This window comes from Rhinatrema bivittatum, chromosome 1 (genome assembly GCF_901001135.1).
Source record: "Rhinatrema bivittatum chromosome 1, aRhiBiv1.1, whole genome shotgun sequence".
Lineage (NCBI taxonomy): Eukaryota > Metazoa > Chordata > Amphibia > Gymnophiona > Rhinatrematidae > Rhinatrema > Rhinatrema bivittatum.
This window is the reverse complement of record NC_042615.1, coordinates 147,144,340-148,158,870: the sequence shown is the minus strand read 5'-3', so window position 1 is coordinate 148,158,870 and position 1,014,531 is coordinate 147,144,340. Positions and strand designations below refer to the sequence as shown.

General features: G+C 43.1%; 1 protein-coding gene and 1 long non-coding RNA gene across 2 annotated transcripts; one reads left to right on the top strand and one right to left on the bottom strand.

The window, feature by feature from the left end:
• The first annotated feature begins 60,069 nt into the window (after positions 1 to 60,069).
• On the top strand, positions 60,070 to 939,731 carry GABRB1 (gamma-aminobutyric acid type A receptor beta1 subunit). The gene is made up of 10 exons (XM_029588350.1): positions 60,070 to 60,229; positions 82,131 to 82,730; positions 82,899 to 82,990; positions 83,231 to 83,298; positions 448,348 to 448,568; positions 723,963 to 724,045; positions 898,109 to 898,246; positions 898,337 to 898,489; positions 899,941 to 900,191; positions 939,266 to 939,731. The coding sequence occupies exons 2-10, from the start codon at positions 82,651 to 82,653 to the stop codon at positions 939,611 to 939,613; spliced, it is 1,434 nt and encodes a 477-aa protein (XP_029444210.1). The 5' UTR covers positions 60,070 to 60,229; positions 82,131 to 82,650; the 3' UTR covers positions 939,614 to 939,731.
• On the bottom strand, positions 249,678 to 249,953 carry LOC115084057. Its single transcript, XR_003854464.1, has 2 exons — positions 249,916 to 249,953; positions 249,678 to 249,794 (listed from the first exon to the last, which is right to left on the bottom strand). It is a non-coding gene; the product is annotated as an uncharacterized LOC115084057 (long non-coding RNA).
• Positions 939,732 to 1,014,531: the final 74,800 nt, after the last annotated feature.

The window sequence follows — 1,014,531 nt, the reverse complement described above, 5'->3', positions numbered from 1 at the left end:
TATCAGAAGCAGGGAAAGTATTCAGAGGTGTTGCTGATGTATCAGCGGCCATTTCAACTGGGCTAGATAGCCTCACTGTTCCCAGTGCTAAACTGGTATAGAGGGAGGATTCTGGCTTTCTGCAAGGGCTGAATGAGATAGTTGATCATTCTAATTTGGTTAATCAAGATTTGCCAGGAAACTTCAAGATGGTCAAAACAGCAGAGTTTACACTCAAATCTATCTGGGAAGCCATAGAAGGTCTGGGTACAGCTAAGTCTTATCAGTTTTTGCTTTCAATTACTAATAATAAGGGTTTTGATAATCATTTAACTATACTTCAAAATTCTAAAGTTGAAATCGCTCAACAAATTTCTGAAGTTCAATATGGCATGTGACAGATTTAATCTCGGATTGTGAATAGAGATTTGCTTCTTCAATATAAACAGAAACCATTTTGCCAGAATTTGACATGTGTAATGAAGTATTCTGTGTACACTAATGAAGTTGTCAAGGTTATTAAACCCCATTGGCAAGTACTGGCATTACATAAGGTGTTTCAGTTTGTACCGATTTGCATTTTCGCGAGCACAGAACATCAGAGATCTTGTTGTTAGATCTGCATTTGATTCAACACCATCAAGACCAAAAAATGGGGGACATTATAGCTGTGGGAAGTGTGACACGTGTGCCCAAACTATGACCGGACATCAGTGGAAGTCTTCTAATGTGGATATTACAGTGGATTTGGTAGCATCCACTACATGTGATTCTGACTGCGTTATATATGTGATACAATGCCCCTGTGATCTTGGGCTTAAGTTCTGGTTAAATATTTGGATTGTATATATTCTAAACACTTTCAGTGGGAAGATTTAAGAATTAAATTGTAGGGGGCAGGGGTGAAGGAGAATTGAACTAATTTCAATCTACATAATCTGAGGAATTTGATTAAGTAGGCGAAGAAGAAATTCATTGTAAGTAAGGAGAGCTTCCAAAGTGAGTAAGAGACTTTGCTATCTGCTGTTCTATTATTTATTGCTATTAATCAGTTGAAACCCAGGCTCGGTGCAAGGGTATTAGGTGCCTTAGGCAAACCTTCATTCTTGCACACTCCCCCTTCCACATGTGCTTATTGGCTACAATTCTGGCCCAGTATTCCCCTCTCTTGCCCCACTCAGCATTCATCTTTCACTCTTTTCTTACCTTCTGCCAAGTCCTGCTTCCTTATCCATTTGTCTGCTGTCCACACTGCCCATAATCCCTTCTCCCTATCCCCCATCCAGCAATTTTCCTCTCTTCTTCTTGACCCTAGCATCCTCTCTCTTTCTCTCTGCCCCTTACCTGCTCAGAATCGTCTCTTTCATTCTCTCCGCTCACCCAGCACCCTAAAGCTATCAGTAGTCAAAGAAGAAGTATATAGAGACTGTGGAGGTGTTTAAGCAGAAAGGGTCTGTTACGCCTGTTGGTCGCAGACGGCTGCGACCACTCATGCTCACCTCTTTTTTCCCTGCTCCATCAAGTGTGGGAAGAATGGCGGTCTCTGCTAAACCCCACTGACCTCTCCGGCATTCCCAGGACAGCGTGGGTGTTACCAACTGCCATCTTGGATCCGGAATTACTTAGGCAGGCGCGCAAGGGCCTTTTTTGAATACGTCATGGCAGGAACCTCGGGGGCGTCCCCTCCCGATGATGTCAACCCACTAGTGTATTTAATCTGACCGGCCCTTGCCTTCTTCGAGTTAGCAAGGAGTTCCATCTTGCTGAATCCACCTCATTCAAGGACTTCCTGTTCCTGACTTTGGTCTTGGCATCTAACGCTCTGAGTACCCACTCCTCGGGGGCTCCCCTGCATTCCCAGATATCCCCTCCTCAGAGGGCCTACCTGCCTGACTGCTACTAGACCTGCTTCTCAGGTGTCTTTCTCTCTCCAGGAACCATCTATTGTGAGTACCTATACTGACTTCTACTATACGAACTGTATTGAGGATTTCACACGCTGTACCCCAAGCCTCGGGCCATTACCGCCTTTCTTCAGTAGAAGTTATTCAGCTTTCCTGCACTGCAGAGTATCGACACATCAACTACGGGAGCCACTTCTGGGTTCCGGCATCTCTACCAGTTCTTCAACATCTACTGTACAGACATCCTCGGCACACCACACTTTGCGGGCCACTAAGGAATCTGTATTCCTGAGGTGCCTGCAATTGTCAGAGGGGATCCTTGGCGTACCACGCGCTATGGGTCACTACTGGATCTTCTCATCTGTGGCCTCACTCTGGGTGTTCTCCATTGCTCAGGACTGTACTACTACATCTCCAACTCTGTGGACATTACTTTTCCCTTACTTCATAATAAAGTCTCTACTTCTAGCTGTGTCCCATGCCACTGAGACTACGCCTGCTGACGGTGAGGCTCACAGGGCTCCTCCCTGTGGGCAGAGACACCTCTCATCTCAGCCCAGGGTTCACATTCTTACAAAAACATAATAGGGTCCATCTTTCATTCTTTCTGTGTGCCTCTGGATGCCACGTAAAGGATCTGCCCCACCCAGAGATTATATAAAGTGGTGCTTTTTGCAAGTTTATGAGTCCTGAATTAGAAAAACTGTGTTTTTTGACATTTGTGACAGTTTTTGCTGCTTGTGAGAGTGAAACCACTGTGTTTTTGTGAACTGCAACATTCCTTAAAGATGGCCAATGTTCCTGCCATTGGCACATCCTGCAGAATTAAGTGCGTGAAATCTGCACAAGGAGAGTTGCATTGTGCATGAGGGAAGTTGCCTTTGGTGCCAATGATCACGAGTCAATTGAGAGCAGCTACTAAGAAGAGCCACATCATTGTGTTATTCACAGTGGTGATGCAGTGCCTTGAACGCCTGAAAAGCACGAGGAGCCGGTCGCAATGTAGACGCAGAAGGGGAGATAGTCTTGAATTCTTGCCATGCTGGGTACTTATTGCTTCTACAAAGATTGTTCATTACCACAATTATTTGGACTTTGCCTTCACTGACTTAAAAAGATCCTTCTACTGAACACAGGATCGCTAGAGATTCCTAAACAGCGATTTTGCAATTCCTGCATCAGGACCATAACTTCAACTGAGACTGACCGAGACCACTGGAAAGACCATATTTCCCTATACGAGACTGCAAAGTCAGTGAATGCAGCCTAAAAGCCGTCCAGAGTGCCGTTGCCAGTGGGTGCCATCCTTGAGTGACTTCATCGTCATCCTTGTCACTGCCGTTATTTATCCTTCCACAGTGGTCCATGAGTACCTATCAGAGCAATGCATCAAACACCCCGCCACTTATCGAGTTGCTGGAGAGTATGGCTGGGATTGCAGTGAGCAATTCTGCACATATTCTTGGAATACACATGTTGTCATATGCAGCAGCACTGGAAGCCAATTACACTTGCATGTTTATTGCTGAAACTGACCCACACCTACCTGCGGTATCCCTATTCCCTGGGATAGAAGGGGAGTTACAACTCGATGGGAGAATAAGACATCATACAGCTACGACAGAAATTGCAGTTATCAACTACTTCATCCAGCAGTGATAGCAGGCCAATTCTGAGCCCACATCACTGGGTCTGGATATACAGTGCCATCCAGATGCTGCATCTATTTTCTTTGCCTCTCTAGGAGAGATGATACAACCACCCCTTCCCTCATTGGGATCCTTGGCATCATATGAGTCAGGGGAGTTTTCTTTGGGAGCCGGTATTTCTGAATCTGTGTCCATGAGGAATCCACTTCAACAGGAGCCATTTTCTCATACTCTGATTTTCCATGGTTATCCAGGAGACATCAGGTGCTTGGGGTGTCCAAAATTCTCCTACACCTAAGGCCAGACCCCAAACCACTGGGAATGACTGCAGTGTATGAATGTGAAGTATCTAAGCCACTCTATACTTTTACTTTAAGTGAGGCTAATGCCATAGAAAACTGGGCGGAAGCCCTGGAAACGTTGAGTCAATTGGATATTCTGTGAATGAAGATCTTGAAGATGATGGGTATATGAGGAAAGATCCACTGTTACTACCCCCAAAACCAGATAACTTTTAAGAGTATTTGGATTTAGTCAAATAAATGGGGCACAGTTTCTCTTCTTCGGGTTTCAGCGAAGGAAGTGGTAGCAGCAATTTCTGAGGTTTTTTCCTCCACTCGGGCAGGCTGGGGAAAGCTGGTTGTAGCCACTCCTAGCCCCAAGGTATTAAGTGAATTATCTTCTTTATCTGAGGTGCCTATATCCAAACTCTGGAGTGACGAATATTAGGTTAGCTCAGGAAATCAATTCAGTGATGAATCCTTGACTCAACCCTCGCAGGCTGAACGGGTAGTCCAGAAAAGAGTGCAGTGTGTTTTTGGGGCCCATTTTCCCTCTGAACATCATGGACTATGTGGAGAGGTGGAGGGATAAGTTGCTGTGAGAGCACATTGAAATTAAGATTCTTAAAGATAATCTGGTTAAATATATCTGGCTAACTTTAAGGTAGCCAGGAATATTCAGCAGTGCACGCATACTGCTGAACATCCCTCTAAACTTAGTTGGATATATTTTTCCTGCTAACGTTGCTAGCCAGCCATCTGCTGAATATGGACCTGGGAGGGGGTGGGGGAGATAGCAGGGTTCTACTTCAATATCTGCTGTTGTCTTTTTCTATGTTTCTGTTTTTGGTGATTGCTCCTGTTGTATTATGTGAAAAACTTAATAAACCCATTTGGAAAAGAAAAATGAGGAAACTGTACAGAGGTCAAGGGCAAATAAATGACAGAGGAAAGCAGTGTCTCCTGCAAAGAAAAAGCATAGTTTGTATAGGCCTAGGGAAAAATCAGGACATGAAAGATATAATTCCTTATAATCTCTTTGTTTGTGTACTTTAGAAGGGCCAGGACCTGTTGATCTCCAAAGCAAAGTACTTGTAGGTACTTCACCTTGTATACCTCTGGTTTATGCTTTTTCATTGGTAGCTGAAGGTGAGTAGCTGAAGGCAAATAACTCCATCATCTACTTCTATCACCTCACCTTCATTTCCATATTTCCTCTCAGCTAGCCCTCCCTCCTGTCCCCCCAACCAGCAAGGTTTTGTTGTGGACCAGTGATTTGGGTGATTGAGGATATTTTCTACTTCCCTAGTCTTTTGCTTATTCTTGACTTTTCTTTTTTCACCCTTTGTGGTCTGGATTCCCTTGTGTTTTCCTATTCCCCTCTATTTCCTTTATTCATATTCCATTGCTTCCCTTTTGTTCAATATCAGTGGAGGTCTAGTTCTGAAGTGCTGTCATTATTAGTCACTTCTTTTTGCTTAGTTATACTGATGCTGTGTCTATGGGAACTCTCCACAGCTTGGCTACCAAGAAAACAATCCAAGGGAACTTCAATTCTATTATTCCCCTTATATGCTGTATTTTCTTGCACTCACTGCCCAATGACCAATATTACCATAATAGGGATAATGAGGAAAAACATCATCTCCCATTACTTTACTACTCCAGTCATTAGGACATACTACTGGTTCATGGCCCCTCTTATCACAAATAAAGCAATAGGGAAGCACCCTTAGAATTGAGATTGTCAACAGTAGTGGGAAAGATAGGCACCCTCCTGAGGTTCCAGCCTAGGGGTAGCCAGAGTGCCAAGTTTCCACAGTCAATGGAACAGCAAGAATAAGCTTTCATACCTTGGGTCTGACCCAGTATGGAAATCTTATTTTCTTATATAGGGATTGATTGCAAGGATGCTTACTTTAATCACTGCAGTGACATTGGCCGCATCATGAAATGGGAGCCAGCTTGCTGCAGTCATCATCAGAGGGCCTGGACTCACCCCCCATCCACCACCTAGACCTCCCAGGGCGCCGTATAGCTCAGCAATGGTCCCACCTTAGAGCTCCATCCTGCTTTTTATAACCATTCTCATCTCTCTCTCAAAGGATTCCCTCTACCTTCCTCATTATAAGGGCAAAGTCCATTCATAAGTCCATTCATGACTAGCCTTTTAGAACCCCTTATGTCTTTCCTCTTCACATGGGCACACTTCTACATCATGGCCACTGACCACAAATACAGCCTGCCACATAATAAATTCCAAATTGCCAAATTCAAGCCTTATCCCTTGCAAAAGTGTAGGCCTCTCTACTATTTTCTGTTTGATAACACCTTATACACTTGTGACCATTTCTTCAGCTTTTTGGTTTGCCATGTCTTCCTTTGCCAATATACCATTAACTCCTTCCTCATAGCATTAGGATCTAAGATTCCTGGCCTTCTCCAGTGCCTGACCTAGCCTAATCCCTTTGCCTTATTTTCCTTGAGGCTTTTTCCCTTAATCCTATTATATGCCCTTCATTAACTTCTTCTGTACCAGGCACCACCTCTACAGTGAATGTCCCTTCAGACACTGCCCTTGTGGTGAGCAAGCTTCCATGTGCTACAGCCAGAAACTCTGGAAACAGGAGAGGAACAAAGATGCTGATCTATCATGGCTGCATCTGCACAAAAACAATCTGCAATAAATTCATGTGCTTTGGCCCATTTTCTGCTGGACTCTCCACCTCCAGAATTGCTGTGAACAGGAGAAGAGAAATGCTGCGGATCTGTTGTGGTTGATATTGGCTACAAATGGCTGAGAATGAAGCTAAAGCCATATGGATTTTAATTTTACCCTGTTACCATATTCTCTGTGCAGGAGAAAAAGAGTCTAATTTTTGAGGGTTTCTCTTCCCCACTTTTGCTCACCTGAACTCTACACATCTTAATTTATCAGAATTCTATTATTCTATCAAGTGAGGTTTCAATGAGCACTCTTCAGACTGATGGTTCAGGATAGTGAAGGTCCTGTCTCTCCCTCCCTTTTCAGGTTCCAATTCTTTCATAGTTCCAAATACAGTACCTCTTAAATTCTGCTCATATTTTAGACATTACAATCGGTTCCCTAAAACTCTACTAATTTTCATATTTGTAACTTTACATTTTCATTGACAAAGATTTCTAGTCAAGGAAATGCCATGCTGATAGTGTTTGAATGAATATAAACCATTTAATCTATCCAAATTAGGATAACCATACAGTCTCACTGACACACAAATATTCACTACTGTCAACATATTTTATTAGTACAAATCTGGACAAACTCAATCCAGAAATGACAATATCCATTAGTTCCTTAACTGCTTAAAAGTACTTTCATAAATAAGGCCAATATTTTGCATAAATAGCTCTTTTCATGATCATCTGTCCAAAGTTAATTTCAATTTCCTTTCATTTTATGTTTCTTTGGGGTTTGTTTGTTGTTTTTTTTTTGTATATGCAACCCTACCCTAGTGTGCATGGGTGGTGCCATAAAAGATTGTGTTTATCTTTAGGGCTGGAACCACTCACAGACTAGCTCTTACTCCCAGGGCCAGAACCTTTGTAGGGGAGGGGATGGAAATATACATCCAGGGCCCAATGTAACAGGTTGACCTTTTTAAACATTCCTGTCTCCTTGATGTTCTCTTGGAGAGAATACTGGTCCTTAAGGTGGGGGCAGTCTGTGTGAAGAAAATACTCTGGAGTCACTGATGTCCAAACTTAAAAGGCTTTAATGTTTAACCAATGGTGATGAATGGCATGATAACTCAAACTGTAGCACCACAACATTTTCTTGTTTTCTTTTCTTACAGACTTTCCCCTCTATCTGTGCAGGACTCACATTTCAGTCCAGGGAAACATCCACTCTCTTGATTTAGGAAAAGTGGAGCTCCCAGTTGCAAAAATACCTTCCAGTCTGATAAAAGTATTAAATAGTCTATTGCACAAAGAATAAATCTTCTCTCTCTCTCTCCCCAGGGTGGTAAAACACCAGATGGGTGCCCACAGTGATGTTTGACTTCCCTTTCTCATGGTTAGCAGATCTTCAGGATCTCTTTAGTTCTTACTCAGTCTCTTTCTTTCTACTTTCTGGATCCCTGATGGGAAGGTTCCCCTTGAAACAAGCTGCTCGCTTGCTTCAGACAGGAAGGAAGGGCAGCCAAACATTCTCCTGGATCTTGGAATCAAAGTCTGTTTTCCCCAACAGAATTTAATACCAGAGGTCCTCCTCACAATGGGTTACCACTACTCCAGGGGCAGGTTTCCTTATCCCTGGTCGTCCCAGACATAGGGTTCCCCAAACCCTGAGTCCAAGAAAGGCCCAGGTGTCCAGTGAGGTTCCTATCACTTAAAATCCTAAAACCCAAAAAATAGACCCAGAGGGAAAATCCTAACCAGTCAATGAGTGGACAGGAAAAGGAAGCCCCTCCTGACCCTGGTCAGGGCCACTCAGCAGAGTTTGCCTGGCTCCTCTGACTGGGCCTGAAAAAACAACTTAAGCAAAAGCTCCTCTTTACCTCTGAACTCTTTGCAAACGTAAAAAGTCTGCCTCCTGAGCTTTCTGTAGAGAGCTGCTATATAGATTCTCAGGGGGATGACGATTCCAGACCCCTCAAAGGAAGGAGCTGAATTTGAATGGTACCTCCCCCTCACACCAACCTATCTAAGGGCTCACCCAAGTCTTAATGGTGACTGACCATAGGGTCTGTCACAGATATAAAACTAATGCTGAGTAAAAAAAAATACTTATCTGACAGGCCTTGGGTTTTAAACTTGTCTGATCGAAAATATTGAATTTCATTTAACATTTACTAGGATTGACAGTCCACTGCCATTCTCAGTCTGCAAACAGAAAGCAGACACTGAAAGATTTTTATTTGCATACATAGAATAGAGTTTCCTTCAATTATATTCCATGATCAAAACTATCCCATTATAGGGACTCTAGAGGGCCCACTGCAAGATGGTAGTGTGAAGGTTTTCCTCCTGCCCCCACCCCCATCTCCCTTGGTTAAATGTCTAAAAGGCAGAATATGGATTAAATAACTAAATAAATTCTCAGTTTTTCTATATTTTTTCTTATCTTTTGGCTATGTGATTGTGCCTGATACCTATCTCTCTCCTACTCACTGATAATGTGATTATCTCCAGTAAATTTGTCAGTATCAGTGCCCAGTTGCCTGAAGGCCTGGTCTGCAAATAGAAAGCCTGGTCAAGACTGAGGTGTAATGCTGTGCAGTGGTGGTGCCCTATTTTGAGGTTGGCGCAGAGATTACCTGACAGAGAGGATACATTGCTGCTGTCATGACCCCTCCAGTTGCAGTAGCCTAGTCTAGGTCTCCTTGTTTCCCAGAGCTGAGATGTTATCATTCCGATATAGGAGAAATAGATGTGGGCCAATACGAGTAGGCCATTTAGGCCACAAGGCTGAAGTCAGCACTCATCTGGGAATTTAGTTAGCATGTGCAATAATAAAAGATACCTGGTCCTTTATCATTGCTAACCCAGTGCATGTAGGATATGGTTGTTTGTTTTTTTCTATGATTTATGTGCTTGCTGCCTAATTTTGGAAGATACTGGTGTTCTTTTTGCCCCTGTGCTACGTTCCCACTGAGTTCTTTAGGGTTTTTTTCTTTGCTGAGAGCTTCCAGATTTCTTTTCATTAAAGGTGGAAGACAAATCCACATGTGCAGCCACTCTGGCTAAATATACCAGATCTATGAAATATTCCTATGATAAGGCTGGATTCCAAACAAAGAGTCCAGGCAAGGGTCAAGGCAGGCAGTGTTCAGGCATATCAAGAGTCTGGGCAAGGGTCAAAACCAGGTACATCATCCAAGGGAAAGGAAGAGGGATGGATAGGGCAGAGGCAGGCTGGGCAGGCAAGGCAGGAACAGGCTGGTCAGATGAAGGCAGGAACAGGCTGGTCAGATGAAGGCTTCAATAAGCAACACACACTACTGGACATAGCTGCACCTGTTGCTGAGGCAAAGTGCATCAGGAAAGCTGGCCTTAAATAGGGCGATGCTGTGACATCATCAGCCGTGGCCTCTATAAGAAGTCCAACATTGGGTGAGCGCCTAATGGGGGCTGAGAGGAGAATTAGCTAGCAGCGTCCTGCTGCAAGATGGTTGGCAGCCTGTTGCCACAAGAAGAGTCAGCGGCATCCTGATTCTCCGAAATCAGCAGCTGGTCCAGGTGTGCTGGCCATAAAAGTAAGGATCATGGCTTGCAGGGGCAGCCCGTGAGCTATCAAATGTGTCACTATCTCCTCCTCCTACTGAAACTCCAGGACAGCAGTGATATGGGTCAGGCTGTCTGTCCTTCCTGCATGTTCTGGACAGGAGAACTGCCCCTTACCTCTTCTACATGTTGCGCCCGTCGGTCGTAGACGGCTGCGACCTCTGCTGCTCACCTCTCTTTTTCCTGCACCAGTGATTCTCAGAGCCATGGCAGCCTCAGCCTGCAAACACCACCTTCCCCGGTGTCCCTGGATGGCGTGGGTGATTCTGTCCACCATCTTGAATCGGGGATTACCTAGGGCATGTGCGCTCGCCAAGCCCTCGCTTATTCACGTCATGGCGGGAACCTCGGGGGCATCCCCTCTGCATGACATCACTCGCCAGTTTATTTAATCCATCCAGCCTATGCTTCCTACGAGTTAGCAAGGACTTCCTTCCTGCTTATTCCACTCCTCTTGGAGATACTTTGCTACTCTGAACTTGTTCCTGGACTTAGAACGCCTTAGGTACCCGCTCCTCAGGGGCCTTGTCACGTTCTGGCTATCCGCTCCTCGGAGGGCCTTCCTGCCTGGAGAATCCATATTGCTGATGGAACCGCTGGTGTACCCCGTGCCTTGGGCCACTACAGTGCTCATCTCAGCTACCTTCATCTACACTTCGGAGACAGTACCGTCATCTACCTTGCTCTGCTGACCTCCTGCACCTCTCTGAACTACAACTTGCTGATTCTCAGCATACCCCGCACTGCAGGCCACTATCAGATCTACCCTGAGAGGTGTGTCATCAGGAGAGGAGTTCCTGGCATACCCCGCTCTGCGGGCCACTACCAGGGATAACATCATTGAGCAACCTTACTACTCTGGACTGTGTCTTTATTCCACTCGGTGGGTATTTCCCACATTCCAGTCTAATAAAGTCTCTTACTTCTGTGTTCATCTCAGCTGAGGCCACGCCTATCGTAGTGTGTCCCTACAGGGCTCCTCCCTGTAGGTGGAGTCAGCTCTCACTACGATCCAGGGTCCACAACCATACCATGTTATAACACCTCATGGGGCTAAGATAGGGTACGCTGGCACCTACTCTTCCTCCTCTAATGTGGATCCAATCTGGGTCAGCCTCCTCCCATGCATAACTTCCATCTGTCTCACCCACTTTCAAACCTCTATCTCCTCCTTACCCTTCATCCATTTCTCTAATTCTCTTCACTGTTTACATATCCCATCCATCTCTCTTAACATCTACCCAGCCCTCCATCTCTCCCTAAGCCCACCCTTCTACTTTCTTACTCCTGCATACATTGGTCTTTCCATTCATACTGCACCTATTTTCTCTCCACCTTAATCCTGTGCTCACTTTCTTCTATCTGCTGACTATGTTCCTCTACCCATGCCTGTGGTCTGTTCTCTTTCCCCTTCTTATAATGTCTTTAATCTCTTCACTTCCTGTTTCTTCACACCTCTCTCCTCATCTCTCCTGCTATAACCTTCAGTTGGAATTTTCTACTAAAACAAATGGTACAAGGTTGAGGCCAGTGGTCACCATTATCTTCCACTCCAGCTACAATGGGGAAAAGGAAGCAAGCTCAAAAAGGTTCCAAGTTGGCAACAAAAGGTTCTAGGACAGCACCCTAGCATGACCTTGACAGAAAATTAACACTGTTCACGCTCCCTTCTGGTGCTATCACTATTCTTCCCTGGAGCATCCAATTTGGTGTGGGTGGAGTGCTGGGCAAGGAGGGTCCCCTTCATTTCTGGTCTCATGAGCTGATGCTCTTTCTCCTCCCCCTCCTTCTGGAATATCATGAGATCATTTACTTTTGGGGGGGGAGGGAGTACATGAACACAGTTTTATTTCCTTTTAAGCACTTCTAGCATTTTATGCATATGTATCTATGTTATTTATCAATTAAAAAGATTTCTATTCCACCAAAAAAAGAAATTCTTTTCTTGGTGGATTACAGCATATCATTGTTGTCCTGTAATATACAGTAGCATTTTGGAGATTATTTTCAAAAACATTACCTATTCATTTGAAGTTCCAATATAAACTGAGGCATTAAAAATGCTAGTTTGTGATGCTTTAATGTTAATCAGTGAAAGATTATATATATGAGAAAAGGGACGATGGTTCTGCATAATGAAATGAAACTGATAATGTATTATGCTAGCAAGAATAGGGGTAGGCCTGAAATTATATTAAAAAGAGTTTGTGTACTCTTCTTCCTGATCAGAGTTTTCAAAATTCTTAGAGATACGGAAAACATAGGATAGGGACCCAGACCAACACTGGCATTATAACCTTCCCCTCCATCCTCTTTAATGCAATGCGAAAAGTACAGTTCAACTTTGGCATTCATTGGCATCAGATAGTCCTGCCATACTTCTAGAATGAGCTCATATTTAGAAGATGATAAACACAAGCTTATGCAGTTTTAATTTCCAATGAGTGAAAGTTGGCTTTTCCGCAGTAATCCAATGATCCAAGATCGATTTCTTAGCCAGCAGAAATGCCTTTTGCAGAAATAATCTATGGAATTTTGTGGAGATAGCTGTAATCTCTTCCATAGCATCAAATAAACACAGATGGGAAGAAACTGGGTCAGGAAGAAGAGTCTCAGCATTATCTGTCTCTAGGAGGGTGGGGGAGTGGGAGGGAGGAATCAAGGAGCATTTTTTTTTTAAATTTTTATTTATGCATTTTCCAGTGTTACAAGAAACAAAAATAGAATACAGATATAATGTAAACTTTCCAATGAATAATTTATAGTTTATAGTTTATAGTTTATTGTTTTTTATATACCGTCACATTAGCCGTAGCCTTCACAACGGTTTACAGTATAAATACGATAAAAGAAATACAATAAAACATTCAATAGTGATAACAGCTAAAATTTTAAAAGAATATTAATAAAAGAATTTAGCTGTTATGAGAAGATAAAAACATTCACTCTTAAAATAATATTAAAAATTTCATAATACATAATACATAATTAATGTAATTTAACTTGTTATCTGTTACATCAGGAAATAAGGGGAGTTAAGACAAAAATAAGCGGAAAAGAAAAGGAATAAAGGAACACTAGGATCCAATTATATCATTAAATTATGAGGCTGCAACTGATTATATTCTAATTCTCCTAACCCGAAGCTGTGGTCACTGGGAGGTGAGAATCCAGAAATGCCCACAGTTGGGACACTTCAGAAAAGACATATTTTTGATTAGAATACATAATTTCACATTTACAAGGATATCTGAGTAAATATCTAGCCCCTATAGCTTCCACTTCTGTTCTCAAAGCAAGAAAGTTCTTTCTCCTCTCTTGTGTTGTTCTGGCCAAATCTGGATAAATCCAGATTTTCTCTCCATGGAAAACTTCCAGATGGTTTTGAAGGAATAAACGCAAAACTGCATCCCGGTCTGAAGGAAATACAAATGTCACGTATAAAGAAGCCCTTTGTGGTATCGTAGTTTCCAATATTGTCTCCAAAGTTTCAGTCAAATTTAAGGAATCCACCACTGGTTTGTTTTCAATGGGAGTAAACGAAGAGGGACGTGAAGCAAGATAATAAGCTTTAGAAAGCACCAGTAAAGCTTGCTGTGGCATTTTAAGAATTTGAATCAAGTACTCCTTAAACATTTCTTTTGGTAGTATCCTTTTCAACTGAGGAAAATGTATAACTCAGTGGTTTAAATTCTTTAAGGAGTTCTCAATAAATTCCAATTTCTTCTCATTCATTGTCTCAAATCTTACTAATTTCTGTTGCAATTCTTCTATCTTTACAGTCCGAACTTCCAAATTTTCCAAGTTGTTCTAATTTGTGGAATTTAAACTTTCAAATGTTGTCAATCGCTGTTGTGACTCCAATGTAATTTGGGTCAGGTTCACAATCGCTTTTTCTAGCGATTTAATAGCTATCCAAAGAGAGCTTAAAGTTATCTCGGATGTATTTGCAGGTAGAATTAGCCTCTCCAGTGTTCTGGGTTCTCCCACTGCCCCCACAGCCGGAATTACACCTCCCATTTTGTCCTGATTCTCGGCAACTATTCCACCAGAGTCCCCTGATGGCCGAAGAGTCAGAGGCCCCGTATGAACACAGTCACTATTTCTATCTGATATTCCTTCAGTAATGATTAAAGACGTACCTTTGATTCTTGTTTCCACAGGGATCACATGCTGCGGTGGGGAGTGTTAGGAGTGCCAGGGCTCAACGATATCACCTGGGCCAGCAGTGCCGATTCCCACTCTGAATCAGCATCTGCAGCGGCCCGTTCCTCCGGTGTCATCTCAGCTGCTGACGGAAAGAAGGAGGAAATCCGTAGCTGTGATGTTGATGGTAAGGGAGATGATGTTGATATCTCCCTTACCTTAGCTTTCCGTTTTGTGTGAGGCATAGTTCTTCAAAAAGAATATAGGCAAAATATTTGCAATTTGGTACGGAGAGCTCCTTCTGAACATCTGCCTCAGTCGGCGGCATCAGGGAGCATTTTAAGTTGTATCTTTGGTGTGGAATTGTTCTTGTTGGATTGTATGTGAAAACCTTTAAATAAAGGATTATTAAAAAAAAAAAAAAAAGAATGTGTGTAAGTTTCTCAGAATGGGCACCCCTTTTGTTTTGGGTTTTCTATTTATTTGTCCATGAATATCTTTCTAGTGGACATATTTCAGTCCTGAATTTTCTTGAATGAATCCTATGCTGTTATAGCAATAACCCAGCCAAGGTAGAGGTTGCAAAATGTGTATTGTATGATAAATAAAACTCCACAAAATTTTTATGACCTATATTTTAATTAAAATCTTCCTTTTTGACCCAAGCTTTGTGTAACCAAAGCCTTGATCTGTTTTAGCACCTTTTGGACAGCTGGTTTTCTGGCCTTGATTGCTGTATCACAATGGCTAAGTGGTCTGTTTATTAGTGTTCTCATATTCCCAACCCAATACATTCTGAAAGATGACACACACCAGATTGCTCTGTGGCGGAGGTTAGAAAAACAAAATTAGACTGATATGACAAAATGACATGGGGGCTGATTCAACCCCTCCCTCTCTTCCTTCTGTTCTGAGCCTGCCCTGAGCAAATAGTTTCAGTATTCAGGTTTTCATGAACAACAATTGCTATGAAAGGGTCTATTTTGGAAATATTTGGGGGCTGATAAATATATATTCAGAATAAATTTAAACAAAATTTTAGGGTGTGCAGAAGGCTCCAAGAGAGAATTCACCCATATATTTCTGCAATTTTTATTAGCATCTTGGAAGTCTCCACTCTAAATATATTTACTCTTACCTAGGGTGGGGGTGATTCTGGGCTACCTATCTTTTTTCTGTGCAGTGTGTCATATTGATTTTTATTTCCTCCCACAGAAAATGAAGAAGCCCCATTTCATCTTGTAATTGTCTGGAATATGAAAAGTTTCAGGACAAACATTCTAACAGATACCATTTAGGTGACTTTTTCTGCATCTTTAAAAGTGAGAATACCTTCGATGACAGAGATACCGGTACTTCTCTCATTTAAAGCATTTTATTAAAAAAAAAAAATCTACTGAGCACAATGGTACATAATTATTTCTGCTACACACCACCTTACAGGATGTCATAACAAATTATTATTAAAAAAATATGCTAAGCCCCACTAATTTTTTAAAATTCAGGAAGTCTCAAACCATCCACTGCAAAATCCCAAGACTGAATTACTTTCCAATAATTTATAATTTTTATAAAATTAAGTGGGCCCATCAAGGGTTAAGACCCAGGATATAGTCCCCAGAGACTTAAATGCTCTTTCATAGCGCCCTTATTTACTTTGTGTAAATATTTTTATATTGTGCATGTGAACTCTTTTAAGTTCCCTATTGCTATAGTGTAAAATTTCAGTGTGAAAATATCACTAATAATCAAAGCACTCTTCAATCATGCTGAAACCCTGACATGGGGCAGAGTTGCTTCTCAGTTTCAATTTTAATCCTCAGATTCTCAATGATAAATTGCCATCCCCACCTCCCTCTCAGTCTTTATCCATCCCAATAGCCTGCCGTCTTCCATCCAGCATTGATTAATAATCTGATGGCAAGCTTTAAACCTCCAAGTTGACTGCCACACTACACAACCAGCCTAATACTTGTAGTAAACACACATGCTCCTTCCTATCAATCTTACTTCAAGCTGGCAATGTCTCAAATATATACGCTCTCTGTCCCCACACTGTACACATGCATACATATCACACCATAAGTCATGCTCATACATCATTAAAGCTATCAAAAATATTCAAGAGGAAGGTAAACAAAATGGGGTAGATTTTCAAACCGCGCGATTTGGCGTACTTTTGCTGGCGCATCAGGCGCAAGCAAAAGTACGCGGGATTTTAGTAGATACGCGCGTAGCCACGCGTATCCGCTAAAATCCTGGATCGGCGCGCGCAAGGCTATCAATTCCGTATAGCCGGCGCGCGCCGAGCCGCACAGCCTACCCCCGTTCCCTCCGAGGCCGCTCCGAAATCGGAGCGGCCTCGGAGGGAACTTTCTTTTGCCCTCCCCTCACCTTCCCCTACCTAACCCACCCGCCCGGCCGTCTAAACCCCCCCCTTACCTTTGTCGGGGGATTTACGCCTCCCGGAGGGAGACGTAAATCCCCACGCGCCAGCGGGCCGCTAGTGCGCTGGGACGCGACCTGGGGGCGGGTCCGGAGGGCGCGGCCACGCCCCCGGACCGCCCTGGGCCGTAGCCACGCCCCCGGGCCCACCCCCGGAACGCTCCCGACACGCCCCGAAAACGCCACGCGGTTCGGGCCCGCCCCCCCGACACGCCCCCAACACGCCCCCCTCAGAAAACCCCGGGACTTACGCGAGTCCCGGGGCTCTGCGCGCGCCGGTAGGCCTATGTAAAATAGGCTCACCGGCGCGCAGGGCTCTTAAAATCCACCCCAATATTTACTGAAAAATATTTTCAAAAATACAAAAGTATCGTTACTTTTCCTGTTCTTTCTGGCATGGCTGCTCTCTGAAGTTGAAATGCCATGTATCTGCTTTCATTTCTATGAGAGGCTGGAGTCCATTCGCTCCTCTGGAGCATCCTCTTACTCCTTTAATTGGCCCTAAAAGCAGAAGAGAATATCCTGGTGAGCCTGAAAGAGGAGAAAGGCAATTCATTGCTGGCAAGTTTACAAGAAGTTACACGTTGTAAATGCAACATACTATCATAGCAAATGTAAAGGGTATGTACTCCTGAATAGCCTGTGGGCAATTCAATGGCATATATTATAGCAATTTTCAAACGTCCACTTACATGGGTCACGTGCATTTACACATGCAAAACCCAATTTTAAGCATGTAAATGCTTTTTAAAATCAGGCACAAAGGGTTTAATACAGACAACACAAAACCCAGCAAATTCAAAGCAAGAAAAAAAAGCAGAATATATAGCTCATGTTACATTTGCCGCTTGCGGGACAGCCACCAGCAGGATGCCACCAGGATTGCAGCCGCCAAGACTGCCACTTCCGGACCTCCTCCTTGAAGGGTCTGTGGCAGGAAAAGCACATTTGGATAAAGTCACTTTTCGCCTTATAAAAGGACTTTCCTGACGTTCCTTCTCTGCCACAGCAAACAAGTCACCTTGTCTTGTTTTCAGTTTTAGCCTTGTCTTGTCTTCAGCCTCAGCCCTACCTCGTCTTCAGCCTCAGCCTTGACTCGACTTCAGCCCCAGCCTTGATTTCAGCCTCAGCTGGGTCTTCAGTTGTCTGGTCTTCAGCCTTAGCCTACTCTTCAGATCTAACCTTAGTTATAAATTCCAGGACTTTACCTTAACCTGGCCCATACAAAGATTAATTTGCCCGCTGTCAGCACAGACCTTGGGATTCCACCCACGAGGTTGGGCCAACTGTGCCACGGTAAGAGGGGCTCACACTTACGTCGTTCACAACAACTCCACCTCCAAAAGGATCAGCTTTTCCACTCCAAGGTAAACCTCAGGGCATGTATGCAGCCAGTGGTGACAAACCTAGACTGGAGAGGTCATGTCATTTTATGAGGCTTCTGTGTGTTTTTTGTGTTCTGTGGGGAAGTGGGGGACATAAGAAGAGGATAGAAATGAAAATACAAGATCAAAACAGTAACATATTAGACAAGAAAAGTTGAAGCCTTTGTTATTTCTGCAAGCTTTTGTTTAACTTTATTGTTTTGAATAAAGTTGGTCTATTATATTTGTTTGAAAGTGTTTTAATTACGGTATTGTCCATATTATAATGTTTATGTACTAATTTTCCCCACATGGAATAGCTATTGGTCTAGATGGGTGGACTACAAGAATTTTTAAATAAATACATAAATAATAAAGGGAAGGCTACAATACATTACAATATAATACAATAATATAAAAAGAGACATTATGCAAACAAGGTCGTAGCCACATTAGACTTGTCACGTACTTTATACACCAGCAGCTAATGGCTTTCTTTGCATGCAAAATGGAACTTAACCAAAGCATAGATACTAGAACACAATACACATACACACAAGAATGAAAGGTAAAGGCCAAGACATTATGCAAACCTGTACCAAATAAAACACCTGAACACAGCCTCTGCATACCAAGCACAGCCACACACACACACACTATATGAAATTAACACAAAACAAAGGCAAGGTAAAAACAGAACAGCTTCTGTGAATCCAAGCTATCAAAATGAATTAACTAAAGGGTTTCAAGAACTAAAAGCTCTGTTCCCTACCTTTCAGAGAAAGGAAGTCCTTCCCCCTTAACCATTATTTTAGAGCCACATATGCCGCGTCCTGAAAAGTTGAACAATTTAAGGAAGGAATTTTGTGATTTCTTTTTTGGTGTCTGTGGTACTATTCAAGAACAGTATTTCTGTGGTATGCAGCTACTTCTAAGTCATGATCATCCCATATGGAGGAATGAGAAACACATAGCCCTTGTCTTGCACAATTTCGAGGTTGCCGTCAGTTTTAGGACAGGGCTGTTGCCCACAGCAGCTATTTTCTGTTACCGAGCTCCAGGCTGCTCAACAAATGTTATGACTCTATTCCTCACTGCAGCAACTCCTCTGGTGAGTGGTGACTGCATTCCAGGCTACAGTAGCTCTTCCAGTGACTCCATTCCAGGCTGAGCCAGCCCTTACAATAACTCTGCTCCAGGAGAAGCCAACTCCTCCAGTGATTCCCTGCCAGGCTGTTTTAGCAATTTCAGTGACTGTGTTTCCTGGCTGAGCCGGCTACTCCTGTGACTCCATGTCTGGCTGCAGTATCTCCTCCAGTAACTCCATTCAAGGCTGAGCCAGTTTCTCTGGTGAGTCTGCTCCAGGCTGCACCACCAAATCCAAAGACTCTATTCCAACTTATTTAGGGCTCCAAAACTGGAGTTTCCTAATGAATTGTAATGCAACCTTTTGCTAGAAATCATCAAAGGGGAAACAGCATTCCAAAACAATAAGATTGTGTCAAAATTGCACCAAAAGTGGCATGAATAGCCTAACACATCATGATAGGGCATAGGAGTCCAAAAAGAGACAGCGGCACCTCAAGGCACTGTAAATTGAGCAAAGCAGCAGCAAAAGTGGCAAAAATATGGGTAAAGGGCACCAAGAACAAATGAAGACCCAAATGAACAAAAAGACATGAAGTGCAGCATCGAGAGTGGCATGAACCACGAGACCCAAGGGATATGAATATTTTTGGACCAGGGGGCATGGGGTCTGAGGTGAGTTGTTGCTGGGCGGGGGGACTTTGAAAGGGGGCTTTTGCCTTGGGCAGTTGGTAGTGTTGCATACATAGGAGAGGGGTATGAGAAGGGGGCAGGGCACTGTCATGTGCTTCAAACATTTTTGTTTTTACTTCTGGCAAGTTGTTGCTGCCTCTACAGGAGGTGGGAGGGTGATGGGCAGGGGTCGTGAAAGACCGCCAGGGCTTTTGTTTGCTTTTGGAGGGTGTAGATTTGGGTTATTTGGCCCTTTAACTAACAGTGTGGGGGCATCAGGAGGCATGTTAGTGTCCAAATGTCCCCTCAATGGTTTATTTACACCTCCCTGAAAAGCAATAAACTAACAGGGCTGACTTTTTCTGTCAGTGATATTATTTTATTTACATTGAATTGCCTATGCATAAGCTGCTTTGCATGCACTGGGCCATTTTTATGCATACAAAGCAGCTTATTTCCATAGGGGGAGGAATACATTGAAAATATTGCGAGATAATTTTGCGATAAAATGCTATCATGTAATTAACTACTATAAATCAAAAACCCAAAAATGTATAACATGAAATTAAATACAGATTATATATGACATGTTATATGAGGAATGTCAATATAAGACCATGTGTACCTTCATACGATGCTAGAAAAATACTTTAGCTATCGTGTCTGTGAGCCATTAATTTGGACTTCAAAAATCATTAGGTACCAGGTCTCTTATGACTCTGTGTTACTTAATGTCCACTTCCACATTGAAAGAATATTGCTTCAGAACTGGCCAAAGAATAAAGCCTTTGATATCACTTATCTTGCATAGTTCTGTGGTCGATCTTGTCAGCCGACACCTAGATGTTTCGGAGCGAAGCTCCGTCTTCAAGGGCTGTTTGTTATCAAGAGGGACTCGTGGAACACTGTATATCTCTACAGAGAACATAGTGAAGACATCCTTTAGTTATTGAAATACATTTTCACTTAACAGGTCACTTAACAGTAGGATATGATACATACGTATAGCGGCGGCAAAGTTCCATGCAGAATTCATTTCTTTATCGGATGTGCACTGTTGTTCTGTCTCTGCGGTCTGAGAGGCTCCGCTGTAAACGATGAAAGATCCCCTAGTGATTAGGGATACACTTGCTCAAAATCGCTAGTAGTATGAAACAGGACAGCTAGCCTCTGAATAAATTGTTGCAATGCGATAAAAATACTCACTGTACTGATGACGACTGCTCTCGACGGCAGTCTTAACACACTGGAACCCTTTGGACTCAACGATAAAATCAAATGGCTATCACTCATTTGAATATTGCTCTTTCATCGCGCCAAGTGACGTCAGTAGCACCGCCCATACGTCATCCACCGCTTTTGAAGGGATTCCCTTTAAATATGGCGCTTCAGTCGGCGTTCTCGCGCCAGTAAAAGGAGCAGCCATCCTGCCGTCGAGAGCAGCCGTCATCAGTACAGTGAGTATTTTTATCGCATTGCAACAATTTATTCAGAGCCTAGCTGTCCTGTTTCACACTAGCGATTTTGATCAAGTGTATCCCTAATCACTCGGGGATCTTTCATTGTTTACAGCGGAGCCTCTTAGACCGCAGTGACAGCACAACAGTCCACATCCGATAAATAAATTAATTCTGCATGGAACTTTGCCGCCGCTATACGTATGTATCAAATCCTACTGTTAAGTGACCTGTTAAGTGAAAATGTATTTCAATAACTAAAGGATGTCTTCACTATGTTCTCTGTAGAGATATACAGTGTTCCACGAGTCCCTCTTGATAACAAACAGCCCTTGAAGAAGGAGCTTCGCTCCGAAACATCTAGGTGTCAGCTGCACAAGATCGACCACAGAACTATGCAAGATAAGTGATATCAAAGGCTTTATTCTTTGGCCAGTTCTGAAGCAATATTCTTTCAATGTGGAAGTGGACATTAAGTAACACAGAGTCATAAGAGACCTGGTACCTAATGATTTTTGAAGTCTAAATTAATGGCTCACAGACACGATAGCTAAAGTATTTTTCTAGCATCGTATGAGGTTACACACGGTCTTATATTGACATTCCTCATATAACATGTCATATATAATCATGTAATTAACAGCAGTTAACGTACATTACACACGGTTTAACACACAACATTGCCTTTTTGTGTCTTAGTAAATCTAGCTCTATGAGAAATAATTCTCCTGCCTGTTACTTTCTGATGACTCTAGTATATCAAACCCCATTCCATCATCCTCACCTCTACCTTTCCAGTTCCTCTTCACACTATGATTAGAGTGTGTTTTGTGATTAACTTGTATTTCTGGTAATGCAATCTTTTGTTCTGACATGCTTATTTTGTTTTCACTGGACAAAGAGTGTATAAGCTCCCAAAAACTACTCAAGCAACATATTAAATCAATTCAATAAAAAGGTATCAACTTAAAACTAAGTAATATTGGAGAAGGAAAGTTTTGTCTTTCTGTAGATGATGCTAAGATGTGCAGCAGATTGGTAAGCAGTCAACATAAGGAAAGAACTAAAAAAGCTTGATGAGTGGTCTAGTGATTGATAGCTAAGATTTGTGCAAGCAAAATTAGAATGGTGCATTCCATGTAGTATGCAAAATTTCCAGAGATATTCTTTCCATTGTTCGCTTGTCTGGATTTGGATTTTTATGAAGCAAGTTTCATATTTACTTGCACAGCTGCAAAGTCTGCAGGTGTTTTTCACCTGTAGTTTTTATACCAGTTTTCAGTGAAAGTACACACATACTTTCACTTTTAAAAATTGCCTAAGGTAAAAGTGCCTACATGGACTTATAACTTACCTTCTCTGTGGGTACATTTCACGACTCAAACAATATTTGTAGTTCTGAAAATCCAAATCTACATGTTGTTGTTTTCTTCCTTGGCCTAATCCTGCTCCAAGAAATCCTCCACTACCATGCAGATAAGAATATGTATTTTTACCTGTATACAGGGTGGGCAGGGTAAAATACTGTTTTACCTGGAAATGGGTTTGAAAAGTGCCCCTCCCATTATTTACCTTCCTAAAGCAAAGCTCAGGTGAATTTCAGTTCAGATTAAATAAGCAGGTTATGATCCCAGATAGGGCTTATAACCTAACAGCAGCAGGAAGGAAGCAACATATACACCAGTCATGCAAATACCCCCCAAAAGTAACACCCTCATTGCCTTCTCCAGCAACCCACTGTGTGTGTGTACATAAGCTAGATGGAAAATAATCATATTCTAAAATCATAAACTTGTGAACAACTAGGCTCAAAATTCCCAATCAATTAATCAAAGAAAGGGATTTCAAAATACCTTCAACTATTGTCTCCTCTCTAATTCCAGGTTAATTTTGCCTTCCTAGATATAACTCAAGCCTTTTGTATTCATTCCAATCAAGTAGGTGGAATGGACCATTTCCATTATCGAGCAATCATACATCTTAATGCCAGTAATAAACACTGGGTAAAAATTCATTTCTTTTTGTTGTGGAGGTGGACCCTTGGCTCGAGGTGGTGTTGGCGCTACCAGTGGGGGAAGTCCCCGCAGGTCCCCTCTGTCGGGAGGCGAGGCCAAACAGGAAGCAGAGCCCAGCTGGAGCTTCGCCAATGCCAGCCCTCATTCCCGCAGGTTAAGCCCTTGGGTACTGGGGCTGGCTGGACTTAGGTGGGCCTCTGCGTGGTTGATCCCGGAGCGGGTGCCCAAGGTGGGGTGCCAGGAAGCAGCGGAGAGGCAGGAGGAAGGTCATAAGAACATAAGAAACATAAGAAAATGCCATACTGGGTCAGACCAAGGGTCCATCAAGCCCAGCATCCTGTTTCCAACAGTGGCCAATCCAGGCCATAAGAACCTGGCAAGTACCCAAAAACTAAGTCTATTCCATGTTACCATTCCTAATGGCAGTGGCTATTCTCTAAGTGAACTTAATAGCAAGTAATGGACTTCTCCTCCAAGAACTTATCCAATCCTTTTTTAAACACAGCTATACTAACTGCACCAACCACATCCTCTGGCAACAAATTCTGGAGTTTAATTGTGCGTTGAGTAAAAAAGAACTTTCTCCGATTAGTTTTAAATGTGCCCCATGCTAACTTCATGGAGTGCCCCCTAGTCTTTCTACTATCCGAAAGAGTAAATAACCGATTCACATCTACCCGTTCTAGACCTCTCATGATTTTAAACACCTCTATCATATCCCCCCTCAGTCGTCTCTTCTCCAAGCTGAAAAGTCCTAATTTCTTTAGTCTTTCCTCATAGGGGAGTTGTTCCATTCCCCTTATCATTTTGGTAGCCCTTCTCTGTACCTTCTCCATCGCAATTATATCTTTTTTGAGATGCGGCGACCAGAATTGTACACAGTATTCAAGGTGCGGTCTCACCATGGAGCAATACAGAGGCATTATGACATTTTCCGTTTTATTCACCATTCCCTTTCTAATAATTCCCAACATTCTTTGCTTTTTTGACTGCCGCAGTTCACTGAACCGACAATTTCAATGTGTTATCCATGTGTCAGGATAAACTGCTGTGTTTCCTTGCCACCCAGCTAAGGAAGGACAGCAGTGACATGATAGAGAACAAGATAAAAGTATTTTTTGTGAGATTTTTTTCCTCTTGTTTTGGGAGAAATTTTTGACTGTGAGAAGAAAGACATTTGTATTTTGCTGTACCCTCTACCTCAGAGATCCTCAGTAACATCAAAGAAAGTGATAAGGAGATCACAGCCCATACTGGGAACCCACTTTTCATCATTTGGAGGGCTCTGTTGTTTTCCTAGTATGTGCCACTAAAAAGGACACTGGCTCAGAAATGTAGTTCTGACGACATCAGAACTTTTTGAATTTTTTTGTGAATATTGATTGAAGATTACTTGGTAGCCAAGTGGTCTTGAAGCTCTTTTTGGTTAAAGTAAATTTATTTGGAATACTCTACACCAGTGCCTTGCAGGGATGGACATTCATTGGCAATGAAATAGGAAATACTGACAATATTTCCTATTTTATTGCATTTCTGGAATTTAAAAAAAAATAAGAAAAAAAACTAAATTTTGTGTACTGATTTTCCTTCTTTTTTTTTTTTTTCTGGGGAGACAAAACAAAAACCCCAGAAACTTCCCCAACCCTTCTCATTAATTAAAATGTGGTGATGCCCCCCCCCCCCCCACACACACACACACAGACACAGACACACAGACACCCCTGCCCACCACCCTCCCAACTCCCCCAGGACTCACCAAAAATCCTTGGTGCTCTAGCAGGGGGCAAGGCAGCAACCTCCTGCCCCCAGGCCGGCGGCTGCCATTAGTCAACAAATCTGGCTAAAAGGGAAAAAAAGATCCCTGGGTGGACCTGAAATGGCCCACCCCCGGACCAATAACGAAACCCCAACGACAATTTTTAAAGCTTCCACCACTAATGTCTTGTGAGTCCTCTGGTGCCGGGTACAAAGATTGTGTCTGTAAAGAATTCAACAAACAGTGAGTGCACCTGTGAGAGAGAAAGAGAGAACAGAAAGACTTGTTTTCTGACTCTGCACGCCTGGGGCCCAGGAGGTTACACCACCCCCCCCCTCCCCCCATTGAGGGAATCCATTCTCCGGGGTTGCCCGTGGACTGAATGTGTCCCCTGCCCCAGTTTGGCTCTAACATCAAAGTAGAGGGCTACGCATACCTCTTACATGTGAAACTTTCAATTTTACATGCATAAACATTTTGAAAATGTACCCTAACCGTTTTTTTAGACTCTTTAAAAGAGCTATGTAGAAAGCAGTTATACTTGTTTCGATTTTCCATTTGAGTTTTGTTGACATTACTATTTTTTTTTTTGGGGGGGGGGGGCATCTTTTTATTTGGTGATTTGTAGCATCATTTTCATTTTTAGAACATTTATGTGTTTCAGGATCTTTATTATCCACATTTCTACTGGTTATATCTCTGAATCTTAGAAACAGTGGAAAGTAGGGGAGGAAAACGTGTATTATACATCATGCCATCCAGTTGCTGATAAGAACACAGCACATGTTTAAAAATCACTGATAACTTTGTTCATTTATGAATAAGAAATTGTGAACAATTATAAATCAACACTTCCTTCTCTGCAAATATTAATTATCAAATAGGAAACTATCTTTATATATATTTTGTATAACATTTTCTTTCAGTAATGGTTGATGAGATTTCTATATCACAAAATTGTTCTCATGGTCAATTAATTGCTACCAGATGTTCAGGAAGAAGTCCAAACACTGACAATTGAAGTAGATACTTATTTCTAAATTACTAGGTTTGTTCTTCATTCTGCTGTTTTAAGATCAACATCTGAGGTCCAAAGCTTGGTAAAAATAAGGATTGCTGTGCTAAACAAAGTGTAAAGCCACTGCTTCCAGAATGTCATTTTATAAAGCTGAGAAGGAATGAATTAAAAACAAACCGGTCTCAATTCAGCTATCTTCATGTTGGTTTTTGCAGTTCAAACAGCAAAAAAATATCTATGTCATGGGTAATGGTTGGCTTCCTGCTGCTCAGCCAACTGCATTTTGCACATTCATAACAAGTACCAGGCCAGCCTTCAGTAACATTTGGTAGGATTTTATTAGCTGGATATCTAGTCAGAAGTAAGAAGGAACTTAATCAATGCCATCAGCTTTTACAGGAAAACAGAATACACAGTGTATTTTTTTAAAACATGTAAAATTTCATAACACCCAAAAGGGAAACAAACTGCAATACATTTGTACTGCATCAGTCTACATAAATGCAGCCACACAGCTTGATAAAGAATACTGTATCCTGAGCTGCCTGAGTGATTTCCCATCCAGACAGAACTAAATGTAAGCCAGACATAGGTGAAAAGCTAGGAGACTGATATTCAAAGGTTTTACAGATGAATGCTGAATTTTGGATATCAGTGCCACTTATCTGGTTAAATTTTATCTGGTTAAGTCACAATGCGGGCAGTGGAAAGGCTACGTGTATAACCTCCTCCTTCCAGGAATTTGATCTCCAAAGACTCACGCAGCTGAATATTCGATAACAAGAGTTTTATTATATTGGACAAATTAATGGCCGCAGCCCATATGCATTACATTAACAAGTAATAAATAATAATAAATAAATACAACAAGCAACATTAGCAATAATAAACAATCCTGAAACTTTGTTAACTTAACTAAAGATTAACTCTTAGTGACCAGCGCTCCCCCACTAACAAGTGCTAATCACATAATTCGTTGAGGCGCATTCACACCCCCCGACCGTAGAAGCAAGGCAGCTGCCACTGACCCCCTGGCCTTGGAAGCCACGGTGTCATTACCGGTGATCTGACCATAGAAGTCAGGGTCGTTTGGTCCAAGCGCCTCAGTACTCATCTTGTCCCTCATCCCTCTTGGCCCTTGAAGCGTCGAGGGTCTGTGTTGGGCTGCTGGCCCAGTCGGAGCCGTCTGCTCCAGTGGTCTGAGGGCCGCCGGTCCCCGGGCCGTGACCTACGTAACCTAAAGGCAGGGATGTCACTTTGCTAGTCACCACGCCAAGGTTTCCTGGTAGCGAATCCGCTAACCGGGAAACCCCCCCAACCTCTCAATGGGCTGCGGCCATTAGAGGCAAGATAGCCTCAAAACCATCTTGGAGATCACTGTTAAAGATATCCCAGCCTATATCAGAGAGATGTACACCATCTCAAAACATATCTTTTTCAACTTGCATTCAACACGTCTTCTAATTAAACTTAATCATCAATACCGAAATTACCCTCTTAAACATAGTTACACCCATTACAATCCCATTTATACTACACATAACTACAACATACCTGCTCATTCACACGTTTCCAACTATCATACCCTTCTCCCTTCTTCCCTTTATCTCATATAATTTTTACGCTCTATTTCTCCCACTTCCCCTTCCTCCTCCCGTTCCCCTTCCCCCCCTTTTTCCCCTTTTCCCCCAAAACAATAAGCCCATGGTTCCAAACTTTTTATATTTTAATAACCTTATATACTAGCATTCTGTCTAGTTATTACCAATTTTTATGTAAAGTTTAAAAATTCCATTTTATTTTTGGTTTTAAATCTGTGAACCGTTTTTGATAAAATTTCTTTTTTTAAAAAACGGTATATAAATACTTTTTAAATAAATAAATAAAATAAATCTGGCCTGAATAAACCTGAGACTCCCCCTTTTGGGGAAGGGGGAGTCTCTTCCAAAGGGATGGGTTCCACCTTAACCAGGGTGGAACCAGACTGCTGGCGCTAACCTTTAAAAAGGAGATAGAGCAGCTTTTAAACTAGAACAAAGGGGAAAGCCGACAGTCGCTCAGCAGCGCATGGTTCAGAGAGAGGTATCTTTAAAGGATACTAATGATGCATTAGAATTAGGGCATCCCGACAGTGAGGTTCCAATAATTAGAAAAGTAGTCCAAGTGCCTGTAACTAAAAACTCACCTGAGCTAAAAAATTCTAATTTATCCCTATCAATTAAAAAACAGAATGAAAATACAAAAAAATCCCACTTTGAAATGTTTGTATGCTAATGCCAGAAGTCTAAGCAGTAAGATGGGAGAATTAGAATGTATAGCAGTGAATAATGACATAGACTTAATTGGCATCTCAGAGACATGGTGGAAGGAGGACAACCAATGGGAAAGTGCTATACCCATAAAGATTCAATTTTGTATTTAGTCTCATGCAGGATTTTTATCCTGTTGGACTCTATGCCATCCCGAACATAAAGTGCCACACCTCCTCCCGAGTGCTCCTCTCTGTCATTGCGATATAATTTGTACCCCGGTATAGCACTGTCCCATTGGTTATCCTATTTCCACCATGTCTGCTTTTTAATTGATAGGGATAAGTTAGAATTTTTTAGCTCAGGTGAGTTTTTAGTTACAGGCACTTGGACTACTTTTCTAATTATTGGAACCTCACTGTCGGGATGCCCTAATTCTAATGCATCATTAGTATCCTTTAAAGATACCTCTCTCCGAACCATGCGCTGCTGAGCGACTGTCGGCTTTCCCCTTTGTTCTAGTTTAAAAGCTGCTCTATCTCCTTTTTAAAGGTTAGCGCCAGCAGTCTGGTTCCACCCTGGTTAAGGTGGAGCCCATCCCTTCGGAAGAGACTCCCCCTTCCCGAAAAGGTTCCCCAGTTCCTAACAAAACTGAATCCCTCTTCCTTGCACCATCGTCTCATCCACGCATTGAGTCTCCAGAGCTCTGCCTGTCTCTGCTGACCTGCGCGTGGAACAGGGAGCATTTCAGAGAATGCTACCCTGGAGATTCTGGATTTAAGCTTTCTACCTAAGAGTCTAAATTTGGCTTCCAGAACCTCCCTCCCACATTTTCCTATGTCGTTGGTGCCTCAGCTCCTCAGGCTGACTAACTGTCTGCCTCAGTCACTCAGGCTGACTAACTGAAGTTAGACTGTTTGTCTGCCACTCTAGCCTCCAGAGATCGGACTCGTTCTCTGAGAGCCAGGAGCTCTTTGCATCACATGCACATGTACAACTTCTCACCGGTGGGTAAAAAATCATACATGTGACACTCGATGCAAAAGACTGGGAAGCCCCCCTCTTGCTGCTGGACTGCTGCCTTCATCTCAATTTTGATCAGTTCCTAGATAAGTTTTAGGTTGCTATGGGAGTAGGAATGTGTCTAACGTCCTTTAAATGTATTAGTGAATTCACTATGTGTCTGGTAGTGGCCTACCGGGGTCTGATCGAATTCTCAATAAAGTTTTTGTTGATTTTTTTTTTTTTGTGAAAGTGGCACCTGCCTATAAATTAAGGGATGAGCTAGGGGTAGGTGGGCAAGGGGTGGGAGGGTTGGGAAATACAAACAGTCTAACTTCAGTTAGTCAGCCTGAGTGACTCACTGCTCTCTTGATTAACAAATGTTGGTCCCTATTCAAACCCAATCACACTACCTCAACACCTTTCCAAGGTGAGTAACTGAGCTGAACTATTCAACTTTTTTACTTAGGTATACACTGCTCCTAGCTTATTTCTAGCTTCTGGCTACTTTTTGGGTTGTTTGTTTTTTTTTTGTGGTTTTTTTTTTTTTTCAATACAAGCACTGGGGCGGATTTTCAGAGCCCTGCTCGCGTAAATCCGCCCAAAACCGGGCGGATTTACGCGAGCAGGGCCCTGCGCGCCGGGAAGCCTATTTTACATAGGCCTCCCGGCGCGCGCAGAGCCCCGGGACTCGCGTAAGTCCCAGGGTTCTCGGAGGGGGGCGTGTCGGGGGCGTGTCGGGGGCGGGCCCGGTCGTCGCGGCGTTTCGGGGGCGTGTTGGCAGCGTTTTGGGGGCGGGTATGGGGGCGTGGCTACGGCCCGGGGCGTGGCCGCGCCCTCCGTAACCGCCCCCAGGTCGCGGCCCGGCGCGCAGGAGTCCCGCTCGCGCGCGGGGATTTACGCCTCCCTCCGGGAGGCGTAAATCCCCCGACAAAGGTAGGATGGGGGTTTAGACAGGGCCGGGCGGGTGGGTTAGGTAGGGGAAGGGAGGGGAAGGTGAGGGGAGGGCAAAGGAAAGTTCCCTTCTAGGCCGCTCCGATTTCGGAGCGGCCTAGGAGGGAACGGGGGTAGGCTGCGCGGCAGGCTATACGAAATCGATAGCCTTGCGCGCGCCGATCCAGGATTTTAGCCGATACACGCGACTACGCGCGTATCTACTAAAATCCAGCGTACTTTTGTTTGCGCCTGGAGCGCAAACAAAAGTAGGCTATTCGCGCTCATCTGAAAATCTACCCCACTCAGTATTAAATACAAACACTCAGTTCTTTAAAAGTTTGGAAACACTCAGTTCTGCAGACTTTTAAAAATAAACACACTACCTACTGCTACCTTATTGACTGACTAAAAATACAAACAGTCTAACTTGTTTATTCACTGCCTACCTACTTTTACCTTATTGACTGACTATTTAAAAATACAAACAGTCTAACTTCCACACACACAATTTTAGATCAGTGCACACATGTGTACGCAAATGCTGAATCACAGGGAGGGGGGAATTTCACAACTTGCAGGCGGTAAAACAATAGGCCCTGTTCCCCATTCCCTCCCAGTCTGCTCTAGTAAAGGAGTAGAGTGGGAGGGAACTCCCTAAACCATTTATCTAACTTGCCTCCTTTTTCCCCTACTAACCCCAACCCCTAAAACCCTGTTAACTAACCTTTTTTTTCGTTTGTTTTATAACTTTCCAGCTCTCTGGAACAATAGCAGGTTGCACGGGCCAGTTGGCAGCGAGCGCGTGCTTCAGTGGGACAGTGTCTAATGACGCTATCCCGGCCTGCCAACATCCCACTCATACCCAACCTCGGCCTGTCCCTTTTTCCCAAACTGGTTCTGCACATTCCAGGAAATATGCACTTGGCCAGGGGAATTGGAAAATCCCCGCGGCATGCATACGGCTCAGCCATGCACATGGCACCCGGTTTTCATGTGCACTTGGTTTTTGAAATCTGGCCTTAAGGCTTTATGGATGAAATTTCAAAAGATTTTCATACATAAATTTGCAGATACGTATGTAAGTAGCTTGTAGGGATATGCATTTGTTTAAAATGAAAGTTCAAAATGCGACGAATAACGCTAATTCTTTTCATTCAGAGGGCCCCAAACCAAATTGGTGCTTCCTGAAAGAAAAAAAACCTTATTTGTTTGTTTAGTTTTAAACAAATGCATCAGGCCTAGATCTAGTCCTGAAGCTGGGACCTCATGTAGTACATCGACCAAGACCCAAAGCAGGCACCGCAGCCTTTGCTGTAGGTGAGGCACCAGCTTCAAGCTAAAGCTCTGGCATCGCATTTGGGCCTAGGAGAGGCCCAAAGCAGGGACCGCAGCCTAGGCCCATGCGCGATGCCAGGGTCTCAGCGCAGGCACAGGCTGATGATAATGCATCAGCTGAGACCCCCAAAAATTAAACAAAAAAAAAAGTATCTGATCTTCAGGTATCCTGACACTAGGACAGATACATGCTTGATACTGCAACCTGACCCAGAAGCCGGGTTCCAAACGTTGGGGGCCTCGGACTAGGCTGGGTCCCAAACCCAGGCCTGACACCAGCACCCAATCCGGAGGCTGGGACCTGATTTTTTACCCGGATGTCGGGTCCATGTGCCAGGACATTGGCCCTGACCCAGGCCCAATGCTGCAACCCGATCCGGAGGCCGGGTCCTGAAACCGGGCCCGGACCCAGGCCTGATGGTGGGATCTCGGCCTGGAGGCTAGATTCAGATGCCTGGGCCTTGGCACTGGGTCAGTCCCTTGCCTAGGAGTTCCTCTTTTATCCTCCTCGGCTCTTAAATGCCAAATGACACCATCCACTGGAGTCGCGCCAGAGGATAGCAGCGTTTTGATGAATGTCAATGTGTACAGCATTGCCAATCATCAAAAAGGCTCCATTCACTGGTGGATATTCACCAGAGTTAATTAACTCTGTTGCAGTGCCAGTGGGTCTGGGCTAAAGCCCTGGTGCTGGGACATGGCTTTTGTGTTGGGTTGCAGCATCGGGCCTGGACTGGGGTTCCAGCCTACAACAAGGCCCAGGCATCGGGACACAGTCTCCCAGTCGGGTCATGTTATCGGGCCTGGGTCCTGGCCAAAGCCCAGCACTGGGACTCGGCATCCAGGTCAGGTTGTGCCATCAGGCCTGTGCTTGGGCTCTGACATAGGCCAAAGCATCAGCCTTTAGTAAGTCAAAGCCGCAGCAACCTACTGCAAGTCTGAGGTTTCAGCCTAGGCCTTGCCAGCGGATTCCCACCAGATCCCCACCAGACCGGGTAAGTGCAGTTAGTGTAGCTGAGTTCAGAAAAGGTTTGGATAAGTTCTTGGAGGAGAAGTCCAATAACTGCTATTAATAAAGTTTACTTAGGGAATAGCCACTGCTATTAATTGCATCAGTAGCATGGGATCTTCTTAGTGTTTGGGTAATTGCCAGGTTCTTGTGTCCTGGTTTGGCCTCTGTTGGAAACAGGATGCTGGGCTTGATGGACTCTTGGTCTGACCCAGCAATGCAATTTCTTATGTTCTTATGTTCTTAAGTGGGGACTGGGGGGATCTTGGCCCCAGTATTTTTCCAGGAGAGAGGGAGGCTAAGTTTTTATTTTGGGCCTTTTTGGGGTTATATTTTTTTTTTATTGTTTGATTCATTTATTTCACATTAATCCACAAACTGAAATTTGTGGGAAAAAACCTCCAGAAAATGAGGCGAAAAATGAAAATGAATTTTTCTCCTCTGCACATCCCTAGTAGCTTGTATACACGCACATGCTATTTTATAAGCATCCACAGCACATGTGTATTTTCAGACTTGTGCACAGATTTATGAGTATAAAAAGGGGCAGGATAGGGGCTTTCCAGACTTTCTGGGGCAGGGCCAAGAGGTACACACTCAAATTGCTGTTTTACAATAGACTTAAGTGCGTACATTTGGAAACTTATTCATTTAAATTTTATTCCTGCTAATTATCTTGCAAAATTGATATCAGACTCGTCTTTTGTCTACTATTAGTTGGGTGGGAGGTCTGAGTTTACTGGGGAAGGTCAGAGTGAAGAAATAGGAGAGTCTTGATGAACTGGAGAAGGACTGGTTGAAATGATGGAGGTTTTGGTGATTTCAATAATGCATGCATTTTTTAAGATATACCGATTTTTGTGAATAAAACGGCACTTTTTTTTTGCTCATAAAATATACGTGTATATATTTTTTAAATAGATAGGAAACGTTTGCACTTTCAGGGGCAGATTTTAAAAGCCCTGCACTCATAAATCCGGCTGGATTTACGCGCGCAGAGCATTACGTGTGCCGAGCCTATTTTGCATAGGCCCGGTGATGCGCGCAAGCCCCAGGATGTGTGTATGCCCCGGGGCTTTGAAAAAGGGGTGGGAAGGGGCAGAGGCATGGGCGAGGTTCCGGTCCGGGGGCGGTCCGGAACCGGGACCGAGGCCTCTAGCACAGCGGCCACAGGCAGGCATAAATAGCAAAATAAAGGTAGGGGGGATTTAGGTAGGACTGGGGGGCAGGTTAGATAGGGGAAGGGAGGGGAAGGTGGGGGGAGCGGCCTCGGAAGGAATGGGGAAAGCCATCGGGGCTCCCTAAGGGCTCGGCGCACGCAAGGTGCACATGTGTGCATACCCTGGCTGCGCGCACATGTTATAAAACCAGACGTAGATTTGTGCGCGCCAGGTTGCACGCACAAATCTATGCCCGCGTGCAGCTATTAAAATCCAGCCCTCAATGAATTGCAGATATTCGCATGTAAGGAGATATATATGTAATTTATAAGCTGTGCATTCCTGATGTGCAGGTTACAGAATACTGTAGTAGATCTCTGTGGAGCTCAATACACTTGTATATAATGTTTGAAAGGCACCCTCCCTATGTGCATATTAAAGTGTTCTGTAAATATGTTAGCAAAAGCATACTAAAATGAGAGTGCCCACACGTATAACTGAAGGAACATCATGTAAGTAAACAATGAAGGATAGGTATTACCTTCTCTCACATAAAAATAGAAACATAGAAACATAGAAACATAGAAATGACGGCAGAAGGAGACCAAATGGCCCATCTAGTCTGCCCCGCAAATTTTCTCTCTCATACTTATCTGTTTCTCTTAGCTCTTGGTTCTATTTCCCTTCCACCCCCACCTTTAATGTAGAGAGCAGTGATGGAGCTGCATCCAAGTGAAATATCTAGCTTGATTAGTTAGGGGTAGAAGCCGCCGCAATAAGCAATCTGCACCCATGTTTATTTGTTTTACCCAGACTGTTATACAGCCCTTATTGGTTGATTTTCTTCTCCCATGCCGTTGAAGCAGAGAGCTATGCTGGATATGCATCGAAAGTGAATAGTAAGTGGCAATAGAGAGAATATTTGATGTTCCTCTTCAGGTAGGAAGGGGCAGCAGAAATCTTCTTCCTGGCTCTGTAACCGAAAACCTTATCCACCAAACTTAATCCAAAAAATGCCAGAAGATCCTTGAATCAGGTCACCACCATTCCTCTGGTCCCCTAAACTGGTTACAAAGGGGTAATTTTGTGTGTGCAAGGGTAGGTCTTCCTTAACCTGAGCCTCCAAAGACAGGGTTCCCCGTGCCCTATACCCAAGGGACACCAAGGGTTATCTGCTCAACCCGATTTAACAGACACCGGAAGGAAGATCTGTGTGGCTAACCGAGCCTCGGAGACCGGAGACTTTAAGAAAGTTTTCTACCTTACCTTGTCTCGGTGCTTCCCAGTCTCATGCTGAGCGGTCTCCGGCTGCGAGGGGAGAGAGAAAATACCATCACTGCCGTGCTCGTTATTGCACCCGCAGCCTCTCAGCCACTCTGAGGGCTACGTCCACGCTGGGAACCGGCTACCGGACCGAGGCTTACCTCTGAGGGATCTCGGAAATCACCTCAGGAATTCTTGACTGGGGGAGGGACCCTTAGGTATCACCACAGGAGAGCGGGGCTTGTCTTGTAGTATGATTTCTTTCTTCTTTGGTTTGGATTTTCTAACACTGTGTAAGTGTGTGTAGTGTCCCTTCTGCTTAGGACACGGAGAAATACTGAAGAGCTAAGCTTCCTGCACGGGTATATGTAGGCTGACATCAGCTTGAAATCTGACTCCGTCTCCCATCTGCTATCAGGAGTACACTATACCCATCAGTCCTGAGTCCATCTGCTACACATTAGGAAATGCATTATGTAAGGGTAACAGCTGGGAAAGTGAGTATCTCTTCATCACATGCTTACTGCCAGAGGCCACTGTAATCAATGTATTCCTGAGTCCGGAACCCCTGCTGAATGACCTCCTGCAGTGGATCTCCTGCCGGCGCCATTTTCCGTATGGAAAACGATTCGCGGCAGGAGATCGTTTTCCGGACCCCCGCTGGACCCCCAGGGACTTTTGGCCAGCTTGGGGGGGCCTCCTGACCCCCACAAGACTTGCCAAAAGTCCAGCGGGGGTCCGGAACGACCACCTGCAGTCGAATCGTGTTGGTCTATGGCTGCCGCCATTTTGCGCCGCCAATTTGAAAAATGGCGCCGGCTGAAGACAACACAATTCAATTGCAGGAGGCCGTTCCGGACCGCTGCCATTCCGGACTGCCGCTGGACCCCCAGGTAATTTAAGGCATTTGGGGGGGGGGGTTCGGGAGGGTGGGGGATTTAATTTAAAGGGTCAGGGGTGGGTTTTAGGGGGTTTTAGTGTGCCGGTTTTCCTGCCCTCCCCCTTCCCCCGATTTACGATTTTTTGACGATAAATCGGGGGAATTGGTATTGTATCGTGGCCCTAAAGATTTTTGACGATTTAAAATATATCGGACGATATTTTAAATCGTCAAAAAACGATTCACATCCCTATAAATAATAGGGATGTGCAGAGCAAAAGTTTAAGTTCATATGTCCATATGTCCAAAGGGGGTCCCATTTGCAGTCAATATGGACATAAACAGAATTCAATGAGTTGAGTATATGTCCATATGTGCAAATAAAAATTTAAACCCCTCACCCTCCTTAATCCCCCCCCCCAAGACTTACCACAACTCCCTGGTGGTCCAGCGGGGTCAGGACGCCATTTCTGACCAACTTTGCAAGGAGCACGTGACGTCGGTGTCACGTCGGAGTGACGCGGCGTCACGTGATTCCCCGCGGGTTCGCGCCGGAACGCTCGTTCGGCCCAAAAGGAACTTTTGGCCAGCTTGGGGTGGCCTCCTGACACCCCCAAGCTGGCCAAAAGTTCCTTTTGGGCCGAACGAGGGTGCCGGAGGGAACTCGCGGGGAATCACGTGACGCCGCGTCACTGCGACGTGGTGCCGACGTCACGTGATTCCCTGCGGGGTCGCTTCCGGGATCCTCGTTCGGCCCAAAGGAACTTTTGGCCAGCTTGGGGGGGCCTCCTGACACCCCCAAGCTGGCCAAAAGTTCCTTTTGGGCCGAACGAGGATCCCGGAAGCGACCCCGCGGGGAATCACGTGACGTCGGCGTGACGCGGCGTCACGTGATTCCCCGCGAGTTCCCTCCGGCACCCTCGTTCGGCCCAAAAGGAACTTTTGGCCAGCTTGGGGGGGCCTCCTGACCCCCCCCAAGCTGGCCAAAAGTTCCTTTTGGGCCGAACGAGCGTTCCGGCGTGAACCCGCGGGGAATCACGTGACACCGCGTCACTCCGACGTGGCGCCGACTTCACGTGCTCCTCAGAAAGGCTTTCAGAAATGGCGTCCTCACTCCTCGCTGGATCACCAGGGAGTTGTGGTAAGTCTTTGGGTGGGAATTAAGGAAGGTGAGGGGTTTAAATTTTTATTTTGGATCAACAATCGCGATTTCCAACTTATTCAACATAGCTATGTTGAATAAGTTGGAAATTCGATCGTTTATGTCTTATCACTTTAAAAAAAAAAAAAAAAAAGTAGCGTTTTACATTTATGTTCAATACGAATGCACACCCCTAATAAATAGGAACAAATACCATCAGTAGTAGTGCAAATGGACTATAATCCATCGCCTCTCGCCACGCAATGGGCCCCAGGCGAATTCAGCATTTCTTCAAGCACTTAGTGTACAATCATTTGGTATTGTTCCTTTATTTATTCCACAACATTTAATATCTATCTACTAAAAATTTTTTTTATTTTTTAGTATTCAAATTTTAATTTTATCCCAAAAACCCAAAAAAGCTTATTTGTTTGTGTGTTTCTAAAATCTAGAATAATTATTTTCCTAGCACAAATTAGATGTCCACCGTTATTCAATTTGTTCAATCATTGACATCCTGGAAAAAAATCCTAGGATCGAGTATACTTAGCCCCACTGTAGATGTATTATTTCTCAAGTTGTCCCAACATGGGCCATGTTTCGACTGTCTCCAGTCTTCCTCAGGGGATACTTAGCATGTTGTAATCACGATTCCAAAAACCAGTTTTTTATATAATTTTGCCTTACCAGCGCTAGTCAGTTAATTTGACCTAGGACATACAAAAAATGTTGTTAAAAAGTGCTACAAAAACCTCATCACAGATACAAGTTTGTCTAACCTTCCCGAAACATTTTTACCAACTCCCTTAAAACAAATTCTTGTAACAAATTTCTTTCCAACTCAACAAAAAACTTTACTCAAGTGTTGCTAATGCCCATTCCTTTTTCATGCATTAATGGCGCCTCAGCGTTCTTAGATTCCTCCACTTCCTGTCCACTTTTTTTATACCTGTCATACCCGGAACTTGATGCTGTCAATCATATTCAAACATCGCTTTACTCAATACGAAATTCCTTCTTAGCCTGTGTCACCTCCACTTCCTGCCCACTTCTTTTTACCAATCCTCCCCGGAACTGGATGATGTCAATCATCTTCAAAAAGTCACTGCTTCCGAAGGCATCCTTCTAAAAAACCGACCAGTCAATTTCTTTATTCAACCCACTAGGGGTCACTGTTTTAAAATAATGAATCCATTTCTGCTCTTTTTGTAGAAGGATTAGATCAAAATTGCCACCTCTCTGGGGATATATCAGCCGTTCTATAACTGCAAATTTGAAATCCGAGAAATCATGTCCCTCGGATATACAATGCTGTACCAGCGGTGCTTCAGCCTTTTGTCTTACAATTGAACTTCTGTGTTCCACCATTCTTGTTCTCAAGCACCTCTTGGTCTTGCCGATATAAAGCAAAGGGCAAGGGCACCATATACCATAAATTACCCCCACCGTAGAACAATCAGTGCGTGCCTTGAATCTAAAAGATCCCTCCTTAAAAAAGGGTAGAAATTGGCCACTGTGAGATTGCTGACATACCGAGCATTTGTTGCATGGATAATGTCCAAATTCTCCTGAACTATCAGTATTTTTAGGATAATCCACATCATCCTTATAATTGGAATGTACAATAGTATCTCTGATGTTTTTGCCCCTTTTAAGTGCAAAGCGAGGGCCATTTGTAAATATAGGATGTAAATTCAAGACATGCCAATGGCGCTTTATACTATGTTGTATACGATATATTTGAGGGGAATATGGTAAAACACAAATCATCCGGTCCATATTTTCTTGTCTTCGTGATGGTTGTAAAAGTAAATCACGATTTGCCCACCGTGCTCTTTTATAGGCTTTTTTTACCACATACGGGGGATATCCCCTTGAACAAAAACTTTGTGTCATTTCCTTTGCACGTATCTTATATTCTTCTACAGTAGAGCAGACTCTTCTTAGTCTAAGAAATTGTCCCATCGGTAAATTTGATCGCAGATGCTGGGGATGACAACTCTCATATCTAAGCAAGGTGTTTCGATCCTTTGATTTCCGGTATAATGTATATTCAAAGCCATATTGTTGTATGGTAATGAAAATGTCCAAATAAGCCAATCCAATTCGACTAAATACTGTAGTGAATTTTAAATTCACATCCCTAGTGTTTAACCATTGTGTAAATTCCACAAAAGTTTGCTCTTCTCCTTGCCAAACAATTAGAATATCGTCTATGAAGCGCTTCCATGTTTTTACATGGGCTTTAAATGGATTCTGTTCCAACCACATAGATTCAAAGTTTCCCATGTACAAATTTGCTACATCGGGGGCCATTGTGGCCCCCATTGCTATCCCTTTGGTTTGTAAGTAATAATCATCTTCAAAAAGGAAGTAATTATTGTATAGAACAAATTCAATCAAAGTTTTAATAAAATCAACTGGAACTCTGTTATCCAATGACTTCATTCTTAAGATGTTTATTATGATATCACTCGCATCCCTCTGGGGTATATTTGTATAAAGTGCTACAACATCTATTGTTGCTAATGCCAAATTGTCACCCGGGAAAATGTCCTTTGATACATTATCCAACTGCGCTATCATATCAGAAGAATCCCTCACAAAAGAAGGTAATTCTTTAACCAAAGGAGCCAGGAATTTATCTATAAACACCGACAGAGGCTCCAACAAGGAGCCCCTTGACGAAACTATGGGTCGTCCCGGTGGTTTATGTAAAGCCTTGTGTATTTTAGGCAATACATATAATACCGGAGTTTTCGGATAATCTACCCTTAAAATCTTCTCTCTTTTGATGTAATCCAAGATTTTAAGAGGGCTTCTTCCAAAGCATCATCAATCAAAGCTTTCAAGCCCACTGTGAGTAAAGCTTTCAAGCCCACTGTGAGTAAAGCGATGTTTGAATATGATTGACAGCATCAAGTTCCGGGTATGACAGGTATAAAAAAGTGGACAGGAAGTGGAGGAATCTAAGAACGCCGAGGCGCCATTAATGCATGAAAAAGGAATGGGCATTAGCAACACTGTGAGTAAAGTTTTTTGTTGAGTTGGAAAGAAATTTGTTACAAGAATTTGTTTTAAGGGAGTTGGTAAAAATGTTTCGGGAAGGTTAGACAAACTTGTATCTGTGATGAGGTTTTTGTAGCACTTTTTAACAACATTTTTTGTATGTCCTAGGTCAAATTAACTGACTAGCGCTGGTAAGGCAAAATTATATAAAAAACTGGTTTTTGGAATCATGATTACAACATGCTAAGTATCCCCTGAGGAAGACTGGAGACAGTCGAAACATGGCCCATGTCGGGACAACTTGAGAAATAATACATCTACAGTGGGGCTAAGTATACTCGATCCTAGGATTTTTTTCCAGGATGTCAATGATTGAACAAATTGAATGACGGTGGACATCTAATTTGTGCTAGGAAAATAATTATTCTAGATTTTAGAAACACACAAACAAATAAGCTTTTTTGGGTTTTTGGGATAAAATTAAAATTTGAATACTAAAAAATAAAAAATATTTTTAGTAGATAGATATTAAATGTTGTGGAATAAATAAAGGAACAATACCAAATGATTGTACACTAAGTGCTTGAAGAAATGCTGAATTCGCCTGGGGCCCATTGCGTGGCGAGAGGCGATGGATTATAGTCCATTTGCACTATTACTGATGGTATTTGTTCCTATATAAATAGTTGATAAGGCTTTTGAATTTGTTATCTTAATAATTATAGAAGAGAACATTATATATCCTCCTTTTTTTGTATTGAGTAAATTCGTGAGTGAGGATCTTTAGCTTCTGTGGATTGATTGATTATCACCCCTAATAAATAACATCTCAGCATTCTCCCCTACCATTCCAACTTGCACTGCTCTAGTTAAAAGGGGTTTTCTCAGGGCTTTAATGGGAATGAGCCTGGAGAGGCCATGTGTATAAAGAAGTGGTATTTACTACTACTGTTACCACTATTTATCATTTCTAAAGCACTATTAGACATAAGAACATAAGATTTCCCATATTGGGTCAGACAAAAGGTCCATCAAGTCTAGTATCCTGTTTCCAACAGTGGCCAATTCAGTTCAAATGTACCTGGCAGGATCCCAAAATGTAAATAGATTCCATGCTGGTTATCCTAGGGTTAAGTGGATTTTACCAAGTGCACTTTATTACATATATGCATAATATATAGCCCCATGAAATGAAAGGAATATAAGGATTATTTTATCCACAAAGGCTAAGTTCTGTATGAATTAATCATCATAAAAGCATCACATGGGCCACCTGAATTATCCAGCCTTCCCTCGTACCCATCTTTTTTTTTTTTACAAAGGTTATTACCAAGTTTCCATTAAGGATGTGCATTCATTTGGAACAAATGCATTTTCATAACAAAAAGCTCAATTTTTAGTTTGTTCTGAATGTAACAAACCAAATCAACAGTGCCTCAGAAAAGAATTCAAATTTTCATTTGCATTCATTTTTGTATGTTTGTAGGCACAGTGTTGCGGTGACCGGCCACAGGTTCCGTGGCCGGCTCCCCTCACATTTCCCGCTGAGGCCCTGTCGGCTCTCCTCGGCTGCACGGCACTGTGGGGACGCCGTCGCCATCCACCTCCAGGCCCTATCTTGTGGCCCATTCAACGTCGTCAATTCCTTTCCTTGTAGGGGACTTCCCTAGCGTGCGCACGCCTCTCCCTGAGATTTAAAGGGGCCATGGCATGCTAGGGATGATGGGCTTCCCCAAATAATGTCCTCTCAGCCCTATTTAAGGCAAGATGACAGTCTTGCCTTAAATAGTAGCAGCATGCGGTCTGCTTAAGGCACGAAAGACAAGGGTTCTATACTATTTAATGTTTATTTAGAACATAGTTGACGTTTTATAAGAAAATTTTCTTTGTGTCCTTTGTTTCTCAGGGTTAGATTTAAGGAGCATGATATACTCCACCTTTTTTATGGAATGGTATTTAGTTTCTATTTTTAGTGACTACATATTAATCTTTAGTGACTACCCTTCTTACAGAGCTTTTATATATTCAAGGTAGAGTGTTTGAAATAACTGCCATACAATCCTACATTTATTTAGTTTTAAAGTTGTAAGGAATCATACATGATCCTAGTGAAAAAACCTTGGATTGTTTTAACGTTTATTTATTTATTTATTTTTTTCTTTTGAAAGAATTTACAATATCACTGCCTGCATAGTGATCTATGGTTGAAAGTATCTGTTCTTAGAACAGGTTGATATTCAGCTTGCTTACTCATGTCTCTTCAACTACGACACATATGATACCTGCACTGATCTGAGCCAATTCAAGTGGTTCAAAAAGGTACCTTTGCTATATAATTGTTATCACCTTCATTATATACAGTTCATCATATGGAGCTCAAATAGTGACCTACAAGTAAAACCATCCATTCTAATTCATTGATTCTTTTTCACTTTTTTTCATTGTTTTTGTTTTTTTTCCATCTTTTCATTTTTTTCAGTGTTTTCATTTTTTTTCTAGATCTTGGTTATTATTTTGTGTTTTTGATTTCTTGTTTTTTCATCTTTTTCTAATTCCATTCATTCACATATCTTAATTTACTTTACTTTGTTACACATATAATATTTCTCCATTTTTTAACAAGGCTGTTTGGTTGCGCTCATTTTTTAGACTCTGAAATTTTTACACCCATACATGTACTCCTTTATATGTACTTCAGATATTTGTAATTGTTTGTATTCAATATTTTTTTACATATATTTCATACATTTTACAGTTAGTTCTGTTTGTCATTTTTTCATTTTGTTACATTAGCATCTGTACATTCAATACACACTTGTCTTATTGGATTTTTATATATGTATTTTCTACACACAAACCTGCTATCAATTTAAAGTGCAATATGTTTATTATTGTTACATTTTATTTTGTATCATTTTATATGATTTATACAAGTTTTTATTGCATTTTACTTGTTATTACAATATTTATGTTTGTGTGTCTTTTTAATTGTTTTTATTTGTTTGCAATAGCCCCTGAGGCAGCTCGTAGAGCGAAACTCGGCCAGAGTCGGGCAAGTTTCAATAAAGTCCATGTTTTACCGATTCCACCTCGTTGTTCTTTGCTGCTAGCTATATTGGATCGGTTACCGGTTTGCTTTATTTACATTCTACAGATATAACAATAACTGAGCCAAATCCAGTTCTTTTAACCAATTCAATCTGATAGCAGGCCCCAAAGGCCACCCTGCCTGTAGAGATATGTAAGCAAAAAAGAGCACATGCCAAGTGAGACTGAATCCAGTCAGAGAACAGTTTTGAGACTCATCAAGTATTGATCTCTCTGCTTCAATGCCAGTCATTCAAAACGTCCCTCTACAAATATGGCTTGAATATTTCACCATAAACACTGGATAATCACTGCCTTATCGATGTCCTCCCAGTAAACTGTGATCTATTATCAAGAAACCAATAAACATTCCAGGATTTCCCAGAGGGATATTGAACTGATCCAGTCCAGTGTCATCATAATGTATCCCTTAAGTCCGATAACATCTGTCACAGGGGCCGATGCAGTAAAGCGAGCTCAGGCCTAGTGCACTGTTAGCCCCCATTTGTACGCACATTTTCAATGCACTGTTTTTACCCCTTATACAATAAGGGGTAATAGCACGTGGAAAACCTGTGTCGAACCCTCCCCCGTAACTAATATAACTTGTTGTAATGTAATATAATGTAATGTAATATAATATAATAATGTAATATAACTTGTTGTTATATAATATAATATAATATATTAATATATTATATTATATTATATTATATTATATTATAATATATTAATATATTAATATATAATGTAATATAATAATGTAATATAACTTGTTGTAATGTAACTTTTGATCTCTTTGCACTTGTTTAAGTTCGGTTTTGTTCTCATCCCTTATTGTATGTAAACCGGCATGATGTGGTTTTTAATCACGAATGCCGGTATAGAAAAACTCTAAATAAATAAATAAATAAATAAATAAATAAATAAATAAATAAATAAATAATAATGCCCACAACATGTAAATGCATGTTGATGGGCCTATTAGTTATTCCCACGCGATTCAGAAAGTAAAATGTGCAGCCAAGCTGCACATTTTACTTTCAGAAATTAACGCCTGCCCAAAGGCAGGAGTTAATTTCGGTCGGCATACCTGGGCTTCCTGAATCTCGTACCCAGGAGAGTGGCCTGGGTGCGCGTCGGGAGAGCTGGCACTTGCCGGTTTTCTGTATCGGCCCAACAATTATCTAAAGCTCAGATATGACAGATATGCTCACCTTCATGAAAGCATAGTCATGATTCAATTTGGCAATTAACTTTTTTGAGACTGGGTTTCCAATTAGCATACACCCTCCATTTGAGATAAGGGATGTATAAGATCAACAAATTGTGGTATTTGGTAACAAAAATATCAATCAAGATAGGTCCTTCCTTCCTGTCTGAATTAATTACTTGATTTTATTTATTTAATTTATTTTATCATTTCTAACCCACCTATTATTCAATCCTAGGCAAGGAACAAAGTAAACATGCATAATTTAAAAAAGACTATATTAAGCAATTTACATATTTCAGAAATATTGCTGCTAAGTCTCTACTCAATTGGAGATGTATCTTGAAAGGTCACAACTTAACCTCCAATGGCCTCTTTGGCTAGATAGCCCTTAACCTTTTTCCTGAATGCTTTTATGCATACTTCAGATCATAGTTCCTCAGGTGAGGAAGTCCACATTATTGGACCTGCCGCCGCAAACATTCATTCTCTTGTTTCACATAAACACAAGTATCTAAATTATGGAACTTCTAGGAGATTTTTTTCTTGTGGTCTTTGTGAACGTAGGCATATAAATCTTTATGGCAGCACTGATGCAAATGGAAACTCACTGTGAAATACCTTAAAGATTAACAATAAGATCTTGAACTTAATGTGTCAAGCAATTGGGGGCCAGTAGAGAAACTACAAGATTGGAGTCACTTGCTGATAGTGTGGAACTCCAGCTGCAATCCATGCTGCTGAATTTTAGGAAATCTGCAATACACACACACAGCATAGTAGTTGAAAGAACTAAGCACACTGAATTGCAGTAATCCAAAATGCTAACCACAAGGATCTGAATTACCATATAAAAATCATTCTGTATCAGAAATCACTAAAATGTGCATATTACATGTAGTTTATGAAAAATTGCTCTGGGCAACTTTACTAACATGGGAACCTAGCAAAAGGGTGGTATCAAAAACACTCCTAAGTTTCTTATTTGAGTAGCAGTTGGAAAGAGCCGACCTTCTAACGTGATAAATGCAGACAAAACATCATATGGGAACCTTTCCACCTTGTTGATATTTAATGCTAATTTGTTTGCTTGTGGCTCTGTCCTAATCTGCTTGATTACATACATAAGAGCAGCATCCATCATTGATGATATAGGTAAAGTAAACTGAATGTCAAGGTGCAGATCAGCCAAAAGTCTGCAGATTATTCTTACATGTATATGTTAAAAAGTGTGACCAGAAAAAGCAAGCCCTTAGGCACTCTTGTTGTCAAGGGGAGCCAAGAGAATGATCTATCTTTCAAAGTCATCTGCTGAGAATATCCCTTTACATATGATTTAAATCACCTGAAAGCAATATTTTGAATCCCCAGTAAATATAAAATGGTCAAAAGGATTACTTGATTTAAAGTGTCACAAACCATTGAGATATCTAAAAAAGCCAAAAAAGTGTCTGACTAACATCATCAAATACTCTGTGGAATTTGAGATTGGACAATAGCAAAGTCTCTGCATTTTGTCTGGAGTGGAAGTCAAATTGAAATGGATCTAAATACTTGTGATCAATCAAGTAATCACTTAACTGCTTTAACACCTCTCCTTCACTAATCTTGGTTAGAATTGGCCCCAGAAAGCCCATGTAGAAAGAGTGCACTCAAAGGCAGACACAGTCTTAGAGACATAAGAACATGCCATAGTGGGTCAGAACAAGAGTCCATCAAGCCCAGTATCCTGTTTCCAACAGGGGCCAATCCAGATCACAATTAACTGGCAAGATCCCAGACAGTAAATAGATCCCATGCTGCTATCACGCAGTGATACATGGTGGCTTTTTCTTAGGTCTACTTGGTTAATAACAGTTTATTGACTTCTCCTCTATGTGCTGCAATGAAGAGCATGCTAGGACTGGTCTGGGTCAAGGTGAGAGTATTTCCTGCAAGCAATAAAATCTGCATGGATGACCAGCATATATCGCTACACCTCTTCTTCACTTCCAATCTGAATGTCATGTATAGGATAATAATATGAGAAAGTTGTAGAAATGACACAAGAGACTTTCAAATCTATATATTTAAGGCTAATCCTTTTCTAAGTCAAAGTATATCTAATACTTTCAAAAAGGTGTAAGCCAGTTCATATTTATCAAGGTATTATTTACTAGGGATGTGCAGACCAAAAGTTTATGTTCATAAGTCCATAAGTCGAAAGGGGGGGGTCATTTGCGGTCAATATGGACATATGGAGAATTCCATAAGTTGAGTCTATATCCATATGTGCAAATAAAAATTTAAACCCCTCACCCTCCTTAATACCCCCCCCCCCCCCCAAGACTTACCAAAACTCCCTGGTGGTCCAGCGGGGTCAGGACGCCATTTCTGAACTCCTTTGCAAGGAGCACGTGACGTCGGCGTCACATCGGAGTGACGCGGCGTCACGTGATTCCCCGCGCGTTCACTCCGGGACCCTCGTTCGACCCAAAAGGAACTTTTGGCCAGCTTGGGGGTGTCAGGAGGCAACTGGACTCATATAGACACAAAGCAGGCATAGAGGTTTCTTAATTAAAAAAAAAAAAAAGCAAACTGTGGCATCAACACATCCAGAAAATGAGAGAGGGGTAAGGTAGGAAGCACAGTGGTCAAACCCCCAAGGTAAAGAATATGGATTAAGGTAAGAAGCCTAATAGCATAAAAACTCCCCAAGAAATAGAATGAAGGATATGCAAACAGTACTGTGACATGAAAACCCCCAAGAGATAGAATGAGAAGAATGGCAGTAAGGATAGTGACATGACAACCCCAACAGACCAGTGTGAGAAGAATGGTAAAGAGTACAGTGGCATGGCCTCAGGTACAAACGTAGGACCTGATTTACCAAGGCTTTTCTCCCATTCTATTTCTATGGGGAGAAATGCTTACTAAATGAGACCCTTAGCTTTTAAGTCATAAGAACATAAGAAATTGCCATGCTGGGTCAGACCAAGGGTCCATCAAGCCCAGCATCCTGTTTCCAACAGAGGCCAAACCAGGACACAAGAACCTGGCAATTACCCAAACACTAAGAAGATCCCATGCTACTGATGCAACCAATAGCAGTGGCTATTCTCTAAGTAAACTTAATTAATAGCCGTTAATGGACTTCTCCTCCAAGAACTTCTCCAAACCTTTTTTGAACCCAGTTAATTTCGGCCGGCACCGAGAAAGTGTACAGAAAAGCAGAAAAAACTGCTTTTCTGTACACCCTCCGACTTAATATCATAGTGATATTAAGTCGGAGGCCCCAAAGATAAAAAAAATAAAAAATCTTTAAAAAAAAAAATTCTGCCCGCGGCCCACGGGTTGGAAAACGGATGCTCAATTTTGCCGGCATCCATTTTCCGAACCCATAGCTGTCAGCGGGTTTGACAACCGACACCGGTAAAATTAAGCATCAGCTGTCAAATCCGCTGACAGCCGCCGTTTTGTCAATAAGGAGGCGCTAGGGGCGCACTAGTGTCCCTAGTGCCTCCCTTTTACCGCGGGACCTAATTTGCATACATTGGCTTTTCTGAATTGCGCGCCCAGGAGAGTGGCCTGGGCGCACATCGGGAGAGGGGCGCTCACCGGCCCTCCTGCGAGGTTTACTGTATTGGCCCGATTGTGAGGGCCACAAGTGAGAGCTCTCCCCCCCTGCAGAGATTAAGAGTTAAGCATAGGATGGAATTTGCTAGCCGGAGCAGCCCCTGAAGAGAAACAAATTAGTTTGTGTGCCCTTGGAGTTAAAACCTCGCAAAGAGTTAAATATACATTCAGAGCAATGTAACAGGTAGAGTGTCATTAACACTTTACTGAATCAAAAGAGGGGCAAAATGGTACAAATGGTGACATGAATAAAGGAATACCACCCCAACAGAACATGAGAGGTGCAACATGTGAATAAAGCTTTGGATTGACAGGATAAGATCAATAATCAGTAAATACCATAAGGGAATTTAAAAGAACCTTGGAGCCAAGGCAGAACCATCCAAAGGCACTAAGACAGACTCTCAAGAGCAGGAGCACTGACATTGAAAACCACAAACCATAAGTGCAGAGCGATGCAGCAAGAAGACTGATGTCCATACCCAAGGCTCTGTGTGGGGTGCAATGTAGCCCAAAGAGAGGAATGAGCACCCCAAAGTATCTAAAGAGGAGAAAATGACACCACCAGTAGTGGCATGTGCAATCACAAGGCACCTAGAGAGCAACAAAGGGCACCAACAATAGTGACATATGCACCACAAGGCACCTAAAAAGCAACAAAGCAGCAGCAGAAGTGGTATAAACACCACAGCACATTGAGAGGGGAGAAGCAGAGACAGCAGTAGAATGAACACTCCAAGGCCCAGTGAGAGGGGTGAAACAGCAGTAGCAGAAGTGGCAGGGCAAAGGTAGCGCCGGCGCCATTTTGGTTCCTGTCCCCCGACGTCACGAGCGCAGGAGATCACTCCGGACCCCTGCTGGACCCCCAGGGAATTTTGGCCAGCTTGGGGGGGCCTCCTGACCCCAACAAGACTTGCCAAAAGTCCAGCGGGAGTCCGGGAGCGACCTCATGCACTAGGGCCGTATTGCAAAATGGCGCCGGCCGTATGGCCGTATTGCCGTATTGCAAAATGGTGCCGCCGTATACGGCAATACGGCCATACGGCCGGCGTTTCTAACTGCTTTTATTTCTATTTTTAGGCAATCTAATGATCTAGTATAAATATGTACACAATTGGATTAGCCTTATCATTACCATAGTATTCAAGTCTGGGCTTAGTGAGGAAACACATCATTTTTGTTTTATTTTTTTATTTTTGATAGGTTATAAAAAATCTGTTTTATAAATCTTTTTGGTTAATTTAACAATACTTTTATATTGACCATAATGATATTGGTTTGTAATTTTTATTTATTGATCATGTTTAGTGAAATTATGGTGTTCTTGCAATAACAAAACATCATTAGCATAAATCTCATTAGCATATATATTATGGGCACTTTTTGATTTAGTGATTAAATCAAAGATTTTGGATAGAGGTTTTTTACTGTCTCTATAGCGTCCACATTTAAACTTTATCTAAATAGTTTAATTTGTATTTGTACAAATATTTATCTTAATATGGATTAATATAAGATAGGCTTATTAATAATTATCTTCTGCCCATACTTAGATTCACTTCGGTAATTTCACACAAGCATAATATAATTCCTAATTGCTGGTCTTTTTTCAAATGTTTTTATTTTATATAATTTTTGATTTGGATGATTTTTCCCCGCTTTTTTCACAATCAAATAGGCTGTTGATTACATTTAAATGTTAATAACAAACTGTCACTAAAAATTATTTTACATACATATGATGATATATAAATTAATCAAATAGTGTAAACATATTCATTTTTATTATAATTCATAAAAAAATATTTTTGTGGTATTAGTTACTACATTGTTGTCCTTTGAACAATTAATTTTTTATGAGTTACACTTTGTTTATTAATTTATTATTTTTTCTTAATTATATTATTTCATATTTATTCCAGTTAGAGAACACAAACAATTATATGTATCACTTTTGGGTTTTATTGTTCATTGATTTTAAGTATGAATTTCTATTGGGGTATTAATAATAGGTGGTTTCCACTTAATTTGATCGCTTGTTACGTTTTTTGGTCATACACGCAAAAAAAATGTACACAATTTTTAATTTTAATAAATTAACAATACTTTATTTAAATAATCACACAAAATATAGTTGCACAAACAATGGATGACACATCATTTTTTTATTGATTCAATTAATATTTATTAAAATAAAAAGTTTTTTTGAAGGAAGATAGCTCAGATATATCAAGAAGTACAGTTCATTTAATTAATCAATTTGGTTGTCTATCGATTTGTTTTGGATTATTCTTTATGTAATATGGCCATCATCTTTTCGCATTATTACAGATTCAATACTGTTGTGGATCATATATTCAATTATATGATCATCTTACACATTTTTTGTGTGAATAAAAAACTGGGAACTCAAGACGATATATGTAAGGTAATATTGCTCTTTACACCAATATTGTTTTTTAGAATTTCGTTAACCGTGAGGTTCTTATAAGCATTTTTAAATGAATATGTCCTCTATATGTCACCATTACTTTTATTTGTTTATAAATAGATGTTGAGTTTTATTATTTATTCATTTATTTATTAACACATGATGTAAATTTTAATATTTTTTATACTGTTTTTGTATTACTCTTAAATTATTTATTTATGTTTTAGCCCCTGAGGCAGCCGTTTTGAAACGGTGAAACTCGGCCAGAGTCGGGCTACCTTGTGTCTCCACTTCAGTAAAGGATTTGTATAAGACTACAGGCATCTATCTCTTTTTGTTCATCCTGATGGCTTTTATAGATCGCCTTCCTTTCTGCTTTTTGTGTCCATCCCTTATGTCACTACAAGGGCCTGACCCCAAACACTGTGCCTGTCTGTCCAGCCCTTACGTCACTACAAGGGCCTGACCACAACATACCTGCACAATGGAAAGGGAACTCTCCCCAGGTGTAGCCTATCTCTTAGTACCCGCTGACACATGTTGAACTGCTGTTCACATGGAAACCTTCCCCACTTCGCCACACTTTGAAGGCTAGGGCCCCACTCTGGGGCGAACCCATTCCAGGGAGCTCTTTCCTGCGCAAAGGAAAGGTAACTCTCCCAGGTGTAGCCTATATCTTAGTACCCGCTGACACATGTTGAACCGCTGTTCATATGGAAACCTCCTCCGCCTCAGCCTTCAAAATTCTCGTTTGTATATCTGCTATGTCCACCAGATTTTAAAAGACCAGCGAGAACTCACTAGACACCAACGGAACCACCATACTCTAGGGGCAAACCCATTCTAGGGAGCCCCGTCCTGCACAAAGGAAAGGGAACTCTCCCCGGGGCTCTTGTTTGAATATTTGCTACTACCACCAAGATCTGCACCCACAGAGGCTCCACCCCATCCAGGCATAGTTCATCATGTTTCAGGTCCTAGCACGCATGTTAGACTCTTTGGTCCGTGTTTCAAGATGGGTCGGGGGGACAGTACGCCCCGGTTGACAGTCATGCCACATGCAGGGGGCCCCGTCCCCCTTCACCCCACTCCCCTCTTCTTTGGTTCTATCAGGGAAGCTTGTTTGCTGTTTGAACTCTCTCAGAGTATCTCAAATCTTTATTCAATTGCTATTGCTAGTTTGCTACAATTAATTTTCTATTGCTGAAAAAGATATTTATTCTTTTTTGCTGCTGTGCCTGCCAGGCAGCCAGGCTTTTTTTTACTGCACTTTTTTTTATTGAACTACTTGTCGGTCTTGTGCCGGTATTTAGCCTTGTGGTGTTCTTGCCAGTATTATGGTTCCTCAGTGTGTTGATGCTAGTCTTTCTGCTGCTTTTTCCCTTTATCAGCATCTTGTGTTTTTTTCTGACACTCTTTTTGCTTGCTATGTTCCACTTTCATTGTGCTGTAGGATATTGATGCCACTTGTCTTGCCACTTTGCCTGTCATGCTGCCTTCGAGGGTTCATGCAACTGTTATTGGTGCTCTCTTTTAAAGCTGTGGTGTGTTTTTGACATTCTTGCTGCTGCTTTGCACCTCTGTTAAAGCACTCTTGCCACAACTGGTATCCCTTTGCCCCTTTACAGTGCCTTAGGCTATTCATGCCACTTTGGTGCCACTTTGCAACAGTCTAAGTACCTTGGAGCTCTTTTCTTATTCTGATGATTGCTCCCCAGAAGTTTCATCAGAATTGATAAGAAAACCCAATTCTGCAGCCAAAAATAGGCTGCAAATACTTCCCCCATTGACTTTAATGCAAACGAAAAACGAATGAAACTAATAAACGAATTGTTTCCCCCCACCCGCCTATGAAACAAATGAAATGAATTGTGGTCCCACAAAACAAAAATACAAAACAAAACAACATTTTTCTTTCTGCACATCCCTTTAAAGGAAATGAGTAGAGTGTTTGTTGAGCAATTTTTCCTGAATCCAAATTGGTTAGGGTATAGTATATTATTGTCTTCTAGGTGATTCTCTAATTGTGTTAACACTGCTTTTTCAAGGACTTTAGTGATGAAAGGCAGGTTGGATATCGGTCAGTAATTGTCCCAATCATCTAATCTGCCAGTTTTATTTTTTAGTATTGTTTTAATTACATCTTATTTTCCCTTATTGAGAACCAATCCTTCTGCTAGTGATTGGTTTATTATGGTTATGAATATCAGAGTTATTACACTGCTTACTATTTTCAGGGTACTTGCAGGGATATGGTCCAATGGGAGGGTGGCAGGCTTCATTTTAGTAATGATTTGGTTTATTTCAAATTTCAATACTGGGTGAAATGAGTGCCATTTCACTTGACCAATTTTTTTCTTCAAACTGTACTGTTGATGAGCTGGTGGAGAATTGTGTTTTTACATCGTTAATTTTGTTTAGCAGAGATTTGGCATATTCATTGCATGAGTTCTTTGAAAATTCATAGTTATTAGAGACGGAGGAGGATGGATCCTTGATTAGGTTTTTAACTGTTTTGAAGAGTAATTTGGAATTAAATATTATCCCATGAATTTGTTTTGAGTCATATTCTTTTTTTGTTTTATTGATTTTTTCACTGTGGGGTAGATTTTATAATTTTGCGCGAGCGTGTACTTTTGTTCGCTCACCAGGCGCGAACAAAAGTACGCTGGATTTTATAAGATACGCGCGTATGGAACTCCTCTTGTAAAGCAGTGCAATGTTTCAGCACTGCTGCTGGTCTGGTGCCTTGATTTTAATCAGTGCAATGGACACCAGAGACCAATACCAGACCACTATGTGTCTCCTCCCCCCACCTCAGTATCTAGCAGATTGGGTGACTTTTCTCCAGCATGAGAAGAGGAGTTGGGGGACTCGCTGTTACACAGGAGCAACATTCATCACATGCTTGTCTATCTCTTTTCTGCAGACTAGAAAGCATCTAATCCATATTTTCCTCTGGATAATAACAGGACTTTTCTCAGGAAAACTTTCAAAATTCAACTTATACATGGTCCAAACTTAAATCCAGACTGTATAAAGTGCTTTAAATATTCCTTTTTTTTTCTATGACCATGAAAGCATCAGGGAGAGAAGCCAGATTGGCTTCATACATTTGCATGTACTGCCTGGTGGTAATGAGTAATAATAATATTTGTTTATTTAATATACCATTTTGGACAGTTTTTCTTGCTAGACAAAACATGCAGAAAAAATCTAATTAGACCAAAATGTCAGCAGCGTACTGTTTACAGTTAAGGAAGAAGCACTACATTGTTTTTTCTTATGGTGATAAAGGAAGAGAGGGGCTCTGTTCCCCAGGGACAAAACTACAAACCCCATGTTGTATTATTTCAGCATGGACAGCTTTATATTTCTTAGGGATGTGCAGACCAAAAGTTTATGTTCATAAGTCCATAAGTCGAAAGGGGGGGTCAATTTCGGTCAATATGGACATATGGAGAATTCCATAAGTTGAGTCTATGTCCATACGTGCACCGATTCCCTAAATAAAATTTAAACCCCTCACCCTCCTTAATCCCCCCCCCCCCCCCAAGACTTACCAAAACTCCTGGGGAGTCAGGACGCCATTTCTGTACTCCTTTGCGAGGAGCACGTGACGTCGGCATCACGTCGGAGTGACGCGGACGTCACGTGATTCCCCGCGCGTTCGCTCCGGGACCCTCGTTGGACTCAAAAGGAACTTTCGGCCAGCTTGTTGAATAAGTTGGAAATCCGATCGTTTTCGCCTCATCACTTTTTTAAGTTAAAAAAAAAAAAAGTTGCGTTTTACCTATAAGTTCAAAACGAATGCACACCCCTAATATTTCTAGTCTGTGAGAGCAGATCTCCACTCAAAAGACTGGCTGGACACAGACTTTAGTTCAAATCATAGCAAACGTTTTGCTACAACTAAAGAAAATGTTATGTTTGCAAAATGCACACAAAGTAGTATTAGGAACACTTTTTTTCTTTTCTGTATGCATCTGTAACTCTTAATGGGGTGTTTAGTTCCAAGGGCACACAAACTAATGTATTTCTTTTCAGGGGCTGCTCCAGCTAGCACTCCTCCCATACTCAACTCTCTTTTTCCTAAGGATGGATTCTTTTTGTGGGGAGGAGCTTTCACTCATGGCCCAGACAGTATTGTGTGTATGTCTCTCTTTCTGTATGTTGTTAGCTACTGCACCACAGGGTATGAGATGCTGAGACAAACCAGGTAGGACAAGGAACTGGGTGTTAAATTATATGTTTACTGATTCTGTAATAATTAAATCAAAGTCCATTCAATAAAGATGAAATTACAGCTGACTGATGTACAAAAGTAGTTTTTCTCTTCTGGGTAGGTGTCTTTTATCTCAGGTATCTGGGCAAAGCTTCCCATGGTGATCTTAAAGTGCTCAAAGGTTTTCCCAGAGGGCCAACCAGGTTCCTACTGAGGGTTCTCCTCAACAGGGAAAAATCCTACCTGAGACTATTTGATGCGTGATTACCCAGCTTGTCCTGGTCCCATGGAGTTGAGATCTGCATGGGAACTCCCAGAATTTTGCTCCTTCTTCTTGATGTTAATACTGGTGACTTCTCAGGCAGGAAAAGTCGTTAGAATGTGGGAATCAGGCTTTCCCAGCCCTGGAACCCTGTGGAGAGGTGAGTCAAAAACCTCCCAACATCAAAATCCAAATATTTGCTGATGGAAAACCTCTTGGTGGCTGCTGCTTTACTATCATTGGTGCTTTCCCCATCTAGGGTGTAGATTAAGACTCTTTGGTCTTTAGCCCTTGTCCTATGCGTCCAGATGGAGTTTTCTCCAAAGGATGCAAGGTTAAGCAGGTGTCTCTTCTGAAAAAGTGTGGATACATTTTGACCATAAAAAATCTCACTCAGAAGATCTGTCACTGGTGCTTGCCCATCTAGGGTGTAGAGCTGCTCACAGGTCTTCAGGTCTCTGGGATGAGAACCCTTTTGCCCCAAAGGGAATCAGTCAAAAATATATTTCACTGCAACCAAATGCATGATAACCCTCTAGCAGGATGTGCATAGAGAGAAACCTCTTAAAAATATATAGTTCCTGGTCAGGCTGAGAGGCCTCACCAGGGAGTGGAGAAAGCTAAATCTTCATTGTTCTGCATATAAATCAAACTGACTCCAAGGAACACTAAAATGAGTAGACTAAATAGGAGCAGGCAACCAATCCACAGTTCTCCAGTTGGGAGGGGCTGAGAGGGATGGAAGGCTTATAGAAGGTGGGTTCTATGGAAGGATTTAGTGACATCTAGTGGCCAACACATAGGGGTGCCATACATCTTTAATATATCTTTTAAGAAAAAACCCATAGGGAGGAAGAGGAATAGGGCACAGTCTGAAATCTTTCTGCTCAGAGTATGGAAATAAAGCAAAAACTAATTTATGGTTTCTGATAAAGACTGGTTGTGTACTTCTAAAAATAATACAATCCAGCATCGGTTTTATGTTTTTACTAAATGTTTTTGTTTGTAAGAAACAGCCTGCTTTCAATACACGTTTCTAATATCAGCACTCAATTACAAATTTTTGTTATACAACAAAACTGAAGTATGAAAGGCACAGAGAGACAAATTAAAATTTGTTTATATACAATCCTAGAACTAAATTGTCATATTTATTGCTTATCAGATAAGCGACACATACTTTATAAAGAAATCCACAGAGAACAGGGAAGGGGCAAGCTGCACTAGCAACAGAAATGCTTAAGAAAAGAAGGAATTTTTTGCAGTCTAAGAATAGCTGTTTTACAAAATCTTCTGTTTTTTTATTTTTTTAATATAGCTCTGGGTATAAGCAAAACCACAGTGATTACTGAGCATGCTCAGGAGTGATGTCAATCCTTAAAACATGGCTGCCTTCCATTTTCCATTTCTGTAAACAAACATAGAAGACATGGACTGAGCATGCTTGAAGTAATGTCATGGCCTGTGATGACATTCAAGATGGCCACCTCCACATGGTTCAGTAGCATCTCAGATAAAAGGCATTTTGTTTTGGTTTTACTTTGCTTGCACGGCCATGATGTCACTTCCTTGCCACAATACAACAGCCGCCATCTTTTATGCATGTCATTTTTTGTTCTCAGGCAGCTGCCACCATCTTGAAAAATGTATTTCAGGTTCTAGTCTATGCCATCAACAAAGGACAGAAAGGAGATGTGTCCCTGTGATATGATCAAAAAGAAACAAAAGTGGCATGTTTTGGGCAGAGCTATGATTGATGTAAACAAAGGGGCAGAGCTAAGATGGGGCAAGGAATTGTGCTTTCACTGGCTAAGGGGTAAGTATCTGTGGCTTAATCCTGAAATAAATGCTGATTGGCTGATCTGCTTGTCAATCACCTGTAAAACCAAGTTTGACAAGAGCTGTGTATCTAAATTACTGGCATCCTTTCAAGCAGTACTTTGTGACACCTCCTTTGGCAGAAGAAGGTGTTACAAATGTTTCTTGTAGTCAACTAAGAGTCTTTACATTCTTGCTTTTGGTATTTTTCCCACTCTTTCTTGAAGAACTCTTCTTGTTCAGACATATTGTTAGCTCTCCTTGCATGCACTTCCCACAGATATTCAATAATTTCCCCACAGATGTATAATAATATTCAAGTCTGGGAACTGTGAAGGCCTTTCGAAAACATTCATTTTCTTTCCTTTAAGTACTTCATGGTTGATTTTTGGGAATGTTTCGGATCACTGCCTTGCTGAAATATCCAACCTCTTTTCAGTTTCAATTCCTTCACTAACTTCTAGGATAAGTTCCAAAAATTTTCAGGCTTATCAAGGTTTTGTTTTGCATCTTTAGACAATGATGTTTGATATGAGGTCATAGAAAAGGTCCCCTTCTGACACCTCTCCAAAGCAAAACACAGTTGTGACAACTACTTCGGTGTCTGCTAAACTTTTCATCAGGTCATTTGGCACTATCTAATAGATCTTGACAGTGTTTGGAAAGTTATATCAGATATTGTTCTTGGTCCTCCATATCTTGCCAGGACTTCAACAGTTCCAAGTAACTTCCCTTTCTTAACAATGTTTCTGACAGTTGAAAATACTAGCTGGAAACATTTAGAGATTTTTTTTTATAGACTTCCACTGCATTGTAAGAGTGAATTATCTTCATTTTAAAATGCTCAGACATATGCTTTTAGGAGCCCATGCTGAGCCACCTGAGAGGTTAGAGAGGTTAGGATATTTGTTCCACCAGGGAATTGCCTTCACCTGACCAATAAAAGTTCTACTGAGTCAACCAAATTTTTGATCCTTATTAACAACTTAAAAAGAAAGGAGTAGAGAATCAACTGGAAGGATGTCCAAAGTTTTGTAGAAACTATATTCCCTTTTTAAATGTTTTCAATCTAATAAATCAGCGGATAAATCATAATTTTGCTTAAAACATTGCAGAAAGTTGTCATGTTTAATTTTGTATCATCTTTGTTCACTTAGAGAATCATTGAAACATACAACTTGATCAGGAATGCCTACATTTCTATATGATAATAGTCCCAGCATGGGAAACCTGATAGTGAAATGCTAGTGAAAGGCTATATAGAGTTTATGATACGACCAGAAGTATGATACTATTACAAATGTACACACTCCCGACTGTGAAATATACAGGTGCAAGTTCATTTACCTCCCTTGAAGTGCAGTTAATGAAAAGATGCTAACGAACACAAAGTGTACTAAAGCAATTTATGACAGATTCTGTCTGATGGATAGATGAAGTTAAGAAGTATAATGCTGAGCACATCAGTTATAAATGATACTGTGAGAGAGGAAGGCAAGAGGAGAAAGGCCAAAAATCACACCATTTCTGCATGCAATTTAATTCCAAAATGTGTGCTCCTAGTATGACTATATTATTTTAAAGTGCAATGTTGCTTGAAATTTTATAGAAAAATATCTTTATTTTTAGGACCCTGTAATTCCACATCCTAAAGAACTATCCTTATGTTTGTTTTGTCAAAACAGTGAATCCTGTCACAAACAAGCGGGTGTCTGAGAACACAATCTGATAAGTATAATTAACTATCACACATTATCTACGCTTTATGTGTGAAAACTGTGTGTAAAAGCAATGTTTTTTTTTTCTTTATGCGTTTTAACAAAAAAATCACAAGACAAATTCTTGTAGTAAAATACAGAGAATACTTCTGATACAAAAAAAAGAAAGAAGACATTATTCCTATATAATAAGTATACATATTCTCTTAGTTTAAGTCCTCAGAAACATGGAGGGTGAATTACACAACCTAAAATATACATTTTTACTTATTAAGGAAATCATACACAGTTTTCAGAGAACCAATTATTTCTATGAGGGACTTAACACAGTACTGTTCCCTACGGGCATCGGCAGGGATTTCCTATAAGGAATTGTGTCAACTGTGGGGGTTCAAAAAACATATGTTATTTGCATATTTTATAACACAGTTACACGGGTATTTGAGGAAAAAAGACCCCCCTATTGACAACACTTGTGGTTTCAAGAGAAGGAATGCCTTCCTTCTCTTTTGAGTATTTTTCAATACGTCTGGGAATACTCTTATTCTGCAACCCAGAAAGCCTAATCTTAACAACCAGTTCTTATCTGGCTCTAAAGCCAGAGTGATGATTAAAGTTGCAGGCGTAGCTTGTTCTGTATCTGAAGCTTCTAGTATTGCTGAGATATCTATTGGCACATCACCTCTCTGTTTTTCTGAGATCACTATGGGCCTCATTTTCTAAAGTATCGCAGGCCTGCAATACTTTAGAAGATGAGGGGAGGGGGGGGGCCGAAACAGGGAGAGGGCCTGCGCTAGCCGGCAGCAATCGCACCGTCGCGGTGCGATCGCTGCCGGTTTCGCACCCAATAGCGCCACCATACGAGGTGTAGCTATTGGGAGCGAAAGCTGCCGCGAAAAGGCACTTACCATTTCGCTGTCCATGGCGTCGGCGCAGAGTCGGCCCCGGTGACGCCCCGACTCCTCCTCTTCCGGGGCCGACTCCACCCCGACTCCACCCCCATCCTGGTATCGCATGCGAGCAGCGTGGAAAATGAGGCCCTATATCTTGTTGATCAGTCTGACTTTTAGCTTTTGGTAAATAGAATATTCTCGAGAGGGGTGGAATAGCTGACTCCTCCACTTGAAGCACTTCCCGAAGATATTTCTTAATTGTTTCTCTGGGAGATACCATAGGTACTTGCGGGAAATTAATAAACCTTAAATTCCTGCTTTTTAATTGGTTTTCAATATTTTCCATCTTTGCTGCCATATTCTTCTTTTCTTTTATCATCACAGTCTGTACTTGTTGGAGTTCTTTAATCTGCTCACTATTTATTTTAACTCGCTGTTCCAGATTTATATTAGCTTGAGTCAGTATTTCTACTTTCTGTTCCACAAACTTTAAACTAGCATTTATCGATTGTAGCAGTCGCAAAATAGAAGTTCTCATTTCTGTTATAGATTCCCAGATCATCTCCAAGGAAAAAACAGTAGGTCTTACCCCACTCGCAAGAAAAGAGACCGAGAAAACATCTTTGCTTCTTCCCGTTTCTCTCAGTGCTGGTCTTTCCTCCTCGTCGAGTTGCCCCGGAAGAACTGGGCTCACTGCTGCTGTCGCACCTCCTCCTGTCCCTGCCATGAACAGATCCTCAACTCGTTGGTCCTGTGCTGTTCTTGCCGCTCCGGTGGTGCCTCTCTCGGCTGCAGGATTTCTCGGCGGTATTCCCTCAGCGGGGCTTAAAGGAGATAGTGAGTCTGGGAGAGAGGGGAGCTCATCTTCCCCTTCCCCACTCTCCAGCGGCTGTGCTCCCGCTCGTTGATGTTCTCCATGGACAATATGGGCATCTATGGGTCCGGTAAGGAATGGCATCTTGGGGGCCTCAGGGTAGGGTTCCCCCCTCGGCTTCCGCTTTCTTCCCATCGAAAAGGAAAGATTCTAGCAGGAAAAAGCTATTCACCCACGGAGCAACACGGTGGCCGATATCACTGTGCAGCTATCTTGGATCTGCCCTTGGCTTTCCCAATCTCAAAAGCAATGGCTTTCATACCAATCCTCAAGGCACACCCAATCAATTTACTTTCCAGAATATCCACAAAGAATGTGTATAAGATTGGTTTACATACAGTGAAGGTAGTGCATGCAGATCTATTTTATGCATATTCCTTGTAGATAATCTGAGAACCTGCCTGGCTGAATGAATTGAGAACCACTGTGTTAAGGCTCCTCTCTATAAAGTTTCTCCGTTCTGCACTGATGTGGACTATACAGCGCTACCTCGCCTTTGTCACTACCGCCATTATCATCTGCTAAGTGTATTATACTTCAGACTTCACTAGTTGGGCCATAATTACCATTATATAGAAAACTGTTTTTACATGCAAAAAAATTACAACAAAAATATATATACAAAGGATTTTTACTAAATATTGGGAAGACAATTGACGATGCTTTTGAAGTCACGCACGCTTCTGTGGGACAGTGGCAAATAGCGGTGTCCCAGCCCACCTCCCTCCTCACCCAGACCACGCCCTCCGGTCCGCCATTTTGGAGAGGCCTGTTACTTCTGCATGTACCAAGGTTTATGCGCATGACTGGGCTCATTGTAAAATGTGTGCAGCGCTCGCAAGGTACAGCCACGTGTTTAAACCCTGAAATTTCCACGCATAGCCCTTTTAAAATCCAGGCTTAAGGGATTGATTTTAAGACCTGCACAAGTGCGTCAATGTGCACGTGGTCCCCGGCACGCATACATGGATGTGCCGATTTTATAGCATGAGCATGTTGGTGCACGCATGTTTTAAAATACGAGTCCTGTATGCACATGCGTGCCGGGTTATCATGTCTGTGCACACATGTGCGGGCGGTTGGCCAGCTCCGCATGCAGGGGAGGGGGAAATTTTATAAAAATATGCATGGCAACGCAATCGGGCCTCCCCCCAGTTCCCTCCTATCCTGCTCCAGTTAAGGAGCAGACTGGGAGGGATCTTTCCTACCCCTAACTCTATCCTTCCTCTCTCTTCCCCTCTCCTCCCTGCCCCTAAACCTACCCTAACTATCCCCCAAATTTTTTATTTTGGAACTTACTGTTCTAGAGGAGCAGAAGTAATCTCCGTGCACCGGCCGGTTGCCAGCGTACGATTCCCAGGACAGCGACTAATGGCACTGTCCCAGCCCGCCCTCTCGCCCTGCTCCTAGCCACCCAGACCACACACCCTGTCCTGCCCCTTTTGCAGGACCTGGCACTTCTGCATGTAATATGGGTAACGCCTGTGGCTGGGCCTGTTGTAAAATGCACGCGACACGTGCGAGGCCCAGCCATGTGCGTAACCTCCGAAATTTATGCTCGTGGCCCTTTTAAAATCGGGCCATAAGTAGAGAAGCTATGGAAGGTCCACACCCCAACTCAAATACCATTAAAACAGACACAAATATATGGAGCTGGAATTTGAGTGGAAATAAATAGGCCACAGCTTTATTACATAATATAAACCCTGAAAATAGGTCTACGCTATGCACCCAAACCTTGTGTAACAGATGGTACTGGCCTATGGAGGAGAAAAGAGAACTGTCCTACCCCTCTTTAACAGCCCCAGCCCTCCCCAGTCAAGCAAAGATGGGTGGCAGTAATAGGTATGTAGGTTCGGGCCATCCAGGCAACCTGCCCTGGGCTAGCAGAGCTGTTACCCCTCCGGATCTGCAAATGATTGAAACAGGAATCAATTGACTGCTGCTGAACCATCTTCTGTTCTCCGGGCAGCAGTTGACTCCAGCCCATTTCTTGAGCCTACAGTAGATAGCACCCCAAATGTAAATATCCCCCCAACCCCCACTTTAGGCTCAGGTATCTCATTACAGGACCTAAGCTTCCTTTCTGTTACTGTTCTGGGCCCCACATCACAAGCTGTGTCCTGACTATTCATTTGGGCACACATCACTAAGGGTGAGTCATCCATCAGACACTGTAATGGTGAAAGTCCACTTTCAGGAGTATAAGTCCTCGGCATAATCAGCCATCTCTGCAGCCTGCTGCTGTGTCTCTTGCTGATGACTTCATTTTAGTTGGTAATATATCTGGCACAGCAGTGGCCTCCACACCCCATCAGCAGGTTGTAGAGACTACAGATATGGAGAACCCCGTGAAGCTAACTCCTCCAAGTTCGGAGGCTCCAAATATTAGTTTTCTAGGAGTGCCTCTCCCTTCGATAATTCCCCCTATGAGTAGGACAATTGAAGGGATTGAGGAACCTGTTAATAATATCACTCTATGGGATGTACGGAGACTGGCTGCTAAGTCTGAAAAAAATGATCTCAATCTCTATCCCAGAAACATGTCTTTTCAATTGAAGTAAGATCTAAGATGGAAGAGCAATATTGCAGAGTTACTGGAGTAGAACGTTCTGTGATGGAGATTAATTTGCAGCTATCTGTGGTTCAAGCTTCATGTACATCCTTTATTTAGGATAATTTTATTGTTCATAACAACCTTGAAAGGTTAGAAAATGATTTAAGATCTTGTAATCTGTGATTTTTAAATTTTCCTATCTCTAGGTTGTTATCACTGGGAGAATTATTTAGGAAATATATGTGTGAGGTACTATCCTTTGATGAGGATAAGGTCCCTGTTACATCCAAGCTATATTATCTTCCTAAGAAGAAAATGGTTATTGCTAGGGAAGGGGAGTTAGATGTTTGGGGAAGCCCAGACATCTTTTTAGAGAATTGTACTGATAATATCCCAACTGGAGCTACCATGTTAGTTTCTTTTTCCTTATTGCAAGATAAGGATCTGTTTTTTTTACAAATATTTCCAATGTAAAGATTTTTTTCTTTTGTGGTAAAAAAAAAATTAGGACCTTTTCAGACATCTCATGGGGTACTTAAGCCCGTAGAAAACATTTGCTCCTCTTTAAGCAAAGGGTTCTAGGTATTGGAGCTAGTTTTTTCCTTAAATTCCCATATTTTTATTTATTTTATTTAAACTTTTTTTATACCGACCTTCATGAAAAATATCATATCAAATCGGTTTACAATGAACAGTGTGATAAGAAACTTTAACCTTAACATAAATAAGCATAAACAAGTTGTAGGAAAGTTACAATAAAATAGGGGTAATGGGTAGAGGAGAAGAATGCGCTAGAGGCGGAAAATATAACTCCATAACAATAGCTGTACAGTAACAGTGACTTTGCTAAGGATTGTCTAGTTACATGACCACCTTCAGCTCCAGGGATGTACAATCTTAGCATGCACTGGTTCCTATAAATTACCTGATGGGTGTGGAGGAGGTTTCTTGTTTTTTCATCCAATTCTTCAAGGTATTTATGAGGCCAGTCTCCTGTTCCAAAACTGTATGATAATGCAGGGATTGCAGGCTGGTTAATAGATTGTATCTTATTCCGTGCTGTTAAAGCACTCTACGGTATCAGAGTCACTCTTCTATAGTACTCTTTACTGATCTTCTCTCACAATGCTTTATGGATTTTCATAGGTCCTGTGAGATCGTGCTTCTAACTGAAGCTTTTATTACTTTCACCACATGAGAACGGTTTCTCATCAGCGAGTATATTCTGGTGTTTTCTTCTATCAGAAGGTTTTACCACATACGAATGGTCGCTCTGCTGTGTGGATCTTCTGGTGTGAGATTAGTGTACACTTATCAATGAAGCTTTTTCCTTAGCCAGTTCATATAAATGATTTGTAACCTAGGTGGATTTTCTGCTGACATGAGAGTCATTTTCCCCTAATTAAACATTTTCCACATTTGGTACATGAGAAGGGTCTCTCACCAGTGTGTATATTTTGGTGTTTTGTGAGATTTTGCAACCAAAAGAAGTGTATTTAAATGCCTATGTGGATTCTATTTAATTATTTATTTATTAGAATGTCTTAATTATTGCCTATAAGGGCAACCATGCTGCGTAGTTTACAATAATGCATACATAATTAAAACAAAAGACATTAATATTTACATAGCATCATACTACTGACCATAGCGAACAAATACAACATAATAAAAAGCAATACAAATACAATATAAAATAAGAGAAAAACAGACAAGCACATTAGATCATGAGAAAGCCATTTTGAAATATTAATTTTTCAATTTTTTATTAAAAAGATTATAATCTGTGATCTCCAGGATTTTCTGGTACTGTGAGAGGTATACTTCTGCAGTGAAGATTTTCTTATGTTCAAAACATGGAAATGGTCTTGCGACAGGATATATTGTTTCATGTCTAGTAAGGTCGCTCTTCATAAGGAAGCTTTTATTACAATCCCATCATGAAAATTGTTTCTCCCCTGTGTGACTTCTCTGGTGAGATATTAATCTATCTTTCACAATAAAACTTTTTTCACATTCAGAACATGAGAATGGTCTCTCACCAGTGTGTATATTTTGATGTCTTCTGAGGGATGCCTTCTGAAGGAAGCTTTTCCCACACTCACTACATGTAAATGATTTGTTACCTGTATGGATTTTCTCATGTTGTGAGAGGTGTGTCTTCCTAAGGAAACATTTTCCACATTTAGTACATGAGAATGGTTTCTCCCCTGTATGGATTTTCTGGTGTTCTGAGAGGTGTGTCTTCCTAAGGAAACATTTTCCACATTTAGTACATGAGAATGGTCTCTCTCCTGTGTGGATTTTTTGGTGAGATATTAGCATATATTTATTAATGAAGCTTTTCTCACATTCAGAACATGAAAATGGTCTCTCTCCTCTGTGGATTTTCTGGTGAGATATTAACAAATACTTGCTAACGAAGCATTTGCCACATTCAGAGCATGAGAAAGGTCTCTCACTAGTGTGTATCGTTTGATGTCTTTGAAGGGTTGCCTTCTGAGGGAAGCTTTTCCCACACTAAGTGCATGTAAACAGTTTGTCACCTGTGTGAATTTTCTCATGAAGTGAGAGGTATGTCTTCCTAATGAAACGTTTGCCACATTTAGAACACGAGAATGGTTTCTCTCCAGTGTGGATTTTCAGGTGCGAAATTAGCGTGTACTTACTAATGAAGGTTTTCTCACACTCAGTACATGAAAAAGGTTTGTTGCCTGTATGGATTTTCTGGTGTTGGGAGAGTTCTGCCTTCCTCGTAAAACAGTTTCCACATTTAGTACATGAGAATGGTTTCTCCCCTGTATGGATTTTCTGGTGTTCTGAGAGGTGTGTCTTCCTAAGGAAACATTTTCCACTAATGAAGTGTTTGGTAACCTAACAAAATAATACATTTATTTTTCTTGATCCATTACATCTAGACCACTTCTTAAGTGATAAGACACTGGCAATTTCTACAGTTCTTAGCTATGATAAGCAGGAGGATTAAATGTAATGGCTGAAAAACGTTTTGAGCTGACTTTCTCATGGTTCTATGATTTTTGTAAAGATACTATTATCTTTTGATATTTCCTTAATGCTCCTCTCCCTTACTTATTAATGTGGGCTGGTATAAATTAAAATTTTATGGGGGGTTTTGGATATATTTCCATAATACCTAATTATTTATTCAATTATTTATTATTCCTGTTATTTCATTTTATTTAATGTAAATGATATAATCAACAAAGATATAAATTAATAAAAAAACCAGAAATACATTATGACCCAGTTTGGATAGATGCATACTTGCTGTCTGTCTGGGACAGACAGCACACTTAACAGATGCCTATTCATGTCTAATGTGACAACCCCATGATGGATTATGAATTTGCATACTTGCTGATTGATCTTTAGTATACTTTTTTTTTTATTTTAAAAATATACTCTAACTTCAGGGGGCGCTGGTAAGCACTAAGGAAGACGACTGCTTAATCTTTTAGCTCCTCAGAAATCCCTGCTACTTTTCAATTATCTATTGTCCCTTTCTTCCAATATTGTTTCTTAGATATGCCATGTACTCCCATATGATATCTGCCACTAAATCTGGGAAGATAGAAGCAGCATTTGCTGCTGATTCGGTGATTAAGAGAAAAGCATGATCCACCCTCCCAGAGAAGATGCCGGCAGGGTAGGCCTCATCGCCTCAAGATTCTATACTATGTGAGTTGCAGGAGCTTAAGGACATGCTGTGCCACAATTCCAAAACTACTTGTGCTATTAAGCTGGAACTCTCAGATCTTACTGCTAATGTGGCCACCCTAGCACCACGTTTGGATATGGTGGAATGCAGACTTGACTCCTGAGAGGTGGCCGTTGCTGACCTTCAGCTTATTTTGCAGAAATTTACATCTCTGCAATGGAATTTTGAAGATCTCTCTAATTGTAACCGGCACAATAATCTTCACGTTCTAGGTGTGCCTGAAAGACGTGAAGGCTCTGTCATGCTACCCTTTCTTCACGCTAATCTGGATCTTCACTTTGAGCTCCCACTGGAAATCGAACTGGCCAATCAGATCCCTTCACAATGGATGCTTCCCATCTGTGGCCCATCATTTTGAAGCTCCTGCAGTATCAACAAGTCTTGATGATCTTGGTAGCTGCCAAGACTAAATTGCCTATTACCTTTGATACCATGTGCCTTCTCTATGTTCCTGATGTGGATAAGACCTCCGCTGCCCACAGGAAGGCCTTTTTGGGTTTGCAACCAAGACTTCAGGAGGTTGGGGTGAACTATGGCCTGCTATACTGAGCCAGAATGTGAGTCACTCATAATAACTCTACCCGATCGTGTGATGACCTGGCAGTGCTGATCACTTAGCTTGATGGACTGGGGCTGACTTCTCCCATGGTCGCTTGAATGTTACTTGGAGTCACCATTTTTCTCTTCTTCTTCCCATTCAGCAACCTCTGTGTCTCTGCCGCCATTTTAGGAGTATGAAGCGGTGGCATTGGCATTGATAAATCAGGTTTTTTTGTTTTTCCTGATCTGCCTTCCTCTTTTTTTGCAGTTTTTGTTTTTTTCTTGATGGAATTTGCATTCTCCTCTGGCTACGTGCTGCTGAATGGACTACATTCTAGCCACCTGACTGCTTTATTTGCCTTCTGTTGCCTTTATCATTTACTGTTCAGCATGTGACGCTTTCATCGCTCTACTTGGCTAGCTTGGTTCGTCTCATAACATTTTTGTATCTTTTTTTTTTTACCTAGTCATGTCTTTTGCACATTTGTGCCATATTTTTCTTTTGTTTACCATGCCTTAATGGACTACTAGTACCACATTTTGTCCTTGTTGTCTTGGGGCTGGGACACAATGGTGTTTTTATTTTCACAGTATTCCCTTCCAATCTTCATTTGTATGTCTTTTTTGCATTCAGTTCATTTTTCTTTTTGTGAAGATTGGAGTGGCCTATTTCCTTGTCTTACCACCTCCTTTTCTCATTATTCCCCTTCACTGGGGAGCATTATAGTGCTCTTTTTCTTGTGTACTAGGGATGTGCAGACCAAAAGTTTAAGTTCATAAGTCCATAAATCGAAAGGGGGTCCCATTTGCGGTCAATATGGACATATGGAGAATTCCATAAGTTGAGTCTATGTCCATATGTGCAAATAAAAATTTAAACCCCTCACCCGCCTTAATCCCCCACCCCCCGACTTACCAAAACTCCCTGGTGGTCCAGCGGGGTCAGGACGCCATTCCTGAACTTTGCAAGGAGCACGTGACGTCGGCGTCACGTCGGAGTGACGCGGCGTCACGTGATTCCCCTCGGGTTCGCTCCCGGACCCCTCGTTGGGCTCAAAAGGAACTTTTGGCCAGCTTGGGGGGCCTCCTGACCCCCCCCAAGCTGGCTAAAAGTGCCTTTTGGGCCCAACGAGGGTTCCGGGAGCGAACCCGAGGGGAATCACGTGACGTCGGTGCCACGTCAGAGTGACGCGGCGTCACGTGATTCCCCTCGGGTTCGCTCCCGGACCCCTCGTTGGGCTCAAAAGGAACTTTTGGCCAGCTTGGGGGGCCTCCTGACCCCCCCCCAAGCTGGCCAAAAGTGCCTTTTGGGCCCAACGAGGGTTCCGGGAGCGAACCCGAGGGGAATCACGTGACGTCGGCGCCACGTCAGAGTGACGCGGCGTCACGTGATTCCCCTCGGGTTCGCTCCCGGACCCCTCGTTGGGCTCAAAAGGAACTTTTGGCCAGCTTGGGGGGGCCTCCTGACCCCCCCCCAAGCTGGCCAAAAGTGCCTTTTGGGCCCAACGAGGGGTCCGGGAGCGAACCCGAGGGGAATCACGTGACGCCGCGTCACTCCGACGTGACGCGGACGTCACGTGATTCCCCACACGTCCGCTCCCGGACCCTCACGGAACTTTTGGCCAGCTCTGGTAAGTCTTGGGGGGGGGGGGATTAAGGAGGGTGAGGGGTTTAAATTTTTATTTAGATCTACAATCGCGATTTCCAACGTATTCAACATAGCTATGTTGAATAAGTTGGAAATCCGATCGTTTAAGCCTCATCTTTTTTTTAAGTTAAAAAAAAAAAAAAAGTTGTGTTTTCCATTTAAGTTCAAAACAAATGCACACCCCTATTGTGTACTTTTTCATTTCCTTAACTGTTTTGCTTGTTTTCTCCCTTTCACCCCACTGGAGTTTCAGTTTTTTGTACAATGGATTTTCTGATTGTAGCATCTTTCTGCATTCCCACTCTTGTTGTTGACTGATTTGCAGTATTGTTCTTGCTTGTCACAATTATTATGGCAACTAATTTAAAACTTTTTACTCTGAATAGTTGTTGAATCTAGATTTTGTGGACCCATGAGCCGGCTCGGACAGGTGATGACACACTATGTGAGGACCCACAGAGGAGGTCGAAGCCGGGAGGTGGTTCGGGGCAGGAGACCGGTTGAATCTTCACCACTGGAAGCTGAGGTCCCCCCGGGAGGAGCCCTTGAGGACCCAGGCCGCTTGGACTTATGTGCGGTCTCCTGTGGGTGAGTCTTGAAGAGGAATCCCGGAATCCTGAGAAGTACCGAAGCTGAAGCCAGGAGACTAACTGGAACTTCACCACTGGAAGCCCGTGGTCCCCCCAGGAGGAGCCCGTGAGGACCCAAGCCACTTGGACTTAGGCAGGGCCTCCTGGACGTCATGGAATGGGACACTGAGGGCAAGATGAAGTCAGGAACCAGGAGCTGAAGCTGAAGATGAAAGCCAAGGACAAGCTGAAGTCAGAAGCCAGGGACGAGCCGAATGAAGCCAGGGATGAAGAACAGCAACTAGCAACCTCTGGGAGCAGAGAGAACCTCATTGCAAGGCGAGGAATAGGACTGGCTGCAGGGCTTAAATCCCTGTCAGCGTCTGACGTCCTTCGGGGGTGGAGCAGCAGGTTCCCACGCTGGTCCCTTTAAAACCTGTTCCCCAGCGTGTGTGCGCGCCTAGAGGGGCAGATCCAGCAGAGGACGTCGGCGGTGTCTTCCTCGCGGAGGGAACGCCGCGTAGAGAAGCCAGCCAGGCCCGAGCAGGCCTCACAGATGCCACTGCTGCTATGATCAACCCGTGGTAAGTGGGGGCCGGCCCGCCGGGGTCTGTGGGTCGGAGGCGCAACAGTACACCCCCTTCTACACCCCCTTCCTGGGGGTTTCGGCTTAGAAGGGTGGCGTAGATGAAACTGATGGAGAAGAGACTTATCCAAAATATTGGAGTCAGGCTCCCAAGTATTCTCTTCAGGGCCATAGCCCTCCCAGGAAAGAAGGTATTCCCAACGTCTATGATGAAATCACACATCCAACACCTCTTTCACTTGATAGATGGTGTCTTCCTGAGCCACAGGGCTGGCGGGTTCGAGGAACTTGTTGAGGAAGACTGACAAGACCAAAGGCTTGAGCAGGGATACGTGGAAGATGTTATGAATCCTTAGTGTGGATGGAAGACAGAGGCCGTAGGAGACGGCGCCCACCCGTTCCGATACTGCAAACGGACCAATGTACCTTGGAGCTAGGCACATAGAAGGAACCCACAGGCGAAGGTGTCTGGTACTTAGCCATACCCTGTCCCCTGGGAGAAATGCAGGAGCTGGGAGTCGTAGACGATCGGTGTATCTCTTCGCAGTGGCTGCCGTGCGTTGTAGTTTCTCTTGAGTGGAAGCCCAAAGATTCCGTAACTGTTGGGCAGTGAGTTGTACGGCTGGCGATGGCACCGCCAAAGGCAGGGGCAAAGGAGGTCTGAGTCATCTCTCATAGACTATCTGGAAGGGAGACATGTTGGTGGCAGAATGCCTATAATGATTGTAGGAGAATTCTGCCCACGGCAATAAGGCTACCCAGTCATCTTGCAGGTCTCCCACAAAGGCTCGGAGGAAAGCTTTCCAGGTCCGGTTCATGCGCTCCGCTTGGCCATTGCCTTGAGGGTGAAAAGCTGTTGTTAAGTCTAACTGGACCCCAAATTTCTTGCAGAGTGCTCTCCAGTATTTAGCCATGAATTGCGAGCCCCGGTCAGAGGCAATATGGAGAGGAAGTCCGTGCAGGTGAAAGATGTGCTGGGTGAAGAGACTTGCGAGCTCGGGCACCGTTGGTAATTTAGTGAGGGGCATGAAATGGGCCATCTTCGAAAATCTATCAACCGTGACCTATATCACAATCTTCTATTTTGAAGTCGGTAAATCCACTATAAAGTCGGTAGACAAATGGGTCCAGGGCTCGGTGGGAATGGGTAATGGTTGGAGAAGCCCCCCGGGATAGTCAGGCAGAGGCTTCTGTCGGGCACGTGTCGGACAGGATCCAACGTAAAGGTGAACATCTTTCTTGACCTGAGGCCACCTGTAGCAATCGGACAACAGGTCCTGTTAACTGGGGTAAATCTGAGTTGATAACCCTTAATGGTCATGCCATTGGGTTAGCTTCTCAACTTTCAAAGTTTCATTGGATCTCGGATGGTTTGAAATACCTTGGTATTTATGTCTATTCCTCCCTCCCTGTCACTTTATCCAAAGCTGGTGATCACATACTCTCGCTTATAATGGACAGTGTGCATCGATGGTCACCCCTTTTCCTTTCTTGGTGGGCCACTTTGACACGATTAAGATGGTGCTTGCCCCCCAGATTAATTTCCTACTTAGTATGTGGCTAATGTTTCCCCCTCCCTTTTATCATAAACTGGATAGCTTACAGTCTCGTTTTTTTAGGCCGGCAAACCCTCCCCTATCTCGCTTCGTATACTTAAATTGCCTCGGCAGTTGGGTGGGGTTAACTTTCTGGATTTATATGCTATCATTTATCCTTCATATTACAGCAGGGTCTTGCGTGGGTTTCCGATTATGTTCCTTCCCTCTCCTTCCCTATGAGGCTTTCCTTGGAACAAGATATAGTACACCCACTTACCCTCTCCATACCCGGATTGGCCAAAATGATTCCCTTTCACTCCCATAAGAAAATAAGAAATTGCCATGCTGGGTCAGACCAAGGGTCCATCAAGACCAGCATCCTGTTTCCAACAGAAGCCAAGCAGGCAAGTTAAATGTAAGATATTGATAAGACAGGCTAAGAGAGAATTTGAAAAGAAGTTGGCTGTAGAGGCAAAAACTCACAGTAAAAACATTTTTAAATATATCCGAAGCAGAAAGCCTGTGAGGGAGTCAGCTGGACCGTTAGATGATCGAGGGGTTAAAGGGGCACTTAGAGAAGATAAGGCCATCGCGGAAAGATTAAATGATTTCTTTGCTTCGGTGTTTACTGAAGAGGATGTTGGGGAGGTACCCGTAATGGAGAAGGTTTTCATGGGTAATGATTCAGATGGACTGAATCAAATCACGGTGAACTTAGAAGATGTGGTAGGCCTGATTGACAAACTGAAGAGTAGTAAATCACCTGGACCGGATGGTATACACCCCAGAGTTCTGAAGGAACTAAAAAATGAAATTTCAGACCTATTAGTAAAAATTTGTAACTTATCATTAAAATCATCCATTGTACCTGAAGACTGGAGGATAGCAAATGTAACCCCAATATTTAAAAAGGGCTCCAGGGGCGATCCGGGAAACTACAGACCGGTTAGCCTGACTTCAGTGCCAGGAAAAATAGTGGAAAGTGTTCTAAACATCAAAATCACAGAACATATAGAAAGACATGGTTTAATGGAACAAAGTCAGCATGGCTTTACCCAGGGCAAGTCTTGCCTCACAAATCTGCTTCACTTTTTTGAAGGAGTTAATAAACATGTGGATAAAGGTGAACCGGTAGATATAGTATACTTGGATTTTCAGAAGGCGTTTGACAAAGTTCCTCATGAGAGGCTTCTAGGAAAAGTAAAAAGTCATGGTGGCGATGTCCTTTCGTGGATTGCAAACTGGCTAAAAGAAGGAAACAGAGAGTAGGATTAAATGGGCAATTTTCTCAGTGGAAGGGAGTGGACAGTGGAGTGCCTCAGGGATCTGTATTGGGACCCTTACTTTTCAATATATTTATAAATGATCTGGAAAGAAATACGATGAGTGAGATAATCAAATTTGCAGATGACACAAAATTGTGCAGAGTAGTTAAATCACAAGCAGATTGTGATAAATTGCAGGAAGACCTTGTGAGACTGGAAAATTGGGCATCCAAATGGCAGATGAAATTTAATGTGGATAAGTGCAAGGAGATGCATATAGGGAAAAATAACCCATGCTATAATTACACGATGTTGGGTTCCATATTAGGTGCTACAACCCAAGAAAGAGATCTAGGTGTCATAGTGGATAACACATTGAAATCGTCGGTTCAGTGTGCTGCGGCAGTCAAAAAAGCAAACAGAATGTTGGGAATTATTAGAAAAGGAATGATGAATAAAACGGAAAATGTCATAATGCCTCTGTATCGCTCCATGGTGAGACCGCACCTTGAATACTGTGTACAATTCTGGTCGCCGCATCTCAAAAAAGATATAATTGCGATGGAGAAGGTACAGAGAAGGGCTACCAAAATGATAAGGGGAATGGAACAACTCCCCTATGAGGAAAGACTAAAGAGGTTAGGACTTTTCAGCTTGGAGAAGAGACGACTGAGGGGGGATATGATAGAGGTGTTTAAAATCATGAGAGGTCTAGAACGGGTAGATGTGAATCGGTTATTTACTCTTTCGGATAGTAGAAGGACTAGGGGACACTCCATGAAGTTAGCATGGGGCACATTTAAAACTAATCGGAGAAAGTTCTTTTTTACTCAACGCACAATTAAACTCTGGAATTTGTTGCCAGAGAATGTGGTTCGTGCAGTTAGTATAGCTGTGTTTAAAAAAGGATTGGATAAGTTCTTGGAGGAGAAGTCCATTACCTGCTATTAAGTTCACTTAGAGAATAGCCACTGCCATTAGCAATGGTTACATGGAATAGACTTAGTTTTTGGGTACTTGCCAGGTTCTTATGGCCTGGATTGGCCACTGTTGGAAACAGGATGCTGGGCTTGATGGACCCTTGGTCTGACCCAGTATGGCATTTTCTTATGTTCTTATGTTCTTACAAGAACCTGGCAAGTATACAAACACCAAGAAGATCCCATGCTACTGATGCAATTAATAGCAGTGGCTATTAGCTAATTAAACTTGATTTATAGCAGTTAATGGGCCTCTCCTACAATAACTTATCCAAACCTTTTTTGAACCCAGCTACACTAACTGCACTAACCACGTCCTCTGGCAACAAATTCCAGAGCTTAATTGTGCATTGAGTGAAAAAGAATTTTCTCTGATTAGTCTTAAATGTGCTACTTGCTAATTTCATGGAATGCCCCCTGGTCCTTCTATTATCTGAAAGTGTAAATAACTGATTCACATCTACTTGTTCAAGATCTCTCATGATCTTAAAGACCTCTATCATATCCCCCCTCAGTTGTTTCTTCTCCAAGCTGAACAGCCCAACTTCTTCAGCCTTTCCTCATAGGGGAGCTGTTCCATTCCCTTTATCGTTTTGGTTGCCCTTCTCTGTACTTTCTCCATCGCAACTATATATTTTTTGAGACGCGCGACCAGAATTGTACACAATATTCAAGATAAGGTCTCACCTTGGAGCGGTACAGAGACATTATGACATTTTCTGTTTTCTTAACCATTCCCTTCCTAATAATTCCTAACATTCTGTTTGCTTTTTTGACTGCTGCAGCACACTGAGCCAACGATTTCAAAGATTTATCCACTACGATGCCTAGATCTTTTTCCTGAGTGCTAGCTCCTAATATGTAACTACAGCAAAGTTTATTTTTCCCTATATGCAACATCTTGCACTTGTCCACATTAAATTTCATCTGCCATTTGGAGGCCCAATCTTCCAGTTTTGCAAGGTCCTCCTGTAATGTATCACAATCCTCTTGTGATTTAACTACTCTGAATAATTTTGTATCATCCACAAATTTGATAACCTCAGTCGTCGTATTCCTTTCCAGATCATTTATAAATATATTGAAAAGCATCGGTCCAAGAACAGAACCCTGAGGCACTCCACTGTTTACCCTTTTCCACTGAGAAAATTGACCATTTAATCCTACTCTCTGTTTCCTGTCTTTTAACCAGTTTGTTATCCACAAAAGGACATCGCCTCATATCCCATGACTTTTTAGTTATCTTAGAAGCCTCTCATGAGGGACTGTGAAATGCCTTCTGAAAATCCAAGTACATTACATATACTGGTTTACCTTTATCCACATGTTTATTAACCCCATCAAAAAAATGAAGCAGATTTGTTAGGCAAGACTTCCCATGAGTAAATCCATGTTGACTTTGTTCCATTAAACCATATCTTTCTATATACTTTACAATTTTGATCTTTAGAATAGTTTCCACTATTTTTCCTGGCACTGAAGTCAGGCTCACTGGTCTATAGTTTCCCGGATCATCCCTGGAGTCTTTTTTAAATATTGGGGATACATTGGCAACTCTCCAGTCTTCAGGTACAATAGATGATTTTAATGATAGGTTACAAATTTTAACTAATAAATCAGAAATTTCATTTTTTAGTTCCTTCAGTACCCTAGGATGCATACCATCCAGTCCAGGTGATCTGCTACTCATTAGTTTGTCAATCTGGCCTACTATATCTTCCAGGTTCACAGTGATTTGGTTCAGTTCCTCTGACTCATCACCCTTGAAAACCATCTCCGGAACTGGTATCTCCCCAACATCCTCATTAGTAAACACAGAAGCAAAGAATTAATTTAGTCTTTCTGCAATGGCCTTATCTTCCCTAAGAGCCCCTTTAACCCCTCCAACATCTAACGGTCCAACCTACTTCCTCACAGGTTTCTTGCTTCGGATATATTTTAAAAAGTTTTTATTATGAGTTTTTGCCTCTATGGCCAACTTCAGTTCAAATTCTCTCTTCGAATGTCTTATAAATGTTTTACACTTAACTTGACAATGCTTATGCTTTATCCTATTTTCTTCAGATGGATCCTTTTTCCAATTTTTGAAGGATTTTTTTTGGCTAAAATAGCCTCTTTCACCTCACCTTTTAACCATGCTGGTAATCATTTTGCCTTCCTTCCACCTTTCTTAATGCGTGGAATACACCTGGAATGTGCTTCTAGGATTATATTTTTAAACAATGTCCATGCCTGTTCAACACTTTTAACCTTTGCAGTTGCACCTTTCATTTTTTTCTAACTATTTTCCTCATTTTATCAAAGTTTCCCTTTTGAAAATTTGGTGTTAGAGCTGTAGATTTACTTATTGTCCCCCTTCCAGTTATTAGTTTAAATTTGATCATGTTATGTTCACTATTGCCAAGTGAACTATTGCCACCACCATTACCTCTCTCACCAAATCCTGCATTCCACTAAGAATTAAATCTAAAATAGCTCCCTCTCTTGTTGGTTCCTGAACCAATTGATCCATGAAGCAGTCATTTATTACATCCAGGAACTTTATGTCTCTAGCAAGTCCTGATGTTACATTTACCCAGTCAATATTGGGGTAATTAAAATCTCACACCAAAAGATAACAGTTAATCTTAATATACAACGAGCTACAATATCTCACTCTAAGATGTTATGAAATCTCAATTTTTTCTTCAATGTGCAAAATTCAATATATAGCATTTCATGTGTATTTATTTATATGAAGGACCATCATAACACCCGTAGGCATACAAGCAATTTTCGCTTTATGTATTGCTCCACTGGGTCACATTTAATCATAGGTCCAAGTCCTTTATTACTAAATGTCTTATTTTCCTTTTATAGTTTTTTTCTTTAAATCTTTTTCTTTTAAAAAATATATATGTGGAATGATACCTTCCTTGTACGTTGCTCAAGGGGTTGCTTCTTCCAAGGGCGCTATCACGCTCCACGGAGCTGTTTCACTCAGAAGACCATTAATCCTGCAGTCCAGTCCGACGTACGTTTCGCTTTTGCTGCTTCAGGGACTGTAACAAACATGAGTTTTTCCGTACAATTCACCGAAAGGTTCTGCTTATCATGTCCACTCACTTGACTGTAAATTAATTTTCTACAAAGGACAAATATCAGCGTAACTTAACTTTTTCATGGCACATAGATTTAAATTCAGATAGGCACGTATATACTTTTCCTAACTGGGCAAACAAAGAACCAACACGGACTCACCCGACCTTGCCGCTTTTCCTTCTTGTCGGCGTCTAAGCAAGGTTATCGCGAGAGTCCTGCTGACTATATGTCAGCTATCATGCTTCAGCTGTGTGTGTGATTTGACTGGATTTTTGTACTAAGAGGTAGATTTTAAAAGTGTTGCTTGCACAAAAATGGCCACATACATGCATATGTGGACCACGAGTGAGCAATGCGAATTTTAAGAAGCCGGGAAGGATGCATATCCAGAATAAAGAGGCGGAAAGGGGACGTTCACAAGACTGATACGCGTAACCACAAATCTTGCAAAAGCAATGAAGGCTGCCCAGTTCTGAAAGAATGGGTGCTATCCCTCCTGGTCTGTATTCCAGCTGCTTGAAGGGCCTGTTTAAGAATGACAGTGAACTGAAATCTTCTCAGGGTGAACCATCCTAGTGCACTAAGAGATAACCCTTGCCTTGCGGAAACAATAGGAAATAATTCTTCACATTGGATACTAGGCAGGTAAGAAGGCCTGGTACTTCAGACAAAGTGATGAGCTGTCCTCTGCTCAGTTGACCTGCTTTTGAACTTTGTATGTGCAATGTTAGCTTATCATTGATTAGTGATACATTTTCTGCTAGCAAATCACATTTGTCATCCCTGCTGCACAATACCTCTACTAGTTCCTCAGTTTTCATGGCAACAAAAGAGGCTAATGAAAAGGCCATGCTGAATAACGCCATTTCAAATTTAGAAGAGGCTATGGCTGGCAAAGAATGCCAAAGGGCCAACAAGCATTCATGAGTGACAGGACTATGAGTATCCAAATTTAGGCCTGTCTTCCTCACCCACCTTTCAATAGCAAAGCCCCGGGCAAAGAAGGCTAACTAGCCAAGTGTGAATGGACCATTCCCCTGGAGACCTAGCATGCTTAGCTAAAATAATGTACTCCACCACAAGGTATTTGAGGATTGGACCAAGAGTTATATTCCTGCTCATATAGAAGTGCATCAATTAATCATAGCCCCTGCTGTAAGCCTTTCAGATGGCAGAGGCCATGGATGTGTGCAGCAGCTCCCATGCCTCCAGGCTCCACATTCCAATAAAGTCCCAGGAGAAGGGTTCCATTTTTCTTTGCTCCTAGTGCTAGCTTTCTGAAAAATGAACTATTGACATTGAGGAAAAGAGTCAGCAATTAGATTTTTTGAACCTGGTATATGACTTGCTTGCACAGCGATGTTAGGCTATAAGCACATCAAAACAAATACCCTTAACAGCTCTGATACCAGCAGGAATTTTGCGGACTGGTGGTTAATAACTTTTACAACCATCATGTTGTCACAGTGAAATATCACATTTCTATTGCTCAAATGGTCGCCCCAGATATGTAAGGCCACCACAATTGGGAAGATCTCCAGAAATGCGATACTGCGTACAACTCTGAATGTCCCCTATTCTGACTTCCATTTAGCAGCACACCAAGACCCTTGGAAGAAAAGACCAAACCCCAGAGGCATCAGAATATAATTCTAAATAATTACTGCTGACTGAAGGGAGTAGCCACATAGATACGACATTAAACTCAGCCAGGAAGGCCTCACATATGGCAAGGTCATCCCGCATCTGCATGGACACTCTTACCCAACTTGTGGAGTCAAGCTGAAAGCCAAGAAGGTAAGGTACCTGTTCAGGCCTTCAATCTTGTCTGAAGCCAAAAGAACACGAAATCCAGAAACCAGATCCAGGAATTAGAATAACAGGTCATGACAAGATGGAGAAGCTTCAGGTCCAACAATCATCCAAGTAATGGTCAATATTTGGCATTCCGGCACAAAGAACAGTCTTCCAATACAGAAATGTGCTAAACAATTTGAGATAGGCACAAGATATGGAGCAGACTATAGGCATGCACCGGTCAAAATAATATGCACCCTCAAATTGAAAGCCAAGCAAGGGAAAGATATCTGGGTGAATAGGAAGAAGCTGGAATGCAGTCTCTATATATGTCTTGGCCATCCATGTACCAGCTCTGCTCTGCCTGAGCACGTCCACAGCACTGTCAAATGAGGTGTATAAACAGTATACTGTTCTTGTGGGAGGAAATTAACAAACAAACATTTTGGGAATGAGAAGTTGTGGATCAGCCACTACTTGCCTGACTCCTTTTGGGGCACAAATGCCAAGAGTGATAATATTATACAGCAGAAGGGCCTTGTGAGGAAAGGTCTAGCAATATGTACCAAGGCCAGCTCAGATGGCAATTTATCTCTAATCACACTAGCAAAGCAGTAAGTGGAGTAAGCATTGGGCACTGATGCATGGCTGGCAGACCCAGGTATGGTATTCTGAAATTGTCGTTGAAACAAGTTAGTAAGAGAGCCACTGACTCCTTGTTAGTCTACGCAGCCAAGCTGTCTGCCATCCGTTCCCAGCAAACTGACATGGGGGCCCTTAAGAATGCTGTTCTGCTACATGGTGCCACTGGAAAGGAAAGGAGATGTGCCTCTTTTGGGACACTTATTGGTGGGCTGGCAGGCTGGGCAAGTTGTGCATATGTGCTTGTACTTGCATTCTGAAACTGTGCAGCTGCTCCAATTGAAGTACTAGCAGGCATCAGAAATGACAGCGTTTGTCTTTTGCCTGTGCACTGCTGCTGGTGGAACAGTTCTCACGCAACCCAGATGAGGGCCCAGACATCATGTCAGTAAGCAACAGATCCACACTGTGTGACCCTCATGACATTTTGAGGGGGGTATCTGCCATTCTTTCCTTAAAGGCCTCATCATAATTTAACCAGATGAAGAATATACCTGAGTGGGGTCTGCCCCTTTTTATTACAGATGGGAGGGTCATGCTGCTTGCCCTCCTCCTTACTCCTGACCTTGCTCCTACATCCTTCCAGCAAAGTGAAGATATCCAGGTACTGCCTGCTCTTAATGCAGTGGCATAGAAAGCATGGAATACCCTTCCACAGCTGTTTTGTCCTGGGCTGGGCTTGTAGGTCAGTTGCTGCCACCAGATGCCCTGATGCTGCCCAAGCTGTGGAAGACTCTGAAATGGTAGATGAACTAATGCAGCTAGAGAAAGAGTCCCAATTATTTCAGCTCCTCCCATACTTGCACTTGTTCTTCTTTTGTTAACTTCCCCCACCCTTTTCTGCCACCCCTGCTGACTCACCTTCTGCAGAGTCTGCTGAAAGCACAGCTGTCTGCTGCTGCAGCTGTGCTGCATATGTGACCAGCCTGCTTGAGGCTTGCTTGATGTGCCGCTGTTCCTCCATTCACAGATAAAGGTGTGGCATTACCCAGGGAGCTGTTGGATCCTAACCCCAGAAGCTCTGCCCAAAACATTCCTGGGAGGGAGAAAGGTCCAATCGCTCTAGAGGCAGCGCCTGAGAAGGGTCCCACCCCTGCCCCAGTCAAGAAAGTGGCAGTGCTGTGCCCATGAAATCTCCCACTGCCACTGCCTCTAGCTGGGGCCGGCACCTGGTGCCCCAATCCATTCTCCCCTAGGAGAGCTGCAGTGTCTGAGTTGCTCTGCTCTCCAGAACCAGTCCTGCCTCTTTCAGAGTCCTGCCCACAATGTTGTCTAGCCCCAGAGCTCTGTGGCCATGCCCTATCTCCTTCCCGAGGGTCTCTCACCCCACCCAGAATGCCTGCTGTGCCAGCCTCCATGCATGCTGTGAAGGAGCGCTCCCACTCCATTGCCAGAGCCTCTGCTTGGTTTGTAGCCTGCTGGGCCATGGCATTTTCTGCATGACATGTGGAGGGTCTGTGCTGCCAAGTAGGACGAACAGGGCATTCTGGTGACCCTGTTCAGGGGACCCTGGGCAACCAACAGTCAGCAAGATTGACCTACCCAAATGAAGGCCAAGACCACAGGAAGAACGAGAGAGGAAGACTGCCAGGCAACCAAAGCTGCTGGTGCAAAATCAATTTAAAACATTAACTTTGATATTGCAAGATGATTGAACTGAATCTGCCCTTTTTTGCTTGCTTTATTTTTAAGCCCTGTGGCAGGACGATGCCTGCAATGACCGCAGACCAGTTCAAACCCCAAGAAGGAAGGAGAAAAAGGCCAAGTTAGCCACTACCCGTATCTTTTATCTTCCCTCCTGAACCCTTCCTCCCAGATGAGCTGTCACCAATGGGCAGTGATGCTCCCCACCCCCCACCCCACAAAGAAAAGAATAAGGAGGGTGTCCCTCCCATCCCACGGGGCACCAAGGGCACATTGGCTATTGGACCTGACAGCCTGGAGAGCATCCAGCCCCTCCCTTTGCTACTCTGGTCAGTGCAGATTGATGACATCACCCGCAATGACCAGGAAGTCAGGCCACATATCGAAAAGGAGCAAGCGCTTCCCCCCCCCCCCCCCCCCCCCATCCATGGCAGGAAAGTTAGGAGCGAGGTAGGGGAAGAAGAGGTACCACCAGAGCACGGGCATGATGTGTGTGGAGTCAATGCTGCGCACTGGCCAATAATCTATGTCTGATCAGGGGATAGCTATTGACTAGAGCAATGGTCCCCAAACCTGTCCTGGAGGGCCACCAGCCAGTCAGGTTTTTGGGATATCCACAATGAATATTCATGAGAGAAAATTTTCTCTCATGAATATTCATTGTGGATATCCCAAAAACCCGACTGGCTGGTGGCCCTCCAGGACAGGTTTGGGGACCACTGGACTAGAGCGTGTGACTGCATCCCTGATGATTAGGCCCCACCTTCTTCTTAGTTCAAATAGTATATTACTTCCTGAAGGAAAGAAAAGCACACATTAGGCTCATTAACATTAGGAGACGAGAGTGAATAACAGAAATGGCAACAATTTGTTCAGTTCCCCAATACTCAGTGAACCTGATGACTGTTTGTGTTTTTTCCCCCCCCTTTCATGCTGTGGTAAAAATATAGTCCCCCTTAAGGCTCCTCTTCTTGCTAGTAATTATTTGTTTGGGTAAAAGTAAAGGAAATGACCTTGCTGCATCCTTTTCTGTGCATGTGTAGGAGCTATTGAGATGCACCTTTCGCATGTGCTACAGTAACTAACTGTGTTGCCCCCGCAGCTATAATTATAATCCTATGGGTCGGGTACCCAGCCTTGCTGTTTCCAGCAGAGTAACTGGGAACTTGCTACACAGTACTCCCAGATGTGCTCTGGATGCAGTAAATGAAATGATTCTGATTTTTTCTGAAAAGAGTGTCCTAGACCAAACTGTTTGCCTTTAGGCAAGTTTCTGAAAAGAAAAAAAAAATAGTAATAAAACCCACAAGAAAATTAAGCATGATGAATTTTTTTTTTGCCTCCCCCCCACCTCCACCCCCACCCCCAACCTTCCTATAATCTAGGAAACCATCGCGATCGGCTACTTCCCAGACGAGCTTTCGGAGGAATGGCTGCGAGCTGCTAAGCACCGTCCTAAAACAGGGGATGCTGTAATGTGGATAAGAGTCTGTAGCAGAGATTTTCTCAGCTCCTGATCATCAGGCTCCAGAATTACTGCACGGAACGGGACCATCTCCTGTTAGGAGACCCTAATCAGAATCATGCCGTTTTGTCTCAGCCAGCGCAGCAGATCAGGTTGAAAGCAAAAGAAAGAAAGACAGAAAGAAAAGGAAGCAATCTGTGTCTTTCAAACAGCAGTGCATCCTAATCAGTTCGATGATCTGAGGGGGAAATAAAGCAAGAAGTACTTTTAAGGCTTTTTATCTGTTGACTGTTTTGCAAGGGAAATTGTTTCCAAGGCAAACGGGAACCATCGCGCATGCGTGGCTCTATTCAGATTTATTACTCTGCCTAGAACTAAGTTGCATCTCTTGAATCTTGGCTCATAAGACAATTTAAAAAAAAAAAAATTCAAAGTTAAAAATGTGGGCAGTGCAAGACCGAGGGTATTTTGGTATTCTGTCGTTCCCCACGATGGTAGCAATGGTCTGCTGGGCACAAAGGTGAGCTTGCTGTAACTGTTTTGTATTTTGTGTCATGATTGTGAGTGTTATTCTTAGAACTGGGTAGTGAATGGGGGAGGGGAGGGGAGGGGGGTATGTGGCTCTGTAATTCTGTAGGCTTCTAGTTCAGTGCTAATTCTGAATCCAGTCCGTAATTCTTACCTTCAGTGTTAATGAGCCCAGCAACATGTCCTACGTGAAAGAGACAGTGGATAGATTGCTTAAAGGGTATGACATTCGCTTGAGGCCAGATTTTGGAGGTATGCATTTTAATATATTTTCATTCATCTGCCATTAAATTGTGCTTGTTGTGACTGCTCTATCAGATTCAGAATAATTGTACGTGGGAATGGAAATCAATCCGAGAATGTGATGGTGGTGGTGGTGGTGGTGATGGGATGTCTGTATTTGCATGTGGGCTTGGGGACAGAAGATTATGCACGATTTAACATTTTAAAACAGTCTTATGGCCAAATCAACAAACATGTTTCCATTTCAAGGGCCACCTGTGGATGTGGGGATGAGGATAGATGTTGCCAGCATAGATATGGTCTCAGAAGTCAACATGGTGAGTACATTATTTCAATTAAAGAAGAAGAAAGGTGCGCAACTCGGAAAGATGCAGGCTTGTAGTTGGCCAGACTTAACTTTGTTGTAACTTAATATCCTATGAGCTTCCGGGTATCCTTCACCCTTCTCCTTTCTCCTCCAGACACGAATCCATTTGGGTGTAACTGTTTTCCTCTGTTTACCAATTTCTGCTTACTGTTTGCTTTGCACTGATTACAGTTTTAATAGTTAATGCTGTTTAGGAAGAGTTTGAACATGATAGTGTCAACTACCTTTTCCATTCGTTTAAATGTGGAATGCTGCCATCTGCTGATCGCTGAATGTTTTTTCTACTTTCATTCAGTTCCCTGGATAGCTCTGAGGTTTGTCTCTTTGAACTCGAATCCGCTCTCTTTACTTATCTGGAAGGATCAGGTCGGGCAAGCAAGCCAGATACAATATATTGTTTAAAGACCATAGCTGTACAGTACTATTGTTTTGGCTATTGGAATGTGCATTTCTCGGTGCAATGAAATAAGAAAAATTCTAATTAAATGATTACACTTTTATGGATACAAGAAAGGGGCTAATTTTCTGTTTGCTGGTGCTTATAAAGTTGTTAGCTGTGCACAGGAAAGGGCTGAGGTTCATGTTTGTCTGTTTGGAAGACTGGGACCCTGCGAGTGGCCAGACGGTACTGAGTCTCTAATATTTTAATGATGGAGATCTCCCTTATGTTACATTTCTCTGTATTTTGCTGAGAGCAAATAATGCTGCAGAAAAAAAAAATCAGAGCTTAGAACTGTTGAGTAAAACATACATGCCGGCTATTCATATGCTCAGTGCATTTTGGTCAACATACTCGGCCTTCTCTGCTTTATTTTGTACAAATCTTCTTTGGGTGTAAACCATCTTCCTGTCTTTTGTTCAGTATAACAGCAGCTTTTTGTATGTATGATAATTTGCCTGCAATGAATCAGTCCTAGATGTCCAAGTCTTTTACACTCAAGAAGCCTGTTGATATTTTTCTGAGTTTCTCTGTTTCAGCGATTGGTTTGAGACATTTTAGGATTGAAGAAAATTCTATTCTGGTATGTTCTGTATAGATTGAAAATATACAGAGAATATAATTTGAAGGGGGAACATGAACATAAATAACTTCTGCATAAATGTTATATTAAATATGTTTTCAATCCAGAATAAAATATTTCCAAGGAGTTTTAGTCACTTATCTGTTATTTCTGAATAGAAAAGTCAACATTTTATTGGTAGAATAAAAAACAAATTCATATGTAGAAGCCTAAATATATATATTCTAAGATATACATTATAGGGATGTGCTTTTGTTGTAATATCTGAAATACATTTCATTAGATCTACATTCACCTCAGGAATGTATGCTCTTAAGATCTGTGTGTGCATGAAAGGTTACTGCTGGCATAACAACTAAGTAACCCTTTAGGTTTTAATCATATATTTTGGCCAATATTCCATTAAGTGTAAGGCTGGGGAACCAAAGTCTTGTCCAGCCATTTTAACATGGTTCGATGGCACCTCTCCCCTGCTCCCCCTGCTTGCGTGGATGCTCTAACCATCTGTCCTCATGGGAATATTTTTGAAGAGGGCCCCGAGTTCAACCTGATTGGCCTGCATCTATGGGGAAAGAGGAGAGGCACCGTGGGATTTAAATTGTGCGACTGACCCTCCCTGGCAGCTTTTTGCCACGTTTCCCTCCCTCCCCTTTTAGTTCTGGATGCTTATCCCTTTACTTTAATGTGCCGCAGTTGTGGGCAACCTGAGACCTGGTTATAGGGGCGTTTGAATTGCTATGTCATGCTTTCTGGTTATAGAAGTGCATGCCCTGGTACAAAGGGGCCGGAAGGCCGGTACACCCGCAGCCTAGTGACAGTGTGGACACTGAGCAGGTGGTGGGAATCTTGCTGTTGGGATGAGACAGAGAGGCCCCAGCAGGTGGCTGAGTTGGCCCGATGGGTGTCAGACGCCCTCGTGGGCACAAGGCCAGTACCACTGGGCTGTGGCAGATTCAGTTTTGATGCCGGTGGAATGGGAAGCAGGTTGTTGAAGGTTTGTGTGTAGGAGCTTGGGTTTGGTTTAAACATTGTTTTAATAAACTGTTAACTCCATCTCTCATGTCTGTGAGGTTGGTTGGGGTATGGGAGGGTCACCCCTTTGTCCCAACTGCCCATATTGTTTATTTTTAATTACTAATTTCTTCATTTGTAATTTGACCTATAGTCAATGAGAGGAAAAGAGCGCCATCTCAGACACCAGTTCAAGCAACTAAACAGAAAGCAAAAATATGCACAGCTGTCAACAGGCATTTTTAATGATTCCAATGGAAAGAATGATGCAAGCTGAACATTTAAATAGATGTCTTTCCTTACAGAAATGTTCAAAAGGAATATAGATTTAGGACCAGAAAAGTATATATAAAAATATATTGTGTTATACCTATAGAAACAGTGCTTTTGCTGTTGAAATCAAGCTGTTTGTTCCCCCTCTGCATGCTTCCTTTACAGTTGGTTTACAGATCTTTACTCTGTAAGGATGTAGAGTAGGCTTTCATGGGAGGAAAAAAGTAAAAAAAATTAATAATCTCAAAGCTGTAACCAGGTGTAAAGAATCATGACAAGAATCACTGCTAGGAAATATTAAAAACAACTACATAATCACATTCACTTAAGTTGGAAGGCAAATATTAATTACTTTTCCTTACAGTTTACTTTCCCAGTCGTGGCATATTTTGAGCTCCTAAAGAAAGATAAACAAAGCACTGTTTTTCAGTTCTCTTTAAAAGAAATGCAACAACCACAACAAAAAAAAAGATGTCCTTGAAGCTGAACTATTACAGATATCTCTTCAGGCAGATTGCAGGGTTAGTTGCAGGGGCTCAGTTTCTTTCTATGTAATCCCAGGGCTGAGAAATTCTGCTAAAGCATGCATACATTTTCAGCTTTTGGTTTTCTCAGCAGACTATCATGAACAGGGTCAGAGTGAAACAGGCATCATTAGCATTACAGATAATGATGGCTAGCAAGCTTCGTTTTCTTCATTATTATTATAATTTGTATTAGTATGTTTGTGCTTTTTTTTTTTTCCATTTTAAATATATGTAAGAAATGGTCTAGAATACTATAATTAAATTATTATCAAACATCTCTTTTGTTGCAGAGCGCTGAGACCATAAATCCAGTAAAAGCTGAGGGCTTCTGCTTTCAGTGATGGAGTAGTAGTGATATCACTTGCTTTGAAATTAATTAGTTCTGCAGTAAAACTCTGAGAAATGATTAGCTTCTCCTGCTTGCCAGAAATTCATTCCTTGACTATGCTCTGCATTGTGATAAATGAAGAACACCAAAGCTGCAGGTTAAAGGGCTTAAATCTCAATGACTTATGTCAAATACAAATTAAGCCGGCCTTGATGTCATAATTTAATGGTGTCAGAAGAATTTAATATGTTGTACCTTGATATTATTACAATTATAGATTTAAAGAAAATTAAAGTGTATATCCCTTTATTAATTCAAGAATAATGTATTAAGTATGTAAAGTTCCATACTTAAATAATTCAACAATGTATTGCGGACGCTAAAATGAATGGCAAAATGTGTGTAATATGAAATGTTTAGATATTGTATTTATTATTTCTATTTCTTGATTGCACTTCCAAACTAGGTTTCTCAGAATGATATACAGCATAACATCAAATAACAAATTATAAACAGTATCAATAAAAGTAATATATATACATTTCATCAATACATACAACAAGCAGACCAGACATAAAGCATCTTAAAAAATTACTAGGAACAAATCCACAATAAATATGTCACATCATATGGCTTCATGAAACTAAGGCTGTGCAATGTTTGTTTTTCATGTCATTTTTGTTTCATGATGTTTTTTGCTGGATTTTATTTCTAAAATGGTTCATTGGGTTGATTTTCACTAATTTTGTGGTTTGTGTGCACTTTCAGGCCTGGATTTGTCAATAGGCACACTAAGGGCCTTATTTTCCAAGGCTATCGCAGGCTTGCGCTGTTAGCGCAAGCCTGCGATAGCTTGCGAAGGTAGCTCACCCCCGTGCTACCTAAATCGGGGCGGAGTCGGCCCCGGAAGAGGAGGAGTTGGGGCGTCACCGGGGCTGACTCCGCGAAGACGCTGCGGACGGCGAAATGGTGAGGACCTTTTCGCATCCTACTTCGCGCCCAATAGCTACACCTTCTATGGTGGCGCTATTGGGTGTAGGCCTGCAATACTTTAGAAAATGAGGCCCTAAGCCTTTGCCTAGGACAGCAGAAATCTGAGGGGGGGGGGGGAGGGGTAGCAGACTAGTGGAAGATTTGCCGTCTTCTATAAAATAATAGAACTTATATTAATAAATATAGTATAAAACGAAATTTGTTTCATAATGTAATATACAAGATTGAAATGTTTGCCAATTTGTTTTAGAATTTTTAAATTTTTGCCACAGGATCTACCCCTGAACTGCCACAGGAAACTAGGTAGGACTGTGCCTTAGACCTTCTTTCGCCTATTTTCCAACCTTGGGGGGGGGGGGGGGGGGGGGAGGGAAAAGTGGGATAACAGGAAGTGACAGCACCAACAGTGCCTAGGAGCACCAAAATCCTAAATCCATCACTGTGCACTTTGGGCCTGATTTTCAAAAGCATTCAATCACTTAACAATGGGTTATCCCTGTGTAAATGCACTTTTCTCAAGTGGGCATTTGAAAAATTCTACAATTTATGCCATATATTGTTCATAGTATTTACCCACATATGACACATAGTGGGGCAGATATTCAAAGCCTACGCACATAAATCCAGGTGGATTTATGCGCATGGGGGGGTTACGAGTGCCGAGCCTATTTTGCATAGCCCGGCGATGCACACAAGCACCGGGACGTGCATATGTCCCGGGGCTTGAAAAAAGGGGCATGGGCGGTCTGGGTGGGGTGGGGGCGGTCCGGGGTGGGGTGTGGCCAGAGGCCTCCATAAGGCCTCTAGCCGGGGATCATGCGCCGGCACTTGGCCGGCACGTGCAAACTACACCTGTCCAAAGGCAGGCATAACTTGAAAAATAAAGGTGAAGGGGGATTTTAGGTAGGGCTGGGAGGTGGGTTAGATAGGGGAAGGGAGGGGAAGGTGGGGGGGGGCAGAAGGAAAGTTCTCTCTGAGGCCGCTTCAATTTCAGAGCGGCCTCGGAGGGAACAGGGAAAGCCATTGGGGCTCTCCTAGGGCTCAGCATGCGCAAGGTGCACAAGTATGCACCCCCTTGCGTGCGCCGACCCTGGGTTTTATAACATGCGTGCAGCTGCATGTGCATGTAATCAAATCTACGCCCGCGCGTACCTCTTAAAATCCGGCCCTATGTAGATAAATGGCTTTTGAAAATTGCTACAATAGTAGTTTCATTTACACTTATAAATCCTTTTAAAAATTACCTCCTAATAGGTGAGAATTTTTAAAACCATCTCTTTATTATTTTTCAAATAAACATCAAGAACACGATACAAGAGAAAAATAAATTATATCTATTATAGTTTTGAATAAAAGAAATATAACAGAAATGTGTCCTCAACTGAGGGAGAAAGCTTTGAGGTTACACAAATTTTTTTATAGAAATGCCATTTCTACACTTAAACAAGCTCATTAAGTTTCCCTAGAAACATGAACATGAGCTGAAGAGAAAACTCTAGAATGAAATAATTCAAGCTGTTTAGGACCATAGAACAAAACCTGTCATTCCGATTTTTAAGAAAGCACAAGGAAATCTCAATAAAAATATAAATCCTAAAGCCTTAGCTCTTTCTCTAAAAAGCCTTTCTTTTTTGTTGAGTAACTCTTGAAACATTTGGGAATATGCCTTCTCTGTGACTCAAGAAAATCTTATTCTGCAATGGAAAAAATTGTTTCAAAGTCCATTCTCTGTCTGATTCTAAAATGTAAACAACCAACAAAGTAGCACAAGAATCAATTTTTGAATCCTGCAGAAAAATTGACAAATCTAAATTATCTACCTAGTCTACCTTTCTAGCCAAATTTTCCCCTTGAGATGCAGATATAGGGCCTTATTTTCCAATATCGCATTGGTAACGCATTAGGGGGCGTTACCAATACAAATGAGGCTTCTTTCGTGCAGTGGGGAAACATCGTGTGCGGCGATGTTTTCGCGAAAACATTAGCGCCGCACACGATGTTTTCCCACTGCACGATGATTCTTCAGGGAGGGAGGGGAGAGAGAGAGAGAGAGAGAGAGAGAGAGAGAGAGAGAGAGAGAGAGAGAGAGAGAGAGAGAGAGAGAGAGAGAGAGAGAGACTTACTATAGTGCCTATGCCCTACATAGGTATTTTAACCCCTATAGGAGGGCCACCTACTAACTCGGGGTGGGGATTAGGTATGAGCGTCGGGGGTTGGGGGCCACTTTCTCATTCCACATGAGACCTACGGACAGAACAGTGGTCTCTAGTGCAGATTTGCTGGCTGTTGGAGTGAGGACGCTCACTCCAAGAAGTGGTTTGGGCAACGTTCTCTCTACCTAGCTTGATGGACACTCTACCTGGGCAACAACATGCTAGGTGGAGAGAATGTTGGCCAAATCTCCGCTTGGAGTGAGCATCCTCACTCCGACGGGCAGCAAATCTGCACTAGAGACCACTGTTCAGTCCGTAGGTCTCATGTGGAATGCGAAAGTGGCCCCCAACCCCCGACGCTCATACCTAATCCCCACCCCAAGTTAGTAGGTGGCCCTCCTATAGGGGTTAAAATACCTATGTAGGGCATAGGCACTATAGTAAGTCTCTCTCTCTCTCTCTCTCTCTCTCTCTCTCTCTCTCTCTCTCTCTCTCTCTCTCTCTCTCTCTCTCTCTCTCTCTCTCTCTCTCTCTCTCTCTCTCTCATATATATATGGTGGTAATCCTTTTCAGGCCTGTAACGCAGTCCATAACGCGAGGTTGGAGTTGTAGTTATTAGCCGCGCTAACACTGCGGCTGTTTCGCCGCACACGATACACAGGTTCCCGCTTTACATATGCTCTGCCCCCTGAATACCTAATTCGCAAATCGCGTTAACGTGCTTGGAAAATGAGGCATAGTTGGGAAATAACACAATTAGGTTAAGAGAGGAAAGGGCTCAGGAGGATTTAGCAATACCCAGAATAATATTTTCTAAGCAATTCCAATGGGTAAATCAGAGAAGATCTAGGAAAATATATCTCAAATTAAGAGGGTTATTTTCTAAACATTTATTGCGTGCGTTAGGGCCATATCGCACGCAAAAAGGGCCTTTTTGCATGTGATAGGATACAAATAAGCTGGAGGGGAGGAATCAGGGCGGGGAGAGGAGGAGTCGAGACGGGGAGGGGAAGAATCGGCCGTACGAAAGGCTGCAGCTGGCCGCATTGCAGCCGGCGAAAATGCACCGCCATGGTACGAATGGCTGCAGCCTTTCACAGGCCTGCCCCGCCCCCTTTTTCGCTGGATTCATCATTCTGCAAAGAATGATGAATCTATCCCTAAGTTTTCTAAGATAATTCTCATAATTTTCCAATCTACAATGGAATACTCCTTATCCTTAATTAAAGACAGATTAGTCTTCTGAAGTTCCTTGATATTCCTGACAATTATTGAATCTTATTTTCACATTGAATATGTCTGTGCAAATGGGAACATACAGTTACAGAAAGAGCATTAACTGAGGACATAATATCATTAATACTAGATGTAAGAGAGTTTTGCAATCCAACTATAGCTGTCCATACATTTTCAAGGGTGATTGGAGATGGTATCACAGGAAAGGAGAAGCAGAAATCTTCTAGGAATTTTGGGGGGAGAGGAAAAACCCTTTTGCAATGTAATCTGCATTATGTGTTCAGTTGAATTATGCTCAAGCATATTGACATATTTGTGCTTTATACTCTTTGTTTGTATGCCAGAAAAAGTTAAAATAAAGTGTTAAAAAAAAAGATTAAAAATCATTCCCTATTAAAAGCCTTCTAAAACAGCCATGCCTTAACTAAAAGTCATATAATCCCCACAGAAGCAGGTTTCCCATGGTAGTGACTTCCATAAAAGGAGTGCTACTATCTCTTTTTAATCAGTTTTAGAAGTCCTAATGGCCAGATCTGCCTGCCAGGTTGTAATAATATACCCAGCTGCTAGTTAGCTCTATCTGTCAGGCTGCAGTTACAGAAATGACTAGAAGTCCTTGCAGAAATACAGGTCTGTCTGGCAGCATGTGCAGGAGCTCTGGGGGGAGAGGGGCAGATGTTTGGGTCACTCACACACTAGTAATGGTAGCTTTTTTCATTTAGGCTGCAATGATAGAATTAACTAGCAGCTGTGACATTTATTGGCAAGAGAGGACAGCACCAATCTATCTTTTCATTGATGTCTTTTCTATTTTTCCAAATCATCAGAAGAACAAAACAACACTATGTAAAATCTGTAAGTTACTATCAGGCCGATTCAGTAAAGTCCGCGGGAAAGCGGGCGAACGCCCGCTCTCCCGGCGCGCGCACAGGCCACTCGCTTGTGCGCGCGATGCAGTATTTAAATTAGGTCCGGCAGTAGAAACGGGCAAAAGGAGGCGCTAGGGACACTAGCGCCTCCTTTTGGCCCGGAGCGGTGGCTGTCAGCGGGTTTGACAGCCAATGCTCAATTTTGCCGGCGTCGGTTCTCAAGCCCGCTGACAGCTACGGGCTCGGAAACTGGACGCCGGCAAAATTGAGCGTCCGGTTTTCGATCCGACAGCCGCCGGCCGACTTCAATTTTTTTTTTCTTTTTACTTTTTTTTTACCCTTCGGGACCTCCGACTTAATATCGCCATGATATTAAGTCGGAGGGTTGACAGAGAAGCAGTTTTTACTGCTTTTCTGTGCACTTTCCCGGTGCCCGAAGAAATTAGCGCCTACCTTTGGGTAGGCGCTAATTTCTGAAAGTAAAATGTGCGGCTTGGCTGCACATTTTACTTACTGAATCGCGCGGGCATACCTAATAGGGCCATCAACATGCATTTGCATGTTGAGGGCGCTATTAGGTTCGGCGGGTTGGATGCGCGTTTTCCGCCCCTTACTGAATAAGGGGTAAGGGAAAACACACGTCGGAGTGCACTGTACTGTATCGGCTTGTATGTAAGATCTGAAGTCAGTGTACAATGGGTGGCACAGTATCAGTAAAATGTTAGTCCTCTGTATTCTTGAAAAACTGAAGGTATTGGCTCAAATCATGCTAGGGATTTTGAAAATCAACAAGCAGCCTCTTCAGAATTCTACTTATTATGATATTTTGTCCTTAAGAGTGTATTCAAATAATATTGTACTTCAGAGAGGGGTCTGTTTACTGAGGTGGGGAAATGTCAGAACTGTGCATGCTTGTGAAAAGTCAGTGGGTATTTTTATCCATAGATTTCGCACCGGTTCTCTGTGGGAATCTTGGTACATTCTTTCCTATTGAGAATTGCTAAAGAAAAAAGTATCCACAGTGATCTACCCCTGCTTTTTTCCTGCAGATACTTTTTCCAACCAAAACAATGAACATAGATCTGAAAATGCAATGCTATGCATGTCATCGCCTCCCTTGACCTAAGTCCACCCGGAAAATGCTTCCATGAAAACACTGGTAAAAGTATGCACATCGTGGAACAATGCCACGTACCTTTCCCAGTCCCCCTTACATGAGAGGCAATTACCCAGGTAAGCAGCCATTTACCAGGGTTATGCAAGGCAAAAATTGTTCTTTCTTTTTTTCTGTTTTTGTTTCATTCGTTCAACTTTGTTTCATTTTAGCTCATGCTGTTTCAAAATAGCAATAAATCAAAATAAAAAAAGCATGCTCTAAAATCAAATACTGTGCCCATAGGGCCTGATTTTCAAAAGCATTTACATGCATAAATTGGGGTTTTACACATGTAAATGCACTTTACCCAGCTTTGGAAAATTGCTACGATAGTATGCTACATTTATGTGCGTAATTCCTTTGCAAATTCATCTATTCACTTTTAGAAGTCCATAATCCATGGGGTTTGTCCGGCTAAGTTCAGACTTAGCCGGACAAACCCTGAGTTTTGAAATTCATTACTCAGTTAAAACATAACTGGAATTTTTAAAAGGCAGTGCAGTAGGATGGCCAACTGGCTCCAGACTTTCAGGGCAGGTTGATCCAGTCCTGGTTTACATGCTGGGACTTATTCTGATTTGCCTATTGCATTCCCTAACAAAAGCAAGACTGTAAGTACCAGGGGAGTAAAATCAGGACTGAATCACCCTATCCTGAAAATCTGGAGCCAATTGGCAACCCTACAGTGCAGGGGCATTCTGGAGGAGGAGGGGGATGCCGCAATTCAGTGCTACCCAGCTAAGTATAGCCGGACAAGTCTGATCAGAGAGGAGAGCAGGCCAAAGATTATCCAGGTAATCTTACCTAGATAATCTGAAACTTTTCTGGCTATATTCATCAGGAAATGCATCCACTGAATATGTCATCTTAAGGTATCCAGGCAAGCTGCTGTTAACTCCACCAATATTGACCTCCTTTCAGTGTGTGCTATTTCAAAAGAAAGTGTACAGTATTCATTTTTTAGTGTGTGTGACCGTGACATAACATGTCTACATATGGAGCATTGTATGGGGGACCTTTGATTCAGGGTGAGATTTCGGGAGGTGAATTGGGGTTGGGGAAATGTAATTACAGACACATTCAGAGGTATTCATTGTAAAACTGACATCATTATAGAATTTTAGACCTTGTAAGTGATGAAAAAAAGTTGATTTATACAATGCAGCTAGCAGAGACTGCAATGTACAAATCAACTCCTCTTGTTAAAATTTTCATTGCTTATAAGGTTTAAAGTTCTTTAATGATGTCAGTTTTACAATGAATTCCTCTGAATGTGTCTGTAACAACACTCCCCCAACCCCAACCCACCTCCTGAAAACCCACCCTGCATCAAAGTGCTCCCTTACAGTGGTCCATATATTGAGTATCAGACTGAGCCTTATAAAGAGTCTGTCTCCCCCCCCCCCCCCCCACAAGCGAAGGTTATTTTATAACCATGTAAATTTGCACGCGGTGAGATATAGGCGCATATGCGGCCCTTTTAAAGTCTACCCAAATGTGTTCAAACCCAACCCCCTATCAATAAACGATCGTTTATGGCCCAAAATAATCCAGCCCTCCCCGCCCAGGCATAAACACAGGTCCCCTGGCAAGACCTTGCTCCCCCAGAGGTGTTAAAGGGTTTCTAACCCCTGATGTACTCCCATTCCTTCTCCCCCCACCCCAAGAATCACAGTGGAGCCTCTGAGCCCCTAGAACTGCAGTTCTCCTTGAATTTCCAACCCATCCAATCCGAAGTAGCGAAAGTGGCAGGTCAGGGAAAAAGCAATCCCCACTTGCTCCTGCTCTGCTCGTTACAAGGAGTCAAATGATGCTGGCTGACCTGGCACTCTCAAACGTGAGACAGGAGAAAGTCAGATCATCCAGTGTTATTTGACACCCTGGAGAGAATACAGCAGAAGCAAGAGGTGATCCCTCCTGCCCAGATGCGGTGCGTGGTTGGAACATGGGCACTGTGAGCCATAATGTGACCTCATCTCATCCTCTTGCTTGAGGATTTGGGTCCAGGTTGTTGCAGAGATTCTCTGAATATGCTGCTACTGCCTACAGTTGATCCATGCCTGATCAGCATGCAGTGAGGAAAAGATGACCGTGGGAGGGAGGAGCTAGCAAATTGCTGCAGCAAAGTGCCAAGAGTGAGGAGCTGGTGGAGCTAGTGGGGGTGGAAGCAGCAGAGGGCAATTTTGACATCTCTTGAAACTTAACAGTTGGGTCATGCCAGTCCTAAAAAGAAACTCTATAATGCACATTTAGATTGCTAGAATAAAAAAAAAAATACATATAGAATATCCTTGGTGTCCGTAAAGTGCTGCCTCTCTGTCTGGATCAGTGGTGTGCGCATGCATGAAACTGCTGAGGTACACACCTGCAAGACTCCGTAGGAATTCGGATTGGGCAGAGACATCACATGTGGAAATTCAATGAGCTCCATCAGCTTGGAGAATGTGGCCATGTGGACTGATGCAAGATCCAGCCTGGCCAGCAGTCAATAGGCTGCACGGGTTGGAGGGAGACCCAGCGCAGTCAGGATGCCAGTGATAGTGTTACTGGGTGACAGTTAGTACATATTGTGATTGGGGAACACCCCCACCCCAGGCTACTAGCCCCAAATGAAGGGTAAAGCATGGAACTAAGCTCATGAAGAGATAGCACAGAGCAGGCATACAGCCCATGAGGACTACAAGCTCCAGGAATCCCACAGAGGGTGGAAGCTTTGGTGTCTCATGTGATCCAGCTGATGCAAGAAACATGAGTCTGGAAACAGACCAATCACAAGCAGGGCCACATCCCAGGGCTGAGACTTATAAACTCATGCAAATGACAGAGGACATGTTAGTATCAAAGTGTCGAGGACATGGAAGTGGATGTGGCTACATCTCCAGGCTACCCAGAGACAGGCTTTGCGATAGACATTGATTAAGGTCAGGCCATGTGGAATTATCGAAGTCAAGTTACTGAGAATATTCTGTGTATTTGTTTTTGCCTGAGAGCAAAGATTTTTTTTTTTTAATTAAGGTCATGGAAAAGGCTACTGCCTAGTGCACAGCCAAAGGTACAACCTGTAGGGGTGCAAGGGAAGAGATTTGAACCCAAGGCCTCTTTACCAAGTGTTCAGTAGGAGAGTGCAGAGAGTGCTCTTTCTTGCAAGTTATTTTTTCCCCCTTTTTTTCTTTGTGTGTTTCATACATAGTTTGTGTGGACTAGATGTGCGACAAACAGTGGTTTGAAGCAGTTGGGTTTTTTTCCAAGACTTGAAATAACTGACTATTAAAATGGCCCATCACAAACTTACACAGATTAAAAAGGGGAGAAAAAAAGTAAAGACAGCATGTGGGTGTCTTTTTTTTTTTTACAATTAGCTAGTGAACCTATACGCTTAGGAAGCTGAACTAATTCCCAAAAACCTAGACTGTATTTTTAGGCTCTGGAAACAGTTAGCAGAGTCTGAATAGTGACATGCTTCTGCAGGATGGAATTAAGGAAATTGGATGAAACCATGCAGCCTGAAAGTATTTCGCCCTGAAGCAGCCCAGTGAAATGTAGTCTGTGTCGGCATAGTTCTTTAAGATAAGTACAACATATTGTTCTGTTTGTTCAACTAAAAATTTAAATGTAGAATGTTTGATTATTTTTTAATGTATATTTTTTGAGCCAATGAACCATATTAAATTTAATGAAGGGATTTCCCCCCCTGTGATGGCAACTGCAGCTGTTGTATGGGTGGATAAAAGTAGTTAGTATTTTGGCAAAGATTTTTGTTTTTTGCACACTGGGAAATTTTGACCTTTGGTCATGTTAAGTAAACCCAGAAAACCAATCATAAGTCGTATGCCAGCATGACTGTTAGAATCCCCTCTATTGCCTGCAGGTCTCCATTCTATCAAATGATCTCTCTGAAGCAGCCACTGGAAAAATCAATAGCAAACATACCAATCTACCTGAGTCCCACCACCTCACTGAAATTCCCTGACCCATGAAAGAGTAAAAAAAAAAAAAAAGCCTTTTGGCTGGTAACAATTGGACATCTTTATTAAGGGCAGTCATATTCCACACAGGGTAGATAAAAACAGCTCACAAGTCCCATTACATAGGTAAAGAAATCCATTACAAGTAGTAGCAGCAGCATGAAATTCTATCAAATATTCACTCAAAAGTCATAAATTGTCCAAAACAGTTGCATAGGTCATCATGGAGATAATGTCTGCACTTACTAAGCCAGCATTATGAAGAGAATAAGAGATGTTCTACATGCAGGATTGTCTTTGCTGATCTATATTCCTTCTAGAGGCCCAAATCAACATTGAAAACTATAGGTCCAGAAGTAATAGATGGTCTTCACTCCCAACATAAAAACCAAACTACAGGGGCCTGAAGGGCTCCAAGGGTGATTTATGAATCTATAGACCAGTGATCCTGAGGCTGGAGTCAGGCAGTTAGAATCTATTCATAAAAACAAAATAACTGGCATATAGATAGACATGGCTAAATTAGGAAGAGCCAATATTGCTTTAGCAAAGGGGAATCTTGCCTTACAAATCTGTTATAATTTTTTGAATGTATAAATCTACATATAGGTAAAGAAGTTCCAGTTGCTTTAATGTATTTAAATTTTCAGATGACTTTTGACAATGTCCTCAATCAGCGACTCCTCATGAAATTACACAGGACAAGAGGTAGTGTCCTGTTGTGAACTGGTAATTAATTAAAAGATCAGAAACACAGAAATAGAGATCTCATACTTTAATAGAAAACATACTGATTATATGGACTCAAAACATTGATAAATGAATCTACTAATCCCTAGTTTCCTCAGTTGCTGTAGAATGATTGGTTGTATCGTATACTGCTGTAATATCCAAAAAGCAACAATGGATTTCCCAGAATCAAGTTCTTGAAGAAGGTAATCCCATGCTAACAGTAAAAGAGTTTCCTTACTGTGGTTCACCCAGAACCCACATTGATACGAATGTATACGTTATTAGAGGCAATAAATTCTTCCAACCGAGAAACAATTTCCCCATCATGGCACATTTCAAAATAGGCCTAAAACTCAAGGAGCATTCAGTGGACAAGTTGCCTTTTTTTAAAACTGTATTATCATTAGGGATGTGCAGCAGGGATGGATATATTCAATTCGGTATTCGTATTCATCAGGACCCAAATCCGTTACATCCATTTTCGGGGGACCCTGATTCGTCCATTAGTTACGTATGGTATTCGTTTCCCATTAAAGTTAAAAAAAAAAACCCATCCCAACCCTTTAAATTTAATTAACTACAGCCCCCCCACCCTCCTGACCCCCTCCAAGACTTGCCAAAAGTCTCTGGTGGTCCAGCAGGGGTCCTGGAGCATTCTCCTACACTCGGGCCGTCGGCTGCCGGTATTCAAAATGGCACCGATAGTCTTTGCCCTTACTATGTCACAGGGGCTACTGGTGCCATTGGTTGGCCCCTATCACATGGCAGGAGCAATGGTTTGCTCAAGGGCCCCTGTCACATGGTAGGAGCAATGGTGTGCTCCTACCATGTGACAGGGGCCGACCAATGGCACCGGTAGCCCCTGTGACATAGTAAGGGTGAAGGCTATCGACACCATTTTGAATGCCATTTTGAATGCCAGCAGCCGACGGCCCGAGTGCAGGAGATCGCTCAAGGACCCCCGCTGGATCACCAGGGACTTGGCAAATCTTGGGGGGGGGGGGTCAGGAGGGTGGGGGTTTTATTCATTAGTGATACGTTGCATTCATGGGGGTTCACCATACGTTTCAGAACCCCACGAATGCAACAAATAGGGACCTATATGTTGCGGATTGCGCATTCGTTCAAAACAAATGCACATCCCTAATTATCATCAACTGTTGGCAGTTGATGATAATACAGGATGGGGAATCAAGGTTTGGTTGGTTGTAGTTTTCTTTAAAACTGGCCAAATTAAAACTTGCTGAAATTTGTCAGGTACATTTCCTTCCAAGTAGGACAAATTAGCCAGTTTTGTCAATACATCCTCAAATTCATCTCTAAGGGAGAATATAATAGAGAATGGGCAGGGGTCTACAGAGCAAAAGGAATTCTTAAACTTACACATCACTGCCTCTATATTACCCTTCCCTACTATCCAAAATCATTCCACTTATTTCAGGTAAATGAACTTCTATCTTTTCTTCCATATAGCCATTGTTAGTAAATAAATCCATATTCATAGATATTGTATCCATTACCTTATCTTTTTTACTACTAAACTGCAAATTCCTGGCGGCTAAATTCTAATACATCATTTGTGCCTTCTATTAATTTATGAATGGCAAAAAAATGTTCATGAGAGCAATTAAGGGAACTTTGTAGGTGACTAGAGAAATACAGTTTCAGAAAGAGCTCTATATTCCGAACTTACTTCATCATATTGGAGCCAAGTCACATCAGATGGTATCTTCCACCACTTTCTTTCAAAATGGCAGTTTGTTTCTTAAGCTTAAGCTTATAATTGAACCAGGTACTCTAGCCTGGGTCCCCTTACATACCTTCCGTGAAGAGGGTGCAATCTTTTGAACAAAAGCAGAGAACTTCTATGTTAGCGAATCAGACAGAGCATCAACTAAATCATAAATCAAATTATCTTTACTCTGGAGCCATTCTGCTTGCAAAGCTAAAGGATCAATTGTACCCCAAATAGTTTTCAATAAAAACAAATTTTCTTGCTGGAACAACTTAGACAGAGGAGAAAACACAAATGAAATAAAACAATGGTCTGACCAAGGCTCATCTTTTACTGAAAGCCTATCAATAACATTAACCTTAAAAAAAGACTCAGGGATAGTGAGCTGGTGCAAGACGTGAGCAGACGTGGTAATCAATTGAATTAGAGAGAGACCTGCTAAAGCATCTTGATAATCTTGAAAAACATTAGAAGTCTTCCAATCTCTGTGTATATTCAGGTCCACAATAACCATTACTTTATCATATTGAGTCAGGAAGGAGGTAAAAAAGTCCATGATAAGGACCCAGGTCCTTACAAATCACATTAAGAGGGCAATACAGCAGGACTAATGACCAACCATTCACTCTGCCAACCACATTTTCACAATTATTACCTAAATAAATAGGAATATGTCTCACAGAGATATTAGATTTTTTTTTTAAGTGGAACTCCACCTACTTTCTTTCCCTTCTGAGTATATTGGAAAAAAGAAAAATCAATAGGACACATCAAATTAAGTAGTGAAATAGCAGAAGATAACCAGGTCTCACTAATACATAATATATCCAAAGAGCCATCAGTTAATAATGAAAACACCACATCAATCTTTTTCTTGAGAGAAGCAATATTAATATAATCTATTCATACACTAGGATTTGCTGGCTCTTGTTTAGCAATGAAAACCAGGGGGAATAAACAAGTAACCTTGATCTAAAAATTAACATTTTTTTCCAGTAACAGATACGTTCCCCAACGGAGGATCACATCTACCTTTCCCAAAAACGGTAGTAATAAAATCTCCCCATCAACAAAAATCCAAGCAAAGGTCCACGCAAAAGGTCATGGCCCTTTACCATGACCCTTCGCCAGCAGCCCACCACCCGCGGGCCTGTGTTTACAGTGAAGTGGGTGGGACTGCCCACCGTTGTCAGAAGGTGCCCAGAGCAGGCTCAAACTAGCAGCAGAGGATCCGTAGTAAAGTGCACCACTCAACACTGCATGACTCCTAATTGTACCTCTTCTCCCCAGAATGAAGACTCTGGACAGGGGTCACTAGATGTAACAAAAAGATCTTACAGCTCTCTTTTTCCAGATGACACGTGGGATCTTTTCAATGAAAGATCCAGGCAGCAGGGTACAGTGGGCTCTTCCGATTTCCCCCTTTTTAGGGCAGGAAGGAAAGCAGCAAAACTTCTACCAAAATACCAGGCAAATCTTCACAAAAAGGCAAAACTGTAACTCTCCTGCAGCAAGTCACCTCAATCCAACCACAGTTACATGATGGAGAACAAAATCTCCTCTACTCCCAGCCTTCCCAAGTCTCCTAAAAGTCTTCTAACCCAGGCCAAGTATCAGGGATCTCACAGAAAAACTCTCAAAAGAAAATCCAAAAATCTCTTACACAGCATTGGAACACCCTGACTGGATAGGTTGTGTACCAGCAGGGCAATTACCCCTTCCTATTCAGTGCAGTATCCAAGCAGTGGGGCCTAGCACACCAAGAATAGGAAAAAAAAAAATCAACTCTGGAAAAACGGTGCCTTCTCCTCTGGTTGCTAATTCAAAAAGCCACACCTCTCTGTGATGTAACCTGCTTTTATCCCAGCAGGGACTATCCATTCCAGCAACCTCTGTGGAGATGCTGTTCTAAAAATGGTTCACCCCCCTCCCTCTACTGTCTAACGCCTACTCCTAGCTCGAAAGGTTTAGTAACTAGTGCCAGTGAGTGGGGATCCCACATGGTTGCCACACTGATTAACCATAAAGGCATGAGCAAAATCTAAAAAAAAAAAAATGTTAAGGTATACCAGTGCTATACATTATTTTTACTAGTTTGCTATGATTTGTTCTATTAAATGCCTTGATCTAGTCAATGAAGCAAAGGTTTAAAACCTTTCCTCCATTTTGAAATGTATGGGCATTTTTAAAGGGTGAATTTGCCCTGGAACAATTGTATAGGTTTATTATCATTTTAGAAATTATGGGGAAAGAACTGGTATTCTACTGAACTCCAACCTGCATGGCAACCTGCAGGACAATCTAACTGTAATGAACAGGAAAGTTGCCCTGCACCTATGTGGCCAAACAAGCGCTTCTGCTCTCCACCCACCGGAAAAGTTTCCCATCCCTGTGTCGCCATAATTGGCGAATGAGTTCCTTTGCTCTCCGCTCCCTGAAATGTACCTCACCCATTCAAATCATGATTGGCATGATTGATAGCGGAAGGAAGGAGAGCAATCCCAGGAAATGTAATCGAGGAGAGGCCACAGTGCTGGCAGACCTCCATCTTCTGCCAGTGAAGACAGAGACTCGCAGTGGAACTGGAGAGAGTGAAGTGCTAGCAGGGACCCACCTCCCACTGGCAGAGTTCAGGCAGTCACCAGTGGTGGCCCTGGAGAGGCTGGAGCACTGGTGCGGATCCTGACGGCAAAGAACACACAGACACCCGTGGTAATGCTGGAGAGTCCAAAAAATCTGGCGGAGACCGCACTTCACTGGAGGACCCACCTCATCACAGAGACCCGTGGCAGCAATGGAGAGGCTGGGATGCTGGCAGAGAGAGAAACCCGCAGCAGTATTGCAGAGGTCAGAGTGATGGCAGGGCCCCCACCCCCTCCAGTGGAGAATAGAAAGACAATTACGGTGGTGTTGCAGAGGTCAGCATGATGGAGGGACTCCCCGTCCTCCCCCACAAGGAAAGGACAGACAGTCACCCATGGTGGTGCAGGAAAGGCTGGAGTGACAGCAGGGCCCCCATCTCCCCACTGGTGAAAGGGACAGGTCTCCATGGCTGCTGAAGAGAGAACCACCAGGTATGGAGAGGAAGAGGAGGGAAAGGTAGGGAGAAAAGAAAAAGGGAGGGTGAGATAGCCCAGACTGCCCTGTCCTTGGACAGATTATAATACCAGTTGACCTATAAACAGCACCTGCACTATTCTCTGCTCTGAGGAATAAGTGCTCAAATTAAATGCATATTAATTTGTATCTGGCTTTTGCAAATTTTAGCATAGTGGCACAGTGGAATGCCAATTATGCTGAAACTAACCTTAATTTTGTCAATAATACTCTTTCAGCAGTTTTTATTTTTGGAAAACACACTGTTCAATTGTACCTCACCATGATGGTAATCCTAATGACGAGTCATCAAATCTAGTTAAATAAGGCCAAGATTAAAAAAAACTGATCTCCTAAATTTAGGTTCTTAAGTTAGGTGTCTATTTTCAGCTGAACTTAGATGTCTAAGTTTTAAACTAAATATTCACCTAAATGTAGGAGCTTAATACTTAGGGACCAAAAGTTAGGCCTGTTGTTAATTTGCCTAGATTTAGGACTCTAACTGGGTGATTCATCAAGCACATTAGGGCTCTAACGTGCATTATATTGCATATATCACACAATATTCACCATATATTGCATCAACCCACCCAGATACCCTTCTCTATTACAATGACTTTCTTTGCATGTGATTGGCATGCATTAATAATGCAAATACATGCAAAGAAGGTCATTACTAGTCAATGTTATGTAAATATGTTATTGCTGTGGACCGAGAAGGTGGTCAGCTGTGATAAAACATCTACACCTATTTGAAATGCATTAGATGTGCGGTGGGAGGCCCGGTCCCTTAACATGGGTCCCAAGGCTCCTGCCACACATTTAAAGTGGAAGATAAAAAAAAACAGAAATAATCGTAAATGGGGAGGTTGAGTAGGGGTTAGTTCTGACCCCTGTCTCAACCCAGGGCCACCAGCTGAGGCAGCCCCAAAACTCCCAAAATGTGAAAAAGTTTAAAGAAGAATCATGAGATGCAGTGGCACCCCCCTGAATATATAATTTTAAAATTTCCTAAACATTAATAAAATATTTCAAAACAGCAGACACATCAAATAACACCCAATAATTAAAACTAATACGGATTTTAAAAATCTCCCACTCTCCAAATCTGTCATCCTAAGATTGTTGTAGACTGGGGGCACACATGCCCCCCCCACACAAACACACATGCACAATATTCTCCCTCTTTCTCATATACCCACATACATGCTTGGTGAGAGATAGAGCATGTGTGTGTGTGTGTTTGTGTGTGTGTGTGTGTGTGTGTGTGTGTGAAACACACACACACACACACTTTCTCTGTACCTCTCTCACATAATAACATAAGATTATGCCATACTAGGTCAGACCCCCTTCTCCCTTCCCCAAAGCAAACAATAAAATATGGCCCAGGCCCTCAATACCAAAACAACCCTCTCCCCAAGTCACAGCCTCAATCATTAATTCCCCTACCCCCGTGGCCCCCGAGGTCATTCCATCAAACCTCCACCCCTGAGCCTCATGCCTGGGTCTGATCCCTGGTCCTTACCCCAGGCACATGGCTGGGTCAGGGTCAGGTCAGTGAATTTTGGAAAATGGCACTGACTGGACTGGGTGCGAGGGTGCACCTGGCCATAATGCGGGATTCAATTTAAGGTACAGGAAGGTTCTGTAGGGGGGTCATGTTAGGGGGGATGGAAGAGGGGTCCTGCACTTTTTTTTTTTTGGGGGGGGGGGTGAGGGGATTTATGTTGGGACCAGGGTATGCCGGGGGTGAGAGGATTGATGGAGTGACTTTGGGGAGGGGGAGATTGATGGAGTGACTTTGCAGGGGCAGGGGGTTTGATGGATTAACTTTGTGGAGGGCCAGGATGGTGGGTGATTGAGGTTGTGACTTGGGGGATATCCACTAAACCTCCCTGTTTGCAGTGATTTTATTTTTCAGGGGGCCAATGGCCCTTGAGGGCGATGGAGTCGCTTGAGGTTGGGGCTGCCATTGCATTAAATGTCTGCTCGATGTGTTCTTTTCTGCTATAGTGTTTGTTGTGAGACAAAAGAACATGCCATACAGCTGTGATGCTTTTTTGGGTGAGGGACCCCACTATCGTGGTGATACCCCTCGTGATAATGGGACCCCTCCTGCAAGAAAACATCATGGCTTAGTGCAACTAGGAATAAGTTAGGTCCTAGTGCTGAAAATCAGAGCTAAACACCTAACTTTTCCCCCAGCCTATATCCTTCCCATTTAGCCACCAACTTTTAGGACCCTACATTTAGGAACCTACTGAAACTAAAAGCTTAATTTTAGGAATTCAGCCCTAGTTATTTCTAGGGATTTGCATTTGTTTCAAATAAATTTTTTAAAAACGTGATGAATAAGGGCAAGTTGTTTTATTCAGGGGCCCTGAAACAAATTGGAGACTCCCCAAATGAAACAAACTTTATTCATTGAATTCATTTGAAAACAATGCATTGGGCCTTAGCCTAGGCTGAGGCACAAAGCAGGGGCCACGGCCTATGCCCTAGCAAGACACCAGTGCTTTGGCCTATGCATAGGGCCTCGCATAGGGTATAGGCTGAGACCCAAAGTAGGGGCTGCCATCTAGGCCCAAGCATGAGACCAGGGTCACAGCCTAGGTCCAGTCTGAAGCCGGGGCCTCAGCTAAGACCTGAAAAAGGTCTTAGCTGATCTGTCGGGTATCCAATGGCAAGGTCAGGACTCGGCCTGGACCCAGGCCTGACACTGTGACCCAACCTTGAGTCCAGGTCCTGATGCCTGGGCCTTGGCCAAGGCTGGAGCCCAGACCCGGGTCCTCTGCCATGACCCATCCGTGAGGTTGGTTTATAATGCGGTGGCCTCACCCTGGATGCAGGTGCAACATGCAACCCAGCCCAGAGGCCGGTTCCCAAATCCGGGGCCTTGGCCTAGGCCCAGACCCATATCCCAGGCCTTGCAGCTGCTCTCTCATCATCCTCTTCTTGTCTTATTACTCCATCCGCTGGGATTGCACCAAAGTTAAATTTGGATCATTCACCCCAATGGACGGTGCCATTTTGATGTACGGGTCACAGTATTGGGCCTGGTTGGGCTCTGGCCTAGGAAGAGGCCCAAGCATCAGGACCCAGGCATCCAGGCCAGGCCATGGCATTCGGCCTGGGTCTGGGCTCTGGCCTTAGGCTGATGCCCAGGCATTGGGAGCCAGCTTCTGGGTTGGGTTGTGGTATTGGGCTTGTGTCCTGGGCTGAAGCCCCATGTTGGGTCCCGGCCTCCAGATCAGGTCGTGGCATTGGGCCTGGTCCCAAGGCTGAGGCTGCGGTGTTGGGCTTTGGCCTCCGGGCTGGGCTTCAGCATCAGGTCTGGGTCCAGATCCCAACCTAGTCCAAGGCCCAGGCATCAGGACCCAGCCTGCTGGTCAGGTTGCTGCGTCGAGCCTGGGTCTGGGTGCAGGCCAAGGGCCCGGTGTTGGGATCCGGTCTCCGGGTCAGGTCACTTTGTCAGGCCTGGGTCCAGGTCCAGGCCCAGGACCCGGCATTAGGACCATTTCTCCGGGCTGGATAGCATCGTCAGGCCTGGGTCCGGGCCAGGCCCTGGGGTTTTGTTATTTGGCCTTTTTTTTTTTTTTTAATTGATTCATTTTTTCTTACGAATGAACTGAATCAAACAATCCATGAACTAAAATTCATGGGAATAAAAACTCCCAAAAATGAACCGAAAACAACATTTTTCCCCTTTATATCCCTAGCTATTTCTTAAAATTTCCAATTTAGGAGCCTAACTCTGGAAGTTAGGCACCTAAACTCTTTGAAAATTGACCTATAAGACTTTTTTCTCATTCTGACTATCGGAAAACAAGCTTAGTAAATTCAGTTCTTGTGAGGTCATTTACTATGCCATGATATTTTAACGCGAGATGGCCAAAAAATCTTGTTTATGTATGTGTGTGTGAGGGGGGGGGGGGGGGGTGTTGTGTTCCTGTGATATTTGGCCTCTCCCTAGGAAATATCATGGCAGTTTCCCCACAATATTTGTTCTGTCAGAAAAAATCCAGAAGAAAATATATCTCGGGGAAACTGGGAAAAATTCACAATGGCAGTTCCTTTTGCCTAGGGCTTCTATTGTTTTAAAGAGCCATGTAGGCTAAAAATATCTCCCCTAAAGTACCAAAATGCCCCCTGAGGATCTGGGCTGACCCCCGGCTACCCTGTCACTATCTGTGAGGAGGTTTATAGCATAAATAATTTTTTTAATTGCTCTGTGTCACTAGGTGATGCGTCCTCCTTCCCAAACATTTCCCTTTTAAAAAAATCAGCCTCCACCTAACCCCAAATGAAATACCCACTTCCCCAATGTAAACACCCTCAGACCTCCCTCTTACATAGAATAGACTCTTTGTCTATTTAGTGGCCTCCCAACTTAAAGAGATTCTCTGGAGCCTAATGGCCTGGCTCATAGACTTCCCCTTACCTTGAAAAAGGCCCTACCTTGTATTGTAGATAGGTGGGTGATACATATTTTTATACATAAATAATTTCATTAGGGAGTGAATTTTTGATCAGAATAGCACACAATATCACCGCAATATACAACTATTGCATGATAAACATGATAAACAGCAATTTACATGTGATAAACCTGTAAATTATGTGTGCATGTTAATCGCTTATCATGTCTTAATAAATCTAGCCCTAAGAGAGAAACCCGTGACTCCGTCATCAGAAATGCAGTATACTGAAAGGCTATTCTCACTGTATGATATAGTTGTATTTGAAAAGCACACATGCTCTGAATCATTTACTAGTGAATACTTAGAATTAAGCTCATTGGAGTGCAAAGGTATGGACTCTTGGTGCCCTTTGAATTGATTTCTATCAAGGTTTTCATCAAATTCAGACCTGCTGCTGACCTGCATTAACATGTTTCTTATTGTATATTTTTCTGAACAGAATTCTATTCATCACCTTTAAAAAAGCTACTCATCAAAGAGCTTAAAGATATTAAGAAGGCTTGGGAGCATTGTGCTCATGCCACCATACATACAGCAACAGCAAGCACCATTCATGATGCTAGTTATCAAAATACCAACATTTTAAATTATTCTAATGTATAAAGAACATTCCCTCAGCCATTTCTATTATGGTATGTCATACTCTGGCACAGCATGGAAGAATGCTGATCAAATATTCAATTCTATGTCCATCATAACATATTGACGCAGCTCTGTCTAGATCCATAAACCAATTTCCAGAGAAAACACATCTGTTACTTTAGACATTTTGAAAAGGGAAAGATCAGAAAAGTTACATAAAAGTAAATAAGTTATGATGCATTTTTTGCAATAGATAATAGATATTAATGGCAGGATAGATAATGTTACTAGGGACTGATTCACTAAAGGTCATTAAAAGTTATCATGCATGCTAAACTAGTTTGGCATGCATGATATAATAGAATGCCATTCACTAAGGAGGTAATTTTCAAAGGAGTTACGCATGTAAATGTAATATATTTCATAGCAATTTCCAAAAGCCATTTATGCTTGTAAAGTGCACTTATGAGTGTAAAATCTATTGATATTTCAATGGCATATTTTGTAGTAATTTTGAAAAACCCACTTTCATGCATAAAGTGCATTTACACGAGTAAATCCCAGTTTTAAGCATCTAAATCGTTCTGAAAATTACCCCATAGCCTTACAGAGTAATTTTCAAAGGAATTATAAGGGAAATTTTAAAAGCCCGGTATGCACCAAAATTGAGAGATATGTGCTCATGTACGACAGGCATGCCAATGCTGAATTTTAAAAGCCACCTACATATGTGCGTATCTCCTGATGTGCAAATATCTCTTTCTGGTTCAAAAAGAGGTGTGGTTAGTGTAGGGTGTGGGCATTCTTGGGCGGGACTAAGAGATATGTGTGCAAATAATTACACATCTAAGCACATGCACAGATACAGTGCCTCATAGGGATGTGAATCGTTTTTCAACGATTAAAATTATCGTCCGATAATGTTTATATCGTCTTAAATCGTTATAGAACACGATACAATAGAAATTCTAACGATTTATCGTTAAAAATCGTTAAATCGTGTTAGTGCGCACTAACTCGAGTTAGTGCGCACTAACTCCCCGTTAGTGCGCACTAACTCGATTTAGTGCGCACTAACTGAAAATGATACAAATAAACACTTTCCAGGTCACTGAAGGTCAGTTAGGAATGAATATGTGTTCCTATTGGCTGGCTGCCCTCTTATCTATTGATGTTACCAAGGTTACCACTGAGGTGATGGTTGGGGGGATGGGAAATGGAACTGGAAACTAACGAACACCAACAGAAAATGAAACAAAGTGTTCACACTTCCCAGGTCAGTAAAGGTCACTTAGGAATGAATATGTATGTATGTATTCCTATTGGCTGGCTGTGCTCTTATCTATTGATGTTACCAAGGCTAATACTGAGGTAATGGTTGGGGGGATGTGAAATGGAAACAGTTGGAAGCTTGACAAAAAAAGTAATGTAATGATCAGCACTCACGTGACTAGAACTTGTTTGTTTATTATTTTTGTTAGCAGGCACCTGAAATGCTAGTGCATGTTGAATTTGCCAATCACTGTGCATTTTAGAAAGGTGGTCCTGGCTGGAACTGTACACAGTTCAAATATATGTAATTGATTGTTGGTAAGTGTATTTTTTAAGTAGCCACACTGGCACAAGTATGTTTACTTTTCCTCCTACTTAACTCACTAGCTCAGCTTTGTAAGAAGGGCTTCTCTGCTTGTGTGTTGTTTTTGTTTGGTGTGAGGAGAGCAGAAACATCAGATCTTTATTCAATCTACTACAGTCATCTCTTACAGTGCCCTATCCCTATTAATACCAGGAGTGTTGTGATCTTCCTGCACACAGTGCCCTAACCCTGATACCAGTCTGAGACAGCTCCCTCCCTGCATTACTAGTGAGAGGCTGGCTTCACAGACAGGGGGGAGCTGCCTGACCCTCACTCCTGACTTCCCCCATGTCCCAGCTAGTGAATGGTGTGTGGGTGAGGGGGGTGGAGGATGGTGAAGTCTGAGACAGCTCCCTCCCTGCATTACTAGTGAGAGGCTGGCTTCACAGACAGGGGGGAGCTGCCTGACCCTCACTCCTGACTTCCCCCATGTCCCAGCTAGTGAATGGTGTGTGGGTGAGGGGGGGGGGAGGATGGTGAAGTCTGAGACAGCTCCCTCCCTGCATTACTAGTGAGAGGCTGGCTTCACAGACAGGGGGGAGCTGCCTGACCCTCACTCCTCCGGGGTATTGTGATCTTCCTGCACACAGTGCCCTATCCCTGATACCAGGGGTGTTGTGATCTTCCTGCATGCAGTGCCCTATCCCTATTAATACCAGGAGTGGTGTGATCTTCCTGCATGCAGTGCCCTATCCCTATTAATACCAGGAGTGTTGTGATCTTCCTGCACGCAGTGCCCTATCCCTGATACCGGGATGTGTGCAAGAAGATCACAACACCCCCGGTATCAGGAATAGGGCACTGTGTGCAGGAAGATCACAACACCCCCAGTATCAGGAATAGGGCACTGTGTGCAGGAAGATCACAACACCCCTGGTATTAGGGATAGGGCACTGTGTGCAGGAAGATCACAACACTCCTGGTATTAATAGGGATAGGGCACTGTGTGCAGGAAGATCACAATACCCCTGGTATCAGGGTTAGGGCACAAGTTCTAGTCACATTGACTGATCACATTACTTGTTTTGTCAAGCTACCAACTGTTTCCATTTCCCATCCCCCATATACTGTCAGTAGGAAACTTGGTAACATGAATAAATAAGAGGGCAGCCAATAGGAATACATATTCATTCCTAAACTGACCTTAACTGACCTGAAAAGTGTCAAATTGTATCATTTTCAGTTAGTGCGCACTAACTCCCGTTAGTGCGCACTAATCGGAAAAAACGATTTTTAACGATTTTTTAACTAAAAAATCGTACCTAAGACGATTTTCTTGCCCTGCCACACGATTTCTATCGTTAAGACGATATGGAAAACGATTCACATCCCTAGTGCCTCATAACTTTATTTCTGGTATGGAGGAGGTGTAACATAAAAAGAAATAAAAAAAAACAGTCTTCTCTGAGGAAATTAAACCAGTGGGATTTGTAGGACCTAGATCTGCACTGGGCTAACTGTTGGACATACTGGGGAAACTGATCATGGCATGGATGGACACCGGTTATAAAATTCGCCCACTTACACAGCTCATACCCAGATATGTGTGACTGTGCGTGCCCAATTGCAAAATAGGGTGCACACATATGTGTGCATGTGTGTATATATTATAAAATATCCACATCCCTGGGCGCACACCAATGTGCACGCGTCAATGTGCACCCATACGTCACTTTAAAATTTATCATCCTTGTGTGTAAATGTAACAGACTACCACTTTTCAAAAGCTCACTTACCCACGTTAAGTGCACGTGACACTGTTAAACTGAATGGACAGCTCAATAGCATATATTGTAGCAAATTGCAAAAGCCCACTTAATGGGTAAAGTGCATTTTTACATGTAAAACCCAATTTTAAATATGTAACTCCTTTAGAAAATTATCTTCATGATATAAAATCATGTGCCACAAATGCCATGATATTGCCTCCTGCGATAAAATATCATGACTTGATAAACCTCTCTAGGAGATTGTGAGCCCTCTAGGACAGGGAAATAACCTGAATGTAATCTGTGGTCCAGAGAAGGGCGACCAAAATGGTGGGTGGTCTCCATCGAATGACTTACGAGGAGAGCTTGAAAGACTTAAATATGTATACCCTGGAGGAGAGAAGGTGCATGGGAGATATAATACAAACCTTCCAATACCCGAAAGGTCTTAATGATGCACAGTCAACAGACCTTTTCCGTTCGAAAGAAATCAGTAAAATTAGGGTCACAAATTGAAACCCCATAAAGGACGACCCAGAACCAACGTCAGTAAATATTTCTTCACGGAAAGGGTGGTGGATGCCTGGAATTACCTTCCAGAGGAGGTGGTGAAGACAAAAATGATGAAAGATTTAAAAGGGGCATGGGATAAACACTGTGGATCCCTAAAGACTAAAGGATGGAATTGTAGAAAAAGTGCATGAGGGTAACTTGCTGGTGTGACGGTTACAACCCTTAACTAATAAGCCGTCATACTGTTGATGCACCTCCAATTTTGCTGTCTGCTCCAATATTGCTCTCTGCTTTAACTGTAGGGGGAAAAAAAAGGGGGGGGGGGGGGAATCAGATTCAAACAGCATCCAACAAGGGCACTAAATTTTAAGGTCTGGGAAAACAAATAAGATTGGGGTAACTTGCTGATGCGGCTGTTACTACCTAATAAGCCTGATACCTTTGATGCTACCATAAGCTTGCTGGATGGTCCTTTTCTGCTGTCATTTCTATGTTTCTATGTTTAAGTAGCTGAAAGTTGGCATGTAAAGTAAAATAAACAAATAAATAAAGAGAAAAGAAATACAGCATCAAAAGCAGCAGTTAAAAATTAAATTGAACTAACATCCCTGGCTTTCCATGCTCTACTTCACAACAAAAGACTATCTAAGAAAGCAATAATATTTCCATTCCATGATACTTATGGAAATCATATTATTGGTCAACTAATACCACATGATCATTTAAGAAGGAGTTAATAAACATGTAGATAAAGGTGAACCGGTAGATGTAGTTTATTTGGATTTTCAGAAGGCGTTTGACAAATTTCCTCATGAGAGGCTTCTAGGAAAAGTAAAAAGTCATGGGATAGGTGGCGATGTCCTTTCGTGGATTACAAACTGGCTAAAAGACAGGAAACAGAGAGTAGGATTAAATGGACAATTTTCTCAGTGGAAGGGAGTGGGCATTGGAGTGCCTCAGGGATCTGTATTGGGACTCGTACTTTACAATATATTTGTAAATGATCTGGAAAGAAATACGACGAGTGAGGTAATCAAATTTGCAGATGATTTATTTATTTTTCTAGATCGACATTCATTGGGAACATCACATCAGTTTACATAAAACATTACTACAGCGTAAAGGCTTTACAATGAACAGCACTGAAAGAAAATAAACAACAAAATTGTTCTAAGTAGTTAAATCACAAGCAGATTGTGATAAATTGCAGGAAGACCTTGTGAGACTGGAAAATTGGGCATCGAAATGGCAGATTAAATTTTATGTGGATAAGTGCAAGGTGATGCATATAGGGAAAAATAACCCATGCTATAGTTACACAATGTTAGGTTCCATATTAGAAGCTACCACCCAAGAAAGAGATCTAGGCGTCATAGTGGATAGCACATTGAAATCATCAGTGTTGGGTTTGTGTCATATTGTGGACTCTTGGTCGAAGTGGAGATGACTCCTCCCACTGGGAGGGGTCCCATGGGGAACCACAACGATTGGCTAGACTCTTAGTAAGCAGACACTGAGGAAAGAGAGCTTTATTATACTGCTGTTGATGAGTAGAATCTTGCCCAAGGAATGGACAGTGCTGAAGTCCAACGATATCACAGTAGCTCAGACAGACTCTATAGCTGAAGGTCTCACCCAGATGTAGCAAAGGTCTGGTAGTGTTCCGCAGTGTGGAATAAGCCATGAACCTGAAGAGTGGAATGAGGAGAGCTGGAGCATAGTGATACAGTGCTGATAACTTCTTTCGGTAGTTGAATGGAGAGAGGGACCCAAGGTCCGAGGTGCAGGATAACCTGAGCAGAATAGGCCCTTGAGGAGCGAGTACCTAGGAGCGCCAAAGGTTCCTGAAAGAAAGAAGACAGGACCCCCGAGGAGCGGGTGTCCTTAATGTTAGGCAGAATAACCCCGGAGGGCTAGTGGAAGTGAGAGGGCCCCTGAGGAGCAGGTACCCAGAACTTCCGTAGGAGCAAGATACTCTGGAGGGTAGTGAGGAATCCAAGCGAGCAGCTTAGAAGCAGTCAGAGTAGCAATCCGAAGTCCTTGCTAACTCATTCAATAGGAGCGGAGCGGAGGTTTAAATACCCAGAGGTATTGATGTCATGCGGTGGGGCCGCTCCCGATGTTCCCGCCATGATGTATTCATAAACATAGGCAGCGTGTGCGCGCGTGCCCTAGGAGGCCTCAGGAAGAAGCATGGCGGACGGGGACACCCATGCTGGCTCGGAGATGCTGAGGGTTTCTGCAGAGAGCAGCGGAGGCAGCCATTCTTCCAAGGGAGGAAGAGAAAGGTAAAAGAGAGGTGAGGCAGAGCAGTCGCAGTCATCTGCGACAGATGGATGCAACAATTGGTTCAGTATGCTGCGGCAGTCAAAAAAGCAAACAGAATGTTGGGAATTATTAGAAAGGGAATGGTAAATAAAACGGAAAATGTCATAATGCCTCTCTAGCGCTCCATGGTGAGACCACACCTTGAATACTGTGTACAATTCTGGTCACTGCATCTCAAAACATATATAGTTTTGATGGAGAATGTACAGAGAAGGGCAACCAAAATGATAAAGGGAATGGAACAGCTCACCTATGAGGAAAGACTAAAGAGGTTAGGACTTTTCAGCTTGGAGAAGAGACGGCTGAGGGGGGATATGATAGAGGTGTTTAAAATCATGAGAGGTCTAGAATGGGTAAATGTGAATCGGTTATTTACTCTTTCAGATAATAGAAAGACTAGGGGGCACTCCATGGAGTTAGGGGCTCCCCTAGGGCTCAGCGCGCGCAAGGTGCACAAGTGTGCATCCCCTTGCATGCCGAGCCCAGATTTTATAAAATGCACGTGGTAGCACGCGCATGTTATAAAATCTGCAGTACATTTGTGCGCGCCTGGTAGTGTGCACAAATGTACCCCGCACGCATAAAATTAAAATCGGCCCCTATGCTTGTATTTTATTTATTTTCTCGTGAAAAAATCAGCTAAGACATTACAACTCAGTAAAGACTATATATTAACTTGATTTTTAGTAGTCAACTGCTTCATTATAGCACAAAGCTCCATTGGACGAATCAGTGGGTTTTCAGTCTTATTAAAGTCTGAGAGGCCCACTTGGCAGTTTTTGTTTATTTTTATTTATTTATTTATTTGTTTTATAACTAGTGTTACTTAACCAGCTATATTCTTTGAATATAACTAGTTAGACTGGGAACACATTCCTGAATAACTTTGAAGCCTAACCGGTGAAATTCAAAGACAGTAGGTTAGGTTTCAATTTTATCCATGTATGCATATCCGGAGAACTTTTTTCTTCAAAATTCAGAGGGATGTTTATCCTGCTGAATTCCCAAATAACTTATCTGGCTAAATTTAGCTGAATATGTTTTCTTTTCTAGTGGGTTTTTTTTCTTTTTTTTTTTTTTTGAATACTGGTGCTTTTGTGACGAAGAAGGCAGGATGTTGAAGTGGGCTATTTGACACAATATCCCTGCTCCCATCCAAAATGTACTATTATGACTTACTGCAGGCCCTCTTTTTCATCTCATACAGAAACTAGAAAGGTTTGTGCTCTGGGGGGTAGATTTTTAAAGCTGCGCGAGCATGTCCATTTGTGCGTGCTTCCCGGCGTGCACACATGGAAGTGCCAACTTTTTAACATGCCCGTGCCGGTGCGCGCATGTTATAAAATCCCAAGGCTGCATGCAGATGCACACCGGAATTTATATTCCACGCGCGTGCGTATGCGGGCAAGGGGAGGGGCTTATGCAATTTCCATGTGCCGATGCATCCCCTCCTTCCCCAGTTCCCTACCCCCTACCGAACCTCCCTTCCCCTTCCCCTCACCTCCCCACCCCCTAAAGCCTTCCGCCTCCCTTTTCTTTTTTTAATTGTATTGCTTACTGCTCCGTTGGAGCTGAAGCAACTTGCGTGCACCGGCCAACTGCTGGCGAGCGCTTCCCTGCCGCCTCCATCTACTCCCCCGGAGCGCCCCTTTCTCTGGCAGTTCTGCGCGTAATGGGGATTATGCGTGTGGCTGGCCCCCTTTGAAAATGCGCACGGCGCACAAAAGGCCCAGCCACTCGCGTAACCCTCGTTTTTTACACATGTGGCCAATTTTAAATTCGGCTGAAAGTGTAACAAAGGTAAATAAACTGAATTTCCTTGAGACCTGAAATTGTTTAATTTCCAAGTGAATACTGGTTCATTGACTATTCACTACCATTCTGTCACACATAATTAAATGGGTGCGAGAAGCCTACTTATTCTTTGTGTGCATTGCCAGCTTTGTACATATCTCTCAAATCAACAGAACAGTCATAAAAAAGCTTGTTATCCTTTGGTGTGCTTTACTGCATGTCATTTTATCAAACTTATCACTTCACCCTTCACATGTTATTATGCTCCCTGCCAATAACTCCTCTAGAAAGGATATTCTAGCAGTTTTACTTCTTAATCCTGACAATGATGCACCTCCAGTATTTTTCAGTGTTAAATGGCATAGCTAGCTATACATATTATACCAAACAATTTTAAAAGGGCATTAACTTGTTATAAAATTCCCTCACTTGCACGTCCCAAAGCTGACTTAAGCTGCTGTGCACGCACAAGCTTAAAATTAGGAGCAACACATACACGCCCCAGAGCTATTTTTTAACATGCATGGATATGGGCCCACAGGATATAAAATTGCCACATATCTCACCGTGTACCCATATAGACATGTATATGTGCACCCACACCCGTTTTAAAGTTACTGTTTCTAAGTAAATAAGAACATGTAGATGTGAGCCTGATGTTTGAATGCACTGTGGCAATCTTAACATTTTTAGCCAAAAGTCTCACTGTTCATTTATTATTAGTATTATTATTATTATTTTATTTATGTACCTTTACCATAATTCATAAAGAAAAAAGGAATTCCAGGTTTACATGTCAATTGCAACATTTGTTATTCTTCCCTTTTTTTTTTTATACAGAATAATATAAAATATAATCCTGTCTATCCCTAATTCTCCTAATAAATTTAAATAGGCAGGTATAGAAGTCTCCACATTTATTAGAACATAATAACTAAATGAAATGAAAAAGAAATAGGAAGGTAACCCTATTTTGAATTATCCTGAACTGGCTAAGTTATAGTGCTCCCAGTTCCCTGATTATCCAAAAAAAATCTTAATTGTGATGGTTCAAAAAAAAGGTATCTTGTATTATTCAGGTATACCAAACACTTACATGGGTATCTAACAGACATTTTAGCCCCCAGTTTCCTAACCTCTTGAATCATATCTAGAAATTTTCTCCTACGGATTTGGGTAACCTGTGTTAAATCCGAGAATACCCAAATCTTTTGCCACAGATACAATTTATTCCTATTTTGAAAAAACAAATTTAATACTGAGTCTCTATCTGTTGATGATACAAAAGTCACCAAAAGTGTTCCTCGGTATTCTATTTGTTCCTCTTCTGTAGTTTCCAAAAATTCAGTCAAATTAGCTTCTGCTCCCAGTGCAGGCTCAGTCGTTATCCCCTGTTCTTTCAATGTTGAAGATACAAAATATATAATAGATATTACTGGAATAATTTCCTTTGAAAGTTGTAAAACTTCAATCAGGTATTTCTTGAACTGCTCCCGAGGAGAAATCAACTTTACTTTAGGAAAATTTAATACTCGTAAATTATGATATCTGGCAAGATTTTCTAGATTTTCAATCTTCTTCATAACAACATTATCATCTTGAATTAGCTTTATTTGGGTTTCCTGAATAAAAGAAGTTTTTTCTTCTCATCCTTTTATTTTTAACTCATGGGCAACTAACTTTGGCTCAATTACGTGAATTTTGATCTGTGAATTATTGACAGCCTCAGTTAAGGAGGCTTTCATATTCTGAATTGTTCATAAGGCCTCCCAAAGCATTCCCAGAGTAATTTCAGGAGGCTTAACCAGTTTTTACTGGGAGAATCCCTCACTCCACCTTCCCAACAAATTACAATAATCCTGCTGGATTCATTTGCAGGTACCTCTCTTCCCTCTAAGTGGGTAGTGGAGGCACACATCCCTCCTATGGTGCCTCTATCAATAAAATCTTCTGATGGTAACTCAGCTCCAGCTTCTGCAACCAGTGTAGTATACAAATTTCTTTGGTGTGCTGACCAGCCCTGTATCTGGGTATGGATGTTTATTGGAGGAGAGGGAGTCACAGGAGCCCCAGGGCTTAAGGATGTTTGAATGTCTAAGAAAGCATGGGTGTGTTCCTAACCCATCTTCACAACAGACGCTCCTGGGGTAGATACATGGGTTGGAGAGAAAAACCCTTCAATAGTTGATTGAGAGGGCATGGGCATGGTAGTTGCAGAAGAAGCTAATCACACCCTACCCTTCGCTTTGTGTGAGGCATGTAGTTTAAGGAATTAATTATATAATGAAAGGTTTAACCAACTCAACTTCCTTTATTTCTGTTGGAAACTTATATACGACGGAGGCGGCAGGAGGAGAGCAAGGACCAAAATACTTGTAATTTACTTACTTTTCAATGGGGGAGATCTTAGGATTTAAATATGTTTAAACGACAATTTAAAAAAAGCCGCGCACCCCTTAGGCACACACAGCTTTTGAGGTGCGCCGGCAGCAGCTGCGCACCACAAAAGCTCCAGTTTTTATGAGGGGCCCTTCCTTGGACCCTCCTTGATGACGTCAGTCCTGGAAGTCAATTGAAGCGGTGCCGTCAGGGCAAATTAGAATCCTTTACTCCCGGATTTTGCTATAGGTAGGCAATTAGGAAAATAGTTTCAGGAAAAAGCAATACTCCCTTCTCCTCCACCTCCCCCACTGTTCATTTTTGAAGATGTTTTTGCTTCTGCACTTTTTTCCCAGTAGATTTTTCAAGTTTTTGAAGTTGTAGGAAATGAAGTCCTTCAGCAAAAGATGCTTTCTTTCAAAACTGACTTATATTCTTTTCATATGTTTTTTTTGTCCTACTTTTACTTAAAATTTTAGTTTGGCCTTAGACTATTTAACCATTCATCCTCTGGTAGTGGCAAGTACTGGCCGCAGAGGAAAAGGTTTTAAGATATATTATATGTGTACAGTTGTCTATTCACAATCATACCCTTACAGTTTCTAACAGATATGATTTAGGGACATACTGAAAAAGAGATGACATCATAGATTGTTTTGTTAAATAGTCTGTAGTGCTGTTCTAGTAGACTTATTGGTCCTGGAGAAAACTGGAGTCTTAGGAGGTTGTAATACCCCTTAAAGAATTGGCAATACATAAGAACATAAGAACATAAGAAATTGCCATGCTGGGTCAGACAAAGGATCCTTCAAGCCCAGCATCCTGTTTCCAACAGAGGCCAAAACCAGGCCACAAAAACCTGGCAATTACCCAAACACTAAGAAGATATCATGCTACTGATGCAATTAATAGCAGTGGCTATTCCCTAAGTAATCTTGATTAATAGCCGTTAAGGGACTTCTTCCCTAAGAACTTATCCAAACCTTTTTTGAACCCAGCTACACTAACTGCACTAACAACATCCTCTGGCAACAAATTCCAGAGCTTTATTATGTGTTGAGTGAAAAAGAATTTTCTCTGATTAGTCTTAATTGTGCTACTTGCTAACTTCATGGAATGCCCCCTAGTCCTTCTATTATTCAAAAGTGTAAATAACCGAGTCACATCTACTCATTCAAGACCTCTCATGATCTTAAAGACCTTTATCATATCCCCTCTCAGCCATCTCTTTTCCAAGCTGAACAGCTCTAACTTCTTCAGCCTTTCCTCATAGGGGAGCTGTTCCATCCCCTTTATCATTTTGATTGCCCTTCTCCATCGCAACAATATCTTTTTTGAGATGCGTCAACCAGAATTGTACACAGTATTCAAGGTGCGGTCTCACCATGGAGCGATATAGAGGCATTATGACAATTTCCATTTTATTAACCATTCCCTTCCTAATAATTCCTAACATTCTGTTTGCTTTTTTGACTGCTGCAGCACACTGAGCCGACGATTTTAAAGTATTATCCACTATGATGCCTAGAACCTTTTCCTGGGTGGTTGCTCCTAATATAGAACCTAACATCGTGTAACTACAGCAAGGGTTATTTTTCCCTATTTGCAACACCTTGCACTTGTCCACATTAAATTTCATCTGCCATTTGGATGCCCAATCTTCCAGTCTTGCAAGGTCCTCCTGCAATGTATCACAGTCTGCTAGTGATTTAACTACTCTGAATAATTTTGTATCATCCGCAAATTTGACAACCTCACTCATCATATTCCTTTCCAGATCATTTATATATATATATTGAAAAGCACCGGTCCAAGTACAGATCCCTGAGGCACTCCACTGTTTACCCTTTTCCACTGAGAAAATTGACCATTTAATCCTACTCTCTGTTTCCTGTCTTTTAGGGCCTCATTTTCTAAAGTATTGCAGGCCTGCGATACTTTAGAAAACAGCGCTAATGGGGGGAGGGGTCAAAGCGGGGGGGGGGGGGGCGGTCCTGCGCTAGCCGGCAGCGATCGCACCGCCGCTGTTGTGAGTTTTTCATCAGACAGCTTAACACCAGGAAAAAAGGTGTAGTTATTTCTGGTGGTAAAAGCATGTGTTACCATATCTCACGGTGCGATAATGCCCCTCATTTTCATTGATCCCACCAACACTCCTCTCCAATCCCACCCCTTTGAATAAATTAAAAAAATTTGCATTTGTGTTGCAATAAATATCGCATCATTATCACGGCCTTAGGGCCGTAATGCCTGTGGTAACACCATAACACATTTTGATAAATGACCCTGTAAGTTAGCCATAAAAGCCTCCCCAATTCACCCACTTCCCGCCCACAACTTATCTAGCTAGTGACTTATCCAACTAAGTGGAGGCCGCTGAATGTAGCTAGATATTCAGAAACTGCTACTTAGCCTGATAAGTCACTGCTTATCCGGATAAGTAGCTTTGAATATCAGGCACTAGGTCTTGAGCCCTAGAAACAGTTGTCCTACCAAAGGTGACATGTTGTTATTGATCTGCTCTCCTCCACCTGAAGTCTTTAGGCCAATGGTATCAAATTAAGCCCCAATGTCAAGAGCTATCAAGCCATTTAGAATTGGTTATAGGGGAATGATGTGACCCCTGAAAGCTGATGAGGCATCAAACTCTAGTGATGAAGCACCACCAAGACTTGCAAAAATTCTTCCCCTCTTGGCAGCATAGCAGCAGAAACCTGGGGATGCCTGCATCCATACTGCAGAAAGGAAGATGTCAATTAGGCCCTATGTATCCACTGACATGGGTCCAGGTAGGCAAATCCCTGCCTTCACATTCCTTTTACGCTCCATAGCAAGTCTAAATAGCCAAAGGGAAAAAGAAATAAAGGTAATTAATGGGAGTATCAACATTGACATGCTAGCATGCAGCTACCTTGGATTCCCCTCTTTTCATGATTAATTATCGGTATATCTTTATCATCTCTTTTCTTAATCATCCTTTTTCCATGCTGAAGAATCCCAGTATTTTGAATCTCTTCTTGTATGGAAGTTATTCTGTTGCTGTTGTGAGGTTTTTTTTTGCCTTCGTTTTAACTTTTCTACATGTACTATGTTCAGTGGTAATTTTCTTTAAAAAATGTACGATGTGGGGCCAGTAGCAGCCTGCACCTTCCACTCCAGCTGTAGTGGGAAAAAGGAAGCAAGACAAAAAGGTTCCAGTTCAGCAATGTGGCATGATCTGGCAGAAAATCACCAGTGACTGTGTTCTTTTTGAGTTGAAGGGACCAGAACTACACAGTATACACTGTTTAAAAAATATTACTTTATTTGAAAAACACTAGGCTAGAGTGCATGGTAGCCATACTTAATATGATGCCATGCTCTCAGCTGTACCCTCCACCCCTTTTTTCCTCCTCTCCTAAGGTCTTTCTCTGCCTCTGATGAGGATTCCTGCTGAACGCTGGGGATGCTAGAAGGGGAGCTTGATAATAGGGGTAGTTTTTTGGAGGTGGAATCTGAAGAAGGTCACCTCCTATGGCATTACTGGTGAGATTCTCTCTCTCTCTCTCCTCAATGATGGTGGAACAGGTTGTTGCTCCTTTCAGCTTACAATGGTTTGCTAGTCATCCTGATCATTTCCTTGGTGAGTGCATAATGGCCTCTTTTTAAAGTACTGACATTAGGACTTACAATAGGACATGAGCATTGAGACTCACCAGATGTCAAATGCCCAAAGAGAGGCTGGGAATCCACAATCCACAGCAGACTGCCAAGTTGGGAGGGTTGGAGGGGTAGCACAAAGTGTTATTCCAGTACAATCTGCATCCATGGCTTCTGCAATGCTGGGAAAAGCTGAGCATGATAAAAGAAAAGGTCAGAGAAAAGGACATGTGGCTCACATGCAGTAGCTGATACTCGATCATCATGGAGGATTAAGATTGCAGATGGATCTGGTCTAGAATGGGGAAAGTGAGTGCAGGAAATGATGATTGCATATGTTATTGTAATAATTAAGAGAAGCAGGACCTTGCTGAAGGACTGCTTCACTTAATTAGCTGTTACAACAGATTGCTTGAAATAGAACCATATTTTCTAATTAGCTTATAAGTGAAAATAATGACTATATATCTTATATTAATGAAGATAGGAAAGATATTCTCCCAACTCCACCCTACCACGCACATATCTCCCACTGTCTGTGTCCATAGATAGACCCCTTATTAGAACAGTGTGTTCCTGCTTTGCTGAACAGGCGATTTAATATTATTGATAGGGAACTGACCCCCAAAGATATGATAAACCTTACAGTACTCCCTTCCTAATCTCTGAAATTCAAGCTTATCCTTGGAAAATGGTTACAGATTCACCAGGGAGCCAGACAAAATGTATTCCATTTGCTAACTCATTTATGAGATGCACATTATCAGAAAATAATAATAGCTAAAAAAAGATAGATTGCATCTAAAAAAATTGTGAAATGAAGAATGGCCAGAATTTGCATCAACTGCTTTCTATTTTTTCCAGTAAATATTATTTTCCTGGAAAATAAATCAAGCAATAATATATAAAGGTCATATCATTTTATCAATGTCCACTCAGGATTGGGGAATACTATTAAATGTAAACCACAACAGGAATCCTTAAGTATGCATCTGATGGCTGTTAGTATGCAGTATGTTCCAGTTCTTGATTACTGGCTAGTTCTTCAGGTTTCTTTAGTATGAATAATAGATGAAGAGATGTAAAAAGTACAAGCCTACTCTGCAGGATATTCAGTTGTCATTTTTTAAGAAGTAAAGTGTAATAAGCATCAAAGCATAACTAGATCTTTAGTGCAATAAAGAACATCAGTACTTACAACTGAATAAAAATGTATTTATAATATAGAAAAATGCATCCACTAGAGTATCCAATACTAAACATATTTTTTTCCAAAAAGCAGCCTTATTATTGTCGATCTTGTGTTTTATTCTAAAGAAAATATTTTAAAAAATTAAATATGTAATTTGTTTATAACTTGCATAACCGGAAAAGTCTTTATTTGAGCGTCGCAAATCATTAAAAGGAAAATCTACTATTATATGCCTTTGGATAGTATGTAAAAAAGATCCTCTAATTTAACTTGTGATGTTATCTAAAACGATTACATGTGATATTGTGTCAGAATTTAACCCCTAAATTCTGTTTGCTGCTGTGAATAATTTGGTTCCCAGTATGCATGGAATCACAAAGCACAATTATTTGATGCTGATTCAATCAGGCTGCCTGAGACAAAAAGCAGAAATATACTTCTACTATAACAACTATTACTACAGATTCTTATCAGTTCTGTAGCGTGCTAACATCAAGGTAGATGGTAAAGTAATGTTTTATAACTTCTAGGGCCTGTATTTGCTGGAAAAGAACATTTTACAATAAACACAGATTTAAATTTCAAAGCTTGTCAATATGATTGTATTAGCATACTCTGATTGAAATATTTCATGATGTTTTGTGATTTTAGCTGTAGCTACTGATTTGGTGTGGCTTGCTTGGGCGAACATTCTGCCTTGCACCCGCCGCGACCCCAGCCTCATTCGCTGAGATGCCGCTCAGTGTGTGCTTTTTTCACAGCCAGCCGATTCTGTGATTCACTGGGCTGAGAGAAGGATAGCCTCCACTCGCGGCCCCATTTGGCTACTCTTCGGAGCCCCCTAATGATTGGTGCCCTAGGCGACTACCTAGTTTGCCTAATGGGATGCACCGGCCCTGCTTGCCTACAGGAATTTGAGCCTAATTTTAGTTTAGTGTGTGCAGTCCCGGTCACAAACATAGGCCTAATATTACATTACATTAAGCATACTTCATAAAACAAAAAGTTGCATTCCATTTTTTGCTGGCCTTATTAAAGTAATATATTTGGAAGTATTCTTTTTAATTATACACTATTTAAATAATCATATTTTCAATGCTGCAGCAAAAATAAAACATTCTTGTCCTAATATTAGAAAACTTATTTGTCTCTTCTTGGTTTCATGGAACACAGTCAACATGTATTTACCCAAAGGAAGTCTTGCCTAACAAACCTGCTTCATTTTTTTGAAGGGGTTAATAAACATGTGGATAAAGGTGAACCGGTAGATGTAGTGTATTTGGATTTTCAGAAGGCGTTTGACAAAGTCCCTCATGAGAGGCTTCTAAGAAAACTAAAAAGCCATGGGATAGGAGGCGATGTCCTTTCATGGATTACAAACTGGTTAAAAGACAGGAAACAGAGAGTAGGATTAAATGGTCAATTTTTTCAGTGGAAAAGGGTAAAAAGTGGAGTGCCTCAGGGATCTGTACTTGGACCGGTGCTTTTCAATATATTTATAAATGATCTGGAAAGGAATATGACGAGTGAGGTTATCAAATTTGCAGATGATACAAAATAATTCAGAATAGTTAAATCACAAGCGGATTGGGATACATTACAGGAGCACCTTGCAAGACTGGAAGATTGGGCATCCAAGTGGCAGATGAAATTTAAAGTGGACAAGTGCAAGGTGTTACATATAGGGAAAAATAACCCTTGCTGTAGTTACACGATGTTAGGTTCCATATTAGGAGCTACCACCCAGGAAAAAGATCTAGGCAATATAGTGGATAATACATTGAAATCATCAGCCCAGTGTGCTGCAGCAGTCCAAAAAGCAAACAGAATGTTAGGAATTATTAGGAAGGGAATGGTTAATATAATGGAAGATGTCATAATGCCTCTGTATCACTCCATGGTGAAACCGCACCTTGAATACTATGTACAATTCTGGTTGCTGCATCTCAAAAAAGATATAGTTGCGATGGAGAAGGTTCAGAGAAGGGCGACCAAAATGATAAAATGGATGGAACAGCTCCCCTATGAGGAAAGGCAGAAGAGGTTAGGGCTGTTCAGCTTGGAGAAGAGACAGCTGAGGGGCGATATGATAGAGGTCTTTAAAATCATGATAGGTCTTGAATGAGAGGATATGAATCGGTTATTTACACTTTCAGATAATAGAAGGAATGGGGGGCACTCCATGAAGTTAGCAAGTAGCACATTTAAGACTAATCAGAGAATATTATTTTTCAACGCACATTTAAGTTCTGGAATTTGTTGCCAGAGGATGTGGTTAGTGCAGTTAGTGTAGCTGGGTTCAAAAAAGGTTTGGATATGTTCTTGGAGGAGAAGTCCATTAATTGCTATTAATCAAGTTGACTTAGGGAATGGCCTCTGATATTACTGGCATCAGTGGCATGGGATCTTCTTAGTGTTTGGGTAATTGCCAGGATCTTATGGCCTGGTTTGGCCTCTGTTGGAAACAGGATGCTGGGCTTGATGGACCCTTGGTCTGACCCAGCATGGCAATTTCTTATGTTCTTATGATTCTTTTTAGCTGATCGGTGTGTAATTATTATCCTTAATTAATATCTGAAGAAAAGGTGGCGGCGCGGCCTCCGGGGCCTGTCTGGGGGTGGGGCCAAGTGCCCCCGCACAGCGGCCTATGCCGGGGCATGGAGCCTGGTGATGCACGCAGGTTACGTCTGCCAGAGGCCAACTGCACGCACAGGGGCCGCTTTCGCCCGTGCGATGTGTCCATCTTTGCGGGCAGCTGGAGGCAGGGGAGCCGCGGTCCCTCGTTGCCGATGTCCGTCTCCGGAGGGGGGCTGCAAAAAAAGTAAGTCGCTTTGTTGCTTTTCACTGCCAGTCCTCTCTCCCCTCCTCCCGAAAAGCAAGGCTGTGGGAGCCTGGGTGTATGAATGATTGTATGAGGGAGAGCATGTGACAGTGACAGCCTGTGCTTGAGCAAGACAGCATGTGGGAGTGAGAGAGAGCCTGGGTGTGTGAGAGTCAGACAGCATGTGCAAGAGAGAGACTGTGTGTATGAATGATTGTATGAGAGAGAGCATGTGACAGTGAGAGCCTCTGTGTGTGTGAGAGAGAGAAATGCATGTGAGAATGAGAACCTGACTGTGTGTTTGAGGGAAGAAGATGGAGAGAAAAGAAATAGAAAAAAAGATAATATAAAAGGAATTGGAAAAAAAATAAGAAAGGGAAGGTGGGAAAAAAAAAGCCTGTGACCAACCGATTAGAAAACTAAGATCAGCCAGCAAAAGTAAAAAAAAAATAATTACTTTTTACTGATTGGCACATGTAATCTTTGGGAATGTGCAAGAATAGCACTTTCTCTATGTGGATCTCACAATGTACGAGATCAGCATGGAGAAAGTGGAAGCTCACGGGGCCTGCACAGAGGAGGCAGCAGGATGGGCTTCAGTGTCAGTAGCAGCAATCGGCGCCTCCCCAACAGCAGTGACAGTGGCAGCAGAGGAATGAGAGAGGTTCCGACATCTCCTGAAAATAAGGCCTAGTGCATCTTTGGTAGCAAAAATTAATATAAGACACTGTCTTATTTTCGGGGAAACAGGGTATGTGTATGCGTTATATTATTTCTGTCTTTGATGCATTCTTTGAGAAAGGTGAGTTATTCCATTGCAGAAATGAAATAAATTCCTGAAGCCATGCTTTCTCTATTTTTCAGCCTCATCATGTAGGATTCTGTATAAATGCTAGACGAAAGGCTAGTAGAGCTATTAGTCTTCTAATAAAATTTAACAGCATATTCTCACAGATGATATAACCCTGTAACAGGGTTCTTTATCTGCAATATTCAAGGGCCACAAAGGACCTGCTTTTCTTGGTAAGCAAAGTTTGCAAATCAATGTAATCCTAGACTAAAATGATTCTCATGATTATTTATTGTGGATATTCTGAAAACCAAACCTATTTCAGATCCTCAAGAACTGGATCTAAAGAGCTCTGAGCCTCAATACTGATGATTTTAAAAATTTGAAGTAATATTTCATCATCACAATTAAACTGTAATCTGCAGAATGTGCTAGCCTTTTCATAAATATTGATCAGGTGCCAGATATTTTTGTTATTGTTCTGTTCAGCAGAGTTATCTCAATTTTTTCATTAGCTAGAGAGGAAAATTTAGCATCTACTGGTTTATAAGATAATCACTAAAAAAAGAAAAATCATGACTAAAGCTTTTAGAAACCCATAGTCTCATTTGACTGATACAAATAGATAATGGAGTTCAACTGAAGACAGGGACCACTTTATCAAATTGGATAAAATTGCAAGAAGTTGACACTGTGTCTCCCATAATCAATCTATCACGGTCATTTATCAAAATGCGTTATGGCATTATCACCCTAATGCCTGCGAAATTTATCGCAATGCGAATGCAAATTTTTGGAATTTATTCAAAGGGAAGGGATTTGGGCAGGATCTATGAAAATGAGGGGCATTTTCATAGTGTGCAATAGCATAACACAAGTTTTTAATGCCGGAAATAACTACACCTTTTTTACTGGTGTTAAGCTGTACGATATGGAGAGAAAGAGCGGGAGAGAGAGGGAGTGAGAGAGAGAGGATCTCTTGGGTGGCACGCATAATTGTCATGTATATATACCACTATAGGAGGGCAAGCTAGTAACTTGAGGTGAGGTTTTGGTTGTGTTCTTGGGTTTTAGGACAGTTTTAAATGCACAGAGAGGCATACGAACAGCATAGTACACATCAGTTAAGATTTGATGTGATTTTGAATGTGGAACGTCACACAAATGAGATTTCTACAATGTTCTCTCAGCCTAGCTTTATGGACTCTTTATTAGGTACTATTAAGCTAGGGCTAGAGAACATTGTAGAAATCTCAGGTGCAATAAATTTAACAAACATTGCATACCTATGTGAAGTGCTAAAACAGCACACATGGGCAGATTTTCAAAGGGTTACACGTGTAACTTACGCGTGTAACCCCGAAAACCTGTTCCTGCGCGCGCCGAGGATATTTTGCATAGGCTCGGCGACGAGCGCAAGCCCCGGGACACGCGTATGTCCCGGGGCTTTGAAAAAGGGGCGGGAGCAGGGCACCAGCAGGGCACGCGCATGTTATAAAATTGGGCATACATTTGTGCACGCCGGGTAGATAGGCCACACGTGCAGGTTATAAAATCTGCCCCACAGTGCGGTAACTCTATTATCATAGCCACACCCCTTTTCCTTATCGTGGGTTTTATTCATGTGAACTTTATCGCATTTTGATGAATCTAGCTATTTATAAGAAAAACAGGAAATGAGGTGAGTTGGTGAAGGGTAGGATGGGAGGGCAACACTAGAAACTTATTCCCAGCCCTTCACTTTTAACAAGAAGGCCCCCAAGATGAAGTTCCAGAATAGTGAGCATTCTGATGAAGTTATTACCCCCAAATTTTCTTTTTAAACTTGTACTCTACTCCCATGCATAAACTAAGAGACACAGCAGGCAATTAGCATTAGTTTGCATTATTGGCATATTTTATCATTCAGATGACTTTTGTGTCATTTATTTATTTATTTATTTATTTCATTTATTTCCATGTTTTATAAGGGTTAAAGTTAGCATGACAATGAAGGTATTAATGTTAAAAAAAAACAGCTTAACTTCCTGAAAGTATAGTTAGACTGTTTACATTAATGGGTCTGTGTTAGCTTTAGCAAGTTTTACCATGTATTATTTTTCAAGGTGCTAATAGGTAATGAATGATATTGCATAGTTTTGCATTCCAACACCTCATTACCATAAGGTCTCATGTTAAAACTGTTAGTAGCTAATTTGAATTTGTTAAAATCACCATTAACTCATGTAAATTACCTGCTAATAGCACTTTTAATGACTGTTAAATTTGCAAAAGTGTTACTATACTTTAGTACATTTGCCCCACTATCTGACCCACTTTATCATTCCCCCAATTCATAAAAGCTGTTATCTCATCCTAATCTCTTTAGTTCTAATCTGTATTTTCCTCACTTGAGCCAACCGAACTCTTGGTCCCCTGTCCACATCCCCCATACAGAGATGGATTTTACTCCAGAAAAAGCAAAATTAATCAGTTTGAATTGGGACTATGGAAGCTAATATTCAAAATGTCACTTAGGGCTAGATAAGTACTACTTAGCTAGATAAGACAGTGGTGGTGAATGGGAGTAATAGGGTGGAGTTGAGTTATTCAGTTGAGTTGAGTTATTCAGTTAGCTGTTTAATTTATCCAGATAATTTATCCAGATAACTCTGGTCAGAACACAGTCTGTCCTAAAGATAGCTTTATGTTACGCGCCCCGCCTGCAGCCGTCCCACGCACGGGACCGCTCACCTGCATAGTTCCTCAACGGGTCCCGGGACGACCTCCCTCGTGGTGGTTGCTAGTCCAGCTAGGCCCCGGCGGTCCACAGCGGCGGTCGCTGGGCCTTCCATTGTACGCTAGGCCTCATTATTTTTTAATTATTTTTTACTTTTGGGACCTCCAACTTAATATCGCCATGATATTAAGTCGGAGGGTGTACAGAAAAGCAGTTTTTACTGCTTTTCTGTACACTTTCCCGGTGCCGAGAGAAATTAACACCTACCTTTGGGTAGGCACTAATTTCTGAAAGTAAAATGTGCGGCTTGGCTGCACATTTTGCTTACTGAATCGCGCGGGAATAACTAATAGGGCCATCAACATGCATTTGCATGTTGCGGGCGCTATTAGTTTCCGGGGGGGGGGGGGGGTTGGATGCACATTTTTGATCCCTTACTGAGCGCACTGTACTGTATCAGCCTGAAGGTGATTTGATTGTAGTAAAGGAAATTGAAAGAGTGAGAGAAAAAAAACATCAGCGCATGAATGAGTTTACTAAGTCTACAATAGAAAGATCAGCTTGACCTCTTTGTTTTTAAACAGCAGTGAGTTAAAAAAGAAAAAGGAAAGATCACTTATAGCAAAACTATACATTTTACTTATGTATTTCCTGGGCTTTAGAATGACCACTGATCATGAAAGTAGAAGAAAATAGTAAGTCATGGTGAAAATGATAAATCCTCTCATCATATTATATTGCATTCATGTTCCTAGATTTATGTCTGAAATTACCAGTCTCAATCGTTTGGTTCATCTCTATTTTTAGACATTGCTTGTTCCCAGCACAAAATGGTATTGTAGATTATTAATTAGTTTAGCACTCCAAATAAATATTCTCTTACCATCTGCTATTATTTTATTCACTTTTAAAGATGTAGTGAAACGCCTTTTTTGGAGGCTTTTTTGGAAAAGAAAATGAGCTTAATACTTTAACAACTTTAACATGATGCACAATATTTATTCACAATGTCTATTTCAGTTAGGTCAACTGTGATGCCACTTGAGTGCCTTCTGCACAAACACAGGTAATTAAAATAACACTGCTGAGATCCTTCATTCTTCATTCTTGGGATAGCTGCATTTTAATGGAGAACATTTATCTCGTGCTGTAATTACATTTGGTACTTTCAAAATGAATAATTTTTACTTTGAAGCTATACTGCTTGGTATCCAGAATACTTTAAAGTCATTTCACTAGTACTGGAATACTTTAAGGAAATGGAGATTAAACTTTGGATATAAATAAAGAGTAAAACAGTTCTAGAAACATCTTTTCTTCTTTATCATCCTTTCTAAGTGGAAGAAATCCGCAGGCAAATGACATTGTTTACAGAAAAAAGACAAGGAAAAAAATCCATCAGTAATATACCTGCTACAGAGTCATTTATTAAACGTATTGACACTGTCAGCTTTGGGAATGTCACCTGTGATAACAGAGGGTCCCGAGCTTACTTAGAGTACATGCTAATTAGCAGGGCTTGACATCAATAAGGGCCTTGGGTGGTTAACATGGGGGATAGAGGGATAAATTGGAAAGAGAGAAAGTAGGAAATGTGGAAGGAAAACTGGAAGCTATGGGGCAAGGAAAAATTAGGAGGGAAAAGAAGAAGTAGTTTTTAGTCAGATCAGGAAAGGGGTAAGAAGGAGGGTCAAGGCTTTAAGAAAATAAATAGGGCAGGGGAGCAGCCAGTTGCAACAGAAACAGACAGAAAAAGCACACCAAACAAATGATGAAACTAATGAATGAACCCAAATTGTTTTGTGCCAAAATAAACGAACAAAATAAAACAAAAATGGTTTATGTGCACATCCCTATTTCCTCAGATATTCTGTCCTTGCTTCCCGTAAAACAAAGTTGTAAGCTCAGTGATTTCAAAATTTCATCTGAAAAGTTCAAATTTGGTTCTGTAAAAAAACCCAAAACACAACACATATTTGGCACAGTTTATTCTGATCTCATCATGCTCCAGTGTCCCATATTATTAAGTCAATTGTTCTGTCTTTTCTGAGTGCACAAGCCAAACAGCCATTAGGAGAGCAGAAGCATGAAATCAGTGTAGAAGATAATGACGTAGGAATCTATTAACTGAGGCATTCTGTACCTTCTGCTTGCAGCCATACTCTTGGAGGCATAATACACACTACTAAAACCAGCCTACGTAGCAATAAATAATAACAAATAATAATAATGACCACTAAAACTAGTTAGACTGCTGCCCCTTAATATTCCGCTCTGTGAATGTTCCTAGCACAGGTATGCAGCAATGGCTGCCCCATTTCACTTTCCCTTGGCCATTCTTGTAGCCTTTTTCAGACCACCCCTTCCATGGTCTGAGTAATCAAATCTATCCGGGTCATTCATCAAAATGTGTTATGGTGTTAATGCATGCAATAACGCCTGTGATTAATTAACGCTAGCACAAATGCAAATTTTTGGAAGGTGTGGGATCAAGGAGGGCTTAGGTAAATGAAGGGCAATTTCATACAGTTTCAACTACACCTTTGTTCCTGGCATTAGGCTGGGAGGAGGGAGAGAGAGAGAGAGACACTATCTACAAGCCTTCATATTAGTCAAGTATTCATATCTCAATACGATGGCCATCTAATAGACTGAGGTGAGGTGTTGGTGGTGGTTTAGGGTTTAGGGGCCAGTTTCTCATGTAGAGTGAGACGTATGAACAGCACAGTACACCTTGGTGAAGATTTGACACCATTTGCAGTGAGGAAAGTCTCACAAAGATGCCATTTCTACTATGTTCTCTCACCCTAGCTTGATGGACTCTGTTGTTATCAGTGCATTACTAATGCATTCTGATGAATCTAGAGGTAAGTTAACAATCTGGTTCCTTATCTTAGCCTTCCCCAGACCATCCCTCCAATAGTCTGAGTGAATTTATTTTATATTTTGTAGCCCCTTTTTGTAGCCTTTTCCAGACCAGTCTTACCATGATCTCAGTATACATATTCATCCTTTCTAAACATGCCTGGGCAGAAATGGCCCAGGCATCACCTTGTCCAATGGCATCCGAGCAGCCCTGATTGGGTTTGCCACTCCTTTTGTGCTGGTGAGGTCCTGGTATAGGAGGGACTAGTAATTCCCTACTTGGTCCCAGCTCCCCATTTGCAAGGGCAAGATAAAAATATCCATGCCCACATTTGATAAGTGAAGAGAAGATAACAAAGGAATTTATTTCCCCAAGGAAAATAATGCATGCTCATGGAATTGTATGTTTCTTACTTGGTCTTATATGTGCAAGAGTTTCCATTTTCAATTAAGATTTTAAAAAATGTAAATTGATAGTCAAAAGCTTACTCCGGACAACTTATCAAATTACTTGAGTTTTGAATATATCTCCCTGCTGTCCAGCTAAATTTTCTCTGAGTAACACATTACGTGCACAAAATTAAGCCAGACAAAAAGATGTGATGGAGGCATTCAGCATCTCTTCTTTATTTCAATGATTTTTGGATAGTTCTACAAGCAATTATTCTATCAAAAATCGACTATTACAATTCGCTTCTTCTTGGCCTTCCTACTTCATCAATCAAACCCCTCCAAATGGTACAAAATTCTGCAGCCAGAATCCTTACCAATACGAATAAAAAAGATCACATCACCCCCATTCTCAAACTCCTCCACTGGCTGCCAATAAAGCAAAGGATCCTATATAAAGTATACACTGTAATTCATAAATCCATTCACAATATCTCCCCTCTTCAACTAAGTACCCAACTACGTCTTTTCTTCTAGACCCATCAGAGGAGCATATAAAGGCACACTCGATGTACCCTCAACAAAATCTTCACAATATAAACGTGCCATATCTACAGCAGGCCCCATTCAATGGAATGCCCTCCCACCAGATATTCGGCTAGAACTTTGCCACTCTTCATTCAAAAAAAAACTTAAAACATGGCTTTTTAGCCAAGCTTTTTCTGAACCATGAACATTTTTTCCCTCCAGCTAGCAAGAGCGTCTCTTCATCACAAACTCCATGCTCTTTACTACTACCTGACTCGTTATCTAATTGCAGGACATATGAGATTCTCTCAATTATACTTTTATGATTTTTATTTTTATGTTTAATAAGACCTATAAGTTTTTGTTTTGTTTTGTTTTTTTAGGTTTCTCTTCTCTTTTCTTTTAGTCATTAATGTTACAACATTATTGTTAAGTTTTGAACTAATGTACCCTATTCTAAGTTTCATAACCTTGTTCTATGTAATGCCTTTATTGGTGATTTTCATGTTCTGTTTCTATGTAAACCGATGTGATCTGTATTTCATACAGGAACACCGGTATATAAAAACCAAAAAATAAATAAATAAATAAATCTGTGGATACATTTTAGAGAATGATTTAGCCAGATAACTCGCTGGTGGACAAACAGGTGGAAAATTAAAAATCCCAGAATTTGTCTGACTGACAGGGTCATTTTTTATTGGGCGATGTGCCACATCGCAGCTGTATTATTAAAATTAGGGGAAGAGGCGGAGTGTGGGCGGGGTTTGGGTGGAGTTATCTCCCAGCAGCGCTGCGGGCAATAAGTTAGCACTTACCCCTTGATTCATCATTCTGCTATATTTATAGTGTCACAAAAAAAAAAAAAAAGGGGTGGAGGGGACGAAAGTATGCAGCTGGCCACATCACGGCAGTGTACTTTTGCCTGATGCGGTTGCGGCCAGGCCACACACATAGCGCCACGGGAAAAGGTGATGTTATTTCCTGCGGTACTGCCGGCGATAATGTGGAAAACATTATTGCCCACAGCGCCACTTGACCATTACCCCACCCAAACCCCACCCACACCTCCCCTTCCCCTGATTTAAATTGCATTTCCGTGATAATGGCCCATCGCGTTTTGAAAAATGACCCCCTAAGTTTGGTCAGAAAAATACCTGTTCTAAAGTTATCTGGATAACTTTATCTGGGTAACTTTAACCTGGTTTAATCAAAGGAACACTTTTCTGGGTATGTTCCACTGAATATCTGGGAAAAATTATTTGGATAACTTTCCCAATCATTGGTCTGCTGAATATCAACCTCTTTGTGTATTTCCTGCATAAACCTAAAAAAGAAAATGGAGGGTAAGGTGCAGAGACAGATTTGGACTTTTGCTGCCCCTTGGCCTTGTTGCCGCCCTTCTCCTCTCCCCTGTGGACCTCTGATTTCTTTCAGTACCCCAGACCTGAACCCTTCAAACCTCCCCTAAGGGACCTCCAATTTCCCACTCTCACGGATCTCTGACTCGCCTGCCTCTCTTGGAACTCCAATTTCTCATCTTCCACCCACTCTTTCACAGGGATTTTGGCTCCAAATTTAACTGTGCTGTCATCAGAAGCTTACTGAATGTAGCGACTAATCAGCCCTCAGCCCCACATTCACACTCACTCACAGATGTCCCTACTCAGTCTAGACTTCCATGCAGAAAGCTAGGCTTGATCATGGGGGCACTCAATCCCTATGCTCACCTCCTCTCATGACAGCAGAATCAGAGCTGGGGCCCTGAGGTCAGAGGCCTTTGAGGGTAGGAGAGAATAGGTGGCAGATCTAGGTCGGTGAGGAAGTTTGGAATCAAATTTGTTTGGAGGTCTGGGAGTGAGTGGGGATGGGATTTGAAGTCTAGGAGCAAGGATAGCTGTGGGATTGGAGATCTCGGGCAAGACCGGAAATTAGTGGCATGGCAGGGGGCAGGGACTTCCTAACATTCTGGTAAGAAAAAATGTTGCCACCCTAGGACAGACCTAGTAGTAGATTTGTACAAAAATTCCAAGTCTGAAATAATACTCTTCAATGGACTTCCTATATTTAAAATCTTGGCCTGGCATAGACTTTTAAATGTCTGGGGATAGGGAAATACCTACAGTACCTGAATGTAATGCACTTTGAAATGCTGAAAAGTGAAATATAAATAAAATAAATAAATAAAAATAAATAAAGTGTTCTGAATGCTTTAAAAATCACCACGCCCCCAAGCAAAGCCTCGGGACTTACGCGTGTCCTGGGGCTTTGCGCGTGCCAGCGGCCTATTCAAAATAGGCATGCCGGCACGTAATTGCCCTGCGTGCGTAAATCCGGCAGGATTTACGCGCGCAGGGCTTTTAAAATCTACCCCAATATAGATATATTCATAATATGAATTAATATACAATACAACAACATAGCCTTGTTGAAGAGATGGTAGGGTTCACACATTACACAGTGACTAAATGCTGTGCTTCTGTATGGCTTTTCCACTTGTTGTAACATATTCAAATATTTGTGCCATGACTAAAAAGAAAAACAAAATCTGCTACATAAGAGGAGATACAATTGTCTTAGAACAAAACATATTATTTAAAACTGCAGGCAGAAAATGTATACATTTTCTGATTTATACGCTGCCTTTTGTGAATGGACGTAGGGATGTGAATCGTTTTTTGACGATTTAAAAAAATCGTCAGATATTTTTTAAATCGTCAAAAATCATTAAGAGTCGCGATACAATAGAAATTCCCCCGATTTATCATGAAAAATCGTAAATCGGGGAAGGGGGGAGGGCGGGAAAACCGGCACAGCAAAACAACCCCTAAACCCACCCCGACCCTATAAAACTAATCCCTTACCTTCCCCCACCCTCCCGAAACCCCCCCAAACGTTTTACGAGTACCTGGTGGTCCAGTGGGGGCGCGGGGACTGATCTCCCACTCTTGGGCCATCGCGCCATTTTGGCTGCCACTCAAAAATGGCGCCGATGGCCCGATAAAAAAAAAAACACCCGATCCTTTAAAAATGACCCCTTAGCTTCCCCCACCCTCCCGAGCCCCCCAAAACATTTTAAAATTACCTGGTGGTCTAGTGGTGGTCCCGGGAGCGATCTCCCATTCTCGGGCCGTCGGCTGCCACTCATAAAGATGGCGCCGATGGCCCTTTGCCCTTACCATGTGACAGGGTATCTGTGCCATTGGCCATTCCCTGTCACATGGTAGGAGCACTGGCTGGCTGGCGCCATCTTTAAAGATGGCCGCCGCCATCTCCCGTTCTCGGGCCGTCGGCAGCCACTCATAAAGATGGCGCCGATGGCCCTTTGCCCTTACCATGTGACAGGGTATCCGTGCCATTGGCCATCCCCTGTCACATGGTAGGAGCACTGGCTGGCTGGCGCCATCTTTAAAGATGGCCGCCGCCATTGTAAAGATGGCGCCAGCCATCCAGTGCTCCTACCATGTGACAGGGGCCGGCCAATGGCATGGATACCCTGTCATATGGTAAGGGCAAAGGGCCATCGGCGCCATCTTTATGAGTGGCAGCCGACGGCCTGAGAATGGGAGATCGCTCCCGGGACCACTACTAGACCACCAGGTAATTTTAAAATGTTTTGAGGGGCTCGGGAGGGTGGGGGAAGCTAAGGGGTCATTTTTAAAGGGTCGGGTGGGTTTTTTTTTATCGGGATGTACGAACAGAACAATGGTCTCTTGTGAAGATTTGAGGGCCCTTGGAGTGAGGAAACTCACCCAAAGATGAGATTTGTGCAATGTTCTCTCAACCTAGCTTGATGGACTCTCTACCTGGATAACATGTTCTGGTTTTCTAGATGACCCATGAGTTGATTATTAACTGTTTTTTCGAGGATCTTCTGCTAAGAATGGGTGGTTGGAGACTGGTCTGTAGTTCGCTGGGTCAGATTTGTCGAGTTACAGTTTTTTGAGGATGGGTTTGACTACTGCATTTTTTAGCTTGTCGGGGAAGATGCCTTGTTCGAGGTATAGGTTGATTATATTGGCTATTGGTCTGAAGATGAGCTGGGTGACGAGTTTTAAGGTTTTGATGGGGATGGGGTCCAGTGGGTGTGTAGCGGGTTTAGTCTTTTGAATGAGGGATTCAATTTCAGTGGATGCGACGGGTTCAAAGCATGGCCTCGTGGTGCTGTGGGAGGGTGGTTCTGGTAGGTCATTGTTGACTGGGGGAATCTTGTCAATGATGTTGGAGACTTTGTCTTTGAAGAAGCACGCTAGGTTTTTGCTGGAGATGATGGGGATGTCTTGGGTTGCAGTATTCTGGATCGGGTTGGTTACGTCTGCAACATAGGAGAAGAATGTCATATGGTTGAATTGAAATTTGTGGATTTTTTTTTGCATAGAAATTCCATTTTGCTGTGTTGAGGTCCGTTGTGTATGTGTGAAGAATTGTTTTGTACTTGTCTTTTAGTTTGGGCGTTGGGGTTCTTCTCCATTGTTTTTCTGTTTGTCTCAGGGTTCGTTTAGTGTTTTTGAGTTTGGGGGTGTACCAAGGGGTGTTGCGCTTGCCTGATGTCTTGATTACTTTTTTTAGAGTGGGGCATTTTGAATTGGCTATATCTGAATTGATGGATATCCATGAGTTGGTGGCAGAGTTAGCATCATTCTTGTCAATGGTCTTTAAGGCTTTGGGTAGTAGTTTGGCTAGATCGTCACTGGAGTAGGGTTTTGTGAATTCGATGACCTTGGGATGACAGGCTGGCTTTGTGAGGGGAAGTTGAAGATGGAACTTGGTTTGAATGAGTTTATGGTTGGACCAAGGTGTTGCAGTGATTGTGGGTGGGTGTATATTAGATACTTTGTTATTGGTGAAGATTAGGTCCAGGGTGTGACTGGATTTTTGGGTGGGGGAGTTGATGATTTGGTTGAATCCAATAGCGGACATGGTGGAGAGAAGGAGTTTGCAGGTTGGAGAGAGGGGGGTTGTGTCGATGTGTAGATTGAAGTCCCCTAATATGATGGCAGGGTCCTGCATATTGATGTTGGTGGTTATGGTTTCTATCAGGGGGGATAGGTTGTGTTGGAGTGTTCCAGGGGGTGCATAAAGAAGGAGGATTTGGAGGTTCTTGGATTTGAACAGGTTGGATTTGAACAGGTTATGTACCTGATTGATGGCAAAAAGCTTTAAATCATCCACCATATGCTGGGCATTTGTCCAGTGTTCTACCAACGGAGCTCACTCCTTTTCAATGCAAATGCAACTTAAATGTTTCCTAATATCCACATCAACAGAGGCAGATCACCGCATATATAACCTGTGTTGTTTTGCATGTAAAATATCCTAGCAGTCTAAAATCTCATAAGATTGAAGGATGGCTAACCACTGATTCCTTTAGAACATAAGAGATAAAGAGCATGCCAAACATTTTTATAGATGTAAGACAGCTGAGAAAGTTGCCACTAACTGGGGGCTTTAAATTTTGAAGCTTAATGGATATGCACATGCACAGTATTATAGGGTGTAGATCTGAAGTGGACACCAGTGTATCATGATGGTTAGTATTTTGTTGATATATATTCAGTTGCTGAGGGATGTAATTTTATTTTAAAATGTGTTTTCACTTTTTATTGTACGCATTTGATAAAATTAGCTGGGATGATGTGATATGGAGATGTAGAACAGTGGTTAACTACGAGACTGTGTAGAGCAGATGTGTGTACAGAGTTGTCCAGTAAGTTTGCATAATATAAGTATGGATGGTAGAAGCTTGGAGTATATAATTGAAATATTAATTTTTTGATATATACATTTTTTAGGAGACAACGGTGGAATGTATTATGGTTTAACTCAGAGAAAAAGCGAAGTGCAATAGTCTTTCCAGAAAAGTGAGAAATCTTTGAGCCACCTTTGAATCAACTTTTAGGAAAAACAGGTGGCAGCACGGAGTTAGAGTAAATGATGTGATTTCTCTCTGAAAAAGCCTCAATTGGCCAAACAAATTGGGTCCTGATGTTTGTTGGGGCATTAAGGTATTGTATGCCATTAATTGTAAGAAAAAATGAGAATGTGAGAGAGTGGATATTGTATACGTGTACATTTATAAATACACGTGGGAGAGTTCACTAGGGAACACAATTTTCGTTGAGTTAGATCTGACACTTGTTTTTGACTAACTTTTGATATCTGAATCCAAAAATGGCCCCAGTTTTTCTCTATCACATCACTTTTTAAGGTATAGGATACCCTCCCTTTGTCCCAAAAATCACACAAAATGTACATACAAAAGAAATAAAAAAAAACATTACCTGAATATTAGAGATGTGAATCGTGTCCTTGATCGTCTTAACGATCGATTTCGGCTGGGAGGGGGAGGGAATCGTATTGTTGCCGTTTGGGGGGGTAAAATATCGTGAAAAATCGTAAAATCGTGAGCCGGCACATTAAAACCCCCTAAAAACCACCCCCGACCCTTTAAATTAAATCTCCCACCCTCCCGAACCCCCCCCCCCAAATGACTTAAATAACCTGGGTGTCCAGCGGCGGTCCGGAACGGCAGCGGTCCGGAACGGGCTCCTGCTATTGAATCTTGTTGTCTTCAGCCGGCGCCATTTTCCAAAATGGCGCCGAAAAATGGCGGCGGCCATAGACCAACACGATTCCACGGCAGGAGGTCCTTCCGGACCCCCGCTGGACTTTTGGCAAGTCTTGTGGGGGTCAGGAGGCCCCCCCCCCAAGCTGGCCAAAAGTTCCTGGAGGTCCAGCGGGGGTCAGGGAGCGATTTCCCGCCGCGAATCGTTTTCCGTACGGAAAATGGCGCCGGCAGGAGATCGACTGCAGGAGGTCGTTCAGCGAGGCGCCGGAACCCTCGCTGAACGACCTCCTGCAGTCGATCTCCTGCCGGCGCCATTTTCCGTACGGAAAACGATTCGCGGTGGGAAATCGCTCCCTGACCCCCGCTGGACCTCCAGGAACTTTTGGCCAGCTTGGGGGGGGGCCTCCTGACCCCCACAAGACTTGCCAAAAGTCCAGCGGGGGTCCGGAAGGACCTCCTGCCGTGGAATCGTGTTGGTCTATGGCCGCCGCCATTTTTCGGCGCCATTTTGGAAAATGGCGCCGGCTGAAGACAACAAGATTCAATAGCAGGAGCCCGTTCCGGACCGCTGCCGTTCCGGACCGCCGCTGGACACCCAGGTTATTTAAGTCATTTGGGGGGGTTTGGGAGGGTGGGGGATTTAATTTAAAGGGTCGGGGGTGGGTTTTAGGGGGTTTTAGTGTGCCGGCTCACGATTCTAACGATTTATAACGATAAATCGTTAGAATCTCTATTGTATTGTGTTCCATAACGGTTTAAGACGATATTAAAATTATCGGACGATAATTTTAATCGTTGAAAAACGATTCACATCCCTACTGAATATACTGTTTATTTAGAGTTAGTTTATTCATACAAAGGTTATATATTGTTACTGTAAGTCAAATTGTGTACAAGTAGTAAAGTTCTGCTACCTCTAACTGCAAAACTCTTCTCTCCTCCCTCAACCACATGGGCTTCAGACAAATAGTGAAAGAACCCACCCACAAAGCTGGTCACACTTTAGACCTTATCTTTATAAATGAAGGTCTTTCATCCCACACCACCCCGACCTGCCTTGCGGTACCTTGGACTGACCACCGAATCATCTCATCAATGTTAGAGATCTTTGAGCCTCCTCCCCAAACAACTCAAACAATCACCATATCGACCAGAAAACATTGCTCAGGAGATCACCTCAGCAAACACCTGTCCAAGGAACTAATGAATCTGGACCTTACAGACGCCAACTCAGCAACATCATCATGGATCAACATCAATAACAAGGTTGCGGATCAAGTGTGTCCCATGACAACAAAATCTATCAATCCGGACAAAGACAACAGGAAACCTTGGTTCACCACAGAGCTGAAGTCACGCAAACAAGAGCTTAGATGCAAGGAAAACCAATGGCGAAAAAGCCCATCTACAACAACCCTCCTCACCTACAAATCATGCCTTAACACATACAGAAACGAAATCAACAAAACCAAGAAAGAATTCTTCTCCAAAAAGATACACCACTTCTCATTTGATTCAAGAGCACTCTTCTCTTATGTTTCAGCCCTCACTAAACCTCCCGGACCGAGCATCCCAGATGACCAAGCTCTTAAAAAAGCCAATGAACTAGCCGACTTCTTTGACAACAAAATCACCACACTCGTAGCCCCTCTCAAAGGGCCATCTCCGCACACCAGCCTCACAAGCAACCACAGCCCACAATCATCTATAGCACCCGTTCTTCAACCCAACACATACACAGCAGCACTCGAAATTCTGGAACCCACGTCCACCTTAGAAATAGCGAACATCCTTAACAAGATAAAGCCATCCTCTCACCCTCTAGACCATATCCCACCAAACCTCCTGAGTTCAATCCCTGACATCATTGCCAAGCCAGTTGCAGACATCATTAATCGCTCCCTCGCCCAAGGCCAAGTTCCCAACCAACTCAAGTTGGCAATGCTCAAACCTCTCCTCAAAAAAACCCAACCTTCCCACTACAGATCCTGCCAACTACAGACCTATAGCAAACCTTCCTATGTTAGCAAAAATCATGGAGAAAGTTGTTAACAGACAACTTTCTGAATTCCTTGACGACAACAATATCCTCACCACTAACCAATTTGGATTCCGGAAGAAAAAGAACACCGAATCGCTATTAGCCACACTTTCGGACACCATTATCTTCAATCTTGAAAAAGGCCAACCTTGCCTCCTCGCACTTCTGGATTTATCCTCAGCGTTCGACACTGTGAACCACTCTAGCCTACTACAACGACTATCAGACATCGGCATCTCAGGAGCAGCTTTCAACTGGTTTAAATCCTTCCTAGAGAATAGAACCTATAAAGTCAAGATAAACAATAAAGAGTCTCACCCCATTCATGCCAAAATGGGGGTACCACAAGGATCCTCACTCTCCCCCACCCTCTTCAACATCTATCTTCTCCCACTCTGTCATCTACTTACTAACCTCAAGCTCACCCATTTCCTATACGCGGATGACATACAAATTATCATCCCCATAACGGATACCATACATAAAACCATGGCTTTCTGGAATAAATGCCTCTCAACCATCAACGATCTATTAGCAAGCCTCAACCTGGTTCTAAACACCAACAAAACAGAAATCCTTATAATAGCACTGGAACAAGCTGCCCCGCTCACCTCCAGCAATCCTCCAGACACCTCAGGATACACCACCTCACCTCAAGTCAGAGATCTGGGTGTACTACTAGACAACAGACTCAGCCTCAATAAATTCGTAAATAACACTACAAAAGAATGCTTCTTTAAATTACAAGTTTTAAAGAAACTAAAGCCACTTCTACTCTACAGGGATTTCTGCACAGTACTCCAAGCCATCATTCTCCCGAAATTAGACTACTGCAATTCACTTCTGCTGGGCCTTCCCGCCTGCACCACCAAACCCCTCCAAATGGTACTGAACGCCACTGCAAGAATTCTCACCAACGCCAAAAAAAAGGACCATATCACCCCGATCCTCCAGCATCTCCACTGGCTCCCCATTAAATACAGGATACAGTTCAAAACCAGCATGATGATTCATAAAGCCCTACATAGCATCTCTCCACTCAACTTAACTTTCCAGCTTCAACTACACACTTCCAAAAAGCCAACTAGAAGGGCATACCAGAACAGACTGGTCACCCAACCAGCAAAATCCTCCCTGAGGAAACGTGCACTATCCACTGCAGGCCCGTCTCTCTGGAACTCTCTACCACCAGACCTCCGCCTTGAGCCGTGCCATACGACTTTCAAAGTGAAACTCAAAACTTGGCTCTTCCTTCAAGCTTTCCCTGAGTGCTAAAAGCAAGAAGAGCAACAACTACCTTCCTGTTATTACAACAATAATGTAAAGCTCATTGAGTTATTTATGTGTTCTAAGTTGATATTGTTTGTAGTTTGTAGTTTTTACTCTATAATAGATTAATCGTTTGATATTTTCCTTGATATGTTCCTTGTAAATCGCCATCCTGGCGATAGTTATCTCTGTTACCTGTGAACCGGAGTGATATGTATTGTATACAGGAACTTCCGGTATATAAAAACTAAAAATAAATAAATAAATATTAAGGTAAAAATTTACGCTTATAGCTTTTCTGGCAGTGTTCAATCTGTGGAAAATCTCGCCTGATGCTCCAACAATAGTCAGCCATCATATGTACATCTCATCTAACCTGATACCGTGTCTCCATGACCTTCAAATCTTGGTGGAATCATTCACCTTGCTCATCACTGACTGCACCAAGGATTTTCGGGAAGTCAGCAAGAAGGCTATGCAGAAAATGCACCTTGATGCTCATGTAGCAATGAAGCATTTTGAAGCTCTCCAAGAGTTTCTGGACAATTGCAGTGTAATTCTGTGCTCATGTATTTCCAAGAAAGTCCTTCACAAGGTTTTTGAATGACAACCAAGCATTCTTTTGGAGTTCTGACATTGTCCCGATGAAATGTTCATCTTTAATGAGCTGCCGAATCTGTGGATCGTCAAACCACTAGCCTTTATCTTTTCAAACAACAGGCTAGGAAATGCCAAAATGAGATACTTGAACAGTCTCCTTCAGTTGGCAAAGCTTTAACAAATTGCTTCATGAGACCCAGTTTTATGTGCAGAGGTGGGAATATAATGTTCTTTCTGTCAACAAGTGGCTCATGTAGAATGTTTGAATCATGAGGTTTGAGGTCAGATTTTGGAGGCCAATTTGACTGCACCCAATGCTTCTCACAAGCTCTGCTGACCCACATACACAGAAAACAGGGATACTTGGTGTATCCACATTGCTGACCACTCAAAAATGGCACCGATGGCATAGGTATTATCGCAGTTTGCGGTAATACCTATGCGAAGCACTAAGATAGCACATTTTGTAATAAACAGCCTATTACCATAAAACACGCCCCTTTTCCTATCGCATGCCATATTTAGGGCATTTTGATAAATCCAGGCCTAAGATAGGCTTTAGAGAAAAAACTTGACGTGATAGAAGAAAAGTAACTGCAGTTTTGAAATCAGCATGCCTATTTAAGTCTAAAATAGCTGAAAAATCGAACTCATCAGGAATTATGTTAAAAATTGTTCCCCAGTGTTGTTATTAATGTCATTGTATTTATTAATGATTATAAGCTAATAGAACATGTTTGAACAGTTTTATGACATATGATAAATGTATGTTAATGTGTATCAGTGCTGCATATTTTGAATATTCGATAATAAATTTATATTAAATTGTGATTTCTTGCTTACAATAGGCCTAATACCATATGAGTTCCAAATGTCTTTTGTGACTGTTAGCAGGATTTTCTTGTTGGCATATATAATATATACAGTATATTATAAGTAATATTTTTACCTCAAAAACTGTACTTTGAATATCCTTTTCATCTAAAATCTGGTTTTATAAATGCATAATATTTACTTGTTTGTGGGTTGAGCTGGGGAAGGGGATGGAGGGGGTGCAAGAATGAAGGTTCACCTAGAGCACCTAATATCTTTACACCTGCCCTGGCTGCAATTGTTTTTTTAAGTTTATTTATCATGACCATTTTTATTATGATAAAGGCAAACCAAAGGATCATGGATATGGAGATATAGGTAGATAAGTCTTCACATACAGCTTGCATTTGTCAGCGACTGCTTATGTGATAATCTCAGCTCTGTGAATACATTAGAAGTATTTTCTAAAATCTGTATTTATCTGTCTACAATGGAAAAACTGAATAAAATGCAGCCGATCAATAGTATACTAGAACATCATCTGAAGTAAAGAGATTGCAGGTTGCTGCAGCTCAGCTCATTATGTGCGCCACAGAATCTTAGAACAATGAAAACTCCTACATGAAGCTGCAAAAGAAAAAATGAAAAGGAGATAAGATACAGAATATGTAGTGTCAGCTCTAACCCATGGCAGATATACTGTATATGTTACAGTATGTGTAAAGTGAGGATTCTGGATAATAGGAACATTAATAAACAGATAAAATAAACATTATCAGCAACCGAATATCTATCAACAAATGTGCAATGTTCTCTCAAGCTAGCTTGATGTTACCCAGGTAGAGAGTCCATCAAACTAGGTTGAGAGAACATTGCACAAATATCATCTTTGGGTGAGTTTCCTCACTCCGAGGGTCATCAAATCTTCACAAGAGAGCATTGTTCTGTTTGTACGTCTCCCTTTGAATGTCAAAGTAGCCCCTAACCTCCTGCACTAATACCTAAACCTCACCTCGAGTTACTAGGGGGGCCTCCCATAGAGTTATAAATATCTATCTATGGTGAGGCCATTTCAGCTAGGTGTTCTCTCTCTTTCCCTCTCTCTCTCTCTAGTGGTTGCATGTAGGAAATACTACATTCTAGCACTTACCTCAAAGTACAAAAAAGTTTTCACAATTTGCAGTAACTTAGCTCTTCACATACACATTAGCACAAATTGCAATAAGCTGCCTACTACCATAAAACACACCCCTTTTTCTATCATAGGCAATATTTAGTGCATTTTGATAAATCCAGGCCTTAGTCATTTATAAGATTATCCTATAACTAAACTCAGAGGCTTGTGAGGTTTAAAGAGTGAGATAAATTCTATTATGCATAGAAGCTGCATTAATTCCTGAAGAATTCCAGAGTGAAAATGAGTGTCCATGCCATACACTGACACATTCATTGTATACATACTTATTCCATCTTAGTCCCTCTGCATCATTTTAAGAGTAGGTAATATTGTGGAGGAGGAATGCTTGACGTAAGAAAATTCTCTTGGTAAACCAGTGTTTTATGGAAATAGGGTAGGCAGTTTTCAAAGATCCCATGTGCATGTAGTGTCAGTACACGAGTACTTTTACATGTAGAGAGTGTTGGCATTCCTGATGATGGAGACTGGGAGGATTTAGGACTTATACAGAAATTGGAACACTTACATGTGTATGCACATAATTTTGCTGGAACAAATACCCACACAAATAGCAGGTTCAAGTCAGACTCAATTTTCAATCAAAACGTTTCCCCTTTAAAATCAGAGGTTACACTTCTGCACACAGTTTGAAAATTGCCCTCTTAATATTTCTACTGTTCTTCACTTAACATTCTTTGGCCCTGCCAACCCCACTTCATTTCCTCAATGGATGTCTATCTCTTTTTTTTAAATTTAAAAGATTGTCTCTTCTTTAAATTTCACCGTGAATGCAGTGCATGCCAAAAGTCTATCAGAAAGACTTTAACATGATAATAGATATACATTTACTGAAGTTGGCATGCAGGCTGAGAAACATTTTTGGATAACATTATGTGTAATTCTTTTCTTGCCCTAGGGAGATAATGTTGACATTTCAAAATGGTAATAGATGTAGGGAAGACACTTATATAAGCTTGAATGAAGACTGCAAGATATAGCCAAGGACAGTACCAGACTAATAACAAGAGCTTTGGCTCATACATATTTCTGGTGAGCTAATTTTTTTCCATGAAAATCAAATGTCTTTTACAAAGAGGCATTTATTTTTCTTTCTAGCAGGTGGGAATATACAGCTTTTTTGCGGAAATTAGACAACCCCTCATTTAATACTAATCTTTAGATAGCAGTGACTTGCATCTTCAAAATATATTAGACAGTGACTAACTTTATATTTTATATAAATAACTCACTTATTTAGAAATAATGATTTGACCACTGCATCAGAATTAATTAGGGGTGGGTATTAACTGCAAATGATCTGGCATCCTCATTTATTTATATGTTTCTTCGTTATATCTGTTCGATGTAAAACGCCTTCCCAGGCGCCAATTTCAGTTACACTGTAAACCGATGTGATATCCCTGATGAACGTCGGTATATAAAAATTTTAAATAAATAAATAAATAAATAAATAAATAAATAACGTAGAATGAAAGACATCCTGAGCATGACAAAAAAATCCATCCAGAACTAAAGGAGTTAATTTAAGGAATACATATGTGCACATGCATGTAGTCGATGGATATACATGGATTTGAAAAATACACCCCTGTCAAAATCCACATATTTCTCCTGACATTTCTAGAAAGCAAGCAAACAAGATATTTGTAACAAGACACCCACTCACAAACACTTAGAAAATTAAAGGAATGCATGTTGTGTTGGGTTCTATTTGTAGATTGGCTTCCATGGACAACAGTCCAACCCAAAGCACCTACCTCTCTCCAAAAACAGTCAGAGAGAAATCTGAAACTGAACATTTTAAAATCTCATTCCTGACATTTTTTCATAGTCCATTGCAATGTAATACAGAAGAGCAAAAGGAAACAAGGTACCATGGCCCAACTTTCATGACTTTTCTGAGGATAAAAAGAAAATAAAGTTCACATTTTCCCTCTCATGAAGGACCCACAATCCCCTGTTTTTAAATTGAACTGATTCTTTTCCAGTGTTTGGGTTCAAGCAAGGTGACAGACGGAAAAAGATCAGTATTTTCCAGGAAGCTGGTTGTAGCAGAATATCTTCCTAGACAAAGAGGGAAACATTCTTCCTGTTCAGTGGAAATTCAGCTGGGGCTCAGTCCACTATTACAACTGTTCAATCACTCTGTTTAGAAACTCTTAACCAGGGAGGTCTTGTAACCCACCCACTAAGCAGTGGCTACACATAAATTAAAGTTCTCTTCTATTGAATGATGAAATTATGTTGTCTTGCTTCAGTAGAAATGTCTATGAAAAAAATTCCTTGTTACTAAACTGAATATTTCCTTGAGAAAAAAATGTGGACATTCCAATTGAAATGCAATTTATTCCTTTGTTATTAAGGGTTTGTTGATTTTAAGTGAATGAGCTGAAACCAAAGTCATTTTCAGACCACAATCACAGTAGCATTAAAGTCTCTTTTGGTCACCATTTCCAATTGATTTTTTGCTGCATGCCTTCAAGTGAAAGAACTTCAGTGTAATGAATACAAACAGCATGGTGCTGATAAATAATGTGACTTGAATTCAAAACATCATAATTTCTGCAGGCTGTAGATGCTCTGAAGTTGACCTATTGTTCTTGGCGAGTCACTTCCTATAAGGAAAGGCCATTATATTCATACCCAGAAGAGAACAAAATGTAGACTGCCTATACAAGAGAATGTTTTTAATTATCCTGTTGAAATAATTGCATACAAAATTTATTTACTAACACATGTATTTTCCATCAATGTTTTAAAATTGCAGTGTGATATGGCAAAGAGAGAATAAATGGAATTAAAAATTGCAGTTCTTATAAATGTGTACATGTATGTCAGGGTATTCACTTAATTTCAATAAAGCATTAAAGATCCTTTGAGCACTGCATGAAAACTACCAGTAGAATCTCAAAATAGATAGTTTCTGTTCAGAGCTGGTTTAATTGTCTTGTTTGGACAATGATTATTATAACATCTTGCTCTCAGTGTGTTAACCTCCCGTATAGTATAAGTCCCATAAGGCCAATAAAGGTCTATCCTCAGCTCAGAGCCCAGATCTTGCACTTGGATCTTAGTGATATTCTATGAGGAGAAATATTCCAGCTCTGCAGGTGGGTGAATTTTCCTTGTAAAATAGAGGGCTGATGGGGACCACAGGAACTATTGTACCCAGGCATTTTGTACCTGGTTTATAACAGGAGCCAAACATGCAGTAAAGTACTCATGGGGATTTTAAATTGAAATCCCTTTGTGTCTTTTCTAGTTTCAGTTCTACTCTTGTCCTCAGATCTGCCCCTTCCAGTTGAACATAAAATTATTAGCTCAGTTTCATAATTTGAAGGGGCCATTTTGAAATAAGAACATAAGAAATTGCCATACTGGGTCAGACCAAGGGTTCATCAAGCCCAGCATCCTGTTTCCAACAGAGGTCAAACCAGGCCACAAGAACCTGGCAATTATCCAAACACTAAGAAGATCCCATGCTACTGATGCAATTAATAGCAGTGGCTATTCCCTAAGTAAACTTGATTAATAGCCATTAATGGACTTCTCCTCCAAGAACTTATCCAAACCTTTTTTGAACCCAGCTACACTAACTGCACTAACCACATCATCTGGCAACAAATTCCAGAGCTTTATTGTGCGTTGAGTGAAAAAGAATTTTCTCCGATTATTCTTAAATGTGCTACTTGCTAACTTCATGGAATGGCCCATAGTCCTTCTATTATTCAAAAGTGTAAATAACCGAGTCACATCTACTCGTTCAAGACCTCTCATGATCTTAAAGACCTCTATCATATCCCCCCTCAGCCGTCTCTTCTCCAAGCTGAACAGCCCTAACCTCTTCAGCCTTTCCTCATAGGGGAGCTGTTCCATCCCCTTTATTATTTTGGTTGCCCTTCTAGGTACCTTCTCCATCGCAACTATATCTTTTTTGAGATGTGGCAACCAGAATTGTACACAGTATTCAAAGTGCGGTCTCACCATGGAGCAATATAGAGGCATTATGACATTTTCCGTTTTATTAACCATTCCCTTCCTAATAATTCCTATCATTCTGTTTGCCATTTTGACTGCTGCAGCACACTGACCCGACAATTTTAAAGTATTATCCACTATTATGCCTAGATCTTTTTCCTGGGTGGTAGCTCCTAATATAGAACCTAACATCTTGTAACTACAGCAAGGGTTATTTTTCCCTATATGCAACATCTTGCACTTGTCCACATTAAATTTCATCTGCCATTTGAATGCCCAATCTTCCAGTCTTGCAAGGTCCTCCTGTAATGTATCACAGTCTGCTAGTGATTTAACTACTCTGAATAATTTTGTATCATCCGCAAATTTGATAACCTCACTTGTCGTATTCCTTTCCAGATCATTTATATATATATTGAAAAGCACCGGTCCAAGTACAGATCCTTGAGGCACTCCACTATTTACCCTTTTCCACTGAGAAATTGACCAATTAATTCTACTCTCTGTTTTCTGTCTTTTAACCAGTTTGTAATCCACAAAAGGACATCGCCTCCTATCCCATGACTTTTTAGTTTTCATAGAAGCCTCTCATGAGGAACTTTGTCAAACGCCTTCTGAAAATCCAAATACACTATGGGGCAGATTTTAAAAAGTTGCGCGAGCGCGTACTTTTGTTCGCGCAGCAGGCACGAACAAAAGTACGCCTGATTTTATAAGATACGCGTGTAGCTGCGCGTATCTTATAAAATCTGGGGTCGGCGCACGCAAGGCTGCGCAAAATCGGCAGCCTGCGCGCGCCGATTCCGCGCAGGCTGCCGGATTTACGTGCGTGGGCTGCCGGATTTATGCGCGCGGGCCTTTGAAAATCTGCCCCTATATCTATTAGTTCACCTTTATCCACATGTTTATTAACCCCTTCAAAAAAATGAAGCAGATTTGTTAGGCAAGACTTCCCTTGGGTAAATCCATGTTGACTCTGTTCCATTAAACCATGTCTTTCTATATGCTCTACGGTTTTGATCTTGAGAATAGTTTCCACTATTTTTCCTGGCACTGAAGTTAGGCTCACTGGTCTATAGTTACCCGGATCGCCCCTGGAGCCTTTTTTAAATATTGGGGTTACATTGGCCACCCTCCAGTCTTCAGGTGCAATGGATGATTTTAATGATAGGTCTGCTGTGTTTCAGAATTATTGGTTTGAAGTTAGTTTAATCCTCCTCCAATCCTCAAATGAATCATTAGCTCTTTCCACTTAAGGAAGTTAGAATACAGTCTCAATGGAGGTGGAGGTGAGAGGAAGCACTGCTGGGGGAACTTATTAGGGATGTGAATCGGGCTTCGGACGATTGAAAATATCAGATGATATTTTCAAAATCGTCAGAAATCGGGAGCTCCCCCAAAACAATAGGACCGTCTACTGCTTCTGCAGAGGAAAGTGGACCAAGACATGACACTTACAGCCCATTCTTTGAGCTTCAGGAGGAAGTAGAAAAAGAAGAAAACCCACATTAATTAATAAAATAATCTCCCCAAAAGCATTGTCCTGTTCTTGAAAATCCTTGGTGTGCATATCATGGGATCTCTTTCTGTGTCAAATCTTCTTCTTCTGTGTACCACAAACAGGAGAAAGACTTCTGTCCCGGTGCCTCTCCCTGTTGGTCTCCATTTTTCTCTTTCTGTCTTTCTTTCTCTCTCTCTCCCAACTGCTTGCTGTGTCAAGAGCTACTGAGTGTTTATTTTATGGCCTTTTAAACCTGCTAGATTTCTGGAAATAATGCCACTCATTAGATATCAAGCCAAAATCAATGATAACATGAAAGCAATATATATATATATTTGCAACTTTGTAAATATTAAGGATTTGGTTAAACAACTCATTATTCCCCATTAGTATGTGTTATCATATTTGTATAAATCATGGGTTTATTTTACTCATAACAACTTATTTGATGTGATCGTACCTAGGACCATTCATTTTCAAGCGATAAATGTTTTACATGCAAAAAAAAAAAAGCACATTAGTTCTTTTTCATGCATCTATCCCTATAAGACTCTATAACAACATGTTTATTTATTTATGATAACATTTAGATTGCCTTTTTTTTTTTTTACAACCACAGAGAAATTATTTAAACTGCTGCAAAACTGTATATTTTTTTATAATGGTGTTTTGTACCACTAATACAAATGAATCTTCCAATTGGTGTACATTTATAAACCTTCCTAAAAGGATAACCTTTACATAACATACAGCAAAGATATCCTGCATTTGTCTGTAGCACAAAAAAGGATCCTAAATGAGAAACTCAGAACATTTGTCATCTGGCATTTAAACTAAAGGATGAGGGTGGCAGAAGTAGATCAATGAAATTAAAATGTCTTTCCCAATGCATAGAAATACAGGAAGTGGATGGAGAAAAGAACAAAATGAGTCCACTTTTAGAGAAAAGTGCAGAAAAGGTGTCTAGGAAGAGCAGTAAGTTAAGGGGAAAAAGCTGGAAACTATGGGGCAGATTTTAAAAGCCCTACGCGCATAAATCCAGCTGGATTTACACGTGCAGGGGGGTTACGCGTGCAGAGCCTATTTTGCATAGGCCCGGCAACACGCACAAGCCCCAGGATGCGCGTATGTCCCGGGACTTGAAAAAAGGGTGGAACGTGGGTGGTCTGGGGCGGGGCGTGGCCAGAGGCAGGCGCAACTTGAAAAATAAAGGTCAGGGGGGTTTTAGGTAGGGCTGGGGGGCAAGTTAGGTAAGGGAAGGGAGGGGAAGGTGGGGGTGCGAAAGGAAAGTTCCCTCCGAGGCCGCTCTGATTTCAGGAAAGCAATCGGGGCTCCCCTAGGGCTCGGCGCACGCAAGGTGCACAAGTGTGCACCCCCTTGCGTGCGCCGACCCCGAATTTTATAACATGCGTGCAGCTGCGCGCGCATGTTATAAAATCAGGCATAGATTTGTGGGCGCACGTAGGTAGGTATTAAAATCCGGCCCTATGTGCCCAAATGCTAAAAATCCAAGCAGCAAAGTTCCAGATTTACAGGCCCTGTTGGTGGAGGAGGAATTGGATATTGTTGTTATTATAGAGGCATGATTTAGTGAGTCTCATTAATGGGATATGGCCATCTTGGGCTATAACCTGGTCAGGAAAGATAGAGAGAACAAAAAATGAGAAGGAGTAGCTCTTTATGTCAAAACAATATCTTAGTAACTGAAATACAGGGGAAAAGAAGAACCACTGCAGGCTGTCTTAAAAAAAAGAGGGGATGTGATAGAGTTCTAGAAAATGAAGATAGATAAATGTGAAACAGTTATTTACTTTTTCAGATGATACAAGGACGGGGGCATTCCATGAAGTTAGCAAGTAACAAATTTAAAACAAATTGGAGAAAATTCTTTTTCACTCAACGCACAATTAAGCTCTGGAATTGGTTGCCAGAGGATGTGGTTAAGGCAGATAGTGTAGCTGGGTTTAAAAAAGGTTTGGATATGTTCCTGGAGGAGAAGTCCATAAACTGCTATTAATCAATAAGGAATAGCCACTTTTTCTTGCATAGAATCTGTTAATGTTTGGGTACTTGCCTGGTACTTGTGATTTGGATTGGCCACTGTTGGAAACAAAATACTGGGCTTGATAGACCCTTGATCTGACCCATATGTTCTTATGTTCTAAAGATGATGGTACTTCCATTTACACAGGTGTAACCTACCGGCCTCTGAATCAGACAGAAGACCTGGACAGAGATGAAGATATTCAAAAGGTGGAAAAGAAGGGAGAAATATTGCTTGGTGTTGATCTTCTGGATGTGGCTTGGTGTATCCCTGCAGCAGAATCTGAAAGGAGTAGGGAGATTGTGGATGTCTTTCAAGGGGCTCTGCTTAGATAAATGGTGATAGAACCCATTAGGGGAGGAGTGCTACTAGACTTGGTGCTCACAAATGGAGATTGTATCTCTAATATCCCTGGACAGGTCGGAACTCTTAGGATCCAGGGGCACATAGAAAGATAATAGGATTCTCTGCAACAAGTTCTCCATGGATAGCTTTTCACTCTGAGTTCCAGGGCTCTGTATGGAGGGAAGCATAGCATTGCGGCCCTTTTTGTATTAATCCAAATACAGGCCCTTTTCAGTCTATGTAAACAACACTGATAATCTCCACAGCTTTTTTTACAGCAAAAATCACATTGAAGAAGCAATGTGGTTTCCAACTTCTTTATTGATAGTTGATTAATTGACTGAAGATCATTTGCAGCACTCAGATATTAAATAAAATTGATGAACAATAGTAAAGAAGAAAGATTAATAAATTTGTGACCTCAATCTTCTAGCAAATTCTCTGAATTTCTTTAAGAAGCCAATTCCTTAACACTTGATCTCCTTATCCTTTCAGTTACTCAAATTTGAAGAAAGTGCAACCCTTCTTTCAACTCCCAAATTTATCACAGTCCTCTCCCACTGTAGAATTGTTAAAATTGTTTTGAGTCCAAAAACATGAACGGAATACAGCAATTCTCAGTTCTTATACCTTTCCTAGAGTCTTTCTAAATGTCTTAGATCTCCCTCTGAAAGCACCAAGTGGGTACTCTCCTCTCAAGTATAATATACTTGAATCAGTAGAAAAAAACAGTTTTTAAACAACACTTTCAACTCTTTATCTCTGGGAATAGACAGGGATTTTATTTATTTATTTATTTATTTATTTATTTGGAGATTTTTATATACCGCGGTACGTATATGTCTACATCACCTCGGTTTACAGTAAACAATAATTTAGCCAAAGGCTTTACAAATAACCGGTTATACAGTAAGTAAACAATAAATAGCAACAGGCTTTACATATAACAGTTAAAAGTAAGTCAACAGTTAAAAGTAAGTCAACAATCTAAATCAACAGTTTTTACTGGGATCCATTCTTCTCTGATGAAACCTCCACTCTTCAGGTAGTTCCCAGATGAAAGACGCCTCTCTTCCCTGTAGATTGGATACTGATTCCCTGTAACCTAGGATTCTCAGTTCCAAGAGGAACAAAAATAGACTTTGACTCAAAAGAGAGAAAAACAAAATAGAGACAGGAAGGGTGGAAAACCCTTCCTTGCCTCTAAACTGAGGAGATAGTCACTGAAGACAGTTAGCTCAAAGTTGAAACTCCTCTGCATTGGGTGACTGACTGATCTTTCTGCTGGAGACAAGATAGAGAGCAGCAATATCTTCCCTACCCCCTTATCTAACCTTGCCCAAGGTTTCCCAAATTCTCTGTGAAGGGGATCTCACAGGGAAAGCCTCCAAAAAACAATCAGAAGTAAGTCAGACTGACAGGGAGACTCACAAAGGGCAATAAGTTAGCTAAAATAAACAACAGGAGACAGAGAGTTCCTGTCCTCTTGAAAAGTAAACTAAAATCCCACACCTTAAGATGGTGTCTGGGGGACTGATAAGCTGCTACAGCACACCATCTGCATTTCCCACATGAGGGAGCAAAATCCAAACTTCTTTTCACTAAGGGCCGGATTTTCAAAGGGTTACGTGCGTAAATCGTCAACTGCGCGCCGGGCCTATTTTCAAAAGGCCCGGCGATGTACATAAAGCCCCGGGACACATGTAAGACCCGGGGTTTGCAAAAAGGGGTGGTCTGGGGGCGTGGCATGGGCATGGCCAGCGTGTGTGGCCGGCACGCACAACTTTCTTCAGCCCCAAGGCTGAAGTAAGTTTTAAAACATGAAAAAGAAAACGAAAAAGGTAGGGGGGAAGGGCGGGTGAAAGAAGGGAAGGTGGGGTGGGGGGGTAGGGAAGTTCCCTCCGAGGCTGCTTTTGATTTTGGAGCAGCCTGGGAGGGAACGGGGGAAGGCGTTTGGCTCGGCGCGTGCAAGGTGCACAATTGTGCACCCCCTTGCACGAGCCGGCCCCTGATTTTTTAACATGCACGGACCTGCTTGTGCATGTTATAAAATCGGGCGTACATGTGCACGCGCCGGGTACTGAGCACACATGTGTGCCCATACACAGGTTTGAAAATCTACCCCTAAATCCTTCCGAACCTCCCCAGATAATTAGTACAATGTTTCTGGTAAGGAAACCAGAGGTTCCTTATAGTGGATGTCTTTCAAAGGGCTTTACTTAGAAAAATGGTGAGGGGAAGAATGCTACTGGACATGGTGATCACAAATGGAGATAGTATCTCTAATATCCATTGGGTAGGTGCCTATCTAAGCGCCAGTAATCATCAGACGGTATAATTTGATTTAGCAGCTAAGATGGAGAGAAGTCACATGAAGATCAAAATCATGGACTTCAAAAATATAAACTTTGAAAAAATGAAGTACCTTGAGGAGGACCTAGAAGTCTGGGAGGAGATGAGAGAAATGGACCAACAGTAGGCTAAATTAAAGAGCTATAACAGAGACAACAAAATTTTATGTAAGAAAAGTGAATGAGTACGAGGAATAGGAAACCAATATGGTTCTCTAAAGAGGTGACGATAAAACAAAGGCAAAAAGATCAACATTCAAAAAGTACAAAGGAACACAAAAAGAGCCATACACAGAAGAATAGCTGTTAAAACAGAAAGAGATGAGAAATGAAATCAGGATGGCAAAAGCTCAAGTGGAAGAAAGGCTTTCCAAAGAGATAAAGCAAAATGACAAAACATTTTTCAGATATATTAGAGAGAGGGGGAAGGCCAGAGGTGGTATTGTAAGCTAGAAAGGAGACAAGATCATTGTGTGAAGAAGAATGAGGAAAAAGCAAAAACATTAAGCAAACACTTCATTTCAGTGTTCATTAAAGAAGACTTCAAAGAAGGACCATTGCTGATTGGTAAAAGTACAGATATGAATGGGATAGAAATCACTCATTTTATGGAAGAGAGTGTTTTGGTGGTTCATTTTGTCATGTGATCATTGTCGCAAACTTTGAAGATTGTCTTTAATGCCACAGTTCTACCAATCACTATCTTAACCCATTATGTCCCAGTGTCCTGTTTAGAGGACAACTTCTTAAACAATTTGGGTCATAATTGTTATGCAGCGCGCCTTTCAGGCCCTGTTAGGAGCGTGGAGGTGCAGTCCTATATCAAGGGAGGATGTGAGCCCTTGGATCGCGGCATGGCTCAGGAGGAGCCCCAAGACACACCGTGAGAGGTGAGCAGGTACAAGCATGGGTGAAGCAGGAACAAGGCTGGACTGAAGACAAGGCGAGAAATATCCAGAACAGGAACAAGGCAGGCACAGCCTTCTACTGGACCTACATACACCAATGAGACCCAGTAATGCAATGCTGGTCATGAGAGTAGCCCTTCGGCCACTCAATAGCCCTTCTGGACCCACCGCTTGGGAATGACGAGTGTGTGAGGCCAGACGGAGGCTGAGGGCAGGAACACAAAGACTCAGACAAAGACTGAGGATACTCAGGTGACTCAGATGAAGACTTGGATACTCAGAAGACACAGACAAGGGTTCATGTTACTCAAAAGACTTGGACAAGGATACAGGTTGCTCAGAAGTTTCAGGCAAGAATTCAGGAGACAGGTGAAAGTACTGGGTGAGAACTGCATCACAGGGAGCCATACACAGCCACCCATGGCTGGTCCTGGACCACGCTGAACGCGAAGCAGACCCCAGGCGAAGAAGTGGAACTTGAGACTGGAACTTGATGAAGATTCAGTAGAGGCATGCACCAGGGTGTGCCCTACACAGCCGCTTGTGGCTGGTCGCAGACCACGCTGAAGCAGAGCAGGTTCTTGCAGAGTCTTAGGCATGGATGGATGCAGGCACAAGGGACTCTGAAGACCTGGACAGGATTCAAGACTCAAGGTTCAAGATTCCGGATTCTCAGAAGCAAGGCATTAAAAACAAAAGTGTTCTGGAGGCTTGTGCTGCAGACGAGAAGAAGGCCTTGTACCATGAGGCGCCGTACACAGCCCCCCATGGGCTGGTCACGGACCACGACAGTGGCACGCCAGGAGAGGTGGACCGACAAGGGACCTGGGAACTGGACAAAGAGCTGAAGATGAGATGGACGAAGTCAAGACAGGAACATCGGTCATCAGGAACATGGAACATGGCACCTTAGGACACAGGTCATCAGGACATCTGGACACAGAACATCTGGACAGCAGGACATCAGGAGAACTGGACATCTGGAACATCAGGAACAGGATACAGGCGATGAGGAAGCTCCAACGAGGGACGAGACCAGGAACATCAAGGAGACAAAGTTCAGGAACATGAACAAGAAACGAAGATCCATCAAGGCACAGGAAGACCACAGGGGACCTTGATCCACAGAAGACCACAGACGCTGTGAAGACTGGATCTGAAGGCACTGAGGGAAAGACTCATGGCCCTTTTATAGGGCTGAAGCAGGAACAGGTTGATGACATCACTTCAAAGGGCCTCGGGGCTTTTCCCATCGCTGGCCCTTTAAAAGTTGAGGAGAGGCGTGCGCCCACGCCTAAGAAGAATCAGGAAGGAGCAGACAGACGAGAGGCCACGCTGGTGGCGTTCCTGCCACATGGAAGACCAGGAGGACAGCAGTGTCGGTGAAGCAGGCAGCAGCAGCGGCTCCATGCCACGAAGAAGAGACTCCCGGTGGCGGCACTAGGACTGCAGGGGAGCCGACAATGCAACAGCCTCCGGGCCATGCTTGGGAATGGCATCGTCGGCCTGGTTGGCCGCGGAAGTTAGGGGACTGCCCACGGCTATCATGGGCAGAATCCTAACAATAATGGGTTAAGAGCAGCAGAAGGGGACCCAAATCAGCATGATAGATATGTACATTTTAATGGCCTTTAAGGGGTTAATAACAACTACAGAAGTTTCTCTTTCACTTACTTTCCTGCATGATATAACATGGTCTATTGCTTTTGATGTTTGCACATCACATTTACTGAAGATTTCTGGATGAACTCATATTGAAAGAGAGAATTTCCATGAATTGCCAGTGACTATTTGAAAATGAGTCTCTTTTGCTGTCTAGTTTCAAATAAAAAAAATATATATATATATTAAATCTTCTAGAGAGGTTATCGTATGGCAACATTGCTTCCAGAAGATATTTTAGTAGTCAAGATAGTTTGCATCTTAATCAAAACAGCATTTCTTCTTTCTTTGTTGGTTTTCTTTTTAAAATAATTACATCTAGAAGTCTGCATTGATAACTTACAGAGGGACTATTTATAAAATGCAGGAACACATTGTGAAAGGAAGAATTATGTATTTTATTATATTTGCTGTATTAATAATAAATGATTCTTAGGGGCTGAACAGGGTCACCTCTGAATCATTAATGAGGTACATACAGTATATACATATATATACTGTATATATATATTTCATTTTCATTTTGTGATAATTTACATATTAGGTAGTGAAACAAAATTGTATTTATGCATGCATGTGCATATAAAATATATACTTTCAAATTATAAGACAAAATAAAAAATGGAATTGGCAATATATTATATTATAAGTGCAGAGTTTCCATTGAAATGTAGCAGGTCCTGCAGAATAGGGACCATAATGCAGACTGTTAAAATACTGTGGGGTTACATAAGAACATAAGAAATTGCCGAGCTGGGTCAGACCAAGGGTCCATCAAGTCCAGCATCCTATCTCCAACAGAGGCCAAACCAGGCCACAAGAACCTGGCAAGTACCCAAACACCAAGAAGATCCCATGCTACTGATGCAATTAATAGCAGAGGCCATTCCCTAAGTAAACTTGATTAATAGCAGGGAATGCACTTCTCCTCCAAGAACTTATCCAAATCTTTTTTGAACCCAGTATACTAATTGCATTAACCACATCCTCTGGCAACAAATTCCAGAGCTTTATTGTGTGTTGAGAGAAAAAGAATTTTCTCTAATTAGCCTTAAATATGCTACTTGCTACTTCATGGAATGCCCCCTAGTCCTTCTATTATCCGAAAGTGTAAATAACCGATTCACATCTACTCGTTCAAGACGTCTCATGATCTTAAAGACCTCTATCATATTCCCACTCAGCCATCTCTTCTCCAAGCTGAACAGCCCCTAACCTCTTCAGCCTTTCTTCATAGGTGAAGGTTCATTTATCCACACCTTGAAGAGAATCAAACCTCTCCTTCATAACTCCGACTTCCGCACAGTTCTGCAAGCTATGATCCTGTCCAAACTTGATTATTGCAATGCTATCCTCCTAGGCTTACCAAAAAGTACTCTACAACCCCTACAGTTATTACAGAATGCTGCGGCATGTATCCTTACCAACACTCACCGTCATGACCACATCACTCCCGTCCTTCAATCATTACATTGGCTCCCCGTAACCTCCAGGATAATATATAAAGTACTCACGCTCATACACAAAACCATTCATAACCACGACATGCAATGGTTCCCAGAACAGCTCCGGCTTCACACTCCGACAAGACCCACAAGAACACATCACCTGGCCAAACTCCAATTACCCTCTCCTAAGCTCATGAAGCATACCACCTTTAGAGAGCGATCTTTCATCACTGCAGGAACTGCCCACTGGAACAAAATGCCTTCCCAACTACGCCAGGAACCCTGCCACAAAAAATTCAAGCACAATCTTAAAACATGGCTGTTCAAACTAGCGTACCCTGACTGACGAACTGACTCTCCCCAAAGATGCGACATAACTGCCCTACTGACACTCACCCTCTCTATTCTCCCTCCCTACCTCCCACCCACTGTGGGTATACTCCCCACTTCCTTCCCCCCCGTCCCCTTCCCTTCATTACTTCACCCTCCTAATTATCCTGACTGCTTTGTTTAACTATCTTGTTAAATCTAACTTGTACATATGTATATAATTTTCGTTTTATCATCTCCTGCCCTTGTTAACCCTCTCCCTGTTAATGTTTTTATTGTAAAGCTAGTTGCTAAGTTATGTTACATTGTGAACCGAGGTGATGTTTTGCAAACGTGCCTCGGTATATAAAAAACCCTTAAATAAATAAATAAATAAAATAAATAAACTCACCCACAATAACAGCCAAGTGCAGCATTGTTTAGTACCGGAGTGTATATAGGGGTGGAAAACCTCCAGTCCTCAAGGAATACACACTAGACAGATTTGCATGATATCCCTAATGAATATGCATTAGAAATGTGATTTGGCCGAACCTTTTGATTCGGCTTTCATTATCAGCCCATGGTAGGAGCACAAGATGGCGCTGGCCGTCCATTGCTCCTACTAAGTGACATGGGCCGACCAATGGCATCGGTAGCCCCTGTGACATAGTAAGGGCAAAGGCTATTGGTGCCATTTTGAATACTGGCAGCCGACAGCCCAAGTGCAGGAGATCGCTCCAGGACCCCCGTTGGACCACCAGGGACTTTTGGCAAGTCTTGGGGGGGGGGGTGTCAGGAGGGTGGGGGGTTGTAGTAAATTAAATTTAAAGGGTTGGGATGGGTTATTTTTGGGAATCAAATACATATGTAACTAATGAACGGATCGGGGTCGCCCAAGAACGGATGCAACGGATTTGCATCCTGACGGATATGAATACCGAATGGGATGAATCTGTCCTTGCTCCACATCCCTAATATGCATGCCTTAGATCTATATATACACAGCCTCATATGTACACAAAGCTATCTCAAATGTGTTTAAGGATATCCTGAAAACGTGACTAGTGTGCGGTCTTCAAAGCCTGGAGATTCCCCTACCCTTGACCCAGTCAATAAATGTAGAATCAGACCAAATTACTGCAGATAGTGATAAATAATATGTATTGCTATTGATGTAATGGTTAACTCTAAGAGTTCTAGAGGGGAGGAGTAGCCTAGTGGTTAGAGCAGTGAGCTACAAACCAGGAGACCAAGGTTTAAGTCCCACTGTCGCTCCTTGTGACCATGGGCAAGTCACTTTACCCTACATTGCCTCAGGTACAAACATAAGGGGTCATTTTCAAAGGCTTATCGCGTGCGATAAGCCTCTATCGCATACATAAAGGCCCTTTTTGCATGCGATAGCATGCTGGGGGCAGTGAAGGCTTCCGGCTTTCTCAGGCCTGCCCCACCCCCAGGCCTTAGATTGTAAGCCCTCTGGGGATAGGGAAATACCTACAGTATCTGAATGTAATCCACTTTGAAGTGCTGAAAAAAAAAGTGTGAAAAGCAGAACATAAATAAATAGATAGCTCACAGCTGTGTGCTTTCCTGCAGTTGCCATCATGTCAGGTTGAAAATGGGAGCTCTTGGGGAGATGCTTTAATAGCTAGCAGACTTCCATTGGTATGTGGAGCTTCCTGTGATCCCATGGTAGAAAGCTGGCTTCTACCAGGGTGATGAGCCAGTGTATGCAGAGGGATGGTGAGGATTGGGCCTCTATTAATTAGAATTTTTTGTTTAACTACAGATTTGCTTCTGTCATAGTCACCATGATGTTTGGCCAGATTAAGAACCAATTGATTTTCTTTACATTATCAGTATTTGCAAGGTAGAGGTGATTGATTAGCACTTGACTCAGAAAGTGTTTGTTGGAAAGAGTACGTGCACATTTATATCATGCCTCTTCTCTGCTGGAACATTTTCTGTTGGTGAAAAGGCCAGTTTTTAAAGAACCTTGTCTCCCCATTGTGTGATGGTAATTGTGTTGTTGCTGCTGTCAAGATGTTACCCTCTAAAGGCTAGTCCAGTGTTCGTGGCTTAGCTTCACACACAGCTCTGGTACTTAGAGGAGACCTAAATGATGACATATAGCTCTGTAGAGTTATGGTCATTCCAGCACCACACTCAGGGAAGCTTTGCCTTGACTTGACATCCTTATATTCAGCACTTGAACTGAGACTGCTGACAACGTGAAAGAGAGAAGGACACAGATTATTTAAATAAGCAGGATGTGGTCCTACATGTAGGGCAGTGGGTTGTATGAGTGAGTGCAATAGGCTGACCTGAAAGGGGCTTGACTCTGGGGAGACATGGCACCTAGAATGCAAAAGTATAAGCCACACGCAAAAGCTAACAAATATAAAATGTTTATTAAAAATATCAAAATATAAATTATTTTAAAACTTTAACAAAAGAAAGGGTGGGAAAGAATGTCTAGAGACATAAATATTTACAAAACAGAAAAGACTGCAGGCTCCATGCACATCAGAAAGGCTGATGTGCATGGAGCAGGAGAGAGACCTTGGGCTGATAGTGTCTAATGATCTGAAGTCGGCGAAACAATGTGACAAGGCGATAGCTAAAGCCAGAAGAATGCTGGGCTGCATAGAGAGAGGAATATCGAGTAAGAAAAGGGAAGTGATTATTCCCTTGTACAGGTCCTTGGTGAGGCCTCATCTGGAGTACTGTGTTCAGTTCTGGAGACCGTATCTCCAAAGAGACAGAGACAAGATGGAGGTGGTCCAGAGAAGGGTGACCAAAAAGGTAGATGGTCTTCATCAAATGACTTATGAGGAGAGATTGAAGAATCTAAATATGTACACCCTGGAGGAAAGGAGGAGCAGAGGTGATATGATACAGACTTTCAGATACTTGAAAGGTTTTAATGATCCAAAGACAATGACAAACCTTTTCCTTCGGAAAAAAATCAGCAGAACCAGGGGTCACGATTTGAAGCTCCAGGGAGGAAGACTCAGAACCAATGTCAGGAAGTATTCCAGGCCCTTCCTCCAGAAGGGCCTGGAATGCCCTTCTGGAGGAAGTGGTGAAGACCAGAACTGTGAAGGACTTTAAAGGGGTGTGGGATAAACACTGTGGATCCATAAAGTCTAGAGGACGTGAATGAAGAGTGGGTGGCTCGCGGGAATGATGGCTACTACCTGGAGATAATACCCTTATTCAATAAGGCCTTAAGACAAGGCAAGGGAGAAGGCCCATAGGCCACAAGGCAAAACAGAACAAGGGTCAGGTCATTAAGCCAAAAGTGACACCATGAGAAGACAAGGCTACTAAGACGGGTTTACATAGGGCTGGGACTTGGGAGGGCAAGAGCAGTGATGAGGAACTTGGCAAGACTAGTGATGAGGCTTACTGAGGGCCTCTACTGGGTGGGGAGGCATCATGAAGGTAGGATAAGGCTGCGAGCAGGTGAATCCTAACAGGTGACAGCCGGCCACTCACTGCCAGCACCATGGATGCATCGACAGGAGGGACTTGGTCAGTCTCCTTCTCCTCATCATCAGAGTAGGAGCTGTCTATATAAAGAGAATAATGTGTGTGGAAAACCATCAACTTGTTTGAATTGGGGTGGGATATTAGTGTGAGTTTTTTTGCATGGGCCCAAAGTGTCCAATTTCCTGATACTATGTTAATTAGGAGAAAAGCCTGACCAAATATTACTCATGCATAGATTTGGGTGAGCTGTAATTGGGTAGAGTATTTGAACTAATTAGAATTAATAAAAAAAATTAAGAGTTGTGCAATATTCAATATCATTTATAGTTTCTGAAAAAGGATTGCAGCTACTGTTTGGATTCACTGAATACATTTAGAATGGAAATCTCTGCTGAAATTAATTTTTACGGAGATAAAGTTTTTAAACTATAAAATAGATTTTCATTAAAAATATGAATTTTCTGTAGGTTAAATATATATTACTGAAATATTGGAATTTTAAAAAATAAACATAGATTGACTTATTTCTCCTAGTGTTCCTCTGTTATCCTTTTTGCTGCAAATATATACTTGGGTAAATTGAATCATATTCTTTTTATCATTTCTTCTGGAAAGCATTTCTGTGATTGTTTAGCCTGCTTTAATTATTTTATAATTAATTATGTCAGAGGAGTCAAGATACATGAATTATCAAATGCATCCTTGGTTGTCAATCCCTTGTAAATGTAGTTCTTGCAATCTTTCTGCCTTGGCCAAAGGTCTTTTTTTTTTTTTTCATATTTTAACACACATTTTCTATGCATGGGGACCTAATTTAAGTTATTCAGAATCAGTAATGCCCCACTGCACAAACACTTGTTGGTAATGCTTCATCGGCTGAAATACGTGACATGGTTTGCCGAAGGTCTGTTGTCTAGTGTGCTGTTCCATAGTCTTTGCTAGAAATGGTGACCAATAAACTCATCTGAAAACAATCATCACTACCATTGTCTTGTTGATACCAAGAAATACGCTGTAGGATATCACAAGGTATACAAATTAGCCTTTAGAAAGGAGAAGACACAGAAGAAGAGTAACTAGAAGATGTATCGTGAATTTATTATTTAAACATGTTCTTATAACATGCCCCAATTGTTATGATCCCCCCCTGTTACTGCGCTACAGGAGGTATCTCACCTTTCCACTGGAGGCCGCTTCGAAGCCAGGGCCTCGCCTGTGTGCCATCCAGGATTTGCTCCAGGGCCTATGAGGCCTAGCTGTTCCTGAGGCCTGCCTGTGGCTTGCTTGGCTGTTTGGACTTCCTGGTTAGGCCACGCCCTTCTCCCTAGGGGCCAGCCCACAGCTCTCCATCTCAGTTATAGGGCCCGCAAGGGGCGGTCCAGGTGAACTCCTCCCAGGGAGTTGCCCACATCAGCTGTATAAAAGGACTTTCTCGTCAGTTCCTGCTTGCCTTCGGATTGGGTTCCACAGTTGCCTGTGACCTCTCCCGATCCAGGTCCTCTGTGGTCGTCTTTGCTTCGATCGCTCCCTGTCCTGTCTATGAAGTTGCCTTGATGTCTGTTCCTGATGTTGCCTTGATGTTCGTTCCTGCTCCAGTTCCTGATCCAGTTCCCGATGTTCCTACCTGCTTTAGGCTGCCAGGAGTGCAGCAAACCTGCTTTAGGCTGCCAGGAGTGCAGCAACCTTCCTTGACTGCCAGGAGTGCAGTATCCCACTGCTTCCTCTTCCCTGCACTTGTCCGCTCCCGCGTTTGTAGGACAGGGTGGTCCGTGACCAGTCCAGCCGTGCTGGCTGTGTAGGGCGCCCTGAGATACAGTGACCGTGTCTTGCTTCAGCCCTTGCCTTTGATGTCTTGCTTCAGCCCTGTCTTGGATGTCTTGCTTCAGCCCCCGTCGGATGTCTTCAGTGTTCTAAGGACTCTGTCTGCCCTCGTCCTCTGTCCGGCCTGCCGCCCTATGCCGTTACCCAGCGGCAGGTCTGAAAGGGCTTGGAACAGTCGGAGGACCGTTCATCAATCAACATAGCGTTGTTGGTTGCCATGGGCGTGCAGGTCCGGCTGAGGGTCAGACTCCGTTCCTTACTCCTGCTTCCGTACCTGCCCGGCTCACCATGCCTGCATTGGCTCACCTCCCATGGTGTGGCTTGGGGCTCCTCCCTAAGTCTTGCCGTGGCCCAAGGGCTCACCACCTGCTTTAGAGGCGACCGCGCTCCTCGCGCTCGTAACAACACCAATCATATCATAAAATTAGTCAAAATAGATTAGGGTGAAAAAGATAGAAAGAAAGACAAAATTCAGCAGACAGAGCGTGGTTAATCCATTTTCTCTGTCTAAAAGGCATAATGAGAATCTTGCCAAAGCAATGCTTTCAAAATGTACCTGTCTGTTAAGTGTAGTGGACTAATATTATTAACCTTAGTGTGCTATAATTGAATTTTGTTCTTAAATATCAATATTACTCCTCTCCGACTGCAGCCAGCTACAAATGTTATGGGGTACTTTTCAATGCCATTTACACATATAAAGGTGAATTTTAAAAGCCTAGTATTTACATTAGTTAGGGGATGTGCGAAGACGTTAGGCTCGTGCGCGCGTAGCAGATTTTAAAAGCCACCGAGATGCACGTGCATCTCCCACACAGTGCACATCTTGGAAGTTTTCAAAGGGGGGGCAGAGATTGGGCGTGGTCAAGGTGGGGCATGGGCATTTTGGAGCATGAACCAGGGATGTGCGCCAAAATACTTACTTGACCCAGCGCACACTGAGGCCCCCTGCCACGTAACTTTACTTTTGCTATGGACGATGTGTAAGTTCAAAAAATAAGGAAAACTAGGCAGATCTGCGGGATTTTAAGGGTGGGGGCTAACTGGGGGGAAGTGAAAGCTATTAAACTAGGTGGGTTTGGAGGACCCCTCTCGGAACTGGGCAAACTGGGGATGAACTGGTAAAACTGTCAATGGCATCAGCGCGTGCCCCTTTTAAAATCCCCCTGTTTATGTGAAAGAAGTGGGATTTGTATGCAGAGGCGTGCGTGCACTTAAAATTTGGTGCACATGTGCGTGCGGCCAGACTATTTTAGAACATGTGTGTGTATGCACGTGTATCTTATAAAATAGCCACGACCCTGAGTGTGGGCCAATGCACTCACGCACATATGTGCCTGCACGCCAGTTTGAAAGTTACCATCAAAGAATATGAGTTCATGCAAGTAAATGGCTTGTTATCCAATAAAATTGCCTGGGGTTTGTTACATAAAAGCATGTATGTAACCAGATTACATGCATACTTTTATGTGCACAAAAGATAGGCATTCCAAGGGGGAGAACTGGGATTTACACACATCCTTTGGATTTTAAACATGCATGTAAATTAACATGCACAAGTTCTGCCCTGTAAAGAGAAAGGATAGCTTTGTGTGGGTTAGTGTGTGCAATATATTATTCTCTTCTAAAAAAAACCCCAAAAAACCAACCATGAGTTAAGACCAAAAACCAATCCAGATCCTGGTTACTCAGCAAAAGCACACCACAAATTAGAAGCCGCAAAACCCAAATCAAATATCTCAGGTTTGGCTCATCTTTAATACAATGGTGAATAAGTCTTAACTTTGATTTACAGTAAGATAAATACATGGATTCAGTGGTTCGTTTTGAACAATATGTTTTGAATAATTCTTATATTGCGCCATCAAAAGGTACTTCAACCTACAGAGAAGCCAAGAAAGGGGAAAAAAAAAAGGAGAGAGAAAAGCTAAATTATACAAAGGCAAAGATATTGTCAGGAATCCTATCACTAGGTAGACAAAGAGATAAACAGGTAGCATCAATCATTAGATCTATATATCTTAAAACATTAATCTATTATTATACATGATTTCTCCTGCTTTAGTTCATGCCATAGTTATGAATCAAATAATTGTCCCAATATATTTACCTAGGGCAAACAAATAATTAAGAATGATTAAGAATATGCATTCATTTTGTTCAGATTTGTAATATTACATACACATTTTTAATGTGTATAAAATCATACTTGTGCTCATAAAAATTATTTTATGCATGTACACTTATATGTGATACAGTAAAGACAATGAGAATCGGACGATCAGAAGAAGCCCTTTATTTCAATGCCCGACTCTGGCCGAGTTTCGCTCATAGAGCTGCCTCAGGGGCAATTCAATTAGCAGGACTTAAAATATGCCTGCAGGGCTGCTGTCACACTGTCACAATGTCACAATATCATTAGTGTCTGCAGAGCACTCTGACATTCCTTCTGCTAGTGTCACTGAGGCAGCTCTATGAGCGAAACTCGGCCAGAGTCGGGCATTGAAATAAAGGGCTTCTTCTGATCGTCCGATTCTCATTGTCTTTACTGTATCACAGCCAACTGGATCGGCTTCCGATTTGCTTTTTGTGTACACTTATATGTACAGGAACAAAACATAATTTACATTCATAATCAATGAAACTAAACATTATTTCAAAAACAAGATGAAATGAAACAAAATGCACTAAAATAAATAAATATTTTCCGCATGCACACTCCTAAAAATAATGCTTTATGATGAAAGGATTCTCATAGCAGAAAAAAAAGACAACCTGACATAGAAAAGAGTTACTCCCATTTTGTGTGTACAGGGGGACAAATACAAATCAGGCCCACAGATGTTTGCTATTATTTAATCAGTCTATCCGTCTAGAACAGTGTTTCTCAACCTTTTTCCTGTCGTGACACACCTGATGACCATGCTCATGTGTGTGACACACTGCTCATTGCAATCCAAATATACAAAAATAATCAGTAAGAAAAAGAAAGGTAAACTCATTCTGTCTACCACAATATTAATATCTTTGTCTCTTTTTTGAAATACTTTTAAAAAAATGACTGTATTCAAGCTAGAAATACATTTAAAAAAAAAACCCTTTGCAGTTTCTTCTTTCAGTTTTCCTGAACCATTTTCCTAATATTTTCATAATCTCCCTTTTGAAAGTTAAATGCTATGACAGTAGATTTCCTTAGTGTCCTCCTTCTAGTTTTCAAGTCAAATGTGATCATGTTATATATGATCACTAATGCCAGTGGCACCATTACCTCTCACACCAAATAACGTTTTCCACTAAGGATTAGGTTGAAAATAGCTCCCCCTCTTGTTAGTTCTTGTGCCAGCTGCTCCATGAAGCAGTCATTTATTTTACCTAAAAACTTTACCTTCTTAACTTGTCCTGATGTGACTTTACCCAGCCAGTACTAGGGCAATTGAAATCACCCATTATTGCCGTGTTGCTAATTTTGTAAGCTTCCCTAATTTATGACGGCATTTCTTTTTTTTTTATAAACATATTTATTCCATAACAGCACATTCATCGTTTATCTGTTCAATCCAGCCAGCTGGACAGTACGACACCCCAAGAGCTCTTCTATTCCTTTTCTCACATGAAATTTCTATCCATAATGATTCTACAGTGCATTTTGCTCCCTTCAGAACTTTTATCATATTGGACTCTATCCCTCTTTAGCAATAGCGCCACTCCTTCACCAGTTTGATCCATCCTATCATTGGAGTATAATTGTACCCTGATATGACAGTGTCCCATTGGTTATCCTCCTTCCACCAGGTCTCTGAGATGCCATTCACATCTACCTCTTCATACAGTGCTATACACGGGGTAATTTGGAATCTTTCTGCTCTGTCTGCTCTTTACTTAAGACCACCTGGGCTACTTTAGCATTTATTGCATCCTCTCTATTGGGATGCCCTAAATTCTCTGTTTTGTTAGTATCCTTCAAAGATGCATCATTCTGACCCATGCACTTCTGAACGACTGTCTCCTTTCCCCATCAGTAAATCAGTAAACACCAATCCGAAAGGGGAATTGTCATTTTCCACTGGGCTCCAGCAGGGATGGAGCATAAGAGCTCTGTTCTGCCAGGCCCAATGGGGGAAGAAAGGCAGTCTGTCACATTGGGCCAAAGCAAGTTAATAGGTGCCCTAGGCTAACCTTTCAGCCTTGTGCTTCCCCCACCCTCCACCCCTGGTCACGCACTCCCTAGTGGTCCAGCGCCGGTGGCGCTTTGCCCTTACCATGTGACAGGGGCTACCGGTGCCATTAGTTGGCCCCTGTCACATGGAAGGAGCAATGGATGGCCCTTTTTCCACCACTAGGGCTGTACTCTGAATGTACTTTATATATAAAATCAATTATTATAAATGCATAATTTTTAATTGTGTCTGTATCTGTGTTTGGGGAGTGTGTGACCAATTTGGCAAAAAATGAATGCAGTTCTCTACTAGAGATGTGAATTGTGTCCTCGATCGTCTTAATGATCGATTTCGGCTGGGAGGGGGAGGAAATCGTATCGTCGCCGTTTGGGTGTTTAGAGTATCGTGAAAATCGTTAAAATCGTGAACCGGCACACTAAAACCCCCTAAAACCCACCCCCGACCCTTTAAATTAAATCCCCCACCCTCCCGAACCCCCCCCCCCAAATGCCTTAAATTACCTGGGGGTCCAGCGGCGGTCCATAGCTAAATCGGGGGAAGGGGGAGGGCAGGAAAACCGGCACACTAAAACACCCTAAAACCCACCCCCGACCCTTTAAATTAAATCCCCCACCCTCCCGAACCCCCCCCCCCAAATGCCTTAAATTACCTGGGGGTCCAGCGGCAGTCTGTAGCTAAATCGGGGGAAGGGGGAGGGCAGGAAAACCGGCACACTAAAACACCCTAAAACCCACCCCCGACCCTTTAAATTAAATCTCCCACCCTCCCGAACCCCCCCCCCCAAATGCCTTAAATTACCTGGGGGTCCAGCGGCGGTCCGGAACGGTCTCCTGCAATTGAATCGTGTTGTCTTCAGCCGGCGCCATTCTGCGCCGCCATTTTGCAAAATGGCGGCGCAAAATGGCGGCGGCCATAGACCAACACGATTTGACTGCAGGAGGTCATTCCGGACCCCCGCTGGACTTTTGGCAAGTCTTGTGGGGGTCAGGAGGCCCCCCCAAGCTGGCCAAAAGTCCCTGGGGGTCCAGAGGGGGTCCGGGAGCGATTTCCTGCCGCGAATCGTTTTCCGTACGGAAAATGGCGCCGGCAGGAGATTGACTGCAGGAGGTCGTTCAGCGGGGCTTCCGGACCCCGCTGAACGACCTCCTGCAGTCGATCTCCGTACGGAAAACGATTCGAGGCAGGAAATCGCTCCCGGACCCCCGCTGGACCTCCAGGGACTTTTGGCCAGCTTGGGGGGGCCTCCTGACCCCCACAAGACTTGCCAAAAGTCCAGCGGGGGTCCGGAATGACCTCCTGCAGTCGAATCGTGTTGGTCTATGGCTGCCGCCATTTTGCGCCGCCATTTTGCAAAATGGCAGCGCAGAATGGCGCCGGCTGAAGACAACACGATTCAATTGCAGGAGACCGTTCCGGGCCGCCGCTGGACCCCCAGGTAATTTAAGGCATTTGGGGGGGGGGGGGGGGAGGGAGGGTGAGGGATTTAATTTAAAGGGTCGGGGGTGGGTTTTAGGGTGTTTTAGTGTGCCGGTTTTCCTGCCCTCCCCCTTCCCCCGATTTACGATTTTTTGACGATAAATTGGGGGAATTGGTATTGTATCGTGGCCCTAACGATTTTTGACGATTTAAAATATATTGGACGATATTTTAAATCGTCAAAAAACGATTCACATCCCTATTCTCTACTAACCAGTACCAACCCTTTCTAAGTCTGTAGGATAAACTGCTTTATTCCCTTAACATAAGGCAGCAGTAAAAATAACTAATTTTTGTCTGGTATCTTATAATGCACAGAAACTCATTCACAAGAGGTTTCCTTCCAGTTTGACATATAAACAGAGAATATGAAAGCAGTTAAGGACTGTAAGATCCATATCATCTGCCCAATTTCCAAATGTTTGCATATACTATAGACTCAAGTTGATCTCTGGCTTTCTCTTAACTTATTTCCATTTCAAGCTACTCTGTGCTTATCCCCTGCTTTCCTGAAATCTGTCGCAGTTTTTGTCTCCCCCACTTCCCCTGGGAAACCTTTCCACACTCTTTCTGTGAAGAAATATTTTGCAATTTTACTCATGAGTCAACCCCCTTTGAGCTGGTGCAAAAAAAAAAAAAGCATTTACAAAGCATCACCAACGCTGTTATCATATTTATTTGCAAAAGATTACAAATTACAACCTAATAAGGATGCCGATATACTAAACAGCAGAAAATCACACTAAGGCTGCTCTGCATACCAAAAGAGCTAATAATGCATGTTATTTATAATAGTGAGCACTAAATAACCTTTTAGAGTGTGAAATCTAGCTATGTTTTGATTTACAAATAGCTATATTACAAAAAAATAGCTATATTATAGCTTCACAACTAGCTACAGTATATTTTGTGCTTAGTTTAATGCATGCAAAATGTTATGTAAATTCATAGCTAATGAGCCACTGGTATGCAGAGCAGCTCATTAATTATGAGGCATAGTAAAACAATGTGCAAAAATATCTTTTCAAATGCAATTTTGCATGAACTTTAACAACACTTGTATAAGGTGTAGTTAGTTTTTATGAAAAAAATGTGTAACAAAACTATCCCTTGGATGCACTAAGCCGCAATGTTTTATCACAAGAGGGGGTCCCACTATCGCAGGGGGTGTTGCTGTGATAGTGGGGTTACTCCCCTGAAAAAGCATCGTGGCTGCATGGTGGGTTCTTTTGTCTTGCGACCAAACAGTGCGGCACAAAAGAACACGGAGAGCAGCCCTTTAACGTGATGGCTGCTCCAACCTAACAGGATTGCCATCGTCTTAAAGGGCCACTAAGCCCAAAACCTAATAATGGCAAAACGGAGAGGTTGAACAAAGGTCAGTGCTGGCCCCTGTCTTAACCCGGGCCACCAATTGAGGTGGTACCAACCACCCCCAAAAAGCAAAAAAATAGATAAAAAAAAGCCCACGCAGTGATGACCCCCGGTCCCCCCATCCATTCCAAAAAAATCTTCTTTGGGTCCCAGACATCCCACCCCAAGAGTACCCTGGCCCCCCCCCCCCCTTCCACCCTCCCAAGTAAAATATTGTGTCCTGGCCCCACTTACCCTTTCCCACCCCTTTCCCCCTCCAGAAGTCAGAAAATACAAAACTTATGGTGCAGGCCCCCACCCTTCACTCTCCACCTCACTCCCCAACCCGCCTCCCACACCCGCTGAACCTTCAAATGGATCCTGTTTCAGGGATGGGTGCACCCTCGCACCCGGCCCAGTAGGCACCATTTTCCAAAATGGCGCTAACCTGACCCTGCACTACCTGTGTAACTGGGGTAAGGTCCAGGGATCACACCCTGACAAAAAATGCCCGTAAAATTGAACATCCATTTTCCTAACCCGTGCACTGCCACTTCTCCTGGGCACCCCATGCCAAGGAGGCACTAGGGATCCACAATTTCCCCTAGCTTCTCCTTTTTAACGCAGTAGCTCATTAGCATACTGCATTGCGTGCCTGAGAGAGGTGGATGGGCATGCATTAGGACAGCAGGCGCTCAATCATGAGAGTCCATTTTTCACGTGCCCATATTGCATCAGCCTGTCACTCTTTCTGTTTCGTCTGTCTTTTCCCTATCATCTACAACAGGGGTAGGCCACTCTGATCCTCTGGTGCCACTAATTGGTCTGCTTTTCAGAATATTTACAATGAATATTCATGACATATATTTGCATACAATGGTGGCAGTGCATGCAAATCTATCTCATGCATATTCATTGTGTATATCCTGTAAACCAGACCAGTTTGTGGCACTCAAAGAGTTGCCTTCTCCATCCTACAATATCTCCTGTTCTAACAGTCCCATTTCATCCATCTAAAACCCCAAAACATTATGTTAGATGACATATTAAAATAGCATCATGCTAAATGTTAATACTTGATTCAAGGACATTGTTACATTTTAGGTCTTAGAAGACATGTGCTAAATCGCACATAGAGGAGAACATTCTATTCTATTTAGCTTAGATCCTCATTTGCATCTGATATTCCTTAATTGATATACATTAATGCACTAATTTTTTTTTTTATTTTAAATTCTTTATTTATTACTTTTTCAAAATGTTTACAATAAACAAAACATTTAAGAAATCTCATAATGACTGAGTCCTTAATAAGAAACAGGAAAAATATTGTTTTCAACCTAACATTTAGCATACAATTCAGTCATTATTATACTTAAGGAAATTCAAGTGAGTCTCAAGATATTTGAACGGATATAGAAAAAACATTAGTCAAGGAAAAATGCATTGTCAATACTCTACTAATCATATAAGCCGATCATTAATAAAAACGGATTCTCAAATTAAAAAACCAGTAAATATAACGTTAGAAAGTTTGTGGAACTATTTAGTGAAATTAGATGACTCAATTAATAAATTAACTGGTGCAGTTTTGAAAACAACTAATTCGGCAGTACAAAATACCCTCGAACTGGAGAAACAAAATAAAGAAATTAGCACACTGACTACACGTGTTTCTCAGATTGAAAAAGTTCAGAGCTATCAGGTTACAGCAGAAGGAAATATAAATAAGAGATTAGAAATTCTTGAAAACTCTATAAGATCCCTAAATTTAAGGGTAAATAACTTTCCAATTTTAAATAAAATAGACTCGGTGGAATTATTTAGGGAATATATGTTGCAGATATTAAAAATACCAGAGAAATGTTTACCAGTTATAGTGAAAGCTTTTTATTTGGGGATCATGAAGAAAGTGTTAAGAGAAGAACAACTTGTAGAGAGCACTAAAGAAAAGGAAAAATTAGAATTAGAGGTAGTTCAAAATAGTTCTATAAACTTATCTGATTTACTGCAAAAGTCTCAACAAGACTTGGTTGTTAAAGAACGAGGAACATTATTAATCCAGTTTGCTTTTGCAACTGATAAGGAAAACGTTTTGAAATCCTTTTTTCGAAATCGATCAAGTACTTTCTATGGGGAAAGAGTATGGATCTTTCCAGATCTAGTTAAGACGACTCAATTACGCAGAAAGAAATTTCTATCTTATAGGAAAGAAGTAATAGATAAAGGTGGATATTTTAATTTAAAATATCCATGCAAGTGTACTGTTAAGTTCACAGAGCCAGTAGGTCTTAGGGATCTCCAATGCACTAATTTTAATATGTACACATTAGAAGATAGATTTTAAAATAAACACGTGGGCGTCCAGGTGCACGCGGTTCCCGGCACGCGGACATGAATGTACCGATTTTATAACATGTGCGCACCGCCGCGGGCATGTTATAAAATCCGATGCCCACATCCACATGCATGCATGATTTTAATATCAGTGCGCGCATATGCGGGCGGGTGTCATCTAATGCGCGCAAGGGAGATTTTAAAAACGTGTGGCGACGCGAATAGGCTTATCCCAGTTCCCTTCCAGTCCGATCCAATTAAGGAGCAGACAAGGATGGAACTTCCCTATCACCCTAACTACCCTTCCTACCTTTTCCCGGGACAGCATCAAATGGCGCTGTCCTGGCTGGTCCCCGCCTAACCCCTGCCCCGCCCCTTTTTGATCTGCCGGCAATTCTCCACGTACTGGCAGATAGGTGTGTGGCTGGGCCATTTTTAAAATGCGCTCAGTGCGTACTTGGCTTGGCCACACGAATATCTCCTGGATTTTATTCGCACCGGGCTTCGAAAATTTGGGTGTATGTCTTTTCAGACCTGTTTAGTGGGCATACTAGGCCTTTCGTGCACAGCATGATATTCTGGGTGCACAATAAACGGCCTTAGCAAGTATGTTAAGGTTTAGTGCAGGGGTAAGCCAGTTAAGTTTTCAGGATATCCACACCAAATATGCATGAGATGTATTTGCATGCAGTGAAGGCAGGGCATGCAAATACATCTCATGCATATTCAGTGTGGATATCTTAAAAACCTGACTGGCTTGCAGCACTTGAGGACCAGAGTTGCCTACCTCTGGTTTAGTGCTTAGTCCCCTTGAGGTTCATAATCCAAAGACATGTAGATGGATAACTCAAAAGCTATCCATCAAAATAGCAAATGTGGCACATTCATCCACTTATCAGTCTAAATTATAGCCAGAAAGGTTGTTATCCAGCTATAATTTGGAAGGATAAAAAAGCAACGTTTTGGGGGCGTTCCAGGGAAGGGCAGAGATTACTGGCTAACCTAGGCAAATATCGGGGACATATGACTATGTTAGATGGATATGCTTCTAAGCAGGTCTAAAGTTAACCGCCCTTGTGTGGCAGGATAATATGCTACTTAATCGGATATCTTTAAAAAAAATATCCAGCTAAGTAACGCTGTCATTTCTCTATAAAACAAAGGTTAGGACTAAAGGCCAATCCTCCCCCTTCCAAAAGCTGCTGCTAAAGACTTGCCAGGCCATAGTATCCTACCCCACCCCCCTCCCCAAACCTTTTTAAATCTTGAGAAAGTGCTTGCTTGGCATTGTATGTCGGGCCCTAGTCCCCAGTCCTGATCATTAAATACACATTCAGTTGTCTCCCCACCTCCCCCCCTCCCCCACCCACAGTGAACATTCATGGTGCCTGCCCCCTCCCCATCCCATCCAATACCATATTTATCTGTGCTGGGAGCGAGGGGACCCTCTGCCCTGCTCCAGCCACTTCCAGCCCTGCTCTGACAGTGGCAGTGCTGGAAGCTTAAGCTTACGTTGAAATTTATGTTTCCAGCGCTGCCACTGTCAAAGCAGCTTCTAGAAGCACCAGGAACGGAGCAGAGGGTCCCTTCGCTCCCGGCACAGATAAATAAGCGTACATCTCACTTTGAATGTCCAAGTGGCCCCTAACCCCTACACTAATACCTAAACCTCACCTCGAGTTACTAGGTGGGCCTCCCATAGAGATATAAATACCTATCTGGGGTGAGGGCATTATAGCTAGGTTTGCTCTCTTTCTTTCTCTCTCTCCCCCCTCAAAGCTGTTCAATAAGACTTCACAAAATGGTAAACCCTCAACTCCTCTCCTTTTTCAGATTTGCATCACACCATATGTTATGGTGCTATTGCATGCATTAAAGGCGTTATCGCATGCAAAAATGCCTTATAGCATTTTGATAAATGACCCTATTTGTACATTAACTTGATGTATGCCATATTTTTACAAAGTCAATTTCAGTACTTCTATGTACAACTTAATATGAAATTGTCTTTGCGTCCCTATGCACAGGTGCCACAATGGCTATTTTTGCAAAGTGAACATATATGGGAATATTTAATTACTGTATCACAGCAGGAAAGAAATTGAGAGCAATAGGGAGTTGAATAGAAGGAATTCTATCCTATTAACTAGACATGTTAAAGGAAAAGTAATAACAATCTGATTAGATGTACAATATGAAAACTGAGTATTTTTTATGATTGCATAGAGCTTGCACTGTGTGTTAATCATACAGGTTACTATCTAGACAAGATACCATGGATAATATCATTAGTATCCCAATTAATAACAAAAGAATTTGAAGGCAATAATCATTGTGTAGTTACTATGATACTAAATCTCATTTGGTATTAGAAAATGTCCTATTTTATTATTAGGAAATTATGTTACAGAAAAAATAGATGGATGTCCATTCTAGATGGAACTTTAATTATAGTAAGGGTGTCCAGTCACATTACTAGCAGTGCAAAGCTGTGAACATGCAAATCTAGCCACCTATTACCATCCATGTAGATATAAAGAGGATCTTCTCCATTGGATCAGGACTTGAACACTGGTTTATAGGTAACTTACTTTGTTTTAATTAGCAAAAGGCAGAGTGATAACAACAGTAAAGACAAAGTAATAACAAAGTAAAGGCAAGGTAAGTGACAGCTAAAGAAATGTGGACATGTGCATACAAAGAACAAGCTGAGATTCGTCTATAGGCCTGATGCACTAAGCTTTTTTTTTTTCTATAGAAAGGGAAAAAAAATGACCTAGTAAATCTGGCCCTATGTCTGGGCTGAAATGTCTTAGACTTATATAACAAAACAGCTACAAGCATTCTCTGTGTTCTGCTCTAATTTCCCCTTATCTGGCACTATGTCTGAACTTTGGACAGCAATTGCTTTCTAATGGTGTCTGCATTGTTCCCTAATGCTTAGCTGGCAGTTAGCAAGACACTGGCTATACTGCTTAAAGTTCCCCGAGTATCATCTCGTTGCCTTGACTCCACATTCCCCCTCCCCTGCATCCCTTTTCTAGTGATATTTTCACTGAAGGGTGCCTGCCTGACATGCTAAATGTACAGCAGCTGTCCTACTTCTGCAAGTGGCAGCTTTCATGGACACCAAGGGGAGAATTTTTAAACAGTTGCATGTGTAAACATTAGCATATAGTTAGCATATAAATTAGCTCATAGGTAGCTTGTTATGGTGTATTTGCTATTTTAAAAACCTCAAAAAATGCATGTCTGATTTGCGTTTTGTGTGCACAAATAAATAAGTGTTATGGGAATGGGCGAATAGTTATGTGCAAGAATTACTATTTTGTAAGAAACTTACACATGTACATTTGGCAAACTTACTCGCATCTGCTAATTATCTTGTGTAATTGATATAAGACTTGTTAATTTTGTACTATTGGCTGGGTGGGAAGTCTGGGTGAACTGGGGGGGGGGGAATTCAGGCTGAAGAACCAGTAGGGTCTTGATGACCTGGAGAAGGACTGGGTGAACGGGTGGAGGAAATGGAAAACTGGTAATTTCAAATGCATGTGCATGTTTTATAATCTACTGACTTCCATGCGTTTATGTGAGCAAGTCCTCCCCTTTTATTTGCATGTAAAATATATGTGTGTGTATTTTTTTAAATGGTAGGAAATGTATGTGCGTTCAATACATTGAAATACTTGCTTTCAATGCATTGCATGTGTTCACGTGTAAACATACCTACGCACCTATTTTTTTTTTTTTGGGGGGGGGGTAGATATATGCATATTTTATTAAAAAGCACATATCTGATTCACATGGGTTATAAAATACGATCGTAGATCTCCACACGGCAATATTGTTGTTCTCTATGAATGTTATTTACATTATTGGCTCAAGTTTAGATTTTAAATGTTTGCTGCATGGGAATGATAAACAAATAAAATGTCTTATACTATGTTCTATTTATGAACACTTAGCTTTTTGAAAATATGAAAAATAAATGCTGCCATTATGAACATTGAAGTACAAATTATAATAAAAATCTTTGTGTGATTATAAAGATGTATTATACAAGCTACAGTACTACATGTTTACTGGAGCACATTGTCCATATTATTGAGAAAACTCATCTGCATCTACTTCTTGTAAAGAATTTTTTAACTTGTGAAAAAGCATTACTATGTATAAATTGCTGAGGTCATTCCTGCATAAAACCTAGGAAAATTAATGACAAAAGGCTATTTACTGTTTTGGCCAAATATATTTATTTCTATGCTGTGTTTTAGAACAGAAGCATCAAACATCTCATAAACCTCAAATATGTCTCTTTATTTAGGGCTGTTAGTGAGCCCCTACACTCCATCATTTATTATCAGGTTCCTTACAATAGCTATCAGCTTCATTATCCCCTTTCAAACATCCAAAGTCACTTTGCTAATATTATCACTATCTGGAGAACAGCTATAGCAAGCCTATGGGCAATATAGCCACAGCAATAAGCGCCACTGCTCAAGGGCATCACCAGCCCACTGAATGAATAATATATCCACCATGGGGGCCAGCAGTGGGAGAGGAACATGCACTTCCCCTTTCCTACCCCATCCTTGGTCACTAGCCAGAACCTCTGACTGAATTCAGTGGAGCCCCTTCCAGCTCCATGGTTGGAACCTCAGTCCCCACCTTGAACTGCAGGGCTTTGACTATATGGATCCCCACAAGGTTCAAAATTCAATAGTTTGATTGTGCAGATCAAACAGCTGCTGTTTGAACCGCATGGGACCCCGTAGAGCAGAGCCCCATGGTTCAAGTAGCAGGGCTGAAGTTTCAACCATAAGCCAGAATTGGAAAGAGGTGTTGTGCCTGCAGTAGAAGGAGCCCGCAAGATAGTAAGGACGAGGATATTTGAGGAAGGGGGAGATGTGAAAAAAAGTGAATGGGGACTAGGGGGAGAACAGGGGAAGAATGGAGTTAGGGGAAAACCAGTGGAAAAAAGGGGACTGAGGATAGGAGAGCAGGGGAAGGGCTGGGGATGGAAGAATAGGTGACTAGGGGGTGTGAAAGCAAGGGAAGAAGGAATGGGGGTAGGAGAGCAGGGGAATAACGGGAACTCAATCACGGGGTGGGAGAGCAGGGATTCAGCCACAGGGGGTGAGAGAGCAAGAGAAGAGCAGGGATTCAAGCAGTAAGTGATGGGAGAGCAGGGGAAGAGCAGGATTCAGGCACTGGGGTGGGGTGGAAAATCCAGAGGAAGAACAAGGATTTAGGTTTCCTCTATTGCCTTTCTCTGGCCTCTTTGCAGTACCACTCACTGGCTCCTCTGCAATGCCTCTCATGTGCCACTCTGCAGCACCTCTAAGTGGCTCTTCTGGCCCCCTCTTCGGGTTCTTTGCAGCACCTCTGTCTAGACTATCAGCAGGTCCCTCCATACTGCTTCCTTCAGTTGATTCTTCAAAGCTCCACCATGAGCTTTCTTACATAGCAGTCACGATCACTACAGATTCAATTGCCTGATTCTCATTCTCTTTTATGGCACGCAGCTGCATTTGTTTTTTTAATTCCGACTTTCCTTCTGACCCTTGTTCCAGTAGTATGTCCACTGCTTCCCTGCCATGTTCCTCTGTAACACTGTCTACAATTTCCCTTCTAGTGCATTGCCACAACTCACTCAGCACTAGGTCCATCTCTGCCATAATCGCATCTATATCAGCCATCGTTTGTAACCATTCACGTCTCTGTACAGACTGGACGTCTGGGAGTGGATTTGTTGGATCCACAAGTTTGGATTGCTTTTCTGGCTACCCTACCTCTCCCTTTAATTGAGCAGCCTCTTTTGAAAACTCAGTCTTAGTTTCCTCACTCTCCTTTATTTCTAGCTTCAGTGTCTCCACCTGCTGATTCAGGGTTTTCCCCGACTTCTCAGCTCTGTTGCGGTAACCCTTCTCTACTTCCAAATTTTCTTGTAGTTCTGCCATCTGGACTTGCACCGTTCTTCTATAGAGTTTCTTCATCTCTCCTAGCCTTCATCACTTTGAGCTCTTCAGTAAGTTGACTGACACTTTCCGTCAACTCTGAGCTTTTTCACTCTCCTGAAATTTAGCTTGAAATTCCTGCATCTTTCCTTCCCTACTTTCAGTGGTACATTTAAACCTACTTTTGCTTTCAGACCCCCAGGTTACTCTTCTATGCCTTAAAACATAACTTTTCAGCATTTAAATTCTGTGCTCCCCTGAGCCTCAATCATTTAAAAACTGTTCAGTGCTCTACATGTGGCTAATAGCACTGCTTCTGTCCCAAACAGTTTCTTCAGGCATGAAACATTCTGTTCTTCAACATTTGGCTTCTTTACGCCCTTGAGCCACAGGCTTTCAAAGTCCTAAGTTTTCTGTGCACTCCTATGTTCTGCACCCTGTTTAGATCTGCAAGTCCACTTGCTCAATTCTCTATGTTCCAACAGAAAGATTTGCCACCGATTTACTTCTTTGTGTTCTCCTTGAGCCACACTCTTAAAACTCTTCACATTGCTCTGAAAACAAGCTTAGCAGCACTGCTGGTCCTCCAAAAATTGATTCTTTGGCAGACCACACACACACAACAAACACTCTATCTGTTCCGCCCCTGGAGACTTGAGTTTCTCTCTGTGCTCAGCATAGAGAGAAATTCCTGAACTGACAACTTTCTTAGGCTGGAGGCAGGAACCACGCTGACTCTAGCCTTTCTTCTTAAGAAATATACTGTATTTACTCTTATCAGCATACAACAGAAAGACTATTCACGTCCAGCAGTATTACTCACAGCTTCCATTAGAACAGCAATGTTTTCAGGAGTTGCCTCCTCCTATAACTACACTCAGCTTTAATTAGGACAGGGATGTATTCAGGATCTTCCTTCTCCTGGAGACATGGGCTGAGCATCCTAATACCAACTGGGCTCTTGCTCTTTAGCTGCCCAGCTGGGTCCTTCTCCCAAAGCTCTTCCTGCCAAGCAGGATTCCACCCACAGAGCTCTCTCTCTCCCTCTATAGGATTTAAGGTAGACCTGGCATCTAGCCTGGTCCTGCACAGGTTAAAGAGGGGTAGTAAGTTCATTCCTTCACATATCCATTCTCTTATCACTTTATCAAGGAAATACAAAAAGAGGTTTGCAATCTCTCACACACTTTCTTATATGGGGCACACATTCATCTCTCATAGGCCAAAATGGTTAGGAAGTCACATTGCACATCAGTTTTCATAATTAAAAAAAAAAAAAAGACATTCCATTATGTGTTTTGGTTATATTCAAATGATTACAGATTCTTTAAACATATTTTTCATTACCCTTTCTGTAATGGTTGTGGCTTTCATGCCATGTATCTTACGCAATTTCACTCATTGCCTGACTGAAATGAAAAATGGCAGCTGAAAGATTAGCCTGGTTTATCGTCTGCAGGTCAGATCTTCCCCCTTTCTTCAGCAGGTGCTAGATGACCAGTACTAGAACACACCAGATATACCTGCTGCCTACCCCTATAAGTACACTCTTCTCTGTTTGAAGAACTGAGTTCAGACAGATTAGCTTAATGGTTGAGTGCATGTCTTTAGTTGATGTGTCCTATCTGTTCACAGGAATGGTCATGACCTATCATTATTTATTTTATTTTTATTTATTTATTTATTTAGGTTTTTTATATACCGGCATTCATGATAAGATCACATCATGCCGGTTTACATTTGAACAAGGAGTGCAGGATAACATAAAACTGAAAACTCGTGCATAGGATATGAAGTTACAATGAACAAGGGTAATGGAACTAGGAGAAGAGAGAGAAAGGCATGAATAGGTTAACATCATAGTTAATTATTTACAGAGCCGGAGTGGAAAACAGCACTGTAAGTGACCCTAAAAAATAGCTTGAAAATAGGAATAACCACGAGTAAATCAATTCAGCTATATATGAGAACTCTTCCTAAAAGAATATCTAGCAACCGTCACAAACTGCCTCAAAATGCTTCCTGGCCCATGTGGTGAAGCCCGTGTAGCACCGGGCCCATCCAATCATAGGTTGCGTAGATGTTGAGATATTCTCTCTCCGAAGCTATATCACAAGAGCAGGCATTGTATGTAAGGATGAAACTAATGCGTGCACTTATCTCAGTCCACATATAGATTTAGTGGCATGTGCAGTCCTGAAGGTCTTCCTCTGTCTGAAGATCTTCCTCTGTCTGAAGAAGGAGTGCAATACTCCTTCTTCAGGGAGCTCCAGGAAATGACATATAGTCGATGCACATTAAAATAGTTGTAATGTGATCAGTCCATAAACGGATGACAGCGTATACTTGAGCGGTGCGCTACCAGAGTGCAGCCTACCAGCAACCTGCTCCAAGACTGACCTCTATGCAACCTATGATTAGATAGGTTATTGGTTCAAACATAATAAGATGACATGTGTTTAGAATAGTTTTTTTTATTTTATATTTATTTATATTTTTTTCGGACTTTTCCATGTGTGGAGGGCACCTTACTTCAGGGATAGTGGGCCAGATGGCTGGGCATCCTGTTTATATCTCTCACTAGAGGTCAGCAATGGAGATCCTTCTAAAGCCACTTTGTGAGTATAGGCAGTTCTGTTGCACTAAGCGATTGCATGCTGTGTGAAATCCTTTGCTGTCTGTATGGAAGGATTAGCACTGTGGCAGTGCGACTGTTGGGAACAGTCAGTTATTGAGGGTCAGAGTAACCGTTTTCTCATTTTTACTAGTAATTGTCCATCATAATGTCATGTGTCTTCCCACATTTGGTGGTTGTTTGAGGAACATCCATAAAATACTTTCCTTCTGCATCTGTTGTGAGTAGTAGAAATTTGTTGTGATGGTCATGTGTTTTTGCAGGTGATTGCCACTTTGTTGCATTATTTGAATTACTTGTCACAGAACTAGACTTTTGGAGTTAGATTGTTTATAACGTGACTGCAGTTATACATTATAGCTTTTCCCTTCCCTGGCAATAGTTTCCTCCTTCAGCATGAGCTGAAGGAGGAATAGAGGATCCCCTTTCCTCAAGCCCCAACCCCCACCCACCACCCACCAAAATAATTGAGTAAGATATTGGAGAAAGGATCAAACCACAGTCCTCTACATAACCTATTGATAGCAATCTTACTATGCTGAGCTTTTTAAAAATGTTGTTTTTGCAACTTTCCATCTTGACATAGGAAATCAGTGAAGCATATCAAAATAGCATAAGTCATTTAATATGATCCATGGTTCAGCGATGCGTGAGCATATCTCCCCTGCTCTGGCCACCTTGCACTGCCTACCAATATCATGGCGGATCAAATTCGAAGCTCTCACTTTAGTCTTTAAAGTTCAACATAATTTGGTTCCACTGTGTATCACACTAGCTGTTCATTCTTATCTGCCTAGTCAGTTACTCCGCTCATCATCCCAATGCCTCCTAAAAATTCCTTCACTAAAGGAGATGCAGTTATTAGAATCAAGAAATCGTATGTTCAGGGTTGCTAGTCTGTCTCTGTGGAATAACTAGCTGGAAGAAATCAGGGTTGAGAAGGACTTTAATGTTTTTGAAGGATCCTTAAAGTTCATTTCTTTTCCTTGGCCTTCTCTTCCTGAATCTTATTCGGTGATCTGCAGGGTTAGACTTGGTTTCATGCGACAATCATCAGGTACTGTCTATCCGTACAACTTTTAGGCCTAGATTTTCTAACACCGCAGAACTGTATGAATTTGGCGGTAACGGGGGGGCGAAGCGGGGGGAAGGGGCCAATAGCACCACCGTGAAAGGTGGTGCTATTGGGCGCATTACTGGCAGTGATAAGGTGCCTGCCTTTTCGCCGTCAGCGAAGTCATTGCGGAGTCTGCCCCAACGCCGCCCCAACTCCTCCCCTTCTGGTGTGGACTCCGCCCCAATTTAGCTATCGCACACGAAAAATCCCTTTTCGCGTGCAATCCCTTTAGAAAATGACCCCCTTAGGCCTGGATTCTCTAAGGTCTGCGACCTTAGAGAATCTGGCGGTAACGGGGGGCGGGGGCGAAGTGGGGGGAGCAGGCCTGCGAAAGCCGGCCACGATCGCACCTCCACAGTGCGATCGCAGCCGGCTTTCGCACCCAATAGCGCCATTGTAAAAGGTGGTGCTATTGGGTGCGCTACTGGCAGTGAAAAGGGTTCTTACCTTTTCGCAGCCAGCGATCTTTCCGCCGCGTCCTCCCCGACGACGCCTCCTCTTCCGGGGCCGACTCCGTCCCGACTAGCCCCAAGCTAGCTATCACACATGAAAAGTCCATTTTCGTGTACAATACGCTACGAAAATGACCCCCTCAGATTGTTAAGTTATGTATATACTATAAGGTAACCCACAAATGCAAATAACTGTATCAATGTATAGAAGATCCACAACACTTAACAATAGAATCTCAATCCCCGTTGATACATTTTATACTGCTTTAAATGACCACTCATAATAGGCACTACCTGCCAAATATAGCCTTCTTATTAATCAAGGTAAGGCAGTGCATTTCTTTGTGCTCATTTTTAATAATGTTTTAAGAAATAAAAAATCCACTTAGCTTGGCTCATGGCACTTGAATCTTTCACCCTTCACCAACAAACCCCTGACATGATGTGTGTTTTGCCTGTGACTGCATCAGGGGAATAATATAGGGTACGTAATGACCATGACACTCTCTTCCCCTTGCTATCCACAGCATCACCAACCTGGGGAGCAGATACAAGCGGCGGACATGACCAGTAGATTTTTGCAGAGAGGCTATCCAGTAGCAACAGTAAAAAAGGCGTACAAACGAGCAAGATGGGCCAATAGAGAACTGCTCCTTCAACCCAAAACCAGCACTGATAGTGAGAAATTAATTTGCGTGTTACCACACACACCACAAACGTTCATGTTAAAAAAAAGTATACTAAAATACTGGTCTCTTTTGCAAGTCCACCCGAATCTGAAAGAAAAACCCACATTCGCTCTTACTAAAGCACAAAATCTGAAGGATTTGATAGTACATTCCAATCTACTACCTGAACAAACTCAAAGTCAAGATACACAAAGAGGTCAAAAAATATGCGGGAAATGCAGTGCATGCCAGTTTATGCATGAGGGCACAGAGTTAACCATCCCGGGACGGAGGAAATATACCTATAGAGGTTTCTATACCTGCGACTCAACAAGAGTGATCTACGCACTCTGGTGCACCTGCCACAAGGTATACATTGGCAAGACAATGCGCAAGGTTAAGAACAGGCTTCAAGAACATGCCAGTCGACTGAGACACAAAATTGAAGGGGCTCCTTTAACAGATCACTGGCAACAAATGGGTCATCCACCGGAAGAGTTCAAAGCGGCAGTCCTCTTTCAATTACAGGAACACCCGAGGGGAGGCGACCTGAACACAAAGCTAATACAGATGGAACAGAAGTACATATACACCTGGGGCACAGTGGCTCCGAAGGGGCTCAATCGAGAAATCGACTGGACAGTATTTTGGTGAAATCATTCGGATTTCATGATCAATGAATAGGGACGCTAAAGATTCAACCACAAGGATCACAATTCAGAAAAGGACAGCAGCTGTGGATTTTCCACATTGAACTTATGCATTAAATCATGTAGGATCAGTAGTTCCCTAACAGTTTAGCTAAAACACAAACAAATGGAGTAGTAGCCACACAGATATTACAGTAGCCACCCAGGCACCATGGCAGTTGATCTTAGGTTGATAAATCATCATAAGTCATACAGACAGTATGATAGATAGCCTTTTGCAAAATAGCATTACAAACATCAAAGTCACTTGACAAGCATGTAAAAATTGAAGATCATACACTAGGAAAGCAGTTAGTTTATAGAACGGCGCCTCCCAGTCCGATTGAAGTAGCCCCCTGTAAATAAAAGATAAAAAGCCTCAGCAGTTCCAGCAGACGTGGCAAGAACTAGTTTACAATCAGGTCTGCCTCCCACAAAGGAACACATGATGCACTATAAGCAGTCAAATGGGCGGGACTGCTGGCGCCGGTAAGTGAGACATCGAAAAAATTGAGTAGTACCTTCATGACTTGCATAGCGGGCCGTCAGAAGTGTTAAAATAGCTTCACGAGTTGAATAACTCGTAAGACTAATCTTTCAAAAGAGGCAGATCATTAAGAGATATGGGAAAGTTATTTTTCAGACAGGCGCGGCTGTCAGCCCCGCCCGAGAAACGCCCTTCACCAAATTAGCAACTATCACAAATAGTTAGCCCCGCCCGGAAAACGCCCTCAGTCTAATTTATGCCGCCCTTCAAAAGAAAAAAAGAAAAAACCGAACATAGCATTAGCGGACGTGGTGAGCACCAGTTCCCCACCAAGTCCGCCTCATGAAGCAGAAGCTCATCCCTCAGCAGATATAGTTCCCTGTCAGGTCCGCTACAACATAATTAGCAGAATTGCACACGTCCAAGATAGCCTCGGTCTGAAAAAGAGTAGGAGGTAGGTCTCCCAGGCAGGTATATATAAAGAGTCAGAACAGTTCCGACGCCCAGACAAGCACAATAGGCGTCGCCCGTGAGACAGAAAGAAGCTACACACAAGTAAGTTTTCAATGGCAAGGTGGGTCTTAATTCAAGCATTATTAATGAATAAGAGATAAAGCATGCAGAAGGCTTAGCTGTTTAAAATTAACCTTTTTATATATTAAAGATAGGGCAGATAATATCACTGTACTTAACCAAATTTCCAAGATGAATGGCGATCACATCCGCAAATGAACAGGTTTAAACAATATACCAAATAGCGCTTCAGTCTCTTTCTCAACAGAGTGAAAGCTCTGGTTAAGCACAGTGATATTATCTGCCCTATCACACTTTGTGGGGTAGTCTGTATTTATTCTCATATTTTAATTCACAGTCTTAATACTTTTGAAGGCAATCCAATGTTATAATTCATATTTCAAAGACTATTTTCTACAGCCCCTGAGGCAGCCCCAATGAGTGGGGCGAAACTCGGCCCGAGTCGGGCATATTGCACTTTGGATTTGTAAGTCTCCTGAATAAAGCTTTTCAACGGACATTTTTAGACATCTATTGTGTGTGTTTCCCTCACGGCTTTCTTAGATCGCCTACCTCATTGTTTTATCAACCCCTTGCCATCTTCTGGCCATCACACTATGGGCATCCTGGGGGTTGCTGAGCCTGCATCTCAGGAAGGGGTAGTTTTGAGCTGAGGGGAAGGAGGAGATCGGGCACCATGGAGCATGCCTTGTATTTAAAAACAGAAGTCCAGCAGTTGGAGGGATTGCACTATCAGAGGCATGCCAATTTTAAAATCAGAGCTGAGAGGGAGGGCAAAGGGCCACCACTGCCCTGTGGCGGGCACTTTTATTTTAAAATTGGAGCTGGGATGGGTGGGGGGGGGGGGTCTGTGAATTTTTATTTTTGGTTTTGTTTTTTTGTTTTTAAGATCACAGGGACATTTGGCTGGACTGATTTAGGCCTGTTATTGCAGTTCCTCAATTTGTCCAGCCATAATTAGCTGGTTGGTAATACTGAATATTATGTTAATCAGCTAAATAGGTCAGTTGGCCCTGCCAAAACTCGACTGTCCTTTTTTTGTCCAATTAATTTTGTGAAGACAAACAGTTATTTCATATAAATTTGAGAAAATGTTTATTGTACATAAACAGTCTGTATGTACATTCTGACCTCCTTAGATTGTATGGAATATAATGCAGATGGCATGGTATGTATAGGTAAAGAAATTCACAAGTAAATTTTCAAAAGCCCTTGTGCACAAATACCAGAGTTTATGTGTGTGGCCGGGCCCTGAGCACACTGCGCACATTTTCTAAAGGGCCCAGTCATGCGCGTAACTACCGGTATGCACACAAGTGCCGGGCTGGTGGTGGGGTCTAGGCGGGAAGGGGCAGGGCAGGGGACAGGCTAGGACAGCGCCATTCGACACTGTCCCAGGGAACTTGCGCCGGCCAGAATCTACTGCTGCTCCAGAGGAGCATGATAAAAAATAAAAACAAATTTAAGAGTTCGGTAGGTGATAGGAGTCCGGGTGGAGTGGGGAAGAGGTAGGAAGGGTAGGGTTAGGCATAGGAAAAGCCCGATTGCGTCGCTGTGCGTGGCCTTTTATAATTTCCTCCCCTGCATGCGGAGGAGGTCACCCGCCCACACATGCGCACGCGGATGTTAAAGTCCTCCACGTATGTGCCCACGGATGTTAAAATCCGCCACACATGTGCGCACGGATATCGTATTTTATAACATGTACTGATGGGCGTGTGCTCCTTTGAAAATCGACCCCTTAATGAATGGTGATCATCTTTTACCCAATCCCCTTTTTCCAAAAAGTCTATACCCATAGAAAAGTGGGAGAATTAACAGAAACTTGGAATTTGCAGTCAGTGACACCTACATTAGGGCTTTAACTCTTGTTTAACAAGTTCAAATATTTATGATGTTACTGTTCACAGGTTGCAAACATTTGCTAAATCAACCTTCCATCTATGAACTTCTCTTTAAAAAAACATAATATTTCATAGAAAAGTTAAAAGAATACATTAACTTTGTATATATGAGATCTGGTTTATGTGCAAAAACTAAACTTTTTTTTTTTTTTTTGCAAAAAGCAAATAAAATTCCATGCATTCCACTAATGTTCTCTACTATTTATAGGTTTAAAAGCTATCATCAGGATGTTCTACCACTTCCATAAGCGTCTCTCCTGCTGTGTTAAATAGATACCACCAGAAGTGGTACCTTCTGTCATTTGAAGAATTTGGATGCACTGAATCATCAGAGTGCAAAATATCATGACACCCTTCCTCAGCAGCAGATGCAGAACAAGGCAATAGCCAGTTTGTGAAAACTGAAAAACTATTCCTGAAAAGCAGCTTCCATTTACAGTAATAAAATCAGTATTACTAATTAAAAATCTGCCAGATGGCAATGAGTCAAAAAAGAAAGGAAGCAGCTGACGTGATCAAGGAGAACTCAGTCATGAAAATCTAAAAGCGAGTCAAGCTAAAAAGATCTTTCAGTTGTGTTCAGATTTCAAGAACACTGGTTTCCACTACGTATGTGTGAAACGGGGTTTATGCCCACACTTTTACATGCTGAGCCCTGGCCTATTTTATAGCATGTTTTATGTGCATAAATGACTTTGAAAATCAGACCCTTTGTATCAGACTTCATGAAACAGCTTTAAATTGAAATCTCCTCAGGGACAAACCTAGGATGTAGATCAAGGTGAGTCATTTCACTCCTAAACTAAACATACAACTCATGCACTTCGAGAACAGTAAGTAATATTAAGAAGTGTTTAGCCTGTGGGTTTCTGATGTCCCAAGTGGTGACATTGTTCACTGAAATATTATCAGCATTAATTAAAACTGCAAAATGAGTTGTGCAGCAAAAGAGACTTGGAAGGAAACCAATGAACCTGACCAGTAGAGAAGGAAATGAGCAAGATTTAATTGAACTGACTCTCTCATCCTTAGTCTACTGTATTTCTATTTGTACCACAGCAGGGAGAATTTCAGAACACAATTCCTTGTCCTGCATAGTTTATGCATTCTAATTATTTAATTGTCCAATGACAAGGCATAATACCATTTCTCTCATTATGGCAAAACTCAACTTAGATATTGAAGCAGATATCAATGCAAAAGCTATTATAAAGATTCCCAATCACATTAACTTTTGCTGATGCAGTGTAGCAGCGTGGTCATATAATGAACTGATTAATCCTACTCTAAAATATGTTAGGTATTGGATAGGTTCAAAATTGTCATCTTTATATTAAAAACACTTAGGAGGACATGATGTTTGCCTGTAGCAGAGGACTGGAAGGCTTATCTGCATACTTCAGCTAGCAGCCCTAGCAGAGGACTCTAGAGGACATTATGAGCTATCTAGATTTCATCTTTCAAAGCCCCAGGAGCAAATAACTAGAAGGCACATTTGCACACTTTTCCTAGCATCCCCAGCAGAGTACACTGTTACCATCTAGGTTTCAGATTTCACAGCCCATGCACTCTGACAACAGAGGACCTTTAGGCTCATTTGTAAATTTTTCCCAGTAGCCCCAGCAAAGGATACTATGGACTACCTAGACTTCAGCTTCCATACTGTTTCAAGCAGCAGATAAGTGGAAGACTTGTTTGCATACTTTTCCCAGTAGACCCAGTAAAGGAACTGCAAGACATCTAGGTTTCAGTTTTCACAGCCCCTGCACTCTTTCTAGAGCAAAGGAACAGAAGATTCATCTGTACACTTTTCCCAGCAGCTCCAGCAGAGGATTGTAGACTTCAACTCCCACAGCCCACCTTCCTCCTATAAATTTTCAACAGATGTAATTTATTTGATAGAATAACAGGAAATTAGTTCAAAACAAAGGTCAATAAGGTGTGTAACTGGATAGTTATAAGTAGATTATTTGTAGTCTCTGGAGGATCACTGACAAATATAAAATGGATTTAAAGTACTTTAGTTTGAACATCCCTACTCCCTTAGAAATGTTAAATTGCAAACAGCTAAACAAAATTAAGGAGCAGACAGTAGTCCATTAGTGAGAGGGGGCTATCCAGTCTTTTGTACTGAGTGCTACATGTATGATTATCTACCAGTCAGTGAGCACAGAAGTTGTATTTGTGCAAGAACCTTCTAGCCCTCAGAGAATAAGTCTGATATCTGGAGGCTAGAGTGTCTGGAGCTTGGGCTGGTGAGGGAGGGGCAGGCTGTGCTGTGGATGGGAGAGGGACTTGAACTGGGGGGGGGGGGTGGTTGTACTGGGGTTGAGGTAATGCAGGCTGTGCTGGGGAAATTCTGTACTGGGGCTGCAGGCTCATGGCAAGCTATGCTGGGGCTGGAGGGGAAAAGGCAGGCTTCTGGGGCTGGAAAGGGGAATGCAAGAAATAGAAACCTCTAAGGAATTTCCATGGATGGCTGTGCTGCAGAGACCCCTACCCATTCCCCCTTCCCCTTGGTTCAAATCTGAGAAGAAGAAATAGAAACCTCTAAGGAATTTCCATGGATGGCTGTGCTGCAGAGACCCCTACCCATTCCCCCTTCCCCTTGGTTCAAATCTGAGAAAATCCTTGGGGTCTAGTGGACCTCCCAGCCTCTTCCTCCATCCCCAATCAGAAGAAAAGAACCCTGGTGGTCTAGGTTAAAGACCCGTACTGAACCCCCCACACCCTACCTGTAAGTAGTATCTTTTATGTATAGTGGGGGCCCAGAGCACCCCATAACCCCAGTCCCAGTTGACACCATTTTCCAAAATGGCATCAATCTGAATTGGGGGGCCAGTAGGCCCCAGGGTTTTTCTCGGATTTTTAACATGGAGGGAATGGGGGAGGGGTTGGCGGCGGCTGCTGCTGGTAGGGAGGATTTTAGAACGGAGTGAGGTTTTCCTTGTGTTGGAGCAATGTTTATCAAAAAGGGGCAGGAAGGGATGGGCTGTTGCTTCATGGTTTGAAAGCTCATGGTATTTTGGGGGGGTCGGTATCACCTCAGAAGGCAGTGGGGAGGCAGGCATGTGTCTCAAAAGACCCCCAAGGCCTTTTTCTCAGGCTTGGTGGGTGGTTTTCTGACTGCTTAGCCCTTTAAATTTTCCCATGGGACCATCAGGGGCCCATGCTGGTGTCCCGATGCTCCCACAGGAAAATAGCTACACATCCCTCAAATGTGATAAAATAACAGGGCCGATATTTTTCTAAGTCAGACACAATATTAAATTAGTTTAGTATAAATGTAGGAAGGAAAAGAGGGGGGAAAGGGGCTAAGGGTGACCTGAGATGTTCTTTTTGAGGCATCAATTGTTATAACTCTCACTTTGCATTATGATAGTTATGCTTATAATTGGAGAGTTGTATTTGTAAGTCCTGGTTAATTTTTGTAAAATCTTCTGCTCAATAAACAGATTTTTCCTAATTAGCATAGGATTTGAGTATGCATGATCTGCAAAATTCATACATGCAGATGCCATGCAAAGCAGCTCATTGTATTATGGGTGTGTTTCAGACCCAAATATCACATATCGCCATGATACAGCGTTTATTGCATGTTAAATGCTGGTTAATGTGTCTTGTAACCATATTGAGGCATGGTAAAGCTAGGTCTTAGATAATATATGTCGAGTTTAGCGGGATCCATACTGAAGCCACGATTGGATACAATGAATCCCAAGAAAGGCAATGAAATTTTTTCAAAGAGGCATTTCTCAAGTTTAGCATATAAATTATTGTCTCACAGACGTTGTAGTACCCTGCAGACATCCTGACGATGGGTTTGCAGGATCTTGGAGTAAATCAGGATGTTGTCTAGATACACGACCACACAGGCATACAGAAGGTCCCGTAAAATCTCATTTATAATATTTTGAAAGATGGCGGGAGCATTACAGAGGCCAAACAGCATGATAGGTATTCATAATGGCCGTCTCTGGTGTTGAAAGCCGTCTTCCACTCATTACCTTCTTTAATCCAAACAAGGTTGTATGCCCCAAGGAGATCTAATTTTGTAAAGACACGGGCTCCATGTAGACAGTCGAATAACTCGGTTATCAGAGGCAGACGATACTGATCTTTCACCGTGATGGCATTGAGGCCCCGGTAGCTTATATAAGGTGAAGAGAGCTATCCATCTTTCCCATGTCCTTCTTTCCCATGAAGAAAAATCTGGCTCCAGCCGGAGAGTTGAAGCAGTAGATGAAGCCCTTCTGCAGGTTTTCTTTGATGTAGTCTGACATTGCCTGCATTTCAGGTGCAGATAAGGGGTACACCCTCCCACGTGGAGGGGTAGTACCTGGAGTCAAATTAATCACGCAGTCAAACTCCCAGTGAGGCGGCAAGTTGTTGGCTGCTTTTTTGGAAAACACATACTGCGTGTACTGTGGAGGAAGTTCTGCAGGTAGGTCAGGGCTCTGATCACTGGAGATTTTTGTGGGTGCTAGGATGAAAGTCTACTGACAGGAGGGTCCCCATTGGTCGAGTTGCAGGGAGACCCAATCAAAATGTGGGTTGTGTAGCTGGAGCCACGGGATACCCAGGACCACTGGATGAATGGCCTTCCGTATGACATAAAAGGAGATTTGTTCCCAGTGGCCTGATTCGATATGACACTCCAGGGGAATGGTCATGTGTGTGATCTTCCCAGGAAGAGGGTCTCCGTGGATCGAGGCGATTGTAAGTGGTGCAGGGCAAGGCCGAGTGGGAATCAAAAGCTGGTCCACGATTTCTTGCATAAGGAAGTTTCCTCTGGACCCGGAGTCAACTAGTGCCAGAGTTGATAAGTCACATCCTTGTAAAGCGGGAATCACAGACAAGTTCAGTGGGGGAACCAGAGAAGTTAGGCCTAGGGACACACCCCCAGTGAACACTAGGCCATGGAGTTTGATGGCTGCACAGGACATTGGAGCAGAAAGTGCCCGGAGGCTCCACAGTAAAGGCAAAGTCCGGCCCGCCGACATTGTTGACGTTCCTCCAAGGATAATGGCCCCAGCCCAGCTGCATAAGTTCCTCTACGGATGTTTCCAATGAGGCTGGGGAACGAGAACCAAGCAAAGCTGGGCATGGACAAGTGGGCCCACTGGAGCGTCGCTTGGCTCCAACGATTTCAAGGGATCTCTCCTGGAGTCGGTGGTCGATTCTGCCTGCTAAGTCAATCAGTGCATCCAGGGAAACGGAGAGATCCCATGCCGCTAATTCATACTTAATTTTGGATGAGATACCATCTAGGAAGATGACGCAGAGACAAGGCTCCTTCCAATGGAGCTCGGTGAACAACATACAAAATTACAAAGTGTAATCCAACAGGGGGCGTCCGTCCTGCCGGATGTGCAATAGATTTGTACTGGCTTGGGGCTGCTGACCAGTGGTCTCAAACACAGCCCAGAAACGTTCCAGAAACCCCGCGAGGTTCAGCAGAAGGGAGTCTGAGCACTCCCATAAGGAAAAAGCCCAGGCCAGGGCTTTCCCTTCAAGCAGTGACAGAATATATGTTGTCTTAGTCAAGTCATCTGGAAAGAGGGTGGATTGTAAACAGAAATGCATATTACACTGGTTGAGGAACCCACAGCACTGCTGAGGGTCACCCGCATAGCAAGGAGGAGCTGGTAATGGAATCACTGGGCGAGGTGCCAGGGCAGCTGCTGCAGGACCAGGTGCAGAAGATCTCTGCACAGAAGTGGAGACCACTGAGTCCAAACAGGTGTTGAGACGCTCCATAGATGCTGCCAAGGATTCCAGGACTTTCTGCTGCTCCAGAATTTTCTGTGCAAGTCCCAGAATCACCTGTAAAGCTGAAGCCTCTGCCGGATCCATGACCTTGGCTATCTGTTAGCAGTGTGGATCCTTGGACCGACGGGGAGATGATTCTACCCATGGGGGAAGCCCCATGGGTGTCCAACGTCAGCAGGCGAGGCCAGTGATGCCTGAGACCCCGCAGGGGCTTCACCAATACCAGCCCTTGTTCCCCTCAGGTTGAGCCCTCGGGTACCGGGGCTGGCTGGACTTATGTGGGATCTCAGGGAACTGGTCGAGGTCAGGCAGGCAGGAGCCTTGGTGGACAGAGTAATTCGAGTGAACAGGCAAGAGTCCAGGAAGGCAACAAAACTCGTGGTCTGGCAGGCTAGGTTCTGCTAGGTTCTTGGTAGGTGGTGTATCTTGTAGTCAGGCAGGCAAGGGTCTTGGCAGGCGGCGTCAGGTAGAACAGGAACTCAGGAACAAGAGACAAAGCTTCCAGTAACAAACAGGAGCCAGAAGTAGCCATGGCAAGGCCTGAGGAGCAGGCCTTGTCTTAAATAGCCTGAGACCTAGGAGAAGGGGTCCGGGCCCCTCCCACGGGTGACGCTGAAAAGGGGTCACGTGGCATGCACGCCTGGGAGCCCGGGGGTTAGCTGAGAGGCCAGCGCGGGGCCTGACTGCAGCCTGGTCGGCGCGCAGCGCCCTGGCAGCAGCCAGGGCGCTGCCAGGTTGTGACGGCAGCGTGGGAGAGCCGGAGAGGAGAGCATGTGGCAGCGTGCGCCGGCGGCAGTTCCCAGCCTCCGCGAGGCATCTGGGTCCGGTCAGCTGAGGTTTGCGCTGGTGAATGAAGGGAGCCAGCCGCAGGTCTCTGCAGCCAATTCTCATAACATTGAGAATCTGGAGTATCATACACAGCTTTAAACCTACATTTTTTGAACTTCCCCAAGGTAGTGGGCAAAAATCCCTACCAGACCTTGCAGAAATATTTCCTAGAGAATCTTCAGTTTGACTCTAAAAAGGTTCCTCCTATAAACAAGATGCATTTTATTCTGCCATCCAGGAAAAGGAACCCTCAGCAATTTCAGAGTAAATGTTTACCTAATGTTCTTGAAAGTTTGACTGCTTTCCTGGAAGATTCTTGTGCTGAAATTACTGAGTGTTCCACGTTACTTGTTTAATTCACTTCTGAACAGAATATGAGCGATGTGATGAAAAGATATTTTAGGAATATTGTTTCCTTATTTAATAGACATACAATTTGTATTTTTCCTGATTTTGCTTGCTCTACACAAGAGAAAAGAAGAGAACTTCTTGTTCTTAGGTCTCAGGTTTCTTCTTTGGGGTTTTCTTTTGTTCTCAGATATCCCTGTAAATATGTTATAAGATATCTTAATGATTGTTTTGTGTTCTTTCTGTCTGAACAACTTAAATCTTTTATCAATTCCCCTCTTTTGGGAATAATTAGGTCTAGATGGAGATCCATTTGAATGTATCTCTGCCTGAGTCATGTTAAGTCAGTTTCCTCATTATTTTTCCTTTGTTTCTCCTATATTATCTCTCCCCCTTCTAATATTACTTCAGATGATGAATGGTTTATAATATGTTTTTCATATATATTTGTGTTTCCTTATATTTATTTCTTTTATGGATTGATTAACCACTTACCTTTTACTATAAATAAGGTGTATTTCTTCTTATAAATTTGAAATCAATAAATACAAAGTTAAAAAAATAATCTATCTCTAGAACTACAAACCAACCATTGGATAATGTCCAAATAAAGTAAATATAAGCAGTAGGGATGTGCATTCGTTTTCAACGAATGTGCAATCCGCAATGCATAAGTCCCTATTCGTTGTATTCCTGGGTTCGTGAAATGATTGGCAATCCCCCATGAATAAAACATATCATAATAGATTCATTCTTTTGGTTCGCAGTGATTTCTTAGTGGCCATTTGAAATAGGGGAAGGCTGTGTGGGAGTATCTATAGCAAAAACCAGCCCTTTCCTGTGAGTCATAAGTGACCTCACAGCCCTGTCATAGAGTGGGTCAGACAGGTTGGCAAGAAGACGAAAATGCAACCTATCAGAGCTAAGCATTTTTCTAATGCAGCCAATCTCCGCTCTCACTCAGTGCTCTGTGATGCTGTTCCTGATGACACTATACTATTTATACCTTAAGCATGCGGCATGCCATGCTCTTTCTTTGTGGGGGTGGTCCAGGGAGGTGGCTTTACTCAGAGCTAGTCTGTCTTAAATCTGTATTCAGTTCTTAGCTACTTTGATAGAATTTTCCATTGAAAAAGATATTTCTTCGTTTGTGCTGCTGTGTCAGCCAGGCTTTTTTTTAACTGCACTTTTTTTTTTATTGAACTCAGACTGTCTCTCCCACTGAGACAACCTGCTAGCAGTGGCATTTTGCTGCTTATTTAACCTGCCTGGGGTAGGTTGCAAGCAATATTTGGGTGTTGTGGGTGTGAGATATATTCAATTTCTAGCTAGTTTGATAGAATTTTCCATTGAAAAATATATTTCTTCGTTTTTGCTGCTATGCAAGACAGGCTTTTTTTTAACTGCAGTTTTTTTAATTGAACTCAGACTGTCTCTTTGTGCTCTTTTAAGCCAACAAGGCAGTGCACTGGGCATCAGTGGGCAGTTTTGCAGACTCACATATATTAGAACAGCGGTGCTCTTTGAAGCCAAATCCCCAGTAGGCCTCTTCTGTAGTTACAAGTTTGGTGTATGCACATACAGCGGTCTCAGTTGTAGTGTACATCTAGGCACTGCATTGTGGGCCTGTGGGCAGTTTTGCAGACTGATATATATTGGGACAGCGGTGCTCTTTGAAGCCAAATCCCAGTAGGCCTCTCTTGGAAATAATTCTTTCAATTGAAATCCCTAGTAGGCAGTGACATTAAATCCATGATGTCAGGGAAAGCTAGACATGGTAAAGTGATTGGGACTGGCAGAGGAGGCACTGGTAGAGGAGGCACTTCAAAAGGCAGTGCCAGTCCCCCATTAAAGTTAAAAAGGGACCTGTTACAATCTAAAATCTCTGGAGGAGCAGGCAGTGCCTTCTGGAAAAAACTGAAATTTAAAGATGATGCATCGCCACCACCTGTTTCTGACCCTGTAGTTTTGGAGGTGAGGGAAGGGGAGGCTGAGTCATGCAAGACAAAAGAATGAGACCCAAAAGCAGCAGTGCGACAGCAGACTCTAGTTAGTGCTGAAAATGTAGTGCAGGCAATGTTTGCTTCTGATTCGATGAAAAACCATCTTGTGTGAGATTCTCGTCATCAGAAAAGGAAGAAGTAATAGCTGAAGAAGGTTTAGGAGGATTAGTTAGTTCTGTCTTAGCCTCCACTTCAGTGCTGCAGGGGAGAGATGAAACTGATGAGGAGGAGGAGGAAGAGCAGTCAGCGCAGACCCAGAGAGTGACTGACGTCCCTGGCATTGCTTCTCAGGGTGCACCCACTACTTCAGCTCCAATGCCAGCATCCACCCCGAAGGCTATAGAGAAGGAATCATGAAAGAAATCTGTGATCTGGAGCCACTTTAAAGTGAGGGAGGACCCGCGCTTTGCTCAGTGTAATTACTGTGCCAGGGCTATTAGCAGAGGCAAGCAAATGGGACATCTAACTAATTTTGGCATGATACATCATATGCAGAAGCAACACCCAACAGTACTGCCATCTGGGGATGGTGGCAGTACCAGTCAGGGAATCCCTTTTTCCAGGCAGTGTAAAGTGGTTGAAAAGGAGCAGAGTTACCCCACGCCCTCAGCCCATTCTAGCAGTCAGGTGGCAGGCCAGCAGCCCCCTGCCATGTGTCAGAAGCGACAACCCACCATGGAGGAAATGGGGTGGTGTTCGGTAATGCTATCCCGGGGAAGGAGGCAGGCAGCCTCAAAAATTGTAACCAGGAGCATTGGGGGAAATGATTTCCCTTGATAACCAGCCCTTGCAGATAGTGAAGAATGTGAGTTTCAAGCATTTGCTGAAGGTCTTAGTTCCAAATTACAAAGTCCCCTCCAGAAACACATTTAGCAGAAAGGTCATCCCCAACCTGTACAACCAGTATCATAGTTGCATCCAAGCGCTGGTATCTAACAGGCCAATACAGTAAAGCGCGGCCACGGTTACCCTGTTTCTAACCCGCTTTGGATGCACAATTTGGATGCATAAGGCAAACCCGCGATTCAGCATCCGGTTTTATGCGTCCTTACCGCTTGCCGAAATGGACTCATATCCGTCTCCGCCCACCGCATGTATATGATATGTTAATGATCGATTTAGCTATTCCCTCCAATACAGTAACGTGCGCCCAGATTATCGCCTTTTTAACCAGCTTATTTGCCGTGTCTTTAACCTGCATATTTACCGCCTGGCGTTAGTATGGTAATTACTGTTTATGTTCCCCATTCAGCAGCAGAGGCCGCCGGGCCATGCTCCTCTTTTGTTGTTATTTAGGGCTTCAGATCCTGGATTTCTCAGCGGGGAGGGGTAACAGGCAAGGAGCAATGGACGGATCGTGTTCCCTCCCCCAATCGGAACCGGACTTCGGGACACCAACCTCGAACTGCCAGTGTGCCGCCTGCAACAGCTGCTTGGCTTCATCCGCCGCACACCCTGTTGCCAGCACGAACTGGTTGATCATGACTTGGTGCTGCAGCTCCTCCATATTCACCGACATGGTGAAGGAAAAGCGGAGGAGGGGGAAGAACCGAGTAGGAAGGCAGGAAGGCAGCAAACAATAAATGAGCAGAAGCGAACGGCGGCTGTCAGCACCGGAAACAAAGTGGGAGAAGGGGAGAGGGGGTGCGGGGGGTAGGGGTTGAGTGCCCGGCTGGGCATCCGTTCATGGACCTTCCCGCTGCTTTGAGTGCCCGGCTGGACGTCCAAGCTAGATGTCCGAGGTCACAGCTTGGACGTCCAGCCGGGTGCTCAAGGCAGCGGGAAGGTCCATGAACGGACGCCGTGACCTGAGCACCCAGCTGGACGTCCGAGGTCGCTGGTGGATCTGAGTTGGTGGCAGGAGGGGGAGGCCCGGGACCTGGACTGTAAAAAAGAAATACAATCTCAGGCTTTTTTTTTTTGGAGGTGCGATGTGCATTCTGAGGGGCCGGGGAGCAGGCTGGCCCGCCGGCCCCTCGGCCTGACCATGCTGCTGTGCTGTGCCAGCCCAGCGGGAGAAGAGCCCCTGGCGGGAGAGAGAGAGCCGCAGTGCAATCGCTTCTGGCAGGGGGAGGGAAGGGGGCCACGGCGGGCGGAGGATCGCGGCTCTGAACTAACTTTGCTTGAGAATGGAGCCCCTCTGCTGTGCTTCCTGCTGGCGCCTGGATTAAGGACCCCCTCCCCCAGCCTGTCCATGGGGATTTTCTGGAATGGGCTCCTCCGGCAACCCGGAGCCCGTCCCACCCGACTTTGGGGACGCATGCTGGCACAAGTCGCCACCCCGGCCGGTGCAGCCGCAACCGCCCCCCATCCTGACCGAGGATCAGCCACGCTGCACAAGTTCCAGCTCCCCTACCAGGTGACTCCATGCAGGGAAAGCGGACCCAGCCAGGGGAGAGGAGGTTGGAAGCCTTGACCCTGGAACTGGAGAAGGAGCTGGAGCTGCACATGAAGAAAGAGAATTTTGGTGAGTAACTAGTGTTGGGGTACTTGCTTCACTGCGGACAAGCGTTCATAGACCTTCCCGCTGCCTTGAGCGCCCAGCTGAACGCTCAAGACCTCAGATGTCCGGCTTGGACGTCCAGCCGTGCGCTCAAGGCAGCGGGGTCTGTAGGAAAGAACCAATCACTTACCTGGTGGAATGACATTTCAAATGACATTTCAAATGGGATTTGAAATGACAGGTACCAGCGCACACTGGATACTGTATAGGTGCTGTATCCCGCTGTATACAGTAAGATGGATTGCGCATGCTTACCGCTTCATTGACGCGCTTTGGACGCCACTTGGATTTGTGTCTAATTTGAATACTGAATTGAGTGGTATGTGAACCAAAATATGCGCGCGACAAATGAGGGTGCGCCCGGCACTGCAGCACTCTTTCTTACGCGTCCTTACTGTATCGGCCCGTAAGGCAGAAGGGAGTGTGTATTTCACCTGCAATATCTGGACCACACTGAATGCTGCACACTCTTACCTCTCTCTGACAGCACACTAGTGGGACCTGGCTAAGGCAGGGGCAGGCAGCATCTCTATTAGTGTACAAGTGTCAGGGTGGAGGTGGGCTTTACTGCACACCCACCTGACGGACAACGCCCATACCTCAGCCAATATTCTAGCATGCATCAGACAGATGCTGACAGGCTGGCAGCTACTCCAGTGAGACAGGAATCTTCAGGCAGGGTTCTTTGTCACAGACAATGGTGCAAACATGGTAAAGGCAATATGCGACAGGGGCTTTCAGAACATCCGAAGTTTTGCACACACTCTGCACCTGGTAGTGAAGTCAGCTCTGGGGTTGGAGTCCACGCACCAAGAGAATAAATACCTGCAGGACTTAATACACAAGTGCAGGAACATAGCAGCATACTTCCACAGAAGTGTGAAGGCGGGGCAGGTTCTCGACAAAAGCAGACTGATTTGGAGATGCCTCACAAGTATCTCATTCAAGACATTGCCACCCGGTGGAATTCCACCTATATGATGCTGCAGAGGTTAGTGGAGCAGCAGACACTCCTTTGTGACCTTTCTCTGGAAATGGAGATAGGTGTGCATAGTCCCCTAGGGCAGTGGTTCTCAACCTTTTTTTGGCCGGGACACACATGACAGATGGTTCTCACATGTGTGACACACTGAACATGTGACCATCACAGGGCTAAATGTAAACATGCACTCTGCATCCACAGGAATCCCCTCAGTCCCCAGCAATGAGTGCAGAGCAGATCTAGGGCATTACCCTGTACAACTCACCATACAAAAAAGATATTCTGGTTCTGATGACATCCCAGTAAAAGCAAAACAAATTCCTTTTATTACCAGGCAACATAGTCTTCCTTATGAAAAGACAGTAATTTACCACTAATGCATATCCTATTGAGAAAACACAACAAATAAGATTGATACAAATGCCTACATGCTAGTAAATTACCTCACCTCGGTCACACACCCAGAACTGACCTTCACCAAGTACAGAAAAACCACAAATTATAAATATGGAGACAGAAACTGGAATGGAAAACCAAAAAAAGCCACTCTGCATGCAGTGCGAGCCTGGAGAAATGGAAAGAGAAATATAGCTCCTAACAGACTCTCAAGATTTGCAATAATGCACACAAACTAACCCGCACAAAGTTACACCTGTATTATGGAACACACTCATACAGTAACAACCCTATCTAAGAAATACAACTATTAAATCAGGTCCTAAACACTTAATACATTTCCTATTGGGAAAACAGAATAAGCCAAGCTGCTATAGAGACCCACACAGAAATAATTGTAAAGCTATACTAAAAATGTTACAAAACAACTGCTGAACAGAATGATATCCAACAATTAAAAACTCATAAGAAATTATTAAAACATGTCCAAATATCAATAAATATTTCAAAACAGCAGACATCACATAATACCCAATAATTAAAATGGCAGTCAATCAAGAAAAATAAATTTAAAAAGCCACCTTTACTTATCCTCTCCAGCAACTCTCCTACTCCTTTCCCTTCCAGGCCAATAGCACTCACCAGAAGCAGCAAGGGCTGCTGAAGCTCTGTCCTCACATTCCTCTTCCTTAGCACCCAGAACCAGTCACTCACACACACACCTCCAATTAGACCCCACGACCAGTCTCGGTCTCTCTCACACCAGTCATCTTCCTGACCAGTCTCTCTCTCACATATGCACACTAGTCATCTTCCTAACCAGTCTCTCTCTCAATCACACTCATGGTCTCTTATATACAAGCTCTCGATGACACACAAATGCTCTCACACCCATTCACACCAGATCTCACCCAGGTATTCATTCACACAGACAGACACAAGCTCTCACCCAGGCATTCATTCACACGCACAGACACAAGCTCTCACCCAGGAATTCATTCACACTCACAGACACAAGCTCTCACCCAGGCATCCATTCATATCCACACACAAGCTCTCACCCAAGCACCCATTCATACCCACACACACACACACACACACAAGCTCTCACCTAGGCATCCACACACACAGCTCTCACCCAGGTTTCCATTCACACCCACACACACCAGCTCTCACCCAGGCACTCATTCACACACAGACACACCAGCTCTCACCCAGGCACTCATGCACACCCACAGATACACCAGCTCTCACCCAGGTACTCATGCACACCCACAGACACACCAGCTCTCACCCAGGCACTCATGCACACACACAGACACACCAGCTCTCCCCAGGCACTCATGCACACTCACAGACACACCAGCTCTCACCCAGGCACTCATGCACAGACACACCAGCTCTCACCAGGCACTCATGCACATACAAAGACACACCAGCTCTCACCCAGGCACTCATGCACACACAGACACACCCGCTCTCACCAAAAAATGTATTCTTTCTTCACTGCAGGGATGGGCTCCAGTTCCGCTGCGGCTTTACTCTGGCGGACCTTCTTTTTGTGCCATCACGGGGATGGGCTCCCATGGTAGCCTCGGTCGAAGTTGGGTTTCCTATTCGCCGCCACAGGCTGTGGCGGACATGCTTCATCGGCGTCCAAAACGGCTATTTCTTCCATCCCACCCCTGGGCTAGGTGATGCCTGCCTCACCAGCTAATCAAAGGCTTCCTCCCTTCTTCCTACTCCCACGGGTAGGTAGAAGGGAGGAGGTTTCCGATTGGCCTGCGCAGGGGCAGGCAGAATGAAGGAGGCTTCCCATTGGGCAATGGGGGGAGGAAGAAAGGAGGCTTCCAATTGGCCCGTGGGGGCTGGAAAAAAGGGAGAAGGGAAGTGCAACGGGCAGTGGGACACCAGGAGATGTGTCACCAAACACCTGCCGGTGTTTGGTGACACACTAGTGTGTCGCGACACACCGGTTGAGAAGCGCTGCCCTAGGGCAACATGATTGGTTAGTCATGAGTCAGCTAGTAAAAATCCTGCAGTCCTTCAAGGATGCCATGGAGGAGCTGAGTTCCAGAATGCCACCTTGGCTGACATCATCCCTATAGTTAATTTTCTGGAGGAAAATTTGGAGGGCTTTAAACAGGAAGAGGGAATGACAGCAGAGGTGCTGCATTGTCTGAACTTTTTTCAGAAGCAGGTGCAAGAGAGATTAAGGCCTTTAACAGAAGACTACACATACATGCTCGCCACAGTCTGTGATCCCCATGTGAAAGGGAAACTCACCCTACAGTACAATTGTCTCCTATTGGTGAAGGACCTGCTGTTAGTTAGAGATGTGCTTCGTTTTTTCCTGCCGGGTCGTTTTTTGACTCGGATACTTCGTGGTAAATTTCGGGTTTCCTCGTCTCGTTTTTCGAAAAAACGAAATGAGGAAACCCGAAACCGGGCCAAAAAACGAAACGGCAAAGGAATCTTTAAAAAAATCCACCCCAAGCATTTAAAATTCTTTTTTTACATATCTATCACTACCACCCCCCCCCCCCCCAATCCCGATCCCTCCCCAAGACTTACAAAGTAGATCCCTGGTGGTCCAGCGGGGTCCCGGGATCCATTTGCCCTCCTCCGTGCCCATGTTTCTGCAGCCGTGCTCTTTAAAATGGTGACGCGCAGCCTCTGAACACCATGTCACAGGGGCTACCGGCGCCATTGGTCAGCCCCTGTCACATGGCCATCGGCGCCATCTTGTGCTCCTGTTCATGTGACTGGAGCTGACCAATGGCCCGCCAAAAGCCTCTGTGACATAATATGGGCAAAGGCTATCGGCGCCATTTTGATTACTGGCAGCCGACAACGAAATGGCTCCCGGACCCCCGCTGGACCCCCAGAGATTATTGGCAAGCCTTGGGGGGGTCATAAGGGGGCTCCTGACCCCCCCAAGGCTTGCCAATAATCTCTGGGGTCCAGCGGGGGGTCCAGGAGCCATTTCGTGTCGGCTGCCAGTAATCAAAATGGCGCTGATAGCCCTTGCCCATATTATGTCACAGAGGTTTTTCGGCGCCATTGGTCAGCTCAAGTCACATGACAGGAGCACAAGATGGGCGCCGATGGCCATGTGACAGGGGCTGACCAATGGCGCCGGTAGCCCCTGTGACATGGTGTTCAGAGGCTGCGCGTCACCATTTTAAAGAGCACGGCTGCAGAAACATGGGCACGGAGGAGGACAAATGGATCCCGGGACCCCGCTGGACCACCAGGGATCTACTTTGTAAGTCTTGGGGAGGGATCGGGATGGGGGGGGGTGGTGAACTATAGTTAAGGTAAATGTTTGGGGTGGGTTTTAATTAAAAAAAAAAAATGTGTGCCCCTCCCCCAGGCAACCCGAAAACCGAAATTTCCCCGAAAGTCGGGGAAAATTCTTTTCGGGTTTCGGGCCTCCGAAAAAAACCCGAAGTAGGAAATTTCGGGCAATTTCCTACTTCGGGCGAACAACGAAGCACATCTCTACTGTTAGTAAAAGTCCGTGAACAGGAGCGCCATAGGCAGAGACAGATTAGGCATGAAGCAGAGGAGGAAATAGGGGGCACTTCAGAGAGTAGTGCTAGCCCAAGCATGAGCAGCACTCTGTCAGCGACAGCTAGTACTTCCTCCTCCACTTCAGTATGCCAAAGCCATGTTGCCCATAAAAAATCATCTGTTCTGGAACAGGCTAGAGAGGAAAGCAGCTGGCACAGAGTGACTCAGCCCACCTAAGCAAAGGAGACACCAGCACAAATGTCAGTGACATGGTATCTCTCAGAGCCCACAGAGGACATGCAGACAGATCCGCTGGCATATTGGGCACACAAGTCCACTGTCTGGCCATACCTAGTGGCTCAGCAATATCTGTGATGTCCACCAACCAGTGTGCCCAGTGAACGTGTATTTTCAATGACATTTTCATGAGCCCTCACCGCTCAAGGCTTGCACCAGAGTTGTTGGAAATGCTAGTGTTTTTGAAAATAAACATACCTTTGCTTGGGTTTCCAAATTTTCCCTGTGAATGGCAAGATAATTAAAAGTAATTGAAAGCCTTGCAGCATCTCCAACTGCCTCCTTTGCTCCAGATAATATCAGCATATGTACCTGACCTAAAACGCTGTGCCAGTCTGTCCACTGTCCAGGCCGTACATCCCTACAAGGGCCTGACCTCAAACGCTGTGCCTGTCTGTCCACTGTCCAGCATTTACGTCACTACAAGGGCCTGACCTCAAATGCTGTGCCTGTCTGAGTTTAGTTCTAATATTTCTAATTTCAGTTTCATGTATTTGTGCATCACTTCTTTCCAGAAAATTCTTTTCCTGTTTTGCAACATTTGGAATGTAAGAACATAAAAAGCTGACTTAAAATGTTTGGAGCTTGCATATTTCATATGCTCAATAGTTTTCATGACCTTCATAATATGGGCCATTTTCCCTAAATCTTTCTTAGGTGCCAACATTAATGTTTCTAGTACTATAGAAAACTGGTGGTATTTGCACTCTAGTTCATTCTCTGTGTTCCCAAAATTTACAGAGGCACCTTGTAAACTACATGAGTCAACATAAGTTGATATTGTAGATTTGGACTTGAGTAGCGTTTTTCTTATTTCTGAGAGCTCAAGTTCCTTTTTCATGAGCTGAAGTGCATAAGTACAGTTAATAGCGTCTGGGTATTTACAAGGGCTTGAGCTCAAATGCTGTGCCTGTCCATCCAGGCCTTACGTCCCTACAAGGGCTTGACCTCTAACACTGTGCCTGTCCATCCACTGCCCAGGCCTTATGTCCCTACAAAGGCTTGACCTCAAATGCTGTGCCTGTCCGTCTACTGTCCAGGCCGTATGTCCCTACAAGGGCTTGACCTCAAACACTGTGCCTGTCTATCCACTGTCCAGGACTTATGTCCCTACAAAGGCCTGACCTCTAATGCTGTGCCTGTCCACTATCCAGGCCTTATGTCCCTTCAAGGGACTGACCTCTAATGCTGTGGCCTATCTGTCCACTGTCCAGGCCTTATGTCCCTACAAGGCTTGACCTCTAATGCTGTGCCTGTCCATCCACTGTCTAGGCCTTATGTCCCTAAAAGAGCTTGACCTCTAAAGCTGTGCCTGTCCATCCATTGTCTCGACCTACTTCCCTACAAAGGCCTGACCTCTAACGCTGTGCCTGTCTGTCCAGCTTGGAGCTTGAATATTTCATATGCTCAATAGTTTTCATGACCTTCATAATACGGGCCATTTTCCCTAAATCTTTCTTAGGTGCCAACATTAATGTTTCTAGTACTATAGAAAACTGGTGGTAGTTGCACTCTAGTTCATCCTCTGTGTTCCCATAGTTCAAAAAGGCACTGTAGGGTACAAAGTCAACATAGGTTAATATTGTAGATTTGGACTTGAGTAGCAGTTTTCTTATTTCTCAGAGCTCTTCAAGTTCCTTTGTCATCAGCTGAAGTGCATAAGTACAGTTAATAGCTTCTGGGTATTCACTAGATGCCAACGGAACCACCACACTCTAGGGGCCAACCCATTCTAGGTAGCCCTTTACTGCGCAAAGGAAAGGGAACTCTCCCCGCGTGTAGCCACCCATTTCTCTTAGCATCCGTTGACCCATGTTGAACCGCTGTTCACATGGAAACCTCCTCCACGTTGACTTGCCTTGCTTGAAGGCTTGTGCTCCTCTCTAGGGGCCAACCCATTCTAGGGAGCCTTTTCCTGCGCAAAGGAAAGGAAACCCTCCCCGGGTGTAGCCAGCCTATCTCTTAACACCCATTGACCCATGTTGAACCGCTGTTTACATGGAAACCTCCTCCACATTGACTTGCCACGCTTGAAGGCTCGTGCTCCACTCTTGGGGCCAACAAACCATTCTAATGAGCCCTTTCCTGCGCAAAGAAAAGGGAACTCTCCCCGGGGCCAGCCTGTATTTCCCCTATCAAAACAACAGGGACCTGACTACCTCTGTTCTGCCAGCCTGAATTGCCCCTATCAACTTTCTGCCACTCTGCCTTACTGCCATACACCAGACGACTCACTCTACTCCTTGTGGTGTTCTTGCCACTATCATAGTTCCTCAGTGTGTTGGTGCTAGTCTTTCTGCTGCTTTGTCCCTTTATCGGCACCTTGTGGTTTTTTTCTGACCCTCTTTCTGCTTGCTATGTTCCCCCTTCATTGTGCTGTAGGATGTTGATGCCACTTGTCTTGCCACTTTACCTGTCATGCTGCCTTCGAGGGTTCATGCAACTGTTATTGGTGCTCTCTTTTGAAGCTGTGCTGTATTTTTGACACTCACGCTGCTGCTTTGCACCTCTGTTAAAGCACTCTTGCCACACCTAGTACCCCTTTGCCCCTTTACAGTGCCTTAGGCTATTCATGCCACTTTGGTGCCAGTTTGCCACAGTCTAAGTATGTTGGAGCTCTTTTTTCGTTCTGATGATTGCTCCCCAGATGTTTCATCAGAATTGATAAGAAAACCCCAATTCTGCAGCCAAATATAGGCTGCAAATTCTTCCCCCATTGACTTTAATGGGAAAACAGAAAACAAATAAAACTAATCAACGAATTGGTTTTTCCCCTATGAAACTAATGCAACAAATTTGTGTCCCTATGAAATGAAAAACGAATCAAAACTAATTTTTTCCTTCTGCACGTCCCTAATAAGCAGATTGTTGTACGCATTATCCAAAAAATTGCTGTTGAAATTTTATAAATGGACTTAAGCACATAATTCTGCTTTAAAACTCCTGGCAAAACTATGCCCACACAATTATACTTGCTATTTGGTGCATGTAGTTTAGCCAACTTAATTTACATACTTGCTTTTTAAAATCAAATACACATGTAAGTCTCAACTCCATCCAGACTCCATGCCGTGTAATGCCTCTTTCCCTTATGCACATAGTTTTACTTGATCATCAGTCACACAGTTGCTTGCCTAAAGAGCAATTTTGGTAGGCAAAAACCACTTTACCCAACTCTGAAAATTACCCTCCCTATGGGGATGATGCAATATAGTGCGCTCAACCTAGCACACAGCTTGAAACATGGTTTACACACGTTTTGTACACACTAGAATAACTCCCGATGAAGTAATGGGATTAGCATATCCAAAACATGAGTCCAAACCTGCATGTAGCTTATAGTGCTCATCACATGTACATGCCATGTTGATGAGGCTATTAGCTAGTACCCCCAATGTAAAAAATCACCGAGCGCTCAACATGCACTTTTTAACCCTCAAAGATTAACTCCAGCCCTGGAGCAAGCGTTAAGTCTTGAGGTGCCCCAAGCCATCAACAGAAAAGCAGAAAATATGGTTTTTCTGTGGTTCTTCCGACCTAATATCATCCCCATACTAAGTAGGAGGAGCCCCAGAAAGCAGCAACATGCAAACAGAAAGAAAGAGCATGATAGTGGTCAGGTTAGGAAAATTTACCAGCGTCTATTTTCCTAACCCATGTCTGTGTGCAGGTTCAGAAAACGGAAACTTGTTAATTGAGCATTTATTTTCCTACCCTGTGGATGTGCACACAGCCACGTCTCCCAGACATCCACTGCCAAGGACATTCAAGGGATGCACAATTTTCCCCCAGCACGGCCTTTTTAACGTGGCTGTTCATTTGCTTATCGCATTGTGTACCCAACAGAGGTGGATGAGTGCACGTTAGGGACACAGGCATCCAGTTTGGATGCCCGTTTTTAGCGCATCCATATTGCATCGCCTGTGTGTATTTTAATAAATAGACCCCTATATGTGGATGGCCCAATAGGCATTCCAGGGGTAGGGATAGGATTTAGCTAACTGGCACTGATTTTCTGTTCACTGAAATAAAAAGCCCTAAATCTCAGTTTTCCAATTCTTACATTTAGCAAAAAATTGTCAGATAATTTTAGGCAGCTGAATTTTCTTCTTTTTATATACATAAAATCACCAGTTTACTTTTAGCCAGTGAGCTTGGGCACTCTAAGGTATCTAAAAATATACCCCTAAGAAGAGATGTGCACAGGAAAAATTATATTTGTTTTGTTTATTTCAGATTTTTTGTTGCATTTTCTAAATTTGTTTCATTATTTATGCGAGTAAATGTGGTTTTATGCATGTAAATATGATTTTACACAAATAAAATATTTATACACATAAAGTATTGAAATAAAACTATTCAAAAACACACCGGACACACTGTTTTCTTAGTGTGCATACAACACCTCTCCTGGGCGCTTGATGCAATAGGCAAATGAGCCACAGTATTTAAAAGGATGCACTACGGATAAATTGTGCATCCCTAGTGTGTCCATGGCATTGGGCACCCAGGAGAAGTGGCTGTGCATGGGTTAGGAAAACGAATGCTCAATTTTACTAGCATCCGTTTTTCTACCCTGTGTATAGCCACGGGTTAGGAAAACAGATGCTCTTAAATTGAGCGTCCGTTTTCCTAACCTAACTGCTGGCAAGACTTTTTTTTTTTTCACGTTGCTGCTTTCTGTGGTTCTTCCAACTTAATATCGCCCCTTTTGGGGTTCCTCAAGACAACACCAGCTCCAGGGCTGGCATTAATTTTTGAGGGTAAAAATGTGCGCGTTGGGCCCCATTTATTTTGTATATAAGGGGGTACGAGCTAATAGCCTCATCAACATGGCATTTACATATGATGAGAGCTATTAGTTATGTGCTGGTTTGGACGCACATTTGGACGTGCTAATCCCCTTATTGCATAAGCGGTTATGGATGTGCATCCAAAATGCATGTCCAACCACAGGTTAACCTGTGTGCTAGCCTGAGCGCACGGTATTGCATCGGCCTGAATGTTTGCGTATTTGCCAGGTACTTGTAACCTGGGTTGGCCACTGATGGAAACAGGATGCTGGGCTTGATTGACCCTCTGTCTGACCCAATAAAGCAACTTCTTATTTTATTATAAGAAGACTATTGGATAAGCCTAGATATACCCTACTAATGACAAATGTATCTTGGTTAACAATACTTTCATTAAACAGTAATGGCATATTATCCAATAAGTATATGCATGTGTTTGAAACAACATTGTCTACATCATTTCAGTTTATTTTCAAAATAAAATGATAGAACCAGCCCCCTCAAATTTTGTGTTTTGTTTTCTATCATTTGTAGTGCACACTTTTCAGAAATAGTGTGCCAGTTTCCCTAAAAAAAAATGTTTCAAGTTATGAGGGGTACAGATCCTGCTGCCTACCTCCAACCCCTCCCCTTTGTTGATAATCTAGCCCTCCACCACTACCTACCAACCTCTATCCTAGCCCACCTTCCTGATCCACCTTAGACTTATCAAATCCGTCCTGGTGGTCTAGTAAGGGCACAGAATGACCCCTATGCATCAGAGCCAATGGCTGCCATTTTCCAAAATGGTGCCAGCAGCCCCTGTTGTGTGATAGGAGCAAAGGCCCGGAAAGCGCCATTTTGGAAAATAGCAGCTGCTGGGAACAGAACACAGGGTTCACTCAAGGCCCTCCTTAGACCACCAGAGATGATTTGCTAATTCTAGGGAAGTCAGAAGGATGGGCTGACTCCCGGAAAGCTATTTTTCAATAAAGGAGAGGAGTTGGGGTGTTGGGGGTGGGATCTGTCCCTGTCATAGCTGTAACCTTTATTTGGGGGAACTTCAGCTGCCTGCAGGAGCAACGGAGTGGGTGGGACAGAGGGTCTCCAGACACTCCCAGCATCCTTGAAATAGTGGTGAGTGGTGGTGTTAGAACCTGATTGGATTTTTTTCCATTCTATTTGGAACATTGTGTGCATTTTTTCTGAATAGTGCACACTATGTTCTGAAACCTACAAATAAATAAATAAAAATGTCACAAAACAATATGACATGAAATATTTTGGTCTGCTCACCCCTATTAACCAAATCATCTGTGTCATGCTAATATACCCAGCTATTATTCAGTTTATCCATCCACTAATTGTGAAGGGAAGAATGCTTAGACTTGAAAGTTGCCTACATGCATACTGTACCTGCCTTCATCTATTTACCCCATATAAAGCTCTGCAAACTATGTTCTATGTTATCCAAACATATGTATTTTATTTTGATGCCATTTAGACACTATCCAAGGACTTGTAGTGGTTCTACACATACACAGTTTATTGGGCAAATTATTCTATTTGTCAGCATTCCCAATAGAGTCAACACAGCAATAATTAGGTTGCATGGTTTTTATGCCAACTATAATCGCTAATATACCCACTAGACTAACAAACTTGTACTCAGAATCTTCAAGTGAGAAAATTCATGACAAATGTTGGCCTATTAAATTGTATGCTTTATGTTATTTAGTATCTTCAGATTGAAGAAACAGAGTAGCTATGGTATTATTTCTCAGAACATTTCCTTCCAAATCCTTTCCAGATGGAAGTAAATGCTGCAACAGCTGTTTTCAGAGAAAATGAGGAAATAGCTGTGGAACTGGTGGCTCAACAGCTGAGGCTCACTTCAGGATGATGATGGTAGCATGGGACCTGATCAATCTGTGAAGAATAAAAAATCTGTCATTGCCAAAGTAAACACTTCCAGCTATAGAACACATTCTTAACAGGCATCAGTAAGCAATAACAAACACAAAAAAAAGAGCAGGATCTGGGGATGATCATATCTGAGGATCTTAAGGTGGCCAAACAGGTGGGTACGGCGATCACAAAAACAGAAGGATGCTTGGGTGCATAAAGAGAGGAATGCTCAACAGGGAAAAAGCCGGTCTCTTCTAATCGTCTTTAAACTCAGATTAAACATGCTGGCTAGGTGTGTGACCAAAATGCCTTGATAACATGCATCCTATTTTGAGTACAAAAATTACCATGGTTTGTTATGGTTCATTTGCACATCAAAATCACAACTTCTGTTTTGGTACTTGAATTTAAAAAAAACAATGTAAGACAACTTTCAATGTGTTTCATTTAAAAATGTAGCTAAGTAGAAGATACCTCTTCTGTCAGAGAATAAAGTGAAAAGATATGCAGTAGGACTTTTGTGCAGCCTCCCATTTTAAAGGGAAATTTGAACACATACTTATTCACTTTCAAGTTTGCTGATGGCCCTCTTCCCATCCCTAGACTTCTTAGGAAAATAAGTAAATGAGGAAGTAGAGGATCAGCTTCCTGAAGAATGTAATAGGTGTGCTACTGTGACCACTAGGGATGTGAATCGTGTCCTCGATCGTCTTAACGATCGATTTCGGCTGGGAGGGGGAGGGAATCGTATTGTTGCCGTTTGGGGGGGTAAAATATCGTGAAAAATCGTGAAAAATCGTTAAAAAATCGAAAAATCGAAAAAACCGGCACATTAAAACCCCCTAAAACCCACCCCCGACCCTTTAAATTAAATCCCCCACCCCCAAATAACTTAAATAACCTGCGGGTCCAGCGGCTGTCCGGAACGGCAGCGGTCCGGAACGGGCTCCTGCTCCTGCATCTTGTCGTCTTCGGCCGGCGCCATTTTCCAAAATGGCGCCGAAAAATGGCGGCGGCCATAGACGAAAAAGATTGGATGGCAGGAGGTCCTTCCGGACCCCCGCTGGACTTTTGGCAAGTCTCGTGGGGGTCAGGAGGCCCCCCACAAGCTGGCCAAAAGTTCCTGGAGGTCCAGCGGGGGTCAGGGAGCGATTTCCCGCCGCGAATCGTTTTCGTACGGAAAATGGCGCCAGCCATACGCGTATGGCCGGCGCCATTTTCCGTATGGAAAATGGCGCCGGCAGGAGATCGACTGCAGGAGGTCGTTCAGCGAGGCGCCGGAACCCTCGCTGAACGACCTCCTTCAGTCGATCTCCTGCCGGCGCCATTTTCCGTACGAAAACGATTCGCGGCGGGAAATCGCTCCCTGACCCCCGCTGGACCTCCAGGAACTTTTGGCCAGCTTGTGGGGGGCCTCCTGACCCCCACGAGACTTGCCAAAAGTCCAGCGGGGGTCCGGAAGGACCTCCTGCCGTCCAATCTTTTTCGTCTATGGCCGCCGCCATTTTTCGGCGCCATTTTGGAAAATGGCGCCGGCCGAAGACGACAAGATGCAGGAGCAGGAGCCCGTTCCGGACTGCTGCCGTTCCGGACCGCCGCTGGACCCGCAGGTTATTTAAGTTATTTGGGGGGGGTTCGGGAGGGTGGGGGATTTAATTTAAAGGGTCGGGGGTGGGTTTTAGGGGGTTTTAGTGTGCCGGCTCACGATTCTAACGATTTATAACGATAAATCGTTAGAATCTGTATTGTATTGTGTTCCATAACGGTTTAAGACGATATTAAAATTATCGGACGATAATTTTAATCGTCCTAAAACGATTCACATCCCTAGTGACCACAGTGGCCTGGGGTCACAGTAGGGAGGGGGTGAGAGTTCCCCACTGATGATATAGTTGTTGGGGGTCCCCTTCGGGCTTCTTAGAATTTGCCACACAGGTGCCGAGTTCTGCAACAGCAGGAATGAAAGTAGCAATGGCAATGGTGCCAGTAGCATGGCAGCCCCTGGCCTGGTACCCTGGGAAATCGCCTATTTTGCCCGTCTCTTTCAATGGTTCTGATTGGGAACTCTCTTTCCCATTGTGGAGCTGAACAGGAATAAAAAAAAACACCTTGACACTGTTTTCTTCTAATTATTGCATCCAGAGCTAGAAGCACTGCTTTTTTGTTTATACCAAAACATAGATTTTTGTTTGCATTATTGTAAAAATGTTATTAATATTCTTGGGAACAGGGTGGTTTCTATGGAAATGTTACCACTGTTGTGACGAAATGTGCCTTCCTTTGTGCTTGAGGACACTTTCTGTTCCTCACCTACAATAAAACCAGAGAGAAAATAATAATTGTTGTGTGCTTAGGTTCATTGTCCTTGTTAGCACATTGCAGGGGCATCATTGCCTAATAGTACTCTCTGCACTAATTTCTGTGGCGGTCTTCTTGTCTTGACACTACACATCAGCACCTTTCCACTGAAATATAAATTGAAAAAATATATATTATTCACTCTGAGACTAGGACACTGTCTCATTATGGTCATGCAAGCCCTGCCACATACATCAGTATACCATGCCATACATCTGTTTTTCATATATACAGATGATAGTACAATGCTTCTTTGACTGCTGAAATTATGACCCTAACAGCAATGGTATGACTCCAGTGGGCTTCCAACAAAGCATTAAGATAACCTGCCCAGAGAAGCAGTTATGATCCTAACATTGCTGTAAAGCTGCATCAGGAGAAAGCATTGGGATAACTTGCTTGGAATGACCATGGTTAAAAATCAAACTTTAAGAGGATGGTAAGGTTGTATGATTTGGACAGTGGCCCTGCTAGTTTTGGTGGCTTGCATGGATTATTGGGAAGCTTGGTAGTAAGACAAGGAAGGGAACCTGGGTGATGGATTTCATGTTTGTCATGTAATAATATTAGTGAAAAATGACAAGGCCTTAAAGTGCCCTTCCAATAGAGGTAGTGGAGGCAATCACTTTAAGAATTTCTGAGCATGCTTAGGACAGATATGGAGGGTATTGGGGGTGGGGAAATGATGTTGAGTAAGGGAATTTATGTGCCCATCCACCCGAAGTGAAAGAATCAGAATTGGGCAGACTAGGTGGGCCAATTTAGCCCTAGATTCATCAAAATGCTATAAATATAAAGTACATAGCACCCACAATAAAAAAAGGGGGTGTGGTTACGCTAATTTTCCTGCTACCTCATCTCATATGTAATTTCCGCAACACATAATACACTTATCACACCCTGTGCTATTTTTCACATCGTACACAGAGTAATCTACTGCAGGTTGTTCCCTATAGAGGTTCTCCTCTCTCTCCCTTTCCTGACATTTGTGATAAAAATCTTTTGATTTTTTACTATGGTCATTCCAAGCAAGTTATCCCAGTGCTTTCTCCTGATGCATCTTTACAACATTGTTAAGATCATAATTGCTACTCTGGGCAAGTTATCTTAATGCTTTCTTTAAGCACGTTGCAGTCATACTACTGCTGTTAGGGTCATAATTTCAGTAGTCAGAGAAGCATTGCACTATCATCTGCCTCAAGGATTTGTACTTGGACCGGTGCTTTTCAATATATTTATAAATGATCTGGAAAGGAATACGACAAGTGAGGAAATCAAATTTGCAGATGATACAAAATTATTTAGAGTAGTTAAATCACAAGTGGATTATGATAAATTGCAGGAGGACCTTGCGAGACTGGAAGATTGGGCAACCAAATGACAGATGAAATTTAATGTGGCCAAGTTCAAGGTGATGCCTATAGGGAAAAATAACCCTTGCTGTAGTTACATGGTTAGGTTCCATATTAGGAGCTACCACCCAGGAAAAAGATCTAGGCATCATAGTGGATAATACTTTAAAATCATCAGCTCAGTGTGCTACAGTAGTCAAAAAAGCAAACAGAAAGTTAGAAATTATTAGGAAGGGAATGGTTAATAAAACGGAAAATGTCATAATGCCTCTGCATCGCTCCATGGTGAGACCGTACCTGGAATAATGTGTACAATTCTGGTCGCCGCAACTCAAAAAAGATATAGTTGCAATGGAGAAGGTACAGAAAAGGGCAACCAAAATGATAAAGGGGATGGAACAGCTCCCCTATGAGGAAAGGCTGAAGAGGTTAGGGCTGTTCAGCTTGGAGAAGAGACAGCTGAGGGGGGATATGATAGAGATCTTTAAGATCATGAGAGGTCTTGAACGAGTAGATGTGAATCAGTTATTTACACTTTCAAATAATAGAAGGACTAGGGGGCATTTTATGAAGTTAGCAAGTAGCACATTTACGACTAATCGGAGAAAATTCTTTTTCACTCAATGCACAATAAACCTCTGGAATTTGTTGCCAGAGGATGTGCTTAGTGCAGTTAGTGTAGCTGGGTTCAAAAAAGGTTTGGATAAGTTCTTGGAGGGGAAGTCCATTAACAGCTATTAATCAAATTTACTTAGGGAATAGCCACTGCTATTAATTGCATCAGTGGCATGGGAACTTCTTAGTGTTTGGGTAATTGCCAGGTTCTTGTGGCCTGGTTTGGCCTCTGTTGGAAACAGGATGCTGGGCTTGATGGACCCTTGGTCTGATCCAGCATGGCAATTTCTTATGTTCTTATGTTCTTATGACTGTACCTTGAGTACTGTGTACAGTTCTGATTGCCGCCTCTTACAAAATGTATAGTTGTGATGGAGAATGTATAGAGAAGGGTGACCAAAATGATAAATGGAATGGAGTAGCTCCTCTATAAGGAAAGGCTAAAGAAGTTAGGCCTGTTCAGCTTGGAGAAGATATAGCTGAGGGGGGTTATGATAGAGGTCTTTAAAATCATAAGAGGTCTAGAACGGGTAGATGTGAATCAGTTATTTACTCTTTCGGATAAAGGATTAGGGGGCACTCTATGATGTTAGGAAGCAGTACTTTTAAAATGAATTGGAGAAAATTCTTTTTCACTCAGTGCACAGTTAAGCTCTGGAATTTGTTGCCAGAGGATGTGGTTAGTGCATTTAGTGTAGCAGGGTTTAAACAAGGTTTGGATAAGTTCTTGGAGGAGAAGTCCATTAACTGCTAATAATCTGTTACGATTCTGGCCTGGCTAGCACCATGGGCAGCTTTTCACCATCTTTTCTCAGCTGCTTCCATGGTCTGGAGACCACCGACGTCCCTAATGCATGGCTGGAGCTGCCCTGGTGCAGCATTTGCGGCCCAGAGTCCGCCGACGACCTTTCCATGTGGCTGATGCTGCCCGGGTGCTGCTCTTGTGGTCAGGAGGCCACCGATGATGTTCCCACGAGGCCTGGAGGCCGCCGACATCTTCTCCCCTCTGGGGGGGGCCTCCACCGGCAGCTTCTTTCCTGTGGCAGGGATCCACTCTCAGCCCCTTCTTGCAACCTGGGCGCCGCTGCTCCAGCATCAGAGCCTGCTCTGAAGCCCAGTCTTGTTCCTGATCCGTGTTGCAGCAGGGACGCCACTCTCCAGGGTCCTGCCTTAGGCGCGAGGCCATGTCTCGCTTCGCTTCTTAAAGGGCCAGCATGGGAGTGGTCCTCCTGATGATGTCATCGTGGGAGTTTCTTCTCAGCCCTATATAAAGGGCCTGTCTTCATTGCTTCATTGCCTTCGCAAGGAGCCAGTCCTCCTTAGGACTTCTCTGCATTCAGCTTCTCCTAGGCACTCTGTTCCATGTTGGAATTCCATGTCGTCATCTTCATCTTCATCAAGGTCTTGTCGGATCCTGTGTCTTCGTCCGTCCAGTTCCTGATATTCCGGCGTCCTTCTCTTCAGATCTCCTGATGTTCTTGATGTTTCGTCCTTCAGATCTCCTGAAGTCCTGATGTCCTATTCTCCTGATGTCTTCACGTTCAGATGACCTTTTATCCAGATATCCTTCTCCTCAGCAGTGCAGCCCTCCAGAAGATCCCAGCTTTTAATCTCCTAATCTCAGGTTCCATACTCAGAGTCCCTTGCACCGAGTCCCGCCTCCGTGCTCCTTGCTCCAAGTCCCATCTCGGAGTTCTGCTCCTGCTCTCGCACCGAGTCCCTTGCTCTGAGTCATTGGATTCCGTGTCCTTCTCCTTATCCTGAATTCTGTCCGGGTCTTCGAAGCTCCTTGCACCTGTCTCTAGGGGTGTGCATTTGTTTGCAATGTATTGGCAATCCGCAACGTACAGGGCCATATTCGTTGTATTTGTTGCATCGCAAAACGTATCCTGATTCCCACGAATACAACGAATCTTCACCAAATTATTCGACCATCTAAAGGAGCGAATTTAAACAAAACCCCCCACTCTCCTGACCCCCCCTACTTGCCAAAACTCCCTGGTGGTCCAGCGAGGATCCGGGAGCGCTCCTGCACTCATGCAGTCAGCTGCCGGTAATCAAAATGGTGCCGATAGCCTTTGCTCTTACTATGTCACAGGGGCTACCGTGCCATTGGTCGGCCCCTGTCACAAGGTAGGAGCACAAGATGGCTCCTACTGTGTATTGCCACCCCAAAAATACGCACATATGTTTAGGTATGCACATATATTTCCAATAAATGCAAATACATACCTTCTACCCATTTTATAAAATTATCTACATATATTGTATGTTCATTATAATTATAAAATGTGCTTAATAACCCTGAGTTATATGTGGAGGCATCCATTTTACACTTTACACGTTATTAAAATTTATGAATTGCCAGATACGAGAGACTCTGGGCAATTTACAATAAGAACATACATAATCATTTAGATATACTACAATTCAAAAAATAATAAAAACATATTCACATAATAACTGTTCTTCATACTGGCTCAGGTATTAGCAACCAGATCACAATGGTCATGCGAAAGCCAAGTTGAACCAGTAGGTCTTCAGTTCATGTTTGAATTTTTTAGTGTTTGTCTCTTGCCACAGCTAAATGGGTAGTGAATTCCAGAACTGTGGCATTTCAAAAGAGAATGTTCTCCCTCTTGTCTCGTGAAGCCAAGCCATTTTATGTGAGAGTACCTTCAACAATCCTCTATTCTGTGAACGCAGAATATGAGGAGTATAAATCCTAAGAAGAGTGTTTGCCCAAGGAAAAGAGTTAATCTGAAGCAGGTGGTGAACCATAACAGAAATTGTATACTTTATACGCCACTGAATCGGAAGCCAGTGCAATTTATAAAGTACAGGCAAAATATGCTCCCGAATGTATGTGCCCGAAATAAGCCTTGCAGTTGCATTTTGTAACAATTGAAGTGCTTTTAAGGCCACAGCCAGGAGACCCAGTATACTACATTGCAGTAGTATAGAGATGGTAAAATTAGCTTGAATGACTGAACAGAAATCATAGCATTAAGCAAGGGTTTAGGCCATGAAACAGATGAAATGTAAAGAAGCCAGATCTAATTGTCACCTTAATTTGTTGTTGGAAAGAAAGTCTAGTATCTAACCAGACACCAAGGCTTTTAACATGATGTGAAACAGTCAAGGGCACTTTATTGCATAACAGTGTAGCAGGAATGTCAGAGCCAGAAGTATGTTGTAAGTAATACCAAGATGTCTGTTTTCATTAAATTTATGTTGAAATCTGTTTATTAAGAATACTTGACAGAAACAATAGAGACTCAAAGCACATGGTACATATTTTGTTCTGAGACATACCACAAATTCATAACAAAATGACAACACTTGAAATTAGCAAAACTTATCCTACCCTTCCCCAAAGTCTTCCTCTACCCACTACCTTCCCTTCTGCTAAGAAGACAAATAGCAATACCCATCCAAATTTTAATAATCAAGATCATTCAAAATGTGACTCTGTGCTCTGTGTGGTAAGGTCATTATGAAGGGCATCCAGGCATCTAGGGTTCACTTTTTTAATCCAAAAGCAGGGAGAAAGCTTGCACGTGAGCAGTTCCATGGTCATCAAAGTGTGAATATTGGTATGCCACTGGACTGTAGAAGGCACACCTGGTTATCTCCAAACATGAAGAATAGCTGTTGCTGCTAGAATAAAGACTTTATTTATCCACAACTTATGCTTCACATTTCCTAGGAATGATGCAGGAAATATTCCAAATAAAGCCATCTGAGGGGAATGGAGGATGTGGAGATCAAGTATGGAGCCAACACAGTGAAAGACCTTCTTCCAGAAGATCCGAATATGACCAGAGTCTATAAAGAGTGTCCCAAATGAGCTATACCCTGGTTGCATTTTAAACATTCAGTGCAGTCAGTAAATTTAGCTAGACAGGCCTGGTGTTGTGAGATATACAATCTAGAGATGTGAATCGTGTCCTCGATCGTCTTAACGATCGATTTCGGCTGGGAGGGGGAGGGAATCGTATTGTTGCCGTTTGGGTGTGTAAACTATCGTGAAAATCGTTAAAATCGTGAGCCGGCACACTAAAACCCCCTAAAACCCACCCCGACCCTTTAAATTAAATCCCCCACCCTCCCGAACCCCCCCCCAAATGCTTTAAATTACCTGGGGATCCAGCGGTGGTCCAGAACGGCGGCGGTCCGGAACGGCCCCCTCAATTGAATCCTGTTGTCTTCAGCCGGCGCCATTTTGCAAAATGGCCGCCGCAAAATGGCGGCGGCCATAGACCAAAACGATTCGACGCAGGAGGTCGTTCCGGACCCCCGCTGGACTTTTGGCAAGTCTTGTGGGGGTCAGGAGGCCCCCCCACGCTGGCCAAAAGTTCCTGGGAGTCCAGCGGGGTTCCGGGAGCGATTTCTTGCCGCGAATCGTTTTCCGTACGGAAAATGGCACCGGCAGGAGATCGACTGAAGGAGGTCGTTGAGCAGCGGTCCGGAACCCCCGCTGAACGACCTCCTGCAGTCGATCTCCTGCCGGCGCCATTTTCCGTACGGAAAACGATTCACGGCAAGAAATCGCTCCCGGAACCCCGCTGGACTCCCAGGAACTTTTGGCCAGCTTGGGGGGGCTTCCTGACCCCCACAAGACTTGCCAAAAGTCCAGCGGGGGTCCGGAACGACCTCCTGCATCGAATCGTTTTGGTCTATGGCCGCCGCCATTTTGCGGCGGCCATTTTGCAAAATGGCGCCAGCTGAAGACAACAGGATTCAATTGAGGGGGCCGTTCCGGACCGCTGCCGTTCTGGACCACCGCTGGATCCCCAGGTAATTTAAAGCATTTGGGGGGGGGTTCGGGAGGGTGGGGGATTTAATTTAAAGGGTCGGGGGTGGGTTTTAGGGGGTTTTAGTGTGCCGGTTTTCCTGCCCTCCCCCTTCCCCTGATTTATGATTTTTTAATGATAAATCGGGGGAATTGGTATTGTATCGTGGCCCTAACGATTTTTGACGATTTAAAATATATCGGACGATATTTTAAATCGTCAAAAAACGATTCACATCCCTAATACAATCTGTACAAACTTTTATACTGAGTTTCTCTCATTTGAACATTCATGCAATAGTTCGGACAGCAGAGAAAATAGCAATGAAAGCTGATAGTAGAAATTGAATCTGCAATTCCCGGTGCCATTTAACCCATAGGACATCTAAAGACCATGTGTTGAACATAATGACCAAAGCTTTATAAAAACAAAAAATGATATTGAGTGTCTACTAGGCTCTTCCACTTTGAGCAGGTCTAATAAGAATTGCCAAATCGGATTGTGCAGACTCACCACATCAAGGGTACATGCACAGTGATGAGCTTGATAATAGGAAAAAAGATCCTTCGGTGTCAGATGAAACCTAGTACATAGATCTGAAAAAGATAGCAACATCCTATCTGCTTGAAATAATTGAAAAAATATTAGCCCCTGCAAGGCCCAAGTTTGGAAATATGAGGGGGCCCATACCTGGAGAAAAATCCACGATGCCCCGAATTAGAAAAAAAGGAAATGAGCAAGAGCACAAAGATGAGCAAAATAGAAGTCATCTCTACATCTTATGGAGGGGAAATACAAAAATTGCAGACTGTACAGAATTAGATACAAGTGAGAATTTGGCCTGGATTATGTATCGCAGAAAGATAGGGGCAATTAAACCCTCCTCCAAGGTGATATCGGAATAATAATTTGTGTTCTATAACCAATCCCCTATGTGTTGGAGGTTGATGGCGTAATTGTACATTTGCAAGTCAGGTAGCCCAAAGCCCCCTTTCTGTAAAGGTTTTCATTAAGAATTTCAAGGCCCTTAAAAAATGACTAAAGGACCTGTGCAGCCTCCTAGTAGTGGATCCAGAAAGGGAAATAGGCAAAACCTCTAAAACATATAACCAGCGTGGAAGAAATCTCATTTTGAGTAAGTGGATGCAACCCATCAGGGACAAAGGCAGATGACGCCAAGCCAACAAGGAGTTCTCAGTTCTCGCATGCATTTTAGAGATATTGATAGAATAAAGAGTAGAGAGATCCCTAGGAAGCCAAATACCCAAGTATTTTATTTATTTTATTTTATTTTATTAATAGTCTCCCTTCCCCCTGTTAGCCCTGATCTTTAAAACCCCACTGATCTGCCTATGCTTTTTTGTTTTACTATTTACATGTCATTTATAGCAGAAGAAAAGTTGTGCAGCAGGGGACTCCAGTGCACGTGAGTGCATGTAAGTCTTTATGCTCTAATTTCAAGTTTAAATCCAGGAACACCAATGCTCTGCTCAGACCACGCCCATACCCGCCCTTTTGAACTTTTCATTTGTGTGCGCAGCAGCAAGTATGCATATAATCCATGTGGCTTTTAAAATCTGCTCGGCATGTGCCAACCCAACATATTCGTGCATCCCCTCATTTCGGCGAGTGTCGGGGTTTTAAAATTCAACTTTTGTTGTTCCAATTTCCAGATCATTTATAAATGTATTAAAAAGCAGTCGTCCCAAAACAGATCCCTGAAGCACTCCACTAGTCAACTTTCTCCATTGGGAAAATTTACCTTTTAGCCCTACTCTCTGGTTTCTATCTTTTAAACAGATGGCAATCCACAGTAGGACACTGCTCCCATCCCATGACATTTTAATTTCCTAAAACGTCTCTCATAAGGGACTTTATCAAATTATTTCTGGAAATCCAGATACACTATTTCAATTGGCTCACCTTCATCCACATATTTCTTTACGCCCTCAAAAAATTGTAGCAAATTGGTGAAGCAAGTCTTCCATTGGCTAAATCCATGTTAGCTTTGCACTATTAAAATAAACTATGCCTATCTATATCTTCAGCAATTTTGCTCTTTATGATAGTTTCTACAATTTTGACTGGCACAGACATCAGACTCACTGGTCTGTAGTTTCCTAGATCACCCCTTGATCCCTTTTTAAAAATTGGCATTAAATATATTGGCAACCCTCCAGTCTTCAAGTATCATAGACAATATTAATGATAGTTTACCAATTTGTAATAGCAGGTCCACAATTTCATTTCTCAGTTATTTCAGCACTCTGGGGTATATACCATGTGCTCCAGGTGATTTGCTACTCTGTAGTTTGTCAATTTGCCCTAATACATGTTCGAGGTTCACTGAAATTTATATTATTTCCTCTTAATCATCACCTTTGATTATAATTTCTGGCATGGGTATCTCTCTTACATCTTCCTCAGTCAATACTGAAGCAAAGAATTAATTTAGTCTCTCTGCTATGGCTTTGTCATCCCTGAGTGCCCCTTTTACCTCTTGATCATCGAATGGTCCAGCTGACTCGCTCACAAGCTTTTTACCTCAAATGTAGCTGAAAAACGTTTTTATTATGAGTTTTTGCTTCCATGGCAAGCTGCTTTTCAAATTCTGTCTTTGCCTTCCTTATCAATGCTTTGCATCTAACTTGCCAGTCCTTATGCTGTTTCCTGTTTTCTTCATTGAGATCCTTTTACCATTTCTTGAAACAGTTGGTTTTTTTTTTTAGCTATTATAGCCTCTCTCACCTCACCTTTTAACCATGCTGGTAGTCATTTAGACTTCCTTCTACCTTTTCTAATGCATGGGAATACATCTGGCCTGGGCTTCCAAGATGGTATTTTTAAACAATGTCTATACCTGATCTATACTCTTATGGGTAGATTTTAAAAGGGTCACATGTGCACCCATTATCTCACTGCACACAAAGATTCGGGCGGATTTTAAAAGCCTTGCGCACGTAAATCCGCCTGTGTTTCGGGGGCGGGGCGTTGCGTTTCGGGGGCGGGGCGTTGCGTTTCGGGGGTGGGACCGGGGGCATGGCGCCGGCCCGGGGGCATGGTCCAGGCCTCCAGACCAGCCCCTGGGTCGGAGGATGGCGCGCCAGCAGTCTGCTGGCGCGCATAGATTTACGTCTGCTTCTCGCAGGCTTAAATCTACGGACAAAGGTAAGGGGGGGGTTTAGATAGGGCCGGGGGGGTGGGTTAGGTAGAGGAAGGAAGGGAACGGAGGCAGGCTGTGCGGCTCGGCGCGCGCCTGCTGCTCAAAATCGGCAGCCTTGCGCGCACCGATCCAGGATTTTAGAGGATACGCGCGGCTATTCGCGTATCTTATAAAATCCAGCGTACTTTTGTTTGCGCCTGCTGCGCAAACAAAAGTACGCGATCGCGCTGTTTTTAAAAATCTACCCCATTATGTGCTATTTTATAAAGTATATGCATATGTCTGCATGAGAGAGAGAGCGAGAGAGAGAGAGAGCCTCTTTATGAGGTCCAGCTTGACACTCAATATATGGACCATTGTAGGGGCACTTTGAATCGGGGTGAGTTTTCGGGAGTTGGGTTGGGTTAGAAGGGGTGGTATTACAGACACATTCATTTTAAAATTGACATCATTAAATAATTTTAGACCTTATAAGCTTTGAAAATTCTAACGAGGAATTGATTTGTATACTGCAGTATGTGCTAGCTGCATACTACAAATCAATTCCTTGTCATCGCTTATAAGGTCTAAAATTCTTTAATGATGTCAATTTTACAATGAATACCTCTGAATGTGTCTGTAACCCCCCCCCCCCCCCCTTCACATATAGTGCCACCCCTCTATCAATTTGATCCATCCTAGCATTTCAGTATAATTGGTACTTTGGTATCACAGTGTCCCATTGGTTATTCTCCTTCCCACAGGTCTCTGAGATGCCAATTATATCTGCCTCTTCATCCAGTGCTATACACTCTAACTCTCCATCTTATTTTTTAGAATTCTAGCATTTGAATATAGATATTTCAAAGTATGTTTTTTTGTTTGTATTAACAACTGCTCATCAGTTGACAAAGGTAATTCAGAATCTTTCTGCTCTATGCATCTGGTCCCCTTTGGCATTTGTTGCAACCTCTCTATTGGGATGCCCTAATTTCCCTGTTGTCTTAGTATCCTTCAAAGATACATCATTCCAAACCATGTGCTTCTGAGTGAGTGTCAGCTTTCCCCCATCATCTAGTTTAATAACTGCAGTATCTCCTTTTTAAAGGTTAGTGCAAACAGCCTGGGTTCTACTCTGGTTAAGATGGAGTCCATCCTTTCAGAAAAGCCCCACCTTCCCAAAAATAATGCCCAGTTCCTAACAACCCTTAAAACCTTCTTCCTTGTATCATCCTCAAATCCATGCATTGAGCCTCTTGAGGTCTGCTTGCCTGCCTCTGTGGTCCTGAACATGGAACAGGGAACACTTCTGAGAATGCTAACCTTGGAGGTTCTAGATTTCAACTTTGTACCTAAAATCCTAAATTTGGCTTCCAGAACCTCTATTCTATACTTTCCTGTGTCATTTGTACCCAAGACAGCTGGCTCCTCCCCAGCACTATCTAAATTTCTATCTATGTGATGTGTGAGATCCACCACTTTTGCATCAGGCAGGCAAGTTACCAAGCAATCCTCATGTCTACCAACCACCCAGCTATCAACCATCCTAATAACTGAATCACCAACTACAATGGCCATCCTAACTCTTCCATTCTGGGCCCATGCCCCTGGAGATCTATCCTTGGTGTGAGAGGATACTACATCACTTTGAGGGCAGGTCCTAGCTACAGGATTGCTTCCTGCTCTTTTTCCTCCATGGCAGTATAGAAGCTGCCAGATTGGAGGTGGTACTTCTCTACTATATCCCTGAAGGTCTCCTCTGTATACCTCTCTGTCTTCCTTAGTTCCTCCATGTCTACCATTCTAGCCTCCAAAGATTGGACTCATTTTCTAAGGGCTAGGAGCTATTTGCATCTATTGCACACATACAATCTCTCGCCAGCTGGTAGATAATCATACATGTGGCACTCAGTGCAAAAGACTGGAAAGCCTCCCTTTTACTGCTAGACTACTTTCTGCATTTAAATTTAGTTGATTTGTTATCGAGTTAAAATTTCTAAGGGAGTAGGGATATAAAGCTAATCAAAAGCACTTTCAGTCTATTAATTTATTTCATATTTATCTAACAATGACCCTCAAAATACTAGGGTTAATCAAGATATTAATTACCCACTTTAATTTGAATTAAATTCCTTCTATATAAGATCAGTAGCAAATTTATAGTAAGGAATCTTCTAGTCCTTTTCTGCTGCAAGGGATGTGGGACCTCTGGAAGCTGGGGCTGCGAATCCTTAAGCCTGGATTCGCGTGCAGTCACCTCCTGAGGGCTGCTGAGTAGGATATACATATGAGTCTTCCAGTTCTCTTCTGCTGCAAGGGCATCACCAAAAATTTCTGCTTTGTCATGAGCAGTTGTAGTACCAGTGTTGTCACATAAACATTTTTATTTTTGTCCATATGTTTTTTAAGGCCATCAGCCTTGATTTACTTTTGTTTGCCTGTTAAAGGAAGAAAAGTGGGGCTGTAATCATTTTATATGGCCAAAATGTCTATTTCTTCCATATGAAATGCTTTATTAACCTTAGTTTAATTTATGATTACAGGGTTAGAATGAGAAAAGAATAGTAATAAATTCCAAATCCCTTGTCTCCTGAATCACAGATTTCAGACTGCAAATCCCAAAAGTCTGAACAGCACAAGTCTAATCTTTTAGTCTTCTCTTAAGAGAAATTGAAACCTCAGATTTCAATCACTTAGTATCTTGAATATGTAAAAATCTTTCATCCAAGAGGTGCCAAATAATTCTGCTGTCCACTGTTCTCTCCAAGTTAGACTAGCTGGTTTCCAAAACTCAGCTTTATACCCCAACTAAATCATTTGACTCTCTACTCTTAGATCCATTGGGCCGGATTTTTAAAACCCTACGTGTGCCAGGCCTATTTTAAAAAGGCCCGGTGACACGCGTAAAGCCCCAGGACGCGTGTAAGGCTTTACTAAAGGGGTGGGGTGGGGCATTGCTGGAGGCCTCCGACACAGCAGCCATTGGCGATGTGTTGAAGGATCGCGTGCCGGCACGCTGCCAGCTCCTGCAACTTGCACCTGCCCGGAGGCAGGCGCAAAAGGTAAGATAACAATTTGGGGGGTGGGGGTTAGAATAGTGCTGGGGGGGGAAGGTTAGGGGAAGGAGTGGAAAGGTTAGGTTAGGGGGAAGGGAAGTCCCCTTCCAGGTCGCTCCGATTTCGGGAGGGAACGGGGGAAGGCAGCGCGGCTCGGTGTGTACAAGGTGCACAATTGTGCACCCACTTGTGCGCGCCGATCTCTGCACACGCAAGTTATAAAGTCGAGCATACATGTGCGTGATCCTTTTAAAATCTACCCCGTTATTTGTCTACCATAGAATCACCACTACACTCTTCATCTCTGTAAACAGGAAAATATCAACCTAACAACTTTTTAAAAAGCAGCTCATGTGCTTTGTGTGCAGCATGTGCTTCAAACAGCTCCCCAAACCATGCCAAGCTGAACCTTGACATCATGTGACCTGTAGCCTGGCAGAATTGAGCCAAAAAATCTTGATCATAGTGTTCATGTTTTTTCCCTAAATAATTTAGTAGAGAACAAACTAGTCCAGATGTGCGCAAACTGAGCTGTAGTCTCCCTTTTATCCATGCACTTGGTTAGGCCCTCATAATTTTGGTTACATCTCTCATATATATATATATCCTGGATTCCTCCTCAATTCCTCCTCAATCTTGAACTAGTTGCCAAGTAACGAGACAACCACACTGCCCAGTCAGTGACTCAGGCACTCATGCTGACTCTCAGACAAAGATAAATCATGCACAAGCATGCTCCCACTTACACGGGGCCTCTGCTCAATCCTCAGCCTGTGGCAGCCTGGGTTCCTGGCATCCCTCAGCCTCTGCTTTCCTGTAGCCACTGCTGGGATAGGCTCTGCCAGCAGCTCATCTGAACCCCAGCAAACAACACAGCAAGCGACATATGCAGGGTAAATGCTGCTGCTGCCTTCCATCACATGACCGACCTGATCAGCCCACCACCAGGCAGGGATGGATTGGCCTATGCTGGCTCCCAGTTAAGTCTCAAATCCTTTTTGAACTTCTATGGCTCATGTTCAGATATTTTCATAGTTTTCCTCTTGCATGTCTCCAATTTGTCAAATTGCTCTAAAAATTGTCTTTTTCATCTGAAACCTGCACATCCCTCACAATCAGGCCCCCTCTCCTGCTTCTTGCTGCCGTGTCTATGCAGCAGCCCTGAGCTGCAGCATATTCTTCCTCTTGAAATTCAAGAAAACCCATTTCTCAAGAGGAATAGGAAAAAACATTTAAGAGCTTCCCACCAACACAACCACATTGAAACAGGGCATTGCTTAGTTTTAACATGATGGTATTTAGGGCGACTGCTATTTAGCAAAAACACTGCTCATCTGAAAAAAAAATCCAAGTCAAATGATCACTTTAAGTACTCTAGGGAGTACTTGGGAGATGGATTGAAAATCTACAGAACGCCTCCTTAATTTCTAAAAATTTCAAAATTTGTAGGAATGCCATTCCTTTGAATTTCCCCAAGGACACACACACACACAAAAAAGAGTGAATAGCTTTCTAGGACTTGAAATTGTTTCAGATCTAATTTATACATGTTCAGGTTCTCATTGCAGTAAAAATCTAAGCTTATTTTAACATTCCATGGTTTGATTTTTTTTAGTAACCAGGATCATTGTTTCATTGCCATTTCTGTTCCTATGTGCATTGGGAGTCCAAATATTGAATTCCTTGAAATGAAATGATGTTAAGTTTGTTCACACGAAGTGTAATTTTTTTATTGGAGCTTCTTTGTCTTAGGGGTGGATTTTAAAAGGGTTACGAATGTCTATTATGCACGTAACTGCGAAAACCCGCTCCTGTGTGCGCTGAGCCTATTTTGCATAGGCCCGGCGACGGGCGCAAGCCCCGGGATGCACGTATGTCCTGGGGCTTAAAAAAGGGGCGGGGCAGGGGCAGTCCGGGGCGTGGCGTGGCCAGAGCCTCCAGGCGCAGCGGCCATTTGCCGCTGTGCCCGAGATAGCAGGCTGGCCATCGGCCGGCGCGCGCAACCTACGCCTGCCTGGAGGCAGGCACAACTTAAAAAAATCAAGGTAGGGGGAGGATTTAGGTAGGGCTCGGGGGCAGGTTAGATAGGAGAAGGGAGGGAAAGGTGGGGGGGGGGGGGGCCGAAGGAAAGTTCCCTCCAAGGCCACTCAGATTTCAGAGCGACCTCGGAGGGAACAGGGAAAGCCATCGGGGCTCCCCTAGGGCTCGGCGCGCGCGCAAGGTGCACAAGTCTGCACCCCCTTGCGTGTGCCGACCCCGAATTTTATAACATGCGTGCAGCTGCGTGCGCATGTTATAAAATCAGGCGTAGATTTGTGCGCGCCGGGTTGCTTGCACAAATCTACACCCGCGCGTAGCTACTAAAATCTGGCCCTTAGTGTAGTATACTGTACCATTTAAATGCTTCAATAAGAAAGTAAACAAGCAAAATGTACCAGCTGCGTGGGGTTTTTTTTTTTCTAGGTTTTCACACTTCCTACAATTAAATGTATTTCTACAGAAATTCCACTTATTGTACATTTTAGATTAAGCATTAATTACCGAGACCTTAATGTTTAGTCATTAAAACATTGTTTACAAGTTCAAACAAAACAGAATTGATGGTTAAAGTAACTGTAAAACTAATTAGCTTAGTTATAGGTTGTAATACTAATGGTTTTATTTGTCATTTGAAATATAAACATAAAGGAAGAAGACTTTATGGCTTGCAAATGTTTAGGTTTCTCCAAATGTACATTATTCTGTTGTTCCAGATTTTCTAGCAGATCCACCACTGAGTGCCTGTAATGGTCAAGGGACAGATTTACAGTAAATTTAAGTGGCTAACTTTGGGAATTAGCTGGTAAAACTTTTCAGATTTAAAATTGTCCCCTTCTTGCCAGATATTTTAACCAGCTAAATATGCAAGGTGTATAAAATTTTACTAGTTAAAAAAATGTGTTACCACAGAGATGGGTTTAGGTCAGGGAAGGTAACTAAGCATGTAGCACTGACTTTCAGTGCTATCTACCTAACTTGGCTGGGCAAATCTAGGTACTGCAAGAGTAGCCCCCCCCCCCCCCCCACCCCACCACCACTAACACCAGTCTCTATACTTTTAAAAAAATGATACTCCAAGCCCCCTATTCTTTCTCCCACCACTCAATATTAAAAAATGATCCTCAAGCCCTTCCCCAGAACCCCACATAAAATAAAACGATCCCCTCCCTACCAATACTCAACATCAGAAAATAAGATCTCCAAGCTACCCCTCCTACAGTCAGAGGTACAAACAGCAAAGTTGACATCACTGAAGATTTTATGTCATTTGGAGTGATGAAAGGTAACAGAGGAGTTGATGATTTGTACAATGTACTCTCTACCTAGCTTGATGCACTCTCTACCTAGCTTCAGTCGCTAGCTTGTGGAAATTACCTATGCAATGTGGGAACAGGGAAATTAGCCTAACCATGTCCCCCCCTTTTTTTTTATCTCGGGTGCTATTTTCGCTATATTTATAGCATTTTGATAAATCTAGGCATAAATTAGCAAAATAAGTCTCAAAAAGTGTTACTTATCTGGTTAAGTAGCGCTTTTTGAGACTTATCCAGCTAACTTACTTACATGAATAAGAACTGCGTTTATTTGACTAAGTGGTGCTGAAACGCTGAATGTATATATGATGCAAAATCTCACATATTGTTCCAATATATTTTAAAATTATACAATTGGATTATTTACATACAAAAATGAAGATTTACCCATACAAGCCCCTATTTATGCATGTAAGTGGGCAAAGTTTCTAGCACATGCATGTAAAGGAAATTAACCAATTTTCCGATTCCTCCACCAGTTCACCCAGTCCATCTCCAAGTCATTGAGACCTTCTTGGTTCTTCAGTCTGAACTGCCCCCCAGTTCACCCAATAATACAGTATAGACATGTTTGATATCACTTACATAAGATAATTAGCAGGTGCAAAATTATGCAAGTAAGTTCCTAAATATACACACGTCTCTTTCAAAATACACGTATATGTTGGCCCAACCCCAGAATGCACCTACACCTTCCCTTTTTTTATACGTGTATTTATGCGCATGAACCCTTATTTATGCATGTATGTTTGATGTTTATAAAGCAACATGTGTGCACATATATACTATTTATGCATGTATATTATTGAGCTGTGTTGGAAGGGAGTGCTAGGGGGCGCTCCCCAGCACGGGACGGAGACTGTGTGCCCTGCGGTGAGACGAACCTTGACTGGGAAAGGAGCTCTGAAGAGAAGGCTTGGCACTTGGAACTGAAGACGAAGACTTGGACGCTGAAGAGACGAAGGCACTTGGAACTGAAGATGAGGACTTGGACACTGAAGAAATGAAGGCAAGAGCAAGGAGCTCCAAGGACCTGGGCACAGTTCAGGGAAGAGCTCAGAGACAGGACTCGGAGCCAGGTACCCAGAGATGGAACACTGAGGCAGGACTCAGTGAAGGAAGGTTAAAAGCCAGGAACCTCAGGAGATTTGCACAGCCAGGGAGACATCAGGAGACGAAGGACATGAAGACAAGGCAGATGGAAGACATCACAGGAACTTGGAACTGATGACGGAAGTCCAATGGAGCAGAACACGAAGTCCAAGGGAGAGGACTGCTACAAGGAGGCTAGCTCCTTGCCAAGGGAAGTTGAATGAGCTCCTGAGCCCTTAAGTAGGACTAGACCAGGAATGCCCAGGGAGGAGCTTACTGATGGGGCCCGGGGTGGACCCGGCCATGGGCCCTTTAAAGGAGCAAGAGAGGCGCACGCCGGCGCCTAGGAAGCAGGAAGAGGAAGAGAAAGACCCTGGACAGCAGCCATGCTGCCACTGAGATGCAGGAGCAGGGCCGACATGGGAGGTAGTGCAAGGCAGCGTCCCTGCCGCTGCAGAGCAGGGCCTCCAGGCCTGTCGGGATAGCATGGCACGGCTCCGAGCCGCGAGAGGAGCAACTAAGTCCGCAGCTCCCTGCCATGGTGAAGAGATGGTGAGTGCGGCCTCCTGCCGCAAGGGAAGTCCGGGAGTGGCACCACCGCAAAGAGGGCCCTGGCAATGGCTCCTGCTGTGCTGGCCATGACGGCGGCCGCCAGACCTCAGGAGGTAAGAGGCGCTCGAGGCTCCAGTCATGGGCCTCATCGCAACATATATGCTAAATTTTCTGTACACAACCTTTTGAGATTTCACCCCAAAGTGTATATTTTAAAAATGGAAAGCAAGTACAAATGAGGAAAATGGAGGGGGTCAAGGTAATAAATATTTTTTGATGAATTTACAAAGAGATACATGTGTAAAAAGTGCATATATGCACAATTAAAAGCATCCATGCAGAATCTGTATTTTGTAAGCATGCAACATTTGCCTCTATCTGTGCTGTGCTTGTGCAAATATTTGTATGTTAGGAGCATGTTGAGGTTTGGTTTACATGTACATGCATAATGAGCTATTTTAAAGGTGACTTACACATGAATGTCATCAAAAGATCATGAGTACATTTACTAATGCTCCATAACTCACATAAGTGCGATCTTTCTTGCTTTTCGATGAACTGTTGTTTGGCGGGCTGGTTTCTCTTGGTTAGTAGACATAGCATCTGGCTATGGTTTAGGAGGGAGTGTCCCTGGGACAGACTGGGCCATAATGCAGTATGACTGGGACTGGGTTTATACTGGGCTAGTGAGAGTAGTGAAAGTAGCTGGGGACATACAGGACCCTGCTGGAGGTGTAATGGGCCTGGCTATACTGGGAGTTGACTGGGACAGACCTGGGGGATGACTGGGACATACAGGTTATAATGGAGGGTGGCAGTGAGTGTATCTGGGGCACACAAATCCATACAAGAGGATAACAGGCTTATATGGGGGGGGGGGGGGGAGTAGTCAGTGGTGAACAATTATGTTTCAGTATGACTCTAATGGGCTTATGTGTACTCATGTTACAACAGCTGAGGAAGGAAAGTGGAACAGAGGAGGAGGAGTAAGAGGGAGGAGTTACCCCTTACAGAAAGCATACAGGACTAGGGCACAGTTTATGGATCTCTCAGAGGAGCAAATCCTGTGCAGATTCAGTTTCCATAAGGAAACCATACTGTACATATACCAGCGGTTAGAGCAGGACCTGCTACCTTCCACATGCAGTGGTCATGTAATGCCAGTACACCCTTGCATATTTGGCTAGTGGCACCTTCAAGACACCTCTAGGGGTCACAACTAAAATAAGCCAGTCTGCCACCTTCATATGTATTGAACAGTTCCTGGCGGCCTTGCTCAGGAAAACTCATCAATATATATATTTTTCTAGGAGCAGGTAGCAACAAATAATGACTGAGTTCTAAAAAAACTGCTTGCGTCCCCTCTGTCTCAGGGGCTATCAGTTGCATTTACATTCCTATAAGGGTACCAGGAGGAGACAAAGTCTCCTACCACAAAGACAAGGGCTACCTCTCTCTCAATATGCAGGTGGCCTGTGATGCCAAGGGCATCATCTTGGACATCGTGTCCAGGTTTCCGGGATCCAGTCATGTTGCCTACATCCTCTCACAATCAGGAATTCATGACTGCTTCCAGGAAGGGCACATCACCAAGGAATTGGCTTTTGGGTAAGAATGCACTTACCACTACAATACACTGCAAATAGACTCTTCTTTTGGTCTCCTCCTATCTAGGAGGACTTACCCACATTGGAGCAGGAGGAACACTCCCACCTCAAACCGGTCAATTTTCTCAGTGGAAAGGGGTAAACAGTGGGAGTGCCTCAGGGATCTGTACTTGGACCGGTGCTTTTTCAATATATATATAAATGATCTGGAAAGGAATACGACAAGTGAGGTTATCAAATTTGCGGATGATACAAATATTCAGAGTAGTTAAATCACAAGCAGACTGTGATACATTTACAGGAGGACCTTGCAAGACTGGAGATTGGGCATCCAATGGCAGATGAAATTTAATGTGGACAAGTGCAAGATGTTGCATATAGGGAAAAATAACCCTTGCTGTAGTTTACACGATGTTAGGTTCCATATTAGGAGCTACCACCCAGGAAAAAGATCTAGGCATCAGAGTGGATAATACTTTAAACCGTCGGCTCAGGTGTGCTGCAGCAGTCAAAAAAGCAAATAGAATGTTAGGAATTATTAGGAAGGGAATGGTTAATAGAACGGAACATGTCATAATGCCTCTGTATCGCTCCATGGTGAGACCGCACCTTGAATACTGTGTGCAATTCTGGTCGCCGACATCTCAAAAAAGATATAGTTGTGATGGAGAAGGTACAGAGAAGGGCAACCAAAATGATAAAGGGGATGGAACAGCTCCCCTATGAGGAAAGGCTGAAGAGGTTAGGGCTGTTCAGCTTGGAGAAGAGACGGCTGAGTCGGGATATGATAGAGGTCTTTAAGATCATGAGAGGTCTTGAACGAGTAGATGTGACTCGGTTATTTACACTTTCGAATAATAGAAGGACTAGGGGGCACTCCATGAAGTTAGCAAGTAACACATTTAAGACTAATCAGAGAAAATTCTTTTTCACTCAACGTACAATAAAGCTCTGGAATTTGTTGCCAGAGGAGGTGGTTAGTGCAGTTAGTGTAGCTGGGTTCAAAAAAGGTTTGGATAAGTTCTTGGAGGAGAAGTCCATTAATGGCTATTAATCAATTATACTTAGGGAATGGCCACTGCTATTAATTGCATCAGTAGCATGGGTTCTTCTTAGTGTTTGGGTACTTGCCAGGTTCTTGTGGCCTGGTTTTGGCCTCTGTTGGAAACAGGATGCTGGGCTTGATGGACCCTTGGTCTGACCCAGCATGGCAATTTCTTATGTTCTTATGTTTTGAAATAAAAAAGTGTGGTTAACTCCTTGAAGAGACTGTCACATGGGATCAGGGAGCCTTCTGGAAAGAAATTGGGCACTACCTGCAAGTAAAAAGAAAAGTAGACTTGGTCCTGTACATATATTAGATCCTCATTGAGCTTATGAGTGACTTAGTAAACCTTGCAGGAGCAGCCAGTTACTGATGACTCCAGTTCCTACTGGATTATCTATATGACACATATTCTTTTTAGTTAAATGTGCTGAATCGAAAAGGGTCACTTCATGCTCCTTGTCTCCCTATGCAGTGCTTTTATTAAAAATGGACACAAAAGATGTTTCCATGTATAAACTAAATCCTTGCTTGTGGCTTGGCTGCACTCACATCTATAGCCCTTAGGGGAAGGCAGTGGTAAATGTAGACTTATACTTTTTATTAGTGGTCACCCTTACTAGTTGGTCTTTCAGAGGTGTATGGTATAGTCTGCAGAACCAAAGAAAAAAAAGCATATTTTAAATGGTAGAATACAGGAGGTTAGTGGACTAACTTGAATGTTAAGCAACATGCAGGCCTATGTGTGGGACAGAGAGTTATAGCTATAGTATGTCCTTAAAGAGACTTTATTGTTTTAGCAATTAAATCCTAGCATGCAGCAAAGAACCCAGACAGACACCCAAATTAATTTATACAATAGTTACATTTATGAAAAATGTATAAATAGTTAAAAAACTATATACATTAAAAAAATGGTGCTGGGACCTAGGGAAGCCAAGTCCAGAAAGGTTAGGAGGCTGGTGGTAGCAGTGGCAGTGCCCATCAGTTGAAAAGTAACTGTACAGCTCTCTTGAACCTCAGTTAGTGACTCCACAACTGTGACCAGCCTCTTGAGGTCAGCTCGGACCCCTCGCACCTTCTGCACCACCATCAGCTGTATCCCCTGACCAAAAGCCTCCTGTGAGACTGGCTCCTGGTCTGGAGTGCGTGCTTTGGCCACTGAGGCAGGCTCTGCATTCTTGACAGCTCAGCAGAGATGGATTTTTGCCTCACTCACAGGTCGATACAGTAACGTGCGGTTAAAGATTCCCCGTCTGTAACGTGCTGGGTGCGCACAATACAGACGAGTAAGGCCATCCAGCGATACAGTCTCCAGTTTCACGCGTCCTTAGCGCTTTGTAAAATAGACACATAACCCTTTCCGCACCCAGCATGTAAATGAACGAAAAAGCTGTATAATGAAGGAATTAGCTATTCCCCTCCAATACTGTAACGGGCGCTGATATTATCTCCTTAGGAACCCGCTGTTTTGCTGCGGCCTTAACGTGCTAGTTTACCGCCTCCCCCTAGTAGGAGTTAGGACTGTGAGTCTAGTAACAAATCCATCGACACCGCTTAAGATACTCAAAAACAATAAAACAATAAGCCTGGCACCCTCCTTGATGTAGTACGTCCCGGATGCCTCCCCCCCTCCCCAGCGCGCCCGCCACTACCCCTTTCGTCAGCTGCATCCACCCATTATGCCCCTCACGGGCATGTCCCGCTTCACAGAGCGCTCCCACTCAAATCCGTTCATGGGTATATACCCTTTCGCCCCCCTCACAGCGCCATGCTACCACTGCGACCCGGCAGTCCCGTGAGGCCTACAAAAAAAAAAAAATCCCCGGCTCCCGCGCCCCCACACTGGCCCGCCGACTCTACCCCCCTCCTCCCGATTGGGCGGGTAGGCGGCGGCGAAAAGCAAAAAAAAACAAAATCAATTGTTTTTTTTTTTTCAAAAAGCGACATCACATAATGCATAAAATAATTTCTCCAGCCTTAAAGCGACAATTTTGGTTTTTTCCAAAAGCGACTTACTTTTGGGATCTGTCAAGATCCCAAAAGTAAGTCGCAAAAGTAACTTACTTTTCTGAAGCCATCAGGAACACGATCTTAGCTCCTCCGGACGAAGACGAAGATGGCCGCCTGCACGGGGAAAGCGTGCAATTGGCAGCTGAAGACGTGACGTCACGATGTTTGGCGTCACGAGATGTGACGTCACGTCTTCAGCGGCCAATTGCACGCTTTCCCCCGTGCAGGCGGCCATCTTCTTCTTGAGCTACGATCGTGATGGCTTCAGAAAAGTAAGTTACTTTTGCGACTTACTTGACAGATCCCAAAAGTAAGTCGCTTTAAGGCTGGAGAAATTATTTTATGCATTGTGTGATGTCGCTTTTTGAAAAAAAAAAAATTTGCTTTGGTTTTCGCCGCCGCCTACCCGCCCGATCAGGAGGAGGGGGGTAGAGTCGGCGGGCCAGTGCGGGGGCGCGGGAGCTGGGGATTTTTTTTTTTTTTGTAGGCCTCACGGGACTGCCGGGTCGCAGTGAATGCAGCTGATGAAAGGGGTAGTGGCGGGCGCGCTAGGGAGGGGGGGGCATCCGGGACGTACTACATCAAGGAGGGTGCCAGGCTTACCGAACCGCTGCTATTGCCTCTGCTCGCAGGTCTATTTCGCCGGCTTGCTGCACGCTTTCGCTTTGCTCGGCTCTGCTCGGCTCTGCCTTTTCTCCTCTCCCGTCTGTCTTCGCCGCTGTGCCTCACCTCCTCCCGGAGCAAGGCTGCTTTCGCGCCCTGCTCCAGGAGGAGGAGAGACACAGTGACGAAGCAACAAAGACTTTTCGTGTTTTTTACACTTCCTGGTGCCTGTCATTCCAAATGCCATTTGAAATGCCATTTGAAATGACAGGTACCAGCGCACCCAGGTTACTGTATAGGCGCTGTATTAAGCGCCTATACAGTAAAATGGGTTGCGCGGGCATAACCCTTCCCTAACGCTTTAAAGCGTTGCATGCAATTAGAAGAGAGTATCGGGGACTTAGTGAAGAGAACTGTGCGTGCGGGGAGGAAGGGTGCGCCTGACACTGCCGCACTGTTTCTACCGCGGCCTTACTGTATCGACCCGTCAGCTAGCAATGGCTGACCAGTCTGAGGATCTGTGTCCCTAGATCCTGGGCCAAAATGGGTAGAAGGCCCTAAAAGGAAGGTGAGAAGGATGACTCTGGTGTAGGCCCAGGGCCTCCCGTGTGTGTGTGGAGGGGGGTGAAGAGTGGTTGCATTGCCTCTGCTGGGTCCCCTGCTAGTAGTGGTGGAGTGGATTCCATGGATGCATGTTCTACTTGTGCTTCTCCCTAGTAGTGGGCTCCACTGTTGGAGCATCAGGAGGTGCCAGACCCTTATTATCTTCTGCCTCTTCCTCCTTTTCGATGACGAGGTGGTGTCATCTGTGAAAAGAAAAATATTATATCATTTCATGTTCTCACGTGCTCCAAGGTATGATGTGCATGATTGTCCAAGTGGTTAGAGGGTATTCCTTTTCTGGGAGAAGTGTAGGCAAAGGGAAGTGCTTCTAGCAGTGGGACACCCATATCTATAAGTGGTGGCAAGGCCATATATTTGTTCCTTGAATTATGGAAGCTTCAGTTCAGCAGTAATATACTACATGGTGCCTAGCTAGTAATATGGACTTGGAAGTAGAGTGCAGGAGATCGCTCCCGGACCCCCGCTGGACCACCAGGGGCTTTTGGCAAGTCTTGGGGGATCCTCCTGACCCTCACAAGACTTGCCAAAAGTCCAGCGGGGGTCCGGGAGCGACCTCCTGCACTCAGGCCATCGGCTGCCAGTAATCAAAATGGCACCAATAGCCTTTGCCCTTACTATGTCACAGGGGCTACCGGTGCCATTGGTCAGCCCCTGTCACATGGTAGGAGCAGAAGATGGCGCCGGCCATCCAGTGCTCCTACCATGGGACAGGGTCCGGCCAATGGCACGGATATCCTGTCACATGGTAAGGGCAAAGGGCCATTGGCGCCATTTTGATTAGTGGCAGCCGATGGCCCGGGAGCGGGAGGACGGCCCAGAGTGGGAGATCGCTCCCTGGACCCCCACTGGACCACCAGATAACTGTAAAAAGTTTTTGGGGGCGTCGGGAGGGTGGGGGAAGCTAAGGGGTTAGTTTTAAAGGGTTGGGGTGGGTTTTTTGTTTATCGGCTCGAGCACAGCCGATAAACAAAACCGCAATCGGGCCCAATGCAAAAAAACCCACATGTGAATCGGAACCAGAATCCGAACCGATTCCGGTTCCGATTCACATCTCTACTCTATAATGCTTTTGTGTATTCATGCAACAGAAAGGTACATTGCAACCAGAAATATTTCCAAAAGATAATCATTTATTTAGCAAGTTATTTATGATGTTTCATCACCCATATTACAATTACATTTATCAACAATACAACAAAGGAAGGTTTCTACAAACTGCAAATTCTAAAAAAGCTTAAACCCCTCCTGCACACCCATGACTTCCGCTCGGTTCTTCAAGCCATCATATTCTCTAAAATTGATTACTGCAACTCTCTCCTACTCGGCCTTCTGGCTTCCACCACAAAACCCTTACAGATGCTACAGAACTCTACCGCAAGGATTCTGACGAATACCAAAAGAGGTGAACATATTTCACCCGTTCTAAAAAATGTACACTGACTCCCCGTCAAATTCAGAATCATTCACAAAGCTCTAATGCTGATCCACAAGTCTATCCACATGCAAAACCCACTTGATTTAAGCTTCCCTCTTCGACTTCACATGTCCGCCAAACCTATAAGATCAGCATACAAAGGCTCACTCTATGCACCCCCCGCCAAGACCTCACTTAGAAAACGCACCCTCTCCACAGCAGGGCCCACACAATGGATGCTCTACCACCTGACCTGCGCCAAGAAACTTGCCAAAAGACGTTCAAGAAAACGCTTGGCTATTCAGCCAAGCGTTTCCCTGAAGAACTGAAGCACGCCATCAGACTCTTTACACCTCACAACCTTATTTAACACAGTTATCGTTTTTGCTGTTACCTTAATTTGTTACTACTCATTCTCTACCTCTGCCCTTGTTTTTGACTCACCCTAGAGTTGTCTTTCCTGGTTAAAGTCTCCCTGTTTATTATACTTCCAACTGTAGTTATATGTAAACCGACGCGATATGATTTTTCATGAGCATCGGTATATAAAAGCTTATAAATAAATAAATAAAAATACAATAGTACCTTATAAAAGAAAATATGAATAGGAAATAATTTTATAGAGCCATTAATAAACAGCCATCAATGCCTTCATATAGAGGTCCAAAAATTCTGCTGTGCCAGTCTTTGAGGGAGCCTAGGAACTGACAAAGACAGAGATGAGGACAGGGCAAGCAAGACATTGTCTCTTTGAATAACAAAACTCAGATTGGGTATACTCAGTCAGGCTCCCAGGCATAAACAGGATATGTTCTGGCTTTCTAGCTAAAGATGCCTTACCCTGTAGTAGCGCGACTCGCAAATAGTTATATTAGCACTCAGGGTTTCCAATACCAAGCAAATAGTTGCCTTAGTAGAAATAAAGCTGCTGGCCCAAACATTAGGCAAGCACTTAAGCTTACACAAAGTAGACAGACCTTGGCTTTAACCAGAAAAGGGGGGGGGGGGGGGGTGGAAGCCCTTGATTTTTAAGAACAGGAAATCCCTTAGCTTTAAACAAAATGAATAGCATTTATCTGTTAAACAAATTGATGTGGCTCTTTATTCAAGTATTAAAAAAAACACTTCTTATGTCCAGTGTAAGAGTTCCACAGAATCACCTCCTACCCGAAAAGAGAGTCCAGCTATGGTTTCTTCAAGGTACTTCTTCAAGAAAGGTTAACTAAACCCTGTAATGGGGAAGGGATCCCTCTTTTCCTTGAGAGCAAACATTTCCCTTACCTTGCTCTTTAGGAAGTAAAACCCTGAAAGACTTTCACTCCCTCCATTCTTTCAGCCAGGGAGAGCTTTTTGAGCAAGCGGTGTGCGGCTGCGCAACTCGGCACCACTTCCCTGCTCGCTCCCTCCCCGCCTGCTTATTTTCTCTAGCAGAGGCTTGATTTTGTGGTTCATAGGCACCACTTCCCTGGGAGCGCTTACACTTTCACACAGTCTTAACTGCATTTAAATTAGTTTTACAGTAGTTTTCAATTCAGTGACATAATTATTCAATGTAATATTTCTGGCAAACACCACTAAAGTCTATGCTCTAAGGGGCCTCTACTAAGCTGCATTAAATTTCTATGGCAACACAAGTTACCTTCCAGTTTTAACACCAGCATTATGTTGGCCGTTAACACCTAGTTCACCAGTTAAATAAGAGGCAGAACATGAAAAAGTAACCATGGCTGTATTGAAGACAGCAAGGCCATGGCAATGTGTGCAGTATTCTGCAAGCTGTCCTACACTAGCTAGTCCAAACTGGAAGAGCCAGTGAACATGGAGAGCCCCTCTCCTTCCCCCCTCCCACACACACACTTCCCCCCAAAATCAATACAGAAGCACCACCAACTCAAAATAGCACAAACATTCTGAACCCCCCCACCCCTGGAACCACTACAAGCCTCTGGGCACTGCTGTGAACCTCTCTCCATCCTTTTTTTCAACAGATTTAGCCTCCTGGCCCTTATCTGAATCATGCCCCCAACCCAGATCTCCACAGGCTAAAACAGTTTCTGAATCTTCCTCAGCTGGAAGGAGCTGGTTTACCTCCGGCTGGCAACTGTGCTAAAAGCAAAACGTTAAGTTCTTTGCCATTTGATTCCAAGTGTCAGTGGTGCACTTTTATTTTGGCACCAAGGCCGGTTGGAGGGAAATCTACTGCCTTCTTCCTGCAAAGACTTAGTGATCTGTGTCTGGGGAGTGGGGCTACTTTGGGGTGCAGACTCTCAGAGATGTGAAGCATTTTGTGGCCGGGAAGAAGACTTGGAGGCCTTGCATTCTGTTTCTCAAGTGAAGAGGTTTTGGCCCTGGTGCCTCAAGTAATATGATCTATAAAGAATGCTAAAGTTAACTATACCTTCTGAGGTGTAGTTCATTTTTCAGCATTAGATGGCCCATGTTAAACCTCAATGGTATTAATGCCGGGTGATACATTTAAGTGTTAGTATCTAATGAAGTCATTTGCATATTTTTATTGTTTGTAAGTTATTTGTATGTATGTTTGCATTATCATTGGGGAATGCTAATGCTCAAATGAGCACTTGGTTGTACATGGGTGTTAGCTTATAACAGCGTTAATATGAATTTAACATAATGCCTTTTGATACTTAGTCCTCTATATGAAAGCAAATTATAATAATAAAAAATAAAAAGTTCTACTGTTGCCACTTGTTCCCAGTTGCTAATTAAACACATAAATTGAAGTGAAATATAATTAAAGTTGTGTTTAAAATTATAAGCTGTAAGTTTGCTTTCTGCTTTATTTGTTAACTTTTTTTTATAAGCTACCTTCCTATAAAATTCTCGAAGCCGAGAGGACTTTTTGGCCCACCCAAAAGCTGTTTTAGGTGCCCGGACAAATCAGTGAAATGTCTCTTATACAGGTCCACAAAGGTTTGTGACATTTTCTTAGTCCTCTGCGTGCTCTATAATCTTGCCAAAACCTGCAGTGTTACCTCATGAGGGTGAGAACCCACAGCCCACTGACACTGAAGAAACGAAGGAGGAAGCAGCAGAAAAAGAAGAGGAACTGAAACAGCGTCATGCTCATGACCAGATTGTCTGTCTAAAGCAACGGTTCTCAAACCTGTCCCAGAGAGCCCCCAGCCAGTCAAGTTTCCAGGATATCCACAATGTTATATGTGTGAGATAAATTTGCATGCAATGGAGGCAGTGCATTCAGATTTATCTCATACATATTCACTGTTTATATCATGAAAACCTACCTGGCTAGAGGTCCCACAGGACGGGTTTGGGAACACTGATCTAAGGAGTACTTTGATAGAGAAATGTATACAGTGAATAATTATTTATTTAAAATGAATGTAATAAGTGCTCACTAAATTGATGGATATATATTTAGATAGATATACACACATAAACATCTTTTCATACATATGCTTACATATAAAGTCTGCCAGTGCTTTTCCCGGTTGCCTCTGGCTTTCTTAGGTCAGCACATAACAACCACACTGTAGGAGGGTGCTGTTTGAGCTGACTTTGCCTTTTGAGAGAGCTACCAGCTCAAGCATTGGTAAGGAGGAGGGCTTGAAGAAGGAACCATGATAGACAAGGCTACCTGCAAGCCAGTAGCACAGGGAAGGGAGAGGGAGGATGAAGGGAATGAGTCATAAGCAAGCCTAGCAGGGGGAGGTGGAAGAGAGCCAAGAGTAGGCCCAGAATCTATGCTCTACAGTATGCAGTCCAGCATATTCCCCAGTACTGTGGAGTTTTCTCTGTATAACCTTGAATAGGTTGGTAATCCTTTCATTTTGTGCCACCATCCTCTCCTCATGGGCATTTAAAGGCATTAGTAGTATAATGGGTACACGATCAATCAAACTGATTGACAGGTGAGATAAGGATGACAGCAGCCAATCAGCGTCCACTTCCGGTCTAAGCCCCGCCCACGCCACGCCCACTCCCCATAGAAGTGAATGGGGGCGTAGCAACGCCCCCTCCCGCCTCATCCCGCCCTCGACCACGCCCCCAGTCAAACCCCTTCCGCCACAGGCCCCACCCCTTCCGCAGCCAATCAGAGTCCACTTCCGGTCTAAGCCCCGCCCACTCCCCATAGAAGTGAATGGGGGTGTAGCCACGCCACTCCCGCCTCATCCCGCCCTCGACCACACCCCCAGGCCCCACCCCTTCCGCCACAGGCCCCACCCCTTCCGCCCCTGGCCCCCGCCCCTGGCCCCGCCCAGACCCCATCGATGCTCCTCCCCTCCCAATAGAAGTGAATGGGGAGCCCCTCCCACACCCCACCCCCAAACCGCCCCCCCATGATGTCACGGATGACCCCGCCCACACCCCCAACCCCAAGCCACACCCCCCTGTGACGTAGCGGGTATGACATCACCGGAAGTCCACCCCACACCGCCCCCCAAAAACACACCCCCTAAAACGTCATCAGAAAGGGTCCTGTCGCTTTTTTAATGATGTCAGTATTAATGGACTCTGGCTGTTTTTGATGATTTCACCGGAAGTACAATACAAAAGTCCCGAAATATGCGCTCCTAGAACCTCCTGATGCCTTTTTAATGATGTCGGAGCCGGTAGTATGCTTTTAGGAGGCAGGAAAACTGCAGGAAATATGCTTTTTTTCTAGCCACTCTGTTTTTAAAAAAACAAACATAATACAAGCTGTTAGGAGGCAGAAAAACTGTGGCTCGTTCTGTTGACAAGGATTTGGTTTTTTTAAAACAAGTGATTGAAGCTACCGGTGGTGAATTGCATGAACTGCAGGATTAAACTTTGCAAAAGACAGGTTTGTTTTTTTTTCCAAAAGACTAGGGACCGGGTAGTATAAAGGGTACGCTGTCACTGAAACCCCCAAGCCAAACCCCCCAGTGATGTCACCAGAAGCCCAAGCCCACCCCTCCAAGCCCTTGCTGTAGATAGGCATGCCCCAATAAAAAAATTTACCAGAGAGCAGGCAGGAAACTGTGACTCATTCTATACACAGAGACAGGGAGAATCCAACAACACCCCTTCCCTCCGCCCCTCTCTGCCTCAATCCGCCCTTCCCCCAGACCTAAATCTGAGCAGAGGATAATTGAAAGCAGTGGGGGGTGTAGGTTTGCAATGGTGAAACACAAGGCTTTAGTTTTGTTTTAAAAAAAACAGACTTCTGTATTCTCCCCCACAACCCTTCCCTCCTCCCCTCTCTGTTAGACACGCCCAAACTTGCAAGACCGGATATAGAAGTAAGCATGTGATAGTGATCACGTGAGAACAATCTTCAAGCAGAGTTGTTGTAATTGTTCCTGAAAATGGCCGTATATGAAACACCTAAGCGTCTTGAAATGAAAATCGTTCAACAGCCAAAACTAAAGAGGAGCCATAAACGAAAGCGGAGGGCAGAAGAAGAAGGAGGAAGCACTGACCCAGATTTTGATGAACTTCCGTTGGGACAAAAGCTTTTTGATTCACAGGATCCAAACTTGATCAATGAAAATGACTCTGAAGATTTAGAGCTGCACAAAGCTGCTCTGGATGCCGAAGCAGATTATTTGTTGGAAAAGCTTGAGTGTAAGGTAAGAAAAAATCTCTTTCCTTCTAATGATGCATTTTAGGGGTGGCGTGTTTGGGAGCTATCTATAATAGAGAGTTTGTTTAGAAGAGGTTTTAATTTAATGTTTACATTATGTTTTATAGGAAAATGAAGGATCTTTACAAACAGAAGAATATGGAGACACACCAGGTATCAAAATGAACTGTATTTGCTGCTTCTGTCCAAATATCAAAGAACCAAATACATGTGATAAAAAAAAAAACAACAACAATCCTGAAGATGTGCACGATTTCAGCTGGTGGAGCTATATAGGATTCCCAAAACCACCGCCGGTGCATGGAGTTTTTCGAAAAACAACATTTAGATCAATCGTAAGGGTGGCTGTCTATAGTATTCTTAAAAAATGTCTGTCTGGCATACGGTATGAAAATTGCGAAGGCTGTGTTCTCGACGATCCGAGTCAGGATGATCATAGTTGCGTTTATTGGACTGCCTCTGACACACAGGAACAATTAAGGACCGCTTGTAACAGGTTGTGCCTAGAACGTGTTTTGAATCTTGTGGTATTAGCTGCATATAAACGAGGTGTATTAAGCCTAAACAATGACGATATGAATCTGATCATATATCTTATACACAGCGTGAAAACTGCTGAAAATCCTGTTTAAAAACTAAACAGTTTGCTTAAACCTACAGATGAGATTTTAATGATAAAATATATAAATGCCATCATCTATGGGAGAAAACACCAGTCCTTTTTTAAAAATGTATAATAAAGCAGTCTTTGTTTTTTCTTGACTGTATTTCAGAAGTATGTATTGACAATGAAATACTTTGTAATATTTTAACAAATTTTGCCATGTGTATAAATTAGTTAATAAAAACAACTAATAAATATATCAGAATTAACAAAATGTGTCAATTGTGCTTTAAGGTGATATGGAAGTTTTTAGGGGGGGATATCTTATGGTTTTATTAAGTCTCTTTGATATCAATGCACAGGCTGTAAAATGTTTGATACAGCATCTATTTCATTAACTAAGGAATGTATACTGCTATGAGCTATGTGTGGGGGAGGGGGGGGGGGAAGTTGTCTTGATCCAAGATCTGTAAACGGTTAATCTAATCAGAATGAGACAATGTTTGGAAGGGGAAAAAAAAGACCAGAATGACAAGACATTCAAGAGAGGCCAATTTTTTTTTTTTGTAAAGTGTCCCAAGACCTAAGAGGGCGCTGGTAACACACTACCTTTCATGAACAAAAGGGGGGATGTATATTGTAATGAGGTAGGTGCGGATAGCTGTCTGGGACACATAATCTAATTAGGGAGAAACAATGATCAGCAAACATTAAATCACAAAAAAAAAAAAAAAAAAGGTTCAACATACTATAGTTTTGTGAATGGGCTTCAGATCTAAAGAGATATTGATAATACATACAAAAAGCCCTGTAAATGATAACCCAAGCAAGAGAACAATCTTATTCTATAAGATGTCCATCACATGACAGAGAGGCCAGGTAGCTTTTTTTTTTTTTTTGTTTCAATACACAGGTTTTGAGGTTTGTTGGTGGTTACGCCCCACCTAATGCTGGTGATAAAAGGGTATAGCCGGTGACCAGAAAAGATTCAGCAGTCTGGAGTTTGAAACAGAAATGGATTCTTCAAACAAAGAAAGGCAGAAGCCTGTGTTTATTAATAAAATGTCACTTACTAAATGAAGAAAACAAAGAAAATTAAAAGGTGAGTTAATAGTTTTAATGTATATTTTTAGATATGATTTTTAAAAAACAGTAGTAAAAACAGTGTTTGTCTGTTTTATCATTAGAACAGGAAAATATTGCAAAATCAGACACACATTTGAACATAGAAGAAGAACAGCCTGGATGCAGTAATGCCTTAGAGAAAAAAGACCAACAAGGCATTTCTGACAGCAATACAAATAATGGTGAGAAATAGGTTTTCCTTAATGTCTATGACCCCCCCAAATGTCTCTCTTTTTTTCCTTCATAACAGTCAACGAAGCAGAGATCTATTTACAAAGACATCAAAAGTGTGTGTGACCCTGTGTTTTTTTTTTTTTTTTTTGCAATATTTTAAGAAGAATTTTTCTTAAACTATAACCGTATAGATTCTTACTTTTTTGTTTATCTCTCGGTTTTTTGTATGGTCTTTTGTCAGATTTCTTTGGCATATGCTGCTCATGGTCTGATATGTAAAAAAAACCAAAAAATGGTAATACCTTTTCTTTTACACAGCTGTGAACTAATTGTTGTTTTACCCGTACAGATATAAAAAAATACTTCTTACCTTCAACTGCATCTTCAGACTCTTTTCTCTTTCTTTTGGAAATAGTTTTGTTTGCACCATTTTCACATTCTAAAAATTACAAAATAAAATAAAAAACACAGGGTCACACACACTTTTGATGTCTTTGTAAATAGATCTCTGCTTCGTTGACTGTTATGAAGGAAAAAAAGAGAGACATTTGGGGGGGTCATAGACATTAAGGAAAACCTATTTCTCACCATTATTTGTATTGCTGTCAGAAATGCCTTGTTGGTCTTTTTTCTCTAAGGCATTACTGCATCCAGGCTGTTCTTCTTCTATGTTCAAATGTGTGTCTGATTTTGCAATATTTTCCTGTTCTAATGATAAAACAGACAAACACTGTTTTTACTACTGTTTTTTAAAAATCATATCTAAAAATATACATTAAAACTATTAACTCACCTTTTAATTTTCTTTGTTTTCTTCATTTAGTAAGTGACATTTTATTAATAAACACAGGCTTCTGCCTTTCTTTGTTTGAAGAATCCATTTCTGTTTCAAACTCCAGACTGCTGAATCTTTTCTGGTCACCGGCTATACCCTTTTATCACCAGCATTAGGTGGGGCGTAACCACCAACAAACCTCAAAACCTGTGTATTGAAACAAAAAAAAAAAAAAAGCTACCTGGCCTCTCTGTCATGTGATGGACATCTTATAGAATAAGATTGTTCTCTTGCTTGGGTTATCATTTACAGGGCTTTTTGTATGTATTATCAATATCTCTTTAGATCTGAAGCCCATTCACAAAACTATAGTATGTTGAACCTTTTTTTTTTTTTTTTTTTTTGTGATTTAATGTTTGCTGATCATTGTTTCTCCCTAATTAGATTATGTGTCCCAGACAGCTATCCGCACCTACCTCATTACAATATACATCCCCCCTTTTGTTCATGAAAGGTAGTGTGTTACCAGCGCCCTCTTAGGTCTTGGGACACTTTACAAAAAAAAAAAAATTGGCCTCTCTTGAATGTCTTGTCATTCTGGTCTTTTTTTTTCCCTTCCAAACATTGTCTCATTCTGATTAGATTAACCGTTTACAGATCTTGGATCCAGACAACTTCCCCCCCCCCCCTCCCCCACACATAGCTCATAGCAGTATACATTCCTTAGTTAATGAAATAGATGCTGTATCAAACATTTTACAGCCTGTGCATTGATATCAAAGAGACTTAATAAAACCATAAGATATCCCCCCCTAAAAACTTCCATATCACCTTAAAGCACAATTGACACATTTTGTTAATTCTGATATATTTATTAGTTGTTTTTATTAACTAATTTATACACATGGCAAAATTTGTTAAAATATTACAAAGTATTTCATTGTCAATACATACTTCTGAAATACAGACAAGAAAAAACAAAGACTGCTTTATTATACATTTTTAAAAAAGGACTGGTGTTTTCTCCCATAGATGATGGCATTTATATATTTTATCATTAAAATCTCATCTGTAGGTTTAAGCAAACTGTTTAGTTTTTGAACAGGATTTTCAGCAGTTTTCACGCTGTGTATAAGATATATGATCAGATTCATATCGTCATTGTTTAGGCTTAATACACCTCGTTTATATGCAGCTAATACCACAAGATTCAAAACACGTTCTAGGCACAACCTGTTACAAGCGGTCCTTAATTGTTCCTGTATGTCAGAGGCAGTCCAATAAACACAACTATGATCATCCTGACTCGGATCGTCGAGAACACAGCCTTCGCAATTTTCATACCGTATGCCAGACAGACATTTTTTAAGAATACTATAGACAGCCACCCTTACGATTGATCTAAATGTTGTTTTTCGAAAAACTCCATGCACCGGCGGTGGTTTTGGGAATCCTATATAGCTCCACCAGCTGAAATCGTGCACATCTTCAGGATTGTTGTTGGGTTTTTTTTGATCACATGTATCTGGTTCTTTGATACTTGGACAGAAGCAGCAAATACAGTTCATTTTGATACCTGGTGTGTCTCCATATTCTTCTGTTTGTAAAGATCCTTCATTTTCCTATAAAACATAATGTAAACATTAAATTAAAACCTCTTCTAAACAAACTCTCTATTATAGATAGCTCCCAAACACGCCACCCCTAAAATGCATCATTAGAAGGAAAGAGATTTTTTCTTACCTTACACTCAAGCTTTTCCAACAAATAATCTGCTTCGGCATCCAGAGCAGCTTTGTGCAGCTCTAAATCTTCAGAGTCATTTTCATTGATCAAGTTTGGATCCTGTGAATCAAAAAGCTTTTGTCCCAACGGAAGTTCATCAAAATCTGGGTCAGTGCTTCCTCCTTCTTCTTCTGCCCTCCGCTTTCGTTTATGGCTCCTCTTTAGTTTTGGCTGTTGAACGATTTTCATTTCAAGACGCTTAGGTGTTTCATATACGGCCATTTTCAGGAACAATTACAACAACTCTGCTTGAAGATTGTTCTCACGTGATCACTATCACATGCTTACTTCTATATCCGGTCTTGCAAGTTTGGGCGTGTCTAACAGAGAGGGGAGGAGGGAAGGGTTGTGGGGGAGAATACAGAAGTCTGTTTTTTTTAAAACAAAACTAAAGCCTTGTGTTTCACCATTGCAAACCTACACCCCCCACTGCTTTCAATTATCCTCTGCTCAGATTTAGGTCTGGGGGAAGGGCGGATTGAGGCAGAGAGGGGCGGAGGGAAGGGGTGTTGTTGGATTCTCCCTGTCTCTGTGTATAGAATGAGTCACAGTTTCCTGCCTGCTCTCTGGTAACTTTTTTTATTGGGGCATGCCTATCTACAGCAAGGGCTTGGAGGGGTGGGCTTGGGCTTCTGGTGACATCACTGGGGGGTTTAGCTTGGGGGTTTCAGTGACAGCGTACCCTTTATACTACCCGGTCCCTAGTCTTTTGGAAAAAAAAAAAACCTGTCTTTTGCAAAGTTTGATCCTGCAGTTCATGCAATTCACCACCGGTAGCTTCAATCACTTGTTTTAAAAAACCAAATCCTTGTCAACAGAACGAGCCACAGTTTTTCTGCCTCCTAACAGCTTGTATTATGTTTGTTTTTTTAAAAAGAGAGTGGCTAGAAAAAAAGCATATTTCCTGCAGTTTTCCTGCCTCCTAAAAGCATACTACCGGCTCTGACATCATTAAAAAGGCATCAGGAGGTTCTAGGAGCGCATATTTCGGGACTTTTGTATTGTACTTCCGGTGAAATCATCAAAAACAGCCAGAGTCCATTAATACTGACATCATTAAAAAAGCGACAGGACCCTTTCTGATGACGTTTTAGGGGGTGTGTTTTTGGGGGGCGGTGTGGGGTGGACTTCCGGTGATGTCATACCCGCTACGTCACAGGGGGGTGTGGCTTGGGGTTGGGGGTGTGGGCGGGGTCATCCGTGACATCATGGGGGGGCGGTTTGGGGGTGGGGTGTGGGAGGGGCTCCCCATTCACTTCTATTGGGAGGGGAGGAGCATCGATGGGGTCTGGGCGGGGCCAGGGGCGGGGGCCAGGGGCGGAAGGGGTGGGGCCGGGGCAGAAGGGGTGGGGCCTGCGGCGGAAGGGGTGGGGCCTGGGGGTGTGGTCGAGGGTGGGATGAGGTGGGAGGGGCGTGGCTACACCCCCATTCACTTCTATGGGGAGTGGGCGGGGCTTAGACCGGAAGTGGACGCTGATTGGCTGCGGAAGGGGTGGGGCCTGTGGCGGAAGGGGTTTGACTGGGGGCGTGGTCGAGGGTGGGAGGGGGCGGGAGGGGGCGTGGCTACACCCCCATTCACTTCTATGGGGAGTGGGCGGGGCGTGGGCGGGGCTTAGACCGGAAGTGAACACTGATTGGCTGCTGTCATCCTTATCTCACCTGTCAATCAGTTTGATTGATCGTGTACCCATTATACTACTGGCATTTCTGGCCCCATTACAGGAGGCAGTAATGGCTGTTCAGCACTCTATGGGTTGTTGGCATCTAGCTCCTGTTCTGTGAAAAGATGTGAGTCTTCAAAGGACATCTGTGAGTTATCCTCATGTTGCAGCTCTTCCTCCTGCTTCTCACAGCATCTCCAGCAGGAAGACAACTAATAATTGGTAGAGCAACTTCAAGTTTTAGGCAGCTGCTAACTATGGGGCCAATGAAAAAAAGGTGCTGAAAGCGGGCACTGAGTGTTCAGCGCCCACTTTCCTAATGTGCCCCCAGGACGTCTACTGGGGGCACCATGCAATATTTAAATTAGGGGTTGCATAGACAAGGAGGTGCTAGGGTTTATGGCGTGCCCCTAGCACCTCCTTGACAGTGGGAGCCCAAGAGCGATTGGCTGTCCGCCAGTTTAGAAAATGGACGTTGAAATTATTGGCGTCCATTTTCCTAATAGGCGCACAGCCACAGGTTCGGGAAATGGACACTTGTTAACTGAGCATCCGTTTCCCGAACTTGACCACCGGCACTTTTTTAAAACCTTTTTTTTAAACTTTTTTAAAGTTTTACATTTTTTTAAACTTTAAAGTTTGCGATATTAAGTAGGAAGATGTACAGAAAAGCAGTATTTTCTGCTTTTCTGTACAACTTTTGGAAGTGCTCAGAAATTAACGCAAAACTGTGCGTTTTTAGACGCACATTTTTTTTTTTTTTGTATTTCAGGTAATTAACTAATAGCCTCATCAACATGCATTTGCATGTGATGAACGCTATTAGTTTCAATGTGCATTGGACGTGTGTTGTGGAGGCACTGATCCCCTTTTTGAGCGCACTGTATTGCATCAGCTCTTTGGGGGTGATTTACTCTGCTGTTTTAGGGCTTTTCTGCAGTCCAATTAGCCTAACTCAGAGATAACTTGCAGTATTTGAAATACTGTACATTATCTGCCCCCTCTTAAAAATCCTGGCACAATGCAGGTATTTAAATGAGCTGGTTTATATGCAAATGCAAGCAAAGAAACCCATTATTTATTTGTTTACAAACATTCCAAATTAAAATGTGTTGCCAAAATGGTGAGGCATACACAAACCACTCTTCAAAATCAACTACGTATAATCCTGCAAATGAAGGGGCCATTGCAGATCCCATAGCTACTCCCTTTACTAATTGTACGTGAGTTCTCCTCATATTGCTTTGAGATAAGGGAGATTCAACTATTTTCAGTGCTGCTGCTTGCAGGATATTAGTATATAATGAACTTATATCAGCAGTAACCATAAGGACAGAGCTCGGAATGGAGGGCAGTCTATCCAATAAATTGATGAAATGCATTGAATACTTAATGTATGAAGAAGCCCTGACAACAGCGTGTTGAAGAAAAGAATCTACATATTTCGCTACTGGTTCAAAAACAGATCCTATACTGGACACTATAGTATGCCCAGGGGGCGCTTTAAGGAATTTATGAATTTTAACTATCAAATATAAAGCTGGTATAGTGGGTTATGGCTTACACAGAAAATTAAAGAATTTTGCATTGATGACTTTGATATGCATACCTGCTTGACAGATGTTATATATCTGCTTCTACACATCCTGTGTCAGATATTCCTGTAATAGTGAATAAAAGATGTCATTGAGCTGACGATGAGCTTCTTCTATATATTGTTGTCTAAGACAACCACTCCACCTCTTATGTCAGCTGGTTTTATTACAATAGATTGATCATTGCACAATGAAGCAATAGCCTGATGCTCAACCTTTGTTTGGTTGCATTTCTACAATGTTTTAGCGTTCTCCAACTTTGGCCTGGATTTATCAAAATGCGATAAGTATCGCATGTGATAGCAAAAGAGGTGTGTTTTATGCTAATAGACAGTTTATTGCAATTTGTGATAATGTTTCCACATTTTGCAATAAGTGCCAGACCTTGTTGTATTTCCTACATACAACCCCTGGGGGGGTAGAGAGTCCATTAAGCTAGGTTGAGAAAACATGTATTTATTTATTTATTTATTTATTTATTGATTTATTTATTGAAGGCTTTTATATACCGACTTTCTTGATACAAATCAAATCAACTTGGTTTACATCGAAATAAGCAATAACTATACATAACTATACATAACCAATCAACAAGAGACAATTTAGAGAGCATAAAGTTACATTATAACAAGGAAGCCTTAACTGGGAGTAGGAAATAAAGAGGGTGAATGAAGAAGAATAAGTACTATATACAAGGGAGGGAGGCAAGAGGCCGACCTGCACAAATCTCATTTGAGTGAATTTCCTCACTCCGAAGGTCATCAAATCTTCACAAGAGACCACTGTTGTGTTCGTACATCTCACTTTGAATGGCAAAGTGGCCCCTAACCCCTTACATTAATACCTAAACCTCACCTTGAGTTTCCATGTGGGCCTTCCATAGGAATATAAATACCTATCTAGGGAGCGGACATTATCACTAGTTTCTCTCTCTCTCTCTCTCTCTCCCCCTCTCCCCTGCTCCAGGAGTTTCAAACTTTACTGAAAGTGTTCCTCCTCTTTTTCAGATTTGCATCGCACCATACGATATGGTGCTATTGCATGCATTAAAGGCGTTTTCGCATGCGATAAGCCGTTAACGCATGCGAAAACGCCTTAGCGCATTTTGATAAACGAGGGGGTTAGCTAGGTCACATAAAACAAGTTTTCAAAAACCTTTACATGAAGATCAATAGGACCTGGTGGCATCCATTTGGACCTATGAATTAAAGAAGAACAGTCTTTAAATGTTGAAGAATGATAAAAAAAAAAAAAAAAAAGCTATTTTTAACCACCTGAAAAAAACAAAACAATTCCATTCGTGTAGAAAAAGAATCATAATTGGATATTGGAATACAGGTCAAACATTTATTTAATACAGTGATTTCAGATGATATTCCACATCTTTCATTCTTAGTTCAAAGCAAATTATAGTTAACATCCATAATAAATACATATACAATCAACTATTACACAAGAAAGTAAATACAACAATACTTAAAACAATCCTTTTCAAAGCTCCATCGCATTGCCCAAATAAAATGACATCCCAATTTGGGAGTCAAACACCCTCCCCCATACTCCTTCCCAATCCCAGAAACTTACCATAGTGAAAGGGTGGTCTTCTGGGGACAGGAGGGATGCCCACTCACTCATGCCCCATTCCGACCCACTTCCAAAATGGCATTTCTGACTTCAGGAGCATCTTCAACATTTATTTATATTTGGCTCATATCTTTTCATTGCTAGCTGAAGGTGAGTTACACCAGGTACAGAATATATTTTCCCTGCACCCAGAGGGTTTACAATCTAAGGCCTAGAATTACTAAGCTGCAATAAGACTATAATGTGCTTTAAACAGCATTCATTGTATGATACAGCCATACTGTGTCGATATTGCATGATACAGCCATTTTGTGGCGATATTGTGATATTCATGCTATATTGTGTGTTTTTTAAACAAATATTCACCTCATTATAATTAACTACTTTGCATGCATTTGCATGCAGAAAATTGCATAATGCATGCAAATCATCTAATATATAGGCGGCAAATTAATGCAAATAAAATAACTTGGTTGATCTAGAAAAAATCAGCCATGTTATTTTATCACATTTCAAGGAAGTGTAGTTATTGTTTCGAGGGGGCATCAGGATTCTAATGTGCATCCCGATGTCTCCAGGAGGCCTCTGAAAGGGCCCTGTGGCCCCAAAATAACTACACTTCCCCAAAAGGCCAATTCCCCCCCCCCCTCCTGAGTCTGTGCAGACCCCTGCCCACCCCCACATCCAGGAAGCTGTGCCATGTCAAAAAGTTAAAAAAAAAAGATTTTGAATTGCATGATGATGCTCCACCCTTCACTAACCCCTCCCATTTGTTGAAAAAATCCCCCACCCTAACCATAGAACCCCAGGTAGTAGGTTGACTCAGTGCCCTAGCCCCCCCCCCCTCCTCCCCTCCCGATCTTTCTTACAAAAAAATTAGGCCTTGGTAGCTTAAGGTGTTCCCCTCTCTCTTCCCCTCCCCTTCAAACAAATCCAGGTGGTCTAGGATGGCCCCTGATTCCTGAACCCCAGCCTCCCCTGTCTAAAAAAAGACTTGATGGTATAGGGCTGGCCCAAGTGCCCGCTAGCTCCAGGCTGGTTGACACCATATTCCAAAATGGCACCAACTGACCTTTGCCCCTTTCACATGATAAAGACAAAGGCCAGTTGGCACCATTTTGGAATATGGCATTGACCAGCCTGGAGCTAAGTGGTGCTCTGGGCTGCTTCCATACCATTCTAGCTGGATAACTTTATTCATATTCTGTTTTTTTAAATATTGGCCTCATAATGTTTATGACAATGGAATGCAATATGCCTAGAAATAAAGTGGAAAAGAGAGAGGTAAACGCTTTTCTTACATGGAAAGGGAGTAGTCCATCATACTATAGATTATAAAACCTAACTTCATGTGATAAATAATTTTACCATCTTTTGATCTGCAAACAATTTGTAAATTGTTAACCTCCATTAGAAAATTCTACTACATCTTCCTACCAATAACTCAAAGTAAATAAACTTAAATGCAATGCACCTCTCATAAAAATCCTCCCTAACTCAATATAATTCCTCTTCTTCCCATTGTCAGGTTTTTAAGGGCAGACCATAAGTAGACCTCTTTCTCACCTTCCCTCACACTCCCCAGAATCTCTTCACTTCTCCGCATGTCTCCATTCAGAGGAGAAGGTAAGAAAAATGCAGAGGAGAAGGTTTAAATACAATTGAACAGTATGCATGCAGTGTATATATATATACAGTGTATAGCAGTCTGAAATATTGTTCAAACTTAAACTTATAAAAAAGGAACAATTTGATTGCACCTTTCCAATGTATTACTGGACCTAAAGAGCAGCAAACAAAACAAGAAGTCATATTCCAAGGTTAAGGAGATATTTTCCAGAGGTGATGAAATTAAATAACTTCTAAAGTAAAAAGGACTAGGGATGTGAATAGTTTTTTGACGATTTAAAAAAATCGTCAGATATTTTTTAAATCGTCAAAAATCGTTAGAGTCGCGATACAATAAAAATTCCCCCGATTTATCGTCAAAAATCGTTAAATCGGGCACGGGAATTATTTGGGGGGAGGGTGGGAAAACCGGCACACCAAAACAACCCCTAAACCCACCCCGACCCTTTAAAACCAATCCTTTACCCTCCCCCACCGTCCCGAACCCCCCAAAATATTAAAATACCTGGTGGTCCAGTGGGGGGGGGGGGGGGGGGGTCCCGGCACAATCTCCCGCTCTCGGGCCATCGGTGCCATTTTGGCTGCCACTAATATAAATGGCGCCGATGGCCCAATAAAAAAAAAACCCACCCAACCCTTTAAACCGACCCCCTTAGCCTCTCCCACCCTCCCGACCCCCCCCCCCAAAACCTTTTAAAATCACCTGGTGGTCCGGGGGGGGGGTGCGGGGAGCGATCTCCCGCTCTCGGGCCATCGGCTGCCACTCATAAAGATGGCGCCGATGGCCCTTTGCCCTTACCATGTGACAGGGTATCCGTGCCATTGGCCAGCCCCTGTCACATGGTAGGAGCACTGGATGGCCGTATTGCCAATAGTCAAAATGGCGCCGGGGCCGACGGTCGGTCCCTGTGACATAGTGAGGGCAAAGGTAGCGCCGGCGCCATTTTGACTACTGGCAATACAGCCCGAGTGCAGGAGGTCGCTCCCGGACCCCCGCTGGACTTTTGGCAAGTCTTGTGGGGGTCAGGAGGCCCCCCCAAGCTGGCCAAAAGTCCCTGGGGGTCCAGCGGGGGTCCGGGAGCGACCTCCTGCACTCGGGCCATATTGCCAGTAGTCAAAATGGCGCCGGCGCTACCTTTGCCCTCACTATGTCATTTTGGCCGACGGTCGGCCGACGACCTCGATGACCGCACGCCTGGGGGATTCGGAAAGTGACAGGAAAGTGACAGGATTTATACATATATATAAACAACTTACGCTGCAATGTTAATATGGAGGTCGTCCATGGTTTTTTACACTTTACTCCCTTTGGTTTTACTCCCATTTTTTACACTTTATTCCCGTTTTAATTTTCGAACACCACACTAACACCAAGTAGAGGGTAGGCGGTAAACTAACAGGTTAAGGACGCGGCAAAATAGCGGGTTACAAAGGAGATAATCTGAGCGCGCGTCATAGTATCGGAGGGGAATAGCTAATTCCTTCATTAAACAGCTAATTCATTCATTTACATATCATATACATGCTGGGTGCGGAAAGGGTTATGGGTCTGTTTTAAGAAGCGCTAAGGACACGTGAAACTGGAGACTGTATCGCAGGATCGCCTTACGCGTCCGAATTGTGCGCTCACAGCGGGTTACAGACGGGAAATCTTCAACCGCACGTTACAGTATCGATCTGTGAGTTTCTTAAGACTCTATAGCAAGTGTGACGAACTCTGATCCTCGAGAGCCACAAACAGGCCTGGTTTTCAGAATATCCACAATCAATATGGATGAGATAGATTTGCATGTGCTACCTCCACTATATGCAAATCTCTCTCATGCATATTTATGGTGGATATCTTGAAAACCTGCCCTGTTTGTGGCTCTCGAGGACTGGAGTTGTCCATCCCTGCTCTATAGGGTTTCAGTTACATGTATGTTAGCATTTTTCTAAGGATTCTGCTTCCATTTGTTCAATGCCCATACAGAGCTATGGCCTCAGGACCTAAACACAATTCTTGAGATGGGCTCTCAAATACTGTGTTCAGGACTCGCAATATTTCCATTTTCCTGCTACTTTATTACCCTAACTCAATGGTCCCCAACCTTGTCCTGGGGGCCCACCAGCCGGTCGGGTTTTCAGGATATCCACAATGAATATGCATGAGAGAAAATGTGCATGTTATGGATGCAGTGTATGCAAATTTTCTCTCATGCATATTCATTGTGGATATCCTGAAAACCCAACTGGCTATGAGGTCCCCAGGACAGGGTTGGGGACCACTGCCCTAACTGGTGGTAACCTTCAGCTAATCTGAGATCATCATTCCTAGGTCTCTTTCCTGTTTAGCAGTTGCCATTACCTTTTCCACCTAATTGATAAAGGGCTTTTGCACCCCCAGATGCATGAATTAACACTTTTTTTTCCACTGAAGCACAGATCACAGACCCTAGACCCAGTTTTTTTTTTCATTCCCCTAGTTGTGCCCACTCTGATACAAATGTTTGCATCATCTGCAAGCGTGCAGCTTTTTCCTTCAAGTCCTTCTGGAATGCTGTAAATAAAGATATTAAAAAGAACTAAACCTAACACTGAGCCCTGAGTTTCTGAAGTATTGTTCAGTACACAAGTATGCTTATCAAGAATTGCACTTCTGTTAGAGTAAGCAAAGTGCTTTGCTTTCAATTGTCCCTGCTCTTTTGAATTTTCATTCAAAATAATATAGGTTTTTAAGTATTTAGGGCTGTTGGATTTTTCACTGTTTTCTACTAGTTTTTTTCAAGTAAGTGAAACCCTTCACTTTGAGCCTTCAACCCACCCTGACCCAATAAAATGTACTTTCCCCAATGTTACTTTCACTAGCGAGAAATAAACCAAGTCCAGAATTGCAGTCATCAAATTTCTATTAATGGTTTATTTATAGTGCTTCATGTTACAAAAGAAACTCTGAATTATTACTGTTGTACTTAGCAAAATGTAGAAAAGTCACAGCATAATGGAATACAACATTAGCAAAGAAGGATCAATGCCACTGTCTGGGATCTTTCTTTTCCTGTGCGGCGTGAATAGTCTATAATAGGATCAGAGGCCCTGTGACATGCAAACAACTTAAACAGTTTAAAAAAGATGCCCAGCAGGAACAAGAAAATATACAAAATGACATTAAATAAAGGTTTTCAACAAAGCAGTTATGACTATTATTTTTAAAATCACTTTACAGTCATTCATGGGGTGAAAACGTAGTTGACATAAAATAAACCATCGTGGTGTGTGTGAAGTTGCTATTTCCAGGGCCAATGTAATATTCATCCAGGATCTAACATGTGAGCTACACAGGCAAGGCATATTCTTGAAAGAGTGTTACGCTGGTTTTCAGAATTAATACAGCTGAACAAAAAGCTGCCGTTACAATTCAGATAATTTAATAGAAAGATATCTGGTTTTTTTTTCATGTATTTCAAATTGAAAAGTTGTGGCCACGTAGATTAATTTAGGTTCCATGGGCATTTTTAAAATTTACACTTTAGTCATGAAGTTTGCTTTATTACTCCTAAAGGTACAGTGTGTGCACACTTGTGAGTATCTGAAAACTTAGAATGTATATTTCCCTTAATGAAAAAATACATTGAGTCACTCTCTAATAACGCATTGATACATTGTAAAATTCAGTATTTTTCCTTTACAAAATGTTCTTGAGTATGTGGCATTGTAAATAAAAGAAATGACTAAGTACCCAATCAAAAAGGCTATGAATAACTCACTTTCACAGGAAATATGCCCAATGAAGGGAGCCATGAACAGTTTATGATACACAGGATATGAAAGAGACAGGATTAAAAGGAAAAACGTAGAAGTTAGCATGATTCTTTGCTTCTGAAAATAAGCTGAATGTGTTTTCTTCAGATCTTTGTTAATATACTTCCTTTTAAAAAACGAAAAGGTGAATTTTAAAACATGCATGCGGGCATCCATGTGCATGCGGTCCCTGGGCACATGGATGCGATTTTATATCGGCACGCCCATCTGCACACGAGTGCCGACTCGCGCTCGTGAGGGGGGTACATTTTATAAGAAGCGTGCGGCAGTGCGATCGGGCCTTCCCCCAGTTCCCACCCGGTCCTCTCCAATAAAGGAGCGGACCGGCAGGGAACTTCCCAAACCCCCTAGCTAACCTGCCTCCCTTTTCCGCTATCCACCCCGACCCCTACAACTGCTCTGGCTATCTTTCATTTGTTGTTTTAATACTTGCCCGCTCTGCCGTGCAGCAGCAGCAGGTTGCACGTGCCGGTCTGATCCCGGCGTGTGCTTTAGCGGGACAGTGCTTAATGGTCCTGTCCCGGCCCACCCAGACCCTGCCCCCGGCCCACCCTTTTTCGCTCAAGCTGGTCTTCAGCGCGTACCAGGAGATACGCGCATGGCCATGGGACTTTGAAAAAGCCTGCGGCGCGCACAGTCCGGTCATGCGCGAATCTCCCGGTATTTACGCATGCTTGTCTTTTAAAATCAGGCCGTAAGGGGGTAATTTGAAATTTGAAAGAGCAATGTGTGCTTAAAATTAGGATGCACTGCGGGAGTATAACTTTCAAATAACTGCGTTCGGCCGCATATACGTGCATATATGGCGGCACATAGTTTTACGATTTTATAACACACACATAGCATATATGCACGTTTTATAAAACGCGCATATATCTACCTCAGAAGATGTACACATTGAAACCATGAATATCAGTGCATTGAACACTTGTACCTTTCCTATTTTAAAAATATACATGCGTATATTTTATGTGCAAAAGTAAAGTTGGACTTACATAAATCAGCCAATTTTAAAATATGCATGTGATATTAAATATACCAGTTTGCCAATTAGTCCACCAGTTCACCCAGTCCTTCTCCAGGTCATCAAGACCTTCCTGGTTCTTTAGCCTGAACTCCTCCAGCACAGAGATATATTACAGTATTTTATAACCTGCAATATCAAGTATGCTCAGATCCAGTCATTGAAACCCCCTTAGCTCTTTCCTCTGAATTCCCCCCAGTTCACCCAGAGCTCCCACCCGACCAACAGAAAACAATAGACAAGTCTGATATCAATTGCAAAAGATAATTAGCAGGTGTAAAATTATGCAAATAAGTTGATATATATATATATATATATATATATATATATATATTATATGCATATGCCTCATATAAAATAGCATTCCTTTCGCCCTTCCCCGGAGAGCCCCAGATCCCCTTTTTTCAAGCATAAATGTGTGAATGAGACAAAAAATACACATGTACTTTTGATGTTTATAAAACAGCATGTACATGAGTACAAATTATATACTCACATATATCAAATTAGCACATATATGCTAATTTTGCATGCATAAATGTTTTGAAAATTCAACCCACACTGTTTAAATGCAAACTCCTCAAAACAATAGCTTGCTCTATCCTGTCCACATTTACTCGGTGTTAAACGTTAAGTGTTGTTGGGTTTTTTTCTGAATACTCATATCATATTAGATGTATAAAAAGGGCCTATTTTTGATATCCTGTTATATGTACCTATCATGTACTGTTCAGCGACTATCTGTGTATGTTCTGACTCCGACTTATAAATGAAGAGTTAAAAAAAAACAGTCACTTACAAACTGGGCAGTCAAGGGGCAGAGGGGAGGCAGCACATCCCAGTCACAGGAAATAAAGCACATAATAAACCACACCCAACCGAGAGAGCAATGGTAATTAATGGCAACAATTTTAATAACAGTAAATAGCTATATAATAAGAACCTATGTACCCAAGCCACAACAAAGATAATATCTGAACAGAAGGTATGCAAATGGTACGCGGCATATTGCCTCTTCACCATGGGCTCGCTGCTTGCAAGCAAGCTCTGTCCTTCCAAGAGACACTCACTTGGGCATTACTGGTCAGCTTGCCACACACAAGCAAGGCAACTGCCATAAGAGACAGGGACATCCAGTCTGATGTCATACCAGGGCCACCCGACCCAGATGGCAGACATTCCCAACAGAATCAATGAAATCATAGCTTGGTCATTCAATGAATTGCCCATGAGGAAAAAAAGCTCTATCGACTCGGGTACTCCCTCCATAGGGGGTACCTAAGTACTCAGGAACCTCCATATCCACAGCTGCTTCTGCTTTGTGAGGCGATTATCACATTCTGAATGGCCCATCTCAGGACATTCAGAAATAGATTCTGACTCATATCTGATAGATGTACACTGTCCTTACAGAAAAGCACAGCACATTTGATGCATAGCCAATCATTCCTAATATGGTAACCCTCATGTTGCACGGTGAAATTGGCCACTTGTTTGCTCAGCTTTGAGACCTAGTGGCCCCACAGATGTGAGCATAAGAACTGGCGACTAGGGATGACCTCAGACCATAAGATCCTTGTGCAGGGCATCAGGGAGATAATGAGAACAATGTCATTCCTGATATCTATTAGAAGCCATCTGGGAATGTCCCCAGATGGTCACCTCCCAGATAAATGACCAGAACCTCTGGGAAAATGGATCTGACTAGCAGTTGTCACAAAAGGGGAAGAGGTAATCCCAACACATTCCTCTTTTCCAAACCTTCATATCATTACATGATACGGCATGAAGCACACCCTTTCTTGACTGGTACACAGCCCAAAAACACAAATGAGTGTCCCATGATCCATGCCATCTGCCAGCACTAGCAGAGCCCAGAATTGTTAGCAGCCACTTGCTTGGGAGAAAAGCTCACCTACCTAACATAAGATAAATAGGCTCAGGAACACTATCTGCCAATGCACTGTATTGTGGTGCCAGGTAAACCTGATGCAGCTGAACTTGAGGGGGCAAAGAAGGAGCACTGGATGGCTGGCGCCATCGTAAAGATGGCCGCCGCCATCTTTAAAGATGGCACCGGCCATCCAGTGCTCCTACCATGTGACAGGGACTGGCCAATGGCACGGATACCCTGTCACATGGTAAGGGCAAAGGGCCATCAGCGCCATTTTATTTTAGCGCAGCTGATGGCCTGGGAATGGGAGATCGCTCCCCGCGGTCCCCCTGGACCACCAGGTATGTGTAAAAAGTTTTGGGGGGGGGGGGTTGGGAGAGTGGGGGAGGCTAAGGGGGTAATTTTAAAGGGTCGGGGTGGGGTTTTTTTTATCGGTGCGGGCCTCACTAAAAAAAATTATTGATGTGAATTGGAATCGGAACCAATCCCAATTCACATCTCTAACGATCAGATTCCCCCCCCCCCCCCCCCCAGCCGAACCCGATCGTTAAAACGATCGGGCACACGATTCACATCCCTACTGGGCACATTAGTAGCCCCAGGACTTTCACCAAGGTAAATGTTGTACCCTTTCCTTGTTGGTCCATTTTGGACCTCCTAATTGTTAGCAGCAGCTTGCCATCACTGAACAACACATCGGAGGCAAGAAAGGCAAATCTGTCATCCCTGCTGCTTGCCACCAACACCAACTTGTTCACTCAGAGGGCAACAAAGAAGGCAAGAGTAAAGGACATGTGAAACAGAATCAGCTCAGATGGATCTGAGACTATTGTTGGTAGAACATTGCACAGCTTGAGCAATTGTTCGTGAAGGATTGGTTTGCTGCTCTCAGGGACAGGGAACTTGGACTTGTCCACCTGGCCATTACACACTTAACAGCAAAATTCCTAATTGGGTTGGACCGCCAGCACATATCAGTACCAATGGGGTTGAAAAACAAAGTCATAAGAACATAAGATCATGCCATATTGGGTCAGACCAAGGGTCCATCAGGCCCAGTATCCTGTTTCCAACAGTGGCCAATCCAAGTCACAAGTACCTGGCAAGTCATTCAAATAATGGATCAGAGTCTGCAAACCTGTGCAGCATATGAGCTCCCAATGCAAGTGCTGAAGGCCTCAAAATAGAGCAAAAAATGGAGCTACACATTGACATGCATTTATTGAAGTAATGCACACCATAAAAATAAAAATCTAACAGTGGGAAACTGGGTGCACAGGAGGAGCCGAAAGGCAACCTCAATATCAGCCAACACCATGAGCACACTGTCACCACACTCTGAGTAGGCTGAGTTCACTGTCAAAAGAAGCGTACTGGACAGAATAAATCTCCTATGGGATGAAATCATTGAGTGAATTACTGGCCAAGTAAGAAAGGTTGTATATCAACCTAAACTTCGTCCTCCTTCTTTGGAACTACAGCTAGTGGCAACAAAATCATCTTGGAAAAGGGGGATTCTGAGAACGGACCAGCTACCAATCCCAGCCTGAATTCTATGACCAATTTTTCCATGACAATACTGGAAAAGCAACCAGCAGAAAGAGCGTTCCTGCAGCAAGCTAAACTTATTGAACCACCATAAGGGATTTTAAAGCCATTCCTGAAGCCTTCTAACAATGTAGAGGCAGCTTCTTGAGTGGGATAATGCTTGTGACTGCTCTCCATCTATGCCCATAGGACTGGAGTTGGTGTTTTGTGAAGGTAGCCTTATTTTCTTTTCTGCTCAAGCCCTTCCTGGGGCATCTCTCGGCCAGGTGGTTGTCAGGTCAGGTCATACAAATATATTTACATTTGCAGTCCTGTGCAGAGCATCCCCCTTTGTTAAATTGCCAACAAGCTTTGAGTGAGGAATGTCCCAAGCGTTCCTGGTTCTGAGAGTTTCCTGAACCCCAAAAGGAATGGCTACTCGCAGGAGCATCAGTGGTCCTGGATTTCATGTGAGTAAGCCATAATTCTATATCATGAGAGCCCCAAGACAAGCTCGGCATATCTGCCATCCTCTCTCTAAACCTCTCCTTGTCCCGCGCTGGAGAGCTCCCATTAGCACAACGTCCCATCACAGCGCAACACTAATTCCCTGACTTGCAGGTAATAATTTGCAAATCTTCCCTGTAAGCTAACCTTCCCCAACCACAAAAATCTCTGTGAAAGGAGTTAATTGTTAGTGCTTCGGGACTCGGGTCTGGCTTCCCACTTTCCCTGCCCACTTCCTGGTTCTGCATATTTCCCAGAATCACTCTTCCTCAACAAAATTAAGATGCAGACCTCAGTCTCCAGCTGTCCTGGGCCATGTGCACAGTTGTATCCATGAATATGCACACAGTTTTTGTAGGCAGACTTTACTCTTAATGCAGCAAGGAGTTTTGCATGCAGAAAATATGGTATAACCAGAATAAAACTGTGCAACAAATTAGTGCTTCTGCATTCAAATACCATGTTAATGAAAGTATTAGCTATTACCTCTCAATTCCGAGAAGCACGTAGGCTTAACTCATAAGGCCCAGTATTCAGCCACAGAGTGGCTAGTTAAGTTAGCCAGGTACACCTATCAAGCAACTTAACCAGGACATTCCATGTTGCTGAATATACCCTGCTATGTTAAAGTTAGTCAGATATGGATATCCGGCTAACTTTAGACTAGCCCTATAACATGTCCAGAGTTAGCTGGACAAGTTAATCGGCTAACTCCGAATATCAGAGTTAACCAGTTAACCTATCTGGCTAACTCTGCTCCTCCCCAGAATGCCTGCATCCCTCCTTAGGAACAGCCCTGATTTATCCAACTAAATTCTAGACAGTTAACTCATTATATGGCTAGAATTTGGCTGGATAAGCCATTTAATATCTCGGCTAAGCCATTTAGATGGATATCTTTTCAGTTATCCTTCTAAATGGTTTTGATTATTGACCTCATAGTTTCTTAACACTGAAAATGTAATTCCTATTTAGAGCTGGAGTAAAGTTATACAGGTTAATGTTAGTCTATAACAAGGGTGGGAACATTTTTTTTAATTGGGCCATATTTACTGGCTCCCATTTGTTATATGGGCTGGGAGGGGGGGGGCCTTTGAAAATCCTCAAGTGGGAATGGTCCCCTTGCAAGTCTTTTGAGCCCCCTTAAAGCTTTCTCCCTCTCAGACTTCCCTTTTTCTCACTTACACATGCTCTATCCCTTAGTTACAAAACTCTCTCCCTCTCTTTCTCCCTCATATCTCAATCTCCACACTAACATAAGAACATAAGAAGTTAATTGCCATTCTGGGTAAGACTTGGGGTCCATCAAGCCCAGCATCCTGTTTCCAACATTGAACAATCCAGGATAAAAGTACCTGGCAAGTACCCAAACATTAAATAGATCCCATGCTATTAAAGCCAGTAATAAGCAGACACCGTTCCCTAAGTCAACTTGATTAATAGCAATGTATGGATTTCTCCTCCAGGAACTTATCCAAACCTTTTTTAAATCCAGCAACACTAACTACCTTAACCATACCCTCTGGGAATGAATTCCAAAGCTTAATTGTGAATTGAGTGAAAAAGAATGTTCTACAATTTGTTTTAAAGGTGCTACTTGCCAATTCATGGAGTGCCCCCTAGTCCTTGTATTATCTGAAAGAGTAAATAACTGTTTAAGTCCTTTTATGATTTCAAAGACCTCTATCATATCCCCCCTCAGCTGTCTCTTCTCTAAGATGAAGAGCCCTAACCTTTTTAGCCTTTTCTCATAGGAGGAGTCACTTCATCCCCTTTATTATTTTGGTTGTCCTTCTTTGTAGCTTCTCCAGTGCCACTTTTTATTTTGATATGCGATGAACAGAATTGCACACAGTAGTCAAGAAGATACAGTCTCACCATGGAGCAATATGAAGGCATGACATTCTCTGTTTTATTTGTCATTCCCATCCTAAAAATTCTTAATATTCTGTTTGCTTTTATGACCATTGTGGCACACTGAGCTTATGATTTTAATGTATTATCCTATCTACTATGACGCCTAGATCTTTTTCCTGGTTGGTAGCTCCTAATATGGAACCTAACATTGTGTAACTCTACAGCTTGGGTTATTTTTCCCTAAATGCATCACCTTGCACTTGTTCACATTTAATTTCATTTGCCATTGGACGCCCAATCTTCCAGTCTCTTAAGGTTCCCCTCAAATTTATCACAATCTGCTTGTGATTTAATAACTCTGAATAATTTTGTGTCATCTGCAAATTTGATCACCTCACCTACTGTACCCCTTTCCAGTCATTTAGAAATGTATTAAAGCACTGGTCCAAGTACAGATCCCTAAGGCATTCCACTGTCTACCTTTTTCTACTGAGAAAACTGACCATTTAATCCTACTCTCTGTTTCCTGTCACAAAAGGACATTGCATCCTATCCCATGAATTTTTAGTTTTCTTAAAAACCTCTCATGAGGAACTTTGTCAAACGCCTTCTGAAAATACAAATACACTACATCTACCAGTTCACCTTTATCCACGTGTAACACCTCCCCCCAAACCCCTCCACCTTCCAAACCAAAAGATAAATGTAGCGCTAAATCGTGCGTTGCCCTAACACAGTGTGTCGGGAAATTAGTGTGTCGCAAGGTCATGGAAGGTGTGTCGCAGAGCCAGCAGAAGGCTGGATAGGAGTTGGCTGATTTCTCCTTTATTGGGTATGAGAGGAAGCTGCTATTGCTTCCTTCTCCTCTTCCTGACCCGGTGAGAGGTTATTCTCTTCTCTTTCACCCAGATCAGAGCGAGATATAACCAACTCCTGTTGATATGCGCCTGCCAGGACTCCAGCTTTATCTTCCTCTACCTGGCCTGGCAGTGAGGCTGCTGATGCTCTCTTTACCCCATGGGGCCTGGATGTGAAAGCAGGAGCATAAGAGAGAAAGGTGCGTGCACTGTACTTCCACTGCTGCTGCCTCATCTTCTTCCTCTCCTCAATGCTTCTTGCTCTCATCTACTGCTGGTAAAGTGGGAGGGATTGGACTGAAGGCTTGTGCTGGCTGGGAAGCAGGAGGAAAGGGGAAATGTGCTGGGCAGGAAGGCCTTTGGAAATAGGGAGTCACGAGTCTGCTGGGTAGGAAAGGGTGGGGGAAAGGAGATTGAAGCTTCTGGGTAGGGAGAGGTGGAGGAAGAAGGGGCTGGGGGCTGCTGGCAGGGAGGAGAAATGGGAGGGAGAGATGGAGGTATGGGGCCAGATGGGTTGGGGAGAAGGGAGGTCAGGGGATGCTGAGGTGGTCAGTAGAGATGTGAATCATGTGATCGATCGTCTTAACGATCGATTTCGGCTGGGGGGGGAGGGAATCGGATCGTCGCGGTTTTGTTTTTGTAAATATCGTGTAAATCGTAAATCGGGGGAGGGCGGGAAAACCGGCACAGTAAAACATCCCTAAAACCCACCCCGACCCTTTAAAATAAATCCCCCACCCTCCCGAACCCCCCCAATATGCCTTAAATTACCTGGGGTCCAGAGCGGGGGTCCCGGTGTGATCTTTTACTCTCGAGCCTGCGGTGCGTTGTAGAAATGGCGCCGGTGCTACCTTTGCCCTGTCATATGACAGGGCAAAGGTAGCGCCGGCGCCATTTTGTTTTTTGTCCCCCGACGTCAGGAGCGTAGGAGATCGCTCCCGGACCCCCGCTGGACCCCCAGGGACTTTTGGCCAGCTTGGGGGGGGCCTCCTGACCCCCACAAGACTTGCCAAAAGTCCAGTGGGGGTCCGGGAGCGACCTCCTGCACTCGAATCGTGTTGCCGTATTGCAAAATGTATTTGCCAAAATGTATTTGCCAAAATGTATTTGCCAAAAGTCCAGCGGGTGTCCGGAACGACCTCCTGCAGTCGAATCGTGTTGCCGTACGGCCGGCGCCATTTTGCACGGCAAAACGATTCGAGTGCAGGAGGTCGCTCCTGGACCCCCGCTGGACTTTTGGCAAGTCTTGTGGGGGTCAGGAGGCCCCCCCAAGCTGGCCAAAAGTCCCTGGGGGTCCAGCGGGGGTCCGGGAGCGATCTCCTACGCTCCTGACGTCGGGGGACAAAAAACAAAATGGCGCCGGCGCTACCTTTGCCCTGTCATATGACAGGGCAAAGGTAGCGCCAGCGCCATTTCTACAACGCACCGCAGGCCCGAGAGTAAAAGATCACACCGGGACCCCCGATCTGGACCCCAGGTAATTTAAGGCATTTTGGGGGGGTTCAGGAGGGTGGGGGATTTATTTTAAAGGGTCGGGGTGGGTTTTAGGGTTGTTTTAGTGTGCCGGTTTTTCCGCCCTCCCCCTTCTCCTCCCCCTTCCCCCGATTTACGATTTTTGACGATAAATCGGGGGAATTCCTATTGTATCGCGCTTCTAATGATTTTTGACGATTTAAAATATATCGGACGATATTTTAAATCGTCAAAAAACGATTCACATCCCTAGTGGTCAGAGGTATGCTGGGTAGGGAGGGGGAGAGGGAAGGGCAGACAGAGTTGAGCAGGGGAGAGAGGAGGCACAGGGAAGAGGATGCAGAGGTGGGGGATATCAGAAATATTGGACAGGGTTTTGAGCATGTGAAGGGACGATTTAGTAGCTGGTAGAAGTGAGGGGTAATGGGGGGCATGGAGGGGAGTGACGGGGTACAAGAACCGTAATACGTCCATTTTGAGAATAGGCATTTCTTCTATCTTTGAACTTTGCTTAGTGCAGGAAGAAATATATTATGTTTCTAGTTCTCCAGACGTCATGCAAAAGGTCTTCTTGGGGTTTCCATTCCAGCTTTTCTTTCTGCATTTGTAATTTGTGGTCTTTTATTCTATATTAGTGAAGGCAGGTCTGCCTGTATTCTGTATGTATGTGACTGACATGAGGTACTTTACTAGCAAGTAAGGATTTGTATCAGGTTTATTTGTTGTATTTTCTCAATATGATATTGCACTGGTGGTGAACTACTGCCTTTTTATTTCTTGGAGTTAGTGCTGCTTCAGTATGGCAGGTTTGATAAACATCTACAGAGTGGGGTTTGTTTGTTTTTCCAGGTTTTGTATTATTTTACAATGCACCTGGTGGTAGAGGGAGTTTGTAATGTTGTTATTAAGATGTATGGTGAATTGTACAGGGAAATGTCTTAATTCTGCTCTGCACCCATTCGGACCGATACAGTACAGTGCGCTCCAGGAGCGCACTGTTAGCCCACGTTTGGACGCGCGTAAGGGGAAATAGTGCATCAAAAACGCACATCCAACCACCCCCCCCCCCCAAAACTAATAGCGCCCGCAACATGCAAAAGCATGTTGATGGCCCTATTAGTTTTTCCAGCGTGATCCAGAAAGCAAAATGTGCAGCCAAGCTGCACATTTTACTTTCAGAAATTAACGCCTGCCAAAGGCTGGTGTTAATTTCTGCCGGTGCCAGGGAAGTGTACAGAAAAGCAGAAAAGCTGCTTTTCTGTATACCCTCGACTTAATATCATAGCGATTTTAAGTCAGAGGCCCCAAAAATAAATAAATTAATTAATGTTAAATCGGCCCGCAGCCCGCGGGCCAGAAGTCGGATGCTCAATTATGCCGGCATCCATTTTCAGAACCCGTGGCTATCAGAAGGTTTGAGAACCGACGCCGGCAAAATTGAGCGTCGGTTGTCAAACTTGCTGACAGCCGCCGCTCCTGTCAAAAAGGAGGCGCTAGGGATGCACTAGTGTCCCTAGTGCCTCTTTTTACTGTGGGCCCCAATTTGCATAGGCCACCCTCCTGAATCGCGCGCCCAGGAGAGTGGCCTGTGTGCGCGCCGGGAGAACAGGCGCTCGCCGGCTCTCCCGCGCGTTTTTCTGTATCGGCCTGATTGTTAGGAAGTGGGAGATTCCTGTGGATGCAGAGTATAGGTTTATATTTAGTCCTATGATAGTCATGTGTTCAATGTGTCACACAGGTGTATCCTGATGGAAAAAAAGATTGAGAACCAACTGCCCTAACGCAAATTCATTAGTGACCAAGAAAGTGCTGATCAGTCAGAACATTTTTCGAGCAACAATTAAATAATTTTTATGCAAGTAAATCCATGTTCATTTGGGCAAAAATTCAGTCTAATGATTGCCCTCCGCCCTTATTCTGGTAAGTATGCATACATTCACAGAATACATCCTTTTACCCTGGCAAATATAGGAGCAGGGCAGGGGACAGAAAGTACATGCACTAGTGGGACTTTCAAAAGGGAAACTCTGCAAGCCAAGAACACTCATTATTTCTCTTTTAGAATGGAGGTCACGCATCAAAGTTAGATGTTAGAATTATAGCATTCTAGCCAAGTCTTCACAGTTTTCTTTCTTATTATGCTACCTTTTATTTGAATTCAAAATTTAATATTATTATTTCTTGCAGTTTGCATAGCATAGAGCTTGGTGTGAGCTGCACTGTTTCAGTGTTTTATTGCAGATTTTAAACTATTTGGCATCAACAAATTAGAGAGGAAACTCCAAGATGAGGTGTTGCTCAGCTATATTTTTGCTTATTTCGTATGACCTGGAAACCAAAATGTTGATATGATATAACAAAAAATTTCTGTTCTTTTCCATGTAAATGACTCCTTTCTAAAATGTCTACTACCTAATTTTATATTCAGCACATATCAATTTTTTATGCCTTTGCACTCCTGCCACAGCATATCAGGCTCCATCTAGATGAAATTTTACTTGGAAACTAATTCTATAAAGGTTGAAGGCTCATCCAGGTTTTTAGCAGATAACATATTTAGCTTTCACGTCAATACTTACCTGCACTAATGCTTCTAGCCATATTTTTCAGCATTTTTCATTTCCTCATAATAACTAAGTTCAGGCAAGGAATAGGAATGAACTGGTAGCAAGAATACATTAAACAGTTTTCTGAGATATAAAACTAATGGTTTGTGCTAAAGTACCTATGGATATAAGGTTTGATTCACCCACCAGAATTTTGACTTATGAAGGGCAAATATCTCAAGATACTCATCTTTTCCCAAATAGCAGCTATGATAAAAGAGGATACAGAGGAGATATTCATGACAGTCAAAGAAATATTCTTCAAAATAGGGAAAACGATATTCAGAGCGTGCAGAAAGAACAACCACTATAGATATTCCTTCAGCCCACCCACAGTCCTTACTACAACAGTTAGTCACCCACAGTCAAATGCAACATTTATTTTCTCCCTAGAGATCTCAGACCCAAATATTCCTACATCTACTCCAGGCTAGAAAAAGTCCAGAATCTCTCTGCCTCTAACTGTTCAACTCTCATTACAATAAATGAGAGCTATTTTGACAAACATACAACTTCCTTTCCATGTTGTATTTGTAATGGAGTTATGCAGGGGTTGCATATATAAAATTAGCATATATGGAGTAAAAATAGCATATACACATGTAAGTAGCATGTACAAGCATATATGCTATTTTATAAATGTTGAGAGTATATGCATATTTTTTTATTTCACATATACATTTTACTGTGGGGAAAAATGGGGCAATCTAGGGGAGGTATGCACCTGAGGGAGTGTGCATGGTAGTTGCTATTTTGAAAGTAATATATGCGTGTACATTACCAAACTTATCCATACCATTTTCACCTGCTAATTGACTCCTAGAAGTGAAATTGGCAAACTGTTGGAGGTTCAGATTGAAGTGCTAGTCTAGGTCAACTGGAGAAGAACTGAATGAACTGGGGTAGTTATCAGCAAATTGGTGATTTCAAGTACACACACAAGTATTTTCACAATGATATATTTACATACTTTATAAAATACCTGCCTCCACATTTAATTATAAGTGTTTATTGCCACAATTACTTCATGTGTAAAATATACATGAACATATTTATAAAATGTGTAGAAGAAGTATGCATTTTCTTGTATTGGAAATATTCGTGCATATTCACTCATATGTGTGTACTTTCAGAGCAGAAGTACTTAATACTTTATTACTGTGAAGCTCCCACTAGCTTTCATCTCCGTTTGTCTACTTATGTGCACAAATGTTGTACTGCACATAAGTTTGAAAGTTAGGTTCAGCTTGATATATGCATGCATACGGGTCTGCAGAGATTCGATCAAATATTTTGGAATCTGCATGGAGCCATCTGTGCAGATTTTAAAATATGTGTATATCTGACCTCAAAAAACTCATGGACTTTTCAGTATGCACAATATTTTGCACATACTTGGGATCGTAGTATGTGCATACTTTTGCTTGTGCACATTTCTGGTAATGCTGGGGTGGGGTCATTCCAAAATGACCCCCTGGCACAAAAGCCAAATTTCTTGGCTAGGGATGTGGCCAGGATGGCCTCCTTCCTCCTGTTCCCCATCAGAAGGGTCCAGCACAGCACGCAAACCATAAGCCAGGCCTGGCAGGCCCTGTCCCATGAATTTAATCGTGGAACCTCCTACCCCCAGGAGGTAAGTGTCTTGAGGAAACTAGGTCAAAATAAAATAAAATAAAATAAAGTGAGGGCAACTAGGGTGCATTTGCAAAGTGACATAAATTAGGTAAAGGCTCTAGCACTCTGCAATACAATTTTGCACAGAAACCTAGGAAAATCTTAAGGTGCTTTTTCATACATGTGCACACTGAGGCATTATGCAGCCCCAGAGCCACAGCTGTAAGAGCAGCACAGTCCTGCAAGGAGCTTCAGAGGATAGCACCAATTCCCAAATGGCACTAGGGAAACTCCAGGGGTGGTAACACTGAGCAAAGGGCAGTCAAAGTTGTAACTCTTAGTATGAAGGTGTCATTTGCTGTGACAAGCTATGGGAGGAGGGGGCAGAAGCCAAACTGCATATATCAATGTCAGAAGGGACTCTGAGGAGACAGTTTTATAGGTATAGGGGTCAAGGGTTAGCTGGCAATAATGAAAACATGGTATTGAAGATGTCACAGAACCTGAATCATTCATTTAAGAGCCTTTTATGCTAACTTGTCATCTGTACAGACTGAAGACCTCAAGCAGAAGGCCTGGGAGCTGCACCACCCGGAGGACAAATGGTTGAAACAGCTGCATATGAAGCAAGAGGGGACTGGAGGTAAGTTCCTATAACATCCATCAGCGATATGTCAACATAGTATTTGTATTTGCTGCTTCCATCACATACCCTGCTATTGTCCAGCAAGCCATCAGAACCTTGTCACAGCCAACAGCTTAATGTATCCCTCCATGACATAAGGCATCATCCTTCTACAAGCCATAGGCATCTATCCAGTGGAATGTTGGGCAATGCACAACCCTGGGTTATGGCCTGCCATGCCATGATACACTAATTTTATAGCACTCACTCAGGGCCAACCTCAGAGCTGTTATCATAAGTAGGCACCATGCTGCAAAGGATAACCTCTGGTTCTGTTAGAACAAATATATATATATATGGGCTAACAAACTCCTATGGCAGATGGGTGTCCCATAGCTAAGATCCATCCTATTGACTCCACCTCTTCCATAAATGGAAAGCACTCTTACAGTTTGTATGATGCTACACATCATGCTCCTGTACATACCAGCTAAGAACATAAGACGTGTCATGATGGATCAGATCAAGGGCCATCAAGCCCAGCTTCCAGTCTCCAATAGTGGCCTGTCCAGGTCACAAGTACTCGGCATACCACCAATCTATTTTTTGTATCTTACTCCGCTGGTTTTCCCAAGTTCACCTGGATAATAATCTTTTATGGATTTTTCCTGCAGGACTTGTCCAATCCTCTATTGAACCCCATTATGTTAATTGCCTTGACCAAAAGCTCTCAGAACAGATTCCAAAGCTTTCTTGTGTGCTTAGTGAAAATATACTCCCTCAATTTGTTTTAAATCTGCCAGTTGCTAGTTTCATGGAGTGCCACCTAGTCCTATTTGAAAGGGTAAATAACAATTCCCATTTTACCTGTTCCAGCACACTCATGAATTTGTGAATCTCAATCATATCCCTTCTCAATTGTCTCTTTTCCAAGCTAAAGAGCCCTAATCTGTTTAGCCTTCCTCCACAATGGAGCTTTTCCATTCCCTTTATCATTTTTGTCACTGTTTTCTGTATGTATTTTTGTGTTCGCTATGTCTTTTTTGAGATGGGGTAACCAGAGCTGCACAATGATGCCCAAGGTTCAGTTGCACTATGGAACTATACAAAGACATTATGATATACTCAGTTTTCTTCCTATTCCTTTCCAAACAATTCCTAATATTCTATATTTGTTCGCCACCACCTACTGAGCTAAATATTTCAAGGTATTTTCCACAAGGACTCCAGGATTCTTTTCCTGCATGGTGACTCCTAACATGGGAGCTATCATTGTGCACCTGTACTTGGGATTATTTTTCACTACGTGCCTTACTTTGGCACTTATCCACATTAATTTGCATCTGCCATTTGGATGCCCAATCTTCTAGTCTCACAAGGCCATTCTGTAGATCCTCCAATCCACTGCTGTTTTAATGACTCAAAATAATTTTTGTTATCTAGATATTGATCACCTCACTAGTTCCTTTCTCCAGATCATTTATGAATATGCTAAATAGCACAGATCCCAGTAAAGACTCCTGGGGCACTCTTTTAAAAACCTTTCTCTATTTGGAAAAATTACCATTTAGTCCTACCCTCTGTTTCTTGTGCCTTATCCACTTAACAATCCACAACAGGACACTGCATCTGATCCTATGACATCCCAGATTCATGAGGAGTCTTTCATAAGGAACTTTGTCAAATGTTGTCTGAAAATCCAAATACACTATGGGCCGGATTTTCAAAAGCTTACGCGTGCCGAGTCTGTTTTCAAAAGGCCCGGCGTTGCGCGTAAAGCCCCAGGACACGTGGCAGTCGGCCGGCTCGCGTAAATCCAGGCGGATTTACGCGAGCAGGGCTCTTAAAATCCGCCTCATAGCGCACACATATGGACACGCTCGCACAAGTTTAAAAATCTATCCCTATATCAACTGGCTCATCTTTACCTGTATGTTTATTTATAATCTCAAAAAACAACTGCAAATTAGTAAGGCAAGATTTCCCAGTTTCTTGTGGCTATGGATGCTACTGCCCAGAAGATGAGAGAAGGTGTCGGTGAGATGCAGCCAGTGGTGGAACATCTAGAACAGACTCATATGGCTTCATGAATGCTCTTGAACTGTTGTGCATGCAGCGATTACCAATGCCCCCAGCCTCCAGAGCCTATCTTCCAAAGGTACCTGAGGCCTTTGATGTTACATAAATAGTTACACTCCTAGTTTTTAATATCCCTATGCCTATTTTTTTGTTAAACTATTTCTATATTTGAAAAATATATATTTTTTATAAAAGGATGCTATTTGTTACATTTTGAGGCAGATTTTCAAAGGGTTACGTGTGTAAGATACGTGCATAACCCCCGAAAAGCTGCCCCATCCACCCCCTGCACACGCCGAGCCTATCTTGCATAGGCTCAGTGGCGCACGCAAGCCCCGGGATGCGCATAAGTCCCGGGGCTTTCCTGGGGGGGGGAGGGGGGCGTGTTGCGGCCGGTGCATCATCGGGGGCATTCCGGGGGGCGGGGCCGCGGCCGTGGTTCCGGCCCAGGAGCGTTCCGGGGGCGTGGACGCGGCCTACGGACCAGCCCCTGGACCGGAACACGGCGCGCCGGCAGCTGGCCCGGCGCGGGCAAGTTACGCCTGCCTTGGGTAGGTGTAACGTTTGAAATAAAGGTAGGGGGGAATTAGTTAGGGCCGGGGGGCGAGTTAGTTAGGGGAAGGAAAGGGAAGGTGGGGGGCGCCGGAAAGAAAGTTCCCTCCGAGGCCGCTCCGATTTCAGAGCGGCCTCAGAGGGAAGGGAAGCAGGCTGCGCAACTCGGAGCGCGCAGGCTGCCGATTTTGCACAGCCTTGCGCGCGCCGACCCTGGATATTAAAAGATACGCGCGGCTACACGCGTAACTTTTAAAATCTGGCGTACTTTTGTTTGCGCCGGTTGCGCGAACAAAAGTAAGCGCGCACGTACTTTTTAAAAATCTGCCCCTTTGTGTGTAGCTTCTTTTTTTGCATGCTATATACTATGCTATGCCAGAATCCAGCCCCTTTAGAAGAACCTACTGCATTCACTCATACCCACTCATTGGCCTGCATGCAGTTTTGCATCCAGTTCTTTCCAATAGCTTTTATTTTCCACTCACCTTCCCTTACAACAGCCTCAATTCAGCTAGAGTTTATTAGGATCAAACCTCTAGACCAAGGTCCCCTGAATGTCCTTGCTGTGACAGACATAAGATTACAGAGCTAGAACTTAAACTTAAACCATATAAAGTTGAGATTAACCTTCCCTACGAGGTAGCAATACTAAAATCACCACACTGTTCAACATTTAAATGCTGCCTTTATGTACAGTACTAGTGGAACTAGGAATCAACTTCTTCTTATACTCAGATGATATACAGTTCTACATCCCATTCAACAAATCATTTGAAAAACCTGCAGCGACTCTGTCTACATACATGAAAGCAATACACAAGAACTATTCCAGCTGAAACTAACACTAAACACAAAAAAAACTGAAATCATATGGTTAAGGAGAAACTCCTCTATAGTCAAACCGTCACCCTAGACTGGGTAATTTTAACATTACACCTTCAGATCAAGTACTGGACTTGGGAATACAGACTGATGAAAAATTTACAATGAAAAACACATAAACAAACTGGTTAAAACAGGATACTCCAAGCTGAGAATATTACATCGGTTGAAACCATTACTAACTTTACAGGACTTCCGCACAGTTTTACAAACACAAATATTTTCAAACATAGATTACTGCAACTCCCTATTAATAGGTCTACCTTCAGGACTATTAAGACCACAACAGTTATTACAAAGTGCCTCAGCAAAACTTTTATTAGAGACAAGGAAATTTGACCATATAACCCCCTCACTGATAGCACTGCACTGGCTACCATTACAATCCAGAATTCATTATAAAGTATTAACACTAATTTTCAGTATTATCAACGAGATAAACCCCGGCTTATTAGGAGTGACACTTCAACCATACACAGCACAGCGAACACTAAGATCGCAAAACAAAGGACTATTAACTGTACCGACAACATGGAGTACACATCTAACACAAATAAGTGTTCTCCATAGCGAGCCCAAAGTTGTGGAATTCTCTATCAGAGACATTATGTATGATAACAGAAAGAAAGAGTTTCAAATGTGGCTCTTCAGAAATGCATATGATTTAACTTGAAATATCAATATGCCGATAACTTCACGTTCAAAAATCATAGATTATGTTAATAGAATGCGTAATAAACAATGAGCAATGTAAAGTACATTATAACAACATGAATGAAATTAAAATGGAACTTATAGATTATAAAATACTATCCTAGCCCCCTAGTTAACATGTATTTGATGTTGTATTGACCTAGAATATATATTAGTGGTTGTGTTGTCCTAGAATATGATTGTTGAACTAGAATATGAATGTTGCTTTTATAAACCATGGTGATCTTCTTTTGGAATGACAGTACCATATTTAAAATGCTTAAATAAATAAACTAAAGTGATTTCTTAGGTCTTACCTCCTCAATGTGTCAATGGTGTGTGTGCAGCATAGCCACAAACACAGTCATTAACTCTATGGGGATACTTCTTGTTTGCATCACCACAACTACCATCAAACAATGGGGAGAAAAGCTGCTAAAATTGAGTGACCCTTTCACCAACAGAAAACCTTCTAGCAGAGAAAAGGTGTCATATGGATGTGTAGAAAGGGGCTCTTTTCAACAGAAGTTGTTTGCATCAGGTTCCAGTCATTGACCTCTATCTCCCAAAAGCTGGAAGTTTAACAGGTAGCTGCTGTAACTAGATGCCCACCCTCATCTTCTACCTGCATACACTGGCTCTCCTTCCAGGTCGGGGCCAGCTATCCCTCCACCACAAGGGTCTCAACTCCAAGCTAAATATCCCTTTATCTCCATACTGATACTAATGTCTCTGGAAGCTCCACATTTATTTATTATTTATTAAAACATATTTATAATTCACACTATTAAAACATTCTAGGTGGTTTACAGAAATAAAACATACATATTAAAATCAAACTACACATGCTGAATGAGGTATATCTCTCTGTATAGCAGTTCCCCAATTTCTTCTGTCTTCTACCAAGCCTATAGGCAAAAGGAATATTTGAAGGCTTTCTCTTAAAAGTACCCAGCTGTGATCTATTAGGGACTTCTATATGTTACCATTATCTTGTCACCTCACCCATCTGCACTTCTTATAATGGAGAAGGACCCACACAAGGCAACCCTTCAGAATATGAGACAAATCACCGGAAGCAAGTTCAGAATGATCAGTAACCTCAGCTGCTTCCCATCCAGACATAAACAAATCAAAAAAGAGTGTGTAGGTAACATAGAGCAAAGGTGACCTACTAAAAACAAACACCCTGAAGTCATCTAATACATAGGGGCCATAAAATAACATAGATGAGCGAATAGTGAATGAAGGGTCTCACTATTTCTGAAAAATTACCATCGACAGAGGTGAAGATCTAGGGCAAATATAATATAGAAAAAAGCTACAAATAATAAGCTCATCATCCAAACATGCTTTGAATGCCTAACACAAAATGTTTAGCATAAAGGCCAACTCTGCATACACATATAGGAAATATAATATGTGCATACAAGGATAAAAAGGGACACTATACTCACACACAGCATATAAAAATGTATGTGTATACAGGTTCTATGCTAAATAAAAGTGTATGCATTAATTTATAAATGTATACGCGTTAATTTTCTGTGCATAAAACCTGTCCCTGTAAATGAAAAATTATGTCACATTACATATGTATGAGGTTATTTAAGTGCAAGTTCCATTTCCTATCTTCCTAAAAGCACCATGCCTGGAGGCAAAGGACCCTGCTTAGGGAGAATAATGTCCAATTACAGGAGATAGATCTTCATGTCAGAGAAGGTTCAGAACATCCTATATGGAAAAGAGTTCAGGAAAATGGGCTCTTATAGTCTTAAAAAACTTCTCTTACACGAAAGCAAGAACAATCTTTGTAAGAATGAGATTAAGGTACTTGTATATATGTTCTATTATTAAAAATCTACTAAATATGTATATACATATTTACAAGTAGTCTATGGTCCAAAAGGTTGATAGTGCCTGAAGTCATGGATTGCACCATGCTACAAACCCTCTTTCTGTTCATACTTGATTGCATTTACATAAAACAGCATGATTGTAGCATAGAGACCCTAGGGTGTAGTAGATTAGAAGGTTGTTCAGTAGCAGGAGACCATTGAGTGGAGCCCATTTGTCTATTCTCCATGCTTGTAATGGAGGACCAGTGTGTGATAGGAGATAAGGACTGATAGAAAGAGTAAGTTGTGATAGTTTGTGTACTTTACCTTCTTCCAGGTGATGAGAGACACCATGACTCAGATAGACCAGGCCCCGATGGTCTGGAGAAGGCCTAGGCAGCATTCACAAGTGCTGTCAAAAAGCCTGAAGGTACAGAACAAGCCTGAAGAGGAGGAGTATCCGGAGTCTGTAGCAGCCAGAGCATGAAAGGGAAGTTACAAGAGATAAAGAACACACTTAAGCATTATTGGAGAATGAGCCCTTCCTCGCCTATAGTGAACCACATTTACCAGATGTCTTTGGACAAGAGGGCAATAACGAAGAAGGCACAGGAAGGAAAGATCAAAGCTTTTTTTCCAAGATCATTTGAGCATATGACTGACTCCAGCTGACAGCTGCATGTTAATCCAAAATGATAGACTGGCAGACCTCCTCATAGACCTATATCGACAAAAAGCACCGAAAGGATGTGCTGCTAAATGAGTGCAGGGTGTTAAACAGGTGCTCTGGGCAGAATTGCATTGCATTAGTTCTGTTTGGAGGGAGATACTTCAGTGCATGCCTTCAAGTTAGCTGCAGCCAGCATGGAATCCTCCCCGGTAGCCACAGAGCCCTTGGATACTGCCTCTCCCTGCATTTCCACCACCCTCACCATGGTTTCATCCTCCACCAGCTGTAGTTCCACCAGTCCAGGTGGAGGCTACTCCTGCATGTCCAACACCAATTATGATGCCTCCTCCTGCTATGGCTCCATCACCTCCAAGGATGTCTCCTCAACCAACACCTCCAGCATCACAGAGGATGCATCCTCCCCATCTAATGACATAGGAGTCTCCACCTATTTTGCTGACAAGGAGATGAACTTATCTTCCATAACCTCTGAAGAGGTGCAGCACATCAAAGTTGTCAAGCCTTCATCCTCTCACATCCCAAATATCAGTTCTCAGGAGCCTTTCTTGCCTCTGGTGCCCTCATGCAGCTATCACCCTTAGATACTGCCTTCTCTGTATTGCCTCTGAAGGCACTCTAAGAACAGACCAAACACCCCTATGTAGAAGCATCAACTAGGGCAGTCCAAACACCAAAAAAGAGGATGTCCCAGCAAAAAATGTTTATTCTATACAGAAATATCACCTTTCATTTGTAAATAAATGCACCTTCACCTCTGAAAATTTCTGTGTATCAGAGTGTTCCTTTCATCTACAGCCTGCAGGTGAGTCTAGCACTATATCTCCTGCAATTCTTCCTCCAAGTCAAATTGCCTCTTCCTCCTCTTCATCATTTGTCCCTATAAGATGAGCATCCTAGTCCTAAAAAGAAGGCAGGCCTCACATTTTGGCCAAGTTATGAAGCATGCAGCAGACTAAAAAGATCACAATCCTTTCTTTGGTGGTAGAGAAGACAGCCCCCTGATCCGTCTAGGCAGTGGAAATGTGTTTTCAGTAGGCCAAAGGTTCTCTTGATGACTGCCCTGGTCTTCCTGTGGGCCCTGTTGTAGCAGCCATTTGATGCAATCTGTAGATGTGCCGGGGGATTGATGAGCTATGTTTCGAGCGGATATCCTCTATCACATGTTAAGGGGAAGGTAAAAAGGAACATGAGATATTCCAAGCTGACTGGCAATGAGCCTGTCTCGTGATAGAGGCTGCAGCAGGCCTCCTGGGTCAAAACAGTAAGACCACCTAGAGACAGAGGGAGAGAAAAGGGTAGAGGTTAGTAGCTGTGTCACTGCAGTGAGAGCAGCATACATACCTAGAAGCCAACATCCAGTGATGGGATCATCCTGGAAGCGGTCATGAATTCCTGACTGTGAGAGGATGTAGGCATTGTGACAGGACCCCAGAAACCTCAGTACTGTCTATGATGATCCCCTTGACAATGCATGCCATCTGCATATTGAGGGAGTTGAAGCCCTTGCGGAATATAGCTTCGTTGCCTGCAGGTGGCCTTATAGGCATGTGAGTGAAATTGATAGCCCAAAACAACAGAAGAAAAATGCACAGTTTGGTAGAAATCAGTCATAATTTGCTATTGTTGCTGTCTGCTTTGAGTGGACAACATATATTGATGTGTTTTCCTGAGAAATGCAGCCAGAAACTGATCTATACATATGGAAGTGGCTGACTTATTCCCCTAGAGGTGTTTGGAAGGTGCTGGTGGCAAAAGAAAAAAAAGGGCCAGGACCATAGTGACTTTAAGCTGTACTAGCAAGGTGTGGCCTCTCTGAGTGGAATAGCACAGGTTCTGATCTAACTTCTAGCAGATGTTTCTTTGTTAAACCTGAATCTGCAAAAGACTTGCTCCTCAGACAGATACAAAAACTGTGACCTGGTACTTTATGCTCTCTCTAAGGCAGTGCTTTTCAATCAGTGTGCCAGGGTACAGTAGTGTGCCCTGGGAGAGTCCTTCCTCTGCCACACTGCTGGCAACCCCAGGATGAACCTCCCCCCGGCCCCATGGCAGCCAAACAGCACTGAGAAAAACAGGAGAGGGGGGGCAGGGGTAAGGAACCCACCCAGTAGCAGTGAATGGCAGGGAAAAATCTCTGCTTCCTGCCCCAGCCACTCCCCCACCTGCTGCCTGGAGTACTGAGCTCGTTGTCTGATGTGCTAATTTTGCTTGGAGACTCATTACTTAAGGCTTTAGATGTCTGTGTTGCAGGGATTTGCAACAGTTGAAAGCAGTCAGGAGGAGGGAATCACCCAGAGCTCCAGTAAGGCAAAAAAGATTTGTGGGGAGGGGAGGGGGCATAAACGCTGACAGGGGGCAATGAAAAAGGATGTGAATGCTTGGGGGGCAGTTCAAAAGGTGGTGAATGTTGGGGGAAAGTGAGGAGGGCTGTGATTGCTTGGCGAGGGAACCAAAAGTATTAGCACTATGGGGAGCAAGTGCCCAGACTCATCTTCCCATTCTCATTCCCACTAACAGGAAAAGAACAATGTGTCTTACCTGTGTTTGCACTTCCTCTTCTGGCCTCTTCTGGCCTCACGGGGCACGAGACCTGCCTGTTTGGATGTCAGACTGAAGCTGACAGGAAAGACGTGCTGCTCTCCTCCTGCCAGTGAGAGGGAGAGGGAGTGAGAATCCTGCAAAAATGTGGTTTGGTGTGCCGTGGGGATTGAGCGGACTTGAAAGCATGCCACAAACTGAAAAAGTCTGAGAAGCATTGCTCTCCATGGTACCTCGTCCTTTTTTCTCTCTCCTTCCTCAAACATTGTTCCTGGGGTATCCGTAAGTTAAGAATACTCATTTTGTCAGTCAATTCACCACTCTCCTCTACGTCCTCAGCCCCAGTGACAGCCACACCCAATTAGCCCTGGTCAGCCCCAATTCATCCACACATACTCACCCCCTTAGTTTCAGTAACATCCCTCCCCCCAAATAGCCCCAACGACACACTCATACAATCTCAGAAATACAGTGCCAACCACTGAAAGATTCCCCCAGAGAATGGAAGAAAATCTTGGATCAGAGAGAAGAGCAGACCCACAAAAATCTGAAAAACGACACATCACACAATCTTAGGAATAAGAATGACAAGGTCCCATTTCTCCAAGCAAGCTGTGCTTTCCACTCACCATGAGAAGCCAACTAGCTAAACAGCAGAAGAATAAGACAATGAAAGTTTGAATCTGGCATGTTAAATATCAGGAGGAAAAGCATTCACACATCCAAACCACATGCCAAATATGCCCACTTTGTATGCATTTACTTTCCAGTGTTAACACCCAAGGTTGCACGCACCACTCATTTCTAAATTTGCATATGCATATACACATCAAACATCCACAAGTACAATGTTTTTTTCCCCACATAAAAGCTCTTTGAAAATGTACTCATATATGCATAACTATTTTAAAAACCATAAGAGTGTGGGTTTTAGGGATGTGCATTCGTATTGACCGCATATGTAAAACGCTACTCATATTTTTTTTAACTTAAAAAAAGGATTCGACATATACGATCGGATTTCCCACATATCCAACATAGCTATGTTGGATATGTTGGAAATCGCGATTGTTGAGCCAAAATAAAAATTTAAACCCCCTCACCCTCCTTAATCCCCCCCCCCCCAGACTTACCACAACTCCCTGGTGATCGAGCGAGGAGTGAGGACGCCATTTCTGCAATCCTTGGCGAGAAGCATGTGACGTCGCGCCACGTCGAGTGACGCAGCGCCACGTGATTCCCGGCGAGTTCGCGCCGGAAGGCTCGTTCGGCCCAAAAAGAACTTTTGGCCAGCTTGGGGGGACCTCCTGACCCCCCCAAGCTGGCCAAAAGTTCCTTTTGGGCCGAACGAGCCTTCCGGCGCGAACTCGCCGGGAATCACGTGACGTCGGCGCCACGTGATTCCCGGCGAGTTCGCGCCGGAAGGCTCGTTCGGCCCAAAAAGAACTTTTGGCCAGCTTGGGGGGACCTCCTGACCCCCCCAAGCTGGCCAAAAGTTCTTTTTGGGCCGAACGAGCCTTCCGGCACGAACTTGCCGGGAATCACGTGACGCCGGCGTCACTCGACGTGCCGCCGACGTCACATGCTTCTCGCCAAGGATTGCAGAAATGACGTCCTCACTCCTCGCTCGATCACCAGGGAGTTGTGGTAAGTCTGGGGGGGGGGGGATTAAGGAGGGTGAGGGGGTTTAAATTATTTTTTTTTGCACATATGGACATATACCCAACTCTTTTAATTTTTTTTATGTCCATATTGACCGCAAATGGGACCCCCTTTGGACATATGGACATATGGACATAAACTTTTGCTCTGCACATCCCTAGTGGGTTTACTTGCACATAAATGTTAGGTGAAAGAAAAGGGGCCCCTAGGCCTGGGTCCAGAAGGTTGCACACGAGTTGGTATTTTGTAAGACGTATATGTACATATTTTACTGAACCTATCTGTACCCATGCAAACCTTCTAATTGACTCACACAATTGTCTGTAGTTTTTGAATGGGAGTGTTGGGTGGAAGAGATTCAGGGTGAACTGCTGGAGGTGAACTGGTAGAGGTACCAGCGAACTAGTGATTCCAAGTATCCATGTAAATACACATTAAGCATATGCACAGAAAATAGTTTCAGGGTTGTTTTTTTTTCATTTTCATGTTCCCAGAAATCTATTTTGTTCAGTTCAAATGAAAAAAATGTCTCATTTGTTTTAGTCAATTGTTCATTCTTTTTCCCATTTAAGTCAAAATGGGAAGCAATGCATCACATTTTGGGCTCCAAAATTGAGATTTTCTAATCAGTTGTAATGAACTGTCTTTGGTGAACCATGTGCATGTAAATAGACTCACTGAGACTTATTGCTAGTATTCTATAAACTGTGTGGTTCTCAGAGAAGACAAGGCCATAGCAGAAAAACTAAGGCCTGGATTTTCCATTCTCACAGAGAATGGTAAATCCAGTGGTAACTGGGGGCGGGCCTGCGAAAGCCAGCAGCAATCGCACCACCGCGGTGTGATCGCTGCTGGCTTTCACACCCAATAGCGCCACCGTGAAAGGTGGTGCTATTTGGCGCGCTACTGGCGACGATAATGGTCCTTACCTTATCGCCGCCAGCGAAGATAACGCCGCATCCGCCTCCTCACCGCCCTGACTTCTCCCCTCGCCACCCTGACTCCACCCCTGGCAAGCTATCGCACGCGATAGGCTTAGAAAATGACCCCCTAAGATGGTACGCATATATGTATGTGCGTTGATGCAAGCCTAGAGATGTGGAAATTTTATAACATATGCACATATACACACATATGTGCCTGGGTGCGTCCAGTTTTGCAAGTGGGCGAGCACAGCTGCGGAAAGTTGGGTATAAGCCGCACAGGTGGAGGAATTTTATTACAGGTGCGCATCCACACCATGACCAGTTTCACCAGTTTCACCAGTTCATCCACCAGTTCACCCAGTCTAGAATTAGGTCCTCCAAACGCCCCTGGTTCTTTAGCCTGCATTTCCCCCAATTACTTCAGATCCCTCAAAACCCTCAAGGACGTCTGGTTTTGTTTTTTTGATAACTTACACCTCCTCCCTAGCAAAAGTAAAGTTATGCAGCACTGAGCCTGGGCACATAGGTACTTGTGCGCACATCTCTTGGCCATGCCCTGCCCACACCCCACCTATACTATGACTCTTTTTTCTCTGATGTGATATGTGCCTGCATCGGCACCTGCACCTGTATTGCCTCCACTTTATAAAATCGGGTGGACACGCGCATGTCCTATATGCGCTCATAGCTCCCGATTTTGGCGCACACCTGGCTTTTAAAATTCACCTCTAAATGCATTCTTTGCTTTAGACTTTACTGAGGAGGATGTTGTAAAGATGCCTAAACTGTAAAAAGTCTTTGAGGGTGATGATTCAGAAGAACTGAATCAAATCATGGTGATCCAGGAAGACATAATAGAGGAAATCAACAAACCAAACAGTAACAAATCACCCAGGTTTCTGAAAAAACCCCTCAAATAAATTAAGTTGAAGACTAATAATCTCTAACTTCTGAGTTTACTTTGCTGTATATGATGTTAGGAAATATCTGAGTTTTGTTTAGTATTTTATTTTATGTTTGTATTGTTTTGTCTGATTTTATTTTATGCATGTTCTCCTGTATATCGCTTAGTGGTATGGCTTTAAGCAATCCATAAGTCAAAGATAAAGATAAATCAGATACAGTATCTGAGGCCTGGAGAGTGGCCAATGTAATGCTTTTTTTAAAAGAGCTTCAAGAGTGAAAAGAGAAACTGCAGAATGGTGGGCCTAACATCAGTGCTGTGCAAAATTGTAGAAGCTATTCTGAAAAACAAAATTACAGGTCATGTGAGTAGATGCAGACTAATGGGGCATAAACCAATATGGATTTAGCAAAGGGAAATCTTACTTTACAAATCTGTTAGATTTTTTTTGAATGGATTAACCTGCATGTTGACAAGGGTACGTTGGTTAATATTGTGTATCTGGATTTTCAGGACAGGAAGTCAATGCAATTTAAAAAGAATAGACCTAAGATGATCATGGGCATGAGCCTACAAAATCACTCAGGCAGCAGCATTTTACATGAATTGAAGTGCTCTGAGCATTGATTGAGGTACAATAGTATAGCAAGATTTGTCTCTTAACAGAATGAGGTTGGATCGCTGCTTGCAGCCTCTGAACAGTATCCTGAGCAGTGGTGCATTCAGCAATCATGTTTTCCAGGAGTGCTTTTTATGTCATCCTAGAGAGGTTTCCTTCAGCTTCTCCCTCCCTCAGTCATTAGTCTTGAGATTACCAGAGATACCTCATTTAGCTACCAAGCTCCTTTCCCGAAGAATGCTCTTCTCCTGAGGTCCGGGTTGAAGTAAACTATCAAACATTTAGGACAGCAGTAAAATCCTGGCTTTTTAGTTAGGCTTTCAATTATTGAAGAGTTAATCAGTTGTGTATAGTTCATATCATCATTGCCTGGTCAATTGTTTGTGTTATATGTTGTTTTAATTGTATTATATATTTTATTTTTAGATTTTTTTTTTATTTTGATATGATGAATGTTTTATCTTTGACAACAGCTTGGTTAATTTACTTTATAGACAGTATATTCAATTTAATAAAATGAAATGAAAATTCTTCCAGGAGGGGTAACCCTTTTACAATGCCTTTGGCATGAAACTTAATCCTGGTAAATGTATGAACTATGATCTCACAGCTCCTATGATTAAATTATTTTGCTTGCCCAGGTGCTATTCTAATGATATTAAAAGTAAAGAAATGTATGTCTATGAGACAAGAAGTGATAGAGGGGCTAAATTTCTTTTAAGATTCCCCTGTCGTTGCCTGACTATACATCAGGAATCCAAATACTTGTTTAATTTACTGGAACAACTTAGATCCTATTGGGACTCCCATTCCTAGAAACTCCATTGTTACTGGTAGAATGATGATGTTACAGTGCATTATAAAATTTAATAGATGGTAATTTCTTTTTTTGAACTGCTTCATTTGAATGTTGTTACCCTATTTTTGGACTCCTTTCTTTTCCTATGATATACATTGGTTAATAGAAATGCAGAACAATAGTTTGTACTTTAAAAATTACTGTCTATTGATGATGATTTTCTTTATTGATTCTGTAAGATTTGACCTTGCTAAGTAGTTAAAAGAACTAAAAATAAAATTAAAAAAAAAGTAAAGGAGTGCAGAGTTTTATTTCATTTCTCTTTCGTTTTATTAGGGGGAGAGTTGTTTCATTTTGTGTCCATATTGTTTTTTCATTTCATTACATTTTATTTTTTTTTACTGCATGCTTTAATTTGCACATTCTCCAGTTTGTAACAAGATAAAATTCATATGCAGGTCTGAAGGGCTCGAGTAACTATTTTTTATGAAGTTGCTCTCTGTATCTGCAATATTTGTTGTTAACATTCAATTGGCATTCAGTATCCATATCACTAATATAAAAATTGTTTACTGGTCAGTTTAGCAGCAAAGGTTTTGTTAAAAAGTAAAATTGTAGAATGCTTTCAGAAATGGCAATTTCTAGGTAACAATTTAAAAATAGTAATAATGTATTTGGGATTTCATGGTCCTCCAGTCAGCTATGGAGAGCTTTTTCAGATACAGTTCCTCTGGGCTTATGTCTGCATCTGGGTGATGGGTCTCTGTGAGATACCTTTCTTGCTGGACTTGATTCCCAAACTTTAATCTGTCAGCTGCCAGCTGCTACACTTGATCCTTTGCCTGGTCTTGCATAGTTGTGTCTCTCTAGGGGACTTCCTCCAGTCTGTCTAAAGGCAAGAGAAACCTCATTGTTCCTATATTCCTAAATTGCTCTGGTAGAGACCTTGCAACTCTCTCAATCAGCATTTCATTTTGCCCCACCAAAATAGCTTTTCTAGGCCTGGGAGTGGCTGCTGGGGCATGGCTGCTCCTCTCCTGGACTTCCTCCAGGGACTTCCTTCGGTACTGCTGGTTCTTTTTTGACAAGCTTACTTCTTTTTCCAGGGGCTATTGCAGTTCTATCTAGATTGCCTATGTCCCCTAACTCATGTCTGCCTATGCTGCAGACACAGTTCTAATATAATGCTTTTATAAAAATTGCTTTACTTGTATTATATACAATTATTATTGCTCAGTTACATTGCTGTTTGCACTCATTTACCTCAGGAAGATGAAAGGCTGAGCTTGTTATAGAGAATTGAACCTGTGGAGCTTGAGTTTACAAAAATGTTATCGGCAGATGCTTAGAACAGTCTCCAGCACCAACACCAGACATCTGCCACATGTTCCCATCACTTACAGTTTAATAGATAATTACTAAATTGTTTCTCAACCTCTGAGCCCCCGAGTACTTGGGGAAGTTTCCACTGGAAAAGAAAAGAATGGAATGAGTGTGCTTTGTGACATAATCTCAGATGGTTCTGTGCATGCAATCATTAACCGGAAAAGTAATTGGTCTCAGCAAATTGCTAGAACCAAATTAAAAGCCTGTATGAGGCCCTATGATGTTTGCAAAAATATAGTCCTCTAAGATCCCAACTGTAAAAACTGTTTTGGGTACACCATTTGTATGTGTAAATGGGCCCATGGCGCCAGACAATGTATAACAGCAAAATATTTATAGGTCCATTCTTAAAAGGTTCAAAACTCAACAGCAATCACTTATTCAAAAAGTCCTTTAATGAAAGTGTGAAAAGAAGTCACAAATGCTAATAATAGTAAGTCCTCTGACACAGTCTGTGTTTCACATGAGGCTGCATTGGGAGGGACAACACAACCAACAAAGGACCTTTTATGTAATCTACAAAGAAGGGTCAACAAATGTATTCAAAGGACAGCACAGGTTAAGTACAAGGCGATCAACAGAGAAAAGTAGTTGGACTACATGTCAAAAGATTCAAAAGGACATATCGTAAATGATTCAAAATCTTCAAATATAATGGAGTGACTTCATGAAAACGCACTCCTGAGTATAGTAGCTCTTATAGCTAAAGGTTGGAAAAGTGCTCCAAAGCAGAACACCAATTAGCAGTCTTATCTCTACTTAATCAAACTAAGGAGTTTATTTACTAATGGCTTTCTCCCATTCTGTGTCTTGGAAAAATGTTTAGTAAATATGCTTTAAGATAGCCAATCAAAGAGTGACACCAGAGGGAACGAGTAAAGAGGATCTTCATGAATGAAAGTAGATTGGGAGATGTAATTGTGTGAATAAAATCACATGGCTACAACAACCAATCAAGAGATAGCAGGAGATTTAAACAAAGGCACTATTGATGGACAAGGATCAATGTAGTACAGCAAAAAACAAAGAATAGTTAAAAAAAAAAATGTGGGCTATTCAATCTCCTGATTTAGATCCCCCCGCCCTGGCGGAGATAGTAACCCAAATCAAAAATCTAGCATTTTTTCACGTTGTACTAAAAATTCAGAAAAATTACTTCTTTTCTATGACGATCGACTATTTCATGGCAAAAATTTTTATATCTAAGATATATTTTATAGAATAAATAAAGAAACCTTTCTTGGTCATTCTGTTCCTCCTGATGCAGCCCCTGGCGAAACACAGACTATATCGGGGGACTTATTGTTAACAGCATTTGTTACTTCTTTTAAGACTTTTATTAACAGATTTTTTTGAATAAATGGTCAATGTGGAGTTTTGAATCTTTTAAGGACAAACCTATAAATACTATGCTGTCATAAACTATCAATTCTCTGCTGATAATTTGAGTGTATTGCTGCTTCTCTGTATTCCTTCACTGGCATATTGCCATATAGCTTATAAATCATGTATTTCTGTGCTGAAAGTACATGCATATATTTGCAATGAAGGAGCACACATACTTTCTCTACCCATTTTATAAAAATGCACATGTATATTTTTCACGCTTAATAATTGTAACAATTTGTGCGTAATAACCCAGAATTAAACATGGAACAAGATATTTTATCAATACTCCACCTCTGAAAACAAGTATTTGCCTGTGCTCTTGGAATCACCAGGTCACCAATACCTCCTTCACTCATTCCCCCAGGCCTTCAGCACTTCTCTATGAACCCCTACCAGCTCACCCAGCTCCCAACCCAAACACTACAGACATTTTTTGTGGCCAGTCCATGATATGGAAATGTCTTCCCAATCAGCTGCGTACATTGTTATGTACCAAATCATTTTTAAAAATATTAAAGACTTTCCTATCCCATTTGGCTTTTGACAATGAGGGTTGGATTTTAAGAGGTACGCGTGGGCATACATTTGTGGGTGCAACCCAGCGCCATGCGCATGTTATAAAATCCAGGGTCGGCGTGCGCAAGAGGGTGCACAATTGTGCAACTTGCGCATGCCAAACCGCGCAGCCTTCCTCCGTTCCCTCCAAGGCTGCTCCAAAATCAGAGTGGCCTCGGAGGGAACTTTCCTTCCGCCCCCCCACACCTTCCCCTCCCTTCCCCTACCTAACCCGCCCCCCAGCCCTACCAAACCCCCCCTTACCTTTATCTTATGTTGCGCCTGCTTCTGGGCAGGTGTAGGTTGCGCGCGCTGGCCGATGGCCGGCCGCGATCCTGGGCACAGCAGCAAATGGCTGCTGTGCCTGGAGGCTCTGGCCCCGCCCCCAAACTGCCCCACCCCCGCTCTGCCCTTTTTATAAAGCCCCGGGACATATGCGCGTCCTAGGGCTTGCATGAGTCGCCGGGCCTATGCAAAATAGGCTTGGCATGCGCAGGAGCAGGTTTTTGCGGTTATGCGCATAATATACGCGCATAACCCTTTTAAAATCCGCCCCTGAATGTTTAACTCATTCCATTTTATGTGTGAACTGCCTGTTATGTTAATTTATTTATTATGTATCTTATGATTCTATTATGCATGTTTTTAATGTAAACCGCTTTGAACATTGTCTATAGTGGTACATAAATTATTTAAATAATTTTATATTCTGCTTTTTCAGACACTTCAAAGCTGATTACTTTCAGGTACTGTAGTTATTTCCCTATCACCAGAGGGTTTACAATCTAAAGGGCTGATTTACTAAACCTTTTTCCCATAGACACAAAAAGCCTTAGAGGTAGATTTTAAAATGTTGCTCGTGCTGAAATGACCACATGCGCATGTATGTGGGCGGTGCACGAGCAACGCAAATTTTAAGAAGCCGGGCAGCATGTGCACCCAGAATAAGCAGGCCGATCATGGGCATTCCAGGGGCGGGGCCAAAACTGACGAGTGTAACCACAAATTCTAGGTTGCCTACATAACTTTACTACTGCTTCTCATGAGGCGCAGGGGAGAGAGACAGAAGGAGAGAGATAGAGTCCCTATAGAGTTATATAGAGGTACCATTCTAGAGGGGCACCTTGTATCGGGGTGGGTTTTCTGGAGGTGGGTTGGGGTTCGGGGGAGGGGGGTGTTACAGACACATTCAGAGGTGCAGTGCTGGCTGCATTCTACAAATCTACTGCTTTTCATCACTTTTAAAGGCTATAATTCTTTACTGATGTCAATTTTACTCTGAATACCTCTGCATGTGTCTGAAAACAACAATCCCCTAACCCCAACCACCTCCAAACCTTATCACCCGCAGCGGTACCGGCATCAAAATTTTATTAAATTTGTAAAAACCTCACCCTAACCCCTCCTCTTTCCCTCATTTATATGTTAAAATCACGATGCAGTCGTTATTACGTGCGTTTTAATGAATGGCCCTGTTAGTTTGTATCCTAAGCCATGGAGGGGGAAGTAAATCACCCAAAGTCATGAGGAGTGGTAGTGGGATTTGAATGCTAACTTTCCCGGTTTACAGCCCACTGCTATAACCACTAGGCTACTCCTCCTAGAACAAATTAGCAGGTAAAAGAATGTGTGCTCAAGTTCGCTAACATATGCCGAACCGCATACAAAATAGCAAACTGCATGCATACTTGTGAACCACGTACCAACCAGGCCCTGAACTACCCTTTATTTCCTTGTAACATATAGTAACATAGTAATGACGGCAGAAAAAGACCAAAATGATCCATCCAGTCTGCCCAGCAAGTTTCCCAAGGTAGTAACTGCCACTCCGTGCAGGTGACCCCCAAGCTTTTTTATTCATTCCCATCCTGATACTGCAAGTATGCACATATGCGCAAGGTTTATAAAATTAGATGTACGTTCTACATATGTGCATATGTGCTTGTTTTACGCACATAGGGCCGGATTTTAAAAGGATTTACGCGCATAACTGACCTTATGCTTGCTGTCCGCTTGCGGTCTGGCTTCCGACAGAACGGCCATTGCCGCTGTGTCAGAGGATCACGTGCCGGCAGCTTTCCGGCGCATGCAACTTGCACCTTCCCAGAGGCAGGCGTAAAAGGTAAGACAAACGACAGGGAGGGTGTAGAGTAGGCCTAGGGGAGGAAAGGTTAGGGGAAGGGATGGGAAGGTCAGGTTAGGAGAAAGGGAACAGGGGAAAGCAGCGCGGCTCGGCACACGCAAGGTGCATAATTGTGCACCCCCCTTGCACGCGACGACCCCTGATTTTATAACATGCACGTGCCTGAGCGCGCATGTTATACAATCGGGCGTACATGTGCACACACTGGGAGGCACGCGCACATGTAGGCCATGCGTGCTTCTTTTAAAATCTACCACATAGGGCCAGATTTTTAAAAGTTTATGTGCGTAACCGGCCCTATATGCGCCGGGCCTATTTTCAAAAGGCCCGGCGACGCGCATAAATCCCTGGGACGCTTGTAAGTCCCGGGGCTTTACTAAAGGGGCGGGGCATGGGCGGGACGTTGGCAGGGCGGGGCAGTCCAGGGCAGGGGCGGGGTCAGGCTCCCAGGACAGCAGTCATATTTGCCACTGTGCCAGGGATCGCACGCCGGCAGTTGGCCGGCACGTGCAACTTGCGCCTGCCCGCAACCTTTTAAAATCTACCCCATAACCCTTATCTAACTCTTTGAAAATTGCTTCTTAAATGTTTAAATATTGCCAAAACAAAAATCTTTTGTTGTGACCATATACATGTGTTACATTTTGGTAACTTTAGTTTGTTTGTGGGTTTGTTTGTTTGTTTTTTTTTTATAAACTGAACTCCATCCCTCTCTTCCCTTCTTTATAAATATTGCCTAAGAGGGAAAATTATAAAATTATGTCTTGTTTGGGTGACAACATCAATTTCCCTTCATATATCTAGTAGACCTACTTCTATTAAACAGTTGCATCAATGTTTATCATAACGTATGCATTTGACAAGTCCTGTTTTTAAATTGCAGAACAACAGTCTGTTCTTGATTATCCTGTTCCATCTGTGCCTTGTTCAAAACAACGGAAAAGAGAGAAATACTTAAGAAATATATGAAGGACGGCCTTGGAATAGTGGAAGATTCCCTTCCCTCTATAACTAAACTTTTCTATCCTCCCTTTAAGAAAGGGAGTATTAGGAATCTGGTAGAATAGAACCTTCTTCTAATATAAATTTGACTGATTTCTTGGAAAAGCCCACTGATGTGATTGAAGACTCTGCTACTTTATTGGTTGTCTGTTCATCTGAAGCAGGGAAATACTTGAGCCTGCATTTGTGTTTTGCTAATAGGCAGTTCCTATTTATGGGCAATAAGGTTTGGGTTTTTCCTGATGCATGTAAATCGAATTGGGAGTGGAGGAAGGCTTTTCTCCAGGTTCAAGATGCTGTGACTGAGTTAGGGGATTACTTTTTCCTTAAGATATCTGCTTGAAGGTTAATTTTAAAAGATGCGCTGATTTTATAACATGCGGCAATGCGATAGGGTTCAGTTGCCTTCCCAGTCTGCTCCAATAAAGGAGCGGACTAGGAGGGAACTGCCTTAACTCCCTACCTACTCTGCCTCCCTTTTCCCCTCTCCGCCCCAACCTCTAAAACCCCTGTACAAAACTTCCAAGCAGTAGTAAGTTGTGCGGGCTGGCATACCCTCAGCCCGCCCATGCCCCACCCAGACCCCCATCCCTGGCCCTCCTCCGGCCCGCCCCTTTTGGCTTCTCCGGTTCTTCTGCTCATACCTACACAAGGCCCAGACTTGGAAGCCTGGACCTGATGCCTGGGCCACAGCATAGATCCAGGCCCAATGCTGGGGCCCAGTATGAAGGCTTGGTCCTAATGCTTGGGTCTCGGCCATGGCCCAGTCCCAGGCCTGATGCTGGGATCTGGGCCTAAGCCAGGGCCCTGAGCCAGGCCTGATGACATGGCCTGACCTGGAGGCTGGGTCCCAATTTTGAGGCCTTCGCATGGTTCCAGGTCCAACACCTGGGCCTCAGCCTAGGCTAACTCCAGCACAACAGCCCCAATGTAATGTGTAAGTCAGCAAAGATGAGCCAAAGAAAGAAAACACCAAAAAGGAGCTCTGAGGCTTGGGCCTGGGCTCTGACTTTCGCCTAGGCCCATTCATTGGAAACCAGCCTCCTGGCCAGACCCTCTGCTTTGGGTCTGTGTCCGGGACAAGGCCCAAGCATCAGGACCCAGCATCCCGGGTGGGTCACAACATCGGTCTGGGTCCAGGCCCTGATCTAGGCTAAGGCTCAGGTGTCAGGACCTGGCCTCTGGGCCAGGACCCAGCATTGGGCCTGGGCCCGGTCCAAAGCCCTAACATTGGGAACGGACCAGAATGTGGCATCAGATTTGGTACGTATGGGGTGGGGGTGTTTATGTTGCGTCCATCAGTCTTTGATGGCTTCACCCCACCTACCTCTCTCTACTTGAGGCTCCTCCCCCTCACCTTTTACTGGTGGCCACCATGGCATCTGCTTGCCGACCTCTCCGGTGTCCCCGGACTGGCTATGGTGCTGCCTCCTGCCATTCTCCTTCAAGGTACCTCTAGGGCACATGCGCGCACGCTGCCCTCATCTTTATTTCCACGTTGGTGCGAACCTCAGGGGCGTCCCCCTGTTCTGACGACACGACTCCAGGGTATATCTGCCTACTACATTTGCTAGCTCGTTGAGTTAGCAACAGAATTTGTATGGATGGGATTCGCTCTCCGTTCCTAAGCTACTCAGCCACTCCAGCTCTACTGGAACTCTTACTACCCTTCGGGGTCACTAATGGAGTACCCGCTCCTCGGGGGCCTCTCTGCTTCTTTCAGGTGCTATCAGGAAACCTGTACTCGCTCCTCGAGGGCCCATGTTCCCTTTGTCGCTGCCTGCAACCTCTGCCTTCTACTTGGAAGAACTAACTACAGTCACCATCTGTGAATACAGTACTGCTTCGCCGGAATCAGATGCTCCTCGAGGGCCTGCCCTCTGCTCCGGTGCCAGACCTCTCATCAAGTGGAATCTCTCCTACTGCAAGTGAGTACAATGCTACTGAGTCTCTCTGCTCTAAGGGATCTGGTACTCGCTCCTCGAGGGCCTGCTCTCCAGGACTCGGAGCTCTCCTATTCTGCTTGGGACTCTGAATGCTAATTCTATTGTGTGCTCATAACTCTCAGTCTCTTTTCCACTACAGCACTGCCTACAGAGGATCCGCTGTTCCAGTGTCCTGTGAGAGACGCGCCCAGCTGGGCTCTACAACCATTACTCACTACTGCCACCTCTGGTGGTTCCATATACTGTTTAATAAAAGATTCAATCTGTGTTTGTGTGTCCGGAGTTTAGCCTGACATTTTGGTCCCTCAAGGGACTGCCCGCCCCCACCCCGTGGGCGTGGTCAGCTGCCACAGTGTCCAAGGATCCACCCAAACACCAATAACCATAACAGTTTAGGGTCTCGGCTTACTTCCTATATGAGGCCCTGACTTTGGGCCTAAGCTTAGGCCCACCCAGTGATTTTTGTTTTATTAGGTTTTCAAAACGAAAAGAAATTTTGGTGAAATGCCTTCAGAATTTAACTTGTTCCATTTTGAAAAAGATCTAAAATTAAATAGGAAATTTTGTCTCATTTCCTATTTCTTTTCTTCCAAATGCACATCTCTACTTACCAATACAAAGTATTCCTGCTAGGATAAGTTACAATTTATAGGAACGCTCAAGCCGGGGAACACTCTAGTTGCTTGAAGGACCAGTTTACAATGTATGACAAAAATAAACTTTGATTTTACTGGCAAAATTAGCAAATGTCCACGAATTGCCACAGATATTCAGGGTGTGACTTTAGGTTGCTGGTAATATTTAAAGATCAGCATTGCAGCACATACAATAAAAACTTTACAGAGGAAAGCTGAGTGAGCCATTGACAACTTTTTTTATTCCTACATCAAATGATACCCCATATAGTGAGATTCTGTTTCAGCCTTGGATTTCTTTTCTAAGGGGATTTTATCTGTGCAAGAAAACATAAATGCTGTTCGGAAGGCATGCAGTCACAGTATCTGTACAGCTTGCCATGGCTTAGAACAGCAGGAGCTCTTTTTGATATCTCGACTATCTCCTGAGATGTTGCTCTGTGGTACATTTCTTTCATTTGTACTCATTCTTCACATATCAGAATTCTTTCTTTACTTAAGATTTCTTGCCATTTGGTTGCTATTTCTTGCCTGTACCTCTGGGTGTGCAGTTTGCTCTTTTCTCTTGCTTTTTTTTTTTACTTTTTATTTAACATTTTACTACATAACATAAGCACATAACTGCTTAACAGAAAAAATAAGAGCTACTGACATAAAATATATAAGCTGAAATTGAGAACCAGAGAACAAAACAAAACAACCAGTAGCCCTAAACTTATAGTCCTCAAAAATAAGAGGGGGGGTGGAGAACAGATAAAAAATAAGAATAAAGTACAAGTTAATAAACAGTTTGTAAGCAAATAAGAACATGCCATACTGGGTCAGACCAAGGGTCCATCAAGCCCAGCATCCTGTTTCCAACAGTGGCCAATCCAGGCCATAAGAACCTGGCAAGTACCCAAAAACTAAGTCTATTCCATGTTACCGTTGCTAGTAATAGCGGTGGTTATTTTCTAAGTCAACTTAATTAATAGCAGGTAATGGACTTCTCCTCCAAGAACTTATCCAGTCCTTTTTTAAACACAGCTATACTAACTACACTAACAGTTTAGGTATTAATGTAAGGTTAGGGGCCACTTTGACATGCAGAGTGTGACGTATGAACAGAACAGTGCACTCTTGTGAGGAAACTCACCCAAAAATGAGATTTGTGCAGTTTTCTCTCAACCTAGCTTGATGATATCCAGGTAGAGAGTCCATATGCAGATATTGTAAAGGAACAGGTGGAGGAGGTAAAATTGTTGTTTCTGGTAGGCTAGGCACATTTTATAACATTTAGGTGCGTACACTAGGAAATTATTGGTGTTTCTGATAATTACAGACATTATACAACCATTTTTTATTATAGAAATGGTTAGGTAAGGGGTGCTTTTGGGAGGTTTGGAACGCATTATGGGTAAAAATAGTCTTGGCTACTAAGTTCTTCGATGAGTAAAAGATGCTATACAAATGCATAACTGTTGTTAATAATTAGAGTTCAACTTTTTGGCCTTGCTTGACATTTGGAATGTGCATTTATTTTAAATGAATGGGCATTCCAAAACAAATGAGACCCCATTTGTTTCTTTTGTGGGCCTCTGAAATTAATGGATGGGGACCCATGAATTAAATGAATCCTCTTTGTCCCATTTGTTTTGTTTCCCATTCATTTCTATGGGCCATTGATGTCTATGGCCAAAGACATTAATGGGTATCATGTATCAGTTTGCAATTGTAAATATATAACAAGTTAGCAGCCATCCCTTCCCAATGAGTCATGTGTAAGGTTTTGAGCTTTTGTTAAGGAGACCATGGCATAGAGACAACATATCACAGTGATGCAGCCTATCACTGCTGTCTGAATCCTGTGACACTGATCTTGAAGACTGAACATGAGATGTACTGTGTATTTTCTCTATAAACATTGTCACGGGAAGATGTTGTTACTTACCATATCCCGAAAACCATAATAGGGGACTTGCTGCCACATGTCTACCTGCCATACTCTAATATTTTTTTATTTATTTATTTAACATTTTTATATACCGACCTTCATGAAAGAAAATTCATATCAGATCGGTTTACAGATAACATGAGGGGAATAACAAAGTCAACCATATAACAAGAAATGAAAGTTACATATAACAAGGGGTATTAACCTGGAGGGCTAGGATAGCCGGAGCGATAGAAGGCATAACTGAACAAATTAGATAATACAATAATATGATGAGAAGAGGCATAAGTGTATAGGCTACACTTGTCAGAGAGTTTAGGTAGGAGTCAGTGTCTGAATTAGAGAGGAATTGCTGGAACTGTAGGTTAAGTGAAGGCCTGGATGAAGAGCCATGTCTTAAGTTTTTTGCGGAAGGTAAACGGGCATGGTTCTAATCTGAGTTCTGTGGGCATCTTGTTCCAGATGGTTGGGCCAGCTGTAGAGAAGGTTCGTTCTTTGGTAGATGATAGGTGAGTAGATTTCATTGTAGGGGGTTGCAGGGTGCCTTTATATGCTTCTCGAATCGGTCTGTCTGATGAGTATAATTTAAGGGGAATCTGGAGGTCTAGTTGTTGTTGGTTGTGAATGACTTTGTGGATTATAGTGAGAGCCTTGTGTAATATTCTATATTTGATTGGCAGCCAGTGCAGGTTCTGTAGTATGGGAGTGATGTGTGTTCCTCTGTTGGTATTAGTCAGGATTCTTGCCGCAGCATTTTGGAGCATCTGTAATGGTTTGATAGATGAAGTAGGGAGCCCGAGGAGAAGAGAGTTACAGTAATCTGTTTTGGAAAAGAGTGTGACTTGGAGCACTGTCCTGAAATCTTGGAAGTGGAGGAGGGGTTTGAGCCTTTTCATGACTTGTAATTTATAAAAGCAGTCCTTGGTAGTGTTATTGATGGCTTTCTTAAGATTCAGACGGTTATCAATGATTACTCCAAGGTCCCTTACTTGCGTGATCTGGGTGTTGCCTGCTGGTGGATTGATTAAGGCCGAGTGGTCCGAGGAGATGATTAGGAGTTCAGTCTTATTTGCATTCAGAACTAGATTCAAGTTGGTGAGCAGACTGTTTATAGATTTGAGGCAGATTTCCCAAAAGGCGAGAGATTTAGGGAGAGATTCTGTAATGGGAATCAGAATCTGTACGTCATCTGCATAGAGATAGAATTTTAATTTTAGGTCCGTAAGCAGTTGACAGAGGGGCAGGAGGTATATATTGAATAGTGTGGGTGACAAGGAAGAGCCTTGTGGTACTCCTAATGTTGATTTGACATCTGGGGATTCGTTGTTATTGATTTTTACTTTGAAGCTTCTGTTACTTAGAAAGGAGTTAAACCAGCTGTGGGCAGATCCTGTTAATCCGATTTCTGCTAGGCGATTTAGTAGGATGGCGTGGTTCACTGTGTCAAATGCGGATGAAATGTCCAGAAGGACTAGGATAAAAGATTGACCTTTGTCTAGGCCCATGAGGATGTGATCGGCTAGGGAGATAAGTAGGGTTTCTGTACTAGCTGCTTTACGAAAGCCATATTGGGATGGGTGAAAGATATTGTGCTCTTCCAGGTATACCTGAAAAATGAACCACTTGAATGAGAAACTATATATAACTAGAAAAGAAGCTCACCTATAATGGCATAATGTTTCTACATAAATTAATCAACAAAAGAATGTTTTGAAATTGCTTGACCAAAATATCTTGGTACTTGGACTGCATGGACTGATCCAATGACTTATGCCTGATAATGTGCTTTCAGAGATTATAATCATCAATCATTTTCAGTGTGAAGCTGTGTTGATAATGTCCAATGTTTAAAGATATTTTTATAGGCAAATAAAACTTCATTCAAAAATCCAATCCAAGAACATGGTACATAAATTTAAAAACCAATCCTCTGAAAATATATACTTTGGGATCATTATTTCAAACCGATTACTTATCTCAATGTTGGAATGTCCACTATCAAGGTTAATTTTATGAGAGAGTCCAGGATATGGGCAATCAGAACACATACCCGACAATGCAGATTTTTGAGAAGTATTTCTTCAATCAGGGGTATCTCAGTGTTGAATGGCTGCTTACAAGATCATCCTGATGAAAAACTTCCATTTAAACCTGGTTTTGAGAGACTTCATCAATAGAATATAAATGTTGCCATCTTATACTGGAATGGAAACAGTATGTGATATATCCTTGAAACTTCATATTACATATACTGGAAACTTGGCAAACACACTGAGATATAAATGTACATACCATGACATAGAGAGCTCAGGTGATATGTACTACTTGATTACAGGAGGACTAGTAAGCACGGATACCAACGGCAGCCATTTTAAATGGTAAAGCATGGGAATTCAGCTGTTAAAAAAGCTGTATATGAAATGAAATTGTTGGAACAAAATTGGACATGGTAATAATTACAATTATAAAGTATACCAGTTGATTTTAGCAACGGACTGCAAATTAAAAATCCAAAAATGTTCGCACTTATTAAAGAGTAATTTAATACTGCCTCTCCATGGAGATAATGTTACTTGCTTCAATATTGACCATCGTCAGTCAGTAAATCGATGATATAGGTCCAAACAATGATGATCAAAAGGAGCATGAATTATGCAGGTGTTGAATCAGCTGCAATGCTCTCTCAGCTATGTTCTTATTGGGCGAGCAGTACAACGGATGTATCATTTGGAATAGGGACAAATCAGAGTGTATATCACATTTGAGATATTGCAGTTAGTCCAGTGGTGCCATTCTATCATGTGTCCTGTATTTGGATGTTGCCAAGATGAACCTGAGATGGTTGATGCACACATATCACACTGATTGCAAGGGTGGTGGCCTGTAGGAAGTGACATAGGCTGAGGGAGGGCTTCTCTCACTATAAGTTCTCAGATATTTGAACCATAGGTGTAAGACTTGATGGGCATTGGGCGATTCCTGGAATTCTTGATGAAATCTCAGTATATTCCAAAGTTTTCTGATTGACCGTGCAATCTTGTGGGCCATATTGGTATACTGCATAACAGAAACAAGATGGTCCATGTTAGAATTTGATTTATATTGTAATAATTGGTCAGGATTCAGGAACCATGGACTCAGCTTTGCTTGTTTGAGGGATTTTTTAGGTTATCCTCTAACCATGAATCAATAGGTAAGATCTTCAGGTAGATGATGAAAATGTGTGGTATCTGAATAGATCCAGCAAAGCTGGAGGAACTGGCTGACTGGGAGGCTGCATTTGAATGGTCTGGAATGGTAACTCTAAAAGTGAAGGAGGATATTATGTCAACATCTTCCTATATAATATGCTGATCAGTTGAGGGTCTCAATATCGGATTGATATGTCCAAAAAAGCTAATCTGTTCATGATTGTAAGACAAAGTGAACCTTAAATTGATATCCCCATGGTTTAACCATAAGTGGAATGTCAATAGATGAGCTTCTGTGATGGCCATATGAAAAATATGTCATCTATATAATGACTCCAATGTAAAACATGCTGACAGAAAGGAGCTGTATATACATATTGCTGTTCAGACTAAGAAATGTAAAGATTAGCCATGTCCAGTATGACATGTAAGCTCATGGCAATGCCATGTATTTGCTGATAATTATCAGACAAGAGAATGAAGTAATTGACACACAGAATGAGTTCTGCCAACAATAGCAATTCAAGACAACGTTTCACCACCTGCAATGCTGACTGTAGCAAGATGTTGGTATAGAGAGATTCTACATCAAGATTTACCAGAAATCTATTAGAGGGAAAAATACCAGGGACAGATAGCTTCTGCAACATGTGTGCTGAATCATATATATAAGATCTTGATTCACGGACAAGAGGCTGTAAAAATAAATCCAAGAAAATGGCTAGAGATTCCAGAACCGAATGGTTTGCCAATACTATTGGCCAACTGGAAGGATTCTCTAAAGATTTGTGCACTTTGGAAACCTCATAGATGACAGGCATGCCAGGGACTTCCACTGTAAGAAAAGACAATTCCTTTGCGATAAGAAAACCCTGAGTTTTTGCTTCCTTGAGGATAACAGTAATCTTAGGTTGAAGATCAGGTATAGAGTTTATTGCAAAATTGATATAGTATTTAGTATCTTGCAATTGTCTATGGATTTCTCTTATATAGTCTTGACTGTTCAGGATAACAATACCCCCACCTTAATCTGTGGGCTTAACTACGATGTTTTGATTCTGTGACAATGCAGTAAGTACCTATTGCTCATGTGAGGTCAGATTAAAGAATATCTTAGTCTTGTATTGTTCCATGATCTCCAAATCTTGAAGGACCATAATCTGACATGATTTGTATGTGTGCATTCATTGGACCTGGTGGGAACCAGTAGGACATGGGTTTTTCCAGTGACATATCTCTGTGCACCCAGGTTTCGAGAAAAAAAAACTTTATTTGTAAATTATGAAGGACTCTATACAAGTATATCTCACTTTCAAAAGGATCATGAATCATTAACGGCACAAATGAGAGACTGTATGTAATTAAAGACCCTCTCTTATATTGGTGGTAAGGTTTGCATAGATAAATTTATCACTGCTGATTCAATGCAGTCTGTGTACGGATGAGAGATTTGTTCCACTTTGCTCTCTGAGGTTCATTGATATATGGATGTGAGTAAAAATGGCCTGCTCTGCGAGGCTGAACCCCTCTGCCTAAAAAAATCAATAAGGGTTGGCAGTGTTCTTGACAGGTGTCCGTGGCATCATCTGAACCACTAGATCAGGGGTCAGGAACCTTTTTGGCTGAGAGAGCCATAAACGCCACATATTTTAAAATGTAATTCCATGAGAGCCATACAATATGTTTAAAACTAAATACAAGTAAATGTGTGCATTTTATGTAAGATCACACTTTTAAAGTACAATAAGTCTCTGAAAATATTACACCAGGCCTTAAGACACCAATACATCTCCTATTAGGAAAACGGACCAAGTCAGGCTGCTATAGAGTCCTACACAGAAACTACACGCCAGCAGAAAACCTCACCTGAATCACGTGCTGTCCCTCACCTAACATAGAATAAAGAGACCAAAACGCATAACAAGAAGCATGCAGACAAAAACTGAATTGGAAACTGCAACAAGCCAGAGTCTCTGTATGCAGTGTAACAAAGGAAAAAAGAAACATCACACATCCTTATAAAACAAATCAAGAAATATAAAATCATCAGCAGTAAAACTGTACTAACAAAAAGAACATATTTCGAAACAGCTGATGAGTGGAATATCCAATAATTAAAAACTCATATAAAACATTTCCAGATACCAACAAAATATTTCAAAATAGCAGACACAAAGATCCAGTAATGAAAAATAATAAGGATACAAAAATTTTTTTCTCTGCATACCTGGGAACGTTTGATATCCAGGTGTCCTGAGATTGTTCTGAATTAGCAGGAGGTGGGGTGGTTTGCTTGGAACTTTCTCCTCTCTCAGTCACATACCAGCGCTCTCTCTCACACTGGCTCTCAATGACACACCTATACACACATGCTCTCAGTCACTCACATATACAAATGTTTTTTCTCTCACTTATATAGGCTCTTAATTACACATTTACACACATGCTGTCTATCTTTTCACGCTTACACACACACAGGCTTTCAATCACATAAATACATGCTGTCTTTTTCTCTCACACACAGACTCTCATTCACATGCTTACAAACATGTCCTCTCTTTCTCTCATTTACACACAGGCTCTCAATCACATACTCACATGCTCCCTCACCTAAATCAGCTCTCAATCACACACATACACACATGGTCTCTCTCTCTCATTTAAACACAGGCTCTCAATCACATACTCACATGCTCCCTCACCTAAATCAGCTCTCAATCACACAGACACACATGGTCTCTCTCTCTCATTTAAACACAGGCTCTCAATCACATACTCACATGCTCCATCACCTAAACCAGCTGTCAATCAGACACAGACACACATGATCTCTCTCTTACTTGTACACACAGGCTCTTAATCATACATACACATGATCTCTCTCACACACAAAGGATCTCAATCATACACACATACTCTTTCAAACAAACAGGTTTTCAATTACAAACTTACACATACAGGTTCCCAATGGTAAACTTACATTCATGCTCTCTCTCTCACAGGCAGGATCTCAATCACAGACATACTCTCTTCACATATACAGGCTCTCAATCATTCACATACATGCAATCTCTCACTCACACACACAGGATCTCAAACACACATGCTTGCTCGCTCATTCATTCACTCTCTCTCTCCCCCTTCCCCCCCCCCGGGAACTCGCAGCAGCAGCAGCCACCTCCCAACGCTAACCTCCTTCATTTTCAGCCCTCGCGGAGGCGAAGGCGGAGTCCCATCGGCCGCGGTTGAAGATTTTCATTTTCCTCCGAGCCGCGCTGCAGTCTTCTTCCCGTCGGACACTAGCGTGCCTGCGCGGGGCACCCGATGCTCTCCACTTCCTCTTCCGGGCCGCAGGAAGAAGAGAGCACCGGCGTGCTCTCTTCTTCCCGCGGCCCAGAAGAGGAAGTGGAGAGCATCGGGTGCCTGCGCGGGAAGACCCGCGCAGGCACCCGATGACTCCAGCGCTGGCACCCGGCTGACACCCGATGACTCCCGCGCAGGCACCCGGATGACTCCAGTCGGCGTGCTCTCTTCTCCTCCCCCCCGCGGCCCGGAAGAGGAAGTGGTGAGCATCGGGTGCCTGCGCGGAAGAAGAGACCACGCTAGTGTGGTCTCTTCTTCCCGCGCAGGCACCCGATGCTCTCCACTTCCTCTTCCGGGCCGCGGGGGGGGGGAGAAGAGAGCAGGCCGGTGCCGCTGACTCCAGCTGTCCTGCCGCGTTCCGCCCGGGCTGCCAGCATTTTAAGCCCGGGCGGCGGAGGACCGGGGAGCAGCTGGGTCAGCGGGGAACCGCGAAGTATGGCGACACTTGTCTGCGAGCCAGATGCAGCCCTCAAAAGAGCCATGTCTGGCTCGCGAGCCATGGGTTCCCGACCCCTGCACTAGATGACTCATCAGAAGAGGCAAAAGTCACTTTCTTAGGATAACATGATTTGTCTGTGCATGTTTTAAGACCTTTTAAATCTCTATATTTATTGGATTTGTGATTTAAAAAAATATATATACCTTATTTATATATTATTTTCTGGTTATCTTATCTTTTTTTTTTTTTTTAATCTTTATTTATCATTTTTCTTATAATCTTTACAGGAAAAAATAACAATATTTTAACGTAATAAAGTAAAAATAATATGTCATGAATATGGAAAAAAAAGGAAACAATCAGATATTCAGTATATAATACTTTCAATATCATACATACACAGTCAAACATTTAGGTAACCTACATCTTATTTCCACTTTATGAATTCAGAATAACTTTTAAGATTGTCAAGAAATTGCTTATATATGTAATAAGCCTAAAGGTGAATAGGAAAGGCTGAATTTAAGGAACTTAGAAATCTAGGAGATTCAAGAAATAAGAGGTTCAATAGTTTCAAAACCAACTATCTATCTATTACTTTATGCCCATCTAGCTGCGCACATATCTATGTAACACTTGTAGGCGAAGATTCTGCTATAGGTGATTCTATTACAGTTATATTGGTTCGTTGTGAATCAATAAACTGTTGTAAATGATTAATTTGGTGAAATACATACACTTGGTCTCCTTTCTTTAGCTCACATCTACATGGGAAACGTAATAGAAATGCAAATCCCAATGTGACAATTTGTTGACGCAAGGCTAAAAATTCCTTGCGTCTACTTCTAGTAATTGGTGCCAAATCAGGGTATAATTTTACCACCTGGCCATGGAAGCTTGTTGGAAATTTTTTAAAGTATTGTTTCATGACATTACTTACATCTTGTACACTAATGAAGGATACTATTAATGTGCTTCTGTGTATGACATCTAGCGTAGAATCCTCCAAAAAGTTGGTCAGATTAGCTGGGACCTGAGTCCTTTGGGTAATAAAATAACAAGTATTTATTTGAGGAATTTCTTCCTCACTATAGGATAATTTTTCCTTGAAAAATCTTTTCAAGGATATATAGGGTAATTCTCCCACTACTTGTGGAAAATTGGTTATTCTTACGTTAAGATGTCGCATTCTATTCTCTAATATTTCCAACCTTCTGGCAGTGGCCATCTGGTCTTTAATAAGACAAACATTCACCTGTTGCAATGATTTCACATCTTTCTCATTTTCAGTTAATCTACGTATTGTCTCATTGGTCTGAGTCTGCACAGTCAATAATTTCCCCTGAAATTCTGTTGTTACATTATCCATTTTCTTTTCCATTCGAGACATAGCACTGCTTAACCCATTTACAGCTTCTAATATCCTTCCAAGGGTTACCTGTCCAGTCTCAGCTGTTGCCTGCAGCAGATTTTCACCATTCTGGGACAACGGTACCCCCTGTTCTAAGTCCCTTTCCGCCGGGGTTTGTAGAACATTACTGTTGTCCTCGCTGCGTTGGGCTGGAGGTGGGCGGCTGTCTGGGCTGAGGGAGGCTTCTTCCTAGAGGGTACCCAAATCTCCGTTTCCTGTACCCCCAACGGAGTCCTCAGCTCCTCGCTCTTCAAGTTGGATCAGAAACTTGTTAATTTCCAGCTGGGTCAAGGCAGAGGATGGGGGTGTCGAGGGAAACACCCGAATCTTACTTTCCGTTTCGCTGGCATAACTGATCTTATTTACTTAAAGTCCTTAAAAACGGTGATTCAACTTTGAAAAATTCAAACTTCCAGGAACAAGCACCATAAAGTCTGACTGCTCATTTAAATACTCGAACTGCTCGAACTAAGCGAACTAAGTCGAACAAAGTCGCGCGTGCCCCTTGGGCGCGCGCGGCTTGGCGACGCGCCGGCGGCGGCGACGCGCCGCAGGAGTGGGCCTTTTGAGTTGTTACTTGGCGCCTCCCTCTGACGTCAGGCTCGGCGTTCGGGGCTGGTGTCGGAGCAGGAAAAAAAACGCCGAAGGCGAAGTTAAGCAGTCAGTCAATCAGGTAATATCACCGGCAGCCTTCACCCCTTCGTCGCAGGAGTGGGCCTTTTGAGTTGTTACTTGGCACCTCCCTCTGACGTCAGGCTTGGCGTTCGGGGCTGGTGCCGGAGCAGGAAAAAAAACGCCGAAGGCGAAGTTAAGCAGTCAGTCAATCAGGTAATATCACCGGCAGCCTTCACCCCTTCGTCGCAGGAGTGGGCCTTTTGAGTTGTTACTTGGCGCCTCCCTCTGACGTCAGGCTCGGCGTTCGGGGCTGGTGCCGGAGCAGGAAAAAAAATGCCGAAGGCGAAGTTAAGCAGTCAGTCAATCAGGTAATATCACCGGCAGCCTTCACCCCTTCGTCGCAGGAGTGGGCCTTTTGAGTTGTTACTTGGCGCCTCCCTCTGACGTCAGGCTCAGCGTTCGGGGCTGGTGCCGGAGCAGGAAAAAAAACGCCGAAGGCGAAGTTAAGCAGTCAGTCAATCAGGTAATATCACCAGCAGCCTTCACCCCTTCATCGCAGGAGTAGGCCTTTTGAGTTGTTACTTGGCGCTTCCCTCTGACGTCAGGCTCGGCGTTCGGGGCTGGTGCCGGAGCAGGAAAAAAAACGCCGAAGGCGAAGTTAAGCAGTCAGTCAATCAGGTAATATCACCGGCAGCCTTCGTGGTTATCTTATCTTTAACAGAATAGAAAAAAAATCAATTGCTATAGGACAAAAAGAGGTAATGTTTCTTTAAGCAAAATAAGAACATAACATAAGAAAATGCCATACTGGGTCAGACCAAGGGTCCATCAAGCCCAGCATCCTGTTTCCAACAGTGGCCAATCCAGGCCATAAGAACCTGGCAATGTGAACAAACCTATTTAAGAAAATAATTCCTCACTGTAATAAGAAAAATGTGTGTGTATACATTGGACACAGACAAAAAAAGGGTTTGAATTATCACAAGTTTGAAACTTGTGAGCAGTAGCACCAATCATCAACATATTTATTTACCTCATACTTGGATCTATAATGGTCTGAACAGTATTTGGACTGTAACTCTTAAGGAGTTCCTTTGGGAAAATTAAATATCAGTAAGTGGGCAGTTTATCAGTGGCTGTGATTATCCAGGAAACGGGGAGAGATGTGGGCTGGGAGAGAAGAACATTAAAAAAAAACAGTAGTTGAGATGCAATCTTGGGAAATGGAGCTAAAATCACAAAAATACAGTATATAGCAAGAATCGTATATTGCCAGATATCTTATCACAATCCTCATTCTCTTACTATATAAATTTCAAAAACTTGTAAAATTCTTTTTAGGCTTTTAGACTGTCCAGTCTATTTAAAAATATTTCTGGTAAACTTACAGTGAAGTGACAAGAGGCACCATTTTCTTGGGGCTTTACATATGCCAATTCTTTCTAATTATGCAGAAAAATGCATGCACATTTAGAGGAGAATTTTAAAAGCCTGGTGCTCATGAAAATTAGGGGATGCGTGCACCTTGAAAGAATAGAAAAGAAACATCTGCATGAGACATTTAATTATACCTGCGAGGAGACAGAGGCTGTGAATGGGATGCAAAAGTGTGATTCAGATTCCTGTATGCCAAAACCTGCCGATAAACTGGGTGCTACTGTTATTACGTCACCGATTTCATGTGTGGCAGATGAAGAATGTCAGATCTTGAATCTTTCATATTACAACTAGTTCAAGTCAGATCCCACTGATGATTTACAATACAAACTTGATTTTTTTTTTTATTACAGCCAGGGTAAGAAAAGGGATATCTTACCAGTAAGGAGATTTTCTTCTTATTTGTTTTTCACCCTAGGACTTCAGTTTCATATATTCTCCCCAAGATTCATAAATCTGCTCCACCTGGTTGCTCTATTGTATCTGCAAATGGTTCAGGTTTGGAGCCCATTTCTCTCTATATTGACAGATTGTTAAAATCATTCATTCCTCAGATGCGATCTTTTGCATGAGTCTGCTAAAATGAATTTAGCACTAGAGGAATTTTCTACACCTTCCAAGATCACTTTTTTTTAACCACCATGGACACAATGATGGATTTAAGTTTTTACAACATTCAGGGTGGGGTACAAAATGCATTTACACGATTTATATTCTGCCAATCCACAAATCTCAGGGGATTACAAATAACATACACAAAAATATCATTCCAGGCCTTGGAGGGAAGGAACAGCTCAGGATTCAGAACTGACAGTCATAGACAGAGCAACAGTGTGAGAATAATTTTTGGACATGGATATAACCAGAATCAAGTGCATCTGCTGCCAGTTTACCAGCTTAAAGATCTTCAGTGAAGCCAAATTGACCAGCCTTTTATTTTGGGTAGCTACACCTAACCAATTCACACTGATTCAGCATCCACAGAAAAAGTTACCCCCTCAAATAGCAAAGATAGAAGCTCTGGGCCCAGGGTGTGATTCAGTGTACTGCAATTTGGTCTGAAGATTTAGATTTGCAAAGTACAGGGAAGGTGGGATGGTTAGATTTCAGGCGATGGGGGACAGAGAAGGAAAGCAATGGAGGGCCAGTTTTGACTACATTTTTATTCACCAAGGAGTGGGTAAGGGAGGGGGAGGCTGATCCCAGATACACAAGAATATAAGAAGTTGTCATGCTGGGTCAGACCAAGGGTCCACCAAGCCCAGCATCCTGTTTCCAAAAGTAGTCAATCCAGAATACAATTACCTGGCAGGTACCCAAACATTAAATAGATCCTATGCTACTAATGCTGCTAATAAGCAGTGAATATTCCCTAAGTCAACTTGACTAATAACAGTTTATGGACTTCCACTCCAAGAACTTGTCCGAACCTTTTTTAAACCTAGCTAAGCTGTCTTAACCAAATCCTCTGGCAATGAATTCCAGAGCTTGATTGTGTACTGATGGGTAGATTTAAAAAAAATTTGAGGGCCTCCATGTGTGCGCGCATGTTATAAAATCCTGGCCGGCGTGTACGGGAAGGGGGGATTTTCCCAGTTTACGTGCAGTGACAAGATTGGGCCTCCCCCAGTTCCCTCCCAGTTCGCTCCAATTAAGGAGCAGACAGGGAGTGAACTTTCCTACCCCCCTACCTACCCTACCTACCTACCCTCCCTCCCTCTTCCCCTCTCTTCCCCGATCCCTTTGAAGGCCATCCTTTTTTTGTTTTCTATATTTCCGAACTTACGCCAGCTCCTGAGCTGCCGGCGCGTGATCCCCGGCACAGCGGCAAATGGCCATTGTAATGGCTGCCTCTAGCTCCTCCCCTCCCCCCAGACCGCCCTTCCTGGCCCCTCCGGTCCGCCCCTTTTCTTGTTTCCAGCACTTCTGCGTGTAATGGGAGTTCCTTTTGAAGATGCATGCAAGGCCTGGCCGCCCACATAACCCCCATTTTCCCCACGCGCAGGAGATTTTAGATTTAGCTGTGAGTGAAAAATAATTTTCTACAGATTGTTTTAAATGTGCTACTTACTAACTTCTTGGAGTGTTCCCTAGTCCAATTCACATTTACCTTTCTTGTTCTCTCATGATTTTGTAGACCTCTATCATATACCCCCTCAGTCTTCTCTTCTCCAAGCTAAAGAGCCCTAATCTGTTTATCCTTTCCTCATAGGGCAGACATTCCATCTCCTTTATCATTTTGATAGCCCTTCTTTATACCTTCTCCAGTGCATCTATATCTTTTTTGAGATGCGGCAACCAGAATGCAACACAGCACTCAACGTGTGGTCTCACTATAGAGCATTAGAGATGCATTATAGCTTTCTCCATTTTATTTACCACTCCATTCCTAATAATTCCTAACATTCTGTTTGCTTTTTTGACCACCTCAGCACACTGAGCCTACAATTTCAATGTATTGACTACTATGACACCTAGATCTTTTTCCTGGGTGGTAGGTCTGTGTTTTGGTGTGTAATGGAGATAAGATATTCTGCTATTGTGTAATTTCTGTGTAGGTATCTACGGTATATCAGCCTATCTTGTTGTTTTCTTAAGAGGGGGTAAATTGATGATTTAGGGCCTGGTGTAATATTTGTGTAATCCTTGAAGTTCAAATTTCTTTATGACTCCTTGTGTCTGAAACCTGCACTTTGATTCCCAACCCAGTATCAGAAATGAATCCACACGCTCTTTAGTGAGTAACAGTTTTATCTTTACTGGAATGAATGACTGAAATAAATCTGTTCACTTCCTAGCATCTGCATTTGTCATATAAATACATGTATATAGTACAAGAGAAAACTCAACTTTGTCATAAACTCATGTTAAGTATTTCAACCAGAATCAGCATGTGATATATCACCCGACCTTAAGCAGTCTCTGAACAAGCAAAGTCCCAGATTGTATCCTACTGTGTGTCCATTTGAATTTAGAGCTGAAGAGGGCGTCAGTACTGCTCTTTGCTTCAACTGCCAAATCCACAATACAGCAGCCTCTATCCGAAAGAAGAGCTTCAAATCCTGACAGGGCATAGTTCAACTACTCCCAAGTCGTCCACAGCAGGGTTCCAGAAAAGAGAACCTTAATCAGCACAGATAATATTTATTAGTTCAGAGCAGGGCAGGAACTCTGTTCAGGCTGAGCAGTGATCTGTTCGCACATGCTCAATACAATCTTAACTAACATAAATACATTACACATGAATACAATTATAGAGGGCTGCTCACCTTAATCAGCACAGATAATATTTATTAGTTCAGAGCAGGGCAGGAACTCTGTTCAGGCTGAGCAGTGATCTGTTCGCACATGCTCAATACAATCCAATTTTGAATCTCCTTTCCCCCCCTCAGCTCTTAAAGAGACAGCACTCTATTGTCAGTCTTTTCATGTCACAATGATGATTCAACATTTCTCTGCCCTAGTTCTTAGAGGTATGTTACATTTGCATTGTGGCATTTTCATGGGTAGGGCTCTTACTGTTTGAGTGCTGCAGTTAGTGTAGATTTGGTATATTGTAATTGTAGTTCAGTTTATTCACGGCTTTCTGAGGATCAAGACCAAACACATCACACTTTATTTATCAACTTACTTATTTATTCATGCTTATATTCTGCTCTTTCATTATTTCATTCAGTGTGGATAACAGAATTACCATAGGCTTAATACCATACGGGCTCCAACTGTCTTTTTTTGCTGGGTTTCCTCATTGGCATCACAGCATTGCATATAAATATAATATCCATGTTTCATAAGTGATATTTTACATCAGAAGACTGTACTTTGAATGCCCTTATTTATTTAAAATCTATTGTTATTAATATAAAAAGTTTATTAATTGTATGTGGTAAGAGCTTGGGAAGGGGGCACAAGGCTATAAGTTTTGCTGAGCACCTCAACCCTTGCACTTACTGGTCCTGAGAGAGTGCATCATGCTCCGATCATTCATCCATCTCCCACTTCCCCAGGGTGTGTGTGCTGGAGAAGGGTGGAAAGCAGATTGTAGGCTTCCAAGGAGTATGGCAGGATTGCCAACTTCCTAAAAATATCACTGGGAACTCTGACCCCTGCCTGCCCACTTCCCCAGCATTTCAAATCATCGAAAGGGCCAGACTACAAAAGGGACACCACTTCATTGCCATCTCGGTGATATGACCTGCACCACACTTCGGGGAGAGGGGGTGTCATCTCATCCCTTGCCATCCCTGAATATAATATCTGTAAAGCAGGAGTAATGTGGAGTTCCTGTCAGCAACCTCAAAGCAGTGTTTTGATCTGTCTGCAGACATTTTAACACATATGCTGATTCACCTACAAACAATGCATTGGAGTAGTCTATTTTTGAAATTACTAGCAATTGTATTATCATGTGAAAATAATTCAGAGCCAAAAATGGCTTTAGACCACACAATGGGGCGGATTTTAAGAGCCCTGCTCACCTAAATCCGCCCAAATCCGGGCGGATTTAGGCGACAAGGGCCCTGCACGCCGGTGAGCCTATTTTACATAGGCCTACCGGCGTGCGCAGAGCCCCGGGACTCGCGTAAGTCCCGGGGTTTTCGGAGGGGGCGTGTCGGGGGTGGGGCCGAGCGCCGCACCGTTTTCGGGGCATGTCGGGAGCGTTCCGGGGGCGGTCCGGGGGCGTGGCCGCGCCCTCCGTACCCGCCCCCAGGTCACGTCCCGGCGCTAGCGGCCCGCTGGCGCGCGAGGATTTACGCCTCCCAGAGGGAGGCGTAAATCCCCCAACAAAGGTAAGGATGGGGTTTAGACAGGGCCGGGCGGGTGGGTTAGGTAGGGGAAGGGAGGGGAAGGTGAGGGGAGGGCAAAAGAAAGTTCCCTCCGAGGCCGCTCCGATTTCGGAGCGGCCTCGGAGGGAATGGAGGTAGGCTGCGCGGCTCGGCGCGCGCCGGCTATACAGAATCCATAGTCTTGCGCGCGCCGATCCCGGATTTTAGCGGATACGCGCGGCTCCGCGCGTATCCGCTAAAATCCAGCGTACTTTTGCTTGCGCCTGATGCGCCAGCAAAAGTACACGAACGCGCCGTGTTTGAAAACCTACCCCAATGTTCATAGTGAAAAGCTGCTACTTACTTGGATAAATATTACTATTTAAGATTTATCTGGCTATCTGATTTAGCCGGATAAGTAGCGCTTTTCAGACTTATCTGGCTAAGTAGCACTTTTGCTGCTATTTAGCCAGATAAATCAGAATTTATCTGGATAAGTGGTGCACAACTGCCATACTCACATATTTTTATGTCTAACTTTAAAAATATATGGGGTACATTTTCAAAAACAGTGCGCGCGCATACCTTTGTTCGCGCACCACGCGTGAACAAAAGTACGCTGGATTATATAAGCTACGCGCATAGCCGCGCGTAGCTTATAAAGTCCGGGGTCGGCGCGCAAGGGGGTGCAGATTTGTGCAACCTGCGTGCGCCGAGCCCGGCGCGCGCTGCCTGTTCCCTCCACCTCCCCTCACCTTCCCCTCCCTTCCCCTACCTAACCCACCCCCCTGGCCCTATCTAACCCCACCCCCACCATTGTTGGCAGATTTACGCCTGCCAGAGGCAGGCTTAAATCTGCGCGTGCCAGCAGGCTGCTGGTGTGCCATCACCCGACCCGGGGGCTGGTCCGGAGGCCTCGACCACGTCCCCGGGCCGGTGTCACACCCCCCGACATGCCTCCCGCCCCGCCCCGAAATTTGTGCCGCCCACCCGACATGCCCCCGACACGCCCCCTTTGCAAAGCCCCGGGACTTACGCGCGACCCGGGGCTTGCGTGCGCCGCCGAGCCTATGCAAAATAAGCTCGGCGCGCGCAGGGGTTTTTTTAAGGGTTACGTGCTTAACTTAAGCGTGTAACCCTTTTAAAATCCGGCCCTATGTGTAGAAATTTTACCAGCATAATTTTGTACACAGTTATCCCTAGAAATCGGGTTTTATGTCTGTCAAGCAGGAGATTTTCTAACATGAGCACAGCAATGAAATTACCAGTTTTACCAAATAGCCTACCAGTTTGCCCATTCCATCTGCAGGTCATTATTTCACTTTTAAGACATTTCCTGTCACTATCTCCAGATATAGAGCAAGTATAAATATATGTGAGCAAATTGCCAAATCTACTTGCGGAAATTGATTATAAAATAGCAGCTTACACGCATAAATGTTGGCCCTGTCCCAGAACTTCCCTGGCCCACCCCTTTTTTACACACTCATATTTACTTGTGGACCCTTTTGAGGTTTATAAAATAGCATATATGCAAGTATATGCTATTTACACGCATATATGTTGATTTTTATATGCACAACTTTTGAAAATTCACCTGCTGATCAATTGCTAATTATTAAACCCTGAACATCAGTCTTAAATGGTGCCAAAAGCCTGCAAAAAATGTATGATTTGATTTAGCTATAGGGTGACAAATAAGTCACTTTCAGACAAAACTATTTCAGGGCAGTTAGCCAGCAGCTGCAAAAACTCTGGCACGGGTCTCCGGTCCTTGTGTTTCCTGTTATCCCCTTGTGGTTCTGCTGATGCCTCCTTTTCTATGTGTTTTCTTTTTCATTCTAGTGTGCAGATTCATCGATCAGATTGGCCAGCAGATTCCCCTCGCCTACTGCCCCTTCTTGCACCTGCTCCACCTGTCCGCCCCCCCCCCCCTTCTCCAATGCCCATCAGCACCAACAACATAAAGTCACCAAGGAATGGCAAGGAAGAGCAGGAGAGGTGCTGGGTAGGCAGGTACTTGTCCATTGTTAAACTGTCAATCCTTTTTATTGAATGAAAGTTGTCAAGGACCCAGGATTTATTCAGTTGGAAGACTCTACAACTCACTATTGTAGCTGACTGCTTTGGAAAGGTGGATAGCCCACTAACAGGCTGGTATCCTAAGGCATAAGAAAATATTATGGCCCCCATATGGTTCAAGGCCCCTGTTCCACACATACGGAAGACAAAAATCCCTTAAACATAAACTTTAATAAAAAAAAACAAAAAAAAAAGTGGTGGAGGGTTAATGATACCTTTGCTTTCATAACATATGTTTTTAAAATGTAATTTTCAGGAATATTAAAGTGCCTTACTCAAATATTGTCCCTTTTTCACCGCAGCATTTTATTATAATATGAATGAATATTGAATATGAGGGGGTGGTAGACCAGCATCTGTTTCATTATGTATGCATTCAATAATGTCTAGGGATCTCATCATGAGTGACAAAGGGCAGATTGGCACTCATTAAATAAACATGGATTTCTCTCACTTTGTCTCTCTCTCTCACACACATACACATAACGCACATAGAGCTCTTCTTGAAAAAAAACCTAAAACCTTTTCTCCATTTTTAGGGGTCTGAAAATGCAGGGCAAAAATAAATAATTTTATAAGGTAAAAACACTCCATTCCGCACCTATTTTGCTTGTCAAACATTGATGTTTACACATCTCTGCTTACTCCTGTGGAGCTTAAAATGAAATCACTGTAACAGCATACATCTCCCTTTCGCTTATCGAATGGCAATGCGGATAAACAAGAAATCTTGATTTATTTTCTTCTTTTGTGCTTATATATAAAACTGTATTGTTTTTTTAGGGCTATGCAGCTGCCCACAGCACTTCAACCTTTCCAGCTTTTGAGTCAGCCAGGCTTAAATTCCTCTTTAAAGAAATCTTATGAAGAAGAAGAATATGCGCACTTTTTCATTGTTCAACTACTTTTTGTCGAATGAAAGTTGTCAGGGACCCAGCATATATTCAATTGTAGTTGACTGATATTGAAAACATGGGAGGCTCACTGTCTGACTGGTATCCTAAGGCATACGAACCTAAGGCATTTCATCGTAACATGGGCACTAGGGATGTGAATCGTTCTTTGACGATTTAAAATATCGTCCGATATATTTTAAAACGTCAAAAATCATTAGAGGCGATATATAATAGGAATTCCCCCTGATTTATCGTCAAAAATGGTAAATCGGGGGAAGGGGGAGGGCGGGAAAACCGGCACACTAAAACAACCCTAAAACCCACCCCGACCCTTTAAAATAAATCCCCCACCCTCCCGAACCCCCCCAAAATGTCTTAAATTACCTGGGGTCCAGTGGGGGGGGGTCCCGGTGTGATCTTCCACTCTCGGGCCACGGGTGCATTGCTAGAAATGGCGCCGGCGCTACCTTTGCCCTGTCATATGACAGGGCAAAGGTAGGCAATATGGCCATACGGCCGGCGCCATTTTGCAATACGGCAACACGATTCGAGTGCAGGAGGTCATTCCCGGACCCCCGCTGGACTGTTGGCAAGTCTTGTGGGGGTCAGGAGGCCCTCCCAAGCTGGCCAAAAGTCCCTGGGGGTCCAGCGGGGGTCCGGGAGCGATCTCCTGCACTCGTGACGTCGGGTGACAGTAAGCAAAATGGCGCCGGCGCTACCTTTGCCCTGTCATATGACAGGGCAAAGGTAGCGCCGGCACCATTTTGGGTGACAGGTGACAGGAAGCAAAATGGCGCCGGCGCTACCTTTGCCCTGTCATATGACAGGGCAAAGGTAGCGCCGGCACCATTTCTATCAACGCACCCGTGGCCCGAGAGTAGAAGATCACAATGGGACCCCCCCACTGGACCCCAGGTAATTTAAGACATTTTGGGGGGGTTCGGGAGGGTAGGGGATTTATTTTAAAGGGTCGGGGTAGGTTTTAGGGTTGTTTTAGTGTGCCGGTTTAGTGTGCGCCCTCCCCCAATTTACGATTTACACGATATTTAAAAAAACAAAACCGTGACGATCCGATTCCCTCCCCCCCCAGCCAAAATCGATCGTTAAGACGATCGATCACATGATTCATATCTCTAATGGGCACACCATACCTTGTGTCTCCTTCAGGCCTTAACCTTCCCTTCCCCCTTCCTCCATCCACTACTATTACAAATAAGATTTTTTTCCTTTAATTTATTTTTTCTATACACTCTTTACAGTGCTACCTCTAGGAAAATATAATTGAAATAAAATAGAAACTTCTCTCTGAGATATAGGTTTTATCAATAAGGAACCTGAGGTCTGCCACCTCTTGTGAATGCTTCTAAAAGATGCAGGCATCCTGACAGACCATGAACTAAAAGGTGAATTTTAAAACCCGAACTGCGGGTGCACGTATGCACACATTCGTCATCCTGCACCCAGGGACGCGGTCATTTTATAACATATGCGCACATATGCACACATGTCATAAAAATTGCCTGACCACATGCACATGTGTGCGCAGTTTTAAAGGGTAGATAGATTTTAAATAGGCTGCACATGTAAAATCCGGCCTTTACATGCGTGGCCGGGCCTTGTGCAAGCCAAACCTAGTTTCAAAAAGACCTGGCAAGCCGCATAAAGGCTGGTATGCACATAAGCGGCAGCCTTCCCGCAAGGGAGCAGGCGGCATGTTCTGGGCGGAGAGAGGCGGGGCGGGGGCGGGCTGGGACAGCGCCTTTGATCACTGTCCTGGAGACACACGCGCCGGCCAGCTGCCGGCACGTGCAACTTACTTCAGGGCGGGCCCTGAAGCAAGTTGGGGGGAAAAAAGAAAAGGAAAAGGTAGGAAGTAGGGGTTTGGGGATGAGAGGGGAAGGGGAAGGGGAAGGGGAAGGGAGGTTAGGGTAGGAGGTAGGGAAGTTCCCTCCCAATATGCTCCTTAATTGGAGCAGACTGAGAGGGAAATGGGGAAGGCCGGGATGCGTCGCCGCGCGAAATTTACAGAAGTGTACCCCCCTTGTGCGCGCCATGCACGCATGCGTGCACGGATTACACAATCCAGCACACGTGAGCATGGCCCAATGATTTTATAACATGCGTGCGCCAGTGTGCGCATGTTATAAAATCGGCGCATCCATGTGTGTGCACCAGGAAGCACGCACACATGGATGTGCGCACACACCTTTGAAAATCTACCCTTAAGTGTATGCACGCTTGTGCACACAAATCCTGCTTCTACAGCGTAAGGGGAGGGGGGAATTTTAAAAGCCATGTGCACTGACGTCATTGCTCGTTTTCCCAGTTCATCCACTTAAGGAATAGGACTTCCAAACTGCCCTAATTTAATAGCTCTCCGTCGCCCCTGTTAACGCTGACCTTTAAAACCCCGCTAATCTGTTTCTTTTTGTCTGTTTGTTTTATGACTTACACGCCATCCATAGTAGAAGTAAAGTTACATGGCAGGGGTCCCCAGAGACGCCTGTGCATGTAATTATTTACCTACACATTTCAATGTGAAATCCAAAAACTCCCATACCCTCCCCCACCCCTTTTTTGGAACTTTTCATTTGTGCATCCACGGGGAGATAGCGCACGTACTCGAGTGGAATTTAAAATCCGCGCGGCATGCGCCGGTCCAATATATTTGCATAGTTCCCAGTTTTGGCATGCATCAGGGTTTTAAAATTCATCTTTAAGTATGAAAGGAAACAGATAGCATATCTGAGTCAATGCTTCACTTCACAAAAGGGAAGGAGAATATGTGGAGTGACCTGGAAAAGTTGAATTTAGAGCAGGGGTCGGGAACCTTTTTGGCTGAGAGAGCCATGAACGCCACATATTTTAAAATGTAATTCTGTGAGAGCCATACTAACTACAACCCCCCACCCTCCTGACCTCCCCAAGACCTACCAAATTAATTTACTACAACCCAGGGCCGGTGCAAGGGGATTTGGCGCCCTAGGCGAGCCTTCTCCCTTGCGCCCCCCCCCCCCCCCCCGGTCTCGGCCCCGACCCTTACCTCATTCTCGATCACGCCCGCTGACTGGGGTTTTCTGGGTCGCAAGCAGGTTGGGCACTGCTTGCGGCCTGCCAAACTCCACTCCTCTTTGCCACCACTTGCGGCTCCATATGGCTCGCACCCAGTGGCGTACCAAGGGTCTCCGGTGCCCGGGGGCCAATGCATTTGTGTGCCTCTCCAGCATCCCCCCTTAATCCTTCTTGTACTAATGCTTAAGGTCACAGAAAATCAGTGGTGTCTCCAGACAGAAGAATGGGGGGGGGGGCGCCCAAAATGACATTTCTTCATCTCACCCACCTCTATAGCATGGATCCTGCTTTAAAATTGGTTATTAAAAAAAGTGTTAATAAAAAAGTCCAAAGGGTCCTCTGCGTTATTTTAAAAAGCTGGCCAGTTTCACACTATAAAATTATGTTGATAGCCTCAGTCAACTGATTCTATGTGGCTATGAGAGTGAAGTCAGGAATATATAGGAAGGAACAGAAGGTCAATATAAATCCTGTACCTCCAGTTCTGTAACTCTGTGCATCCACTGAAATTCCCCCAAACAATGGAGCTTGGATGTTTCCCTTACAGCTCATCATACTGAAAGATATTTTCAAATTCTGGTGTCACTTCACAGTAACAGCAGCACAAACAGCTTCCACTGCCAGGCACATTGTGAACTAACACAAAACACCACAAAAAAGACACTCAAAATCTATACTGCAATCCCATCATAACATAACAGTAATAACACCAAGGACTCAAACAACAATAACCCTACCTGTGAATAAGCAAGGGTAAATATTACACTGGGTCCTAGAATACCAATACTCCACCTACTGAGGAAACAAAACAAACCCGATTGCTATAGATCCCTATGCTAGCAGAATCTCTCATCATGGTCACACACACAGAGCAGAGACAGACCCTCACCAAATACAGAATACAAAATAAAGGAGCACAAATTAGACAAAAACTGAAATGGAAACCCCAAGAAGCCAGACTCTGTGTATTAACAATGGAAAAACAGAACCACCATTCTTCATAAAACAAATAAAATCAAGAAACATAAAGCATCAGTTATAATAGTAAAACCATACTAATAAAATAATATTTTAAAACTACTGATAAATAGAATTTCTATTAATTAAAATCATATACATTTTTTACAATTTCCTAAAACCAATAAAATATTTCAAAACAGCACATATATCAAATAACACATAATAATTAAAACTAATAAGGATTTTAAAAAGCCCCTGCTGTCCATACATGGGAGCTCTTGATTGAGGTTATCCTCTCTCTCTCACACATACTCACATGTCCATTCTCTCTCACACATACACTGTCACATACATACACATTCATGCTCTTATACCCAACCATAACCTCTCGCTCTCACAGACACTGACACACTCAGGCTCTAAGGCACTCTCTCCCCCTCCACACCCCCCCTCCCCACAAACTCTTACTCCCCTGGATTTTCTCATACACACTCATGCTCTCACTGGCTCCCTCACATACACACAAACACACACTCCCAGGCAAGCTTCCAATCGTTCTCACACAAACACACACACACACACACAGGCAAGCTCCCAGTCATTCTCACACTGACCCCCAGGCGGGCTCCCATTCATTTTCACACCACTCCCTCCCCATCCCCCAGGCATGCACACATTCATTCTCACACCCAGACCCCCAGGCAGGCACCAATTTATTCTCACACACACACACACATACAGCACAAACAGGCAGGCATCTATTCTCACACATACAAACCCCAGGAAGACACCCATTCATTCTCATACACAGACACACCCTCAGGCAGGCACCCATGCATTCACACACATACACCGCCAGGCAAACTCCCATTCATACACATGCACACACTAAAGGCAGAGACCCCCCTCTCTTTCTTTTGCCAGCAACCTCAGAGCCTCTCTCATTCCTCTGCTGCCACTGTCACTGTTGCTGTATGGCTATTGCGGAGGTGCTGATTGCTACTATTGGCACTGAAGCCCATTCTGCTGCCTCCTCTGTGCAGGCCTCATGGTACATTGTGAGATCCGCTTAGAGAAAGTGCTACTCTTGCACATTCCCAAAGATTACATGTTCCAATCAGTAAAAAATAATTTATTTTTTTTTACATTTGCTGTCTGATCTTAGTTTTCTAATCAGTTGGTCACAGGCTTTTTTTTTTTTCCACCTTCCCTTTCTTATTTTTTTGCCAATTCCTTTTATAACATATTTCTTTTCTCTCCATCTGTCTTCTTCCCTCAAACACACAGTCAGGTTCTCATTCTCACATGCTTTCTCTCTCTCTCACACACACACATACACAGGCACTCACTCTCACATGCTCTCTCTCATACAATCATGTATACACCGTCTCTCTCTTGCACATGCTGTCTGACTCTGGCACACAGGCTCTCTCTCACTCCCACATGCTGTCTTGCTCAAGCACAGGCTCTCATTGTCACATGCTCTCTCTCATACAATCATTCATACACACAGTCTCTCACTGGCACATGCTGTCTGACTCTGGCACACAGGCTCTCTCTCACTCCCACATGCTGTCTTGCTCAAGCACAGGCTCTCACTGTCACATGCTGTCTCTCTCACACACACACAGAGGCTCTCACATGCTGTCTCTGCAAACATTCAGGTCCTCACTCCCACACACAGTCTCTCAACTCATCTCATACACGCACACATACACACTGTACAAACCCTCAGTCTCTCTCTCACCTCTGGGCCTCCTCTTCACGGCCGCTGCAGGATGGGCTCTGCAGCGGCCCCGGACTTCTCGAGCCGCGCTGCTCCTCTTCTGTACGCGGCTGATGCTCCTCCTCTTTCCTGCCCGCGCGGCTCCGGCAACATTTTTCTTCCGGGGCCGCGCGGGCAGGAAGGAGGAGAAGCTCCTGCATTGGCTGATGATCCTCCTCCTTCCTGCCCGCGCGGCTCCGGCAACATTTTTCTTCCGGGGCCGCGCGGGCAGGAAGGAGGAGAAGCTCCTGCATTGGCTGATGCACCTCCTCCTTCCTGCCCGCGCGGCTCCGGCAACATTTTTCTTCCGGGGCCGCGCGGGCAGGAAGGAGCTGGAGCACCAGCATGTTTAGACGCGATTGTTTTCTTCCGGCCGTGGTGACTTGAGCTCCACCACGGCCCCGCCGATCTTCTTGCTGTGTGTATTCGGCACACAGCATAGCAGTAGTTCACCGCTCAGCCGCTATTGGGATGACGTCCACCGGCGGCCATTGGCCATCAGCGGCTCGGCGCCCCCTAATGCTCAGCGCCCTAGGCGATCGCCTAGTTCACCTAGTGCTTCCGCCGGCCCTGCTACAACCCCTATTCTCCTGACGCCCCCCAAGACCTGCCAAAAGTCCCTGGTGGTCCAGCGGGGGTCCAGGGCTCGCAGACAAATCTTTAATAAAAAATTAAAAATCTAACAAAACCCCCCACCCTCCTGATGCCCCCCAAGACCTCCAAAATTAATTTACTACAACCCCCCACCCTCCTGACACCCCCAAGACTGCCAAAAGACACTGGTGGTCCAGCGTGGGTCCAGTGCTCGCAGACAAATCTTTAATAAAAAAGTAAAAATCTAACAAAACCCCCCACCCTCCTGACGCCCCCAAGACCTCCAAAATTAATTTACTACAACCCCCCACCCTCCTGACCCCCCAAGACCTGCCAAAAGTCCCTGGTGTTCCAGGAGCGGTCCAGGAGCGATCTCCTGGACTTGGGCTGTCGGCTGCCAGTAGTCAAAATGGCGCCGACGGCCCTTTGCCCTCACTATGTCACTGGGGTCGACCAATGGTGGCGGTAACCCCTGTGACATAGTAAGGGCAAAGGGCCGTCGACGCCATTTTGATTACTGGCAGCCAACGGCCCTTTGCCCTTACTATATCACAGGGGCTACCGCCGCCATTGGTCGACCCTGTGAGGGCAAAGGGCCGTCGGCGCCATTTTGACTACTGGCAGCCGACAGCCCAAGTCCAGGAGATCGCTCCCGGACCGCTCCTGGAACACCAGGGACTTTTGGCAGGTCTTGGGGGGTCAGGAGAGTGGGGGGTTGTAGTAAATTAATTTTGGAGGTCTTGGGGGGGCATCAGGAGGGTGGGGGTTGTAGTAAATTAATTTTGGAGGTCTTGGGGGGCATCAGGAGGGTGGGGGTTTTGTTAGATTTTTACTTTTTTATTAAAGATTTGTCTGCGAGCCAGATGCAGCCATCAAAAGAGCCACAGGTTCCCGACCCCTGATTTAGAGCATTGTTATTATCAATGAAAATGTACTTACCTTCAGGTTCTTTAAGTCAGTATTTTCCCAACCAGTGTGCCTTCAGACCTGATCAGGTGTGCCATGGAAAAATCTCCACTGCCTGATGTTCAGAACCAAGCCATCACTTGGGCTCTGCTATCTGCAACTCGCAGCAACAAGAGACACCAGTAGTGGCTCTTAAACTTATAGGAGCTCCTTTCTGAGAACACATGTAATCATGCAAGCTTTCTCTTACTAGCAACAGCATCAGCCTTGGGGTGTAATTGATGGGCAGCATGCAAGACTCAGAGAGCTGGGAACCAATTTGTAAAGCACACATATTACACAAAGCACCTCCTCATTTTCCTTGTTATTGATCCCTTTCCAGTGTTTGTCTTATCCTCAGACGGAGTGACACAAGAAAAGTATGCAATGAGCACTGGATTTGACTCACTTTGAATGTTGGGAGTCTCAGCAGGAGTGAAGAAGCTCTGACAACCACTTGCAGCACCTAAAGTCACTAACTGAGAGGCCAATGCAAAAAGTCACGCTCAGCATCCCACACAGTTTAACCCTCAGTTGTATGCACATTTTTATGCGCAAACTTTACTGCTAATGCAGCAAGGAGTTTTGTACACAAAAAATGTGGGTACAGCATTATGCATTTAAATTTGTGCCCTCAAATGGAAATTCCATGCTAATGATGGCATTTCTCCACAATGCGGAGAGGTTATGCTGGATTAACTCCCATTTTCTTAGCGCTGGAAACTTAACTCCTAGTCCAAGGTGGACTAAAGTTTCCAGCACTAGTATCAGTCTATGTGAGCAAGCTGGAATTTTGGTCCAGGGAACTGTAGTTGAGATTTTATGCATAGAAAACATGCTTTATGTGCACCAAGAACATTTTTTGTGTGCATAAATCATATTTAATGCACAGAAAACATGGTTTATCTGCACAAATCATTTTTCACATATAAATATAATTTATTTGCATGTAGATCTTATTTTATGCATGGAAAACATGATTTGTGCAGATAAACCATGATTTACGCTCATAAACTTGTTTTTCTGTGCACTGAGCCTTTTCTGTGTGCACATTTTTTGGTTTATATTCCTTTATAAAACTCCGGATGCATCAGTATTCCATTAGTTTTAAAAGTGAATTTTAAAAGTCCAACATGCGCATTAACTGGAGATGCGCGAATATGTCGGACTTGCATGCCAAGCAGATTTTAAAAGCTGCCCAGATATGCACATATCTCCTGCAATGCGCACATTTTGGAACTTCTCAAAAAGAGGTGGAGCATGGGCATGGCCTAGCAAGGCATGGGCAGTATACGGGCTTTTGGAAACTTTAACTAGAAATGTAAGCTTAAATACTTACATGATCAACTCGCGCTGAGGTCCCATGCCACATAACTTTACTTCTGCTATGGATGGCATGTAAGTAAAAAAAAAAAAAAAAACAAGTAATTTCTGAGGGGTGTAAACCAGGGGGGCTTGGAGGACCTAGCTGGTAACTAGGTGAACTGGGGAGGAACTGGTAAAAACAGGCAATGGAGTCAGCACTCATCCCTTTTAAAATTTTGCCACTCATGCACTAGGAGCAGCTTTTGCGTGCATAGTCGCGCATCCACTTAAAATTGGGCGCACTTGTGCGTGTGGCCAGGCTATTTTACAACATGCATGCTTATATGCATGTATGTTATAAAATAACTGCGTCCCTGGGTGCAGGCCGACAAACGCATGCACATGTGCACCCGCGCGCCAAAGTTACCCGAATACTGCATAGGGATTAAAAAAAAAAAACAACTTAGCATGTGCATTAGGAAACCGTATGCTGAATTTCAGCGCACAGCTTTAACACTCAGTTTTTTGCTTCACCCCATGAGCTGGTTGTCCACCCTACAAAGACTTCTTTCTTCTCATGCGTGTCTGTGCCTCCTCTCTCCATTTGTTTTAAAATTAGCAAGAGAGACTTTGTGAGTTTTCAGAGCTTTTCTAGCTTTTCTCTTGGCTAAGTGAGTCCTCTGAATGTCTGCACTGCTTGTTCCATGAAGGCTGGTGAGGCATACAACATTTTTATTAAAGTAAGTGTGCCTTGGGCAAGAAAAGGCTTGGAAACACTGCTTGAAGAGACTAATTCAACTTGACAGAGCTAGAAGGAGGGGATACTTTTAGACTAATTATCATTATTATAATGTTTATATTTTATACTTTGTATTAGTTTTGTCGACACTATTTTATTTTATTACCTGGCTGCTTTGCAGCTCCAGCAATAGAGTGGAACATCAAGTTTGAATAATTAAATAGTGAATTATTTCAGCTTACAAACACCAAATTTGAAGTATAATGTAATAGGAATTCTCAGAGTCTGAACATCATTCTATAGCAGAGATTTCATCACGCCAGCATGAATTAATAAACTCATTTATAAACTGATTTTTAACTCTAGGTGCCTTACAAAAATATATTACCGGTGCAATAAATAAAACTTGAATATTATAGTGGTTCTAAACTACTGCGTCACCAAAACTTTGACATAATAACAAGTCTATGCTTTCAATAACAGATACATGTGCCTGCTGGCTGTGGAGAGCACAGAGTAGGGATGTGAATCGTTTTTTGACGATTTAAAAAAATCGTCCGATATTTTTTAAATCGTCAAAAATCGGTACAGTGCGCGATACAATAGAAATTTTCACGATTTATCGTGAAAAATCCTTACTCCCGTTAGTGGATGTTATTTGGGTGGAGGGCGGGAAAGCCGGCACACCAAAACAACCCCTAAACCCACCCCCGACCCTATAAAACTAATCCCTTCCCCCACCCCCCCGAACCCCCCCAAAACTTTTTACGAGTACCTGGTGGTCCAGTGGGAGCGCGTGGACCGATCTCCCGCTCTCGGGTCATCGGCGCCATTTTGGCTGCCACTCAAAAATGGCGCCGATGGCCCGATTAAAAAAAAACTCACCTGACCCTTTAAAGATGACCCCTTAGCTTCTCCCACCCTCCCGATCCCCCCAAAACATTTTTAAATTACCTGGTGGTCTAGTTGTGATCCCGGGAGCGATCTCCCGTTCTCGGGCCATCGGCTGCCACTCATAAAGATGGCGCCGATGGCCCTTTGCCCTTACCATGTGACAGGGTATCCGTGCCATTGGCCGGCCCCTGTTACATGGTAGGAGCACTGGATGGCCGGCGCCATCTTTAAAGATGACGCCGGCCATCCAGTTTTACTATAGGGCTAATGAGTAAAGATGGCCGGCGCCATCTTTAAAGATGGCGCCGGCCATCCAGTGCTCCTACCATGTGACAGGGGCCGGCCAATGGCACGGATACCCAGTCACATGGTAAGGTCAAGGTAAGGTCACATGGTAAGGGGCATCGGCCCTATGTTTTTTTTAGAACAGGTGATGCCTGGGAACGGGAAATCTGTCCCCGAGGCCCCCCTGGATCTCTCCTCTCCCCGAGGCCCCCCTGGATCTCTCCCCGAGGCCCCCCTGGACCACCAGGTAAATTTTAAAAGATTTTGGGGGGGGTCGGGAGGGTGGGGTCGATTTAAAGGGTCGGGTGGGTTGGTTTTTTTTTAGCAGCGCAGGCCTCCCTAATAAAAAGGGTCGGGAGGGTGGGGGAGGCTAAGGGGGGGTCGATTTAAAGGGTTAGGTGGGTTTTTTATTTTATCGGGCCATCGGCGCCATTTTAATTAGTGGCAGGCAAAATGGCGCCGATGGCCCGAGAGCGGGAGATCGCACCGGTCACACCCCCCCCCCCCCCACACTGGACCACCAGGTAATTTAACATTTTGGGGGGGGGGGTTCGGGAGGGTGGGGGAGGGTAAGGAATTGGTTTTAAAGGGTTGGGGTGGGTGTAGGGGTTGTTTTGGTGTGTCGGTTTTCCCAGCCTCCCCCAAATAATTTCTGTGCCCTATTTAACGATACAATACAAATGCCCCTGACGATAAATCGGTGGCATTTGTATTGTATCGTGCACTCTAACGATTTAGGACGATTTTAATCGTTCAAAAATGATTCACATCCCTAATTACTATTATGCTACAAAAATATAGAGGAAACCTAAATGACACTGATCTTTAGGCATAAATACTGTACTGCAAAATTTGCTACTGTCTAATTATTTACTATGCACTGCAGAAAGCCATTTAAAAGAAGTGCCATTCATAAAATATGGTAATGTCTGAAAAATGTCATTAAGGGGCGGATTTTCAAAAGGTTATGCATGTATATTTCGCACGTAACCCCAAAAACCCACTCCTGCTCATGCAAGCCCCGGGACGCACGTATGTCCTGGGGCTTGAAAAAGGGGGTGGAGCCGGAGCCTCCAGGCACAGCGGCCATTTGCCGCTGTGCCCGGGATCACGGACCGGCCATCACCGGTGCACGTAACCTATGCCTGCCCAGAGGCAGGCACAACTTAAAAGTTAAAGGTAAGGGGGTGTTTTAAGTAGGGCTGGGGGGGCGGGTTAGGTAGGGGAAGGGAGCGGAAGGTGGGGGGGGTAGAAGGAAAGTTCCCTCCGAGGCCGCTCCGATTTCGGAGCAGCCTCAGAGGGAACGGAGGAAGGCTGCCCGGCTCGGCGCACGCAAGTTGCACAATTGTGCACCCCCTTGCGGGCACCAACCCTGGATTTTATAACATATGCATATGCGTGCACATGTTATAAAATTGGGCGTAGTTTTTAAAATCTGCCTTAAGTGTGACGTGGCTTTAAAAAAAGAACCTGCAAAAAGTAAGTACTCATGGATTTTTGAACCGGATTTGTCACCATTTTGTAATGTGAATGAAAAGAAAGCATTGTCCAACATTGCTTTAAAAACACAAAAATACACATGAAACTAAAGATTATGGGGGTCATTTTCTAACGGGATCACATGTGAAAAGGGAATTTTCGCGTGTGATAGCTAAATTGGGGCTGAGTCGGGGCGGCGTCAGCACTGGAAGGGGAGGAGTCGGGGTGGCACCGGACAGACGCGGCACAGACATCGCTGGTGGTGAAAAGGTAAGGACCCTTATCGCCACCAGTAATGCTCCCAATAGCACCACCATAAAAAAATTCAAAGGAAACAATTAAAAGAAAAATTTAAATATAAAAGAAATTGAAAAGAAATAAAAATAAAAATATAATATTAATATATGAATAACTTTAAATGTATTTAAAGAAACACAATATAAAAATTAAATTAAATGAAAGAGAATATAAAAAATATATATAATATATAATACAAAACATATAAAATATGCTCTGCAACTAAAAAAATAATAATAATTAATAGAACTAATAAAAAATATGTATAAAAATATAAAATTACTATTATCAATAAAATTGAAAAATAAATAAAAAGACAATGATTAATAAATAAACTAGAATAATAAAATAAAATAAAAAACTAATAGTAAAATGCATAAAACAAGAAGAGATGAAACGAATGCAAACATATATTATAAAAACTGTCTAAGAAACCAAAAATAAATGTAGGGGCAGATTTTCAAAGGGTTATGCACGTAACATACATGCGTAACCCCCCAAAAGCTGCCCCTTCTTGCCCCTGCGCGTGCCAAGCCTATCTTGCATAGGCTTGGCGGCGCGCGCAAGCCCCAGGATGAGCGTATATCCTGGGGCTTTCAAAAATGGGCGTTCCAGGGGCGGGGGCATGGTGGCGGTTCGGGGGCGGGGCCAGGGCATGGCGGCAGTCCAGGGCGGGGCCGAATCCTCCGGCACAGTGGCCTGTATCAGGGGATGGCGAGCCGGCACGCGCACGTTATGCCTCCCTCGGGCAGGCATAACTTTTTCAACAAAGGTAGGGGGGGTTTAGTTAGGGATGAGGGGTTGGTTAGATAGGGGAAGGGAGGGGAATGTGGGGGGGGCCAGAGAAAAAGTTCTCTCTAAGGCCGCTCTAATTTCGGAGCGGCCTTGGAGGGAACGGGAAAGCCATCCGGGCTCCCCTTGGGCTCAGCGCGTGCAAGGTGCACATGTGTGTACCCCCTTGCGTGCACCAACCCTGGATTTTATAACATGCGTGCAGCAGCGTGCGCATGTTATAAAATCGGGCGTAGATTTGTTCGCGCCGGGTTGAGCAAGCAAATCTACGCCCGCGCATAAGTTTAAAAATCTGGCCCATAACGTTAAAAAAAAAAAGGACGAGGAAAGAAAGAATGAAGAAGGGAGGTTGCTATACAATTTACAAATAACTTATAGGAAAACTGAGAAGTCTATTTCTTGATTGAGACGAAATGCAGATTATGCATATGTCCAGGCCTTGTGCGTGCCACGCACATTTTAGAAGGGGCCCGGCCACATACCTAATCCCCGTTACGTGCACAAGAGCCTTGCCTTACAAAAGGGGCGATCTAGGGGGCGGAGAGGGGCGGTCCAGGGGGCGGGGAGGAGCGGAGCTGGAGGCAGCCGGTACAGCGGCCATTTGTCCCTGTGCCGGGGGATCATGCGCCAGCAGTCTGCAGTCACGTACAACTTACGCCAGCTTATAAAATTGCACGTCCATGTGCGCGCAAAATGCTCCTCAATAGGGGTGTGCAGAAAAGAAATTTTCAGTTCGGTTTGGAATTGCATTTCCATTTCTCATTTTGTTCAATTTGTTTGGTTTAGAAAAGATTCTAATTCATTTCATTCAGGTTAGTTGTTTCATTTGTTTCCATTACAGTCAATAGGGGATGGAATGCATGCTATTTATGATTCTAACTTGGCAGTTTTCTATACAAGTTTTATGAAATTTGCTTGCAGGTATAAGCAGCCAGAGGCAAAAGTACTTAGGGATATATGGACAAAATAGTTTTGTTTTTTATTTCGCTTCATTTTTATAATTTTTTTTCTGTTTCTTTTTTTCGTTTTGTTTCTATTTAGTGAGCACTACATGTTTTTAGTGCGCACTAATTTCCAGTTATTGCACAGTATTGATTTAATGCACACTATTTCAATTTAGTGCACATTAATTTTTCTAGCGCACACTGAAAAAATTAATGCGCGTTAATCTAAATTAAATTTAAAAAAAACATATTTACATCCCTAACAACATCCAAAGACACCAATTCCCTGCAGCACCAAAGAAGAGCAAAGGGCACAAAAAGTGGAATGAACAACTCAAACTAGCATGAGAAGAGCAAGCCAGCACAAATAGTTACATGAACACCCTAAAGCTCCAAAAAAGGGGCAAACTGGCACATATAGTGAAAAGAAAATACCAAGGCATCAACAGTGGTATGAAGAGCCAAACAGGCCTGGATTTAGGCATAGGCAAGTGTCTAGGGTGCCAAATTTTGAAGAAATCAATTACCTAGGCTAAAAAGAAGTGCAATTGTGCCAAGGAGGAGCCTGTTCCAGCAGTCCACTTCAAATGGGAATTCCTACAGCACTCTGGAAATTTAGGGGATAGTGGAGGGAAAGGGTCATCCCCCACATTCCAGTCTCCAGGAGCTCCCAGCCCTCGGTCTCCAAGCCTGCCTATGGATGCCAAACTCTTAAATCAGGCTCTGAAGCCAATGGCATAGAGTGATGGGGTACAGCAACAAGCATAGTGGCATCAACACCCCAAGGCATGCTTGATGATTATGTACATACGAAGGGGTTGATTTTAAGACCCGCACACGCATCCATGTGCTCATATGCATGCGCCGATTTTATAACATGCGTATATCGCCACTAGAGATGTGAATCGTGTGATCGATCATCTTAACGATCAATTTTGGCTGGGGGGGGAGGGAATCGGATCGTCGCGGTTTTGTTTTGTTTTTAAATCGTGTAAATCGTAAATCGGGGGAGGGTGGGAAAACCGGCACAGTAAAACAACCCTAAAACCCACCCCGACCCTTTAAAATAAATCCCCCACGCTCCCGAACCCCCCCCCCCCCAAATGTCTTAAATTACCTGGGGTCCAGTAGGGGGGTCCCGGTGTGATCTTCCACTCTCGGGCCACGGGTGCGTTAATAGAAATGGCCATTTTGGTTCCTGTCCCCCGATGTCACGAACGCAGGAGATTGCTCCCGGACCCCCGCTGGACCCCCAGGGACTTTTGGCCAGCTTGGGGGGGCCTCCTGACCCCCACAAGACTTGCCAAAAGTCCAGCGGGGGTCCAGGAGCGACCTCCTGCACTCAAATCGTATTGCCGTATTGCAAAATGGCGCCGGACATACGGCCATACAGCCGGCACCATTTTGCAATATGGCAATATGACAATACGGCCGGCGCCATTTTGCAATACGGCAGTACGCAGTATGACAGGGCAAAGGTAGCGCCGGCGCCATTTCTATTAACGCACCCGTGGCCCGAGAGTGGAAGATCACACCGGGACCCCCCCACTGGACCCCAGGTAATTTAAGACATTTTGGGGGGGTTTGGGAGGGTGGGGGATTTATTTTAAAGGGTCGGGGTGGGTTTTAGGGTTGTTTTAGTGTGCCGGTTTTCCCGCCCTCCTCCTTCCCCCGATTTAAGATTTTTGACGATAAATCGGGGGAATTCCTATTGCATCGCGCCTCTAACGATTTTTGACGATTTAAAATATATCGGACGATATTTTAAATCGTCAAAAAACGATTCTCATCCCTAATCGCCACGTGCATGTTATAAAATACTATATCTGCACTCATATGCGCGCCAGATTTTAATATCCATGTGCGCATGTGTGGGTGGTCCATGACTTGCATTCGCAGGAGGAGGATTTTAAAAAGCAACACACAGCAATGCAAGTAGGGCTTCCCCAGCTCCCTCCCAGTTCGCTCAAATTAAGGAACAGACTGCATGGGAACTTTCCTATACCCCTACCTAACCTTCCTACCTTTCCCCCTCTCATTCCTGACCCCTACCTCCTACCTATTAGAATTTATTTAATTTTGTACCTTACTGCTCCTTTGGGGCATCTGATGACTCCATGTGCTGGCCAACTGCCGGTGCACTTTCAGCCGGACAGTGGCTAATGGCGCTGTCCTGGCCCATCCCCAAGCCCAGACCATGCCACCCGGCCCGGCACTTTGGTGCATAACAGGGGTGATGTGCATGGCAGGGCCCTTTGTAAAATGTGCACGGTGTGCATAGGGCCCGGCCTCACACTTAACTCCCATTTTTTACACGCGCTGACCTTTGAAAATTGGACCGTAAGAACTTAGTGCAAGAACCACACACAGAAGAATTAGTATAGTGTCATTGACTCTTTTATTCTATATAAAAAAAAGCAAGCTACCCCCCGTCACTCTTAGTCAGTTACTACTCTGCAGATTAGGCAAGAGAAAATCAGTCTCTCTCTTTCTGTATGTTTTTTCAGATACTGATACACATTGCTTGCCTGCTATAAAAGAGAAGTACGGTCTTACCCCGCTGATATACAGTTACATTGTAAACCTCTAATAAACAGATTATAGTTTATCCTGCTGCTAAGACACAGTGACAGTGACTGTAAAAGCACACTTTGCTTTCTCCTTTAAATCTAAAGCTTTTTTTCTCATCTTTTCTTTAACTCAGGAAAATTGAAGCAAGGAGCTTCAAAATATTTGCTTTCTATCTGAGATCAACAGAGGAATGAATGAGAACAGAATGGTAACTGGCACTTCAAGTGTTCTTATTTTCACTTCACCTTACAAATAGTGACATCAATCAGTGCAACTGCCAGCTGACATATACTGGTTGAAAAAAATGCTGAAACATAGTTGGCCCTGCTCTATCCTTGTGTGAGGGTGACCAAATGAATCACCTTGGCTCGAGCAGGATCCACACTGATTCTAGCCTTTTCAAATGCACTTTCAAGTTAACAACACTTAAACAATAAGAATGACTTCCTACCTTTTCAGTACACTTCCCACTTCCTGGGGTTTGGGTAAGCATAGATTTACAGGAACTGCCTCTCCTGGAGACACGGGGGCCTCAGCTGGGCTCACATTCTTATTCCTGCCCGGTTGATCCCACTCTCAGGACTCTCCCTGCCCCACAGGATCCCACCCACAGAGCTCTCTCACTCTGCGAGAATTAAGGTAGACCAGGCCTCTAGCCTGGTCCTGTACATGTAAAAACGGGGTCACTCTTACACCTTGTTCATTCCGCAACTGGCTCCATTCTGTCTGACTTTGCTTCCCCCACGGACTTTAATGGGGCCAAACTGAATGAACTGAAAAGGATTGGGATCTGTTGGAGAACTGCACTCATTTAATTCAGATGACCCAAAGCAAACAAAAAATCTATTCAATCAAATCAGATTTCATATTCAGATCATCCAAGTGCCCATTCCTACTCCTGCATAGGATAGTTCCCTCTTCTCTTCCTCTATTTGAAGTATCATGTTGGTACAGACTCCTTTGTTCCCTGATGTGAAGCATCATTTGGGACCAGGTTACAATGACTGGAAAAAGTATAAAACTCATCCTCGCTTTTAGAATCACAGCTGAAAGCTGTGAGTCCCATATCACCTCTGTACAACTCACGACTGGAATTCTACTGATCCCAGAAACAGGACTTTCCTGAGAACTTCTAGAGTTTTCTTCCATGTCTTGGGAAACTCTCTTTCTTCCTAGTCCTCAGCCCTGTGCTATTAAGAAGCACTGTGGGAATGGAAAGCATCTCCTTTGCTTTCGCATCCCTTACTGCTTGGTAAAAAGAAGCACCCCTGCCCTTGGGTCTTCAGCAGCTCTCTGCACACAACAGCTCTTGTGCTGCCTGCGTGGCTCCCACAACTACTCTTCCACCTCTTGAATCCTAAAGTTCTCCATATTTCCTCACAGGCACAATATATAAATCGGCCTCGGGGGAAAAAAAAAGTGTTCTTACAAAATAGACCATACCATATCCTTGCTATCAAAAGTGTGCCCTTTGTAAAGAGGACACATTTATATAGCGGGAGATCTAAAAGGGGGCTCTGCATTTGGTTATTGGTAAGAGATTAATAGAAATAGACTGAATAATTAATTATAGGAACTCCTACTTGAACACTGGGTGTTTGGTCTTAAAGATACATTGTTAAATCACTAAAAAGAATGGTCTCTGGAGGCAGGGGGCTGTTAAGAATGTTTGCATTGTACCTGGCTTACTTTCTGGAAAATGTTGCTTGTGACAAGGCTGAAATTGTCCCATTAGGCATTGCTATTATTAGATTGTACTGGGTCCTCGTGTTTACTAGTCTGGCTGTGCTGATTTATCCACTGTGATTTTCCCATGGGGCTTTCTAGAATCTGTGAACTCGTCCCTCTCAGAAAGCATATTTGTTTTCTGTCTGAAACCCAGTTTGCACACTCTTCTACTCTGTTTCTGAAGTTGCTGTCAGGCTTTGCTATATGCTGTTTCTTTCTCACCATTCTGCTACTTCCACATGTAGAATCAATAGCAGCAGTGTAGTATTACACAGAGTTGCACAGTCTAGAGGTTAATTGAGGAGAGGAGACGAGAGAATTCTTGTGAATCGTACACTTGCCAAATTAACCTGCTCTGTGTCTTTCACGGCAGATCGGTGACTTGTATGGTATCATGTATCATGCTTTCGGCTTGGCTCTTTGCCTGATCATCCTAGTAAAATCTGCTTGAGTGAACTGAGCGTTAACGATTTAACATCCAATCACAAAATTAAATTCTATGTTTTTAAATAGAAAATGTACTTTTCTTACTTGCACATTGGCAAAATCATCAGTTAATGATTTGAAGTATAAATGCCTATTTATTTCATACTCAGTAAAATTGCAGCAAGACACATCAATCGAATGCAAATAGGGTTTCTTATCCACACTGATGCAGAGTCCATGGAGACTTAATACCCATGGACCTTGCACCATTTTTCAAATAGAAAATATATGTGTACTTTCATTTTAAAAATCTCAAGAAAGCTTCCAGCACACATTTATACTGGCAAGTTCTGCCTTTGAAACAAACACAAAATGACTTAAGGACACTATGGAGTAGATATTGAGAAGCCAGTGTTATCCGGCTAAGTTACAAGGATATTCAGTAGCATAGCTATGACGCTGAATACCCACGTACAAGCAGGACTTAACCAGATAAGTGTCATTTGGCTAAGTTAGACATGCTCAATGGTAGGTCTAGACTTAATGAATAACTTATGCAGCTAAGTTATCCAGCTACGTAGCACTATGCCAATCCTCCCACTGCCCACATACCTTTTATCCGACTAACAAGATAGCTAGATAAGTGATTAATCCTGCTATCTAGTTAGCCGCTGAGCTTGAACAGATATTCAGTGCTGCTAGATAACCAGATAAGTCCTACTTATCCGGCTATCTGCCAGTTGAATATCAACTGTAATCTTTCTCACCCATTATCGGATATAGGCCCTTTCAACTGCAAAGGTTTACTGTCTCATCACCTCTGACATTCTGCCCCCACCCCACCCTCACTCCTTTCCCTTTATTGAACAGTTATGACATATTTAGACAGACAAGGAAGTAGATGACTCTCTACTGTATCGTCACTGACCTCATGAAGAGCGGTTACTGTCAAAAGCTCATCAATGAAGTATTCTTAGTCCAATAAAATGTATCACCTACAACTTGTCAGCCGACCTTCAATTCCATGTATCCATGTGAACTAGCACAGCCACCACAATTCTGTGCATACTATTGAAAATTCAAATATATGAGTGTAAGTGCAAGTCCCTCCCCATCCCCAATGCTGGGAATGCCTCTGCTTACAGCAGGTAAAGTTATGCATGGTACTATGTGCTTAGGTTTATCTACACACCAGGAGGACAACTTTCAAAAATCCCATTTCCACAGGCATAGTATAATTTTATTTTACCTGCAGAAATGGCTTTCAAAATTACTCTCTCTGCTGTATGCCATTTCTGTCAAAATGATTCCATTTTTCATCCATGAGAAGCAACCAAAGATACATTCAATGTTTTATTGGCTTCTTTTCACATAATTCTTTGTTTTTCTTTATTTTATTTTATTTTAATTTTTAATTTATCAATTTTTCACATTACATAATCAAGAACCTCTTGATATATTTACATCATATGGTTAAAAACTAAGACCAATTTTAATTACATATAATTTTTTTTTTAAAAAAAGTGTTGTTCAAACCATAATTTCCAAAGTCCTCAAATAGAAGGGGTTTACCTTTAATCACTTGAAGGTTTCTAATACCAAAACAATATATACGAAGAAATAAAATACAATCCTAACTGAGGAGTTACTTTATTATTTAGAGAACCATCCGTAACTCTCTAAGGGGTTGTTATAACCAATCCTTCATCCTTGGTTCTATCTGTGATGAATTTTGTCAGTTGTGAAGGTTGATAGAAGCAATACTTGACATTTTTATAAGATATACAACATCTGCACGGGAACCTTAATTTAAACAAGGCTCCCATCTGTAACAGTTTAGGTCTCATTAAGAGGAATTGTCTTCTTCTCAATTGTGTTTCTTTTGTTACATCTGGAAAAATCCTTCCATTTAATTGATAGAATTTCTCTTTAATATTTCCAAAATATAACCTTAAGACCCAATCTCTATCTGTATTTAACAAGAAAGAGATAACCATAGTGGCCGGTTGTGCCTCCCCTAGGTTGGATGATTCTAGCAATTCTGATACATTCAAGGGGTAAATCTCTTGAAAAACCTGATCCTTTATCTCTTTCTTCCAAGAAGGGAGATATTAGATTTGATTCAATGGGGGCAAAGCTTGCTGCGGAATTATTATTTTTTTTTATTTTCTCTTTATTAACATTTAATCAAGATTACAAAGGTTAATCACATTGCACAGAAACCAAGAAATAAACAGCATTTTTCCACAATTTACACAGTTATGCTTCATAAAAGAAAATCAATATCATTTAACTTGACCCCAAATACTTTCAAGAAGGGGGGCTTACTACCAGATATATGAGGAGATAATCACATCAAGAAATTAGACAAAAGAAGAATAAGCTTTGAATTTGATAACTATTCTCTTTCTAATGACTCAACAGTAGTACCCTTCTTGGATTAGGGAAAAGGGGAGTAATCGTTTTCTATTTTCAAGCAAAGCATTCAATTGTTCAGGTACGAAGAAAACATAAGTGATATTATTTAACTTTAATATGCAACGACAAGGGTACCTGAGGTTAAGTCACCCCAATAGAGTGGGCCTCCTGTCTCATTGACAGGAACCCTCTCCTCCTTTCCTGAGTCGCCTTGGCCAAATCTGAGAAGACCTGCACGTTTTTACCCATAAATTCTTCTCTCGTATTTGAAAATAATTCCTCATTACAAGGCTAAGATCTTGTGAATAAATGAAGGAAACTAAGAGAGTAGACCTCTCTATTATTTCAGTAGTGGAAATCTCTAGAAAAGTTGTTAAATTTGCCAGATCAATCACTGGGGCAGCTTCTGCTTCTCTAGGCCTTGCATGTGGCATGAAATACACTTTGTTCAAAGTAGGAATATTTTCTGGAGCTATCTTTAAAATGTCCATCATGTATTTCCTTAACATTGTTCTAGGTTGTTCACCCATAACCTTCGGGAATTTATAAACTACAGGTTTAAGTTCCTTGCCTTATTTTCTAACTGTTCCAGTTTTCTATTTAGGGCAATACGATCCTTCACCAAAGCTGTTTGAACATCTTGAGTCTTCCTTTCCTGTTCTTCTAGTCTCTGGATCTTTTGCTGATGTTCTAGGTATTTTACATTGAATTTCTGGGTAGAAGTTTCAACTTATAAGGAAACCTTTGCTTGCCGTTGAGAATACTTATATAATGCCATCCCCAGTATGTCATCAGCTCCCAGAGAGCATCCATGGTCACTACTTCAGGTTTGGGGAATAAGGCATTTCCTGCTTCTGGCTCAAAGTAAAAAATATCTTCACCATTTAAGGTGTTCAAAGTGGAAACAAAGTCCTGATTTAAGTTTGCCGTCAGCAGCCCTGCCATCCCTTCCCCTGCCCCATCCAGGCTTTGAATCTCACTCCCACTTCCCACGGTGGCTCCTGCAACTGCACTCCGAGGCCCTATCTGGACCGGTACAGCACTCACCAGGCTCGAGAAGCTTTGGGGAATCGGCGTTGGAGGTGTCCGCTAGTCTGGAGGACTCAAGCTGGTCTCTCCAGGGTCGACCACGGCTCCTCCCATAGTCACCTCCACGGAGCACGGCTCCTCCAGTTTAGAATAGTTTGCTGCCAGCTCTGTTATAGTTCACTGTCCTGGAGGGAGGGATGGCGCTGCAGCTTAAAGGCGAATCCGTCCTTTCCTTTTCGGGGGCATGGTTAGCAAGAAACAAACGCTGTTCCAGTAAGCAAACAGACAGCGATGGAGCTGTGCTGCAACACCGTTGCCATCTTGGGTCCACCTCCCCCTGTGTTATGATCCCAGCCATGGAGCTATTCCCCGTGAGCAGGCCTCTCACCTCCCGTGCTGCTTGTTTCTTGCTACAGCTGGACGCTGCCGACGCCGGGCTTTCATCGCAGCAGGAGCTGCGCACCCAACTTGATCCGTACGGCCTGTAGGCCGCTGTTACCGCCGCCCCTGCGGCCCGGAGAATGCCGCTGGAGTCGCGGAGAGAGCGGTGAGTCAGCTGTTTCTTCAGCGGCATGGAGCCACCACCGCCAGGGTTAGTCCCGCAGCCTGGGGCCGCCTCTGAACTCCTCTTTGCAGCACAGATGCCACCAGCTGTTTCTTCCTGCATTCCTGCATCTTCAGCGGCAGCATGGCCACTCTCCAAGTCCTGCCCCCTTCCTAAGGGGCAGGCCCGCATCTTCTTCCCCTTCTTAAAAGGGCAGTGTAGGTGGGGTCCACCTGGCCCTATGGGAAGTCAGCTCTTCTGGTTTCCTGTGCCAGCCTTAATTAAGGGCTGCTTCTTCATTTCAGCTTTGCCTTGCATTGGAGTCACTTTCTCCTGGAAGTCTCGTCTTCCAGTGCTCTGTCAGGTCTTTGCTCTTCGTTGGAGCTCCATGTCTCGTCTTGCTTCCTGAGTCTTCGTTGCTTCATGTGGCTTCCTGATGTTCCATGTCTTCATGTTCTGAGGTCCCTAGTCCAGGCTTCCTGATGTTCCACTTCCTGATGTTCTGAGGGTTCGCTCCTCCTTTGCCTGTTTCGAGTCCTCCGAATCTTCCAGCTCCTGTTGTTCTCCAGATGACACCTTGCCTCGTCATTGAAGTCTTGTCCCAGCTGGAATCCCTTCTTGTGCTTCCAAGTCCTCTTGACCCTCCAGTTCCTGTGGTTCTCCAGATGACACCTTGCTTCGTCATTGGAGTCTCGTCTCAGCTGGATTCCCTTCCTGCGCTTGTCCTGCTCTCTGTGTGATCCGTAACCAGCTTCTTCAGGTTGTGTAGGGCATGAAGTGGGACAGGGTGGTCTGCAACCAGACCATTGGGTCTGCCCGTGTCGGTGGGCTGTGTAGGGCGCCCTGAGAGACAGTGCCAATGTCCGAACCTTCCAAGCTTCTCATCTCGCCCAAGTTCCTTGTCTTGTCTAGAGTCTTCCAAGTTCCTGGTGCACATCCAGAGTCTTTTCGTCTCGTCTCACGTCTTCTGTGTCACAAGACCTCTGACTGCCCTCATCCTCAGTCCGGCCTTCTGCTTCTTGCCAATACATAGCGGCAGGTCCAAAAGGGCCGGGAATGGTCGGAGGATTGTTCAATAACCAACATAATATTGTTGGCTTCCAGAAGCATGCAGGTCCAGTAGAGGGTTAGAGTTTGTCTTCGCCAATGCGGGGACATGCCTCGCCAATCCTCGGTGCTGTCTTGGATTTGTCTGGGATCATGCCAAGGCCCAAGCGTACACGAAATCCCCTCAAGTTGGGATCGCTCTCCCAGCATTCCCATAACATAACAGAAGGCAAGACTTCCTAAGGCCCCCCTTCTGTAACACTGTGTCAGCTGTTTTTTTCTCCTTGCTGCGGAATTTTTAAAAACTCCAAAGCAAATTTGTTCCACATTTTCTTCACAGAGCTTCAGGAATCCTAGGGAAATTTACCAACCTTAAGTTTTTATTACGGATACAGTTTTCCAGATTTTCCATTTTCCTTGTAACATATTGATTCTCTTTTATTAGCATTGCATTCTGTTCAACAAATTTTTGTAAATCTACCTTAGTTGACTCTATAACCTGGTCTCTTTTAATATTATCAGCTATTACATTATTGACTTTAACATCAACATTTTCTATTCTTTTTACCAATGGTCTTAATGATAATGTAAAATTCTTATTTATCACAACTAGGGTTTCCCATATTGTTTCTAAAGAGAAAACAGGTAGTCTAACTATAGATTCTATATCTATTCCACTAAATAAGCCAGAAATATTGTTGGATTCTGGTTGGTATAGCATCTGCCCCTCCGCTACATTCCCATCTGAGACTCCTACATGTGTGGGCCCATCCACGGCAGATATTATCGATGTTCCTGGGTTTTCCTCTGTTTCCCTCGATAGAGAAAAGGTATCCACATTAGATATCATTCTTATATCTAATGTGGATAAGGGGAATGAAACAGCTCGCCTATGAGGAAAGACTAAAGAGGTTAGGACTTTTCAGCTTGGAGAAGAGGTGACTGAGGGGGGATATGATAGAGGTGTTTAAAATCATGAGAGGTCTAGAACGGGTAGATGTGAATCGGTTATTTACTCTTTCAGATAGTAGAAAGACTAGGGGGCACTCCATGAAGTTAGCATGGGGCACATTTAAAACTAATCGGAGAAAGTTTTTTTTTACTCAATGCAAATTAAACTCTGGAATTTGTTGCCAGAGGATGTGGTTAGTGCAGTTAGTATAGCTGTGTTTAAAAAAGAATTGGATAAGTTCTTGGAGGAGAAGTCCATTACCTGCTATTAAGTTCACTTAGAGAATAGCCACTGCCATTAGCAATGGTAACATGGAGTAGACTTAGTTTTTGGGTACTTGCCAGGTTCTTATGGCCTGGATTGGCCACTGTTGGAAACAGGTTGCTGGGCTTGATGGACCCTTGGTCTGACCCAGTATGGCATTTTCTTATGTTCTTATGTTCTAGTCACAGGAGTCTCAGGTGGTGTTCTCAAAACCGGGGAGAGAGAGATGATCGAGTCACGAAGGGAATCCATACCTTCCTGGTTCCCTTCTAGCGACGGCTCACCCGGAATTATGACTCCCCACCTGATATGGGCATCCATTGGACCCAATGCAAGTCCATTGGACCCAATGCAAGTCCTGCTGTTGTTCCCTCCATTTCTTGCCTCTCTCAAGCGCCTCCGGGAAGAGTGAGGCATAATTAATGTAAAGTTAACAAAAATAAGAAAAACAAATAAAATGGTGGGTACTAGCTGGATTGGATTGCATTAATCCAGGATATCCCCTTCTGGAGGTGGAGTGTTGAAAAGTCCCACAGAATGTTAAAGGATATATAATCTCAAGGCTTAATTAATCAGACAAACGTTGTCCTACCTGAGGCTGGAGGAGAACTTCAAACTCAATCCAATTAAGGAAGAGAAGATAGAACTGAAATCAAAGTGGCAAAAAGTCAAACAAACCGCGCGCTCCTTTGGCGCACCGCACGCATGCCGATTTTATGGGCCTCCTACCAGTCACGCCAATGACATCACAGGGAATCAAAACAGGAAACAACATCAGGGCCGGGTAAGAACCTTCACCCTCGGTCTGGCTGCTGCAAGTAAATTCAGTCCTTCTCTCTCCTCCACTTCTGACTGTTTCCACGCACAGGCCGATTTTATGGGCCTCCTACCGGTCGCACCCATGATGTCACAGGGAATCAAAGCAGGAAACCCCGTTGGGGCCGGGTACGAACCTTCACCCCCGGTCTGTCCGCTGCAAGTAAATTCAGTCCTTCTCTCTCCTCCACCTCTGACTGTTTCCACATGCAGGTCGATTTTATGGGCCTCCTACCAGTCGCACCGATGATGTCTCAGGGAATCAAAGCAGGAAACACCGTCAGGGCTGGGTACAAATCTTCACCCGTGGTCTGCCCGCTGCAAGTAAATTCAGTCCTTCTCTCTCCTCCACCTCTGTTTTTCTTTATTTGATAAAAATTAACAATTCTACTTTTAATTTTTTGTTTTTCATGCATGATGGGCTCCTCTAGCCTTTCATAAGTGAACATTCTTTCCCTTTCACTCAATGGGATGCTGAAGCATGTGGGCATGCTGGCTCTTTTTCCATTTCATTTGTTAGCTTACTGGCATCTTGTGATTGAGTTCTCATATTCAGCATCTGAATGACAGTTTTCTACATAGTGTTATTCTGTCATCTAATATCTGAATGACTGACTCTGTCGTGCCTTGGTTGAAATATTTATTCTGTTAAAAAAAATGTTGTACTGAAATAATTATGGCACACATACATTTAGTACTCTTCAGTTGTCTCACTAGAACTTTGGCTTCATATCTTGCCACTAAGTCATACTGTATGTCTTCAGAGATCTGTAACAATGCCTCCTGTAACTAAACTTCTTGGTATCTGAAAGAACAAACTGCAGCTGTAATGCTTACCCATGTTGTTTTACACAATGGTTTCACAGTTCAATTTCTTGCATATTTGGTTAAAATAGCCCAGCTATTTCTAGTCTCATCTATTTCTTACCCACTGTGCTAAATAAGTGTTGTCCTTTTGACACCATTGCAGGGTTGATACTCACTAGATTCAAAGAATGAATAGCATAGGGAACATAAAATGATCAGGATTCATGTCCAGAATTCTCCTCTAGATTCCATTCATGTTTGGCCCTATTGTGTATCCAGAGCTTAATTTGTAAACAAAAAAGTAAAACTGTGGAGCAGGGGAGAGAGGGAGGGAGATGGAGTAGGCCCAGGTCTGACCTGTGCAAAGGAGTGAGATCAGAGTAAGGTACAGATTCTCTCTTTCCCAAACACTATCTCTTGCTCGCGCGCGCACACACACACACACACACATACATGAATACATTCTTCACACTGTTCCTCCTCTTTCTCTCCAGGATTTTCCAGTTCCTGCCCCCACCAGTGCTCAAGCCTCAGCTGTTCTTTGCTCATAGATTCTTGGTTGGTGGATGAAGGACACCTGGGAGTTAAGCACTGGCAGTAGCTGGGAATGTAAAATCCTTGGGATAAAGGGGAGAGTAGAGAGAATAAGGTCCCTTTCTCTCTCCTTTCCTCCTCCAACTCTCTGCCCTAGTGATCCTGGTCCTCCATTCCCAGCCTTCTCCCACGAATCTTACAGTGGCCCTTCCTTCCCCTAGTGGTCCTAGAGCCCCCAAGTCTTACCTGTAATCCCTGATGCTCCTCAAGCAGACCCTATGCCCCCTGCCTCATATACTGTAATTACTTTCTCCAGCAACTCTCCTCACCCATCTTGGCCAGAAAGGAACAGGCCAAGCCTAAATCAGCTGGCTCTTCTGTACCTTGGGGGATGAGGGCAGACTGGCCTGCACCACACACATTCCTCAATCTTCTCAGATGGATGTGTATCTGGTCCCCGGATGGGTAGTTAATCTCAATCAATGGAACTATGTGTCCAGGTCCAATGTCTAGATGGGGAGAAAGAATTATCTTCTGGGGCCTCTGGTGCAATCCATCACAATTCCTGTAACAAATTCACACATCAGTTCAAAATTATCTAGAAGGTTCCAAATGATAAAGAATAAGAACAGGGAAGCCAAAATCAATACCCCAAGCAGAAACCAGGAATCAAACAAGGATCCATCCATCCCTTTCACATCCAGGAAAAGGGTAGAGAGTTAAAAGTAAAACAGTAGGAATCAAAAATTGGTGTTCAAATAAAAGATAGTTTTTATTGAAGAAGATCCATGCAAGATCACAAAAATCAGAATTGGCATATAGCAAATAATCAAAACAGAACATGACTTTTTTGTCCATTTTTTATTTCCTTGTTTCCTTTCCTGCTCTTCCTTCATCCATTGAAAAGATATCCTCTTCAGTGAGGGTAGCATAGCTAGAGTATAACTCCAACATCAACTGAAAACAAGTGGAAAAATATCCCCAAGTCCCCAATGGTCGCCGCATCTCAAAAAAGATATAGTTGCGATGGAGAAGGTACAGAGAAGGGCAACCAAAATGATAAAGGGGATGGAACAGCTCCCCTATGAGGAAAGGCTGAAGAGGTTAGGACTGTTCAGCTTGGAGAAGAGACGGCTGAGGGGGGATATGATAGAGGTCTTTAAGATCATGAGAGGTCTTGAACGAGTAGATGTGTCTCGGTTATTTACACTTTCGAATAATAGAAGGACTAGGGGGCATTCCATGAAGTTAGCAAGTAACCCATTTAAGACTAATTGGAGAAAATTCTTTTTCACTCAACGCACAATAAAGCTCTGGAATTTGTTGCCAGAGAAGGTAGTTAGTGCAGTTAGTGTAGCTGGGTTCAAAAAAGGTTTGGATAAGTTCTTGGAGGAGAAGTCCATTAATGGCTATTAATCAATTATACTTAGGGAATAGCCACTGCTATTAATTGCATCAGTAGCATGGGTTCTTCTTAGTGTTTGGGTAATTGCCAGGTTCTTGTGGCCTGGTTTTTGGCCTCTGTTGGAAACAGGATGCTGGGCTTGATGGACCTTTGGTCTGTCCCAGCATGGCAATTTCTTATGTTCTTATGTTCTTAATTAATATCAAAATGGGTTCCAAATTCTGAAAAATTCAAATTGTAATTAATTTATACAAAGACTGAGTCCCTTGATTCCTTCTCTCAAAAGTTTCTGAATTTCTCACCATTGCTTTTCCTGGTTGGTTGGGTAAATAGATCTCTTGTCCCAATCTCTTGGGATATTGAGGGTACGCCCTTCTCTTAAGACTGGTCAGATGCAAAAAAATCCCAAAACTCAGTCTAGCACTGGAATCAAAAGTAAATCTGACGAGCAGAAGCCCAGCAAAATATCTTTCTCTTCTGTTGAGATCCTGGATGAAAACCCAAACTCTCCTCTCTTCTCTCATTCCTTACTCCAAGTCACCCACTAAAGCACTGAACATGTTCCAAGGGACTTTATAATCCACTTAAGCCTTACCCCCCAAAAGGTGGGGTTATAGCAAGGGGAAGATTCCCAACTACCAAAAGCCTGCTCTCCCGATGCGCGCCCAGTAGAGTGTAAATATAAATGAGGGCCCGCGGTAAAAGGAAGCGGCGGCTGTCAGTGGGTTTGACAGCTGACGCTCAATTTTTCCAGCATTGGTTCTCGAGCCTGCTGACAGCCACGGGTTCGGAAAATGGACGCCAGCAAAATTGAGCCTCCATCTTCCAACCTGCGGGCCGTGGGCAGATTTTAAATTTTTTTTTTTTTACTTTTGGGGCCTCCGACTTCATATCGCTATGATATTAAGTTGGACGGTGTACAGAAAAGCAGTTTTTTTCTGCTTTTCTGTACACTTCCAATAGCGCGTTGAAAACACGCAGCCAAACGTGGGGTAACAGTGCACTCCGCTGGAGCGCACTTTACTGTATCGGCCCGTAAGTGAAGTATGGTATATGAATTAGTGAGCATTAATTTCTTCCTAAAGAAACAGGAGCTCTAGAATTCAGGGAAAAAAGATCTCTAGATTTAATCTAACATGTGTAGCAAAGCAGTCCAGAGCTTGTCCAAGCAGTGACAGATGTCTATTTGTCATGGTAGTTAACAACATTGATATAATGAGCTTTTTTTTATTAGAAACAGATTTTTGGTTTCATAAGGTTTGATTTTATTTGTGTTTTTATACTAGCTAAATGTGAGGGAGTGTACCGACAACTCCCTCATTCTATCTAAAATCTAGCCGGATAATTTACTGTCTGGCTAAAATTTAGCTGGCTAATGTAGGAGCATTCTGGAGTCATTCTGGGGAGGATTTAAGTTAGTTAGATAACTCTGGTCATGCTATATACAGTAATCATAGATTTAGCCAGTTAAATTTATCTGTATAACTTTAGGATAAGGTGGATATGTTCAATGGCGCCACCAAATTTCCCAACAAAACCAGATTACTTTATCCAGCTAACTTTGCAAGCTGGCCAATGACTGAATATTTTCCCCTTGTGACTGCCTACCGATTGTGACAATATTGCTTTTCATTATCCTAAATTGTATTGTTGGGCCACTAGGTATGGTTGAGGCTGATAGCCCTACTTCATGGAAATCCCAGAGATAGTTTCAATTGAGTCTATAGATCTTGGGCTGTTGTTCAGTCCACCCTCAACCTCCAATCTGCACAGATCTGTAGGATTAGTTATACAATTGCACGTATTATTAATATCTAGATACGCTTTAAAATATTTACTTAAAGCAATTATCCTCCATTTAACCAGTCATGAACAATCCTAGGGGCCGATGCAATACAGTGAGCTCAGCCGAGTGCACTGTTTAACCCACAGTTGGACGCGGGTTGTGTAGGCGCAACCAAAACCCCTTATGCAATAAGGGGATAAGCGCCTCCACAACGTGCGTCCAGCACAGCAAGAACTTAATGGCACTCATCACATGCAAATGCGTGTGAATGAGGCCATTAGTTATTCACTTCCAAAGCGAAAAAAAATATGCGTCCAATGCGCACATTTTTGCACTCAGAAATTTTACGCCTGCTCAGAGCAGGCGTTAATTTCTGAGCGCCCCAAAAAATTGCCTCTCTGTACTTCCTCCAACTTAATATTATGGTGATATATTAAGTCAGAAGAACAAAAGAGAGTTAAGGAAAATAAAATCTCCCTCCTTGACAGTGAGCTGTGTCTGACCTGCCCTAAGCTCCCTCCCTCTGAGGGAGCTTAGGGCAGGTCAGAAGGAGTGAATAAATCAATATTAAAGTGTTGGGCCCTTAATATTAATTTATTCACTGCTTCACTTATTGCTCGTTGGTCCTTTTCACTGTCAGTGAGAGGACCAGTCCCCTTTCAGGACAATCTTCTGAAAAGTGATTGGTCTTTTTACTGACATGTGACAGTCAGGCTCGGAAAAAGGATGCTGAATTTATCGGCATCCGTTTTCCTAACCCATGGATGTGATCTGTTTAGGAAAATGGACACTGATAAATTCAACTTCAATTTTCTTAACCAGAGGACAGCTGCCGACAGCAGACCTCTTTCGGGCGCATGCTGTCAAGGAGGCACTAGGGGCACACACTCGCCCCTAGCACCTCCTTGACAGCGTGAGCCCTAATTTAAATATTGCATCATGCCCCCAGCAAAGGTGCAAATATTGTATAGGCCCCCTAGTCTTTCTTTTTCAGGTTTCCTACTTTAATCTTCTATGAGGTTAAATGTATATGTGTGTGTTATATTTGCTATATCATCAACATCAATTCCTTGTACATAAGAACATAAGAACATAAGAAATTGCCATGCTGGGTCAGACCAAGGATCCATCAAGCCCAGCATCCTGTTTCCAACAGAGGCCAATCCAGGCCACAAGAACCTGGCAATTACCCAGTCTATTGCTGAAATACAAAATTCCCATAATCACATTTACAGTTTAGATGCCCTTATCAACATTTGATTGATTCAGGCTGTATCCTGAGAAAACCAAAAAGAGTGTAATAGTACTATCTCACTCACTGTTTATTATGAAAAGGTTTCCTTTTTGTGTGATGGTTTAATTAGCAATGCAATTCAGTACTGATTCCCCACAGTCACATCATTGCCTTAACACAGGACAATTACCTTAAGATATGGCCTTATGCCCATAACAATTATATTTACAGCACAAAGAAAAAGCTAATAAAATTTTTACAGCTCTGTGTTTATCACTATCTAGTGTTATTTTGTATGTTCTGTACTTTAGATAGTCCCTAGCTTTCGAAGATAGATAAGCAGCTAGAATCATGCTTACATATGTGATGGTTAGTTATGGTATCAGGATGTAATGACTGTGAGCCTGTGGGAAACCGAGTGGTGTTTCCCTGGCTAGAGGCACAAAACTACATTGACTCCAGCCTTTTTCAAATGAACTTTCATTTTATTCAAAGTAACAGCACTTCAACACAAAATTGACTGCCTACCTTTGCAATATATTTCCCACTCCTTAGGCTTTGGGTCAGCATAGATTTACAGGAGCTTCCTCTCCTGGAGATGTACAGACTTACACTATTATGCTCCCCATATGGTCTTGCCTTCATGCCTCTCTTCTGCCCCGCAGGGTCCCACCCACAGAACTCTCTCCCACTATGGGATTTAAGGTGGACCAGGCCTCTAGCCTGGTCCTGCACATACAACAAGGGGGAAAATGGAGTCACTCCATTACAGAGCCCTTGTGCTGTGGCAAGGTTGATGCAGCCTAGTAGGCATACCTTCTAGGCTCCTGCTGACAGCTGGCAGCTGTCCCAGATATGGGACAAGCTGGAGTTTCGACTAAACTAGCCCCCGCAGGTTGAGCCATTGGGTTCCATGGAGCTGATAGGACATGGGTAGGTCCTAAGGGCAAACCAAGAGAGAGTCCAGAGAAGGGCCGAGAGTCAGGACAGGCAGCAGGCAGGGCATAATCAGGATATGAGTCAAGGTCAAGTCCAGGAGGCAAACAAGGGAGTGGTCAAAGTCCTAAGCAGAAGTCAGAATCAGAGAATCGGGCCAAGAAAGACAAGACACAGAGGGACAAGACAGGACAAGAAGGACAAGGCAAAACAAAACAAAACAAGACTCTGAGGGCAAGGACAAGGCAGGCAGACAGGGAGAAGCAACAGAGACAGAGCAAGGACAGAAATAGGGCAATGCTGGATGGAGCAAGGCTGGATGAGATGAGGTTTAATTAAGTGAGGCTGGATGAGTCAAGTCTGAAAGAAGCAAGGCTGGAAGACTGGATGAGGCAAGGCTTGTATGAAGCAAGGCTGGACAGACTGGACGAGGCAGGGCTTGGATGAACTAAGGCTGGAAGACTGGATGAGACTAGGCTTGGACAAGGCAAGGCTTACATGCGAGAAGGCTGGATGAGGCAAGACTTGGAAGAAGCAGGACTAGACAGGCAATGAGGAAATGCTGGACGAGGTAGAAGTAGACAGGCAAGGTGGAACAGGTTGGACAAGGCATGGCATACTGAAGGCAATACTGAAGTGAAGAAGGGAAGTCGCAGCTGGGTTTACATATCCAGCTGCACAACATCATCAGGAGGTGCCCGCCGAGTGGATTCCCGCCGTAGGGCTTTTAAGAGGCACCACACGTATCAGGAGGCTGCAGGATCAGCAGCCTGGGAGCAGCGGCAGAGTTGGGGTAAGTGTGGCCGCTGTGGGAATGCTACAGCCTATCAAACATAACATTGGATGACAGTGAAATTACAATTATAGTTGGGGGTCTCATTACCCTTATCCCTCATCCTTAGGCTGCATGACGACTGAGAAGATTCAAAAATATGTTATCACTCCAAGAAGCTGATGTCTCAGTTATTTCAGACCACTAGGCACACCATCACATTTTTTGAGGGTCTCACAAATAGAGTACCGAAGGAATCAAGTTAAAGTAACTGCAACTATTGACCTCATTGAAAGGCAGTCTGGATAGATACTGTTCTTATTTGGATGAATAAGACAATTTAAACAGGACTTTTCTGTCTCAGAAATAGTGAATTCTTGATGATTTAAAGTAACAAGACAAGCAATGGCAATATCTGCATTGAATTCATCTGCTTGCTTATATGTATGGCACTTACAATGGTATGCAGATAAGACTTGTGTTTTAATGCTATGTGTCTCTGACTTGTATATCTTATTTATATTTTATGTTTAAAGTTGTAACCTGCCAAGAACTATTTATCCAAGATAAAGCAAAATATCAAAATAAATAAATAAATTAATTAATTTGTTAGTTAGTTGGTTTATTAATTAATTATCTAATAGGTAAAAAAAAAAAAAAAGATTTATGCCTTACTTTCCAAAATATAGTGTGATAGAGCCTCTTGGGATTAGCCAACATTTCCTGTATACAAGAGATATGTAAGCCAATCGAGTCAAATGCCCTATGCTTTTTGACATTTTCTGGCATATAACTCCCTTCTGTTTGAGATTAATGGTGGTCCAAAAGATTTGAAGTGTGCCAGTAAGAAAGAAGGGGGAAATATTCAGCTGTGAGGTCATGCTGTTGAATATACCCAGCTATCTTAAAGTTAGACGGATATGTTTATCTGGCTAACTTTAGAACAGGTCAACGGCACCTCCCCGAAATGCCTCCCAACCATCCTAGAATGCCCCTGATTTATGTGGCTGAACTCTAGCTGGATAACTAGCTACCTGGCTAGCTGGATAAGTCTCTCAATTTGCTGGTTTTGCCATTTAGATTGATGTTTTCATTTAGATGGATAACTTTTCAGTTTTCCATCTAAATGGCTTTTGAATATTGACCTTGAAATGTATTTGGTGAGAAATTTTTTCATCAGGTAGTACCTCAGAGGAAAATAAATGAGCTATCTTTGTTAAAATATTTTTTGGAATTCTGAGGGGTAACAATTGAGGGGTAAATTTTCAAAGCTTTACACATTAAAAAATTAGCATATACACTCATATGTAGTCTTTACACCCATATTCTGTATTTTACAAGTAAAAAATAAGCATGTATTTTCATTTTCACGTGCACATGTTTGTGCGGAGAAAAGAGGTGATCTGGGGTGTTCTTGAGTGGGGCCAACACTTATGTGTGTCAGTTGCTGTTTTTAAGACTCTTATACACATACATTTGCCAGCTTACTCGTGTATTTTTACATTTGCTAATTATCTGGTGTAAGTGTTTATTCTGTAGTATTGATTGGATGGGAGGCCTGGTTCAAGTGGGGGGAATTCAGGCTGAAAAACAGTAATCCCTCAATGACCAGGAAAAAGAGTAGGCAAACTAGTGAACTAATTGGTATACTTGTTAATTTAATTTACATGTGTATATTTTAAAATTGGCTGACTTATGCACATAAATGGGGACTTACGTGACTAAGTCCTACTTTACTTTCGCATATATGCGCGTATATTTTTAAAATAAATAGGAAAATTACATGCATTCAATGCATTGATATACATGGTTTTAATGCATTGCATGTAAGCCTACATACACGCATATTTACACGTGGGTTATAAAATTTACACGTGGGTTATAAAATGCATGCGTATATTTTGCCACGCACATTTGTTTGAAAGTTATCCTCCATGTTATCAGGTTTTAGGCCTTGTACTGTTCATTATGCACTTTATTTATTTCTAAACATTTTATATTCTACTTTTTTCCAAGAATGGTTTCAAAGCTGATTTTAATCAGCTTAAATTACACTCACAGTTGCATTAATAGTAGCATATGTTATAATATTATATGCAGTGGTAGATACAGTTAAAATTCAGAAGAAAATTTTGATTACTGGAAATAATGATTCCAAAACTACTTCTCTCATGATACAATCAATGCAGTGTTACTTCCTTCTAGAACTGACCCTTCAACAATGGGTGGAGTGCCAGTACAAGCCAGAGTAAGTGCTGCATCTGTGGTATAATCTTTCAGCAGGCCTACCACTACCATTGCACTGCTGGAACTGCTCTTTGCCTAGTGTTGGAGTTGCAAGGTAGAGTTTATGAAAGATGCTAGTCAGTCTTTCAGAGAAAGTAAGGTACTTGGAGCTATAAGGGATAAAGGGTAATAGCAGTCAGGAAAGGACAAGGTAGAGATGTGTTGGTAAGAGTAGGGGAGGGACAGGGCCAGTGGAAGCACTAGGTGAATTAGGCCCGGACCTAAGGTGCCAACCATTAGGGGGCGTGAGCCATGTGGGGCCACGAATGGTGGTGCCGCCGCTCACGGCCCCTAATGGGGGTGGCGGCACGACCGGGGGGAAGATGGCGTGACCGGGTAGGGGGCATAACCGGGGGGGGGGGGGGCTCAAGGTAGAAGATGCCTAGAGCACCTAATCCCCTTGCAATGGCTCTGGGGAGGGGATAGGGACAGATATGATAGTAGCAGCCAGGGAGTTAGGAGGGAGGGTTTGGGTTATAGTGTTAAAATGAATAGGTAAGCATTAAGAAGGGAAGGAAATGGAACCTGAAAGGAGAAGCTGTATAGAAGCTAGGGAGGGGATAGTAGAGATCAAGAAGGGAGGGAAGATGGTATGCTAGTCAAGGACATAGACCAAATGGAGGGACAAATAGAAGTCAGGGAGAAGGTGCTCACAGGAGATAAGGTGCTCACAGGAGACTAGGAACAAAACAAGAACACTATAATATAGATGCATTGTCAGCATTGTTTTTATAGCACAATGTGATATTCTTTACAACAATAGCTAAATATTCTTTCAGTATTCAGAGAACTGATAAAGGTACAGCAGATAGTACTAAACTGCAGTCTTAGCCCTTAAGAAAACACAATATGAAACATTCTAATCCCATTTTAAAATATAACAAAAGAACTGTATTGTTAGTCCTGAAGGTCAATAATTACTGTAATGGAAGTATGTGTGTAATAATACTGACCTGCAGTGAGACAGAACATCCTCCACTAGATAATATTCAACTACCGGAAAGCACTTTATCAACACAGAACTCCAAACACTTTTTATTATAATAATTTCTCATTCCATTTACAGTCTAGCTGAATAACATGATCCACTGAGATTTTAGCCTGCCTAGGCTTTGGAGTTTCAAGCAGAGCTTTTTTTTTCATGTGCTATTGTTCTGACTATTTCAAAACACTATTAATGATTTTTAAGTATAAAGAAACTCACTTATGTCCCTGATCTTCAAAAAGATTATGAGTGTATTTACAGCTGAAACGATATGATTTAAGGAGTATTTATGCAACATGATGACTGGCTCAGTGGTTGCAAGCATATTTCTCATTGGAGATCACATCTGCTATCTGAAACAGTTTCATCAGAATTCAAGATGGCATGGGATAAGCACAGAGGATTATTAAATAATAAGACCTGAAGAGAAAGCCAGAGATCAGCAATGGCCTATGGCACTACAAAAAAAAAAAATGAAATTTGGTAGATTGGGTGGGCCTTTCAATTCTTATCTGCTATCATATTCTATGGATAGCTGCAAGGCCAACTTTAAGTACTGTATTTCTCCAGTTAGGACAAAGAGACCAATGTGCTAAGATTCACTGAAATTCTCAAAGTCTGCTTCTTTCATAAAAAATGTCAACTTGCACACCTAATTTAGGTTTAGGCACACAGGTCCATTTTTATGCAAGGAGTAGACGCATATTTTTTTGGCTTCAAATGTAGTAAACTTACACACATCAGTTTGCTCTTGCAACATTTAATACAAATTCTAAGTTCATGAGCTGCTGTGCTGCAAAGGATAAGCTGTGTTTGTAGAGCTAAAATACATGCCACAAGGCCTTCACAATGAGCTGTAGTTATCTTCTTTGCAAAGTTAGTTGCTCCGTTGCTCGTTGAAAATTTCTACACATAGGTTTTCTACTAGGCTCATTTACGTGTGAATCCCGTTAGGAAGATTACACACAAAAAATCACAACTTCTGTATGATTTTTAGCACACTTTAGTACATCGGTTTCATAGTGAGAACAAATTATATTCTAGAATCTATGCATCACATAATATCAGCATGTTATTTCAAATATGAATTCACTTAAATTAGTATAGCTGGAAAGTGGAAAATGTATATTGCATCTGCCATCATTTGCTAGATAGTGTGTTGGGTAGAATAAAACTTAGACTGTTATCAAATTATGGTGATCATTTGAATGCCATGATCATCTCTGCCACTTCTTGCCCAGTCTCCCCCTCTGGCCTAAACGACCTCCAGCAAGCATTCTTTATCTTTTGTGTCAAAACTCTCGGATGGATATAAGAAGAAATTTTATGTCTCTAAACCTCCTGCTATAGTATACTGCCGACAAATCTAATTGGTTCAAAATGGCTGCTTTCACTGCCCTGTAATCCTGAGCCTAGTCATTTGGCAATCCCTTACAGGCAACTTGGGATTCATCAGTCAAATGAGGAGCTAGCCTTAAAGCCCATTGCAACCCCAGCCAAGCATTCAACTCTGCCACTCTTTTGAAAGTCACTAAATAAGCTTCAGGATCATCACTTGGCCCCATCTTCATCGGTTTTGCCTCTGAGGGTGGCTGACCCACCATCTTTGCTTTCCCTTTCACCACATCTGTTCCTTTCATCTAGACAGATGCCAAAGGTTTCTACTGAACCAGCTGTTTAGTCAATTGTATCTGAGCTTCTACTTGCTATTGAAGCTTAGGGATGTGAATCGTTTTTTGACGATTTAAAATATCGTCCGATATATTTTAAATCATCAAAAACCATTAGGGCCACGATACAATACCAATTCCCCCGATTTATCGTCAAAAAATCGTAAATCGGGGGAAGGGGGAGGGCAGGAAAACCGGCACATTAAAACCCCCTAAAACCCACCCCCGACCCTTTAAATTAAATCCCCCACCCTCCCGAACCCCCCCCCCCAAATGCCTTAAATTACCCTGGGGTCCAGCGGCGGTCCGTAGCTAAATCGGGGGAAGGGGGAGGGCAGGAAAACCGGCACACTAAAACCCCCTAAAACCCACCCCGACCCTTTAAATTAAATCCCCCACCCTCCCGAACCCCCCCAAATGCCTTAAATTACCCTGGGGTAGAGTGGCAGTCCGAAACGGCCTCCTGCTATTGAATCGCGTCGTCTTCAGCCGCCGCCATTTTGCAAAATGGCCACCGCAAAATGGCGGCGGCCATAGACCAACATGATTCGACTGCTGGAGGTCGTTCCGGACCCCCGCTGGACTTTTGGCAAGTCTTGTGGGGGTCAGGAGGCCCCCCCAAGCTGGCCAAAAGTTCCTGGGGGTCCAGCGGGGGTCCGTGAGCGATTTCCTGCCGCGAATCGTTTTCCATACGGATAATGGCGCCGGCAGGAGATCGACTGCAGGAGGTCGTTCAGCGAGGGTTCCTGACCCCCGCTGAACGACCTCCTGCAGTCGATCTCCTGCCGGCGCCATACGCGTATGGCCGACGCCATTATCCGTACGGAAAACGATTCGTGGCAGGAAATCGCTCACGGACCCCCGCTGGACCCCCAGGAACTTTTGGCCAGCTTGGGGGGGCCTCCTGACCCCCACAAGACTTGCCAAAAGTCCAGCGGGGGTCCGGAACGACCTCCAGCAGTCGAATCGTGTTGGTCTATGGCCGCCGCCATTTTGCGGCGGCCATTTTGCAAAATGGCGGCGGCTGAAGACGACGCGATTCAATAGCAGGAGGCCGTTTCGGACTGCCGCTCTACCCCAGGGTAATTTAAGGCATTTGGGGGGGGTTCGGGAGGGTGGGGGATTTAATTTAAAGGATCGGGGTGGGTTTTAGGGGGTTTTAGTGTGCCGGTTTTCCTGCCCTCCCCCTTCCCCCGATTTAGCTACGGACCGCCGCTGGACCCCAGGGTAATTTAAAGCATTTGGGGGGGGTTCGGGAGGGTGGGGGATTTAATTTAAAGGGTCGGGGGTGGGTTTTAGGGGGTTTTAGTGTGCCGGCTCACGATTTTAACGATTTTCACGATACTTTCCACACCCAAACGGCAACAATACGATTCCCTCCCCCTCCCAGCCGAAATCGATCGTTAAGACGATCGAGGACACGATTCACATCTCTATTGAAGCTGCTGTTGCTGCTGCTGCTCTGACACCCTTTGTCTCAATATTTGCTGGTTCAGCTGGTGTTCAGAGTCCCTAACCCAGGAGCTTCTCAGAATCCATCTTCCTCTTGCACTCCTAAGACAAAAACAAAAGAAAATACCCAAGTATGCTCTTTTTTAACTACCAGCTCTAACATTATACTCCAGCTGCCAGTGCCAACCAACTTCCCCAGGTATATTTAAGGAAGAAGGTTTGGGTACCCTTACCTCCTGTCCTCTTGGATAATGATTTTTTGTGTCTCTTGCTAGGGGGTCAGCATCTTCACTGTCAGGTTTCCCTCTTCCTTCCAAGGTTGGCTCCTTTCTGTGCTCTTCACTTCAGAACAGTATCTCTAATCCTCTGCTACCATCATATGTAGAAAGATTTGCTGTAATTCTAAAGAAACTGAGCATAGTTTTAACTTGTGTAGAAAGCCCACTGTAAGCACTGGTGAAATTGAAACATGGTCTTGGCTTCTCATTCAATGGTATCCTACTCTTGCCATAAAGCCAGAGTTTGTGGCTTTCAAATCCTGCTGACAATACACTGTCAATAGCCAACATTAGTGCTTCGCATAGGTATTAGCACAGAGTGCAATAACTTTTTTGCAGTAAGTGCCACAATTCCTACTTACAACCATGGGGGGGGGGAGAGAGAGAACATTATACAACATTATACAAATCTCATCTTTGTGTGAGTTTCCTCACATAATCCATAAAAGGTTATTAGCTCCATATATGAAACACCTGAACATTCTTCAAAACAAATGACTGCTTCCTGCATGCAAATCCTCAAAGTCAGCCAACTTCCAACTTTTTCTGTGTCTCCAGTCTGTGGCCTCTCTTATTTCAGACAGAAAGGCCCGCACCTGCAGTACTGACTCAAATCATGCTATTTTCCCCCAGTGAATCAATCAGTTTAGCAGATACAATAGCTTAAATCTTTTCTTCAATTTATGCAGTTTGGAGCAAAATGGAATGAATTCCCACCATTTAGCTAACAATTTGCCCAAATAATCTTGAAAAATTAAAATGTTTCTATTCGCATTGCAATTGCTTAACCTTCCTAATCATTAGGAGGTTAATAGACTGAAAATATAAAACTTATCCTGCTAACTTACATGGTAAACTCAGCAGCACATCTATGCTGCTGAATATCCTTGCATTTGGTGCTACTTAACCGCCCCTATCCACTCATTCTCTGCCCTGAGTTATCTAGCTTAGTGTTGGAGAAGTGGACCCCTAGTGCCAAGGGGTGGTTGACACTGCCTAGTGAACAAGCCCTCTAGGCCCATCTCCATCGACTGGTGGAGAAACCCTGTGATGGGACTAACTGGAGATTTGCTTATACCAGCCCTGTTCCCCGCAGATTAAGCCCTTGGAGCGGCCTCGGAGGGAACGGAGACAGGCTGCGCGGCTCGGCGCGCGCCAGCTGCCCAAAATTGGCAGCCTTGCGCGCGCCGATCCAGGATTTTAGAAGATACGCGCGGCTACGCGCGTATCTTATAAAATCCAGCGTACTTTTGTTTGCGTCTGGTGCGCGAATAAAAGTACGCGAACGCACTTTTTTAAAAAAATCTACCCCAGAGAGAATAGCCACTGCCATTAGCAATGGTAACATGGAATAGACTTAGTTTTTGGGTACTTGCCAGGTTCTTATGGCCTGGATTGGCCACTGTTGGAAACAGGATGCTGGGCTTGATGGACCCTTGGTCTGACCCAGTATGGCATTTTCTTATGTTCTTATGTTCTTATGTCCCAGTCTACGTGCCCATTCCACAAGAAGATTACCAAAATGCACTTCTAGATGAAGTTCCTCTGATAGCCACTGCTCCAAGATTCCTTGTATTTCAAACTCAGTTACACTCTTCAGCAGACCTACCAGTCTCAAGTTGTTTCACCCAGACCTATTTTCAAGGTTTTCAGTCTTTTCCTCATACTTCTGCAATGTTCCTGGAGATGATCTGTTTTCATCATGCAAATCAGAGACTCTTTGTTCCACCTCTGAAATAATTTTCCAAAGGATGTAACCTCATCAAAATTATCATATAGCTTATCAAATTTAGATTCCAGTGCTGGGACCACTGCTGGTGTGAGATCCAAGACAGCTGTCGCTCCCACAGGCCCAGCTCCTACCAGCATACTACTTTCCTGCATCTTGTCCCCCATGAGTCTTTCTCACTCCTTATCTTTCTTACGTACTCTGGATCTCATATCCTTGGCCAAAATTAGCCCTTTTCAATCCAGATAAAAGACCAAGACTTACACCTGCAAGATTCCATTCAGTTACTGCCTGCAGGTTAAACTAATATAGATTTTGCAGTGTAGGCCCCAGAGCTAACAGGATTCACATCCTGCCTCACTCAGTGTGTCTCAAAACAGAATCTTTTTTTATTTATCTACTATAACATCTTGTACAAGTTTTTCTTGATCTTCATTTGTAACCTTCTCTTCCCAGGTCATCCTCAAAATTGATTCTGTAGCTTGTCCTAGTTTGAATACTTAAGAAAGCAATTTTCAAACTGTGTGGGCAGGTGAAAAATCCACAGGTACTGTTACCCATGGCTTTGACACCAGTTTTCAGAAAGAAAGTACACACATAGATAACTTTCAAAGAAATCTGTGCAGCCCCATATATGCTCATGTATGGACATATGAAGATCTATTATGGTATTTTATAACCTGTGTGAATCTGATCTGTGCAGATTGTAAAATACTCATATGTCCATTGCCCAACAAATGTGCATATGTTTCAGTATGTGTAAATTTCAGCAAAGCATTGAAAGTACATACTTTTTCTACCTATTTTATAAACATACGCATGCATATATTACACATGAAAAAATAACTCTTTTGTGCAAAGCACTGATTTATAAATGGAAGTACGTATATTTTAAATATGCATGTGTACTTGAAATTACTAGTTTGCTAATACATCTACCAGTTCTCCCAGTCTGTCTCCAGGTCATTGAAGTGATCCTAGTATTTCAATCTGAACTCCCTCCAGTTCATCCAGACCTCCCACTAAAATAATAGCAGACCATAGACGAGTCTGCTATCAATTCTGCTAGAATTAGCAAGTGTAAAATTGAGAGAATAAATTGCCTAATAGTATTCCCATACATTTCTTATGAAATAGCAATTTATGCATCTACCTCTTGGCTCTGCCCCTTTTTTGCAAGGGAACATCTTTATATGAAACCAAAAAGTTGTATGTACTTTTGGGGGCTGATATTCAGCTGCTAAGTGGCTAGTTAAGTTATCTGGGATACACTTATCTGAGAAAGAGGCTTACCTGGACCCAGAGGCAGAAATCCTTCGCAAAAGGCAGTGTTGGGAAATGAATGCTGGAGGATCCTAAGAAACTTTGGCTGGAATAAAACTGACTTGCAACGTACCATTTTGGGGTGATCCTGCTATCTTAAGAGAGGAACTAGAAAGCTGGCATGCTGAAACGTGAAATAAAGCTGTTTTAGTGCAAGTGCCTGTCTCTGATCAGTGTGTGCCAGAGCACTGTCAGTAGACTGTGCAAAACCAAGGGGACTACCTGTGCAGTGCATAATGAAATACCAGTTTGTCGATACCTACACCAGTTCATCGCGACCCTCCTAGTACTTTGCCCTTAACTCCCCCCCCCCCCCCCCAGTTCACCCAGATCTCGCACCTAACAATTGCAGACAACAGCTTGGTCTGATATCATTTGTGGTAGATAATTAGCAGGTGTAAAATTGCATGGATAAGTTGCCTAATGTATTTGTGTAAATTTCTTATAAAACAGCAATTGACACATGTTCCTCTTAGCGCCACCTAGAATACCCCTAGAACAGCCCCTTTTTTGCACAGGTAAATGTGCACACAAAACCAAAAATACTGTACATGCATATTTTTTATGTTTATACAATAGCATGTACATGAGTACAAGCTACTTACATGCGTATTTCCTAATTTTAAGCATCAAACTCCTTTGAAAATTCACCCCATAGTTTTGAAAATTCAAAACAATGGGGTGAATTTTTGCAACACTTGCAGTTTTGAAAATACAAAATTATGCAAGCTATTTTCTTCCCCAATCTAACCCCACCCCAGGAATATTTCCACAAGAATTTGAGTAGAAATATGTACACAGTGGCACAACATGCATAATTTTGCCTGTATGGAGGGTGGGCAATTTTCAAAAAGTTATTTTATCTGAGTAAATAGCCATTTACCTGGGAATCTATCTTTTGACATGCCATCCCTATATATCTTATAGGGGGTGCTAGAGAGCTTGCTGCAAGGTAGACGTGATTTCCACTCGCTAAGGAACAAGCCAAAAATCAGTAACCCTGAAAGTAAAATTGCTGTCTCCTCTATATTCATATGCTAAAAGAACTGTCAAGGCCAGTGATAAACTGGGCAAATAAAAGTGATATTTGCATCATCACAGGGAATTAAAAAATCCAACCAGGACCCTCTGTCACCACAGAGAATGGCTGCTGGCAGAACTAAAAAGGGACTAGAAGATTCAAACAATAGAAGTCGTAGAGACAATTTGAGATATTTGGGTATTCTGGAGGGAATAGAATTGTTCGGTAACATTTATGGAAATATTTCTGCTAAAGCTACTGAAAATTCAGATCTTGAAGGACCTTGAAACTGAAAAACTACATGGAATACCTTCCATTAATACCAGCAACAAAAATATTTGAGGCCAGTGATGATTCATATCTTGAGATACCCTCAGTCATTGGAAATCCTGAAAAAGGCAAAGCACAGGCACTTCTATTGTGGGAAGAATTTAAAATGTTAATTCTTATTAGGGATGTGCAGACAAAAAGTTTTCGTTGATAAGTTGAAGTGGAGGGTCGATTTCGTTCAATATGGACATATGGAGAATTCCATAAGTTGAGGGTCTGTCCATACGTTCACTGGTTCCCTAAATAAAAATTTAAACCCCTCACCCTCCTTAATCCCCCCCCCCCAAGACTTACCAAAACTCCCTGGTAGTCCAGCGGGGAGTTAGGAAGCCATCCCTGCACTCGTCTGCGATTTCCTCATGGCGCCGATAGCCTGTGTCACAGGGGCTGCCGTGCCATTGGTCAGCCCCTGTCACATGGTCACCGGCGCCATCTTGTACTCCTACCACGTAACAGGTAGGTCATGTGGCAGGAGGTCGCTCCGGGACCCCCGTTGGACCCAACCGGAACTTTTGGCCAGCTTGGGGGGCCTCCTGACCCCCCCAAGCTGGCCAAAAGTTCCGGTTGGGTCCAACGGGGGTCCCGGAGCGGAGGCGCGGAGGAGCACGTGACGTCCGCATCACTCGACGTGACGCCGACGTCACGTGCTCCTCGCAAAGGAATACAGGGATGGCTTCCTGACTCCCCGCTGGACCACCAGGGAGTTTTGGTAAGTCTTGGGGGGGTCAGGAGGGTGGGGGGTTTAAGTGTTTATTTAGGTTCAACGTATTCAACATAGCTATGTTGAATACGTTGGAACTCGCGATGCGTTTCTCCTCAAACCTTTTTTTTCTCTTTTAAAAATATAAGTTGCGTTTTACATATGTGTTCAAAACGAATGCACACCCCTAATTCTTATGGATATAAATGAAGTCATAGCACAGAAAAAGAAAATGTGTCTGGCAGTGAGGGAGCACATAAGAAATATAAACTCTAGGTTTTGATATATTCAGCCTGAATGAAAGTCACTGTTAAAAATAAGAGCAAAACATTTGGCAATCCTTAAGCACTACAAGAGTGTATTTCTTTTCTTTCAGAAAACAAAGGGATGGAATTTAAAAGGGTTACTCGCGTAAATCCTCCTGCGCGCGCCAACCCTATTTTGCATAGGCCCAGTGACGCACACAAAGCCCCGGGACGCGCGTACATCCTGGGGCTTTGTGAAAGGGGTGGGGCGGTGTGGGGGCAGGGCGGGACTGAAGCCTTCTGCACAGCGGCCGTGCTGGGGGATCGCACCCCGGCAGCCGCCGGCACGCGCAAGTTACGCCTGCCAGAGGCAGAACCACCGTCTTCCAGCAGCAGCTCAGACATAGATTCTGTTGCAAGTGTTAGAAATTCTGTTGCAAAGTTTCTGAAATTTGGTGACAATTAAGCAGCATATTTTCCTAAATTTGAACGATTTTACATTTTAAATAATTTGAATTCATTGGGGTACATTTTAAAACAAAGCGCGTGCGCGTACTTTTGTTCGCACACCAGGCGCGAACAAAAGTACGCCGGATTTTATAAAATACGCGTGTAGCCGCACGTATCTTATAAAATCCGGGGTCGGCGCGTGCAAGAGGGTGCACATTTGTGCAACTTGCGCGCACCGAGCCCTGTGCGCGCTGCCTGTTCCCTCCGCCTTCCCCTACTTTCCCCTACCTAACCCCCCCCCCCCCCCCCCCCGGCCCTATCAAAACCCCCTCTACCTTTGTCACACAAGTTACGCCTGCTTAAAACAGGCGAAACTTTGCGCGTGCCGGGCCGGCTGCCGTGCGCCATGTTCAGGTCCAGGGGCTGGTCCGGATGCCATGGCCATGCCCCCATGACGCGCCGACCACGTCACGCCCCCAAACACGCCCCGGATGACGCGCCGATCGCGTCATGCCCCCCCCCCCCCCGACATGCCCACCCCAAGAAAGCCCTGGGACTTATGTGCGTCCCGGGGCTTTGCGCGAGCCGGAAGCCTATGCAATATAGGCGTACCTTATGGGATAGATTTTCAAAGGGGTACGCGTGTAAGATACGCTCCGGGGTACGCGTGTAAGATACGGCCTCGGAGGGGAACGGAGGTAGGCTGCGCGGCTCGGCGCACCCCGGCTATACGGAATCGGTAGCCTTGCGCGCGCCGATCCCGCGTACTATTGTTTGCGCCTGATGCGCCAACTAAAGTACGCCAAATCGCGCTGTTTGAAAATCTACCCGATTATGAATAGTGAAAATAAAGCTGTTTTCCAATCTTGCTTTATATATGAATAATTTAATTTATTCTTTTGGGAGTTTTATTGTGGGGAATTTGGGGTATTGATATGGGGATCTCAGGAATGGGAAGAGATTTGGGAAGGAGGATTACAGAAGTCTGCAATATGAAATTGATAGATAATTTACTATTCTTGGCCTTAAAACTAATTCATAAGAACTGGAATAATTGTTCCTTTTGAGAGATATATAATTGGAGGGCTATAGTATGTTGTTAAACAAACACAACTTATTAAGCCAAAATAAATATAATAGTATTAGAAAACTTGAGGAAATCTGGAACCCTATAGCAGCCATTGAGAAGAGTCTCTCCTTAACTCCTCCAGCCCCTTCCTTTCTCTGCTCTTGCCTGCATTGTACTTTCATTGTCCGTCTTTGGATCCATCCCTGGCATATCTGTGCTGTATGACCCTTTTTTTTTTCACTTCACTTTCTTCAGATGCTGGAATTCCCTCAGTGGGCCATTCCACTACTGATAGCCTATGTTCCGTGTCATGCATTGCTTTGTTCTTCACGCCCTGCACTGAGCACACTGGGATAATCTTACCAAGCTGGCAAGCTCTAGCTTATGCCCTTTCCCCTTGGCCACAAAAGAGGAACCTCTTCTGGCACTCTGGGCAAGCTAGCTCATCATCGACTGAAGAAACAGCAGGTGCAACATTCTTACCCAAACCCCTGTCCAGTTTTGGCCTCCAGCCAGCAAGGACAAAGCTGAGGTTGTAATCATTTTGTTGCATCATTGCACGAACTGCTTTTCAGTTTTGTAGTAGTATCCTTCCACATATGTTAATACTGTATTATATTCACTGAGTAGAAATTGTAAATTCAAATTCTTGTGAATTAAATACAAATATATAAATACATGTTTTACATAAAAGTCAAACATCATGAAATGGAAGACACCCACTGGAAAATTATCACTGACTGACAAAAAACTTGTTTCATTTATGTGAGCGGTGGGCTATTTCATTTTTATACAGAATCCCTCTGCCAAACAGCTGTTAATTATACACCATCTGGAACATACATGAGCATTTGAGTTTGTGCCTTAAAAAGCCAAGCATACATGAGAGGCTAAAGCACTGCATCCAGACATTCAAGTTCTGGTATTCCTGGGCTATGCATCATTAGACTCTCTGAAATCAACAGTGGCACTTATGGACCTTGGAAACTGAAATGTAACAAGTGCAGATGGAAATAGGCACTGCTTGGCACAGAAGTATGTGGCAATTAATGCTGATTTATGATGGCCATGTGTTCCCTTCTAGCAACCAAGTCTTACCTGGATTACCATCATGTCTTCCATGATATCCATTGCCAAGGTTGCATATTGGGGAAAGTGCTTCAATTCAACAATGAAAGAGTTAAGGATGATTTATTCTGCACACACTACTTATGGAAGAAATAGGCAGAAAATCAGATTCAACCATAATACTGACTATAATCCACATTCTCTTTTCATTGTAAATATAATTTCTAAACTAACTTATCTTTTTACAACTATTTTTGGAAACTATACAAAATATGAATTTGAATAACATGTGAAACATCTTTCCCTGCCAAAGTTTTCTTTCCAACAATCCCTTTTGAAATGGAGCAAATCTCAAGAATGTCATGACTTTTCATTATTCATGCTAATAATGCTCCTAATCAAAGGAGATTATGGGTAGGCAAAGTACTGCAAAGAAAAGAATTGCTATCCAACCCCTAATTCTCTTATTTTATTTAAAATCAGGAAATAGAACTTATAGAATGATATCTTATTATACAGATGCTATTTTAAGAGGCTTAATAAGTAGGCTACAAATGCCTATGTCAATGCAATGTATGCATGATAAAAATAAACCCTAGCTCAAGTAATATTTTATTATTTTTTCTGAAACTAATTCAGAGATGGGTATCATTACATGACTTTTGAAGGATTTCTTACCCACAAACCTTCTTAAAAGAGATAATGATTAGGCAATGCTGAAGTGGAAGAGAGTAATATGTTAAAAAATATATATATATATATATACACATACATACATACATATATGTTTGGCTGTTATTCAAAATTGCAATTTTCATATTTTAAAGAAAATATAACTCATTCTGTCAGCACTCTGCAGGAAAAAAATTGTGTGCCCACAGCTGTACCCTGGCTATCTGAGAACCACAGCCTTTTTCTGCTATGAGCACAGTGACTGAATGCTGGAGGATCCTGCTGCAAATTATGTATTTAAAAAATAGACAGAAATGTGAATCACAACTTCTCACATTTTTTCATTGCTCTTTTTGAGTGAGGGTATTGTCATATATTTAACCAAATAAGTGCTCTGTAATCCAGATAAAAGTATGAGATATACCATTGAAAGTCGCTCAATAAAGAAAAACCTATAAAAGGTGAAAAAAAAGCAAGGGTAAAATGTTTAGCATCTACTGTAAGTCACCAAAGCTAGTAAAGAAGATTGATGATGAGTCAACTTATTTTCAGCTACATCCAAGTTGCATGACCCAGTTACCAGCTCCCTCACAGCAAGGATAATTGTAGTTAATCTATGAACTCTCATGTATATATAATTGGGAATCACACACATAGTTCTACAATCATTTACAATGTTCTATAATTAAAGGTCTAAAATCCTCAATATCATTTAGTTTGTCTAAAAGTAAAGTGTTACAACTTCTTAAAATACAAAAACTTTAGTGCAATATAATTTTTTTTCCAAAAGAATCCAATTAACAACAATTGAGAAGCAGATCAAAAGAAAGAAAAATTTAAAGTCTGACACTGTCTACACGATAGCATAAAGTGCATGCACTAGGTTATTTTTTCAAATTTATTGTAAGTTAAACAATAAAAACTGCCTCAATCAAACACTGGACAAATTCATATTAGCGAGGTGAGGGAGATGGGCAAACTGGGATGGGGTGAGACTAGGGGGATTGCCAACCACATTAATTTCTCCAGGGAGATGTAATTAGTTTTTTGCATTACTGATGGGTTAATGCGATATACATTAACTTCATTTTTATATTAATGAGCTACTTTGCCTGCATTTGCATATGACACTGCTCATGAATGTTAGCGTTCATTCTGCATTAATATTAATAGGCATAACGCATAATTGTGTTAAAGATAATACTGAATTAATATTTGTTAAGCATGCGCTAATGTGTGTTTAATGTGCATTAATTCTGCATTAATCTTAAAATATTTTAGTACATTGGCCCTGAAATAATTTATTTTAAAGTAAGTAAAGGTAGAGAGGTCAACATTCAAAGCTGGTCATTTAAGTATTTAGCCAGAAATAACTTATCTGACTAAGTTATGATATCTATTCATTGGCAAGGCGAAGCTGCTGAATATGTGTATATGTGCACACTTCGCCAGATAAGTCTACCCAGCTAAGCTTAGACCTGCTCTATTAGGGGTCTAAATTTAGACGTACACTTATATGCCTATCTCTGAATATCGGTAGTTAGGGGTATAAGTTATGGGGCAGATTTTCCAAGGGTTACACGTGTAATATACGCGTAATATACGGGTAATATACGCGCATAACCCCCGAAAAGTTGCCCCAAGCTGCCTCTGCGTGCGCCAAGCCTATCTTGCATAGGCTCAGCGGCGCGCCCAAGCCCCAGGACGCACGTAGGTCCCAGGGCTTCGAAAAAAGGGCATTCCAGGGGCGGGGCCGTGGGTGGGATTGAGGCCTCCAGAACAGCTGCTGTACTGGGGGATGGTGCGCCAGCAGCCGGGTGGCGCGTGAAATTTATGCCTGCCTGGAGGCAAGCGTAACTTTCTCGATAAAGGTCAGGAGGGGGTTTTAGATAGGGATGGGGGGCGGAAGGAAAGTTCCCTCCGAGGCCGCTCCGATTTTGGAGCGGCCTCGGAGGGAATGGAGGAAGGCTGCATGGTTTGGCACGCGCAAATTGCACAATTGTGTACCCCCTTGCACATGCCGACCCTGGATTTTATAACATGCGCATGACAGTGCACCCATGGTTGGTGACAGAACACCAGTGGTTGGTGTTCCACTTTCACAGAGCGGAAGGATGGAGGGCTGCCATCTCCAAAAAAAAAAAAAAAACAGGGGTGGGTAAGAGTGTGAGGCAGGGCTGTGGCATTCTTGTTGCAGTGGTTGCTACCCCTAATTGAGCTGGATGTTCACTTGGATGCAGATCCGGCGCTGCTCTCTACATTGGTGGTGGGGTGGAGGGGAATTAGGGCTGGAGGGTACTGGAAGCCAATAGTAACAGGTGGGTGATAGAAAAAGATTTAAAAAAAAAAAGGATAAAGTGCGTAGCTTGCTGGGCAGACTGGATGGGCCATTCGATCTTCTTCTGCCATCATTCCTATGTTTCTATGTTCTATGTTATAAAATCGGGCATAGATTTGTTCGCGCCGGGTTGAGCGAACAAATCTATGCCCACGCGCAGGTTTAAAGATCTGCCCCTATATGTCTAACTCGCTCCACCCCCAATATGTGCAATGCATGCCCTTGTATTTTTGTGTGTACATATTAGGCACATAAGGGACTTGTATGGCTAAGCGGCAGCAGCTGAATATATATGCTTACCGTGGTCACTACTTAGCCACATGTCCCGTTTATCTGACTAAATAGTGGTGAACACGCTTTGAATATTGACCTCGCTATTGGGCCGATACAGTAAAATGTGCAGGAGAGCCGGCGCTCCAAGGCGAGTGCCCTCTCTCCCAATACACACCCAGGCCACTCTCCTGGGCGTACGATTTTGTATTCAATCCTAGCGCCTCCTTATTGGCAGAAGCAGCGGCTGTCAGTGGGTTTGACAGCCGACGCTTAATATTACAGCCACGGGTTCGGAAAACGGATGCTGGCAAAATTGAGCGTCTGTCTTCCAACCCGCGAGCTGCGGGCTGATTTTTTTTTTTTTTAATTTTTGGGGCCTCCGACTTAATATTGCTATGATATTAAGTCGGAGGGTGTACAGAAAATCATTTTTTTCTGCTTTTCTGTACCCTTTCCCGGTGCCAGCCGAAATTAACCCCTGCTTTTGGGCAGGGGTTAATTTCTGAGAGTAAAATGTGCAGCTTGGCTACACATTTTACTTTCTGTATGGCACAAGAATAACTAATAGGCTCATCAACATGCATTTGCATGTTGCGGGCACTATTAGTTTTTGGGGGGTTGGACATGTGTTTTCCTCGCGCTATTACTACCCCTTACTGTATAAGGGGTAATAATAGCGCGTCAAAAACGCGCATTCAGACAGGGGCTAACGGTGCACTCGGCTGAGCGCATCGTTCTGTATTGGCCTGTATGTAATGCTCTTTCAAGGTGCAAATGCATCATGAGGTATAGTACAGAATGATATGAATATAAAGTGTATGAGGGTTGGAAGTGTGAAGGTTGAAGTCTGGATACAGCAATTAATATGTGTTTAAGGGATGTATTAAAAAATCTTATTCTTAAATTAAGGACAAATGAATGTATACCTCTAACAGAGGGGCGTGAGCCTTAATAAAATAAAGCTACATTGTCAAATGTGAATAATGAGATGCTTAACTCCCTCATGCAGGGGATCTTGTAACAGGGCTGGCTAAGCCATTATTATTTCTTAACTAGTTTTCTCAGTTTACTGCTCTGTTTGAGAGCTTGTTTGCTTAGCAAGTAGCACTGTGTACTGTTTTGTTATTAAATATGGAATGCAAAAAAGAACTAGGTTTTAAGTTTTGAAAGTTATATAAAGAAGAGGAAAGTGATAGTAAGCTGTTGTAGTGCTTGAGCAAGATACCTGGCTCAAAATGAAAAGGGAGATCCATAAATGTTAATGGTTTGAATAATTCAATTTAAAAAATAAAATGTTGAATTATGTAAGTCACTGATGCCAACACTAACTGCTGCAGAGACATAGGGGTAGATTTTCAGACGAGCGCGAACAGCCTACTTTTGTTTGCGCTCCAGGCGCAAACAAAAGTACGCTGGATTTTAGTAGATACGCGCGGAGCCGCGCGTATCCACTAAAATCCTGGATCGGCGCGCGCAAGGCTATCGATTTTGTATAGCCTGCGCGCGCCGAGCCGCGCTGCCTCCCCCCGTTCCCTCCAAGGCCGCTCCGAAATCGGAGCGGCCTCGGAGGGAACTTTCCTTGCCCTCCCCTCACCTTACCCTCCCTTCCCCTACCTAACCCACCCCCCCGGCCCTGTCTACACCCCCCCCCTTACCTTTGTCGGGGATTTACGCCTCCCGGAGGGAGACGTAAATCCCCGCGCGCCAGCGGGCCTGCTGCGCGCCGGGCCGCGACCTGGGGGCGGGTACGGAGGGCGCGGCCACGCCCCCGGGCCGTAGCCACGCCCCCGTACCCGCCCCCCAAAACGCTGCCGACACGCCCCCGGAACGCCGCGACGACCGGGCCCGCCCCCCGACACGCCCCCGACACGCCCCCCTCCGAGAACCCCGGGACTTACGCGAGTCCCGGGGCTCTGCGCGCGCCGGGAGGCCTATGTAAAATAGGCTTCCCGGCGCGCAGGGCCCTGCTCGCCTAAATCCGCCCGGTTTTGGGCGGATTTAGGCGAGCAGGGCTCTGAAAATCTACCCCATAAAGCATAGTAATATGCAGAAATTTCATTATCATTCTTCGATGAATACAACTGTAACTTGCTCAGTTTGGAGATTTAATTCAAGGTTGCTTGAGGGCAAGGGCTGTGAGATAAAGTAAATAGAGCAACTGATGAATATTTTGAGTTTAATGACAAGTGTATTTTAGATAAAATGTATTTAAGGTTGCATTAAGGGGAGTCATCTTAAATTATAATGAAAAGAAAAACAAAATAAGGAGACAAGAGCTAGATAGGTTTGGAGAGGGAAATTAAATGCATTGCATTTCATCATATTAATAGAAAGGACGGCTGCAAGATATAAAGTATAAATAGAACACCATTTTTAGTCAGCAACAGGAAATGAAATATTTCTTGAAAAAAGATATTATGCCAATAACAAGAATGTCTCTTGACACAGTATCTGAAGGCAGAGAGAAACAAACAATACAAGCATTAAAAAATAGAGAGTCTGACAGTTTAGAGATTATTTTGAGCTGTATAAATGAACCAGCATATGATAGAAACCTCTGGGCGGGAAATCCCTGAGAGAGGATCCAAAGGTTCTCATCTCAGTTTGGACCCTGATTACAATACTCAGCTCTCACCAAGGTATTAATTCAACTCCCAGTGTCTAGGGCTCCCTGTTGGGGGAAGCTTAACTTCAAGGCCCTTTCACCCAGCTTACTCTCAAACCAGCCTTCCAACTCCTTCTAAACGGCACTGCCATCTCTTGAAATGAATAGCAGCAATGATCTCGCTGGAAGCTGTGTGAGTTCCAACTCAATTTTACTGATAAGTTGTAAAAGTGAATTACTGGTTCTTTACAGCTCTTGATGATTCTAGTCCAATTTATTGTTACAAGGTGAAATTTAATAAATGTGTGACCTTACTCTTCCAGTAAAGATTTGCAAGGTTAAGCCAATTCCTTGAGTAATTTAACTACTTACTTCTCCTTAGTATGCAATTTAATCCTCAGCTTCTTCTCAGAGATAATGGTTAGAACATCTATCCCGACTGATTACCAGAATGAAAAGTCCCAGTGTACATACCTTGCCTGAAGTCTTCTCTGTTCTCTGCTTCTCTATTTGTAGGACCAGGGTGGCACTATATCTCCCCTTTTTGCCCAGACGTTCCTGACCTGAGTCAGTAGGCCTAAACTCTTAAAGGTAGATTTAAAAGAATATCTGCGCACATGGACGTGGTTATTTTATAACATGCACACGTCAGCATGCACATGTTATAAAATACCAGTCCTGCGCACACATGCGCACCAGATTTTCATGTCCGCACGCACATGTGCGGGTGGGTGGCTGGTTCCGCACATGGGGGGGGGTATTTTAGAAAAATATGCATGGCGACACAGTCAGGCCTCCTCCAGTTCCCTCCCAGTCTGCTCCAATCCTAACATCTATCCTATCCCTAACCCTACCCTTCCTACCTCTTTCTCTCTCCTCCCCGACCCCTAAACCTATCCTAAATAACCTTTTTTTTTTTTTTTTTTTTTGAACTTACCTGTTCCTTTGAGCAGTAGAAAGTTCTGTGCACTGGCTGGTTGCCAGAGTGCACTTCCCCAGGACAGCGACTAATGGCGCAGTCCTGGCCCGCCCCCTGCCCCAGCCCCCCCCACCCAGACCACACCCCAGACTCACCCTTTTTGCAGGGCCTGGCACTTCTGTGCATAACAGGGGTTACACACATGGCTGGGCCTATAACTGAGAGATACAAGAATCACTACAGTTTTCATCGCTCCCATTTCATTCTTCTTGTCGCTCTCCCTTTTCTTTTCCATTCATTGCTATTGACCTTCCCATATAACACACAAACATCTTTGTTTGGTAGTAACAAGGCCACAGTTTATTGTAAGACCCGAGCCCTCAAACTTTTAACACAATACAACAATTCCCCCATTTTCTGGTCACCTGATGGTGCCCCCACCTCTTCCAGTGGTAGTGCTCCTGGTGCCATAACCCCCGAGCATCGGCCCCCCCTCTTGCTCATTGTCCATCTTGTGCAACAGCCCCCCCGCGTTGCACGGGATTCCCCTTCTTTCCCAATTTTAACAGTACAATCCAAAACAATAACATTTCTGGGCTCGGGTTTTCCGCCATAGAACAATTGACGACACCGTTGTCATTGTTCCCCCCCCCACTGCGGCCCTGAACTTCCCTAATAACTCGTTCCAAACATTCTTGCAGGGTATTATTGAACAAGTCAATACCCACTGCAGATAAATGTATTCCATCAGCTCTGAAGTATCCTGGAATGACCTCTCCTGCCCAATCATGTTGCACCCAAAACCCCCCTTCTTTTACTAACCACTTTCCTATTTGCCTGTTTAACTTTTTCACTCCTCTATACCATAATGGACATCCCAGGAATTTTAACCGTATTATAATATCAGACCACCCCAACCGAGTGACTGGCATAACATTCAACATTTGGCTAAAATCTTTCTTGATTTTCACCACCAACTCCTTACAAGAGCACTCTCCCACATCATTCCCACCCAAGTGAATCAGCAAAAGCCCTGGAAGATCATATGCCAAAACGCAAGTTTGCAAGAAAGGTAACAGTCCATCCCATTTCATTCCGCGATGACTCAGCCATCTGATCTTCCATTTATGTTTGTCCAATTCCAGATTCACTCCATACGGCCTTGTCTCTGCTCGAATCGCCGCCCAGTGAATGAAAGAATGGCCCACTACCCAAACACATTCGTGTTCCCCTTGCAACTTTCTTCGTTCTGTAAAAAACAAACAACAATTAATAACTGTGCCCCCAACTCGAACCCCTAAAGCTGTAACCGCTACAGCTCTCTTGCTCTTCCCTCCAGCACTGTTTTTTTTTTTTTTTTTTTTTTATTTCCTCACATACGACAGGAATGCCTTGGACTTCCATCTTCCTATATTTTGTATTGCTCCACTCGACAAACTGCTCTCAGCAGCCGAAGTTGCAGCCCCGATCCGAAAAGAGTGTGAGGTAAAACGATACGTATCCCAACCTAATACTCGCACTACTTTTTTCAAAACCTGACCAAACTGAAACACTGTCAACGGCGACCCATCGTTATGCAACAAAAATAAACCGCCCAACTGAGGTCTCCAGTCCGCGAAACGTCGCACATTCCAAACGGGACAGACGTCCGTGTCCAAGGCCGGCACTAACGTGACAAACTGTCCCTTTCCGTATTGATCTGTCTTGGAACGATGAATACAAATAGATACCATCTTACTGCTGACCCATACATTTTTTGCTTTTAAACCGGAACCCTCCGCGTTTGTCCTAGAAGAAGCAACAAGCTCCCTCACCCTCATTGCCCCGAAAAATGCCAACACAAATGCAGTTTGAAACAAAACCACTTCATAATCGGACCAGCATACCTCATGCAAACAACTTACTATCATCCGCAAGTCCATACCTGATAGGCAACCTTTTATCCTGCCGCAAGCCATTATCCCTTCTCCATCCTGCTAGAATTCGCTTAACCAAGAAACTAAGATACCGAAGACCCCGTCCCTTCAGTTTCTGAAAGAAGGAAAACCCGCTATATAAGACCGCACCGCGGTTAACGAATATCCCATACTCCTTGCCCACAAAATAAAGCGCACCATGCAATCCACTGTGGTATCCCCCTCCATCCAACCTTCCCCTTCCAAATATTGCGCTACCATTTTGTAACCTCTAATATAAGAGTTCCATGTAGATGGAGCCAAGGACTTCTTAATCAACGACCACGCTTCCCCCGACCCAACATCCACAGATGCTTCGGAAACTGCTCTCCTTCGATATTCGCTTCCGGCGCCAGATCCCGAAATTCCTGCCACTTGAAACGAGAAAGTGCATCGGCTATTACATTCAATTCCCCCGGCACATGTCTCGCCCCAATAGTTACGTTTAACTCCAAACACCTAAGAACCAATTCCCTCAACAACTCAGACACTCTCGCACATTTAGCGGATAACCTGTTAATTACCTGCACTACCCCCAAATTATCGCACCAAAACAAGACTTTCTTATTCTCCAACTGTCTTCCCCATAAGCACAATGCCACCACTATCGGGAATAGTTCCAAAAAAGTGATATTCTTCGTTAAACCTTCCGATTCCCACTCCGCCGGCCACCGTTCGGCACACCACCTTCCTTGAAAATACGCTCCAAAACCAATCCCGCCAGCCGCATCCGTGTATAATTCCAACTCTCTATTTGAGACCTCTGCGGATTGCATGACACACACACCATTAAAAGACTCCAAAAATGCCTCCCACACTCCCAGCTCTTCTTTTACTCTACTAGTCACTCGAATGAAGTGATGGCCAGCTCTCACTCCCACAGTCGTACTGGACAACCGGCGAATGAATGCCCTCCCCATTGGAATCACCCTACAAGTGAAGTTCAAGATCCCTATGAGGGACTGCATCTGCCTCAATGTCACTTTTATCGCCCGTCTCACTGCCCTCACCAATTCTTTTAAACAACTAACCTTTTCTTCTGGCAACCGCGCCTCCAATGTCTCCGAATCGAGTTCTATGCCCAAAAATACTAAACGGGATACCGGGCCCTCTGTCTTCTGACGCGCTACCGGTACTCCCAATTCTTCTGCCACCTGCAAAAATCCGTCTAATTGTCTTTGACAGACATCCGAACTGGCTGGCCCAACAAACAAAAAAATCGTCTAGATAATGTAGAACCCCATTACCTCCCGTCTTTTGCTCTACCACCCAATGTAAAAAGGTACTAAACGCCTCAAAAAAGGCGCACGATACCGCACAGCCCATCGGCAAACACTTGTCAAAATAAAACCTACCCTCAAAAGAAAAACCCAACAACGGGAAGCAACTTGGATGAATCGGCAATAACCTAAAAGCTGATTCAATGTCTGCTTTTGCTAACAATGCACCCCGCCCTGCTAATTGCACTAAACTAACTGCTTCATCAAAAGAAGCATAACGAACTGAACAGAATTCTCGGGGAATGTAGTCATTCACTGACCTACCTCTCGGGTGTGACAAGTTGAGAATAAAACGGAACTTACCCACCTCCTTCTTAGGTATAACTGCTACTGGGGACAAATGCATGTGTCTAAACGGCTGAAAACCAAATGGCCCTGCCACCCTTCCTAAACTAACTTCCGCCCCAATTTTTTCCCTTGCAATATCTGCGTAATCCCTGGCTGAAAGCGCATTCCTCCCTTTCACTCTGCTCAGTGGGCCTTCATAAGGGATTACAAAACCCTCCTTAAACCCTTCAAATAAAAATTTAGCTATGTCCCTCTTAGGATAACGATCCAACCAATAACTCATTGCCCCAAGAGACACTGGCGACCCCGCCAACTGAAACAATTCGCTACAACTTTCCCCCCTTGCCTTGCTGTCCGCTAACACCTTGCCCACACTTAATGGCTGCATGTGTCCCTCCACATATAGCTCAGACATGTCTGAATTTGCAGTCGGGAAACAGACAGACCGCTTTATTAAATCTCCAACAGGTATCATTGCCGCCACCTTTTCCTTTTCCCCCTTGTATACCTCTAACTTGTCCTCCCGTCCGAAAGGAATATCCCGACCCCCCAGTGCTAGCCTGTCCTCCCGCCCCTACTGTACCACTATTCCCCCATCCCGCCCCTTTTGCCGCAGGGAATCCTTTATATGTCATTTGTGTGAGCCACAAATTGATGTCCTGCCCACCCCAAGACATTGCTTTATTACCTGCCATTTTGTCTCGGAATTTCTCATCATAGTTGAGCCATGCCCAACCTTCGTAATCCCGAAACGCTCCCAATATGCTGTCCGCATAGGACAGCAAAGCCCCATATTGTGAGGAATCGTAATGTCCCACAACGCTAGCTAATCTTAAAAATCCCCGCACCCAATTAACGATATTCTTAGCTACCTTTATCTTTCCAGACTTACTATGCTTCTTCTTATCCTTCTTCTTGCTCTTCTTCACCCCTCTCCTGCCTTCAAGTAAGCTGAAAATATTCACGTATTTCCTCTTACGTATTTTTTCCCTTATCTTCCTTGGAACTCCCTCCCATAACTCCGCTAATGTTGCACTAGCTGTATGTCCCACACCATGTACCGGGCCCGCTTCCAAAGCAGATTTATATCTCGGGCCAGATTCTGACGAATCTTCTGAGGAATCTGAAGTGCTAGATGAAGTACTAGAAGATGAATCCCTCTTTCTCTTCCCCTTCCTCTTTTGTCCCCCCATACTCCCCTCCCGCTTTCTCACCTGGACCAATCGACACCTTGATCCCTGGATCCACAGCAACCTGCCGTCTACCTTCCTCCCTTCTTCCACATTCCAGCTGAGTTAACTCTCTCCGTAAATCTTTCTCTCTCCAAGCCTCTCGCGCTGAAGTACCCGGGCAATCATCCTCAGCTGCATCTGCAAGGAAAGACACCTCCCTGCCTGTGCTAGTGCCCCAACCCCTTCCCCCGCTCTCAGAATACTTACCACCAGTGCTCCAACCTTGGCTAACATTAACCTTCAAGCTCCCACCTGCCTTATCATAGGAATCCTGCACCTGCCTAGTGCTCTGACACGCACCACCCATTCCTGTAACACCACCCAGCCGGGTGGGCCATCCTCCAAAACCATGACCTTCTCCCCCTCACACCTCCCGCGCTTACCCCCCCCCCCCCCCCCTCCTGCTGCCTCTGTAACTCAACATAACCTCCTATATCGCCACCCATAAATACTTCCCCTGTTCTCTCCCCTATTGAAGCTCTGCTAATTGTAAATGCGGCCCGCGTAGCCCGAAGGGCCCTAGCTCCCCTGAGGCCCCTATTACCCGGCTGCACAAACCCACCTCTGGCTGCTTTCCCACGGGGAGAAAAATTGATGGCTTTTCCTAATATTGCCCCGCGTGCCGCGAGCTGAAAACGCTGAAGTGGAGGCCCTGCCGCGCGCAGGCGCCCGGAGCGGCTGGTAACAGTCTCGCGCTAGAGGTGCACTCATCCCGGCGGGACCCGTGCGGTCCGGCGCAGCAACCCCCGTCGCACGCCCAGGAGGGGTTTTTTTGTTGAATCGGGCGCTGCCAGGGGTGAGGCCGCGCGCCCAGGCGCGTGACCGTGGTGGGGCCGATAGGGGCGGCGCCGGGGGCAGGAGGAGGAGCGCCCTCCTCGAGGAAGCTAAACTCCATAGCAGATGCCGTTGAGGGAGACCTCTGGGACGTCTCCTGGCAATACGCTGGAGCTGTCGGAATGCGAAGGGGAGGGCGGGGCGGCCAACATCCGCCGACTCTGGGCTGCTCCTCCCCCGACTTCCGCCTGAACTAAGTCCGTAGGCGCTACAACCGCAGGCCTGGGACACATCGACAGAGGGAAGGGGGAAACCTGCGCGAGGGGGCCGCAAGGCTAGAAACCGGCGCCGCGGCACGCTGAGGCAGGTGAGGAGAAGCGGAGGCATCGACAGGAAGGGGGGGGCGGGCGGAGGGCGGCGCCGCAGGAGAACGGTTCGCCGGGAGGCGGGGGCGTTCTCTGACTTTTTTAGGCATGGTCCCCGGCCAAGGCTGGCGCAGGGGAAAATAGGACCTGGAAAAACTACAAATATATAAACAACCTTTTTATCGGTTTCTATGTGATATATAACTACAGATATATATATTTTTTTTTTTTTAACCTCTTATATTATATTATTTATTTATAACAATGAGTAATCTACGTCTCTATCAGGTCCCAACAAATATCTCCAAACAAGCCCCCAAACCCAATTTCTTAAATGAATTAGAAAACAACCTTGCCCTCTACCCTTACCAGGGTCCCCTGGAAAATCATCCTTTGTGCCTCAGCTGTTCCTCACCCACTGCCCGCCAACGGTCGCCCAGTAGTACCTTATATTACCCTCACCCAATCACCCTGCTCCTTTTGAATCCCCTCTCTCCGATTGGATGACCTGTCTTTCACCCCTCTATCCCTTTTATCCAACCCCGCCCTCCTCTAGACTTCCATTTTCTTGACTCCAGTTATAATCGCAGCACAAGACAAGCTTGTGCTGCTTCCCCTTCTAAAATGCGTGCGGTACGCACAATGCCCGGCCATGCGTGTAACCTCCGGTTTTTATGCATGTGGCCCTTTTAAAATTGGGCCGATAGAAAATAATTCTCAACTTCTTCTTACTGGTAATGGACGTGAGTCCATTCCCTCTCAATGACACAGCTTCTCCTCAGGTCCTTTCTAAGCGAAAGACACTCTTCCTCCGGATAAGCAAAAATCCGAATCACAGGGCCCAAGGATTCTTAGTCAGTAAAAACTTAGATGAAAATATCTTACTCAAAAGGAAAACCAAAAGAGAGAAAGGAAGGATGGGAAAACTTTCTACTCCAATAACAAAAAGGTATTTGGACCAAAAAAAAAAAGTGGGACTAAGGGCGGCACTCTGACTCCAATTCTGAGAGAGTACTGAGAGCAGAAGAAGATTTTACTGGTGGCTGAAGAGGATTGGTCAGTATTCATTTATTTATTTTATTGATATTCTGCCTTTCAAACACTTCAAAGAAGATTACATTCAGGGACTGTAGGTAACACTTTACTAGGTAATTTTGGGATTTAAAGTTTGGGGGAGAGTGAGACTGTTCAGTAAACTAATCTTTAGTTTTTGTGCTTCATTAAAAAGGAAAGCTAGGTAATTCTAGCAAGCTAATTTTAAAACAAGAGTGCGAGCACCCATACACTCGCATAGCGGCACGCGTGCGAAGATACACTGTAATCTTAAATCGTGAGCGCCGTTGTGTGCTTACATTTTAATATACACCAACTGTGTATAAGTATGCTCCTAATTTTAAGAGGTTCCTCAAGCAAAGCTAGCGCACGTGTCTTCCATAGGACTTTGTCAGCTTTTATGCGCGTACATAAGCAGATTTTAAAACATTCCTACACGAGGGACATTCCCAGGTTTTCCAATTAGTCCAACAGTGTGTCCTGTTAATATCGAGATCTTCCAGATCCCTCTGGTTCTTCATTTGGTATTCCCTCATTTCATCCAAACTCCTCACTCTGTCCTATGATCTCTAAAACTCAAGATCTACAGACTTATTCCTCATCAGAAACAGCAGTAAAGTTGCGCGGATAACAAGCCTACGTGCACTGCGGTTTTCCGTTTTAAAATAGGAGTTATTCGCATAAGGGTTGTCCCTACCCTGGAAGAACCATGCTCTTTCCATTCCCTGCCCACTTATTTTTCATGCATGCACGGGTACATATGTGCATAATTGTCTGCTTTTTAAAATTCGCGTTGCTCTCACGTGGCCCACAGATGAGCGACTATGTGGGCATTTGTGCACAGCCAACACTTTTCAAATCGACTTCTAAGTGTGTGTATCTGCTAAAAAGAAAAGAAAAGTGGGTAATTCAGGGACAGTAACTTTCAAACCGGCACGCATGCTCACATTGCATGCATACGTCGTCCCATGGCCAGGTACGCGGTCATTGTATAACATATGTGTGCCTGGCTGTATGCATATGTGTGCCAAATTCTAATTGGGTGTGTGCAATTATGTTCAAATCACGCTTCTACAGTGTAAATCAGGAGATTTTAAAAGGGGCATGCACATCTTTGTTTCATGCCCTGAAACACCCATCCTCCGCTCAGACCATGCTCACACTCCACCCCACTTTGAAAACTTTACAGTTGTGCACGCTGTAGGAGATATGCACATATCTCGGTGGCTTTGAAAATGAGCTCAGCGCGTGCAAGCCCACCTCCTTTGCGCATCCCCCTGATATATGTGTGGTCTTGGGCTTCTAAAATTCACCTCAAAGTGTGCCTGTTAAAAAGAAAAGAAAGTTCCCAAATAAGCTATTTTATTTTCAAAAAGTTAGCGTTTTTTTTTTTCAATTTATTCTTTATTCAATTTTCATTCAAAAAAAGCTTTTAAACAAAAATATAACATAAGTAATATTGATACTATAAAATGAACACAAAATAAAAATAATTACATATATAAACAACATCTTGTATCTCAATTACACCCAATAATAATGGGGGAGAAAAATTTTAAATAATCAGATATCATAATCACAATTGAGAGGAGGGACAGTATATAGTTTCTTTTAACCATCTAAATTACCACCTTCTATGTTTTTATCTTGTAAGATTGTCTCCAAATGTAATGGGTCAGTTTCTCTGACCCAAAAAGTTAGCATTTTTACAACATTTTTCTGCTTATAAGTATGACAGTATATTGATTTTTACAGGGCAATTTTTAAATGGGTATGTTGCTGGCAGCCCCAATGAGTTTTCAAAAATCAATTATCTGCAGACTTTCCCTTTGAATATTTGTGGCCAACTAGCACCATGAGAACTTCTGTGCTTGTAGATTATGCATCTGCTTTGCTCACAGCTACAAAGTTGGCACGATAAGGTGCACACTGAGATTTGTGGCACAGGTTAAAGTATTCTCATTGTGCTGCAGCGTTATCTGCCAAGGAGGAGGATGGCAGTTTTCAATGGATGATTTTTACTCCAGTTACTGCTTAGTTACCCAGGTAAAATCATTTGAAAACTGGATTTAGAGATTGCAGCAGTTTGTCAAAAAAAATGTTCTCTCTGTCTATATCGGGTTTGGCCATTTCTTTCAAAGAAAGACCTATGTACAGTAGCCCATTCGATGGTTGCATCATGATTGGATTATTATAATGTTTTATATTTAGGCCTAAATATCCTAATAACCTTTTAGGAATAATTGCCATAATATCCTATTATGTACTGAACTTCTTTTTGACTTTATTGGGTTTTTTTTAATATTATTAATTGAAAAAATGACTATTATATACGTTGCCACAAAAGAACAATAGCTTCAGTAGCTTACTAAATGTTAACTATCGGTCCATGAGCGCACAGTCCTTTCATCTCATGCATTTAACAGCAATTCAAGTCATTTTAGAGGTGAATTTTAAAAGCCCTGTGCATGCCAAATCCATTAGATATGTGCACAAGCCGGGCCGGTGCACACCGACTGCATTTTAACAGCTGTCTGCACACGCATGCACTTGCCGCTACGCGCACAAGTGAAAAGTTCTGGAAAAGAAGCGAGACATGGTCTGGGCAGGACATGGGTGTTCCTGGATTTCCCCTGGAAATTTGCGTGTCAATACAGGCGTACACCAGGGTCCCTTATGGCGTAACTTTACTTCTGCTATGGTTGGTGTGTAAGTAGCAAAACAAAAAGGTATAGTTAGGTCAGCGAGCTTTTAAAGGTAGGGGCTAACAGGGGAGGAAGGAGGCTGTTAAATTAGAGGGTTTCTTATCTGGACAAACTGGGAAAACTAGTAATGACATTGGTGTGTGTCTTTTAAAATTCTCGCACTTGTGTGGTAGAAGTGGCTTTTGCGCATAGAGGCACAAGTCCTCTTAAAATTGCGTGCACATGTGCGCACAGTCAGCCTATTTTATAACATGCATGCATGCGTATACGCGTGTATGTTATAAAATGGCTGCGTCCCTGGGCGCAGGCCAACGAAACACATAAATGTGCACCCGCTTGCCTACGTAAAAGTTTCCGTCATAGATTCTCTCTGCTTAATTTTTTTATGCAAGGAAATATGAAGACTTCTCTTCGTACCAAGCCAAAGATGTGGACCCCAGATTGGAACCATATTTTGATTATCTCTGCTTCAGGAGGAAAATTATTCTTGATGATAAAAATGCCTTCATTTAAACGTCCAATGCAATGGCTTCACTTTCTATGCCTGCTTGATTCTGAAAAAAGGAGACACATCATCAGCAACATAAAATGCCGAAACTAATCACATGATGACTTAAACAACATTCTTGTTGGTGGAGAGCCCCATGAAACAATGGTTATTAACATTAACTAACAGGCCGATACAGTAAAGCGCGGCCGCAGTTACCCCATTTCTAACCCGCTTTGGACGCACAATTTGGACGCGTAAGGCGAACCCGCGATTCATTATCCGGTTTTGCGCATACTTACCACTTCTTGAAATTGACGCGTATCCCTTTCCGCCCGCGGCAAGTATATGATATGTTAATGATCGGATTAGCTATTCCCTCCGATACAGTAACGTACGCTCCGATTATCTCCTTTTTAACCCTGCTATTTTGCCGCGTCTTTAACCTGCTAATTTACCGCCTACCCTTACCCTGGCATTAGTGTGGTGTTCAGTCAGCTTCCCGCTGCCTTCAGCTGTACCTTCGCCCCCTTTGGATCCCTCCTTCAACCTTCTCTGCAGGCGACAAGGAGAGGGGAGCTGGAGACCCCAAAAGCCTTCCCTTCTCCTCCCCAAGTGTGGCGGAGCAGTTTAGCAGGGAGGTCACAGCATCCGTTCATGTGAAAATACTTAAACCCTGTCCTAAGTTCCTGGCCAGGTCCATACAGGAAACCCTATTATTTACTATATTTAATGCTACTCACCCTCTAATTCTTTGGAGGGCCACAGGGAGTCCTAGTTGTTGCTGCTCAAGGCTTAAGGCAGCGGGAGGTCGCGGCATCCTTTCATGAAGCTAGTGTTTCTTTGAACCAGCGAGATGAGCCGCGACCTCCCGCTGCCTTGAGCACCTGGCTGGGCGCCCAAGCCGCTTGGGCGCCCAGCCAGGTGCTCATGGCAGCGGAAGAAAAGAGACGAAGCTAGAGTGTCTCCTTGAACCAGCGAGATGAGCCGCGACCTCCGGCTGCCATGAACGGATGCCGCAGCCTCCCGCTGCCTTGAGAACCTGGCTAGGTGCACAAGCCGCTTGGGCACCCAAGACGCTTGGCCACCCAGCCAGGCGCTCAAGGCTGCGGGAAGGTCCATGAACGGACACCGATGCCACGACCTCCCAATGCCTTGAGCCCGGCCTTCCCGCTGCCTTGAGCGCCCGGCTGGACGCCCAAGCCAGACGTCCGAGGTCACAGCTTGGTCGCCCAGCCTGGTGCTCAAGGCAGAGGGGTCTGTAGAAAAGAACTTATCTGGTGGAATGACATTTCAAATGACATTTGCAATGACATTTGAAATGACAGGTACCAGCGCACCCAGGATACTATAGCGGTGTGAAAACAGGGCCACTGGTGCTCAGTGATGATGTCACACAGCTGAGTATTTAAATCCTAGTTGCACTCCAAGCTTTGCCCAGCCTCAGGACCTCCTGCTTTGCAATGCTTCTCCTGGGGCACTCATGCTCCCAACCTCACTACTTTTAAAGGGCCCATGGCAGGAAAGCCCAGGAGGCACCCCATGTGACATCACTTATTGTGGCCTATATAAGGCCTCTGAAAATACTCCACCAGTGCCTCAGCAACAGGTCTCCCTACAGTCTAATTAGTGTGAGTTGATTCACATTTGTTCTCTACTTCCTGTGTCTTCTTTGTCACTACCAGCATTCTTTGTCCTTGTTTTTCAGTTCCAGCTTTTGTCATCCTTGTTCATCAGATCTCGTGGTCAGTTCTTCATTCTTCAGTGTTCCACATCTCTTCGTTGGCCCCCCTGTTCTGCTCTTTTCTTCCTACCCTGCTTATCCTTCCCACCTTCCCTTTTGATGGATACCTGGTATTGACCTCAGCTTACTTCCTGGACCTCCTTGAATGCCACCTGCCACTAGGGATGTGCAGAGCAAAATTTTATGTTCATATTTTTTATGTCCGAAAGGGGGTCCCACTTGCGGCCAATATGGACATAAAAAAAATCCAATGAGTTGGGTATATGTACATATGTGCAAAAAAAAAATTTAAACCCCCTCACCCTCCTTAATCCCCCCCCCAGACTTACCACAACTCCCTGGTGATCGAGCGAGGAGTGAGGACGTCATTTCTGCAATCCTTGGCGAGAAGCATGTGATGTCGGTGGCACGTCGAGTGACGCGGCGTCACGTGATTCCCGGCGAGTTCGCGCCGGACGGCTCGTTCGGCCCAAAAAGAACTTTTGGCCAGCTTGGGGGGGCCTCCTGACCCCCTCAAGCTGGCCAAAAGTTCTTTTTGGGCCGAACGAGCCGTCCGGCGCGAACTTGCCGGGAATCACGTGGCGCCGCGTCACTCAGCCGCGGCGTCACGTGATTCCCGGCTCGTTCGCGCCGGACGGCTCGTTCGGCCCAAAAAGAACTTTTGGCCAGCTTGGGGGGGCCTCCTGACCCCCCCAAGCTGGCCAAAAGTTCTTTTTGGGCCGAACGAGCCGTCCGGCGCGAACGAGCTGGGAATCACGTGACGCCGACGTCACGTGATTCCCGGCAAGTTCGCGCCGGACGGCTCGTTTGGCCCAAAAAGAACTTTTGGCCAGCTTGGGGGGGCCTCCTGACCCCCTCAAGCTGGCCAAAAGTTCTTTTTGGGCCGAACGAGCCGTCCGGCGCGAACTTGCCGGGAATCATGTGACGTCGCGTCTGAGTGACGCGGCGCCACGTGATTCCCGGCTCGTTTGCGCCGGACGGCTCGTTCGGCCCAAAAATAACTTTTGGCCAGCTTGGGGGGGGCCTCCTGACCCCCCCAAGCTGGCCAAAAGTTCTTTTTGGGCCGAACGAGCCGTCCGGCGCGAACGAGCCGGGAATCACGTGACGCCGGCGTCACTCGACGTGCCGCCGACGTCACATGCTTCTCGCCAAGGATTGCAGAAATGGCGTCCTCACTCCTCGCTCGATCACCAGGGAGTTGTGGTAAGTCTGGGGGGGGGGATTAAGGAGGGTGAGGGGGTTTAAATTTTTATTTTGGCTCAACAATCGCGATTTCCCACATATCGAACATATCTATGTTCGATATGTGGGAAATCCGATCGTTTATGTCGAATCAATTTTTTAAGTAAAAAAAAAATATGAGTTGCGTTTTACTAATGCGGTCAATCCGAATGCACACCCCTACCTGCCACTGACCCCAGCCAGCTCCCAGATTCACTTGTGCCATATCTGCTCTGCCCTTGATGGATCTCCATCTCATCAGCAGAGGTCCCCACTTAAGACTTGCTGGCCCTTGCACCCAAAGGCTCAACACAAGTGGAACGTGGGCTGGTAAAGTTGAAGCTCCAGTTAGGACTCTATCTCATTCAGATCTGCCAGTCGACGGTGGGGACCTGCATGGTTCCTCTCTGTAGGTTGCATCAGTTCTACCTCAGACCAAGGGTCCACGAATCAAACATTTATATTGATGTGTTATCAATCTTGTTTATGATACTGTATGGGCAAGCAATACATTATATGACAGACCTGCTAGTATCATGGCATTTCAATCAGTGGAAGGCAATTCATGTTATGTATGTTATTTTAATTATAAAATTTATAACCCACCTATCAAAATGTATGGCTTTCCTCTCTAAAAAAAACATGAAATTTCAAATATAGTAGTTTGGCTGTATATTAGTCCATTTGAATATACAGAAATGAAGGTTAACTATGGGTTAACCTGTGCACTAGCCTGAGCACACAGTATTGCATCGGCCTGCAAATGAGCAGCTAATGAATGGGCCTGTACAGAGTAAAAGAAAAGGAAGAAGACCACACCAAGGAAGGAAGCAACAGGAGAGGACAGCATCAGAAGGAAGCCCAGGGAGCAGACAGAATCCAACCTGCAAGGTTGCCAAAGTGGGTTGTTATGGCTGTGTATTCTTTGTTATGCTCAGGCTTGTGAACCCTTGGGCTAACGGGAGGATGGTATACCTTAGGGGAAAGATCCATAGGTTCTCCCATCGGTTGGCGAGGCAGAACAGAAGATGCGACCAGCTGATCCTCGGCACTGGAGACTGAAGTGACTGTGGAAGCAGATGAAGAGTCGTGACATCAAGGAAAAGAACGGAGTCTTCACCACTGGAAGTCTGCCGTTTCCCCAGGAATAGCCCATAGGGACCCAGACTGCTGGGACTTAGGTGGACCTTTGAGAGGTCAAGGAGTCCAGAGTTCGGTGCAAGGGCTAACTGGAGCTTCACCCCTGGAAGCCTGCAGTCCACCCAGGAGGAGCCCGTAGGGACCCGGGCCGCTGGGACTTAGGTGGGCATTTGAAGGCGATTGTCCAGAAGTAGTCCGAGGTCACGTGCCAGAGGGTCGTCGCTTACCAGTCCGAGGTTGTATACCAAGGGATCACCACTTGCCAGTCCGAAGTCACACATCAGGAATCACCACTTGCCAGTCCGAAGTCAAGCACCAGGAATCACCACTAGCCAATCCGAAGTCACACACCAGGAACACCAAGACAAGAGAGGAACAAGGATCCAAAGTACAAGAACTCACCGAAGCAAGCAGACCTGACTACGTGGGACGCTGCCAAGTCGAAGAATGGGCAGAGGAAGCTTCCCTTTATACTTCCTCTACTCTGGCCCATTAGAGACAGCTGTGAGTAGTTATGGGGCCTGGCCCCTTTAAATCTGTGGAGGAGGCGCGGCCTCGCACCCAAAGATGGCGGCGGCCATCTTGGATTTCCTCCGCGAAGGAAAGACCGCAGAATGCCACGAGGGAGGAGCAAGGACGGCTCCCTACCCGGCGGCCAGACCAGGGACCTGTGCCGAAGCGACGGGCACCGGCCCAAGAGAATAACTAGGAACTGCCGCGGCGGCTCACCGCCGCAGGTGTGGTAGGAGGCCGCACCCGTGGCCATCCACGGGTGCGAAACACAAAGGTACCCCCCTCTTTAGGGCACCTCCCCGGAAGCCTGGGCTTAGATGGATGGTCTCTGTGAAATTGCTCAAGAACGCCCCGGTCTAAGATGTTGGCCAACGGCTCCCAGGTGTTTTCTTCGGGGCCGAACCCCTCCCACGCTAACAGGTACTCCCATTTCTTCCTATGCTTTCTCACGTCCAAGACCTCTCAGACTTGATAGGTGAGGTCATCTTTGGAGGCAATAGATTGGGGAGTTGGAGGCGTACTGGAAGGCCATGATAATACCAGAGGCTTCAAGAGAGAAACATGGAAAGTATTGTGTATCTTGAGGGATGGCGGAAGTCGAAGCTGATATGAAATGGCACCAACTTGTCGAACGATGGGGAATGGTCCAACAAATCGTGGCGCCAGTCGCGCTGATGGCAGCTTCAGGCGGATGAACTGTGTGCTCAGCCATACCTTTTGGCCCGGCCTGAGGGGTGGATATGGTCTTCTTCGCTGATCGGCTTATCTTTTTGCTGCCTGACTGGCTTTGATCAGTATGCGCCGTGTGGAGATCCACAGGCGGTGTAACTCATCTACAGAGAGTTGGGCTACCGGGGACGTGACTGGAATGGGAACTGGCAGCGGCGGGCGTGGCTGCTTCCCATATACTATCTGAAATAGCAAGGATCCGGTAGCCATGGAGAGATGCGCATTGAGTGCAAATTCTGCCCAGGGTAGCAGGCTAGCCCAGTCATCCTGTTTCTTATTGACGTAAATACAGAGGAACTGCTTTAAAGTTTGGTTTGTTCTCTCTGCAAGACCATTGGTCTGCGGGTGGTAAGCAGACGTATAGTCAAAAGTAACATTGAACTTTTGGCAGAGGGCCCTCCAGAACCTGGCAGTAAATTGAGGTCCTCGATCCAAAAGAATACTTCTTGGTAGGCCATGTAGTCTGAAGATGTGCTGGACGAACAGCTGGGCCAGCTGGGGTGCGGACGGCAATCCTGGGAGTGGCATGAAGTGTGCCATTTTACTAAACAGGTCGACGACCACCCATATGACCGTGTTGCCACTGGATAAAGGCAGATTGACGATGAAATCGGTCGCCAAATGGGTCCATGGTTTCGAGGGTGCAGGTAAAGGCTGAAGCAAGCTTGGGGTCGAACCGAGGATCCTCTTGAGGCGAGCACATGACTGGCAGGACTCTACGTAAGCCTGGACATCTTTATTGACATTTGGCCACCAGTAGTATCGGCGCAGGGTCTGTAAGGTCCGGGATTGTCCTGGATGGCTGGAGCAATGGGAGTCATGAACCCATGCTAGGACTTGTTTCCGCAGGTGTGGCGGAACCAGAGTTTTCCCAGGAGGGATGGTGGCGGACAGTAGGATCTGTGATGGCTCGATGATAAACTGAGGGTCATCAGGGTTCTCGGTGGTCTAACTGGTGACAAGGCATCCGTCTTGAGATTCTTCCCGGCAGGGCGATAGCGCAGGACAAAGTTAAAATGGGTGAAAAATAACGCCCAATGTGCCTGCCGAGGATTGAGTCGCTGCGCCCGGTGCAGGTACTCAAGGTTTTTATGGTCTGTATAGACCGTAAACTGGTGTTGTGCCCCCTCTAGCCAAGGGCACCACTCTTCTAAGGCTACCTTTATAGCCAAGAGTTCCTTGTCGCCTATGGCGTAATTCCACTCTGCCGGAGAGAACTGATGGGAGACGAAGGCACACAGACGTAACTTATGACTTTCAGAAGTCTGGCTCAGAACAGCCCCTACGCCTTCTGAGGACGCTTCCACTTCGATGACAAACGGCCGCTGCGGATCCGGATGCCTAAGGCACGGTTGTTGAAGAAACACCTCCATGAGGTGACGAAAGGCGACCTCCGCTCCCGGAGGCCAGTTCTTGGGATCCGTGCCTTTCCGGGTCAGGGCTGTCATCGGGGCAATGATGGACGCATAGTAAGGTATGAATGATCGGTAATAATTAGCGAAACCCAGGAACCGCTGAAGTGCCTTTAATCCAGACGGCTGCGGCCATTCCCAAATGGCCTTCAGCTTCTGGGGGTCCATACGGAAACCCTCGCTGGAGACGATGTACCCCAGGAAGGGAAGGGACTCCTGCTCAAACAGGAACTTTTCAAGTTTCGCATATAGTCTGTTTTCTCAGAGTCGTTGCAATACTTGGACGACGTGCTGATGATGAGTAGCCAGAGAGCCCAAGAAAATCAAAATGTCGTCCAGGTACACTACCACGCACTGATATAAGAGATCACGGAGTATCTCATTCATGGTGTTCTGGAACACCGCTGGAGCATTAAAGAGGCATCACTAAATACTCATAGTGGCTGTCTCGGGTGTTGAAGGCCATCTTCCATTCATCACCCTCCTTGATACGGATCAGGTTGTAAGCCCCACAGAGATCCAACTTGGAGAAGATCCTCGCACCTTGCAGCTGGTCGAAGAGCTCAGAGATGAGGGGCAAGGGGTAACGGTCCTTGACCGTTATAGCATTCAGGCCTCAGTAATCAATGCAAGGGCGAAGACTTCCGTCCTTCTTTCTGATGAAGAAGAACCTAGCCCCTGCTGGGGACTTTGATATCTGAATGAAGCCCCTCCCCAGGTTTTCTTTGATGTACTCTGTCATGGCCTGCGTCTCCGCAGGCGAGAGGGCATAGGTGCGCCGCTGAGGAGGCTCAGCGCCAGGGAGGAGGTTGATGGCGCAATTGAACGATTGATGAGGAGGAAGTATCTCGGCCTTTTGCTTTGAAAAAACATCCGCGTACGAGGCATGGGGGTTGGCAGATCCTGAAGACTGGTGGAGGCAATGGAACAGGAGACTGGAGTCACTGATTGGAGGCAATTGCCATGACAATTCGGCCCCCAGCGAGATAGCTGCAAAGTCTTCCAGTTGAACTGAGGAGCGTGCTCCTGAAGCCAGGGAAGGCCCAGGATGAGCGGATGTATGGAATACTCCAACACATAGAATGGCATCTACTCCCGATGAAGGGAACTGGACGGGAACCGTGGTGTGTGTCACCAATAACGGAAGAGGTTTATCTTGGATCTAGATGACCAAAGGAGCTGGAAGACGAACTTGTGGGATCTTTAAGTGTTCCACCAGGCTCTTCATGATGAAATTGCCGCCGGCGCCGGAGTCCACCAGGGCTAAGGTGTGGAACTCACCGTCAGCAGATTTTAACGCCACTGGTTATGTTAGTGGAGGTGCAGGTGAAGTATGGCCCAGGAAGAGACCTCCTTAAGGTCCTAGGCCCGGACACTTCCCAACCACGTCAGGCATGTGGCTAATTGATGGCCTGCTGCGCCGCAGTAAAAACAAAGTCCTTCCTTCATTCGCCGCTGGCACTCCTGTGGGGAAACTCTCTCATGGCCCAACTCCATGGGCTCCTCGTGGGTGTTCGAAGGGCTCCCAATGTGCCCTTGGAAGAAGGCGAGGACCTCCTCGCTGTCTTAACTTCCGGAAGGCAAAACCACATGCGACGATCCACTTGATTGGCCAAATCTACCATGCCATTGAGGTCGTCCGGGAGTTCCCTTGCTGCTAGTTCATTCTGAAGGCATGAGGATAGGCCCTCCAAGAAGATCCCATGAAGGCAATCCTCTCTACAGTTTAGCTCCGTGGCCAGGGTACGGAACTCTGTTGCATATTCGGCCACTGTCCAAGTACCCTGTCACAACCGGAGTAGTTCTGAGACAGCGGTAGGTTTGCGGACAGGCTCATCAAAAATCTGTCGGAAAGTGGACAGAAACTGGTTCAAGTTTCCAAACACCGGGTCTCTTCTAGCCGATCCGAAGTCACACACCAGGAACACCAAGACAAGAGAGGAACAAGGATCCAAAGTACAAGAACTCACTGAAGCAAGCAGACCTGACTACGTGGGACGCTGCCAAGTCGAAGAATGGGCAGAGGAAGCTTCCCTTTATACTTCCTCTACTCTGGCCCATTAGAGACAGCTGTTAGTAGTTATGGGGCCTGGCCCCTTTAAATCTGTGGAGGAGGCGCGGCCTCGCACCTAAAGATGGTGGCGGCCATCTTGGATTTCCTCCATGGAGGAAAGACTGTAGAACGCTACAAGGGAGGAGCAGAGAGGGCTCCCCACCCGGTGGCCAGACCGGGGACCTGCGCCGGAGTGACGGGCACCGGCCCAAGGAAATAACTAGGAACTGCCGCGGTGGGTCGCCGCGGTGGGTGAGGTAGGGGGCCGCGCCCATGGACAGCCACGGGCGCGGAACACAACATTCTTGAATGATCCATGAGAAAAGGAACCTTGGAGGAGCTGAAAAACTCTAGCATACTTAAAAAACCAAAAACAATTTTCCAGCCTGAAAATGCAATCTACTCAATGTCCACAAAAAACATTTCCATTAAATTTATATTCAAATGGTAACTGAATGAAAAAAAATATTTAAAGATGGGAGGTGGGGTTTCATATATAGTTAACCAGCAGTTTCAACCAGGTTAACTGTGGCAAATAAATTTATAATAATAAACACCAAACCACCACCAATGTTTAGACAGTTAACTCATAATTATTTTTATACATTTTTTGTTGTTTTGTTTCTTCAAAAAATGCCAACAAGAAATTCAAAAAAATGTTTTGATACTCTACACAGTCCCGCTTAAGTTAATACTTGCGTTCCTTGCATTATCTCTCTTAAAGTCTCGCTCAAAAATTCTTAAACCCGAAGTGACTATGGGCCTCATTTTCTAAACGGATCGCACGCGATAAGGGACGTTTCGCACGCAAAATGTCCCTTATCGTGTGTGATACCAAAATGGGGGCGGAGTCGGCCCCGGAAGAGAAGGAGTCGGGGCGTCATGGGGCCGACTCCGCAAAGATGCTGCGGACGACGAAAAGGTAAGGCCCTTTTCGTGTCGAGTTCGCGCCCAATAGCTGCACCTTCTGTGGTGGTGCTATTGGGTGCGAAACCAGCAGCGATCGCACTGCGATGGTGCGATCGCTGCCGGCTAGCGCAGGCCTGCCCCCCGTTTCGGCCCCCCATTTCGGCCCCCCCGCCCCTCATTCCCTAAAGTATCGCAGGCCTGCGATACTTTAGAAAATGAGGCCCTATGTTTCAAAAAATAAATCCTTTACCAGGGGAAATTGTCTTCTGGCAGAGAAAATAATTCCATGTAGATGGTACATTCACACTTTAAGCAGGTACACCATATACTAGCATTGCTACGTCTAAACATAGCTTCCTGATGGTGTCTATTTAAACATCAGCATTGGACCTGAGAATAGCAAATCACAGAGCTCCTATAGGTATCACTGACGAATCAGATGCCCAATCTAACTTGTCATTTAAACCATTAGGGGAAACAGAATCCAAGGTATAAATCCCAAACTGTTCACAGTAATTAAAAAAAGAACCAATATTAGGGATGTGAATCGTGTCCTCGATCGTCTTAACGATCGATTTCGGCTGGGAGGGGGAGGGAATCGTATTGTTGCCGTTTGGGGGGGTAAAATATCGTGAAAAATCGTTAAAAATCGTTAAAAATCGAAAAATCGAAAAATCGAAAAAACCGGCACATTAAAACCCCCTAAAACCCACCCCGACCCTTTAAATTAAATCCCCCACCCTCCCGAACCCCCCCCCCAATAACTTAAATAACCTGCGGGTCCAGCGGCGGTCCGGAACGGCAGCGGTCCGGAACGGGCTCCTGCTCCTGAATCTTGTCGTCTTCAGCCGGCGCCATTTTCCAAAATGGCGCCGAAAAATGGCGGCGGCCATAGACGAAAAAGATTGGACGGCAGGAGGTCCTTCCGGACCCCCGCTGGACTTTTGGCAAGTCTCGTGGGGGTCAGGAGGCCCCCCACAAGCTGGCCAAAAGTTCCTGGAGGTCCAGCGGGGGTCAGGGAGCGATTTCCCGCCGCGAATCGTTTTCGTACGGAAAATGGCGCCGGCAGGAGATCGACTGCAGGAGGTCGTTCAGCGAGGCGCCGGAACCCTCGCTGAACGACCTCCTGCAGTCGATCTCCTGCCGGCGCCATTTTCCGTACGAAAACGATTCGCGGCGGGAAATCGCTCCCTGACCCCCGCTGGACCTCCAGGAACTTTTGGCCAGCTTGTGGGGGGCCTCCTGACCCCCACGAGACTTGCCAAAAGTCCAGCGGGGGTCCGGAAGGACCTCCTGCCGTCCAATCTTTTTCGTCTATGGCCGCCGCCATTTTTCGGCGCCATTTTGGAAAATGGCGCCGGCTGAAGACGACAAGATTCAGGAGCAGGAGCCCGTTCCGGACCGCTGCCGTTCCGGACCGCCGCTGGACCCGCAGGTTATTTAAGTTATTGGGGGGGGGGTTCGGGAGGGTGGGGGATTTAATTTAAAGGGTCGGGGGTGGGTTTTAGGGGGTTTTAGTGTGCCGGCTCACGATTCTAACGATTTATAACGATAAATCGTTAGAATCTGTATTGTATTGTGTTCCATAACGGTTTAAGACGATATTAAAATTATCGGACGATAATTTTAATCGTCCTAAAACGATTCACATCCCTAACCAATATCACCTCTGTGAGTGGATTCCCATACACAATCAATGATAGTCCAAGTTATCTGTTCAAAACAATGTTGGGAATCAATAAAGTGTTGTACAATCGTTGCACTCATAGTCTGAGTATTAATTTTCGAATGATGCTCAATCAATCTTTTCATAATTGGGTGCCAAGTACAGCCAACATACACCTTAGGAAAAAGGCAAATCGGTGTAAACACAACATGGTGCTATGTGCAATCTGTAGAAAATTTCCTATGTACACAGTAACCCGTTACAGGGTCTATTCAACTTGCACTAACTACTGTACTCTGGCAAAACTCACAATTATTGCATTTGCAATATTTTCCCAACCCAGCAACTTAATATTTTCCAAAAAAAGATTGTACACATGCCAAGGCTTATGTATAACTGCTGCAACGTCTAATGACAAAGTACTGTGTTTCAAAATACAAACTGATCTTTGAGTATTTTTCCGAGATTTATACTGCAGCAAAGTCTGGCGATCAGAAAATTTCACCCGCTTATATGCCTCTCTAATAACTTTTTTAAGATAGCCTCTAGCCATAAACCTGGCTGACAGTATTTCAGCTTGACATTCAAATTCAAACAATGAAGAGCAAATCCTTCTAACGCAAAAAAAAACTGACCAACAGGCAGACCTGATTTGAAAGATGTTGGATGGTGGCTGTGAAAATGCCATAAATTGTTTTTGTCAGTAGATTTTTGATATACAGTAGTCAGAAAAATACCTTCCCTTAAGGTAACCAATACATCTAACAATGCTACCGTTGATGTATCCTATATAGCAGTAAATTGTAAATTAATATCCAAACTATTCAACCAGAAGATACATTTACACAAATCTGCTTATGTAGATGACTATGGCCAAAAAATGTCATCAATGTATTGGCACCATTTTACAATGTGCTTATACCAACGGGAAGTATAGATGTTAGACTCTTCAAATGTGGCCACATATATATTGGCCACTGATGGCACCATGGATGAACTTATCAGGATACCATGTTTTTGATGGTAAACAATATCTCCAAAAACAATATAATTGCTAAATAACACCACGTGCAAAAGTGCAAAGAAATTCTTTCGGTATCCATACAGGAAGTGCCTTCTGTATCAAAATTTTTTCAACTACATCCTAAGCAGGCTATTCTGGGACATTGATGTACCTGGATATCCATAGTGACTAGCAATAAAGTTTTGGAGGGACTTGAATAGTTTGTACCATCATCAAAAAAATCAGCAGTGTCCTTTATATAAGAAGACGGCTGTAAAAACTAATCAATATACTCAGCCAAAGATTTTAAAACAACCCCAGTGATATTATAGGATGAATTGGCAGCAATACCAAACTTTTATGAATTTTAGGTAAAGCAAGGTAAAGGGTAACCAAAATGATAAAGGGGATGGAACAGCTCCCCTATGAGGAAAGGCTGAAGAGGTTAGGGCTGTTCAGCTTGGAGAAGAGATGGCTGAGGGGGGATATGATAGAGGTCTTTAAGATCATGAGAAGTCTTGAACGAGTAGATGTGAATCGGTTATTTACACTTTCAAATAATAGAAGGACTAGGGGTCATTCCATGAAGTTAGCAAGTAGCACATTTAAGACTAATCAGAGAAAATTCTTTTTCACTCAATGCATAATAAAGCTCTGGAATTTGTTGCCAGAAGATGTGGTTAGTGCAGTTAATGTAGCTGGGTTCAAAAAAGGTTTGGATAAGTTCTTGGAGGAGAAGTCCATTAACGGCTATTAATCAAATTTACTTAGGGAATAGCCACTGCTATTAATTACATCAGTAGCATGGGATCTTCTTAGTGTTTGGGTAATTGCCAGGTTCTTGTGGCCTGGTTTGGCCTCTGTTGGAAACAGGATGCTGGGCTTGATGGACCCTTGGTCTGACCCAGCATAGCAATTTCTTATGTCATTATGTACTTATGGGAATTCAAGTATCAAAAACATTTTTTCTTTGACAGAAAAATTTGACAGCTTCAACTAACAAATGAATTTATTTCTGTAAACTAATTGCCCGATCTTGATCTAATACTCCATAAAATTTAACATCCTGTAAATGTTTCAACATGACTACTTCATAAGTGTTATGATTTTGAACAAGAACACTCCCACCTTTATCAGCCGGTTTAATTATCAATTAGGTAGATGAAGCTAAAGAAGATAAAGCATGTCTTTGATCACTTGTTAAATTGTGGTAACATTTTTTTGTTTTATGCTCCAACACCACCAAATCATTCAATATCAATTGCCTAAATGTCATAAGTGTTGCAACGCGGCCGTGGCTGGAGTCACAAGCCGCCTCTTACCTCTCGTGACCCGGTGGCCGCTGTCATTGTCGGCACTGCAGGAGCCGTTGTCAGCCATCTTTGCAGCGGTGCCACTCCCAGACTTCCCTTGTGGCAGGAGTCCGCACTCGCCATCTCTTCACCGTGGCAGGGATACCAGATTTCAGCGTCCTCTTCGCGGCATGGAGCTCCTCAGGTCAGCAGCAGCATGGTCACTGTCCAAGGACCTGCCCCTTCCTCCTAGGGGCGGGCCTGCATCTCTCTGCTTCCTTTAAAGGGTCCGCGGCCGGATCCGCCCCGGGCCCCACCTGTAGCTCCCCCCAGGGAGTTGCCTCTTCTAGCCCTACAAAAGGGCTCAGTTGTCACTTCAACCTCACCTTGGCAAGGAGCTAGTCTCCTTGGAGCAGTCCTCCCTTGGACTCCATGTTCTGCTCCATTGGACTTCTGTCTTCAGTTCCAAGTTCCTGTGATGTCTTCCATCTGCCTTGTCTTCACATCCTTCGTCTCCTGATTTCTCCAAGGCTATGCAAGTCTCCTGAGGTTCCTGGCTTTTAACTCTCCTTCACTAAGTTCTGCCTCAGTGTTCTGGCTCAGAGTTCTGTATCTGAGTACCTGGCTCCGAGTCCCGTCTCCGAGCTCTTCCCTGAACTGCATCCAGGTTCTTGGAGCTCCTTGCTCTTGCCTTCGTCTCTTCAGTGTCCAAATGCATGTCTTCAGTTCCAAGTGCCATCATCTCTTCAGTGTCCAAGTCCTTGTCTTCAGTTGCAAGTGCCAAGTCACCTCTTCAGAACTCCTTACCCAGATTAGGTTCGTCTCACTGCAGGGGCATACCCTCTCTGCCCCACACTGAGAAGTGCCCCCTAGCGCTCCCTTCCACCACAGTGCAACAGTTTGCCAAGGCCATGTGCCCGGTGGGACTGCCCTTGTCCCGGGTCCATTTGGAATTCCTCTGAGTCTCCGGACCCCAGAATTTGTTTTGGGGATTTCTTTTCATGACCTGCTGGAGGTGCCAACTGTCTGGATTCAACGACCTGCAGGAGGCGCCTGCGTCCAGACATTCTTCTCCATGGTGATTCCAGGTTGGGGTTCCACGACCAGCAGGAGGTGCCTGCACCCCACCTGAGGACCATTGCTACAGCCTGATCAACCTGGATTCCCTTCCAGGTCTTCTCCATTTGTTCCTTTTGTTCTCCGTTTGTTCCTTGTTCTCCATTTGTTCCTTGTTCCCTTGTTCCTTGTTTTTTCTGTTGTTCATTTGTTCCTCGTTCTTTGTTCTGTTCCTTGCTCCACTGTTCCTTGTCTTTTGCTCCGCCGTTTCTTGTCCTTTGCTCTGCTGTTCCTTCTTTGCTCCGCTGTATCTTGTCCTTTGCTCCGCTGTTCCTCATGCTCTGCTGTTCCTTTCTGTGCTCCTCTGTTTTGTTCTTTGCTCTGTTCCTTGTTCCATGTTTCTTTGCTCTGTTCCTTGTTCTGTGTTTCCTTGCTCTGTTTCCGTGTTCCTTGCTCTGTTTCCATGTTTCTCTGTTGCCTGTTCCTTTGTGTTTTCCATTGTTCCTTGTTCCTTCATTTGTTTCCTTGTTCCTTCGTTTGTTTGTTCCTGCATTTCCTCATTGTTCCTGTGTCTGTTCCACGTTTTTCCACACAACCTGCAGAAGGCGCCTGCACCATCCAGTTCCAGATGCCTTTCCTGGATCATCAACCTCCCGAAGGAGGGGAGGGGACCCCCTTTGAGGGGGGGGGTACTGTTGCAATGTGGCCTTGGCTGGAGCCACAAGGCACCTCTTAACTCCCACGGCCCAGTGGCCGCCGTCATGGCCAACATGGCAGGAGCCGTTGCTGGGGCCCTCTTCATTGTGGTGCCGCTCCCAGACTTTCCTTGCAGCAGGAGTCCGCACTCGCCATCTCTTCACCGCGGCATGGAGCTGCCGCCCATGCCATTTCCTTGCAGGCCTGGAGGCCTGCTCCTCAGCGGCGTGGACGCCGCCATCGACCTGCTCCCTCAGCGGCATGACGCCGCCTCTCACATTGAGGCCTGCCTGCGGCCCATCCTCCTGCTCCTCAGCTCAGCGGCAGCATGGCCGCTGTCCAGGGTCCTGCCCCTTCCTCCTAGGGGTGGGCCTGCGTCTCTCTGCCTCCTTTAAAGTGCCTGTGGCCGGATCCGCCCCGGGCCCCACTTGTAGCTCCTCCCAGGGAGTTGCCTCTTCTAGCCCTACAAAAGGGCTCAGTTGCCACTTCAACCTCACCTAGGCAAGGAGCTAGCCTCCTTGGAGCAGTCCTCTCTTGGACTTCATGTTCTGCTCCATTGGACTTCTGTCTTCAGTTCCAAGTTCCTGTGATGTCTTCCATCTGCCTTGTCTTTACATCCTTCATCTCCTGATGTCTCCATGGCTGTGCAAGTTTCCTGAGGTTCCTGGCTTTTAACTTTCCTTCACTGAGTTCTGCATCAGTATTCTGGCTCAGAGTTCCGTCTCTGGGTACCTGGCTCCAAGTTCTGTCTCCATGCTCTCCCTTGAATTGTGTCCAGGTCCTCGGAGCTCCTTGCTCTTGCCTTTGTCTCTTCAGTGTCCAAGTCCACGTCTTCAGTTCCAAGTGCCATCTCTTCAGTGTCCAAGTCCTCGTCTTCAGTTCCAAGTGCCAAGTCTCCTCTTCAGAACTCCTTTCCCAGATGAGGTTTGTCTCACCGCAGGGGCACACATTCTCCACCCCGTACTGGGGAGCGCCCCCTAGCACTCCCTTCCACTGCAGCGCAGCAATAAAATGAGGGTCCATGGGACCCAGAGGCATCCATGTAGGCGGTGTTTTTATGATAGCAGAATCATTCAACGAGGAAGATTCATTGCCAGAAGACAACCGTAAACTGAGTTTTCTCACAAAGCGATAGATGTCAATCCTGCTTTGAAATGAATTATGAAATGTAGGAACAAAGGACAAACTGCAATCTAAAATCTCTATTTGTGCAGGTGTGAGTAAGTAAAGAATAAATTAACTACTGCTGAACTCTCCTGTACCGCCTAATCACTCTTTTCTGGGATTGAGGATCATCCCGAAATTCTTTTTGATAACATTTTCTGTTAGTTTTTCGTTAACCTCTGCCCCGTGGGATCTCTTCTCAAAAATCATCACTCAAAATGGCTGTTCTTTCAAATCAATGTCAAAGCCACTTGATGTATCATCAGAAGAAACATTAAATCGAACTTTCCTCTCAGGTTCAACCCGATTTTTTCTGCCAACCCAAGTAGAACTTTAGGTTGGATTTTAAAGGCTTGGCACGATTAAAAATCGCCACTTATGTACATGGCCCGGTTCTGTGCGCACCACGTGCATTTTCATAAGGGCCTGCACAAATGGCAGGCCCTAAAAATGGGCGGGCCATGGGTGTGGTCTGGGTGGGGAGGGGTGGGGCGGGGTGGGATGGAGGCTGGATGGGACAGAGGCTGCTGCTATCCTGGGGAAGTGCACGCCAGCAGCTGGCCAGTGTGCGTAACTTACTTACTGCTCCTCAGGAACAGAAGTAAAAAAAAATTTAAAAATGGTGAAAAGTAGGTTAGTTTTAGGGGATGGGGAGGAGAGGTGAAGGGGAAGGAAGGTTAGGTAGGGGTTATGGAAGTTCCCTCCCAGTCTGCTCCTTAATTGGAATGGACTGGGAGGGAACTGGGGAAGGCACCATTGGGTCGCTGCATGAAATTTGCAAAAATACATCCCCCCTGCGTGCACTGCTCACACATGCATGCGCAGATTATAAAATCTGGCTTGCATTTGCACATGGCCAATGGATTTTATAACATGCGCATGCGCATGTTATAAAATCAGCGTGTCCAAGTGCGCGCGACAGGAACCGCTCGCACTTAGACGTGCACGCGTATATTTTAAAATCTACCCCATATCAGCAGAATAGTTGGCCTAATCCCGTTTAAATGTATTAATTTAGACATTTTTTTATTGTCAAACAGAACTGATCCAAAGTAGCTCTGAACTCAGATAACTTCTCCTCAAAGGCCGGTAAATCAGAATGAGATTTAATTATATCTACCACTGTTTCAATTTCTTTCTTTCTTTCTTTTTTGTCAAAATATCTGAGTAGATAACTCACTTTGGAATGACGGTATATAAAACTCCAAAACAAATAAATAAAAAATAAATAAAATAAATGTTTTAACACGTTCCACAATAAGCAGCATTACATGTAATGCACACTTATTCATTATAGCAATCCAAGTACTCGTGACTCTGCATCATCAACAAAAAGTATGGGTTCCTTTGGATTCTAAGTCCCCTTGGAATAATTTGATGTTGAATGTATTCTATCAGTGTAGCCCCATGAAGTTCTGCCCTTATGCAGCGGCGTTTATTCAACCTCCTAAACTCATTCCACTGTGTGCCATTGTGACAAATTCCAGATTCAGAAAGTAGCGATGACTCCTTTTTAATGTCCGCCACTTGTTCCGCTGTGTACAAAACACTCGTTTCCAGGCTTCCGTGCTATATGTAAAAATATTTGCTAAATTGGTGGCACAAAAGGTAACACACCCAAAAAACAATTCATTCACTTACTATTTGAATATAAATTTAATGGAAATGTTTTTTGTGGTGGTTGAGTAGATTGCATTTTTGGGAGGTTTCTTACATTTTGTGCCACCAATTTTGCATACATTTTTACATAAAAAATTTCATTCAGTTACTAATAAATAATAAAGTCCGTGCTGCTGTTAACCATCTGCTGGCATTTAATAGAGTTTTGGAGAGCTGCACTGGAGAAGGGCTGCCTAGTAAAGCCTGTGTGCTGCAATGATAATTGTGTGCTTGCATCTAAAAGACTACTCGGAGCTACAACTGGAAAGAACCCAGTGACTGATGTACTTTCTTTGAGTCCCATTGCCAGGAAAGAGAGACTGCATGCCCTGTCCAAGCACATCAGGAAAGAGATAGCTCCTTAAACCTTGATGGCATTTCTAACTTCACAGTGACTGAGGCATTTATAACTTCACATAGCTGGGACAGAGAGACTAAGGCATGTGGTCCATTTGGAACAAATTATTGGGTTTGATAAGCAGCAGATGAATGTAAATAAATAAAGAAATACATAAATAATGCTGTAAGGAGAAAGACAGTGTGGTGCTTACTGATATGTAAACACTCAGAAAATCCAAAACTCAGACTTATAAGGATTGAATATTAGAGAGAGAGAGAGAAAATGCATTCATTTATTTTCCTTATTATCCAACCCATCAAATCCCTGCAGTTCACACTATAATTAAATTTGTGATTATTAAGCCATCAATTTTTATATTTGGTTTTACTTTTGACTAAACCTAGAAACACTATCATTAGGACTATTGAATCTCCTGCCACATTTTTGCTACATTCTTTTAAAGCTGCAAGTCTATGCACTTAACTTAATTGTGAAGTTATAAATGCCAACAAGGTTTATGAATCATTCCACTGGAGCATAAATAATTAGAAAATTTCCCTTCATGCAATTCTTTTGAAAAGGGTATATCAACCGTGCAAAGAAACATCTGAGCCACATTTTGCAGGAAGCAAAGGATTTTTTTTTTTTATTAAACTTTGCTAATCTTCCAAACAATTAGAAAAGGAAAATGTAAGTATTCAACAAAAGTTTCTCATGTACCATTCATTCTATGGTGCAGTGCTGCAGACTGTGAGCTGTGGTTTCTGTCTGCAAATAAGGAAGAAAGGAAGAATATTCATTTTACCATTTCTGATGCCTCTCATGGCACCTTGGCATTTTTGCAGCTATTTTTAGGTTTGTGGTTTTTAAGCGCAATTATGGTCCAGTGGTCAGCCTCTTCTCCTCTTAACTAGGAGGGAATAAGGACGATCGATTATATAATCACCCCTGAGGCAGATATCATGTCGAAACATGTCCATGTCGGATGTATTGGATCCATCATTTTGCTATTTTTATGTTTGATTTTATTGTAAATATGCTATTATTGATATAAAATTTGTAATATTTTATCACACATTTTAAAATATTTTATTTATTCATATATTTTATTATCTATTTATCTTTTTGTGTATCACTCTTGTTTTCATATTTATTTTTGTGGTTCGCCTACTTCTCTATTTGTCTTCCTATTTGTTTTAAAGGAAACAGTAAAAATCACAAAATTTGGGGATTTTTTTTTTCTTTTTGTGTTTTTAGTGTGAACTATTTCTGAAGAGTTCACTCTTTACAAATAATGCATGCTATTCAGAAATACTGCACACTATTTGCTGAAACAAAAATAAAAAAAGCCTCCAAAAGAATTCAGACTAGGACCCCCCCGCCCCCTGCCTATGAAACACAATAAAACAAAACAATAGTCTATGAACTGCACATCATAATAGCTCTCTATGCATTACTCCTTGGGCCCCAAACTAATTTGCGTATCCAGAGGGATTGCTTGCTATCACACTGAAGGTAATTTTCAAACAGTCCACATAATCTAAAGTCTGTGGGTCATTCTAGCTAAAATTTTCAGAAAGCAGATTTATGTATACAAATCCACTCTGAGAATGTGCGGGTACGTGTGGCACCGCTTGCCATACACACAGTCATATCTGCTTGAGAGCAGGTGTAACCTCATGCATGTGGATTTTATGAAAAATCGGAAGTACAGGCATACATCCTTTCCTTGCCCCTACCTTTTCCCTCTGGCATGCCTAGTTAAAGGTGAATTTTGAAAGCCTGGCGCATGCCAAAATCAGGAGATGCGCGCACTACTCAGATTCGTGTAAGCCTACTTAATTTTAAAAGCCTCCCAGATGTGCGGGCATCTCCTGCTGTAAACACATCTCATTTGATTTCGAAAAGGGTATGTTCTGCAAGGATCAATGGGTATTTTGGGGCATGGCCAAGAGATGTGTGCGCTGCAATTCTTACGCGCCCCAGCATGTGCCCAGGTACACTGCTGCGCAACTTTACTTCTGCTATGGAGGAGGTGTAAGTTGTAAAAAAAAAAAAAAAAAGAAATTAGCTATTTCTGCTGGGTTCAAAGGTCTGGGATAACTGGGGGAAGTGCAGGCTATCAAATCAGGGGGACTTGGTGGTCCTAGCTTTTAACTGGATGAACTGGTGGGAAAACTGTTGAAACTGGTAATGGTATGGATGCGTGCCTAATATAAAATACCCTGACTTATGCTGTAGAATCGGGATTTGAGCCCCCACTTAAAATTGGGCATGGCCAGGCTATTTTATAACATGCACGCATATGTGTACACAAGTTATATAATGGCCATGTACCTGGGAGCACGCCCATGCAGACACGTCAAAGTGAGCCTGCCCACAGGTTTGAAAGTTAACATTGCTCTATAAACATCAAAGTGCATATGAAAAAGAGTTTTTCTCATACTTTAGATGCATACATCAAGGGATGTGCAGTCAAACTATTGCATGCGATAGGAAGAGGGATGTGTTTTATGATAATAGCCTATTTATCACAAAGTGCGCTATCTTAGCACTTCGCATAGGTATTACCTCAGAATGCGATAAATTTTTTGCACTTTGCGGTAAGTGCCACAATTGTTGCAATTCCTACCTACATCCACTGTGGGGGGGGGGGGGGGGGGGGGGGGGGGGGGGGGGGGGGAAGAGAGAGAGAGAAAGCGAGCCTAGCTAAAAGGCCCTCATAGTAGTTAGGTATTTATACCTCTATATGAGGCCCACCTAGTAACTCGAAAAAGGTGTAGAAAACTGTGCAATATGGCTTTTCAATTTGCGAAGTCAGCCCACTTGGACAGAAATCCAGCCGCAAACTCCTCCCCATTTTCCAAATTAGCATCCCATCATGCGTTATGTTGCTTTTCACATGCGTTAAGGTGTTTTTTGCACCCCTTAGTTTGTAGATGGCTTGATTTGTTTCATTCATGAGAAAAAAAACAAATCAAACAATAAACTCACACCTTTTACACAAAAACGGCCAAAAAAATGAGAACAAGGTCTCGCACAGACCCACCCAGAAAAATGCTGGGGCCAGGATTCCTCCCAGTCCCCACCTAACTGGTCCGATGGGGATCCGTCAGTAAGGCCTAGTCCAAAGCCTCGGACTTGCATAGGCCAAGGCCTCGGTAAGTCACCACATGCTCGGCCTACTGAACACCGATACCTTGGCCGGACCCAGGCCTGACACCAAGGTCTCAGCCTAGGCCGGAGTCCGGACCCAGGACTGAAGCTGTAGCCTTGCCTGGAGGCTGGGTCCCAATGCTGGGACCTCAGCATGGACCCAGGCCTAATGCCATAAACCGACCCAGAGGCCAAGCCCTGATGCCTGATCCTCAGCCAAGGCTGGAGGCAAGGTCCCAACACAGTGGCCTCGACCTGGATCCAAGCCCAATTTCAGAACCAAGCACAGAGGTCCAATTCCAGTGCCTGAGCATTGGGCTTGGGTCTAGATCAGAGTTGATGCTGCAACCCGAGCCAAAGGCCGGGTCTCAACTCCAGAGGCTCAGCCTGGTCCCAGGCCTGATGCCACGACCTGACCTGGAGGCCATGTCACGATGCCTGATCTTCAACCTAGGTCAGAGCCCATGCCCTGGCCTGATGCCGTGACATAACCCAGAGTCCAGATCCTGACACTGGGGCCTTGGCCCGGACCTGGCCTGATGCCACAAACCTACTTGGAGGGTTAACTCCAGTGCAACTCCAGTTTGACGCCAGTGAACGGCATCATTTGGCTTTCAAGCACTGAAGAAAGAAGACAATGAAGAAGAGGAGCTCTCAGGCCTGGGCTTGAGGCCTGAACTTGACCCTGGGCTGAAGCCTAGATGTTGGGATCAGACCTCTGGGTTGGGTAATGGCATCGGGCCTGGGTCCAGGCCGATGTCTCAGCATTGAGACCTGGCCTCTGGGTCAGGTTATGGAAGTGGACTTGTGTTCTGGCTAAGCGCCTGGCATCAGAATCCAGCCTTCAAGTCAGGTCACAGCTTTTGGCCTGGGCCAAGGCTCCAGCCTAGGCCAAGGACCAGGCATTGGGACCCAGCCTCCTGGTCAGATCTTGGCTATGGCTTGGGTCCAGGCTGACACCCGATACTGGGACCTGGCCTTTGGGTCAAGTCTTGGCATTGGTCTTGGTCCTAGTCTCCACCCTAGGCTGAGGCCAATGCCTTGGCACCCAGCCAAGGCATTGGCCTCAGCCTAGGGTAACCAAGGAATTGGATCAAGGAAGAGCGCACGATGTCATCTACTTGGATTTCAGCAAAGCTTTTGATACGGTTCCGCACAGGTGACTGGTGAATAAAACGAGAAGCTTAGGAGTGAGTGCTGAGGTGGTGACCTGGATTGAAAACTGGTTGACGGACAGAAAACAATGCGTGATGGTAAATGGAACTTTCTCTGAAGAGAGAGAGGTTTTAAGTGGTGTACCGCAGGGATCGGTGTTGGGACCGGTCCTGTTCAATATCTTTGTGAGCGACATTGCGGACGGGATAGAAGGTAAGGTTTGTCTTTTTGTGGAGGACACTAAGATCTGCAACAGAGTGGACACGCCGGAAGGAGTGGAGAGAATGAGATGGGATTTAAGGAAACTGGAAGAGTGGTCGAAGATATGGCAGCTGAGATTCAATGCCAAGAAGTGCAAAGTCATGCATATGGGGAGTGGAAATCTGAATGAACTGTATTCGATGGGGGGGGGGAGGGAAAGGCTGATGTGCACGGAGCAGGAGAGAGACCTTGGGTTGATAGTGTCTAATGATATGAAGTCTGCGAAACAATGCGACAAGGCGATAGCAAAAGCCAGAAGAATGCTGGGATGCATAGAGAGAGGAATATCGAGTAAGAAAAGGGAAGTGATTATCCCCTTGTACAGGTCCTTGGTGAGGCCACACCTGGAGTACTGTGTTCAGTTCTGGAGACCGTATCTACAAAGAGACAAGGACAAGATGGAAGCGGTACAGAGAAGGGCGACCAGGAAGGTGGAGGATCTTCATAGGATGACATACGAGGAGAGATTGAAGAATCTAAATATGTACTCCCTGGAGGAAAGGAGGAGCAGGGGTGATATGATTCAGACTTTCAGATACTTGAAAAACTTTAATGATCCAAAGACAACGACAAACCTTTTCCGTCAGAAAAAAATCAGCAGAACCAGAGGTCACGAGCTGAGGCTCCAGGGAGGAAGACTAAGAACCAATGTCAGGAAGTATTTCTTCACGGAAAGGGTGGTGGATGCCTGGAATGCCCTTCCGGAGGAGGTGGTGAAGTCTAAAACTGTGAACAACTTCAAAGGGGCGTGGGATAAACACTGTGGATCCATCAAGTCTAGAGGGCGTGAATAAAGTGGAGGCATTCAAACACTGCACGGAGCGGCAGTAGCCACAGCGGCATTCAAACACTGCACGGAGTGGCAGTAGCCACAGAGGCATTCAAACACTGTCCGGAGCGGCAGTAGCCACAGAGGCATTCATGGAGCGGGATGCCAGTGGCCAGTAGTTGGTGTTCCACCTTCACGGAGCGGAAGGATGGAGGGCTGCTATTTCCAAAAAAAATAAATAAATAAAAACAGGGGTGGGTAAGAGTATGGGGCAAGGGGGTGGCCTGCTTGTTACAGCAGTTGCTACCCCCAATTGAGCTGGATGTCACTTGGATGCAGATTCAAAGCTGCTCTCTAAATTGGGTGGAGGGGAATTAGGGCTGGAGGGTACTGGAAGCCAATAGTAACAGGTGGGAGAGAGAAAAAGGGAAAACAAAAATGGATAAAGTGCGTAGCTTGCTGGGCAGCCTTGATGGGCCATTTGGTCTTTTTCTGCCGTCATTTCTATGTTTCTATGTTTCTTCGTTGGATATCTGATGGATCAGGTAAGGATTTTTTTTATTTTCAGGGATCTCTGCCAAAGTCCCGCATCAGCCCGTGCCTCCGCTGAGGCCTCAGCATTACCCTCAGACCTAGGCTGCTGCCTAGTGCTTTGGGCCTCGGCCTATGCCCTAGACAAGTCCCCGGCTTCGGGCCTAGGCCGAGGTGTCGGTGTCGCCCATAGCCTCTGCTGTGGGCTTCGGGCCTAGACCTAGGCCTGATGCATTAGTTCAAAATGAATGGAACAAATAAGGTTTATTTCATTCTGAGGGGCCCTGATTCATTTCGGGGCCCTCCGAATGAAACAAATTGGCCTTATTTATTGCATTTTGCACTTTTGTTTTATACAATTGCACATTCCTACATGTATCCCGACTTGATTTTCCAACAGGGATATATGAACAGAAACTGGGGTTTTCATGTGTAAATCTTTTTGAAAATTTCCCCGCCTCATATATCAATAAAGGCAGCATATTATTGGTCAGTCAGTTTCTGTCACTTAGCATTTTATTCATTGATCATATCTACTTTAATTTACATAGTATTTTTCAGAAAAGCACTGTGGCATAGGCAGGAGTAATGCAAAGTGCAAACAATATTGGAAAGAAGAAAATCTGAGAGAGAAGCTAGAGAAAATTAGTGCATCATAAAGATGACCTGCAATTTTCAAAATGGCTGTGATCTGTGATTACATGGAATGAAACCCTAATTAGTGTCCATTTAAGAAAAGCCTAACTGTAAAAAAAAAATAAATATCTGTTAGTTGAATGATATCAATTATGCATTGGCCAGCAACAACTGTTGTTTTTCTCCAATCATTTTGACAGACTTCCAAAACACAATTATTGTAGATTTATTTTAGGTGGGTAACAGATTATTCAAATGTTGCATTAATCACTGTGGTCCTTGACTGACTAATAACGTAGAGCAGTGCTAGAATCAGGAATCTCAGCAGTAGTCTGAACAGCAAGATTAATTGAACAAAAAATTATCATAGTGTGATGACAAACCATAGATTGCAGAGTCTGTATTTACCTGAAAAAAATCATTGCAATCACATGCAAAATGTTCTTCTATATTTGCTGGTGCAAATTGGACTTATACAATTGCAAGACTGTTCAGGAACAAATAGCTATTCAGCACCCAATATAAACAATGTTTAATTTCTTTAGATCATTTTTGCCTCTTTTCTAGTCATTTTATAGTTTTTCCATCTTAAATTTTCATTATAATGGGTTTTAAATTCATTCCAAATTTTGTATTTTCTAGTTGTTTCTGTAGTAAAAAAAATATTATACTGAGAAAGATTAGGACATTGTCTGTAAGCAAATGATCAATTAGATGAACAAAGAAAAAGAAAACTGGATTTTTTAAGATACTCAAATGCTTTTTGAAGCTATGAATTTTGAAACAAACTAGATAAAAGACATAAGCTAAAAATTGTTTGTCCAAAGATAACTACATTTCTCAGCTGCCCATTTAAAAATGTTTTGAGTGGGGATATTTGCACCATACACCTTTTATAAATTTAGAAGTTTGCATTTCTTTAAAACAAACTACAGCACTGATGTGCTGTAAAAGAATCCTAAGGGTTCTCAGAAGCCCCCTGATGAGAAATTAATAGCATCTCACTGATTTGCAGTATATTACAGTAGGCCTTCAGAAACAAGTAGAATAGTTTCAGGACTTCAGGGTAAAACAATTACACCTTAGTCAGCTAAACTAGCACAAGTATTTCTCAGGCCTGTAATAATATGTAATATGCGCTACAACCTTTTAAAATCAAATTCATTTTATTTAACAATAAAAAGAATCAGAGCAACACAATATAATGTAATAGTTCTAACTGGGGCATCTGATTCTAGGAGGTTCACATTCAGAGGCATTTAACCGGATAACTCACTAGTAATCCGACTAAATGAGTATTTGGGCACTTACCTGGTTATATTTTAGCTATATATCTTATTATCCATCTAAAATTTAGCTGAATAACTTAGGGGCATTCTGGGAAGCTTTGGTGAGTGATAGCAGTAGCCAGATAAGTTATCTGGCTAAGTCTGGACAAAAAAGAGCTGTCCTAAAAGTTAGCCGGATAAAGTTAGCCGGAGTGAGTGGAGTAGCCAAGTATTGAATGGACTCGTTTTGGTTGGAGAAGTAGACGTGTGGTTACAACAGCAAGCTTTTAACCAGAGAGTCCAGGCTTCAAATCCCACTGCTGCAACTTGTGACCTGTTGCCTCAGGTACAAACTTAAAGGTGAATTTTAAAAGCCTGATGTATGCATTAATTAGGGAATATGTGAGTATGTATTGCGACCGCGACCTACAGGTCCTGATACGGGTGCGGCCGCTAGCTCATGGGCGAGCGTGAGCGCCTGAACCACGCCACGACTCAGAGAGGAGCCCCGAGCCACACCGTGGGAGGTGAGCGCATACAAGCACGGGCGGAGCAGGAACAAAGCAGCACTGGAACTAAAGCAAGGAACTCGGAACAGGCACCAAGCAGGATCAGCCCTCCGCTGGACCCACACACACACCAAGGAGACCCAGCAGGACCTGGACCGGCACCGAAGAACATGGACGATCATGGGATCCGATCCGAAGGCCCCGAGGACCAGGAACTGAGCCCTTTTATAGGGCTGAACCAGGAAACAGGATGTTGACGGCTTCCGGTGGGGCCGGGGCTTTTCCTGCCATTGGCCCTTTAAATATCTTTGAAGAGGTGCATGCCAGCACCTAGAGGAGGACCCAGGGAGGAAGACAGCACCATGGAGAGCCTCTGCACAAAAGGAGGAGCACACAGGCGTCGGGAGGAGCCTCCAGGCCGCAGGATGGCGTCGGCAGCAGCTTCCCTTGCCACTCAAAGATGATTTCGGTGGCGGCTCGGGTCCCTGCCGCAGAGGTGGAGGGCAGCGACGGCGGCACTCCAGGCTGCACGGAGGGAGCAAGCCTTGTGGCGGCTAGGCTACGAAGGTGAAGAGCGGCAGCCCCTCCTGCCATGAAGGGAATCCTGGCAGCGTCCTCAGCAGCGGCACCAGGCCGTGCAGTTGGTGTCAGCGGCATCCGGCCACACAAGCAAGGCCCGGGGAGCAGCGATGAAACTGGTAAGTGGAGGCCTGCTCATGGGATGGGGTTCACGAGCAGGATCATAAAAGTATGTTGGGCTTGCACATGCTGAGTGGATTTTAAAAGCCACCTGGATATGCGCGTAAATGCCGCAGTGAGCACATCTTGGAAGTTTTCAAAAAGGGGCAGGGAGTGGGCTGGGTGGGGCATGAAGCAGAGATGTGCAGGTAAATATCTGCACACTCCAATGCCCCCTTCTGCGTAAATTTCCTTCTGCTATGGATGCCATGCAAGTTATAAAATAAAGATAAATGGGCAGATCAGCAGGGTTTTAAGTAGAGATGTGAATCGGAACCTGAATCTGATCTGTTCCGGTTCCAATCCAAATCTTAAAATTTTTATCGCCCAGCCCGATTTGAGTTTTGATTATCGGCTGCGCCCGATCCGATAATCAAAAATCCCTCCCCCACCCTCCCGAACCCCCAAAAAAGATTTTAAAATTACCTGGTGGTCCAGCGGGAGCGCGAGGAGCGATCTCCCGCTCTCAGGCCATCGGCTGCGTTAATAAAAATGGCGCCGATGGCCCTTTGCCCTTACCATGTGACAGGGCAAAGATAGCGCCAGCGCCATTTTGAATACTGGCAATACGGCCTGAGTGCAGGAGATTGCTCCCGGACCCCCGCTGGACCCCCAGAGACTTTTGGCCAGCTTGGGGGGCCTCCTGACCCCCACAAGACTTGCCAAAAGTCCAGCGGGGGTCCGGGAGTGACCTCCTGCACTCGAGCCGTATTGCCAGTATTCAAAATGGCGCCGGCGCTACCTTTGCCCTCACTATGTCATAGGGGCCGACGGTTGGCCCCTGTGACATAGTGAGGGCAAAGGCTAGCGCCGGCGCCATGTTCAGTACTGGCAGCCGCTAGCCTTTGCCCTCACTATGTCACAGGGGCCGGCTGTCGGCCCCTGTGACATAGTGAGGGCAAAGGTAGTGTGGGCGCCATTTTGAATACTGGCAATATGGCCTGAGTGCAGGAGGTCACTCCCGGACCCCCGCTGGACTTTTGGCAAGTCTTGTGGGGGTCAGGAGCCCCCCAAGCTGGCCAAAAGTCCCTGGGGGTCCAGCGCCGGCCATCCAGTGCTCCTACCATGTGACAGGGGCCGGCTAATGGCACGGATACCCTGTCACATGTAAGGGCAAAGGGCCATCGGCGCCATTTTTATTAGTGGCAGCCGATGGCCCGAGAGCGGGAGATCACTCCCCGCGCCCCCGCTGGACCACCAGGTAATTTTAAAAGGTTTTTGGGGGGGGGGTCGGGAGGGTGGGGGAGGCTAAGGGGGTCATTTTAAAGGGTCGAATGGGTTTTTTTTTATCGGGCCATTGGCGCCATTTATATTAGTGGCAGCCAAAATGGCGCCGATGGCCCGAGAGTGGGCGATCGTGCCAGGACCCCCCCACTGGACCACCAGGTAATTTAAAACATTTTGGGGGGGTTCGGGAGGGTGGGAGATTTGTTTTAAAGGGTCGGGTGGGTTTAGGGTTTGTTTTGGTGTGCTGGTTTTCCTGCCCTCCCCCCCCCCCAATTTACGATTTTTCACGATAAATCGAGGAAATTTCTATTGTATCGCGACTCTAACGATTTTTGATGATTTAAAAAATATCTGACGATTTTTTTAAATCGTCAAAAAACGATTCACATCCCTAGTTTTAAGGGTCGGGGATAATTGGGAGGAGTGAAGGCTATTAAACAAGGGGAATTTTGAAGACCTATCTCTTAACTGGATGAACTGGGAACGAACTGCTAAAACTGGAAATGGCATCAGTGTGCACCCCTTTTAAAATCTCCTGATTTACATGGTAGAAGCAGCATTTGCACGCACTTTCACATGCCCACTTAAAATTTGGCACACATGTTCATGCGGCCAGGCTATTTTAGAACATGTGTGCATGCACGCACACAAGACATAAAATAGCCACATCCCTGATTTGAAAGTTACCATCCCTGATTGTGAGCCCTGTGGAAATTCCTACAGTATCTAAATGTAATCCGTTTTGAATTGCCAAATGTGGAATATAAAAATCAGATAAATAAATAACCAGTTATATTCAGTAGTGCAGCTGTACTACTTAATATACCTCCACAATTAGCCAGATACTTTTATCGGGCTAATTTTGCTATATGAACAGTGACTCTAGGGGTTTATATATTGCAAATTTGGTGCTTATTTTTCAGGCAATTAGATGAATTTGATGTGTTTACACAGTGTGAATTAAAAAGTTTTGGTGCATTTTAAATGGATTCAGTTTATTAAGGCAGAAATCAATTTAACTTCATATATCTTAATGTTGTGCTGTGGGAAGGTGTATGTGGCTGAAGTAGGTGGGGTGTATGGCTAAAGGTGTGGCACAGTGTTTATGGCTGGGAGCCTCTGGCAGTAGGGTAGGGATATATGTCTGAGGGGGCAGGGGTTAATTCAGTTAGAGCGGTGGCTGGTATGTGACTAAATGGGTGTCTCTGTATTGCATTCCTCTCCTCCCCTCCCCTACCCATTGCACTCTCCCACTTCCTCCTCTCTTTCTGCCTCCATTGTATGCAAATCTATCTCATGCATATTCATTGTAAATATCCTGAAAACTTGGCCTGTTTGTGACTCTCAAGAACTGGAGTTGGTCACCTTCCCCTAGTAGATATATCATCTTGTGAAGCTTCCAGGAAGGCTGACAGGTCTACGCTATTAGAGTTGATATCATCCATTGCTTCTTCCTCTTCATTTTACCCCTTTCTTCTTCAAGGGGATTGTACAACCTTGAGAGAGCAATGTCCTTATCCTGAAGAATTTTCAATATTTCTTTAATGTATCGCTTAAACGATTCCTATCCAGATCACAATCTTGTTCTTGGAAAATTTAGCGAACACAAATATTTTGTTCTAGTCATATTGCCCACTGATTCTGTCTTATTACAAATTAAGTTGTCTTTAACTTGGGCAATGCCAGAGGGCTATAAAGTAAAAAACTGGATCCCCAGACCAGAGACCAAATCTTCAACTTCATCTAGTTTGTTGTTATGTTCTTTCAGCTTGGGTTTGGTGCCCTTGGAAAATTCACACAAATGAAAATTAGTTGGTGAGTGTATTCTCAGTTTGAGTCACCGCCTTCCAAATGTCCAGTAGGGTGACATGGGACAGGGTTACTGGGAGGATCCCTTTACTGGGACCTTGCAGATCCCCAGGGGGGAGATACAGCACTGGTACTGTGGCTTCTGTGATCCCTAAGGGTCCCCACCTGTTATTCAGCACCTGAGTTTGGAAATCCTTCATCCTGGTACTTTGATCACCTACTGAGGTTTCCTAAATCCCCCTGTAGTGCTCCCAACTTTCCTGGACTCTTCACAGTGTTCCTCCAGTTCTTTATCTGGGCCCCCAAATTCCACCAAACTGCTCTCAGGACCCACAACATTTCATGACTCAACTACCATTAAAGCATCCAAGAACTCCTGCGGTCCCAGACTCAATATTTGATAGCCGATCCTCAACAACAGCACAGCCGGCGGGTTCGTAATAGAGACCCAATACATTGGACTGATATTCGATGATGGAGGCAGTGAATTCTCATGCTCAGACTAAGGGAAGCCCCTGAGGTGTCCTCATTCTGGCCACCTTGGCTGGCATTCGCAGATGCTGAGGATCATCCATCGGTCCCCAAATCAGGTTGGAGACTCCAGGTAGAGGAAATGACTTACCTTTTCTCTTCCTGCCCATTGTGACCACTTAAAGAGATTCAAAGAAAAAAATATATAGGTACACTATGGAGCTTTCAAATTAATGTCATGCTAGGCGTCCATTGGCTCATATCTTAGTGGTGAAAAGTGGGATGATGAAGAGCTGGCAGCTAGACACATAGCCATTCCTGGCGTAACCCCTGGGCAGGACAAATCCTTTACTTGGCACCCAGGAGCACATAGAAAGAAAAGTAGAGACTGTCATTTATGCACAACTCCTCTAAGTCTCTATATAACTCCTTCTCCTTACCGAATAGCTTTATTCTCTGTGGACCAGACTCCAGAATGTGGGGATGAACAATAGCTCTTATATCCTGCTTCTTTGCAATCAAGCCCTGTTTCCAACCTTAGTTCACAGTATCAATAGTTATACAGTCTCAGCATCTAATAAAACACAGCAGAGGAATAATGGTTTCCAACTTCTTTACTGTTAGTTTGGTTAGATGATTGAATAATATTTACACTTGTCTCATTCGATTGATTAGCTACAATAAATAATAAGACAGCAGATAGAATAAACTTGTGACTCCACTTCTAGTAAAGTCTCTACTTATAGTGGAAGCTTTATATTTATACAGAATTACTCATTGCATCCAATTCCTCACTTTCCTCAATTGTACAGTTAGTTTAATCTTCTTTTACCTCCCAATTTATTTCCCTTTTGCTCTTCCCACTGGAGATGGTCAGAATATATATATATTCAGTCCCAATATTTAATCAGAACTCAGTCCCAGATTTAATACTCTTCCAGAAATACTCTTTACTTTAAACTCTTTATGCAGCACCTGAAGGTTACTTCACTCTCCCTTGTATTTTCCTCAATTCTTTCTACTCCTTAGGCAGCACCAGGTGAGCACTTCTCACACCAATAGTAGAGATGTGAATCGTGTCCTCGATCGTCTTAACGATCAATTTCGGCTGGGAGGGGGAGGGAATCGTATTGTTGCCGTTTGTGTGTGTAAAGTATCGTCATAATCGTTAAAATCGTGAGCCGGCACACTAAAACCCCCTAAAACCCACCCCCGACCCTTTAAATTAAACCCCCCCCCTCCCGAACCCCCCCCCAAATGCCTTAAATTACCTGGTGGTCCAGCGGCACACTAAAACCCCCTAAAACCCACCCCCGACCCTTTAAATTAAATCCCCCACCCTCCCGAACCCCCCCCAAATGCATTAAATTACCTGGGAGTCCTCCGTAGCGGCGGTCCATGGCTAAATCGGGGGAAGGGGGAGAGCACGAAAACCGGCACAGTAGATCGTGAGGTCTTCAGCCGGCGCCATTTTTCAAAATGGCCGCCGCAAAATGGTGGCGGCCATAGACGAAAACGATTCGACGCAAGAGGTCGTTCCGGACCCCCGCTGGACTTTTGGCAAGTCTTGTGGGGGTCAGGAGGCCCCCCCAAGCTGGCCAAAAGTTCCTGGGGGTCCAGCGGGGGTCAAGGAACGATTTCCTGACGCGAATCGTTTTCCGTATGGAAAATGGCGCCGGCAGGAGATCGACTGCAGGAGGTCGTTCAGCGAGGTCCGGAACCCTCGCGAGATTTCCAGACCTCGCTGAACGACCTCCTGCAGTCGATCTCCTGCCGGCGCCATTTTCCGTACGGAAAATGATTCGTGGCAGGAAATCGCTCCTTGACCCCCGCTGGACCCCCAGGAACTTTTGGCCAGCTTGGGGGGGCCTCCTGACCCCCACAAGACTTGCCAAAAGTCCAGTGGGGGTCCGGAACGACCTCTTGCGTCGAATCATTTTCGTCTATGGCCGCCACCATTTTGCGGCGGCCATTTTGAAAAATGGCGCCGGCTGAAGACCTCACGATCTACTGTGCCGGTTTTCGTGCTCTCCCCCTTCCCCCGATTTAGCCATGGACCGCCGCTACGGAGGACTCCCAGGTAATTTAATGCATTTGGGGGGGGGGTTCGGGAGGGTGGGGGATTTAATTTAAAGGGTCGGGGGTGGGTTTTAGGGGGTTTTAGTGTGCCGGTTTTCCTGCCCTCCCCCTTCCCCCGATTTACGATTTTTTGACGATAAATCGGGGGAATTGGTATTGTATCGTGGCCCTAATGATTTTTGACGATTTAAAATATATCGGACGATATTTTAAATCGTCAAAAAACGATTCACATCCCTAACCAATAGCAACAAAGTTCTTGTTACTTTTATCTTGTACCTTGGTTTCTCCTACCAGTGCACTTTAATGGGATCCCTTGCTCTAGATGGAGATTGTAACTCCTCTGATCTTTCTGAATGAAAGACTTCCCGCTTCCAAAGGTTTGGTATGCTGACTTCCAGGTAACATGGGTTATCAGTTCTAAGTGGAAAAATATTAGTTGAACCAAAAAGGGGAAAAAATAAGCAAGAAGCAGAAAGGGTGGAATAAAACTTCCATGCCTCCAACATAAGAGATGGCTCAAAACAGTTAATGCAAAAATATTCTTCTTCTGCAGCAGGTCACTATGGCTGTCTGTGCTCAGTAGAAGATACATCACAAGCAGGATTTCCTTTCCCCACATCCAGCCTCAAATACAGGGACGCCCCAATCCACTATAACACAGGGGAATGGGCTCTCTTAAGGAAATCTCAAAAATTGGCTTAAAAGAGTCCAAACAATCTTCAAAGATGGGAGGATGAGTCAATGGATGGCCAACCCCGAAATGGGAACTTCTTCACTACTTTTCTATAAATTAGAAGAAAAATTAGATGGCAGGATATAGAGAGCTCCTACTCCAACAAATTCCACACTAAACATATTTATTTATTTTATTTATTTAAGGTTTTTCTTTACCGACATTCGTCAGGGTCATCATGCTGGTTTACATGGAACAGGGGAAACAATGTAAGAGAAATCAGTTACAAAAAACAAGGGTGTAGGAAACTGGGAATTGTGAACGAAAGATAAGAATAGATTGGAGGAAAGGGCGGTAACAATTCCAAGTAGGCAATGTGGGATGATAAGCAGCTAAGACACACCATCTGCATGTTCCCATATGGGGGAGCAAAACCCAAACTTCTCTCATTTATTGCTACACAGAACCTCCCCAGCTAAATGGTACATTCCTTTAGTAAGAGGAAACTAAAGGTCCCTTATACAGGTTTTGTAGTTACAGATGTTGGCAGGAACATGACTAGGACAGAGAGTGAGGTGAGCTACCAGGGCATCTGATGCTTTGATCACTGTATCTATGGAAGGTGGCAGATTTGTCCTGTGGGAACTTATAGAGAGGTACAGAAAAATAGCATGACATTTAATTGGACTGTGAAGGGTGGGCAACAGTCAGGAAATCTGAGCATCAACATATTCAGGATGTAAGCAGCAGGTAGAATTCCACATGTGTAGAGCAACCTATACCCCTTAATGAGTTGTCTGTGGACTCTGAGATCAGCGTGTATTGCTCCATGGGGACATTAATATTGGGTACATATAACTCGGGTGGTACACATCCTTTTAGGGATGCTATGGAGGATGTGAGTTCAAAAACAGTCTTCCTGGGTAGGTCATCACCATAACCAATATCCTAGAGGAGAAGTTACAATGTTTCTGGTAGGAAACAGGCACTGACACCAGAGGTGTTGTTGCTCATGGAATACTTGCAGCTACAATTGAAAATTTAGTTTAAAAGCCTCACTATCTTTATTCTTGCACGGCAGACCTATGGGTGAAATGACATATTTCCTTTCAGTCTAGCACTCTGGTATACTGGAATGTGGCTATTTATTTATTTATCGAGTTGTATATACCATCGTTCGGGGTCGCCATCACAACGGTTTACAAGTTTTGATCAGAGACAGACAATTTAAGATGGGGACAACAAAGATTAAAATTATTGTTAATTGAAACATAAGTATGGGAGCAGGTACGTTAGAGGCCAGTATCAGAAGGTTAGATAATGGAATAGATCTAGTTAACATTAGTAGTGTTAGTAGGTATTGATAAGTGATAGATAATAATTGGAGTAGGTATGTTTGCATTTAGTAAAGATGAGAGTTCAGGTAGTTATGTTGTCTAAGGTATGTGGTCATGTTTATTTCCGGTTAGGAGGTCGGTTGTGTTGGGGCTGTTGTGTTGTTCCTAGCTGTCTTCGTATGCCTTGGTGAACAGCCACATTTTTAGATCTTTCATGAATTCTTTTAGGTTGGGTTGCATCCTTAGTTCAATCGGGAGTGTGTTCCAGATTTTGGGGCTGGCGAGAGAGAATGTTCTTTCTCGTAGTTTTGTGAGTTGAGCTGTGCAGATGGAGGGAATTTTTAGAAGGCCTTTGTTGTTTGATCTTAGGTTTCGTTATGGGTTGTGAGGGCTGATTTTTAAGGCTGCCCATTTTGCTTGCTCATTATGTGTGTGATGGTCAGAGTCTTGTATTCAATACGCGATTTTATTGGGAGCCAGTGTAGTGCGATGAGGACCAGTGTAATATGATCTCTTTTTTTCATTCCAGTTAAGATTCTTGCGGCTGTGTTTTGAAGGATTTGGAGTGGTCTGATGTTTGAGAATGGTATTCCGAGTAGTAGGGAGTTACAGTAGTCGAGGTTGGAGAATATGAGTAGTTTGAGTAAGGTTCTGAAGTCATCTGGTGTCAGAAATGGTTTTAGACATGTTAGAATGAGTAGTTTGTGATATCCCTCCTTAATTTTAGTTGTTATGTGGTTCTTGAATGATAGTTTGTTGTCAAAGATGACTCCAAGGTTGCGAGTATGCGTGACTGGGGAAATAGGTGTCATTTGATTCTTGAGAATGATGGGAGGTGGTGGTGAGGGGCTGGGTTATGGATAGGGCAGAACCTTGGGGGACTCCTTTTAGGTCAATTTATTTGGAGAAGGTATTGTTGATTGTAACTTGGTAGCTTCTGTTAGATAGGTATGATGAGAACCATCGTAGGGTTGTGTCAGATAGTCCTATTTCTGTGAGGCGGTCAAGGAGGATAGTGTGGTTTACTGTGTCGAATGCTGCAGACAGGTCTAATAGGAAGAGTAGGTATTTTTGTCCAGTATCAAAACCTCTAAGTATGGTGTCGTTTAGTGAGAGTAGCAGTGTTTCAGTGCTGTGTTTTTTTCTGAAGCCAAATTGCGTCGGATATAGGATGTTGTTTGTTTCCAGATGGTCGGTAAGTTGAGAGTGTACAACTTTTTCGATGATTTTGGCTATGAGTGGTAGGTTTGAGATATGGCGGTAGTTTAGTGGGTTGTCTGGGTCTAGATTGTTCTTTTTTAGGATAGACTTACTTATTGCGGATTTGATGCAGTTGGGGTAGATTCCTTCTATAAGAGATAGATTTACAATGTCAGTTAGAGGTCTAGTTATGGTGGTTTCGATTACTTTGAGGGTTGGTATCAGAATGTTGTCGAGGGGGTGTATGGCTGGGTTCAATTTTTTTATGATTGTTTGTATTTCAAGAGTGGATGATGGGTCAAAGTTTGACCAGGTTGGGATTTCTTTTCATTGCATCATAATGTTTTGGGTATTATTGTTGTTGAGATTCTTGTTTATTAGATTAGTAATTTTGTTATTAAAGAATTCGGCGAATTCATTACATCCATTTTTGGGGAATGGTGTTTTTTGGTTGTTTGATATTTTTGTGAGGTTTTGTACTATGGAGAATAGCATTTTGGGGTTGTGTTGGAATCTATTGATTTTTTTTTAGATGACTTCCTTTTTGGTGCTGTTGATTAGATTTTTGTAGTGAGCTAGGTAGCTTCGATTGGCCATGAGTAGGATTGTTGATTTGTTCTTTCGCCATGTTTTTTCTTTTTTCCAGAGTTGGCGTTTGGCAGATCTGATGCTGTCATTGTACCATTGATTTAGATGATGTGGATTTTTTATTGTTTTTGTGATAGTGGGGTTTATGTTATCTGCAATTGTTTTGGTGATGTTGAGCCATGATTTTGTGGCATTTTCGGAGTTGGATAGATCGATTTTTGTTAGTTCTATTTGTAGCTTTTCTTGGAGAGTTTCTGTGTTGAAGTGGGGTCGGTATGTCATTGTCATAGGGGTGTTTGTGGTATTGCGAGGTTGGTATTAATGATTAAGTTGGATTGAATGAAGTGGTGATTTGACCATGGAATTTTGGTTATGTTTGTGTTGTAGGTAAGCCATATGTCAGTGTTAATGAAGATGAGGTCTAAGGTGTGTCCAGCTTTGTGAGTAGGGGCATTGATGATTTGTTTTGGTTGTAGGGTTGAAAGAGCCTCAATGATTGTTTCGCATTTAGTTGAGTGCGGGATGGTATCCATGTGGATGTTGAAGTCACCTAGGATGATAATAGGTTTATTTTGTGTGATATTGGACATAATAAATTCAATTAATGGAGAGCAGTTGTGGTTTAGTGCTCTGTGGGGACAGTAAACCAGACGATTTGTAGATTTTTTTAGTCAAACAGTGCAATTTTGTAGGGTGAGCATACTTTTGTAGGGAGTAGTTTTAATCGGAGGTCTTTTTTGGCGATTAGCATTAGGCCTCCCCCTTTTTTTTTTGGTCTGGGTATTGAGAAAGTATCATAGGTAGGGTTGTCGATTTGATTTATTAATACGGAGTTGGTATTTTTGATCCATGTTTCTGTTATTGCGATGAAAGCTGGATTTGAGTCGGTGAGGAGGTCAGTGATTATTGGTATTTTCTTCACAATTGATTTTGCATTGAATAGGAAGAAGGAGAGTAGTATGTAGTTTGCATATTGATTTGTGGTGTTGTTTTTGATGTTGATGAGCTGGCGTTCACATTTTTCTTTTGTTTTTGGGGGTGTGGGTTTTGGTAGAGTTTGTGTGTGGTTGCTTTTCTTGTGGTTGAGTCTTTCCAGGGGATTTGGGAGGGAGTTGTTTGCCATCTTAGGTGGTTGGTTGGGATGTTGGTAGAATGCTTTAAAGGTTGTGCTTTAAGGTTTGCACTAAGGGGCGCACAAAGGGGAGTGCCCCTTTGCCGCACTCCTTAGGCGCGCGACGCCCGGTGCGCAATGCCTCCAGTCGGCGTCTCTTTTTTAAATCCCTCTCTTTCAACGCTCCCGATGATGTTGGTGTGGGGGCGTGTCCAGGTGCTGGGGTTCACTGGGTCGGGTCGGCCAGGAGCTGATGAGTAGAGGCCTGGAGCCTCTGGGTCCCTCGGTGCAGGCAGCGGCTAGTCCTTGCCTAATAGGGGTGTGGACTTCCTCCTCCAGTCAATGTCTCTTTCCCTAGAACAGGAGTGCCAGAGGTAGAGCAGAAGGGGGATGCAGAAGAGGAAATAGGCTCTGGACACAGCACCATGAAAGCTATCACTTCTTCCCCCTACCTTTATGCATCCACTACCATGCAGTGTCCACCATTCAATGGGCTCTCCTGACACAGGCCATATCTTCCAGAGGTTGGCAACAGAGACCAGTATCCCCCTCCCATCAAAAGAGACCTATGCACAAATTGCAGTTATATGTTACCCTGTAGAACCCATTAAGGCCCTTTTTGTTATACTGGGTATACAAGGCCTGACTGAACCTCACCAAGGTCACTCAGCATTTTATTTCCTGCCCACATCCAGAAGGCCTAATAAACAGGACTTTGTGGATCAACATCATACAAGGCTTGCACCAAAGTTAGTGGAAAAGTTGGTCTTCCTTAAGATCAACCTTTCTTTGCTGAGTTTCTCTGAATTTCCATGCAAGAGGCAGAAGGATTGAGTACACACCTATACAAACCAATGCCCACTCTTCTTCGGCCTCAGCATCTTGCTCTGCTTTCCAGTTGTCAGTCTTGCTGCTACTGTTTGGCCTGCTCCTATTGCCCTGTCTCTCTCCTGGTTATACTGGGATGATTTAGCCTCCCCAAAAGAAAAACCTTCTCTGTGTCCCACTGTGGATGCCTTAGGATACTGAAACCTTGCTGTTGCTGCTTCTCACTGCCCAGCCTGCTCCTCAAGCCCTGCCTCTCTTCTGGTTCAGTGCCTTGCTGTGTTGTTAAATCACTGTTGTTGTCCAGCCTTTTCTTATTACCCTGTTTCTCGCTTGGATCAGTGCCTTGCTATCTTGGTGCCAATCCTCTCTCTATCTCACTCTGCAGTCTGTGCCCTGGGGTGTTGATTTCACCCTTCTTGTTGCCTTATTCCTCACGCTGTGCTGTGGGATGTTTATGGCACTGTGCTTGCTGCTTTAACACTTACTCAGTGCTTTGGGGTGTTGATCCTACTGCTCTTGCTGTCATACCCTTCACTTTATGCTTTGGGGTACAGTTGGAAAAGCTTCTTTAAAAAGAAATGTTTTTGAGGTTTTTAAGTTGAGAGTATAAGAGTTCCATAATACAGGACTATATATAAAGAAGGCCCATTCCCTAGTTGTACTAATGCAGGCTGCACGTGGAGTGAAGAAATTCAAGAGATTCTGACTGGCAGATTGCAGATGTCTTAAAGGAATATATAATCTTAGAGTTGAGGAAATACAAGGTGAGGTAACATTATGGATAAAATTGTATATTATGACGGCTAACTTATATTGTATTCATCATCTTACTATTAACCAATTTTACCAGTTAGATATGTGCTTCTTAAAGTGTTTTAGGCTATTCATGCCTCTACTTTGCCCCTCTTACAGTGCCTTAGACTGTTCATGGCATTGTTCATTATGCTTCGTCCCTCTAATAGTGCCTTAGGCCAATGGTTCTAAACCCAGAACTCAGGACACATCTAGCCAGTCAGGTCTTCAGGATGTCCACAATGAATATGCATGAGATAGATTTGTATACAATGGAAGTCGTGCATCCAAATCTATCTCATGCATATTCATTGCGGATTTCCTGCTAACCTGATTGGCTAGATGTGCCACCAGGGCTGGGATGAGAACCACTTCCTTAAGCTGGTCATGCCACTGTTGGTACTACTTTCCACAATTCTTGGAATGCTGTCCCTCTAATATCTGAAAGTTTCATTCAAATTAAATATAAAATCCAAAATAAGAGGCATTGCTTCCCCCATTGATTTTAATGGAAACAAATGAACATAAGAACAAAAGAAATGCCATACAGGGTCAAACCAAAGTCCACCCTAAGGGACTTTCCTCTTTTTTCTTTCAGTTCTAAAAAACAATGCTACTGCTATGAATCCAAAAGCAGGAAGAGGAGGCTCCCTAGCAGTGGAGGAAGGATCTTCACTCCCATCCTACCCAGAGATTTCACTACCCCCTTTTCTACCCAACTCATGGAAAGAGGCAAAATATTTACAAACATGCTCTTCTCCTCTGTTGGCATCTTGCGTTCATTGAGGTTTTCATAAGCTTAGTTCAGGGGTGGCCAACTCGGGTCCTCAAGAGCTACAAACAGGCCAGGTTTTCAGGATATTCACAATGAATGTGCATGAGATATATTTGCATATAATGGAGGCAGTGCATGCACATCTACAGTATCTCATGCACATTCATTGTGAATATCCTGAAAACCACACCTGTTTGTGGCTCTCTGGACTGTAGTTAGCCACCCCTGGCTTAGTAGTATGTGTCCACCCCTGGCTTAGTAGTATGTGTGCATGATCTGAATGCAAGAATATGAATGAATGTTTCCAGATAAAGTCCAAATAGTATTTACTGGTGAGAACTATTGAAAGAAAGAAATGTGAATGGCAAGAAGGTGGGAGGAACATATATTAATAGTATACTGAAATAAAAACATAAGAACATAAGAAGTTGCCATACTGGGTCAGACCAAGAGACCATCAACACAGCATCCTGTTTCCAGCAGTGTCCAATCCAAGTTGCAAGTTCCTGGAAAGTACCCAAACATTAAATAGATCCCATGCTACTAACTTCAGTAATAGTAGTGGCTATTCCCTAAATCAATATGATTAATATAAGTTAATATACGCATGGAGACCTACACTCCCAAATTCAAGAAAAAACTGAAAACCTGGCTCTTCCAGCAAGCCTACCCCATGACACCGCCCACCTCATAAACTCCTCTGTAAACTATTCTTCTCTCTTCGTTTGAGAATGCTCTATGACTAGGAATGCCTTATGACCACCGATTTATGCCTGATGCCTTATGACCACTGATTATTGTACATAGTTACTCTTGTTCATAGTTCTTTATCTATCTATTTATTGATTTATTAATTTGCATTGCCTTCAGTATTATCTACTCTCCCTATTAATTGTATTTCTACCAGTTATATGTAAGGGCTCCGCCCAAAAGTTCTTGTTTGTTGTAAACCGATGCGATGTGCGAACGGCTATCGGTATAGAAGAGACTTTAAATAAATAAATAAATAAATACGTTTATGGGCTTCTCCTCCTGGAACTTATCCAAACCTTTTTTAAACCCAGGTACACTAACTGTACTAACCACAACCTCCAGCAATGAATTCCAGAGCTTAATTGTGCATTGAGTAAAAAAGGATTTTTTCTGATCTTTTTAAAATGTGCTACTTGTTAACTTCATGGAGTGCCCCCGTGCAGTCCGATCGTTTGTTTTTTTTTTATCGGCTGCGCCCGAGCTAATAAACAAAAAACCCACCCCAACCCTTTAAAATAGATCCCTTAGCTTCCCCCACCCTCCCGACCTCCCCAAAACTTTTTACAAGTACCTGGTGGTCCAGTGGGGGTCCCGGGAGCGATCTCCCGCTCTCGGGCCTTTGGCTGCCACTAATAAAAATGGCGCCAATGGCACTTTGCCCTTACCATGTGACAGGGTATCCATGCCATTAGCCGGCCCCTGTCACATGGTAGGAGCACTGGATGGCCCGTGCCATTTTTAAAGATGGCGCCGGCCGTCCATTTCTCCTACCATGTGATGTTCCCAACGTATCTCGGTATATAAAAATGCTTAAATAAATAAATAAATAAATAAATATGATGACTAAATCTTTTTCCTGGATGGTAACTCCTGATATGGAACCTAATCCACATGTGATTTAACTACTCTGAATAATTTTGTGTCATTTGCAAATTTGATCACATCACTCATTGAGTCCCTTTCCAGATCATTGGTAAATATATTGAAAAGTACAGGTCCAAGTACAGATCCCTGAGGCACTCCACTTTTATCCACTGAGAAAACTGACCACATAAAACCTTACTCTCCATTTCCTATTTTTTAACCAGTTTGCAATCCACAAAAAGACATGGCCTCCTATCTCATGATTTTTTAATTTTCTTAGAAGTCTCTCATGAGGGACTTTGTCAATTCTGAAAATCCAAATACACTACATCTACTGGTTCACTTTTATCCACATATTTATTAACCCCTTCAAAAAAATGTATCAGATTTGTGAGGCAAGAGTTTCCATGCTGGTTGTGCCCCATCAAACCATGTCTATCTATATGTTCTGTGATTTTGCTCTTTAGAATAGTTTCCACTATTTTTCCTAGCACTGAAGTCAAGCTTACCATTCTATAGTTGTCCAGATAAACCCTGGAGCCTTTTTTAAATAGCGGGATTACATTGGCCATCTTCAAGTATAATGAATGATTTTAATGATAGGTTACAAAGTTTTACTAATAAAGAAACATATATAGAAATGACGGCAGAAGAAGACCAAACGGTCCATCCAGTCTGCCCAGCAAGCTATGCACTTTTTTTCTCTCTCATACTTCTGTTACTCTTGGCTCTTAGTAACCTTTTGGTTCTAGTTCCCTTCCATCCCCACCATTAATGTAGAGAGCAGTGTTGGAACTGCATCCAAGTGAATATCTACCATAGTTAGGGGTAGTAACGGCCACAATAAGCAAGCTACACCCATGCCTTGGTTTACCCAGAGTATGTAACTCAGTCCTTGTTGGTTATTTTCTGTATATAGATCCACCTTTATACATTCCCCCTGCCGTTGAAGCAGAGAGTTATGCTGGATGTGCGTTGAAAGTGAAGTATCAGACTTTCTCCCCCGCCGTTGAAGCAGATAGAGATGTAAATCGGAACCGGAATCGGTTCGGTTCCGATTCCAATTCAAATCTTATAATTTTTATCGTCCGGCCCGATTGGTTTTTTTGTTTATCGGCTGTGCCCGATCCGATAAACAAACCCCCCCCCCCCCCCCGACCCTTTAAACCTGACCCCTTAGCCTCCCCCACCCTCCCAAACCCCCCCAAAATGTTTTAAAATCACCTGGTGGCCCAGTGGGGGCACAGGGAGCAATCTCCCGCTCTCGGGCCGTCAGCTGCGCTAATAAAAATGGCGCCGATGGCCCTTTGCCCTTACCATGTGACAGGGTATCTGTGCCATTGGCCGGCCCCTGTCACATGGTAGGAGTACTGGATGGCCGGTGCCATCTTTAAAAATGGCATGGGCCATCCAGTGGACGGGAATTTCTATTGTATCGCACTCTTTAACGATTTTTGATGATTTAAAAAATATCGGACGATATTTTAATTTGTCAAAAAACGATTCACATCCCTAGAAGTAGAGAGCTATGTTGGATATGCGTGAAGTATCAGACTTTCTCCCCTGCCGTTGAAGCAGAGAGCTATGCTGGATATGCATTGAAAGTAAAGTATCTGGCTTATTTGGTTTGGGGTAGTAACCGCCATAACAAGCAAGCTACTCCCCGCTTTTTGTGAATGCAAATCCTTTTTTTCCACACTTCCTCTTGCCATTGAAGGGCAATGTTGGAGTCGTATTAACCGTGTGTATGTTTATTGAATAAGGGTATTATCTCCAGGCAGTAGCCGTCATTCCCATGAGCCACCCACTCTTCATTCACGTCCTCTAGACTTGATGGATCCACAGTGTTTATCCCACGCCCCTTTGAAGTCCTTCACAGTTCTGGTCTTCACCACTTCCTCCGGAAGGGCATTCCAGGCATCCACATTCCTGACATTGGTTCTGAGTCTTCCTCCTTGGAGCTTCAACTCGTGACCCCTGGTTCTGCTGATTTTTTTCCAATGGAAAAGGTTTGTCGTTGTCTTTGGATCGTTAAAACCTTTCAAGTATCTGAAAGTTTGAATCATATCACCCCTGCTCCTCCTTTCTTCCAGGGTGTACATATTTAGATTCTTCAATCTCTCCTCATAAGTCATTTGATGAAGACCCTCCACCTTTCTGGTCGCCCTTCTCTGTACCACTTCCATCTTGTCTCTGTCTCTTTGGAGATACGGTCTCCAGAACTGAACACAGTACTCCAGGTGAGGCCTCAAATAGGTCTGAAATTTCATTTTTTAGTTCTTTCAGAACCCCTGGATATACACCATCTGGTCCAGGTGATTTGCTACTCTTCAGTTTGTCAATCTGGCTCACTACATTTTCCAGGTTCACATTGATTTTGTTCAGTTCATCCAAATCATCACCCTTGAATACCATCTCAGAACCGGTATCTCCCCAACATCCTCATTAGTAAACATGAAAGCAAAGAATTAATTTAGTCTTTCTGAGATGGTCTTATCTTGCCTAAGTGCCTCTTTAACCCTTTGATCATCTAATGGTTTAACCAACTGCCTCAGATATATTTTAAAAAGTTTATTATGAGTTTTTGCTTCAAACACTTTCTTAGCCTGTCTTATGAATGTTTTACATTTAACTTGACAATGCTTATGTTTTTTCCTATTTTCTTCAGATAGATCCTTCTTACAATTTTTGAAGCACATTTTTTAGGATAAAATAGCCTCTTTTAACTTTCTTTTTAACCATGCCAATAATCATTTGACCTTCCTTCGACCGTTCTTAATGCGTGGAATACATCTGGACTGCGCTTCTAAGAGAGTATTTTTAAACAAGATCCATGCCTGTTGTACACAGTTAACCTTTGCAGCTATACCTTTCAGTTTTTTCCTATTTTCCTCATTTCATCAAAGTTTCCTTCTTGAAAGTTTAGTGTCAGAGCTGTAGATTTACATATTATCCCCCTACCAGTCATTAGCTCAAATTTGATCATGTTATGATCACTATTGCAATGTGGCCCTACCACCATTACCTCTCTCCCAAATCCTGCATTCCACTAAGAATTAGATCTAAAATAGCTCTCTCTCTCCTTGGTTCCTGAACCAATTGCTTAAAGAAGCAGTAATTTGTTATATCCAGGAACTTTATGTTACGATTCTGCTTGTGGGAACAAGTCCACAAGCAGCCTCTTACCTTTCCTTCCTCGCCAGCCCTGGTGCCATTCCTTCATGACCTGGAGGCTGCCGACTCTTCTGCTGCTGCCACTTCCCCCACAGCCTGCCTCTCTTGCGGCGGGCCAGCCACCGCTGATGCTCCTCTTCATGGCCAGGAGGCCGCCGCTGAAGTCTTCACTCTTCACAGCTCAAGCCACCACCAACCAGCTTTTCATGTGGCCTGGACACCGCTGACACCCTCTATGCTGCTTGGGAGCCGCTACTGCCTTCTCTCCTGCGGCCTTGTGCTGCTCCTGCTTCTCCTTCATGGCCAGAGGCTGCCACTGAAGCTTCTCCTCTTCGCAGCCTGGAGGCCGCCACCAAAATCTTCCTCTTCTGTGGCCTGGAGGCCACCCCGGAGCTCCTCTTCATGGCCTGGAGGCTGTCGACATCATCTCCTTCCCTGCGCGGGGAGTCTCTGTCTTCAGTCTTCTTACTTCAGCAGCAGGAGCCGCCTTTGTTGCTTTGGGATTGCTTCTCCTGCTTACAGCATGGCTGCTGTCCGAGGTCCTGCCTTCTTCCTTAGGTACGGGGCCTCTTCAGCCTATTTAAAGGGCCAGTCCTTCTGGCTCCTCCTTGTGATGTCATCAAGGCATTTCCTCTTCAGCCCTACAAAAGGGCTCAGCCTTCAGTCAGTCTTCGCCTTTGCAAGGAGTTGGTCATAGAGTCGGACCACTCCTGGATTTTCAGTTCCAGCTCTTCATTCCAGGAGTCCTCCATGATCCTTCTTCAAGGCACTCTGTTCCTCATTGATACTCCTCATCCTTGTCCATGGTTCCTTAACCTTCGTCTTGATCTTCGTTCCATGTCCTGGTCTCTCGACGGATCCCGTCCTCTTGTCTTCAGATGTCCTGATGTCTCTTTGTCTCCATGTCCAGACGTCTCCTTGTTTCCGGATGTCCAGACAAACCCTTGTCTTTGGATGTTCATACGTCTCTGCCCTCTGATGTCTTCGTCTGTCATGTTCCAGATGCCCCTGTGGTCCTCTTCCCTAGAGGTCCCTGTCCAGATGCCTTAAATATCCAGATGTCCTGATGTCCTTTCATATCCTATGTTCTATGCTCCAGTCCTGATGTTCCAAGTCTCCAAGTTCCAAATCTTGACCTTGATGTCCTGAGTTCCAAGTCCTGATTTTGATGTTCCAAGTTCCAAGTCTCAATCCTGATGTCCTTTGTCCAATCATGATCCTGAAGTACTGTCAGTTCCTGGCTCCAGGTTCAGCTTCACTTGCCTGGACCTCATCTCCAGCTAACCTTTCCTGGGAGTAAATCCGTATCAATCCGGTGTCCATTTCCTGGTGGCTGGAGTCCTCTTCCGGCCGGATCTGTCTTCGAGCACTGCCCGTATTCCTCCTTCATCCTGAGCCTCAGTCTTGTGCTTGTTCCGCTCTCCACGTGGTCCATGACCAGCCTCTTCAGGTTGTGTAGGGCGTGCCATGGGACAGGGTGGTCCACGACCAGCCCACATCGGCTGTGTAGGGCACCCTGAGGGGCAGTGCCTGTCTAAGTCTCCGAGTATCCTGAGTCCTTGTCCTTGCTCCTTCCAAGTTCCAAGAATCCTTGTCTTGTCCCATCTGAGTTCCAAGTTCCAAGAATCCTTGTCTCACCCCATTCAAGTTTCAAGTTCCAAGAATCCTTGTCTCGTCCCATCAGAGTTCTGAGTTCCAAGTCCTTGTCTGAAGTCCTTCCAAGTCCCAAGTCTTCATGTGAGTCTTTTCAAGTTCCAAGTCTGAGTCCGAGTCTGTCCAAGAGTCCTCGTCTGAGTAACCAGAATCCTCTCCTCAGTCTACATCTGATTTTCTTCCATGTCTGAGCATCTAGCGTCTGATTCCAAGTTCCAAGTTCCCAGTGTCCTTGTCTTATCTGAGTTCCAAGTGTCCTCTTCTTGTCTGAGTTCCAAGCTCCAAGTGTCCTCATCTCATCTGAGTTCCAAGTTCCAAGTGTCCTCGTCAAGTCTGAGTTCCAAGTTCCTAGTACCCTCGCCTTGTTCAAGTCTTCAAGCCTAGTCCAAGTCCGAGGTCCCATCCTGTTCCTAGTTCCAGTAGCATCGCCTGTCCTCGACCTCTGTCCGTCCTGCCACATCTGCCGCTCCCTAGTGGCAGGTCTGAAAGGGCTATCGTGTGGCCGGAGGGCTACCCCAGAGACCAGCAATGTGTTGCTGGGTCTCTACCGGTGCGTGCAGATTCAGCAGAGGTTAGGGCGGTGGTCAGTCTGCTCCTCCCATGCTTGGACACGTCTTGCCTGCCGCAGTGCTTCCATTCCTCTCTGCAGTTACGTTGTGGTCCAAGGGCACAGATCTCCCCAGAATTGGGAGCACTCCCTCCCACAGATTCCAGCACTTTACCTCTCTACCATGTCCCGATGTTACATTTACCCAGTCAATATTGGGGTAATAGAAATCTCCCATTATTACTGCATTGCAAATTTGTTAGCTTCAATGATTTCTCTTAGCATTTCATTGTCCATTTCATCATTTTGGCCAGATGGTCGATAGTATATTTCTATCACTATAATCTTACCCAATACACATGGGATTGCTATTCATAAAGGTTCTAATGTGGATGTAGTCTCTTGTATGATCTTTATCCTGTTGGTCTCTATGCCATTCCGGACATAAAGTGCCACCCTCCCATCATTGATCCTCCTTATCTTGGTATAGCACTGTCACATACATTATTCTCCTTCCATCAGGTCTCTGAAATGCCAATTATGTGTGTCTATCTCATCATTCACTGATATACACTCTAATTTTCCTATCTTCTTAGACTTCTAGCATTGGCATACAGACATTTCAAAGTGCGTTTTTTTTGTTTGTATTAACTATCTGCTTTTCAGCTGATAGGGATAATTTGGAATCCTTTAGCTCAGGTGAATCTTTATTTTTTAGGCACATGGATTATTTTGCTTTTATTGGAACCTCTCTGCTTATATAGTATGTAGATCTAGCAAAGATCTACATACTATAAGCATATAGCATATTTATTACAGTACTATCCCTTTAAATATAGCAAAGTATAGCTCCAAATGAACTTTTTTGCAATTCTTTTCTGAAACTTGTTTTCTATTTCCATTCTAATGGAATCAGATAGAATAAAAGAAAATTCTGTGGCACATGCTGACTCCTATGATTTTCTATAAGAGCAAAAGAAAATAAAAAATACATTTTTCCTCCCTTAGGAAGTAATGCTAGAAATGTGGATAAAAGAGAGGATGGACAAACTCACTCCTACTTTAAGGAGGAAAAAACACAGGACTGCTTCTGTGGACAAGTCCATAAGAAAAGCACGTCAAGCAAAAATGACTGATACATGGGGGTAACCTGAATGGCACGGCAGATAGAAGCATGGGAAGCTTGCTGGGCAGAGTGGATGGATCATTGATCCTTTTCTGCTGTCATTTCTATATTTCTATGTTACTCTGAGCTAGGGTAAATATTTTCAGGATAAAGACCTCAAAAATGTGAATAAAAACAGTCGATCTGAGGAGTGCCTAGTCATTTGGGTGTGGGACCGGAGGTCATGAGGAGCTTGAAAATGGGAAGTATAGGCTTTAGACAAGCTGTGCCTCCTGCTTGCTTATTCCAAATAACTGTATTTATTTATTTATTTCTCAGCTTTTCTGCACCGCACAACAGAAAAAAACTGGTCAGAGCAGTTTACAACATAATAAATAAAAATATACACAATCATATAAAAATATTAAAACATTCTTTTAAAAAACTTGCTGTCTTAAAACCATTTTGCTTTTACAATTTAAAACAGCCATTCCTTATTTATTTCAGCCCTTATGATTGGATTATTTTCTGAAAACAAATATACGACAAATATGCCCTTTAAGGACAACCCAGTATTAGGATGCTATTTACCGGTACTTGCTTTTTATCTCCTGAAGTCCAAAACTTCTGGGGGTTAATTGATCTCCTTTGTGAGCTTTCAGTGTGTTCTTCACCTCAGTCATAAATCTCACTAGACCATGACCAGCCTTTGACATAGATCTGGAACTTTAATAACTGTTTGGAGGCTAACAGCCTCAAAGTTTAATGTTTATTTTATTCAAATTTGATTTCCTACCATAATCATTATCAACCTCAAGGGGAATTATTAAGGTCTAACTCAAATCAGCATACTGGGATGCACACCAAAAATGCTGTATCAACCAATTCAGTTTCTCTTTTTCAGAATCTATCATGTTTTTTTGTATGCATGATATGCTCTCAAGCTCAACTTAAATGTTACTACATTCAGCAACCTTTGCCCATAAAGTCTAAATGTAAGGCCTCGGTAATAGTTCCACAGCCCTGTTTGGAAAAGATTTTACTTGTGTAATTTTTGGTGTGGATTTTTTGCCCTTTCCAGAAGTTGCAGAAAAGTAAAACCTTGGGCGAAAGCTATACAATTTGAAATATGAGCCAGCAAACTGATTTTAAATATTTTTTTGAATTGTTTTTGTTCCTAATGTAGCCAGTCCTTAAAAAATGTGGTCACAAGAAATTTACTGAAACTAAAAATATGTTGAAATAAAGTTAGGAATCAAAAATTTAAGCATACAATGCGGAGAAAAAAGCAGATGAATTTGGATGCAGATACTTTTTTTTTTTTTTACTTTTAAGGTAATTATGAAGTCTGATGAAATAGGCCATTATCAGCTAAATAGTGACCCAAGAATGCATTAGTCTGCTGAAGCTTTATCTCACTGAAGGCCTCCCTGCTGTGTAGGATTTCATTGGCATTATACACCTACTTGTACAATCATGTTTCCCAATTGCAAAAGCAATTTAAAGAGCATTATTTTAATTTTAAAACCATAACAGTTCCTGACTTTTAACATCTTAGATTGCTTTGTTCAAGTTATTTGAACATTTTCTTTTTATAAACTAATCAACACCAGTGAGATAACCTAGTCAGTTAATAAGTCTATGAAATTTCCCTCTGAAGAATTCTGACTGATGCACGTACACATAATAACAATTCATACACAGATAAACAACATATAAATACAGTTTAATGTGCAGTACAGACAGAGATTAGAGATATACATCCTAATTAGACTTCTTGAGTGTATTATGAATAGGATTTCCATTTTTAGGTTTTTATAAATTGTAACTTTAGGTATTTATTTTCTAGCTCTTTAGTGGTTCTTTGAGAGCACAAAATATGTTTATCTGTGTTTTTGAAGCACAGGTGGTATTGCTGGGCACCTTTTTTCCAGTTGAATCAAATACATACACTGCCATAACAAAACAATAAGGGGTAGATTTTATAAATTTACGCAAGCGCGTACTTTTGATCGCGAACAAAAGTACGCTGAATTTTATAAGATACGCACGTAGCCACGCGTATCTTATAAAATCCGGGGTCGGCGCACGCAAAGGGGTACACATTTCTGCAACTTGCGCGTGCCGAGCCCGGCGTGCGCTGCCTGTTCCCTCCGAGGCCACTCCGAAATCGGAGCGGCCTCGGAGGGAACTTTCTTTCCACCCCCCCCGCACCTTCCCCTCCCTTCCCCTACCTAACCCACCCCGCCCAGGCCCTATCTAAACCTCCCCCCCACCTTTGTTGGCAGATTTACGCCTGCTGAAAGCAGGCGTAAATCTGCACGTGCCAGCAGGCTGCTGGCGCGCCATCACCCGACCCGGGGGCTGGTCCGAAGGTCTCGACCATGCCCCCGGGCCAGCGCCACGCCCCCGGTCCCGCCCCGAACTGCCCCTGACCCAGGACACGCCCCGGACATGCCCCCTCCCGCCCCTTTTACGAAGCCCTGGGACTTACGCACGTCCCAAGGCTGTGCGCCGGGGGCCTATGCAAAATAGGCGCGCGAGTACCCTGCGCGCGTAAATCCAGCCGGATTTACGTGCGCAGGGCTTTTAAAATCCGGCCCTAATTGCATTCCCACCTAGTACTAATCAGCAAAAGCACTCACATTCCCCCACCCACCAGCACATATACCCTCACCTGGCACACTTCTCCCCCTCCCAGCCCTAGTCCTCTTCCCCCCCCCCCCCAAAAGAACCCCAGCATCCCCACTCTCTCTCCCTACCAACCTGTTTCTCAGCTTTCTCCCCATCCACTCTCAAACTTCTCACCCTTGCTCATGCTGTCCTCTCATGCTTGTAATGCTTGTGGTTGGGAACAGCTGTGCAGGAGAGCCTCTGGGAGAAGGAGGAGAATGGCGGCCCCTCTGCTGCTCAAAACTAGAGCAGCTGAGGAGTCATCAGCACGGAAAAGGCACAAAAACAGACAGGCAAGAGGAGATGTGAGAGAGTATAAGGGAAGTCATGTGTATCCAATAAATCCCTGCTTTTGCTTCAGAAGTAGTTTAGTGATGTTTATTGATTAACATCTAAAAACAGAAACCCTAATTATGATTCAGCACAGACTTTAAAGAATAACAACCCCATTTTCTGGGGGATTGTCTTTTTCTATTTTACAGCCCTATATCTTCAACCATCTCTTCCATCTCCTAACAGCATGCCTGGCTGGTAATCCTCACCTATCCAAGAGTCAGAGGGAAGCTTCATCTTCTGAAATACAATTGTATTCATTGGCCAATAGTAGCAGCTAGGATACACAGGCCAAAACATTTCCTTTTGTTATGTTTTGTTGGGGGGAAGTTCTCTTCCAGATTTCATTTTATTGGGGACATTTTTTGTGTGTGTGTTTCGACATACAGTGTGCATTATTTCTGAATAGCGTGCACTATTTGCAAAGTAGTGCACATTATTCAGAAATCACTGTTCAAATAGTACCTGCCATTGAAAATAGTGTGCACTATCTGGGGTAGATTTTATAAAAGTACGCCCGCACATACTTTTGTTCGCGCACCAGGTGCAAACAAAAGTATGCGGGATTTCAATAGATATGTGCGTAGCCACGTGTATCTGTTAAAATTCGGGGTCGGCATGTGCAAGGCTGCCCAAAATCGGCAGCCTGCGCACGCCGAGCCGCGCAGCCTGCCTCCGTTCCCTCCGAGGCCACTCCGAAATCGAAGCGGCCTCGGAGGGAACTTACCTTCCACCCCCCGCACCTTCCCCTCCCTTCCCCTCCCTAACCCACCCCCCTGGCCCTATCTAAACCCCCCTACCTTTGTTGCACAAATTATGCCTGCCTTAGGTGCACCAGGCCGGCCACCGGCGTGCCATGGTCCGGTCCGGGGTAAGTCTGGAGGCCGCAGCCATGCCCCTGGAACACCCCCGATGATGCGCCAGCCGCAACACATCCCCGAGACGCCCCCGATGACACGCCGACCGTGACACGCCCTCCGACACGCCCCCCCAGGAAAGCCCCGGGACTTACGTGCATCCCAGGGCTTTGTGCATGCCGGCAGCCTATGCAAGATAGGCTCGGTGCGCAGGGGGGGTTTGGGGTAGCTTTTCGGGGTTACGCGCGTAACCTATGCGCGTAACCCTTTGAAAATCTATCCCTCTCTGAATAGATTGTTGTGCTATTTTTCTGTTTCTTTTTTAAAATGATATGAAATGGTATAGACAATATCAATGACATTGTCTGTTGTTTCAAGCAAAATGATCTCCCGGTTAGCTGCTACAATAGCTGCAGACTTCCTCCCTCCCTAGGACCGAATGTGCCACCTCTGGGTAGGATTACCACCCTATCCATGTTAACCAAAACAAAACAAAAGAACTCAAGACAAAAAATATTGTTGGGTAATGTAGCTGAGAAATGAGGGAGATATGTTAATCGAGAGAAATTAGGAGTGTTCTGATACGGGAGTGTCAAAAACTAATCGAAAGAGGTATGGGGCAGATTTTAAAACATACGAGTGAGGCGTACATTTGTGCGTGCAACCTGGTGCACACAAATGTACACCCGATTTTATAACATACGCGCAACCGTGCTGCCTTCCTCCATTCCCTCCACCACCACCCCACCTTCACTTCCCTTCCCTTAAATTTCCCGCCCCCCCCCCAGCCCTAAGCTAAACCCCCCTAAAAATGTATCTTACCCAGTTACCCCGCCCCACCCCTGGACTGCCCCGTCTTGCCATGCCCCACTCCTTTTTTCAAGCTCTGGGACTTAAACGCGTCTCGGGGCTTTACGTGCGTCGCCGGGCCTTTTGAAAATAGGCCAGGCACGCGTAACCCCCCTACGCGCATAGGGCTTTGAAAATCTGCCCCTATGTTTTTAGTGATTTCTTGAATTCCTGAAAGTTTGAAATTTGACAAAGTGCATTTGGTAAGGTGCTCCAAATAGATGGACCTGCAACAGAAAAAGCTCTTTTTCGAGTAATGTCCAACCTTGCAAGTCGGACCGATGGAATGTCTAGTAGGTTTTTATTTAAGGATCTTAGATATCTTGTTGGTATTGAATGTAGTCCTCTTTTTCCTACAAAAATAAGAACTGTAACTCCATGAACGCAATGGAGAAAAATCAGGATTGGATCTTTCTATTCAAGTTAAACTGGATGAGACAAACACCCTACTTCTGAATTACACTGCCAACCTTAGCCTGGCATTGTGTTTCTTTTTGTGTTACAGGTTATTTTGTTTCTTAATTGTTTTTACAATATTAGTAAATGACTGTAAAAATTTCATAGATTCATTTGTAAAAATGAGAAGAGCTATAAAAAAAGAGATGGATAAAATCTAAAATTAAAGATATAGACTAGATGTTGAGAAAATAATTGCTGCTTACAAAAATATCAGATAATCAGCAGTAGAACTCAGCATCATATAAAGTACAAGGATCGGTTTTTGAGATTCAAAATCTGCAATATTTGATCTAGTAATCTAATAGCTTAGGATTCATTTTAACTTTTTTACTCTAACCCTCTGAGTTTGATTAAGATTGAGGATTGTAAATCATGAATCAGATTGGGAAAATGTACTTTTTGGCTATAGAGAGGACAATTTTCAAAAGCTTTAACTTGGGTAACTAAGCAGTTTATGGTTAAAAGCACATGCACTGAGACAGAGGGGGGTACTTTTACTTATGCCAAAAAAGGGTTTAGTTGAGGGAAAGAAAAGCTGGCCAACAATGACAGGGATTTCATTTTGAAATCCCTTTACCTCATTCATGGAGCAAAGTTTGCACTTGCAAAGATGCAAAGTCCAGGCATATTAATGTACCCATTGCAATGCCTAGCTCGAATTTTCAGAAGGTACACATTGCAAGGAGATTTCCTTTGAAAATGTACATGCAGGCCTGCGGTTACTATTGTACTTGAGGGATTGCAAACATGTATACACACACACACACATATCTATCTATCTATCTATCTCTCTCTATATATATATGTATCTATATATCTATATATATAAAATATATATTAGGGATGTGCAATCGTTTTTCCCAAATTAGGCAATGTCAACGAAATTGCCCAATTCGGAATGGTTCGGGAGAACCAGAAAAAAATTCATTTTTGAGTTAGTGCGTGCTAACTCTCATTAGTGTGCACTAACTCTGCCAGGTTAACTCCCATTAGTGTGCGCTAACTCACGATAGTGTGCACTAACCCGAAAATTGGGGCCCTCGAAAAAAACCCCGAACCACGGGAAAAACAAAATTCCTGCGGGGGGGGGGGGGCTACCAAAACGAAGCCCGACACGAAATTTTTACCCGAAGCACATCTCTAATTTATATATACAATAATTATACAGAGAGATAGAACAGAATAAGTGAATCCCGGTCTTCTTCCCCACTTCTCTTAAATTACTTTTGCTAATATTTATTGCAGTTTTCTTTAAGAGAATTGTACTTTGTCTCTGCTAATTTCTATGCCAGAAGTTCTTCATACCCTTCGTATTTAATACCTTGCTACACAATTGCAGGTGTTTGGGGGGCACTCACAAGAATTGTATAGATGTGTCTTAATAATGCTGGCTTTCCCCTATTATATGCTGTGGAGCTAGGCTGCCTGAGCATCTGATAGGATTTTTAAATAAGGCAGGGTTAAGTTTCAAATCTATGCAAGCTTTTTTAGCTTCTTATTCTTACATTGTGCTGATTGATCTAAAGATTATTTATTTATTTATTTATTTATTGAGCTTTATATACCATCATTCGGTAAAGCCATCATAATGGTTTACAAGGTTCAACTTGCAATACATTTAACAATTGAGCAAAAAGTATAACAGGATGCATATTAAACACACATGAGAGACCTCCGATTACAAAGATATTAACTAGAACTAGCACTACGGACTGCACGAAGGGGTGCACAAAGGGGGATGCCCCTTTGGCGCACGACACACAGCGCGCGACGCCTGGAGTTCCGGTGCCATTTAACAGTCCAGCGCTGTCATCAGTGATGTCAGGGGGGGCGGGTCTCCCAATCGGGGATCTTACATGGCCCTTCCCTTTTCAGTTCCAGGTGAATTCTTACTTTGTTTTTCTTTTTTCCTCATGGCTGTGGGTGCTGCAGGGTGCCCGATGGTGGTGGTGGGTGGCCTCCCTGATCGTGGGCACCCGGTGTTCCGGTGCTGTTTAACGATCCAGCACTGACATCAGTGATGTCAGGGAGTTTTAGTCTTGTTTTATTATAAAACTATGGTATTAAAGTATAGTTGAAAGTGTATCTTATGTGTCTGATTTTGTTAGTTTGATTTTAGGATTTTACAATGTTATTAATAAATTATTTTCATTTGTTATAACAGAAAAGCAAATAAGACATAAATGTGATTTCACATCATACTTTGCATCCCATTAATTTTATTTGACAATGTTACTGAATAGTTTTTTTGCCATGTCTTTCTAATTAGCCTCAAATTAGCTGAATAGTCTATTAAATGTTGTGCCGGGAGGTGAGGAATTGGTAGGCTCCCTGGTCGGACCCAGAGAGCGCCTGCCACCAGGAGGCGGAGCACAGAGGAGACAGAGGCTAGCTGGAGCTTCACCACTAGCAACCCGGGGTTCCCTCAGATTGAGCCCTTGGTTACCAGGGCCGCCTGGTCTTAGGTGGGCCTCACAGGATCTCTTTGAGAGAAAGTTCAGAGATGTACCCACCACGATCAAGGATGCGCGGTCGATGTTCAGGCTAGAAGTCCAGAGTGCCAGAGAAGGCCAGAAGAGAGTCTCTGAATGTATGGCAAGGATCAAATGGTGTGAATGATATAGTATGTATGAGATTTTGGGGAGGGGGGGGAATATAAGGGTATGGTTTTAAATTTTGTGGTGGTATATAAGATTGTATTAATAAAGTATAAATAAAGGATAGACTTGTGAAAAAAAAAATACATGTATGTTTCCTTTATGTGGCACAAAGATTATATTGTATTGGGAAACATACCTTCAGTGATACAATACCATAAGGATTAAGGCCAGAGTCAAGGTAGCGTAGTCAGCCAAAGCAGGGGTCAATACCAGTGGTCAGTCCGTGGATAGTCAGCCAAAGCAGGGGTCAATACCAGTGGTCAGTCCGTGGGTAGTCAGCCAAAGCAGGGATCAGGTTCCAGGCAGCAGTCAGACGTGGTCAGAGGTCAGGCAGAGGTTGGTTCCAGGCAGCATGCAGACATGGTCAGTAATCAGGCAGAGGTCAAATCCAGGTGGCAATCAACGTAGTCAAAAACAGGCAGAGGTCAGTACCGATAAGATAGTCCGAGAGGTACTACCTGGGGAGACGTTGGAACAGAAGGACGCTAGAACGAGACTGGAACAGGACTGGAACAAGGTTGGAATGAGACTGGAAACACAGAGACAAACTAGAAATCACGATGTGATCGACCCGATTGCTAAGGCGAGGAAGTGCAGGCAGCACTTCCTCTTATACAGCGTTCAATCAGGACACGCCGCGGAGCTGGGATCTGCCCCTGACCATTTAAGGGACCGGGCGGTCCATGTGCACATGCCAAAGAGTGGGGCCGACGCCATGGAGGATGCCGAGCCCCGCTGTGAGGTCTGGCTGGAGGTGGAAGGCCCAGCGACCGCTGCCGCAGCATGCCGAGGCCTAGCTGTGTTTGCTGCTGCAGCTGGGGAGGACGACCCGGGACCCATTGAGGAGTTAGTAAGGTGAGCAGGCCCGGGCACAGGCCGAGCACAGATGGGACGCACAACACTAAATAACCTTTATTGTCTGTATGAGATTTGAGGACTAGTTCAGTCTTTGGTATTGGCTTGGATTGACTATAGTAATGTAGATTTGCTTTGCCTCCCAATAGCTAAACATGTTTTAATAAATACTAGAGGTGGGAAAGGGGTGGAAATTTAGTTTTATTTTTCATTTAGATTTTAGGGGACTTTTTTCCTCACAAATTTCATTTCGTAAAATATGTTTACGTCATATCTTTGGTTTAAAAAAAAACACAAAATAAACATTGAAAAAACCAAAAGCCCCAAAAACAGAAAAAAAAGAAACCAAGCCTCCCAGGGTCTCCTGTGCCCCTCACCCATCCTTCCCATCTGGAAAAGTGCTGGGGTCAGAATCCTCCCTGGCCTCCACTTACCCTGTAAGGGGGAAATCTGCAGACAAGGATAAGGCACCGGCTTAAGCCGGGGGCTTTTCTTGAGGCCTAGGATGAGGTCATGGTGACTTACCAAGGTCTAAGCCTACGCAAGGCTGAGGTTTCGGCCTGGACCTAAGTGTCAGGGCCAGCTGGTTCCATAGCCTCAGCCTTGTGTAGGCTTAGGCCGGGGTTAGCCTTGTGTAGGCTTAGGCCGGGGTTAGCCTAGACCCTACACAAGGACAAGGCTTAGAGGCCTGGACCCAATGACTGGGCCCAAGCTCAATGCTGAGGCCCAGCTCAGAAGTCAAATCCTAATGCCTGGGCCTGTCTAGGCCAGGGCTTGGACCCAGGTCCATCGCCGAGGCCTGGCTTGGAAGCTGGATCCCAAAACCAGGGTTTTGGTTCAGACCCAAACTCAATAAAGGGGCCCGGCCTAGAGCCCAGGTAACAATGCCTGGGCCTCAGCCTAGAACAAGGCCCAGACCCAGGTCCGATGCCACTGCACAGCCCAGAGGCTGTTATGACGCATGGACTTCAGCCCAGATCAAGGTCTGATGCCGGGGCCTAGTCTGATGGCTGAGTCCCAATGCCTGAACCTTGGCCTAGGCCAGAGCTCGGACTCAGACCCCCTGGTCTGGCATGGAGTCCAGGTCCCAACATGGAGTCCAGGTCTGGCATGGAGTTCGGGTCCAAACATTTATTTTACTTTTTTTTATTTATTTGCATTTTCTATACTGATCTTCATGACAAGATTCATATCAAACCGGTTTACATGGAACTAAGGGATTAACAACATAACCATATAACAGGAAGGCCGAAGCACAGTTACATATAACAGGGAGATTGAACTTGGGGGCTAGAGTAGCCAGGAAGTAAAAGGATAGCAAAAACTAGAGGTAGAGTACATATGTAATCATATGTACTCTACCTCTAGTATACATATGTATACATATGTATACATAAACATGGCTCAAAGCCATGGCCCATCCCAAAGGCTTGGTCCCAATGTCTGGGCCTCAGCCTAAGCCAGGGCCTGGACTCAGGCCTGACTCCATGGCTGGCCTGGACACCATGTCCAGATGCCCGGGCCTCAGCCTGGACCAAGGTCCGATGCCAGGTCCTGGCCCAGAAGCTGACCCAGAGGCTGGCCCAGAGACCAGATCCCAAAGCCTGGGCCTCAGCCTGGCCCAAAGTTTGGGTCCTGACACCTGGGCCTCAGACTATGCCAAGCCCTGGACCCAGGCCCAACGCCAGGGCCTCGGCCTAGGCCACAGCGTGGAGCCAGACCCAATGCCGGAGCCCACCTGGAATTTGGGTCCCGAATGCCTGGGATTCAGCCTAGGCCAGAGCCTGAACCCAGGCATGATCACAGCCTAGCAGCCGGATCTCAACTTCTGGGCCTCAGCCCAGACCCAGGCCTGACACCATGGCCCAGGCCAGAGGCCAGAAACCAATGCTGGGGCCTCAGTCTGGATCCAGACCCTACACTGGATCCCAACACCTGGGCTTCAGCCCAGGGTCAGGCCAAGGCCTAGAGCCCAGGCATCAGACCTCCTCTGCAGCATCTTCTTTCTTTGTCTCTTCTTTGCATTCTGATGTCAACTGGCCTCTGGTTTTTCTTTCTTATATTGCATTTTGGGGTGTTTTCTTTAATGTTTATTTCATTTTGTAAACTAAAGAAAATGAAATAAACATTAAACAAAATGAAATTCCTGGGAAATAGTACCTAAATACCGAAATTAAAAAACAAAACACAATTTTTACCCCTGTGTACGCCTACTGTTAAATTAGAAGGTTAGGATGGAAGTTTTTCTCAATACGAATCAATCAGGGATCTTCCTCAACAAGTGAGTAATTAGCCTGACTTTTAACAACTGATTCGTTTTTGTAGTCCTATTGCAGGTCGTTGAAAACAAATTAAAATAAATGTATTAGGTTATTTTAAAACGGATTAAGCATCACCAAACCGTGTACATCTTGAAATAACTTTAAGCTCAACAACATTAAGATGAAGACAGCAGTCCAGCAGCTGTCTTATCTAGACTTTTGCGTCGAGTACCACATGTTGAAGAGAGTTTGTACATGTGTACCCAAGTGTAAGGAAAGAGCTCCTGGCTCTCAGAGAACAAATCTGATCTCTGGAGGCTAGAGTAGCAGATCTGCAGGGGAAGAAGTAGAGAGAGCAGACCCTCAGGGACATAGTAAAGCAGTCTTACCTCCATTCTGGCATGCACCCCTGTAGATACATCCTTGGAGCAAGATAATAATGAATCACCTGGAAGACAGGTGCTAGCTACAGGATCACTTCCTGTCACACCAATCTAAGTGATCTTGATCTTTCAAAGCATCATATGAGGACTGGACATTGTTTAAAAATAATATATTGGAATGTGAAAGGAAGAACAAACCACTGGCAGTATGGTTAAATGGTGAGGTGAAAGAAGCAATTAATGCCAAAAAGACATTTTCAGAAAATGGAAAGCAGATCCAAATGAGGAAAACAGAAAAGAGCATAGGCACTGGTAAAACATTAAGAAGTCAATATTTAAAGCCATTTAGATGGATAACTCATATCCAAATGGCAAGTTATTAATCTAACTCACAAGTTATTCATCTAACTCCAAGTTATCCATGTAAATGTTTAGCTTTGAATATTGACCTCTCCATGTCATTAATAATACAGACCAAGAAAAAATGGAAAAGAAGCTTGCCATAGAGGCATAAAACTAAGAATAATAAACTTTTTCATGTACATTCAAAGCAAGATGCTGCTGGATTGCTAAACAACCAAGAGGATATAAGGGATGGTCAGGATGACAAGTCCATAACAGAAAAACTAAATTAATTATTTACTTCAATCTTCTTTGATGGTGGTAATTCAGAGGAACTGAAGCAAATCACTGTGAAAATGGAAGATATAATAGCGCAAACTGATAAACAAGAGTAACAAATCACCCAAACTGATCAGTACTCAACTAGACTTCTGAATGAACTCAAATATAAAATCAAAGACTTGTAATTAGTAATTTGTAACCTATTATTAAATACAACCATATTATCTAAAGACTGGAGAGTGTCCAAAGTAACATCAGTTTTTAAAAAGGGCTCCAGGAAACTATAGACCAGTGAGCTTAATGTTGGTGCCATGCAAAATGGTAGAAGCTATTCTTAAAATCAAAATTACTGGCCATATGGTAGGTAGGGATGTGCATTCATCCTGGTTCGGGGAGCCCGAAACCTGAAGGAATTTTTCCTGAAATTTTGGGAAAAATTTGTTTTTGGGTTTAGTGCACACTAAAATGAAATTCGGGTCTCCCCGAATTTTAAAGACCCAAACCGTGGAAAATACAAAATTTCCTGCAGCAGGCTGAAAACGAAGCCCAAAGCGATAGGTTGAGGCTTCGCACATCCCTAATGGTAGGCATGTCTTAGAAGAGCTAACATGGATTTAGCAAAATGAAGTCTTGCCATATTAATCTACTGGTGTTAATAAACATATGGATAAGGGAGAGCCAGTCCATATAGTATTTCTGGATTTTCAGAATGCATTTGACAAAGTCCCTCATGATTGACTCCTCAGAAAATTAAAAAGTCATGGGATAGAAGGCAATGTCTTATTGTGGGCTAGTAATTGGTTAAAAGACAAGAAACAGAGAGAACTAGTCGATTTTCCAAATGGAGGAAAGTAAACTCACAGTAATCTGTACAGCAACCAGTGCTATTTAATACATTCATCAGTGATCTGGAAAAGAGAATAATAAGTGAGATGGTCAAATTTGCATATGAGAAAAATGTACTATAAGTTGTTAAAAATGTGAGAAAATTGTGAGGAAATGCAGAAATACTTTGTGAAACTGGATGACCGTGCATCTAAATTTCAGTTGAAATTTAATGTGGAAAAGTGCAAAGTGATGCACATAGGGAAAAATAATCCTAACTATAGGAGCACAATTCTGGGTTCCATATTCAGGTTTCCAGCCAGGAAAAGGTTCTTGAAGTCTATGACATAGTGGAGTGGTCTTAGGCTGGAGACATGGATTCCAGCCTTCTCTTCTTAAGGAGTGCTCCATTTATAACACAAATATAGTGGTAATAGAATGCAAAACTGCTTACCTCCAGCAGTGTAAATCAACACAACATTCACATTCAGGGCAGCAATCCTACAGGAGCTGCCTTCTCCTAGAAATCCAGAGCCTCCCTGTTCCCCTCTAGGTCCACGCCATTATTCTTACTCACAGGGGAGCTGCCTACAGAGCTACCTGTTTCTCTAGCTTTTAAGGTGTGCTATTTAAGGAAGGGTTTCAGGAACACTCCTTCACAGAGTCATTGTAGACAATATATTGGAATTCTCAACTCAGTGTGCAGCAGCATTAAAAACGTTAATGAAATGTTAGGAATGATTCAGAAAAGTCTAGAGAATAAAATATAGAATATCATTATGTCTTTGTATTGATACATGGTGTGATCACATCTTGACCCATTTCAAAAAAAATAACAAAGCGGAACTGGAAACTGTACAGCAAAGAGCTACAGAAATTATAAAGGGAATGGAATGGCTCACTTATGAAGAAAGGCTAAACAGGTGAGGAGAACCATGGACATGAAGCAACTGAGAAGGGATATGATCGAAGTTTATAAAATCATGTATAAGAGGAGCCCAAAATCTGCCCCTTCCTAGCAGTATTTGCCCTTGGTTTGAATGGCAATTGTGGCATCACCAGATCATCCTGCTAGCAATGTGAGTCAGAGGTCTTCATCTAGACTCCGCCCCTATGTGTGAGGTCAGTTTATTGTAGGTCTGATGGTGTTCTGTACCACTTCCCATTGGGAAGGGTTTGATATCTAACAAAAGTCCTGTGCCCATGTGATACAGGACAAATTGAGAACCAGTCTTAGCACAGGGCTGAGGGAGCAGGTGTCTCTCCTTGTGCAGGACACCTGGATGAGTCTGTCCCTCCACAGGGACAGGACTTGATTGATATCATTTTGGACAAGGGGGTGTCTGAAAGGAGAGAGAAGTTCCAGAGCCCAGGAACGATGAAGTCCTGGGTCTCTAAGAGAAGTGCTATGTGAAGAAACCTTATCTGAGGACTCCCCAGAAAGAAGGGATCTCTTCAGAGACAGTGTGCAGTAGAGAGGATTGTCTTGGGAGGTTCTAGAGAGAAGCAACGCAACCCCGTAAAATTTCCAGGAGTGCTGACTGACAAAATCCAGCAGCCAGAGACTCAACTAAGAGACAACAATCCCTTAGAATGAGTAACAAGAAACAGGTCCATTCTTTAGGATCTGCTAGGTACATGTGACCACCAGGCATGGCCACTATCAGAGACAGGATGATGGGCTCAATGGACCTTTTGTCTGACTCAGTATGGCATATCTTATGTTCTCAATCAAAAAAAGAGCTACCCACTTTCTCAATACTAAAAAAAAGCAACATATAAAAAGGTACTACCTACTACAAATATCTTATGTTCTAAAATGAATGACACTAATTTCATTAGCATTTTAAAATTAGATTATAAATTAGGGATAAAGTCATGAAAACCTGCTAAAAAAATGATTTCTTCATTGAATATAAAATAATGCCCTTGTTTATAATGTTGGTAAAAGTATTTAAACATTTTCATGATCAAGTTGTTACTCAGCTAGTCACTGGGAGTAGGCCTGGAAATATACTATACGGTTTAAGAAATCTAACTTAGTACATTAGAGGTAGATCAGATTCTGTGATCTGACCTCAGCTTTTCCACCTCTGACATACTGCAGTCAATTGAATATACACTTCTACTGTCTTGTACTTAATCATATCCTGTTATTGTTCAATCTGGCAAGCTTTCAGTATAAATGACATTTAGAATTGTGATATTTTATAGGAAACTTAACCTCTGGCAATGTTATGAACACTGAGGTTCCTAGAACAGAATAGACTTACCTCCGAATGAACAGTAAAATATTTTTTTTAAATAAAGAGAAGCCATGGGGCAGGAAAGGATAAATGCTAAGATATTAAGAGAGGTCAGAGATGTTCTGGCAGGTCCACTGAAGAAACTGTCATTATATCTTAGAGTGGCGTGATCGCAAGGGTGTGGAGAAGAGTGAATGTTATCTCTCTTTAAAAGTGTTAATAGGGAAGAAGCTGGAAATTGCAGACCAATGAGTCTGCAATTTAGTGGAGGGAAATCTCATGAAAACACTTCTAAAGGAAAGGATACTGAAGCACCTTGAAACCAGCATATTACAGGGGTGGAGGCAGCATGATTTTTACCACAGAAAAGTCCTGTCAAACAAATCTAATAGATTTCTGTAACTGAGTGACCAGAGTATTCGGTCAGGAGTGGGCACTGGATGTGGTGTACTTGGATTTCAGCAAAGCTTTTGATACTGTCCGTCATTCAAGGTTCATGAATAAATTGAGCAGTTTAGGGGGGGTCCTAAGGTAGCTAACTAGGGGGGTCATTTTCTATCAGTATCACACGTGAAAAGGGACTTTTTGCACACAAAAAGTCCCATTTCGCGTGCGATAGCTTCATAGGGGCAGAGTCGGGGCGGAGTCAGGACCGGAAGAGGAGGAGTCGGGGCGGCATCGGGGCAGACGCGGCTGTAACATCGCTGGCGGCGATAAGGTAAGACCCGTTATCGCTGCCAGTAGCGTGCTCAATAGCGCCACCTTTCACGGTGGCGCTATTGGGTGTGAAAGCCGGCAGCGATAACACTGCGGTGGTGCGATCGCTGCCGGCTTTCGCAGGCCCGCCCCCCGCTTCGCCCCCCCACCTCCCATTACCGTGGGATTCAATGAGCTCTGCGCCATAAGAACATCCAGGCCTAGATTAGAAACTGAGCAACAGAAAACAGAGAGACAGAGAGAGAGCGAGATGATAAAGAACATGATGAAGACGTACCTCGGGGATCTGTCCTGGCTCCACTTCTGCTCATTATCGCCCTGAATGATATTGCAGTAGGGGTTAAGATGAAACATTTTTTTGGAGATCTGCAAAAAAGTGGACAAGACTGAGAGAACAGATGGGATGAGAAGTGAACTAAGAAAGCTTGAAGAAAGTTCAACTGCTGGCAACTGAGTTTCAATACTAAAATACCAGAGGTATGCTTTGGGATACAGAAATCTGAGGGAGTGTCACTTGATGGGGAGTGGGATGCTGATGTCCACAGATCAAGACGCAGACTTTGCAGTGATTATATCCAGTGATTTCAAGGTAGAAGAACACTGAGATAAACCAATGGCCATAGAGGGAGGAATTCTTAGGTGCATAGGAAGTACACCTTGAAAAAAGGAAGTGATTATACTATCATACAGGTCTTTGGTGAGACCACACCTGGAGTACTATGTAGAGTTCTGGCTGGAGGCCTTACCTCTTGAAGGATTTAAGCAGATGGAGGCAGTCCAGAGAAGACCTATTAAAATGTCACTGTCCTTGCACTTAAAGCCCTATGAGATGAGACTTAAGGATCTAAAATTGTATGCCCTAAAGAAGTGTTTCTCATGCCACCCCTTAACCAGATGGTTTTCAGGATATCCACAATGAATATGCTTGCGATATATTTACATGCACTGCCTTTATTGCATGCAAATCTATATCATGCATATTTTTTATGGATAGTCTGAAAATCAAATAGGCTATAGGGTACTCCAGAACTGTCTTAAGAAACAGTATTCTAGAGGAGATGAGATACAGCAACATTTTCTGTGGATCAATGGAAAAATCCACCAATATAACATGATCTATATTGTATTTTGATGAAACTGAGGCATTTTAATATTTTAAAAAAGCAATAAATCTGATTGGAAAGTTCCTGCATTTCTGTGAAAACCTCATGATGAATAAATTTGTGTTAGATACAGGTGTTTATCCTAGAGAGTTTGCAGAAAACAAACATGAAGACCTAGGAATAAGCTGAAAAGAATGTGGAAAAGAGATGAGACAAGTTGATCTTTTGAGGTCTGTGTAGTATTCAGTGTATTTTTCTTTAACTAGTAAAATGTAATTTCACTTTGTACACAGAACTGTAATTAAATATTTGCATTCATTTTCATGTCAAAAGTTGCCAGAATATTCTGTAATTATGGAAAATAGAATCCTTAACAGTGAAAAAAAACATACTACAATTTTTTTTCTTAATTTCACAGGACTACACACTTACTATGTACTTCCAACAGTCCTGGAGGGACAAAAGGCTTTCTTATTCTGGAATACCTCTGAATCTGACTTTGGACAACAGGGTAGCTGATCAGCTCTGGGTACCAGACACATATTTTCTCAATGATAAAAAATCATTTGTCCATGGAGTAACAGTGAAGAATCGAATGATTAGGTTGCATCCGGATGGAACAGTTCTTTATGGTCTGCGGTATGTGACACCTTGACTTTTCTTTTTCTTATTCTTTAAAATTCATTTTTTCACTCAAGACTAAGGTCCCCAGATGCTCCAACAGAAACGTCTGTATGCAGAATGATATAAATGAAGAATCTGACTTGCTCATGATTAGAATCAACACTGTGATAAACAAATGGGCTCACAGAATAATGCACCCTTTCAACCATGGTTTATATCTGCACTTTATCTTATTGTCCCAGGCGTTTTCTCCACCTGATTATGTATGAGCTACTTCTGCCGAAAGCAAAAGTATTTGCTTTCTTAAGAGCAATCAACATGGCCACTTAATCTTAGAGGGAAGTCCTCCAAATGATTTAAGATTCACTTACGGCTATGAGACTGACTCAGGCTCATATGCATTAATCTTTGCCACCCTATGACTGTAAATGTTGTCAGTATTGTTGCTATTGCAAGATGAAAAAGTACAGTGTTGTTGGGGAACAAAGATGGTGAGTATCTGTACTGTCATAGAACTGTCTGACTTTTGCTGCAGGGAAGGAGGAGGAGTAATATCAGAAGTGTTTTTTGAGCTAAATGAATCAGTATTAGATGGAATCATATTCATTAGCTATTAGTTCCTTAGCAGTTCAAACATCAAGGCTGCTAAGGTCTAAGTAATCTACACTTGCTAAAATCAATAGGAATGGGTTTTGGGAGATATGGTGATGATTTTAGTCATGTAATTTAAGGCTTAGAAGGACATTTCCCCTAACTTGCAGACTCCTTGCAACATAGCTCCATAAAGCTGGTCAAGACATGTTTTTAGACTAATAAATAGGTATCACATTTTTTCTTTGTTTCCTAATCTTTATTGCTGTGCATTCAGGTGGGCTAACAGAGCAGCCACACTACTGTATCCTCACACCATGTACTTTAATAAAGAATTATTTTCTGTCACCATTTAATATTTTTAGGAAAGCTGCTATGTTTGTTAAACTTTAATCAAAGACATTGAATTACTAAGTTTTTTGGTTCACATAATTTTCCATTTATGAGTCTTGAGTAAGCAATAGCGACTCAAAGGGAACTATGTATTTTCTATTTCCTGAGTAGCCTCCTCCATCTTATTTGCAGAGAGATAAGCAAGAGATCATGATTTCAGGTCACGAAGTCTAAACTCTATTCATCTTTCACTGGATGGTGTTCAATATATTGAGATTTAAGATTGTAAAAAAATGATATACAAAAGTGACTCTATCTCTTGTCACCCTTATGAATAGAATAATAAACCAATTCCCTATTCACACAAGAATTAATAAAGAACCAATATTTTGGTGGTATCTTTTTTTAGATTTATGACAGTAAATGCTTATTTTTAGATGTCTGTTTGAACTTTGAAATTCATGCTTACATATGGGTTTTTGTGGTTTGATGTTAATTTTTTGGAGTTTATTTTTTAATATGAGTATTTTTAGTACCATTTCCTATTAGGTTTTATTTTGGTAAGTGGATTTTTGGCATGCATGTTGCTAAGAAAGGGATCAGGTTTGTTGTGGATTCTTTTTAACATTTTGGGATTGAAACTGGCAGGTGCATATTGTGGAGACAGAGGTTGCTAAGCACTTGGGCGAGCCTGGTAGCTCAGTGGCATTCAACACACTGTCATGCTAAGGACGTAGGTCTGTTTCTAGGATTAGGAATTCTGCTCCCTTCATTGACCAGAATTAGAGATCTTGCAGAGACAATGTTCATAGCCCCTCTTGCACCTTTTGGCTCTGGAGGTATCAAGTGAAGCCAATGAGCATGGGACTAAAAGAGGAAAAAGATCAGAGAAGGTTGTAAACTGTCTTTGTGTCACTCTCCATACAGGCACTTATATAATATGTTTATTATTTCATGAATGAAAATTAAGAGTGATCTGGTGGATTCTACTACCTGAAACCCAGATTTTTCCAAACCTCGATAAGTACAAACTTCAGAACACTGTCTTCTGAATCCAGAGCATGATACAAGTACAGAGAACATGGTCTAACAGAAGCAGGAGTGACTCAACGCAAGAAACCTCTCACACACTACCACTTGCTGTTTCTGGCCTGATTGCTTTATTCTAGTCTTGCATTACCCTCTTGACAAATCAGTATGACCATCCATCCCTGATAACTCCCTTAGCAGATCACTACAACTTCTCTAACCCCTGAAAACTCCTCTGTGAGATGTCTCATATTGCTTCCCCCCCCCCCCCCCACCTACTCTCACAGCAGACCTGTTGGCTTGTTTGTGGCACATATTGAAATGAGCATTGACCTGCTGGATGGGGTGGGAGGTGTTGTGGGACATCAATGAGGAAGCTGGGGTGAGGAGGGTATGGTGATGAGGAAAGTCTCTTTGATAAGTAGCAGGGTTCTGAATATAGCAGATTGCACCTCACACTCACTATATCTTCTTTGTAAAAATGTCCTCGTCAATTGCTTGTTGGCGGCTGTGGTTCAACCTTCGTGTTCAAAGTAAGTAGTCCAGCAGAAAGAATGCACACACTCCTTAATAAGTTCCAAAAAACAGTTCAGTATTTATTTGAGATACAAGATATTTATGCAAAACAAAAATGCTTACTCTCGTTATTAACTGCAGCACTGTTGCAAGGCAGATCAGAACATAAGACTGAAAGCAGAAAACAGGGAAAGAGAGAGAAACAAGGTGTGTCTTATGACATCAGTTCAACTCCCCCTTGTCCAATCACAAGCAGTAAATGCTAAACAGAGAAAGATGGAATCATTTAAACATTATTTTACTTTGCATAACTGTGCATTAAACAAATGTTGCTTACCTGTAACAGGTGTTCTCACAGGACAGCAGGATGTTAGTCCTCACATATGGGTGACATCACAGGATGGAGCCCAATCACGGAACACTTTTGTCAAAGTTTCTAGAACTTTGACTGGCACCTACAGGGCATGCACAGCATGGCACTAAATCTGCAGCCAGCATGGGTCCCTCTTCAGTCTTGTTTAAAGCTACAGGAAGTGCCAAAAAATAAAATAAGAAAACGAACCCAACACCACGGGGTGGCGGGTGGGTTTCATAGGAATAACATCCTGCTGTCCTGTGAGAATACTTGTTACAGTTAAGCAACATTTGCTTTCTCACAGGACAAGCAGGATGGTAGTCCTCACATATGGGTGAGTACCAGCTGAGGATGTCCGAGAAATGCACCAAATGTACCCAAGATGTGCAATAGGCACAAGGACTGGGGTGGAATTTGGTAGAGGACAACCTGAACCCTAATGGGCAGGCGGAAGGGTGTTGGTATGTCAAGTTGTAAAAAGGTTGCGCAAGACAGATTGGCCGAAGATGGAATCTTGTCTTCCGGCCTTGTCTAAACAATAATGGGCTGTAAAGGTATGGAGAGAACTCCATAACTTTACAGCCCATACCTTGTAGCAGCCCATACCTTGTAGCAGCCCTGCAACTGTCAGGAAGCAGCACCGAGCATAGGTGTGCTACTGAAGTCGCCATGGCCCTCACAGAGTGTGCTTTAACATGGGCTTGAAGTGGAATGCCTGCTTGTTGATAGCAAAAGGATATACAGTCTGCTAATCAGGAGGAGAGAGTCTGCTTACCCACAGGCTGCCCCAATTTGATGGAATGGAAAGAGCAAACAATTGAGTGCTTTTCCTGTGGGCAGCTGTACGATCTAGATAGAATGCTAGATCCTGTTTGCAGTCAAGGGTATGCAGAGCCTGTTCTCCTGGATTGGAGTGGGGCCTGGGAAAGAAGGTAGGTAGTATAATGGATTGTAGGGATGTGCAGACAAAAAGTTTATGTTCATAAGTCCATAAGTCGAAAGGGGGGGTCAATTTCGGTCAATATGGACATATGTAGAATTCCATAAGTTGAGTCTATGTCCATACGTGCACCGATTCCCTAAATACAAATTTAAACCCCTCACCCTCCTTAATCCCCCCCCCCAAGACTTACCAAAACTCCCTGGTGGTCGAGCGGGGAGTCAGGACGCCATTTCTGTATTCCTTTGCGAGGAGCACGTGACGTCGGCGTCACGTCGGAGTGACGCGGACGTCACGTGATTCCCAGTGCGTTCGCTCCGGGACCCTCGTTGGACACAACCGGAACTTTTGGCCAGCTTGGGGGGGCCTCCTGACCCGGAACTTTTGGCCAGCTTGGGGGGGTCAGGAGGCCCCCCCAAGCTGGCCAAAAGTTCCGGTTGTGTCCAACGAGGGTCCCGGAGCGAACGCGCGGCGAATCACGTGACGTCCGCGTCACTCCGACGTGACGCGGACATCACGTGCTCCTCGCAAAGGAATACAGAAATGGCGTCCTGACTCCCCGCTCGACCACCAGGGAGTTTTGGTAAGTCTTGGGGGGGGATTAAGGAGGGTGAGGGGTTTAAATTTTTATTTAGGATCAACAATCGCGATTTCCAACTTATTCAACATAGCTATGTTGAATAAGTTGGAAATCCGATCGTTTTCGCCTCATCACTTTTTTAAGTTAAAAAAAAAAATTACGTTGCGTTTTACATATGCGTTCAAAACAAATGCACACCCCTAATGGATTGATTAATGTGAAACTTCGATACTACCTTAGGTAAAAACTTAGGGTGAGTACGGAGTACTGCCTGGTCCTGCAGAAATTTAGTGTAAGGCGGATAGGTAACTAGGGCCTGTAACTCACTAACTCTGTGAGCAGATGCAATTGCCAAAAGAAAAATCACTTTCCATGTGAGATAGCGAAAATCACAGGATTGGAGAGGCTCGAATGGTGATTTCATGAGCCGACCCAAAACCAGATTGAGGTCCCAAGAAGGGGCCGGAGGGCGCAGTGGAGGCTTGAGGTGAAGCAAGCCTTTCAGAAAATGTGTTACGAGGGGTTGTACTGAAATAGGAACGTCCCCAACACCTTTATGGAAGGCGGCCACCGCACTGACATGCATTCTGATGGAAGAAGTTTTTAGACCTGATTCTGACAAATGCCAGAGATAGTCTAGAAACTTCGTAGTGGAACAGGTAAAGGGATCAAGGGATTGAGAAGAACACCATGACTTAAACCTATTCCATTTGTATAGGTAAGACTTTCTCGTGGAAGGCTTCCGTGAAGCAATCAGGACAGGGGAAACTGGCTCCGAAAGGTAACGTGGCTGAAGAATTAACCTTTCAACATCCAGGCCATCAGGGACAAAGCTTGAAGATTGGGGTGGCATAGGCACCCGTCTTTCTGAGTGATCAGAAGCAGGTCCATTCCCAAGGGAATATGCTTGTGAATAGAGAGATCCTGAAATATTGGATACCACACTTGGCGAGGCCAGTGAGGTGCTACAGGATAATGCATCCTTTGTCCTGACATAACTTCACGAGAGTCTTCGAGAGAAGTGGAATGCATATAGGAGACCGGTTGCCCATGAGATGGAGAACGCATCTCTTGATTGTGAGTGAGAAAGCAAAAGTTCTCTACCTTGCAGTTTTGAGGTGACGCAAAGAGGTCTATGTGAGGATGACCCCAACGTTGGAATATTGCGTCCGCTACTGAGGGGTTGAGGAACCCCTCGTGCGGATGGAACGCATGACTTAGGTTGTCCGCCAACACATTGTCCACTCCCGGAAAATAGGTGGTCCTGAGGTACATCGAGTGGGAGAGGGCCTCTGCCCATATCTGTGCAGCTTCCTGACACAGTAGGAAGGAGCCCGTTCCTCCCTGTTTGTTGATGTACCACATGGCCACCTGGTTGTCCGTCTGAATCAGCATGACCTGATTGGAAAGGCGATCCTGAAATACCCTGAGAGCATATCTGATTGCTCGAAGCTCCAGGAAATTGATTTGGTGTTTGGCTTCCTCTGGAGACTAAGTTCCTTGTGTTTGCAAATAGGCCACATGGGCTCCCCAGCCAAGGTTGGAAGCATCAGTGGTGAGAATTATTTGAGGGTCTGGAGCCTTGGAGGAGATTGATCTTACTTTTCCACCAGGCTAGAGACTGACGGAGTGAGTCGGTGATGTGGACAGTGGTTGATAGAGGTTGGACGGATTGAGTCCATTGTGACCTTAGAGTCCACTGCATGACTCTCATGGCCAAGCGGGCCATTGGAATAACCTGTACTGAGGACGCCATGTGTCCCAGTAGGATGAGGAAGTGGTGTGCAGTCGTGCGTTGCTGAGACTGTAGCTGGTGTGCGAGGGAGATGAGAGTGAGAGCTCGCTGTTGAGGCAGAAATGCCTTTGCCTGCAAGGTGTCCAAGTCTGTCCCTATGAATGATAAAGTTTGAGATGGGACTAAGCAGGATTTTGTGTAGTTGACGAGAAATCCTAGCGAAATCAGAGTGTGTAAAGTAAGACGTAGGGGCGACAGAGAAGCTTGCTAAGTGGGAGCCCTGATCAACCAAGCATCTAGATAGGGGTAGACGTGAACACATTGAACCCTGAGGAAGGCTGCTACTACTACGAGGCACTTGGTGAAGACTCATGGTGCAGATGCCAGGCCGAATGGAAGCATTCGGTATTGATAGTGCTTGTGGCCTACTAGAAATCTCAGGAACCTGCAATGAGATGGATTTACCACAATGTGCGTGTACATATCTTGGAGATCAAGAGAGCAGAGCCAGTCTCCTCTTTGCAGAAGAGGAAGGAGGGAACCCAAGGTTACCATCTTGAACTTTTCTCATTGGAGGTACTTGTTGAGGGCACATAGGTCCAGAACTGGACGAACACCTCCCGATTTTTTGGGGAATAGAAAGTACTGGGAATAGAATCCTAGGCTTTGTTGAGAGTAAGGTACTGGTTCTATTGCTCTGGACTGGAGGAGGCGGGAGGCCTCCTGCTCTAGGAGTAGTGAATGGTTGGATGTTCTCCTCGCCGGTAGAGGTGGGGAGTCCGGTGGAATGGAGAGAAAGTTCATGCGATAACCTTGAGAAATGATAGTAGAGGGGATCGTAGAGAGAAACATTGGTCTTATTCAAGCAGATACAGGACTGTGTGCTGTATCTGTTGTTGAAATGACACAATCGACCTCCCACTGTATATGAGGCAGTGGAAACTGGCTGCTGCTCTCTTTGCAGGAGTCAAAAACCGGAAGCAGTGCCCGGCTGAGGAGCTGCTTGCGGCTTTTATTTATGAGGTTGACGAGACTGGGCTTTTTGGAATGGTCTTGTGGAACGAATCCTAGACTGTGGTGGATAGGACTTCTTTGGACGGAAGAATGACTTTTTAGTATCTTTCCTGAAAGGCTGTTTGGAGGAATACTCAGAGGGCATCAAAGAGAGCTGCGAAGGGTCCGCTGAATCTGTTCCCCAAACAGATAGTCTCCTATGCAGGGCAGATCAGATAATCTGTCTTGTACTTCAGGGCACAAGTCCGAAAAGCCAGGCCCATCTTCTTGCCGAAATAGCAGTTGCAGATACCCTGGAAGTTGTGTCAAAGATATCATAAGAAGATCATATTTCATGCTTCCCTGCCTCAAAACCCTTGTTACTAGGGTTAGAAGTTGCTCTTGGAATTGCTGAGGCAGTGACTCTGCAAAGTCCTGTATCTGCTTGAATAAGACCCTGTTCTCCTGGGTCATATATAGCTGGTAGGAGGCGATCCGAGAAATAAGCATTGATCCCTGGAAGACACGCTGCACATGGCATCCAGGAATTTCTGTTCATTACCTGGAGGAAAGGAAGAGTGGGGTTTTGATCTTTTTGCCCTTTTTGGGAAGATTCTACCACCACAGATTGGTGATCTAGCTGAGGTTTGTGGAATCCTGGGGCTGATTGGACCAAATAAGTGGTATCAGCTTTTCTGTTGACTGGAGTAACAGAACCAGGGTGTTCCCAGTTCTTTTTGATGAGATCCAAAAGAACCTGGTGAATAGGAATGGAGATTATTTCTTTGGGATCATCCAGGAATTGTAACAGCTCCATCATTTGATGCCTGTCATCTTGTCCAGTCTGTAATTGGAAGGGAACCAATTCAGACATTTCCTTCACAAAATTTATGAAGGATAGGTCCTCTGGAGGAGAACACTTCCTGCTTTCAGTAGGAGAAGGCAGCGATGGCAAGTCATCGGTGTCTTGAGAAGAATCGTCGGTCCAGGTGTAATAGGAATCAAGACCTGCCCCTCTAGGAGCCTGAGAAGGATGGGACAATGGTATTCCTGAAGGTCCCAGTCTAGGTTCCGAAGGCATCGAGGGAAGTGCTGGAGGCACCGATGAAGGCATCGATTGCACCAATGCAGGCATCAAGGGCATCAATGGATGGATCGGTGGCGCTGATGGGCACATCGGCATCGATGATTGAGGCATTGGAAGAACTCCCAATGGAGGAATGTGGAACGGTGTTTCCCTTCCCGATGACAGGGTAAGCGGGGAAGGCACCGGAGCCATCGGTGACCCAGGATCCATCGGTGGAAAAGCGGCTATATGCGCTTCCATCTTCGAGAGTAGTGGTGCCAGTACTGCTGGAATCGGATCGGTGGTCAGTTCCACAATCGGCACCGGTTTCGGTGGCAGAGGAACTTGGAGTCTGTGCATCGCCTTATCGATGGCCTCCTGAACCATCCGGTCCAGTTCTTCACAGAGACCTGGAGCAAGCAGCCCCGGCTCCGGAAGGGAAGAAGGAGGCAGAGGCATAGCCGGAGGGACCACCGTTAAAGGCGGAGTCACGGCTCCTGATACCCATCTGGGTGAGGGTTGCCTTGGTGACCCAGTCGCAGAAAGGGTCAGTGCCTTTTCTGGACGGGGTTTCTTCGATGGCGGCTCGGACGATGGCGAGGTAGAAGATTTTCCTTCTCGATGGTCCGAGACTTGCGGTGTCGATGCCAATGTTTCTCTCTATGATCCCCTCAGTCCTGAGGGGGAGTAGGGGTAGTTGAAGGCCGAGAAGTCGTCAACGCCGGACGGTCACTGGCCGGTGGCCGAAACTGGCGCGAAATGGACGATGCCGGTTCAGATGACGTCGATGCAATAGACAGCGTCAGAGTTTGAGAACAGAAGAGAAGTTCCATTTTCTCCATTCTGACCTTGCGACCTTTTGGTCTCATTAAGGCACATTTGGTGCAAGTCAGGACATCATGCTCGCACCCGAGATACATTACACAGATTTTATGCGGGTCTGTAATGGACATGGTATGAGTACAGTCCAGGCACCGACGGAACCCTGATGCCATAGCCTTTGAAAAATTTAGCTGCGGTACAGTCGACGGCCAGTAGGCCGCAAGGGCCAAACTCGACGGGAATCGATCGAAACCGGGTAAAAAACTTACCGGAGTACCACGGAGTCAAAAATTCGAAGGAGGGACCCCTGTGGGGAATGAAAGTTTTTAGTAATTCCGTGAGGAAAATTCCTGTCAGGAATCTCTGTGGAGCTCCTTAACCCACGTGGCTACTGCTGCGCGGAAAAAAAGGAGACTGAAGAGGGACCCCTGCTGGCTGCAAGTTTAGTGCCATGCTGGGCATGCCCAGTAGGTGCCAGTCAAAGTTCAAGAAACTTTGACAAAAATGTTCCGTGATTGGGCTCCATCCTGTGATGTCACCCATATGTGAGGACTACCATCCTGTTTGTCCTGTGAGAAATTCAATACACACAAACATACATAAGAACATTCTCTCCCTTTTACACTTTTAGGAGTTGATGTTTCCAACAATGCTACAATTCTTTCCTTAACATCACTCATGATGCCGACTTATCCTGATCATCTGGCATATGGAAACCCCTTTTTACGTGATCTAGGGTTGAAATTATGTCAATATATGTTATTTCTATTTGTTAGTCTGTGTTAAAGGCTATACATTATATCTAAGGTATCCTTTTTGACAGTGACATCCAAAAAGAAAATTAGATTTGTGTCCTACATTATGTTAAACCGTATAGTCGATTAGATTTATTTAAATATGAAATAAATAAAGTAAAGTACTCCATGCCATTTAGATTAATGTATCCAGACAGACTCATAGGCTTTATGGCAATTTGGATTTTATTCAGTCTGACATTGACCTGCCACTTTGGTTGCTTCCTTGCACAGATTGATTCCTGTAGCTTGCCCTCTGATCAGCTGCTGATCTGCTAGAATATGCTGAGCTCTCTGAAGGTCTTTGCTGCATCTCCACCTATGGAGGGGAGGCTGTGTATCATAGATCCTCTTTCTCTTATGTGTTTGTCAGAGTAATATTACAATAAAACTGTACATAGGAAAGAGAAAAGCATGCATTTTAATGTAACCCTCTCTTGAATTGAGATCCCAGAACTCTCATTTGTTTATCCAGTTTTTCTACAATGGCCAGCCAATGGGAAGCTAAGGTCCAGTGACAAGCCTCTGGGGCCCTAGGCTTTCAGGGGTGGATATCTTGCACAGTTTCTATCTCCACTCAGCCACTCTTCCAATGGTACTCACCCTGATATATCTCAGAAGTTTCAGGAAGATGGTTCTCAAGTTAGAAGAAACCAGGTGGAAACTTGGAGTGGTGTTCAAACAAAAAAAAATATTTTACTGGAACTTAAAGAACAGAATCCAGGCAAGGATGAAAAATATCATCATAATGAAAAATAAAACGATTACTCCAAGTGCCACAGACTCTTTATCCATATGCAGCCTGTAAATCAGTGTCCACTCCTCCCCAAAAGTCTTTTCACAGTGATAGGAAAGAAAACCCTCTCATTTCCACAAATGGCAAGGAGATGGTGGTAGAAAAATATCTCCCTCCAAACAAAAGGGAAACTCTCTCAACAAAACAGCTCTTCCAAAAATCAGCTCTTACTGTAATAATCCACACACCTCAGTTTCACTGGGTGGAGGGTAATGCAGCTCTCTGGTCCTAATATGCCCAATTTCACTTAGCTTAGAGCATAGGAACCAAAATCCACTCCCTTCAGACAGCTCCATCTCCCCTTCTGAGCTGAGAGTTGGTCAGGGAAAAACAGCCAACTCTCTTAAAGTCCAAAAACCTTCTTCTTCTCTTCAATTCAAACTGGACAGTCCTTCTTCCAGATCTGTGAAGGCACTGGCAAGTAGGGATATGCAGCAGGGACGGATTCGTCCCATTTGTTATTCGTATTCTTGGGGAGCCATATCCGTTGCATCCGTTCTCGGGGTACCCCAATCCATTTATTAGTTACGTATGTATTTGTTTCCAAAAATAAAACCCCATCCCAACCCTTTAAATTTAATTAACTACAACTCCCCACCCTCCTGACCTCCCCTAAGACTTGCCAAAAGTCCCTGGTGGTCCAGCAGGGGTCCTGGAGCCATATCTTGCACTCGGGTCGTCGGCTGCCAGTATTCAAAATGGTGCCGATAGCCTTTGCCTTTACTATGTCACAGGGGCTCCCGGTGCCATTGGTCGGCCCCTGTCACATGGTAGGAGCACAAGATAGCGCCGGCCGTCCATTGCTCTTACCATGTGACAGGGGCCGACCAATGGCACCGGTAGCCCCTGTAACATAGTGAGGGCAAAGGCTATCGGCGCCACTTTGAATACCGGCAGCCGACAGCCCGAGTGCAGGAGATCGCGCAAGGATCCCCACTGGACCACCAGGGACTTTTGGTAAGTCTTGGGGGGGGTCAGGAGGGTGGGGGGTTTTTATTCGTTAGATACGTTGTATTTGTGGGTTTTGCCATATGTTTCATGACCCCACGAATACAACGAATAGGGACATATACATTGTGGATTTCCAATACGTCAAAAATGAATGCACGCCCTACTGGCAAGCAAGGCAAAGTTCAAACCCTACTGTAGCAGGCCATGAGGGCCTAGATTTGAGGAAACCACCAACCACTCCTTCTCCTTTTCCAGAAAGCAAATTACATCCAACCAAACCCAACATCCAACCACACCTTGAGCCATCCTCAATCCAGGTTATATAGTGGAGCCCTGACCAATCGCAAAAACAGGGGAAAGAGCCAACATCTGGGGAGGATCTAAAAAAAATGCAAACTCTCAGGGAACTGCGAAAAGGGGAAATGTTTGGTAATAGCCATTATTAGATCCTCCACCAGCCAAAAAACAAAAAAGAAAATAGTTGGAGCAAGAGACTGATTCAGAATTTTTCTGAAACAATACATAGACATTTCACATTTTAAAAAACATAGATGTAATTTCAATAGTTAGTCATTTGAGGGGGTCAAACTCAAGTGGAACTATGACCATCATAGTTTTCTCAACTCTGAATATTGCACTACAGAGTGGAGAGTAGCCTATTGGTTAGAGCAGCAGGCTATGACTGAGGGACACCAGAGTTCAAATCTCATGCTTACTTCTTGTGACCTTGGATAAGTTGCTTTACCCTCCATCCAACATCAGATTGTAAGCCCTCTGAGGATAGGGAAATACCTACAGTACCTGATTGCAAGCTGTTTTGATGTACACTTTGAAATGCAAAAAGCAGAGTATAAAATTCTAAATAAATGAAAACATTATAGACTAAGCATTAATAATACAACAAGGTAAGTCCCCTAGTTGAAGGACAACATTAAACATTTACTTCATCTCCTCAAAATCAGAAGCTATAAGCTTCAAGCACATACCAGCTTTCCAGGCTGAAGAACCAAATGAAAAAATGGTTACTACCATTCTTTCTATACCTGAGCACCACCTGGGCTTCCTCTGTACAATGGTGCAGGTAAAACTTGGGCACACCTAGGCCCCCTTTCACAAAAGGATGGGGAACAAATTAACATAAGAAGTTGCCATACTGGGTCAGTCCGAGTGTCCATCAAGCCCAGTATCCTGTTTCCAGCAGTGGCTAATACAGGATATAAGTACTTGGCAAGTACCTAAACATTAAATAGATCTCGTGCTACTAATGCTGGTAATAATCAGTGATAGGAACTTTATTGGCACCTGTTAGAATGTACGATCTCCTAGATTTACTAACCTTAGTCTATGTGCCTATTTGTAAACCGTTGCAATGGTATATAACTTAGCGACGGTATAGAAAAGTTTTTAAATAAATAAATAAATAAATAAATAGATAAATAGATAAATATTTCATAACTCAACTTGATTAATAGCAGTTTATGGACTTCTTCTCTAGGAAATTGTCCAAATCTTTTTTGAAATACAAATACAGTTAACTGTCTTAACCACATCCTCTGGAAATGAATTCCACAGCTTAATTATGCATGGGGTGAAAAAGAATTGTCTTTGATTTGTTTTAAATGTGCTAATTGCTAACTTCATTGCATGTTCCCTAATCCTTGTATTATCTGAAGGAGTAAACAACTGATTTACATTTACCCATTTTAGTGCTCTCATGATTTTATAGACCTCCAACATATCCCCCCTTCAGCTGTCTCTTCTCCAAGCTGAACAGCCCTAACCTCTTTAGCATTTCCTCCTAAGGGAGCTGTTCCATCCCCTTTATCATTTTGGTCGCCCTTCTCTGTACCTTCTCCAAAGCAACTATACTTCTTGAGATGTGGAGACCAGAACTGCGCACAGTAATCAAGGTGTGATTTCACCATGGAACAATACAGAGCATTATGACATTCACCATTCCCTTCCTAATAAATCCTAACATACCATTTGTTTTTAAAACCACCACAGCACACTGAATTGATGATTTCAATGTATTGTCCACTATGATGCCTAGATCTTTTTTATGGGTGGTAGCTCCTAACATGAAACCTAACATCATGTAACTACAGCATAGGTTATTTTTTTCCTATATGTATCACCATGCACTTGTCCACATTAAATTTCATCTGACATTTGGATGCCAAATCTTCCAGTCTCAAAAGAACCTCCTGCAATTTATCACTATCTGCCTGGGATTTAATTATTCTGAATAATTTTGTGTCATCTGCAAATTTGATCACCTCACTCACTCTACCCCTTTCCAGATCATTTATAAATATATTAAAAAGCATCGGTCCAAGTACATATTCCTGAGGCACTCCACTGTTTATCTCTGTCCACTGAGAAAACTGAAATTTAGTCCTACTCTCTGTTTTCCTGTCTCTTAAACAGTTTGTAGTCTTATCCCATGACTTTTTAATTGTCTTAGAAGCCTCTCATGGGGGACTTTGTCAAAAACCTTCTGAACATTCAAACATACCATAAGAACATTAAGAACATAAGATATGCCATACTGGGTCAGACCAAGGGTCCATCAAGCCTAGTATCCAGTTTCCAACAGTGGCCAATACAAGTCACAAGTACCTGGCAAGTACCCAAACATTAGATAGATCACAAGCTACTATTGCTTATTAATTACTGTCATATCAGTTTATGGATTTATCCTCTAGGAACTTATCCAAACCTTTTTTAAACCCATTTACACTAACTGCTGTAACCACATCCTCTGGCAATGAATTCCAGAGCTTAACTATGCTTTGAGTGAAAAATAATTCTTCAATTTGCTTTAAATGAGCTACTTGCTAACTTCATGGAGTGCCTCCTGGTCCTTCTATTATCTGAGAGAGTAAATAACTGATTTACATTAACTTGTTCAAGCTCTAATGATTTTGTAGACTTCTATCATACCCCTCCTCAGTCGTCTCTTCTCCAAACTGAACAGCCCTAACTTCTTTAGCCTTTCCTCATAGGGTAGCCATTCCATGCCCCTTATCATTTTGGTCGCCCTTCTCTGATCTTTATCCAGTGCAGCTATATCCTTTTTGAAATGTGGTGACCAGAACTGCACACAGTATTCAAGGTCCGGTCTCACCATGAAGCAATACAAAGGCATATGACATCCATAGACTACTTTCCTGTTAGGCGCTCTGGCCGCAGGTGGCCACGGCCAGCCCTCCTCACCTCCTTATCTGGTGCTGGGGCAACCGTCAGAGCTCACGCGGTGGCGTGGAGATGCTCCCGCCACAATCATCCGGCCTCCTCCTCTTTTGCGGTTCCTGCCACCAGCCTTACACCGCGATTCACAGCAGGGGGGACAACTTCCGGTCCCCTCATCGCAGCATTGGGCAGCGGGCAAATGCCATCAGCAGCCTGCTCCCAGTCGGGTCCTTCTTAGGCGCTCGGCCGTGCCTCCTACCAATCCTTAAAGGGCCAGCAGCAGGAACTTCCGGGTCCTCTCCCTGATGACATCATTGACTCAGGCCTATTTAGACACGCCTCTCTGATCCTTTCATGACTTAGCAACGAGTCTGCTTCGCTCTAGTGAAGTCTTCTGAACTGCGTTGGTTCCTGTTCCTGCCTTCCGAGTCCTGTTCCTGCCTTCTGAGCTCTGCTCCTGCTCCGCCTCCCATCCTTTGTTTCCTGCGGATGAATCTTCTGGCTTCTGACCTCAGACTGGCTTTCAGTGACCTTTCTGGCTTCTGACCTCGGACTGGCTTTCAGTGACTCTTCTGGCTTTGACCTCGGACTGGCTATCGGCAACTCTCTGGCTTCTGACTCTAGACTAGCTATCAGCGATCCCTTGGCTTCTGATCTTGGACCAACTTTGGACGATGCTCCCAGCTGCTACCCGACCATCTTCACAGGGGCCCACTTAAGACCAGTCGGCCCCCGCACCCAAGGGCTCAACCTACGGAAAACGGGGTTGGTATTGGTGAAGCTCCAGCCAGCCCCTGAAACAGCCTGGCCTCGCCTCCCGACAGTGGGAACCTGCGAGGGTTCACCCTCTCAGGTTGTGCCAACTCCACCTCAGGCAAGAGGTCCACATTTTTCATCCATTGTCACAACAGATTGCCAAGTCCATGGACCCAGCAGAGGCTTCTGCCATCCAACCCATTTTGGGCCTAGACCAAAGGATCCTGGAGCATCAGAAAGCCCTGGAATCGCTCGCCTCAGCAGTAGAGAACCTAAATCGGTGTTTGGACTTCTGTGCTCCCACAATTTCCGTCATACCACCAGTGCCTACCATCTCACCGCCGATACCCGGTGGCTGCCCAGTGATTCCGCTACCTGCTCCTCCCCACTTTGCTGGAGACCCACAGTCTGTAGAGGCTTCATTAACCAGTGCAGCATGCACTCCTGTCTACAATCAGCCTTTTTTCCAGAAGACATCACGAAGACGACCTACATCTTGTCTCTTCTTGATAGGAAAGCCCTAGCCTGGGCATCTCCCTTGTGGGAACGAGCTGACCCCATTTTGCCGGACTTGAACAGTTTCCTGGGTCTCTTCTGCACCGTCTTCGAAGACCCCACTCAGCAGGCAGCTTCTGGTGTGACGCTTCACTTGCGCCAAGGCTCCCGGACTCTAGTTGAGTACGTAATCGAGTTTCGAACCTTGTCTTCTGAACTCCACTGAGACACCATCTTTCTGGAAGGTTTGAGTCCCAGAATCAAGGATGAACTTGCAGCTTGCGAGCTACCAGTCTTTAAATGCTCTCATTGACTTGACCAGGCGCATCAACTGACGCCTCCAAGAATGTTCCCAGGAGGCCCAATTCTCCAGGAAATCTTCCGCTGGCTTCAGACGCCCTCGGCATTCACCTTCCCCGAAGGCCAGCTCGAGCTTTCCGGGAACTGCCACAGAGGAACCCATGCAACTGGGTCAGGGCAAACTATCCCTTCAGGCATGCCTTAGATCTCAGCAAGGCAGCCTCTCCCTCTACTGCGGTGGTGCAGGACACGTCTTGGCATCATGCCCGGTGCATCTAGGAAACTTTCGGGCTTAGCTCCTGAAGGAGGACTATTCCTAGGCCTTGCTTTGCCCGCTCCTCCATTGACATTACCTGTTACCTAGAAGACGGAATCCCTCGACTTCCACACCTTGGCCCTGGTGGACTCAGGAGCCGGGGGTAACTTTATTATGAAGACTCTGGTGGAACACCTCCGACTTCCACTTCATCGCTCCCCAGTCCCACTAGTGCTCTCATCCATCCAAGGTGAGCCCTTACCGGGCTGAGTCATCCATGTTACTACACCTATCCTAATCCACATTGAGGTCTCCACGAGAAGTATTTAGCCTTCCACGTACTCGATTGGGCCATACACCCCATTGTGCTAGGGCTTCTTTGGCCACAAGCACATTCCCCCCAATTTGATTGGAATACACTGCAGTTGGTCTGCTGGGGTTCAGCCTGTCAAGGCACCTGTCTCGAACCTGTCTCTCCCGGGTGATGCTTGGCTGCGACCATCCTTCCAGCCGGGTTGCCGCCACAATATGTTTCATTTCAAAATGTGTTCTCCAAGAAAGGGGCAGAGACTCTTCCACCTCACTGTTCTTTTGACTGCACTATCAATTTGCTACCGGGCTCTGAGTCACCCCGGGGGTGCACCTACCCTCTCTCTCCTACCGAGACTCAGGCCATGTCCAACTACATCCGAGAAAACTTGGACAGAGGGTTCTTTTGCAAGTGATCTAATGGTGTTTTGTGGGAGACCACCAAAAGAAAATGTCAATAATCAAATCCAATGAGTAATAGATCTGAAATTTCATTTTTTAGTTCTTTCAGAGCCCTGGGATATATACCATCTGGTCCCGGTGGTTTGCTACTCTTCAATTTGGCCTACTACATCTTCCAAGTTCATTGTGATTTGGTTCAGTTCATCTAAATCATCACCCTTGAAAACTATGGAATGGGTGTTGTGAACCTGCCTGTGAAGAACGCAGGCAGGTCCCCTACCTCTCGTGGCTAGTTGGGCTGCTGATGTCCTCTCAGCATGGCAGTCCACCACTGACGCTGTCCTCTGCAGCACAGAGGCCGCGTTCTGCTCCTGCCCTGCGTGGCAGGGCTGAGCCACTGGGAGTCTTCCCAGCGGCTGGGACCGCAGCTGCCACTCCTGCTCTTCCCGACGTGGCTAGAGCCACTTCTGGGGACCTCGGGCGGCAAGGAAGTCATCCTTGCCGCTGCCGGTGTCTTCAGCCAACAGGGAAGCCATCCCCATCAGTGCCTGCAGCCTGCCTGCACTCCTTCTTTCTTCGCGGCTGGAGCCGCTTCTGCTGCCTGCCTTCTTCCTCTTCAAGCTCTCCACATGGCGGATGCCACCAGCATGCCTGCTCTCTCCTGGATTCCCCTAAGCAAGGGCGCGCACCTCTCCTCGACATTTAAAGGGTCAGCAGCGGAAAAAGGTCCCGTGGCCCCGAAGATTATGTCATCAACTAATCCAGCTTCAGCCCTTTATAAGGGGCTCTGTGTCAGTCCAGCTTTGCCTTCGCAAGGAGTTGGACACTCCTGGATGTTCCTGTCCTTCACTCCAGGAGTCCTCGCTGTTCCATCGCTTCTTCAAGGTCCTGTGTTCTTCGTTGGAGCTCCTTATCCAGTCCTGGTGTCCACGTTCCAGTCCAGTTGTCTGCCTTCGTTTCCTGATGTCCACAGTCAGTCTTGTTGTTTGTCTTCCAGTTCCTGATGTCCGTGATCCAGTCCAGATGTTCATCTTCTGTTCCTGATGTCCAAGATGTTCTTCTCCTGTTCCTGAAGTCCGTCATCCAGTCCAGATGTTCGTCCTCCGATCCTGATGATCCTGAACCCTAGGTTCCTCGTCGCCACGTTTCCTGGCATGCAATGTTGTGGTCCGCGACCATCCCCATGGGTGGGCTGAGTAGGGCACCTCGTGGTTGTTGGGTTTGTGGCATATTGTGGACTCTTGGTCAAAGTGGCAATGACTCTTCCCACAGGGAGGGGCCCCTTGGTGTACCACAACGATTGGCTAGACTCTTAGTAAGCAGACACTGAGGAGAGAAAGCTTTATTATACTGCAGGTGATGAGTAGAATCTTGCCCAAGGAACGGATAGTGCTGTAGTCCAGCGATATCACAGTAGAGATGTGTATCGTTTTTCGCCCGAAGTAGGAAATTCAACGAAATTTCTTACTTCATTGGCATTTCGTTGTCCCCGAAACCCAAAATGAATTTTCCCCGACTTTCGGGGAAAATTCGGTTTTCGGGTTTGCCTGGGGAGAGGGGCACAAATTTTTTTTTTTAAATAAAAAAAACACCCCAAACCACCCCAAACATTTAAATTAGCTAATACCCCCCCCCCCCCGATCCCGATCCCGATCCCTATCCCTCCCTAACACTTACGAAGATCCCTGGTGGTCCAGCGGGGTCCCGGCCTCCATTTTCCCTCCGTGCCCTCCATGCCAGTGCAAGCCGCGCGCCTCAAAATGGTGCTGAATAGTGAATAGCCCGAACTACCATGTCACAGGGGCTTTCGGCGCTATTGGCCAGCCCCTGTCACATGGCCATCGGCGCCATCTTGTGCTCCTATCATGTGACAGGAGCTGACCAATGGCGCCGAAAGCCTCTGTGACATAGTATGGGCAAAGGCTATCGGCGCCATTTTGGTTACTGGCAGCCGAAAACGAAATCGCTCCCGGACCCCTGCTGGACCCCCAGGGATTATTGGCAAGCCTTGAGGGGGTCAGGAGCCCCCTCCTGACCCCCCCCCTAGGCTTGCCAATAATCCCTGGGGATCCAGCAGGGGTCCGGGAGCGATTTCGTTTTCGGCTGCCAGTAACCAAAATGGCGCCGATAGCCTTTGCCCATACTATGTCACAGAGGCTTTTGGCGCCATTGGTCAGCTCCTGTCACATGATAGGAGCACAAGATGGCGCCGATGGCCATGTGACAGGGGCTGGCCAATAGCGCCGAAAGCCCCTGTGACATGGTAGTTCGGGCTATTCGGAGGCGCGCGGCTTGCACTGGCACGGAGGGCACGGAGGGCAAATAGAAGCCGGGACCCCGCTGGACCACCAGGGATCTTCGTAAGTCTTGGGGAGGGATCGGGATGGGGGGGGGGGTTGTATATGTATGCTTTAAAACGTTTTTAAGTGCTTGGGGTGGGTTTTTTTTAGCTTCGATTACTGATTCGTTTTTCGGCCCCGTTTTCGGGTTTCCTCGTTTCGTTTTTCGGGAAAACGAAACGAGAAAACCCGAAATGTACCACGAAGTACTCGAACCGAAAAACGACCCGGTAGAAAAAAACGAAGCACATCTCTATATCACAGTAGCACAGACAGTCTCTGTAGATGATGGTCTCACCCAGATGTAGCAAAGGTCCGGTAGTGTTCTGCAGCACGGGATGGGCCGTGAACCTGAAGGGTGGAATGAGGAGAACTGGAGCATAGTGATACTCACAGAGTAGCAGTGATGATAACTTCCTTCGGTAGTTGAAAGAAGAGAGGGACCTGAAGTCCGAGGTGCAGGATACCCTGAGCAGAATAGGCCCTCGAGGAGCGAGTACCTAGAAGCACCGAGGGTTCCGGAAAGAAAGCAGATAGGACCCCCGAGGCGTGGGTGTCCTTACGTTTAGGCGAGATTAACCCTGGAGGGTGAGTAGAAGCGAGAGGTCCCCGAGGAGTGGGTACCCAGAGCTTCCATAGCAGCTAGATACCCCGGAGGGTAGTGAGGAATTCAAGCGAGCAGCTTAGAAGCGGTCAGAGTAGCAAAACCGAAGTCCTTGCTAACTCATTCAATTGGAGCAGAGCGGAGGTTTAAATACCCGGAGGTACTGATGTCATGCGGTGGGGACGCCCCTGAGGTTCCCGCCATGACATATTCAAAAACGTAGGCAGTGTGCGCGTGCGTGCCCTAGAAGGCCGCAGGAAGAAGCATGGTGGATGGGGATGCCCATGCTGGCTCGGAGACGCCGAGGGTTTCGGCAAACAGCAGCGGAGGTAGCCATTCTTCCAATGGAGGAGGAAAAGGGTAAAAGAGAGGTGAATCAGAGCGGTCGCAGCCGTCTGCGACCGACGAACACAACAGTGGTACATTGCCTTCCTCACTACCGTAGCTTAAGCCTCCGGAGACTTCTGCCTGAATCCTTGTCCCTGGTCTACGGAGTTCCTTGCACCTGTTCCATCCTTGCGAAAGACTCTGCAAGAACCTGTGCCATTCCAGCGTGGTCCGCGACCAGCCACTGACGGCTGTGTAGGGCATGCCCCGGTGCAGGCCTCTACAGTTTCTAAGACATGTTCCTCTCAGTTGCTCCACTATCTCGTCTGGAGTCTACGTTGGTTCCAGCGTGGTCCGTGACCAGCCCAGTGGGTGGGCTGTGTAGGGAGCACTGCGTCGCAGTCTCAACCCAGCTCTTGATCCTGACTCCTTGTCTTCAGAATCTCGCTCCTGACTCCTTGTCTTCAGAACTTCTCTCCTGAGTCTTCGTCAAAGTGTATTCGCCTGAGTCTTCATCCAAGTGTCTTTGCCTGAGCCTTCCTTGTTCCTGGCCTCCATCCGGCCTGCCACTTCTTGCCGTTACCCAGTGCCAGGTCTGAAAGGGCTTGGAACAGTCAAAGGACAGTTCAAAAGACCACCATTGCATTGTTGGTCTTCCCGAAGCGTGCAGGTCCCGTGGATGGTCAGTACCTTCAGTCATCATTGTCTTCATTCCAGCCTTGCTTCTGTTCCAGATTCCATCGTCTGTCTTCAGTCCAGCCTTGCTCCTGTCCAGCCCATGCTCGGGCATGCCTCACCTGCCTCAGCACCTCTTCAGAGTTCTTCTAGGGTCGAGCCATGGTCCAAGAACACACAATCCCCTGGAAAGTGGAACCGCTCTCCTAGCGCTTCCTAACAATGGGTATATCCCCAACAATTAGTAAACACCGAAGTGAAGAATTCATTTAGTTTTTCCTCGATTGCCTTATCTTCCCTAAGTGCCATTTTAACCCCTCAATCATCTAATAGTCCAACCAACTCCCTCACAGGATTCCTGCTTCAGGTATATTTTAAAAAGCTTTTATTATGAGTTTTTGCTTCAATGGCCAACTTTTCAGATTCTCTGTTAGCCTGACTTTGTATTTTACATTTAAATTTGCCAATGCTTATGCTTTTTCCTATTTTCTTCTTCCAATTTTTGAAGGAAATTTATTTGGCTAAACTAGCCTCTTTTACTTCACCTTTTAACCAAGCCTGCAGGCGTCTGGCACACTTGGACCTTATCTACCAATATCCAAACAGGAAAAACCACTATTGTAAAAGTTACTGTCCCACCAGTGGAGTCACCTATGTCAAACATGGCAGGGAACACTACAGAAAAATTCAGTAGGAAAATCTACAAACCACAGTCTCAAGGTTGGAGAAAGGACATCCTTATAAACCTCTCTAAACACTTATGCAGTCTTTGTTAGACGATTATAGTATATAAACTATTTCCACATATAGCAGCACATAAGGCTCCCCTTGAGGAAGAACCAGTTTAAACTAACTATACTCCTTAAAGGAGAGAAAGAACAGAAGTGCTTTTGCAACCATAGGACCAGGTTGTTTGTTTTTTTTTTTTGGGTGGGGGGGGGGAATCAGATAACACAATTGAGACAACATACAAAATTTTAAAATATGAATAATACTTACTAAATAGTTATAAATAAATATACTGAACACCATTTATTTACGGTTTGTTTTTAAAACATTTTTCTCTTTTTATGGAATTTTCACATATATATTTTTTGTAGTAAGCATACCCTAACATCTCATTATTAAATAGCCCTAATAATATATATATATAAAGCACCATCTATACCCAGATCACATAAGTAGGTACCCAATAATCATACCATCTGTAAACTCTCAATAATCAGAGAAACATCAACACACTATTCCCATTCATCCAACTCTGAAATGTATGTTTCCTATGGAACTTATTCAAGCATAATCAAAAACTCCAACATTAATCAACCATTCCCTCCTTATTACATGGGAATGGAATTAGTGCCCTAATCAGTTCTACAATAGAAGCATTTCTTTCTAGCATTCTATCTTTGTTGGTTCTTCAAGTGCCAGGTGCTTGAATGCTTGACATAGCTTTCGGAAAAACTGTAGAGATAAAAACACCGTCTCCAATAAGAACATAAAAACATAAGAAATTGCCATGCTGGATCAGACCAAGGGTCTATCAAGCCCAGCATCCTGTTTCCAACAGAGGCCAAACCAGGCCACAAGAACCTGGCAACTATCCAAACACAAAGAAAATCCCATGCCACTGACGCAATTAATAGCAGTGGCTATTCCCTAAGTAAATTTGATTAATAGCCGTTAATGGACTTCTCCAAGAACTTATCCAAACCTTTTTTGAACCCAGCTACACTAACTGCACTAACCACATCCTTTGGCAACAAATTCCAGAGCTTTATTGTGCATTGAGTGAAAAATAATTTTCTCTGATTAGTCTTAAATGTGCTACTTCCTAACTTCATGGAATGCCCCCTTCTATTATTCGAAAGTGTAAATAACCGATTCACATCTACTCGTTCAAGACCTCTCATGAACTTAAAGATCTCTATCATATTCCCCCTCAGCCGTCTCTTCTCCAAGCTGAACTACCCTAACCTCTTCAGTCTTTCCTCATAGGGGAGCTGTTCTATCCCCTTTATCATTTTGGTTGCCCTTCTCTGTACCTTCTCCATCGCAACTATATCTTTTTTGAGGTGGGCGACCAGAATTGTACACAGTATTCCAGGTGCGGTCTCACCATGGAGCGATATAGAGGCATTATGACATTTTCAGTTTTATTAACCATTCCTTTCTTAATAATTCCTAACATTCTGTTTCCTTTTTTGACTGTTGCAGCACACTGAGCCGACGATTTTAAAGTATTATCTACTATGATGCCTAGATCTTTTTCCTGGGTGGTAGCTCCTAATATGGAACCTAACATATTACAGCAAGGGTTATTTGTCCCTATATGCAACATCTTGCACTTGTCCACATTAAATTTCATCTGGCATTTCGAAGCCCAATCTTCCAGTCTTACAAGGTCCTCCTGTAATGTATCACAATCCACTTGTGATTTAACTACTCTGAATAATTTTGTATCATCGGCAAATTTGGTAACCTCACTCATCATATTCCTTTCCAGATCATTTATATATATATTGAAAAGCACCGGTCCAAGTACAGATCCCTGAGACACTCCACGTTTACCCTTTCCACTGAGAAAATTGACCATTTAATCCTACTCTCTGGTTCCTGTCTATTAACCAGTTTGTAATCCACGAAAGGACATCGCCTCCTATATCATGACTTTTTAGTTTTCTTAGAAGCCTCTCATGAGGGACTTTGTCAAACATCTTCTGAAAATCCAAATATGTATCCTATCATTAAAATCATCCATTGTACCTGAAGACTGGAGGGTGGCTAATATAACCACAATAGTTAAAAGGGGCTCCAGGGGCGATCCGGGAAACTAAAGACCAGTTAGCCTGACTTCAGTGCCAGGAAAAATAGTGGAAAGTGTTCTAAATATCAAAATCACAGAAAATATAGAAAGACATGGTTTAATGGAACAAAGTCAGCATGGCTTTACCCAAGGCAAGTCTTGCCTCACAAATCTGCTTCACTTCTTTGAAGGAGTTAATAAACATGTAGATAAAGGTGAACTGGTAGAAGTAGTATATTTGAATTATCAGAAAGCGTTTGACAAAGTTCCTCATGATTCTAGGAAAAGTAAAAAGTCATGGGATAAGTGGTGATGTCCTTTCGTGGATTACAAACTGGCTAAAAGACAGGAAACAGAGAGTAGGATTAAATGGTCAATTCTCTCAGTGGAAGGGAGTGGGAAGTGGAGTGCTTCAGGGACCTGTATTTGGACCCGTATTTTCAATATATTTATAAATGATCTGGAAAAAAATATAACAAGTGAAGTAATCAAATTTGCAGATGGTACAAAATTGTTCAGAGTAGTTAAATCACAAGCAGATTGTGATAAATTGCAGGAAGACCTTGTGAGACTGGAAAATTGGGCATTCAAATGGCAGATGAAATTTAATGTGGATAAGTGCAAGGTGATGCATATAGGGAAAAACAACCCATGCTATAGTTACACAATGTTAGGTTCCATATTAGGAACTACCACCCAAGAAAGAGATCTAGGTGTCATAGTGGATATCACATTGAAATTATCGGTTCAGTGTGCTGCGGCAGTCAAAAAAGCAAACAGAATGTTGGGAATTATTAAGAAGGGAATGGTCAATAAAACGGAAAATGTCATAATGCCTCTGTATCGCTCCATGATGAGACGGCACCTTGAATACTGTATACAATTCTGGTCACCACATCTCAAAAAAGATATAGTTGCGATGAAGAAGGTACAGAGAAGGGCGACCAAAATGAAAAAGGGAATGGAACAGCTACCCTATGAGGAAAGACTAAAGAGATTAGTACTTTTCAGCTTGGAGAAGAGATGGCTGAGGGGGGATATGATAGAGGTGTATAAAATTATGAGAGTTCTAGAACAGGTTAATGTGACTCAGTTATTTAATCTTTCAGATAATAGAAAGACTAGGGGGCACTCCATGAAGTTAGCATGTGGCACATTTAAAACTAATTGGAGAAAGTTCTTTTTCACTCAACGCACAATTAAACTCTGGAATTTGTTGCCAGAGGATGTGGTTAGTGCAGTTAGTGTAGCTGTGTTTAAAAAAGGATTGGATAAGTTCTTGGAGGAGAAGTCCATTACCTGCTATTAATTAAGTTGACTTAGAAAATAGCCACTGCTATTACTAGCAACAGTAGCATGGAATAGACTTAGTTTTTGGGTACTTTACTACTTGCCAGGTTCTTATGGCCTGGATTGGCCACTGTTGGAAACAGGATGCTGGGCATGATGGACCTTTGGTCTGACCCATTATGGTATGTTCTTATGTTCTTCTATATTCTTATGTTACACCTCAATTGTGATGAGATGGTCTAGATTGTCTGTATCCACTAAGCCTCCATGGCCTCTGCTGAAGAATGACAGTTCACTGTGAAGGAGGGATAGATCCTAACCCGACCTACTGCAGAATGAAACCAGGAACACTAAGCCATGCAGTGACCCTCCTGAAAACACTGTGGAGCTAGATACCGGAGTGACATAGTCTAAGCACTGCTAGCAATATTCCGGCATAGTTCTGGGTGCTTTCACCATCACAATGCGATGTCACTATAATGAAATGCCATTGGGCACTGGCCACACTTATACTAATGTCCCATTCTCTCAAACCAACATTCTTGCTCACAATGGTCCATCCACATCTTTGCAATGATAGGGAACTCAACAATTCCTCATTGGAGGAATGGCTCTGCTGATCTCGGACAGAAGGCAATGTTACAGGAGAGGGATGATTTGCCCCGTTCACAACCAAGCTGAAACATGTGGCCTTCGCAGCACGGGATGCCCACATGACTGCTCAATTTGCTGTTCCTCTCACACTACCTGCTCTAAGGCCTCTACACATGAGACCCAGGATGGCTCCACTAGACCACTCCACTTGGAACTGGCAGGTTCCTCTTTCTCTTTCACAAAGACCATCTTGACTCTCTCCACGGGACTTGGCATTAGTATGACTGGCACTAGTAAAATACTTGTCGCAATCAACCAGGAGACTGGACTGAACTTCCAGAGCTTTGATTGGTGCTGTACCCTGCTCTGAACTTTTGGTATGGGTACCAGTACAGCCTCCACTTACTGCTGATGCACTCAGCAAGTTCGACTCTGGACACATCCCCACTCTGACTTGAGTTAGGACATTCACCAGAATTGATTCAGTTTGTGCAATTCATATCAGTCTGCCACTGGTATCTTCTTCCAACAACATCACTGCTCCACACTGGCAACACTGCAGTGACATCTACTGGGGCCATTTAAAAACTATCACATTTTTCACATTTGGCTCACCCATCATGGTGCAGCCCACCAGCCTCAGCTACACTCAACCTCAGTGGTAGAATGTTCTCACCCATCTCTGAGCCAGGTGTAGGCTGCACTGATACCACAGGTTGGAGTGAATGGGCACTCAAAGTAGCCCTGCTCATCAGGTTGCTAGTTGACTTGCTGTCTGTTAGCACTCAACCCATCTCTGGGTACAATGGCAGAATGCCATCTTCCACCTGGGGTACAGGAAAGTTGGCTATAATTTCTCATTGTCTCAAACTTGCAGATGTGGACTCACAACTAGTCATAATGACCACTCCTTTACACTTCTCATGCTCCATCTTAGCACTAGGGCTTTGCTCACACTCTTTTACAGCCTCTCTCAGGGCTTCTGTAGCTCTTCTCTTCAGGCGAGCTGCTACAGAACTCTGGACTGGCTGATGGGTAATGATGCTAAAGTCCATGTCACAGTCCTGCATGCAAGCTCCTTTTTGCTGCAGTTATGGTGCACTCAGAGTCTCCAAGCCATCCCTAGATGAGAACGACGTCATTTTGGTACAATTACGCAGTTTCTTCCTAACATCGCCAAAGCCACACAGAAGTTGAAAAGTAGATCTAGCATCCTCAGAATCATACTCCAGCACCCAAACAATACCTTCAAGTCCATGTTTATGTGTCATCTGTAATCCCATCTTGGTTTAAAGTCCCTAGTACAGGGCCATACAGACCCAGGGAATCACAGTCCCAGACCGCTCACTCATTTCTCCAATTATTCCAGAGTAGTCAACTACTGGAAAGTCGGGTTACAATCTGTGGGAAGGAGGACAAGACTCCAGGGCTCTAGGCTTTTGGGACTGGGTACATGGCAGTCTCTTTTTCCACTCAACCACTCTTCCAATGGTACTCACAGTGATAGATCTCAGCAGTTTCAGCAGACAAGTTCTCAAGTTAGAAGAAGCAAGGCAGAAACTTGGAGTTTTGGTCAAACAAGAAATAGTTTACTGCAACTTAAAGAATAGAATCCAGGCAAGGATGGCAAATATCAACATTAGGAAAAATAAAACGATTACACCAAGTGCCACAGTCTCTCTATCGATATACAGCCTCTGAATCAGTGTCCAAACTCTTGTCCAAAAATCTTTTCCAAGTGTTAGGAAAGAAAACCCTTTCTTCTCCAGAAATGGCAGGGAGATGATGATGGAAAAGTATCTCCCTACAAACAAAAGGAAAACCCTTCTTCTTCTCTTCTGTCCAAGCAGGACAGTCCTCCTTCCAGGTCTGTGAAGGCACTGGCAAGCAAAGAAAAGTCTGAACCCCTCTGTAGCATGTTGTGGGACCTAAATTTGAGGAAACCAACAAAACTCCTTCTCCTTTCCAAAAAGCAAACTACATCCAACAAAGCCCAACCTCCAGCCACACCTTGAGCATGCTCAACCCATGTTATATAAGGGAGCACTGACCAATCCCAAAAACAGGGGAAGGGTCAATACCTGGAGAGGATCCAAAAATACAAAATCTCCCAGCAGCTGCAAAAAGGGAAAATGTTTGGTAATACTATGAAGCCACTGTTACATTAACAATGACTCTAACTTTAGAAAGAAAGTAGTAAAGGGTGGCTACTTTATTGTCAGTTCACTTCACAGTTTTCTGATCTTGCAGGTGATTTCATTTTACTGTCACTTGCATCAAAGATGGAATCTGCAGCATTTTTTATATTCCTATTTGCACCTTGGCTGTTATCTTTCACCTTTAAGAGTGCATGCTCCCTGGATTCTGTTTCAGCTGTGTTCAAGTCAGACTGTCTTTCACCTTTTCTTTGTCCATCTCAGAGTGTTCTCTTGAGAATGTCATACTGGGTGGATGAACTTTGACAGCTGATTCAGCTTTGCCATTGTATGGAGATATTAATTTATTATATGGCAAAACTCCCTTTCTTTAGCAAACTGTGCAAATGTGGCAAATTATTTGAGATCACATAGTCTGGCCCGCTCTGCCTTCTGAAGTTCTGTATGTTCTTTTAATTTACTTTGAGTGCATGCTATAGGTGTCTGATAGTTTGTCTATCTCGCAAAAGACTACATTATAACCTACTCTGATAAGCTAATTTGTGTTACATATGACAAAAAGTTCAATTCCTGCCTTGCTTCAAGTATCTTCAAAATGTCCTTTTGCTGTTTTGTTTAAACATCTGCACATGCCTCACAATTACTGATGATGTCTTTAATTTAATTAGTAATATGTGACCAGTAAACTACATTCCTAGGTTTTTGAAAACAATGAAGTTGCTATCCCTGAGTGGTTGCAATGTGTCAATGTTAAGGTCTCTCTCTCTCTTCATGGCTTCAGGTATGATGGTTTTGTTGTTTATTATAATATTGTCCTGTACAGTAAATCTATTGGGGCGGATTTTCAGAGCCCTGCTCGCGTAAATCCGCCCAAAACCGGGCGGATTTACGCGAGCAGGGCCCTGCGCGCCGGTGAGCCTATTTTACATAGGCTCACCGGCGCGCGCAGAACCCCGGGACTCGCGTAAGTCCCGGGGTTTTCGGAGTGGGCGTGTCGGGAGGCGTGTCGGGGGCGGGGCCGGAGCGCGCGGCGTTGCGGGGGCGTGTCGGCAGCGTTTTGGGGGCGGGTACGGGGGCGTGGCTACGGCCCGGGGGCGTGGCCGCGCCCTCCGTACCCGCCCCCAGGTCGCGGCCCGGCGCGCAGGAGGCCCGCTGGCGCGCGGGGATTTACGCCTCCCTCTGGGAGGCGTAAATCCCCTGATAAAGGTAGGATGGGGGTTTAGACAGGGCCGGGCGGGTGGGTTAGGTAGGGGAAGGGAGGGGAAGGTGAGGGGAGGGCAAAGGAAAGTTCCCTTCTAGGCCGCTCCGATTTCGGAGCAGCCTAGGAGGGAACGGGGGTAGGCTGCGCGGCTCGGCGCACGCAGGCTATACGAAATCGATAGCCTTGCGCGCGCCGATCCAGGATTTTAGCCGATACGCGCGACTACGCGCGTATCTACTAAAATCCAGCGTACTTTTGTTTGCGCCTGGAGCGCAAACAAAAGTAGGCTGTTCGCGCTCGTCTGAAAATCTACCCCATTGTGTTCGTTTCTGTATTGTCAAGTGACCTCAGGCACCATTTCACAGATGTTTGGCTATCCATTTAAAACAACAGATGTCAAGATTTGTAGCTCTTTATCCCATAGGGGTAGATTTTCAGACGAGCGCGAACAGCCTACTTTTGTTTGCGCTCCAGGCGCAAACAAAAGTACGCTGGATTTTAGTAGATACGCGCGTAGTCGCGCGTATCTACTAAAATCCTGGATCGGCGCGCGCAAGGCTATCGATTTCGTATAGCCTGCGCGCGCTGAGCCGCGCAGCCTACCCCCGTTCCCTCCTAGGCCGCTCCGAAATCGGAGCCGCCTAGAAGGGAACTTTCCTTTGCCCTCCCCTCACCTTCCCCTCCCTTCCCCTACCTAACCCACCCGCCCGGCCCTGTCTAAACCCCCATCCTACCTTTGTCGGGGGATTTACGCCTCCCGGAGGGAGGCGTAAATCCCCGCGCGCCAGCGGGCCTCCTGCGCGCCGGGCCGCGACCTGGGGGCAGGTACGGAGGGCGCGGCCACGCCCCCGGGCCGTAGCCACGCCCCCGTACCTGCCCCCAAAACGCTGCCGACACGCCCCCGCAACGCCGCGCACTCCGGCCCCGCCCCCAACACGCCTCCTGACACGCCCACTCCGAAAACCCCGGGACTTACGCGAGTCCCGGGGTTCTGCGCGCGCCGGTGAGCCTATGTAAAATAGGCTCACCAGCGCGCAGGGCCCTGCTCGCGTAAATCCGCCCGGTTTTGGGCGGATTTACGCGAGCAGGGCTCTGAAAATCCGCCCCATAGTGTGTATTCTCAGACTCTCTGTAGTCCTTCTATGAAATGGGAATATAACTGACTTGACTGATGCTTGCAATATCCTCTTGTTTTTTCTCTGTCAGCAGTTTGAGGAAGTCATACACATTTCTGTTCTCTTTTTGTGTGCTAAATCTAGCTGATAGCAATAGAGACAGAGGAGCATAAGTAGCAGTAGTTTCTTCCAAATAATATGAAGAGGTCTGTGGTCAGTCTCTGCATGTATGCATTTTTGGTATAGGAGTCAAATTTTTCAGAAACAAACAAAATTGATAGACATCTTTTTCAAGCTACACATATTTTTGTTCAACTGGAGATAAGGCTTGGATGCAAAAACTAGGGATGTGCAGACCAAAAGTTTAAGTTCATAAGTCCATAAGTCGAAAGGGGGTCCCATTTGCGGTCAATATGGACATATGGAGAATTCCATAAGTTGAGTCTATGTCCATATGTGCAAATAAAAATTTAAACCCCTCACCTGCCTTAATCCCGCCCCCCCCCCAAGACTTACCAAAACTCCCTGGTGGTCCAGCGGGGTCAGGACGCCATTCCTGAATTCCTTTGCAAGGAGCACGTGACGTCGGCGTCACGTCGGAGTGACGCGGCATCACGTGATTCCCCTCGGGTTCGCTCCCGGACCCCTCGTTGGGCCCAAAAGGAACTTTTGGCCAGCTTGGAGGGGCCTCCTGACCCCCCCCAAGCTGGCCAAAAGTGCCTTTTGGGCCCAACGAGGGGTTCGCTCCGGGCCTCCTGACCCCCCCCCAAGCTGGCCAAAAGTGCCTTTTGGGCCCAACGAGGGGTCCCGGAGCGAACCCGAGGTGAATCACGTGACATCGGCGTTGGGCCCAAAAGGCACTTTTGGCCAGCTTGGGGGGGGCCTCCTGACCCCCCCAAGCTGGCCAAAAGTGCCTTTTGGGCCCAACGAGGGTTCCGGGAGTGAACCCGAAGGGAATCACGTGACGTCGGTGTGACGCGGCGTCACGTGATTCCCCTTGGGTTCGCTCCGGGACCCCTCGTTGGGCTCAAAAGGCACTTTTGGCCAGCTTGGGGGGGTCAGGAGGCCCCTCCAAGCTGGCCAAAAGTGCCGTTTGGGTCCAACGAGGGGTCCGGGAGCGGAACCGCGATGGACCACTTGACGTCGGCGTGACACGGACGTCACGTGCTTCCCCACGCGTCCGCTCCCGGACCCTCACGGAACTTTTGGCCAGCTTGGGGAGTTTTGGTAAGTCTTGGGGGGGGGATTAAGGAGGGTGAGGGGTTTAAATTTTTATTTAGATCAACAATCGCGATTTCCAACGTATTCAACATAGCTATGTTGAGTAAGTTGGAAATCCGATCGTTTACGCCTCATCATTTTTTTAAGTTAAAAAAAAAAAATAAGTTGCGTTTTCCATTTAAGTTCAAAACGAATGCACACCCCTAGCAAAAACTACTGGCTGCTCAAATCCATTGTCACTGGCATCATACTTCATCTTGCACATCATCATATATAAGAAGATAAGAACATGCCATGCTGGGTCAGACTAAGGATCCATCAAGCCCAACATCCTATTTCCAACAGTGGCCAAACCTGACTACAAGAACCTGCAAGTACCCAGACACTAAGTAGATCCCATCCCATTCTACTGATGCCAGTAATAACAGTGGCTATACCCTAAGTCAACTTGATTAATTGCAATTAATGGACTTCTCCTCCAAGAACTTATCCAAACCTTTTTTAAACGCAGCTACACTAACTGCACTAACCACATCCTCTGGCAACAAATTCCAGGGCTTAATTGTGCGTTGAGTGAAAAAGAATTTTCTCCAATTAGTTTTAAATGTGCTACTTGCTAACTTCATGGAGTGCCCCCTAATCCTTCTATTATCCGAAAGAGTAAATAACCAATTCACATCTACCCATTCTAGACCTCTCATGATTTTAAAGACCTCTATCATATCCCACCTCAGCCATCTCCAAGCTGAACCTCTTTAGCCTTTCTTCATAGGGGAGCTGTTCTCAGTACAAGATTCTTACTGCTTGATGTGGTTGAGAGCTGTGTCATTTTGGCATAACTAAAATAACACTGTAGCATCATTTAGCAAGCATTAAGGAGGTTCATGTCCATCTGATAAGGAAGGAATAAATATTTATGTATTTTATTTACTTATTTAAAATCACTTCTATCCCATACCCTCCGAAGTTCTGGGTCAGTTACATGAATAACATATACAATTTTTAAAAAGGAAACAGATTGTTCTGGATGTGGACACTTGGCCTGAAGGAGAGTTGATTCTACCTGTGAGGAGGACCCCCACTAGTCCCTACCTTCAGCGAAGCTAGAAAGAAGCAGAGTCCCAGCTGGAGCTTCACAACTACCAGCCTACATTTCCCTTAGGTTGAGCCCTCGGGTACCGGGGCTGGCTAGATTTACGTGGAGTCTCTGTGGTCGATGTCCAGGCACAGGTCGAGGTAGGCAGCGATACTCATGGTCAGTGTCCAAGCAAAAGTCAAGACAGATGTCAGTCTGAGGAATAGAATGGATCATGAACTCAGGAAACCACAGGAAACTCAGGAACCACAGGAAAAATCAAAAACCAGAAGAAAATCTGAAACCACAGGAATCTCAGGAAACACAGGAAGCCCAGGAGTACAGGAAAGGCCAGGCGTTATGGAAAAGTTGTTGCCAAGGCACTAGCAGGGTGCAGGGACTATCCTTATATTGGCCCTGCACTGTGATGTCATTCAATAGGGCCGTGAGCATAGGAGTTGCTGGCCCTTTGGTTTAAATTTAAACAGAGCGTGCGCCTAGAGAGCCGTTAAGACAGCGGCACTGAGAATCCCCAGCGAGAACGGCAGGACCCCCGACCGCACACATCGCCCTGACCACGTACCCAGCAATGGACATACCACGGCCAAACCAAGAATGCGAGCCCGAAGCCCCCAGATGCGATTCCAAAGCATGACGCGACCCCGATGGCAGGACCCTGACCGCACGCACCGCCCTGACCGCATGAATAGCAATGGCCATGTTGTGACCAGGCCCCGGACGCAACCCTGCAGCTAAGGTAAGTGGGATCGGATGTCTTCCAACCTGCGCAACACAGATGATGCAAAATTTGCAAACAATTTACAAACAATAAAACAATAAACTCAGTAACAGTAGGCAACAAACATTCTCTGCATAAATAGGCTAATTTTCTAATTGGAAGGCCTGAGTGAATAGTTACATTTTTACTACGTTCTTGAATTCTTTGCGACATGATATAGAATGCATTTCTAGCGAGATTGAGTTCCAAGTTGCTGGTCCTGCATTGGAAAATGTTCTTTCCCGAGTCATTGCTCATCTAGTGTGTTTTGCAGCTGCAGTGTCTAGCAGGAATTTGTTAGCTAATCTGAGGTTTTGTGTTGGTGTATAAATTGAGCTAATCCAAAGACTAGTCACGTTATGAAGAAGGTTAGGAACTATAGTTAGGATTGTGTATGTTATTTGCCACTTGAATGGTAATCAATGCAGGAATTTGAGAATAAGTGTAATAAGTTTGTGAGTTTGTGTATTGGTAAGAAGTCCGGCAGCAGAATTGTGTGCTAATTGCATTGAACTAAGATAGCTCTGGGGAAGGCCAACATAAAGGGAGTTGCAGTAATCAATACATGAAATATCGCTAAGAAGTTAACAAATTCTAACAGTCATTGCAGTAACTTCGCATATTCAGGTGTGGTCATTTATTGTACTTCCCTCTCTTTCTTAGTCTGCATATAGGCCCCAGGAAGTCAGAGGATGACCCATTATGGTAGATACATGAAACACAAACTCAGATTCATTTTGTTGAGTTTGAGATTTATCAAGCTTTTTTTAAGAGTTTTCTGAAATTGTTGTCATAATCTATTGCTGCTTCTTCCATGGGTGTGGCCAACTCCAGTCTTCAAGAGCCACAAACAGCCCTAGTTTTCAGGGTATCCACAATGAATATGTACTCTCTCCATTGTATGCAAATCTATCTCATGCATATTAATTATGGATACTTTGAAAACCAGGCCCATTTGTGGTTCTTGAAGACCAAGGTTGGCCACCCTTGCACTAGAATGTCATCTGCTATGACATTGATTCCTTTGAGACCTGTTAGTACATGTTGTTGGCAGCATTGATATTCTTCTGTGACAGATTTCATTCCAAAAAACATTTTTAGTCATGAGATAATGTCTCTAAATGGGTGAATGTTCAGTCATCTGCGCCATTCTTCAGGTGTCCAAAATGTGGTGAAATAATTGCTTTCTTCATTTACTTGAGCTTGCTGGAATCTATTTTACTTTTCTGTGGCTAAGTCTGGTACTTTATTTAAATTATTTGGGTTTATGTAGATGCAGAGCTTTCCTGGTTTCTTTATGGCTACCATGTGACTGACCCATTGTGTGAGCTCTGTCAATTTGGTAATGAAGCCATCCATTGCCATTTGTTTTACAGTCCTCATTATTTCATTTTTTTTCAGTGCTACTAAGACCCATTGTGACAGATGTTGCACAGGCTGAATAGATCTATCTATTCAGAGGTGTAATGTGCCTGGGAGCCTTCCCAGTCCTTCATAAACCTTCTTGTAGTCTGCTAGAATTCAAGTCATGAATAGCTCCCCTGACTGTATTTATTCTTGTACAGTAGTTTCACCAGTGTATGAGTTTCTTTTATGAATTTCTGGCAAGATATTTAATTTTATGAGATTCATGAGTTCACTAGTGCTGGCTGACAGAAGTGGTTTGTGTTTGGAGTATACAATTTAATATTTCAGCTGGTATGCTCTCCCTTGATATTCTGCTTGCGGCACATATTGTCCTAGTGGTGTGATAGTTATTACATCATATAGTTTAAGATTGGATTGACTTGTCTATGATTTTGCTGTTCCAACTTGCATAATGTTGAAAGTCTTTGTAGCTCATCTCCTTCAGAGAAGATATTCTTCATAACAGAATTTCAATGTTGTGCAGTGGAAGAACATTTAAACTTATTAGTTTCAATATATGTGTGTTGATATTGAATTGTGGTCAAATGGTCAATATTCGTTCTGAATATAAATATATATATATATATATATATATATATAAGTTTATTGTATATGTTGTAATTTTTACATAAATTGTACTTTTCAATAATTCAGGAGATAGTAATTACCAAAACTGGAAGGATGATGCTGTTTTAAGGAGAAACTGGTGTGTGTGTGTGTGTGTGTATTTTGTACTTTGGAGCAATATCTTTGACTATTTATACATGAAATTTGGCATATGTTTTTTTTAAAGTATGTATTTAATGATATTGTCAAGGAATATGTCAATTATTTAATACATGGATAGTCTCTGCACTTATTTTAAGCTTTGTGGAATATTTAAATATTCTAAATATAAGTTTTGATGTAATTAATAGTGTGGCAATGTCAACGATATTCAGAATGTTTTGGGAGAACCGAAAAACGATTGAATGTTTTCTGAAATTTCAGAAAAAAAAATTTTTCGGGTTAGCACGCACTATCGGGAGTTAGTGCGCACTAACCCAAAAATTGGGGCCCCTGAAAAAAAATCTGAACCGCGGGAAAAACGAAATTCCCGCGGGGGGCCCCGAAATGAAGCCTGAGACAAAATTTTTACCCGAAGCACATCTCTAATACCTGTAGGCACAGGCACACACACAAATATACACAAGCACACACCCCTATATATACACAGGCAGAGGCACCCATACCTATAGGCACAGGCATACACACAGATACACACATTCATAGGCTGTTATTTACCAGACAATCAGAGAAATGCCAGGTAATGTTTACTAATATGCTTGGTCTGCGAAGCCCTGTCTCTCATGCTTCCATACACAAGGCCAGGCAGGCATAGGCAGACAAACATAGGCACACACATGCCTATACCTATGCCTATACAGAAGTACACACGACTCACTCCACCCCGAATCCACCCAGTATATGCCTATTTTTGTACGTATTACGTTTGGCCATATAAGAAACTTATAGTGCTAAGCTGCAGCTGCTGATCGAAGACTCATTCAGTGGCTGCTACTTAACCACATAAGTCCTGCTTATCTGGTGAAATAATACTGAATTCACATTGAATATTGGGCCCAAGGGATATACTCCCCATAGAGGGAATTTCTCCACACACTTTCTTAAAGGAAGAGTCCAAAAAAGGGTTATCCTGTATTGAAGAAATAATCCTCCTAATCTGACTAATGGTAGAGGTTGAGAGGCAGAAATAAATACAATTTAAAGTATACATACAGTTCCTAATTTTAGACCAGGGTTACACATATATAACTGGTCACGGATCCTCTTAAATTCACACACTTTTTTACGGTCTAGCTATATATTGGTCTACTGTCTTTGCAGATGCTTGCATATATTTGTGGAAGAAGAAGCTTTTGAACATCACATGTAAGATGGACTAAAAATGAGTTACGAGTGCATCCAAAATGTTTGCAGGGATCTTCCCTGTCTGCTGATGCCATATTCAAGTGCTGCTGTGGAATATGACATTCTCTGTCCATTACAGCCAGCAGTGTTACAACCCTTATTTTATTATCTGTTCCATTCAGTCTTATGACAATTTCTACTATTCCCCAACTGTGTTCTGAAAAACATTCAGTTGCTGAAGACATCACCTTTAATTTCCAAAGTCCCAAGGACTGAAATCAGATTTGCAGTGATGTCTGAGATTTGTTCATCTCTGATTGTGCTGGTTGTGTGTTTTGTTTTGGATTTTTTTTAACAGATTAATCTGACGTTTGCTACTATGTTTTTGTTATATATCCAGACAGGTTCATGGGCTTTATGACAACTTAGTTTTTCTTCAGTAATAAAAGTACATTTACAGGCCTGATCCTTTAGCTGCTTCCTTATGCTGACTGACTCCTGTAGCTCGCCCTGTGACCAGATGCTGATCTGCTACAGTACTACTATTATATAGGATGTTGCACAGCTCAGCTCTCTGAAGGCCTTTGCAGCATCTCCTCCTGGTGGCATATGCTTCCTCTCTATAACATAAAACATAGGAGGTACTATACCAAAACATTGTTATTTGCAATATGAATATTGGTGCATGAATGTTTGCTTACAACATTGCCATGTTGGAGCCTAGGGCAGTTCCTTGCAGCAGCAATTTTTCTTAAAAAGAAAAAAAGCTATCACCAAAGTTACTCCCACTAGTCTGCAGGATTTATTATCTCTGAAAAGAGATTTAGAAGTCAGTGGATTAATTGATTTTAACAATGATACTGGTGACTAACCAGGTCTCACCTGCTATTTTAATTGTGAACCTTTCTTTTGATTTTTTTTTTTTAATATTCTGATTTTCATGACGCTTCAGATAGAATTACATTCAGGTACTCTAGATATTTCCCTATCCCCAGGGGATTTATGATCTAAGCTTATACCTGAAGCAATGGAGCAGAGCTGTAGCCTGGCAATGTGGCACCTATGGCCAAATGAAAAACTGCACCCTCACCAATTACGTAACACCTGACAACACATGACACCAAGAATTGGGAGACTCTGTTAAATGTGTGTACGGAAATGCCCAGGGCAAGTGCAAGGGTATTAGACACCCTAGGAAATCCTTACAGCCTTGAAACCCCCACCCCCATCACACCCTCCTAGTGTGTTTATTTTTAAATAGTCAGTCAGTAAGGAAGCTAATAAGCAGAAGTTAGTGAGTTTAATTTCTCAACCATCCTACCATCTCCCACCCACCCCTAGCTCATCCTTTAATTTGTAGGGATGTGAATCGTTTTTGAACGATTAAAATTATCGTCAGATAATTTTAAAATCGTCCAAAATTATTAGAGTGCACGATACAATACAAATGCCCCCAATTTATCGTCAGGGGCATTTGTATTGTATCGTTAAATAGGGCACGGGAATTATTTGGGGGAGGGCAGGAAAACCGGCACACCAAAACAAATCCTCCACCCTCCCGAACCCCCCCCAAAATGTTTTAAATTACCTGGGGTCCAGTGGGGGGGGGGGGGTCCTGGCGCGATCTCCCGCTCTCTGGCCACGGCTGCGTTAAGAGAAATGGCGCCGGTGGCCCTTTGCCCTTATCATGTGACAGGGCAAAGGTAGCGCCGGCGCCATTTTGGTTCCTGGCTCCCGACGTCACGCGTGCAGGAGATCGCTCCCGGACCCCCGCTGGACCCCCAGGGACTTTTGGCCAGCTTGGGGGGGCCTCCTGACCCCCACAAGACTTGCCAAAAGTCCAGCGGGGTCCGGGAGCGACCTCCTGCACGCGGGCCGTATTGCCAATATTCAAAATGGCGCCGGTGCTACCTTTGCCCTTTTGCATGGTCTCCCTGCAATAACAATAAAACCACTGCAGATGGTACAGAATGCCAAGGCGAGAATACTTACCAACTCAAATAAAAGAGAGCATATCTCTCCCATACTGCAGTCTCTGCACTGGTTACCAATCAAAGCCAGGATTTCGTTCAAAGTACTCATGATGATACATAAAGACATTCATAATATCGCCCCTCTCAAACTGAGCCATCAATTCTGGGCTCATACCTCTGAAAGACCAATCAGAAGAGCTTACAAAGGCTCTCTGCATGCCCCCCCCTACTAAATCTTCTCTAAGCAAAAGAGCGTTATCTACATCTGGGCCGACTCTTTGGAACACTCTCCCTCCTGACCTCCGTCAAGAACATTGTCTCCTAACCTTCAAGAAAGACTTAAAAACTTGGCTGTTCAATCAAACTTTCCCTGAAAACCCAAGTTCTCTTTGATGCAGGTCCTAGTACATGACTCCAAGACCTATGCTAACAGTTATTGGACTTACTGAACTATCTTTTCACAGTCCCTCGAGGATCCATCCTAGTTTTAAATAAAGTATTTTATTTATTTTATTTTATTTTATTTATTTATTATTATTTTATTTTATTATTTTATTTTATTTATCCACAATTTTATTTTATTTTTTGTTTTTGTTATCGGTTTGTTATGGTTTGTCATGGTTCCCTGTTTCCAAATGTTTTTCTGAATGTTTTTCTGAATGTTCCAATTGCTAAGTTCATTGTTTAATGTATCGCCTCCCAGCGAAAGTTCTGTTCCATTGTAAACCGGTGTGATCTATATTCTTTATAGGAATATCGGTATATAAAAATTCAAAATAAATAAATAAATAAAGTGTTTGACCTTGATTGCTTTGCCTGTCATTCCAGGCCTTTTGTCCCTAGGTAGGATTGACTTCTGTCCTCGATTGCTCTGCCTGTCAGTCCAGGCCTTATGTTCCTACAAGTGATTGATCTCGATTGTGCTCTGCCTGTCCATCCAGGTTTTATGTTCCTACAAGTGTTTGACCTTGATTGCTGTGCTTGTCAGTCCAGGCCTTGTGTCCCTATGTGGGACTGACTTCTGTCCTCAACTGCTTTGCCTGTCCGTCCAGGCCTTATGTTCCTACAAGTGTTTGACCTCGATTGCTCTGCCTGTCCGTCCAGGCCTTATGTTCCTACAAGTGTTTGACCTCGATTGCTCTGCCTGTCCGTCCAGGCCTTATGTTCCTACAAGTGTTTGACCTCGATTGCTCTGCCTGTCTGTCCAGGCCTTATGTTCCTTCAAGTGTTTGACCTCGATTGCTCTGCCTGTCTGTCCAGGCCTTATGTTCCTACAAGTTTTTGACCTTGATTGCTGTGCCTGTCAGCCTAGGCCTTATGTCCCTATGTGGGACTGACTTCTGTCCTCGACTGCTTTGCCTATCTGTCCAGGCCTTATGTTCCTACAAGTGTTTGACCTCGATTGCTCTGCCTGTCCGTCCAGGCCATATGTTCCTAAAAGTGTTTGACCTCGATTGCTCTGCCTGTCCGTCCAGGCCTTATGTTCCGCCGCTCCTTCCATTTTGCTGCCCTCGCTCTCCTGTTCCGGCTCTTCACCGGCCCTCAGCTCCCGCACGTCGGCGCAAGACCCATCGGGGTCCGGAGCAGGCTGCACCGGCAGACGGCAGCCTCGTCCCCTCCTCCCACCTCCACGGCAGGCGCACCAGCTCGACGTCATCGGGGGAGGGCATCTTGAGCCCTTTTAAAGTAAGGCTCTTACCGCCGCTCCTTCCATTTTGCTACCCTCGCTCTCCTGTTCCAGCTCTTCACCGGCCCTCAGCTCCCGCGCGTCGGCGTGAGACCCATCGGGGTCCGAAGCAGGCCGCACCGGCAGACGGCAGCCTCGTCCCCTCCTCCCACCTCCTCGGCAGGCGCACCAGCTCGACGTCATCGGGGGAGGGCATCTCGAGCCCTTTTAAAGTAAGGCTCTTACTGCCGCTCCTTCCATTTTGCTGCCCTTGCTCTCCTGTTCTGGCTCTTCACCGGCCCTCAGCTCCCGCGCGTCGGCGCGAGACCCATCGGGGTCCGGAGCAGGCCGCACCGGCAGACGGCAGCCTCGTCCCCTCCTCCCACCTCCACGGCAGGCGCACCAGCTCGACGTCATCGGGGGAGGGCATCTCCAGCCCTCCATAACTGACTGAAACTTTAGGCGTCGCACGCCGTGCGTCGCATGCCTAAGGAGCGCGACCAAGGAGTAGGCCCCTTGGCGCGCCCCTTAGCGCATTCCTTATTTTAGTTTTCATTTTCCTAGCCCCCTCTCCTCTCCTTGGAATCCGTTCCCCCAGGACGTCTCCTTTCTACCCCCCTTGATAGTGCCTCCCCCCTTGCATTCTCCTGCACCAACATCCCCCCCAACTTCGCCTCACCTCCATCCCACAACAGTCATTGTTGTCTGGCTAGTCCCCCTCCTCCCCTCGCTGCCCAGCTCTACCCCCCTTCTCTGTGCCCCATCTCTCTACTCCTCCTCTCACCCGATATCCCCATGGCCATTCACTACATCCCCCGCATCCACTACCCTCACAACCGCCTCCCATCTACGCATCTCCTTAAACCACGGCACCCTCACCACTCCCTCCTTCCTATCCTCATTACCCCATTGACCCAGCTACTAGGACTCACTACCCTCTCTCTATTCCTAATCAATGCGCAATCACTCCCCCAAAAAATCCCCATCCTATCTGACATCCTCACTGACTGCAACCCAGATATCTGTGCCATAACCGAAACTTGGCTCAAGGAAACGGACACCGTCCTTCTCAACCAGCTACCTATCCTCTCCCATGATATTTTCTCGATTCCCAGACCCAAGAAAAGAGGAGGTGGCCTCCTTCTTGCAGCCAAAAAGCACCTTAATCTTAAGCCATCACATATAGACTCCCCCTCCGATCTGGAAATAGGCCTTTTCAAATCCTCAGAGCTGCATCTGCCTCATCTATGCCCTCCCCAGGCTCCATTGAACGTGACCCCTCCCCTATAATTGAATTTATCTCCGATAACATCAATGCAGATATCCCCTCTATCTTATTAGGAGACTTTAATCTCCATGTAGACTCCCTCCCTCTGACTCCATCCTGTGAGTTCTTTCTCCTCTCCCTCCAATCCACAGGCTTCACCCAGATCATTACCTCCCCCACCCATAAAGCCGGACACTCCTTGGACCTAATCTTCATCAATCAAGGCCTCTCCTCACCACACCCCCCCAAGTGCTCCCCTGTACCCTGGTCTGATCACTTCCTCATTGAAGCCTCACTACCCCTAAACACTCAGACCACTCACAAACCCACTCGAAGCACCTCCATCACTTACAGAAAACCCTGCTCCAGTGAGGAGCTCACTGCTGCACTCACTGAGACCCTTCTTAATCTTGACTATTCCAACCCTGACACTGCTATCACCACGTGGCACAATACCACACTAGAAATTGCCAACAAGCTCTGCCCCACCCACACACGTGACCTGCATCCAACTACCAAAAACCGCCAACCATGGTACACTCCGGAGCTGAAAACTTTAAAAAATAAACTCAGACAATTAGAAAGAACCTGGCGTAAAGCCCCGTCACAGCAACATGCATCCAGCTACAAATCAGCCCTCCATCACTACAGAACCTCCACTCTCAAAACCAAGAGCGATTTTTATGCTGGTAAAATACATAAGTACGCTTACAACCCTAAGGCCCTTTTTTCATACGTCGCTGACATCACAAACTCAACTCAACACCCCATCTCTGATGAAGCCTTTTCCAGATGAGAGGAAATAGCACACTTTTTCCAGAAGAAAATTGACACCATCCTCCTCAGATTCCAACCCTCCACTCCCCCCGACCCTCCCCCCCTCCCACTCTGCCTCGATCCTGCCTCTCCCACCTTAAATACACTTGACCCCACCTCTGCCAAGGAAATTGAATCCATCCTTAAAAAAATCAAACCAGCATGCCACCCCTCCGACACCATTCCAACCAAATCCTTGCTCTCCATACCCAACATCATTGCTAAACCCATAGCCAACATTATTAATACCTCTCTCTCCTCAGGCATTGTCCCTGACCCACTCAAACATGCCGTGGTTAAACCACTTCTAAAAACACCCTCTCTGGATCCCAAAGACCCAGCAAACTTCCGTCCCATCTCAAACCTTCCCCTCATCTCCAAAATCATGGAAAGGATTGTCAACGCCCAACTTTCTGATTACCTAGAAGACAACAAAATCCTGCACCCATCCCAGTTTGGATTTCGTAAGCACCTCAACACTGAAACACTTCTCCTCACTCTCTCTGACCACCTCATCAGAGGTATGGATCAAGGTAACTGTTTCCTCTTGGCATTGCTTGACATCTCAGCTGCCTTTGATACCATCAATCATAACCTCCTCCTCTCCCGGCTAGCTGAAATAGGCATCTCAGGTCTTGCTCTCCTTTGGTTTAAATCTTACTTATCCAATAGAAAGTTTGCTGTCAAAATAGGAAACTCTGAATCTACACCCCGCCCTCTATCCCAAGGAGTCCCTCAAGGTTCCTCTCTCTCCTCCACCTTATTCAATATATATCTCACGCCCCTCTGCCAACTCCTCACTGACCTAGGCCTCAAGTTCTTTCTTTATGCGGATGATGTACAGATTATCTTCCCTGTCCACAATTCTCTTTCCGAAGCCCTCAAGCATTGGGACAAATGCCTGGTATCCATAAACAACTTTCTCACCAACCTCCACCTGGCCCTGAACATGTCCAAAACAGAAATGATCCTTATTTCACATCAACATTCCACTAAACTTAAATCCATCTCCAATGACCCGGCCTTCAGCTCTCTGTACTCGCAGTCAAGCGTAAGAGACCTAGGGGTCTTCCTAGACCAACATCTCAGCCTGAAAAAGCATATCAATTTAACATTTAAGGCTTTTTCAAACTCAACGTATTAAAAAAACTCCGCCCTCTACTCCACTACCAAGACTTCCGGACCGTCATCCAGGCCACCCTCTCCTCCAAGTTCGACTACTGCAATTCCCTCCTGCTTGGGCTCCCCTACTCCCCTACTCCACCATTAAACCCCTACAGATGTTCCAAAATGCTGTAGCTAGGGTCATCACCAACACTAGAAAAAGCGCCCATATCACACCAATACTCAAAGACCTTCACTGGCTCCCCATTCCTTCACGTATCTTGTTTAAAACTCTCACCATCATCCATAAAGCCATCTACAGTCATAACTCCTGCTGGCTAGATGAACCTTTCAGCTTCACTCTATCTAACCGGCCCACTAGAACTGATAAAGCAGGAACCCTTCAAGTACCCTCTCTCAAAAAGGCCCACCTATCTTGCACTCGGGAGCGCGCTATTTCCATTGCCGGCCCCATGCAGTGGAACTCCCTCCCCTCAACCCTACGGCTTGAACCCTGCTCCAACAAATTCAGGAAGAAACTAAAGACATGGCTCTTTGGACAGGCCTACCCTGAGACCTCTACGTCCCTGTTAACGCCCCTCTGAGCCCGCTCAGCAGCACTGCTCTTTATGTAATATAGTCCCCTTGTATTAATTTATCTTTACCCGAGTTATTACCTTCACCTGTTATTACGTTGGCTGTTCCATTTTCTTTCTTCCTGCCTGTTCTGCTCCTCCCGTTTCCCCTCTCCCTACTTGTTTTAGCTCCTCCCGTTTCCCCTCTCTCTACTTGTTTTATGTATTTCCTACTTTTAGTTACAATGTAAACCGGTATGATGTTGTATACTAATGTCGGTATAAAAAAGTCCTAAATAAATAAGTGTTTGACCTCGATTGCTCTGCCTGTCCGTCCAGGCCTTATGTTCCTACAAGTGTTTGACCTCGATTGCTGTGCTTGTCAGTCCAGGCCTTATGTCCCTAGATGGGATTGACTTCTGTCCTCGATTGCTCTGCCTGTCCGTCCAGGAAAGGGAACTCTCCCCGGTGTTGCAGCCTATCTCTTAGGACCTGTTGACCCATGTTTAACCGCTGTTCACATGGCACCCTGCTCCCTGTCACCACGCTTTGAAGGCTCGTGCTCCACTCTAGGGGCCAACCCATTCCAAGGAAGTCCTTTCCTGCTCTTAAGAAAGTGAACTCTTCCCGGGTGTAGCCTGCCTGTTTCTCCCCTCCGACCCATGTTGAACCGCTGTTTAGGGGCAAACCCATTATAGGGAGCCCTTTCCTGCTCGTAGGAAAGGGAACTCTCCCCGGGTGTAGCCTGCCTGTTTCTACCCTCTGACCCATGTTGAACTGCTGTTCCATTTTGAAATCAGCCTATTTCTATGCCAAGCTGTACTCTGACTGCTTTCCGGCCTACCTGTCTTTTGTCAAGGATATTCTCACACTACAGTCCCTGGGAATCCCAGGTACAGCCAGCCTGATTTTAAAAGACCAGCGAGAGCCCACTGGACCCCAATGGAAACCCCCCACTTTAGGGGCGAACCCATTCTAGGGAGCCCTTTCCTGCGCAAAGGAAAGGGAACTCTCCCCGGGTATAGCCTGCCTGTTTCTACCCTCTGACCCATGTTGAACCGCTGTTCACATTCACCCTCTTCTGTCTCGGCCTTGAAATCTCTCGTTTGTATATCAGCTACATCCACCGGATTTTAAAAGACCAGCGACAGCTCACTGGACGCCAATGGAAACACTCCACTCTAGGCGCGAACCCATTCTAGGGAGCCCTTTCCTGCTCATAGGAAAGGGAACTCTTCCCGGGGCTCTTGTTTGAATATTTGCTACTACCACGAAAATTGGCACCCACAGATGCTCCACTCTACCTAGGCATAGTTCATCATGTTTCAGGTCCAAGCACTCGTGTTAGACTCCCTGGTCCCTGTTTCAAGATGGGTCGGGTGCACAGTATGCACAGTTGACAGTCCCACCACATGCTGAGCCTCGTCTTGTCTTGCCTCCTTGTCTTTTCCTTATCAAACCACAGGGACCTGACTACCTCAGCTCTGCCAGCCTGTCTTGCCCCTATCAAATTTCTGCCACTCTGCCTTGCTGCCAGTCACCAGCTGACTCACTCAACTCCTTGTGGTGTTATTGCCACTATCATGGTTCCTCAGTGTGTTGTTGCTAGTCTTTCTGCTTGCTATGTTCCTCCTTCATTGTGCTGTAGGATGTCAATATCACTTGTTTTGCCGCTTTGCCTGTCGTGCTGCCTTCGAGGGTTCATGCATCTGTTATCGGTGCTCTCTGTTGAAGCTGTGGTGTGTTTTTGACACTCTCGCTGCAATCTTGCCACTTCTGGTACCCTTTTGCACCTTTACAGTACCTTAGGCTATTCATGCTACTTTGGTGCCACTTTGCCACAGTCTAAGTACCTTGGAGCTCTTTTGTTGTTGTGAATGCTGAATGCAACATATCTGCACCTGACGAATACGAATCCCGAATGCAACGTATGGCATCACTCTGCACATCCCTAATACAAACCATTAAATACCTAAAAAAGGTTTTAATGATGCACAATCAACAAGAAACATTTTTCATTAGAAAAAAATCAGTAGAACTAGGGGTCATGAAATTAAACTCCATGGAGGACGACTCAGAACCAACATCAGGAAATATTTCTTCACAATTGTGATGGAAGCCTGGAATGCCCTTCCGGAGGAGGTGGTGAAGACAATAACAGTAAAAGAATTCAAAGGGGCAAGGGATAAACACTGTGGATCCCTAAAGGCTAGAGGATGGAAATGAAGAAAAGAGTGCATGGCGGTAACTTGCTGGTGTGGCAGTTACTACCCTTAACCAATAAGCCTTCATTCTGTTGATGCAACTCCATCATTGCTCTCTGCTTCAATGGCAGGAAGAAAAGAGGAAAAGGGGAATTAGATCCAGACAGCAACTAACAAGGACATTGAATTTTACGGTCTGAGCAAACAAATAAGCATGGGTATAACTTGCTGATTTGGCTGTTACTATCCTTAAACATTAAGGGGCGGATTTTAAGAGCCCTGCTCGCGTAAATCCGCCCGGATTTACGCGAGCAGGGCCCTGCGCGCTGGTGCGCCTATGTTCAATAGGCCTACCGGCGCGTGCAGAGCCCCGGGATTCGCGTAAGTCCCAGGGTTTTCTGAGGGGGGCGTGTCGGGGCGTGTCGGGGGCGGGGCCGAGCGGTGCGCCGTTTTCGGGGCGGGACACAGCATTTCGGGGGCGGGCCCGGGGGCGTGGTTTCGGCCCAGGGCGGTCCGGGGGTGTGGCCGCGCCCTCCGGAACCGCCCCCGGGTTGCGTCTAGGCGCACCAGCGGCCCGCTGGCGCGCTGGGATTTACTTCTCCCTCTTGGAGGCGTAAATCCCCCAACAAAGGTAGGGGTGGTTTAGACAGGGCCGGGGGGGTGGGTTAGGTAGAGGAAGGGAGGGGAAGGTGAGGGGAGGGCGTTAGCGAATTCCCTCCGAGGCCGCTCCGATTTCGGAGCGGCCTTGGAGGGAACGGAGGTAGGCTGTGCGGCTCGGCGCGCGCCGGCTACACGAAATCGGTAGCCTTGCGCGCGCCGATCCAGGATTTTAGCGGATACGCGCTGCTACGCGCATATCTACTAAAATCCCGCGTACTTTTGTTGGCGCCTGGAGCGCCAACAAAAGTACGCCAACGCGCCATTTTTGAAAATCTACCCCTAAGCCTGAAACTTTTGATGCAACTCCAACATTGCTCTCTGCTTCAATGGCAAGAGGTGACAGGGAGAGGAATTAGACTCAAACAGTAACTAACAAGGGCCCTGACTTTGATGGTCTGGGAAACTGATAATTATGGAGATGACTTGTATAAGAAAAAAAAATCCAGCAGTCATATACTCACTCAATTGTCAATCATCAGTCACCAAATTTTCTTTTTTTTTTTTTTTAATTGAGCCACTGCCCCATTCATGGGAAATAGACAATACTTTGTGCATATACTCTTTGGGGTAGATTTTCAGACCGCGCGAATAGGCGTACTTTTGCTGGCGCATCAGGCGCAAGCAAAAGTACGCGGGATTTTAGTAGATACGCGTGTAGCCGCGCGTATCCGCTAAAATCCTGGATCGGCGCGCGCAAGGCTATCGATTCTGTATAGCCGGCGCGCGCCGAGCCGCGCAGCCTACCCCCGTTCCCTCCGAGGCCGCTCCGAAATTGGAACGGCCTCGGAGGGAACTTTCTTTTGCCCTCCCCTCACCTTCCCCTCCCTTCCCCTACCTAACCCACCCGCCCGGCCCTGTCTAAACCCCATCCTTACCTTTGTCGGGGGATTTACGCCTCCCTGAGGGAGGCGTAAATCCCCGCGCACCAGCGGGCCGCTAGCGCACCGGGACGTGACCTGGGGGCGTGTCCGGAGGGCGCGGCCACGCCCCCGGACCGCCCCGGGCCCGCCCCCGGACCGCCCCGGACCCGCCCCGAAACACTCCCGACACGCCCCCAAAACGGTGCTGCACTCGGTCCCGCCCCCGACACGCCCCCTCCGAAAACCCCGGGACTTACGCGAGTCCCGGGGCTCTGCGCGCGCAGGTAGGCCTATGTAAAATAGGCTCACCGGCGCGCAGGGCCCTGCTCGCCTAAATCCGCCCGGATTTGGGCGGATTTAGGCGAGCAGGGCTCTTAAAATCCGCCCCTTTGTGCGCAAAAATATCAATTAAGAAAAAGTTGAAAAGTTTCATCTCATCTTAATTACACTTATCTATTCCATGCTACTGTTGCTAGTAATAGCAGTGGCTATTTTCTAAGTCAACTTAATTAATAGCAGGTAATGGACTTCTCCTCCAAGAACTTATCCAATCCTTTTTTAAACATAGCTACACTAACTGCACTAACCACATCCTCTGGCAACAAATTCCAGAGTTTAAGTGTGCGTTGCGTGAAAAAGAACTTTCTCCGATTCGTTTTAAGTGTGCCACATGCTAACTTCATGGAGTGCCCCCTAGTCTTTCTATTATCTGAAAGAGTAAATAACTGATTCATATTAATTTGTTTTAGACCTCTCATGATTTTAAACACTTCTATCATATCCCCCCTCAGCAGCAGCAGCAGATACTGCCACAAGTTTGCTGGGCAGACTAGATGGACCGTTTGGTCCATTTCTGCCGTCATTTTTATGTTTCTATGTTTCTGATACTGTTTTAAATCTGATATTAATGTTATGTAAGCAATTTGATTTTTAATTGTGCCATCTGATTATGTCCAGGTATGCCCAGCCAATCTTTTTGCTATTATTCAGATCATTTATTATTCACAAAAACCTGGTTTCTCCTTGTTTATTTATTTTAAAGTTTATATACCACTTTTACAACAAATGTCCTTATTGAAATTGACCCACAATGCCTTTGTAGTTTTGATATCCTACTTTAGCATTAAAATCACTTGCAAAGATAAGTTTGTCCAAATGTTTCTTATTCTCATTTATTACTTTTTCTAGTTCTTCATGGAATTTCTCAACTTGAACTTTTTTGCATCTTTATTTGGTGCATATATTTGTTTGTTTTTAATCCCCTATTATCACAATATCCCCATTCCTTGTTGATCCTTCACATTCTTTCTTCACCTCCGTATCTATGACTTCTCCCTGGTATGGTGGTCTGTGACATATTTTCTACCAGAAGTATTTATATCTTGGTCAGCTTTTCAATGTCATCAAAAACAACTCCACATTTCGACATTTTTTTTTATTCCTTCACCCCATTTCCACATGCCCTTTATGGTAAGAGCAACTCCTCCCTCCTCCTTCTTTGTCTCTTCTAGCAAATATTGTTTTCTGGCATGTTTCTGTGAATCCTGAAATATCTGTTTCTCGCCCTCATAGTTGCCACAAGCTCATCCTGTTCATTCTTTAGACATCTTGCATTTGCAGAAAATCATGTCAAGTGTCTCGTAACCTCCAAGTCACCCTTTGCATTTCTTTTGCCATCATTTTATTTCCCAGCATAACTAGGTGTTTCATTTCCAAAAGCTTGCTCAATTCTTTAGTTTAATATGTGTGAAAAACTGACTAGTTCCTTGTTTATTTTTTTCACAAACGTTCAAGATTCTAAATGTCAGGCTCGCGTTTTATCAGAATGTGCACCTCTAATGATAAGTCACTATGCAATAATCGGACTTTTAGACTGCATGCATGACTGCTGTTCAATTTAAACTATTTACATGTTCAGTGTCTTAATTATGAGACAAAGGAGCACAACGCAGTGCTCACTCTTCATATTCAGCATGTGCGATTACAAAAGGATCCATTAACCCCCTGATGCAGTTATAATGAAACACGATACTGTGACGGGCCTTATGAATAGAGAAAATAAAATACCTTGGGGAACCTTTAGAAAATGACAACACATCTTTTGAGACAAGTTAAATATAGTCGATGATTGGGATATACCAGGGGACTAGAGCAAGTGAGGAGGTGCCCTTCTGGTGGAGTAAAGGCCTTGATCTGGAATTTGGGAGAGACAAAGTGTCATGACATAGCCAACGGTTCTCACTGGTCCTGACTGTACAAAGTGGTTAGCTTGGTATTCCTAAACAAAACTGTGGACTATTTATTCACACTTGTTGTCAGAGTGATCTTTTGTGCTGAATGGGAGTAGATGGCGAATACGAGGAGGCACGGGAGTATTGGATGCCTATGTTAAGCTTTTCTTTTTACATACACAGCTATTGTGCGCAGAGAATGGAACATATATCCTAGGATGTATTCTTCCTGTAGGTAATTTAGATAGACTGATAGCATCCATTACAAATGAATGAAGAAAAACCACATTTTTGTGTTTCATTTGTACTGAACTACGTAAGAACATAAAAATTGCCATTCTGGGTCAGACCAAGGTCTATTAAACCCGTCATCCTGTCCCTGATAGTGGCCAGTCCAGGTCACAAGTACCTGACAGATTTCAAAAAGTACCTATAATTCCTGTTGTTCGCTTCCAGGGATAGTAATAGCTTTCTTTAGTCTACCTGGCTAATAATTTGTTATGGACTTTTCTTCCAGGAACTTGACCAAACCTTGTTTAAACCCTGTTATATTAATTGCTCTGACCATGTCTATGGCAACAGATTCCACAGCCTGATTATGTGCTGAATGAAAAAGTGCTTTCCACGATTAGTTTTAAATCTGCTAGTTGTTAGTTTTATTGAGTGCCTCCCTTGTTTTAGTATTTTTTTAATAGGAAAATAACTGTCCTTTATTTACCTGTTCCAGCCCAGTCATGGTTTTATAAACTTGTAGCATGTCTTCTCTAAGGCATCTCTTTTCCAAGATGAAGAGCCCTAGCCTCTCTTTAAAAGAGAGTCGTACTCCCTAGCCTCTCTTCAAAAGAGAGTCGTACTATGCCCTTTATAATTTTTGACACCCTCCTCTGCATCTTTTCTAGTTCCGCTATGTCTTTGTTGAGATGGGGCGTCCAGAACTGCACACAATACTGAAGATGCACTTTGGCTCAATATAGAGACGATATGATATTTTCTATTTTATACTCCAGTCCTTTTCAGATAAATCCTAACATATTATTTTCTTATTTGAAAGCCACCATACACTAAGCTGAGGATTTCAGTGTATTGTCCACAAGGACTCCAAGATCTTTTTTCTCGGTAGAGATACCCATTACAGTACCCACAGTTGTATACCTATAGTTGGGATTATTTTTCCTATGTGCATCACTTTGCACTTTTCCACATTAAATTTCATCTGCTGTTCAGTTGCCCAGTCTTCTAGTCTCAAAAGGTCCCTCACAATCCACTGCTCTTTTAACAAATTTGAATAATTTTGTCATCTGTTCATTTCACTTGTTGTTCCTTTTTCTATATCATTTATGAAGATGTTAAATAGCACAGCCCCAGTACAAATCCCTGTGGTATTCTACTAATGACCTTTCTCAATTTGGTTAACTTGATCATTTAGTTCTACCCTCTGTTTCTTATCTTTTAACCAGAGACCAGTACACAATAGGCCATTGCCTCCTATTCATGACTTTTTAATTTCCTGAGGAGTTTCTCATGGAGAACTTTGACAATTTTGACAAATACCTTCGAAACTATAAATACTCTATATCAACTGGCTCACCAGTATGTACTTGTTTATTTAAACTTTCAAAAAATTCTAAAAGATTAGTAAGAAAAGATTTCCCTTTACTAAAACCACGTTGACTCTTCCCATGTCTATTATATGGCCAGTGATTTTCTTTTTAAGAATAGCTTCTACCATATTGCCCAAAGTTAGCATTAGGCTCACCAGTCTATAGTTTCCCAGATCTCCCCGGAGCCCGTTTTAAAAATCAGCATCACATTGGCTAACTTCCACTCTTCAGGTTTTATGGTTGCTTTAAATGATAGTTTAAGATTACATGTAACAGGTAAGCAATTTCATGTTTGAGTTCTTTTAGAACTCTGGGGTGGATGCCATCCTGTCCCAGTGATTTGTTACACTTTCATTTGTCAATCTCATCTATTACATCCTCCATTACCTCAGATATTTGTTTTAATTGTTCAGAATCTCCTTCATTAAAGAATCTTTCAGAGATGGGTTTTTTTTCTAAACATACTCTTCAGTAAAGACCGAGGCAAAGAATTCATTCAGTTTTTCTCCTATTCCAGAGGCGGATTGGCCTATCGGAGGATCGGGCATCCTCCGGTGGGCTGGTCGCTCCAGTCACATGGTCTGCCGTGTACGGCCGTGACAGAGCCACGCTTGGCAGACCACGTGATGTGTCCTGGGCCGGCCTGGGCGGCGAATACCTGGGCCAGTCGTCCTCGGGAATCCGCTGCTGCCCTATTCCTTTAAGCTCCCTGAGCATTCCTATTACCCCTCAATAATCTAGTGGCCCAACTAACCCCCTCACAGACTGTTTGTTTTGCATGCATTAAAAAAAGTTATTATTAATTTTTGCCTCACTGGCAAGCCTCTTAGCATTTTCTTTCATGACCCGTCTTACTACTATTTTACATCTAGCTTGCCAGTACTTATGCTCCTGCCTATTTTCATCATTTGGGTGTGTTTTCCAATTTTTGAATGATTACTTTTTTAGCATTAACTGCCTCCTTTACCTCACCATGAATTCATTACTATTGTAAAGTACCCCTCCCCTGCCCCTGCATAGGAGAACATAAGAACATAAGAAAATGCCATACTGGGTCAGACCAAGGGTCCATCAAGCCCAGCATCCTGTTTCCAACAGTGGCCAATCCAGGCCATAAGAACCTGGCAAGTACCCGAAAACTAAGTCTATTCCATGTAACCATTGCTAATGGCAGTGGCTATTCGCTAAGTGAACTTAATAGCAGGTAATGGACTTCTCCTCCAAGAACTTATCCAATCCTTTTTTAAACACAGCTAGTAAGCACTGCTCCTGGTGTCCTTCTGGGGTGTAATATATTTTCAGACAGTGAAACCTGATGCATGTGCAACCCCCATGTCCTAAGGAGACCTGCTTATCTCTTACGCCTCTGGAAACAGGTCTTACAGATCCAGAGGAGTAGGATTTTCATAGGAAGGAGGGACATAAGAGCCCTCTTGCCTACATCAAAAGCCACCAACAAATGCTGCTGGTAGGGCTGTTCCACCAGGAATACATTTGAAGCACCTACAAGTGGCATCTTGTGCCAGAGGCTTCAAGATGGGCAGGAGGACTCAGATATCCCTGCTTTTCATGAAGATCCTATCCTTCTAAAATGGTAAGACTGGTTTATGGAAGTGGTGGTCCGAGGGGGTCCTGCTAAGCGATAGCGGGGGAGGAAGCTTCTGGGAAAAGATACCTGAGGGAGCCATGGCCTTTCAGGGGTGGGGTTTCCTTCTATGTGCCAGGGGGATATCTCTAAGGGGGGATTCATCCTGAGGGATTCCTGCTGTGTTGGGGAAGTATGGTGAGCAGGTAGGGGTTTGGTAGGGGGATGCTTTCTTTTTGCCAGTACTGAGGGAGAGAAACTTCCTTCAGCTCACCAGCCCAGAGTGAAAGGCCGGGTCAACACAAGGGCTTTCAGACTACAGCTAGGGTGGACACTAAGGTGGTAGTTTTCAAATGGATTTATGTGCATAAACCCTGATTTTATGCATGCAAATGGCAGTTTGAAAATTGCCCCGGGACTTGTGCACTTAAAGGAGACATTATGGGGCAGGGTTAGGATGGGGACTGAACTTGCAGGCATACTTTTGATTTTTGAAAGTATGTGCATACTTTTCCTGTTCCCGAGCAGGTGGAACTCTGTCAGGTGACCTGTAAGACCCACACACATGCGCACATGCACGCACGTATACCAGCTCGTGCCCATGGACGCGGCGATTTATAGCATATGTGCACATATGAGCGTATGTTATAAAATCGGCTCTATGCGCATACATATGTGCTCGATTTTGTATAGACGCGCGCATATGCGCACAAATGCCGCATCTACCACGTAAGTGGGGGTCATTTTACAAGGGGTACATGCCGAGGCTACTTACCCTTTTCCCAGTTCGTTCCAAGTTCATCCAATGTAGGGATAGGACTTCCTAACCCCCTTAGTTTTAAAGGCTTCCTTCTCCCCTGTTAGCCCCGACCCATAAAACCCCCACTGACTAGCCCTGATATTTTTTTTTTTTTTTTTTTAATTACATGCCAGCAATAGCAGAAGTAAAATTAAGCGGTGGGGACCCCCTGTGTGCGCTTCTGCGCATAAGTATTTACGTGCACATCTCCTGGTCTTCCCCCAGCACACCCATGCCATGTCCAGACCATGCGTACACCCTGCTCCTTTTTTTAACTTTTTAATTTGTGCGCGTACCGGCAGATACACAGGTACACGGGCACTTAAAATCCACGCGGTGCATGCCGGCCTGAGACACAAGTGTGTCTCCTGGCTTTGGCACATGTAGGGCTTTTAAAATCTGCCAGTTTGTGTGTAGGATGGCTCCAGATACACACACACACACACACACACACACACATATACACCTGCAAATTTTCAAAGCAGATTTGTACACAGATACCGATTCTAAACATTCTGCCAGTAAAACGTAGCTGCAGACTCTAGCCTATGTTTGAAAATGACCCTCTAAATGTTTTAATGTCAACATCCACATGAGTAAAGCAACCACGCTTATTGAGGACAAGTTTTACCGTGCCATCGTTGAATGTTGCTGCATTGCACCTTCCAGTCCATTTTAATATGTGCATAAACATTTTACTAAGTTGCATAGTAAAAATGATTTGATGTAAGTTTTCTTGCACAGGCCCCAGAGTCTGTGAGAGATAGTTGCTTTAGTTTTCCTCAATGTTTAAGCTCCTTTTTTGCCTCCCCATTTGCTCCTTTAGAGTCAGACCAGTGATGCAGAGGGTGAAATTGTGCAGACTTTTCAAGGTGAGAATAGTAGAAAGCCATCAAAAGATGCACTTGATAACTACTCTGGTGGATCAGTGAGGTGCTTTATAATACTCCTCCGAGGAATTCCTTTGTTGCAGGAAAGGAGCGAACAGCCATAGCAACAGGGAAAAATACAAGAAGAAAATCCAGAGAGCACTCATATTCACTTCACATTTGGGTCAGAACAATTTAAAAAAAACCAGATGAACTTACATTTCACATCTAACTGCTAGAAATCCTTTTGAAGATCCTGCCCGAAGTGGGCTCTCGTAATAAATGGAGAAGGATAAGGATGAATAAGGAATAGCTGTCTGGCAGTAAGGGGGTAAATCCAGTCTTCTCTTTTTTAATTTTACTACCCTACTCCCTCCTTTTTCTGAAAGCTAACTTAAGAAATATGTCATTGTGTGAACTTTCAGGCTACTGTAATTACTGTATTTTAACTATAGATGCAATGGAAGAAAACCTTTATTAAATAGGCCCTATATTTGTTGTTATGCTTTATTACATTTTTATTGTAAGTAGTGAATCAATCTATAATTTTTTTTACTGGCTTTTGAACTTGTTTTAAATTGTGCACTTTCTGGTTTATTAATTTTTCTTATTTGTAACTTTTAATCCTATTTGACAATGGCTTTAGTAACTACTAATTATTAAAATCCTTTTTATGTTCCAAATTCTTATTAACAAGGGATATACTATACACGATTTCTCTTTTAAAATAAAATCACTGCATCTAATTTTAAAATATAATCACTTGCCTTTCAGCCATAGACTTAAGTGATAGGTCAAGAGGAGATTTAGGAATGAATCTGTATTGCTAAGCTTGATGCTCCTTATTTGAAATACATATTGGGGCGGATTTTCAGAGCCCTGCTCGCGTAAATCCGCCCAAAACCGGGCGGATTTACGCGAGCAGGGCCCTGCGCGCCGGTGAGCCTATTTTACATAGGCTCACCGGCGCGCGCAGAACCCCGGGACTCGCGTAAGTCCCGGGGTTTTCGGAGTGGGCGTGTCGGGAGGCGTGTCGGGGGCGGGGCCGGAGCGTGCGGCGTTGCGGGGGCGTGTCGGCAGCATTTTGGGGGCGGGTACGGGGGCGTGGCTACGGCCCGGGGCGGTCCGGGGGCGTGGCCGCGCCCTCCGTACCCGCCCCAGGTCGCGGCCCGGCGCGCAGGAGTCCCGCTCGCGCGCGGGGATTTACGCCTCCCTCTGGGAGGCGTAAATCCCCCGACAAAGGTAGGATGGGGGTTTAGACAGGGCCGGGCGGGTGGGTTAGGTAGGGGAAGGGAGGGGAAGGTGAGGGGAGGGCAAAGGAAAGTTCCCTTCTAGGCCGCTCCGATTTCGGAGCGGCCTAGGAGGGAACGGGGGTAGGCTGCGCGGCTCGGCGCGCGCAGGCTATACGAAATCGATAGCCTTGCGCGCGCCGATCCAGGATTTTAGCCGATACGCGCGACTACGCGCGTATCTACTAAAATCCAGCGTACTTTTGTTTGCGCCTGGAGCGCAAACAAAAGTAGGCTGTTCGCACTCGTCTGAAAATCTACCCCATTATGAAGATCTTTAATATCATTCATATTAGAGATGTGCATTCATTTTCGAAATTGCCTAATTCGATATGGTTCGGGGGGAACTGAAAAACAAATGAAATTTTTCCAAAATTTCATAAAAAAATTTGTTTGTGTGTTAGTGCACACTAACTTTAGCCCGTTAGTGCTCGCTATTGGGAGTTGGCGCGCAGTATTGGGAGTTAGCGTGCACTAACTCCCGATAGCGTGCACTAACAAGAAAATCGGGGCCCCCCAAAAAATAAAACCCGAACCACGGGAAAAATGAAATTTCCTGTGGGGGCCCCCAAAACGAAGCCCGATAAAAAAAATGATGCACATCTCTAATTCTTATTCCTTTATTAAGTACCCTAAAAGGCTTTGGGTGGGATCAGCTTTACCAGCTCTCATGAAGCTAAGTAGGGTTAGGCCTGGCTAGTGCTCAATAGAGAAGCTACCAGTCATAGTCATATTAGGTCATGATCAGCTAAGTTAATGAAAAATTACTTACCACCACCTTGAAATGAAGGGCGTACTGTTAAGGAACTACAATTACTTTTCTTAGTCAATTTTACATTTCTCAGATCCTTACTGTGCCTGGAACAACTAATTTGTTTACATACAGTTTTGCAGGCACATGAATAATAAGGTAGTATCAGTCTGGTTTCTAAATTTCTATTGCAGATCAATCTCTAAGGAACTGAGAAAACTGTTTGACTTGGTTTCGAGCTCCCACCAGTCAAACATATATGAATGTGCCAGTAGGTGTGTGACTGTGAGGAGTCACTTGCTTGCATCTGGTTCAAACCGAAAAAATTAAGACTCTTGCAGGTTCTCTGGTATTTATTTAAAGAAGGGCTTCTTAATCTTGTCCTGACAACCCTACATTCAAATCGCTTTTCTGAATATCCATGGTGAATATGCATTAGATAATGTGCAGATAATGTGCAGACATTAGAGACCCTATAGCTGCACATTTCTGCAACAAAATATGTCTTTATATTACTAGACTTTCATGTCATGGCTTCTTGCTCTACAACTTCCTTTCCACTGTAAAATTATTTTTATGCCTTATGCCTCTGTTATAATCCTCCTTTCCCTCTCATCAGGGCTGTTCCAGTTATTTCCACTGCCTTGTTGCCCTGATTTACTACATTGAGATCATCAGATGATCACTCTGGGATTTCTCTCCTGATTTTTTGGCGTACATTAATACCTCACACCTCATCATGTACTGCTCTCTCTTTTATTTTTCTACATTTGCCTCAAACATTTTGCTGTAGATCTTTGTAACATCTGCAAAAAGACAACCTTTTACTACTAACTCTTCTGCAGTATCTCTTATAAAAACAAAAAACAAAACTACTCTAAATCTCACTAAAATTAATAACATAACAATTCATTAATGGAACTATGAAACTCTTTGAGGGTGGGGCTAAGGGAAGTTGGTAATGAAATTTCATATAATTTATATTGTACTCCCCCCACCCCTGCCCCCCTTCCATACATACACACTTCTGTATGGGATCTCATACAATTTAAATTTTCTGATATGTAATTTTTTGAAGGAAAAAAAACAGAAATGATGCTACCGAATCAGGTGTGGCTAAATAATGAGCACAACCACAATGTGCTCGATATTCAGTAAGCTGATTAATGCTGATATAGCTGAAGAAGTATGAACAGCCAAAAATATCAAACAAACAAAAGTTTAACCAACTAAATCTAAATATCTGGCCATGGCTAGAAATATACATGGCTAAATGATATAAAGTAGGTATTTGAACTTGGAGCTGATTGTTGATAATTGAATGTGCTGGCTTAATAGAAAATGTCCGAGATTCCCTCATCTAGACAGCTAACTTTCCTTCCCAATCAGTCTTCAGACAAAGATCTCTTGTTTGAAATTATTTTTTGTACAGATAATTTTTCATTACTTACAATTGTTGCTTCCAAATGTATAGGCCCAGGCAAGGACCTTTGTAGCTGGAGATAGGCAGGAGAAGGGAGACCGGAGTTTCTTGGATTGCAGGGTAAGAAGACAAAGGGGTTCTGAAGCTGATTTAATCTTTAGAATTAAAGCGATACGAAGGAATGTAAAAAAGCTGATCGTATCACAGAGGTTGCAGGTACCTCTAGCTTTGAGGCACATGGCTGAGACTGACTAACAGTCTTGGAGAGTGATTATAGGAAACGTCCCCACAAGCTGGGGCTAGAGGGCGAGATCCAATGGTAGCAAGCCTAGGATCCATTTGACACACGGGGGACATGAAGGGCAGTCCCTTGAGCCAATAAGGCACTTAAGAAGACTCAAGTTAGATTGAGAAGGCATACAGACCCTTCCTAAGTGGGAGAAGCAAAGAATGAAGGGAACTTCTCTTAAGGGCAAGCTCCCTTAAAGGCAAGGCTCACCGGTTTTTATCATGGGTTACAAAAAAGTGTTGCAGCACTAAGCACTGTATATACAGACACAAACATGTACCCACTGCTGGGGACAGAACATTGAATATTGTCACATACTGTAAATGGTTATCATTACTATCCGATTAAGTGGTGATATTTAAAATTAGCTGGAGAGGTCACATGATGCTGTGCGTAAGGTAGGATGTAAACCTACAGAGCTCTGGGTCCTGCTGGCCCTAATCCACGCCATCTTTGCTGGTATCACCCCAATATTATGTGGTGGCATTCTGAATATTGTCTCCAGAGTCCTCCTGTGTGCAGGAGTGGATATCAGAACTCAAACTACTAGAAAAGAGAGAGGAAAAGCCCAGCTGATATATCCCAAGATAGCAGCTGCTTTATCTTCCTCATTTCTGTATCTGATTCAGCTTCCAACAGTGACTGGTGCCGATTTAACCTCTGCAGCTGTTCAAGCACTGGAATCCAAATTAGACAAGTTGAACAAACTCTATGGCAAGATGGAAGAGATTATATCTTCGATTTCATATGTGACCAACCTGTCGGTTTTGTCACTAGATAGCCTTAGGTCCCTTACCATCTGGACTAGTAACATCATGAGATGTCTCTCCACTGAGCTGACTGTGATTGGACATCCCAGGGGCATAAGGTGGAGTTAGAGATAGTGTGTGGGGTTTCAGTTTGAGTTAGATTTTGAGGAGTATTGAGTTGTTTTTTCATTTCTGCCTGCTGAGTTGGACCCACTAACAAAGCTTGGTGTTTTTTGTGTTCAGAGGAGAATTCATTCTCAGTACACTCCCTATCTGAAAGGATCTGCCTCCCTTTTAGTACAGAGTGATGTTTTGAGGATTTTGGTCAGGTTTTTTATGTTTTGTCTTGATCTGCGGAACACCCTGTGCAGGGCCTGGAGAACTCTACTCCCTAGAGGAAGCAAGATCAGTAACAATACTATCCAGTGTGAGATTATTTGGATAGAGACTTTAGGATTTTTCCCCTTTTTGTTCATGTGGGGTTTTTTCCCACCCTTCCACACAACCTGGTGAAGGAGAAAGAGAGCTGTCAGCTGAACTGGAACATCTGGCTTCTCTGTCAGAGTGGTTTTTCAAAGTTGTAACATCAAACCCTGGAAGATTCCCAATCGGATCTCCACACTAAAGGGATCAGGACACAGGCTGTGGGTGTCAGACTGAACGTTGGACTCAGGTAAGAGCTTTTCATGGCATGGGCTCCCCCCTATGATTCCCCTCTACTGGGCTGTTGCACAGATAAGAACATAAGAACATAAGAAATTGCCATGCTGGGTCAGACCAAGGATCCATCAAGCCCAGCATCCTGTTTCCAACAGCGGCCAAACCAGGCCACAAGAACCTGGCAATTATCCATACAGTGGCAAGCTCCCTCCCAGGAGCTGAGAGATGGACACAAGCACCCCAGCAGAAGCACAGTGTAGATATTTCAATTGCACATTTTAATTTGTTAAATATTTGTGGTACTGTGATTGACCTTTTGTAAATAATCAATAAATATGATTTGAATCTGAGTCCAGCCGGGTTTTTCCTTGAAGAGAACACTTCAGCAGAAAGACACACACACATCAGGAGGGACACTCCATCCCCTAGCCCACAGAATTTATTTATTTCTTTAATTTCTTTAATTTCTTTTAAAACAGTTGTTGCCCGCCCTTCCTACGTTCAGCTCATTCTCTGGGAGGTGCGGGAAGAAAGGGAAAGATTGCAACATCAGCCCTGAATAATAAATACTTTTTTGGCCCTAGGAGAAATAGCATACCACCAACAAAGGCTTACAAATAGATTGGTCAGAGAGTCATAGAGGCCCAATAGAGAATCACCACTGTGTAGGACAAGGTTAGGAGGCATCTGGGGAGCTCTTGACTGTAAAAACAACACTGCAGCTGTATGAGGAGCGCATTGAGGACCTAGAGAACAGGTCCTTCTGGAACAACATCCAGTTTGTGGACCTTCTGGAGAGTATACAAGATGGAAAGTTCTGAGGGATTCTTGAGGAGTGGGTGCTGTGAGAGTTGGGCCTATGAGAGCGATATGGCTATCTATGCATTGAGTGTGCTCACCACTTAGGCTTCAGCTACAAGGCTGTGGGTGGTAATTAGGTAATTCTGGGCTTTGGGCATAAAATGTACATTCTCCAGGCCCTGCACAGCTGTAAGCATCTCACCTATGAGAACAAAACAATTCTCGTGTTTCAGGACTATTCACCAAAGCTCTCCACACTCAACCGAGAATTGACTCTGTTGTGCTCCTCTCTGTATGTCTAGCAGGTGCACTGCACTCTGATTTATCAAACCCAGCAATATGTCTCAAATAATGGAGAGTTAAAATGGTTCTCTTCCATTCTTATGGCCAGAGCCAGGAACGGTCATGGCCTCCCTTGGACAGCCAGCAATCAGGATGATTCACCATACAAGAGATCTTTGTTAGCACTAGCAGGAGTTTAGTAAAGTTTTTCTCTGTGTCCTGTTCTCTGCCGTTATACTATACACTGTTGATTAAGATTTGGAAGCCTGGTTGTGTACCTATTGATGTTATTGTGATAGATTTTTGGAACATGCCTACGCTGGATGTCTTTGTTTTTCATGGTTCTGAGTGATTCCTTTTTCTTTTTTAAGAAGCATTGGCTGTTTACCGAGTTGTCTGTATCAGTGTTACTTTCTTAAGGAGCCAGCATTTTTCCTTTTTTTTTAACCCATATTGACTGTGAACATACATACTATAGGCCTGATTTACTAAGTTTTTTCTTGCATTCTGTCTATGAGAAAATGCATAGTAAATGAGGCCCTATGTTTGTTGATTAGGAGATTTATTTTCTCTTTTTAATTGTTCAGTTATCTGTTGCTTTGTGGGTCTGGTATTTCTTAAAGAGATGGGTTCTTTGGAATAGGTGAGGATGCTTTGTTAGGATCTAGCTAAAGGGGTGATACTGGATGGGTAGTCACCTTCAGTGTTAGGGGTGAATTACTTCCTGTAGATGGGTGAACAGGAAGGGGGAGAGTGTTAAGATGGGGATAGGGTATTTGGGGTAGAGGAGGGAAAGTAGGCAGGTTAGGGGAAGGGCTATGTGTGGGGTGGGGAGAGGGGTGGGAGGATAGCAGAGATTGGGTTCACTGGTTATCAGTGGATGTGATATTTTCAGTTTGTGTCATCATTCATTCTGGGGATGGGGGTCTAGGCTGGGGGACCCACATGGTTATGCTCAGTGGTAAAATTAGTCCTTTGCTCTTTCGGCAGATGGTCAGACTGAGGGGATATGGGTACTGTTTCTTTAAAACATTTTTTCATGGAATGTCTATGGGATAAATTCAGCTATTAAAAGACAAAAGATTTGAGCTGCAGTGAATAGGAAAACAGTAGCTATTGCATTCTTGCAAGAAACATACGTCACAGATGTGGAACATAGTAAATTAAAAATATGGGGAGTTGGTAACGTTTGGTTTATCTCCACGCTCATTAAAAGGTGAATTTTAAAACCAATGTGCAGGCGCACGTGTGTGCATTCATCGTCCCGTGCCCAGGGATGTGGTTATTTTATAACATACATGCGTATATGCACGCATGTTATAAAATAGCCTGGCTGTGTGCACAAGTGCGCCTAATTTTAAATGAATGCACACAAAAAAAAACCACTTCTATCCCGTATGTGGAGAAACTTTAAAAGAGACACACGCCAATATCATTGCCTGTTTTACCAGGTCCTCTCCAGATTGCCCAGTTAGCAGCTAGTGCAAATTTGTCAGAAAGAGACAATAAAACACCAGAAGAATTCTTATTTCACTGTAACTATTGTTGTCTCTGTTATTATGACAATACATTTGGTGATTTTTAATGTATTTTTATTTTGTTTTGATTGTATTTGTTTTATTTTGCAAACCATTATGACAGTATATAATTATAATAAATAAATAAATAGATAATAAGAATTGTGCTATTCAGCAGCCTCAGCAATGGACTCCACCACACCAATGTCACTTCCTGCAAGGCTCGGTTTAAATCCTGTAGTGTCAGTATCTGCTTTATGTGTGCCATTTAACTACACTTTACGTGTAGTTAAATGGCAATTGAAAAACAGGCTTTATTTTCACACTGAAATGCAAGTAAAGTAATAACATAGAAACATAGAAATGACAGCAGAAAAAGACCAAACGGCCCATCCAGTCTGCCCAGCAAGCCCCCACACTTATTTTCCCATACTTATCTGTTTCACCGACCACCAAGTTCAGCGCCCTTGTTGGTAACTGTTTGATTCGAATTTCCTGCCACCCCCTGCTGTTGAAGCAGAGAGTAATGGAGTTGCATCAAAGGTGAATGGTAAGGCTTAATGGTTAAGGGTAGTAACCGCTGCATCAGGCAAGTTACCCTGATGCTTGTTTACCCAGACTGCACATATCAATGCCTTGTTGGATGTTGTCTGAATGTAAATCCTCTTTTCCACATTTCCCCCTGCCGTTGAAGCAGAGAGCAATGCTGGATATGCATTCAAAGTGAAGTATCAGGCTTAATTGGTTTAGGGTAATAACCAAACAAGCAACCTACCCCCACGCTTATTTGTTTACCCAGACTGTGCAGTTCAGTCCTTGATGGTTGTTGTCTGAATGATGTGTGCTGTATTGTGGCCACCCATGCTGAACGCGTCCAAAGTACATGCTGCTATGTCATCTCAATGTAAACTATATCCATAATATAATAGCTGTGAGTTTTGAATTTTTGCAATAATTGAGGATGCACAAGACATCTCAAACTCATAAAAGGCCTACAGTAACCATGGAGGACTAAGAACCATTTGCAGAGGGCACAGATTTATATTTCTTAGGAGAAACTGGAAGTTGCTTGCAAGAAAGTAAAAAAAAAAAAAAATGCAACCACCCTGAGGAAATTGTTGATAGCTTGCAGAAGTGTCTATAGCTTTGTTACACAGAGCATGTGGAGACATATGTCTGTCTAATTACCTTCAGATTTTACATGTACATTTCACTGCTGTCAGTCAGACTGTCTCAAATCAATTTATTGGAAGAGATATTTTTATTTTCAGGGTTTTTTTCCTTATTACTGGCCAAAAATGTTAAAATAATCTTCAGTTTTAAAAAGTATTTGGCTTGTTGAAAGACTGCTGTTGATCTGCAAATGTATGAATATTTTTTTGGCAGCCATAACAGAATTTTTTAAGTTGATCTTTAAGGGCTTGATTTTCAAAGCAACTTCCATGCATAAAAACCTGTTTTACATGTATAAGTAGTGCTCTGAAAATCAGTTAGGGGGTTGTGTGTATAAAAATATGTGTGTAACCCCATTTTACCTATTATGTTGTCCACACTAGCAAGAGATATTCCCGGAAGGCCACAGAGTTATGGCGAGGAAGGAGTTTATGTGCATATTTTCCAGGTGTAACATTTTACATGTATGTGCACTTGAGTACACAGACAATTAAACTTTAGCCCTTTGCAGGCTGTTATAAAAAGTACCCTCTCTAACAGAAACATGCTTGTCTAGACTCTGTCACAGTGGCAATTTTTAACAACTCTATTAATATTTGTTAGAACAATTTGATTAGCACTAAGCCAACATAAATGCATAGTATGTCATTTTACAAGGAGTCAAAAAGATGCAAGAATCCAATCAAACAAAAATGCCTTTCTTCTTTATTTAGAGGGTAATTTTCAATGTTATTTATTTGCAAAAAGAGCCCAACTTTAAAAACTGTCTGTAGTAAACCATTTACATGCGTAAAAGGATCCCACAGAGATTCATGCTAGTATTTTACAAACTATGGGCCTCATTTTCTAAAGTATCTCAGGCTTGCGATACTTTAGAAAATTGCACTAATGGGGGGCGGGGAGTCGAAACGGGGGGGGGGGGGGGGGCGGTCCTGCGCTAGCCATCAGCGATCGCACCACCGTGGTGCGATCGCTACCGGTTTCGCACCCAATAGCGCCACCGTGAAAGGTGGCGCTATTGGGCGCAAAATAGAACGCGAAAAGGCTCTTTACCTTTTCGCTATCCGCGCCTTCTTTGCGGGTCAGTCCCATTGACGCCCCGACTCCTCCTCTTCCGGGGCCGACTCCGCCCCAATGACGCTAGCACACGTTTGCGCTAGCAGCACGGGCTTGCGCTAATAGCGCAAGCATGCGCTAGTGTTAGAAAATGAAGCCCTATATGGTGAGAGCAGCACAGTTTATAAATTACCATATATTTGTGCTTTCAAGTACATGTGTATGCCAGATAAAGCCCTGGTTCTAGTAAGCATAATTTGCTTAACTCATGGCAGCTATAAGAAAACTACTCTTCTGGCTTTGATAACATGACCACAACTATTTTTAAATTTCTTGGTTAAAAGGAAAATATATCCATGATCCATTGTTCCAAAAATATATGTCACTCCTTAGTCTGTTGTCTTACTCTGAAAAGTTTTAAAAGAAAGCACTTAGCTTTTAAAGTTCCTTGACAACATGGAGCTTAAAACTTGGTTCTTTCAGTGTTTCTCACCACTATCTAGGTTGGAGGATAAAAATAACCCGACACTGCAGTGTTTTGACAATCCCGATTGTCTGCTTCAGGGGACCATTTGGGTGCTATAATTCAGTGCAATTCTCTTTTTCAAAGCTTCCTTCTTACTCCAGGGGACCATTTAAACCCTCTGAGCCCTGCCTTTTAACCAAGAAATTTACAAATTTTAAAATTTTAAATGCAACAAAAAACTCATAAAAAAGAACAATTGATAGTGGGGAAAGGCCTGGTATATGATTGAATCTCGGAGTCAATGTCTAAATTAATAGGCTGCCTACATTCTTTATGATACAAGCAGGTTCCATTAATTTGTTAGTTTTGACCCTTGCTTTTGTGGACTATATGATAAGTATCAATGGGTCATTAGGTATTTATCTGATATAGTGAACACTAGGGATGTGAATCATTTTTTGACGATTTAAAATATCCTCCGATATATTTTAAATCGTCAAAAATCGTTAGGGCCACGATACAATACCAATTCCCCCGATTTATCGTTAAAAAATCGTAAATCGGGGGAAGGGGGAGGGCAGGAAAACCGGCACACTAAAACCCCCTAAAACCCACCCCGACCCTTTAAATTAAATCCCCCACCCTCCCGAACCCCCCCCCCCAAATGCTTTAAATTACCTGGGGATCCAGCGGTGGTCCAGAACGGCGGCGGTCAGGAACGGCCCCCTCAATTGAATCCTTTTGTCTTCAGCCGGCGCCATTTTGCAAAATGGCCGCCGCAAAATGGCGGCGGCCATAGACAAAAACAATTCGACGCAGGAGGTCATTCCGGACCCCCGCTGGACTTTTGGCAAGTCTTGTGGGGGTCAGGAGGCCCCCCCAAGCTGGCCAAAAGTTTCTGGGAGTCCAGCGGGGTTCAGGAAGCGATTTCTTGCCGCGAATCGTTTTCCGTACGGAAAATGGCGCCGGCAGGAGATCGACTGCAGGAGGTCGTTCAGCGGGGGTTCCGGACCGCCACTGAACGACCTCCTGCAGTCGATCTCCATTTTGCAAAATGGCGCCGGCTGAAGACAAAAGGATTCAATTGAGGGGGCCGTTCAGGACCGCCGCCGTTCTGGACCACCGCTGGATCCCCAGGTAGGTGGGTTTTAGGGGGTTGGCTCACGATTTTAACGATTTTTCACGATATTTTTAAAACCCAAACGGCAACAATATGATTCCCTCCCCCTCCCAGCCGAAATCGATCGTTAAGACGATCGAGGACACGATTCACATCTCTAGTGAACACTGAACACCTTAATTTGGCAGCCTACAGTTATCGGTTCTGGATTAAAAACTGGCATTTTGGACATCCAGCCAATGCCGGAGCAAGGGTGTGCAGCCACCCTAGGCAGTGATGATGTAACAGCATCACGTGATATCTCGATTTATCTCTCTCTCTCTCTCTCACCCAAACCCCAAAGTTCCGTTCACACACCGTGAATTTCCCAGATCCTTGCTCATTAGCTACTTTCAAAAATGCCGCCCTCATAATCATATCGGACTATGGTGCCTTGGCCACTTCCAAGGCTCTAGGTGGCTGCCTAGTCCACCTAATGCCTCCACCGACTCTGCATTCAGCCCATTATCTCTGAAAGCAATCATTTAGCAGAGACAAATCCCTACCATAAACCTTCCAGAGGTAAAATAAGCTGTATGTCAGCTCCTGATGATGATCCCCAAGGGCTGTAAGTAGATTCTGAATAAGAGGCAAGAACCCTAGAGAACACCAAAGGGCAAAGATGAATTCACTCTCCTCAACTACTGATATCTAGAATTTAAGTAGAAAGGAATCATCTAAGTGCATTATTCCTAATTTCAGTTTTTGAAAATCTAGAGTTTAAAATAACATTGTTTACCAAATGAAAAGTAGCATAGAAATCTCATAAAACCAGAAATCCCATATGTCCCATATCCATAATCAGTAACATGTCATCCAAGACAGCAGTTAAAATTGTCTTTGTGCTTTGGTGGGCATAAAACCCGGAATCACATGAGTTCAGATAATCAGTATCTCCTAAAAGGACCCACAATTAAACATTACCACCTGTTCTTTCATTTTTGTCAAAAATGGAAGATTCAAAATAAGTCAGAAACTCTCGCACTCAAACTGTCTAATGGCATTTTTTTATAATTGATTTTTTCAAAAAAGATGCGTCAGGTCCTTTGTAAGAAATGAATTAATAATTTTCATCAGTTAAGAGAGATCACATGGTATCTTAATAAGCCATGAGGGGCACAACTCAAAGGCACAAGTTGTCACCCTACATTTTATCAAAATGCTCCTAATCTCTTCCTTGATTACTTCAAGAAATATATGCATGGCCAATTCTTCCTTATTCTTCTCTGTGACTGAGGACATCTCATTTAATTCATGCTTATAAGAGGGCACTTCTAGTACAGCATTCCTCCATTCAAGTTGGACTTATCGATCTTTCCTCTTTTTTATGTTCAAATTGTTTATTAGAAATCTATATCAAGAGAAAACACAAACCAAGGCAACACAACAAAACACAAAAACAAACAGTAATCAATACCACCTTTCAAAGCACAGGTCCCAAGAATACAAAAGAGTCAAATATTGGGAACTACACCCAAAAAGGAAAAAAATATCACATCCCACATTTTTCTCCAAGCGGGACCATGGCTGTATTTTTCTGAGGCAGCCAATTCATACTTAGAATATAGGCACATAGGGGCGGATATTAAAAGGGTTACACACATAATATATGCGCGTAACCCTTTAAAACCCCTCCTGTGCACGCCGAGCCTATTTTGCATAGGCTCGGCGATGCGCACAAGCCCCAGGATGGCGTATGTCCCGGTGCTTGGAAAAATGGGCAGGGAATTGGCGGGGAGGGGTGTGGGTGTGGGTGTGGCCAGAGGCCTCACCACTGCCACTGGGCCCGGGGATCGCGTGCCAGCACTCGGCCGGCGCGCATAACCTACACCTGCCCAGAGGCAGATGTAAATAATAAAACAAAGGTGGGGGGGGGGTTTAGATAGGGCTGGGGGGCGGGTTAGATAGGGGAAGGGAGGGGAAGGTGGGGAGGGGACGGAAGGAAAGTTCCCTCCGAGGCTGCTCCGATTTCGCAGCGGCCTCAGAGGGAACAGGGAAAGCCATCGGGGCTCCCCTAGGGCTTGGCGAGCACAAGGTGCACAAGTGTGCACTCCTTTGCACCCGCTGACCCCAGATTTTATAACATGTGCGCGGCTGAGCGTGCATGTTATAAAATCGGGTGTAGCTTTGTGCGCGGCGGGTTGCGCACACAAATCTACATCCGCGCATAGGTTACAAAATCTGGCCCATAGTGTTTCACTAGATGTTCATATCCAAAACTGAATTGTCCTTCCAGTGAAGTAAAATAAGTTGAAGTGCAACCAAAAGCATAAAGTGTAAAAGTCTCTTATCTTGATATGGCAACCAAATGTCCAAGGCCAAAGATTCAGATTATAATTTTGTAAGAAAGAGATATCTTAAAATATAGTGCATTACAAATACATTCCAAGACCTTATCCCGGTAAATTTGTAGGCTGGTACACAAAAACAATAAATAAGAAAGCAAACCAACAGGCTTATTGTAGGACTTACACAGGTTATCAATTGCATGTGAAAATTTAGCAATTTTGACAAGTGTCCACAAAGTCTGATGTGCTATGAAAAACAGAGATTGAAACATTTTATCCCAAAATACAGACTATAATGCAGATTCCAACTCGATACCAGCATCGTTCTCCCATACCTTCTCAGTGGCCATACACCTGGAACTGAGTTTAAGCTTTAAAATGTGTAAAAACCAGATGCAGGCCTTCTAGAGGCAAAGACCATATTACAAGTCAACTGATAAGGAAGAGAGTCCAGCAGAGCTAGAAAGTTAATCTTACATGCTAAAATGCAATACCTAAATTGAACCACAAAAAAACAATTATAGAAAGGCTTCAAAATCCTCCTTGTATAAATCTATCAATCAAAACACCTCTCCAAAAAAGGAGGAATTATACTTTACTCCTACTTCCTCAAAACAGGAATTTTTGGGAAATTGTATCAGAATAAATGTGCCTTCACAGTCGCCTGGCTCTTGCCCACATAGGGCCGCAACCAGTATCATGTATATAGCACACACAGTCACCTCATTTACTCTTTCCCAACAAGCTTTTTTTGTATTTTAAAACCCCATCACGTGACCCACTACTTGCTAAAAACCTAACTCTCACTCACTATTCCACTGGGAACTTTACCCGCACCTAAGTGCTCCACACAAATCCTCACAACATATTTTTCAAATTTTTGATCTTTGATCTTTGACACGTTTAAATGCTTATCTCTTTCTGTTTTTTCTCTCCACTCCCGCTATTCATTCAGCTCGTAGTTTTGTAGTGCCACTGTTATATACACATTCCCGTGCCTCCCGACATCGACAATGTTTTGGCGGAAACACCCGCCTTCTTCAGAGGATCTCTCCTAAATATGAAAACACATTCATTCTCACTAATCACAATAAATCTCAAACATTTTTTAACATTTTATGGCTCCAGCTATGTGACTTCCTTTCAGTGCAGGCCATAATCGGCTCCTTTCCACAGCTCTGTCTCAAAAAATGGCACTTATCACTCAAACTCCCAGCAGCCACTGCTTTTAAACCAAACAAGTTCCTACACTCCCCTCCAATCAGTTTTCCAGAAAAACTGACCAATCCACTTCTTTGTTAAGTCCCTCCGGATGAACCGTACCTAACTTGAATATCCATTTTTGCTCCTTCTGCAACAATTCAAGATCAACATTCCCACTCCGCTGATCGTCTTTTACAACTTCCAATACTGTGCATCTCAAATCTTCAAAGCACAGCAGGCAAAACCATGACATATTACTGGATTTGGTCAATTTTCATACAACTCTATAGTTCCTGGTTACTGCAACTCTCTGTATGTTGGCCTCCCTGCATTTACCTTAAGATTGTTTCAAATCATTCAAAATTCTGCTGCTCAGGTGCTAACTGGGACTACAATTCGAGAACACATCACCCCAATTCTCCAGTATCTTCATTGGATCCCCATTTTGTGGTGAATCCAGTACAAATTGGTGGTCATCATACTCAAAATATTAAATAATCTATCTTCTCCTTAAATTTTGACACTCAAAATATACACTCCAATACAATCTCTTAGATCTTCCAACCAAGGTCTCCTAAATGTCCACTCACCGGAATTTGCTCATCTTGATATGAGACAAGGGACCGGGCATTTTCAACAGCTGGCACAGTTCTGTGGAAATGTATTTATTTATTTATTTATTTATTTAAGGCTTTTATATACCGAATTTCTTGATACAAATCAAATCAACTCGGTTTACATTGAACTAAGCAGAATCTATAACCAACCAATCAACAAGTGACAATTTAAAGGAGCATAAAGTTACATTATAACAAGGGTGCCTTAACTGGGAGAAGGAAAAAAAAGAGGGGGAGAACGAAGATAAATTACTATATACAATAGAAAATACAATGGAATATGGGGACGGCAAAGAGCCAACCTCATGATGACCTGTGAGCATGATTAGTATTATTTATTTACATATGCAATATGAAATATGAATATGAAAGTTCTAAGTCAGGCTGTTGGGCTAGTAGCGGGGAAGGCTCGGCAGAACAGCCATGTCTTTAATTTCTTTTTAAAAGTTAGTAGACAGGTTTCCTGCCTGAGGTCAGGGGGCATGGCGTTCCAAATGGAGGGCCCCGTGGTAGAGAATGTCCTGTCTCTGATATTTGAATGGTGTACAGTTTTGATTGGTGGAACATGTAAGGATCCCTTTAGGCATCTCTTAAAGGTCTTGTTGTCGAGTGCAGTTTGAGAGGGTGTGAAAGATCTAATGGGGTCTGATGGTGAATATTTTTGTGGATAATTGTCAGTGATTTATGAAGGATCCTGAAGTTTACTGGGAGCCAGTGAAGATCTTTTAGAATGGGGGAGATGTGCGCTCTCCGATTAGTATTTGTTAAAATTCTCGCCGCTGCATTTTGGAGCAACTGAAGAGGTTTTATAGTAGAAGCCGGGAGACCTTGCAAGATGGAGTTGCAGTAGTCTATCTTGGAGAAAAGAATGGCTTGGAGGACAAATCTGAAATCGTAATGGAATAGGAGCGGTTTGAGATTTTTGAGAACTTGAAGCTTGTAGAAGCACTCCCGTGTGGTATGTTTTATAAATTGCTTTAAATTCAAGTGACTATCTATTATGACTGCAAGATCTCGGGCGTGGGATATTTGTATGTTAGAATGCAGTTGGTTGTGAAAGGGACTGCCTTCTGGGGTGATTAGCAATAGTTCAGTCTTGGAAGTGTTGAGCACCAGGTTAATGCTTGAAAGATGATGGTTGATTAATTGTAAATGAGAATTCCATAATTTGAGAGTTGAGTCCAGTGACTTGGATATGGGGATTAAAATTTGTACATCGTCTGCATATATAAAGAACGTACATCGTATGCATATGTACATCGTCTGCATGTATAAAGAACTTAAGAAATCCCTTTTAGCATCTATCCACAATATAAAGGAACCAAAAGCCTTTAAGAAGACCCTCAAGACCCGTTTAATAAGTTGGCATATGATAATAGATTTAACCAGTCCCTGTTGTCCTGTTTTCTTCATTTGTTTATTTCATACTTTTGATTACGTTATTTTATTGATGCAGAATCCTATACTGTTTTATTATTGTTTTGATTGTTTTCTCCATGTTATATTTTATATATGACTGTTTGAATGATTTATATTTTATATATGTATACTCTTTACCCCATCCTAAACTATGGAAGAGCAGGTAATAAATATTTTAAATTAATAAAATACATGTTGTAGAGCTATAGTTAGGTAACATTATTTCATCAGTATAAAAGAACTTCTTAGCTGTAATTATTTCCCATCCATAAAGAATATTTTTTCCATACCCAAAAGCTTATCAAGCTCTTGGGATGTGCAGGACAAAGACTTTTGTTTCAGTTTATTTCAGTTTGTTTCAATTGGAATTTTGTTTGTTTTTATTTTGTTTAATATTCTTTCATTCCATTTCTTTTTTTGTGTGTTCAGAAGTTTGTGTGTGTAGTTCCATAGCTGCGCACACAAAAAGCACTTTGTATACTATCATTGGAAGCTATGTACACCACATGGCAAATTGTGTTCTCAACTTCCAATGTGCATGCGAATTGCACATAAACTCAAGAAAATGAATGCAAATGGAAACTGTCATTCTTTTCAGAGGTACTGCTGATTCAAAAATTGATTTTTTTTTTAATTGGGAAACACGCATTCATTGCAAGCAAATGTATACTCCTATCAACCTCAGCCATAGACTTCTTCCTGTATCTCTCTGCAGCTAACAGGCAAATTTCTAAGGTTTAAAACTCTCTGAAAACCAAAGAGTGGGTTTTCAATTGGCCTTTTCTTAACTTTTATCAGGATTGAGTATCTAAAAGACTGTTTCATTCCAACAATCTTTTAGATACGCAATGAAGTTCCCCCAGAAAGCAAAACCAAATAAAACTTACCCTATTGGTAGAAGATATTGGATCTTTCCTGCCCCTTAAAAACACCATGGAGTAGATATTCAAATGTTTGCTGTTTTTTAAGTTAGCCGGATGGACATATGTAGCTAACTTAGGGCCTCATTTTCTAAAGTATCGCAGGCCTGCGATACTTTAGAAAATTGCGCTACCGGGGGGGCGGGGGCCGAAGCGGGGGGGCGGTCCGGCAGCGATCGCACCTCCGCAATGCAATCGCTGCCGGCATCGCGCCCAATAACTACACCATAGAAGGTGTAGTTATTGGGCGCAAAATAGAGAGCGAAAAGGGCCTTACCTTTCTGCTGTGAGCGCCTTCCTCGCAGAGTCGGCCTCGGTGACGCCCCCGACTCCTCCTCTTCTGGAGCCGACTCCGCCCCAATTTCAGTAGCGCAGGCCTGCGCTACTTTCGCTAGCTATTGCAGGCTTGTGCTAACAGAGCAAGCCTGTGATAGCTTTGGAAAATGAGGCCCTTAGATGCAATATTTAGTGGCACGGCTAAGCCGCTGAATATACATATATATATCTATGCTTAACCATATGTTATAATTGGCTGTTAGACTTGATCTATGGCAGGTCTGACTTAGCCACATAACTTACCGGTATGTGGCTAAGACTGAATATCGCTAGCAAGCTGCATAACGTATTCAGCAAACTTGCTCCAGCCCAATGTGTCCACTACACGCCCACAACTTTTGAAGCTAACTTTTTAGCTGCATAAGTGACTTTTGAGGATAAATGGTGGCTGCTAGACATAGGTGCATATTCAGAAGCCAATACTTTACTTCATAAGCAATATTTATGTCGCTAAATAGCGCTGAATGTGTTTTGAATATTGACCTCTATGGAGTTTTCATCAACTATCTTCAGATCCAGGAGAGGACTAAATTAACTAAAATTCATCAAATGATGGTCTGACTTTGATAAAGGAGATAGTTCTAGGACATCCTGTTCCTTACTGGTAAAAAGCAAATTAATAATGTGCCCTGACAAGTGTGTTGGTTCAAAAGCCTGCTGCATCAAACTAATAGTATCCACTGCAGTCATTATGGTGGAAGCAGAGCTGAAAGTGGGGTCATCTAAGTAGATATTTAAATCTCTTAACGCATAAAACTGTGTTTGAGATTCCAGTTAATTGCAAGCAAAAAAATATCATCCATAAAATGATAGGGATGTGCAGAGCAAAAGTTTAAGTTCATATGTCCATAAGTCGAAAGGGGGTCCCATTTGCAGTCAATATGGACATATGGAGAATTCCATAAGTTGAGTCTATGTCCATATGTGCAAATAAAAATTTAAACCCCTCACCCTCCTTAATCCCCCTCCCCCCCAAGACTTACCAAAACTCCCTGGTGGTCCAGCGGGGTCAGGACGCCCCCCGGAGCGATCGCGCAGAAAATGTCAAGTTTGGTCATATGATCAGCACTCCAAACATTGCATCATTTCCACATTTTGTCTTTGGCAATTTTTTTTTTATAAAGGTTTTTGTGCCTCGCTTTTTCTTTTCCTTCAGAATATCTAAAGGCTACAGGTAGTTTTGTTGATGGTTTGATTCACTTTCCCACTTGCAGCAATTTAAATAGTATTGTGTTCCATATTCAGCCTAGAGAAAAGAATCACGTGACGCCGCGTCGGAGTGACGCGGCGTCACGTGATTCCCCGCGCGATCGCTCCGGGACCCTCCGTTCGACCCAAAAGGAACTTTTGGCCAGCTTGGGGGGTGTCAGGAGGCCCCCCCAAGCTGGCCAAAAGTTCCTTTTGGGTCGAACGAGGGTCCCCCGGAGCGATCGCGCGGGAAATCACGTGACATCGGCGCCACGTCGGAGTGACGCGGCGTCACGTGATTCCCCGCAGGACCCTCCGTTCGACCCAAAAGGAACTTTTGGCCAGCTTGGGGGGGCCTCCTGACACCCCCAAGCTGGCCAAAAGTTCCTTTTGGGTCGAACGGAGGGTCCCGGAGCGATCGCGTGGGGAATCACATGACGCTGCGTCACTCCAATGTGGCGCCGACGTCACGTGCTCCTCGCAAAGGAGTTCAGAAATGGCAGAAATGGCGTCCTGACTCCTCGCTGGACCACCAGGGAGTTGTGGTAAGTCTTTGGGGGGGGGATTAAGGACGGTGAGGGGTTTAAATTTTTATTTTGGATCAACAATCGCGATTTCCAACGTATTCAACATAGCTATGTTGAATAAGTTGGAAATCCGATCGTTTACGTTATCACTTTTTTAAGTTAAAAAAAAAAATAAGTAGCGTTTTACATTTAAGTTCAAAACGAATGCACACCCCTATAAAATGATAAAGGCAATTGGATTTGTGTTACCACCCAAGAAAATAGATATATATTGTTGTAGCTCTGGCATTATACAACTAATAAACTTGTCCATGATAAGTGCTAGCAGGATTGCAGGGGACAGGGTATCTTCCTTAATATTTGGTTGGCATGCGCCAAGATCCAGATATACTGAATTATTTCTTAGATCTACCACTTTACTAAGATATGTCTGCAACTTGACTATATCACAATCCTTTTAGGGATATCAGCTGGGGGGTCTATCTCCCCAATACAAGGAATGGAGTGCACATGCTGGTGGCTGCTAGATATAGTATAGCTTATAATTTGGAGATTATCATCTGCAATTATTTTGAAAAGTGTATATGAAAAGTGTATAACTTTCCAAATTAGAGACCTCTATTGTAATGAACCTAAGATATGGGAAACTTTCTCTCAAAAGTGGGCTCCCTGTTTGCTACTATTGAAGTGTTTGGTGAATAATATTAAAGTAAGGTTAACATGTTTGATGGTTAACCTAGAAATTGAATAGTAGGGTCATAAATAATGTGATAGGACAATTGCATATTTTGCCAATCTGCTCTAACTGGTTACTGTGCACCTGCTTTGTTTCCAGCAGCACCACAACCTAAATAACTCATATAGAAGGATTACCATTATTTTGTGCTTATCTAATATAAAAAATTTCCTTTGATATATTCGTAGATATTCACTAATAAAGTTGATTTAAAACAGAAAAGAACTGTGTTTGTAACCCTTTCAGTTATGCTATCCAATGAAGCACTAACTTCTTTTGGAGGCATATGAACCAAACAAAAGACCTAGCTGCTGTGAAGCCCTTTTTTCAGCAGCATTCAATTACTCCTTGCTGGTTAAACAATGTTTACATTATATTTGCTGGATCTGCTGACTCCTGAAGACTCTTTGTACCCACTTATTTAACCTCAAGAGCCAGAAACCAACCACATCCATCTCAGTCAAGGAGAAGAGAATGGCAATCATGTATCTGGAGTAGATAATATATTAGCTACTTATCCTTTAGATGGATAAGAAAAGATAATGGTTAAACTGGAAAGAGTCCTTGGAGTAATCATCTCAAATGTTCTAAAGGTTGATAGTCAATATAATACAGCAAGAGGGAAACAACAGTATGCTTGGGTGCATGAGTAGCAGTATCTGGAGGGAAAAGGAGATTTTACCATTTTATAGGTCATTTGTTAGACCCTACCTTGTTCAGTGCTGGAGGCTATATTTTTTATAAGAATGTAGAGTGGGTAGAAGCAGTTCTGAGAAAGGCTACAAAAATTATGCAGGGCCTGCAATTCCAATCCTACACAGAAAGTTTTCAGACATGACAGTGCAATTCTTCATAGAAGAATCAATTCCAGTATAAGAGGTCATGATATAGTAATTTAATAATATAGAGGGACAATAACTTTCAAAACAGCGTGCAAGTGCACTTTGGCACATGTGCATTGGTGTGTGCCCAGATACGCAGCCATTTTATAACTTGCACATACATATGTGCGCACGGTATAAAATAGGCTGCCAGCCCGCACGTGTACACCCAGTATTAAGTGGGCACATGCCTAGGCACTAGGGATGTGCAGAGGGACCACATACGTTACATTCAGTATTCGTATTCGTGGGGGGGCAGATACGTTGCATTCGGCAAGGGGGGGCCCTGATCCGATCATGTGTTCCATTCTTATTTGTTTCCCAGCTAAAATTTAATTAACTACAAACCTCCACCCTCCTGACTTCCCCAAGACTTGCCAAAAGTCCCTGGTGGTCCAGCGAGGGTCCTGGAGCCATCTCCTGCAATCGGGCCGTCAGCTGCCAGTAATCAAAATAGCACCGATAGCCTTTGCCCTTACTATGTCACAGGGGCTATCGGTGCCATTTTGAATACCGGCAGCCGACGGCGTGAGTGCAGTAGATGGCTCCTGGACCTCCGCTGAACCACCAGGGAGTTTTGGCAAGTCTTGGGGGGATCAGGAGGGTGGGGGTTTTGTTTAAATTCACTCCTTTAGATGGCCAAATAATTCAGTGAAGATTTGTTGTATTCGTGGGAATCGCGATACGTTTCACTTCCCCAAGAATACAACAAAAATTGCCCTATACGTTGCGGATTGCCAATACATTGCAAACAAATGCACACCCCTACTAGGCATGCAAATCCTGATTCTACCACATAAATCAGGGTGTTTTATAACAGGCGCATGTCTATGCCACTGTCACTTTCACCAGTTCATCCACCATTTCACCCATTTAAGAGCTAGATCTTCCAAACCACCTTAGATTGATAGATTGCACCAGTGGCATAGCCAGAATTGATTTTTTTGGGCGGGCACAAGGTTTACATGGGTGGACTGTAGGCATGCAGGTCTGAGACCTACTAGTTGTATTCTTATTGAAAAATAATGCCATATACTGCACCCTACAATGGATTTCTAAGTAGTTTGCAGCAGCCATTATGCATCTGTGTGAAACTTTAAAACATTTTACCTCAATTATGTCAAGCACTTACCAGCATTAAAAATTCCTTATTAATCTGTATTAATTTATTTTACATTTATTGCAGCTTATAAATGCACAAGTATATCCTATAAAAAGCAAAGACAACAATCAGATCCAATCAATCATGTAATAAAACAAAAATTAATGTATTCTTTCATTAATCCTCTTTGCAGAAAGCCAGAAATCATCATATCTACAATAAAATATCATTAATCATCAGAATAGGTGCAAAATACAGCTAGGACAATTCACATTACAACTAACATGAAAAAAAAATTCAAATTCTGGTGTCACCCCAGCAAAAAATATCCCTCCACTGCTATTTTGTGAAGTAACAAACTCCTGCAAAGAAAGAGACGTCTAGAACCTTGCCAAACCATACAGTCACAGCACTGACTCTCAGGATTCAAATAACAGTAACCTTATGAAAAGCAGTAATGCAAATACTATACCAGGCCCTAGAACATTAATACATCACCTACTGAAATAACAGAACTAGCTGGACTACTACAGAGAAACTACACGTTAGCAGAAATACTGCACTTCAGTCTCACACACACACAGGCAAAACAGAGACCGACCTTTACCTAATATAGAAATAAGAGACCACAAATTAGAAACAGAAACATACAGACAAAACCAAAATAGAAAGCCCGAGAAACTACACTGTGAATAGTGGAATACTGAAGAAAGTACAAAATACTAAAATATAAGAAATGCACATGCCCAAAGATAGCATATTCAAATTGCTAAAATCTCAAAATTATTTTTTTTTTACCTTTGTTGTCTGATCTTTGTATTTTTCTAATCGGTTAGTCCTGGTCACTTTTTTCCATTTTTCCCTTGTCACTCATTTCCTAATTCCTTTTCAGTGTCTCTCTTCTCCTACTGTCTTCTTCCCTTCCTCACTCACACTCACACATATGCTTTCTCTCACAGACTCCCTCACATACACAAACTCTCACTCTCATATGCTCTCCCCCGCCACCCAAGCTCTCATTCTCTGCAGACACACAAGTTCTCTCTCTACATGCTCTATCATATATACACACACACACATACCCAAGCTCTCGCTCTCTCAACCCCCTCTGGCTCCCATTCTTAGGCACCCACAGACCCACACCCAGGCTCCCATTCTTATACTTATAGAGACGCACACCCAGGCACCCATTCTCACTCACATATACACATTCAAGCTTCCAATCTCACCCACACATACACACATTCAAGCGCCCATTCTCATCCATACATAACACACAGGCTCTTACACAGACACACATACATGCACACAGAAACAGGCTCTCAGACACACACAGGCTCTCACTCATTCACACATACATACAAGCTTACACACATCATGGGCTCCTGTTATCAGGCCGTGGTGAGATGAACTCCACAGGCATGCACAGCTTCCGCTCCCCCCCCCCCCCCCCGCCCCCCCCAAGCAGGAAGATCGGTGGGGCCATATGACAGCAGGCTGGTTAGGCTCTGCCTGTGGCCCGCAGCCTCTTCTGCTGCTGCCAGCCTGCCGCCCCCCCCCCCCCCCTAGGTGTGCCATGCACACTCGATCGCGCCGTGCCTGGCCTTGCAGCTCCAGCCCTCCTCTTCACCATCATGGGGATGGGATCCCGCGGCGGCCTTGCAGCTCCGGCGCTCCTTTTCGCCGTCGCGGAGATGGGATCCAGCAATGACATTGCTCTAACAGTCCTCTTCCAGTTGGGTGGGCCTGGGTCCAGATGCTTTAAACCTGGCAGAAATGGCTAATTTATTTTATTTTTAAAGTTACACCTCCTCTATAGCAGAAGTAAAGTTATGCAGCAGTGGAGTTGGGCATGTGTGGGGGCATGTAAGCATTTATGCACACATCTCTTGGCCATGCCCCAAAACACCCACGCCCAGACAACAGCCCTTTGTAAAATCAAGTGAGATATGTGCGCAGTTAGGCAGCTTTTAAAATGTCACACAACACTGGTCTTATATTGGAAGAATCAAGTGGAATGAACCATTCAACCAGACCTCATACACAGTAACCAGTGCTTTAATTGCACAGGATGAATACCACATATTTTGAAAAAACTTATGTGCAGAGTGGTTCTAATCATTGGTCATTGGTTGTTAGGTTCAATACCATATTTTTCATTTATTTACTTTTTTTTGCTTTTGTATTTTTTATTCCATACTGTGGAAAGTGCTTGTCTTAAAAGACATTATTTTATGAAAAGTACTTATCTTAGACGATGTTTACAGCTGAATGTCTTTAAACTTTAGACCGGAACGCCGGAGAAAAAGAAACAACTACGTAGTTGTTTCTTTTTCTCCGGCGTTCCGGTCTAAAGTTTAAAGACATTCAGCTGTAAACATCGTCTAAGATAAGTACTTTTCATAAAATAATGTCTTTTAAGACAAGCACTTTCCACAGTATGGAATAAAAAATACAAAAGCAAAAAAAAGTAAATAAATGAAAAATATGGTATTGAACCTAACAACCAATGACCAATGATTAGAACCACTCTGCACATAAGTTTTTTCAAAATATGTGGTATTCATCCTGTGCAATTAAAGCACTGGTTACTGTGTATGAGGTCTGGTTGAATGGTTCATTCCACTTGATTCTTCCAATATAAGACCAGTGTTGTGTGAGTGTTTGGATTAGGTGTTACACAAAGGTGAAGCAGTTTTTTGAACATATAGCTTTTAAAATGTGGCAGGTGCGCTTGAGCCCCACTTATGCACGCATCTCCCTATTTTGGCACGCGCTGGGTTTTTAAAATTCACCCTTAAATTTGTAGCATTGTAAATGATGGCAGATAAAGACCAAAATGGTCCATCCAGTCTGCCCAGCATGGTTTTTAGGCTTGTCGCTACCCAGGGGTGCAGCCAGAACTGAATTTTTTTGGGGCACTCAAGGTTAACATGGAGGGGAGCACTGTGCTAGCCCCCTACCTGGCCCTATCTCTTTCCCCATCCTTTGTGGGTCTTCAAAGAAGTGGCTACAAAACCCTTTAATTTCTGAGAACATTTTGTATCATCTGTCTGTTTACTGTCTCCGTGCCCTGGTTGTCCCTCACTCTGTGGTTATGGCAGCTACCTACTTTATGCAGGTGTAATGCTGCTGTAGAGCAATTATATATGCAGGCTTCCAACAACGCCAGACATTCCTGAACTTTTAAGGTGCTGAGAGGTTGGGGAATAATTACCTGTCAAAAGTAAACGGAAAGCCTTTGATGGTCTCAAATCTTTACTGGACTAGCCCAAGGGCAGTGTTATTTCCTTCTTCAGATTGGTATTTTTAAAAGTGCAGGGGATCCTATGTGTTTTCCAGGCCATCTAACTGCCGCAGCTTTAAGGGCTTACTCAGCTGTGACATGATTCTGCTGCTAGGCGAGGAAGAGTCTGAGCCAGATGTGAGGGGGCACAGGCCCCACAGGCCCCTCTGAAGCCATGCTCCTACGACTGCCACTGCAGGTTACCCCTTGCACTCTGGTTAGGGTTGTTACTGCAGCTTCTTGCAAGTTAACGTCAAGCCTTACATATAGGGTTGTAACTATTGCTCCCTGCAGGTTACTCCATGCACAAATGTTACATCAAAGTTACCACAGGCTATTTGGTTCTTCATTTTTTTTTCTTCTTTGAGTCACTAGGAATCCTCCATGTTTATCCAATGCCCTCTTGAATTCTGTTACCTTTCTTGCCTTCACCTCTTATTCCAGGAGGAAGGAAGGAGACTCAGAGAAATGATGAGGAAATATTCCTTGACTGACTGTTGGTAAATGCCTGGAATAATCAGCCAGCAGAGGTGATGAAAACCAGTTCTGTGGCAGAATTTTATTATGCTTGGGAGAGATATGAAAGGCATTGGAATGCACAGAATTGAGAAATGTGGGTAAAAGAAATGAGGCGGAGGGGATGCAGGGGCCAGGGTGTTGGTTTAAGTACTGGAACCCAGAAAGGTGAAGAATGTGTGGAGGGGAAGAGGCGGACGCTGGTAGAGGTCTCATGGGCCTCTACCAGCATCATCAGGTTACAAAACTAAATTATCTCATAACCATCCCCGCTCCGGAAAGCAGCGTCCGCCTCTTCCCCTCCACACGTCAGAATGAAATGGAATTACTGCAAACTGCACAGCTCTATATTTGAGTGCCTTGAATGAGTTGTTGCGGCCATTTATTTTGCTGAGATGTTGTTTACTTTTTTCATGTGTTGTCGGGGGGGGGGGGGGGGTTGATTCCCCTAAGGCCATAAAAATGTTTGTTAGACTGGGCTGTTCTTGCCATCCTTCCCTTTCTTCCCGCACCTCGTTCTGTGGGGGGCAAGGAAATCCTTTGTGGCCCAGTTAATGGAGTGTCTCTCCTGATGGGAGTGTATCTCTTTACTAATATATCCTCCTCACGGACAGACAGGCAGGACTCAGACTGGCTGTTCAAATCAAATTTACTGGTGAATATTTCCAAAAGGTCAATCACTGTCCCACAAACATTCAACAACTAAAACTGCACAGCTGAACTATTTACATGGTTTCTCTGCTGGCGTGCTTGTGTCCATCTCTCCAGCTCCTGCCACTGCCTATTCATCTAGGCAAACAACTCAGAGATTGGGAATCCTAGGGGGGGAGCCCCACGTCACGAAAAGATTCTACCTGAGTCCAAAGTTCAGTCCGATGCCCACAGCCTGTGTCCTGATCCCTTTGGGGGGAAGATCCAATTGGGAATCTCCAAAGGCTTAATGTTACAACCTTGGTGAACCTCTCTGGGAGAGAAGCCAGATGTTCCATTTCTGCTTACAAGTTCTAGCTCCTTCCAAGTGTGCAGAGGGGTGGGACAAAAAAAAATCTCCACACAAACAAAAAGGGGAAAACCCAAAAGTTTCTATCCAAAATATCTCATGCTGGGTAGTGCTGTCACTGGTCTCGCTTTCTCTAGGGAGTAGAGGGGTTGCTCACAGATCTCCAGCTCCTGCTCTCCGGATTGGAGGGGTTGCTCCTTTCCAAAGCGCTTGGTGTTCCCCAGAATAAGGCAAAAACTAATCCAAAAGAGGACCAACTGGCTACAAAACTTCTCTCTCTCTATAAAGATAGGCAGATCCTCCCAAACAGGGAGTATACTGATGAGGAATCTCCTCTAAAAGCAAATAAAAACACCATGCTAGGTTAGTGGGCCCAATTCAGCAGTAAGAAGGTAAAACAGCTCCTCATTCCTCAAAATCTAACTCAAACTGACCACATACTCTTTATCTCTAACTCCGCCTTATGCCCCTGGGATATCCAATCACAGTCAGCTCAGTGGAGAGACTGAAAGAAAATGGACTTCCCATGCTGTTACTAGTCCAGATGGTGAGGGACCTAGGGCCATCTAATGACAAACTGAAAGATCTGGAGCAAGTGGTCTTCCATGTTATTTTAACTAAATGTCATCCGGTCAACTGCAGATTATGTCCTGATTAATGAAGACTGTTTTCCTATTCTGCATCAAGAGGAAAAGTATTGATAAATCAGGGCCTATCTTGCTGATTTTAGAAGAATTTGGTGTTTATGACTAGTGTTTTGTCCGATTTCTATTTATCAAGTGCTCTTTAAGACAGAAACACATAATATAGCGAATGCCTGTCTGTGTAATGGCATCTATGTAAATGTCATTCTGCCGGAAAAGTATGTTGATGCTGGTAGAGGTCTCATGGGCCAGCAGAAGTTAAAACAGTTGGGTATGCTTTTGAATAAACTATATCTTCTGCATGATATAAATTGTGCCCCTCAAAGAAAACTGCAGCAGGCTTGTCCACAGCATGCTGCCCAGTATTTCTAGATTTATAAAGAAATCAACTCCACCACAACCTTTAAAGCATTTACCGTATATCATTACATTCCAAAAAGCTTTAATTGAAGAAACCTGTTTGTAAAGAAATATCAAAAGCTTTTCAGCCCACTTGTGTTTTTGTAAATACGTTTGTCAAATGAAATGTTGTATGGTTTTAATAATATTCATGTTTTCAAGGTATTTGGCTCTGATAGTATTTATATGCTGAAATAACTGTTTATGGATTGAACCTCAGAGCACACAAAAATGAGCGAAGGAGATAAAGCACATGAAATGGATGCACTCTACCCTGATATCCTAGCTTATTCAGATTCAGGATATTTTATTAGCATGACAATATGTTCATGTGTTAACAAAGTATTGCATACAGTGGCATAAAAATAAAATGTGATAACAGAAAGCAATATATATTATAGTAAAAAACAGTTAAATAAAATTCCGAAGTACAGAATGGATGGTAATAAGGGCAAGTCCAAGATTCTGGTGTCATTTAGTATTATCTCTGCTCATATTACATTTCTATTCTAATGACAGGATACCAAAGTCATTGACTAATAATACGACAGTAACATAGTTATTGTAATGCTCAGGAACTATCTCTACTGTTGCTATAAAGACAGTAAATAAATACTAGCTTTCACCCACAAGCTTGCACTGCAAGCTAATCATCAACATATTTCTGTCTGTGATATGTTGATAGCATAAGGCACAGGAAACAGATTTGTATTCCTTGGGTCCCCACATATCACATCTTCCAATTACAGTGATAGGAAGCTTCATCTGAAAGTCAAAAGGGCTTCCAGACATTCTTCCTTTCTGTTTGCAGTCATCTATAACTAAACAATCATTTTCAAATCTAGAAGCGAAAGTTCAGATAAACAGACTTTAATGTGTCCTCATACAATAAAAAGTCGGTTTGTGAAAATGAAAGGGCTGAGTTACATACAGTATGTGATTTGACTCCTAGGTCATATCTGCTCAGTTTTCTAATTAGAATCACCTTTTTAATGCTTCTCTGTTGTACATTGAGAACAGACAGTTGGAGACAAGCTTTGTTCTTCATGCCCATGACATTGACAACTACATTTACCAGTCCAATTTGTCATGTTATAAGCAAGAAGCTCACAGATTGTGCTTCAAAGTTCATTCTCGTTGCGCAGCACTTAAGAGAGTTAAAAAGGTATTTTAATCAGCAATCTGAGAAGATATGACTCCAAGTCTCAAAACATGAATGTGTGGAATCCAAGCATCTCAATCCTGCAAATAGCTATAAAAATTTAACCAAATAGTGTTAGGCTATCTATTAAGGTTCCCATCTGTTTTTCATTTGCCACTAATTCTATTACCTAATACCTATTAAGTATATAGCAAGATGAGTCTGAAAATGACATAAAATATAGGAAAACAAATAATATGATGGCAGATAAATTCTGAAAGTTCCATCTATTCTGTCTTATTTATTTCCTGGTGCATGTTGTAGAGCCCAGCTGATCTTCAGTTTTCTCTAGCTTCTCACCAGGCTTTCTTGAATTCCGTTAATTTTTTTGTCTCCATCAGCTTCCCTAAAATGACATTTCATGTATCCTTCACCTTTTCCATGAAAAACTATTTTCTGAAAATATGTTACACTTATGTTGCAATAATGTAGAGAGCTCTAAGTACAGAAAATCTCAATTATTATAACATAAGATTAGCAAAAATGATCTAAAGTAAAACCAAAGTACTATGATGTATATATTCTGAAATGCAGGGAGTGAGTACGTTTTCAAGTAACCTTATTCAGATATTCAGTGAAACAAAGCTACTTATGTGTTTTGTTGAATAATATACCAATATGAAATGAAATACTGGTAACTATGCGGTAAAAATATCTATCCTACTAAAGAACCACATATAAGCATAAAGGCCACTCTTATAATGAATATAGGTGTTAAACCCTTATAGAGGAGCATAAGGCATAGATACTACAAATCGTTTTCACAAATTGTTCACTTATTTGTAATGATATGGTTTCTTACAAAGTGTAACAACAATGCCTGCTCGACACATTTAATCATAGGGTTTGTTAACACTCTATGAAAACTGTAAAGCCACTTTGATTTTGTTTTTTTGTTTTTTCAAAAAAAAAATTTTTTTATTTATTAATTTTCACATTTTCAAATACACGAAAACAGAGATTAACTCTATCCATAGTGGCAATTGAAATGGTGGCGGAAGCACTATCATCTCTAAATCATCGGATACCCACCACTTTTTTATTAGCCATAGCGAAATTGGTTCTTCAACATAACTATTTTTCTTTTCATGATAAATTCTACTTACAAATACATGGTATAGCGATGGAGTCCTCGGTGGCCCCTTCAGTCACTAACTTAGTCATGAACTGATTAGAAACGGTACATATTTACAAATCTCCTTTTATTCATGAAGTATGTTTTTGGGTCCAATACATTGATGACCCGCTATTTTTTTGGAAGTCTGATGCACATTCGTTACAACAATTTTTACAGTGGTTGAATACAGTTGACAACTATTTAAAATTTACATCACAATTTGATAATTCCCAAATATCATTTTTGGACATAATGATAATTAGAGATGGTACTCATATTAAGATCATACTGTTCTGAAACCCCATTGATAGAAATAATTTACTTAGATATCAAAGTTTCCATCCGAAGGCCTTTAAAAATGGTCTCCCTGTGAGTCAGTATTTTCGCCTTCGCCGTTTATGCTCATCGCTGGGCGATTTTAAACAATAAGAGGTAGATCTTCAAAAGTACGCTGGATTTACACACGCGGCCCTTTTAAAATCCGCCCCTAAGCGTACTTATTAGCAAAACGGTTCCTCGACCGAGGTTATCCACCTTCAGTTTTACGGGCAGCATACAAACGAGCTCTTTACTCTCCGAGAGAATCACTGTTAGAATATCAAGCTAGGAAGAATTTGTCACAAAATGTATATGTACTACAACACACAGATCAATCATCTGCCATTGTCCGCAGTATTCGCCAGCATTGGCATGTGCTATAACTACATCCTGAATTTATTGTGCAACCAATCATTTCGTATCAAAGAGGATCAAATATTAAAAATTATGTTGTGAGAGCCGCATTGCCTAAGATTGCTGATCCATTAGTAGAGTGTATACACAAAGCCTGTGGACAGTGTGATATGTGTGTTACTATGATACCAGAAAACAGCTGGGAAAACCTGACCACCGGCATGGTTTATAAGAAGAAATCAAATTCAGATTGTAATTCCAACAATGTGATATATGTGATCCAATGTGAGTGCCCCTTTCTTTATGTGGGGCGAACTTCAAGGCCAATTAGAACAAGGTTAAGGGAACATAGTATTCTCAATACCGAAAACATTGAAGCCCCGATCGTGAAGCATTGTTTATCAGCACGTCATAATTTTTCCCAGTTATGTTGGACCATTCTTGATACAGTTCCAATTAATATCAGAGGAGGGGACAGTCAAAATCTCCATAATTATAAAGAACAAAGATGGATTTTTAAATTATCCACGGAGTTCCCCCAGGGGATGAATGATAACATTGAATGGTCGTCATTCATTTAAAAGGACTGTGCTTTGTATTTTCATTGGTCACACGTAATCTCATCCCTGATTGGTCAATTCATGAGTCAAGCGTACGCTGTATAAAGATAGATTTCAAAATGGCGAATCCTTGCTAAAACGCCGATGCCACATAGCAAAATAAATCTCCAACTAAGACACGATTGTATCACTAATTTCAGAAAGCTTTTACATCTATTTTGGTTGTATACAGAGTATATTTTTTCTTTATAGTGACATCAATAGCCCCTGATGAAAATTCCAAAACACCCGTAGTGTCGGGTGTCACAGAGCTGTTGTCTAACGCTCTTGCGCTACTTTAAAGGATAAATGTCTTTTCAAGTTTTTTATGGTGTTGGAGATATGTAAATGTGTAAACAAAGTATTAAAAAATTTTTTGAAAAAACAAAAAAACAAAATCAAAGTGGCTTTACAGTTTTCATTTCATGATTAAATGTGTCGAGCAGGCATTGTTGTTACACTTTGTAAGAAACCATATCATTACAAATAAGTGAACAATTTATGAAAACGCTTCTTAGCGTCTATGCCTTATGCTCATCTACGAGGGTTTAACACCTATATTCATTATAAGAGTGGCCTTTATGCTTATATGTGGTGCTGTTGAATATACCGGCATAAAGTTTGAGTTAGCCAGATAACTTTACAAGTACTATCTGTCAGAACCAGACATACTTGCGTAACTTATCTGAATAATACTGAATATCAGCATTGTCCTAGAATATTACAAACATATCCCGATAAATCAGTGACAATCTGCTCAGCAGAAAATTCAGATCCTGCAGTTAGTCCAGTCAAGTCCCGTGGACTTCTTTATGTCTTTAACTCCTTTCTAACATAATCATGCCTCTAATTGTACTGATGAATTGCAACCATAAATCAGAAGAATTTGTTCATTATACTTTATAATGCAATACAGCATAAGCAGTAATTATCCTGCTATAATAAATTTGGAGGTATATTGAGGTTTTGTGTTTGGTATTTGTAGTTGTCATTGATATTTATTTATGATTTATGAATGCATTAATTGTAACCCACCTAGAATAAATATACTGGTAGCATCTTTCATTCAAGTTATTGCTCCTGTTATGTATTCTGAGCTTGTATAAACACCTTTTTATTAAAAGTATGATTTACTATTTTATCCAAAAGTTAAAACTTATTATTTTGGGCAAGTCATCACATGTCCATAAAATGTCCTTGCTTTCCTGCATGTATCTATTTTTTAACATTTTTATTTATACATTTCAAGATATTATAAGGAATATCGGCAGAGAGAAGAGTCAATAGCTTTCCCATAGGGCTTGAAATGATGATGTTGCTGGGTCTTCCAGTGTCTTGCCAGATCATGCAGAAGCTGCAGCGAAGAAACCATGGGAACTGGCCAGAGAGAGGCAAACACAACAGTGCAGAGCCAGAACTGGTGAGCTTGCCAATATTGTGGGATTCTAGATAGCTTTCTTGAAGGGCTTACAAGGTTCACAGGTAAAAGGGGGCACCCTAAAGGTGATTCTTCAAAATTTATTTATTTATTTATTTTTTTAAATTCTTTATTTATGGATTTTCAAAATAATTACAAGAATATACCTTGGCTGAAATTACAGAAAATGTTAAGAAAAGAAAATATACATTTCCATAATACATATATTCATATATGATGGATAACAAAATATTCATTTGTTTTTCATAGGAAATTAGGAGGGGAAGGTAGCCAAAGGAAAACTTGAGAAGTACGTAATTGAAACAAAACATATATACTTTAACAGGCTTGATACTCTCTTTTCACATCTTTTAACCTCTGATACTCAGCTTATGGCCCTTCCATCTAAAAACTTTCTCAGTTGGTCTGGCATAAAGAAAACATATAAATTTCCAGAGTATTTTACGATACATCTACATGGAAAATGAAGGGCAAAGCTAGCCCCTTTGGCCAAAACCTCCGGGCGCATAGCTAAAAACAACCTCCTACGCTGTTGGGTGGGACGCGAAAGGTCAGGATAAACCCTCACTGCCCCTCCCATGAAATTATTATTTATATTCTGGAAAAAAGCTTTCATCAGGAAATTTTTCTCTATTTCTGTGTAAAATTGGACAAAAAGGGTGGCCCTTTCCGTGATTTCCATTTCTGAATTCTCCAAATATTGTGTTAAATTATTGGAATCCTCTCTTTCTCCTCCCGTGGAAATCTGTGAACTACTCCTAAGAAAGAAGAGTTTTTTCACAGTAGGAACTTTTGCTGGTTCAATCTTGAGGGTTTCCATTGCAAAACGTTTGAAAGTCACCAAAATTGGCTCACCCATTACTCTAGGGAAATTGACCAATCTTGCATTAGAACAGCGCAGATAATTTTCAACTGACTCCAGCCTCCTTTGAGATGTTATACAGTCCTTCATTATTGAGGAATTAAGGGACTGAGTCTGGTTTACCTTAATAGTTAAATCTTGAATGCAGGTTGTATGGTCATGAATCAAAAGCAAATGTTCTTTTTTCACAGTTTCAACTTTAGTTTCAAATTTGCCAATCAATTGAGACTGAGTATTCAGAGTCCGGGCCATAGTAGCCATAAGTTCCCATATGGCTTCAAGAGTAATAACTTCTGGTTTTTCAAACTCTAGGGGTTGCAGGATATTTCCCCCCAATTGCTCCTGTGGGCATTCTCTCGCTGTTTCCAGAGATTCACTGCCCTCGTCCCCCAAAATCCTCGCGGGCCCTTCACATACCTCCAACAGGTGGGGGAGGGGGAACCCTGCTCCAGTCCGGTCAGTTGATCCCTCACGTTGTTCTCCCACGACTAACTTTGCATCCGGGGTTACAACTCCACTGTTCAGACAGAGGGGAGAGCTGCTCAGAAGTCCTCAAGGCACTGGTGGGCTCAAAGAAATCTCGCCAGGCGATATTCTCTCGGCTCCACCGCAGTGGCGTTTAGAGCTTCCACTATTGGAGATACCGACGCGAACTCGGTGATGTATCGTTGCCCCGCCGGGCTGGGCAGGTTTGAGGGATATACCCGTACCCTGCCCTTATGCTTGTGAGGCATTGCTAATAATTTGAAAACTTCCAAAGAAGATTTTTAAGAGGAAAAACACAAGCGATCTGCAGAGCTGCTCGGTTCAGCATCTCAAGCCGCGGCCATCTTGGCTCCTCCCCCCCAAAATTTATTTAGTTGGTTACAAAGTTAGGACATGCAGATGGTGACGTGGACCTGAAAAAGAGACAGCAGAGAGGTAGCTCACACTTTTCTATTGACTGAACAGGAAAAACAAATTGCCGTCCCACTCCATCAACTCTGGCCCCAATAGTACCCCTTTTAGTGCTGGCACAAATAAAGCAAAATCAGAGACCCGCCACTTTCAAATAATCAAATTTTTTACTTCATTTTCTGATTCTGAAGCCAGGCACTAATAATAGGTATACAGTAGCATGGCTTAAGTATATACAATCTAAATACATCAGAATTCATGGGAATCAACAAACAGGAAAATAATCGCACTATGCACTGATGACAGCAAGAGCAAACAGTCTCCCAGCCTTCACATGAACATCAATTAGATCTCCACATCTCCATTAGCAACATTTTTCAAAGAAATATAAAGATTACATTCCCAACCCTGAAATTCTCATTTTGAAAGGTACTCATTCCTCCTTCCATATACCATCCCCATCCCAAACCACACAGGACATGCACCACACTCCCAGATTCTTCTTTATTTTAAGTATCAGTGTCCACCCCATGATAAGGGAATGAGATTCACCCCATAGACCAGTGATTCTTAACCCAATTCTCAGGGTATATTTAGCCAGTCAAGTTTTCACAATATCCACAATGATTATGCATGAGAGAGGTTTGCATACAATTGAAACATGGCATGCAAATCAATTTCATGCATACTCATTATAGATACCTGCAATCCTTACTGGCTAGGTGTGCTCCGAGGTCAGGGTTGAGAAGCACCGTCTTAGACTTTACTCATGATTACTTCTCAAATCCACAGCTCACTCCTCATCTTCCCTTCAGACACACTTAGGTATTCCCCAGTATCCTGAATGCCCTGGAACCTTTTTGGGGTGCTCCTCAATTCAGATCATCCCCTGGCTATTTTCCTCAAGGGGAAGAATCTCAGTGGGTCCACCTCTACCTCTGTACTTTTTTCCTCTGGAGAAGGACATTTTTCTTCTTCCATGGCTGAGGGCCTCCCTTCTTGAGAGAAAGAGCCCCTGCAGGGTTCCACTCCATATTGGGATGATCCCGTGTCCACCAGCCCACAAGCTGGCTACTCTAAACCACCACATCCTGGAGGCTCCTTCCTCTGCCTGCTCCATCCTAGAAAGGAAAAGAAAGAAGGGTCCAATCCCACAAAGTACTTCCTGTGGTAACTTGGGGGTTAGGGGCTTGGGTAATAGCCAGGAAAACAAAAGGAGGCAGACTCTGGCTGTTTCCTTATGTGCACTTTTATTTACAGTGAAAGCAAAAACAAAATCAAATGTAGCTGACCTTATAATTCTATTATCACTCAAACATCAAACATAACATGTCTTCCTCTCTGCTCCCCGGGGGCCTGTCTAACTTATCTAGGCTCTGTGTTCCTATGCTCTGGTGAGGGTCTCCCCCCTTCACCCAGGATTCCTTGCGGGTCTGGATCTTAAGGAGGACCAGATGAGACAGTTGTGACCAGACCCTTGAGATAGTTTGAGGGAGCTTCCTATAGATTCCCTCACACTCCCACATTTATACCTCCCCTTAACCATTTCCCACCAATCACAAACCCTGGATTCTTAGGGGGACCAACACACTACCTCTTAACCCAAACCATATTAACAAATTACACTGCAATGTTTACCTCTCTCAAAATGCCAGACAGTGCTCATTTACTATTACTACAAGTTCAAACCTGCAACACATTTCCCACCAAGCCAATCATGATAAATCCCTTGTCTTCTCCACCCAGAATATCTTGCGTGACTAGAAACCAAGCAGAGGCTCAAATTTAGGGGTCTCCCCACAATATATTACATTGGCATTTACTTTTCAAAAAAAAGGAAATTAATAATAGGAAGCCTGCTTAGTTCACAATAGGAAGAGGAGCTCTTTGAGAGGAGATATTTAAAGATAATACAACAAAAAAAACAGGAAAAATTGAATTAGCAAAAAGTGTTTGCTTTTCTTTTGCATGGTACGAGCCACATGTGGAAACATACTGATCTTAAAATTCATAACTGAAATATATCTTTATTTGATGATTTTAATCAAGCACTCTCTATCGAATCAAGTGCCAAATGAACACAAAGGTTTTGATACCACCATACCAGTATCTAGGAAGCCAGGTAAATAAAGACTGTTTAGGGATAATTGAGATTTATGATCCACAACAGCTTTTGTTTTGCTTCATGGCAGACAATCAATTTTAGAGAGAAGTGGAAATGATATTACCAGCACTGTTAATGCTTTAAGAATGACATTTCTTAAACATATTGTATGCTGAAACAGAGGGATGTCTCAGAAAATGTATCAGATTCCTGCATCTGACCAATTTTCTAAATTTTCAAGTTCTTTATTCACTCCTCTTGTAATTCAAACTTTTCCATCAGTTTAGATATCTGATTTTTCATCACAAAAGTCTCTGAGATCACCAAGACTGGTTAGATAATTGCTTAAGTTGAGCAGACAAAGGGCCTTATTTTCTAAATGTATCGCACGCGGTAAGGGACATTTCGCACGCAAAATGTCCCTTTTCGTGTGCGATACCAAAATGGGGGTGGAGTCGGCCCCGGAAGAGGAGGAGTCGGGGCATCACTGGGGCCAACTCCACGAAGCCACCGCAGATGACGAAAAGGTAAGGCCCTTTTCGCGTCCTATTTCGCTCCCAATAGCTACACCTCCTATGGTGGCGCTATTGGATGCGAAACCGGCAGCGATCGCACCTCGATGGTGCGATCGCTGCCGGCTAGCACAGGCCCGCCCCCCATTTCGGCCCCCCGCCGCTCATTCCCTAAAGTATCGCAGGCCTGCGATACTTTAGAAAATGAGGCACAAAGAGAACTATAAAGCAACTATAGCTTCCCATATTGTCACAAAATTAAAGTTTCAGGGCATTACAGGGTGCCGCCTTTCATCTGTGAACCTTCAAAGCCCTCCAAGAAAGCTATCTAAAGTCCCACAATGTTTGCAAGCTCACCAATTCTGGCTCTGCACCTGTTGTGTTTGCCCCTCTCTGGCCAGGTCGCATGGTTTCTTCGCTGCAGCTCCTGCAAGATCTGGCAAGACACTGGAGGGCCCAGCAACATCATCATTTCAAGCCCTATGGGAAAGCTATTGACCCTTCTCTCTGCTGTTATTGCTGGAGGAGAGCTCTCTTCAGGAGATAAATCAATGCCTCAGGGGAAGATGCCACATTCTCCAAATCCTCATCACTCCCAGTGAGAACATTGCTGAGACCTCGAAAGCTGCTCCATGGATGTCAGAGGCATCAATCAGGCTCAGCACTAAGAAAAATCCTCCGATTTTATAAGCTCAAAAGGAAAAACCTGGGCTTTCCTTTTCCACTTCTACATGAAAAGGTAAGCTCATCAACAGTGAGCCAAGACACCAGCCACATGCCACCTCTGCTTATGTGGCATCTTATAATTTTTATTGTATCATTTATTTGGTGCTCTTACCCAGGGTACACTGCAAGAATTAACAAGAAGCTTTAGGGATACTTGTATGGAATGGATGAATTAAACTACAGAAAGATTTCAGGGGAGTACTAGATAAAATAAATGCTTTTTACGTTCTGTTTTAAAGCAGGTAATTATTAAAAACCTTGAAACTTACCCCGCCTGGTTTCCTCCCCAGTGATGAAACAGACTTTGTTTCAAAACATAACATTTATTAAGCAACTTAGAGATCTATAAGAGCTGGCAGGATTTGTTTATTTCATGCATGCATATAAAGTTAAGATAGCGGAAACTATAAGGAAAGTCAAGAGGTTGTGTTTCCTTATGGGAGTAGAGGACCTAAGTATCACAGAATTTAACTGTTCACCCAGCCATGCCAATCTACTCATCGTAAATTTGTCTTTGTCTTTTAAGCACTGCAACAAGGCTTATATGTCCCTCCCCTTTTCTCATCTCTACATTTGCTGGTAATTTTCCTTCATATGCCCCTCAAATGTTACATCCTATGCTTATTCAGTAGTTCATTGTTCTTGTTGGTTCTCAGGCACTTTGGACACTTTTTTATCTCACATTCATTTTGCAGACTCATTCTTTCCACACTATTGCACAGTTTCTGCTTTTCTGTCTCTGGGCTGGCCATGACCTTGTATTTCAATTACTAGTCAACATGGGGCAGTTTTTCTTAAAACAGCAATTAACAACTAACTTAAATCCTCATAATAGTGGTGCATTCTGGATATCTGATGGGAGCAATTTCCAAAGAAAAGGGGCAAGAAGTGAAAGGTTTCAAACTGAGTGGAAGCTTGGGTGGTAAATGGGACAAAAAGACATGTAAGTGGAGAAAGCGTAAAGAATTATAGTGAGAAATTAGAACAGAGAAAAAGGAGGGAAAAGGCCATGGATGCATTTGAAAACAAATACTAGAATTTAGAAGTGACAGTGGAATTTCTCAGAGTTTCAATGCAGATGTACTAAAAACAGGAAGGTGTGGGTATGTTGAAAAATAAGGTCAACCAAGGGTTTTTGAACAATCTAGAGAGGTTTAAGAGAAAACTCCGGAACAACAATGAGCACACAGCAATAATAATGCAAATGAGAAATAAAAAGAGCATGGAGAAGTGTATGGCAGGTGTCAGAAGTATGAGAGGAGAGAATATTCTGAATAAAAAGAAAAGACTGTTTACCTGAGACACTGCTTTATAGACCTGGAGTAAGGAAACTCTATTCTTGCCCCAGTGAATTCTTCAGTAACTTCTTCCTGGTCCATGATGTCATTGGGGAGGGACCCGCTGGAGCTTTAAAAGCCGGTCCCCCTTTTCCATCTCTTTGAGGTCGAGAGAAGCGGGAGAACATTTTACCTGAGACATTGCTTTACAGACCTGGGGTAAGGAAACTCTATTCTTGCCCTGGTGAATTTTCAAGTAGCTGCTTCCTGGTCCATGACGTCATTGGGGAGGGACTTGCTGGAGTTTAAAAGCCAGCTTCCTAGCGGTGCGCAGCCAACGCCGGCGTACAGCCGACGCCATGCGCGCTTAAGGGGCGCGCGGCTTTGTTGAAATACTGTAATCTTGGAGGCTCTTTATCTCGGGACTGTGAGTAATAAATAACCTTTATAAATCTCCCTTCAGGAGATCAGTAGTATAAAATTTGAGGGGAATAGTGGGAAAACCTGTATCTGCAAGCTTGCAATAGCTAAATGCCTCATACAAAATGTAAGGCAAAGATAAGGGAGGTGGTTTCTTCCTCACCCTTATCAATGCCTGTGCAAAAGCAGATTCCGGCTTTTTTCGCTATGTCATCTGGAACAATACCAGGAGGAATGGCCGCTGAGGGAGACGATATGGAGCAGATATCGGACCCTCAGGCCAAAACATCATTGAGTCCTGGTGCACCAAGCCTCCCTCCCCCACCATACATTATTTCATCAGACTTTTTAAAATTAGAACAAGCATTAGAAGGATCGGGAGAGGGGACCATATCTACAGAGGGGAAACTGGTCACAAGAGAAGATATCAGGATAAAGTTGCCCTAGGATGAACCTAAAGAAATTACCCTGTAATCTTTATGGACTGCAATAAAGTCTTTAGAAAATGCAATTATTGATCTGACTAGAGTGACAGTAGATTCAAATAAACGTTTTTATAATATTGAGTCTTCTCTTGGTAAGAATCAAGAAAAGACTGAACAAATGGAGTTAAAAATGGCTAAATTAGAGAGTTGGCAGCAAAAATTTGCCAAGGCTGAGATATGATATGAAAAAAAATTCAAAGGGATTGAGAACACGTTGAAATATTTAAATTTAAGAATACTTAATTTCCCAAGACATGAGTTAATTTCAGCATATGACATGTTTAAAGAATATTTAGTGCAAATATTAAAAATGCCAGAAAAATCATTGCCTGTTTTATCAAAAATATATTACGTGATACCCAAAGATAAAATAGATGATAAGAATAAAATAGCGGAAGATCAGGTTAATCTCTCAGACATAATTGAATCCTCTGTTGAAACAGTAATTTCAACCAGAAATGATATGCATATAACATTTACTTTTGCATCAGACAGAGAGACCGTTCTTAGGCTTTATATGAGGAACTGTCTCGCTTTGATCCATGGAGATAAAATACGAATATATCCTGATTTTAGTAGAATGACACAGGACAGGAGAAGAAAGTTTTTAGATCTGAGACTAGAGGTAGAATCCAAGGGCGGGAAAATGTTATTAAAGTTTCCGTGTAAATGTGAAATTGTATGTAACAATCAAAAGTACATCTTCTTTGAAATATCACAACTTCGTACTTTTCTTGATGCCCAGTCCCCTCAGTCTGTAGTAATGGGGATTAATGCAAAGTAGAGATATCTAGATGACACTCTCAGTTTTCAGTTGTAATTAGGAGGACTTCCTCCTTATTGTCCTTAAACCGCTCTTGTTCTTCTTAAACTACTTATCTCTCTGATATTTCCGATGTTATGTTACTTTAAAATAGTTTTTGGAGTGCATTGATATTCTGTAGTAATGATAACATCTGGTATTTGAAAGAATATTGTTATTTGATTTGAATAAGCATAAATAAAAAATAATAAAAAGAAAAAAAGAAAAGACTGGCGATGTGAGAAGAAAAGGAGATGATGAGATTAAAGATGAAACCCAACTTCCCAAGTCAATTCTATTGTGGAATCAATAGAAAAAAAAACCCAGTAGAGGATAAGGAATATGAGTTTCAGCCAAAAATAAATAAAAATACTCATATTTGAATATATTTTTTATGAAAAAGTTTGAATACCTATATCAGACAATAGAGGAAAAACAGTTGGAAAGATAAGAGAATCGAGAAGAAAAGGAAAGGTAGAGCTGGCTGTCATCTGTTAACAGGTAGATTTTTAAAGCATTGCTCATGCAAAAATGGCCCCATACAAGCGTATGTAGGCCGTGCACGAGCAACGCCAATTTTAAGAAGCCAGGAAGTACGCGCATCAAGAATTAGGAGGCAGAAAATGGGCAGGGCATGGATGTTCCAGGGTGGGGCCATGACTTACACACATTACCCCAAATTTTGCAAGGCTGAACATGGCAATGCACGCTATGTTAACTTTACTACTGGTTCTGATGAGGCACAAGTCTAGAGATTTTGGGTCAGAGGGATCTTGAACACTGGGAAGGAGGAAGGGAGGAAGAGAGAGAGAGAGAGCAAGCCAGAGAGAGAGAGAGAGAGAGAGACTCTGATAGAGAAATAATCTGACATTCTATATATCTCCCAATGTAAGAGGGGCACTTTCAATTCAGAGTGGTTTGGGGGGGACAGTTTTACATTGATCTGCCTAGGGCACAAGGGTCTGTAGATCCCTGTAACATCACCACCACCACCACCACCCCCAAATCTACCCTGAGTTGAAAGTGCCCCTCTTAGGGGCCGATGTAATACAGTGTGCTCAGCCGAGCACACTGTATAACCCGCAGTCGGACGCGGGTTGATTATGCGCTAATGACCCCTAATGCAATAAGGGGATTAGTGCCTATTCAAAGTGTGTCCGGCTTGGAGTGAGTCTAACAGCGCTACTCACAAGCAAATGCATGTGATTGAGGATATTAACATTCACTTCAGATGCAAAAAAATAAATGTGCGTCTAGGATGCACATTTAGCGCTCAGCAATTAACATCTGCCTGGAGCAGGCGTTAATTGCTGAGCACTCCTTAAACCAGTACAGAAAAGCAGAAAAAACTGCTTTTCTGTGCTGCCTTCTACTTAATATCATTGCGATATTAAGTAGAAGGAAAAACAAAATGTATGTTTTGAGCAGTATGAATGTTTCTTCAGATGTAATCCCGTATCCACTTGTTTGTGATGTAATTTCTTTTTCTCTTGTTGCAATGTAAACCGACGTGATGTGCAAACGAATGTCAGTATAGGAAAGCCACAATAAATAAATAAATAGAATTAAATAAAGTTAAAAAATAGAAAAAAAAACCCAATCCACTGGCAGTCGGGTGCAGGAAACAGATGCTCGAATGACAAGCGTCCGTTTCCTGAACACCCTGGCTGGGCAGCGTTTAGGAAAACGGACACCGATAAACTCAGCGTCCGTTTTCCTAACCGGCAGACTGCCGACACCAGTCGAATTCTCGTTAACAAGGAGGCGCTAGGGGCGCGCAAACAACCCTGGCACCTCCTTACTAATGCAACCTCCTATTTTAAATATTGCATGGCACCCTCCTTGGGGGCACCTTGGGCATGTTAAGAAAGTGGGTGCTGACTGTTCAGCGCCCGCTTTCTGCGCATATTTATTGCATTAGCCCCTTACAGTGAGAGATATATAGACTGTCAGATTTCCTCTAAAATAGAGTGTCTCTCTCTCTCTTTTTCTCCTCCTCCCATGTGTGTACACACATAAAAGTAAAGGCTGCATATATGTATGTTAAGGATATTTTAAATGATATGCATGTACTTGCATACACAATTACTGGGTTTTTTTTTTGTTTATGTTCGCACATGTTTCTTTTAAAATTTTCCTGTATATAAACAACTGTGTAAGAAAGCTGAGACCCAGAAGACAGATAAAGAAGAGGACTAAAAACTGAGCCTTGGAGGACACCAGTAGCTAATGGAGAGGGATCAGAGAAAGAACTGTTGACCAGGAGCAGAAATATTGAACAGTAGTTAGTGAAAGAAGATGCATTTTTCTCCAGCCTTGTAAGCATGTCTCTAGATGAGAGAAACAAAGTATATGTAATTTATTTGGACTTTGCTAAGGCCTGTGACATAGTTTCCATGAAATCTATTGTATAGGGTAAAGAAAATATGAATTAGATATTACATTTGTCTTTAGTTTAAAACTTATCTAGAGGGCAGATTCCAATGAGAAACTACTCTTAAGTCGTGCTGAGCAACCGCTGATGTGCTTCTGAGGCTGATGTTATATCATATCATTTCCTATTGAATCTGTTTAGAAACAAACTGATAGAGGGGATTACATAAGAGTATAGTCATTTTTCTTTGGATACCAATCTAAGAGCCTGACTTACTAAGGCTTTTCTCCCATTCAGTGTCTATGGAAAAAATGCTTAGTAAATCAAGCCCGCCATGTGTTGGATTTAAGGGGTCTGACATAATCTAAGTCATTATTTAACTATAAAAATGCTGTTCAAGGGGAGTGAAGAAAGGGTGTTTACTTTGCCACTGCCGGTGGTTCCTCCACCCTGGGACATTTGCCTGCTCGTGTGGGGGCGGTGAGAGGATGTCCCTGTTTATGTCACCTGCTGGTGCCTGACTGCTTCCATAAAGATCCGTGCCATAAAGATCTGTGCCATACACGCACATCTGTTGATGCTCATCAAAGGGGTGTGCCCCTGGAGACATTTTTTTTTCAGCTGGCTCCAGATTTCATATTTTGACTTGGGGAAGAAACAGAAAGGGGCAGTAAGACTGTTCCCATCTGGCATTACTGCCCATCCCATTATGACCCAGCCAACATTTAAAGTATTTCAATGTCTGCCAAAGGCAAGGTACTCTTTGGAGGTTTTCTGAGCCTGAAAGTTTTTTTTCCTTCTGCTCCTATTGAGTCCTTTGTGTCTCTCAGCTCTGATACCCGTAACTCCAAAGTGGGAGTTGATAATCCTGCAGAAGCTGAGGAATGGGGAACTTGTGTCTGGAGATGTCTCAGCTCCTATCCCTCGTGACGGTAAGTCTTCTGTACAGAGAAGCAGTTCTGGAGTGACCAATCCCTCGAAGGCGAGTCTCTCCCAGGGACCTGGATTCCAGGTGACTCATTATACCCCTCTGAAACCATCTTTGATTACTTTAGAGATTGTTTGGACTGCAACAACAAAACTAGAGAGCTCTTTAACTGCTAAATTTGAAAAATCTTTATTCTCACTGGTTGAATTTCAATCACAAGTTGTCTCTCATTTACTTAAAGAACAGGGAGATAGCATGAGAGAATGTGAATCTCAGTGTACAAAATTATTGGCTAATGTTCTGGCTCTGCACAGGGATAACAGTAATTTACATAGAAGGTTAGAAAATATGGAAAATTATTTGAAGAGTTTAAACCTGCAGTTTTTGAATTTTCCAGAGCCATCTTATGTTTCCCCATTGGATATGTTAAAAAAAAAAAAAAGTGGTATCTGGATAGTCTCAAGGTGGCTTCTGAATCTATTCCTCCAATAACTAAAGCATTTTATTTGTCATCCCGAGAAGAGTGTGGTCCTGAACTGAGCACTTCAAGACATTTAGGTAGACCCTCTGATACATTAAATCTTACAGAGTATTTACAAGATTCTCAAGAAGAAATTATAGCTAGAACCATTTTTGTGATCACATTTGCATTAGAGCCAGATAAGATTTGGACTTTAAAATTATTTTTTTGACAGAGAAATTTGATTTTTTTTAAGTCAGAAAATATTTCTATTTCTGGATGTTTCTAAATCTCAAAAACGATATAGTTGCGATGGAGAAGTAAGGTACAGAGAAGGGTGACCAAAATGATAAAGGGGATGGAACAGCTCCCCTATGAAGAAAGACTAAAGAGGTTAGGGCTGTTCAGCTTGGAGAAGAGACGGCTGAGGGAGATATGATAGAGGTGTTTAAAATCATGAGAGGTCTAGAAAGGGTAACTGTGACTCAGTTATTTACTCTTTTGGATAATAAGACTAGGGGGCACTCCATGAAGTTAGCATGTAGCACATTTAAAACTAATCAGAGAAGTTCTTTTTTATTCAACGCACAATTAAACTCTGGGATTTGTTGCCAGGGGATGTGGTTAGTGCATTTAGTGTAGCTGGGTTTAAAAAAGGTTTGAATAAGTTCTTGGAGGAGAACTCCATTACCTGCTATTAATCAAGTTGACTTAGAAAATAGCCACTAATATTACTAGCATCAGTAGCATGGGATAGACTTAGTTTTTGGATACTTGCCAGGTACTTATAGTCTGGATTGGCCACTAAAAACAGGATGCTGGGCTTGATGGACCCTTGTCTGACCCAGTATGGCATGTTCTTATGTTCTTAAATTTATCATGGAAAAAAGTTAAAGAGTGATTGATTTTGTGACAATTTTTGTTCTAAAATCTCCATGTAGATGTTTGACTAAGTTGACTGGCTCAAGATTTGTGTTTTTTGAACCAGAGCAGATGATAGGCTTTCTCCAATATAAAATTTCACTTCAACCTATTTTGGTTACCAGTTCCCAATAGGTATATAAGAGATTTTTAGATATAACCTTATGGTAGAATATTTCTTCATATTTTTGTTTCTCGTTTAATCTCCCCTATCTAAAGTGATGATTATACTTATCATTTTGCCTGTATAATTTGTTTTCTTTCTTTTGTTTTCTTGTATTTTCTGTATAATTATTCATGATTTTTCTTGTATCAAGGCAACTTGAATTGTAACCTTTGAGGCTGAAACCTCGGACTTGCATATGCCGAGGCTGCGGAAGGTCACCGCAGCCTCAGCCTACTCAAGGCTCAAGCCTCAGCCTAGTCCAGAGCCAGGCCCGTCGCAATGACCCAACCAGGAGGCCAGGTTCTGATGTTGGGGCCTCGGCCTGGACCTAGGCCCAATGCAGTGACCTGACCCTGAGGCCCAGTTCTGATCCCTAGGCCTCAGCTCAGGCTGGAGTCTGAGCCCAGGCCCAATACTGCGACCAAATCCAGAGGCCGGGTCCTGATGCCAGGGCCTAGGTCAAGACCCAGGCCTGATGCTGGGGCCTCGGCCAGGAGGCTGGATGAATTCACATGGGCCTCAGCCCAGGGTCAGGCCCAGGCCTTGGTGTCCAGGCCTGAGAGCTCCCCCTCTTTGGTTCTCTTCTTTCTTCGCTCAAAAGCCAAATGATGCTGTCTGCTGGGGTTGCGCCAGATTTAATTAAGTCTGGTGTATTCACCCCATATGAAGGTGTCATTTTGATGTACGGCAATGCGGTACACATTGCCATACATCAAAATGGCACTGTCTGCTGGGATGAATATGCTGGAGTTAATTAACTCCAGGGCAACCTCACCGGCGGCATAAGAAAGGAAGAAGAGAATGACCAGGGGCTCAAGTGTCAGGACTCAGCCTCAGGACTGGGTTGCGTATCAGGCCTGGGTCCGGACTCCAGACTAGGCTGAAGCCCAGGTGTTGGGATCCGGCCTCCGAGTCAGGTCGCAGCATTGGGCTTGGGTCCAGGCCAAGGTCCCAGTGTCGGGACCAAGTCCCCAGGTTGGGTCACAGCATCGGGCCTGAGTCTGGGACGAAGCCCGGGCATCAGGACCTGGCCTCCAGGTGGGGTCGCAATGGTGGCTTGCCTGGGTCTGGGCTCTGGCATAGGTCGAGGCCCAGGCATCAAGACCTAGCCTCTGGATCAGGTTGCTGCTTTGGGCCTTGGTCTGGACGGAGAACTGGCCTTGCCATCGGACACCCTACAAAGCAGGTAAGACCTTTTTTGGGTCTTGGCCAAGGACCTGGGATTGGCTAGACCTAGACCGAGACCCCAGCTTCTCACTCAGGCCTATGCCATGGCGCCTACTCTGGATTTCAGCCTCTGCCCTAGGCGAGGCCCCAGCTTCGGGCCTAGGCACTAGCATCACACTATGTCCTTGGCCTATGTCTTAGGTGAGGCCCTGGCCTCAGGCCTAGCCTTAGGCCCGATGCATTCTTTTCAAATGAATGCAATGAATAAGGTTTGTTTCATTTGGCAGGGGGCCTCTGATTCATTTCAGGGCCCCCAAATGAAATAAATTGCCCTTATTCATCATATTTTTTTAATTTTGTTTGAAACAAATGCACATCCCTAATGGAGGAGGGGGCTGAAATTTGATGATTCAAGGACCTTTGGGGAATTGAAATGAGCTTAGGACATTCAAGAACTACTAGCTGGAGTCAACAGGGAGAAAGGCTGGGGATGGAGACCCAGTGGTAAAAGAAAAGGGTAACAATAAATGGGATACCCTGAGACTTGAACTCCAGTGTCAGAGGATGGCTGGAGACTGACCACTGGTGAGGGCTGGGGATGGAGCATGAGAAAGAAGGGATTAGTTAACTATCATTAAAATATGTGTGTTTATGCGTGTGTGAGAGAGAAATAGAGTATGTATGTGAGAGGTTGTGTGCTTGTGGTATAAGAGTGATATGTATGAGCCTTAAAAATTAAGATGGAAGGATTCATTTTCTGGGGACGTTGGGCTATGTTCAGTCTTATTACTGTGGTATTCCTCACTTAAGCTCAGATGCTGAACACAGAGTGAAGGTCAATTTCTAGTAGTCACTTGAAAATCAATTGTAGTGTGTATATGTAAATATATAAGAACATAATAAATTGCCATACTGGGTCAGACCGAGCAGGGGCAGCTCAAGGCAATCTGCTGCCTGAGGCGAGGCATGAAATGGCGTGCCCCCCACCCCTCACCACATCCCCTCACACATATAAAGTCACATACATACACATACATACTCTTATTCACACCCACAACCTCTCTCACAGACACTGACACACTCTCAGGCTCTAAGACCCTCTCTCTCCCCCTACCCCTCCCCCCCCACACAAGCTCTTACTCCCCTGGATTCTCTCATACACACACACACACGTTCTCACTCTCACTGGCTCCATCACATATACACACACACATGCAGCCAGGAAATCTTCCATTCATTCTCACACTGCTCCTCCCTACCCTCCAGGCATGCACACATTCATTCCCCACACACACACACACACACAAACACATCCCCTGGCAGGCATCCCCAGGCAGGCATCAATTCATTTTCACACACACACACACACACACACATCCCCAGGCAGGCACCCATTCTCACACAGACAGACCCCAGAAAGGCACCCATTCATTCACCTACCCACACCCAAGCAGTTACACATACTTACCCACACACAGGCTCTCACCCCCCCCCCCCCCACACACACACACACACACACTGACACACACAGGCTTTCACCTACACACACAGGCTCTCAGCCCCCTCAAACACACACACAAGTAGTCACCCATGTACCCAGGCAGGCAGTCACCCACCCGCGCACACACACAGGCAGTCACCCACACATGCCCATAGGGCCCAGACCTCTTTTTTAGCCACCGCGTCCTCTTCATTTCTTGGGTCGCCAGTCTCACGGCAGCAGGAAATGACAAGTGACGTTATCTCCTGCTGCTCGGGGTTTAGTTTATCCCTGCCCGATCTAATGTTTGACTTTGGAGGCAGGGTAAGCCGGCGGCTGCAATACAAGTATTTTGGAGGGGCACTTTCTGCTGTTTCATAATTCTTCTGCCTGAGACCACTGCCTCACCTGTCTCGTGATGGAACTGCCCCTGAGACCGAGGGTCCATCCAACCTGGCATTTTGTTTCCAACAGTGGTGAAGCCAGGATACAAGTACCTGGCACATACACAAACATTAAATAAATCCCATTCTACTAATGCCGGTAATAGAAATAGCTTTTTCCTATGTCAGCTTGGTTAATAGAGTCTATGGTCTTCTCCTCCAGGTACTTGTTCAAACCTTTTTTAAAACCAGCTACACTAACTTCCTTTACCACATCCTCTGGCAATGAATTCCAAATCTTAATTGTGTGTTGAGTGAAAAAGAATTGTCTCCGATTTGTTTTAAATGTGCTACTTGCTAACTTCATGGTGTGCCCCCTAGTCCTTATTTTATCCAAAAGAGTAAATAACCGATTCAAGTTTACCCACTCTAGTCCATTCATAATTTTAAAGGCCATGATCGTATCCCCTCTCAGTCATCTCTTCTCCAAGCTGAACAGTCCTAAGCTATTTAGGCTTTCCTCACAGAAGAGCCGTTCCATCCCCTATATCAGTTTGGTCGCCCTTCTCTGTACCTTCTCCAGTGCAACCATATTTCTTTTTAGTTATGGTGACTAGAATTGCACACAGTTTTCAAAGTATGGTCTCACCATGGCATGACAGAGGCATTATAACATTCTCCGTTGTATTCACCATTCTCTTCCTAATAATTCCTAACATTCTATTTGCTTTTTTGACCACCAAGGCACACTGAGCAGACAATTTCAAAGTGTAGTACACTATGATGCCCAGATATTTTTCCTGGTTTGTAACCTTTAATATGGAACCTAACATTGTGTAACTACAGCTTGGGATATTTTTCCCTATGTGCATCACCTTGCACTTGTCCACATTAAATTTCATCTGCCATTTGGATGCTCAATCTTCCAGTCTCACAAGGTCCTTCTGAAATTTATCACAATAATAAAGTAAATTCTATTAAGACTATTTTTGACAACAATAAAAATATTTGTGTTTTTATTATCTCAGCTGTGGTTTGCAATATGCAGTGTATCATGCACATGAGCATTGACTGTCAGATGTGTTGTGACAGAAAAAAGATTGAGAATCACTGCACTAGAGAGATGCAGCCTTCATCATCTCCAGAAGATCACATTCTTTAGATTGAGCGTGGTTCGCCTATGAAAACATTTTCATAATAAGATGATCTAATTACATTTATAGATGTATTTAATAACATTTTGGATGAGTCCCTGATGAACAAAAATTTCTGTGGAAATGATGATCTGCTTATATTTTATTGTGTTGATCCAGGAGCTGCTATCTTCGCCTTCTATTAGATCATCTCTAAGGAATTGCCTGTTAGGTAAATGTAGAAGGTTGAATATTTTGACTTTTAGTCCCCTTTCAAACCCTCAAAAATATCACTGCTGGTCAATAACAGCCTACAGATCATATTCAATGCCTCTTGCGGTTTATTTTGCAACATTTGTCTCTTGCAGCTTTTTTTTCTCTTTGACAGCTTTTATAGCCAAAGGAATTTCCATTTATATCAAATGTATCTAACATCTGCTTTTTCTTGGTTTTCCCAAACTACCATTTGGTCTGAACTGAAAGAGATGTTGGCTTTATTTTATTCTGCCTTTCTTTCCTTCATTCCTTTTTTCCTTGTTATGGCTCTATAATAATTTTGTTTTACTTTATACTAGCGAAAAGTGCCCGGAGTTTCTCGGGTAGTCTGGTCTATAACAGCCTGTGTTTGTGTGTTGCCTGTGGGTGTGGAGGCCTATGTCTGTGGGTGTTTCAGGGAGTCTGTGTGTGTGTGTGTGTGTGTGTGTGTGTGTGTGTGTCCACCTCTCTGTCAGGCCGATGCAATAAAGTGCACTCAGCCTAGCGCACAGGTTAACGTGCGGTTGGATGCGCTAGACTAGCACCTGATGCAATAAGGGAATTAGCGCATCCAAACTGTGCACCCAAACAGCTGCGAAGCCAATAATACTCATCACGTAGAAATTCCATGTAGATAAGGCTATTAGCTATTACACCCTGATGCAGTAAATTGCCGGGCTCCCAACACAATTTTTTAACACAGCAAATTTAACTCCAGCCCCGGAGCTGGCATTAAGTCATTCCACCAGTCAAGGGATCATGAGAAATGCAAAAATACTGTTCTGTGTGGTTCCTCCTTCTAAGTATCATTGCGATACTTAGATCTACTGCTTGGGGTGTTTAAGATTAAAAGGAAAAATGTAATGACCTGATCTAAAAAAAAAAATAAATTCTGGAAGCACAATATGCACAATATACACACACAATATACAAGTTCCAGGCATGTATATTGTTGCATGTATTTTGGGCAAAATCAACTGAGGCGGGATAAAACAGATGCTTGAATTGAGCGCCCATTGCAATTGTGGGCGCACAACCACGTGTCATGGGTGCCTAATGCATTTGAACACTAGGAACGCATAATTCTTCCCTAGCACATCCTTTTTAATGTAGCAACTCATTTACATATTGTATCAGGTGCCCGGGAGATGTGGCTGTGTGCGTGTTAGTGAAACAGGCACTCAAGACAAGTGCCTGTTTTACCGAATGTCTTATTGCATTGGCATGTATGGGTGCCTGTGCCTGTATGTGTCTCTGCCTGTGTGTGTGTGTGTGTGTCTGTGTGTGTCTGTGTGTGTGTGTGTTCTGGGGGGGCCTTTGCATGGCTATCCCTGTGTGTGTATATCTCTACTTGTGTGTGTGTCAGTCACTCATAAGACCATGTTTCGATTAGTTCTGTATCGGAGCATCTATAAGTGGCATCCACCCCAGGCCATTGTCTCCTGAGTGAATGACAAGTACAGCATTTACTTCAGAAGTAGTGTTTTTAATTGCATTAAAAAATATTGAAATTAAAAGTATGTTTCTGAGAAACCTATGATTATATTAGGGAGTGTTGCGTCCATCGCTGCTCGACGCCCTCACTCCGCCCTCTTTACCTCTGTGGCGACTCCCTCCGGGTCTGATGGACGGCTGGCTGCCGCGGAGTCTCCATACCGCCTCCCTCCGGCGTCCCCGGACTGGCTCGACGCTGCAACTCGCCCATCTTGTCCTGATGCCTAGGGCGCACGCGCACGCACGTCCCGACTCTTGTACCAGCAAGGGAGCGAACCTCAGGGGCATCCCCCTGAGATGACGTCATCTGCTTCCAATATTTAAAGGTCTTTGAAAGTGCTAACAAACTGAGTTAGCAAGGATACGGAAGAGATTTGTTCCAAGCTACTCTGCCTCCTCGGACTTACCAGAGGTACCCGCTCCTCGGGGGCCTCGCTCTTTTCTTTATTTTCAGATTACAGATAGAACTGGTACTTGCTCCTCAAGGGCCCATGTTCCTGGACACTCTGAAGATTCTCTACTGCCTGGAAGCTATCACTGCTACAAACAATTGTGAGTTACCATCGCTCTAGCAGAGCTTTCCCTGGAACCAGGTACTCGTTCCTCGAGGGCCTAATCCTTTCCAGCTCCTGAGCTTACTTGAGACCTTACGTGAGTTTTGTCATCTAGTTCTGTTCATGAACTCTGCCCACTCTGCCTACTCACTTTCTACAGTTTTTCACCCTGCCGGGCATATCAGCTCACTACTGCCACCTCTGGTGGTTTCTAATAACCTGTTTAATAAAAGAACTAATGTGTGTCTGTCTCCATACTCTAGCCTAGCCAGTGGTCCCTCTCTGGGTATCCTCCCGAGGGCGTAGTCATCTGCCATTGGCCCAGGGATCCACCCACAACTATATCAGATTCATTACAGATTGCTACTCCTTAGCAAGTGTTGCGTTCATGCCTATTCTCGCCCTCGCTCCACCCTCTCTACCTTTGTGGTGACTCCCTTCAGCTCAGATGGACAGATGAGCCATGGCTTCTCCCCGCTTCTTGGTCCCGGTATCCCCGGATTGGCTTGATGCTACGGATCCGCCATGTACCTGATCACGTAACGGCGTGCGCACGTGCGTACTCCAGACCTTGTACCAGCAAGGGCGCGAACTTCGGGGGCATCCCCCCATAATGACGTCATCCATTTTCAATTTAAAAGGTCTATGTTTGCTAACTACAAGCGAGTTGCTTCGGCAGTCCATGCTACTTGCAACTATGTTCCGAGTCAGCAAGGGGAATTCTTCTCCACTGCTCGGCCTTTTCAAACTTACCAGGAGTACCCACTCCTCGGGGGCACTGCTCTCTCTATTCTTGATTTCAGATTGTTGGACGGGATCCAGTACTCGCTCCTCGAGGGCCTACGTTCCCGAAGACTCAGAAGACTCTTATTGCCTGTAGGCGATCACAGACATGAACACAGTGAGTCCTATTACAGACAGGAACCGGTACTCGCTCCACGAGGGCCATTGTTCCTAATCGCTAAGGCTCCCTTCAGTCTAAGACGTTATCGCAGGTACGGAGATCATGAGTTACCATTGCAGATTGCAGATAGGAATCGGTACTCGCTCCACAAGGGCCTATGTTCCTAATTCCTTTCTCATACTCTCTTCTTCCTCAGAAGATATCGCATACCTATATCTTATGGATTACTATTACAGATTAACAGATAGGAACCGGTACTCACTCCACGAGGGCCTACGTTCCTAAATCTCTTCTAGCCTCTCTTCTATTCCAGAAGCCATTCCATACACAGTTATTGTGAGTTCTATTTCAGACTGCCTATAGAAACCAGTACTCGCCTGCGGCTCCTGTTCCTGAATACTGAAGACTCTCTGTTGTATAAAGAAGACACTACAGAGATCTACAATTGTGAGTGTACCATCTACCACTGGTTATGCCCAGCATACCCTGTCTACTCACTACCTATAGTCTCTCCTTACAGCTCAGCAACTCAGAGATCGTAGTTCCAGTATCAGAGGCACTTCAGCCCTGCCGGGCATATCAACTCACTACTGCCACCTCTGGTGGTTCTACTTCCAGTCTAATAAAAGAACAATCTGTGTTTGTCTCAATACTCCAGCCTAGCTGGTAGAACCCTCTCAGGATCTCCACTTGAGGGTGCTGTCATCTGCCATCGGCCCAGGGATTCACTATTTCTACTAAGTGTTACTTCCTACACTAATAAGAGTAGTATTATCATTTGCCACTCTGTGGGAGCCAACCCACATCAGACCATTACTCCTCTCTCTGTGGAAGCTGATCCATATCAGATAGCTATCTCCCCATGGGGTTGCTGGTTCATCTTTCTACAGGAACAAAGCATAACAGTTGCTACTCCTTCCCTCTGGAAGAGCAGAGCACTAACAGATTGCTACTCCTTAGCAAGATCCGTAACAGAGTGCTACTCTGCCCCCTGGCACTGGCCATCCAGTGCTCCCTCCATGTGACAGGGGCCGGCCAATGGCACGGATACCCTGTCACATGGTAAGGGCAAAGGGCCATCGGCGCCATTTTGATTAGTGGCAGTCGATGGCCCGGGAGCGGAAGATCACTCCCGGGACCTCCACAGGACCACCAGGTACCTGTAAAAAGTTTTTGAGGGAGTCGGGAGGATGGGGGAAGCAAAGGCATTAGTTTTAAAGGGTTGGGGTGGGTTTAGGGGTTATTTTTGTGTGCCGTTTTTCCCACCTTCCCCCAAAATGATAAGAGAACCCCCACGAACAATTTTGTGGGGTTTTCCTATCATTTTGGGGGAGCCACCAATTTCTGACGATTTTGAAAATATTGTACGATATTCTCAATCGTCCGAAGCCCGATTCACATCCCTACACAGCAAGCTTCTTGTAGTAGTAACTTTAACCTTCTATCTTCAAGATGATCCTTAATTACTAGACAATGAAACTGGGCAGGCAGACTGGAGGAGAAAATGGGGAGGAAGACAAAAATGCAAAGTAGTCTATAGAATTTAACCCAAAATATAACAATTTAAACTTGTAACAATAAAAGTGTTCATCTGTCTGCAAATAAGAATATTAAAGTCATTCAGAAATAAATTTTACCTCACTTTGTCCAGAAAACTGCAAAGGAACAAAATGACAATTTTGAGCAAGGCGATAAAGAAATTTGGGGAATAAGCCAATCAACTATCTTTATATTATCTTTTGTTTGTGCCACATCAGGTACCAGCATATCCTGAGATACTAAGCTGCTTATAAAGATTTAGAGTTATAATGGATATTCTCTAATATTAAAAGAGGGCTAAGAAGCTAAAGATTACAGTAAGAATATACAAGTTCCTTTCCATTTGTCATTATCCTAATAATCTTTTTTGTGGATACAGATGCACATTTCATTTTTCTCTCTTCTTTCCACAATTTGCTTTATCACAAAAGAATACATGCTATGAGGTATAATTCATAAATTTAAATATGTGACTGAAGTACAGATTCTAATATTCAAATTGCATGCACTTAGATCAGTAAGAGGGCTATCCCATTTTAGGGCAATTTAGAAAATCCAGCCTCTTTTCCTAAGTAATGTCACATAAATGAGCATTAAAAATGCTATCAACTTCTAATTTATAGTTCTACACTGAATCACATTTCAAAAATTGCAAACCTGATGATTTACAATTTTTTGGAAACTTTCCTATTTCCAGTTAACTTGTATATGCTATTTCTAGTGAATTAGCCACTGAGGAGTAAATTTTCAAAAGGATTTCACACATAAAAGCAGCATATATATGCCTAAGTAGCATGTGCGCATGTATAGGCTATTATGTACTTGCTTTGAAAGTATGTACATATTTTTTGTTTTGTGCATACATTTCACCATGGAAGAAAGGGACGCTCTACTGGTGTTCATGGGTGGGGTTCACAAGTATGCACGAAAGGTGCTATTTTGTTAGAGATATACACATATACATTACCAAACTTGTTCCTATGCTTTAAACCTGCTAATTGGCTTGCCCAAGTGAAATTGGACTTGTCTATTGTCTGTGATGTTTGGATGGGAGGTAGTAGAGAGTCAGAGAGAAGGGCTAAAGTGTCTAGATGAAATGCAGAAGGATTAGATGAAATGGTGGAGATATTGGCAAATAGTGATTGCAAGTACTACTGGCACATACTTTATAAAACACCTGCCTTCACATTTTATCCTGGGTGTTTACTTATGCAGTGTCACAATTTTTTTTTGCAGATAAAATGTTTATCGAATGACTAGAGAAAGTATTCATTTTCTTGCATTGGAAATATATTCACATACTTTTGGAGCAGAAATGTGTGGTATTTTCAAAACTGCAATTCCCGCCGCACAGTTTATAAAATACTAGGATTAATCTATCCGCATCCACTTATGCACAAAAATGCTGTACCACCAATAGGTTTAAAACATAAGAATTGCCATACTGGGACAGATCAAGGTCAATCGGGCCCAGCATCTGGTCTCTGACAATGGCCAGTTCAGATCAATGCAAGTGCCTGGTAGATCCCATAAAGTAGATCTAGTAACGGTTACTCACTCCAGGGGATAGCAAAAGCTTTCTCTAGTCTACTTGACTGATAAGTTATTATGGACTTTTCTTCCAGAACCCCTTTTAAACTCCACTATGCTTGTCACCTTGACTATATCCTCTGTCATCAGATTCTATAGCTTGATAGTAGGGATGTACAGTGAAAAAAATTGTTTTTGTTTTTCCATTTGTTTTCAGGAGTTTTTTTCCCCATGAATTTCAGTTTGTGGAACATTTGATTTATTTCATTAGTATGAAAAAAATGAATCGAACATTAAAAAAAAATAAACCAGATAAAAAAATGAAAATGGGGACTCCATTGGCCCCCCTCCCATGCACCCAGAAAGATGATGGGGCCAGGATCCCCCTCAACCCCCAGCTCCCACTTACCCCATCCAGTGGGAATCTACCAGTGAGACCTAGGCCTAGACCCAAATCCCCTCAGTTGGATCCTCTGCCAATGGGTGATAGAAATTCAAATCACATAATTGCCTATATACTTCCATTGTATACATCTTCTTATCCATAAGAACCGTTGCCCCTCCCTTATCTGCTGGTTTTATTACAATTGTCTTGTCTCTTTGCAACTGTGTTAGTGCAACCTTTTGTTCTTTATTCAAATTGTTATAAACAGTGTTGCGATTCCGGTCGCCAGACTGGCGACTGGCTCCCTACCCTTTCGCCGGCTTCTCCGATCCTGCCGCGCTCCTCCAAGCCCCGGGCCTGCCCGACAGCATGGCAATGGCGTCTGCCTCGTGGAGACGCCGCTGAGCCTCGTTTCCAGCTCCTCCCCCCGCCAGGGAACGCGCGCGCGCGCGAGGGGACGCTCTTTGTAGGTCCAGCACCCGGAAGTGCTGAACCGCCCATTTCCTGACGTCAGACACTGGCTCCCTATTTAAAACAGACTCACTCACTCACTCTTTGCCTTGCAACGAGGTCGCTCCTGTGAGTACTTAGTTGCTTCCCTGCTGGATCCTGCTTGTTCCTGTTGTGCCTTGGTTCCTGTTTGCTCCTGTGTTCCTCGTGCTCCGTTCCTGCTTGTTCCAGTTCCGTCTGTTCCTGCTTGTTCCCCTGTGTCTTCGCTCCTGCATCTCCAGCATCTTGACTAGCCTTCTGCCAGCCTCGACCACCGGACTTCTGCTCGACTCCTCTTGCCTTCTGCCAGCCTCGACCACCGGACTTCTGCTCGACTCCTCTTGTCTTCTGCCAGCCTCGACCACCGGACTTCTGCTCGACTCCTCTTGCCTTCAGCCCGCCTCGACCACTGGACCTCTGCTCGACTCTTCTTGTCTGCTGCCAGCCACGATCACTGGACTTCTGCTTGACTCTTCGGACTTCTACCTTCTTCAGATCTCCTAAGTCCCAGCGACCCGGACCCCTACGGGCTCCTCCTGGGGGGGTCTTGGGTTTCCAGGGCGAACACTTCCTTCTCTATGCCAGATCTCTTCCGCCTCCCGGCTCCTTTCCCATCGACCGGAGTCCTCTCTCCAGTCAGCCGGCCCAAGGGTCCACAAACAGACTTTCTTCTCAACAGTTTGCAAGGCCATGGACCCGGCGGACGCTTCTGGCCTGCAAGCCATTCCGGGAATGGCCCAAAGAATTCAACAACAACAGCAGTGTCTAGAGCTGTTGGCTGCTACAGTCGACCGCTTGGCAAGTCGCCTGGATGCCAGGCCTTCAGAGGCAGCACAGCCTCCACCGCCGGCGCCAGCACTACAGCCTTCCGTGCAGACTCAACTTCTGGCCCCTACGCGTTATTCTGGTGACGCCAAGACGTGTAGGGCCTTTTTGAACCAATGCTTTATCCGCTTCTCCCTGCTGCCGGGGCAGTTTCCCTCTGATGCCGTCAAGGTGGCCTACATTTTGTCCCTACTTGATGGCAAAGCGATGCTGTGGGCATCACCTATGTGGGAGCACCAGGACTCCATGCTGCAAGATCTGAATAGGTTTGTGGCTCATTTCAAACAAACCTTCGACGAGCCTGCTCGCCAGACTACCGCCACTACAGAGATCCTACAGTTGAAACAAGGGCCTCGTTCATTGGCGGACTACGCGATCGAATTCCGCACCCTAGCTATGGAATTGGGCTGGCAAGACAACTGCTTGCGGGGCATATTCTTGGAGGGTCTCGCCGGTCGCATAAAAGACGAGTTAATGACTCGAGATGTTCCTCCCACCTTGAACGAGGTGATAGACTTGGCTGGGAAGATTGACCGGCGCTTGCAGCAGCGTGCCAAGGAGGGTCGAGTGCTCCGTTGGCCCGTCTCCTTAGCACCCACATTCTCAAGACCTCTGGCTTCGTCTCACAATACTTCATCCACTTCTGCTCCTTCGGAGGAGCCCATGCAGATTGGGCGGACACCTTTAACCGAGGAAGAGAGGAGGCGTCGGCGCACCCTAGGACTATGTCTGTACTGCGGTACCAAGGGTCATCTTCTGGCTCAATGTCCTGAAAGGCCGGAAAACGCTCGAGCCTAGGGAGGAGAGAGGAGATCTCCCTAGGTTGTCTTAATCCTGCTCCTCAATGTACCGTACCTGTGACCCTGGAGTACCCGGGGGGTTCCTTTCAGAATCTAGCCTTTATTGACTCCGGGGCTGGGGGAAACTTTATTTTGAAAGATCTAGTGTATCAGCTCGGACTTCCTACGGTACCTAGAAACCCTCCGCTGCGTGTCACCTCAATCCGAGGCACACCACTTCCTGGTGACATCTCTGAGATCACTAGACCTCTCACTCTTCGGACTGGGACTCTCCATACTGAAAGTATTTCCTTCCTGTTACTGGAGAAGTCAGTTCATCCCATAGTCTTAGGTCTTCCATGGCTACAGCAGCACGCACCGGTGATTCATTGGGATTCCTTACAGATCGCCCAGTGGAGCGCTTACTGCTTTTGGAACTGCTTGAACTTACCTCCAAGACCCACAGTTCCATTCTGCCAGACGGTCTTGGAACTCCCTTTTCCGTATCAAGACTTCTCAGATGTATTTTCTAAACAAAAAGCAGAACTCCTGCCAGCTCATCGACCTTTCGATTGTGCTATTGACCTTCTTCCAGGCACCTCTCCGCCGCGCGGCAGAGTCTACCCTCTGTCATTGCCTGAGACTCGGGCGATGTCGGACTATATCTCGGAGAACCATGCTAAAGGCTTCATTCGCCCCTCTCATTCGCCGGCTGGAGCTGGCTTCTTTTTTGTAGCTAAGAAAGATGGTACCCTCAGGCCATGCATTGATTACCGAGGGTTAAATACCATCACTAGGAAAGATCGGTATCCGCTTTCCTTGATACCAGAACTACTTGACAGACTACAGGGAGCGAAGATCTTCACGAAACTCGACCTACGTGGAGCTTACAATCTAGTCCGTATTCGTCCGGGGGACGAGTGGAAAACGGCGTTTAACACCCGGGACGGTCATTATGAGTACCTAGTAATGCCCTTTGGGTTATGTAACGCTCCAGCCGTTTTTCAGAACCTGATGAATGAGGTACTCCGAGAGATGCTCCACTCCTTCGTCATCGTATACCTCGACGATGTCTTGATCTACTCGCCAGACCTTCCTACACATCGTCGTCACGTCAGGCGCATATTACAAGTGTTAAGAGACAATCACCTATACGCCAAACTGGAGAAGTGTCAGTTTGAGTGTGACTCACTTCCCTTCCTAGAATACATCGTTTCATCCGCAGGCTTCCAAATGGATCCAGAAAAAGTCTCCGCTATTACCAACTGGCCTCGTCCTTCAGGCGTGAAGGCTCTCCAAAGATTTCTTGGGTTTGCCAACTTTTATAGGCACTTCATACCACACTACTCTCGGAAGGTGGCTCCTCTCACCGCATTTACTCGCAAGGGAGCTAACGCTCACGACTGGCCTACTGATGCTTGTCTAGCTTTTGAAGAATTAAAACAAGCGTTCTTACAAGCCTCCTGCTTACGCCATCCGAACCCACAGTACCCCTTCATTGTGGAGGTAGACGCTTCCAGTCTAGCAGTCGGAGCCGTCCTTAGTCAGCACGATGCCTCTGGCAAGTTAATGCCTTGCTCCTACTTCTCCAAGAAATTCTCCCCTGCTGAATGCAACTACAGCATCGGAGACAAGGAACTCCTTGCCATTAAGCTTGCCTTCGAAGAATGGCGGCAGTGGCTAGAGGGAGCAATTTACCCTGTAACCGTATATACGGACCATAAAAATCTACAGTATTTAGCTCAAGCTCAACGGCTGAACCCTCATCAGGTGAGATGGTCACTTTTCTTCAGTCGCTTTGATTTTTCCCTCAAGTACCGACCTGCGGAGAAAAATGCCCGAGCAGACGCCCTATCTCGCACCACCCAATTTGAGGAGGAGGAAGCGCTACAACACATTGTGGATCCTGCATGTATTCAATTAAATCTCACTCTGCTTGATTCTACGACTAAGACTACCGTACCCAAGAGACTTCATAAAAAGGTTTTGGCCTGGGGACACGACTCCCTAACGGGGGGCCATGCGGGAATACGAAGGACACTAGACCTTATAACTCGCTTTTATTGGTGGCCTGGACTTCAGCGAGACGTTACTCTCTACATTAGCTCCTGTCCCACATGTGCTCTGCAAAAACCTCTGACTGGTCCCCAAAAGGGGTTGTTACAGCCATTACCCATTCCTACGGAACCATGGACACATATTGCCACAGACTTTATGGTAGAACTTCCACCGTCTCAAGGCAAGACTGTAGTTTGGGTCACTGTGGACCGATTTTCTAAAATGGCTCACTTTGTGCCCTTAGCCAAACTCCCATCTGCCTCTGAACTAGCTTCTCTGTTCACTCACCATGTATTCCGCATCCATGGTTTGCCTCAAGACATTGTCTCCGATCGTCGCCCTCAGTTTACCGCTAGATATTGGAGAGCTCTGTGTAAAAAGTTCAAAATTCAACTAAGCTTCTCTACTGCCTTCCACCCACAGAGCAACAGCCAAACAGAACGAATGAACCGATCTTTGAAGTTATTCTTGCGAGCTTTCATCAATCACAGACAGGACAATTGGGTGGACCTCTTACCTTGGGCAGAGTTCGCCTACAACAATCAAATACACACTACAACCGGAAGATCACCCTTTCAGGTTGTATACGGTAAACAACTTAAACCACCCTTACCACTTCCAGTACCTGTCTCCTCACCTGCCGCCCAGTCTGTCGCTCACCAACTGAGCAAGCTTTGGGTTTCCACTCAACATCGACTTCAAAAAGCCGCATCCTCTTCTAAATGGTATGTTGACCGACATCGAAAACCAGCACCCCAGTTTCTCCCGGGGGACAAAGTATGGCTCAGTACTAAGAATCTCCATCTTAGACAACCTTCTAAGAAGCTAGCACCTAAGTTTTGCGGTCCCTTTCGTATAGCAGAGAGAGTGGGCTTGGTATCTTATCGCTTACGGCTGCCCAGCACCCTACGCATTCATGATGTCTTCCACGTCTCGCTACTGAAGCCACTCATACTCTCAAGATTCCATCCTAACCCAGGCCAGTCCGCTCCAGCCCCCACGGCCGAGGATCCTACTTTTCAAGTACGAGAAATACTGGATGCACGGTTTCTCAACAGACGTTGGGAGTACTTGCTTGCATGGGAAGGATGTGGAGACGAAGACAATACTTGGGAACCTGCTCGCAACATTTTGGACAAGTCCCTCCTGCGACAATTCCACTTGGACCATCCGGACAAACCTGGTCCTTTGAAGAGGGGGCGTAAAGGAGGGGGTACTGTTGCGATTCCGGTCGCCTGACTGGCGACCGGCTCCCTAACCTTTCGCCAGCTTCTCCGGTCCTGCCACGCTCCTCCAAGCCCCGGGCCTGCCCGACAGCATGGCAATGGCGTCTGCCTCGTGGAGACGCCGCTGAGCCTCGTTTCCAGCTCCTCCCCCCGCCGGGGAACGCGCGCATGCGAGGGGATGCTCTTTGTAGGTCCAGCACCCGGAAGTGCTGAACCGCCCCATTTCCTGACGTCAGACGCTGGCTCCCTATATAAACCAGACTCACTCACTCACTCTTTGCCTTGCAACGAGGTCGCTCCTGTGAGTACTTAGTTGCTTCCCTGCTGGATCCTGCTTGTTCCTGTTGTGCCTTGGTTCCTGTTTGCTCCTGTGTTCCTCGTGCTCCGTTCCTGCTTGTTCCCGTTCCGTCTGTTCCTGCTTGTTCCCCTGTGTCTTCGCTCCTGTATCTCCAGCATCTTGACTAGCCTTCTGCCAGCCTCGACCACTGGACTTCTGCTCGACTCCTCTTGTCTTCTGCCAGCCTCGACCACCGGACTTCTGCTCGACTCCTCTTGCCTTCTGCCAGCCTCGACCACCGGACTTCTGCTCAACTCCTCTTGCCTTCAGCCCGCCTCGACCACTGGACCTCTGCTCGACTCTTCTTGTCTGCTGCCAGCCACGACCACTGGACTTCTGCTCGACTCTTCGGACTTCTACTTTCTTCAGATCTCCTAAGTCCCAGCGACCCGGACCCCTACGGGCTCCTCCTGGGGGGGTCTCGGGTTTCCAGGGCGAACACTTCCTTCTCTACGCCAGATCTCTTCCGCCTCCCAGCTCCTTTCCCATCGATCGGAGTCCTCTCTCCAGTCAGCCGGCCCAAGGGTCCACAAACAGACTTTCTTCTCAACAAACAGGACAATTTTTTAATTCCAATTTTTGCAGATTTTTTAACACTAATTTTTCAAAGACCATTATAAATGGGTCTTGAGGATCTGGAGGAATCCATCTAGATCGTTTCATAAACCTTATATCACTCTCTTGTCTCTCCACCTCTTCGCTATCAGCAAAGAATCTCTTCAGTTTTAATCTACGGAAGAACTTAAAAAGATCTATTCTCGTGTCAAACGCATCATATTCTGCAGTAGGCACAAACGATAATCCCTTATTCAACACTTCCATTTCAACACATGATAACACCCGGGAAGATAGATTAATTACCGATCCATTTATTATTTGCTGTGTCTTTGATACCGACCCCTGTATCTGTATCCCATGTTTGTTTGTGGACCCCAATTCCTTCTCCCTCCTCTGTTTTGAGATCTTAAAAAATGCTGATTGTCATCGCTCATTGATTCACTATGTTGAGTTATATTTTCTGCTACATTATTTACCAACGGTTGTGCAAACGCTACAGATCTTTTTTTAACTGATTCTACTCTTTCTACCTCCTCTTCGGATGAATCAATGAGGATGAAAATGTTTTACCCCCACCCTTCTTATTCTGCTTGTTCATCCACGGGTATACATACCCTTTGGTATAATCAGTTTGATCACACAAAAATTTATTTACCTTAGCTTCTCTGGTTTCCCCTTTAAATTTCTCCAATTGTTCCTGTGCTTGTTCCATCTGTTTTTCAAACAACTCCTTCTGGGTACCCTCCTGTAATGCTTTTAGTTGTAAATCAGCCTCCTCTTGTATTAAATCTAATGTGTGTTGAGTTTGTTCAATTATCAGCACCATCAAATCATAGGAGCACTTGTTAAGCACTGCATTCCATTTCTGTATAAAATCCTCTTGGTCTGCATATAATAATAAAGGAGCCATTATTATATGCAGACCAAGAGGATTTAACGATTTAATGATATGGGGATGTTACATGAAAAGTAGTTGTATCGCGCTATTTGTAGAGGGGAGTGGTTAGATGATGTAATCACGCAGAGAGGTTTAAAAATGAATGATGGCAGGAAGGGATTTGTGCGCAGCTGCGGCGTTGTTTCGCTAAGAGGAGATGTTTGAATTATGGCGGTTTCTGTGAAATGAAGTAAGTAGTACCCGTTCTGTGATATGTGAAAAGGCATATAAGAATGTTTGTTTAAAGAACTGTGGCTGGAGGTGGTGTTTTAATTTTGCCATGTCTTTACAGAGAGAGGCTCGGTTAAAACGAAAAAATTGTGGATATAAGTAGTGGTTGGATAAGAGCAGTTTGTGAGAAATATGAGTATGTAGAACAGAACAACAAAGTTTTTCAGGTTGGTAAAATTGATGGAATAATGTATTAGATAGGGTATTGTTGTGCAGTATGTAAATATTGTTTTGTATTTGGATTTATATATAGGAAAAGAGCTGGTATTAGTGAAATATACAGCCATTTAAGGGACGATGGAAACAGAGAAAGTTGAGTAAGGATTGGAACGTAGGTGAGTGGGGTGATGATGGTAACAATGACTAGGGTAAATTTGGTGTAAACCATTTAAAACTTTATTAACATATTTACATTTATTTGTGTAATAAGTGTGAGGTATGTGTTTTAATTTAAGGTTTCCTAAATACATTGTGAATGGAAAATGAATTTAAAGCGGGAGTTTTGAATTTAAGAAGATGTTATATGAAAATCGTTGGATGTGAGTTTGAGAACAAATCCCCTGAAGAAACCAACGGGTGAAACAGGAGCTTCCTGTTGGGACATTGTTTAATAAAATTCAATAAGAACCATCAGTTTAAAAGCAGTCTAAAGAGAAGTATTAACTACATCCAAAAAGGTTTAATTAACTCATAGGGAATCGTTGTTAAATGAGGTGGAATAAGGTTATTTACTAAATGAAAGGAATGTTTACATTGTAATTAGGGATTGTTGCAATATTTGTGGATGTTGGAAGGTAAAATGTAACTGATTTGTCTTGTGAAATTTTAACATTGTATAATGTTTAGATGAATGAATGAGTGTGGTATGAATGGTTTTGATGTAATAGGTATGGTTTATGTATTTTTAAAAAAGTGTTGAGAAATAAAAATGTAAATATTTAATTGTAAACACGGGTATATTGTTTGTGCATCACGGTTGTTCTTAGCCATCCTTCATTTAGCTGAGGACCACCCCAAGTCCTACCTCTGAAGCATCTGTCTGAACAATGAAGGGTTCTGTAAAGTCTGAACTTATTAGGACTGCACTGGAATAGATAGCTTCCTTCAGTTCGCAGAAAGCCTTCTCTGTTTTGGCTGACCATTGGACTTTTTCCGGTGATTTCTTCAACAAGAGCCTCGTAAGTGCTTCTGCCTTCTCAGAGTAGTTAGGTATAAACCTTTTCTAGTAGCCTGTCAAGCCTAGAAATTCTCTAACCTTCCCTTTGGTTTGTGGGATTGGTACTTTCGTAATCAACTCAGTCTTCCTGGACTGAGGATGGACTTGACCCTTCCCCAAAGTATAGCCGAGATATTGGACTTCTTGTCCCCCCCCAACCAGGATTTTGTCGGCTTTGCCATCAGTCCAGCATTCCTTAGAATGGAAAATACAGCATGCAGTTGGCTTATGTGTGCCCGTCAATCTGAACTGTAAAACACTATGTCGTCCAGGTATGTGGCGGCGTAGCCCTTGTACAGATAGAACATACAGTCGACCAGCTGCAGGGGCACCATAGAGGTCAAATGGGAGGACCGTAACCTGGAAGAGTCCCCCCCCCCCCTCCAGTGTCAAGAAGGCCATCTTCTCTTTTGCCATTGGAATGAGGGTACTTGCCAGTATCCTTTGGTGAGATCCAGGGTCAAGATGAACTGAGCCAATCCCAGACACTCAATCAGCTCGTCCATCCCAGGCATTGGGTAAGCATCCAGTTTGGAGACTTCATTGGCTTTTTTTCAAGTCTATACAATGAACTTCTGAGAAACTGTCATTTTTTTTCCATTGTCTAGTTTTGAAATCTGGACTCTAAACCATTAGCTTACCTACTGCCTTCAGACTTATCAAGAATAATTTTCAACAGTGTATGTATTTCAACACATACACATATAATGTGCATACAAAGATATATCTGTATAGAAAGCCTTACTGGGTATCTACTAAGAAGGATATACCATAATTCCAGGGAGAACAGAAGAAGTTTGATTGAAATATAGAGGCTGCAAAGGTGGAGTCCTGATCCTATAAACACTAGTGCCACCATTGTGCAGTGAGGATTTTTTAGTTAGCCCTTTGAGTACACAAGATGTTTCAGCTCCTTGGTTTGTTTTGGTTGTGAGGAAAGAACTCTTGGGCTTCATGGTATGAAACCTGGGTATGGAATAGGAGAAGAGTGCCTTTTTTCTCACCTTTGAAGGATGTCATTATTTGCTCCTTTTGAGTTTGGATTAACAAAGTTTTAATCAACCTTCCTTCCTCACTTTTTGCTTTTATTTTGAAGCTGGTTTATTTTTTACCATCTACCTGAATTCCCCAGGATCCAGGGACTGAATGTAATCCACATTGAAGTGGCTGAAAGACGGAATATAAATCAGATAAATAAATAAATAAGACTCAGTGTTTAACTTCATGAAAGAGTTGGGAGTCTCTAAGTTAAAGAGATCCATAGACCCTTTAAAATCACTGAAGGAATGAATCTCCATTCATTCCTGGGAGAAGGAAAATTTGGACTTAAAAGAAGACTAGTGGCATCCATCTGGTATTGACCACTAATAAATCATCTGGATATTGAGAAACAAGTGAGGAAATACCCTTCACGTGCTAGCACCGTGAATGTTGAATACCACGGGGCCTGCCAGCACACAAGGAAGAGCCGCAGAATGAGCTTCCTTTTCTTTAGCTGCCAGAGTACATCCCTCTTCCTTATTCTGCTGCTATGAGATGGCATCCACCAGTGACCACATGGGCCTCTTGCTGCTCCATTAGGTGGGCCCCTTTCACCACAACTGCCACCCTCCCAGGTGTGCTGCCCTGTACAATTGCATGGTTTGCATACCCATTACCACCAGGCCTGATTTCCTTATAGGTTTAAGTCCTTCCACATGTTCCAGAAGGAAATTATCTATGGTCTTCTCTATTTCAGACAGTTTTATGTTCATGTCAGCTACCTTCTCCTGTCTGAGGTTTGGTTTGTAATTCTGCAGTGTGTGCTGGTAGGTGTTGGGTTGCTATGTAAATCTTCCCTCAAGAGTACTCTATGCTTCGGGTTAGAAAATGTTCTCACCTTTTGCCTTAGGCTTTTACTTTCTTGATCATATCAGCTACTTTAGCACAAGGTTCTAGAGAGGGTATCTACAAGTCATGGCATTAAAACAGGGAATTTAAATTGCCGCAACAGTGCAGATGTAGAAAAAGCTGATTCCAAATCACCTGAATAAACTGCTGGTAAGCAGTTTGTAAAAAAGAATGAAAAAAATAAATGTAGGTGTCTGTATGTGAATGTCAGAAGTCTAAAAAATAAGATGAGAATTACAGGGTAATTTTCAAAGGAAACTGTAAATGTTAATGTAACATGCTATCATAGCAATTTTTAACAGCCCATTTACCCGTGTTAAATACAATTCAATAGCATTTATTGTAGCAATTACTTTAGTGGCAGTGTTAGAGCTGCTGGAGCCATTTACAAATTTCCAGGAGACAGGGCAGCAGTGAATGAGAATTGTTCCTTTCCTTTTTATTTTGTGGACCCCCAAGAAGGGGTTAAGTAGGGGGCCAGGGAGGTCTCCAGTTCCGGTAAATGTTTCTGGAGGTGGTGAAAGGGGCCCAGGGAGGCCCCTGCTTGGCTCAGCTTAGCCCAGCCAGGTAGCCCCCAGGCCCAATGGCTGTCTAAGGGGTGCAGAAGGTGGGTTGGAGGTCCTTATGGAGGCCCATTTTTTTGTTTGAGGGGGGCGTTATTTTTCTTTAATGTTTTTTGGCGCTCAGGAAACGAAATGAGCAGGAAAAAAAACATTAAAAGAACCACAAAACACAAACAAAGAAAGATGACATGAAAAATCTAACCAAAATGAAAATGTGTGTGCTGTATATCCCTAGTCTATGGTGTTTTGTATGAAGCTGTTTGCATTTTTTTACTGAGGGTCTTGGGATCCCCTCTGTTAGTTCAGATTATATATGGTATTCCCACACACTAAGGAAAGAATTGGTCTGCCAGTGTTTCCAGATTTGTGGATTTTCGGCAGCATGTAGAAGGTACCAGTAGAAGGCTAGATTGGTATCAGGTTTTCCAGTTGATACTTTACCTTTCTTTTAGGATAAAATGATAACATTTTCCAGTTGTTTTGCATATTCCTGGTTGGAATTCTTATTAAGCTTCTTATACTATGTATTATTTGAGAGTGGCTTATATTCCTTTTCTATATATTTTTCTGTATCCATAACCACAACAGAGTTTCTTCATCTGCTGGTTTAATGATGCTGCTTTGATTATTTTGTAGGATTTTATTGCAGTGCTTTTTAGTAAGCAAATATAGATGGAAGGCAGGTAAGCGAGTTCCAGCCCACTGTCATTAGTATGGTAGTGGGCTGACCTTTCCTTAGGAAGCCCCCCACATACACAGACTTTTTCTCTCCTGACTACTACGTGGCTCTTTTTAAAAAAGAAAAGAAGAGGTGCGCCATGCGTCTGCTTGTGGTCCTCGTGGGAATTTGAACCAAGCCTGGGTATAAGCAGCCCAGAGTTAGTCAGTTCTCATGAGGGTTGCATCCTGAGAGTGTCTTCTCTTCACCTTTAGCACCCCCCCCCCCCCCCCCCCAGAGCTCACTCTCTTTTGGTCCCCTAGGACTTCCTTTTTTTCTCTTTTGGCATCTTTGTTCTTTCCCCTAGGCCTTTCATCACATTGCCTGGCCCTTACTGGTGGTGCTGTAATGGTGCGGTCCAAGACAGGTGTGTTGGGTAGGAAGCCTGTAGGTGTTTCAGAGAAAGCTGTGTCGGCTGCCCCAGAAGAAAAACCTGAGGAAGAGTGAGGCAGCGGAGGCGGCAGAAGGATGCAGTGTGGAGCCTGCCCCAGAAAGTGAAGATGGTGCAGGGCGCATCAGAAAGCAGGTGAGTGGTGGTTTTAGAGACGGGGTTGCAGAGACCTTGGAATGGGCGGAGCGCCATTTCATCTGGAGGCAAGTGCCAGCGAAAGAATGGAAGTGTGACTGTGACTTCCGCTAGGGGTAGTGCGTCCAGGGAATGTCGCGGTGGATCTCCTTAGTCCCGCTATCAGTTTGCAACAGTGCTCAGGAGAACAATTCTTATTTGGGGTGGAATCCTGAGAATTATGGGACATTTTTTTCAGATTGCAACTGTCTCTAATGCTGCTCAACTGGAGTTTACATTGGCAGGTGGTATTTTGGCACCTTTTTGGCTTATTTTCGCCCAGATGGTGAGGTGTCTGGGGACTGGTAGATAACAAGATGCTAATTCTTGTGCATTTCTTTCAGATTTATTGCAGGAGATTGTCACAAAAGGCTGCACCTAGTTTGTGGGCTCTCTCATCTATTGGGAATACAAGCAAGTGCTGATTTGACCTTTTGGGAAACACCTACGACTGGACGCCAAGGAAAGGATGATTCAATGTTTCAAGATCCATGGAATCAACTGCTGCCTGTAGTGCTGGAGGAACTAAAGGGGCTTGGGTCCCTGGAAGCACTGGTCATACATCTGGGCACTGCAGTAATGATATGGGACATTGGCCATGTCGGAACTTCATCATAGCAGCCAGAAAAGATTTTTCTTCCTTGATTAATGTGATACCATATATGAGGCTAGTGTGGTCATTCAGAATTAGAAGGCTTATATTCATAGACCAACCACTCTGGGAAAGGTCAATGTCCAAAATAGGCCAGTGGTTGGGGTATCAAGGGGGGGGGGGTTAGATTGAACATGAATTGGTAGAGGATAGATGTCTGGGTCTTTATTGGCCTGATGATGTGCTTCTATCTGATGTTGGGCTTGATCTTTTCAATAATTCCCTGCAAGAAGCGCTGTGATTAATTCAGCTGCAGTTGGGGGAACAAGGGTAATCTGGTGAATTACCTTATTTCTGGCAGGTAACTGAGCCCATATTTATTATGTTGTAAATTGTGGTGGTCAAGCTTTCATGTTAACAAGCTGTGAGATAGCGGGATCAGTCTGTAGTTCTAGAAATGCATAATTTATAGTGAAAAGCAAATAATGCATCAGCATCCTGCTCATCTTAGTAGCACAACTTCACTTATGGCATTCTTAATTAGCCAGTGTTGCAATGGGAGTTGCCATCTCCTTGTTGAACTAAATCTTGTAACATTCACCAACAATTATCACACAGAAACAGGGACTGCCTTTCCCTTATACTCATAGTAGTGCAGAAATGTTACAGGAGCTGCCTTCTCCTGGAGTACCGGAGCCTGTCAGTTCCCACTTCGGCTCAAACTCTTCTTAGGGCATTTCCCTGAGAGATGACCCTCTTCCTGAACTCACTGAAGTTGGACCAGGCTGAATGCCTGGGCTGGTCCCATTCTGTTAAGCAGGGTGTATATACTCCTTTACACAAGCGTACAGAGTTGGAAGGTTATGTTGAAACCCCAGAACAGAGATGGCATGGCAGGGTTGTCTGCCATGCTCTGGGTCCTACTTTGCTGGGACTTGGTAGTGGGAGGGGCTCATTAAGGCAGAGGTCGGCTGGGGGTGGCAGGCCACTTTGGGTGCTAGGGTTTGCTGTCAGCGGCACTGCTGGGTCTTGGCCGGGCCATCCCCAAAGCTTGGCCTGAAGAGGAGTGAGATGAAGTGGGATGGGACAGGATATAATTATTGTTGTGTTAATTATATAGTGGGCCTGGGTTGTAAAGTTGTATGGTCAAATACACTGTGGCCTTATTTAAATCCAATATTGATTGTCTGGCTTATTTGTGAGAAAGAGAGAGGTTTTGGAAACAATCAGCAGGTTCCAACATGCCCATATTATATTAGATTTTCTTCTGTCTATTGGAGAGAGGTTTGGGAGATGGTCAGCGGGTTCCAACATGCCCATGTTATTCAAAGGCAGGCATGCGAGGTCTAGTCTGCCATCATTAGCATGATGGTGGGATGATCTATTACACAGCTTGTGCCCGTTTAACCCTATTCCAAGTTTAATTTTCAATTTATAAAAAAGGAGGTGACCGAACCAAGTCAGGCCTTAAGTGGCCTGGGGCTAGTCAAATGGTCTCTTCTCACGAGAGTCACATCCTGGGAGTGTCTTTCTTCTTTAATGCCTCCCCAGCCCCCCAGTCATCTTTGGTCCTCCTGACCCTTCTGTTGGTGTGTTGTAGTGTTCTATGATTTATATATATTATTATTATTGTTGCAGTTGGCGGTAACCCGAGCCTAGATTATTTTGTAAATTTTGATGGTGAAGTTTTCATGTTAACAAGCCTCCTTGGGTGGGAAGGTTATGGTGAAACCCCAGAACACAGATGGCCGTGCTGTGGGTCCTACCCTGCTGTGATGTGGTGGAAGCTGGGGCTGGCTGCTGACAGCACCACTGGATCGCGGTCAAACCACCTCCTCTTCAGGCTTGGCCTGAAGAGGAGTGAGATGAGAAAGTGGGATAGGGAGTGGATCAAATAAACTTCTATTTCAACGCAATATTGTTTGTGAGGGAGGGAGGTTCGGGAGATGGTTAGTGGGTTCCAACATGCCATATTATATTAGATTTTCTTCTGTCTATTGGAGAGCTATGTTTTCACCCTATATCTATGCAGTTGTCCAGTTTATTATTGTATCCACTTATAGGGATAAAGTAGTTGTTCTTTCTTTTGAATCTGTAATCCAGTGTGTTGGAAGTTCTCTTTTTCTTTTTTGTTGAAATGTACCTTTAGATGCAGTTATTTGAAGAATTCCTCTAGGTCAGAGTGAAGCTAAATTTCATCCAGTTTGTTAGAAGGGCAGAATGTTCTCTTTTGGCAATGCTCAGACCTCGTGCTGTGATAATTGATGGTTAGAGAGTTTTGCTATCCCCACTTAATTTACATTTCTATTAGTGTTTGTAAATGTTGGTAGGAGTTCTGATAATTCTCACATCCTTGGGGTAGTTGTATACCCTCATTCTGGCATTCATATTCATCCAGTAGATCCAGAGTTGATTCATTCCAGTCTGGTCTTTTCCATCAGGTGTTATATGGGTCTCAGAAGAGATGTTGATATCCAGCTGGATATAGTTTATAGTTTATTGTTTTTCTATACCGTCACATTGGCAAGGCCTTCACAACGGTGTACAGTTGTATGGATGAGGAAATCCAGTTTTCTTTGTCTTTCTAAGATGGGCCTCTTTGGTTTCCAAGCATGAGGTTCTTATAGTTTTTTCCCAGCTGATCTCTGAGGTTAGTACTTGGTTGCTGTGTATTTCTTATGTTTCCTTCTTTTTTCATTTTTATGAATCTTTTTATTTATTTAAATTCAGTTATATGCCACATTATCTTACACTCTAAGTGACTCATAAAATCAGAAAAGAAAAAAATCCATTAAAACAAGTCATAGAACAGTATATATCAAATTAAAGAAAAAATGAATTAAGAAAGTAAGAAATAAACATTTATTAAAATGTAAACAAGCATTCAATACACAAAACAAATATAAAAACTAAAAGTATTATCTGACTGAAGTATAAATTAGCCAATATATTCACATTTTGTAGGCAAAGCCTTCATAAAACAAAAACTTTAAAGGGCTTTCTTAAAGCTTTTAAAACATTGCTCCAATTGTAAAGATTGTGGCAGTTGATTCCAAAGAGTCAGACATGCGATGGCAAAAAGTATCTCCCTGTATTCAGCTAACCTTGCTTAGCGGGCACATCCAAAAAGCCTCGACCAGCAGAAAGGAGGGAACGCAATGGTCTATACACTTTCAGCAGACTACTACAGCATAAAGGAAGATAACATGTAAGTGCTTTATGAATATGGGTTATGACCTTGCACTTGATCCTCCATTCGATTGGGATCCATTGTAAAGAATAAAGGACTGGGATGATATGATCATATCGAGAGCTGCCTGACAAAATCGACAGAGACTTTATTATTGTCATAGGAAGGCCAATATACACTATATACTACTACAATAGTCAATGCCTGATATAGTTAGGACCTGTAAGACTGAACAAAACTCGCCTGGTTCTAAATAAGGCTTGATTTCTCTCAAGAGACATAATTTATAGATGGAATTACAGAGCACAGACTTGAATTGCAGTTTAAATGATAACCCAGAGACAAATACTACTCTCTCTGAGGTTTCTTACCTTGGAGGAAACTGAGATAAACTGGTCTTCAAAGAAAAAAACATTTGGACTGGTATCAGGTCACCTGCTAAGCTTAATAATCTCTGTCTTGGCAATGTTAAGAGCCAGTTTGTGAACAAATATCCAGGTTTTAATCACTTTTAGGTAAATAGTCAAAAATCCAAAAGTGATGTTATAATCTGACGCCATAGAAAAAAGAGCTGGATATCATCTGCATAGATACGGTACTGTAGGCCGAGACCTGTCAGCAGTTTGCATATCAGGTTTAAATTGATTTTAAATAAAATTGTTGAGAGGAATGATCCCTGTGGCACACCAGTTGTTAAAGGAAACCATTGAGAGATCTCTGAATTGAATCTAATTTGCTGAACTCTATCAGTAAGATATGTTGAAACCATACAAGGACACGTCCCCCAATTTCTTCTTTGACTTGTACAATGGTTGGATCAATTTTTCCTTTCGCTTCAGACTTTCATGTTTGTTCTGCATAGTTGGAATTGTATGGTGTTATTAGAGGACTGGCAATTTGGGACACATCACATGTATCTTGCGATCAGAAAAAAAAGACAAAATTTCAACTACAGTTTTAGCAAAGGAAAGGAATAGTGAAAAAAACAGAGGATGTCATAGTACCTATGTATCACTCCATGGTGAGACTTCACCTTGAGTACTGTGTGCAAGTCTGGTCATCTCATCTCAAAAATGATATAGTTGCAGTGGAAAAGGTTCAGAGAAGGGCGATCAAAATGATAAAGGGGAAGGAATAGCTCCCCTATGAGGAAAGGTTAAAAAGGTTAGAGCTATTCAGCTTGGAGAAAAGAGGGCTGAGGGGGGATATGACAGAGGTCTATAAATTCATGACAGGACTAGAACAGGTAAATATGAATTGGTTATTTCATCTTTCAATTATACAAGGATTAGGGGGCACTCCTTGAATTTAGCAAGTAGCACATTTAAAACAAATCATAGAAAATTATTTTTCACTCAGTGCACAAGTTGTGGAATTCATTGCAAAGAATGTGGCAGTTAGTGTAGCTGGGTTTAAAAATGATTTGGACAAGTTCTTGGAGGAGAAATTAATAAAATGCTGTAACCCAAACACCTTTTTGGGTTACTATTAAGCCCTGAGAAAAGAACCTTTAGTACAGTTAGAGAAAAATAATTAGGGGGAGGATCCATTCATTTGGCAGCTCCTCACTTGGCAGGGCTATAATGGATATCCACAAGAACATGCCATACTGGGTCAGACCAAGGGACCATCAAACCCAACATCTTGTTTCCAACAGTGGTCAATACAAGTCACAAGTGCTTGGCAAGTACCCAAACATTAAATAGATCCCAAGCTACTATTCCTTATTGAATAATAGCAGTTTATGGACTTCTATTCTAGGAACTTATCCAAACCTTTTTCAAACCCAGTTACACTAACTGCCATAACCACATCCTCTGGCAGTGAATTCCAGAGCTTAATTATGCGTTGAGGGAAAAATAATTTTTTCCAATTTGTTTTAAATGAGCTACTTGCCAACTTCATGGAGTACCCCCTAGTCTTTTTATTTTCTGAGAGAGTAAGTAACCAATTTATATTTACCTGATCAAGTCCTTTCATGATTTTGTAGACTGTCATATCCCCCCTCAGCCATCTCTTCTCCAAGCTAAACAGTCCTAACTTCTTTAGCTTTTCCTCATAGGGGAGCCACTCCATCCCCTTTTTTATTTTGGTCATTCTTCTTTGTACTTTCTCCAGTGCAACTATATATTTTTTGAGATGCGGCAACCAGAATGCACACAGTATTCAAGATGCGGTCTCACCATGGAGCGATACAGAGGCATTATGACATCCACCGTTTATTCGCCATTCCCTTCCTAATAATTCCTAATATTCTGTTTGCTTTTTTGACCACCATAGCACACTGAGCCGATGATTTCAATGTATTATTCACTATGACACCTAGATCTTGTTATGTTTTGTAAAGTGTGAACCCCTGTGCCGAGGTGAGAGATGTCTCCGCCCACAGGGAGGAGCGTTGTGAGCTTCACCGTCAGTAGGTGCGACCTCAGCGACATCAGACACAGCTGTAAATAGAGTCTTTATTGAAGGAAGAGAAAGGCACAACCCATGGAGTGGGGAATGCAGTAAAGTGCAGTCTTGGGCAATACCCACAGGCGATACCTCAGATGTGAAGATCCAGTAGTGACCTGTGGAACGGGGTATGCCAGGAAATCTTACAGTAGTGGAGTAATACCTCAGACGTGCAGGTCCGCTGTGGCCCATGGAGCGGGGTACGCCGGAAATGTGTCTCAGTGATGATAGCGAGAAGGTTGTCCGAGGTACAGGAACCCCGATGAGGTTCCTGTAGCAGTGGTTCGGTAATGACCTGCAGGCAGGGTATACCGGAGTGGTTCCTTCTGGGGTGAAGCGGTAGTGGCCCGAGGCCGGGGTACACGTAGAGGATCCCACAACGAGATTAGGAAGTTGAAGTCCATAGAATAGGTACTCATAGTAGGTAGCTCCAGGAGAGATCACGGGGAGCAGGACTGAAAGCAGTCCAAGGCAGAAGGTGCTCCAAGGAGCGGATGACCAGAGACGAAGGAGGGCCCCCAAGGAGTGTCTCATGCCAAACGTTGAATCTGGAACCAGAAGTCCAAGGAGCGGAATTCAGCAAGAAGGAAATCCTTTCTAACATCTAAGTGAAGGGCCAGCCAGCTTAAATACAATGGATGGGTGACGTCATCCAGAGGGGACGCCCCCGAAGTTCCCGCCATGACATGTACAAAGGTGGCCCATGCGCGCGCGCACCTAAGTAATTCCTGGAGCAAGATGGCGGTCGGCAGTGCCTACGCCATCCCGGGAACGCTAGGCTGGTTGGCGGTGGTTGGCGGAGGCCGCCATTCTCCCAAAGGATGATAATGCATCAAAAAATGAGGTGAGCATTAGTGGTCGCATACATCTGTGACCGATGGGTGTAACAGATCTCTTTCTTGGGTGGTAATTCCTAATATGGAGCCTAACATCATGTAAATATAGCAAGGGTTATTTTTCCCTATCTGCATCACCTTGTACTTGTCCACATTAAATTTCATCTGCCATTTGAATGCCCAATCTTCCAGCCTCACAAGGCCTTCCTGCAGTTTATCACAATCCGCTTGAGATTTAACTACTCTGCATAATTTTGTGTCATCCACAAATCTGATCACCTCACTCATCATACCCCTTTCCAGATCGGTCCAAGTACAGATCTCTGAGGCACTTCACTATATACCTTTTTCCACTGTGAAAACAGACCATTTAATCCTACTCTCTGTTTCCTGTCTTTTAGCCAGTTTGTAATCCATAAAAGGACATCGCCTCCTATCCCATGACTTTTTAGTTTTCTTAGAAGCTTCTCATGAGGGACTTCGTCGAATGCCTTCTGAAAATCCAAATACACCACATCTTCTGGTTCACCTTTGTCCACATGTTTATTCACCCCTTCAAAAAAATGTAGGAGATTTTAGAGGCAAGACTTCCCTTGGGTACATCTGTGCTTGTTGTCTCCCTTAAACCATGTCTAAATGTTTTGTGATTTTATTCTATATAACAGTTTCCATGATTTCCCAGCACTGAAGTCAGACTCACCGGTCTATATTCCTGGATTTGCCCCTGGAGCAAACTAATGTGCACAAAGTTACACCTGCATTATGGAACTCAAACAGTAACAACACTACCTATGAAAAGGCAGCACTGCAAAATTACACCAGGAAAACAGAACAAGCCAAGCTGCTATAGATCCCTACCAAGAAACTATAAGCTCGCAGAACACCCTTAGCTGGGTCACACACGCAGAACACAGACAGACCCTCACCAAATACAGAATAAAGTGACCATAAAGCTAATAATTTTGTTTTTGCATTGTTTTACTGCATACAGTTTGGCTTCTTGCTGTTTCCAGTTCAGTTTTTGTCTCCACATTTCTATTTATACATTCCCCGAGAAATATAAAATAATCTAAAACTAGAATATAGAAACATATAGAAACATAGAAATGACGGCAGAAGAAGACCAGAATTATTAAAAATTATTAAAAATTCTCCAAACACCAATAAACTATTTCTAACAGCAGACACATCACATAATACCTAATAATTAAAATGGCAGTCAGTCAAGAAAGATAAATTTAAAAAGCCATTTTTACTTACCCTCTCCAGTAACTCTCATACTCCTTTCCATTGTAGGCCAATAGCACTCACCAGTGCTTCTTCCTTAGGGCCCTTGACTAGTCTATCTCACACACACACACACACCAGTCACCTGCCTGACCAATTTCTCTTTCTCACACACACACACACACACACCAGTCACCTGCCTGACCAATTTCTCTCTCACACACACACATACACAAACACACACACACACACACACACACACACCAGTCACCTGCCTGACCAATTTCTCTTTCTCACTGTTATGACTACCAGCCGCGACAAGCCGCGACCAGGACCGGTCACTTACCCCAGCACCCGGACTGACCGCCGATGCTGAGGCCAGCGTCGGGAGTTCCTTCAGCGGCAGCAGCTGCTGCTGCTCCAAGATGGCCGCGGCGTCTTTCCCCACGTGGCTAAGCTCCGCCCCCTGATGTCTGCTAGGGCCGCGTGGGCGGCTATGGCCTGAGTCTTAAAGAAACACCCACAGGAAGTAGGTTGGTCCCTTCCTGCTGTCTCCAACCTGCTGGGGACTATTTAAGGCAAGGTCTGAACCCTCAGACCTTGCCTTGGCTTCTTGGCTCCTGGGTTTGTCTCTGCTCTTGGTTCCTGCTTGTTTCCTCCGTGCTTGATTCCTGGACCGGCTGCCGTATCTTCTGGATCTCGACCCCTGGATTGGCTGCGGTACTCTCTGGCTCTTGACCTCCGGACTGGCTATGATACTCCCTGGCTCTCGACCCCTGGACTGGCTGCGGAACTCTCTGGCTCTCGACCTCTGACTGGCTGCGGAACTTCCTGGTTCTTGATCACTGGACTGTCAGCAGTACCCTCTAGCCTCTGGTTCCTGGCTGGGCTACTGAGGAATCCTCGGTTTTGGCTCTTTGACCTGCTGAAGGCGTCAGCAACTGCTTTCTCAACCCGCTGGAGGCGCCAGCTATCTGGAAAACACGACCTGCAGGAGGCGCCTGCATCCAGATCTTCTTCAACCCTACCTGCAATCCCGAGAACCGGCCTCGCCTACCGACGGTGGCCTAAACGGACATCGCCGGACCAAGGGTCCACACCTCTGAGCGTAACACTCACACACACACACACACACACACCAGTCACCTGCCTGACCAATTTCTCTCTCACACACACACCAGTCACCTGCCTGACCAATTTCTCTTTCTCTCACACATACACACACACACACACACACAGAGTCACCTGCCTGACCAATTTCTCTCTCACACACACACACACACACACACCAGTCTGACCAATTTCTCTTTCTCTCACACACACACACACACACACCAGTCACCTGCCTGACCAATTTCTCTTTCTCTCACACATACACACACACACACACACACACACACACAGTCACCTGCCTGACCAATTTCTCTTGCTCAGGAGCGACCTCCCCAGCCCCACAGTGCTAAGAAGGCAGCACTCAGCTGTTTGCTTGTGCTGCGATCGATCACGGCACAGAGCAATCAGCTGAGATTGTAATTTTATTATTTTCTCCCCACTCCAGCCATTTTTTTTTTTTTTGCAGTTTGATTATTATAATTTTATATTTTCTTGCAGGTGTCGCACTGGCCAGAGAAGGGGAAGTCGGAGCCGGGGGGGGGGGGGGGGGGGGGGCAGCGACACCGTGCTCCTTCTGCAGAAGCAGCATGCAGGCATGGCCTTTTCTTCTTCCCGCGTGCCCGGTAGATATCACTTCCTCCTCCGGGCCACAGGGGCGGGAAGAAGAAAAGATCATGTTCCTGTTGCCGGCTTCCACAAAACACTGCTGCTGTTCCCCTTGGGGCTTGAAGGTGCTGATAGCCCGGGCAGGAACGGCAGCAGTGTTTGTCTCGCTGAGGTGAAAGGGGGAGGGGGGGAGAACAGCGGGTACGCAACACACCGGTTGAGAACCGACTAAAATAGAGAACTTGTTGCAAGTTTTGGAAGCAAAATATTTTGCTAAATGACTAGTGCTGCAAGATTCTCCTGTGCAGCGTCATAGTGACAAGTCCACTTTGAAGTAATTTCACTTTTTGTTTCCTTTGGAGTTAAGAAAGTTTTAGCAGGCATGTGTGCTAGTTATTGTAGATATTTTCCCTGGTGTTTTGCTTAAAGGATTAGTGGATGATATTCTTAAGCATTTGTTAGGAATAATAAAAGGCTCATTTTTAGAGTGAATGGTGCCCTTTTGCTGGTGCAATTCAATTATTTCTCCTATTTTGAAAAATCAGGCATTGGATACTTTGATCTGTTTGAGCTATCATCCAACATTTAATATTCTGTTTTTAGCAAAACCTACAGATAGAATAATGAGTGGAATGGAATAGGAAAAAGAAACTGGTAGTTTACTCTTTCAAAAATATACAAAGGCCAGGGGACATTCAATGAACTTACTAGGTGATACATTTAAGGCAAATGGGAGAAAATAGGCAACTATAATCACTAGTTTGAGCCTCACTTCTTACAAGGACTTTGACACACTTCCTCCTGAACAATGGACACTGGCATTTCCTGGTTAAAGCATATGCTCTAACCCGTTAAATTATTCGTATCATGTTATATTTATTCTTCCTGCCTCTATCTTCCTTCCAGCTTGTCTTTAAGCCTCCAAGTTTTCCATACCTTGTTGATTGTAACTTTGACTTATTCCTTTTCCTTTGTTATCTATTATTTACCAGAATTGTTACCTCAGTTTTACCCTTTGTTAAAATGTAAACCGATCCGATATGGTTATCTACTATGAAGGTCGGTATAAAAAACTGCTAAATAAATAAATAAATAAATAAACTAGGCAAATGGGAGAAAATATTTTTTTACTCAATGCATAATTAAGCTCTGGAATTCATTGCCAGATGATATGGTGAAATCTGTTAGTGTTGCTGGGTTTAAAAAAGGTTTGGACAAGATCCTGGAGGAAAAGTCCAATAACTATAAAGGTGAACTTAGGGGAAATCTACTGCTTATCTTGACATAAGCAGCAAGGAATCTATTTATCTTGTGGGATCCTACCAGGAACTTGTGACCTGATTTGGCCACTATTGGAAACAGAATACTAGGCTTAATGGACCTTTGTTCTTATCCAGTTTGGCAAATCTTATATTCATTTGTTGATAGGTGTAATTCAGTAGGGGTGGGTGATAGAATAATGCTTTGGTTGCATCTTTTCTCTGTGGAAGGTCAGCTTTGGTAAGGTCTAAGGGTGGTTGCTCATCCCCTATTAAAATGAAATTTGGAATTCCTCAAAGTTCTTCTTTATCCCCTCTTTCACTTAATATATTTATGCAACATTTGGAAAATTATTTTTGGTCTTAGGACTGAGATCTATACAGACAATGTCCAAATTTCAGTTGTACTTGTCTAAGATAGGGTAAGACCCTAAATAAATTAAATTCTGACCAGAAAACCTATGGAGAGTAAGCTGGTTTTACAATAAATACACAGACATCTTTAGCTGCTCTGTTGAATGAAATTAAAACAGAGGAAAATATGATTTGGTTATATAATTTGATATGAGCACTGCTTTTGATTAAAAATGTCATAATATTTTATTGCAACACTTACAGGATCTTGGCTGTAGTGGATTGGTTTTACAATGGTTTAGTTCTTTATTTATGTAAATCACCACGGAGAGACAGAAGAATTAAATCAATCCCAAAGCATCCAAATTTTTTAAATATGCAGTATTTTTATTCATCAAATCGGCAACTCCATTGCTCAAAGATGCGGAATTAACTTAACACCGGGTCCCCCGACACGGACCCGTGTTTCGCCAAACGCGGCTGCGTCGGGGGGGAACAGTGAATTCTTTATGGCATTCAAACTAAAATAGAAGAAAAACTATTAAAGTATTTAGCATAGAGACTGATAACAAAGGTGGATCCTATATTATCAAAACAATGAATACAGTATCATATCGATAAATATTTTTATGAACTCTATAAAAAAAAGAGAGCAAACAGTGCTAATGCTATAGGATTTTAGCCTAAATCAAATTCGAGTACAAAATTCAAGTAAAGGCACCAAGCGGACACGAAAGTCACTTTACTTGAATTTTGTACTCGAATTTGATTTAGGCTAAAATCCTATAGCATTAGCACTGTTTGCCCCCTTTTTTTATAGAGTTCATAAAAATATTTATCGATATGATACTGTATTCATTGTTTTGATAATATAGGATCCACCTTTGTTATCAGTCTCTATGCTAAATACTTTAATAGTTTTTCTTCTATTTTAGTTTGAATGCCATAAAGAATTCACTGTTCCCCCCCGACGCAGCCGCGTTTGGCGAAACACGGGTCCGTGTCGGGGGACCCGGTGTTAAGTTAATTCCGCATCTTTGAGCAATGGAGTTGCCGATTTGATGAATAAAAATACTGCATATTTAAAAAATTTGGATGCTTTGGGACTGATTTAATTCTTCTGTCTCTCCGTGGTGATTTACATATTGTTTGTGGAGAGCAGTTTCCGCTCCTTTTGATGTTTATTAGTTCTTTATTTAACCATTCTTTATGGTTGGTTGGAATCAGACTGAGTCATCACCCATGCCTTTATTATCTGGAGTTATACAAGGTTCTGTTTTAGGCCCTACTCTTTTAAATTTATATTTGGATGCATTGTTAACTCTCATACAAGATCATGGGGTTTAATCCTTACATTTATGCTGATAATATTCAACTTGTGGCTTTTACTGATAATGGTATATCAGAATCCTGGACTTCCTTAAATGTATACCTAACTTTGGTGTCAAAATAGTTAAGGAAGCACAAGTTAAAGTTAAATCCAATTAAAATAAAATCTTTGTGGATTAGTAGTTTAAATCACCTGCTTAGTGTTTTCCCAATCTTATCTGGAGTACAAATCCAACATTAAATGTAATCACTATTTTGGGAATAAAAATTGATAATAAATTAACAATATGAGATCAAATATTGTCTGTAATTAAAATATGCTTTCTTACTCTCTCACTCTCTCTCTCTCTCTCTCATCCATGTCTGGTTTTATTTATTTATTGGTTGGTGTAAATTTTACATTTGATGTGATTTATTGTATACTTCTTTGATGAACATACTGTGGCAGGGAAGGCAATATAAAAATTGCATAAATAAATAAATACATAAATAAATATGAATTAAAGTGTGCATATTGTAGAACAGCATATGATTTTTAACTCCATTATGAGGAAGAGTTCCAAAGGGTGCATTTAAGTCAGGGAAGGAAAAATACATTTGTAGTTTGCATCTTCAACTGTACTTGCATACTTTTCCAACAAAATTCTACCCATAGAAAAGTACCCATACAAAATGTCTACAGATAATTTGAAACTGCAGCAAGATTCAAAGTGAAAGGAAGCATATACTACTTTTATTCTGATAAATGGTGCAAAATCCACAGGTTAAAATGCCCCTGAACATTATCCCACTGAGCACAATTTGAAAATTGCTCCTATTATCTCTATGTTTTAATTACTCTATGTGTTATCACTAATAGTTGAGTCAGAGCTGATTGCAGAATGAAGGGCATTGGAGGGGCATCCCGTTAATAAAGGGGACTGTCCCCCCATACGATCTTCTTCCTTTCCATACACAATCATTTCTTCCCCTCACCCTCTATGATTCTCTCTTTCATCATCGTCAGCCTTTCAACTTCCCACCACACTTTCTTCCTACATAGCCCTATTTCTCCCTTTCACCCACATTCAATCTTTTCTCCAACTCCCCCTTCATGTGATCCTCTCTCCCTCCTTCCAGCCATCAGGAACATGTCGTGCCTTTTCTACAAGCTAGCTTTGTTCTGACAGTTTGAATGTATAGTGATGGTGGGTCTTGCAAGTCTGTAGGGGATCTTTCTGTTCTAACTGCAGATGTGAAATAAAGCACCCCCTCCTCATGCTAGAAGAAGGGGGTAAACGTTTGCATTGTGGCAGCACAGTGTCAAAACGTCCCCTCAAAGCCCCCTATGACATGGGCTTCAGTCAGATGAGCATCAGCATCATCCCCACCATCATCATCATTATGAAAATATATGGCTCTCCAAGAAGCCAAGCCCTCTTTTCATGTTCTCATTCAGACTAATGTTCCTTCTCTAGCTGTTTGTCCTTCTGCAACAGAATCCTACTGCTCCTTGGACTCATATTTTGACCCTGCCAGAGCTGTGGTTGTCTTATTTTGGATGACTTCTCATTCTACAGAAGAGTAAGGGAAAGAGAGGATTTCCTTTCTGAAGCAGATAGGACTCTAACTTTGGCTATCAATGTGGAATTTCTTTCCTACACTATAGTTACAATAAAAGCATTCTTGGGTTTGCTTACTAGTGCTGCCCCTGTCAATGCAATTGTTTTTCCTGCTGCTGCTGTTAATGATGTAGGAATTTTTCTTAGCAGAAGGGATATGTTTTCTGCGTGTATTAGACTGAGATTGTTGTGAAAGTGATGACATTCATGAGGAGGATTAGGTCTGTGGGAATGTGATCATCTGTGGAGAATAAACAGTCAATCACCAGGTCAGATCAGTCAAGCATCTATTTTCACCAGTCAAAGATAAGGAACAAATCTCTTCACCCAGTAGCTCATGAAAAAATAAATAAAAAACAACAGAAAACGAGTATTGCAATTAAAATAGAATTTTTAGACACATACCTTAATAAAATCTGCCTCATCTCGAACTGTTTGTACCATTTTATTATTGTAAAAACCAATAAAACAGTTGAAACATAAAATCTGCCATGAATGAAATCAAACACCTTTCAATAGTTCCAATGAATCTTTTATATAAAGGGAAACAATGTATTAAAAAAAAATCCTACAATCTAAATATAGTCTATTATTTCATTTATGAGCTGCAAGACACTGATTACAGAATGGTCATCCCTGACAATATTTTTAAAAAGTATCACTTAACCATGATGGGAGCCATTTGCTGCCTTTCTACTATTACTGCTGAAAAGGAAGAGTTTCAGATTGCTCAAACACTCAGAGGACTGTCTTTTTATTTTAATTGTGTTTGCTTAATGTTTAAACACTTTCCCATAATTTCTCTTTCTCATGCTGGTGTTGTTGCCTCGCCAGCATGTCTGCCTCACTGAGGCTCACTGGCATCAATTGCCTCACTGGTATATGCACCTCTGTACATTGGATAGTACATATTGCACTACTGACTGACTAGCTGCCATTGGTACTCTTTTTCTACTACTGCACCCCATTAGCCAACAAGTCCAAAAAAATGTCACCATTGACTGTGACTCTGAATTGGGACTGACTGGCACGTTATCTCACCATGAGCATACAGGCATAATCTGCCTCACTAATGTTTAGATGTTTTTGAATACAGGATGGTCGTTAGGTACTAATAGCACAATGGCTCACTGACTAACTAGCTGCTGTAGCTGTTCCTACTACTGCTGGCCACCAGTAGCAGGCAGCTGTACCCCTTTTCGATGCAGCATATCGTGACCTCCTGTCCATCGGGAGTCACCGTCTCAGCTTCGGGTCGCCTGGGGTAACTCTCCCAAAGTGAGGAAAACAAATCTCAGCTGGGTGGTGGACTGGGGGCAAGATATTCTGCAGGGCCAGACTGGGCACACGACACACACACACACACACAGAGACACTTCCAAAAAGCCACTATCCACATCAAAGATTTTGCTCCAAATGATAAGACAGTTATTAGACGTATCTTCAGTTAATTTAGACAAATATAAATTGCGACTTCACTCTCAGTCTTCCAGAAAGCCTCTAACCAATTATGTTACAGTCTCTATATATCACTCTTCCACCTGTACAAGGCCACACTGTCCCTACTCTCTTGTCAAACACAGTAGATCTTAAGATACTCACTTATATTCTTGGATGGTGTCAAGCTACTCGGTTCCCCTTGACGTAAGATGAAATGGGAGGCTCTCAACCCTATTTCAAGGATCCAACTGGGCACAGGCTTTCTTTCTTTTCTGGTCCCAGTTGGTCCCTTTTCAGTTTGTGTACTTTTTACTTTTAGATCCAGTTTCCAGTTACTTCATTCAGGCTCCCTAAGACATTACCCTGGGAAAGGGTCCGAGCTGCTACTTTCTCTTGGCTTGGTGACTCTGGAGGAGACCCACCGAGGCTCTAACCAGGGTAATATGGCCTTTCCAAACCCTGTGCTTAGGAGCTGAACAAGTCAAAGGGTTACCATACACCCTCTCATCATTAGATAACCTCACACCTTCTGGAACCTTTTCCCTTTCATCATCTCTTTATCAACATCCCTTAGGAGGAAACTGCAAATTCTCAGCATTATACACTTTGAAATCTTCCCTGCGGCACACAGGGGCCACAATAACAAAGACAAATCACTGACTGCCTGAAATGGAATGGGCAAACCAGAGAACTGCAAGCTTCAGCCAGGCAAGCTCACCAGCTGTGTGTCTGTGAGGTGGGCCTTTACTACCATCCTCTTTCTTTATTTCTTTTATCTGATATTCTATGCAAAGCAATGTTTGAAATATTTGCCCTACCTTTTTCTCACTGACACTTTTGCTTTCTTTTCACTTTTCAGTCTTGCTTTTTCTTGCTTCTCAACTTCCAACACTGAATTGTTAGGTCTGACCCTCCCTACTAATACAGTGACCCACTCACAGAGAAAATACAATCTTGAATATTATAATAGTATTTGTTATGTAATACACAAATCCCTGTCTATACAAATAAAAACTATGACATTCATACCATTCCATACATTCACACCAATTATAAATGTACAATCAACTATAAATATTTTCTATTATCATCTAACAATTTTAACTACTATACTCCATTTCCTAAACTTACAAATATAGGGGCCGATGCAATAAAGTCGCGTAGAAAGCAGGCGCTGAACAGTCAGCGCCCGCTCTCTGAACACGTGCATGGTGCCCCAAAGGGGGGCACCATGCAATATTTAAATTAGGGGGTTGGGTTCGCTAACGCGAATCCAAACGGTTTCCATTCATCATAGAGTCATCGCCGAAAGTCTGCCACGGTTATCTTTTAAAATATTTAATATTTATAAGTTCCTTTCTTGTTGTGCAATTTCATTATATTTTTTACTTGAGTAGATGAGGATTTTTTTTTTTTTACATTTTATTGAATTTTCATTTAAAAGTTTTCAAACAAAAATATCAGAAAGTAATACAGATGTAATTACTTAACATAATAATAATTACCATAATCATCTACATCTCCATAACATAACCTATAAATGAGGGAGCTATATCTTCATAATAGTCAAATAAAAATTAAACATTTGAAAGGAGATAGAGATTTACTGATCATCAATACTACCTCTCATTACTTTTTTATCCAACATAAATGTCTCCAACTCCAATGGATCAGAGAAACTATACTTATTACCTTGATAGGTTACTAAACATAGGCACAGATACTTTAAAAAGAAACTTGCCCCCAAGGCAAGTAATTTGACCTTCAAGGAAAGGAAATGTCTCCTTTTTGCCTGTGTGGGACATCAGGGAAAATTAAGATTCTCTGACCACAGAAATTTAGATCTTTATGTTTAAGAAAATCCCTAAACACTTTATCCTTGTCAGCCTCCAACTGAAAAGACACAAATAAAGTGGCTCTCCTATGAATGATATCTATAGACTCTTCTAGAAAGGTCGAAATTCCCACACTTGAGACTACTGGTATCTCTCTCTCTCTTTATATTGCATAATCTCCCTTAAATATTTTCTAAACATTTCAATTGGTGACAAAAGTCTGGTTTGCGGGAAATTAATAAGAACATAAGAACATAAGAAATTGTCATGCTGGGTCAGACCAAGGGTCCATCAAGCCCAGCATCCTGTTTCCAACAGAGGCCAAAACCAGGCCACAAGAACCTGGCAATTAACCAAACACTAAGAAGATCCCATGCTACTGATGCAATTAATAGCAGTGGCTATTCCCTAAGTAAAATTGATTAATAGCCATTAATGGACTTCTCCTCCAAGAACTTATCCAAACCTTTTTTGAACCCAGCTACACTAACTGCACTAACCACATCCTCTGGCAACAAATTCCAGAGCTTTATAGTGCGTTGAATGAAAAAGAATTTTCTCCAATTAGTCTTAAATGTACTACTTGCTAACTTCATGGAATGCCCCCTAGTCCTTCTATTATTCGAAAGTGAAAATAACCAAGTCACATCTACTCATTCAAGACCTCTCATGATCTTAAAGACCTCTATCATATCCCCCCTCAGCCGTCTCTTCTCCAAGCTGAACAGCCCTAACCTCTTCAGCCTTTCCTCATAGGGAATCATTCACAAATTTTTATATCTCATTATGTTCTCTAAATTTTCTAACTCTCTATGAATAGAGAGACTATCTGTAATATGGGCAGATTCAGTATTTTCTAACAATTTAATTTTTTATTTAATTTTTCCCATTTTTTCTTTCAGAGTAGCTACTTCCTTTATTTGTTTTTCTACCTGTACTTTATTTATATTTACCACCGCTTACAATGAATCATTCAGTTCTATAACATTATTATTAACATTTGACATCAATTTCCATAAATCTTGCATAGTTATGTTATCAGGGGGGTTATCAGGCCATTGTTCAGGCCTTTTCACCTCCCCTTCAACATGTCCTTTATCCTTTACAGATAATTGGTTACTTATCTTTAAGTTTCCTGAGTTTGCTGATTCAGCTTCCAAACGCAAAAATCCATCTGAAATTGATGCCAAGGGCTGTGGAGGAAGTGATGGTCCTTCACCAGGACTTAGGGAAGTTGAGAAGTGCTCCCCTACCTTGTCCTCACTCGGTGATTCAATCCGTTTAAACACGTGATCGTCCATTGGTCCCTTTCTAGCAATTGGTGAAATAGGAAAACTTTTCATTTTCCTTTTCCTCCCCATAGGTTTAAGGGGTGGATGGGCCGTTAGAGTTGATCCAAAATTTCACACAAAGAGCACCGTGAAGCCAGTGCCGGCTTGTCCGGACTAAGCCGGACCAAGCCACTCGCCCCTTCAGAGCTCGCGGCTTAGGTGCACTGCCGGTGACAGTGCGCTGGCAGACCGTCGATTTTAAAGGACAGGCACTGGCAGATGATGTCACCGTAGCCCCGCTTCCTCTCAGATTCTCAGCTGTTCCTCCGTAGCTGTTTAATTGAAGGGCCATCCAGGCACAGTGCTCGGGGCTACTGAGGGTGTCTCTCTCTCTCCTCCTCTTACCGCTCCCCAGTCTCTCTCCCGGAAGACAGTCGATTTAAAGGACAGGCACTGGCAGATGATGTCACCATGGCCCTGCCTCCTCTCAGATTCTCAGCTGTTCCTCCGTAGCTGTTTAATTGAAGGGCAGTCCAGGCACCGTGCTCGGGGCTACTGAGGGTGTCTCTCTCTCCTCCTCTTACCGCTCCCCAGTCTCTCTCCCAGCAGACCATTGATTAAAAGGACAGGCACTGGCAGATGATGTCACCATAGCCCTGCCTCCTCTCAGATTCTCAGCTGTTCCTCCGTAGTTGTTTATTTATTTATTTATTTATTAGTTTTTATATACCGGAGTTCCTGTATAAAATACATATCACCTCGGTTTACAAGGAAATGAAACTAACGCCTCGCAGGGCGATTTACATTGAAACGAGAAAAACACTTCAAACAGGTAACAGATAAAGAGGTGGGCATAACAGGGATTATAGGAAGAAACTATAGAAATGACATGTGTTTAGCATGTCCAATTTGTTTTGATAATGCTGCTGGGAAAACTATGTACAAAAACTATGTTTAATTGAAGGGCAGTCCAGGCACAGTCCTTGGGGCTACTGAGGGCATTTCTCTCTCCTCCTCTTACCACTCCCCAATGAGGATATATTTTAATTGGCATAATCTTAAGATTAGCTTTCCACTGAGACTCGGCACAATGTCAACCAGAAATGACAGCCGTACACCGGTCATGAAAACCAACGCCGATAAACCTGGCATCAGTTTTCGTGACCGCCATACAGCAGTAAGGGAAATCGACGCTGATAAACCCAGTGTGAGTTTTTGTGACTAGTTCACTGAAAACCAATGCCGAGTTTATCAGCGTTGGTTTTTGTGGCTGTCCGCCACTAAGGAAAACCAATGCCGATAAACTCAGCATTGGTTTTTATTGGTGTCGGTTTTCCTTAGTGGCAGACAGCCACAAAAACGGACACTGATAAACTCAGCATTGGTTTTCAGTGACCTAGTCACGAAAACCAATGCTGGGTTTATCGGTGTTGGTTTTCGTGGCTGTCCGCCAGTAATGAAACCCGACGCCGTTAAACTTGGCGTCAGTTTTTGTGATGGGCCCGATCGTCAAATTTTTTTTTTCCTTTTATTTCTTTTCTTTTTATTCTTTTTTTGATGCGCATGTCTATTAATGTCTGCTCCTGGCAGGCGTTAATAGATGGCAGTTAAATGTGCGTTGGAGACGCACATTTTTCTGTTTGCATTGGGAGTGAATGCCTAATAGCCTCATTCACATGCATTTGCATGTGAAGAGCACTATTGCATTCACTCCGCGTTAGACACGCATTGAATAGGCGCTAATCCCCTTATTGCACTGGGGGATTGATTAGCGCCTATTCTGCCCGTGTCCAACTGCACATTACGAGTGCACTCGGCTCAGCGCACCATATTACATCAGCTCCATATGTAGCAAACACTTCCTAATTATCATGTCCTAAAGTCAATTAGTTGTTTCATTGGCAACAATATCAGTGTTGTCCTCCCTTCTTATGTTGTTCAGCAAAAAAATCTCTGTTTCACCCTCTCATACCAGGGCTTCTTCAGGGACCAATATTCTGTAAATAATTCTTCACTATTGTGATACTCTTCAGGGCTCATCCTATAATTATAGAAACATAATATATCCAATCACTCCCTATTGCCAACACATACACTATAAATCTCTTCCAAACCAATATCCATCTTTTCTATGTACCAACTCCTTCCTACTAATAGGCATTCTGAAATAACAGGGTAGATCAGGATGAACATGCTCAGAGCTACAGGAAGGCTGAAATTGTTTCCTCTGAATTACACTGTGAACCAGAACTAGAATTAGAGCTATGTTTGTGAAGCAATGATCAAGATACCAGCAATCCACCTTTTGAAACATGATCCTCTAAATCTCCCTTATCAAAAGGAGATTAGATTTTTATTTATTTTTTTACAAATTGACCTTCATCAGGTCACATTACCAATTGTTGCCTCCGATACAAACTTAGGGGTACATTTACTAAGCCGAGATATGGCTATAACGTGCGTAAAACAACATTTAATGGATGCTGTTTATTGCACAATATCATGTGATTTTCATGATATCACACAATATTTAGGCCTCAATCCCACCCCTAGTACAATGGGCTGCTTTACATGTTTTTGTAATCATATGTAACCCTTTGCCAGAGGAGTTGCTGTTTCCACTAGGACCATAAAAGTATATGTTACTCAGAGCTACTCTCTCCATCCTACCCCTTCTCTCTGTAGATCCCAGGGAGGGAGTCCTTGCTGTGGGGGTAAAGGAAATCCTTCTTGACCCAGGTGATGGACTGTATCTTTTTAAGTGTATGTATTTCTCTGGTCTTGTATTTTCCTCAGTGACAGACAATCTGGGGATAGGCTGGGTGTTCAAATAAATTTTGCTGATTATTTCCACTGTCCCACATACTTTCCACAAATGAAACTGTACATTTGAACTATTTACATAGTCTTTCTGCTGAGGGGCTAGTGTCCATCTCTCTAGCTCCTGGGAAAAGCTTGCCACTGTTTCCTCATCTGTGTACAAACAGCTCAGTAAGATGCGGAATCCTGGGGGGGGGACCCCAAATCATGAAAAGATCCTACCTAAGACCAAAATTCTGTCATTTGCCCACAGCCTGTGTCCTGGTCCCTTTGGGGTGGCGATCCAGTTGGGAATCTCCAGTTCTTGATGTTTCAATCCCATTCTCTCTTTCCACTCTGTGTGACTTCTCTGGAAGAAAAGTCTGATGTTTCCAGTCCTGAACAAAGTTCTCTATCTCTTACTCCAAGCTGTGATGAAGAGTGGGATAAAAAAAACCTTCACACTATCAAAAAGAGAAAAAAAAAATCACATTGGAGAGACTCAAAAGAAATGGAAAGTCCCATTACACTGTCATTAGTCCTGATGGTAATAATTCTAGGGTCATCAAGTGGTTAACCAAAGGGTCAGGCATGCATAGATTTTGCAAATTAATGCAAAGCAGCTTTTGCATAGATAATCCTATGCAAATAAAATAATGTGCTGGCCCCCAAACAGCCAGCCGTGTTATTTTTATCATTTTCTCAAGACTTGTAGATAAAATATCCCAGGACCATCAGGGCACTAACATGCAACCCAATGGCCCATGGATGCTTCTTAAAGGGACGTGCAGCCCAAAAATAATCTCCTTGCAATGTGAAAAAATCTACCTGGGGATCTTGGCATACCCTCGATCACCTCCCCGCCATCTGTCGAGGTGGCCCAGCATTAAAAAAATTAAAATAACAACACCTCAGCCCCTTACCCAAACCCTTTCCCTTTGAATAAAAGATCTCCCCCAGGTTTTCAATCCCTTGGTCATCCTATCCCCTACCCCCTGCCCCGAGAGCTCCTCCACTCCTGCCAACAATCAAAGTAGTACCTGGCATCTAGTGACCTCTACTGCCAGATACCCCATTAAGCAAAATTAAGTCCCTGGTAGCCTAGTGCCCATCCTCCACACCCTCCTCCCGCTCCCTCCCCACCCCCCCAAACATATTTTTTGAGTACATCCCTTGTAGTTTAGAGGAGGCCCGGAGTGCTCCGTAGACTCTGGGCTAGTCCACACCATTTTCCAAAATGGCACTGAACGGCCTTTCCCCCTATCACAGGAAAATCTGGAGATTACCAGAGTTTTCTGTCCTTAGAGATAGAGCATTGGCTCTGGAAAATAAAACTGGCTTCTTTCCCTGCTAGTGTTTCAGACTTTTCTGCAATCTGATGCTTTCTTATCTCTTAAGTAGCAGAAAAGATCCAAATCTTGAGCTGGATATCATCTTTTCATGAGCCTGTAACTGCTAGTATCCTTTACCTCCTTATTAATTATTCATTTGAAAAAGAGATTGCTGTCTACCATGTGGTACATTTTTAGTACAAAATTTGTAAATTTACTTGCATGATTTGAAACATGCCTAATGCAATCTAGAGGTCAATATTCAGAAAGCTGATGAGCTAGTAAGCTATCTGGGTAATGTTCTGTGTGTAACCTTATTCGGTTATTCATCAGGACTTACCCTGATACGTCTGCTGTGCTATACCTGAATAAAGTTACATGCATAACTTTCTCCTGATAACTTTAGGACAGGTATCTTTTCTTCCAAATTTACCTGCATAACTGTAGCCAGTGTGTACTGAATATCTAGTTTTACCTCACCCAGGAATACCTCCACCCTACCCCTTTGTGTGTACATAAATTTTAAATATGTATTGAGTTGACCGCTTGGAGGGGTGGGGGATTAATTTAAACTTCCAAAGGGGGGTCATGCACGAAAGCACGATATGGCGTTTTCGCATGCAATAACACATTATCGCTTGCGAAAAACGCTGTAGCACACAGTGCGAATGCAAATTTTTGGGGTGGGCGGGATCAGGGAGAAGTATTGGGTGGGAATTAGTAAAATTAGGGGCCATATCATGCCGTGCAGTAGCATAATGCATGCTATTACATGGTTTTAACTAAACCTTTTTCTGTGGCATTAAGCTGGGCAATATGGCCATAACGCAATTTGCAATAAATCTTTGGAATTGCATTTTGGCCATTTCTGGGCTTGGGGGGGGGGGGGGGGTAGGGATGGGAAGAAAGAGAGAGAGAGAGAGATAGTGAGAGAGAGTCTCTGGGGAGGGTCTCAGTGTGTGCACCTATTTATATCTCTACAGGAGGGCCATCAAGCTAGGGAGAGAGAACATGGTAAAAAATTTCATCTTTTTTCAACTTTCCTCACTCCTAGTGATATCAGATCTTCACCAAGGTGTACTGTTCTGTTCGTACATCTAACTCTACATGTAAGACTGGCCCCTGAACCCTAAACCACCACTAACACCTCACCTCAAGCTATCAGGTGGCCCTCCTATAGAGATATAAATACTTACTATGAGGGCCTTGTTGATAGTCTCTCTCTCCCTATCTCCTTCTCTCGCCACTAAGCTTAACCCACCATACAAAGCAATAACTTACCAATTTCCATAAACACACCCCTTTTTAGATAATGCATGTATTATCCAGATAAGCTTTTGAATATTGACCTTCTGATTTTTAACCAAAGATATGTGAATAAATTTAGTTTGAATATCAGGCTGTAATGCAGCTAAATATGTATGAAAGGCAGCACTACAAATATTACACTTGGCCCTAGAATCCCAGTACACTTCCTAAGAGGAAGACAGAATAAGCCGGACTGTTACAGATCTCTATGCAGAAATTAAATGCTAGAAAAATACCCCATCTCTGTCACACATATGAACACAGAAGAAACCTCACCTAATATAAAATAAGAAACCACAAATTAGAAATAGAAAACTGTACACAAAACTCTAAGAATTCAGACTGTACATGCAGTGCAACACTATAGAAAGAGAAACATGAATGCACTGCTTCCTGTACTATGCAAAAGCTCTACAAATGATGCAAAATTCAGTGGCCTTATTGTAACAGGGATCAATACACATGAACACATTACTCCGATACTCATTGCATTGGTTTCCAGTTCAGGTGGCTATGCTAATTCACAAGCTGCTTTTTCATTCTAATTCCCCTTGAATAAATACACTACGCATATTACAGACCCACAAGATCCTTAAGATCTGCAAATCATGGTCTGTTAGAAGTACTTTATCCAAAATTAATTAAACTGAAAAGCATTAGTAAGAATACTGTTGTATTTGGGGACCGCTAGGAGAGCGATCCCAACTTGAGAGGATTGTGTGCCCTTTGGCTTTGGCATGATCCCAGAAGACTCCAAGATAGCACCAGGGATTGGCAAGGCATGTCCCAGCATGGGTGAAGACAAAGTCTGTCCCTCTGCTGGACCTGCATGCTTCTGGAAGCCAACAACACTATGTTGGTATTTGAACAGTCCTTCGACCGTTCCCAGCCCTTTCAAACCTGCCGCTGGGTATCGGCAAGAAGCAGCAGGCCGGACTGAGGATGAAAGCAGATGGAGGCCTTATGACACAGAAGACTCAAGATGAGGACAAGAAGACTCTGGATGTGGACAAGGAACTTGGAAGACTCTGGATGTGGACAAGGAACTTGGAAGACTCTGGATGAGGCAAGGAACTTGGAAGACTCTGGATGAGGCGAGGAACTTGGAAGGTTCAGACATTGGCACTGTCTCTCAGTGTGCCCTACACAGCCCACCAACATGGGTGGACCCAATGGGCTGGTCACAGACCACCCTGTCCCTGTAGCACACCCTACACAACCTGGAGAGGCTAGTCACGGACCACGTAGAGAACGGGACTAGCGCAGGAAGGGAATCCAGTTGAGAACAAACTCCAATGATGAGAACAAGAACCAACAAGACGGATTTAGTCCAACAAGGTGTCATCTGGAGAATCAAAGGAGCTGGAGGGTCAAGAGGACTCAGAACAAGTGAAGGAGGAACGGAATCTCGAAACATCAGGAAGTGGAACGTCGGGAGTGTGGAACATCAGAAAGTGGAACATCAGGAAGCCTGGACTGGGAACCTCGGAACATGAAGACAAGGAACATCATGAAACCACAAAGACTCAGGAAGCAAGACAGGACATGGAGCTCCAATGAAGAACAAAGACCTGACAGATCGCTGGAAGACGAAACTTCCAGGAGCGAATAACTCCAATGCAAGGCAAGGGAGAAGTGTTGGAGAAGCCCTTTTATAGGGCTGAGACAGGAAACAGTCATCAGGTGGGGCCCGGGGCATATCTGGCCGTGGGCCCTTTAAATCTTGTGAAGAGGCGCAGCCCATGCCTTAGGAACAGGAAGCAGGAATTTATGAAGGACCATGGCCAGCGGCCATGCTGCTGCTAACATTGAAGAGCAGGGCGTGGCCGAGGAACAGGCCCAGCATTGTCGGCAGCTCTCAAGCCGCAGGGGACAGACCGAGGAGCGGCTCCAGCCGCAAGGAAGACCGGGGACTGTGGCCTCCAGGCCGCGGGGCAGGCAGAGAGAAGGTAAGAGGCTGTCCATTAGGGCAGAATCACAACACCTTCTCCATCGCTGGCCCCTTGTTTTTGAATTCTTTTCCTGAGGAGTGGCAGCTCACAGTTGATATACAGTTAAAAAAAAAATGTTAAGATACACCTTTTTAAGATAGCATTTAATCCATCCACATAATTCTCCTCATTTAATATTTTGGATTTCTGGCTGTTTTGTTTGGTTCCTGAAAGTGGTTACCAGGGTTGCCAACTAGCTCCAGATTTTCAGGACAGGTTGATCCAATTCTTATTTTATCTCACTGTATGCAGGAACTTGTAGTCTTGCTTTTCTGAAGACATGCATAGATAAATCAGAACTACAATTCCCTGCATGCAATGAGGTAAAACCAGGACTGTATCAACCTGTCCTGAAAATCCAGAGCCAGTTGACAACCCTAGTGGTTATACATAGTAGTGTGTATTTTTGAGTCCTTGATATATGTCAAGATTAGTCTTGTTTGTTTGTTTTTATGATTTTATGAGTGTTTTTGTTTACCCTGTCTTGGACTTTGGAGACATTGGGTAATAAGTCATTTTTATATAAATAAATAAATACAACAACATCAGAGATGCACATTCCATGAGATTTCCATTGAAAATGTTGACACCCGTAGCTTTCCTGGGACTGAAATTTTTGCAGTGGTGGAGGTGTCTGCCCAGCAGCCTGAAGAGTGTTGACTTCATCTAGCAAGTGCCAGGATCCATAAAACTGAATATGCTCTGGAAGTCATCAGGGGTTTCCATCGAGGAGGTTGTCATCTGTGTCGTTTCCCGGGGATTATATTTTTGAAATGGTGGGAGTGCCTGACCAGCAGCCTGAGGAGTGCTGACATCATCAAGCAGGTGCCGGGATCCAGAAAAGTGAGCACACTATGGCAATCATCGGGGGATTCTATCAAGGAGGTTGTCATCTGCATCCTTCCAGGGACCTTTGAAATTTTTGCAGCAGGAGAAATGCCTGTCCATTGGCTTGAGGAGCACTGATGTCATCAAGGAGGTGCTGGGATCCATAGAAATGGTGGCACTGAAGCGCGCAGCTGCTGGTGTGCTGCCAAAGCCATGTGACAAAGGGGGCATGCCCCTAGGTAAATTTTGATGATATTTGTTGCTATGGGATGGAAGAGGAAGGGGAAGATTTTTCCATCTTCTGTTTTGTCCCCACTATCTCCAACCCTTAAATGTTTCTGCTTTGAACAATTACAGTGGAGAAAACGTAGATGCATCCCTCGGTTCTGGTGAGCGCGCTCCCCCTCCCCCACCACAGCTCACTGGGCATGGGAAATGGGCCTCTATTCTTGACTTAGACCTAGTGGAGTTGGAATTGGGAGCCCATGTAGTTGGAGCTCTGGAAGATCTTTCTTCATAGGATGCTGTTTCCCTCCCAGTTTGGCTAACTGAAGAACAAGGCACCAATGTGTTATCTATTGCTAGTGAAAGTGTACCTGATGTTAACAGTTCTGTATTCTGTGTTGCACCTCAGGATTTGAGTAAAATAGAGGCAGGTGACACTTTGACAGAACCTGCTGATATTACATTAAGAGATATTTGAAAAATGGTTATTTGCACTGAAATTGTGAAAGGTAGTGAGTGTGTGAGTCCTTGTGCTTTGACATAGTTGAGGCAGCTTTGAGGGTGAACCCCCGAGGCCTACAGCTAGAATAATGCACTGTGTAGCAGGGCAGTCTGGATATTCACCTGTACCAGCTGCCTCCCCCATAGGTTGAGCCCTTGGATTCTGGCAGCCAGCAGGACTTAGGCGGGTCCCTAAGGTGGAGAAGAGAACTAGAGTCCAAAGACACACCGGCATCATGGCAGGCAGTAGACTAAAGGAGTCAGAGACAAGTCAAGGTCAGAGCAGGTGGGTAGCAAGAGTGGTTAGATCCAGGCAAGGGTCAGGTTCAGGTGGCAGGCAATCGTGGTCAGGTCCAAGCAAGGAGTCAAGTCCAGGCAGCAGGTAATCATAGTTAAGTCCAGGCAAGAGGTCAAAATCCAGAGAGTCAAGCTAATGTGGATGAAGACACACGGGACAAGATGGACAGGATAAGGTGAGTCTGGACAAGTGGGCTAGATAAGGGAAGCTGAACAAGACAGGGCTGAATAAGACATGGCTGGAAAAAAAGGATGGATGAGGCAGACTGGAACACAAGGCTGGAAGGCAAGGCTGGATTCAGGAACGCAGGAAAAAGGAACCAGGAAACTCAAGCAACATATACTGCAAGATAGAAGACCCGTTACTGAGGTGAGGTGATGCTGCAAGATCCTTGCTAAGGCTGGTTGGTCTGATGTCATCGGAGGGTGCCGCTCAGTGTGTTCCACCACAGGGCTCATATAATGTGTGTATATGTGCATGCATGTGCCTAAGGAGGGTCCGGGACAGGAGCAGCATGGCGGCATGTGGGACTGCGTTCGGCGGCAACCCAGCTACAGGAGCGTGGGCTGCTCTCGACAGCATCAGGGTGAGTACAGTAAATTGTGGGGCCATCCTGTGAGCCATGCTCCTATCAGAAACCTCATTAGCACATACTAACTATTGCTCAGATTTATGTTTTTTTACTCTGGAGTTTCAGCTAAACTAATGACGTTGAGAAGAGTAGGGAATGCTAAAACTCAGCTTGTATCCTTGTATCCTTGTCAAATTCAGTATCTTCTTTGCAATTTGCTGTGGTGGATGGTGTTAAATATAGCTTGCTTTTATGTAACAAGCTTGAATCCCGAGAAAATATATTGAAATAAATCTATGAATCTGTGATTGTTGAAATTTCCTAAGTCCAGGCAACTGTTGGCAAGTTAGTTATTGATGTTTTGCAATTCTCTGAGGACAAGGAGTTTAAGCTCTCTAAGTGTTATGATGTTCCTGATAGGAAGAAAAATTCCAGTTAAGAAGAAGGAGTTTTGGCTCCCTTTGAGAGTACTGATTTGTTAGCCTTTTCACAGAACTCTCAGGATATTATTCCAACAAGCTGTTGGACAGTATTTCAAATATAAACATGAGCTCTTTTGTGGACAGAAGATACAGAGTATTACTGATGTATGTAAAGAGACCCAAATCCGGAGGCTTTTTTTTTTTTTTCTACAACTTAAGCAGCATACACTTGTTTTGGTGCTTCCTTTTTCTTAACATTTCCTTGCAAATGTATTAGTTCATCAGGGGACTAATTGTGTCTTCTCTGACCCTTCTCATTTAGAGAGATTTCTTACTAATAAGTCAATGTCGTTTATGGTGCCATTTATGAGGTTTGTGGGGTATAGAGATATTTAATTGCTTGGGTGGCATCTTACGATATTTTTCATTTCCTAGCTGTTATATTTTTTGTTTATAATCCTTCTTTTAATGAGGACTTGGAAGTATTAAAATGGCTATTTCCTTAATTGTGTTGATGATGATAATTATTATTATTGTTATTATTATTAATATAATAGATTCTTTTTTGGCATTAAATTGATATATTTATGATTTAAATGCTAATACAAATAAAGATTTTAGAATAAAGATGCACATTCCCAGTTTATTGCACATTCCCAGTTTATTGCATATTCCCAGTTTAGTGCAATCACTAAACTGAAAATATTTTCTACTTTTGTTGACTGGGAATTTTATTTTTTCTAATCAGGCTGGACATAGCCCTTTTTTTATGCTTTTAGTGCCTTGTCTTAATTTTCCTTCTCCAATGCTTCTTTCCATTTTCTGTTTCTTCTCTCTCCTGTTTGCTTCACTTCCTCCGCTACATCTGTCTCTGACTTATTTTCATTTTATTTCATTTCTCTACCTTTCTTGTCACTCATAGCTAGATTCACCCTATCTTTCTTCCCCTCTAGTTCCTACTGCCTTGGTTTTTTACCTCCCAAAGGCTCCCTTCCATTGCCCTTCACAGATCCCCCATCTCTACTTAACCAATCTCCTGATATCTGGCTCGGTTGTCCTTATTTAACTGCTGCCTCCTTTCAGATTCACATCCCCCACAATCCCCAAGCTTACTATCTCTCCAATCATCCCCCGTTCAAGCTCTCCTATAGCTGTCTCATTACAATTTTCTCCTTGCCATTTCTCCACATTGTTTATTGTTTTTCACTCTCCCTCACCTCTACCTCATCTCCTTCTATCTTACCCCCATTGCCCTTCACAATGCTTGCAATGCCCTTATTTTCATCTCTCACCTATTGACCAGCTTTCTGAATCCCAATCTCACCTCCTTCCTAGCCCTTCTTCCCATTTCTGTCTCTCTCACCTCCCCATTTCCCCCGCTCTCACTTCTTCACGATCTCCTCTGTCTTTTACCTACTCTCTAGTTCACCATTTCCATCCTCCATACTAACACCATTCCCAGCCCTCTTCTAATTTTTTCTGCCTCTCATCCTCTAACCAGTCATGTTCCTTCCCTATCACTCATCCTCTCCTCTGGCTTGAGTCCCTTTCTTCTGCCGTCTCAGGTCCTCTCCCACACTTCATCCTCTCAGTCCTAATCCTTTCCCCACCTCCAGCCCTCACCATGCCCCCTCTCTCCCCATCTTCCTTGCTTTCTCTCTATCTGCCCCCTCTTCCTCCTAGGTTTTGTCAGCTCCACTACTGAAATTCTGTACTCTGTCTTCCCTCTTCCCAAATGTGGTGTCCCCTCTCCTCTCTCTTCCACCCATCCTAGTCCTCTCTTCAATCTGATTTCCCTCTGTTTTTTGGTACTATCTCTCCCCCTCTTCCTCTCTTCCCATCTTGGGTCCTCTATTTCTGTCCTGGATCCTCTCTCCCACTTCATGCTCCAGTCCTGAGTCCTCTGTCCCCGCTCCCTACTTCATGTACATTCTTCTTCTCCCTGTTCCACTACCACCATCCCATGTTGGTCTCCTTTCCCTGTCCTCCCCCATCACCACCCCATATAGTTTTCCCTGCTCCTCCCCCCCCCACACACACACACTTTCCTTCTCTCCCATTACCCCATATGATAAAGGTCTCCTGTTGTTTCCAGTACTTTCCATCTCTCCCCCTTCACCCATAGCTATTTTCCCAGATCTTCATTGGGTCCCCCCATGGCTGTGCATTAGCTTCCTTTGCCTTGTGGGGTCAGTTTTGTGGTTTGAGTCCACAAGATTGCATAATTTTGAGTCTCATATCATGAAGCTGGCCTAGCATGGCAGAAGGAGCACATATTGCTCCTTCTGTCAGCCTCATCCATGAGAGCGGTGGGGACATGGACAAATACCTGACCTACCAGGCTTTGGGGAGGCTTAGCTTTCTTAATCCTTATCTTATACCAGGCACCTATGAACAGCCCAACAGGCAAAGCTGGCACTGCCTGAGGTGCCCTCTCAGCTCACCCTACCCAAGAGCCAGCCCTGTTAACACACTAATGTGCTGCCAGCATGAAAGGAAGAAAATTCTAGCTGCCATTTTTACCATAAAATATATAGTGCCCGATGCAATAAAATTTGCGGAAACCGGGCGCTGACTTTTCAGCGCCCGCTTTCTTAGTGCATATGTGGCACCCGCAAGGGGGAGGGCACCATGCAATAAACAAATTAAGGGGTCGCACTAGCAATGAGGTGCTAGGGTCGCTAGTGCAACCTTAGTGCCTCATTGCTAACGTGACCCCGTGGTTACCGGTGGTCTGCCGATTATGAACACCGATGCCAATAAACTCAGCATAGGTTTTCATAACTGCAGTCAGTTGGTTATGGAAAGCGACGCAGAGCATATCAGCGTCGGTCTTCAACGTGGCCGGAGGAGGGTTTTTTTCTTTTTTTTTTTTAATTTTAAAAAAAGTACAGAAAAGCATTTGTTTCTGCTTTTCTGTACTTTTTTCCAGTGCACTCAGCTATTAACGCCTGCTCCAGGCAGGCGTTAATATCTGAGCGATAAATGTGCGTCAGAGACGCACATTAATTTTTTTGCATTTGGAGTGAATGAGTAATAGCCTCATTCACGTGCATTTGCATGTGATGAGCGCTAACTCATTCACTCCGTGTAGGACGTGCATTAAATAGGTGCTAATCCCCCTATTGCATTAGGGGGTGAATTAGCGCCTATTTAACCCATGTCACACAGGGGGTTAAACAGTGAGCTCGGCTGAGCGCACTGTATTGCATCGGCCCCATAGTTCCTATAGGGCAGAAACAGGCGGGACTTCTTGGGAACAGATTTTAACCCCATTCGCCCAATCAAGAGGTTTGCTTATGATGGAAACCTTCAGATCTAGGGGGAGTGATGGGGTTCGGATCTTGAGCAAAGCAGTTTACCTACATGCCCTGTAAGATAAAGGTAACTGTAATAATTACATTGGGGGCATCCATGTGAATTACGGTCATGAGGTTACTGACTCCTATGGAAAAATATTTTAGCTTTTGTTTGCTAATGAAAGATGAAAAACAAAATTCAGAGTTTCTTTTAAATGCTGTATAATCTGTATTTTACAGTAGCTAATATAATAGGTTTGGCAAGCTATCAATTGAAAAAAACAAATGAGAAAAACATTGAAGTTAACTGCTTATTCTTGGTGATATGAGAACAATACAGATACATTATTTTTAGATGCATAGTTTTCCCATCTGAATATTTAAGACATGAAAAGGCTCACTGTTAAAAAGCTAAAAAAAAAAAAAAAAATTGGGATGTCTGCTGCTGTAATAGTGAGATCATGCAGTCCTGGATGACACTTTGTAACCTGTTAAAGAAATGCAGCTTTTGCCATTCAAGGCATTGCTCCTCTCAGCTGCAGTTGTCTGGGAAGACTTATCATCTTGGATACATTGCCATGCTTATTAGCTTCACGCCATAGACACTGACAGAGGACTAATTATTTTCTGAGCTGACAGCCTTGACTAATAGTGTCCTTCCGTTTAGATTTTTGAATGAGTTCATTAACACTTAAAGTCATTTGGGCTGCGACTTTAATAAGTCTTTAGCATACACATTTCTGTAAACTAATAAGCTGGATTTGTTGCTTGTAAAAGCACGTAAAAGCCTGATTTAAGCTGGTGCATGAGGTCGACAGGAAAGGAAGCAATTGACGTCAGGGACTGCCAGGCGTTATCTTCACTTGCAAGTTTAACATGCAACTATGATTTACCACCTAAGGTTAGCAACGCATAGGAACTGGCTCGAAACCATGAATATTCAGTCACTCTGTGTTAAGCATCAGCCTTTACGTCATTCCCTGCTTGCTTCTATGTTTGTAAATGAGCCCTATCAGTAAACCTTCTTGGTCTCGCTTTCAAAATAACTGGAGAACCCGGCACATGGACAATTTTCAAATGAATATTCTTTTGTTATTTACAACTGTCTCTAATGGAAATGCCTATATTGGCCAGATTAAAGTTTTGGGCAAAAGTACCAAAAAAAAACAAAACCCCTTCAAATCTATTTATTTGAACAATTTTGCCCAATGATTCAATTTTTTGCAATGTTAGAAAGGGGAAAAATAAGAAAAACTGAGTAGTAAACTTTCTCATCATAGATGTGGCACTTTGCAGGGGTCTAATGATAGGAATGCATGGTGGCCCATTTTTTGCCTGAAGCTTAAAACCTGGTCTTTTTTTTTTTTGTAATAAGCTCTTTAATCAAACTGTACTTCACATCTGAAAAATCCTGTATAATATATGTGATTCTTTATAAACAGGTAAATGTCATTCATTCCATTTTCATGAAACAACGGCAACACTGTGTATTATAATTCCAAACTATGAAGTTTTAAATATCTCCTAAAATAGATGAAGATAATGAAATGGCATTTAAATATTCATAAGGGAAAATGAAGTCTCTTTGTGTATCCTGGGAGCCCCCTGCTGGGAATCTGCCTTTAGGAAGTGAGAGATGATACAAACATGAAGCATAAACAACCTACAGATGTTTCAGTAATGTGCAGTCACTGTACATGTGGGGCATTATCTATGAGGCTGCAAGAACTATTGGTTGCACATAAGTGAATCTTTGCAGAATGTAAATACTGTCAAACTTATCCTGCTCTCATGTTATTAGTTACAATTGAAATGTTCATGATCCACACTTCCAGAGAAGTGGTTTTCCCAGATGTACCATGGATATGCTATGCCCTATTAATTTGAAAGGTTTTGCTTCTCTTGAATGAAAATGGACAAATATTTTGCCCTGAGGTTTTGCCTATTTGGCTTCTCAATCATTCTGAACTGATATCAGGTAAAAAGCAAGCCGCATTTAAATATAAAATTTTTAATTTCAAACTAAATTCAATTATGAAATTGCTCTTGGCTGTACTATAATGTAGCAGAGTGCAGCATGGTATTCTGGAAATAAAATGGTTATGAAATGTCACCTTTTATTTTTTTCTACATGAAAAAATCAAGCTTTATAAAAAGTTATACTAGCATAGTAGCTTCTTAATTTAGAATGCCTTAGTGAAAATTAGTTCCTGTAATTTTTTCAATATTTAAAAATCTCTGATAGAAGAAGTGTATTAAATAGTAAGAATTCTTCCTAATTTTTCAGGCCTGGGAACTCCACCTTTGAGTCTCAGCCACCTTCCTTTTACTGGAGATGGATGAGAAGAAGACAAGCCAAAGTGGGCTAATGAGTTCTGGTGAAACACACATCTTGCTAGATGTCCCCATTGAGGACTGTCTGATAACTACTATGCTACCACTCTGTGACCTCATCACTCCAGTGCCTGTAGAGACACTGAGGTAAATATTAAGGGACACATTTTTGGGACATCCTTATACTCACTCAGAGCTCTTTACCTTATGTTTCTTCCTGCTGGCTTCCAAGGGATGTACAACTAAGCCTTGTACATGGAACTCTCTTGTTGGTGAGGAAGGAAGAAGTGGGCAAGCTGGTACACTCCCGGTGAAATGGTCAAAAAACTGGCATGACATCCTGCAACATATAAAAAGCTGCTGTCAGAGAGGAAGTTCTCTTCAGCATTATTTCATCCTCTATTCTTCCCGCACAATCTTTTATTGTTGTGCCCTCATATACATGTTTTGGAAGATGGAGGGCTCCAAAACTGAAAACAGAGAGCTTCTTCTGTCATTAACACTCCTCAGCTACATACAATATTTGTTTTGACTGTTACGGCTCAAGATAGACTTTCTAGCTTGTGGTTGCTTTATTTTCTGGGTGTCCCAGAGAAGCTAAGAGCTCTTTCAAAGGCCTGGGGTTGAAACAACAAACTCTGAAACTCCAAATCAAGGATGGAGACATCCCAATAATGCTACATTAACACAGAAGCATAGAATATGGTGGCAGTTAAAGACCTTATGGCCTATTCCATTTGCCCATCCATATCTCTCTCCTGCAGAACTCTATAGTCCCTTCCTCTCCCTCAGAGATTCTATATGCTTGACCCCTGCTCTCTTGAATTCAGATACAGTCCTTGTCTCTACAACCTCCAAAGGGAGGCTCTTCCATGCATCCACCACCCTTTCTGTAAAAAAGTATTTCTTTATGTAAACCCTATTCTGGTTTGTGAGCCTAGAGGGCAGGGGCACATGAGAGTCCCAGGGCCACTTTGCCACGTCTCTTTCAGTTCCATTCTCAGTGCAAGGCCCTGGGTGTTGAGTTCTTACTGATAGGTGAAAGGAGGAATATTGCCTCCAAGGCCAAAAGTGGCAAGGGTGTCTTAATTCCTTTAACTTAGGGAGGTATCACATAAAGTTCATCACTAAGGGATGTGAGTGCTCAGAAATACTCTGGAGGCTCAAATTGAGTGTTTAAAATAATTCTTTAAGAACATAAGAACATGTCATACTGGGTCAGACCAAGGGTCCATCAAGCCCAGCATCCAACAGTGGCCAATCCAGGCCAGAAGAACCTGGCAAGGACCCAAAAACTAAGTCTATTCCATGCTACTGTTGCTAGTAATAGCAGTGGCTATTTTATGTCAGCTTAATTAATAGAAGGTAATGGACTTCTCCTCCAAAAGCTTATCCAATCTTTTTTTAAACACAGCTATACTAACTGCACTAAACACATCCTCTGGCAACAAATTCCAGAGTTTAATTGTGCGTTGAGTGAAAAAGAACTTTTTCCGATTAGTTTTAAATATGCCACATGCTAACTTCATGGAGTTCCCCTTAGTTTTTCTATTATCTGAAAGAGTAAATAACCAATTCACATCTACCCGTTCTGCTCTCATGATTTTAAATACCTCTATCATATCTCCCCTCAGCAGTCTCTTCTCCAAACTGAAAAGTCCTAACCTCTTTAGTCTTTCCTCATAGGGGAGCTGTTCCATTCCCTTTATCAATTTGGTCACGCTTCTCTGTATCTTCTCCATCACAACTATATCTTTTTTTAAATGTGGCGACCAGAATTGTACACAGTATTCAAGGTGCAGTCTCAGCATGGAGCGATACAGAGGCATTATGACATTTTCCGTTTTATTCACCATTCCCTTTCTAATAATTCCCAACATTCTGTTTGCTTTTTTGACTGCCGCAGCACACTGAACCAATGATTTCAATGTGTTATCCACTATGCCACCTAGATCTCTTTCTTGGGTGGTAGCATCTAATATGGAACCTAACATTGTGTAACTATAGCATGGGTTATTTTTCCCTATATGCTTCACCTTGCACTTATCCACATTAAATTTCATCTGCCATTTTGATGCCCAATTTGCCAGTCTCACAAGGTCTTCCTGCAATTTATCATAATCTGCTTGTGATGTAACTACTCTAAACAATTGTATCATCTGCAAATTTGATTACCTCACTTGTCGTATTTCTTTCCATTGTACCTGAAGACTGGAGGATAGCAAATGTAACCCCAATATTTAAAAAGGGCTCCAGGGGTGATCCGGGAAACTACAGACCGGTTAGCCTGCCTTCAGTGCCAGGAAAAATAGTGGAAAGTGTTCTAAACATCAAAATCACAGAACATATAGAAAGACATGGTTTAATGGAACAAAGTCAGCATGGCTTTACCCAAGGCAAGTCTTGCCTCACAAATCTGCTTCACTTTTTTGAAGGAGTTAATAAACATGTGGATAAAGGTGAACCGGTAGATGTAGTATACTTGGATTTTCAGAAGGCGTTTGACAAAATTCCTCATGAGAGGCTTCTAGGGAAAGTAAAAAGTCATGGGATAGGTGGCAATGTCCTTTCGTGGATTGCAAACTGGCTAAAAGACAGGAAACAGAGAGTAGGATTAAATGGACAATTTTCTCAGTGGAAGGGAGTGGACAATGGAGTGCCTCAGGGATCTGTATTGGGACGCTTACTTTTCAATATATTTATAAATGATCTGGAAAGAAATACAACGAGTGAGATAATCAAATTTGCAGATGACATAAAATTGTTCAGAGTAGTTAAATCACAAGCAGATTGTGATAAATTGCAGGAAGACCTTGTGAGACTGGAAAATTGGGCATCCAAATGACAGATGAAATTTAATGTGGATAAGTGCAAGGTGAAGCATATAGGAAAAAATAACCCATGCTATAATTACACAATGTTGGGTTCCATATTAGGTGCTACCACCCAAGAAAGAGATCTAGGCATCATAGTGGATAGAGATGTGAATCGGAACCGGAATCGGTTCGGATTCCGGTTTCGATTCACATGTGGGGTTTTTTGCATCGGGCCCGATCGCAGTTTTGTTTATTGGCTGCGCCCGAGCCGATAAACAAAAAACCCACCCCAACCCTTTAAATCTAACCCCTTAGCTTCCCCCACCCTCACAACACCCCTCAAAAAACTTTTTTACAGGTACCTGGTGGTCCAGTGGGGGTCCCGGGAGCGATCTCCTGCTCCGGGCCGTCCTCCCTCTCCCGGGCCATCGGCTGCCACTAATCAAAATGGCGCTGATGGCTCTTTGCCCTTACCATGTGACAGGGTATCTGTGCCATTGGCCAGACCCTGTCACATGGTAGGAGCACTGGATGGCCGGCGCCATCTTGTGCTCCTATCATGTGACAGGGACTGAACAATGGCACCGGTAGCCCCTGTGACATAGTAAGGGCAAAGGCTATCGGCGCCATTTTGAATACTGGCAGCCGACAGTCCGTGTGCAGGAGGTCGCGCCCGGACCCCCACTGTAGCCTTGGTCCAATCACTGTTTGGCTGACTGAAATCACCTAGCAAAAGCATCTCCCTTTTAATAGCAATTTTGTAAATTTCAATTAAATCTCTATCCATTTCTTCTACCAGTGAAAGAAGACCAAATATAACACCACTATAAATGGATTTTACAGAACTTTTCAGATTAATCCATAGTGCCTCTTTCTTTCCTCATAAGCCCTGCATTGCTTTATTTTTTACATACTATGCCCCTCTTCCTCCCGAGTCCTTACTATATAGACTATATATATATACATATATATATATATATATATATTATTTATTTATTTTTTTTTATTTAGGGATTTTATATACCGATTTTCTTGATACAGATCAAATCAACTCGGTTTACATAGAACGATAGTACATTAACAATAACTAGTCAAACCTCAGAAGAGGAGACAGATTGGGAGCAGAAGGTAAAAAGTTACATTATAACAAGGGTGAGTAACTTGGAATTGGAAATGAAGAGACAGATAATCAAAGTAGAGAGATATAACAGAGAGAAGGGGCTTGAAGCCAACCTCAGGAGAATAACTCTAGCATTATAACATGATTATATGACATTCTGCTAGTTATTGAAGCACAGCTGATTGAATAATATCTTAGTAGAATATAGTCTAGGAGACAGGAAAGGCTCTACCGAAAAGCCAAGTCTTCAGTTTCTTTTTAAAATTTATGAGGCAGGTTTCCTGTCGGAGGTCTGGGGGTAGTGTATTCCAAATGGTGGGGCCTGCTGTTGAAAAAGCCCGGTCCCTGATTGTTAATCTTTGTACCATTTTGATTGAGGGAACATGAAGGGATCCCTTATAGGCATCTCTCAAAGGTCTAGCTGAAGAGTGTAATTTGAGAGGGTGTAGTAGGTCTAGGGGAGTCTGGTGGTGGATGTTTTTATGGATAATGGTGAGGGATTTGTGAATAATTCTAAAATTAACTGGAAGCCAATGTAGGTCTTTTAGTATGGGCGTGATGTGATCTCTGCGCTTAGTGTTGGTCAAAATCCTTGCAGCTGTGTTTTGGAGTAGTTGCAGAGGTTTTAATGTAACAGCTGGTAGACCTTGCAGGATCAAGTTACAATAATCGACCTTAGAGAACAGGATTGCTTGGAGTACAGTCCTGAAGTCATGGTGATATAGGAGAGGCTTGAGTTTTTTGAGCACCTGTAACTTGTAGAAGCATTCCTTTATAGTATAATTTATAAACTTCTTTAAGCTCAGATGATTGTCAATTATAACTCCAAGATCTCTAGCATGAGTGATGTGGGAGGTAGTGTGCAATTGTTGTAAGTGTAGACTATTTTCAGGGGTGGTAAGCAGGAGTTCAGTCTTAGCAGTATTTAACACCAGGTTGAGGCTGGTAAGGAGATGGTTAATAGTTTGAAGTTAAAAGTTTGAAATATATATACTATATAGTCTATATAGTATAATATGTATATAGTCTATATAGTATGTATATAGTCTATATAGTCTATATATATATAGACTCTATATATATATATATATAGACTACATAGACTATATACATACTATATAGACTATATACATACTATACTATATAGACTATATACATACTATGTATATAGACTATATAGACTATATACATACTATGCCCCTCTTCCTCCCGAGTCCTTACTATATAGACTATATAGACTATAGTCATTGTTCTCTGTGCATCACATCTTTATGACTGCCAGTATGTCTAAATCAGCCTCTTCCATGATTGCATCTAGATCAGGGACTTTATTTCCCATACTATGAGCATTTGTATCCATAACTTTTCATATGTTGCCCTTTTCCCATTTCTCTACTAGTATTTAAAGATTTTACTTACCTGAGAACTTTTACTTATACTGGTCCTTTATCCACTCATTCCTGATTATCTTAGTCTAAAGCCCTACTCAGTAGATGTACCAACCTATTTTGGAAGACCCTGCAACCCTTAGGAAATCACCCTATGGTCAAGGAAGCCAAAATGCTCTCATTGACAGCATCTAAACAGCCATTCATTCATCTACAGAATGCAAGCTTCCCTGCCAGGGCCTTTATCCTTTACTGGGAGGGCTAAAGAGAATCGCAAATGTGCACCTATCTGCTTCACCCTCTATCCCGGAGGTATTAAGTCACTTTTGTAATGCTCTCTAAGTTTCCTAGCAGTATCATTCATGTCTACTGTTTATAACTATAGTTATTGGTGTACTTCAGTATCATTACCAGTAATGGTTTGGAAGGCAATCTACTGTAACACAAAAATCTAAAACGTCATACAAGAAAAGGAAAAATGACTTGAAAAAAGTGAAAGAACTGTTGAGGGTTTGGAAGCTGTGCTGCAGTGCAAAAAAAGTATTAACTCAGATCTGTCAGTGCAAATATTTATTAATATTAATTAGGAGGGCTGCATTTGGCAACCACTGAAGGCTGTCAGCCATTTTGTTAAATGTACCCTCAAGCAGGGTGCATTAGGAAAAGTACTACCAGTAGGATCCAGGAGATAATATTGCTGTTATGCAGGTCACTGCAAAGAACCCACCTTGAATACTGTGTTCAGATTTGGATTTCACACTTTTTTAAGGACATTGAGAAGACAAAAGAAGTTTGGAAGGTAGGGATGTACAAATGAAAAAACAATTGTTTCTGGTTTGGGTTTTTTTTCATTTTAGGAGTTATTTTATTTATTTATTTATTTTGTTTAATATTTATTTTGGTTCAATTCCTTTGCCAAACCAAAATAAAACCAAAATGCTAAACAAAATAAATTGGGCCTCTCTGACACCCCCAACTCTTGGATACCCACTGCAGCTTCCTGGAATCTCCAGTGGCCTCCAAGGGCACTTGCAACTCCTACCCACCTTGCACTAATCCCTACCCACCTGCAACCAATAAGCCTGGGCCTGGGCCACCCTAGCTGAGCTGAATCCCTTCCAAACCACCTACTTCCCCCAAAAAATGAGCCTCCCTGACCTCCACTTATACCTTCTGATCCCCATTTTCTCCTGTCCCACTGGTTTCTCTTTAAAAATGGTTCCAGCTGGCTCTGAAATTAGTACAAAGTCTGACGACAAAATGACACTGGTTTCAGGGCCAGCCAGCACCATTTTTAAAGAAACACTGTTGGGGCAGAAATAAGTGAGACTCACTCTTGCCCCTATCTTTCTGGAGGACCCCCATGGAAAGATTAAGGTGAGGCTGAGGAAGTCCCTGGATCCTACTCATTTATAGAGGGGTGGGGGAGAAGAAGTGTCAGAGGGGCCTGAGGAGACCCTGGCTGGTCTTGACTCAGCCCAGCCGGTTAGACCCAGGCCCTGCTTATTGTCAGCAAGTGGAAGAGCCCTAAAGGCCCGGGGAGATACCAGGAGATCAAGGAAGCAATAGTTGGGGCCTTGGGAGTGAACTTTAAAAAAATATAATTTTTAAATAGTTTATTGGAAATGAACTGAAAATACCTGAACATTTTTGAGTATTTTCATGCAAGGTTATTTTTCTTCCCGAAAATAACCCATTTATTTACAAACAAATGCACATCTCTTTCAGAAGGAAGTCACCAACATAGTACAAGATCACAAAACCTACAGAGAGACTCAGTAAACTTCTAATATATTAACATATTAGGACAGCATAAAAAGGACAGTATGTTGTGCACATCTAAGTGCGCTAAAACTTAATGCACCTTCATGTGCTAATAGGCTAATGCTCATGCAAGTGAGATTTGAAGCACATATGAGCATTTAAGTCCAAATTTTCAAAGGCCCGCGCGCATGAAAAGCAGGGTTTGCATGTGTGGATGGGCCTTGTGCGTGCATTTTAGAATGGGCCCAGCTGCACTCGTAACTCCTGTTACGTGCAGAAGTGCCGGGCCTCTCCAAAGGGGCGGGCCGAGGTATGGTCTGGGCAGGGAGGGGCGGGATGGAGGCCGGCTGGGACAGCGGCCATTAGATGCTGTCTCGGGGAAGCGCACGCCGGCAGCTGGTCGGCGCGTGGAAAATACTTCTACTCTGGAGGAGCAGTAAGTAGAAAAATAAAAAAGTTTCGGGTAGATAGGTAGGGGTTAGGGGTTGGGGTGGAGAGAGGAAAGTGAAGGAAGGTTAAGCAGGGGGGTGGTGGAGCTCCCTCCTAGTCCTCTCCTTAATTGGAGCAGACTGGGAGGGAACTGGGGGAGGCCCGATTGCATCATCGCGCATATTAATGAAAAATTCAGCTCCCCCGGCATGCGCCAGCGCACATGTATGCACGGCCATTAGATTTTATAACATGTGCACCCATGTTATAAAATCGGCGCATCCATATGCGAGCACACATGGACAGTTGCACGCTGCTTTGAAAGTTGACCCCTTAATTTCCCCTGTACTAAGGTGTGCTAAAATAGGCCTTTAGAAGTGAAGTTATGCTGTCAGCACTTGTAAGGAAAAGCCCACTGCAGTTCATAATTCGCAGCATGATTGCTTGCCAAAGCCATAGCTAGACTATGTCCAAAATGGCTTGGGCCATAGGCACCACTGCCAGAATGGTGTTTTGCTTCTGCAATTTAGAGGAGGGGAAACAACAGGAAGAGAGGGGTTGGATTAGTGAACAGAGGAGCTCTTTTTTAGTTTGTTCTGCTCTGTCCACTCTAAATTCTACTCCTCCCCTCCTGTTCCCTGCAAAACAGTGGTGGGGATGGTCAGAATAGGGAGCAAAGTGGTTCTTTTCTATTTAGCTCTGTCTTCTCCAGCCTCTGTCTCACCAAGCCCTTTCCTATAGGCTGCCTGGTAGGGGAAGAGTTAGAGCAGGAAACAGCGGGCTCTTCTCTGCTAAGAGAGAGTGCTCGTGTGAGTCTTATGTGTCTATTACTAGGAAGGGATGCCTACTGGGGTTGGTCTTGGGGCTGAAAAAGGGGGAAACAGCTGGGGTAGGGTTTGGAGATAAAGGGGAGGGTGCTGGAGTCATCTATAGAGGGGGAACGATAGAGTAGTAGTAAATTGTGTGGGGGCAGTGAAAGAGAGAAAGTCGATGAGTGCACCTCCTCCTCCTCCAATCTACATCAAGACTCAGGGTGACCACAACGCAACGGATGTGACATTTACAGAGACGTGACTGGGTAGGGGAAGGGAGTGGAGGGAGGGTTTGCTGTTTCAAACTACATATATGCATCCATGCATTGGAAATGTAGCTGGGCCCGGCAGTGTCCTCCACAGTGGGGTAAGTGCTGATTGTATTCATAAAAGAAAAAGAAAAGTGATTGGGTTATAAAATGAACCAGCTGTGATGGAGAAACGTACAACTGACAAGACGTGTTGTACTTGAGGCAAACAGAGAGATCTAATGAGAGAACAAGCTGTGAAAAGTGTTTAGCAAGTGGGCAAGTGGGTCAGTCAGAGGTGTGAGGAGAGGAGTCTGCTGTGCAACGGGCTTTAGCTAACAGGAGCAACAGGCTCTGCAGTAAAATTGTTGCCGTGTGAGTCCTGGGCGTTAGTGCTGTTATGGGGTGGCAGGTTTGCATGAAGATTCTTGCATGAAGATTATTGCATACTATGTAAATATTCACTGTAAATGCGTTTTACTATGTAAATATTCCTGTCCCTTTTCTCTTTTCTCCTCCTATCCCAGTTGGTAATTTCCTTGTTCATTGTAACTATTATTTTCTGCACCAGTTCAATTACCCTAGTTCTATGTTTATTACACGACTTGTTAAATGTAAACCGACTTGATGCAACCTTTGGTCGTGAAAGCCGGTATAGAAATTAATAAATAAATAAATAAAATAAAGATTCTGATTATGTTTTTGGCAGGATTTAGTGGTCCATCACAATGTGTCTTGTAATGAAGGGAGCTTATTTTGCTGTTAGTGAGATCTAGAGCCTACTTGATATAATATAATCAACATCGTATGATCAGGAGAAACAAAAAAAAGGCAGAATGACATGGCTTAAAAGCATACACTCCCATTTTCAAACCCCTACTGCTTAACAAGTTAGAGGTTACGGGTCAGTTCTGCTAGAACTTAAGGATCTCATCCATATAGACTATGGGTCGCATTTATGGAAACAAAGTTACACTTGTGTTCATATATAAATTATAAATAATAAAAGCATTATGTTTTAAATTAACCTCCTTCTTTCATCCCCAAAATACATTGACCGAGTCTCCCAGCTTGTGATACTGTGTGATATGTACAAAGTGAGCGTGCCCTTTCTCACTTGACCATAGGTGCCAAATTGCCTGGCTGCAATTCACGGGTACCTCTTGACATCAAGGGTCATTTTGTTCATCTATAAGAACCTTAAGGCGGCAATTTTCAAAAGAGTGTGGATAGGTAAAAAATCCACAGGCATTTTTCCTTACAGATTTTGCACTAATTTTCAAAGAGAACGTAAGCACGTGCTTTTTCTTTGAAAACGGCCCAAGGGAAAAGTACCCACAGAGATTTCCACCCGCTTTTTCTGCAGCTACATTTTCTGGTCAAAGAAATGTGCATCATTTTGAAAATATAAAATGATGCCTGGTATTTTCTCCCTCAGCCTAACTCCAGCCAAATAATGCCCTCACTAAAAATGCAGGTAAAAGTATATATGCTGTGACACAGCACGTGGGTTTTTTTACCCACATGCAGGGTGGGCAATTTCCAAAAAACTGTTTTACCTGGGCAAATGGCTTTCGAAATTTGCCCTCTAAAGATGATCTTGATTCTCAGCCAGGCCTCTGCATCTGGCAAGGTTCTGAACTCCTTACATTTTCTGGCCTCTGGATCTTTTCAAACCACTGTGGCTGTAGTTGGCAAAATGAATCAAGCTTTTTTTTTTCTCAAGACGTGTTAGCCAAGTAACTCAGTCTAGGAAAAGACAACTGAAAAGGTAAATCCAATATCCTCAGAAAAGGACAGAATGGGCAGGCCTCAAATATGCATTTTATGACAATATTGGCCTACCAAATATGATTGGTGCTAGAGAATGCATGCATGTCACACTATTTATTTATTTAAAGCTTTTTTTATACCGACTTTCTTGATACAAATCAAATCAACTCGGTTTACAGAGAACAAAGATCTTAACAATAACCAAGCCCTAACAATAAACATGAGGCAGCAGTAGCAGTAGTAAAGTTACATAAAACAAGGTCATCCAACTGGGAATAGGAAAGGAAGAGGGGGTAATAGTGAAATGAAAGTGGCCTAGGCTTACTGCAGTCATAAGCTCTTGTATTCCCTGAATATACAAGGGCTATTCAGTGCGCATAAGCACATTCTAAATGTGATGGGAAATTTATGGGGTTTTGCCATGATTCCCTTATTCTTCCTGCACTCACCTCTTTCAGTCAGAGCTGTTTCCTGCTTCACAGCACTGACACGATTCCTGCGAGAGGCAACCATTTTTACTGTTGGGCAAGAGGTGTGCCACAAAACTGGGAAGGAAGCCTCTAAACGTGTTAAGTGAGTTGGACCTAGGTACTAACAGTACACATAGCTCACTGCAGTTTTCTAGGGTCAACCCATTATGTCCCAAATTTTTTAAGAAGCTATCCTCTAAATAGGACACTAGGACATAATGGGCTAATGCAACTTTCATAGTGCATGTACACTATGCATCTAACTATCTTAGTACCTCAATAGTTCACTTTTTTAACATATGCATTAACAAATGTGTGTTAAGAGGTCAATTTTTAACTGGTTTATCTGGATGAATTCAAAAGTTACCCAGAATCAGTTTAAATTTTCTCTCTCTCACTACATAAGGCCTGGATTCACCATTCTATCGCAGAATGGTGAATCCAGTGAAAACGGGGGGGTGGGAGGGCAAAGGGGGGGGCGGGCCTGTGAAAGCCAGCAGCCTTCGCACCACCGCGGTGTTTTCACTGTCGGCTTTCGCACCCAATAGCGCCACCGTGAAAGGTGGCGCTATTGGGCACGCTACTGGCAACAATAACATTGCTTATCTTATTGCCGCCAGTGAAGACACCTCCGAGTCCGCCTCCTTGCCGCCCCGACTCCTCCCCTCGCCACCCCAACTCCGCCCCCTGCATGCTATCGCACGTGATAAGCATTAGAAAATGACCCCCTAAAGTTGTCTGTTTTAAATCGCATCGCTCACAAATTTAGCCACTTAAGGGCATTGGAGCAGAGTCCCTCTAGTGTTTGCAGTTTAGTCAGTGGGCTTGGATTGTCAGTACTCTCTGAATAAATTTAGCTGTACGAACCTGGTCACACAAATAGCAGGCCCAAATCTAACCAGGCAAATTTTGGCCAGCTAGATTTAGATGAATTTTCAGCCTCAAAGCTGGGTAAAATTATTTGGGCATCTTACTTTTAGAACACAGACCTCACTATGTGGTATATGCCCAAATAGACATCAAATACAAATACAACTAAGCATGTTGTAGAATTGTTAACAGTATGTATGAGATGGAATACCATAGTTGAAAAATAATGTCTATTTTAAAAATAAGTCGTGCTAAAAATATTTCTTAAAACAGTAATCTGAAGACTACATGCTGCCCAATGTATTAGATATTAATGGATTTGCATGCAACATTCTAATGAATTGTGTCACATCAATAACTGGGTGAACCAGAGATTGTTACCACATAAAAGGTTAAACTGATTAAAATTCTGTAGGCACTGCATGTGATGGACTAAAATAACTCACTTGTGACTGTCATTTGTGAGTTTAATCTCCTTTTCTCTCTCAATTCCTAGTACCTCATGGCGAGCTTGGAAATTATTCACAGTTGGCAAGTCTAAGAATTATTTGCAGATGACTAACATTTACAATTTTGTGTTCAGAATACTTTACTTTTATTTATATAACTCACCTTCCACAAGATCTACTGTCCCTGTATACAAAATCTGACAGCAATGATAGCTAAATTAAAATGACGAGTAATAGAATTACAAGTGAAAATTATGTAGCTCAGGGATGACTATTGGAAAAGATCTTACAGTTGAGTTATTGACATTCTCAGTTGCTCTGTATTGGGGGAGAAAAGGGTGCACTTTTGATTTCATTCAAGTTCAAAAAGGACTATTTGTAGAATTTCTTCCACTCATCTATTGATTCCATCATGTATACCTTTGTCTGTCTATACTCTCATATTTTAGTTCTCTGCTATGCATTGTAAATCAACATTTTTAAAAGCCTATTTCTTATTCTCGGCCCCACAGCCCTTCTTGCAAAAGGCAAAACTTCATGTTTTAATATCCATTGTTGTAATTTCAAGGTTTCCTTTCAATTTCATCATCCCCATCTGAGCTGCAAATAAATCGAGCAGAAACAGGTTATTAGAGTATCAGCATTTAATTATCTTCAGTGAAGCAATGACATCCAGTATAAAAGTATCCTACAGTAAATTAGAAGTGGTACCTAGTGTAAACTTAAATTAGATTACTGCATATTATATAAACAACATAGGCTCTTAAAGGGGAACTCTCGTGCTCAGCATCCAAGGTAACTTATTGTCCACTCATGTGGAAGTGCCTATCTGGCTAAACAATAAGTTTTTGATTCAAGCAAATCCTAAATTAACTTAGCTTGAAATAAATGTCTGCTTCTGAGAGCATCTATTTTCAAGTGTAACAAAAGTGCAATGATGTCAACATATCCATTCAGTTGTAGGAATCTGGCTACCCATCAACTATAGAATACTGTTCAAGACCCTGTCTATCATCCACAAAACCATCTATCATCAATCCATACTCCAACTCAAAATACCACTCGAACTCCACGCTTCCACAAGACCGATCAGATCGGCATACAAAGGATCTCTCCAGGCACCCCCTAATAAATCCACTAATCACACCTCCATTCAGAAACGAGCCTTGTGCACTGCTGGACCTTATCAATGGAATCTACTTCCCCCAGAACTTCGCCAGGAACAATGCCCTTTCTCCTTCAGAAAGAAACTGAAAACCTGGCTGTTCATTCAAGCCTTCCCCTGATGGGTCTCTCCACAACTAGCGTAGACTCCTACCCCTTAGTTTCACAGTTCCTTCCCCCTCCTCATGGATCGTTCCTGCCGTAGTTCATTTTTTCTTACCAGGCCATTGGCTAAGCTAATATCATACGTAGATTGTTACTTACTTTGTTGTTATGTTAAACTATGTTGTGTTAAACTATTACCTTTCGCTCTTAACTCTCCCGTACTGTAAATCCCTGTTCATTGTAACTTTATCTTCTATTTAATTGGTTACCCCTGGTTACGCTGTAAACAGGTACGATAAGACCTTCTTCTTGAGCATCGGTATATTAAAAGAACTTAAATAAATAACAGGTCAATACAGTAAAGTGTGGCCGTGGTTACCCTGCTTCTAACCCGCTTTCTACTCACTTTTCGGCCGCGTTAGTCCAACCCGCGATACACTATCCCCTTTAACCCATTCTTACCGCCTCTTTAAATCACCGGGTAACCCCTTCCGCCCGCGGCATGTATATTAGATGTAAACGATCGAATTAGCTATTCCCTCCCATACAGTAACGAGTTCCCCGACTATCGCTTTTTTAACCTGCAGTTTTGCCGCTCCTACCCTTACCCCTGCGTTAGAGGCAGGGGTAAGGGTAGTCGGCAAACTTTCCCCCAGCCCCCGCTCACCTGCCCTGGCCACGTCCATGGGTGCTGGTCTCTGGGGCAGCCCCAGTCCTCTCTCCCCTCCTCCCGAAGCAACGAAAGCGGAAAAATCGAAAAAGCGAAAAAAAAAAAAAAGTAGCAACGAAGCAACTTACTTTTCTTGCAGCCCTCCTCCAGAGATGGATCACGGCTCCCCTGCCTCCCGGAAGGGAAGCATTTGTGGTTTGCAAGCAAATCAACGAGTCTCCAGCGATCAAGGATCCTCTGGAGATGGACCGCAGCGAAGACGGACCGCGGCTCCCCTGCCTCCCGGAGGCAGCTGCCGGCGAAGATGGATGCCTGCACGGGCGAAAGCAGCCCCTGTGCGTGCAATTTGGCCACTCAAGGTGTGACATCACGACGTTTGGCGTCACGGCATGTGACGTCACGTCTTCAGTGGCCAAATTGCACGCACAGGGGCCGCTTTCGCCCGTGCAGGCATCCATCTTCGCTGGCGGGGCCGCTTTCGCCAACGGGTGCCCCCCAGGAGGCAGGGGAGCCATGGTCTGTCTCCGGAGGAGGGCTGCAAGAAAAGTAAGTCGCTTCGTTGCTTTACACTTTACATGTCATTTCACCAGTCCTCTCTCCCCCCCTCCCTGCGCCTTGCTTCGGGAGGAGGGGAGAGAGGACTGGCAATCCCGAGCATAGGAAAACCGTCCACTTCCTGGTACCTGTCATTTCAAATGTCATTTGAAATGACATTTGAAATGACAGATACCAGCTTGTCCGTAAAGAGTTAGGCCAGCGCACCCAGAATACTGTATAGCGCTCTATACAGTCAAATGGGTTGCGCGGGCCTAACGCTTCACGGACGCTTCTTGGACGCAGCTTGCATTTGCATGACATTTCAATACGGTATCGAGTGGTAGGTGAACCGGACTGTGCGTGCGGCAACCGCGGTTGCGCCCGGCACTAACGCAGCTCTTCCTACCGCTCCTTACTGTATCGGCCTGTAAATAAATAAATAAACAAATAAATAAATCTCTGATTTTTTTTTTGTTATTATTGTCTCAAATGAGTACTCATAGCAGCAGTAAATTCATTACCCCAAACCCTAAACTTCATGTACAGCCTGCCAATTACTATTACCTGTCTAGAAACTATTCCAGCTTGATTCTGAGCACATGGAGGGGGTTAAATTCACAGCAGTGCCTTGCACAGGCTAACAAACCCTGCACTGACTTTCATTACTAATGCTATTGTTCTTACTGATCACTAATGCTACTGCTGCTTGCAGATCATTATCTTGCTTGGAACCAGCCATAAGGGGAGGGGAGGGATGGACTGTATATACATAAACCAGTAGAGTTTGTCACTGTTCCTATCTCCTCACACATCAATGAACTTACCCAAGAGAAAAATGTCTTTGTCATCAGTCTTCTCTCTCTTCCCATCAGTTGTCATCCACCTTTGGCAAATGTTGCCACTGATTCTGGCCAGAGGAATGTTTAGGGGTGGGTTGTTTGAAAAAAGGATGAGATTCAGGAGGGTTTTGAAGTTTGGATCAGCTGGAGAGGAATTGACTGTGGAGGGACAGAAAGGGGAATGACAGAAGATCAACTGGGGGATATGAGAGGGGCTGGGGGATGTGAAAGAAGAGTTGGAGGGGAGGAGATGAGGCTGTGGGTAAAAGAGAGAGGATGGGTGATGAGAGGGAGGCAGGAATGGAAGATAGGACGAGAGGGAGAGGATGACAGAGGATCATTTGGTTGTTTTATGATGGGCTTGGGGTGAGAAAGGATCAACTGGGGTGATTCGAAAAGGGCTAAAGGGGGTCAGAGAGAATGGATGGGCTGGATAGATAAAGGCATCTGGAAGATGTAAGAGGGGATCAACTGGAGGGGCAGAGGTTGGGAGGGATTCTGCTGAAAAGGAGAATGTTAAGAAATGAAGACCTTTGGAGGGGATGGAGGTTGAGATAGAGGATCAACTGGAATGTGGTAAGGGAGAGGGACCGCACCCCTACTAATTTTTTTTTTGTTGGCTGGGGTCGTGTAAATTTTCAAATGCTAAAATGGGGTCACATTGGCTAAAAGTTTGGGAAGCCCTGAGCTAATGACTAAGAGCATTTGGTGTCTCTCATTAGTATCATCTTAGCTTCCAATGAAGGCCAGCTCCAAACCTTAATAGCCAGGTCCTTCACCTAAGATGTATTAATTTTATTATTTATTTAAATGATCTTATATTCCACATCTTTCAGCATTGCATCCAGTGCAGATTCCATAAAAACAATTGTAAAATACATGAAACATTTTATAAAACAATACTTACATTAAAAATAGATAACACTTGAATTCATAATTCAAGTGCTATATTAAAATACAGTGCCTTCAGTTTCTGAATACCTTCATAACTTTCTCAGCCCTCAATTCCACTGGTTGTGCATTCTAGTGCATATACTCTGTGATCTATATCTATAGTACTTAAAACAGGTAGATCTTACAAATTAATACCTAAAGATCTCAAGGTATGTTTTGAGCTAAAATACAATTTGTTTCGACATACAACAAATTATGAATTATGACAACCAGTTTGAATTGTGATTTCCATCTCACTGGTAACTAATGTGGTAACTATAAGACTGGTGTAATATGATCATAATATGTGGCACCATTAATTAACCTGGGAACAGCATGCTGCACTAGTTGCAGCACACATAGTGACTTCATTAAAAGACTAATTAGTAAACTACAACAGTAATCTAAATAGCCTACCACCAAGGCTTGTAGCACTGTTAAATAAATGAGAGACAAGAATATGTCTGAGTGATTTTAATAACTTCAGTCCATAGAATGAGATGTTAAACTGAGATCTAAATGTTAGCTGAGAGTCAAGATGCAGGCCTAAATTCCACACCACAGTTAACAGTGTTAGTATTGTTGGGTTATCATAAGAAATTCTCAATACATCATCTTTTGGCAAGTTTTTACCTACCCATAACATTCGTGTCTTCTGGACATTCAAAAGAAGTCCATTTTTATTCAGGCAATCCCTAATCTTATCAAGGCATTTCCACGCTGACATCATGAGGTCACCATCATTAGTACAGGGGATGTATATCTGTAAATCATCCACACATATGATTTCCACTGACTGAATCAAGGTCTCCAGGGATAATAAATATAAACAACACAGACGATAGTGCTGAGCCCTGTGGTACACCCCCTAAGAGAGTTTGCCATGATGAATATGTGGTTCCAATGATAACTCACTGCTTTTAATCTCTCAGAAAAGAACTGAAACAGTTGATACGAATCGGCTCCCGTGGAGGGAAGAGTTAGCAATCTGTTATGAATCGGCTCCCGTGGAGGAAGGAGTTAACAATCTGTTACGAATCGGCTCCTGAGGTAGGAGGAGTTAGCAATCTGTTATGCTCTACTCCTCAAGAAGGGAGGAGTTAGCAATCTGTTATGAACTGGCTCCTGTGGAAGGAGGAGTTAGCAATCTGATATGCTCAGCTCCTGTAGAGGGAGTAGTTAACAATCTGTTAAGGTATAGACTGCGGAGTAGCAATCTGTTATGAATCTGTTGCTGAAGACTCCTGATGGGAAGGAGTAGCAATCTGTTACCAGCAGAGTGCTTGGAGAGGGCACCCAGCTGTAGAGGAATGTAGATAGGTGGATCCTTGGGCCGATGGCAGATGACTGCGCCCCCAGGAGGATATCCTGAGAGGGACCACCGGCTAGGCTTGGTATGGAGACAGACACAGATAATTCTTTTATTAGACAGGTTAATAGAACCACCAGAGATGGCAGTAGTGAGCTGATATGCCCGGCAGGGCTGAAATCCCTCAGGTACTGGAACAGCGATCCCAGGGTTGAGCTGTAGAGAAACTATAGATAGTGAGTAAACAGGGTATGCTGTGTTCATAGCCAGAACTGGATGACAAACTCACATAAGGTCTTAAGGAAGCTCAGTACCTGGAAAGGGTTAGGCCCTTGAGGAGTGAGTACCTGGTTCCAGGGAAAGCTCTGAGAGAGAGATGGTAACTCACAAATGTCTGTATCTGCGATAGCTTCCAAGCAGTAGAGAATCTTCAGATTGTTCAGGAACATGGGCTCTCAAGGAGCGATTACTGGTTCCTATCTGCAATCTGAAATAAAGAAAAGAGAGCTAGGCCCGAGGAGCGGGTACCCCTGGTAAGTCCGAGGAGGCAGAGTAGCTTGGGAGAAAAGCCGAAGCAATCCCCAGCAATCCCCATGCTAACTCGATTCGTTAGTGAATACTGAGATCTTATATATTGGAAGCGGATGACGTCATCCCAGGGGGACGCCCTCGAGGTTCGCGTCCATGCTGGTACATCAGTCGGAGCGCGCGCGCGCCCTATGTCATCAGGCAACATGGCGGATCTGCAGCGTCGTGCCGGTCCATCAGACCCGGAGGGAGTCGCCACAGAGGTAAAGAGGGTGGACTGAGGGCATCGAGCAGCGACGGACGCAACACCAGTCTAAGACTTCTTCTCCTATTCCTATATTGCTTAGTTGGGAAATCAAGATCTCATGCTTTATTGTATCAAAAGAGGATGCAAATTCCAGTTGCACTAATATACCTGACTTCCACTGATCTAACTGTTGATGCCGATTATCTGTTAGGGATAGCAACAACAATTCTATGCTATGCTTTTTTTGAAAACCAAATTGATTTCTTATCTAGAATATGATTCTTATCTAAAAATTCCTCCAATTGTAAAAAACACATTTCTCTATTACTTTGGCTAGGGTTGGCAGGTTTGATACAACTCTCTAATTAGTTACAGCAAAGCTTTTGATACAGTCCCGCATAGGAGACTGGTGAATAAAATGAGAAGCTTAGGAGTGAGTGCCGAGGTGGTGGCCTGGATTGCAAACTGGTTGACGGACAGAAGACAATGTGTGATGGTAAATGGAACTCTCTCTGAAGAGAGAGCGTTTTTAAGTGGTGTACCGCAAGGATCGGTGTTGGGACCGGTCCTGTTCAATATCTTTGTGAGCGACATTGCGGACGAGATAGAAGGTAATGTTTGTCTTTTTGCAGATGACACTAAGATCTGCAACAGAGTGGACACGCCAGAAGGAGTGGAGAGAATGAGATGGGATTTAAGGAAGCTGGAAGAGTGGTCGAAGATATGGCAGCTGAGATTCAATGCCAAGAAGTGCAGAGTCATGCATATGGGGAATAGAAATCCGAATGAACTGTATTTGATGGAGGGAGAAAGGCTCATGTGCAAGGAGCAGGAGAGAGACCTTGGGGTGATGGTGTCTAATGATCTGAAGTCAGTGAAACAATGTGACAAGGCGATAGCTAAAGCCAGAAGAATGCTGGGCTGCATAGAGAGAGGAATATCGAGTAAGAAAATGGAAGTGATTATCCCCTTGTACAGGTCCTTGGTGAGGCCTCACCTGGAGTACTGTGTTCAGTTCTGGAGACCGTATCTCCAAAGAGACAGAGACAAGATGGAGGCAGTCCAGAGAAGGGCGACCAAAAATGTGGAGGGTCTTCATCGAATGACTTATGAGGAAAGATTGAAGAATCTAAATATGTACACCCTGGAGGAAAGGAGGAGCAGAGGTGATATGATACAGACTTTCAGATACTTGAAAGGTTTTAATGATCCAAAGACAACGACAAACCTTTTCGTCAGAAAAAAATCAACAGAACCAGAGGTCATGATTTGAAGCTCCAGGGAGGAAGACTCAGAACCAATGTCAGGAAGTATTTCTTCATGGAGAGGGTGGTGGATGCCTGGAATGCCCTTCTGGAGGAAGTGGTGACGACCAGAACTGTGAAGGACTTCAAAGGGGCGTGGGATAAACACTGTGGATCCATAAAGTCTAGAGGACATGAATGAAGAGTGGGTGGCTCGTCCGAATGATGGCTACTACCTGGAGATAATAACCTTATTCAATAAGCATACACACGGTTAATACGACTCCAACATTGCTCTAAGTTTCAACAACAAGAGGAAATGTGGAAAAAAGGATTTGCATTCACAAAAAAGTGGGGAGTAGCTTGCTTGTTACGGCGGTTACTACCCCAAACCAAACAAGTCTAATACTTCACTTTCAATGCATATCCAGCATAGCTCTCTGCTTCAACGGCAGGGGAGGAAGATCGATACTTCACGCATATCCAGCATAGCTCTCTGCTTCAACGGCAGGGGGAATGAAGAAAAGTGGATCTATATACAGACAACAACAACAAGGACTGAATTACATAGTCTGGGTAAACAAATAAGCATGGGTGTAGCTTGCTTATTGCAGCGGTTACTACCCCTAACTAATTCAGCTAGATATTTTACTTAGATGCAGTTCCAACACTGTTCTCTACATTAATGGCGGGGGTGGAAGGGAAATTGAACCAAAAGGTTACTAAGAGCCAAGAGAAACAGATAAGTATGAGAAGAAAAAAAAAGTGTGAAGCTTGCTGGGCAGACTGGATAGGTCGTTTGGTCTTCTTCTGCCGTCATTTCTATGTTTCTATGTTTCTATAAAGGTAGCTTTTCAGCTTTTACTACTGGTCCTACTATGGCAGTCTTCAAGAAAGCAAGCAAACTTCCCTCTGTCATGGAGGCATTTACAATTAATTTCATAAGACTCAGTTTTCATATTTTTTACTATATGGAAAAAGCAACGATCTAACAGGGTTATTTTCTAACGGCTTATCGCACGTTATATGGCCGTATCGCGTACGTTAAGCCTCTATCACACGTGAAAAAGCCCTTTTTGTGTGTGAAAGCATGCAAATTCGATTCGGGGCAGAGTCGTGGTGGGGAGGGGCGGAGTTGGAGCATCAAGGGGGTGGAGTCAGCGGTGTCTTCACTGACGGCGATAATGTTACTAACATTATTGTCACCAGTAGCGCACCCAATAGCACCACCTTTCACAGTGGCGCTATTTGGTGCGAAAGCCAGCAGCCGGCACAACGCGGGGCCAACAAAATCGCACCACCGTGGTGCAGGCTGCGGGCTTTCGCAGGCCCACCCCCTCTTTGCCCCCCGCCTCCCGTTTTCGCTGGATTCATCATTCTGTGAGGAATGATGAATCCAGGCCTAAGTGAGAAGAGACCAATTTCCTTTAGAATGACTGGTCCAAATATAGTCCATTTTTTTGACCTTGTTATGCCTACTAGCTTTTACAAGATTCTTTAGTGAAAGTGACCTGAGAACTAATTTAATGACTTTTCTCATCAAAGTAGTCAGCTTTACCCCACTGCAGTTCCTTGGGTTCTTCAAGCCACTTTTGGTGCCACATTGACATAGTCTTAATGCAGTGGCATGCTGTTAACATTCTGATGAAGTCTACCCACCGGTTTCATTAGAAATGATTAGAAAATCCCAATTTGGGAGACCAAACTAGACTACATTGCTTCTCTCATTGAGTAAAATAGTACGTTTGAACAAATAAAATGAATAAACATTTTTTTTTTGTTTGAAATGAGCCAAATGAATGTCTATGACATATGAAATAAATGAACAAATCAAAATACATTTTTTGACTCTTCAATGCCTACTATTTACAATTATCTGACCTCTCAAACAAGGTAATCTGTAATCACAGAACTCTTACTGCTGCACTGAGGCAGTACAATTCCTGATGTGAATCAGTTAGCTAGGCCACAAACTAGCAGGAACTCTCTGTGTTAATCATTTGGCTCCTAGTCTGAGCCCAAAAATCTGGAAAACACTGGTAAATGTTTTTGCAATATGATAGTCAGGCTCAGCAGACCAGAAGTGCTGTCTTATTTGCTTCTGAACTCCAATCAGAATAAACTCCTTCTCGTCAATGATAAAGTAAGCTACTGTCTTTCTCTTCCTCTTTGTGTGATCTGTTATATTTAACTCTCATTAGTCTTTGCTAATGAAGTGCCTTAAAGAAACAAGCTCCTATAAATATTTATGCAGAGTTCATCTGTTTAAAGTAACATGCAATAACTATTTGACAATAGATCATGTGCCTTAACTTATCACATGCGTTCACTGGGGCTATGTTTCCCTCTCTCAAGCTCCCAAATTTGAGTGATCACTCATTACTAATTGTACAGGGACCCCCTGCTGATCCAGCAAGCATAGGATTGGCAGACAGAAGCAACAAAAATCACCTAATCTAGGGGGTTGCACGTTCCTGGTCATAAACTCTTGATGGCCTCAAACAACAAAATACCCTAAATAGGAATTCTAAGCTTTACACATTATGAAAATTATCATATTTACACAGTAAGAACATTTCATGTGTTAGCATTACCGGTATCTACAGAGTTTTAATAGTTACCATATTAACAAGTTTGGATGTCTGGAGATAGGTCCTGAGAGGTATTGTGGACCTAAGTATAGTTTGTTGAGGTAATATGTATCCATCTGTTGAGAATCATTATTTTATAATATTTTGAGTGATTTAATCTCAAACTGAGATTCTGGGATCTTCAATTAGTGGTTCAGGAGATAGTTCAGGAGGAGTCTTGCAATGATCTTTCCTTTAATGGAGAATAAGGTAATCCATTGGTAGCTTTCACAGTCAAGTTTGAAAATTATTATGATTATAGTATCCCTGAGGTCTTGTGGGATTACCTCATTATTGTGGTAAGACTCCCCTTCACCCTCCTTAAAAAGTTCAGTAGGTATTCCATCGGTTCCCAAGGGCTTGATCTTCATCTGCATAATGGCTTTTCTTACCTCATCAAGGTTTGGGTGAATCCCAAGTTCCTTTCCAGCTCAGTTTTGTTGGATGGAGTCGAACATTCTCACTAATGACAGTTTCAACTGAGAAGGCCTTTGAAATGCTTTTTCCAATGAATGCTGATGGTTTCCCTCTCCTTGATCAGATCTCCTGCATCCTTGACTTGAAAAGGAACTGATCCCTGAGTAGATGATAAAAGGCTTTGGTAATATTAAAAACAGCTGCACCTATCAATGTTGGCAAGATGTTGTATCTTCTTTGTCTTAAATTCCTGCCATTGGTTCTACATATTACAAGTCCTCCTTTGGACCTCTGCTTTGACTTTTGGTGATTCAATTTATTTTGCTTTTAAACTGATGTCATTCTTCCAAGTACAAATGCTCTTGTGCTTGATATTGATCAGCTCCTGAATGCTCCCAGTCATTCTTATCAAATCAGTCTTGATGTTTCCTAGTAGAGAATACACAAGTCTTCTCACAAGCACTAATGATGGTTGACTTGAGAATATACCAAAATTAATTACCTAATCAAATTAACACCATGTGAGCAATGCCTCTTTTAGAAAAATAAGGAGGAAAAGACCTCAGAACCCACACGTATAGTGCAAACAGAACTTAACAATGTATGAATGGGTGTTTTAATCATCGGTCTAAAAAAACCTCCATCCAAGCTTCTTGCTTTTATTTCCAAATAATTTTTCACTGAGTTTTTTTTAATTCTATAAGATAAAAAATGAGAAACTTATCTCAAAATTCTCTGCCCCTTTACTGTCGAGTTGACCAAATAGCCAACCTGTCATCGTTTCTCCTGATGGCTGCTTCAGGGTAAAATATACAACATGACTTTCTGCTCTCTACAAGTAAGGGCTGTTTCTGCAAAACATTTAAATTGTATTGTTACTGAACAATCTAAAGAGGCATTGCTCTCATGGTATTAATTTGATTAGGAAATTTATTTTGGTTTATTCTTTGAGTTTCAATTGCTTTTTGCCTTTGTGGTTAGACTTGAGAATTTCCCAAATGCTGCTGCCATTCACTCACTGTTGTTGGTTTGAATTTTAGTTTTTCATTAAGGCACTGACAGAAGAGGTCTCGCTTGCTTGGGTCCTTTAACCCTTCAACACTGATCTTCCATCTGCATCGCTTCTACTGCAAGAATCGTTTGGAAATCAGTTTGATTGGCATGATTAAGTAGATGAGTCAGTAAAATGTTCAGCAGTCTCAGTTGATATCAGTGTTGATAGGTGCAGCTTTGTTTTACTTGAGTAAATGCCAACATTGATAGGTGCAGCTGTTTTAATATCACCAAAGCCATTTATCATCTACTTTATTTTACTCAAGTAAATGCACTTTTCTTAAGTAAGTGGGCTTTTGTAAATTGCTACAATAAAGGCCATTAAATTGTCCATAGGATTTACTCACTTAAGTGCACGTTTCGTGAGTAAATGAATTTTGAAAATTGCTACAATAGTAGTTTATTTAGACTCTTTTTTTATACCGAAGTATAGCAGGCTGCCTTCACTCCGGTTTACAGTCTAAACAACTTAATACATATAACACATTCGTAAGATAAATATTAACGCATTAACAAACAACTAGTTACATTTCGGCATAGAGCAATAGTGTATGAACAGGTATAATAGAATACCACCTAAGTCGGTCTTATTGTGAGTGGTCATGAAAGGTTAGCAATTAAAGAAATAACTTAGATGTCAGCTTTACGCATGTGGTGTGTTAATGAGACTTTTTCAAAAGTGAGATGTGTTAGAGGGATGGAAGGGTATTCGGGAATTAGGGTGGGATCAGATAAATAAATAAATCAGATAGTGAGATAGATTTAATGAGAGATGTCAAGAGGGTGGGAAGGAAGTTAGATTTCACAGGGCTGGGAGGGGTGGTATGTATGGTCATGTGTTATTAGTTTACCCAATACCATCTGTGAATGTTTGTCTAAATAACCAAGTTTTAAGTTCTTTTTTGAAAGATTTGATGTCATTGATAGAGCTTAGGTAGTCTGGTAAAGAGTTCCATGCTTTTGGTCCTGCGATAGAGAAGGCTCTATTCCTGGTCTTGGATAGTTTAGCGGAGGGAAGGGAGGGTATGACTAGCTTCAGTTTGTTTGTGTTTCTTGTCGTGCGAGGTGTTTTGTGCAGTTGAATCATATGATTTTGGGCAGCGTTGTCAGCTTTGTCGATTTCATTGTGTAGTATGGTTAAAGTCTTGTACTTGATCCTTTGTTCGATCGGTAGCCAGTGAAGACTCTTCAGGACCGGAGTGATGTGATCAGATTTCTTCTTGCCAGTAAGAACTCTGGCTATAGCATTTTGTAGCAATTGGAGTGGTTTTAAAGTGGATCTGGGAATGCCAATGAGAAGCGAGTTGCAGTAATCGAGACTTGAAAAAACGAGACTTGAAAAAATGAGACTTGAAAAAACGAGACTTGAAAAAATGAGACTTGAAGAATTGCAGGACGGTTCTGAAATCTTGTAGGTGTAAAAGCGGTTTAAGGTGTTTGAGTATATGAAGTTTGTGGAAGCCTTCTTTTGTTTTCGTTGCGATGCTCTTTTTGAGGTTCAGATCATTGTCTAGCCAGATACCAAGGTCTTTTACAAAGTTCTTCAGTTGGATGTTATTGTTATCAATTTGTATGAAAGGCATTGGGGTTATTTGATCTAAGTTGTTTCTTTTGATGAGGATGCGTTCTGTTTTGCTCATATTAAGGCATAACTTTAGTTGGTTCAGCAAGTTTCTAATAGAGATGAGGTGGTTTGCTGCAAGGCTGATTGCATCTTCGATAGTGGAGGTTATTGGGATGAGTAGTTGAATGTCATTGGCATACAAAAAGAATGTGATGCCTAGGCCTAGTTACATTTACATGTGTAACTCCTTTTGAAAATTACCCCTTTATTGTAGCAATATTGAGTAATATTTTCACCTAATAACTTCAGTATTTAAAGCAGATGCTTTGCATACATGAGGGGCATTAATGCAGTGTGCAATAGTGTAACACGTTATCACTGGAAATAACTATGCCTTTGCTGTGCAATATGCCCAAAATAGAATTTCCAATTAATATTAAAAATTCCATGCCTGGGTAGAGAGAGAGGGAGAGAGAGAGAGAGCACTGCTGGGGTGGCACACATAATTGTCATCTATATATACCACTATAGGAGGGAAAACTAGTAACTCGAGGTGAGGTTTTGGTGGTGGTCTAGGGCTTTTGGGTCAGTTTTACATGCACAGTAAGACGTACGAACAGCACAGTACACCTCGGTAAAGATTTGAGGTCATTTGGAGTGAGGAAAGTCTCACAAAGATGAGATTTCTACAATGTTCTCTCACTCTAACGTGATGGACTCTATAACAAGGTACTGTCAAGCTAGAGTTTATTAATAAAAGATTTTCATTTAGAAAAATGTTATTTAGAAAAGATCTTTATACCTCTCAATATTAACTCAAAATGAGAAAAGCAAGTTTGCTTACCATAAACGGTGTTTCCGTAGATAGCAGGATGAATTAGCCATGCTGTCATGGGGACCTGTCATTCAGGGCCTGGGAGGCGGAGCTTTACCAAGCAGAGGTTAGAGTTTTTGGTCTCTGCGGCTGCGCATGTGTTCCCATGCATGAAAGTAACAGATTTTCCTCAGTCTGTAATTAAGCTTAGGCGTAGTAGAATAGGAGGTCGACTGCCAGGGAGGAGGGAGGGTCAGCATGGCTAATTCATCCTGCTATCTATGGAAACACCGTTTACAATAAGCAAACTTGTTTTTTCCCGTTGATAGCAGGGCTGAATTAGCCATGCTGTCATAGGAGTCCCAAGCTCCCGATCACACTATTTGTAAAGAGCTATAGGTTTGCGTGATCTATGGCAGTTGACTTGATTAAGATGATAGAGACTGCAGAATTGCTTGCCCTATCTTCGCATCAGTGGTTGACTGTTGGTCAAGACAGTAGTGGGATGTGAAGGTGTGAAGAGATGACCATGTAACTGCTTTACAAATGTCCACAGGTTGTACATTTCTGAGATGTGCTATTGACGCAGCTACTGCCCTGACTTGGTGAGCATTGGGAACAGAGTTTAGATGTAACTTCTGTTTCTCATAGCAGAATTGGATGCACTGTGCTATCCAGCTTGAGATGGTGTGTTTAGCTACTGGTAGGCCAGGTGCATTCGGGTCGAACGAGACGAATAGTTGAGAAACACGGGAGTCAGTGCGCATTCTTTCTTTGTAGTATGCTAATGCCCGTTTGCAGTCAAGTGTATGCAGTAATCGTTTAGGGAAAAATGTTGGTAGCTCTATCGTCTGGTTCAGGTGGAACACCTTTGGGAGAAAGGCTGGGTGAGTCCTGAGAACTGTCTTGTAGTGATAAAACTGTAAATATGGAGCATATTGAACTAAGGCTTGCAATTCGCTAACTCGACTTGCGGATGTCACTGCCACAAGAAATACTACTTTCCATGTAAGGTACTTCATGTGTGCTGGGTTCGAACGGGGAGAGCATGAGTTGTTCCAAAACTATATTGAGGTTCCATGGAACTGGTGGTTTAGAGATTGGCAGACGAAGGTGAGTTAAACCTTTGATGAAATGGGAAAGCAAAGGGTGATTGGAGATAGGATGATTGTTAAATGGCCTATGATATGCTACTATGGCACTAAGGTGAACTCTTATAGAAGATGTTGCTAGGCCAGACGTGTATAATGTACAGAGGTATTCCATGAGCAACTCTTGTGAGAGCCTAATGATGGAATGCCCTTGGAGGTGCACCAGGTAGAGTAACGTTTCCAAGAATTCCATTCCCTTATTGAATTCTTTGCAAACTCACTATCCCCCGACATACCCACGATTCTCCTAGGAGACTTTAACGTACACGTGGATACCTCCCCACAATCCCCTGCATGTGAAGCTTTCCTTTCCTCTCTCGAAGCCATGGGTTTCCAACAAATTGTGAACTCTCCCACACACAAAGCTGGCCACACACTTGATCTGATTTTTATCAACTCCCCCATCAACATAAGCAATCCTCCATCATGCATGACAGTACCCTGGTCTGATCACTCCCTGATTCAGACCAAACTCTCACTTCCGCAAATTTCCCATACCTTGCCCCATCAACCCATTTCTTTCAAATTTCTCAAACCCTGCACTGTAGATACCATCTCACAAGCATGCTCGGGCATAGACAACCAAATTGACCTCTCTTCCCCAGACAACGCCTTCTCTACCTGGGTCGATCTCACCCTTAGCATTGCCAACAAACATTGCCCTCTAATAACGAAAACCATCAACCCGAACCGTAGAAATAGAAAACCCTGGTACACGCCTGACCTCAGAATTCTTAAAACTCAACTCAGAACTGTGGAAAGGTCCTGGCGCAAACACCAATCCCCCGCAACCAAAACAATCTACTACCAACGTATGCATGAATATAGAAATTCCATCCTCCAGGCTAAACGTGAATACTACGCTAAAAAAATACATGGTCTGCAACATAACCCCAAGGCCCTCTTCACTATGGTTGCTGACCTTACCTCTCCCGCCCACATTTATTTATTTATTTATTTATTTATTGGTTTTTATATACCGCCGCTCATCAGAGATATCACGTCGGTGTACAAAGAACAAGATCCGCAATTGTGTTTTACATAAAACAGTAAGAAAACAACACATGCAACAACCAGCAAATTCCTCTAAAAATCGTTGCAATGAGTTAGCAAACTTTTTTAAAAACAAGGTCTCCTCCATCACTGCACAATTCTCTCACAATAACTTCAATACCTTTCTCCCCTCTATCAACTCTCCAGTCTCCCTCTCATCATTTGACTCCTCGTCCTCTCTAGAAGTAGAGAACATCCTAAAAAAAATGAAACCCTCATCACATCCCTCCGAAACCATCCCCTCCAAACTCCTGCTATCTATACCCAAGGTGATCGCCAAACCACTATCGAATATTCTTAACTGTTCCCTACAGCACGGCACAGTACCAAACTTTCTTAAACAAGCAGTAGTGAAACCGCTACTCAAAAAACCCAATCTTGACCCCGCCACATTAGCTAATTACAGACCCGTTTCTAACTTACCTCTCCTAGCAAAAGTCCTTGAAAAAATAGTTAACTCACGCCTCTCCGATCACATTGAACAAAACAATATTCTCCCATCCACCCAACATGGTTTCAGGAAGCACTTAAGTACTGAAACATTGCTGCTCTCCCTACACGATACACTAATTAGAGGAACCGACACAGGATCCTCTTATCTGATTGCCATGCTCGACATCTCTGCTGCGTTCGACACAGTGAATCACGATGTCCTCTAGGGATGTGAATCGTTTTAGGACGATTAAAATTATCGTCCGATAATTTTAATATCGTCTTAAACCGTTATGGAACACAATACAATAGAGATTCTAACGATTTATCGTTATAAATCGTTAGAATCGTGAGCCGGCACACTAAAACCCCCTAAAACCCACCCCGACCCTTTAAATTAAATCCCCCACCCTCCCGAACCCCCCCCCCCCCAATGACTTAAATAACCTGCGGGTCCAGCGGCGGTCCGGAACGGCAGCGGTCCGGAACGGGCTCCTGCTACTGAATCTTGTTGTCTTCAGCCGGCGCCATTTTCCAAAATGGCGCCGAAAAAATGGCGGCGGCCATAGACGAACACGATTGGACGGCAGGAGGTCCTTCCGGACCCCCGCTGGACTTTTGGCAAGTCTTGTGGGGGTCAGGAGGCCCCCCCCAAGCTGGCCAAAAGTTCCTGGAGGTCCAGCGGGGGTCAGGGAGCGATTTCCCGCCGCGAATCGTTTTCGTACGGAAAATGGCGCCGGCAGGAGATCGACTGCAGGAGGTCATTCAGCGAGGCGCTGGAACCCTCGCTGAACGACCTCCTGCAGTCGATCTCCTGCCGGCGCCATTTTCCGTACGAAAACGATTCGCGGCGGGAAATCGCTCCCTGACCCCCGCTGGACCTCCAGGAACTTTTGGCCAGCTTGGGGGGGGCCTCCTGACCCCCACAAGACTTGCCAAAAGTCCAGCGAGGGTCCGGAAGGACCTCCTGCCGTCCAATCGTGTTCGTCTATGGCCGCCGCCATTTTTCGGCGCCATTTTGGAAAATGGCGCCGGCTGAAGACAACAAGATTCAGTAGCAGGAGCCCGTTCCGGACCGCTGCCGTTCCAGACCGCCGCTGGACCCGCAGGTTATTTAAGTCATTTGGGGGGGGGTTCGGGAGGGTGGGGGATTTAATTTAAAGGGTCGGGGGTGGGTTTTAGGGGGTTTTAATGTGCCGGTTTTGCGATTTTACGTTTTTTCGATTTTTCACGATTTTTCACGATATTTTACCCCCCCAAACGGCAACAATATGATTCCCTCCCCCTCCCAGCCGAAATCGATCGTTAAGACGATCGAGGACACGATTCACATCCCTAATGTCCTCCTCAACATCCTCAGGAGTATCGGGATCACTGGAATTGCCCTCGCCTGGATACAATCGTATCTTCAAAATCGCTGTTATACTGTTTTAATGGATAACAATGAATCTGACCCCATCAGTCTTCCCCAAGGTGTACCCCAAGGTTCCTCCCTCTCCTCTACCCTCTTTAATTTATACATGCTCCCCCTTACCACTCTCCTCACTAACCTTCACATCAAGCATTTCATTTATGCTGACGATGTGCAACTCATTTTCCCTTTCACTGACTCGCTCTAAACTGCTCTACTAAATTGGGAATCCTGTTTTTCCTCCATCAACCAACTCCTCAATGACATGCAACTGGCTCTAAATCCCAACAAGACTGAGCTATTAATCATATCAAACAGGACTCCGCTCCCAGACATCCCACCTGCATACTCTTCCACCGCTTTCCCATCGCACACTCGCAACTTAGGTGTCCTTATTGACAATCATCTTACCTTTAAACCATTCATCAAATCCATCTTAAAGGAATGCTACTTTAAGCTCCAAACCATAAAAAAACTCAGACCACTGCTACATTTCTCTGACTTCCGTACTGTACTCCAGGCTATCATTTTGTCTAAGGTAGACTATTGTAACGCACTCTTTCTTGGCATTCCTGCAACACACACCAAGCCGTTACAACTTTTACAAAACGCCGCCGCTAGGATACTATCAAATTAAAAAAAAAGAGACCATATCACCCCCACACTTATTGAACTCCATTGGCTCCCTATTCACTCTCGAATTCTGTATAAAACCCTCTCCATCATCCATAAAAGTCTCTTAAACTCCAACCTTAATTAGATCAACCCCCCCTCCTCCCCCGTACCTCGAATAGACCCACCCGTATAGCCCTCCAAGGAACCCTACGTGCCCAATCTATCAAATCTTTCAAACTCTCCTCCACTATAAGCAGAGCTTTCTCTCTCGCCGGCCCCTCTATATGGAACTCCCTACCTCATGATATACGCCTGGAGACATATACTCCCACTTTCAAAAAAAAACTGAAAACATGGCTCTTCCAGCAAGCCTACCCCTTGTCACCCCCTATTACATAATACTCCCCTGCTTGACTAAGAATTGACTAAGAAGTGCATCGATGACTAAGAATTCATGTCTAAGAATTTGCCTTTATGCCCAATGATTTTTGTATTTTGTTCAGTGCTATTTATGTATAGCTATGTTTATAGTTCCTGTTATACCTATTTATAGATTCTATTGCACCTATTCTTCTCAGTTACATGTAAGGGCTCTGCCCAAAAGTTAATTTGTAATTTGTAATTTGCATTTTCTCTGTTATATGTAAGGGCTCCGCCCAATAGTTCCTGTTTTTTGTAAACCGATGCGATGTGTGAATGGATGTCGGTATAGAAGAGACTTTAAATAAATAAATAAATAAATTTGAAGCTGTAATTTTGTCTAGTTGAGAGTTTCCTGGATTCTAGCAGGATCAACTGGGCTGCAGTAGAAACACCTTGCTCCATCAGGAGGAGCCATTCAATCCCCATGCTGTCAAATAGAAGGATGAGTGTAGCGGGTGTAGGAGTGTCCCTTGCTCTTGAAGAAAAATATCTGGTTGATTTGGTAGTCGAATTGGGTCTTTGATTGAGAGGCATAAGAGATAACTGTACCACGGTTGCCTGGGCCAGGCTGGGGCTATGAGGATCAGTTGAGTCCCTTCCGCTATGCATTTCTGAATTGTCCTGGTAATGAGCTGTATGGGAGGAAAGGCATACAGTAGGTCGTTCGTCCACGGAATGAGGAAAGCATCTTAGGCGATTCTGAGTTGACTGGGCCGGATCGAGCAGAAACGCGGGACTTGAGCATTTGACTCTGTGGCAAAGAGGTCTATCGATGGCACCCCCCCCCACTGTAGGAATATCCCTTGAGCTACTTGTGGATTGAGGGACCATTTGTGTGGATGAAATATTCGACTTAGTTTGTCCGCTCTGGTATTGGCTACTCCCGGTAGGTAAGTTGCCTGTAAATGTATGGTATTTTATTGTGCTTGCTCGAAGATTAGGAGAGCTTCCTTGCACAGGGACCATGAACTGGACCCTCCTTGCTTGTTTATGTAAAACATTGCCACTTGGTTGTCCATGTAGATCATGACTCTGTGGCCCCTCAGGTGCTTTTGAAATACTTGTAGCGCGTTTTGAATTGCTCTGAGTTCCATAGACCTTGTGTTTCAAAAATTTCCAGATGCGCCCCCCAGCCTTTGCGAGACGAATCGGTGGTCAGTACTGCATTGTGAGGAGGGGGGCTGAACAACGCTCCTTTGGATAGGGTGGAGTCAAGGATCCACCAAAGTTATATCCCTCTTCATCTCGGATGTTAGCAATAGGCGTTTTGTCAACGGCTATGAGTGTTGTTTCCATTGACGTTTCAAACCCCACTGCAGGTGCCTCATATGTAGGCTGGTGTAGGGGACTGTGAAAATAGCTGCCACCATATGGCCTAAGACTGTCAAGACTTGTCGTGCCGAAGGTTTGTGTGTTGTGTTTAGAGAGCGTAGGAATTGACACATCTGCTGCTTCCTGACCTCTGGCAGGTACACTCTGTTGAGTGTGGTATCCAGATGAGCTCCGATGAATTGTAGAGTTTGAGTTGGGTGCAAATTTTATTTTTGAGAATTTATTACAAGCCCCAACCCATGTAAGCAATTGATCACTTGTTAAAGGTGGTCGATCAAGAGGTCCGGAGTCAAAGCTACTAACAACCAATCATCCAGATATGGAAAGATTGTCATACCTTGTTGTCGGAGGTGAGCCTCCACCACCACCATGCATTTGGTGAATACTCTGGGTGCTGCCGATAGGCCAAAGGGGAGAAATTTGTATTGGTAGTGTTGATGCTTGTATCGAAAGCATAGGTATTGCCACGAGGATGGATGGATTGGAATGTGTGTGTAGGCATCCTTCAGATCTATTGAGCACATCCAATCGTTGGGTTGGAGGAGGGAAAGAACTGATTTCAAGGATACCATTTTGAATTTTTCTTTGAACAGAAATGTGTTCAAATCCCTGAGATCCAGAATTGGATGAAGGCCACCAGATTTCTTGGGAATGAGGAAATATAGGGAGTAAAAGCCTGAGTTTCGGGCTGTTGGGGGAATAAGCCATATTGCTCGCTGATTTCGAAGTAAGGCAATTTCCTCTCCAAGTTGGGGATGAGATTTCTGTGGTAACCAAATTGCGAGGTGAGGAAGTGAGGGTTTGGTTGTAAACTGGAGCTGATAGCCGTGTTTTACAATCTCGAGAACCTATTTATCTAACGTTATAACTTCCCAGGCTGTAAGGTGAGATTGATTCTTCCCGGGAGTGCCTGGTGTTGTGGTGGTGGCTGTATGCTTAAAAAGACTGTGTTGACTTTATGGTAGCTGCAGGCTGTTGGGCTTGTTGCATTTGGTTCCTTGGTTTGCCCCTTCTTTGCTGTTGTTGTTGTTGATGCAGTTGTGGGCATTGACATGTTTGATAAGATGGTGGTCTATATTGTTGGTAAGATCTATATGGCCGGCGTGAGAATTGCTGCCGAAAGAAGTGCCGAAGTAGCGCTGAGAAGATGAAAACTGGGATGGAGCCATTAAGGATTGTACAGCTATAGCTTCATCCTTCAGTTTGCTAACTGTGTCCTAAAATGGTCACCGAACAAATTGTCCCCCGTACATGGTAAGTTGGCGAGCTTATCATGAAGGTCTTCTCTGATGGCACTAGCTCGGAGCCAGGCTAGCCTGCGAGCTGCAATGGCTACGGCTGACGCCCTATAAGAGGTTTCAAACTCTTCGTACACTGCTCATAAGAGATGCTTAGAACACTCCTCCATGTCATGGAGAGGAGGTGGAATCGACTCTCCCATAGATGTGAGCATACCCTTGGTCACTTGGATGCACTCATACATGTATTGTACCATATAGAACTGGTGATGTTGTATGCGAGAAGTCAGCATCGCATTTTGGTAGATACGTCCTGCGAACTCGTCCAAGCACCGGTTATGCCGTCCCGGTGGGTTGGAGCCATGGTTTTTGATTTTTTAGAATGCTGCATAGTGAATTCGACCACTATGGATGCATGTGGCTATTGAGGTAAGGTGTAGTGTGAAGACTTTCGCATCTGGAATTTTAGATCGGTTTTCCTTGAAATGGCCAAGAGTGAGAATGGAGTTTCCCAAGACTTCTTCAGAACGCTGTGCAATACCTCTTGTGATGGAAGAGATGTTGGCTCTCCTGGAGCATCAAAGATCTTTAAAAGACCTATGGTTTCTGCTCTGGGATTGGGAAGTTTCTGTACTTCCAAGTGCAATATCGCACCCAACTTGTCCAGAAATTTCGGATAGGACAGGCCTTCAGGTGGTGAGCTGGTAGGTGAAGTTTTAGGGGAAATGGTCCCCGGGCGATGTAGGTCTATGAGCTTGTGAAGTAGGCAGAAGTAGGCCTGGGGACAATGGGGGCTCTACTGATGGTTCTCTAGAGGCTTGCAGTGGTTCCAGAGAACTGGAGGATGGTTCAGGAGGTAAACTGAAGGATGATTGAAGGCTTTCAAAAAATCCTGACAATGACTGGGACAGATTGAAGAACGCTGTTGCGCCTGAGGCAGCATTTGTGAACGAACAGGTTGTGCCGGAGATGGTAATGTGCCCCGTGTGTCAGGGTCTGAAGGAATAGGCTTCGGTGGCTTGGGTCAAGAACGTTCCACATGTTTCTTCTTTTTAGGGAATGGTTGTGATATATTATCATCCCTAGGTCGTGAACAAGAGTAAGCTGACTGCCCAGATATACTGAGATGAAGAAGACGAGGCATTGGAGGATGGAATGCATACTACATCATCTTCCGATGCATACGTAGTTCTTGAAGCTCATGTATCGTGTGATGAGCTGGATACTGAGGGGCTTAGGTCAGGTCTATGAGCAGTCTTGTCCACATGTTTATGTCTGCGTTCATATTGATGGACATGTCTATGGTGATGACCAGTAGAGGGTGTCCCATGCCTTTCCCGATGGCTGGGTTTCCAAATCAGTGAAAGTCATCAACGTTTAGCGTGTTCCTCTCTATCCCGTGATGTTGGTGATAGGGATTTATGGGAATGCTTTGGTGTAGTTTCAGTCGAGGTGGAGCGAGTCGAATGAGACTCACTCTGAGAGGCATGTCTTCATTTTTGTGGTGAATGAGTTGGTTTCTGTGATCCCTGTAATGACGTGTGTGATGGACTATCTGTGATGGCTTCGGTGCCGGATGGGATGGCATCAGCGTCAGGTGTGTCGGCTTCGGCACTGGGTGCGCCGTCTTTGGCGCCCTTAGTTCCTGCATCAGTTCCCGGAGCTCTGGTATCGACACATGGTGTATCTTCGGCACCTGCTTCGGAATCGACGTGGTCAGTTCAGATTTCAACGCTTTTGGCATCGGTGTTGAGGTCGGGTCATTAGCAGGCTTTTGCGGGCCAGGTCCCTGGTCTCTGCTGCTAGCCCGAGGATGTCACGATTCTCCCTTACCTCCAGGCCTGGTGGTCTTGGGGTCCCACGACGCGGCCCTCTTCACTGATGGGGCCTGGTTTTTTGATGGGCCTGGTGAAGAGTGCACCTCTGAAGGAGGGTTACCTCTTTGAAGCTCTTTCATTTTGTGAGCCCGCTGCCTCTGGGCCCTCGGTGACATTCAAGCACAATACTCACAGTCACTCTGGCTGTGGTCCGGACCGAGGCAGCATGGACATGGTTTAAAGCCCAATGGTCTATTTTGTTTTTTGGACATTTCTCAAAGTATAGACAAAAATACAGTGAGGAGAAAAAAGCTATGCATGCGATCCCACGCGCAGAAAAAACCAGACTGAGGAGAATCAGTTACTTTCCTGCACGGGAACACACATGCAGCCACAGAGACCAAAAACTCTAATCTCTGCTTGGTAAAGCTCCACCTCCCAGACCCTGAATGACAGTTCCCCATCACAGCATGGCTAATTAAGCCCTGCTATCAATGGGAAAAAACTTTAACTTATCTGTTAAATTTCGCTATGTTGATTCTTCCTATATATTTTCACTCCAGTATCACATGAACCCACTCCACAAGACCCAATGGTTATAATACCTAAATCCAGCCCGAGTATCCCAAGGATGTAAAATATATAGGAAGAATCAACATAGCAAAATTTAACAGATAAGTTAAAGTTTTTCTCATATTGAGTTAATATTGAGAGGTATAAAGATTTTTTCTAAATAAAGTTTTTCTAAATAAAAATGTTTTATTAATAACTGGAACAGTATATGAGTAAAATCTTGTGTTTGAATACATACATGATACTGGTTGCAACCCATTGCAGGCAAGAGCCTGTGGATTATAATTATTGAGCACTGTTTTTTGATACTTTTTTCCCCTTTTTATTTATTTATGGCTTTTTTTTATACCGACGTTCATTTGCACATCACATCGTTTACAGTGAAACAAATAGATAAACGTAGTGTTATCATAGGAATAAGAAGTTACATCTCAAACATTAAAGAAACTTCACAAAATTTCAGGGCAGTTAAGTTACAGGGAGTCAGAAGAGGCTTAGGGCGAGCAGAGAGAGAGCAAACAGCTAACTGCATTATTCTATATATATAGGATCATAAGATTGGTGCAACAGGAGAAAAACTTTATACAAGGACTTTTATATAAGAATACTTGAGTTTAAGGGCTTCATTGTTGGTGTGGGAGGGAGTTATGAAATTTTTATTTTTAAGTTATTTTGGTAATTTAAATTGTTTTGGTATTTTGAATTGCATCCCTTTGATTGCATTATCTTTCTTTGTGAATATTGGGATTGTGTAGCTTGTTTCTTGGTTTTGATGGGAATTAGTTATAACAGTGACAGCCTGGGAATTGGTTATAGCACACCAAGGGGGCTAGCTCTACTGGAAGCAGCTAGGGAGCACCCAGTTATTAAGGGCCAGACAATCCAGAAAGGGATTTTTTGTTTGTTTCTTTTCTTTTTCTCCTATTCCGGAGATCTCCAAGCTTCAGTCCTTGAGCAGTTGGAGAAACAGAGAAAATGGAGCAAAGGATATAGTTCCTTGCTGCAAGGCAGCAGAAGCTACAGAAATTTGAGCAAAATTTACATGAACAATTCACACAGCAAAGGGGATGTTAGCGCAGATTGCCCAAGCCATGCAAGCAGCCACAACACAGGTGACTCTGTTACCTCACTTGCTGTTAAAGATGAAAGCAGGGGAAGACCTGGAGATCTTCCTGAAAAATTTCAAAAAGACTGCCTGCCTGTTGGGTTGACCAGAAGCCAACTGGAACACATACCTGGCAAATTTGTTCATGAGAAAAATCCAAGAAGCCTTTCAAGCAGCCAATCCAGATGGAAGGGCGGAGATGAAGACCGCCATCCTAGAAAGAGCTGGGTATAACTCAGAAACATACCAACAGCAGTTGCGTTGGGGTATCCTACAGCCAGGGAAAGCCCCCAAAACAAGTTCCATCATCTGAAAAATGCCAGCTGGAAGTGGTTGCAGCTGGAGGCGAAGGGTGACTTCAAGATAGCCAAATAGGTGCTTCTAGAACAGTTCTTAGATGGGTTTGGCCAGCCTTTTGGAATTGAGTCTGCTGCCACCCAGGGCTCACCTTGGAAAAAGCAGTAGAAGTGGCAAATGCTTTTCACCAGGCACAATTAGTGCCTGACATGGAACGGAGGCTAGAAAGACAGTCTACACAGCCACCAAGGCAAGGCAATAAGATTACTGGACCCCCAGCAATGATCCTCTAAGTTGGACAGCCCATTTTCTGTAATCAGACCACTGATCACAGCCTCTCTCACTTGCTTCAACTATGAAAAGAAAGGTCATTTGGCAAGGGACTGTCTTTATGAGGGAAGTGAAGTTATGGACATCAATTTAGTGACATAGCCAATACTAGAGAGTAAAATCCACTTGGATAAAGGCAAATCTACAAGACAGGGTTGATCCTCAAATTGAAGGAAAAAGGGAACCTCGGAGATACTGGTAAGAACCAGGCTACAGATATTTTTTCCTTGTGTACCCTTTCTGCAGGGAATGAACATGAGGAAAATTGTTTCCCACCTGGAATGGCAGAAAATTAAGAGCCCTTAGGGGGAGCAGCTAAATCAAAAGGGGAACCTGCCCCATGGGCATGTTTTTTTGAAAGAAAGAGGACCATATGGATGAAGAGTGCCTGTAGCTTTAAAATATGGAGTAGGAACGCAAGCTGGTAGAACAACACAAGAAGGAGCAGGGAGGTGGAGGTAGAGCCCCAGAAAGAGAATGAAGAGTGAGAGCTCAAATGGCCATGCACTTTTTCAAAGTTCCAAAGTTGCATCTTTATGGACATTCTTCATTCAGGACTTAAAGAGTTTGTGATCCAGGTGGAACTGCATGAAGTTCCCATCTAAGCTTTGGTGGATTCAGGGTCGGGAAAGACTTTCATTCATGAGGACCTCCTCCAAAAAGAACACATCAAACGTAAGAGGAAAAAGACACATATCTATATACTGGGAACAAACAGAAGTATCCAATCAGTAAGGTCCTGCTGACAACACCGGCAGGACAAGCCATTATGGAAGCAGGAGTCCTTCTCAAGCTCCCATACCCAGTTGTTCTGGGATGTGATTGCCCCAGTTTGAAAACCTGTGGGGTGAACTCACAGGTAGATGGGGGAAGTCCATCCAGAGGCAGGACATCCTTGAGGAGAGCTTGTTCACGGATCAAGATTCATGGACCACAGAGAAAGAGCCAGGCTGAAGGGGAGGGTATGAGAGAGAATATATAAGTATAATCCCCTCTTCGTTTCATGGGCCAGGAGGATCCCCGGAGCCAGTCCTTTAACTTTCTTCCATGCCAACACAGTCCAAGGGCTCTGGGACAGGGTTCTTTTTTCCAATGGTGGGAGGACTAAATCCTCCAGGGCCCAAGATGGCTGGGATGACTCTGAATTTATTATCTTGTGTGTGTGTGGGGGGGGGGGGGGGGGGGAGGTAACCAGTCTCTATTCACATCAAAGGATATGAGTGCTACAAAAGACTCTGAAGGCTTAGATTGAGTGTCCAAAATTAAATCTTTACTGTCAGAGTTCTTAAATGATAGAAATGGCACTTTCACAACAAGATGAAATTTACAATTCTCTAATTTATCTGTGCAAGCATCTCTCAGTACTGGGCCCGTAAACTCTCTACGGTTTAGGCAAACAAGGTTCCCAGTCAGGCAGGGTATCCTTAGCTGGGATGGAAAAATCTTTCCAAAAATACTGATTGTCAAAAACGAATTACAGTCTCTGCACAGTCTCCCCTGTGTCTCTGTCCCAGAGTGAAGACTCCATGGGTGTCTTCAGAATAGAAATTTAGAACTTACTCAAAGTTCTCTTCTCCAGTTGTTTCAATAGGATTTTTCGTAGGAAAAATCCAGTAGCAGAGAACACATCAGCTCTCTACAGGTATTCCCTCTTCAGGCAGGAAAGTTGGCCAAAACTTCCTCCTGGAAACTCAGAAAATATCTTCACACGAAGACAGAAAATCTGGAATCCTTCTGCAATGAATCACCTTTGTGAATCTTCACAACTTCCTGATCTAATCTAGCTGATGGATACCCTGAATTCCTCTAGCCAGGGGTACTAGGGATCTCAAAGGAGAAAATCCAACAAGGTAAAAACATCCAAAAATTGTAATCAAAAGTAGAACCAGCACCCAGAGAGACACTGATCCCCTTCCCAGTAGAGTATTGACCCAGGCTGCGAAACCCAGTACCCAAGTAGAGAAACAACTCAAGGAAAAAACTCCTACTCTAACTCTTAACCAAAATGCCACACCTAGAATTGCTGCAGCCTGCTTTTATAAACAGCAAGGGGATAGCCAATCCAGCAACTTCAGTGGAGGAGGTGTTCAGAAATGGAGCAATCCTACCTCTCTTATCCTAGCTCACAGGGTTCAAGAATAGGCCCATATTGTGATGATTCCAAAGGATTGCACATAAGAAATTCCTTCAGAACAACTTAAAGAATGGCCACAGCTATCTGGCCCAGTCCTCCTTAAGAGCCTGCCCAGCAATGGATTCTGGGCAAGATAGGATAAAAAGGCAAGGCCCAGAAGGCTAGAGGGGCCCCAGAGAGAAGGCAGGAAGTTAGCCTAAACAAAAACTGCATGATTTGACTGTTGTAATACTTCTGAGGTAATCGGCCTCTGCAATGTACTTTTGGTTTTGCTTGTAAATAAAGTGATTTGTTGTGTGGAACCTGCTGAAGTTTGGCCTCACTTTTCTACTGGCTGTTTCTGAACCCGTGGCCAATCCTGAGCAACTACAGGGTGTATGTGACTTACTGTAGCTAGGAATTTTCTTTCAAAGAATAGAAATGATAACTATATCCTTTTGTTTTTTAATTTACCAGCCCAAATTAAATATTTTATGTCTGTAATGAACATGTGTGAAGTGAAACTGTTGTATAATATGAGTTAGCACCAACAGCATATATTTATGTGTACCATATCAGGCCTTATTCAGAAAAGACATCTCCCTTTTTGGAGTCTATGAAAAATTCTTTATTGAAAAAGGCTCATTGTTGGATTCTAGAATCATCGTGGTAATATTTAGCAGTTCATCAGTAGCATGCACATCTGGGACCTCGGCTCCCTCACACTCACCCTTCACAACTCAAAAAATCAAGAGCATCACAAATTGTCATTGGTCATAAAAGGCTGCAGCTTTATGTGCAAACTAACCAAGCCATAATCATTTAACCAACATCTAATCAGCATCATACCTCCCTCCCAAACCCATTCAGTGCCTGGGCAGCCCACCACCATGACCGAGCAGCATTTCAACCACACCTGAGAATTCAGACACCTGCTGGAAGATCCCCACCATGAATAATGTCCTGCCAACACCACGCCCCAGTGTCAGAGGCTCAACCCCAAAGTGCATCCACACTCCTCACCCAGTTTCAGATGTGGTAGCCCCCAAACTGGACCTCAGCGCACTCCTGCACCAAAGCTAACCAAATCCAGTCTACAAAGGCTTGGGTTCCTCCTGCCAATGCTGCAACAACTAACTGAATAGTAAAGAACTAGGGTAGGTGAGAGGGAAACCTCTTCAACCATGGGATCAAAAGAAGGAGGGGAACTCAAACTCCTCCATTTAATCCCATCATGACCCTTCCTTTTTTGTAACATTCCTGCAGCAAATGACCAAGCAGGGACATTCAGGCTCCTTGTAATAATTTGAACCACAAGGGAAGGGCCAGAAGCCTCACTACATCCGACCTCTGCTAGAGCTCCCCTCTCCCCTCCTTTCCCTGCAATCAGGGTTTGTTTGGTGAGCAGGGCCCAGAGTTATGTTACCTTTGGCAACTGGTACCCTGTCTGCCTGCCTTTCGCTAATTTTAACATCAAAACTTTTAAAATTCCACAAAGGTCATGACTAATATCTTTAAGTAAAATCCATTAGTAGCTTCATGAAATGTTCATCTTGAATATGCCTGTCAATGGAAGACAGATAGATAGCTGTCTAACTATACAGACATATTAATGCATTTATATAGTGCTCTACAGTACTTTAGCAAGTTGCATATGGGTCACATCTGCTTCACTGGTTTATGTGATTATCCTCTTTGGGACAATGGAATAAATGAGGCCACTTGCAAGAACTCAATAAAAGTCAAAGATATAAAAGCATAAATCTAGAATGAAGGATGACTGTGAAATACATGTGTTTATATATACAGTATTCTGAACAATGAAAGCAGTTCCATTTTTTGTCAATGCTATAATCTGTCATAAAATTTAGCTTACGTATTTGATTCTATTGTTTCTTACTGTGCTTTTCTCTTCCAGAAGGAGCAATTTGTCCTACTTCTAGTAATTTATCATAACCTTACACTGCTCCTGTGGGAGTAATGTTCTAGTACAATGAAGAAATGTAAGCAATTTAATACTAGTTAATCTGCATTTTATGTATCTTCCTCTCCCACTGACTCTCGGTGGGATCTTAGGTAAGTCAGTATATCTCAGCTGTAACTAGCAAAGAGTAAAAATAGTAATTAGGGATATCCATAATTCTTAAAATGTGATTTGCAAAACAATTTACTGAACCTGTGAAAAATGTGCAAGTGTATTGACTCAGTTAAATGAACCTCTCTTTAAAGAGATTCCTCTGAACACCAAGAGCCCCCTCCCTCCTACCCGCTCCCCTCCAGATGTAAGGAAGCCCACTCCCACTCCCCCGGAAAGAATGCGTACTATTCCAGGGATCTGAATCCTCACCAGCAGGAGGGACGCTGCCTACTAGTGCTACTTCACCACTTTCTTTAAACATGTCAGCAGATAAAGGCCATAAGGCCCATCCAGTCTGGTCACCTCCATCTCCCATCCCACTTTCTACAGGTCTTAATTGATCCTTTGTATTTCAATTCTTTTCATCAACCTCAGAGATCCTGTGTGTTTGTCCCATTCTTTCTTGAACTTGGACACTTTGAAGTGAATTTTCAAAGAGTTACTTGAGTAAAAATTAGCATATTTTGCACATAAGCAGCCTGTACTCGCATATACGCTATTTTATAAACATCAAACAAACATGTGTATTTTCACTTTTGGGCATACATCTACAGATATAAAAATGAAGTGGTCCAGGGGCATTCCAGGGTGGCACCAAGATTTACATGCATAAGTTATTATTTTATAAGAGACACAAGTACATGTGGTAACTTATTCACGCAATTTTACAACTGCTAATTATCTCGTGCAATTGATATCAGATGGGTCTGTTGTCAATTATTGGTTGGGTGACAGGTCTTGGTAAACTGGAGGAGTTGAGACTGAAAAGCTAGCAGGATCTCAATGACCTGGAGAAGGACTGGGTGAACTGGTGGAGGAACTAGAAAGCTAGTCATTTCAATTACACGTGCAAGTTTTAAAATATACTAACCTATGCACGTAAATCAGAGCTTTATGTGAGCAACTCTTATTTTTTTATCCACATAAAATGTAGGCGCATATGTTTATAAAATAGGTAGGAAAAGTATACACCATCAATATATTGAAATATACTCTTTGAATGCATCACAGGTATTCACACATAAGCATTTATATATATATATGTATATATACTCGCATATGTTGGGGGGTGGACAAATGCGTATTTTATAATTTGTGTGTACCTGATCCTCGCAAGTTACAAAATACAATAGTAGCTCTCCATGTGGCCTTATGCGTGTGTATATGGGGCCATGTGGAGTTGTTTGAAAGATATCCTCTTTGTTTCCAACACCTCCAGTAAGAAACCATTCTACAGAGCCTTCATCTTACCCATGAAAAAAGATTTTCCTTAGACTGTTCCTGAGTCTTCCCTCCTTCACTGTCCTCCTGAGACCCTTCATTCTTGAGCTTTCTTTCCTTTGAAAACATTCTGCCTTGTGCATTTATTCCTTGGAGATATTTGAAAGTGTTTATTTTATCCCCCATCTCCCGTCTTTCTACCAGGGTGTACGAACATAGGACCTTAATTCTCTCCCCATATATTTTATAGAGAAGACCATTGATCATTTTAGTAGCTGCACATTGAACTGACTCCATCCTATATATATCTTGTTTTAGGTGCGGTATCCAGAATTGAATGCAATACTAAAAGATTTCTATAGTGATATTATCAGCTCTTTTTTCTATTAGTTATTCATCTACTTAGTATCCTTCGGGTTTATGCTGCCGCCTTGTTTCACTGCTTGGCTACCGATAAACCATCTGATATAATAACTCCTAAGATCCCTAGCTTGTTTACTACACATCAGAACTTATTCTTCTATTTTGCACTATATCTTTAGGTTACTATTACCTAAACACATGACCTTCCACTTTTAAGCATTACATTTTGAGGTGAGTTTTAAAAGAGATGCACACGCCAAAATCGAGAGAGGGTCGCACATCTAGCACATGTGCGTGTCCACCCGATTTCATAGGGCTTCCTCCCTGATCTAACCCTGCCCCAGGGAACATCGCCACTAAAATGCAGGTAAATGTATGTTGGTAATTTAAAGGGTAATTTTCAAGAAGTCTGTGTGGAGCTAAATTGTGGATATTTTTTGCTGTGGATTTTAGCCTGAATTTTCAAAGTACATTAATGCATACAAGTCCGCCTTGAAAATTTTCAGTCTGGTCTGAACTGCGTGCAGACTTACACATAGAGGGGCGGATTTTAAAAGGAGCGCGAATAGCCTACTTTTGTTTGCGCTCCAGGCGCAAACAAAAGTACGCTGGATTTTAGTAGATACGCGCGGAGCCGCACGTATCTGCTAAAAACCTGGATCGGCGCGCGCAAGGCTATCGATTTTGTATAGCCAGCGCGCGCCGAGCTGCGCAGCCTACCCCCGTTCCCTCCGAGGCCGCTCCGAAATCGGAGCGGCCTCGGAGGGAACTTCCTTTTGCCCTCCCCTCACCTTCCCCTCCCTTCCCCTACCTAACCCACCCACCCGGCCCTGTCTAAGCCCCCCCCTTACCTTTGTCAGGGGATTTACGCCTCCCAGAGGGAGGCGTAAATCCCCGCGCGTCAGCGGGCGTCCTGCGCGCCGGGACGCGACCTGGGGGCGGGTCCGGAGGGCGCGGCCATGCCCCCGGGCCCGCCCCCGGAACGCTCCCGACACGCCCTGAAAACACCACGCGGTTCGGGCCCGCCCCCCGACACGCCCCCTCCGAAAACCCCGGGACTTACGCGAGTCCCGGGGCTCTGCGCGCGCCGGTGAGCCTATGTAAAATAGGCTCACCGGCGAGCAGGGCTCTGAAAATCCGCCCCAGAAAGTTATGTCTTGCTTGGAAGAGGTGCAATATTATGCATATATGCAGCAATCCCTCAGGTAGTTCTGTATAAATACTGCTAAGAGAGGGAAGAGTGGCTCATAAGAAAACCCTCAGAGCCCCACTATTGGGTGGAGATCCAGTAGTTTGCAAGTACATGATCAACTGTGGATAGACAGTGCTCCTGTGCCCACTCTTTATTAACCCACAGTAGTCTGTCTGTGCTATACTTGACTCCCACAGTAATCAAAGAATACACATTTTGCATATAAAATGAATTTGGTACTAAGACAAACTTTAAAAATTTTCCTAGGTTTTAGACTAATCTTTGTTGTGCTGAGGGAATGAAATACCCAGCTGCTTCTAGACCTGGACTTGCTTGTCTATGTCTGGAAACTCTGAGGTCACTTAAATTTCAGCCTTCTCACGTTCATCTCTGAAAGCCCAACGTTAGCTTTGAAAATCCTGGTAACTCAGGACTAAACAACTATACGTCTTTCTTTCTGCAACAGGTTACAAGGCAGGACAAATGCCAATAGAGATACAGGCACTCGCTATCAGACTGACTAGGACTGGAAGCAATTCACAGCTCCCTCATTTCCTACAATCTACAACACTCTATTTACTAGGGATGTGCAGAAGGAAAAACATTTGTTTCGATTCGGTTTTCGTTTCGCTGGGACCCAAATTTGTTGCATTAGTTTCATAGGCGGAAAAAGCAAGTCATTGATTAGTTTTTTTCGTTTTCTGTTTTCCCATTAAAGTCAATGGGGGAAGTATTTGCAGCCTATTTTTGGCTGCAGAATTGGGGTTTTCTTATCAATTCTGAAGAAACTTCTGGGGAGCAATCATCAGAACGAGAAAAGAGCTCCATGGTACTTAGACTGTGGCAAAGTGGCACCAAAGTGGCATGAATAGCCTATGTCACTATAAAGGGGCAAAGGGGTACCAGGAGTGGCAAGAGTGCTTTAACAGAGGTGCAAAGCAGCAGCGAGAGAGTCAAAAACACACCACAGCTTTAAAAGAGAGCCCTGATAACAGTTGCATGAACCCTTGAAGGCAGCACAACAGGAAAAGTGGCAAGACAAGTGGCATAAACATTTTCTAAGAGGACATCTCAAGCAAGCAAGGTTCAACATGCTGGTTAAATAATTTTAAATTGCTTCAGACTGCTTAAAAATAGTAGAAATAAAGCATACAAAGATGGAGTCAAATCAACAGCTGCTTAGCCATGAAAGTGAAAGTGAATGATTTGTAATTTAGTACCACCATCATTGTTTCTTCTAGTATTTGCCAAGCAAAGAAATAGTATAAAGTTGTGTTAATCTACTGAGTTGTCAGAAAAGTTTCTATGACAACTATTGTCATTTGAAACATTCTGTTCACTTGCTTAAAAATAACCTTTGGTTTAGTCAGAAAATTCTTTAGAGCAGTATCTTAGCTCACCTTTTCAAATCCAAAGGTAACTATCTATTATTCTCAGCATATTTTTCATTGCCAAATTCAAAAGGGGCCATTTATCGTCAGACATATGAACAATGGGAAATGCTAGGGAGCATTCACTGTGTAAAGTGGAAATGTGTAAGATTATAATTAGGGATGGGTGAACCAGTTCTGCTAAAATCTGAATCCCACTGGAAAGGCAATACGTGAAGGGTTCAGATAATCAGAGCTGAACTGAGTCTGTGAATTGTTTCATATGCATATGCAAGCCAGTCATGGCTCAACTCGAATAAATCCAACAGATTTGGGTCTTGAGTGAAATCTACATATCCACAGGGACTGTAACTTTAGTGCTGGCATGCGCATTTGCCGGCTTGCATCCAGAGACGTGTTCATTTTATAACTTAGGCAAGTGTACAGGCACATGTTAAAAAATAGCCTGTGCATGGACACACAATTTTAAATGGACACACCCATGTGAGCACAACACTTCTACCGCATAAGTGGGGAATTTTATTTATTTTATTTATTTATTTATTTATTTTATATACTGACATTCGATCGAGATATCACATCGGTTTCCAGATAACTAAAAGAATAGGGTGGTAACAGCCCTATTTTACATTATAACATTGTAATAAATATAACAAATTATAACATTGTAATAAATATAACAAATTATGACAGAAATAACAGGATTACATGGAATATTTGATTATAGTATATAACATATGTACATAAAATGACTTGTTGATGAGGATAATTTATGGTTAAGGATAGCAGGGAGGGTTGAAAGGGGGGAGGAGGGGGAGATGGGGATAGGTGGGAGGAAGGTAGTGAAAGGGAGGGAAGAGGGTGACCCGAGATGCTTGTGTAGGGGGCGTGGTGTGTTGCATTTGGGCAGGTTACGTGTCAGGTGGGAAAGCTTTTAAGAACAGCCATGTTTTGAGGTGTTTTTTGAAGACTTGCAATGAGGGTTCATTTCTGAGACAGGTGGGGAGGGAGTTCCAAAAGGTAGGGCCCGCTATTGTTATGGCTCGTTTGTGGGTGACGTTGAGGTGTGCAGATTTGAGATTGGGGACTGCTAGGAGGCCAGTGTTGGTGGATCTGAGAGTTCTTTGTGTGGGGTAAGGATGTATTCCGTTGTTTAGCCAGTTCATATTGTTGTTGTTTATTTTTTTGTGCATGAGGGTGAGGGTTTTATACTGGATTCTTTGTGTAATGGGTAGCCAGTGGAGTTCTTTGAGAGTGGGTGTGATGTGGGAGGATTTTTTTTTGTTAGAGATGATTCTGGCGGCAGCGTTCTGTAGAACTTGGAGGGGTTTGATGTGGATTTCTGGTAGGCCGAGGAGGAGGGAGTTGCAGTAGTCAAGCTTTGAGAAGATAATTGATTGAAGGACTGTTCGGAAATCATGCTCTTGGAGGAGGGGTTTGAGTTTTTTTAGTGTCTGAAGTTTGAAGAATCCATCCTTGATTGTATTGGAGATGTGTCGTTTAAAGTTGAGTTGGCTGTCGATTGTTACGCCTAGGTTTCTTGTGGATGGCGTGAGTGAGATTTGTGGGATTTGTGGCACTCCCGGGTTGGTTGAGGTTCCTGGGTGGTCAGAGGGGGTGCACTTGAGTGGATAAGAGGGACGGTCATCGTGGATGTGAATGATTTCTGTTTTGGCTTGGTTGAGGCATAGTGATAATTGAGATAGCAAGTGGGATAAATTTAAGCTGAGTTTGTTCCATTTTTCCATGGTGAGTTGAATGGACTTGTTTATGGGGAGTAATATTTGTATGTCGTCTGCATAGATGAAGTAGGTGAGGTTTGCCTCTGAAAGGTATTTGCATAGTGGGATGAGGTAAATGTTAAAGAGTGTTGAGGATAGGGAAGAACCTTGTGGGACTCCATGGGTGAGGGGCACTCGAGAGGATTCAGATGAGTTCGTCTTGACGATGTAAGATCTGTTTGAGAGGTGGTTCAACTCCTACCTCTCAAACAGATCTTACATCGTCAAGATGAACTCATCTGAATCCTCTCAAGTGCCCCTCACCCATGGAGTCCCACAAGGTTCTTCCCTATCCTCAACACTCTTTAACATTTACCTCATCCCACTATGCAAATACCTTTCAGAGGCAAACCTCACCTACTTCATCTGTGCAGACGACATACAAATATTACTCCCCATAAACAAGTCCATTCAACTCACCATGGAAAAATTTTATAAAGGATACGCGCCAACGCCATAGCTAATTTTCCCGGTTCATTCCCAGTTTGCCCAGTTTAGGGATAGGACTTGCAAACCCCCTAATTTAATAGCCTCCCTTTCTCCCTGTTAGCTCCAACCCTTAAAACCCCGCTGACTAGCCTAGGTTTTTTTTATTACTTACATGCCAGCCACAGCAGTAGTAACGTTACACGGCCAGGGACCCCGGCATGCTCCTGTGCGCATAAATATTTACGCGCACATCTCTTGACTATCCCCCAACACACCTATACCTCACTCAGACCACACCCACTTGTCACCCCTTTTTGCAAACTATTTCCTTGTGTATGTAGTGGGAGATACGTGCATCCATAGGTGACTTATAAAATCCCCTCGTCACGCACCGACCCAGCATGTGCACATATCTCCCAGTTTTGGCGTGCGCAGGGCTTTTCAAATTTGCTTTTCAAATCAGATTTTCTAACTCAGGGGGTTATTTTCTAAACATTTATTGCATGCATTAGGGCCTTATCGCATGCGATAGGATGCAAACAAGCTGGAGGGGAGGAATCGGGGTGGGAAGGGGGAGGAGTCGGCCACAGCACTGCTGCCAGTGATAATGTGAGGGACATTATGCACTGTGGCCAGCAAAATCGCACTGCAGTGGTGCGAACAGCTGCGGCCTTTCGCAGGCCCGCCCCCTTTGCCCCACCCCCTTTTTCGCTGGATTCATCATTCTCTGAAGAATGATGAATCTAGCCCTCAATTTGGTATAAATATTTATAGGTTCACACGAATCTTCAATATATTCTAAGATATACTATCTTTGAATACTTTGAATTAATTTACAAATATACATAAATCCAAACTGATCTGTATTTTTCAAATATAAAGTCTGAATAGGATGAGAACTGAATCTGCGTACCATGTAAATTTGGTTCAAATATTTGCAGCTCCAAATCCAAATTCAAACTCATTTCAATGAGAATCAGTCATCCATAATTAAAGCATTCCCAGGTGATGACTCCATGTGTAATTAGAGTTTCAGATGATGCGTAGCACTGCTTATATATAGAAAAGAAATTATAATCATAATAAATGTAGTATTACAGATTGAACTCCAAACTAGAATCAAGAAAGACAGTATATCTTATTTTCAAACTACAGATGATATCATGAAGTGAATCAAGTTCAATATAAGATTCCCCATCCATTAAATGCTCTATTAATGTTCCAGCAGTATCTTGAATGCATACCATGTAATAACCACATAAACATATGCATACACACATAAGTGCATACATAAATCCACAGAAACCAAAAATTATTAAGTATTTATAAAAAATATTTTGAAGATCACTCTATTGATTCAATCACTCCATCAATTGGTAAAATAATTAATTATGTACAGAGTTTACCATTTTGGATGAATTTTATTTTGAAAAGCTTGGAGTAGTTTACTTTGTAAACTGTTGTGCTGCTGCAGCTACTAGAGACTGAAATATACAAATATTGCTTGCAACTCTGAACTCTCATCAGTACAAAGTGGAAATGTCTGTAAATGCTATATCCTAATTATGTATGGTATTAGAGAACTTTTAGAGTCAAATATTCCATAGACAGGTGAAATTCAAGTACATTTGGAGGTTGATATTCAGCCACTGAGCTAGTTAAGTTAGCCAGCTATAACTATCTGGATAACTTAATGGGGATATTCAGTGGCACAGCCGCGGTGCTAAATAGACTTATTGGGGCTTATTGGGAGCTAGCAGTTGGAAACAGAAATACTTTTGAAAAATACAAAGGAGAACATATCTACCAATAGGGATATATGAACAAAGATCTCCGTAACTTTGTGAAATAATTCCAGACTGTGCATGTGCTAAGCTAAGCTTGTGCTTTGGGTTCATAGTTCATTATCAGGGAGAAGATGCTTTAAATGTAGAAATGGCGCCGGCGCTACCTTTGACCTGTCAGGTCAAAGGTAGCGCCGGCGCCATTTTGTTTTTTTGTCCCCCGACGTCAGGAGCGTAGGAGATCACTCCCGGACCCCCGCTGGACCCCCAGGGACTTTTGGCCAGCTTGGGGGGGCCTCCTGACCCCCACAAGAATTGCGCAAAATGGCGCCGGCCGTACGGCAACACGATTCGACTGCAGGAGGTCGTTCCGGACCCCCGCTGGACTTTTGGCAAGCCTTGTGGGGGTCAGGAGACCCTCCCAAGCTGGCCAAAAGTCCCTGGGGGTCCAGTGGGGGTCCGGGAGCGTTCTCCTACGCTCCTGCCGTCGGGGGACAAAAAAACAAAATGGCGCCGGCGCTACCTTTGCCCTGTCATATGACCGGTCAAAGGTAGCGCCGGCGCCATTTCTACAACGCACGGAGGTCCGAGAGTAAAAGATCACACCGGGACCCTTCCTCTGGACCCCAGGTAATTTAAGGCATTTTGGGGGGGTTCGGGAGGGTGGGGGATTTATTTTAAAGGGTCGGGGTGGGTTTTAGGGTTGTTTTAGTGTGCTGGTTTTCCCGCCCTCCCCCTTCCCCTCCCCCCCACTGGACCCCAGGTAATTTAAGGCATTTTGGGGGGGGTTCAGGAGGGTGGGGGATTTATTTTAAAGGGTCGGGGTGGGTTTTAGGGATGTTTTAGTGTGCCGGTTTTCGATTTACACGATTTACACGATATTTAAAAAACCCAAACTGCGACAATCCGATTCCCTCCCCCTCCCAGCCGAAATTGATCGTTAAGACGATCGATCACACGATTCACATCTCTAGTACTTATAGTACAGAACGATTTCCTAAACGTAGGGAAGAAGATTAGACCATGGCAAAGAGCATTGCCTTTTCAGAAGTATTACCTGTTCATGAAAAGGTGAAGAAAAGGCTCAGCCATAAAGATAACTTTAATGTCTGGCTCAAAACATGAGTGGTTTTGGTTACATTGGTGGCTCGGGCCATGTATGAGCAGTAAAAGGTGTTATGATCCTGCTCGCAGCAGGGCCCTGAGCAGGCTCTCACCTTCTCTCCAGGCCAGCCACCTAACCTCTGTTGTCCTTCTACCGGCACGGCAGGAGCCGCTCCGGTATTGTCTCTGTGGCTCAGAGGCCGCCGACGTATCTCACTAGCAGCAGGAGCCTCATGCCTGCATTTCTAGTGACCCCGACACCGCCGACATCGCTGCTGCCTTCCCCAGCGGCAGGGAGCTGTGCCGAGGAAGACAGTGCATGCAAGTGCATGCAAGCTTTCTCTCGTGCATATTCATTGTGGATATCCTGAAAACCCGACTGGCTGGGGGATCCCCAGAACAGGTTTGCGAACCACTGATCTAAATCATACTATCTACCCCTTTTTAAACAGAAGCACTAATGGGTTCTCAAGAGATGGAACCTTTGATTCCATCAACTATGGATATCTCAGAGTTGTTGGAAATATCAGATAGTGCCCTGATTGAGGCAGCCACTATTTTTGTTTCATTTGTGTTGGAACCTGATTGGAACTGAATGTTATACTTACATTTTTATTTTTTTTTTAATTTTTAATTTCTGAATTTTCAATAAAGAACATACATTAATAATACGTTAAATATATACAAATCATGATATTCCATAAAGTTATTATAAATATTACTGAGGTAATAATATTTCTCATTCACTGTTTTTTCTCAAGGCATTTCCAGGGAAGAGGAATTTTACATGAGCGATACTAAGAAATCACAACATTATAGAGAAAAGCACTTTTCACATCACATTCAGAGATTAACAACTTAAACCTTAATTAATTGCCCTATTAACCATTTCCCATATTTGGGGGGTGGGCTTCCAGGAAAGATTGCAATTGAGATATCTCATGAAACACATATTTCTGTTCCTGATATTTTAGCTCACATCTGCAAGGATATTTCAATATAAATGTAGCCCCCCTTAATATAATTTCTGATTTTAACTTTAGAAATTCTTTCTTTTTTAACTGAGTGACCCTTGAAAGATCAGGGTAGATCCAAACTTGTTGTCCGTGAAACCTCTCAAGACGATGCCTGAGAAATAACCGGAGAACAATATCTCTCTCTGTTGAAAACAAGAAGGATACAATAAGTGTACACCTGGTGGATATATCGGTATCAATAGAAGTTTCTATCACCTCAGTTAAATTTATTGGCTCCTCTAAATGTAAATTGCCTTTGCTAAAGCTGGTAACAATTGTTGAGGTATTTTTAATACAAATTGCATATATTCCTTAAACATTTCAACAGCTGATGTTAAGTTTTGATAAGGAAAATTCAATACCCTAAGATTAGAATATCTCAGTGAGTTTTCAATAATTCTAACTTTTTTTCTTTAACCAGTTCAGATTTCACTATTGTGTTTTGTATCTTTTCCATTTTCCCCACCCTATCTTCAACTATAGCTACTTTATTATTACAGATGGAAACAGAATTCTCAATATTTAATACTCTCTGTTGAAAATTATTAGTATTTATTTATTTATTTATTTATTTATTTAACATTTTTTATATACCGAAATTCTAGCAACAATGTTGCTAATCATTTCGGTTTACATATAACATTGGAGTGACTTAACATGCGAGTCTTACATGGAACAGGAAAATGAACTTGGAGAAAATTGAATAAATACTAACAACAAATAACATTAAAACAACAACAGTAGTAATAGACATGTTATATACAGGCGATTGAAATGAATCAGTTATGAATAAGATATCTGCAAAATAGACAAGAGGGATTGGAAAATTAATTCTTTAGTTGTTGAGCTAAGAGGTTTTATATGGCATAGACCTGGAGGAGGGATTGTGGATAGTACTCAATCGTAGGCTTGAGAGAAAAGCCAAGTTTTAAGTCTTTTTTTAAAAGTGAGGGGGCATTGTTCAAGCCTAAGATCCGATGGTAGAGAGTTCCAGTGGATCGGACCTGCAGTGGAGAAGGCTCTTTTGTTTGACGAAATTTTAAGTGGAGGGATTTTCAGAGAGCCTTTATTCACAGTTAATTTTATTATAGCCTGTTCCAAAGCCTTAATTGCATCCCATAAAGTGTCTATGGTAACCTCTGAAGATTTTGGATGTAAGATAATCTCCATCTCTTTCCTGGTTTCTTCCTTCTCCCTTATGGGAAGGTCTCCACTCCTCAAAAGCTTTTCCATATTTTTACTTGTATCTACAGCACTCTCATCCAACTTGAGAGGGCCAGTAAGATTTTCTATATTGATACCAGATGGGGAGGGAGTCATAGGTGTGCCGGGACTTAAAGAGATGGCTTCTGCCTGTAGACTTGCTTCTCGCTCTGAAGCTCCGTCTACTGCGGCTCCTTCCACCGGCATATCAGTTGTTGCCATGAAAAAGGAGGAAATTTGAGGCTGAGATGGAATGGTTGAAGGAGTTGACGTTTGATTCTCCCTTAACCGTGCCTTTCTTTTTGTGTGAGGCATAACTTAACAATAACTAATTAGTCCAAATTCTCCTTTTCATGTATCTCTGTATAGATTTCCAAATCTCTGAATTAGTGGGGGCTTGAGGAGAGAGTGATATAAATACATTTTACTTACAAAGCCTTCACTAATCGGGGAGATCTTCCAGTCCCAAAATTGGCAGAAGTTCAAACAAAGCTGGCTTCAGCAGCGCGCCGGCGGCTCCTGCTCGTGCCGCAGGAGAGGCCTCTTTTATAGGTCTTCTGGCGAATTGGAGCACGGCTCCAATTCGCCGCCTTGGAGTCGGGGCAGCGCGGTCACTCCAAATATCAAAGGTAAAAAGATTCAGGCAATTACCATTTCATCAGCTGTGCGAACTACCTCTCTCCTCTCCCCCTATACTTACATTTTAAACATAACAAAAACTGTTTAACCACATGGATTGAGGAATAGTTATGAACACCAACAGTGAAAAAGAATTTTTTCTCTCATTTATCAGACCTCATACATAGGCATATAGAGTGATACGCCAGTTAGTATAATCATAGTCCTTAGATGTGTTTTTTTTAACTTTGCTTAGTGAAACAGTCCTATACACCAGAACAATTTTCAAACTTCTCATAATATTTATGCAGACAAATGTCCAAATTTCAAAAAATCTGAATTCAAACTATTTTAACTTAGCTTTTTGCAACGCGAAGAAACACCATTCTTCGTGTGAGGCTTAGATGGCATTTCTTCGCGTTGCAAAAAGCTAAGTTAAAATAGTTGGAATTCGGATTTTATGGAATTTGAACATTTGTCTGCATAAATATTATGAGAAGTTTGAAAATTGTTCTGGTGTATCGGACTGTTTCACTAAGCAAAGTTAAAAAAAACACTCATCTAAGGACTATGATTATACTAACTGGCCTATCACTCTATATGCTATTTAGCATCATAATATATGCCTATGTATGAGGTCTGATAAATGAGAGAAAAAATTCTTTCTCACTGTTGGTGTTCATAACAATTCCTCAATCCATGTGGTTAAACAGTTTTTGTTATGTTTGAACTGTTTTGGCTGTTACCACTGCTCTAAAGAATTTCTTGAGAGTCCTTTTTGATTGTTTTGATACTTAATTTTAAACATCAATTAGAATCCTTCTTCCATCTTAATGTTAGGGTATATCCAGATATCTCCAGACAAACCCAGAAGAAAAGGAAACAGTTTTTGTTGATGAGACCTAGAATCTTACAGATAGAGGCTTATTTTCTTCTAATGTTTCCTTGCAAATGTCTCATAAAATTCAAAAGTCTCTCATATTTTTTTTATGTTCCTTCACAACTGTCTGTTTCTTGGTGATAAAGTGATCCCACAACCAGAGGGGGTGGGTCCATCTTTGCCTGACTCCCCTCCATAGTGCAATTAATGAAGTAATCTCAGTATATTCTCACTGCTTTTTCCTTGTATTCTTTTCTGAAAAATTTCCTAGAATTGTGTTAAGGGATCCCCTTTGTGGACTATTGGAATTGTAAGAAATAATGTTGTTTCCTATTAGATATAGTTTGTAATGTTAAATTTTCAATCTTCCTTTTCTAAGCAAGAATTTTCATGTAATATACATGAAACTTCCATAAATAAAAATTTTTAAAAAGCAACAAATTTGTATGTGAGAAAAGTAAACAAAAGTAAGAGGAATAAAAAACCACTCTTGTTCTCAAAGGATGTGCCTGAAAAAATAAAGGTCAAAAAGTACAGCGTTCATGAAGTATGAAGGAAGAGGAAAACAGGGAAGAATATGTGGTGAAACTGAGGGAGACGAAGAAAGAAATCAAAAAAGCAAAAGGTCAGGTGGAAGAAAGGATTGCCAAACAGGTAAAGTGAGGTAACAAAACATTTTTCAGATGTATCAGAGAATGGAGAAATGTCCAAATTGGTATAGTGAAATTGAAAGATGACAAAGATCAATGTGTGGAGAGCGAAGAAGAAATGGCTGAAATAATAAACAAATACTTCAGGTCAGTGTTAATTAAAGACCCTAAAGAAGGACCATCACTGGCTGACAAGACTGTAGATGGGGGTGGAGTAGACGGATCTCCATTTATAGAAAAGAATGTATGGGAAGAGCTAGGAAAACTGAAAGTGGACAAGGCCTTGGGGCCAAATAAGGTACATCCTGGGATACTGAGGGAGCTCAGAGATGAGCTGGTGGGTCCTCTGAAAGACCTGCTAAATAGATCCCTGGAAATGGGAGAGGTGCTGTGAGATTGGAGAAGAGCGGTGGTGGTGGTCCCACTTCACAAGAGTGATAGAAGAGAGGAAGATGGAAACTACACGCTGATTAGCCTCACCTCAGTGGTGGGAAAATGAACGGAGAAGCTGCTGAAGGAAAGGATAGTGAACTATCTACAATCCCTTGATTGCTCAACCCGAGGCAGCATGGATTCACCAGGGTAAGGTCCTGTCAGACAAATCTGATTGTTTTTTTTGATTGGATGATTAGAAAATTGGATCAGGGAAGAGTGCTCAATGTAATTTACTTGGATTTTAGTAAAGCTTTTGATATGGTCCTGCATAGGAGACTATTGAATAAAATGAGAAGCTTGGGAGTCGGTGCCAAGGTAGTGGTGTGGATTACAAACTGGTTAAGTGACAGGAGACAACATGTAATGGTAAATGGAACCTAGTCTGAACAAAAAACGGTGTTAAATGGAGTGCCACAAGGATCATTTTTTGGGACCGGTTCTGCTCAGTATCTTTGTGAGCGACATTGCAGAAGGAATAGAAGTTAAAGTTTGTCTATTTGTGGATGAAATTAAGACCTGCAACAGAGTGGACATGCCTGAACAAGTACTGAAAATGAAAAGTGATTTAAGAAAGCTTGAGGACTGGTTGAGAATTTGGCAGCTAGGATTCAATGTCAAAAAGTGCAGAATCATGCATCTGGGGTATTGGGCAGTGAAAGACTGTATGTGTTGGGCGGTGAAAGACATACATGGAATGGGAGAGGGACCTTGGGGTGATAATGTCTGGTGATATGAAGGTAGTGAAGCAATATGACAAGGTGATAGCATAAGCTAGAAGAATGCTGGACTGCATAGAGAGAGGAATAACCAGTAAGAAAAAGGAGGTAGTGATACCCTTGGTGAGGCCTCACTTGGAGTACTGCGTTCAGTACTGGAGCCGTATCTCAAAAAGGATAGAGACAAGATAGAGCTGGTCCAAAGAAGAAGAGCAACCAAAATCATGTGGGGTCAGCATCAGAAGACTTACGAGGAGAGACTGAAGGTTCTGAATATGTATACCCTGGAAGAGAGGAGTTGCAGGGGAGATATGATAAAGAACTTCAGATACCTGAAAGGTTTTAATGATGCACAATCGTTAAACCTTTTCCAATGAAAAGAAATCAATAGAACTAGGGGTCACGAAATGAAACTCCAAGTAGTTCAACTGAGAACCAGCGTCAGGAAATATTTCGTCATGGAGAGGGTGGTGGATGCCTGGAATTTCCTTCCAGACATGGTGGTGAAGATAAAAACAGTAAAAAATAATTTAAAGAGGCATGGGAAAAACACTGTGGGGCGGATTTTAAGAGCCCTGCTCGCGTAAATCCGCCCGGATTTATGCGAGCAGGGCCTTGCGCGCCGGCGCGCCTATTTTCCATAGGCCTGCCGGCGCGCGCAGAGCCCCGGGACTCGCGTAAGTCCCGGAGTTTGTCGAGGGGGGCATGTCGGGGGCGTGTCGGGGGCAGGGCCGATCGGTGCGGCGTTTTGGGGGCGGGACGCGGCAGGCCCGGGGGCGGGCCCGGGGGCGGGCCCGGGGGCGTGGTTTCGGCCCGGGGTGGTCCAGGGGCGTGGCCGTGCCCTCTGGAACCGCCCCAGGTCGCGTCTCGGCGCGCTAGTGGCTCGCGGGGATTTACTTCTCCCTCCGGGAGGCGTAAATCCCCCGACAAAGGTAGGGGGGGGTTAGATAGGGCCGGGGGGGGTGGGTTAGATAGAGGAAGGGAGGGGAAGGTGAGGGGAGGGCGAAAGCGAGTTCCCTCCGAGGCCGCTCCGATTTCGGAGCAGCCTCAGAGGGAATGGAGGCAGGCTGCGCAGCTTGGCGCGCGCCGGCTGCACAAAATTGGCAGCCTTGCGCGCGCCGATCCTGGATTTTAGCAGATACACGCGGCTACGCGTGTATCTACTAAAATCCAGCTTACTTTTGTTTGCGCCTGGTGCGCCAACAAAAGTACGCGAAGGCGCACTTTTTTAAAATCTACCCCTGTGGAGCTCTAAGAGCTAGAGGATGGAAATGAAGAAAAGAGTGCATGGGGGTAATTTGCTGGTGTGGTGGTTACTACCCTTAATAGTAAACCTTAATACTGTTGATGCAACTCCAACATTGCGCTCTGCTTCAATGACAGGGGGGAAAGGGGAATTGGATTTAGTCAGCAACCAATGAGGGCTCAGACTTTCATGGTCTGGGAAACAAATAAGCTGGGTATAACTTGCTAATCTGGCTGTTACTACCCTTAACCAATAAGCCGAATACTTTTAATGCAACTCCAACATTGCTTTCTGCTTTAATAGCAAGGTGTAAAGGAGAATTAAATTCAGACAGCAACCAATGAGGATCCCTCCTCCCTCTTCCTCTCCTCCTCCCTCTTCCTCTCCTCCCACCTCTCCTCTCCTCTCTCCTCATGCCTCCCACATTCCATCCTCTCCTGCTCCTTGCCACTCCTCTCCACACCACTTCTCACCACTCCTCCTTTCCACACCACTTCTCACTACACCTCCCCACTCCTCCACACCCTCCACCATGCCTCTCCACTCTACTTCTCATCACTCCTCCACACAAAGGGATAGATGGACAAACAAAACAAACACAGAAAACTTTCACACACAAACACAATAGACAAAGTTAAAGGTAAACAGATTAGAAACAATATATAGGACAACTCGCTCAGGTATTCACTAGAACTTTCCTCTGAAACTCCAACTAACTTCCAACTAGCTTTCCTCTCTCTCCAACTCTTGACACACCCTCAAAGAGGCAGCTGCAGGAAGCTGGTATATATAAACAAAGAAAATAACGTGCCATGTGCAAAATGATATGTGACGCGATATTTACATAAACAGTGTGATATTTCGTTAAGTTCCCCAAACATACACATCTTTTTATTGCGGGTCGTTAACGTGCCATATTTCTTCTATATTCACCACAGCTTGATGAATATAAGTGTTTCTTAGCCATTTTCTTTTCAATATTGATCTCTAAAAGAAAAGTTCAAAACCATTATCAGCTTCCAGTGTAATTATTACCTCTGTGTACAAAGACTTTAATGCTTGAAATATGGACTTCACAGTGCTCAGGGACTTGAAATTAGTATCCCCCTCTCCCAGACAGGAATCTTGCACTCAGAGAGGCTTGGTGCTAGTAAGGAGAATTTGAACCATCAGAAGTCCTAGAATTAAAAATGATCATGGGGCTCTTTTGGGGGATTTTTAGCCCACGGGTTACAGAAGGAAAGATTTTTAAAGTATTTAACAAAAGCACCCATAGAAATTAATGGGACTATGTCATGATACTTGTTATAATAGAATCACTCTTGCCAGAGGACAGTCATAGGGTTTCCAGAAGAGTGTAACTGCTACTTTGGAGAATTGTGCTGGAAATCATTTCCATGGGCAGAACTGGGGGCATTAGTGGAATGTCTTTTGTGGTCTATTTTCCTATCTGAATATTTTGACTTTTTATGACTATTGAAATTCAGGAAAAAAAATTATTACCCCTCACTTTTCATTTCCTGGCCAAATTGAATTTGGGTGAATCAAGTCCTTTCTTAATACGTCCAATTAAAGGCGTCTGTTATTAGATAAGATTGTTATCTTATGCAAGTTTAGTCAAGAAAACACTTTCCCAAAAGCTATTAGCCTGTACATGACAACAAACCAGCAATGGAGTGTGTCAACCAATAAAGCAGTCTGATTGGTCTAATGCTATATAATGATGGAGCAAGTTACTTCAACACTGTTGATTACAAATACCCAGAGTCAAATATATTTTTTTTTTCTGGCTTTATCCTCTTGAATCTACTTTTTTATATTATGTACTGTAAGAATGTATTTCATGAGAGCTAATGTGATAATTGGTATATTGTGTTTGAAATGAGCTAACGTACACATAGAAATGTATTGTGAGTGATCTCAGTTCATCCCAACTGTCTGAAGTATATATTACGTGATTGTAATTAACAGCCCAGAAACCTGTTCATTTTAGATTAGATAATAGCAGAATACATATTAAAAGACATTTATGTGCATGGCAAAGGAATCTGAGAGATTGTGGAAAGAATGAAGACTCTCATCCAATGAGTCAACAAGATTCAGCAGAGGAGCTGGGTCAGGGAAATCACTTTAACCATCTCAGAATAAGACACTGAGATGAAATATGGATTGCATTAGCTAGGTGAAGGATGGCAACAACCACTTTTTCAGAAAGGTTGTGCTGAACAACAAATGTAAGTAGTAGGAAGGTGGAGGAGAAAAAATTCATTTTCATTTTCGGTTCGTTTTCTGGAAGTTTTTTTTTCCATGAATTTTGGTTCGTGGATTATTTGATTTATTTTCATTTGTGAGAAGAAAACAAATCAAATAATTAGAAAAGCAAAAATGGCCAAAAAATGAAAATGAGGCCTCCCAGGGCCTCCCATGCACCCCAAAAAATGCTGGGGCCAGGATCCCCCCAGCTCCCATTTACCCAGTCCAATAGGGATCCACCAGTTTCGGCCTAGGCCCAGGCAAAAGCCGCAGCAATAGGTCGCTGCGACCTCGGTCTACTCAAGGCTGAGTTTTTCAGCCTGACCTGGAGACCAGATCCTGATGCCAGGGTCTCGGCCTATGCTGAGGCCTGGACCCAGGCCAAGCTTCAGCATCGTGCTCAGGCATAGGTCATGGCCTCTGCTTTGGGCCTCAGCCTATGCCCTAGGTGAGGCCCCAGCTTCGGACCTAGACCTAGACACAAATCATTAGTTTAAAATGAAACAAATAAGATTTGTTTCATTCGGGTGGCCCTGATTCGTTTTGGTGCCCCCCCCCCCCCCCCCCCAAATAAAACAAATTAACCTTATTCGGTGCGTTTTGCAGTTTTGTTTTAAACAAATGTGCATCCCTAAATTAGGCAGTAAATACTTTTGGATGGTGCCATAGTCCATAGAAAGTATATTTTCCAAGGCTGATTTCTTTCATCTCATTGCCTGATGGGACAGCAGAATCCTGGAAAATGTTTGCTTGGACAGTACACGTAGAGTGCACGTACATGTAGAGTCCAATAATATTTGGGTGGTTTCAATTCAAATTTTAATCTTTAAAATTTAAATGCCATTGTACACTTTGAATATTTATCAGAAAACATAAAGGGGGCAATTTTGAGTAGCCTGTATATTTGCAAAGTATGCAGGTACTTTATATCTTTTTTTTGAAAAGGAAGCTATGCAGGTAGTTTCCTTTTGAAAATGTGCTATCCCAAAGTGTATGCATTAAAAGCATCCATGTATTTTGTACTTGCTATTTTGTGAATGAGGCATTGGGGTAGGGCTGGGGTTAAAATAGCACACATAGTTTTGAAAATGTTAAATTCATGTAGTGTTTTACTCCTCAGCATAAATATGCCCAAAAGAACACCTATATTAGTTGTGAATTCTATGTGTACATTTTAGCCTCTTTGAGGAGGAGAGTTTTCAGACAGAATGCTGGGTAAATTAGAAATGGCTTTGAAAATTGCCCTTTAAATGTTCAAACTACATAAAATAGATTACATCCACCCTCATCTTCCTCCTTCCAACCCTACCCCTATTCAGTAAAATTCACAGGACTGATATAAGTGACCTAGATGAACAGAACCAAGACCTAAATGACTTAGTCCTCTCTGTTGACAGTATTTCTTTCCCTTATCAAATGCTGGAACATATTTAAGAAGAAAAGACAATAATTCTTGCTTTATTACTACCTTCTGTAGCTTACGAAGATTTCATTGGTTTGTTTTTTGATTTGCTATTATTTAATTTATTTTATTTTATGTTTGCATGCATGCATGGATGGAAATTGCTTATACTCTAGAAAGCTGATAGCCTTGAAAGAGAAATATTCCATTTATATCCACAGAACAGATACATCATTAACAGTGGCAATGAAAGTATTTCCAAACTGCCTAGCCAATGTATCTTAACTTGGCTGTGGGGAAAATGCCTACAACAGGTCCAAGGGCAGTTTATTTTCTATGCTGATTCAATCCTTGGTGCCTCTGAGACTGTCAACTGTGGGATGTCAAGTAATTGCAGCTGTAATTATGGTTTTAGAGTTGCAGATATTTGTCTTCTGGGAGATGAGCTAAGTCTGCCAAGTCATTTCACAGAGGTCTTAGGCAAATGATAATGGACTTTTGGTCATTGTGGACTTGAACTATAGTTCAGCCAATAAACTAAAATTTAAAGACTGAGAAATAATTAGTTTTGAGCAAAAACTCCTGCATGATTACTTGCTAAATATATTTTTCTCAGCTCTCCAATTTGCAGGCCATTTCAATATTAGACAAAGGATGGCGAGATGGTAGAAAATCTGCTGGCCCTTCAATAATATCCTCTTGGACAGGTCTTTTTCATCCTCAATGTGTTGCTTCCTTCAGGCCTCACCACCAGATGTTGTCTCCTTTGGGATTTGACCATCTCTGCCCCTGGCATTCAGTCACTTCAGTTTTCTCATGATCATTTTAAGCAATCTGTTTGCTCTTCTTTTCCAACTAGGAATTCTCATTCTCTCTTTGTCTTTGACTTTTCTCACTTTCCAAACTGCCTTACAGATTGGGTACTGCTGCCACTCTGGAAGATGCTCTGACCTCCCCCTTCTACAGCTCCACCCCAGGAACATTTGTTCTGTTTCTTCTTCTTCTTCTGAAACTTTTTATACTTGTTTATCTTTTGTTTCTTGTTTGGTCTTGTTTGCTACTTTGCTCCTTCTGGGCCGCTTGTTGCCTTGGGTTATTTCTTTTGCAAGTTATGTAAACCACATTACATGCACATATACTTACAGTATGGGTGCTAGTATACTATATGCTAGCCTCCCCCCGCCTAGGACAAAAATGTGTTTTTTTGCGTTCTTTCCCAGGTCAATATTGTACTTTCAAGTTGTATGGCTGCAGCAATAGATATCATTGAAGAACCTATATATCGACCTCTTTCATAGTCTGCAGACAATTCAAGGACTCCTAATCCAACACTAGTGTGAAGGGTCTCCCCCTGGTGGTAAGACAAGTGACTTGATAGCACATTTGATGGCTAGGCACTCCTTTTCAATGACTAATTGAATTATCTTGAGAATTGCTTCTTCTCAAGAAGCAATGAAATTTAGAAGCAGGCAATTGCTTCTTGCCTGCTTCTAAATTTCATAAAACTTGGATGGAAAACCCAAATAATAGAGTTCAAAACAGAATGTGTTGCTTCACCCATTATTTTTAATAAACAAGACCTAAATGACAAAATGAAAAACAACATATCTTGAGAAACAATATGAACAAACAGACACGAATTGCATATGAAATGAAATAATAACATGTAATAAAAGTTTTATCCATGAACACCCCCGAGTGCTTCTCTTCATCTACCTCATGGGACAGCATGACTCCCAGACCTAACTTCAATGTTTCAATCTGTGGTTTGCTCTCACCAGCCCCAGGACACATAAACAGGACATCTTTTACTTTCAAACCCCCATTAAACCCCATTCTCCTCCCCCCATCCTCTTCCCCAGAGAATCACACACAGTCTCTCTAAAATGGTCCATTGTACAAGATTTTAAGGCGATGTCCAACCATCCAATGCAATACCACCATAAACCATTAATTCCTGCTCAGTCCAAATTATTAAATACCAGAATTTGTGCTCTATACCCAAGGGAAGTCTTGCCTAACAAATCTGCTTCATTTTTTTGAAGGGGTTAATAAACATGTGGATAAAGGTAAACTGGTAGATGTAGTGTATTTGGATTTTCAGAAGGCGTTTGACAAAGTCCCTCATGAGAGGCTTCTAAGAAAACTAAAAAGTCATGGGATAGGAGGTGATGTCCTTTCGTGGATTACAAACTGGTCAAAAGACAGGAAACAGAGTAGGATTAAATGGTCAATTTTCTCAGTGGAAAAGGGTAAACAGTGGAGTGCCTCAGAGATCTGTACTTGGACTGGTGCTTTTCAATATATATATAAATGATCTGGAAAGGAATACGATGAGTGAGGTTATCAAATTTGTGGATGATACAAAATTATTCAGAGTAGTTAAATTACAAGCGGATTGTGATACATTACAGGAGGGCCTTGCAAGACTGGAAGATTGGGCATCCAAATGGCAGATGAAATTTAATGTGGACAAGTGCAAGGTGTTACATATAGGGAAAAATAACCCTTGCTGTAGTTACACGATGTTAGGTTCCATATTAAGAGCTACCACCCAGGAAAAAGATCTAGACATCATAGTAGATAATACCTTAAATTTGTCAGCTCAGTGTGCTGCAGCAGTCAAAAAAGCAAACAGAATGTTAGGAATTATTAGGAAGGGAATGGTTAATAAAACAGAAAATGTCATAATGCCTCTATATCGCTCCATGGTGAGACCGCACCTTGAATACTGTGTACAATTCTGGTCGCCGCATCTCAAAAAAGATATAGTTACGATGGAGAAGGTACAGAGAAGGGCAACCAAAATGATAAAGAGGATGGAACAGCTCCCCTATGAGGAAAGGCTGAAGAGGTTAGGGCTGTTCAGCTTGGAGAAGAGACAGCTGAGGGGGGATATGATAGAGGTCTTTAAGATCATGAGAGGTCTTGAATGAGTAGATGTGAATCGGTTATTTACACTTTTGAATAATAGAAGGACTAGGGGCATTCCATGAAGTTAGCAAGTAGCACATTTAAGACTAATCGGAGAAAAATTCTTTTTCACTCAACGCACAATAAAGCTCTGGAATTTGTTGCTAGAGGATGTGGTTAGTACAGTTAAGTAGCTGGGTTCAAAAAAGGTTTGGATGAGTTCTTGGAGGAGAAGTCCATTAACAGCTATAAATCAAGTTTACTTAGGGAATAGCCACTGCTATTAATTGCATCAGTAGCATGAGATCTTCTTAGTGTTTGGGTAATTGCCAGGTTCTTGTGGTCTGGTTTGGCCTCGGTTGGAAACAGGATGCTGGGCTTGATGGACTCTTGGTCTGACCCAGCATGGCAATTTCTTATATTCTTATGTTCTTATTGTCCCAGACTTTCAGGAACACTTGTCGCCATTTAGTAATGTTTATATATGCCAAGACTGATCAGAGCAAACTGGCATCCAATGTTTTTTGCTTGTATTCTTTTGCAATTTAATAAAAATATTTGAACTAAGAAAAAATCCCTATCAAAATACATCACAGGTAGGATTGGCTCTTTTCACGAGTGGCTCTTTAGAGCCATAAAGTATTCCATCCATTCAGTATTCCATTTCTCTTGGTTTTTGGCTTGTTCTTCTTAATAGATTAATTAGGGGTTTAGCCAGGTATGAAAGACTTGGGATGAACTTTCTATAATTTCTGGCAGACCTAAGAATGTTACAATCGGTTGTCCACAGGATACTCCCATGGACCACCATTATCATCTCTATATCCGGGCCACTTACCCTGCCTTGAGGAGAGGTTAAGACAGTGCCAGCAACTCCTGCCCTGGGCTGTCCCATTGCTCTTCTGATGTGGCTGGATACTGCCGACTCCACGCGGGACATTGCCTTAGGGGTGTGTGTATGTGCACCCCTCTTCAGTATTTAAAGGGACCACAGTGAGAATTCCCCTGCAGCCCCTACTGATGATGCCTATGAAAGGCCTCTCCTGACATGGCCCAGGAGCCTCGGCAACAGGTAAGTCTGCTTTGTTAGTAGTGTGAGTTGCCAGCATCCCTTCTTTAGTTCCAGTTTGTCTTCATTCTTCAGTTCCATGGATTCTGTCTTTGTTCTTCAGTCCTTGAGCTCAGTTCTTCTGTTCTCCACTTCTACATCTCCTCGTCTGCCCATGTGTCTTGCTCTGCACCTCCCTGCCATGCCTTTCACTTGGACGGATACCTGGTGATCGACTTCGGCCTGACTCCTGGACACCCCTGAACTCTGCCTGCTTCTGACCACTGCCTGAGTCTCAGATATCTCTGAAAGCTGCCTGCCACTGATCCTAGCCTGTCTCAGAATTTTTTTGGTCTCAGTCCATTCTGACCCTACTAAGTCAAAGAATCTCCGCCATCCACAAAGGCCCCATCCTAAGACCTGCTGGCTCTGGCACCCATAGCTTCAACCTGAGGGGAACGAGAGCTGGTAAAAGCAAAACTTCAATCAGGCCTCTGCCTCATCCCAGTCCTCCTGCAGACCTACAGAGCTTCTCCCTGCAGGTTGTGTCAACCCTACCTTGGTCCAAGGGTCCATGCCCACAATAGATTGCCGAGGCCATGGACCCAGCAGACCTGACAGCCCTATAGGCAATCACAAGCCTATCTCAGAAGTTACAGGCACTACAGACAGCCTTGGAACTTTTAGTCGCCAATATAAATCATCTCATTGCTCGATTGGATACCCTGACTATTCCTGCCTCCACCAATAGCAATACCATGCCCAGAATCACCTGGGTGGATGACCCTAGGCCTGACTACCTCGCCTCCTCAGTTTCTCTTTCCAGTCTCATTGGAACAGGCATCCAGATGCTTCTCCACTCAGACCTTGATGGACTTTCATCCATCTTTGGAGATCTCCTTCTGGGACTGGTGACCCATTCCACCATGCCGCTCACTCTACATATTGGCTCCTCTCACACTGAAGTCATTAGTTTCCACGTATTATCCAGAACTATGAGTCTGATTATATTAACCCTGCAGTAGCTCTAGCAATATCAGCCATAGTTTAACTGGGTCCCATTGGAAACCCAGATGCTCTGATCTTGTATGGCATCCAAAGCCTCGGCTCACCCAGTAATTATGGCCTCCACCCTTCTGACATTTCGCACTCCTTGCAGGGAGTCCAGAGGAACTCAAACCTCTTGTCAGAGTCTCCAGGAAAATGCTTTAAAATAGTCTATGGACAATTAAATGTACAGTTGGGACAAGAGAGGACCAAGCAAGAAAATTTATAAAAAGAATACAACTGCATCAAGAAAGGGCATGAGTCTCTAATCACCAGCAAAAATGAAGAGATATGAATCCTACATACCCAATTTCAGCAGGAGAAGGAAAAGAACTCCATGTTTCTATGTGATTCTACCAGTCTTCTTCATGAAAAGAAGATAAACATCCCCAGCCCAGTATTGGGTTCTGTCCTCCTCCAAAGGTGACTAGAAGAGACCATCCTTCCATCTATGGCTCATCTTCAGTCCCTGGAATTTCATGAACTTGGGGAGAAAACCAATTGTTTTGTTGCAGAAGCTTTCATCTGAGCCAAGAAACCCATAGAGATCTGAAGGAATTGTTGTGGTCGGTACCCATGCAAATCCAAGGCCTCAGGAGGGGGGGGGGATACATTTATGATCAGGCCTCAGGAAGGGGGGATACTTTTAAGATTAGCGGTCCGTGGGTTACTCCCATGGACTGTCGCTCTCACCTTCATGGCCAGTCACTTACCTCTGCCTCTAAGGGAGGTGAAGATGTTGCCAGAGACTCCTACCTCAGGCCATCCCTTTGCTCCTCCGATGTGGCTGGATGCTGCTGACTCCACACTGTGTGTTTTCTTACACGTGTGTGCACCTCTCTTCAGTATTTAAAGGGACCTTGCTGGAAATTACCCCACAGCCCCTGCTGATGTCTTCTAATGCCGAAGCCTATAAAAGGCCTTTCCCGACATGGCTCAGATGCACTGGCAACAGGTCAATATACTTTGTTAGTAGTGTGAGTTGCCAGCCTCAATTCCATCTTGTCTTCAGTTCCAAGGCTCCTGTCTTCATTCTTCAATCCTTGTGGTCAATTCTTCTGTTCTCTAGCTCTGTGTCTCCTCATCTGCCCACCTGCCTTGCTCCGCACTTCTCTGTGCTGCCTTTCTGTCTCACCATTCCCTTTAATGGATACCCGGTGATCGATCTTAGCCTGACTCCTGGACACACCTGAACTCTGCCCGCTTCCAACAATTGCCTGACTATCGGACATCCATGATTGTTGCCTGCCACTGATTCTAGCCTGTCTCAGAATTCATCTGGTCTCAGTCCACTCCAACCCTGCTACATCAAAGAATTTCCACCAGAGGCCGCCTCCTAAGACCTGCCGGCCCTGGTACCCAAAGGCTGAACTTGAGGGGAATGAGCTGGTAAAGGCAAAGCTCCCATCAGGCCCCTGCTTTGTCCCAGTCCTCCTGCCAATGATACAGACCTACGGGGCTTCTCCCTGCAGGTTGCATCAGCCTATCTCGTTCCAAGGGTCCACGCCCACAACAGAAATGCCTATATTTACTTTTTCATTGTGGGTATTGGATAGGCCACTACAGCTCATACTTTGTACACCATTGGTTGCACTTGCCAGTTGCTTACTACCTGCTGCTTATTACTACTACTTAGGGGGTCAATTTTCAGAAAATGTTTAGTCCGTAAATTTTGGGCTCCTACATTTAGGAAAATTCTCAACCAAAATTAGTAGTCTAAATGTTTGACTGAAAATTCACCTAAATTTAGGTTCCCTCAATTTAGGAGCCTATGGTTATACATGAAATTTATTTACCTAGATTTAGAAGCCTAAATTTAAGTGCTTAGTTTTGAAAATCAATGCTAAATAAAACCAGGTCACTAACTTTAGATGCTAATCCCTAGCCAATTTTCAAAGGGGTTTACTTGAGTCTCCAACATCCAATGTTAGGTATCTATACCCTTTGAAAATTGACCTCTTAGCCGCTTGTTCTCCTAGCTTACACTTCAATGGCTTAGTTGTTATTCCAGTTCTTCTCAATAAGCAAAGGATGTGTATCATTGCTAGCAGATGACTTGACTAGCTGGTGCTATGGATTATTATATCATCAGAGAATGTTACATGTAGCAATGGTGAGACTTCAGTACCAAGTTCATAAGGCACCAACATGTTGCTGTGGAGCCATGTAACCTAAGCGGGAGCACTTTAAAGTAGTATAACCTTGATGGATAGTGAGTGCTATCTTCTCCCATAAACATGGCAAAAGTGGTTAGGGATGTGCAGAGGAAAGAATTTGGTTCATTTTGTTCATTTGTTTTGTAGGTCATTTAGATTAATTTCATTAGTTTCAAACAAAAAAAATAATTTTATTAGTTCCATTCATTTTTCATTTCCCATTAAAGTCAATGAATGAAGCATACTTAAGTGATACTTAAGTGAAAATTGTTGTTCCAGCATCCAGTCCTACTGGCATATCAAAACTGCTGCTCCAACCCTGATATGCCAGTAGGATTGCACAGCGGAGCAACAATTTTCACATAAGTATCACCATCATTTGAACTTTTCACAGCCAATAGAGTTAACGTTTGGAGTGGATTTTAAAGGCAAAAACCTTTTCGAAAAAATAGTTTTGTACAATCGACTGTCAAGAGACTAGGTTGGTTGGTGGCAGTTCATGATTATAAGTAGGGCCACGGTAACCTGGATGATACCTTGTTTGAGCCATATATGAAACTACCACCTTCCACCAATAATTTATAATCACTCTTGGCAGAACATTAGTCCATTAAGGTTTTTAGTGGGATGTATGTTACTCTATTGTTCTTATTATATTGGCACCCCGGTAGTGGAGATTGTCTTTTATAAAATGTATTAAATCATTTTAGCTTTATTTTATTTATATTCCATCTTTCAGCAGCTTCAAAGTGGATTACTTTCAGGTACTATAGGTATTTCCTTGTCCTAAAGGGCTCACAATCTAAGTTTTGTACCTGAGGCAATGGAAGGTAAAGTGACTTGACCAAGGTCACAAGGAACAGCAGTAGGATTGGAACCCTGGTTTTTCCTGGTTCATGGCTCACTGCTCTAACCATGAGTCTACTCCTTCACTCCATGCATGTAAGCCACTTCAAAGAGGCAGCTACAACAAATAAAAATATCTTAGTGAAAGAAACTTGTTTCAAAACTGTTAAGTAAATTCGGTGCAGGTTGTAGTACTTTTTATTAGACCAACAAAAAGAATTATCCAAAGATAATGTGTGCAAGTATTTCAGACTATAGTATATAGGTCCTGTCTTCAGGCATGACTGTATGACTGAAGCAAGCAAACAAGCATATATACCATACATGAGTGTGATAGAGTAGAAATGAACACTATATGGCTTTCCAGAGGTGATAAGCGGACAGAAAAAGGTGTTAAATAGGTATTAAAGTACGGATGTCCAACTCACGGTCTATATATGGCTTCCTGACATGTCTCATGCAGCCTGTGAGCAGTCAGCTCTAAGTGCCTCTAATGTGGCCCAACCATTTTTATGTATTTATGGTTACATAGTCTATCAGCGCCATTTGAAATAGCAGTGGTGGGGCAGGATTAACAAGGGTTGCTCCTACCTTGTGAAGGTTGAAATGGATTTTAAAGACTTCATGGGGTAAGATAATCTGGAGAAAGCTGGAGGCATTGGGAGAAAACAGATTAAGCAAACCTGCAGCCATCATCACAAGACTAAGGTAAACAGTTTAAGTCATAAAATTGCATGTTTTTAACATGTTTGGTAATACATTCTGTGTGGGGGGTTAGGTGAAAATGGGGTCACAATCTTGGGGATAGAACCAATCCCTGTGCATAACATTATTTCCTATAGGAGAATCGATCTCAACTTAAGACATGGTTTCAGGATCCAATTGAGACTTCAGTGTGAGGACTTCCCTTTTTTTATCCTATTTATTGAATTTTCAGAAGCATTATACAAAAAGTAAAGCATGGAGGACTTCACATGTATGTATCAAAAGGTCTTGCATTGCTTTCATTCACTACACTGGTATACAAAATTTTAGAAGTCATCTGCTTCAGCAATAAAATGTGCCATTTATTATTGATGTTGATATGCTGAATTCAAATATGAGAATTAAACCAGATGATTGGCTGCTGTTTCCATGTGATTTAAGTTTTTACATTTTACACCTCTGACTATTGTATAGATAGTGTGTAGATAGTAGAGTTTTAATCATAAATTGTAAACTTAGGTCTCTTCATGTATTTATGGTTACATAATATTTTAGCTATCCTGTTTAAGTAACATTTGAAAAATTAAATCAGCTAAAAGATCATAGAAATAAAATTTACTATGAAATAAAAGACCAAAAACTAGTTTAGTCCTTATTCAGTGGCTACTCGACTCTTCTTGGCTTTACTAGTGCATTCATTAAATGGAACATCTCTTGTCACTGTCCGGCATTAGTCTGCAAGCACTGATGGGCTCCATTTGCCCTGATACCATTTTTCGATTTCTGTAATGTCCTGGTGAAATAGCTCGCCATGCTCATTGCTCACTGCACCTCAGCTTGGTGGAAAAAAAAATCTAGAAGAGAGTGAAAAAAAACGTATTTTTAGTGACATGTTGCAGCCAAGGCTTTTGTATGTCTTGAGGAGGTTTTCCAGAAACTCCTTGTAGTGGTCTGCCTTGTTTCTGAGAAAATTTATCACCATCAACTGGGGCTGATGAGTAATGATGGCCGGCGCCATCTTTAAAGATGGCGCCGTCCATCCAGTGCTCCTACCATGTGACAGGGGCCGGCCAATGGCACGGATACCCTGTCACATGGTAAGGGCAAAAGGGCATCGGCGCCATTTTGTTTTAGTGCAGCTGATGCCTGGGAACGGGAAATCATCCCCCGAGGCCCCCCTGGACCACCAGGTAATGTTAAAAGGTTTTGGGGGGGTCGGGAGGGTGGGGGAGGCCAAGAGGGGTCGATTTAAAGGGTCGGGTGGGGTTTTTTTATCGGGCCATCGGCGCCATTTTCATTAGTGGCAGCCAAAATGGCGCCGATGGCCCGAGAGCGGGAGATCGTGCCGGGACCCCCCCCCATTGGACCACCAGGTAATTTAACATTTTGGGGGGGGGTTCGGGAGGGTGGGGGAGGGTAAGGAATTGGTTTTAAAGGGTCGGGGTGGGTTTAGGGGTTGTTTTGGTGTGCCGGTTTTCCCGCCCTCCCCCAAATAATTCCCGTGCCCTATTTAACGATTTATGATGATTTATGACGATAAATCGGGGGCATTTGTATTGTATCGTGCACTCTGACGATTTAGGACGATTTTAAAATTATCTGACGATAATTTTAATCGTTCAAAAACGATTCACATCCCTAATGTATATCAGTCATTTCTTGTTTAATTTGAGATCCTTTCTCTTCTTAACTCATGTATCTTCTGCAGTTCCCAAGTCAAAGGTTGTATATATTGATCCAGTAGCATATCTTGAAAATTAAAGCCAATCAACAATTTTAAGCATAATTTTCATTCTCAGTGACCCAGATTTAGTAAAGTTTGACTACATTCAATTCAGAAGCATTTTGGCTATAGACCAGTGCTATTACTACTTAAGGTGCCCTTTCTTCAATTTTATCCCACATACTTGAAATTGTCTCAGTCATGGCCTGCTGTCTTAACTCAAAACCTCTTATTTGTTTTTCAGTTGCTGCCTGACTCTCTTAATTAGATTGTAAGCTCTGATGAGCAGGAACTGTCCCTTAAGAGGCTAATTTTCCCAGGTATTTCCATAGGCAAATTGTGCTTTTTATAAAATTTCAGGTAAACTTACTTATGTATGTTTGTTTGAGCCTTAAGTTAACCCTGACTGAGCAGAGGTGTTCCCAGGGCAGAGTGGGGGAATGATTTGAACTTATGCACGTACTTTTGAATTTTCAAAAGTATACACATAGATTTTCAGGAAAATTTCCTCTGCACAAATTAGCTGGTGTAGTTGTAGGCAGAAGGTTTTGGCAGGATCATTTTCAAAGTGAACATATCAGCATAAGTTTGCTTTGAAACTTCTTGAAACCTTTCGGCCCAATTTTAAATCCCCTGCATGTGCAAAAAACGGGGTTACGTGCGTGGCACCGCGTGCATCTTCAAAGGGACCCAGCCACACACGTAAGCCCAGTTATGTGCCGAAGTGTCGGGCCCAGTTGAAGGGGCGGGAAGGGGTGGTCCAGGGGCCGTGGAGGGGCAGGGCTAGAGGCATCCGGTACAGCGGCCATTTGCCACTGTACTGGGGGAGGGATGGAAGGCGCGCGCAAGTTGCTTACTGCTCCATTGGAGCAGTAAGCAACAAAATAAAAAAAAACGACAGGTAGGAAAAAGGGTCTATCCCCTTGCGCATATGGATTACAAAATCCGGTGCGCATGTGCGCGTGACCCAACAATTTTATACTGGCGCGCACATGTTATAAAATCAGCGCTTCCATGTGCGCGCGCCGGGAAGCTCGTGCACGTGGACACACACGTGCAGCATTTAAAATCTACTCCTATGCATGTACCGACTGTCTTATGCAGTGTATTACAAAATTACTCCATATATTTCTATACAGTGCAGTGTGTACCTAGTATGTGCTATAATAATAATAATGTTGGGGGTGTTAGGGAGGGCAGAGCAATTGCAGGACTTTTTTTTTAAGTGTGCAAAGCTTATATTTATCACAGCTACTTTAAAAAATAATGTTACTAAATATTTTGCGTCTATTTTTTGGCAAGAGGTTTTCCCAGTACTTAAATCTGTCTAGTGCCTCCTCCACAGTACATAAAGTTTCTCTTAGAATTAAAATTTGGGGCAGACAGGCCGATCTTTGGTTTAAGCAGTCTTATCTACCTTTAAGCAGACAAAATGTATTTGGTTAAATAGAGCTTGCAGTGCTTTGGGAGAGAGTAATTATCCGCTGCGGCCAGATAGGAGAAACCTTTTCTTTCAGGATGAGTAGAGAGGGAGTTGCGGGAACATGAGTCATCCGTCATTTTGATGAATCATGTTGCTTATTAAAGGAACAAGCATTGACATTCTGTAGCAATAGAATACTCTTCTCCCGGTCACTGATCTGAAAGAAAGAATAGAAACATATCTGAGTTTTCTGCCTGTATATTAGAGGCCAGTATTAATAATACACTGGCGAACCAGGATGCACCATAGCACCTCCTTCTAAGTTGCAACTACTGTGAATTCAGTTCCTTGATATTGTGCATTCCTTCTATTCATGGTCAGTCTGCACACTGTTTTCAAGCTGAAATGAACTGATATGGAGGTTCCGCAGAATGAACCTGAATCAAGCAACTGTTTCTGTTATCATCTAGTTCTTTATTTTTTACGGGGGTGGGGGGGATTTATTTTATTTTTTTTTTGCTTTCTGAGAAGTTGCTGCAGACGCATTGCACATAAAAGATGCATGGTTTGAAGCCTCCCAATATATTTCTGCTCAGGGCCTTGATTTTAGAAAGGGAAAACTGCTAGTGATTCCACTCCTTCATCTCTCCAGTGTAATGTGGTAAAATAAATGTGAAAATAGAGGATTTCTTTAGAAAATGGATGGCGTACTTTTTGAACCTCAGGGCTACAGTGATATCATACAGTAAGATGGTAACTTTTAAACATGCTTTAATGATGTCATTTTTACAATGGATACCTCTGAATGTGTCTGTAACAACACCCGCCTAACCCCAACCCACCTCCCGAAAACTCATCCCGCATCAAAGTGTCCCCTTACAATGGTCCATGTATGGAGTATCAGACTGAGCCCTATAAAGAGTGTCTCTCTCTGTCTCTCATGTGCAGTACCAAAGTGGCACACGTATGTATGTGTGTACAGCTCCACACATGCATGTGTGGAGAGTATTTTATAACCCACACGCGTAGGTTATAAAAGAGCGCATATTTTTGTGCGCGGCAAGATTCATACGTTTATGGGCACGTGCCCAGCCCTTTTAAAAATCTACCTTTTTGTTGAGCAATCTTTACTCCCGGTGCAGTGAGGAGGTTTGGGCACGATAAATGTGTGCACAGCAACGTGTGTGCAGGTTAGCACCTCTAAGCAGTATAAGGGTGTTCTGTAACCTGTCTGACATAGCACACCTCCTTCCCCCTCCCCCACACCTTTATAAACAATTACCACTATCACCTCCGCTCCGATAACTATGTAATCCAAATAGCTTGGAAAAGACCACAAGGTTTTTTACAGAATCTGACATATTTGTCAGACTTTTCAGGTTTAGCAGTTAGAATAAAACAGACAATACATGTCTCTACAGTCCTTGCTGCTCAGCATCGGTTTATAAAGTATATAAGCTTTTCCCCTTTCTGCTTTCCTCATCTCATTTTGCTCAACAGAACGGATGGAGAAATTAAGCCTGGGCTTGCCCAGTCTCCCTCTAGGGCTCACTGTTGGTGTGTCAGACTTCACCCTTCCTTCTTCTGCCTCATTACTTAGAAACACGAAACAAGCACAAAAAGACTTCTATGTGCACAGAACATGAGTTGTGCATGTTTTATGTGCATAAATCATGAGTCTGAGAGACTCCTTCCCCCCCCCCTCCCGAGTTAAAATGTGTGCTCAGCCTATGCTCACATTTTTTAAATTAAGTTTTCATATTACACCTGTCTGCTATAAAGTCAAAAAACAACCACGATTACCATCATGGTTAAAAGGTGAGGTGAAAGAGGCTATTTTATCAAAAAAAACATCCTTCAAAAATTGGAAGAAGGATCCATCTAAGGAAAATAGGATAAAACATAAGCATTGTCAAGTTAAGTGTAAAACATTGATAAGACAGGCGAAGAGAGAATTTGAAATGAAGTTGGCCATAGAGTCAAAAACTCATAATAAAAACTTTTTTAAATATATCCGAAGCAAGAAACCTGTGAGGGAGTCGGTTGGACCATTAGATGGCCAAGGGGTTAAAGGGGCTCTTAGGGAAGATAAGGCCATTGCAGAAAGACTAAATGAATTCTTTGCTTCCGTTGGGGAGATACCAGTTCCGGAAATGGTTTTCAGGGGTGATGAGTCAGACAAACTGAACGAAATCACTGTGAACCTAGAAGATATAGTAGGCCAGATTGACAAACTAAAGAGTAGCAAATCACCTGGGCCGGATGGTATGCATCCTAGGGTACTGAAGGAACTAAAAAATGAAATTTCTGATCTATTAGTTAAAATTTGTAACCCATCATTAAAATCATCCATTGTACCTGAAGACTAGAGGGTAGCCAATGTAATCCCAATATTGAAAAAAGGCTCCAGGGGTGATCCAGGTAACTATAGACCAGTGAGCCTGAAGTCAGTGCAATGCTATTCTTCTAGGCCTCCCAACATCCGCCACTAAACCTCTCCAGATGCTCCAAAATGCAGCTGCGAGAATCCTGTCTAACACTAATAGGAGAGATCACATCACGCCCATCCTCAGAGATTTGCATTGTTTCCCTATTAGCTTCAGAATTCTTCACAAATCCCTCACTATCATCCACAAAACCATTCATCACCAGGTCCCCCTCGACCTACAAATCCCGCTTAAACTACACCACTCTTCTAGACCCATCAGGGAGGCCTATAAGGGATCTCTACACACCCCTCCTACCAAAGCCGCCCATCTGTCAACTACCAGTGATTGGGCCTTCTCGATTGCAGGTCCTACCATCTGGAATGCCATACCTCCAGATCTTAGACAGGAACACTGCCTACTGACTTTCAAAAAAAACCTTAAGACATGGCTGTTCAACAAGCCTTCCCCAACCAAGGCTAACAACAGTCATGTAGCAACAGCTTCTTCTCATTCAGATCTTGACCCACCAAGTACCTACTCTACTTGGTTGTAATTAGTTAATGAGTTATCTATCCCCCCTTCTTTTCACCTCCCCAGTTACATACCCCTGTTTTATTGTAACTTTTAAGTTTCTACTAGTTATGTTATGTTATAATACTTTGTTCCCTGTGAACCGATACGATATGATCTTTTTTCATGAATGTCGGTATATAAAAGTGTTAAAAAAATAAATAAATAAATAAATAAATAATTCACTATGATGCCTAGATCTCTTTCCTGGGTGGTAGCTCCTAACTACAGCATGGGTTATTCTTCCCTATATGCATCACCTTACACTTATCCACATTAAATTTTATCTGCCATTTGGATGCCCAATTTTCCAGTCTCACAAGGTTCTCCTGCAATTTATCACAATCCGCTTGTGATTTAACCACGCTGAATAATTTTGTATCATTTGCAAATTTGATTACCTCACTCATCGTATTCCTTTCCAGATCATTTTTAAATATATTGAAAAACATGGGTCCTAGTACTGTTTCTCTTCTATTCTCTCAGTGCTCCTGATTGCAGCAGACATAAGAAGAAGGGGCTGGAGCAAGGAGCAGAGACTGTTCTATGCTCATCCCTACTCTACCGCTCCCATCCTGTCTGCATCCAGCAGCACTGAAGGACAGTAGGGGAGGGGGTGAAGCTGAAGCTGTCAGCACAGCAAAGATGAGTCAGTCAGCTCCCTGTTCCAACTCTCCCCATCCTGTCCACCCTCTACCCTATCTGTTGCCTGGGATAGTTTGCTGTCCAGATGGAAGGAACTGGAGTGAGCACTGCCCCAGACCCTGCAGATCACTGTGTTCCCAAAACTTAGGATTCAGCTAACAGCTGATGGGAGGATGGAGTCACCCAGAGCTCTAGTCAGGCCAGTATAATTTCAACAAAGGAAAGAAGGTGATTGCTGAAAGGGGATAAATGGCATGCATGGGGGTAGTATGAGAAATAATGAGTTTTGTGGGAGGTGAGGAATGTGAGAAAGGTGAGAAAGGTGAGAAAGGAGTGGTGGCATGGAGAGTGAAAGAGAGTGAATATAGAATTGAGAGAGAGGGACTGTATGAGTACAGGATGGGATTGACAGAGAGAGAGAGAGAGAGACTGATTTGTAACAGTGTGGGAGTGATCAGAGAGAGATACTGGTAGGAATGGGGACACCTCCCCCCAACATGTAGGGTGGTTGCTGAACAAATTGGCAAGCGTTGCTTTTGGCATTCCTTTTCCTTTTTGGCTTGGGTACTCGCAGATTAACAGACTGACTCAAAAGGCTCTGCTTGCCACCCTTTGTAATGACCCCTGCTCCTCAAAGGGGACCCTCCTGTCTCTTGAAAACTTGAGGCTGTTTGGTACTGTGCACTCTGATCCCTCAGTTCCTGGTGCCTGAAAGGTTGGCCAGCCCTGCTATATATAATGTAAGCATAGCCTTTGTCCAATATTTTAAAATTTACTCGGAAAAGAATAGGTTTGGTTTGAGTTTCAATTGCATTAGAGACTTTTTAAAGGTTAGCTTTTGCACCAGTTCATATCCTTGAAGATATTCATAATTTATACTATGCCATGTCAGTTGAAAAATGGGCAAGAACAAATTAAAATTTAATTTCCTTTTTCTCCACATAGGAAAGGAATTTTCATGAAAACATCTCTATCATTTTGCACTGGATAAGACTATTAATCTTGCAGGCTGTATTAAATATTGCTACTTACAGTAAACTCTAAGGAATGGATACATATCCCAGACATTGTTCAGTTATGTAAAGTACAACCCTTCTGCTTCTTATGCATAGGGTGCTTTATTAGATAAATTCTTACTCTGAATGAATAAAACGTTGCTTCTATACGAATTAGCCGTCATAGAGAAACTACCGAAATGCTTGGGCAAGGAAGTGAAAATGAAAACCTTCAGAAGGAAAGGATCCCTTCTGCTAACCTAAATCTATAATATTACTTTTTTTTCCCAAGCTGTCTTTGCTTTCTCAAATTTAAAATAGGAATTCTAGCCTAACTAGGAAATTCATTAAACATCAGTTCATCCATAAATAATAGGCTGCAAACATGGAAAACTCAAATCAGCATATCAAAGTTGTTTATTCAGGGTCTCTGTGCATATTCAGAAAAAAAGCATCTTGCTCAATCTTTATTTATTGCTAGAGTGAACATTAATTATTTTTTCTATAGGAAAGAATAAATAAAGTTCAATGGACAATTTGTAAGTGATACCTTTATTTATTGGACTAACAACATATTTGTAATTAGCTTTAGAGAGCTCTTGAATCACGAGATGAATGCATTAATTTTGTCCAGTGTCAAAAGTATCACCTACGATTTGCTTGTTGGTCTTCATTTCTCTGTATCCATGCAGACTATTATGGTATTTATACTACTTTATTCTACAAGGCAGAAAACACCTTGGTCTTATTTGAACCATCCCAAAGGTGAATAGGGAATGGGTTGTGACACATTTTCAGTTAATGAGTAAACGGTATTCAAACCTTTCCCTTCCTCCACAGTTGCTCCTACATCTATTCTTAGGTCTCTGCAACAGTTTGATATCAATATCTACAATGAATATCCATGACATAAATGTGCCTATACTGGATCTCTGCTGCATGCAGATATATGTCATGCATATTCATGGTGGATATCCTGAAAGCCCAATTGGCTGCAGGAATTACACATCCCATAAACATAGTCAGGTCCCCTGTGGGGTGTGCTCATGGGTTCCCAAAGAACAGACAAACTGGTCAGGTACCTGTCTAGGCATTCACTTCCAGGTCATTTCAGATAACAGACACAGATTAGCTTTGATCTTGGCAATAAGGAATCAATAGTTCCAGTCTTGAACTAGGGCCTCAATGAAGTTTACAGGTTCAGTCCAGTGACAGGACTAAAGTTCTAAGGCAAGAAGCTGGACAGTCTTTAAGTTGCTGAACCAATGATCCTAGTTTCTCGGGTGGATAATTTCAGAAGAATCCTTGAGGCCATTCCTCCTGGGGCTTTGGTTTTTTACAGTGTTCTCAAGTTAGTCTATTGGCCAGGCCAACTGTCCTCCAATCCCAATAATCCACAATTCAAACCCCATGGTTTGAATTGTGGATAAAATATATTCACCTTGCATATGCTTTATATTCAGTGCTTCCAGGCTCCCACAGTTCTGTGGCTGTGGGAGAAACTGCATAATTAGCCTGTTGCAGCATAATTTACAACCTGCTGCACAATTAGTAAAACTGAAGCTCCTTCACAGAGTAACTCGGTCATTTGAAGGAAGCTACATTGTGCCTGCAGGGCTGATTTGCTGGCTTCTGTCTCAGTTATCTCTGCTTCCTGCTCCAGTCCATCCCCTCTCAGGCAGGTTGGAGGGGACAGGAAGAGAAGGGTGAGGGAGATGCTGAAGTAGATATAGCAGAGAAGAGTCCACCCTGCTCTCTAATCCATCCTAGTCCTTCCTATTATTCCCCTGTCCCCCTCTGTCCTAAAGGGAAAAGAAGGGGAAAGCTGAAGTTGGAGAGGACAGAGCAACCAGCCAGAATGTTTGATCCCTTACGGGTAGATGTTCTGAGAGGTGTGTTTGGGGGTCTGTACACTGAAGATGAGGGTACTTCTATATGTAAAATGGAATGAGAAACAGCATGCATGTTACATACTTTTGATGAGACATATACTTACTAGATTGGTTTGTTATCTTCTACATCAGATGGTTTTTGAACTATTGATTCCTTAATGTACCTAGTGTCTATTGTGATCGAAGTGCTACTGTAATGTGCTTTGCTGTTTTTTAATAAAAGGTTTTTGGAAAAAAAAAAAAAAAAAGACAAATTTGCTATAATTCCAGGATGCAATGATTTCCTTTAGAAGAATTTCATCTTTATAAAAAGGTTCGTGCCCCTGCATATGTGGTCAACCATATGCCAGATGACAAAGACCTGAATGTGTTTTGGAAGTCTGCAGCTGCTCATGTTCCACAGCTGGCAGAGAAGGTATTAAATTTAATTAACAGTGAGACAAACTCTGCTGATGCTGAGCACAGCTTCAGCATACATTAGCTCATCTAATTGTAATGACAATGAGGCTTTCTCTAGAAAATGTAAAAAGGATGATTGCACTGTTTTTCAATTCAAAACAAAAGTGCTATTTTTAAGTTAAAAGTGTGTAACTTAAATGTCATCACTTGATAAATAGTCAGTCTTTGTGTATGGTAAATGTAATTGTATAAAGTTTAAATATTGTTTAAAAACAATGTAAAATGTTTTCAATAAAAGCACATTTTTTTTGTATAATGATGGATGTATTTTTATTTTATATTCACATTTCTAAACCACCCCTCCCAGAAAGGCTAGAAAGTGGTGTACAACAGTTTAAAAACAGCAGAACATTAAAGCATCAATAAAAAAAAAAATAACCACCTAAGATAAACAATACTGGCATAATTTTCAAAAGGTTTCGGCAAGTAAAATTGGAAGTTGTAGGCCGTAATTCAAGAGGTACACGCGGACGTACATTTGTGCATGCAGCCCGGCGCATACAAATGTACGCCCGATTTTATAACATGTGTGCGCAGTCGCACGCATGTTATAAAATCCAGGGTCAGTGCACGCAAGGGGGTACACACGTGCACCTTGCACGTGCCGAGCCCTAGGTGAGCCCCGATGGCTTTCCCCGTTCCCTCCGAGGCCGCTCTGAAATTGGAGCGGCCTCGGAGGGAACTTTCCTTCCACCCCCCACCTTCCCCTACCTTCCCCTACCTAACCCACTCCCCAGCCCTATCTAAAACCCTCCCCTCACCTTTGTTTAATAGGTTGTGCCTGCCTCCGGACAGGCGAAAGTTGTACGCGCCGGCTGAGTGCCGGAGCACGAACCGGCTGAGTGCCGGAGGCCTTGTCCCGCCCCGCCTCTGCCCCTTTCACAAAGCCCCAGGACATACGCGCGTCCCGGGGCGTGCGCGCGTCGCCGGGCCTATGCAAAATAGGCTCGGCTCACGCAGGAGCGGTTACGCACATAAATCCTGAGGATTTACACGCATAACCCTTTGAAAATCTGGCCCTATGTGTTGTGAACCTGCTCGTGAGGAGCGCGGGCAGGTCCCCTACCTTGCCACAGTCATTCGGGCCGCTGGCGCTGCTTCCTTCGCGGCAGGCGTGCCGCCATAGCTGGGCTCGCCTCCGGCCCTGCGTGGCAGGGTCGGGCCGCCGAGGGCTCTCCCTCATGGCCAGGACAGCTGCTGCCACTCCTGTTCCTCCCAACGCGGCTAGGACTGTCCTTGGGGTCTTCAGACGGTAGGGAGCCATTCTCACCGATGCCGGTGCCTGCAGCCCTCCTTCTCTCTCTGCTTGATTTCTTCATGGCTGGAAGCCGCTCCTGCAGCCTGTCTTCCTCCAGCTTCTTGGCAGGGCTGCTCCCGCTGCCTGCCTGCTTCTTGGGCCTTCCACATGGCTGGGAGGATGCCACCAACCAGCCTGTCCTCTCTTCTCCCAGCTCTCCTTAGGCGTGGGCGCGCACCTCTCTCCTGCTCTTCAAGGGCCAGCCAGGTGTGGCCCTCTGCTGGCTCCTCCCTGGGTGTTGTCCTCTTCAGCCCTACAAAAGGGCTCAACGTCCATTCCAGTGTTGCCTTCACAAGGAGTTAGACACTCCTGGGATCCTTCTGTCCTTCGCTCCAGGAGTCGTCCCTGTTCCAGCACTTCTTCAAGGTCCTGTGTTTCCTGTTCTTCGTTGGAGCTCCATGTCTCGTCCAGTTGTCCGTGATCCAGTTCCTGTTGTCCATGTTCCAGTCCAGATGTCTGCCTGCTGTTCCTGATGTCCGTGATCCAGTCCTGAGGTCTGTCTCCTGATCCTGTAATCTGTGATCCAGTCCAGTTGTTCTGAACCCCTGGTTCCTCGTTGCCACCCATCCTGGCATGCCATGTCGTGGTCTGCGACCAGCCCCACGGGCGGGCTGTGTAGGGCGCCTCGTGGCGTTATGCCTTCCTCATTTCTGCAGCACTAGCCTCCGGGAGACTTATGCTTCTGTCCTTATCCCTGGTCTACGGAGTCCCTTGTGCTTGCTCCGTCCGTGCCAAAGACTCTGCCAGAACCTGTGCCGTCCCAGCGGGGTCTGCGACCAGCCACTGGCGGCTGTGTAGGGTGCACTCCGGTGCAGGCCTCTACAGCTTCTGAGACATGTTCCTTTCATTACTCCACATCTCGTCTAGAGGCTCTTCAAGTCCAGCATGGTCCGCGACCAGTCCCACGGGTGGACTGTGTAGGGCGCACTGCGTCGCAGTCTCAACCCTGTACTTTGCCTGAGTCTTCTGAAATACCTTGAACCTTGCCTGAGTCCTCGTCTGTGCACCCAAGTACCTTTATTCTGAGTCTCTTCTGTGCAGCCAAGTACCTCGTTCCTGAGTCTTCGTCTGATTCTCCATGTTCCAATCGTTGCCCTGGCCTCCATCCGGCCTGCCACTTCTTGCCATTACCTAGCGGCAGGTCCAAAAGGGTTTGGAACAGTCGGAGGACTGTTCATAAGACCACCATTGCGTTGCTGGTCTTCTGAAGTGTTCAGGTCTGGAGGAGGGTCAGTACCTTCAGTCATCTGTCTTCAGTCCAGCCTCGCTCCTGTCCAGCCCATGCTTGGGCATGCCTCGCCTGCCATGGCACCTCTTCGGAGTTCCTCTGGGGTCGAGCCATGGTCCAAGAACACACATCCCCTGGTAAGCGAAACTGCTTTCCTAGCCATTCCTAACACTATGTGTAAGTAGCATGTACGCACATAAGTGGTAGTTTGTAGAAGCCAGCAGTATGTGCGGACTAGAAGTGTCTGTTATGCATACGTGTAAATGAAAAAAAAAGGAACAGTTTGAGGCTGTTCCAGAACTGGGTTCAATGATTTGCACATCAGTTGGTATTTTGTAAGTGGTATATGCGCATGCATTACTAAACTTACATTCACAATTTTACACCTGCTAATTGAGTCATGGAAATGAAATTGCACTTGTCTTTTCAGATTTTGGGTTGGAGGCCTGGGTTAAGAAGTGAGAGATCAGAGTGAAGTGGAAGGGGCTAGGTGATACTGGTGGAAGTGTAGGTCCAATGAACTGGTGATTAAAAGTATGTGCACATGTAAGTATCTTCATAAGTGGGGTATGTGCGAACTTTGTAAAATACGTGCATCTGCACATAAATTGCAGCAAATATGCAGATGTCACAATCAATTTGCATGTAAAATATGTGCATGTACTTTTATAAAACACATACAGAAAGAATGTGGCTACCTATTGCGCATACTAAATCGCATGCATATACTTTTGGGGCAGAAAAATGTGATATTTCATTTAACTGTGCTCCTGCCACACAGTTTCTAAAATATAGTTGTAATTCTGTATGCACATACTTATATGTGAATTTGCTCATTTACGTAGACTGTTAAAAATTACCCTCTATGGGAAAATTTTATAACAGCCTGTAAGTAAAAAGTACATGTGGTCTTCAGCCCTAATTTTGAAAGCAGACTTAAGCAAGTAAATTCACATTTATAATTAGCAGGTACGCACCCATCCCTGCACGGTATCAGTGCACATAGGGGCAGATTTTAAAATCTGCGTGCGCGGGGTACATTTGTGCATGCTACCCGGCACACACAAATGTACACCCGGTTTTATAACATGCGCACGCTACCGCGAGCATATTATAAAATCCGGGGTTGGCGCGCACAAGGAGGTGCACCTTGCGCACGCTGAGCCCTAGGGGAGCCCCGACGGCTTTCCCCGTTCCCTCCAAGGTCGCTATGAGCAGGTCTAACTTAACTGGATAAGTTATCCATCTAAGGCTGAATATCTGGCTAAATAGCGCCGCCCCAATCCACCCATTGTCCATCCACAACTTATCCAGCTATCTAGCAACTGCTGAACATAACCAGCTATTCAGTGGTCGCTAGATAGCTGGATAAGTCCTATTTATTTGGCTATCTAGTGTTTGAATATCAACCTCATATTGTGGAACAAGATTGTTTAACGTGATACATTATGCAAAACTATGCAAATAAGCTATATAGTTGCCAGAGAATTTTGAAAACTCTGCCACTGCAACTGCTAAATCTTGCCGTAGAAAAAATCTGCCATAGGAGACCAGGAGCTGTGCTTATATTTCCCTCTATTGAATGGAAAGGGAAATTGATCACCATTGACAATTGAATTTCTCTTCATATAAAAGGAAGTCTATATATTGACTTTTTATTGTCACTGGAATAAGAGTAGTATATAAATCCCTCTTCATGCTCAGATGCAGTCTCAGTATGAATGGGAACCCTCTTAAATCTCCTTTCAGTAAATATCCCAGCCCAGCATATAGAAAAGATAAGTTGAAGACTCTGAGTCACGTGATGCAGTGAACCCAGATAGAAGTGTGATCTTGAGCTCAGGGTGTCATCCCCCAGAATCGTTTACCATCATAACTCTAAAGAGTGATATGGTGCTTAAATCGCAAGTATAACATTGGTTTTCCATGCGTAGATACACTCTCAACCCAATTGATAATAGATATGAGCCCTAGATCAACTAGGAAAGAAAAAAGCCACTGTACCTGCTGTTACCAAAATGGCATCTGGCAAAGAAAATGCTTCCCTGACTGCTTTAAGTGATACTAATTTAGCATTACTTACCAAATCTTTAGTGGAAGCCTTGAACGGTCAATTTGAATTCCTCTCAGCACAAATTCTAGATGTGAAGAATTAAATCGCTGAATTTGGGCCACGAAGAGATCAAGTGGAGGGAGATTAAGTATTGTGGAAGATGAGTCGGTGGCAAAGCAAACTGAAACCATGCTTAGAGAAGCAGGTTGCTGAACAAGCTGAGAAATTAGAAGACCTTGAGATCCGCTCTTAAAGGAATAATTTAAGACTCGTGGGCTTGCCAAAATAGATATTAGAGAGCAGGTTTTTAAATGCTGTGAAAACATGGCTGCCTGCTGCCTTCAGGTTGAAGGCTTTGGAGGGCCTAATCAAAATTGAGTGTGCTCACAGATTGGGAGCCTCACAGGCAAATAAAAACAAACTACGAGTGGTAATCATCAAATTATTGAATTATATTCACAAAATGGCAATTCTACAAGCCTAATATTATATATAAAATTGTCCTTCAATCAACGAATGTAATGATATTATATAATACGTTGTATCAACAAATTTTATCTCTTCAATACCCCAGGAAATTTTCCCTCATATCTTATGCTTATATTTTTTTGCTTTTTATAATTTATAGTAAATATTTTGGACCTTCATACCACCCTGCGGTTTTCAAGCTTTGAATTTGTTGCATTTTACCACTCAGGGTCACCTTTAATCATTGGTCTTTTTATGAAAACCTTTTTTTATATTTATATATAGTCTTTTTGAAATTTTACTTAAAAAGATTGCGAATAAGATACTTCCCTTTGTTTGGGATCCAGAGCACAGAGCCCAACATGATATCACGTTTCGCATGCTGCTGCCTCAGGGACTCTCCAACTTTTTACGCATCCTGCTGCTTCAAGAAATCTCCGGATATTTTCAATCATCTGCAAGTCGTTCACTCCAGAGATAGGTCCATTAAGTCTCTTCTGCAATAAAAGTATTTTAGGTAAAGACATGCACATCACGGACAACATTACAAGTCACCTGACAAAACCGCTTACCAGACACTACCACCATTTTAGCTTTCCTCACCGCTTAGGCACAACCCAACTGAAATCAAGTCTATTTATATTTAACTCACGTACTTCACGTGGCTGTTTACGTGCTGTGATTGACAGACAATCCTACATGCTTACAGCTATGACATGAATTTCACATAAACTGAGTCCATTCAATTTCCTTGTTCAAGCCCTTTGGCAAAACTGATTGCAATTGAAAAATCCACCTCTGTTCATGCTGTCTAAGCCTCTTAAGACGGTCCCCTCCTCTCCAATGTGGTGATACGATTTCTAACACCGTCCACTGTATTTCCTCAAAAACATGATTAAAGTCTTTAAAGTGAGCTACCAATGGTGCCTCCATTTTCCCAGTTTTTAAGCAGCTCCTATACTCAATTAATCTAGTGCGGATTTGCCATTTCGTCATTCCTACATAAATCAAATGACAAGGACACAGAATATAACATATACTGCAAAACTTGTTTGACAGGAGAATTCGCTGGGTAACACGACTTCTTGGCCTGACTGCATCTTAATAGATGGTTGTGCTAATTTTAATGAGCAGAAAATGCAATTTAAACATGGTTTGATTGTTTCTATTCTGTTGGGGGGACTGTGGCAGCTTGTGTGAACTCCATGGTCTTTGAGGTTAAAACCTCTAGTGAATGCTATTCTGATTGGATCTTTGAATAAAGGATGGATTTCCTGGAGGATTGTCCAATGCTTACAAATAGCTTGACTGACAGGAGCTGATAATGACGTGTGTCTGAAAATCAGAGTTTGCTGGTTTGAATCTTCCACTGATGTTTTTCCCAAAAATAAATAATCTGTATTCGCATAAAGGGCGAATTCTACAAGCCTACCATAAACGCAAAGAGTTAAAGTTTCAGGTCCACAGAATTTTGCTGTTTCACGATTTCATAGCAAAGTTATCAGCAAAACCAAGGGAATTTGTCCCAATCTGCTCAATGTTGGTGAAATGGGAGATCCTTTAGAACATAAGAACATAAGAACATGCCATACTGGGTCGGACCAAGGGTCCATCAAGCCCAGCATCCTGTCTCCAACAGTGGCAGATCCAGGCCATAAGAATCTGGCAAGTACCCAAAAACTAAGTCTATTCCATGTTACCGTTGCTAATGGCAGTGGCTATTCTCTAAGTGAACTTAATAGCAGGTAATGGACTTCTCCTCCAAGAACTTATCCAATCCTTTTTTAAACACAGCTATACTAACTGCACTAGCCACATCCTCTAGCAACAAATTCCAGAGTTTAATTGTGCTTGAGTAAAAAAGAACCTCCTCCGATTGGTTTTAAATGTGCCACATGCTAACTTCATGGAGTGCCCCCTAGTCTTTCTATTATCCAAAAAAGTAAATAGCCGATTCACATCTACCTGTTGTAGACCTCTCATGATTTTAAACACCTCTATCATATCCCCCTCAGCCGTCTCTTCTCCAAGCTGAAAAGTCCTAACCTCTTTAGTCTTTCCTCATAGGGGAGCTGTTCCATTCCCCTTATCATTTTGGTAGCCATTCTCTGTACCTTCTCCATCACAATTATATCTTTTTTGAGATGTGGCGACCAGAATTGTACACAGTATTCAAGGTGCGGTCTCACCATGGAGCGATACAGAGGCATTATGATATTTTCCGTTTTATTCACCATTCCCTTCCTAATAATTCCCAACATTCTGTTTGCTTTTTTGACTGCCGCAGCACACTGAACCGACGATTTCAATGTGTTATCCACTATGACGCCTAGATCTCTTTCTTGGGTTGTAGCACCTAATATGGAACCCAACATTGTATAACTAATAACTATAGCATGGGTTATTTTTCCCTATATGCATCACCTTGCACTTATCCACATTAAATTTCATCTGCCATTTGGATGCCCAATTTTCCAGTCTCACAAGGTCTTCCTGCAATTTATCACAATCTGCTTGTGATTTAACTACTCTGAACAATTTTGTGTCATCTGCAAATTTGATTATCTCACTCGTCGTATTTCTTTCCAGATCATTTATAAATATATTGAAAAGTAAGGGTCCCAATACAGATCCCTGAGGCACTCCACTGCCCACTCCCTTCCATTGAGAAAATTGTCCATTTAATCCTACTCTCTGTTTCCTGTCTTTTAGTCAGTTTGCAATCCACGAAAGGACATCGCCATCTATCCCATGACTTTTTACTTTTCCTAGAAGCCTCTCATGAGGAACTTTGTCAAACGCCTTCTGAAAATCCAAGTATACTACATCTACCGGTTCACCTTTATCCACATGTTTATTAACTCCTTCAAAAAAGTGAAGCAGATATGTGAGGCAAGACTTGCCGTGGGTAAAGCCATGTTGACTTTGTTCCATTAAACCATGTCTTTCTATATGTTCTGTGATTTTGATGTTTAGAACACTTTCCACTATTTTTCATGGCACTGAAGTCAGGCTAACCAGTCTGTAGTTTCCTGGATCGCCCCTGGAGCCCTTTTAAAATATTGGGGTTATTTGCTATCCTCCAGCTTCAGGTACAATGGATGATTTTAATGACAGGTTACAAATTTTTACTAATAGCTCTGAAATTTCATTTTTTAGTTCCTTCAGAACAGTGGGGTGTATACCATCTGGTCCAGGTGATTTACTACTCTTCAGTTTGTCAATCAGGGCTACCACATCTTCTAGGTTCACCGTGATTTGATTCAGTCCATATGAATCATTACCCAGTATCCTGCTAAATTGAGAATCTGGCAAAATAACTCCTCACTGGTATGTGAGGATGTAGCCTCTGCACAGAGATTTCTGCATGCTATCTCTGAAGAAGACTGATATCAATTATCAAATGATGCTATAAATGTTGGCCACTGATGTGCATATCTATGCAAGGCATTGGGAGTATTGTGTCTCTTAATAACCTACTTACCTCTACTGAATTTCTAATTTTACTGGGAAGTTATCTGTGTGTGTCTCTATGTGTGTTATCTGTGTGTGTGTGTGTGTGTGTGTGTGTGTGTGTGTGTGTGTGTGTGTGTGTGTATCTCGGTGTGTGTTATCTGTGTGTGCGTCATCTGTGTGTGTCTCTGTGAGAATGAAATAATGTAATATAATCTAGGAGTTTGGCTTGTGGTAGGAGAAGGATAATGGGAAATTATGAACATTGTTATCTATTTCTAGTTTTTACTAATGTGTTGTACTGTTCTAGACTGGGAGGGATATAAGGCAAGGAGGGAAGCAGTGATTGCTGCCATTTTAATTGGGATAGTTTTGAGAACAGGTTCTTTTTTGCTAACAGAAGTTGTCTATGGAGACCGTGGCTCACACTGGAACAACATAGTTCTCCCCCACAAGATATGGATTTTTTTTATCTCAAGTAACAGTGAGTAGAATGCAGAATGGGGAACCAACTTAAGGTATTATCCTGGAATGTAGCCGGTATGGAATCTCCAATCAAAAGAGAAAAAAATGTTATCACAACTTAATAGGCTGAAAAGTTATATAATTTTTTTTACAAGAAACACACATTTGGAAGCAAAACATGCAAGACTAAGGATATCCCAGGTTTTTCTGCTTCATGATCTACTAAACGTTGAAGGGTGGCTATACTTTTACATAAGAGTATTTCTTTTGGTATGGAGCATAGTTACTCCGACCCTCATTGTAAGAGACAAGCTTTTTGGAAATCTGTTATGCATGTGGACCCTTGGGCTGGCTAGAGTGTAAAGAGGGTCCACTGCAGGGAGGCCTGCAGTGGTACACGTAGCCAGAAGGCGGTACAGAACCAGGAGACCAGACAGGAACTTCACCTATACCAGCCCACTTTCCCCGCAGGTTGAGCCCTTGGGTGCCGGGGCTGGCAGGACTTAGGTGAGGGTCTCCTGGCAAAGAGGAATCCGAAGAACAGTCCAAGTCGAGGCAGGCTGTAGGCTAGGGTAGCTGGAGACGGACCAGGAGTCTAGGCAGGCAGCGGTGGTGCGAGATGAGATGGCAGGCCAAAGGTTAGGGCAGGTGGAAGAAAGACGAAGCCAGAGACAAGCCAAGGATCAGGACGGGCTGCAGACGAAGGATACCAGAAACCAGGCCGAGGTCAAAATCAGAGAATCAAGCAAACAGGAACTGGAACACGGAAGCAGGAGCGGAGCTGGAACAGGCAGGAGGGCAGGAACACAGGAACGGAGCTGGAACAGGCAGGAAGACAGGAACACAGGAACGGAGCTGAAGCTGGAATGGAGTCAGGTACAAGCAGGAACACAGGAAGGCATCAGGAGCAAGCAGGATCACTGGAAAGACATCAGGAACAAGCTGGATCAGCAACTAGCTACTCGGTGAGTTGACCTGTTGCCAAGGCAAGGCAAGGAGGTCTGAAGGGGCCTTAAATAGGCCTTTGATGATGACTTGGGATTTGGGGCTGGGCCGAGGTTTCCCACCACGGTCCCTTTAAATCCCGGGCCGGTGCGAGCACACCTAGGAGGTGGGGCAGCCCAACGATAGTTGGGCTGCCCCACCTCCTCCCTTCTCCCCACGAGGAGGACGGCGGCGTCCTCCTCGTGGGGAGAACACCGTGAGGAGGTCCCGACACGGCCCGGGGTGGAGCGGAGCAAACCGCGCTGCTGGGAGCGAGCCAGGAGGTAAGGGAGAGCCTGTCCATAGCCGTCCGCGGCCGGGAATCCCAACAAAATCTGGTTATCTTAGCCTCTATATATGCCCCAAATCAATATTTTCACACTTTTTTGTCAACTTGGTGTCATGTATAATACTGATGGGACCAGCACCTTTATTTTGGGAGGAGATTTGAATTGCATGGCTGATCTCAATTAGATAAAAGTTGAGGCACAGCAATTCTATGTACCCGCACTACCAAAAGGGTTGGCTTTCTATGCTCTAACTTGAAAGTGATAGATATATGGAGAACCCTGAACCCAGATGCTAAAGAATATACCCACCCTGCTAGGGTGCACGATTCTTGGTCCAGAACTGATTATATCCTTATTTCTGAAACTTTATTTCCAAAAATAGTAGCTGCAGATATTGGTCCACTAATTATCTCAGACCATAGCCCTGTTATTTGCTACTTTTTTTCCAATGAAAACATTTTGCTGGAAAATACCTCACTGGCTAAATACAGATATCAAATTTAAAGCATTTTTAGAGGAAAAATGGTTGTAATTTGCTGAAACCAATGCACACTATTCTGAACCAATACTCTTCTGGGAAACAGCGAAGGCTGTTATGGGTGGTGAGATCATTAGCTTTATTGCGCATAAAAAACAGTTGGTTAAAAAAGACATTTTAGAACTAGAAAAGCAATTACCTTCTCACAAGGTAGCCTCAGATGGTCCTTGAACACCAGAAGCGAAGTTGAAATTTCAATCCACACAAAACTCCTACATGACTTGCTCCACAAGAGAGTTTCAGCCACCTTTTTCACATTAAAACATGTCTTTTACCTATGGAATTCAATCTGGATGAATGCTAGTGAATTTAGCTCAGGCACAGGGGCCTCTAGATTTTGTACGTTGTCTGCTGCCTCAACTAATACATGATGCACAAATGCAAATGATATTGCTGAAACATTTAGGAAATTCTATTTAGACCTTTATACAACAGAAAGCAAGGATTACAATACTTGTTTCATATTCATATCTTCAATACAGTTGCCAAAACTAGAGAAACAGCACTATAAATGACCTGAAAATAGCTGAAATAATAGGAGAGAACCATAAACATATAAATTCAGCTATATATGAGAACTCTTCATAACAGATATCTAACAGCCGTCATAAATTGCCACAAGGTGCTTGATGGCTTGTATGATAAAGCCTAAATAGCACTGGGCTTGTCTAATCATAGGCTGTGTAGATACTAGATATTCTCCTTATGGGGCTATATCAAAGAGGCAGGCACTGTATATTATGAAAACACTAATGCTTGCACTTATCTCAGTCCACAACACTGGGAATTGTATGTGCAGTCCCGAAGTTCTTCCTCCGACATGGCAGTGTTTCAGAGTTGTTTACTCCTTCATCAGGGAGCTCCAGGTGGCAACATACCAAGAAAGAATTCTGTGTGGAAACAAATGAAAAGTCCTTATAGAATGCCAAACGGCTAATGCGCTACAGATGGCAGCTGGCTGGAGAGGCAAGGACTTACTGTGTGGCTGGATGCGGTCAGTCAAACAGCAAGAAACTATAAATTTAGGCACTGCAACAATGACAAAAAATAAATGAAAGCATGAAACTGTCCTTTGTCCACGAAATAACACATTAAACATCCCTGGTGTAAGGACAAAGTACTGACATACGCTGTCAAAGTGCAGTCTTACCGGCGACTGGCTCAGCGACTGACAAAGAGAGCGCGTCAAAAACGCTGCATTTGAAGGGAACTGCTCCGACAAGAAAGGTGGCAGGAAATGACGTGTGTGATCCCAAATATGGTGATGACCATGTGTGGCAAATGACGTAAGAGGGAGTACCTTGATTGAAATCCATATTTAGGCAAAAAGAAAAGAATGACGTGTAGAGCAGCCATTTTGAAGGGGATTGCCCCTGGATGTCACCAAATATGGAAAGGGACATCACAAAGTCGGCCATTTGCCTTTTTCGAAATTCAAAATTTTGGGTGTAATTCAGGGCTTGTACAATTTTAAAACCCCAGACCTGGATGGTCTAAATGCTACTTTTTACAAGTTTTTAAAAGTACACCTGAGTGATTCCTTGCCTATTCTATTTGATCATATGGTAGGGTTGGGACATATGCCTAAGACTATTAGGGAAACCACCATAATAGTGTTACCAAAATCTGGAAAGGATCCCTTATATCTTTCCTCCTATTGCCCAATCTCCTTATTAAATCTGGACATAAAAATGTATGCAAAAATAATAGCCAATAGACTGAAATATATTTTACCTGCTCTGATCTTCCCAGACATTTTGTTTTTGAAAGAAAATAAAATGCTAATATTCATCAGTTGTTATTGGCTATGGAGTCTAGTATCTACTTTAAGCCTCTGGAGCCCCTGATCATAAGCTTTGATGTGGAAAAAGCCTTTGATAGGGTGTCTTGGAAATTCTTGCACCATGTCTTGACTGAAAATGTTTTCTCTGGGTATATTTTTGAGGCTATAAAAATACTATATTCCAATTCAACAGCATGTATCAATGTTAATGGTATAAATTCATTTCTATTCACCTTACCTAGGGGCATAGGACAAGGAAGCCTATTTCCTCCTCTTTTATCTTAAATCTGGAGCTACTTATTAGAAATCTAAAAGATGACACAAGAGTGCATGGTATAAAGATTGGAAATGAGACATCCAAAATTTTGTTATTTGCTGACAATATGTTGATGACACTGACGTTACCAATTGCACAGCAGTCGTTACCAGTTTGCATTAAACATTATAAAGGAGTATGGACGTTTCTCAGGGCTAAAACTGAACCTTGGGAAGATGGAGGCATTAGATATGGAAAGCCAATAACAATCTCATTGGCAGTCTTTTCCATTAACATGAGCCAAGAACTCAATTCATTATATAGGTATTACAATACATTAAGAATTACAATACATTAAGATCCTAAACAATGGCATCAACATAATATTCCACCAGTGATAAGTGAAATACGACAAAAAAATAGACTCCTGGATGCACGTCCCAGTATCTCTTGTGGGCAGGGTGGCCTTGGTTAAGTACCCAAACTTCCGTATTTGTTGCAGATGAATCCATTTCTTCTCTTCCGGAAAGCCCTGAACCTGATTTATCAACTATTTAACTAATTTTTCTGGAAGTTACGTAAATCAAGATTGGCATTATCCAAATTGATGGTCCCAAAGGAAAAGGGAAGATTGGCAGTTTTCAATATCTGTGGGTGAATGGTTCGGAGGTAAATTCAAGTCTTTCGGCTTATAAATATAAAAAGAGCTTTGTCAAACCTCTTGATCTTAGTTTTGTATTACATGCACATAGGATTCACCTGCCAACTTAAGTAGTGCAATCATTACTGATAAAATTCAATAGATCCTCCTGGAAGTTTGTATGAGAATCTTTGCAACTTTCCTGGAGTCCTCACCATTCCTTCCCCTAACCGGGAATTCAGATTTTGCATCAGGGAATATGTACAGTTTATTTATAAATTACAAGACAGGGGCAAACCTTTTATTAAAAAAATGTTATTTATAATTCTGCAGGCAAGGTGTATTCTTTTAACCATAGAGTCTTGCACATACCAATACAACAAAGTGATTTCTTTCATTATTTCCAGCTAAAAAGTAATATAGATAAAGCCATTGATAAAAATGTTCAAAGTACACCTCTGGTCCATTCCAACATTTGTGCCATCTCTATCAAAAAAGAAAAGTATCTTTATCAATGTTGTATAAATATTTGCATAATATTATTGATTATCATATCTTAACTTCTCTAACGGACCTATGGAGTAAAGATTTGTAAGTCGTATTCACTGAAGATGACATTTTTGCATGTACTTTGCTGATAAATAAAGCTGTCAACAGTGTTGCTCTATGAGAACTGCAATATAAAATAGTGATTCATTCATGTTACTGGCCGCTTAAAGCATTTCAATCTGGTATATTATCTTCTAGTATCTGTGCAAAGTGCTCTAAAACTGAAGCAATCTTTCTACATTACCTTTGGGAATGCTCTCTCATTCGTGCATTGTGGAATAGCTTCCAAGATTACTTGGCTTCACTACAAATCTCAAACATTACCTGGAGAGTGTCCTTCTGTATTTTAGGTTATATGGAGAGGTCCAGTGTTTTGAGGAGAAATCATACTCCTCTTTGATAAGAACAGCTTGGTGGTGAAGAAATGTATTTTGAAAATATAGATTGACAGTGTGGGACCATTGCTAGCTGTATGGAAATTGGCTACTATAGACTTACTCCTCTTAGAATTTAGGTCAGTGGATCCACTACGTCTAAACTCTTCTATTTATTTTCATGAGATTTGGCCTCCATTTTTCCCCTAGCTACCTGCAGAACTAAAAGACAAGATTTGTTGAATAGGAAATATGTGTGTTAATATAAGTTTCTAATCTTGCACAAAGTGAAGACTGTGATGTCAGTGGTCTCAGCGATCACTCCCAAACGGGGAGGAGGTTATGGTAGGGGATGTGGGTTTGTGGATAGATACTGGGTGGGGGGGTTTTGTTATGGTTAACATTAATATTATTATCATTATTATTATTATTGATATGTCGTGCTACTGTTTCAATTCTGTATACTGGTACCAATTGACTTGAAGTGGTACTGTGGATCTTCGTGTGTCACGTGTCATTATTTGTTTCTGAAAATTCTATTAAAAATAGGTATTAACAGAAAAAGATAAGTTGGACAGAAACCAGGACCACTCAGTTCTTGATCGCTGACAAAGGCAACACAAACAAGAACTCGTTAATGAAGGTTTACCATAGCAACTCAGAAGTTACCCTGAACAGCTAATCTCCATTTCAAAGTAACAGTTCCTATTTCTGGCATTTTGAAGTTTAGCATTCAACTTGCAGACTTTTAAAATGTACATAAAATTATTCTTCTTCCCTTCTCATTTTCAGAAGCCTCAATTCAATCTCATTGTGCTGCAGTCACTGATCTGCCTTCTATTCTTTCCCAAAAGTAGATGCATATATATTTACTACATATGTAAAGGGGATTTTAAAGGATTGGATATTATGGGTTTTATGTCCTGTTTACATCACTGGTTCTCAACTGTGGCCTGGAAGCACATCTAACTGATCTGGCTTTCAGGATATCTGTAACGAATATGCATGAGATGGATTTGCATACTTCAAAGATCCAGTGTAAGCATATCTCATGCATATTGGTTGCGGCTGCCAGAAAACAAGTTTGGTCAGGAGTGCCTCCAGAATTGGGTTGGAAAACACTACTTCAGATGAAAGACACTGATCAAATCCTAAAAATGTGTTATTATTAGATCCTCTACAATGTATCGAAAGATATATCCAACTTTCACTATCACAGTTGTCCATCACATCAACCTGTACATTTTACAAGCCTGTATAATATATAAATTATATAATTTCATCTTAGAAAATCAGCTTACTAAAGAAGGGATGGGTTTTTGTTGTAGTGTGTGCATACATGGAACATAACTATAAACATAAAAATGAAGTTTTACTCTCCCTTGGAGTTCTAGCTATGCAGGGGTTCATATCTCTCTCTGGCTTAGGGACCATGCTCAACATATTGACCCCTGTTGCTTGCTGATCCCCTCCTGCTCTACCTTCCCTCTCCAGGGCTACTCCAGGCCCATTCTCTGGGCTCTCTTTTCTTTCCTAGATTTGATCCAGGACTCCTCCCCACCTCTGCTTCCTCCCTACTCCTTGGCTGCTGCTGATGTCCCTGCCCCACATTAATTTCTCTATGGGTGTCTCCTCTTTTATTTTCCCCACCCCATTACTTCTCTTTCCCTCCTCCTAGATTACTCCCTAGTGACACCTTTTTTTCTGTTTTGTACAACTTTGTTTTTTACTTTCCTGTCCCTGGAGTGACAAACTCTGTATGCTCTGTGGGTGTGTGCATCTCATTCTCCTTCTCTAGCATATGAGACACATAGGGCCAGATTTTCAAAGGGGTATGCGCATAAGATACGCACGTACCCCCCGAAAACCCGCCCGAAGTTCCCCCTGCGCGCGCCGAGCCTATGTTGAGTAGGCTTGGCGGCGCGCGCAAGCCCCGGGACACGCGTAAGTCCCGGGGCTTTCCTGGGGGGGTGGGGGGGTGTCGCGGCGGCGCATCATTTGGGGGTGGGGCCGTGGGCATGGTTCCAGCACAGGGGCGTTTCAGGGGCTTGGCCGAGGCCTCCAAAACGGCTCCCGGGCCTGGGAATTGCACGCCGGTGGCTGGCCCGGCGCATGCAAGTTATGCCTGCCTCGGGCAGGCATAACTTGCATGCGCCGGGCCAGCGCATGTGTGCGCAAATTTGTAAAATCTACCCCATAAATTCTATCATATATCTTCTCCGTTTTTTCCAGTGTGAACTTGTGCACCTAGTAAGATCCTCTTTCCCCACCACCACCACTCGAAATAAGAAATCCACCTTAAAGAATTCTTTCTTTGTCAATGTTGAATTTTAAAGCTATATTGCTGAAGTTCTATATTGCACCTTATTCTATATTGCACCTAGGTTTTGTCTCCTTTATTCTGTATTGATATTTCAGATGGGCATGGTCCATTATCAAGATACATGTACTTCTTTACAAGTAATACCTTAGAGTCTCAACAACCTATTTTGTGGCCAAACACTCTTTTTTTTTTACTGACCCCTTTGTTAATAGCTTCCCACTGAGGTATAACGATATAGCAGTTGCCCACCCAATTTGGACTCAGGCCTACCCAACCAAAACCGGAAGAAGCCTGTTCAAGCAGTGCCATTGCGGGATCCCATCCCTGTGACAGCAAAGAGGAGCACAAGAACTGCAAGGCTGTCATGTGATCTCATCCCTGCGACAGCGAAGGGGAGCGCCGGAACTTCGCCATTGTGGGGATCCCATCCCCACAATGGCGAAGAGGAGCACCGAGTTGCAAGGCCATCGCAGAATCCCATCCCCATGACGGCGAAGAGGAGCACAGGAGTTGAAAGGCCATCATGGGATCCCATCCCCGTGATGGCAAAGAGGAGGGCCAGAGTTGAAGGCCACTACGGGATCCCATCCCCGTGATAGCAAAGAGGAGGGTCGGAGTTGCAAGGCCACCACAGAATCCCATCCCTATGGCAGCAGAAATAGGACTTTGGCTGTGCCTAATGAAAAGCCCTGTATGTGTGTGAGTGGAAGCTTGAATATGTGAATGTGTGGGTGAGAATGGGAGCTTGAATGGGTGTATGTGTGGGTGAGAATGGGAGCTTGAATGTATGTATGTGTGTATAAGAATGGGAGCATGGGCGGTGAGAGACTGAGGGCTTGTGTGTGTGTATGATAGAACATGTAGAGTGAGATCTTGTGTGTGTGTGTGTGTGTGTGTGTGTGAGTGTGAGGGAAGAAGGGAAGAATACAGTAGTAGAAGAGAGAGACTGAAAAGGAATTAGGAAATGAGTGACAAGGGAAAAATTGGAAAAAGAGACTATGACCAACTGATTAGAAAAATACAAAGATTAGAAAACAAAGAAAAAAAATTATTTTGAGATTTTAGAAATTTGAATATGCCATCTTTGAGAATGTGCATTTCTTATATTTGTGTATTTTGTTCTTTCTTCAGTATTCCACTATTCAGAGTCTAGTTTCTCAGGCTTTCTATTTTGGTTTTGTCTACATGTTTCTGTTTCTAATTTGTAGTCTCTTATTTCTTTATTAGGTAAAGGTCAGTCTCTGTTTTGCCTGGTGTGTGTGACTGAAGTGCAGTGTTTCTGCTCACATGCAGTTTCTCTGTAGTAGTCCAGTTGTTCTGTTATTCCAGGAGGTAATGTATTAATGTTCTAGGGCCTGGTGTAATATTTGCATTGCTGCTTTTTTCATAAGTTTACTGTTATTTGAGTCCTGAGAGTCAGTGCTGTGACTGTATGGTATGGCAAGGTTCTAGATGTCTCTTTCTTTGCAGGAGTTTGTGCTACTTCACAAAATAGCAGTTGAGGGATATTTTTGGCTGAGGTGACACCAGAATTTGAATATTATTTTTTCATGTTAGTTGTAATGTGAATTGTCCTAGCTCTGCTCTACACCTGTTCTGATGATTAATGATATTTTATTTAGTTATGATGAATTCTGGATTTTGCAAAGAGGATTCATGAAAGAATACATTCATTTTTGTTTAATTACATGATTGATTGGATCTGATTGTTTGTTTTCTGTCCTTTTTGCATGATATACTTGTGCATTTATAAACTGCAATAAATATAAAAATAAATTAATACAGATTAATAAGGAATTTTTAATGCTGGTAAATGTTTGAAAAAATTGAGGTAAATATTTTAAAGTTTTATAAATGATGCATAATGGCTGTTGGAAACTACTTAGAAAGCCATTGTAGGGTGCAGTATATGGCACTATTTATCAATAAGAATACAACTAGTAAGTCTCAGACCTGCATGCCTACAGCCCACCCATGTTAATCTTGTGCCCACCCAAAAAATCATTTCTGGCTATGCCACTGCTCTGGGGCTTTTTCCTAGCCATCACATAGCAAGGCTGCTATCAGCTCCAACATTAGCTATTGGGGGTACCACTTTTGCTTTCTATATTCTTTGTTGTAATCATGATTGAACCAAAAGGAAAAGATGCAAGGTAGGTACAGGTCTATACAGATTGTGCTGTTCATGTAATTTAGAAAGTTTTGTGCTATTTGCTATCTTGTCCTTGCAGAATGTGATTACCTAAGACTTTGACTTTATTTCAAACAGTGGACTCCATGTCTTCGCTAATAAAGTGACCACCGGTTTCAAAAATACACTTCCTGGTTGGCTCCTTTCATTGTGTGGTTTTTGTGTTAATGGTTTACTAGGTGCCAGGATTGCCCTCCACATGACCTTGATGCTAGAATACCCTTGCACATTCCAACTATCCACTTATCTAGCAGGCAAGACCATATAGGCTAGGCCATACAACTAAATGCTGTGCATGCTCCTAAGGAAGATAGCAAGAGCTAAAGAAGTTTATTACTGGGTTACTTTCAGTATTGTCTCTTGTTGCCTTCTTCACACTGTATACTCTTAGCGAACTCCTGCTTGCATGTGATATGGTCTGTAGCTAGCTGCTCAACACAGTATATTGTGTACATGTAGAGCTTGTGTGGTGTTAAGGGGAAGTTTGAGTCATCATCACACAAAACTTGATCTTCGGCCCCCTAACTTGTGTCAGGACTCAAAGGCTATCTGTACGCAACCATTTGTACTAGGGATGTGAATCGTTTTTTAACGATTAAAATTATCGTCCGATAATTTTAATATCGTCTTAAATCGTTATAGAACACGATACAATAGAAATTCTAACGATTTATCGTTAAAAATCGTTAAATCGTGTTAGTGCGCACTAACGGGAGTTAGTGCGCACTAACTGAAAATGATACAAATTGACACTTTCCAGGTCAGTAAAGGTCAGTTAGGAATGAATATGTATTCCTATTGGCTGGCTGCCCTCTTATCTATTGATGTTACCAAGGTTCCAACTGAGGTGATGGTTGGGGGGATAGGAAATGAAAACTGTTGGTAGTTGACAAAAAAAAGTAATGTGATCAGTCAATATGACTAGAACCTGTGCCCTATTCCTGATACCAGGGGTGTTGTGATCTTCCTGCACTCAGTGCCCTATCCCTGATACCAGTCTGAGACAGCTCCCTCCCTGCATTACTAGTGAGAGGCTGGCTTCACAGACAGGGGGGAGCTGCCTGACCCTCACTCCTGACTTCCCCCATGTCCCAGCTAGTGAATGGTGTGTGGGTGAGGGGGGGGAGGATGGTGAAGTCTGAGACAGCTCCCTCCCTGCATTACTAGTGAGAGGCTGGCTTCACAGACAGGGGGGAGCTGCCTGACCCTCACTCCTGACTTCCCCCATATCCCAGCTAGTGAATGGTGTGTGGGTGAGGGGGGGGGGAGGATGGTGAAGTCTGAGACAGCTCCCTCCCTGCATTACTAGTGAGAGGCTGGCTTCACAGACAGGGGGGAGCTGCCTGACCCTCACTCCTGACTTCCCCCATGTCCCAGCTAGTGAATGGTGTGTGGGTGAGGGGGGGGAGGGGAGGATGGTGAAGTCTGAGACAGCTCCCTCCCTGCATTACTAGTGAGAGGCTGGCTTCACAGACAGGGGGGAGCTGCCTGACCCTCACTCCTGACTTCCCCCATGTCCCAGCTAGTGAATGGTGTGTGGGTGAGGGGGGGGAGGATGGTGAAGTCTGAGACAGCTCCCTCCCTGCATTACTAGTGAGAGGCTGGCTTCACAGACAGGGGGGAGCTGCCTGACCCTCACTCCTGACTTCCCCCATGTCCCAGCTAGTGAATGGTGTGTGGGTGAGGGGGGGGGGAGGATGGTGAAGTCTGAGACAGCTCCCTCCCTGCATTACTAGTGAGAGGCTGGCTTCACAGACAGGGGGGAGCTGCCTGACCCTCACTCCTGACTTCCCCCATGTCCCAGCTAGTGAATGGTGTGTGGGTGAGGGGGGGGGGGGGAGGATGGTGAAGTCTGAGACAGCTCCCTCCCTGCATTACTAGTGAGAGGCTGGCTTCACAGACAGGGGGGAGCTGCCTGACCCTCACTCCTGACTTCCCCCATGTCCCAGCTAGTGAATGGTGTGTGGGTGAGGGGGGGGGGAGGATGATGAAGTCTGAGACAGCTCCCTCCCTGCATTACTAGTGAGAGGCTGGCTTCACAGACAGGGGGCAGCTGCCTGACCCTCACTCCTGACTTCCCCCATGTCCCAGCTAGTGAATGGTGTGTGGGTGAGGGGGGGGGGGGAGGATGGTGAAGTCTGAGACAGCTCCCTCCCTGCATTACTAGTGAGAGGCTGGCTTCACAGACAGGGGGGAGCTGCCTGACCCTCACTCCTGACTTCCCCCATGTCCCAGCTAGTGAGTGGTGTGTGGGTGAGGGGGAGGGGAGGATGGTGAAGTCTGAGACAGCTCCCTCCCTGCATTACTAGTGAGAGGCTGGCTTCACAGACAGGGGGGAGCTGCCTGACCCTCACTCCTGACTTCCCCCATGTCCCAGCTAGTGAATGGTGTGTGGGTGAGGGTGGGGGGGGAGCATGGTGAAGTCTGAGACAGCTCCCTCCCTGCATTACTAGTGAGAGGCTGGCTTCACAGACAGGGGGGAGCTGCCTGACCCTCACTCCTGACTTCCCCCATGTCCCAGCTAGTGAATGGTATGTGGGTGAGGGGGGGGGAGGATGGTGAAGTCTGAGACAGCTCCCTCCCTGCATTACTAGTGAGAGGCTGGCTTCACAGACAGGGGAGAGCTGCCTGACCCTCACTCCTCCGGGGTATTGTGATCTTCCTGCACACAGTGCCCTATCCCTGATACCAGGGGTGTTGTGATCTTCCTGCACGCAGTGCCCTATCCCTATTAATACCAGGAGTGTTGTGATCTTCCTGCACGCAGTGCCCTATCCCTAATACCAGGGGTGTTGTGATCTTCCTGCACACAGTGCCCTATTCCTGATACCAGGAGTGTTGTGATCTTCCTGCATGCAGTGCCCTATCCCTGATACCGGGATGTGTGCAAGAAGATCCCAACACCCCCGGTATCAGGAATAGGGCACTGTGTGCAGGAAGATCACAACACCCCTGGTATTAGGGATAGGGCACTGCGTGCAGGAAGATCACAACACTCCTGGTATTAATAGGGATAGGGCACTGTGTACATGAAGATCACAACACCCCTGGTGCCAAGGATAGGGCACTGTGTGCAGGAAGATCACAACACCCCTGGTGTCAGGGTTAGGGCACTGTGTGCAGGAAGATCACAACACTCCTGGTATTAATAGGGATAGGGCACTGTGTGCAGGAAGATCACAACACCCCTGGTGCCAGGGTTAGGGCACTGTGTGCAGGAAGATCACAACACTCCTGGTATTAATAGGGATAGGGCACTGTGTGCAGGAAGATCACAACACCCCTGGTGCCAGGGTTAGGGCACTGTGTGCAGGAAGATCACAACACTCCTGGTATTAATAGGGATAGGGCACTGTGTGCAGGAAGATCACAACAACCCTGGTGCCAGGGTTAGGGCACTGTGTGCAGGAAGATCACAACACCCCTGGTGCCAGGGTTAGGGCACTGTGTGCAGGAAGATCACAACACTCCTGGTATTAATAGGGATAGGGCACTGTGTGCAGGAAGATCACAATACCCCTGGTATCAGGGTTAGGGCACAAGTTCTAGTCACATTGATCACATTACTTATTTTGTCAAGCTACCAACTGTTTCCATTTCCCATCCCCCATATACTGTCAGTGGGAAGCTTGGTAACATGAATAAATAAGAGGGCAGCCAATAGGAATACATATTCATTCCTAAACTGACCTTAACTGACCTGAAAAGTGTCAAATTGTATCATTTTCAGTTAGTGCACACTAACTCCCAGTTAGTGCGCACTAACTCCCGTTAGTGCGCACTAACTCGAGTTAGTGCGCACTAATCGGAAAAAACGATTTTTAACGATTTTTTAACTAAAAAATCGTGCCTAACACGATTTTCTTGCCCTGCCACATGATTTCTATCGTTAAGACGATATGGAAAACGATTCACATCTCTAATTTGTACATTTCCCTCTAAACCAAATATGATATCTACTTTCTGATAGTTGGAACTGAGTGTCAGCTGCTATGTGACAACTAGGGAGGAGGAGTGAGGGAGTAGAATCTTATTAAGAATGTCTGCAGGCGAAGAGCTGAGGGCCTAGAAGGCTGGTGCTGCCGTTTGGGACCATACTATATGTAGACAAAACCTCTTATAGTGAGAAAAACAACCAACATCAAACATATATACTGATTTCTCACTGTATAAATAACTTATAAAATGCAATTACTGTATGGGGTAAAGCAACCTTCATATAGCACTAGGTTCCTGAAAAGTGTATCAGGTAACCTAACAGAGTTGGAATTGCTTCTGTGTGCGGTATTGTGTAATCATAGGTTGCTTAGAGTACTTTATCAAGCTAGCATCAGCTTAGCTATTGCAGTTAGTAAGATACTTAACTTGAAAGTTGTTGCCAAGTGCCGCAAAAAGTACTTAACTTTGAAGTTGTTGCCATGTGCCGCGATGAACTGAAAATCCGATGATGAAGGTCCCTTTCAGGTACGCGATTATGTTCCCCGGTCTATTACTTTTATACCCCTTTTATGTCTATTACTTTTATACCCCTTTTATTACCCCTTTATATTACTTTTATACACCTTTTATTACTTATATACCCCTTTTATTTACCCCCCTCCGCTATCCTTTAAACCTTACCTTTCCCTATAGCAACCCTGCTAGACTATATAGCATTGCCTTTCTGAACGCATAATTTGTAATGTCATATATAGTGTCTCCTGTATGTACTAGTTAAAGATAATGTATATTATTGTATATAATACTTTTTGTTATTATTGTATACAATACTTTTTGGAGTGTATAATTTATATAAGTTTTTCCACAGTATATAAGGTTATACACAGTCCCTTACTGAGTGTATAATTTGCAATGCTACTTATTATGTTCTTCTGTTGTTTTCCATCAGGTACTGTTCCTTTTCTCCTCTTCCTGTTTTTCCCTCTCTTCTCTCGCCCCTTCTCTCTTCCTATCTGCTCCCTCTCCCCCCCACTCTGGTTTTTTGTAATTTCCTCCTTCAGTTATATTGTAAACCGGCACGATGTACCCACGAATGTCGATATATAAAAGCTACTAAATAAATAAATAAATAAACAAATGAAATAAATCAGTAAAAGATTTCAAAGGGGCATGGGATAAACACTGTGGATCCCTAAAGTTAGAGGATGGAAATGAAAAAAAGAGTGCATGGGGGTAACTTGCTGGTGTGGCGCTTATTATCTTTCACCAATAAGCCTGATACTTCTGATGCAACTCCAACATTGCTCTGCTTCAATGGAAAGAGGTAACGGGAAATTGGACTCAGACAGCAATCAACAAGGGCCCTGGCTTTGATGGCTTGGGAAACTAAGAATGGGGGTGACCTGTATGGCGCGGCAGATACTAACATAAGCTTGCTGGGCAGACTAGATGGACTGTTTGGTCCTTTTCTGCCATCATTTTCTATGTTTCTATGAATCAGGCCAACATCGATGCCTTTAGGTGGTCCTTGCTACTCCACATTCCTGCCATCTCAGCATACTCACATTCAGTGGAAAGCTTCTTAACACCCACTTCCTCCCTCCCTAAAATGGGAAGCCTCAGTGACAGCGTAAGCTCTGGGTAGCCTGCACATCCCCAAATAACTGGACTACTAGGCCACTCCAAGTACTAGGTGGGAAAGCCTCCATGATGGGGGGTGGGGGTGTGCATTACAGGCAAATGTCAACTAATATGCACACTTGTAAGACAGCAGATTTGATGTGTCATGCTGTCAAGTTTCACACCTCCACCCCCTCTCTCAATGCTAGGTTTAATCAGTGAGTGGACTAGGAGAAATTTTAGAGTACAAGGTCTGAGGCCATGCATACTGCAGCCCATATGCTCAACTGTCAGAGGCGCCCAATCTCAAGAGTGGAAACACTCAATCACCGCTGTCCAAAAGCAGTGTGTGCAAAATGAATGCACACACACTGCCTGCCCTGGGGTATGGATTGCTGTGGTAAGGGAGGGATAAGAACATAAGAACATAAGAAAATGCCATACTGGGTCAGACCAAGGGTCCATCAAGCCCAGCATCCTGTTTCCAACAGTGGCCAATCCAGGCCATAAGAACCTGGCAAGTACCCAAAAACTAAGTCTATTCCATGTAACCATTGCTAATGGCAGTGGCTATTCTCTAAGTGAACTTAATAGCAGGTAATGGACTTCTCCTCCAAGAACTTATCCAATCCTTTTTTAAACACAGCTATACTAACTGCACGAACCACATTCTCTGGCAACAAATTCCAGAGTTTAATTGTGCGTTGAGTAAAAAAGAACTTTCTCCGAGTGCAACAGCACCCCCAGACACTGAGATTGATAGAGGCTAACATAGCACATCACTCACTGAGTCGCACACTGACACACTTATTTTTCGAGTACAGACTAGCTGCAGTACTTCGTGCACCTACACATGGCCAATGCACATGTTCCTGGAATGTTTGTCATCCAGCTAGATTGATGTCAGAGGCTGCTTGTCCCTAACTGCTGATGAGGAAGTCTGAGTTCTTCCTTGGCACTGATTTTCTATACCTGGCCACATAAAACACATCTGTCAGAGGCATATATGAGACCTACATTGTCTGAGGTACTGATATGAGCCCCTCAAGGCCTTAGATGGCACTAAATGCGTGTCTAACAAGAGACCAACACAGAAAAGACATCAGTCATCATGCCAACCTCATGAGATCTCTGGGGGCAGTAGGCCTTTACATTCAGCACTGTGTCCCGTGTGCTATGGAGGCAGCTTGTAGGCTCATTAAGTCTTCAGCTGACAACAGTTTCTCTAGCCTTAATGCTATATACAGAGCAGATCATTGAGAATGTAGGAGCACACCTGCCCTGCTCACCCCTAACTGTAAAAGTGACTTGCAGCACATGAGGCACATCATAGAGGACAGCAGCTCTTCCTGATTCCCTACAAGTCGTGACAGGCATGTGGATCAGCAAGGACTTGCAATCATTAAACAACAGAAATATGTGGAATGACGTTGGAAACGGAACTATCTGCAAGCTGTTTGATGCTGTAATGGTCAACCTATGTGCTTTAAGGGTAGTCACAGATTGCACCAAGACTATAAGACATACTAGCTATTGCTTGTAATTGTACTAGCCCTCCAGCCTGAGTCAGGGCTCCTCAGATGCCTGGAAGAACCTGGGAAAACCCAGCTTGTTATCTTCCCTACATCATGCTTGGGACTAGCAGGATGGGGCTGGAAATCAAATAGCTTGGAATCTGAAAAGAGGAATGTGGGGTGTTTGGGGCTTTTGCCTTCCTTGACCATATGGAGGGGTCTTTTAACCTTACAATTTATTAAATCCTTGCCGATCCTTGCCCATTACTAAGAGTTAGATAATTCTCCAAGCCACTCCTACCTTGATGTAACAGGGACCTCTCCATTATGGATAGTCATATTTTAGCACTAACGTATCTCTTACTATCCCCGTACACACATCTCATGTGGACAGAGCTATTGTCTCTGCCTCTCCACAGATTTGAACTTACTAACCCAGGCTCTACCAATGTTTTCCCACTCCCTGCCATCTCAGCATCAATGATTTCCTCCATCTCCCCTCTAAAGGAAAACCTAGAACAGGGGACCCCCCCCGTGAACATTCCTGAGGAAATGCAATTAGGTTTTGTTCTTTAGCCTTGGCAAGCTAACACAAATTGTGTTAGCTAGCATCAAAACAGGTTTTAACACCATTTTACTAAAGGTGTTTCACCCTGTAATAAATCAGCTATTAAATGTGCTGCTAGCATGTAAAAATCAGTTATTAATGCCCAGATTTAATGCTGCTTATAATATAGATCTCTGTGTCTGTGTTTGATATAAGTATGAAATGCCTTTTATGCAGTCTGTGAGCTATGCTCGTAGGACTAGTTTCTTATTGTAAGGGGCCTAGCCCTTACTAGTAGAAGAGTGGCCTTTCTATTCATTAAAAAGGGGAATCTTCCAGAAGTGAAAGGATAATGGGGTTTTTAGAAGATGTGTTGGTCATTTGGCAGGTAAGGAGGATCCATACCCCATAAAGGTGTCAGTATGCAGGAATCTATAAGGGTGACTCTATGGTCACTAAGGAGGAGTGCCAATGAGGGAACTTAGGAGCTGTTGTGCTCTTCCAGAGCTCCAGTGAGGGAAAGGACATGCTTTTGGGGGGAAGGGGGGGTTCCCCCTTTGGGAGAATGTGTGCCTTCTGCCTGCTTGAATATTGGAGCTGATCCAGGAGAGTTCTATCCCCAGGATTTGGGCTTAGGAGCAGGCCCAAGAGGCAGTTTGTACCAACAAGGTGTTTGAGAAACTTTACTAAAGTGGGTGAAATGGATTCCTTAGCTCTGGGGGAAGTATCTGAAGAAAAGGAACCTTTCAGTTCTGAGAAGTCCCTTCTTTATTCTTCAAGGTGCATGAGGAATTGGCTTTTAAACTGGAAAAGTGCATGAGAACTGTCTAAGGTTTCTTGTGCTATCTATAGTCAGGAGTACTAATTCTTGTGGTTTTACTATTGTTGTGTTGTACCTGTTGGACTTATTTTTTGTCTTATGTACTTTTTTTTCTGTTTGTAACACATTATTGGAGTGGACTGCTTTGTATTTGGTAGACTTTGTACAAGTTTTGGACTGTGAAACCTTCATACTGGCCCTGCAAGAGTATTCCTGTCCCTATCCCACAGAACCTGAATATTCCCCCAACCTGCTAGGAAGGTGACTGTGAGAGGGGAGGGGTTACATTACTAATAAAGCATTTGGTCACACCCCTTCCCCCTTAAATAAAAATCCATAGACACACACATCAATACTTGTATACGACAAATAATTTCTCTACATATTAATGTGAATTTCCTTAGTTATATCATGAAAAAGATGAACACCAGAAAAAGAACCTAAAATGTCTTACATTTTTTAACAAAAGATCAGTAATGTATGTTTTGTGAAGTAAATTAATGTATTCCATTCCCAGTTAATAGTCAAAATACATTCAGTTAATGGTTCATTTTCAGAATCTCCCAATCAAGTGGAAAACAAAAAGATATCAAATCAAATATTTACTGTTATAATTCCACTAGAAAAGCATGTGGCAGGTAAATAAAAGCTGACAGATGTTTTCCCACCTGCTGGCTAGTCCAGAAAAGCTCTTTTTATTTCAATTTCATCTCAGAAAACAAATGCAAATTTAAAAAACCTTCAACAACAACTTTTCAGATTTGATTTGAAACAATATACACTTGACTGTACATGCAGGCCTGAAGCTTGAAAAGATTTTTCTCATAGGTACAATATGGGTGGAAAGATTTAGTAACATAGGTCTAAAATGTATGCATACATTTTTTTTTTCACCCTCAGGCTTTTCTTCTCAGTCACTTAGACTAGCTTGTCCATAATAAAACAGTCTCATGCAAGTCAAGTACAACTAAAGTATCCACATCCAAGAAACACGTAGGGAAACAAAACAATACAAAAAGAGGAATGGGAATTGTCGGTTTCATTATGGGCATCAAATGCCAAGGATGCCTCTGGTTATTATAAATGTATTAACAGTTTCTCTAGTAGAAAGACAGAAATATTCTCATTTCCTTTCGTTTGTGACAGTACCAATATTATTAAAGGTAGGTTGAATCTGGCCCAGCGAAATATGACATAAAGGGTAATCTTATCCAGAAATCCAGTGTGGTTCATTTCAGCTGGTAGATCTGTTCCTATGGAAACATGAAGATTTATAGTCTACTGCTCTACAGACTGTGCTCTATACATGTGGCTTTTAGTGGGTACTCTGAAGAGAGGAAGACATCTTTTTAACCTACTTTTCTAAATAATACTCAACTGCTTGTAGCATTATTAGTATTCAAGAACAATAATCCTCTTCCCCTAAAATCTTACTATCCAAATGAGAACATGAGATATGGTGACATGCCCATGCTCATAGGGAGAATTAGTGAAGGGAAGTGGGATTTGAGCCTTGGTTTCCTCAGCTCTCAGCCTATTACTCTAACTACTAGGCTAGTCATTTTCCATTTTTCTATTGTGATTACCCACTGTTGCCTTAAAGTAAATTATAAACAACAACAGAGGACTGAAGCAAGATGCAACGAATGTTAGACCTTACCCAAATATAATCCAAAAAGGATTAGGTGTTTTCTTGGTCAAACAGTAGACCCTTGTAAGTCAGGCAACAGCACTGGGGATTTCAGAGCTGAAGACCTGTGTTTGGATCTCTGGTCCATCAGGACTAGTCAGGGTAGGGTGTACTATGTAGATGGTATATTCAGGGCCAAGAAAGAAGAGAAGATGTAAATACAGTAATTAAATAAACAAGTAAAACACTGAGAATACATTTCAGAAGAGGTGCCTCTCCAATCCTTAGGCTGGCAAGGGCTCCCAAGAGCCTTGGAACATGTCATCTGGTAAGAGTAGTTCAAAGGTAGAGAGTGAAAATAGATAGAAATGCACAAAAAATATCCTGATGCCCTCTTCATATCATTCCATCCAATCAGTGTAAAAGAAATTCAAATTAACACTCATCCTTAATCATAGTTGTATTTAATATTTTATTGTGCCTTTTAGAATAAGGTGTTTCACACAAAATAAGTGGAGCCTACCTTCTGGATGGGCACTAAGTGGATCTAAGTAGATTCCAAAAAAAATACTCCATCCATATAAGTAGATCTTAAGTGGATCCCCAAAAAATAGCCCTAGCAAGATTCCCTTAACCTCCTGATATGTACAAAAAATGTGGAACGGATAAGACAAGAACACAAACGTTATTGGGGGAAGGTGGGGACACGCAACCAGAAACACACATACACACATGCATATTCACTCATAGGGCCTCATTTTCTAAAGTATCGCAGGCCTGCAATACTTTAGGGAATGAGGGGCGGGGAGCCGAAACGGGGGGCGGGCCTGCGCTAGCCGGCAGCGGTTTCGCACCCAATAGCGCCACCATAGAAGGTGTAGCTATTGGGCGCAAACTCGGATGCGAAAAGGGCCTTACCTTTTCGTCGTCCACGACGTCTTCGCGAAGTCAGCCCCGGTGACGCCCCGACTCCTCTTCTTCTGGGGCCGACTCCGCCCCCATTTTGGTATCGCGTGCGAAACGTCCCTTATCGCGTGCGATCCCTCTGGAAAATGAGGCCCATAGTGATCTAATAAACTTTCTTCCCTTTGGAAAATAAGCTAAGAATGATAAGAATTGACAGTTGTTAGTAAATGTAGAAATCCTGCTTCAAATGGACTATTAGATGATCACTGAATACATGGTTTATTTACAGTAGATTACTTCATTTTAGTAGCCCTTCTTTGGATCTCCCGTACTCTGTCAATATTCTTTAGGAGATGCAGTCTCCAGAGTTGCACACAATGAGGGTAATTTTCAAAGCCCACATAGGCTGAAGTCTGCAGATATTTTTTATTTGCAGACTTTAGCCAGAACTTTAAAACAAATTTATGTGCATAAATACGCTTTAAAAATTCACAAATCTGCATGCAACCAATGTCGACATATACATATAGAGTTGCACCTGCTTGGGAGTAGGTGTATTTTGTGCATGTATACTGAAATGTCTAGTTTTGAAAATCAAAAGTAGGTGCCTAAATTATGTCCCTACCCCACCCTCCCACCCCATCCCCAGGAATGCTTCTTTGCGGTGCATCTAGAAGTATGTGCAAAATCGCCTTTGCATGTATTTTTATGGGCAGAACCACCAGGCAATTTTCAAAAGACCATTATGTATTTAAAACTGAGTTTTATTTATATAAATCCCTTTTAAAGTTAATCCCAACATCCCAGATGAGTTGAATGGAGATAATGATGCCTCTTTTCTTTTCCTAGTAATAGCTCTCCTTCTGTACCCTAGCATTCCTATGATTCACCACTACTCTGTTACACAGGTTTGCTATCTTGATGCCATCAGATATGATCTCCCTAAGATCTCTCTTCTGAATGGTGCAAATCTGTACTTTACCTTCCATCTTGTGCTGTTTTGGATATGTGCACTTTAAATACATACAGTTGCTATTTGGGCTATATCCACTATCTCTCGGGCCAAAACTGAGGCATGCATGTAAGTTAGACTCAATACAGGGCTTCATGTGGATGACTACTTCAGAAAAAGATTGTATACCAAGGTCAGATTTAAATTTTTGGCAAAAGGCAAAAATCCTGCAATCTTGTTTTCTTTCACACTGTTGAACTAGTACATTATTTGCACAAGAGTTTAATTTCCTGCAACTTCTGGAAGTGAAAATATCCACAGATAAAATAAGTAAGCAAAAGCATCTCCAAAATGTGCTATAAAACTTTTTCCTCAGAATGCTAAATATCAGAAGTGGACAGTAGTTCTGCAACACTTTAGGCATAAGAGTTTTCTTGAATAATATTTCTGGGGAAAGTTTCCTTACAGATGTTGCCAGAAATCAAGACTTGGCCAAAAGATATAATATTTCATATTTGTATAAGCAGTCTGACTTGCAGAGTTTTTGCCAAAAAACTTAAATCTGGCCTTAGTAAGACAATTTTATAAGCACAGGAGATGAAAATTTATTGATAATAATAAAATGTTTTCAAGGAAATGAACAATCTTGTTTCGTCCAGGCATGCGATCATATGCTGTAGCTAAGGGGGGTCATTTATCAAAGTGCTATATGGCGTTTTCACATGCGTAAAGCACCATAATGCATGGTGTGATGCCACTGAGAAAAATAGGAGGAGTTTGGGGCTGAGCTCACAGTTTTGCAAAGCCTTATCTTTTTCATTTGTGTAAAGCTGTGTGATAGGGCTTTGTTGTGTGTTGTTTTATGGCCCTTCTACAACCAATGGGGGAAGAGAGAGAGAGAGAGAGAGATACTAGCCATAATGTCCTCATCCTAGGTAGGTATTTATATCTCTATAGGAGGCTTACCTAGTAACTCGAGGTGAGGTTTAGGTATTAGTGTGGGGGTTAGGGGCCACTTTGACACTCAAAGTGAGACGTACGAACAGAACAGTGCTCTCTTGTGAATATTTGATGATCTTCAATTGAGGAAACTCACCCAAAGATGAGATTTGTGCAATGTTCACTCAATTTGGCTTGATGTAAACCAGCTAGAGAGTCCATCAAGCTAGGTTGTTATACTATGTTATATTTGTAAACATATAACCTATTTTCATCACTGCTATACTTTCATTCTGTTGTAAGGATACTAGTTTCTCTTGCCAGCCTTCAAAGAAGACCATATCCATTCTGGTTTCATCATCTTCCACACTTACTGTATATGAAAACAATATGCAAACTCCATGTAGTAAAAATGCATTACAGAGTTTAAAAGAACATTTATGTTTGCAGAGGCCATTGTTATTTTGTAGGTTAAAAATGATGAGTTGAACAATCTCAAGAAGTAAATAACAAAACTAATAAAACTAGAGGATCCTAGTGGAAAAGGAGTGACAAGGAAGGCAGAGATAAACCTGCAGCAAGTAAACTGCCTTGGGTTGAACTTTTCTTAAGGGAGGCAGTATAAAAGTATAATATAACAAGTAAACAGGAAGTAAACTGGAGAAACTAGATGGGCCTTATCATCCTCATCACCTTCATATATTTTTATGTAGAGATGGGACAAAATAGATTTGGGGATTGGATTTCATCCAAAACCAATTTGAGGAAGGCCAGCAAATCCAGGTCTGTATTAGCAAAAATGGCTCATCTTAGACTTGGACCCTTCCTTATCCTTTGTTGAAAATATGCAGACTTCATTTCCACCACTTCTCTTCTCCTGCCTGTAGGTTGTCCATGCTCCAACTTAGATTTAAAAAGTGAGACCCCCATTCCTGCTGCTTCTGACTCTTCTTCTCACCCTCTCTTGCCTCCCCCTTTCAACACAGATGTGAGTGAGACACCCAATTCCCACCATTCCGGATGCTTTTCTTCCCTTCTCAGTTTACCCTCATGTCACTATCGTCATGGTCTGCTTGAAAGTGCAGGGTTGACTGTTCCCATGTTGGCTTTGAAGTATCAGCTAACATTATGAGATTAATGAAGGAATTGCTTACACTCTGCATTTTGGCATGGATGCAAAAAGAGAAAGAGACTGGATATGGTGGAGGGAGAAAAAGAAATGTAGGTAAATGGAAGAGAAAGATAGAAGAAAAAGAGGCAGGCCATGGGGTGAAATAAGAGGAAGAGATAGGTCCAGAATCAGTATCTTGCCAAATTCATGTATGGAGGGATCATAAAGACTGAAAGAGGCTTTAAAGATAAATGAAATAATAGGTTTAAAGGGAAATGTTATAAAATAATAGGTAAGATAAAGTAAACGTATACTGGAACCAAACAAGCAGATAAGAAAGATAATTTGGGGCATTTTTGGGACAGATATAGAGGGCAGTAGTAGGAAGTCAGGTAAAGACATGGGGGATAGGAGAGTTGGTGTTGGATTTCATAGATGAATTTATATGTATATTTACCTAAAGTAGACACATTGAACTGAGCAGACTGAATGGCCCATTTGGGGTTTTATCAGCCATTATTTACTATTGTAACCCCTTTTCACAGGGGAGTCACCTTCAAACGTGGCAGGGATAGAAAATAACCTCTCTGCAGCCCCAGCACAGGGTTCTTTCCACTGAAAAATAATTATAGATAGCTATGGGGCCCAAGGGGAGACTCACAGCCCAAAAACAGAAGGTTTACACCTCTATTCTGTTCCAAAAATAGAAAAAGAATTTATTGAAGAGTCCAAGTTCAAAATCCAAAGAATCAGAACAATCAAATGGAAAATTGAGAAAATAGTTCAGCACTTAAGATCAGAGAAAACTTCTCAGTATAATCACAAAATCCTCCCTTGGTTCTCACAATTTGTTTTCAATTACTGAAGCAAAAATCCTCCAGATACTGCTCCCTCTTAAGCTCCCCACTAGGGTCTCTCTCTTCCTTAAGTCCGCACAGAGGAACATAGACAGGAAACCTTCTCTTCTTACAGAACCTCTCCGACTTTGGGCTTCCCGAAGCAGAATCAGTGCCCCTGCACACTTGGCGTCCTTATCCTCCTTGGGGACCCACAGCCATACCGGAGGGAGCTCTACTGCTTCTCCAGCAAACTTCCTCAGCAGCTCTCTAGCCCTGAACTCCTCAAGGGCTAACTGCCGGGTCTGCAGATTCCTCAGTCTCAGAGATCCTTATCTCAACTCATCCTAGGGCTTGTGAAAACACCTTTATATTTTCACACTAAACCCATCCCCTTTTGGGGGGGGAAAGAACCACCTTTCACTCAGCATCTTGATACACTTCCCAGGACCTCCATTATAACAGGGGCCACACAATGTTACTAAGTTTTCCACAAGACCATGTAATTGTTTACGCCTTACTGTTATATGGGATTTTGCAGTCCATCTATAGAAGTTATCGTCTAAGAATGCTGTAGATGATATGCTGTTATGCATCTCACTTTTTGTAAACAAACCATTAGGGGACCATGAGCCAGCAGGTCTGTATGTATATTTTTTTTTTTTAAATTTTAAAATTGTAAAACATCATTGCCCTTTGTGGCTATATCTTTGTCCTCTCTTTGTATTTCACATCAAAAGAAGGTGAGCACTTTGAGGGGAGAAAGATGCTTAAGTAACTCTGCTACTGTAATTCCTGCAAAGCCTTTGTATATGTAGAACATGAATCCTCATCTTTTCTGTTCCATGGTTGACAATTGAAAGGAGAACGAGTGGCTAGACTCATTAGCCATGTCAGGTATATATTGGGCTTTGTACCAGTGAGGTTGACCAAGGGGAAGAAAAATCTCTGAATATTCCTTTGGCCCTTTGCCAGGACTTCAAGAAAAAAGCTCATTCTTAGCCCCATTAACAGCAATCAGACATCTCCATGAATCAATGAGCCCATGATTGCTGATTGCATATTAGTTTCCTTCTTTATCACTAACACGTCACTTAGACTGATGTCAGCCAACCCGGCAAACTTGTTTTATGAGAATATTTTTTTCAAATTTCTTTTAGGATCACAACAACCGCTGCTTGCATGATGGATCTACGCAGATACCCACTGGATGAACAAAATTGCACACTAGAAATAGAAAGTTGTAAGTCTTTTTTGGTCTTTCTTTTTTCAGCAAAGCTTCTCAGCCGTTTCAGCTACAAAGTATAATCAGCAATGTTTAGTCTCAGGAAGAGGCTGCAAATAAGCATTAAGAATATTTGTGTAATTGTTTCGGAAAACCTAACTCAGCACATGGCTTTTTGTCAGTCTGATTGCTGTATGTATTTTGCACAAAAGCTGTCCAGAATTACAGTTATGAAATGTGCGATGTTTTTATGTGCCATGTATTATTCATTCAACATATGCTGCTGTGTTAGTCATCACATTTGGTTCATAATATGTGAATGCATTGGGTACTTTTTCAGGAAGGGGCAGAAAACTCAGCTTTGAACTCTGAGATTTGTGATTTGGCTAAATTCAAGAAAGAACTTTTTATTAGACATGTTGGGGGTCAGTTTTCAAAAAGCCACTGAGTGGAAAAGATAACTGGATAATTTTACCAGGTGATCTTCAGGCAGATTTTGAACTGAACCTAATTGGCTAGGTTTTGACCTGAAAATTAAGCTATATCTAGTCATTCAAAATTGACCTGCTAGATTTAGGACAGCATTTTGTGCAGCTGGGGTTGCCCTGCAGACTGAGCCAGCACTAATGGGCTAAGCTCTTTAAATCCTCCCTCCCCGACCCAATAAATACAAACGTAAGTGCCTTGATCCCTCCTATGTCCCTCTTTTCTGGCATCCAATCAATAGAAGAAAAAGTCTCCCAATCCCCCCCCCCCCTCCTTCCCTCCTGGTACTTAACAAATCACTAAAGACAACCCCACTCCTCACAAATTTCCAGAACCTCCTCAGAATCCCCCTCCTGCTATCCCAATGGTCCCCCCCGAACCCTTGGCCCATACACTGTCCCTCCAGAATTAGCATTTACAATTCCAGAGGCAGGGTCCCCTCTTCACCAGAAGGCGGGACACAACCTTCCTGCCTGAGCCATGACTCATAGCTCAGCATGTCCTTCCTGCCAGTAAAGAGGGGTAACTCGGGAATCCTGATTTTTGGAGAGGTGCTGAGTGAGAGAGGAACTGGGGTGAGGGCTGTTGGGACTGCAGGAGAAGATCAGGAGGGGAATTTTATGGTCAGGACTGGCTGTCAGAGTTTGATCAGGTGCTGACAGAAAGAAAGGGAGGGGGGCTTAGGGTACTTTGTAATGTAGTCATTGGGTGCCAGGAGGGAGGGAGAAGAGCATCTGAGCAGTTTGGGGTTTTTTTTTCATTCATTAGGAGCCAGGACAGAAGGGGTCTGGGGCACTTTTTCATGTATTTATAGGGTGCCAAAAAGGGAAGCAGGAATCAGGGCTTAAGGCACTTTCTTTTTATATGCATTAAAGCTTGAGGGGGAAGGTTGCTGAATGATTTCCACTCACATTTAGGAAGTGCCTAAATTTGCCTGGTCAAATTAGGTAGTTAGCACTGAAAATCAGTACAGATCACATAACCCTGTCCTCTACCTAAATTTGTGTACCTTGTGACTTTAACCAGTTAAAGTTGGCCGAAGGGGTGCTAATTTTTGAATGTAAAGGTTTAACTGTTAACTGCTAAATTCATCCCGTAAAATCTTTTGAAAATCCAATAAATAAGATTTTTGTGGGAAACTATTTCCTATTTATAAGAGGTTGCTGTATGTGGTAAAACCAGAGCCCAAAATCTATATCAGAATATTTGTCAACACCTGGGAAGAGCACAGTGACCAAGAAAAAAATATATATACAGTATAACAGGGGTGGCCAACTCTGGTCCTCAAGAGCCACAAACAGGCCTGGTTTTCAAGATTTCCACAATGAATATGCATGAGATAGATTTGCATGTACTGCCTCCACTGTATGCAAATCTATCTCATGCATATTCATTTTAGATATCGTGAAAACCTGGCCTGTTTATGCATTTCAAGGACCCGAGTTGACCATCCTTGATATATAACCCAAGTAGCATAGCAGACAATCAAATATTTGTATAATACACCCGAGGCTGGGAGCATACTCCAATGAACATTTCACTCCTCTTTATTGTTAGGGTTTCTAATTACCTCTTCCAAGGTATATTTTAACTATCAACATTAATATCAGTTAAATAATTAATAAATGATAATAGAATGATCTTATCAAAAAAAGTACCTAATTTAAATAATTAATTTACTTCTAAAACGGAATATAAACCCAAGGTTTATCAAAGGTACAATCTATTACAGATAACTGCCTGAAGAAATTGGTCATGTAGAGCAGGGGTGGCCAACTCAGGGCCTCGAGAGCCACAAACAGGCCGAGTTTTCAGGATATTCATAATGAAAATACATGAGATTTATGTACATGCACTGCCTCCTTTGTATGCAAATATATCTCATGCATATTCATTGTGGATATTCTGAAAACTAGACCTATCTGTGGCACTTCAGAACTAGAGTTTCTTACCCCTATTATAGAAAATCAAAATTCCAAAATAAAACATTAACAGGCCGATACAGTAAAAATCGCGGGAGAGCAGGCAAGCCACTCTTCTGTCCCTAGCGCCTCTTTTTTGACAGGAGCGGCGGCTGTCAGCAGGTTTCACAGCTGACAATTTTGCTGGCGTCTGTTCTCAAACCCACTGACAGCCACGGGTTCGGAAACCGGACGCTGGCAAAATTGAGCATCCGGTTTTCAACCAGTGAGCCAATTTAAAAAAATGTTTTTTAACTTTTTTTAAACTTTTGGGACCTCTGACTTAATATCGCCATGATATTAAGTCAGAGGGTGCACAGAAAAGCAGTTTTTACTGCTTTTCTGTGCACTTTCCTGGTACCCAGAGAAATTAACGCCTACCTTTGGGTAGGCGCTAATTTCTGAAAGTAAAATGTGCGGCTTGGCTGCACATTTTACTTTCTGAATCGTGCGGGCATAAATAATAGGGTCATCAACATGCATTTGCATGTTGCAGGCGCTATTAGTTTCGGGGGAGTTGGACGCGCATTTTTGGTGCGCTATTTCCCCTTACTGAATAAGGGGTAAAGCTAGCGCGTTGAACACGCACATCCAAATGTGGGTTATCAGTGCGCTCAGCCAGAGTGCACTGTACTGTATCGGCCGTAAGTTATTGCAGATCATTACTTGTTTCACTGTCTTCAAATGCATAGTTTTAGATTTAAAAATCCACTCACATTCTTTACTTAACCCTCACTGTTTTCAAGAAAGAAACCCATTAATTCTATTTGGGGAATTCAGACTCCATATATCAATATTGGTGCAATCCTGGGGTCCTTTTCGACCCAATCCAAATGCCCAATAAATAGTGCAAAGTAACTTTGAAAAAACATGATTTATTTTATTAACATTAATAAAATTGTTTATTTAGTAAAAAAAATTATGAAAACATTTTTTTTTTATAAACTTAGGAAAACAATCTTTTTCTAAGAAATATATTAGTGAAAGTATCAAGTAACAAGATACACAAAATCAATATTAATTTATTCACAGAACACAATCACAGTACAGCTTCATTGTAGTTGTTTGCTTTCTATGCACAAACCTTTTAACATTCTTATAATGTCTTCATTATAAATGCAGTATGCTGCTCAGGAACAAACAGCACAATGTGCCCTTTTTCCCTCAGCAAGTGTAGTGGTGGATACTGGGATTTTGTACTCCAGTGCAGTCAATGCAGCTCTGATTGGACTGGTTAGATTATCAGTATTTTGCAACTTTGGGGCCGATACAAAACAATGCGCTCATCCGAGCGCACTGTTTAACCTGTGGTTGGATGTGCATTGTGTAGGCGCATCCACAGCCCCTTATGCTATAAGGGGATTAGCACCTCCACAACGCGTGTCCAATGCATCGCAAAACTAATAGCGCTCATCAGATGCAAATGCATGTCGATGAGGCTATTAGTTATTCACCCACATGCAAAAAAAAAAAAAAATGTGCATCCAATCCACACATTTTTATGCTCAGAAATTAATGCCTGCCATTAATTTCTGAACACCAATAAAGGTTGTACAGAAAAACAGAAAATACTGCTTTTCTGTACATCCTCTATCTTAATCTCCTGGCGATATTAAGTCAGAACAACAAAAATTTTAAAAGATTTAAACAAAAAAAATTAAACAAAAAAAAAAAAAGAGTGCCGGCGGTCAGGTTAGGGAAACGGACACTCAGTTCACCAGCGTCCATTTTCCAAACCCATGGCTGGGCGCCGATTAGGAAAATGGACACTGATAAATTCAGTGTCTGTTTTCTTAACTCATGGACAGCCAACCTCACCTGGGCGCCTGCTGCCAAGGAGGCGCTAGGGGTACGCAATCGACCCTAGAGCATCCTTGGCAGCGTGACCCCTAATTTAAATATTCTATGGCACCCCCAGGAGAGGTGCCTGGGCGCACGTTAGGAAAGCGGGTGCTGAACACTCAACGCCCACTTTTGGCGTATTTTTATTGTATCGGCCCCTTTGTTTGATCAACCCATCGATCAACTGCTTTCCCAGGTAAGTAAGGAACAAACATCATCTTTCTCAAGGTAATCTGCTGTTCAAAGCAGGATGATTTCTCATCCAAACAGGAAGGCTGAGATTTGCTTTAGTGTCAGTGAAAAAGAAAAACATTGTCATTGTCTGTTTGTTTTGTGTTTGCAAGTAGTAATACAGTTCATACTAAGTGATCCAGCTTATCCATCTCACTTTTGGTTATGTTACAGTCCATAAAAAAATGTAGTTTTCTTTCCTCTCCATTTACTATCAGGACATAGTGCATTGTTGATAGCAACATTATTGGTTTAAACTTCCTGGGAACATCCGAAACTAAGCTGAAAATACCATCAAAATAAAAAAATGGATAAGAATTTCTCGCTTTTGGAATCAGGCTGCATTTCATTTGCAATATAAACCATATTTCTCCTAATGGTGCAATTTAGCAATTGTTTGACTAGATCTGCAGTAGTGAAACAGTTATCACCCACAACATATCTTCCTGATTTAAAACAGGGCCAATAAGTATTTGTACAACATGGTTGCATAACTCTCCTGTTATTCTCCAGCCTGTTTGCCAAGTAGATTTTCCCATTCGGGGGTACAATGTTGCCACATCATAGCACCATCAAATCTTTTTGCCATATTTTAAGGATTTGCTTGGCATATAGGAGGGGGCTTAATTTTTAAAGTGATTTAAATGCATAAAACTTCAAATTATTTGCTTTTTGGGCTTAGTTTGGGGTATTAATGCCTCTAGCCAAATTGCAAAAATAGCCAGATAAACTTATCCGGCTGTCTTTGTTCAGATACTCAGCATGATGGCATGGCTGCTGAATATCCACGGCTATATCAGAATTAGCCAGATAAAGATAAATATCAAAGTTTATACAGCTTACAGGGTCATTTATCAAAATGCATTAGGGCATTATTGCACATGTTAGGGCCCTCACGCACGTGATAACCCCTTAACGCATGCTGATCTTTGTTGTTCTGAGGTGTTTTCTTCCCCCCTCCACAAAAATAAGTAAAAAATTTAGAAATAAAAGTCTCCTCCCCTCCATCTATTTTATGGTTCATTGCTTTTTACTAACCCCTCTGCAATGATCCTATCCTGGGTTTTCCAGTCTGTTTGTTTGTTGATGATACTGGGGTGATTTGACCATAAAACCCCTTAGTCTTAAGGAAAAAATACAGGCAGAACAGAAAACATAGATAATAGAAACCATTTACATGGTCTGAGTGTGTAAAAAGTATCAGGCAGAAAAAACTCATGTCATACCCCTAATACCAACATAGGACATTTGCTGCCTGACACCTACATGCCATACCCCTAATACCATCATTTCTACTGCTCTACCTACCTGCTATTCCATTGCCTAATTATGTTCATAGAAGTTCTGGTGCTTCCATTTTGCTTCCTGTTGTTGTTTCATGGTTGTACTTGAGGTATTTGTTTTTCCCCAGAAAAAAAAAAGTAAAACATTGTTTACAGAATTTCACTGCCCTCTCCACCTATTTTGTGATTATTTGTTTTGTTCTAACCCCTCTTCAGTTATCCCAGTCTGGTCCCTGTATTTTTGTTGGCTCCACTGGATTGTTTTGTCCACAGAACAAAAATGTTAAAAAAAGACAAAAGAAACAAGTTTCCCTCCCACCATGGACCTGCTGCCTCATACCCACCTGCCCAGCTGCCATACCACCATAGAAGACCTGTTGTCACATGCCAACGTTTCATAATGTTGTTGGTGCCCTCTTTTGGAATATTGGGGTGTTCTTCCCACCCTGTTTGCTTTCTTCTAGGTTTGTTATATTGGTGTGTTTTGTCCCTGGAATACAAATGTGAAAAAAGACCCAGGTTTCACTACCATGGCATGGCAGTTGCTCTATTCCTCTTTCTTTTCTCTAGTCTCTCCACAATCCTAGCCTGGTTCTCTCACTCTGTTTCATGGTCGGTTATACTGGGGTGATTTGTCCAAAAAACCCCAAAACCATCAGAAGATGACCTCTTTTGTAGCCTTGGGGTGTTCTTCCCACTTTTGCTGCTTTTGGGGTAGATTTTAAAAGGGTTACGCACATAAGTTATGCGCGTAACCCTTTAAAACCCCCCCCCCCCTGCGTGCACCGAGCCTATTTTGCATAGGCTCGGTGGCACGCACAAGCCCTGGGACGCGCTTAAGTCCATGGCTTTGCTAGGGAGGTGTATCGGGGGTGGCGCGACGTTCAGGGTATTCTGGGGGGCGTGGTTCTGGCCCAGGGGTGTTTTGGGGGTGTGGCCGAGGCCTCCGAAATTGCTCCCGGGCCGGGGAATCGCGTGGCAGCAGCCGACCAGTGCGTGTGAGTTACGCCTGCCTGGGGCAGGCGTAACTTTCGCAATAAAGGTAGGGGGGTGTAGATAGGGCTGGGGGGTGGATTAGGTAGGGGAAGGGAGGGGAAGGTGGGGGGAGGCCGATGGAAAGTTCCCTCCGAGGCCGCTCTGATTTCGGAGCGGCCTCGGAGGGAACAGGCAGCGTGCCCAGGGCTCGGGGGGCGCAAGGTGCACAAATGTGCACCCCCTTGTGTGCGCCGACCCCGGATTTTATAAGATACGTGTGGCTACGCATGTATCTTATAAAATCCAGCGTACTTTGTTCATGCACCTGGTGTGAGAACAAAAGTATGCGCGGGCGTTCTTTTCTAAAATCTACCCCTTTGTGTTCCTCTCAGGTCCGGAGGAACCACTAGGTGAGGCCTGTGCCTAGGGTGCCGAGACTTAGGGGGCGCCGTGGCAGGCAGCAGAATTTTTAAAGAGCAAAAAGTGCCCTTTCAAAATTCTGCCAGACTCTGACTCGCCTAGGTGGACACCAAGCGCTGAGACTTAGGGGGCGCCACAGCAGGCAGCCAGCTCCCGACTCGCCCTGCCTCCCCGCCAGTGCCGCCCTCCCGACACCTCCCTAGTCGTCCAGCGGAGGTCCCGGGAGCGATCTGCCACTCCCGGGGCCTCGGCTGCCACTAAGCAAAATGGCGCCGGTGGCCTTCAGCCCCTAATATGTGACAGGGGCTACTGGTGCCATTGGTTGGCCCCTGTCACATGGTAGGGGCTGAAGGTAACCGGCGCCATTTTTCTTAGTGGCAGCCGAGGCCTCGGGAGCGGCAGATCGCTCCCGGGACCTCCGCTGGACCACTAGGGGGGTGTCGGGAGGGTGGCACTGGCAGGGAGGCAGGGCGAGTTGGGAACTGGCTGCCTGCCGCGGCGCCCCCTAAGTCTTGGCACTGATCTTCTTTCTGTGAGTGTGTGTGTATGTGAGAAAGGAATCTGCCAGTTTAAAAAAATGAAATATGATAATACATATACCTGAACTTTTGAAAAGTTCATGAAAGATGAAATTACTGAATTTTAAGCATCCCTCTTCTGGAAAATAAAATTTAACTTAAAGTGGGTAGAGACAAATACTAAAGCAAAAAAAATTAAAGTATTTAAAATGTTCATCTCAGCAAAATCACAAATTTAAGATAGTGATGCCAGGTGGGGTTTGGTTTTTTTTTTTCTTTTTAAGTATAATTTAAGCATGAAGACTAGAATAGAATCTGAAACCGTTTTTCTTTTTTTTTTTTTTTCTAAGCCTTTAGAAAATGAATATTGTTAAATGACTAAGACTGGAATCTTCCCATTTAAAAGGGAAGCCGACTAAGGATGTCTTTCTTTACCATATCTCCCACATGAATAATCATACAACTGATAGTTTGAAGAAAGACACTTGCTTTTTTGCCTGAAAGCGTAAAACAAGAGAAGCTGTACGGTGTGGGTGGCTGTTCCTTGGGAGGACAGAACCTGAAGGAAGGGTGTCATTTTACCTTTTGATAGGAATATGGTTTTCTCATTTAACAGTTGGGAGCAACACTTTCACTTTTAGTAAAAGTGAAAAATGCTGCAAGTCTGAAATCAAGGTGCTTCTGTGAGAGGGTAATGTGTATGTGAGACAGGGAGGGTGCTTCTGTATGTGTGTGATATATATGTGAGTCAGGGAGGGTGCTTCTGTGCATCAATGTGTGTGTGCATAAGAGAGATGGAGCATGTTTTTGGCTGGCTTGTGGCTGTGAGAGAGGGCATGTGTGTGATTGAGCCTGTTTGTAAGTGAGATAGAACATGTGTGTGATTGAGAGCTTGTGTGTAAGTGAAATAGAGCATGTGTGTGATTGAAAGCCTGTGTGTAAGTAAGAGAGAGCGAGAGCATTGTGTGATTGAGAGAGACTGGCCAGAGAGGTGACGTGTGTATGTGTGAGAAAGACTGATCAGGGAGATGACTGGTGTGTGTGTGTGTGTGTGTGTGTGTATGAGAGAGAGAGAGAGAGAGAAGAGACTGTGAGGACAGCTTCAGCAGCTACTGCTGCTTCTGGTATGGCCTGCAAGGGAAAGGAGTAGGAGAACTGCTATAGAGTGTAAGTAAAGGTGGCTTTTTAAGTTCATTTTTCTTGATGGACTACCATTTTAATTATTGGGTAGTATGTGATGTGTCTGCTGTTTGAAATATTTTATTGGTGTTTGGTAAATCTTTCAAAATTTGCATGAGTCTTTAATTATTGGATATTCTATTCATCAGCTGTTTTGAAATTATTTTATTTGTATGATTTTATAATTATGATTAATGATTTATATATCTTTATTTTATTGATTTGTTTCAAGAGGAATGGTGAAATTTTTGTTTTTCCATTGTTACCCTGTATAGAGTCTGGCGTGATGCATTTTTTCAGTTCAGTTTTTGTCTGCACATTTCTATTTATACTTTATGTGGCTTTATTCTGTATTTGGTGAGGGTTGTGTTCTGCATGCAAAGACTGAAATGAAGCATTCTTTTAGCATGCGGTTTCTCTGTAGGGATCTGTAGTAGCTTGGCCTGTTCTGTTTCCTGATAGGAGGTGTATTGGTATTTTAGATTCTGGTGTAATATTTGTGGTATTCTTTTTCATAGGTAGGGTTGTTAATTTATTTATTTATTTATTTAACACTTTTCTATACCGACCTTCATGGTAGAGACCATATCAGGTCGGTTCACATCGAATAGGGGAACTGAACCAAGAACAGTAACCAAAACAAAAGGTTGAACGTGAAAAAGCAAAGTTACATTTAACCGGGAAATTAAACTTGGAGGCATAGACTGCTGGAAGGAAGGAAAGGCTAGAGATAGCGGAGAAATTATTAGTATAAACAGAGCAGTCAGGAGGCTCTTATTCTGGGCTTAGGGGTAATATGGAAATCCATTGCTCCTAAGGAAGTTCTGTCGACTATTGTGTGTCATGGGTATCTGAGAAGGCTTGGCGGAAAAGCCAGGTCTTAAGTTTTTTCTTGAATGTTGGTAGGCAGGGTTCCATTCTGAGGTCAGCTGGGATGTTGTTCCAGATAGTTAATCTTTGAGTGTTGGCAGATAGTACTGTGTGGATACGGGAGGACCATGCCGAAATATATCACAATAGGTATGATGCCATATGAATTCCAAGATGCAAAGTTTTCTTGTTGGCATCACAACAATGCATGAAATTATCACAACAACTTGTATATTAATTTTACCTCAGAATGTCATTTTTCATGTAAAATATGTTATAAATGCATAATTTAAAATTGTGTATGGGGAGGGGCGCCAGATTGTAAGGTTTGCCTAGGGTGCCTAATACCCTTGCACAGGCCCTGGTTCCTCTCAAAGTGATTTAGAGAACTCCAGCCTTTTCCCCTTTTCGGGTATTTCATATAATTTTTTGTGCTACTTTCCACAGTCTTTCAAGGTACCTTGCAATTCTTTCCCCCTTCTGATGATTTCTTCCCAAACATTCTAAGACAATTGATTAGAAAATCCCAATTCTGGAGCCCAATATAGGCTGTAATCCTTCCCCCATTGACTTTAATGGCAAAAAAAATGGAATCAAATGGAAAAACTTTTTTTCTTCATTTTGAAACTAATGAAACAAATTGGGATTCTCATAAAATGAATTTTGAAACAAAAAATTATTTTTTTTTCTCCTGCACATCCCTATTGATACTCTTTATGACCTTGGGCAAGTCACTTCACCTTCTATTCCCTCAGGTACAGATTTATATTGTAAGACCTCTGGGGATAGGGAAATACCCATGGTACCTGAATATAATCTGCTTTCAAGTGTCTGGTCAGTCACAAAAGGCAGAATATACATTTTAGAAAAAATGAAATAAGGGAACAATTTCAGTAGAACTAACAGGTATCCTCTCATTTGCCAACCAGTGACATGCATGACTCCTTTATTTTTTTTTTTGAATTGCAAAGTAGGCCTCGACCAAACTGAAAAAGCAAAAACTAGGCCTGAAATAAAGGAGAGAATGAGAGTGAGTGACTGGGAAGTAGTTACAGAGGTAGAAGCAGTGCATGACTTGGGGGACTTATGTTGGGTGAAGAGGGACTCTGAGGGTCTTATGTTGGGGAGGGCGGAAAATAGTGACTCAGAAAGGATTACAGCGAGAGGAAAGGAAGAATGAACGACCGGGAGAAACCTATGTAGGGAAATAAGAGAAGTGAGAGAGCCTCATCAAATACAGAATAAGTGACAACAAATTAGAAATAGAAATATGAACAGAAAACTCAAAGAAGTCAGACTCTGCATGCATTGCAACACCGGAGAAATAGAAACAAAAATGCATTTCCTTCTGTACTGTGCAAAGTGCAAAGATAACAGAGATACACATTTCTCGATACTGACAGAGAAAATCAAATACTTCCCACAAAGGAATCAGCAGAAAAAAAATCTGTATAATCCTGGAGAAAACAGGAGGAACAGCAGTTATAGCAGGAAAATATCTTGTATCCTGTCACCAGGCCAGAAATATAATCTGATCAGAGATAGCACCGACCTATTCCAGATCCTGGCAATTCTTCTTGATTTTTGTCCTTTCTGTGCTCTGCAATTGTATTTTATGGTTAATATCAATATTATTATATTTTTTCTTTGTATTTTAACCACTTTATTATCTTGGCAATGCATGTAAAAATTATGCCAATAAAGTTTTCTGAATCTGAGTGACTGGAAAGGGGTTACAGAGGGAGAAAAGGTAGAGTCAATGATGTGCCTGGAAGAGGCTCCCAGGAGAGCTGGGCTGGCAAGAGTTCCCTGATACAAAATTAGTAACACATCACTGATCATGATATATTCAAAATACCAAGTAGAAAAAGCATTGCAATTAACTTTCAGACTGATCGTTATTTAAAAAAAAAAAAAAAAAAGAGGAATAATGAATATCACTCTGAGTCAGATTGTGATGCGAGATGTTTTTGTTGCTGAAGAGATGAATAAATCCCTGTAGAAAGGAGTACAGCAAAGACATTTAGTTGCCCCATAAAATGGACATAGGATCTGTTGTGTGTTAGAGCGCCACATAAATGGCTGGAATGTATAAATACAGGAGAGACGTGGAGGGCTGCTAAGAGATCTAATTAACATTTAATTTTCCTTGTTTGTGATGGTCTTTTGTTAGAGGCCTGATTCAGAAGACTTTTTTCTTATTAAAAGGAGTCGTATCGTGTATTGGCAATATTTTTTACATGCATTATCTAGCGCAGGTTGTCGCAGTGTTCAATCACAAATAGGAGCTTTGAGGGGGCAATTTTGAAAATGTCCACACCTGGACATGGAAAACTGGTAGTTTCTACCTGCTCACCCCATGCCGATTTTTCAAAGCAACTTTGAGAGGGGGCAATTGTCAAACAATTTATGCACACAAATTGCTATTTTCCCATGTAAAATGAATTTGAAAATGGCCCTTGATAAGTGCTGCACAACGCTAATATTTTCTAAAACATTCCCTTATTGTTTTTGAAACAGTGGACACTCCCTCTTTCGATATATGTAGGATCACGGTTACAAAATGTCTTCTCCCATTTTGTGCCTATGGTAACATCTTTTTACAAGTTAACATAAGAACATAAGAACATAAGAAATTGCCATGCTGGGTCAGACCAAGGGTCCATCAAGCCCAGCATCCTGTTTCCAACAGTGGCCAATCCAGGCCACAAGAACCTGGCAATTACCCAAACACTAAGAAGATCCCATGCAACTGATGCAATTAATAGCAGTGGCTATTCCCTAAGTAAAATTGATTAATAGCCATTAATGGACTTCTACTCCAAGAACTTATCCAAACCTTTTTTGAACCCAGCTATACTAACCACATCCTCTGGCAACAAATTCCAGAGCTTTATTGTGCGTTGAGTGAAAAAGAATTTTCTCCGATTAGTCTTAAATGTGCTACTTGCTAACTTCATGGAATGTCCCTAGTCCTTCTATTATTCGAAAGTGTAAATAACCGATTCACATCTACTCGTTCACTCGATCACTGCCAGCTTTCGCAGGCCTGCCCCCCACTTCGCCCCCTGCCCCCCAGTACCGCGCAATTCACTAAGGCCTGCGATTTTAGAAAATCCAGGCCTAAGGCAGAATATAACTATTTAGCTGGATAACATATCCAACTAAGTAGCACCACCCCGTTATCCCCATTGCCTGCCCACATGTTATCCAGCTAAAAGCAGGGACAGTAACTTTCGAAGTGTTACATGGGAGTACATTGGCGCATGTACGTCAGGGCATGCCCAGGGATGTGGTGATGTTATAACTTGTACGTATGTTATAAAATAATCTGAGCACGCACACATGTGCACCTAATTTTAAGTGGGAAAGCACTAAAGCACTTAGGCACATAAATCCGGTTTCTACCGTATAAGTCAGAGTATTTTAAAACCAGCGCACATCTACACCATGAGCAATTTCACCAGTTCATCCTCCAGTTTGCCCAGTGTTGAGTCAGGTCTTTCAAACACACCCCCCCCCCCCCCCCCCCCGGTTAATAGCCTGCACTTCCCCCACTTATTCCTTATACCTTTACAAAATGGCTGGGTTTTTTTTGTTTTGTTTTACAACTTACACCTCCTCCATAGCAGAAGTAAACTTACATGGCAGTGGACCTGGGAGTGTGCCGGGGCATGTAAGTATTTACGTACACATCTCTTTGCCACTCCCCAAAATGCCCATGCCCCACCAAGAGACTTATCCATTTAAGTGGCAGATGCTGATCATAACCAGATATTCAGTGGCCGCTACTTAGCCAGATAAGTCCTGCTTATCCAGCCAAGTAGCTATTGAATATCAAACTCACCATATTTTAAAGGAAGTTTATAATTTAGAAGAGATTATACAAGATGTACTTTTAGTTTATTACTTAACTTTTCTTCAGCTCTCAGCTATTGTTAGGATTTCACCTGCTATGCAGCGTCTTCCTACCCTGACCCAGATGACTCTAATGCCTCCCCACACACAACTGCCTCCAGTGAGCTCTTCTCCTAACCGCTAAAGCTGTCTCCTCACAGTTCATCCAACTCAGCCTGTGGTGCAGCCTCCTAACCACCAGGAGTTGTTGGTAAGCCATGTCTCCAGCCTTGCCAAGCTCCTTCTCCTTGCCTGCACCACACCCAAGCCTCAGCCCCTTTTAACCCTGCATTGCCAGAACCTCCCTACCTTTAAGTGGACTTACTTCTGGCTTCTTGTCCTGGCCACTCCTTGCCTTGCCTTGTGGCCTCTGGGCCTTCTCACTCCTTGACATACCTTATGGTCTTCTGGCCTTTATGCTCCTTACCTTGACTTGTGGCCTTCAGACCTTCATGCCCCTTGCATTATTCTGTGGCCTACCTAGGCATTCTATGGCCTATATAGGCCTTACCTTGTTCTACAGCCTGTCCAGGCCTTCTTTGCTTAGTATGCCTTTGGTCCTCTTTGTTCAGTATTCCTTGTTCTGTGTTTCCAATACTGTCAGTCCTGGCCTTGTCTTGTCTTGCCAGCATCCATTCCTTGCCTGCACTCAAGCCTCAATTCCAGTCCATACTGTACTCTGTTCCAGTACAAGCTCCAGCCCTTACCTGCACTCTGTTCCTGTACAAACTCCAATCCTTACCTGCACTCTGTTCTGGTATAAGCTCCAGTCCTTACCTCCACTCTGTTCTAGTACAAGCCCCAGTCCTTACCTGTATTCTGTTCCAGTACAAGCTCCTATCCTTGCTATCACTCACCAAGATGTGCAGCCGCCATAGCCAAGATCTACTGGCCCCCAGATCCCAAGGGCTCAACCTGTGGGGGAGGGGGATGGCTAAGCAGATGGCTAGCACAAGTCCTGACCTGCCTTTTTGTGTCACTCCCTGGATGGTGTATTTTGAGTCTAGTCCAGCCAATCCTGACATTTACATTCTCATGTGATCATTGATCAATGCACTCCAGGACCTCTTAGATTGATATCACTATACCTCTTTGTTCCTTCAAACAATATGCTTCCTCTGATGGGATTATGATCTGGAATGGGGCTTGGTGCTAAAGTCCTTTATATCATTCCTGATCTCTATGAAGATGGTGTGCAATTAAAGATCTCTGTAGAAATGGATAATATTAATCTCTTACAGGAATTAAATTGGTGTCTGACCATCATCAGAATCTGACTGTGTTCAAATAGATTCCATTTGACTTTTTAAAAGACAGAGGCTATTTGGTTTGGAAATTAAGTGAAACTAGATGAGCTTACTATATATTGCTATCTGTTCACAGGTCCCACTTCTCAATATCAAACCTAGGTCACATCATCAAAAAAGCTACATTAGCACAGCTTTCTAATTTCTTACTGACCACTGAGGCCCTGAACCCATTTCAATCAGGCTTCAGGTCACATTTTAGAGCAGAGCCTGCCTGATGACATACAACTATGCATTGACCGTGTTCAGACAACCTTTCTGATTTTACTTGATCCCTCTGTGGTGTTCGATACCATTGACTATGGCATCCCAATGATCCTTTTAAAAGACCTGAAGCTTGCAGACCTGCCACTTGCCTATTCAACTCCTTTCTCCATAATTGTTTTACTGGGGTCAGAATTATACTGCCCTTACTTTCTCTCATTCCTCCTCTGTGACTCCTGACTGTCGCTAAGTGAAAGTCTTACCATAATCTTCAGGCATTTTATATCAAACTCTGGATCACAAAACCAAATTCTAGAATCAAATAACCTCCAGTCCAACAGTGGAAGATGTAAGTGGTGGCATATATGCATGTATATGGCCATGAGAAGCCATACGATAGAATTTTATAACCTGCGTGTATCACATATGCATGTATTATAAAATATGCTTATCTCTACCCTACAATAAATGTGTGTGTGTGTATATCTGTTTAGGCACAAATACATGCAATGCATCGAAAGAGGGTATTTTAATGCACTGAATGTGCATACTGTTATTGTTTGTAAGGTTTTGGGTGGACCCTTGGACACTGTGGCAGCTGACCACACCCACGGGGGGAGGTCCCGTGAAGGGCCACAGGTCAGGCTCAGCTTTGGGACACACAACACAGAGTTATATCTTTTATTAGACAGAGTTGAGAAGCCACCAGAGGTGGCAGTAGTGAGTAGAGATGAAGCCCAGCTGGGCTAGGGTTCCCCAGGATACTGGAACAGCGATTCCCTCTATGGCTGTGCTGTAGTGGAGAAAACTGAGATAGTGAGTACATTGGAGCATACACAGAGTTCTGGTATTGAGCCTCGTTGGTAAAGTTACTCACACAGCAGTTTCTCCCGGAAGGTGACATAGAAGCTGGAATAGAGGCAGGCCCTCGAGGAGTGAGTACCTGGTTCCAGGGAACAGCTCTGAGGAAATAAAGTTGGTAACTCACTGATGATGTAGGCAGCGGTTTCTTCCAAGCAGAAGAGATAAGTTCAGGCAGCGAGTCAGGGAACATGGGCCCTCGAGGAGCGAGTACCGGTTCCTGATAGCGACCTGGAAGAAATGAGAGGCCCCCGAGGAGCGGGTACCTCATTAGGAAAAGTCCAAACGTTGGAGAGGCAGAGTAGCTAGGTACGGAGAGCAAATCCCATCCGTAAGGAGATCCCTGACCTTGCTAACTCGATTAGTTAGCAAAAATGTAGGCTTTTGTATCCGGGATGCGTGACATCATCACAGGGGGACGCCCCTGAGGTTCGCGCCAAAGAGAGAATAAGAAGCAGGGCCGCACGGCGCGCATGCCCTATGGTACCTGGACAACATGGCGGGATGCAGCACCCAAACCGGACCGGGGACGCCAGAGAGGACGACAGGCAGATGCCGTGGCAGCCAGACGTCCATCAACCATGGGAGGAGTCGCAAAAAAGGTAAGGTGGGTGGAGTGGAGATGTCGGGCAGCAACTTTCATAATACATACTTTTCCTTCCTATTTTAAAAATATACATGTGTATATTTTACATGTGAAAATAAAGCACGACTTGCATAAAACCCGATGTACATGCATGTCAGTATATTTTAAAAAATGGACGCATAATTAAAATTACCAGTTTATTAATTATTCCATCAGTTTGCCCAGTCCTTCTTCAGGTCATTGAGACCCTCCTCATTTTCAGCCTGAACTCTCCTCAGTTCACCAAGACCTCCCACCCAGCCAGTACTCCACGATAAACTCATTTGATATCACTTTTGCAAGACAATTAGTAGTCATAAAATTATTTGGGTAAGTTGCTAAATCTAAGCATGTGTCTTTTAAAATAACAACTTACATATGTAAATGTTGGCCCTGCCCCAGAAGACCCCTAGGATGTCCCCTTTTATGCATGTATATGTGTACATGAATCCTAAATTAAGTATGTACTTGATGTTTATGAAATAGCGATTAAAAGAGTGCAGGCTACTTATGCACAGATATGCTAATTTTTACATGTAGAACTCTTTGAAAATTCACTCCAAAGATGTTTGTGATTCCAACTTATCAGAATTTATTTCCTTTTTCTGCGGAGTCAGCGATAATGAGCATAATTTGTCATTGGCTCTAACAGCAGCAATAACAGCACAAACGACCATGATAAATAAGAAAAATGCACTACCAAGTAGCAGCCAGATAAAATATTCTTTTGCCCAGATAATAATAACCATCTAGTCTGTCTTCCAGAACAACACAAGCATTATTCATCAGTGAGTTTATCAAGTTGAGGGTTATCCTAAAAGGAAAAGTTTTCTGGTTGTCCATATTTCCCCCTAGCTCTCTATAGGGAGAAATTAGGCAGAAGCACCTAGGAGCTTGAACGTAAGTACTCCAGTATCCATGTTAAAATAAGGCCACATCTAGGCTACAAGACCAAAAGGAAAAGAGAGATAAATTCACTGCAAATAAAGAATGACTAGAGCAAAGAAAGTGGTACAATGGCAGAAAGAATTAGTGAATAAATAAATAATATACATTAGATAAACCATGACAATTTTTTTAGGAAACCATAAATTCATAAAATAAATTTAATAAATAAAAGCATACAAGCATAATACAAAACAAAACCCGAAATGGCCATGTTTTGGCTAATGCCTGCATCAAGGATCTGGGCATTAAATCTATAAAAGTATAATGGTTATAAAATAATGAATTAATGCAACATTATAGATTATATAACATTTATAAAATAAAAAAGACAAAATAAAACCAGAATGCTAAATGAGAATAACATTCAAACATACCTTCTGCATTTCAAAAACAGAACAGCAGGAAATAAAAATTGACAAAAGATCTTATCATACCTATATTGGAAAAATATGTTAAAATATGTTTTAAAAATTTACAAATAAAAACAAAATTAAATTGAAAACTAAAAATAAAATGAAACAAAAAATAAAATAAAAGTAAAGTAAAGAAAATGAAAATAGTTTTTGGAAAGCAGCCGAATAGCTCAGGTGGTAATCATTTGTTTACATCAAAGGTATTGCAGATGTCCTGTTCAACAGGTTGCCTGTATGTGGCACACAATGGCAAGGACATACAATGTCTGGGAAGGATTAGAGAAAAAAGGGGGTAAACTGGAAGAGGGGAAAAGGGATAGAGGAACAGGAGGAGAAAGATAAAATGGAAAGGGAGAGTAAAAGGGTAAAGGGGAAGACAATGGGATGAAGAGAGATGAAAGAAGGGGGTGGGCCGATCAGAGGAATAAGTAAGAGAAGGAAAGGGAAGGACAATTAATAGTGAAAAACAGGGAAGAGAGAAAGAAGAAAAAGGGAAATAAAAAAGAGGGGGAGAGAGAGAGGAGAGAGAGGGGAGAGAGAAACAAACAAACGAGAAAAAAGACCCACACTTCCCTTTTTTCCACCAATGTTGGTGATAGGATAGATCCCCTTGTTCAGTAAGAGACACCCTTACACTCCTCACCTTTGAGCTTAGTCCAATTCTTCACTAATCAGGCCAAATTTGAACCCACAATTAAGGTTCCAGGTTTTAAACTCTTGAGGGTAGATTTTAAAAATATACACGTACGCGCACATAGACACACAATTTTTTAACATGTGCACGCCGGCACACGCCGGCGCGCACATGTTAGAAAATCCAGGCCAGCAGATGCAGGGGGGGTAGATTTGGCCAGTTTACGTGTGGCAACAAAATCAGGCCTCCCCCAGTTTTCTCCCAGTCTGCTCCAATTAAGGAGCGGAGTGGGAGGGAACTTTCCTACCCCCCTACCTACCCTCCCTCCCTCTTACCCTCTCTTCCCCGACCCCTTTTCAGGATCTACCTTTTTTTATTTTCTTTATTTCAGAACTTACACCAGCTCCTGGCAAATGGCCGCTGTACCCCTTTTCTTGGGCCCGGTGCACGCAAAGCCTGGCCGTGCACAGGGGATTTAAATTTAGCCGTTAGTATCAGGATTTTTATTGCATGGACCCCTAATTAGGGGTTATATTGAACTATGAGATGATCCTCAAAGGTTCAAATCTTCCTTTCAGTAGTCAAGTTAAAAATCTGAGATTAAGCTCAAATCCTGGGAGTATCCAAATCAGATTTCTTTTAGCTACACCAGCTCTGCCATCTTTTCCCCTTCTTTAATGGCCCTGTGTTTGCCACAGTCATCCAGGCCTCTGTGGACTCCTGTCTTGATTACTGCAACTCACTCTATATTGGGCTTCTGAAATTTTTGACTCCTGCAACTTATACAGAATGCTGCTTGTTGATTGATGCTGCATGCAAATACATTTGAAAAGATCACACCTATTCTACAATCTCTGCATTGGCTCCCAATATTTTACAGGGCCTAGTTCAAAATCTTGACTGTGTACTGCCTTTCCTACACTGAAGACTCATCTTACATGCATGCTCCTACTCCCCTCATCTATAGTCATAAGCCCATTTATGAGTGCCTTTATCTAAGGAACTGTACATCACAATCATCAGACAGCCTTCTTTAATTCTGTCCCAAACCTTTGGATTGCTATGCCACCGAAATCATACTAGCCCCAAATTTTATTTTTATTTATTTATTTATTTATTTTGTGTCTTTCTATACCGGCATTCGCGATAGGAATCGCATCATGCCGGTTTACAATTAACAAAGGGGTGAAAAAGGAAGATACAATAAGAACATTAACAGGTGCGGAACGAAAGGTTGTGGTTACAATAAAACAGCGAATTACACAACTGGGAGCAGTGAAAAGGCGATAGGAATTTAACAGAGAGAACAAATTTACCAATTAATGGTATTTACTAAGTTATGGAATTTTGCAAAGTTATTGTTTACCATGTTAAAGTAAAGTCTGAGCATCGGTTATAATGATGAATTAAGGTTCAGTTGGGGTCTGGAAAGGCTTTCTAGCTAGCTTTTAGAAATTTGCTAGCTTCTAGAAATCTACTGCACACCTTTGAAGCAACTTATTGGCCATACACTTAAATTGACCTACTTATTAAGCAATGCTTCCTGATCTTGAAAATACTGAAGGAATTTTCACCCTTCAAGAACCTGATAGATACACATAAGTCAATCTTCCTAGCATACTTTTATAGCTATATGCTTTCTTCACTTGCTCATCCTCACAAGTATCTTATTTCTTTTGCTCTACCTTGCCTTAAGTTCCTCCTTAATGTATTTCCCCTGATTTATTTTAGTGTACCTATGATGTGTCCATGTGATGACTTCTCTGCTTTATATCTGAGATATTAAAGTAAAAATGTTAGCCTGCTGTAACATTAAGGTGAATTTTAAAAGCCCAGCATGCACCAAAACCGGGAGATACATGCACATGTTAGACCGGCGCACATGAGCGGATTTTAAAAGCCACCCACGTATGTACATACTTGCCACTACGTGCACAAATGAAAAGTTCTAAAAAAGGGGGGTGGTACATGGGCGGGGTCTGGACGGGGCCTGGGCATTCCTGCATTTCCCCTTGAAATCTGCATGTAAATACTTCCGCACACAGCCAGTGTAAATTTACTTCTGCTGTGGATGGTCTGTAAGTCATAAACCAAAACAAAACTAAACAAATCAGAGAGGTTTTACAGGTCGAGGCTAACAGGGGTTAGGAGGGCTATTAAACTAGTGGGGTTTGGAAGTCCTATCCCTTAACTGGGCAAACTGGGAAAACAGGCAATGATGTCGACACCGTGTCTTTTAAAATCCCCCCACTTACATGTTAGAAGCAGCATTGGCACGCATAGGTGTGCACCCACTTAAAATTGCACACACGAGTACACAGTTAGACTATTTTATAACCTGCACACATGTACACATGTATGCTATAAAATAGCTGCATCTCTAGGCGGGGACTGACGAACGTGTGCACATGTGTGTCCACGTGCCTGTTTAAAAATGACCATCCCTGAGCTCATTAGATGGAAAAGTGAGAAATAAAAAAAACAATGATGATGATGATGACGATGGAGCTCTTTCTATGGAGTCCTAGATAGCATCTTATCTTAAGGGTTGTTTTTTTTTCAATTATGCAAGCTTCAGTATCTCCATTCACACCTGGATCAGCAAGCATTTATCATACTGATCCATGCATTTAATTTTTCACACCATGACTATTGCAGTTTCTTGATAATAGGATTGCCAAAAAAAGTCAATTAAATACAGTCTTTGCAAAAGCCAGTCACAGGGAAAGGATTTTGCAAGTCCTGGATGCCTGCTGAGGCTTACTTAAGGTTTAAAGATTTTATCAATGACCTAGAATGGCACTGGCCTATCTCATATCTCACCTGATGGTTTATAAGCCAGTACTGATGCTGAGATCATCAGAGGATAGGTTTTTATTAGTGCCACAAAATTAGGGGGTCATTTATCAAAATGTGTTAGGGTGATATCGCGGGCATTAGTTCAGCAGTTACCATCAGTGAAGGTTTTATGTAATTTGGAGGGATGAAAAGTGAAAGAAGAGTAGCTTTGTACTATGTTCTCTCTACCTAGCTTGATGCACTCAAGCTAGGTAGCGAGAACATGGTACAAATCTACTATTTTTTCACCTTTCATCCCTCCAAATCACATGAAATCTTTACTGATGGTAACTGTTCTGTTCGTACATATGACTGTGCATGTAAAATTTCCCCCAGAACCCACCCCCACCCCACAACCTCACCCCAAATTACTAGTGCCCCCTCTTACAGTGATATAAATAGTTATCTCTTCTCTCTCTCTCTCTCTCTCTCTCTCTCTCTCTCCCTCCTGCAGCCCCAAATCCAATAAAAGCCTGTCTGGGGACTTCTCAGTTTGCGATGAATATATCACAGGTGTCATAAATTTAACATGTGTTATAGTAAAATAGTGATGTAGTAACTGGAAAATTACCCTAGCCATACCTCTGTTTTTAGCATGGGTGTATGAATCTAGGCCTTAGTGAGACCAATTTAATCCATACTAAACAGACAACCTTTTCGGTATAGCCTCTAACCTTTGGAAAGTCTGCCGAAGACTAATCGCTTTTTGTGGATTATCAGATGTTCAGGAAACAACTCAAGGCCTTTTTTGACCAAGTATTTTAAATTCAAATGGAAATGATTTTTTGAGGGTGTGCTATGAGTCTATTTTAAACTGTTATTAATTATAAGTTTGATCATGTTGGTAATTTTTATGTTGGAATCAGTTTTGTGTTAGCTGCCACTCATATTTGTTTTGTTTAGATTGGTGTATTTAATTCTTTTTCTTTAGTTAGTTTAATGACCCTTCTTGTTTGATTAAGCAAATAATTTTAGTTGAAATGTATGTATTTAATGACCGTGTTTTTTGTTATTTATGATCATCATTACCATTGTTTATTCATCTTGTGCTTTTCCAGTAGACGAATTCAAAAAGAAGTATAAATAAGCATAAAGTACATCAACAATAGCGTATCACTTAGTTTAAAAAGGAAGGTGAAGTAAATAAAATAGGAGATAAGAGAGGTAATAGGTGCATCAATAATAGAACATCAAGTCAGATTAAATAAGGAGGTGCAGTGAATAAATGAATGACAGAAGTAGTAAATATAATGGAAATTAGTGCAAATTGCAATGGGGAAAGAGATATAGTAGAGCTTCATAAAGTGCAGTGAGAGTTAAGTTAAGGAAGCCTCAGTCAGGCATTCAAGTTTCCAGCTGTGAGCTGAAAACCTTTAGAAAGAGCAAGTTTTTAGTTTCCTCCCAAAGGTGAGGAGGTCAGGCACAAGCCTGATGTTCCAGAGGGTGGGGACTGATCCTGAAAAGATTCTCTTTCTTATGTTGATAAGCCACAGTTCCTTAGAGGTTGGTATTGCCAGTCAAGTTTGCAGCAGTGAGTGCAATGGGCAGGAAGGTGTATACAGGGAGTTGGTTCTTGAGGTATGGTGGTGCTAAGCCCTTGAATGCCTTAAAAACCAGAACCAGGATTTTTAATATGGTACAGAAGGAGGTTGGGAGCCAGTGTTGGGATTTTAGAAATGGGGTGATCCAGTAGAATGTATTGATGTTTAGCATGCTCCATGCTGCTGGGTTGTGTATGAGGTGAGAAATTACTATTGCAAAGGTGGGACCATCAAAGAAAGGCAGAGATGATGAAAATCGGTGTAAATGGAAGAAGGCTGATATTTTTATGGATAGTATTTGAGCTTTAGTAATAATTTCTGAGTCTAATATGAAGCCTAGTCTTTAGACTTGGTGATACTTTTAAGGTTACTCTTGCGTGGATATGAGTGTGGCCATTTTTGGGGAGGTTAGTTTTAATTATTTGTGTTTAGGTTTGACTTTAAATTTTAGATTTGTGTGTTCCTTCTATTTAATTTGTTATGTATACTATTCTGGTCATTTTTGGATTGTGGTTTATAAACAAAACTGGATTGGATTGAATATGCTGTTGAATCATGGGTAAAACAAATCCTTTTGTATCCCAGAAAGTATTTTAGTCTGCATTGGAATCACTTTAAATAATTACTATCATAAGAGTCTTAGTACTCTTAATATATTAGGAAAGCTGTTTGTACGTATAAGCTCTGGAAGCACAACTGGGTACTCTCTTTCTCTTAGATGAAGTTGGATGCGATACATCCGAAGGTACTAAGGGAATTTAGAGATGTCCTGGCAGCTCTGCTGGCTGACCTTTTCAATGCTTTTTTAGAGTCTGGAGTAGTCCTAGAGGACTGGAAAAGGGCAGATGTTTTCCTATTCATAAAAGTGGAAGTAAGGAGGAGGCTGGGAACTACAGGGCAGTTAGTCTGACCTCTGTGGTGAGCAAACTAATGAAATCGCTGCTAAAACTGAGGATAGGGCAATTTTTGGAATCCAATGAATTGCAAGAACCAAAGCAGTATGACAGATGAATCTGATCAATTTCTTTGATTGGGTGACCAGAGAGTTCTATCAAGGGAGATCGCTAAATGTAGTGTAGTTGGATTTCATCAAGGCCTTTGTCACAGTTCCGCACAGAATACTTATAAATAAATTGTGCTCCCTTGGTATGGATCCTAGAGTGGGAATGGGAGGCAACAAAGGGTAGTGGTAAATGAAGCTTTCTCTGAGTAGGGGGCTGTTACTAGAGGTGCGCTCAGGGATCAGTCCTTGGATTTGTTCTTTTCAAATATTTTGTAAGCAACATAACGGAAGGGTTATTGGGAAAGGTTGGTCTTTTTGCTGATGTTACCGACATTTGCAAAAGGGTGGACAACCAGGAAGGAGTGGAAAACATGAGGAGGGATCTAGTGAAGCTCAAGGAATGACCTAAGGTCTGGTAGCTATGATTTAATGCTAAAAAAGGCAGAGTAAAGAATTTAGGCTGCAAAAACCCCAGGGAAAGGTACTGCATTGGAGTTGAATTTCTTCTGAGCCAAAGGAAGAGTGGGATCTGAGCTGATTGCATCTGGTGAACTTAAGATGGACAAACAAGTGGATAAAGTGATGGTAAAAGCCAGAAAGATGCTTGGCTGCATAGGGAGAGGAAAAGTCAGAAGAAAAAGGGAGGTGATATTGCCCCTGTATAGTTACCTGGTGAGACCTCAATTGAAATACTGTTTACAGTTCTGGAGACCGCACCTTCAAAAAGGATATAAACAGGATGGAGTCTGTCCAGAGAGCTACTAAAATGCATATGGGGATAGATTTAAAGATCTAATCATGTATAGCCTAGGCAAGATAGAGGAGATATGATAGAGACATTCAAATATCTCAAAGGTTTCCAAGAACAGAAGGTGAGCCTTTTTCATTGGAAATGAGGCTCTAGAATGAGGAGTCATGAGATGAGATTGAAAGGGGATAGATTCACTAGGAAATATTTCTTTACAGAGAGCTGGTGGATGTGTGGAACAGCCTCCCTGTTACGATTCCTGCCCGCGGAGCTACCCTCCATGAGCAGGCCTCTCACCTCGCTTCCTTGAGTGGCAGGGAACGTCGCCAGCAGAGCCTCGACACACGGCAGGACGCCACCGACTCCGTCCCCTGCGGCCTGGGGGCCGCGCCCCTCTTCGGCCCTGTGCGGCAGGGCTGAATTGCCGAGAGTCTCTCCTAACGGCCGACGCTGCTCCGGCTCCCTGAGCCCCTCTTCATGGCCTGGAGCCACCGCCAGCCGGCCTTCGCAACAGGGAGCCGCAACATCATCCCCGAGGTCCTCCTCAGATGGCAGGAGGCCATCCTGTGGCCTGCCTGCTCCTCCTTGCTTCTGCGCGGCCGGGTGCCACTGTCCGTGGTGCTGCAGCTCTTCTCTTCCTGCTTCAGCCTTCTTTAGGTGCCGGTGCACGCCTCTTCTCTTTATTTAAAGGGTCAGCTACAGAAAGTGCCGCTGGCTCCTTCTGATGATGACTTCCTGCTTCAACCCTATAAAAGGGATTCCTCTTCAGTCTCTTGTTGCCTTCGGATCGGGTTCCTCAGTCATCTGTGTCTTCTGACCGATCCCGGTCCTCTGTGGTCTCCTTCTGTTTTGAAAGGCTTCATCTCCATGACTCTGATGTCTTTCGTCCAGGTCTTCAGTCATCTCCATGTTCCAGATGTCCGTCATCTAGGTCTTCATGTTCCACATGTCCTTCGTCCTGGTCTTCAGTTGTCTCCATGTTCCAGATGTCCATCGTCCAGATATCTTCAGGTTCCTGACATCTTCTGTCCCTGTTGTCCAGATGTCTTTGTGTTCCCGGTGCCTGATGTCCTGTTCTTCTGTTGACCCGATGTTCCTGATGTCTTTGCCTTCGTCTCCACCTCCATGCCTTGGTTCCTCAATGTCCACTTTCCTGGCATACCACTGTCGTGGTCCGTGACCAGTCCCGCTGGTGGACTGTATAGGGCGCCTCATGGTACAAGGCCATCCTCATCTCCACAGCACAACCCTCTGGAAGACCTCATGCTTCAGTCCGTTGTTTTTAATCCTTGAGAATCGAATCCTGATTCAGAGTTGTCCCGGTCTTCAGAGCCTATTGCAACCTGCGATAAGTCCATGTCAAGTCTCTGTTTGAACTTGCCCTGAGTCCGGCGTGGTCCGTGACCAGTCCCGTGGGGGACTGTGTAGGATGTGCCCCAGTGCAGGCCTCTGCAGTTGCTTTGTCATGTTCTGGTATCAGCTTCCACTATTCCTCCTGGAGTACTGCCTCAAGCCCAGCGTGGTTGGCGACCAGTCCCGCGGGTGGACTGTGTAGGATGCGCTGCATCACAGACTCGCCCCAGCTCTTGATCCTGCTTCAGCTCTCAGCTACAGTGTCTCATTTCAGTCCTCACCTACAATGTCTCACTTCAGCCCTCATCTACGATGTCTCACTTCAGTCCTCGTCCATGATGTCTTCACTCCAGTCCTCATCAGTGGTGTCTTGCTTCAGTCCTTATCTATGATGTCTTCCTCCAGTCTTCGTCTGCAGTGTCTTCACCTCAGTCCTTGTTTACAGTGTCTTCGCTTCAGTCCTATTCCAAAGTCTTCTGGGTTCCAAGGACTCCGTCTGCCCTTGTCCTCTGTCCGGCCTGCCGCCCATTGCCGTACCCAGTGACAGGTCTGAAAGGGCTTGGAACGGTCGGAGGACTGTTCATCAATCAACATTGCGTTGTTGGTTATCCTGGAGCATGCAGGTCCGGTTGAGGGTCAGACTTTGTACCCTAGTCCTTGCTTCAGTCTTGTCCTGCTTTTGTTACCCAGACTCACACCAGCTCACCTCCCACGGTGTGGCTTGGGGCTCCTCCCTGGGCCATGCCGTGGCCCAAGGGCTCACATCACCAGCTTCAGAGATGACCGCGCCTCCGCGCTTTGGAGTGTAACAGTTGCTGGAGCTCGTACTCATAACAGGACCCGAAGGCCACAGAACCCTCAGTTTGTAACGGGATCCAAAGACCCCTAGCCCTCGGTCCCTACATCTGCCGGAGGTCGCGCTCGTAACACTCTCAGTGGAAATGGTGGAGATATAAACGGTATCTTAATTCAAGAAACCATGGGAAAAATACAGAGGACCTCTGAGGAAGTGATGAGAATTATAATGCTAAATTAATTGGACAGATGGGCAGACTGGATGTGCCATACTGTCTTTTTCTGTCATGTTTCTATATTTCTATGTAAAATATTTCTTTGCCCATGCCTGTACCTATGACCATTTCCATAACTTGCTGCACTTAGCATGGTTCTGTGACAATTGTTTTGCATATAATACAGGGGATAAGTTTCCAGGTCCAGTTCTACCGGCTCAAGAAAATTCATGTTAATTTCTGTGAACCAAGATGGAATACTACAAAATGCTGATATTAGTGAAAAATGCCAAGATCAACATATTTGCAGAAAGCAATGATGAAGATCTGAGAGATGCTGAGACCTGGTGGTCTGAATGGATGTCCTTACACGTTGAGATAGTGATTACCCCTGATGAAGCTTGTCTAAACGAAACACTGGCCATGTCGGGCTTTTCTCTCTGATCTTCATCATCAGGATTTATATGCTTAAAAATGATTCAAAAAATATTTCACAAAAGTTCACACATAAAGAGACTTGCACTAAGGTGGATGATTGAAATGTCCAGGCAGGTTTGTTTAATTTGGACACACCATTAGGCTTGCTGACACCTTAATTGATATCTATAATGCTCTGTTTGACCCATTCTTTTTGAACTTGGTTTTGCTTCCCTTTATCTTTGTATTATTTATTGTGGGCTACCTTATGGCTCTTTTTCCTTTTCTAATCCAAAATGGTATAAGACATGAAATAAGACAGAGAAACTTTGAAGAAGCCGCCATCATCACTATCACTTTTTTTTTTTTAATTTAAAAAATGTATAAACTGCACTCACACCAGACATTCGAGGAGTTCCACAAAGATATAAAATTCGTAATTAAAATACAGTAATTATAAAATCAAAACATTGTACATAATTAAAAAAACAGTAATTACACCTCAAGAGAATGCTTGCAGAGATGGTTAAGACTGTATCTGATATGAGGGTCATCACTGAAGCTTATAGAACCTGTATCAGTTCCAAGCAAAGTCACCAAAGGCTTGTATGAACAAATCAGTTTTAGTGCCTTTTGAATGATTTAATACATGGTATTGTTCAGAGCTCTTCGAGCAGTGCATTCCATAGGCATGGTCCTGCAATGCGCAAATTTAATCAAAGGAATTTCCAGAAAGTTTTTATTAGCTGACTTTAGGTGGCGGGCAGGCTGATATACATGCAGTTCTGCATTAAACCAAGTACGGAGCTGGTTTGAAGAAGTCTGTGTATTAGGACAGACCTTTATAATGAATACGCCACTGGACTGGCAACCAGTGCAGGGAAGACAAGACAGGAGTAATGATTGTACATCGGCATCCCCGCATCGGTTAGCAGCCGAGCGGCTGCATTCTAAACAATCTGCATTTCTCTGATGGAATTCACTGGTAGCCCAAGATACAGGGCATTACAGTAAGGCCTGTCAAAATGAGAGACTGCAAAACAGCGGGAAATTTTTGTGGATATAAAAGCGGATGAAGGCGCCTCAGCATACAAAGCTTAGAAAAGAAGATCTAACAATATTCTGAATATTATTTTATTTATTTATTTATACAGCTTTTTTTATACCGTTATACAGAAAACAAGTTTCTATCTCCACGGTTTACAAGTTAAAAATACAAATAAAATAGTAAATTAGAATAAAAATTACATAAAACAATCCAATGAAAATAAAAAATAAAAATGCGACTAAAAGATGTCTAAATTCATAACTAAAAAGAAACAGTAAAAGCAAAGACTTATATGACTCTTAATCAAAACATGGATCTCAGCCTGTGTCTTGCATATTAACCCCATAAGCTTGCTGGAAACACCACGTTTTTAAATTCTTTTTAAATTTCTTCAGATTAGGCTGAAGTCTCAAATATTGTGGCAGACTGTTCCAAAGTTTTGGCCCTGCGATTGAAATCGCACGGTCTCTAACCTCGCTCAGATGGGTGGATCTAGCTGTAGGTACTGTGAGAAGGCCTTTATTCGCGGATCTTAGATCGCGTTGAGGTATATGAAGTCTAATGGTCGAGTTTAACCAGTCTGTCATTTCACCATATAAAATCTTGTGAATGATACATAATGTTTTGTGCTTTATTCTATATTCCACCGGTAACCAAGATTCCTAGCATGTTGCCTGATTGAGATGGCATGTATCAAAAACGAGAACAAAAGGAGCATCAGATGGAAAACTTTAAGGGCAGTAAGCGTACAAAGTTCAGTTTTGTCAAAATTTAACAACAGTTTGTATGCAAGAGCCATCTCTTTATAATCAAAGAGTTATAAGACCAACTGCTTGAGTCCAGGATGAAGTAAAAGAAATAAAGAACTCGATGTCAGAGACTGAGAGGTAAAAGGAGCGATTTTACCTTGCACAGCAGCTGAGAACTCCGGGGGTAAGCCTTGTGTTGCCCCGACGGCTTTACCAACACCAGCTTGCTATTACCGACGCCGGAGGGGCGTGTCCTGCGCCGGACCCGGAAGAGGCTTCCTATAAAAGAAACTCTTTGCCTTTTCTTTCTGAGACTGAGAGGTAAAAGGAGCGATTTTACCTTGCACAGCAGCTGAGAACTCCGGGGGTAAGCCTTGTGTTGCCCCGACGGCTTTACCAACACCAGCTTGCTATTACCGACGCCGGAGGGGCGTGTCCTGCGCCGGACCCGGAAATACCTCATTTTGAATCTATATAATTGAGTTTCCTGCGGCGCGCAGCTGCCGCCGGCGCGTTGCTAAAGCCGCGCGCGTTTAAGGGGCGCGCGGCTAAGCAGGGCTTAGCCGGGCTTCGCCGGGATTCGGCCGGATTCGCCAGGTATTTATGGACTAAATATAAGCTGGATTCTCAAGCAAAGAATCAAATTAATGTTAAACTCCAAACTTACCAGTCTCCCAAAGTGATAACTGTAAGTAATCAATTGTATTTCTGTTCAGAGACGCCCTCGTCATATGGTTGTTATTGTGTTATTAAAATTGCCTTTATTGTAATGCCGCACACTAAGAGGAAGGCGAAGTTGAAGCCTTCCGTTAGTGTGACAACGGCAGAAAGTGGACAGAGGTCTGTTTCAGAATGGTTGTCCCTGAATGATACCCCAGTAGTGAGGACTGCTGTGGGGGTAGAATTAGAGCAGAATTCTCCCTCACTGGTCGAAGAGACATCTTTAAGCCCTGGGGCTCCCGACACACCACCACCACCTGGTTTGATAGGGGAGGAAACCCTAATAGAACCTGAAGGAGTAAGAGTAGGAAACTTGGGTTCCCCGGATATGAATAAACAATTAGAACAGATGGAGAAACTAGGTGCATCTAGGGAAGAAAATCAATATATCCCTTATATGGGAGATCTGCAGAGTCTTAGGACTTCCCCTACTGAAACTAGTACTCCAAAACTGAAAAATCTAGGAGGAAAGGAATTTCAAGACCAAAATATAGAAATAGTGATAAAATCTGATGTCCCAATAGTAAGACCTGTAAACATAACTTTGGAAAGTGTATGGAACTTCTTGGTAAAAATGGATGCCTCAATTAATAAATTAACTGAAGTGATGTTAAAAACCACTAATACATCAGTGCAAAATTCCATAAAGTTGGAAGAACAAAAAAAGGAATTGGTGGCTATAGATAAAAGAATTCAACAAGTAGAAAAAGTTCAAAATTGTCAAATCAAAGGAGAAATAGAGATAAATAGGAAAATGGAAGATATGGAAAATACTATAAGATCACTAAATTTGAGAATTAATAATTTTCCAATAATTAGAAAACTGAATCCCATAGATCTATTTAGAAACTATGCATTACAAATTCTGGGTATTCCAGAAAAATGTCTCCCAGTTATCGTGAGAGCTTTATACTTGGGAAATAAGAAAAAAGATTCGGAACAAGAACATATAATAAAAGCTGTTAAAGAAAAAGAAAAAGAAAGTGAGGCTAAAGATGAATCTATAGATCTTTCTGATTTTTTACAGATGTCTCAAGAAGAATTAGAAGTAACTCAGAGGGGAACACTATTGATTCAATGCGCTTTTATAATAAGAACTCGATGTCAATGGTGTAAATTCTATAATTTATACCAAGACAAGCCGTTAAGCCCGTTCAAACGGGCGAGATTCCGGTCACACCCGCTCTCTTCTCCTCTTCTCCACAACTTCTTACCCTTCCCACTTACTCATATCCTCTTCCCTTTACCTTCCATTGCCTCTCATCTTCCCTTTCCTTCCCCTCTCATCTCATCCACAATCTCTTCCCTCTCCCTCAGCCCTCCTCCACTCCCTGTTTTTCTCTTCTTCACAACTTCTTACCCTTCCCACTTACTCACTCATCCCTTTTCCTTCCCCTCTCACCTCATCCACAACCCCTTCCCTCTCCCTCAGCCCTCCTCCACGCCCTCTTTCTCTTCTGCACAACTTCTTACCCTTCCCACTTACTCACTCATATCCTCTTCCCTGTTCCTTCCATCCCTCTCACCTCATCTACAACCCGTTCCCTCTCCCTCAGCCCTCCTCCACTCCCATTTTCTCTTCTGCACAATTTCTTACCCTTCCCACTTACTCACTCATCCCTTTTCCTCCCATCCCCTCTCATCTTCCCTTTCCTTCCCCTATCACCCCATGCACAACACAACTCCTTCCCTCTCTCTCAGACCTCCTCCACGCCCTCTTTTTTCGGCACAACTTCTTACCCTTCCCACTTACTCACTCATCCATCCCCTCTCATCTTCCCTTTCCTTTCCATCTCACCTCATCCACAACCCCTTCCCTCTCCCTCAGCCCTCCTCCACTCCCTCTTTTTCTCTTCTACAGGGCTGGTTGGAAGGGACTGGGCTAAAGGAGGAGGCATTTGCTGATGAAACTGCAGCATGTTAACAGCCTGAGCCTATCCCTCTGTCGCCGCCCCACTCCCTCCCCCCTTCCCTGGTGATGAAGGGCCGGGCTCAGGCTGTTAACATGTCTGAGGAGCCTTTTCTTGGAGCGGCAATCTCGTGCGCGCCTCACCACCGGGCTTGTTGCTGGCCCACCTGACGCTCAGCTACCACCGCCACTGCTCCTCTACGCCGCGTCCGCCGCTGTACATTGCTGGCCTGACCAACGCTCACATACCACTGCTGCTCCTCAATGCCGCAAAACGCCGCTTCTGCCGCTCTAACCGACATGCTCTCTCGCCCGCGTATGCACGGAACGTCAGGCAGAGCTCTTTGTTCCGTGCATGCGCAGTAGAGCTGCTCTCTACTGCGCATTTGCGGGCCATCGGTCAGAGCCCATTTATAAGGTAGATATGCCAGCATTTTGCACAAAGGTGTAAGATCGATGTATAAGGTTGCTGACACCGCTGACCCTGGAGGTACCCCAGTAGTCACACTAGCCCAATCAGCATATCCAACAGCATTCCCTAATCTAATTTGCTGTTGATATCCTGTTATATATGATGAAAACCAATTCAGAACATTTCCTGTTATCCCAAATGACTGCAAGAGTGATAAAAGGATGTTATGATCAAGAGTATTGAACATTGCGGATATACTGTTTCTAAAAGAACCAAGATATAAATCATTCCTTTATCAAAACCTTTTAGCATGGTGTCAGTAATGGAGATTAGTAAGGTCTTGGTGTTAAAGCCCTGTCTGAACCCAAATTGGAACTGATCTATGAGGGAATTATCCTGCAAAAAAATTATTCAGCTGAGAAAGAACTGCAGATTCAATTATCTTAGCTAAAAATAGCAGGGAAGAAATTGGGCGGTAGTTGGCAATCAAAGTAGGGTCAGTATTGGACTTTTTCAAGATAGTTCTAACTGATGCTTGCATGAGGGAGGGTGGCAAAACACCAGATAATAGAGAGAGATTAATAATATTAGCTACAGGTTTAATAATAACCTCACTACCTACCACAAGGCTGTTAAGCAGGGACTCAGAGGACAAGTCGTGTTATTCGTCTTTGCCATTAACTGTGAAGTGGTAAATTAATTCAGAAACAGAATCAAAGGAGCTCCAGGTAGGTAGATCAGTGGGCTGATTGTTTTCATTAGCTGTAAAATCATTGAAGAAGTTGGCGTGGATATTGGCTAATTTTAGGGGAAAATAGTTGCAAACTGGTTGCAATGCACAGTAGTCTAATCGCTGCTAGAGAATACATTCAAAGATTTAGAAGCTAATGACTTCACAATATGGAAAAACTCGGCTGTATTGTTACCTGAGGAGCGAATTTTACCTGAAAAATACTGCTTGGCCATATTATAACTTGATTTCTGTAAGATGCTAATTTGGCCACATAGATCTGTTTATTAGAAGCCATTTACGCTCTATCCTCTGCAGTTCCTGCTTACACAGTTTCAAAGAAGGGGTGTATCAGCAGGCATAGTTGAAAGAATCTAATTGTTATTGACTCCAAGGGGGCAACTATGTCAGACCCTCCAATAAAGTTGACTGCCAAAGATCAGCTGCTTGATTGATAGTATTTGGATTAAAATAATAGATGTGTTTTAAATTGATCAACGTCCATGTGACCCAAGATGTAATGTGGAGGGCTTTTGGGTAAATGAGGTGGCTGAAGCTGACATGAACAGGAAATTAAATAATGATCTGACCAAAGAACTGTCAAACTAGAAAGATCCACTAGAAGTGGATTTTATAGCAAATCAGGACATATAAAAATCAAATCTACAGTATGACCTTTTTTATGACTGGGGGAATTAATGAACTGCTCCCAGCCTGGACAAGGTGGTAAGTGATGTATCTCCAGCTGGAGGTACCAGATCTTCATCTATATGTAGTCCCCCTCTCCAGTTTAGGGGCCAGGAGGGCAGAGGCACACAAGGGTCCCGGGGCCAATCCTTTAAATGTCTTCCCCTCTGTCACAGTCCAGGGGCTCTTTTTCCAATAGAGGTGAGGACTAAATGTTCCAGCACCCAAGATGGCTAGGGTGACTCTCAGTTTCTTGCCTGGAGGGGAGGGGGTGGGGGGGAAGTAACATGTCTCTATTCACGTCAAGGGATGCGAGTGCCACAAAAGACTTTGGAGGCTCAGACTGAGTGTCCAAATTTATATCTTGGAGTTCTTAAATGTTAGAAGTTGCACTTTCACAACAGCTCTTGGTTTGATAAGATGAAATGTATGGTTCTCCAATTTGTCTGTGTGTGTGTGTGTCTCTCAGTATTAGTCAGGGAAACTTTCACCCTTTATAGTTTAGACAAGCAAGGTTCCCAGGGTAACCTTAGCTGAGATGACAAACTCCTTCCAAAAGTACTGATTGGCAAAACGAATTACAGTCTCCACTAAGTGTCTCTTTCCTGTTGGGTGTCCTCAGAATAGAAATTTAGGTCCTACTCACAGTTCTCTTCTTCAGTTGTCTCAATAGGAATTTTCTTAGGAATAGTCCAGTAACACAGCAGCTCTCTATGGATATTACCTCTTCAGGTAGGAAGGGTGGCCAAAAACTTCCTCCTAGAAACTTAGAAGAAATCTTCTCATAAAGGTAGAAAAATCTGGAATCCTCCTGCAGTGGGTCACCATTTTCAGTCCTCCCTACCTCCTGATCTAGCCTAGCTGGTGGAGACCACTAATTACTTCAGCAAGGGATACTAGGGCTTTCTCACAGGAGAATACCCAAAAAAATCAAAAACATCCAAAAAGCTTAATCAAAAGCAGACCAGCACCCAGGTAAGCACTGATCCCCTTCCCACTAGGGTATTGGCCCAGGCTGTGAAACTCAGTACCCAAGAAGGGAAACAGCTCAAGGAAAACAGTCCTACTCTCTCTATCTCTTAACCAAAATGCCACACAGTGCAATGCCACACAGCCTGCTTTTATAAGTAGCAAGGGTCTGACCATTCCAGCGACCTCAGTGGAGGAATTGTTCAGAAATGGAGCACCCCTCCCTCCACTATCCTAGCTCACAGGTTTCAAGACTGATCATGATGATCCCAAATGGTCGTCACATATATAAACCTTAAAATTATCAAGTACAATTGTAGCTTTGAGATCTAAGCCTAAATCAGACAATACTTAAATTGGCTCTACTCTGATGATGTCACTGAGGGGTGGAGTCAGAGTATCTGACCATGGGAATGAGAGCGCTGGTGCCAGGAGCAGGTGACAGGCTCTAAACAGATCGCAGAACAATCTATTTGTTGAGGATGGAAAACGCACACAGGGAAACAGTCCAAGAAGCAAGCAGAGATGATGTATGTATGGCTGCAAACTGATCACCTGAACTTCCTACTCATTTTATCTACAAAAAGCAATTTCGGCAATTGCCAATAAATCCTAATGTATTGCTTGCCAGAATAACAAGTATCAGAACCTTGCTTTCTGTTTACCTACAGGGCTGCTGGATGGTACTAGGCAACCTAGGCGGCTGCCGTAGGTGGGCGGAGCATCGTCCATGGATGGAAGAGTGCCACATTTAAAAGTGGAGCAGCAGCAATTGTGGTTACTGTAAGCAACATTTGAGAGAGAGAGAAAACTATAGGAAGCAGAATATGACTCTATATTTCTCACTGTAAGAGGGGGCACATTCAACTCAGGGTGGGTTTTGGAGTTGGTTTTTGTGGAGCGATGTTACATTGCTTTGCCTAGGGTGCTACAGAAACTTGCACTGGCCCTGTTTACATATCCTATCTCTAACAATCCCTAGTGAATGCAAAATATCCACATTTCTGTATAATTTATGATATAATCTGATTAGTGCTATAAATTGTAGTATTTGTAGTCCTTATAATAAAATATGAGTTTATTTGAATAACATTTTGGTCTCCAATAATTATTTGGTTTCATTTTCAAGACTGCATATTTTGGCCTATTTACCACTCTTACAGATAATTCCCCTTCCAAAACTGGTAGCAAACTCACTGCACCATTGCTACTGCAGGAGTAGCTTTGTGGTTAGGGCAGCAGACTGAGAACCATGGTTCAAATATTGCTGATGTTCCTTGCGCATTTAGGCAAGTCCCTTCACCTTCCATTGCCTCTGATACAAGCTTATAATGTAAGACCACTGGAAAGAGTCAAAGTATAGATAAAGGTGGCCAAAATGATAAAGGGCATGGAACGGCTTGCCTATGAGGAAAGGCTAAATAGCTTAGGGCTGTTCAGTTTGGAGAAGAGACGGCTGAGGGGGATATGATAGAGGTCTACAAAATCATAAAAAGCTTGAATGGGTAAATGTGAAACAGTTATTTACTCTTTCAGGTAATACAAGGACTGGGGGCACTCCATGAAGTTAGCAAGTAGCACATTTAAAACAAATTGGAGAAACTTCTTTTTTACTCAATGCACAATTAAATTCTGGAATTAATTGCAGAGGATGTGATTAAGGCAGTTAGTATAGCTGAGTTTAAAAAAAGTTTGGATAAGTTCCTAGAGTAGAAGTCCATAAACTGCTATTAATCAATAGGGAATAGCCACTGCTTGTTGCCAGCATTAGTAGCATGGGATCTATTTAATATTTTGGTGCTTGCCAATTACTAGTGATTTGGATTGGCCACTGTTAACAGGATATTGGGCTTGATGGACCCTTGGTATGACCCAATATGGCATATCTTATGTCCTTAGGTACTTACTGTTCCTGAATGTAATTCACTTTGAGCTACTAAGGAAAAGTTGTGAGTTAAATATAGAAATTCCCTTCCTGACTTTTCACAACAGATGCTTTCCTTCAAGTCAGCTATGCTACATTCAATTGATATACATTCTCAGCTTTCTTGTCATATTTCATATGCTTATGGTTTGTGACCTTTTTTTCTGTACTGTATTTGTGTTGTTAAAAAACCTCAATAAAAAAGATAAACAAAAAAAAAAAAAAAAAGAAATGATGGCAGAAAAGGATCGAATGCTTCATCCAGTCTGCCCAGCAAGCATCTGCTGCATCGTGTAGGTTACCTCCATGCTTATCAGTTTCCCAGACCATAAAAGTCAGGGCCCTTGTTGGTTGCTGATGGAATCCAATTCCCCATTACGCCTTGCCTTCAAGCAGAGAGCAATGTTGGAGTTGCATCAAAGTATCAGGCTTATTGGTTAAGGGTAGTAGCCTCCGCATCAGCAAGTTACTCCCATACTTGTTTCCCCAGACCATAAAGTTCGTGGCCCTCGTTGGTTGCTGTTCAAATCCATTTCCCCTTTTCCCCCTGCCATTGAAGCAGAGACTCATGATGGAGCTGTATCAAGAGTATGAAGGCTTATTGGTTAAGGGTAGTAACCGCCACACCAGCAAGTTTCCTCCATGCATTCTTTTTTTCATTTCCATCCTCTAGCCTTTAGGGATCCACAGCCCCTTTGAATTCTTTCATAGTTTTTGTCTTCACCATCTTCTCCGGAAGAGCATTCCAGGCATCCACCACCCTGTCTGTGAAGAAATATTTCCTGATGTTCGTTCTGAGTCATCCTCCCAGAAATGTCATTTCATGTCCCTTACCTCTACTGATTTCTTTCCAGTGGAAACGATTTGTCAAATGTGCATCATTAAAACCTTTCAGGTATCTGAAGATCTGATTAAATATCTCCCCTGCACCTCCTCTCTACCAGAGTATAGATATTCAGATCCTTCAACCTCTCCTCATAGGCCTTTCCATGCAGACCCCATACCATTTTGGACACTCTTCTCTGGACCACCTCCATCCTTTCCTTGTCCCTCTTGAGATATGAACTCCAGAACTGAACACAGTACTCCATGTGAGGCCTTACCAAGGACATATACAAGGGCATTATCATCTTCTTTTTCTTACTGGTTATTCCTCTTTCTATGCAGTTCAGCATTCTTCTGGATTTAGATATTGCCTTGTCACATTGCTTCCCTCTCTTCAGATCTCCAGATACTTTTACCCCAAGATCCCTCTCTTGGTCTGTGTACATCAGTTTTTCACCCTCTGTCACATACAGCTCTTTTGGATTACTGCATTCCAAATGCATAACTCTGCACTTCTTGGCATTGAATCCTAGCTGCCAAATCTTTGACCATTTTTCCAACTTTCTTAAATCTCTTCATTCTCTCTACTCCATCAGGCATGTCCACTCTATTGCATATCTTAGTATCATCCGCAAATAGACAAATTTCACCTTCTATCCCTTCCGCAATATCACTCACAAAGATATTGAATAGAACCGGTCCCGAAACTGAACCCTGTGGCACTCCACTTAACATGGTTTTCTCTTCAGAAAAGGTTCCATTTACTATTACACTCTGTCTCCTATCAGTCAGCGTTTGTAATCCATGCCATTACCTTGGCATCACTCCCAAGCTTCTCATTTTATTCACAAGTCTCCTGTGTGGGGCCATATCAAAACCTTTGCTGAAATCCAAGTAGATCACATCAAGTGCTCTTCCTCGAGCCAATTCTCTATTCACCCAATCAAAAAAATCAATCTGATTTATCTGATAGGACCTGCCCCTGGTGAATCCTTGCTGCTTTGGGTCCAGCAATACACCAGATTGTAGATAGTTCACTATCCTTTCCTTCAGCATAGTCTCCATTAATTTTCCCATCACTGAGGTGAGGCTAACCAGCATGTGGTTTCCAGCCTCCTCTCTGATACCACTCTTGAGAAGTGGGACCACCACTGCTCTTCTCCAATACCACGGCACCACTTCCATTTCCAGGAATCTATTGAACAGGTCCTTCAGAGGACCCGCAGCACATCTTGGAATGATTCCCTATAACAAATTACTACAACAATTCTAAAATCAATCTGGGTTCCAATGTAGATCCAGAGCATTTTTTGGACAGACATTAGAGGTGATCCCTTTAAACAAATTCAATCCAAAGCATGCATGTGATCTCCATTCTTACTGGACACTTTGGGTGAATTTTAAAAGTATTATGCACGCTAAAGGCCCATATACACGAGCAACGCATATTTTAAAAGCCTCAGATTACGCATGTATATATATGTGGGCACGAGTTAAAAAAAGAGGTGGAGCTAGGGCGTGTCAGGGGCATTCCGGGGTAACACGCATCAATCCTTATTTTAAATCTGTTGGCTGCAGCATGCAGCGGCTTCTTAACAACATATATTTACTGCTGCTCCTGATGAGGTAAAAGTCTGCAGAAATCACTTTTTGACTGAAGACAACAGGGGGAGGGGTCTGGGTCATCACTGGGGGAGTTCAGGCTGAAGAACCAGAGAGGCCTGGAGGATCTTGAGATAGACTGGGTAAACTGATGGACTAAGTGGTAAAACTGGGAATGTCCTTCACGTGTGCATGTTTTAAAATCCGCTTACTGTGCGCATTAAAGCCGACAAAGACCTAATGAAGATAGGCAAAGTATGTTTGCTCAAGTAACAGCTTCAAATTAGGGGCACACGTCGCGAGGTAGGCATATTTTAAATCATATGTGCGTAAATGCGTGGATGATTCAAAATTCCAGCTTGTTTTAAAGGTACCATTCCTAAGAGTAGCTAGTGTCCCATGTGTCAGCATACCTGAGAATTAGAAATGTTTAACCATCCAAGCAGAAGAAAATCTTACAGATTTCAGTATTTCATCAATTGTAAATTGAATCATGTTGTATACATTTTCAATTGCCTCTCTGATCTTCTTTATGTCGGAAAGATGAAACACATGGTTAAGACACACATGATCAAACATAGGAGCTGCTTAAGCACCAGTAGACTAGAAGCTTCGTTAGTTGATCACTGCATTCTGATGAACCCTACATCTGAGGAAGTCACTTGGCGTGTGTTTGACTAGGCAAAAATTCCCTGAAGGGGTGGGATCACTGAGTGTCATCTCTCACAACTTGAAGAGAATTTAATTTTTGTACTCATAATACTGTCCAGCCTAATGGCTTTAATGTGGAGATGGAGTTTGTTGTAGTTTTATGTTAGTATAATAGTTTCTCTAAGCAGAATGAGGCAGAATATGAACTTATTAAAATTTTAAAACTGTATGAATACATGATTTCTCTTCACGCCTCTGATACATACAGAAACTTAGACAGTAAGTTTAAAACAAGCATGCGGGCGCCCATATATATACGCTCATGCATGCATAGGCCTGGCACATATATGGGTGCTCCTAATTTTAAGCGTGTGCATGCACAGCAGGGAAATGTCGGCAGTAAGACGCACAAGTGAAGGAATTTTAGAACATGCGTGCATCCAGGAAATGATCAGTTTGTCCACCAGTTTTCCCAGTCTATAGCTATGTTCTCAAGACCGCTCTGGTTCTGTAGCTTGCACTCCCCCCAGTTAACCCAGACCCCTCAAGCAGTTCATATATGGCTAGAAATAGTTTTATTTAGACTTACACCTCATCTATAGCAGAAGCAACTTTTCACTGAAATGTACCTGGATACGCGCCCATGCGCATAGCTACATGCACCCTTATCTCTTGACGCCACCCCAGAATGCCCATGTCCCACCCACATTCCAGCCTTTTTCCCCCATGCATCGGTATTGTGTGCATATGTAGCAGGTTTATAAAATCGGGCGGACGTGCACTAATGCTAAATGCAAGTGCATCTCCCGGTTTTGGCACGCATATCCCTTTGAAAATTCACCTTAAACTGTATTGCATCCTGTATGTCACAGTTCATTATCTATATAAATAATGCCTTTTAAGAATTCAAAGAATTTGAGGGGTATCTTTAGTATTATGATTGGGCAGCTGTAACCACATGACCGATAGTAGTCATATTTGTTCATCCTCCTTGTAATTTTTTTTCTGTCTGTTCCACTATGAAGAAGAGGTGCAAGCTATTTTTCCACAATACTTAAGTGTCTTTTGGAGTTAGAAGTTGATCTACTTTCCCCTGAGACAGGCAGTTTTCTTTCCTCAATAACAGCTTTGTCAGGACCAGAATACTGGGAAATATTGTCTTCCTTGCAAATAAGTTTATTTCTCTGATTGGTGCTTGCTGTACTTTTGTGGTCATTGACTATAAAATGTATAAATACATAACAAAGAAAAACTCTAAACAATTTTCTAAAGACTTGGGACCAATGATTATGACTGTGACAGTTCCATGAGCTGGCCTTTGAGCAATGTCACACATATTCAGGTCGATCCAGTAAAGTGTGCTCCGTCGGAGCGCACTGTCACCCTGCTCTGGACGCGTGTTTTCCCTTACCCCTTATTCAGTAAGGGGAGGAAAACACGCGGCCCACCCGCGGCACCTAATAGCGCCCTCAACATGCAAATGCATGTTGATGGCCCTATTAGGTATGCCCGAGCGATCCAGTAAGTAAAATGTGCAGCCAAGCCGCACATTTTACTCTAAGAAATTAGCGCCGCCCAAAGGTCGGCGCTAATTTCTTCCGGCGCCAGGGAAGTGCACAGAAAAGCAGTAAAAACTGCTTTTCTGTGCACCCTCCGACTTAATATCATAGCGATATTAAGTTGGAGGTCCCCAAAAGTAAAAAAAAGTAAAAAAAAAAAAAAAAAAAAATTTTGAATTCGGCCCGCGGCTGTCGGGCCTGAAAACCGGACGCTCAATTTTGCCGGCGTCCGGTTTCCGAACCCGTGGCTGTCAGCGGGCTCGAGAACCGACGCCGGCAAAATTGAGCGTCGGCTGTCAAACCCGCTGACAGCCGCCGCTCCTGACAAAAAGGAGGCGCTAGGGACGCGCTAGTGTCCCTAGCGCCTCCTTTTCCTCGTTTGCACCGCGTCGCCTCATTTAAATACTGGATCGCTCGCACCGGCAAAGGGCCGGTGCGTGCGCTGGGAGAGCGGGCGTTCGTCCGCTCTCCCACGGACTTTACTGGATCGACCTGATAGTATGAAAACCACTTATTTTGCTCGCTAATATCTTAACTGCATGTTTTGGTATCTCACATTTTTAACTTAGTGTTTCATACAGTTCGTAGGCTGTAGGAGTTTTATTTATTTATTTTTGACTTATTATTTTGATCATTTAACAAATGTTTGATGAGGGAGGACAACACCAAGGTCCATTCAGGATTGCTTGTGTCCTCAAGTTCTTACATCCATACCAATGTAGAATTATAGGATAATGCAGAACTCCAAATTCATAGTTTCCCAACCTTGCATTGTCTCTGCATAACTATGGAGAAAAAAAAAACAATTTCTCTTAGTTTCTTATTTTGTGCAAACAATATCACATTTTCTTTGGTATTATATGGTTGCAAATGTCTATATATGGATTATTCTATATTACTTTCTTGTTTATATCACTTTAATCTATTGTAATTGCATAATAACAGTTATCACAATTATTATTTATCAAGCATCATTACTCAAGGCATGAATAGACCCATTTACACAAGATTCTGGGGAATTAAAATCTAAGAGTTAAATATAGGAAAATGAAATAACTCTGATGTGCAAAGATAAAGTCAATATGATATTATAATCAATGTTCTCACTACTTTTTGAGAGGCTGTGTGTGCAAAAATGTTCTTTCATGTAACTTTTTATAAGCTGTGATCAAATTTGTGTGCTACGAGTCGTGTGCCTGAGCAAGCATGATGCAAATAATATCGGAATTTTGAAAATGTTATTTAAGTAATTGTTTTAATACAATAATTCTACAATAAGGTATTTCAGCATATCATTTGGTTTAAATAAATGGAAAACATCAAATAAAATAAATATGATTTCATATTTCTTATTGTTAAGCATAATTATATAGTAAAGATATATATGCTATTATATTTAACACTAAAGGAATTAAGTTTCCTAATACAATATTACATCCTTACACATAAAGGAAACTAACTATTACTTACTTTTCAATCCTTTATTAATATTTTACTTATACAAAATTTGTTTATACAAAACAATATAATACGCCATCATATCATCTAAAACACATCACAATTCCCCATAAATCACATGCACACTACTCCATTCATACCATTTAAAACTCCAATGCCCAATGGTATGAATGGAGTAGTGTGCATGTGATTTATGGGGAATTGTGATGTGTTTTAGATGATATGGTGGCGTATTATATTGTTTGTATAAACAAATTTTGTATAAGTAAAATAATAAAGGATTGAAAAGTAAGTAATAGTTTTTTATGTGTAAGGATATGTGCTATTATGTCATCTTATGAACCACTATATATTGTGCCTTGTGTACGGGGTTTGTAACCTCTGTATGGGTGAAAAGATACACAGCTTAGAGGGAACAGGGATTAAGGCAGTTTATTAAAAAAAATACATTCATTTCTCAAGATTTTTTCTAAGACAGATCTCATATTTTGAATGACAAGATATTTCAGACATGAGCAAGAGCAAAAGGAGAAAGAGAAAAAAAAATGGGCAGAACAGTGAGCAAATGATACAGATAATTTGGGACTGTTGTATTCCGAAAGAGTGAGAAGGAAAAGAAACTGATATTTCAGAACAGAGATAGGCAACAGCACGGCCATTATGATGAGGGAAGTTTAATAGACAGAACCTAAAGACATTGGTGTAGCTATTGAAGAAATGGGATGGTGCGAGAAAACATATGCAGGGAAGTAAGAGGTCTTGCAGTGGTATTCCAAATGAACGGAAGTGCTTGACAAGCAGATGTAGGGAGAAGAAACGAAAAAAGACAGAGCTCCGATAAATCGAGATGCTTGTACATGTAATTTTGTAGCGCAGATCAGATGGGTTGTTGACAGCATAGTTTTATTGCTGCAGCAATGTGCAAGGAAAAAGAAAGGAAGTAGTCACTCTTTTCACAGTCTGTGAGCAGGAAGTTGGAGACCTAGGTATAAGGATGATAAATTTAGGACTAGGAGATGGGGAAGCAGGGAAAAGGAGGTCAGTCTTGTTCATGTCAAACAGGCTGTGACAGAAAGACAGTGAAAGACCTGAGTCGTGACAGCAGTATTTAAATTAAAAACCTAGCAAAAGGACAGCATCTGTTCAGAATACATATGGTGCAAAGAGCAAATTTTAGATAATAGCACTGAGAAACTTGAAGGCTAAAATATGTTAAGATGTGCTTAACAATTGTGTTAATGAGTTAACACATGTTAAATGGATTTAACGTATACTAGTAATTTATATGCTTGTGTTACCATTAATTAACTCTGTATTACCATTAAAACCCCCTCAAGGCCAAAAAAGTATTTTAATGAGCTGCATTACATACAAATTGAAGCAAATCATCTTATTAATAATAAAATGACTTCCTGCAAATTGCATTAAGCTATACCATTTATAAAAACACTGGAAAGCTATGTACATGCCTTTATACAACTGTGTTCCTGCTACCGCTAATGCATCTTATGTTACTGGCTTCAGCAATGCTGCCTGAATCTAAGGGGTTCAAGAAGGGTCCTCCATGGCCTGATGACCTTCTCTGGGGAATAAAAGATCCACTGTATCCCAACAACCCGCCTTGCACTCCAATCCTCTCTCTAGCTAATGCTTCTCTAAAGAACTGAGTACAGGACTCTGAGCCCTGATATCCCCCTTCCATCTTGCAGATCTCTGCCACCCTCAGCTACCCCAGCCAATAATAAAGAAAGTCTTTGAGGCAGGAGAGGTCCTCACACACTCCCTCCTCTGGTTTGTGGTTTATGGTTTATTTGGTTTTTATAAACCGTCACATCAGTAATAAAACCATCACAACGGTGTACAATTTAAAATAGAAATACAATAATATAATAAAAATACAAATAATAATAGTTAAATAACAACTAAAATATCGGTAGCTTAGAATTAATCTAAAACAGCTCTATCTCCCTTGTTCCAATGACAAAAATAGCTACTCTCCTTTGCCCATATGTGTGTGTGCCAATGTAGACTGTCAGATCAGCTGTCACCATTAATTAGCACCTTCGGAACAATTGGGGCAGGAGGGAGTGGGGGAACACTCCCGCCTCCAAGACTCTTTCATTGTAATTAGATAAAATAGGCAGGGCTGATGGCATGGCCATTGCAAAGTCTAAATTAGTTAAAACGATTTTTATTGAGCAAACACAAAAACAAATTAGCATAGAATGAGATGTTCAGTTACTAAATTTTCTCCCTCATCCCAAGAACATCCTGCCCATCTTCCACCCCCCCACCCCCAAAAAAAACCAAACCCTATCATCTATAGTTGCATAAATGCAGATGCCTGCTGGGATTGAAACTAACAGTCATAACTACCCAGCATAACAAGAAGTGGTCTGAGTGTCTAGGTCCATTAATCATTGAGAATCCGGCTACGTGCCTGATGTGGAAGCGATTGGAGATAGGCTTCCCAAATTTTTAGAAAGTTGTGACGATGTGCAGGAGAGCAAAGTCTAAATTAAATGGTGGCCCTTCCACAGAACTAGACAGGAGGAAGGAATGCCATGCCACCACTGTCACCGCAGCTGAAATACGTTCCTGAGCATTCACTCCTGTGTGACTGCAACTTTGGAAGCGGGTCACCTCATCAAAGGGGGCCATTCCTAGCTGGCCATATCATCCGAGGGGGTGAAGGGGGAACCTCCCTTCCACCGACCTCCCATGGTGTGTATGAGCCTAGCAATTGTCTTGTGTAAGGGGACCTGGAAGGTGCTTTGGGTGCTGGAGGAGGGACATCAGGGTTTGGAGCTCCTTCTCAGATCCTGGAGGTCCATTATCTGGGGGAGTGGCTGGAGTGCAGGGAGGATTGTTGAGCTGCAGTGGGTTTTATGTTTACCAAGTGGATCACTGGGCCATGCAGGCTATTAATTAAAGGCCCTTTAGTAAACAGCATGTTAAACAAGAAGCAGTAATGCAGATTAACGTGCGTTTTTAACACAATCTAGTAAAAAGGCTCCAAGAGGTCATGTCAGCAATAGCAGCATCAAGGACAGTACCAGGGGCACTCTATCAGAAACTCACATCACATAGAAAGTAGACTGTAAAATTCTTAGAGAACTAGAAGAAATGAGGGGAACCTAAAGATGAGCATGCTTCATTCATACCACCCCCTCCCATTGTTAAATACGGATGCTAAAATATTTGCTAAGGTTTTAGTGAGCAGATTGGCTCAAATGATAAGTAAGCTGATTCATATAAACCAAATGGGATTCTTATCTGGAAGGCGGTCTAGTGATAATATGTATCGAACGTTAGCGATACTTGATGGAATAGACAGCTTTTAAGGGAAACTGACATTTTGTCCTTACATGCAGAAAACACGTTTGACAGGTTGGAATGGAGTTTTCTAAAGGTGACTTTGGAGAAATTTGATTTTGGACCTCCTTTTTGGCATTGGATATATGTTTTCTATGCCTCCTTTAAGGTGATAGAGTCAACTGAGTATCCTCCAAAGAATGTTTGTTACAGAGAAGAACCAGGCAGGGATGCCCATTATCACCTCTGTTCTTTGTATTAGTAATTGAGGCTTTGGCTGAACACATTAGGCAAGCTGGGACTATATCGGGTATTCATTTGCAAGGGCAGGAACATAACTTAGCTTTATACGCAGACAATGGTTTTGTGTTTTTGTCCAATTTAGACACCTCCATACCAGCCTTGTTGGAAAAATTGATCCTTTACGAAGTCAGAAATTATGCCACTTCAAGGAACAAATTTAGCATTAATGGGAGGAATGCACCATTGTCTGCTGATGTGGGCAAAAGAGAGTATGAAATATTTGAGGATTAAGAATTTCAGCTAAAACTGAAGAACTTTATAGACTAAATTATATCCCTCTATTAAAAAAACTTTAAGGAGATGATTAAATGGAAGTTATTTTTGAGCTGGTTATAGAGAGTTAATGAATTGGCTTCCCTGACTTTTACATTTTTTTTTTTTTACTATGATTCCGGTGTTTTTGCCTGCCTCTTTTTTTGTATACTTAATAAGACTGTGGTTAATTTTCTATGGTTGGGCAAATGTCCTAGAATTAGTGTTAAGACTCTTCAAAGGAGCAAAGCAGATGGGGAAGTTAATCTACCAAATTTTCAAGACTATTATAGGGGCCACGCTGTTCCGCGTTTTGGCTCAGTGTAGCTTTACTAATGGGAATTAGCATTGGGTTGAAATTGAAAAGTGAGAAGGTAGAGATAAGGAAGGGTGGTTTCCTTGGCTATATTATAAGCATAAGAGAATATTTGGCTTGGAGGTTGCCACTAGAGAATATGCTAAAGTTAAGGGAGGGCAACATATATTAGGGGGTAACACCTCTTCTTGGCTGTGGGGAACTATGTAACCTTTGGCCCAATAAAGTGAAAGATATGATTAGGAAATCCCCATTAAAATCAATATTTCATTTATTTCCTAAGGAAGTTTTTATTAAATGGGAGGATTTTCTGCAAAATTTTCAATTAAAAGAGTTCCCTCTCTTTGCATATATACAGCTGAGGGGTATAGTTAATGGTGTTATTACACGACCTACTGCTTCCTGGTCACCTTCCATGTTAGAGCATGTGGTATTTCTTAATATGAATCTGAAAAGGAGACTTTGTAAGATCTATAAGACGCTATAGTGGGACAAGAGCTATTCTCCTCTTAAGGTAATAGCGACATAGTCAAAAGAGTTAGATCAAGACATTAATGAGGAGGTGTGGGAACAGGTGTTAATTGATTTATAGAAATGCTCAAGACCACTGGATGTTGTGGAACAGGTTGCATCTCAGAACCTATTTTACCCCACTAAAATTAAAGGCCATGGATGCTTCTCAGTCTGATCTTTGCTGGAGGAATTGTGGCCAAGTTGTAACTTCGCCCATATTATATTTTATTCTCCTGTTTTGCAATTGTATTGGATAGGAGTGCAAATGATTATCTCCGTACATTTGAGGTCCAAATACCAGATGACCCTAAAATGTTTCTCTTTTTCTATTGGCCATATGATGCAAGTATTGACTGTGATAGATCTTCACAGTACACTATTATGCAATTAATAGCGATTAGATGACGAGTAATTCTTAATCAATGGAAAAGGGTTACTCCTCCTGGATTGCAGGATTGGTTTGAGAAGTTGGGAAGATGGGTGGAAATGAAAATGTTATCAGTGAAATATTTGGGGAAATATAACCTGTCTCAAAAAAAGTGAAAGCTGGTGGTGGGCACTCCAGGAGAGAGAAGGTGCCAGCATGGCCATTTGGCTAGGGCCTACAATGTTCAAGGGGCCTACTTTTGTTGGGCAAAATTTAAAAAAAAAAGCTAAATATATCTATTTCTAACATGTAAAAATAAAAATTTCAATTGTAATTGAAGAATTTGCTAACAAAAGAGCTCGTAAAGCCTTCTTAAATAAATAAAAATTATTTGGGAAATTTAGAAAATGATTTCTCTTATTAAGTATCATATCAGAACCTTACAAAGGGGCCTACTTTTCTTAGCTGGCATGGGCCTAATTCCTGCTCTCTCCAGCCCTGGTGATGGGTTTTCTTAGAGGAGGTGAATGTCCTGATCCCTAGGTGAGTTAAGTTTAACCTTCATTAATAGTTACGCATGTGTATGTAACATTAGATGATACTTGTGAGATGTATTTGGGAAAGGAGGTGGGGGTGGGGATGGGTAATAGGGTAGGGGATACAGGTAGGGAGGGATGGAGTATATGGGTAATTGAGGGGCAGGTTTAAAGGTGAAAATTGAAAATGGAAGTTGGTGTATGTTTTATACATTATTCTATGGGATCTGTATAACATAATGCCCTGATTGAGGTTCATTGTATCTAAGTCTCTTGTCTTCTTGGATTGTGCACCACTTTATTGCGATGTTTTATCTTGGTGGTGTTTAATAAAAAGTGAATGTCAAAGACTGAAGATACAATATAAAGTAATTTTGAGAACAATATACTAGTGCGTTATTTCTATGACAAGCATTAATGGATGTTACATACTAGCACAAGTGGCTAATGCACATTAAATATTTGAGATAGCATTTAAGATGCATAAATTAGCTTTAATAGTTTTAATACAATAAATATGCTAATAATTCATTACCTATTAGCCCAGTGAAAAAGTGCATGCATTAAAATGTACAAAATGTTTCACACTTCTGAGAGCTGTTGGCAATAACATCTGTATGTATGCACATACTTTTGCTTCAGTAGTGATGGGTGCCTCTCATTTACATAACATTAACATCAGCTTTTAATATATGTGATAAATACCATGTTTACATGCATTAACAATGATGTTAATGCACTTTTCTGCATTGGCATCTTGGTGAGTAGAATCAAGCCAATAGGGCCTATTTACTACAATGTGATAAATGCACATGGTAATGCAAGTTATTGCTTCACGTTTAATATGCTATTCACTAAATAGGCTTTACACCCTTTAGAGGGCAATAATTAAACTGCCTATATTGGTGAAAAACTCACAAGTAGCAAAAAAACAAAAAGAAATATAATGTTGCTTTGATTATTGCCATGGGAAAAAATATCCACAGAGGTCTCAGGAAGGGAGTGGTGAATAAAATGGTGGATGTCATAATGCCTCTGTACCACTCCATTTTGAGATCACACCTTAAATACGGTGTGCACTAGAGAAAGTTCAAAGAAGCGATGTCCAAAATGATAAAAGGCATGGAGCGGCTCCCCTATGAGGAAAGGTTAAAGAGGTTAGGGTTGTTCAGCTTGAAGAATAGACGGCTAAAGGGGGCTATGACAGAGGTATACAAAATCATGAAAGGACTTGATTGAGTAAATGTGAATTGGTTATTTACTCTTTCAGATAATAGGTTAGCAAGTAGCACATTTAAAAAAAAATCGGAGAAAATTCTTTTTCACTCAATGCACAATTAAACTCTGGAATTCATTGCCAGAATTCATTGCTAATTCCCATTAGTAAAGCTATTTAGTGTAACTGGGTTTATAAAAGGTTTGAATAAGTTCCTGGAGAAGTGCATAAACTTATTAATCAATAGGGAATAGCCACTTATTGTTGCCAGCATTAGTAGCTTGGGATCTATTTAATGTTTGGGTCCTAGCCAGGTACTTATGACTTGGATTGGCCACTGTTGGAAACAGTTGCATATAGGGAAAAATAACCCTTGCTGTAGTTACATGATGTTAGGTTCCATATTAGGAGCTACCACCAAGGAAAAAGATCTAGGCATCATAGTGGATAATACTTTAAAATCGTCAGCTCAGTGTGCTGCAGCAGTCAAAAAAGCAAACAGAATGTTAGGAATTATTAGGAAGGGAATGGTTAATAAATGGAAAATGTCATAATGCCTCAGTATCGCTCCATGGTGAGACTGCACCTTGAATACTGTATACAATTCTGGTCGCTGCATCTCAAAAAAGATATAGTTGCGATGGAGAAGGTACAAAGAAGGGCAACCAAAATGATAAAGGGGATGGAACAGCTCCCCTATGAGGAATGGCTGAAGAGGTTAGGGCTGTTCAGTTTGGAGAAGAGATGGCTGAGGGGGGATATGATAGAGGTCTTTAAGATTATGAGAGGTCTTGAACGAGTAGATATGAATCGGTTATTTACACTTTCGAATAATAGAAGGGCTAGTGGGCATTCCATGAAGTTAGCAAGTAGCAAATTTAAGACTAATCGGAGAAAATTATTTTTCACTCATCGCACAATAAAGCTCTGGAATTTGTTGCCAGAGGATGTTGTTAGTGCAGTTAGTGTAGCTGGGTTCAAAAAAGGTTTGGATAAGTTCTTGAGGGAGAAGTCCATTAACGGCTATTAATCAAGTTTACTTACAGGCCGATACAGTACAGTGGGCTCCGATGGAGCGCACTGTTAGCCTGCTCTTGGACGCGCGTTTTCCCTTACCCCTTATTCAGTAAGGGGAGGAAAACGCACGTCCAACCCGTGACACCTAATAGCGCCCTCAAATGCATGTTGATGGCCCTATTAGGTATGCGCGCGCGATTAGGAAAGCAAAATATTCAGCCAAGCCGCACATTTTACTTTCAGAAATTAGCGCCGACCCAAAGGTTGGCGCTAATTTCTTCCGGCACCGGGAAAGTGCACAGAAAAGCAGTAAAAACTGCTTTTCTGTGCACCCTCTGACTTAATATCATGGCGATATTAAGTCGGAGGTCCCGAAGAGTAAAAAAAGCTAAAAAAAAAAAAAAAAATTTGAATTCAGCCTGCAGCTGTCGGGCCGAAAACCAGATGCTCAATTTTGCCGGTGTCCAGTTTCCGAGCCCGTGGCTGTCAGCGGGCTCGAGAACCGACGCCGGCAAAATTGAGCATCGGCTGTCAAACCCACTGACAGCCGCCACTCCGGGCTAAAAGGAGGTGCTATGGATGCGCTAGTGTCCCTAGCGCCTCCTTTTCCCCATTTCTACCGCACCAACTCATTTGAATACTGAATTGCGTGCCCCGGCGAGGGGCTGGAGCGTGCGCCGGGAGAGCTGGCGTTCGTCCGCTCTCCCGCGGGCTTTACTGAATCGGCCTGTTGGAATAGCCACTGCTATTAATTGCATCAGTAGCATGGGATCTTCTTAGTGTTTTGGTAATTGCCAGGTTCTTGTGGCCTGGTTTGGCCTTTGTTGGAAACAGGATGCTGGGCTTGATGGACCCTTGGTCTGACCCAGCATGGCAATTTCTTATGTTCTTATGTTCTTAGGATACTGAGCTTGATGGACCCTTGGTCTGACCCAATATGACAAGTCTTATGTTCTTATGGATATAATCACTGACTCATGCAAAAGACATTTGCAAAATTATATAGTGTACAGTTAGTGTCCTCTGCTGTATGATGGTCATATGATTTTTAAAGTAGATTTTTTTCAGCACAACTTAAAGTGAATCGCTTTTGGTTTTTCACTTACTATGATGCCAGCTGATGGAATTTAAGTGCTCTTATGAGCGATTTGTCAGAGTATCTTCAATGAGCATTCAGTTTTGCACAGATGCAGTGCAAAGAGCTTGAATGAGAACTTGACAAAAAGGAAAAAAGACAACTCAAGAAATGACAATAGGTGTAATCCAGAATGCCATTGAATACTTGCTGATACCCAAAGAAATTCCCTAGACATTCCTATTAATTTCCTTCCTTCCTAGCCAGACCCCCTCACCTCCATCCTGTGCATGTTCACAACTCCCTCCCCTGGTTCAGCTCTGAGTCATACCCAGCATTGCCATCCTTCCGTCCCCTGCCTCACTCACCCCAAACCAACACTATTAACTTTCTCCCCCTCTCCCAACCAAACCTCTCCCTCCTGCCCCTCTCCCTCCCAGAACTCTCATCCTTTCCCTGGCTCAACATCATCAGTCTCATCTCTCCTCTTCCGGTTCGATCCCAGCAGATTCATCCTTTCTTTTCCTTCCCCTGCCTGATCCCAGCACTCATTCCTTTCCAACTCCCTCCTGCTGGACCCCCAGTGATCTCATCCCACCCACCCCACTCAATACCAGAAGTCTCATCCCACCTACTTCTCTCCACCTCAACCCAGCAGTCTCATCCATCCTTCCCCTTCCTCTGCCCAACCTGAATCCAGCACTTTCATCCTTCTTCCTCCCTCTTCCCGCTGGACCCCAGCACTCTCCTGCCTCCTTCCCTTTCCCCCGCTCAACCAAAAGCCAGCACTCTCCTCTCTAGTCCCCAGCTCCACTCCAAAAGTCTCATCCCTCCTTTTTTTTTCCACAAGATCCAAACCCTCACACCTCCTCTCCCTCCTTTCACCTACCAGAGCTGACCTGCCCAAGTTATGGAGCCAACTGAACTCCAAATTTGTTGAAAGTTTGTGGAATACACGTTTTTGAATAAATAAACCTCAGTGGAGTGCAAGTGCATGACTCATAAGGTACATGTGAAACTCGGTGCATATCAGGTATCGTTGGAGCTGTGTGCCTCTGCTCCTCAGTGCTGGCAGGGAATGCATGCATGCTGATGAATGCATGCAACCGCACCGTCTCTGACAGAGAGACACCATCTTCTGCTCTAAGGGCAATATCTATATATCTATATATTGATAAGAAGCAGCAGGAGCAGAACATGAGGGAAAGTGCAGGACACATGCAGTGTGCCAGGGGATAAAAGAACTGTGACCACCCTCCCACTCCCAAGCCCCTGCCACTTCTCACTGTTCTACTCTTAATGCATCCTCAAATTAATCAGTGGAGATGAGCAATCATTTGGATGGTCGATGTTTACACTGTCCTCCACTACTGCCACTGGTAGTGAATGATAGCCGAGAATGAAAATTGTGCATGCTTCCCTTTTGTTCTCGCCATAATGCTTCCTAGGCTCCAGTAATTGTTGCCAGGCCAGAAGTAGTTGTATGTGTGTCTAAATGAAAATAAACATAAAACACCTTGAGATGTTGTTTGTGTGAAAAGTGTTACTGAAAGGGACTCCATGTGCAAGAATCATCTTTACTGGTATATTGCAATTGATTTGGTACAGTGGTTATCAAACCCGTCCTCGGGAACTCCTAATCAGTCTAGTTATCCCTAATAAATATGCATGTGATATTTGCATACATCACCTTGGTTCTCTGATCCAATGTATACAAATACATTTCATGCATTTTCATTAGGGATAAAAAAAGACTGGCTGGGGTGAGTGGGGGGTGGGTGCTGAGGACTGGTTTAATAACCACTGCTTTAGTATATTAGAACACCTATTCGGAGGAGATTTGAGAATATATAGATTAATCTCTGTGAGCTGCAGTTCAATGTGCAGTTCAGAATCTAAAAACAGCCCAGCTTTGTTAGAATGTCAGCTATAGAAAGCTAAAGTATAATTGACAGGTTGAGAAAGGATAGCAGATGAATCACACCCACACAACATACATGAGTGATTGATTGGTAGGGAAATGGGAGTCAAGGAACCTCATTCCTTTTCAAGTGTATAAAACAGTTCAATTTAGATAACACTCCTTTATAGCAAAAGTTAAGCTGATATAAATTCATGAGAAGGAGGTAGCGATGCAGACACAGAAATGCGAGACTATATGGAATGCCAATTGTAAAACTGAACACACAGAGCTCAGGCTATAGAAATAAATGATGATTGCCTTCTCTTTATTGCTGGTGCCTATGGGTTTCAAACAAAAAGTGTCTAACACTCCACTTTTAGAACCTGACACTGACGACACTGCTAAATTGGATTTAATGAATGATTCATGAGCTTCTTGCATTTTTTTTTAACCTAGCCAGCAAATTACTGATCTGTCGCCTTAAAAGCATTCATTTTACATACTATAAGTCCTGTAACCCAAAATAGTTATGTTAATTAATATTCATGTAAATAAAGACTTTGAAATCACTTTTTTTATGGTTACTTTCGGTTTTGTTTCCTTTTGCGGAGGTTAAAACCTACAAACATCATTTATAACATGTTCTGTTTTTCTTAATAGTCTGAGAACATTTCCTCAAAGTCGTATATTACCAGCGCAGGTGCTGCTAATAAAGGGTACCTGGTTGGTTGTCTGCCCCCGCCCCCACCTCACTGAGTGCCCATGGCCCTACTCTTACCTGTCTTTGTCGGGGGTGCTGACTCTTCGGCCAGCATCTCCTCCCATCACAATGGCACCAGCCTCGTAATATTGGGTGCAAGGGGGTGGGGGGCGGAGTGAGAGCGTCGATCCACGTCCCTCACTGTCACAGTGAGGATGGCAAGGCCACTCTCCGATGGTCTGGCGCCAATTGCGCTGACATTGCAGGAATGCAATCTGGCGCTGGGTCTCCTTTTTGGACAAGAGGGGTCCTGTGATGCCGTGCCAAAGGGGGAGGGACTGGCAGGAAAGTTAAATCTCACCGGCTCCCAAGGCCCTTCCTCTTCCTCCTCAGCCCCTGGTCCCATCGTTTCTTTGCCACAGCAGCGGCCTCTCCTCAATAAGAACGATACTCAGCCAGCTGGCCTGCGTGACGGTGGGACGTTCAATCACCAGCAGGTTGAGCTGTGGTCAGCCTAAGACATTAAAAGAAAAAGAAGAATTTCTAGGGCTCATGCAGGTCCAGTGGTGCAATTGATTTTGCATGCTACTTCTATTGAAGTTCTTGATGTGAGTTTTGGGGGAGGATGTGAGTTCAAACCTCACCTGGAGTAATTCTTACAAAAAAAAAAAAAAGAATTAAATTAAATTACTGTCCTGGCTGGAAGTGCTAAAGAAGGGAAAAATGGCTCACCCTTTTTAGCTGGCTGGCAAGTACAAAAAACAAATTACAGAAAGGGTAGTTATCAAGCAGCTGCTGGCATACTCCCTCCAACACCTATATTGCAGCAAGTAGCACTGCAGTTGCAATAGCGTCCCCCTGCTGCCAGTGAAATTGTGGGCAAGCAATACTCCTGTAGCACCCTAAGGCTATTGGCAAAAAAAACAAAATAAATAAAACTTTATTAATTGGCTTCAAAATCCTTATTCATCTAGGGTGGCACAGGGCATCAGAGGCTCATTGCATTGCAACTGGCTCTACTCCAATCAGCCATCACTTGCTTCAAATGCCCTGTCAGTCTATTCCCTTGGCTGCGACTCAGCAGGTTCCAAAACAGATCAATTTGGGAATGCCAACGGTTCCCAACCTTGCAGTGCACACTGGGGCAGAACTCTCAGGATCTGACTCTGCGGCCCACCTAGCCAGCATTTCTATCCAGCAGGGAGCCAGAAACTGACGGGGGACAAGATCCCCCGTCAACTGGCAAGCGGTAGGCCTGAAAGTAATGGGGGTGCAAAGGCAGTACCTATCACGATGCAGAACCAATTGGCCGAGAAGACCAGGGGCTGGAGAGGAAAAGGAAGTGGAAACGTCAACACCCAGGGTAATGTCCTCATGGCAGCTGACACATTTCAGCTGAATGCCGAAGCCAACACCCAGGAGGCAGCCTCACAACCCTACAAGGACCTGGCCACACCAAAGAATGGGGTTTCAGCTCCCCATGTCCGGCGTGACTCAGATCCCGATGCGTATAGGGATCCAGGTGCTGGCCCTGCTCCAGGTCTCTGCAGCACCCCGCACCACAAGTTGCCATCCCTTTGCACTTCAGGGTCCCATTCATCAAGGTCCCAGTGGGATCTTGCTGGTTAGGATGTGGCACGAAATGTTAGCAGTGCAATGCGGCATAATTCACCATCCTGAGCTACCTCGGGATCCCATTCGGGGCTCCTGGAAGGATCTTGCTGGTGCTGATCCTGAGCTAGGTCCTTGCAGAGCACCTCAGTGTAGGTCCACACCATGTTCCACCTCAGGGTCATATTCAGGGAGATTCTAGGAGACCCTAGCCCTCAGTAAATGTGCCAAGAGCACAGACAGATACCATCCCCAGGGCATGCTGCTCCTCCAATGGTCTCTACACTGGCTGCAACATCATCATCATGACAGGGTAAGTCCATACTTTAGGAACAGACAACCCGAAGAAGTTGGGCCATGGTCAAAGGGACAGTGCAGGCTCAGGGGCCATAGGCATTTGTTTCCCTCCTCTCCCAGTGCTTCATTGTGCTCTTCATCCTCTGCTTCCAGTTCATCACGGTCTTCCTCGGTAGCAGGCAAGCCAAGAGAGGCAGCAGCCTCGGGGTCAGTGACTGCAACAGGGGCAGAGCACAAACTATGGGAAACAGTGCCTAAGTCACTTCATCGCATTAGGCACTGGCACTACATAGTTATTTTTTGTTTGCTGGAGGGGCATAGGACAAAGGGGCAGACCCGGAGGGAGAGGAAGCATGAGATAGATACTTGCAAACCGCCGCAGAGAAAGATCATCAATTGGGTATTTTCCTTCTCCCGAATGTCCTCCATGATTTCCTGTGCAAACCCAACCATTGGGCAACCCCTGTTGAGTTACTTGGACTCTATCTTAGGTGCTTACAAAGAATATAGTGCGTTTGCATGGCTCAACTACAATGAGGTCTTTTAGGAGAGGACGGTGGGTAAATGTACCATTTCTCAGGGCATGCACAATGTCAGCTTGTGGCTCACCAAAATGACTGCCAGGGCCTTCTATGCCAAGGCAAACCCACAATCCTTTCACAACTCCAGCGGGCATAAAGGTCAGTCAAAGTGACCCACGGTTCCTAATGGCATGTGCTGGCGATTTAACTGGGAGGGGGCCATGTTCAGTGGCTGATTGCCATTACAAACACCTTTACAACAGGTGCACCACCCCTCACACAGCGAACAAATGCAACTGAAAGGACTGAAAGTGAAGAAAGCAACTTTACTATTGCACCTTCCCTGGTGCAGTGGAAGCAGATGCTCCCTTGATTAGCAGCAGCCCATAAGTTACTAAGTGGCTTCCGTGAGGGTTTTGTCATTCCGTATGCAGGCCATAGGCACACTAGGGAGGTACTTAATCCACCTTCTGCGGCCCGGATTGCTAGTGTGATTTGAGACCAAATGGTGGGGGAGATGTGGCTGGGGCACATCACAGGCCCATTTTCAGACACCTTTTGAGCCCCTTGTTGTATCTCCCTTAGCTGTTGTACCTAAGAAGGACCTCAGCAAGCACAGGCTCATTCACAAATTGTCCTTCCCAGAAGGATCCTCAGTGAATGACTTTAGTCCCACAGAGTGCTGCTCATTTCAATTTGCATCTTTCAACAATGCTCTGTGGGTACTCAGGGCATGCGGTCAGGGTACACTGATGGCTAGTCTGCCTTCAGGTTGTTGTCGGTGCATCCGAGCAGCTTCTCATTGCTGGGTTTCTGCTTTGAAGGGCATACTATTATGACAAGTATCTGCCAATGGATGATCAGTGCCCTGCTCTTTCTTGCACTGGGCCACAGGGGAAGTCACTAATCTGTGGTCTATAGTGCATTATTTAAATGAATTCCTCTTCATTGGGGGAAGGGCACAGTGAAATATGCAAATCTATTCGATACATTCAGAGAGCTAGCGCACACATTCAGTGTTCCATTGGCAGACGATAAGACACAAAGCCCATCCCATGTCCTCACTTTCCTTGGGATAGAGCTGTACTCCAGACTTCCCTGGGAGAAATTGGATAAATTGGCAAACTTGGTGCGCAGTATGGAGAGAAGTAAGAAAGTCACACTGAAGCACATGAGATTCTTAATTGGAAGCTTGGCTTTCGCTGTGCGAGTCATCCTGATGGGTAGAGCATTCCTGCACCACCTGACTAAAGTGACAGCAGGTCTATCTCTGGATTACCACCACCTGTGAGTTAGCAAACCTCTAAAGGAGGACCTGGATTTGTGGGGACACTTCATCAAGGATTTCAATGGTGTATCCATGTGCCTTCCTCTGCCTGTCAGCAGCGTAGACTTGCAGTGTACTAGGAAGCTTTGGAAGGCATTGAATTTGGAATGTACTTTAGAGGATCCAGTATGTCAATTTCTTATGTTCTTAAGAGGAAACACTAACAGTGGGCACCTCAGAGATTAGTACAAGTTGAAGTAGCACCCTGTCACCTAGCACATCCTCCTCCATGTCAACACACCAAAGCCATGTTACCTGTAAATAATCATCTCTTCTGGCACAGGCTATAGCAAAAGCAGCTGGGAAGAAAGACTCTTGTCCTATCCAAGCAAAGGAGACACCAGGACAAATCTCTGTGATGCTCTGCAACGCAGATCCTATTGAGAACATGGACACAGTTGGGTACACAAGTTCACTGTCTGTCCAGAACTATCCAGAGTGGCTCATTGCTCTCTGTCCTGCCTACCAACTAGTGTGCCTAATGAATGAGTCTTTTTGATGTCAGGGGACATTGTGAGCCCTCATCGCTCAATGATGTCACCATAGTTGATGGAAAAGCTAGTGTTCTTGAAAATCAATCTGCCTTTGCTTAGGTTTCCAGATTTTCCATGCGAGTGGCAAGATGAATGAAAGCAATGTCACTGTAATATGCCCGGCCTTCTCTCTGTGTGCATGCTACTGCTGCTAGCTATTGTTCTGTCCAGTTAAGTCATCCAAAATCTGGAGTGTTCCTACCATGAAGGTGTTGCAGTTGTTATATATGCTGTTCTGTTTGGTTAAATTATTGCTCCTTCTTTAGCTATTGTTTCCTTCTTTAGCTAGATTCTACTAAGCTGGCACTGCTATTGACTTGTTTATTGTGCCCTTACACTGTCCATCTGTATTTCTTGCATTGTTCACTAGTTGAGCCTTTTGTTCTCACTTTGATTAGTTATTCTCTAACAAGCAATGATCGTATTTGCTGGAAAAGCATGTAATAAATAAATGATGATAATGATGTTGATGCTTTGAATGCGTTATTGCTGCTCTGCCTGCCTGCTTGCAATGCTCCAAATACCACCACATGGGCCAGACTGCTATTCACACAATCTTTCTGCCTGCTAGGCTCCAAATACCATCACAGGGGGCTGACAGCACACACTCCTTTTGCCTGCCATGCCCCAAAAACCACTACAAAGGGTGTGACTGAAATGCATCCACTGCTTCTGACTGCTAGGCCCCAAATACCAATACAGGGGCCTGACAGCACACACTCCTTTTTCCAGCCATTTCCCAAACACTACCACAGGGGTCTGACTACTCTGTGCACACTCCTTCTGCCTGCTAGGCCCTAGTTACCATAACAGGGGGCTTCAGAGCACACACTCCTTTTTCCAGCCATTTCCCAAACACTACCACAGGGGTCTGACTACTCTGTGCACACTCCTTCTGCCTGCTAGGCCCTAGTTACCATGACAGGGGGCTTCAGAGCACACACTCCTTTTTCCTGCCATGCCCCAAACACTACCACAAGAGCCAGACTCCTCTGCACACATTCCTTTTGCCTGCTAGGCCAAAAGTGCGACCACAAGGGAATAACAGCACATTCTTCATCTGTCTGCTATTCCCCAAACACCACCACAAGGGCCTGACCACTCTGTGCACATTCATTTTGCCTGCTAGGACTCAAGTTCCTCCACAAGGCCTGACAGCACATATTCCTTTTTCTTGCCATGCCTCAAACACCATCACAGGAGCCAGACTGCTTATGCACACACTTCTTTTGCCTGCCATGTCCCAAACACCACAGCTGACTAGAATGCCTTCATTGCTTCTGATTGCTAAGTCCCAAACATCACCACGGGAGCCTGACTGCTTTGCATACACTGCTTCTGCCTGTTATTCCCCAAACACCACCATAGGGACCTGACAGCACACACTCCTTTTGCCAGCTATATCCCAATACCACCATAAGAGCCTGACTGAAATGCATCCACTCCTTCTGTCTGCCATGCCCCAAACACTATCATAGGTGGCTGATTGAAATACATCCACTACTTTTGACTGCTAGGTTCCAAACACCACCAGAGGAACCTGAAAGCACACACAGCATCTGCCTGCCATGCCCCAAACACCAGCACAGGGGCCTAATTGAAATACATCCACTGTTTCTGCCTGCTAGTGCCCAAATACCTCCAGAGGGGTCTTGCTGCTAATGTTCTGCCTTCCTGCCATGCTTATTATGATTGATCATTGGAGGTTTGGTGTGTCAGTATTAGTAGATGTTTTGATGTTTTTGGTGCTATTGGAATATGTTGTAAGGCAAGTTGGCAAGCCAGGTCCATAACTTTGGGATAAGGATTAGATTAAATGCCTGAGTTGCTTGGGCTGAGGTGCAAAGTGGGGTTGGGCATGCATTATGACTGGATGAGATGCTGTGCATGAAGAGGGGTTATGATGACTCTACATGTGAGCGGGACTTTTCCTGTGGATTGTCCCAGCTGCTGAGGTGATTCTCCCCTCCCCTCCCCAGGTGGATGGCATAATGAAACATACAGATGTCAGCAAATAAAGACCAAATGTTGCATTCAGTTTGCCCAGCAAGTTGCTCAAAGTACATGCAGGTTACCCCGATGCTTCTATTACGGGTAGTAACTTTCACTCCATGCAGCTTGCACCCATGCCCTCTTTTTTCATATCGAACATCTAGCATTTAGAGATCAGGATCATCTATCCCATTCCCTTTTGAAGTCATTTACTGTTTTCGTCCTTAACACCTCTTCCAGGAGGGCATTCCAGGCATCTACTACCCTCTCTGTGAAGAAATATTTACTGATGTTGGTTCTAAGTCGACCCCCGTGGAGTTTCATTTTGTGACCCCCCCCCCCCCAAGTTCCACAGTTTCTTTCCAAAGAAAAAGGTTTGAAGTTTGTGCATTATTAATACTTTTCAGATATCTGGAGGGTTGTATCATATTTCCCCTGCACCTCCTCTCCTCCAGGGTATAGAGTACATACTTAGAATCTTCAGCCTCTCCTTATAAATCTTCTGATCCGGCCTCAAACCATTTTGGTTGCCTTTATCTGGACTGCTTTCATTCTGTCTTCATCTGGGGAGGCCCTCACAGTGTGCAAATATTTATATCACAATAAGAGGGCCATCTAATAGCTCAAGGTGAGGTGTTGGTGGTGGTTTGGGGTTTAGGGGCCAGTTTCCCATGTAGAGTGAGATGTTCAAACAGCACAGGACACCTTGGTGAAGATTTGACATCATTTGAGTGAGAAAAGTCTCATAAAGATGAAATTGTGTACTAGGTTATCTTGTCCTAGCTTGATGGTACCAGCAGAAAAATCGACAGCTGGATCTTGCCCTAGCTTGATGGTTCCAGCAGAAAGTTCGACAGCTAGATCTTGCCCTAGATTGATGGTACCATCTTAAATTATGTGGCCACTTCAGTTACTGTGACACAAAGTGCTTCAATTACCAGGAAATTTGTGAAGTAACACACAAATCCCGCAATAAGTCACTCAGAACCTATATAACAAGCCTACCATACCAACACAGCATTAACTTCAAGAACTCAGACAGCAGCAACCCTGCAAGAAAAGACAACACCTGAGCCTAAAACACCAATACACCTTCTAGTGGGAATAAGCTGGACTGCTGCAGATCCCTACACAGATCCTACATGCTAGCAGTAGGATCCATTTCTGTCACACATATAGAACACAGAAAGAACCTCACCGAATACAGAAAAAGGGATCACATATTAGAAATAGAAATATGCAGATAAAACTGAAATTTACTTTTTTCTGCTAGCCTCTCCAGCCTCACCTCCCTTTTTTGCCAAGATCAGAGCTCCCCCCCCCCCCCCCCCCCCACCAACAGCCAGATCCATCAGGTATCCTCGGAAGCACTCAACCAGGTCCCAATGCCTGGACCTCAGTCTAGGCCAGAGCCTGGGCCCAGGCCCAACAATGCAATCGAGCCCAGAAGGCCAGGTCCCGATGCCGGAGCCTCAAGCCAGACCCAAATCTGATGTCGAAGCCTAGTCCAGAGGCTGAGGTCCCAATGCCAGGGCCTCAGCCTTGACCCAGGTGTGATGCCAGGGTCTGGCCTGGATGCTGGGTCTTGATGTCAGGGTCAGGCCTGGGCCCAAAGGGGAAACGGTAGGAAGGTTAGGTAGGGGTATAGGGAAGTACTCTCCCAGTCCTCTTCTTAATTGGAGCGGACTGGGAGGGAACTAGGAATGTTCTGATATTTTCGCTGAACGTATTTTTCTAAAATTCCCCCCCTATGCATACAACTGGTCACTCACTCGCACATGCGCGCACGGATATTAAAATCTGGTGCGCATGTGTTTGTGGAAATCGTATTTTATGTTATCAAATAGCCACATCCATGTGTGCGTGCCAGGAACCGAGTTTGAAAATTGACCCCTTAATATTTGATTCATTTTTTTTCCCAGGAATGAAACTAATTAAACGTTCCATGAACCGAAATACATAAGAAAAAAACTTTCCAAAAATGAATCGAAAAACTAAATTTTTTTCTTTGCACACCCAAAATTCAGAAAACAAAGTTAGCCAGATAAACTTAACTGGCTAACTTTGGCGATATATTAAATAGTGCAGCTGCATTATTGAATATAGATGGCTATCTTAAAGTTTGCTGGCTATTTCTTCTCCATTCAACACGGTGAATCATGAATTGCCAATTGACTGAATTTGGGATTGGTAGGAGACATGTTCGCGGTTTGCCTCATCTGGCAGGAAGAACATTTCAAGTTGAAAATACTAGTGACAGTTTGACTGGCGCCATTTAAAAGTGGGTATTCCTCAAGGAAGTGTTTTGTCCGCTGCATTATTTAACATTATTTGACTTCACTGTGTCAACTTCTTGACAAGAAAGCTCTACTTTACAAGATATACGCAGAGGATATTAAGCTTTTGTTTCCCTTAGAAAGAGCTCTGAGCCTAACAATGCAGAAGGTGATTGAATGTTTAAGGAGTATACAATCTTGGATGACTGCAAACCAATTAGTACTTAATGTGGAAAAGACAAATTCAATGTTAGTTACTAAAACACTAAGGGGCAGCTTTTTAAAGGAGAGCGTGCGGGGTACATTTGTGCGAGCTACCCGGCGCGCACAAATGTATATCCAATTATATAACATGCGTGCGCTGCCACGCGCATGTTATAAAATCCAGGGTCGGCACACGCAAGGGGGTGCACGCTAAGCCCTAGGGGAGACCCGATGGCTTTCCCTGATCCCTCCAAAGTCGCACCAAAATCGGAGCGGCCTTGGAGGGAACTTTCCTTTCACTTCCGCCCACCTTCCCCTCCTTTCCCCTATCTATCCCACCTCCCAGCTGTACCTAAATCCCCCCCTACCTTTGTTCTCTAAGTTACGCCTGCTCAAGGCAGGCGTAACTTAGAGGACTCAGGACTGCCCCGGACCGCCCCAACCGCTGCCCCACCCCCTGCCCCGCCCCCTTCCTACCTCTTTTTCAAAGCCCCAGGACATACGCACGTCCCGGGGCTTGCACGCGCCGCCGAGCCTATGCAAAATAGACTCTGCGCACACAGAGGCAGGTTTTCGGGGTTACGTGCATACGTTACTTGCGTAACCCTTTGAAAATCTGCCCCCAAATGTTTATCCTAATCAGGGAATTATGTTCAATGGTACACTTTAATGAAACAAATCGTCCTGTCAGGTGTGGGCTCTTCTCCTTCATTCATGAGCGTGAGTTTTACCCATATAAATGGCCTTTTATAAAATTACCCACTCAATTTGCATATAAAAATATGCATGTACATTTGATTATGTATAGAAGAGGCATTCTGAAGACAAGGTTTGGACAGAATTAGCATTTATATGCATATGTTTTAATTTTAAAAAGTATGTGAATAAATTTCTCCTAAAAAAAACTACCCCACACATTTTCCAGAGTAATTTTCAAAGTATGCACATACCTTCGTTTTCAAAATTGGATCAAAGTCATCAGGTAAAAACTACCCATAGCCTTTACACCTATTTGAAAATGACCCTCTTAATGCTACCCTCCAAGTGGCAAATTGTTTTCTTACTTAAAGTTCACATTCTAATTAACCCAGCACTTATAGCCCTTTACTGCATTCCAACTAATGGTCTAAATATCTTATTATTCTTCATTTACATGCCCATTAGAATATCTGCATAGGCAACTACAGTAGAACTTATTGCAAATGAGAACACTAGTTTTGAGTCTTAAGAAACACAGTAAATACGAGATAGTACAAGGGATCGTTTGCCACATAATAAGTACATTATTGCCCTTTAATTCATTGGCCTCTTAGTGTCAGGTGGTACTATATCAGAGACCATGATATGTTACATTTACAGGCAGCTAAGGAGTTAAGGAGTATTTTTTTAAATCTCTTAAAAAGTGGCAAGAGACTTTGAAGTAATCCATCTAAAAAGTGCAGTACATCTGCATTTAGATCTCTAAATTGAGCAATAGCATTATATCACTTTTTATTCTATCAACTAAAAAAGCAGTGAACCCCGTGGAGGTCTCATGCCACCAGGATATATTGGTTCGGATTACTTTTCTTTCTGAGACTTCAGCTGCCAAGGCTACATAATACATCACTTTTGACAGGTAAACCTCTTAAGAAACAGTTAAAATCATCAGATCTTTGGAAATAGTTTAGGCTTAAGTCAATATCAGATAAGAAATTATATCTGGGTTCCACTGCTTTTATCAAGAAAGCTACTCTAAGACTTTATTCTTTCTGGTGCTTAACTGCAGGAAAGCACAGGCAAGAGCCAAAGCTGAGGTTTAATTGTGGGGATGCTCAAATCTCCAGTGGCCTTATCAGCTTGCAAATCTATAATTAAAGTTTCACTCTCTTAGAGGAATTTTCAGTTTTTTTCCTGATTTCTGAAAAAAAAAACCCCTCTCTCTTCTGTCATAAGACTTTCTTATGGAAAATATATGGGATTGAAAAGTAATTTGACAGCCTCAACTGCAAATCCTACTAATATGAGGTAGTCCTGGTATGCGAATAATACCACTAGCATCAAAAATAGATTGAACCAGCAAGGGGCAAGGGTGATTGTGCTCAACTGTCAAGTGTTTGGTTACTTAAGAAAGACTCTTTCAAAGAAAGAAGAAATCTGTAATTATTCTTAAATGTAGCTGGAACCAGAATCTACTTACAAACCACTGGTTTTAACAGCTGATATATAACCTGTTCACACTTAAGATGCTGATAGCATTAACAGCAAGATAATAGCATAATTACTGGCATGTCAGCTTAATTGGAAACCACCAATAGCAAGAAATGTCATGCTTTTAAGTTGCTCTGGTGAGGCACCGTGCTACTAATTGAGGCTCTGAATACTCTATCAATAATTGTTTGCATGGCTCTGTCAAACTATACAAATATTTGGAAATGTGCTCCCATTTTCAGATTTAACATGTCTAGGATAGACATGCATTTCAGCGTGATCACCCACAGTGAAAAGAGGTCAGAAGAGTGAAGGAACTAGATAGCTGTCTGATAAGCAGTCCATTTTTTTAGCAATTTTCCATACTTCCACTGAGCCTATTCCCCTAAAAATGCTTTATCTTAGTTTCCTAATGGGCTCTCAGCCGCTCTATAAAAGTTCAGAACCCGCACCTGATTTGAACAGAAAAAAAAATCACTAAATATGGTACAGTTCATTGATATTAGTGTAGTCCCTTGGTTTCCAAACCAGTCCTTGGAGACCTCCAAAAGTCAAGGTTTCAGGATTGCCACAATGAATATACATGAAATAAATTTGCATACAACTGAAGCAATGCATACATATTCATTGTGACTATCCTGAGAACCTGACTGACTGGGTTCCATGCCAATTCAAAAATGCACCCTAACTGTACAATACAAATCCAACAGCAAAAGATCAAGATGTAATACAAAAATTAACATACTACCAATTAAAAGCATTTATTAATAGTAATTGTTATTTTAAAAAGTTGCAAACAATAATACACAATTATAAAAGCCATGCCCAGCAACCACAAATCAAATAATTAAATAATTGGCAACTAAACAAAATGAAGAACTTCAAATACAAGTTAAAGAAATAATGACCAAAAATACATGTTCTACCCTAGTCTGCCCTGATTTAATTTTATTGCTTAACACTAAAATTAAATCAGGGAAACTTACTAGAAGCCATACAACCATATCATGCTAAAAAAGGAAATTGAATAATAAGTGCTTATTCTGACACACTAAAATGAGCTTTTTCCTCAAACATTATTTGGATGTTCAATAATACAAAAATATTGAAAGTGGATTTGGAATAGATTGAAATGATATTAGAGATATGGTGCACTTTAGAGAATAATTTGCAAAAAAATGTTTCCCAGTAACTAAACAGTTGGAATGAATTGATTTTCTGAATGTGACAGTGTTCAACTAGATTGTTGTTATGTTCAAAGTGATTCTTAACAATAGGAAAGATTGTTCCAAAATTACTGGCGGATCTAGTTATTTTAATCCATAAATCCAAGTTAGTTGTTGCAGAAATGAAGAACAGAATATTTTCTGTTATGAAAACAAAGCTCTCCCAGTGATACTCTTGTTGAAAACGTTTTCAGAATAACAAAACGCCTTGTCTTCCCCGTCCCTCCCGACGCAGCCTGGTGGCGAAACACGGGTCCGTGTCGGGGGACTCATTATACAAACCCTTTGTATTACACTGTGGAGTTGCCGCAATAAACTTTAAACTACCTCTTCATTTAAAATAAGAGTGGACATTCAATTTTTCTGCACATTCTCCTGTGGTTCACTGGGATTTAAAACGTGCAGTACGCTCCCGTTTTGTCTTATGAAAACAAAGAGAACCATTTCATGAATTCCTAGTTTCAAATGTTATATATTACTCTTCACAGTGCTAACTTCTATGCGTTTTCCTACAAAATTATAAATGTTGCAGTTTGTTTATCAGTCTGTATGCTTTGGAATTCAAATCTATTCTTTACATTTGTATTTCATCTTCATGGTCCTATAGGACCACCTAAGGCAGCTTACAACATATTAAAAATAATGCATAATTGATCATAACATAATCGATTGCCTTACTGGGCCAGACCAAAGGTCCATCAAACCCAGTATCCTGTTTCCAACAGTCGCCAATCTAGGTCACAAGTACCTGGCAGGATCCCAAAAGGTTAATAGATTCCTTGATGCTTATCCCAGGGACAAATCTGGGGCACAAGTTGTGATTTTATAACCTGTGGACGCAGTGCACAAATGACTGTTACCTGCACATATTTACGTCTGCTATTTAGCAGGTGTAAGTCAGAATAAAACTCTTTATAGCCAAATACCGACAGGGTAAGAGGTCTAAGTAAACTGGGGGGAATGCAGGCTGAAGAACCAGGGGGGTTGATGACCTAGAGATAGACTGGGCAAACAGGTGAACTAATTGGTAAAACTGGTCATTTTCTTTGCACGCATATGTTATAAAATGTACTCATTTACGTGTGTAAAAGCTGACAAGTCCTAAGGAAAATACATAGTGTATGCACTAATAGACATATTTTATCTAATACGAGTGCACTTTCGTGGATGATATAAAATTAATTCATGCACGTATGGGCACATACCCTCATACAAATGTATGTAGGAGTGTTCACGCTCGTTATAAAGTCATTATCTTATTTTTCAGTTCTTTCAGTACTCTGGGATATATGTCATTTGGCCCAGATGATTTGCTACAATTTAGTTTGTCAATTTGCCCTAGTACATCTTCCAGGTTCATTGATATTTGCTTCAGTTTCTCTAAATCAACACCTTTAAATATCACTTCTAGCATGGATATCTGCCTTACAGCTTCCGCTGTAAAGACCAAAGCAAAGAATTAATTTAATGTCTCTGCTATGACCTTGTCCTCCCTTAGCTCCCCTTTTATCCCTCAATCATCTAATGTTCCAACTGACTCCCTTGCAGGCTTTTTGCTTCAAATGTACCTGAAAAAGTTTTTATTATGAGTTTTAGCTTCCACAGCAAGCTTATTTTTAAATTCTGCCTTTGTCTTTTTTATTGATGCTTTGCATCTAACTTGCCAGTGCTTATGCTGTTTCCTGTTTTCTTCATTTGGCTCTCTTTTATATTTTTTGAATGATGTTCTTTTGACTAGAATAACCTCTCTCACCTTCCCTATTAACCATGCTGGCGCTTGTTTGGACTTCCTTCCACCTTGTTTAATTCATGGAATACATCTGATCTGGGCTTCCAAGAAGTTATTTTTAAGCAACATCCATGGCTAATGTAAATTTGTTACCTTTGCAGCTGCTCCTTTCAGTTTTTTTCCTAACCATTTTTCTCATTTTATCACAATCTCCCTTTTGAAAGTTAAATACCTTCACAGTAGATTTCCCTCCAGTTATCAAGTCAAAGTTGATCATGTTATGATCATTATTTCCAAATGACCCTAACACCATTACCTCTTTCACTAAATCATGTGTTCCACTAAAGTCTAAACTAGCCCCCCTGCCCCACCCCCATTATTTCTTGTGCCAGTTGCTCTATGAAGCAGTTACTGTATTTATTTCATCTAGAAACTTTACCTTCTTAGCATGTCCTGATATGATATTTACCCTGTCTATTCTGAGTAATTGAAATCACCCATTTTACTGTGATGTTATTCTTGTTAGCTTCTCTAATTTTTGTTAGCATTTCTTCATCTGTCTGTTCAGTCTAGCCAAGTGGACATTAGTATACCCCCTCTATTATTCTATTCCCTGTCTCACAAGGAATTTCTATCCATAAATATTCTACAGTGCATTTTGTTTCCTATAGAACTTTTCTCATGTTTGACTCTTTCCCTCTTTAACATATAGCACCACCACGCCATCAATTTGATCCATTCTATCAATGCAATATTATTTGTATCTGATATCTCAGTGTCCCATTGGTTAACCTCCTTCCACCGGGTCTCTGTGATGCCAATTATATCTACTTTTTCATTCAGTACAATGCATTCTAACTTTCCCATCTTATGTTTTTAGACTTCTAGCATTTGTTTACAGACATTTCAAAGTATGCATTTTGTTTGTATTGATAACCTGCTTATCAGTTGATAGGGGAAATTTGGAATCTTTCTGCTCTGACTGCTCTTTACTTAAAGGCATCTGGATTATTTAGCATTGATTGCAATCTCTCTATCTGGATGCCCTAAAATCCAGGTTTCGTTAATATCCTTCAAAAATATATTATTCTGAACTATGTACTTCTGATTGCTGGCGTTCCCCCATCATCTATTTTAAAAAAAACTGCTCCATCTCCTTTTTAAAGGTTAGTGCTAACAGGCAGGTTCCACTCTGGTTAAGGTGAAGCCCATTCCACCAGAATAGGCTACCCCCTCCCCAGAATGTTCTCCAATTCCTAACATATCTAAACTCTCTTCCCTGCATCATCATCTCATCCATGCATTTTTGACTCTGGAGCTCAGCCTGCCTCTGGGGTCCTGCAGGTAGAGTGGGAAGCATTTCTGAGACTGTAACCCTGGAGGTTCTAGATTTCACTTTCCTATCCAAGAGCTTAAGTTTAGCCTCCAGAATCTTCCTCTTCCTATGTCATTGGTACCCACATGTACCATGACAGTCTGTTCCCACTATTCACTCTCTAAAATCTTATCTAGATGGGATGTGAGGTCATTACCTTTTCACCAGCAGGCAAATTACCAAGCAATCCTCTCGCCTACCAGCTACCCAGCTATAAAGTCCTAAAGATTGCATCACCCATTATAACGGCAATCTTAGCCCTTCCCTCCCAGGCACATAGCCCTGGAGACACGTTCTTGGTGCAAGAGGATAAGGCATCACCTGAAGGGCAGGTCCTAGTTACACGATCACTTCCTGCCACACCAAGGTGATGGTCTCCTGCCAGGTGACCTTGTTCCTCCAAAGCAGCACTAGAGCTGCTTAACTGGATTTGGAGCCACTCTACTATGTCTTTGAAGGTCTCCTCTATATACCTTTCTGCCTGCCTCAGCTTTTCCAGGTTTGCTATTCTTGCCTCCAGAGATCGGACTCATTCTCTGAGAGCCAGGAACTCTTTGCACCAAGTGCACACATACAAAATCTCACCAATAGGCAGATAATCATATATGTGACACTTGATACAAAAGACTGGATAGCCCCCAACTTGCTGCTGGACTTCTGTCTACATCGTCATTTTATTTAGTTGTAAAGTTTTAAAGCTGATTATGGATTAGATATGTTTCCCAATTAAAGGGGTTTTACATTATTCGGTGTATTTTAAAATCTAAGGTTTTTCAATTGATAATTAGGTGTATCTTGTTAATTTGTGAATGTTAATTGTATATTTCAAAATTGCTAATTGACTTGAATTTTCAAGATTTCCCTTCTAACTGGAAGGGGGTATCTCTTTAACAGAAAAAGAGCCTGGGATGGGTAGGATATAGGGAAGGGGCTGGGTGGGAATCAAACTAGTGACTAGCTGCCCAGGAACTAGTTATTTCACCTTTTTTGATCAAATAAGCGACTTCTGCAAACTCTCAACTTTAATACTTATAAGCAAATATTAACTTCTACAAGCTCACAAAATAACTCAAAGTTCTATTTCTAAACATATACAATTCTTAACAGTGGCAAACAAATACTTTTACAAGCTCATAAAATAACCCAAAGTCCTATTTCTAAACACACATAATTCCTAATACTTTCTGTGAGGCAGTGCCCCTAGTGTTCCCCTATTTACCTCTGCGGGACTAGGCTAGATGCCTGGTCCACCTTAAATGCCTTGAGGAGAGTAAGCTCTATGGGCAGGATCCTGCGGGGCAGGTGGAGCTCAGAGGGCATAACCAGAGACTGGGGAATAAGAGCTGGGATCCAGGTGGGAATAACCAGTCCAGGCTAGGTCTCCAGGAGGAAGGGAGCTCCTATATGCAACACTGTCCAATCACTGAGCTGAGATGAAGCAATCACTGTAAGTAAAAAGAGTACACTGTCTGAGAAGAAGACAGTTTATTGTTCTGCATGTGTTAAGTTATAATAAAGAGATACTGTTTTATAAAGCCTGGAATCAGTCTAGTTTGTGTCGAGGCCCTTGGGAATCACCACTCATTCCCCCACTTGCAAACAACTAGAGATGTGAATCGGAACCGGAATCGGTTCTGATTCCGATTCCGATTCACATGTGGGTTTTTTTCCATCGGGCCCGATCGCGTTTTGTTTATCAGCTGTGCCCCAGCCGATAAACAAAAAACCAAACCCGACCCTTTAAAAGTAACCCCTTAGCTTCCCCCACCCTCCCGACCCTCCAAAAAACTTTTTACAGGTACCTGGTGGTCAGGTGGAGGTCCCGGGAGCGATCTCCCGCGATCTCCCGCTCCTGGCCGTCCTCCCGCTCCCGGGCCGTTGGCTGCCACTAATCAAAATGGCGCCGATGGCCCTTTGCCCTTACCATGTGACAGGGTATCCGTGTCACATGGTAAGGGCAAATCCCTTACCATGTGACAACTAGAGATGTGTCACATCTCTAGTTGTTTGCAAGTGGGGGAATGAGTGGTGATTGCCAAGGGCCTGGAAACAAACTAGACTGATTCCAGCCTTTATAAAACAGTATCTCTTTATTATAACTTAACACATGCAGAACAATAAACTGTCTTCTTCTCAGGCAAAGGGCCATGTGACAGGATCCATTGGCCGGATCCTGTCACATGGTAGGAGCACTGGATGGCTACCATGCAGCATTTCAGGTAGAGGACCCCCGGGTCTGACCTGGGCCACTTGGCCCATCGGGCCAGACCTTGGAGGTAGAGAGGTATCTTTGGTCAGGTCAGCCGCTGGTGCTGGTCTGGATCTAAGCATCAGGTCTGAAGAAACAGATGTTCATATTGCCGCTCATTGCCATTGTAGGTGCCCGATGCAGCTGTGGGCGCACAACCACATCTCCCGGGCGCCCGATGAATTTGAGTGCTAGGGATGCACAAGTTTTCCCTAGCATGTCCTTTTTAATGCAGCAGCTCATTTTAATATTGTATTGGGTGCCCGGGAGAGGTGGCTGTGCATGCATTGGGAATGGGTGCTCAATATGAGCATCCATTTTAATGTTTGTCTTATTGCATCGGCCCCTCAGTCTTTCTGTTACATCTTGAGAAAGTGGTATCGTTCATGGAGGAAAAGCCTTAAGATTATTAGTGTCCTCATGGAGGAATGAATCCACTTTCATTCCCAGGGAGAAGGAGTAAAGCGCAAGAGAAGAAAATCTGTGGCACCACTCAGCTGTTCCACCATCATCTCAATGAGATCAATGGTAAGAGAGGAGTGTAAACTTACCATCCAGGAGCGCCCTATCAGAAGGAGGAGAATCTGGAGTAACTGGACTTTGGGTATGACTAACTGGGGCTTTATTTTACATCTATAAATTGAGAGAATATTCTTTTAACCATTTATTGTGAATAAGCTTAACTCCAGGGAGGAAGACTCAGAACCAATGTCAGGAAGTATTTCTTCACGGAGAGGGTGGTGGATACCTGGAACGCCCTTGCAGAGGAAGACCAAAACTGTGAAGGATTTCAAAAGGGCGTGGGATAAATACTGTGGATCCATAAAGTCTAGAGGATGTGAATGAAGAGAAGAGACATGGGGGTGGCTTGAGGGAATGATGGCTACTACCTGGAGATGAATATCCTTATTCAATAATGCGACTTCAACATTGCTCTATGCTTCAACGGCAAGAGGAAATGTGGGAAAAAAGGATTTGCAACCACATAAAAGCAGGAGAGTAGCTTGCTTGTTACGGCAGTTACTACCCCAAACCAAAAAATACTGGATACTTCACTTTCAATGCAAATCCAGCATAGCTCTCTGCTTCAACGGCAGGGGAGGAAGTTTGACACTTCACACATATCCAGCATAGCCCTCTGCTTAAACGGCAGGGGAGGAAATTTTGACAATTCATGCATACCCAGCATAGCCCTCTGCTTCAACGGCAGGGGAGCAAATCTGATATTTCTCTTTCAATGCAAAGCCAGCATAGCTCTCTGCTTCAACGGCAGGGGAGGAAGTTTGACACTTCACACATATCCAGCATGGCCCTCTGCTTCAACGGCAGGGGAGCAAATCTGATATTTCACTTTCAATGCATAGCCAGCATGGCCCTCCGCTTCAATGGCAGGGGGGAATGAAGAAAGGTAGATCTTTATTCAGGCAACAATCAACAAGGTCTGAATTACACAGTCTGAATAAACAGATAAGCATGGGTGCAGCTTGCTTATTGTGGTGGTTAATACCCCTAACTAAATTAAGCTATTTCACTTAGATGCAGTTCCAACACTGCTCTCTACATTAATGGCGGGGGTGGAAGGGAAATAGAATAAAAAAAGGTTACTAAGAGCCAACAGAAACAGATAAGTATGTGTGAGAAAAAAAAAGTGCGAAAGCTTGCTGGGCAGACTGGATGGGCTGTTTGGTCTTCTTCTGCCGTCATTTTTATGTTTCTATGTTTCTATGTTTCTCTGTGACTGGCTTGGAGAAGGAGCTAAATTATCAATTGGAATTGGCTTTAAAGACTGGATAAAATTATTAGAAGCGTGCAGTCACACATTTATCGAAGATCGAAAGTGTAGGAACTGAACTTGTAGTACCAATGGCTGTAAAGAACTGTTGCCATTCAGTTCCATTACTTCTCAGTAAAAGTAAAGTTGAAAGCCACCTCATCTTCCAGTATGCTTATTGCTGTTGTTTACAACTATGAGATTAGTGCTGTTTACTGTGAAATTTAATGCTAGCTTGAGATCTAACCAATGGGAGTAGCCTTGCAGCCCAAGGAGTCCTTGTGGGAAAGTTGAGATTTCTGGACTGGTTTTATTGTGAGCTGAGCAAGATGGCAAGCTGTCAGATCATGGCTATGGATTATGGACTAAACGTTGATGTATTATGGTTACCAACTTTTCCTCTTCAAATAAATGTATTTATTTTTAGACAACAAGAAACATGGGGACAATGGGATTATTTACAAGAGTATCAGCCCAGTTTAGCCTTACAGGGAGCCAGCCCCATGCCCTGTGAGTGACTGTTCCCCATGCTGGGAGAGCCAGCCAAATGCTCCTCAAAACTGGGCAGGTGACCCTTTGGCACAGAGGTTCAGATGTGGTGGTGTTTTAAGGCCTGGTGTAATATTTGCAATGTTACCTTTTCATAGGTAGGGTTGTCACTGTTTGTGCCAATTAATACTATTTTGGTTACTATATTGTAACTGTAATTCAGTTTACTGATAGCTTTCTGAGAGCCAACACAACTACACACATTAAAATAGGCTTAATATTAACTGCGTTCTTTACTTTTTTGGAGGGTTTTCTGTGCATGTAAATATAATATATATGTTAGAGATGTGAATCGTGTCCTCGGTCGTCTTAACGATCGATTTCGGCTGGGAGGGGGAGGGAATCGTATCGTCGCCGTTTGGGTTTTTAAAATATCGTTAAAATCGTTAAAATCGTGAACCGGCACACTAAAACACCCTAAAACCCACCCCGACCCTTTAAAATAAATCCCCCACCCTCCCGAACCCCCCCAAAATGCCTTAAATTACCTGGGGGTCCAGCGGGGGTCCGGAACGACCTCCTGCAATCGAATCGTGTTGTCTTCAGCCGGCGCCATTTTGCGCCGCCATTTTGCAAAATGGCGGCGCAAAATGGCGCCGGCCGTAGACAACACGATTCGACTGCAGGAGGTCGTTCCGGACCCCCGCTGGACTTTTGGCAAGTCTTGTGGGAGTCAGGAGGCCCCCCCAAGCTGGCCAAAAGTCCCTGGGGGTCCAGCGGGGGTCCGGGAGCGATCTCCTGCCGCAAATCGTTTTTCCGTACGGAAAATGGCGCCGGCAGGAGATCGATTGCAGGAGGTCGTTCTGGACCCCCGCTGGACTTTTGGCAAGTCTTGTGGGGGTCAGGAGGCCCCCCCCAAGCTGGCCAAAAGTCTCTGGGGTCCGGGAGCGATCTGCTGCCGCGAATCATTTTTCCGCGATTGTTATTGTATCGTGGCTCTAACGATTTTTGACGATTTAAAATATATCGGACGATATTTTAAATCGTCAAAAAACGATTCACATCCCTAATATATGTCGTAAGTGATATATGTATGTACTGGGGACACAAGGCTGTAAGGTTTGCCTAGGGTTCCTAATGCCCTTGCACCTGCTCTACTAAGGGGAAGGAATGACTGTCTTCACACAACAGTGAGTACTAGTGATCAGACTTAAGGACCATGATTGCAAGGTTCTGTAAGGAGTCTGAGAACTGTCACTGCAGTGTGATTCAGATGGGGAGATAAAAGAAGGAAAAACTCCTTGGGTGGTTGTGAATGAAGGCTCATGGTGCCAGATCCAAGTCCTGTTCCAAGTGGGCTGCCTGCAGGAGCAAACTGTTATGATCAGCCTTTAAAATATTGGAAGTCAAGTCCCCCACAAGCTTATGCTACAACGGTGCCCTGTGCACTGATTGCAAAGAATGAGCTAAAAAGTAAGTAAGAGGAACTCGTGCCTATGGACAGCTACTAGGGGGCTGATTTTGAAAAGCAGCCCTCCACAGATGGTTATCAGAAGGAAAGAAAACTGGTAGCTCTGTGACTGCTGTGAACAGTGACAGACTGTTTCCTTATGGGATCTTAGATGTAGTCTTCCAGTTTAGAGTGTCAGTCTGGTCAGAATGGTAATGGATCAATGAGACCAGAGTTTCCCTGAAGCAGATCATAGACTGAGCAAAAGTCTGCTTTCCCTTCTTGCTCCCAAGATGGACAATAGAGAGTTGCCTTCCAATCAAAATCATCTCCCTACCCAGTCAGTAGTGACTACCTAACATGGTGTTTTGGCACCGGAATTGAGAGAAGGTACAGAGAAAGTCAGAGCTGGTTGGTTGGTCGTCTACAGCCACTGAAGAGCCTATGAGGAGGGAAAAAAAAAAGAGAGTTAGTTTGGTTGCTGGAGAGACACAGCCCTCAAAAGAAGAGTTGGGAAAATCAACTGCCTCCCGGATTGACCACTACAGCTTGTGCGGGTGATGTATGTGCTTCAAGGTTTGTTTGCCAGCTCCTTCTAGCGGGAGTCCACCTGAATAAGCAGGCAGACTGAGAAAAGCAGATGCCTGGGTGTGAAGTTTGCAGGAAAGGAAGGAAGAAAGAGTTCCCAGCAGAATTGGTGGAGTGGACAGAAGTGATCCCCTCCCAGTCTGATAAATATCTGCAGAAAGATAGACAGAGACCCTGGTTTGTTTATCCTTGATTTGTTTGAGCTCAGTAAATCGAACTGTGGATTCAAGGATAATTGCTTGGGGGAGGGGGTGCAGAGTGCTAAAAGACAAACAGTAACTGCAGTTCTGGCTATATATCAGGAAAGGAAAAAAGTTAACCTTTTCAGTATAGAAGTTGCAGCAATAGGAGCCTATGTCACAAGCAGGGAAGAGGTGTATGTGACTTACGAAGACCAAAAACATCAGCATATTTGGGCATAGTGGTGAACTGATACCAGCTTAATAATTAAACATATTCTTCAGATAAGCAGAACTTTGTAAAATTGATTGTTGGTTGTTTTGTTTATTGATTGATTTTTTTCAGGGGTAATCCAGTCCTTTGTGTTACACCCATCGGTCGCAGACAGCTGCGACCGCTGTTGTTCACCTCTTTCTTTACATCCCCGACTCCATTAGGAAGACTTGCAGCCTCAGCCAGCCATCACCGGCCTGCCTACCACTCCCAGGACTCCCAGGGCGGCACGGACGCTGCCGACTGCCAACTTGCCTTCGGAGTCACTTAGGCGTGCGAGCGCATAGGTCAGTCTTAAGTACGTCATGGCGGGAACCTTGGGGGCGTCCCCTCCAGATGACGGCAATCCTCCTGAACATTTAAGCTGACTGGCCCTGCCTACCTACGACTTGGCAACAAGTTCCCTCTTGCTAATTCCACTTCGTTCACTGAAGGACCCTTCGTTCCAGCTTCTACTTCCGTGGCCTCTCTCTGGCTATCCGCTTCTCGGAGGGCCTAACACCTTGGACTTCTGCCTGCTCCGTTCCCCAGGGCTTTCCTGGAACCATCGCTACTCCAGCCGTGAGTACTCCGTTCTGCAGACCATTACCATCTCTATTGAGGACCTCTCCGGTGTACCCCGCTCTGTGGACCATTACCATCTCTACTGAGGACCTTTCTGGTGTACCCCGCTCTGCGGACCATTACCATCTCTACAGAGGACTTCATTGGTCTACCCCGCTCTGCAGACCATAACCATCTATTCTGAGGTATCCTCCTTGGGTATTTCCCATTCCACTGACCAGTGGTACCTCAGTGTTTGAGAGACTTTCTCTAGCACCCCCTGTTCTGCGGGAAGTGCTGCTCTTTCTCTTTAATAAAGACTCTATATTGCTTCCGTGTCTATCTCCAGCTGAGATCAAGCCTCCCGACGGTGAGGCTCAAGGGGCTCCTCCCCATGGGTGGTACCATCTCTCATCTCAGCCCAGGGCCCACACACCCACTAATCCTAACACTTTGTTTCCTCTTCGCATTTTGTTAACTTACATTTTTCTTGTTTCCATTGTTTAAAAACTCCTATTCATTTATCCTGCATCCTTTACATTATGTCATATATGTGTTTTGCCTTTCTTTTGCATAGATACTCTTTTAATTATAGGTTGTATTTTATATATTAACTGGGTATATATCATATCAGGACATGCTAGGGAGGTGGAGGGGGAGCCATTTTAGACCTAATTCCTGGTGCAGAGTTTCCTAAACCTGTCCTGGAAGACCCCTAACCAGTCAAGTTTTCAGGATATCCACAATGAATATGCATGAGATAAAATGTACATGTTCTGGAGGCAGTGCGTGCAAATTTATCTCATCCATATTCATTGTGGATATCCTGAAAATATGACTGGCTGGGGTCTTCCAGGACAGGTTTAGTGGAATACAGGATTTGGTATGAGAGATAATGATAGTGGGGCTGCTTGTCAACAGTGATCATAAAACAATTAAATCTGACTTAATAACTGGAGGGAAGACATTAATCTTTAACATTTAACTTTCAAAAGGAAGACTTTGATAAAATGAGGAAAATAGTTAGAAGAAACTAAAAGATTAAGCTGCAAAATTAAGAGCAAGATATTTAAAGATGAATGGCTAAGAACGTTAGCCAGATAAGACTTATCTGGCTAAATTACAAGGCATATTCAGCAGCACAGCTATGCCATTGAATATCCCCAAATAAATCGCTAGATAGCCAGATATGTTGTATCTGGCTGTATCTGGCTAACTTTAGACCTGCTATTGAGCAGATCTAACTTATCTGGCCAACATAATCTAAATTTGAATATTGCTACTTATCCTCCCCAGAATGCCCATATCCCACCCATCACTTATCCGGCTAACAGGACTGGATATTCAGCCACCACCACTTATCCAGATATTGGCCTCTAAGAATTTACATGAGGCGTGGACATTATTTAAAATACCGTCTTGGAAACCCAGACCAGATGTATTCCAAGCATTAAAAAAGGCCAAATGACTGCCAGCATAATTAAAAGGTGAGGTAAAAGAGGCTATTTTAGCCAAAATAATTTCTTTCACAAAATGGAAAGAGGATCCAACTGAAGAAAAGTGGGAAAAGCATAAACATTGGAAAGTTAGAAATAAAGCATTGATAAGGTAGGCATAAAGGGAATTTGAAAAAAAAGCTGGCCATGGATGCAAAAACTCAAAAACCTTTGTCAAATGCAGTCAAAGCAGGAACCCTGTGAGGGAGTTGGACCATTAGATGATCTAGGGGTTAAAGGGGCCCTTAGGGAAGGCAAGACTATAGCAAAAATGCTAAATGAATTATTTGCTTTGGTACTTATTGAAGATGATGTTTGGGAGATATTCATACTGGAAATGATATTTAATGGTGATGATTTGAAACAATTAAAACAAATCATGGAGAAAATTATTTTTCTATCAGCGCATAGTTAAACTCTGGAAATCATTGCCAGAGGATGTGGTTACAGCAGTTAGAGTAACTGGGTTTAAAATGGTTTGGATAAGTTCCTAGAGGATAAATCCATAAACTGCTATGATAGTAATTATTATTATTAAGCAATAGTAGCTTGTGATCTATCTAATGTTTGGGTACTTAACAGGTACTTGTGAGTTGGATTGGTCACTGTTGGAAACAGGATACTGGGCTTGATGGACCCTTGGTCTGACCCAGTATGGCATATCTTCTGTTCTTCTGTTCTTATGGTAGCTTTGCAAACTAAAGAATGGCAAATCACCTGGATCAGATGATATATGTCCCAGAGTTCTGGATAACTAAAACATGAAATTGTAAATCTTTTACTAGCAATCTCTGTAACCTATCATTAAAAGCATCTGTTGTACCTGAAGACTGGAGGGTGGCCAATGAGATGCCAATCTTTAAGAAGGACGCCAGAGGTGATCTGGGAAACTATTGACTGGTGAGCCTGACTTCACTGCTGGAAAAAAATCATAGACATTATTATAAAGAACAAAATCATTGAGCATATAGAAAGAAAGACATGGTTTAATGGAACACAGCCAGCACTGCTTTACCCAAGGGAAGTCTTGCCTCTCTAATCTGCTACATTTTTTAAGGAGTTAATAAACATGTGGATATGGATGAGTCCATCAATATAGTATATTTGGATTTTCAGAAGGTGTTTAACATGACAGACACCTGAGAAAATTAAAAAGCCATGGGATAGGAGGCAATGTCCTGTTGTAGATTGCAAGCTGGTTAAAAGATAAGAAACAGAGAGTTGGACTAAATGGTCAGTTTTCTCAGTGGAGGAAAGTAAACAGTGGAGTGCCTCAGGGATCTGTACTGGGACAATGCTTTTTAATATATTTGTAAGTAATCTGGAAAAGGGAACAATGAGTGAGGTAATCAAATTCTGAGTTGTTAAATCATAAGTGGATTATGAGAAATTGCAGGAGGATCTTGCGAGACTGGGAGACTAGGCATCCAAATGGCAGACGACATTTAATGTAGACAAGTGCAAAGTGATGCACGTAGAGAAAAGTAATCCTAACTATAGTTACACAATTTGAGTTATATATTGGGAGTTACTGCCTAGAAAATGGATCTAAGCATCATCATGGACTATATTTTGAAATCTTCTGCTCAATATGTGGCAGTCAAAAAAAGCAAACAGAATATTAGGAATTATTAGGAAAGGAATGGAGAATAAAACAGAGAATGTTATAATAATTCTGTATCACACCATGGTGAGACCACACCTAAATTACTTTGTACAGTTCTCATCACCACATCTCAAGAAAGATATTACTGAACTGAAAACGGTACAATCAAAATGATAAAGGGGATAGAATGGCTTCCCTATGGAAAGGCTAAAGAGGTTATGGCTGTTCATTTTGGAGAAGAGATGGCTGAGGGGCGATATGATAGAAGCCTATGAAATAGGGATGTGAATCGTTTTTTGATGATTTAAAATATCGTCCGATATTTTTTAAATCGTTAAAGAGCACGATACAATAGAAATTCCCCCGATTTATCGTGAAAAATTGTTAATCGGGTTTGTATCTATTAACGGGAGTTATTTGGGGAGAGGTTGGGAAAACTGGCACACCAAAACAACCCCTAAACCCACCCCGACCCTTTAAAACGAATCCCTTACCTTCCCCCACCCTCCCAAACCCCCCCAAAGCGTTTTAAAATCACCTGGTGGTCCAGTGGAAGCCCCGGGACCGATCGCCCGCTCTCGGGCCATCAGCTGCCACTAATAAAAATGGTGCCGATGGCCTGATAAAAAAAAACCCACCCCGACCCTTTAAACCTGACCCCTTAGCCTCTCCCACCCTCCCAAACCCCCCCCAAAATGTTTTAAAATCACCTGGTGGTCCAGTAGAAGCCCCGGGACCGATCGCCCGCTCTCGGGCCATCAGCTGCCACTAATAAAAATGGTGCCGATGGCCCGATAAAAAAAACCCACCCCGACCTTTAAACCTGACCCTTTGGCCTCCCCCACCCTCCCAAACCCCCCCAAAACATTTTAAAATCACCTGATGGTCCAGTGGGGGCGGCCATCCAGTGCTCCTACCATGTGACAGGGGCCGGCCAATGGCACGGATACCCTGTCACATGGTAAGGGCAAAGGGCCATCGGCGCCATTTTTATTAGTGGCAGCCGACGGCCCGAGAGCGGGAGATTGCTCCCCGCGCCCCCACTGGACCACCAGGTGATTTTAAAACGTTTTGGGGGGTTTGGGAGGGTGGGGAGGCTAAGGGGTCAGGTTTAAAGGGTCGGGTGGATTTTTTGTTTATCGGCTCAGGCGCAGCCGATAAACAAAAAACCAATCAGGCCGGATGATAAAAATTATAAGATGTGAATCGGAACCGGAACCGAACCGATTCCGGTTCCGATTCACATCTCTACAATGAAATCATGTTTACACTTTTAAAAAAATACAAGGACTCAAGAACACTCCATGAAGTTGGTAAGTAGCATTTTTAAAACAAATCAGAGAAAATATTTTTTTCACTCAATGCAGAATTAAGCTCTGGAATTCATTGCCAGTCTAATTGGTAAAGGCAGTTAACATAGCTGAGTTTAAAAAGATTTGGATAAGTTCTTAGAGGAAAAGTCCATAAACCGTAATTGACAAGGCAGACTTAGGGAAAGCCACTACTTATCCCTGGGTGATAGCAGCATGGAATCTATCTACTATGTGCGATCCTACCAGGTGATCTGGTTTGGCAACTGTTGGAAACAGAATACTGAGCTTGATGGATCCTTGGTATATCCCAGTATGGCAATTCTTATGTTCTTATACAAGATGTGTATTCTTTGACCATAGTGGGAACAAGTTATAACAAGCAAAGGTACTCTAAATTAGTAAGGAGTGGATGTAGGGGCACTGCCTAACCCCAATTGATCTTAAACCCTAAAACTACTATGTTTCTAATTGATCAGGGGTCCAATGGGTTTCTTATGTGCCAGGTTCTCTCTCCCTTGTTAGTAATTATAATGTATTACCTGAGAAGGATTGCTACACTGCCAAGACAAGAGAAACATTCAAAGACAAGAGGTTATGGTATGAAACTGAAGGCATGGAAACTTAGAGGAAATGTGAAAAAAATATTTATTTACTTACAGGGTGGTGAATGTTTGGCATAATGTACCATCAGACATGGTTATGCAAAAACCTTGACAGAAGTCAAGCATGTTTAGGAAAGATGCATAGGGATGATAGTGAAGGCAAAGAAGGCTGATAACTCAAGATAGTCATCTAGATAGGAGCAACTGGGCAGACTGTATGGGCCAATTGATTATCATCTGCTTGTACATATTATGAGGTCCATACCAAATTAGCCAAGGAGCAGAAACATACCAGGTTACACATTCCACAAAATATATCCAGCTAAAGTCAATGTAACCCAGATACATGTAACTTGATAACTTTGGGCAGGACCAGACTTACCCAGATAGCACTGAATATCAGTACTAACTGGTTAAAGGTAAGTCTTACCTAGCTAAAATGTATCTGCTATAAGGGCAGGAAATTGAAATCTCGAGGTTGCTCAGCTATGTTGCAAACTTAGGGGTCATTTTCTAAAGCTATCGCACGCTTGCGCTACCAGCACAAGTGTGCGATAGCTAGAAAGCTTAGTGCACGCATGCGCTAGCTACATCAGGGCGGAGTCGGCCCCGGAAGAGGAGGAGTTGGGGCGTCACCGGGGACGACTCTGTGAAGACGGCGCAGACAGCAAATGGTAAAGTTCGTATTGCTGCCTATTTCGTGCCGAATAACTACACCTTTTATGGTGTAGTTATTCGGCATGACACCGGCAATGATCGTACCGCGGAGGTGCGATCGCTTCCAGCTAGCGTAGGACCGCCCCACCGCTTCGCCCCCCCCCCCCCCCCCCGCCCACCATTACCGCCGGGATTCACTATGCCTTACGGCATTAGTGAATCCAGGCCTTACTGTCTCATTCACTAAAACCTTTCTCCCATTCTGTGTCTATGGGAAGATACCTTGATGAATCAAGGTATCTTCCACTGATTATTTATATTTACCTCAGTGTTACTAAGTTAAAGTTATACATGGTTTGAGAAATTATGGTTATTGCACCAAGGGAAAAGTAAATACCTTTGACAGCATCTTCTCAAACTCCAAGGCCACATTTAGCCTGCTTCTCCCACATAAGTAACTATGTGGATACAGTAATAAATCTTATATGGCATCATCATTAATAATATTTCATTTACGAAATTTGTGCAGCTTCGTTGTTTTTGCATCTAATGTCCTTGGGCAAAACTTTCCTAGCTGAATCATTCTCTGCAAAGAAATACTTGCTAAATGTAGTGGGTCCCCCATAACTAATGGTGCTACTGGTTCGAGTTCAACTCCAGACGGAGAGGAAGATTTCTCTCTGCGGCCCCTGATGCTATTGATCACAATCTCTATGACCACTTCACACTCTAGGTCAAAGATCTCCAGGTTGTCAAAGATCTCCAGGTGATACCAGATGGTGAAAAACAAGAGCAGGGGAGGCAAATTCAAAACCACAGGGAGAAACCAAGAGTCACAATAGGGTCCATCCATCCCCTAGTTAACTGCACATTGGGGTAAACTCAAAAGAAAAACACTGGAGTACATAGTTAGCGTTCAAATAAAAGAAGAGGATCCAAGCCAAAATTACAGAAAATAAGAATCAGCATACATCCAATAATCACCAAAAACAGATGGTTTCTCTGTCCATTCTTCTTCGATTTACTTCCCTTCCTGCCTTTTTCCTGAGTAAAGATACCCTCACTTTAATAGAAAAATACCAATAAGCAACTACCGTGAAAACAGATATTAAAAAAATATTAAACTAAACAAGAAAATGTTTGCCATGGCTTGAAAAAAAGATATTCAGAGTGTGGCAGAAGGGGAGCCAGCATCAGCATTCTCTTTGTTACCTTCACGCCAGCTCCACAAAAACTGTAACTGATCGAGCCAAATATACTGGCGCCTTTTATTTGCCTTGAACAGCCCTCCGAACTGAAACCTGAATATTTACCCTGCGTGAGGTTAGTGTAAATCTGTGCCAGAGCACCGCTGTCATGAAGTTCCCATTACTTTCCATAGGAGTAATTGTAGCACATTTAGAACTTTGTTACACTTGGAGGAAAACAGAAAACAAACCTTCCTCTTTCACTGTATCGGGTAACACTGCCCCACATTTTTTTTAACTGCCTTCCCCTACTTTTAATTTCTGGCTAATGATTTCTAGGCAAAATCCACATTTAAAAAAAATCACTGGCACTTTTCTAACTAGGAATCAAATTTCTGACCTTTTAAAGCTGCCTTGCTATCCCTTCATGCCTACATTAACCTGTAGAATATTTATACTGTTACTCTTAGCTAAATCTAAACCTATTTTTTCCTACCATTCACATCATTACACCCACTCTCTCTCCCTCTCTCCATCTCTCATATACATACATATTAATTCAGTCATACTTCATACATTCACACTTGAATACCATGCATTAGCTAAATGCATGCAAACTATCAATCATATATTTATTTGCTTTATTTCTTCAACTTGATATTCCTCCTTACCATTATAAATCACAAAGCAAATTTAAAAGCAAAATTGCATAAAATAATAAAATATGGAATATATGACATAATAAAATCAATGATCACACAATAAGTAATATATAAATCAGGGCTTCCCAAACCTATCCTGGGGACCCCACAGCCAGTCGGATTTTCAAGATATCCACAATGAATATGGATGAGATACATTTTCATGCACTGAGTCTCCATGATATACACATTTTTCTTATCTGTGGAGTCCCCAGGATAGGCTTGGGAAGCTCTGATATATAATCAGTCCAGCTTTCAAAACTATCTGCAATATACCATTTGAGCTTGTAAACAGGAGACACACAGTTTATTAAATACCACTTATTTCTGCCTGAAAAATACTTGCAAATGTTTCAGTATGCACATATAGTTGTAATATAAGAATGCACATACTTCCTCCAATGATTTATAAAAAGAAATAAGCACTTCTATTTTACGTATGTAATAATTGTAACAAATTGCATGTAATAACCCATAATTAAACATGAAGGCAGGTAATTTATAAAGTATGTGCGTACTTTGCTTCTGAAAATATTTGTGCCCGTACTTGGAATCATCAGTTCATGGATACCTCCACCCGTTCACCCAGATCTTCACCAAATCACTTAGACTGTCCAGCACTTCACCCAAACCTCTCACCCAAAAACTGTACACAAAAGACAAGTCCGATTTCAATTGCACAAGTCAATTAGCAGGTATAAAATTATACGGACAAGTTTGGTAATATGTATGTATACCATTTACCAAATAGCAACTTTTGTGTGGACTTCTAAATCCGACCCCTGAATGTCCCTAAACCACTCTTTTTTTCCCTGTTAAGATTTACATACAGTATTGCAAGTATGTGTGTGACCTCAAAGTTTATAAAACAGCATATAAGTACATACGTGCTTTATATGCTAGTTTTACGCAGGCAATTCCCGTAAAATTCTTTGAAAATGAATTCTTAAGAGGTAATTTTATAACAGTTGGTGTTGGGCAAAAGTCTTTAGCCTGAATTTTCAAAGTGTACTTATGTGCAAAGGGCTGCTTTGAAATGTTGTGGCTTCTTGTGGTTCGCATGTATACATGCGCAGAGAGTTGCACTTGCTCCCAAGCAGGTGTAACTTTACACATGCATACATTTGAAAATCAAAAATATATGTATAAATACTATTTCTGCCCCAACTCTGCCCCCAGACAGCCTGTTTGTTTGCAACAGAATCACATGTACTGATACTTTTACACAGTAAACTCCAGGGTCAATTCTCAGAAGCTCATTGGTATGTATAATGTCATAATGTATTCACGGAGATGCTTTTCAAAATTCAACCCTTCAAATTTAATGAGTCCTTATAGATTATTGCAATCCTCTCACCACACCCACTAAAACGCAGTTTATGGTGCAAAGGTATAAAAGAGAGGGAGGGAAGTCAGGTACATCACTTGTCAGGTTCAATCCAAGATAAATGACTTTTTTACTTTCAAATGAGGTCTGACTTTAGTACTTTGCAAAACTCTGTGCTCTTGTTAAGAAATGTTCTATGATTCTTACCCCAACAGCCATGTTTTAAACTAATTATAAAGCAGTTTTTAAGGGTAGATATTAAAAAATCATTTAGATGGCTTAGCCGTGATATTCTGTGACTTATCCAGCGAAATTCCAGCTGGATCACTCTTTATCCGGCTAGCATTGAGCCAGATATGTCGGGTGCATTCTGGGGAACGCGGTAACTGTTCACGGAGGAGTGAAGTTAGCCGGTTTGGTTAACTGAGTAACTCCAATATTCTTAATTAGCTAGTGAACCTAATCGGCTAACTCTGGTCATGCTGAAGGCAGGTCTAAAGTTAGGCGGATATACCTATCTGGCTAACTTTTAAGATAGCTGGGTATATTCAATGATGTCGCCATGCCACTGAATATTCTGGTTAAGTTAACCAGACAAGTCTATCCGGCTAACTTTTCTAGCCGCTCAACGGCTGAATATGGACCCCTAAATGTTTTACATTCATCCACTGAACAGTTACAAATGTTTCAAAATTAGGTTTATTGACATTCATTGGATCTTGGAAATTCAGAAAAATTCAACAAATTTCATTAAGCTCAAACCAGGTCTGATAATTTGATATTTCTGGGTTTGGTGAACATGCAGGCAAGATCCACCTGCTCAAAAAATGTGACTGATGTTGTCTGCAGAGACTCTGTGCAAGGGGCTGTCTCCAAGAAGTGTTTGTGGATGTTTTGTGAGGCGTTCATGCAGAGAGGCAAAGATAGATTGAGAAGGAAAGAGAGAGTCTTTTTCTTTGCAATTTGTGTGTGTTGGAGGGTTAACTGGTCATCAGGTTTCAAATTTTTTGGCATTACATAGAAACATGATAGCAGAAAAAGACCATATGGCCTATCCAGTCTGCCCATCCATCCAATTTATCTAACCCTTGCAATTCCCATCACTCCCTCAGAAATTTCCTGTATTTAACCCATGCTTTCTTGAATTCAAATACTATGTTTGCCTCCACCACCTCCACTGGGAGGCTGTTCCATGCATTCACTACCTTTTCTGTAAAGAAATATTTCCTAAGATTATTCCTGAGTCTACCACCTTTCACCCTCATCCCATGATCACTTGTTCTAGAGCCTCCTTTCTGTTGAAAGTGGCTAGCCTGCTATGCATGGAAACCTTTGAGATATTTCAATGTCTCCATCAGATCTCCCCTTACCTCACTTTTCTCCAGGGTATACATGCTTAGAACTTTAAGTCTATCCCCATATGCTTTAGTGCAAAGAACACTGATCATTTTAGTGGCCACCCTCTGGAACAACTCTAACTATTTTATATCCTTTTGAAGGTGCGGTCTCCATCCTGCTTTGCTGGCACTTTTTCCTGCTGTCTGGGCCAGGTCATAAAGCTGTATCGACCACCTTGATCATTATATAATATTCCCATGCCACTGCACATTTTCCAAATGTTGTGGGAGCAAATGACTACACTCACATAGCCATCATCCCACCACATAACAGGGAGGAGATCTACCACAACAGAAAGCTCTTCCACTCCATCAATGTGCAAGTGGTCTGTGACCCACGACTGCACATCCTCGACATCGTGGCCAGGTACCCAGGATCCACGCATGATTCCTTTATACTTGGGCAATCAGGCTTCTTTGAAGATCTTGAGGATGGCCTTGATGGTGACGGTTAGCTTGTAGGTAAGACACATGCTTCTTTTGCCAATTACTCTCTGGATCTGTTTTTCCATCAACCTGCTAGGACAAGTGGGGCTCTAGGGGAGGTAACAGCCTTGATTACCTGCCAAATGGCTTGTACTGTTAGGTATAGATGCCAGAGCACTAGGACATGCTGTTCTCTCCACATGCTGGATGGGCCTGCTAATGTTGTGTGGTCACACAATGTACTTTGCCACCAAGCTTTGTGAGTGGGCAGCCACTACACAGTTTCACAAGCTTCTCTTAAAACATTTGTCCTTTCCAAGCCTCAAATTTCCTTACTCACATTTTTTTAGTATGCACACTGCTGGTACTCCCAGATCCTGTGTGGCCAGTTATTCATCTGTCAGTGAGGATCTCAACCACACTTTGTCTTCACCATGACACAGGTAAAACAAAAGCTGCAGCATGCACCTTATTTGGACTAGCATATTCACTGTGTCAGGTCAGAACAATGTGTGTCTGGTGAGGACATCATCCCAGGGGCCTGAAGCTTTTCTGCTAGGACATGTGTGGCAGCAGTGAGGTTCATCTCCATGGTTTGATGACTGATACAAAGTGGTACCATTTTCTTCTTTATAAGTGACAGACACATAGTTGATAGGCACCCCACATGCAGTTACCAATTCGAGAAGAGCTGTCACAGAATGTGCAAGTCCTATACTGGTCATATCCTGTCAACAAATAAAGTGGCATGGATTTAGGGTAGGGAAACAGTATTTGAAGAGCCCAGCTAACATAGAGGTAACCTTACACTGTCTTATAACATGCTGTGGCTTGCCATTCATATGTCCATCTAACAGTGGGGTGAGTGATTCAGTCATTCTGTGTTTGCCGCAGGAGATTCAGAATATGGTTGCCGGACCTGGTTTCTCACCCCCGTTGCTATTCCTAACACTCCGGCTAAGATGAGGTACAACGAGGCCTTATGTTCAACTCGCTGTGTTATAGAATGCTCCTTTGGAGTTCTCAAAACTAGATTTTGCTGTTTGTACAAAATGGGTGGAGCTTTAATGTATACACTACCCAGAGTAATGGATATAGTGCTCCTATGCTGTGTATTCCATAATCTCACCCTACATCATGGTCTACCAATAGATATACTTCAGGACCTACCTTAGGATCCACCATGTCCACCTGCAGAAGCCCAGGACAACATGCTGAGTGGCAGCCAGCTTCACCAAAGCCTGATACAATGCCACGTTGCCTGCAGCAATCAACTGCCCCTTCCCCTTCTATGTAAGAGAGCCAAGCAGAGTGTTTGCATCAGCTCTCCTCTTGACAATCTTTCTTTTACTCAACCTTCCTCTGTTTGGTGTAGTGTGTGAAGAAACCATGTTGACCTAGTTAGAGTTCATCATGACAATGTTGCAATTGAATGTACTAGAAAAAGTGTACACCAAGTAAAGGAGACAACAAATACATGTGTCTGGCCAAAGGTTTTCAGAATGATTGTGACTGTAAAAGAGCAAGGTCTCTACATAGTGTTCATGTAGGCCTGCCAACACAGTGTACATAACTTGCCCTAGCTTGCTGCATTTGGCTGGCTGGGCTTGGGCTTTTGACACAGTCCTAAACCTCACATGTTGTGGACACAGTGGCATAGTTATCAGTGCTGCTGCAAGGATGTTCAGCCGCCCTAGGCGGTGACGCCAATGTAACACATTATCTCTCTCTCTCTCTCCAGCAATCTCATGGAGAGAGAGAGATCGTGCGGGCATCACATGATGCCCTCACAGCAAAGGCACCCTGCCCACTTCCTACGCTCTAGGCAGCTACCTAGTTTGCCGAATGCCTTCTGCCAGCCCTGATAACTATACTGAGACTCCAGCTGGCCCTGGAACATGGAAGCCACCAGCTCTAGATATCATGTCAAGACCAGGTAGCTGAGAATCATTAAGGCACAGTGTCAATCTGTAGGTGTTACACTCATCGGTCGCAGATGGCTGTGACCACTATTGCTCACCTCCTTCTTTGCCTCCCTGACTCCATGGGGTAGATTGGCAGCCTCCGCTAGCTGCCGACGACCTGCCTACCGCTCCCAGACCTCCCAGGTCGGCACAGACGCCGCCAACCGCCATCTTGCCATCGGGACTCTCTAGGCACGCACGCGCGCACGGGCCATTCTTATCATGGCGGGAACCTCGGGGGCGTCCCCTCCAGATGACGTCAGTCCTCTTGGACATTTAAGCCAGCTGGCCGTGCCTTTGGACGACTTGGCAAAGATTTCCATCCTTGCTAAATCCACCTCGCTCCTGAGGACTTTATGCTCCAGTTCCAGTTCCTGCTTCCCGGCGTGGACGTCTCGGGTACCCACTCCTCGGGGGCCCTTTCCTCTTCTTGGCTATCCACTCCTCAGAGGGTCTATGCCTGGGATTCTGCCTACCCCATTCCCCGGGGCTTTCCTGGAACCTACACAGCTCTTCGTGAGTACTCCACTCTGCGGACATTCTTCTGCTCTACCGAGGACTTCCCTGGTGTACCCCGCTCTGTGGACCATTACCATTCCTTCAGAGGACTCCATTGGATGTACCCGTTCTGCGGGTCTTTACCTACTCCACCAAGGACCTCACTGGTGCACCCCGCTTGCGGACCGCTACCATCTCTACCGAGCACCTTCACCAGCGTACCCCTGCTCCGCAAGCCACTACCATATCTACAAGGACCTCATCAGCATACCCCACTCTGCGGGCCACTGTCATCTCTCCCGAGGACCTTCCCGGCATACCCCACTCTGTGGACCACTACCGGCTCTACTAAGGACATTCTCTGGTGTACCCCGCACCGCGGGCCACTACCATCTCTACTAGAGACTTCTCCAGTGTACCCCGCTCTGCGGGCCACTACTACCACTACTGAAGACCTCGCTAGTATACTCACTCTGTGGACCTTTACTAACTCTACAGAGGTATTCCCTCTGGGTCTGTGAGACCTCTTCTCTGGCACCCCCTGCTCCACGGGTAGTATGTCTATCCCTTTTATAAAGACTCTAACCTCCCTCTGTGTCTGATGTCAGCTGAGACCTTGCCTCCCAACAGTGAGGCTCACGGGGCTCCTCCCTGTGGGCTGTACCACCTCTCACTTCGGCCCAGGGCCCACTTACCAACTACCCTAACAGAATCCTAACAATAGGTTGACTGTAAAATATATCATTCTCTGAGTACACATTTAACTGGCTCATTCTATAGTGAACATCCGTGTCCTTCTGATGGTATGCAGCTGTACATGGGATGCCTTGTGTCACAAGGGCCTGTAAAGACACTGATACCAGCCCTGCATCAGCTGTGGCAGAGCCACTGCACACCTCAGAGTCCTCATCTAGCAGGTGTGCAGTAACAGGCTTTCCTAAAGAGCAGGTCAATGATAGTGTCATTCCCACAATGCTCATAGGTGTTTGCAAGCCAGCATACCTGTGAGGGTTTGGGTGCAATCATATACATATGCACCAGCCTTCAACTACCTATGCTAAATGTCAACTATCATGTCCAGATAGTGAGGGCCTTGTCAGTTGGGATGTCATGTTGGTAATGTTTACTTCTCAGGGAGCCTAGACAAGGATACTGTTCGGACTGGGTGAAGGCAGGACAGAGAATCAGATGGTGGCATGACTTTACCTGTATTATAAAGTCACATCCCCATTGTCAAGGTCACAGTATGGTTTGGAAAGACCGTGATATCACCGAAATGTCTCCTAACCTAAGCTTTCCCTAATTGAACCCATTGCAAAAGTGTGTTTGAAGCTATTTGCCTAGCATGAGAGGTCTCTGATAATCTTTGCCTACTAAAGAGATGTGATGGTGCTGCATGGCCCTTGGGCGTACAGCTGAGGGCTAGTCATCTTGTGCTGCTCTATATATGTTCCTGTAATTAATGGTGACTTGTATGTTATTAGCAATAGCTTCTATCTGTTACACTCCTTATGCTTTCTGTGGGCGGGCACCCTTAAAGCACATAGGCATAGGATTCCTGGGGTGAGCTGCATACAGAAAGGACAGACGCCAGGGTGATGAAGGCACAATCAAGTGGTTTAGGGTTAGAGGCCCTTGCTGGTCCACATGACAGCCCTGATTTGTGGCCCTCTCAGAGGAGTAGCTGACCTATAGGCTGTGTCTCAAGTGGTGTTTGTCACTCTGTTTGTGCTGACAAAGCAGGTGTGCTGAGAGAATGTCAATCATCAGCTCAGTGTATAGCATCCTGGCTGAAAAAGGTGTCATCTACTGGGGCCCCCTGGAAACTATAAGGACCTTCAGGTTTATCTCTTGCTCTCTTCCTTGGGAGCATACACTGAGCTTTCAGTTATATGGCCTAGGCCATATGGTATTGCCTGCCAGATAAGTGCCTAGTTGTAATGTGCAAGGGCACACTAACATGAAAGGTCATGTGGAGGCCAAACCTTTAACCACTTCAATCCTTAAGACAAAATCACACAATGACAAAACACAACCAGAAAATATAAATTTCTAACCTTTCTAAGAACATAAGAAATTGCCATGCTGGGTCAGACCAAGGGTCCTTCAAGCCCAGCATCCTGTTTCCAACAGAGGCCAAACCAGGCTACAAGCACCTGGCAAGTACCCAGACACTAAGAAGATCCCATGCTACTGATTAGAGATGTGCATTCGTTTTTGCCGAATTGGAAAATTGCAACAAAATTGTCCAATTCGGCATGTTTCAGGGAGCCCGAAAAAAATCAGGATTTTCCTGTTTTTTCGCAAAGTTTTTCTGATTAGTGCGCTCTAACGGGAGTCAATGCGCGCTAACTCCCCGTTAGTGCTCGCTAACTCCCCGTTAGCGCGCACTAACAAAAACTAACAAAAAGTAACAAAAAGTAACAAAATCTAACGGTTTTTGTTAGTGCGCGCTAACAGGAGTTAGCGCGCACTAACGGGGAGTTAGCGCGCACTAACTAAAAATCGATTTTTCGCGAAAAAAAAGACCCGAACCGAAAAAAAACGACATTTTCCATGGCGGCCGAAAAACGAAGAACGACACAAACATAAAAAACGATGCACATCTCTACTACTGATGCCAGTAATAGTAGAGGCCATTCCCTAAGTCAACTTGATTAATAGCTGTTAATGGACTTCTCCTCCAAGAACTTATCCAAACCTTTTTTAAACCCAGCTACACTAACTGCACAAATCTACTAAACAAATCTAGTCAACAGATTAAAAACAAGCCTAGGTCTTTGGTAATCACATTCTGCAAAGACAAGATAGTAAATAGTAGGGATGTGAATCGTTTTTCTGACAGATAAAAATATCGTAATATATTTTCTCATCCGTCAAGTATCGGGGGGGTCCCTGAAAGCGATAGGAAAACCCCATGAAATTTTTGTGTGGTTTTCTTTTCATTTTGGGGGGGGAGAAAGGGCACACAGAAAAGAAAACCCCAAACCCACTGACCCTTTAAATCTAATTATTTAGAATCCCCCATCCTCCCGACCCCCCCCAAAAAACTTTCCTAAAGTACCTGGTAGTCCAGCGGGGGTCCCGGGAGCAATCTCCCGCTCTCGGGCTGTCGGCTGCCACTAATCAAAATGGCGCTGATGGCCCTTTGCCTTTACCATGTGACAGGGGCTATCGGTGCCATTAGCCTGCCCCTATCACATGGTAGGAGCAATGGATGGCCCACGCCATTTTTTAAGATGCCACACAGTTTAGGAGCCTAAATTAAGGCACTCAGCCCTAGTAAATTTTCAAAATGGCCAATTTATGAGCCTAACTCCAAAAGTTAGGAGCTTAAACTCTTTGAAAATTGGCCTCTTAATCTCCTAAATTCAGCTGAAGATAGGCACCTAAGTAGGGACCTAATTTAGGTTCTTAAATTTAGGAATATCAGCTTGTTTTGAATATTGGCTCCTTTTTTTTGGACAGCGTTTACTAGATTAAGTGGGGTGTTTTATTCTGCCTGTACTGGTTTGCAGAAGAACTCCAGAAAAGGAAACCCCCCCCCCCCCCGAGGGCCTTGAAAGACGGACTCTTTCCACCTTGTGCAGGAAGAACTCATGGGAGGCATGAGTTCTGTGCTCTTGCATGACCTACCCAGGGAGCCCCTGTGTCCAGGTAAAAGTCGGGGCAAGGGGTTACACAAGCAACAAGTTCCTTGTACATTTAGGAAACATCACCCCCACAATTTTGATAGGTTAAAAAAAATTAGATACACAGGCAAACTGAGAAATACTAGATTGTTTGCTGATTTTATTTATTAAATTGTATAGCAGTCCAGCTGTGCAGTGCTCTACTTATCTTCCTGCCTGCTTTACAGGCACACAAACAAATGTATCTGACTTTGGGGAAAGTCTGCCTAGCAATAAAATACAAGTGTGAGGAAATTGTAATTAGTTGCAAATAGAAGTGTTCATTGCCAGGTGTACTTGCATGTACCAGGCATTACTGACTGTATTAAGCAATTGAATTCTAAGCAGCTTGACCTCAGTTACCGGTGCTCATGTAATAACTTTGCTGAAAATATTTTTTTGCCCTTTTCAGAAGAATATAAATTGAAAACATCCCACAGCACCAACCAGGAATGAGTTAGCTCAAGATTGCTCAAAATTAGACATAAAGATCTATACCCGTTTTAAAAGAAAAGTCTTGAAAGAAAGAACAGATAAAAAATGTAGCATAAGAATATGAACCTTACACTATACTTTGGATGTACTAGAGCCATCAACAGTTCACTTTTATGTATCATTGAACTAGTAAATTAATCAAAATACTTTCTCTGAAATGCTAATTCTGTGCAGAGAAAGGCAATTTAGATATGAGAGAAGTGATCCACATTCATTTTCAACGACCTTTCTGGCAGCCAGGGGGTTGAAGGATGATTTATCATGTCCTTCGCTTTGTAGGTAGAACTCTGAACCGCAAGCAGGACTTCAACAATTGGTATGGAGATGCCTCACTTCCACAAATACAAAGGTTTCAGTGTTTGTGAGGTTTACATTCTTCAGCTGTGCATTAGTAAAGCAGTCACGAGCTCACAAAGCGAGAGTCCTTAGGGAAAATGCAGCAAGATTGCAGGCTACTCATTAACCCTCTTCTCCTGTTGCGTACAAAGAGAACTCTCCTCGTCTGCTGCAGCATCTCACTCCTTTAAGAGTGAATCATGCATAAAATAGCAATCCCAGCTCTGTACTATCCTATTTTAGCTCTATAAAAGTTAAAAACCCGACTCTTTCTTACAGTTTTAGGCATTCTATATTGTGGATGGAGACCTTATTCCAGTGTTCAGGGATAGCAAAGAAGCATAGCATGTGATGGCAGATAAATCCCATTGGACATATCTTACCTGCCCATTTCCCCTACCTACTGCAATATGTCAGACCCTGCTTTTGATTTCTGACTTTACCCTCTGTTTCCCACCACAAACGATCTTCTGTGTGTGGTCCCTGTGCTAGTGGTGAGACCCCTGGTGGATGGGTCCAGGGAATAATTGTTCCCAAAAAAAGACAGAGGGACAGAGAGATCCTCCAGGTTGCTAGACTGTGCCAACACAGCCAGTGCCATCTGCTGGGTTGAAACTGGATAGCTTACTGACCTTTCTGCTAACAGCTCCTTGGGAGGATTATGGAATATCGTTGGTGGTAAAATCTTCTGTATTGAGATCCATGTCTGGGATATATTGTGGACAATGAATGCAGTGGGAATTTTTCCAGCTTCATAGCCAGAAGACTAGCTATTTCAGGAACTCTGAAATAATACTCAGGAAGAGTACTTCAGCATAGGCTATCATTTTATGAAAACTTCATTAACAAAACGTTTGTGACAATTGAAGATAAGGTAAAATAGCCTGGGGAGAAGTGGAGGACTGTAGAACTCACTGTATGAAGTGTCTTCAGTGGTGACTCAGTCACTGATTTGGAATTACATTAGACTGGAAAGTCTGTCTATTCTTTTTTATTTTTGTGCATTTTTATGGATATTTATACCACATTGCCAAATTATACTCAGGATAGTTTATAGCATTTTTAGAATTCAGGTACAATAAATCAGGTATCCCTAAAGTATCTACTAAAGAATACATATTTTTATTAAGTTTTATAATTAAAATCTGATTATTTGCCTACCATCTAGATGAAGTTCATTCTAAAAACATTCTTTAATGTCATAACATATCCTATTTCATTCAGTAAAGAGGACTCTCTGACATTACCAGTGGAAATCCCTTTTCAATATAATCTAGCTAATAATCTAATGGTGTGTAGTACTTTCACCTGGCTGGCTAATCAGCAAATGAGTTCTCAGTGTGGCATTTTCACAAAAGGTTTCATGCTTGGTATGTAAAGCCCTATGCTCATGAAGCCTTCTGTGTTTGACAAAATCATTTAGAACACTATTTGCAAAGAAAGTTTACTTATTGTCCCTTAAATTTCCTGGTTCAGTTGATTGACAGGACTTTCTTCCTACCAAGGGAATTAAGATTCTTCCATGCACTGCCACCAGCCTCTGGCTCTAGTGGACAATACATAATTTCCTAAATTATACATTATTTGTGCATATTTGGAAGTTCTAAAATGTAAGAAGAGCTCAAAAAGATGTTGCTTGTCTGTGAACTATGTACTAAGCTATGTACTATGTACTAACCTGTGTTAAAATTGCTAAATCAGGTTAACACACCAGTTTTAACAAATATGTTACCAGCACATGGGGAGGCCTATCTTCAGCTCTCCCTAGCAAGATCACCACCACCACCAACACCACACAGCATGCAGGGCTGCAGGTCTTTTATAGCCACTAAAATGCAAGCACTCCCTGGGGAGTTTCCCTTTGAAAGTCCCTTCCCCAATGGAGAAAACAGGGACCAAAGAACCTGCAGAGTTTGCAAGTGCAAGTTTCATGCCAGGAAAAATGCATGTGGATTAAAAATAAACTCACCTATGTCTACTTTGCTGGGAAACCCCTGGCACCACACCGGCCCTGCCCCTCACGCTACTCATTATTGTACAGTACAGCATGATATTTTATTTTTAATTACTCACAAACGATTCACACATCTGTTATTTTTCTTTGTTTTATTTTGCCTTTTAAACTATGCATGTCTAAATTATGTAATCCATTTCAAACATGATGAAGTCAATTTTCAAAAGCCATTTAGATGGATAACTTAAAGTTATCTGTCTAAAGGACAAGGTTTTGTATATTCAGCCCCTTACTCAGCTAGATTTTAGCCAGATAAGTTATTATGTGGCTAAAATCTAGCCAGATAAAAAGATTTTCCAGGGGCATTTTGGGGAGGAGTTAAATTATCCAGCTAACTTAGCCAATTTTAAGTGTAACCAGCTAAGGGCCTCATTTAAAGGTGAATTTTAAAAGCTGAAGGGCGCCAAAACCAGGAGATATGTGAATATGATGGGCCAGTATGCGTTGAATGGAACTTAACAGCTGCCTAAATAGGCACATGTATGCGTTGTCTGCTTATTTTATAACATGTATGCATATACGTGCATATATTATAAAATGGCCATGTCCCTGGGCATGGGCCAATGAATGCACCCATGCACCTATTTAAAAGTTACTGTCTTAGTAAATTAGGCCCTAAGTTAGCCGGATAAGTTTAGTTCTGCTTCAGAGTAGGCCTAAAGATATCCAGCCTTGTGTGACTGCATAACTAGCTACTTACCCGGATATTTTCAAAGATATCAGGATAAGTAGTACTCCTTTAAAAAAAAAAAAAAAAGTCACGGGCCTCCCAAGCCAATTATCACCCTCCACCATCATAAGTCTCAACCCACCCCTTCAAATTCATGAAATATTTTAAATTAGAGGAAATCTCTGCACCACCAGGCCCAGCCCCCCAGCCCCTATCTCTTCTCGCTAGATATACATATCAATTTCACCTTCCACTCCAAACACTCCCCCCCCCCATGATGTCACCCTCCTCCAGAAGTCCTCCCATCCACGCGGTACCTGTTTATTGGCCCCCTGTTTGTATGCTGGGATAACTGTGCAATTCGATCCCAGCAGCTTCCAGTTTGCTCTGATAGACCCATATTCAAATAATTGCTGGTTCAGGTTAAAGTTATCAGGCAGGCAGATAACGTTAGGATAGCAAATTCAGTGGGACGTTTATTCCACTGAATATACAGAATATGTTATCTGGACAACTTTAGCTGAATAACCTATCCATTAACCGCACTACTGAATATCACCCCAGATAAGTATGAATATGAACAGAAATCTTAAAAGAAAAATAAATAATTACATTTGCCCTGCAGAAAAAATGATGTGTGGACAGCGCACATAATTTTCACTGCACTGGGAAGAAGGCCAATTTTCAATGGGCATTTTTTTGTGGATACATAGCCTTTTATCTGCAAAAGGTGTTTTGAAAATCTCTCCATTAATGCTTGAGATACTCTGGGAGGTTTTTGCATTGCCCTAGTCAGGCTACCAAAAGCTCCAATCAAGGCCTCAATTCCCTCCCCCACCCATCTGCCAAGTAAAAAAAGGAGCTAAGGAGCTAATGAGCCCTGATCCCTCCTGACCAACAAAAATAAATAACTCCCCTCCCTCCCTGACAGAAATCATCCACTATGAGATAACTTTCTTTCCTTCTCCCGTTTTCCTCCTTCTAGTCATCTCTCTGTCCCCTCTACCTTCACCTTCCCCAGTATCCCCTTTCCCCTTATCTTATGTTTTGAGGAAGGGGGAAGGAGAATTGAGACCACCATTAGGGCTTGTGTTAGCCTTGCTCAGCTAATTCAAAATTATAAATACACTTCCCAGATGTGTACTTAAGGTCTTGTGATACTGGTAGATTAATGCAAATCACGTTACTTTACCCGATTTGTGCTAAACCATATTAATTATTTCTGAGCTGCTTAGCATGCATTTGCATTTTCATTTGCATACTAATTAGCTCATTTGAATGTTTTCATTTTCAGGCACATTGCCTCCGTGTTAATGGTAGCAAGGACTAATGCCCTAACTCATGCAGCTTTGCGTTACAATGCAGGCACTAAGATGCAATTTTCAAACCTATACAGCTAGACTCAAAGTCCAGGGCTACTTTAACTGTGGACTTTGCACCAGTTTTTCAAAGGGAATGTATACATGTATTTTCCTCTTGAAGAAAATAAATGTATACATGTATTTTCTAGGGAAAAAAATACCTGTAGAGACGTGTACCTGCATTTTTTGTGGATACTTTTCCCCTGTGTTACTGCCTGCCCCCTCCCTCTGATCTTTTTATTTATTATTTAGTTATTAGCTGATTTTGTATACCGTCGTTCGGTGGGACCATCACAACGGTTTACAATATGGTAAAAAGAAATATACAATATGTAAGAATATAAATACAATGCATAATAGATAAAACAATAATAAAAATAGTAAAATGGTTATTAATACACATCATTAGTCATAAATAATTAATAAAATTCAATGTAAAAGGATCACAATTTAATGAAAAGATAAAAAAGGGTAAAAAAGCGTGAGAGGGTAGATATATTATTTGGGGTCTTGGTATGCCTTCTATAATAAAAAAAGATACTCACAATAAATAGCCAGGTCTTAACATCCTTTTTGAAGATCTTTTAAACTTGTTTAAAACTTGGGAGAGGATTCCATATCTTTGGGGCCGCTAATGAAATTGCACAGTCTCTTATTTGGGAGAGATGTGTAGATTGAACAGAGGGGATAGTTAATAAACCTCTGTTTGCCAATCATAAGTTTTATTGGGGTATGTGGAGTTTGATAGCAGCATTTAGCCAGTCAGTCTGATCCTCATGGATCAATTCGGAACTTTATAGGCAGCCAATGCAAGGATATTAAAATCAGAGTGATGTGTTCCTGTTTCTTAGTGCCGGTTACAATTCAGGCTGCTGAATTCTGTAAAAACTGTAGAGGGCAAATTGTGGATAGACGTAGGCAAATAAAAGTGAATTACAGTAGTCTATGTTAGCAAATATTAGGAGTTGAAGTACTATTCTAGAATTGGAAGGGTTTAGAAGGGGCTTTAGTCATCTCAGTGTTAGAAATTTATTATAATCCTCTTTGATGTTGGATGATATATGAGTTTTAAGATTCAATTCGCTATCTTGCATGTGGAACAGGGAAATTTCGGTTTGTTGATCTTCAAGTTTCAAAGGTGGCAAAGTTGTGAAATTCATTTTCCTGTCCAGCTTTATAATTTCTGTTTTTTAACATTTTAAATGAGTCTTGTGTGTCAGAAACTGTTTGATGATAGATAAATACATGGCGGGTTTTTTGTAGGCTGAATCGAGAGAGTTGTGTATTGGAATTGATATGTATGTTGTCAGCATATATGTAATGTGTAAGACTGAGACCAGCAAGTAGATGACAGAGGGGAAGCATGTAAATGTTAAATAATGTGGCAGAGAGTGACTAGGAGCCCAATGGAACACCAGTTTTAAAGTGGATTTTTTTCTGAAAAAAAGTTGTTGAATTTTACCTGAACACTATGATTCGAGAGGTAGGACGAGAACCATTGAAGTATGTTATTTGCGAGCCCGATTTCTGTTAAGCGGTCAAGAAGGATAGAATGGTTTACTGTGTCGAAGGCATCAGATAGATCTAAAAGGACCATAGCTTTGCCCGTTGTCAAAGCCTCTTAGTACTGAATCTGTTAATGTGAGAAGAAGGGCTTTAGTGTTGAAGTGTTTTCTAAATCCGAACTGTGATGGGTTTAGTATACTAATATTGTCTAGATATTTGGTCAGTTGTTTTTGTACAACTTTCTCAAACAGTTTTGCTAGAAAGGATAGATTGGAAATAGGTGGATAATTGTTAAGAATATCTGAGCCCAGGATGTTTTTTTAAGATAGGTTTGATTACTGCTAATTTCAAAATATCGGGAAAATAACCTTCAGAGAGGATTAAATTAATTATTTCTGCTAAAGGGGTGGTAGTTACTGATTTAATTGATTTCAAAGAGTGAATAGGAATACTATCTAGTGGGTGATTGACAGGATTCATATTATTGATAAGGGATTGTATTTCTGAAGATGAGGTTGACTCAAAATTAGACCAAGAGGATACTTCTTTATTGCCCATGTTAATAGATTGAACATTCACATTTTGGTTTCCAGCAGTTAAGTTTGTGATTTTATTACTAATAAATTGTGCAATTTCATTGCATCTTTTTTCAGGTATAGGGGGTATGTCATCACATGTATTTTTGGTGACATTATGGACTATAGAGAATAAGGTCCTAGGGTTATAACTTAATTTATGAATTTTGTTTGCTTAAAAATCTTTTTTTGCATTATTGATGAGTATTTTGTAACATATGAGATAAGATCTATATGTTGCAAGAGGAGGGGTAGTTTTGTGTTTTCTCCATAATTTTTCTTTTTTTCTGAGTTCACATTTAGCACTTCTGATTTTGGTATTGTACCACGGGTTACTCTGAGCCTGCCTATGTTTCCCATGGATAAAGGTTCACATATTGTTGATCCCCAGGCACACTTTTACCTATGTACAGAGTGGGTAATATTTAGACAGGCTAATTACTCAAAGAAATTACTTTTGAAAATTGCCCTTCCCATGTATATTAATGCTTCCATTAGCCCTAATGTTGTTTATCATATACACCCCTAAGTCAGAGAGAGATTTATATAAAAGATGGGTTTTAGTTTATGATAGAGGTGTTTAAAATCATGAGAGGTCTAGAATGGGTTAATGTGAATCAGTTATTTACTCTTTCGGATAATAGAAAGACTAGGGGGCACTCCATGAAGTTAGCATGTGGCACACTTAAAACTAATCGGAGAAAGTTCTTTTTCACTCAACGCACAATTAAACTCTAGAATATGTTGCCAGAGGATGTGGTTAGTGCAGCAGTTAGTGTTGCTGTGTTTAGAAAAGGATTGGATAAGTTCTTGGAGGAGAAGTCCATTACCTGCTATTAAGTTGACGTAGAAAATAGCCACTGCCATTAGCAATGGTAACATGGAATAGACTTAGTTTTTGGGTACTTCCAGGTTCTTATGGCCTGGATTGGCCACTGTTGGAAACAGGATGCTGGGCTTGATGGACCCTTGGTCTGACCCAGCATGGCATGTTCTTATGTTATTATGTTCTTATCCTGGTTACACTGTAGTGTACAACTGGCAGTGTGTTTAAAAATATGCTTACAAAGTGAACAAACAAGTCTTTGAAAGGACAACACCTAAAGATTCAAGATGTTGACATTGGAGGAGGCTATGTTCAGTGCTCTGCTTCTAATCCATGATTGTTGTGCTTTTTTGTTCCTTTACCCTTGTTAAATTTTTGTGCATTATGGTGATGCACAAGGAAAAGATTTAGAGGTTTCCTCGCCCTTCTCCTTCCCCTCCCCCATCTCAATCTGGTCAACTGCGGCAGATGGTTACAGAGCATGTGATATACCAACCAGTTTCTTACTTCCATTGAGTCCGTTGCTGGTATTAAGGTGGCTAGCTGGCTGGATAAGGACGTCTTCTTCAGTCTGGAAGGGAGAGAAGCTCTGATACTGATACCGTCTCTACCTGTGGGGCAATGGCATCATTTTCTGGCTGTTGATGGCCTTTCCTGAAGTGGGATGTTCAACGTCCACTAAGGGAGCTGCTGCTGATATGTCCACAAGATCAGAACAAATGATGATGGAGAGTGGAGAGAATATCAGGAGGGCCACTGGGAACGGTGGCCCCTGTGATGGTGGATTAGGTAGCTAAAGCCAATTAATAATTAGTTCTTCAGTGGCAGCTGTGACCCCCCAGGGTTAATTCCTGCATAGTCTGGTTCCCTGGGGTGCTGATTTAGCTGACAGAGTGTCTCCAATTAAGCCCCCTGTGATAACCCTTGAGTCTCTGTACAGCCTTGATTTTGATGGAAAAGTCTCTTTCATTTTTTGTCTGTTTTTTACCATGGATATTCATGTGAGAGTACAAATCCTGGAGACAGCTTCAGTGGATCAGTGTGAGAGAATAAGTGGCTTGGGACCACATTTGGAACAGGTCTGTGCAGATGAAGTTGATATATGACAAGGGCATGAAAACTGAAAGCCTGAGAGTCTTGAAAATAACATAAAATACCTGAATTTATGTTTGTTTAACTTTCTGCAAAGCTCCACTGATTTCTCCAAAACATCTTCTTAAGAGGTGAATTCAGGAGGTCTTATGAATACCTAATGAAACCATTCCACTGATTAGCAAAGGTTTGCAATGTTTTGCTTTTGTTTTGGGTGTGTGTGGGGGCAGGGGATTGTCCTATGGGGAGGAGATCTCAGGCCTAAGGACCAGGGCCAGAGATACCAATGTCTGTGGACAGTTTGGACTTAACCAGGCAGATTGAAGAGGCCTCTATGGAAGAGACAAGTAGAGCCACACTTTTGGCAATATTTGTATTTTCCCAAGATCAGGAAAGTGTCCTGTGTCTCTTCCTTGGGCAATTGGTATTTTTCATAGTGAAAACATCTGGACCTGTGTAAATCAGGACAGCAGGACTGGAGGAAGACATTTCTGGCAATGCATCAAGAGGTACAATTTCTTGGTGCTAATCTCATCTTACAGTTTCCTTGTCAATGTTTGATTAAATTGTCAGACATCTGATACAGGTTTTTTTGAGCCCTTTCACAGTACAGATATTTTTGCAGATATGAAAAAAATCAGCTGTACAAGGGGAAGGGGCATATGAGATTATGACTTCTGGGAATGTGAATAATAATGTCAGTGTATGGAGTTTTGTAAATTGTTCAGGTTGTGATCTTCCTGTTATTAGATTTCTTTTTCCCATTTTCCTATATTTATCCCAGCCTCAGGGATTCTCTTTTCTGGATCCATTATTGGTAGACTCAGAATAATTCCTTTTCCTTATACATTGAGATTTTTTCAACTTATATTTGTTAATAAATGGACATTGCTTTTTTGATTTCTTACCAAGATATTCTTGGCATGTAAAATTTAAATGTTATTTAAAAAAAAAAAAAAATCAGCACCTAAGGAGAGCCTGCAATGCAGACAAGAGGAAAGCAAAATGGCAGAGAATGCTGGGAATAAAATGCCTCCACTAACTTTATTGCATGAAAAACAAAATTGAGAAGACACAAAAGTAGCTGGCATTTCAAACAAGGTACTTTATGATGTGGTCACTGCTGCGTCACTGAGCTGCTATAAAGTGGGATTTATAAATTCATACTAGTTAATGGGATCACGGGCTATCAGTACTGAGTTGTTAATGATAGACCTAATGGGTCATAATCCTTCTTCCATTTAAAACTATTATCTTCTCCCATTTACTGTTCTAGTGAAGAAAAAGTCAGATGCTTAAGTACTTCATCCAGAAGCTGTTTGAAAATGCTGCATACTGTTAAATTCATTTTACATTCCCTTTAAATGAACAAAACTTACTTAAATCCATTAGTAGGTCGAACCCTGCCTGGAGAAATCCCACATTCCAGTTACCAGTCAAGGTCTGCAATCAGCACAGATTTAAAAGGATGGCACATTATATTACCTGAGTTCCTGATAGGGGTGTGTATCAATAAAATTATCATTTCAAGTTTGATTAATTTCATTAGGTGCCCATTTCATTAGGTGCCCATTTCATTAGGTGCCCATTTTTTTATTCGTGAGAATTTTTGGTTTGTTTTTTTATATTTAGTTTTAATGTGCAATATGTCCATGTAGTGTACACTGTTTGAGTTGCAATAGTGTGTACTAAAACAAAAAATAGAAAACAAAATTTCATGAAAAAAAGAAACCATTTTCAATTTTGAAATGCTATGAATGGAAAGCACATCCCTAGGTCCTGAGTGTCTTCTGTCCATTGTCCTGGATCCTGAGGAGTACATTTTGGTCCTATTGGGGCAATCAAAACCCATGTAAATGGATGCTTACTCAGGTAAATAGGCTGTCTTAAAATTCCCACACTGAATGCAGATAAAAGGGTGCCTATTGTTCCACAATACATGTACTTTTACCTGGGGTAGGGTTAGGTCAGGAGAGACAACCACACAGATAGATTTGTATTTCAAAACTACACATAGAGGATCATTTTCACACAACTCCACACGGCTCCATATACACGTTTATGACAGTGCAGAGATCTACTACAGTATTTTATAATCTGCATGTATATTTGGTTACAAATAAATACCTGCAATGTATTGAAAATGCATTATTTTCCTAATTATTTTATAAACATATGTGAGCATATTTTATGCACAAAAAATATAACTTGCTTGCATAAATCAGTATATTTTACCAAATACACGGGTATTTGAAATCACCAGTTTGCCAATACCTTCACCAGTTCAACTATTCCATCTCCAGTTCATCAAGATCCTCCTAGTACTTCACCTAGACCTCCCACTCAACAATAGCAGACGACAGACAAATCTGATATCAATTGCGCTAGAAAATTGGCAGGTGTAAAATTGTGTGAATAAGTTGCCAAATGTACAGGAGTAAATCTCTTATAAAATAGTGACTTATGTATGTTCTTCTTTGTCCTGCCTTGGAATGTCCCTAGACCACCCATCTATTGTGCAGGTACATGTGAACACGAAACCAAAAATGCACAAAGATTTTTGATATTTATAAAACAACATGAATGGAAGTACATGCTACTTATGCGCATTTATGCTAATTTTATGCACATAACTCCTTTGAAGATTCACCACATATTGTTTTGGGCAGAAAAAGTATTCGCAGACAAAGCCGGTGCAAATCTCTGTGTGTGTGTGTGTGTGTGTGTGTGTGTGTGTGTGTACGTGTGTGTACGTTCTCTTTGAAAATTGGTGCAAAATCCACAAGTAAAAGGCCCCCGTGGGTTTTTCACCTGCCCAGACAGTTTTGAAAATTGCCCACATCATTATATATATATATAGAGAGAGAGAGAGAGAGAGATGTATAATATCATCTTTTTATTGTCACCCTTAATCTTAGTGATTGGGGTCCCTTAAATAAAAGCAGAGGTCTGACTCATACAAGACAGAACCCAGCTCTATTTCTGCTCTTTTACCTTAAAGGAATGTGATTTTCTTGTGCATAATGGCCATAGGATCACGTTTTGCTGTAAATCATTTCAGATCCTCCCAGATCAAATAACCAGTCCACCCAGCTAATTATGTTGGGGAGAATGCAGTGGTTCTGACCTAAAGTGGTGGACACTCCAGTTTGCACTTTCTACCCCAGAAATATCATGAAAGATTGTGAAAATGTGGATGTTTGCACAAATGTTGACATCCTATCAGAGAGAATATCCTAGCTGGACTTTTTACCCCTCCCCCCCCTCCCAATCAATCCATTGTGAATCTTAAATCTTAAATGTTTAATTTTGCACTCAAACTGGAAAGTATAGACTGTGCAGATAGTATGAATTTAAAACAAATCAACAGGAATGCTCCTGTCATCCCTTTTTGTAGCAATAGACATTTAGCTAGTCCTGGATTTTGAACGTCATCCAAATGCATGTGATATTTGTAGTTCAGCTTTTCCCATGTGCAATCAGCACTACAAGCAGTACAGAACATCAGAAAGAAGAAATTTCAAAAGGCCACGGTCATGCCAAAACTGTCCTTCCAAAATCTGGTCCATATCTTACCCATGAATTTGTTTGTCCACTGCTAGTGCATGACCTCTTGACATATGTACAAGTAGATGAGAGATGAAGGGAAATGTAGGGGAAAATCTAAGCATCTTCTCCCATAAGTAAATGACTAATTATAGGACTGGAGGGGACTGGAAATGACAGCTGTAGATCTGAGCTGGGTACATTCCCATTTCAACAGAAACATGGAAGATAAATTAGAAAGAAGCACTGAATTTATGCTGAATATAGCCTCCTATGCATACCAGACCCTGCCAGCACTGACATTTTTACGATAAAAACATAGTGATATCATCTGTAGTTCACAAACTGTACTGTTGCCAGTTTTATTTATATATGCTGAAATCGCATTCACGTCATCTTAACAGAAAACAAACATGATCTGGACTCATTCCTCAATAATAAAAAGAAAACAAAATCAGTCTCCCAATAAACATAGTCATGTACTTACTCTTGGCTGTATATTTGCACATCTGACATGGCTTTTGTCTGGTTCAGACCTGGCAAATCTGATTCAGCTTTGTACACTGTTATAAATTTTAGAGCACTCATAAAGTTCTGCCTTTCATGCACAGGCAGTCCCACCTAAATACATTTTAAAAATAGCAAGGTTAACATTCCATTGAAACTTCATTGAACATAGAAAGCCCCAAAAATATTCGTATAAATTGTATGCCTCCACAGTCTATCCAGTTCTTTTTCTTCTCTAGCATGCTGCTTTTCTTTTTCTTTCTTGCTGTTTGCCATCTGTCTCTTCCCCTATTATTTCAAAATCTTCCATTCAATATTGTCTGTCAATTCTTTCTGCAAAGCTAACCAGACATCAGACAGCACATCACAATAGATTCTTTCTTGGCTCATAGTCTTTTTGACTTATAAAAACATACTGACTGGATCTGAACATTTTAATCCAATATCATCGGACATACATTTAAGCAGTGTAATTCTTGATTTTGTACGTGCAACTTTTATAGCTGTCATTATTGACAGAGACTTGGTGGAAGGAGGATAACCAATGGGACAGTGCTATATCAGGGTATAAATTATATCACAATGATAGGTGGAGGTGTGGCACTTTATGTCCAGGAGGGTATAGAGTCCAACAGGATAAAGATCATACAAGAGAAATGCCCAGTAGAATCTATATGGGTAGAAATCCCATGTGTGTTTGGTAAGAGTTTAGTGATAGGAGTATACTACCGTGCACCTGGACAAAATGGTCAGACAGATGATGAAATACTAAAAGAAATCAGGGGAGAGTGTTCTCTGCCCCCAGCACGTGGCAAGTTTCAAAAAAAAAAAAAGAAATCAGGGGAGCTAACCAATTTGGCAGTGCAATAATAATGGGAGATTTCAATTACCCGAAACAATGAGGGAAACCAAAAATATGTATCTATAGAAAAGCCTAAGTGATGGTGTCAGCAACATCACAACGTCAGGCTTGCTGACACCATCACTTAGGCTCTTCTATAGATACATAGTTTTGGTTTCCCTCATTGTTTCAAGTTGTTTTTGGGTTACTGTACTGACTCTCTATGATAATAGATTTCAATTACCCCAATATTGACTGGGTAAATGTAACATCAGGACTTGCTAGAGACATAACGTTCCTGGATGTAATAAATGATTGCTTCATGGAGCAATTGGTTCAAGAACCAACAAGAGAGGGGGCTATTTTAGATTTAATTCTTAGTGGAATGCAGGATTTGGTGAGAGAGGTAATGGTGGTGGGGCCACTTGGCAATAGTGATCATAACATGATCAAATTTAAACTAATAACTGGAAGGGGGACAATAAGTAAATCTTCAGCTCTAACACTAAACTTTCAAAGGGGAAACTGATAAAATGAGGAAAATAGTTTAAAAAAATGAAATGTGCAGCTGCAAAGGTTAAAAGTGTTCAACAGGTATGGACATTGTTTAAAAATACAATCCTAGAGGTGCAGTCCAGATATATTCCACGTATTAAGAAAGGTGGAAGGAAAGCAAAACGATTACCGTCATGGCTAAAAGGTGAGGTAAAAGAGGCTATTTTAGACAAAAAAAATCATCCTTCAAAAATTGGAAGAAGGATATCTGAAGAAAATAGGATAAAGCATAAGCATTGTCAAGTTAAGTGTAAAACATTGATAAGACAGGTGAAGAGAGAATTTGAAATGAAGTTGGCCATAGAGGCAAAAACTCATAATAAAAATGTTTTAAAATATATCCGAAGCAAGAAACCTGTGAGGGAATCAGTTGGACTATTAGATGACCGAGGGATTAAAGAGGTTTTTAGAGAAGATAAGGCCATTGCAGAAAGACTAAATTAATTCTTTGCTTCTGTGTTTAATAATGAGGATGTTGGAGAGATACTAGTTCCAGAGATGGTTTTCAAGGGTGATGAGTCAGACAAACTGAACCAAATCACTGTGAACCTGGAAGATGTAGTAGGTCAGATTGAGATACTAAAGAATAGCAAATCACCTGGACTGGATGGTATGCATCCTAGGGTACTGAAGGAACTAAAAAATGAAATTTCTGATCTATTAGTTAAAATTTATAAACCATCATTAAAATCATCCACTGTACCTGAAGACTGAAGGGTGGCCAATATAACCCCAATATTTAAAAAGGGCTCCAGGGGCAATCCAGGTAACTATAGACCAGTGAGCCTGACTTCAGTGCTGGGAAAAATAGTGGAAACTGTTCCAAAGGTCAAAATCGTAGAGCATATAGAAAGACATGGTTTAATGGAACAGAGTCAACATGAATTTACCCAAGGAAAGTCTTGCCTAACAAATCTGCTTCATTATTTGAAGGAGTTAATAAACATGTGGATAAAGGTGAACCAGTAGATGTAGTGTATTTGGATTTTCAGAAGGCGTTTGACAAAGTCCCGCATGAGAGGCTTCTAAGAAAACTAAAAAATCATGGGATAGGAGGCGATGTCCTTTCGTGGATTACAAACTGGTTAAAAGACAGGAAACAGAGAATAAGGTTAAATGGTCAATTTTCTCAGTGGAAAAGGGTAAACAGTGGAGTGCTTCAGGGATCTGTACTTGGACTGGAACTTTTCAATATATATAAAAATGATCTGGAAAGGAATACGACGAGGTTATCAAATTTGCGGATGATACAAAATTATTCAGAGTAGTTAAGTCACAAGTGGATTGTGATAGATTACAGGAGGACCTTGCAAGACTGGAAGATTGGGCATCCAAATGGCAGATGAAATTTAATGTGGACAAGTGCAAGGTGTTGCATATAGGGAAAAATAACCCTTGCTGTAGTTACACAATGTTAGGTTCCATATTAGGAGCTACCACCCAGGAAAAAGATCTAGGCATCATAGTGGATAATACTTTAAAATCGTCGGCTCAGAGTGCTGCAGCAGTAAAAAAAGCAAATAGAATGTTAGGAATTATTAGGAAGGGAATGGTTAATAAAATGGAAATTGTCATAATGCCTCTATATCGCTCCATGGTGAGACCGCACCTTGAATTCTGTGTACAATTCTGGTCGCCGCATCTCAAAAAAGATATAGTTGCGATGGAGAAGATACAGAGAAGGGCAACCTAAATTATAAATGAAGAAAGGCTGAAGAGGTTAGGGCTGTTCAGCTTGGAGAAGAGGCGGCGGGGTGGGGGGGGGGTTTGGGATATGAAAGAGGTCTTTAAGATCATGAGAGATCTTGAACGAGTAGAAGTGAATCGGTTACTTTTGAATAATAGGAGGACTAGGGGGCATTCCATGAAGTTAGCAAGTAGCACATTTAAGACTAATCGGAGAAAATTCTTTTTCACTCAACGCACAATAAAGCTCTGGAATTTGTTGCCAGAGGATGTGGTTAGTGCAGTTAGTGTAGCTGGGTTCAAAAAAGGTTTGGATAAGTTCTTGAAGGAGAAGTCCATTAACTGCTATTAATCAAGTTTACTTAGGGAATAACCACTGTTATTAATTGCATCAGTAGCATGGGATCTTCTTAGTGTTTGGGTAATTGCCAGGTTCTTGTGGCCTGGTTTGGCCTCTGTTGGAAACAGGATGCTGGGCTTGATGGACCCTTGGTCTGACCCAGCATGGCAATTTCTTATGTTCTTATGACTCTCTTAAGGTTTTTCCCGATGATTTGATTTTGTTTTCAAACAAAACATGAGGTTTTTTTATTGCATTCTTCATTTCATGTGAAAACAAATGCACACCTTTACTACTTTTAGTATATTCAGAGGACCTTACTGTACACATTAAGTTTTAATACATAGACCCCTATGTGAGCCACTGGGCCTGCCCACTTCCCACTAGTCTCAACTAATCAGACTAATCAGCTAATGTATGATGACTGACCTTTTTATAATTCAGAATAAGAACAACTGATGTAGTAATTACAGTGCCAGAAGTCTACAAGTACTGATAGTCTCTGATGTGCTGCAGCATCCTACTGGTTTCTGGAGCAAATCTGTATGGTGATTGGGGTTGCTGCCACTTATAGACACCTGGCACAGAGATACCCTTATTTGTATTCTAATAGATGCATAGAAGTCAGGGCATTGGTTACAGTTTTCCAGTTTTATAGAGGAAACAAGTTAATGCAAGAAAACAGGAGGGTGAGAAATAAAGGGAAGAATAATTCTATACACTTATACCATTATGTTGGGTTCTTTGTAGAAGCCTCAGTGCTTTGAATTTTGCACTGATCATATGCCTATAATGCAGAGCTTCTCAACTCTGGCCCTGAAGGGCTACAAAGAGGTTTGGTTTTCAGGATAAACTTGCAGTGTAAATTAGCCTTATTCTTAGACCATGTGCATGCAAATACATCTGATGAATATTCATGGAAGATGTTCTGAAATCCAAACCTGTTTGCTACCCTCACTCTAGTGGATCTATATCCTTTATTTATTTTTTGAAACCTGAAAATATGGTATTTCCAGAAGTTTAAAATACTTAACATTCAAATCTGTGATATTAAAAATATATTTGCCTGGGGAGTTGCCTGCTGCTTCTTCAGAATGCTAAGCACATGTCAGATTGTGCCTGTGTCTTTTCAGCTATTGGTATCCTGTAGGTTCTTCCCTTTCCTCATTCCTCTCTAGCCAGGATGCCCAGCATGGGTCTTTTATGCAAGAGACAGCTACACAAGTATCTGACGCTGGCAGTGATCCTGTTCACAAGTCAAAAGAATGCTGAAGTCAAAATCCTGTCAGCTTATAGCCCATAAGTGAATATGTAGGTAGGATAGGAAATGGTAAAACGTTTTATATAGGAACATAATCTGCTTTTTTACTTTTTTAGAGAGCTGGAAGGCTAGGAGGGAAATAGCTTTTCTATTTTTAATGTTGAACAAGTAATAGGATGAGCATAACAAGATGCAATGTGAATGACTCAGTCTGAGATTGCACCAGTAACTAGGTCTTAATTCACCTGGAAAGTATTTAGGAACTTTGATCAACATTTGCATGTTAATCCTATTTATGCAGTTAAGTGGTAAATTATAATTGCTTATATTAGATTTTTTAACCTACTTTTCTGTCCCATGACCTGACTTCCTGGCAATGTGTGCTAACCACTGTTATATTAAATTGTCCAGCATGATGCTTTTCGCACTAAACTTTGTAAGGTTTGATGATCCTGAATTCACATATGAAAATGAAATGTTCAAGTGAATGTGAAGAGTAAATGAAAATAGGAGTGTAACCAGCAGGTCCCATGGGTAGTGCCAGAGATAAGCTCTGCTGCAGGTCTGCAGTGCCCTCTAGAGTTCCTCTTACCAATTTATGAAGACAACTTAGATCATTTTAATCGGCTAGCAGAGATCAAAGAAAGAAACCTTACTTGTCATAAATATAGATACATATGCAATACTTCGAAAAATGTACTTTCGTATTTTTCAAAATTATTTCTTTTAAGTGCATGCTGTTAAGTAAAGCCACAGAATGACCTATGACCTTGCTTGGAAGAGTGTGCACGACATGGTTCCAAAGAGGGAGATGTTTAAAGATATATAAGGAAATCTTAAAAATGTAGAGGGTAATTTTATAACAACCCATGTAAACAATGCATTGCCAAAGTGCTTAGGCTACTCCAGGTTTCAAAGAGAAAGTTGCACCTGCTCTTTGCAGGGCATAACTTGTACAGACTAATTTACATGTATACTTTAGAAAATTAGAAATATGTGCAGAAATCCCTACTCCACCCCAATTCTGCCCCACCCTCCAGAAGAATTATTTTTATGCATACAAAAGTATTCAGGAAATCAGGTTCTGAGAATACTCTTATATGCATAAGCCTGGCACAGTTTTATAATGAGCCGTTTACGTGCATGAGCCCATGTTAAATGTGTGAAAATGATGTTGAAAATTATCCCTCAATGATAGTGGCAATGGCATTAACTCTCCTTTGTTTAATGTGATAGCTTTTATCCTTCCATTCCTGTCACAGGATAAAGGAGAGCAATGTGCTGGTGCTTGCTTCATTCCATTAGATCATCTCCTGCATAGTGATCTGATACTGCTGCTTGTGCCGCTCGGTTCAACCCAGCCTCAAATATGCTTGTTAGTGATATCCTTCAAACTACATCACTGAGGGTTTTATTTTCTTTTTTCAGCATTCTGACTTCACAGGATGATTGTTTTTTACTCTTCTCATAAAGTGCCTTATAGATTCCATTAGGTTTAGAAGCTGTAACTCAGACAGGCATAGTCTGCCTCTGAATGCACCTTTCTATATTACAGAATGAGATTTCAGTCATAAACGTGGCGGGTGAGGAGGGGAGATAGCACCAAAGAGGAAATCGTATCCTGAAGGAATATGTGTGTAGTGCAGATAAGAGAACAATTTTCTTACTTCATTTTTGTTCTCTCTTTCTTTTTGAAGGGAGGGGAGGATTTTTTCATGAATTTTCTGTGTTTGTGAAAGTGAAGGATCTACAAGCAGCTTAATATAGAGCTTTGGTGTTATCTGCAAAGAAAAATATAATGGGTGGGGTGCCATACCATGTGATTTCCTTCTGCCTAAGGAGTGTTCCACGTCATATGGCTTAATTTACAAGGAAGGGAATGCTCAAGAAATAAAGGGAAAGCACTTGTGGCCAGGAAGGACATTGAGGTGGCATTCTGGCTGCTTCCCATGTGGGCTGAGACTTCCATTTCATTCCACATGGGCCCCTTTGGTCAGTTTTGGGTCTTCCTTTAGAGGTGGTGGTGGATGTTCTCCATCCATATCTGTTGAATTCCTAATAAGCAGCAGCTGTCAGTCCAGTGAGACTGATGATTATTCCAAACAACAGACAGACAGAAGTGCCATGCTCAGTGCCAGTCTGATACCTGGGACTTTAGATTAGGGTTGTCAAGTGGCTCCAGATTTTCAGGAGAGGTTGATCCAGTCCTGGTTTTATCCCACTGCATGCAGGGACTTGAAGTTCTGACTTACCTATGCATTTCTTAAGAAAATCAAAATTACAAGTTCCTGCATGCAGTGGGATAAAACCAGGACTGGATCAACCTGTCCTGAAAATCTGGAGCCAGTTGGCAACCCTACTTTAGATGCTTATCTACATCTGACCCTTTAGAGCAGGGCTTTCCAAACCTGTCCTGGGGACCCCACAGCCAGTCAGGCTTTCAGGATATCCACATTAATTTGCATGAAATAAATTTGCATATACTGAGTCTCCATGGTATGCAAATGTATCTCATGCATATTCATTGTGGCTATCCACAGGACAGGTTTGGGAAGCCCTGCTTTATAGTGCAGAATATTTGACTGCAGTCAGGGCAGCTGACCAAGAATTCCTCTGACCCCAGCATGGTAGCAGCCCAGTTTACTCCTCTTCACTCATGGCCTGCAGCTGTGAGATGGTACCCTTGCTCAGAATATGTTGAATTTAAGAGAACACCCGCTGTAGAAGTAAGCCATGATTCATTCTTCAAACTGGCTCACGTCTGGACTTCAAATCTAGTTTGATTTTCAAACTAGACATCATTGATCTGTATGAATGTAATATATCTTTTTTAGCTCTAAACTCGTTATTCTTCCAAGTCATAAATACAGTTTGAACTTTGGCCAACTTGCTTACAATAAATTTTCTTTATGGTTAAATTTTCCTGACCATTTGGAGAAAGAAATAACAGTATTTCTTTAGCCAAATAAACCCCAATTACTTTTCTTAGTTTCACATTTGGGGAATTAATTATCCTGAAAATTACTAATATAGAATTGCTGCTATTAATGATGAGGGTAGTCAGGAAGGACTGTGGAAAGCTTAAAGTTACACTTCAGATAAAGAAGGGGATGCCAGCCAGAGAAGAGTCACTTGCTGTGTAAGGGAAACTCTATCTACCTGAGCTCCCCTCCTATTGGAGGAAATCCCTGCTAGGCTTCCAGATGTGGCCTGTCTTTGCTGTTGACTCTGCCCATCTCTGGTGATGTCTCATCCCTTGGCCCTTTAAACCCAGGTTAGCTGCCAGAGGGAAAACCAGCCAGAGAAGAACCAGCTGCCATAGAGAGAAAGCGCTATTCGCCTGAGCTCCCCTCCTGCCAGAGGATTCCCAGATAGGCTCCCAGCTTTGACCCTGTATCACTGCTGATTTCACCCATCTCTGGTGATGTCATCATCCACAGATCCTTTAAACCCAAGCCAGCTGCCAAAGGGAAAACCAGTGTAGGGGAAGTTCCATTTAGCTGATCCCTTCTCATGCTAGAGGACTTCACTGCTAGGCTCCTCACTGTGGCACAGTGTTGCCGTTTACTCTGCTAATTCCAGGTGATGTCATCTTGCCTGGACCCCTTAAACAAGATAAACTATCGGGGACAAGTCACTCCCAAAGGGGCAAACTGAAGGAGTGATATTTTTCCTGATGTAATCTGCTTCAGATCTGCTTTCCAGTAAATATAGAATAGAATTCTAATGTTTAACTTTATCCCATGGTGGTCCCTGTCAAATCCAAAAAGTGATGATTATGACAACATCTTTGGATCTACTTACATCTTGCTAAGAGAATGGCCATTTTATTCTTCCTTCTCATTCCCAGGTGTGTCAGATCCTTCGCCAACACTCTTTAAGCAAGCTCTGTGGAACTGACAAAAATTGTCTCCAACCACATTTCTTCCACTCTTGTACCATGGTACGACAAGTTTCTCCATGGAATCCCGGCTCGGGGTGCTGTTTCCACTCAGATTCTTTTCCTAAATGGGCAATTCCCATTCAAAGGGTAGGATATTCTGGTATTGCAATACCCACCATATTTTAAGTCCATATTTGATAGCTTGCTGAGTATGCACTTCTAGAAACCTACCAGCTGTTCATCTGCTGTGACGTGTATCCCTAGTACCTAATGCTTTTTCATTTGCGACACAAAAAGACTGAAAGTTCAACTTGAGCTCTCCTCTGATCTTGGTTGCTTGTTGTCAAAGTGTAGGAATTTTTGGATTTCCCAAAATAATTAAACATCATTGTTGCTCTGAAATGTTCAGACCATAAACTGTTCCAGCACTTTGCAGCTGCCATGAAGTAAACCCCTCAACACTAGAAGACCAGGATAAGCCTTCATCTCCGTATCATCTAGCATCTTCCAGTCTTGGATTGCGTCAGAACGTCTTTCATTCCACAGGCTGACATGAAATTGGGCTTCTCTGTTCATCTCTCTCATGCTAAATAATAACGGCTCAGTTGTAAGAAACAGAAGAAATGTTTCCATTATTGTCTGCCACTGGCTGTCATATGTGGGACGAGCACATTTCTGCACAATGTCCTGAGCCCTATATCTGTGCTGCCCTTCTTGGGGCTCCTTCTACTGCAACCTCCCATTCCTGCTGCTCACAGTGGTAGCATCTGGTATGTCAGCTGCTGGATCTGTTTCTCTTGTAGGTTTTCTCCCTTTATCTCTCCTTCTGCCAGGATGGACATGCAATGCTTTTCCCACATGTCCTGTTGTAAGAGTTTGGATCTCCTGAAGCACTGGTGCTGGATGCACTTTCAAAGGCGAGGTGGCAATCTGGCTCAGAGCACTGTTCCTACTCGGAAACATAATCTGTATCCCCCTCATGCATTTCATTTCCAGAGCTGTATGAGTCTTCATTGTGTCTATTGTCATCATGTGTCAGCTGGGCAATGACTTCCTTCATAATGAAAGTTTGTTCCCTTGCCATTCTAGATGGAAGAAAACAAAAAGCACAATAAAATGCACCACCCCAAAAATTACACATTTCATGAACACTACTAGTAGGCCTGCCAGGCATGCCACAGCTTTACAATTGGGTACCAGGGCATGCAACTTCCCCCACACAAAGAAAATTAGCATGCATACAAGGAAAGGTCTGCCTGGTGTGCCACACCTTTGCAATGGAATAAACAGGGCTAGCAATCCATTCAGAAGTATTTACTGTTTAAGAAGCATCCATGATGATTCTGATGTTGTATTCTGATTTCCTGTTTGCTTGCACATTCTCTCTCTCTCACTCTTATTATTCATTACTTCCACAAAATGAGATGCTAATTAATCACTGACATTTATTGGTCGGAAGGAAGGCCTTTTTTTGAAAGGGCGAGAGTGCAAAGCTAAATTCTTGAACACTCAAAATTGTTTCTCAAGGCATGTGGCTCCAAAATGTCTTTCCTTTACAGGTGATAATGACTGTTGCTAGGGCAAAGGATAGATGAATAGCTAGCATGTAAACATCTTTGTTTTCCCACAGAGACTTCAAATAGCTGCTATTCAGAAATCTGAATGCTTCCAGTCCTTGAAAAATAACTAAAAGCTTGCATTACTTTTGCCTCATGGCACTGACAAGACTGACGAGAATGCAGACAGGGCAGATACATAGCCTATCTCTACAATTTTTTTTTTCTTCCACAGAGGCTCTAAATATGTACTGGTAGTACATCTGAACACTCTGGAGAAAATATTGTCTTGGCAGTCTTTCAGTATAATCAATGCCGTATTGGAGTCATTTTTCAAAGAGTCCTGATGAGGTTGTGATGAACTTTTTTATGCTCGCCGGGCCACAGGCCTCACAGATAAAACTTTCCAAACCAGGTTCTGGAGAATTAAGTTGTTAGACCCTGAAATGAAAGGGATGCAGATACCCCCCTATGGAAAACAATGAGATCTAATTGCCTGGGGAAGATTTGAACCCTCTCATGTTTCATCTATAGGTGCCAAATCATTTATTATGATGGCCAATCCTTTGAAGTTTTGTACAGTGACAATGTCAAGAAAGGTCAAAATTTTAGAACCAAAAACGAAAATCTTATTAATGGTTTCCTCCTGAAGGTGTGTGTGTGCACCCCCTTACTGCATCCTAAGGTTAAATATTTCAGAACATAAAAAGGAAGCTCTATGTTAGCCCAAAAAAATTAAATTTAAAGTAAAGCCAATAGGTAGGGATGATACCTTCATAAGTCTTACCAATGTTTAAAGATGTTTTTTTTCCTTTTGGGAGTCCTAATGGGCCCCTAGAATGTTTTCCTGAAGGAGAGACTTCAGAATTCTCAAATATTAGTTAATCTTGAAAAGATGTTATCTCTGTCTGTTTTGTTGGTTTTCTTTCAACCAGTTTGAATGTTTAACTGTTGCACTCATTGGCTGTTGTTACTAAAGTGCTGTGCTGAGCTCAGACATTTACTCACCAGAGTAAAGTCTTAACAGTCTAAAAGAGGCAGCAAACGTGTACTGTGCATTGAGAAGTATGCCTAAACAGACAACCAACATTGAGAAGGAAAATACCCAGACGGCATGCAATTCATTCTGGAAGGTTTTACGTGCTGGCTGAGTGAATATGAACTAATTGCAATATTTATGGAATCTCGCCACTCCAAGAAATTAAAAACTTCACATTTAGTGAAAATGGTATGCCTCTGTTTTTCTTCTTTTATAAAGACAGCTCTTAACCTGCAGGAAAAGAGAGCTAAGACTGCAGCAGTCTGTCAACAAACTTTAAAGTGTTGCATATAATTATTTTGCTTAACCATTATTTCATCCCTGCATTTAATCACATGATTTTTCTGTAGAGGAAATTGTATTTCCCCAAATTGAAGTATTTTATTGTATCTTGACAGTGTGGATATGTCATTATTTTATTTATTTAATTTAGATTTTCATATTCTGCTTTTCAGCACTTTAAAGTGGGTTACATTCAGGTACTGGAGGTATTTCCCTATCCCCAGAGGGCTTACTATCTAACAGGGGCATTTGTCAAACTACTGCATCGTGACTTTAAAATTTAAATGAGGGAAAGGGGAGGGGTTTGGGTAGGGTTAAGTGAAATGAGGGGCAAGTAGTTCTGTGGGTGATAATGTATTGCCCACCATAGTCTTGGAAATAGCTACAGCTATTTCATGGGTACTATGGGGGTGATAGTGTGCCACGCAGCTGCAAACACACCGCTGTGATGTGGCCACCTGCCCACTATTGCCCCTGAAATATGGGGAATGCGAAATGATGAATCCTGGGGTAAGTTTGTACCTGAGGCAATGGAGGGTAAAGTGACTTGCCTAAGGTAACAAGAAGCAGCAGTGAGACCTGAAACCTGGTCTCCACAGTTCACAGCCTGCTGCTCTAACCACTCGGCTACTCCTCCACTCTCCATATTCGCCTCTCCACTACTCCATGTCATTAGAATCATACTGTTGCCTATTATATTATTATGTGAGGACATCACCAAAGTGGTCCCTTACTAGTGTGGCCCCAATAGGCCATTAGCGTATGGTCTAAGAGAGTAATGGAGACTTTTCCAGCAAGGGGAGATTCTGGTGGTGTATCCAGATTTGTGAGTGAAAGGGAGATGCTTCCCCCAATAGGGATGAGTTTTTTGGAGGAGGTGTTTAAGATGCTTCCTAAGAAGCACAGGGGGGAAAGAGACATTAAGGAGACAGCAGAAGGAGCTCTCAGGAGTCTGGAGCCTGAAACTGAGGAGTTCCGAAAAAGGAGTTCTTAGGTTAGATGTGGAAGCTAAGCCCTTGAGGACTTCAGGGCTTAAGAGCTCTTGGAATTGGATCTAGCTGGGGAAGCAAAGGGAAGTTTCCCAGGAAGAGCTAAGGACCATTTTGGGAAGTCATCATCTGGAAAACTGTGTACTGGAAAGAAGAGTCTTCAGGTTATTTCATATTGGGCCTGGAAGAAGTAATGGACCTTGGCAGGAGCATAGAAGGTTGAGATTATTCTGGAAGTGGTAACTCAAGCAGCATGAGAAAAAGAGTAAACATTTTGAGTTTTTGTGGACTAGAAAAGTGAAATTACTGGTTTTTTTCTTTGCATTCTGGACTATTTACTGTATTTTCTTTGGTTTAATTAGATTTAGACTTTACAATAAATTCCTTCTTCCTCTTTTGGAACATTTTGAATATAAACTATTGTTTTATTTTTCTGGTGTATAAATCCTTGTAGGCCCCAGTAATAGCTAATCCCTAAAGGAAGGAACCCTATTCGGAGCCTGCAGGCAAATTTTCTCACCTCTGCAGTGCCCGAAGTTGGCCCCTGGTGAAGGTGGAGATATATACCAGTGATATCATTGTCTCCAAGGACAATAGAAGATGAGGTAAGTTTTGCGGCTCCCGGCCGCAGCAAGCCTCGGCCGGTCCCCCCCACCTGCTCCACCGCCAGCCTCTGCCGCAGCCCAGCGCAGCACAACCTGCTCCGCAGCAGGCTGACCGTGGCCTACCGCATGGCCAAAAACGCCATCCTCCTCCGTCCAATGGGGGGCTCTCCTTAGGCGCGCGTGGGAGGCCCCGCCCTTTAAAGGGGCCGCGGCAGGAAACCTCGGCCCGGCCCCGGGAGATGACATCACCAGGGAGGGATATTTAAATCCCACAGCAGTCTGCAGTCCTTTGCCTCTGCAACAGGTCGTCTCCTCAGAGTGCTAGTTGCTGTTCTGACGTCTTCATTCCAGTTCCTGCCTTGAACCTGTTCCTGGTTCCGTTCCTGCTTCTGCTCCAGTCCTTGTGTTCCTGAGTCCTGTCCTGGTGTTCCAGTTCCTGCTTTCCTGCCCGTCCCTTCATTCCAGTCTCTGGTCTTCTCCTTGATCCTCAGTTCCTGTGACCCCGTCCTCAGCTTGATCTCCTGGTTTGACCTCGGCTTGTCTCCTCGTCTCTGCTTGTCTGCTGCCCATCTTGACCCTTGTCCTGGTACTTCGTTCTTGCCTGTCTGCTGCCTGCCCCAGATCTTCGGTTTGGACTCCATTCCGCACCTTCACTGCCAGCCCAGACCCGGATCTCTGACCCTGTCTATTTCTTCAGCTCCACCATCTTCCTCAAGGCACCCGCACCTAAATTCTGCCAGCCCCAGCACCCAAGGGCTCAACCTGCAGGGAACGAGGGCTGGTATAGGTGAAGGTCCAGCCAGGTTGTCCTCACCAGCTCCACCTACCAGAGACGAGATCCATGGGGGCAATCCCTCAGTGGTCACATCACCATTCGCTCCAGTCCAAGGGTCCACAACCATAACAGTAAGAGAGTAGGAAAATAATATATTTGACATTCTTCAGTATATTTCTACTCTGAGAGGATTATCAAACTGATAAGCGCAGTTGTGTTTCTTTCTTCAGGCCTCTCCTAAGAGAGGGCTGCCTGTACTGTTCTGTCCTGGAAAGGTGGCTGGGGTTCAGGTCGAGGTGCCCAGGCCTTCAGCATTTGGAAGATTTTGTCTTGGGGTCCTAGACTGGATTCCTGAGATATCCTAAGGACATAAGGAAGAAGTCTCAAAAAAGATGGATATTAAGCTCATACTGTCTGACAGAGATTTCTTCAGAGTGTTGAAGAAAGAGGATTTTATTTGTGGGAGTCAGAGGGAAGACTGCCTTGCAGGGAGAAGGTCCCACTAAACATCTGCCTAAAAGAGAGCATCAGTTTAAGAATTTCTGATGAGGATCAACAGAAATTCCAGTTCCTATTGAGGAAAGAGTCTGTATCCAAATTTGAATATACCACTGGATAACTGCCTTTGCAAAACGTACCTACTACCAAGGAGTACAGATCTAATTATAACTGAGAGTTTTTCTCTGGACATTATTTTCCTGGACAGCCAAGAAGGTGTGGAAAACATGAGGAGGGATCTAGCAAAGCTTGAGCAATGGTCTAGGGTCTTGCAGCTGAGATTTAATGCTAAAAAATTCATAGTTTAGAATGCAAAAACCCAAGGGAAAGGAACAGTATTGGAGGTGACATTCTTCTATTTATTTATTTTTTTTTAAAAAGTGTATTGACCGCTTGTCAACTTTTCTAAGCAGTTTCCAATAAAACATCCATAAAAACCCAGTAATACTAATACATCACAGCCTATAAATATGTTAACATATAGTTAACATCAGTGATGATGTAGGCAGCTTTGTACGCTCTCCCACTGACACTCCCCCGCCCTACATTCTTGCACCCTCTTTATTTCCTACTGTTTTTCCTCTTTTCTTCCTCTTCCATCTCACTAACATCCCTTCCCTTTTCCTCACCTCTCAAACCCCCCTATCTTCCTACCTTTCTCATTCAGCCTCTTCGCTTCACACTCATTTCACTCATGCCCTTCCCTCCTCTCTCACTCACCCATCTCACCTCACTCAATTCCTTCCCTTCCCTCTCACTCACTCATCCCCTTTTCTTCCCCTCACACCCCTCCTCTTTCATTTAGTAACTCATTCCCTCTCCTTCCCTTTCCCTGCCTTCCCTCCTTTCTCATTTGGCCCTCTCCCTTCACCCTCACCGGATCATCTTATTCTTCCTGCCAGTGGGTGTGGAAACCCCACCAGCATGATGTCACCAGCAGTGCAGCCTTGGGGCTCTTCTTCTGCCCGCGGGGTGTGAGAACTTCTCAGGTTTGGCATCCTTTGCTGCTGCTATGGGGCTCCTCTTCTAGCCAATGTGGTATGGGAACCACATAGGCACATCATTAAATACCTGTCTTGTGTCAAGGTGAGGCAACCACTGCAGGAGCATTTTTGGAGGGCATTATTTGTCGACCCAAAATTTTGCTGCCTGAGGTAGCCACTTCACCCTGCCTAATGATAGAATCCCCCCTGGGATGTTGGCAACATACAGTACCCAAACCAGAAACTTTCTTTGATGGTGATGATTCTGAGAACTAAAATAAATCTCTTTGATGATGGAGGATGTAAAAGATAAAACTGATAAATCAAAGAGTAACAAATCAGTGGGACCAAAAGGCATCTCTCCGGAGTCTTAAAAGAACTCAAACATGAAATTGCAAAACTATTACTAATAATCTGTAACATCATTTAAAGCAATCAAAATATCCAAAGACTTGGAGAGTGGCCAATGTAATGCCAGTTTATTAGAAAGGGCTCCAGAGTAATCTGATAAACTATAGATCAGTAAACCTAACACTGATGCCAGGAAAACGGTGGAAACAATTCTTAAAATTGAAATTTCTGGCCATATAGATTGACATGGTTTAATGGGAATGGTCAACGTAGTTTTAGCAAAGGGAAGTCTTGCAGTACCAATCTTTTAGATTTTTTTTTAAGGTGTGCATAAATACGCAGACAAAAGTGAGTCAGATGTAGTGCTTATGGATTTTCAAAAGGCATTTGTCAAAATTCCCCATGAGATACTCCTCAGGAAATTAAAAAGTTATAGATAGGAAGCAGTAGCCTATTTTGAATTGGTAATTGGTTAAAAGGCAGAAAACAGAGGGCAGTACTAAATGGTCAAATCCCAAATTGAGAAAGGTCATTAGTTGAGTACCACAAGGATTTGTACTGGGACTTCTGCTATTTAACATATTCATAAATGATATAAAAAAAAACCAAGAGAGGTGATCATATTTGCAGATAATACAAAATTATTCAAAATTGTTAAACAACAGCAGATTATGAGGAACTGCAGAAGGACCTTGTGAGACTAGAAGACTGGGTATTTGAATGGCAGGTGAAATGTAATGTTAAGTGCAAAGTGATGTATATAGAGAAAAATAATCCCAGCCACCAGCTCACAATGCTGAGTTTTGTATTAGGAGTTACCGCCCAGGAAAAAGTCCTTGGATCCTTGTGAAGAATACATTGAAATCATCAGCTCAGTATATGGCAGCAATCAAAAAAGCAAATAGAATGTTAGGAATGATCTGAAAAGGAAAAGAGAATAAAACATAAAATATCATATTGCTTCTGTATCAATCCATAGACTTTAATGGGACAAAACTGAATGAGCTGAAAGAATTCAGATTTTTGGGGGACTGTAGCCATTTGATTCAGTTGGCCCACACGGAATTGAAAATTGAATCATTCGTCATGTTCTTCTATTTGGATCAAAATTAATGTACATCTACATTTATTATAAGCTGTACTGCTTTATTAAAATGTCCTTGTGCCTCTTAAATCCACTTTGATAGGCATGAATAAATGCTACAATTTTCTGTATGAGATGATTACCATCTTCCATGCTTATTGCCTTAAAATCTATAGCCCCGATATTCAGTAAGTCAGCGAGCAGACAAACTATTCAGCAGTGCACTGACGGGCCCTGTGGCACCCCACCTCCTCCTTTCTTATGGATTTCCTGTTACCTTGAAAATTCATAGAAGAGAGGGGGTGCTGCAGGGCTCATCAGCAGGCAAGGTCTGCAGGAAATCCCAGGCTGAATATTTTTTTTATGTCAAGGTGCGGTTGCTGCTCTGCTGCTACTGCCGCCCTGATGCAATACTAGTGTAGTAGACAAGCAGCGTCATGACTTGGCGGTGAGGTGCAATGTGAAGAGGTGCCCTAAGAAAGGAGGATTTGGTAGAGAACAGGTACATTGTGTCTTGGGATAATTTTATATTCAAGGAGCACAATGGAGTTGCAGATTTTAGCCGTATTAAAAAGTATCTTTACAGCTGTAAATACTACATCAGCTACATCCTTTTTGTTGTTTTTGTTTTTGCTGAGGAAATGTTTACATGTCTTAGCCATGCTGCTGTCACATCACAGAGAGAATATTGCAATGGCCTATATTTGGGTCTTGCCAAAAAAAAAAGTGTTGTACAAAAGTGCTGAATTATCAAGAAGGCTCTTGCTAGCAGTAATTTTGCTATAGGTTTGACAGTTGCCTGGTTTTGATTGTAAATATTACTACCCTTTAGGGATGTGCAGAGCAAAATTTTATGTTCATATTTTTTATGTCCGAAAGGGGGTCCCACTTGCGGCCAATATGGACATAAAAAAAATCCAATGAGTTGGGTATATGTACATATGTGCAAAAAAAAAATTTAAACCCCTCACCCTCCTTAATCCCCCCCCCCCCGACTTACCACAACTCCCTGGTGATGGAGCGAGGAGTGAGGACGCCATTTCTGCAATCCTTGGCGAGAAGCATGTGACGTCGGCGGCACGTCGAGTGACGCCGGCGTCACGTGATTCCCGGCAAGTTCGCGCCGGACGGCTCGTTCGGCCCAAAAAGAACTTTTGGCCAGCTTGGGGGGGTCAGGAGGCCCCCCCAAGCTGGCCAAAAGTTCTTTTTGGGCCGAACGAGCCGTCCGGCGCGAACGAGCCGGGAATCACGTGGCGCCGCGTCACTCAGACGCGACGTCACGTGATTCCCGGCAAGTTCGCGCCGGACGGCTCGTTCGGCCCAAAAAGAACTTTTGGCCAGCTTGAGGGGGTCAGGAGGCCCCCCCAAGCTGGCCAAAAGTTCTTTTTGGGCCGAACGAGCCGTCCGGCGCGAACTTGCCGGGAATCACGTGACGTCGGCGTCACGTGATTCCCGGCTCGTTCGCGCCGGACGGCTCGTTCGGCCCAAAAAGAACTTTTGGCCAGCTTGAGGGGGTCAGGAGGCCCCCCCAAGCTGGCCAAAAGTTCTTTTTGGGCCGAACGAGCCGTCCGGCGCCAACTTGCCGGGAATCACGTGACGCCGGCGTCACTCGACGTGCCGCCGACGTCACATGCTTCTCGCCAAGGATTGCAGAAATGGCGTCCTCACTCCTCGCTCCATCACCAGGGAGTTGTGGTAAGTCGGGGGGGGGGGGGGATTAAGGAGGGGGAGGGGGTTTATATTTTTATTTTGGCTCAACAATCGCGATTTCCCACATATCGAACATATCTATGTTCGATATGTGGGAAATCTGATCGTTTATGTCGAATCAATTTTTTAAGTAAAAAAAAAATATGAGTTGCGTTTTACTAATGCGGTCAATCCGAATGCACACCCCTACTACCCTTAATATAAGGCTTGGGGCTAGCAGGCAACAAGCAGCAGTACTATCCTTAACATAAGGCTTAGGGGTAACTAGAGTTTATGGTTATGGTTAAATGTATTTGTATGCCATTCCTCTCTGGGGCAGCTCACAACAAACATACAGAATAAAAGCTTAAATTAATAAAACATCTTTAAAAAAAAGATCAACATAACATAGACATAACCAATCGACAGAGCCCTAAAAACCAACAAGTCATCAAGAAGCAGCATTTACCCCATCTAATGACAGAATTAAACAGACAAGTGAATGCTAAACAAAAAGAAAAAATGTGAAAATGCTAAAAATATCATGCAGCAATTGAAATTAAAACAAAAGCAAAATATCTTTAATAGTAAGCTTATTAAAAAAAGAAAGGTCTCAACCCATCTGGTAGGGTATTCCAGAAGTCCGGGCCTAGCACTGAAAATGCAGTTTTTTGAATTTCACATAGATGAACCTGATTGAGGTATGGCACTTCAAGCAGAACTCTCTGTGATGAGCACAAAGATCTTGGGGGGGGGGGGGGGAGGGGGGCAATGGCAATAGGACTTAATCATGGCAGAAATCCATGCCATTGCTGTGCAAGCTCTTAAATTATGCATTAGACAAGCCATCTTAAATTTGATTCTAGATGCAATGGGTAGCCCATGTAAACTTACCAAGATGGGGGTTATATGGTCCCTAACTGGGAGACCAGGTATGAGATGGGCAGCTGCATTCTGCAGGAGCTGCAGGGACCTAATAGCACAAACTGGAAGTAAGAATAGGATGTTGTAATAGTCAATCAGAGAAGTTATTAGGGACTGAACTACTAGAAGGAAGTTGGGGGATTACAGAAAGACTTTTAAGGGCTGTAGTAATTGTGGCTTGTAAATCCAGATTTACCTACTGCTCTGATTTGCAAAATAAATGTCAATTTGGAGTCAATAATAACTCCTAAACCTTTTGTTTGATCTATGATTTTTATCACATCCCCGTCAATGGACATCAATGGGGTGGGAAAGGATGGACGATGTTGCAGGAATACAATCTCTGTCTTTGATAAATTCAAAGCTAATTTGTTTGATGCTAGCCAATAGTTAATTGTGACCATGCTAGCTGAAATCTTGGTCTGCATTTCTGGGCAAGACTCATTAACTGATATATAGAATTGTATGTCATCTGCATATATTCGGAAGCTTTCACAGATGTCAGCCAAAATCAGACAAACAGAGGCTAAATAGATGTTAAACTGTAGGGCTGATAAAGCTGACCCCTGTGGGACTCACAAAAATAGTGGAAACCATTTTGAGCGGGTTTCATTAATGCAGGCCTGCTGTTTTCTCTCACTAATGTAGGATCTGATCCAACCTAAGTCTCAGCCAGCAATGCCAAGATCCTGGAGGTGAGCCAAGAGGACCTGATGGTCGACAATGTTGAAGGTGGCCAATAGATCCAGCATTATAAGAATGTAGTTGTGCCCTTGATCAAAGCCACGTTTGATTGAGTCGATCAAGGAAACCAGCCAGATCTCAGTATTTAACGAATTTTTGAAACCGTATTGAAATTGGCTCTGTACCATGTCTATTACACAAATTAGCAAACAGCAAAGAATAAGGGCAATTTGTTTCATTCGGGGGGTCCCAAAACAAATTGAGGATCCATCTGAATGAAGCAAAAGAAGAAAGAAGACATGTTGGGAAATGTTCTGAGACCTGGGCTCCGAACTTGGGCCTGACTCTAAGCCAAGACCCAGACATCAGCCCCTTGCCTCTAGGCTGAGCCCCGGCGTCAGGTTTGGATCTAGGTTGCGGCCATGGTGTTGAAACCCTGTCTCTGCACCGGACCATGGCATCGGGCCTGGGCCTGTGGCTGAGACTTCATCGTCAGGTCCCGAGACCAAGGCATCAGCTTTACGTAGGCCAGGGCCAGGTTCGCGGTGACCTACTGTGGCCTCAGCCTGGACCTAGGCCTCGCTGGCAGATCCCCACCAGACTGGGTAAGTGGGAGCTGGGGAGATCATGGCCCCCAGCATTTTTCTGGGTGGAAGGGATAGATAGTGGGAACTAGAGGCCTTGAAAGGCCCAGTTTTCTTTTTTTGTATGTTTTGGGGGCTGTTTTTTTATGTTTGATTCATTTTTTTACACAAATGAAACAAATCAAACATTCCACAAACTGAAATTCGTGGGGGGAAAAAACCTCCCGAAAATGAACCAAAAAACGAAAACAAATTTTTTAAATCCCTGCACATCCCTAGGGGAATCCTGCATGGAGTGGCAGTTACTACCATAAGAATCTTGCTGTGCAGACTAGATAGACCATTTGGTCTTTTTCTGCTGTCATTACTATGTTACTATGTTTAATACCGCAGAAAACAGTAGCCTGTATTAACCTTTAGGAGAGAGAAAATTACTCCAATTTTAAAATCCATAATTTGGCTACTAGTTATTTCTAGGGCCAGTTTTAAGATGCTAACTCTTACCTATAAAGCTTTGCCTGGGTTAAGACTGAATTATTTAAAGCAGAAATTACAGTGGTATTCCCAGAGTCTAACACTAACATCAACTCATTCTATCATCTTAAAATTCCCTTACCCAAAGAAGTGATGAGAAGGACTTCCGGGTATGATGTCATCGAGGTCGGAAGCCTGATCTGCTAGCTCCCGTGTTCAATCAGGTGACATCACCGGCCCGACCAACCCCCACCCCCTGAAGTCCCGGACAGAGCCCCTGACATCCTTGCACTGAGGGCTGTAAAATTGCCAGCTTTTTGTGCAATTCTGACCAGTGGAAGGCGCGATATGCACCATGGATCCTCACATGGCCTTCCCGGAATGTGCAGCAATATGACCAAGATGGCTGCTGAGGCCAGCAGCAGTAAGCAGCTCACTGCGATTTCAGCGGAGACTCTCCTTCAGATTTCTGCCAGCATTTCTGCAGTGCTTGATGAGAGGCTCTTGAAAATACAGGCATCTATGGAGGACATTAAATCTGCTGTGGAGGGTCAAGCCCAGAGGATTGAGATGGCAGAACAGCATATTTCTGATCAGGAAGACAGGCTGAGCTCCACAGAGAGGCAAGTGCTGGAAGACCAGGAAAACAGAAACAGAAACAGAAACAGGAGAAACAGGAGAAATAATATTAAAATCATAGGCCTCCCAGAGTCCTTACCTGATTGTGATTTGTATTCCTTTGTGGAGACCTGGCTCCCTGATAAACTAGGCCTGGTGCTGGCTCCTGACTGCTTATGCTGTGAACGAGTCCATAGGGTGGGCCCCCCGAGGGAGGCAAATAGCAAACCTAGACCAGTAATGGCTCGACTTTTGAATTGGTCCCACAAAGTGCAACTGTTAAAAGCTTACCGGCAACACCCTGGAGTGGAATATCAGGGACATAAGATCTTGCTCTTTAATGATTTCTCCGCAGCTGTAGCAGCGCAGTGAAAAGCAATGTCTCCTGCCTGTTCGAAGTTGCACAACAGAGGGATCTCTTTTGCCTTACTATTTCCTGTGAAGCTGAGGGTGCAGCATGATAACAAAATCCTCTTTTTTAACCAGAAGGAAGAAGCAACCTCTTTTCTGGCACCATTGGATCCTGCTGCTGTTTCATAAGCCCTGACCACCTTAATATGGGACTTGTCTGCTCTCATTAAGGGGGGTGCAATCAGGAGTGTTATGCTGTATACTGCGCTATGTGCGGACCCCTGAGTTGGTTACCAAGTGCTGAAGGTCGCAGTACATACTTTTTTAGACAGTGTTGAAGTTAACCTGTTTTGTGCTTTCTCAAGCTATAGCCTATTGATAGTTTATACTCAATGGGCCGGATTTTCAAAAGGTTACGCGCGTAAATCCAGAGGGGTCAGAGGCTCCTGGCACAGCGGCCATTTACCGCTGTGTCAGACATCGCATGCCGGCATTCAGCCAGCGCGCGCAACTTGCACCTGCCCAGAGGTAGGCGCAAAAGATAAGATAATTTGGGGGGGGGTTAGAGTAGGGCTAGAGGGGGGAACGGTTAGGGGAAGGGGTGGGAAGGTTAGGTTAGGGGGAAGTTCCCTTCCAGGCCGCTCCGATTTCGGAGCGGCCTGGGAGGTAACGGAGGAAGGCAGCACGGCTCGGTGCGTGCAAGGTGCACAATTGTGCACCCCCTTGCGTGCACCAACCCCGGATTTTATAACATGAGCGCGAGCCGGGTAGCGCGCTCACATGTAGGCCGCTTGCGTATATTATAAAATCTACCCCAATATGTTTTACCTTTTGATCTGATCCTGCTGTTTGGATGGTTCTGTTTGGGGCTAGAGGAAGGGCCTATGAGTCCCGTGTTCACAGGACTGGTGGGCACCTTGTGCCTCTTGGAGCATAGAATGTGGTTCTGGGGAGCATGTTAGGATGGTTGTAAGAAAAGTGTGTATGTGTGTGTGTGTGTGTGTGTGTGTGTGTGTGTGTGTGTGTGTGTGTGTATGTCTGAAGATTGCCTGGCAGCTGGGGGGAGGGGTCGGGGGAGGGCAAGGGAATAACCAAAGGAGATCAACTGAAGAAGTGGGGATGGCCACAGGAGCCAATAAAAAAGTTATATCTTTCTGTGCAGGCCGAGGCTCAGGCTGGGGAGTGTCGGACCTACTGTATATTCCAGGATTACTGTATCATTTGATGGGAGGCTGGGACCCAACTTAAACAGCTGAAATGGCCACGTGGTTGGTATAAACTCGCCCTTTAAAAGGAAGAAATTGCTCTCCCTGTTTCACTGGCTGCGGTCTCATGTAGTATTTTTACAGGAGACCCATTTAACAGATAATGAGCATGCTAAATTAAAAAGGTAATGGGTGGGCAGCTGTTATTACTCTTCCTATTCTTCCCGAAAGAGGGGTGTAGTGATTTTGTTCCATAAACAAAGGGCATTTCAGCTGGATAAGGTGTGGAAAGATACGGAGGGGCGTTATCTTATTGTTACTGGCTTGCTCCAGCAGCAGAGAGTAGCTTTTTGCAATGTTTATGCCCCGAATTCCTACTCACATGAATTTTTCACCCACATTATAGCATCCTGGCTAAATTGTCTGACCATGCCCTAGTGGTGGGTGGGGATTTTAATACGGTTATAGATAAACAATTGGACTGTAAGCCCCTTTGTTTACAAGCAAATAGAGATCACCTTATGGGAGTGCATTTTGTCAGTGCAGAGCTGGGTTTGATAGATATATGGCGGCCGGACCCTGCATCCCGGGGAACGAGACCACATTTTTCTCTCACCTCCACTTATCTTACTCAAGACTTGATTATTTTTTACTTTCTGAATCCTTGTGTTGTAGGACAAAAGAGGCGACCATAGGTAACTATATCACTCTCGGATCACGCACTAGGGATGTGCAGACCAAAAGTTTAAGTTCATAAGTCCATAAGTCGAAAGGGGGTCCCATTTGCGGTCAATATGGACATATGGAGAATTCCATAAGTTGAGTCTATGTCCATATGTGCAAATAAAAATTTAAACCCCTCACCCGCCTTAATCCCGCCCCCCCCCCCCCCCCCAAGACTTACCAAAACTCCCTGGTGGTCCAGCGGGGTCAGGACGCCATTCCTGAACTCCTTTGCAAGGAGCACGTCACGTCGGCGTCACGTCGGCGTGACGCGGCATCACGTGATTCCCCTCGGGTTCGCTCCCGGACCCCTCGTTGGGCCCAAAAGGCACTTTTGGCCAGCTTGGGGGGGTCAGGAGGCCCCTCCAAGCTGGCCAAAAGTGCCGTTTGGGTCCAACGAGGGGTCCGGGAGCGGAACCGCGATGGACCACGTGACGTCGGCGTCACGTCGGAGTGACGCGGACGTCACGTGATTCCCCACGCGTCCCTCTCCCGGACCCTCACGGAACTTTTGGCCAGCTTGGGGAGTTTTGGTAAGTCTTGGGGGGGGGATTAAGGAGGGTGAGGGGTTTAAATTTTTATTTAGATCAACAATCGCGATTTCCAACGTATTCAACATAGCTATGTTGAATAAGTTGGAAATCCGATCGTTTACGCCTCATCATTTTTTTAAGTTAAAAAAAAAAAATAAGTTGCATTTTCCATTTAAGTTCAAAACGAATGCACACTCCTATCACGCACCTATATCAGTCAGCCTGGAGATAGGAAGACCTCAGAGACCAGCTTTCTCCTGGCATATGCCCCCAGACCTTATTTTAGACAAATCCTTTCAGACCTATTTGCAGACGAGTTGGGAAGACTATGCCCGACTCAATGCCACTCCCGATGTGACCCCAAATATTTTCTAGGCCTCAGGGAAGGCGGTGATGTGTGGTCAAATCATTGCTTATGTAGCTAAACGAAATAGAAAACGCAATGAGGAAATTTTGCGCTTAACAGCTGACCTGAAAGCAGCCCAGTTAAGACATATAGCTGATGTTTCTGCTCCAAATAAGCAAGAAGTAGAAAATATATGAGTGGCCCTCAATACCCTATTATTTCAGCGGGCCTCTAAATCTTTGCGATACTATAAGTATCAGCTTTATAAACATGGCAACAGACCTAGTAAATTATTGGCCAATCCGGTTCGAGCTAGGGGCCCAAAATCAATTATTGCTGGAGTCCAAGGTAAAGATGGTGGCTGTAAAACTGCCATAGACGATATTACCTCTAGTTTTTTGGACTATTACCAATCTCTATACAGTGCAAAACCCATGAACGCTGAAGCCTCTGAGGTTTTTTTTTCGAGACTTCCCCTGGCCAAGCATAACTCGGGAGAGACTGGAGCTGCTTAATACCCCATTAGTGATAGTGAAATCTATGCTGTTATACAAAAGATGAAGATTGGCAAAGCGGCCGGACAAGACGGTTTAAGCAATGATTTTTATAAGATATTAAAGTTTCCCCTGCTACCGACTTTAACCCGTTATTACAATAATCTTCTTACTCACAAACATATACCAGAGGCAGACAATCGATCTACAATTGTCCTAATCCCGAAACTGGGAAAGGATCCCTATGATGTGTGTTCTTATCGGCTGATCTCACTTATTAATGTTGATATTAAAACTTTAGTGTCTGTCTTGGCCACCCGTCTCAATACTATCCTTCCCGAGCTAATACACTCTGATCAGACGAGCTTTGTTAAAGGACGGCAAGGGGTACAGAACGTAAGGCGAATGATAGCGGCCCTTAGCTATCATCCCCAGGCTGAGGCGCTGATCCTAAGTCTAGATGCAGAAAAAGCATTTGCTTCCCTGCCTTGGGATTATTTTTTTTCGATGCTCCAGTGCTATGGGTTTGAAGAAGAAATTATGCATTGGTTACAGGTGCTTTATGCCAACCCTAGTGCTTGACTGCTTATCAATGCTGCTTTGTCCTCACACTTTTCCCTGCACTGTGGGTTGCCCCCTAGGGATGACCTCTCTTTCCCCTATTATTTGTCTTAATGATCGAGCCTTTAGCTGCCATACTTTAAAGTGACAACAAGTTCTGGGGCCTGAGCATCGGTATTCATGTGTTGAAAGTGGCAATGTTGGATAATGATATTCTTTTGTTTGTGGGTCGCCCCCGGGTGAGCATCCCGTCATAGTTTCGATTTGCTCACAATTTCAACAGATAGCAGGCTCACGGATCAAATTCTTGAAGTTCGAGGCATTACCCTTAAACCCGCAACTGCAGGCAACTTGGCCCGGAGCTTTCCCCTTTCTATGGGCTTCTAGGAAACTAAAATATTTGGGGGTACGGATTGCTAGAGATTTCACCGCCCTTTATGATATGAATATATGGGAAACAATCAGGAATATCGGAGCCCAACTGTTGACCTAGTGCCCTCTATCCCTGACATTCTTTGGGTGATGTGCCCTATTAAAAATGGTGATTGTTCCCATATACTCCCTATTTGGCTATCTGCTACAGATATATGGTGGCTACAATCCATTTTCCAAAGTTTTATATGGGCTGGTAAGAGAGCACATATTAAGTACCAGGTCCTGATTGCTCTAAGGAAGGGGGAGTACTTGGCATCCCAGACTTCCAGAGATATAATGTGCCTGCCAGATGCATTTTGTGGGAGAATGGCTTTTAGATTCTTACTCTTATTGTCAAGTGGGCCTGCTTACTAATAATATGACTGCTTGTTACATGATTGATCCCAATCGCTAATATGTTAAATTTCATTTTATAATGATGTTTTTCTTAATGTCATAGGTTATTTAATACTTTATCCCAGTTCCTCGCTCCTCCTTGTTCTCTGTAAGACAAACATGTTAAGTCTGTTCTATGTTATATGTAAACCGAAGTGATTAGTAACATTGTTACCAGAACCTCGGTATATAAAACGTTAAATAAATAAACGTCTGCTCCATGGTCTCCTTTATATCTTCTGTAAGCCAGTCCACAGACGATTCAAACCATAGACACCCCAAAAGTGTTCCTTTGACCTTGCTGGCGGGATTGGCGGTGGCTGCGACGACAATGCAACATGGTGGGTTCCTACTCCTTATTTCTGCCACTAGTGGGAAATAAAAACTTTTTGCCTGGACTCAATAGTAGTGCCATATTCCAAGCTTGGGCCCATAATGGTCTGCCATTTATTTTCCGTCTCTATGAAGAAGACAGCCCAGTGGTTAGAGAGTTTGCCTCCATGACTCGCACAAACCACATACTGTCGAAACACTTTTTTGCGTATCTACAGATGCGACATTACCTCCACTCCTTTTACTGGACACGAGAGCAATTCCAGCGAGAGTCCTCCTTTGCTAAAAACATATTTGACACCGCATACTCTCACAACTCTATTAAAGGAGGGTGTACCTTGAGCAGGCAATATGCTACAACCGAGTTCTTAGACACGCTCGCTGCTTACTGGTCTATGGTATGGATGGAGCCAGTCACTAAACCCTATATACAATTCTGTTTTAAGACTTTGCACTGCCACATCCCAGATTTGGGATTGTGCGAATTGCAGTTCCGAATCCTTCATCATACTATCTGCAATGATGTTCTTCAATTCAAAATGGGCCGTCTGCCCTCACCGCTATAAATTTAATGTATGCAAGAGCCAGGCACCATGTTTCATCGGCTTTTCGCCTGCTCCAGCCTTGAGTCCTTTTGGTCTACCGTCTTGGAGTTCATCGAGAAATGTATTAACAGGCAAATCCCAAAATCAGGTAGACTTCTTATAGCGGGGCTGAAAGGGTCCTTACCTACCTGCTTTGTTTCCCATGATCATTTCGGAAGACTTGCTATTCTTTTAGCGTGAAGAGAGATTCTGTCGGGATGGAGTGACCCTCTTGCGGTACCTCTAGTGATTGCCTGGTATCGTCGGGTGGCAGCTCTTATGCAGCTGGAGTGGATGGACAGTGTCAAGAGTTGCACGAAACCTGATAAGAGATACTGTGAGAGTTGGTCCCGTTGTTATCATCTTTAACCTGCTGATATACAAACTAGCCTGGTAGCGGCTGGATACCGGGTGAACTGGCTGTAGTGAGAGTGGGCCGACTGGGCTTATGCCACAAATTTCCATTTTCCTGAGTTGGAGGAGGGAAGCATTTGGGGTTTGCAGTGAGCGCTGCGGTTCTCTTTGTACCTCCATGTATTATCTGTTCATATGCTGTGTACAGAGTTGTTGGTCTCCTGGGGATGGGGGGGGAGGGGGGTTAGGGAGTAAATAGTTAGGATGTGTGGTTTGAAAGTTAGACAGATGATGAATGGCTGGAAGTGTTGGGCTGTCTGCGAGTGAGTCAGTGGATGCATGGGGGTGCTTTCATTGGTTTAAAAATGAAGATCGCATGCTGGTAATTATGACAGAGCAGTGGGGGAGGACATGACGGTTGTTTCAATTTTCTCAATGACTACTTGCTGTCTCTGGTTTTGCCTTGTATCTGTATGCTATTGTTCTGCCTATGAGCTGCATATCTTCTTAATAAAAAGGATTCCGCTAAAAAAAAAAAGAAGTGATGAGAAGGTGTGTCTTTTTATTTTTATTGCAGCTGCAACTTTTTGTAACATGAACATAAGAAATTGCCATGCTGGGTCAGACCGAGGTCCATCGAGCCCAGCATCCTGTCTCTAAGAGTGGCCAATTCAGGTCACAAGTAGATCTATTTCTTGTTACTTTCTTCCAGGGTTAGCAATAGATTTTTTAGTCTACCTGGCTAATAACGTGTTATGGACTAGGGATGTGCAGAAGAAATTAATTGGTTTTGGTTTATTAATTCATTTCGTTGATTCCCAAATGAAAAAAAAATGTGTTCCATTAGATAATTCGTTTGCCAGTAAAAGCTATGGGGGAAGCATTACAGTCTATTCTGGGCTCCAGAATAGTGATTTCCTTACCAATTCTAATAAAACTTGTCAGAAGAAATCATCAGAAGGGGGAGAGAACTGCAAGGTAGTTAGACTGTTGCAACCTGGCATCAAAAGTGTCATAATATAGTCTAAGGCTCCACAAAGGAGTACTAGGCTTCCAGCATTTGCAGGCATTTTTCAAAGCACCATGAGAGGAGAAGCAGCAAGATGAGAAAGAACACCCCAAGGTGGAAAAAAAGGATGTCAGCTATAGTGACCTGAACACTTGATGGCATCATGAGAGACAAAGTGGTACCAAAAGGGCATCATCACCCTAAGGCACCTTGAAGAGGGAATGAAACAGAAAACGTAGCACGAAAACTCCCACAGCATAGATAAAGAGTCCAAGAATCAGACTGGTATCAAGATTTCAAAAACATAGGAGAGGTACACAGCAGTACCCCAGATTGGCAAGAAGACCTCAAGGTGTAAGAGCTGGAGAATGCCAGGAAGGTACAATGGCAGAAAGAAGTTAAGAAACCCAAGCTGTAGGAGGAAGTGACATCACCAATGGTGAAGGCAGCCTAACCGCAGAGCTCTTCTCCTCCTCGCCCAGCTAATCTACCTGCATTTGGGAGAATAGAAACTCAGTACCCCCTATTTTTGTATTTTGATACACTGCTGACACAATCTAAATGGCTGCCAAATGAAAAACGGTTGATTTTCAGCAGTTCTCAAACCGAAAGGGTGAAACTCAGATGATGGGGAAGGCCACGCTGCGGAACAGCCGGAAGACCATGATGTAGGTCCAGATTTTGCAAATGCCATACCCACGACCCCAGCAGAATTATTGTCCCACGACAAATTCTGGGAATGGTTCTGTGATCTGCGCAAGAACTTAAAAAATAATACAAAAGAACTGCTGGATTGAATGCCTGAAATTAAAGAAGAGATTGTCTCTTTGGGGCACTGAGTGGACAAGCTGGACACACGGCTGGATTGCCAAGTGGAAATGGCCAAGAATCTTCATGAGATATGCTCTAGCTTGCAAGAGGACAATGCAATGCTGAAAGAGAAACTAAAGGATTTAGAAAATAGAACCCGGAGGAATAACTTAAGATTCCAGGGTTTCAGAGAGTCACCTGAGAATGCTTACTGTGCCACACTCATTGAGCAATTTTGCTGCTACCTCCTGGCTCCCCCAATGGTGAGGGAGAGAGAGATATTCCTGTTGTGAAACTAGACTGGGCTCACATTCACATTGTTGAGTCTTACCAACAATAATCATTCTCGTGATGTTATAGTCTGCTTCCACGATTATACTGTAAAAGAAAAAGTTGCCTTAGCAGCCAGACAGCAGTTAACTTGAGCCTGGGAGGGCCAGGAAGTTGCAATATATCCTGGCTTGTCTAAAGCTACCCTTCAGAGCTGCCAAGAATTAAGGGTGGTAACCTCATATCTCCACAAAGAAAATATAAAATACTGATGGCTACATCCTTTTGGCCTTAAATTTACCATGGATGGCACCACCTCTAGAATGCGCTCTCTCGGAAGTGGACACCATCCTGCGACCATGTGGTTTCACATCCTTTGCTTAAGCATAGCAAGCACATAAAGTGCCTTCTCTGAGGACCCGTTCCCGGCTTGGCAGCACGTGGGTAAACGGAACAGCAGACTGTGGAGACACTCTGGCGGGTCAACATCGCCAAAAGACCTTACTTGACTCTCAATATACTATTAGTATCCTTAATAATTGTTTTTGTTTCTCTCTTTTATAGCGGCATGCTCATGATTGATATATCAATGATCTGTGCCTCTTCAAAAAGTTACTCCAGTGGCTGAATTTAGTTCACGTTCCATGCTTTGCTGTGTGGTTCATGCCTATGTGTATTACACAGGTATTTCCTATGCTTGGTATATGTTTTTTATGTTTCTTTTTTTCTTGTTTTTCTTTGCTGGGCAAGGAAAGAGACCCTTCTCCTGGATGTGACTGAACTTCCTCTTAAGAGATGAGAGGACAAGGTCTGCATGGAGGTTTGAGCAGGCCCATTAGGTATTTGGGTCTGGTCAATTCCCTGGGGGGGAGGGGGGGGGAGTTGTTTTAGACTGGTACACCATGGGCTGTGCCCTCCATCTTTTTTTTATATATACTCTCGATGCATATTATTAAGTGTACACTTGGAAGGATAAAGCTAAGCAGTACATGGATGGAGGGCGAACGCATGTGCTTTCCTCCATGTAAGCAAAGAGTTTGGCGAGCCTCTATTTTATTTGTTATGCTGTAGTCATGGCTATCTTTCGATTGTTCTCCATCAATGTGAAAGGGCTTAAATTGGCATCTCTTGTATAGGGAATTGGAGCGTAACAAAGCCGATATTGTCTTTGTGCAAGAAACTCATCTTAAGAGCAGATTTGAAAACCTCCTGAGCCCACCCCAATTTCAGCAAGCTTATTTTACTCCATGTGGCAAAGGGGCCAAATACACTGGTGTCTGTATTTTGTTCTCCCAAAACTTTATTTTTGAATGTAAGCAGTGTATAAAAGACCCGATGGGTAGATACTTAATTTTGCAGATATTAGTGAATAATGTTCAGTATACCTTTGTCAATATCTGTGCTCCCAATATTGCTCAAATGCAGGATGGGCAATTTGATTGTTGGAGGGGATTTTAGCATAGCCAAAGTGCCCTCGCTAGGTACCTCACAGGGGATATCCACACTGGCACAATCTCATAGGAAACAAATGAAAATCTTCATGGAAGATTGGAACTTAATTGATGTGTGGAGATTACACTTCCCAGCCTCTCACTCCTATACCTACTGTTCTAACTCTCACAATAATCACTCGAGAATCGATTACTTTTTGATAGAGAAGAACATATGCAATAACGTAACATCCACGGGAATAGAAGCGATAGTTTGGTCCAATCATGCTCCCATAAGGATGAAGGTCTATTTTGCTAACTCAGACCAGGGATACAAATTCTGGCATCTTAATGAATCATTGCTGCTAGATCAGGACTTTAACTTATCTCTAGCTAAGGATATCCAGGCCTTCTTTACTTGCAATGATAGTGGGGAGTCCTCGCCAAGAGTGATTTGGGACTGTTTTAAAGTTTATGTTCGGGGTTTGCTAATTTCCAGAGTGACCATTGTTAAAAAGTTAAGGGATAAAGAGAGCGAGGACTTGAGACGTACTATTTGCTCACTATCCCTTCGGCATACCTCGGGTGGGTCAACCCTCACCTTGCTTCACTTAAAACAAGGTATGTGAGGACCTGAAACATCTAGAAGTGTCCAAATTGTCCCACTCCCTTAATCTGGCCAAGCAAGAGTATTTTAAAAATGGGAATAAGGCAGGGAAACTTTGGGCTAGAAGATTTAAAACATTTTCCTCCCATAACAATGTGATAAGAATTAAGGATGAGAAAGGTGATATGTTGTTTAATCCTAGTGAGATCCCAAATAGATTTCTTCAATTCTATGAGGGTCTATACAGTTCTAACACTTCTATCTCTAGAGGAGCCATTGAGGCATTTTTCCAAGAACTCACCCTTTCCTCATTGACCAAGGAACTGATGAAGGACTTAGATTTGGAGATAACGAGCCCAGAGATTCTTCTAGCAATAAAAGATCTTAAGGTGGGCAAGGCACTGGCTCCAAATGGCCTAATGACTAAGTTTTACAAATGATTTGTCCCATACTTAGTCTATCTCCTGCAAAAAAAGTCTATAATTAATTATCTGAGGGCGGGAGGCACCCTGTTGCTGAAGTTCAATGTAGCTGATATTACCGTCATCACAAAGCCCGGTAGGGATCCAATGTTATATGGGTCCTACAGGCTCATATCATTAATAAACGTAAACCTTAAGATCTTGGCTAAGATATTGGCAGCCCATCTTAATACCCATATCGCCCAACTAATCTATCAGGACCAAATGGGTTTCAGCCCAGGATGGATGGCAGGAGACAACGTCCGCAAACTGGTTAATATCATATGGTGGGCCCACAAAGAGAATATTCCCTCACTTTTTCTTTCTATAGATGCTGAAAAGGCCTTTGACCTTGTCAACTGGCCCTTTCTATTCTGTGTACTTGAATGTATGGGATTTGGGATCCATTTTTGTTCTTGAATAGGTAAGCTTTATGAACAACTCATAGCCTGTGTCAAAGTAAATGGAGGGTATTCCAACTACTTCAAGGAGGGGAGAGGTATAAGACAGGGATGCCCGCTGTCGCCCCTATTGTTTGCTCTCTTTCTTGAGCCCCTAGCAATAAAAGTCCAAATGACCCTCTTATCTCAGGCATTAGGGTGGGCACCAGCACACTCAAACTTTCTCTCTTTGCTGACGATATAATTTTTACAGTCAACAATCCACATTCTTCTTTACTGCGATAGAAATAGCGCTGGAAGATTTTGGTAGGTTAACTGGGAGAAGTCCGAGATCCTGTTGCTTCCATCGGTCTTCGATGGCTTCGCCCGGCTACCTCTCTCTACTTGCAGCTCCTCCTGCTCACCTTGGACTGATGGCCGCCGCGGCGTCTGCTTGCCATTCTCTCCGGCGTCCCCGGACCGGCTTTGGTGCTGCCTCTCGCCATTCTCCTTCAAGGTACCTCTAGGGCATGCGCACACACGCCACCCTCATCTTTAACTTCATGTTGGTGCGAACCTCAGGGGCGTCCCCCTGTTCTGACGTCACAGCTCCAAGGTATATCTGCCTACAGTATTTGCTAGCTCGTTGAGTTAGCAACAGGATTCTTATGGATGGGATTCGCTCTCCGTTCCTAAGCCACTCTGCTACTCCAGCTCTATCTGGAACTCTTACTACACTTCTGGATCACTAACGGGGTACCCGCTCCTCGGGGGCCTATCTGCTTCTTTCAGGTGCTATCAGGAAACCAGTACTCGTCTTCGAGAGCCCATGTTCCCTGTGTCACTGCCTGCAACCTCTACCCTTCTATTTGGAAGAACTACCTTACAGTCACCATCAGTAAGTACAGAAGACATCTCTCTCTACAGTACTGCTTCACCGGAATCAGGTACTCGCTCCTTGAGGGCCTGCTCTCTCCTCTGGTGCCAGACCTCTCGTCTAGTGGAATCTCTGCTAGTGAGTACAAACACCACTGAGTCTCTCTGCTCTAAGGGATCAGGTACTCGCTCCTCGAAGGCCTGCTCTCCCTGTCTCGGAGCTCTCCTAATTCTATTTGGGCCTCTGAATGCTAATCTTATTGTGTGCTCATAACTCTCAGTCTCTTTCCACTACAGCACTGCTTTACAGAGGATCCGCTGTTCCAGCGTTCTGTGAGAGACGCCCCCAGCCGGGTTAGACAACCACTACTCACTACTGCCACTTCTGATGGTTCCATAAACTCAAATCTGTGTTTGTCTGTACAGAGTTTAGCCTGACACTGTGGTCCCTCATGGGACTGCCCCCCGTGGGCATGGTCAGCTGTCACAGTGTCCAAGGATCTACCCAAACACCACTAACCATAACAGATTGCTAACTCCATGGATCTGGCTCAACGCCTTGCAGGCCATTCCAGGCCTGGCCTTGCGCGTTGCTGAACAACAAGACGCATTGGAAAAATTGACTACTGCGTTTCATCAGCTGCACGCACAGAAGAATCAAGGTTCGATATCCAGTAATGAAGGTCAGTTACCTGAAGTAACTATAAAGACTATTGTGCCTCTTGCTGCTCCAGTATGTTTTTCTGGAGAGATTCAGAGAACTAGAGGCTTCTTAAACCAGTGTTGTATGCATTTTGCATTGCAACCTACTCATTTCCCCACAGCCTACGCCAAGACTACTTATATTCTATCCTACCTGGATGGAAGGGCTTTGACTTGGGCTTCCATGCTGTGGGAATGCAAAGACCCTATACTTCAGGATATTGGCGGATTTATGGACTTGTTTAAATTTGTTTTTGATAATCCTGCCCGGTATACTGTTGCTGGTTCTACATTGGTGGACCTGAAGCAAGGCAACCGATCCCTGGCTGATTTCGGTATAGAGTTCAAGACTCTTGCGACTGAATTACATTGGGACCCTAGATGCCTGAAAACTCTTTTCTTCAAAGGTTTGGACTCCCGCTTGAAGGACAAACTGGCTGCTCACGAAACACCTGACTCGCTGGATGAGCTAGTGGCCTTAGCTACTAGAATTGATCACTGGCTTTATGATAAGGTGCAAGAGCTCAAGCCTTGTAAAGGTCTTTCTTCCCAGCTGCTTTCACATTTTACTGTGGAGGGGTCAGTGCTAGGTGGTGATGGCGGGGTGCTGCTCTGACATGCAATAATGGTGTTTCCTCCTATGCTACATCCCTCCTCTGCTTCAACCTCTGGTGCTTTAGTTGACAGATTTCCTCTGTCAGATTATTGGCCTGCAGTTCCAGTGGATGTGGAGCACATAATGTAGTGAGCATGTATATTGGATTTGAGGTCAGAGGTCCTAGTATCTCTGCCAACTTTTTTTTCCATAAACATCAAACAGAGCAGCACCTCACTTCTAAATTCCTTTTCCTGTTGAAAGCCTTCCAACTTTTCTAACAGGATGTTTATTGCAGGAATGGCATCTTCCAAAGTGGTGCTTGTGGCACTCAGCTCCTCTGTAGCATCCTTAAAGGACTTCAGGATTTTCACAAGCTATCATCACTGACCAATCATGATGCTCTAAGAGAACCTGCACGCCTATTTCTATTTCCCGAGATAGATCATATAGGGGTGTCTGCTGCTCCACTAGCCTCTGCAACATCATGTAGGTAGAAATCCAGTGGGTGTCTTCATCTTGAATGAGATGCTTGAGAGGCATCTCTGATTCTTCCTGCTTTTCATAGAGAAGGTCCTCTGCATTCACACTTCGGTAGAAGTGCTCAGCTATTTTTCTACACTTCTCTAGTAAACTATGCAGGTACACATGCTCTGGGTCCCTGGATCGCAGCCCCAATGCCTCCTTCACTGCTAAGTGCAAGGTGTGAGTAAAGCATTGTATGCCCTGATATCCCCTGTCAGATACTGTCTTTACCATATTAGAGCCATTGTCAATGACAAAGAACCCTACAATAAGACTTCGACTCTCTCATCCAGCTGCCAGCCCTCCAGCATTTGTCTAATAGCTTCTAAAATATTGACCGAGGTATGGGCACTAGGGATGTGAATCGTTTTTTGACGATTTAAAATATCGTCCGATATATTTTAAATCATCAAAAATCATTAGAGCCGCGATACAACAACAATTCCCCCGATTTATCGTCAAAAAATCGTAAATCGGGGGAAGGGGGAGGGGAAGGGGGAGGGCGGGAAAACCGGCACACTAAAACAACCCTAAAACCCACCCTACCCTTTAAAATAAATCCCCCACCCTCCCGAACCCCCCCAAAATGCCTTAAATTACCTGGGGTCCAGAGGAAGGGTCCCGGTGTGATCTTTTACTCTCGGACCTCCGGGTGCGTTGTAGAAATGGCGCTGGCGCTACCTTTGCCTTGTCATATGACAGGTCAAAGGTAGCACCGGCGCCATTTTGTTTTTTGTCCCCCGACGTCAGGAGCGTAGGAGATCGCTCCCGGACCCCCGCTGGACCCCCAGGGACTTTTGGCCAGCTTGGGGGGGCCTCCTGACCCCCACAAGACTTGCCAAAAGTCCAGCGGGGGTCCAGGAACGACTTCCTGCATGCGAATTGTCTCACATGAGTCATAGGCATTAGGGCTGGTTTCTATGGAGACTCCCACATGACCAGCCTGAGCCTCAGACTGGCAGGCTCTATTCTTTACAATGCAGCCATTGCTTTTCTATGGGAAAATGAAAACAAATAAAACTAATGACATAAGTTTCATTCATGGATCGTGCTCATTCATTTTCAGGGGCCAATGTATCAAATGAATATGTCATATTTGTCGCTAATTGGCCATTTGTTTTAAACAAATGTACATCCAGGATCTTGTCCAAGGGTTAAATTCCCTGAGCACATACTCTGGCAACATATGCCAATAGGGACCCAAAGAAAATATGTATCACTTCCTACTGTACTGCAATTTATGTGTGTTATAAAATCAAGGTTTCTTAACCAGGTGTTTGCAGATTTATGAGCTTTACTGCATGTTAATTTTAATCAGAGACACTTATGGGAATATTTCGTTATTGAGGCATCTGAACAAATATATGGACTGAAGTAATGGACTTTTTAGAATTTTTTTTTTTTATTTTAAGGTTTTTTCTATTTTACTACTAATTAGGCATGCTTATGCTTTACTGTGAACAATTAATTCAAAATGTTCCATCTTATATCAAATAGATTGCTCAAAAGCAGCATAATAGTTATAAATCAAAGACCATCATACTAGCTACTGTGTTAATTAAAACTTTTGCAACCACCATTATAATCAAAAGTCTATGTAGTGTCTTATATGATGTTTCTCTTGTGATAAAGTTTCTAACATGAGTAAAATATCTTGTTACTTATCTCTAGGGACCTTCATTTTCAGTTTTTATTTTATTTTTCCTGGGAATTTTAATGGTTATAATAAAGAAAATCATTTTATCACTGATTTTCTTCTGTGCATTATAACAAAGTCATTTTTGTATTGATATTTATTGTTATAACATTACATTTCCCAGGAAAAATAAAATAAAAACTGAAAATGAAAGTCCCTACTTATCTCTCATGAACGTATCAAGAAGTCCAGGTTATGATGAAATCCCATCGCCTATACAGGCACCATGTTTCGAATGCTTTTCCTCTTCAGGGTAGACAAAGTCTGCTCAGATCAACATTACCTGCCCAAAGGATAAGAGATGCCATTTTATAAACTCTATGCTGAATCCCCTAGAGCCAATCAGATATTTTGGGGGGGGGGTTAATATATTGTCTGTGTATTTTTTCTGCCTGCATTTTTTTAAAATTATGTCAGGTTTTTGTATAATAATTTTTAATATATTATTTCTTGTAACTCGCTCTGAGCTAATGCTGGAAGAACAAGAAAGAAGTTGAAATCAATATATATTTTCTATTATTCTATTGCACTTTATTCACAATTGGACTGTGATGGTATAAGATAGCTATTAAATTTATGTGGGGCTGTTGTAGAATGAAAACCTCATCTATCCAAGTACTGTTGCTTGGATATCTGACCCTGGTCATTGACACACACTAGAGACCATCCTCATTTTTCTTCCTTGACTTTTTAATATTTGTTCTTGCTGCAACAACATGATCTAGTATTTCAATTAGTGACAATGTTAAAAAGGTCACCACTGACTTGCCAACAAGAAAATGTGGGCTCACAGCTCTCTCTCATCCCCATTTCCATTTTGTAAGAAGGAGGATAAATGATAGGGGCCTGTCAGATCTCTATCTCTCTCTAGCCCTCCCTGATCCTTATAAGAAAGAAAGAGAGGGAAGGACCTCAACAGGCTTCACTCATAAGGTACTGGCTGCTTGAGAAAGCTTACCTAACCCCAGCCTTTTCATAAGGAGGAAAGGACTGCACCTGCCAGCCCTCCTCCTCTCACCTTTTTTCTAGTAGAATTAGTGGGAAAGGGACACAGGCTCTTCCCCTTCCAATCTCCCTCCATCAAGTGTATCAAGAGGTCATGGGTCCTTTTTCCCACCTCAAGGTGGCAAAAAAAAAAAAAAAACAATTCACAGGATAAAGAATTTTCATGGTTTAGTACACACTCAGGAAATACTTTATTTTGGGGAAAAATAGGCATTTGCATACAAATATACATAATAGTGAAACTGCTTACCACATTTATAGTATCACTTTTGAGATTGCTAAATGTATGGTAATGGTTTACTGTGAACCAATATTACTGTCCAAGGTTAGGAATCAGCAAGGCAATAAGCAAGCTTTCTTAGCAGGTCCAGGTTGTTTGGGGTTTAATTTGGGGTGGCTTCTAGGTTTTGCCATGACTTTTATTTTAACTTTTTGTTTTGTTATGCTATTACGATCCCCTTATTGGATCATGGATTGTATGATACTTTGTTTTAGCACTGGAACTCCTCATAACTGGTTCTAGAATTCTGTGTTAAGTGCAATTTGTAAGGAGTTTTGTAATAAATATTCACTAACGGCCCAGTTTTAAAAAGGCCACACACATATATAATAGAGGTTCTGCATGTTGCTGGGCCTTGCATGCGCTACACGCATTTTCAGAAGGGCCTGGCCACACATGTAACCCCCGTTATGTGGCGAAGTGCCAGGCCTCTCCAAAGGGGTGGGCCGTGGGCAGGGAGTGGGCAGGGAGTGGCAGGGGGGTAGGGCGGGATAGCACCATTTGACGCTGTCCCGGAGAAACGCGCAGAGCAGGTAAGTTACAGAACAAAAACAAATAGGGTAGATAGATAGGGGTTAGGGGGTCAGGATGGAGAGGGGAAAGGGGAGGAAAGTTAGGTAGGGGGTTAGGGAAGTTCCCTCCCAGTCCGCTCCTTAATTGGAGCAGATTGGGAGGGAACTGGAAAAAAGCCGATCGCGTCACCACGTGTAATTTAAACATTCCCCCCTGCATGCACAAGTCACAAGCCACTTGCATATTCACATGTGGATTTTAAAATCCAGCGCACATGTGCGCACAGCCAACAGATTTTATAACATGTGCATACTAGCACGCGCATGTTATAAAATTGGCATGTCCATGAGAACGCGCCAGGAACCACGCACACATGGACGCACGCGCCTTTTAAAAGCGACCCCTAAGCTGGTGAGCAGCAAAGTTAGCCAGATAAAGGTATGCATGTACCTTTATCTAGACATTCAGCAGGACTTTTAGCCTGCTGCTAAATATTCTTGGATAAAGCCATGAAGTTAAGCACATTACTGTATCTGGATAAATTTAGCACAGCTATTTTTCCAACCAGATCTGGCCGATGCTGAATTTAACTGCACCCCAGGAACTTGGTTCAGCTCTACCTCTTTTTATGGGGCTGAATGTTGTGCATATATGGATAAAATAGATCCACTAAGCAAGGAGTGAAGGGGGAAGAATTTGAACTCCAAAGATTTGTCTGGTTAACTCCCTAACAGGCCGATTCAGTAAAAGTCGCGGGAGAGCAGGCGAGCGCCTGCTCTCCCGGTGCGCGCACAGGCCACTCTCCTGTGCGTGCGATTCAACATTTAAATGAGGGCCCACGATAAAAAGAAGCGCTAGGGACACTAGCACCTCTTTTTTGACAAGAACAGCCGACGCTCAATTTTGCCGGCATCGGTTCTCAAACCTGCTGACAGCCACGGGTTCGGAAACCGGACGCCGGCAAAATTGAGGTCTGGTTTTCAACCCACGAGCCGCAGGCCGATTTTAAATTTTTTTTTAAATTTTTTTTTACTTTGGGACCTCCGACTTAATATCGCTATGATATTAAGTTGGAGGGTGTACAGAAAAGCAGTTTTTACTGCTTTTCTGTATACTTTCCCGGCGCCGGCAGAAATTAGCGGCTTGGCTACACATTTTACTTAGTGAATAGCACCGGAATAACTAATAGGGCCATCAACATGCATTTGCATGTTGCAGGCGCTATTAGTTTTTTGGGGGGAGGTTGGACGCCCGTTTTCAACTCCTTACTGAATAAGGGGTAAAGCTAGCGCGTCGAAAACGTGTGTCCAAACGCGGGTTAACAGTGCGCTCTGCCAGAGTGCACTGTACTGTATCGGCCCGAAAGTTAGCTCGACAGCTCTTTTACATATTGACTTTCTATTACCCAAGGCACTAATGTTGTTATAGGAAAACTTTCACCCCTATATGCTTGTGCAAGTAACATGCATTTAAGTCTCGGCCATGCCCTGCTCCAGCCACAGTGCACAACTGCTTTTTTTCTCTTTATTTTCTTTAAAAGGAAAAAAAAACCTGCCTGGCACCGACTGTACTGAATGTAATAGTTCTATCTTCAGATGGGGCTTATCCCCTTACTCTGAAAAGAAAACCTAAACCCTGATTACCTTCCAGGCCCCACAGACTGCTCTCTATTTAAAGGCAGTTTTCAGTTTGTTTGTTTTTTCTTCTGTGGTCCTCTATGACCCAGCAAACTTCCAACTTCCAGTGCTCTGAAACCCAAGCATCACTTCTTTTCTTCTGTCTCAGTCCCCTTCCTTAGGCAAGGCTAGACAGAATTTATTTATTTTTTCATGTCTTGCTTCAGTGTGCTCCCTGGGCCACACCATTATCTCTGCAGTGCTGCTTTGCCTCCAATGTCTTTGGTAGACCAGACAACAAACTTAACAGTCCTCCCTTGGAAACGTGGGGTTTTTATCTGTGTCCAGGGTAGAGAAAAAAATCCACAACCTGACACCATATGTGGGAAACCAAATAATGTTTCCCAGGCTGGAGACACAAAGCCACATGGACTCCAGCTTTTTCTAATGCAGATTAAACTTTATTCAAGTTACAGCATTTCAACACAATAGAATGAGTGCCTCCCTTTACAGTATCCTTCCTACTTTCTCAGTTTTCGATCAGCATAGATTTATAGGAGCTACCTCTCCTGGAGATGTATAGGCATTCTGAACCCAGCTGGGCCTATACTCTTATGGTGCCCAGCTGGTCCCACCCTCTCCTCTGCCTTGCCGGGCCCACCCACGGAACTGTCCCCCTCTGTTTGATTCAAGGTAGATGAGGCCTCTAGCCTGGTCCTACACATACAACAAGGGGGAAAATGGGGTCACTCCACTACACCATACTTCGAAGTGCCTATAACATATAATCCTATGAGCTTGAATCAAAGACTTTCTTAGCATCGAGTCTGAGCTGCGGTTTCATCCTTGACTCAGTGCGGCTATTAATTGATACCCATTGTTTACGCCATGCATCCCTCACACAAATCCAGTTTGATCAGGATGAACGAGTTTTGGTAATACACTATTTATCCTATTTTCCAATATAGCAGCTAAAATCTTGAGATCTAGGTTAATCAATGAGATGGGATGATAAGAACTAGTTTCCTGTGGGTCTTTATCTTTCTTAGGAAGGACCACTAGTACAGATTAGTTTAGATAAGGAGATATTTTATTTTGATTTAAGATCTCATTATAAAATTTAGCCAAGGGACTAAACACCATAATCTTTAGAATTTGATAATATTTTGGCCCAAAGCCATCCAATCTGGCTATATCCCTAGCTTAAGCTTTTGTATAGCTTGAAACACCTCTGAATCTGAAATAACTTGATTCAGCTGCTTCTGCTCTTCTTCCGCAATCTGTGGCCAGCAAAAACCACTATAAAATTTCTCTCTTTGGCTTATGCCCGAGGTCTGGGCCCTATATAAGGTTTCATAGCACTTCATAAAGTATTCCACTATTTTATGTTATCTGGATCATTATGAAGTTGCCCTTGCATGTTTTTAATATTCATAAAAGTGAATCTTTGCTGCTTTATTTTTACTAAATTTGCCATCATCTTGCTGGCTTCATCACCATACTTATATAGCTTTTTTTGAAAAAATCTCAAAGATTTCACAGATTTCTAATGAAGGAGATTGTTTAGCAAGATCTTAATATGCATTTCCTGTTGTTTACTGTCCCCTGACAAATCTGTTTTTCATGTAAATTGTCAGTCTTTTAGAAGTTGGTTAATCTCATGATCTCAGCCATCCTAATTTTATTTTGTTTAGCAGCCTATGCTATGATCTGCCCCCTCATTATAGTTTTTCCTGCTTCCCATAACAAAACCAGGGAGGTCTGTGGGAGTTTATTATGTATCAAATATACCTTCCAGCCTTTTTGTATATATTTGTGAAAGTTCTCATTTAGGTACAGTCCAGAGCTTATTCTCCAGTTATGCACCCTAGTTGTTGGGTCCCTCATTTCCAGCCCTACCTATACTGGAGCATGGTCTGATATTGAGATAGCGCCTATCTCTGCATCTCTCACTTTGTGAAACAAATTCCGAGCAAATAGAATATAATCTAACCCAGAATATGTGTTATCGGGGGTTGGAGTAAAACATATAGTTTTCATCATCTGGGTGTAAAGTTCGCCACACATCTATCACATTTATCTCTTCACAGAAAAAATTAACTCACTCAAAGGTCTCATCTCACCTATTATCCTTTAATGGTTTACAGTCAGTTATTCTATCTGCGACCACATTAAAATCTCCTCCCATAACGAGTTAGTAATCAGGATAACTCAGATTTGTTACTATACTTTGGAAAAAAAGAGTGAGTATAGTAACTTGGTGCATACATATGCACTCTCTGCCTGGGTGCTATCAAGTAGTACATTGTAGAAATCTCATCTTTGTGCAAATTTCCTCATTCCAAATCCCATAAAATCTTCACTGATGAGTACTTTGCTGTTTCTAATTCTGACTGTGTATGTAAACCTTCCCCCCAAACCTTAGACCACCACCAAAACCTCACCTCAAGTTACTACATGACCCTCCTATAGTTGTATAAATAGAGACTAATATGAGAGCCTTATAAAGAGTCTGTCTCTGTTTCTCTCTCTTTCTGTCTCTCTCTCTCTCTGTCTCTCTCAGATTCATGAATCCTATTTTTAGTATATTGCATAACTTTACACCAGGTAAAAAGGTGTACCTAAAACATGCGTTACGCAATGTTAAACATCCCTCATTTTCATAAACTCCTTCCCTCTGACTAAATTTTTGGAATTTGCATACGCATCGTGCAATGCAAAAAATAACACTGGCATTATCATAGGCATTAGGGCCCTAATGCATTTTGATGAATGACCCTGTACCTGAGGCAATAAAGAATAAAGTGACTTGGCCAAGGTCATAAGAGTAGCTGTGGGATTTGAAGAGTGACCTCCCTAGTGTGCAGCCCACTGATCTAACCACTAGCCTACTCATTCCGCTCTATGCTAGAGTCTCTCTGACATCACCCACAGATAAATTGTATAATGAAATTGTATTTATGATGAAAGTACATTTGTCATCATATGAAATCGTCCAAAGGAAGTAACAACCTATTGAAACCTGCAACTATTGCAAAATTTTAGAAGTTGAGCTAAATCCATAATAAAGGCCCCAAATTTTACCTTCTTACTGAGACTAATCTAATGCTCAAGAAAAGGCCTTTGCAGCTGAGACTGCATTCCATTACAGAACATGAAGAGAATTAATTCAATTGTGTCACATCAACTGCCAAAGAAAATACCTATCATCAATACTGAAAACATGAGAGAATTAAATTTTGTATCATACACATTTCTACACTAGTGTTAATCAAGTAGAGGTAAATATTCAAAGGGATAATCTAGCTAAGTAGGGATATTGCAGGCTAGATCAAAGCCTTTGAACATTTTCAATTCTGAGTGGCTAAATTAAGCCTCTAAGTTTCACTAAGCAGCTAAATTTATCCACTCAAAAATCTGGGTGGACTGTGTGCATGATTCAGTCAGGGGGAGAAACTTAGGTGGCTAGCACTAGAAAACCTAAATATAGCTGGCAACCTGCCTCCCAAGATGAAAAAATATAATGTCCAGCAACCCAAACCTGTGACCCAATCCTCTCTCCTGCCAACTAATGTAGGGGAGCCAAGAGGTGAGAGGTGATCCTCCCTTCCCTACCAACAAAGCAATGATGTAGGAGAGCTGAAAGGCACCCTGATCTCCCTCCTTCATGCCAAGACAACAAATATAGTAGAACTGAGAGACTCATTGTTGCTCCAATGCCCTCTCTGTCCAACCACAGCTGCAAGTCTGCTTGGGGGTGCCGGCCCCCCTCCCGCAATCCCCCCTCTCTCATCCCATCTAAACATATTAGCCCCCCCATGGGTCTGCCTTCAACACCACTTACAACTCACCCCTACCTCTATCAGATTAAATGACAGGAGAGTTTTCTCTTCTCTCCTTCCAGCTCATGTCTCTAAATTGCTCTGGCAACAACAATAGGAGGGACACTACTACCATTGTTGTCAGATCAATGCTGAGACAAAAGCTAGCCACAGGAAAGAGCGAGTTCTGATGGCTCATCTGAGAGAGATAGAGGTGAGTATTGGGTGATTGTAAGGGGTGCAAGTGGGAGGTCCATGGGGAGCTAATGTTTTTCAGATAGGGAGAGGGAGGAGGGACTGCAGGTGAGACCTGGTGCCCTCTCAATATGGGGGTAGGGAAAGCATCATCGTTGTCTTCATAGGAGGAAGGTTATTGCGTTACTCTTAGCCTACATTAATTATCTTGATGGGAAATAGAATCTGCAGGACAGTACTTTTTAAATTTTTATTTAACAATTTAGCACTGATTTTCAGCTAGGCCTAGATTTCTCAGCCATGATAATTTAGCCATAAAGCAGCTATATCACATGATATTTGTGATATTGCTTGATATTTAGACACCAACCATGCCCCTATAACAATAAGAAGGTGTAGATATTTTAACACAGGAGGATTGGGATGCTAGTGCAGGACCTGATACTCCTGCGGTAAAATTTAAATGGTCTTGAGACCTGAAACTACATCCCCCAAAATTACAAATTCTACTCCCCTCCCCCCAGAGGGTCTTGCAAGTCCCTTCTCTGCCTATCAAAGCAGCGCAGAGTCAAAAAGTTTTTTAAAAAATGGTTTTAAATAAAATGGTGACACCCCACTCCCTTCCCAAATCCTTCCTCTTTGTAAAAAAAAAATCCCTATTTCAATCAAATCTCTCCCCTTTCAGAATCAACTTTCCCCTGCACAGCTGACACCCCCATAGAACTTCCTGGTTCCCCCTTCCCAAAATAGGCCAGAATCCCTGGTTCCTAGAGGGCTACTCCCTTTACATCAAAAAAGGAGTGGTTGCTTAGGAGGTGCTCGACCCCCATCCTCCAGAACTCCCCCAGTCTTCAAATAAGCATCATTGGTGGCGTAGTTGAGGTCTGGAGCACCTCCTAGCTCTGGGCTTGGTCAACGTCATTTTCTAGTCAGAGCCATTTTGGAAAATGGTGTTGACTGGGTTCAGAGCTAGGGAGTACTCCAGGCCTCCATCACCCCACCAACAATGCTTATTTAAGGTACGAGGGAGTTCCAGAGGGTGGGATGCAATCTGGGATACCGTAGACCACCAAGGATTCTGGCCAATTTTGGGAACGGGTGAACCGGGGAGTTAGGGGTGTCAGTTGGTGCAGGGGGGGTGGGTTCTGAAAGGGGAAGGATTTAGTTGGAATGGAAGTTTTTATTTACAAAAGGAGAGGAATTTGGGGAGGAATGGAGCATCACCTCATGATTTAAAACTTTTTTCTTTTATTTTTGACTCAGCACTGCCTCAATAGGTGACTGGGGGTGGATGGGGTTCTTGCAAGATCCCCCTCGGGGGATTGACACTTTTGGGGTTGGAGTGGGTTTCGGCCATGTGACCCTTTAAAATGATGGAAGCCCCTTGCGAATTGGACCACCATCATGAGTTTTTGCAGCTTCTACCACATTATTTTTTATTGCTGAGTTTTTCCACGGTAAAAAATAATTTGGCAATATTTTGGACAAGCTTCTGGAGGACAGGACCTTTAGAAATGATTAACCAGGTAGACTTAGGTGTCACCACTTCTTGGGATGAGCAACAGGGAATGGATCTTCCCTTTAAAATCTGCTGGGTAATTCTCAGACTGGCCACTATCAGAGTCAGGACTCTGGAAACATTGATCTAATCCACTATGGCATTTCTTATACCCTAAGTTTACTAGAATGTATTCCTGGAATTTGTACGGTTTGTTTTTTTTGCGGCAAATGACTATAACTGAATCTACTGACATGGGAGATGTATCATAAATACCAGTGTTCTAAACTGAAGTGTTACGATATGAAGTTCTGCTACTAAAAGTAATGCCAGACTCTCCTTTGCATGTTTGTTATTTCAAGAATAACATGAAAGGGCAAGTATCTTGTCCCATGTTCTCACAAACAAAGAAGCTGGGGATGCAGTTTATAGCCTTAGTTGGATATTGAGGTGAAATATTGTCAGGCAGAATTTGATGAGAAATAAGAACAGGCTTCGGATGGTTCCATTATGCTTAGAAAAAAAAAGAGATCAAATGATGATAATATATTCATGTCATTTATGCTCCTTTCTTTGATATTAGACAATAGTTGATGGAACATGGGTGGATAGAGAATTTTCTCTTGAAATCATTCTCTAGTCTTTGTTGGCTTTCTGCTGACCCTTGCTGAACATGCCTTTAATAAGGAAATCAGAGCCTGAACAAGTAATTATAATATCATCATTTCTATATTGATAGAAGGAGGCCAGTTTGACTATTGGTGTTTTCTTGTTATATATTTCTTTGACAAGAGAAAAATATCATAAAAATGTAAAAAGCCTAATAAAAAATGTAGAAAAGGAAAATATTTCATTTAGATATAGTACAAGATTATGACATAAAAAAAAAGCTTAAAGAGGGTAATTTTCAACAGTGTGCTCAACTAAGTACAGGAGTCAGTGTGCACAATTTATAAAATACTGCATATCTCTGCCCTAAAAGTATGCACATAAGTGTCAGTACACACATAAGTTTGTAATGGAGTGGTGTATATAGGTTTTTAAAATGTTTTATAAAAGAGTGTGCATATAGTTTGGGGTAGATTTTTAAAAACTGCGCGATCGCGTACTTTTGTTTGCGCAGCAGGCGCAAACAAAAGTATGCTGGATTTTATAAGATACGCGCGTAGCCGCTAAAATCCTGGATTGGCGCGCGCAAGGCTGCCAATTTTGGGCAGCCAGCGCGCGCCGAGCCGCGCAGCCTGCCTCCGTTCCCTCCGAGGCCGCTCTGAAATCGGAGCGGCCTCGGAGGGAACTCTCTTTCGCCCTCCCCTCACCTTCCCCTCCCTTCCTCTACCTAACCCACCCCCCCTACCTTTATCCATGGATTTATGCCTCCTGGAGGGAGACGTAAATCCACGCGCGCCAGCGGGCTGCTGGCTGCTGGCGCGCCGAGACCCGACCCGGGTGCGGTTCCGGAGGGCACGGCCATGCGCCCGGGCCCGCCCCGCCCCCAAAACGCCGTGTCGTTCAGCCCCGCCCCCGACACGCCCCCGACACGCCCCCGTCCGAAAACCCCGAGACCTACACGCGTCCCGGGGTTCTGCGCGTGCTGGCGGCCTATGGAAAATAGGCGCGCCGGCGCGCAAGGCCCTGCTCGCATAAATCCGCCCGGATTTACGCAAGCAGGGCTTTTAAAATCCGCCCGTTTATGTGTTAATTAATTCATTGTAACATGCATGTAATGATCCTCAGGTTATGTGCGGAGGAAGGTATTTTATAACGCTGGCTCATATATATGCACGCATCTCACTTATGAAAATATTCGCACCAGTTCACCAAGACCTTGACCATTCAATCAGACCTTCACCATTTCACCCATAGCCTCTTGCACTTGTGCCAGACCCCCCCCCCCCCCAACCACCCAAAAACTGCAGCGAAAAAAGATTTAATATCCATGATTTGATTAGAGGGTGTAACAGAATGCATGCATGATTGATGACGTACACATGTACTCTATTTGTAAAACAAATAAATGTGCACATACGTCCAAATCAAGCTCCAGAATGCCCTCAAAATGCTCTCTTTGTATGTGCATAATTTTCCATGTGACAGCAACAGTACGCGCATATGCCCACCCTTCTCAATATTTGCTTACCACGCACGTGGCTGCTAATGTATGTATATGCTGATTGTACATACATACATCCCCCACATATGAATCTGAGAATTGATCACAAAATGGAGGTAACACACTTTTCCAACTCTTTTATTTCCAAGTATTTCCCATATTTAGTCGCTAACTTTTGATCAGTTTTGACAGTATCCTAAATCAGGGGTTGTCAATTTCAGTCCTCAAGGATTCACAAACAGGTTTGGTTTTCAGGATAAACAAACTATGTAAATTAGCTTTGTTCTTAGACCACATGTATGCAAATATATCTGATGAATATTCATTGTGGGTATCCCATAAAACAGATCCCTCTGTGACTCTCATTAAGAACCCTGTCCTAAATCATAGTTTTCCCTGTTTAGACTGCTGTAGCGGTTATGGCTCAGGGCCTGAAGGTGGTAAAATATCTCACCTGAACTCTGCAGGCATGGGACTGCCCCTGGCCTTGAATGTGTGACTACTGGGAAAAATGCTGCAGAAGCAGGGGAGGCAGGAACGGTCCCAGGCAACAGAGATGTGCAGGTGCTCTGGGAAAGCAGAGCCAGAATGTGATCCAAGCTTATGGAGAAGGGGTAATCATAAATTGAGAGGTGAGGTGAGTTGAGCCTGCTGAGGAGCGGTCAGGAGTGGAAATCAGAGAAGGAAGGAGTAAGCTGGATCTACAAAGAAGGGGATCTAGCCTAGGAGAGTAAGGGGGAACCTGATCTAACTCTCCTGGAGCACTTGTTTGCATAGGCAAGTAAGAAATAATGTTACTGTTTCAGCTGCTATGCAGCCTCATCGTACGCTGACCAAGATGCCTCCCCACCAGCAGAGGTCTCCTCAGAGCTCCATTCCATGCTATCCATGTCAGCTCCTCACTACTCAGCCTGTGTTGCAGCCTCCTCGCCACCAGGAGTCCTCAGTATGCCTGTTCTCCAGCCTTGCCAAGCTCTTCCTCCTTGACTGCACTACACCTAAGCCTTAGCCCTACATAACCCTGTCTATTCCCTGCTTCAACGTCTTCACATCGAGTCTGCCTTGGCTCCTTGCCCTGACCCTCTGCCTTGCCTTATACCACTGTAAGAAGGGACACTTTTAACTCGGAGTGGGGTGGTTTTACATATGCAGTAGGAGGTACGAACAGGAAAGTACACATCACTGAAGATTTTCTGCCATTTCAATTGATGAAAGGTACAAGAGGAGTTAATTTGTACAATGCACTCTCTACCTAGCTTCTCACACATATGCAATAAAAACCTTTTCCCGGTAATGCACCTGTGGTGTGTATTAATCAGCACATGAAGTGGAAAATAGCACAGGCATGGTAAATGTATCACGCCTTGCAGAAATTACCTATGCGATGCAGGAGCAGGGAAATTAGCCTAAACATGCTCCCCCCCCCCCTTTTTTTTTTTTTATCACAGTGCTATTTCTGCTTTATTTATAGCATTTTGATAAATCTAAGAGTAAGTCAGTAGAGTGCTCTATTTAATTAATCTGAAGTGCTTAGAGCCATGATTTCTCATATGCAGAAAAACAAGTCTAATCCTCACCTGTGGATTCACTACTAAAGCTGCGATGACACAAAGCAGTTATGATTTCTGAACCCACAAGCCTAAGCAAAAGATGGCAGAAATCCTCAGTTATAAGCTATAAACAACATTAAAACAGTACTAGAAAATTCCATTTGACTAGTCTCAAGGAATGTACAGACTCCATGGAAAAAATATATGGCACTTCTACATCCGAGGGGAAAATAAAGGAGGATAAAAACTAGGGATGTGCATTAGTTTAAAATAAACAGAAAAACAAAATGAACAGGGGTCAATTTGTTTCTTCTGTGGGGCCCCAAAATGAAATGAAGTGGCCCCATCTATTCCTTTCATTCGTTTGAAAGAGAATGATTTCTATAAGCCATTAAAGTCAATGAATACATAGCAATCATAGGGAGAGCAACAGGTGAACGTGTACAGTTAGGAACTGATAAACCGTAGAGCAGGCAGTCAGCAGAAAAGGGGAGGATGGACATGCTGTCAAGAAGATGAGGGGATTGACGTATCACAGCGAAGCATTTTGCTAGTCTGATTTATCGCTGTGGACCGGGTACAGTGATGCCTAGCTTGAAGACTGAGGGTGTCAGAGAATTCCTCTGCAGTGCTTCTCAAGACATTGTCTGTGTGAAAGCATAGTGCTAAGTTCTTGGTAAAGATTTTTGCTGTGGCACATTATATAGTCTCACTGTGCCAGCCCATCAACAGCCTGACACAAGAGAGGAAAGCAAAGCAGTAAGGCAGCGCTGCATCACAATATCCGTGTCCCATTGCAGATTTGTGTTGCTTCACTTGCAGTTGCTGTTCTGTTTTTCCTTTCTGGTGACTGAAGCCTTAGGTACATGAGATTTCTTATTTATTCCCTGTTTGCCTGGCAGCGGGCACAGTGTGGGCAGTGGGTACTAAGCAGTATTGGGCATTAGCGAGCATTAAGGGCAGGGCAGAGAGTGCAGCATAACAGGCTGTATTGTGAAGCCTGTCTGGGTCACAGAAATAGTGCAGACAGAGGAGACACTGTGATACTCACTGTTTGCCTGACAGTGAGCACAGTGTAGGCAGTGGGCATTACAATTCCACTGCAAAATATTAAATCTTTGTTGCAATCTATACATCCCCAGTGACATAAAAACAATCATGTCAAGGTCAGGGAAAGGCAGAGCAGACAAAGAAAATGTAAATGTGTCCAAAATTGGGCAGGTTGGCAAGAACTCAAAAAATAGTCCTGCACTGAAACTGAAGAGAGATTTCTTGGTTGGTTTTACTGTTGTTTGTTATACTATTTTTTTTTCCTCAAAAACCCCCTCATTCTGAAGGGGAAAAACTGGAATAATTCAAAAGATGCTAAAGCTTAACCATTTCACTGTTCTGAATGTGATAACACTTACAGTAATGCCAGAGATTTCATGCAAAACGAGAAAATCAGGAAATGGAATAGGATGAGAGCAGCTCAGTGATGTTGGAAATGTACTCTAAATAAAGCAGCCCTCACTACTTTCCTGGAAAACCACCCCACAATCATTAGAGAAGCCATTGTGATGTACTATTATGATAAGACCCTTAACATTTGATCAACCCATTCCACAAGAAAATCTAAATTCCACCCTGCACCTTGGGGGTCTTTGTTGTTACGCGTGCCATCCATGGCAGACCCACAGCACAGCCCCCTCACCTTTCTACAGTGACTCCAGCTCCTGGTTCCTCCTCACTGGCGGTGGTGGGCCGTCAGCTTCATCCTCGGGCCTCCCCCGGTGCCTCTGACCCTGCCGCAGTCCCTGGCGTTCCCGGTCCTGCCACCACTTCTTAACGGGCCTCTCCGCATGGCCCGCGGAGAGACGCTGCTACTCGCGCTGAGCCCCTCCCTAGGTGCACGCGTGTGCACCATTGATGTTTAAGTAGGGACCGCGGCGGGAACCTGGCCGCGGCCCCGGATGATGACATCAACCCAGCTACAGTATTTAAGCTCAGGCTTCACTCCCTAACGTTGCCTTTGCAACAGGTCTCCTCGCTGGTCAAGTACTCATTGCCTCCTAGAGATTCGTCTCATCTCTGTGTCCCTGTTCCTTGTTATTCCTGGTTCCTGTCTCCTTGTTCCTACCTTGCTTCATTCCTTGGATTGACTACACGGACTTTGACTTTGCTTTGCCTGACCATGCCATTGACTCTCTCCAAGCCCGGACTTCTGCTTCACCTGACTATGCTATTGCCTGTCTCCAGACCCAGACCTCTGCTTCGCCTGACTACACTACTGCCTATCTCCAGACCCAGACCTCTGCTTCGCCTGACTACGCTATTGACTATCTCCGTGATCAGACCTCAGCCTTGCCACTTCCTTCGGATTGCTGCCAGCCCTGACTCAAGCCTGCCCTTCGATGCTTCTCCAGCTTACTCCCTGGACATGGTTTACTCAGGCTCCAGCCAGCTCTTGCTCGAGCGCCCCCCTGTCTGCCTCTGTTCGATTGGCGCTCTAGTTTCCAGGACTCTACCCTGTCCAGAGTAAGACTGTACCATCTCTCACCTGCTGTCTCTGGGCTGAACTGACTCTCACCTCGACTATACATAGAGACCCACTTAAGTCCTGCCGGCCCCGGCACCCAAAGTCTCAACCCGCGGGGACTGAGGGCTGGTATAGGTGAAGCTCCAGTGGCCTCTGTCTATCAGCCCAATCCATCTGCTGATGGTGGGGACCTGTAGGTCCCTACCTATGGGTTGCGTCAACCTCACCTCGGCCCAAGGGTCTACCTCCGATGCAACATTTGTACCACTCAGCCTTGCTTAAATGCTCATATCTTACACCTTGGAGTTTCCTTTGCCACTGTCGTACCCCAGAGCTAACACCTCGCATGGTGCTCTGGAACCTTGAAGCCATGCTCTGTGCTGTTTGGCCCCTTTATCAATGCCTGCCTTGTAGGTTTTACTGCTACCTTTTCTGCTCTGTTCCCCCCTTTATGCTGCCTTAGAATGCTAATGCCTCTTTCAGGGTCAGTTTGCCACTTGAGATGCCATCAAGGGTTCATGGCGCTGTTGCTGGTACCCTCTTTTGGAGTTTTGGAGTGTGCTTCCCACCTTTTTCTGCTTCTTTGCTCCTCTTACAGTGACTTGAGGAAATCCTGCCAGTGCTGGTGCCCCTTTATGGAGTCATAGACTACTCATGCCAATTTTGGTGCCACTTTCTAGTCTCCTCAGTCTTTCTAAGTACCTTGGAGTTCTTTCCCCCTTCTGTTGATTTCTTCCAACAATTAGACAATTAATTCTAAAACCTTTATTCTGGAGCCCAGTATAGGCTGAAAATTACCTGTAACGCTTCCCCCATTGACTTTAATGGGAAATGAAAATGAATCAAACTAAAAAAAAATTTTTTTTTTTTGGTTTTGAAACTAAAGAAATGAATTAGGGTCCCTATAAAACAAATTTTAAAATGAAACAAATTTATTCCAGCTGCACATGCCTAATAAAGACTTAACCTGGAGGAATGGGAGTCCAAACAAAGAAAACTGATAGAGAAAAAGAAACATCTAAGGACATCACTATGAGGAATGAGAGAAGTTCCAGGGGAAATCGTGCCAGCAAATGAAGCACAATAACCCTCAAAAGTTCAACCAGCCTCATCTTTAAGGCCTAGGCTAACAGCCAATGCATACAACTGGAACTATGTGGCAAACAGGAAGAGTACAAAAAAGCCCAAAAAGTGGCTCTCATTTACCATATAGTGTGTTTCTTCTAATTGACTATTTATGTCCAAGAGTCATGAGATATGTGGCAAGTTGAAGGAGATAGGAACTGCACAGCTGGAAAAGGACTGTATGAACTGGTGGAGGTGTCAACGACCTGGTTATTCCAAATATGCACACAGGTATTTTCAAAATGGCGTGCAAGCATACATAATAAAATACTTGCCTCAACATTTAGGTCTTGGTGTTTATTAGAGGTATGTATGCATCAATAAAACTTTCGGTTCGCAGTTCGTTTTGTTTCCCCTCCTTTTATGTTATTGGGGGGGTTTTTTTGTTTGTTTGTTTTATTAGGTTTTCTTTTTCTTATTATTTGTTTGTTTCATTTTATGCTTAGTGCACACTATTTTAATTTAGCGCAGATTATTTTCAATTTAGTGTGCATTATAAGGTGAATTTTTAAAGAGATACCGTATTTGCACAAAATGAGCCATATAAGCATGTAGGTGGCTCATGTATTAATATCATATATTTTATAAAGGGTTCACATATGTACATGCATGAGCAAAATAGTGTGTGAAAAAAGGGGCGTTCCTGGGCAGGGCCAACATTTATTCACATATGTTGCTAATTTAGAACCTACCAAAGTGAATATTTATACCTGCTAATTATTTGCTGTAACTGAGAATAAAAGTGTTTATTTCCAAATAATGACTGGGAGAGGGGTGTGGGTAAACTGGGGGGAGTTCAAGCTGAAGAACAAGGAGGATATCAATGACCTAGAGATGGATTGGGCAAACTGGTGGCCAAATTGGTAAAACTGGTAATTTCTTTCATGCACGCGTTTTAAAATGTGCTGATTTCTGCATGTAAAAACTGATAAGTGCTAAGAAAGGTATGCGTGTGAAATCTCCACACATAAATGTTTATAATGAGGAGCACAGATGCATGCATACAGGAGACTCTTGAGGACTAGGAAGCAATATTATATTGTAGATTGAGAACAGGTTAAATGAGAAAACAGAGAGTAGAGCTAAATGGTCAATTTTCTCAGTTGAGAAAGGTAAATAGTGGATTGCTCCAGGGATCTGTACTGGAACCACTGCTTTTTAATATATTTATGAAGGACCTAGAAATGGGAACAAGTGAGGTGCTCAGATTTGGTAAATCACAAGAGGATTGTGAGAAATTTCAAGAGGATCTTGCAAGACTGGAAACTCGGCAACCAAATGGCACATGACATTTAATGTGGGCAAGTGCAAAGTGATGCATGTAGGGAAGAGCAACCTAAATTATAGCTAAACAATGCAAGGTTCCACATTGGGAGTCACCACCCAGGAAAATGATCTAGGCAGCCACATCATAATAGATATTAAAATCCTCTGCTTAGTATGTGGCAATGGCTGACAAAGCAAATAGAATGCATGGAATTATTAGGAAAGGAATTGAGGATAAAACAGAAAACATCATCGTGCTTCTGTATCGCTCAAAATAGAATAGCAGAATTAGAAAAGGTACAGGGAAGAGTGACCAAAATAGTAAAGGTAATGGAACAATTCCCATATAAGGGGAAAAGCTAAAGAGGTTAGGAGTCTTCAGCTTGGAGAAAAAGCAGCTGAGGGGAGATATGGTAGAGGTCTACACAATAATGAGTGGAATGAAACAGATAAATGCAAATCAGTTGTTTACTCATTCAAAAAGTACAAGAACTAGGGAATAAACAATGAGATTACTAGGTAATACATTTAAAATAAATAGGAGAATATAGTTTTTTACTCAACACATAATTAAACTCTAGAATTCAGTGCCAGAAGTTGTGGTAAAAGCTGTTAGTGTAGCGGAGTTTAAAAAAGGTTTAAGCAAGTTCATGGAAGAAAAGTCCATAAACTATTATTAAGGTGGACTTGGGGAAATCCACTGGCTTGTCCCTGGGATAAACAACTTACCAAGAAATGCCTACAGTATCTTAATGTAATCCACTTTGAAGTATCATGAAAGGTGGAATATAAATATATAAATGCCAATATACTGGAAACTTCAACGTCAGTACCAGAGATAATGGTAGTGAAATGAGCAATAAGTAATGAATGATATAAAGTGTATAGGTGGAAGGACTAGAATCTGCATTTGTTATTATGTCAACTTTGAAAATGTATGAATATGAAGTAGTCTATATATCTGCTGTGGTGCTGACCTAGACTATGAATGCTGGCACAGAATGGGATTGTTGACCAAGAATATGAACGCATATTTTGTAAACCGTTGTGTTCTTATTCTGGAACAGCGGTATATAAAATGCCTAAATAAATTAAATTTAAATAAATTAAAAAAATAAAATAAAAACGGAGGCAGGTATTCTATAAAGCAGGTATAGGCAACACCATTCCTTTTATATTATTCTTGCCATCATTCAGTATGTTGGGAAGTGTGAAAAAGGAGAAGAAATGCTTGTCTTAGAACAGCTTCATGATGCATGAAGCAATCTGTTTTAAAAAGTACTAAACAGGGAACTAGTAAGTCCACCACAAGCGATGTCAAATGTTTTAAGACGTGTATTGCTGTGAGAAATCATCACAGTACATTTAAAATTAAATGCATTTTTTTTTCTGAATTTGTTGAACTGCTGAAACATCCCCATGTGTAGGCGTGGACGTTCTGAAAGCTTCTATGTGGTTACTGTTGCTATGGAAAGAGGTTCGTCTGAATTGGTGCAGAAAGCTTTAAGCTTTTCTGACCCTGTCTGTGGTTTAGTGTTTAGGAAGATTTGTAAGCACTGTAGCATGCTATCACACAAAGTACAAAGCGAGGAATCATAAATTTAAAACCTCCATGGTTTACTGTCTGTGAAAAAAATGACTGGCAGATTGATTGTCCACCACAAAAATGTCTTTCCTTTCCAACTTTTATGACCAGTGCTCAGAAGTGCTGGCTATTATATCTCTCATTAGCATTGCTTCCAAGTGCTGAATTGTGATTTAATTTCTTAGCATGTAATCACCATATTCTTGACAGATAAACTCCCTGACTTTACTTTACAGGACTGTCAATCCCTAGGCAATGGGCTGGGGACCTCCCAAGAGGTGATCAGAGGTGCCGGTGGACCTGGACCTCCCTGCTCAGATCCTGCCCTCTCCCAGCCTCCTCCTCCTCTCACTTCAGAGTCAGCGCTTACCCTGGGGCAGCAGCAACTCTTTGCAGAAAATTCAACACCGGGGCCTAGGAGGCCTCGCACGCGCGACAGGCGCTGCAATAGCCCCATTCCCTTCTCTCTCAGGGGTTTCCCGTTATTGTGGAAACCCATGCAAGGGGCAAGGTGCCACTGGGCCGGTCACTGTGTGAGAGCTCCCTGGCTCCTTGCATTTTCTGCAGGGAGTGGCTACTCCTGCAAGACAAGGGTCTTTCTGCAGAGAAAGTAATGCCTCAGTGGGGACCAGGCCCAGAGAGAGGCATAGCAGAATCAATACTTCAGCTCCTATGAAAAATTGGCATCAGAGGCTGTTGCCTAAGCTTAAATCCAGGCCTGGCCAAGAGAATGAAGGGATTTTAGCCATTCTTGGATTATGAATTTACATCCTAATGCATTGTAGTATTTCTAGTCTTGCTTCTTTCATTTAAAACAGCACTTGCAGTTCCAAAATGAGTCAGAAGAGGGATCAGAAACCAGGACTAAAATATTGTCTTCTCCCAGAAACTGGGTGTTACTTGAAAACTTTGCTTTCAACTTATCATAGAAACATATAGAAACATAGAAATGACGGCAGAAAAGGACCAAACAGTCCATTCAGTCTGCCCATCAAGCTTGTGGTAGCATCAAAAGCATCAGGCTTATTGGTTAAGGATAGTAACAGCTACATCTGCAAGTTACCACTACTCCCACTTGTTTTCCCAGACATTAAAATTTAGGTTGCTGTCTGAGTCTGATTCCCCCCTCCTCCCTTTTTTCCCCCCTACTGATAAAGCAAAGACTAATATTGGAGCACAGAGTAATTGTATCAACAGCATGAAGGCCTATTGGTTAAGGGAGGCAACCACCACCCAGTAAGTTACCTTCATGCACTTCCCTTTTCATTTCCATCCTTTAGTTCCTAGGAATTCACAGTGCTTATCTCATGTGCCTTTGAAATCTTTTACTGTTTTTGTCTTCATCACCTCTTCCAGAAGGGTATTCCAGGCATCCACCACCCTCTCCGTGAAGAAATATTTCCTGATGTTGGTTCTGAGTCTTCTTCCCTGGAGTTTCATTTCATGACCCCTAGTTCTACTAATTTTTTTCCAGTGGAGAAGGTTTGTTGATTGTGCATCATTAAGACATTTCAGGTAGCTGAAGGTCTGTATCATTTCTCCCCTGCACATCCTCTCCTCCAGGGTATACATATTTAGGTCCTTCAACCTCTCCTAATAAGTCATTTGATGGAGACCCCCCCACCATTTTTGTCACCCTTCTCTGGACAGCCTCCATCCTGTCTCTGTCCCTTTTGAGATACAGTCTCCAGAACTGAACACAATACTCCAGGTGAGGCCTCACCAAGGACTTGTACAAGGGCATTATCATCTCCTTTATCTGACTGGTTATTCCTCTCTCTATGCAGCCCAGCATTCTTCTGGCTTTAGCTATCACCTTGTCACATTGCTTTGCCATCTTCAGATTACTAGACACTATCACCTCAAGGTCCCATTCTTGCTGCATGCACATCAGCCCTTCACCCCCATCACATACATCTCTTTTGGATTACCAAAACCCAGATGCATGACTCTGCACTTCTTGGTGTTGAATCCCAGTTTCCATGTCTTCGACCACCATTCAAGCTTCCTTAAATCACGTCTAATTCTCTCTACTCCTTCTGGCGTGTCCACTCTGTTGCAGATCTTAGTATCATTTGCAAATAGACAAACTTTACCTTCTATCCCTTCCACAATGTCACTCACAAAGATATTAAACACAACCGGTCCCAACATCGATCCTTGTGGCATTCTACTTAATACCATTCTCTCTTCAGAGTACCATCACATGCTGCCATCTATCCGTTAACCAGTTTGTAATCCACTCCAACACCTTTGCGCTTACTCCCAAGCTTCTCATTTTATTCATAAGCCTCCTGTGCAGGACCGTATCAAAACCTTTGCAGGAATCCAAGTAGATCACATCAAGCGCTCTTCCTCGATCCAATTTTTTAGTCACCCAATCAAAAAAATCAATCAGATTTGTCTAACAGGACCTTCCCCTGCTGAATCCATGCTGCCTCGGGTAGAGAAACCCACTGGATTGTAGATAATTCACTATCCTTTCTTTCAGCAAAGTCTCCATTAATTTTCCCACCACTGCGGTGAGGCTAACCGGCCTGTAGTTTCTAGCCTCTTCTCTACTCCCACTCTTGTGAAGCGGGATCACTGCTGCTTTTCTCCAACCTTGCGGTACCATTCCTATTTCCAGGAATCTATTAAACAGGTCTTGCAGCGGACCCACTAACACACCTCTGAGCTCCCTCAGTACCCCTGAGATGAATCTCATCAGGCCCCATAGCTTTGTCCACTTTCAGATTTCTCAACTTTTCCCATACATTCTCTTCTGTAAACATAGTTTCATCTACTCCACCTCCCTCCAATGTCTTGTTAATTAGCGAAGGTCCCTCTCCAGGGTCTTCTTTAGTGAACACAGAACTGAAGTAATTGTTAAATTTTTCTGCCTTTTCTTTGTCTCTCTCCACACATTGATCCCTGTCACCTTCAAATTTCACTATACTACTTTGGAGCTTTCCCTTTTATCTGATGTATCTGAAAAATAATTTGTCCCCACTCTTTACCTCTTTGGGAATCCTTTCTTCTGCCTGACTTTTTGCTTTCTTGATTGCTTTTTTTTGTCTCCCTCAGTTTCACCAGATATTCTTCCTTGTGTTCCTCTTTTTGGGATCCTTTACATTTCTTGAATGCTGTTCTTTTTACTTTTATTTTATCAGCTACCTCCTTTGAGAACCAGATCAGTTTCTTATTTCTCTTTCTTTTGTTTACTTTTCTAACATATAGATGTGTTGCCTTAGTAATTGCTGCTTTTAGTTTGGACCACTGTTGTTCCACCTCTCTGATTTTCTCCCAGTCTTCAAATTCTGCCTCCAGATACTTCCCCATTTCCACAAAGTCTGTATTTTTGAAGTTCAAAACTCAGGTCTTTGTGTGATTTCTCCAGATCCTATTTGCAATATCAAACTATCAGGTCGATACAGCAAGGCCGCGTTAGAAAGAGTGCGGCAGTGCCGGGCGCACCCTCGTTCCCCGCATGCACAGTCCTGCTCACATACCGCTCGATACTCTATTTAAATTGCTTGCAAATGCAAGCCGCGTCTGCGAAACGTTAGGCGAAGGGTTAGGCCCGTGCAACCCATTTTACTGTATAGGCGCTTAATACAGCGCCTATACAGTATCCTGGGTGCACTGGTACCTGTCATTTCAAATGTCATTTCAACTGACATTTGAAATGACAGGTACCAGGAAGTGGATGGTTCCCCCCCCTCCCGAAGCAAGGCGCAGGCGAAAATTAAAACAAAAGTGTAAAAAACAAAAGTGTAAAAAAAGTTAACTTACTGGTGGGAGCCGGCGGGCGCGCGTTCGAGGCGGGAGCGAGTTCATCGAGGCGGGAGCCGGCGGGCGGGTGGGCGCGCGTTCATCCAGGCGCGGCGGGAGCCAGCGGGCGTGCATTTATCCAGGTGGCGGCGGTGGGAGCCGGCGGGCGCACGTTTATCCAGGCGGCGGCGGTGGGAGCCAGCGGGCGCGCGTTTATCCAGGCAGCGGCGGCGGTGGTGGGAGCCGGCGGGCGCGCGTTTATCCAGGCGGCGGCGGTGGGAGCCGGCGGGCGCGCGTTCATCCGGCGGGCTGTCATCGAGGCGGGAGCCGGCGGGCGGGCGTGCTGTCATCGAGGCGGGAGCCGGCAGGCGGGTGATTGTCAGCCCTCTCCCCTCCTCCCGAAGCAAGGCGCGAAAGCAGCCTTGCTCCGGGAGGAGGGGAGAGGGCTGACAATCACTCAAGGCGTGACGTCACGATGTTTGGCGTCACGGCACGTGACGTCACGCCTTGAGCGGCCCAATTGCACGAACAGGGGCCGCTTTTGCTCGTGCAGGCATCCATCTTCGCGAGCAGCTGGAGGCAGGAGAGGGGAGCCACGGTCGTCCTCGCCGATGTCCAGAGGGGGGGGGCTGCAAAAAGTAAGTCGCTTCGTCGCTTTACACTGCCAGTCCCCCCTCCCCTCCTCCCGGAGCAAGGCTGCTTTTCGCGCCCTGCTTCGGGAGGAGGGGAGGGGGGACTGGCAATCCCGAGCGTAGGATTGCCCGTCCTCTCTTCCCTCGCTCTCTTGCTACTTTTTTTTTCACTTTTTTTTTTTTTTTGCGCTTCGGGAGGAGGGGAGAGGACTGGGGCTACCCCGGAGACCGGCACCCATGGATGCGGCCAGGGCAGGAGAGCGGGGGCTGGGGGAAAGTTTGCCGCCTACCCTTACCCCTGCCTCTAACGCAGGGGTAAGGGTAGGCGGTAAGTTAGCAGGTTAAACGCGCGGCAAAACGGCAGGGTAAAATAGCGATAGTCGGGGCGCGCGTTACTGGATGGTAGGGAATAGCTAATTTGATCGTTTACATGCAATATACATGCCGCGTGCGGAAGGGGTTGCCCGGGGATTTTAGGACGCGGTAGGAGTAGGTTAAAGGGGATAGTGTATCGCAGGAAGGGCTAACGCGGTCGGAAAGTGAGTAGAACGCGAGTTAGGAGCGGGGTAAACGCGGCCGCACTTTACTGGATCGATCTGTATAGTGTTTGATGATCACTGGTGCTGATCCCAGCACCCACCCGGACATTAGAGACATTATCCCCATTAATGAGCACTAGGTCAAGAATCCTCTAATATTCCACTCACACAAGGCATTCCCCAGGGATCCTCCCTCTCCTCCACACTCTTCAACATTTACCTACTGCCCCTATGCCACCTCCTCTCTGACCTTGGTCTAAAATGTTTCTTATATGCAGATGACGTACAAATCTTCATCCCCATTCAAGAATCACTCACCAAAACCCTTCATTTCTGGGAATCATGCCTTGCAACTATCAACACCCTACTCTCCAACCTACACCTTGCCTTAAATGCTTCCAAAACAGAACTCCTCATCATCTCCAATCACCCCAACCATATACCCCACTCCGTTCCTGACAATACCCCCCCTGCAATCGTCCACCCCCACTCCGTGAGAGACCTTGGTGTATCCCTAGACCAACAGCTAAATTTCAAACATCACATCAATTCAATGATAAAAGGAGGTTTCTTCCAACTCCACATCCTTAAAAAACTTAAACCACTCCTCCACACCCAAGACTTCCGCACAATACTCCAGACTACCATACTATCTAAACTGGACTATTGCAATTCCCTATTACTCGGCCTCCCCTACTCTTCTATCAAACCCCTGCAACTGTTGCAGAAGGCTATGGCTAGGATCATTATAAACACCCGCAAAAGTGACTACATCATCCCCATTCTACAGGACCTTCACTGGTTAACCATCTCCTCCCGTATAAGATACAAAACCCTCACCATCCTTTACAACTCCCTGTACAGTCATAATCATTCATGGCTCGATGATGCACCACGCTTCCAGTCATCCATTCGCCCCTCCAGATCCACCCTCGCAGGAACCCTCAATACACCCACCCTCAAAGTCACACAATATGCCTTCACCAGAGAAAGAGCCATTTCCATAGCTGGCCCCTCCCTCTGGAACACCTTGCCCACTGAACTCCGTCTTGAACCATGTCTGCGCAAATTTAAAAAAGGAATTAAGACCTGGCTTTTCAAATTAGCCTACCCTGATGCAGACCAAACCTAACCTGTGCCTCTCTTCTGTACCCCTCTGCCTCATGTCCTCTTGTTATTTATTACTTATCTCTCCTATTCTTCCTCCTCTGGCCCTCCATTCCCTTCCTTCACCCTCATCTCCCCCCTCCCTGTCCCCACGTCTAAAATGTATAATTTTATTGTATGCGACTGTTGACATTTAATCTCTTGAGTTAACACATGTAAAATTGGTTTTTCCTCCTTACTTACAAGTTTGCTCCAAAATGTATAATTTTATTATACAAGTTTGCTATACATTGCACTTACAATAATTTTACTGCTTGCTATCCACTAATCCCCTCAGAGTTTTTTTCATGTAAAAATTGTTTGCGACTTCATTCCCTCTGAGTAAACTCTATTTAAAATTGGTTTTCCCCCTACTCTTACAATTTTGCATTATTCCTTTTTAATAACTCATTGATCACTATCTATTCCCTTGCAGAGTTTTTCTCATGTAAAAATTGTTTGTTTTCCTATTGTACATATAAGTTGGCTATATATTGCCCTCTGAATTTTACTACATACCGGCCTGTATCTCCCTTCAGTACTGTTCCTTTTGCCTCTTTCTGCCTCTTTCGCTGCTGTCCCTCTCTTATCTTCCTCACTGCTCCCCCTTCCCCTTCCCTGTTTTTTGTACTTTTTCACCTTTTTCAATTATGATGTAAACTGGCGTGAATTTGCCCACGAATGTCGGTATAAAAAAGTTAATAAATAAATAAAATAAATAAATAAATAATAACTCCCTCCCTCATGGGTTCCATTACCATTTGTTTGAACAGAGCTTCTTGCAAGGCATCCACTATCCCTCTACTTCTGGTAGATTCTGCAGAAGGAATACTCCAGTCTACGTCTAGCAGATTAAAATCTCCAACAATCAACACTTCTCCCTTCTTTACCACCTTTTGGATGTCTTCAACCAGATCTCTGACTAGTTCTTCCATTGAGTCGGAGGCCTATAAACCATGCCAGTAAAAATGGATACACCATCATCTTTTGTTAGGACAGCCCATAATGCTTCTTCTCTACCCCATCTTCCTTGTAGTTCAGTTGCTTGAATATTGTTTTTGACAAAAAGAGCTACTCTTCTCCCTTTTCTGTCCTCTCTGTTCTTCCTTAAAATGTTACAGCCCGGTATGGCCATATCCCAATCATGAGAATCCATAAACCAATGAAACTATGTCTCCGTAACAGCAACAGTGTCCAAGTCTGCCTCCACCATTAGGGCTTGCAGGTCTGGGATTTTGTTGCCCAGACTATGAACATTTGTGCTCATAGCTTTCCAGCTTTTGTCATTCAGGTTTCTGCTTCTCTTGCACTTGTTTTGTGCCTTATTCAGCTGACATTTGTTATCCCCTGCACCCATTTCCTTTATATTTGTATTAGTATTAGGGAATGACATTCCAATGTCCTTCTGCCACCCCCGTCATCTAATTTAAATGTCTTATGGCAGAGGATTTGAATTTATCTTTTAGGATCCTTTTTCCTGCCACAGACAGATGTAAGCCATCTTTAACATAGAGCCTTTTACTGTTTCATAAATGGCCCCAGCCTCCAATATAACCAAAACTTTGTTCATTACACCAAGTTTTGAGCCATGCGTTGACGTTCTCTATGTGACTTAGCCTCTCTTTCCCCTTTCCATGAACAGGTAACACTTCTGAAAAGACAATAGTTTCACCATGTGTCTAATCTGCTTTGCCCGAGACTGGAAATCTCTCTGTACCTCTTGGATGCTGTTTCTAGCAAGGTCATTGGTTCCCAGATGGATAATAATATCAACTTCAGAGTCTTTGCTTTCTTCTTTGATCGCATTGACTATTTGAATAGCATTTCTACTGGCAGATGATCCCGGAAAGCTTTTAACTTTAGTGTTTCCCTCAAAGAGAGTTCCCATGTTAGTGCCTCTGATTATTGAGTCACCCAGCACAATGAGCTTTTTCTTATGGTTATTGATTTCATAGATTTTATTATGGATTTTCTGTGTGCATTGGGTTTCTTTTTTCTTTTCAGATACCACTTCAGTCTCCTTTGCTAGAGCTTCTTCATTATTTAATACAGAGAAGGTATTTCATACTTGTGTCACTTGAGGGAGGGTGTGTCTCTGAATCACAGGTCTTACTCTACCAGATTCCACTGTAATCCATTTGTTTTTGGGTTCCTATGTGCTCTGTGTAGGTGGGGGGGGGGCAACATGTGGGCTGTATACTTGAGAAAAATGGGTTTTGGGGGTCACAGGTCTTATCCTACCTGAGTCCACTGAATATCACTTTTTTCTGGGTTTTTGAAATCTCTCTGGTAGTGGGGAAATGATTCCTGAGTGCTGTAGAGTTGGTGAGTATACCTTGGTGGTTGCTGATACTTTCTTTATTGCAGCTAATTCAACCTTAAGGCGAGCCAACTCTTTTTCATGGAAGAGAGTTCTGAACAAATGGGGCAAGTCCTAAGTTTCCAGATGATTTAATACAAGATAAAGGCTCCACCACTGTTATATTGGATAGTCCTCATTTTGCTCAGTTGATTTGATGGAGAATACTTAAGGAATTGTCTAGTTGCCAAATTATCTTGTTTTCAATTATGAATCCAGGCAGACTGAAGAAGAAACCCTGGGATGGATGGGTAGAGAGGTAGGGTGGGAAGGTGGGAGGGAATTAAACAGTCGGCACCCTTCTTGACTGTGCTTAAGCCTTAAGTATCTGCTATTGAATTGGAGCAGCCCCTCCCCCAGACAAACTCACTCCTATTAGGTGAGTTTTCTTTTCTTAAATGAAAATCTATTCATGTGCACCACTTTTGCACTGCTAAAAACTCAATATTAATATTCCACACTAAGAACTGACCTTTACCACACTGTTATAAAATGACACCACTTTTGCACTGCTAAAAAATTCAATATTAATATTCCACACTAGAGTACTGAGCTATGCTACACCGTAATATAAACACTTTTTGGCTAAAAGTTAAGAATTCAAAGAATTATCAAACACTTAGCTGAAGCTCCCATGCTCAAGCAGAGGCAGCCCAAAATGGCTGTTTATCTGGCATTGAAATACCTGTATGCTATAGTGCAGCAGCCTAGCTTGTATTTGCCTTGAGCCACAGTTCATAAGCCAGTTGAAATCAGATTAAACTTTCTCTAGTGCAGAAAAAAATGACTCATGGCCTCTGTTACAGCTGATGAAAAGAGGTGCTTTAATTTACTTAAAATGCAAGGTATTAGACTTTTATATTTTAACATCACACCTTTGGGGGAAATCATCAGTAGAAACAGAATATGATTATGGGTTTTATTTTTAAGATGACGCAGCTTTATTACTAAATGGAAAAACATTATTTGTCTTACCTCACATTAAAAATTGTTTTTTTTTTTAAAACTGGTATATTGCCTGGAGCATTTTTATAATAATCAATTAAAGAATAGCCAAAGGACTGAGAATTGTTGCAAATAGTCTGTCACAAGTACTAATGTGTTATCTTTTTCAGAGAACCATTTTCTAAAATCTAGATCTGAATTCTTCTTTTGGTATATATATTGTGGCTTGTACAATCTGAATCTACTGCTTATTTCTGTCTGTCTGTATCTTACAGATTGCCTCCTTGACATAAACCACCTTTCTCATTTCAGTGTATCTTTCTTTCTGTTTAACAAATCTCTTTATCCATCAAATGTGTCTTTCTATCTTTCTCTGTCTTTCCATTTCTAATTCTGTTGTTGGTTCCTAAACTGTTAACATTTTTTCCCCCAGACAAAGATTTTCTAGAAAGTACTATGAAATCTGCCACACAAGGCCTTGATCTATGACATTACCTTTCACAGAGACACAGTTGTAGATTGCTGTCTTTAATGTAGCAGCAAGCAACAAATCAGGAATTATTCTCAAAGGTTTCAATTCTGCAAATTCCGGAGCCCTGTCAATGGATGAATATCAGGAAATATTCAGCTTATGTTTTGTTTTTTTTCATGTTGCAGCAAAAATATTCTAGCTAACTTAGGGTTATACAGTGCTATGTGGATTTATACCTAGGCAGAACTTTTTGCACATCTTCACATTTCACAGAATAAAGGCCAAAATGATTTTTTTATGAAAAAGTGACACCCTCATATCATATAATATAATTTAAGGGCTTGTCTGCATTTGCATGGTGTGAATACCCTCAGATGCAGTCACATTGTTTTGTGCACTAATTTAAATAATGCTGGGAAGTACAGGAGCAAAATAGGATGATAAACCACCATAGCTTTTGAACAGACACTAGCCCCACTATGTAGAGTATGTACTCATATTGACTCTACAGCAGGAGTGGCCAACTCTGATCCTCAAGAGCCACAAACAGGTCTGGTTTTCCAGATATCCGCAATGAATATGCATGAGATAAATTTGCATACCAAGGAGGCAATGCATGCAAATATGCCCATTTATTGTCAGTATCCTGAAAACTAGGCCTGTTTGTGGATCTTGAGGACTGGAGTTTGCCATCCCTGTTCTATAGTATCTCTGCAAATGAAATAAAACATCAGTTTCGGGGCCATTTTTTTGCTGACACTTTCTCCCATTTTGTGTCCAGTGAAAAAAAATATCTTAAAATTAAATCACATTTTATAATAGTGCAATATTCATTAAATAACAATGAATTTCTTTAACCGAGATGTTTAATTTTGTTTCAGATGGATATACAACAGATGATATTGAATTCTATTGGGAAGGAGGAGACAATGCTATAACTGGGGTGGAAAATATTGAGCTACCCCAGTTTTCTATTGTTAAACACAAAATGGTGTCAAAAAATGTGGTTTTTTCAACAGGTATGAATTTTATATAATAACCATAAAATCCCAGAGTATTAGATGCACATAGAACATTGCAGGTTTTCATGATGTTCTTGTGTTTTTTAGGGGCATATCCTAGACTGTCACTTAGTTTTCGACTTAAAAGGAACATTGGCTACTTCATTTTGCAGACCTACATGCCTTCTACGCTGATTACAATTCTATCTTGGGTCTCATTTTGGATCAACTATGATGCGTCTGCTGCCAGAGTTGCTCTAGGTACTTATATTTATTTTACTATACATGACAAAAAATCACTTTGAATCTGCTAGGAATGATTACAGCTCTGGCTGATCCTCCGACAGGAGAACCATGGTGGTGCTGAGAGTACAAAAAGGTAATTAAAAATCTCATCTTCCGCAGACTTCTACCATAGTTCCAAACAGAACAATGAAAATGGAAAGCAAAATGACCAACAAGGCCATCAGTTCCACTCCGGCCTACATTTTAGCGTACACATTCATGCACTGGTCTAAAACCTGGAGGAGGCTACAGGTTCAGCATACACAGGACAAAAGATATTATTTATGAAGGGAAATTGAATAAAATAACCATACACCTTTAATCATACACAGAAACATCAATGGTAGATTGCTCAGAAGAGAATAAAGACAGACAATGTTACAAAATGTAAGACAGGTGGCCATGCTTTTACTAATGGCAGGTCTTCTGTGCATACATTAGGTACTCCATCTCACCTAGATTAATCCAAATGGGATGATCCAGTCCCAGTTTTATTCCTCTGCACAGTAATTCTGACTGTATCTTCAAGCATGCAATGGGGGTAAAACTGTTTTTTTGTTGTTTGGTTTTTTGTTTTTTGTTTTTTGCTTTTTGTAAATTGCCCAGAGTCTTAGTAGCAAGGCAATCCATAAATAGAATGAATAAACAAATAACAAGGACTGGATCAGCCTGCTCTGGTCATTCAACCTAGGTGAGGTGGCAACCTTAGCACACACAGCATGTGCATTTCCTTTCTATGGTGCATGCTACAATAAATAGCACCCAAAAGACCAAATCAGAAATACAAGAGATCAGAACCTTTTATTAAAGTATTTTAACTCTCAACCACATATTATTGTCAAATTGCACTGCTCACTTGTTTCTTACTCTATTATTATACAGAACAATGTGACTAGAAGCCTGTGTTCCCTACTGAGATCTGAGCATTGTGCTTCATTCCTTATTAGCTTTAAATAAAAACAGATCACTACTATAAGACCTGTATAAGCAAGCTGCCAGTTAGAAGATGGAAGAGATGAAAAAGCACTCATTGAACTATTCAGTCAGTCCCACAAGGTTTATATCTATCCTTCCTCATATTAAAATTACTGCACTGACATACAATTTATATGGAAAGCTAACCAAAGCAGACCAAAGAGCCACTAGAAAGCTTGAAATCAAATTATATATCACCATGCTACCTTTTTTAAGTAGACATATGGCTTGATTTATCAAGGCTATTAACTGTTCTCAGCCTTTTGGAAAATATCTGTGATAAATCAACCCATTATCTCCCATTAGTTCTTTTTTAGGAATCAGAAAAAGTACAACTTGTTAGAAAACAAATATAGGCTTTAATAGGGATTTGGTGAGTTTTTTCTTTAGGATAAAAATACGTCTACATTCTTGGAATACCTATAATAATTGTTATGATTCTTACTCCTCAGGAATAACTACTGTGCTAACTATGACTACTATCAGCACTCATCTCAGGGAGACGCTGCCCAAGATTCCCTATGTAAAGGCCATTGATATTTATCTGATGGGCTGCTTTGTGTTTGTGTTTCTGGCTTTACTCGAATATGCCTTTGTCAATTACATATTCTTTGGAAAGGGTCCTCAACTTCAAAAAAAGGCAGCTGAAAAAGCAGAACAGGCCAATAATGAGAAGACTAAACTAGAGATGAACAAAGTTCAGGTAATGGATTATTTCAATAAATAATTATGCCTTTTTGTTTGTAATAATTGTGATGACACATTAAAGACCTCATCCTATTCTTCATATAAGAGTACAACTCATGCATGTCTTAGCTAAAATAGCTCCATAAACATTTCCAATCCCATTTACTAGCATTAGAATGTAGCTCTTTGGGGAAGAGTTGGAACTGAAGGAAATCAAAACTAATAATAATATAAGAACATAAGAAATATCAGAAAGGGTTAGACCGATTGTCCCTCAAGCCCAGCATTCTGAATCTGACAGTGGTCAATCCAGGTTGCTAGGAAGAAATGCGTAATAGATGTTAAAGGGGAAGTCCATGGCTGGTTGTTCACTTCCAGCTTCCAGCAGTAAGAGGTGTGGTTCCCTAAATCTACCTGGCTAATAGGGAGTAGGGTTTGCTTAAGCTAATCTAAAATCCTTTAAATTAATTTGGTGTGTTTTATGTTATTTTTTTCCTATCCTCCAAATATTAGGGGTGAAGGACACACCCAGTAAAGCCCCCATTGGTCTAAAAGGAGACACACCCCTGAGAGCACACCATATTTAAGTTTCTTGGCACAACAAATCCCTAATTATTTGGGCTGGGTCTGTAAGGGTTGACTCAAATCTGTTTGAGCTACCTTGGATCTGAATAATTTGTTTCTCTTTTATTTTCTAACAGGCTGATACAGTAAAAGTCGCGGGAGAGCGGGCGAGCACCCACTCTTCCAGCGCGCGCACAGGCCAAATTGAGCATCCGGTTTTCAACCCACAAACCGCGGGCTGATTTTAAATTTTTTTTTAATTATTTTAAATTATTTTTTACTTTTGGGACCTACGACTTAATATCGCCATGATATTAAGTCGGAGGGTGTACAGAAAAGCAGTTTTTACTGCTTTTCTGTACACTTTCCTGGTGCCGGCAGAAATTAACGCCTACCTTTGGGTAGGCGCTAATTTCTGAAAGTAAAATGTGTGGCTTGCCTGCGCATTTTACTTACTGAATCGCGCAGGAATAACTAATAGAGCCATCAACATGCATTTGCATGTTGCGGGTGCTATTAGTTTCGGGGAGGTTGGCCACGTGTTTTCAATGCGCTATTACCCCTTACTGAATAAGGGGTAAAGCTAGCGCATCGAAAGCGCACGTCCAAACGCGGGTTAACAGTGCCCTCCACCGGAGCGCACTGTACTGTACTGTATCGGCCTGTTACAGACAGGAGCCCATGTTCTGTTTAACACATGTTTCTTTAATTAAAGCTGTTTGTGAACTCTGCCTTTTGTGTCTACACCCAGATTAGACCCTGACAAAAATGTCCCTCTTGTCCTCAATTGGGATAACCATCTATAAATCTAAAAATGTTCTTGGGATGGGTGGAAGTAGGAAAAGGACACTGAAAATGAATCTAGCTTTCTCTTTCATATCAAACCACAATTTGACTGGTCCATGACGGAACTCACCCATTGGGACCAGGGTGCACGGATCTTGTTTGAGGTCTGAAGAGCTCCCCAGTTCGCTGATCATAGCTACCACTTTTCCAAACCTTCCCTCCCCTGGCAGGGAGACTCAAACTGCCCCACAATGCCTCCAGGAGCATACTCTTAAAGTAGTTTATGCACAATTGGAAGACCAGTTTGCTCAAGAGAGATCAAAACATGAAATCCTGGAAAAGGAACACAACCAGGCTATGAAAAGATGTGAGTCATTAGTTATCAAGAAAGATGAAGAAATACAAAACCTGTATGCCCTTCTGCAAGAAGAGAGGGAAAAGAAACATTCCTTTCTGTTTGACCCTGCCTGTCTGGATCTGGAGAAGGAAAAAGTTATCTTCACCTAATATCAGGGCCTGTTCTCTGCCAAAGTAACCCAGAAATAACTATCCCTTCATCTGTGGCTCAGGTTCAATCCCCGGGACTGCATAAACTAGAGGGCAAAACCAGTCATTTGGTTGTAGAACCTACCTCCCACACCAAGAGACCCATAGGGATCCGAAGGATTCTTCATGGCCATTATCCCTGCAAACTCAAGACCTCTGGAGAGGACTTAAGAAGGGGGGTACTGTTACAATCAGTGGTCCATGGGCTTTCCCCATGGACTGTCCGCAGCAGGAAAGCCATCTCCCTCTCCAGCCAAGACCCGTGCCGATGCTGCCAGGCACCGGGGAGACCCCCAAAGGGAGTCACAGCTGACCAATGCACTACTCCCACTTCTGCCATTCTGCCTGGGTGTTGCTGCTGCCTTCTCCTTACCCGCAGCTAGCCACTAGAGGCAGCCAGCCTCCAACGCCGAGGTTGATCCGGGCCCTCACTAGGCATGTGTGCCCGTCTTTGCCCTCTCTTAAAAGGGCATGTGTGCCCGTCTTTGCCCTCTCTTAAAAGAACAGGCATGGCGCCCCTTAATAACATCACCACTAGGGGACTATTTTAAGGCCACTGCTGCACTTGCTCCTTGCCTCGGCAATAGGTCAACTGCGTTGGAGAAGTGATTTGCCTCTGTGTTCCTGATTCCTGAGTCCTGATCTTTACTTGCTGATTCCTATTTCTGCTTTGTGTCCTGTTTCTGGTTCCTTGGCAATCTGGTTGTCTTCTGAGTTCTTGTCTTCATGGCCAGTCTTCCCTTCATCTGCCTTCAGCATCTCATCTTGCTCCCGTGGTTCCTCGTCCTCCCTCCTCATCTTTGTTCCTCTTCTCATCGGTTTGGACTTCTGGCTCTGACTTTGATTGGACTTCTGACTTTGACTTGAATTGGACTTCTGGCTTGATCTCTGATTGGACTTCGATGCTGTTTGACCTCCGCCTGCCTCTGACCATTGCCTGCTTTCCATTACTGCTGCCTGCCCAGACCACTGCCTGAACCACAACACTGAGTGAACTCCACCCACCACAGCCTGAACCTGTCTCCATTGCCTGCTGCCTGTCCTGACTGCTGCTCGTATAGACTCCGCTTCTTCTGTGCTGACCTGCAACATCTTCTACACAACAGATCTTCATCACCACAGAGGCCTGCACCTTAGTCCAGCCAGCCCCAGCACCTGAGTGCTCAATCTAAAGGGAACGAGGGATGGTATTATTGAAGCTCCAGTTGGGCCTCTGCTCCAGCCAGTTCCACCTGCCGATGGTGGGGACCTACAAGGCTCCTTCCTGCGGGTTGCGCCAACTCATCCTGCAGCCACTATCACAATATCAATATGTGTAATTTGTTTACCAACTGTGTTAACAGTTATGAAAACAAAATCTTACTATATTAACCAATGCTGTTATACAAACAAGATTTATATTACATTAGAAAATCACATCAAGTAACAATAGTGAGATACATGTTCCCCTCTTGATGCTTATTTACAGATGATACTAAGATCTGCGTAGAGTGGACAAGCCTGAAGGAGTAGAGATAATGAAAAGAGATTTAAGAAAGCTGGAAGAGTGATCAAAGATTTGGTAGCTGGGATTCAATGCCAAGAAGTGCAGAGTCATGCATCTGGGATGCGGTAATCAAAAAGAGCTGTATGTAATGGGGGATATAAGACTGATGTGCACGGACCAGGAGAGAGATCTTGGGGCAATAGTGCCTGGAGATCTGAAGATGGTAAAACAATGTGACAAGGTGATAGCTAAAGCCAAAAAAATGCTGGGCTGCAAAGAGAGAGGAATAACCAGTAAGGAAAAGGAGGTGATAATGGCCTTGTATAGGTTCTTGGTGAGACCTCATTTGGAGTACTGTGTTTAGTTCTGGAGTCTGTATCCAAAGGGTGATAAATACAGGATGGAAGTTGTCCAGAAAAGTGCAACCAAAATGGTGTGGGGTCTATTTCAGAAGACCTATAAGGAGAGGCTGAAGGATATGAATATGTATTTCCTGGAAGAGTGGAGGTGCAGGGCAGATATGATACAGACCTTCAGATACCGGAAACATTTTAATGATGCACAATCATCAAACCTTTTCCGTTGGAAAGAAATCAGTAGAACTAAGAGTCACAAAGTGAAACTTCAGGGAGGACGGCTCAGAACCAACATCAGGAAATATTTCTTCACGGAGAGGTTGCTGGATGCTTGGAATGCCCTTCCGGAAGAGGTGGTGAAGGCAAAAACAGTGAAATAATTTAAAGGGGCATGGAATAAACACTGTGAATCCCTAAAGACTTCAGGATGGAAATGAAGAAATGAATGAATGGAGGTAACTTGCTGGTGTGGCATTAACAGTCCCTAAGAGGGTGGGAGTCCCAGTCATCATGCAACAGTGATACCTAATGGTCATACTTAAGGCCCATGATTTCAGGGTTCGGGAGGGAGCCCTGGTGTGTCACCTTCCTCTCCCCAACAAACCGAGGACTGCCACTGCAATGACCCTATAAATGGAGTAAAAATCTCAGCTAGCTGAGAATGATGGGCCAAGGTGCTGTAGGTCATCGGAGGCAGGTTCCATTTGAACAGGAAGCCCATGAAGCAGGAAGAAACTGCAAGAGCAAAGAAGACAATAATAAACTAAATCAATCTGTATAGTGCACTAATGGGCAGGCAGTGCCAGCTGTATACAGACAAGAAGAATGTCTAAGTTAATTCCCAAATCCCAGACTGCCAGGTGGGCTGTGAGCAATCTGCTAACATTTTTCTGGAATACACTTCTCAGAGCCAGCTATTTGCAGTTACAACACTTTATTCCATGTATCAGCATTTAAACTTTCCAGTTTTTCTCTGAGACATCAGGATCACCCCCGAATGGTGCATTACAAGTCAGGTTTATGCCAGCACAATTTCCTAGGATCACATAAGCACTTATTTCCTAACAGTGCCTTATGCAGATTTAAACCTTAAGCAAAGGCCAACGGTGTTTCTGAGTCCTTTCCCTCTGGACTCCCCATCTAGTTCTGTCTCTGAGTCCCTCTGACTGCCTGTCTAAAAGGCAGTGCTTAAGAACCATGCTGATTTACCTGCACTCTCTCTAATTAATCTCAGCTGTATCTACCAATTAGCACCACACGTTTCCCTGACTGCTGGCTTGACCCCACTAAATTCTCTGCCAAGGATCTTAGGACTACATTTCCCAGCAATCCTGTGCTTCCTGTTCTGTCTGGCTTTGCATTCTCTTAGCCAACTCTTATGCAGGTTTGCTTTCCCCTTTGAGACAGTGCTCTCAATGGACCTCCCATCAGAGCTCACTCTGCTTTCTGTAGCCTCTAACTGTTCTCTCTTTCTAGACTGCTTCAGTATGAGTAAAGCCCCTGCTTTATCACATCTGTTAGTGGCTCTAGAGAAAGCAAGAGTGAAATGCATGTGGGGACTTTCAGGGTCATTTCTCAAAATGCGTTAGGGCATTATCCCATGTTAAGGCCCTAATGCCTGCAATAACACCATAACGCCTGCGATAAATAATGCATCACGAAATGCATATGCAAATTTAAAATTAGTATTCGAGTGGGAAGAGTTTAGGCAGAATAAATGGAAAGGAGCTGGTTAATGTGGCATGCGATAAAGTAATTCACACTATCGCAGGATTTAACTACACCTTTTTCTGTGCATAATGCCTGCGATAGCTGTGCATTATCGGCCAAAACGGTATTTATCACAAATGCCAGTTCAGAGGAGGGGGGGAGAGAGAGTCTCTGTGGAGGCTCACTTATATTTGAACTTTTTATACCACTGTAAGAGGGGGCATTATGAACTCAGGGTGAGGTTTGTGGGGTGAGGTGTGTTATGGTTAAGTGGTGTTTGGGTGGATTCTTGGGTACTGTGGCAGATGACCACACCCACGGGGAGGGGCCCCATGGGGAGCCACAGTACTGGGCTAGACTCAGGACACACAAACACAGAATTAGTTCTTTTATTGTACAGCTTGATGTATACCACCAGAAGTTGCAGTAGTGAGGTAGTCTAGATGTTGCAACTCGGGACTCTCGGCAGAGGGAACCCTTCCCACCCCGTTGGTATAGGGGAATACCGGTGTAGGTTTCCCAGCAAGGCAATGCTGTGGATGAGACAGATTGAGAGTTAGATTACTCACTAGATGGAGCTGTAGGTATGCGATTCCACCAGGCAGAAGTAGATGGTACTGGCACCGAGGCAGGGAGAGTAGGCCCTCAAGGAACGAGTACCTGATCCCTGTAAGGCACTGAAATAAAGCAGAGGGCCCCCGAGGAGCAGGTACCCAGGTTTGTCAATTCCCCGAAGGGCAGAGAGAGAACTTCCAGCGGCAGCACAGAAGCGGCAGAGTAGCTTAGACAGGACGAATCCGAGTCTTTGCTAACTCAGTGAGCTAGCAATTGAATACAGGCTATATACCTGGATGGCATGATATCACTAGAGGGGGACGCCACTGTAGTTCGTGCCAATGCTGGAATAAAGACATGGGTGACACGCGGGTGCGCACCCTAGTAGGCCCTTTGGCGGATCATTTGGGAGGCAGCACAATAGCCATTCTGGGGACGCTGGAGAAGGTGGCTTGCAGATACGGCAGTAGCCATTTTCCCAAGGTAAGCGGGAGGAGCCGTGAACAAGGTGAGGCAAACGGGGCGAAGCCGTCTAGGACCGACGGACGCAACAGTATCCCCCTTCAAAGGGTGCCCTCCAGGCTTCCTACCTGGTCTTGGTTTCTGAGGATGCATTCTGTGGAATTGTTGAAGCATCTCTTTATCCATGATATTAGCCAAAGGTTCCCAAGAGTCTTCTTCAGGACCATAACCCTCCCATGACAGGAGGTATTCCCATACTCTGCCTCTTTTTCTTCTGTCAAGGATAGCATCTACCTTGTATTCGATGTCTTCTTCTGCATCTATTGGTGTAGGTTCAGGTGTCTTGGTAGAGAACTCAGTAAGGATCAATGGCTTCAATAGTGAGACGTGGAACGCATTATGAATCTTCAATGCTGTGGTAGCTTCAGACTATAAGTGAGATTGCCTAATCATCGGAGAATGGGAAAGGGTCCAATGAAGCGTGGAGCAAATCGAACTGAATGTAATTAAAGTCTTAAGTGATTTGTGGATAGCCAGACTTTGTCACCAGGCTGGAAATCTGGAGCCTTGCAGTGGTGAACATCATATCCTTTCTTTGCTCATTGTCCTGCTTTAAGAAGCATCTCTTTGGTCTGAGTCCATAGTTGTTGAATATCTTTGGCAGTAGATTGAGCTGCCGGGGACGACACTAATAGTGGAAGTGGTAGTGGTGGTAATGGTAGTCATCCGTAGACCACTTTGAATGGTGTTGATCCAATAGATGTTGCTGGATGAGAGTTGATGGCGAATTCAGCCCAGGGCAACAGTTCAGCCCAGTCATTCTGGCGGGTGCCCACATAGGCACGAATGAACTGCTTGAGTGCCCTATTCATTCTCTCTGTTTGCCCGTTAGACTGTGGATGGTATGCTGAGGTGAAGTTGAAAGAGATATCGAACTTCTTGCACAATGCCTTCCAGAACTTAGCTGTGAATTGGGTTCCTCGATCGGAGACTATGTGCTTAGGCATGCTGTGTAGGCAGAAGATGTGCATGATGAAGAGCTTAGCAAGCTTCATGGCGGTGGATAAGCCAGGGAGAGCCACAAAGTGAGCCACCTTTGAGAACTGATCTACAGTTACCCAAATCGTGTTGTTTCCTCCTGAGAGTGGTAAGTCTACCATAAAGTCTGTAGCAATGTGTGTCCATGGCTCGTCTGGTATTGGCAAGGGTTGAAGTAGACCCCAAGTAGCTGCCAAGTTAACTCTTTTCGGGTTGATGATATGTTTCGGTTCGTCTGGAATGTCCTTAGCGAGGAAAGAGCGAGATAGGGCATCTGCTCTGATGTTCTGCTCTCCAGGGCGGTATTTCAGCACAAAGTCAAATCTGTTGAAAACAGAGACCATCTCGCTTGCCTATGGTTAAGGCGCTGTGCGTGATGGAGGTACTCCAGATTTTTATGGTCTGTAAAGACTGTGATCTGATGTTATGCTCCTTCGAGCCAAGGGCGCCACTCCTCGAATACCATCTTTATAGCCAGGAGCTCTTTATTTCCTATTTCATGGTTCTTCTCTGCTGGTGTGAAGCAATGGGAAAAAAATGAGCATGGGTGTAAGGCCTTGGAATCACCGGCCTGGCTTAGCACGGCCCCTACGCCGATGTCTGAGGCATCGACCTCAACGATGAAGAGGTTAATTGGATCCGGGTGTCGGAGGCACGGCTTGCTCGAGAAGGCATCTTTTAGTTTCTGGAATCTGGTTACTGCCTCCGTAGACCAACTGGCAACATTGGCACCTTTCTTCATCATGGCTGTAAGCGGAACAGTGAGTGAGGAGTAATTCTTGATGAATGTTCTGTAATAGTTGGTGAAACCTAGGAAACGTCTGAGAGCCTTTAGACCAGTGGGTTGTGTCCATTTCTTTATGTTCTCCAGTTTCTGTGGGTCTATCTGGAAGCCTTGATTGGAAACTATGTACCCCAAGAAAGGCACTGACTCCTTGTGAAACTTGCACTTAGACAACTTGGCGTATAGATGATTCTCGCGGAGTCTTTGCAGCACTCTTTTGACATCTTCCAGATGAGTGGTCATGTCTTGGGAGAATAATAAGATGTCATCTAAGTATACAACGACACATTTGTAGAGGAGGTCCCACAAAATGTCGTTCATTAAATTTTGGAAGACAACCGGGGCGTTGCACAGGCCAAAAGGCATCACTAAATATTCAAAGTGACCATCCCAGGTGTTGAAGGCTGTCTTCCATTCATTGCCAGAGCGGATGCGAACTAAGTTGTAGGCTCCCTTCAGATCAAGCTTGGAGAATATCTTGGCTCCCTGTAGTCTTTCAAATAGCTCTGAGATGAGTGGTAAGGGGTAGCGATTTTTCACAGTTATCTTGTTGAGACCCCTGTAATCTATACATGGACGCAACATTCCGTCCTTCTTCCCCACAAAGAAGAAGCCTGCGCCAGCAGAAGACTTGGAGGGTTATGAAGCCCTTTTGGAGGTTTTCCTGAATATATTCGGACATGGCTTTATTCTCTACCACAGAGAGAGGGTAAACCCGTCCTTTTGGAGGTTCATTGTTAGACTTCAGATTGATGGTGCAGTCATAGGGTCTGTGTGGCGGTAGTACGTCTGCAGCTTCTTTTGAAAAGACATCTTGAAACGATGCATATTGAGGCAGCAACCCTGGCATCAATGGGGTAGTTGGCATGCAGGGTAAAGGAGCGACCTCCATCAGGCATTTACCATGGCAGTCTGGACCCCAAAGTGAAAGCTCCAGAGTGGCCCAATTGAAGTGAGGCATATGCTGCTGCAGCAACGGTAGCCCCAGTACTATAAGGTGCATGGCCTTCTCTAAAACAAAAAAGGAGATGGTTTCAGAATGGAGAGAGCCAGTTCGTAGACATACTGGTTCTGTAAGCTGGGTTACTTCGCCCGGTAAGGGCTCTCCATGAATTGAAGACAGGAGCAGCAGAGTCATCATGGCAGTAGTGGGAATCTGCAAGTGCTCCACTAATCGTTGTAGAATGAAATTACCTCCTGCCCCTGAGTCCACTAGGGCAAGAGTCTGATACTCTAAAGGTCCGCAGATCAAGGATACAGGAAGAGAGAGTGGAGGAGAGGGTGCAGTAAAACCTAAGAAGAGTCCTTCCACAGGACTTAGGTCTGCCAGTTTCTTGGACATATAAGGCATGTTTGAAAAGCATGGCCAGCTTGTCCACAATACATGCACAGCCCCAATTTCTTCCGTGTACTTCTCTGTTTTGACGTCAGATGGCTGCAGCCTAATTGCATTGGTTCTTCTTCGCCAGCAACTGGACCCGAGGGAACAGGCCTCGGTGTGGACTTAACTTGAGCTTCACCCTGAAAGGGTCTTCTGGGAGTCTTGGTCTCTTGAACTTTGTCACGAAGTCAGCGATCAATCCTTGTTGCCAACTTCACCAGTTCCGCCAAGGTCTCAGGCATCTCACGAGCAGCAAGCTCGTCTTTCAAATGAGAGTTCAGTCCTTCAAAGAAGAGGGTCCTCAGGCATTTAGGGTCCCAACGTAATTCAGATGCCAGTGTCTTGAATTCAATAGCGAAGTCAGCTAAAGGTTTAGTACCTTGCTTCAGGTGAACCAATGAAGATCCTGCAGTGGTATACCGGGCAGGGTAATCAAAAACTGATTTGAACAACTCGAGGAATCCATCAAGATCATGTAGATTAGGGTCCACACGCTCCCACAGCGAAGAGGCCCAAGCCAAAGCTATTCCATCCAGATAAGACAAGATATAGGTGGTCTTGGCATAAGCTGGAGGAAAATGGCTAGGTTGCAGGGAAAAGTGCATGCAACACTGGTTAAGAAAACCTCTACATCGCCATACTTCCCCCGAGAAGCATGTTGGAGCAGATAGAGGTACAATAGTCTTGACCGTCACTTCTGGCAGTGTAACTTCTTTACCTGAGGTGGTGGGTAAGTTCATCTGTGCGTGCAGCTGGTTGAATGCAGCGGCCAAATTCTCCAGCGCATTCTACTGTTTGGAGATTCGCTGGGCCAGGCCTGGAATGGCTTGCAATGCGGTGAGCTGAGCCGAATCCATGGAGTTAGCAATCTGTTAAGGTTAAGTGGTGTTTGGGTGGATTCTTGGGTACTGTGGGAGATGACCATGCCCACGGGGAGGGGCCCCATGGGGAACCACAGTACTGGGCTAGACTCAGGATGCACAAACACAGAATTAGCTCTTTTATTGTATGGCTTGATGTATACCACCAGAGGTGGCAGTAGTGAGGTAGTCGGGATGTAGCAGTCTCGGGACCCTTGGCAGAGGGAACCCTTCTTACCCCGTTGGTATAGGGGAATTCCGGTGTAGGTTTCCCAGCAAGGCAATGCTGTGGATGAAACAGACAGAGTTAGATTACTCACTAGATGGTAGTTGTAGGTATGCGATTCCACCAGGCAGAAGTAGATGGTACTGGCACCGAGGCAGGGAGAGCAGGCCCTCGAGGAGCGAGTACCTGATCCCTGTAAGGCACCTGAAATAAAGCAGAGGGCCCCTGAGGAGCAGGTACCCAGGTTAGTCAATACCCCGAAGGGCAGAGAGAGAGCTTCCAGCAGCAGCACGGAAGCGGCGGAGTAGCTTAGACAGGACGAATCCGAGTCTTTGCTAACTCAGTGAGCTAGCAATTGAATACAGGCTATATACCCGGATGGCGTGACGTCACTAGAGGGGGACGCCCCTGAGGTTCACGCCAATGCTGGAATAAAGACGTGGGTGGCGTGCACACCCTAGTAGGCCCTTGGGAGGCAGCACCATAGCCGTTCCGGGGACTCTGGAGAGGGCGGCTTGCAGACACGGCAGTAGCCATTTTCCCAAGGTAAGTGGGAGGAGCCGTGAACAAGGTGAGGCAAACGGAGCGAAGCCGTCTAGGACCGACGGATGCAACAAGGGGGGTTTTGGGGTGCAGTTTTATATGCACAGTCATACGGGCAAACATCAAAGAGAGTTCATGGTACAAATCTACTCTTCTTTCACCTTTCATCACTCCTAATCACATTAAATCATCACTGATGGTAACTATGCTATTCATATGTATGATTATGCATGTAAATCTGCCCCCCCCAAAACCCACCTTGCCCCACAAACCTCACCCGAGTTACTAGTGCCCCGTCTTACAGTGGTATAAATAGTTAACTTTTTAGTGAGGCTCTCTCTCTCTCTCTCTCTTTCTTTCTCTCTCTCTCTTGACAGCAGCCCGAACCGCTATTCAGGAGAAAAAGCTTTTTGGCTGGTAACATTACTGCAGTAGATTACTCAGTGTGCAATGTGAAAATAACATGCGGTGCGATAATGGTACTGCGCGTTGCAGAAAATACCTATGCGGTATCAGGAAGATTAGCCTAACCACGCCCCTTTTTTATCACGGGCACTATTTTCGCTATATTTATAGCAAAATGATGAATCTGGGCCTTTATTTCCTTTGTATGGTCCAACAAGCTGTTTTTAATATGAATTGTTTCAGATTGTTTAATAAATATATACTATTTTATCTCCATCATGAGGGTGAGTACACACCTTTTTTTGATTATGAGAATGCCTCAGTTAATTCAGAGGGATAGCCGTGTTAGTCTGGTGTAGCAAAAATGACAAGAGTCAGGTAGCACCTTATAGACTAACTAATTTTTTAAAGCATAAGCTTACGAGGACAGAATCTGATGAAGTGAACGCTGTCCTCGTAAGTTCATGCTTTAATAAATTAGTTAGCCTATAAGGTGCCAGCCGACTCCTGTCATTTTTTCAGTCAATTCAGGAAATTCTTTTCTCTTTGGCCTATTGTGGATAGCAAAGACAAAGACTTGAAGTTTCAGCAGTATAAAGGAAGGCGGATGTCAACAGGACATAATGCTTGCAAAGCAGTAACAATTAAATGTTTTTTTTAAAATAAGGAGCAGCAGCAAATAGAAAAATTGTTTTGGAGGAAAACGCTGGAAAAAAATAAATGAATGCAAGTGGCTCTGGGAGACTTATTCACAGCCGCAGGTTCTTCCAAACAAACCATTCAATTCCCAACACCTGCAGCATCATTACTACAATAAGCTCGGTCTGCAAAAATACTTTTCCTGGCAAGACCAGAAATTTCTATGAGCAAGAGGAAGGAAAGCAGTCACAGTGACAATGGTCACTCTCAAAAAAAAAATGTCAGGGTCTTGGTGACCAACCCAGCAGAAAGAAAGAAAGGGAACAATTCTAATTCAAGGTATCACCAGCACTATTACTTCCACCTGCATCAGGAAATAGATCCTTCTCTCCTTGGTGCTGTAATTTTCTCCCAAAGGGGCTGATTTACTATAATGCAAGCTATTAACGCATGTTAGCAGCTGATTGTAACACAGCTTATATTACAGTGGCTGGTAGGGATGTGCAGGCAAAATATTTTTGGCTTATTTCTTTCATTTTTTATTTTTGCTGAGTTGTTTCAGGGTTTTTATTTATTCATTTTGCTTTGGCAAATAGTAGACGTTTATTTGTAAATAGTGCGCACTATTTTGCCAAAATGAAAAATCTGAACATTTTTTGGGTTTTTTGAGGCATCGTTGATCCATTTGGATTTAATAAATCAAAACAAATGTAACCCTTTTTTCCTGGTTTGGCATAACTTCCAAGGGCACACAAAAGAATTGGCATCGATCTGGGGCTTTCTTCACTAGTTCTCTCCCCTGTCATTGCTTCCCAAGGTGTGGGGTCTTTCTGTGGGGGTGAAGGAAGACCTTCTTGTCCCAGGCAGTGGAGTAGCTTTTCCTTTAGGTACAGGTATTACAATATCCTTCTATGATATTGAAATGTCCAATAATCAGTTAAAAATGTGAGATTTACAGCTGTCTTTGCTTACACTGCTCTTACTTGCTCGGGGTATGTGTCCTGTCTCTTAGGTTCCTGGGATGTGGCTTATCACTCCTCTACTGAGTGCATAGGCTATCCCAGTGGGCAAGTGAAATCCTACTGGTGGGGGGATCCCCACAATCCTGGAATAATCCTACTGGAGTCCAAATATTCAGTCATTCTTCTCCCCAGCCTGTGTCCTATGTTCTGAGGGGTGGAGATCCAGTTGTAGTTTTCCAGATCTTGCTCCTTCTTCACAAACTCCTCCTGGATTGTGACCACACTGGAGGAGAGATCTGATGATGAACAGGAAACTGGCTGCTTATCCTCCCATTGAGAAGGGGTGGATCAAAACCTCCTCACAACACAAAAAGGGGGGGAAAAAAACCTTCTTCCAAGCCAAACTCTCACTCTGGGGTGATGTTGTCTCTGCATCGCCTTCTCTGGACTACAAGGATGGCTCATAGATCTTTCAATTCGCTGGCCTCTGGATCCAGGGGATGACCATCACCAAAGGGTGCTGGGTTCACACCAGTCAAACCTTGCAAAAGTAGCAGAAAATCTTAATGCAGTCTCTATCAAAATTGAGGCAGATCTTCACAGGCAGGCAGTGCACTGCTTGGAATCTCCTCAGTAACAAAAATACTGAGTGCAGTGAGTAGGCCTCATTCACAAAATGGAAACCAAAAATAGCTCTCACTCCTTGGATGCTTAACCAAAATGACCATACTACTCCCAATCCTAGCCTCCCCCCAAGTGGACTAAAGAGATACTGTTGACAGCCAGCCTCAAGGGAAGGTGCTACATAGAAATGGATTCTCCCACTAAAATAAGCTGGAAAACCTATGGCAGGGATCTAGGGCCCTGTAGTGGGTGACCAGAGGATCCTCACACAAATATGGCTTCATTACATTCAGATTATCACTCTTTTAAAGTGAATGCACATCCCACTGTACAGAATAACGTACAGTAATATGTCCGGGTTTCCCCATCGCCACCTTGTTCAGGGTTGTAATTGCTAAATTCCTTTCCAGTGGAAAAAGTTTGTATTTTGTAGATTTTCAATGCCTCTCAGATATTTAAAAGTGTTTATTATATCCCCTTGTCTCTCCTCTTTGTTACAATATACAAGATGCCTAAGCACTTTTTCTCCCGCTACCTAAGCTATTTAATATATGTATATTTAGTTTCATTAAATCTATGGTAACCCTCTGCTACCCTCCCCCCCCCCCCCCACCTTCCAACCCCCCTTCCAACCCCCCTTCCAATCCCTCATTCCTACCCCCTCCCTCGGAATACCTTGTGACCCCAAAAAGCCAACTCTTATCAGTTCTTACCAGTTTTGACACGTTACTCCCCATGCTTAAGCTGTATCCAAGTTTTTCTCTCCCCCTGTTCTATGTAAGACAACTTTGTCACTGGTTTTTATGGTTGCAATGTAAACCGGAGTGATAATTAACTCTGTTATTTGAACTTTGGTATAGAAAAGTTATAAATAAATAATAAATAAATATACATATTTAGGTCCTCAAATATATTTTTGTACATCTTTTGGTGAAGAACCTGCTCTATTTTGGTTGCTTTTCTCTAGGCTGCTTCAAAGCTCTTCCTATCCTTTTCAAGAAAAGGACTCTAGAACTCAACACAGTACTCCAAATAAGGCCTCATCAGTGACAGAGTATTTTAACCTTGTTTTTCCTGCTAGTTATGCCTCTCTCTATGTAGCCTAGGATCCCTCTTGGCCTCTTTGCCTTGTCCCACTGCTTCACTACCTTCAGCTCATCAGACACATTCACCCCAAAGTCTCTCTCCTGGTCCATGATTATTAGTCTCTTACTCCACATCGCATTCAGCTCCATTGGATCTCTGTACCCCAGATGCATGATTCTGCACATTTTGGAATTGAATCTTAACTGCCAAGCTTTTGATCAATCTTCCAGAGATTGATTTATTTATTTATTTGTGGTTTTTATATACCGGACTTCGTAGGATAACATCAGTTCGGTTTACATTATAACTTCAAAATCAGCAAAACAGAGGCTTTACATAGAACTTATAGGAAAACAGTGAATAAAATAAAATTAAATAAACTATATAATGAACAAGGCTTAAATAGAGAGACTTAAATAGAGGTTATTGGATAACTGAGATGGTATTGAAAGAAATGGTTGGGGGATGGAGTGGGGGGGAAGAAAGAAAGGGGTAGAGGGGGGATGAAGATGGACGGAATGTATAGAGGGGATAGGGGTTGTATATTGCATATAGGGAGGGGAATGAAGAATTGAAAGGGTTGCATGGGGGAGGGAAAGGAGGAGTTGCAAAGATTGCAAGGAACTATTTACAATAGATGCATTGGGGAGGAAGTAGCATATATGATTATAAAACTATATACAAAGTTACATTATTGAAGATATGTAAGTCTAGGCATGAAGTTGAAAATCCAAGATGGTAGCAACTAAGAGAGGGAGTTATCTTATGAGGGATCGTAAAGTTAGAACTGAGGGATCTGTTAGGGGCAGGGACGTGGGAGAGGAGGGGTGGTGAGGGTAGAGGCATTGTGTGGCAGGGAGAGTGTTTTGTTGGCAAAGAAGATTGAAGGATGAGCAAAATGGACACTCCTTCAGAGTGTCCACTTTGTTGCAGATCCTAGTGTCATCCATAAAAAGACAAAGTTTTTCTTCTTTCCCCTCCGTAATATTGCTCACAAAGATATTGAACAGAAATGGCCCCAGAACTAATCCCTAAGGTTCTCCACTAATCACCTTTCACTCCTCAGAGTGACTTCCATTTATCACTATCCTCTATGGTCATCCAATTTCTAATCCAGTCCACCATCTTGGGACCCACTCCCAGGCAGCTCATTTTATTCATGAGTCTGTGAGACAGTATCAAAAAATGTGCTAAATTACTAGAGATCTGAATCGAGTGCCGGAATCTGTTCCGGTTTCAGGATCGTGGACCCACGGGAAATTCTGTTTCCCGCGGGTCCAAACGGTTTCTGTTTTCAGCTGTCCCAAGCCAAAAAAAAACAAACCACCTCGACCCTTCAAATCTAATTTTTTAGAATCTCCCACCCTCCCGACACCCCAAAACTTTCCTAAAGTACCTGGTGGTCCAGCAGGGGTCCCGGGAGTGATCTCCCGCTCTCGGGCCGTCGGCTGCCAGTAAACAAAATGGTGCCAGTGGCCCTTTGCCCTTACCATGTGACAGGGGCTATCAGTGCCGTTGGCCGGCCCCTGTCACATGGTAGGAGCAATGGACGGCCGGTGACATCTTAAAAAATGGCGTGGGCCATCCAATGCTCCTACCATGTGACAGGAGCCAGCCAATGGCACCGATAGCCCCTGTCATATAGTAAGGGCAAAGGGCCATCGGCGCCATTTTGATTAGTGGCAGCCGACAGCCCAAGAGCGGGAGATCGCTCCTGGGACCCCCGCTGGACCACCAGGTATTTTAGGAAAGTTTTTTGGGGGTCGGGAGGGTGGGGGATTGTAAATAGTTAGATCTAAAAGGTCAGGGTGGGTTTGGGGGGGTTCTGTGTGCCCTTTCTTCTCCCCCCCCCCCCCCAAACGATAAGAAAACCACACGAAAATTTTGTGGGGTTTTCCTATTGGTTTCGGGGACCCCTGATACTTGACGGATTAGAAAATATAGTACGATATTTTCATCCATCAAAAAACGATGCACGTCCCTATAAAATACAAGCAAACGATTGTTACCACTTTTGTAAAGAGAAACCACAGCCAACCTTCTCTAATCCTGCAGCACTGCTCCCATTTCCAATGTTGAACAGTTCCTTCAGTGGACCTGCCAGAACCTCTCTGAGCTCCCTTAGTATACCAGGATGTACTTCATCCAGCCCCATGGCTTTATTCACTTTTAGTTTTGCTGGTTCCATGCAAACACACTCTTCTGTAAATGGTGTCTACCCCATTCTCTTACAACCTGAAGTGAACCATCTCCAAGTTCCTCTTTAGTAAATACTGAACTAAAGTATTTGTTTAGCATTTCTGCTTTTTTTCTCATCTCTCTTCACACATTGCTCCTTGTCTCCTTTCAAGCTACAGAACTGAAAAAATGAAAAAGAAAGAGCTATTTAGGCAGAAAATTGCAAGAACATTTTAGGAGAAACCATATAAAGACTTATTCAGGAGCTGCATGCCTAGTACAAGGAGCTATATAGGCAGTTTGGTTGAATCGTCATAAGTGAATTTTCAGTTGCCTAAAAGTACACACATACTTTCACATTAAACATACTTTAAGCTGCAAAGAAAAGAGGTGTTGTGTGGGGCATTTTGGGGGTATGGTTTGAAATAAATTTTCAAAGGGGTTCTGCACGGAAGTAGCCTGTATTTATGTTATTTTAAAAACATCAAAAGCATGCATGCATTTTCGGTTTCGCATGCACACTTTATCAGGACAAAAATGGGCAATCTAGAGGCATTCCAGGGCAGAGGTCAAGAAGTATACTATACGTGGAAGTTGCTATTTTATGAGATACAGTAAATGCATATATAACTATCCAACTTATTTGTACTATTTTACACCTGCCAATTGACCAACACACGTAAAATTGGAAACGTCTGTTATTTGCAGCTTTTGTGTGAGAGCCCTGTATGAACTGGTGGGGTTCAGGGTGAAGTGAATTTGCCCATGGAGATAGTAATTCTATAACGGCCTGCATATGGATAAAGTTGGCGGGTATTATGAAACTGCCGACTTTAGCCTGAATTTTCAAAACAGACTTCTGAAAATGTGCGGGTTGTTTCTGTACACACACACACACATATGTGCAAATAATTACACCTGCATGTAAATGTATTCCCTGCTGTGACTCCGCCCCCCAGAATACCTCTTTCTATGCAAGTAAAAGGACACATGAAATGGGGTTTTGCACATACTTTTACACACACAACCCCCTCATTGATTTTCAAAGTGCCACTTACACACCTAAAACAGGGTATTAGGCACATAAGTTGCTTTGACTCAAACCCTCTATCAACTCACTTTCCACATCATGCAAACACCACATGTAGAGGAAAGTTTCAGTGAATCAGCCTTCCTGGCCCCAAGCTGCTTGTGGTTAGATGTGACGTTTGCATCTATGTTAAATGCAAGTAGTGGAGAAGAGGAATAGCCTAGTGGTTAGAGCAGTGGTTTATGAACCAGAAGACCAGGGTGTGAGTCCTGCTGTTGCTCTTTGTGACCTTGGGCAAGTCACTTTACCCTCCATTACCTCAGGTACAAACTTAGGACTAGATTTTCTATTGTCGTGAATCACGGCAGGGTGGGTCTGTGAAAGCCGGCAGCCATCACTCCACTGCGGTGCGCTGGCTGCTGGCTTTATTCGGCATGAAACTGGTGGCGATAAGGGTCCTTACCTTTTGCTGCCAGCGATGTCTCCACAGCGTCGGCCCCGATGCCACCCCGACTCCTCCTCTTCCAGGGCAGACTCCGCCCCAATCACCCTATCGCACGTGAAAAGCAACTTTTCGCATGCGAAAGCCATTGAAAATGACCCCCTTAGATTGTAAGCCCTCTGGGGATAGGAAAATACCTACAGCACCTGAATGTAATCCACTTTGAAGCGCTGAAAAAAGTGGAATATAAATCTAAATAAATAAGTAACATCATCATGACTGAGAATGTTGCACCGATGGACTTCTGATTTCTTATGCTTCAGTGGTTGCCGCAAGACGTCAGGCCAACGCCTGTTAAAATGGAATCACAGGTTTTTGTTCTTGATGGGTTTTCTTATTTTATAACTTATTCCAAAATGGTAAATGACAACTATGTTAACAGCTATAATGAAAGCAAAGTCGTACTGCAGTAGCTAATTCTATTATATAAACAGACTTTATATTACATTTACGAGGCTTCCTTCAAATACTGAAGATATTACCATTTCTATTAAATTTGTTTCACCTTTTGGCAATATTATTTGTAGCCCATGTAGTGGTTTTTTTAGTCCCTATGGCAACTCTGACATCAGAAAAGAGTCTCCACCAACTGATTTTAAAAAAAACACAAAACCTCTTTCAAGCACACTTTACAGCAGCCTGAAGCAGGGACTGAAAAATCTTCTTCTTTCCATCAATAATTTCCCTATATAACAAGTTCTTCGTTTCGGAGGAAAGTTAATTCAAAAACAAAGAGGTGCTCTATACGCTATCCAAATCAACCAAGATTCTCTGGTATTTACTATTTCATATTATATAAATTTGCAGTAATGCATGGTTTGGATTAATGCGATTAATAGAAATGATATAGATTGTGGCTATAATTTTCAATAAAGAGCTTAACTGTAAACACACTAGAATGCCTTTCAGCCTGCAGAATCCCAGTCGATTTAAAAAAAAAAAAAAAAAAAAAAGCTACCTGCGTATATTGTCTTTGAAGATCAGCTTATTAAGCAGCTAAAATTATGCATGAATGCCACAGTGGTGTTAAACAATAATGAAGGGAGGAGACCGGATTGCTGGGCCCCGATTCAGGGCCGGACCATCACCCACCCTTCCCGAGCCCGGAAGTGAGAGGGAGGAGCCGCGCGCTCAAAACGCTGCGGCTCTGTGAGACGCTGAGGAGACCGGATTGCTGGGCCCCGATTCAAGGCCGGACCATCACCCACCCTTCCCGAGCCCAGAAGTGAGAGGGAGGAGCCGCGCGCTCAAAACGCTGCGGCTCTGTGAGACGCTGAGGAGACCGGATTGCTGGGCCCCGATTCAGGGCCGGACCATCACCCACCCTTCCCGAGCCCGGAAGTGAGAGGGAGGAGCCGTGCGCTCAAAACGCTGCAGCTCTGTGAGACGCTGAGGAGACCGGATTGCTGGGCCCCGATTCAGGGCCGGACCATCACCCACCCTTCCCGAGCCCGGAAGTGAGAGGGAGGAGCCGCGCGCTCAAAACGCTGCGGCTCTGTGAGACGCTGAGGAGACCGGATTGCTGGGCCCCGATTCAGGGCCGGACCATCACCCACCCTTCCCGAGCCCGGAAGTGAGAGGGAGGAGCCGCGCGCTCAAAACAGCCGCGACTCCGGTGCTCGCCACCGCCGGTGCGTCGCCAAAGCCGTGCGTGCCCAAGGGGTGCGCACGGCTTTGTCCGGCTTAGTCCGGACCAGGACGGACGGAGGAGTATCCAGCATCCACTCTGACTGCTGAGACGCAGACAAAATCAGCTCATAACGATCGACGACCTGATCTAGAATAAAAGATGCCTCCAAAAAGAAAGGGGAGGGTAAGGGTGTTTCCACCAGAGCCCTTGCCCTCTCTACTTCAATTGGAAATTGATCGTTTTATGACCCAGCTGGAGAAAGAGAGTACCAATGAGTCTGTTGGAGGAAACCCGGAAGGAGAACGAGTTCCCCCCCTTGATGAGGCATCTCTCAGTCCTGACACCCGGCCGCCTCCAGCCCAACGAGGAACCAATGGAGATGCAGCAACATCAATTACCGAAGTGGTAAAGCGATCGTTGTCTTCTGGAGGAGCAAGCTCCATATTGGACTCAGTGGAAGTTGAGGGAGTGCTCCCTCAATCAGAGAAACAAGACTCTTCTCATTCTGAGGATCCAGGTACCACGAGGGCAAATTTAAGACCAGAGACGGTAACGTTGGGGGCAATCTGGGATTTGGTAAATGGACTAAGTGTTACCGTTAATCGACTGGAGGGGAAAATAGACTCAGTTGCTTCAGATTTTCAGCAAAAATTTATGGGGGTACAAAGACAGACTAATGAAGTAGTAAATAGAATAGGGGAAGCTGAGAAGAAAATAAAATCTTTACAAGATTTGAGTATAGTCATGGTAAAAGATCAGTTAGGTTGTTCCAGATGTCTAGAAACAATGGAGAATAATATAAGACACTTAAACATAAGGGTAATAAACTTTCCCAGAATAGCAAGGGAAATACCTTTTGTTTCCTTTAAAAAATTTCTAGCAGAAGTTCTGGGTTTTTCTGATAATAATAATAATATGTTAGCTATAAATTCGTGCTTTTTTGTAAAAAGAACTTCTGCTCAAGCTGTGACTATCCCTGCTAATCTAACAAGTTTCTTAGAAAATTCTGAAATACAAGTATTAAGTAGAGAAACTTTGATTGTTTCCTTCATTACATCAATGGATATTAGTACCCTTATGAAGGTTTATTTTCAAAAATTTCCCATTACATATTGTGGTCAGAACATAAAGATCTTCCCAGATCTTGCCCCAATTACTAGAACGAAGAGGCGGGAATTTCTAGACTTGAGACAAAGAGTTACAGCTGTAGGTTTTTCTTTTTTGTTAAGGTACCCCTGCCGGTGTATAATCAGAAGAGGTACAGAGTCATTTAGCTTCAACCAGTCAGATCTGTTGCGTCAATTTTTAGAATTGCGAGAACCACTTGCCTCTTCTCCAGTAGAACCCTAAATAGTGCAGGCAAATAAATAAAGACCAGCTGTAAATGAGCTGTTATCTTAAGTTAATTGTTTTTCGTTTTTCTTTCTCCTATGGAATTGTTTTAGCTGTCTCAGAAGTAATATTTAATATTCCTGGAGATATTGTTACTATTTAATTAGATTTAAATTATAGACACATATTATGCAATTAAGTACAGTTTAAAAGAGTATTGCCTTTGAAAATTTTTTTTTTCCTTTTGTTGTAATTGCAGATATGTGACAGAATTCTTTTTTCAATTCAATTAATGATTGAATGTAATGGTTAACCTAAATGTAAAATGGAAAATTATAAATAAAGAAATTAAAAAAAAAAAAAAACCCAATAATGAAAAGGAAACTCGTTAGCAGCATGCCTACTACATGCACACATTTTTGAAAATCTAATGTATGCACGGGCAGCCTAACTTTCAGACCTATTGTTGTGTTCTGCAGTCGCGGTGCCCCATGACTGTGGCCCCCTACCTTATCCGCGGCGTTCCTACGCCGCGGGACCCCGGGAGAGGGCTCCGATTCAGGCCGTCGCTCCCGAGCTGCTCGCTGCAGGGGGAGCCGTCCTGCTCGCCCCTCGCGGCGTCTCTCCTCCACGGGGCAAAATCCAAGATGGCCGCCACCATCTTTAGGCACGAGGCCACGCCTCCTCGTTAGCTTTAAAGGGACATGATCCCTTTAACCAGGCTCAGCTGTTCCCTATGAGCTAGAGCAGAGGAAGTATAAAGGAGACTTCCTCTGCTCATTCCTCGACTTGGCAACTTCTTCGTTCGCTGTCTAGTCTGCTTGCTTCGGTGAGTTCCTTGAGCTTGGCTCCTGGTTCCTGCTTCGTCTTGGTGTTCCTGGTTCCTGACTTCGGATTGGCTTTCGTTTGACACGGTAAAACACACGATACTTATAGACCAACTTGCCAATAGAGGGATCAAAGGCACAGCTCTAAGATGGTTCCAGTCCTTCTTAAGCAACAGATTCTACAAAGTTAGAATAAACAACAAAGAATCGCATCCAGTCCTCACAGATCTAGGAGTCCCACAAGGTTCCTCACTTTCACCCACCCTCTTCAATATCTACCTCCTCCCTCTCTGCCACCTACTCTCAAACCTCAAGCTTACACACTACCTCTATGCAGACGACATACAAATCCTTCTCCCGATTTCAGAATCCCTTGAAAAAACCATCACATACTGGAACGAATGCCTACAGCCGATTAAAAACATTCTCTCAAACCTCAACCTAATATTGAATGACAATAAAACCGAAATGCTCATTGTCTCCCAGGATCCCCTTACAATCTCATCAAACCTCTCTCCTAACTCAAATAGCAAGTTCTCACCCGACGTCAGAGACCTTGGAGCCTGGCTAGACAACCATCTAAACCTAAAAAAGTTCGTAAACACTACCACTAAGGACTGCTTTTACAAACTGCAAGTCCTTAAAAAACTTAAACCCCTCCTCTACTTCTCGGACTTCAGGCTCGTACTGCAATCCATCATACTATCAAAGCTCGACTATTGCAACTCCCTTCTGCTAGGTCTACCCTTCAACACCATCAAACCATTACAGATGGTACAGAATTCCGCTGCTAGAATCCTCACAAGTTCTAACAAAAAAGACCATATCACCCCAAACCTTCGTAACTTACATTGGCTTCCCATCAAATATAGGATACCCTATAAGATACTCACAATAGTACACAAAGCAATATACAATCTGGCTCCTATCATGCTAAGCACTCAACTTCAACCGCATACATCTTCTAGACCAATTAGAAGCGCATACAAAGGAACACTGCATGTCCCACAAGTAAAATCAGCATTGAGCAAACGAGCATTATCTTCAGCTGGACCCCACCAGTGGAACGCTCTCCCCCCAGATCTAAGACTAGAACCCAGTCATCAAGAGTTCAAAAAAAGACTGAAGACCTGGCTTTTCCAACAAGCCTTCCCAGATTCTCAATGATACTTAGACAAGAGGACTTCCTAAATAATAGTATCCCTAAATTATCGACATCTCACCAATTCCTACTATCAGGACTCCACAACTGCTCAATCAATTTTTGAATCCATAAGTTCACTATATTACTCTTATTGTATCTATATGGTAGATTTGACAGGTCATCTCTACTACGTTAAATAGTTAAATTGTATGTACATATTATATTATATTATATTTATTATTACTATGTTAAATTGACATCCGGTTTTATTGTACCTTATGTTCTACAGTTCTATGTAAAGCCCCCATCCGCTGTTGGGCAGTTCATCGTTTTATGTAAACCGGAGTGATTTGTAATTCCAACAAGAACTTCGGTATATAAAAATTAAAAATAAATAAAATAAATAAATTCTCTGGTTCCTGACTTCGGACTGGCAAGTGGTGATTCTCTGGCATACGACTTCGGACTGGCAAGCGACGACCCTCTGGCACCCGACCTAGGACTCCTTCTAGACTACCGTCTCTAAGGGCCCACCTAAGTCCCAGCGGCCCAGGTCCCTTCGGGCTCCTCCCAGGGGGACCGCAGGCTTCCAGGGTGAAGCTCCAGTCAGCCCTTGCACCGTCACCTGCCCTCTTAAAGGTCCACCTAAGTCCCCGCTGTCTGGGTCCCTACGGGCTCCTCCTGGGGGGACCACAGACTTCCAGGGGTGAAGACGCAGCTCCTCTTCCCGGCTCTTCATCCGTCTCCACAGTCGCAGCAGTCTCTAGGCAGAGCAGCAGCAGGTCCCGTCTCCTGCTCTGCCTCGCCACCCGACGAGAGAACCTACGGATAATCCGGACGGTATACCATCCTCCCGTCGGCCAAGGGTTCACAAGCCTGAGCATAACAGATTGCCAAGTCCATGGACCCGGCAGAGGCATCCGCCCGCCAGGCCATTCCGGGAATGGCCCAACAACTGGTGGACCAGCAGAAAACCCTGGACGCCCTGGTTTCCTCAGGCAGAGTTTGAACCAGCGCTTTGATGCATTGGGTCCCATGAACCCAACACTGCCTTCCCCACCTATGGCTTCTGGGGATCGGCCGGTCATCTGCCTGCCCACCCCGCCACGGTTCTCCGGGGAACATCGGGCGTGCAGGGGTTTTATGAACCAGTGCAATATGCACTTCCGCCTGCAGGCTGCTCTCTTTCCAGATGACACCACCAGGACTACCTTTATCCTGGCTCTTCTTGAAGGGAAGGCCCTAGAATGGGCTTCTCCCATATGGGAGCGGGACAATCCCGTTCTAAGGAACCTCCGGGAGTTTTGGGAGTTGTCCGAATAAACTTCAGGGATCCGGCTCAAGAAGTTTCAGCAGGTCCGAGACTACTGCAGTTATGTCAAGGCTCGAGGACATTGGCGGAATACGCCATCGACTTTCAGGCTCTCTCCTCTGAGCTCGGCTGGGGCTCCGACTGCCTCCACACCATTTTCTATCAGGGGCTGAGCCCCCGAATTAAGGACGAGCTCGCGGGGTGAGAGATACCGAGATTCTTAAACACCTTGATCGACTTGGCAGGCCGCATAAATCGGCACCACCAGGAACGCCGCCAAGAAACCCAGACGACATCTAAGGCTGCAACTCCATCCAGATGCCCTCGACATTCGCCCTCACCCAAGGGTAGGTCGGGAACCCCCCGGTCGCCCGGTCGCTACCCGATGAACATGGGAAGTTGTCCTCCCGTGAACGCCATCGGCGAATAAAGAAGGACCTCTGTTTTTATTGCGGCGCAGTGGGTCACCGGATAGCCGCTTGCCCTGCGCGATCGGAAAACTCCCGTGCCTAGGACCAGGGGGAGGTCTCTTCCTAGGCTCAACTTCATCTGCACCTCCACTAACGGTCCCAGTGGCGCTAACGTCACATATGGGTGAGTTCCATACATTAGTCCTGGTCGACTCAGGCACCAGCGGCAATTTCATAATGCAGAAATTGGTGGAGCACCTGGAGATTCCGCTGGTCTGCATCCCTGCTCCACTGGTCATCTCTTCCATCCAAGGGAAGCCCCCCTCCCAGGTCGTGTGACCCATATGACAGAACCTACCCCGCTAAGGGTCGGGTTCCTTCATCGTGAAGAAATGTCGTTCCACGTCCTGGAGCACTCGATGCACCCGGTAGTCTTGGGCCTCCCGTGGCTCCAAGAACACGGGCCCCAGTTCGAATGGAAGACTCTACAGCTGACCCGTTGGGGTCCGAGCTGTCATGGTAAATGTCTTCAATCAGTAATCCCAGTCTCCTACTCTGTGGCCTCCACCAGTCCTCCAGGCTTGCCAGCACCCTATGCTTCATACGCGGATGTGTTCTCGAAGCAAAGGGCCAAGATTCTTCCTCCTCATCGACCTTTCGATTGCGCCATCAATCTACTTCCTGGCACTGAGCCTCCTCGTGGTCGCACCTATGCCCTCTCGCCTGCAGAAACGCAGGCCATGAATGAATATATCAAGGAAAACCTGGAGAGGGGCTTCATCGGAAGTCCAGCTCCCCCGCAGGGGCTGGATTCTTCTTCATCGGGAAGAAGGATGAACACTCCGCCCCTGCATAGACTACCAGGGCTTGAATGCTATAATGGTCAAGGATCGCTATCCCTTGCCCCTTATCTCTGAACTCTTTGACCGCTTGCAAGGTGCGAGGTTTTTTTCCAAGTTGGACCTTCGAGGGGCTTACAACCTCATTCAAATTAAGGAGGGTGATGAGTGGAAGACGGCCTTCAATACCCGGGACAGCCACTGTGAGTATTTGGTGATGCCGTTCGGTCTCTGCAACGCCCCCGCAGTATTCCAGAATACCATGAATGAAATATTCCGAGACCTCCTATACCAATGTGTGGTAATATATTTGGACGACATCTTGATTTTCTCCGATTCTTTGACTGCCCACCGCCGGCACGTTGTCCAAGTCTTGCAACGTCTCAGAGAACATAAGCTGTATGCGAAGCTCGAAAAGTGCCTGTTTGAGCAGGAGTCTCTTCCCTTCCTGAGATACATAGTCTCCAGTCAGGGATTCCGCATGGATCCGCAAAAGCTAAGTGCCATTCGGGAATGGCCACAGCCGTCCGGGCTCAAGGCACTCCAAAGGTTTCTGGGTTTCGCAAACTACTACCGGTCTTTTATCCCTCACTATGCGTCCATTGTGGTGCCAATGACAGCCCTAACATGAAAAGGAGCGGATCCCAAAAAGTGGCCTCCAGCAGCGGAGGTCGCCTTCCGTCGTCTCAAGGAGGCATTCATGCAGCAACCCTGCCTTTGACATCCGGATCCACAACAGCCATTCTTTGTCGAGGTGGACGCATCTTCGGAGGGAGTAGGGGCCGTCCTGAGTCAGACCTCCGAGGGCCACAAGCTACGTCCGTGTGCCTTCCTCTCCCGCCAGTTCACGCTAGCTGAGCGGAACTACGCCATTGGTTACAAGGAGCTCTTGGCCATCAACGTGGCCTTAGAAGAGTGGCGCCCATGGCTGGAGGGGGCACAGCACCAGTTCATGGTCTTCACTGACCACAAAAATTTAGAGTACTTACACCGGGCACAACGACTCAATTCCCGACAAGCCCGGTGGGGCCTGTTCTTCACCCGTTTTAACTTCATTCTTTGATACAGACCAGCCGAGAAGAATACTAAGGCTGATGCCCTATCACGGGTATTTGATTCCATGGAGGGTTCTGAGGAACCACAGTACATCATTGAGCCATCCCGGATCCACCTGGCAGCTACCACAACTATCCCGCCTGGAAAAACCCTGGTTCCGCCGTACTTGCGGAGACAAGTGCTGGCGTGGGCCCACGATTCCCGTTGTTCCAGCCACCCAGGGCAATCTCGCATGTTGCAGCACCTGCGCCGGTACTACTCGTGGCCCAAGGTGAATAAGGATGTCCGGGCATATGTGGAGTGCTGTCAGACCTGTGCTCGCCACAAGAGAATTCCCGGTTCGACCCTAGGCTTACTTCAGCCATTGCCCTCGCCTGCGGAACCGTGGACCCATGTGGCAACTGACTTCGTGGTGGATCTGCCACTATCCAATGACAACACGGTAATATGGGTGGTTGTCAACCATTTCAGCAAGATGGCACACTTTGTACCGTTGCCAGGGTTGCCATCCGCACCACAGCTGGCTCAGCTTTTCGTTCAGCACATCTTCCGGCTCCACGGCCTACCTAAAGGCATGTTGTCTGATTGAGGCCCTCAGTTTACCGCCAAATTCTGGAGGGCTCTTTGCCAGAAGTTTGATGTCACCCTAGATTACACGCCTGCTTACCACCCACAAGCCAATGGGCTCGCAGAGAGAACAAACCAAACCTTGAAGCAATTCCTTCGGCTGTACGTTAATGAGAAACAAGATGACTGGGCTAGTCTGCTACCTTGGGCCGAATTTGCACTAAATTCCCATACCTCCGCAGCTACGGTGTCCTCTCCCTTTCAGATAGTGTATGGGAAACAGCCACGCCCACCACTGCCTGTTCCTATCACGGTTGCGTCTCCGACAGCTCAACTCTCCACCGATGAGTTGCATCAACTCTGGATATCTACGCAGCGTCCCCTGGTCAGGGTCTGGCAGGCAGCCAAGAGATATGCTGACCAGCACAGAAGGCCATACCCGCCTCTCAAGCCGGGCCAAAAGGTGTGGTTAAGCACGCAATTCATCCACTTGAAGCTGCCATCATCATGACTGGCCCCACGATTCATCGTGCCGTTTCCCATCATCCGGCAGGTGGGTGCCATCTCGTATCAACTTCGTCTCCCTCCATCTCTCAAAATTCACAACACGTTCCATGTCTCCCTACTGAAGCCTCTGGTATTGTCATGGCCTTCCAGCATGCCTCTGACCCCGCAACCTGTTGCCTCTGAAGATGACCTCACCTATCAAGTCCGAGAGGTCTTAGATGTGAGGAAACACAGGAAGAAGTGGGAGTACCTGATAGCGTGGGAGGGTTTCGGCCCCGAGGAAACTCCTGGGAACCACTGGCTAATATCCTGGATCAGAATCTGCTGGAGCAGTTTCACAAGGACCATCCAGCTAAACCCAGGCCTCCGGGGAGACGCCCTAAAGAGGGGGGTACTGTTGTGCTCCACAGTCGTGGTGCCCCAAGACCGTAGCCCCCTACCTTATCCACGGCGTTCCTTCACCGTGGGAGCCCCGGGGGAGGGCTCCGATTCAAGCCGTCATTCCCGCGCGGCCTCCCAAGCTGCTCCCCCCTCGCGGCGTCCAGCGGCGTCTCTCCTCCGCAGGTCAAAATCCAAGATGGCGACCGCCATCTTTAGGCACGAGGCCACGCCTCCTCATTAGTTTTAAAGGGACATGATCCCTTTAACCAGGCTAGAGCAGAGGAAGTATAAAGGAGACTTCCTCTGCTCATTCCTCGACTTGGCAACATCTTCGATCGCTGTCTAGTCTGCTTGTTTCGGTGAGTTCCTTGAGCTTGGCTTCTGGTTCCTGCTTCTACTTGGTGTTCCTGGTTCCTGATTTAGGATTGGCTTATGGTGATTCTCTGGTTCCTGACTTCGGATTGGCAAGTGGTGATTCTCTGGCGTACGACTTCGGACTGGCAAGCGACGACCCTCTGGCACCCGACCTAGGACTCCTTCTAGACTACCGTCTCCAAGGGCCCACCTAAGTCCCAGCGGCCCGGGTCCCTTCGGGCTCCTCCCAGGGGGACCGTGGGTTTCCAGGGTGAAGCTCCAGTCAGCCCTTGCACGTCACCTGACCTCTTAAAAGGTCCACCTAAGTCCCAGCGGTCTGGGTCCCTACGGGCTCCTCCTGGGGGGACCACAGACTTCCTGGGGTGAAGACGCAGCTCCTCTTCCCGGCTCTTCATCCGCCTCCACAGTCGCAGCAGTCTCTAGTGCCCAGGGCCAGCCAGTCCTGTCTCCTGCTCTGCCTCGCCACCCGATGAGAGAACCTACGGATAATCCGGACGGTATACCATCCTCCCGTCGGCCAAGGGTTCACAAGCCTGAGCATAACACCTATTCCTGGAACTGGATTTGCGCACTTAAGTGGACATGCAGAGATAATTGCTAGTATTTTATAAACTATGCAAAGGGAGCTGCACAGTTCATAGAATCCCATGTAATTCTCCTCTGAATGTTTGTTTGTCTATTTCAGTACGCTTGAATATTTGCAGTGCAAAGAAAGCACTTACTTTCTCTACCTAATTTATAAACATGTATGCATATATTTTAGGAACTAATAAAATTAAAACACGTATGCTTAATAACCCCGATTTATAAGCAGAGCAAGTATTTTGTAAAGTATTCGCATATGCCATTTTGAATACACTTACTTGCACATGTACTTGAAATCTCCAGCTTGGGAATACCATCTCCATTTCACCTAGATCCTCTGGCACTTCACCTTGTACCCCACCAGTTCACACAGGGCTCTCACACAAAAGTTGCACATAACAGACATGTCCAATTTCACGTGAGTTGGTCAATTAGCAGGTGAAAAATAGTACAAATAAGTTGGATAGTTATATATGCATTTACTGTATCTCTTGTAAAATAGCAACTTCCACATATGGTATATTTTTTTACCTCTGCCTGGAATGCCTCGATTGCCCATTTTTGTCCTGGTAAAGTGTGCATGCGAAACCGAAAATGCGTGCGTGCTTTTGATGTTTATAAAATAACATAAATATAGGCTACTTCCAAGCATATAGGCTATTTTTTTCCTGCAGAACCTCTTTCAAAATTTATTTCAAACCATACCCCGAAAATGCCCTGTACAACACTTCTTTTCTTTGCAGCTTAAAGTATGATGTTGTGAAAGTATGTGTGTACTTTTAGGCAACTGAAAATTCACTTATGACGATTCAACCAAACTGCCTATATAGCTCCTTATATTAGGCATGCAGCTCCTGACTAAATCTTTATATGGTTTCTCCTAAAATATTCTTGCAATTTTCCTCATTCATCTCATATTTGCTTTGTTATTATTCTTATTGTTGGCACTGACATTTACGTACAAATTTGATCTATGAAAATGTAAAATAGGCTTTTACCTTGAATTGATTAATAACAATATCCTTTGTCATGTGATGAGATTAGCATTCAAATAATAGGCAGTTATGTCTTGCCTTAATTATGCTGAACATATTTTACAGTATAGTGGCTTATATAAATGTCTCTTGCTCATTATTAATTTTTTGTCATATCGCACCATTAAATATATGCCATTTAGTGCAATGGCTTGGAGTTTTTCAGAGCAGCATTTGGCTTGCATGTCTAAACCAGTCCATAGTTACATCATATGTATGTGGCAGGTATTGAATTCTCTACTTGCGTGTCATTTTGATTTCTCATAAATATATCTGTATATATATTGGACACATAGGGGCCTATAAACTAAAGCTTAGCATGTACATTAAATGGACTTAGTGGGTGCATGCAATAGTGTGCTGTGAATTAAAGCTCCAAAGAAAATGCAAAATTGCTCCAATAAGATATTATCACATACACACTAAAATTAGCACATGCAAATATAAATGTATGTCAATGCAAATAAGGCTTTAGTGGGCAACTAATAATATAGTATGAATTCTCCATTAGCTATTTAGCACTTGCTCGCTTAAATCTAAAATTTAACATCTACTAAAGACCAGGTGATAACATTTTACTTTGTATGTCATTTATGGACTTAGCTAGCAGGATTCATTATGGAAGTGAAGATAGAGGTGATGTGGCTGCTAGAGCAAGATGATCTGGTGGAGGAGACAGAGGACAGGAAAGACATGGAAGTGATTGAGATAGCAAGAGAGAAAGAGAGAAGAAAGCCAGAGAAACCATAGGGATGAAAGATGATAACTATAGCAGAGAAAGGAGGAAAGCAGCCATACTCATGTGTCTTTATGTCCAGGACCACCCTACTAGGCCTGCCAGAGGCAGAAGCAATCCGTATGCACCTCTTCAGCTCAAGGATCATTAGGACTCTATAGGAGGAGTTAAAAGCTGGCATTGGGCCTCAGACAGCCAGGTCTCATGCCATACCTGGGCTTGTCAAATTGCTGGGCTCATTACATTATTTCATTCCTGGGTCTTTTCATACCACACTAGCTACAGTTTGTGGAATACAGCAAAATACTTATTCCAGATGTTTTCATCAGGTACAACAGGCCATGCACGATGAATTGGAATGTTTATTAAATATCCCAATCAGAGCCAATAATAGCAGAACAAGTTGGATTTCAATAGCATTGCTGCCCTACGTAAGATGATGGGTGCAATAGATTGCATGCATGTAGGCCTTACTTCATCTTGCAAAAGGGAAGGGGCTTGTCAGAACAGGAAATCCTTTTACTCCCTGAATAAGCAAGTGGTATGTGAAGCATACGTGTGAATACTTAATATGGTGGCCAGATCTCCCAGGTCCTGCTATGATTTCTATATCCTAATCCACTCCAAACAACTTCAAGCAATTAAAGGAGGGCCAGTATGGCAGAGGGTGGCTGGTAAGTGAGCACTTCTTTATCTTATCTTTCTCTTTGCCCCATGTTCTGCTCTTTCACACTTTCTTCCCACATCCCTACACACTTGAGCGAGCAGAGCCATGCCCACTTATGACACATACAAACAGCATCTGAGGGCCCTGACTTTTATGTTCTGGGAAACTAAGCATGAGGGTAACTTGTATAGTGCAGCAGATACTGGCATAAGTATAAGCTTGCTGGGAAGACTGGGTGGATCATTTGGTCCTTTTCTGCTGTCATTTCTATCTTTCTATACACACACACTCTTCACTTGCTAACACTGAAACAGATGCAGAGGAGAGGCCAGGATTTTTGCTAGGAAAGCAGCCCTCAAAGGAAAGCAGCACATTGTCTGACACATTTTCCACCAGGGTACTGGTACCTATGGAAACCTTTCTCATGGGATATCGGACACTTATCTCCAGATTTACCCTTGAGCCTGCACTTCTCTTTTGAAATGAGAAAGACTCCAACACATACTTTATAACTGGAGAAAAACCAGCTTTTACTTACACAACAAAAATGTATTTTCCAAGCAAAGGTTCACAGATGACAAAGTTCCGCAAACATTCATAAAGATTTGAACCCTCTCAAATAAAGTGCCATGCCGCAACATTATATAGAATGGCATGAAGGTACATCCGCTTTTCACAGTATAAATTCTGTATCCTGCAGGATCTGCTTAGATAGTGCCAACAGACTGAAAGATAGATGAGGCAGCAGAGAAGTAAAGCGATAAGGAGGTAATATCCCCCGACCAGGCTTCAGCAACTGAGCAGTAAAGTTACTCACAGAAGGCATAGAATAGAGAGAATGAGGGATGGTGAGAAGGCAGCATCTTCACACCAAAACTTGGATGACCTTGTCCATCTTTTCCACTTCTGGTCCACTGTCCTGTGAGACCAGAGGGAGAAGGCAGTAGAGGAGGACCGGAAGGCTCATACTGCTCCCAGCATCCCCCGGGAGAGGAGTCCAGAGGTTACTGCAAGCGATCCAGGGACTGACTTCCACAGCCCCAGATTCCAGAGGCCCCGCACCCTTTGCAGTAGAGGAGGACCGGAAGGCTCATCTGCATACTGCTCCCAGCATCCCCCGGGAGAGAAGTCCAGAGGTCATCACAAGCGATCCAGGGATTGACTTCCACAGCCCCAGCTTCCAGAGGCCCCGCACCCTTTGCGGTAGAGGAGGACCGGAAGCGCGTGCCTAACAGCGTGCTAATCTCAAACCCTTCCATTAACTGGCCACATGAAGATCATAAGCATTCTCTGCATAGGACAAGGGTACAACTTTGAATTTGTGTAATGACAGAGAATTTTCTTTATTCACTTTTTAAAATCAGTTTTTATCTCTTAAAATGTAGTACCTTCTTCTAGTAATTAATATATAGAGCATAGATCAGTACTACATACTGTTACAACCATTTTGCAGAATGAGACTGCACCTTTAAAGTGTTTGAATAAAGAATGAATACATTTAATCCACTTTGAGGCTGATGCTCAGTAAGCCAGCATTTAACAAAATTATCTGGGTAAAGTTAGCTAGATAACTTTAGCGAATTTTCAGCAGCACATAACTTTCACTGAATATACCCGATTATGTTACTCGATTAAAATTATCAGAATAATTTTGCCGCACACTCAACAGCTTTCTGAGTATTAAAAAAAAAAAAAACCCATTGAAGTCCTAGTGACCAGATCCCTCCCACCTCCCCCTAAGGCTCCTCCCCCCTCACACACACACATTTCAAAAATAAAGATGGCTGCCTCAATCAGAGTCTCCCAGTCAGTGAATGGACCAATACCCATTCAGTGCTCTATTCTGAATGAGGATTAGTTAGCTGTCAGTGAACTGACTAATCCTAAAGAGAGGGCAGAACCTGTCCTTCTGGGGTACAGTAGTAATTATAGAAGCTTTGGGGGGTAGATGGGAAGTGCCACACTTTTTTAAGAAGTGGAAGCTGGCTCGGACCAAGGCAGCTACCTTTATTTTTGAAACTTGCTATTGCTCCAAAAAAAACTTTTACTACTTGGAGTTAGGGGGTTTAGGCTGTTTCTTAAATTATAGTTTTTGTAGGGGTAAGGCTGCTGCTGGACTGCAAGTTTTTCTCTTTTTACTTACCCAGATAGGGTTAAAGTTACCTGCGTAAACTTTCCTGGATAACTCTAGGCTTATTGTCCATCATGACCAAACTTACCTGGCTAAACGTAGCACCACCCAGCTAAGGCTAAGCCTTGACATCAGAATGCCTCTATGATGCATATACTTTATCCAAGTAAGTTTTAGCTGGGTAATAATATGGTTTTTTTATTGCTGATTTCGGGGCTATCCTTTGGGACAGGAGAAGTGGGATATAAGGAAGACGTAGAAGCAGAAATGAATGCCACACTAGCTGATACACTGTCAAATCTCCAGGAAGCTCCTATTGTCTCCCCTCTGTCCAGCCCAACCCCAGTCCATTTCCCCTCTTCCCTAGCCCACCCCAGCACACTCTGACCCCTCTTCCTTCATTCCCCAACACATCCACAGTACTTTCCAACCCCTCTCCCCAGCCCAAGCTCAGAACTCTATTCCCCCCACCCCAACCCAGCAAACTCCATCCCTCCCTAGCCTGAGCCCAGAGCTCTCTTTCTTCTCCCCAGCCTGACCCCAGACCACTCCCCCTCTAAAGCCTAATCTCAACACTCTTTTTACTTCCTCCCCAGCATACTCTGTCTCCCTTCCCATCACCTCCATCCTGTATTTTTGCCACCCCCATCACTCCAGCCTCAACCCAGTATTGTCATCCCTACCTGTGTCATCTGACCTAATCTGAGCAATGTTTTTATTACAATTGATTAATCACTTTTCTTTCTACTATTGCAAATCAAGGCAATGTACAATAAAATCAACTGGTATAAAAACAATAAAAATTCATAAACTCATACAAATACCATAACTAAGAAATAGTTTTAAATATTACATAGGTAAAAATGTGCTATTTCCTCCTCCTATCCATCTGTCTGCTTCTGTCTGGTTCCACAGCCCTCTTTTCTAGACTGTCTGTCACTATGGCTCCATCCAGGGTGATAGTGTCTAATGATCTGAAGTTGGTGAAACAATGTGACAAGGCGATAGCTAAAGCCAGAAGAATGCTGGGCTGCATAGAGAGAGGAAGATCGAGTAAGAAAAGGGAAGTGATAATCCCCTTGTACAGGTCCTTGGTGAGGCCTCACCTGGAGTACTGTGTTCGGTTCTGGAGACCATATCTCCAAAGGGACAGAGACAGGATGGAGGCGGTCCAGAGAAGGGTGACCAAAAAGGTGGATGACCTTCATCGAATGACTTATGAGGCGAGATTGAAGAATCTAAATATGTACACCCTGGAGGAAAGGAGAAGCAGGGGTGATATGATACAGACTTTCAGATACTTGAAAGGTTTTAATGATCCAAAGACAACGACAAACCTTTTCCGTTGCAAAAAAATCAGCAGAACCAGGGGTCCCAATTTGAAACTCCAGGGAGGAAGACTCAGAACCAATGTCAGGAAGTATTTCTTCACAGAGAGGGTGGTGGATGCCTGGAACGTGAAGACCAAAACTGTGAAGGATTTCAAAGGGGCGTGGGATAAATACTGTGGATCTATAAACTCTAGAGGATGTGAATGAAGAGAAGAGGCATGGGGGTGGCTTGTGGGAATGACGGCTACTACCTGGAGATTAATATCCTTATTCAATAAACATACACATGGTTAATGCAACTCCAACATTGCTCTATGCTTCAACGGCAAGAGGAAATGTGGAAAAAAGGATTTCCATCGACATAAAAGCAGGGAAGTAGCTTGCTTGCTACGGCAGTTACTACCCCAAACCAAAAATGCCTGATACTTCACTTTCAATGCATATCCAGCATAGCTCTCTGTTTCAACAGCAGGGGGAATGAAGAAAATATGATTTATATTCAGACAATTACCAACAAGGTCTGAATTACATAGTCTAGGTAAAACAAATAAGCATGGGTGTAGCTTGCTTGTTATGGCAGTTACTACCCCGAATCAAGCCTGATACTTCACTTAGAATACATATCCAGCGCAGCTTACTGCTTCAACAGCAGGGGGAATGAAGAAAAGAGGATTTGTATTCAAACCACCAACAAGGGCTGAGTTGCACAAGCTGGGTAAACAAGTGTGGGAGTAGCTTGCTTATTACGGCGGTTACTACCCCAAAACCAATTAGCTATATACTTCACTTAGATGCAGCTCCAGCACTGGTATCTACGATGGTGGGGGTGGAAGGGAAATAGAACCAAAAAAGTTATTTACAGGGACAAGAGTAATAGAAAAGTATGGAAAAAAAAAAGTGTGAAAGCTTGCTGGGCAGACTGGATGGACTGTTTGGTCTTCTTCTGCCGTCATTTCTATGTTTCTATATGTTTCCAGTCTCATGCCTCTGTGATTTCTTGTTGCTTGAGTAAAAACCCTTTTGACCACTACACATGTAAGCTGTTCAGCAGTGAGCGGGGGTGGGAGGGGGTGCATCTGAGCAGTAGCATGCATATGCACAGAATCCAGTCTCCCTATCTGCTGGTTTCATAGTGAAGCATATACTTGCAACTTTTAATTCATACATATAAGCACATAACTTGGAATGTATGTGCACATTAGGGATGTGAATCGTTTTTTGACGATTTAAAATATCGTCCGATATATTTAAAATATCGTCCGATATATATATATATATATATATCGTCAAAACTCATTAGAGCCGCAATACAATAACAATTCCCCCGATTTATCGTCAAAAAATCGTAAATCGGGGGAAGGGGGAGGGGAAGGGGGAGGGCAGGAAAACCGGCACACTAAAACAACCCTAAAACCCACCCCGACCCTTTAAAATAAATCCCCCACCCTCCCGAACCCCCCCAAAATGCCTTAAATTACCTGGGGTCCAGAGGAAGGGTCCCGGTGTGATCTTTTACTCTCGGACCTCCGTGCGTTGTAGAAATGGCGCCGGCGCTACCTTTGACCGACAGGTCAAAGGTAGCGCCGGCGCCATTTTGTTTTTTGTCCCCCGACGTCAGGAGCGTAGGAGATCGCTCCCGGACCCCCGCTGGACCCCCAGGGACTTTTGGCCAGCTTGGTGGGGCCTCCTGACCCCCACAAGACTTGCCAAAAGTCCAGCGGGGGTCCGGAACGACCTCCTGCAGTCGGATCGTTTTTCCGTATGGAAAAACGATTCGCAGTAGGAGATCGTTCTGGACCCCCGCTGGACCCCCAGGGACTTTTGGCCAGCTTGGGGGGGCCTCCTGACCCCCACAAGACTTGCCAAAAGTCCAGCAGGGGTCCGGGAGCGATCTCCTACGCTCCTGACGTCGGGGAACAAAAAAACAAAATGGCGCCGGCGCTACCTTTGACAGGTCAAAGGTAGCGCCAGCGCCATTTCTACAACGCACGGAGGTCCGAGAGTAAAAGATCACACCGGGACCCTTCCTCTGGACCCCAGGTAATTTAAGGCATTTTGGGGGGGTTCGGGAGGGTGGGGAATTTATTTTAAAGGGTCGGGGTGGGTTTTAGGGTTGTTTTAGTGTGCCGGTTTTCCCGCCCTCCCCCTTTCCCTCCCCCCCCCACTGGACCCCAGGTAATTTAAGGCATTTTGGGGGGGTTGGGGAGGGTGGGGGATTTCTTTTAAAGGGTCGGGGTGGGTTTTAGGGATGTTTTAGTGTGCCGGTTTTCGATTTACACGATTTACACAATATTTAAAAAACCCAAACTGCAACGATCCGATTCCCTCCCCCTCCCAGCCGAAATTGATCGTTAAGACGATCGATCACACGATTCACATCTCTAGTGCACATACCTTGGAACTCAATCAGTGAGTACACGCATAAGTTCCAAGCTAAGAGGATAACTTTCCAACAACTCTGTGTGGTCCCATATATGCGCATATATGGCAGCACAGAGATGTACAATAATGTTTTATAACCTGTGCGTATTCAAAAATATGCATATGTATGCTTATGTACTAATTACATAGAATGATTGGAAGCATGTACTTCTATGCACTGAGCACATGTGCTTTTCCTACCAATTTAAAATATATATGTGCGTATATTTTATGTATGGAAAATAAGTAGCACTTGCATAAAACCCGGTTTTCACACTGTATATTTTAAAATATGTGCGTGCAGTTGAAATTACAAGTTTTTCAATTCCTCCACCAGTTTGCCCAGTCCATCTTCAGGTCATCAAGACTGTCCTGGTTCTTCAGCTTGAACTCCTCATAGTTCACCCAGACCTCTCACCCAGCCAACAGTAGACAATAAACAAGTCTGATATCAATTAAGCAAGATAATTACCAAGTCTAAAATTACATGAATAGGTTGCCAAATGTCCGTATGTAAGTCTCCTAGACTGCTCCTTTAATTTGTTCATGTATGTACATATGCAACCTAAAATATCCATGTGCTTTTGATGTTTATAAAATAGCGATTTCATGAGTACAAACTACTTTTGTGCTTACATGTTAATTTTACGTCTGCAAGTGCTTTGAAAATTCACCTCTAAATGTGAAGGCTCCTCACTGGATGGTGGAGTGCACTGATTGCCAACAGACAACATCTGGTAGACTACTAAGTGAATTACATCAATAAATGGCAACATTTTACACAGGCCTGAGATGTAGATAAAACCATCTCTCTTGACATGAAAGCTTCACAGTATTGCACAATTGCTCTGCGTATTAATATCAATGAGCTTTTCAGCAAAGTATTACAGTAATAGTTCTTCTTTTGAATTGTTTCAGAGTTGTAGTTTCATTGCTTTGCATATGCCCAAAGTTGATTATTAATATTTTGGTTCAAAACTTTGATTTAATAATTTTCAAAACAGAAAAGTATACAATACCAAAACTATCTCTCATTATCACATTTAATTAGCTTCCCTAATACATAATCATTTGTGCCACAGGTTGATGCTCATGGGAATATTCTTCTAACAACACTGGAAATCAGAAATGAAGTCGGTGGGTCGGAAGTGCTAGCAAGTATTAGTGATCCAAGGGCCACAATGTTTTCATACGACAGTGCCAGCATCCAATACAGAAAACCGGCTTCCAGTCGAGATGCCTACAGCAGAAACACTTTGGATAGGCACATGGTTCGCAAAAAGGGTCGCTTACGAAGAAGAGCATCTCAGCTCAAACTCAAAATCCCAGACTTGACTGATGTGAATGGTATAGACAGGTGGTCAAGGATGATCTTTCCTATCGCATTTGCTTTTTTTAATGTTGTTTATTGGCTTTACTATGTACACTAAATTATGCAATTGGCATCTAATCCCTAGACATTAGTTTCTTTTCTTTTTAACCCTGGATGACTGCAGTAAAACTTATGCTACATTTTCAAGGTAAGATTATCAGCCATCTATTTGGTTCTAGTTTTCTACATATCTACTTTTGCAATATCAGTTTGTGTAGCTGAAACAAATAATGAATCTTTTTCAATACATTATGGTTCTAGAAATCTATTTCTTAGGGAAAGCATAGCAGATATTCTAATATTTATATGCATTTCAAGCTTCTTTTATTCTTCCTTTTCTCATTTACATTTTTAATAAAATAAAAATATCTTTTTCTGTCTTCTACAGTCTCTGGTAACCTTTCATATCATCATGCTCATCAATCAATGTTGTTTAGTTTCTCAGTGGAAGTTATTAATAGGTTAATGATTCCAACCTAAAATTGTACACTGATAAAGAAATATCTTTGGTTCAATAGTAAGATCAGTTACTAGATGAGTGATCACAATTAAAGTTAAGAATCTCAAACTGGTACCCAGTGAATTTCAAAGTCAATTTTCATCAGTTCAGTCCTGTACTAAGTGATCTGCTGGTTTTAGATAATGGAACAATTACAAAAAATATTCATTTTAAAAAATATTGTTTTCACTCTATTTCAGTTCAGCACATTCAAGATGACTTCTTCTATTAGACAGCATCCTTTAAGCTTACAGTTCCTTGTTTGATGCCAATATTCCATTTTATAATTCTTCAGAATTAAATTTGCATTACTATAGCAGGCTTCTAAATAGAAATTGTCTCTTAGAGAAATGCTTGTCTACATTGTGTTATTATAATTCAAATGAAAAAGAAATATAAAAGTTGGGTAGCAAATAATTCTGAACTGGGTAATTACTTTCTGTTTCTATAAACTTCTGAACCGTGTTCATATTCCATATTGGGAAGGTTTGAATTTGTTGTAAAGGAATAATCAATATGCACCTCCATCAATTTCTCCATTCTTGCATGGTTAACTCCAACTGCAGATAATAAAAGTTGCTTTACATGCCAGGTCATATTATGCATTCTATCATAACAGTAGTCACAGCAAGGCCATTTTCCAACTGATACCATCAGAATGACTTCTGTTTTAACACGTATTGATAAAAAAAAAAAAAGACACCTGCTTTGCTATCAATTGAATTTATGCCAGTTCGCAGGTTATCTGCATATAAAGTTAGAAATTACTTTTTGATGTTTATCTTAAAACTCAGAGACTGATAGTTTATCTGCTTGAGACAGCACTCCTAGCATAATAATGAATCTACATAAGGCTAATATATTCAGCTTTCTCAAGTCAGTTATGGAAGGACGTAGTCCATCTCTAATGATAGTGCTGCAAAGTTAGCTTTACAATCCTGCTAAGTTTTATTAAGCATATGTGAAAACAAGGGAAGAAGCTGACCTAACTGAAAAAAAGGCAGCTTTGTATAAAATATTTAGACATAATGCCATGAACTTTAAAGAGTAAAGTGCATTTTTTTACTAATAGCTAGAAGATGTTCAAGCTCATATAATATGATTAAACTAAGTACTTTCTGCAAACCGATACTACAGAATACTTGTAAATAATACTGACATACTGAACTACCTGACAGTAATTAGGGCACTGAGGGCAGTCTCTAATCCATGGCATTTAGCAATTTTTCAACAATTTTGACTTTAACTATCTTTGTACAGCGCAAGCTCTGTACAGACCTTATTTCATAATTACCACTTCTTGAAGAAGTCACACCATACAGCATTTGTAAGGTCTGTCACATTCTGCATCGATTTGTATCCTCTATGTTATTACACATTATCTTGATATATTACAAGTATCATGGTACAGTGTGTGTTGTAATACATAATATATCATGAGCATCAATGTGAAAATTCCTACTCTAGTGGGATAAATAATACTGCCACTGATCAATCTGTCCTCTCTTCTCTGTTTTATTTAAATGAGAGAAAATTGGTGACATTTTGTAATAAGATATTGTCACCTAATAATGAATGAGTAATTTATGGCTGAATGTAGTGCCTTAAAATGCTAAATTACATTTGCTTGATTTCAGGCTACAAGATTTCAGAATCTTGTGAACAAACCAGCCTTATTTTAGCAAATAGGAAATGGAATGTTAGCATTGACCAGTCATTGATCAGAGTCAGCATTACATAAACTGACAGAAGAAAAATTCTAAGGGCCTTACATACTAAACATTTTTCCCATAGGCACAAGGGTCAACAAACAAGTTGTAGGTGAATTCTCTTCACTGTACTGACTTAATACATCTGTGACTCACTTTCAGTATATTTAGTCCAATAAAAAAGGCACTGCCTACAATGTGTTTGTTTCCCCTAATTCTACATATTCATGAGCCAATATGGCAACAACATTACTTTCCCCATAGACCAAAATGGGGAAAACATTTTAGTGCATCAGGCTTCAAATCTTACAAATAATTTAAGCTATTCTTGTTAAATTCCATTTTCTAAAATTGATGGTATGCTTGGCAGCAGACATTATCAGATAATTGCTCTTGCCTTCAGCTTGGGCCATCTAACTTTCAGCCCAGCAAATATCTTACAATAATTTCTGCTCACACAGACACTGTAAGTAAAATAGAATCTGCAGTTTAACAGATCCAAACTCATTGATCTGGACAAAAAGCCAAGATCTTAACAATGACCAACAGAGTTCTCAGGCAACATCTGAATTCTCCTCTCCTTTGTAACTTTACTAATGCATTTAACCAGCGCTTTTCCATATGTCTTTGCCTTAATGAACCAGATAATAAGATCTAGCTTAAATGAAATGAGTTTCTAAGAATGTTTGGCTTGTTAAACTGAAAAGACTTTCTAAGGTCTTTGTGAGCATAAGCATCACATAACTTGTCTTTCAATGCTTAAATGAGCCATACAGCAGTAAATATTCCAGCATGATAATAACACATAACACTGACAAGCTGTGAACTTCTACCTGCTGGAAAACCAGCAATGTGTGAGAAAAAAAATGTAACGGTGCAAATTTTACTAGTAACAACTTGTGTACTATGAAGTGTGCATGTGAGAAAATCATGCAAGTCAAATCTTAACTGACTGAAGGACTGAAAATATTTTATTACAAACAACAAGAAAAAGCTGTGATGAAAAAGCTAGTTTGTTTTTAAATTTCTCCAAACAGCAGAACTAGGCAGGTTTCCTTTGAAGAAAGGCGAACATAAGATGATGCATGAACCTCGCAGCTGCACTAAGCGAAACATTTTGGATAGAAATAAATCCACAGAATTCTCAGTCAGCTTTCTTACCCATGACTTTTAAACTCCTAAAAGTGTGATCCTCCATCCTCATGGATCTCATTTAAGGCTGGTTTGGTTTAAAGCCAGTTTACAATGTAATGTGAAAAAGTGAAAGGAGACCTGCAGTGAAATTAACTTCAATCATTCAAACTATCATTTTATTCCAGAAGTCAAGAGATTATCTTAGAGGGCAAATTGTGTTCTTTCATTAGCTAAAATATACCTTTTTTGGGTATGTAGTTGCAGTGCCAGCAGCTATAACAGCAATCTGCAATGGTACAACAGATAGAGTGTCATTATTTCAATGGCACCAACCAAAGGTTACTGCAGCAAACTGCATCATACGCACAAGATGCAGAAGATTCTCATCAAGTTACCATAGTCATTCCTCTATAATTTCATAATTGATAGTAAATTACAATACATACTCTTAACTCTTCCTTTTCACTGATTACTGCTCTGAAAATTGAACTCTACCTGAAAAATTAATGTGAGCTCCAGAACTTTCCCACCTCCATGCACCCAGTCCTTAATTCTGCTGTTTAGGACTCGCAATAAAATTTTACAACCCATAAAATGTGTTTATTTTATGATTTGTTTCACTTATGTTATTATAATTATAGTTCCCTAGAGGCTCATTATGAACTCTGGAACAAATGTTTCCTGCTTTAACAAATATTAATGTGGACATGCTGCATTCCCTCTGCACCACTCCAGATGTTTCTCCTTGATACCGCACCTACCCTTCCCTCCTATCGTGACTGAAATGAAGGGCACCACCTCTTTATAAGGGAAATATTAAGGCCATAGCTTTATTCAAATACCTCAGACTTCTAACAATATAATGATCATCAAAACAAAATACCATTAGTCACTGCAAAAGGGCAACAGTATGTCAACACACAATTGCATAACTTAATACAGTCTATTAACCTTATCAGCAAATTAGAACTTGAAGATTTGTTAACCGCAGCTGCCTATTCCACATACAATTAGGGAGATATAACCTGGACATCAGTCACTCCATGTTAGTTTGCCTATTCAAAACTCCAGCACAATTGTGGTTGCCTCATAGATCCGCTACCCATAGCCCTTACTCTAAACCTTCCTAAAAGGAATCTGGGCTCACTCAAATTCAACACATTTCAAATACCCCCAGGTCCATCCCTTAAAAGGGGTTCAGGCACCATTCCATTGTTGATGCTCCTTCTAGTGATGCTTTCTCTGCCTGCTCCATCCTAAACGTGTCAAATATATAGTGTGTTGCTCCAGTTTTGCTACATGTTCTCATTCATTTGAGGTGGGGTAGCTCAAAAGCAAACTAACCATACTCCTAATGTCCCTTCCATTATTGTTAATTCACTGGGCTATAAGGAATATGCATGAAATAGATTTGCATAAATTGTGTGTAAATCTATCTCCTGCTTATTTATTGTGGCTATCCTGAAAACCAGACTGGTTTGGACAGGACTGACTTTTGCTTTTGAACAGGAAGTTTAATACTCCTGCTTTGCCAATGGTTGTTGCATCAGCATATCCCCAATGGAGTTGGGTGATAGGATGTTAAACCCCCATATTCAACATCATTTAGTCAAATGGCCAAGAAGGGACTTGCCGCCACTCATGGCTCAAAATCCTGTTGTTATTTTGTGACAACACGCTACATATTAGACAAAAGACCTGGCCCAAGCAAACATTCAAATGAGTCTTCATCACCCCCTTCTCCTATTCCCTGGCTGCTTACATTGCCAGCCTCAACTTGAACTTATGTTGAAGCAGGGGAGGGCAGCGACTACGAAAAGTAACCCCTTGGGTTACTAAAGGAGCCGGGGCTTCGATTCTACCATGCATTAATAAGGCATTGTCATCCAATGGTCTGTAAACCAATCAATACCCCCCCAGAAAAAATGTAATTTGAAAATAAGAATAAATTGTAAAGATCTAAATGACTTTGTAAGTTATCAGAAGGCCGAGGTAATCCTGTCAGACTATCAGAATTTATGTTAATTTTACATTTTAATAAGTCAGAAATTGCATGTGTCCCCATTTAGAAATATTTTTATGCTGCTAAAAGTCAAACTAAGAATGAAAACACATTTTAAGGGAAAAGAAATATTTCTTGACAGTATCTGGCTTCCACCCTCATATTTTTGGAAGAATAAACCCCTTCCAATCTGAAGTAAACTAAATTCCTCATCTACAATGAAAGTGAAAGAAATGTTTCAATTCAACACTAAAATTCAACAGGTCAAGCTCAATTTCCAAACACATTTTTAATTCTCAAGCAAAGCCTACTTACTACTTTAGAGCATTCACTTTGCATTTTATTATGTGACTGTGTGCCTGGAGTTTTCTAAATGCAGTTCAAGTATTTGTGGATTTCAATATAATGCATATCTTAAAAATAAGAACTGCAATGGAAATGTTTATCCTAGTCAGTGATCACTGTGAGAAGGAAAAGTTGCTAGAAAGGTTGTTACCAGATTTACAGCTAAAGACACATTTAGCATGTAATTACCTTAACTAGTGGTCACCAGTAAAACAAGTATAAACATCCATGTAAATTTTGTGTATATTTCCTGAAAAAGTTGTCATAATGCGGAGTTCACATATTTTTAAATGATCTTCTGGTGTACAGAAAATTGAACTACTGTTAATAACTCAGAACCTCTTTGATTTGCATGGCTGAATTAGTGATGTGAGATGAAACAGATTTGGGAAAATTCTTCAACTCCTGCTTATTTTTCACAGTTCAGCTCCAATATTTATTACTTTGACATACAGATATTGCAGTGCATGAGACATGCTCTTGCTTAGTGGCTTAGTGGTTAATTCTATTTGCCTATTCCAGCTTGAAGCATAGCAATGTGAGCAATATATAGGAACTTCATGAGCATCTCTCTGCTAAGAACATAGGGACACTAATTCTTCACATTCCCCATTTTACAGATATCTAAAAGGCCAGAAGAATTTGTAGCTAAACTATATCATCACCTTAAGCTGTTTACACTTTTCAAAGAATTTGCTCTCATTAGTTTCTGCTGCATTTATTTCTTTAAAAATGAATCTTCAAGGACTCACAGGGTTATAACCATATTAAATGATTATTTAGGGGGAAAATGCATTTGCAAGCGTGAACAACTGATTAAATGGAGAAGGAACAAAGAAAATAATTTTTTATTTAATTTTTCTTTTCCATTTCACTTGGGGAATATGATTAGGTAGGAGAAAAGTTCAGCATCAAAAACTAATTTACAACTTCTGTGGGCTCTAAAGTGGACATCTTTGCATCACAAAATCTTAAAGCATCCTTTTGCCGCTAGACCTCATGTGATATTGCATTACTACCATGTAGATAAATAGGCAGTCTGCTAAAAAGTAAAAAATAAAAATGGCTGATATGCAAACCCCAGTTCAATAGATGGGCTGAATATCGATGGGGGCCATAAAAAACCCAGGGCTAAATCCCTGTTCCTTTTGCCCTGCAGTGTGGGTTCTTTATCTCTTGGGGGAAATGATGTCCTTCAAGATCAAGGGAGTGAGTGGAATCCCTTTTTGGTGTTTCACTATAGCTCTTCAGAGCAGATACCATACAAAGCTGGCTGGACTCATTGGTTAGGTGCTCAAATAAAAGTCTGCTGTGATTGATTTTGAAATAATTACAGTTACATCCAGGTTTCTCTGCCATATGGGAGTACAGGTTTAAAGTCTCTCTACTTCTGTGGAGGTGACCCTCAGTATAGGGGCTTGAGATTTACTTATCTACCAGGGGGTAGAATAATAATTATTCCAAGTTGGGTGGAGTGTCCTAGGTGTGGATGAATCCCCTCCCCACAGTACCTGAGGTCCAAGGTAACTCCCAGTTTTCGACTCTGGTCGTGTCCTGTCCCAAGATGGAAACTGCTTTGGGGGTGTGCAGCTATCCTTCTCTGTCCTTCAAATCTCCTCTCCAAACCCTTTTTATTGGGTAGCCTCCCTTTAGGAAAGGCTTTCTCTGGAAGGCAGTTGGTAAGCCTTCCCAAAAATGGGGTAAGGAAGAGGGACAGGAAAACAAAACTTCCTTCCCAAACTCAGGCAAACAAAAAAAAAAAAAAACAGAAAAAAACATCTCTCTTCACCTTGATGGTCATTGCAACCCCCTTTTGGATGAGGCAAAGAGGTATACTGCTCCATCCTGGCCTCCCTGGTCAGGGGAACAACCTTCCAGAAAGGCCCAGATCTTCAGCAGAACAAAAGACTCAAAACTCAGAAAAAGGGACAAAACTCTTCTCTCAGCTTCCCTTCCAGCTCTAAACAAGGAGCTGGCAAGGCAGTGCAGCTCCCCTCCTGATCTAGGCTAGGGCCCTCCTGACTCTCTGAACGCCAGCCTGCCACATTTCCTCTATCCTAGCCCATACTTGTGCGCTAAGAGCTCTCCATGCTAGCAAGCCTCTGGGAGGTGCTGCTTAGAACGGTTCACTCCTCTGCTCCTGAAGCCCAAGGACTGAAAGCTCAGGCCGTCCAGTGGAGACCCAAAGGAGCTCTACATGATCATGGATGACCCTATAAATCCCGATACATTTGTTCTTTCAGATTTCCTTATTACTATATTGCTTTACTTTGCAGTATGCTAAGCTAATCATTTCGGTCAGTTTCTGGAATGATGGATTCCCATGTTTCTGCTGAAATTCACACCTCCACCACAAAACTGTATAGCAGACTACAATATACTGTAGCAAGTCAATCTTCTTTTCCACTGTGGTTATTCTTCATGCATTGGCCAAGCACACAGAAATTTCCCCCATCTAATGAATTGATGTTCTCAGGTTATCCACTCTACTTCATTTCCTCACTATTGTTCTTCTCCCATGGTGTTTCTGTGCTTTAAGCGGTCGATATCCAACAGGCTGGTGAGCGAGAAAGTTACCCAAGTATGATCACCTGGATATTCAGCGGAGCACATTAGGATAAGTGTTTCACTAAATACACCCAGGCAAAGTTGCCAGACTTACCGGGCTAGCATGAGCCATGCACCCAAATTGCCTCTTGGTATCCAAAATTCAGCCAGGTGGTGGGGAGACAGACAAACCCTTTGAATATCAACCTCTAAGGTCCCTGGTCATGCAACCTCCAAAAGTGTGTAACAAGTGAGTGGAGGGGGGGGGGGGGGGAAGTTGTGAATGGTTTTAGGTTTCTTTTAAATTATGAAAGATCAGTTGATGCAGTGGATCATGAACTATCAAAGTAAAGGGTGACCGTGCCTCTCTGTGGCAGCACTGTTTTCTTATCCAGGACCTGAAATAATGGCAAGCAACCTCTATCTGTGGTTTCAAAATATGTCTGACTTTTATTTACGAGAAATATTATGTGCAAGATGTTCTGCCGGCACGTTTGTGTGTCCACAGTTCTCACAAATCTCTGCTGAGCATTAAGAACATAAGAACATAAGAAATTGCCATGCTGGATCAGACCAAGGGTCCATCAAGCCCAGCATCCTGTTTCCAACAGAGGCCAAAACCAGGCCACAAGAACCTGGCAATTACCCAAACACTAAGAAGATCTCCTGCCACTGATGCAATTAATAGCAGTGGCTATTCCCTAAGTAAATTTGATTAATAGCCGTTAATGGACTTCTCCTCCAAGAACTTATCCAAACCTTTTTTGAACCCAGCTACACTAACTGCACTAACCACATCCTCTGGCAACAAATTCCAGAGCTTTATTGTGCATTGAGTGAAAAATAATTTTCTCCGATTAGTCTTAAATGTGCTATTTGCTAACTTCATGGAATGCCCCCTAGTCCTCCTATTATTCGAAAGTGTAAATAACCGATTCACATCTACTCATTCAAGACCTCTCATGATCTTAAAGACCTCCATCATATCCCCCCTCAGCCGTTTCTTCACCAAGTTGAACAGCCCTAACCTCTTCAGCCTTTCCTCATAGGGGAGCTGTTCCATCCCCTTTATCATTTTGGTTGCCCTTCTCTGTACTTTCTCCATCGCAACTATATCGTTTTGAAATGCGGCGACCAGAATTGTACACAGTATTCCAGGTGTGGTCTCACCATGGAGCGATATAGAGGCATTATGACATTTTCTGTTTTATTACCATTCCCTTCCTAATAATTCCTAACATTCTATTTGCTTTTTTAACTGCTGCAGCACACTGAGCTGACGATTTTAAAGTATTATCCACTATGACGCCTAGATCTTTTTCCTGGGTGGAAGCTCCTAATATGGAACCTAACATTGTGTAACTATAGCAAAGGTTATTTTTCCCTATATGCAACACCTTGCACTTGTCCACATTAAATTTCATCTGCCATTTGGATGCCCAATTTTCCAGTCTTGCAAGGTCCTCCTGTAATGTATCACAATCCGCTTGTGAAGCTTGAGGAATGGTCTAAGGTCTGGCAGCTATGATTTAATGCTAAAAAATGCAGAGTAAAGCATTTAAGGTGCAAAAGCCCAAGGGAAAGGTATAGTATTAGAGATGACATTCTTCTAAGCACAAAGAAAGAGAGGGATCTAGGGATAATTGTATCTGATGATCTTTAGGTGGCCAAACAAGTGGATAAAGCAACATTAAAAGTCAGAAAGATGCTTGACTGCATAGGGAGAAAAAGATAGGTGATATTGCCCCTGTATAGGTTCCCTGTTGAGACCTTACTTGGAATACTGTGTACAATTCTGGAGACCACAAAAGGATATAAACAGGATGGAGTCGGTCCAGAGGGTGACTACTAAAATGGTCAGTGATCTTCATTCTAAATAATATTTATTTATTTAATTGTTTTTATATACCAACATATGTTATCGCATTGGTTTACATAGAACAAGTTGAAACAAAAAAGGTTACAATGCAACAGAGTATAGCAAATAAGAGAGCAAATCAGGAGGATAAAGATTTAAACTGATAGATAATGTAAATGAAGAGAAATTTAAGAAGCAAATAAATTAGGTAAAGAAAAATTACAAGAGGGTGGTTTTTTTTATATTCATTTAGGAATGTGGAAGATATGCATTCCGTGTTATTTTAGTCATATAAGATGGATTTAGGAGTGCGATGGTTAGACGGGGGAGGATTGAAAATTGGGTATATTGTGAAGGAGATTGATTGGTGAATGCAGTAAAGGGTTAGTAGGTGAGGATATGAGGATATGAGGATAGACAAAGATCTAAACATATACTGTAAACCCTAGAGGAAAGGCAAGATAAGGGTTATATAATAGAGACATTCAAATATCTCAAAGGTTTCCATGCACAGGAGGTGAGCTTTTTCAATGGAAATGAGGTTCTAGAGCAAGGGGTCATGAGATAAGGGTACTCAGGAAATATTTCCTTACAGCGAGGGTGGTGGATGTGTGGAATAGCCTCCCAGTGAAAGTGTTGGATACAAAAACAGTATGTGAATTCAAGAAATTTCTAAGGAAGTCATGCTAAATTAATTGGATGGATGGGCAGACTAAATGGGCCATACTTGTACTTACATGCCATCCATAGCAGAAGTAAAGTTACGTGGTAGGGGACCCCAGCGCACACTTGTGTGACAAAATACTTATGCACAGATTTCATTGAGAAAACTAGGAATGCCCATGCCCTGCCCATATCATGCCCATGCCCCACCCCTTTTTTGCAAAAAATGTTTGTGCGCATACCGGGAGATACGCGTGTATTTGTGTGCTTTTTAAAATACACATGGCATGCGCCAGCCCAACTTCTGCGCATGTCTCCTGGCTTTGGCGCACATAAAGCTTTTAAAATTCATCCTTTAATTAACAAAGATCATCTTCTTTCAAGAGAAAATACATTATAGGCACCATTCCATACAGCAACAGTTAGGTGAATTCATATCCCCGCTTACTTGTATGCAGCTGAGTTAGGACAAAGATGCCATCCTAATAAATGATTGGGTCTGGTATGACTATCCCATGCATACAAACCTTATTGCCTCTTGTAAAATTGTAAATAGTACAACCCTGTTGATTTATATTCAATGCTGTTACCTATCTTATTCTTCCTGCCCTTACTATAACTCTACCGGTTCTATGTATCTCTTTACTTTGTTAAACCGTTACATGTAAACCGATATGATGTGAAAACGAATACCGGTATATAAAAATTTGAAATAAAATAAAATAAATAAAATACATGGCACCTCCTGACATTTTATGGGGAAAAAAATAGTTCACTCAGTCACCTGAGTTACCAGCTCATGCATTCAATGGCATACCCATCAATGCCTTTTACATACAAATTGCATGGCTAAGTCACTTGAACACTTCTCCAATTGTGCTCGTGCCCTTCCTTAAGACACTGGAACAGGAATATATAATACTTTTCATTTGCTCATAGCTACTAGCCTTTTTCCCCTGTAAAGACTATTCCTGCCATGGAGATGAAAAGACAAAACAATATGGCATTCTTCATGTCCATCTCACACAGGAGACTCAATTGGCACATTCACCAAATGCCACTTTCATCTAGAAAGATGAATTAAAATTAATATACATGATGTCTTGACCAAAGGGCTGTATACACACAGACACTCCTTTATTATGCCTTCTAGTGCTCACTCTACAGAGTTCTGAAGGGCATTTCTTGGAAGGTTCTCTACTTCAGGTGTTCTTCCAGCCATAGAAGGAGAAGGAAACACATTCAGACCTATTCTTTTATTATAAAGAACATGCCCAGGGAACATCTGTAAGATGAGGTCACACCCAAGGAAATCTGGTTGTCCCACATACTCCAAGGGAACCACATTCAAGGAGCTTGGCACATAGGGTCTTCCTTTTACTTTCAAAAGCACCCTTTTATTCCTTTGCCACTGTCAACTGAGAGAAGAAGAACATAAGAAGTGCCATGCTGGGTCAAACCAAGAGGCCTTCAAGCATCTTGTCTCTCACAGTGGCCAATCCAGATCTCTAGGAAATATCCATCAGAACCCATTCAGTAGATCCATTTCTTGTTGCCCAGTCCTAAGGATAAGCTATGGCTGGCTACTAATTGTTTATGGACCTCTCTTCCAGGAACTTGTCCAAACTCCATTTAAACTCAGCTATGGTAGATGCTTGACCATATCCTCTAGCAATAAATTCCACAGCTTAATTGTGTGTTGAGTGAAAAAAACTACTTTCTCCAATAATAATAGGGATCTTAATTTTAATTTCATTTATTTCAATTATATTCCAAATTTGAGAACGAAAGAGCATTAGCTGATGTACAAAGTGACCAGTGTCACAGCCGAGTCTCAGGCAAATTTATTTATGGTGACTTGAGTCTAAGCATTACCAGAAGTAGCAAAGCAATGAGAATCCCCCCTGAGGTGAAAACAATGGCAATTAAATAATCCAACAGGTTTAATGGCATCCACTTGATTTTAGCTAATTTGGGGGAAGAAATATGTTCTGGGATCTCTGCTGTCTCACTGAGCCTTTTCAGTCATTGATAACACCAGTACACTATCCCCATAGCGTGAAGACTGCATCTTCACATGACCCAGTTGAGTGCCAATGTTACTCAGGATTCTCTACACTCTTAAGACGTTCCTTGGAGACCCTTTTTGCACCCATTTTCCACTTGGGTTACCAGCTGATCTTGATATTGACATCTTTGGGGTAATGGTTCATTGTTTACCTTTATTTCAGGCAGAGGCTCAGATATTACCAGGCTGGCTTTTGTGGGTCTCTCTCTTCCTAAGAAATCAGTTGAATATTATCTCATGCCTTGTAGGTGACATCCTTTTTTCTGTGTCAGCTACCATGGTCTCTATCTCAGCTCAGGAGTTTTACTGAGAACTGCTGCTGTAATGATTGTGTTGTAAAGGGACTAGAGTGAAGCTTAGTCATAGAAAAACTCTATTGACCTCAAATAAAGATTCATGACACCTCACTTATGGCTCCCCTCTTTTTCATGCATAGCAGTAAGAAAGATTAGAACAGGTTCCAAATGGATTGGAAACTCGGTTGTGGAAGAATGTAAATCAGGGAACACAGATGTGTTTAATTATTTGCAAATTTGGAAATTAAGTAGTTGACACTGCACACAGGTTTTGGACAATCCTTGCAGTAGTACAGCAGGGCCCTAGGAAATTAAAACACAACAATAGACAGTAGTCTGGCTACTAAGATATAGATCAGTGAGGTTTTGATAAGATAGTTCAGGATAATATCTATCAGGATCAGCATATTTCCAGAGCTAAGTTCTTCTCAAACAACAGCACACAACAAAGGACACTATGGATAGAATAGGTAGTGAAAGTACAAAGCAGACATTGTTCAATTTCCTAACTTAAAAGGCTATAGTCATTTAAATGCTATGTTTGTGTTTTTTTCCTAGCAAGATGTTTTATCTTCCTGTTTTGGCAATAGTTGTAAACATTGCATCATCTTAGCCCCTCTTCCCCTTCACCTCTCCTTATACCCTCCCCATATTGTGCAGGTTCTCAGTCTCAATCAAAACACCCAGGAAGGGACCATCCTCAGCTCATAACTCAGACCCTTCATTTGGATCTTAGGCAAAATCTTAAAAGGCTACTGGGCCAGCAGAATAAAGATCCCTGCAAACTCCCTTCCTAAGAGTCTGTAGGAATCTTGTTTTTCTAATGTCATTTTAAACTAACAACTCTCATAACACCAAATAATTGCTGCCATCCTGGAGCCTTCTGGAAAGTAGACAGCACCTCAGATGTGCTAACCCACAGGAGATAGGAAATGAGGAAATAAACTGACTAGGCAGCAGAGCAGTGCTCAGCAATCCATAGTGTTAGTGCAATATTAGGTGGCAGTTACTGAGCAATGAGATTTGCAATAATTCACAGTTTTAACTCAGTGGAGTACAGTGAAAGATCAGACTGTTATGTTCACCCTACACCATTTATTCTAAAGGTAACAAGACCACTTTATCACAGCTATTTGATATTATACCACTGTAATGCATTTTGCCAAAGTTTATTCCATAGATAAAATTTATTATCACATAGAAAGCAAAATTGTTTACCTGTAACAGGTGAAGAAAGCAGATCATCAGTCACACATGTAGCTGACATTATGGCCACTGAAAGTCAAATAAGTAATTTCCAGGACTCTTCAGGAACTCTTGAAAAGCATCTTTGAGCATGTGCAGAGGTTCCCTGCTCACACGGTGTGCCTCAGTTCCATTATTAAGCCAATGAGCCTTACTCCAGAAAGCGAGGAGGGAGCAGTTCTGATTTTCTGCCAGGCTATACCAGATCACCAAGCTGGAACCTTTTTTAACAATGGCTTATTGCTTTCTTCCCCATTCAGACTGGATAGGAAAGTCAAGGTCACCACTGGCCCTGACTTGGTAGCTTTTTTTTTTTTTTTTTTTAAGAAAAGCACCATTGGGAAGGAGGGTAAGTGTGGCTGTGTTTTGTTATTTTCAGAAACTACATTTTAGAAAAAGCAATTTTGCTTTCTTTGAAAATGTGAGGACCACTCATCACACATATGGGTAATGAACAGGATTAGTTTTATTTCAAAGTAAACTGGTCTGGTCAGGAACCAGAAATGATGTGATAGATAAGACAGCTACTGACAGGTTGTCTGCTCTCTGATTGCTAATACAAGTATCTTTCTGCTACCAAATTCTAGTGGCATAGCTAAAGTATGTAGCACCTGGGCAGATACTACCTTTGGCACCCGCCCTCCCCCCCAAACACACACACACACACACACACACACAGCTACCCCATGTTTACTTCCTCTCTGGATCCCCTCACTTGATCATACTAATGAGAACATTTCCAATGAGTTGATGAATACAATAACATCCAATAATTAAGGGTTCATGCTAAATTTTTCTAAAAAGCAATACAATATTTCAAAATGACAGGCACATCAGACATCCAATTATTAAAAATAATAAGGACAGAAAAAATCCCCAATCTCCATACCTAAAATCTTTTGATTTCCAGTCACCCTGAGCTTGCCTTGGATTAGTGGGGCAGCACAAAATTTCTTCTCACACAAACACAGGAAGAATCCCATTGACACACACAAAACCCAGGCAGGCTCCCATTCACACACACACACACACACAAACTCACAACTCAGGGGGAGAGAGGTGGGATGCTCGTGGGGGAAGTAGAGAAACCCTATATATAGAAATCCTCCCATACCAAAACAGCATCAACTGCCAGCACTGAATCCTACCTTTGAAAATGCAACACGGCAAATATTACACCAGGCCCTAAAGCACCAATGCATCTCCTATTATGAAAACAGACCAAGCCAGGCTGCTATAGATCCCTACATAGAAACTACATGCTTGCAGAATACCTTACCTCTGTCACACATGCAGAACACACACAGACCCTCACCAGATACACAATAAAGAGACCACAAAGTATAAATAAAAGTATGCAGACAAAAATTGAACTGGAGACCGACTCTGTATGCAGGGCAATAATGAAAAATCAGAATCGTTATTCCTCATAAAACAAACAATAAAATCACTCTCATATATGCTCTTTCACACACACACACACGCACAATCATACATGCTCTGACTCACACACACACATTCACGCTCTCTCATACATGCTCTCACTTTCTCATACACATACACTCTCGCTCTTTTACACATACTCTCTCACACACAACTCACATGCTCTATTTCAAACATAGTCTCACTGTCTCAGACCACCTACACTCTCACTTTCTCTCACATGCCCTCTCTCTTACAAGATTTATTATTCATACACACCCTCTGACTCACATCGAGTCTCTCCCTTGCTTCTTTGACAGTTGACAGAAGCCCTGAGGGCCTGTTCCAGTCTTCAGCTGCTAGTGATATAGGCTACACCAGAGATGACCTTAGAGGGGTGGGGGGCCTAGGGTGAATCAGCCTATCCATGGTTAAAGACCCTCCCCCCCAAAGATGGGTTCCCTTCCCTTCCTTAAGATTGAGATTCTACTCTGCACTCCCCTAAAAGACTCCTTGATGCCCTTTCCCCTTCTCCCAAGACACCCCATGCAGCCTCCCCACCCCATGACCCCCTCAAGTAATCTCTCCACAGTCTATGCCCCCCCTCCCAAAATAAATACCCCACGAAGCTGTTTCCTTTCCAACCAAGATTCTATCAACAAGCACTCTCTCCTCCTCCCAGGCACCAAAACCCCAGGAAACACTTCCTTCTCTCTCCCTATCCCTCCCTGGATCTTGCTGATGGTGACAGTCATCTCTTTCCATCTACCTTTGATTCCTTTGCACTGCATGGCAAGGTACAGATAAACGGCACTGCCCCTTCCTCTGTGCCAGCAGATGCATGCTGATGGTGATGCTTCCCGCTGACATGCAGCAGATGCTGCTTGGGGCTATTGGAGTCCTTCCTGAAGTGCAAGGAGATGTCTGTTGGGGAACCGCTAAAGCGCCGATACCAGAGAATCGTTCCATTTTATCACTTCTCCTCATCAATGTTCCCTCTAAGGATTAGGTTGCTGTGTGCAAAAACGTTTGCAAATGAGCAAAAATTGTTGGTTTCATTACCCTGTCAGCACTTTCTTTGATGCAAAAAGCCTATCAATTTTATGCTCACAGCATCCCAATCTTTAGAGGAAACATTGGTAACATCATGCACACAAACTTTCTCACACACACACACTAACACATTTGCATATTCACTCTCATACTCTCTCTCACATATACATGCTCATTCTCACAAACACACACACACTCACTCTCATTCCTCTCATTCACTCCCCAGACTCTCATGCACTGCACACTCGCTCAGTTCTCCTCCTCTGTCATACACACACTTATGTCAGAAACTTCAAACCCTTCACTGCTTAACATTTTGAAAAAAAAAAAAAAAGACACCTAGAACCTTGCCATACTAAATGATACTAGCACTATCTCAGGACTCAAACAGCAATGCAAATAACAACGTACTGGGGTTAACAGAATAAGCCTTACTGCTACAAAGCCCTACAGAAAAACTACATGCCAGCAGAAATACTGCACCTCAGTTACACATGCAAAACACAGACAGACCCTTACCTAATATAGAATAAGGGACTAAAAATTAGAAACAGTAACATGCAGACAAAAATAAAATGGAAAGCCTGAAAGAACAAAATAGAAATATGTATTGCACATTCCCAACAATAACATATGACAATCAATAAAAAAAAAAATGTGTTTACCTTTGCTGTCTGATCTTATTTTTCTAATCGGTTGGTACCAGGCATTTTTTCCCCATGTTCCCTTTCTTGGTCTTTTCCTAATTCCTTATTTTTCTGTTTCTTCTCTCTCCACTTGTCTTCTTCCCTTCCTCTCTGAAACACACACTCAGGCTCTCATTCTCATACTCTGTCTCTCTCTCTTTCACACACACATACTCTGGCTCTCATTCTTACACACACACCACACACTCTCTCTCTCTCTCTCTCACATGCTGTCTCACACTCACAGCACTGATTTTCACATGCTGTCTCACCCATACATGGATCTCACTTTCACATGCTGTCTCTCTCTCTCACACATACATGTACTCACTGTCACATGCTCTCTCACACAAACACAGATGTTCTCACACACACAAAGGCTCTCATATGCTGTCTCTCTGTCTCTCATAACATATAGGCTCACTCCCACACACAATCTCTTAACTCACCCTCAGACACAGACACACACATACACACACACACACAATCTACAGGACTTCAGCCTCTGGGCCTCCTCTTCACAGGTCACCATGAGATGGGCTCCGCATCAGCCCTGATCTGCTTGGGCTACTGCAAGATGGGATCCACAGTGGCCCTGCTACCAGGTCTAATCTTCTAAAGCAGCCATAAGATGAGATCTATGATGGCCCTGCCACAGATGCTAATCTTCTTCAGCATGCGGGCCAATGCTCCTCCTCCTTCCTGCATAGCTCCGGCAATGTTTTTCTTCAGAGGCCGCACAGACAGGAAGGAGAAAGCACCCGGAGGTTTGGAGCTCTCGTTTTCTTCGGGCTGTGGTGAGATGAGCTCCACCACAGCTCCGCCGACCTTCCTGCATGGGGGAAATAAAAGCTTAGAGGGAACAGTGCTCCAATCCCTACCCCCACCTCCTCCCTCCAAGGATGATCCCGGTCTCCGCCAATACTTTCTTCTTTTTGGTCCTGGGAGTTCTTTGCTTTTTGGCAGCTGACAGAGTTCTGTTGATGCGGGTGAGGTGGGGGCCTCCTGATGACAACCCTCTCCTAGCTGTCACTGGGGCAGACCACCCCCTCTTAGTACCCCTCTGCCAGGTTCTTCTCTTACCAGGGAATAATTCTTCTTTCATTTCCATGTCTCCATCTTGAACAGAGCAGTGAATCCAGTCTTCAGTTCTTCAAGATAGGACTAGAGTCCTAGCTTGTGAAACTTGATTGCTTTGGTGACACCTTTAAGCATGAAGGAGCAAATAATGTTCCTTGCCCAATCTCCGATAGGAAACTTCAGGATGGTCTGCAATGGACATCTCTTGTCTACATTTAGAGCAAAATTTGAAGCCACCAGAATTCTTCTTGGCCATTGTTATAAAAATTGACGAGGCAAAATCAAAAGAAGAAATTTTTGTGAAAGAGAAAGATGACCCTAGAATTAAAATATTTCTGACTAGATAGCCTCAGGGAGCATGGCTCAAATCAGGTCTCCTGAGAAAAATTATTTTAAAATTTCTGAAAACACTAACTAGGGAACTACAAGGGATGAAAACAAATAATCTGAGGCACACTGTAGTTGAAACAACTGAAAAGCACTTAAAAATTAAATTCACTTGTGGGTGGCTGTTGAAGAAAAACAAAGTGTGGTCACTCAAGTCAGAGAAAGCAAACTGAGGCGCACTCCTGGCACCATTATGGAAGCTTGAAAACTTTCACACATGCTCAGAGATGCTTTTCAAGAATTCCTGGAAAGCTTTGGAAATGCCTGATTTAGGGCTGGATTTACTAATGCCACAAGGCATAGTGAATTCTGTGGTAACGGGGAGCAGGGAGGCGGTCCTGCAATAGCCGGCAGGGATCGCATCAAATAACTACACCATAAAAGATGTAGTTATTCGGTGTGAAACTGACAGCAATAAAGGTCCTTACCTTTCGCTGTCGGCACAGTCTTCGCGGCATCAGTCCCGGTGCCGCCCCGACTCCTCCTCTTCAGGGGCTGACACCACCCCGACTCCACCCCCATCTTGGTATCGCACATGATAAGGGACTTTTCACGTGCAAAATGTCCCTTATCACAGGCGATCCGCTTGGTAAATGACCCCCTTAGTGCTGAGCAGCAATGAGGTCATCTACATATGCGATGGGTGATCTTGCTTGTTTTCAGAGAAAATGTCAATGTAGAAATTTCACAACAATCATCTTCATAAATATGCCTAGGAAGTCAGCTATCACTTTCAGATGGAGGGCTTTGCATCATGATCACTCTCTGGCCATATTCAAATCCAGTTTAAAACTCACCTATTCGAAACTGCTTTTAAATCCTAACCACTTTTCTATAACACACTTCCCATAGACTTGTTTGTCACATTTGTTTGTCTCGAGTAGATTGTAAGCTCCTTGGAGCATAGACTGTCTCTTATGTATCTGTACAGCACTGTATATGTCTAGTAGCACTTTAAAAATGATAAATAGTAGTAGTAGTAGTAGTAATCATCTTTTAGGACACAGACCTCTGTCTTTAGAATTTGCTGTACATGCGGTAACTATTGTTCTTCTAATGAAAATTGACTTAGAATACTGTGGAAAAGATAGCTCTATGAATCATAGTCCTTCTGGCAGTCTGTAAGCAAACAACTAATGGAGTAAAAACGCTGGAGCAGCTGGTTTAGCAAAATATTTTACTATGTATGTTTTAAAAATGCCTCCTCTTAAGGGCAAATGTGTGTCTTTAGGGCAGGAGACAGACACTTTGAAATGCATTATTAAAGAGTGGTGAATCATTCTGAAGATAAGGCATGTGGAAATCTCCGAATATTGAATGTTAGGAATGATTTTTAAATCAGCAGTGGTGGTTTCTCTTCCCTAAAGATCCATCACATCACAATGAAAAAGGTACTATGCTAAGAAGGAAATTGATCATAAAGCATATTTTGACAAATCCTTATATCCTGTAAGTGGAACTCCTACAATGCTATATAAGATTGTATAAGATTGTCTTACTGATCTGAAAAGGTGTCCATTACTGTGCATCTAACACCATTTTACAACTTTATGGTTCTATCTTTGAAATCTAGTTGGGTAGTAACTGTACAAACTGTGTGCACTTAAACCTTGCATTGTTTCATTGTTTTACTTCTACAACATTGTCCATGTGGGGGAAAAAATACTCTTTCATTTCACATTTTCTGTGTGCGCTGTTTAATTCTAGTAAATTATATTGGGTTCCCTAATCATACAATAAATGAAAGAGAAATAATATAGCCTGCTTACCCTTATAAGTTCTTAATTTAATACGTTACTTTACAAAAGAGACAGCAATTGGGAGGAAAAGCCTTTTTTTTAACATAACCCTTACTAATGTCATTATTTTTGCAAGAGCTGCTCTTCCCAGTTTTCAGATGATCAACTAGAGTAAACTAGAACAGCTACATTAACTGAAAAGTAACTTTTTTCTAAACAAGCAGGTAACAGAGGGGGTCATTTTTCAAAATGCGGTAAGGCGTTTTCGCATGCGTTAAGGGCTTATCGCATGCGAAAAGCCCCTTAACGCATGCGAAAACGTGTTTACCGCATGCGATCGCACCATATCGTATGGTGCGATGCAAATTCCAAAAATGGGAGGAGTTAGCCTCTCTGCAAAGAGCTATTGCACAGCCATAACACAGATTTTAACTACACCTCTTTGAAATGTGTTAGCAGCCGTGACCATGTGGTAAGGTTTTATCACCATTTGCGATGTGTCCCGTAAGGCTTATTTCAGATGATTTGAAGGCTCCAGAGCTGAGAGAGAGAGAGAGAGAGAGAGAGAGAGAGAGAGAGAGAGAGAGAGAGAGAGAGAGAGAGAGAGGCCATAATATCATGGCCCATAGGCAGGTATTTGTATCCCTAGGGTAGACCCACCTAGTAACTCGAGGTGGGGATTAGGTAAGTGTGTAGGGGGTTAGGGGCCACTTTGACATGCTACGTGACACCTATGAACAGAACAGTGGTCTCTTGTGAAGATTTGCTGGCCTTCGGAGTGAGGAAACTCACTCCAAGATGAGATTTGGGCAAGGTTCTCTCAACCTAGCTTGATGGACTCTCTACCTGGGTAACATCAAGCTAGGTTGAGAGAACCTTGCCCAAATCTCATCTTGGAGTGAGTTTCCTCACTCCGAAGGCCAGCAAATCTTCACAAATGACCTGTTCGTAGGTGACACGTAGCATGTCAAAGTGGCCCCTAACCCCCTACACACTTACCTAATCCCCACCTCGAGTTACTAGGTGGGCCTACCCTAGGGATACAAATACCTGCCTATGGGCCATGATATTATGGCCAGTCTCTCTCTCTCTCTCTCTCTCTCTCTCTCTCTCTCTCTCTCTCTCTCTCTCTCTCTCTCTCTCTCCCTCCCTCCCAGGATCATTGAAAAACTGGTCCCCCAGTGGTTGAATGCAGGAAATACATCAGGTTTGGCACTTATTGCAGAATCTGAAATGGTATCGCAATGTGCACTAACTTAGCTCTTCGCACAGGTAATTATCGCAAATATTAGCATAAAACATGCCCCTTTTGTTACCGCATTTTGATAAATCCAGGCCAGAGTGTGCAATAAGGCCCACATTTGAGGTTCAGTTTGTTTTCTTCAGATTCCAAGAAGATTAAAAGTTCAGACATACAAAGCCCTTTCAACATCCTGATTTTTTACCCTCAAACTGACTGAATTAAACTATTTTTACAGATGTTTTTAATTAAAACATTTATTGCCCGCTTATAACTTATGAGATAAAGCAATCTTAGATTCGGTGGTGATTTTCTGCTAGGTCATTCCAGATCACCATCCCAGAACCTTTATGAACTTGCTTTCTTTTACCCGTTTGGTCCAACCCCATATTTTTTTTTTATTTAGAAAATTACCACTATTTAGAGGCAATTGTACGAAGAACCTGTGAATTTACTTGTAGAAGTGAGTTGCTATTGTGAGAACATTTTTCCACACTATGGATTAATTTATATATTATTCACATGATATTTGAGGCATTTATTTTGAGGTAGAGTCTGCGCAGAATCATGGACTTTACCACTAAAAAGTATAGCCACACCTCCTTGAGGTGTGAGGTTTCTCTGAAAATCATCAAATTGCCTGATTTTTTGCTTTCAATACTGCTTTGCCCAAATCACTCATGAGCTGATTTGCTTGATTCTTTAGCTCATTAGTGATTTTGAATAATTTTGGTCAATGCCTTTCCAAGAACAAAATTGCATTTACAAAAACGGAAAATAATGTGTGCTAAAATTCACAAACTCAATTACTTGTGTTATTTTCCGTTTTTGCATGCAGTATCATATTTGTAAAGACATTTCTGGCTTACTGACGTAGTACATCAGCCCTTCTACGGGGAAAAACACAACAAGCAATACTGAACATGCAATGTTAGCTCATCATTCACACAGTGGAAAGATGATAATGGTATCATTATTTCACTCTTAGGGGTTCATTAATAGTCAATTCTAAGTTAAAAAATACTAACAAGAAAAAGTTTGTATCAAAACAGTATAAGAAGGGGAGTTCAGGAGGTACGTAGTGGAACTGAATACTACTAGCACCTTTATCCTCCAACTACTTAATTTGCCCTGTGGTCCCCTCAAAAAACATGCATTCTGCATGAGTACCAGCACCTTATTTTCCAGAAAGATATCACTGATAACCGGCATTATTAAGCTGTTCCTGTTGTCATAATTCTCTAAACTACTATATTTAATTGTGACTTTATTATATTTCTTTGACTTGCATTACTTTTCTAAGAACTGTTTCAAAATATTTCTTACTAAAACACATCCCTACTTCGGGGCTAATTTTTAAAAAGGTTTACATGCTTAAAGGATCTGATTTTCAAAAGCATTTACATGCCTAAAACTGGATTTTCACATGTGAATGCACGTTACCCCTGTGAGTGATCTTTTGAAATTTGTTACAATATATGCCATTGAAATGTGAATAGGTTGTGCCCATGTTAAGTGCAATCAACATGGGTAAATGGCTTTTAAAAATTGCAATGCTAGTCTGTTACATTTATATGCCTACTTCCTCTGAAAATTCACCTGTTGTTGTGGGTAAAATAGAAGCACAGCAACATTATGGTAGAAAAAGGCCATATGGACTACCTAGCCTGCCTATCTACCCAATTAATTTAGCTTTATAATTCCCATCTCTCCCTTAGACATCTCAAGTATTTATCCATGATTCATAAATTCAGATACTGTTTTTTCTCCACTGACTCCACTGGGAGGCTATTCAATGCATCCACCACCCTCTCTGTAAAGAAATATTACCTAAGATTACTCCAGAGTCTACCTCCATTCACACTTATCCCATGAGCCCTTTCTGTTGAAAGAGGCTTACATTGTGAGCATGGTAACTTTTCAGATATTTAAATATATCTATCATAACTCCCCTATCTTGCCTTCCTCTAGGGTGTACATGTTTAGATCTTTAAGTCTATCCCCATATACTTTACAGTGAACACCACTGACCATTTCAGTATCCACCCTCTGGACCAAATCTATCCTGTTTATATTCTTTTGAAGGTGAAGTCTCCAGAACTGTACACAGTATTCCAAGTGAGATCTCACCAGACATCTTTAAAGGGGCAATATCACCTCCTTTTTACTGCTGACCATTCCTCTCCCTATGCAGCCAAGTATATTTCTGGGTTTTACTATTGCTTTATCCACTCAGTATACATGGAGACACTGTCCTCAAAAGCTTGAAGACAATAGTAATCAACCGAAATCTACTCCTCCATTTAACTCTCTCAACACTGGATTTATATGTTCTTTCCTAGGAATCCCTGTGATAATTTGGGAAGTTGCATTCTGTACCAGCTGCATTACTTGCATCAGCTTATCTGCAAGCCCAATATATAATGAAGCACAATAGTCCAAGTGACTAAGGACCAAAGTCTAGACAATTGTTCAAAAACATGTTGGGGGTAACAAAGTTTTTAAAGGTCCAACCAACTTAAGCTTATAAAATGCAACTTTGGTAACATGACAAACCTGTTGCTTCATTGATAATTGAGAGTCAAGGAAGACTCCCAAACTCTTAATCTCCAATTGAATCGGCACTGATAGAGTTTTGGACAGCCAAACTTTCTCCCACTGCATTGGCTTTGTCTTCTTCATGTTCAAAAACAATTGATAGTCAGTCAACCATTTCTGTAGATTTGTGATAACCTCTTGCAATCTGGCTTCAGGTATTTTGCCACTAGGACTACATGGCAAGAACAACTGAATATCGTCTGCATGTATAAAATAATTGATGTTCAATGACTGGAATATGGCTTCTGTGGGAGCCAAATAAATATTGAACAATACTGATGATAAAGCTGAGCCCTGTGGCACACCCCACAATATTTTTTGCCATGAGGAATACTTAGATCCAATCTGGACCCTTTGCATTCTGCCAGTCAAATATGACCAAAACCAATTTCAAACAGTGCCTCCAATACCATTAACATGCATAATCCTCAACAGGGTATCATGATGTAAAGAATCAAAGGCTGCGGACAGATCGAGCTGGAGCAAGATACCAGCAGATCCTTGATCCAAGTAGCCCAATAGAGTATCCATAACATTTAATAATAGATACTCCATCGAGTGTCTCTTATGAAAGCCATACTGATTTACATCTAACAACTGTCTTTCTGGTATATAATCCTCTAACTGTTCTAACACAATCTTTTCCAAAATTTTCACAAAAGTTGGTAAATTTGAAATTGGATAATAATTGGTTAAATCATTTGAAGGCAAGTTATCTTTCTTAATTGGTCTTACTGTGGCCTCCTTCTAAACTTCTAGAACAGTGCCAACACTCAACAACTTATTAAATATCTTTTTCATAACAGTATCCTTCAGATTCTTAATAATTTGAAATGGACATGGGTCCAAGAAAGAAGTAGTTGATTTCAGACCTAAAACTCTGGTTTCCAATTCCTTCAGTGAAATCATATCAAATTCAAACCATTAATCCTGTCTGGAGTCCTTGCCCACACTATCTCAATCAACTAAAACAGGACCAATATGATGTTGAAGGCACTTAAATTTTCATCAAAATAATCTGCTAGTAAATCAAAATCTGGAAGATCAGATTCTGTTAAAGCAGGTTTCTTAGTTAGTTTTTTTAACAATCTTAAAAAGATCTAAAGGCTTATTAATAAGCATATTTTGCTTTCATACAGCATTCACGGTAGGCCTTCTGGGCCTCCTTATAAATGTTCAAATAAACCTCAACCTTCCTTTTTCTCCATAGTTTTTCAAGCCTTCTAACAGTTCGTTTAGCTTCAACAACACTATGCATAGCAAATTGCATGTTTTCCCCTTTCTCTGGCATTAACCTCAGCCAATGGGGCAACTTGATCATATGTTTGCTTAAGCAAAGACTGCCATTTTTCAGTCATTTCAGTAAGATTCACGCCCTGAAAAGCCCTTGCTCTGCCCAAACCATGCCCATGCCTCACCCCTTTTTTTAAATCTTCCAAAATGAGATTGCTCTGGTAGATATGTGCATAAGCTGGCAGTTTTTAAAGTCTGCTCAGCGTGCGTGACCCCGACATATTTGTGTATCCCCTAATTAATGCACGTCAGGATTTTAAAATTCATCTTTATATGCATTACTCTACATTTTTTAGTATTCCTCCTCATGTTTTCCACACTTTCCTAGTCATCCACCCTGTTGTAGATTTTGGTATCATTGGCAAAAAGGCAAACCCTTCTCAACAATCCTTCTGCTATGTTGCTCACAAAAATATTGAAAAAAACAATCAGTTCCATGACCAATCCCTGAGGCACACCTCCGTCCTCAGAGAACACTCCATTTACCACTACACTTTGGGCCTTATTTTCTAAATGTATCGCACGCGGTAAGGGACGTTTCGCACGCGAAATGTCCCTATTCACGTGCGATACCAAAATGGGGGCGGAGTCGGTCCCGGAAGAGGAGGAGTCGGGGCGTCACCAGGGCCGACTCCGTGAAGCCGCCGCGGACGACGAAAAGGTAAGGCCCTTTTCGCTGCCTATTTTACTCCCAATAGCTACACCTCCTATGGTGGCGCTATTGGGTGCGAAACCGGCAGCGATCGCACCATGACGTTGCGATCGCTGCCGGCTAGCGCAGGCCCACCCCCCGCCCCTCATTTCCTAAAATATCGCAGGCCTGCGATACTTTAGAAAATGAGGCCCTTTGTCACTTCCCAATCAACCAGTTTCTGACTCAGTGAGTCACTCTACATCTCTTACCAAGGGTGTTCAATTTATTTATGTCTCCTATGCAGAACAATATCAAAAGCCTTACTGAAATCCAATTCTCTCTCTGTCACCCAATCAAAGAAATGGATCAGATTCATCTGACAAGATTTATGTCTGGTAAAACCATGCTGCCTCGGTTCATGCAATCCACTAAATCCCCAAAATTTCACTATCCTCAGTTTTAGCAGTGATTCTATTAATTTGCTCACCAAGGAGGTAAGACTAACCAGTCTGTAGTTCCCAGCCTCGTCCTTGTTTCCACTTTTATGAATAGGAACTATATCCATCCAGGGCCGTTGCAAGGGGATTTGGTGCCCTAGGCACCTTCAGCCTTGCGCTGCCCCCCCCGTCGTGCTACTACCAGCCAACCCCCAGTGACAGCCCCGACTCTAGGGGCAGGGACCACATGCCGCCACTCCTCCATCCTCCCACCCTCCCCCTCCACCCCAAAAAAACCCCCTCACAAAACACCTGTTCCAGTGGGGAGCCCGGGAGTGATCTGCCACTCCCGGGTCATCGGCTGCCACTAACCAAACTGGCGCCGGTGGCCTTCAGCCTCTACCATGTGACAGGGGCTACCGGTGCCATTGGTTGGCCCCTGGCACATGGTAGGAGCTAAAGGCCACCGGCGCCATTTTGGTTAGTGGCAGCCGAGGCCCCGGGATGGCAGATTGCTCCCGGGCCCTCCGCTGGACCACCAAGGGAACGTCAGGAGGATGGCACGACGGGGGTGGGGAAGCAGGGTGAGGCGGGGTGAGGCAGGGGCTGGGCAAAATTTTGAAGGGGCACTTTTTGCCCTTTCAAAATTCTGCCACCTGAAGTGGCCTCAAGCGGCGGCGCCCCCTAAGTCTTGGCGCCCTAGGCACAGGCCTAGCTCACCTACTGGCTCCTCTGGCCCTATATCCATCCATCCCTAGTCCTCCGGAATTACTCCCAACTCTAAAGAATTGAAAAGGACAGCTAGCAGAGCTGCCAGGACATCTATAAGTTCCCTTAGTACACTCAGATGTATCCCATCCAGCCCCATTGCCTTATCTATTTTAAGTTTAGTTAGCTCCTTTTGAACACAATGTTGCAAAAATCTATTGAGGTTTACCTCACTTTGAAACTTATTTCTGTTCCAAGTCCTTCCACAGTGAACACCAAAAAGAAATATTTATTTATCTATTTAGTTTTGTATTTATAATTTATAAAGCACCTATCAACAATACTGGGTGGTTTCCATAAAAACATTCATAATAAAATACATTTAAACATCAGACAGAAATAAAAATCAAATTATTCTACAAAACCTGGTATAAAACAAATAAATTGGAAAAAAATACATACAAACAACATCAACATAAATTCTAGAACCATATCAGTAAATAATTAAAACCCATAGTTCATGTTCTCAACTGTAACAGAAATCATAAATTAAAAGCTTGCTGGAATAAAAAGACATTTAGCATCATTCTGAACCTTAGCAGTGCACTTTCTATTTTGACACAATATAGTAAAGAATTTCACAGTTTGGGCCTTGTATATAGAAAATTTGCTTGTTAAGTAACAGGGTCATTTATCAAATTGCATTATGGCATTTTTGCATGTGTTAAGCACCATAACGCAGGGTGTGATGCAAATTTTTAAAAGGGGAGGGATTGGGATTTCTGAAAAAGATAACTGACTTTGCAAAGCCATAACGTATAATATCACACAGTTTTAATGCCAAAAATAACTACACCTTTTTCAATTGTATTAAGCTGTGCAATATTGTGTGTTATGCCCATAACACAATTTATGATTTTTTCCCAGGTAGAGAGTCCATCAAGCTAGGTTGAGAGAACATTGTGTGAGTTACTTCACTCTGAAGGACATCAAATCTTCACAAGAGAGCACTGTTCTATTCGTACATCGCATTCTGCATGTAAAAGTGGCCCCTAACCCCTACACTAGTACCTAAACCTCATCTCGAGTTACTAGGTGGGCCTCCTATAGAGATATAAATAGCTAACTACTAGATGGCCCTTAAAGATAGTCTGTCTCTCTCTCTCTCTCTCTCATCCCTTCTGTTTTACCATATTTACTAATTTTTCTTCTATTTGAAGTTTTTCATTCCTGACTATTTTCCTGCCTTTTCTTAATTTTTACAGATATTGTCACCTGTATTCCTCTTTCTATGTTCTCTTGTAGTTTATGAACACTAACCTTTTCTTCCTTATCTTTTTAGCTACTTCTTTAGAAAATCTTAGCATCCTCTTTTTCTTATTTTCTTTATTTGCTTTCCTAACAAAAAAGTTTAGTTGCCTTTATGATATCTCCTTTTGCCCACTGCTCTTATATTTCCTTTAGATTTTCTCATTCAGTTAGCGACTCCTTGTGATACTCCCCCCCATTTTAAGAAGGTTAGTTTTATTGAAATCTAGGACTCTGGCCTTTGAATGAACCTTCATCTCTTGCACCCTTATTCTGAACCATACCATCCAGTGATCACTTAGTTCTGGATGATCGTCCACTACAACATCAGAAATACTGTCCCTGTTGGTAAGCACCAGGTCCACTATTGACAAGTCAACGGCATATTGTATGTTGCAGCAATTTTAAAAGCCCATTTAAATGGGCAAAATGCATTTACACATGTAAAATCCAGTTTCAAGCATGTAAATGCTTTTGAAAATCAGGCCTACTGATTCTATCTTCAAGTCTATGGGTTCTGATACTCGAGATAAGTTTCAAAGTGAAAGAATGCAAGCACTTTCTGTTTGAAAATTGGTTAAAGTCCACAGATAAAAAGTACCCATAGAGTTTGTCCCAGTATGGACAGTTTGAACATTACCTCATGAATGACAGGAAAAAACAAGTTGGCCAATTGGATTAACTAACAATATTTTGGGGGTAATTTTATAACTGTCTGCATTCATATAAAGTCTGTGGGTACCTTCTATCATGAACTTTATCTTTGAAAATTATCCCAAATAAACTACCTTCATAATTTTGGGATGTGCATTCATTTTACCTGAATGGATAAAATAAAATGAATGAGGTTATTTTCAGTTCATTCTCAACAGAATGAACTGAAAAGGACCTTTCCCGAAAATACCCTGAAATGTTTGGGTATTTTCAGTTTGTTAAAATTACAAAATACAAATTGGACTTCTCAGAGGCCTTCCACCCCACAAGAAAGCCTCAGGTTTTCTTGTCTTGTTCTCCCTAGACCCCCTATGACTCCCCTTCACTCTCACAAAAATCAAGTCTAGAGCCTGGATCTACTTGCCTTGGCTTCCCCAGACCCTTCTGCCCTCCCATGAAAACATTTGCAAAGGCAGGGATCTCCTTCCTGGCCCGCATTTACCTCCTTCCATGGGATCCTTAGGATGCAAAGAGCAGGAGCAACCCTGCCCTGCCAACCACATGGAGAGAAGTGCTAGAGAATGGGATTAGGGGGTTTTCTGGAGGAACACTTTGTTTTGTTTTTTTGTTTTATGTTTAAATGGGGGGGGGGGGTTGTTTGTTTGTTTTTTGGAAGCAAACCAAACAAAAAAAAAAAAAAGCCACCTGAAATGAAAAAATGAACTGAATTGTTTTTGTTTTTTGTTGGGTTGTTTTTTTTTCGCTGCATACCCCTAGCACACATTTACATCTGCTAATTTCAAGGGGTAGCTTTTCCAAGAAAAGTTCTATGCATACTTTTGAAAATTCAGAAATATTCACATAACCTCAAACTCCCAAGAATGAATCCCCTACTGAGGGCAAAAGTATGCACATAGAGGTCCTGTGTACATACTTTACATTCATATGGGGTACATTTTAAAAAGACTGAGCACCCACATATGTGGGCCCACGGGCATGCATATGGACGCGCCGATTTAATAACATGCGCGTGTCACTGATGCATTTCATAAAATCCAATATCAGCATGCACATGGGCATCCAATTTTATATTGGTGCATGCATGTGCGTGCGGGTTCCAAGTCGCATGCAAGGGGGGTTATTTTGTAAAAAAATACACAGCAAGGCAATCGGCCCTTTGCCCAGTTCCCTATCCCCCTAACTAACCTTCCTTCCTTTTTCCTTCTCTACCCTGACACCTAAACCCATCCTACCTACCCTATTTTTTTGTTTAAAAACTCATCTGCTCCTCCAAGCAGAAGTTAGTTGCGCCCGCCGGACTGCGGCCAGCGCGCGCTTCACTGGGACTGCACAAAATAGCACTGTCCCGGCCTGCCCCCACCCCGACTAGACCTCCCCCCCAGTCCTCCCCTAGCCAGCCCCACTTCCACGTGCACTGGGAGATACGTGCGTGGCCAGGCTATTTTGAAAATGCGCTCGGCACCCACACGACCCGGCCATGCACATATCTCCTGGGATTCCCACGTGCCAGGGATTAAAAATCCCCCCCACTACTGCAGGCAGTTTTTTAAAAGCCCATTTCCACAGGTAAAGCATTGTTTTATCAGTCACAAAAATGGCTTCAAAAATGACCCTCCATACAGTATTAAAGTCCCCTTTGTGATACAGGAGATACACACTGACAGCAGAGGTTTGAATAATCCTCAGTTGTATTTCTCTATTGGCTTTTCCACGCTTCCCCACCATATCATTGTACAAACTGTCAATAATAAAAAATAGTAATAAATAAGGACCAATTGCACTACATCGACCAAGCTACTCTATCATGTTCCATGATAAAAAGTGAACCCTGCATTTCTTGAGATAATATGCAAAAAAACAAATTAACTTCATAGCTAGATAAATATATGGGAGAAGTTAATTAAATTACTATGCAGTATCTTACACTGTATATTCATACCTGCATAATCCAGGTCAGTTAGAAAATATAATTTTATTTTATATTTAATTAATCCTTAGATTAAGCACTTAAGGTTATATATGCATAAGAAATCACTAACCATTAGCAATTTATATATGCTCAAGTGTTTGCATGCACCAGGCAAGCTTAGCTTACTGGCATTATATTCTATTGCTTCAATATCGCATATAGATGGTCCACTTGATAATCTATTCTTTTAAAAAAAAAAAACCAAAAAAAAAAACTTCCATATCATCAGTTTATAAAATAAATGATCAATTACATTCAATATAGCCTTAGAGGAAAAAAGTCTATTTTGCTTCATGATGCATTTATCCATTTCAAAGATTATATAAAGCATTTTCATTACATGCAATTAATATGGAACACTTTTTAAATCAGTCTTTGGGGCTCATTCACTAAGCCGTGTTAGGCCATTTATCGTGTGGAAATGGCCTAATGTAGGGATAACTTAAGATATTTCAAATATCTTGCAACAATCTGGCCCCAGCACCACACACATTTAAATGAGCTGATTAGCATGCAAATGCACGCTAATCAGCTCATAAATATCTTAAATGAGTTATCATTTATATAATTTAAAACTTAATAAAGAATACATTGAAAAAAATAAATACCTTAAATGATACAAATTAAATAACGCTGCTTGCCAAAATAAGTGCAAGTTGTGTTATTTGATTTGAAATTAGATACAACTCAAAAGTTGTAGCTGAATTCTCCCAGGAACATCGGTATGTTAACACACATCCCAATGCTCCCAGGGCCCTATCTTAAAGAGGCAGATGGCCCTGAGTAAGCCCCCCTCCGATAGTATCCAAAATCCCAGGGGTCTGCACAAACCCCTTATCTCACCTCCTTCCCCTCCGCTGCCTCTACAGGTGGCCGTTGTTTCAAAATAATTTTAAAAAGTAGTTTAAAAGTCTACAACCAGACCCTGCCCCAACACCCAACCTCCTCTGCTTCAATCGAAATTTCTAGCCCCCGGAGGCTGGGACCACAACACCAGTCCCCCCTTACTCAAGGATGAGTCCCCGGTGGTCCAGTGGGTCCTAGAGTGCCCCTTGGTTCCAGTTCTTGCAGTCATTTTTCAAAATGACATTGGTTGGTCATTTGTTCCTATCAGGTTATATAGCAAAAAAAAAAATGGCAGCCGCCAGCTCCAGAGCCTAGGGGAGCGCTCCAGGCCCCCACTGTACTACTAGGAACTCATTTGTGAGTAAGCCGAAGATCTGGGGGTGGGGGTCCTGCCTTCTGGGGGCTGGATTTTGTTTGATTGAAGGAGAGGAGTTAGGGATTGGGGCAGGGCATGACACAGACTTTTAAACTTTAAAAAAATATATTTTTGAACAACGGTTACCTTCAGGGGCAGCAGAAGGGGTTGGACAGGGGATCTGTGCTCCTTTTTTGGGGGAACGGGGGGGGGGGGGGGCGGCTTACTCAGGGCAGTTGGCCCTTTAAGTGATGGTAGTCCCATATTCCCAGAGCCACCATCACACATTATAAGGGGACATTTGCCAACTGGGTATTTTTCCACACGCTAATTAATGTTGGGCAAAATATTGTGGAATCACTGTGCTGCAGAGTCATTTATCACATCTTTGCAACTCCTGTAGTATTTTTCCATCAGGGGAAAATACCACAGCTTAGTGAATTAGGCCCTTTTTTTGGCTTTCACATTTTCTTTGCTTTAAGAACTGGATAATTATTGCCAGGATTTCAATTCATCCATTCCAAAACCCCTCTCTATTTAAGAGAGTGGAAATAAATGATTTCCAAAAGCTATACTTTAAAAAAGATATAGTACCTATTATTTTATTTTCAAAAATATAAATATGCTTATAATTATGATGCACCAATTTTATTTTTTTTTACATCCACGAATTAAAAATGTAACAGAAACCCTCAAACTTACACAAGTTTTGTGCAATTACTATTAATCTGGTTGATCAAGAGAACCATGAAGTTTTGTGTGTTACTGGAAACTAGTGATAATTTTTATAACAATAATACAATGTGTTTTCTGAATGCCCTGTTGAGGACAAAGAATTTACAGACAGGTTACTTTTATAATGAATTTTTCTACTTTGTATTAAAATATGCTGCATTTTCTGATTCAAACCGTTCATCTGTCAGTAGAATGTAACTTTGTGTAGGCTCTTGGTAACTTTTCATATGTGTTTTGTGTGCTCAGTTTTGTTATAAGCAGCTTGAAATATTCAGTCCAAATTTCCATTCCTTTCATTACATCACAAGTGCTTAAAAGGTCTGTATACTGTACCTGTGCTGAATATTTTAGAGTCACGAAGGCTGCTGCTGATCATTTTTCTTTAGCCCATTGCCCAGAAAATATGGTTTAGAAATAGATCTTTAAAACTGGATATGCGAACATTTTCCACGATTACTATGGGGATGCATTTTTTAAGCACAATGGAAACAGACATTTATTTTCATTAAAATGTAACATGCTGTCATTGTGTTATTGTGCTGCCTAGCTGCTAACCTGTTTCTTGTCCTTTGTAAGTAAAGATGTGGGGTGGGCGGCCTGGGAGATTTTTAGCATATGATAGTATTTTTTCTCATTCTTTAAGGTTCACTTCATAATAGCTCTTATATCAGTCAAAACAGATTTAACTGTACACCATTTGCAGCAGTTTCTTTTTGCTGTACACCACTTTGAGTGACTTCTTGAAAGCTGTGGGGGGGGGGAGAGTTTATAAATGTACTAAATAAATATATAAAACTTACGATGCTGAGCTTTACCCTTTTCATTCCAAAGTTGATGGTAATCGCATATTGCAAAGTTTTGCTGATATAGAAACCCAGAGGTCCACATTCAAAAACATTTAGCCGGCTAACTCAGAAGTTAGCCAGCTAAACGATGATTCGGGCACTTCTCCAGCTAAATTCTAGCTGGTTAATAAGTTAGGGAGCAAGAATTTAGCTGGCAAAGATAGAGGTGACTGAGCAGGCAAAGGCCTAGATTTATGAATCTGCAGTAAATATCACATGTGATAGGAAAAGGGGCATGTTTTATGGTAACAGCTTAATTATCACAATGTGTGCTGAGAGAGAGAGAGAGAGAGAGAGAAAGAAAGAGAGAAGAAAGAGAAACTGACGAACTATCTACCAAGCCCTTCTAGTAGTCAGCTATTTCTATCGCTATAGGAGGCCCACCTAGTAACTCGAGGTGAGATTTAGGTAATAGTGTAGGGGTTAGGGGCCACTTTTACAGCCAGAGTGAGATGTACAAACAGAACAGTATACTCTTGTGAAGATTTGATGTCCTTCGGAGTGAGGAAACTCATCGTTGTGTGAGTTTCCTCACTTCGAAGGACATCAAATCTTCACAAGAGTGTACTGTCCTGTTCGGAATTCTCACTTTGCATGTCAAAGTGGCCCCTAACCCCTATACTACTACCTAAACCTCACCTCGAATTACTAGGTAGACCTCCTATAGTAGCATAAATAGTTGCTTACTATGTGCCACCCCCAGAGACTCTCTCTCTCCCTCTCCTTCTCTCTCCCTCTCTCCCCCTCTCCTCCTTCCCTCTCACATCTCAGGCCTTCCCCAGCCTAAAAATACCCAAAACACAATATGTGAAAAAAAATCATAATTTGCATTATGGGCGTATTGCACAGCTTAACACCAATGAAAAAGGTGTAGTTATTTTCGGCATTAAAACTGTGCAATATGGCTTTGCGAAGCCAGCCCACTTTTCCAAAAATCCCACCCCCAACTCCTCCCCTTTTAAAAATTAGCATCATATCATGCGTTATGGTGCATTTCGCATGCATTAAGGTGTTTTTCTCATGCAAAAATGACAACGCATGTGAAGAGGCCATCACGCGAGTTGAAAAATAACCCCCTAAGGCAGGGGTCAGGAACCTTTTTGGCTGAGAGAGCCATAAACGCCACATATTTTAAAATGTAATTCCATGAGAGCCATACAATATGTTTAAAACTAAATACAAGTAAATGTGTGCATTTTATGTAAGATCACACTTTTAAAGTACAATAAGTCTCTGAAAATATTACACCAGGCCTTAAGACACCAATACATCTCCTATTAGGAAAACGGACCAAGTCAGGCTGCTATAGAGTCCTACACAGAAACTACACGCCAGCAGAAAACCTCACCTGAATCACGTGCTGTCCCTCACCTAACATAGAATAAAGAGACCAAAACGCATAACAAGAAGCATGCAGACAAAAACTGAATTGGAAACTGCAACAAGCCAGAGTCTCTGTATGCAGTGTAACAAAGGAAAAAAGAAACATCACACATCCTTATAAAACAAATCAAGAAATATAAAATCATCAGCAGTAAAACTGTACTAACAAAAAGAACATATTTCGAAACAGCTGATGAGTGGAATATCCAATAATTAAAAACTCATATAAAACATTTCCAGATACCAACAAAATATTTCAAAATAGCAGACACAAAGATCCAGTAATGAAAAATAATAAGGATACAAAAATTTTTTTGCTCTGCATACCTGGGAACATTTGATATCCAGGTGTCCTGAGATTGTTCTGAATTAGCAGGAGGTGGGGTGGTTTGCTTGGAACTTTCTCCTCTCTCAGTCACATACCAGCGCTCTCTCTCACACACCTATACACACATGCTCTCAGTCACTCACATATACAAATGTTTTTTCTCTCTCACTTATATAGGCTCTTAATTACACATTTACACACATGCTGTCTATCTTTTCACGCTTACACACACACAGGCTTTCAATCACATAAATACATGCTGTCTTTTTCTCTCACACACAGACTCTCATTCACATGCTTACAAACATGTCCTCTCTTTCTCTCATTTACACACAGGCTCTCAATCACATACTCACATGCTCCCTCACCTAAATCAGCTCTCAATCACACAGACACACATGGTCTCTCTCTCTCATTTAAACACAGGCTCTCAATCACATACTCACATGCTCCATCACCTAAACCAGCTGTCAATCAGACACAGACACACATGATCTCTCTCTTACTTATACACACAGGCTCTTAATCATACATACACATGATCTCTCTCACACACAAAGGATCTCAATCATACACACATACTCTTTCAAACAAACAGGTTTTCAATTACAAACTTACACATACAGGTTCCCAATGGTAAACTTACATTCATGCTCTCTCTCTCACAGGCAGGATCTCAATCACAGACATACTCTCTTTCACATATACAGGCTCTCAATCATTCACATACATGCAATCTCTCACTCACACACACAGGATCTCAAACACACATGCTTGCTCGCTCATTCATTCACTCTCTCTCTCCCCCTTCCCCCCCCCGGGAACTCGCGGCAGCAGCAGCCACCTCCCAACGCTAACCTCCTTCATTTTCAGCCCTCGCGGAGGCGAAGGCGGAGTCCCATCGGCCGCGGTTGAAGATTTTCATTTTCCTCCGAGCCGCGCTGCAGTCTTCTTCCAGTCGGACACTAGCGTGCCTGCGCGGGTCTTCCCGCGCAGGCACCCGATGCTCTCCACTTCCTCTTCCGGGCCGCAGGAAGAAGAGAGCACCGGCGTGCTCTCTTCTTCCCGCGGCCCGGAAGAGGAAGTGGAGAGCATCGGGTGCCTGCGCGGGAAGACCCGCGCAGGCACCCGATGACTCCAGCGCTGGCACCCGGCTGACACCAGATGACTCCCGCGCAGGCACCCGGATGACTCCAGTCGGCGTGCTCTCTTCTCCTCCCCCCCGCGGCCCGGAAGAGGAAGTGGTGAGCATCGGGTGCCTGCGCGGAAGAAGAGACCACGCTAGTGTGGTCTCTTCTTCCCACGCAGGCACCCGATGCTATCCACTTCCTCTTCCGGGCCGCGGGGGGGGGGAGGGAGAAGAGAGCACGCCGGTGCCGCTGACTCCAGCTGTCCTGCCGCGTTCCGCCCGGGCTGACAGCATTTTAAGCCCGGGCGGCGGAGGACCGGGGAGCAGCTGGGTCAGCGGGGAACCGCGAAGTATGGCGACACTTGTCTGCGAGCCAGATGCAGCCCTCAAAAGAGCCATATCTGGCTCGCGAGCCATGGGTTCCCGACCCCTGCCCTAAGGCAAGGGTGGGGAGTGAAGGGGGTGTTGGGCCTGCGAAAGCCGGCAGCCATCGCACCACCGCAGTGTTATTGGTGCCGGCTTTTGCACCCAATAGCGCCACCGTGAAAGGTGGTACTATTGGGTGCGCTACTGGCGATAACGTGTCTTACCTTATCGCCGCCAGCAAAGACATCGCAGAGTCCGCCTCCTCGCCGCCCCGACTCCTCCCCTCGCCACCCCAACTCTGCCCCTAGCAAGCTATCGCACGAGATAAGCCTTACAAAATGACCCCCTTAGTCTGGTTGGGCCAAGGACCTGTCCTATTGTTAGCCAGCTAACTTTAAGATAGCCGGCTATATTCAATAGTGAGGCTGCACTGCAATCCAAATTTTGTTTGAATATGTATTTTCCTTCAAGGATGTAAATAAAACTCTTGCCATAAATTTCACAACTTCTGCAATAACCAAAAAGGACTCAGATAAACAAAATATACTGCATAGGCTTTTCTTAATACCACTTTGCAGCAGTATATTTTTGATACTATATTTCAAACAAATTCTTAAATTTTGTTTTCTTGTGGAATGCTGCAGTAAAAAAAAAAAAAAAAAAAGCATCAAACCTTCAGTGTAATTACAAAAATACATTATATAGCTTCACCATTGTAATATAAAATGTAAGTATGTAAACTTTTTACCAATCTGTATATTTCTAATAACCAAATAAGAGCATTTAATATTTTTAAATGCATCAATCCAAAAATCTTACTTTACATTAATTTTGAAATATAATTTTTTCTACATTTGAGAGAATGTAGAAAACTGTATCTATGATTTGTGGCCTTTTGTTGAAAATAAACCTTTTTGCTAAAGCATTATTTGCAATATTGTTGAACAATTGATCTGAAAAAAAAAGTATTAAAAATACCAGCACTATGACCCCTCCACCTTTCAGACACAGTTTGAGCCACCTTTATCAGAATTTAATCCATTTTATGCTATTCTTTAAAATACAGACCTTCTAAGCATTTTAAATGCTTCTTTAAGACTTCAGTAATAACTTTAGGAAAATATAAAAGGAACATATGTGAATTAAAATGTCTTATTAGAAACATTGTAAAAATCTGAATGGTGGTGTATATTTGTATGAAATATTTGGTGCCACCCCTTTCTTACATTCTGTATTGTAAATATGGGTATCAGCTGTTGGCCTGTTTGTCACTTCCTTCCTCCTCATACCCAGAAAGGAAGAACTACTAATAAAATTTGTAAGCTGACAAAGGTGTGTTCATCATTGTTTTCAAGGTAAGGTATGACAAAAAAAAATGTAAGATGTATGCATTGGTCATTTTATATGTTTTGTTAAATGAATCTTATGAAGTTAAAAGAACAGTGTACCTTTCGTATAATGGACCTAGTTTTGAAAAGTACATGGGGCACACAGTTATCTGAAAATTAAAAAATGTAAATTTTTAGTGATTTTTCTTACATTTTTTAAATAGCACCATGGTAATTTCCCCGAACATCTGGGAATATCCATATTAGCTAGAGGTACAAATGATCTCACCCATACTGTGTGCAATGTTACAGACCAAATAATTATCAAGGGATAAACCTCTAAAAAATTATATCAGTTACCTACATTTTTGTTAAAAGAACATGTAAGGGGGGGGGGGGGCTCACGAGCTGGATGATATTTTGGGGAGCTTTTATTTATTTATTTATTTATTTATTTAGGATTTTTATATACCGAAATTCTTGTTGGGAAACAAATCAGTCCGGTTTACAGGTAACAACAATAATGCCGCGGGACAGGAAACAGTGCCCCTGGCTTTACAAGAAACATATTAAACAAGGCTTTACATAACATAATGAATAGTAACGATTCAAGGAAACTTCATAAGGTAACTTCTCTGGGTTAGGGACAAACTGGATGGTTTTAGATAAAGATGAACTAAGTCTGGTTAAATTTTTAACTTGGTTAGATTTCCCTGAAGTGTACACAATAAATACAATATAAAAATAAAGTAAAAATTGGAATTGAAATTAACTACTTAAATGAGGTAAAAATACAACATGTAACAGATAAATAAAGAAGCGAAGGCAGATTGTGTAACGAAGTCTTTGGGTGGTGAAATCTGAAAACACAAGTGATCCAGCTATCATAGAGTGATCTACGTCATAGAGTAACATAAGGCATAAACAATAGGGAAATGAGGTGACATAATTTTATGAATTAACATAAGGCCTAAACATTAATGTCTTAAGTTGACATAAGTCATAGAGTAACATGAGGCCGTCATAACGTGATATAGGGGTGGAAGGGGGAAAAGGGTCGAAGATGGAAGGTGATGGAGAGCAGACTGTGGGCAGACTGCGAGGGTTGAGTTGCTTATGTGTCTGTGAAAGCTTGGCTAAAGAGCCAGGTTTTTAGCTTTTTTTTGAAGACCGGATGGCTTGATTCTAGTCTTAAGTCTGGGGGGGAGAGTGTTCCAATGATGAGGTCCAGCAGTTGATAGAGCTCGTTTCCTTCGTGATGTTTTTGCGGGTGGGGCATACAGTGTACCTTTGTATGCGCTTCTGATGGGTCGTGAGGAGGTATGAGGTCGAAGTTGCGTCTTTAAATTGATGGGCGAGATGTTGTGAATTGATTTATGAATGATGGTTAGGATTTTGAAAAGGATCCTGTATTTGATGGGAAGCCAATGTAGGTTACGGAGTATGGGTGTGATGTGTTCCCTTTTGTTAGAGTTAGTGAGAATTCTGGCGGCGGCATTCTGGACCATCTGTAAGGGTTTGATAGAGTTGAGAGGAAGACCGAGTAAGAGAGAGTTGCAGTAGTCAATCTTTGTAAGAACAATTGCTTGAAGTACAAGGCGGAAGTCGTTGAAGTGAAGGAGGGGTTTAAGTTTTTTTAGGACTTGCAATTTGTAAAAGCAGTCCTTGGTCGTGTTGTTTATAAATTTTTTTAAATTTAGTAGATTGTCCAGCCAGGCTCCTAAATTCCGGACGACAGGTGAGAAGTTGATATTAGGACAAGAGGGCAGGGAGAGATTAGTTGGGTTAGAAGGGGATTCATGGGTGATAATGAGCATCTCTGTTTTGTTAGCATTCAGAACAAGGTTGAGACTGGAGAGTAGTTGTTTGATGGGTTGAATGCATTCATTCCAGATAGTGATGGTTTTTTGTAAGGACTCTGTAATTGGGATGAGGATCTGTATGTCATCCGCATAGAGGAAATAGGTGAGATTCAGGTTTGAGAGAAGTTGACAAAGAGGGAGGAGGTAGATATTGAATAGAGTGGGTGATAGAGAGGAGCCTTGAGGGACTCCCTGGTCTGATAGTACCGGGTGGGACTCTGTATTATTTATCCTTACTTTGTAAAACCTGTCGCTCAGGTTATAATTTATATAGTTATAATTTATTTATTTTATTTATTTCTATACTGCACTGCGTGAAGTCTAAGCAGTTTTCATATTCATACATACATCATATGATTTAAGACACTTTTCAAAGTTAAATTAACCACATAAACATTAAAATATAAAAAATTACGATTAAGTAATCAATCACAAACATAAAAGATAAAACAAATATTATCCATTTTATGGTGGCCTTTTATAAGCATTCTCATTGGATTAGATACTACCCTTTTCTGACCTAACTGTCATATTAGTCTCCATTCTTTGAAGGCTTGCTTAAAAAGCCAAATCTTGAGAAGTTTCTTAAACGCTCTAAGGTCTCTCATCAACCACAGTTCTTCTGGCATGGTGTTCCATAATAAAGGTCCTGCCACTGATATTGTCCACTCTTGCATGTCACCTAAATGGGCCTGCTAATAGATGGAATTGCCAATATGCCTTTATTTACAGAGCGCAAACCTCTTTGGGCTGTGTAATAATAAATTCTTGACCCCGCCCAAATATTTTTCAAGTTATAAACAATTTTATGAATTATCATAAAGGCCTTATTTTTTAATTCTAAAATCCACAGGTAACCAGTGAAGATTAAACAAGAAAGGTCTATTATGATCATATCTGTTTACAGAAGACAGAACTCTAGCTGCAGAGTATTGTAGTAATTGTAATAGTCTAGTCATATTTTCTGGTAGACCAAGTAGAAGTGACTTGGAATAATTTATGGACTGGATTTTAAAAGCTCTACGTGTGTAACTCCAGTGCCCAGTGACGTGCATAAAGCTTGGGACGCGTCTAAGTCCCAGGGCTTGCAAAAAGGGATGGTCCGGGGCGGGGCCAGAGGCCTCCGACACAGTGGCCATTTTCCGCTGTGTCAGAGGATCGTGTGCTGGCAGGCTGCCGGCATGCGCGACCTGCACCTGCCTCCAGGCAGACGCAAAAGGTTTGATTTAAAAAAATCTTGGGGGGGGGGGGGGGGGGGGGGTTAGAGTAGGGCCATGGAGGGAAAAGGTTAGGGGAAGGGGTGGGAAAGTTATTTTAGGGGGAAGGGAACAGGGGATGCCTGCAGGCGCTGGCGAGCACAAGGTGCACTAGTGTGCACCCCCTTGCGCGCGCCGACCCCTGATTTTATAACTTACGTGCGCCTGCACGCACAAGTTATAAAATCAGGAGTCCATGTGTGCGCGCCGGGTAGCACGTGCACATGTACGCCCGCACGGAGGTCTTAAAATCTACCCCTATATTTGTGAAAAGTAACATCTGCAAAACTAAACGAAAGTCATCACTTTCCAGATAAGGCTGTAAGGGACATAATATTCATAACTTGTAATATGCTCTTTTCACAATTTTACAGACATGTTCTTTCATGGATAATTTTGAATCAAGCTGCACTCCCAAATCTCATACTACTCGAGTCAAAAGAATCTCTGTTCCTTCAAAGGTGAAATCAGGCAGATCTTCAGTTAAAGTTCTTTTTGCCAACACTAATATTAGGCAGATGGGAGGAAGGTTCGTATGATGTTTGCTGGGAGGTCTTATTGTTAAGCAATCAGGATGGAGGGAAAGATTGCATTACCTGCTCCAGGATCAGGATAGCAGCTAGATAAGCCAGCTACCCTTGTGCCTAATTTTGGCCAGCAAAATAGGTGGCTAGCTGTCTAACTTTCTTCCCTTGACCTAATCCCACTTTCAGGGCCATCTGTTTTTGGAAAAGCTAAATTTAGCTGCTTAGAGCTTGTAAAGGGACTGATCTAGCTGCCTAACTCTATTGATAGATGGCTAAATCCCTTAGAAAATCCACCCCTCTTTGTATGTTTGGAGCATTACACAGAAGGAATCTACAGGCCAAAGTTTTTCATTTCAGTTCCATTTTTATTTTGGGGGGGAGGTTGTTTTCTTTTAATATTTATTTTGGTTCAGTTCATTTACAGAACTGAAATAAACATAAAAAAGAAAAAAAACTAATTGAAGCAGGGATTCCTTAGACCCCTACTACTGCTTCTCAGTGCTTCCCAGGGCCTTCTCCAGATCCCTCCAACCTCACCACTCCTGTCATGAGGTTGGAGCCTGGACTTTCCAAGCTAGGCTAGTCAGGCCCAGCTAGGACCTCCCCTCTAACCCTCCCCCCTTCCCCAGAAATCAGCCAAGGCCAGGGACCTCCCCAGCCACCATTTACTCCTTTTTGAAGGTCTTGGCAGAAGAGAGGAATGGGAGAGATCCCCACTTGCTCCTGCCTCACTGCATCTATTAAAAAATGGTGCCCAGCCCTGAGATTGGCACCAAAGTGACATTGAAAAGGCACTGGTTTCAGGGCCAGCTGGCGCCGTTTTCTTGTATAGCTTTGTATCTGATGACTTCTTCCCTTCCTGGCTCAGTACTGACCATGTTACACTACAACCTGCATGTGCTCTACATCATTAATTTTTACTGCACCTATTGTAACAGTTGCTGTACGATTTCTTTTAAATTATAGAAAATATTTTTGAAAACTATTTTTCTGTAAAACTACAGGTTTTTTTTATTTTTTTACAGACATTGTAGGCAGGTTGGAGGGTGCAGGGATCTGTTTGCTACTAAACACTGCCCGCCCACCTTCCTTGCGATCCCAAGACAGGTAAAAAAACAATATGTATTCTCCTCAAAAATAGACTTTTATTTATCAGATTTGGCAGGACATAGCATTTAGCAAATATCAACAATTCCTGTTTTTAATATCCTAACTACTAAGCACCAGTTTTCTAAAGAAAGTTCTGTATCATGGGTGGTAACCAAAATATGCCATAAACCTTCGCCTGCTTAAGATACTAATATTTATGACTAACTTATTTACCCCTGATTCTAACTTTCAGGCGATTCCTCTGTTCACCTCTGAAGCATGTTCCGGCTGGAGTGTTGGAGAGCATGGGCAGGGGATAGACTTGCTTCCCGGCTTGGCTAGCAGAGCATATAATAATGTAGAAAAAGCCTTAGTGGATGAAACAAGAGAATAAGCTATAATGAACACATATTCATCAAAAATAACACATAAGTAATATTTTTCTATGGGACCATCATATAAACCCAAATATTAATATCTTTTAGAGCATTAAATGTGCTCCATTGATAGCTCAAAGGGGTACGGTTTTAATCATTGGTCCAATTTTTTGAAGTTTTTTAAAGCATTTCACACAAAAAAAGTTTTTAAAAGTGCACTACTTCCATTAATCAAAGAAATGAATCCATTCCCAACACGGTACCATGTTTCACAAAGCTGCTGCTTCAGGGGCTGGAATCAGTATATTTCAGAATCCAAAAATGTCTCTTTTCTTTTCAGTCCCGTAATTATTTTTATGAGTTGGCATGGCTGCTTGTTTCTTCAAGAAGGCATTTTTACCCATCACAAACTCAGCTGGCAGAGCAGGCAGTGCTGGTTCTCACCCTTCATGATGGCAAGGAGATCTGGTCAGCTTCAGACCCTCCTTTTGCTTCCAGGGACACCTCAGCACAGGTTCTTGTTCTCAGGGTTTTCTCCCCAGGTTTGCATTCAGGATTTGGGACTCCACTTCCTCCGGGGGCCCATGGCTTTGCCTCCCTGCTACCTTATTGGCTACTGGGTCACTCTGCCAGGAGGTTCTTCTTTTTCTTTCTGACCTTATCTGCCTTTTCTCCTTCTTGCCCCCGTCTTATACTTCTCAGCTGATTAATATGCATAAGCTCATGCATACCCTCATGGTGGGTGGAGGGTCTCTTGCCACATTGCAGGTTTTTTTCTCCCCCCCCCCCCCCCCCCATTTCTTTGGAGAGGAAGTCCTGGCACTGTCAGCACTGTCTAAGGTTGCTCCCCCGAACTTCCCTGACACTGGATTAGGATCTTAAGTCATATTGTCTCTTCTGTCTGGTTTCTTTATTTGCACAGGAACTGACAAACAGGCCTCTCTGATAAGGTATCTATACTGCATTCCAACACTGATGCAATGCAGTTTAAAGTTCACCTGGGTAAAAATCCTTCTCCTGCTGTAGCAGAGTCTGGGCCTGTCAGAATTTATCCTGTGCATGGCTATTTTAATTCATAACTGGTGCATCATTGGTAAACAGGAGATATCACCCTACAACAACTCAAGAGGTCAAAATTTCCTACTAGGCAAAATAAGCAGCTACTTAGAGGCATCTGGCTGAAAAGAGCATTTCTACTTTCTTCTAAGCACTGTTCAGTCTGAGAAGTGTCTTGTTCTATTCAGTCTGAGTGCTATTTAGAAGAATGTGCCACCAGAACAGAAGAAGAGGTGATCCTTGCTGGCCAGCACCCATAGGCAACTGCCTATTTGGGCCTGCAAGTGTCCTGTTAGACCCTGCAATTATAGAATCAGTGCTGGCCCAGCCCTATGCCTTTAAGAGGATGAGTTTGACTAAATACTGCTGGTCAGGATGAGAGGTGCTTGAAAGAGAAGATTATCCCATGAAGGAGGAAGCACTTTAATGGTGATGCCTCCTCAGGGGGCAGGGATGGATTCCCAATCATTGCATCCATGCCCGGGCACCATATGCTTTGAGGGGGATGCTCCCCTCCACCTTGCACCTAGGTGCATCAAAGAGGTTAATCCAGTGCTGTACCTCATCCATGTTGGTAAGAATAAGACAATAGAAAATAAATGCTCTAAGTAGTTACATAAAAATAATGAATTTCATCATTGTATATAGATAATAATTAGATGAAAATAAAGTCAGAACTTAATTTTTTAATCTCATTTATCAGATTGTTCATTTCTAATTCCTGATATGTTACTCATATATTGACACTTCACACTACAAAAACGTTGACATCAGGTGTTGCTGCTCATTGCCTGACTAATAAAGGTCTAATAGTGAAAAGAAGGAGCTTGGCCAGCACGGCTGCCACTGCCTGATCAGATCTTTTCCTGCATCTGTTCCTCCCAGATCAATATTGTGAATTATGATGCAGAGAAAGTGATGCTTTCACTTTAAAAGAAGAAAGAAAGGCTGCTGAAATTGAAATGTTTGGGATTTCTGACCATATAAATGGAATACGGAAATGGTTTTTTCCAGAAAAATATATCAGAAACTACATATCAAAAGGGAAGCTTGGACAAGGGCAAATGTTTTTGAGGTGGTCGTCTCTGTGAGGTGAATAAAACCTGAAGAATAATCATGTATATTTTTTGGACATATATATATGTCCCCCTGCGTAGTTTACTGTTTCACTGTCAACCAATGTGATATATATATGCATCCCCTGTGTAATTTACTGTTTCACTGTCAACCAATGTGATATCTTTGATGAATGTCGGTATATAAAACCAATAAATAAATAATATATTTTACCAGACCTGACACAGTCTGTGTTTCAAGATGAAATCTGCTTCAAGGGGTACTTTCTTGTATAATTTGAAGTAGAAGTGCTTCCCACACAGCAGAAAAATGCCAGTTTTAAAGTACCATGTGTCAGACCCCACCAATCAAAATGCTAGTATTCAATATTCAAGTTACAATATAAGCAAATTAATACAGGTCATGTCATTCAATCTCTCCATTTATACCATTTGGCCATACAGTATTTAAGTTCTAGGCATTATAAGCTTATTAATAGCTCATGTGTCATTCAGTCATATGAAGGAATCTGTGATATATTTATTAAAGAGTTATATATGTTTGGGAAGGTTGGTAGCATTTTAGTTGAGGTACATTTTTTAATATTTTACCTTTTGGGGGGTTTCTGAATATAGGTGAATAAAATCAAAATATGTAGTATCCCCTTGAGGGGGGCAGAACAGACACCATTAATATTGTGTCAATAGCTTCAATATATGGCTCAAGAACTGTGATGTAAAGAGAGTTTTGGATATATTGTGGACTAGGACCACACAATAAAAGGCTATACCCTAGTGTTAATTTTGGGTGCAGAATTCCAAGTGTTAAATACTATTTTGAAGGGGAAGACATAGAAGTCACCAAATAGAAAAGTGGTCTGGAGGTCTTCATCTCAGATTACCTCAAGATAAGAAGTCAGTGAGACAAAGTAGTTGGAAAAACGAATAATATACTTAGGGGTAGATTTTCAAACTATGCGAATAGGCCTACTTTTGCTGGCGCATCAGGCGCAAGCAAAAGTACGCTGGATTTTAGTAGATACGCGCGGAGCTGCGCGTATCCACTAAAATCCTGGATCGGCGCGCGCAAGGCTATCAATTCTCTATAGCCGGCGCGCGCCGAGCCGCACAGCCTACCCCCGTTCCCTCCAAGGCCGCTCCGAAATCAGAGCGGCCTCGGAGGGAACTTCCTTTTGCCCTCCCCTCCCTTCCCTTACCTAACCCACCCTGCCCTGTCTATGCCCCCCCTTACCTTTGTCGGGGGATTTACGCCTCCCGGAGGGAGGCGTAAATCCCCGCGCGTCAGCGGGCCTCCTGAGCGCCGGGACGCAACCGGAGGGCGGGTACGGAGGGCGTGGCCACGCCCCCGGGCCGCCCCGGGCCGTAACCACGCCTCCGGGTCCGCCCCCGAAACGCTCCTGGCACGCCCCCTAAACGCCGCGCGGTTCGGGCCCGCCCCCGACACGCCCCCCTCGGAGAACCCCGGGACTTACGCGAGTCCCGGGGCTCTGCGCGCACCGGTAGGCCTATGTAAAATAGGCTCACCGGCGCGCAGGGCCCTGCTCGCCTAAATCCGCCCGGTTTTGGGCGGATTTAGGCGAGCAGGGCTCTGAAAATCCACCCCTCTATGTATAAAGACAGGTATCATAAGTAGAAAAAAGGAACTAAAAATCTTATCTGTGCAGGTCTCTGGTGAAACCCAATCCTGAATATTGTGTGCAGTTTTGAAAACTACATCCATAAAAGGACATTGATAAGAACATAAGAACCATAGAAACATAGAAATGACGGCGGCAGAAGAAGACCAAACGGCCCATCCAGTCTGCCAAGCAAGCTACGCACTTATCCATTTTTTTATTTCCCTTTTTCTCTCTCCCACCTGTTACTATTGGCTTCCAGTACCCTCCAGCCCTAATTCCCCTCCACCCCACCACAATTTCCCTCTACCCCATCACCAATTGCCATACTGGACCAGACCAAGGGTCCATCAAGCCCAGTATCCTGTTTCCAACAGTGGCCAATCCAAGTTCCAAGAGAACTACAGGAACACATCTGGAAAGACTGAATGGGTCAACTGGTCCTTATTTACCATCATCTATATTAATATAAGGTGGAAGCAAATCAAAGGAAAGCCACTAAAATGGTATATGACCTGAACTATAAGTCATACATTGAGAAACTTAAGGAAATAAAGACAGAAAAAGGGGGATATAATACAAACATTTAATTATAAGAACCCATTGGATCCTTACCAGGAAAATATGCCTCTTGTAAAGAAGACATGTTATAGTTGAAGAGAGTAGATAAAAGTCGACAAATATCTGAAATATTTGCTTAGCATTTCCCTATGGGAGGGGCCAAAATGTTTAATATAGTGAGCCCTAGAGAGTTCTAGAGAGAGGCAATGGGCAGCAGGCAGAAGACAGATTGAAGAATTGTAGGTCAGAGACGAAAGAGGCGTGAGGATGGCCTGGTATCATGCCTACTTGGTGCAAAGGTGGCGGACCTCACATGAGAATTTTAAACAGAGATGGAGAGGAGCTGCCTGTCATGGTACATGTGGGCACCAACAACATAGGAAAATGTGGGAGGGAGGTTCTGGAAGCCAAATTTAGGCTCTTAGGTAGAAAGCTGAAATCCAGAACCTCCAGGGTAGCATTCTCTGAAATGTTCCCTGTTCCACGCTCAGGTCCCCAGAAGCAGGCAGAGCTCCGGAATCTCAATGCGTAGATGAGACAATGGTGCAGGGAAGAGGGATTCAGTTTTGTAAGGAACTGGAGAACCTTTTGGGGAAGGGGGAGTCTTTTCCGAAGGGATGGGCTCCACCTTATCCAGGGTGCAACCAAGCTGCTGGCGTTAACCTTTAAAAAGGAGATAGGGCAGCTTTTAAACTAGAACAAAGGGGAAAGCCGACAGTCACTCAGCACGCATGGTTTGGAGGGGGGGTATCTTCAAAGGATACTAATGACGTATTAGAATTAGGGCATCCCAACAGTGAGGTTCCAATAATAAGAAAAGTAATCCAAGTGCCTGTAATTAAAAACTCACTTGAGCTAAAAGATTCCAATTTATCCCTATCAATTAGAAAGCAGAATGAAAATACAAACAAAAAACACACTTTGAAATTTTTGTATGCTAATGCCAGAAGTCTAAGATGGGAGAATTAGAATGTATAGCAGTGAATGATGACATAGACTTAATCGGCATCTCAGAGACATGGTGGAAGGAGGATAACCAATGGGACATTGCTATACCGGGGTAAAAATTATATCACATTGACAGAGTGGAGCATCTGGGAGGCAGGGTGGCACTTTATGTCCGGGATGGCATAGAGTCCAACAGGATAAAGATCGTGCATAAGACTAAATGCACAGTCCATTCTTTATGGGTAGAAATGTGCACCCCTTGCGCGCGCCGACCCCGGATTTTATAAGATACGCGCGGCTACGTGTGTATATTATAAAATCCAGTGTACTTTTGTTCGCGCCTGGTGCGCAAACAAAAGTACGCGCGCTGTTTCTTAAAATTTACCCCAAAATAAGGATGGAGAAGACCCTGTATTTTGTATTTTTCCTGCTAATCAGTTCTCTAAGATTTCTGGGAATCTGCAGGATCCTACTGCAACAAATATTTTTGTGAAGGAGTTTTGAATCAGCTATTCAAATTGGTGTACTTGTAGTCTGCTGGTGCTGAAGATAAAGAGGAGCGAGCACAGAGTATCCATCCAATACTACCAGTGTGGACAAGTGATGAAAAAAAAGGAGATTCAAGCAACTCTGCATATTGGAAACAGGTACAAATGGTAACCTACACAATAAAGAGATTTCTAGAGACCATTTTCAAAGGATTTCCTGCCATGAGAACAAGAAACCTTAAGATAGTGTGTTGAGGATTTGTTATTGTCCTGCAATATGGATTCATCTCATAAGAACATAAGGCTTGACATACTACGTCAGACCAAAGATCCATCAAGCCCAATATCTTGTTTTCAACAGTGAGCAAGCCAAGTCACAAGAATCTGGCAGGATCCCAAGGGGTAAATAGATTCTAAGCTGCTAATCCCAAGAATGAGCAGTGGATTCTGTAACTCTATCTTAATAATTGTTAATGGACTTTTCTTCCAGGAACTTGTCCAAACATTTTTAAACACAGTAATCTAATAGCTTTCACCACATCCTCTGCCAAGAAGTTCCAGAACTTAATTATGTGTTGAGTAAAAAAAATATTTTCTCTTATTAGTAACATCATTGTGTGTCCCATGGTCTTTGTACTTTTCAAAAGAGTAAACAACTGATTAATGCTTATTCGTTCCATTCTACTCATTATTTTGTAGACCTCTATCATATCTCCCTTCAGCCGTCTCTTCTCCAAGCTGAGGATTCCTAACCTCTTTAGCCTATCTTCATAAGGGAATTGTTCCTTGTTCCATCCCCTTTATCATCTTGGTCACCCTTCTCTGTATCTTTTCTAATTCTGATATATTTTTCTTGAGATGTGATGACCAGAAATGAACACAATGCTAAAAATGAGGTTGCACCATGGAGCAATACAAAGGCATTATGATATTCTCTGTTTTATTCTCCATTCCTTTCCTAATAATCCCTAGCATTCTATTTGCTTTCTTGGCTGCTGCTGCACACTGAGCAGAAGATGTCAATGTATTTTCAATGGTGATACCTAGATCCTTTTCCTGAGTGGTGATGCTTAATGTGAATCCTTGCATTTTGTAACTATAATTTGGGTTACTCTTCCCTGAGTGCATCACTTTGCACTTGTCTACATTAAATTTCATTTGCTATTTGCATGCTCAGTCTCCCAGTTTTGCAATGTCCTCTTGCAATTTCTCACAATCCTTTTGTGATTTGACAACTTTGAATAATTTTGTGTCATCGGCAAATTTGATCACCTGACTTGTTGTTCCCATTTCCAAGTTATTTATAAATATATTAAAAAGTATCAGTCCCAGAACAGATCCCTGGGGCACTTCACTATTCACCTTTTTCAATTGGGAAAATTTACCATTTAGCCCTACTCTGTTTTCTATCTTTTAACTAGTTGGGAATCCACAGCAGGACACTGCCACCTATCCCATGACTTTCTAATTTCCTAAGAAGTCAAATGGTTTCCGTAAAATCCAGATACACTATATCAGATGGCTCACCTTTATCCACATGTTTATGTCCTCAAAACATGTAGCAGATTTGTGAGTCAAGACTCCCCTTGACTAAATCTTTGTCCCATTAAACTATGCTTATCTATATGTTCAGTAATTTTCTTCTTTAAAATAGTTTCTACCATTTTGCCTGGCACAGATATCAGACTCACATGTCTGTAGTTTCCTGGATCACCCCTTGATCCCTTTTTTATGTTTAAACAGTTTTTATTAACTTTTCACAGAATACACTTAGATAACCGTCTGGGTGCGGGTGGGTTCTGCGCCCGCTCCCAGCATCACTGAAAACAACATGTGTGATAACAGGGTAAACAGTACACCCTCCTCCCCACCCCCCTCCTCCTCCAACCCTCACCCCACCCCCCCAAACTCCTCTGATCGTCCCCGAAGAAAGCGTGCAAGAAAAGGTCCAAGTAGTCCATTAAGCCAAGCCAGCCCCGATATCTTCAATTGGCAAAGACTGTAAAGGTCCAGTCTGGAGGTCTTCCCCGCTTCACGCGGTAAGGATTCTGCTTCTAGCGCGATGAGGAATAGCTTGTAGATAGGGTTCCCAAATGTCCATAAACCGGGCCCACACCCGAGGTGACCCATGGGAAGAATAAGATTCCATATGCATCATAGTATAGAGGAGATTTCTCCACACCCAAAAGGAGGGTGGATCCACCTCCCGCCATTGCAATAAGATAACCCTCTTCCCCACCACCCCGGCCTTTTGAATGAAGAGGCGAGTGCCCTGGTCCCGAATCCGCAGCGCCGGGATATACCCAAAAAGCAGCCAAGTAGGGGCAATGGGAATGGAGACCCCCAAAAGTTCCGCTAAAAATTTGGCAATAAGAGTCCAAAACCGCAAAACCCCCGGGCATGACCAAAAAGCGTGGGTCAAAGTGCCCACACGTCCCGGACAGCGAGGACAACAGTCTGTCCTGGCAAGTCGTTGCTGAAATGCCCGCTGAGGGGAAATATAGGCCCTACTCAGGAACTTGTACTAGATCTCTCTATAAGCGCTGTTACCCGAGACCTTGGACACTCCCCTAAAGCACACACACAACATAGGATCAGTCATGCGAAACTCCCCATCGTTGTTCCATCGAGCAGCCAGAAGAACAAAGACCTCCCTATTATTAATCTTATTTAACTGTCTATAATAAGATATAGAGGGAGCCCGTACATTGGACAACTGCAACAACTCCTCGAGTGTCTGGAACACCCCAAGCCTCAGGAAGGCCGGAGCCAGCGATTTCAGATAATGAGCCATTTGCAAGTACGAGAAGACACCGTTCCTGTCCACCCCATATCGGTCTCGGAGCTCAGGCCAAGTAAATTGCCGCCCCTCCATATGATAAAAATGACCCAAATATGTGAGACCTTTGGCTTGCCACTTTTGAAAAACTCGGGACTGTGTTCCAGGAGTAAAATCAGGATTCCCCCCCACTGGCAAGAGGTACGCGCAAATACGCGGCAAGTGCAACCACTTAGTGAGCGCCACCCACGCACCCCTAATCGGACTCAGATTTACTGATTGTGCGAGTACTGAAGGCAATTGAGTGGACTCCGCCTGCATGGCATAAGTGAGAGCCACCGGGGCAGTCAGCTCCCTATCTGCCTCAAGGGCGGTGAAGGAAGCCTCTTCTAGGATCCAATCTCGAATAATGCGCATATTACATTCTAGATTATAGAGATAAAGGTTTGGTACGCCCAAGCCACCCTCGCCCCATGGCCGTTGGAGCCATAACAATGGTAAACGGGCCCTCCGTCCCCTCCAAAGAAAGCTCCGAAGGGCACGGTCCAGGGAGATCCTATCCGATCTCTTAAGATGAAGGGGTAAGGTCTGCAGAATATAAAGCCACTTCGGGAGCACCACCATTTTATAGAGGTGCACCCGGCCGCTAAGAGAAAGAGGTAAAGGGCCCCAACGATGCAACAGTTCCTGCGTGTGTTGAAGGAGCGCGGGAATATTTGCTGCGTACACCTGATCTGGAAGTACCATAATATGGAGTCCCAAATAGCGAATGCCATGGGGAGCCCAATGTAAGGGAAAATTACCCGGCCAGGTCTCTCGTAGCGTATCAGGGAACGCCAGTGCCATAGACTTCCCTCTGTTCAAGCGAAACCCCGAGAAGCCCCCAAAAGCTCCCATCCTGTCCAACAAAATCGATAAGGATGTCTGCGGGTTTGTTAAAAACACCAAGAGGTCGTCAGCAAAGGCCACGCTTCTAAAGATTGTATCATGGAGACGAATCCCCCGGATACCAGGCGTGTGTCGTATAGCCAAAAGGAGAGGTTCCAACTGTAAAACAAAGAGCAAGGGAGAAAGAGGACAGCCCTGACGGGTACCCCGGGTAATGGCGAACGGGGCTGAATATTCCCCATTTACCATGAGAGACGCCTGAGGATCCGTATAAAGAAGCCGTATTGCCTGTAAGAAAGGGCCGTCGATCCCCATTCTCTGTAATATATAAAAGAGATAAGGCCACTCCACCCGATCGAATGCTTTTTCCGCATCAAAGCTAATCGTGAGAGATGGAGTATTGGTCGAATGACAAATTTCTAAAGCAGTAAGAATCTTTCGGACGTTCGTTAACCCATATCTTCGCCGCACAAAACCAACTTGATGTGGTCCCACCAAAGTGGGGAGCACACCCGCCAGTCGATCTGCTAATATTTTCGCCAGGAGCTTCTGATCATAGTTTATCAAAGAAATAGGGCGATACGATTCCACCCTCTGCGGATCCTTCCCCGGCTTAGCGATTAGAGTAATATGCGCATTATTCATCTGAGGCGGGTATCTCCCTTTAGCGACCAAATCGGAAAAAAGGGCCCCCAGCGGGACACTAATCTGCTCAATCAGACATCTATAGAACTCGGCCGTATACCCATCCGGGCCAGGCGCCTTCAGCCGTTTAGAATGAAGAATTACCCCTTTAATTTCTAACTCAGTGATCGGAGCATTGAGCAAATATTGCTGCGCGGGGGTTAGCGCAGGAATTGGCAAGGAATCGCAGAACTGACTACAGCTCCCCTCCGACCATTCCCCCGCATTGTACAATTCCCCAAAATACCGCCGAAAGAGACGTAATATGGTCTGATTACTGGTTTCAATCTGGCCAGACTCATTTTTGAGGCCCACCACATGCCGGGTTCCCCTGGCAGAGCGGATCAAGTGAGACATCATTTTTCCAGCTTTATTGCCATATCGATATAACTGATATTGATGGTATAAGACACTTTTTTTGGCACGGGAATGCAGGACTGTATTCAAAGTGCATTGTATAGAGTGATATTGATCCCGGAGTTGAGCCGTATTACTCCGTAGAAGCTGGCGTTTCACCCGCCGTAATTGGTTATTTAGTTGTATAATTTGAGCATTAATTGACTTCTTACGATGAGCCACGTAGGAAATGATGTCTCCCCGTATCACCGCCTTTGCCGTATACCAAAACAAAGATGGGTCATCTATATGTGCCTTATTCAGGGTAGCATAGTCCGACCATCGTTCCAGCAAGTATTTCTGGAAAGCTGGATCGTCGGCTAGATAGTACGGAAAGCGCTATGACCTAGGGCTAGCGCTATGCGGCGCAAGCTGCAGATCTACCCAGACTGGAGCATGATCTGAGATAAGGATAGTTTCTATTCCCGCCTCAGCCACTAGAGGGAAGGCATGACCACTAAGCATAAGGTAGTCAATTCGGGCATACGTGGCATGAGCTCTAGATAGATGTGTAAATTCTTTAACCTCGGGATTTAATTGCCGCCAGGCGTCCACCAGGTGGAGGGTAGATTCTAGCATCCCAGGGCCTTTTCCCATACCATACTCACGACGTCCCGCTTGGGAGGTATCCACCTTGGGGTCTCTAATTGTATTGAAATCACCCCCGACAATTAGAATGTCTGCCAAATATGGCAACAAACACTCATAGAGCTTCTGGAAGAATTGGGCATTGTATGTATTAGGGGCATAAAGATTACAAAATACAATCTGCCTGTGGAAAAGTTCAGCCACCACTATTAGATATCGGCCCTCCGAGTCTTTTAATTTCCTTGTGGATGGTGATCGGCAGACTTTTATGAAACAGAATCGCCACCCCAGCTGATCTGGAGGTCGCCGATGCATAGGCCACCTGTCCCACCCAGTAGCGGCATAATTTAAGGTGTTCAGCATCAGTGAGGTGGGTTTCTTGAAGAAATCCAACCATCGCCTCCTTCCTCTTCAAATGTGTCAAGATCTTGGTGCATTTAATGGGGGAATGTATCCCCCCGACATTCCAGGAGATGACTCGGGTAAGATTACTAGAGATACTTGTATAAGCGAAGCATATAATACAGAGTTAATACAGTTGAACATATCCGAACCCCCCCAGCTGGAGTCCAGACGTGTAGCATTTTGCCACGGAACAGAATATCAAAAAAACCAGACCTATGGCCTAAACTGGACCAATGAGGAGGCCAAACAGAGGAGTGTCCCCTCCCTCCCTTCACCCCTACCAACCCCACCCCCTCCCTATCCCCCCGCCCCCGCCCCTTCCCCTATCCCAGCCCATCCCAAAAGAGAACACAACAACCATAGCGGAATCCCACAGGGTGCTGTGTTAAGAGATCACGCAGCCCCCCCCTTCACCGGCGTGTGGGTACCCCGCACCCCTCCCCCCCCTCCTCCCCCACCCCCACCAGCCGATAAGTCCACAAAGCAAGTTCATGGCGTGCTATTAAACTCTGACATAACACGTCCTACTCCTATAATGCAATGTTGACCTCAATACATCTGCATATAAACATCCCAACCCCAACAAACCGCTTGGGTGACAGAGAGATAAGGAGAGAAAAAAAAAAAAGAGGTAAAAAAATAGGTAAAAATCGAAATACAACAAAATAACAACCAAGAGTCCAAGTAAAGAAGTCTCTCTAGTGCATAAAGTAAAAGAATACAAAACCATGGGCACAATAGATGTAGTCCGGAGGGTAAACAACAATGTCCTTTGTCAAAAAAAAATCACTATGTACCCCCGCATTACTAGAGCGCCGGTCTCATCAGCAAAAAAAGATCAAACAAACGAAAAAAAAACCCCATCAAAACAAGAGGTAGCTGCCAATCGTGACTGAATACTTGTCCGACTGCCGGACACCCAATGAAGGCCAAACACCAGGCAGACAGATGCGCAGCAGCCCTGGGTCCATAATCCTAGTCAGTGAATGAAGAAAATGAAAAAGAAAAGAAAAAAACAAACAAAAAAACAAAGAAAAAACGAAGCGCCCAGCCAGCCTTGTTCAAAGCGAAGTCTACAAGACAAAAAAAACGGATAGAGATGCTGACTCGGGGCGGTAAAAAAAAGAAAAAAAAGGAGAAGAAAAAAAAAAAAATACTGAAATTCGGCGTAAGGCATTATGACCACTTCAAACCTGGCACGTCTTCTCCCTACTATTCCAGCTCCACCGCACGGATTCATGGAGGCGCAACGTTGCTCGCCCTGCGTTCTTCCACGAAGGCCTGCGCCTGTGCAGGCGTCTCAAACCACCGGGGCCCATCCGCCGTGGTCACGCGCAATCGGGCAGGGTAGATGATAGTCGCCCGGAGGCCCATATTAATCAGGTTCGAACAGTGGGGGGCCATAGCTCGTCGTTGTAGGGAAACCCTGGCCGAAAAGTCCTGGAATAGTAAGATTTTCCGCCCCTCCAGCTGAAGGCTGCGTCCTCCCCTGAGCGCGCGAAGAATGTCAATTTTATGTACGTAGTTCAATAGTTTGACAATTACAGGCCGTGGCCGCGTGGCCTCCCTCTGTCGCTGGCCTAGTCGATGTGCGCGCTCCACGCGCAGCGGTCCATTCGTCGGGGGAAGAGACAGCTGTTCCGTTAACCATTTCTCTACATAGGAGGGTAAGTCGAGATCAGTGATCGACTCCGGCAACCCGATCAGGCGGAGATTCGAGCGGCGCGACCTATTTTCAAGGTCCTCAAGTTTTTGGGCCTGCTGTGAAAGAGGTGTCTTAAGAGCGGCGATATCGCTGCGTGCGGTCACCAGGTCGTCATGCGCTTCCGACACCCGCGATTCTAATTCGACCATACGAGGCTCAAAGCCTTGCAGAGATTGCTTGAGGTCTGCAATTTGCTCAGCTATCGCCTTGAGTTCGGGGCCAATCGCGGCCGCCACCGCCGTCTTTATATGTTCCAAATCGATACCTGTAATCGGCTGGCCTTGCGGCGTGCGATCCGGCGAAGATGGCGGGTCCGTCCCCCTAGGCCTCTCTCGCTCTTTGTCCTTTCGGATCGTTCGAGTAGCCATGATTTACTGCCCAGGAGGCTCCGACAGTGATGTATGAGAGCAGGGAGTAATTTCAGAGATCGCCAAAAGATTTGAGGCTGGGGATGGGCTCGGATCTGGAGACGGGGCTCGGAGCTAAGGGTTCCACATCCGCCTTCCCCGCTGGGTCACGTGATCTCCCCTTGATCCCTTTTTAAAAATTGGTGTTATATTGGCATCCCTTCAGTCTTCAGGTACCAAAGATAATGTTATTGATAGTCTGGGATGTATCTGATCTAGGGATGTGCACAGATTTTTTTTGTGTCTCTTGTTTCCGGCTTTTTGTGCTTAATTTTGTTTATTAAATGGTTTGGGGGTGTTTTTTTCATGTTTCCCTAATTTGTGACGTACGGACAAATTTTAAATCCCCCGCACGCATAAAATCCGGGAGTTGCACGCATGGCCGGGCCCCTTCTAAAATGTGCGAGGCACGTACAAGGCCCGGCTGCGCACGTAACTCCCATTATGTGCAGAAGTGCTGGGCCGAAAGAAAGGGGGGCGGAGAGGGGCGGGGCTGGAGGTAGCCAGAACAGCGACCATTTGCTGCTGTACCAGGCAAAGGTACTGACGGCGCGCGCAAGTTGCTACTGCTCCAACAGAGCAGTAAGCAACAAAATAAAAAAAAAGGTAGGGTAAAGGGTTTAGGAGGTGGAAAGGACAGGCAAAGAGGGAAGGAGTATGGGCAGGCGGGTAGGGAACTGGGAGAAGCCCGTTCTTGTCGTCGTGCGTAATTTTCTAAAATTAGGCCCCCCCTGCGCGTGCCGCCCACACATGCACGAGCGGATTATAAAATCAGACATGCATGTTGTGAGTGGCCCTCGCATTTTATAACATATGCGCACAGGTGTACACATGTTATAAAATTAGCATGTCCATGTGTGTGTGCGGGAAGCTTGCGCACATGGACGCGCATTCGCACCTTTGGGTTGTTCCCAAAACAAGACAAAATAGACAATTTCACTGCCATTGTCTATTTCGTCTAGAATGAATGCACATCAAATCTCAGTGAACCTGGAAGATGTACTAGGGCAAACTGACAAACCAAACAGTAGCAAATCACCTGGACCATATTATATTTGCTACTCTTCAGTTTGCCCTAGTACATCTTCCAGGTTCACTGAGATTTGATTCAGTTCCTCTGAATCATCAACTTTGAATATCATTTCTGGCATGAGTATATCTCTGTACATATTCAAAGCAAAGTAATCAAAGGCAGTGTGAAAACAGGGACCCCACTACGTTTGATTACTTTGCCTTTGAATATGTACCACTTATGTGTGTGTATTTACAATTAAAAATCTTATTGTCAACGTATATTGACCAGTGTATACTATTTGCCACACATTATTTCTGTTGTATTTTCTCTATATGTGCGAGCCATTTACTCCGCCCTCCTTGTTTGAGTATATCTCTTACATCTTCCTCAGTGAATACTGAAGCAAAAAAATTAATTTAGTCTCTCTGCTATGGCTTTGTCATCCCTAAGTGCTCCTTTTACCCCTTGATCATCTCCTAAATAAACATGTACTATGTCATCACTATTGAGCAAGTTTTGATTCAGTAACCTTTTTATTTGTTGGAACATCAGCTTTGGTGTGAAAAATGATCTATTGAGTGACTGTGAATCCTGTTACTTAAGGGTCCTGAAGCCATTGCTTTCCCTCTGTTCAGAGTTGCACTGAAACATGTCAAACCTCAGCAGTATCCAGATTGAACCCCCTTTCCATAGTAAGGACACACAAAGGATCTATACAAATATTTGGCATGCTTCAATGAGGGACTGGAATATAACATTCTCCACAGAATGAAGATAGCATTCTCCATAGAACGCTCAAGGACAAGTTGCCATCATATGAAGCAAAAGAGAAACTTAAAAGGAGTGTGGGCTAATACTTTTTCACTGAAATACTGCTAACCACCAGTAACAGACTTCCAACAGAGGTGGTCAGAGCTGAAATAAAATTCAAGCATGCATGGGGCAGATGCAAATGAATCTTAATGGCAAGAAAAAAGAGGGAAGATCACAGATAAAAAGCGACCTTTGACAGCACAGTAGGCAGGCACAAATAGGCAGACTGGGAAGATTAAGTGGTCCTTATCTGATGACATCTTCCTTGTTTCTTTGCATCTACCAGTGGCAAACATGGTATGCTCTTTGGAGAAGCTCCTACATGCTGTAGGTAGCCAGAAGAAAAAGAAGTGGAAAGAAACTTAGAAACAAGGGGGTAACAATTACACTAAGAAGCAAGCATATAGAATGTAAAGCAGGATGTACAGAACATAATGAATATGCTTAAGATGGATATGCATACAATGGAGGCAATGCAAGCAAATCTTTCTAATGCATATTCACTGTAGAAATCCTGAAAACCTGGCCTGTTTGTGGCACTCAAGGTCTGGAGTTTGCCATCACTGCCCTAGACTCACAAGGTACAAGGACACACAAATTTTAGAGTTCAAAGAGACTATCTATGGCCAAAACAGGTCCGAAACATAGAATAAAACATAGGAGGAAGATGTGATGCAGAGTATGATGTTCAATTAAAGACTGTGTTAAAGAAGTTGCAGTAAAGATCATGAGGCACTAGGGTCACTTTTGAAAATAATAAAGACGTTCAGTTACTTTTAAGACAGTGTGATTGAATCTTTCTTGGATAGGGCCTTGCTGTATCTAAATAATCAATATATAAACATCTAAGGCATGAGCTAAGTAGACAATAAATAAAATAAAAATATAACATGACATGGTATCAGAAATTTGAATCTCAGATTCCAGTTCTCATTGAGCCCCTCAGTGCATCATAAGAATATAAGTGTTATGGCTCCGATTCAGCAACACCACCTTCTGAATGGCATAGGATGATAGGACAAAGTTGAAGCAAGGCTTGGACAGGGGGATAAGGATGGAGCATGACTTGGATAGGACAGCATGCAGGTAATATTGGAAATGAGACTTATACTGGAAGAGCATGCAGGTAAAGCTGGAATTGAGTCTTGGACAGGAACAGCGTAGTGGTAAAATTGGAATTGAGGCTTAGATTGGAACAGCGTGCAGGTAAGGCTGGAATTGAGAACTGGATAGGAACAGTATGCAGATAAGACTGGAGCTAAGACCTAGACAGGAACAGACTAAGACAGGACATGACAGGATGAGAAAAGGACAAGACAGAACAGGGAACATACAGGCCCAAAGGAAGCGATACAGGAAGGGCCTGAGGGGCAAGACAAGGAAAGGCCTAGATAAGCCACAGAAAAAGGCAAGAACAAGAGGCAAGAAGACCCAAAAGGCACAAGGCAAGGGTCAGAAGCCCTGAAGGCTAGAAGGCAAGGCAAGGCTGAGTTCAGAAGGCCCAGAGGCCATGAGGCAAAACAAAGATAGGCCTGGGGAGACTCTGAGACAATGATGGCTAGGTTAAGGAGCTAAGGGAGACTCAATGTGGAAACATCGATTCAAGAAACAGACAGGGTTATGTAGGGCTGGAATCTGAGTGTAGTTTAGGCAGGGAGGAGGAACTGTCAGGGACAGCATGGGATGGAACTTTGAGGTGATCTCTGCATAGCAGCTGGAATCAGTAAGAACAAAAGATATTCCATACTGGGTCAGACCAAGGGTCCACCAAGCCCAACAGTGGCCAATTCAAGTCACAAGTACCTGCAAGTACCCAACAAACAGTGGCTAATCCCTATTAATTAATAGAAGTTAATGGACTTCTCCAGGAACTTATCCAAACCTTTTTTAAACCCTACTACCCTAACTGCCTTAACCACATCCTGTGGCATTGAATTCCAGAGCTTAATTGTGCGTTGAGTGAAAAATAATTTATTTTCTGATTTGTTTTAAGTGTGCTATTTGCTAATTTCATGGAGTGCTCCCTAGTCCTTGTATTATCCGAAAGAGTAAATAACTAATTTGCATTTACTCATTCAAGTCCTTTCATGATTTTGTAGACCTTTATCATATCCCACCTCAGCCATCTCTTCTCCAAGCTGAATAGCCTTTTTAGTCTTTCCTCATATGGGAGTCATTCCATGTTCTTTATCATGTTGGTCACTCTTCTCTGTACCTTCTCCAGTGCAACCAGAATTGCACACAGTATTCAAGGTACAGACTCACCATGGAGCAATACGGAGGCATTATGACGTCCTCTGTTTTATTTGCATTCCCTTCCTAATAATTCCTAACATTCTGTTTGCTTTTTTGAATGCCACAGCACATTCGGCTGACAGTTTTAATATAATATCAACTATGACACCCAGATCTTTTTCCTGGGTGATAACTCCTAATATGGAACCTAACATTGTGTAACTACAGCAAGGGTTATTTTTCCCTATGTGCATCACCTTGCACTTGTCCACATTATATTTCTTCTGCCATATGGACGCCCAATCTTCCAGTCTCGCAAGGTCCTCCTGCAATTTATCACAATCCGCTTGTAATGTTACTACTCTGAATAATTTTGTGTCTTCTGCAAATTTGATCACCTCATTCATCATCATACCCCTTTTTGGATCATTTAAAAATATATCAAAAAGCACCAGTCCAAGTACACATCCCTGAGGCACTCCACTGTTTACCTTCTCTACTGTGAAAAAAAAACCCATTTAATCCTACGCTCTGATTCCTGATGTTTAACCAGTTTACAATCCACAAAAGGACATTGCCTCCTATCCCATGACTCTCTTTTAGCCTATCATCAATATTTTACATTTAACTTGCCAATGCTTATACTTTTTCTTATTTTCTTCAGATGGATCCTTCTTCCAATTTTTAAAAGAAGATCTTTTGGCTAAAATAACCTCTTTCACCTCATCTTGTAACCATGCCAGCAATTCTTTCTGTTATTGTTTGTAAGGTTTTGGGTGGACCTTTGGACACTGTGGCTGCTGGCCACGCCCATGAGGGAAAGTTCCGTAAGGGGCCACAGGTCAGACTCAGCTTAGGACACACAACACACGGGCCGATACAGTAAAAAACGCGGGAGAGCGAGCAAGCGCCTGCTCTCCTGTGCGCGCGATTCAGTAAATAAATTTATTTAAATTAGGCCCGGCAGTAAAAAGAGGCGCTAGGGACACTAGCGCGTCCCTAGCATCTCTTTTCGGACGGAAGCGGCGGCTGTCAGCAGGTTTGACAACCGACACTCAATTTTGCCGGTGTTGGTTCTCGAGCCCGCTGACAGCCACGGGTTCGGAAACCGAACGTCGGCAAAATTGAGCATCCGGTTTTTAACCCGCGAGCTGCGGGTCTATTTCAAATTTTTTTTTTTTTACTTTTTTAAACTTTCGGGACCTTCGACTTAATATTGCCATGTGCACGTTCCTGGTGCCCGGAGAAATTAGCGCCTACCTTTGGGTAGGCGCTAATTTCTGAAAGTAAAATCTGCGGCTTGGCTGCACATTTTACTTACTGAATCGTGCGGGAATACCTAATAGGGCCATCAACATGCATCTGCATGTTGCGGGTGCTATTAGGTTCGGGGGGGGGGGTTTGGATGCGCATTTTGAACGCGCTATTACCCCTTACTGAATAAGGGGTAAAGCTAGCGCGTCGAAAACGCGCATTCAAATGCCTGCTAACAGTGCGCTCCATCGGAGCACAATGTACTGTATCGGCCTGACAGATAGATCTTTTATTAACAATATTGAGAAGCCACCAGAGGTGGCAGTAGTGAGCAGAGATGAAGCCCGGCTGGGCTTGAAGTCCCTCAGGGCTCTGGAACAGCGATCCCACAATGGCTGTGCTGTAGTGAAGAGAAACTGAGATAGTGATTACAATGAAGTATATGCAGGGTTTTGGAATAGAACCTCGTTGGTTGAATACTCACACAGTGGTTTCTCTCGGTAGGAAACACAGGAGCTGGAGTAGAGGCAGGCCCTCGAGGAGCGAGTACCTGGTTCCAGGGAACAGCTCTGAGAGAAGTAGATGGTAACTTACTGATGGTGTAGGCAGCGGTATCTTCCAGGCAGAAGTGAAGTCCAGGCAGCGAGTCCGGGAATATGGGCCCTCGAGGAGTGAGTACCGGTTCCAGACAGCGACCTGAAAGAGAAGAGAGAGGCCCCCAAGGAGCAGGTACCCCAAATAGAGTAAGTCTAATAATGAAGAGGCAGAGTAGCTAGGTACGGAGAACGAATCCCATCCGTAATGAGTCCCAGTACAAATACCTTTGCTAACTCGATTAACTAGCAGTTGTGTAGGCTTTTTATATCCGGGATGTTTGATGTCATCACAGGGGGACGCCCCTGAGGTTCACGCCAAAGAAAGTATTTGAAGCAGGGCCATGCGGCGCGCATGCCCTAAGGCAGCTGGACAGCATGGCGGGAGGCAGCACCCAAGCCGGACCGGGGATGCCGGAGTGGATGGCAGGCAGACGCCGCAGCAGCCAAACATCTGTCAACCGCGGGAGGAGTCGCCAAAGATGTAAGGAGGATGGAGTGGAGACATCGGGCAGCGACAGTCGTAACACTTTGGCCTTCTATCCACTTTTTTAATGCGTGGAATACATCTGGACTATGATTCTGAGAAGGTATTTTTTTAACAATGTCCACACTGTTGCGCTTGGGGGTGGACCCTTGTCCTGGAGCAGTGGAGAATGGCTCCCTGGTAGGGACTAGGAAGCACCTGCCCCCAGGGGGCGGAACACTGGAAGAGACAGAGGCTTGGATGAGCTTCACCACTGGAAGCCCACGGTCCCCCCGGGTGGAGCCTGTAGGGTCCCGGGCCGCTTGGACTTAGGTGGGCCTCACAAGGTCTCCTGGAGAGGTAGTAGACAGGCATGCCCATGGACAGCAAGGGAGTGCAGTTGGACTCAAGACTGTAGGTCAGATGGAATAAGGAGGACCAGAACTACATAGGCAAAGACAAGGCAAGGGACAGAGCCAGAATCAGGAGACGTGGTCAATCAGGCAGAGGTCAGAATCCGAGGGTCAGTCCAAGGAGTAGTCAACAAGGTAGAGGTCAGGTTCTGGAGGTCAGATGAGGTCACAAGACAGGCAGAGGTCAGGAGGCCGACAGCAGACAGGATGGTCAAAGAACAGGCCGAGGTCAGTACCAGAGAGACAGTCTGAGGGTACTACCTGGGAGACGAACAGACAGACGCAGGATCAGAGGGACGCTGGAACAGTAGGATGCAGGAAAAAGGCTGGATCAGTAGGATCCTGGAACAAGGCTGGAATGAGACTGGAACAAGACTGGAACAAGGCTTAGAACTCAGTGACAATCTAGCACACAATACAGTGCCGACCTGATTGCCAAGGCAAGGAAGTGCAGGCAGGAACTTCCTTAAGAAGTTCCTTCAATCAGGGTATGCCGCAGAGCTAGGACCTGCCCCTGGCCCTACAAGAGGCCGGGCGTTCTGTGCACCCGCGCATAGGGGTACCACGGGAGACGCCAATCTCCAGCATGAGGCCTGGTGCTCGATGGAAGGCCCGGTGACCGCCACCACGGGACACCAAGGCCTGGAGGAGCTCGTGGCTGCCGCTGGGGAGGTCAACCCGGGATCTGCAGAGGAGCCAGAGAGGTGAGCAGGCCCGTGCGCAGGCCGGACGTGGACGGGGCGCGCAACACCCACCTATTGTATACTCTTAACATTTGTGGCTGCACCTTTCAGTTTTTTCTAACTATTTTTCTCATTTTATCAACGTTTCCCTTTTGAACATTTAGTGCTAGATTTGTGGCTTTACTTATTGTCCCCCCTTCCAGTCATTAATTCAAATTTAATTATTTTATGATCACTATTGCAAAGCAACCCTACCATCATTATCTCTCTCACCAAATTCTGCAAATCTCCATCATCCTGTGTGTCTCAAGTTTGATGATCCAGCATCTTGGCCTGATGGGCACAAGTGGTTTGCTAGATAAAGGGTAGCAATCAAGCTGCCTGTGGAGGACAGGGTGGTACGAGTGTTCTCAATCATTTACACAATGGGGCCTTAAGCTAAGCACATCTTCCAATCATTTGTCTTCCAGGTATAAGAAGTTCCTAGGAAAGTATGAGGAGTACTTTACCCTGACATGCAATGTGATTTTTGATATAGCAAGGTTCTACCAGCAATCTCAATTTGAGGGAGGACTGATAGAAGTTTTCATTAGGCATCTGTATGAGCTGGCTGAACACAGTGACTCTGGAACTGCTAAACAGGACCAGATCCAAGACAGATTGCTAACTGGAATTCAGGACAAAGGTATGTCACTGAAGTTGTAAATGCAGAAAGGCTGAAACTATGCTCAGATGACTAACCACTCTGAACTGGTTAAAGCAAAGAACTGGTTAAAGCAAAGAACCAGGTTACAAGCACACAGACAATAGAGGAAAAGCAACTGATATAAAAACTAACAAGAGGGTAAACTATTTTAGACCTAGTCCTCAGTGAAACACAGGATTTGGTGTGAGAGGTAAAGGTGTTGGAACCACTTGGCAATAGTGATTACAACATGATCACATTTTATTGGAGGGAGTACACTAAAGAAATCTACTTTGACAGCATTTAAGTTTTAGAAGGGTGACTGATAAAATGAAGAAAATGGTTATGAAAAAAATTAAAGGAGCAGCTGCAAAAGTTTAGAGTTTACATCAGGCATGGACATTGTTTAAAAATAACATCTTGGAAGCCCAGGCCAGATGTATTCCACTCTTAGAAAAGATGGAAGGAAGGCTAAATGACTACCATCATGGTTAAAAGGTGAGGTGAGCAAGCTATAATAGCTAAAAGAACAGCTTTCAAAAAATAGAAAAGGAATCTGAATGAAGAAAACAGAAAACAGCATAAGCACTGGCAAGTTAGATGCAAAGCATTAATAAAGAAAGCAAAGAGAGATTTGAACAAAAGCTTGCTGTGGAAGCAAAAACTCATAATAAAAACATTTTCAGGTACATTTGAAAAAGCCTGCAAGGGAGTCCGTTGAACCATTAGATAATCAAAGGGTAAAAGGGGCACTTAGGGATGACAGAGCCATAGCAGAGAGACTAAATAAATTCTTTGCTTCAGTCTTCACGGAGGAAGATGTATGAAGGACACCCATGCCAGAAATGATAATCAAAGGTGGTGATTTATAGAAGTGAAACAAATCTTAGTATACCAGGAAAATGTAATAGATCAAATTGACAAACTAAAGAGTAGCAAATCACCTGGATCAAATGGTAACATCCCAGAGTGCTAAAAGAACTGAAAATGAAATTGCGGACCTGCTATTACTAATTTATAAGCTATCATTACATTTGTCTGTGGTACCTGAAGATTCAAGGGTTACCAAAGTAACATCAATTGTTGAAAAGGGATCAAGGGGTGATCCAGGAAACTACCGACGAGTGAGTCTGCCATTTGTGCCATGCAAAATTATAGAAACTATTATATAAAGAAAAAAAATTGCTGAACAGTTGAGGGCCACACTACAAGTACCACCCTGCTTGCTCCTGTCCAGGCCCGAGATGTAAGGTCGAGGGCTGGAATAGATGCAATGCTGAGTCCTGCTGTGGTCCTAGCACCATTTTGTGCCACATTTGCACAACCACCCTGCTGCTAGTTTACGTGTATGATAGTATTCTAAATGCCTCAAAAAAATAAACATTCACATTCCTCCTTGTCATAGAGCAGCTATCAGAAATGCACTACAGCCAAGGATCTGTCCCTTCAGCAGAAGAAATAAAGGAAACAAACGTCGTGCAAAACATTTATGACTCAAAACTGTTAAAGTGCCAACTAAAGACAATAAAATAGAACTTGTGGTGCCACTGGTGAGAGGAGCGCCAGGGTCAGGGGTTTATGATTTGCATGATGGGAGGAAGGAGAGCATTAGCATCCTTTCAGCTGCTAGCTGGTAACATTTGATAAGATGCAGGCTTAAACCAGCGCTTTTTTTTTTTTTTTTTTAGAAGAAGCAGATTATGTGCGTCGGTCACTGCTGATAAAGGAAAAATAGTCCTGCTAGTCTTCCCGGTCTGTACAGGAGCTTATGCTTGCCCTCTCTCTATCCACACAAGCCTGGGTCTGCTCATAAAGTGCAGAAAACAATTCAGACCGTTCTGCTTCAATGGGCATTATTGTGCCAGCCTCACCATTCACTCTGTGCCCCTTCATAGAGGCCCAAACTCAGGAAGTATTCCCCTGCTTTAACCCACAGCAAGAAGCAAAAAGAGTCCTGAAAATGGAGAGGTGACTAGTGCCAAAGAAACAAAGAAATAGCCTGGAGGCACTAGAAACTGAAAGCCTTGCTCTCAATTGCAAAAAAAAAAATCATCATTGGGGCTCCCCACCCACAAAAATATTAAAAAGCACTACAGTTAGCCATTACTTGTCCAGGACAGAGCCTCACTGGAGGCTCAGTTCCCTCAGCAACAGCAACGCTTGGGAGTTTCTGGCCTAACTGATACTATCACACCAGCAGCACACAGCTAACAAATGTTATGATTCATATATACACACAAAAAGGGAACTACCACCCAGGAAAAAGATCTAGGCATCACAGTGGATAATACTTTAAAATAGTCAGCTCAGTGTGCTGCAGCAGTCAGAAAAGCAAACAGAATGTTAGGAATTATTAGGAAGGGAATGGTTAATAAAATGGAAAATGTCATAATGCCTCTATATCGCTCCATGGTGAGACCACACCTTGAATACTGTGTACAATTCTGGTCGCCGCAACTCAAAAACGATATAGTTGTGATGGAGAAGGTACAGAGAAGGGCAACTAAAATGATAAAGGGGATGGAACAGCTCCCCTATGAGGAAAGGCTGAAGAGGTTAGGGCTGTTCAGCTTGGAGAAGAGACGGCTGAGGGGGGATATGATAAAGGTCTTTAAGATCATGAGAGGTCTTGAAAGAGTAGATGTGAATCGGTTATTTACACTTTCGGATAATAGAAGGACTAGGGGGCATTCCATGAAATTAGCAAGTAGCACATTTAAGACTAATCGGAGAAAATTCTTTTTCACTCAACACACATTTAAGCTCTGGAATTTGTTGCCAGAGGATGTGGTTAGTGCAGTTAGTATAGCTGGGTTCAAAAAAGGTTTGGATAAGTTCTTGGAGAAGTCCATTAACTGCTATTAATCAAGTTTACTTAGGGAATAGCCACTGCTATTAATTGCATCAGACAGTAGCATGGTATCTTCTTGGTGTTTGGGTAATTGCCAGGTTCTTGTGGCCTGGTTTGGCCTCTGTTGGAAACAGGATGCTGGGCTTGATGGACCCTTGGTCTGACCCAGCATGGCAATTTCTTATGTTCTTATGAGTAAATAGCACACACATATAATAGCAAATGCAACAAAGGACTAATGCATGGCAGACAAAGTCCTAATCAATATATCTCAGATAACACACACTTTTCTTGAAAATGCAGTCACACCAGTGGTGTACATTGGTTAACAATTTACAATTCACAATGTTGAAACAAGGGCCCCGACATGGGCGTGTTTCGCATCAGGCTGTGTCAGGGGGACCAGACACATAAATAATCTATAAAGAAACAACATATGCGATATTGAGCAGGAGGTGAGCAACAGGCTTTAAAAAAGTGTTAACCCACAGCTTCTGACCAAGGAAGGATACAGGATAGCCTGATCATGGCAGTATCTTGGTAGTGCCAAACTGTTTTTACTTAGAATGATGGACCTGACAGTTTCCTACGGGATACTGAAATACACTGAACTTTTCTTATAGTATTTTTCCAATCTGTACCTTTGAATAACATTATCCTGGATTTCTTTTGGTAGCTTCTTGTTCAAAACGTTTTGACCTTTGCTCAAATTCACTTCAAACAACAGAAATAGCTTGATTCTTCATCCCAGAGTACTTGAATCTGAGGGGGGATATGGGGTTTATTTATCATATTATGGGCCTTGTTAAGGCAATTTTTTGAACCAGAGCTAATTTGGGTTTGCTGTGACAAATGGTATAAAGACTTACGCAATCAAGATTTTACTTTTGGAATATTACTATACAGTAATTGTTCTTTCACAATAAAAGTGTAGAGTTTGTTGTGCAAATCAGTGAAACAAACTCCTATTTTAAAACATTTTGATTTTGTGTTTTTCTAGACATCAGAATGAAAATTGTTCAAGGATCAAGACTTTTTAAGACACTGCACAATGAGACTCTGCTGATAAAAATATATCTAGTCACTCTACCTCAGACACTATAAACATACCTAGTAATCTATTTGTACGTTTACACAGTCATATATTTTGCATGAAGTTTGTATACAAATATTGTTTTGTTTTAATCTAATGACTTTGCTTTAAGATGCAACAGCAAGAGTGAAAAGATAATCCATGTCAAGAACATGATTGGCATTTCTAAAATTTTCTTATGCAACCATCTGGGCATATTAAACACTGTGGCAACTTTTCACCACTTCATTAGTTTAACATATGCACAACTCAAAATGAATCACTGCAGAGTCAATTAATTAACAACCTTTCTGGTACTGACTGTCATAACACCTAAAACTGCAGTCATATTCAATTACAAGAAAAAGATGGAAGAAAATATACTGCAATGTTAATTTGATAGTTTACATCCCAACAATTAAAATGGCATATCAAAGTGCAAACTTCAAGACCAACTAATTTGTATCTAATTTTGTTCATGTACTGTAAAATCTGCAGACATTTAGACAGAAGTACATTATCTGTTATAATAGCCTGTTAAAATGTTTAAAAAATGTTCATTTGCTGTAGTTTCAAAGAATGATGTCTTAAGTCTTCACCAATCATCAGTTAGAGCAATGCTTCTCAACCGGTGTGTCGCGACACACTAGTGTGTCGCCAAACACCAGCAGGTATGTCGCGTCTCCCGGTATCCCACTACCCCGTTCTAATTTCCTTCTCCCTTATTCCAGCCCCCACGGGCCAATCGGAAGCCTCCTTTCTTCCTACCCCCATTGCCCAATGGGAAGCCTCCTTCATTCTGCCTGCCCCCACGCAGGCCAATCGGAAGCCTCCTCCCATCTACCTACCAGTGGGAGTAAGAAGAAGGGAGGAAGCCTTTGATTGGCTGATGAGGCAGGCATCAGAATGCCCGGGGGTGGGGTGGGAGGAATACAAGTGTTGAACGCCGACGAAGCAAGGCCGCCATGGGACCGTGGCAGCAAAGAGGAAACCCAACCCCGACAAAGCAAGGCCACCATGGGAGCCCATTCCCATGGCGGCGAAAAGGAAACCTAACCCCGATCAAGCAAGGCCGCCACAGCCCGTGGCGGCAAAGAAGAAACCCAATCCCGACCAAGGCCACCATGGGAGCCCATTCTTGTGGTGGCGAAAAAAGAAGGCCCGCCGGAGTAAAGCCGCTTCTGGTGAGTGCTATTGGCCTGCAAGGGAAAGGAATAGGAGAGTTGCTGGAGAGGGTAAGTAAAGTTGGCTTTTTAAATTTATTTTGCTTGATTGACTGCCATTTTAATTATTGGGTATTATGCGATGTCTGCTGTTTTGAAATATTTTATTGATATTTGGACATATTTTAATAATTTTTATGAGTTTTTAATTGGTGGATATTATTCTGTTCAGCAGCTGTTTTGTAACATTTTTAGTATAGCTTTACAATTATTTCTGTGTGGAACTCTATAGCAGCTTGGCTTATTCTGTTTTCCCAATAGAAAATGTAATAGTGTTTAGGGCCTGGTTTAATAGTTGTATTTCTTAGACAGGGTTGTAACTGTTGAGTTTGTTCCATAATACAGGTGTAACTTTGTGCGGGTTAGTTTGTGTGCATTATTGCAAATCCTGAGAGTCTGTTAGGTGCTATATTTCTCTTTCCATTTCTCCAGGTTCGCACTGCATGCAGAGTGGCTTTTTTGGTTTTCAATTCCAGTTTCTGTCTCCATATTTATAATTTGTGTTTTTTCTGTACTTGGTGAAGGGTGTGTGACCAAGGTGAGGTATTTAACTAGCATGTAGGCATTTGTATCAATCTTATTTGTTGTGTTTTGTCAAAAGGATATGCATTAGTGGTAAATTACTGTCTTTTCATAAGGAAGGCTGTTGTGCCTGGTAGTAAAGGGAGTTTGTTTTGCTTTTACTGGTATGTCATCAGAACCAGAATATCTTTTTTGTATAGCGAGTTGAACAGGGTAATGCCCTAGATCTGCTCTGTACTCATTGCTGGGGGTTGAGGGGATTCCTGTGGATGCAGAGTGCATGTTTACATTTAGCCCCGTGATGGTCACATGTTCAGTGTGTCACGCATGTGAGAACCATCTGTCAGGTGTGTCCCAGACAAAAAAAGGTTGAGAACTACTGAGTTAGAGCAATCTGAGCAAGATAAGTGTAAGTATCCATCTGGTGCTCAAAGGCCAGTTCTAGGACCTGGAGGAGGAACTCTAGAGTAGTGGTTCTCAACTTTTTTTCGGCCGGGACACACCTGACAGATGGTTCTCACATATGTGACACACTGAACATGTGACCATCACAGGGCAAAATGTAAATATACATTCTGCATCCTCAGGAACCCCCTCGACCCCCAAAAATGGGTGCAGAGCAGAACTAGGGCATTACCCGTACAACTCACCATACAAAAAAAGATATTCTGGTTCTGATGACATCTCAGTAAAAGCAAAACAAACTCTCTTTACTGGCAGGCACAATACCCCCTCCTTATGAAAAGACAGTAATCTACCACTACAAATATTTAACCAGGCCCTAAACACTAATACACCTCCTGTTAGGAAAACAGAGCAAGCCAAGCTGCTATAGATAGATACCCACTTAGAAATAATTGTAAAACTATACTAATAAATGTTACAAAACAGCTGATGAACAGAATAACATCCAACAATTAAAACTCATAAAAATTGTTTAAAATTGTCCAAATATCAATTAAATAATTCAAAACAGCAGACACATCACATAATACCCAATAATTAAAATGGCAGTCAATCAAGAAAAATAAACTTAAAAAGCTGCCTCTACTTACCCTCTCCAGCAACTCTCCTACTCCTTTCCCTTGCAGGCCAATAGCACTCACCAGAAGCAGCAGTGGCTGCTGAAGCTCTGTCCTCATAGTCCTCTTCCTTAGGGCCCACAACCAGTCACTGCTCACACAGACCAGTAATCTCCCTAACTAGTATCTCTTCCTCACACAGTCACCTCTCTGACTGTCTGACTCTCCCACACACACCAGTCACCTCCCTGACCAGTCTCTGTCTCTCTCTCACACACACAACCAGTCACCTCTCTGACCAGTCTGTCTCTCTCTCACACACAGTCACCTCCCTGACCAGTCTTTTTCTCTCACACACACACCAGTCATCTTCCTGAGTCTGTCTCTCTCTTACAGAAACACATCACCTCTGACCAGTCTCTCTCTCTCAATCACACACATGCTCTGTGACTTACGTACAAGCTCACACATACTCTGTCACTTACAACCACAAACACACACACTGCCACTCACGCACCCATTGTGCCACACACACACAAGCTCTCACTCAAGTACCCAGGCACCCATTCTACCACACACATACAAGTTCTCACTCATGCACCCAGGTACCCATTCTACCACACACATACAAGTTCTCACTCATGCACCCAGGTACCCATTCTACCACACACACACACACAAGCTCAGATGGAGCCTCTTCTCATTGTTTGGCCCAATAAACCTGGCCTCTGCTTATCAGCCACCACTGGCCTGACCTCCAGCAGCGTGCAATGCCTCTCCAGCTGCCGCTGGCATGGCCTCCAGCGGTGGCGCACAGTGTCTCTCCATTCTTTGGCCCTGCTGGCCTGGCCTCTGACAGCGGCGCACAGGTTTCTCCATTCTTCGGCCACGCTGGCCTGGCCTCTGGTGGTGGCACGCAGCATCTCTCCATTCTTCAGTCCCACCAGCCTGGCCTCCAGTGGTGGGACTGAATACGCCACATCCTTTTTAGACAAAATCAATAGATTCAAAACTCAGTTCCCTATCTGTTCTCTCACAAAATCACCTGAAGAAGATACACATGGCCTGGTTAAGTGGTCCATGTTTGACAGAGCAACTAATCTTGAAATTAGTGAAATCATTGCAAAAATGAATCCTGCTATTTACCCATGTGACCCAAAATCAGCCAGTTCCTTGAAACAAGTGCACAGTGTTATCACTCCAACAATCACAACTTTAATTAATCTCTCTCTCTCAGAAGGAATTGTACCACCTGGGTTAAAGAAAGTTGTTATAAAACCAATTCTGAAAAACAAAACCAGCAGAATCGATGTCTGGGACAACTATAGGCCCATATCCAACTTGTCTTTTCTTTCAAAAGTACTGAAAATAGCCATGTTATCTCAACTTGTGAATCATTTGGAAGAACAAGATATCCTTTTCCCTAATCAATTTGGATATAGGAAACATCGTTCAATTAAGACTTTACTCCTTTCCTTAATGGACTCTGTTTTATGAGGGTTTGATGCTAATAATTCCTATTTTCTTGTGCTAAAAGATTTAACAGCCATCTTGACATGGTGGACCATAACCTGCTATGCCATCAGCTGAGCAACATTGGGATTGACGATAGTGTTCCCAAATGGTTCTCCTCTTTTCTATCTAACAGAACACTCCAAGTCAAATTGGGCAATCACATAGATGATACTTTCCATATTGATACAGGTGTACCTCAAGGCTCAGCCTTCTTGGCAACACTATTCAATATTTATATGCTCCCACTATGTAAATTACTGGCTGACTTAGAAATTACTTTCTTCTTGTATGCTGACGATATATAGTTCTATATTCAATTCTCCAAATCATTGGAGAATACAGGATCCACACTTTCAATCTACTTGAAAGCAATACAGCAGGAGCTATCAAAACTCAAACTAACATTAAACCTTAAAATGACTAAAGTTTTTGGTTAAGTAGAAATGCTACAATAGTTAAACCACAGGCTTTAGACCTGGGTAATTTCCAAATTACGCCCTCAAACCAAGTATGGGATTTAGATATCCAACTAGATGAGAACCTTACTACGAAAAAATTAATAAATACAGGCTATACCAAGTTGCGTATATTACATTGGTTAAAATCTCTATTAACCTTTGAGGACTTCCGCACTGCATTGCAAACTCTAATCTTCTCAAACCTGTATTGCTGTAACTCTTTATTACATGGTCTTCCCGCAAATATCCTAAAACCATTAGGCAAGCTCGACCCTCCTCGCATGCTGGGACCACCTCCCCGATGTCACCTCGGCCAGCCCCCTTTGATTCAAAAGTAGGCCACGACCGCAGACGGCCCTCCTCAACAGCGCCCAGGACTCACCTCCGCTCCCCTGCTCTGCGCGATCAGCGCTAACTCATCGGGGTCAGGAGCAGGCCTCAGAACCAACGCATGCTGCGACCGCCGCCATCTGGGGACCCTCCAGGCAAGCCCGACCCTCCCCACATGCTGGGACTGCCTCCCCGATGTCACCTCGGC

Excerpts from the sequence above, each read along its gene's own strand:
- GABRB1 (XM_029588350.1), top strand. The coding sequence starts at position 82,651 with ATGTGGGCAGTGCAAGACCGAGGGTATTTTGGTATTCTGTCGTTCCCC. Across the intron at positions 82,991-83,230 it reads CTTGAGGCCAGATTTTGGAG|GGCCACCTGTGGATGTGGGG; the intron begins GTATGCATTTTA and ends TTCCATTTCAAG. Across the intron at positions 83,299-448,347 it reads TGGTCTCAGAAGTCAACATG|GACTACACACTTACTATGTA; the intron begins GTGAGTACATTA and ends TTAATTTCACAG.